At 36.8% G+C, this 1,153,433-nt stretch overlaps 5 protein-coding genes and 3 long non-coding RNA genes across 11 annotated transcripts; 4 read left to right on the top strand and 4 right to left on the bottom strand.

Moving 5' to 3' along the window:
• Positions 1 to 11,818: 11,818 nt before the first annotated feature.
• On the bottom strand, positions 11,819 to 12,865 carry LOC131428835 (uncharacterized). Its single transcript, XM_058592878.1, has one exon. It carries the CDS (start codon positions 12,863 to 12,865, stop codon positions 11,819 to 11,821), a length of 1,047 nt encoding a protein of 348 aa, XP_058448861.1.
• An 86,245-nt stretch (positions 12,866 to 99,110) lies between these two features.
• LOC131428832 (uncharacterized) lies at positions 99,111 to 107,813 on the top strand. Its single transcript, XM_058592876.1, has 4 exons — positions 99,111 to 99,138; positions 105,386 to 106,252; positions 106,314 to 107,707; positions 107,766 to 107,813. The coding sequence occupies exons 1-4, from the start codon at positions 99,111 to 99,113 to the stop codon at positions 107,811 to 107,813; spliced, it is 2,337 nt and encodes a 778-aa protein (XP_058448859.1).
• Positions 107,814 to 238,725: 130,912 nt separating this feature from the next.
• LOC131431038 (basement membrane-specific heparan sulfate proteoglycan core protein) lies at positions 238,726 to 985,000 on the top strand. 4 transcript variants are annotated; one of them, XM_058596469.1, is made up of 57 exons: positions 238,726 to 239,023; positions 239,477 to 239,641; positions 446,261 to 446,906; positions 446,967 to 447,129; positions 447,274 to 447,428; positions 486,426 to 486,455; positions 486,614 to 486,973; positions 487,256 to 487,387; positions 674,343 to 674,453; positions 674,846 to 674,980; positions 702,784 to 702,920; positions 703,000 to 703,090; positions 716,993 to 717,202; positions 717,520 to 717,654; positions 750,986 to 751,118; positions 751,230 to 751,315; positions 751,599 to 751,742; positions 751,923 to 752,053; positions 752,113 to 752,221; positions 752,442 to 752,558; positions 783,392 to 783,493; positions 783,553 to 783,663; positions 783,893 to 784,006; positions 799,213 to 799,338; positions 800,489 to 800,560; positions 800,834 to 800,848; positions 802,739 to 802,872; positions 802,934 to 803,027; positions 803,093 to 803,179; positions 803,358 to 803,714; positions 803,774 to 804,180; positions 804,242 to 804,526; positions 804,579 to 805,543; positions 805,608 to 805,725; positions 833,535 to 834,599; positions 834,666 to 834,929; positions 834,983 to 835,148; positions 846,465 to 846,604; positions 846,669 to 846,843; positions 846,923 to 846,955; positions 847,020 to 847,611; positions 847,672 to 847,786; positions 847,843 to 847,990; positions 848,322 to 848,336; positions 887,421 to 887,601; positions 887,659 to 888,626; positions 907,154 to 907,269; positions 907,324 to 907,489; positions 910,799 to 911,074; positions 971,472 to 971,626; positions 971,691 to 971,969; positions 972,029 to 972,951; positions 982,572 to 982,732; positions 982,790 to 983,043; positions 983,108 to 983,807; positions 983,866 to 984,016; positions 984,196 to 985,000. In XM_058596469.1, exons 2-57 carry the CDS (start codon positions 239,549 to 239,551, stop codon positions 984,407 to 984,409), a joined length of 13,362 nt encoding a protein of 4,453 aa, XP_058452452.1. In that variant the 5' UTR covers positions 238,726 to 239,023; positions 239,477 to 239,548; the 3' UTR covers positions 984,410 to 985,000. The 4 variants fall into 4 exon arrangements, with proteins under 4 accessions (XP_058452452.1, XP_058452453.1, XP_058452454.1 ...); XM_058596470.1 differs by lacking the exon at positions 783,893 to 784,006 and having other exon boundaries at positions 238,727 to 239,641; XM_058596471.1 differs by lacking the exons at positions 783,893 to 784,006; positions 799,213 to 799,338 and having other exon boundaries at positions 238,727 to 239,641; positions 984,196 to 984,999.
• On the top strand, positions 458,878 to 459,496 carry LOC131431039 (uncharacterized). Its single transcript, XR_009229630.1, has 2 exons — positions 458,878 to 459,149; positions 459,231 to 459,496. It is a non-coding gene; the product is annotated as an uncharacterized LOC131431039 (long non-coding RNA).
• LOC131431040 (uncharacterized) lies at positions 684,678 to 691,971 on the bottom strand. The gene is made up of 3 exons (XR_009229631.1): positions 689,992 to 691,971; positions 684,916 to 685,074; positions 684,678 to 684,806 (listed from the first exon to the last, which is right to left on the bottom strand). It is a non-coding gene; the product is annotated as an uncharacterized LOC131431040 (long non-coding RNA).
• A 113,868-nt stretch (positions 985,001 to 1,098,868) lies between the features above and the next one.
• Positions 1,098,869 to 1,109,747, bottom strand: LOC131428330 (DNA topoisomerase 3-beta). The gene is made up of 8 exons (XM_058592223.1): positions 1,109,462 to 1,109,747; positions 1,108,397 to 1,109,144; positions 1,108,206 to 1,108,334; positions 1,108,081 to 1,108,152; positions 1,100,149 to 1,100,743; positions 1,099,399 to 1,100,053; positions 1,099,213 to 1,099,340; positions 1,098,869 to 1,099,152 (listed from the first exon to the last, which is right to left on the bottom strand). Exons 1-8 carry the CDS (start codon positions 1,109,550 to 1,109,552, stop codon positions 1,099,003 to 1,099,005), a joined length of 2,568 nt encoding a protein of 855 aa, XP_058448206.1. The 5' UTR covers positions 1,109,553 to 1,109,747; the 3' UTR covers positions 1,098,869 to 1,099,002.
• A 14,042-nt stretch (positions 1,109,748 to 1,123,789) lies between these two features.
• LOC131430209 (uncharacterized) lies at positions 1,123,790 to 1,124,501 on the top strand. The gene is made up of 2 exons (XR_009229498.1): positions 1,123,790 to 1,123,914; positions 1,123,963 to 1,124,501. It is a non-coding gene; the product is annotated as an uncharacterized LOC131430209 (long non-coding RNA).
• An 8,299-nt stretch (positions 1,124,502 to 1,132,800) lies between these two features.
• LOC131432253 (uncharacterized) lies at positions 1,132,801 to 1,135,975 on the bottom strand. Its single transcript, XM_058598398.1, has 2 exons — positions 1,135,818 to 1,135,975; positions 1,132,801 to 1,135,755 (listed from the first exon to the last, which is right to left on the bottom strand). The coding sequence occupies exon 2, from the start codon at positions 1,133,676 to 1,133,678 to the stop codon at positions 1,132,914 to 1,132,916; it is 765 nt and encodes a 254-aa protein (XP_058454381.1). The 5' UTR covers positions 1,133,679 to 1,135,755; positions 1,135,818 to 1,135,975; the 3' UTR covers positions 1,132,801 to 1,132,913.
• Positions 1,135,976 to 1,153,433: the final 17,458 nt, after the last annotated feature.

Raw genomic sequence — 1,153,433 nt, 5'->3', positions numbered from 1 at the left:
GTCGCCGCGGACATCCTGTACGTCGTACAGTACTGGCGGCCATATCGTAGGCTCATGCTTCGGGAACAGGGTCTCGATTATAGTTTTCATCCTTTCCGGGCACCTATCCGGTGGAACTGCTGGACCTTTCATCTTTGCCATGGCCATCTTATAGGCATTACCCCACGGATTCTCGTTGGCGTTGTTGTTCAGCTCTTCTAAACACTCTTTCTTGCTGAGCCTGATTGCCTTGTTGAGTGCGGCTCTTGCTATTCTATAGGGCAACCTTCTTTCCTCCCTTTCGCCGCTGTTTCTAGCTCTCTGCATCCTTCTCCTGGCATGTAGACAACGTGCCCGCAGGTCAGCGATCGTCGAATTCCACCAGTACGCCGGACGTCGCCCATTTCTGGGTTTTCCCATTCTAGGCATGGTTGCATCACACGCACGTGATAGTGTTGCAGTCAGCTCTTCCGCGCTGAGGTTTATTGTGTTGCGCTCGAGCCTCAGTGCTTCCACAAATACGTCCTTGTTAAAGTTCGCTGTTTTCCACTTTCGCTCACCAAACTGCGTTCTGCTTGATTCCACCTGCGAGTCGCGTCCAACACAATACCGGATCGCTTGGTGATCGCTGTGGGTGTATTCTTCGCACACTCTCCAGTCCATGCTCCTTATCATTCCCGGGCTGCAGAAAGTGACATCTATGATCGACTCTCTACCATCCTTACGGTAGGTGGTAGTGGTACCGTCGTTGGCAAGATCTACGTTCAGCTTAGCTAGGGCCTCCAGAAGACTGCTTCCCCTTGAGTTCGTGAGGCGGCTGCCCCATTCGACCGCCCAGGCATTGAAGTCACCAGCTACTACTACTGGTCTTCGGTCGGTTAGCTCTTCCGTTAGTTTGTCCAACATCCGGTTGAACAGTTCGATCGTCCATCGTGGAGGTGCATAACAACTACATATGAAGACTCCGTTGATTTTGGCTATAACAAACCCTTCATCTGCGCAGTGCACCACTTCTTGAATGGGATATTTTCCCACTGCCCATATCGCTGCTGTTTTGGCTCCGTCTGATGTCCAGTTTCCATCTCCGGGTGGAATTTGGTATGGCTCCGAAATTATCGCAACATCGCATCTATGTTCCGCAACAGATTGCCGCAGAAGATGTTGTGCCGTATCACAGTGGTTGAGGTTAATTTGCACTACCTCCACTGGGACTTCGTTGCACTCGCTCGTTTGAAGGCCGGGCATCTGCTACCGCCTGTAGGATGTTTGTTATCCTCCGTGGCAGCGCAAATTAGGCATTTCGGAGGCTTCGTGCAATCCTTTGCCTTGTGACCTTCCTCGCCACACCTTCTGCATAGTTTGATCCTATCCGGCCCTTGACAGTTCCGTGCGAAGTGACCAAAACCCAGACACTTGAAGCACACGTCCGGTAGCTGGGAAACGCTCAGTGGACACACAGATATTTTCTCCACTTTCAACGCTTTATTAGCTGCATCTACTGGCAGCTTAATTAAGGCTACCTTGGTGCCGTCAGGTCCATTCCTGATACGGATGGTCATCTGGACCTCTCCTAGCTCGCATTGCTCCTTCAGGGCTAATTTTACCTCCTCCTCCGTAGTAATCTCGTCTAGATCTTTACACCGGATAGTCGCTTCCGGGCACAAGGCTCTTACTTCCACCTTGTTTCCGAGGGCTTTCTCGGTAAGCTCCTTGTACGAGATGCTGCCTGCTTTGGGGTTTCTTTTCAGCTCGAGAAGCATCTCACCATTACGAGTGCACCTGACCTTTTGCACGTCTTCCCCTAGCTCCTTAAGATCCGGGTTCATCCGCATAGCGCGTAGGACTTCGACAAACGAGTCGTCGCTCGCTTTGACGATGAGAGCCTCGCTCTTATTCCTCGTCCTGACGACCTTACGTTTATTGGGCGGGTTTTTTTTGCTCGCTTTCTCCTTTTTTTGCCGACGACCTGCCATTCAGTGCGGCTGTTTACCGCGTCGGTTGCTTCTGGTGGTAGTTTAGCTCCAGTGACACGGGCATCCTTGTGTCTCTTGGGACCACCTGGTCTAACATATCCAGGCGATGCCCTTGGCCTCTTTGGTGTGAAGGAGGGCGTGGACTGCACCCCAGGGGGAACACAACTCGCCGTGTTGACCTCCCACGTAACTGGGTCGGCTTCTGCCCTTTGCATTTGCGCTGCGCGACGTGCCTCTAAAGCAGTTTTCGCCGCTAACAACTCCTTCTCCCCAGCTTCTGCCCTCTGCACTACGTTTTTCCACTCCTTTACAGCAGAACCAAGAGCGCCTTGGAGCTTAATCACCAACGCCTTGATGTCTTTGTGCACGTTACTTCTCTTATCCACATACTCGTGCAGCTCGTCCACCAACTTTTTCGCTGCCTCTACCCTCGGTGGTTGTGGTGGTTTCTTCCACGCGCTATACTGCTGCTGACCCTGCTGCTCGTTCGTGTGCTGCTTTTGCACCTGCTGGGTTTGCGGCGGCGGTGTCCTCACCAAGCCACTCTTGACAAACGGATTTGTCACTTCTTTCTCAACTTCGATTTCGATTACTTCCATTCTTTAGGGTCCCCACTTCGGGCCGCTATCTCCACTCGTTGTAGTAGTCGCTTATGATCCCTAGGTTATCTTTGCGAGCAGGGAGGCCTAGCGAGGGTTGAACACGTACCTTCATAGGGTTCGTGTCCAGAGCCGGATCAGCGTAAGCCAGGAGTGCTCTCAACTGGGCCTACTACCCACCTTAATTGGTGCGAGTATTGAACGTACCCGGAGGCCTGCCAAGGTTTAAACGGGACGGAGGCAGACGTACTGTTGGCCCGCTCGCCGTTTCAAGTCGGTATCACCCTTCCTTACTCAGGGAACAGAACAGCACGAATTTCAGCCCATCGTCGTCATCCGATCCGTTATCCGCATCATGTCCGTTGTTGTTCGCCGAGGCCAGTATATAATAATCAGGGTCTTACTTGTATCGAACCTGATGTGCCGGTTGGCACTCCTGCTGGGCTTGTGTGCTTTGAGCGGTACACAGTCGCTTTGCTAGGGCCTACTTGCGGAAACATGCAGCTTTTTATAGAAGTTCAACAGAGCCCACTGCCGAACCCCACCACATCCTAGGCAGGCCCCCTAACTCGCAGTGGCCATGGGGAGGGGTCGTTAAGCCCTTGGACTAGTCCCTGCTGCCCTGATGTATGTATGTATGTATGTATGTATGTATGTATGTATGTATGTATGTATGTATGTATGTATGTATGTATGTATGTATGTATGTATGTATGTATGTATGTATGTATGTATGTATGTATGTATGTATGTATGTATGTATGTATGTATGTATGTATGTATGTATGTATGTATGTATGTATGTATGTTTTTTTTTTTTTTTTTTTTTTTGTAATAGGAGGTGAAATCGCCGGATCATCAAGCTATCTCCACATAGCTCTGTATGTAGACAGGATAGCTCGGTATGTGGGAGTCGAACCCACTAAAACACCCCCTTTTCTCCATGCCCTTATCCTCCCGGGACCACCATATAGTATTACTTCGGGAGGGGGCTGCGATCTTGCGCATCTACTCTAGCTCACATTTTTGCTCAGTGATATTCACTGTTTATCCTTATTCGGGCTCTCGTTCCTCATTCTTGTTGACCGTTTCGTTGCTCTTCTCGCCATTTCCGTTGAAGCCATGACATTATATGCATCACCCCTCTGTTGACCGCCTTCCACATCTCTTCGTTGCCGCACATTCTTTCCACTATGTTGTCGACGCAAATGTCCTCTCCGACTACTAGACGCATTTCATTTTGCTCTTCCATAAATCGGGGACAATCAAAGATCACATGTTCCGGTGTCTCTTCGACGTTTGCACAGCTCGGGCAAAGCGGTGACTCTGCGTGCCCAAATCTATGCAGGTACTTCCTGAAACATCCGTGACCAGATAGGAACTGTGTCAGGTGGAAGTTGATCTCTCCATGTTTTCTCTCTAGCCACGTGGACACGTTGGGGATGAGCCGATATGTCCATCTTCCGTTCACTCCATTGTCCCACTCTTGTTGCCACTTTCTCAGCGATTCTGCTCTAGCAGTTTTACGGATGCCCCGCAGGCCTCTTTGCCGGTAGCACTCGCAATCCTCTTCCACCACTATTCCAATTGGGATCATGCCGGCGATTACGTTTACCGCTTCTAGCGATATGGTTCTGTAAGCGCTTGCCACTCTCATGCTTATTACTCGATACGTGCCGTTAAGCCGCTTCTGGTTTCTTTTTGTCTTGAGCGCCGACGCCCAGACTGGTCCGCCATACCTCATTATTGACGTAGTCACACTGGCCAGGAGCCTCTTCTTACTGCTGTTTATCACCGAGTTGTTCGGCATGATTCTAAGCAAAGCTTTGAACGATCTCGCCGCCTTCTCGCACACATAATCTACGTGGCCGTTAAAGCTCAGCCGGTCATCAATCATCACCCCTAGATGCTTTACCTCACGCTTTGAGTTGACAATATGTTCCCCGACCGTAATTTTTAGTTGTTGTACAACTTTCCGGTTGCTAATCATCACCACTTCGGTTTTATGGTGCGCTAACGTTAACTTTTTTTCTCTCATCCAATCTTCCACCAAGTTTATCGTCTCTGTGGCAAGAACTTCGACCTCCTCTTTTGATTCACCCACGATTACTAGCACCACATCATCCGCAAAGCCGACCAGTTTTGCGCCTCTGGGAAGGTTCTGCTTTAGAACTCCATCGTACATCGCGTTCCAGAGCGTCGGGCCATGAATAGATCCCTGAGGAACGCCTGCTGTGACTGTTCTTCTTTCCTCTCCTCTCTCAGTTTCGTAGATAAGAGTCCGGTTTTGAAAGTAGCTCTTCAAAATTCGGCAAAGATATTCCGGTACTTTCATTTTGTGTAACGAGTTGGCTATGGCTTCCCAGCTTGCACTGTTGAAGGCATTCTTTACGTCCAAGGTGACGACGGCGCAGTAGCGATTACCCCGTCTCTGCTGTTTCTGTGCCGCTTCTGCAGCTTTTACCACCGCGTGAATGGCATCCACTGTCGACCTGCCACTTCGGAAACCGAACTGCATGTCTGAAAGACCGTTATCACTCTCGGTATATTTCGTGAGCCTGTTCAGGATTACTTTCTCTAGTAGTTTACCAACTGTGTCCAACAGGCATATAGGTCTATATGCCGACGGATCTCCGGGGGGTTTTCCCGGCTTCGGTAGCAGCACCAGCTTCTGTCGCTTCCAGTTGTCGGGGAAGTTTCCTCCATCTATACATCTCTGCATCGTGGTCCTAAACATATCCGGGTTTTCCAAGATTGCTGTTTTCAGAGCCAGGTTTGGGATACCGTCGAGCCCTGGAGCTTTCCTTACCTTCATTGCTTTTGCCACCGAGATTAGCTCGTCATTGGTGATCCGAGATTCTTCGTCATAATCCCCGTCCACTTCGTATGGTGTGGGCGGCCATGTGGATGATTCATGCTGCAGGAACAGACCGTCAATGATGGCCTTCATCTTCTTTGGGCACCTTTCACGGGGTACAGCTGGGCCTTTTAATTTTGCCATAGCCACTCTGTAAGCATCTCCCCAGGGGTTCACATTGGCTTCTATACAGAGCTCGTCGATGCAGGCTTTCTTGCTGGATCTGATTGCTTTATTTAGCGCGGCTCTTGCCGTTCTGTACAGTTCTCTTCTTTCCACTTTTTCTTCGTCGGTTCGTGCCCTCTGGCTTCTCCTCCTGGATCGAAGACAGCTGGCCCGTAGTTCTGCTATGGACGTATTCCACCAGTACACCGGACGACGGCCATTTCTTGGTTTCGTTTTCCTCGGCATGGTTATATCGCAGGCTTGTGTTAGTACTGCTATCAGCTCTTCCGCGCTCAGATCCAACGGATTTTGCTCAAGACGAAGTGCCTCGACGAGCACGTCTTTATCGAAGTTTTCCGTTCTCCACCTTCGCTCGCTCCACTGCCTTTCACGTGGCTCCACCAGTCTCCTGTTCCCGACACGATACTGGATTGCTTGATGATCACTGTGGGTATATTCCTCGCTTACTCTCCAGTTCATGTTTCGCACTATTCCAGGACTAGAGAAGGTGACATCTACAATCGACTCTCGGCCATCTTTTCGATATGTGCTAGTAGTGCCTTCGTTGGCAGGGTCTACGTTAAGCTTTGCTAGAGCTTCCAATAGGCTGCGTCCCCTCATGTTGGTGTAACGACTGCCCCACTCCACCGCCCAGGCGTTGAAGTCACCGGCGATGACAACTGGTCTTCGGTCAATGAGCTTTTCCGATAGCTTATCCAGCATGTGGTTAAACTGCTCTATCGTCCATCGTGGAGGTGCGTAACAGCTACAGATGTAGACGCCGTTGATTTTGGCGATTACAAAACCTTCTTCCGCACAGTGCACTATTTCTTGGATGGGGTATCTGCCCACTGTCCATATAGCCGCTGATTTAGCTTTATCAGCTATCCAGTTCCCATCCCCAGCTGGAACTCGATATGGCTCTGATATAATAGCGATATCGCTCTTCATTTCCGACACGGATTGCCTCAGCAATTGCTGTGCTGTGACACAATGGTTGAGGTTGATTTGTGTTACCTCCATTGTGGTTTGGCTGCTGCTGCTTTCTTAAAGGCCGGACATCTCAGTCCTCCGGTCACATGGTTGTTATCGTTTTCATTCGCGCATATAAGGCATTTCGGTGGTTTCGAGCAGCCCCGTGCCTTGTGGCCCTCTTCACCACATCTTCTGCACAGCTTACTCCTATCGGGTCCCTTGCAATTTCTTGCCACATGGCCAAATCCCTGGCATTTGAAACACACCTCCGGCTGCTGATGGATGCTCAACGGGCAAATTGCCCAGCCGACTCTGATTTTTCCGATCTCCAGTGCCTTATTGGCTGCTTCAACTGGTAGTTTTATGACTGCCACCTGCATTCCAAGTATTCCTCTTCTTAGGCGAATATTAAACTCAGCATCAGCCATTTGACATGCCTCTTTCAGGGCATTTTTAACTTCTTCCTCGGTAGTGATTTCATCCAGATTTTCACACTGGAGGGTCGCTTCTGCGGTCATGGCTTTTACTTCGGCCTTGTTTCCCACAAATTTTTGGATAATATCTCTATAGTATGAGCTCTTGTTCTTCGAGTTTTTTTTCAGCTCAAAGATCATGTCTTCCGTTCGGGTGCGTCTGATTTTGTACACGTCCGTACCAAGCTCCTTCAATTCTGGAGCAAGTCTTATGGTTCGCAGAATCTCAAGATAATCCTCCGCGCTTGTCTTCACGATGAGTGCTTCGCCCTTCTTCCTAAACCTCTTCTCTCCAGGAGGCTTCCTTTTGCTGTCCCGCGTTTTAGTCTCGTCCTTTCGACCCCCAACCACTTGCCAGGGAGTTTCTGGAGTACCGTTGTTGGTAGCCCCTTCAACCTCTTCATCTCTTTGACCTACATCGATGCGTCTTCCCAGGGTATCTCTCTGTTTCTTGGACGCCCCTGGTTTTTCTTCGCCCGGTGAAGATCTGACCCTCTTGGGTGTCGAGGCCTGTGTGTTGGCCGTACCCGCTAGCTTTCCTCGACCTCCTTTTTGGTGCTTTTCCGAGGTCGTACTGGGTTTTGTCTGAAGGGTCACTGCTGCTGCTGCGGCAATCTTGGCCGCTGCCAGTTCAGTTTCTGCAGATTCAGCTCTTTGCATTTCTCTTTTGAGCTCTTTAGTGGCTGAACCAATAGCTCCGCGGATCTTGACCACCATCTCCTTAATGTCTTTGTGAACGTTATGTCTCTTATCAATATAATAATAGAGATCGTCCACAAGTCTTTTCGCCACTTCCACTCTCGAGGAATTCGGCAGTGCACTCCACGCCGTTTGCTGCTGTGTTTGCTCCTGCTGTTGTTGCTGCAGCTTCGAGCACTCGCGGTTGGGTTGGTCTCTCTCTAACTTCTCTTGCTCTTGTTGTTCCCGCTTCTGTTTTTTCTGCTCTTCTTGGATCGTCGGTGGTGATCTGGGTAGACCTTTTTGGGCGAATGGATTCGCTAAACTCTCTCCCTTGTTGAGATTTCCTACTTCCATGCTGTTGGGTCCCCTCTCCAAGCCGCTATCCTCCCCCGTCGTAAGTAGTCGCCTTCATGATCTCATGGTGATGTTTGCCAGCAGTGACGCCATGCTAGGGTTGACCCGGTCCCTTATGGGGAACAGGGTTCAGAGCCAGATCAGCGCGAGTCAGGACAACGTCAACTGAGCCTACTTCCACCGACTAAGGTGGCGGGTTTGGAACGTACTTGGAGGCCTGCCAAGGTTTTAACGGGACGGAGGCAATCGTACCATTAGCCCACTCGCCGTTTCCGGAAGGTGTCATCCGTCCTTACTGGGGGAGTATAATAGTACGGTTGTCAGCTCTCTGACATAGTGTCTGGGCATGCTTCGTATTCGTGTCCATGTTCGTATGCAGCCAGTTTTCCATAATCAGGGTCTCACTGGCATCAACCCTGATGCGCCTAATGGCGCTCCAGTCTTTGGGCTTGTGCGCTTAGAGCGGCGCACGATCGCTTTGGTAGGACTTGCTTGCGGATACATGTAGCTTTTTTTAGGGGTACAGCAGAACCCACTGCCAAACCCCACCACATCCTTTACAAGCCCTACAACTCGCAGTTGCCGGGGGAGGGGTCGTCAAGCCCTTGGACATAGTCCCTGCCTGCCCCTATGTATGTATGTATGTATGTATGTGTGTATGTATGTATGTATGTATGTATGTATGTATGTATGTATGTATGTATGTATGTATGTATGTATGTATGTATGTATGTATGTATGTATGTTTTTTTTTTTTTTTTACAAGGTGAAATACCTACTTATGTACTTTCCCAGTTCACGCGCTCAGTAGTTGTCAAGCTACCGCTATTGTGAACCAGCGAGTGGGACTGGCTGAACCTTACCCACTAAAACACCTTGGACATCTTGCCTTGATCCCCCCGGAACTAAGCTAAGCTCAATACTTCGGGGGAGGCTGTGCTCATGCACTTCTTCGTTTGGGAGAAAATGAGCTCCTGCTCTCTATATCCATTTCGGCTGTGCTCATGCACTTCTTCGTTTGGGAGAAAATGAGCTCCTGAGTTTCTATCTTTATCCCTCTCGATCCACCTTTGGCGCCTCGACAACCCAATGCCGCTACGTCGCACCGCACTACTCAACTGATCCCCGACGATGGATCTAGCCTACACCGACTGAGAGTTTCCCCTTTTACGCCACGCGGGACACCCGAAGGAGTGCCGAGGTCTGCTCTGCGATTCCGGTTGGAGCATGGCGTCCGGTTCGCTGATGCCCCGACGACTCGAATCGGTGTTGTGGCGTCTGCTCAACTAGTCCCCGGTGATGGATCTAGCCTACACCGACAGAGAGTTCCCCGACGATGGAAGTTCTCCCGAAACCGAAGTTTTCGATACCCGTCTACGGCCCGACCGTAAGGATGCCTGGGACGATCCAATGATGCCGGTTGGAGGATGGCTTCCGGTTCACTGGTGCCCCGACTATCTTAACGGTGCTACGCCACGATCTACTCGTCTAATCCCCGATGAAAGATCTAGACTACACCGACGGAGAGTTCCCCGGCGAAAGAGGCTCTCCCGACACCGAGTCCCCTGTTGCACCACTCGGGACACACGAGAGAGTGCCGAGGTCGGTCCGGCGATTCCAGTTGGAGCATAGCTTCTGGTTGGCTGGCGCCCCGACGACACAAGTCGGTGTTGTGGTGGCTACTCGACTAGTCCTCGCCGAAGGATCTAGTCTACCGCGACAGAGAGTTCCCCGACGCTGGGAGTTCTCTCGAAACCGACGTTTTCGATACTTGTATCCTTACGATGCTATGACGTGGTCTACTCATCTTGTCCCCGACGACGGATCAAGACTACACCGACGAAGGAAGTTCTCTCGATCCGACGCTTACTCGCTGATCCCTTCTCCATATTCGATGCAACTCCGAGAGTATCTGTGTTACCACTTTGTTTACTGCATTCCAAGTGCCTTCTTCACGACACATTTTCTCAGATATATTATCCACCCTTAGGGTAGGCATTTCCCTACGTACTTCCGCAAATCGGGGACAATCGAATATCACATGTTCAGGTGTTTCTTCAACATACTCACACTCCGGACAAAATGGAGACGCGGCGTGACCACACCGATGCAGATACTTCCGGAAACAACCATGGCCAGATAGAAACTGCGTTAGGTAGAAGTTTACCTCTCCGTGTTGTCTATTCATCCACGGCGACAGATGTGGAATGAGCCGGTGAGTCCACCTACCTTTCTCCGTACTGTCCCACTCCTGCTGCCACTTCGCCATCGAATCGATTCGAACCATCGTTCGCACGTTTCTGGTGGTTCTACGCTGATAACACTCGATATCCTCCGCCAGGGTAATGCAGATTGGGATCATTCCAGCGATAACGCTTGCTGCTTCCGACGATATTGTCCTGTAGGCGCTCGTGACTCGTATGACCATAAGCCGGAATGCTCTGTTGAGCTTTTCACGGTTCCTCTTCGTTTTCAATGCTGTTCCCCAGGCAGGAGCACCATACCGTAATATTGACGAAGATACACTGGCTAACAGACGTCTTGTGCTGCTTTTCGGGCCACCGACATTTGGCATGATCCTCGTTATTGCATTTATCGCCTTCGCGGAATTCTCGCAGGCATAGTCGACATGGCAGTTAAAGTTCAACCGGTTGTCGATCATCACTCCGAGAAGTTTCAGAGCTCGCTTAGTTGAAATCGCATGTCCCCCTACATCTATCTCGATACGCTGGATCGACTTGCAGTTGCTCACCAACAACACTTCCGTTTTGTGGTGAGCTATTTGTAACTTGACTCCGTTCATCCAGCCCTCAATCGTGCTTATCGTCTCTGTCACCGAGGCCTCTACTTCTTCCAGAGACTCGCCCATCACCGTTAACGATATGTCGTCCGCGAAGCCCACGATTTTCACTTTCCTGGGAAGTTTCTGTGTCAAGACCCCATTGTACATAGCGTTCCAGAGAGTCGGACCGAGAATGGATCCCTGAGGGACGCCCGCCGTCACTCGCACTGACCTCTGTCCTTCGTTCGTATCGTACACCAGGATTCTATTGTGGAAATAGCTCTTTAGGATTCGGCAAACATAATCTGGGACCCGCATTCGGTGTAGTGCTGTGGCGATGGCCTCCCAGCTGGCACTGTTGAAAGCATTCTTCACGTCCACTGTAACCACGGCGCAGTATCGGTCACCTCTTCGCTTCTGTTTGGACGCCTTCTCAGCGCTCTCAAGCACTGTCCGGATTGCATCAATCGTCGACACTCCTTGACGGAAACCGAACTGCATGTTCGACAATCCTCGTTCGCCTTCTGTGCATTTCATCAACCTGTTGAGAATAATTCTTTCCAGGAGTTTCCCAAGTGTGTCCAGCAGGCATATAGGCCTATACGAGGCAGGATTACCCGGTGGTTTACCTGGCTTCGGCAGCAACACCAGCTTCTGGATCTTCCACATGTCTGGGAAGTTGCCTTCGTTCAAGCACTTCTGTAACACAGTTCGGAACATGTCTGGATACGCCAGAACCGCGGTTTTCAACGCCACGTTTGGTATCCCATCCGGGCCTGGAGCTTTCTTGGCTTTCAGTCGTTTTGCGGCTTGTGTAAGCTCTTCGTTAGAAATTTGCCGATCAACAGAGTCGGCTTCTTCTTCGCCATACGGTGTTGGTGGCCAAGTAGTCGGGTCGTGCTTCGAGAAGAGACACTCCACGATCTCTTTCAACTTGTTCGGGCACATCTCAGCTACGGTGGACGGAACCTTAATTTTCGCTACCACAACTCGATATGCGTCCCCCAGGGATTGGCGTCTGCTTCTCGACACAGTCTCTTGTAGCAATTTGATTTGCTACGCTTAATCTCCCGTTTGAAAGCGGACCTGGCTTCCCGAAAAGCCGACTTGCGTTCCTCTATTTCTGTTTCTGTCCTTGCTCTCTGGGCCCGCCTCCTGGCTCTGAGGCAAGCAGCTCGTAACATACTGAGCGTCTCGTTCCACCAGTAAGCTGGGCGGCGGCTATTCGTTGGCTCCGATTTTCGCAGCATTGTGGTGTCGCAAGCCATCATCATTCTTCTTTTCAGTTCGGTCGCATCGATATTATCGACGCCGCCGTCCGATCGAAGTGCCTCAATAAAGAGGTCCTTGTTAAAGGTTTTCGTCTTCCACTTTTGCCCATCGGTAATGCTTCTCCGTGTCGCCACTGGGATTCGTTGGCCGATGCGATAGTGTATCGCTTGGTGATCGCTATGAGTGTATTCCTCGCTCACTTTCCAATTCATGTTTGCTGCCAGATTAGGACTGCAGAACGTGACGTCGATGATCGACTCTCTACCGTCTTTCCGAAATGTACTAACGGAGCCTTCATTACACAATCGTACTTCTAACTTTGCTAAAGCTTCCTGCAGGATGTATCCTCTTGCATTGGTTACTCTGCTGCCCCATTCCACCGCCCAGGCATTGAAGTCTCCTCCTATGACTACTGGTTTTCGTCCGATTAGCTTATTGGTCAATTGTTCCAGCACCTGGCTAAACTGCTCCACTGTCCACCTCGGAGGGGTATAGCAACTGCATACAAAGACGCCGTTAATCTTAGCAATCACGATGCCTTCACTTGCGCTCTCGACCACTTCCTGTATAGGGAATTCTCCCATGACGTGTATCGCGGCCATTCCTGTTCTATCTGACACCCAGTTGCCGTTATCAGGGGGAACTTGATACGGCTCTGAGATTATCGCAACATCGCACTTCGTTTCTGTCATTGACTGCCATAACAGTTGCTGTGCGGTATCACAATGATTCAGATTTATCTGGGTTATCTCCATTACTGTTGGCCCGCAGTCGCCCTCTTGTAGGCAGGGCACTTGAAGCTACCAGTCTGATGATCATCTCCCTCCTCCGAAGTGCAAAGCATACACTTCGGTTTTTGCGTGCAGTCTCTCGCAACATGACCCATCCCTCCACATTTCCAGCACATTTTAGATCTGTCGAGGCCTTTACAAGCTCCTGCTCGATGTCCAAAGTCCAAGCACTTGAAGCATCTTTCCGCTCTCTTTTCCACTCGCGGTACAGCTCTCAGTAAACACCGCGACCATCCGATCGTTATTTTACCTACCTCCAATGCCTTGTTAGCAGCAATTGTTGGTAGACGAATCAACGCGGTCTGTGTGCCACTATATGCTTTCCTTAGACGGATCATAATTTGCACGTCGCCCAGGTTGCACTGTGTCTTAAGTGCACCGCTTAGCTCCTCTGCTGAGGTGACCTCATCTAGGTCCTTGCATATAATCATCGTTTTCGGGCATAAAGCTTTCACTTCCGCTCCTTCACCCAATGATTTACCCAAGAGCTCCTTCATGGTCGAGCTGTCGACCGTAGGGTCCTTTTTCAACTCGAAAAGCATTTCTCCTTTTTGCGTGCGCCTTGCTCTCACCACGTTCTCACCGAGATTCTTCAGCTCCGGGTCCTCTCTGACCTTCTTTATGATTGCTGCGTACGTCATAGTCTCGTTAGCCTTGACGAGAACTGCGTCCCCTTTTGGTGTCCTTTGACGAGGCACAAACTTTTCTTTCCCCTTCTGCTCCAATTTTCTCCGCTCCTTTCGCTTTTGCTGACTCTTTTTTCTCTCTGTTTTCCGGCCACCAACAGTATTCCATCCTTCCTTTTGCTCAGCCGCCTCTTCAGAGGAGTCCTCGTCTAGGCGTATAGGTCTCTTGGAACCGCCTGGTCTCTCGTCTCCTGGAGATGTTCTTGGCCTCTTTGGAGTAATGGAAACAGAGACATTATCCACCCCAGCAACCCCCTCTTTCCCTTGTTTCGTTGAGCTCACCGGAGCTGCACTGGTGCCTCCCTGCTTCAGAGAACTCGTGATAGCGGTAACTTTAGCGGATGTTAATGTAAGTTCCGCTGTGTTTGCTCGTTCTACTATCGTTTCGTACTCTTTGACGGCCGATACTACCGCCTTCCGAATTCTGTGGACCATCTCTTTAATTTCTTTGTGGATGTTGTTCCTTGCGTCCACGAAACTATGGAGCTCGTCCACTAAACTTTTCGCTTCTAGTACTCTCGGCTTCTGCATTGTTTTGTTCAACACATTCTGAAGGTTTGAAATGAGTCTGACGCGCTCTTCTCAAACAAACCAACAGGCGGGTTCAAGCATGTATAGCGATATGCTTCATCCATGCACTGGATATTATGGTTGGAAGAGCATCTTTTATTCCCGCGGAATACGAGTAAGTGACTCTACTTACATATCCGCCCAACCCTTTTTGTTCGCTTTTCGGTAACAGCTATAGTAAGAAGGTGAATGGATAAGTCATATCGGGGCTACTGTAAGTCTACCCGCATTAACTGGCAAGTCCTTGAACTGATGGTGGCTTCACTACACATCACACATCACATAACACCTCCTAAAAATCTATTAATGGCTTTCATTCCTGAAATTAAAAATTTGTTGAAGCAGTTGACTGCAAAATGGCCCCTTCTTTCAGCGATCGTATCCATCCATATGGCTAAGTCACCCACCGAGGTCACGGATATAATCATTGTTATTCAGTGGAATTGCAGAAGTATCATCCCAAAAATAGACCCTTTCAAACTATTAATAAACCATCTAAAATATGACGCATTTGCATTGTGCTAAACTTGGCTAACTTCTGAAATACCCTTAAACTTCCACGATTTTAACATTATTCGCCTCCTAAAAAGTTGAGTTGTTGTATGTCATGTTACAATCAAAAGCAAGGACCAACAAAAGGATGGAACCAAGCATTGCTTCCATATCTATTCCCCCAAGAGCCTCGGTTGGGCATCGGCGGCTCAGTGATATCATAGAGCTTCTTCCCGCACCGACGTTGGTTTTAGGAGACTTTAACACACTTGGTACGGGATGGGGCTGTCTTCATGACGATAACAGATCAGCTATGTTCCATGATATTTGCGACAACTTCAATGTGACAATCGTGAATACGGGAGAAATGACACGGATTCTTGCACCACCAGCAAGACTTAGTCCGCTGGATTTATCCCTTTGCTCGACATCGCTACGATTGGATTGCAAGTGGAAGGTGATCCCTGACCCCCACGGTAGCGATCATCTACCTATCGTAATTTCAATCGCTTGCTGATTAGGATCATGTTTCGTATGACCTCACACGAAATATTGGTTGGAAATGTTACGCAAATCCGATATCTGAGAAACTAGAAACAACACAAAGACTACCTCCGGAGGAAGAGTACATGTTTTTGGCTGGCTTGATTCTCGACTCCGCGATTCAAGCTCAGACGAAACCTGTACCCGGGGCGAAAACTAACATCCGTCCTTCCGATCCGTGATGGGCCAAAGAGTGCTCATCACTGAACGTGGAAAAAACCTCAGCGTTCAAGCAGTTTAGAGCCAATGAACACGCAAATGAAGAAGTTAATTTAAGCAAGAAAACGCGGTCACTGGCGCCAGTTTGTTTACGAATTAACAAAAGAAACGTCGATGCGCACTCTTTGGAGCACAGCCCGATGAATGGGCAGAAAAAACACCACGAACGAAAACGAAGAATATTCTAACCGCTGGATATTCGATTTCTCAAAAATGTATGCCCAGACTCTGCTCCGGACCAGAGAATCTCCCGCGCCGCGACGTCAAATACAAACGAAACACCGTTTTCGATGGTAGAGTTCTCACTTGCGCTCTTATGGTGTAACAATGAAGCTCCGGGGTAAGATAAAATCAAATTCAACTTGTTGAAAAATTTGCCTGACTCTTTCAAAAGACGTTTATTGAAGTTATATAATAAACTAATTGGGAATAATATTGTCCCACATGACTGGAGACAAGTAAGAGTTATTGCCATTCAAAAACCAGAGAAACCAGCCTCCGATGACAATTCGTATCGTTTTTTTTTATAAAAATTTTTTATTCAGGCCAATTTGCGTACAAACTTTACGTGGCCGAATAAGCCATGTTTTTATTAGATAAAATAATTTTTTTACCGTTGGATCTCGTTGTTACCCTTTTTCTAGGGGGGTGAGGAGCTTCCATTTTTATCTTGCGATGAGTGAGGGGCACTTTGTTCGTGGCTCGTCTCGTCCTCCATTGCCGCATCGGTGGTATCGTTGTTGGTTTCCGTTTTTTCTTCGTTTTCCTTGTAATTCGCATTCTTGGGTTGGTTGTTAGTTGCTGTAGACGCGCCTTGTTGTGCATTAATTGCAGTTGTTGGTGGGTTTGATGGTACAGCAGAAGTACTGCGCACACTAGTTTCCGTTGTTGGGCGGTTGTCCTTATTTTTGTTTAAAGATGTCCTTTTTGCAGTTTCAGTGCAAGGTTTTCCGTAGTGTGCAGGTTGTTCACAAAACTGACATGCAACCAGTTGATTTTCATACGTAATCAGCGTTTTACACGGATGTATCCCGTCTTGATCACAAGTGATGTAAGATGGAATTGCTTTACGTAGTTGCATACGTACTACTCGCACGCCATTCCGGATACCCGGAAAAAAATTCCGCCATACTTCCCTTTCGATGGAAAGAACTTCACCGTACTGCGACATACTTTCCCAAACATACCCATCGCTGGTCTGCGGGGGAAGGTCATTCACGCGTACTTCTATGGCATTGTCCACCATGTACACAGGGATTTTATATTTAACATTGTCATGATCAATACTGTGCACCCCGTTATTAACCGAAGCAAATGCAATTGCATCTATTTCACGTTTGAACATAATGTACACACAGTTAGACGCCTTGTTGAATTGAATCTCACTTACATCAGTAACGTTTAGATGCATTCGTTCCTTAAGCAAGATTTCAATTTCGGTTGCTGCTGGCCTAACTTTGCAGCGCTTGAAATCAATACAAATTGAATTTGGCCTTGTAGGCCAAGTTTCAGGCTTTGTTAAATCGTATTTGCCCATTTCGTACACTCTATTGTTCACTACACTGTATTGTCTTTGTTTCTATCGTCTCGACCGTAAGCAATTGTCGACTGTGTCTGATGAGATGCCAGCACGAACTGTGTATTCGTATCGGTTGATTGCTTTGCTTTCCTGTATCCGGAAATTGTTCGAAAAAATGATTCTGTTTCGTTTAGACGATTGGGTCAAGACTAATGGCTTACTTTCCGATACACAATTTGGCTTCCGCAGAGGCAAAGGATCGAACGATTGTCTTGCGTTGCTCTCAACCGAAATTCAAATTGTATTTGCTCTTAAAGAACCAATGGCATCAGTTTTCCTAGACATCAAGGGGGCTTTTAACGCAGATTCCATAAACATCCTATCTGAGAAGTTGCATCAGCATTGTATTTCACCAATTCTGAATAACTTTTTGTATAATCTATTGTCCGAGAAATACATGCGCATGGTGATTTGTCGATAATACGATTCAGTTACATGGGTCTTCCTCAGGGCTTATGCTTAAGGTGAAATGTAGCGTCATAAAATGCGCGCAAAATTTCATCCGCTTCAGTTGAACGAACCGTCGCACAAAGCATACCACGAAAAACGGACACATGGAAACAAGAACTTTTTACAATGATTGAGCGCAGTGGGCTTAGCTCTCGTTATATTGGCTTGTAAAAAAGACTAGACGTAATGGATTTTTGAATTCTTCACACTTTGAATATATCTTAATTCAATCGTTATTGTTAACTACTAGAGCTATAAATCATGAGTAATTATGAGTGACTAACATGAGGTTATATGTATATGTATTGACCAACTGAATTGCTGAATGCGAAATGACGAACTGTCTGTTTCCTTTTGTGCGTCTTGTTTCAAGAATAAAAATCCATCTACTACAGGGCCGCTTTCACGTTTCAATGGGTCCGGGCTCAAGCAATATTTGTGTGAGAACCCCCGAGAACAAGTGATGAGAGCAAAAAAGGTCCCGGTTATATCATTTAATTTATTTTTTTGGTCGTTTGACCCGGGGCCTGTATAAAAGCGGCCTTGATCTACTAACACTTGCACTCAAAGCATAGTTTGTGCAACCGGTATGATGAAATATTCACATACACAGCCGAAGAAATTTCAAACCAAGCCAAAGAGGCCGACTCATGTGTGTGCAATCATAAAAAGTGGCACATTTTCTCGGACATCACTAGCTTGGGTCGTGAGAACTCAGATTGATATGAACAAACTTTATAGTACCATAAACTACCATTAACTTTTTTCCGGAAGTGACTTTCGGAATTATATAGTCCAGAAATGTCTGTTTCAACGATAACGAACCGAAGACCAAACAGCCTCTGGCCTCCGGTGCCAGAAATCATCAAATAATAATTTCATAGATTACATTTTTAATACATTCCAATTATAACTAATAGTTCATCATACCATGCAGTTAAAATTATTTAGTGAATCTTTTCTCAAGCACATATTTAAGGATCGAAATTGAATATAAAATTATTTCGTAGTTCTTTATTATTCAATCGATTTTGAAAGCAAAATCAAGCGTTGATTCATTGTATTCATAATAATTGAAAAACCAATGAATTCCAATAAGTTTTCCATGCTGACTGGCTCGAAGCTTACCCTCAATGTTTATCACTTTGTTTGTATATCATGTTAATGAACGATAATACTTGGCTTGTATTCATTTCATTCAGTAGCTTGCTACAATCTAAAATAATACCTGTTATACGATATCACACAGCCAGGCTTTATTGCTTCAGCAACATCAATGCATTGAAATCAACAAAATTGGACATTATTAGCATTATAAATGACAGTTACTTAGAAAATAAACAATTTCTTACAATACCCATTTTATTGTATTCAACTCGTTTCTATTTTAACACAAAACCCAATGCTGCATAAATTCGCGTCATAATTTTATGTGTATTTTTGCTCACGATATAATGCCACCGTGCCCACCGTGCATTTCTCACACCACCTCAATATGAAACAGCAGCGCGCAAGCAGTGAAAAAATGCAAAAAAGTTTATGTACACTTTTTCAATTTTCGGTTGTTTTAGCTAAAATTTTATAATTTTGAGTTGCATTTTCAGATTCTTTGTGAAATTCTGCTACAAACACTACTTTTCAGTTCTAAAATCATCCCCGTGGGACGGAACAGTGACCGTTTATACATTTCAAAAACCAATTACGGCTCGGCAAAGCAAAATTTCAAAATTCTAAGAATACTTAGTTATGATAAATTTGATTTCTAAAACTTAAGTGTTTTTGGTTTTTCGAAAATCGGTCTAGTTTTTGAATAATTGATCAAAAACGCGATTTTCGCATTCCGCTACATTTCACCTTAAGCCCCCTTTTATACAACTAAATACCATTATTTTTTTACAAGGAACTATAAAAATTATTTCGTACTATTCGAATGTGTGTCAGAATATTTGATGTAACTTATCCGTACTTTAATGTAATTACTTCGCTTCGAATTCTAGTGGTGAAGAAGGGGAACGCTTGTACAATACACACAATTTAACTGATATTCGGAAGTGTGACATTACCCACCCGCCTTTTTGCCTTTCTCATATAGAAAGGTTATGCAATCGCTGTGCAAACCGATTTTTGAACCGAGGCCCGGAGGGCCGAGTGTCATATACCATTCGACTCAGTTCGTCGAGTACGCAAAATGTCTGTGTGTGTGTATGTGTGTGTGTGTGTGTGTGTGTGTGTGTGTGTGTGTGTGTGTGTGTGTGTGTGTGTGTGTGTGTGTGTGTGTGTGTATGTGCGTATGTGTGTATGTAACGTTTTTTTGCACTAACTTTTCTCGGAGATGGCTGAACCGATTTTAACAAACTTAGATTCAAATGAAAGGTCTTGTGGTCCCATACAAAATTCCTGAATATTATTTGGATCCGACTTCCGGTTCGGGAATTATGGGGTAAAATGTGCAAAAAATTGTGAAAATAAGTGCACTAACTTTTCTCAGAGATGGATGAACCGATTTTCACAAACTTGGGTTCAAATGAAAGGTCTGGTAGTCCCATACAAAATTCCTGAATATTATTTAGATCCGACTTCCGGTTCCGGAGTTATGGGGTAAAATGTGCAAAAAAATGAAAATATGTTTTCTAGCTTTTCTCATAGATGGCGCGACCGATTTTCATAAACTTAGGTTCAAATGAAAGGTCCTGTGGTCCCATACGTAATTCCTGAATTTCATGCGGATCCGACTTCCGGATCCGGAAATATAGGGTAAAGTGTGTTAAAAATTGTATACCATCACTGAAAAGGACGAAAAACCGTAAAAAGTTTTCTAAATCGACCTCAAATCTTCTCCAATTAATAGTTTTTAATCAGCAGACGGTCAAACAAACCGATTTCGGTTATTGTTTTTAGGAATCGAAGGAATTTATTTTGACGATTATAACAGTATTATATATGATGGTATGATTTATATGAGAAAGGCATCATTACACCACTAGGTGGATTAAAACAGGTTTTTTGTTTTCTTTCAAGAATCCAAGAAATATATTAGAAGAATGCCTTATGATCATATATAAGAATATGAGTAATATGAGAAAATCCCCTAGGTGGAGTATAACAAATTGTTCCGTCCGATTAATTTCTTGGAAGTATTATGTTACCTATTAAGCATTTCGGGCGATAAAGTACACTTACGTGAATTATTTGAATTCATCTGGAAATTATTGTATAAAAAAAATTGTTTTAAATATCCGCTCTCTGAAGTTAATGTTATTCGATTGGCAAGACAAAGGCATTATAGCTTCACTAGGTGGATTAATAGATGTTGTTGTTATATTTTTTTTATAAAAGTAGATCGATCGTATTATGAAGCTAATTTCGAAACGCTTGAAAACTTCTGGTTTCTGATCATTCACCGCAAGGAACTAAAGTTACTTCATTTTTCATGGTGTGTTCGATAAACTTTAAATATGAACACCTGAAATTTATGCTCATCTATCTACCTACTATATATTACAGTGTTGGGGAAACCAACAGTCATTGGCATGAACCTTTGCCGCAGTAGGTTTATTAAATATTAAATTCAATTTTGGCAGCACTAGGATATGGATGACGTACACACAGAGAAAAATATTGTAAATGTAACTAACTTTGGGTTCCGCGCAACGATTCATTTTTTTGAAATAGTGACACAAAGAAATTTGGTTTAATATAGCAAATATTGTAGGTTGGAACAACAAAATATTTGATTTTTCTCAGTGGATTAGTTTGTTTCAATAAATATTTTGATAAAACTAACAAAAATTTTACTTGTGCCTTCCTGTAAATTTCGTGACAAACAATTTAATAGTAAATTCAACTTGCAAAATCAGTTTAAAATGAACTAACTTAAGATAAATATAATATATTTAGTGCTGTAAATTTTCCAACTAGGCAGTTGAAATAAATGATAATATATTAATGATTTGTATTTCAAATTACGCTTTTGTTTGTTAAAATCATTCATTTTGTTCTGTTTTTAAGAGTAAAATGATTTCTTTCAAAATAGTTTAAAGGTTTGTTTTTGACACATTTTTTTCGATTTTTATATAAGTAAGCAATTCCAATTAATCACATTTATGATATTCGAAATATTTACATACCACAATCAAACTCTGTTTTATTATTTTCTATACTATTCTATGATTTGGTGCCCTTTCAGTCCAGTCAAGAGAGAGACAACCTACATCAAATATTTGTTGTGAAAAAAACGTGTTATGGAATGTTATGCAATATGCTCCAATTGTTGCAAAGCTCCAAGAAAAAAAATATGCAGATAAAATTTCACTTCGGTAACGCGTACAAACTTTTCTGTTCATTCACGGTTGAAAGAACAGGTCTGGTATGGTTCATTTGAACAATAAACTTTGTTGTATCATTACACAAATAAGACCAATAAATACGAAATAATTTATTAAGTTACACAGATTTATTTCAACAATAATATCAGCTGGAACAATTATTTTGTTCGTTTGGCAAAACTAAAACAATCATATTCCAGCTTGAAATTAACATGAATCAGATTTAAAAATCTACAACCTAATTTATTATTTTAAACAAGTTCAATTTCTCTGCGTGTAGAAGAAATATGGAATGATATACTGTACATGTAGAATTAGAAGTACAGAGGAGAAACTCTACACTGCACAACTTGTAATGCTTTGTCCTATTAGCACACTTCGCTTTACAAACTATATTCTAAATTACGTTCGGGTGACAAAAGCACAATGAGCCTGTTCATATTATGTACTTGTCGTATTCCTCAGAGAAGAGCAATTTAATGCCAAAATTGAAAAATTTCTTATGCCGCAGTGAAATTTGTTTTGCAACAGCTCAAGCAAAAACCAGCGATCACAAAACAACTAAAATGAATTTTGTTTTTTTAATTGGCTGAAATTTGGTACAACTAATCTGTTGTTGTTTTAACTAAACTGTCAGTTTTGATTTATCGTGTTGGCAGTATAGTAATGCCCTTATAGTTTAGCAATGACGGAAAATGAATCGTTCCAATGAGGTATCACTCGTGCAACTGAGCAATGACACACTCCCAGCAAAGCTACCTGTATGCATGAAAGCAAAATATATCTCTCCGAGAGCATTGAAATTGTAGTTGGGGTTAATTTTTTTTAGTAAATTTCCAATGAATTAAGACAATTTTTGCTTTTAAATGGTTCTCACAGATAAAAATATTTCAAAAATTTTTAGTAGGTAATGTTAGAGACACTTATTTTGGAATATTGTTCTACTAATAAATCATTCATTTCAAGTGAAATCTTATTAGTTCTTTGTAAAAAGGCTTTGGATTCTGGAAAGAACCGAAGGTTATCATTTCTACAACTTTCAACACAGGTCACAATTATTTCAACGAGCAAAATTCCTAACGAATCAATTTATGGTCCAAGAAACTGTCGATTTGTATACATATTCTCTCCGTTGTGTTCATACTTTGATGAATTTTCTGAACTTGTTTGAAAAAGAGCCGCAATGCAAACGGAGCGAGCGAAGAACACAGTAGATCAAAAGATCAAAAGAGCGGTTCTGATGGCTACAAAATTAACAAAATATAGAATTTTAGGGTTGATTAGGTTCATTTCGGGTTATCATTTTTCATTTTTCGGACCGATCAAGGCCATCGTCCAAGTACCATGCGCGCGGGTGGTTTTAGGAAATTTTCGATGGAAATTTTGAAAAATTTGCCAAAACCAAAAACATACAGACCTTTGAAATACTTTTATCTATCTACAGGGTGAAAATGGCTGGGAAACTCGGAGGATTTTCCGAGTCTTATCAAAAATCCAAGCTTGTACGACCACCTTTGAAGCGTTTATACCACTCGTATGCCTGTGTTTTTCCTAGTCACGATTCACGAAAGGCCACACGAAATTTTTTCAACTTCTTTGTATAGACGCCAAACAAAAACTATATGTATATATATATCAATAAGCTTCATTTGATCTAATAGATCATGGAATACTTATAACAAAATTGATTGAGGTCTCTATGCGACAGAGTACTACTTATGCAGCTTGGCTCTTGTACTTCTTCTCCGCTCACGAAAAAATTAGGTGTTCCTTAGGACAGTAACCTTGGCCCACTGTTGTTTGTACTGTTCTTCAACGATGCCGCTTTACTACTTGGCGTTGATGACTTGAATCTGTACCTGCCAGTCCGTGCTGTTGAAGACTGTGTCCTAGACCTAGACCTAGCTACCTTAAAACCGATGTTGCGGGTACAAGAAAATAAGCAAGTGTGATGAGTTTTCTTTATTGTTCACAAAAATTTTAGAAAACTGAACATTTTTTTTTTCAATATTACAATATATTTTTAGGCACACTGCTTAAGCTCTAAGATGCCAAGGTTATTTTCTAATCTTAATTAAGGGCTAACTTAAAACTAGAATAGTATCATTAGAGTATTTGATCTTAGATTCTCGAAAATCCAGCGTTCAGCTGGTTATCGGCAGTGGTCGATGAGTTGAATATTGCACGAGTCTTCCAGATGGCGGTGGTAAATATTTAGAGCAGGCCGCATCCTTCGGTCCGTGTGGGTCCACGGGAAACACGCCCAGGCTACGAAAGCCCGGCAGGTGGCCCGCATGCTGGGTTTTCGACTGGAGCGGTCTTCCGTTGGCGGTGATGGTGATGTTACGGAAGAGAATGAAAAAAAAAGTAAATATTGTGAAAATGGGAACAAAATATCTGAAAACGACAGAGATCTAATTAGTTGCCATCGAGATGGTGAAGAGACAGGGAAGGGGGAACGAAAATGTCAATGACAAAAAAAAGATCTTGTTAGTTCCAATGAAGATGGTGGGCAGAAACGGGGATCGAGAGAATCGGGCGGATGTTACTCAGATTATACTTTCTGAGCGAGGAATAACGCATTACACTTGTATATAAATGTTTTTAAGGGACTGGTATATGAGAACTATCCCGACTCGCCAACACATCCCGAACCGGAACCTCAGGCGGCTCTATGGGATTCCAGTAGCTTCGACCTGGCGTCACGATACTCTACTCACGACCACACTATATGCTCGATGTCCTGATAACCGTCGCCACAGGTGAAGAGACCGCTCTCCGCGAGCCCAACACGCCGGAGATGTGCGTTGAAAGTGTATTGATTTGACATGAGCCGCGACATAACACGAATGAAATCGCGACTCACGTTCATCCCCCTGAACTAAGGTTTCGTCGATACCATAGGGATAATGGAATGTAGCCATCGTCCCAGTTCGCCATTGCTCCATGAAGTTTGCCAACTTTCGAGAGTTTTCTGACGAGAGATACTGAAAAATTCATTGAAGCCGATTGGTCTTTCATAAATATCACCTTCTAATGCGCCCACTTTAGCCAATGAGTCTGCCTTTTCATTGCCCGGAATGGAACAATGCGAAGGCACCCAGACTAACGATATTAAATAAGACCGTTCAAATAAAGTTCGCAAGTGTTCCCGCATTTTCCCCAGGAAATATGGGGGATACTTTCCTGGCTTCATTACCCGGAGAGCTTCTATTGAGCTTAGACTGTCCGTGACAATGAAGTAATGGTATTTGGGCAAGGTTTCATTGATCTCGAGGGTGTACTGAATAGCAGAAAATTCTGCGACGTAAACTGAAGCCGGATCACTGAGTTTGTACGAAGCGATGATGTTCTGATTGAAGATGCCGAAGCCTGTAGACCTGTCGATATTTGATCCATCAGTGTAAAACACCTTCTCACAGTTGACTGTTCTAAATTTATTATAAAAAATATTTGGGCCCCTTGAGGGCGCACGTGATCCGGAATTCCACGAACCTCTTCTCTCATGGAAGTGTCGAAAAACACAGTAGAATCAGAAGTATCCAAGAAATGAGCACGGTTGGAAACAAACGAAGAAGTATTAATATTCTGAGCCATGTAATCAAAATACAAGGACATCAAACGGGTCTGAGAATTGAACTCGACCAGCCTTTCGAAGTTTTCAATCACCATCGGATTCAAGGTATCGCATCGGATAAGCAATCGATATGAGAGATCCCAGAATCGATTTTTCAACGGCTAGATGCCAGTGAGCACTTCGAGACTCATCGTGTGGGTCGACTACATGCAACCTAAGGGAATACGCAAACAACGATACTGAATTCTTTCCAGTTTAAAATAGATGTTTGTGGCGGATCGGAAGCAAGAGCATCCATATTCCATTACGGAGAATATCGTTGTTTGGTAAAACCTGATCAGGTCTCCTGGGTGGGTACCCCACCAAGTTTCGGTTATTGTGCGAAAAAAATTGATTCTCTGCTGACATTTTTGTTTCAGATACCTAATGTGACATCCCCAGGTGCCTTTGGAGTTGAAGCAGACCCCGAGATATTTAAATGTGAAGATCTGAGTTATGGTTCCACCCTCTAGTTGAAACTGTAATTGTGCTGGTTCTCGCTTCCTTGAAAATACAACCAGCTCAGTTTTCTCCGTAGAGAACTCGATACCCATTTGAAGAGCCCATGTCGAAAAGTTGTCGAGGGTATCTTGCAATGGTCCTTGGAGATCTGCAGCTTTGGGTCTTATTATAGACACAACGCTTTCGTAGGCAAGTTGTCTTAGCGCGCAAGATGTGTTGATACATTCATCAATGTTTTTTACGTAAAAGTTGTATAAAAGGGGGCTTAAGCATGAGCTCTGAGGAAGACCCATGTAACTGAATCGTATTGTCGACAAATCACCATGCGCGAAATACATGTATTTCTCGGACAATAGATTATACAAAAAGTTATTCAAAATTGGTGAAAGACCATGCTGATGCAACTTCTCAGATAGGATGTTTATGGAAATTTAATCAAAAGCCCCCTTGATGTCTAGAAAAACTGACGCCATTTGTTCTTTACGAGCAAATGCCATTTGAGTTTCGGTTGAGAGCAACGCAAGACAATCGTTCGTTCCTTTGCCCCTGCGGAAGCCGAATTATGTATCTGAAAGTGAACCATTAGTCTCAATCCAATTGTCTAGACGAAACAGAATCATTTTTTCGAACAATTTCCGGATACAGGAAAGCATAGCAATCGGCCGATACGAATTGTGATCGGAGGCTGGTTTCCCTGGTTTTTGAATGGCGATAACTCTTACTTGTCTCCAGTCATGTGAGGCAATATTATCCTCAAGAAGCCTATTGAATAAATTCAATAAGCGCCTTTTGGCAGAATCAGGCAAATTTTACAACAAGTTAAATTTGATTTTGTCTAACCCCGGAGCTTTATTGTTACACGATAAAAGCGCAAGTGAGAACTCGACCATCGAAAAAGGCGTTTCGTTTCTGTTAGATGAGGCGACGCGCATGATCGTCTGTTCCGGAACAGAGTCAAGACATACTTTTTTAGCGAAATCGAATATCCAGCGGTTAGAATATTCCTTGCTTTCGTTTGTGGTGTTTTTGTTACGCATTCGTCGGGCTGTGTTCCAAAGAGTGCTCATTGATGTTTCTCTCGATAATCCGTCTACAAATCGACGCCAATAACCGCTTTTGTTCGCTTTAATTAAGCTTTTCATTTTAGCGTCTAATGCCGTGTAGTTTCTAAAACTATCAGGTGTTCCGTTTTTCCTAAACTTGATAAATGATGACGCTCTCTCCGTGTTTAATTTTGAGCACTCTTTGTCCAACCAAGGCTTGGGGGGACGGATGTTAGTTTTCGCGCCGTATACAGGCATCGTCTGAGCTTGAGTCGCGGTGTCGAGAATCAAGCCAACCAAAAACGTGTACTCTTCCTCCGGAGGAAGTTCTTGTGGTGTTTCTAGTTTCTCAAATATCGAGTTTGTGTAGCATTTCCAATCAATATTTCGTGTGAGGTCATACGAAACATTGATTGTCTCCGATGGTCTTAATCCGTAGGCGATTGAAATCACGATAGGTAGATGATCACTACCGTGGGGATCAGGGATCACCTTCCACGTGCAGTCCAACCGTAGCGATGTCGAGCAAAGGTATAAGTCCAGCGTACTTGGTCTTGTTGGTGGTGCAGGAATTCGTGTCATTTCTCCCGTATTCAAGATTGTCATATTGAAGTTTTCGCAGATATCATGGATCATAGTTGATCTGTTATCGTCGAGAAGACAGCCTCATCCCGTACTATGTGAGTTAAAGTCTTCTAAAACCAACGTCGATGCAGGAAAGAGCTCAATGATGTCACTGATCCGCTGGCTCTTGGGGGAATGTAGATGGAAGCAATGCAAAAGTCCTTGCCTTTGATTGTAACATGACATGCGACAACTTCAACACCTGGTATCGAGGGGAGGTTAATGCGATAAAAAGAATAGCACTTTTTGATCCCCAAAAGTACTCCTCCATAGGGATCATCTCGATTCAGACGAATAATGTTAAAATCGTGGAAGTTTAAGGGTATTTCAGAAGTTAGCCAAGTTTCGCACAATGCAAATGCGTCACATTTCAGATTATTTAGTAGAAATTTGAAAGGATCTATTTTTGGGATGATAATTTTACAAATCCACTGTATAACAGTGATTGTATCCGTGACCTCGGTGGGTGACTTAGCCATCGAAGGATACGATCGCTGAAAGAAGGGGCCATTTTGCAGTCAACTGTTTCAAGAATTTTTTAACTGTAGGAATAAAAGCCATTGATAGACTTTGAGGAGGTTCTGAAATATTGAAGACAGTCATGATCCAGTCCACGATATCAGAGAATTTAACAAACCCAGTATCTGGTAAATTTTCTGACTGATCTTTAGGGACTTTCGGGGATTTTGAAGTCCCAGGAAGTGATGGAAATTCTTGCTCGGAATTTAATTTTCCAAGGTCTGGAGCTATTTTCTCCGGTTTTTTGCCATCACTTCCAGTTGTTTTAATTTTTTGAGACCCACCAGAAGATACCTTCGAACCTTTACTAGGGAGTTTACTAGAAGATTTATTTCTTCTCTTTCTGAAGCTATGAGGGACCGCCGAAGATGTACCTTCAAGGGGATCATCAGCATCGCTCTCGTCAGCTGACAATTAAGCGAAAACATTCTCTGGAGGCGTAGCACTCTTCAACATTTCAGCAAAGGAATGCTTCGAATGTTGCTTAAGAGAACGCCTCATCTTGTCTTTGCGCAGTTTGTACGCGGGACATGCCGAGAGGTCATGCGGTTCCTCCTTACAGTAGAGACACTTTTCAATGTTTCCGCCGCAGGAGTTATCCGCATGACTTCTTCCACATTTGATACAACGGGATTTATTGCAACAATGGCATGCTGTATGTCGAAATTGTTTGCAATTAGTGCAGTTCATGACCCGCGGCACAAAAAGGCGGACAGGTAAACGAACTCGGTCCAGGAGGACGTAATTAGGCAAAGCCGAGCCAGTGAAAGTCACTCGATACGAGTCTGATGGGATATAGGACTTAGTCCCATCCTCAGCGGTCGATACTAAACGTAATTGCTTGCAGTCCAGTATCTAAACAATCTTGAGTAGGGGGTTTTAAAACCGCCTGCCCCATGCTTAAGAATGTCCTCGCAAGTCAGACTCGGATCGGTGATCACGCCGTCTATCTCGACTTCGAGAGCTGGAATGTAAACGCGATACTCCCGCGTGAAGAGCTCACATTGAACGATCTCGTTAGCCTGTTTTGCACTGGCTAACAAGACCCTAAGCTTGTCTGGGCGTACTTTTTCAATCTTTTGTATTGTAGAATATCGCGAGGTCAGGTTTTTAGATAATCTAAGGATGTTTAATTTTTTCCGTTTGCTTTGGTCCGGATGTAAACCAAGCCCATCGGAATAATTTTTTATACGTATCAGATTATTGGTATCAGATGACTCCATTCCGTCATCTGAAGGGAGGTCAGGCAATTTAAAGCCTGTGGTCATGGCACGGAAAAGTGTCCGTGCGGGTAGAGATTGAAGGTCAAAGGTAGTGGTAATGAACAACAGGGAAAAAGAGAAAAGAAATAAAAAAGGCGGGTGGGTAATGTCAGAGACATAACTGGATGTCGTGAATACGAAAAAACTGCCACGCCCTTTTTCACTACTAGAGTTTGAAGTGATGCACCAACATTAAAGTACAGATTAGTTACATTAAACAGCTACTATTCTACATCTACATATTCCAAACTTGACACAATTCCTTATTAATTTGCTAATATAGAATACTTACGATAAATATGTAGTTTATTTTTATTGAAGCTATGAAGTGCGAAGATTTATGATTCTTCTGGAATTTTCAGTAAGAGACAATTGCAATGGCCTGGTCTGAAATCTATCGACGATCATGGGTAAGCAAGAGTAATTTTAATAATTATAATGATAATATTAATAATAATAAGGATAATATTAATAATAACAATAATAATAATAATAATAATAATAATAATAATAATAATAATAATAATAATAATAATAATAATAATAATAATAATAATAATAATAATAATAATAATAATAATAATAATAATAATAATAATAATAATAATAATAATAATAATAATAATAATAATAATAATAATAATAATAAAAATAATAATAATAATGAAAATAATAATAATAATAATAATAATAATAATAATAATCATAAAAATAATACTAATAATAATGGACAAATGGCCAAGTTTCATAAAGAAACATTAAATGATAATATCAATCATACGAAATATTGATTATTTAGTTCGGACTCAAATTAATGAACAAGATGGAAAATTATTGGAATATATCAAGAACTTTAACTCCGCTATCTGTAATATTATCACTAGCACTTAATAATTAAAATTGAAAAATCTGGTGCGAATTCATAATATAGAAAAACCAACAATGATAATACTATAATTATAATTGTTATTATTATTTCATTGTTAAAAATTACAAACCGTTATAATCAATAACTATATTAAAAATTTATGCCAAACATTATAGAAAAATTTATCATAAACATACCATATCGGATTTTGAATTCCGCTCGCTCACAACACTTTCTAAACCAATATGGATTTTTAGCGGTCTTAAGAAATTATTTCCTTTCGCAACATTTGAATCTGTATTTGTCAGGATAAATAAAACACAGATTAACCTGTATATAGCAACCCTGTTTCGCATGGCATATTTTCACATGACCCTATACTAGTATAAAGATGTGTTCAACATCATCACTTTCGCTTTCGCATTGCCGTTCGTAGTTGAATGTGTTAGTGACGGTACAAATTATTTTAATTTCCATCTTGATGCATCTTTTGGTAGGAAATATTGAAAGGTTGATTAACTCCTAATGATTATCTGTGGCACTAAAAGCGCTTTGAATTGTCACAATCAACAAGATCTGAGATGGTTCTCGTGTGTGTCTTGTTTCGGCAACATTTGCTCAGAAAATGGTAGGAAAGCGACAAAATTCAACTAGTTCTTTATGATTATCTTAACACTGAAAAGTGCTTTGAATGGGCTTTGCTGAACTTTTTGGCTGCCTTTCTACCGATTTTCGGTGCCATCGTGCTGACGGTGGCTCTTACGTTTAGAGTAGCTGCTTTAACTTAAATGACGCTATTTCTCACATCACATTTCGTTTTATACCTGCTACTGGCAGCGGTGTACGGACAGCCCCTTTGCCATAATTCCTTTTCCTGTTCGCAGAACGGAAAACAGTGAGACGACAGGTCCTCGATGTTGCTCTCGTGTGTCTTGTTTCGGGAACAGTTGTTCAGCAAATGATAGGAAAAATGAACCACCTAACTTTTATATGGATGCTCTTATATAGAAGCAGACATCTCGCGTTCTGATTGGCTGGTGCTGTCATGGGTTAAATCAAACAGGTTTTTCAATAGTGTATTATAGAAAAACTTCAATGTTGTTGCAATACACGTTCAAGTTGAAAATTTTCGATTCTATATCACTGAGCTAGAAGTTTTCAAAATACGAGAAAGGCAAACGCGCCTTATGAATTATCCTCTTCGATACTCGATTATACCAAACATTTCAGAAAAGTTTAATTTTGAACTATTTGAGATTATGTCACACAACTGAAAATTTTATCATAAAATTGTGATCATATTTTCGATGGCATGTAGCAAAAAATATGTTGATTCATTGGATATAACAGGAGATATTCACAATCAATAACTTATCACTCTCTCAGAGGGTAAATTTTGAAAAGGCGCCCCATAGTAAAGTAAGTCGTATTCACGACAAAAAAATTACTTAGCTTTAGTTCTCAAACGGCGAACGGCCATCAAGGTCCAGTCCTAGGAATTCGGTGAATATTCCTTTCGATGAATTGCAAAAAAAAACTCCTTGAGAAAGAAGCACTTTTTTCTGTCTCTCTCTCTGCACTATCCAGTGAGACGTTTCTCTTTTTATCACTATATATATTGATCACTGTTTCTAATGTACGATATATACGCAGCGTTCAGCTGGCGCTGGCTAACGGTACCACACGCAGTGCTGCTTTACACAAGCTCACAGTCGGCCTTGAGAACGGATTAATTAGAATTATCACTCGACCGCACTGATGCAGACAATAGAATACCTTGATAACGGAATAAAATAATTCACCACACGATTGGAGAAACACGAGTTTGCGTCCGATCAGCCCGATAGTTACAGTGGAACAGTGGGAGGCGTAGTTTTTCTTCATAATCTCATGTATTTTGTTTTCGATTCATTTCTATCCAGTCCGATACTTAATTTCGGCTTTAATTTCGATGTATATTTCTATCGCCTTCTCAAAGTTACGTAAGAGCTTTGGGTCGATCTCCAGCTGGCTTTGTGGATATGTTTGCAGGGGAAGAAGGTGCTGCGGACTACCATTCCTCGAGAGGCTGCAAAGTTCATGCATCGTTGGCTGTTGTCATTGTATTCCGCGGCTCGTTGTTACTTGCATCCTGCCGTGAACAACTTTCGAAAACTTGCTCCAGCTGTGCGTGGGATGCTTCCTTTTTTCATCGGGAGTGCACGTTGATGGCTCACCGCACTCAATATAGACAAAACAACCCACTGGATGTATATTTCCGCTTATATAATTATGTTTATGACAATTTTGATTTAAATATGTCTAAAAATGTTTAAAGATTAAGAATTAGTACGTAAGAATAATTGTCACTAATTGGCTGCCACCCAATCACACACTGACACATCTTGCACATCACTAGAAATCCCGTTCCAAACACGCAGGTTGTGCCACAGCTCTGATAGCCCTGTTTAGAGTCTCGCACTGACATCAATACGACATTCATAATCACATAATAATTCATGATCACTGAGAAAATTGAATGCACTATTTTATTTTTTTTGCGCATTTTATTTCGTAACTCCGGAACTGAAAGTTGAATGAGAATGAAATATAATAGCCTGGACTACAGGAGCTCTCATTTCAATCTAGGTCGAAGAAAATCGGTTAAACGTTCTCTGAGAAAATCGGGTAAACTTTTTGATGTGGAACACAACTTTATGTTCTATATAGGGGTGCAAATCAGATTTTAAACTTACAGCTCTGTCTATTTTTCATCAATTATTAATATTATTTCATCATTTGCATGGAAATATTTCTAAGTTACGATTTGAATGTTTCAAGCCTTGTGTTTTCAGTTATAAATGATTGAAATTTTGATTAGTAGCGAGTGTCCTATTTTGTCTGCTAAAAATCTTCGGCATACCGGATTTTCCTGCCATAGATGACGCTTTTGAAGGAGTAAGTGATATATCAATATATCTGATTGGTCAATCGATGCAAAAGCGAAGCTGTTGGAAGTACGCAAATCTATAAATAGAAGCGAAATTATAACTAACGTTTCAGTCCTACGCGTAGCATGCTAGAGGTAGGTTGTTGCTAGACCGCAAGACAAAAAGTTCCATAAAACGATTTCAAGTAACGCAAGTATGTACAAAGATACGTCGGCTACAAAACAAATATAAATCTAAACAAACAGAGTCTACATTCTGAGTTCACGTGTTCGGTGTTGGTTCCTAATACAAATCAATCTACGCAGACTCTTGTGCAATTGCGGATTCAAAAGTGTGGCGATTGATTAAAAATTTCGATTATTAGTAATTTTGGTAGCCTTGTTCCACATCAATGGCTCGAACAACCCTATGGGGCTGATTCTTGTAATTTTATTTTGTACATTGCACTCTATTACTCCCAAACCTTATGTTCGATACAATAATCGGCCCTCCAGGCTTTGGATCAAAAGTCGCTTTCCATGGTGATTCTATTACCTTTCTATATGAGAAAGCAGAAAAGGGAAAGAACTTATTGGGCAACCGATTGCATTCACAGTATTTTTTTAACGTAGGACTACGTCTTTCTTTACTATGCTCAGCTGGGTGCATTTTCGAAATTTCACGACAAGAAAGTGTAACGAAAGTACTCCAGATTTAATTTCTTATTAACTTTTTCCCTGATTGAGTATTTTCTATAATTCTTTCGCTAAACGAATGGAAAAAGATGTAAGATTGTTGCTAACACCACGTTTTTAACGAAAACTTTGTTTAAATAGTGAAAAAACAGGTCCAAACACGAAATCAACTGAATCTGTAAACAGACCCTGTTGTACGTTTGCTAGCTTCAGTCTATAATAATCCATGAATGGAGGCACATCCAATGCGCAGACCGCTATCTACGTCCAGGTAATAGAACTACGCTCGGCATTATTCAAGTGATGCTTTAGTCAATGGCAAATATGAGGTTCCGTTCCTCAAGCCTAAACGCAGAAAAAAACTAGTTCTGCTGTGAGCATATCTGCTGTTGGACATTCGCAGTGTGAATTTCACTTCATACAAAAGTGATTGAATCATCTTGCTGATAGTGCATTGGAGAAAGAGAAAACGAAAAGTGGGCAACAATTGAAAATTTTACAATTTTACAAAATCAGCCGTTTTAATGGCTCCAAATGTTATCTAAAAAACTATTAAGATTGCTTCTTTGCAAATCGAACGTGAAAATCATCAGTTAAGTGCAGGCCCGTGCGCAGGAATCATTTAAGTGGGGGGAGGGGGGATAAAGTGAAAGTTCAAAGGAGGGGTCGAAAGGGGGTGGAGGAGGTTCAAAGAGGGTGGTGATTCAAGGGAGGTAGGATGGTGCTCTCATATAATAATATAATTTAGTTAATGTTTGAATTGCTTTCGTCGTGAATACGACTTATTTTACCATGGGGCGCCTCTTCAAAATTTACCCTCTGAGAGATTGATAAGTTTTTGATCGTGAATATCTCTTGTTGTATCTAACGTGTCAACATAATTTTTGCTACATACCATCGGAAATATGATCACAAATTTATGATAAAATTTTCAGTTGTGTGACTTATTCTAAATAATTTAAAATTGAACTTTTCTGAAATGTTTGGTATCCACGAGTATCAAAGAGGCAAACACTTGACGATTGTTTGCCTTTCTCGTATTTTCAAAGCTCATAGCTCAGTGATCCGTGGAAGGATTTATATATTCTTACTAAGAAATTATTCGAAATTTTTAGAACTGGAACGTGTGTTGCAACAACAATGAAATGTTTCAATACTACACTATTGAAAAATCTGCCTGATTTGACCAATTTCAGCATCAGCCAATCAGAACGCGTTCTAAAGAAGAGAACAAAATATGTGCTTCATCGATATAAAAGATGAATATTTCACCTTTTTCTTTAATAACTCATCATCTAACACTCGATGTGGGTAGACGAATAACCAACTACGACTAATTTCGATTTTGTTTTATCTTATGTGCTTCATCGATATAAAAGATGAATATTTCACCTTTTTCTTTAATAACTCATCATCTAACACTCGATGTGGGTAGACGATGAGTTATTAAAGGAAAAGGTGAATGTGAACTGTGATGGCGACCATCCATCTACTAGCAAATCGTGTCCCAAACGTGCTGAGTTCACAAAAATTCGACAACAGGCGTCCAGTAAACAATCAACGTGCAAGTATGTTACACAGAAGGATGAAATTAATTTCACACGGCTCCCACCGAAGAGCTTCAAATTGGCCGCCACTTCATCACAGCAATCCAAAAGATTCAGCCGCTGGATAACAAAAAGATTCTTCCTCCAAAATCCCTCCTGGATGGAGCAATAATCAACCACAAGCAAAGGAGGCCTCTGGTAACTTATTCTCTGCTGAACAACTGATCGTCATTTTTGAAACAATGACAACAAAACTATGAAACAGCAGAATGCGGTAAGATCAAATCAACGCCTTGGGCAAATTTATCATCGAATATGCAATATAATGAGTTGGTTGTAGTAAATTGGAATGCTTGCTCACTCAGAAGCAAAACTGCTGAATTGTCCGACTTTCTTCAAGAGAAGAATGCCGATATTGCTATTTTAACTGAAACTCATCTTAAACCTGAAATTTCTACCAGACTACCAGAGGAGGGGGAGCTGCGATTGCCATTAAACGATCCATTCAGCACAGGCTTCTGCCTGCCTTTAAATTGCAACTTATTGAAGCCATCGGAATTGAGATTACAACGACGATGCGTACTGCCCTAAAACAAACAAATCTTCGAGATGGTGCGTGTGCATCAATGAAGCGAGATCTGGCTATGCTCACTCGACGACAGAACAAATGCATCATTGCTGAGGACCTGAACGCGCGGCATGAGCTGTAAGGAAACAAAAGACAGAATCGAAACGGATTCGTACTTGCCGATGATTACGAAGCTGGACAGTACAACATCCTTGCTCCGGATCAACCAACGCGACTTTCCAGATCGGGAGTTCATTCCATTTTGTATATACTCATCAGCAACATCGCCATAGACAGCTCTCCGGTTGTCTTCAACGAGCTCTCTTCCGACCACTTTCCAGTAATATTGACGTTGGGATTTTCACCAGAAACAGTGCCTTTTCAACCACGGAGGAACTATCATCGCACCGATTGGGTCCAATTTGAACAAATCGCCGACCAACTTATTAATATCGATTTGCCACTTGATTCCCCGATGGAAATCGATGCAGCCCTATGTCCTTCCAGCATTCAATCACAGTCGCTCGTGATAGGACGGTTCCATTACAATATATGCCGAGCTCATCTCTTCAAATTGACAGTGTCACCAAGAAACTTCTCCGACTTCGAAATATCTACCGGAGGCAGTATCAGCGAACTGGCATTCTGGATAAGAAGACCTCTTATAACAACTTAACTAGGATAATCCAGGAAAGGATAACTGAGCATCGCAACAGGAACTTCCAGCAAATGCTTCAAGAAATTCTCCGACATTCATTCCACCCGGTTTCGGCAACACATTCAAAATTGAGCTGAAACATTTAAGTATACGCTCATTGGTTTTCTTAGCTAAAATTTTTAACAGGTGCTGGGAGATTGGATACTTCCCTTCAATGTGGAAGTTAGCTAAAGTTATCCCAGTTTGAAACCAAGGAAAGATCCTTCCTTTTCCAAGAGCAATCGACCCATCAGCTTACTCTCTGCACTATTCAAGCTGTTTGAAAAGTCAATACAAAGGCGAATTCTTGCTTTCGCAGATGAGCATGATATATTACTGGAAGAACAGTTTGGGTTCCGGAAAGGAAGATCCACCATCCACCAGTTCACAAGGGTAAACAACGTCATTCAGCAAAACAAATCAGTGTGCAAAACGACTGCCATGGCAATATTGGATATTGAAAAGGCATTCGATAATGTGTGGCACGATGTCCTGGTGTTTAAGTGTGGTAGTGCATCGGTTTAATTTTCCGATGTATCTTATTAAAATTATCAAAAATTATCTTGCAGACAGAGCATTCCAGGTTTCTCTGAATAATGCACTTTCAGAAAGATTTACAATTCCTGCTGGTGTACCCCAAAGAAGTATCCTAGGTCCCATCCTATACAACATTTTTACATCAGACATCCCACCTCTTCCGGGTGGTGGTGTTCTGTCACAATTTGCTGATGACACTGCCATTCTTTACACTGGTCGTGTCAATAATCCTCTGAAGAATAAACTACAGACAGGTCTGGACGCTCTAACTGAATAGTTTACAAGCTGGAAAATTGTGATCAATGCAGCAACAACTCAGGTCATCTTGTTTCCACATTCAAGATCTATAAAACTTGTTCCATCAGACGAATGTCGAATACGATTCGGTGATGAGGTCATCCAATAGTTCGACGAAGTTATCTATCTAGGACTCACCTTTGACAGACATCTGATATTCATGTCACATATTGACAAAATCGTTCAAAAATGCAGCATACTGATTTGTGAAACATCTAAACTGTGCCTGCAGAATCAGATGAGTGTCTATAATCAAATCAGCTACCCCGCAATAGAATACGCAGTCCCTGTTTGGCGGGGCTCTGCACGAACGCACAAACTTAGGCTTCAGCGCATTCAAAGTCAGATCTTAAAGATGATTCTAAATCTACCCCCTTGGACAAGGACTAGTGAAGTACGTGAGATGGCCTTCCTCTATATACTAGAACAAAAATTCGAACAATATTGCACGAAATTTGAAGAGAGGTGCTTAATCTCTGTAATACAAATAATTCAAAATTTGTACGTATTAGGTTAGGGATAGTTATAAGTTGATAGATATTTTATAAATAATTAAAATAAATATTATGATTAAACATAAGTATGTAAAACAAGAGTAACTAAAACACCTATTATTAATAACGAATCGTATGAACAACAAAGATGAAAGGCCAAAGGGTCAAACCCTTGTACTGTACCCTGTTTGTGCAAAAAATGCCTTTCTCTTCATTCATCATCTAATACTCGATGTGAATAGACGAATAACCTACTACGACTAATTTCAATTTTGTTTTATCTTCCCAAGCCATCCTATTCAATCCTACCCAAGCTATGGGTTAAACGAGCTATAGATCGGAGAAGGATCCAAAGGATGCTAAGTGTCTGAAACCAAGTAATGTACAGGTAAACGACCGTTGGCTGAATAACAACCAATTCGCCGGGAGTTCGGTCTCGACGACAGAAAAAGATGCAATTGCATTTGCTTCGGTTAATAACGGGGTGCACAGTGTTGATCATGACAATGTTAAATATAAAATCCCTGTGTACATGGTGGACAATGCCATAGAAGTACGCGTGAATGACCTTCCCCCGCAGACCAGCGATGGGTATTTTCGGGAAAGTATGTCGCAGTACGGTGAAGTTCTTTCCATAGAAAAGGAAGTATGGCGGAATTTTTCCTGGGTATCCGGAATGGCGTGCGAGTGGTACGTATACAACTACGTGAAGCAATTCCATCTTACATCGTTTGTTGTCAAGATGGAATACATCCGTGTAAAACGCTGATTACACACCCTGCACACTACGGCAAACCTTGTACTGAAACTGCGAAAACAAAAAAAAAAAACAAACAAAAACAAGGACAACCGCTCAACAACGGAAACTAGTGAATGCAGTGCTCCTGTTTCAAAAACACCTTCACCATCTAACCAACTATCAAATGCAATCAATGTACAAAGCGCATCATCAGCAAATGCAAATGAACCCAAAACTGCGATCAACAATGAAAACAAGGAAACAGAAACCGCTCACAACTCCAACGATGTAGCAATGGATGATATGAGCAACGGACAAAATGCCCTCCAATCTTCGCTAGAAGGAAATTGAAGCTTCTCTCCTCTAACAAAAACATGGGTAAATCGGCCACGTAAAGCTATACACGAATTAGCCGGATCTGTCAGTTGATGTCGAAGAGGAACTGCAGGAAAAGGAAAAAATGCCGCCTTTCTACCTGAAGGGCTTCCCACCGACTCTACGCTCGGATTTCAACACGCTGATAAGCAAAGGACTACAGGCAACAATCCGTTTATGAACTGAAGGCTTCAAAATAACTGTTCCGGCTTTGAGCCACTACAAAGCAGTGGAATGTTTCCTGAAGCAGACAAAAGCGGAATACTTCACACACGATATTGCCACCAACAAACCTATGAAGGTTATACTCGATAACTACCCGACATGATGGGAGCCGAACTAAAGCAGGCACTGTCGGAGGCTGGACTAAAGCCTGTGATGCTGTTTAAAATGAAACGACACAACACGGACAAAAAGTGTCGAGATCAACTGTACTTGGTTCATCTGGAGAAGGGCACCATCACCAAAAGTCAACTGAAAACGATAAAATCGTTATTTCATGTGATCATTGAATGGCAAAAGTATAAACTGGTACATCGGGATTTCACACAGTGCACGAACTGTTTGAACTACGGCCATGAAGCGAGAAATTGACGCATGAAAAGTCGGTGCGGGAAATGTGTCGGATCACACAATACCAACTATTGCCTACTAGATGACATCGCAGTAAAATGTGTAAACTGTGATGGCGACCATCCATCTACTAGCAAATCGTTTCTCAAACGTGGTGAGTTTACATAATTCGACAACAGGCGTCCCGTAAACAATCGACGCGAAAGAATGTTACACAGAAGGATGAAATTAATTCCACACGGCTCCCACCGAAGAGGGATATTAAATTAGCCGCCACTTCTTCACAGCAATCCAAAAGATTCAGCCGCTGGATCACAAAAAGATTCTTCCTACAAAATCCCTCCAAGATGGAGCAATAAACAACCACAAGCAAAGGATGACTCTGGTGACTTATTATCTGCTGAACAACTGATCGTGTTTTTGAAACAATGACAACAAAACTACGAAACTGCAGAACGCGATTAGATCAAATGAACGCCTTAGGCAAATTCATCATCGAATATGCAATATAATTGGAATGCTTGCTCACTCAGGAGCAAAACTGCTGAATTGTCCGACTTTCTTCAAGAGAAGAATGCCGATATTGCTATTTTAACTGAAACTCATCTTAAAACTGAAATTTCTATTTTTATTTCCAATTACAGAATTCACAGGCTCGACAGGACAACTACCAGAGAAGGGGGAGTTGCGATTGCCATTAAACGATCCATTCAGCACAGGCTTCTGTCAGCCTTCAAATTGCAACTGATAGAAGCCATCAAAATTGAGATTACAACGACGATGGGACCCAAATGCATCATTGCACAAATCAACGAGCTCTCTTCCGACCACTTTCTGGATCCAATTTCAACAAATCGCCGACCAACTTTTTAACATCGATTTGCACTCGATTCTCCGATGGAAATCGATGCGGCCCTATATTCCTTCCAGCATTCAATCACAGTCGCTCGTGATTGGACGGTTCCAGTACAACATATACTGAGTTCCTCTCTTTAAATTGACAGTGTAACCAAGAAACTCATCCGACTTCGAGCTATCGGCCCATCAGCATACTTTCGGCCTTATCTAAGCTGTTTTAAAAGTCAATACAAAGGCGAATTCTTGCTTTCGCAAATGAACATGATATATTACTGAAACAACAGTTTGGGTTCCGGAAAGGAAGATTCACCATCCACCAGCTCACAAGGGTCAACAACGTCATCCAGCAAAACAAATCAGTGTCCAAAACGACTGCCATGGCAATATTGGATATTGAAAAAGCATTCGATAATGTGTGGCACGATGGCCTGTTGTTTAAAGTGCATCGGCATATTTTCCATGTATCTTATTAAAATTATCAAAAATTATCTTGCAGATAGAGCATTCCAGGTTTCTCTGAATAATGCACTTTCAGGAAGATTCACTATTCCAGCTGGTGTACCCCAAGGAAGTATCCTAGGTCCCATCCTATACAACATTTCTACTTTAGACATCCCACCTCTTCCGGGTGGTGGTGTTCTGTCACAGTTTGCTGATGATACTGCCTTTCTTTACAAAGGTCGTGTCATCAATGCTCTGGAGAATGAACTACAGACAGGTCTGAAAGCTCTAACTAAATATTTTACAAGCTGGAATATTGTGATCAATGCAGCAAAAACTCAGATCATCTTGTTTCCTCATTCAAGATCTCCAGATCTTCGATTCGGTGATGAGGTCATCCAATGGTTCGACGAAGTTATCTATCTAGGACTCACCTTTGACAGACGTCTGATATTCAGGTCGCATGTTGACAAAATCGTTCAAAAATGCAGCATACTCATCAGGTCTCTGTATCCGCTTATTTGTAGAACATCTAAACTGTGCCTGAAGAATCAGATGGCTGTCTATAAACAAATCATCTACCCCGCATTTGAATACGCAATCCCTGTTTGGCGAGATTCTGCACGAACGCACAAACTTAGGCTTCAGCGCATTCAAAGTAAGATCTTAAAGATGATTCTAAATCTACCCCCTTAGACAAGGACTAGTGAAGTACATGAGATGGCCTCCCTGGATATACTAGAACAAAAATTCGAACAATATTGCACGAAATTTGAAGAGAGGTGCTCAATCGCTGTAATACAAATAATCCAAATTTGTAAGTATAAGGTTAGGGATAGTTCAATGTAGGTAGATATATTATTAATAATTAAAATAAATATACAATGAATTGGCTGTAAAGATTAGAAAAAAAAGGCGGGTGGGTAATGTCAGATACATAACTGGATGTCGTGAATACGAAAATAACTGACATGTTCCTTAACACTTCCTTCGCAAAAACAAAGAAGGCTTCACTTTTTGTTGAGAAGCTTGTTTCTATCTGATTTCGTTTGTAGCTTTTTCACTAATGGGCGGTCCTAACGGCTATAAAAATAGCCGCATTCAGAATTTTAATGTTGATTATTTCATTTCAGATTTCCATAATTTATTGAAACAAACTATCAATATGCTGAAGGGACTCGTTTCTAGCATTCAGAAAGGTCAAATTGCGTAATTCTCTACGACATTAAACTCTGGAACATTTTTCGCAAAAACAAAGAAGGCTTCACTTGATCTCGTTTACTGTGAGTTTCACACAGCGAAATGTGCACAAATCTAACCAAACTGTTCTAGATTTGCAGTAAACTGAGGATATTTCCCTACGATTTGCGAACAACAAATCCTAATAGTTCTTTAGAAAACTTTTAGAGCCATTAGAACGGCTGATTTTGTGCAATGCTCTCCACCGTTGTTTTTTCACCAATGCTAATGACTGGCAGCTGTGACGTAATCGCTCTTGTCGAAAGCGAAACTAATTGTGCAGACGACACAAAACACATCTGCTCGCAGTGGCGATACAATCCAAACTGATTCAAGTTTTGTTGAGAGGCTTGTTTCTACCTGTTTTCGTTTGTAGCTTTTTCACTAATGGGCGGTCCTAACGGCTATAAAAATAGCCGCATACAGAATTTTAATGTCGATTATTTCATTTCGGATTTGCATAAGTCATTGAAAGAAACTATCAATATGTTGTAGGGATTCGTTTCTAGCATTTACAAGGACCAAATTGAGGAACTCACTTTTCGGAACATTTTTCCCGGACGATTTGTTGTACAGCAGCAGATATTTTGTTCTCTTCCTTAGAACGCGTTCTGATTGGCTGGTGTTGACATGGATCAAATGAGACAGGTTTTTCAATAGTGTACTATTGAAATACTTCAATGCTTTTGCTATACACGTTTAAATTGAAAAATTTCGATTCTATTGGTAGTTAGATTATATAAATCCTTTCACAGATCACTGAGCTATGAGCTTTCAAAATACGAGAAAGGCAAACGCGCCTTATGAATTATCCTCTTTGATACTCGTTTATACCAAACATTTCAGAAAAGTTTAATTTTGAATTATTTGAGACTATGTCACAAAACTGAAAATTTTATCATAAAATTGTGATCATATTTCCGATGGCATGTCGCAAGAATTATGTTGATTCATTAGATACAATAGATATTCACGATCAAAAACTTATCACTCTCTCAGAGGGTAAATTTTGAAAAGGCACCCCATAGTAAAGTAAGTCGTATTCACGACAAAAAAATTATTGTTGAAAGGAAAACTCATTCGGAGTCTGACAGAAATCCCTGCGAAAACGAAAATCATTATCAAATAATGATGAAGAAACGATGCTTGTTGACAATGATAATGACGAAAACAGTAATGAAGTTTTGCTAAAAACGGGTATTTCTCACGCAGATATTTTATCAGGGAAATCTACAATTAGAAAAGTTAGCATTAAAAATCGTAAGACTCGCTCGGTTATTGTGACAAAACCGATCGATTCGTCACAAACGAGCGATGATACAAGAAACTTTTTGAAAGACAAGTTGGATCCAAGGGCACACAAGATTAGTAACTTTAAAAATGGTAAAAATGGTTCGATTATTGTTGAGTGTGCAACAGGGGAAGACATTAAGGCTTTTAAAAATAACATCGAAAGCAATTTGGGAGTTAATTACAATGCTGTTGTACCCCTTCCTGGTAAACCAAAACTGAAAAAATTGGGGATGAGTGATCGATATTCCGCTGATGTATTTATTGATCTTTTGAAAAGTCAAAATCAGTAAATTGTGATTGAAGACGTAGAAGTTGTAACTGACTTTGAGAATCCTCGCTTCAAATATAACAAATATAGTGTTATAATTGAGGTAAATAAGAACACTTATTCTAGCTTGATGGCCGCTGGCAAGGTGTGCGTCGGCTGGGATAGGTGTTCGGGTTTTCGAGTTGTTCAACGTATTGCGCTATTTCAGGTGTGGTGAGTTTGGTCACAAGAGCACCGAATGTTTGAATAAACAAAATTGTTCCAAATGCATTGCTGCACATAGAACATTTGAATGTACTTCAACTGATTTTAAATGCGTTAATTGTCTGAAAATGAACACTGAACGTAAAATGAATCTGGACATCAACCATCCAGCATTTAGAAAGCAGTGCCCAGTATATTTAAGACTGCTTGAATCGAGAAAGAGCAACATAAGTGAATAGCAACTAACGAAGGCGAGATTATCGGAAATATTGTACTTAAATATTACCGGTTTATCTACTAATTTTGTCGCATTGCGGCATCTTGTGGAAAATAACTGTCCTTTGTTAGTTTTGCTCTCAGAAACACATATAGTTGATTCTGATGCTTTCGATCAGTTCAGTATTCCGGGTTACACTATTGCTTTTTGCTTGTCACATTACAGACACGCGGGTGGAGTGGTTCTTGGGTTGTTGAGTTGAGAGAGGCATGCAGATGGGAAACTATGGAGTTGTATATCATTCCCCTAGTTCAAGCGATCACCAGTTTCTGGAAATTCTAGAAAACTGGTGGGAAAATTTTGTAGATTTTAGTAAACTTAATATTATTGCGGGAGATTTCAACGTTGATTGGCTCAGTGATCAGAGTTCGAATCACTTGAAACAGTTAGCAGAATTCTTCAGTTTCAAACAAACTGTGAATGAATTAACAAGAATTTCGAGACATAGCAGAACTTTGATAGATCACCTATATTCCAATTTTGACGGAGTTTATTCGTGCGTGGAGATCGATTGCAAGATTTCAGATCATGAGACAATTGCAATTTTCATAGCGAGTACCTCTAGAGATGGGAAAAATACAGTGAAAATAAAATGTTGAAAAAAATATTCAAAGCAAGCCATGTCTCGACTTGTGTCAAGAAGCTTGTATTGTACGCAGTTGATTGGAAATTTTAATCGCAGGGCATCTATTCTTACGGACGTATTAAAAAAGTGTACTAATAAATTAGTCACTGAAAAGTACGTTAGTTTGAACAGCTCAGGTAGCTGGTACTCAATGGACCTCTTACGATTGAAGCGAGAGAGGGATAAGCAGTACAAGAGGTTCTGTAGAACTAATAATGAATGTCACTGGCGTGCTTATACCAATGCACGAAACATTTATTCACGGGCCCTGAAGAAGACTAGATGTGAATATGTTCAGAGGAAGATCGATCAAAATCAGAAAAACAGCAAGGAGTTATGAAAAATTCTTAAACAATTACTAAAACCTACACATAGCTCAGCAAAAACTTTAACATATAATGGCAGAGAAAAGTACTCAGAACAAGTGATACCAGAGCAATTAAACAGTTATTTCATAAATAGTGTACAGCAGATCAATTAAAGTATTAATTTGGTTGGTGAACCTGTTGAAATAACACAGCCGATTAGTAATTATAGTAGATTTCTTGAATTTCACCCAATCACTTTTGAACAATTGAAAGATATTTGATTTAATTTAGGAAAATCGGCTGGTATCGACAATGTTAACTCAAAAGTGATACAAGATTGCTTTCATGTTATCGGTCACGATCTGCTGGACTTGGTAAATGAATCGTTATACACGGGGCATGTGCCAAAAGTTTGGAAAGAATCGCTTGTGGTTCCTATCCCCAAGGTTACTGGAACGGATAAAGCCGAGGAGTACTGTCCCATTAACATGTTGCACACGTTGAAAAAAAAATTTGGAACTTGTTGTTAAAGATCAGCTGATTAACTATTTAAACTCTAACAGTTTGCTAACACCGGAACAATCGGGATATCGGAAAAGTCACTCTTGCGAAACCGCTTTAAACCTGGTTTTAGCAAAATGGAAGGAAAAATCGACATTAAAGAAAATATTTTTGTAGTGTTCTTGGATCTCAAGCGCGCTTTCGAAACAATTTCTAGACCTATACTGTTACAAACACTACAACGCTTTGGTATCGAAGGAGTAGCATATAATTGGTTTGAAAGCTATTTATTTGATAGTACTCAGTTTTCAACGATGTTGTGTCTAGTTTCAAGAGTAATTCACTTGGTGTGCCACAGGGTAGTGTTTTAGGTCCTGTGGGATATGATATATCAAAGAAGGCGTTGGAATAAACGCGTAGAAGAATCAACAGTGAGTTGCCTCACATTTGGAATCAGAAAGTCTTCAAGGTAAGTCCAATCATATATTTACTGGTCCCGTATGTTGGGTGATTCTCTGGAGATATTAGCAATTCACATTGGCGACCATGGCAGCAATACTGTCGTAAGATCTGCGATAAAAAAACATTTACATAAAATAAATGCTTTATAAATGAGGATCACCCAACATCAAATGAGAAAAGTAATAAGAAACGAAAGTTTCCGTGCCGCGAATGGTCCAGAATGGGCACACGTATCGAGCGTGGTTAGATACAAAAGAACTTGCTTTTGTATAGCCTTCGCAACGTTTACCACGCGCATATAGTAAATTATTTGGATTGGGACAACCAATTTTCAATTTATTATACAAAAAACAACTGGCGCCATCAAAATGCGTGGTTCGAGACGACCGTTAGCGTGCACCTGTGGTGATGAACGGGATGACCACCGTTGTTGGGAAAAAGTCGCATGGTTCGGGACGGCCATGAAATATCAACAGTATGCAGTAACCTTAACAACGTAAACAGTTAATGGCTAGCATAGTAACGAATTGGTGTAATACTAGAATTTCTACAATTCTTATGTGCAAAGCTTTGTCGGGACGACTAACAAGATACAAAATTACAAGCGAAGTTCGAGACGACCGTATAGTGGCAAATGTGGCGTTGTTCGGGGTGACCGCAAAGCGACAAGAGTGGCGTTGTTCGAGACGACCGCCAATAATGAAAATGTGCCATATGATTCGGGACGATCACGTGGTATCAATAATTCGCAGTTTCCATAGAAACGCGAAGTTTGTTGTTACCATAACGACGACATAGTCCATCGTTGTTATTTTTTTTTCTTCGCAACGAAAAATTGCAGTCAGATTGAATGATTTAAAAACATCTGTTCCATTGTGTTGCAGAATTTGCAAAGTGACTTCAAACATTTTACGTTTAAATCATGTCAGGATCGGATTGGGTTTCTCCTCGCGAGAGTGATTATGAAAACGACACCGATATGGAGAGCGATATCCTTTCCTCGTCCATCGAATCGTAAGTGTAAATGAATCTATTTATTTTCCTCTCTTCGTTCATTGGTTCATTCTAACTCACAGTGGTTCAGCGGAAGTTTGTGAGTTCGAACAGAGTGACACTGATAGATCAGAAGGCGTCAGAATGCCTGCGACAATCGAGAATTCGGGACAAACAGAGATTCAGAACAGCAATAGTTCTGATCCATTGCAAACTAGTTCTACAGAATCGGATGCACGCAATGCTGATGTATCCTATAACATCGATAAAGAAGTCACAAATGATCGACTCAATCGTATGGAAAGAATATTAACCCAGTTAGTGGAAACATTACACCCAAAAAATCAACGGCCTCTGTTAAACAACGATGCTGATAAAAGTTGGAGTTGCGCTCGTAATGCAGCAAACTCAGCCATTTCAACCGAGACAGGTAGTATTCATTGGGAACACATAAAGCCTTTTCCCCTCAACGTACCGGCAAACAAAATGTGGGAAACGTGGAGTCGCTATATCGAAAATTTCGAAATAGCATCCTCACTGAGCAACGCACGAGATCCCGTCCGTTGTACACAACTGTTGTATATCTCCATGGGTGAACAATTACAGAATATTGTGAAAGCTGCAAAACTAAGACCCAGTCTTGAGGATCCAAACTGCTATTCGATTCTGGTAGGAAATATAGAAAGTTACTTGCGCTCAATGATCGATACAGCAGTAGAGCACGAAGCTTTTTCCGGGATGCACCAAGAAAAGAATGAAACCGTGGTTTCATTTCATGCACGGTTAATGGGAAATGTGAGACTGTGCGGCTACAGTGAATCGGATCAAGAGCGATTCGTTCGAGCGCAAATGTTAAAAGGAATGACTAATCGTGATCTCGCTAAGCGGCAAGAACATATGGACATGACATAAACTTTTTGGTTCAATCTGCTACGCGAGAAGAGGCATATAAAGCCGAAACTGTAATGCAGGATAGCTTGAATGTTGCAGCGGTGAGTAAAAATGGAAAAAAATAATCAACTCGAATCGAAAGCGGCAAATAAGTGAAGAAGGTTCGAGGTCACTTATGAAACGCAGTTTTAGTAGCGACAATCGAGGCGAAGGGAGAAGGAAACGCTGTTCCAGGTGCAACCGTCATGCTCACAAGAATTCACCTTGCCCCGCAATTAATCGTACATGTAATACATGTGGATTTAGAGGACATTTTTCCGTGACTTGTCGAAAAAGGGAATAGACCAAATTCAGGACAGGATCGATCAGACTGAGTCTAATGACGAAGAATATAAAACGCAGGTATGAATATTTACTATAATAAAATAAAGAATATCAAGTAGTTAGTAACTTGTTTCTCATTTTTGTTGGCTGCTCTCACCCCAATTCTTGTAGCAAGTAAATAGTCTCTCGATCAATGACGTAATACATAGTTGATTGCCGTGTAGGTGAAGCTTGCACTATTAAGTTTTTAATCGACTCTGGATCAGATGTAAATGTCATTGGTGGGAACGACTGGATTCAGTTAAAAGAGAAATATGAACTAGGAATTGTTAAATTAGAACCAATTAAAATTACAGAGCATCAAAATTTACGAGCCTACGCCTCATCGCAACCAATGAAAGTTGCTGTCGTATTCAGAGCTAAAATAGAACCAGTTACAGTAGGAAAACCACCAGTGATTGCCGAATTCGTAGTCATTAATGAGGGACGTCGTTCACTCCTTGGTAGATCAACTGCAAGTGACATGCGTTTGTTACTAGTTGGAGCTTCCGTGAACAATTGCGAGAAATCATGTCCAAGCGAGTTATTTCCAAAAATGCCAAATGTAAAAGTAAAGTTCAGCATTGATAAATCAATCTCTCCAGTAAGAAATGCGTATTACAATGTTCCGGCAGCTTATCGAGAGGGAGCAAGGAAACGTTTGCAATGCATGGAATCCCAAGGCATAATTGAAAAAGTCAAAAATGCACCAGAGTGGATCAGGGGAATGTCAGCTGTTGCAAAAGGAAAGGGGGATTTCCGCTTAGTAGTAAACATGCACGCCACAAATAAGACAATCAAACGAGAATACTTTCGACTTCCACTAATTGATGAGATGAAAGTCAAACTGCATGGAGCTGAATATTTTTCCAAATTGGATTTAACTAGTGCCTTTTATCATCTTGAATTGTCAAAAGAATCTCGAGAACTGACAACATTCATTTCTGAAAGCGGAATGTATCGATTCACCAGGCTCATGTTTGGTGTCAATTGCGCTCCTGAAATCTTCCAAAGAGAAATGACCAGAATTTTGAAGGAGGTGAAAAATATCATAATTTACATCGATGATTTTCTCGTATATGCAGAAAATTCAATCGAACTTCGTAACACCGTTGCGCAAGTATTACAAATACTTCGAGCAAACAATTTAACACTAAATATGGCAAAATGTGAACTGGATAAGACGAGTATCGATTTTTTGGGTCATGTGTTAGATCAAAATGGCTTCCATATTAATGAAAGCAAAATAAGAGACATACAGAAGTTTCGACAACCTGCTACTGCATCCGAATTACGAAGCTTTCTCGGTCTTGCGTCATTCATAAGTCCTTATATTAAGCAATTTTCTGACATTACTAGTCCACTATGGGCTGTCGCTACAATGAATACCTGGAAATAGGGATTGGAGCAAAATAAAGCGTTCGAGTGCACTAAAGAAAAGATCATCCATTGTACCAACACACTGGGTTATTTTTCCAAAAATGACAAAACTGTGCTATACACAGATGCTTCTCCTGTTGCGTTTGGAGCTGTATTGATTCAGGAAAATAAAGATAAAACACCTCGCATAATCAGTTTTGCATCCAAAGCTTTAACAACAGAAAAAAAATATGCACAAAACCAACGAGAAGCACTGGGCGCTGTGTGGGGTGTTGAACGGTTTTCGTACTTTCTTCTCGGAAGAGATTTTGTGCTACGCACCGATGCAAAACGAATATCGTTTATCTTGGACCGGAAGCGCGAAGATTCAAAAAGAGCTTTGACCAGAGCAGACGGATGGGCACTAAGATTGAGACCATATAGCTACACAGTGGATTACGTACGGGGCAGAGATAATATAGCTGATCCATCATCACGGTTATATGATGGTATTGATGAACCATTTGAAGAAGATAATAGCCCCTGGGAAGTAGCAACACTAGAAGCTAACTATGTAGAATTTCTTACTGAACAAGAACTGAAAGAAGCAACTGCAGGCGATGAGCAGTTACAACAAGTAGCCATTGCACTAGAATCCGGTAAATGGCCAAAACACCTTCGAAGATTTCAATTAGTATCGACTGATCTTTCAATTCATGATGGTATCATCACTAAAAATGGCTGTGCAGTAATACCTCTAAAGCTCCGGGAAAAAACGTTAGAGGTATCCCATACAGGGCACCCACTAGCGGCCAAGCTGAAGAGTATATTGCGGGAGCGTGTATGGTGGCCAGGTATGCCAACTGATGCAGAAAAATGGGTATCGTCTTGCGAAGTATGTGCAGCTAACGGCAGACCAGAAAAACCGACTCCGATGAACAGAATTTTGGCCCCGAAAACAGTATGGGAAACTATAGCGCTGGATTTTAACGGACCGTATCAAAGATTCGGGGAGATTTTTGTTTTAGTCATAGTGGGCTATCGCTCTCGATATTTAATCGCTCGAGCAGTAAAGTCTACCTGTTTCGAAATCACTAAGCGCATCCTTGAAGAAATTTTTCAAAGAGAAGGGTTTCCAAAAAGCATTAAAACAGATAACGGTCCTCCGTTCAGTGGAGAAGACTATAGAAACTATTGCACAGACAGAGGAATTAACACCATATATTCAACACCATTGTTTCCTCAACAAAATGGTCTTGTTGAAAACTATATGAAAATTATTAACAAAGCAATGGCTATAGCATCTGCTAATGGAACAAACTTCCAGATAGAATTACAAGACGCGATCAATGCTCACAACGCAGCATCCCATGCAATAATGCTTGGTCGTAAGATCAAGCGTGGTCTTCCTCTTCTTTGTCACACTAGGACTAATCACAATGAACAATTATTAGACGCATTGGATAAAAAAGCCAAATTACAGGCAAAATATCGCGAAGACACAAAATGCTGCGCAAGGAAGTGTAAAATTCTGCCAGAGGATAACGTAATTATCGAACGAACTACACGCGCTAAAGGAGATTCAAGATTTAGTACAAAACGTTACACGGTGTTAAAAGAAACAAACGGTAATCTGCTCTTAAGCGATAAGGAAGGTCAAATATTAAGATAAAAAAGTTGGCTTATGGCGGGGAAAAAAAACAAAAACAGAATGTATTGGAAAAACAAATTCGACCGAGTAGAGAACATAAAGTTCCGGATTACTTACGGAATTATGCTTTAGTAATTGAAAAAGAAATGACTTATCATAAAGTTCAAAAGATGAACGGCTAAAACAAAAGTAAAAAAAAGGAAAAATACATACGTTTCTGGTTGATGAAAAAAAAACATTTTTGTATTCCATTTCTTTTTCTCAGATTGCATATTTCCTTCGTTATTTGTATATACAAATATATTGTGATTCCCACTATCAGAATACTGCTCGAAGAAACCTAGTAACGAAAAAAATATATACTAAATAATAAATAAATAAATAAACTAACCTTTATTGAAAAATAAGCAGCAGACGCGAAACTGTTCCAGGTGCAACCGTCATGCTCACAAGAATTCACCTTGCCCCGCAATTAATCGTACATGTAATACATGTGGATTTAGAGGACATTTTTCCGTGACTTGTCGAAAAAGGGAATAGACCAAATTCAGGACAGGATCGATCAGACTGAGTCTAATGACGAAGAATATAAAACGCAGGTATGAATATTTACTATAATAAAATAAAGAATATCAAGTAGTTAGTAACTTGTTTCTCATTTTTGTTGGCTGCTCTCACCCCAATTCTTGTAGCAAGTAAATAGTCTCTCGATCAATGACGTAATACATAGTTGATTGCCGTGTAGGTGAAGCTTGCACTATTAAGTTTTTAATCGACTCTGGATCAGATGTAAATGTCATTGGTGGGAACGACTGGATTCAGTTAAAAGAGAAATATGAACTAGGAATTGTTAAATTAGAACCAATTAAAATTACAGAGCATCAAAATTTACGAGCCTACGCCTCATCGCAACCAATGAAAGTTGCTGTCGTATTCAGAGCTAAAATAGAACCAGTTACAGTAGGAAAACCACCAGTGATTGCCGAATTCGTAGTCATTAATGAGGGACGTCGTTCACTCCTTGGTAGATCAACTGCAAGTGACATGCGTTTGTTACTAGTTGGAGCTTCCGTGAACAATTGCGAGAAATCATGTCCAAGCGAGTTATTTCCAAAAATGCCAAATGTAAAAGTAAAGTTCAGCATTGATAAATCAATCTCTCCAGTAAGAAATGCGTATTACAATGTTCCGGCAGCTTATCGAGAGGGAGCAAGGAAACGTTTGCAATGCATGGAATCCCAAGGCATAATTGAAAAAGTCAAAAATGCACCAGAGTGGATCAGGGGAATGTCAGCTGTTGCAAAAGGAAAGGGGGATTTCCGCTTAGTAGTAAACATGCACGCCACAAATAAGACAATCAAACGAGAATACTTTCGACTTCCACTAATTGATGAGATGAAAGTCAAACTGCATGGAGCTGAATATTTTTCCAAATTGGATTTAACTAGTGCCTTTTATCATCTTGAATTGTCAAAAGAATCTCGAGAACTGACAACATTCATTTCTGAAAGCGGAATGTATCGATTCACCAGGCTCATGTTTGGTGTCAATTGCGCTCCTGAAATCTTCCAAAGAGAAATGACCAGAATTTTGAAGGAGGTGAAAAATATCATAATTTACATCGATGATTTTCTCGTATATGCAGAAAATTCAATCGAACTTCGTAACACCGTTGCGCAAGTATTACAAATACTTCGAGCAAACAATTTAACACTAAATATGGCAAAATGTGAACTGGATGAGACGAGTATCGATTTTTTGGGTCATGTGTTAGATCAAAATGGCTTCCATATTAATGAAAGCAAAATAAGAGACATACAGAAGTTTCGACAACCTGCTACTGCATCCGAATTACGAAGCTTTCTCGGTCTTGCGTCATTCATAAGTCCTTATATTAAGCAATTTTCTGACATTACTAGTCCACTATGGGCTGTCGCTACAATGAATACCTGGAAATAGGGATTGGAGCAAAAGAAAGCGTTCGAGTGCACTAAAGAAAAGATCATCCATTGTACCAACACACTGGGTTATTTTTCCAAAAATGACAAAACTGTGCTATACACAGATGCTTCTCCTGTTGCGTTTGGAGCTGTATTGATTCAGGAAAATAAAGATAAAACACCTCGCATAATCAGTTTTGCATCCAAAGCTTTAACAACAGAAAAAAAATATGCACAAAACCAACGAGAAGCACTGGGCGCTGTGTGGGGTGTTGAACGGTTTTCGTACTTTCTTCTCGGAAGAGATTTTGTGCTACGCACCGATGCAAAACGAATATCGTTTATCTTGGACCGGAAGCGCGAAGATTCAAAAAGAGCTTTGACCAGAGCAGACGGATGGGCACTAAGATTGAGACCATATAGCTACACAGTGGATTACGTACGGGGCAGAGATAATATAGCTGATCCATCATCACGGTTATATGATGGTATTGATGAACCATTTGAAGAAGATAATAGCCCCTGGGAAGTAGCAACACTAGAAGCTAACTATGTAGAATTTCTTACTGAACAAGAACTGAAAGAAGCAACTGCAGGCGATGAGCAGTTACAACAAGTAGCCATTGCACTAGAATCCGGTAAATGGCCAAAACACCTTCGAAGATTTCAATTAGTATCGACTGATCTTTCAATTCATGATGGTATCATCACTAAAAATGGCTGTGCAGTAATACCTCTAAAGCTCCGGGAAAAAACGTTAGAGGTATCCCATACAGGGCACCCACTAGCGGCCAAGCTGAAGAGTATATTGCGGGAGCGTGTATGGTGGCCAGGTATGCCAACTGATGCAGAAAAATGGGTATCGTCTTGCGAAGTATGTGCAGCTAACGGCAGACCAGAAAAACCGACTCCGATGAACAGAATTTTGGCCCCGAAAACAGTATGGGAAACTATAGCGCTGGATTTTAACGGACCGTATCAAAGATTCGGGGAGATTTTTGTTTTAGTCATAGTGGGCTATCGCTCTCGATATTTAATCGCTCGAGCAGTAAAGTCTACCTGTTTCGAAATCACTAAGCGCATCCTTGAAGAAATTTTTCAAAGAGAAGGGTTTCCAAAAAGCATTAAAACAGATAACGGTCCTCCGTTCAGTGGAGAAGACTATAGAAACTATTGCACAGACAGAGGAATTAACACCATATATTCAACACCATTGTTTCCTCAACAAAATGGTCTTGTTGAAAACTATATGAAAATTATTAACAAAGCAATGGCTATAGCATCTGCTAATGGAACAAACTTCCAGATAGAATTACAAGACGCGATCAATGCTCACAACGCAGCATCCCATGCAATAATGCTTGGTCGTAAGATCAAGCGTGGTCTTCCTCTTCTTTGTCACACTAGGACTAATCACAATGAACAATTATTAGACGCATTGGATAAAAAAGCCAAATTACAGGCAAAATATCGCGAAGACACAAAATGCTGCGCAAGGAAGTGTAAAATTCTGCCAGAGGATAACGTAATTATCGAACGAACTACACGCGCTAAAGGAGATTCAAGATTTAGTACAAAACGTTACACGGTGTTAAAAGAAACAAACGGTAATCTGCTCTTAAGCGATAAGGAAGGTCAAATATTAAGATAAAAAAAGTTGGCTTATGGCGGGGAAAAAAAACAAAAACAGAATGTATTGGAAAAACAAATTCGACCGAGTAGAGAACATAAAGTTCCGGATTACTTACGGAATTATGCTTTAGTAATTGAAAAAGAAATGACTTATCATAAAGTTCAAAAGATGAACGGCTAAAACAAAAGTAAAAAAAAGGAAAAATACATACGTTTCTGGTTGATGAAAAAAAAACATTTTTGTATTCCATTTCTTTTTCTCAGATTGCATATTTCCTTCGTTATTTGTATATACAAATATATTGTGATTCCCACTATCAGAATACTGCTCGAAGAAACCTAGTAACGAAAAAAATATATACTAAATAATAAATAAATAAATAAACTAACCTTTATTGAAAAATAAGCAGCAGACGCGAAACTGTTTATTAACCGTTAACATTTTTTTTTCTTTGCTGTGTCAGTTTGACGGCTAAGACCAGTATCGGTCCATCTCGCCAGTGTAGTCTGGATTGTTCGATTTGAATGTTGTGTCCGGTTTTGTTCGATTTGATGTTGTGTCGGATTTTTCGTCGTTGCGGTTGTGTACTAGCTCGTATTAAATATTTACTTTGGCCTTTTTTAGAAACTGTACGATTTGTTTGAGATCGGCTTCATCATTTTGTTGTAGGATGTGCTTTAGTGGTTTGCAATATTCCAAGATTGTGTAATCGACTCGTAATGTATTGTATTTTACGCAATAGTATAGAATGTGCTCTAGATTTTCAATTTCATTACAGACTTCACGATTTCCGTTATTTTCCCAGCCCCATGAGTGCAAGCGGTCCTTTGTGAGCGTATGTCCTGTTCTGATGCGATTAATTATGATTTTCTCTTCGTTGGACAGCGCAAGACCATGGCTCCAAATTTTGTTTCCTGGGATAGGCATAACTTCGAAATGCCACTTCCCTTTTTGCTCAGAAGTTTTTATGTATTTTCTTATCCAGCTGTCTCTTATTTCGTTTTGGGCAAGATTTAGAGTATCATCTAGTGTGAGGGATGTAAAGTCGTTTTGGGCTTTTGTGCATATGTTTGCCGCTTCTGTATCTGCTCGTTCATTGCCAGCAATCCCTTGGTGACTTGGGATCCACTGGATTATTATTCTCTTACCTCGCGCCAGTTTCAGTTTCTTTATTATGTCCCAAACGATAAAGTTTACTTTAACAATGTTGTTATTTAACAGCATGTTACATGCGCTTTGAGAGTCCGTGAAAATGATAGCTTTGTTGTACTTTTTGTCCTCAACGATGTCAACGGCTCTGGAGATTGCCATCAATTCGGCGTTAGTTATCGAGAAATTGTTGTTAATTTTATTTGACCAGAGTTCGCCAAATATTGCAAATCCTGTGCCCAGAACTGATTTTGAGGCATCTGTGTATAGATAATTGAAATTTTGGTATTTGGTTGTAATCATACGGAAGTGTTGTTGCCAGATTGATGAACTAAGATATTGCTTTGGTTTTTGGCCATTGAATAAATTTGGTTTGATTACAGTTTCGAGATTTAATCCCAAGTACGTCCTTCGGTTCAGCCAGTTAATATTTTTGTCTCTAGGGTGGGTTTGCATTACAATATCGTTGTGTTTTGCAGCAATTTTAGTTAGAAATGAGCCATTGCCTTCATCATTTATAATGGACTTTTCGATAAACGGTTGGATTTGGTTGGAGTGAAACGTGCTTTTGACTACATCTTTGACTGTGAGCCATTCGATTCTTTCCTTAATCTGAAGTTGTCCTGTTTCAGCGTATATGACGTGGATCGGCGTTGTTTTTATATACCGCATCGCGGTTCTTAATGTTGCATTTAGTAGGGTTTGGAGTTTTTGTATGTTGGATTTCGCTGCTTCTCCATAGAGTACGGCTCCGTATTCCAGTCTGCTTCTTATGATGGAGTTTCCTATTTTGACTAGTGTTTCAGGATTAGCGTTGCTACTCCTTTTCCCCAGTAACTTGAGAATATTCTCTGCTCCTTTTTCGCGTGCGTAATCGATGTGTTTCCGGAAGGCGAGCTGTTTATCCACAATGATTCCTAGGAGCTTGTGTGTGTGTTGTTGATTTTAATAGTCTCGCCGTGTAGTCGAATTTTCAAGCCCTCCGCGTTTCTGTTAGAGAACAGGATCCCAGCGCTTTTATTAACGTTGATGTTAAGGTTTAGAGCCTTCAATCGTTCATTGATCCTAAATATGAAGCTGTTCGTTTTCTCCTCTAAGGAATCTAGGTTTGTGCCCGTTACTAAAATTGTAAAGTCGTCTGCGAACTGGAGGAGCTCGCAATCTTCCTTCACAATCTCATGTAGAATGCTTGTATATAGATTGAATAGAATCGGCGAGAGCGGGCAGCCTTGTGGTAAGCCCTCACTGACTTCCACTTCAACGCTTCCTTCTTTAGTTTTGAGTTTCATTAACCTTTTGTGCAGGTATGTGTGGAGCCATGATAGAATCTTGTGCTGTATATTTAAGTTTTTTAGGTGTAACAGTAGTGTATGTAGATCTAGCGAGTCAAAAGCTTGGGATATGTCCAGGAAAATCGCTAAACTGATATGTCCTTCCTTTTGTGTTTCTTTTATTCTGTTAACCAGATAGTTAACGCATGTCACTGACGAGCTGTTTTTCCTGAAGCCAAAGGATAACTTAGGAATTAACTCTCGAATTTCCGCGATTTCTGCCAGTCTATCTTTTATTACCGCATTAATGAGTTTTAGATTTACATTGATTAGGGAAATCGGTCTTTTTGATGTGGGATCCGACGGGTTCCCTTGCCTTTTTGGGATAGGCCGAACGTCTGTAGTTCTCCATCTATTTGGGATGGACTCCGTTACGAAAACTCTGCTTAACATTTCACAGATTTTTAACTGCATACCTGAATTGAGCGCTTTTAAAATCTGGTATGACATACCATCTTCGCCGGGGGCTGAATGTTTTTTTCCTTTTGTGAAGTTGTTCCATAAGTTCCGCATCCGTGGGTGCCATCTCATAGCCTTCCAGCTCTGGATCTGTCTCGCTCCTTATCACTGGGACCCATTTGTACTTATTTTGAAAGTAGTGCTGCATGCATTTTTTGCCATCTTCGATGCTTATGTCCTTGTTTTTATGTGTCGACGGGTGCATTAGCGCCGTGTCTATACCTTTTATTATGTTCCATAGGTGTCGACTTGGGGTGTCCTCATCGATGGCTTCCGAAAGATCTCTGCAGTATTTCCTTTTTGCTTTTCGGATCAGTTTTTTAACAGTTGCTTTTGCTTTTTGAAGAATTAGATATTTGGATAGGCTTTTTTCGATCTTATAATCTCTTAACGATTTTCTTTTGTGTTGGTACGCTTCATTTATCTCATCCGTCCACCACTTTTTGAGATAGTTCGACTTTTTGTTTTTCACCACGAATTTGGCGCTTGCGATACAATCATCAAAAATGTGCTGCATTTCCAGCGGATCATAAATGAATAGTGGTTGAATTTGTTCCATGTATTCGATTGCGTTTTTGATGTTTATTTTCTCACTTGTGCCGGGTGCGATGGAAATGTCGCTGCCGATTTCTACCACTATCGTTAGATGAATGCTGCCGAATTCTTGGTTTTCTACCTTCCATTTAGATTTTATGGCTATCCCTGGCGTTGCGATGGATCTATCGACCGTTGAGTTATTTTTTCCGATTGATGTGAGACAGGTGGCACTTCCGTCGTTAAGCAGGACGAAGTTTAACGATTCTATCAGTCTATTGCCTTTAGGGCATTCATCATTTTCTGTATCCCAACTTCTGTGGTGTGCGTTCCAATCTCCACCTACGAAAATTTCTCCAGGCATTGCTTCTAGCGCTTGAAACAGTTCAGTCATCTTTTCCTTAATTTCACCGAGTCTGCTTCTGTCCGGCGGCACATATATTGAAATTAGCGTGATGGGGTCAAAACCACTAGTTATTTTTATTGCTACTGCCTCTACTGGAAGTAAATTACCCATATCAATTTTATCATAGTTTAATGATTTGTGTATCAATATTCCTACTCCTCCGTAGCCTAAATTTCTTCTTACTGATTCTAGTGAGAAATCTTTTAGGTAAAATGGTTCATTTTTTTAAGCCAAATTTCTTGTAGTAGCCTTACTACATGTTTTGACCTGCCTTACTTTTATGTTTTGATCGAACATGAATTGCCCGATCTCTTCTCTGGTGTCCATTGGCCTAATGCTTTGTATGTTATGTTGCAGTATATTTAATTTTTTACACGCCACTGTGACTGCTTTGGGTGGTTCTGAGTTGTGATAGTTTGCTTGGGGTCTGTTCGTTACCTTCTATAATATTTTTCATGCCTGTTCCGATTTCTATTAATAGTTCATCTTTATCCAGGTCTGATTCTATTGCTTGTAGTTTGGTAATTAATTTGTGTTGTTGGTCCTTTAGAGGTTTTAGCCAGCTTTTTGATCTTATTTCCGCCAGAAAGTCCTGACGGAGCTTGTCGATAAACCTTTCGAACTCAGTTGCTCTACATGAGTTAGTAGAGCATTTACATTGTTGATTCCAGTTATTCTCGTGCGGGGGAATTTCGGGTGTATCTTCAATTTGTTTCACTGATTCCTCAGCAGAACTCTCTGAGGAGGTACGACTACGGGGCCGACGTTTGCTGTTTCCGTTCGACGGTTTTGTTGTGTTTCCAAGAGGTGGAAAAGCTTCTTCTTGTTCCAGTATGTGAAAGCGGTTTTCCAGCCGCGGAAAGGACTTTTCTGCTTCGGTGTAGTTTATCTGGTGTTTTTTCATAGTCTGAGAGATCAGCTACCGTCTGTGTTTCTCCGGACACTCTTTATCTTTTGCGTTGTGCGGTTGTTTACAGTTTGGACACTTCACCGTTTTGTTGCATTCCTTGGGATCGTGTGCACTCCCGCAATTGTCATATCTTACCCGAGATGTGCAGAACTTTACACTATGGCCGAATCGCCAGCACTTGCTGTACTGTCTGATTGGAAAGACGTAGAGTTCAGCCTTGAAATTACATCCATAGATAGAAACTTTATCCGTTATCTTTTGACCTTTTAGCGTTACTTTTAGATTATTTGATTCAGTAAGATTACCCTCTTTATCCTTCCACTTCATTCTTTCCACTTTTAAGATTTCTGCATCCGCTTCCATATTTTGTATGATTTCTTCGTCTTTAAATTCTAAGGGCACCCCCTTGACAAAGTGAATAATATTATTGATGGTTTTTGGTGTGCACAGTCTCAAGTTTCTCTTTTTCAGGTTAATCTTTTTCAAAGCTTGTTCGTTTTTTGTCGCAATTTTGTATCTGAAGTGACCAATTTTGGTGATTTCTGTATAATCCTGCTCCTGTTAAAGTTTTTCCTACTTGTGCCGGGTGACTAAGGTGTGTTTGTTCCAGATCAATGAGCTCCAGAATCACATCCTTGAGAATCTCGTTATCTGCTGTATTCGTTCTGTTTTGCTGCGATGTACTATTCATGTTTCCTTTTCCTGTTTTCATTTTTCCTGTGTTTAATGGGACTTTGGGTACGGTTCCCAAAGTACCTGATTTCGATTGCACTCTGGTGAATATTCGTGACGTACTTGATTGCATTTTAACACTGTTTATTTTTAACTTTTAGATATCCAATTTCGCGTTTTTAAAATACAAGCGGGCCAAACAATATGGCCGCTACCTCCTCGCACTACTTAGCAATTAGTGCAGTCGAAATCTTCAGTAATCTGTAAACTTTAGAACTGGTTCCGTTTTTCGCGTTCCTCGTTTTTAGAATCGTTTTATTTTGAAACGTTAACATTTTACATTGAATAAACGACAGTAACTGTTGTCATTAACTGTCATTTTCGGTCGAATTCAGAGACAACGTTGCCAGGTATACCGATTTATCGGTATTTATACAAATATTTTACCTCTATACCGCAATACAGATATTTACTCCCAAAATACCGATAATTCACGGATCGTACAGATAAATACCGATTTTCGTTGATAGCATAAATAGACAGGAGAAAAGGTTGCTACGAGTCCTTTCTGAGATTCTGATACCGATATGATACAGATAGATTTTTGTGCCGAATACAGATTTTTAGAAAAATGACCTGGCAACGCTGTTCAGAGAATTATTTTCAGGAAATGTATGTGTATGCCCTGCAAAACTTTCGATCATCACAGTGACGTTAATAAGCAAGGGTGTAAAAACATGATACAAATAAAAAAGGGCAATATTTGAGTCTAACATTATTTGCACAGATTCAATTCCAATTTGCATCAATTTCATGTTTTTTTTAATAAAAATAATAAATGAAAAATTATCACATATTAAGATATGTTAGTTTTTGTTCCGGGAGGAGAAGGGAAATGTGGGATATGATATATCAAAGAAGGCGTTGGAATAAACGCGTTGAAGAATCAACAGTGAGTTGCCTCACATATGGAATCAGACAGTCTTCAAGGTAAGTCCAATCATATATTTACTGGTCCCGTATGTTGGGTGATTCTCTGGAGATATTAGCAATTCACAGGTCCGATTTTATTCATTATGTATATAGATGACATGAAGCGAGTTTTACGGTTTTGTGAAATAAATTTGTTTGCTGACGATACTGTTCTGTTTGGATGAAGCGGTTGCACATTTGAATGAAGACTTACATTCTCTGGCTCAGTAGTTGAAATTCATACAGTTAAAACTGAATCTCGCAAAAACTAAATATATGGTTATTTCTTCTTTAAGCAGTGGACATGAAGCCAACATTGAAATTGATGGAGAGATTATTGATCGCGTTAGAGAGTTGAAGTATCTTGGAGTTATAATTGATGAAAAGCTAACATTCAAATCTCACGTTAACAACATCATCAAGAAGGTTTTCAAAAAATACGGTGTATTATGCCGCCTGAAAAATGATTTAACGACCAGTAGTAAAATTGTCCTGTATAAATCAATAATCTCTCCTCACATTGACTTCTGCTCATCGATTCTGTTCCTTGCTAACAACACGCAAATATTGAGACTCCAGCGATTGCAAAATAAGGTCATGCGATTGATTTTGAAATGTAATAGATATACTTCCTCTAATATTCTGTTCAATGCATTACAATGGCTTTCAGTGAAACAAAGAGTATATTATTTAACAACGGTGTTCATTTTCGAAATCTTAAATGGAATGCTGCCTCGATATTTGTGTGATCGGATTGAAATAGGATTTCTAGTATTGTACCTATGACTTGCATAGGTACAATACTAGAAATGCGTCTGATACGAGAACACCCAGCTTTTTATGAGCCAGATCGTAAAACTCGTTATTGTACAAAGGGATTAGTTTTTTCAATACGATACCAGGACGAATCAAACGGGCTGCAACATTGAGGGAGTTCAAAAAATCATGTACTTCACACATAAAATCTATTTAGTTATTAGATCTTTAATGAATTAGTGCAACTTGATTTTTTCTAAAACTGTGTAAAATGACGAAGATTGTGTTTATTTTATTTTTGTTTTTTTTTTTTAAGTAAGACGCATTAGGTTGTTATGGTCTGTATGATGATGATGGATTTTAAATAATTTGTTTAGTTAAAAAAAATGAGTTGTCTACAAAAGTATGAGCCTCGAGCACGCAGAACAGGTAAAGTCAATCTGGATATTGAATATGACATGAACTGGATATGTTCTCTTTTATTTTTGAGAGCTTTAGCATTCTACGTGTCGAGTTCGAATCTTGACTTTGTAAGATTTGATTAATGATTTATCGATTATATTTCGGAAATAATCGGGATCGGAAGTTGTTGATGGAATTGGGCTTGGCTCTGCTCATCCGCAGTCCCGTTACTCCATCGTAGCTGGTGTTTGTAGCGATGAACTGGTCCGGCGGGAGGGGCCAGGTGAATTACTGTCTGATACTGACAATGATATCGGGTTCGATTCCTGATGTGTTCAAGGATCTTGCCGGGTAGGAAATTTTCTTGAATAACCCTGGATAGTAAATCGGAAATATTTTAATGTTTCTTGTTCTCAGTTGTACTTTAGATGGAGAATCTATACCTGCTGGATTAACCAGATAGTTTTATATTTAGTTAACTGGTGAAAATATGTGATGCAATATTTATTATCATTTAGATAAATCGTCCAGCTCACACCTTTGTAGGGATATGAGGTGGGACCATCATCATCATCATCATTAAACATTAGTATGTAAAATAAGAGTAACTAAAACACCATTATTAATAACGAATCGTATGAACAACAAAGATGAAAGGCCAAAGCTTTAAAACACTTGTACTGTGAAATGTTGATGTAATACACAAAAACGTGCTTAATCCACCTAGCATTGAGATGATACCATTTTTTATCATCTGCATGTGTTTTTTGCATGAATATTCTTCGGTGTTTTAGTTCGCATGACATTATTTTAATGATATTCAAGCGGCAATTTAAAGTTCTATTCACACTAGAATTTTAATCTAAAAGTGTAATAATCGATTGAACCTTCCATGAGATGTCGAAAAAAATTCCATTTTATAGCTTACGGTTATTTACGGTACTACCAGAACCAGTATTCAAGAACCAGCATAACCGAAAACGATTCGTATGGCCAAAAACTAATATGACGTATAAATTGCAATAGTTTCGAGTCCAACTTTGAAGCTTTTTTGGAGTGTCATCTTCTATATCGGTATGAATTTTAAAAACTCATCACCCTGTAATTCCAGAATCGGATAAAATTCATCAATTTTGTATGGGACCATAAATCCTTTAATTTGAATTTTTGTAGTTGAAATTTGATTTGGACTTTTTTGAGAAAACGATTGAGCTTTGAGAAACGATTCGATACTGCAACCAGAATTCAAAAATCGGTGTAGCCGAAGTCAGTTAAATCCACCTCAAGAGCTGTATAATTTACATTTGATTCAAAGTGTTTGAAAATCAGTGTAGACCTCTTTTAGAAATCGTAGTGCGAATTGAATTGTTGAGTACCTTCCGAATCGAAAACTGAATACCGCAAAAACTGAGATAAGTTTATTTGGTTATCGACTATCCAAATCTACAAACCTATTAAATTTGTGCGAAATGGACATTTTTATACTAATCACCCTGTATCTCAAAAACCGGAAGTTGGATCTGACTAAAAAGCGAGATATGTTATAGGATCTTAAGACTTTTCATTTTAATTTCATTTGAATCTTAGTTCGGTTTAGCCATCTACGAGAAAAATGAGTAACACTATTTTGATTTCGTTTCACATATCATCCTGTAGTTCCTAAACCAGAAGTCTGATCCAAACGTAATTCAGGCACCTTGTGTAGGAGCATACGACTATTCATATGAATCTGAGTTTGTAGAAAACGGTTGAGTCATTTCCGAGAAAATTGAGTTGAATTATTTGTGACACACGCATTTGTTGATTTCGACGAACTGATTCGAATGGTATATGGGTGTTATATTCTTCCAGAATTTATTGCTGTAAGTAGTTTAAATAAATATAATAATGGAATTGCTTTCAACTCGAAAATGCTGCCATCATCTGGTTTACATGTGTCATATTCGAACGATTATGTTGCCAAAAACGAACCGTGTTAAAATCGGTCCGAGGCAAAATTTCTTGAAATAGTATGTCTTTTTGGTACTTAGAAACAATTGTATGTAACAGTATAAAAATCATGTTTCACGATGCTCCCAAGCATTGCTTTGTCATACAGCGCTCAAAACTCCTACTGCTGGAATAGGGGAAAAGTCGCTTACACAAAAATGTCGATATCTCCGTTAAAAGTGGAAGGATTTTAATAATCTATGGCTTGTTGGATAGGTATTACCATGCGGAATCTAAGTCTGGAAACATATTCTGTTTTCAAGGTAAAGTGTGACAGATACTGTCAAAAAACATTTTGAAAATTTTGACATAAACGTATAACTCAAAAAGTAAACATCCTATTCTTTACCTATTTTTAAATTTATAATAAAAGGTAAAAAGATTAATAAACAGATATTTATGCAAAAAATGCCTTTTTCTTCATTTGCTGAGCAACGCTTGCTGAACGGGAGAGCAGCATCGAAGACCTCACGCTTTTGGGATGGAGCGAGCGCCCGAATTTTGGAATTGTGCCGCAGCCGGGAACACAAAAAAGTCTGCCACTCTGCCAGTGATACTCGTCAGTCGTCATGAGAGCGCAGTCGCTGCCGGACACACAAATTTCGGACGAGCTTACCGATTGTACACGCCAAGGGCCATCTCAGTTATGTCTAAATGCAGATCCCATTGTTCGTGACAATTCATGAGTCTCGTCTCTAAATATGCCGTGCGAGATATTGTGATTAATCTGCATTTTATTTCTTCTGAAAAATACAGATTCAAATGTTGCAAAAGGGAAGAATTTCTTAACACCGCTTAAAATCAATATTTGTTTAATAAGTGTTCGGAGTGATCGGAATTCAAAATGCGGTATTTAGTGGAAGCCGACATGGTATGTTTAAGGTAAATTTTTCTATCATGTCTGGTATATTTTTTCCATTCTCATACAGAAAGGTTATGTAATCACTTGAAAAACCGGCTAGTAAAAATTGGCTCGGAGGGCCAAGTGTTATATACCATTCGACTGAGCATCGAGCTGAGCAATGTGTGTATGTGTGTATGAGCTTGAGCTTGAGCGTACATCCCTGGTTGCTACTCCGTTACTGATCGGGATTAGCTGAAATTGTACCGGGAGTTCCTAGATAATTCGACCTGGGACTGGCAAATCATCCTTCAATGTACATCTTCTGGTAATCCCAGAATTCATTGATCAGTACCGGCGCCGGCCAGGCTCGAACGTAGATCGTCTAAGGAATGGGAAGGGATATTAGTCCAACACTTGTTGTTACTAGAGGCCGTATATACTACTGCGCACTCCACAAGTGTCACGAAAGAAGGATATTTGTTAGTAAAAATTTCAGTATTGGTATTATTCGCGCGCGACTCAATATGTACCGATTTTAAGATGTGCGGATGCACTACTAAACTCACTGACTTCCCGAGTAAACGTTTCAACAATATCCTATATTGAAGTCCCGGGATTTCTTGATTCTCAGCTCTTATTCGAGGAAACAGAAGAAAAATTTGCAATACTATCGCGTAAAGAATAAAAACTTTCCTATTTCTTTATAAATGAATTTAGGTGACACAAAATAAACGAGTGAATAGGATTTAGACAAAATAGTTGATTCATTGCATTGACATATTCTAAACAGTTGTTATAAAATCATTTTAAATCACCAATCAAAAGTCAACAGATTTCACGCGCGTCTTGATTGTTTATTATTTCAATTATTTATCAAAATTATTAATTTGTTATATTGGTTGATCTGGGCAGCCGGCAGCCGAGAAAAATATTAATTTATTGTTTGAATTATTGATGGAAATTTGTAGGTTGAATTAAAAGATAATTTAGTAAAATAGAGAAATCAGGAATGAAACATTGAAAATATCTGATAACTGAAAGGAAAATGAAACTCCTGCAATTGTCGCCTTTTACGACACGGCATCTAGGCTGGCGCTGTCCGGAGAGAGCTAATAGGTACTATCAATCTCCTAGTGGACCTCAGCCCCTACAATGTGTGTAGGTGTATGTGTTAAATAATCTCACTAGGTTTTCTCGGAGATGCTTTAACCGACTTTGACAAACTTAGATTCAAATGAATTCATGGTCCCATACAGAATTCATAAATTTCATCCGGATCCGACTTCCGGTTCCGGAGTTATAGGGTAAAGTGTGTTCTACATTGTACACCGTCACCTAAACAGGCAAAACATATAACGTAAAAATATTTTTAAAAACTGGTCTGAAAACTACACAAATCGTTAACCATTATCAGTAGGAAACTAAACAAACCGATTCCGGCTATCCTGGTTCCCGGTCTTCGGTTCCGGAAGCAACGAAAATAGTGGTCATATATTCCAAAATATATCTCACTCACTGTTCTCCGCGATGGTTTGACCGATTTCCATAAACTTAGATTTAAATGAAAGGTTCCAGGATATCATATAATATTGCTGAATTTCATCCTGATCCGACTACCGGTACCGAAATTAAAGGGTTAATTGTGTTCAGTATTGTACAAAAAAAATCTAAACTGGTCTCAAAACTACACAAATCGATATCCTTTATTAGTAGGTAACTAAACAATCCAGTTTCGGCTATCCTGGTTCCCGGTCTCCGTTTCCGGTAGTATTAGAAATAGTTATCATACATTCCAAAATATATCTCACTCACTTTTCTCAGCGATGGTTTGACCGAATTCAACAAACTTAGATTCAAATGAAAGGTCTCTCGGTCCAATACGGAATTCCTGAATTTTGTTCTGATCCGTGTGCATGTGTGTGTATGTGGTCATATATTCCAAACTGGATCTCACTCACTTTTCTCAGCGATGGTTTGACCGATTTCCACAAACTTAGATTTAAATCAAAGGTCTTGCGGCCCCATACGGAATTCCCGTATTTCAATCTGTCCCGACCTCCGGTTCCGGAGTTATAGGTTCACGTGTGTTCAATATTGTACACCGTCACTTAAACCGGCGAAACAAAACATGTAAGAAAATGTCTAAACTGGTTTCAAAACTACACAAATCGAAAGTCATTATCACTAGACAACTAAACAAACCGATTCCGGCTATCCTGGTTTCCGGTATCCGGTTCCGAAAGCACCGGAAATAGTGGTCATATATACTTAAATGCATCTCACTCACTTTTCACAGGGATGGTTTGACCCATTTTCACAAACTTAGATTCAAATAAAAGGTCTCATGGTCTTATACGGAATTCCTGAATTTCATCCGGATCCGACTTCCGGTTCCAGAGTTATAGGGTAAAGTGTGTTCAATATTGTACACCGTCACTTAAACCGGCGAAACAAAACACGTAAAAATTTTTCTAAACTGGTTTCAAAACTATAAAAATCGATAGTCATTATCAGTAGCAACTAAACAAACCGATTCCGAATATCCTGGTTCCCAGTATCCGGTTCCGAAAGCACCAGAAATAGTGGTCATATATACCAAAATGGATCTCACTCACTTTTCTCAACGATGCTTTGACCGATTTCCACAAACTTAGATTCAAATGAAAGGTTTCACGGTCCCATACGGAACTCCTGAATTTCATCCGGATCCAACTTCCGGTTCAGAGGTTATAGGGTAAAGTGTGTTGAATATTTTACACCGTCACATAAACTGGCGGAACAAAAACCGTTTAAAATGTTGTGAACTAGGTTCAAAACCCTTATTCCCAATCTTAGGCTGAATTGAAAGGTCTTATTGCCCTACTAAAAATTACTGCATATTTTTGGATACAACAAACATTTAAATCGTCATTTATAGTGCGATGATAAAATTGTATAAAATCTCCAAAATTTGAATAAAAACAAGTAGAGTTTGTACGTCATGTTAGTTGGTGGCAGTACGAGCCGACTTCGATTATACCGGTTCTCGGATTCCGGTACCGGAAGTGCATATAATAGTGAACCCACTTCGTTTTCTTAAGAATAACCTACGCGAGCAAAGTATTGTTTCATTCTGTATGTTATACTAGTTCATGCACAAGCAATCTCTTGTTTTTTTTTCAAAAATCGAAGAGAATAATTTTGAATAGAATAATACAATATTATACATGAAAAAGGCATCATTACACCACAAGGGGGATTAGAACCGGTTTTTTCCATACACAGCTACAGACATTTTACAACCAGCCCAAAATAATTCAAATGGTATAATATACTTGGCCCTCTGTGTCTCAGTTGAAAAGTCGGTTTTCACAGTGATTATAGAGCCTTGCTAAAAAAGAATGCAAAACATGTTTACTTTCACACATGCAAATACACACAAATATTCATACGCATATACGTATACACATGTACACAAACAAACAAATTTATATAACATATCGGTAGTAACATGTTATTAGAGCATATCGCACGATAGGCCCTTGCGAATATTACAAACTATAATGCTCATTTCTCGGCTCTACAACCTTCATTTACACAATAATCGATATAATCTCGTAAATAAAAGCTCAATCTACGAAATTATGCTCAATATGATTGAATTTCATGTTTAAAACTTGAGTAATGAGCATTATTTTTCGTAAATTTCCAAAGGGTACTATCCCACGATATGCCCTAATCACATGTTAGTACCGATATTTTCACCCGGAATATACAATCCATGTAATGTCCAACCCATACGATAGATTTATGTGATAAAACTTCCCATCCAAATAATAAAATGTATGCTGGTAACCCGGTACAGTTTGCTCATATACGAGAGAGTACAAGAGAAATACGATGCGCGAAGGAAATTGAGCGAGCCACGTGGTCGATTTAAAACTCAACACGCGACCCTCTGTCCTCAGACCTTATTGCTCGCTCATACTTTTGGTAAAAATTAATGTTAAATTTTGAGTTATTTGTGACTATCTCATACTAATGAAAGTTTCATCATAAATTACTGATCATATTTCTGATGATATAGAGAAAAAATTATGTTACTGCTTTAAATACAACAAGAGATATTCGCGATTAAGATTCGTACAGGGTAAATTTTGATAACGCGATACATCAAAACCGTCTTCACAGGTAAGCGAAAGTTAAACATCCGAGTATTCCTCTTTGATACTCGTTAATATTAAACATTACAGAAAACTATAATTTTGCATTATTTGTAAGTATATCATACAACTGAAAAGTTTATTATAAATTGATAATCTAATTACCGATAGCATGTAACAAAAATTATGTTGATATGTTATGGCAATATTCACGATCAAAAGCCTATCAGTCTCCCAGAAGGTAAATTTTGAAAAGGCGTTCCATAGTTAATTAGTATTCACGTCAAAATTTATATAGGGGAACAAAACTGCTATTATGTGGATTGATCTAAAAATAATGCATTAAAAGTTAAATGTCGTCACATTACAAGCAAATCTGGGACATTTGTGTAGAGTTAAACAACACCTGCAGATTTAAATAAACGTCACTATATATAATATGGCAGAAAAGTCATCACTTATGATTGAACAGCCAAGTCAAATATTTGAAAAATTAAATCATAAGTCTATAAATTAAAATAATAAAATGTTGAGTAATAACTTCGAGTGATTGTCAGAAAAGTTATACTTCAAGACTTTAGTATAATTTTTCAGTAGAAATAAATGATTCGAGTTAGTTAAAGCAAGAAAACGCGGTACAGAGGATTGACAATATAAAATAATGGTAAGTAATGATGTTCGTCAAATATTAAATATTCCCGACATTAAAGATTCCCTATTAACCTTATCTAGGCAAAGCACAACGGTTATACCGACTCCAGCATATAAAAAATTGTCCTTTGGTCGACCTCAGCGGGCGGAGAGTGGGTAAAATTGATAGAAAGATTTCCTGGAAAAAGTACAGGAGAAAGGTTGAAAACGCTCTTTAGAAGAGACACGTGACTTTGAAAAGCATGGAGGCTTGTGGTTGACGCCAGAAACGTAGTTATATATCCAACAGTTTAGGGTAATTGAACTATTTTTTGTCTAGTTGAGTAGGCTATGTTTTTGCTAAAATTACTAATTCAAGCCTTGTCATCTGTTACTCACCGCATTGCACATTGCAAATTACTTTTTATTGAACCCAGGTCAGCTTTGTTCAATACCTTGGAATTTCAATTTGATGTGTAAAAGATCCTATTCTACATTTATTTGCGATAAATAAAAAAAACGTTGTTAGTCCCAATTCAGTACAGGTTATTACAGACTGTTGTTTAATCACTTTTTCTATTAAGCTCAACATTAACATGGTCATAATGTGTGCAACATCCTAAGATACACTTGAACAAGAGGGAAGAAATAAGCGTATCAAGCTGAAAGAAAATGATTTATTGTTTTAATATTCAATAGTAAATACGCATAACTGAACGTAACGAAATGTGCATTTGACATTTGTGATGAGTGTATTTAATGAATTTACGTAAACAATTGCTTTATGAATTCGTAATAAAAAAGCTATTAATTGCTCGTACAGATGTGAATAAAAATCGTCAGTGCACGGAACGACCGAAATTAGCTCTGCGCCTAATTCGTATTACTGTTTTGGAATTATTTGATATTAGTAACAAAAATTAAAAAACTATTAAATTTGTTGAAATTTAGAATTTACTTTGCTGAAAAAACTCTTGTTTTTAGAGAATGTATTTAGTAGTAAAATTGTAATCCAACACGAAATTCTCTTTACAAACTAGTTTTGTGGATAAAATCGGAAAGTTTGACTCTATCTACCTGTCACCTTCACTGCTGAAAGACAGTACAAAGAAAGGAAAAATGAATTTGGTTTTATTAACAAATTTACTAGCCTAAAACTCATAAGAAGTATCAAAGCAAAACAATCCATTAAAAAGCTAAAAAGGATAGTCTTGTTAAAACTGCTTGCAAATTGTTTTGATGTTTTTCGCATGTGTTACGATATATCCATATTTAAATTTTTGAACCGATATGTGAAGATGCCGTAAACTCTTAGTGGAAACTGTATTTATTCAGAATTTGTGCTCATTTGATGCGATTGTGCGTAATAATGCTTTTACGTGGAACAATGAAGTGAGTTTCGAATATTGCACTCTAATGTTATCCGAACTGGAAGGATTCTTAGTGTCAGTAGGATCCATAGTACTAGCCATGCTATGATTCTGTACACTAAGAGTCGGCTGCGAAGTCTGTTGAAACAGAAAGGCCAAATTCCACAAAAAGAATGTAATGTCAAGACTTTGCTTTTTACTCTAATTTTACATGCCACGGAAACAACTAAATTAGTATTTTGACGAAAAACATGGTTGATTTTCTGATTTATGTTAGTTATTTTTGAGACAACTAAAAAAATTTCACTTTTGCTAATTCAGATTATTTAATTCGCATTTCCAATAAAGTATTAGTTGAAATGTTTATTTTTTTAGTTGAATTCACGTGCTGTTATTTCTTAGCAAAGGCACACTCCATTTCCATTCAACCAATTTTTTTGTTGAATAAGAAAAATAAATAATTTTTTTGTTGAATAAGAAAAATTGTTTTCTCCCAACATGAATGGTTGAATTGGTTTCCGCAATCTGCAGTTATATGAATCACTGCCACCAAAAAAATGACTATTAGCCACTAGATAATACACTACAACTGAAAACAATTTTGAGGTCGCGGTTGCCTTTTCTATATTGGCCGGTATAAATACGATAGCGGCTACCCGGGTTGTATTTTCGTAACAAGACATAAACTCACATAAATTTCTTTTTCATGAAATGTTTTGTTTTTCAATCGTATTGATCATGGAAGCATGACTTATTATTTATGATAGACATTTTTGTCCTTCTCATATAAAAAGTCTATGCAATCGCTGTGAAAACCAACTGTACACATACTATTCTGCTCAGTTCGTCGAGATCACAAAATGTCTGTGTGTGCAGGTATTTGCGTGTATGTATGTATGTGTGTATGTGACAAATAATGTCACTCAATTTTCTCAGAGATGGATGAACCGATTTCCACAAACTTAGATTCAAATGAAAGATCTTAAGGTCCCATGCAAAGCTTGTGAGTTTCATTTCTGTCCGGCTTTCGGTTCCGGAAATACAGTGTGATATGCTTGAAAAAAAGGGAAAAAATAGGCACACACGTTTCTCAGAGCGTGATCGATTGGATTCAAATGAAAGGTCTTATGGCCTCATACAATTTTCCTGAATTTTATTTGGAACCGACTTCCGGAATTACACTGAAGTCTTTTTTTATGCGAGTTTACGTACCGCATAAAAAACCGCATAGCTCTGAAAATTCGCATAAAAAACCGCATAACTCTGAAATTTCGCATAAATAAAACCGCATAATTCTGAAAATTCGCATAAAAGAAAATCGCATAAAAACGACCGCATAAAAAAAGATCTTAGTGTATAAGCAAATATGTGCAAATTTATCAAAACAAGTGCACTCAATTTTTTTCGAAAATTTCTTAACCTATTTTCACAAACTAAGAAGTAAATAAAAGGTTTTAAAGAGTGCGATTAGTGAAAATTTACAATTTCATGAGTATTTTTTTTTACAAGCGATGGCGAAACGAGGTACACATTTTGATAAAAGTTACTGCTAAATTCATCTTGTTGGCAGATCTTGTTAGTTAGTGAATATATAAAACTACTTTGGGACTACTAGTCTTCGGTCTCCGCTTCCGAAAGCACCGATAATAGTAAAGAAAATCTCCATAACCGGAACTTACTACGATTTCTCAACAACGGTTAAGCCGATTTTCACGAATTATGATTCAAATTAAAGCTCTCATTTTTTTCAATATACTGCTCAATTTCATCCTGACCCGACTTCCGGTTCCGAAGGTATAGGGTGATGAGTTTCAAAACGACGATGCAAAACTAGCGGCTTTGCTCCGTTCGCAGAGAGCTTTGTTCAATTTCGTATAGCGTGCAGAGTTGCCACATTCAAACTGTTTTTTTTCAGGTGAAAAAATTTAAATTTTCAATTCTTTTATCGAATTTGTATCTACTTGTTAGTGTTATTACAAGATAATGATAACGATGTTTTTTTATAACACTTATTGCCTTTCTCATATAGAAAGTTTATGCAATCACTTGAAAAATTGTCTAGTGAAAATTGAGCCCCGAAGGCTAAGTGTTCTATATCATTCGACACAGTTCATCAAGCTGAGCAATTTATGTGCCTGTGTGTGTATGTGTCAAATATTGTCACTCATAAAATAAAAAAATCTCGTAGTCCCACAGGTTGCTATTGAATTGAATTTCCACCGTCATTCGCAGCGACGATGCAAAAAGGGTCAAATTCACCTAGATTTGGCTTCAAACTAATTCGATTTGTAGGCTATATTGGTTCCCGGTTCCAGAAGTACCGGAAATAGTAGTCAAATTGTTTAAAACGAGACTCACTCAATTTTCTTTGTGATGATTTGATCTATTTCCACAAACAGGTTCAAACAAAAGTTCCTATATTCTCATAAGCTGCTGTTTAATTACATCCGGGTCCGACTTCTAGTTCCAGTACAATAGGGTAAAGTGTGTTTGATCATTTAATGCGACGATTCAAAATAAAGAAATTTTTTTATTGACTTGATATAATGTTAGTTTATACCTAAAGAAAAGTTTCGTATCTCATTCAAGATTGAAAAAAAAAGTTTTTAGTGGGAGAGTCAGTTTCGCTGAGTCGAATGAAGAAAATGGTGGAAAGAAGAAATATCTGACGAAAAAGAAATTTATGTTTATGTTTACTTTTTTTCCGTAAATACGACACGGGAACTCGCTATCGTATTTATACCTGCTAATATAGAAAAGGCAACCGCGACGGCAAAATTCTTTTCAGTGGTAGTGTGTCATCTAGTGGCTAGTAGTCATTACAGTGTTACCGTTTTTTTTCGGTGACAGTGCGCCATATAGCTGCAGATTGCAGAAACCAATTCATGTTGGTTGAACTAAAAAAAAAGATGAATGGAAATGGAGTATGTCTTAGCTAAAAATTTACAGCACGTTTAATTGGTGAATTCAACTAAAAAAATATCCTAATATTTTGTCATTATCAACGGAATGAGATTTAAAAAATCAAAATTAGCAGAAGTAAGATTTTTTTAGCTGTCTCAAAATATATCTAAATAAATCCAGAAAATCAACTAATTTTTTCGCTAAAATGCTGATTTCGGTCTTTTCGTGCATTATCCTGTTACGTCTTTAACGTTACCCACTGGCGATATCTGGCCCTATTTTGAGCTCATTTTTTATTTAACAATATAAGTTAAAAGGGACATTGATTAAGCTCTTACTTTTTAGCTTTTACTTAAAAGTAGTATAATTATTGTGGTGTTGTGGCGTTGGGATGACGGTGACCTACTCTGGGGAATCCTACCTTTAGATGGTTGTCGGTATTGGTTGGTGGGTTGGAGCTTATCTTAGTGACGCTAGCACATATCGATGGTGGCCCGTGTGGGTCCGCTTGAAACACTCCCGGGACACGAAGACCCGGCGAGTAGCCCGCATGCGGCCATCGGTGAGTCACAGTTGGTTATTTTGTTGACGAGAAAGAGAGAACACAGAGAGAAGTAATGATGCATAAAATGAATTGAATAGGGGAAGGGGAGCGAAGGAAGCTAGAGTCGGCAAAAAGATATTGTTAGTTGACAGACGAGATGGTGAAAAAACGGGGATGGCGAAAAAACTATCACGTCATAAAGATCGAATTAATTCCGATGAAGATAGTGGACAGCCAGGGGGTGAAGAGGATCGAACGGATGCTAGAATCGATCTGAATTTTCTAAATAAGGCACAAGAACAGTTTGGACTTGTAGATTGATGTTTCTCAAGTACCTATAGATGAGAAGCATATAATAACTATCCCGACACACCAACACAACCCGAAACGGAACCTCAGACGGTCTACCGTGGGCCCTGAGGGATTTCAGTAACTCCGTCCTGGCGTCGCGATACTCTACGCATGACCACACGACATGTTCGATGTCCTGATAACCATCACCACAGGTGCAGAGACCGCTCTCTGCGAGCCCAGCACGCCGAAGATGTGCGAAAGTGTAGTGATTTGACATGAACCGTGACATAACACGAATGATATCGTGACTCACGTTCATCCACCTGAACCAAGGTTTTGTCGATTCTCTAGGGATAATGGAGTGTCACAATTAAGTAATGGTCTTTGGACAAGGTTGCAATGATCTCAAGCAGCTTATTCTAAGGCGTAAACGGCAGCCGGATCATTCAGTTTGTACGAAGCGGCGATGTGCTGATTGAAGATGCTGAAGCCTGCGGACTCGTTGATGTTTGATCCGTCAGTGTAAAACACCATTGACAGTTGACTGTTCTAAATTTAGTATAAATCCCTTCTTAATCCACCTAGTGGTGTGATAATGCCTTTCTCTTTCTTCAAAGCAGTCTCATGAAATTTTGTTTTATTTTTTTAATAAATAATTCCTGACACTCATTTGGGTTCATTTTTGACTTGTAGATGTTTCATGCAACTTTGGGTTCGAAAAAAAATGTCGATGTTTCAAGATCTTTGGCCCTATGGTGATATATATATATATATATATATATATATATATATATATATATATATATATATATATATATATATATATATATATATATATATATATATATATATATATATATATATATATATATATATATATATATATATATATATATATATATATATATATATATATATATATATATATATATACACATATTATAACGTTACAAACCAAAGTGTTTTGTCGGTTACGTCTTTTATACCATCATATCTCTGGAACCAGCAATCACAGCCATTGGATCTTCGAACTTTATCAATTACCCGACAGTAGATTTCAAACGAGCTTAAGTTTGTTGAAATCGGTTTAGCCTTCTCTGAGAGAATATAACGGTAAGAAAACATTCGAAAAATGCACACACATATACACACAGACATTCTCTGATCTCGTCGAACTGAGTCGAAGAGTATATGAAACTATGGTTCAACGAGGCTCCGTTCTAAAGTCGGTTTTTATAGTAATTCTAATACTTTTCTGTAGAGAAAGACATAAACCCACTTTTACTTAGTGGAATTTTCATAGATCTTGCAAAATCTTGATGCCAAAAGTATTAGAATTACAAATTAGAAAACAATTTTAATGTGGAACACATTTTTGTTTTCTACATAGTGGTGCAAACTAGAAACTCGAGCAAAATACACGTAGAAATGTGGTCAGGTTTTGAACAGTTACAGCTGAGTCATTTTTGTATCAATTATTAATATCATGTCACCATTTGATTGGAAATATTTCTACGTATTGATTTGAATGTTCATAGCCATGTATTTTTAATCGTATATCATTAAAATGTTGATTATTAGCTAGCAGTGTCCTATTTTGTCTGCAAAAAATATCCGGCATACCGAATTTCCCTGCCATAGTCGACGGTTTTGAAAGAGTAAGCGATATATCAAAGGGAAAGCAGCGCTCTGATTGGTCAATCGATGCAAAAGCGAAGCTGTTGGCAGCACGCAAAGCTATGAATATAAGCAAAATTATAGCTAACGTTTCAGTCCTACACGTAGCTTGCTAGAGGTAGGTTGTTTCTAGACAGCAAGACAAAAAGTGCCATAAAACGATTTGAAGCTTCAATTGCTATGCTCTGATCTTGTGTCATGAAAGATTGGATGAAATTCCATGTTATGTCGTTTCGCCTGAGAAATTCACAACAACCCCAGGGTAAATTTTGAGTGCATAAGATTAATTTCTTATTTATATAGGATGAACTCGATTGATAATGAGAAAAAGTTTATCGCTTCAACCGAAATCACAGATTGGTAGTAATGGTAAAGAAACGCTATAAAAATAACTACTTGCATACAAAACTTGAATACAAGCTTGGCGAAAAGAAGCTTAAATATAGATATCTGTATCGCAAGCTTGTATAAACATATAGTTGCATACGTTTGGGCTATTGATGTAATTTCGTTGGCTAAAAAACAAATACAAATCATGACAAATATAGTCTTTATTCTGGGTTCGCGTGTTCTGTGTTGGTTCATAATAAAGACTAAGCAGACTCTCGTGCATTTGCGCATTCAAAAGTGTGACGATTAATTGAAAATGTCGATCATTAGAAATTTTGGTTGCCTTGTTCCACATCAACCCCATGGGGCTGATCCTTGTATTTTTTTTGAAAAAATCGATTTTCTGGGACTCAATAGAAACTTTCGCTGTAAAAAAACATCGCGTTTTGTCAGTTACGTAACTTATACCAATATATCTCCGGAACCAAAAGTCACATCCATTTGATCTTCGAACTTGAACAATGAACCGACAGTAGCTTTTAAACGAGCCCAAGTTTGTTGATATCGGTTTAGCCATCTCTGAGAAAATCGAGCGATAAGAAAATCTTCGAAAACTGCACACACATACACACATAGACATTTTCCGATCTTGTCGAACTGAGTCGAATGGTATATAATACTATGGGTCTCCGAGACTCCGTTCGAACGGCGGTTTTTCCAGTAATTCTAATATCTTTCTATAGAGATAGGCAAAAATATTAGGGGCCACTGGAGGGCGTACGTGATCCGGAATTCCACGAATCCCTTTTCTCATGTATGTGTCGATAAACAGTAGATTCAGAAGTATCCAAGAAATGCGTACGGTTGGAAATAAATGAAGAAGGATTAATATTTTGAGCCATGTAATCAAAATACACGGACATAAAATGGATTTGTGAATTCAGCTCGACCAGCCTTTCGAAGTTTTCAATTACCATCGGATTAAAGATATCGCACCGGATTAGCAATCGATATGAGAGATCCCAGAATCGACACCCGCCAACGCTTCGAGACTCGTCGTATGAGTCGACTGCATGCAACCTAAGCAATATGCAAACAACGATAATGGATTCTTTCCATCTTGATCAAATGGGTGTTTGCCGCGAATCGGAAGCAGAAGCATCCGCATTTCATCACGTTGTTTTGTACAATCATAGACCTTATCATCTCCTGGGTGAGCACCTCACCATGATCCAGTTATTGTACGAAGAAAGTTGATTCTCTGTTGGCATTTTTGTTTCAGATATCTGATGTGACATCCCCAAGTGCCTTTGAAATCGAACCAGACCCCGAGATATTTGAATGTGAAGACTTGAACTATGTTTTCACCCCTTAGTTGAAGCTGTAGTTGTGCTAGTTGTCGCTTCCTTGAAAAAATAACCAGCGCAGTTTTTTTCGTAGAGTACTCGATACCATGTTGAGTGCCCATATTGACACGTTATCGAGAGTATTTCGTAACGGCCCTAGCAGATCGCTAGCTTTAGGTCCTATATAGACACAATACTGTCGTCGGCAAGCTGTCTTAGCGTTAGATGTGTTGATGCATTCATCAATGTGGCTCACGTAAAAATTGTATACAAATTAAGCTTATGCATGAGTCCTAAGGAAGACCCGTGTAACTGAGTCGTATTGTCGACAAATCACCATGTGCGAAATACATGTGTTTCTCAGACAATAGATTATATAAAAAGTAGTTCAAAACTGGCGAAAGAGCATGCTGATGCAGCTTCTCAGATAGGATATTTATTGAAACTGAATCAAAAGCCCCCTTGATGTCAAACAAAACTGATGACATCATTTGCCGTTTCAACCTTCCGAGCGAACGGACGTGATTTGGATTTACTGCGAAAGCATTGAAAACCAGTTGTGTGTGTGATAAAGTGATCGGACGATATTGTGTAATAGACAATAGTGCTTTTTCCTCTGAGAGGTTTTTTTGCGCGTTATATAATAGAACAGTGCCCTATTGTGAGCGGTCGATCGAAACGGTACCGTTAGACGATTATTGTTTTGTCGATCAAGGCCAAGTGTGCAGATTATAAATAAGTGTGCTTTTTCCTCTCGGAGGTTTTTTGCACATCATGAAAGCGGCGATACGCCGACCGACGAAGTCCAGCTTGGTGTCCCCCGTTGGATTTTAAGTTAAGTACCGTTACTTCGATTATTTTTATTTTGTTTTTTGATCATTCTACTTCCCCCCAAATTTCTTGTTTCTGCGCGGAAGTAGTTCCGCGACATGTCTAATTTAAGTCCTGACCCCCCCGCTCCCGATGTTCAAATGGAGACTTCCCTTGTATGTAAAAAGTCCCGCATAAAGAGCTATCCTGATGGGCTCGCACTACCGGCCGGGCCTTACGCGGGCTATTTCCGGACCAAATCAAGAGAAAAAAAATTAAATATTTTAAAAATATCGCGAGACCTGACTTCGCGATATAATACTATAAAAAGTATTGATAGAATTCGGCCAGACAAGCTCAGGGTCCTCCAGGGTCCTCCAGGGTCCAGGCTAATGAGCTTGTTCAAAAGGATCCTTTTACGCTGGAGTACCGCGTCTATGTACCAGCTCGCGAAGTAGAAATCGACGGTGTGGTCACCGATTCGAGTTTGACTTGCGAGGATATTCTTAAGTACGGGGCGGGTTGTTTTAAAGACCCCTCACTTAAGAATGTCAAGATACTGGATTGCAAGCGATTGAATTGAAAAGTGTCTCTACTGTAAGGAGGGTCCGCATGACCTCTCTGATTGTCCCGCTCACAAACTGCGAGGAGATCGATTGAAGCGTTCCCTGAAGGAACACTCCAAGCGTTCCTTTGCCGAGATGGTTAAGAGTGCCACCCCTCCTAAACCCATATGCCTGCTTGTCAACTGACGAGAGCGATTCCGACGACCCTTTGGAAGGTCCATCTTCGGCGGTCCCTCATAGCTATAGGAAAAGAGCAAACAAATCCTCTAATAAACTCATTAGTAAGGGTTCGAAGGTGTCTTCCGAAGGGCTTCGAAAAGTTACAGCTAACGGGAATCGTGACAAACCACCGAATCAAAAAGCTCCTGTCTCGGAAAACTCAATTCCGAGATGGAATTTCCATCATTTCCAGGGACTACAAAATCCCCAAGCGTCCCTGAAAATCCACCAGAGAACCAACTAGGTGCTGGACTTATCAAGTTCTCTGATGTTGTGGACTGGATTTTTACAACTTTCTATATTTCAGACCCTCTTAGAAGCATTTTAATTGCTTTCATGCCAACAGTAAAAACATATTTGAAGCAGTTGACTGCAAATTGGCCCCTTCTTTCAGCGATTGTATCTTTCGATGGCTAAATTATCCACAGAGGTCACGGATCTAATCACTGTTTTACAGTGGAATTGCAGAAGTATCATCCCAAAAATAGATTCATTTAAATTTCTAGTAAATAATCTGAAATGTGACGCATTTGCATTGTGCGAAACTTCTAACTTCTGAAATACCCTTAAACTTCCATGATTTTAACATTATTCGCCTGGATCGAGATGATCCCTACGGAGGAGTACTTTTAGGGATCAAAAAGTGCAATTCTTTTTATCGAATTAACCTCCCCTCGATACCAGGTATTGAAGTTATCGCATGTCATGTTACAATCAAAGGTAAGGACCTTTTCATTGCTTCCATCTACATTCCCCCAAGAGCCTCGGTTGGGCATCGGCGGCTCAGTGATATCATAGAGCTCCTTCCTGCACCGACGTTGGTTTTAGGAGACTTAACCTCACACGGTACGGGATGGGGCTGTCTTCACGACGATAACAGATCAACTATGATCCATGATATCTGCGACAACTTCAATATGACAATCTTGAATACGGGAGAAATGACACGGATTCCTGCACCACCAGCAAGACCAAGTGCGCTGGATTTATCCCTTTGCTCGACATCGCTACGGTTGGATTGCACGTGGGAGGTAATTCCTGATCCCCACGGTAGCGATCATCTACCGATCGTAATATCAATCACCAGCGGCTCAAAACCATCGAAGACAATCAATGTTTCGTATGACCTCACACGAAATATTGATTGGAATAGCCATGCGACCTCGATATCTGAGAAACTTGAAAGAACCCAACAACTTCCTCCGGAGGAAGAGTACACGTTTTTGGCTGGCTTGATTCTTGACACCACGACTCAAGCTCAGACGAAACGTGTACCCGGCGCGAAAACTAACATCCGTCCTCCCATCCCGTGGTGGGACAAAGAGTGCACAAATTTAAACGCGGAGAGAGCCTCCGCGTTTAAAATATTCAGAAAAAATGGAACACCTGATAATTACCGGAATTACGCGGCGTTAGACGTCAAAACAAAGAACTTGATTAGAGCCAAGAAACGCGGTTACTGGCGTCGGTTTATAGACGGCTTAACGAAAGAAATATCTATGAGCACTCTTTGGAACACAGCGCGACGAATGCGCAATCATAACACCACGAATGAAAGCGAGGAATATTTCAACCGCTGGATATTCGATTTCGCTAAAAAAGTATGCCCAGACTCTGTTCCGGAACAGAAGATATCCCGCGCCGCGACTTCGAATACAAACGAAACATCGTTTTCGATGGTAGAGCTCTCACTTGCACTCTTGTCATGTAACAATAAAGCCCCGGGATTAGACAGAATAAAATTCAACTTGTTGAAAAATCTGCCTGATAACGCCAAAAGGCGCTTATTGAGTTTATTCAATAAGTTCCTTGAGGACAACATTGTTCCACATGACTGGAGACAAGTGAAAGTGATCGCCATTCAAAAACCAGGAAAATCAGCCTCCGATCACAATTCGTATCGGCCGATTGCTATGCTTTCCTGTATCCGGAAATTGTTCAAAAAAATGATTCTGTTTCGTCTAAACAATTGGGTCGAAACTAATGGCTTACTTTCAGATACACAATTTGGTTTCCGCAGAGGCAAAGGAACGAACGATTGTCTTGCGTTGCTCTCAACAGAAATTCAAATGGCATTTGCTCGTAAAGAACAAATGGCGTCAGTTTTCCTAGACATTAAGGGGGCTTTTGACTCAGTTTCTATAAATATCCTATCTGAGAAGCTGCATCAGCATGGTCTTTCGCCAGTTTTGAACAACTTTTTACATAATCTATTGTCCCCTTTTATACAATTTTAACGTAAACGACATCGATAAATGTATCAATACATCTTGCACGCTAAGACAACTTGCCGACGACAGCGTTGTGTCTATTATAGGACCCAAAGCTGGCGATCTGCAAGGGCCGTTACAAGATACTCTTGTCAACTTATCCATATGGGCTCTTCAAATGGGTATCGAATTCTCTACGGAGAAAACTGAGCTGGTTGTATTTTCAAGGAAGCGACAACTAGCATAATTACAGCTTCAACTAGGGGGTGAAACCATAGCTCAGGTCTTCACATTTAAATATCTCGGGGTCTGGTTCGACTCCAAAGGCACCTGGGGATGTCACATTAGGTATCTAAAACGAAAATGCCAACAAAGAATCAACTTTCTTCGTACAATAACCGGATCGTGGTGGGGTGCCCATCCAGGAGACCTGATCAGGTTGTACCAAACAACGATATTGTGCGTGATGGAATACGGATGCTTTTGCTTCCGATCCGCGGCGAACACTCATTTCATCAAGCTGGAAAGAATTCAGTATCGTTGTTTGCGTATTGCCTTGGGTTGCATGCAATCGACTCATACGATGAGCCTCGAAGTGCTGGCGGGCGTTCTCCCATTGAAAAACCGGTTCTGGGATCTCTCATATCGTTTGCTCATTCGATGCGACATTTTGAATCCTCTGGTGATTGAAAATTTCGAAAGGTTAGTTGAGCTTAATTCTCAAACCCGTTTTATATCCTTGTATTTTGATTACATGGCTCAGAATATTAATTCTTCTTCGTCTGCTTCAAACCGTGCTCATTTCTTGGATACTTTTGATTCTGCTGTGTTTTTCGATACATCCATGAGAGAAGAGATTCATGGAATTCCGGATCACGTACGCCCTCAAGTGGCCCCTACTATATTTAATAACAAATTTAGAGCAGTTAACTGTGAAAAGATGTTTAATACTGACGGATCAAACATCAACAAGTCCACAGGCTTCGGTATCTTTAATCAAAACATCACCGCTTCTTACAAACTCAGTGATCCGGCTTCAGTTTACGTCGCAGAATTAGCTGCTATTCAGTACACCCTCAAGATCATTGAAACCTTGCCCAAAGACCATTACCTCATTGTCACGGACAGTCTAAGCTCAATAGAAGCTCTCCGGGCAATGAAGCCAGGAAAGTATCCCCCCTATTTTCTGGGGAAAATATGGGAACATTTGAGAACTTTATCTGAACGGTCTTATTTAATATCGTTAGTCTGGGTCCCTTCACATTGTTCCATTCCGGGCAACGAAAAGGCAGACTCATTGGCTAAAGTGGGCGCATTGGAAGGTGATATTTATGAAAGACCAATCTGCTTCAATGAATTTTTCAGTATCTCTCGTCAGAAAACTCTCGAAAGTTGGCAAACTTCATGGAGTAATGACGAACTGGGACGATGGCTACACTCCATTATCCCTAAGGTATCGACGAAACCTTGGTTCAAGGGGATGAACGTGAGTCGTGATTTCATTCGCGTTATGTCACGGCTCATGTCAAATCACTATACATTCAACGCACATCTCCGGCGTATCGGGATCGTGGAGAACGGGCTCTGCACCTGTGGCGACGGTTATCAGGACATCGAGCATGTCGTGTGGTCGTGCGTAGAGTATCGCGACGCCAGGTCGAAGCTACTGGAATCCCTCAGGGACCGAGGTAGACCGCCTGAGGTTCCGGTTCGGGATGTGTTTGCGAGTCGGGATAGTTCATATATGCTTCTCATATATCATTACCTTAAACACATTGATATACAAGTGTAATGTGTTATTCCTCGCTCAGAAATTATAATCTCCACCTACAGGTTCGACACTAACATCCGCTCGATTCTCTCGATCCCCGTCCCTGTCCACCATCTTCATTGGAACTAACAAGATCTTTTGTCGTGAATACGACTTACTTTACTATGGGGCGCCTTTTCAAAATTAGCCATATGGAAGAATGGGCAGAACTTAATCGTGAATATCTCGACTTGTATTAATGGTAGCAACATAATTCTTTCACCATTTCATCAAAAATATGATCAGGAATTCAGGATAATATTTTGAACAGTGTGCGATAACCACAAACAACTCAAAAATTAAGTTTTTTTAAAATTTGAAAACAACGCGGAAAACTCTTTACTTTCGCTTGGGTTTTTCGCGCAAGGACGACGATTTTGAGGTAGTCTGGCACATATCTTCAACTGAATGCGTATAAAAGGGGAACCGTGGTCGAAAATCGATCATTTCTTTTCGTGCGTTCGATGGAAGCAGACGTCGTGGGAGTGGAATCATCAACCAGCAGCGACGGAGAATGCACCTTCTGCGTGGTCGCAGGTCGCATCTCTCATTCGCTTGCTGGCCATCGAGGCGAGTACCAGCAGCGACTGAAACTGGATTCTGAGTCTGTTATTGGATCTAAATTTAGGTCTTGAACTCAGGGTCCAGTTCTCTATTCCAGACTTCTATTCGGTTCTTCTTAAAACCATAATAATACTCCTAAAGAATTATGCGGAATTTACTTTACTGTACCTCTACACAACCACACTCTGGTGAATATCGCAGTGAGTTCCTCAATTTGGTCCTTGTGAATGCTAGAAACGAATCCCTACAGCATATTGATAGTTTCTTTCAATAAATTATGCAAATCCGAAATGAAATAATCGACAATAAAATTCTGTATGCGGCTATTTTTATAGCCGTTCGGACCGCCCATTAGTGAAAAAGCTACAAAACGAAATCACATAAAAGGAAATCTCTTAACAAAAATTCAATCAGTTTGGATTCAATCGCCACTGCGAGCAGATGTGTTTTGTGTCGTCTGCACGCTTTCGACAAGAGCGATTACGTCACAGCTGCCAGTCATTAGCATTGGGAAAAAAACAACGGTGGAGAGCATTGCACAATATCAGCCGTTCTAATGGCTCTAAAAGTTTTCTAAAGAACTATTAGGATTTGTTGTTCGAAAATCGTAGGGAAATATCCTCAGTTTACGGCAAATCAAGAACGATTTGCTTAGATTTGTGCACTTTTCGCTGTGTGAAACTCACAGTAATCGAGATCAAGTGAAGCCTTCTTTGTTTTTGCGAAAAATGTTCCAGAGTTTAATGTCGTAGAGAATTACGCAATTTGACCTTTCTGAATGCTAGAAACAAGTCCCTCCAGCATATTGATAGTTTCTTTCAATAAATTATGCAAATCCGAAATGAAATAATCGACATTAAAATTCTGTATGCGGCTATTTTTATAGCCGTTAGGACCGCCCATTAGTGAGAAAGCTACAAACGAAATCACATAAAAGGAAATCTCTTAACAAAAATTCAATCAGTTTGGATTCTATCGCCACTGCGAGCAGATGTGTTTTGTGTCGTCTGCACGCTTTCGACAAGAGCGATTACGTCACAGCTGCCAGTCATTAGCATTGGGAAAAAACAACGGTGGAGAGCATTGCACAATATCAGCCGTTCTAAAGGACCGCCCATTAGTGAGAAAGCTACAAACGAAATCACATAAAAGGAAATCTCTTAACAAAAATTCAATCAGTTTGGATTCTATCCAGCGATGTCAGATCTACGGAAATCTCCGTAGATCTACGGATTCGACCATTTTCTACGGATCTACGGATCCGTAGACAGAATCTACGGAAATTGGATTTTTTCTACGGAAATCAACGGAAATCTGAATTTATCAACGGAGAACTACGGAAACTAGTTTGGTCTGAAGAGCAAAAAAAAGGTTTTCACCGCGAGAGTTTCCGAGAAAAATGCCAATCTACGGAAATGACACTACTACTATCTGGCATCGCTGATTCTATCGCCACTGCGAGCAGATGTGTTTTGTGTCGTCTGCACGCTTTCGACAAGAGCGATTACGTCACAGCTGCCAGTCATTAGCATTAGGAAAAAAACAACGGTGGAGAGCATTGCACAATATCAGCCGTTCTAATGGCTCTAAAAGTTTTCTAAAGAACTATTAGGATTTGTTGTTCGAAAATCGTAGGGAAATATCCTCAGTTTACGGCAAATCAAGAACAGTTTGCTTAGATTTGTGCACTTTTCGCTGTGTGAAATTCACAGTAATCGAGATCAAGTGAAGCCTTTTTGCAAAAAATGTTTTAGAGTTTAATGTCGTAGAGAATTACGCAATTTGACTCTTCTGAATGCTGGAAACGAATCCCTACAGTATATTGATAGTTTCTTTCAATAAATTATGCAAATCCGAAATGAAATAATCGACAATAAAATTCTGTATGCGGCTATTTTTATAGCCGTTAGGACCGCCCATTAGTGAAAAAGCTACAAACGAAATCACATAAAAGGAAATCTCTTAACAAAAATTCAATCAGTTTGGATTCTATCGCCCCTGCGAGCAGATGTGTTTTGTGTCGTCTGCACAGCTAGTTTCGCTTTCGACAAGAGCGATTACGTCACAGCTGCCAGTCATTAGCATTGGGAAAAAACAACGGTGGAGAGCATTGCACAATATCAGCCGTTCTAATGGCTCTAAAAGTTTTCTAAAGAACTATTAGGATTTGTTGTTCGAAAATCGTAGGGAAATATCCTCAGTTTACGGCAAATCAAGAACAGTTTGCTTAGATTTGTGCACTTTTCGCTGTGTGAAATTCACAGTAATCGAGATCAAGTGAAGCAATCTTTGTTTTTGCGAAAAATGTGAAAAAGGGGAATGCGTTTATAATTCATACAATTGATATTCGGAAGTGTTAAGGAACATGTCAGTTGTTTTCGTATTCACGACATCCAGTTATGTCTCTGACATTACCCACCCGCCTTTTTTTTGTCGTGAATACGACTTACTTTACTATGGGGCGCCTTTTCAAAATTTACCCTCTGAGAGAGTGATAAGTTTTTGATCGTGAATATCTCCTGTTATATCTAACGAATCAACATAATTCTTGCTACATGCCATCGGAAATATGATCACAATTTTATGATAAAACTTTCAGTTGTGTGACATATTCTTAAATAGTTCACAATTAAACTTTTCTGAAATGTTTGGTATAAACGAGTATGGCGCGTTTGCCTTTCTCGTATTTTGAAAGCTCATAGCTCAGTGATCTGTAGAAGGATTTATATAATCTAACTACCAATAGAATCGAAAATATTCAACTTGAACGTGTATTACAACAATATTGAAGTTTTTCAATAGTACACTATTGAAGAACCTGTTTCATTTAACCCATGACAGCACCAGCCAATCAGAACGCGAGATGTCTGTATCTATACAAGAGCATCCATATAAAAGTTGAATGGTTCACTTTTCCTATCATTTGCTGAGCAACTTCCCCCGAAACAAGACACACGACAGCAACATCGAGGACCTGTCGTCTCATTGTTTCCCGATATGAATGCACGAGACACCGTCAGCACAATGAAACCGAAAAAGGCAACCAAAAAGTCCAGCAAGGCCCATTGCCGAAACAAGACACACACGAGAACCATCTCAGATCTCAATATTTCCTACCAAAAGATTCATCAAGATGGGAGTTAAAATAATTTGCACCGTCACTAACACATTCAATTACGAACGGCAATGCGAAAGCGAAAGTGATGATTTTGAACACATCTTTATACTAGTTTACAAATATGCCGTGCGAAACAGAGTTGCCACAGATCAATATGTATTTTTGTCGCGAGTACTTTAGTATGCGGCCGAAAACAAAAATTGTTAGAACAAATGTTTCCACTTGATTTGCGCATTCTACTTTCCAGGCGTATCAGAACTGGCTAAACTTAAAGCAATTCTAAATATTTCTTTATCACAGTGATGTGGTCATCCTGAAAAGGACGGGGTTTTCAACGGATGGCCAGCTGCAGATGACGAGGGATGATTTTCGTTTTCGTTGTCATGGGCAGCGTTACCGGTCAACTCCAACACTTCGGCAACCAAGTACTCCATCACTGTCGCCAGATAGACCGATGTACCAGCACTGACCCGCTCGGCGTAGTTCCCCTTCCGAGGCAAACGATGGATTTTGCCGCCAACTGGGCACTTCAGACCAGCACGGTTTGAGCGGGACTTTGCCTTGCCCTTAATTGTTCCTCCACAGCTCGACGACCCGTTCAGTATTACTGGCTGCCGCTCTGCTAACTCTCTCTTTTATATCGTTTCACTGTTTCCCGTTCTGCGTATAGGAAAGGAATTCTAACAAAGGCGACGTCCTACCGTGCTACCACTAGCACGTATAAAAGGAAATGTGATGTGAGAAATAGCGTCATTTAAGTTAAAGCAGCTACTCTGTACGTACGAGACACCGTCAGAACGATGGCTCCGAAGACAGGTAGAAAAGCAGATTTGTACCGTCACTAACACATTCAATTACGAACGGCAATGCGAAAGCGAAAATGATGATGTTGAACACATCTTTATACTAGTATGGGGTCGTGTGAAAATATGCCTTGCGAAACAGGGTTGCCATATATACAGATTAATCTGTATTATCATTATTATTATTATTATTATTATCATTATTATTATTATTATTATTATTATTATTATCATTATTATTATTATTATTAGAATCACTCTTGCATACCGAAGATCGTAGATACATTTCAGACCAGGCCATTGCAATTGTCTCGTACTGAAATTTCGAGAAGAATCAGATATCTTCGAACTTCATAGCTTCAATAAAAATAAACTACAAATTTGTCGTACCTAGCTTCCTATATTAGCAAATTAAAAAGGAATTGTTTCAAGTTTGGAATATATAGTTGTAGAATAGTAGCTGTTTAATGTAACTAAACTGTACTTTAATGTAGGTGCATCGCTTCAAATTCTATTAGTGAAAAAGAGGAAAGCTTGCACAATTCATACAATCAATCAACTAACTGATATTCGGAAAAGTGATGGGAGCGTGTCAGTTTTTTCGTATTCACGACATCCAGTTATGTCTCTGACATTACTCACCCGCCTTTTTTTTGTCATTGACATTTTCGTTCCCCCTTCCCTGTCTCTTCACCATCTCGATGGCAACTAATTAGATCTCTGTCGTTTTCAGACATTTTGTTCCCACATCCCTTTTTACCCCGTTTCCACAATATTTACTTTCCTTTTATTTCTCTTCCGTAACATCACCATCACCGCCCACGGAAGACCGCCCCAGTCGAAAACCCAGCATGCGGGCCACCCGCCGGGCTTTCGTAGCCTGGGGGTGTTTCCCGCGGACCCACACGGACCGAAGGATGCGGCCAGCTCTAAATATTTACCAGCGCCATCTGGAAGACTCGTGCGATATTGAATTCATCGACCACTGCCGATTGCCAGCTGAACGCTGGATTCTCAAGAAGCTAAGATCACATATTCTAATGATACTATTCTAGTTTTAAGTTAATCGTAAATTAAGATTAGAAAATAACCTTGGCATCTTAGAGCTTAAGCAGTGTGCCTAAAAATATATTGTAATATTGAATAAAAAAAAAACTGATGACATTTGTTCTTAACGAGCAAATGCCATTTGAGATTCTGTAGAAAGAAACGCAAGGCAGTCGTTCGTTTCTTTGCCTGCGGAAACCAAATTGTGTATCTGAAAGCAAGCCATTAGTCTCGACCTAATTGTCTAGAAAAAAGAGATTCACTTTTCCGAATAATTTCCGGATACAGGAAAGCATAGCAATTGGCCGATACGAATTGTGATCGGAGGCTGGTTTCCTTGGTTTTTGAATGGCGATCACTCTTACTTGGGACGGGTGGGACAATATTACCCTCAGACAAAACTTGTAGAATGAGTTCAGCAAGCGCCTTTCGACGGGGTCGGGCGGATTCTGTCTTGCCAGTCACGGGAGAGGGGAGCCCGAGGGGCCCTGGCTCCTCCGAAATGTAGAACAGATATATAATTATTTAGAAGGCCTTAGACATGTGTTACAGAAATAACAAGACAGTACTTTTTTTAGCGGAATCGAATATCCAGCGGTTAGAATATTCCTCGAATTCGTTCGTGGTGTAACGGTTACGCATTCGTCGGGTCATATTAGAAAGAGTGGTTAATGTTTATGTTTATGTTTATCTCGATCATCCGTCTGCGAATCGGAACCAATAATCACGTTTTTTGCCTTTCTCATTATTGCCTTTCTCATTATTGCCTTTCTCATATAGAAAGGTTATGCAATCACTTGAAAAACCGACTAGTGAAAATACCATTAGACTCAGGTCATCAAGCTGAGCAATCTCTCTTTCTCTCTCTCTCTCTCTCTCTCTCTCTCTCTCTCTCTCTCTCTCTCTCTCTCTCTCTCTCTCTCTCTCTCTCTCTCTCTCTCTCTCTCTCTCTCTCTCTCTCTCTCTCTCTCTCTCTCTCTCTCTCTCTCTCTCTCTCTCTCTCTCTCTCTCTCTCTCTCTCTCTCTCTCTCTCTCTCTCTCTCTCTCTCTCTCTCTCTCTCTCTCTCTCTCTCTGTGTGTGTGTGTGTGTGTGTGTGTGTGTGTGTGCGTGCGTGTGTGTGTGTATGGGTCAACTAATCTAGCTTGGTTTTCTCGGAGATGGCTTAATCGATTTAAGGGCTGCATCGATTTCCATCGGGGAATCAAGTGGTACCATCTCGAAGATTTGTTTGTTTGGGGCAGTACGCTGCACTGATGATGATGGGTCCCATCGTCGTTGTAATCTCAATTCCGATGGCTTCTATAAGTTTCTGACAGAGGCCTGTGCTGAATGGATCGTTTAATGGCAATGGCAACTCCCCCTCCTCTGGTAGTTGTCCTGTCGAGCCTGTGAATCCTGTAATTGGAAATAAAAATAGAAATTTCAGGTTTAAGATGAGTTTCAGTTAATATAGCAATATCGGCATTCTTCTCTTAAAGAAAGTCGGACAATTCAGCAGTTTTGCTTCTGAGTGAGCAAGCATTCCAATTTACTGTAACCAACTCATTATATTGCATATTCGATGATGAATTTGCCTAAGGCGTTCATTTGGTCTAACCGCGATCTGCAGTTTCGTAGTTTCAAAAATGACGATCAGTTGTTCAGCAGAGAATAAATCACCAGAGTCATCCTTTGCTTGTGGTTGATTATTACCCCATCCAGGAGGGATTTTTGAGGAAGATTCTTTTTGTGATCCAGCGGTTGAATCTTTTGGATTGCTGCGAGGAAGTGGCGGCAAATTTGGAATATCCCTCTTCGGTGGGAGCCGTGGGAAATTAATTTCATCCTTCTGTGGAACATTCTTGCGCGTTGATTGTTTACGGGACGCCTGTTGTCGAATTTTTGTGAACTCAGCACGTTTGGGACACGATTTGCTAGTAGATGGATGGTCGCCATCACAGTTCACACATTTTACAGCGATGTCATCTAGTAGGCAATCGTTGGTATTGTGTGAATCGGCACATTTCCCGCACCGTCAATTGTCATTTGTGTCAATTCATCGCTCCATGTCCGTAGTTCAAACAGTTCGTGCACTGTGTGACATCCCGATGTACCGGTTTATACTTTTGCCATTCGATGATTATGTGGAACAAAGATTTTATCGTTTTTAGTTGACTCATGGTGATGGGGCCCTTCTCCAGATGAACTAAGTACAGTTGATCTCGATACTTTTTGTCCGTGTTATGTCGTTCATTTTAAACACCATCATAGGCTTTAGTCCAGCCTCCGACAGTGCCTGCTTTAGTTCGGCTTCCATCATGTCGGGTATTCCTCGAAGCACAACCTTCATAGGTTTGTTGGCGGCAATATCGTGTGTGAAGTATTCCGCTTTTGTCTGCTTCAGATAACATTCCACTCCTTTGTAGTGGTTCAAAGCCGGAACAGTTATTTTGTAGCCTTCAGTACATAAACGGATTGTTGCCTGTAGTCCTTTGCTGATCAGTGTATTGAAATCCGAGCGTAGAGTTGGTGGGAGGCCCTTTAGGTAGAAAGGCGGCATTTTTTCCTTCTTCTGCAGTTCCTCTTCGACATCAACTGGCAGATCAGCATATGGGTTTTTACTCAGCAAACGGTCGTTTACCTGTACATCACTTGGCTTCAGACGCTTCGGATCCTTTGGATCCTTCTCGGATCTATGGCGCGTTTTACCCATAGCTTGGGTAGGTAGAAAACTGCGAATAAAAGATAAAACAAAATCGAAATTAGTCGTAGTAGGTTGTTCGTCTATCCACATCGAGTGTTTTTTTTGTCGTGAATACGACTTACTTTACTATGGGGCGCCTTTTCAAAATTTACCCTCTGAGAGAATGATAAGTTTTTGATCGTGAATATCTTCTGTTGTATCTAATGAATCAACATAATTCTTGCAACATGCCATCGGAAATATGATCACAATTTTATGATAAAATTTTCAGTTGTGTGACATAATCTTAAATAGTTCAAAATTAAACTTTTCTTAAATGTTTGGTACAAACGAGTGTCAAAGAGGATAATTCATATGGCGCGTTTGCCTTTCTCGTATTTTGGAAGCTCATAGCTCAGTGATCTGTAGAAGGATTTATATAATCTAACTACCAATAGAATCGAAAATTTTCAACTTGAACGTGTATTGCAACAACATTGAAGTTTTTCAATAGTATACTATTGAAAAACCTGTTTGATTTAACCCATGACAGCACCAGCCAATCAGAACGCGAGATGTCTGCATCTATACAAGAGCATCCATATAAAAGTTGAGTGCTTCATTTTTCCTACCATTTGCTGAGCATCTGTTCCCGAAACAAGACACACGAGAGCAACATCGTGGACCTGTCGTCTCACTGTTTCCCGTTCTGCGTACAGGAAAGGAAATCTGAAAGGCAGCCGAAAATTCCAGCAAATTCAAATAGCACTTTTAAGTGCTAAAAATAATCATAAAGAATTAGTTGAATTTTATCGCTTTCCTACCATTTTCCGAGCAACTGTTGCCGAAACAAGGCACACACGAGAAGTTAAATTAATTTGCACCGTCACCAACACATTCAATTACGAACGGCAATGCGAAAGAGGAAGTGATGATGTTGAATACATCTTTATACTAGTACACAAATATGCCGTGCGAAAGAGTTGCCACGTACAGATCAATATGTATTTTTTTTTGTCGTGAATTCTTTAGTATGGGGCGCTTTTTGATCATGATATCTAACACATTCAATTACGACAGGACAGTAACGCTGTCTCGCAATACGAAACAGAAAATTTTGATTTAGAAACATCTTTATACTAGTATACTTTATACAAATTATTAGAACAAATGTTTTCACTTGATTTGCGCATTCTACTTTCTAGGCGTATCAGAACTGGCTAAATTGAAAGCAATCCTAAATATTTCTTTATCACAGTTATGTGGTCGTCCTGAAAAGGACGGGGTTTTCAACTCCTCGTCGTTACGTATGGACAGCTGCAGATGGCGAGGGATGATTTTCGTTTTCTTGTTGTCGCGGGCAGCATTACCAGCCAATTCCAACACTTCGGCAGCCAAGTACTCCATCACTGTCGCCAGATAGACCGGTGCACCGGCACCGACACGCTCTGCGTAGTTTCCCTTCCGGAGCAGACGATGGAGATTTTGCCAACTGGGAACTGCAGACCAGCACGGTTCGAGCGGGACTTTGCCTTGCCCTTAATTGTTCCTCCTGTGTGCGTGTTTCCGCGTGAAAATTCCACAAGAAGCTGTTAACCGTTAGACAGCCAGTTCAATATTACTGACTGCCGCTCTACTAACTCTCTCTTTTATATCGTCTCACTGTTTCCCGTTCTGTGAAGGGTAGGTCCGTACACCGCTACCAGTATAAATTGAAATGTGATGTGAGAAATAGCGTCATTTGAGTTAAAGCAGCTACTCTGTACGTACGAGACACCGTCAGAACGATGGCACCGTAAACAGGTAGAAAAGCAGATTTGTACCGTCACTAACACATTCAATTACGAACGGCAATGCGAAAGCGAATGTTGAACACATTTTTATACTAGTATGGGACCGTGTAACAATATGCCATGCGAAGCAGGGTTGCCATATAAACAGGTTAATCTCTTTTATTATTATTATTATTATTATTATTATTATTTTTATTATTATTATTATTATTATTATTATTATTATTATTATTATTATTATTATTATTATTATTATTATTATTATTACTATCATTATTATTATTAGAATAACTCTTGCATACCGAAGATCGTCGATACATTTTTTTCAATAAAAATAAACTACAAATTTGTCGTACCTAGCCTGCTATAATAGCAAATTATAAAAGAATTGTTTCAAGTTTGGAATATATAGTTGTAGAATAGTAGCTGTTTAATGTAACTAATCTTTATTTTAATGTTGGTGCATCGCTTCAAACTCTATTAGTGAAAAAGAGGAAAGCTTGCACAATTCATACAATCAATCAACTAACTGATATTCGGAAAAGTGATAGGAGCGTATCAGTTTTTTCGTATTCACGACATCCAGTTATGTCTCTGACATTACCCACCCACCTTTTTTTTTTTTTTACAAGGTGAAATGCATTTACGCACGGAGTGTGGGACTCTCCACAGGACTACCCAACTGTTGATTGGAACTACCCACTAAAACACCTTGGATCTCCAACCCTACCTCCCCGGCACCACCGCTAGGTATTACTTCGGGGTGGAAGGCTATTGGTGCTCACAGCACCCTCCCCAGATTTATGCAGAATGGGGATCAGCATCCTGCTCTTGAGGGATCGACCAGTTGGATGACGAGGTCGGTCCAGTGATGCCGGCTGGAGGGTAACTTCCGGTTCACTGGCGCCTCGACGACCCAAAACTGATGCTACGTCGCGGAACTACTCGACTAGTCTCCGCCAAAAAGATCTAGTCTACACCGACGGAGGGTTCCCCGACGAGGGAAGTCCTCCCGAACCGACGCTTACGGTACGCGTCTACGACCCGACCGAAAGGATGCCTAAGTCGATCCAATGATTCCGGTTGGAGCGTGGCTTCCGGTTCACTGGCGCTCTGACGATCCTATCGGTATCACGCGACGATCTACTCATCTAGTCCCCGACAAAGGATCTAGACTACTCCGACGGAGATTTCCCCGGCGAAGGAGAATCTCCCGACACCGATTCTCTTACACCACACGGGACACCCGATGGAGTGCCGAGGTCGGTCCCGCGATTCCGGTTGGAGCATGGCTTCCGGTTCGCTGGCGCCTCGACGACTCGAATCGGTGTTGTGGCGGCTACTCGACTAGCCCCCGCCGAAGGATCTAGCCTACACCGACGGAGAGTTCCCCGACGAAGGAGGCCCTCCCGAAACCGACGCTTTCGATTCCTGTCAATGCCCGACCGAGAGGATGCCTGGGTCGGTCCAGTGATTCCGGTTGGAGGAAAGCTTCCGGTTCACTGGCGCCCTGACGATCCTAGCGGTATTACACCACGATTTACTCGTCTAGTCCCCGACGAAGGATCTAGACTACTCCGACGGAGATTTCCCCGGCGAAGGAGAATCTCCCGACACCGAGTCTCTTACACCACACGGGACACCCGATGGAGTGCCGAGGTCGGTCCCGCGATTCCGGTTGGAGCATGGCTTCCGGTTCGCTGGCGCCTCGACGACTCGAATCGGTGTTGTGGCGGCTACTCGACTAGCCCCCGCCGAAGGATCTAGCCTACACCGACGGAGAGTTCCCCGACGAAGGAGGCCCTCCCGAGACCGCCGCCTTCGATACCCGTCAACGCCCGACCGAGAGGATGCCTGGGTCGATCCAGTGACTCCGGTTGGAGGAAAGCTTCCGGTTCACTGGCGCCCCGATGATCCTAACAGTTTTACGTACTACTCGTCTAGTTCCCGACGATGGATCTAGACTACTCCGACGAAGAGCTTCCCGACGAAGAAGGTTCTCCCGGACCGACGTTTATTCGCTGATCCCTCTTGAGCCTGCTACGGTACGCGGCTGACCTGTTGTTGATCCGCACTCCATTTCCGCTGCAATATTCCCGCAATTTGGGATGCCGCGGTCGACACTGCGTTCCAGTTCTCTACGCAGTGGCACATTCTCTGGATCAGGTTTTCCGGTGTGGTGTCCCTGCCGCATGCCTCCAGTAGCTCACTCCTTTGAGCCGCGAAACGGGAACATGCGAACAAGACGTGTTCAGCCGTCTCGATCTCGTCTGGGCAGCCAGGACATACAGGGGATGTCGCGTGGCCGAACCTGTGGAGGTACCATCTGAAGCACCCGTGCCCTTTGAGGAACTGCGTCAGGCCGAAGTTCACTTCTCCGTGAGGTCTATCTAACCAGCTCGAGGTATGGTATGAGCCGATGTGTCCACCTGCCCTTGGTTGAGCTGTCCCACTCTTGTTGCCATCTGCGTAGAGAAGCGGCTTTGGAGGCCCTACGGGCGTTCCTGTCTCCTCGCATGCTGTAGCGCTCCGCGTCTTCCTTCACTATCAGACTGATAGGCATCATGCTTGCAACCACGCAGGCCGCATCCCTCGATACAGTGCGGTATGCACTGATTACGCGAAGACACATCAGTCTATGCGTACTCTCCAGCATCTGTGCGTTGCGTTCCACATTCAGTGCCGACGCCCATACCGGGCTGCCGTACCTGAGGATCGAAACTGCCACTCCTGCCAGTAACCTTCGTTTACTGGAGCGCACAGGCGAGCTGTTGGCCATCAAACGAGAGAGCGCCGCGATCGCTGTTGATGCGCGCTTGCAGGCGTATTCAACGTGCTTGCTGAAACTGAGTTTGTCGTCAAGCATCACACCCAATTGCTTCAGTGATCTCTTGGAGGGGATCATGCAATCTTCGGCATGTACCAACGCCTCCTGTTCCGATTTGCGGTTGTTTACCACCATCACTTCTGTTTTGTGGTGCGCGAGTTGCAGTTTCCTGCTACGCAGCCAGTCCTCCACCAAGCAGATTGAGTGTGATGCACTCAGTTCGACCTCTTCGATGGATTCGCCGTAGACTGTCAGCGTGACGTCGTCCGCGAACCCGACTATCTTGACACCCGGAGGGAGCCTCAACCTCAGTACTCCATCGTACATTATATTCCACAGGATCGGGCCCAAGATAGATCCCTGTGGTACTCCAGCCGTGAATGGAGTGCTACGTGTGCCTTCGTCGGTCTCGTAGAGCAATACTCGGTTCTGGAAGTAGCTTTCCAGAATCTTGTACTGCCCTTCCGGTACTCCTAGTCGAAGTAGGGAATCAGCAATGTCTGCCCAGCAAGCACTATTGAACGCGTTCTTGACGTCTAGCGTTACTACCGCACAGTAGCGGATCCCTCGTCGTTTGCGCTGTATAGCTACCTCCGCCGTGGTTACCACCAATGTTATGGCGTCCACCGTCGACCTGCCTCTGCGGAACCCGTACTGTTGACCGGACAGTCCTCCTGCCTCCTCTATGAACGGGGCTAGCCTGTTGAGGATGATTTTCTCAAGGAGCTTACCCACAGTGTTTATCAGACTGATTGGTCTATACGCCGAAGGATCCCCTGGGGGTTTCCCAGGTTTCGGTAATAGTACCAACCTTTGTCTTTTCCAAATGTCTGGGAACATACGCTCGTCCAGACATCTCTGTATGACCTCCCTGAACATGTCCGGTTTTGTCATTATAGCCGCCTTTAGAGCCACGTTCGGGATACCGTCTGGCCCCGGGGCTTTCTTTGTATCGAGTGATCTCGCCGCAGTGAGCAACTCCTCGTTCGTCACCATTACGACTTCATTCGCTGGTAGCGGAGCTGGCTGCCAGGGGGGCGTATCGTGGTGGGGAAAGAGAACCGTTATGATTTCCTTCAACCTCGCCGGACTACGTTCAGGGGGTGCTAGCGCCTGGATTTCTCCTGCGCGAATTCAATAATCGCGTCGAGTTGATCTATGACCGCTGTCATACTCGGCTTGATTATTTCCTTCCCTTGCTCCTGGGACTCAGGCTGGTTCGCTGGTTTGACATGGACATTGCTGTCACTCGTCTCCTCAGCTACTGCCTCGCTCTCCTCTCTCGCACCCGTTCTGGATGGAGATCTCCTCAAACCCCCTCTTGCGAAAAGGTTTACCTCCTTACTCGACGTCGATGTTGTTGATGTAAAGCTCATTTTATATGGGTCCCCCTTATGGCTACCGTCAAACCCAGCCGAAAGTAGTCGCTATCATGATCCCATGGTTACCTATGCGGTGCAGTGAGGCCATGCGAGGGTTGGCTTTACGCTCAGAGCCGGATCAGCGCAAATCAGGAAAAGGGCATCTGAACCTACTTCCACCCAGTCATCCCAACCGGGTGGCTGAAAGTGAGACGGCGTGCCATAAGGCCTGCCACGGTTTTATGGGACGGAAGGCAGCTGCGACATTAGCCTACTCGCCATTTCAAGCCGGTTCCACCCTGCTTTACTGAAGGAGTAGAATACCGCAGCTGTCAGCCCTAGTTTCTCTATATATTCCGATCTACCGTATCGTATCCATGGATGGTATGGTAGCCAGTATGCCATAGTTAACATCGAGTGTTAGATGACGAATGATGGCTGCTGCTATACTCACTCTCTCTTTTATGTCGTTTCACTGTTTCCCGTTCTGCGAACAGGAAAGGAATTCTAACAAGAGGGACGTCTCTACACCGTTACCAGTAGCAGGTATAAAATGAAATGTGATGTGAGAAAGAGCGTCATTTAAGTTAAAGCAGCTACTCTGAACATACGACACACCGTCAGCTAGATGACACCGAAAACCGGAAAAAAGGCAGATTTGTACCGTCACTAGCACATTCAATTACGAACGGCAATGCGAAAGCGAATGTGATGATGTTGAACACATCTTTATACTAGTATGGGGTCGTGTGAAACTATGCCATGCGATACAGGGTTGACATATATACAGGTTAATCTGTATTATTTTTATTATTATTATTATTATCATTATTATTATTTTTATTATTATTATTATTATTATTATTATTATTATTATTATTATTATTATTATTATTATTATTATTATTATTTTTATTATTATTATTGTTATTAATATTATTGTTATTATTATTATTGTTATTATTATTATTATTGTTATTATTATTATTATTATTATTATTATTATTATTATTATTATTATTATTATTATTATTATTATTATTATTATTATTATTATTATTATTATTATTATTATTATTATTATTATTATTATTATTATTATTATTATTATTACTATTATTATAATTATTATTAAAATGACTTGCATACCGAAGATTTTCGATACATTTCAGACCAGGGCATTGCAATTGTTTCGTACTGAAATTCCGAGAAGAATCAGATATCTTTGATGAAGTTCAATAAAAATAAACTACAAATTTGTCGTACCTAGCCTCCTATATTAGCAAATTGAAAAAGGAATGGTTTCAAGTTTGGAATATATAGCTGTAGAATAGTAGCTGTTTAATGCAACTAATCTGTACATTAAAGTAGGTGCATCGCTTCAAACTCCATTAGTGAAAAAGGGGAAAGCTTGCACAATTCATACAATCAATCAACTAACTAATATTCGGAAAAAAAATTTTATTTAAAAAAATATTTTATTCAGGCCTATTTGCGTACAAGCTTTACGTGGCCGATTTAGCTGAGTTTTTAGATAAAATTTTGTTGTATTGGATCTCGTTGTCACCCTTTTTCTAGGGGGAGAGGAGCTTCCATTTTCCTCCTGCAAGGATTGAGGGGCAGTTTGTTCGTGGTTCGTCTCGTCATCCATTGCCGTGGTATTGTTGTTTATTTCGTTGCTAGTTGCTGTAGATGCGCCTTGTTGTACATTGTTTGCAGTTTCTGGTTGGTTGGATGGTAAGCTGTTAACTGCAGCTGGTGTACGTTGGATGGTTTCGTTGAAGGGGATACTTCCCTGTTGTTGGTGACTGTCACAGGTGTACTGGGGTTGCTTGGGGTTGATGTGAAGGAAGCACCGTTGTCCTTGGGTATAGTTGTCTCCTTGTCCGTTTTATCACATGGCTTACCGTAGTGAACAGCTTTTTGGCAATATTGGACTGTGGCCATCTGATTGTCATAGGTAACAAGTGATTTGCCCGGTATTCTTGTATCCTGACTGAATGTCACATAAGAAGGTATAGGCCTCCTCAAGCGCATGCGTAACAAACGTACGCCATTTAGAATACCGGGGAAAAAATTCTTCCACTTTTCTTTTTCGATAGAGAGATTCTCTCCGTTTTGGGACATGGTATGGTGTACTTTGTTCTATAGGGGTTACGTTGGATGGTTTCGTTGAAGGGGATACTTCCCTGTTGTTGGTGACTGTCACAGGTGTACTGGGGTTGCTTGGGGTTGATGTGAAGGAAGCACCGTTGTCCTTGGGTATAGTTGTCTCCTTGTCCGTTTTATCACATGGCTTACCGTAGTGAACAGCTTTTTGGCAATATTGGCATGTGGCCATCTGATTGTCATAGGTAACAAGTGATTTGCACGGTATCCTTGTATCCTGACTGAATGTCACATAAGAAGGTATAGGCTCCCACAAGCGCATGCGTAACAAACGTATGCCATTCAGAATACCGGGGAAAAAATTCTTCCACATTCCTTTTTCGATAGAAAGAATCTCTCCGTATTGGGACATGGTATGGCGAATTTAAGGATCGATGACGCTTGAGGGAAGATCATGCACACGCACTTCTATAGCACCATCTTCCATATATACTGGAATGTTGTACTTGATATTTTCATGCTCCACATAGTGCACATTATTATTGTTTTTAGCGAATTGAATTGCATTAAACTCTTTATAGAACTGGATATAAACAACATTATTGGTCTTATTGCATTGAAGTAAATGCACACGTTTAATGTCAAGATGCATTTGCTCCTTAAGCAAACCTTCAAGTTCTCGTATCGAAGGTCGAATTTGGCACTGTCTGAAGTCAACAATAATTGTATTCTTTCGTACCGACGGTAGCTTTTGTTCGTTTGGTTCACTCATTTTCGAGGTCTATTGTTCACTACACAATACTGTACTTGGTTTCTTCTGTCCCCAACATAAGCGGTTTTGTTTTATCGACTGACTTGGATAAGATGTAAACCCGAACTGTCAGGTCTTTTGAAAGTGTAAGGAGATTTAATTTTTTAAGTATTTCTAGCTATCCCAGGTAACTTCGTCCCTTTGAAAATTCATATCTGGGTTCAAATTATTTCACTCTAAATCTGTTATATTAATTATTAAAACTCAGTATTTTGTTTGAGTTAATCTAATAATGCTCAATTAGTTTTCACTTTCTTTTTTCTCACACATAGCCATACATTTTTTTTTTGGAATAGTCGATTGGTGCGCAGCAGGTGGCTAATGTTACAAATGTTACGTCAATTTGAGGTCAACATTTTATGTGGTGTCTTTTTTGTAGGACAAATTCATAATTCAGTGTTGTTCTATAGAAAAATATACATACTGATTTTGTCAGCTGTGTCAACGGTGATAATTTGACATTTTTGTTTTCCCGAACGACATTTAAGCGCATTGCGTCTGACTAATCGATACAGCCAGACCTTTTTCGTTTTTTACCATCAATTTTATATATTTAAAATTTATCTATCGAATTGAGGTTTCAGGTAGCTTCCTAAAATTTTATTGGCTATCGATCTATGCAATTTGCAATATAGACAGTGTCCTTGAAAAGGACGAAATACGGCTGGTTCGGAATATTACCCTCGGTCTGACTAATGGTATCTGGCTGGACCCCATACTTTTTGTATAGAAAGACATATAATATAATATATGTTTATGATTTTTTTAATTGGTTTTGTTGTATTTCTCCATTCTAACCTCTTTTAAAATCACAGCGCACATATACAAGTGTTTATTCATGAACATACAAACGTGTGTTCTTACTTTTGCGTTCTTTCTATTCTATTATTAGCATTCTTTGACCATTCACTGCTGAACATAGTGTGTAAATGGACACTTGACCTGAGAAAATGGTACAGAAACACACATACGTCTGAGTATTTATTTTGCGAGTGCTTTTTTACTATTGACTGCTAGATTAATCATATCTGAGTCTTAGTTTACGAATGAAGGTAGAACGCATAGGACACGAGTGTCAGTAAACATATCATTTACGCTCCTATTTGTTTGATTGTTCGAATTTATACTTTTTCATATGAATTAATGAATGATTATTCTACTAAACGCTCAAACGCTGATAAATTAATTCCCATAGTGAGTTTTAGAATCCTAGATAGTGTTTCGCAATTATTTTCCTATTTTTCAAATTTATATCTGTTGATAGTGAAGTTTTAAAATTGCATTTTTTATGTCATCATGATCGGTCGAGTCTCATACACAACACCGCAATTTTTTAACAACATGTAGGATGTGATGGCATTGGCGGCCTATGGTATTTGCAAAGAACTCGACGATACAACAAAAATAATGCAAGATACACTTTTCTCCATTCTTTGTCTACAACTCTAGTTTTGCCGAACATTGAAAATCGAATGAATAATGTTCATAAAATCAAACATGTTGTGGTTCATTTGTCTATTGAAACTTTTACCGGTAAATCAATTAACGTTCCATTGAATGCTGTGGCTAATCGTACAAGCGTCGGTGCCGAAACATATCTTCCGGTTCCGAAATTATAGGACGATGAGTGTCGAAACGTTCAAATTCAAAATGATGTTGTAATGTCACTCATAAAATAAAAAATCTCGTAATCCCACACGTTGCTATTGATTTTCACACCGTCATTTAGAGCGACGAAGGGGAAAATTCTTCTAGATTTGGCATAAAGCTTGCTTCATTTAGAATTGGAACAAACTTTTGCCCATATTGTGGCGCTCCTGGTGGACGGATTGGGAGTTCTTGGCGCCCACGTGTCGGAAATTTTGTCTGCTTCACGTATGATTTTTGACATTCCGCAAATCGACTGTATTTTGTAAACAATCAACATGAAAGCCGAAAGAAGGGAAAAAATTGTGCACAGTTATTTAGAAAATCCATTATGGTCTGCATCTAGACTAGCTAAACAGCTGAAATTGCCCAAAACAAAACGTATGGCGCGTGATCAAACGGTATAAGGAAACATTGACGACGATTTGGAAGCCTCAAGCCAATCGTCGGAGTGGAACGGTCGACCGGAAACTGCGTGGTAAGATTTTGAAGACGATTAAGAGGAATCCTAATCTGTCGGACCGTGATTTGGCCAGAAAATTCGGTGCTGTCCATAGTACCGTGAGGAGAACTCGACTCCGGGAAGGAATCAAGACGTATCGAGCTAGCAAACAGCCAAATCGAATCATAAAACAGAATAGTGTGGTCAAAATTCGTTCTTGGAAACTATATGACCAGGTGCTGACCAAGTTCGACGGGTGTCTTCTGATGGACGATGAAACCTATGCCAAGGCTGACTTCGGGCAAATCCCAGGTCAAAAATTTTACTTGGTAACGGCTCGGAGGGATGTTCTAGCCAAATTTAAATTTGTTTTTGACGACAAATTTGCAAGAAAATTTTTGATTTGGCAGGGCATTTGCAGCTGTGGCAAAAAAACGAAAATTTTTGTTACAAATAAGACAATTCCATCGGAGCTATACCAAAAAGAGTGTCTCCAAAAACTATTTTGCCGTTCATTCGATCCCACGACCATCCCGTAATGTTATGGCCAAATTTGGCAAGCTGTCATTACAACAAAGTCGTTCAAGAATGGTATGCAAAGATAGGGGTCCAGTTTGTTCCGGAAAACCTTAACCCACCCAACTGCCCCTATTGAGAAATATTGGGCAATCACGAAGAGGAGACTCAATGCAAAGGGAAAGGTTGCCAAAGACATCAATCAGATGACGACCTGGTGGAATAGGATAGCTAAAACGATGGACGAAGAAGGTGTGCGCCGCCTAATGAGCCGTGTTCCTGGATAAATTCGAGAATTCCTTCGAAACCGTGACGAATAATTTTATCCGTATTTTTTCTTAAAAGTATGAATAAAACGCTACATTTGTATAAAAAAGATCTTGAATTCAATAATAAATAACTGAAATACAGGCAATTGTCTTTGTTCCAATTCTATCTGAAGCAAGCTTTAAAACTGATTCAATTTGTAGGCTATATAAGTTACTTACTAAACGAACCGACTTTGGCTTTACTGGTTTCAAGTTCCCGGTTCCTGAACTATCAAAAGTAGTGGTCAAAAAGTTTGAAACGAGACTCACTCAATTTGCTCAGAGATGATTTAATTGATTTCCACAAAAAATCTCAAAAAATTTAATATAGTCTCATAGATGGCTGTTTATTTTTATCTGGGTCCGATTTCCGGTTCCAGAACTATAGGGTAAAATGTGTTTAGAACTATAGGGTAAAGTTCATTTAGAGCGACGATATAAAATAAAGAAAAATTCTTATTAACTTGACATAACTGTTTACAATTTGAAAAGGTTATATTAGTTTATACTCAAAGAAATTTTTTTATTTTATTCAAGATTGAAAAAAAAATTTTTCATTGAATCCACTGGTGATGTTTTTGAAAGTATTAGTAATATGAGAACTAGGTAAATTGAAAGAGGTTATTTTTCGAAAATCGGCCGTGCTATTTTTGGAGTAATTTCAAATCAATCGTTGTAATTGGAAATTATCATGAAAAAGCGCTTCATTTTCTTTGCCACTATTGCATCTACTGTCCACTGTCACGTCCAGGCCCGTGCGCAGGAATCATTCACGGAAGGGTTCAAAAGGTGGGAAAGGCGCAAAAATTTGAAAGAAAAGTGCGTCATCCACAATACTCACACTGTTGAGCAAGTTATATATATATATATATATATATATATATATATATATATATATATATATATATATATATATATATATATATATATATATATATATATATATATATATATATATATATATAAAATCGTTTTAAGTATTTCCTAAGCAGTTTGGAGTTTTCCTTCTTATATGGGGGCTCAAATCGGAATGTTGAGCTACTAGAAGCTCTTCTGTGGATTGGAAAGTTCAATAAATCATCTAAAAGTAAAATCTCGATAGATGATTGCAAGATGGCCGACCGCATCGCAAAGTTATGTGAAAATTTCACAAAAGTTGGTTTGATGCGAGAGTGCGAAAGACGGAGAATATCTTCGGAAGGAGACAAAAAAACGATGGCAGAAAGAATTGTTTCTCACGACAACGATGCGAACGATGAATGTCTGTGTGCCAACGACGAGGCACCCGATAATAATCATCCGGAGAAGCAATCCGAAGTCGACGCAGCTGATGAAAGCGACGCAGCCGATGCTACCGACGATGACGGTAACGAAGAACAGTCCAACGATGAAGGAGCGGAAACCGCCAGCAACAGATCCGACGACGATGAGAAGAATAATGACAATGATAACGAAGAACGGGGGGCATCTACCCCGAGATTGCGAAAACAACTGCCGCGAAAACCGTATTCGTTTCGTGATGTCGAAGAAAGCATCGAATCTTTCGGAGCCGAAGATGGTCAAGATGTTAAGTTATGGATGAAACAATTTGAGTCTATCTCAAATATAGCGCGTTGGAACGACGAAGAAAAGCTGATCATGTGCCGCAAAAAGTTAACGAATACAGCAAGACGATTTGTATTTGCGCAACGAAACTTTAGTTCATTTGTCAGTCTGAAAAACGCTTTAATGGCAGAGTTCTCCCCGGTTATACGAGCGAGTGACGTACACCGTAAACTGGCAGCACGAAAAAAGAATTCGATCGAGTCCATTCACGACTACATATACGAAATGCAGCGAATCGCTCTGCCAATACAGCTGGATGAACCAAGCATATGCGAATACGTGATTGATGGAATTACCGACGATGAATTTTATCGGGCTATCCTATACGAAGCGCAGACCATTAAGCACTTGAAAGAAAAGCTGTTAAACTATGAGAAAGTGCAAAGGAAATCCTATAAGAAATCCCGATCAGATGATGGGCACCTTAAGCGGAAGGAACAACGGAAATTGGAGCAGAAAAAGGAGAGTGAAAAAAAATGACACAAAACGACATTGCTTTAACTGCGGTGAATCTACACACGTCGCAGGCGAATGTCCGCAGAAAAGTAACGGGCCGAAATGTTTTAACTGTAACACGTATGGGCATCTGTCAAAGGAGTGTCAGAAAAAAAACGACAAAAAGTCTAATAAAAAGCAGACAGCAACGGTTAACGTTCTGAAAACAGTAAACAATTTGAAGCCGTATGTAAACGTTCAAATACATGATTTGGACATCCGTGCTTTTGTTGATACTGGTAGCGAACTGTCTCTGGTACGACTAGATTTGTGGTTAAAGTTCGAAAAAAGCGGCGAAAAGTTACAAAAATCTGGCCAGAAAGTCCGTGGCTACGGCGGTGATGTTAGCGTTGTGTGTGGTGAAGCTATTTTGAGAATGCTAATCGAAAATGATGAGTACGAAATTCGTGTTTATGTTGTCCCGAATAGTGCTATCGATATGCCAATGATAATCGGAATGGATTACCTTCAACGTGTCGACTATGCTATCACGCCGAGTGGTGTCCGTATTACAAAACTATCGGTTGAAGATTCTGTGACGGATGCGTGTGATGAGAAGTGGATTGGTCTCATTGAAGAATATATGAATGCAAACGAGATAACTGTACCGTACCAATATCGCGATCAGATTATGCAACTTATTGAAAATTATAAACCAGCAACCAAAGTGAAGGCGACAAATGAATTACAAATCAGATTAACAAACAACGATATAGTGTGTGAGAATCCGCGACGTCTCGCACCACTTGAAAAGGATGTTGTGAAGAAACAGGTAGATGAATGGCTACGAGACGGAATAATCCAGCCATCTGATAGCGAATATGCTAGTGCAATTGTAGTCGTTCCGAAAAAAGACGGTTCACGTCGCGTTTGTGTTGATTATCGTGAAATCAATAAAAGGATGCTCCGTGATAAGTTCCCTATGCCGAATTTGGAGGAACAAATTGATAAGTTGTCTAATGCCCGTATATTCACTACGCTGGACTTGAAAAGTTCGTATTTTCACGTACCTATTGAGCGTAACAGTCAGAAGTATACATCGTTTGTGACCAGCGAAGGCCAATATGAATTCCTGCGTGCTCCCTTCGGTCTATGCACCAGTAGAAACGCATTCGGTAGATTTATCAATACAGTATTGAAAGATTTGATTAAAGATGGCAAAGTGATTGTTTTTGTGGATGATATAATTATCCCTTCCAAAGATGAAGATGAAGGGTTAAAAATATTGAATGAAGTTCTAGAAGTCGCTGAAGCGGCTGGCTTGCAGTTTAATTGGGGTAAATGTGTCTTTTTACAACGTCGTGTTGAATACCTAGGATACACGGTATACGACGGTCGAATAGAACCAGCACCGGATAAAGTCGAGAAGTTAAAACAATTCCCGCAACCGAGAACCACGAAACAGTTACAACGTTTTTACGGATTGGCAAGTTATTTCAGAAAATTCATTAATTCGTTCGCTGAAATCACACGTCCGTTATCAGGTATGTTACGAAAAGGGAGTTGTTTTGAATTCAATGAAGAAGCTGTAGATGCGTTTAATCGTATTAAAGAGAGGTTGGCAAGTTATCCTGTGCTACGAATAGTTAGACCCGACGCTGAAACCGAAGTACATACGGATGCTAGTAAACTTGCGTTAGCTGGCATTTTGATACAACGCGCCGAAGATGACGGGAAATTTCATCCGTGCCATTTTTTCAGTCGTATCACGAACGCTGCTGAGCAGAATTACCATTCATTCGAGTTAGAAACATTAGCGGTAGTTGAATCATTGCAAAAGTTTAGATGTTATTTACTGGGTTGCAAGTTTAAAATTGTTACTGATTGCCGCGCATTCAAAGATACGATGATGAAACGTAAGATGAACGCACGCGTAGCACGATGGGTCGTTACACTTGCCGAATTTGAATATGAAGTCGTACATCGCTCAGGAGGAAAGATGTCCCATGTTGATGCGCTGTCCCGCGCTGATGTGCTTATCGTAGCAACTTCCGTAACTGCGCAAATGCGTACTGCTCAAGAAGATGATGAGAAGGTTAAGGCGATTAAAGCAGCTGTTGTAGGAAATGGTTCATTCAAAAACTACACTGTGAGTAATGGCGTGCTCTACGATGGTGAAGGTGATGCCAAGCGTATATATGTACCCGAGTCCATGGAATCGGCGATGATTCGATCTGCGCATGAGAAGGGTCATTTCGGTGTGAAGAAAACCAAACAACGACTTGAATCAGATTACTTTATTCCTGGAATAGAAGATAAGATTAAACGATGCATTGCCACGTGTGTTCCCTGCATTGTCGGCGAAAGGAAGAGGGGAAAAATTGAGGGCGAACTTCATCCGATTCCAAAAGGAGATGCTCCTTTGGACACGTTCCATGTAGACCATCTGGGACCGATGCCTTCGACAAAAAAATCGTACAACTACATTTTAACAGTTATCGATGCCTTCACGAAGTACGTTTGGTTATTTCCAACAAAAACTACTGCAGCAGACGAGACGATTAAAAAGCTGAAATTAATCTCTGATAATTTTGGCAATCCAAGAAGAATCATTAGCGATAGAGGATCAGCGTTTACGTCCGGAATGTTCACCAAATACTGTAATGACGAAGAAATAGAACTACATACTATCGTGACCGGTGTACCCCGAGGCAATGGGCAGGTGGAGCGCGTCCATCGCGTGATCATTCCGATGCTCACCAAGCTATCCTCTCCGAGATCCGATGAGTGGTTCAAACATGTAGGCGAAGTACAAAAGTGTCTAAATAGCAGTTGGCAACGAGCAATTGAGACAACTCCTTTTCAACTGTTACTTGGTGTTAAAATGCGCACAAAAGGAGATGAATTGTTACACGAATTGTTGCAACGTGAAATCCGTAACGAATTTGAGCGAGAGCGTAGCGCTTTGCGCACCATGGCACATGCAAGTATTAATAAGATGCAAGAGGAGAATCGGAGGTTCTACAATCTTCGTAGAAAACCAACAGAGAGGTACAAAGTCGGCGATACCGTGGCCATACCGAAAACTCAGTTCGGTGTAGGACAAAAGGAGAAGCCAAAGTTTTACGGACCATACGAAATCATAAAAGTTTTAGAGAATGATCGGTACGAAGTACGAAAACTCGACGAAGATGCTGAAGGACCGAGAGTAACTTCGACTGCTGGAGACCATATGAAACCATGGACACTTCCGGGTCGGAAGTAATGTCAGGAAGGGCCGTGTGGGACGATAGAAAGACCCCTCGATGAAATGAAAGAAAAATCAGTTCTATATTATCACTCGCACTGAACGCATCGTCGCGTATTACTGTACATTAAATTTGTTTTAAAAAAAATCGTTTTAAGTATTTCCTAAGCAGTTTGGAGTTTTCCTTCTTATATATATATATATATATATATATATATATATATATATATATATATATATATATATATATATATATATATATATATATATATATATATATATATATATACGAGGTCTGTTCAAAAAGTTCCTGGAATTTTTTATTTGCGCGCGTCTGGAGGATCAGGAATCAGAACAAATTGGCTCAAATGGCACGTTCCCCTTGATATTTGGAGATTTGTGCCTTGCCATCAATTTGTTTTTAGCATCATTTTCCCGATATATAAGAGGGAAGGATTGAAAGGAAATGGTAAGGGTTGGACTAGGAGGATGGGAAAAATTGACGACACAAAAACACATAAAAGCAGAAGTAAATTCTGCACCCCTAAGGGATGCCGGACAATCTGCTGAGGATCACATTTAGTGAAAGCAGAAGTAAATTCTGAACCTCTACGAGGTCCCGAACAGTCCGCTGTTAATAAAACCTCCAACCCCCGAGAGGATTTGAAGATCTTACAAAAGCGACACCATTCTGCACTCCCGGAAGAATGCAGAACGATTCGCAGTATGTACGAGCAGAAGTAAATTCGGCACCCCCTAAAAGATGCCAAACAATCTGCTAAACCCTATTTAAGGTAAATACAGAAGGGATTCATTCACTCCAGGAAGAACGATGAACCCTTCTGACTATAGCTCCTTACCACATTGGGTAAGAAACGAGAGAATATCCTTCAATTTTAGCTCCGCATACACAGACTCAACCATGTATGGAGAACCAAAAACCCGGATACGTAGCTGCGTCAATGCGGGACAGTTACATATCAGATGATATGAAGTACCATAATCGCATTCACACAAATCACACGAATAATACTCAGCACGTTGAATAGTAGCCATGTGATAATTGAGTTTGCAATGTCCAGTCAGAGCTCTGACCAGAATACTGCAATGATGCTTGGAGAAATGCAGTAGACACTTTGACATTTTCAGATTTAAATCTGGTAGAAATGCTTTTGTCTGAGCGCAAGTTTGCAAGCTGCGCCAGTAGCTGGCATGTTTGGATGCAGCCCAAGAACGAATCTTGTGCTTTATCCAACTAGTTGAAAGTGGTAAAGCTGGTTCAGGACCAACGAAATCATTCGTTGCACCAGCTCTAGCCAACTCATCAGCCCATTCATTTCCAGTAATACCAGAATGGCCGGGTACCCATAAGAAGTAAACAGCATTTGAAATGCTGAGGTCTTCAATTTGAGTTCGACATGCGATCACTAGATTCGACCGTGAGTCATTCGAACTGAGTGCTTTTAAGGCTGCCTGACTGTCGGAACAAAAATAAATTCGCTTACCACAGATCCTCTGCTGAAGTGCCGATTGTACTCCACACAGAATCGCGTAGATTTCTGCTTGAAACACAGTACAGTATCTACCAAGTGAATGAGACTGCTCCAGCCTCATTTCACGACAGTAGACACCAGCACCAGCACGACCATTCAACAGAGAACCGTCCGTATAACAAACTATGTGTTCATCAAGTTGTCGTTCCAGACAACCAGACAACCATTCCTCACGAAAAGGATAGCTCACATTGAATGTTTTGAAAGGAAAACTGCATGTGAGAGTTAGGTCACTAGGAGCGAGTAAATACTCATCCCACGTAACCATTTGAGACCACAAGCGAGTGTGGCTGGTAGCATAATCTAATGGGTTACTGTTCCAAAGCCCTGTAACCTTAAGACGATATGAACAAGATAATGCTTCTTGTTTTAGGAACACATGTAGTGGTTTAATGCACAGTAGCGCCTCTAGAGCAGCAGTAGGAGTTGTCGTGAATGCTCCTGTCATCGCCATTAGGACCATCCTTTGGAGATGATTTAGCTTTGACTGAACTGTCGCGACTTCTCCTTTCTGCCACCATACAAGACATCCATATGCTAAAATTGGTCTAACAATAGTTGTGTAGATCCAATGAATATATCTGGGTTTGAGTCCCCATGATTTTCCAAAAGCTCGTCTACATTGGCCGAAAGCCATGCAAGCTCTTTTAATTCTGAAGTCAATGTGAGCAGACCAATTCAGTTTTGAGTCAAGAATAACCCCGACGTATTTAACTTGTTCGACCACAGTGACCTCTGAACCAAAGAACTGCAACGGACGAGCTCCTGTGATTATCCTACGATGAGTGAAAAGCACCATTGATGTTTTGCCCGGATTTACAGATAATCCAACCTGACAACACCATTGTTCAACAGATCGCAGGGCTTGCTGCATTAAATCAAAGAGAGTGTTAATGCTTATACCGGTCATCAATATATGATAATCGTCGGCAAAACCATAAGTCGGAAATCCAAGGTTATTAAGTTTCCTTAACAAACCATCAGCGACAAGGTTCCATAAAAGTGGGGATAGTACACCACCTTGAGGACACCCACAGACACTTAGCTTTCTAATCTCTGCTTGCCGAAGCGATGAACAAAGAAGTCGATTGCTAAGCATTGCGTGTATCCAATTTGTGATACTTGAAGGTATGCCATGACCACGGGCTGCTTCCAGAATTGAATTGAAAGACACGTTATCAAAGGCACCTTCAATATCTAGGAAAACTCCCAAGCAAGATTGCTTTTGTGAGAAAGCTTTTTCAATGTTATACACAACATCATGTAACAGGGTTGTAGTGGACTTTCCACGCTGGTAAGCATGTTGCATTCCATGTAGCGGATGCAGGCCCAAACTAACATTTCTGATATAGTGATCGACTATGCGTTCCACTGTTTTAAGAAGAAATGAGCTTAGACTGATAGGCCTGAAACTCTTCGCTTCCTCATAAGTGTCGCGACCGCCTTTGGGAATAAATTTGACAATTATTTCCTGCCAGGCTCTTGGAATATATCCTGTCGCAAGACTAAAAGTAAGTATTTTCTTCAAAACATGTTTGAAATGTTCATACCCTTTCTGCAGTAACACTGGGAAAACTCCATCCTTTCCAGGAGACTTGTACGGAGCAAAACTCTCAACTGCCCATTTGACCGATTCAATCGTCACAACGCTTCGAGCAAGGGCCCAAGAATCGTAACTACCTGAAAAAGTCTCGGGAAGAGCTGTCGGTGATGGATCCATACATCCTGGAAAGTGAGTGTTAAAAAGATAGTGAAGTACATCACCTTCATCAGACAAGTGTTCACCATCTGAAGTTCTTAAGAAACTGACATTAAAGTCCTTAGACTTCGAAAGTAACTTATTTAATCTGCTAGCCTCGTTGAGACTAGAGACATTTGTGCAGAGGCTTTTCCAACCACTTCGCTCAGACGATCGAAGAGCATTTTTGTAAGCCCTTCGAGCCAACACGAATGCCTCCGACCCATTTCTGCGACGGTGGTTCCAAGCTCTTCTGCATAGTTTCCTTAGTCTAGCAAGTTCAGCATTCCACCAAGGAGTTCCTCTAGTAGCTCGCACAATCCGAAGTGGACAAGCCTCTTCATATGCTGCAACTATGAGTGAGTTTGTCTCGTCGACAACATTTTCCAAATCAATTGGGGTTTCAATTGTTGGTTGGTACCCGTAAAATCTAGTCGCCAAGCCCTCTTCATAGAGGTCCCAGTTTGTAGATTTGGGATTACGATATGTGATAATATCAAATTTAACGTTTGAATGATCAAAGAATATGTACTTATGATCAGACAACGAAGGTTCGAGCTCATCGGAGACGAGCCAATTCACCAACTCATGCGCAATTCTATCAGAGCAGAGAGTTACGTGCAAAACCTCCTCTCTGCCAGATCTCGCAAAAGTTGGACGGTTTCCTGCATTGACTATGTGCAGGTTTGTACTGCTCACAAATTCCATCATATCAGAGCCTCTCGAATTTATATCTGTGCTGCCCCAAATGATATGGTGAGCATTTATGTCACTGCCGATTACAAGCGGTGAATCACTTTTGCAGCAGTATGATACAACCTTTTTGAAGTCATCGCTTGGCGAAGGTTGGTTATGCGGCAAATATGCCGAACAATAGACATATTTCCTGTCTATGCCATCAGTAGTCATACCAACTGTGACAGCACAAATATCCCGAGTTGTGAGCTCCGATATAAGAGAGACATCGAGAGCACTATTTGCAAGTATGCATGCTCGAGGCATTTCACGTGGATTAGTCATTCCGGTCTTGTTAAAGGCAACAAAGACTGGGTTTAACAATTTTCCAACGTAGAAGTTTCCCTTTTGGAAATATGGTTCTTGAACCAAAGCTAAAGAAGCTTTACCTTCTTGCAGAAGTCTGGATAGATTCATAGTTGCTGTACGTTTATGCTGGAGATTGATTTGTGCTACTCTAACCATTATCAATTAAAGTAACGAACACTCCACCTCCAGCACTTACCGTACAACAACTACAAGAAACCAAATATATTGGCTTATAATCGCCTATAGCGAACCATGTAAGGATTTTTTTAAATGTTTTAATCATTTAAATCCCACGAGTTGCGAAGAAAGAAGTCGTCCACTGTGCCAGAGCTTCGCTTAACACAGTAAGGGAAAATCCCAAGATATTCCGTTCACGACTGCATTGTTTAACCTCCTGCAGCCATTCAGCCATCGGCACGGAAATACACCTTGACTTAGGAGTTCCTATTTTTGTGGCCTTTTACGACATGGAACAGGAAACCAGTGGATCAATTCTTGGTAAAAAATAATTCCGCCGGATGCCACACGGCTTACCTGTTTGGTGGACTTATACCACCGGTACAGGTGGACCGTAGCGTTATTCTTAGCCAGTTGGGAAACCGCTACCGACACTACACGGCTATCTAGGCTGCTCAGAGAGGGAAATTGACATTGATGGTCAACTTCCATGGATGGCCGAGCAGCCGACAAATATATATATATATATATATATATATATATATATATATATATATATATATATATATATATATATATATATATATATATATTTATATATATATATATATATATATATATATATATATATATATATATATATATATATATATATATATATATATATATATATATATATATATATATATATATATATATATATATATATATATATATATATATATATATATATATATATATATATATATATATATATATATATATATATATATATATATATATATATACGAGGTCTGTTCAAAAAGTCCCTGGAATTTTTTATTTGCGCGCGTCTGGAGAGTCCGGTGGTCAAATTTTTTTTATTGTGTTGGTACATATGTCCCTAATGTATGGTCAAATTTTCAGCTGTATTCATTGTTTACATTCTGTCTTGTAGCGGCTGGTGTAGACGTGTTTTTTTGAGCTCGGCGATTTTTGTTAGTTTAAACAATGGAAGAATTGAAAAGTCAAAGAATTTGTATTAAATTTTGCGTGAAAAATGAAATAAAGTGCAACCAAGTGTGCGAAATGTTACAGAGAGCCTACGGTAAGTCTGCTATGAAAAAAAAACAAGTGTTTACGAGTGGTATAAGCGTTTCGAAGATGGCCGCGAAGACGTTGAAGACGACGAACGCTCGTCGACCCAGCACGTCAATAATCGATGAAAATGCGGGAAAAGTGGAAAAAATGATTATGGATGATCGCCGAATCACTATTAGAGAAGTTGCTGATGAAGTTGGCATATCAGTTGGCTCATGCCATCATATTTTTTAAAATGTTTTGGGCATGAAACTAGTGGCAGCAAAATTCGTTCCAAAACTGCTGAATTTTGATAAAAAAACAAACGCATTACCATCGCTCAGGAGCTGTTAAACGACGTCAACGACGATCCAAATTTACTTGAAAGGGTCATAACTGGTGATGAAACATGGGTGTACGGTTATGATGTCGAAACAAAAGCGTTTTTCATCGATTGAAGAGATAAAGGCAGAATCACTGAGAGTGCTACAGAGCATTACAAAAAATGACTATCAGGGGTGTTTCGAAGACTGGAAAAAACGCTGGCATAAGTGTATTATATCTAAGGGGGATTACTTTGAAGAGGATCATATAGATGTAGACGAATAAATAAATATTTTTTTAGAAAAATGAGAATCCCGGGTACTTTTTGAACAAACCGTATATATATATATATATATATATATATATATATATATATATATATATATATATATATATATATATATATATATATATATATATATATATATATATATATATATATATATATATATATATATATACAGCAACGCCAACAGTAAAGAACCCATAATTCAACATAGACAACTTGGCCGATCGACGATATCGAACTTTGCTGAATTGTCAAATCCAAAATCAAAACCTGTTTTAATCCACCTAGTGGTGTAATGATGCCTTTCTCATATCAATCATACTATCATATATAATATTGTGGTATTCTTCAAAATAATTCTCTGCGATTCTTGAAAGAATAACCGAAATCGGTTTGTTTGACCGTCTACTGATAAAATCAATCAATTGGAAAAGATTTGAGGTCGATTTAGAATTTTTTTTAAAGATTTTTCCCCATTTTCAGTGATGGTATACAATTTTTAACACACTTCACCCTATATTTCCGGATCCGGATGAAATTCAGGAATTACGCATGGGACCACAGGACCTTTCATTTGAATCTAAGTTTGTGAAAATCGGTCGCGCCATCTATGAGAAAAATTAGAACACATATTTTCTTTTTTTTTGCACATTTTACCCCATAACTACCGAACCGGAAGCCGGATCCAAATACTATTCAGGATTTTTTTATGGCACCTCAAGACATTTCATTTGAACCTATGTTTGTGAAAATCGGTTCAGCCATCTCTGAGGAAAAAATAGTGCACTTATTTTCACAATTTTTTGCACATTTTACCCCATCATTCCGGATCCGGAAGTCGGATTCGCATGAAATTAAGGAATTACGCATGGGACCACAGGGCCTTTCATTTGAATCTAAGTTTGTGAAAATCGGTCGCGCCATCTATGAGAAAACTTAGAACACATATTTTCTTTTTTTTGCACATTTTACCCCATAAATCCCGAACCGGAAGTCGGATCCAAATAATATTCAGGAATTTTGTATGGGACTACAAGACCTTTCATTTGAACCTAAGTTTGTGAAAATCGGTTCAGCCATCTCTGAGAAAAGTTAGTGCACTTATTTTCACAATTTTTTGCACATTTTACCCCATAATTCCGGAACCGGAAGTCGGATCCAAATAATATTCAGGAATTTTTTATGGGATCACAAGACCTTTCATTTGAATCTTAATTTGTGAAAATCGGCTCAGCCATCTCCGAGAAAAGTTAGTGCAAAAAAAACGTTACATACACACCTACGCACATACACACACACACACACACACACACACACACACACACACACACACACACACACACACACACACACACACATACACACACAGACATTTTGCGTACTCGACGAACTGAGTCGAATGGTATATGACACTCGGCCCTCCGGGCCTCGGTTCAAAAGTCGGTTTTCACAGTGATTGCATAACCTTTCTATATGAGAAAGGCAAAAAGGTTTAGCGATAGGAATTTTTAGTCAGTCTTGAGTGAGACATATAAGCGAATCCATGTAACCGAAAATTAAGTGAAATAAAGTTTTGCCTTTCTCATATAGAAAGGTTATGCAATCACTGTGTGAACCGACTTTTGAACCGAGGCCCAGAGGGCCGAGTGTCATATACCATTCGACTCAGTTCGTCGAGTACGAAAAATGTCTGTGTGTGTGTATGTGGGTGTGTGTGCGTATGTGTGTATGTAACGTTTTTTTGCACTAACTTTTCTCGAAGAGAGTTTGAACCGATTTTCACAAACTTAGATTCAAATGAAAGGTCTCGTGGTCCCATACAAAATTCCTGAATAGTATTTGGATCCGATTTCCAGTTCCGGAATTATGGGGTAAAATGTGCAAAAAATTGTGAAAATAAGTGCACTAACTTTTCTCGGGGATGGCTGAACCGATTTTCACAAACTTAGATTCAAATGAAAGGCCTTGTGGTCCCATAGAAAATTCCTGCGTATTATTTGGATCCGACTTCCGGTTCCGGAGTTGTGGGGTAAAATGTGCAAAAAAATGAAAATATGTGTTCTAACTTTTCTCATAGATGGCGCGACCGATTTTCACAAACTTAGGTTCAAATGAAAGGTCCTGTGGTCCCATACGTAATTCCTAAATTGCATCAGGATCCGCATCGACTTCAGGATCAATTGCATCGAATTCCGGATCCGGAAATATAGGGTAAAGTGTGGTAAAAATTTTATACCATCACTGAAAAGAGCGAAAAACCGTAAAAGTTTTCTAAATCGACCTCAAATCTTTTTCAATTGATAGTTTTTATCAGTAGACGGTCAAACAAATCTGTTTCGGTTATTCTTTTAAGAACCGAAGAAAAATAATTTTGAAGAATACCACAGTATTATTTATTTATTTATTTTGGGATCAGGGAAAAGCCCGATGGAGATGAAATTTGGCAATCTCTCTCTCCAGCAGGCATAAAACCTCCTCATCTTTCGTATCAACAGATTACAATGATCCAACAGATACAATAAGGCTTAAAACTAACAATAAAAACTAATCAATAAAACTAAACCTATAACCGACGACACGACCTGCCACTCGTCCATCAAAACTGTATCGTAAATTTAACTACCCCTCAGTAACTGGAAATGTCAAATCGAAAACGCTAGTGTATTTTTTTAAACTGGCAGCACAAGTTGATATATTTATTGATTTTGAATAACAGTCACCATAACCTTGGTTACTGCATATCGAAGGCAAGATGAATGTAAACAAAATAAATTTCAGATCGGTTTTTATATTACGGAACATTTTAATGGATTTACATAACTCGAGCGGAATGTAAAAATTGAGGAGTATTAGTTATGTCTTTTATAAAGCCAAGTTCAAAATTCAGGTCTTGACTTGAAACCGTTGTGTGAGAAGGAAGACATGGAAATGACCAACAACGAGCTGAGCGAGGCTAGTGCTCTGCGGTACCTGCATAACGTAAGGTAAAATGATTTCTTTGTGGAATTCCACTAGTAATCCTCGAATAGTGGCCAACAAGGTGAAATAATGTTTCCACTGCTGCGCAATCAACCGACACAAAACAATTTTGACACCGGCATATTACACCGAATCCTACTGCCCAGAAAAGCTAGCAGGTGAAGTGTACGAATGAATCGCTGGAAGCTTATTATTGTCCTCGTTCGTTGGTTTCATCCATAGTTTCGATTAAATTCCGAAAATCGAGTTCATTTAAATGCATTTCTGCTTACTTTGGACAAAGTTTAACACTAAAAGAACTATTCCATTGCTTTCAAAACATGTTTATTTGTTTTGGGGTTCCTTGGTAACTAGTCCATAGCAACTTAAACAGTGTTGCTCGAGAAGATTATTTTTATCATTTACAAGGTTGTGGTAACTGGCGGTGAATCGTTAGCGAACAGTTTTAATGCTGATTTTTCTTCGGAGAGCCTGGTCGTGTCGTCGCTATAACCCTATATTTAGTTGATGACACCAAGCACTACAGGGCAGCAATAGTGTTCTTGCTTCACTGGCGGAGAAAAGGGGATAGGTAAATGGATGATGAAGGTAGGTGAAGGGGGTGGAAAGTAAGCGTGGTCGAACAACGGGGTTAGAATCGGCATGTAGATCTAATTAGTGATCGAGCAGATGGTGGAAGACGGAGAAAAAAACGGGGTTAGAATCGGCAAGTAGATCTAATTAGTAATCGAAAAGATGGTGGAAGACGGAGAGAAAGACGGGGTTAGAATTGGAAAGTAGATCTAATTAGTGATCGAATAGATGGTGGAAGACGGAGGAAAGAAGGAAGTGCGACCGGGTTAGTATTTGCAAGCGAATCTGATTAGTTTCCAATAGAAATAAAGAAGAAGACGAAAATGAAAAGGGAAGCGAAAGGGTTAGTATCATCGAGCGAATCTGATTAGTTTCCAACGGTGATGGGAGAAATTTTTGTATTTTTGTTCAACCATCACTAGGTTGAACAAAAATACAAACGATTACAGACAAATCCTGATCCAAAGTTAATTTGACAAGTGGCAATGAAACAATCGTTTGATAATATTTCGGGATAGATGAAAGTCGAAAACATTGGAGCAGCTATTGAATGTCCTGCACATACTGGAGAATGGTTCATTGTAACCATAATTTGTTCGTGCAATGGGTAAGCTCAAGAAACGATGAGAGCGTAGATTACGTCGATGAATGTCCAGATTAATCAATTGCAGAAGTTCGGGACAATCGATACGTGATTGTAATAAATCAGCAACAAAAACGGCTTTGGAGACATTCCTACGAACAGATAGCAGATCCAGGTCAATAAGCTTACAACGATCTTTGTAGCTTGGAAGATTAGTGGGATCCCTCCAAGGTAAATTGCGCAGAGCGAATCTAACAAATTTACGCTGGATAGTTTCGATGCGTGCAATGTCGATTTGATAGTGAGATGCCCAGACAACAGCTGCATACTCTAGCGTCGAACGGATAAGAGCACAATATAATGGCTTAAGACAGTATACATTAGTAAAGCTCTTGCTAACCCGAAAGACGAAACCCAAGAGCTTGGAGGCCTTCGAAATCACATAGTCGATGTGACTTTGGAAGTCCAGCTTGGAATCAAGAATGATACCCAAATCTTTCACGGAAGATTCACGTTTCAGTATATTGTGCGAGATGCTATAGTCGAAGGTAATCAGTGAGCGTTTGGGAGTAAACGACAAAACGGAACACTTCGAGGCATTCAAAACCATTCTATCATCCTGACACCAGTTTGTGAATAAGTCTAACTGTGACTGCAAATATATAGTGTCTTCTTGACATTTAACTAAATAAAATAGCTTGAAGTCGTCTGCGAAGGATAGTTTGTGGCATTTCAATATGAAGTTGAGATCATTGAGGTAGAGTAAAAATAAGAATGGACCTAAGTGATTGCCTTGAGGGACTCCAGAGTTGACAGCGAAAGGCACTGTAATGAAGTCTCTGATCTTCACAGACATTTCGCGACCAATTAGATACGACTCGAGCCAATTCAGCAACGATCCGCTGAAACCAAGTCTATTGAGTTTTGCTACTGCTATTTGGTGGTTTATTTTGTCAAAGGCTGCAGAGAAATCAGTGTAGATTGCATCAACCTGTAGGCGTGCTTGTAGAGAACGAACTATAAAAGAAGTGTAGCAGAGTAAGTTTGTTGCAGTTGATCGTTTCGGTATGAATCCGTGCTGAGTTTCTGAAATGTAGTTGTTGCTGTTGTGTTTCAAGAAATCCAGAACTATAATTTCAAATAATTTAGATACGGCACATAGTGCAGCTATACCACGATAATTGGATACATCGGCTTTATTTCCCTTCTTGAAAACTGGGAAAATAAATGATTTTTTCCAAATATTTGGAAATGTTCCTGATCTAAGAGAAATATTGAACAACATCGACAGTGGAATAAGAAGACTCTTTGGGCATTTTTTTAATACTAATGAAGGAATACCATCCGGTCCAGCGTTGGAAGATGATTTCATCTTAATACACGATTTTTCAATCATAGCAGTTGTTATGAAAGGGTGAGAACTAGTTGGAGAGCGGCTAGGAACATTGATGATAGCTTTGGAGATCTGATCACTCGAAAGAATTTCATTGGAGAATACACTGCTGAAATGTCGTTGAAATAAGTAGCAAATCTCAGATATCGCCGATGATTCAACGTCATCAAGAAACATCTGATCGGGTAGTCCTGATTCTTTCCTTTGTTCGTTCACGTGGTTCCAAAATCTTTTGGGGTTGATTTTTAGATTATTTTGTACTCGAAGGAGGTGAGCATCGTATAACATTCTGTTCAGTCGTTTATAGCGGTTGTTAAGGTAGATATAGTGAGATCGCAATTGAAGCGAAGTCCGTTTGGATAATTTTCTTAATGCAGACCGTTTAGCGCATTTACAACGTTTCAAGGTTAGATTTGTTAGATTTGGGGGATGTATAGGTTCACGACGAATTTTTTTTGGTATAAATTGATCGATGGAGTATGAGATTACATGAGACCATAACATAGCAGCAGAGTTGCAGTCACCACTAGAAAATAAGTTTTTCCAGTTCAACGACAGCAGAAACTGGTTCATAGCATCGAAATTTCCATTTTTGAAATCGTAGTATGTCGCTTCGGAAATGGTATTGAAAACGACGGGCGTGTCTTCTGGTATAGTGATTTGAAGGGGAGGGTGATGGCGACAAGTTTTAACTAGTGGAGAAGGTGCAACGCTTATGGAACATTTATCCGATAATTCATGACTGAAAAAACATAGGTCCAGAAGCCGATTGTTGCTGTTGTAGTTATCGTTCAGTTAAACTAACCCGGCAGTATTGTAATCGTCCAGAAGTCGTGATGTAATATTCGTTTTGGAAGATGTAGCATCAGGGTGTAAATATTTACAAGAGCCGTGAATCCATTTATTGCCTGGTTGATTAAAGTTTCCCAAAGTAACGATTTTGTCGTTTAAACTCATTCGATCGCTTATCGACAAAAGTGAACATAAGTGTTGTTCAATCATGTCAGAATCGTTCACGCGATCAGGCGGAAAGTAAAGAACACACATGTATAACGTATGATGTGAGAAAGAAAGGGAAATCCAAACTTGCTCAACATTGCCACAGTTTGAAAAAGTTATCAAGCGCGAATTGAATTTGGAACGACAGGCAATCAAAATACCTCCGCCGCTCGTTTTGCAACTGTTAGTTTCGTTACGGTCTTGTCGGTACACGGAGTAAGAACTATCGAAAATTTGCTTGGTTAACGTGTTATCATTCAACCAGGTTTCAGTGAAAGCATAAATATCGTAAGCAGCATCGGAATATTATATATGATAGTATGATTGATATGAGAAAGGCATCATTACACCACTAGGTGGATTAAAACAGGTTTTTTATTCAAACCGTGATAGTACACGGCATAATTGGCGCAGTCAGTAAGCCAAGTGGTAAAAACGAAACAAAAAGTGTTAGTGAAGTAAATATTCAAGAACATCTTTTATCGTGAAAAAAGTGGTACGATTCGACGTCCAACGGATAACGTGGAGGACACCGACATTCCAGCGATAGCTATTTCGTAGAGGACATCCGGAATTTGAGATATCGGAAAGGATCGATCCCGCACGGAACCACCCGCGATCCCATTTCAACCAGAATATTAGTTGACTTTCTGAATTCGATTGGTTAAAATTTGGTACAACTAATCGATTGTTGTTTTAACTAAACTGTCATTTTTGTTTTTCGATTAGCAGTAACGATGGTTGAAACAACTAATTTAACTGTTTGAAAAAAATGCGGTCAATTAGTGAGGACACATACCTTTCCATTTCAACAAATATTTTAGTTGAAATAACTGGTGTTGTTATTGAAACAAAATTCTGTTAGTTGAAAAATAAATCGGTTTTATTTGTTTTAGACATTGCAAATAGTTGAATCCATTCGAACAATGTTATTGATTTGCGAAAATTTTAGTCAATTTATATGAGCTTGGGTGTATCAACCGCTGGAAATTGGAATTTTGCAACGGCAATTCAAACGCGCCATTCAATCGCAGCGCATTCTGTGTGTTCGAAACCCTTCGCTCCTGTTACTTTCATAAATTAAATTCATGTCAAAAAGCGTTTTATTGCTAATGCATGAACATCATCATCGGTATCAAACAGCTGGAAGTAAAACAGTCTGCTGGAAGTAAATCAATGATCGAATTTGAAGCATAAAATTTTTGCGCATACTTGAAAGATTACGAGATGATCAACGAGATGATTAACTTTATCACGACACCGCTGTTAGATAAACACTTGTTATCATAAATTTCTCAAATCGAATGAATCGAATTTTTCAACTAACAAACTCAATTTCACTAAACGCTTTAACCATCGATGTTGTTTTCATTGACATTTTGAAGTGATGCAAACAGATTTCAACTAAAAAAGTTGTTGATTTTGCATTGCGATTATTGTTTTGCTTTCAACTGTCTCCGGCATTTGACAGCATTCAAAACAACATATTTTTCAACTACTTGAATATATGCAAATCAAAAACCATATTGGTTGAATAAAAAAGAAACTAGTTAAATCAACTATCGCAAAAATCAAAAACTGCGATATCGCAATTTTATGATCGAAGGGTTCTCCGTGCGCCACCTGGAACCATCCATTTTTCAATACTACCAGGACTATACGAAGAAATGAACGGAAAGGCAATTTTGGCAATTCGGAAAAACACCGACGAAAGATCTGTCGAAATTAATTCTAATGAGCTCGAACTAGGGAAGGACTATTACGAAATTGAGAAAATCTTCCTAAAACATACGACGACCAAGTACGAAATAAGGGACGAACACCTAAACGAAATAGAAAAGACTGCTCTGAAAGAAGCAATTAATAAAAACAAGGAAGTTTTGTACGACTACCTCACTTTTACTCACAAAATAAAACACAAAATTAGAACCACCGACAACATAGCGATCCACACCAAATCATACAGACACCCCAAAGTATTTGAAGATATAGTGAGACATCAAGTAGATAAACTTTGTAAAGACGGTACTGTAAGAGAATTTATCTCTCCATATACGTCACCAGTTTGGGTAGTGACCAAGAAAGCGGACTCTTCAGGACAAAAAAAAAATTCGTCTGGTAATAGACTATCGTAAACTGAATGAAAAAACAATCAGTGATAGATATCCTATACCGGAGATTACCGATATATTAGATAAGCTCTTAGAGGAAAGGTGTTATGAAATACCGGATCCGAAACAGCAACGCCAACAGTAAAGAACCCATAGTTCAACACACAGCCGACAGCCGAGAGTCCGCCGACCAACGCAGCAAGGAAAATGCTGACACCAGGTAAACCCGACATAACAACCGTTTCGGCCGCCAACCACATGACATCGAAGACAACGTGGCCGATCGACGATATCGAACTTTGCTGAATTGTGAAATCCAAATTAACAAAAGTTTTAGCGATAGGAATGTTTAGTAAGTCTTGAGAGAGACATGTAAGCGAATCCATGTAACCGAAAATTAAGTGAAATAAAGTTTTTTATTCAAACCGCGATAGTACACGGCATAATTATATATATATATATATATATATATATATATATATATATATATATATATATATATATATATATATATATATATATATATATATATATATATATATATATATATATATATATATATATATATATATATATATATATATATATATATATTTATATATTGGCCCGGAGGGCCAAGTGTCATGTACCATTCGAATCAGTTCATCAAGCTGAACAATGTCTATGTGTGTGTATGTGTATGTGTAAGTGTCAAATATTCTCACTAGGTTTTCTTGAAGATGGCTAAACCAAAAAACCAAGTACACCGTCACTTAAACCGGCGAAACAAAACGCGTAAAAAATTTTCTAAGCTATTCTCAAAACTACACAAATCGATAGTCATTATCAGTAGGCAACTAAACAAACCGATTCCGGTTATCCTGGTTTCCGGTATCCGGTTTCGGAAGTAGCGGAAATAATGACCACTATTATATATATATATATATATATATATATATATATATATATATATATATATATATATATATATATATATATATATATATATATATATATATATATATATATATATATATATATATGTATATATATATATATATATATATATATATATACCAAAATGCATCTCACTCACTTTTCTCAGCGATGGTTTGACCGATTTCCACAAACTTAGATTCAAATGAAAGGTCTTCCGGTCCCATACGGAATTCCTGAATTTCATCCGGATCCGAAATAAAGTATTTAGGACGTGTAATTGACAAAGAAGGAGTTCGTCCTATGTAGGACAATATAAAAACAAGAAAAGAGATGGCGGCACCAAAAACAGTCAAAGGTGTTCGACCATTTTTAAGAACAGTAAGTTTCTACGGAAAATTCATACCTCACATAGCAGAGAAACGTAAACCATTGAACGATCTCTTGCGAAAGAATGATAAGTTTACTTGAATAGAAGAGTGTCAAAAATCTTTTGAGGAATTGCGAAATTTTGTAACTTCTGACACACTGTTAGTTAAACCGAACTATAAAGATACGTTCGTGATTACGGCAGATGCAAGCGAGTACGCTATTGGAGCGGTACTCTCTAATAAAAATATCGATAGGCCCATTTCATATGCAAGCAGAGGTCTAGTAGGTGCTGACAGAAAGTACCATACGATTGAAAAGAATTTGTTAACCATCGATTGGGCAGTGAACCGTTCCAGACATTTTATTTATAATCAGAAATTTATTGTATACACTGATCATCGACCGTTGATTTCAATATGGCGTTTAAAAGAAACCTCGCCTACGCTAACGCGTCTACGTCTGAAACTACAAGGATTAGAAATGGACATTCGCTATAAACAAGGCAAAGATAATGTTGTAGCAGACTTTTTATCTAGACTGCCCGAGCAGGCCTTACACCCTATTTTAGTAGTTACTAGACAACAAAAGCGTCAACAGCAGCAAGCAGAAATAAATGAACTTGCAAAGCGGAAGGACGCGCAAGGTAAAACAGCTCTCGCCAGACAACTCACAGATGAGTCTGGATGATTTACGCTATTTAAAAACAAACAAAAATTAGATTGGAATCCGCACATGGACGGATTAGAAAACATACACTTTGGAAGGGACGAAAAAGAAGATTTGGGAGAACTCTCGTACTTCGAAGAATACGAAATAAGCATGAATAATAATGACATCAAATTTGATCTGCTGAATTTTTCGAAACATGAAGCTAGTGAAAGCTAATTTGACGGTACTTTCATAGTACTACACAGTAGATCAGCATATAAAGAATTAGCCGTACTGGTAGACCTACCACACGGCTTGAAGGACTATCTGAATGGAAGAGTATTTGCAATTCCAGAACGCGAAATATGGGGATGGGTTCTAAACGACTCGAGCAAATCAATAACCGACACAAGAATTCTAATAGATGGGTTAGTAGACGCATTCACTAACTGCCCTGAAGACATGAAAAATGCAAAGAACTATTCCAATGAGAATTACTACGACATCGTCCGAACCATTCGAGAAATTGTATATGGATATAGTAGTATTACCTGAGTATTACCGAAAACATGGGACCAATTACTCATACTCTTCAGGATCGAATATAATACAACAGTAAAATTCATCAACGGGTTATACGCCGTTTGAGTTATTATACGGACGACGGGCGAACATTCCCAACTCCGTTTACAAATACGGTAATGATGGTCTCTACTATGAGGACTACGTCAATGAAATGCGATCGACATTTAAACGGCTTCATTCGACTAATTGTGTCCAAACAATATAAGGGAAACTGAAATCCTTAGGTTAATTGAAATAAGGAAAAATAGGATACAGTTATAATAGAAATTAACAGTAAACATCATACATTGATACGTTGATATAAGAATTCAACATTTAACACCCAACTGTAAGAAAAACACTGAGTAGGATAAAAGTATGAGAAAATTACCAAGAAGGGATAAATAACAGTTAAATAAATACAAAAAATAGTAAGTCAAAATGAATTAAGTATAACATGAGAAAAAATAAGTGCAAAAATAGGATATTAAAAAACTGGTTAGAGGGCAATACACATGACAATACACACGATGTCATTGGATAAAAAGTACGAGAGTCAATAAGGAATAGATTTATACTTATGCAATGAAACGAACACAATGAAAACAAATTGACATCAAACGGAGAAAGAAAAATGAAATTGATGATTATTAGTAGACAAATCATGTTCCCGATAAAGAAACATCAGAGGGAAAATAGTACAATAGGATACATTGTCCGAGATGATATATAATAGGGGAAACATATGAAGGAGAAAATGGGAATATTCTTAAAGAAATTCAAACGGATATAAAAATGATAAATTGTAGAGGAAGATTATAGATGTGAGAAAAATGACTTCTTGGGAGGAAGCTATAATGCTATAAATTAAAATGAACTGGGGAAAAGTTACCATGCGTTTAGAAAAAAGGGAGTTCATTACACACATAGAATACGGAAATAATGTTATAAATAAGGAGAATTTCTATGGTGAAATAAGATGGTTCATCATTAAATAACATAAAACTAACACTGAAAAGACACTAAAAGAATACTTCGAACAAAACATAAAAAAATAGTGTTGAGATATGACAAGCAAAACAAAGTCTTGGCATTTCATTCCTTTTGTGGAATTTGGCCTTTCTGCTTCAACAGACTTCGTAGCCGATTCTTAGTGTACAGAATCATTGCATGGCTAGTACTATGGATCCTACTGACACTAAGAATCCTTCCAGGTCGCGGCTCGAACATACGACAACTGGCTTGTAAGACCAGCGTCCTATGCATTGAGCTGCCAACCCGGGAGATATGACACTAATTACGAAGAACGGATGGACAAAAAAGAAACAGACTATCAAAACGGCGATGGCCTGCACATAATTTCTATCTAATGTATGCATTTATACAATGTGCTTAGTATGAGTGATTAAGTGTGTGTGAAACATGAAAACTTCTCTGTTAAAGGAAATTCAGTCGATAAAACATATAGACGAATAAATATATCGAGATACACTTAAATACATTAAAGTTAAAACACATAGATTCAACTAATAGAAAGAACAAGTATGATAACGAAAACAAAAAAATACGATGACAATGAAAAAAGAATATGGTGCACAATGCAATTTTAAAAATCTTTTAATCCACCTAGTGGTGTGATGATGCCTTTCTCATGTATAACACTATAGTATTCCATTCAAAAAAAATTTCTTCGATTTTTGAAAGAAACCAAGGGATTGCTTGTGCATTAAGTAGTGTAACATACAGAATGAAACAAAAATTTTATTTTTGTTCTATCCGAAAATATGCAGTAATTTTTTGGGACCATAAGACCATTTAACTCTAAGATTGACGGTTTTAAGTCTAGTTTACAACATTTTTTACGTTTTTTGTTTCGCCGGTTTAAGTGAAAGTGTACAATTATAAACACACTTTACCCCATAACTCCGGAACCGGAAGCCGGATCCGGATGAAATTCAGGAATTCCGTATGATACCAGAAGATCGTATGATTTGAATCGAGTTTCTGAAAATAGGTCAAACCATCGCTGAGAGAAATGAGTGAGATCCATTTTGGTATATATGATCACTATTTGCGGTTCTTCCGGAACTGCATACCGGAAACCAGGATAGCCAGAATTGGTTTGTTTAGTAACCTACTCATAATAGCTATCGATTTGTATAGTTTTGAGACCAGTTTAGATAATTTTTTACGTTTTTTGTTTCGCCGGTTTAAGTGAAGGTGTACAATATTGAACACACTTTACCCCATAACTCCGGAACCGGAAGTCGGATCTGGATTCAGGAATTCAGTAGGGGACCACGAGATGTAACCCGTGCGTTCAATTCAAAATGCTGTATAAAACTTGGTGATTTTTGCGCCACTCTCGCGGATACCGAGAGATCACCAGTCGCGTTTAGTTGCCCGACTATTTTGTTTTAGCATGAGATTCTTCAGGGGAATTAGCTCGAACGGTTACTAAGTTATATTTAACAAAACTAGAAAAACTCCTTCAAAATTCAAATTCGCCAAAATACCACCTTGTCACAATAACCAATCGTTCAAACTTTTCCGATACCTGCAACAAATAATCGATTCGAGAACAAAATACCAAAGTGGAGAAAAACCAACGGAAGTAAGAGTGAGTTCTTACAAAAGGATTCTTCTCAAAGGCAACGGAAACTAGAAAACGTAAATTTTAAACTTATATTTTTCATTCGGTATCTTATAAACGGACGTTCAGGTAGGAAAATTGTTTTATACGACGGCAAGAAAAACGTTTACATGGCCATGAAACTTGGTGACATACCTGCGCAGGTTTTTAGCAGCAACGATGGTAACGGAAACGGCTCCAAAGCCGACTCTAGGGGTCGGCGATGCCGGCTGGCGGGTAAAGATGGCGTGACAGGTGATGGCGACTCATGTGCGTATGGCCGAACTAAAGGTGCGGAGTGTGGTTCGCCTGGACGGAAGACTTCCGATTTTTCTCGACAAGAGCTTCTGCAATGCTAGGAAGCCGTGCAGACCCGGGATTATCCGCAGTAGTGGCCAACGTACCCTAGAAGGACCTCACGTACTAAGATTCCGCATCGATCCTTGCCACGATGAAATGAAACCTCTACTTTGGATTCAGCAAATCGGTACGCAAATGACCACGTATCTCGATCGCCAGCTCTAGGAAACGGTCACAGAATGTAACGAAACGGCCTGAACACGCGCGATATTTGGTTATCGCCGTGAAAACTTTGCAAACGTAAACCCACTAAACTCCGTTTGACTGCCTTGGCGGTGGGCCTTGAACGACACTCGAGCTCTAATCACTACACGCATACAACATTCCTTCCGAACGGCGTCACTCCGACGAACGATTTCAGCCCGTACAAAAAACGCCCGTTGGACGAGCGCTGCAGTCCAACGTGAACGTAATTAATTAAGGATTCGCGAAATAAATATATTTTTATCATTTACCTTTTGTACTTATAAGTTCTATGCACACTTTTGTACTTATAAGTTCGATGCACACAGAATTCACTTGTTTTCAATTACGGTTTCATAAACCGGAAATTGAAAAAAAAAAAATTTAACAGAGAAAAAAAAATTATGTTTTTGCAATGACTGAGCGGAACTATATATTGGAGAAGCCAAGTGAAAGAAAAACTAACAGAAAATATGATTTTTTTGGGAAAAGATACGCTCAGAGACAGGACTCGAACCTGCGTTCATATGCATTCCGTGCATACGCGCTACCATTTCGCCACTCTGATCTTGCTTTAGCCACACTAAAACTCACAGACATAGTAGCAACGTACATCGAACATGGTCTACATCCTGGCCGTCACCCGACCGATACCTTATATCCAAACATCTTCTGTGTCTATCAAACACTAGTCCTCTCGCTTTATACCTATTTCTCCGATCAAGCATTGAGTAGGAGAGTCGTCAGCGACAGTCCCCTATGAAGGTTGTATTGATTGTCTGCCCTTTCCTACCAGAAGCGGATTGTTACGGAAAATCAAATCGCAATTGTTTTTAACGATTTATTAATTTTTAGTTTGACGTAAAGCCGCCATGACTAAGTTCAGTTTTTGCAATGACTGAGTGGAAATATATATTGGAGAAGCCAAGTGAAAGAAAAACTAACAGAAAAGATGAATTTTTTGGAAAAAGTCATCTTTTCTGTTAGTTTTTCTTTCACTTGGCTTCTCCAATATATATTTCCGCTCAGTCATTGCAAAAACTGAACTTAGTCATGGCGGCTTTACGTCAAACTAAAAATTAATAAATCGGAAAAAAATTATGTTATACTAAAACTTACCCCTCAGGGTACGGACTATAAAAAAGTTACGTTCAGTACGGAGAGGGTTAGCCTAACCCGGCGACTTTGATTGGGTGTATATCGAGCTGTACTTTGTCAATTTGAATAATTTGTTTTTATTTTGTGTGAAATTGTCTCAAAAATATAATAGAGTTGTCAGATTAATCATTTAACTGATTGAAAAAAAATTATAATGAAAAATGTGAACGGGTCTTGAATTTTTTTTGTAAAAAACGTTTTTTTTTCAAAATGCTGTAACTTTTTGAAAAAAAAAAAAATATTAACATTGTATAACTCGCATTTGAAAGGTAAAAAGTAGTTCTTACAAATGTCCATAACGGTTTTTTGATTTATTCCAAAAACTATATTTTTTTTGAAAAATGAAAATACGCGTTTTTTCGAGTTAGCGAAAAAACGTTGTTTCGTTGATTTATGATGATAAAGGTTGAAATTAATTACTTTGAGCGTAAAAAAATTGTTTCTCAGATATTGTTGAGTAGTATCATATGATCATATATGTTTATTTTTCATATAAATAAAATTGAATGAGTTATAATTCACTACGAGCAGCAAAGATTTCGATATAAGACGTACGTTCAAGTGATTGAGATCTACTACAATACTTCGCTTACACCATGTACAGCGCGTTATTTTGAGGTTAGAATCTACAAAATTAAGTAAAGAGTACGTATTCTTACTTACCTTTTTATTCCTCAGCGGCAAACAGACGAAAATTAAAACTTAATTTTTTTGAAAATTTTGGATTTTGTAACGTTCGATACGGACTGGGTGTACCACACCCGAGCACAATGTTTATATGTGTCTAGCTCGGACACAAAGCGGAGACTGACTCTGCCGCTTGGGCCTCTAATAGTGTGTACCTATAAGTTTTTTCCCCCCCTGGTCCGGACCCCCCTCGCCGACTTCTCTTCGTATGGCGCTTCTTTCAAATTTCGCTCGGGTTACGGTAACCCAGTCCGTACCCTGAGGGTTACACACTCTTTTTTTAAATTCAACATTACCTCTAACTACAATTAGCTAAAACTCAAGAAAATATAATTTCAGAAAAACCACTATACACTTTTGGTGAACTTCTGTTCTCCAGCCGATACGTCTGCGAAATGGACGAGTGTGAATTTCTTTTCATCCAAGAAACCTCGGATCTTTTGTGACGATTTAGCGGGTTATTTGTAACAAGGCAGCTCCCATGCTAAGGTGGCAAATTTATTTGGTATGGCGAAAATATTTGCCCTACTCTAGTCAACCCCTCGAATTTCTTACTACCGACAACTAGAAGTGATTAGACTCACTAGCAACATAATTACATAAACTTTTTTCATGTAGATATTCCATTTTTATAGCAATATGATAATTTATAGCTGCTGTAGCTATGACTCGTTTGTTGTGAAACATTTCATAATGCGAATGAGTAAAATTAATCTATTTTCGATTACTGAATTTTGCTAAATTCCATTTTTACCGCAAAATTGTAAAATATGTTACAGAGACCTTTCATTTGAATCTAAGTTTGTTTAAATCGGTTAAGCCATCTCCGATAAACCCTAGTGAGATTATTTGACACATATACACACACAGACATTGCTCAGCTCGATGAACTGAGTCGAATGGTATATGACACTTGGCCGGGCCGATTTTTACTAGTCGCTTGCAGTGCGATTGCATAACATTTCTATATGAGAAAGGCAAAAAATACATTTATAAAAATAATAATAATAACAATCATAGAATAGAAAATAGATAACATTAAAGGCACTGAATCATACAAAATGACTAGGATTTTTTTTACAATTGGCAGTCCTAAACTGTGTGTGTGCCCGAAAATAGTCGTCGCAGAAGGAAGGATGTCGGTAGCTTAGCCAAGTTACCTAAGAGAACGAGAGGGTGTGGTCGGCTGCGGTGGCAGGTTGAAGACAAAGGGAACCGTGGAACCACCAAGATGTCAGAAGGAAAAACAGCAGAGTTGAAAAATCGGGGCAGAAAAATTTACGAAGACTTAGTACGGAAGACCGTAATAACAAATTGAAGTAATGGCAATGCCACAAAATGCTACATCGACAAGTACAACTGATAAAAAACAAGAAGGAAGTAAACGCAGTCAACACAGTTAAAAATGACTTGCGTGGGTATGCCGCAACGTTACAAGCTGCTACCTCATATGTAAGTCAGTGAGTATCGCCAAGCTCAGCTGAATACCATGAACAAACATATGAAAATCAAAGTTTTGTCGTGAATACGACTTACTTTACTATGGGGTGCCTTTTCAAAATTTACCCTCTGAGAGAGTGATAAGTTTTTGATCGTGAATATCTCTTGTTGTATCTAACGAATCAACATAATTTTTGCTACACGCCATCGGAAATATGATCACAATTTTATGATAAAATTATCAGTTGTGTGACATAATCTCAAATAATTCAAAATTAAACCTTTTTTAAATGTTTGGTATAAACGATTATCAAAGGGGATAATCCATAAGGCGCGTTTGCCTTGCTCGTATGTTTAAAGCTCATAGCATAGTGATCTGTGAAAGGATTTATATAATCTAACAACCAATAGAATCGAAATTTTTCAGCTGTAAAGCTGTAAAGAAAAAACATTGAAGTATTTCAATAGTACACTATTGAAAAACCTGTCTCATTTGACCCATGTCAACACCAGCCAATCAGAACGCGTTCTGCTGCTGTACAACAAATCGTTCGAGAAAAATGTTCCGAACAGTGCTTAATATCGTAGTGAGTTCCACAATTTGGTCCTTCTGAAAGGCAGGAATGAATCCCGTACAGCATCCTGATAGTTTCTTTCAATGAAATGCAAATCCAAAATGAAATAATCGACATTAAAATTCTGTATGCGACTATTTTTCTAGCCGTTAGGAACGCCCATTAGTGAAAAAGCTACAAACGAAATCAGGTAAAAACAAGCCTCTCAACAAAAATTGGATCAGTTTGGATTCTATCGCCACTGCGAGTAGATGTATTTTGTGTCGTTTGCAAAGCTAGTTTCGCCTCCGACAAGAGCGATTACGTCACAGCTGCCAGTCATTTGCATTGGTGAAAAAGGAACGCTGGAGAGCATCACACAAAATCAGCCGTTCTAATGGCTCTAAAAGTTTTCTAAAGAACTATTAGGACATCTTGCTCGCAAATCGAATGGAAATATCCTCAGTTTAGTGCAAATCTAGAACTGTATGATTTAATTGTTGCACTTTTCGCTGTGTGAAATTCACAGTAATCTAGATCAAATGAAGCCTTCTTTGTTTTTGCGAAAAATGTGGAAAAGGGGAATGCTTGCATAATTCATACAATTGATCAACTAATTGATATTCGGAAGTGTTAAGGAGCATGTCAGTTGTTTTCGTATTCACGGCATCCAGTTATGTCTCTGACATTACCCACCCGCCTTTTTTAATACGTGGAAAACTAACACTACGAAGAAAACAACCACGAAATCAAATGAAATACATGAAAAGCCGCTAGGAACCTCAACACATTTCACCCCACGATGAGCTTGAGCTTGAGCGTATCATCACCTCTTGCGGAACGATGATGCTCAAAACTCAAATGAGACAACGATTAATTCTAAACTATACTCAATGAAGCGAGTGACTTATCAACGAGAAGCCTTGATGAGAAGCAAAAATACAGAATACATGACTAATCAACGAGAAGCCAACGAGCTATTAGGAATGAAAAACGACACGGTACCCAGAGTCCGAGACTAGCCACCGTTCGATCACCCCACAGATAAAGGAACGATAGAAGTATACCATGGAACAGGATGGCGTCAAAGGAGTAGCAGCGTAAGGTTAAGAAAAGTAATTCACGTAGTTAGAAAAACGAAAAAAGGAAGGCGTTTTTAAAAAAGTTAAGTATGTAGACAACAGTTTTGTGACCCAACTTCGAACCTTATTATTGTAAACCAACGCAATCGACTTGATGATAACCTTTCTGGTAACATCAAGCTCCGTAAGTAAGGGGGCATGCTACGCCCTCACAAAAGTCTTTCATTGAATATCATTGAACTTGCAGCAGTGCAAGAATAGCAACCCAGTCGTGTAGGAAAAACTCGTCACCTTTCATGCAAGCCTTCACGTCAGCGTAGCCGCGACAAGTAGCAACAAAAATATCTTTTCACGACACGGGTACTGGTCACTGCCATTGACATAGTGACAGTGGTCTCGGTTCGCGGCTCTCGGCATTTTGGTAGAACATTTAGGGGTTTTGTTGGTTTGTGCAAAAAGCACATATTTTGTTTCTATTTCTTCGCGTTTCGCCTTCGGCTCGTCAGTGCTTAAAGCAGTTCAAACTGAACTGCCATCTCGTGCCTAGCAGTTCAACTTAAACCGCTAAGCAGACGCAAAGTTTGCACTACTTATGCAACCCTTAAATAATATTGCACAAGTGCTATATTATTTCTGACGTCTCAGGCGTAAACGAGTCACGGCTTATTACTGGCCGCGGCAGAATGTGAACATTTAGGGGTTTTGTTGGTTTGTGCAAAAAGCACATATTTTGTTTCTATTTCTCCGCGTTTCGCCTTCGGCTCGTCAGTGCTTAAAGCAGTTCAAACTGATCTGCCATCTCGTGCCTAGCAGTTCAACTTAAACCGCTAAGCAGACGCAAAGTTTGCACTACTTATGCAACCCTTAAATAATATTGCACAAGTGCTATATTATTTCTGACGTCTCAGGCGTAAACGAGTCACGGCTTATTACTGGCCGCGGCAGAATGTGAACATTTAGGAGTTTTGTTGGTTTGTGCAAAAAGCACATATTTTGTTTCTATTTCTTCGCGTTTCGCCTTCGGCTCGTCAGTGCTTAAAGCAGTTCAAACTGAACTGCCATCTCGTGCCTAGCAGTTCAACTTAAACCGCTAAGCAGACGCAAAGTTTGCACTACTTATGCAACCCTTAAATAATATTGCACAAGTGCTATATTATTTCTGACGTCTCAGGCGTAAACGAGTCACGGCTTATTACTGGCCGCGGCAGAATGTGAACATTTAGGGGTTTTGTTGGTTTGTGCAAAAAGCACATATTTTGTTTCTATTTCTTCGCGTTTCGCCTTCGGCTCGTCAGTGCTTAAAGCAGTTCAAACTGAACTGCCATCTCGTGCCTAGCAGTTCAACTTAAACCGCTAAGCATTTTGGTAGAACTTCGGGAGAAAATCGGATGAACTTTCTACTTAAGATCGCAAGCTCAGCTGTACTAAAATGTTCGGGCTTCACCCGAAAGAAAATGTTAGGAGTTTAAAAACCCATAGTTGGGAAGAGTCAGAGACAGTTGGTTCAGTCAATTTTCGGATAGTCACTAAATTTCTGTTTGAGCTGTTAGTAGAACATTCTCACTAATAGTACTGTTGTTGTAGAGTTGAATTCCACTGTCACGTCACTACACTCTCACAAAGTTACTATTTTCACAGTCACTATTTTTCCGAAGGTGTATCAATGTTATTTACATCCTTGTTCAGTGTATCGGTTTTATGAGTTTATTGAAAAAATGCTGCAGTAAGTAGGTAGAAACGTAAGTAGGTAAACCACAAAAGGAACAAAAAAAAATTGAAAAGGAAAAAAAACAGGTCACAGAAAACCTGGAAGAGTTAAGTGTTTTCTATGTTTGTTTTTATCTTGGATATGGGTAGTAACTGGAAAAGCCAAGAAGATCTATTCCCTTGGTCTCGGTTTAATAAACCAATTTTTTTAGTTTTGATTTTAATGGGTGTGAAATATTTCGATTGAAGTCCACCGATATTCTTTTGAAATTTTCAGAAGGGGGTTCGAAGTTGTAAGTGATTGTTTTTTCAACAGTCTTAATTTTTTATCGAAGATGGTTGGAATTGTATGATCTGGATATCCATTGAACTTTCCAATTTCGAAAATAAAGTTCTTCTCTTTTATCGCAGCATCTTTTCTAAGGGGCAAGGATAGCATTCTGTGAATCATATGGTGGAATGCTGCCATTTTGTGTTGATGGAAATGATTAGAAGTATTTGGTATGACACGGTCCGTATTGGTCGGCTTTCTATATATTTCGAAAGTTAAGGATTTTACCTCCCGGACAATAAGAATATCCAAGAAAGATAAACTGTTGTCGTTCTCTTTCTCATAGGTGAATTTAATATTTTTATGTAAATTATTAATTATTTGTAAGAAGTTTGATAAATCGAATTTGAAATAATTTACATCCATGCAAAGCCGGGTTAGAGTAAGATAGGGGAGAGGTGGCATGAAAGGGACACGTATTGAAAGGGACAATTCGAGTAACCCGTAAAATGAAAACAGTTTTAAAACAACACTATTTCTATCGTATGGCAACCCTGACACAGGATCGTTCGCGGTAAACTTTACATTTCTGTCATTTCAAACATGGCGAATTCCTGCGAGTGTTGATAAATAATATCAAAAGTAATTTTACTGTAATTATTGTGAAACGTTTTATCGAGTGCTGCAAGTTTATTATTTACCTATGAATTACTGTTTAAGATAAGCTGAACATCTACATATACGAAAACATAAGGTATGTAAACATTGATTTAATATTGTAGATTTTGTGGTTAAGTTTTCAAATTTAATACGATATTTATGAAAGGGACACATCAAACGGCTATGAATGGGACGTCCCCTTCATAGCTGTCCCTTCCAAAACTGCTTTTTACACATGGTTTCTAATAAAGTTTTTGCATCCTTTAAGATTAAAAATGCCACCTACAAAGAGAATTCGCGTTGATGCACACAAAATTGAAGAGGCAGTGAATGAAGTGTTACAAAAAGGCATTTCTTTGAGATCGGCTGCGAAGATAATCAATATAAGCAAATCCCATTTGCACAGACTGGTCACAAAAGCAAAAGCTTCGGGATGTACTTCATTTGTTTATGAACCAAACATTGGCAATAAAAAAGTTTTCACGGTAAACCAAGAATGCTCTTTGGCAGATTACTTAAAGATATCTGCAAAAATGTGCCATGGCTTGACGACTAAACAAGTAAGAGAACTAGCTTATCAGTATGCTGTTCGATTAAATCTTACAATACCATCTTCTTGGGGAAAAAATAATACAGCTAGTCTAGATTGGCTTAAATGTTTCTTAGAAAGGCACGATTCGCTGAGCGTAAGAAAACCAGAAAATACTTCACTAGCAAGAACTACGAGCTTCAATAGACACAACGTTCAATGTTTTTTCGATAACTTAGAGAAATGTTACTCAAAGCATAATTTCCCTCCAAGTATGGTATGGAACTTAGACGAAACTGCATGTACGACAGTTACTAATGCACCGAAGATAGTTGCCCAAGCAGGTGTTAAAAGAGTTGGTCAAATCTGCTCAACAGAACGTGGCTCGCTTGTAACTATGCTGGGTTTCGCAAATGCAGCTGGTGGAAGTATTCCTCCTGTATTTATATTTCCGCGTGTTCATTTCAAGGAACATATGCTTGAAAATGGTCCTACGGGTGCTCTAGGCCTCGCAAATGTGTCTGGCTGGATAACCGAAGATTGCTTTTTGAAAGCTTTAAAACATTTTGTTCACTTTGTCAAGCCTAATGCTAAATCACCTGCTTTAATAGTCCTCGACAATCATAAGACTCATATCACTATTAATGTAGTGCTGTATGCTCGAGCAAATAATATAATGATACTAACCTTTCCGCCTCACTGCAGTCACCGCCTGCAACCCCTCGATGTGACCGTGTTCGGACCCTTCAAAGCTCGGTATAGAGCTAGCATGAATGACTGGATTACTTCGAACCCTGGCAAAACTGTCACAATTTATAATGTGGCTCAATTCGCTAAAGATGCTTTCTACGCTGCTTTTAATATGAATAATATAACTTCTGGTTTCAAGAGCACCGGGACATGGCCAATTAATAAAAATATTTTCTCAGATGTAGATTTTTTACCTGCGTTCGTAACAGACCGACCTCAGACTATCTTAAGTGAAGAAGAACTGCCACATAGATCATCTCACCTTATTAATCAACCTGAACTTGATTCAAATGCTCGAACAGTTTCACCTTCCATTTTAAGTGTACCGCAAGCTTATTCCTCTACTTTGTGCGAGCCACAACCTGGAACCTCTACCACAAAAGCGATTAAATTTAGATCTTCAGCTTTGAATGAGCCGCAACCTGAAACATCTACCGTAAAAGGGACAGGACTTGGATCTACAGCTTTCAATGAACCACGACCCTCTACTCTGAATGAATCACAAGCTGGATATTACGATACTGCAGTTCTCATATCTCCGGAAGCCTGTCGACCGTTTCCTAAAGCTTCACCTCGAAAAAGCACCAAAAGGCAACGTAAAGGTAAAACCACAATTATAACTGAAACCCCTGAAAAGGATAGATTGCTTTTAGAAAACATGATGGATATCTTAAAGAAAAAAACATCCAAGACTGAGAAACGAACCTTAAAACATGTGAAACAAATTTTTAAAAGCTATATAACCGATAAGGAATCAAACAAACCCAGAAGTAACAAAAAAGACAAAAAAACAAAAACCGCTATTAAAAAAAATCCTAAAGTTAGCCAAAAGATCAAAGTTGCACGAAAAATTGCAAACAGTAGCAGCAGCAGCGAAGCGTTGTCAAATGTAGATAAAGATTCTGACTCAATAGATGATATTTCAGATAATGTAGAAGCCACTCCAATATTGAGAAAACGTAACATAGCAAAAGATAAAACAGGACATGATAATCAATGTTATATTTGCAAGAAAAAATATTCAGAAAGCACTGAAGGATGGTTTCAATGTAAATTATGCTCGAAATGGGTGCACAAAACCTGTGGCGTTAAAGGTGTTTTCAATTTTTTTTGCTCACTCTGTCATTAAGAAATACAATGATTCTTAGTTTATTTTTTAAGACTGTAAATTAAACTTAATGGGGGCTGTTGATTATAATTCAAAGAAAAATACAATTAATATTTTTCAAGTGCATTCTACATCTAAAAAAAAGGTATGATACTGTTGATTAGTCTTTTATTTTGAATATATTTCATTATACAATAAGGAGATTTATTTTTCATTATTTCTGAGAAAAACAGTATTATAAAGTTGATTTCTGTTCAAGTTTATAAAAAAGTGTTTGTGTGCATAACAATTAGCGCCAGCCACTTTTAAGTTTGATTTTTATGTAATTATTGCAACATATTCCCTCGAATTACGTACTGTCCCTTTCATAAATTATTGCGTCCCTTTCAATACGGTCAATTTATGAAAGGGACAAAATAAACATATTTCAAAAATGCGAAATTCAAAACCCAAGGTTTTACTATTGGCAGTTATTGCATTTCACTTTAATAGTTTAATGATAAATGCTTTCTATTCGACTCTAACCTAATCTAAATATATCATTAATCTCTTACAACGATCTTAAAATCAAAAATGTCCCTTTCATGCCACCTCTCCCCTACTATTATTTTGTTGAAGTAACCAATCTTCCAACAGATTAATTGAGTCCTTCATTGGGACACTTGGGAATAAGGCGGTTACATCGAAAGATATCATCATTTCGTCATCTTCGATTTCGCCTGAATTCTGAAGTTGAGTAGCGAAAACCTGTGTGTTAGGAACGGATTTACTGAAGAATTTTTTTTGGCATAGATTGGAATTCTTTTACTAGCCATTTGTAGATTTTTTGAGTTAGACCCTACTGAAGAAATAATTTCCCTTATTTCGTTATCAGGTTTATGAACCTTTGGTAGTCCTTTTATTTTGGATAAAGAGGGTTTAGAAACTTTGAGACTACTGAGATTAATATCGAAGTTTGGGTTGCATTCATGAAGAGTTTTATCTACTTTTTTAATAGTATCTGGAAGGGGGTCATCTCTTTGTTTCCTATAAGGGCCGTCATTGATTTTTTGGGTTATCAGATTGTCATAGTCTTCTTTGTTCATAATTACCACTTTGTTTCCCTTATCAGCCTTAACATAAAACACAGGCATTTCCCGCAATTGTTTCCCTAGTTCTTTATTACCCATATTTTGTTGATTTTTCAATTACGTATTTTTAATGATATCAGCTACAGCAAAATTTCGAAACCTTGAGGATATTGTTTCGCTAATTTTAAATGAAGATTATAACACTCCAAAGTTTTCACGTTCAGAATATCCTCAAGGTTTCGAAATTTTCCTAAGCAAAGTTAAATTTGCAGAACATTGCGAATTTGAGCGCAAACGAATTCTTCTTCACAAGAAATTCGAAAATTTACGTTTCAAAAATTCCACACGCCGACCCCCAAAACCTCCGATACAGTTTTCAGAAGACTTCCTAATCAATCGTTCATCTCAGAATTTTACCGACGAACTAGCAAAACTTCTCAATTTTGGGTTAAATTATGCAATTTCTTCTAAAGTAAACCTCGAACAAGTTATTATAGACGTAGAAACAGACCTAAATAACTGTAATCTTTCTTTTTCTCAAACTAATGACGCCATTATATTAAATTCACCTATGATGAAGAGAAAGACAACAGTTTACCTTTCTTGGATATTATTATTGTCCGGGAGGCAAAATCCTTAACTTTCGAAATATATAGAAAGCCGACCCATACGGACAGTGTCATACCAAATACTTCTAATCATTCCCATCAACACAAAATGGCAGCATTCCCACATATGATTCACAGAATGCTAACCTTGTCCCTTAGAAAAGATACTGCGATAAGAGAGAAAAACTTTATTTTCAAAATTGGAAAGTTCAATGGATATCCAGAGCATACAATCAAACCATCTTCGATAAAAAATTAAGACTGTTGAAAGAACAATCACTTACACTTACAACCCCACCTTTTGAAAATTTTAAAAGAATATCGGTGGACTTCAATCGAAATATTTCACACCCATTAAAATCAAAACTAAAAAAATGGTTTAGATTTAGTGTTCAGCAGTATGAACTACCAATTGAAAACTTTACTAGGTTCTACAAAAGATCCTACAGAGAATTTGAAAAAGTCTGGGGTATAGAAAATCTCGTATCCTTATTGCGATAAAATATACATCGGAGAACACTAGACATTCGTTTCAAGGAAAAGCAAAGTCTTGGCATTACATTCCTTTTGTGGAATTTGGCCTTTCTGTTTCAACAGACTTCGCAGCCGATTCTTAGTGTACAGAATCATTGCATGGCTAGTATCATGGATCCTACTGACACTAAGAATCCTTCCAGGTCGGGGCTCGAACTTATGACAACTGGCTTGTAAGACCAGCGTCCTATGCATTGAACCACCAACCCGGTCGTTTCAACAAGGAGGAGGAGGAATTGAGGAACATATCTCAGAAATAGCGAAAGCATCCAAAGAATTGAAAAAGGGACTACCACATCACTTCAAGTCAAAAGTAGCAGAACATGCCTTTTTTATAGATCGTGAACTCACTACTAATGACTAAAAATCTTAAGTCAAATTTCCAATCCATGGAAATTAGATTCAGCAGAAAGTTTAGAAATATTCAAAAATAACGCATTCTTTCAAAAAACTTATAAATCCAATACACTGAAGAAGGATGTAAATAACATTCCGAAATACGTATCTGTATTATAACGTTTGATACACTTTCGGAGAAATAGTGACTTTGTGAGAGTGTAATGACGTGACATAGTGGAATTCAACGGTACAACAACAGTACTGTTAGTTTCGGATAGTGTACGGATAGTAGTACGTCAATCAGTTTTCAGTGAGTCGCAAACTACGGTCGTCATAGTTTAGAGCGTAACCAGTGAAATTTAAGGACGAAAATGAGAATATTATGCATTGCGCGAGTAACACTGCAAAGAAAAGGTCGTTCTCGTGTTAATAATCGTTTTCAAGTAGTACCATTCCGTGTACAATATCGTTGTAAGAAAAAACCCGCTAAATGTGGCTCAAAGAAAAGCATGAAAACAGTTTTTGAATAGTGATAAATATAAGTAAATATCGGATTTGTCCGAACATAGCCTGATGGTAACAAGTGGTAGATGAAACATTCACTGAGGGATAATAGCTATTTTTCGTGAACAAGTGATAACGGTTTTGCGAAAAATTTGCTGCCATTGTGTAGTTCGCTGCCATTGTGTAAAGCCTTAATTGTGCAGTAAATAAAAGTTTAAAGGAGAACAAAAAAATTATTATTTCTAATTGTGAAAACACTCCTCTAATCCTCGACGCACGCCGCTCGGACTGCTCGGCAAAATACAGGATATTCACACTTTATATATTTTGGCCCACTTAACAAACTTTACGGATTTAATCGTTGTTAAGTGGAGGAAATGAAAATGAGACAGGCATCATTATACCACTTGGTGTATTAAAACAAGTTTTCCCTACAAAAACAGTGTGAAGATTTGGTGATTTCTTCAATTAAAAAGAAAATGTGTGGTTATTCTACCAGAAGTAGACATATTCTACAGGTATGCAGTTGCAGCGACCCTAATTTAATTTTACATTAGGAATTTTAGTCATTTAAGATATAAAGGTATCAAAGTTGATTCAGGTATATAAGCCACCATGGAACAACATGAAAAGTAGTTAAAATTTAGTACTAACTAACCGAAGATTGACTCTGCGCCATATGAAAAGGTACCAAGAATCGAAGCTTCCCATTTTCACCTTTTAGAGTGTTGATCATCGGGCGACCGGCTAAAATCGTAATCAAACCAACATTTACGGAAAAACAGGACTTGAGAAATCAAGCAAGGTATAGTCAAAGGTTAGAAAAAAACGTCGAGTTCGAACGATATGGAAGAGTAGAGATAGAAAATAGTGAGTTAAAGTGTGGTGATCTAATTAGGTTCAACAGTTCGCAGGAATAGTAGACTCTAGCGAGAGTAGAACACCGGTCTTTTAGTGCCAAAACGCAGATATCGAGGTTGTGTTGTATACAGGGTCCGCCATGTAACTTTTTATTAAAACATGCAATAAAACACAAACGGTTCATCCGATTTCAAAATTTATTTTTTCGTATTAAAGTACAATCCTTCCGGTTAATTGTGGAATATAATTCAATTCAAATGGCTGCCTCGACTGACTTTGCAGTACGCCATACGGTCGGTCCAATTTTTTAGTACATTTTCGATTGTATGCTTTATTTCAGCTATGGCTGCACGAATGTTGTCCTTCAAGGCTTGACCACATAACACTTATCTTTGACAGCCCCCCAAAGATAATAGTCTAACGGCGTCAAATCACAGCTTCAAGGCGGCCAAACGACATCCGAATTTCGACTGATAATTCGATCTTCGAAGACTGTGCGCAGAAGATCGATTGTAGCGTTGGCGTCTTGTTGGAACCAAATGGTGTCCAAGTTTTCCTCTTCGAGTAACGGGAAGAACCAATCGCTAATCATGGCGCGGTAGCGCTCGCCATTGACCGGGGCGGCGGCTCCTGCGTCATTTTCGAAGAAAAATGGCCCAATGATGCCGCCAGACCAAAATCCGCAACAAACCGCCACTCTCTGAGGATGCATCGGCTTCTCCATGATAACGTGCGGGTTTTTCGTCCCCCAGATGCGACAATTTTGCTTATTAACATACCCGCCGAGATGAAAATGTGCCTCATTCAAGAAGATGTTCTTTTGGCAACAATCTGCCTCTTCTTCAAGCTGATTTTCGAAGTGAAACTGCACTATCTCACTATTTTCACTATTATTCATATATAATACTGTTTTTACTGTATTATCAAAATGTTTCTCTTCGATTTTTGAAAGAAATCAAGGGATTGTTTGTGCATTAGCTAGTATAACATACAGAATGGAACAATGCTTTGCTCGTGTAAGTCGTGCTTAAGAAAACGAAGTGGGCTCTCTATTATATGTACTTCCAGCACGGGAATCCAAGAACCGGTATAATCGAAGTCGGTTCGTATGGCCACCAATTAACATGGCGTACAAACTCTACTAGTCTTTATTCTAAACGATGATTTTAATTTTGCAGTATTTTGTGGTAGGACCATTCGAACTTTTATTTAACTCTAAGATTAGGAACAACGGTTATGAGTTCAGTTAAGAAATTTTTCCACGTTTTTTGTTTCGCCGGTTTAAGTGACGGTGTACAATATTGAACACACTTTACCCTATAACTCCTGAGCCAAAAGTCGGATCCAAATGAAATCCATGAATTCTGTATGAAATCGTAAGACCTTTCATTCGAATCTAAGCTTGTGAAAATCGGCCCAACCATCGCTGAGAAAAGTGAGTAAGATCCATTTCGAAATATATGAACACTATTTCCGTTTTTTCCAGAACCGTTTTTTGCCAATTAATAGAAGTTATCGATTTGTGTAGTCTTGAATCGAGTTTAGAAATTTTTGTACGGTTTTTATTTCGCCGCTTTAAGTAACGGTGTGCAACATTTAACACACTTTATTCAAAAACTCCGGAACTGGAAGCCGGGTCCGGATGAATTTCTGGAATTTTGAATCGGACCATGAGACCTTTCATTTGACTCTAAGTTTGTGAAAATCGATGCTGAGTAAAGTGGGTGAGATCCATTTTGGAATATATGACCACTATTCCCGGTGCTTCCAGAACCGGAAACCGGGAACCAGAATAGCCGGAATCGGTTTGCTTAGTTGTCAACGGTTTGTGTAGATAGAGATCGGTTTGTGTAGATAGAGACCAGTTTAAATTTTTTTTGCGTATTTTGTTTCGCCGGTTTCATAACTCCGGAACCGGAAGTCGGATCCGAATGATATTCAGAAATTCCGTATGGGACCGTGAAACCATACATTTGAATCTAAGTTTGTCAAAGTCGGCTCAGCCATCTCCGAGAAAACCTAGTGAGATTATTTGACACATATACACACACAGACATTGATCAGCTCGATGAACTGAGTCGAATTGTATATGACAATTTTTACTTGTCAGTTTTCCAAGTGATTGCATAACCCTTCGATATATGAAAGGCAAAACCGTCGAAATCAAATTTCGCAAAACCGTAATCCGTCTCCCGTTGGGCGATTTATTGGCTATTCATCGGACCAACGGAATACATCTATTGGATGTTTTTTTAACAGGGATAGGGGCATACATTGAGCAACAAATGATACACGGTTTGGGTCTCTGATACATGATGAATATTCTTGTTTGCAAGTTTTTGTACAAGATTATTATACTGTGGTATTTTCTCCTCTTAAAGATGCTTATGATCAGCTGGTAACTCACTCTCAATGTTATTTCTTTATGTACTTCTACCGCCCACGTGGTTATTACTCAAGTACGCATGTCCACTACGAAACGTTAAAAGCTGTGTTTTATATGCTTACATATTACCACGTGCAACTGCCCACTAAGAAAAAAATTACAGGGTTGTGCACGAGACACTGATAGTGAGCTGATCATAGTGAGATTAAAAATATAATTTTTATGCTCTCTCATCAACAGATTTAAATTTGAAAAATATGCAAATAATTTCAAGTAGTATTTATAATCATATTCAAAAAAATTTTTTTTTGCGAACTTCCGCTTCCGTTCGTAAATAGAGATTTCTGTTGACGACAAGCGCCACGGGTGATATGTTTTGTATGTTTGATACATTTTGTCTTTCTCTATAGAAAGGTATTAGAATTGCTGGACAAACCGACTTTCGAACAGAGCCTCGGAGACCCATAGTGTTATATACCATTCGACTCAGTTCGACGAGATCGGAAAATGTGTGTGTGTGTGTGTTTCTCAGAGATGGCGGAACCGATTTTAACAAACTTGGGCTCGTTTGAAAGCTACTGTCGGGCCATTGATGAAGTTCGAAGATCAAATGGCTGTGACTTTTGGTTCCGGAGATATGATTGTATAAGTGACGTAACCGACAAAAAGCGTTGTATTTTTACGCGCTCAATTTTCTCAGAGATGGCTGAACCGATTTTAACAAACTTGAGCTCGTTTGAAAGCTACTGTCGAGTCATTGATCAAGTTCGAAGATCAAATGGCTGTGACTTTTGGTTCCGGAGATATGATTGTATAAGTGACGTAACCGACAAAAAGCGTTGTATTTTTACCGCTCTTAGGTACATATATAAGGGTGCCAATATTCTGGGATCACCTCTAATTTCGTAAAGCGCTAGTGCTCAAAAGTTTAAGCACCTCGAAAGATGTCCTCATGCAAAATTTGAGCTAAATCGGACTTGCGTAAGGGGTGCTGCCCGGCGGTTAAGGTATGAAAATTTCCGAACTAGAAAAAGCACCATAGGGGGGAGTACATGAAATTTCCAAAATCGAAAATTTTTTTTGATGCCAAAACTCTTAAAACTGCATAAAACATCAAAATTTAGTGTCATCTCAAAAAAAAATTTTTTTTTAAAAAATCAATTTTCTGGGACTTGATATAGTCCCAAAAATGTACTCCCCCCTATGGTGATTTTTCAAGATGTATGAAAATTCTACTAAGTGGACTGAGAAGGGTTTTTTAGATTAGCTTAACTGTTCTCATACAAATAGGCAACGCAAATGTCAAGCACTAGTTTGGAAAAATGATGCTGACTGTGTGACATAAACACTGAAGCATGCTTTTGTGAACTACTCGAAACAATCTGAATCAATTGGTGTCAAAATTAGTATCCGAAATTATATAATAAAAGTATGAAATGTATTTTCATGAAACATTTATGAAAGAAGAGAAAGGCATTATCACACCACTTTGAATAATAGTCGTACGTGAAGTCCACGTTGAATAATAGTCGTACGTGAAGTCCACAACAGATTGGTGTTTCCGACAAGCCTGAACGAAAATTTCTAACGCTAATGCATAACTACGGATTTATGCTTTTTCTACGAATCTATTACTTAGAATTTATGATTTTTTCAGAAAAGTACCGATAATTAAAATTGAGAGTTAATCAATTTTCTTCTATATATATATATATATATATATATATATATATATATATATATATATATATATATATATATATATATATATATATATATATATATATATATATATATATATATATATATATATATATATATATATATATATATATATATATATAGTCGTCTTGTGCATTTGTAAATCTTTTTATTGTGTTAAAGTGTTAAATAAAGTTTTTATTTTTTTCAAACTCGGACCACCCGATATATAACTGGCGCAGTGGACGGCAAAGTGAGTGGAATTAAGTTGAAGACTTAAGTGAAACTAGTGAAGTAATCTTAGTGCAAATAAGAGCTTCATAGAAGAATTTAAGGACAACGAAAGACCTTCTTAAGTAAAGTTCATAGTGAACACTTGTGTTACCGGCCAGAAAGCCGCTGTTGAGTGAATATCACACAGCTTGTGCAACACAGGACGAAGGAAGGACCCAGTCACAACCTACAAACCAAACTTGATAATACTAACAAGTGGTTCAAAGTGAATATTTGAAACACAGGGAAGTGCTAAAACCGACCTCATACAGAAAAAAAAATTTCTTTTGATTTCAACTAAGAAAATATTTTATGAACCGTGCTAAAACTTTTGACAATAACAAAGAAATGGCACAGGAAATTAACGCTGATGAGCTGATGGAGCAAATCCGCAGCCTCACAGAAAACCAAAACGCACTAATACAACAAATTAGTGCAAAGCGCGAAAGGGCAGAGGATTCGTTTTTAAATTACCGGACACCTGACCCAATAAAAAATTTAGCTACGTTCAGTGGCAATAAAAAAGAAACTCAAGCATGGCTCGAAGATACAGAAAATACGCTAGAGTTATTCGGAAGTTATACGGGAACACCGTATTATAACCAAATCATTAGAGCCGTGAAGAATAAAATAACAGGAGAAGCCAAAGAAGTATTAATAGCAGCCGGAAACCCTAAAGATTGGCAATCGATCAAGGAGGCTCTTTTAAACTCCTATGGTGACAGAAGAGATCTGACATCTCACATTCAATCGCTTTTCTACGTAAGGCAAGGAAAAAAGACTTTGAGTGAGTTCTACAATAAAGTCAAATCCATAGACACAGCGATAAAGAGTACCGCAGCTGTCATGGACGACTATAAAGACTCAACCAGAGCTATAAATAACCTAATAAGCCTAATGTCAGTAACCCGATTCATAGACGGACTAAACGACACCTTGTCCATGCACGTGAGAAGTTACCGACCCGAGTCTCTCGAGGAGGCATACAATATCACGGTGCAATATGCAAACGCGGCTTATAGAATGAAACTCGATAATAAAACACCTTGTTCGAATTCAAAACCGAACTACCAAAACAAATCTAAGCCACCGCAAATTCACAACGCGACCAATTCACATAATGCACAAAAACCCGGTCCATCAGGGAAATTCAGACATTTAAAACCAGCTACTGACGATGGCGTATCCATGAGAACGGTTAGATCAAACCAAGAATGCAAACGAGGGAGAAGCAGAGATAGATAACGATACTAACCAATTAGATGAAACAGTTTTAGATTCAGATGACGACGACTTTTTCTTAGGAGACGAGTTAAATTTTCACATAATAGAAGGAAAAAGACTGGAAACATAATAAACAATAACTTTATACCATATATTACGATACTTACTAGCAAGGGAGAAATGAAGGTTTTGATCGACACAGGAGCGAACAAAAATTATATTTCACCAGAGCATGTTAACCTTCAAAATTGCAAATCTGAGACTGGGATACAAGTAACAAACATACACGGAACGCATAAAATCGAAAAGTCAACAACCTTCGCCATTTTCCAAATTAATAAAAAACTTAAATTTTACATTTTCAAATTTCACGAATTCTTTGATGGCTTAATTGGTTACGAATCACTAAGAGACATCAAGGCACAGATTGATATAGCTAAAAATAAGATAAAAATCGGAAGAAAGGAATTGACAATGCAAAAACGTTTTCCACCTCAGAATAAAATCAACTTGACAGAACAAAAATTTCAATATGTCCCAGTACAGACAGTAAAAGACGGAGATTTCTGGATACAAAACGAAATGAATTTAGGAAAATTTTCTTTATTACCTGGGCTTTACCGGAGCACAAACAGAACAGCAATAGTAGCAATAAAAAATCATTCCGACATTCCGTTGGAAATTAATTTAAATGAAATTAAAATTAAAACAGACAAATTTCAGGTAATCCAAGAGCCAAATAAGCAAGAAATTAACCAAAAATACAACTTTCGGGAAGACCATCTAAACGGCGAAGAAAAGAAAGCGCTAAAAACCGTCATCAATCAAAATAAAGAAATACTACACTCAGAATCTGAAAAATTGACATTTACACATAAAATTAAACATGAAATCAAGGCAGCGGACAATATACCAATTTATACAAAATCCTACAAATATCCTCAGATATTTGAAGGAGAGATACAAAGACAGGTACAGAAGATGCTAAAAGACGGAATTATCAAAGAGTCGATTTCACCATACACCTCTCCCGTATGGATAGTACCGAAAAAAGCCGACGCATCTGGACAAAAAAAAATTTCGTTTAGAGATCGATTACCGAAAACTCAACGAAAAAACAGTAAATGACAAATATCCGATTCCGGATATAACTGACATACTCGACAAATTGGGTAGAGCTCAATATTTTTCAACAATCGACTTAGTATCAGGATTTCACCAGATACAACTAGCCGAGGCAGATACCGAAAAAACAGCGTTTTCCGTGAATTCTGGAAAATATGCATTTACCAGAATGCCCTTCGGCCTGAAAAACGCACCTGCCACATTTCAGCGAGTAATGGATTGCATTTTGCGAGAACTAATAGGAGTCTGTTGTTTCGTCTATATGGACGACATAATCATTTTCTCTAGCTCACTGCAAGAGCATCAAAAAGACTTGATACGAGTAATGAAAAAATTGAAAGACGCCGGTCTGAAGATACAACTGGATAAATGTGAGTTCTTCAGAAAGGAAGTCAAATTTTTAGGACACACGGCGTCAGAAGATGGAGTGAAGCCTAACGCGGATAAAATTAAAATAATTAGAGACTGGCCGATGCCAAAATGTGAAAAAGAAGTCAGACAATTTCTGGGCACGCTAGGTTACTACCGGAAGTACGTAAAAGACTTTGCGCAGGTGGTAAAACCAATGACAAAATTACTAAGAAAAGACATCAGTCGGTGTTGAACAGTCGTTCGTACCGCACGCGCATAGCTCTTGGCTCCAGGAATTTTTTTCTGGCTACCTAGAGTTTCATTGATTCAAGGCTTCAGTCTTTTTCAAGGCTACCTGAATCACTAACAGTCTTTTTAAAGACTAACAATTAGTCAGCCTTTCACAAGGCTACACAAAGAGTGATATTAGAGTGACTAAGTGATATTAGAGTGACTAAGAAATAAATCAACTTTTTTAAGGCTAGCTAGGAGTCTAATCGAAGACTAATTTAGCCTAGTTAATTTAATTTAAAATTTCATTCATTTCAAAAATGCCTGCGTCCAACCGGAAAGGCAGCAAACCTAAGGCTAAAAATAATTCAATACGGAATAAATCACAATCCGTTATTCAACATTTTTCTAATAACATTCACGATCTTATAGAATCTGAATGTAAAAATAAAAGACAACGGACGGATTTCCCTTCCGTTGATGCTATGCAGTCTAACAATATTTACGAGATTCTTCCTGAATCCGATTGTAGCGACATAGAAGAAAATTCTCCAAAAATTCCCAAAATGGACGCTTGTCGTTCTGGGAAGAAACATCAATCTATGCCACCAGTGACGGTGATGATCTCCGACTTCAAAGCAATCCGTACTGAGCTTCCTACTTTGCTCCCGGAAGTAAAAGTCTCATTTGAAATCGGACGAAGAGGAGAATGTCGAGTCTTGGTTGATGGATTGAAAGATTACGAACGACTTATTCGATATTTGTCCGAGAAACTTCATAAATTTTATTCATATGATATAAAATCAGACTGACCCTTCAAGGCCGTCTTGAAAGGTTTATAAAATGATCAAAGTATTGATGAAATTAAAAATGAACTGAAAGAATTGCTTGGTTTTGCCCCTTTCCAAGTGATACTTAAGAAAAAAAGAGCGAATGGTACTTCTAAACCACGCTCTGGAATTTCCCATGAACTTTACTTAATATACTTCAATCGAAGTGATGTAAACAATTTGAAAACTTTAGAAAAAGTACGTTTCATTTCCCACATTAAAATTCATTGGGAACATCATAAACGGCATAATCGTATTGCAAACTTAACGCAATGTCGTCGTTGCCAAGGCTTCGGCCATGGAACCAAAAATTGTCATATGGATATAGGGTGTTTGAATTGTGGTAAATCGCATTCGAAAGACGTTTGTCCAATGAATGAAACCACTGATAAATTTTCATGTTCAAATTGCGATGGAAATCATAAATCCAATTATTTGAAATGTCCTGTCAGGGAAAAAATTTTAAACGCTCGTTCGCTTAGACAACAAGTCAAATCAACGACCTTAAATATACAGAACATACCTGAAAATCAAAAAACCGTTACAAATGCCACGCCTAATTCTTCTAAGGCACTGATTTCTTCGAATTTAAAACAAAAAACAGGTACGCCTGCCAATTCGTCTTCTAACGAAAACAATTTATTGGCAGGTAGATCGACCTCGTCATCATCTTCTTCTAATGTCAGTTATGCTGGTATTTTAGGTAGAAATCTACCACCTATTTCTTCTAATGTAAATAATTCTAACGAAAACAATTTATTAATAGGTAGACCGGCCAAATCATCTTCTTCTAATGGCAGTCTACCTACAAATATTCCTTCAAAGCCACTCGCTTCTTTAAATGAAGTCGATTTAGGCGATATAACTTAAAATAAAATGATCTACCTACAAGATCAACTTTTTCAAATGATCATCCAAATGAATTTGACTTCATCACTTTTTGAAGCATTTCAAATCGGATGGCAATTTGCAAATAATATTATAATGAATTTAAAATTTAACAGTGATGTTAAATAATTATTTGAATATTTTAAATTGGAATGCTCGATCTTTGAAATCGAGTGAAGATTAATTTTATAATTTTCCTAAAGTTCACAAAATCCATATTGCCATTGTGACAGAAACTTTTCTTAAACCAAATGTCAAATTGAAAAATAATCCACATTATGTGGTTCATCGATTTGACAGGTTTACTGGAATGGGTGGTGGAGTTGCCATTTTTGTTCAATGGCAAATTAAACAGCAAACTTTACCTTCTTTCAATACTAAAGTTATTGAAACCTTAAAAATCGAAGTTGAAACCATTCATGGAATTTATTTCATCGCTGGAGCATATTTGCCATTCCAATGCACCGGCGAACAAATGAATTTCTTTAAAGGCGATTTGCAAAAACGCACTAGATATCGACCGAAATTTTTCGTAATAGGTGACCTTAATGCAAAGCATGTCAAGTGGAATTGTAGGCAAAATAACAGTAATGGTAAAATACTTCATAATCAACTCTCAGCTGGCTACTTCACAGTTCTTCATCCCAGTAGTCCTACTTGTTTCTCTTCCGTGAAAAACCCGTCAACAATTGATCTGGTTCTAACGGATCAAAGTCACATTTGTAGTGAACCGCTGACTTTGACTCAGATCATCTTCCTGTAACATTCAGACTTTCCAACGAAGCTATAATTAATCCAATTAGTTCTATATTCAACTATCATAGAGCTAATTGGTTGGATTACAGATCTCACATTGAAAATCATGCGGATCATGAAACTATTTTAGAAAATTCTGCGGACATCGACACATCAATTGATAATCTGAATCATTATATTATTGAGGCTAGAAATCTTTCAGTATTATTGAGCTCAAACTAAATTAAATTCTCCTATCATCGATGACAATCTTCAACTGCTCATTCGGTTGAAGAATGTTTGTCGACGACAATATCAACGTTCTCGTGATCCTGCTATGAAAAACATAGTTAAGGATTTACAAAAAGAAATTAAACATAGATTTACTCTTTTGCGAAATGAAAATTCCGCTAGAGAAGTTGAACAAATTAAACCATATTCTAAACCTTTCTGGAAACTTTCTAAGGTTCTTAAGAAACCTTAGAAACCAATTCCTGCTCTCAAGGAAGGAAATCAAATACTTCTTACGAATGGCGAAAAAGCTCAAAAACTTGCTCAGCAGTTCGAGAGTGTCCACAATTTTAATTTGAACGTTGTGAGTCCTATTGAAAATGAAGTCTCACTGAAATATGAGCATATTTCAACTCAAGTGTTATCACACGATGACAATATTGAGACGAATTTTGACGAAATTAAATCAATTATTAGGAAACTCAAAAACATGAAGTCTCCTGGTAATGATGGAATTTTTAATATTCTTATTAAAAATCTTCCCGATGTTGCCTTGAGACTCCTGGTTAAAATTTTCAACGAGTGCTTACTTTCTTCTATCAGTAAACTTTTTGAAAAAAATATCTTGTTGAGAATGATGTCTCATATAAATGAGAATTCAATTTTTTTACCAGAGCAGTTTGGATTTCGTCATGAACATTCAACTACTCATCAACTTGTAAGAGTAACGAACATGATAAAAGCAAATAAATCTTCTGGGTTATCCACTGGAGTTGCTCTTCTAGACATAGAAAAAGCATTCGACAGTGTTTGGCACAAATGTTTAATAGCAAAAATGTCTGAATTCCAGTTTCCTATTTATTTGATCAAAATGATTCAAAATTATTTAACTGATCGTACTCTTCAGGTTAGCTATCAGAATTGTAAATCTGAATTGCTACCCGTACGAGCCGGTGTTCCGCAGGGTTCGAGCGTAGCTCCAATATTGTATAATATTTTCACATCTGATCTTCCAAATCTACCCGTTGGTTGTCAGAAATCTCTATTCTGTGACGATACAAGTCTGTTAGCCACAGGTAGAAATCTAAGAGTGATCTGCAGTCGCCTACAAAGAAGTTTAAATATTTTCAGTGGTTATCTGTCAAAATGGAAAATTAAACCAAATGCAGCAAAAACGCAATTAATTATTTTTCCTCATAAGCCAAGAGCTTCTTTTCTTAAACCAAACAATAATTACATTCTCAAATTGAATGGTTTGGAATTGACATGACCTGATCAAGCTAAATACTTACGTTTAACGTATGACAAAAAACTCACTTTCAAGGATCACATTGAAGGAATCCAGGCAAAATGTAATAAATGTATTAAATGTTTATTTCCTCTTATAAACAGAAAATCTAAGCTTTGTCTAAAAAACAAATTGTTAATTTATAAACAAATTTTCAGACCAGCCATGCTTTATGCAGTACCAATTTGGTCAAGTTGTTGTTCCACCAGGAAGAAAACGCTTCAAAGGATTCAGAATAAAATTCTGAAAATGATTTTGAAGCGCCCTCCCTGGTTTAGTACAAATGAGTTACACAGACTCACAAATATAGAACCATTAGATGTAATGTCACATAGTATTATAAGCAAATTCCGACAAAAATCGATGCAATCGTCAATTGAATCGATTCGCTCTCTGTATTAGTTAGTAAGTTAGTATATAAGTTTCTTTTCCCCATTACACAATACAAATAGGTTTAGAATTTTCCCTACACAAAAATCTCAGAATTGCGGAAGCAAATAATGTCCTCATGGTAATAACCAAATCATATATATAATAGGGCTGAAAAGTCACCACTTGTGGCTGAACGACCAATATAAAAAATTTATTTTAATAATTTAATTTTAACTCATATTCCAATAAATAGTTATTAAAAAAATAACTAAGAAAAGAGATAGAATTTAAAATTACACCTGAAGTCGACGACTGTTTTCATAAATGCAAAAAGATACTAACCATGGATCCCGTACTAACATATCCCGACTTTATTAAGGAATTCATTTTAACAACAGACGCGAGCGACTATGCGATTGGAGCTGTTCTCTCGCAAGGGACAATAGGAAAAGATAGACCAATAGCATACGCCTCACGGACATTGAATAAAACAGAAGAAAATTACTGTACCACCGAAAAAGAACTACTGGCAATCGTGTGGGCGGTGAAGCATTTCCGACCATATCTTTACGGAAGAAAATTTAAGTTAGTTACAGACCATCAACCCCTTACATATTCGAACAACACATAACACGAACAGTAAAATCGTTCGATGGAAGCTTAACCTAGGAGAGTTCGACTATGAGATTGTATAAAAACCCGGCAGGCAAAACGTCGTAGCAGACGCTCTCTCGAGAATCAACATAGTTCCAGAAAATCAGACTCTAAACGCTAATTCCCTAAGAAGTATAGAAGTAGAACCATCCTCAAGTGAATGTGATGATCTAGAAACAGTTCACTCAGCAGACACGAGTGATGATTATTTCATACCCTGTACTGAAAAACCAATTAGCCTTTTCAGGAATCAAATCATTTTATAATTAGGCAACAAAGACATAACATCGTACGAACAAGTTTTTCCGAAATACCACCGGCACATAATATCAAAACATGAGTTTACAGAAAACAACATGATCAACATATTCAAGAATTTTCTTCATGTAAAAAGAACAAACTGCATAAGAATGCCAATTTCACTAATTCAACAGGCCCAGGAAACCTACAAAAAATATTTCTCCGCTAACAGAACCTACAAGATTCTCATTTCAGAAATACTCCTAGAAGACGTAAGAATTGAAACTCATCAAGACAAAATCATCAGAGAAGTCCACAACTACGGGCGTAGAGGCACAAAGGAGAACAAGCACTAAATATTAGTAAAATATTTTTTCCACAGATCGAAAGAAAGCTCAAAATTTTCATAGGTGCCTGTGATATTTGCAAAAAAAGCAAAATATGACAGGAAATTAATTAGAAAAAGAACTTTCGGCGAGACACCGTTCGATAGAGTCCACATTGACATCTTTTTCCTGAAAGGTCAAAATTGGCTAGCTATAGTAGATTCCTTTTCCAAATTTGCAAATGCAATTCACCTTCAACCAAGAACAATAATAGATATGAAAAATGCTATAGCTGAACACCAACGTCAGTTTGAAAGACCAAATACTATAGTCAGCGACCAAGAACCATCATTCAGATCAATCGACTTTATCGGATTCCTAAATGATATAGGAATCGAAATACATTTCGCCAGCAATTCTAACGCGAACGGTACAGTTGAAAGATTCCATTCCACACTTATTGAAATATTTAGATCAACGAAACAACAATTCAACGATCTCTCTCTCAAAGAACACGTTAACGTCGCGATCGATATCTACAATAACAGTCGATGCTCTAGGAACAGCAATAAAATATATTTCAGGAAATCCAGACAATAACGACTTGAATATGATCCAGCAAAACTTAGGTATATTAAATGAGCAGGAAAACAAACTTGCTAATAATCAGATGAAACAGATCACAATCAATGAAATTTTTCAGAACAAAATAAACAATATTACAGCAATTTTGAAAAATATTAACGCAAAATTATTCAGAGAATTCAATTCATCACAAGGCATTAAAGCGGATTTAGAATTTATAAACCTTATTTGGAAAACAGAAGAGATAATCCAACTGATAAATGACATAGAAGACCAAGTAGAATTCTCCAAACTAAACCATATTAACATGAACATACTTCCATTAGAAGAAAAGGATTTTATTTTTAGAAAGCTTAAAGATCAAGATATCAAAATAAATTACACAGATGAAATTTGTCGTTTTTGCACAGCTAGTATAGGAATCAGTAGAAACCAAGTAGCCATACTTATAAAAATCCCTATACTGGACGAGAAATTCTACGATTTGCTGGAACTCCACACACTCAATATCAACGGGACCCGCATCAACAGGCACATCCAACTGGTAGCGAAACACAGAAACCAAGTCTACAAACAACAAAATGTTCAGTCACACGAGCGAAAGAATCCCCGAAAATCATAGAAATCTTTGAAGGCATCATCTTCATAGATACCAATAGCAAAATCGAAGTATCAGACTCATGTGGTAAACCCAAAGCAATTAACGAAGCAACACTAATAGAAATTGAAAACTGTACAGTGAAAATACACAATCTAACTTTCTACGGGAAGCCAGAACTAATAAACAAAGACAACTATCTCATACCAGTATACAGCAAAAGCTTTCAAACGAAGTCAGAAACAATCAAAGCTGAAGATAACCTTTTGACAAGGATACAAAACTTGGAAGAAGTCAGCGAAATCCAGCTATCATTACACCAAACACAGAAAGAGACTAGGAGGATTCTACTTCCTAACACTAACATTTCTTTGTTTATCCATTCATCTCTGTAGAAGGAAGTCATACCGAACGAAACACCACGGACAAATCGATGACCCAACAAACCAATCAAGCTACCAGTAACCAACCGGATGAGGAACGCTGACGCAACAGGATCGACAAACAAAACCATTTGGATCGAGCCAGTTTAGTTAGTTCTAGTGAAGAAGTCGTCTTGTGCATTTGTAAATCTTTTTATTGTGTTAAATAAAGTTTATATTTTTTTCAAACTCGGACCACCCGAATTATAACTTATATATATATATATATATATATATATATATATATATATATATATATATATATATATATATATATATATATATATATATATATATATATATATATATATATATATATATATATATATATATATATATATATATATATATATATATATATATATATATATATATATATAGTATCACACGAGTATTTTTAAAGGTAAGGGAGCGTAGCGTGTATTTAAAAAGGGGGTGAAATGTTTATAATGGCATAACTTCGGAACCACCGAACAGATTGTCACCAAACTTGGACAGGTACATCTTGTTCTTCAGTTGGTTATAAGGGTATATTTTATGGTGGAGGGAACGCCGCATGTGTTTTATTAATAGAGGGACCATGACTATTTTTTAATTGGACTAGGATCTTTTCAAAAACCATAAATACGTTTTGAACAAATTATATTAGAATATAAGGGTATTTGTGGGGGTGGATGTAGTAAGGGCTTCTAAAAGGAAAGTGTAATGTATGTAACGACATAACTCGACAACTACTGAGTGGATTGCCTCCAAACTTAGCAAATAAACTTTTTGCTCTTCAGAGATGGTAATAAGAGTATTTTTATAGGAAGGGGAGCGTAGCAAGTGTCAATAACAAGAAGGGATGTCATGAAAAAATTCATATAATTTGAAGAAAATCGATAGGTTTTGAAGACCAAAAAAACATTTTTCATTTCTAAGATATGATTATATGGGGGTGAATGTAGCAAATGGATTTTAAAGGGGGATGTGATATTTATAACGAGATGTGATATTTATAACGAGTATGACAAAAAACAGCGCACTCGACGGCTGCAAGAAAAACAAGCAGAAAAAGCAAACCTCAGACGAAAACATCGGAAGCGGAAACAACAAAATAATACAAATTACAGTATACGCAGTAAAAACAACAACAACACCAACAACAGCAAACATGACAACAACAACAACAACAACAACAACAACAACAACAAAAACAGCAACAACAACAGCAGCAACAACAACAACAACGACAATAATGTGCACTACAACAGCAACTTGAACACTAGTAGTAACAATAACAATAATGTGTCATTACAATATACCTTACCCTTGGACAAAGACTTACTAGCAGCTGCACGGGTTCAATTCTCCGGGAATCCAGGTGCAGATATTGCCTCAAAATTTATGAATTTTCAAAAAGGTGAAACAATCAACCCTTACAAAGGAACAAGAAGTATTCAAAACAACACTACTCCGGTCTTAGGAAGTAATGACATCAAAGCTGCCAATTCGAAATTGATTAAATGCGTCCTACCATTGTAGTCTTACTTCACAATCTGCAAATGGCGACGAACGCTTCTTGAAAGCAAGGCTTCGTGACCTGAAAATAATGCACGTCGCCCGTCTGTATTTGTCATACATGAAAAATCAACAACCTACAGTATGCATCGAGGGTATGACACCAACTAGTATAAAAATGCTATTAGCATCAGAAGGCCTTCCAACAACACCTGAACACCTCCTACGAATCTTCATCGAAGTGCATCAGGAATATGGAATGAAACCTAAGGAAGCGCTGGCCGACATGGACTCTTTATTGTTATTTATGGGAAATAACGACGCCCTTTGACGAGAAATAGAAACAGGAATTAGTAATGTAAGCAGGCCCGTACCCAGGATTTCGTTTCGGGAGGGGCCCAAAGATAAAAAAATAATGTTACTGAAGATTGCTGATGTACTTAATTCTCGGTGTGCCTTTTACGAGTGTTTTTAACAGACACTTTAAACTTTTCCACTGGAACTGATATTGTATTACATTTCTTTAGGTTTACAGTCTTGTTATTTCTGTAATACATGTCTGAGACCTTCTAAATAATTATACATCTGTTTTTGATTTCGGGAGGGGCCAGGGCCCCTCGGGCCCCCCTTCTGGGTACGTGACTGAATGTAAGTATTTCAGAATTCTCAAAAACTTCTTCGCTTCATAGACAAAATGTGACTGAAATTTTGGTCTATTGCCAAAATTTCAACCGCATGAAAAGTCCGGCCAAAATGAAAGAAATTCATCAAAATTTAATAACCTCCTCTTTCGACGACCGAAATTTATCTCTCTGTCAGAAAAAATCTGGAGGTGAAGTCCTCATAGCCATAAACTCTTGCTTTACTTCTGAAGAAATTATCACTCCTAAATATAAAGAATTTGAGCATGTATGGGTCAAAGTCTCAATATTGGGAGAAGAACATACTTACTGCTACTTCCCACCCGAAAATGCGAACAAATTCTCTTTTGAATTTTTCTTTCAATCTTTAGACACAATTATTTCGAATAAGGAACCTGAAGTAAAACTTCATATTTTTGGCGACTTCAATCAACGCAACGCGGACTTCATTTCTGACATTTAAAATGAATCAATCTTACTTCCAGTCGTAGGAGAAAACGAGACATTGCACTACTTTTTCGACAAAATTTCTAATTTTGGCCTACATCAAATAAACTCCGTAAAAAATCAACAAAACGCATATTTAGACCTACTTTTCACAAATTGCACAGAAGACTTTTGTGTGAATGCATCAAACCTGCCATTATGGAAAAATGAAGCATTTCACACCGCAATTGAATATTCATTATTTACACACAATGCATCCCTTCCATACTACTTGGAATATGAGGAAGTGCCGGAATACAATAAAATTGACTTTGAAGAAGTCAAGTGTAGACTAAGTATAATAAATTGGCGGAACATACTGAGTACAGAAGGAAATGTCGACGTCGAAGTAAACAAATTCTATCACATTATGAACAAAATATTAACCGAAACTTTGCCCATGAAAAGAAGAAGAAAAAATCATAACAGCAAATTACCTGTATGGTTCAATTCACAACTAAAACATTTGAAAAATAGGAAACAAAAAGCACACAAAACTTACAAACAAGAAAAAAGTGACGCTCATCTTCAAAATTACTTAAATCTATGCAATCAACTCAAAATAGCCATTAACACAGCACACGAAGAATACAACTGCAAAATTGAAAAAGAAATAAAGACTTGTCCTAAGAACTTTTTTAACTACACAAAAACTAAACTAAAAAGCAACAATTTTCCATCTCAAATGCACCTCGACGAACATGTAGGGAAAAGTAGTACAGAAATCTGCAATCAATTTGCAAAGTTTTTCCAAGAAGTATCTTATTCAGAAACTGACCGTGACCGTGAATACTTCTCTTTCATACCTGCATTTTCCAACTCCATCTCTGTAAACTATCTATCAGAACATGACATTTCGACAGCACTTAGACGCCTCAAAAGGGCCTGGACCTGACAGTATACCACCAATATTTAAAAAAAATCTTGCTGAAGAACTTACAATACCACTACAACTTCTTTTTAACTTATCACTTAATAAATGTACTTTTCCTAAAGCATGGAAATCTTCCTTTCTTGTACCAATATTTAATTCTGGTGCAAAATCTAACATTCGGAACTACCGTGCAATAGCCATTATCTCATGCATTCCAAAATTATTTGAAAAAATTGTAAACGAAAAACTTTTTCATCAACTTAAAAATGTAATAACAAACAAACAACATGGCTTTTTAAAGGCCGCTCAACTACAACAAATCTCATAGAATTTATGACATTCACTCTGAATGCAATGGACGCCGGCAACTACGTAGAAACTCTTTACACGGACTTTAGCAAAGCCTTCGACCGTATTGACATACCTTTACTTCTATACAAACTACAAAAATATGGCATAAACATACTCTTCTTGAATGGCTCAAATCATACTTAACGAATCGTGTACAGGTAGTCCGCTTCCAAAACATTCTGTCTGAACCAATTAATGTAACTTCTGGCGTACCTCAGGGTTCTCACTTAGGGACTCTCCTTTTCATTTTACATATAAATGACATTTCCTTCATACTCAAAAATCTAAAAGTGCTTATATATGCAGACGGCATGAAACTCTTCATGGAAATTAAAAATATCAACGACGCTGTAATATTCCAGAACGAAATCAATCTATTCCACATTTGGAGCTGCAAAACTCTACTCCAATTCAATGTAAAAAAATGTAACTCGATAACTTTCAGTAGGAAAAATGAAACTATATCTAAAAACATACATCTAGGAAATCAACTTGTAGAAAAATGTACGAGCCAGGAAATTATTTTAAGAAAGAAACAATAGAACAAATTATGCAAAATATAGCCCAATCAATTGTATAATGCGCCACTACAATCAATATTGCGAACGTCTCGACCTAGGTATGTCCAAAAATGAAATGAAATTCCAGCTTAGTCGTAGAAATAATGCGTAGTATCTAAGTAAACATTGTGAACCATTTATATGTGGTCTACATTTGATTGACAAAAAAAATAAAAATAAATTTAACAGGGGTACCTATGACTAAATTTATCTAACTTGACTAGAATCGATATTTTCAAAGACTTTATTTTGATTCGTCGCATTAAATGATTAAGGTGAAATGTAGCGTCATAAAATGCGCGCAAAATTTATCCGCTTCAGTTGAACGAACCGTTGCACAAAGCATACAAAGAAAAACGGACACATAGAAACAAGAACTTTTTTTAATGATTGAGCGCAGTGGGCTTATCTCTCGTTATATTGGCTTGTAAAAAAGACTGGACGTAATGGATTTTTAAATCCTTCACAATTTGAATATATGCTAATTCAATCGTTATTGTTAGTGATTACTCTTACACTAGAGCTATAAATCATGAGTAATTATGAATGACTAACATGAGGTTATATGTATATGTATTGACCAACTTGCTAACCATGTATATGCCTGTAGTTTTTCAATGTTTATCACATTGTTTGTATCACGATAATACTAGGTTTGTATTTCATTCAGTAGCTTGGCAATGATGAAGTTATAGTTTTGCTATAAAAATTGCTACAATCTAAAATAAAACCTTTTATACGATATCACACAGCCAGGCTTTATTGCTTCAGCAACGCAACAGAATTGGACATTATTAGTATTATAAATGACAGTTACTTAGAAAATAAACAATTTCTTACAATACCCATTTTATTGTATTCAACTCGTTTTCATTTCAACACAAAACCCAATGCTGCATAAATTCGCGTCATAATATTATTTTATTTTTTGTCTTAAAATTTTTATGTCATTTGTAGTGAAATCATGGTTTTCGGAAAAGGCATGCTCAGCTACTTTCGACTTGAAATGGTGTGATAAACCCCGTTCCAGATCCTTGGATGCTTTTCCTATTTCCGCTATGTGTTCCTTGAAACGGATATCTAATGATCTCTTTGTTTGTCCAATGTATAATTTATCACAATGAGAACATGAAATTTTGTATACCCCCGATTTTTTCAATTTGTCAGTAGGATCTTTAGTAGATCCTAGTAAAGTTTTCAACTGGTTGCTAGTAGTACTGAACACTAAATCCAAGCCAAAGGGTTTTAATTTTGATTTAAGTGGATATGCCATGTTAGAGTTGAAGTCTACCGATATTCTTTTCAAGGTTTCTGATAGGGGGGTCAAAGTTGTAAGTGATAATTTTTTCAATGATCTTAATTTCTTATCGAGGATTGTTTGGATTGAGCGCTCCGGATATCCATTGAGCTTTCCAATTTCGAAGATAAAATTTTTCTCTTTCACTACCGCATCATCTCTGAGGGGTAATGTTAGCATTCTGTGAAACATATGGTGAAATGCTGCCATTTTATGTTGGTGAGAATGGTTAGAAATATTAGGTATAACTCGCTCTGTATTGGTTGGCTTCCTATATATTTCGAAAGATAAAGTTTTCGCCTCCCGTATAATGAGAACATCTAAGAAAGGTAAACTGTTGTTTGTCTCCCTCTCGCAGGTGAATTTTATGTTCCTATGTAAATTGTTGATTGTATCCAAAAAATTTTCTAAATCGTTACGCTTTTTTTTTATTTTTTTTTAAATAATTATTTATTGGAATATGAGTTAAAATTAAATTATTAAGATTTAAATTGGGTGTTCAGCCACAAGTGGTGACTTTTCAGCCCTATTATATATATATATATGATTTGGTTATTACCATGAGGACATTATTTGCTTCCGCAATTCTGAGATTTTTGTGTAGGGAAAATTCTAAACCTACTTGTATTGTGTAATGGGGAAAAGGAACTTATATACTAACTTACTAACTAATACAGAGAGCGAATCGATTCAATTGAAGATTGCATCGATTTTTGTCGGAATTTGCTTATAATATTATGTGACATTACATCTAATGGTTCTATATTTGTGAGTCTGTGTAACTCATTTGTACTAAAGCAGGGAGGACGCTTCAACATCATTTTTAGAATTTTATTCTGAATCCTTTGAAGCGTTCTCTTCCTGGTGGAACAACAGCTTGACCAAATTGGTACCGCATAAAGCATGGCTGGTCTGAAAATTTGTTTATAAATTAACAATTTGTTTTATAAATTAACAATTTGTTGTTTAGAATTTCTGTTTATAAGAGGATATAAACATTTAATATATTTATTACATTTTGCCTGGATTCCTTCAATGTGATCCTTGAAAGTGAGTTTTTTGTCATACGTTAAACCTAAGTATTTAGCTTGATCAGACCATGTCAATTCCAAGCCATTCAATTTGAGAATGTGATTATTATTTGGTTTAAGAAAAGAAGCTCTTGGCTTATGAGGAAAGATAATTAATTGCGTTTTTGCTGCATTTGGTTTAATTTTCCATTTTGACAGATAATCACTGAAAATATTTAAACTTCTTTGTAGGCGACTGCAGATCACTCTTAGATTTCTACCTGTGGCTAACAGACTTGTGTCGTCACAGAATAACGATTTCTGACAACCAACGGGTAGATTTGGAAGATCAGAAGTGAAAATATTATACAAGATTGGAGCTACACTCGAACCCTGCGGAACACCGGCTCGTACGGGTAGCAATTCAGATTTACAATTCTGATAGCTAACCTGAAGAGTACGATCAGTTAAATAATTTTGAATCATTTTGATCAAATAAATAGGAAACTGGAAATCAGACATTTTTGCTATTAAACCTTTGTGCCAAACACTGTCGAATGCTTTTTCTATGTCTAGAAGAGCAACTCCAGTGGATAACCCAGAAGATTTATTTGATTTTATCATGTTCGTTACTCTTACAAGTTGATGAGTAGTTGAATGTTCATGACGAAATCCAAACTGCTCTGGTAAAAAAATTGAATTCTCATTTATATGAGTCATCATTCTCAACAAGATAATTTTTTCAAAAAGTTTACTGATAGAAGAAAGTAAGCTAATTGGTCGATAACTTGATGTTTCTGCTGGGTTTTTATCAGGTTTCAGGATAGGAATTACTTTAGCGTTTTTCCATCTTTTTGGGAAGTAAGCTAATGAAAAACACTTGTTGAAAATTTTAACCAGGAGTCTCAAGGCAACATCGGGAAGATTTTTAATAAGAATATTAAAAATTCCATCATTACCAGGAGACTTCATGTTTTTGAGTTTCCTAATAATTGATTTAATTTCATCAAAATTCGTCTCAATAATGTCATCGTGTGATAACACTTGGGTTGAAATATGATCATATTTCAGTGAGACTTCATTTTCATTAGGACTCACAACGTTCAAATTAAAATTGTGGACACTCTCGAACTGCTGAGCAAGTTTTGGAGCTTTTTCGCCATTTGTAAGAAGTATTTGATTTCCTTCCTTGAGAGCAGGAATTGGTTTCTGAGGTTTCTTAAGAACCTTAGAAAGTTTCCGGAAAGGTTTAGAAAATGGTTTAATTTGTTCAACTTCTTTAGCGAAATTTTCATTTCGCAAAAGAGTAAATCTATGTTTAATTTCTTTTTGTAAATCCTTAACTATGTTTTTCATAGCAGGATCACGAGAACGTTGATATTGCCGTCGACGAACATTCTTCAACCGAATGAGCAGTTGAAGATTGTCATCGATGATAGGAGAATTTAATTTAGTTTGAGCTTTGGGAACTGAAAGATTTCTAGCTTCGATAATATAATGATTCAGATTATCAATTGCTGTGTCGATGTCCGCAGAATTTTCTAAAATAGTTTCATGATCCACATGATTTTCAATGTGAGATCTGTAATCCAACCAATTAGCTCTATGATAGTTGAAAATAGAACTAATTGGATTAATTATAGCTTCGTTGGATTAATTATGCAAAATATTACGCTTGATGATGCAAAATATATCATCAACGTATCTCCACCAGCGATTTGGTAGTAATCCTCGTTTATTTAAAAGTTCTTCGAGGTTTGCCATAAATAATTCGCATGAAAATGAGGAGAGCGGATTACCCATTGGGGCCCCTTGTAATTGTTTATAATATTTCCCTCTGAATTTGAAATAATTTACATCCATGCAAAGCCGGGTTAGAGTAAGGTAAGACCTTACTTTGCATTTCCATAAACTACTACTCTTTTGTTTAACTAACCAATCTTCCAACAGATTGATTGAGTCCTTCATCGGGACACTTGGCAGAAAGTCTGGAAATTTTCAAACACAATTCCACTTCTTTACTAAACAGAGACCAAAGAAATAGGTCTTCCTGGCTCTTTAAGTTACTACCTACACACAGGGGACAGACAAACATAGAAAACACTTAATCTCTCCCTACCCTAAACAAATTAGATAATTTTTTCGAGGTGTTTATACCTGTTGTAGGAATCTACCTGCTTCCGTTTCATATAAAAGGAACAACATTACAGCATTCTTTCAATAACTAAACAAAACTATCACACTGAAGATGAATATAAATTGTATTCGAAATGTGCATATGTGATGTGACGTTTATTATACAAGATTTATAGTGTCGTGAGATACATAGTGAATTTGTATAGTGACGTGATATACTTATAACAGAATTAAATGGTGCTTAATCCACCTAGCAGTGAGATGATACCTTTTTTATCAATCCGCATGTGTTTTTTGCATGAATATTCTTCGGTTGTTCAGTTTTCATGACTTTATTCTAATGTCCGTCGTTTTAAGTGGCAATTTGAGATTTTAATCACTCATTACTCTGTAATGTCGAAACTACAAGTCGGATCCATGATATTTCGAAGTAATTTCCACTTTAGAGTTTGAGGTAATTTAAGGTACTTTCAGAGCCGGTATTCAGGAACCAGCATAACCCAAACCGAATCGTATGACCATATGACGAATAAATTGCAATATTTTTGAGTCCAACTTTAAAGCTTTTCGGGATTTTCATCTTCTATATCGCTTTGAATTTTAAAAATTCATCATCCTACAATTCCAGAATCGGAAGTCAGAATTGGATAAAATTGGATTTATTTTATTTGAACTTTTGTTTCTGAAATTCGATTTGGCTTTTTTTGAGAAAACGATTGAGCTTTGAGAAACGATTCGATACTGGAACCGGAATTCGAAATTCGGTGTAGCCGAACTCAAACAAATTCACCTGAGTAGCTGTATAGTTTACATTTGCATTTGTTTCAAAATGTTTGAAAATCAATGTAGACATCTTTGAGGAATCGTAGTGCGAATTAAAATTTTGGGTGCCTTCCGAAACGAAAACTGAATACAACCAAAAATGAAATAAGTTCATTTGGTTATCGACTATCCAAATCTGCACACCATTTTTATATTAATCACCCTGTATCCTCGAAACCGGAAGTTGGATCTGACAGAAAAGCAAAATGTTTTATAGAATCTTAAAAATTTTCATTTGAATCTTAGATGATTCTTAGATTTCATTTGAATCTTAGCTCTGTTCAGTTTTCAAGGTCAATTGTGACAGAAACTGTCAAAAAACTGAAAATTTTGACATAAAACTTCGTATAACTCAAAGAGTAAACATCCGATCTCAAAACCATTCAATAGCGTTCTGGGTGATGGGGAGACCTTTCATTTGCGACTAGTTTGATCAAAATCGGTCCAGCCATCTCATAGATCTCGACCTCTTAGTTGACAACACACATTCAGACACACACACGGACATTTGCTCAGTTCGTCGAGCTGAATCGATTGGTATATGACATTCGGCCCTCCGGGCCTCGGAAAATTTTTCTAAAGTTTGAGCGAATTCAATACCTATTTTTTATATTTATAAAAAAAGGTAAAAATGCGGAAAAGTTTATGTAAACATTTTCAAATTTCGGTTGTTTTAGCTGAAATTTTATAATTTTGAATTGCATTTTCAGATTCTTTGTGAAATTCTGCTACAAACACTACAAACACAATTGATCAAAAACGCGATTTTCGCATTCCGCTACATTTCACTATAGCAACTTTTGTTTGAACCTGTTTGTGGAAATAGATCAAATCATCACTGAGAAAATTGAGTAAGGTCTGTTTTAAACTTTTTGACTATTATTTTCGGTACTTCTGGAACCGGGAACTTGGAACCAGTATAGCCGAAGTCGGCTCGTTTAGTAAGTAACTAATATGGCCTACAAATTGAATCAGTTTTAAACCAAATCTAGATGAATTAAACCCTTTTTTGCATCGTCGCTCTAAATGACGGTGTGAAATTCAATAGCAACCTGTGGGACTACGAGATTTTTTTATTTTATGAGTGACTATATTTGACACATGCTCACACACATACACACACAGGCACGAACATTGCTCAGCTCGATTAACTGTGTCGAATGATATAGAACATTTAGCCCTCTGCGCTAGTTTTCACTAGTCAATTTTTCAAGATTGCCTAAATTTACTATACGAGAAAAGCAATAAGTGTACACTTTTATAGAAAAGCATCGTTATCATGATCTCGTAATAACACTAACAAGTAGAAAGAATTAAAAGAATTAAAAATTCACATTTTTTTCACCTGAAAAATATCAATTTTAGTGTGACAACCCTGCACACAATACGCAATTGAACAAAGCACGCTGCCAACGGAGCAAAGCCGCACGTACCGTCGCTTACTTGTTTTGCATCATCATTTCGAATGTTTTGACACTCATCGCCCTATAATTTCAGATCCAGAAGTCGGATCAGGATAAATTTGCACAGTATATTTAAGGACAATGAGAGCTTTAATTTTTTTAATAATGGTTCGCAACAATCGGCTTAATCGTTGCTGAGAAATCGAAGTAAATTCCGTTTTTGGAGATTTTCTTCACTATTATCTGTGCTTTCGGAAGCGGAGACCGGAGACTAATAGACCCAAAGTAATTTTATGTATTCACTAACTAACAAGATCTGTAAACAAGATGAATTTAGCAGTAAGTTTTATAAAAGGGAGGGAATGTGGACTGTGAAAATCATCTCCTATTTTTGTAAAACAAGGGAGGGGCAAGAATTTCAAGGTCGTGTTAATTTCAATGCAACACAAATTTTTTAAAATTATTTCAAAAGATCTGATTCCATTTTGCCGGGAAATTAAAAAAAGGAAAAATAATCTTTATCAGCCTATGAACGCGAGTGTATGTTAGTTTCTGGGTAACTACGAAACAACTGGTGCATGTGCCAAAGGTGGGAATCGATTCTTTTTGAAGGGCACAGATACTTTCTGTACTACTCAGAGGGGAGTTTAAAATAAATTTAATTTGACGAGAAACGATTGTTCTTGACAAATACAGATAAAAAGTTTATATTAAAGGAGATTGTTAGGTTACTTTATGGAGAAGGGAGTGGATCAAATACCCCAAACATGGGAAGTGTAAAGTAAATTTAATCGAATTTTACGAAAAACATAAAAACATAAAACTGACCCGATTTTACGAGCATGCCGTGAGAATTATGATTATTGTGAGATCTGAGATGGGACGCTAGCCGTAAGCAATCCGAACATGTACGGAGTTATTTTCAAAAGTTTCTGATAGTTTCTGACAGATAGTATATTACGCTTCATTTCCTTTTACTGTGTTTTCGGTACATATTTCTATTCCATATGAATTGACATCAGTAAAACTGATGGTGTACGTTATTCGAAGTTCAAAAAGTACGGGTGTGTAATGTCAGAGACACAACTGTATGTCGTGAATACGAATATGACACGCTGTATTTATGCTTCCGAATTCGAATTGGTAGTTGATCGATTGTTTGAATTGGGCAACTTTCCCCTCTTTCATTACTAGAATTTTAAACGATGCGCCTAGACTAAATTACAGATTAGTTACATTAAACATTCTGAAACGCAATTAAACATTATGAAATAAGCAGTATAGTTCTTTACAATAAAATAATGGTGATGGAGAGTGACGAGTTGAGTTAGTTCAGCACGCAGACTCTGAATTCTAAACCCATATTCCGGAGCTAAGCTCTGAAACTTGAAGACGATTTTTCGCCATGCTACCAGAATGGGTTGTATAGAGTACAGTAAAGTAAAATTCCGCATAATTCTTTAGGAGTATTATTATTGTTCTAAAAAGAACCGAAAAGAAGAAGTCTGGACTAAAGAACTGAACCCTGAGTTCAAGAACTAAATTTCGAACCAATAACAGGCTCAGAATCCAGTTTCAATTCAAGAACTGCAATTTCGAAACTCAAATCAGTTCCAGAATCCAGTTTCAGAACGTAGGCTCTAAATTCTAAACCTATGCTTCCATCGAACGCACGAAAAGAAATGATAGATTTTCACCACGGTTCCCCTTTTATACGCATTCAGTTGAAGATATGTGCCTGACTACCTCAAAATCGTCGTCCTTGCGCGAAAAACCCAAGCGAAAGTAAAGAGTTTTCCGCGTTGTTTTCAAATTTTGAGAAAACTTAATTTTTGAGTTGTTTGTGGTTATCTCACACTGTTCAAAATATTATCCTAAATTCCTGATCATATTTTTGATGAAATGGTGAAAGAATTATGTTGCTACCATTAATACAAGTCGAAATATTCACTATTAAGTTCTGCCCATTCTTCCATATGGCTAATTTGGAAAAGGAACCCCATAGTAAAGTACGTCGTATTCTCGACAAAACTATGTATTAGCTACTCTGATTGGGTTGAACGAAATAACGAGTCGTTTAATTCTTACTTTCAATAACAAAACTAACGGTGTATGATGTCAGAAACTATAGTGCATGGTAGACGTGGATACACAAACGCAATGATTTGTATAAAATATTGCTACTACCAAATGCTAATGCAACTTGGAGATACAGGTTATTTGCAGTCGTGTATTTAAAACCTAGAAGAATGTATATAACAACCCATCTTGGTTTTAAAAACGACTTAAAACATCTATTATTAAATTCATGGGATGGGGGATCAGCCCCATTGATGTGGAACAAGGCAACCAAAATTTTCTAATGATCTACAATGAAACAGTTCAATCAATCGTCACACTTTTGAATCCGCAATTGCACGGTCCACCTGTACCGGTGGTATAAGTCCACCAAACAGGTAAGCCATGTGGCATCCGGCGGAATTATCCCCACTTTTATGGAACCTAGTCGCTGATGGTTTGTTAAGGAAACTTAATAACCTTGGATTTCCGACTTATGGTTTTGCCGACGATTATCATATATTGATGACCGGTATAAGCATTAACACTCTCTTTGATTTAATGCAGCAAGCCCTGCGATCTGTTGAACAATGGTGTTGTCAGGTTGGATTGTCTGTAAATCCGGGCAAAACATCAATGGTGCTTTTCACTCATCGTAGGATAATCACAGGAGCTCGTCCGTTACAGTTCTTCGGTTCAGAGGTCACTGTGGTCGATCAAGTTAAATACGTCGGGGTTATTCTTGATTCAAAACTGAATTGGTCTGCTCACACTGACTTCAGGATTAAGAGAGCTTGTATGGCTTTCGGCCAATGCAGACGAGCTTTTGGAAAATCATGGGGACTCAAACCCAGATATATTCATTGGATCTACACAACTATTGTTAGACCAATTTTAGCATATGGTTGTCTTGTATGGTGGCAGAAAGGAGAAGTCGCGACAGTTCAGTCAAAGCTAAATCATCTCCAAAGGATGGTCCTAATGGCGATGACAGGAGCATTCACGACAACTTCTACTGCTGCTCTAGAGGCGCTACTGTGCATTAAACCACTACATGTGTTCCTAAAACAAGAAGCATTATCTTGTGCATACCGTCTTAGGGTTACAGGGCTTTGGAACAGTAACGCATTAAATTATGCTACCAGCCACACTCGCTTGTGGTCTCAAATGGTTACATGGGATGAGTATTTACTCGCTCCTAGTGACCTAACTCTCACATGCAGTTTTCCTTTCAAAACATTCCATGTGAGCTATCCTCTTCGTGAGGAATGGTTGTCTGGTTGTCTGGAACGACAACTTGATGAACACATAGTTTGTTATACGGACGGTTCTCTGTTGAATGGTCGTGCTGATGCTGGTGTCTACTGTCGTGAAATGAGGCTGGAGCAGTCTCTTTCACTTGGTAGATACTGTACTGTGTTCCAAGCAGAAATCTACGCAATTCTGTGTGGAGTACAATCGGCACTTAAGCAGAGGATCTGTGGTAAACGAATTTATTTTTGTTCCGACAGTCAGGCAGCCTTAAAAGCACTCAGTTCGAATGACTCACGGTCGAATCTAGCGATCGCATGTCGAACTCAAATTGAAGACCTCAGCATTTCAAATGCTGTTTACTTCTTATGGGTACCCGGTCATTCTGGTATTACTGGAAATGAATGGGCTGATGAGTTGGCTAGAGCTGGTGCAACGAATGATTTCGTTGGTCCTGAACCAGCTTTACCACTTTCAACTAGTTGGATAAAGCACAAGATTCGTTCTTGGGCTGCATCCAAACATGCCAGCTACTGGCGCAGCTTGCAAACTTGCGCTCAGACAAAAGAATTTCTACCAGATTTAAATCTGAAAATGTCAAAGTGTCTACTGCATTTCTCCAAGCAACATTGCAGTATTCTGGTCAGAGCTCTGACTGGACATTGCAAACTCAATTATCACATGGCTACTATTCAACGTGCTGAGTATTATTCGTGTGATTTGTGTGAATGCGATTATGGTACTTCATATCATCTTATATGTAACTGTCCCGCATTGACGCAGCTACGTATCCGGGTTTTTGGTTCTCCATACATGGTTGAGTCTGTGTATGCGGAGCTAAAATTGAAGGATATTCTCTCGTTTCTCACCCAATGTGTTAAGGAGCTATAGTCAGAAGGGTTCATCGTTCTTCCTGGAGTGAATGAATCCCTTCTGTATTCACCTTAAATAGGGTTTAGCAGATTGTTTGGCATCCTTTAGGGGGTGCCGAATTTACTTCTGCTCGTACATACTGCGAATCGTTCTGCATTCTTCCGGCAGTTCAGAATGGTGTCGCTTTTGTAAGATCTCTAAATCCTCTCGGGGGTTGGAGGTTTTATTAACAGCAGACTGTTCGGGACCTCGTAGAGGTTCAGAATTTACTTCTGCTTCCACTAAATGTGATCCTCAGCAGATTGTTCGGCATCCCTTAGGGGTGCAGAATTTACTTCTGCTTTTATGTGTTTTTGTGTCGTCAATTTTTCCCATCCTCCTAGTCCAACCCTTACCATTTCCTTTCAATCCTTCCCTCTTATATATCGGGAAAATGATGCTAAAAACAAATTGATGGCAAGGCACAAATCTCCAAATATCAAGGGGAACGTACCATTTGAGCCAATTTGTTCTGATTCCTGATTCCTGATAGTGCATGGTAGACGTGGATACACAAACGCAATGATTTGTATAAAATATTGCTACTACCAAATGCTAATGCAACTTGGAGATACAGGTTATTTGCAGTCGTGTATTTAAAACCTAGAAGAATGTATATAACAACCCATCTTGGTTTTAAAAACGACTTAAAACATCTATTATTAAATTCATGGGATGGGGGATCAGCCCCATTGATGTGGAACAAGGCAACCAAAATTTTCTAATGATCTACAATGAAACAGTTCAATCAATCGTCACACTTTTGAATCCGCAATTGCACGAGAGTCTGCTTAGATTGATCTTGATTAGGAATCAACACCGAACGTTGTTTGTTTTATAACCAACGAAATTAAACCAATATCCCAAATGTATGCAATTATAACTTTGTACATACTTGCGATACGATCTTGATATTTGAGCTTCTCTTCGCCAAGCTTGTGTTCAAGTTTTGTATGCAAGCTGTTATTTTTATAGCGTTAAATTTCTCTACCATTCTGCGTTCGGTTGGAGTGATAAACCTTTTCTCATTATCAATCGAGTTAATCTTATAAAAATTAGAAATTATATTAGGCACTCAAAATTTTCCTGGGTAATTGTCAATTGACTAATCAAAGCGATGCTTTCCTTTTGATATACCGCTCACTCCTTCAAAACCGTCGTCTATGGCAGGGAAATCCAGTTTGCCGGAAATTTTTAGCAGACAAAATAGGACACTGCTCGCTACTAATCAAAATTTTAATCATTTATAATTGAAAATACGTGGCTTCATACATTCAAATCGAATCTTTGAAATGTTTCCAATCAAATAAGGAAATAATATTGATAATTGATACAAAGTAAACTGAGCTGTAAGTGTTTAAAACCTGACCACATTTCTACGTGTATTTTTCCTTAAGTTTCTGATTTGCACCCCTATATAGAAAATCAAGATGTGTTCCACATAAAAAAATATCAATTAGAGTAGAATTGAAATCGATTTATAGAAATTGGCCTTTCTGAATGCCAGAGATTAAATTAAATAATCGACATCAAAATTCTGCATGTTGCTATTTAGAACACAAATTGTATACCCAAAGAATGATGCGAAATATTCCTTCACTATACTGTATACGGCCCATTTTTCGATCAGTTGTAGTTTGTAGTAGAACTTTCTACTGATTTGCTATATAAAATGCATAGCACCGATTCAGAATAGATTCGAACTCAACACGTCTTTCTCCATCACGAACGCGTTTATAATTTTTTTTTCATTTTATTTTATGAACTAACATAACCTTTTCGATATGTAAACATTTATGTCATATGAATAATTTATTTTGCTTTATTTTGCATCGTCGCACTTTACCCTACAGATCTGCAACCGGAAGTTGAGTAAATTGAGTAACTATCGTGAAGACATCAAACAACTCAGATCAACCGTTATAGCATAATAAAAGAAAGCAACATCATATTACCACCACTAGCAGCAGTGGTGCTAGATATACTAAATAGTAAGCCATTGTCGCGACCTTGTGCCGGTTTTCCCTCAATAACTTTTTCTACAAATGTCGGATTGTTTTACCGTTTTCAAAGGTTTCCCTCCTCGATAAATTTCTTACCAAAATCACACATGCACTGATTTTTAGAGTTCACAGATTGACCTCCAGCCGATTTTTTTGTAAACATTGAATCTCTCCATTCTAAATTCCATACGAACTTTAAACCTCGGGCGCGAAAATATAGTTGCTCTGATCGAGGTTAAATTTTGCATAGTTATTATGGGGCTCAAAAGGAACACGAAAAGTCTGGTGGAGCAAGAAGAGAAACTTTTTCATCTTTTTCTCATACAACCGTGTCCCACCCTAACACACACACACACACACACACACACACACACACACACACACACACACACACACACACTTTGTGATCTCGACGAACTGAGTCGAGTGGTATATGACAATCGGCCCTGCGGGCCTCGGTTTTCGCAGCGATTGCATAGCCTTTATATATGAGAAAGGCGAAACAGTTAATTAAAATTGAATACCACTCGACAGTTTTAAAATCGTTGTGAAATTTGAACCTTGTATCAAGTTTGTGATTTCAAATACTCTTGCCTTGGGGTATTACACATTCCTGTAGTGGAATTTGACCTTCTGTTTCAACAGACTTCGCAGCCGATTCAGAGTGTACAGAACCATGGCATGGCTGGTGCTACGATTCTACTGACACCACAAATCCTTCCAGATCGGGGGCTGGAACATACGACAACTGGTTTATTAGACCAGTGTCCTATGCATTGAACCGCCAACCCTGGCGAATAATACAGATTTCAAATACTCTACTACCTTTTTATTACTGATAGAAAAGTATTCTGAATTCATTCAATGTTTTTAATGTTGATGGTGACTTAGTTTCTGCTAGTTTAGTTCAATACAAGATATATTCTTGTTATGGAAAGATAAGTTATTTAAGCATGGCATTACAACGTAACGACAACTTAATTTTAACCGTCTTAGCAACTAGTACAAACTGCACTTTTTGAGTCATGCAAAAGGTTAGATGCTAGTAACCATCACTCAAATTTCTGGCCGCAAACAAGTCCCCAATAAGCAAGCGTAACACAAATTATTACTTCGGAGATCATTCACCTCTTCGGGCCAGGAAAACTTTCTGACCCTATGTGCGGGGTTGGAAATCTAACCCAGGTGGGCTGCGTGAAAGGCATCGACTTATCCATCACGCTATACCCGTCCCCTTGAAGCTTTATAAGTTGGTTTTGCACCATAACGAGTCCAGTTTAGCCTCGCGGTTCCAGAAATGTTGGATTTTGGGTTGGTCACTTCTGCGGGACATGGTACGAAAACTAATCAATTTTTTTAAATTCGCAAATTAAGAATTTTAGCTGAAGGATGAATCTATACAACGGTTGAGTAAACTTGAGTAAAAACTAGTTGGATATTTTTTTATATCCAAAAAGTGTACGGTTTAGCCCCGGCCTATCCTATGTTATGTAAATTTTCTTTTGATATTTAAGGCAATTATAAAATGAATGATTACCAACAAATACTTTTACAACCAAAAACGTTTTGAGTAATTATAAACATATTCCTATTTACATATATGCACATCGAAGAGATGCTAATGTACATCGGTACAGAAGCATATCGGTGCAGAAGCATATCGGTGCAGAAGCATATCGGTGCAGAAGCATATCGGTGCAGAGCACAAAGAAGAAGAAAACAAGACAACTCCATCTTTCCACTGCCATACAAACCGGTATAGAGAATCAGAAATCGTGTGGTGCTTGTATTCGTCATCTAACACTCGATGTGGATAGACGAATAACCTACTACGACTAATTTCGATTTTGTTTTATTTTTTATTCGCAGTTTCTACCTACCCAAGCTATGGGTAAAACGCGCCATAGATCCGAGAAGGATCCATAGGATGCTAAGCGTCTGAAGCCAAGTGATGTACAGGTAAACGACCGTTTGCTGAGTAAAAACCAATATGCTGATCTGCCAGTTGATGTCGAAGAGGAACAGCAGAAGAAGGAAAAAATGCCGCTTCCCACCAACTCTACGCTCGGATTTCAACACACTGATCAGCAAAGGACTACAAGCAACAATCCGTTTATGTACTGAAGGCTACAAAATAACTGTTCCGGCTTTGAACCACTACAAAGGAGTGGAATGTTATCTGAAGCAGACAAAAGCGGAATACTTCACACACGATATTGCCGCCAACAAACCTATGAAGGTTGTACTTCGAGGACTACCCGATATGATGGAAGCCGAACTAAAGCAGGCACTGTCGGAGGCTGGACCAAAGCCTACGATGGTGTTCAAAATGAAACGACATAATACGGACAAAAAGTTTAGAGATCAACTGCACCTGATTCATCTGGAGAAGGGCTCCATCACCATGAGTCAACTGAAAACGATTAAATTGATATTTCACATAATCATCGAATGGCAAAAGTATAAACCGGTACATCGGGATGTCACACAGTGCACGAACTGTTTGAACTACGGCCATGGAGCGAGGAATTGCCACATGAAAAGTCGGTGCGGGAAATGTGCCGAACCACACAATACCAACGATTGCCTACTAGATGACATCGCTGTAAAATGTGTGAACTGTGATGGCGACCATCCATCTACTAGCAAATCGTGTCCCAAACGTGCTGAGTTCACAAAAATTTCGACAACAGGCGTCCCGCAAACAATCAACGCGCAAGAATGTTCCACAGAAGGATGAAGCTAATTTCCCACGGTTCCCACCGAAGAGGGATATTCCGAATTTGCCGCCACTTCCTCGCAGCAATCCAAAAACTTCAGCCGCTGGATTTAAAAAAGAATCTTCCTTAAGAATCCCTCCTGGATGGGGCAATAATCAACCACAAGCAAAGGATGACTCTGGTGAATTATTCTCTGCTGAACAACTGATCGTCATTTTTGAAACAATGACAACAAAACTACGAAACTGCAGAACGCGGTTAGATCAAATCGCCTTAGGCAAATTTATCATCGAATATGCGATATAATGAGTTGGTTATAGTAAATTGGAATGCTTGCTCACTCAGGAGCAAAACTGCTGAATTGTCCGACTTTCTTCAAGAGAAGTATGCCGATATTGCTATTTTAACTGAAACTCATCTTAAAACTGAAATTTCTATTTTTATTTCCAATTACAGGATTCACAGGCTCGACAGGACAACTACCAGAGAAGGGGGAGTTGCCATTGCCATTAAACGATCCATTCAGGATAGGCTTGTGTCAGCCTTTAAATTGCAACTAATAGAAGCCATCGAAATTGAGATTACAACGACCCCATCATCATCATTGCAGTGTACTGCCCCAAACAAACCAATCCTCGAGATGGTACGTGTGCATCATTGAAGCGAGATCTGGCTATGCTCACTCGATGACAGAACAAATTCATCATTGCTGGGGACCTGAACGCACGGCATGAGCTGTGGGGAAACAGAAGACAGAATCGAAACGGATTCGTACTTGCCGAAGATTACGAAGCTGGACAATACAACATCCTCGCTCCGGATCAACCAACGCGACTTTCCAGATCGGGAGTTCATTCCATTTCGGATATATTCATCAGCAACATCGCCATAGACAGCTCTCCGGTTGTCTTCAACGAGCTCTCTTCCGACCACTTCCCAGTAATATTGACGTTGGGATTTTCACCAGAAACAGTGCCTTTTCAACCACGGAGGAACTATTATCGCACCGATTGGGTCCAATTTCAACAAATCGCCGACCAACTTATTAATATCGATTTGCCTACAAAAATTCGAACAATACTGCACGATATTTGAAGAGAGGTGCACAATCTCTGAAATACAAATAATTCAAAATTTGTACGTATTAGGTTAGGGATAGTTATAAGTAGGTAAACATTTTATAAATAATTAAAATAAATATTATGATTAATCATTAGTACAACGAACAAGTACATCTAGTGCAACAGAGATAGACAACAATTGCAAGGTAGAAGTAATTTTTTTGATGTGGAACACATCTTTATTAGGGGTGCCAATCAGAAACTAAAGAAAAACTACACGTAGAAATGTGGTCAGGTTCTAAACACTTACAGCTCAGTCTGTTTTGTATCAATTATTAATATTATTTCATCATTTGATAGGAAATATTTCTACGTATTGATTTGATTGTTCATAGCCATGTATTTTGAATTGTATATCATCGAAATGTTGATTAATAGCTTCCAGTGTCCTATTTTGTCTGCAAAAAATCTCCAGCATACCGGATTTCCCTGTCATAGTCGACGGTTTTGAAGGAGTAAGCGATGTATCAAAGATAGAGCATCGCATACGCAATCGATGCAAAAGCGAAACTGTTGGAAGCACGCGAATCTACAAATAGAAGCGAAATTAAAGCTAACGTTTCAGTCCTATTCCTAGCATGCTAGAGGTAGGTTGTTGCTAGACAGCAAGACAAAAACGTGCCATAAAACGATTTGAAGCTTTAAGGGCTGATGCCAGTTGTTAGCGTAAAACCGTGTCGCTCGCTGTGCGTATTACATTTCTCTTCATGCTCTCTCGTAAATGTGTAAAATGACTCTCGATGTGGCCGGGTGGCCAAGAAAGTTTTGATATTTTCGGTTACAAGTTTGACTACATCACATAAAATCCAATAAAGCTACCGCTTGTTTGGTAGCCTTGATGAGCCGATTTTATTTCTCTCTCATGTTTCGTTACGTTACCAGGATACAAGAGCAGAAAAAAATGGTGCCACCAAAGAAACGTACTTACCATTGCAAAAATAACATTCACTGAATTTTTAACCCGACAACATATATGTTTTTATGCACTAATCGCATCTAAACTAAATTATCTAGACAATGTCAGGATAGATTTTTGATCCATGCTTTTGAAGGCGAGATATTCAATGAACAAATTGAAAGTTGCCGTTTTCAGCTATGCAACTCTTCCTTCAGAAAAAAGATTTTCCCGACCGCTAAAGTCATACAATCATTCTGAAATTTTCACAGAATAATCTAATCTAAATTTCTAAGAGATTGTCTGTTGTTTTTTTTTATATTCGTCACCGTTTCTGAGAAAATCAGAATTGAAGCGTGAAAATAGCCCTTTTAAACGCCCTAAAACACACTGGCCTCAGGCCCTTAATTGGTATACTCTCATCTTGTGTCATGCAAGCTCGGAATTCCATGTTATATCGTTTCCCCATGAGAAATTGACAACTACCTCTGGATAAATTTTGAGTGCTTAAAATTAATTTCTAATTTATATTAGATGAACTCGATTGATAATGAGAAATAGTTTATCGCTTCAACCGAAATCGCAAAAGAAACTTAACGCTAAAAAACTGCTAGCATAAAAAACTTGCACACAAGCTTGGCAAAGAGAAGCTTAATTATCGAAATCGCAAGTATGTACAAAGATATAATTGCATGTATTTGAGATAATGGTGTAATTTCGTCGGTCATAAAACAAATGCAAATCAAGACAAATAATGTTCGGTGTTGGTTCGGATTGATTGAACTTTTTGATTGTAGATCATTAGAAATTTTGGTTGTCTTGTTCCACATCAACGGCTCGAACAACCCCATGGGGCTGATCCTTGTAGTTTTTGTCGTGAATACGACTTACTTTACTATGGGGTGCCTTTTCAAAATTTACCCTCTGAGAGAGTGATAAGTTTTTGATCGTGAATATCTCTTGTTGTATCTAACGCATCAACATAATTTTTGCTACATGCCATCGGAAATATGATCACAATTTTATGATAAAATTTTCAGTTGTGTGACATAATCTCAAATAGTTCAAAATTAAACTTTTCTGAAATGTTTGGTATAAACGAGTATCAAAGAGGATAATTCATATGGCGCATTTGCCTTTCTCGTATTTTGAAAGCTCATAGCTCAGTGATCTGTGGAAGGATTTGTATAATCTAACTACCAATAGAATCGAAATTTTTCAACTTAAACGTGTATAGCTAAAGCATTGAAGTATTTCAATAGTACACTATTGAAAAACCTATCTCATTTGACCCATGTCAACACCAGCCAATCAGAACGCGTTCTGAGGAAGAGAAGAAAATATCTGCTGCTGTACAACAAATCGTTCAAGAAAAATGTTCCGAAAAGTGGTGAATATCGTAGTGAGTTCCTCAATTTGGTCCTTCTGAATGCTAGAAACGAATCCCTACAGCATATTGATAGTTTCTTCCAATAAATTATGCAAATCCGAAACGAAATAATCGACATTAAAATTCTATATGCGACTATTTTTATAGCCTTTAGGACCGCCCATTAGTGAAAAATGCACAAACGAAATCACATAAAAGGAAATCTCTTAACAAAAATTTAATCAGTTTGGATTCTATCGCCACTGCGAGCAAATGTGTTTTGTGTCGTCTGCACAGCTAGTTTCGCTTTCGACAAGAGCGATTACGTCACAGCTGCCAGTCATTAGCATTGAGAAAAAAACAACGGTGGAGAGCATTACACAATATCAGCCGTTCTAATGGCTCTAAAATTTTTCTAAAGAACTATTAGGATTTGGTTTTCGGAAATCGCAGGTAATTATCCTCAGTTTAGTGCAAATCAAGAACAATTTGGTTAGATTTGTGCACTTTTCGCTGTGTAAAATTCACAGTAATCGAGATCAAGTGAAACCTTCTGTGTTTTTGCGAAAAATGTTCCAGAGTTCGTAGAGAACTGCACAATTTGACCTTTCTGAATGCTAGAAACGAATTCCTACAGCATATTGATAGTTTTTTTCAATGAATTATGCAAATGCGAAATAAAATAATCGACATTAATATTCTGTATGCGACTATTTTTATAGCCGTTAGGACCGCCCATTAGTGAAAAAGCTACAAACGAAATCACGTAAAAGAAAGCTCCTAACAAAAATCTAATCAGTTTGGATTCTATCGCCAATGCGAGCAGATGTATTTTGAGCCGTTTGCAAAGCTAGTTTCGCTTCCGACAAGAGCGATTACGTCACAGCTGCCAGTCATTTCGATGGATGAAAAAGCAACGTTGGAAATGGCTCTAAAAGTTTTCTGAAGAACTATTAGGATGTGTTGTTCGCAAATCGAAAGAAAATATCCTCAGTTTAGTGCAAATGTAGAACAGTTTGGTTAGATTTTTGCACTTTTTGCTGTGTGAAATTCACAGTAATCTAGATCATGTGAAGCCTTTTTTGTTTTTACGAAAAATGTTGAAAAGGGAAATGTTTGCATAATTCATACAACGTATCAACTAATTGATATTCGGAAGTGTTAAGGAACATGTCATTTGTTTTCGTATTCACGACATCCAGTTATGTCTCTGACATTACCCACCCGCCTTTTTCTATTAAGGGGCGGGTAGGGTCTAACACTTTTGAAAAATCTTTTTTTTTCTTTGTATTTTATTAGAGTAAAAAATTTCAAGAATATTTTTTAAAATTTTCATGACTATCGGAACAAAACTCATCAAGCTATGGGTGTTTATATTTGCTTACCTCATACTGCGAAGAAGCAAGATCTCGGTGCACAGGCCCAAGATTTCTGCTTCGATTGACTTAAAAACTTGACAAAAAATTGACTTAAAAACTTGACAAAAAATTCTTGAAATGTTTAATTATAACAAATTATAAAAGAAAAACCTGTTTTTATCCACCTAGTGGTGCCTTTCTCATAGATGATATTGTGGTATTCACAGAAAAAATTATGAATATTACAGGTGGCAGAATTCTACAAACGATACAATTCACAACTACTTAATTTTTCAAATAACGCAATATTCCACTCGCACATATTTTTACATGCTCCGAGTGCAATTTGCACTCGGCTACCAAGTTCCTATGTATCGAATAATAACCAATAATTTTCAAATCACACAATTTGACATGCTCTTGAGTCTAAATTTGTATGAAATACGACCCTCCATTTATGTGCATCTTATAAAATGTAAGATCACAAGATTTTTTCGAACTGTGTTCCACTAAAAAAATTCTCTTCGATTTTTGAAAGAAACCAAGGGGTTGTTTGTGCTTTAACTAGTATAACATACAGAATGAGACAGTGTTTTGTACGCATACGTCATCCTTAAGAAAACGAAGTGGGTTCACTGTGAGTTGCACTACCGGCACCGGAACCCGAGAACCGATATAATCGAAGTCGGATCGTTCGGCCACAAACTACCAAGACATATAATCTCCGTGACTGTGAGATCTTTCATTTGAATCTAAGTTTGTGGCAATCGGTCAAACTATCGCTGAGAAAAGTGAGTGAGATCCATTTTGGTATATATGACCATGACTATTTCCGGTGCTTCCGGAACCGAAGACCGGGAAACAGGATAGCCGAAAGCGGTTTGTTTAGTTGCCTACTAATAATGGTTATCGATTTGTGTAGTTTGAGACCAGTTTAGAATTTTTTTCGTGTTTTGTTTCACCGGTTCAAGTGACGGTGTACAATATTTAACACACTTTAACCTATAACCCCGGAACCGGAAGTCGGATCCGGATGAAATTCAGGAAGCTCGTACGGGATCGTGAGACCTTTCATTTGAATCTAAGTTTGTGGAAATCGATCAAACCATCGATGAGCTATTCCACTATTTCCGGTGCTTCAGGAACCGGAGACCGGGAACCAGGATAGCCGGATCAGGTTTGCTTAGTTGCCTACTGATAATGGCTATTGATTTGTGTAGTTTTGAGACGGTGTGCTATATATACATAGTGAGATTATTTGAGACATACACACACATAGCTCGATGTACTGAGACGAATGGTATATGACGCTTGTGCCTTCGGGCCAATTTTTACTAGTCGGTTTTTCATAACCTTTTTATACGAGAAAGGGCTCCTTTGAGTAATAAATTGTTTCCATTGATTTTGTCGTGAGTACGACTTACTTTACTATGGGATGCCTTTTTAAAATTTACCCTCTGAGAGAGTGATAAGTTTTTGATCGTGAATATCTCTTGTTGTATCTAACGAATCAACATAATTTTTGCTACATGCCATCGGAAATATGATCACAATTTTATGATGAAATTATCAGTTTTGTGACATAATCTCAAATAATTCAAATTTAAACTTTTCTGAAATATTTAGTATAAACGAGTGTCAAACAGGATAATTCATAAGGCGCGTTTGCTTTCTCGTATTTTTAAAGCTCATAGCTCAGAGATCTGTGAAAGGATTTATATAGTCTAACTACCAATAGAATCAAAATTTTTCAAGCTAAACGTGTATAGCAAAATAATAGAAGTATTTTAATAGTACACTATTGAAAAACCTGTCGCATTTGACCCATGTCAACACCAGCCAATCAGAACGCGTTCTGAGGAAGAAAACAAAATATCTGCTGCTGTACAACAAATCGTTCGAGGAAAATTTTCGAACGGCGGTTATTATCGTAGTGAGTTCCACAATTTGGTGCTTCTGAAAGGCAGGAATGAATCCCGTACAGCACCCTGATAGTTTCTTTCAATGAAATGCAAATTCGAAATGAAATAATCGACATTAAAATTCTGTTTTGTGGCTATTTTTATAGCCGTTAGGACCGCCCATTAGTGAAAAAGCTACAAGCGAAATCACATAAATATAAAACCTCTTAACAAAAATTGAATTAGTTTGGAATCTATCGCCACTGCGAGCAGATGTGTTTTGTGTCGTTTGCACAGCTAGTTTCGCTTTCGACAAGAGCGATTACGTCACAGCTGCCAGTCATTAGCATTGGTGAAAAAACAACGGTGGAGTGCATTACACAAAATCAGCCGTTCTAATGGCTCTAAAAGTTTTCTAAAGAACTATTAGGATTTGTTGTTCGCAAATCGAAGGTAAATATCCTCAGTTTAGGGCAAATCTAGAACAGTTTGGTTAGATTTGTGCACTTTTCGCTGTGTGAAATTCACAGTAATCGAGATCAAGTGAAGCCTTCTTTGTTTTGCGAAAAATGTGAAAAAGGGGAATGCTTGAATAATTCATACAATTGTTCAACTAATTGATATTCGGAAGTGTTAAGGAACATGTCAGCTGTTTTCGTATTCACGACATCCAGTTATGTCTCTGACATTACCCACCCGTCTTTTATAGACCAAATACTTTAAACGCGTTTATCTCTAAAGCAGGTTTTGAAAGTCCGTGTCTATCGCCATTTAAAAACCATTTTTTTTCAAATTTTGCTCACACTTTGTACATATAAAAAACCAGACCCCAATGTTTTCCTTTTCGTTTTTTGTTACTATTACTCGTAGTTTTCACTTTGAACAACCAGCAAAAATTTGAATAATTAAATGAAAAATCAAACAGAAGCGTTGGTGTCTAGAAAAACTTCTAATTTAACTATACTACTTTGATTTGTTCACTTCTGATTAGTTTGCGCTGAGTTACAGTGGACACCGCAAATCATGATTTCTAAGAAGCATCCTCAAAAATATCTTTTCACCGACTTATTCCTCAACATTTTTCCACGAAAACATGGCCAAATGTTATTCGAATGATGCTTTTTATCATGCAAAACATTTTAAGTTATTTTGTTGAACGATAATTCTGAAAAAAAAAATGCAAAAATGATGTTTTTATTTCATCTTTTAGACCCTAAGTCGATGAAGGTCAAAACTTAGCTGTTGTAGGAGTTATGCACAATCAATACGAGATTGGACTAGCTCAGGATCCGATTGTTGTTAAATTGGTTGTCAAAGGTGCTGACGATAGTACCATGACTTTTGTCTCGTTCAAAGTCGGTCTTGATCGAACGTTGGAGAACGTTGCTTTAAATCCCGCAACATGGCCACAAGGGATTCACTTTCGCGAGTATGAGGACAAATCTACTCAAAAACTTCGGATTCCTCTTGTAGTGGACCCGCCTGCTACGCCTGCATCGCCGCAAGTGGATGCTGCTCGACAATAATAGGATCACACCACCAGCGTTCATCAGCCGTCCCGGTCCTGTTAGCGGATGCGGTGAAGGGGGTTTCCAAACTTTCCACCATGGCAAGTATTCATCATTTCCCAGTTATGTATGCGCTGATTCGTTCTCCGGTTCCAGTTCGATGTCTTCTACTCACCGGACACTGGTACGCACTGCAGTTGGTATTACGAAAAGTATACTAGCAACTTACACAATTCAACAGTTGACTGCCTCCCTGCTTCCAGAGCTTAAACTTACACAGACTACCTGATCAGTCTGAGTGATAGCTCATCGTTATTTATTAGAGTGGTTTGTCGTCCACCGGACCGGATACGTGACTTGTCACTGGTCGATACGTATATCCAATCGATAGACGAAATTATTTCCACTCAAATGTGACCTGCTGATGAAATCCTTATTATCGATGATTTGAATTTTCCCGGTCTGAAATGGTTCCCCGCTACCGACGGTTTCCTACATCCGATCCGTTGGATTCATCCTTCCACACTGGTATCACGAACTTGCTTAACCGATATAGTCTCAACCTGTTACGTCAAGTGAATCACGTTCTAAATGAGAATGGCAGAATTCTCGACCTCTGCTTCTCGAGCCAACCCGATTGTGCACCCAGAATTATCGCAGAACTCTTTCTTCTGGTGAAATCCGCTAGACAGTGAAGCTAGAGTGAAATTCTCGACAACGACGATGTTAATCTTGTGACTCTATCCATTTCTAACGTTATGTCGTATGCAATTGATCAATACGTTCCTAAGCGAATTGGCCTGCACTCCAAACAGACTCCGTGTCAAACCGCAGAGCTAATACGTTTGAAATGCTCAAAAAGGATTGTATTGAAAAAGTATTGTAAGAATGGCGGCTCAGTGCTTCGACAAAATGACATGCAAATAAACAAAGTATATAAAAAGACAGCCAAGCGTTTTTTTAAATAACTATTTATTGGAATATGAGTAAACATTATATTAATTTAAATTGGGCGTTCAGCCAAAAGTGGTGACTTCTCAGCCCAATTAAATATATATATATATATATATATATATATATATATATATATATATATATATATATATATATATATATATATATATATATATATATATATATATATCGAAGATTGCATCGATTTTTGTCGGAATTTGCTTATAATATTATGTGACATCACATCTAATGGTTCTATATTTGTGAGTCTGTGTAACTCGTTTGCACTAAACCAGGGAGGACGCTTCAAAATCATTTTCAGAATTTTATTCTGAATCCTTTGAAGCGTTTTCTTCCTGGTGGAACAACAATTTGACCAAATTGGTACTGCATAAAGCATGGCTGGTCTGAAAATTTGTTTATAAATTAACAATTTGTTTTTTAGACAGAGCTTCGAATTACTGTTTATAAGAGGATATAAACATTTAATAAATTTATTACACTTTGCCTGGATTCCTTCAATGTGATCCTTGAAAGTGAGTTTTTTGTCATACGTTAAACCTAAGTATTTAGCTTGATCAGACCATGTCAATTCCAAGCCAGTCAATTTGAGAATGTGATTATTGTTTGGTTTAAGAAAAGAAGCTCTTGGCTTATGAGGAAAGATAATTAATTGCCTTTTTGCTGCATTTGGTTTAATTTTCCAGATAATCACTGAAAATATTTAAACTTCTTTGTAGGCGACTGCAGATCACTCTTAGATTTCTACCTGTGGCTAACAGACTTGTGTCGTCACAGAATAGCGATTTCTGACAACCAACGGGTAGATTTGAAAGATCAAAAGTGAAAATATTATATAAGATTGGAGCTACGCTCGAACCCTGCGGAACACCGGCTCGTACGGGTAGTAATTCAGATTTACAATTCTGATAGCTAACCTGAAGAGTACGATCAATTAAATAATTTTGAATCATTTTGATCAAATAAATAGGAAACTGGAGATCAGACATTTTTGCTATTGGACCTATGTGCCAAACACTGTCGAATGCTTTTTCTATGTCTAGAAGAGCAACTCCAGTGGATAACCCAGAAGATTTTTTTGATTTTATCATGTTCGTTACTCTGACAAGTTGATGAGTAGTTGAATGTTCATGACGAAATCCAAACTGCTCTGGTAAAAAATTGAATTTGAAACATCATTCTCAAAAAGATAATTTTTTCAAAAAGTTTACTGATAAAAGAAAGTAAGCTAATTGGTCGATAACTTGATGTTTCTGCTGGGTTTTTATCAGGTTTGAGGATAGGAATTACTTTAGCGTTTTTCTATTTTTTGGAAGTAAGCTAATGAAAAACACTTGTTGAAAATTTTAACCAAGAGACTCAAGGCAACATTGGGAAGATTTTTAATAAGATTATTTAAAAAATCCATTATTATCAGGAGCCTTCATGTTTTTAAGTTTCCTAATAATTGACTTAATTTCATCAAAATTCGTCTCAATAATGTCATTTTGTGATAATATTTGGGTTGAAATATGATCATATTTCAGTGAAACTTCATTTTCAATAGAACTCACAACGTTCAAATTAAAATTGTGGACATTCTCGAATTGCTGAGTTTTTGAGCTTTTTCGCCATTCGTAAGAAGTATTTGTATTTGTAGGTAGATTGCCATTAGAACTGTCATTAGAAGAAGATGATATGGCCGATCTACCTATTAATAAATTGTTTTCGTTAGAAGATGATCTGCAAGGCGGTCCTGTGTTTTGATTATTTACATTAGAAGAATTAAGTGGTAGATTTCTACCTGTTATACTAGCATAACTTACATTAGAAGAAGATGATGACGAGGTCGATCTACCTGTCAATTAATTGTTTTCGTTAGAAGACGAATTGGGAGGCGTACCTCTTTTTTGTTTTAAATTCGAAGAAATAAGTGCCTTAGAAGAATTAGGCGTTAACGGTTTTTGGTTTTTCAGGTATGTTCTGAAAATTTAAGGTCGTTGATTTGACTTGTTGTCCAAGCGAACGAGCGTTTAAAATTTTTTCCCAGACATGACATTTCAAATAATTGGATTTATGATTTCCATCGCAATTTGAACATGAAATCAGTGGTTTAATTCATTGGACAAACGTCTTTAGAATGCGATTTACCACAATTCATACACTGTATATCCATATGACAATTTTTGGTTCCTTGGCTTGGCAACGACGACATTGCGTTAAGTTTGCAATACGATTATGCCGTTTATAATGTCCCCAATGAATTTTAATGTGGGAAATTAAACGTACTTTTCCTAAAGTTTTCAAATTGTTTACATCACTTCGATTGAAGTGTATTAGGTAAAGTTCATGGGAAATTTCAGAGCGTGGTTTAGAAGTACCATTCGCTCTTTTTTCATAAATATTACTTGGGAAGGGGCAAAACCATGCAATTCTTTTAGTTCATTTTTAATATCATCAGTACTTTGATCATTTGATAAGCCTTTCAAGACAGCCTTGAAGGGTCTGTCTGATTTTATATCATATGAATAAAATTTATGAAGTTTCTCGGACAAATATCGAATAAGACGTTCGTAATCTTCCAATCCATCAATCAAGACTCGACAATCTTCTCTTCGTCCGATTTGAAATGAGACTTTTACTTCCGGGAGAAAAGTAGAAAGCTCGGTACGGAATGCTTTGAAGTCGGAAATCATCACCGTCACTGGTGGCATAGATTGATGTTTCTTCCTAGAACGACAAGCGTCCATTTTGGGGATTTTTGACGAATTTTCTTCTATGTCGCTAAAATCGGATTCAAGAAGAATATTGTAAATATTATTAAAAGGCATAGAACCAACGGAAGGGAAATCCGTCCGTTGTCTTTTATTTTTACATTCAGATTCTATAAGATCGTGAATGTTTTTAGAAAAATGTTAAATAACGGATTGTGATTTATTCCGTATTGAATTATGTTTAGCCTTAGGCTTGTTGCCTTTCCAGTTAGACGCAGGCATTTTTGAAATGAATGAAATTTTAAATTAAATTAACTAGGCTAAATTAGTCTTCGATTAGACTCCTAGTTTAGTAAAGTCTTGATAAAGTCTGATTTTGTGGTAGTCTTAATAAAGTCTGATTAGTTCGAATAATAGTTCTTTGAATACTAGTCTTAGAAAAGGCTGATTAATTTCTTAGTCACTCTAATATCACTCTTTGTATCACTTAGTCACTCTAATATCTCTCTTCGTATCACTTAGTCACTCTAATATCACTCTTTGTATAGCCTTGAGAAATGCTGATTAATTGTTAGTCTTTAAAAAGACTGTTAGTGATTCAGGTAGCCTTGGTAAAGACTGAAGCCTTGAATCAATCAAACTCTAGGTACCCAGAAAAAATTTCCAGGAGCCAAGAGCTATACGTGTGCGCTGCGAACGACTGTTCAACACCGACTGAAGACAGCCAAGCGTTGTTACTCGAACTATTTATACAATTTGCAGAGGAGGCTAAAGTCCTATCCAAAATCATTTTGGAAACATGTTAACGAACTAAGGAATGAGTCGGACCTACCCTCGACCATATTTTACGAACAACAAACTGGTTTCTGCACGCAAGAGATAAGCGATATGTTTATGAGAAAATTTTCCAGCATTTTTTCTAGAGAGACCTTAACCCCGTACCAAATCTCTCAGGTGGCTGTTAATTTATTTATTTATTTCTGTTTATGTCCATCGGATAAACGAATCTAAATGGACAGATAGGGTAGGAAAAAGCCCATTTGAGTTGAGTCTTGTTTGTCATTCTCACACGGGCGTAAGAACCACCATCTTTTAAAACAGTTACAGGAACAAAAACAAGAACAAAACAACTACAATAATTTTAAAGCGGCTAACTACATACTAAATAAATAACATAAAAAATAAATATTGTAAATCATTGTCAAAACATAATTGCACATCGTTTAGTTTTACTAGCAAAGCGACTAGAACTCGAAGTAATCTTCGACTGCAGTGAACGTTCGAATACAAGCGGCTATCGGTTCATTATATCCGTAAAGAGTCCTGAGGAATCTGTGCTGAAGCAGAGTTGTATTTCGCAGTGTTCTACTCGGTGTCCGAAAATTTATTTCCCAACGTAACTCAGGTGCATCAATCTCTCCGTTAATCAATTTTGCGACGAACAATATTGGCTGAATTCTTCGACGACGTTGCAAATTATCGATTCTGGTTAGTTTACATCTATCAGGATAGGGTGGCAGATTTGCTGTATCTCGCCACGGCAGGTGTCGCAGTGCCAAAACTTCATAATGATGCGATAGATTTTGCAAGGTGATCGAAGATAGCTCCCTTACTCCGATTTGTGGAGAACGGAAAACATCTTTTAAACTTGTAGGTTATATTAGTTACTGATCATACATACTTACTTTGGCTATACTGATTTCGGTTTCAAGTTCCGCAACGAAACTCACATCGGTTTCTCAGAGATGATTTGAGGATTGAGTTCTAGAAAGCCAAATCATGTGAACAAGGTTGATCTTACGACCCATTGAGCCTCTTTTAAGGCACACTGTCAGTGGTAGTGAAGTTTTGACCATCATGAAACTCCTAATACCACTATTTTACGGTGTAATCTGCAGGATCAACAGCCCTAAAGCATTAATTAAACTTTTTTTTTGACGTAGAACTACGTCTTTCTTTACAATGCTCACCTGGGTACATTTGCAAAATTTGACTACACGAACGTGTAACGAAAGTACTCCAGATTTGATTTCTTAATAACTATTTCCTTTATTATTTTCTTTAATTGCTTCACGAAACGAATGGTACGGCGTACGATTGTTGTTAATACCACTTTTATTACTTAAGCACAGGCCCGTACCCAGGATTTCGTTTCGGGAGGGGCCCAAAGATAAAAAATAATGTTACTGAAGTTTGCTTATGCAACTAATTCTCGGTGTGCCTTTTACGGGTGTTTTCAACAGACACTTTAAACTTTTCCACTGAAACTGTTATTGTGTTACATTTCTTTACGTTCACTGTCTTGTTATTTCTGCAACACATGTCTTAGACCTTCTAAATAATTATATATCAGTTTTTGATTTCGGGAGGGGCCCGGGCCCCTCGCCCCCCCCCCCCCCCCCCCCCTCTGGGTACGTGACTGCTTAAACATTGTTTAAATAGTGTAAAATAGGTCCCAGATCAAAACATCGAAAACAATCGAATCTATGAATAGACCCTGCTGCACTAGCTTCAGTGTATGATAATCCATGAACGGTGACACATCGAGAGCACAGATAGGTATGTCAGGTTTTTCGAATTACTCGATTATTCAATTTCCGAGTAAAATTTTATAACTAATCGATTAAATTGTAATCGTTTGTCAGGGTTATTAATTGATTATTCTAGTAATTATTCTATGATTACAATTGGATTTTCCGAATTATTCGATTAATGTAATAATCGAATATTGGTTTCACTTAATCGATCAAATATTTTTCGATTATTGGGGTTAATAATCGATTAATCGATCGACAATCCGACATCTCTATGCGCAGGGTTCCATCTACGTCAAAATAATGGAACTACACCTGGCATTATCCAACTGCTGTTTCAGTCATTGACGAATGTGAGCTTCCGTTCCTCAAGCCTTAACTCAGAAAAACAACAACTAGTTCTTCTGTGAGTATATCTGCTGTTGGGCGTTCGCAGTGTGAGTTTCGATTCAAATAAGAGCGATTACGTCATCCAGCTGCTGGTCGTTTGCATTGGAGAAAAGGAAAACGAAAAATGAACAACGATGGGGAACATTATTCAAAATCAGCCATTCTAATGGTTCTAAATGTTATCTGGAAAACTATTAAGATTACATCTTCGCAAATCGAATATTAAAATCATCAGTTTAGTGCAAATCTAGAATATTTTGATTAGTTTTGGGCACTTTTAGCTGTGCCAAATTCGCACCAAACAAGAGCAAATAAAGCTAACATTTGACTGCATCGCATTCGAGAAAAATGTTCCGAACACTGTTTCATATAGTAGAAAATGCCACATTTTGGCTCTTCTGAAAGCTTGAAATGAATTTCGTACAGCATTTTGATAGCTTTTTTTCACTCAAATATGTAGGAAATATTCAAATATATGAGCGATCGTACGAATTGTGTTACGATAATATTTATGTAAAGATTTATTCTAGATCAAGGTTCATACTCACAAATGACTTGAAATGGTGCCCTACTTCCTGGAATACAAACATAATTACCTGCCAGAGTCGGTGTTAAACAGTCGTTTGCACCGCACGCGTATAGCTCTTGGCTCCTGGAATTTTTTTACTGGTTACCTAGAGTTTCATTGATTCAAGGCTTCAGTCTTTTTCAAGGCTACCTGAATCACTAACAGTCTTTTTAAAGACTAAAAATTAGTCAGCGTTTGTCAAGGCTATACAAAGAGTGATATTCTAATATAATTAGTCTTTTTCAAGACTATGAAATTAATCAGCCTTTTTCAAGGCTTTCCATTCTAACAATTATTCTTCAAACTAATCAGTCTTTATTAAGACTACCACAAAATCAGTCTTTATCAAGACTTATCCAAACAAGGAGTCTAATCGAAGACTAATTTAGCCTAGTTAATTTATATTTTTCAAAAATACCTGCGTCCAACCAGAAAGGCAATAAGCCAAAAAAGGCAACAAATAATTCAATACGGAAGAAATCTCAATCCGTTATACTAAAATTTTCTAATATCATAGACGATCTTATACAATTGGAATGTAAAAATAAAAGACAACGGACGGATTTCCCTTCCGTTGATCCTATGCCGTCTAACAATATTTACGATGTTCTTACTGAATCGTATTGTAGCGACATAGAAGAAAATTTTTTAAAAATTCCCTGAATGGACGCTTGTCGTTCTGGGAAGAAACAACAATTTATGCTACCAGTGACGGTGATGATTTCCGACTTCAAAGCATTCCGTGCTGAGCTTACTACTTTTCTTCCGGAAGTAAAAGTCTCATTTCAAATCGGACGAAGAGGAGAATGTCGAGTCTGGGTTGATGGATTGGAAGATTACGAACGTCTTATCCGATATTTGTCCGAGAAACTTCATAAATTTTATTCATATGATATAAAATCAGACAGACCCTTCAAGGCTGTCTTGTAAGGCTTATCAAATGATCAAAGTAGGGATGAAATTGAAAATGAACTAAAACAGTTGCTTGGTTTTGCCCTTTCCCAAGTAATACCTATGAGAAAACCTGTTTTAAATCACATAGTGGTTTAATGATGGATTTCTCATTTTCACTTTTTCCTGTATATTACAGTAGAAATTCCCCGAAATACTACAATTTGAAAAGTTCAGAAAATACCTTTGAAGATTTCTGTTTCATAATACTTCTACATTGATACACTACATTTGAATTTAAGCTAGTGAAAATCTATTCAATCATATGTGAGAAAGTGAAGTGAGCTCCATTTTTGATTATTATTCCAGGTACTTCCGGAACCGAAAGTTGGATATCGGCATAGTGACATTCGGTTCATTCAACCATACACTAACATGAACTACAAATTTATTTATGGTTCTCTATGATGTTTTGAATGTGAGAAAAATGTACCGGTTGTCGGACTTGAATAAAATTTAGCAAATCATTTATTGGACTATAAATGGTTTAAAATAAAGAAACAGGTAGTAACAAACGGGTACGACGGTAGTTTGATTGTCAGCGGAGGGTAACAAACTGAAGAAGTGGGAGATTAGGAGATTAAGTATTTTCTAAATCTATTTATATCTTATGTGTCGGTAATAACTTGAATAGCCAGGAGGGCTTATTTCCTTGGTCACGATTTAATAAAGAAATGGAGTTATTTTTGAAGATTTCTAAACTTTCGGCTGTGTTTAATTTCCATGGGTTGGAAATTTGTCTTATGATAATTTGAATCTAAGCTTGTGAAAATCGGTTCAGCCATCTCCGAGAAAAGACATTTGTTCAGCTCGTCAAGCTGAGTCGAATGGTATATAAAATTAAGCTCTTCGGGCCTCGGTTTAAAAGTCGGTTTTTGCAGTACTTTAGAAAAAGTACGTTTCATTTCCCACATTAAAATTCATTGGGAACACTATAAACGGCATAATGGTATTGCAAACTTAACGCAATATCGTCGCTGCCAAGGCTTTAGCCATGGAACCAAAAATTTTCATATGGATATACGGTGTTTGAATTGTGGTAAATCGCATTCGAAATACGTTTGTCCAATGGACGAAACCACTGATAAATTTTCATGTTCAAATTGCGATGGAAATCATAAATCCAATTATTTGAAATGTCCTGTCAGGGAAAAATTTTTAAACGCTCGTTCGATTAGACAACAAGTTAAATCAACGACCTTAAATTTACAGAACATACCTGAAAATAAAAAAAAACCGTTACAAATAACACGCCTAATTTTTCTAAGACACTTATTTCTTTTTGTTTTAAAAACCATGTACGCCTTCCAATTCGTCTTCTAACGAAAACAATTTATTGACAGGTAGATCGACTTCGTCATTATCTTCTTCTAATGACAGTAACGCTTTAGTAACAGGTAGTCAACTACTACTTAATTCTTCTAATGTAATCAATAAAAACACAGAAACGCCTTCCAGTCGATCTTCTAACGAAAACAATTTATTAATAGGTAGATCGGCCAAGTTATTTTCTTCTAATGGCAGTTTCACTAGTGTAACTGGTAGACATCTCCCGAGTAGAGGGTGAGATCAAAAAGAAAACTCAATATCATGTGTGCTGTTTGTATATATCAATTACTTAATTTGCTATCGTTTTGATCGTTTTAACGGTTAAAAGATCAAAATCGAAAGCAAAAAAAAAATGCTGTGTGACGTCAAACTGAAAACTAGTTTTGCGCTCAGGGAAAGCACACTGAAAACTTAATATGATGTGCATTTTCTCAAAATGACACGTCACGAGTATAAGCAAAAAATAGAACAGCCAAAAAAGGTCCCGGATAGTATAGATTTAGGCGATATTACTCGCAAGCAAGAAAAAAGATTGTATGCTATCTTCATATTAGTCGCAATCAAGAAAAAAGATTTCATGCAGTCTCCACAATACCGCGGAGAGAATCAAGTTTCGAACTTAGGTGATTTGTAATGCGAACTTTTTGCTATTGCTATGAACTGTAAGTGAACTAGCTATAAGGAGACGGAATGACGTCGGTTATATGACAAGTAGTGTGGTTTCACTAAGTTGTATACAAGTAGTTTCTGTCAGTGCACGCTCGTTGCCTCGCTTCCATCCCGCATCCACCATGAACAGCAGTATGGCTATTTGAGCATAGCATGAATTTTTTTAAATAACTATTTATTGGAATATGAGTTAAAATTAAATTATTAAGATTTAAATTGGGTGTTCAGCCACAAGTGGTGACTTTTCAGTCCTATGACATATATATATATATATATATATATATATATATATATATATATATATATATATATATATATATATATATATATATATATATATATATATATATATATATATATATATATATATATATATATATATATATATATATATATATATATATATATATATATATATATATATATATATATATATATATATATATATATATATATATATATATATATATATATATATATATATATATATATATATATATATATATATATATATATATATATATATATATATATATATATATATATATATATATATATATATATATATATATATATATATATATATATGATTTGGTTGTACCATGAGGATATCATTTGCTCCCGCAATTCTGAGATTTTTGTGTAGGGAAAATTCTAAACCTACTTGTATTGTGTATTGGGGAAAAAGAACTTATATACTAACTTACTAACTAATACAGAGCGCAAATCGATTCAATTGAAGATTGCATCGATTTTTGTCGGAATTTGCTTATAATATTATGTGACATTACATCTAATGGTTCTATATTTGTGAGTCCGTGTAACTCATTTGTACTAAACCAGGGAGGACGCTTTAAAATCATTTTCAGAATTTTATTCCTAATCCTTTGAAGCGTTTTCTTCCTGGTAGAACAACAACTTGACCAAATTGGTACTGCATAAAGCGTGGCTGGTCTGAAAATTTGTTTATAAATTAATAATTTGTTTTTTAGACAGCGCTTAGAATTTCTGTTCATGAGAGGATATAAACATTTAATATATTTATTACACTTTGCTTGGATTCCTTCAATGTGATCCTTGAAAGTGAGTTTTTGTCATACGTTAAACCTAAGTATTTAGCTTGATCAGACCATGTTAATTCCAAGCCATTTTATTTGAGAATGTGAATATTGTTTGGTTTAAGAAAAGAAGCTCTTGGCTTATGAGAAAAGATAATTAATTGCGTTTTTGCAGCATTTGGTTTAATTTTCCATTTTGACAGATAATCACTGAAAATATTTAAACTTCTTTGTAGGCGACTGCAGATCACTCTTAGATTTCTACCTGTGGCAAACAGACTTATGTCGTCACAGAATAGCGATTTCTGACAACCAACGGGTAGATTTGGAAGATCAGAAGAGAAAATATTATACAAGATTGGAGCTACGCTCGAACCCTGCGGAACACCGGCTCGTACGGGTAGCAATTCAGATTTACAATTCTGATAGCTAACCTGAAGAGTACGATCAATTAAATAATTTTGAATCATTTTGATCAAATAAATAGGAAACTGGAGATCAGACATTTTTGCTATTGGACCTATGTGCCAAACACTGTCGAATGCTTTTTCTATGTCTAGAAGAGCAACTCCAGTGGATAACCCAGCAGATTTTTTTGATTTTATCATGTTCGTTACTCTGACAAGTTGATGAGTAGTTGAATGTTCATGACGAAATCCAAACTGCTCTGGTAAAAATTGAATTTGAAACATCATTCTCAAAAAGATATTTTTTTCAAAAAGTTTACTGATAGAAGAAAGTAAGCTAATTGGTCGATAACTTGATGTTTCTGCTGGGTTTTTATCAGGTTTGAGGATAGGAATTACTTTAGCGTTTTTCCATTTTTGGGAAGTAAGCTAATGAAAAACACTTGTTGAAAATTTCAACCAAGAGACTCAAGGCAACATTGGGAAGATTTTTAATAAGAATATTAAAAATTCCATCATTACCTTCATGTTTTTAAGTTTCCTAATAATTGATTTAATTTCTTCAAAATTCGTCTCAATAATGTCATCTTGTGATAACACTTGGGTTGAAATATGATCATATTTCAGTGAGACTTCATTTTCAATAGGACTCACATCGTTCAAATTAAAATTGTGGACACTCTCGAACTGCTGAGCAAGTTTTTGAGCTTTTTCGCCATTTGTAAGAAGTATTTGATTTCCTTCCTTGAGAGCAGGAGTTGGTTTCTAAGGTTTCTTAAGAACCTTAGAAAGTTTCCAGAAAGGTTTAGAATATGGTTTAATTTGTTCAACTTCTTTAGCGAAATTTTCATTTCGCAAAAGAGTAAATCTATGTTTAATTTCTTTTCGTAAATCCTTAACTATGTTTTCATAGTAGGATCACGAGAACGTTGATATTGTCGTCGACGAACATTCTTCAACCAAATGAGCAGTTGAAAATTATCATAGATGATAGGAGAATTTAATTTAGTTTGAGCTTTGGGAACTGAAAGATTTCTAGTTTCGATAATGTAATGATTCACATCAAGGATGGCTTTTATCGTATCAAAGAACGTTCACTGGCAACTCTTCAACGATTGAATCAGTGCCATCGAAGAGAGTTGGAAATCATCGCAACAACAAAAACCTGGCATGGCTCATTTAACATAGAATCGACACCAGTGCGAGAGCGAATTTCTCTCGATGACATTTCTGAGAATCAAAGGTTAGCACGCTGCTGTGGGGATCTTCTCTGAAGCAACAAACGGTCGCTTATTCTCGTTTCGCGATCCGATTCTATACAGGCAGTTAATAATTGCGATAGAATCATTTTACTATTGCCGCTTATTCTAACTATGTGCATATAATCTTTGTATAAGTTGTGTCTATGAAAATGTATGTGAATGCTCCACACAAGGGTTTTGAAATATAGCAACCTAGAATGAGAATCATCAAGTTGAATCATCGACTCGATTTTCTGCGATAATTGTCAACTTGCGTTTCTCTCTTGGGAAATTCCACACAGCAACGATCATTATCAGACTGTAATTTTTTTAAGGGCCGAGAAATACTCAGAGTATGAAGTGGGGCGAAGGAATGTAGAAAAATTCTCTCGCGGTTCATGCATTGAGAGACTCGAGTTCTTGTAGCATCTTCTATCGGATTGAAAATGTTGTATACAATATAGATAGCAATATAGCAGCTTCTGTTAAATTTTCGGCAATCACCAACACTGATTCACATTATCAATTGCTGTGTCGATGTCCGCCGAATTTTCTAAAATAGTTTCATGATCCACATGATTTTCAATGTGAGATCTACACACAACCAATTAGCTCTATGATAGTTGAATATAGAACTAATTGGATTCATTATAGCTTCGTTGGAAAGTCTGAATGTTACAGGAAGATGATATGAGTCAAAGTCAGCATGTGAAATCGGTTCACTACAAATGTGACTTTGATCTGTTAGAACCAGATCAATTGTAGACGGGTTTTTCACGGAAGAGAAACAAGTCGGATTATTGGGAACTGTGAAGTAACCAGCTGAGAGTTGATTATGAAGTATTTTACCATTACTGTAATTTTGCCTACAATTCCACTGGAAATGCTTAGTATTTAAGTCCCCTGTTACGAAAAAATTCGGTCGATATCTTGTGAGTTTTTGCAAATCGCCTTTAAAGATATTTAGTTGTTCGCCGGTGCATTTCAATGGCAAATATGCTCCAGCGATGAAATAAATTTAATGAATGGTTTCAACTTCGATTCCCAAGCTTTCAATAACTTTAGTATTGAAATAAGGTAAAATTCGATGTTTAATTTGCTGTTGGAAAAAATGGCAACTCCACCACCCATTCCAGTAAACCTGTCAAATCGATGAACCACATAATGTGGATGTGGATTGACATTTGGTTTAAGAAAAGTTTCTGTCAGAATGGCAATATGAATTTTGTGAACTTTGAGAAAATTATAAAAATCATCTTCACTCGATTTCAAAGATCGAGCATTCCAATTTAAAATATTCAAATAATTATTTACCATCACTGTTAAATTTTAAATTCATTATAATGTTATTTGCAAATTGCCATCCGATTTAAAACGCTTCAAAAAGTGATGAAGTCGAATTCATTCGGATGATCATTTAAAAAAGTTGATCTTGTAGGTAGATCATTTTGTTTTCAGTTATATCGCCTAAATCAACTTCATTTAAAGAAGCGAATAGCATTGAAGGAATATTTGTAGGTAGACTGCCATTAGAAGAAGATGATATGGCCGATCTACCTATTAATAAATTGTTTTCGTTAGAGGATGAACTGCAAGGCGGTCCTGTGTTTTGATTATTTACATTAGAAGAATTAAGTGGTAGATTTCTACCTGTTATACTAGCATAACTGACATTAGAAGAAGATGATGACGAGGTCGATCTTCTAGTCAATGAATTGTTTTCGTTAGAAGACGAATTGGAGGGCGTACCTCTTTTTTGTTTTAAATTCGAAGAAATAAGTGCCTTAGAAGAATTAGGCGTGGCATTTGTAACGGTTTTTTGATTTTCAGGTTTGTTCTGTAAATTTAAGGTCGTTGATTTGACTTGATGTCTAAGCGAACGAGCATTTAAAATTTTTTCCCTGACAGGACATTTAAAATAATTGGATTTATGATTTCCATCGCAATTTGAACATGAAAATTTATCAGGGGTTTCATTCATTGGACAAACGTCTTTCGAATGCGATTTACCTCATTTCAAACACCCTATATCCATATGACAATTTTTGGTTCCATGGCCGAAGCCTTGGCAACGACGACATTGCGTTAAGTTTGCAATACGATTATGCCGTTTATAATAGTCCCAATGAATTTTAATGTGGGAAATGAAACGTACTTTTTCTAAAGTTTTCAAATTGTTTATCAGGTAAAGTTCATGGGAAATTCCAGACCGTGGCTTAGAAGTACCACTCGCTCTTTTTTTCATAAGTATTACTTGGGAAGGGGCAAAACCAAGCACTTCTTTTAGTTCATTTTTAATTTCATCAGTACTTTGATCATTTGATAAGCCTTTCATGACAGCTATGAAGGGTCTGTCGGATTTTATATCATATGAATAAAATTTATGAAGTTTCTCGGACAAATATCGGATAAGACGTTCGTAATCTTCCAATCCATCAATCAAGACTCGACAATCTTCTCTTCGTCCGATTTGAAATGAGACTTTTACTTCCGGGAGAAAAGTAGAAAGCTCAGTACGGAATGCTTTGAAGTCGGAAATCATCACCGTCACTGGTGGCATAGATTGATGTTTCTTCCCAGAACGGCAAGCGTCCATTTTGGGAATTTTTGAAGAATTTTCTTCTATGTCGCTACAATCGGATTCAGAAGGCAAATCCGTTCGTTGTCTTTTATTTTTACATTCAGATTCTATAAGATAGTGAATGTTATTAGAAAAATGTTGAATAACGGATTGTGATTTATTCCGTATTGAATTATTTTTAGCCATAGGCTTGTTGCCTTCCCGGTTGGACGCAGGCATTTTTGAATTTAAAATTAAATAAACTAGGCTAAATTAGTCTTCGATTAGACTCCTAGTTTGGATAAGTCTTGATAAAGTCTGATTTTGTGTTAGTCTCAATAAAGACGGATTAGTTCGAAGAATAGTTCTTTGAATAGCAAGCCTTTAAAAAAAGGCTGAATAATTTCTTAGTCACTCTAATATCACCCTTTGTATCACTTAGTCTCTCTAATATCATTCTTTGTATAGCCTTGAGAAAGGCTGACTAATTGTTAGTCTTTGAAAAGACTGTTAGTGATTCAGGTAGCCTTGAAAAAGACTGAAGCCGTCACGGAAAGACCGATATCAGCATTTTGGCGAAAAAATTAGTTGATTTTCTGATTTTAGTTAGTTATTTTTTGAGACAACTAAAAATATCTTACTTTTGCTAATTTAGATTTTTTAATTCTAATTTCCTTGATAATAATAAAATATTTATTGAAATGGCTATTTTTTTAGTTGAATTCACCAATTGTCATTTCTTAGCTAAGGCACACTTCATATCCATTCAACTAATTTTTTAGTTGAATTAGAGAAATAAAACGTTGTTTTCAACCAACATAAATGGTTGAATTGGTTTCTGCAATTTGCAGCTATATGGCGCTCTGTCGCCGAAATAACGCTAACACCGTAATGACTACTAGCCACTAGATGGCACACTACTACCGAAAAAACTTTCAGTCGCGGTTGTCTTTTCTATATTGGCAGGTATAAATACGATGTTGTATTGGAGAAAAAGACATAAGCGAAACATAAACTTCTTTTAGAACATTTTTCTTCTAAATCGCTGTTTTCTTCATTCGACTTCGCGAAATCGACTCTCTCACTGAAAACTTTGAGCACTCGGAAAATAAAAACCGAATACAAGTAGTACATCGAACGGCGTGGACCGGAAGGTTGGAAGATACAAAAAACATCATTTGACATGTACAATTAGAGTGCAACATTCGAAACTCAATTCACTGTTCCGCGTAAAAACATTATTACGCACAATCGCTTCAAATGCGCACAAATTCTGAATAAATACACTTTCCACTAACAGTTTACGTCATTTTTACATACCGGTTTAGAATTTTATATATGGATATATCGTAACACATGCGTAAAACATCTAAACAATTTGCAAGCAGTTTCAACAAGACTGTCCCTTTTAGCTTTTTAATGGATTGTTTTGTTTTGACACTTCTCATGAATTTTGTGGCTAATAAACTGGTGATAGATAAATAGAAACAAATTTTCTGATTTTAAAAACAAAATTAGTTGTCAATGAGAATTTCGCGTTGGATTTAGATATTGCTGGTTTGTGTCCAGAATATTCGCCAACTAAACGCGTTCTCTAAAAATAAGAGCTTTTTTCAGCAAATAAATTCTCAATTTTAACTAATTTTATAGTTATTTTGGAAATTTTGTTGTTAAAATCAACTAATTCAAAAACAGTAATACGAATTAGGCGCAGAGCTAATTTCGGTCGTTCCGTGTTGAATCAATGAAACTCAATGAAACTGAAAAAATTTCCAGGAGCTAGAAGCTATTCGCCTGCGGTGCGAACGACTGTTCAACAACGACTGAGTATTAAAATTTTCGCTTTGTCCTTCTCATATTCCAAGCTGTAGCATTATAACATTATAACATTAAATTGAGTTATCTACTTGATCTCACAGAACTCGCCCATATAATCACTTTGAAATATGAATTTAGAGGCTCTGAAGACCAAACGTTTTACAGTGGTTTACAGGGTACGTGAACTAGGAATCCGGCAATAAGGTATCCTAGATCATTTGTTTTTTCGACTAATTGGGACAATGATCGATTATCTCGCTGACCACAGATAAAACCAGAATCTCTTCAGTAAATTTTGTCGTGAATACGACTTACTTTACTATGGGGTGCCTTTTCAAAATTTACCCTCTGAGAGAGTGATAAGTTTTTGATCGTGAATATCTATTGTTGTATCTAATGAATCAACATAATTCTTGCGACATGCCATCGGAAATATGATCACAATTTTATGATAAAATTTTCAGTTTTGTCACATAGTCTCAAATAATTCAAAATTAAACTTTTCTGAAATGTTTGGTATAAACGAGTATCAAAGAGGATAATTCATAAGGCGCGTTTGCCTTTCTCGTATTTTTAAAGCTCATAGCTCAGTGATCTGTGAAAGGAATTATATAATCTAACTACCAATAGAATCGAAATTTTTCAATTTAAACGTGTATAGCAAAAGCATTGAAGTATTTCAATAGTACACTATTGAAAAACCTGTCTCATTTGCTCCATGTCAACACCAGCCAATCAGAACGCGTTCTAAGGAATTGAACAAAATATCTGCTGCTGTACAACAAATCGTCCGGGAAAAATGTTCCGAAAAGTGGTGAATATCGCAGTGAGTTCCTCAATTTGGTCCTTGTTAATGCTAGAAACGAATCCCTACAGCATATTGATAGTTTCTTTCAATAAAATATGCAAATCCGAAATGAAATAATCGACAATAAAATTCAGTATGCGGCTATTTTTATAGCCGTTAGGACCGCCCATTAGTGAAAAAGCTACAAACGAAATCACATAAAAGGAAATCTCTTAACAAAAATTCAATCAGTTTGGATTCAATCGCCATTGCGAGCAGATGTGTTTTGTGTCGTCTGCACAGCTAGTTTCGCTTTCGACAAGAGCGATTACGTCACAGCTGCCAGTCATTAGCATTGTGAAAAAAACAACGGTGGAGAGCATTGCACAGTAACAGCCGTTCTAATGGCTCTAAAAGTTTTCTAAAGAACTATTGGGATTTGTTGTTCGCAAATCGTAGGGAAATATCCTCAGTTTAGTGCAAATCAAGAACAATTTGGTTAGATTTGTGCACTTTTCGCTGTGTGAAATTCACAGTAATCGAGATCAAGTGAAGCCTTTTTTTGCGAAAAATGTTCCAGAGTTTAATGTCGTAGAGAATTACGCAATTTGACTCTTCTGAATGCTGGAAACGAATCCCTACAGCATATTGATAGTTTCTTTCAATAAAATATGCAAATCCGAAATGAAATAATCGACATTAAAATTCTGTATGCGGCTATTTTTATAGCCGTTAGGACCGCCCATTAGTGAAAAAGCTACAATGGGAACGGGTATAGCGTGATGGGTAAGTCGATGCCTTTCACGCAGCCCACCTGGGTTCGATTCCCAACCCCGCACATAGGGTCAGAAAATTTTTCTGGCCCGAAGAGGCGAATGACTTTTAGGTTAAAACCTCTATAATCGAAACAAAAAAAAAAAAAAAAAAAGCTACAAACGAAATCAGGTAGAAACAAGCCTCTCAACAAAACTTTAATCAGATTGGATTGTATCGCCACTGCGAGCAGATGTGTTTTGTGTCGTCAGCACGTTTTCGACAAGAGCGATTACGTCACAGCTGCCAGTCATTAGAATTGGAAAAAAAACAACGGTGGAGAGCATTGCACAATAACAGCCGTTCTAATGGCTCTAAAAGTTTTCTAAAGAACTATTAGGATTTGTTGTTCGCAAATCGTAGGGAAATATCCTCAGTTTACGGCAAATCAAGAACAGTTTGCTTAGATTTGTGCACTTTTCGCTGTGTGAAATTCACAGTAATCGGGATCAAGTGAAGCTTTCTTTGTTTTTGCGAAAAATGTGAAAAAGGGGAATGCGTGCATAATTCATACAATTGATATTCGGAAGTGTTAAGGAACATGTCAGTTGTTTTCGTATTCACGACATCCAGTTATGTCTCTGACATTACCCACCCGCCTTTTTAGTTCTTGTGTAGACTTATAATTTACAATCATTTGATCCAGAATTAGTCATGTGATTAAAAATTATGAAGATTTAGTTAGACGGTTTCTTTAGAAAAGTGTATTACTAGCTACTAGCGTTAGTGATTATATGAAGTTCTAAGCATTTATAACTAGGAATGGCTAGAACTAGGAAAAGTGTCTTCGACACAGTTTGTGGACTACTTAGGTTCTAGGTTCTGAAATCTGAGACATTCAATGTTCGGTGTTCGAACTTCGTAAACAATGATTTTTTCCATACTGTTGGATATAATGTTATGTTGGATATAAAGTTATGTTGGATATAAAGTTGGATATAAAGTATTCAGAACGGGTTTGGCGAGTAGACAATTTTCGCCATTCAGGTCACCGATTTCTGGATGCATTGAAAATGGTCTAATAACTTTGTAATGAACTCCGCGACGTCGTGTGATTACAAATATCGAAACATTTCTTTAAACTGAACGCAAAATTTGTTAAAGGATCGGATACTTAACGTATTTAGAAGGAAATCGATGACGTCAAATATATTTCCCATATCAAATTCTGAAATAAGCTGCTTCTATGGCAGACGATCAGCGAGATGGGAATGCCAAAGCCACTATTCAGATTGACCTGCTTCAGACAAACGTGGTACCGATGATCGCCAATTTATCTAATGCCTCCCAGACGTGTGGTTTGACACCAATATTCTCGTGGTTAAAAAGAAGGAGCATTATTTGCGTAAAAAATGTTGAAAAATGTTATGGTTGCGGTCAATTAGGATCTAGACAGGATGTCAAAACATTTTTGTAAAATGCAACATAGGATTGAAGGAATAATTCTTCCATTGAAACCTAACTTTGTATTTTTGTGTTGCTGTTGTTGTTTTAATATTTTCATTTTTTGAGTTTCACAAAACTTTTGTCTTTAAACAACAAAATGATAGCATAATGTTATATTAATTGAAAATTTGATGAGTCGATATCATATTAGGATTTCATTCTGATGTTACTATAATCCGAATGAATTCGACTTCATCACTTTTTGTAGCTATTCAAATTGGATGGCAATTTACAAACAATATTATAATGAATTTAAAATTTAACAGCGATGTTAAATAATTATTTGAATATTTTAAATTGGAATGCTCGATGTTTAAAATCGAGTGAAGGTGAATTTTAAAATTTTCTCAAAGTGCACAAAATTCATATTGCCATTGTGACAGAAACATTTCTTAAACCAAATGTCAAATTGAAAAGCAATCCACATTATGTGGTTCATCGTTTCGACAGGTTTACTGGATTGAGTGGTGGAGTTGCCATTTTTGTTCAATGGCAAATTAAACAGCAAACTTTACCTTCTTTCACTACTAAAGTTATTGAAACCTTAAAAATCGAAGTTGAAACCATTCATGGAATTTATTTCATCGCTGGAGCATATTTGCCATTCCAATGCACCGGCGAACAAATGAATTTCTTTAAAGGCGATTTGCAAAAACGCACTAGATATCGACCGAAATTTTCCGTAATAGGTGACCTTAATGCAAAGCATGTCAAGTGGAATTGTAGGCAAAATAACAGTAATGGTAAAATACTTCATAATCAACTCTCAGCTGGTTACTTCACAGTTCTTCATCCCAGTAATCCGACTTGCTTCTCTTCCGTGAAAAATCCTTGTACAATTGATCTAGGTCTAACAGATCAAAGTCACATTTGTAGTGAACCGATTACACATGCTGACTTTGACTCAGATCATCTTCCTGTAACATTCAGACTTTCCAACGAAGCTATAATTAATCCAATTAGTTCTATATTCAACTATCATAGACTAAATTGGTTTGAATGCAGATCTCGCATTGAACATCATGTGGAAATTATTTTAGAAAATTCTGCAGACATCGACAAAGCATGGATAATTTGAATCATTGCATTATCGAAGCTAGAAATTTTTCAGTTCCCAAAGTTCAAACTAAATTAAATTCTCCTAACATCGATGACAATCTTCAACTGCTCATTCGGTTGAAGAATGTTCGTTGGCGACAATATCAACGCTCTCGCGATCCTGCTACGAAACACATAGTTAAGGATTTACAAAAAGATATTAAACATTGATTTACTCCTTTGCAAAATGAAAATTTCGCTAAAGAAGATGAACAAATTAAACCATATTCTGAACCTTTCTGGAAACTTTCTAATGTTCTTAAGAAACCTCAGAAACAGATTCCTGCTCTCAAGGAAGGAAATCAAATACTTCTTACAAATGGCGAAAGAGCTCTAGAACTTGCTCAGCAGTTCGAGAGTGTCCACAATTTTAATTTGAACGTTGTGAGTCCTAATGAAAATGAAGTCTCACTGAAATATGATCAATTTCAACTCAAGTGTTTTTGCCAAATGACATTATTGAGACGAATATTGATGAAATTAAGTCAATCATTGGGAAACTTAAAAACCTGTTTTAATCCACCTAGTGGTGTAATGATGCTTTTCTCATATCAATCATACTATCATATATAATACTGTGGTATTCTTCAAAATAATTTTCTTCGATTCTTAAAAGAATAACCGAAATCGTTTTGTTCGACCGTCTACTGATATAAACTATCAATTGGAAAACATTTGAGGTTGAATTAGAAAAAAAATTAAGGTTTTTCCCCATTTTCAGTGATGGTATACAATTTTTAACACACTATACCCTATATTTCCGGATCCGGAAGTCGGATCCGCATGAAATTCAGGAATTACGTATGGGACCACAGGACCTTTCATTTGAACCTAAGTTTGTAAAAATCGGTCGCGCCATCTATGAGAAAAGTTAGAACATATATTTTATTTTATTTGCGCATTTTACCCCATAACTCCCGAAGCGGAAGTCGGATCCAAATGATATTCAGGAATTTTGTATTGGACCACAAGACCTTTCATTTGAATCTAAGTTTGTGGAAATCGGATCAGCCATCTCCGAGAAAAGTTAGTGCAAAAAAACGTTACATACACACATACGCACATACACACACACACATACACACACACATACACACACACACATAAACACACAGACATTTTGCGTACTCGACGAACTGAGTCGAATGGTATATGACACTCGGCCCTCCGGGCCTCGGTTCAAAAGTCGGTTTTCACAGTGATTGCATAACCTTTCTATATGAGAAAGGCAAAAAATGAAGGCTCCTGATAATAATGGAATTTTCAATATTCTTATTAAAAATCTTCCCGATGTTGCCTTGAGACTCTTGGTTAAAATTTTTTTTAGCTTACTTCCCAAATAGATGGAAAACCGCTAAAGTAATTCCTATCCCCAAACCTGATAAAACCCCAGCAGAAATATCACGTTATCGATCAATTAGTTTACTTTCTTCTATCAGAAAACTTTTTGAAAAAAATATCTTGTTGAGAATGATGTCTCATATAAATGAGAATTCAATTTTCTTACCGGAGCAGTTCGGAAACTGTCATGAACATTAAACTACTCATCAACTTGTCAGATTAGGCTTAAATATTGTCAGTGAGTATCTGTCAAAATGTAAAATTAAACCAAATGCTGCAAAAACGCAAATAATTATATTTCTCCATAAGCCAAGATCGTCTTTTCTTGAACCAATCAATAATCGCATTCTCAAATTGAATGGCTTGGAATTGACACGGTCTGATCAAGCTTAATACTTGAGTTTAACGTATGACAAAAAACTCACATTTAAGGAATCCAAAAGCAAAGCCTTGTGGTATTACATTCCTGTGGTGGAATTTGACCTTCTGTTTCAACAGACATCGCAGCCGATTTAGAGTGTACAGAACAATTGCATGGCTAGTGCTACGATTCTACTGACACTACGAATCCTTCCAGGTCGGGGCTCGATCATACGACAACTGGTTTGTAAGACCAGCGCCCTATGCATTCAACCGCCAACCCGGAACCAGGAAGGAAACCAGGCAAAGTGTAATAAATACATTAAATGTTCATATACTCTTATGAAAGGAAATTTTAAGTTCTGTCTAAAAAACGTGCTTAATCCACCTAACAGTGAGATGATAGCTTTTTTAACAATACGTATGTTTTATTTTCCATGAATATTCTTCGGTGTTTAATTCTCATGGCATTATTTCAATGATCGTCGTTTTAAGCGGCAATTTGTGATTTTAATCACTCATTACCCTGTAACGTGAAAACTGCAAATCGGATCGAGTTTGAATCTAAACGTGTGACAATCGATTGAACATTCTATGAGATGTAGAAGTAAGTTGCTGTTTATAGTTTTTCGTCATTATTTACGGTACTTCCTAAGCCGGGTATTTTGAGTGGTAATGCAGGTGTGGTAAGTGTGTGTTTAGTAGTGCTATTTATTGAATAACATTGATCCGCGAAACTAAAGAGAATTTCACTCAATTTACCGCCAAAAAATTCAACGATGTTAACCTGTTAACCAATCGAAGCGCCGTCTGAATGTCATTGTCGGATTTCTATGGAATGTGAGAAAGTTTACAAGTCGATCGTGTAATTCAGATTGAAGGTTTAAAGTTGGTCTGCAGCGGAGCCATTCGCGAGTGTTTTTATTCTATTCTTTCAGTGGTCGTGTTTCATCTCGCGTTGCTGACAGCAGAGCGAGCAGGAGAAAAGGGATACTTTTGAGATCGTTCCTTGGAGATTTTTCATATTTTTTTTACTTATTATATTTCTCATGAGCATCGAAAATCAGGTTTTGTTGAGATCATATTGTTTACGAAAACATATCCGGATCTCTTTCCCTCCCTACTAACAAATCTTCTATTCCGTGATGCTCGTGGAGATACAGTGGTACCCGCGGTCTCTAGAAACAACGAGTATCGGACTAACATTCCTTCCTTTCCCTCAGTAGCACAGCCTTTGGTCGTAGCCAGCGTCGTTATTGATCATTTAATGAAAAGTTAGGAGTGAGTGGGTATGTACAGTGAAAATGATTTGCTTCTCCCAAGCTTCATTTTCTTGGTTCATTATACATTACCACTCATTTGGTCAATCATGAAGTGCAACTACGGACGATCTACTTCAGCTTAGCTCATTATTTACGGTACTTCCAGAGCCGGTATTCAGGAACCAGCATAACCCAAAACGATTTATAAGATCGTAAATTAACATGACGAACAAATTGCAATAGTTTTGAGTCTAACTTCTATATCGGTTTGAATTTAAAAAAAAACTCATCACCCTGTAATTCCAGATCCGGAAGCCAGAATCGGTAAAATTCACCAATTTTGTATGGGACCATAGTCCTTTAAATTTGAATTATTGTTTACGAAATTCGATTTGGCCTTATTTGAGAAAATGATTGAGCTTTGAGAAACAAATCTGCAAACCCGATAAACATGATTAATTTATGTGAAATGGTCATAGTTATACTAATCAACCGGAAGTTGTATCTAACTAAAACGCCTTGAATCTTAGATGGTTCTTAGATTTAATTTGAATTTTTGATTGGTTCAGCCATCTACGAGAAAAATGAGTTACACTATTTTAATTTCGTTTCACATATCCTGTAGTTCCGGAACCAGAAGTCGGATCCAAACATAATTCAGAAACCTTTTTTGGGAGCGTACCACTTTTCATATGAATCTGAGTTTGCAGAAAACGGTTAAGTCATCTCCGAGAAAATTGAGTGAGATTATTTGTCACACACGCATTTGATGATCTCGACGAACTGATTCGAACGGTATTATGGGTGTTATGTTCTTCCAGCATTTATTGCTGTAAGTAGTTTAAACCACTATAATTATGGAATTGCTATCAACTCAAAAATGCTGCTATCATCTAGTTTACATATGTCATATTCGAACGATTATGCTGCCAAAAACGAACCATGCTAAAAACGGTCCGAAGCAAAATGTCACGAAAAAGGATGCTGTACACAATCTGTTTGGTACTTAGAAACAATTGTATACCTTACCTTACCTAACAGCTATAGGCCTGGGGTGTCCTTTGCTGTATCAAGAATACGTCTCCACATAACTCGGTCCATGGCTGCTCGTCGCCACACACTCAAGGCACGGATGCTTCTGAAATCATCCTCCACTTGATCGATCCACCTTGCTCGCTGCGCTCCTCTTCTTCTTCTACCAGTCGGATTTGATTCAAGAACCATTTTCACTGGGCTGTCGTCCGACATCCTTATGACATGCCCAGCCAATCGTAGACGTCCGACTTTAGCTGTCCGTATCTTCTCAAGGTTACGTGTCACAATATCAATATCGTCAGCGAAGCCAAAAAGTTGTACGGAATTTCGGAAAATCGTGCCACTAGTGTCGATCCTCGCTCATCGAATCACACTTTTCAGGGCAATATTGAACAAGATACAAGAAAGTCCATCACCTTGACGTAGCCCTCTCCGAGATTCGAAGGGACTCGAGAGCGTCCCAGATACTCGGACGTAGCACATCACTCTATCCATTGTTGCTTTGACCAATCGCGTCAGTTTATCCGGAAAACCGTATTCGTACATTATCTGCCATAGCTGTTCTCGATCGATTGTGTCGTATGCAGTTTTGAAGTCAATGAATAGGTGATGCGTGGGTACGTTGTATTCACGACACTTCTGGAGTACTTGTCATATCGCGAATATGTGATCCGTAGTGGCGCGGGCTCCAGTAAATCCCGCTTGGTACGGCCCGACGAATTCCTTAGCTATTGGTGATAGACGACGGCAAAGGATTTAAGAGAGTACCTTGTAGGCGGCGTTCAGCAATGTGATTGCGCGGTAATTGCAACAGTCTAGCTTATCGCCCTTTTTTGGACGGGACATACCACTCCATCCATCCATTCCAGCGGTAGAATCTCCTCATCCCAAATCCTAGAAATCATCCAGTGCAGCGCTCTAGCCAGTGCCTCTCCTCCATGTTTAAGCAGCTCGCCTGGCAACTGGTCATTGCCCGCGGCTTTGTTGTTCCTCAACTTGCCGATCTCCTCACTTATCTCCGACAGATCAGGAGCTGGGAATCTGTCGTCGGCTGAGCGTGCACCCAGATTGATTCCTGTACCGTTCTCTTTCTCTTGTGCTTCGCCATTGAGGTGCTCGTCATAGTACTGCTTCCACCTGTCGATCACCTCACGTTCGTTCGTGAGAAAGTTACCACTGGTATCTCTGCACATTTCGGTCTGTCTGTAGCCTTTTCGTAGAACTTCCGTGTGTCATTTGCGCGGTACAGCTGTTCCATCGCTTCGCGATCTTGGTCTTCCTGGTGGCGCTTTTTCCTCCGGAAAACAGTGTTCTGTCTGTTTCGTGCCTGTCTGTATCTTTCCTCGTTCGCCCTCGCGCGGTGTTGCAGCATCCTCGCCCTTGCTGCATTCTTCTCTTCGACCAACTGCTGACATTCGCCGTCAAACCAGTCGTTTCCTCGATTCGATAACCTCGTACCTAGAACGGTTGCGGCAGTGCTACTCACGGCGGAACTAATGTTCTTCCAGCCGTCTTCAAGAGTCGCCGCGTCAAGCTGCTCTTCTGTTGGTAGCACTAACTCCAGTTGTTGCGCGTATTCTTCTGCAGTACGAATGCTACGTAGCTGCTCAAGGTTGAGTTCCGGCGTTCCTGTGCGACGAGTATTGTGAACTGTCGATAGTTTTGAGCGCATACGAACCGTGACAAGGTAGTGGTCAGAATCAATATTGGCACTGCGGTAAGTGCGGACATTGATGACGTCGGAGAAGAATCGCTCGTCGATGAGAACGTGGTCGATTTGATTTTCCGTATGTTGATCCGGTGATCTCCAGGTGGTTTTGTGGATATCTTTGCGGGAAAAGAAGGTGCTTCGAACTACCATTCCTCGGGAGGCTGCAAAGTTTACGCATCGTTGACCGTTGTCGTTTGTTACCGCGTGCAGGCTCTCCAGCCCGATCACGGGCCTGTACATTGCCTCCCGGCCTACCTGAGCATTCATGTCGCCGATGACGAGTTTTACATCCCGCCGTGGACAGCTGTCGTAGGTTCGTTCCAGCTGCGCGTAGAATGCTTCCTTCTTGTCATCGGGTCTCGTCTCATGAGGGCAGTGCACGTTGATGATGCGTTGATGAATTGAAGAAACGGCCCTTGATCTTCAATACGCACATTCTATCACTGATTGGCTGCCACCCAATCACGCGCTGGCGCATCTTGCCCAACACTACAAAACCCGTTCCTAGAACGTTGGTTGTGCCACAGCTCTGGTAGAAGGTAACCGCTCGATGCCCACTTTGCCACACCTTCTGTCCCGTCCAACAAAGTTCCTCGGAAGCGAAGCGATTTGCAGTTCCATGTGCCAAGCTTCCAATCGTAGTCCTTTATTCGTTGCGTAGGTCTTTGCCGATTGTTCCGAGTCGTATTTCCTTTTTGATCGTACGTAACATATGTTTTCCGGGCGGCTTGTTTGGCCTGCACCAACCACCTGTCTCGCCGGAGGCCCAACGTGTCAGCACTGTTTAGAGTCCCACACTGACACAAGGACGGTAATCAGCCGCTCCTAATATGGAGAACAGACGCTGTTCCGAGCCGCCCCAACATTGGGAACAGACGCTCGGGTAGGCTCGCGCTCTGTAAAGAGAAGACAAGCCCCCCCTTCCCTGTCAGCATACGACCAAGGTCCCAGCGGGGTTGGTTACCCGATCTATCCTATGGTTGCTCGTAAACCAGCCGGCACCGCGGGGAGGTAGGGATAGGAGTTACTGGACAAGAGGCTAAGAACCACCTTGGAGCCTGAATTGCGCATTGTCCAGTCGTTTACCAACTAAACACTTATATGTAACAGTATAAAAAATCGTGTTTCACGTTGCTCCCAAGCATTGCTTTGTCATACAATGCACAAAATTTCTACTGCTGGAATAGGAGGAAAAGTCGCTTACACAAAAATGTCGATGTCTCCGTAAAAAATGAACGGATTTAAAAAAAAAATAGGGTTTGTTAAATAGCTATTACCGTGCGCAATCTAAGTCTGGAAACAAATTCTGTTTTCAAGGTCAAGTGTGACAGATATTGTCAAACAACCATTCAATGGCGTTCTAGGCGACGGGGAGACCTTTCATTTGCGACCAGTTTGATCAAAATCGGTCCAGCCATCTCTGAGATCTCGACCTCTTTGTTGACAACACACATACAGACCCACACACAGACTCAGTTCGTCGAGCTGAATCGATTGATATATGACATTCGGCCCTCCGGGCCTCGGAAAATTTTTCTAAAGTTTGAGCGAATTCTATACCTATTTTATATATATATATATATATATATATATATATATATATATATATATATATATATATATATATATATATATATATATATATATATATATATATATATATATATATATATATATATATATATATATATATATATATATATATATATATATATATATATATATATATATATATATATATATATATATATGATGGCGCTCACCACACGATTATGATGAGGCTCATCTGAACCCTACGTTGTGTTTAAATTGTACGGAAATATGAAGTCTGGGACGGCTTCCAACTTAAGCCGTCCCAGACGACGGCTTTCGTGCAGATTGGGACACTGCGGACACTTCGAATACATTAAGCCATGGTACGGCTTTCGCACGGGTGGGGACACCGCGGAACACTTCGGATGTGATGTAATAAACTGGTACGCGTTTATTCTTGATTTACTGACTAGTATATTAAAATGACTATGACAAACAATTACTATGACTACGACAATCACGACGAATATAAAAACTTAATATACTATCGAAGTACCGTAGTACTGTAGTACCGTAATACCACAGTACCGTAATACCGTAATAGGTATCGTGATACCGTAATAGGTATCGTATTACCGTATTAGAACAGTATCGTGCCTGATCTGATCTACACTGCCCTTATATAGTCTGCGTACATTATTATATGAACAAAGTTTGTCTCTACCGGAAAGCATTTTAGGTACAATATGCCGGAAAGCCTATATCACCGACGAATGTAATCGCAAACTCTCTCAACTACTAATAAAACTGATCGAATAATAACGTTGATCGATTTCTACTTCATGTACAGTGAAGCTCACTTAACTTGTCTTTTGGCATATGCAATTGTGCATCAACAATATATATATATATATATATATATATATATATATATATATATATATATATATATATATATATATATATATATATATATATATATATATATATATATATATATATATATATATATATATATATATATATATATATATATATATATATATATATATATATATATATATATATATATATATATATATATATATATATATATATATATACATATATATATATATATATATATATATATATATATATATATATATATATATATATATATATATATATATATATATATATATATATATATATATATATATAAGGTAAAACAATTTATTAATTTATAAACAAATTTTCAGACCAGCCATGCTTTATGCAGTACCAATTTGGTCAATTTGAAGTCACATGTTATTATAAGAAAATTCTGTCAAAAATCGATGCAATCTTCAATTGAATCGATTCGCTCTCTGTATTAGTTAGTAAGTTAGTATATAAGTTTCTTTTCCCCATTACACAATACAAGTAGGTTTACAATTTTTCCTACACAAAAATCTCAAAATTGCGGAAGCAAATAATGTCCTCATGGTAATAATAGGGCTGAAAAGTCACCACTTGTGGCTGAACACCCAATTTAAATCTTAATAATTTAATTTAACTCATATTCCAATAAATAGTTATTTTAAAAAAATGTATATAATAGGGCTGAAAAGTCACCACTTGTGGCTGACCACCGAATTTGAATCTTAATATTAAAATTTTAACTCATATTATAATAAATAGTTATTAAAAAAATACATAATCATCCGCAATCAAATAGTCTTTTCCAGGACTCTCATTCCACTAATGGACCATAAAGTTTTTTTTATTAAACTGTCTTTAATCGTAGCCCTTTCTAGAATACAAACGCAATCTTTTGAAACCAAATGGTCCTTTTCTGCACTACAAAATCTTAAACGGTCAAGCGGTATCAAATCAATTAATTCTATATACATCTCAAACGCAATCCTAAGTCAATCTCGCGGTTATGTCTCTGATAGTACCAACTCCAAGGTTTTTGTTTCCATTTTTGATTTCGGGAGGGATCAGGGCCCTTTCCCCAACCCCGCCTTTAAATACGTGCCTGCCTCCAAGAGCACAAGTTGGACAGCGACAGCTTAATGAAAGGGTTGAAGCCCTTCCTGCTCCACGTTTGATTTTGGGAGATTTCAATTCGCACGGAACTATGTGGGGATCCATTTCAAATGATAACAGATCTTCTTTAATATACAATATTTGCGAATATTTTAACATGACAGTATTGAATATGGGTAGCATAACACGGATCCCAAGACCTCCTGCACGTCCATGTGCATTAGATTTATCTCTTTGCTCGACTTCAATTCGTCTAGATTGCGATATTGACTAGATTAAATACCAAAGAAGTATATCTAGTATTTTAAATTTCCATTGAATTCTCCCTCCACTTCAAGAATATGATTTTCTTGTTTGTTAGATTTTGGAGGCCGTAGAACAATCCCAAACCAAACGTTTTCCTGGGATAACGACTAAAAGAAGGCCTTCCAATCCCTGGTGGGTCAAAGAGTGATCAGAGGAAAAACATACACAACAAAATGTTTGCAAGACGTCTCTTAAACGAGGAGAAGGAACTCCTCAGAATTTTGAAAAATTGGTGGAGTTAGAATTCAAGTATACTCTTTGGAACACGGCCAGACGTAAGAGAAACTGCAAGTGGGAAATGAGAGTGAGGAATACTCCAATCGATGGATATTTGAATTTGCTAGGAAAGTTTGCCCAGATTCTGTTCCTACGCTGATCATTATTCGGGATGTTCCTCCAAATAATGGTTTCATTGACAGCCAGTTGATGCCAGCCAGTCAATGATGAAATTTTCTATAGCACTCTTGTCTTGTAACAATAACGCTCCTGGGTTGGACAAAATTACATTCATTTTGGTGAAGAATCCGTCCGACCTCGCAAAAAACGTTTGTTGGAATTGTTCAACAAATTTCTTGAGCAAAACATTGTTCGAGGTGACTGAAGGCAAGTGAGAATTATCACCATTCAGAAGCCGCAGAAACCAGCTTCCATTCACAACATATATATACCCATTACCATGTTGTCCTGCATCAGAAAATTGTTTGAAAGAATTATTCTTTAGCATCTCGACACTTGGGTCGAGACGAACGGCTTGTTGTCAGATACTCAGTTTGGCTTCCATAGAAATAAAGGGATGAATGATTGTCTAGCATTGCTGTTGTCTGACATCCAAATTGCTTTCGCTCAAAAACAACAAATGTTATTTGTGTTTTACAATATAAAAGGAGCATTCAATTCAGTTCCCATTGTTGTTCTTTCAGACAAGCCCCACCAACATGGACTTCCAGAGAGTATAAATAATTATTTGGACAACATTTTGTCAGAGAAGCGCATGCATTTTTCACATGGCGATTTGGCAACATTCAGAATTAGCTGCATGGGTCTCCCGCAAGGCTCATGCCTCAGTCCGCTCCTCCATAATTTTTATGTGAACAACATTGATAGCTGTCTAGTAACCCCATGTACACTGAGACAATTGGAAGATGATGACGTGGTTTCAGTTACTGGACCCAAAGCTGTTCATCTGCAAAAACCATTGCAACATACCTTAGATAACTTGTTCGTTTGGGCTGATCATCTGGGTATCGAATTCTCTGCAGAGAAAACAGAGCTGGTCGTCTTTAGAAGAGAGCATGATCTCGCGCACCTCCAGCTCCATAAGATGGAAAGAATCATCGCGCAGGTTTTAACCTTCAAATACCTCGGGTTGTGGTTTGATTCCAAATTCACGTGGGGAGGACACATAAGGTATATGATAACACAATTCCGACAAAGAGTGTTTTTTCGACCAATAACAGGATCTTGGTGGGGTGCAAAGAAAGATCTAATAAAATTGTATAAGGCAACGATACTTTCAGTGATGGAATATGGATCCGTTTGCTTTCGTTCCGCTGCAAACTCTCATATCATCAAATTAGAACGAATTCAGCATCGTGGTTTGTGACTTCAATGATGCTTGGTAAAATGCAGTAGACACTTTGACATTTTCAGAATCAAATTTGGTAAAAATGCTTTTGTCTGAGCTCAAGTTTGCAAGCTGCGCCAGCTGCTGGCATGTTTGGATGCAGCTCAAGAACGAAATTTGTGCTTTATCCAACTAGTTGAAAGCGGTAAAGCTAATTCAGGACAAGCGAAATTATTCGTAGCACCAGCTCTAGCTAACTCATCAGCCCATACATTTCCAGTAATACCAGAATGGCCGGATACCCATAAGAAGTAAACAGCATTTGAAATGCTAAGGTCTTCAATTGGAGTTCGACATGCGATCACTAGATTCGACCGTGAATCATTCGAACTAAGTGCTTTGAAAGCTGCCTGGCTGTCGAAAGAAAAATGAATTTGTTTACTACTGATTCTCTGCTGCAGTGCCGATTGTATTCCACACAAAATCGCGAAGATTTCAGCTTGGAACACAGTACAGTATCTACCAAGCGAATGAGACTGCTCTAGCCTCATTTCATGACAGTAGACACCGACACCAACACCTCAATTCAACAGAGAACCGCCCGCATAACAAACTATTTGTTCATCAAGTTGTCGTTCCAAATAACCAAATTCCTCACGAAAAGAATAGCTCACATTGAATGTTTTGAAAGGAAAACTACATGTGAGAGTAAGGTCACTAGGAATGAGTAACTACTCATCCCACGTAACTATTTGAGACTACAAACGAGTGGCATAGTCTTAGGGTTACTGCTCCAAAACCCTGTAACTTTAAGACGGTATGCACAAGATAATGCTTCTTGTTTTAGGAACACATGTAGTGGTTTAAGGCCATCGTCCATGTACCATGCGCGCGGGTGGTTTTAGGAAACCTTCGATGGAAATTTTGAAAAAATTTCCAAAACAAAAAAAAAAACAGACAGATGAAAAATTCGGAAGATTTTCCGAGTGCTATAAAAAAAAACTCTGAAAAATGAGTGTTTTTGTGACATTTCACAAGTCTTTGAAAAAATAATGCAATGATATATATTTTTTTCGAAAATACCTTTTTCTGGCTGCAAGGATTACATTCAGATCCTGTCATTGCCATTAGGACCATCCTTTGGAGTTGATTTAACTTTGACTGAACTGTCGCAACTTCTCCTATCTGCCACCATACAAGATATCCATATGCTTAAATTGGTCTAACAATGGTTATGTAGATTCAATGAATGTATCTGGGTTTGAGTCCCGATGATTTTCCAAAAGCCCGTCTGCATTGACCGAAAGTCATGCTAGCTCTTTTAATCCTGAAGTCAATGTGAGCAGACCAATTCAGTTTTGAGTCAAGAATAACCCCGACGTATTTAACTTGATCGACCACAGTGACCTCTGAACCAAAGAACTGCAACGGACGAGCTCCTGTGATTATCCTACGATGAGTGAAAAGCACCATTGATGTTTTGCTCGGATTTACAGATAATCCAACCTGACAACACCATTGTTCAACAGATCGCAGGGCTTGCTGCATTAAATCAAACAGAGTGTTAACGCCTATACCAGTCATCATTATATGATAATCGTCGGCAAAACCGTAGGTCGGGAATCCAAAGTCATTTAGTTTTCTTAACAAACCATCAGCCACTACGTTCCTTAAAAGTGTATCCCCACTTTTAAGGAACGTACACCACCTTAAGGGCACCCACAGACACTCAGCTTTCTAATCTCTGCTTGCCGAAGCGATGAACAAAGAAATCGATTGCTAAGCATTGTGTGTATATAATTTATGATACTTGAATGACCACGAGTATGTCACATTGAATTGAGACACATTATCAAAGGCACCTTTAATATCTAGGAAAACTTCCAAGCATTGCTTTTGTGAGAAAGCTTTTTCAATACTGTGCACAACAACATGTAACAGGGTTGCAGTGAATTTTCAACGCTGGTAAGCATGTTGAATTCCATGTAGTGGATGCACACCCAAACTAACATTGCTGATATAGTGATCGACTATGCGTTCCACTGCTTTAAGAAGAAATAAGCTAAGACTGATAGGCCTGAAACTCTTCGCTTTCTCATAAGTGTCGTGACCGCCTTTGTGAATAAATTTCACAATTATTTCCTCATTTAGGGGTTAACCTAAGTTTGTGCTTAGGGCACATAACCGTTTTTACGTTTCTTTACGTTTTGTCTTACACTCGTCAAAGCAGAGCAGTACAAATTGAACTGATTAGTGCAAACTTAAACAGTTCAACTTGAATCGCTAAGCAGACGTAAGGTTAATACTATTTGCAAAACACTTATTAATTGGCACCGTCAGTCAGTGTTGAACAGTCGTTCGCACCGCACGCGCATAGCTCTTGCCACCTGGAATTTTTTTCTGGTTGCCTAGAGTTTCATTGATTCAAGGCTTCAGTCTTTTTCAAGGCTACCTGAATCACTAACAGTCTTTTAAAAGGCTAACAATTAATCAGCCTTTCTCAAGGCTATACAAAGAGTGATATTCTAATATAATCAGTCTTTTTCAAGACAAAGACATTAATCAGCCTTTTTTAAGGCTAGCCATTCAAAGAATTATTCTTCGAACTTATTAGTCTTTATTAAGACTACCAAAAAATCAGTATATATCAACATTTAATCTTGATCTCAACTAGGAGTCTAATTGAAGACTAATTTAGCCTAGTTAATTTGTATTTTTCAAAAATGCCTGCGTCCAACCGGAAAGGCAATAATCCTAAGACTCAAAATAATTCAACACTGAAGAAATCTCAATCCGTTATTTTATTTTTTTCTAATAACATAGACAATCTTATAGAATCTGAATGTAAACATAAAGGCAACGGATGAACTTCCCTTCAATTGATCCTATGCCGTCTAACAACATTTTCGATATTCTTCCCGAATCGGATTGTAGCGACATAGAAGAAAGTTTTTCAAAAATTTTCAAAATGGACGCTTGTTCATATCCAGTGGAATTGTAGGCAAAATAACAGTAATGGTAAAATACTTCATAATCAACTTTCAGCTGCTTACTTCACAGTTGTTCATCCCAGTAATCCGACTTGCTTCTCTTCCGTGAAAAGCTTTCTCAATGCTTCAAATATTTCTTACAACTCGCGAAAAAGCTCAACAACTTGCTCAGCAGTTCAAGAGTGTCCACAATTTTAATTTGAACGTTGTGAGTCCTATTGAAAATGAAGTTTCATTGAAATATGATCATATTTCAACTTAAGTGTTATTACCAAATGACATTAATGAGACGAATTATGATGAAATTAAGTCAATCATTAGAAAACTTAAATACATGAAGGCTCCTGGTAATGATGGAATTTTTTATATTCTTATTAAAAATCTTCCCGATGTTGCCTTGAGGCTGTTGGTAAAAATTTTCAACAAGGGTTTTTCTTTAGCTTGCTTCCCAAAAAGATGGAAAACCGCTACAGTGATTCCTATCCTCAAACTTGATGAAAATCCAGCAGAAACATCAAGTTATCGACCAATTAATTTACTTTCTTCTATCAGTAAATTTTTTGAAAAAATTATCTTGGTGATAATGATGTCTCATATAAATGAGATTACAAATTATTAATTTATAAAGAAATTTTCAGACCAGCCATGCTTTATGCAATACCAATTTGGTCAAGTTGTTGTTCCACCAGGAAGAAAACGCTTCAAAGGATTCAGAATAAATGTCTGAAAATGATTTTGAAGCTTCCTCCCTGGTGTAGTACAAATGAGTTACATAGACTCACAAATATAGAACCATTAGATGTAGTGTCACATAATATTATAAGCAAATTCTGATAAAAATCGATGCAATCTTCAATTGAATCGATTCGCTCTCTGTATTGTTTAGTAGGTTAGTATATAAGTTCCTTTTCCCCATAACACAATACAAGTAGGTTTACAATTTTCCTTACACAAAAATCTTAGAATTACGGAAGCACATGATTTCTTCATGATAATAATCAAATCTTGTATATAATAGGGCTGAAAAGTCATCACTTGTGGCTGAACACCCAATTTAAATGTTAATAATTTAATTTTGCTCATATTAAAAAAAAAAGTTATAAAAAAAAATTTCGCCGAAGTGCCATGTCTTTGAGGTCGTGCCGAACGAAAACGTTATTTTCGGCTAATAATGTTCGATTCAGGTATGGTCATTTAGGGGTTAACCTAAGTTTGTGCTTAGGGCACATAACCGAAGATAACGATTTCTTTCGGTACGTCAGCAAAGACATGGCACTTCGGTGCCAATTAATAAGTGTTTTGCAAATAGCATTAATCGGGTTCCAAACTCTTCTGCATAGTTTCCTTAGTCTAACAAGCTCTGCATTCCAATATGAAGTTCCTCTAGTAGCTCGCACAATCCGAAGTGGACAAGCCTCTTCATATGTTGCAACTATGAGTGAGTTTGTCTCGTCGACAACATTTTCCAAATCAATTGGGGTTTCTATTGCTGGTTGATACCCGTAAAATCTAGTCGCTAAGCCCTCTTCATAATGGTTCTAGTTTGTAGATTTGGGATAACGATATGTGAAAATATCAAATTTTACGAAACATCGACAGGACTATTCGCAAGTATGCATGCTCGAGGCATTTCACGTGGATTAGTCATGCCGTTCTTGTTAGAGGCAACGAAGAATGGGTTTAACAACTTTCCTACGTAGAAGTTTCCCTTTTGGAAATATAGTTCTTGAACCAAAGCTATCGAAGCTTTATCTTCTTGCAGAAGTCTGGATAGATTCATAGTTGCTGTACGTTGCTAGAGCTTTGCTTAACACATTAAGGGCAAAACCCATCATATTCCGTTCAATTTTTTTTATGCCCACCACACTCCCCCACACCAAAGAGGTCGTCAAATGGTGAGATAACTAAGTCCTCACAAGTCCCTATCTCATGCCTCCCCGAGCGTCTATGATGACATTTGGTCAATAGAACGGCGTCGACTGGGTGCTATCGCCTTCTGCGTTAGTAGCAGAATGAGAGGGTGCGAAATGGCTTGTAGGTTGAAGCCCATCCTAAAGTGCAGTGTTTATCATAGTATATTACAACATATAATTCTGTTTTTTATTACATCATGTATTATTATTATTATTATTGTTATTATTATTATTAATATTATTATTATTATTATTATTATTATAGAGCGTAACTTACACTGCGAAATTAACTGTTATATTGTATCATAGCATATTATTTCACATATTATCGTCTTACATTATTTTATGTTATTATATACTATGTTGTATGGTATTATACTGCATTGCATTATATCATATTATATTGTATTATATTATATTATATTATATTATATTACATTGTATTCTATTATATTCTGTTATATTGTATTGCATTATGTTGTATTATATTATATTATATTATATTATATTATATTATATTATATTATAAGCTTTATTATGAGTAGTACTACGTACCTCTGCGCAAAATATAAATTTGTTTTCCTTATAAGTTATCATTTTTAAAGTAAATGTTAACTAAATATCAAGGTCGTCACAAGGTGAGCTTGGTCCTCACTGGTTCCTGTTTCATGCCTACACGTGTATCTGTGGTGACAATTGGTCGATGGAATGCGTTGATGGCAGAATGAGAGGATGAGAAATGACATATAAATTGAAGTAATATAATATCATAGCATATCGCAACATATCATTTTATTCATTCTATTATTTATTATATAATTCATTGTACTATATTATGTTGTTTTTATTATTATTTTCATTATTATATTTATTGTTATTATTGTTAATTTGTCATCAATAATAATAACATATATTATTTTTATAGATGTGGATATTATTATTGTTATTAGAAGAGAAATATTCTACTTCCTGCATTAACTGTTATTTTATATATTGATTTATAATATTGATTTATAATATTGATTTATAATATTATAATATATTATTGTATGACATTGTATTATATTATATTAAATTAAAACATATTATACTATATTATGTTATATTATTTTGTTGTATTTAAGTATTATTATTATTATTACTAATAATATTATTAATATTTCTACTGTTTCTATTAGTATTATTTTTATGATTATTATTATTATTATTACTATCATTATTATAATCTTTATCATTATCAGCTACATTTTCATTTCTATACTACACGTTTCACTTTACACATATATTATTAAATTGTATCATATTATATTACGTCATATTTTGTGGTATTATATAATATTACATTGTACTATATTATACTATATTATGGTGCAATGTTTGGTATTGTTTTATATAGTATTGTAATGCTTTTTTTAATACACAATTATAAGTGTATTATATTGCATTGTGAAGTATTACATTTTTATATTTTATGCATAATAATATTTTATTATATTCAGTGTCGTATAGTGACCAAACTATATTATAATATATTATGGTATATTTTACTATATTATGTCACATAACATTATGATACTATTATATTCATCATACAATATTATAGTAGACTATAATACACTGTACCATACGATTTTGCACCGTTTTATACTATATTGTGTTTTATTGTATTATACTGCCGGAAATTATATTAGAGTGTATTATGTTACATTATATAATACTATGCTCAAGTACATTGTAAGGGAAGAGGGATGGGAGTGCATCAGGGTATCTTACAAGTGAATGACTGGATGAAGGAGTGAAATGTCAACCCGATTCACAGGGGAAAGCTGTGTGTTTTCCCCAGAAGGTCTGAAATGAGTAAGACGCACCCTTCTAACAAACAAACCATCAGGCAGGTTTAAGCTGGTACAGTGAATTCTTTTATTATATGGCCGGATGTTATTGCTGGAAGGCGCCGGGTCCTCAAAGCCCATTTTGGCCTTCTTAACAGCAGTAATATGAAAGTTATCTGATAATCAAATTCGGATCTACTGTAAGTCTACCTGCATCCACTGGTAATGCCTTGAACTGATGGTGGCTTCACACATACATACATACATACATACATACCACACTCCCCCACACCAAAGAGCTTCAATTTTTAAAGCATCCTGGTAGTGAACGCAAACTAATCTCAACTAAAAAAAGATTGGCAAAATACTACTAAAAGAAAGTCTTACGTTACAATAAATATAATCGAGAAACGCTGAGATGTTTGTATTTTCATGATGTGCGATTAAACATTATTAATAAATATTGCGAAATCCCAGTGGAATTTATTTCCTTTTAAGGGATCCACAATGATACAGGCTAACTAAATAAAAATTATACTAGAATGAATTACTGTTGCCAGTTTGTAAAACAAGGAATACATTAATACATTTATGAACTACACTAATTAAATATCTCGCTCAGTCTATGCTTAAAATGATACTTCAGTCTAGCCCGAATAAGGCACGGCTGGATGTTCTTTGTATGTCAAGTGGAAGTGCGTTATGTTTTATTGGACCAACAAAAACAATCCTTCTTTGACCAATGTTTGTGACTGCTCGAAGCCAAAGCAGGTTGTTACTACCACGTGTAGTTCGAGAGTGAGTTAAAGTTGGAAACTGTAAATTATGGTGAGCTGAGGTATTGTGTAAGATATCATGAACGAACAGTAATGTTTGAACATCACATAAGTATGCTAGAGGTAAGATGTTATGGGTATTATCGGAGTATAACAATATGCTTGAAAACAGTAGGGTTTTATTGAAGATGATTTTGAGACACCTGTTTTGTAGAGTTTGAATTTTTTTAGATGAGAGCTGTGCGACCCCACACCGATACCAAATAAAAGAGCTGTGAATGTATGTACGCAAAATAATAGTTTAGAAGTGCACGCTTAGGAATATATGACTAGACCCTCCAAAAAATACCGAAGTAGGATGCCACATGTTTTTCAATAGATATAATATGGTGAACCCAGGTTAACGTGGGGTCAAAATATACACCCAAATATTTGAAACAACCCACTTTTTGAATAATATAATGTCCCAATTTAGGATGACGATGGATTGGTATTACTTTTCTTATGGACCGGAATATCATATATTTAGTTTTTATAAGATTTAGAAAGCAAAGCCTTGGTATTACATTCCTGTAGTGGAATTTGACCTTCTGTTTGAACAGACTTCGCAGCCGATTCAGAGTGTACAGAACCAGTGCATGGCTGGTGCTACGATTCTACTGACACTACGAATCCTTTCAGGTCGGGGCTCGAACATATGACAACTGGTTTGTAAGACCAGCGCCCTATGCATTGAACCGCCAACCCGGGCTTTATATGATTTAAGGACAATAAATTTGCACTAAAATATTGATCTAAAATACTTGAATCGCTCTCCATTGAGTTTATAATAGCATTGATGTCATTGTTAGGATAAAATAGAGCTGTGTCGTCGGCAAATAACCGTGGAATCCCTGTGAGTTGCAGGTTATCTATACCATTAATATATAAAAGAAATAATAATGGTCCTATATTACTACCCTGTGGCACTCCAATATTTATGGCAGCAAGATTGCTACCGTCGCCCTCGATGGACACGAATTGTTTTCTGTTTGTCAAGTAGCTACTGATAATAGAGTTCGCGATGCTCTGATGCCGTAGCACTGAAGTTTGTTCAAGAGAATACTGTGATTCAAAGTGTCAAAGGCTTTTTTGAGATCTAAAAATAAGGCACCAATCATGTTTTTTGATCGATCTCGCTCATTATATTATCTACTAATTCTATGATAGCGGTATGTGTGCTAGAACCTTGTCTAAAGCCATACTGAAATTTATAAAGGATACTATGTTTGTTTAAAAAATCAAGAAGTCTATTAACCAATAGTTTTTCAAAGATTTTGTTGAAGACAGACGGAGTCGATATAGGACGATAATTATTACAATCACAACGATCACCAGACTTGTAAACAGGAATTACTTCAGCCACTTTGAGGCAGTCAGGGTAATAGCATAAATAAATAAACATAGATTTCTCACAGTACGGTGACACTAACAGCACCTCTAGTGACAAACGGGTGTACTTTTTTCCATTAGCTACTGTGGTTGTGTTAAATGTTGCCTGCGCATTTTTGCATGCATTTTAGGAGCATTTACGCACCCATTCTCCACCAGACGGTGCTTTTGGTGTCACGGGTTGCTCAACTACATTACTATTACACTGGGAAATCTATGTTTATTTGATTTATGGTAATAGCCAGTCTGAACAATTGCATTGAGCATGGCTGGTCTGAAAATTAGTTTATAAATTAATAATTTGTTTTTTAGACAGAGCTAAGAATTTATGTTTATGAGAGGATATAAACATTTCATAGTTTTATTACACTTTGCCTGGATTCCTTCAATATGATTCTTGAAAGTGAGATTTTCTCATACGTTAAACCTAAGTATTTAGTTTGATCAGACCATGTCAATTTCAAGCCATTCAATTTTAAAATGTGATTATTGTTTGGTTTAAGAAAAGCAGCTCTTGGTTTATGAGGAAAGATAATCAATTGCGTTTTTGCAGCATTTGGTTTATTTTTCCATTTTGACAGATAATCACTGAAAATATTTAAACTTCTTTGTAGGCGACTGCAGATCACTCTTATGCCGTTTTTCATTGAAAAACACTGGTGGCGTGGATTGCTCTGGTTTTGCACTTTCGACCAAAAATGCAACATTCTGACGGTGTTTCATTGCGATTTCTGCTCGAAAGTGCAAAACCAGAGCCATCCACGCCACCAGTGTTTTTCAATGTAAACCTGTTTTAATCCACCTAGTGGTGTAATGTTGCCTTTCTCATGTACATATAATATTGTGGTATTCTATTCAAAATTTTTATCTTCGATTTTTGAAAGAAACCAAGAGATTGTTTGTGCATAAAATACAAAACAAAACAGTGCTTTGATTACGTAAGTCATTCTTAAGAAAATGAAGTGGGTTCACTATATTATGCACTTCCGGCACCGGAACCCGAGAACCGGTATAATCAAAGTCGGTTCGTACGGCCACCAACTAACATGACACACAAACTCTACTAGTTTTTATTCAAATTTTGAAGATTTTATACATTTCTGCCATCGCTCTCTAAATAACTATTTAAATGTTTGTTGCATCCGAAAATATTTTAAGTGACGGTGTAATATATTAACACACTTTATCCTATAACTCCGAAACCGGAAGTCGGATCCAAATGAAATTCGGGAATTCCGTATGAGACCAGAAGACCTTTCATTTGAATCTTTAAAAAAAATTGAATCTAAGTTTGTGGAAATCGGTCAAACCATTACTGAGAAATCTATTTTGGTATATATGACCACTATTTCCGTTACTTCCGGAACCGGATACCGGGAACCAGGATAGCTGGAATCGGTTTGTTTAGTTGCCTACTGATAATAGCTATCGATTTGTGTAGTTTTGAGACCAGTTTAGAAAATTTTTTACGCGTTTTGTTTCGCCGGTTTAAGTGACGGTGTACAATATTGAACACACTTTACCCTATAAGTCCGGAACCGGAAGTCGGATCTGGATGAAATTCAGGAATTCCGTATGGGACCACAAGACCTTTCATTTGAATCTAAGTTTGTGGAAATCGGTCAAACCATTACTGAGAAAAGTGAGTGAGATCTGTTTTGGTATATATGACCACTATTTCCGGTACTTCCGGAACCGGATACCGGGAACCAGGATAGCCGGAATCGGTTTGTTTAGTTGCCTACTGATAATAGCTATCGATTTGTGTAGTTTTGAGACCAGTTTAGAAAATTTTTTACTTATTTTGTTTCGCCGGTTTAAGTGACGGTGTACAATATTGAACACACTTTACCCTATAACTCCGGAACCGGAAGTCGGATCCGGATGAAATTCAGGAATTCCGTATGAGACCACGAGTATAAGTTCAACCTAATTTCAACCTTTCATTTGAGTCTAAGTTTGTCATAATCGGTTCAGCCATCTCCAAGAAAACCTAGTGAGATTATTTGACACATACACACACATACATACACACACATAGACAGACATTGCTCAGCTCGATGAACTGAGTCGAATGGTAATGACACTTGGCCCTCCGGGCCAATTTTTACTAGTCGGTTTTTCAAGTGATTGCATAACCTTTCTATATGAGAAAGGCAAAACGCCATTAGATTTCTACCTGTGGCTAACAGACTTGTGTCGTCACAGAATAGCGATTTCTGACAACCAATGGGTAGATTTGGGAGATCAGAAGTGAAAATATTATACAAGATTGCACAGTGGTTTGAATCGACAAAAACGTGAACTTAATCGACAAAAACGTGAACTTAATATCCAATATACATAGTTCCTTTGGATAACTCATTCACAGAAATATTCCTCGTGATTTGAACAAAGCCTACTAATATAAATGTTCCTTTCAACAACTTTTTTGCCTTAAGAGATAGAAAAATGATGTTTTTTACAAAGTTTTAGAACTTATAACGAGAAAAAACTTTGCCAAAGAAGCTATAGGTCTAACGAAAAAAGTTTCGGATATATGAAGCATTTTCGTTCGAAACCACTTAAAATCAATTTTTTGTACATAACTTTTTTCGCAATTATTTTCAGTGTCTACTATGTTCGAGACAATTACTAAAAACGCAAAAATTACACATTTTTGTTGAAGACTGTGCACGGTATGGCCTTTTCCTTAAAAAATTATTTAACATTTAAACTTTTATATACACTACCTTTAACTACTAATAGGAAGCAGGGTCGCAGACCAAAAGACACATTCCAATTTAGTTTTACATCGAGAATGGTTTCCATTTCATAGTACTATTTATTTAGAAATCGTGTGAATTTAATTATTTTTTTCAGTGTATGGCTTAATTAATAAGAATGTATTTGTTTTAGGCGTACTGGTGCTGGTGTAAGATATCATCCTTGAAATGAATTGGATTGGAATTTAAAGAACGGATAAGGAATATTATGTTAAAAGAATAACTAAAACTTGTCGAAATTTAGTGAGCACGTTAACATGCTTCTTTAGTTTGATCAATTGCATCATGAAATTATATTCAATCATTACACCATTGCACCAAAGCTACACTAACGACCGATTATAATTTTTGAACATTTCCTACAAAGCTCCTTTTAATAAACCAAAAATAGCCGTTTTAGTAAATGTATTTGCTAAGAAAATGGTCAAAAAAGCACTCTATATTTTGTTGTCTCATTCACACAATTTGAAAAGGCCACGTTACACACTTCGTAGCTTTATATTACTTAATTAAAGCTTTCCAAAAAGTATATGTAAAACTCAGGTGGGTAATTTTTCATACCGGGGGAAACGACCCACTATTTTAAAGTACTTTAAAACCGCAATTTACGCGAACTTAATTTACGCGAAATTTTTTCACGCGTTTTATTTGAAACAACGCGATTGTTTATTTAATTTACGCAATGATCGCGAAAAAAAGGTTTTTGTATAATGATGACAATTTCAAATTATTGTGAAATGTACATTAATGAATTGTTTAATTTCAAATAATCTAAATAAGAGCGTGGGCATCCAAGAATTATCTGGAAAACAAATACTTTATATAATCGCTCTTATGTAACTATTGAGTGCGAATAATGAAATCCGTGTATTGACAAAACATTGCTTTATAAAGGGAAAAATCAGCGCAAGCCAAGCACTAGCTTGAGAAGTATTTCCCTCACTCAGATACATTAAAAATGAAGGTTTGTGGTATTCTTATTTTGAACGTGGCTAAATATTGCAGTCAACCGGAAAAAATAAGCCAATTTTAATAATCGTAATGTACGAACGCAAAATCAAAGTTCGTTAGATTAGATGTTCTGAGATGGTTAGCACATGAACTGGAAGTTCTTCTACGATCTTGTACGAAAATCTAGGCATCTTTTCCAAATGGGTATCGCATTCACTCACAATGCGTTTGTATGAAACAGTGGACGAAACATGGATCTACTATTTTTATCCGGAGCCATACCAGCATTCATACTGGGAAAGCCACTCGAAAACGTAACAGGTAGCTGAACAATCATGGCGTATGGTTTTTAGATGCTTGAGGTATAATTAAAATCGACTACCTGGAGCTAGAAAGTACCTTCAAAAGTGGTTAGTACATTGATTTATTGATGCGTTTGATGTGTGAAATAGTAAAAAACGGCCCCATAAAATGAACAAAAATATCACCGTTAACCAAGACAATGCATCGTGACATAAGTCAATGAAAATATCAAACGAATTGGGCTGCAATCTGTTTCCTCACCCACCTTATCCACAATAACCTAGCCCCCGGTGACTGCTTGTCCTTTACTGATCAGAAAAAGACACGCAAGTGAAAAATATTTGGCTCGAACGAGACAGTCATCACTACAACTGAAGTCTATGTTCATGTCATTGACAAATAATTCTATAAGGATGGAGTCTATTCGATACAGAATCTTGTTTTTTATGAGTAATTTTATTAAATGCGAACGCACTCATTGGAACTCAGCAATCTTATGAAAACCGTGTACAGACGAAATTGTCTTATTTGCTAAAGGAAACCATGACAATGATTTTCGTTCCTAACTGAAGTTTCAATCCTCAATTATCTGAAATATGCGTAGAAATATTTCCAAGCAATTTGCGTAATGATATTGAAAATCAATTTAAAAATGATTGAGATATTAATGTTCAAAACCTGTTTGAACGGTATTATTTTCTGTATTTTGAATTTGCACAATGGTGAAGAAAACATAAAAGGAATTCCTACGTCAAAAGATTTTGAGTGATTTTATTTATGTGAAAATATAGAAGCTGAGACGAGACAAGTATCTTAGTACCTTAGCTATCAATTTTTACCGAAGGAGTCGAGCTTAAACATGTACTGGAAAAATTCCGATAAACCCCTTCTACCATTTACTATTATATTCGTGATAGCTACCAGAAGTTGTTACTTTCTTCTTACTACTGCATTCTTCTTTTGCCGGTTTCTGCTTTCTCAAATGATGCTTGTCAGGTCTCATAAATATATTGTTAAATAAAAAAAGTCTATCTGCGGTATATCTTCACATCTTTGCTCTATCCTCAGAACTAGCATTCTATAATTTGGATTTTATTTATTATTCCGAATAACAATAAAAATATTCTTATTGCTATGAATAATACTAATATTACCGTTGTTTTTCGCTCGAAATTTCAGGTGGGTAATTACCCACCTTTGGAATTTTCGAGTGGGTAGTACTACCCATCGTACCCACCTCTTTCACCGGCCCTGTATGTATGTGACTTTTGGTCTGCGACTCTGCTTCCAATTAGTAGTTAAAGTTAGTGTATATAAAAGTTTAAATATTAAATAACTTTTTAAGGAAAAGGCCAAACCATGCATAGTCTTCAACAAAAATGTGTAATTTTGCGTTTTTAGTAATTGTCTCGAACATAAGAGACACTGAAAATAATTGCGAAAAGAGTTATGTACAAAAAATTGATTTTAAGTGATTTCGAACGAAAATGCTTCACAATGCTTCATCCGAAACTTTTTGCGTTAGACCTGTAGCTTCTTCGGCAAAGTTTTTTTTTCGTTATAAGTTCTAAAACTTTGTAAAAAGCATAATTTTTCTATCTCTTAAGGCAAAAAAGTTATTGAAATGAACTTTTATCATAGTAGGCTTTGCACATTTTTTATTATATTCAAATCACGAGGAATATTTTTGTGAATGAGTTATCCAAAGGAACTATGTATATTGGATCAACGGTTTAGCAGCTAGAAAATTAAGTTCACGTTTTTGTCGATTCAAACCACTGTGGACTGGAGCTACGCTCGAACCCTGCGGAACACCGGCTCGTACGGGTAGCAATTCAGATTTACAATTCTGATAGCTAACCGGAAGAGTACGATCAATTAAATAATTTTGAATCATTTTGATCAAATAAATAGGAAACTGGTAGTCAGACATTTTTGCTATTGAACCTTTGTTGTTTGGCACAAAGTCGAATGCCTTTTCTATGTCTAGAAGAGGATCTCCAGTGGATAACCCAGAAGATTTATTTGCTTTTATCATGTTCGTTACTATTACAAGTTGATGAGTAGTGGAATGTTCATGACGAAATTCAAACTGCTCTGGTGAAAAAATTGAATTCTCATTTATATGAGACATCATTATGAACAAGATATTTTTGTCCAAAAGCTTACTGATAGAAGAAACTGAACTAATTGGTCGATAACTTGATGTTTCTGCTGGCTTTCTATCAGATTTGAGGATAGAAATTACTTTAGCGTTTTTCCATCTTTTTGTGTAGTAAGGTAATGAAAAACTTTTGTTGGAAATTTTAACCAAGAGTCTCAAGCAGGCGCGTATACAGGGGGGGGTTTTAGGGGTTCAAACCCCCCCCGAAACAAAAAATTATAACCCATGGGAAACATTGTGATATAAATTGTACATGTGTTGATTTATCACCATGTTCTAAAACCCCCCCCGAAAATTTTCTCTGGCTACGCGCCTGGTCTCAAGGCAACATCGGGAAGGTTTTTAATAAAAATATTAAAGATTCCATCATTACCAGGAGCCTTCATGTTTTGAGGTTTCCTAATAATTGACTTAATTTCATCAAAATTCGTCTCAATAATGTCATTTGGTAATAACACTTGAGTTGAAATATGATCATATTTCAATGAGACTTCATTTTCAATAGGACTCACAATGTTCAAATTAAAATTGTGGACACTCTCGAACTGCTGAGCAAGTTTTTGAGCTTTTTCGCCATTTGTAAAAAGTATTTGATTTGTTTGATTTCCTTGGTTTCTGAATTTTCTTTAGAACCTTAGATAGTTTCCAGAAAGGTTTAGAATATGGTTTAATTTGTTCAACTTCTTTAGCGAAATTTTCATTTCGCAAAAGAGTAAATCTATGTTTAATTTCTTTTTGTAAATCCTTAACTATGTTTTTCATAGCAGGATCACGATAACGTTGATATTGTCGTCGACGAACATTCTTCAACCGAATGAGTAGTTGAAGATTGTCATCGATGATAGGAGAATTTAATTTAGTTTGAGCTTTGGGGACTGAAAGATTTCTAGCTTCGATAATGTAATGATTCAAATAATCAATTGTTGTTTCGATGTCCGCAGAATTTCCTAAAATAATTTAATGATCCGCATGATTTTCAATATTCAAGATTCAAACTAATTGGCTCTATGATAGTTGAATATACAACTAATTGAATTAATTATAGCTTCGTTGGAAAATCTAAATCTTACAGGAAGATGATCTGAGTCAAAGTCAGCATGTGTAATCGGTTCACTACAAATGTGACTTTGATCTGTTAGAACCAGATCAGTTGTACAAGGATTTTTCACAGAAGAGAAGCAAGTCGGATTACTGGGATGAAGAACTGTGAAGTAACCAGCTGATAGTTGATTATGAAGTATTTTACCATTACTGTTATTTTGCCTACAATTCCACTTGAAATGCTTTGCATTAAGGTCCCCTATTACGAAAAATTTCAGTCGATATCTTGTGAGTTTTTGCAAATCGCCTTTAAAGAAATTTAATTGTTCGCCGGTGCATTGGAATGGCAAATATGCTCCAGCGATGAAATAAAGTCCATGAATGGTTTCAACTTCGATTCCCAAGCTTTCAATAACTTTAGTATTGAAAGAAGGTAAAATTCGATGTTTAATTTGCCGTTGGACAAAAATGGCAACTCCACCACCCATTACAGTAAACCTGTCAAATCGATGAACCACATAATGCGGATTGCTTTTCAATTTGACATTTGGTTTAAGAAATATTTCTGTCACAATGGCAAATATGAAGAAAATTATAAAATTCATCTTCACTCGATTTTAAAGATCGAGCATTCCAATTTAAAATATTCAAATAATTATTTAACATTACTGTTAATTGCATTTGATGTTCAGTACGTCTAAGTTTTTTTCACACCGATTGATAATCACATTGAGATTGTCACAATTCTTTTCATGCGGTGTGGAAATACCTTTCCGTACATCATAAAATAAAGCCACAGTCGACAATTTTATTTTGAAATTATTGCTGCACAAATATATATATATATAATATATATATAAATATATATATATATATATATATATATATATATATATATATATATATATATATAGATATATATATATATATATATATATATATATATATATATATATATATATATATATATATATATATATATATATATATATATGCTACATATACTACAAAGTTTAAGCACCTCAAAAAAAATCATAAGCAAAATTTGAGCTTAATCGGTAAAGGGTGCTGCTCGTCGATTAAGGTTAGAAAAATTACCATAGGGGGGCAGTACATGATTTAGAAAACAAATTTAGAAAAGCGATTTTGCAAAAAAATATTTTCGAGCTGACAATAAATCTCGACGTTTCAAGCAATTCTAAGACTTTAGGCATAAAAAAATATTTTCGATTTCGGAAATTTCATGTATCCCCCGAGCCAGGAATCGGATCCGGATGAAATTCAGAAATTCTGTAACAATTTTATGTTCAAAGAAATATTTCGGTTTGATTTTTGGTTTTGATTGAATTATAATTGATCTTCTTCATTTGGAAAACATCGCAAAACTTGAAAACACTCTGTTTGTCATTATCATATAAAAAGGCTATGCAGTCACTATACCATTGGATTAAGCTCGAGGAACTGAGCAATTGTATGTGTGTATATATGTATGTGTGAATGTAGCAAAGCCTTGGTATTATATTCCTATAGTGGAATTTGACCTTCTGTTTCAACAGACTTTGCAGCCGATTCAGAGTGTACAGAACCATGGCTGGTGCTACGATTATACTGACACTACGAATCTTTCCAGGTCGGGGCTCGAACACACGACAACTGGTTTGTAAGACCAGTGCGCTATGCATTGAACCGCCAACCCAGGAATGTGTGTGTGGCAAATATTGTCACTCAATTTTCACGGAGATGGCTGAATCGGGAAAGCTTCGATTTTTCTAAAAAATTTCTCTAGTTTCCGGTTCTAACATTACAAGGTGATAAGTTTTCAAAATTTCACACCGTCAACGAAAATCGATAAATCTACTAAATTGTGCTCGAAACTGTTCCAATTATGTTAGTTTATGGTCAAACGAACTGTTTTTGGGTTATACTGGATCTGTCGTTTATTTCAAACCTCCATTTAAATCGAAGATGCAGACAATTATGAAAAATTGTTTAAATTGGACTTGTTTTTTCAGTTTGGAGTTCATATGATTTCACTATACCGGTATTAAGTTTTCGGTTGCGGAAATTCCGAAAATAATTATTAAAATCTATAAACTCGATCTCTTCATTTGGTCAAATATGGTTGAATCGATTTTCACTTATCTGAATTCAAATGAGCAATTCAATGCAGAATCGGCTGGCGTTTGGCACGACCCCCTTCGATTTGCATGAAATTTTGCGTAAATATAAAATCAATTCGCATCGTCTTGATGTCGAAGAATAATTTACTCAAAATTTCATGAGGATTATTAAAACAATACATTTGTTGATGGAGAACCCAGGTTAAATTATAAAAAAGGCGTATTCTCATGACATATAAATTATGTTTAGTTTTGTTGCCCAAATATCTAGAAAATGGCTGTATTTTGGAAGTAGCTATCTACCTACTTTTTCATATAGCATAGGTTGATGAATTATATTTGACTGTTTGGACACATTTATTTCCATAAAAACATCGTTTTTATATAATAAAAAAAATATTTTCCACGGGAAACTTTTTTATCAATCACCTCTTGCTTGAACATTCATTAGTTTTCTTGTAACTCGACGTTTTTTGTTGTATAAAATGAAAAAAATGCTATGGTGGAAAAACTAAGAATTTTGAAAACAATCTTATTTTTGAATTTTCAAAAAGTCGGAAGATTTTATTTCAATGTATATTTCTTTTACAGTTTAATTGATTTCCTACAACTTCTTCTTAGAAATTTTTATTTGTGGAAGCTGTTTAAAAATAATGCTACTTAAAACATATACGCCTTTATCAAAAATTAGTCTTGAGTGGAAAAAATTTCTAGACCAGTGAAAAATACTTTATTTGCCATACTGATCACATATGCAAAGTTTCATGTAAATAGAAGGGGGTCGTGCCAGATTTTTGCCATTTGTGGACGATTTGGCGCAGAATTGCTCAAATGTACTATTTAAATGTAGTGGTATAATGCAATAGGTCTTGTCCAAACTGGGTTCTAAGCTTTTTTAATTTGTAGTATTGTGATTGATTTTGCTATGTATAGTTAAAAGTGAATAATGTGAAAAAGGTATCAATACATCACCAGGTGAAATAAAACAGGATCTTAAAGGAGTGCGAAATATCGTTAACAAACACTTGTGTAAAATAGCTGTGGTCGACTGAATTGTGAATTGTGAAAATGTTGACAAAAATGCAGCAGTGATATTTAATTCCTTTATTTGTCAGTTCAAAGAATCATCATGTATTTAATGATTTTACATAGATGGTCCATTCCTTCTCAATTTTTAAACCGAAGATTACATTGAATTCATAGGTGCGTTCAGAAAGTGATGGATTTTTTTAAATTCATTAAATGTAATTTAAATTTGCCAAACACGTTTCGAAAATGTGGTATTCGGATGCTCTTTCAAATATGACTGGCGTAATACTACGATCGTAGTGAGTGCATAGCATGCTCACACTTGTAAAGACCGACGATGAGTCTGAAATACATAATGAGAGACACGTGAGTATCGAGGTGAGAATGAGTGCATTGTGTGCGCCGGAAAGATAAATAAAACTGCCGTGCGGTAATGTGCTAGTGTATACTCACAGGGACGCAGTACGCGTGTTTTCGGGGCTCCTCGCGATATGCGATCCACCGGTATTTCGGTAGCATTACACACTACTACCACACGGCTTGAGTGAGAAACATAAAATAAGGCAAACAGCTGTAGCAGCATCGCAGCAAGTGTGAATCATTGAAAATGTCGTGGTAGTCAGTGTGTAGCAGCGAATATTTGCCCGAACGTGTTAGAAGACAAGTATATGCTGAAGGAATAGACATGATATTGAAGATATTCATTATGAGACAAAATTCATTCATTTCGTGTTGCGCCGTTGACTTGTACGGACGCAGTCTTCGTTATTCTTCAGTCGGATCGGTGAGTCGTTGAGACATGGCATTTGCATCGGTAGTTTAGTTCCTGCTGTCTGCTGGAGCTCATCAGCCAGGATTGGTTGATCTTAGAGATATGCAGAATTTGTTAGAGTGGAGATACTTATGTTTGAGAGTAGTGTTGAGTCGTGCTTTCAGAATTTACTTCAATATCGAATCCAAGGCGCGCCCACAGTGAATAATTGGTGAAGAATTAGGAGAAACATACAGTCTATATTTAACGCAGTGGTCTTGTAAAATTCAGCATTCGGTTGATGTGTTTAGTTTTCTTAGCGCATATTATAAACACATTTCCGATTCGAAATACAAAATCTAGAGCAAGGTTTATTCTAACGTCTAGTTTTGATGGTTTATATTGCTACACAAATAATATTCAATTGAAATATTATTTTTGATTTATTTTGGAATGTGTAAAAGGTGTTCAATATTGCATTTGCAGAATAGTGTAATACCAATTGTCGAACGAAAACTCAATAGTTTCATTGCTTCTAAGTAATTAAAGTGCTTTAAAATGGGGTCCTGGACCCGAATTCTCGGCGGAAATATACTCGTCGCAGTTTTGCTATTCAAGTTCATCATAGGAATAAACTCTATCAAGTCACAGGTGAGCAACAATTGAAAATTCTTATTATAAATCGAATATGCCATATGCACCGCGTGTAAATTTGTTAGCACCGAGGGGATTCATTCGCCGGAACTCGAACTGAGTGGTGCGCATCACTCTGCTAAAAACTGTTTAGTCAAATAAAATTGAACGTACTTTACGATAGCATCATCATATTTTACCACACCAATACTTACATGGAAAACAAAAGGTGGAAAAAAGATAAGAAAACTTTCGGTTAACTTTGTTTGCCGACTGCGAGTATATGATGTAATGTATGACTGATAACCGAATAAGTAATGCTTGTTAGGACTCCAGTCGAGATCTAAATGTACTAACTGTATGCACGTAGTGATCCTTTCAATACATAATTTTTTAATTATTTGATACATTACTGAACAATATTAAAATGCATTGTAGAAACAAATTGTGAATGGAACTAATAGATTTGGAGAATCTATTTTCATGGAAAGAAATAAACACATTAATATTTGCTCTCAAGCATCCCAACATAAACACAACCAACAAAGTTTAAGTTCAAGTAGGAAAAACCTGTTTCAATCCACCTAGTGGTGTAAGGATGCATTTCTCATATCAATCATACTATCATATGGTATTCTTCAAAATATTTTTTTTCGATTCTTAGAAGAATAACCGAAATCGGTTTTTCGACCATCTACTGATAAAAACTATCAATTGGAGAAGATTTGAGGTCGATTTAGAATTTTTTTACGGTTCTCGCCCTTTTCAGTGACGGTATAAAATTATTAACACATTTTACCCTATATTTCCGAATCCAAAAGTCGGATCTAAATGAATTACGTATGGGACCACAAGACCTTTCATTTAAACTTAAGTTTGTGAAAATCGGTCGCGCCATCTATGAGAAAAGTTAGAACGCATATTTTCATTTTTTGCACATTTTACCCCATAACTCCGGAACCGAAAGTCGGATTCAAAAAATATTCAGGAATTTTGTATGGAACCATAAGCCCTTTCATTTGAATTTAAGTTTGTGAAATTCGGTTCAGCCATTTCCGAAAAAGTTGGTGCACTTATTTTCACAATTTTTCGCACATTTTATTCCATAATTCCGGAACCGGAAGTCGGATTCAAATAATATTCAGGTATTTTGTATGGAACCACAAGACCTTACGTTACATACACACATACGCACACACAAACATTTTGCGTACTCGACGAACTGTGTCGAATGGTATATGACACTCGGCCTTCCGGGCCTCGGTTCAAAAGTCGGTTTCCACAGTAATTGCATAACCTTTCTATATGAGAAAGGCAGAAAATTATTAATCAATTCAAGCCATGCGTATATGCATGACAATTAGTAATTTTAAATTTAGCAATTTCTAATCGAATTATATAAGTTACCGCAACAGCTGGAAGGTTACTGCTAACGATCAAACAACTACAATATTTGCTCAAGGACGCGAAACAGAAATATATACACAAAATCCTGTTTTAATCCACCTAGCGGTGCAATAATGCATTTCTCATAAAACTCTTTTTTTTTGTTTTTGATGTGGAACACATCTTTGTTTTCTATACAGGGGTGCAAATTAGAAATTCGAGGGAAAATACAAGTAGAAATGTGGTCAGTTTTTGAACACTTACAGCTCGGTCATCTTAGTTTCAATCAGTAATATTATTTCATTAATTGACTGGCAATATTCTCCGGCATACCGGATTTCCCTGCCAGAGACGACGGAGTAAGCGAAACATCAATGGGAAAGCATCGCTCTGATAGGTCAATCGTTACAAAAGCGTAGCTGTTGGAAGCACGCGAATCTATAAATATAAGCGAAATTATAGCTAACGTTTCAGTCCTATATGTAGCATGCCAGAGGTAGGTTGTTGCTAGAAAGCAAAACACGTAACGCTATAAAACGATTTGAAGCTTGTGTCATGCGAGTTTGGATGAAATTAAATGTTATGTCGTTTTCACCTGAGAAAATTGCAACTACCCCACGATGAATTTTGAGTGCTTAAGATTAATTTCTAATTTATATAAGATGAGTTCGATTGATAATGAGAAAAAGTTTATAGCTTTAACCGAAATCGCAGAATGGTAGAGAAACTTAACGCAATAAAAATAACTGCTTGCATACAAAACTTGAACACAAGCTTGGCGAAAAGAAGTTTAAATATCGAAATCCCAAGTGAGCAATTCTAGGAATGAGTAGACGAAAAAGTGACAAAATCAGAATCGACCTTCTCCGATTTGGATGAAACATGGCTTCAGTATGGCAAACCATAAGTTTTGAACTGATTGATAGGTCAATCCGACTCACGACTGACTTTTAAAAAGGGCGTATGTATTTTTGCATTTTACCAAAATTGCCTTTTTCAAATCGTTGTACCTCGGTTGTACCAAAATTGCCTTTTTCAAATCGTTGTAACTAGGGAATCGATTGGGCACTCTAAAAAAATATACACTGAAAAAAATTTGATTTTTTTCTCAATAATCCGAAAAAGTTAAATAAAAAAAAGCATGGTTTTAATTTTTTTTTGATAATTTTTATTTTAAAGCTGTTATTAAAACCTACCGATTGATGGCTATCCCATCCGTGCCTTTGAAAAATGAAGAAGTTACAGTTGAAACAATTTACAGATATATTCGAAATTTCATGTTCTCGTTGAAAGATAATCATTTAAACAGTAGAATATTATTCTACAGGTTAAAGGCAATAAATTTGTTCATGATATACTTTCTTCTAAAAGTAGCTGTTCTTGAGATGCTTGGATATTTAATTATAACACCATTTTGTATATATCCATGAATTGTTTATTTGCTTGCTATATCTACAATTATTACATGTACATGAATAATGAATAGTTTGGTTTTTTAGGTTTTACACGGGGATCGGTTTTTGAAGGAGGACTTCTTCCTCTTAAAGGAACCTTGAGGAGTGACAAACAATGTACCTACGCTATTTTCATCAGAGTCGGATTCCCCTGGCTCTAGATTTGAAAAGGAGTTTCTGTTTTGAGGGGAACATCAATGACAGTTTTAAGCATTTCTGCATATATGCCCTTAGACCGTGCTGTTATAGAAAGTTTGATTTTGTCTTTACACAACTTAAATACAGAGCATGCTGGGAGATCATGATGACTCTTCCAATAATTAGCACATTTTGTTTTTACCGCAAATATTATTCTAATAGGGCCCTTGACATTTGATACATTTAGACTTATTACTACAATAAGTAGCTGTATGCCCGAATTTTTTATAGTTCGTGCAATTTATAACATGCGGAACGAAAGGAAGACGAATTTTATCGATTTAGACATGGCTACGCAACGCTGATCCGGCAAATGTCACTTGAAACGAATCTGTAGTCGAACGTTCTAATTTCTACCAACGTATTATAGTTCATTTGAAAACTCGTAATGCATTATACATAAGGCATGAGCCATTTAGATTAATTTGCCTACCAGACAACGCGTTTCCTAAGTGTTCTAATTTTAACTTATCATCCAATATGTTTTATCAAGGATGACTAGATCCTTTTCGCAACTTCAGGCTCGTTTTTAGATTTCAGTTTTTATTATGAAGTAACAGTTTTTTCACGGTTTCCGCAATTAATACGGTTTTTTTACACGGATTTTTTTAACACGCTACGTAACCCCCGTGGAAAAAAAACCTTAGTGTATACTAGATATACTGGATATACTGTTGAGAGTACAAATTAGTTCGGTCCGTTTACAAAAGATGACTATTGAACAGTAACAACTGTTGTCGATAGTTTCGAGAGGTTAGATATCTGTCAACTGAAGCACATCAAATGCCTGTGAATGTTTGTGATGATAATGCTCCAACTAATAAATCATGAAGGGAATTCTTTCAACGTTTCAAGAATGGAGATTTCATAGTTGAAGGCAGGTCTCGCTCTGGTCAACCAAAAAAAAATCGAAGACAAAATGTTGGAGGCATTTCTCCTATCAAGATCCGAGTCAAACGCAAGAGTAGTTTTTAGAACCATACGAAGTAAATCAACTAGCAGTTTCTGTACGACTAAAATCTTTGAGAATGATTCAAAAGTAAGGCTGTTGGCTGCATTATGAATTGAAATCGAGATACTTTGAAAGGCGATTTCTCACTCGCGAACGACTGATTCAAAGAGAACAAAGGAAGAGCTTTTTACATCGAATGGTTACTGGAAATTCATAATTGATATTCTATGATAGCCCCAAGAAGACCAGGAATCAAGAATCAGAACTAATTGGAGATATTTGTGCTTTGTCGTGGCTTCTCATAATTTACCTGATGATAAAGGAATGTTAAAAGGAACATGGAAGGGAATTGTGAATTGGGTGAGGTGCGAAAACGGCACAAAACAAAAAGAAATAGATCGGTCAGCATCCACGTAAGAATGCTGAACGATCTGCAAATGTCAAAATGCACATTTTATAAAACCTCCTTTCCCCTTGCCCGGGTTGGCGGTTCAATGCATATGACGCTGGCCTTACAAGCCAGTTGTCATGCAATGATTATGTACGCTAAGAATCGGCTGCGAAGTCTGTTGATACAGAAAGGCCAAAGTTCACAGAAGGAATGTAATGCCAAAACTTTGCTGTGCTGCTTTCCCCTAGAGGATTTAAAGATTTTACAAAAGCAACACCTGTTTTTCTGAAAGAATGCAGAACGAAACTCAATATTTATGAACAGAAGTAAATTCGGCACCACATAAGAAGACAATCTGCTAAAAGTTTTTAGGTTAGAAACAGAAAAGATTCATGCACGACGAACTTCTCTGACTATTGCTCCTTAGCATATTTGGTAAGAAACGATAGAATATCCTTAAATTTTAGCTCACCATACTCAGATTCAACCATGTATGGAGAACTAAAAACCCGGATACTTAGTTGCGTCAATGCGGAACAGTAACATATCAGATGCTATGTGGTGCGCAATCGCACTAACACAAATCACAAAAATAATACGCAGCACACTGAATATTGATCATATGATGATTGAGTTTGCAATGTCCAATCAGAGCTCTCACCAAAATCCTGCAATGATGCATGGAAAAATGCAATAGACATTTTAACATTTTTAGATTCAAACCTGCAAAAATGCGGTTGCCTGAGCGAAATTTTGCAAGTTATGCCAGTAGATGACATATTTGGATACAGTCCACGAAATGATCCTGTGACATCTTTTAACAGTGGGTGAAGTTGCAATTTCATCATCCATAGTATGAGGTACTGTCTCGTAGGATGAAGATGCATTAAATAACCCGCATTTGAGCCTCAGATACTTGAGTGAGTTACGTAGTCATCTCTACAAGCCTTACCAAAAGCTTTTTGCTTTGCAGAACCAACAGACCCATAATAATATTCAATAGGGATAAGAAAAACTATGTACATACTTAAAAAATACCCTGTGATTTTATTTTTTATTAGATCGCAAATAAATGGATCATCGCAGTTCTCGCAAATTTACGTGGAAGAACATTTAATTTTGTGTCTTAAACTCAATGACCTTAAATTAATTGAAATGAAAAAAAATATATAGATAGTAACCGCCGCGACTGAACCGAAAATCATTGGATCGCAAGTACGTCTGTTAATCGACTGATCCACAGATGCATACATCTGCTTGGCTGGTAAAGGCGCATTTGAATTTATACAGTCGCACTTGCTAGCAGAACGCCAGTTACAGTCCAGTCCAGTGTCCATCCAGCGACTGGCACCATTAAAGAAGGTGACAAGCGATTATAAATACACTCTCCAACTCAATGCTTGATCTGAGAAACAGGTATAAAGCGAGAAGACTAGTGTTTGATGGACAAAGAAGATGTTTGGATGTAAGATATCGGTCGGGTGACGGCCAGGATGTAGACCATGTTCGATGTACGTTCTACTATGTCTGTCTGGCGTTTCAGAATGACTAAAACAAGATTTAGAGTGGCGAAATGGTAGCGCGTATGCACGGAATGCATAAGAACGCAGGTTCGAGTCCTGTCTCTGAGCGTACCTTTTTCCAAAAAATCATCTTTTCTGTTAGTTTTTCATTCATTTAGCTTCTCCAATATATGTTTTCCGCTCAGTCATTGCAAATTGCAAACTTAGTTATGGCGGTTTTACGTCAAACAACTAAAATTAATCAATCGTTATAAATTTTATTCATATGATATAATTTTCTAAACCACGCTCTGGAATTTACCATGAACTATACTTAATACACTTCAATCGAAGTGATGTAAACAATTTGAAAACTTTAGAAAAAGTACGTTTCATTTCCTACATTAATATTCATTGGGAACATTATAAACGGCATAATCGTATTGCAAACAATGTCGTCGTTGCCAAGGCATCGGCCATGGAACCAAAAATCGTCATATGGATATACGGTGCTTGAATTGTGGTAAATCGAACTCGAAAGACGGTTGTCCAATGATTGAAACCACTGATAAATTATCATGTTCAAATTGCGATGGAAATCATGAATCCAATTATTTGAAATGTCCTGACAGGGAAAAAAATTTTAAACGCTCGTTCGCTTAGGCAACAAGTCAAATCAACGACCTTAAATTTACATAACAAAATCAAAAAACCGTTACAAATGCCACGCCTAATTCTTCTAAGACACTTATTTCTTCAAATTTAAAACAAAAAACAGGTACACCTTTTTAAATGATTATCCGAATGAATTCGACTTCATCACTTTTTGAAGCATTTCAAATCGAATGGCAATTTGCAAATAATATTATAATGAATTTAAAATTTAACAGTGATGTTAAATAATTATTTGAATATTTTAAATTGGAATGCTCGATCTTTGAAATCGAGTGAAGATGAATTTTATAATTTTCTCAAAGTTCACAAAATTCATATTGCCATTGTGACAGAAATATTTCTTAAACCAAATGTCAAATTGAAAAGCAATCCACATTATGTGGTTCATCGATTTGACAGGTTTACTGGAATGGGTGGTGGAGTTGCCATTTTTGTCCAAAGGCAAATTAAACATCGAATTTCATTATTGAAAGCTTAGGAATCGAAGTTGAAACCATTCATTGAATTTATTTCATCGCTGGAGCATATTTGCCATTCCAATGCACCGGCGAACAATTAAATCTCTTTAAAGGCGATTTACAAAAACTCACAAGATATCGACCGAAATTTTTCGTAATAGGTGACTTAAATGCAAAGCATGTCCAGTGGAATTGTTGGCAAAATAACAGTAATGGTAAAATACTTCATAATCAACTCTCAGCTGGTTACTTCACAGTTCTTCATCCCAGTAATCCGACTTGTATCTCTTCCGTGAAAAACCCGTCTACAATTGATCTGGTTCTAACAGATCAAAGTCACATTTGTAGTGAACCGATTACACATGCTGACTTTGACTCAGATCATCTTCCTGTAACATTCAGACTTTCCAACGAAGCTATAATAAATCCAATTAGTTCTATATTCAACTATCATAGAGCTAATTGGTTGGATTACAGATCTCACATTGAAAATCATGTGGATCATGAAACTATTTCAGAAAATTCTGCGGACATCGACACAGCAATAGATCATTTGAATCATTACATTATCGAAGCAAGAAAATTTTGCTAAAGAAGTTGAACAAATTAAACCATATTCTGAACCTTTCTGGAAACTTTCTGAGTTTCTAAAGAAAATTCAGAAACCAAGGAAATCAAATAAATCAAATACTTCTTACAAATGGCGAAAAAGCTCAAAAACTTGCTCAGCAGTTCGAGTGTGTCCATAATTTTAATTTGAACGTTGTGAGTCCTATTGAAAATGAAGTCTCACTGAAATATGATCATATTTCAACTCAAGTGTTATTACAAGATGACATTTTTGATGAAATTAAGTCAATTATTAGGAAACTTAAAAACATGAAGGCTCCTGGTAACGATGGAATCTATGATATTCTTATTAAAAATCTTCCCGATGTTGTCTTGAGACTCTTGTTTAAAATTTTCAACAAGTGTTTTTCATTAGCTTGCTTCCCAAAATGATGGAAAAACGCTAAAGTAATTCTTATCCTCAAACCTGAAAAAACCCAGCAGAAACATCAAGTTATCGACCAATTAGCTTACTTTCTTCTATAAGTAAACTTTTTGAAAGAATTATCTTTTTGAGAATGATGTCTCATATAAACGAGAATTCAATTTTTTACCAGAGCAGTTTGGATTTCGTCATGAACATTCAACTACTCATCAACTTGTCAGAGTAACGAACATGATAAAAGCAAATAAATCTTCTGGGTTTTTCACTGGAGTTGCTCTTCTAGACATAGAAAAAGCATTCGACATTGTTTGACACAAAGGTTTAATAGCAAAAATGTATGATTTCCAGTTTCCTATTTATTTTATCAAAATTATTTTACTGATCGTACTCTTCAGACTAGCTATCCGAATTGTAAATCTGAATTGCTACCCGTACGAGCCGGTGTTTCGCAGGGTTCGAGCGTAGCTCCAATCTTGTATAATATTTTCACTTCTGATCTTCCAAATCTACCCGTTGGTTGTCTGAAATAGCTTTTCTGTGACGACACAAGTCTGGCAGCCATAGGTAGAAATCTAAGAGTGATCTGCAGTCGCCTACAAAGAAGTTTAAATATTTTCAGTGATTATCTGTCAAAATGGAAAATTAAGCCAAATGCAGCACAAACGCAATGTTCTTTCTTCATAAGCCAAGAGCTTCTTTTCCTAAACCAAACAATAATCACATTTTCAAATTGAATGGCTTGGAATTGACATAATCTGATCAAGCTAAATACTTAGGTTTAACGTATGACAAAAAACTCACTTTCAAGGATCACATTGTAGGAATCCAGGCAAAGTGTAATAAATATATTAAATGTTTATATCCTCTCATGAACAGAAATTCTAAGCTCTGTCTAAAAAACAAGTTATTAATTTATAAACAAATTTTCAGACCAGCCATGCTTTATGCAGTACCAATTTGGTCAAGTTGTTGTTCCACCAGGAAGAAAACGCTTCAAAGGATTAAGAATAAAATTCTGAAAATGATTTTGAAGCGTCCTTTCTGGTTTAGTACAAATGAGTTACACGGACTCACAAATATAGAACCATGAGATGTAATGTCACCAGGCCCGTACCCAGAATTTCGTTTTGGGAGGGGCCCATAGATAAAAAAAATAATGTTACTGAAGATTGCTTATGTAGCTAATTCTCGGTGTGCCTTTTACGAGTGTTTTTAACATACAATTTAAACTTTTCCACTGGAACTGTTATTGTATTCCATTATTGTCTGAGACCTTCTAAATAATTATATACCTATTTTTGATTTCAAAAGGGGCCCGGGCCCCTTGGGCCCCCCCTCTGGGTACGTGACTGAATGTCACATAATATCGATGCAATCTTCAATTGAATCGATTCGCTCTCTGTATTAGTTAGTAAGTTAGTATATAAGTTCTTATTCCGCATTACAGAATTTTTAGAATTTTCCCTACACAAAAATCTCTGAATTGCGGAAGCAAATGATGTCTTCATGGTAATAACCAAATCATGTATATAATAAGGGCTGAAAAGTCACCACTTGTGGCTGAATACCCAATCTAAATCTTAATAATTTAATATTAACTCATATTCCAATAAATAGTTAAATTTAAAAAAAAGTTAATATTGATGACGGAAGAATCGACGAGTTGTATGAAATAATTGAGCCGCTCAAAGAGAAGTTTACCAGTGAAGGTACGACAAGGGCTGAACAATTTAAACTCTTAACCGTACTGCCTAAGTTATGGACAGTCGAAAAAGTAAAGATAACATTTAATATGACGATATATACGGCAACGGAAGCAACAAGATTACTGAATGAGAGCGGTGAACATTCGACTATTGGATCGAGAGCAGCCTGGACTAGATGAAAATATTAAGGAATGCAATTATGCAATTTTACGAGGATGATAAAACCGGCCGACCAATACCTGGTCAACGTGATTGTGTAACAATTAGGAAGGACAGAAAACGCGAAGCTGTTCAAGAAAGGCTAATGACCACTACATTTCGAGAAGCCTATAACTGATTTAAAAAATTGAAAATTGAAATACAAAGTGGATTTTTATCCTTTGCTTAACTCCGGCCTAAGAAATGCAAACTATTATCAGGTTCAGGGACTCATAACGTGTGTTTATGTACCATTCTTGAGAATGTGAATCTTATCATCCATAGCTTAAAAAAATACGGCTTATCTAATAAATTCAAAGTGTATACTAATAGTTTGGCATGTGAAAAAGTAACAGTAGAATTTTTTACATCTATGCGAAAATTGCATAGATTCAGCTTCACTGGAAAAAAGTTTATTAAAAGAAATGGATGAAAAATGAAATGATGAAATTATTTGTGAACAATGGGTCACAACTGATAGATGCTATATAGGAACGTTTATAAAACAGAAGGAAGTGTTTGTTTCCTATTTTTGAAATGGATACCACATAATATAATAAAAACAGAGCAGTGCACTGTTTTAAAAAATACAAAAAAAATACTTGCAGGAAGGAGAAATTTTTAGCTATATGTGTTTTTCAGAAAACTACAATTTTGTACTGCAAGATGAAGTTCAAGGTGCGATTTATATTGAGTCACGATTCTATATTCGTTAACGTATTTCTCTCAAAAATGATAGATTTCATACGACAGGAAAAACAGTTACACGTGAACAAAATTTATTTCATGTCCGATGGAGCTGCATCACATGCATATAAAAATTGGATGAACTTTTCCAGTCTTTTCCAATATAAAAACCTGTTTTAATCCACCTAGTCGTGTAATGATGCCTATCTCAAATCAATCATACTATCATATAAAATACTGCGGTATTCTTCAAAATAATTTTCTTCGATTCTTAAAAGAATAACCGAAATCGGTTTGTTTGACCGTCTACTGATGAAAACTATCAATTGAAAAACATTTGAGGTTGATTTAGAAAAATTTTTAAGATATTTCCCCATTTTCAGTGATGGTATACATTTTTTAACCCACTTTACCCTATATTTCCGGATCCGTTTTTGAAAATCGGTTCAGCCATCTCTGAGAAAAGTTAGTGCACTTATTTTCACAATTTTTTGCACATTTTACCCCATAATTCCGGAACCTTTTCTTTCATTTGAATCTAAGTTTGTGAAAATCGGTTCAGCCATCTCCTAGAAAAGTTAGTGCAAAAAATCGTTACATACACACACACATACACACACAGTGGAATTTTTCGTACTCGACGAACTGAGTCGAATAGTATATGACACTCGGCCCTCTGGGTCTCGGTTCAAAAGTCGGTTTTCACAGTGATTGCATAACCTTTCTATATGAGAAAGGCAAGAACTGTGATAAAGATGTTGAACGGCATTTCTTCGAAACGTCACATGGTAAGGGCCACGTGATGCCGTAGGAGGAACAATAAAATGCATGGCTACAAGGGCGAGTCTTGCTAAAGAACGTGAACAACCCATTAAAAATGCAAATGAACTATTCGATTGAGCTAAAATCGAAAAGAGGAACAACTAGCACGAATTTTCTTTTCCTATTCAACTACATTAGATTATAAAAATATCAAGCAACATCTTAATGAACAATATTCAAAAGCAATTACTATTCAAAAACCTGTTTTAATCCACCTAGTGGTGTAATGATGCCTTTCTCATATCAATCATACTATCATATATAATACTGTGGTATTCTTCAAAATAATATTCTTAGATTCTTAAAAGAATAACCGAAATCGATTTGTTTGACCGTCTACTGATAAAAACTATCAATTGGAGAAGATTTGAGGTCGATTTAGAATTTTATTTAGGTTTTTCCCCAGTTTTAGTGATGGTATACAATTTTTAACCCATTTTACCCTATATTTCCGGATCCAGAAGTCGGAACCGCATGAAATTCAGGAATTACGCATGGGACCACAGGACCTTTCATTTGAAGTTTGTGAAAATCGGTCGCTCCATCTATGAGAAAAGTTAGAACAAATATTTTCATTTTTTTTGTGTATTTTACCCCATAACTCCCGAACCGAAAGTCGGATCCAAATAATATTCAGGAATTTTGTATGGGACCTCATTTGAATCTAAGTTTGTGAAAATCGGTTCAGCCATCTATGAGAAAAGTTAGTGCACTTATTTTCACCATTTTTTGCACATTTTACCCCATAATTCCGGAACCGGAAGTCGGATCCAAATAAAATTCAGGAATTTAGTATGGGACCACAAGACCTTTCATTTGAATCTAAGTTTGTGAAAATCGGTTGAGCCATCTCCGAGAAAAGTTAGTGCAAAAAACGTTACATACACACATACGCACACACACACACACACACCCTCCGGGCCTCGGTTCAAAAGTCGGTTTTCACAGTGATTGTATAACCTTTCTATATGAGAAAGGCAAAACACAAAATCATCATTCCAATTTCTGTAGATAAAATAGGAATTAGACGATTTTCAAGTTGTAATGCTAGTGTAAAAATTGTAGATATTACTGAACACTAAGAAATCTTTACAAAAATGCGACTATTGAACATTGTATAAGAACTTGAAATGAATTTCTTTAGGAAAAAAGGTTTTTTTAATAAACTCAAAAAACTATCCGAAAATCGTACAAATATGAAAATTTTCAGATATTTTTTCAAACCGCTATATTTTGATAACGGTGGAATATAACAAAATTTTGATTAACATAGTTTTAATTGAAAATTTACCGTTCTTTCATAAAATTTTTTCTACAAAAAAAGTGAAAACATTTTTTTCATTCTTTTCAAAAATTTACACTGTTTTGAAAATATGTAACTTTTACAAATATTATTTCTTCATTCTATAAATTTGACAGTATTTTACTTTGGACTTCAGCTATAACATAAAAAAATATAAACACTTTTTTAAAAGATATTTTGATTCTAAGTGTTCTTTTTTAAATAAATGTCGAACAAATATTTTTTTTCAACAATGCTTATTTTTCTATATAGTCCTTATAAAAACCTAAAACATTGCAGAAGACACCGATCGGGCCCACCGTTCCTAAAACATATATTATTGAACATTTTAAAGAGATTTTAGTTCACTTCCTTCTCAAAAGTAAAGCTAGAGTAAAAATTACAAACTTATGATACAAATTGTCTCTTTTGATAATAAAGAATTAATTAAATTTGAGTCAAAAAAAAATACAGGAAAAAAATCGACCTTCGATTTCGTATGGAATTGCTGTATTAAAAATCGAAATTTTTTCCAATATAGTCATGCATTGCAAGTACCAGCTACTCAGAAGGCAATGCAACTCAAGGTACTTTTCTGTGCCATAGATCGTCATAAAAATTATTTGAGTTTTCTTCATATCATACCAAAAGCATCAGATTCTTCGAAATAAAAGTTGGAAAAAGTTTGCGTCGTCACTAACACATTCAATTACGACCATTTAGTTTACTTTTCGTGCCGACTCTTCTAAGAAATATCATGATCATTTCAAAATACACGAATAAGACAAGCCTGGTGAACAAATGTAAAGAAACATATTATGTGCAATTATGCTAATTCTACCACTAGCTTAATCAATCAATTGTTGATTAACTTTGATAAGAGCGGACATTGGGCTTTTTTGCTATAATAAGAGCATAAAGTTCAGAGTTGCTTTTTGCTTATGAATACTCCTAATATTTTACTGTCATGTATGGTAATCATACACTATTTATAGTCGTTTTAAAAATGAAATTCATGAAAATGAGGATATGTGCCTTGCTTATCCTTATTAGGGTGGTCACAATTCGACTTTGATCTAGCTAGTGTAGATCATATTGTGGACAACTTAAACTCATATACGATATTTTATATGACGGCCGCCAATGGTTCATGGCATCTCTCTCGCGTTTTAATTCCTCTGAGAATGTGATCTTAGGTTTGCATACACGCGCTCTCTGAGTTTATCTATAAAATGATGTCATAAACAGCATGAACAGATTTTAGAAGCCAACTCATGTACATTTTGCTTGTCCACGAAGATCAATATTGTGTGTGGGTCGCTTGAGTTCAGATTCTCAGTAGACGATTGCATTGAATCTGTTTGGTTTTATTATAGTGCCTTTCCGTGTTGATCGACGTGCGCATGATAGCATTTAAAAAGCCAAACAAAACAAAACTTGTGAGAGTAAGAAGAAATGCGTTAAAAATAAACCACGAACTGTTGCGGACTGCACGAGTTGTGTATGGAAGAGATATAATGGAGGAAAAAGTGAAAATATATCCACGCAAAACACAAAGTAAAAGAGAATTAACGAAGAGAAAAATTCAAAGAATAAAACTTGAAAACGAAACATAGTTTATGGTTTATTACAGTTTGTGTATGCATTAATATTAATGTTCTGTTAACATTTCGCGATGTCAGAATATATCACATATGTAGTGCAGGGACGCTTGCTATGACTAGGCATCTCAATGCTGGATGCTGCGATAATATTTCAGTGGCGTGTAGATTCTGGTGTTACAAATGCAGTATATCGTCGAGCCAATGGAAAGTTGATTCATGAGCAAGCACGCTACATCAACTATTGATCGTGCCATGTTTTTAGACTTGTTGAATCAGACCGATGGGACTCCAAATTGATTGCTGAACACACTTTTGTTAGAGATGCCGACAGAGCTGCGTCATCGGTATCTTTATTTAAAGCGTTCCCAAAGAGTCTCAATCGTGCCCTGTTCATTGAATTTTCGAGATCTCGTGGAACTGGGATATGATAATTAATTTCAATGACACATAAAGTAAACAGCTTAGAAGAACATGTGCACAATAAAGGACGTTCACACAAAAATACAGGCATAAGAAAATGCTCTTTTACTAAATTTAATTCTTACTATTCATTCCATATAGAATAAAATTCATATCAATGCTCGTGCAGACAAATGAAACAAAACGATCGATTGATGATAAGTTTTAGTTCTTGCAGCTCAGTCTATTTTGTTTCGATTATAAATATTATTGAGCATATCAGTTTTGAATTTTTTGTACACATTGATTCAGATGGATCAATTTATGTATTTTAAATTATGTGAATGAAATTTAATACACATAGGCTTATTTCTACGCTGTAAATATTAGACGCTTTTCTGGCTTAACAGTTTCACTTTTTCTGTACCATTTAATTCCACTATTTCACTGTCACGTTATTACACTTTCACAAAGTCACTATACTTTAATGAAGCATAACAAACGTTACAATACAGATACGCGTATTTCGGAATGTTACTTACATCCTTCTTCTTCCCGTTTTTACCCGTTGACAATAAGACATTTCGTATAAAAGGAGCAGCATTACAGCATTCTTTCAAACAAACTTATAAAACCGATACACTGAAGAAGGATGTAAGTAACATTCCGAAATACGCGTATCTGTATTGTAACGTTTGTTATGCTTCATTAAAGTATAGTGACTTTGTGAAAGTGTAATAACGTGACAGTGAATTATCTAACAGAACCGATCGGTTTGGAGGAGATACTATTGCTGGTAATTTTTGGAATCACAGAGGGGAACAGAGAAAGTTTTCGATGTTCTAAAAATAAGTTATATTTGGTTCACTACGTTAGTCACTTATGAAATCAAACAGAGTAAGGCTCAGGTTTATCTGATAAGCATGTAAGATCGGGGAGTTGGAAAAGATTAAGCAAGAACTTATTTATAAATGCATACTTTAAGACGATGCAATCGTGACTGAATTGTTGGAGAGCAGGTAAAATATTACTCGAGTATTTACATGAAGAACACTGTTATGGATGGATGTCAGACCAAAACAGAGTTAATGCTTTGTGCTTCCTTATGAATGGCAAGAAACGCTATTTAAGGCACTCTTCCTAGTAAATCACACAATTAATAGTTATGGGAGATTTTGACTGAATCCAACTGGAATCCAACGATAACAAATTGTTTTTCACGACAAAATGTTTATGCAAAATAACATTTAAACTTTTCACACTAATGTCCAAGGCTGCCTCCATTCCAAATTTCTTTTTTTCTGGCAAAATAACTAATATTGGACGATCTACTTTGAATTTATCGGTAAGCGAACTACGACCACGAATAACTCTACAAATCCTGTTTACCCTGTAGTTCCGGAACCGGAAGTAGAATCCACAATAAGAATTCCGTATGAAACTGTAAGACTTTCCTTTGAACCTATAAGTTTGTGAAAATCGATTTGGCCATCTTGAAGGTAAGTGAGTGAGACTCTTTTGCAGATTTTAATCACCATTTCAAACCGGATTCAGATGACCGGTATAACCGAAGTTGATTTGTTTGCCATCAACAAATATGACATAAAAATTAGAACAATTTTGAACCTAATTAAACCTAGACTTACTATCTCATGCACTATTTCGATCATATCAATTAAACGAAATCTAACAAACGAAGCGAACCCGCATATGTAAGTCAAGCTAAACAGCATGAATCGTTCGCACCGCACGCGAATAGCTCTTAGCTCCTGGAAATTTTTTCTGGCTACCTACAGTTTCATTGCTTCAAGGCTTCAGTCTTTTTCAAGGCTACCTGAATCACTAACAGTCTATTTGAAGACTAACAATTAGTCAGCCTTTCTCACGGCTATACAAAGAGTGATATTTAATCAGTCTTTTTCAAGACTAAGAAATTAATCAGCCTTTTTTAAGGCTAGCTATCCAAACAATTATTCTTCGAACTAATCAGTCTTTATTAGGACTACCATAAAATCAGTCTTTATCACGACTCATCCAAACTAGGAGTCTATTGAAAGGCTAATTTAGCCTAGTTAATATAATTTCAAATTTCATTCATTTCACAAATGCCTGCGTCCAACCGGAAAGGCAACAAGCCTAAGGCTAAAAATAATTCAATACGGAATAAATCACAATCCGTTATTCAAATTTTTTGTAATAACATTCACGATCTTATACAATCTGAATGTAAAAATAAAAGACAACATACGGACTTCCCTTCCGTTAATTCTATGCCGTCTAACAATATTTACGAGATTCTTCCTGAATCCGATTGTAGCGACATAGAAGAAAATTCTTCTGAAATTCCCAAAATGGACTCTTGTCGTTCTGGAAAGAAACAACAATCTATGCCTCCAGCGACGGTGATGATTTCCTACTTTAAAGCATTCCGTACTGAGCTTTCTACTTTTCTTCCGGAAGTAAAAGTCTCATCTAAGAGTGAACTGCAGTCGCCTACAAAGAAGTTTTTTCCGTGATTATCTGTCAAAATGGAAAATTAAACCAAATGCAGCAAAAGCGCAATAGTCACATTCTAAAATTGAATGGCTTGGAATGGTCTTACATGGTCAGATCAAGCAAAATACTCAGGTATGACAGAAAACTCACTTTCAAGGATCACATTGAAGGAATTCTTTGACATTCGTTTATTCTTTAGGTCGTACTGATCATAAAATAGCTATAATTTTTATCAACCGCAGCACCGTTTTGTACCAATATTACACACTAGTAGCAGACATTAGGGATGGTACTCGGAAGGCAAAGTATCGGGATACCGAAATTTTGGGTATCGATACAAGGTATCAAGAGGCAATAAAGTATCGATACTTGTTAGTATCAATTGATACTTGTGCAGCAATCATTTCAAAATAAAATTGTCAACTGTGGCGTTATTTTATAATGTACGAAAAGGTGTTTCCAAAATTGTAACAATCTCAATGTGGTTATCAATCGGTGTGAAAAAAAACTAGACATACTGAACACCAAAGGCAATAGTTTTCTGTTTTCAAGAAATATCGCAGATAAATCACACGTTATCACAACAAAACAACGTATTGAGTATGTTACATCAGCTTGACTGAATATTGTATATGATTCTGATATGAATTCATGCATCTTTTCGCATAATATTACAACCTTTAGAACGGCACCAAAACTTTTGTGATATTACATCAAAATTGTGCACATCACTACTCACTACTGATGTGCAGCGATTACGATATAATATCACAACAATCTTGGTGTCGTTCTTAAGGTTGTAATATTACACGAAAAGATGCATCACTTCAGATCAGAATCATATACAGTTAAGGTGGTGTAATGTACTCAATACGTTGTTTCGATGAAATAACGTGTAATTTATCTGCAATATTTCTTGAAAACCGATAATTATTACGTTTGATGTTCAGTACGTCTAAATTTTTTTCACATCAATTGTCAATCGCATCAAGATTGTTACATTTATTTTTTTTTTACTGTTCATAAATTTGTTGTGCCATCAGTACACGTATATTCCTTACCACATAAATTGCACCTCGCCTTTCGCGACTTTAGGCCCACGTCAAAAAAATTCCGCATGCCACTTTGTGTTGATTCCACATTTTACTTATTTTCTCTACATTTTTCAACCTTCATGTCGATACACGAATACTACACATAAAGCTAATTCCTATTGCTATTATTCCATCGCTATTAGGCGCACTGAAAGAGAGTGCAATGACTGTGAAAAATTGACATAATTGAATCCTCGGAAACTATGACCTTTATGTGCGTGTTTAGTTCTTGGTTTTCTCTCATTGCACTCGCTTTCAGCGCACCTGTGGGACGAAGCGAGATTGTCGAGAACGAATTTCAACGATGGCTAGTCCACGCCGTACCAATCCTTGTGTGAGCTTGGCGCTACGCCGAAGCCGAAGAAATAAATATGTTTCATTGGGGACGGGTAAAGCGTGATGCCTTTCATGCAGCCCACCTGGATTCGATTCCCAAACCCACACATAGGCTAGAAAGTTTTTCTGGCTTGAAGAGGCGAATGACCTTAAGGTTAAAGCCTCTATAATTGAAACAAAAACAAAGTGGTCCGTCGTAATGAGAAATGACTTCAATCTGTTGCGATACTGTGGGTATCAAGACCAAAAGTATCGATACTAACAGTATCGGCATCCCTAGCAGACATCCGTAACCGTTTCGATTTCTTCATAGCGTGTACGAAATAGAACAAAGCACGCATCGTTTGTTTTGTGTTTTCTTCTTCTTTCGGTGTGGTACATATTTCCATTCTATATTGCCAGTACCGTAGTGAGGGTGAGGCAAGTGAGGCGACCGCCTCGGGCGCCAACAGCCGGGGGGCACCAAAAACATGATGGAATTGAAAAAAAAGTACAATTATTTAATGAAAAATTAATTTCATGAGGTTTTTATCGGGAAAACTATTTAAACTAGATTAAGTCTCAGATTAGTACTATACTGCTACAAAAATCCGACGAGATGCCGCCATAATCATTATTATTGATAAACATGTAAATGCAATTCAACAGTCATTTAGAATACAGAACCGCTATTCAGGAATCAGAACTAATCGGCTCTAGTGGCACGTTCCCCTAGTTTTGACGTAGGACTACTCTTTGAATTCTATATATGAAAGCGAAATCAAAATACAGAAAAGTGCAAACAGTGATCAGGTCGCATCGATTCGAAGAGATAAAACTGGTTGTTGAGACATTAATAAATAACGAACAATATATAATTTTCCATCTTAACCAAGTCGTACTCATAGCTCATAGTATGCATCAAATCACTTTGCAGCTTGCATAGAATGAACGCGATCATTTAAACTGAACCTCTTCACACAATCGAAATTAGTATTGAATCGACTTGCATTCAGTGAGGTTCGTTTGTGCCGTAGAAAAGGAATCTATGCTCATCAGGTTTAAGTGGATTTTAATGCACTATTCGTCTTTCATTAGAAGCAATGATTTTTGTAGGAGTTCTGATGATTTTTTTCCATTCGAGAAGCTGAGCGCTGGGAGTTTTGAGAACTCCGAGATCGTAAATATATTTTTGATGCTAAATAATTTTCTTGAACGTCGACGTAACACCAGATCTCGACATTTTATGCAATTCTAAGACATTCGACAAAAAAAGTAGATTTCGGAATTCCAGAATCTATTTTTTTCAAAAAAAAATTTGAGATTACTCTAGAACTCGTAGTTTAAGATATTTTAAAGACATTTTTTTAACTGAATTTTCAGTAGTATGAGAATCGTAAATAACAAAAAAAAATCTAAAACTTTTGGTCCTGGTTCAGATTTCAGTTCTGAAACTCAGGTTCAGACTCCAGTTCCAGAATTTGGGTTTCGAATCTAGGTTCCAGATTTCATTCTCAGAACCCAGATTCAGATTCTAGATGCAGAATTCAGGTTCATAATCCACACGAAAAGACCGAAATCAGTATATTGGTGAAAAAATTAATTGATTTTCTGATTTCAGTTAGTTATTTTCTGAGACAAATTAAAAAAATCTTACTTTTGCTAATTTAGATTTTTTAATTCTCATAGCCCGGAAGATTGGAAGATACAAAAAACATCATTTGACATATACAATTAGAGTGCAACATTCGAATTTCACTTCACTGTTCCGCGTAAAAACATTATTACGCACAATCGCTTCAAATGCGCACACATTTTGAATAAATACATTTTCCACTAAGAGTTTACGTCATTTTTACATATCGGTTTAGAAATTTATATATGGATATATCGTAAAACATGCGAAAAACATCAAAACAAATGGCAAGCAGTTTCAACAAGACTACCCTTTTTAGCTTTTTAGTGGATTGTTTTGCTTTGACACTTCTCATGGGATTTTGGCTAATAAACTTGTTAAAAAAATCAATTTTCTTTGTGCTGTCCTTCTGCAATGATGGTGATAGATAAATAGAAACAAATTTTCTGATTTTAATAACAAAAATTTGTCAATGAGAATTTCGTGTTGGATTGAAATATTGCTGGTTTGTCTCCAGGATATTCTCCAACTAAACACATTCTTTAAAAATTAGAGTTTTTTTCAGCAAAGTAAATTCTCAATTCTAACTAATTTCATAGTTATTTTGGAAAATTTGTTGTTTAAATCAACTAATTTAAAAACAGCAATACGAATTAGGCGCAGAACTAGTTTCGGTCGTGCACGTCCTAAATTCATATCCAGAATCCTAGTACTGGTCGAATACATGTCCAAAATCCAGTTCTATTATTCAGGTCCAGGACCCAGGTCGCGAATGCTGATCCAGATACCAGGTTAAAAATCCAAGTCTAGAAATCAGATGCAGAATTCAGGTTCTGAATTAAAGTTCATAAGTCTAGTCCAGAACTCCGGATTCTAAAACCAGAATCCAAATTCGAAATCCAGTTCCTAATTCAGAATCCAGGTCCAAAATCTATTAACAAAATTCAATTCCAGAACAAATATAGAGTTCATGTCCAGAGTTCATACACAGTATCCAGTTGTAGAATTCTGGTCTAGAATCCAGGTAACGAAACCAGATCCAGTTGTGGACCTAGAATTCAAGCCCAGAATCCATAATTTCGATTCAAAATCAATATCCAGAATCCAAGTCAAGAATCAAGATTCAGGATCCAGGATCACAAAAGACAGAAGGCAGGTCCAAAGTGTACGTGTAGAATTCAGACCCAAAAATCGGATCCTGAGTTAATGTTCCGAAATGAGATCCAGAATTAATTTCCAGAATTCTAGAGCAGAATCCAATTTCATAATTCATGTCCGAAATCCAATTCCAGAATTCAGGTTCAAAATACATTTCCAGAATCCTAGTACTGGTGCAGAATCTAACATTCGTGTCCACAATTCAGGTCCTGAGTTCATGTCCTAAATCCAGTTCTATAATACCTTTCCAAACTCCTGGTCTCCATTACAGGTCCCGAAATCAGATGTAAAAAAAGGTCCTGAATTAAAGTTCTGAACCCAGATACAGAATTAATTCCCGGTCGCTAGAACCAGAATCCAAATCTAAAATTCAGTTCCTAACCCAGAATTCATTTGCAGAATCCTACTCCAGAATACAGAACTAAAGTTCATGTCCAAAATTCAGATACAGAATACATTCCTAGAATTCTGGTCCAAAACTCAGACTCCCAATTCAGGTTCATAATTCAAGTCCAGAAATCAGATGCAGAATCCAGGTCCTGAATAAAGCTCAGATCTAAGGTTCAGAATTCATCCCCAGAACCAGAATACAAATTTATAATTCAGATACAGAATCAAATTCTGTAATTCTAGTGCGGAATCTAAAATTTAGGTCCAAAACTTATTTCCAGAATCAAGATTCGGAATTTAGGTTCAGAATTCTGTTCCGAAGTTCAGTTTAAAATTCAGGGCCAGAATCCAAGCCCAAAATCCAAGTCCAGAGTCCAGGAGTAAGTCGAGTGTTCAAAATTAGGGATCAGGTTCATAATTCATTTCCAGAATTCCGCTTTCAAAATTCAGACCGACAATTCAATTCCAGAATTCATTTCCAGGATCCAGGCTCTGCTCCTAAATTCAGATCTAGAATTCATTTCCAAATTCAGAATTCGTATCCAAAACCCAGTTCCAGAATTCAGGTACAGTGATAAAAAAAATCTTATATATTATTACTTCGGAATTTTGATGTTGATCGTAAAACAGGTTTTGAAACTTACTTGAATTTTGAACCATTTCGAAATAAATTCAACGCAGGGGTATACTGGTTCTTCCTTTCTCTTTATATGATAAGCCTTATGAAAGACTGTCTGCTTTTTTATTCAACAGAATATTTTTATTGAAGCAAACTGCCTTAGCTCTAAGATGCCGAGAGTATTTCTCAACTGTACTTAAGACTAGGATAATTTCATGAATTGTAACGTTGTTGTTTTTGTTTCACATTGTCGTATGCTGACAATCGAAACTCTGAGGGATCCAGTCTCCAGTTTTAGTCGGTAGTGGCTGATGGGATGAATCTTATGCCGTTTTCGCTTAAGAAAACTGAAACTGACCCAGGGTAGTTTCTTCAAACAAACACTTTTAACGAAACTTTGTTGATTTTGCACTTAGCAACAGGGGTTTGATCAAACCTGATATATAAACCAGGTTCGAAACTGACTCGATTTTCAGTTCAATAACGTTAAAACTAGGTTCGAAACTATCTTCAAATAAACGGTTTGAAAGCAGTTAGGGTGAAAACTGGGTTAGGTTTGACATCAAGCGAAAACGACATTACATAGGGATTGTCCAGATGACGTGTTTCTGTTCCTGTGGGAACTGCCCACTTGACTGCAATATGATCTTAAAATAATTTTCATAAAGGTGTTGTGGCGTTGACAGTTTCAATGCTGTATTTATGATGTAACACTCAAAAGAACTACAAGTATTTACAAAAATTGAAAATGTTACTTGAGATAACCTTACAGAAAAACGAAATAATGAGTGTTCGTCTTCATGGTGTTTGTTAAAAAATTAGAGGGGGCGATTATCTCTGAGTTTTCCTCGGGCGTCAGAAATATTAACTACGGCTCTGTCTATGGCGATATGTAAACTTTGACACTCTTCGCACTGTATCTGCGGGACCGGAAGTCGGATCCGGATGAAATTTCACAGTAGTGTTAAAAATAATATGAGCTCAGTAGCTTTAAAGATAATATAATTCAAATCAAGATATGTGAAAATCAGTTCAAGCATCACAGAGAAATCGAAGTGAGTTTTATTTTTTAAGTTTTTCTGCACCACTTTCGGTGCTTCCGGAACAGGAAAAGCCCCCCCAGTAGTGCCGAATTAAGCTTTTATGCCTAACAAGCTCTGGAAACTAGAAGAATTTATCAGAAAGTTTTATAGGATTTGTACCTGTTTTTTGACCATCGTTTGTGAAAAAATACTAACGAAATTGGTATTTTTCCACTTATCACGCATTAGTTCCGGGACCGGAAATCGGATCTGGATAAAATGTTCTACAAATTTTTAGAAAACTATAAGATCTTTAAATTTAAATCTTAGTTTGTGAAAATCTGTTTAGCCTTTTCTGAAAAAAGTGAGTGCATATTTTTTCCATTTTTTGGTGCATATCCTTTTATCTCAGGAACCGGAAGTCGGATCGGGAAGAAATTCAATAGCAGGCTATGGGACCATGAGACCTTTCATTTGAATCAAAGTTTGTGAAAATCGGTTCTGCCATCTTCGAGGAAAGTGAGTGCATATTTTTTTACATACATACACACATACACACACAGACATTTGCTCAGTTCGTCGAGCCGAGTCGAATGGTATATGACATTCGGCCCTCCGGGCACAGGATTGCACAGCCTTTCTATATGAGAAAGACAAAACAAAGAGCGCTCAAATGACAGAATGTTCTGAACATGGTAATGATTAACAATGTCAAATTTTATCATGGAAACGTCAAATTCACCGGGAAACACTTATGGGACCATGAGACCTTTCATTTGTTTATTTGAATTAAAGTTTGTGAAAATCGGTCAAGCCATATCAGAGAAAAGTGAGTGCATATTTTTGTTACACACACACACACACACAGAAATATTTGCTCAGTTCGTCGAGCTGATTCGAATGGTATATGACATTCGGCTATCCGGGCCTCGGTTAAAATATCGGTTTTTAAGCTACTAAAATTACTACCGATTTTGTGTGACGGAAGATCAGTATTGATTTTTTTTTGTCTTGAATGCGACTTACTTTACTATGGGGCGCCAAAATTTACCCTCTGAAAGAGTGATAAGTTCTTGATCGTGAATATCTCTTGTTGTATTTAACGATTAACTTTAACAACATAATTTTTGCTACATGCCATCGGAAATATGATCACAATTTTATGATAAAATTTTCAGTTGCGGGAAGTAATCTCAAATAATTCAAAATAAATATTTCTGAAATGTTTGGTATAATCGAGATTCAAAGAGAATAATTCATAAGGTCCGTTTGCCTTTCTCGTATTTTGAAAGCGCATAGCTCAGTGATCTGTTTAAGGATTTATATAATCTAACTACCAATAGAATCGAAATTTTTCAACTTGAACGTGTATTGCAACAACATTGAAGTTTTTCAATAGTACGCTATTGAAAAACCTGTCTGATTTGACCCATGACAGCACCAGCCAATCGGAACGCGAGATATCTTCATCTGTACAAAAGCATTAATAATAAAAGTTGAACAGCTCATATTTCCTACCATTTGCTGAGCAACGGTCTCCGAAACAAATCACACACGAGGGCAACATTGAAGACCTCACGAAATCCAGTTCCAGCCGGGCCGGCTACACAACTATACTACACCATAAGGGATCAGTCGTCATGGAAGCGCTGCTCAGTTAAGTTGTGGGAGAGCAATACGCTGGAATGAAGGTGAAGGTGACGGGCCCGGCACCACGTCAGAAGCGAAACCACACCAAAAGCCTGCCAGCTGAAGCCATCAGTGTACACACCAAGCACCATCTCAGATCTAAATGCAGATCTTGCTGTCACAATTCAAGGCAATATTTAGTGCTACGGATTATTAATAAGAGGTAATTGCACTTTCAATATTTCCTACCAAAACATTCATCAAAATGGAAGTTAAAATAGTTTGCACCGTAACTAATACATTGAATTACGAACGGCAATGCGAAAATAAAAGTATTGATGTAGAACACATCTTTATACTAGTACGGGTGTCGTGTGGAAATATGCCATACGAAACAGAGTTGCCACATATAATCTCATATATTTTAAAATTAAACTTAAATGTTTGGTATCAACGAATTTCGAAGAGGAAAACACGTGACGTGTGTTTGCCTTTCTCGTATTTTGAAAGCTCGTAGCTCAATGATCTACAGAAGTATTTATATAATCTAACTACCAATCGATTCTAAATTTTTCAACTAAACGTGTATTGCAACAACATTGAAATATTTTAATAGTACACTATTGAAAAACCTGTTTTATTTGACCCATGTCAGCACCAGCCAATCGTTCGAGAAAAATGTTCCAAACAGTGCTCAATATAGTAGTGAATGCCACAATTTGATCCTTCTGAAAGCCAGGAATGAATCCCGTACATCATCCTGATTGTTTCTTTCAATTTAATATGCAAATTCGAAATGAAATAATCGACATTAAAATTCTTCGGTTCACCGTCAGTTTAAGTTCAATTATTATTTGGAACAAAACAACAAGTGTCTGATCGCTACATGCGTCGTAACTATGCAATGTTTGTGTATGTAGTATTACGCTCAATTTGTAATATGAAGGAAATTGTGGCATTTTCTTGCATATCGAGTGGTTCCTTAAATATGAAAGCAAAAATAAATCAGGATTATTACTAAAAATCTAAATTTTCTTATCTTACGAGAGGCATTAAAGTGGATGGAAGTAACCGAATGTTTTGTTTATATGTATTTACTGCCTTCTAAACTTGTATTGCTGCCAAGGTATTTTACCGTCGTTTTCCATGCTCACCCACGCTTATTAACGAAGGGTCAATAAAATTACACTATTACTAAGTTCCCTGGTTCACGATTACTGGTCCAACATTATTCGATGAATCGTATGGGACATTGTACTCTTGAGTTTATCTTTGGTTGGAACCGCCCTTTTTTGAAAAAGCTACAAACGAAATCACGTAAAAAGAAATCTCTTAAGCAAAATTGATTCAGTTTGGCATCATTCGGCACTGCGAGCGGATGTGTCGCAGTTCATTCACAAAGCCAGTTTCACTTCAAACACTTCAAATAAGAGCTGCAGGTCGTTTGCATTGAAGTAAAATACAACGAAAAGTGAACAATCTTGGAAAACGTAAGCAAAACCAGCCCAGTAAATGCTTTCTAAATGGCAAATAAAATGCTTTCTAAAGAATTATCAGAATTGCTTATCGGATAAAATATGCAAATCGGAAGTGAATTTTTTTGTATTGAAAAATTAATTCGCTGTTGCTGGCAATTTAATATTCTCGTAAAAATACGTCGATGATAGTTGTAGGGGATTTAATTATAGATGCTTCAAAACAAGATAATATTAAATTCATTGATTTCATGAGCAAGTATTTCAAGTTGGACATGAAATCTCTCTCACAAGTTACTACGCTTGGAGGCACATATATTAATCTCGTATTTGGTAAAAATATCAATGTATAAAGCCGTAGATATTTATCATACTTTTCATATCATAGGCTTATTGTATCATTGATCAATCCAACGAATTAATGTTTTCTTCATTGGAAGATTATAATCGATTGTAAACTACGCCTACAGACAACAGGCCAGGTTGGAAATAGATGACGGTCAGTAAGCGGCATCCATCGGAATTCGAATTCAACCAGCCACTCCCCAACGCGAACGTCTTCATAAAAGGTTCTTTTCCGAATCACCATTATTTAATTATAAAGAACTATAAAAAACTTATCCATACTTTAGTGTAGGTGCATCGTTTCAAATTCTAGTAGTGAAGAAGAGGATTGTTTGTACAATTCACACAATCGATTACCTAACTGATATTCGGAAGCGTGTCAGTTTTATTCGTATTCAAGACATCCAGTTATTTCTCTGACATTACCCAAACGTACTTTCTTCATTAATACTTTTATATCATAAGGCAATATACATTAGTTTTTCTTCGCCGTAGCATCCACAATACATAGTATTTAAAACTTAATAAATCTCGAATACAGTCACAACGGTTAGTGTTTAATAAAACATATTACTACTAGTTTCCTTAAATATCATGTTAGTATGTCCGTATTCGATAGTTAATCTAAACACTGTTTTGATTTTCTCATATAGAAAGGTTATGCAATTGCTGTGGAAACCGACTTTAAATCCGAGGCCCGGAAGGTTGATTGACATATACCATTCGACTCAGTTCGTCGATTTCTACAAACTAAGAAGAAAATAGAAGGTCTTGAAATTCTTTAAAAAGCACCCGAGAAGTTGATCCAGATCCGGCTTTCGATTCCGATATTTCAGTGCTATTAGTAAAAATGTTCAATTTCATGAGTATTTTGTCACAAGCGATGGTGAAACGAGGTGCACATTTTTATGAAACTTATACTAAATTAATCTACTTAGCAGATCTTGTTAGTTAGTGAATATATAAAACTACTATGGGACTACAAGTCCCCGGTTTCTGCTTTCAAAAGCACCGATAATGGTGAAGAAAAGCTCCAAAAACGGAACTCACTTTGATTTCTCAGCAACTGTTACACCGATTCTCACGAATCATGATTCAAAATAAAGCTCTCATTGTCTTAAAAGAGACATTGTGCAATTTCATCCAGATCCGACTTCCGGTTCCGAAATTTTAGGGCGATGAGTGTCAAAAAATTTGAATCGTCATTCAAAATGACGATGCAAAATTTGTATGAGTTGGTACGTGCCGCTTTGCTCAGTTTGCATGGCTGGTCTGAAAATTTGTTTATAAATTAACAATTTGTTTTTTAGACAGAGCTTAGAATTTCTGTTTATAAGAGGATATAAACATTTAATATATTTATTACACTTTGCCTGGATTCCTTCAATGTGATCCTTGAAAGTGAGTTTTTTGTCATACGTTAAACCTAAATATTTAGCTTGATCAGACCATGTCAATTCCAAGCCATTCAATTTGATAATGTTATTATTGTTTGGTTTAAGAAAAGAAGCTCTTGGCTTATGAGGAAATATAATTAATTGCGTTTTTGCTGCATTTGGTTTAATTTTCCATTTTGACAGATAATCACTGCACATATTTAAACTTCTTTGTAGGCGACTGCAGATCACTCTTAGATTTCTACCTGTGGCTAACAGACTTGTGTCGTCACAGAATAGCGATTTCTGACAACCAAAGGGTAGATTTGGGAGATCAGAAGTGAAAATATTATACAAAATTGGAGCTACGCTCGAAACCTGCGGAAGACCGGCTCGTACGGGTAGCAATTCAGATTTACAATTCTGATAGCTAACCTGAAGAGTACGATCAATTAAATAATTTTGAATCATTTTGATAAAATAAATAGGAAACTGGAAATCAGACATTTTTGCTATTAAACCTTTGTGCCAAACACTGTCGAATGCTTTTTCTATGTCTAGAAGAGCAACTCCAGTGGATAACCCAGAAGATTTATTTGATATTATAATGTTCGTTACTCTGACAAGTTGATGAGTAGTTGAATGTTCATGACGAAATCCAAACTGCTCTGGTAAAAAAATTGAATTCTCGTTGTTTATATGAGACATCATTCTCAACAAGATAATTTTTTCAAAAAGTTTACTTGTAGAAGAAAGTAATTGGTCGATAACTTGATGTTTCTGCTGGGTTTTCAAAAGGTTTGAGGATAGGAATTACTTTAGCGTTTTTCCATCTTTTTTGGAAGTAAGCTAATGAAAAACTTGTGGAAAATTTTAACCAAGAGTCTCAAGGCAACATCGGGAAGATTTTTAATAAGAGTATTAAAGATTTCACCATTACCAGGAGCCTCCATGTTCTTAAGTTTCCTAATAATTGACTTAATTTCATCAAAAATGTCATCTTGTAAGAACACTTGAGTTGAAATATGATCATATTTCAGTGAGACTTCATTTTCAATAGGACTCACAACGTTCAAATTAAAATTATGGACACTCTCGAACTGCTGAGCAAGTTTTTGAGCTTTTTCGCCATTTGTAAGAAGTATTTGATTTATTTGATTTCCTTGGATTCTGAATTTTCTTTAGAACCTTAGAAAGTTTCCAGAAAGGTTTAGAATATGGTTTAATTTGTTCAACATCTTTAGCGAAATTTTCATTTCGCAAAAGAGGAAATCTATGTTTAATTTCTTTTTGTAAATCCTTAACTATGTTTTTCATAGAAGGATCACGACAACGTTGATATTGTCTCGACGAACATTCTTCAACCGTATGAGCAGTTGAAGATTGTCATCGATGATTGGAGAATTTAATTTAGTTTGAGATTTGGGAACTGAAAGAGCTTCGATAATATAATGATTCAAATTATCAATTGCTGTGTCGATGTCGGCAGAATTTTCTAAAACAGTTTCATGATCCACATGATTTTCAATGTGAAATCTGTAATCCAACCAATTATCTCTATGATAGTTGAATATAGAACTAATTGGATTTATTAAAGCTTCGTTGGAATTCGAATTTGCCGTTCAACAAAAATGGCAACTCCATCACCCATTCCAGTAAATCTGTCAGATCGATGAACCACATAATGTGGATTACTTTTCAATTTGACATTTGGTTTAAGAAAAGTTTCTGTCACAATGGCAATATGAATTTTATGAACTTTGAGAAAATTATAAAATTCATCTTCACTCGATTTCAAAGATCGAGCATTCCAATTTAAAATATTCAAATAATTATTTAACATCACTGTTAAATTTTAAATTCATTATAATGTTATTTGCAAATTGCCATCCGATTTGAAACGCTTCAAAAAGTGATGAAGTCGAATTCATTCGGATGATCATTTGAAAAAGTGGAGCTTGTAGGTAGATCATTTTATTTTCAGTTATATCGCCTAAATCAACTTCATTTAAAGAAGCGGATGGCATTGAAGGAATATTTGTAGGTTGACTGCCATTAGAACTGCCATTAGAAGAAGATGATATGGCCGATCTACCTATTAATAAATAGTTTTCGTTAGAAGATGAACTGCAAGGCCCTGTGTATTGATTATTTACATTAGAAGAATCAGGTGGTAGATTTCTACCTGTTATACTAGCATAACTGACATTAGAAGAAGATGATGACGAGGTCGATCTACCTGTCAATAAATTATTTTCGTTAGAAGACGAATTGGCAGGCGTACCTGTTTTACCTTTTTTTATAAATATAAAAAATAGGTATAGAATTCGCTCAAATTTTAGAAAAATTTTCCTAGGCCCGGAGGGCCGAATGTCATATACCAATCGATTCAGCTCGACGAACTGAGCAAATATCCGTGTGTGTATGTGTGTGTCTGTATGTGTGTTGTCAACTAAGAGGTCGAGATCTCAGAGATGGCTGGACCGATTTTGATCAAACTAGTCGCAAATGAAAGGTCTCTCCGTCACCAAGATCGCTATTGAATGGTTTTGAGATCGGATGTTTACTTTTTGAGTTATACGAAGCGTTATGTCAAAATTTTCAGTTTTTTGACAGTATCTGTCACAATTGACCTTGAAAACAGAATATATTTTCAGACTTAGATTCCGCACGGTAATACATATCCAACAAGCCATAGATTGTTAAAATCCGTCATTTTTAACGGAGATATCGAAATTTTTGTGTAAGCGACTTTTTCCCATATTCCAGTAATAGAAGTTTTGAGCGCTGTCTGGTAAAGAAATGCTTGGGAGCTACATAAAACACGATTTTTTATACTGTTACATACAATCGTTCGAATATGCCATACGTAAACCAGATGATGGCAGCATTTTCGAGTTGAAAGCAATTCCATAATTATATTGATTTAAACTACTTACAGCAATAAATGCTGGAAGAACATAACAGCCATATACCATTCGATTCAGTTCATCGAGATCAGCAAATGCGTGTGTGACAAATAGTTTTACTCAATTTTTTTCGGAGATGGCTCAATCGTTTTCTACAAACTCAGATTCATATGTAAAGTCGTATACTCCCAAACAAGGTTCCTGAATTATGTTTGGTTCCGACCTCTGGTTCCGGAAATACAGGATGATATGTGAAACGAAAATAAAACTGTGTAACTCATTTTTCTCGTAGATGGCTGAACCGATTTAAGATTCAAATGAAATCTAGGAATCACCTAAGATTCAAACGAAAAGTTTTAAGATTCTATAAAACATCTTGCTTTTCAGTCAGATCCAACTTCCGGTTTCGGAGATACAGGGTGATTAGTATAAAAATGTCCATTTCACAAAAACTAATCAGGTTTATCGAGTTAGCAGATTTGGATAGTCGATAACCAAATAAACTTATTTTTGGTTGTATTCTGTTTTCGTTTTGGAAGGCACCCAAAAATTTAATTCGCACTACGATTCCTCAAAGATGTCTACATTGGTTTTCAAACATTTTGAAACAAATGTAAACTATACAGCTACTCAGGTGAATTTGTCTGACTTCGGCTACACCGAATTTCGATTTTCGGTTCCAGTATCGAATCGTTTTCTCAAGAAAAAGCCAAATCGAATTTCAGAAACAAAAGTTCAAATTTAAATAAACTCAGTTTTATCCAATTGTGACTTCCGATTCTGGAATTGTAGGATGATGAATTTTTAAAATTCAAAGCGTGAAAGAAGATGACAATCCCGAAAAGCTTTATAGTTGGACTCAAAAATATTGCAATTTATTCGTCATATGGTCATACGAATCGGTTTGGGTTATGCTGATTCCTGAATACCAGCTCTGGAAGTACCTTAAATTGCCCTAAACTCTGAAGTGGAAATTACTTCGAAATATCATGAAATGTTTAATCGATTGTCCCCTTTTTAGATAGAGTAATGAGTGATTAAAATGTCAAATTGCAGCTTAAAACGACGGTCATTAAAATAATGTCATGAAAACCGAAGAATATTCATGAAAAAACACATGCGGATTGATAAAAAAGGTATCATCTCACTGCTAGGTGGATTAAGCACGTTTTTTGTTTTAAATTCGAAGAAATAAGTGCCTTAGAAGAATTAGGCGTGGCATTTGTAACGGTTTTTTGATTTTGTTCTGTAAATTTGAGGTCGTTGATTTGACTTGTTGTCTAAGCGAAGGAGCGTTTAAATTTTTTTCCCTGACAGGACATTTCAAATATTTGGATGTATGATTTCCATCGCAATTTGAACATGAAAATTTATCAGTGGTTTCATTCATTGGACAAACGTCTTTTGAATGCGATTTACCACAATTCAAGCACCGTATATCCATATGACTATTTTTGGTTCCATGGCCGAAGCCTTGGCAACGACGACATTGCGTTAAGTTTGCAATACGATTATGCCGTTTATAATGTTCCCAATGAATTTTAATGTGGGAAATGAAACGAACTTATATGGTAAAGGTTGTTTAATCGTTTAGTGCGATGATGCAAAATAATGAAAAAAAAATTATTAACAAAACATAACTGTTTACAAATCGAAAGGTTATGTTGGCTCAAACACAAAGAAAATTTTATTCAAGATTGAAAAAAAAAATCTTGACAGAATCTTCTAGTGATATTTCTGAAAATATAAGTAATTTGAGAAAGGCATCATTATACCACTAGGTGGATTAAAAAAGATTTTATTAAACGATGTGCAACTATAAATTACATTAAAGAAATAAAAAAAATATTTTGTGCATGATCTCATAACTATTTTATATTGAACTCATGAAAGAGGAAGGAGTCTAACATAAAACAAAAAATAAATTTCAGCTCCAATGGACGTAATGAAATGATAAAGAAATTTCCTGTAAGGAAGGTCACGACAAGCAAGAATGTCAGGAACTGGGATATTGGATAACCTAAATTGGGTACGCAAGGAATTTATTAGTTGAGATCTGACATCACGATACTCTACGAATGTCCAAACGACATGATCAATATCCCGATAAATTTCGCCACAAGCACAATGATTAGTCGCGGAGAGTTCAATTCGAAGGAGATGTAGGTCTAAGATGTAGTGATTGAACATGAATCCGGAAACCACACGAATGAATGAGTCCCTTGCATCATGCCTTTGTCGATATTTCAGGAATAATTAAGTGCATTCACCGACCCTGATCATCTTTATTTCAAGAAGCTTGCCAGCAGGCAAGTGTTATCAGGCGAGACGCGCTGTAGAATTCGTTGAAAACAATCGGTCTCTCATAATTTTCACCGTCAATAGCACCACGTTTGCTAAAATATCTTCTCTTTCATAGCCTGGAATGGAACAATGAGCCGGGACCCAAACTATAGTGATTTGATAATTATTATTCAATATGTCGTTCAGGCACTGTTTTATTTTGCCCAAGAAAAAAGGTTCAATTTTGCCAGTCATGTTTGAGCGAATGGCTACAATTGCACAAAGACTAGTAGTCTCTTCAATTCGTGATACGCCTGTGTAAAACATTTTCTCAGAGTCAATATGCCCGAACTTACTTGAAAATATTGTTGGGATTTCCATTGAGCGTATGTGATACCCCGGCCGCGCACTTCGCGCTGCACGGATGTGTCGAAAAATAATGTTGAGTCTGGAACATTTAGGAGGCTGTCACGGATAGGAATGTATTTAGAATGGTTGATTTCCTGTGATATATGGTTAAAATATACTGTCATGAATCTTGTTTGAGAGTGAAGGTCGACCAGCCTTTCGAAGTTATTAATAACCAGGGGATTCATTACCTCACATCTTATTAGTAATTGTGATGAAAGCTCCCAAAAGCGATATTTCAAGTGAAGAACTCCCAATAGAACTTGAGAACTCATTGTATGTGTCGAATGCATGCAGCCTTAGGCAATTCGCAAACCACGATACAGAATTCGTTCTAGTTTGCTAATATGGGAGATTGCAGCGAAAGCAAACGCATGCATATTCCATCTATGAAAGTATCGCTGTCTGATACAATTTTATTCGATCTACCGAATGAGCACTCCCATCAGAATTCTGGTATTGTTCGAAGCAAAATTACTCTTTGTTGGCATTTTGTTATCAGATACCTAATGTGTGCTCCCCACGTGCATTTAGAATCAGAAAAAACCCCAAGGTATTTGAAAATCAAAACCTGCACGATGATTCTTTTCAGCATGTGAAGCTGAAGTTTTGCGGGATCATGCTTTCTTGAAAAGACGACCGGCTCAGTTTTCTCCGCAGAGTATTCAATACTCGCAATTTGAAAAAGGCATGCGCTTCTTTGACAAAAGGTTGTGGAAATAATTATTTATAACCGCTGGAAGTCCATGTTGGTGGAGCTTGTCTGAAAGAACATCAATGGAAACTGCATCAAATGCTCCTATTATGTACGAAAATACAGATCCCAGTAATGCAAGTCAGACGAAAGTAATGCAAGACAATCATTCGTCTCTTTATTTCTACGGAAGCCAAACTGGCTATCTGGCAACAAATCGTTTAACTCGACTGTGTGTGTGTCCAATTATTTCAATACGTTTTCTCTGAGATGGCTGAACCGATTTTGACAAACCTAAATTCAAATGACAGGTCTTATGGTCCCATACAGAATTCCTGAATTTCATCCGGATCCGACTTCCGGTTCCGGAGTTATAGGGTAAAGTGTGTTAAATATTCGTCGTCACATGAACCCGCGAAACAAAAACCGTAGAAAAAATTTCTAAGCTGCACTCAACACCGTTATTTCGAATCTTAGGGTCAAATGAAATGTTTTTTTGTGCTACCAAAAATTACTGCCTATTTTCGGATACATCAAAAATTGAAATCGTCGTTTAAAGTACGATGGCAAAATCGAATAAAATCTTCCAAATGTGAATAAAAACTAGTAGAGTTTGTACGTCGTGTTGGTGGCCGTATGAACAGACACGGATTCCAGTGCTGGAAGTACATATAATAGTGAACCCACTTCGTTTTTTAATGGGTAGCTTAACCAGAGAACTGTATCATTCTCTTTGTTATACTAGTTAATGCACAAACAATCCCTTGGTTTCTTTCAAAAATCGAAGAGAAACATTTTAAATAGAATACCCCAGTATTATATATGAGAAAGGAATCATTACACCACTAGGTGGATTAAAACAGGTGTTTTTTCTAATGTCAAAAATTTCTCAAAATTCAGAGAAGGTCCTTCTCCTCGTTTAAGAAACGTCTTTCAAACATTTTGTGTCGTATGTTTAGCATCGAGACACTATTTCTCCCACCAAGGGTTTGGAGGCCTTCTGTAGTCGTTGGACAAGGGAATCGTCCAGTTTGGGATTGTTATGGGGCCTCCAGGATCGAATGAATAAGGAAGTCATATTCTTCAAATCATACACAGTTAAAAAAATCTTATGATTTTACATCTTATCAGATGCACATAAATGGAGCATCATATTTCACACAAATTTATATTCAAGAACATGTAAAATTGTGTGATTTGAAAATTGCATTGATTTAAAACGAATGGAATAAAAATCAAAAGATCGACAGCAACAACGCGACGTGAACCGAAAAACATTAGATCACAAGGCACACCAGTTAGCCGACTGAGCCACAGAAGCGTATATCTGATTGGCTGGTAAATTGTGCATATAAGTTCATACTGTCTCACTTGCTAGCCCAGTGCAAATTATACTCGGAACCAGTAAATTTCTGTACGAATGGAATATTGCATCATTTGAGAAGTTAAGTAGTTATTAATTGTATCGTTTGTAGAATTATGTCAGCTGTAAAATTCATAATTTCTTTCTGTGTATGGAATATTAACTGAAGTAGCAATGCAATGGCTACTGCTAATTGAAATGATGATTGGTAAATGATCGCTACCGTGTAAATCAGGCCATATTTTCAAGATGCAACCAAGTTCAATAGAAGTCGAGCAATGAGATAAATCAAAAAAGTCTTGAGATTAGTTTTATGCTACTCATATTTAAAACTGTCGTGTTGAAATTTTCGCACATTTTGAATATTGAAGAGGATCTATTATTCTAAAGGGAACCCCAAGTGATCCCGTGCGAGTTAAAATTTTCCAGAATCAATCGTAGGGTAGGCAGGCCTTCAATCATTTCATTCGGCTGTCGTTCCAACTTGAGCTCTTGAAGGAATATATCCCGAAGCTATACAAATGTCTTTTACTTTGACAAGGAACAACTTCTATACTAGAAGTCGAAGGACCGTTTAATCTATAAAACGAATAGCATTTCTTGATTCCTAAAAGCACTTCGACATACGGAGAGACGTTTAATGTTAAAGTCATTAAAATTTGAGACTATGTAAGCCATGTTTCGCACAAAGCAAATACATCACATTTTTGACTATGCAACAAAACTTTAAATGAATCAAGTTTTGGCATGATGCTTCGACAATTCCACTGCAGGACAGTGATTGAATCATTTGCGACGGATGATAAATTATCCATTAAATGATACAAACCCTGAGAGTCAGATTCCTCTAGATTTAAAATTTAATAGCTTCAATTTGGGCCGAAAATAGACTACCCATGGGCCTGCAGAAGTTTCTTTGTACAACATTGTACACACTTCATTTATTAAACTTCATTTTGGACTGTTTTAATGCTTGAATCAAACTGGCTAACCTGTATTACCTGTACGTTCCTGTGACCTGACAACCTAGCCCTACAATTTTGTATCAGCGGTTATCCTATCCGATTATGTCGAAGCCGTCGATGCGGTGTGGTGGTTTCGGCTAATAATTCCTGCCTGATGCAACCACGATGGTCGGATGTTTGCTGCAATGTCAGCGTTGCGATAATTGGTAACACAGGCGTCTCCACGTGCTGGAAACACTGGCGTCTTACTGCTGGCGCGTACTTTGCTGACGTCTTTGCATACGGGCCATATGTTATTCGGTTTCGTCCATAATTCAATATTAAGGCTGAGAAATGTGTTTATTATTTATATATTGAAAAAAAAATTCGAGTGACAATATCAGAAAATGTATTCAGTCATTGAACAACATAAGCAAAATTTCGGAACACGGAAAAATAGCGGGTGAGCAATGACAGAGACATAACTAGATGTACTGAATACGAATAAAATTGGCACGCTTTCTTCACACTTCCGAATCGAATGCAAGTTGATCGATTGTGTGAATTGTGCAAGCATTCCACCTTTTCACTACTAGGATTTTAAACTATGGACCTACGCTAAAGTACGGATAAATTACACCAAACATTCTGACACACAATTAAATAGTAGAATTCTAATTCCGATGAATGCTGCTGACTTCAGTCTTCTATTTCCAAACTGATATGTTGTCCATGGATACTGATATGGTTGGCGTAGGCATAGCGTTCACAACCGATTATAATCTTCCAATAAACAAAACATTAATTCGCTGGGTTGAACAATGATACAACAAGCCTATGATATAAATAATATGAAATATATCTAAGGCTTTCTACATTGATATTTCTAGCAAATATGAGATCAATACATGTACCTCCAAGCGTAGTAACTTGTGAAGGAGCAGAATTCATATCCAACTTCATATACTTGCTCATAAAATCAATGAACTTAATATTATCTTGTTTTGAAGCATCTATATAAAAATTCCCCCACAACCATCATCGATGTATTTTCACGAGAATAAGAAAATGGAGCGCACTTGATTTCGTAATCCGCAAAGAAACATGAAATATGTTCAAAAACCCAGTTTTGATCCACTTAGTGGTGTAATAATGACTTTCTAATATCTCTCACGTTCTCATATATAAATGTGAGGTGTGATCAAATATTTTCACAAAATTCCATGTAATTCAGTCAATTTCTGCGTTTTATAAAAAAAATCTGAAAAACTATCACAATTGCCAATAAGAATGATTTAAAATTAGCGTAGATTATCGCGATAGATGTTAAGTTTCTCAACAATGGTTGCGATGCATAGGTCATTTTACAGTACTCCGACGTTTTCACTTCACCAAAGTAACCAAAACTCAAATAAAAGTGAGTATTAGTGTACAGGGTTTGGATGAATGAAGCATTGCTATTGCTAATTGCTGCACTCCTGCTACTTCTGTTTATAATATTCAAGTATAACTAAGAATTCTCACCCTCTATTATCTTGACACGAATTAAATAAGTGACATGCAACAGTTTTCGTGGCATAAAGTCATCAATAACATCCGTTCGCGCTCGGAGAGCCAGTCATCAGTCTGTTAGCGAAAACTGAAGATAAAATTTTCATCAAGAAGATTATTAGCTTGCAGTTAAATATTTTGTGAGAAGAACGACTCTCAGACCAACGAGAGAGAAAATTATATTTACGGCTTCTGTGCTTCATTAAGACTCTAACACCAGCACACTGTACCATCTGTGCATATATGGACTATATTTGCTTCCACTAGCGTTTTGTTCGTGTGGTTCTTTTTAGCTGGAAAGGCGTCCTCTTTGTGAGCGGTGGAATTGTTCGTTCACAATGCAATGGAAACTATATATTCATTCACCGGTGAATGAATATTCCAAACCCTGTGCTACCTAAAATATCCAAATAGGTTCAGTAACAAAGAAGTTACATACATTTGAAAATACCGTTGCGACTTTTTTTGAGGTTTGGTAGTCGGAAAGTTAAGGTATGGTAAACTGCACGAAAATCTGAGCGAGTCGCGCTGCGGTACGCTCCGCACGTTCGGTTTGTAATTGAAAAATTCGCTGCACCGAAAGTATTATTCTTTACATTCTGAAACATTGCCAGGATGAAGTTAAACTCTTGAGGCTTCTTTTATCACCAAAAACACGAAAAAAATAGACCCAAGTTTGGAGTTTTTTGCTTTTCTCATATAGAAAGGGTATGCAATCACTTGGAAAACCGACTAGTGAAAATATACCATTCGACTCGGTTCATCGAGCTGAGCAATGTCTGTGTGCGTATGTGTGTGTATGTGTCAAATAATCTCACTAGGTTTTCTCGGAGATGGCCGATTTTAGAACCGATTTTCATGAACTTAGATTTAAATGAAAGGTCTTGTAACCCTACATCAAATTTCTGAACTTTAGTCGATTCCGACTTCCGGTTCCGGAATTACAGAGTGATATGTGCAAAAACAATGAAAATAGGTGCACTTATTTTTCTCAAAGACGGCTGAACCTATTTTTTCAAACTTAGATTCAAATCAAAGATACAAGTGTTCTATACAAAGTTCCTGAATTCTATTTTGATTCGACTTCCGGTTCCGGAGTTACAAGGTGATTAGTGAAAAAATTCTTATTTCAAATTACTTTCTCACTTTTCTCAGAGATGGCGTGACCGATTTCAACAAACTTAGATGAAAATTCTCATGGTCTTATACAAAACTTTCGAATTTCATTCTGATCCGACTTCCGGTTTCGGAAGGGTGAAGTGTGTTTAAAATTGGATACCGTCGCTTGAAGCGGCGAAGCAAAACTCGTAGAAAAATGTCTTAACTTGCCTCAAAAATATTCCAATCGGTAATCATTGTCAGTAGACGACCAAACATTAATTTGTCTTTCCTTGCTCTTGGGTTTTTGATGAATGACCGAAGATTGTAGCCATAGACTCAATAATGGATCCCAGTCACATTTCTCGAACCAACTTCGATTATATCGGTTCCAAGATTCCGGTTTTTAAGTACCTTTTCTCGTTTCCTCAGAGATGGCCTGACCGACGTTTTTGTTTTTTAAGAATCAAAGAAAATTATTTTGAAGAATACCACACATTTATATATGAGAATGTGTGAGATATGAGAAAGGCATCATTACACCACTAGGTGGATTAGAACAGGGTTTTAGATTTGTTTTCATAGGCTAATTCCAATGCTCTCTTAGGGGCTGTCCATAAAAGACGTCACGCTCTTTTTGGCAACTTTTGGCTACCCCCACCCTTTGTAACAAGTTGTCACAGTAGCAAAGACCTCTTACCACACCTATGTCACATGTCAGGAATTCAAAAAAAATAAAATTCATCTCAATACATACACAATATGTATGACAAACCATACAAAAAAATCGATTTATTACATAATGTCATTAGATTAAAAACCTGTTTTAATCCACCTAGTATGTAATGATGCCTTTCTCATGTACATATAATATTGTGGTATTCTATTCAAAATTTTTTTCTTCGATTTTTGAAAGAAACCAAGATATGCATAACATACAGAATAAAACAGTGCTTTGATTACGTAAGTCATCCTTAAGAAACCGAAATGTGTTTTCTATTATATGCACTTCCGGCACCGGAAACCGAGATCCGGTATAATTAAAGTCGGTTCGTACGGCCACCAACTAACATGACACACAAACTCTTCTTGAAAAGTGAGTGAGATCCATTTTGGTATATATGACCACTATTTCCGATACTTCCGGAACCGGATACCGGGAATCAGGATAGCCGAAACCGATTTGTGTAGTTGCCTACTGATAATGACTATCGATTTGTGTAGTTTTGAGACCTGTTTAGAATTTTTTTTACGTTTTTTGTTTCGCCGGTTTAAGTGACGGTGTACAATATTGAACGCACTTTACCCTATAATTCCTGAACCGGAAGTCGGATCCGGGTGAAATTCAGGGATTCTGTATGGGACCGTGAGACCTTTCATTTGAATCTAAGTTTGTGGAAATCTGTCAAACCATCGCTGAGAAAGTGAGTGAGATCTATTTTGGTATATATGACTACTATTTCCGGTACTTCCGGAACCGGATACCGGGAACCAGGATAGCCAAAATCGGTTTGTTTAGTTGCCTACTAAAAATGTCTATCAATTTGTGTAGTTTTTAGACCAGTTTCGAAAATTTTTTAACGTTTTTTGTTTCGCCGGTTTAAGTGACGGTGTACAATGTTGAACACACTTTACCCTATAACTCCGGAACCGGAAGTCGGATCTAGATGAAATTCAGGAATTCCGTATGGGACCACAAGACCTTTCATTTGGATATAAGTTTGTCAAAATCGGTTCAGCCATCTCTGAGAAAACCTAGTGAGATTATTTGACACACACACATACATTGCTCAGCTCGATAAACTGAGTCGAATGGTATATGACACTTTTCCCTCCGGGCAAAAATATCTCTAAAACTACAAAACCATCGAAATTATTTTATTAATATTAATTATATAATTTAACAAAAGTATTTGATTGGAATTGATGAAACATTTGAATCATCTGTTTTAATTCTCCTAGGGGTACACGGATATACTATTTCTTTAGCTAAGGAATAATATTTCCTTAGTGTAGCATACAAGGCTGAGAAAATAAAGTTCAAAACCTCATCAAATCGTGATCACTGCCGAAGAAGATCGTTTGTGATCTTTCCCAATAAAGATCACTTCTGATCAGTGATCAGTGATCTTTAAATCACATCGATCAAAATCGGTACGGATCTTCCGTCCTACAAAATCGGTAGTGATTTTGAGCTAAAATGATTCTTGATTCATGTAAGTTCAATCATTGGATGATTCGATCAGTTTTAATATTGGTGGAGGAAAATCACATATGATCAAGATAAGACATGGCATGATCTACGTCTGAAATCGTTGATCCTCCGCTGAGGAGTGTGAAAATAGTAATAACAGCAATCCTACAGAAATTTATAACTAAGGATTACTCGTGTCAATTAGACTTTTTCAAAATCATGGAACATTGTCAATTTTGTATCTTTGGGAAATACTCTTTTAACACTTCTTATCAACAGAATTGGGGAAAATACCGGTTTCGTTACGTTATGGTTTGCGTAGTTTCAACATATATTCTCGTTTGATGCATCCCGTGTTCGATTTCGCAACCGTTGTTTCATTCGCAATGAAATGAATACTAGTGCAAACGCTTTCCGACCGAGCGGTGGCGGGAGGAAATAGCGGAAGGGGTGTTTCTTTTGTGCTATACGGAAAATCGTAACTCTCTTTGTTAATAAACCGTTTTTTTCTGTATTTCTTCAGTTCTATTTGGCTACACTCTTGAATGATTCTTTGGATCAATTTAATACCGGAACTTTTACACTTTTCGTTCAGTTTTTACCTTAATCTATTTACAGCAGGAGTTAATTGATAGACTTGTTTTCTGAAATGTGACTTTTCGTTTCTGATGAGATGCACTTTTCGTTTCGGGCAAGATACACTTTTCGTTTCTTAATCTACCTATAGCAGAAGTTAATTGATGGAATGTTTTTCTTTTGGTGAGATGAGAACACAGATAGCAAAACAAAACTGCAAGTCTGAAATTCAGAACACTCGCGCGCGATTAAATCAACTTTTGTCTGTTTTAGTTAAGTTTCGACCGCTTGTCGTGATTGCCACTTTGTTGAACCCGCTAGTCACGATCGGTTATCGCGTATCACGTTGGCGTTTCGGAACTGATCAGCTGTGCAACACCTCCGATTAATCGCTTGAGGCTGACTCACTACTTACGGCTATTTACCGTCAACTATTTGGAACCGACTAACTAACTTGTCTACGGGCCGACGCTCAAGATTAACAAGCACTCTGAGACTGACTAACTCCTAACTCTTTTATTTAAGAGAAATAAATGCTAGATGAAAATTTCATGAAATAATAAGTTTGGATCGTAATCACATTGATATTGTTAATTTGACAGCATTCTCTACGCAATAGCAATGCTCCATGCAAAATTAGTTTAGGAAAATATTTCACACCAGATAGTGATTAGAGCGACAAAAGACTTTTGTTGATGATTTTTAACATGATGATGCACTGTTTTGATTAAATTCAATGAAACGCTTTTTGACATGATATTGGCATTTATGGAAGGAAATAAATATACTGCATCAGAACAAGATAAGAGAAATTCTTATGATATACTATTCTCAATGCTAGAAAATAAAATTACTGAAAATTCGTCTTCTATAAATGTTTTGCTCTTGTTTTGATGTTACAAAGGCAGAATTTTATATTTTGTTGTTATTTTCTCATGCAGACTTTGCAATGTTTTTTGATATTTTTATTCTTATTTCAAACTAAATAATGTTGTTTTCTACCACCGCCAACATGGTATTTCTGATTGAATTTTACATACATCAAGAAGCCAGAAATTTCGATGCGACCGACCAAACAAACTTTTTGAAATTCTTTCATTTATTGTGTGGTTTATGTTCCACGTCTGCTTACTACCTATCATAAGATTTCCGAAAGTTAAAAAATCCATAATTCCAAGCGATTGGTGCACCCAAACTCATATACATTGACTAACATTGTCAGTGCATAACTTAAGTTAAACCGTTTAAAGCCATCTTTTTTTTACTGATATTAGGCAAAATTTATTAATTTCGTTAATTTATTCACCCATTCATTCATTCATTAACTATAGGAAGGGTGTTCAATTGTTTAGTGTATGTTTTTCAAAATGCGTAAATGATTTCCTGCAACATTTTCTTGGACTTGAATTTCAGTAAAAGTAATAGTTTCCGACATAATAACATATAATTTTGAAAACGTGTTCCAGCTCGTGAAAGTCCATTCTGCTGTTAATATTTGGGATTTCGATCAAAAATTCAAATGAACTTCGATACTTTGGTATACGTAAGTCAAATTATCATTCTGACAGCGCAAACGGAGCACATGATTTAAAAGTACATAAGATACTTAGTGTGAGCAATTCATATTTCCCGCTTAGTAGCAGAGATATATTTGCTACCTAGAAACTGCCAAGCCCGGAATTCTAGTGCTGATAATCAGAGAACTCACATTTGTCTCGTATTTGCATAGTGACTAGGAGCACGTCTGTACTCAATGGGTGTGCTAGATGACAACCCGTGAGTGCACCAGGGAAATGATTGAGTGCACTCATCAAAATGACATACATTATATTCGTTCTATTTAGGTAGGTATAATTGCCCAGGAATGCTTGTCTTTGACGTGGTTGTTTGTTTAGCTAGGAAAAAATAGATCCAGAACGCACTTCTTTTTTAAATTTTGTTCTCTTACTCAGAACGAGCTCTCATCTTACTCCCTGTTGTTAGAGCAGATTCTACAGCAGGAAATTTTGTATGGGAGATGTAGAACTGGAACAAACGTATCCCCAGCAAACCGTTTTAGTTTTATTCATTCGAAGACTTCGGGTGCGAAATTTTAGACTGGATATGCTGCCGTTCTATTTTTGCCCTTTCGCTACAGAAAGGTAATAGAATTGATGAAAAAACCGGCGCTCGATCGGAACCTCGGAGACCCATAGTGTTATATACAATTCAACTCATTTCGATCAGATTGGTACTCGTTTGCGTGTGTGCATCTTTTCGAAATTCTCTGACCACTCAATTTTCTCGGAGACAGCTCAGCCGATTTCAACAAACTCTGTTACTATTGTGTCATTGATCAAGTTCGAAGATCAAATGCCTATCACTTCTGATGTAGAAGAAATAATGATATAAGTGACATTGAATTTTTTGTGCGGAATCAAATTGCTGGTGCCGAAACGTTCAAAATGATGCAAAATGCAGCGTCGTAGTGAGGGTGAGGCAAGTGAGGCGACCGCCTCGGGCGCCAACATCCAAGGGGCGCCAAAACATGATGGAATTGGTAAAAATTAGTTGTACAATTAGTTTATGAAAACTTTAATTTCTGGCGTATTTTTCCGGGAGAACTATTTAAATAAGACTAGGTTTCAGATTAGTATTATACAACATGGAATGAAAAGTCTCGGGCTTGTCAAAGAAAAGACGTGAAAAAAATGTTGGAGGACCGATGGGTCAAGTGTATCGCTCTAGATGAAGATTATATCGAAGAATAAAAATTTTTTCATGGTAAAAAATCGATTTTTTCTATGTTAGGCTAGGGACTTCTTATTCGCTGTACTATTGCTACAAAATTCGATGAGATGAGGCCAATATAACAATTATTTTTCATGAGCAAGAGACGCTCTCTTCTCAATTGTGGATGTACACTTGAATCTACCAAAAATCTAATTCTCAGAGAGCAAACCTGCGAATCTCATAAAGAGCAAAAATTAGATTTTCTAAAAGCCATTGGGAAGGTTTCACTTCTTTTTTGAGAGGGATTACTATTCCCGAAAATTAGCTAACTGGAGACTCAAATTTAATTAAATGTGAAAGTGCGTAGATATCTGTACTACTATTCACTGAAATGATGTCGCCGTTTTAACGTAGGACTACTCTTTGAGTTCTATATAGGAATGCGAATTAAAAATACGAAAAAAGTGGAAACAGTGATCAGGTAGCATCGATTCGAATAGATAAAACTTTGAGATAGTTAGTGGGTGAAACATTTATAAATAACGAACAATATATAATTTTTCATTTTTACCAAGCCTTACTCCTCACTTCCTCTAACAGAGACGACCATTTCGTTTACATTAAATTTCTTTGGATTTTGCATAGAATGGACGCAATTGTTCAAACTGAGCCTCTTCATACAACCGTAATGAGTATTGAATCGACTTGCATTATGTGCGGTTCGTTTGTGCCGTGAAAAAGGATTCTACACTCATCAGCTTTCTGTGGATTTTTATGCGCCGTTCGCCTTTCACGAGAGGCAACGATTTTTGTCGGAGTTCTGCTGATATTCCGCATTCAAGATTTTGAACGACCTCGATCATCGAGTGCTGGATGATTTTTATCAGGATTATTTGTACTTCAGAATAGATAGAATCGACTTGTTCGTCCAAAAAAATCGAAAATCTTAGCAATACATTCGTTTTGTGGAATTTGGCCTTTTTGTTTCAACAGACTTTGCCTAGTACTAGTAGTTCCAGAGTCGATTAAAAAATTTTTTTCTCAGTTATAATTCTTTTTCATATCTATGGAGTCACGATCATAAACCTTGTGAAAAGCTGTTCACTTGGTTGCAAAATGATCTTATAATGGTTTTCAGGAGGCTTTTGTGGGGTTTTCAGTTTCAATGCGGGAACTATGATGTAACGTTCAAAAGAACTACAAGTTTCAACTAAAATTGAAAATGTTACTTGAGATAACCTTTCAGAAAAATGAAATGTGTGTTTGTCGTCATGGTGTTTGCTAAAAATTGACGTGATTTAGTTTAGTTCGCCTCGGGTACCAGAAATGCTCACTATGACTCTGGTGTTATGCGTCGAAGCAATTCGTAAAAAGAGGCTGGAATTATGGGTCGACAATTTTTGGTTTTTGCACCACGATAATGCACCGTCGCATACTGCATTGATTCTTTGTGATTTTTCTCCAAAATTCAACCAATATCGTTCGGCAACCACCGTATTCGTCTGATTTAGATTCGTGTTACTTCTAGTTATTCAGCAAACTCTAACGAACGCTCCGGGGATACCGTTTTGAGGTCATTTAATACATCAAATGTGAATCGCAACGTGCATTGAAGGATATTTAACTTTAACAACTGTTTCGAGGATTGGAAAAACCTGTTTTAATCCATCTATTGGTGTAATGATGGCTTTCTCATATAAATTAATATATATTAATATTAATATTTTATAACTATATTAATATTTTATAACTAATTGTAGTATTTCAATTTTCACTGTAGTTTGTGTGTTATTTAGTGAAGGTCGCAACAGATCAGTGGAAGTAATCCTTCGCCAGCCTCCCAGAATTATTGTTGTTCTTCGCTGAAAATACGACCATGCTGGGGACGGGTATAGTGTGATGGGTAAGTCGATGCCTTTCACGCAGCCCGCCTGGGTTCGATTCCCAACCCCGCACATAGGGTCAGAAAGTTTTTCTGGCCCGAAGAGGTGAATGACCTTAAGGTTAAAACCTCTATAATCGAAACAAAAAAAACGACCATGCTGCAATCACACGCGGGCACTCGCAGAATTTGTGTGCGAGCGTTTCGATACTTCCTGCACAGTGCAAGCAGTTCGGGTTATCCGCTCGCCCGATAACGTGCAAGAGTTTGCGATGCGCTGCGGATTGACCAAGAAATACAGATCGCTGCGTTGGTTCGACGATAGTTGTCTCGTAGAAGTGGTTTTCAAATCTTCCTCCAGTTCAAATCTGGATAGGTACGTTCTACCCTTGGAAGTTCCGTTTGTTCCAAGTAGAAACGATGAATTTCACGGCTGGTGGTGTTTTCTACGATTTGACGGGGAATCAAAGGAATTTTTTTATGTAAGATTTTGAGACAAAGAAAAACGGCGGGAACTGGGGTGTTTTGATTTAAAAGAGAGCGATAAAAAGGAAGGCAATTGATTTCTTTCAAATGTCGATTTATTAGACGGCAGCTGAAGCTTTAGTCCACCTTGTGTTTTGTCTCATTCTGGTGCATCGGAATACGTGCTGGTGTCCCACGGAATAGAAAGGACCCCATCGCCGATGTTATTCGTGCGGAGTGCATGTTTTGTGGTGGGATTATTGACGATAGGTACCATACCCTCGCTGTGATGAAAGTATTCAATAGTATCACTTTCTGTTGAAAATTGAGAGTACGCGTGTTGTGCATCCACATCATTTGTATCACTTTGTTAACTAAAGGATCCCAGTTTCGCTTCACCATCTCGCGCACCGAGTTAACGAAAATATCACCGAGTACCTTTATCGTCTCGGCAGTTTGTAGTCCCGGCACCGACATCGCATTTCCATTAATGAATCCGACATCCATACCAACTGTTTTTTGACGATTCAATTTTACTCCAGATACCGTTTCGAAGCAGTTAAACAGTTGAAAACATCGTTCGATTGTTTCTGTTGTTGTGACCAACACGGTGAGATCGTCTGAATATCCCACACATATATCTTCTCCACAGACACGTTCCAGTCGTTCTACGAGGGGGTTGAGGTATATAACGAAGAGAAGCATCGACAACGGGTCTCCTTGTCGCACAGATCGTTCGATTTGGAATGGTTGTGACAGACGTCCATTCACGAGATGTCGGGACGTAGACGTGGTTTGCACTCGAGAGAGCCAACTAACGAATCTCGGATTGATTCCCATAGAGAATAGGGTGCGACGCAGAAACGAATGAGAGACACGATCGAAAGCATGATCAAGATCGAACGAGATTAGTTTTCCCTTTTGCTTTCTCGTGATCAGCTGCGCTAAACGATCTTTTAGCGAAAGAGTTGCCTGGAAGATGGTTTTGCTACCGTTTGAGCACTTTTGAGCGTCACTCAAAACCCGATGATTTCGAAGAACGAGCTCTAATCGTGTTTTCATCACACGACTCAATATTTTGCTCAACCTGCCCCGCGGCTTCCGCTGTATACCGGTCCTGGAAGTATTGAAGCACGTGCTGTTCAATTTCTCGGGGGTCATGCATGTTACCGCCTTGCTCACTCTGTAGCTCGGTGATGGTTGTTTTCTTGCGCCGTCTTTCTCCCAGCTGGAAGATGGATAAACATTCCCCGTCTGGTTGATACGAATTAAATTCCGTGCATGTTGTCTTTGCATTGATAACATTTGTGCTTTGAGATGGTTGATAGTGACTAACATAGCAGGATTTTGGTAGTACGTGTCATACGCGGCGTGTAGTTGCGTGTAAAGACGTTGGTAGTCGGCGTTGAAGATGCGTAAGGCTTCGTTCGTTTTCCAGCGAATTTCCTCCAGATTTTCGACAGTTAGCAAATGTGGCCGTAGCGACCTCTTCCTGGTTCGTGACCTAGGTGAGGAAGGCAAATAACGCTTTGTGATTGGTAAAAGAGCAAACGTGCGTGGCGGCGCTTCGCAAGTGCTCGTATAGCCCCCCGCGTACATAAATACGATCGAGTCTGGATGCCGAATTGTGTGTAATGTATGTGGGTGCAGGTGTTTACGGATAGAGTTTTAACCACAGATCATGAAGCTGTAGCTGTTGTACAGTAGTCTGAAGTGCTGAACTCGAATTTGTCCCCGTAGCGTCACTGGGACGTATGACACAATTGAAATCACCAGCAAGGATCACATCTTGGGTGTTGTGACGCAGATAGTAGGCCAACGTTACGTTGAAGAGTCGTTCTCTTTTGGCTCAAAGGGATTTTCCTGAGGGCGCATAAATGTTACAGATGGTTGTGTCCTGCACTCTCACTGTAATTAAACGACCATCTCGACTTTTCTCTACGTGAGAGAACTGTATGTGCTGTTTGAGCGCGATTGCCATTCCCCTTCTTGCATGGTCAGCGTTACAAATAACGTTGAAGCCGGGAAGCGTGAACTGCTCGCTCTCTACTTCTTGAAGGAATACGATATCAAGCTGCAGCACAGACAAATGCCCGAAGGACTCTAACTTCGTAGTGTTCGTAATATTGTTGATGTTTATGGTACCGAGGTTATAATTGAAGTATTCAGCTATTACAACGGTAGATCGCCTTCTTCTCGCTTGTCGTTCTCGCTCTCCACCCGAGGTTTTTTCTTGGTTGGACGATGAGGAAGTTGGCTTTTGGAGTTGGATTAACCTACCGACGAGTTTGTCTCATTTCCGTCCGACTTGCTTAGCGTGTTTTTACGAGCCACTGTGCTGGTGATTGCTAGGCCATGATCGGGTTCAACGATTTCGGTTGACGATTCACCGTCGGGAAGATGAGTTTCAGATTGTCCAGGCAATAGCGCGGGGAAGTTATGTTCGGTCTTAGCCGGTGGAGGTAAAATTGGCTTTTGTTGATGTTGGAGAATTTGTTTCGGCGGCGGCATGCTTGCCGACTTAGCCGAGTTTGCGGCTGCCTGTCTCACATGGGATGCCGGGGGATTTGCGTTCGTGATAGCTTGAGGAGAATTTATCTGCTTTGCAGCGTCGGCATGCGACTTCTGGACAAGCAGTTTTTTATTTTGTCCATATGTAACTCCGATGTGTATGTGTTCACGGAAGAGTCGGCACGTTTGAAGCTGTCCATATTACGAAACTTGTGTCACTTCGCCATCGATCGTGACCCACGATTCAATGTTTCATTTCACCAACATTTTCACGATGCGAATACCGGTCGAAATGCCAGGAAAGTCACAGTGGGCTCCAATTTTCTGCTCTCGTATGTCGATGACCTCTCCATATCTCGCAAGGAACTCGCAAATTTTGAAATCCGATACGTCCTCCGACAAATCGAAGAGACGCACCTAAACTGCTCCCTCCTCCAGAGTTATTCGTAACGGGTATTTTTTACCGTGTACTGCAATCTCGTGTTTGTTATCGTGTTCCTCGCAGATACGTTGTGCTCACTATTCGAAACTTTTTCTCTACACCCAGGCCCGTGCGCAGAAATCGTTCAATGAGGGGGTTCAAGAGAGGGTTCAAGGGATGAACAGTGGGGAAAAATGGACCAAAAACGCGACGATTTTTTATGGAGGCATGATACAGCTGACCACAAAGCACTTTTTGGTGTAAAATGGTCAGTGAAATCGAGTCCATGTATTTAGAAGGACCGCACGAAACGCTATCATGTTCATTTCACCCCAAGTTCCCTTTTTATACTGCATTGTATTCAAGCTTAACTATATAGCATGAAACCGAAAAACTTGCAGAAGAGCGAATAGAGTGTTTCCGATGTAAAAAAGTCTACCAAATCGATTGCATATAGCTTTATTGATAGCAGAAAACTCGTTCCGCCGTTTTACCCCATTTCTTTTCTAGTTATAATATTCAGTTGAAATATGATCTACAATCCAAAAGCAGATCCAATACGATCTATCAATATTGGTTCATAATACGTGCAAAACATCTGTGACCCAATTAAACACAATGGGAATGACAGTACTAGCCTGTTTAACCCGTTTTACCTCAGTTTATATCAAAAGTCGTATTTCTGGTTAAACTTTCTCTCGCATACCGAAAGCAGACTAATTGCGGTTGATGAAAATCGATTGATATTACGAAGAAAGACCTGAAAATACTATTACAAATGAATTCAATGACCGCACGAATCTTGTTATACCGTTTTAACCCAATTTATTTCATAAACCGTATTTCTGGTTAAACTTTCTTTCGCATACCGAGCAGCTTTAGCTGCTTATTGATATTACAAAGAAAGACCTGAAAATAGGATTACAAATGAATTGCATTAGATCATCATAGTGATGTCTTGCAACCGTGTGTAAATAATCTAAAGCACATCTGCACCTATCATGCTTTTTTCGTCGATAATAATCGCTTTAACGCCTACAAAAGCAATGTGATACAGTTGAAGTGCTTCACACCCAAATTTCGAATTATTTCTACGTGCCATTTAAATCCGAATAGCGGAATAAACTGTAGTTCCTCTGGTAGCTTCCGCTGTTTTTCCTGCTGATGCACCCTCCAACAATATTCTCAGAGTAAATGCTTTACTATCGATCAAACCGTCGCTGAGAAAAGTGAGTGTGATTCATATTGGAATTTACGATTACTATTTCCGGTGCTTCCGGATCCGGAAAAGGGGAGCCAGAATAACAGGAATCGGTTTGCTAGTTGCTTATTGATAATAGCTACCGATTGGTGTAGCTTTTAATACCGTTTTACATTTTTTGCTTTAAGTGACGGTGTACAATATTTAACACACTTTACCCTATGACTTCGGAACCGGAAGTCGGATCCAGATGAAGTTCAGGAATTCCGTATGGGACCACAAGGCCTTTCATTTGAATCTAAGTTTATTGAAATCGATCGAACAATCGCTGCGAAAAGTGAGTGAGGAATATATGACCCTATTTCTGGTGCTTCCGGAACCGGAGACCGGAGAACCGGAGTAACCAGGATAGACGGAATCGGTTTGTTCAGTTGCCTACTGATAATGACTATCGATTTGTGTAGTTTTGAGTTCAGGTTAGAAACATTTTTGCGTTTTTTTCCGCCTGTTTCAGTGACGGTGAACAATATTTAACACACTTTATTTTGTAACTCCGAAATCGAATATCGGATCCGGATGAAGTTCAGGAATTACATATCGGATCACGACATCTTTTATTTAAATTCTACACAGAAAGCAAATATGAAACTTACACAACATGTAAACCGATAGTACTATGAAATACACATGACTTGGATCGAAAATCTGATTTAAAACCATGATTGATGTAAAATTACATTAAGATTCATTTAGTTTTTCATTGAATAAGACTGTATAGTTACAAGCCGCTTAGTTTTGTAATGTACTTTTCCATTCAGCTGCCTGCTCCAATTCAGCCATCATTGAGAAAAGTGGGTGAGATCCAGCCAACCAGAAGCTATGCTCCAACTGGAATCGCCGGACCGACCTCGGCACTCTCTCGTGTGTCCCGAGTGGTGCAACAGGGGACTCGGTGTCGGGAGAGCCTCTTTCGCCGGGGAACTCTCCGTCGGTGTAGTCTAGATCTTTCATCGGGGATTAGACGAGTAGATCGTGGCGTAGCACCGTTAAGATAGTCGGGGCACCAGTGAAGCGGAAGCCATCCTCCAACCGGCATCATTGGATCGACCCAGGCATCCTTACGGTCGGGCCGTAGACGGGTATCGAAAACGTCGGTTTCGGAAGAACTTCCATCGTCGGGGAACTCTCTGTCGGTGTAGGCTAGATCCATCATCGGGGACTAGTCGAGCAGACGCCACAACACCGATTAGAGTCGTCGGGGCATCAGCGAACCGGACGCCATGCTCCAAACGGAATCGCAGAGCAGACCTCGGCACTCCTTCGGGTGTCCCGCGTGGCGTAAAAGGGGAAACTCTCAGTCGGTGTAGGCTAGATCCATCGTCGGGGATCAGTTGAGTAGTGCAGCGCGACGTAGCGGCATTGGGTTGTCGAGGCGCCAAAGATGGATCGAGAGGGATAAAGATAGAAACTCAGGAGCTCATTTTCTCCCAAACGAAGAAGTGCATGAGCACAGCCGAGATGTATATAGAGAGTAGGAGCTCATTTTCTCCCAAACGAAGAAGTGCATGAGCACAGCCTCCCCCGAAGTATTGAGCTTAGCTTAGTTCCGGGGGGATCTAGGCAAGATGTCCAAGGTGTTTTAGTGGGTAAGGTTCAGCCAGTCCCACTCGCTGGTTCACAATAGCGGTAGCTTGACAACTACTGAGCGCGTGAACTGGGAAAGTACATAAGTAGGTATTTCACCTTGTAAAAAAAAACAAAACATACACATACACATACACATAAAGGCCATAATTTATGATTATTATGAATAATAATAATAATAATAATAATAATAATAATAATAATAATAATAATAATAATAAAAATAATAATAATAATAATAATAATAATAATAATAATAATAATAATAATAATAATAATAATAATAATAATAATAATAATAATAATAATAATAATAATAATAATAATAATAATAATAATAATAATAATAATAATAATAATAATAATAATAATAATAATAATAATAATAATAATAATAATAATAATAATAATAATAATAATAATAATAATAATAATAATAATAATAATAATAATAATAATAATAATAATAATAATAATAATAATAATAATAATAATAATAATAATAATAATAATAATAATAATAATAATAATAATAATAGTAATAATAATAATAATAATAATAATAATAATAATAATAATAATAATAATAATAATTATAATAATTATAATAATAATAATAATAATAATAATAATAATAATAATTATAATAATAATAATAATAATAATAATAATAATAATAATAATAATAATAATAATAACAATAATAATAATAATAATAATAATAATAATAATAATAATAATAATAATAATAATAATAATAATAATAATAATAATAATAATAATAATAATAATAATAATTATAATAATAATAATAATAATAATAATAATAATAATAATAATAATAATAATAATGATAATAATAATAATAATAATAATAATAATAATAATAATGATAATAATAATAATAATAATAATAATAACAATAATAATAATAATAATAATAATAATGATAATAATAATAATAATAATAATAATAATAATAATAATAATAATAATAATAATAATAATAATAATAATAATAATAATAATAATAATAATAATAATAATAATAATAATAATAATAATAATAATAATAATAATAATAATAATAATAATAATAATAATAATAATAATAATAATAATAATAATAATAATAATTATAATAATAATAATAATAATAATAATAATAATAATAACAATAATAATAATAATAATAATAATAATAATAAAAATAATAATAATAATAATAATAATAATAATAATAATAATAATAATAATAATAATAATAATAATAATAATAATAATAATAATAATAATAATAATAATAATAATAATAATAATAATAATAATAATAATAATGATAATAATAATAATAATAATAATAATAATAATAATAATAATAATAATAATAATAATAATAATAATAATAATAATAATAATAATAATAATAATAATAATAATAATAATAATAATAATAATAATGATAATAATAATAATAATAATAATAATAATAATAATAATAATAATAATAATAATAATAATAATAATAATAATAATAATAATAATAATAATAATAATAATAATAATAATAATAATAATAATAATAATAATATTAATAATATTATTTATAATCATATTATAATTGAATAATTGAGTGATTGTTTGTTCATTGACCCTTCACACCACGGTAGGTTCATTCGAATCCTGATCAGGGTAGCTTATAATAGGGGCAGTAGGGACACGTTCCCCCGGGCCATTGGTCTTAGGGGGCCCTTTATGGGACCCACAGAGTAAAAAGGAAATGTCCGGGCCCATTAATACGCAAAAGCGGCGCTGGTCCTGATTCAGGTTTGGATGGAAATGCGTTACATTGTATATTTGAGTATTTTCAATTCTTTGTTGTTAGTTTTTTGTTTCTCCAACATTGTTTGTTCATATATTGTGTTTATATGTTTTCGTTTTTATATTTGTCGATACAACTCTGTTTCTTTTAAAAAAATCGATCAGTTGTTTTTCTCTTTCTATATCGATACACAATGTCGCTAGGAGACTTGTTGGGTCGATGTTGTATTTATGTCTGGATCTATCGTATTTCCGGCACTGTAGTAGTACGTGACGGACATCCACGATCGTTCCGCAGCATTCACCTTCCGGAAAGGTTTTCTTTTTTAACCTTAACCTGGTCAGCACGCGTTGGTCTGCCGCGTTGCTGGTTTCTGGCCACTTGATTGTATCGAATTGCACTTCCCGGAGTTTTACTTCACCTGAGGCGAGCCATTGTGCGTCCCAATGTTGACAATACCCGTGCTCCTGAGCACACCTTCAGCAGGGTTGGTTGGTGAATGGTAATTGTCTAGCCTCGTTAGCGGGGCGATCTGCTTCGGTGTTTCAGTTAATACCAACATGTCCAGAGATCGAACAGAATTGAACAGACTTGCCACTTAGGGATTGTTCTATTTCCTGGATCCACGGGAGTTTCGAATTTCCTGCTTCCAATGCTTGAAGACAACTGGCAGAGTCCGTGTTTGGGATTGACAGCGCCATCTTTAGTGCATAAGCTTCGGCGAAACAAAAAACGCTACATTCTGGTGGTAGGCTACAAATTTTTGTTAGACTGTTATGACTCCCACGCTGGTATATTCCTTGGAGCCATCGGTGTATGATTATATTCACTGAATATCGTTGTTAGTAGCTGATGTACTCCGGGTAGTACCTTTTTGTATATCCCCTGCTTTTATGGTCTTTTTGAAGTCCCAAATGATGACTTGTTTATTCGAGTGCCATTCTTTATCGTGCCACCTAGGACACTGTGCAACCAATGGAAGTGTTGTGTTGGTGACTAGTTGCATTTGTTAGAATGCTCTGCGTACCAGTGAAAGATTATTCTGATCCAGTTCCAGGAGTTGAATAACTATTCGCAAGGTGGTTTTCATAGCTAGTAGTTCGAGGCATTCCACTTTCTACCATGATCGATATGATTGGGCTCGTGATGAAGGCTTCGGAATCAAACCATATGGTGGAGCGAGCACATTCGAAATCTCTGGGCCGCCTCTACTAAATATTCCAATTCCATATATTAATTTTTATGTTACTAAAGTCGAACCAACCTGTAGCAAAGTTGTACGGTTGCCACGTGGGAGTTTTGCTCATCACGTCGTGCGTTAGGGCTACAGTATACAGCTTTCGATTTTGCGGCAGAGATGGCAAAACCAACGCCTGTCCCAGGTTTCGAATTATTATTGATTGCAGTTCTAGTTCGCGAGTACTGGTCCAGAGTTTAGGTTCTGATTTACATAATTAAATTACGGCAAAAAGTACTCAACGATTGTAAACGTCTGATAAATACCAAAAATCGTTTCTTTTTAGAACCATTAAAATATTCCCAAGGAACTATGTGAAGTTTTTCTCCGTGAATATGAATAAAACTGGTGTGACAGATTCAAATGACTGGTCGAAATGAGTATCGAAATTTATCCGGATCCGACTTCCGGTTCAGGAGTTATAGGGGTAAAGTGTGTTAAATATTGTATACCGTCACTTAAAATAAAATATAAAATTTTAAAATATAAAATTTTAAAATATTTCCTAAACTGGACTCAAAACTACACAAATCGATAGCCACTATCAGTAGGCAACTAAACAAACCGAATCCGGCTATCCTGGTTCCCGGTTCCAGAAGCACCGGAAATAGTGGTCATGTAGGTATTCCAAAATGGATCTCACTTACTTTTTTCAGCAATAGTTTGACTGATTTTCACAAACTTAGATTCAAATGAAAGGTCTTGTGGTCCCCTAATGAATTCCTAAATTTTACCTGTATCCGATCTTTGGTTCCGGAGTTATAGGGTAAAGTGTGTTAAATATTGTATACTGTCACTTGAAGCAAAGTACGCAAAATATTTTCCAAACGGGACTCAAAACTACACAAATCGATAGCCAATCTCAGTAGGCAGCTGCACAAACCATAGCACAAGCATAGCCGAAATTATGCTGGTTCCCGGTTTTCGATAAACGGTGAGAAATAATAGTCATTTGCCCAAAAATGGATCTAACTCACTCAGATTACCGAACCGATAATTTCAATCTTTGGGTAAAATGATTGATCTTATGGTCCTACCAAAAATTACTGCAAATTTTTGGGTACAACAAAAATTTACACCGTAGAATGCTACGGCGAAAACAAGTTAATGTATATTGCCTTATGCAATAAAACGTACGGGTGTGTAATGTCAGAGACATAACTGGATGTCGTGAATACGAATAAAACTGACACGATTTCTTTACACTTTCGAATTCGAATTGATAGTTGATCGATTGTGTGAATGGCGAAACTCTCCCCTTTTTCACTACTAAAATTTTCAACGATTTTTGACGTCGATTATCTCATTTCGGATTTGCATATTTCATTGAAAGAAACTATCAAGATGCTGTACAAGATTCAGAGACTTTTAGAAGGACCAAATTGTGGAATTCTCTACGATATTTAGCACAGTTCGGAACATTTATCTCGAACGTTTTTCGCACAGCGAAAAGTGCACGAACAAAATCAAATTATTTTGGATTTTCACTAAACTGATGATTTCTACCTTCGAATTTCAAAGAAGTAATCTTAATAGTTCTCTAGATAACATTTAGAGCCATTAGAACGGCTGATTTTATATAATGTTGTCCACTTTTCGTTTCTTGTTTTCTTTCTCTCCAATGCAAAGCACCAGCAGCTGATGCAATCGTTCTTGCTTGAATTGAAACTAGCTTTGCGTACAAACTGACACATCCGCACGCAGTGCCAAATGATGCGAAACTGGTTTAATGCGTCTTCTCGCCTTGACGACCGGAAGGCAAATGAGAACTACGACCTGAGCGTTTGAGGTTTTTAACCACGCAGAAGGTGCGCTCTCCGATGCCGCTGTTTGAATGCGTCTTCTCGCCCCGACGTCTGCTTTCATCCAACGCACAAGAAGAAATGATCGATTTTTGACCACGGTTCCCCTTTTATAATGTTCAGTTGAAGATATGTGCCTGACTACCTCAAAATCGTCGTCCTTGCGCGAAAAACCCAAGCAAAAGTAAAGAGTTTTCGAGTTGTTTTAAAATTTTCAGTAAACTTAATTTTTGATTTGTTTGTGGTTATCTCACACTGTTCAAAATATTATCCTAAATTCCTGATCATATTTTTGATGAAATAGTGAAAGAATTATGTTGCTGCCTTTAATACAAGTCGAGATATTCACGATTAAGTTCTGCCCATTCTTCCATGTGGCTAATTTTGAAGAGGCACCCCATAGTAAAGTAAGTCGTATTCACGACAATAGAGTTTGTACGTCATCTTAGTTGATGACCATACGCTTATAACTAAACATAAAGGTTGTCAGAAGGTCAGCTTGGTTCTCACAGGTTCCTGTCTCACGCCTACACGTGTGTCTGTGGGAACAATTGGTCGATGGAATGCGTTGATGGTAGAATTAGAGGATGCGAAATGGCTTATAAATTCAAGCCCATTTTACTTAGTAATACCATCAGGCGGGTTCAAGCATGTATAGCGATATGCTTCATTCATGCACTGGATATAATGGTTGAAAGAGCATCTTTTATTCCGCGGAATACGAGTGAGTGACCCTACTTACATATCCACCCAACCCTTTTTGTTAGCTTTTCGGTAACAGGGGGGGAATATTTTTCCATTCTCTAAAAATCTTTTTCGATTTTTCAATTATTATTAAATCGAACGTTTTTTTTACTGAACGTAAAAAAAAAACTTATTTCCAACTATTTATTTTACTATTCTGATAATTAAAGCAATTAAATTTAATTACGATATAATAAATGCAACTCTTTGTTCATTTATTTCTGAGGTTCATAAGGAAAAACATTTCCATGAAATTATAGGAAACTTATGCACCCTGCTATGTTTTTATGGTGATGTTCTCTTACTTTACATCCATAATAGCTAAAATATTGTATTGTAATGACATATTTCGTCCCGGACATCTTATGGTCGTTTCGGATCTGCAAACATGGAGAATTTTTGAGTCAGATTTATTGGATTCAACCCTCTTTCACTATTGGAAATTTCCCGATTATAACGCTGTAATTCCGGAACCAGAAGTCAGATTCGGATCAAATTCAATAGCAGGCCATGGGATCCTTTATCTTTTATTTGTGTCTAAATTGATGAAAATCCTGCGGGCTTCGGTTGAAAAGTTGCTTTACACAGTGATTGCATAGCCATTCTTTTTGAGAAAGCCATTTACAATTTTTTACTTTCAAGTGTTTTGAAGACGATTTTACTAGTTACATAATACCAGTGAACAAATGAGTCAATCTCTCGTTATTTTTTTCAAAGGCTATAGCAGGATAAGTATGTGAAATCTGCCCCCAAAGGGAATTCATATTGTTACACCACATTCGAAAGGTCATAGACTGGAAACAATTTTCTCAAAGAGTTAGCCCTTTAACTGCCATATTGACGGAGCTAGGGTGGTTCTATTGGTTTTTATTTTATTTGATTTTTGAAGAAACCGCTCCTCCGAAAAATTTGAAAAAAATCAGGTATGTTTAAGGCATTATGAGGAAGTTTTACAATTTTTTTTTCAATTTTTGAATATTGAAAGTTTTGAAACATATTTTTTCCCTCTTCAAATTTTTGCACCACCCCGGATTTTTTAGCGATGAATGAAGAATTTTTGGACATGATAAAGTGGTATGTTTTCATATTTTTAAAAAATGTGGACGACCAAAATATTTGATTTTCTCTAAAAATTAAATAAGCCGACCATGCGTTCCCATCACGTTCTGTTAGAAGGAAACGCATGGTGCTTTGATCTAGTAGTTTATGATGCAACTCAAGCGCAGGGCTTAGAAATCAAAGTAACGAAAAGGTGGAAATGAGTTTCAACCTTTGCATAATACATATACTTCTTAATACATATACTTTATATATGAATGGTAGAAATATATCACACATATGAAATTCGGTTACGGCAATCAAGAACTCGAGCGGGTGTCAGTTTTTCACGTGTTGCTGATGGATGTAATGAAAGAATAATAAAAGAAAGAAGGAAAATTTCATTACAGTGTCAAAAGTTATCATAAAGATATATTATCAAGGGATGTCTATAGTTTTCTGGAAAAATGTGTGATAAAGATAAAGTCGGAATTTTGTTGTCGTCAACGTCAATCGAATATCTTTATGATGGTTTTCATGGTTTGTAGGCTGAGAGCGCTATATATTTTTATATTTATTCTAAAACTTGAAACAACAACAGATATAAAAAAATAGTGATGCGTTATTTTTCGTTGTTGAGTTATAACCTTTTGCATCATTTCAAGTCATGCATTTATCGACCATGTCTATTAAAAAACTTGATTCGCTGAATCGATTTCTTCATTTTTTGGGTATATTGTGTAGAAAGTTCCGTTCTTTCCAAATAATATCTGAGAATACATAATGATGTCTCATGTACCAATCAACTCAGTAAGTGATTTTCACTCTCAAAGGAACGCTTCCAAATTTTTACTGGTTTAACATGGTCAAATATCATTGAGTTTCGTGATATGCTGGTGTCAATGAGAAAGATTTGGTCGTATTTTTGTTCAAATTGCGAACAGGAAGTTCTAATAAGGTAAAATCATCAATCCTTGGATTGGAACGAGAGCAACAAGTATCGAAATATAGTAGCTCTGGAATAGAAGCTTTTGAAAAGGATGTTCTGCCAAGCAATTTTGGATTTAAAGTTTTATCACGAGACGACCTAATTAAGAGACACAGAGCATAAAATAGCTATTCGGGCCCGTAATAAGTTGTATCTCATTTTTCAAAGCTTACAAGTACTATATCGAGTGCACTCCAAAAACGACTGGATATTTGAGAATCCAGCGCCGTTGCTGTGAATGCGCTATTGGCAATAGAACTGTTGGTTGCTCTTCACACGTGGCCGCCATTATTTACTGCTTTTCTTATGCTCGGTTTTATTCAGAATAGTGAGACCGGCGGAAATATTGTCAGAAATGCTTAAATCATGTATGTATGTATGTATGTATGTATGTATGTATTATGCAAAGGTTGAAGCTCATTTCCTCCTTTTCGTTACTTTGATTTCTAAGCCCTGTGCTTGAGTTGCATAAACTACTAGAACAAAGCACCATGCGTTTCCCTTTTAACAGAACTTTATGGGAACGCATGGTCGACTACTGCATTTTACACCGTTATTACTGTGCGTTTGACTCGTAGTTGAGCATCGTCCTGTCCTTGTGTTCAAATACTAGTAATTTAGAATTAATGTAATTTTCGATTTTCGACTTTCTCATAAAGAATGGTTTTTCATTGTTAAAACCGACTTTTGAACTTTTGAAGTGTCATATACCATTCGCATCAGTTCATCGAGATCGTAAATGTTATGTGTGTATGTTTTCAAGCATGAGATGACTGACAGAGATGTCCATCTCTTCTGTGTGACGAAGAGCAAGCAAAATTTCTCCCCTCGCACTGACAACTTCAACGAGAGCTCTTCTCTTTCACATATATACACCACTGTTGTAAAAAGTGTGCACGCATCATGAGTGCGTTTGTTTATTTCCTTTTACCTCCTCCACTGAATCGCACCAAAGTGCTAGAGTAGAGCTAATAAATTCTCTGAGGTGGATGCAGATACTTTCACAGAGGTGTGCTCGCCGGTGAGCACTCTGGTGTATGGTTTGCGTATAAGTAACGTGGGGCACGCAAAATCAGCAAAATAGAACAATTTATCGTTGAATTTTCGTTTTTCCTTGCAAATTTATCATAGCAAGGCCGGATCTACTTAATATTAATTGAAGTTCACAGAAGTGTTCGCTCACCATCACCATCACATCGCTCACTTGGGTGTATTTAGGCGAGAGCACGTGACAGCGATTCATGCGAAGAGAATGTGATTCTCTCGCACCAGCTTCTTTCAACACAAGCACGCACTCAAAGTCTGTCTAATAGACACAAAGCAAATAAAATATATCCGCAGTGTGCGGTTGACTCCTACGCCCTGGTGTATCACTCTAGTGAAATGCCATCTCTGATGACTGAATCTATTTTAACAAACTTCCACTGAAAAGAAATTCGCTCTGGTCCCAAAAAAAAAATTTTAATTCAATCAGCATTTCATGAATAAACTTTCAACAGTGTAAGATAACCAGAAACAACTAAAAAAAATATCTTAATATTTAGGAAAGAGAGCAATTCCAAGAATGAGTAGACGAAAAAATGACAAAATCAGAATCGACCTTCTCCGATTTGGATGAAACTTTGCACATGGCTTCAGTATGGCAAACCATAAGTTTTGAACCGATTGAGAGGTCAATCCGACTCACGACTGATTTTTAAAAAGGGCGTATGTATTTTTGCATTTCACGAAAATTGCCTTTTTCAAATCGTTGTAACTCGGAAACCGTTAATTGTACAAAAATGGCGTTCAGGAAGAAGTTGTAGGGAATCGATTGGTCACTCTAAAACGAATATACACTGAAAAAAAGTTTCCGAATTACAACGAGACCCGTAAACTGTTTTAGCTGTAACTTCTTCATTTTTCAAAAGGCACTCAATCTGTAGGTTTTAACAAGAGCTTTGAAATAAAAATTATCAAAAAAAAATCGAAACCCTGATATTTTTTTAATTTAATTTTTTTGGTTCATTTTAAAATTATTTTGAAAAAAAAAAATTAAACTTGTTTTTCAGTGTATATTTTTCTAGAATGTTCTATTGATTCCCTACAACTTTTTCCTGGACGCCATTTTTGTATGATGAACGGTTTCCGAATTACAACGAGACCCGTAAACTGTTTTAGCTGTAACTTCTTTATTTTTCAAAAAGCACGGATGAGATAGCCATCAATCTTTAGGTTTTAATAACAGCTTTAAAATAAAAATCATCAAAAAAAAATTAAATCATGCTTTTTTTTATTTACCTTTTTCGGATTATTTTGTAATTATTGAGAAAAAAAATGAAAAATGTTTTTCAGGGTATATTATTTTAGAGTGCCCAATCAATTCTCTACAACTTCTTCCTGAATGCCATTTTTGTACAATTAACGGTTTCCGAGTTACAACGATTTGAAAAAAGCAATTTTTGTGAAATGCAAAAATACATACGCCCTTTTTAAAAATCAGTCGTGAGTCGGATTGACCTCTCAATTGGTTCAAAACTTATGGTTTGCCAAACTGAAGCAATGTGCAAAGTTCCATCCAAATCGGAGAAGGTTGAGTCTGATGTTCTGCTAAGCATTTCTGGAATGAGAGAAACTCATCTCGCTTGCTGTCCTTTCGATCCCACGACGACGGTTTTGAGGTAGTCAGGTACTTATCAGTCCCGATGTTCAATTGGACAAGCATATCAGGTAAACAATGATAGGAAATTGATCATTTTTTGTGCTTTACACGGAAGAGGCCGTCGTTGTGAGGCGTGTTATAAAGCCTCAAACGTTCAGGTCGCACTCTCATTTGCTTTTCAGACATCGTGAATTGGATTCCGGAACTTAATTCTAAATCTGAGTATTGGAACTGAGTGCAGAACCTGGTTTCTAAACCTAATTTAGATTTTTAAATTCAGCTTCAAAATTAAGGTCCAGCATGCAGGATCAAAAGTTAAAATTAAACTCTGTAAGTAAATCCTAATTCTAGATTCTGATTTCTTAAATAGATTTTAAAACTTTATTTACTGTCTAAATTTATGTTTAAAATTCGTATCCAGAATTCTCATTCAGGTATTCTGTATCTAAGTAATCTGGAACAAAATTCAATTCTGAATTCTAAGTTAGAATTTAATTCTTGTTTCAAAATTCACTTCCTGAAATCAGTTTCAGAATTCAATTACTTTATTCAGTTTCAAAATTAATTTGCAGAATTCAGGTTCAGAATACAGAACCTGCATGCCGGAATTTATTTGAAACTTAGATTATAGATTATAGATTCAGTTCCTTAATTCAGGTTTAGAATCCGAAGATTTAAATTCGGATTTTGGATTTTGAAAATTAGCTCAGAATCGTTTAACTGAATTAATGAATTGAACTCTTTATCTGGAATCCGAACCAAAATTTTACAATGGAATTCGGAGCCAGTCCTCAATTAGTTCTTTCCTGACTAGTTCCTGTGTCTGAAAGTTCTGAATCAAAGTTCTGATGTAAGTAAATAAATGGTTGCAAAAAAATTTAACAGTTGTAAACATCGGATAAATTTCAGATTTGTAGAACCAAACAACTATTCCCATAGAATTATGCGAAGTTTTCCTGCACTGAATATGTAAATCTTCAACAAAAATAACTGGAAAATGGATTTTTGAATTCTCATATAGAAAGGTTATGCAATCACTGTGAAAACCGACTTTTGAACCGAGTGACATATACCATTCGATTCAGTTCGTCGATTAAGCAAAATGACGGTGTGCGTATGTGTGTATGAAACGTTTTTTTGCACTAACTTTTCTCGGAGATGGCTGGATCGATTTTCAGAAACTTAGATTCAAATGAAAGGTCTTGTATCCCATACAAAATTCCTGAATATTATTTGGATCCGACCTCCGGATCCGCTATTATGGGGTAAAATGTGCAAAAAGTTGTAAAAATGAAAGGACCAACATTTTCAAAGATGGCTAAACCGATTTTTACAAATTTATATTAAAATGAATTTTCTTATGATCCAATACAAAATTCCTGAATTTTGTTTGGATCTGACTTCCGGTTCCGAAATATAGGGTAAAATGAACAAAATAAATCAAAATATGTGTACTAATTTTTTTCAGAGATGACGTGACCGATTATCACAAACTGAGATTCAAATAAGTTTTCTTATGTTCCCACACAAAACTCCGACCTTTTTTCAAATAAATATTTATTGGAATATGAGTTAAAATTAAATTATTAAGATTTAAATTGCGTGTACAGCCACAAGTGGTGACATGGTAATAACCAAATTATATATATATATATATATATATATATATATATATATATATATATATATATATATATATATATATTTATATATATATATATATATATATATATATATATATATATATATATATATATATATATATATATATATATATATATATATATATATATATATATATATATGTATATATATGATTTGATTATTACCATGAGGACATCATTTGCTTCCGCAATTCTGAGATTTTTGTGTAGGGAATATTATAAACCTACTTGTATTGTGTAATGGGGAAAAGGAATTTATATACTAACTTACTAACTAATACAGAGAGCGAATCGATTCAATTGAAGATTGCATCGATTTTTGTCGGAATTTACTTATAATATCATGTGACATTACATCTAATGGTTCTATATTTGTAAGTCTGTGTAACTCATTTGTACTAAACCAGGGAGGACGCTTCAAAATTATTTTCAGAATTTTATTCTTAATCCTTTGAAGCGTTTTCTTCCTGGTTGAACAACAACTTCAACAAATTGGTACTGCATACAGCATGGCTGGTCTGAAAATTTTTTAATAAATTATTAATTTGTTTTTTAGACAGAGCTTAAAATTTCTGTTTATATAAGGATATAAACATTTAATATATTTATTACACTTTGCCTGGATTCCTTCAGTGTGATCCTTGAAAGTGAGTTTTTTTGTCATATTATACAAAATTGGAGCTACGCTCGAACCCTGCGGAACACCTGTTCGTACAGGTAGCAATTCAGATTTACAATTCTGATAGCTAACCTGAAGAGTACGATCAAATAAATGATTTTGAATAATTTTGATCAAATAAATAGGAAACTGGAAATCAGACATTTTTGCTATTAAACCTTTGTGCCAAACACTGTCGAATGCTTTTCTATGTCTAGAAGAGCAACTCCAGTGGACAACCCAGAAGATTTATTTGCTTTTATCATGTTCGTTACTCTGACAAGTTGATGAGTAGATGAATGTTCATGACGAAATCCAAATTTCTCATTTATATGAGACACCATTCTCAACAAGATAATTTTTTCTAAAAGTATACTGATAGAAGAAAGTAAGCTAATTGGTCGACAACTTGATGTTTCTGCTGGGTTTTTATCAGGTTTGAGGATAGGAATTACTTTAGTGTTTTTCCATCTTTTTGGGAAGTAAGCTAATGAAAAACACTTGTTGAAAATTTTAACCAGGAGTCTCAAGGCAACATCGGAAAGATTTTCAATAAGAATATTAAAAATTCCATCATTACCAGGAGCCTTCATGTTTTTAAGTTTCCTAATAATTGATTTAATTTCATCAAAATTCGTCTCAATAATGTCATCTTGTGATAACACTTGGGTTGAAATATGATCATATTTCAGTGAGACTTCATTTTCAATAGGACTGACACAACGTTCAAATTAAAATTTTGGACACTCTCGAACTGCTGAGCAAGTTTTTGAGCTTTTTCGCCATTTGTAAGAAGTATTTGATTTCCTTCCTTGAAAGCAGGAATTGGTTTCTGAGGTTTCTTAAAAACCTTATAAAGTTTCCAGAAAGGTTTAGAATATGGTTTAATTTGTTCAACTTCTTTAGCGAAATTTTCATTTCGCAAAAGAGTAAATCTATGTTTAATTTCTTTTTGTAAATCCTTAACTATGTTTTTCATAGCAGGATCACGAGAATGTTGATATTGACGTCGACGAACATTCTTCAACCGAATGAGCAGTTGAAGATTGTCATCGAGGATAGGAGAATTTAATTTAGTTTGAGCTTTGGGAACTGGAAGATTTCTAGCTTCGATAATATAATGATTCAAATAATCAATTGCTGTGTCGATGTCAGCAGAATTTTCGAAAATAGTTTCATGATCCACATGATTTTCAATGTGAGATCTGTAATCCAACCAATTAGCTCTATGATAGTTGAATATAGAACTAATTGGATTAATTATAGCTTCGTTGGAAAGTCTGAATGTTACTGGAAGATGATCTGAGTCAAAGTCAGCTTGTGTAATCGGTTCACTACAAATGTGACTTTGATCTGTTAGAACCAGATCAATTGTAGATGGGTTTTTCACGAAAGTGAACCAAGTCGGATGAAGAACTGTGAAGTAACCAGCTGAGAGTTGATTATGAAGTATTTTACCATTACTGTTATTTTGCCTACAATTCCACTGGACATGCTTAGCATTTAAGTCCCCTATTACGAAAAATTTCGGTGGATATCTTGTGAGTTTTTGCAAATCGCCTTTAAAGAAATTTAATTGTTCGCCGGTGCGTTGGAATGGCAAATATGCTCCAGTGATGAAATAAATTCCATGAATGGTTTCAACTTCGATTCCCAAGCTTTAAATAACTTTAATATTGAAAGAAGGTAAAATTCGATGTTTAATTTGCCGTTGGACCAAAATGGCAACTCCACCACCCATTCCAGTAAATCTGTCAAATCGATGAATCACATAATGTGGATTTCTTTTCAATTTGACATTTGGTGTAAGAAAAGTTTCTGTCACAATGGCAATATGAATTTTGTGAACTTTGAGAAAATTATAAAATTTATCTTCATTCGATTTCAAAGATCGAGCATTCCAATTTAAAATATTCAAATAATTATCTAACATTACTGTTAAATTTTCAATTCACTATAATATTATTTGCAAATTGCCATCCGATTTTAAATGCTTCAAAAAGTTATGAAGTTGAATTCATTCGGATGATCATTTGAAAAGTTGATCTTGTAGGTAGATCATTTTACTTTCAGTTATATCGCCTAAATCGATTTCGTTTAAAGAAGCGAATGTCATTGAAGGAATATTGGTAGGTAGACTGCCATTAGAAGAAGATGATATGGCCGATCTACCTATTATAAATTGTTTTCGTTAGAAGATGAACTGCAAGGCGGTCCTGTATTTTGATTATTTACATTAGAAGAATAAGGTGGTAGATTTCTATCTGTTATACTAGCATAACTGATATTAGAAGAAGATGATGACGAGGTCGATCTACCTGTCAATAAATTGTTTTCGTTAGAAGACGAATTGGCAGGCGTACCTGTTTTTTGTTTTAAATTCGAAGAAATAAGTGCCTTAGAAGAATTAGGCGTGGCATTTGTAACGGCTTTTTGATTTTCAGGTATAGTCTGTAAATTTAAGGTCGTCGATTTGACTTGTTGTCTAAGCGAACGAGTGTTTAAATTTTTTTCCTGACAGGACATTTCAAATAATTGGATTTATGATTCCCATCGCAATTTGAGCATGAAAATTTATCAGTGTTTTCATTCATTGGACAAACGTCTTTCGAATGCGATTTACCACAACTCAAACACCGTATATCCATATGACAATTTTTGGTTTCATATCCGAAGCCTTGGCAACGACGACATTGCGTTAAGTTTTCAATACGATTATGCCGTTTATAATGTTCCCAATGAATTGTAATGTGGGAAATGAAACGTACTATTTCTAAAGTTTTCAAATTGTTTACGTCATTTCGATTGATGTATATTAGGTAAAGTTCATGGGAAATTCTAGAGCGTGGTTTAGAAGTACCATTCGCTCTTTTTTCATAAGTATTATTTGGGAAGGGGCAAAACCAAGCAATTCTTTTAGTTCATTTTTAATTTCATCAGTGCTTTGATAATTTGATAAGCCTTTCAAGGGTCTGTCTGATTTTATATCATATGAATAAAATTTATGAAGTTTCTCGGACAAATGTCGGATAAGACGTTCATAATCTTCCAATCCATCAACCAAGACTCGACATTCTCCTCTTCGTCCGATTTAAAATGAGACTTTTGCTTCCGAGAGAAAAGTAGAAAGCTCAGTACGGAATGCGTTGAAGTCGGAAATCATCACCGTCACTGGTGGCATAGATTGTTGTTTCTTCCCAGAACGACAAGCGTCCATTTTGGGAATTTTTGAAGAATTTTCTTCTATGTCACTACAATCGGATTCAGGAAGAATCTCGTAAATATTGTTAGACGGCATAGAATCAACGTGAGGGAAAATTGTCCGTTGTCTTTTATTTTTACATTCAGATTGTATAAGATCGTGAATGTTATTAGGAAAATGTTGAATAACGGATTGTGATTTATTCCGTATTGAATTATTTTTAGCCTTGGGCTTTTTGCCTTTCCGGTTGGACGCAGTCATTTTTGAAATGAATGAAATTTTAAATTAAATTAACAAGGCTAAATTAGTCTTCGATTAGACTCATAGTTTGGAAAAGTCTTGATAAAGACTGATTTTGTGGTAAAATAAAAAAAAAGTCTTAATAAAGACTGATTAGTTCGAAGAATAGTTCTTTGAATAGCAAGCCTTAAAAAAGGCAGATTAATTTCTTAGTCACTCTAATATCACTCTTTGTATCACTTAGTCACTCTAATATCACTCTTCGTTAAGCCTTGAGAAAGGCTGACTAATTGTTAGTCTTTAAAAAGACTGTTAGTGATTCAGGTAGCCTTGAAAAAGACTGAAGACATTGCAGTCCACAAGAACCGACTTCGGGTATACCGGTCCCCAAAATTTGGTTCCGGGAGTACTGTAAATAAGGTTCAAAATCTCCAGAATGGGATTGACTCACTTTTCTGATAATAAGATTAATATGAGACAGGCATCATCACACCACTAGCAGGATTTAAACAGGGTTTTCACTATCGATCGTTTTGCCCTGTATTTTTATCAATGAAAAATGAAAAGATAATCTATGTATTTTTCAATGCATACAGCGAGTATTAGTCCGAGTATGAGTTAGTTTTGCATGAAAGTGTCATGTTTTAGTTAAGATATAGTAACATTTTTTAATGGGGCGTGTTTTACACTGTTAAACCTCGATGTTTTCCAGAGGGCCAAATGTTATATATCATTGAACTTAGTTCGTCAAATTGAAGAATGTCTGCTAAAGTTAAAGTGCTTTGCTTAACTGAGTCATGGTGCACACAATACAGTCTGTTACATAAGATCTTGATCACTGTTGTGAGATAATGAAAAGACTCAACACGAAAATATTTTTAAATATTGTTTTATTAGATCAAAAATTTACATGCAAATATATTAATAGCAAGTCCAATCCCAAAAATAATAATGGCTTGACACCTTCGAGGCATACTTTGAACGAGATTTTTCGCGTATTCTTCTGAAAACACCTCCAAATTCTATGAATTCGGCAAACAAGCTGCTTCAAATTGTATGGTAGGTTCTTCCCAAGCTTCATCTTCATTTGAGCCCGAACGTTCTCAATTGGATTGACATGTATTTATCCGCGGCAGCTTGAGTCATTTAGGGACCTTTCGGATGCGAGCAGAAAAAAACTGCTTCGAAGCGCGAAATGTACATGGTACTCATTTTGGAAAAATGCTGAGATCGAATTGTAAACAATAGTCAACTAATTTATTCTCGCATTGCATGAAGGTCACTACTGCCGTCTGTGTTTAAAAAAATCACACCATCCCACTTTACCGATCGCAAGTTACCGTGACCGCAGGCTCTTATGTAACAGACTGTATTTGAAAATAAATATTGTTTACACGAGCACTGATTAGTTACCAGTTTACCTTCACATCCATAGCAACGTTTTGGGCGACAAAATAATCTTGGAAACTAATCACTTTCGTTTTATGATCAAAATTCCTTATAGTGTAGAAACATATATTTGTTGCATGTTATTATTCTTTGATAAACATGTTCATGAACTAACGTTTCCATCAGGTATTAGATATTCATATTGATTTATACTGACACTATGTCTAGTTAGATAAACATGTAATCAACATAAAATATTTATCGTTTCCATATTGTATCACAATCCCAGTCTCCTGATTTTTACGTGATTTAGTCGGTAAACTCAATATGACGTAAACCTGTTTTTGGAATCAAAACGGAAGGTACTGCAATAAATATAAAACATAACAGTATTCTACTACGACATTTACAAGGACTACCTCTACGAACAGATTCGTTTTTGACCATTATTTCCGATATTTCAAAAGCGGAAACCGGAGTCTGATATAGCCGAAGTCGGTTCGTTTAACCACCAACGTGATCAAAAATTTGAAGCAGTTTGGGTCCGAATTTCCGAAAATGTCTTACATGCTTCATAGTGTCTCTTTAAACGAAAGATTAAAATTTTAATTACACTTCATTTTGTGATTTCGGAAAAGGAATTTCAACCGGAACAAAATTCTTGATGAACTGAATCGAATAGTATGTAACGCTTGGTGCTCCGAGACGATTTTCAATAGTTGAATTTAGCATATCTCGAGGATGAAAGAAGGGGTGCAGAATTATACGGTACATATCGATCTAAGAGCGGTATTTGATCAAATAGACTACCGAATACTTTTACGTAAACAGTCGTGACTTGATGCATCACATTGAATGATTGAGTTTCTACTCATGTGGTAAAATCTTACGAAGATGGTTGGGATACTCAGCTGCATTCTCGTTTTAGAACAAATCAGGAGTCCCACCAGATATTAATAGTGGGCATCTTCTGTTCGTTTCATTTTTCAACGATGCTACCTTGCTTCTTAGTTATGGAAGCTAGCTGATTTATTAATTCATAATTACAAGGATTGCATCCGTCTTCTTAAACTGCTAGATAAACTCATCCCTTGGTGTCGACGTAACTATTCAGTATTGGCAAATGTCGAGTAAATACATTTCGATTTCAAAACCTAACTTTAGATTCAATACGACTTTTATCTCAGATGAATCGAACAAAATAACCATACTGTATAAGAAAGGTTGGAAGAATTATTCCAATTTTATAAAGTTTTTCGGTGCCACGGATACGACAGTTAGAAAATAATTAACTTATTTGAATGTAATGGTGGAACCGAAAATTGAAAATCGGTAACAATATACTTAATTTGTTTATGAATTAGTAATTTGTATCAGTATATTTAATTTGTTTATAAATTAGTAATTTGTTCTTGGGACAGAGCTTAGAATTTTCGTTTATAGCAGGATATTAGCATTCAATATATTTATTACACTTCGCCTGGTTTCCTTTTTTGTCATACTTATTGTCATACTGTTTTTGCCGCTTTTGGTGCTATTATCCATCTTGTCAGGTAATCATTGAGAATGTTTGAACTTCTTTATAGGCAACAACAGATCTTTCGAAGATCTACCTGTGGCCAAGATTTTCACCGTAAATTGGAAATCGGGCATTAGGCCTTTGTGCCAACCACTGTCGAATGCACTAGCTCTTGAAAAGCATTTTTAGTGGATTAACCAGAAAAGGGTGTAGCCGGGTATGCATATAAAAACTGTTCCCTAACAGAAATTTAATTGATATAAGCTGTTTGAAAGGGTTTGTATTGGACCCTTTAATTGCCATATTTGTAGAGTTAGGGTGGTTCTTCTGATTTTCATTTGACCTAAATTTTTCAAAAACCTCTTTAGCAAACTGAAAAAATTAGAAATATTTAAGGCATTATGGGAAACCTTTCCGATTTTTTTCAGAATTTTTCAAAATTTATTTCATGTAAAAAAACTGTCAAAAATTTTCGAAAACTTTTTATTTGCACTTACAATTTTGGTACCACTTTAGATTTTCCATCAAAAATAAATCATTTATGAGTACATTACACTATATTATTTTCAGATATTTGAAAAAAATGTGGACGGGTATAACATCGGACTTTAAAAAAATCAAACGAAAATCCATGTATCTCCATCAAATTATAATCAAGTGGCGACGCATGATATCTAGTTTTGAATAATCATACGTCACTCGCCTTCACGCCGCTACAACTTGAGTTCATGTCTTGGGTATTGACATAATTAATAATGATAAAAGAATTTCATTCCTAATGTTAATGTGTTTTTTTTTAAATTAATGTCAGACTTCAGTTCCAGATTACAGGTTCAGAATTTAAAACTATAACTCTGGAACTAAAAACTAATTATGGATTCTGAAACTAGTTTCACATGGATTTTAGAATTAGTTTTTGAAACTGAGTTCAGTATTATTATTAAGGTTTAGAATTTAAGTTCAGAATTCAGTTCAAGCACTAAATTCGGACCCTGTATTCTTAAAATATGCCGGTCACAGATCTAGAGTTCTTGAGCGCAGATCTAAAGTTCAGTACTGGTCTAGAATTTTGGTTCTGGTAAGTTAGATAAATAAACAATTGCAAAAAGTACTCAACAACTGTAAACATCAGTTCGTGCTCGCATCTCACCCGACGCAGTCGAAAATCTTTTACGGTCAAAACAACAGAAACAAAGACAATACGCCAGTGAACAATAGAGATATATACGATTTAACAAAGCCTGAAACTTGGCCTGCAAGACCGAATTCAATTTGTATAGATTTCAGGCGTTGCAAAGTTAGACCAGCAGCAAATGAAATTGAAATCTTACTTAAAGAACGAATGCATCTAGACGCTAGTAATGTAAGTGAGATTCAATTCAACAAGGCGTCTAACTGTGTGTACATTATGTTTAAACGTGAAAGCGATGCACTTGCATTCGCTTCGGTTAACAACGAGGTGCACAGCGTTGAGTGTGACAACATTAAATGCAAAATCCCTGTGCACATGGTGGACAATGCCATAGAAGTACGCGTGCATGACCTCCCCCCGCAGGCCACCGATCAGTACGTTCGGAAGAATATGTCACAGTACGGTGAAATCCTTTCCATCGAAAGGTATGGCGGAATTTTTTCTCCGGCATCCGGAATGGCGTGCGAGTTGTGCGTATGCAACTACGTAAGGCAATTCCTTCTTACATCATTTGTGATCAAAGTGTTCGAGGATTGTGATCAAAGTGTTCGTTGATTACCTATGAAAATCAGCTGGTTACATGCCAGTTTTGTCAACAACCTGCACACTACGGTAAACCTTGCACTGAAACTGCTAAAAAGACATCTTCAACCAAAGACAAGGTCAACCGTTCAACAACGAAAACTAGTGAGCGCAGACTCATGTTTCACCATCAAACCAACCAACAACTGCAACCAATGTACAACAAGGCGCATCTAAAGCAACTAGCAACGAGTACGAACAACAAAGAAAACGAAACGAAGACGGACACCAACAACAATACAACCGATGAGGCAATGGATGACGAGACGAGCCACGAACAAAGTGCCCCTCAACCCTCGCAGGAGGGAAATGGAAGCTCTTCTCCTCCTAGAAAAAGAGTGACAACGAGATCTACTTCAAAAAATTTATTATTTAAAAAATCAGCTAATTCGGCCACGCAAAGCTTGTACGCAAATAGGCCTGAATAAAAATATCTTAAATAAAAAAACTGTAAACATCGGGTAAAATCCGCAAATCGGTTCTTTTAAGAAACAATAAAATATTATAAAAGAATTATTCGGAACATAGCCCTACTGTTAATATAAATATACGAAAGAAAAAAAACTAAACTCGCTGTATTTTGCCGTAGGACTACGTCTTTCATTACTATGCTAACTTGGGTGCCTTTTAAAAGAAGAAGGTGTAAGATTGTTGTTAATACCAGGTTTATTATGTGAACATTGATTAAATATTGAAAAAAACTGTTTTAATCCACCTAGTGGTGTAATGATGCCTTTCTCATGTACATATAATATTGTGGTATTCTATTCAAAATTTTTCTCTTCGATTTTTGAAAGAAACCAAGAGATTGTTTGTGCAAAACATACAGAATAAAACAGTGCTTTGATTGCGTAAGTCATCCTTAAGAAAACGAAGTGGGTTCACTATTATATGCACTTCCGGCACCGGAACCCGAGAACCGGTATAATCAAAGTCGGTTCGTGCGGCCAACAACTAACATGACATGCAAACTCTACTAGTACACACTCTAAATTACGATTTAAATGTTTGTTGCATCCGAAAATATTTTAAGTGACGGTGTACAATATTGAACACACTTTACCCTATAACTCCGGAACCGAAAGTCGGATCCGAATGAAATTCAGGAATTCCGTATGGAACCGACCGACCTTTCATTTGAATCTAAGTTTGTGCAAATCGGTCAAACCATCGCTGAGAAAAGTGAGTGAGATCTATTTTGGTATATATGACCACTATTTCCGGTACTTCCGGAACCGGATACCGGGAACCAGGATAGCCGGAATCGGTTTGTTTAGTTGCCTACTGATAATGACTATCGAATTGTGTAGTTTTGAGACCAGTTTGGAAAATTTTTTACGTATTTTGTTTCGCCGGTTTAAGTGACGCTGTACAATGTTGAACACACTTTACCCTATAACTCCGGAACCGGAAGTCGGATCCTGATAAAATTCAGGAATTCCGTATGGGACCATGAGACCTTTCATTTGAATCCTAGTTTGTCAAAATCGGTTCAGCCATCTCCGAGAAAACCTAGTGAGCTTATTTGACTCACACACACAAACACACACACACACACACACACAAACACACACACACACACACACACACACACACATTTCAACTAAGCGAGCTCTGAAACTTCTCGGAGTGATGATCGACAACCGGTTGAACTTTAACTGCCATGTCGACTATGCCTGCGAGAAGTCCGCGAAGGCGATAAATGCAATAACGAGGATCATGCCAAATGTCGGTGGCCCGAAAAGCAGCACAAGACGTCTGTTAGCTAGTGTATCTTCGTCAATACTACGGTATGGTGCTCCTGCCTGGGGAACAGCATTGAAAACGAAGAGGAACCGTGAAAAGCTCAACCGAGCATTCCGGCTTATGGTCATACGAGTCACGAGCGCCTACAGGACAATATCGTCGGAAGCAGCAAGCGTTATCGCTGGAATGATCCCAATCTGCATTACCCTGGCGGAGGATATCGAGTGTTATCAGCGTAGAACCACCAGAAACGTGCGAACGATGGTTCGAATCGATTCGATGGCGAAGTGGCAGCAGGAGTGGGACAGTACGGAGAAAGGTAGATGGACTCACCGGCTCATTCCACATCTGTCGCCGTGGATGAATAGACAACACGGAGAGGTAAACTTCTACCTAACGCAGTTTCTAACTGGCCATGGTTGTTTCCGGAAGTATCTGCATCGGTGTGGTCACGCCGCGTCTCCATTTTGCCCGGAGTGTGAGTATGTTGAAGAAACGCCAGAACATGTGATATTCGATTGTCCCCGGTTTGCGGAAGTACGTAGGGAAATGCCTGCTCTAAGGGTGGATAATATATCTGAGGAAATGTGTCGTGAAGAAGGCACGTGGAATGCAGTAAACAAAGTGGTAACACAGATACTCTCGGAGTTGCAGCGAATATGGAGAAGGGATCAGCGAGTAAGCGTCGGATCGAGAGAACTTCCTTCGTCGGTGTAGTCTTGATCCGTCGTCGGGGACAAGATGAGTAGACCACGTCATAGCATCGTAAGGATACAAGTATCGAAAACGTCGGTTTCGAGAGAACTTCCAGCGTCGGGGAACTCTCTGTCGCGGTAGGCTAGATCCTTCGGCGGGGACTAGTCGAGTAGCCACCACAACACCGACTTGTGTCGTCGGGGCGCCAGCCAACCAGAAGCTATGCTCCAACTGGAATCGCCGGACCGACCTCGGCACTCTCTCGTGTGTCCCGAGTGGTGCAACAGGGGACTCGGTGTCGGGAGAGCCTCTTTCGCCGGGGAACTCTCCGTCGGTGTAGTCTAGATCTTTCATCGGGGATTAGACGAGTAGATCGTGGCGTAGCACCGTTAAGATAGTCGGGGCACCAGTGAACCGGAAGCCATCCTCCAACCGGCATCATTGGATCGACCCAGGCATCCTTACGGTCGGACTGTAGACGGGTATCGAAAACGTCGGTTTCGGGAGAACTTCCATCGTCGGGGAACTCTCTGTCGGTGTAAGCTAGATCCATCACCGGGGACTAGTCGAGCAGACGCAACAACACCGATTCGAGTCGTCGGGGCATCAGCGAACCGGACGTCATGCTCCAACCGGAATCGCAGAGCAGACCTCGGCACTCCTTCGGGTGTCCCGCGTGGCGTAAAAGGGGAAACTCTCAGTCGGTGTAGGCTAGATCCATCGTCGGGGATCAGTTGAGTAGTGCGGCGCGACGTAGCGGCATTGGGTTGTCGAGGCGCCAAAGGTGGATCGAGAAGGATAAAGATAGAAACTCAGGAGCTCATTTTCTCCCAAACGAAGAAGTGCATGAGCACAGCCGAGATGTATATAGAGAGCAGGAGCTCATTTTCTCCCAAACGAAGAAGTGCATGAGCACAGCCTCCCCCGAAGTATTGAGCTTAGCTTAGTTCCGGGGGGAACAAGGCAAGATGTCCAAGGTGTTTTAGTGGGTAAGGTCAGCCAGTCCCACTCGCTGGTTCACAATAGCGGTAGCTTGACAACTACTGAGCTCGATGAACTGAGTCGAATGGTATATGACACTTGGCCCTCCGGGCCAATTTTCACTAGTCGGTTTTTCAAGTGATTGCATAACCTTTCTATATGAGAAAGGCAAAAATAGTTCAAAACACGAAACATTCAAACCGATTCTATTAATACATCCTGTTGCACGAGTGCTCGAGCCTAAATCTACGCCAAGACAATGGAAGTACACTCGGCATTGTTCAACTGGTGCTTTAGCAATGGCGAATATGAGGTTCCGTTCATCAAGTCTGAACGCAGTAAAACAACAACTCTGTGAGCATATCTGCTGTTGGGAATTCGCAGTGTGAGTTTTACTTCAAACAAGAGCGATTGAGTCATCCAGTTGCTGGTTGTCTGCATTGGAAAAAAACTGTTTAATCCACCTAGTGGTGTAATGATGCCTTTCTCATGTATATTATTGTGGTATTCTATACAAACATTTTCTCTTCGATTTTTGAAAAAAAAGGCGGGTGGGTAATGTCAGAGACATAACTGGATGTCGTGAATACGAAAACAATTGTCATGTCCCTTAACACTTCCGAATATCAATTAGTTGATCAATTGTGCAAGCATTCCCCTTTTCACAATTTTTCGCAAAAACAAAGAAGGCTTCACTTGATCTAGATTACTGTGAACTTCACACAGCAAAAAGTGCAAAAATCAAATCAAACAGTTCTAGATTTGCATTAAACTGATGATATTTCCCTTCGATTTGCGAGCAAGAAATCCTAATAGTTCTTTAGAAAACTTTTAGAGCCATTAGAACGGCTGATTTTGTATGATGCTCTCCACCGTTGTCCTCTTTCCGTTGTTTTTTCGCCAATGCCAAAACAACTGGCAGCTGTGACGTAATCGCTCTTGTCGGAATCGAAACTAGCTTTGCAAACGACACAAAATACATCTGTTCGCAGTGGCGATAGAATCCAAACTGATCCAATTTTTGTTGAGAGGCTTGTTTTTACCTGATTTCGTTCGAAATTGAAAAATTTCGTTGATTTAAGTTGAAAAATTTCGATTCTATTGGTAGTTAGATTATATAAATCCTTTCACAAATCACTGAGCTATGAGCTTTAAAAATACGAGAAAGGCAAACGCGCCTTATGAATTATCCTCTTTGATATTCGTTTATACCAAACATTTCAGAAAAGTTTAATTTTGAATTATTTGAGATTATGTCACACAACTGAATATTTTATCATAAAATTGTGATCATATTTCCGATGGCATGTAGCAAAAATTATGTTGATTCGTTAGATACAACAAGAGATATTCACGATCAAAAACTTATCACTCTCTCAGAGGGTAAATTTTGAAAAGGCACCCCATAGTAAAGTAAGTCGTATTCACGACAAAACCAAAGGATTGCTTGTGCATTAATTAGTATAACATACAGAATGAAGCAACACTTTGCTCGCGTAGGTTATTCTTAAGAAAACGAAGTGGGTTCACCATTATATGCACTTCCGGTACCGGAACCCGAGAACCGGTATAATCGAAGTCGGCTCGTACGGCCACCAAGTAACATGACGTACAAACTCTACTAGTTTTCATTCAAATTTTGAAGATTTCACACAATTTTACCATCGCACTCTAAATGACAATTTAAATGTTTGTTGTATCCGAATATAAGCAGTAAGTTTTGGTAGGACCATAAGACCTTTCATTTCAGCCTAAGGTTGGGAATAAGGGTTTTGAACACAGTTTACAACATTTTTTACGGTTTTGTTTTACCAGTTTAAGTGACGGTGTACAATATTGAACTCACTTTACCCTAAAACTCCGGAACCGGAAGTCGGATCCAGATGAAATTCAGGAATTCGTATGGGATCGTGAGACCATTTATTTGAATTTAAGTTTGTCAAAATCGGTTCAGCCATCTCCGAGAAAACCTAGTGAGATTATTTGACACATACACACAAACACACATTGCTCAGCTCGATGAACTGAGTCGAATGGTATGTGACACTTGGCCCTCCGGGCCAATTTTTACTAGTATGTTTTTCAAGTGATTGCATAACCTGATCAGGGCTTGGAATATTCATTCACCGGTGAATGAATATATAGTCTCCATTGCATGATGAACGAACAGTTCTACCGCTCACAATGAGGACGTCTTTCCAGCCAAAAAGAACCACACAAACAAAACGCTAGTGGAAGCAAATATATTCCACATATGCACAGATGGTACAGTGTGCTGGTATTAGAGTCTTCATGAAGCACAGAAGCCGTGAACAGAATTTTCTCTCTCGTGATCTGAACGTCGTTCTTCTCACAAAACAATTCATTGCAAGCGAACTCTCTTCACGGGGCTAGGAAGTGATGAAGATTATATATTCAGTTTTCGCTAACAGACTGATGACTGGCTCTCCGAGCGCGAACGGATGTTATTGATGACTTTATGCCACGAAAACTGTTGCATATCACTTATTTAATTCGTGTCAAGTTAATAGAGGGTGACAATTCTTAGTTATACTTGAATATTATAAACAGAAGTAGCAGGAGTGCAGCAATTAGCAATGGCAATCTGGTGACCTCAGCAAATACTGCAAACAAACAAACGCTTCATTTGCTGGGTGTTATAGAGAAACTAGCACTCTTGTTACTTCTGTAAATCAAATTCCTGCTGAGTAGCGTTTAATTAGGTTTAATCGAAATAGTGCAAGATAGTTAATCAACCGGTGATAAAAAATAAATCTTTTAATCAGTATTGCGCGTTGAATTTTTTGTATTGAATTTTCATTGTGTAACAGATCGGCTGAAAAGTTCGTATCGTTTCTATGAGAGGGTGCCACTAGAATTAAATCTATACCACTTTCAGTTAGTACCAACCTTCAAAAGATACGTGTATAAATTTGACAGCTGTCTGATTATTAGTTTGTGAGATATTGCATTTTGAGTGAAGCTACTTTTGTTATTGTGAAAAAATGAAAAAAAAGGAATTTCGTGTGTTGATGAAACACTACTTTTTGATGAAAAAAAGTGCCGCCTATACCAAAAAAATGGCTTGATGAGTGTTATCCAGACTCTGCACCGGGCGAAGCGCCGAAGACGATGAACGCAGTGGACGTCCAGAAGAGGCTGTTACCGATGAAAACGTGAAAAAAATCCACAAAATGATTTTCAATGACAGTAAAGTGAAGTTGATCGAGATAGCTGACACCCTAACGATATCAAAGGAACGTGTTCGACATATTATTCACGAATATTTGGATATGAGAAAGCTTTGTGCAAAATGGGTGCCGCGTGAGCTCACAATCGATCAAAAACAACAACGAATTGATGATTCTGAGCAGTGTTTGGAGCTGTTATATCGAAATAAAACCGATTTTTTTCGTCGATATATAACAATGGACGAAACATGGCTCCATCACTTTACTCCGGAGTCCAATCGACAGTCAGCTGAGTGGACTGCACGCGATGAACCGAACCCACAGCGTGGAAAGACTCAACAATCGGCCGGTAAGATTATGGCGTCTGTATTTTGGGATTCGCATGGTATAATTTTCATCGACTACCTTGAAAAGAGAAAAACCATCAACAGTGACTATTATATAGCGTTATTAGAGCGTTTGAAGGACGAAATTAAAAAAAAAACGGCCTCATTTGAAGAAGAAAAAAGTTTTGTTTCATGAAGACAATGTACCGTGTCACAAGTCGATGAAAACCATGCTGAAATTGAACGAATTGGGCTTCGAATTGCTCCCTCATCCACCGTATTCTGCACATTTTGCCCCCAGTGACTATTTCCTGTTCTCAGACCTCAAGAGAATGCTCGCTGGTAAAAAAAATTAGAAGCAATGAAGAGGTAATCGCTGAAACTGAGGCCTATTTTGAGGCAAAGGACAAATCGTACTACAAAAATGGTATCGAAAAGTTGGAAGATCGCTATAATCGCTGTATCGCCTCTGATGGCAATTATGTTGAATAATAAAAACGAATTTTGGCAAACAAATGTGTGTTTCTATTAAACGATACGAACTTTTCAGCCGAACTGTTATTGCTATGAGCTGTGAGAGCTGTGAAAAACACATGTCCCCATTACAGCAAAACCTTCATTCTAATGGACGCTCTAGCGGTGGCAGTGCACACAAAATGAATTCTGTATAAACAAATGTCAATCGCGTTCGAACCTCGAAGAAACATGCGACAGTTGAAGCCAGTCATCAGTCTGTAAGCGAAAACTGAATATAAAATCTTCATCACTTTTTAGCTTCGTGAATAGAGTTTGCTTACAATGAGTCATGGGGCTAGACCTTGTCTCTAACCGAGAGAAGAAGAAACAGTAGTATGGATGAATATTGTTTACTCACTTCCATTCCAATGTAGAATAATTTGATTACTTTTTGACACTTTTCGCTGTGCGAAATTCGTAAAAAAACGAGTGCTAATAAAACCAGCATTTGGCAGCTTCGCATTTGAGTAAAATGGTCCGAACAGCGTTCAATATCGTAGAAAATACCACCTTCTGAAAGCCTAAAAAAATCCCGCGGTCACATCATTCAGCTGTTGGTCGTTTACGTGCGAGCAACAGAGAAAAAACCTGTTTTAATCCACCTAGTGGTGTAATGATGCCTTTCTCATGTACATATAATATTGGGGTATTCTATTCAAAATTTTTCTCTTCGATTTTTGAAAGAAACCAAGAGATTGTTTGTGCAAAACATACAGAATAAAACAGTGCTTTGATTGCGTAAGTCATCCTTAAGAAAACGAAGTGGGTTCACTATTATATGCACTTCCGGCACCGGAACCCGAGAACCGGTATAATCAAGGTCGGTTCGTGCGGCCAACAACTAACATGACATGCAAACTCTACTAGTACGCACTCTAAATTACGATTTAAATGTTTGTTGCATCCGAAAATATTTTAAGTGACGGTGTACGCTGTACAATGTTGAACACACTTTACCCTATAACTCCGGAACCGGAAGTCGGATCCGGATGATGATATATATATATATATATATATATATATATATATATATATATATATATATATATATATATATATATATATATATATATATATATATATATATATATATATATATATATATATATATATATATATATATATATATATATATATATATATATATATATATATATATATACACACATTGCTCAGCTCGATGAACTGAGTCGAATGGTATATGACACTTGGCCCTCCGGGCCAATTTTCACTAGTCGGTTTTTCAAGTGATTGCATAACCTTTCTATATGAGAAAGGCAAAACATGTAATCCGCTCGGAAAATGAAAAATGATAATCCGAAATGAAGTAATTAACCTCAAAATTCTATATGTTGTTGTTTTTGTAGTCGTTTGAGCCGCTCTTTTGATCTTTTGATCTACTATGCTCATCGTTCGCTCCGTTCACGCTTCAAACAAGTACGGGAAATTCATCGAAGTATGAGAGAGTACAGATTCAAATCTAGTTCTAAGGGAAATAAATGATAGTGTTGTAATCCGCAATTACGGTCAAATCATTTTATTCCTAAGTGTATCCACATAGAATCAAGCAAAGAGTGGACTGCATTTTCTCAAATACATTAATTTGGTTTTATAAAATCGATTTTCAATCCGAATAATTTATTTCATTATTTCATAAGGCAATATACATTAGTTTTTCTTCGCCGTCATATCCACCATACATAGTATTTTAAACCTAGTATATTTCGAATACAGTCACAACGGTTAGCATTTTATAAAACATATTACAACTAGTTTCCTTAAATATCTTATTAGTATTTCGGTACTCATTATTTGATCTTAAGACTGCTTTTATCAAATGATTTGCTATTATAAATGATATAAAAGTAAAAAACCTGTTTTATTCCACCTAGTGGTGTAATGATGCCTTTTTCATATCAATCATACTATCATATATAATACTGTGGTATTCTTCAAAATAATTTGAATGAATAACCGAAATCGGTTTGTTTGACCGTCTACTGATAAAAACCAGAGCCGTAGTGAGCATTTCTGGCGCCAGAGGCGAACTCAAAACAGGGTTGCTCGCACCAGGCCCGTACCTAGGATTTCGTTTCGGGAGGGGCCCACAAATAAGAAATAATGCATCTAACTGATGATTCTTGTGTGTTTAGTATTTTTTGTATTTTGTTTTTTTAAGAGTGAGTGCAAGTAATTAGCAATTTAAGTAAATTTGTACTCACATATTTTGGATTGGACAATGAGGGATTGAAGCAAGAAGTTATATGTGTCAAAAGGAAGGGATCGATTTTAAACATTACTTTTATCATATAGTCCCATAGTTCGGCTTCGACTTCTGGTTCCGGAAAAACTGAAGACTTCTTCAACCCTGCATGAATATATTCAAAATGTTTACTTTGCATCTCTGGTCTGGTTATACAGGGTGATGAATATAAAAATTTAAATTCGTCATTGGGTGTGACTATGCAACAACAGAAAAATCTTCGTGGTAGCGGTCAAAACTCCAAAAAGGAACTCACATAAATTTCTCAGTGATGACTAGGATGATTTGCACAAATGTAAGAATGGATGGTCTTATGGATTCATAGACTTGTATGCTATTTTAACCCAATCCGGCTACCGGTTTCGGAACAGGTCCGAAAGAAGCGGTCAGAACTCCAACATGAAGCTCTCACTCTGCTCTTGTGTATCTTTGCATTGTCTCAAAAAACCGATTTCCAATCGCTCCAATAATGCACACTTATACTTGCTGTCGGAAGAGTTTTTCTTTGTTCGAGGTTGTCCACGAAAAGTATACCGTTACAAACCCAAAGAACAGACTTCATAACCATTCCGCCCAACTTAGCCTAGCTAGGTCGCTTCGGAGCACTTGTGCCGAATTCAGTCTATTGTGGGTAAATCAATTTTGTAATCACTGTGAAAACCGACTTTTGATCTTCGAAAAAAAATCGATTGGGTTATCTGAATCTAAAATCTTCTAATTAACAGATCTTGTTAGTTGATGACCAAAAAACTCATTTCTGTTCTTGCGTATGTACATAATTTTCGGTGTACCTTTTACGGGTGTTTTTAACGGACACTATAAACTTTTCTACTGGAACTGTTATTGTATTACATTTCTTTACGTTTACTGTCTTGTTTTTTCTTTAACACATGTCTGAAATCTTCTAAATGATTAAATATCTGTTTTTGATATCGGGAGGGGCCCGGGCCCCTCGGGCCACCCCCTTTAGGTACGTGACTGCTTACAAGTACTAAATCCTATAGCCCACAACACATTTGTCATAAACATATTTAAAAAAAAAAACCTGTTTTAATCCACCTAGTGGTGTAATGATGCCTTTCTCTTATCAATCATACTATTATATACAATACTGTGATATTCTTCAAAATAATTTCCTTCGATTCTTGAAAGAATAAAACCAAAATCAGTTTCTTTGGTCGTCTACTGACAAAAACTATCAATTGGAGTAGATTTGAGGTCGATTTAGAAAAATTTTTACGTTTTTTTCACCTTTCAGTGATGGTATAAAATTCTTAACATACTTTATACTATATTTACGGATCCGGAGGTCGGACGACAGAAAGCGCTATAAAAGCAAGACAGAAAGCGCTATAAAACGATTTGAAGCTTTAATTGGTATGATCTGATCTTGTGTCATGCGAGTTCGGATGAAACTCCATGTTAGGTCGTTTTCTCCTGAGAAATTTGCAACTACCCCAGGGTAAATTTTGTGTGCTTAAGATTAATTTCTAATTTATATAAGATGAACTCAATTAATAATGAGAGAAAGTTAATCGTTTTAACCGAAATCGCAGAATGGTAGTAATGGTAGAGAAACTTAACGCTATAAAAATTACTGCGTGCATACAAAACTTGAACACAAGCTTGGCGAATATCGAAATCCGCATCGTTGTACATAACAAAGATATAGTTGCATACATTTGGAATGGTGATGTAATATCGTCGGCTACAAAACAAATACAAATTAAGACAAATATAGTATATATTATGGGTTCACGTGTTCGGTGTTGGTTACTAATAAATATCAATCTAAACAGACTCTCGTGCAATTGTGGATTCAAAAATGTAACGATTGATGGAACTGTTTGATTGGAAATGTCGATCATTAGAAATGTTGGTTGCCTTGTTCTACATCAATGGCTTGAACAACCCTATAGGGATGATCATTGTAGATTTTTTGAACAATTTTCTGATGCAGGATGACATTGCAATCGGTCTATATTTGGAATTTAGAGATTTTACAAATGTGACACCGTTCTGCTTTCTTGGAAGAATGCAGAACGATTCGCTATATGTAAGTACAGAAGTAAATTCAGCTACACATAAGGGATACCAAACAATTCGATAAAACCTTTTAGGATAGAAACAGAAAGGATTCATTCAGTTCAGAACGAACAATGAACTTCTCTGACTATTGATATTTATCATTGTGAATGAGAAACGATAGAATATCCTTCAATTTTAGCTCACCTTAAACAGATACAAATAAGTATGGACCAAAAACCCATATACGTAGTTGCGTCAAAGCTATATATCAGATGCTATGAAGTAGTGAATAGTAATCATGTGATGGTTGAGTTTGTAATGCACAGTCAGAGTTCTAACCAGAATCCTGCAATGATGCTTGAAAAATGCAATAGACATTTTAATGGTGACTGATAATTTCCAGCATCGGAATTTTCAACGGCGTGTGAAATCCCATCTGCATCGTCCATTTTACGAGGTGTCTCGTAGGATGAAGATACAATAGTTACATCATCCCGAATTTTAAACTCAGATACTTGAGTGAATTACGTAGCCATCTCAACAAGTCTTACCAAAAGTTTTCTGCTTTGCAGAACCAACACACGACCCATCAACATCAGTTCTCAATAGAGATAAGAGAGATTATGTTGGATATCACACATCGCTTGGCAGCGTGAAGAAATATCACTATTAACGACTAAGCATTGTATGAGACCAAATTAAAATAAATGAATTTACTGTTGATGGCTTGAGCTCCACTGGAATTTATATAATATGATGAATATAAAGTGATCGATCAGCGAAGACAGGGTATACCGGAAATATACCGGAAAATAGACATATTTTCTGTCTATGTCATTAATTAATCAGTCTAACTAAGACGCGGAATTTTAAGCTCCGCAAGGGCAAAACCCACAAATGTTCCGTTTACGGCTGCCTTTTTTAGGCTCCTGCAGTCATTCAGTCATCGGAACGGAAATACACCTTGACTTGCATGCTCCCGTTTTAGTGGTATTTTACGATATGGAACAGGAAACTAGTGGATCAATTCTTGATTGAAATAATACCGCCGGATGCCACATGGCTTACCTGCTTGGTGGACTTATACCATCGGGACCTTCGACAAAACGTCTGCACTAGCTACATTTCATGGCTCTTGTACTTGGTTCCTAACACCAAAAATTTTTAAAAATTGAGAGGACCTCCTTCTCCTCGTTTTAGCACTTGTTTCGCATGTTTACCATCAGAGCACTCTTTGTCCCACCAATGGTTTGGAGGCCTTCTGTTAGTCGTTGGACCAAGAAATCAGTTGATTTGGGCTTGTTCTGCGGACTCCAGAATCGAACAAATGAGGAAATCATATTCTTCAAGTAATGGGAGCTCTTCCATGTACTTTAACATACATGAAATACTACTTTGGTATTTAATCCAGCCTATATTTTTTGTCAAATCATATGGAATATTAACTGGAATAGCAATGTAATTGCTACTGTTATTTGATACGATAATTGGTGAATGATCGGTACTGTGTAAAACAGGAAATATTTACCAGGTGCAATCTAGTCAAATAGAAGTAGAGCAAATCCGTGTCATGCTACCGGTATTTAATACTGTCATGTTAAAATTGTCCCGGGTTGGCGGTTCAATGCATAGGGTGCTGGTCTTACAAACCAGTTGTTGTATGTTCGAGCCCCGACCTGGAAGGATTGGTAGTATCAGTAGAATCGTAGCGTAGCACTAGCCATGCAATGGTTCTGTACACTCTGAATCGGCCGGGAAGTCTATTGAAACAGAAGGTCTAATTCCGCTACAGGAATGTAATACCAAGGTTTTGCTTTTTATGTTAAAATTGTCGTAAGTATTACATATTGAAGATGATCTGTTATCATTGTACACAGAAGCTCACATCACTCCGTACGAATTTAAATCTCCCAGAATCAAACGTGGAACAGAAAGAGCTTCAATCATTTCATTGGGCTGTTGTCCAGCTTGTACCGAAGCTATGCAAATGCCTTGCCTTTAATATTTATTTGACAAGCAACAACTTCTGTACTAGAAACGGAAGGAATGTTTAATCTATAAAAGGAATAACACTCCATCATATAGAGAGCCTCTATCGAGACGTATAATGTTAAAGTTGTTAAAATTGAAGCTAAGTTTGATGCAAGCCATGTTTCACACAGTGCAAATACATCACGTTTTTTACTATGCAATAAAACTTTAAATGAATCAGTTTTAGCAAGAAAAAGTGGCAACGCAGATCGGCAAATGTCACTCGAAACGAACCTGAGCGACGATAAAACTTGTTTCCATCGTTGATAGATGCTGAGTACAATTACTTGCACTCGAGTATCGTAACTCCCTCAAGCATAGAGTTTTTGAAACGACCAACTCCATTTTTAAGTAAGTCATCAACTGTCAGATTATCTTCAGTGACAACACCGTCAATTTCCACATTGTTCGAGGGCTGAGTGTCATATACCATTCGAATAAGATTGTCAAGATCAGCAAATGGCTGTCTGTGTCGAATAATGCCATTCAAGTTTCTCGGGGACCTAAACTTAGAACCGATTTTTACAAATTAAGGCTTAAATGAAAGGTCGTATGACCCCATGCAAAGCTCTTGAATTTCGTTAAAATCGCACTTCTGGATCTGGGATGTAAGGGTGATATATTTCAAAAAATATACAAACGTCACTTTTCTCGAAGACGGGGTAACCGATTTTCACAGATTTGGATACAAATCAAATTTATCATGGTCCCATACAAAGTTCCCAAGTATTCCTATCAAGGACTTCCAGTAAGTTTCTACTATCTTAGATGGCTGAACTGATAAAAAGATTTTCACCATCTTAGAAGGTCGCAAGGTTTCCTGAAAAGTTCCTGATTTTTATTCAAATTCGACTTCCGGTTGCGAAGATACAGTGTGATTTAAGTGAAAATGTCAATTTCAAAATTTTGTTATTATAAGTGACCACTTGATGAGTAACGAATTTCTTAAAATTGGTTAATATTTTTTTCTGATTTGCATATATTAATAGTCTAGTAACAATTAAACCTATTTCAGTTATGCCAACGCACTTCGATTTTCATTTATTCTGAATACAATGAAGGCTCTTATGGAGAACTCATATAATTTCATATATAGTGTAGATTTTTACGATCTGTTACTAGAACTGTTCTTTTGAAAATGTTAGAAAATTAACTTTCTTTTATTTCGTGTAATCATTTTTAATTTTATAAGATGATATGTTGACAAATATCGAGATCCGGAATTTGTTTCGGTTCGGATGAGGTTATTTGGAATGATGAAGGAATAAAATCAAAAGGCGGTAAAAAACTATTTTAACCAACGCATATATCATAAGGTTTGCGCATCTGCACGGTAACATTTAATAATTCACGCGACGAATAAAATTATTTGAAAATGATCAACATGACATTTTTTAACATGTTAAAATCGGAACTGAAAATTTTCATTGTATAAAATAAAATTTAAGGTGTTGCAAAAATAACAGGAATGAAAAAAAAATCATTTTTCGCTTGGGCAAATGACGTTGTAAATAAGTTATAAATGATTTTACAAGTATAAATTTAATTTCCTTTGCATTTTGACAGATAAACTTGCAATCATCATCCTCGCACACGTACGCCTCTAGCTGTGAAACATAACGTTAGATCGCTCATATAACTAACCATATGATAATCGATTAGACCAAAAACGTTTTATATCAATCAACATCGTTAAAAAATCGATGTCGAAATATGTCCTTAATTGAACAGTACAAATATTATTCACGACAAATCACAACATAATCACACCATTGTTACAACATTTATCATAATCCCGACAAACGTTCATAAAGAGCTGAAAGTCTGTAACGTGATTAATGGTCGAAAACGTCCATAAATATGGATGCGATTGCTAGAGTCAAGAGATGCTACACACCAAAGCGATGTGATGTTTATTTGACTTGTTGGAATCCCCAGAAAGACGTTAGGATAAGCGTCTTGCTGTGCTGAGTTGGTCGAGAAAGTGTGTATAAATGCAGGACGATGATAATAGCCCTTTTACTAGATACTTGATTATTCCGCGAGTGTGGAGATGATACATCTTGATTACTTTAACACGCGTTGAGAGTATATATATTGGAAAGCATGTAGTTTTGATTGGTTATCCGTTTCCGATTTGGTCATAGCAACAAAAATTGAAATAAGCACTGTGTATACAACAGGGGTAAATTATTGCGAAATGAACCATAATTTAAGTAAAGTTTTATGACTAGCTCGTATTTGTGAAACTTGTTATAAAACTTTATAACACTGAAATATGGCAACCTTTAATGTGAACAAAATTAAACACTATTGCGTCAATTAATTTTAAAATTATACTCAAATAATGTCACTCATTTTTATCATAGATGGCTGAACTGATTTTCACATACTTAGATTCAAATGAAATGTCTTATAATACCATTGACTGCTATTGAATTTTATCCAGATCCGACTTCCGGCTCCGAAATTACAGGTTTATATGCATCAAAAAATTGGCACTCTTTTTTCTCGGAGATGGCTAAACACATCTTGACAAACTTGTAATCAGTGATGGCATTTCACCAGAGTGATACATTCTGGTGTAAGATTCTTGTCTACACAGGAGCTGGAAGAAGCGAACATCGCACAAAAAGAAAAGCGCACTTCTTCTCAGTGTCGAATAGACAGAATTTGAGTGTGTGCTTGTGGTTAAAGCAGCTGGCGCGAGTGAAACACATTCTCTTCGCATGAATCGCTCTCATGTGCTCTCGCCAAAATACACCCAAGTGACCACTGGTGCGTGCTAGTCAGCGAACACTTCAGTAATTTCATTTATAGAAGGTAACGATGGCCTTACTATGACAATCTTTTCGTCAAGTGAAGGTACTCAATTTTTAACACACTTCACTCTATAATTCCGGAACCGGAAGTCAGATCCGGTCAGTCGGTGTTGAACAGTCGTTCGCACCGCACGCGTATAGCTCTTGGCTCCTGGAATTTTTTTCTGGCTACCTAGAGTTTCATTGATTCAAGGCTTCAGTCTTTTTCAAGGCTACCTGAATCACTAACTAAGTGACTAAGTGATACAAAGAGTGATATTAGAGTGACTAAGTGATACAAAGAGTGATATTAGAGTGACTAAGAAATTAATCAGCCTTTTTTAAGGCTAGCTAGGAGTCTAATCGAAGACTAATTTAGCCTAGTTAATTTAATTTAAAATTTCATTAATTTCAAAAATGCCTGCGTTCAACCGGAAAGGCAACAAGCCTAAGGCTAAAAATAATTCAATACGGAATAAATCACAATCCGTTATTCAACATTTTTCTAATAACATTCACGATCTTATAGAATCTGAATGTAAAAATAAAAGACAACGGACGGATTTCCCTTCCGTTGATCCTATGCCGTCTAACAATATTTACGAGATTCTTCCTGAATCCGATTGTAGCGACATAGAAGAAAATTCTTCAAAAATTCCCAAAATGGACGCTTGTCGTTCTGGGAAGAAACATCAATCTATGCCACCAGTGACGGTGATGATTTCCGACTTCAAAGCATTCCGTACTGAGCTTTCTACTTTTCTCCCGGAAGTAAAAGTCTCATTTCAAATCGGACGAAGAGGAGAATGTCGAGTCTTGGTGGATGGATTGGAAGATTACGAACGTCTTATTCGATATTTGTCCGAAAAACTTCATAAATTTTATTCATATGATATAAAATCAGACAGACCCTTCAAGGCTGTCTTGAAAGGATTATCAAATGATCAAAGTATTGATGAAATTAAAAATGAAATAAAAGAATTGCTTGGTTTTGCCCCTTCCCAAGTAATACTTATGAAAAAAAGAGCGAATGGTACTTCTAAACCACGCTCTGGAATTTCCCATGAACTTTACCTAATACACTTCAATCGAAGTGATGTAAACAATTTGAAAACTTTAGAAAAAGTACGTTTCATTTCCCACATTAAAATTCATTGGGAACATTATAAACGGCATAATCATATTGCAAACTTAACGCAATGTCGTCGTTGCCAAGGCTTCGGCCATGGAACCAAAAATTGTCATATGGATATACGGTGTTTGAATTGTGGTGAATCGCATTCGAAAGACGTTTGTCCAATGAATGAAACCACTGATAAATTTTCATGTTCAAATTGCAATGGAAATCATAAATCCAATTATTTGAAATGTCCTGTCAGGGAAAAAATTTTAAACGCTCGTTCGCTTAGACAACAAGTCAAATCAACGACCTTAAATTTACAGAACATACCTGAAAATTCTTCTAAGGCACCTGCCAATTCGTCTTCTAACGAAAACAATTTATTGACAGGTAGATCGACCTCGTCATCATCTTCTTCTAATGTCAGTTATGCTGGTATATTAGGTAGAAATCTATCTCCTATTTCTTCTAATGTAAATAATCAAAACACAGGACCGCCTTGCAGTTCTTCTTCTAACGAAAACAATTTATTAATAGGTAGACCGGCCAAATCATCTTCTTCTAATGGCAGTCTACCTACAAATATTCCTTCAATGCCATTCGCTTCTTTAAATGAAGTCGATTTAGGCGATATAACTGAAAATAAAATGATCTACCTACAAGATCAACTTTTTCAAATGATCATCCAAATGAATTCGACTTCATCACTTTTTGAAGCATTTCAAATCGGATGGAAATTTGCAAATAATATTATAATGAATTTAAAATTTAACAGTGATGTTAAATAATTATTTGAATATTTTAAATTGGAATGCTCGATCTTTGAAATCGAGTGAAGATGAATTTTATAATTTTCTCAAAGTTCACAAAATTCATATTGCCATTGTGACAGAAACTTTTCTTAAACCAAATGTAAAATTGAAAAGTAATCCACATTATGTGGTTCATCGATTTGACAGGTTTACTGGAATTGGTGGTGGAGTTGCCATTTTTGTCCAACGGCAAATTAAACATCGAATTTTACCTTCTTTCAATACTAAAGTTATTGAAAGCTTGGGAATCGAAGTTGAAACCATTCATGGAATTTATTTCATCGCTGGAGCATATTTGCCATTCCAATGCACCGGCGAACAAAAAAATTTCTTTAAAGGCGATTTGCAAAAACTTACAAGATATCGATCGAAATTTTTCGTAATAGGGGACTTAAATGCTAAGCATGTCCAGTGGAATTGTAGGCAAAATAACAGTAATGGTAAAATACTTCATAATCAACTCTCAGCTGGTTACTTTACAGTTCTTCATCCCAGTAATCCTACTTGTTTCTCTTCCGTGAAAAACCCGTCTACAATTGATCTGGTTCTAACAGATCAAAGTCACATTTGTAGTGAACCGATTACTCATGCTGATTTTGACTCAGATCATCTTCCTGTAACATTCAGACTTTCCAACGAAGCTATAATTAATCCAATTAGTTCTATTTTCAACTATCATAGAGCTAATTGGTTGGATTACAGATCTCACATTGAAAATCATGTGGATCATGAAACTATTTTAGAAAATTCTGCGGACATCGACACAGCAATTGATAATTTGAATCATTATATTATCGAAGCTAGAAATCTTTCAGTTCCCAAAGCTCAAACTAAATTAAATTCTCCTATCATCGATGACAATCTTCAACTGCTCATTCGGTTGAAGAATGTTCGTCGACGACAATATCAACGTTCTCGTGATCCTGCTATGAAAAACATAGTTAAGGATTTACAAAAAGAAATTAAACATAGATTTACTCTTTTGCGAAATGAAAATTTCGCTAAAGAAGTTGAACAAATTAAACCATATTCTAAACCTTTCTGGAAACTTTCTAAGGTTCTTAAGAAACCTCAGAAACCAATTCCTGCTCTCAAGGAAGGAAATCAAATACTTCTTACAAATGGCGAAAAAGCTCAAAAACTTGCTCAGCAGTTCGAGAGTGTCCACAATTTTAATTTGAACGTTGTGAGTCCTATTGAAAATGAAGTCTCACTGAAATATGATCATATTTCAACCCAAGTGTTATCACACGATGACATTATTGAGACGAATTTTGATGAAATTAAATCAATTATTAGGAAACTCAAAAACATGAAGGCTCCTGGTAATGATGGAATTTTTAATATTCTTATTAAAAATCTTCCCGATGTTGCCTTGAGACTCCTGGTTAAAATTTTCAACAAGTGTTTTTCATTAGCTTACTTCCCAAAAAGATGGAAAAACGCTAAAGTAATTCCTATCCTAAAACCTGATAAAAACCCAGCAGAAACATCAAGTTATCGCCCAATTAGCTTACTTTCTTCTATCAGTAAACTTTTTGAAAAAATTATCTTGTTAAGAATGATGACTCATATAAATGAGAATTCAATTTTTTTACCAGAGCAGTTTGGATTTCGTCATGAACATTCAACTACTCATCAACTTGTCAGAGTAACGAACATGATAAAATCAAATAAATCTTCTGGGTTATCCACTGGAGTTGCTCTTCTAGACATAGAAAAAGCATTCGACAGTGTTTGGCACAAAGGTTTAATAGCAAAAATGTCTGATTTCCAGTTTCCTATTTATTTGATCAAAATGATTCAAAATTATTTAACTGATCGTACTCTTCAGGTTAGCTATCAGAACTGTAAATCTGAATTGCTACCCGTACGAGCCGGTGTTCCGCAGGGTTCGAGTGTAGCTCCAATCTTGTATAATATTTTCACTTCTGATCTTCCAAATCTACCCGTTGGTTGTCAGAAATCGCTATTCTGTGACGACACAAGTCTGTTAGCCACAGGTAGAAATCTAAGAGTGATCTGCAGTCGCCTACAAAGAAGTTTAAATATTTTCAGTGATTATCTGTCAAAATGGAAAATTAAACCAAATGCAGCAAAAACGCAATTAATTATCTTTCCTCACAAGCCAAGAGCTTCTTTTCTTAAACCAAACAATAATCACATTCTCAAATTGAATGGCTTGGAATTGACATGGTCTGATCAAGCTAAATACTTAGGTTTAACGTATGACAAAAAACTCACTTTCAAGGATCACATTGAAGGAATCCAGGCAAAGTGTAATAAATATATTAAATGTTTATATCCTCTTATAAACAGAAATTCTAAGCTCTGTCTAAAAAACAAATTGTTAATTTATAAACAAATTTTCAGACCAGCCATGCTTTATGCGGTACCAATTTGGTCAAGCTGTTGTTCCACCAGGAAGAAAACGCTTCAAAGGATTCAGAATAAAATTCTGAAAATGATTCTGAAGCGTCCTCCCTGGTTTAGTACAAATGAGTTACACAGACTCACAAATATAGAACCATTAGATGTAATGTCACATAATATTATAAGCAAATTCCGACAAAAATCGATGCAATCTTCAATTGAATCGATTCGCTCTCTGTATTAGTTAGTAAGTTAGTATATAAGTTCCTTTTCCCCATTACACAATACAAGTAGGTTTAGAATTTTCCCTACACAAAAATCTCAGAATTGCGGAAGCAAATGATGTCTTCATGGTATTAACCAAATCATATATATATATATAACAGGGCTGAAAAGTCACCACTTGTGGCTGAACACCCAATTTAAATCTTAATAATTTAATTTTAACTCATATTCCAATAAATAGTTATTTAAAAAAAAAAAAAAAATAAAAAAAAAAAAAAAAAAAAAAAAAAGTCAGATCCGGATGAAGTTCGGATGTTTTGTATAACACCATAAGACCTTTCATTTGAATCTAAGTTTGTTGAAATCGGTCACGCCATCTCTGAGAAAAGTGAGGAAGTAATGTGAAATAAGAATTTTTTCACTAATCACCCTGTAACTCCGGAACCGGAAGTCGGATCAAAATAAAATTCAAGATCTTTGTATAGGACAATTGTACCTTTCATTTGAATTTAAGTTTGTGAAAAACGGTCGCGCCATCTATGAGAAAAGTATGTGCACTTATTTTCTTTTTTTTTTGGTTCAAAAGTCGGTTTTCACAGTGATTACATAACCTTTCTATATGAGAAAGGCAAAAACTTTTCAGACAACATTTAGGAATTCGTAATAGCCTCTCAATGTTGTCATCCGGTATTCTGAACGGATTGGTAATATACCTCCAAAATCGATGGTGGCAAAAAAGCTTAATTTTCTCTTTCCGGCCTTACCACCTTTTCTTTTGCTGATAGTATTGCACAAATAATTCCTTCATTACTTAGTTGAATTTCATCATTATAAGAACAGCTCTTCCGAATTTATTTCACAATAACAACGAGTGACAAAAATTTTCTACTGGAAGTTTTTTTTCTTTTACAAGTGTCTAAAAATTTCTTCTTGAACTAGATGGGAATTCCAAGATAAGAAAATATGCGAATATAGTAATTCCATGAGCAAATGATATACGATCTCTCAGAATTTCGTAATATATTGAAGAATCGTTCTCCATTGAAAAATATTAAATCCGTATTTTTTATTTTGTCATTAGGGTGACCATTTCCTCGTTAGGGTGAATCAAAAAATCGATTATTTTCGATTTTCTTCAAAAAAATACATTTCTTTAATTAATAACTATATGTATGTATGTATGTATGTATGTATGTGTGAAGCCACCATCAGTTCAAGGCATTACCAGTGGATGCAGGTAGACTTACAGTAGATCCGAATTTGATTATCAGATAACTTTCATATTACTGCTGTTAAGAAGGCCAAAATGGGCTTTGAGGACCCGGCGCCTTCCAGCAATAACATCCGGCTATATAATAAAAGAATTCGCTGTACCAGCTTAAACCTGCCTGATGGTTTGTTTGTTAGAAGGGTGCGTCTTACTCATTTCAGACCTTCTGGGGAAAACACACAGCTTTCCTCTGTGAATCGGGTTGACATTTCACTCCTTCATCCAGTCATTCACTTGTAAGATACCCTGATGCACTCCCATCCCTCTTCCCTTACAATGTACTTGAGCATAGTATTATATAATGTAACATAATACACTTTAATATAATTTCTGGCAGTATAATACAATAAAACACAATATAGTATAAAACGGTGCAAAATCGTATGGTACAGTGTATTATAGTCTACTATAATATTTTATGATAAATATAATAGTATCATAATGTTATGAGACATAATATAGTAAAATATACCATAATATATTATAATATAGTTTGGTCACTATACGACACTGAATGTAATAAAATATTATTATGCATAAAATATAAAACTGTAATACATCACAAGACAATATAATACACTTAAAATTGTGTATTGAAAAATGCATTACAATACTATATAAAACAATACCAAACATTGTACCATAATATAGTATAATATAGTACAATGTAATATTATAAATTACCACAAAATATGACGTAATATAATATGATACAATTTAATTACATATGTGTAAAGTGAAATGTGTAGTATGGAAATGAAAATGTAACTGATAATGATAAATTTTATAATAATGGTAACAAAAGTAATAATAATAATAATAATCATAAAAATAATACTAATAGAAACAATAGAAATACTAATAATAATATTATTAATAATAATAATAGTAATAAAAATAATAATAATATTAATAATAATAATACTAATAATAATAATAATAATAATAATAATAATACTTAAATGCTACAAAATAATATAATATAACATAATATAGTATAATATATTTTAATTTAATATAATATAATACAATGTCATACAATATAATATTTTATAAATCAATATATAAAATAACAGTTAATGTAGAGTGTCAGTTATGCTCTTCTATCTTCGCAATACTGCAGGCAGTAGAATATTTCTCTTCTAATAACAATAATAATATCCACATCTATAAAAATAATATATGTTATTATTATTGATGACGAATTAATAATAATAACAATAAATATAATAATGAAAATAATAATAAAAAAACAACATAATATAGTACAATTAATTATATAATAAATAATAGAATGAATAAAATGATATGTTGCGATATGCTATGATATTATATTACTTCAATTTATATGTCATTTCTCATCCTCTCATTCTGCCATCAACGCATTCCATCGACCAATTGTCACCACAGCTACACGTGTAGGCATGGAACAGGAACCGGTGAGGACCAAGCTCACCTTGTGACGACTTTGATATTTAGTTAAAATTTACTTTAAAAATGATAACTTATAAGGAAAACAAATTTATATTTTGCGCAGAGGTACGTAGTACTACTCATAATAAAGCGTATAATATAATATAATATAATATAATATAATATAATATAATACAACATAATGCAATACAATAAAACATAATATAATAGAATACAATATAATATAATAAAATATAATATAATATAATATAATACAATATAATATGATATAATGCAATGCAGTATAATACCATACAACATAGTATATAATAACATAAAATAGTGTAAGACGATAATATGTGAAATAATATGCTATGATACAATATAACAGTTAATGTCGCAGTGTAAGTTACGCTCTTCTAATAATAATAATAATAATAATAATAATAATAATAATAATAATAATAATAATAATAATAATAAAAATAATAAATATAATAATAATAATAATAATAATAATAATAAAAATAACAATAATTTTTTTTTCCATAAATACGTTTATTTCTTAAGGCAATTTACATAAGTTTTTCTTCGCCGTATCATCACTTTTACATAGAATTCTTAACCTAATATAATACTAATATAGTAACAGCGATTTGAGTTTAATAAAACATATTCCTCTTATTTTTTAAATATCATATTAGCTATTTCATTATTTATTATTAAATCTACTTAAGAACATTATTTGAACCAAGCGATTTACTACTATAAATTATAAGATATGCTTAAATTTTTATACATTTTGTTGTTGATTTCGTAACCTATTTTGAGTTTGTTTGCATCAGCACATCATTTTTATTAAAATTTTGCTATTAGATGAACTAATGGACGCAGTAGGAGTCAGAACTAACCCTCAAAAGGGTCAATTATTAAATTGAAACTTCAATTTTCTTTATGAAATGATAAAGAAGTTTCATGTAAGAAAGGTCACGACAAGCAAGAATGTCTCGAACTGGGACATTGGATAGTCTACCTTGGGTACGCAAGGAATTTATTAGTTGAGATCTGACATCACGATACTCCACGCATGTCCAAACGACATGATCAATATCGCGATAGCCTTTGCCACAAGCACAATGATTAGTTTCGGAAAGTCCAATTCGAAGGAGATGTGCATCTAACGTGTAGTGATTGGACATGAGTCTGGACATCAAACGAATGAAGTCCCTACTCACATCCAGCCCCTTGAACCATGTCTTTGTGGAAATTTTAGGAATAATTGAGTGCATCCACCGACCCAGATCATCTTTATCCCAAGAAGCTTGCCAGCTGGCAAGTGTTCTTTGGCGAGTCGCGCTATAAAATTCGTTGAAAGCAATCGGTCTCTCATAAGATTCACCCTCAATAGCACCACGTTTGGCTAAATTATCGGCTCTTTCATTGCCTGGAATGGAGCAATGAGCCGGGACCCAGACTATAGTGATTAGATAATTATTATTCAATATGTCGTTCAGACACTGTTTTATTTTACCCAAGGAAAACGGTTCATTTTTGCCAGCAGCGTTTGAGCGAATGGCTTCAATTGCACTCAGACTATCTGTGAAGAAGAAATAATGGTTTGGAGATAATGTGACGATTACATTCAAGCTATAATGAACTGCTGCTAACTCTGCTATATAAACAGATGCAGGTTCTTGAAGCTTGAATGAGGCCGAAACATTATTGTTGAACATACCAAACCCTGTCGCTTCTTCAATTCGCGATCCGTCCGTGTAAAACATTTTCTCAGAGTCAATATGCCTGAACTTACTTGAAAATATTTTTGGGATTTCCATAGAGCGTAGGTGATCCGGGATTCCACGCACTTCGCGCTGCATGGATGTGTCGAAAAATAAAGTTGAGTCAGGTACATTTAGGAGGCTGACACGGATAGGAATATATATTGAAGGGTTGATTTCCTGTGACATATGGTTAAAATATACTGTCATGAATTTTGTTTGAGATCGAAGCTCGACTAGTCGTTCGAAATTATTAATTACCATGGGATTCAGCACCTCACATCTTATTAGCAGGCGTGATGAAAGCTCCCAAATAAAAATAACAATAATAATAATAATAATAATAATAATAATAATTATAATAATAATAATAATAATAATAATAATAATTATAATAATAATAATAATAATAATAATAATAATAATAATAATAATAATAATAATAATAATAATAATAATAATAATAATAATAATAATAATAATAATAATAATAATAATAATAATAATAATAATAATAATAATAATAATAATAATAATAATAATAATACATGATGTAATAAACAACAGAATTATATGTTGTAATATACTATGATAAACACTGCACATTAGGATGGGCTTCAACCTACAAGCCATTTCGCACTCTGCTACTCTGCTACTAACGCAGAAGGCGATAGCACCCAGTCGACGCCGTTCTATTGACCAAATGTCATCATAGACGCTCGGGGAGAATGAGATAGGGACTTGTGAGGACTTAGTTATCTCACCATTTGACGACCACATTTCTTTAATTAATAACTTATCCAAAAACTAGCCGATCGTGCTAGTTTTTGGATAAATATCAATCAATGTCTATAGTTTTTAGAAGAAATATGAGCATATTGTAAAGTTGAAGTTTTATGTTTGAAAAAGTCAATTGTACACAGTTCGAAAAAATCTTATGATTTTACATTTTATAAGATGCACATAAATGGAGCGTCGTATTTCATACAAATTTATATTCAAGAGCATGTAACATTGTGTGATTTGAAAATTACATGTCTTGAATTCGAATGAAATAAAAAACAAAAGATCGATAGCAGCAGCGCGACTTGAACCGAGAAACATTAGATCACAAGCACATCGGTTAGTCGACTGAACCGTAAAGCTCATATCTGTTTATTGAAAAATTGATGAATATAAATCCATACAACAGCACTTGGTAGCCGAGTACAAATTACACTCGGAGCATGTAAAATTCTGTGCGAGTGGAATATTGCGTCATTTGAAAAATTAAGTAGCTGAGAATTGTATCGCTTGTAGAATACTGTCACTTGTAAAATTCATAATTTTTATCGGTGTATAACTTTTCAATGGGCACTATGTCGTTTTATATTTCCATTCTAAAATCTGAAACAGTTTTTATAACAATGATAATAACAAAGGCATCATTAAACCACGAGATAGACTAGAAACAGGTTTTTCCTAATTTTCTCGGGAATCTTTCCGAATAAGCTGCAAAAGCGTTAGTATAAGTTTTGGGAAATTATCGGAATCAATCGGAAAAGTATTAAATCTTTCTAAAATTGTTTAATTATTCTGTTCGAAAAAAATTCTTTTAATAATAAGAGGAAGGTGTTATCACACCGCTAGGTGGAATAATAGGAGTTTCTTTGCATATATTACTGTGATTCCGAACCCAGAAGTAAGATAGCAGTAAAATCAAATAGTTTTGTGTCGGATGATTCAGCTCAGTATTGAAAACTCTTTATACTCGTACTTATGATGATCTAACAAGTATATGCGTAATGAAGTTAAAACTATAAAATTGAAGTGTTAAATTAAGATCTATTCTGTAAACCTGGCTAAACACTGCATTAATTATAGCGTATGACGTGAATCCAACGATATATACAATGCATTTCTTCGACTATCACAGAGAAGGCTACACCCTTATTCACAGTTATGGTAATTATTCATGAATTGAATATACGTAAAGATTCCAAGTATTCAATTCAAAAAAGAATATATATTTTTATTTATTCTTAGTAACACTTTGATGTTGGCTCAATAAGATATGAGCTATTTTGTAATTGGCAATTTATGATAATTATCACTTCTCGTCAATTTATATGTAAAAACTTTGCTCCATCCATACAAGTCGACCGTAGCTGATGAATTCTAGCCTATGTTCCAGCTTCTGTAGCGTTTTGATAGATCACAAAGAGAAGAGAAAGAGTGAGTATTATAACATTATTTCCGTCGCATTAGAAACGATCGAGATTTTGGTCACGTTTTGCCTGTTAAATTCCTAGCTTACCTTCCCTTCCAGAAACTTGCTGCGGTTTGTGGTCGCAGCCCTTATAGTGAAGAAATATTCACATTGTTATTCACCTCGGTCAAAAATAAAGAAACGGGAAGCAGCGAAAAAAATTCCCGAGCGCTTAAACACTAACTAGTTGGAACAGTTATGGTTCATGCATCTTACATAAAGGGCCAACTCTTCAATGACATGGAAAGAGGCACTCTCAATTTCTGCCAAAGTTTGAAGTGAAAATAGCTCTCCTAATAATAAAAATCACATCGTTGATTGTAGTCGTGTCTTATGACAGAAACGGAAAGTAATCCAACTGTCAAAAATGAAAAAGAATGAAAAGATCTCTCAGTCCATAAATTCTTATTTTCAACAAGAGAAGGTACGAATAAAAATTTGCTTTTAAGCCTCTGCTCGGTGCAATGATGCTTCCCAGAAAGCAAGAAGTATATAATCGTACACGTTCAGATGGTGGAATGAAGGTAGGTATGGTAACAAGAATGTCATAGATTTTTTTTTTGACTTTTTCATATCTAGGCAATCACAGTGAAAACCATCTTTTGAACGAAGGCCTGGAGGGTCGAGTGTTACCATTCGACTCAGTTCGTCGAGATCGCAAAACTTGCTTTAATCCACCTAGTGGTGTAATGATGCCTTTCTCATATATAATACTGTGGTATTCTATTCAAAATGTTTGTCTTCGATTTTTGAAAGAAACTAAGGAATTGTTTGTGTATTAACTAGTATAACATAGAGAATGAAACAGTTCTCTGATCGGTTAGGGCATCCATTAGAAAACGGAGTGGTTTCACTTTTATATATACTTCTAGCACAGGAACCCGAGAACCGGTATAATCGAAGTCGCCATGACGTACAAACTCCACTAGTTTTTATTCTAATTTTGACGATTAAATACGGTTTTGCTTTCGTACTCTAAACGACGAATTAAATTTTTGTTGTATCCGAACATATGCTATAATTTTTGCTAGGACCATAAGACTTTTCATCAGACCCTAGGATTGGGAAAAACGGTTTTGAGTCCAGCTTAAAAAATGTTTTCCGGTTTTTGTTCCGCCGGTATAAATGACGGTGTACAATATTGAACACACTTTACCCTATAGCTGCGGAAACGGGAGTCGGATCTGGGTGAAATTCAGGATTTCCGTATAGGACCGTGAGAACTTTCATTAGAATCTAAGTTTGTGGAAGTCGGTCAAATCATCGCTGAGAAAAATGAGTGAGATCCATTTTGGAATATATGACCACTATTTTCGGTGCTTCCGGAACCAGAAACCGGGAACCGGGATAGCCGGAATCGGTTTGTTTAGTTGCTTACTGATAATAGCTATCAAATTATGTAGTTTTGAGACCAGTTTAGAAAAAATTCTACGTGTTTTGTTTTGCCAGTTTAAGTGACGGTGTACAATATTGAACACACTTTACCCTATAACTCTAGAACCGGTTGGATCCGAATGAAATTCAGGAATTCCGTATGGGACCGTGAGACCTTTCATTTGAATCTAAGTTTGTCAATATCGGTTGAGCCATCTCCGAGAAAACCTAATGTCACTCGATTTTCTCAGAGGGGGCCATGCATAAACCACGTAGACTGTGTGGGGGAAGGGAACAATGGTCCGATCTGATCCAAGACTAGTGCTAAAAAAGGCCACACAACATATTGTATTGTTGTTAGACTCAATACTGTCACAAAATTCACTGACTGGCTATGCTTATTAGTAACCCCTTCTCGTTCTTGGTTAAAATTTTACTGGATGATTTTTATTTCTATCGTGTTCATGAATTCCCACAGGGAATCTATAAAACTCAGTTAATGAAATCATGATGGCATCATTTGTCAATGAAATAGAAAATAGATTCAAAAAAATTTTTGTCATGTTTTGTGGAAACGAAAAGTCTACGTAGACTTTCCGTGGAGAGGGGGGGGGAGGGGATGGTGGTGTTGGAAAAATCTACGAAAGTCCACGAGGGGAAACGGGGGGGTTCAAAAGTTGCAAATTTCGGTCTACTGGGTTTATGAACGATCCCGAGATGGCTGCACCAATTGTCACAAACTCAGATTCAAATGAAAGGTTTTATGGTCCCATAGACTGCTATTAAATGTTGTTTCGATCCAACTATCGGTCTCAGAATCACAAGATGATATTCACAATAGATGGAAAAATTATTACTCACTTTTCTCAGAGATGACTGAAATTTGTCGGAAACCCACCCAGGTCCGTACTTTTCAGGGGGCCCGGAAATTCGAAGATTTAAAAATGTTTCTTATTTCTCATAATCAAATCATACCTTCGGACCTTTTTTTGCTCATTCAATCTTTCAAAATAGAGTCAGGTCGTTTGGTTTTGCTCACCCGTATTACCACCCCCCGGGCCCGTTTGTTTTCTCTCGGCGGCTCTGCCGGTACGCTTCGGTACGTGCTGGTACAGAAGAAGAAAACGCCATTGGCTTTACTCCGCTCGCTGCGTGCTTTATTTAATTTCGTATAGCGTGCACGATTAGCACATATAAATCTAAATGAAAAAGTCATTAATTCGAAACTGAAAATGACAGCTACGTAGCGTTTGCATTTCTCATACCGAAAGGCTATACGATCACTGTGAAAACCGACTTTCGAACCGAGCCATGGAGGGCCGAATATTATAGCATTCGACTTTGACTGAGCGAATGTATGTATGTGTATATGTGTGTGCGGTAAAAATGGTCACTCACTTATCTCGAAGATGGCTGAATCAATTTTCACAAACTTAGATGCAAATAAAGGGCCTTGTGGTCCCATACAGAGTTTCTGAATTTCATTTGGATCAGACTTCCAGTTTCTGCATTACAGGGTGATATGCACAAACAAATTGGAAATAATGTCACTAATTTTTCTCAAAGATCGCTGAACCAATTCTCACAAACTTAGATTCAAATAAAAGGTCTTATTGTCCCATACGAAGCTCCTGAATTAAATTTCGATCCAACTTCCAGGTCCGGAATTACAGGATGATATGCGCCAAAAATGTGAAATTAAATTCACTCGCTTTTCTCAGAGAAGGCTAAACCGACTTTCACAAACTTAAAATGAAATAAAAGGTCTCAAGGTCCTATACAAAGTTTCTAAATTTCATTTGGATTCGAATTCCGGTTCGGGAGTAATGGAATAAAATGTGCAAGAAAAATTTAAAAAGTGCACTCGATTTTCTCAGAGACTGTTCATCCAATTTTCACAATCTTTAGTTCAAAGAAAATGTCTTACCACCCCATATACCTACCAGATTTCATCGGGGTACAACTTTCGGTGCCGGAATTACAGGCTTATAAGGAAGAAAATATTCAACAGTTTCACTTTTTCTGTACCATTTAATTCCACTATTTCACTGTCACGTTATTACACTTTCACAAAGTCACTATACTTTAATGAAGCATAACAAACGTTACAATACAGATACGCGTATTTCGGAATGTTACTTACATCCTTCTTCAGTGTGATACACTGAACATAAGTAACATTCCTTCTTCAGTGTAATACACTGAAGAAGGATGTAAGTAACATTCCGAAATACGCGTATCTGTATTGTAACGTTTGTTATGCTTCATTAAAGTATAGTGACTTTGTGAAAATGTAATAACGTGACAGTGAAATAGTGGAATTAAATGGTACAGAAAAAGTGAAACTGTTGAATACATTCCACTAACAGCTCCAGGTAAAAAAATAGGGAAGAAAATATTATTTTCAGGAGCGATTTTTTTATATGACACGGAAAAATCAAGCCAATTATATTCAAATAGCATCATAATTTTTTGATTTGATTGGCATGGTAGTTTATAATCAAATACGTTGATTTTGGGTATACCGGTTAGTATCGACAATAGTAATCAAATATGATACAATGTAACCCACTTCACTTTCTCACATATGATTGAATTGATTTTTACTAACTTAAATTCAAATGCAGAATATAAATGTAGTAGTATTATGAAACAGAAATCTTCAAAACTATTATCAAAACTATTTTAAATTGTAGTATTTTGCGAAATTTCTGCTATAATATATAGGAGAAAATAAGAATGGTAAAGGTATCAGTATACCACAAGATGGATCAGGTTTTGCCTTTCTCATACAGAAAGGCTATGCAATCACTGTGAAAACCGATTAACCGAGGCCTGGGGGGCTGATTGTCATCATCGTCGAGTACGCAAAATGTCTGTATGAGTGTATGTGGGTGTATGCATGTATGTAACACATTTTGCACTCACTTTTCTCGGAGATGGCTGAACCGATATTCACGAACTTAGATTCAAATGAAAGGTCTTGTAACCCTACACAAAGGGTTTTATTCGAATCCGACTTCCGGTTCCAGAATTAAAGGATGATGCTAGCAAAAAAAATGAAAACAAGTGCATTTCTTTTCTCAGAGACGTGAACCGATTCCCACAAACTTAGACTAGATTGAAAAGTCTTATGGTTCCATACAAAACTTCCAAATTTCATCTGGATCCTACTTGCGGTTCAGTAATTAATCTGGAAATTAGATACCGTCACTTAAAGTTGCAAAAAGAAACACGTGAAAATAATCTAAACTGGCCTCGAGACTATTTCAATCGGTAGCAATTGTAAGTAGACAAATAAAACAAACCGGTTCCGACTATCCTGATTCCCGGTTTCCGGTTCCAGAAGTACCGGGTTATATATTCAAAATGGATTTCACTCACTTTTCTCAGCGATGGATTGATCGATTTTTCTTGTGGTCCCATATTAAATTTCTGAATTTCATCTGGATCCGGTTGCGGAATTACAGGGTGAAGATTGTTAAAATACTTGATTCCGACTGGGGTGATAATCGCGGAAAAAAGGAAAACGGCTGTCTCAGTCTTATAATACAAACCAATGTTGTTTATTGAAAAATTTTATTGTGTTACATTGACAAAAACATACAGCGTTGAACGAATAATACAATGTAAAAACCTGCTTAAGCCTATCGTTTATAGTCAAAATGTCGATGTCTGACGCTACGTTGTCTGGTCAGTTTTAGAACCTGCTCTAAGATACTTTTTTTGTAAATAACTATTTATTGGAATATGAGTTAAAATTAAATTATTAAAATTTAAATTGGGTGTTCAGCCACAAGTGGTGACTTTTCAGCCCTATTATATACATGATTTGGTTATTACCATGAAGACATCATTTGCTTCCGCTTTTCTGAGATTTTTGTGTAGGGAAAATTTCAAATCTACTTGTATTGTGTAATGGGGAAAAGGAACTTATGTACTAACTTACTAACTAATACAGAGAGCGAATCGATTCAATCAAAGATTGCATCGATTTTTGTCGGAATTTGCTTATAATATTATGTGACATTACATCTAATGGTTCTATATTTGTGAGTCTGTGTAACTCATTTGTACTAAACCAGGGAGGACGCTTCAAAATCATTTTTAGAATTTTATTCTGAATCCTTTGAAGCGTTTTCTTCCTGGTGGAACAACAACTTGACCAAATTGGTACTGCATAAAGCATGACTGGTCTGAAAATTTGTTTATAAATTAATAATTTGTTTTTTAGACAGAGCTTAGAATTTCTGTTTATAAGAGGATATAAACATTTAATATATATATTACACTTTGATTCCTTCAGTATGATCCTTGAAAGTGAGTTTTTTTGCCATACGTTAAACCTAAGTATTTAGCTTGATCAGATTATGTCAATTCCAAGCCATTCAATTTGATAATGTGATTATTGTTTGGTTTAGGAAAAGAAGCTCTTGGCTTATGAAGAAAGAACATTGCGTTTGTGCTGCATTTGGCTTAATTTTCCATTTTGACAGATAATCACTGAAAATATTTAAACTTCTTTGTATGCGACTGCAGATCACTCTTAGATTTTACCTGTGGCTAACAGACTTGTGTCGTCACAGAATATCGATTTCTGACAAACAACGAGTAGATTTAAAAGATCAGGAGTGAAAATATTATACAAGATTGGAGCTACGCTCGAACCCTGCGGAACACCTGTTCGTACGGGTAGCAATTCAGATTTAAAATTCTAAAAGCTAACCTGAAGAGTACGATCAGTTAAATAATTTTGAATCATTTTGATCAAATAAATAGGAAACTGGAAATCAGACATTTTTGCTAATAAACCTTTGTGCCAAACACTGTCGAATGGTTTTTCTATGTCTAGAAGAGCAACTCCAACCCAGAAGATTTACTTGCTTTTATCATGTTCGTTACTCTTAAAAGTTGATGAGTAATTGAATGTTCATGACGAAATCCAAACTGCTCTGGTAAGAAAATTGAATTCTCATTTACATGAGACATCATTCTCAACAAGATAATTTTTTCAAACAGTTTACTGATAAAAGAAGGTAAGCTAATTGGTAGATAACTTGATGTTTCTGCTGGGTTTTTATCAGGTTTGAGGATAGGAATTACTTTAGCCTTTTTCCATCATTTCGGGAAGTAAGCTAATGAAAAACACTTGTTGAAAATTTTAACCAAGAACCTCATGGCAACATCGGGAAGATTTTGTCGTGAATACGACTTACTTTACTATGGGGCGCCTTTTCAAAATTAGCCATATGGAAGAATGGGCAGAACTTAATCGTGAATATCTCGACTTGTATTAATGGCAGCAACATAATTCTTTCACTATTTCATCAAAAATATGATCAGGAATTCAGGATAATATTTTGAACAGTTTGAGATAACCACAAACAACTCAAAAATTAAGTTTTCTGAAAATTTTAAAACAACGCGGAATACTCTTTACTTTTGCTTGGGTTTTTCGCGCAAGGACGACGATTTTGAGGTAGTCAGGCACATATCTTCAACTGAACGTTATAAAAGGGGAAACGTAGTCGAAAATCGATCATTTCTTCTTGTGCGTTGGATGAAAGCAGACGTCGGGCGAGAAGACGCATTCAAACAGCGGAATCGGAGAGCACACCTTCTACGAAACGCTCAAACGCTCAGGTCGTAGTTCTCATTTGCCTTCCGGTCGTCATATGCAAATCCGAAATGAGATAATCGACGTCGAAAATCGTTGAAAATTTTAGTAGTGAAAAGAGGGAAATTTTCGCAATTCACACAATCGATTAACTATTAATTCGAACTTGAAAGTGTGAAGAAATCGTGTCAGTTTTATTCGTATTCACGACATCCAGTTATGGCTCTGACATTACACACCCGTTCTTTTTAATAAGAATATTAAAGATTTCACCATTACCAGGAGCCTCCATGTTTTTAAGATTCCTAATAATTGACTTAATTTAATCAAAATTCGTCTCAATAATGTCACTTGGTAATAACACTTGAGTTTAAATATGATCATATTTCAGTGAGATTTCATTTTCAATAGGACTCACAACGTTCAAATTAAAATTGTGGACACTCTCGAACTGCTGAGCAAGTAGCTTTTTCGCCATTCGTAAGAAGTATTTGATTTCCTTCCTTGAGAGCAGGAATTGGTTTCTGAGGTTTCTTAAGAACCTTAGAAAGTTTCCAGAAAGTGTTAGAATATGGTTTAATTTGTTCAACTTCTTTAGCGAAATGTTCATTTCGCTAAAGAGTAAGTCTATGTTTAATTTCTTTTTGTAAATCCTTAACTATGTTTTTCATAGTAGGATCACGATAACGTTGATATTGTCGTCGACGAACATCCTTCAACCGAATGAGCAGTTGAAGATTGTCACCGATGATAGGAGAATTTAATTTAGTTTGAGCTTTGGGAACTGAAAGATTTCTAGCTTCGATAATATAATGATTCAAATTATCAATTGCTGTGTCGATGTCCGCAGAATTTTCTAAAATAGTTTCATGATCCACATGATTTTCAAAGTGAGATCTGTAATCTGTAATAAATAATTAGCTCTATGATAGTTAACTATAGAACTAATTGGAATAATTATAGCTTCGTTGGAAAGTCTGAATGTTACAGGAAGATGATCTGAGTCAAAGTCAGCATGTGTAATTAGTGCACTACAAATGTGACTTTGATCTGTTAGAACCAGATCAATTGTAGACGGGGTTTTCACGGAAGAGAAACAAGTCGGATTACTGGGATGAAGAACTGTGAAGTAACCAGCTGAGAGTTGATTATGAAGTATTTTACCATTACTGTTATTTTGCCTACAATTCCACTGGACATGCTTAGCATTTAAGTCCTCAATTACGAAAAATTTCGGTCGATATCTTGTGAGTTTTTGCAAATCGCCTTTAGAGAAATTTAATTGTTCGTCCGTGCATTGGAATGGCAAATATGCTCCAGCGATGAAGACAATTCCACGAATGGTTTCAACTTCGATTCCCAAGCTTTCAATAACTTTAGTATTGAAAGAAGGTAAAAATCGATGTTTAATTTGCCGTTGGACAAAAATGGCAACTCCATCGCCCATTCCAGTAAACCTGTCAAATCGATGAACCACATAATGTGGATTTCTTATCAATTTGACATTTGGTTTAAGAAAAGTTTCTGTCACAATGGCAATATGAATTTTGTGAACTTTGAGAAAATTATAAAATTAATCTCCACTCGATTTTAAAGATTGAGCATTGCAATTTAAAATATTCAAATATTTATCTAACATTACTGTTAAATTTTCAATTCATTATAATATTATTTGCAAATTGCCATCCGATTTGAAATGCTTCAAAAAGTGATGAAGTCGAATTCATTCGGATGATCATTTGAAAAAGTGGATCTTGTAGGTAGATCATTTTATTTTCAGTTATATCGCCTAAATCGACTTCGTTTAAAGAAGCGAATGGCATTGAAGGAATATTTGTAGGTAGACTGCCATTAGCAGAAGATGATTTGGTCGATCTACCTATTAATAAATAGTTTTCGTTAGAAGATGAACTGCAAGGTGGTCCTGTGTTTTGATTATTTACATTAGAAGAATTATGTGTTAGATTTCTACCTGTTACACTAGCGTTACTGACATTCGAAGAAGATGATGACTAGGTCGATCTACCTGTCAATAAATTGTTTTCGTTAGAAGACGAATGGGAAGGCATACCTGTTTTTTTTTGTTTTAAATTCGAAACAATAAGTGCCTTAGAATAATTATGCGTGGCATTTGTTACGGTTGTTTGATTTTCAGGTATGTTCTGTAAATTTAAGGTCGTTGATTTGACTTGTTGTATAAGCGAACGAGCGATCCCTAACAGAACATTTCAAATAATTGGATTTATGATCACAATCTGAACACGAAAATTTATCAGTGGTTTTATTCATTGAACAAACGTCTTTCAAATGCTATTTACCACAATTCAAACACCGTATATCAATATGACAATTTTTGGTTCCATATCCGAAGCCTTGGCAACGACGTTATTGTGTTAAGTTTGCAATACGGTTATGCCGTTTAAAATGTTCCCAATGAATTCTAATGTGGGAAATGGAACGTACTTTTTCTAAAGTTTTCAAATTGTTTACATCACTTCGATTGAAGTGTAATCAGTAATGTTCATGGGAAATTCCAGAGCGTGGTTTAGGAGTATCATTGGCTCTTTTTTTCTCATATGTATTACTTGGGAAGGGCAAAACCAAGCAATTCTTTTAGTTCATTTGTAATTTCTTCAGTACTTTGATCGTTTGATAACGCTTTCAAGACAGTCTTGAAGCGTCAGTCTGATTTCATATCATATGAATAGAATTTATGAAGTTTCTCGACAAATATCGGATAAGACGTTCATAATCTTCCAATCCATCAACCAAGACTCGACATTCTCCTCTTCGTCCGATTTGAAATGAGACTTTTACTTCCGAGAGAAAAGTAGAAAGCTCAGTACGGAATGCGTTGAAGTCGGAAATCATCACCGTCACTGGTGGCATAGATTGTTGTTTCTTCCCAGAACGACAAGCGTCCATTTTGGGAATTTTTGAAGAATTTTCTTCTATGTCGCTACAATCGGATTCAGGAAGAATCTCGTAAATATTGTTAGACGGCATAGAATCGACGGAAGGGAAATCCGCCCGTTGTCTTTTATTTTTACATTCAGATTGTATAAGATCGTGAATGTTTTTAGAAAAATGTTGAATAACGGATTGTGATTTATTGCGTATTGAATTATTTTTAGCCTTAGGCTTGTTGCCTTTCCGGTTGGACGCAGGCATTTTTGAAATGAATGAAATTTGAAATTAAGTTAACTAGGCTAAATTAGTCTTCGATTAGACTCCTAGTTTGAAAAAGTCTTGATGAAGACTGATTTTGTGGAAGTCTTAATAAAGACTGATTAGTTCGAAGAATAGTTCTTTGAATAGCTAGCCTTAAAAAAGACTGATTAATTTCTTAGTCTTGAAAAAAACTGATTATATTAGAATATCACTCTTTGTATAGCCTTGAAAAAGGCTGACAAATTGTTAGTCTTTAAAAAGACTGTTTGTGATCAGGTAGCCTTGAATCAATGAAACTCCAGGTAGTCAGAAAAAAATTCCATGAGCCAAGAGCTATACGCGTGCGGTGCGAACGACTGTTCAACACCGACTGAAAGGCGGAACAGTTATTTTGTAGCCTTCAGTACATAAAAGGATTGATGCCTATAGTCCTTTGCTTATCAGCGTGTTGAAATTCGAGCGTAGAGTCGGTGGGAAGCCCTTCAGGTAGAAAGGCGGCATTTTTTTCCTTCTTCTGTAGTTCCTCTTTGACGTCAACTGGCAGATCAGCGTATTGGTTGTTACTCAGCAAACGGTCGTTTACCTATACATCACTTGCCTTCAGACGCTTAGCATCCTTTGGATCCTTCTCGGATCTATGGCGCGTTTTACCCATAGCGCGGGTAGGTAGACAGCTGCGAATAAAAGATAATACAAAATCGAAATTAGTTGTAGTAGGTTATTCGTCTATCCACATCGAATGTTAGATGACGAATGAGGCAATGAAATATTGTGCAGCATATATTTATAGATTCCTCTTCATACTAAGCAGAACGATGCGGTGTTTTTTACGCATGACGCAAAGCCTCCTATGCCGAATTGTACAACTGGGATTGGTGTATGAAAACATAGGTCGATTCTAACCATTTTTTCAATAGTATGCTTTTGAAATACTGAAACGACGTTGCCATGTTTAAGTTAAAAGTTTTCGAATCGTTTGGTTGTTAAATTATATCAATCCATCAACAAATGACTGAGTTATTAACGTTCAAAATTATGACAGAAAAAGGTTACGCGGCTATTTTTAAAATTTTTGGCTGACACCCTGCCCCGTATAGCGAAGAGTAAGGCATTTTAAATGCCAAAAGATTTTGTTAGTTTAAATTAAGATGGTAGACAAAAACGGGGATCGAGAGAATCGGGCGGATGTTAGTGTCGAACCTGTAAATTTCGATAATACTTTCTGAGCGTGGTATAACAGATTACACTTGTATATTAATGTGTTTGAGGTATTCGTACATGAGAAGCATATATGGACTATCCCGACTCGCCAACACATCCCGAAACGGAAGCTAAGACGGTCTACTAAATCGCACCAAAGTGCTAGAGCAGAGCTTTCAAATTCTTTGAAGTGGACGCAGATATTTTCACAGAGGTGTACACGTCGGTGAACATTCTGGTGTATGGTTTGCGTATAAGATATAAGCTTTGGCACGCAAAATCAGAAAAAACCTTTTTTCATCCACCTAGTAGTGTAATGGTGCCTTTCTCATATTACTTATATTTTCAAAATTATCACCAGAGGATTTTGTGAAGAAATTTTTTTTTTCAATCTTGAATAAAATAAGAAACTTTTTTTGGGTATGAACTAACCTTTTCAAATTGTAAACAGTTGTGTCAAGTTAATAAGCATTTTTCTTTATTTTGCATCGTCGCACTAAAGGATTAAACACTCTTTGCCCTATAGCTCTGGGACCGGAACAAATTTACCCTTCGTCTCTTTGAATGACGGTGTGAAATTCAATAGCAACATATGGGACTACGAGATTTTTTATTTTATGAATGAAATTATTTGACACATACTCGCACACATACACACACAGACACATACATTGCTCAGCTCGATGAACTGTGTCGAATGATATAACATACTTAGCCCTTTGGCCCAATTTCCACTAGTCAATTTGTCAAGTAATTGTGTAAACTTTCTATATGAGAACTTTCATAGAAAAGCATTGTTTCCATGATCTTGTAATAACATTAACAAGTAGGTATAAATTGAATAAAAGGATTCGAAATTTACATATTTTTCACCTGAAAAATATAAATTTTAATGTGGCACTCTGCACGCTATACGAAATTGAACAAAGCACACTACGAATGGAGAAAAGCCGCACTTACCGTCGCGTACTAATTTTGCATCGTCATTTTGAATTTGAATGTTTTGACACTCATCGCCCTATATTTTAAGCACCGGAAGTCGGATCAGGATGAAATTGCACAATATATTTAAAGACAATGAGAGCTTTAATTTGAATCATGATTCGTGAAAATCACTGAACCGTTGCTGAGAAATCAAAGTTAGTTCCGTTTTATGAGATTTTCTTCACTATTATCGGCGCTTTCGGAAACGGAAACCGTGGACTAGTAGTCCCAAAGTAGTTTTATATATTCACTAACTAGCAAGATCTGACAATTAGTTGAATTTAGTAGTAAGTTTTATAAAAATGTGCATCTCGTTTCGACATCGCTTTTGATAAAATGAAAATGAAACTTTTCACTAACCGCACTGTAACACAAAAACACTTAAGTTTTCGAAATCATATTTATCACAACTGAGTATTCTTAGAATTTTGAAATTTTGCTTTGCCGAGCCGTAATTGGTTTTTAAAATGTATAAACGGTTACTGTTACGTTCCACGGGGATGATTTTAGAACTAAAAAGTAGTGTTTGTAGCAGAATGTCACAAAGAATCTGAAAATGCAACTCAAAATTATTAAATTTGAGCCAAAACAACCGAGATTTGAACAAGTTTACATAAATTTTTACATTACACTGAAGAAGGATGTAAATAACATTCCGAAATACGCGTATCTGTATTGTAACGTTTGTTATGCTTCATTAAAGTATAGTGACTTTGTGAAAGTGTAATAACGTGGCAGTGAAATAGTGGAATTAAATCATACATAAATAGTGCAACTATATAACAAGTATTATTTTAGATTGTAGCAATTTTTATAGCAACACTAAAACTTCAACATTGACAGGCTACTGAATGTAATGAATGCAAGCCAAGTATTATCGTTCATGTAGAATATTTGAAAAAAAAAACTTTTACATAATCTGTGATACAAACAATGTGACCTGGTAAACTACTAACGAAGATATCGGAAATACTTCAATATTCTCTTGTCTCCAATAGTTCTTTTGTAGAAGAATCCATGCTTGCTACTAAACTCAGGCATCTACATGGTTAGCAAGTTAGTCAATACATATACATATAACCTCATGTTAGTCATTCATAATTACTCATGATTCATAGCTCTAGTGTAAGAGTAATCACTAACAATAACGATTGAATTAGCATATATTCAAAGTGTGAAGGATTCAGAAATCCATTTCGAATCAATGAGTCTTTCTTACAAGCCAACAAAACGAGTGGTAAGCCCACTGCGCTCAATCACTGAAAATATTCCTGGTTTCTATGTGTCGGTTTTGTCGTGAATACGACTTACTTTACTATGGGGTGCCTTTTCAAAATTTACCTTCTGAGAGAGTGATAAGTTTTTGATCGTGAATATCTCTTGTTGTATTTAACGAATCAACATAATTTTTGCTACATGCCATCGAAAATATGATCACAATTTTATGATAAAATATTCAGTTGTGTGACATAAACTCAAATAATTCAAATTAAACTTTTCTGAAATGTTTGGTATAAACGAGTATCAAAAAGAATAATTCATAGGGCGCGTTTGCCTTTCTCGTATTTTTAAAGATCATACCTCAGTGATCTGTGAAAGGATTTATATAATCAAACTACCAATAGAATCGAAATTTTTCAACTAATGACTCTAAAAGTTTTCTAAAGAACTATTAGGATTTCTTGCTCGCAAATCGAAGGGAAATATCCTCGGTTTAGTGCAAATCTAGAACTGTTTGATTTCAGTTGAAATCGATTCAGCCATCTCTGAAAAAATTGAGTGATATTATTTGCCACATACACACATGCATACATACATACACACATACAAATACGCACACACATACACACAGACAGGCTTTTTGTTACCAAAAAGGCCAGTCAAGCGAAGAGGTTGTGTTTCGATTGTACTGGCTCGTGAGTTAACGGCTGCTACCGAGACAATTCTAAGCTTCAGGTAGTTAAACTGCTCATAGCAAACGCAATATTCGGGGCGTTTCCCGACTGGAAAGCTAGCAACGAAGGCCATCCCGTTCATACGCACAGAGGTGTAGAGACACAGAGGTGCGAGAGCATAGAAGTGACGAGTCACAAAGATGCCATCGCATAAAGGTGCGAAGACGAAGGGGTGCAAAGGGACAGAGGTGCTAAAGCAATCCAGTGCTGATCTATCAGGTACCAGAATTTGTACGCTGCGTAGGATCAAAAGAGACGGCATATATCGCGAGGTGCTACACTGCAAGCATCGCATTTGATCGCCACCAAGAGCAAAAGCACTGTACCTGGGGTCAGGTACAGGCAGCACAGCAAGTGCAGTGGTGTCCACAACGACGGCAGAGCAACTGAGATAGCAGTAAACGACAGAAGACTGCCAATTGGGAACAGCAGAAGACTGCCAATTGGAAATCGTTGGAAGAGCTCGTTCTTCACGATAAAGGAACAGAGACATCAGCTACTAGGTAGATTTAATTTAATTTATTTTTTATTTCTTATATCTGAAATTTTACTAAACATAAGTTTTTATTTTGGTATAATTAATTTACAAAAAAATATTAATGTAATGGATGATCTCATGGAAGATCATCCGAATCCGATTCCGGATACTAGTAAGAGTTTAAATACTCCGAGGGCTAAACATTATCCACAGGGTACCACTGGGCCATGGATAGTCTATCTTCGAAAAAAAGAAAAGATTTAAACTTGATGCAAATTACAAAGGATTTGACATCACATTTCTCTGAATTTAAAGAAATCTGTAAGGTTAATAGAGATCAAATTCGAGTTGTTGTTAATGACTTGAAACAGGCAAACGATATTGTAACCTGTAAATTATTTGCTATTGAATATCGAGTTTACATTCCATCGAAGGAGGTGGAAATTGACGGTGTTGTCACTGAAGCAAGTCTGACAGTCGATGATTTACTTAAAAATGGAGTTGGTTGTTCTAAAAACTCCATGCTTGAGGGAGTTGAGATACTCGAGTGCAAGCAATTGTACTCAGCATCTATTGTCGAAGGAAAAAAGTCTTATCGTCCCTCAGATTCGTTTCGCGTAACATTTGCCGGATCTGCATTGCCTAGCCATGTCTATATCGATAAAATTCGTCTTCCTGTTCGGCTTTTCGTACCACATGTTATGAATTGCACGAACTGTAAAAAATCGGACATACAGCTACTTACTGTAGTAATAAGTCCAAATGTATAAAATGTTAAGGGCCTCATAAGGATAATCTTTGCGATAAAGATGTTGAAAAATGTGTTTATTGTGGGGAAAGTCCTCATGATGATCTTTCAGTGTGCGCTGCATTTAAGCTGTGTAAAGACAAAATGAAGCTTTCTTTAAAAGCACGGTCTAAGCGCACATATGCAGAAATGTTTAAAACGGTCATACATGTCTCCCCTTTGGAAACCGAAAGGGGTTTTTCAAATCTTGCGGAGCCAGAGGAATCTGACTCTGATGGAAATAGTGAAGATACCTCGTTTGTCACTCCTCAAGGGTCTGTTAAGAGGAGATTACCAAACCATAAAATACCAAAAAAGACACCTAAAATTACACCTTCAAAAAAAGATCCCCGTGTTAAAGCTAAAAAGCCAAATTTAAAACCAAAAACTGTGCCTCCTGGTTTGTCAAATTCACAAACCAATCCAGAAACTAGCTCAAGAAAAGACAATAATCCAGTGGGCTCCATTTCACATTCACCAACAGGATTACTAAAATTTTCGGAAATTGTAGAATGGATTTTCGCTGCATTCAATATTTCTGAACCTCTAAAGACCATCATAACAGCATTCCTTCCAATAGCTAGAACTTTTTTGAAACAGTTATCAGCTCAATGGCCAGCTCTTTCAGGTTTTGTATCATTTGATGGATAATTTATCATCCGCCGCAAATGATTCAATCACTGTCCTGCAGTGGAATTGTCGAAGCATCATGCCAAAACTTGATTCCTTTAAAGTTTTTTTGCATAATCAAAAATATGATGTATTTGCTTTGTGCGAAACATTGCCTTAAATTTTAATGACTTTAACATTATACGTCTCGATAGAGACTCCCCGTATGGTGGAGTGCTTTTAGGAATTGAGAAATGTTATTCCTTTTATAGATTAAACATTCCTTCGACTTCTAGTATAGAAGTTGTTGCTTGTCAAATAAACATTAAAGAAAGGACATTTGCATTGCTTCGGTATATATTCCTCCAAGACAACGACAGCTTAATGAAATTGTCGAAGCCCTTCCTGCTCCACGTTTGATTTTAGGAGATTTCAATTCGCACGGAATGATGTGGGGTTCCGTTTACAATGATAGCAGATCATCTCTAATATATAATATTTGCGACAATTTTAGCATGACGGTACTAAATATGGGTAGCATGACACGGATCCCAAGACCTCCTGCACGTCCAAGTGCATTAAATTTATCTCTTTGTTCGACTTCAATTCGACTAGATTGCACCTGGAAAGTATTTCCTGATTTACATGGTAGCGATTTACCAATCATCATCTCAATTAGCAGTAACAATTGCTAATTCAGTTAATATTCCATATGATTTGACAAAAAATATTGACTGGATTGAATACCAAAGTAATATTTCAAGTGTCTTAACTTCAATGGAAGAGCTCCCCCCACTTGAAGAATATGACTTCCTCGTTTGTTCGATTCTGGAGGCCGCAGAACAAGCCCAAACCAAACGATTTCTTGGTCCATCGTCTAACAGAAGGCCTCCAAACCCTTGGTGGGACAAAGAGTGCTCAGATGCTAAGCACGCGAAACAAAATGCTTTCAAGACGTTTTTAAAACGAGGAGGAGGAACTCCTCAGAATTTTGAAAATTTCTTGACTTTATAAACCAAGTACAAGAGCATACTTCGGGCCAAGAAATGTAGCTATTGGAGACATTTTGTCGAAGGTTTGTCAAGAGAAACCTCAATGAGCACTCTTTGGAATACGGCCAGACGAATTAGGAATCGTAACGTAGGAAATGAGAGTGAGGAATACTCGAACCGATGGATATTTGATTTTGCGAGGAAAGTTTGTCCAGATTCTGTCCCTACGCATAGCATTATAAGAGAATCTTTTCCAAATAATTGTTCCATTGATAGCCCCTTCTCAATGATGGATTTTTCCATAGCACTCATGTCTTGTAACAATAACGCTCCTGGGTTGGACAGAATTAAATTCAACTTGGTGAAGAATCTGTCCGACCTCGCAAAAAGACGTTTGTTGGAATTGTTTAACAACTTTCTTGAGCAAAATATTGTTCCACCGTACTGGAGGCAAGTGAAAGTAATCGCCATTCAAAAGCCGGGGAAACCAGCTTCCAATCACAACTCATATAGACCCATTGCGATGTTGTCCTGCATCAGAAAATTGTTCGAAAAAATTATTCTACGACGTCTCGACACTTGGGTCGAGACGAACGGGTTGTTGTCTGATACTCAGTTTGGCTTCCGTAGAAATAAAGGGACGAATGACTGCCTTGCATTACTTTCGTCTGACATCCAAATTGCCCTCGCTCAAAAGCAGCAAATGGCATCTGTATTTTTAGACATTAAAGGAGCATTTGATTCAGTTTCCATTGATGTTCTTTCAGACAAGCTCCATCAACATGGACTTCCACCGGTTATAAATAATTATTTGCACAACCTTTTGTCAGAGAAACGCATGCATTTTTCACATGGCGATTTGGCAACATTCAGAATTAGCTACATGGGTCTACCGCAAGGCTCATGCCTCAGTCCGCTCCTTTATAATTTTTACGTGAATGACATTGACAGCTCTCTAGAAACCCCATGTACACTAAGACAATTGGCAGATGATGGCGTAGTTTCAGTTACTGAACCCAAAGCTATTGATCTGCAAAAACCATTGCAAGATATCTTAGATAATTTGTCCGTTTGGGCTGTTCATCTGGGTATCGAATTCTCTGCGGAGAAAACAGAGCTAGTCGTCTTTTCAAGAAAGCATGATCCCGCGCAGCTTCAGCTTCATATGATGGGAAGAATGATCCAACAGGTTTTGACTTTCAAATACCTTGGGGTGTGGTTTGATTCCAAATGCACGTGGGGAGGACACATTAGGTTTCTGATAACAAAATGCCAACAAAGAGTAAATTTTCTTCGAACAATTACAGGATCTTGGTGGGGTGCTCATCCGGAAGATCTAATAAAATTGTATCAGACAACGATACTTTCAGTGATGGAATATGGATGCGTTTGCTTTCGTTCCGCTGCAAACTCTCATATTATCAAATTAGAGCGAATTCAATATCGTTGTTTGCGAATTGCTTTAGGGTGCATGCATTCGACACATACAATGAGTCTTGAAGTTCTGGCGGGAGTTCTTCCATTGAAAGATCGTTTTTGGGAGCTTTCATCGCGACTGCTAATAAGATGTGAGGTACTCAATCCCCTGGTTATTATTAACTTCGAAAGGCTAGTGGAGCTTCAATCTCAAAAAAAAAAGATTCATGATAGTATATTTTAACCATATGTCACAGGAAATCAACCCTTCAAGATATATTCCTGTCCGTGTCAGCCTCTTAAATGTCCCTGACTCAACTTTATTTTTCGACACATCCATGCAGCGCGAAGTGCGTGGAATCCCGGAACACCTACGCTCGATGGAAATCCCAAAAATATTAACAAGTAAGTTCAGGCATATTGACTCTGAGAAAATATTTTACACGGACGGATCACGAATTGAAGAGGCTACTGGGTTTGGTATATTCAACAATAATGTTTCGGTCTCATTTAAGCTTCAAGAACCTGCATCTGTTTATATAGCAGAGTTAGCAGCAGTTCATTATAGTTTGAGTGTAATCGTCACATTAATCTCCAAACCATTATTTTCTTTTCACAGATAGTCTGAGTGCAATTGAAGCTATTCGCTCAAACGCTGCTTGCCAAAATGAACCTTTTTTCTAGGGCAAAATAGAACAGTGCCTGAACGTCATATTGAATAATAATTATCAAATCACAATAGTTTGGGTTCCGGCTCATTGCTCCATTCCAGGCAATGAAAGAGCCGATATTTTAGCCAAACGTGGTGCTATTGAGGGTGAAATTTATGAGAGACCGATTGCTTTCAACGAATTCTAGAGCGCGTCTCGCCAAAGAACACTTGCCAGCTGGCAAGCTTCTTGGGATAAAGATGATCTGGGTCGGTGGATGCACTCAATTATTCCTAAAATATCGACAAAGGCATGGTTCAGGGGACTGGATATGAGTAGAGATTTCATTCGTGTGATGTCCAGACTCATGTCCAATCACTACACGTTAGATGCACATCTCCTTCGACTTGGACTTTGCGAGACTAATCATTGTGCTTGTGGCGAAGGTTACCGCGATATTGACCATGTTGTTTGGACATGCGTGGAGTTTCGTGATGTCAGATCTCAACTAATAAATTCCTTGCGTACCCAAGGTAGACTATCCAATGTCCCAGTTCGCGACATTCTTGCTTGTCGTGACCTTCCATACATGAAACTTCTTTATCATTTCATTAAATCCATTGGAGTTCCAATTTAAATTTTGTTTTATGTTAGACTGTTGTCTCTTCCATGAGTTCAACCAATAGCCAACTATAGGATATTGAATATAAGTGGTGAACTGATACAAACAAACCTGAAATAGTTATAAGATCATGTACAAAATAAATGTATTTTATTTAATGTAATTTAAAATAGCAACTCGCTTGATAAAAACAGTGTTTAGATTAACTAATGAGTACCAAAATACTAATATGATATTCGAAACGTATTAGGTTTAAACTACTATGTATTGTGGATGCCACGGCGAAGAAAAACTTATGTATATTGCCTATGAAATAAACGTATTTATGAAAATAAAAATATTCATGTAAATTCGTTATAGTTTTAGTTAGTTGTTTATTGTTAACTTGGTTTCAACGTTTTGGTTATATTCTCGTATGTACTATCACAATGCTTCTAGCAATATGTACAACAAAACTGTATTTCGACATTGATACAATTTATTAAAAAAAATCTTTTTCAATCGACCTAGTGGTGTAATGATGCCTTGCTCATATTACTTATATTTTCAAAAATATTACTAGAAGATTCTGTCAATAAATTTTTTTCAGTATTGAATCAAATAAACTTTCTTTGGGTATGAACTTACATAAGCTTTTCAGTTGTCAGTCATGTCAAGTAAATAAGAATTTTTCTTTATTTTACATCGAAGCAAGTAGGATCCGGATGAAACTAAACAGCAACCTATGATACTATAGGAACTTTTATTTAAGCCTTAGTTTGTGAAAATCGATCAAATCATCTTTGAGAAATTGAGGCATTCCATTCTCGTTTTAGAGTTTTTGACTATTTCCGGTACTTCTAGAACCGGGAAATTGGAACGAGTATAGCCGAAGTCGGTTCGATTAGTAAGTAAATAATATTGCCTACAAATTAAACCAGTTTTGAGCCAAATTTTGAGAATTTTACCCTCTTTTGCATCGTCGCTCTAAATGGCAGTGCAACCTGTGGGACCATGAGATTTATTATTTTATGAGTGACATTATTTGACATATACTCACACACATACATACACACTTAGCAAAGCCGGTGGAGTTTTCTTCTTCTTTAGTACCAGTACGTACCGACACGTATCAGTTTTGCATAGTCATTTTGAATCATCATATAATTTCGGAACCGGAAGTCGGATCTGGATGAAATTGCACAATATCTTTCAAGACAGTTAGAGCTTTAATTTGATTTGTAAAAATCAGTTTAACCGTTGCTGAGAAAACCAAGTGAGTTCCGGTTTTGAAACTTTTCTTCACTTTTATCGGTGCTTTCGGAAGCGGAAACCGGGGACTAGTAGTGCCCAAGTAATTTTATATATTCACTAACTAACAAGATCTGCCAAATAAATAAAGCAGCAGTAAATTTTATAAAAATGTGCATCTCGTTTCGCCATTGCTTGTGGAAAAATATACTTGAAATTGAAAATTTTCACTAATGGCACTGTAATACCGGAACCGAAAGTCGAATCTGGATCAGCTTTCTTGGGACTTTTTAAAGAATTTCAAGATCTTTCATTTGCTTCTCAGTTTGTGAAAATCGATTGAAAAATGTCCGAATAAATTGAGTGCACTTTTTTGCTTAATTTTGCACATATTTCCTTGTACTTCCGGAACCGGGAGTCGGATCCAAATGAAATTCAAGAAAATAATATGAGGCTATGAGACCTTTCATTTGAATCCTAGTTTGAGAAAATCGGTTGAGCCATCTCTGGGAAACGTGTGTGACTATTTTTTTCCTTAATTTGGTGCATATCACCCTGGACCATAAGACCTTTCATTTCAACCTGAGTTTGTGAAAATCTGTTAAGCCATCTCTGAGAAAATTAAGTGACATTATTTAGTACACACACACACACACACACACACACACACACACACACACACACACATATATATATATATATATATATATATATATATATATATATATATATATATATATATATATATATATATATATATATATATATATATATATATATATATATATGTATATATATATATATATATATATATATATATATATATATATATATATATATATATATATATATATATATATATATATATATATATATATATATATATATATATATATATATATATATATATATATATATATACAAACACAAACACATACATACATCTATATGAGAAAGGCAAAAAGAAGTGGTAACTACATGTAGCATTAAAAAATATTGTAATTCTTAAATATCGAATGATCTAGATTACAATTCCAGAGATGTATTTATTATGTTCTTATATCAACATTGCCTAGCATATGTCAAAATACATGCATCAGCTTTTATGCAACTGTAAAATTGGTCGGTGTGTCGATTTCATCTAAGCGTTTGACCATTTGCATTTTAAATAGCTTCGCTTGCTATAATCTATTCAAATGGACCAGCTTCACTACTGAATGAAATAATATTGTATACAGTCGCGATGTTATTATAGCTTTGCGCGTTAATTCATAAGAACGCATCCCAATCAAGCGCGCAAAGAAAGAATAAACAATTATTGTTTTATAGAATGATTGTCACAGATATTTTCTGTAACTAACAGAATGTTTATCGTTATTTTCAAATTACAGGGATAAGCGAAGTGTAACAAGATGATATGTTAAATGCTGGTTTTCTGCATTATCTTTTGACTGAAGTTCCATTACCATTTTCAGCCTCATGACATGATAAATTCTTCTTCTTTGCATAACTTGTTAGTTTGCGGGTATATAATCTTAATTCGGCACTACTAGTCCCCCCTTTTTCTGTTCCGGGAGCACCGAAAGTAGTGAAGATAAATTCCAAAAATTGAATTCACTTCGATTTCTCAGCGATGCTTAAACCGATTTTCACAAATCTTTTTGCCTTTCTCTATAGAAAGGTATTAGAATTGCTGGAGAAATCGACTTTTGAACGAAGCCTCGGAGACCTATAGTGTTATATACCATTCGACTCAGTTCGACGAGATCGGAAAATGTATGTGTGTATGTGTGTGTGTGCACTTTTCGAAGATATTTATACGCGCTCAATTTTCTCAGAGATGGCTGAACCGATTTGAACAAACTTATGCTCGTTTGAAAGCTATTCTCGGGCCATTGATAAAGTTCGAAGATCAAATGGCTGTGACTTTTGGTTCCGGAAATATAATGGTCATTTAGGGGTTAGCCAAATTTTGTGCTAGGGCACATAACCGTTTTCATTATTTTTCGTTTCGTCTTTGACTCATCAGTGCAGAGCAGTTCAAATTGAACTGCTTTGTGCTAAACTCGGCAGTTCAATTTGAACCGCTAAGCAGACGTAAAGTTTCTGCTATTTACAGAACACTTTTTGTTTTGCAACGAAGTGCAATGTCTTTTCTGACGTGCCGAACGAAAACGTGTTTTCGACTATTTCTGGCCGATGCAGGTATGGTCATTTAGGGGTTAGCCAACTTGAACTGCTCTGCACTGATGAGTCAAAGACGAAACGTAAAAATAATGAAAACGGTTATGTGCCCTAGCACAAAATTTGGCTAACCCCTAAATGACCATACCTGCATCGGCCAGAAATAGTCGAAAACACGTTTTCGTTCGGCACGTCAGAAAAGACATTGCACTTCGTTGCAAAACAAAAAGTGTTCTGTAAATAGCAGAAACTTTACGTCTGCTTAGCGGTTCAAATTGAACTGCCGAGTTTAGCACAAAGCAGTTCAATTTGAACTGCTCTGCACTGATGAGTCAAAGACGAAACGTAAAAATAATGAATATAATAGTATAAGTGACGTAACCGACAAAACACGTTGTTTTTTACCTCTCTAATGTGTACAAGGGTGCCAATATTTTGGGATCACCTCTAATTTCGTAGCTTATTCAAAAGTTTAAGCACCTTGAAAAAAGTCCTCATGCAAAATTTGAGCTAATTCGGACATGACTAAGGGGTGCTGCCCAGCGGTTAAAGTTTGAAAATTTTCGATCTTGAAAAAGCACCATAGGGGGAGTACATGAATTTTCCGAAATTGAACATTTTTTTTATTCAAAAAATTTTAAAATTGCATGAAACGTCGAGATTTAGTGTTATATATAAAAAAAAAATTTTTCGAAAAAATTGACTCAGGCAAAACACGTTGATTTTTACCGCTCTTATAAATATATAAGGGTGCCAATATTTTGAGATCACCTCTAATTTCGTAAAGTGCTAAAGCTGATAGTTTAAACACTTCGAAAAATGTCCTCCTGCGAAATTTGAGCTAAATCTGACATGTGTTATGGGTGCTGCCCGGCGGATAAGGTTTGAAACTTTTCGATCTTGAAAAAGCACCATAGAGGGGAGTACTTGAAATTTCCAAAATCGAAAATTTTTTTGATGCCGAAACACTTAAAACTGCATGAAACGTCGAAGATTTGTGTCATCTCAAAAAAAATTTTTTTTAAATCAACTTTCTAATATTTTTTCCAGTTCCAGGCATCAACACTTTTTTTCGATTTCAAAAATTTAATGTTTCCCCCTCCCCCATTGGTGATTTTGCAAGATCTATGAAAATTCCACTAAGCGGACTAAGAAGGATTTTGCCTTTCTCTATAGAAAGGTATTAGAATTGCTGGAAAACCCGACTTTTGAACGGAGCCTGGGAGACCCATAGTTTTATATACCATTCGACTCAGTTCGACGAGATCGGAAAATGTATGTGTGTGTATGTGTGTGTGTGCACTTTTCGAAGATATTTGAACACCACCTTTGTTGTTAAAATCGGTTCAGATTGAATCAACTTAGTTTCTTTTCAGTTGTTAGTTAGGGACTTTAACTTTCCATTGATGTATAGATATCTGCATAATGTGCACTTAGTCAGAGGTTATAAGCTTAAAAGAAAAGTGTGCCGGTAATCGAACACTCTCCCTTACAAATGAAAAATTCAAGCTTTCTTGCACCGATTATTGAGTAGGGCAGACCGTGGCTGGTTGGCCGAGTTTTGGTTTCCGAATTTCTGTACATATTCTAGTTAGACTTTTTGATAAACCGCTTACGCTGTCTTGTAGATACGTCTTTTGAGCACATTTGTGATTTTTTTCGTTACGTCAGAGAACTCAGGGAAAGGTTATTAACAATCAAACGCGGAGAAAAAAATCGGTTGGCCAAGTATGATGAAATATGTGAAACACATCAGATACATAATGTAAAATGTTCATTAGTGGAAAAAAGTCAGGACACATCAATAAGCTCCTCTTTGTTAAGTTTTTTAATTATTTTAGATTTGGTAGATTTGGATAACCTTTTTAAAGCTCTCGCTGCTTTTTACACTTATCTATAGAAAGATATTAGAATTGCTGGAAAAATTGACTTTCGAACGAAGCCTCGGAAACCCATTGTGTTATATACCATTCGACTCAGTTCGATGAGATCGGAAAATGTATGTGTGTGTGCACTTTTCGAAGATATTTTAACGCGCTCAATTTTATCAGAGATGGCTGAACCGATTTTAACAAACTTAGACTCGTTTGAAAGCTACTTGATCGGGCCTTTGATCAAGTTCAAAGATCAAATGGCTGTGACTTTTGGTTCCGGAGATATATAAGTGACGTATCCGATAAAATGCGTTGATTTTCACCTCTATATATATATATATATATATATATATATATATATATATATATATATATATATATATATATATATATATATATATATATATATATATATATATATATATATATATATATATATATATATATATATATGAAACGTCGAGATTTAGTGTCATCTAAATTTTTTTTTTAATCAACTGAGAGAGGCAAAAACAACAAGGATCATCCCCATAGGGTTGTTCGAGCCATTGATGTGGAACAAGGCAACCATAATTTCTAATGATCGACATTTTTAACAAATTTAGATGGATCTTTATTAGGAACCAACACCGAACATCGTTTGTCTTGATTTGTATTTGTTTTATAGCCGACGAAGTAACACTAGTATCCTAGATGTATGCAATTATATCTTTGTAAATACTTGCGATACGGATTTCGATATTTAAGCTTCTCTTAGACAAGCTTGTGTTAAGGTTTTGTATGCAAGCAGTTATTGTCGTGAATACGACTTACTTTACTATGGGGTGACTTTTCAAAATTTACCCTCTGAGAGAGTGATAAGTTTTTGATCGTGAATATCTATTGTTGTATCTAACGAATCAACATAATTTTTACTACATACCATCGGAAATATGATCACAATTTTATGATAAAATTTTCAGTTTTGTGACATAATCTCAAATAGTTCAAAATTAAACTTTTCTGAAATGTTTGGAATAAACGGCGCGTTTGCCTTTTCCGTATTTTTAGAGCTCATAGCTCAGTGATCTGTGAAATGATTTATATAATCTAACTACCCATAGAATCGAAATTTTTCAACTTAAACGTGTATAGCAAAAGCATTGAAGTATTTCAATAGTACACTATTGAAAAACCTGTCTCATTTGACCCATATCAACATCAGCCAATCAAAACGCGTTCTGAGGAAGAGAACAAAATATCTGCTGCTGTACAAAAAATCGTTCGAGAAAAATGTTCCGAAAAGTGTTGAATATCGTAGTGAGTTCCACAATTTGGTCCTTCTGAATGCTAGAAACGGATCCCTACAGCATATTGAAAGTTTCTTTCAATAAATTATGCAAATTCGAAATGAAATAATCGACATTAAAATTCTGTATGCGGTTATTTTTATAGCCGCCCATTAGTGAAAAAGCTACAAACGAAATCACGTAAAAAGAAAGCTCCTAGCAAAAATTGAATCAGTTTGGATTCTATCGCCACTGCGAGCAGATGTGTTTTGTGTCGTCTGCACAGCTAGTTTCGCTTTCGACAAGAGAGATTACGTCACAGCTGCCAGTCATTAGCATTGGTGAAAAAACAACGGTGGAGAGCATTACACAAAATCAGCCGTTCTAATGGCTCTGAAAGTTTTCTAAAAAACTATTAGGATTTGTTGTTCGAAAATCGAAGGTAGTTATCCTCAGTTTAGTGCAAATCAAGAACAGTTTGGTTAGATTTGTGCACTTTGCGCTGTGTGAAATTCACAGTAATCTAGATCAAGTGAAGCCTTCTTTGTTTTTGCGAAAAATGTGAAAAAGGGGAATGCTTACATAATTCATTGATCAACTAATTGATATTCGGAAGTGTTAAGGAACATGTCAGTTGTTTTCGTATTCACGACATCCAGTTAAGTCTCTGACATTACCCACCCGCCTTTTTTTTTATAGCGTTAAGTTTTTGTACCATTCTGCGACTTCGATTGAAGCGATAAACTTTTTCTAGTCATCAATCGAATATATCTTATATAAATTAGAAATTAATCTTAAGCAGTCAAAATTGACCCTGGGTGGTTGTCAATTTCTCAGGCGAAACGACATAACATGGAATTTCATCCGAGCTTGTATGACACAAGATCAGAGCCTATCAATTAAAGCTTCAAATCTTTTCATGGCACTTTTTGTCTTGCTGTCTAGCAACAACCTACCTCTAGCTTGCTACGCGTAGGACTGAGACGTTAGCTATAATTTTGCCTCTATTCATAGATTCGCGTGCTTCCAACAGCTTCGCATTTGCATCGATTGAGAAAGCCCCTCGATATATCGCTTACTCTTTCAAATCCGTCATTTATGGCAGAGAAATTCGGTATGCCGGAGATTTTTAGCAACTATGGTGTGACTTTTCAAAATTTACCCTCTGAGTGAGTGATAAGTTTTTGATCGTGAATATCTCTTGTTGTATCCAACGAATTAACATAATTTTTGCTACATGCCATCGGAAATATGATCATAATTTTATGATAAAATTTGCAGTTGTTTAGCATAATCTCAAATAATTCAAAATTGAACTTGTTTGGTATAAACGATTATCAAAGGGGATAATCCGTAAGGCGCGTTTGCCTTTCTCGTATTTTGAAAGCTCATACCAATAGAATCGAAATTTTTCAACTTAAGCGTGTATAGAACAAGCATTGAAGTACTTCAATAGTACACTATTGAAAAACCTGTCTCATTTGACTCATGTCAACACCAGCCAATCAGAACGCGTTCTGAGGAAGAAAACAAAATATCTGCTGCTGTACAACAAATCGTTCGAGAAAATGTTCCGAAAAGTGTTTAATATCGTAGTGAGTTCCACAATTTGGTCCTTCTGAAAGGCAGGAATGAATCCCGTACAGCATCCGGATAGTTTCTTTCAATGAAATGCAATTCCGAAATGAAATAATCGAAATTAAAATTCTATATGCGACTATTTTTATAGCCGTTAGGACCGCCCATTAGTGAAAAAGCTACAAACAAAATCAGGTAAAAACAAACCTCTCAACAAAAATTGGATCAGTTTGGATTCTATTGCCACTGCGAGCAGATGTATTTTGTGTCGTTTGCAAAGCTAGTTTCGCTTCCGACAAGAGTGATTACGTCGCAGCTGCCAGTCATTTGCATTGGTTAAAAAGCAACGGTGGAGAGCATTACACAAAATCAGCCGTTCTAATGGCTCTAAAAGTTTTCTAAAGAACTATTAGGATTTGTTGTTCGCCTCAGTTTAGTGCAAATCTAGAACTGTTTGATTTGATTTTTGCACTTTTCGCTGTGTGAAATTCACAGTAATCTAGATCAAGTTAAGCCTTCTTTATTTTTGCGAAAAATGTGGAGAAGGGGAATGCTTGCATAATTCATACAATTGATCAACTAATTGATATTCGGAAGTGTTAAGGAACATGTCAGTTGTTTTCGTATTCACGACATCCAGTTATGTCTGTGACATTACCCACCCGCCTTTTTCTTTGAGTTTCTGATTTGCACCCCTAAAGCGAGAGAGAATCGAGCAGATATCACTCCTCATAAGAAACCCATAGTAACTCGTAGTAAGTAATATGTATAAGGAAATAATAATACCGAGCGAATAGTAATATGTACATGCATATTAATTAATGCATAACACTTATAATCATCAATAAAATCTAAGTTCACTTAGAAAAATGTTAGCATTTCACGAAATACACTAAATTTACAACTCGACCAACATTCCCCAATGGATGTTTCCGAGAAGAATCACGATTTACACTAACAGAAATAAGAGAACACTGGAAATCATCATACCATTTCTTAGGGTTTTGAATGCCCTTTCCAGCGGCACAATGTTCTTGGAATTCGGATGATAATTGATTCGCGATACGCATATTACTGTAAAAACGTGCTTAATCCACCTAGCAGTGAGATGATACCTTTTTTTATCAATCCGCATGTGTTTTATTCTACGGTGTTTCAGTTTTCATGACATTATTTTAATGACCGTCGTTTTAAGCGACAATTTGATACTTTAATCACTCATTACTCCGTAATGTCGAAACTGCAAATCGAATCGAATTCGAATCTAAGAGTATAACAATCGATTAAAGATTCCATGATATGTCGAAGTAAGTTCCACTTTAGAATTTACGGGAATTTAAGGTACTTCCAGGGCCGATATTCAGGAACCAGCATAACCCAAACCGAATTCGTATGGCCATATGACGAATTAATTGCAATTGAGTCCAACTTCAAAGCTTTTCGAGATTGTCATTTTCTATATCGGTTTGAATTTTAAAAATTTATCACCCTGTAATTCCAGAATCGGAAGTCAGGATTGGATAAAATTAATTATTTTGTATGGGAAACGATTCGATACTGAGACCGGAATTCAAAAATCGGTATGGCCGAAGTCAGATAAATTCACCTTACATTACCTTCGTTTACATTTGTTTCAAAATGTTTGAAAATAAGTGTAGACATCTTTAAGAAATCGTAGTACGAATTAAATTTTTGGGTGCCTTTTGAATCGAAAACTGAAATAAGTTTATTTGGTTATCGACTATCCAAATCTGCCAACACGATAAATCTGATTAATTTATGTGAAATAGACATTTTTATATTAATCACCCTGTATCCCCAAAACCAGAAGTTGGATCTGACTGAAAAGCAAGGTGTTTTATAGAATCTTAAAACTTTTCATTTGAATTCTAGATCGGTTCAGCCATCTACTAGAAAAATGGGTTACAAAATTTTAATTTCGTTTCACATATCATCCTGTAGTTCCGGATCCAGAGATTTGATCCAAACAAAATTCAGGAACCTTGTTTGGGAGCATACGACTTTTCATATGAATCTGATTTTGTAGAAAACGTTTGAGTCATTTTCGAAAAAAACGTAAAAAATTGAGTGAAATTATTTGTCACACACGCATTTGCTGATCTCGACGAACTGATTCGAATGGTATATGGGTATTATGTTCTTCCAGTATTTATTGCTGTAAGTAGCCTAAAACAATATAATTATGGAATTGCTTTCAACTCGAAAATTCTGCCATCATCTGGTTTACATATGTCATATGACACTAAATCACGACGTTTCATGCAATTCTAAGCCTCTAAGGCATCAAAAATTTTTTTTCGATTTCGAAAATTTCATGTATTCCCCCCTATGGTGATTTTTCAAGATATATGAAAATTCCACTAAGTGGACTGAGAAGGCTTTTTGCCTTTCTCTATAGAAAGGTATTAGAATTGCTGGAAAAACCGACTTTCGAACGGAGCCTGGGAGAGCCATAGTGTTATATACCATTCGACTCAGTTCGACGAGATCGGAAAATGTCTGTGTGTATGTTTGTGTGTGTGTGTATGTATGTGTGTGCACTTTTAGAAGATATTTGAACGCGCTCAATTTTCACAGAGATGGCTGAACCGATTTGAACAAACTTGGGCTCGTTTGAAAGCTACTGTCGGGCCATTGATCAAGTTCGAAGATAAAATGGCTGTGACTTTTGGTTTCGGAGATATGATTGTATAAGTGACGTAACCGACAAAAAGCGTTGAATTTGAACGCGCTCAATTTTCTCAGAGATGGCTGAACCGATTTTAACAAACTTGGGCTCATTTGAAAGCTACTGTCGGGCCATTGATCAAGTTCGAAGATCAAATGGTTGTGACTTTTGGTTCCAGATATATGATGGAATAAGTGACGTAACCGATAAAAAGCGTTGTATTTGAACGCGCTCAATTTTCTCAGATATGGCTGAACCGATTTTAACAAACTTGGGCTCGTTTGAAAGCAACTGTCGAATTATTGATCAAGTTCGAAGATCAAATGGCTGTGACTTTTGGTACCAGATATATGATGGTATATGTGACGTAACCGACAAAACACGTTGATTTTTACCGCTCTTATGTATATAAGGGTGCCAAAATTTTAGGATCACCTCTATTTTCGTTAAGCTCTAGTGCTCAAAAGTTCAAGCATCTCCAAAAAAGCCTTCATGCAAAATTTGAGCTAAATCGGACATGCGTAAGAGGTGCTGCCCGGTGTTAAAGGTTTGACAATTTTCGATCTTGAAAAAGCACTATAGGGGGGAGTACATGAAATTTCGTAAATCGAAAATTTTTTTTGATGCCAAAACTCTTAAAACTGCATAAAACATCAAAATTTAGTGTCATCTCAAAAAAATTTTTTTTTTAAAAAATCAACTTTCTGGGACTTTGATATTTTTTCTAAGTCCCAAAAAGTCGATATTTTCAAAAAAAATTTTTTTCGAGATGACACTAAATCTCGACGTTTCATGCAATTCTAAGCCTTTTGGCATCAAAAATTTTTTTTTCGATTTCGAAAATTTCATGTACTCCCCCCTATGGTGATTTTTCAAGATATATGAAAATTTCACTAAGTGGACTAAGAAGGCTTTTTGCCTTTCTCTATAGAAAGGTATTAGAATTGCTGGAAAAACCGACGTTATTAGATTAGCATCACTGTTCTCATACAAATAGGCAACGCAAATGTCAAGCACTAGTTTGGAAAAATGATGCTGACTGTGTGACATAAACACTGAAGCATGCTTTTGTGAACTACTCGAATCAATCTCAATCAATTGACGTCTAAAATTATTTTATAAATGTATGAAACATATTTTCATGAGACTGTTATGAAAGAAGAGAAAGGCATTATCACACCACTGGGTGGATTAAGAAGGGTTTTTTAGATTAGTATCACTGTTCTCATACAAATAGGCAACGCAAATGTCAAGCACTAGTTTGGAAAAATGATGCTGACTGTGTGACATAAACACTGAAGCATGCTTTTGTGAACTACTCGAATCAATCTCAATCAATTGACGTCTAAAATTATTTTATAAATGTATGAAACATATTTTCATGAGACTGTTATGAAAGAAGAGAAAGGCATTATCACACCACTGGGTGGATTAAGAAGGGTTTTTTAGGTTAGCATCACTGTTCTCATACAAATAGGCAACGCAAATGTCAAGCACTAGTTTGGAAAAATGATGCTGACTGTGTGACATAAACACTGAAGCATGCTTTTGTGAACTACTCGAATCAATCTGAATCAATTTGTGTAAAACTTAGTATCCGAAATTATTTAATAAAAGTATGAAATATATTTTCATGAGACTGTTATGAAAGAAGAGAAAGGCATTATCACACCACTAGGTGGATTAAGAAGGGTTTTTTATATATAAAAAAGGTAAAAAACTTAAATTTACGCAAAAGCGCCGAAAAAAGAATTACCGGGTTCCTGTACAAACGACAACACAAATACACCTGAAATTACGTCGGTACATGGGCGGCTTAATACTCCACCAAAATCACAATAGATGTCGCCATTGCGCATAATAGCTTATTCATAAAAGCCACTCGGCAAATCTATCTCTTCGGCCAACTAGTCCCGGTCATCCCGGTCCTCCTAAAAAGTGGTAATTTTCGCTCTACCGTTTCTTTCCTGTTTTGCGAAGTCATAACACAAACAAAAAATGTTTTTTTCATAAAAACCTTTGATACCATTCGATTTAGTGCATCCTAAGCCTAAAACAATGACAAATTATGATTTGTTCTTTGAAACATAGTCTAAAACCCAAAACCCACTGAGTATTGAGGCTCAACTGAGAGAACGGCATGCAAAATGAATATAAGATAATATATTTATTTTCACGCGCATTTTTCTTATAGATGATTTAATCGATTTTAATAAGCTTAGGCTCGTTTGAAAGTTACTATTGGGCCATTGATCATGTTTGAAGATCAAATGACTGTGACTTCTGGTTCCGGTGATATGATGATATAAATTACGTAACCGACAAAATGAGTTTTCTTTTATCGCGCAATTTTCTCAGAAATGGTTAAACCGATTTCAACAAACTTTGGTTCGTTTGAAAGTAACTGTTAAGTAATTGATCAAGTTCAAAGATCAAAAGGCTGTTACTTTTGTTTCCGGAGATATGTTGGTATAGCTTACGTAACCGACAAAACACGTTGTTTTCTACCACTCTAATATTTATTAAAGGATGCCAATATTTTGGAAGCATCTCTAATTTCGTAAAGTGGTGGCCCGCAAAAGATTAGGTATCTCGAAAAAATTCCCTGTGCAAAATTTGAGCTAAATCGTATATGGGTAAGGGGTGCTGCCCGGTAGTTAAGATTTGAACATTTTCGTTCTTGAAAAATCACAATAATTAATCACATGAAATTTCCGAACTCGAATTTATTTCTATGATGCTGAATAATTACATGAAAGGTCGAGATTTAGTGTCATCTGAAAAAAATACCGGTTTTTTTCCAATTTTGTTTCAGATAACACTAAATCTCGTTTCATGCAATTCTATGACTTTTGTCAACAAAATAAAAAGCTTTTGATTTTGGAAATTTCACGTCATTACCAAAACCTACCCCCCCCCCCCCCCTGCGACTTGTATTTGGCTACGGATAAATTTAAGATTTTTTTCCATTGATACCATGGTGATGCCGTCGGCGTAGACTAGTATGTGGAGCTTACTTTTTATGCTTTATAATAGTGAATACATTGCTATTCGGAAAAGTGTGACTGCTAGTGCTGAGCCTTGGTGCACTCCGTTATCTTCGTTGAAGTATGATGACTGCTTTCATCCTATGGTTACCCGAAATTGCCGAGTTACTGAGGAATGCACTCATGTTGCCAATGATTCCTTCTTTTTGTAATGTACGCAGTACAATTTTCCTCCATACTGTGTTGTAGACTTCGGCTATGTCTAGTATGGCTATGTCAGCGTGCTTATCTTTGGTACATTGCATCACGAAGAATCTGTCCAATGGTTCACAGGTCACGAACTGACGTAGATGGAGAAGTGTTTTTTTTAAATAAATCAATCACGCGACAATTTACCATGATGAATACCATGATTTTGCAATGCAGAGAAACAGAGACTGATTGAACGGAAATATTCGACGGTTCTGTTTCCTTCGCATTTCTTTGGTATAGGAACAACTAGGACACTATTCCAATAGTCTGGTAATTTACCACACTCCCATATTGTATTCGTGGCTCCCATGCATGAAGCTGAATGAGTGGGTAATGAATTTCGTCGTTTTCGGCTGATTTACATTGTACAGAATTTAGTGCATGCTGGTGTTCGTGGCATGAGAAAGGTATGTTGAACCCTCTCTCATATGGAGCTCCTCTTCAAAATTCACCATCTGGAAAAATGATTATCTCCAGTTATACTATACGAGACAGTGCCATCAGAAATATGATAAGCAATTTATGATTGAATTTTCAACAGTGTGATATAATCTGAAAATAGATGTTGAAGCTTTGATGGAATTCCTTCTAAATACTAATTGGGAACCTTTAAAAGAAAATCATGTGCAGTGGCGCATCTAGGAGGGGATGAAGGGGCACTTGCCTCGGGCGCAACGTTTATAGGAGGCGTCAAACCAATCCTTGGGATCTTTTTTTTTTTGCTTTCATCTTTCCGGTCATCTTTTCGGACATGGAGTTCAGCTCTATTTTCTGCTCACTATGCTAACGATGGGGGTGGGAAATCTTATTTTCACTCGGACGCCAAATTTCCTCGGTGCGCCACTGACCATGTAGATAATATGGCAGTGCAGTTACGAAATCTATTGTTATAGTGGTTCAACTTTAATTTGCTTTGCGGACAATTTCTCCTCCGTGAGCGAATTCTCGTCTCCGTGCATTAAAACGAGAGCGCAATCATTGGCAGCGAAAACACCGTCGTTGGCATTCTTCTGAAACTAAGAAAATGGCGAATGAGTAATGTCACAGACATAACTGGAGGACGTGAATACGAATAAAAATGATAATCGTTCGTATTAGTTGATTGTGTGAATCTTGCCACTTTTTCTGATTCGCTTCCAGAATTGTAACCGTTCATTTATAGTAAAGATTGACTTACTGTCGACAAATATTTTCTAACACAAGTAAATATCTTGGAACAAATGAGAGTAAAAATAGCAACATACAGAATTTTGATCGATTATTTCATTTCGAAATTGCATATTTCAGTGAAAGAGAGTAACGAAATATTGTATGGGATTTATTTCTGGCAATCAGAAGGGTCAAATTCTCTACGATATTAAACACTGTTCATAAACGATATTATTTATTTAGTTTTGGCATTCAGAAGGGTCAAATTCTCTACGATATTGAACACTGTTTGTAATCGATTATTATCGAATTTTACAATGCGAAAATTGCACAAGCTAATTAAATTATTTTAGATTTGCACTGAAATGAACATTTGGAACCATAAGAAGGGCTTATCGGCATCAGGATGACGCAATCGATCTTTATTGAAGGGAAATTGACTCTGCGAACGTCCCGCAATTGATTCAATACTGAACTGAATTATTGATACACTAAGGTCTCGTTTTACACGTTTTTTTTCGCACGGTTTTTTACACGGATTCCGGAATTAACACGTTAATTTCAAATTTTACAAAAAGGGAACAGGTTGCCGGTAAAAAAACAATTATGAGAATTAATTTAAAGTTTGAAGTTAACTAAAATCATTCATTCAACAAATCACGGGAGTATTGACTGTCGTTCCATAAAATGATTAATCAGTCTTCAGATCTTAAATCCCTGTCGTAAATTACACGACAATGTATATTCCGCTCAGTTGTGGTGTATAATGTCAGCATCGTCATTGATATTTCGTAGCGTTGAAGAACTAGTCGAATTTGCTAATCTCTTCAACTCTTCATCATATCGAGCAGTACAGTATTTTATGCCCATTTGAATAATATAACTCTAGTACTATTATTATTTACGTCGATGAAATGAGTTGCTTTAGCATGATACACAGTAAAACCGTTTCTAATTTGATCCATATTCATCTCTACGAATTCTTTTCCTTTGATTCTGTCGCTGCGTGTATAGATCTTCATCCAATACCCATGTCTTCCCACTCAGTTTAGTTGAGAATTACTGTTAAGGTCGTTAGTGTTTACTACATATCGTACCCTCGGAATCGAAAAGAACTTATTCTCAAGCTTTTTTGTAGTGAAAGTGTTTATGGGTTCTAATTGTACATATTATCGTTCTTTTGAAAACTGAATGCATTATACAGAAGGCATGAGAAATTTTGAATAATTTGCTTATCGCACAACGCGTTTTCTATTTTTAATTTTTCATCCAATGTGTTTTATCAAGTATGACTTGACCCTTCTCGTAACCTCTAGCTGTTTTTCAGATTACCGTTTTTATTGTGAAACAACAGTTACATTTCCACAGTTATGTGCACCTTGCATATTTTATAGGGGCTAAAAAATAAGCTTTTTTCCCCTTCAAATTATCAAGAGTTACATTTTATCCAAAACAAAACAAACAAATAATCAAATGTACGGTTTTTGGAATTATTACGTCAAATTTTCCACGCGATTTTTTTTACGGTTTCCGCAATTAACACGGTTTTCTTTTACACGGATTTTTTTAACATGGTACGTAACCCCCGTGTAAAAAGAGACCTTAGTGTACTGGATCTGGAACTGAGCTTTGGACCTGAACCAACTGGACAGATAGATTTACATAGTAGGAAAAGCTAATTATAATTCTTTGGTAATATGTTAATAGTTCTAAAAAGAACCGATTTATAGTATTCAGAGACTGGGTCTAAGTTCAAGAACTAAACAGGCTCAAAACTCAGTAACAATTTAGTTCACTGAATTCTGAATTTGAATTTCGAAACTGAATTTAGTTCCGAAATCCAGTTCCAGAATGCAGTTCCAGCACACAGGCTCTGTGTTGTGAAACCAAATTCTAAATCTGAAATTAAAATCAGGTGGACCAGAGTAAATTCGGAAATCAATTATAGAATCCAGATCCAGTATTCAGCAGCAGAATGCGATGTGGGTCCAAATGCATGCACAACCTGAGCGTTTGAGGTTTTAGAAATCTGTAAAATACAGATTAATCATCATATGTGGAAACTCTGGACCTAAGCGTTTGAGGTTTTGTACCACACAAAAGTTCTGCATTCCAGAGTTACCATATCCACATTTTTTTTTCTGTAAAACCACATTTTTTCTTATTTTGCTACATAGATCACAAAGATCACAAAGTTCGACGTACGAAGTCCAAATGAGAACACAACCTGAGCGTTTGATGCTTTTAAACCATTTTTTTGTTATCGATGGTTGTTGAAGAACCTCACCACGGTATCTAGTTCCGTCTAACGCACTAAAAGAAATGAACGATTTTCGATCGAAGTTTACCTTTTATACTCGTCCAGAAGTACATCGGGACTTATATGTGCCTGACTACCTCAAAACCGTCGTCCGGGTGCGAAAAAGGTAAGCAAGCGTGATGAGTTTTCCTTATTGTCTCCAAAAGTTTTAAAAAAATTTCACTTGATTTTACGTTTCGTCTTAGACACATCAGTGCGTAGCAGTTTATGTTGAACTGCTACCTCCGACCTGACGGTGCAACATAAACCGCTATGCAGACGAAAAGTTAATGCTAATTGCGAAACACTTTTTTGATATTACACCTAAGTGTAGTATCAAAACTGACGTCCCGAACAGAATGTGATAAGTTTAAGAGGTAAAGAGTTTTTACCCCCTAATTTATGCTAGAAATCTTCGTTTTTGAGTTATTTATGGTTTTCTCACACTATTGAAAATTTAATCTCAAATTCCTGACCATATTTCCGATAGCTCTTAGAAAAAAATATGTTATTAGGTTAAGTACAACAAGAGATTTTCACGATTGAACTCTACCCATTTGTATACAGGGTAAATTTTGAAAAGGTGCCCCATAGTAAAGTAAGTCGTATTCACGACAAAAACTTGAAGAAATCCGGTGATGAATATCGGTTATTGAATGCTGATTTATATAAAGCTTATATAATGCGTGTCCTGTTTGATCTGCGACGGAAATTTTGGAGCTTCGTCCTCCATATGTTCGTCTAGATGGGGTAAAATCAATTTTTAGATTAATTGTTCGCTAGATTATTCGCTTCTGTCTTTGCTGATAGTACCGCATCATCCAACTAGGCAGAAACCGTCGCGCTGGATGTTCCTGACAGTTAAGTGGACTTAAGTACATTTACAATTAATCCTGACATGATCGTTACCGCTGCAAAAAGGCTGACAGTATTTCAGCAACTCTGTAGTCATTGCGCCCATGTCTTGACGATCCTTTATGTTTAATTTTAAATAAGTCGTTAGTGTAAGGCATATTTCCGACAATCCCGCATATTCCACTGGATCTCCCACCGTATCCTGACCGTTGTCGTCTGATTGGACTGCAAAAACTAGAACGGCATAGATAGATACAACAAGCATTACTTGTGACTAAAGAAACCAACGGTGATATTGACTCTCCAAAGATCTTATCCCTTTTCGACTTCCGTGTTTCTCAGCGATCTCTACGCTCGACTAGTCTACTTCAACCCAGGTTCCATCGTACTAACTTATAACAACATGTATCCTATCATTTTCCAACGTAGAATATCTATTCGAATTTAGTGAAACATTGCATAAGTTTGCACATAAATTATGAAGTGTTTCTTTCTTTGAAATTGACTTTGTGTGCCTCGTGTTATTCATTAGGACATTATTTTAGAAACTAAAGAAATAACTCAAAAATTAAGTTTTCTCAATTCTTGGAAACAATGTAGAAAACTCATCAAGCTTGCTTGCCTTTCTCGTACCAGTGATGATGATTTTGAGGTAATTAGGCATATATCAGTCCCGATGTTCAACTGGATGAGCACAACAGGTAAACCAGGGTGAAAAGAAATTCATTTCGAGCTGTCGCGTTCAACCAGTAGCAGCCGTTCCACTGTAACTATCGGGCTGATCGGACGCAAATTCGTGTTTTTCCAATAGTGCGGTGAATTGTTTTATTCTGTTTTCAAGGTCATTCCGTATTCTATTGTCTGCATCAGTGCGGTCGAGTGATAAATCGAAATAATTCGTCCTCAAGGTCGATTGTGAGCTGTGTAAAGAAGGTGATGGTGATTGAAAATTGTGTGTGTGTGGTACCGTTAGCCAGACCTCACACGAAATATTGACTGGAAATGCTACGCAAATTCGATATCTGAGAAACTAGAAACAACACAAGAGCTTCCTCCGGAGGAAGAGTACACGTTTTTGACTGGCTTGGAAATTGTTCAAAAAAATGATTCTGTTTCGTCGAAACAATTGGGTCGTGACTAATGGCTTACTTTCAGATACACAGTTTGGTTTCCGTAGGGGCAAAGGATCGAACGATTGTCTTGCGTTGCTCTCAACAGAAATTCAAATTGCATTTGCTAGGAAAGAACAAATGGCATCAGTTTTCCTAGACATCAAGAGGGCTTTTGACTCAGTTTCCATTAACATCCTATCTGAGAAGCTGCATCAGCATGGTCCTTCACCAATTCTGAATAACTTGTTGTATAATCTATTGTCTGAGAAATACAATACGATTCAGTCGACAATACGATTCAGTTACATGGGTCTTCTTCCGGGCTCATGCTTAAGCCCCCTTTTATACAATTTTTATGTAAGCAACATTGATGAATGTATCAACACATCTTGCACGCTAAGACAACTTGCCGACGACAGCGTTTTGTCTATTATAGGACCCAAATCTGCCGATCTCCAAGGATATACCCTCGAACTTGGTGGGGTGCCCACCCAGGAGACCTGATCAGGCTTTATCAGACAACGATATTGTCCGTAATGCAATATGGATGCTTCTGTTTCCGATCCGCCGCGAACACCCATTTCATTGAACTGGAAAGAATTCAGTATCGTTGCTTGCGTATTGCCTTAGGTTGCATGCAGTCGACTCATACGATGAGTCTCGAAGTGCTCGCGGGCGTCTTACCATTGAAAAATCGATTCTGGGATCTCTCATATCGATTGCTTATCCGATGCGATATCTTGAATCCGATGGTGATTGAAAACTTCGAAAGGCTTGTCGAGCTCAATTCTCAGACCCGTTTTATGTCCTTGTATTTTGATACATGGCTCAGAATATTAACACTTCTTCGTTTGTTTCCAAACGTTCTCATTTCTCGGATACTTCTGATTCTACTGTGTTTTACGAAACATTCATGAGATTCATATTAGGGGCCACTCAAGGGCGTACGTGATCCGGAATTCCACGAATCTCTTCGTGGAATTCCGGATCACGCACGCCCTCGAGTGACCCCTAATATATTTTATAATAAATTAAGAACAGCCAACTGTGAAAAGATGTTTTACACTGTCGGATCAAACATCGACAGGTCCACAGGCTTCGGCATCTTCAATCAGAACATCTCCGCTTTGAACAAACTCAGTGATCCGGCTGCAGTTTACGTCGCAGAATTAGCTGCTATTCAGTACTCGAGATCATTGAAACCAAAGACCATTACTTCATTGTCACGGACAGTCTAAACTCAATAGAAGCTCTCCGGGCAATGAAACCAGGAAAGTATCCCCCATATTTCCTGGGGAAAATACGGGAACACTTGCGAACTATAACTGAAGGGTCTAATTCAATATCGTTAGTCTGGGTCCCTTCGCATTGTTCCATTCCGGGAAATGAAAATTCAGACTCATTGGCAAAGGTGGGCGCATTAGAAGGTGATATTTATGAAAGACCAATCTGCTTCAATGAATCTTTTAGTATCTCTCGTCGGAAAACTCTCGAAAGTTGGCAAACTTCATGGAGCAATGGCGAACTGAGACGATGGCTACATTTCATTATCCCTAGGGTATCGACGAAACCTTGGTTCAGGGGGATGAACGTGAGTCGCGATTACATTCGTGTTATGTCGCGGCTCATGTCAAATCACTACACTTTCAACTCAAATCTCCGGCGTGTTGGGCTCGCGAAGAGCGGTCTCTGCACCTGTGGCGACGGTTATCAGGACATCGAGCATGTCGTGTGGTCGTTCATAGAGTATCGTGACGCCAGGTCGAAGCTACTGGAATCCCTTAGGGCCCGGGGTAGACCATCTAAGGTTCGGGTTCGGGATGTGTTGGCGAGTCGGGAATATATGCTTCTCATTTGCCAGTACCTTAAACACATTGATATACAAGTGTAATTCGCTCAGAAAGTATAATCTCTACCTACAGGTTCGACACTCACATTCGCCCGATTCTCTCGATCCCCGTCCCTGTCCACTTTGGAACTAACATGATCTTCATTGGAACTAACATGATCTTTTGTCGTGAATACGACTTACTTTACTATGGGGCGTCTTTTCAAAATTTACCCTGTACAAGAATGGGCAGAACTTTATCGCGAATATCCCTTTTTTTATTCAATAGTATAATATATATTTTTAGGCACACTGCTTAAGCTCTAAGATGCCAAGGGTATTTTCTAATCTGAATTAACGACTAACTTAAAACTAGAATAGTATCATTAGATTATGTCGTCTCGAATTTTCGAAAAAAGCTTTTAGCTGGCGTTCGGCAGTGGTCGGTGAATTGAATATTGCATGACTTCCAGATGGTGCTATCTATGGCCGCTTCCTTTCGGTTCGTGTGGGTCCGCGGAAAGTGAATATCCCTTGATATGCCTAACCAATCAGCATAATTGTTTCTACAAGCTACCGGAAATATGATCAGGAATTTGTGATTAAATTTTCAGCAGTGTGAGATAACCATAAATAATTGAAAAACAACGTTTTCTAAAACTTTTGGAAATAATGAGGAAAATTCATCACGCACCCGGACGACGGTTTTGAGGTAGTCAACCACATATCAGTTCCAATTGTCCACTGGGGTAGTCAAGCACATATCAGTTCCGATTATTCTTCTAGTGCTTCAGACGAAACTGGACGTCGAGGTGAAATTCTCCCACCATCATCAGTAAGAACTTCTAATGGCTCCAAATTTAATCTAAAGAACTATAAAGATTTCTTCTTTACAAATCGGTAATTAAAACCATCAGTGTAGTGCAAATCTGGGATAATTTGATTAGCTTTGTGCAATTTTTGCAGTGCAAAATTCGCAACAGTGCTTAATATCGTTTATATCCAAACATGTTTTATATCTTAGAGGATTACATAATTTGGCCCTTCTAAAGGCCAGAAATTAATCCGGTACTGCACTTTGATAGTTTCTTTCACTGTAATATTCAAATCCAAAATGACGTAATCGACATCAAAATTCTGCATGTTGATACTTTGAACCATGACTGTATACCTGCCTATTTGCTATATAAAATGCAAACACCGACTCAGAATAAATTCGAACTCAACTCGTCACTCTCCATCACGAACGCCTTCATAATTTTTTTTAGAACCACCATTATTTTATCATAAATAACTATGCTGTTTATTTCGTAATATTCAATTGTATGTCTGAATGTTTAATGTAACTAATCTGTACTTTAGTTTAGGTGTATCGTTTCAAATTCTAGAAGTGAAAAAGGGATAAGCTTGCATAATTCAAACAATCGTCAACTGATTGATATTCGGAAGTATAAAGAGTGTCTGTTTTATTTGTATCCACGACATCCAGTTACGTCTCGGACATTACACACCCATACTTTTTTTTTGTCACTAACTTTTTCGTTTCCCCTTCCCTGTTTCTTCACCATCTCGATGGCAACTAATTAGATCTCTTTTGTTTTCAGACATTTTGTTCCCACATCTCCTTTTTACCTCATTTCCACAATATTTACTTTTTTTTCATTCTCCTCCGTAACATCACCATCATCGCTCACTGAAGACCGCTCCAACCGAAAACCAGCATGCGGGCCTTCGTAGCCTGAGGGCGGACCAACACGGACCGAAGGATGCGGCCAGAATAGATGTTTACCAACGCCATCTGAAAGACTCATGCAATATTCAATTCATCGACCACTGCCGATCGCCAGCTGAAAGCTGGATTTTCGAGAACCCGATATGACATAGTCTAATGATACTATTCTAGTTTTAAGTTAGTCGTTAATTAAGATTAGAAAATACCCTTGGCATCTTAGAGCTTAGCAGTGGGCCTAAAATTTTATTACTTTATTAAATAAAAAAAAACCAGTAGCAGCAGAAACATATCTTTTGTGTGGTATAAAGATTCAAATACTTAGGGCACGCTTTCATTTACTTTTAGGGCGTCATATCGAGCATTTGCCTGCCCAACCAGCAGCAGAAACAACAGATTATAAGTAATCGCATTCAGTTTCTGAATACTGGATCTCGATTTAAGAACTGAATTTTGGATTGGATTTTGAAACTAAATCCTAAAATTGTATTTAGAACTTGCATTCTGCTCCACTTGCATTCTGGTTGCGGATTTAGTTTCAGAATTTTGTTCCTGATTACAGGTTTAGAAATTAAAACTACTTCTCTGGAACGAAACCCATATTCTGGTTCCTTGACTAGATTTTTGAGCTTTATTTAGTTCCTTAATTTATATTCAGAATTTTGATTGAAGAATTCAGCTTTCGAATTCTGGAACAAAATTCAGGATATTACTTTTAAATCTAGATTCTGTAACTAAATGTTGAACTCGAACTCCAAACCTGCATTTTAGAACTGACATCTGAAGCAAAATTTAATTCCTGAATTCAGTTCCCTACTTGATTCCTGAGTTCAGTTTTTAAATTGATTTCCTGATTTCATTTCCACAATTTATTTCCAGAATTCAGAATCAGCGTACTGAAACCTGATTCGGAACTTGGATTTTAAACAAGATTTTAGAACAGAATTTAGTTTCTTTAGGCTCTAAGTTCAAGTTCAGAATTAAGACCTTGATCTCAATTTGGAGTCCATAAAAAAGAACAACTGTAACATTGTTTGTTGTATTGTTGCCTTTCTCTATAGAAAGGTATTAAAATTACTGACAGAACCGACTTCAGAACGGAATAGATATGAGATATGATATGATAAGATATGAGATATGATGGTATAAGTGACGTAACCGACGCATTGCTTTTCAACCGCGCAATTTTTCCTAGAGATATTCGAACCGATTTCAAAAAGCTTAGGCTCATTGGGAAGGAACTATTGGGCCATTGATTAAGTTCGAAGATCTAATAGCTGTGACTTTTGATTCTGTAGATATTGACTTAACTGACGAAACGCATTGTTTTTGCCGCTCAATTTTCTCAATGAAGACTGTTGCTTTTGATGGACAAGAGTCCGGATAACATTTTTCAATCCATTGTTTCGCTTGAACGGTGTTTTTACCCATTAAAAAACAATGTTTTATCAAAACACGAAACTCGGTTTTCTCCATTTTTTAAACAAACTACAAAACGACTTTACTCCAACCTCGATAACTCAGCTGTTTCTGGTCGGATCGACTTAAAATTTTGACCTGTTTCAAGCAAAGGTTAGTACTCTAGAAAGACGTGGTTACTGGTTTACTACTAGCCCCATCTCTGCTTTAGTCTCGGGACTTATTGATCCATGTGTTACATACTCAGTAGAAGGAAACTGCATAATCCTTTGGGAATATTTTAAATGATTTGCGGAATTTATCTAATCTTGAGTTTTTTTGCCATCATTTATTTGTCTACACTAGAACAAAAATTCGGGATTAAGATTTAGGAATTGAATCTGAGTTCAAGGTACGAATTTAGTTCCAGCTGATTGTACTGCACACAGCATTCGGTGTTCGATTCCGTACATGCGATAAAGAAAAGAAATCAACACTGATGCTCGGTTTTGTACAATTTTCAAAATGGAATTGAATTTGCAACAATGATTTGCATTAAATTCTGCGTTAAAAAAGTTTTCAATGGTGCGAAGACATTGAAAATGTTAGAAGAGTGTATCGGCAACGAGTGTTCTCATTATCATTTACAGACTCTTTATCTCTCATCATTCTTCAGAAAACAGTCGTTTATCAGAGGCACGATTGTTTCAGAAGTGGCCGTGAGTCTGTGAATGATGATGAGAGAAAAGGAAGACGATGCTCACAGTTTTCATTGATTACAAGGGTGTTGTGTAGAAACTGGTTCTAATCCAGACTAACAATGAAACGTACTTTAGAATTGGTTTTCATTGATTACAAGGGTGTTGTGTAGAAACTGGTTCTAATACATCTAGTGGTGCAATGATTACTTTCTCATATTACTCATAACATCATAAATATTACTGTGGAATTCGCAAAAACAACTGTTTATTAAATAGAAATAGGAAAGTTTGTTTGAGTAATATAACTAACTCTACAAATCCTGTTTATCCTGTAGCTCTGGAACCGGAAGTAGTATCAACAAGAAATTTAGGAATTCCTTATGAAATTGTAAGACTTTTTCTTTGAACCTATAAGTTTGTGAAAATCGATTTGGCCATCTTGAAGGAAAGTGAGTGAGACCCTTTTGCAGTTTCTAATCACCATTTCCAATTCTTCCGAAACAATTGAAGCGAACCTGCGTTTCTGTTACTTCTGCATATGTAAGTCAAACTAAACAGCATTGATCAGCAGCATAAAACAGGCAGTATTATTATTATTTCTATTATTGACATCACTACATTTTTTCAAAAAAATTTTAATTCATTGACATTCGTTTATTCTTTCGGTCGTACTGATCATAAAATCGCTATATTTTTTATCAACCGCAGCACCGTATTTTATCGTTTTATGGGATTAGCACCTGCGTTTGATTAGTAAACGACTGGACAATGCGCAATTCAGGCCACAATGTGATTCTTAGCCTCTTGTCCAGTAACTCCTATCCCTACCTCCCCGCGGTACCGGCTGGGGTATGAGTACCCATAGGAAAGATCGTGTAACCAACCCCAGTGGGACCTTGGTCGTATGCTGACAGGGAAGGGGGGGGGGGCTTGCCTTCTCTTTACAGAGAGCGAGCCTACCCGAGCGTCTGTTCCCCATGTTGGGGCGGCTCGAAACAGCGTCTGTTCTCCATGTTAGGAGCGGCTGACTACCGTCGTTGTGTCAGTGTGGGACTCTAAACAGTGCTACGATGGCCCTCCGGCGAGACAGGAGGTTGGTGCAGGCCTAACAAGCCGCCCGGAAAACACTTGTTACGAATAATCAGGATACAAATACGACTCGGAATAATCGGCAAAGACCTATGTGACGAAATAAAGGCACACCCAACGTTCTAGGAACTGGATTTGTAGTGTTGGGCAAGATGCGCCAGCGCGTGATTGGGTGGCAGCCAATCAGTGATAGAATGTACGTATTGAAGATCAAGAGCCGTTTCTTCAATTACAGCATCATCAACGTACACTGCCCACATGAGACGAGACCCGATGACGAGAAGGAAGCATTCTACGCGCAGCTGGAACAAATCTACGACAGCTGTCCACGGCGGGATGTAAAACTCGTCATCGGCGACATGAATGCTCAGGTAGGCCGGGAGGCAATGTACAGGCCCGTGATCGGGCTGGAGAGCCTGCACGCGGTAACAAACGACAACGGTCAACGATGCGTAAACTTTGCAGCCTACCGAGGAATGGTAGTTCGAAGCACCTTTCTCCCCCGCAAAGATATCCACAAAGCCACCTGGAGATCACCTGATCAACATACGGAAAATCAAATCGACCACGTTTTCATCGACGGGCGATTCTTCTCCGACATCATCAATCTCCGCACCTACCACAGTGCCAATATTGATTCTGAACACAACCTTGTCGCGGTTTGTATGCGCTCAAAACTATCGACGGAGCACAATACTCGTCGCACAGGAACGCCGGGACTCAACCTTGAGCAGCTACGTAGCATTCGTACTGCAGAGGAATACGCGCAACAACTGGAGCTAGTGCTACCAACGGAAGAGCAGCTTGGAGCGGCGACTCTTGAAGACGGTTGGAGGAACATAAAATCCGCCGTGAGTAGCACTGCTGCAACCGTTCTAGGTACGAGGTTATCGAATCGAGGAAATTACTGGTTTGACGGCGAATGTCAGCAGTTGGTCGAAGAGAAGAATGCAGCAAGGGCGATGATGCTGCAACACCGCACTAGAGCGAACGAGGAACGATACAGACAAGCGCGGAAAATACAGAACACGGTTTTCCGGAAGAAAAAGCGCCACCAGGAAGACCAAGATCGCGAAGCGATGGAACAGCTGTATCGCGCAAATGACACACGGAAGTTCTACGAAAAGATGAACCGCTCATGTAGAGGCTACACGCCACAGGCCGAAATGTGCAAAGATACCTGTGGTAACCTTCTCACGAACGAACGTGAGGTGATTGACAGGTGGAGGCAGTACTATGACGAGCATCTGAATGGCGAAGCACAAGATACAGAGAACGGTACAGGAATCAATCTGGGTGCACGCTCAGCCGACGACAGATTCCCAGTCCCTGATCTGTCGGAGATAAGTGAGGAGATCGGCAAGCAGAGGAACAACAAAGCCGCGGGCAATGACCATATGCCAGGCGAGCTGCTCAAACATGGAGAAGAGGCACTGGCTAAAGCGCTGCACTGGATGATTTCTAGGATTTGGGATGAGGAGATTCTACCGCAGGAATGGATGGATGGAGTTGTATGTCTCGTCTACAAAAAGGGCGATAAGCTAGACTGTTGCAATTACCGCGCAATCACATTGCTGAACGCCGCCTACAAGGTACTCTCCCAAATCCTTTGCCGTCGTCTATCACCAATAGCTAGGGAATTCGTAGGGCCGTACCAAGCGGGATTTACTGGAGCCCGCGCCACTACGGATCACATATTCGCGATAAGACAAGTACTCCAGAAGTGTCGTGAATACAACGTACCCACGCATCACCTATTCATTGACTTCAAAGCGGCATACGACACAATCGATCGAGAACAGCTATGGCACATAATGCACGAATACGGTTTCCCGGATGAACTGACGCGATTGGTCAAAGCAACGATGGATAGAGTGATATGCTACGTCTGAGCATCTGGGAAGCTCTCTAGTCTCTTCGAATCCCGGAGAGGGCTACGTCAAGGTGATGGACTTTCTTGTATCTTGTTCAATATTGCCCTGAAAGGTGTGATTCGAAGAGCGAAGTGGCATAATCTTCCGAAAGTCCGTACAACTTTTTGGCTTCGCTAACGATATTGATATTGTGACACGTAACCTTCAGAAGATGACGGAGACCTACATCGGACTGAAAGCTGAAGCTAGACGATATCGAGGTGGTTGACGAGTTCGTGTATTTGGGCTCACTGGTGACCGCCGATAATGACACCAGCAGAGAAACTCAGAGACGCATTTTGGCAGGGAATCGTGCGTACTTTGGACTCAGAAAAACCCTCCGATCGATAAAAGTATGCCACCGCACGAAATTGACCATTTACAAAACGCTCATCAGACCGGTTGTTCTCTATGGTCACGAGACCTGGACTATGTTTGCAGAGGACCAACGCGCCCTCAGTGTTTTCGAAAGAAAGGTACTGAGGACCATCTAAGGCGGAGTGCAGATGGACGACGGAACGTGGAGACGGCGTATGAATCACGAATTGCAACAGCTGCTAGGAGCACTACCTATCGTACGGACAGCTAAAATCGGACATCTACGATGGGCTGGGCATGTCATAAGGATGTCGGACGACAGCCCAGTGGAAATGGTTCTTTAATCTAATCCGACTGGTACAAGAAGAAGAGGAGCGCAGCGAGCAAGGTGGATCGATCAAGTGGAGGGTGATCTCAGAAGCATCCGTGCCTTGAGAAGCCATGGACCGAGTTATGTGGAGACGTATGCTATAGCTGTCAGGGTCGGGGGTCACCTGCTTTTGACCATCGTTTGTGAAATATACTAATGAAATTGGTAATTTTCCTCTCATCACGTTATAGTTCCGAAAACGGCCACCTTTCAAGGCACAAATCTCCAAATATCAAGGAGAACGTACCATTTGATCAGATTTGATGTGATTTGATGATGATTTTCCTCTTATGACGTTTTAGTTCCGGAAACGGAAGTATAATCTGGATAAAATGTTCTAAAATTTTTCATGAAACTATAAGACCTTTCATTTGAATCTTAGTTTGTGAAAACGGTTGAGCTGTTTCAGAGAAAATTGAATACACACTTTTTCTCTAGTTTTCACATATTACCTTGTAACTCCGGAACCGGAAGTCAGATCCAAATGAAATGCAATAGCAGTCTATGGGACCACAAGATCTTTTATTTGAATCTTAGGTTGTGAAGATGGTACGACCACTTTGTTGTAATTTATTGAAAGATGGCTTTTTGGTCAAGTGTTGCTTTTCAAAATATTTATTTTGCTTTAAAAGCCGACGTTTCGGAAGAATATCCCTTCATCTTCTTTTGCCCTGAAGATGAAGCGATATTCCTTCGAAACGTTGGCTTTTAACGCAAAATAAATATTTTGTAAAGCAACACTTGACCAAAATAAATTTAAATCTTAGTTTGTGGCAATTGGTTCAGCAATGTCTGAAAAAAGTGATTTTCATTTTTTCCATTTTTTGTGCATATCATCCTATATCTCCGGAAAGTTGGATCGGGATTCAATAACATGCTATGGGATTATGAGACCTTTCATTTGAATCTTAGTTTGTGAAAATATGTTCAGTCATCTCCGAGAAATGTGAGTGTATATTTTTGTTACATACATACAAACATACACACACACACTCTCTCTCTTTCTCTCATACACACATACAGACATTTGCTCAGTTCGGCGAGCTGAGTGGAATGATATATGACATTCGGCCATCCCGGCCTCGGTTAAAATGCCGGTTTTCACAGTGATTGCATAGCCTTTCAATATCAGAAAGGCAAAAATGTGTCGAATATTGAATCAAGCGCGGCATAAATGTGACAATATCGATTTTGATGAATAATCTTGTATTTTTAATTTTCTGAACAAATTCCGGCCACTTTTTGATCAAGGTAGTACACAACTGAGTCCATCGGTGCCGAGCACACACACATGTGCACGAGTTATCAACCGTGTTTAATATGTATACCAGAACAGCAGTGTATTTACGAATATTTGTTACCCGGTTTTGTTTTTGTTGAACGCGGTACGGCCACATAGCCACTTTACGGAATATGCGGCCGAATGAAATAATTTAATTTGAATGATATGCGTCGGAGCTTCATACTACGCGATGTACTTGAAACTTTTCAAGACATGGTACTTTCATTGCGTCCCAAGTAGCATGTTAAGTTGCTGCACGGAACGACCGAAATTAGCTCTGCGCCTAATTCGTATTACTGTTTTTGAATTAGTTGATTTTAACAACAAAATTTCCAAAATAACTATAAAATTAGTTAAAATTTAGAGTTTACTGTGCTGAAAAAAACTCTTATTTTTAGAGAATGTGTTTAGTTGGCGAATATTCTGGACACAAACCAGCAATATTTCAATCCAACACGAACTTCTTATTGACAACTAATTTCGTTATTAAAATCAGAAACTTTGATTCTATTTATCTATCACCGTCATTACTGAAGGACAGCAGTGTCAAAGCAAAACAATCCATTAAAAAGCTAAAAGGGACAGTCTTGTTGAAACTGCTCGCAAATTGTTTTGATGTTTTTCGCATGTGTTACGATATATCCCTATATAAATTTCTAAACCGATATGTAAAAATGACGTAAACTGTTAGTGGAAAGTGTATTTATTCAGAATTTGTGCGCACTTGAAGCGATTGTGCGTAATAATGTTTTTACGCGGAACAGTGAAGTGAATTTCGAATGTTTCACTCTAATTGTGATGAAGTTTTTTTGTATCTTCAAACCTTCCGAGCTGCGCCGTCCGGTGTACTATTTGTATTCGGTTTTTGTTTTCCGAGTGCTCAAAGTTTTCAGTGAGAATGAAGAAAACAGTGATTTAGAAGAAAAAAAAATTAAAAAGATGTTTACGTTTCGTTTATGTCTTTTTCTCCAACACAACATCGTATTTATACCTGCCAATATAGGAAAGACAACCGCGTCTGAATTTTTTTCGGCAGTAGTGTGCCATCTAGTGGCTAGTAGTCATTAAGGTGTTACCGTTTCGGTGACAGGGCGCCATATAGCTGCAGATTGCAGAAGCCAATTCAACCATTCATATTGGTTGAAAACAACATTATATTTCTTTAATTCAACTAAAAAATTAGTTGACTGGATATGAAGTGTGCCTTAGCTAAGAAATGACAGTACGTTTAATTTGTGAATTCAACTAAAAAAAATAGTCATTTCAACAAATATTTTATTATTATTAAGGGAATGAGAATAAAAAATCTAAATCAGCAAAAGTAAGATTTTTTTAGTTGTCTCAAAAAATAACTAACTAAAATCAGCAAATCAACCAATTTTTTCGCGAAAATGCTGATTTCGGTCGTTCCGTGTGTTCTGTATATTTCTACTGATTGTGCAATTTATCAAGCTAGTTTATATCACTATTCTAGTAACTGTTGTGTTATGGAAAAAGTGAAATTTTTCTGTGTTGTGCAACATACTTTCAAGTTCATCCGTTATTACGAACATTTATTCACAACGATTGTGCAACTGATACAAAAACTCATGCGTCGATCCCATCAAAAAGGCAGTAATAAAATCAGCGAAAAAACAATTGTGAAACTCGTGCAATCTACTACGTAATGTAAACAAGAAATGGAATGACGTTTACAAAAACATAACAAACGGCACGTCGAAAAAGACATTGCACTTCGTTGCAAAACAAAAAGTGTTCTGTAAGTAGCAGAAACTTTACGTCTGCTTAGCGGTTCAAATTGAACTGCCGAGTTTAGCACTAAGCAGTTCAATCTGAACTGCTCTGCACTGATGAGTCAAAGACGAAACGTAAAAATAATGAAAACGGTTATGTGCCCTAGCACAAAATTTGGCTAACCCCTAAATAGCAAACATAATTTCTAATAAATAAGATTAACATTTGATTTTCAATACAACTGCTCTCAACACAAACATGGTTCTTGTAAAGTAATCTGCACATGAAAAATGATAATGCTACCTATTGAAGAATTAATCTTTTGTGTTGTTGTAAATGAAAAAACTACAACGAACTGCATTTTTATGGTGAAACGTGTATTTGTACACCCGAAATTTTCAAGCGCCTTTAAATTAACGTGTTTTGATGATTGTACACAAATTTCTTTGAAAATAACAGTCTATTATTTTTAATGTGAATCATCGGAATGGTGTTTAAAATACGTGTATTCAAACATTCTTTAAAATTCTCAGACGATTTTAATCAAACTAATGTGTAATAAAACCTGAAAAATCTCGAAATGATTTTTTCTTGAATATTTCCCAATATGGCATCGATTGTAATAGTGAGTTGAATAGAAAATGGTTCACCCAACGTAATTACATATATTATCTAAATAACAGGAAACATTAACATGTTAATATTTCAGAAAGAAATTCTCTACGTTTTGTTTTTTATCAGTTTTAATCTTCTAGTTAAATTAAACAACAATACAGTATAGTCTTAGAAGCCTGACTATTGTGATACGCACTGTAGGTATAATTTTGGTAAGTCCGTGTGCTGGAGTTGCAAAAACAAGTTGCACAAGCGGTAATATATAACTATGGGAGTAACTATGATGAAATTAACTTTACGTTCAATATCTTTGAAAAGTGATGTCATGTCTGCTTATTTTTTTTTACGAGATGAAAACCCTGTAAAATTATCTGATTGATTTTTGTTTTCATTGCGTATATAACGCTGTATTCCTGCAACTTTTATGATAATTATCTCATGTCTGCAATTTTTGCGTTCAATTCAAACATCTTGAATAACTTTTTTGCTAGTTTTGAATTTTATATCAATGTTTTTCTGAAACTGAAGAAAACTGCGCACTCTGATCTAAAAATTCATGAGGCAGACTCTGCGGAAATATATTTTTTACAGCAAGGTTATCAATTTTTCTTAGCATTTTTTGCCTTGCGGAGAGCATCAATCATTTCACTAATTTTTCTTCCACAAGAGATTTCTAGCAATTTCGACGTATATTGTACCCGGTACAATTATGGCAGCCGTTTGGAAAGTTTTGGATAAGTTGCACAATTATTATAGTTTTACCTGACGATGTGAAATTTTTTGTAGAGCTTCTAGTTAAACATTAACAAGTTGGTGATTTACTGCACACGTGTTTTAGATGTACTTAAAAATGTTCTACAGTGATTTTTTCGGTAGTATTGTGAAACTTAACAGTGATAAGTTGCACAACCAATTCTAATATGTATTTCTAAACATATCTAACATAAATAACATTTCTAAATCAATTGTAAAACATCTTGAAAGTTCAATAAGCTACATTTGCTACTTGGGGTATTGCTACTCTATTGAAAGCTGTAAAATTAACATAATAAATTTGATTACGATCCAATATGATCATTTTCATGCCTTCATCTAGCATTCGTTATATTACCAACATACAGTTTCTGATCATTGATTAGCTACTAGAAACGTATGTCGCGTAGAGTAAATGAATAAATGGAAAAACTTTTTAACTCCCATAGTAAATCTATTTCTCCTTGAGCACACATGCAAAAATACTTCTTTGTGGTCACCATCATCCTATTTGTTGCATCAAAGTACTATTTGTTGCTTTCATTAGTTTTTCGTTGAATGATGGTTGTATCAAACGACCTGTGTTGCCCATCTTGACTGTAAGCCTCAAACACTATATCGACAGAATCAAAGTAGCACTTTTTGGCCATTTGGTCGACGATATTAGTTGAGAATAAGAAACAGAATAATAAAAAAGGCGAGACAACAGAACTGGTGCTCATCAGTGAGAAAAGCCATGATGATGAGCGGTTGAAATTGCCGTCGCGTGTCTGGAATATTTGATTAAACTTTTGTTACGAAGAAATCTGTCCAACCCTTACTGGTGTAGTATCTGGTATCGCAGTTGCATTGGTTATAATATGTTGCACGACGGACACTTTGTGTGAGGGGGTGTGAAAAGATCTATGTATGTATGAACTAAAGTGGAGTTAGTTTTGTCGCGGACGTGCCAAGCGATTTGCTTCCTGCTTCACTAAATGAAGGCAGCGGGTTGCAGAAAAGACGCTTGATATTTGTAATATTTTTTCAAGTATTCATGCTATTTTAGCAACCAAACAATGAAGCGGAAGTTCAAAGGCGAAAATAATTAAACGGCCCAAACATTAACAACATTTAATATTTAGAAAAGTTCTAAATTTATAAATTTATATATTTCGATTTTCTTCAAATAAGACATTTAAAAAAAATCATAACCTACTCGATTGATTTCGTTAATTTTTGGATATGTTGTCAATAAGTGTTTATAGGTTTTAGGAAAAAAATGCAAACGTTGTACAGTTGAAGTTTTGTGTTTGAAAAAGTCAATTGCATCATTTTAACAGTTTTCATGATTTGAGACCATGTGAGCATACTGCAGAGAAACAAAAATTTGTTAAAAACGTTACTACAAAAACGTACATGAAAAACCAATTATTGAACCCTATTTAAATAAAAATTCAATTCATGAAAAAAACATTCTAGACTGCGAAGTTGCTTGAGCATGAAGTAAAACAAGAGCATCTTAACAATTTCATTTCGGTTGGTTCTAGCTCTGCTTCAGTATCAAGAAACCATTTCTTGGAAATATTTACAGTTTCTGGATCAAAATTCAGTTTCAGATACAGAATCCAGCTTCGAAGAGAAAAGGAATATTTTGCTGTCCCAGCATAGAAAAACACTTTTTTAATCCACCTAGTGGTGTAATGATGCCTTTCTCATATTACTTATATTTTCAAAACAATAACTAGAAGATTCTGTGAAGAAATTGTTTTTAAATCTTGAATAAAACAAGAAACTTTCTTTGGGTATGAACTAACATAACCTTTTCAATTTGTAACACTTATATTTTTTAATAAGAATTTTTCTTTATTTTGCATCATCGCACTAAATGATTAAACACACTTTACCCTATGGACCTGGAACCGGAAGTCGGGCCAGGATGAAACCAAACAGCAACCTATGAGACTATAGAAACTTTTATTTGAGCCTGTTTGAGGAAATCGATCACATCATCTCTGAGAAATCCGATACATCTGGAAATGGGAACTTGAAAACATTATAGCCGAAGTCGGTTCGTTTAATAAGAAACTAATATAGCCAAATCTAGAAGAATTTTACCCTTTTTGCATCGTCTTTCTAAATGATGGTATGTTACTTAGACCTCTGGGCCAATTTTCACTAGTCTATTTTTCAAGTGATTGCATACACTTTCTATATGAAAAAGGAAATAAGTGTACTATTATAGGAATGCATCATTATCATGATTTAGTAATAACACTAACAAGTAGGTACAAATTGAATAAAAGATTCACAAATGCCAATGATGACAGGGTTTATAGACCCCGGTTTCTAGAGAGAAACCACGCTGTGGGAGTGCTCCCGATCCCGGACGAATCCATCGTTGTGAACGCCATCTCCACCAACAAACATATCCACCAACAGCAATATCCACCAACAAAGTTAACATTGCCCAAAAGGCTTTAAATGAGTAATAGAAATGTAATGCTAAACTCCGAGTACCATTAGTAACAAGTTCACCTCCCCACAAAATTCTGGAAGTTTCACGAAAAGGAAAAATATTAACCGGATATTTTTTGTTATGAAATGTGGGGGAGTTTTCGCGAAAATCGCTTTTCTCGCAAATTTAACTGATAATTTGTTCTGGTTGGTGAACCGTAAGAAAGGAATACCGCCAAATCGAATTGGTGAGAGTGATAATAGATCTTGTACTCGCTATAGTAAAAGCGTCTTTGAACGGATAAGGTAGAAAAATTATTCTTGGGGAGAGCGTCTCGAAAGCTTTCGGATTTGTACTTAATCCGACAATTGCGAGTAAATTAAAGGGTCTAGGGCGGATTGGAATATGCACTAGGGTTTTTAATAATAGAATACTAGTTTTTGTATTCACGTTATAAACATTTCGATCGCGGCCGCGATTACTTGATCGTTATCATGCCACGATTTTCATGGGAATCCTTTTGCTTGATGTACCGCTTGTTGCGCGTTGACCACTTGGAACCCGAGGAGCTCGATTATGAACTGCTCTTTCGAAACATCGCTATCATCGATGGCATGTCGCAATGTAAACGTCAACGTCAACGTCGATTGAGGGATATCCTAAAACAAGAGAGAAGAGGTGTTGAGATCGTGTTTAAATTCAATCAGAATCCGGAAGCTGACTTGAAGCATTGCATAAGAATATTTCACGGTATAAAGATAATTCTGGAGTCCAAAGATAAAAACACTAATCGATGTAAAGCTAGATTGCTGCATTAAGGACACCTTTTGGCAATAATAAAAAATCATAGTGGTGAGGAGATATCAAAAAATTGCAACGTGATCTATCAAGAGGTGATTACGGTATTTTCTGAACATTTTTGGAAAAACATCAGCCCTCCGGCTAGTGAAGATTCCTCTACCTCAAGTGGAAATGAATCTCAAAAAGAAGCGGCTTCCTTGGGCCTCACTGAGTCGCGCTCCGCCACCGGCACCAAACCTAAACAGGCGAAGCCAGCTTATGTAACAAAAAGGGACTTCTCGCACGCGATGAAGGAAGTCGCTGACATTTTCAAGGACTTAACCGTGGAGCTTCGCAAGATAAAGGTGGAGTTTCAGACACAAAAGTCCGGAGCGACGTGTGAGTTCGATATTTCAGACATACAGCTAGATACTGTAAGACCCACAGTAGCACCCCACGTGAATGATTTTAAATTTCCTGTTTCGAACACAGATCCTTTTCTTAGATCATCCACCTGTGTAACGACAGCAATTAGCGAGAGTATACCTTTCCCTGCTCCGTCATACACCATCCCATCTGACACGGCTCATCTGTCTTCCACCCCGAAAAAGGTGGAGCATTTAAACATTCAATTTTGTTCGACAAACCCGTTCCTTCAGTGTCCTTCAGTTGAATCGTTCCAAAATAGAGAATCGGTTAGGGCGGACCCGACGGCTTCTGCTGGCCAGCCCCTTTCCCGGTTTAAAATGGAGGATTATTACAATCGTAAACCTGTTGCCCAGTAGACATAGGAAGAAGAGAGTTTTCAACTCCTAATTTCGTCAAGCGATTCGCTTTTGCCGAGGTCTTCGAAACTCCACAACGTTTACCAAGAGTAACGAAACCCTTCAGTCTTCCATCGGAGAAAAGTTATTCAATGGAAAATTCAGAAATATAGGGCTGATGATCAGGGGCTTGGAATGAATGAATTCCTCGAGAAGGTGACCCAAATGGCTCTCTCAGAACATGTTTCAGAATCTGATTTGATCGATTCAGCGATTTATTTGTTTGATGGACCTGCTCTAAGTTGGTATACAGGTTCAAGAAGTCAAGGACGGTTGAGACACTGGAATCATCTGATCGAAGAGTTACAAAAAGCCTTTCGCCATCCCGACTTAGTTGCGGTGTTAAGGGTAAAAATCTATCAATACCGACAACAACGGAACGAAACTTTGCAGCAATAATACTTGCACATGTAAAAACTGTTTCGCAGCATGAGTCTGCAAATGACCGAAGCGGATAAGGTCGAAGTACTGAAAATGAATTGAAGATATGATTATCGTAAGTTGTTAGTAGGAAAACGAATCACGTCATTACAGACGCTGATAAGCTTTGGGCACGATTTAGATGCCGCCGATTCATCGGCTTTTGCCAGAGTGTTTGACTGCTCGAAGAAGGAAGTGTGTGTACTAAGTTGCAAAAAAGATAATTCCCAAAGAAAGTCACTGAACCCACACCATCCATTCGAACGAATTAATCCACAGAGTAAAATTGATAAGATCGGTAAAACCAATTTCAACACAAAACAGTTCAGACAAGAAACTAAACCTATAGAACAATCGATGCCTAAAACGGTACAACAGTCACTAGAACGAGAATCGTCTATCCTGAATCATTCTTTTGCCGAAATCCTAAGAAATTATCGCCCACCTCCAAACAGGGAGTGCTTTAACTGTGGAGACGAGCACGATACGGGGGAATGCCCTTCTCCGAGACGACTATTGTGCCGAATATGTGCGTTTCCGGGAGTTTTGTATAAAAACTGCCCATATTGTTCAAAAAACCCTACAAAGGAGTCGCAGGCTTCTCGTCAATAACCATTTCCAGACACTTTTATCATCCGTAGAAAACATCTATGCACCTCGATCTGATTATAACGAAGAGGCAATGATACAGCCACAAGTGAACAAGATCACCTTAAGTTCGCCTAACGGAGAGGATGATCGCCCTCATGCTCAAATAGCAATCTTTGATCTTCCGGTTTGTGCACTCCTAGATAGTGGAAGCCACAGAACCATATTTAATCCCGCGATATACAATCAAATTCCCAATTTGCGACTTCATAATCCCACTGAGTCTATAGAACTGATGACGGCTAGTGGGGATTCATTAGACATAGCTGGGGAAGTCTTCGTTCCTTATTCCTTCCAGGGTAAAACACGCATTATACACACTTTATATCTCGGGATTAGCCATCGACTGAATCTTCGGTGTCGATTTCTGGCGGCCTATGGGATCCGACCGACAATTTCCTCGTTCGCCGTTACTTCATCAGTCACAAGCGGTATCCAAGGTAAAATGAAATCCACTATCCTGACGAAAACTCAGAAATCAGTCTTGGAAGAGGTAAAGCTCAGTTTTAAGGTTACCTCAGCTGAAAATTTAGAAACTACTCCGTTAACAGAACATAAAATTATCCTAGGAGACGAATTTCGGAAGGCATGTCGAACTATTATCGACGATTTATCGCCGAGTATAGCCACATCATCGCTCCCCTTTCAGAGCTTTTAAATCGACATCGAAGAATTTGAAATGGAATCAAAATGCGGAGGAAGCATTCAAAAAAAAATCAAGCAAAAGCTCATAACCTCGCCTATCCTAGCCAGTGCTAACTTTGACCATGAATTTACCATTCATACGGATGCCAGCGACCTGGCCATAGCTGGTGTTTTAACCCAAAAGATAGACGGCTGCGAGTATGTAATTAAAAAGCTAACCACTCCAGAACGTAGCTATCATGCGACAGAGAAAGAAGGATTCGCGGCCTTGCTTTCAATTGAACACTTGTGGCTACGTAGAGGGTAATCACTTTTCACTGGTCACCGATTCGGCGGCGTTGACCTTCATAATGCGTACGAAATGGAATACCTCCTCACGACTAAGTCGTTGGAGTTTAAAACTGCAACAGTACGACCTCACGATCCTCCATCGACGTGGCAAGGACAATGTGCTTCCAGATGCCCTGTCCAGGAGCGTTTCAGCGATTTCAATGAGATCTGATTCTAGTTGGTACAATACGCTAAAACAGAAAGTATAAGAGTTCCCGGAAGATTATCCTGACTTCCAAATTCAGGATAATCAACTGATGAAGTTTGTGTTTTCCAAGGACTCCATAGATCACAGGTTCGATTAGAAAATTGTTCCTTCTCCTGACGCTAGGAAAACAATTATTTTGTCTGCTCACGATGGTGAAATGCACGTCGGCATTGAAAAGACTATTGGGAAAATTCGAGAGTAATATTACTGGCCACGACTTACAAGCGACGTGCGATCACACATACAAAAGTGTACAGTTTGCAAGGAAATCAAACCGGCTAATGCTTCAACTGCTCCTATAATGGGAGATATGCGCAAGTCCAACCAACCTTGACAGATAATAGCCATTGATTACATTGGCCCTTTGCCAAGGACAAGGTCTGGAAATCAGTGTAATCAGGTAGTGATGGATCTATTTAGCAAATGGACCCAAATACACGCTTTCCCAAGTGATCAATGGTTTTTCCGCAACGCAACCCCGTCGATTCTGCTATCGGGTAACGCTAGCACTTTCACATCCAAAGACTTCGCCACTTTCTTGGAGAGCTTCGGGGTTAAACATTGGTTTACGTCCCGATACCACGCTCAAGGCAATCCAGTGGAACGGGTTAACAGATCAATAAACGCGGCGATCCGAACATATGCTCGAGAAGATCAAAGGACTTGGGATACTAAACTGTCGCAAATCGAATAAGTCATTAACTCAACCATTCACTCTGCGACAGGGTATACCCCGTTCCTGGTAGCAAAAGGACAAGAGGTTATCGTAAACGAACGGGACTATCAGAGTTTTCAGGACGTAGATGAGCAGTTACTTGAAGCCAGGATGACACGAATCAAAGAATATCATCCAAGGATATTCGATCTGGTATCCAGAAATCTCAAAAAAGCCTATACCTGGTGTAAGCATAATTATAATTTGCGCCACCGAAAAATGGCTAAACCCTTTAGGGTGGGAGATAACGTGTATAAACGTAACATCAAACCTTCAAACGCTAATGAGCACTACAATGCTAAGTTAGTCTCTCAATACCTACCCTGCACGGTATTTTAAAAACATGGTTGTTTTTTCTTACGAGCTGGTTGACCCCTCAGGCCGAAACATTGGGGTTTGGCCGGCAAATCTGATCAAACCAGCTTAGAATCAAGTCTATAATAATGTGGCTAAAGTACGGCGGCCATTGCTTTCTCTAACATATCGTTCGCCGTATCTGATTGAACCTGAACGAACAATAGGCAGTACGAATGGCTCGTGCAACGCGACAAAAGATGGCTGATACCTACCATTGTAAGCAAAACTCATTTTAATAATTTTAACTGCTGGGACTTGGTAACTATCAATCGAACGATATACCTTTGGTTATTCCTTCGGGGGTCCGACGTCTGTAAATCTTATGAATTGGCGGTAGGTTTTATATACCGCCCACATAGTTTCCGTAGTTCGCACAGTACTGAAATAACAAAGTAGCTAACGATCACCAACTAATCCAGAACGATTCGTCGAAAGCAATTGTGCCTTCGAAACAAATACAAAAACGGAAATGCAAAATACGAGCAGTTTAGTACAAATAGATGCGCTCTCTAAAACACTTTCTCAGCGTTTGCGTGAGATAATGTTGATCGATCTCCGTGCAATAACACGAAGATCAAGGTAGGTAGGACGAATTTAGAATCGACCGATGTTCTCAGTGCCGAATTGATCACCGGCAAACTCAGATCGGTTGATAAAAGGGGAGTCCCAATCGCGTGGTGTTTGAAAAAAAAAGCTTAGATAATACTTCGTGTTAGCTTTAGAAACAATTAGATATATAGTAAGGAGTGTGAGGTTCTAAGTTTAATTCGATAAGTTAAAATGGTTAAGCATATTCGGATAGAATAAAAATGCATGTTATTTTTAATGTTTGGAAAGATTTATTGGTTCGGATATTTTCGAGATGTCCACAATGAGGAGGCTCACCAGTTAGAATAAGGTGTGTAAAAACGCCCTTTAAAAAAAAATATACCGGCTGCCGTTGGTTTGACCAGTAGCTTGGGGCTTTGATCGATTCCCCCTTCGGGTTTCGAAGAGCATCCTCGAGGGATAAAAGAGCCGCATCAGATCTTTCTTCTTCTTTAGTACCTGCACGAATCGACGTGTACCGGTTTTGCATCGTCATTTTGAATATCGATTTGAATGGTTTGACACTCATCGCCCTATAATTTCGGATCTGGATTAAATTGCACAGTATATTTAATGACAATGAGATCCTTAATTTGAATCATAACTCGTGAAAATAGGGTCAACCGTTTTAGAAAAATTGAAGTGAGTTCTGTTTTTGGAGCTATTCTTCACTATAATCGGTGCTTTCGGAAACGGAAAGCGGGGACTAGTAACCCCAAAGTAGTTTTACATTTATTCACTAACTAACAAGATCCGCAAACAGGATGAATTTAGCAGTAAATTTAAAAAATATGCACCTCATGAGAAACACTACTTTTTCATTGGAAGAAGTCCCTCCCCCACAAGTTACCAAAAAAGACACCTAAAATCAAACACTCAAAATAAATCCCAGTTTTTAATCTAAAAAGCAAAATTTAAAAGCGAAAACAGTGCTCCTGGTTTTCAGGAACTAGCCGCCGCAAATGATTCAATCACTGTCCTGAATTGGAATTGTCGAAATATCATGCCAAAACTTGATTCATTTAAAGTTTTGTCGCATAGTGTGCGAAACATGGCTTACATCAAACATAGCCTTAAATTTTAATGACTTTAACATAATACGTCTCGATAGAGACTCCCCGTATGGCGGAGTGCTTTTACGAATTAAGAAATGTTATTCCTTTTATAGATTAAACATTCCTTCGATTCCTAGTATAGAAGTTTTTGCTTGTCAAATAAACATTAAAGGAAAGGACATTTGCATTGCTTAGGTATATATGTATTTATCAAAGAGCACAAGTTGGACAGCGACAGCTTGATGAAATGGTCGTGCTCCACGTTGGATTCTGGGATATTTCAGTTCGCACGAAATGAAGTGGGGTTCCGTTTACAATGATAGCAGATCATCTTTAATATATAATATTTGCGACAATATTAGCATGACGGTATTAAATATGGGTAGCATGACCTCCTGTACGTTTAAGTGCATTAGATTTATCTCTTTGCTCGACTTCAATTAGACTAGATTGCACGTGGAAAGTATTTCCGGATTTACACGGTAGCGATCATGTACTCATCTTAATTAGCAGTAACAAATGTATTGCTAATTCAGTTTATATTCAATATGATTTGGCAAAAAATATTGGTTTAAATACCAAAGTAATATTTCAAGTGTCTTGAACTTAATGGAAGAGCCCCCCCCCCCTTGAAGAATATGACTTCCTCGTTTGTTAGATTCTGGAGGCCGCAGAACAAGCTTAAACTAAACGATTTTTGGTCCATCGCCTAACAGAAGGCCTCCAAACTCTTGGTGGGACAAAGAGTGCTCGGATGCTAAACATGCGAAACAATATGCTTTCAAAACTTTTTGAAAACGTGGAGGAGGAACTCCCCAAAATTTTTAAAAATTCTTGACTTTTGAAACCATGTACAAGAGCATACTTCGGGCCAAGAAATGCAGCTATATAGACATTTTGTCGAAGGCTTGTCAAGAGAAACCTCAATGAGCACTCTTTGGAACACTAATGAGAAATCATAACGTATGAGAATTAGGAGTACTCGAACCGATGGATATTTGATTTTGATGGGAAAGTTTGTCCAGATTCTGTTCCTACGCAGAGCATTTTTCGGGAGTTTACCCCAAATAATGGTTCCTGTGATAGCCCCTTTTCAATGATGGAATTTTCCATAGCTCTCATAACTTGTAACAATAACGCTCCTGGGTTGAACAGAATAAAATTCAATTTGGTGAAGAATCTGCCCGACCTTGCAAAAAGACGTTTGTTGGAATTGTTCAACAAGTTTCTTGAGAAAAATATTGTTCCACCTGACTGAAGGCAAGTGAAAGTTATCGCCATTCAAAGTCCGGGGAAACCAACTTCCAATCACAACTCATGTAGACCCATTGCGATGTTTTCCTGCATCAGCAAATTGTTCGAAAAAAATATTCTTCGACGTCTCGACACTTGGGTCAGATTGTCAGATACTCAGTTGCTTCCGAAAAAATAGAAGGGCGAATGATTGCCTTGCATTACTTTCGTCTGACATCCAAATTGCCTTCGCTCAAAAACAACAAATGGCATCTGTATTTTTTACATTAAAGGAGCATTTGATTCAGTTTCCATTGATGTTCTTTCACACAAACTTCACCAACATAAACTTCCAGCGGTTATAAATAATTATTTGCAAAACCTTTTGTCAGAGAAGTGCATGTATTTTTCACATGGCGATTTGGTGTTATTCAGAATTAGTTACATGGGTCCTCTACAAGGCTCATGTCTCAGTTCGCTCCTCTATAATTTTTACATGAACGACATTGACAGCGGTTTAGTAACTCCATGTACACTAAGACAATTGGCAGATGATGGCTTGATTTCAGTTACTGGACCCAATGCTGTTAACCTGCAAAAACCATGGCAAGATACCTTAGATAACTTGTCCGTTTGGGCTGTTCATCTGGGTATCGAATTCTCTGCGGAGAAAACAGAGCTGGTCGTCTTTTCAAGAAAGCATGATTCCGCGCAGCTTCAGCTTCATATGATGGGAAGAATTATCCAACTGGTTTTGACTTTCAAATACCTTAGGGTGTGGTTTGATTCCAAATGCACGTGGGGAGGACACATTAGGTATCTGATAACAAAATGCCAACAAAGAGTAAATTTTCTTCGAACAATAACAGGATCTTGGTGGGGTGCTCATCCGGTAGATCTAATAAAATTGTATCAGACATCGATACTTTCAGTGATGGAATATGGATGCGTTTGCTTTCGTTCCGCTGCAAACTCTCATATTATCAAACTTGAGCGAATTCATTATCGTTGTTTGCGAATTGCTTCAAGCTGCATGCATTTGACACATACAATTAGTCTTGAAGTTCTGGCAGTAGTTCTTCCATTGAAGGATCGTTTTCGGGAACTTTCATCGCGACTGCTAATATGATGTGAGCTACTGAATCCCCTGTTTATTAATAACTTCGAAAGGCTAGTTGAGCTTCAATCTCAAACAAGATTCACGACAGTATATTTTAACCATATGTCACAGGAAATCAACCCTTCAAGATATATTATGTACTATCCGTGACAGCATCCGAAATGTTCCTGATTCAACATTATTTTTCGACACATCCATGCAGTTCGAAGTGCGTGAAATCCCGGAACACCTACGCTCGATAAAAATCCCAAAAACATTTACAAGTAAGATCAGGCATATTGACTCTGAGAAAATATTTTACACGGACGGATCACGAATTGAAGAGGCTATTGGGTTTGGTATATTCAACAAAAATGTTTCGACTTCAGTTAGGCTTCACGAACCTGCATCTGTTTATATAGCAGAGTTAGTTCATTATAGTTTGAGTGTAATCGTCGCATTATCTCAAAACCATTATTTTCTCTTCACAGATAGTCTGATTGCAATTGAAGACATTCGCTCAAACGCTGCTGAAATGCAAAAATGAACCGTTTTTCTTCGGCAAAACAAAACAGCGCCTGAGCGACATATTGAATAATAATGATCAAATCACAGTAGTCAAGCTTCTTGAGATAAAGATGATCTGGGTCGGTGGATGCACTCAATTATTCCTAAAATATCGACAAAGGCATGGTTCAGGGGACTAGATGTGAGTAGGGATGTCATTCGTGTGATGTCTATACTCATGTCCAATCACTACACGCAAGATGCACATCTCCTTCGAATTGAACTTTTCAAGACTAATCATTGTGCTTGTGGCGAAAGTTATCGCGATATTGATCATGTCGTTTGGACATGCGTGGAGTATCGTGATGTCAGATCTCAACTAATAAATTCCTTGCGTACTCAAAGTAGACTATCCAATGTCCCAGTTTGCGACATACTTACTTGTCGTGACCTTCCTAACATGAAACTTCTTTATCATTTCATTAAATCCATTGGAGTTCAAATTTAAATTTTATTTTATGTTAGACACCTTTCTCTTCCATGAGTTCAACCAAAAGCCAGCTATATTATACTGAACAAAAGAGATGAACTGATACATACAAACCTGAAATAGTTATAAGATCATGTACAAAATAAATGTATTTTATTTAATGTAATTTATAATAGCAAATCGCTTGATAAAAACAGTGCTAGATTAACTAAAGAATACCAACATACTAATATGATATTCGAAATGTATTAGGTTTATAGTACTATGTATTGTGAATGCTACGGCGAAGAAAAACTTATGTATATTTCATATGAAATAAACGTATTTATGGAAAAAATACTTATTGATATCAAAATAATATTTGTAGTAGAGAAGGAAAATGCATAAAAATTCATGTTAGTTCATAAAATATTTTTATCTGAAATGACATCAATATTGTGGTCATCAGATTGACCTAATTAATCAGTTCGTTTTAGAGCCTCCATCTTTCTTTGGGTGTTAGTCGTTTTCATTGAACAGTGGCCTGAAACGGATAATTTGCGAAACAAAACTATTTTACCTATTGAATATTTATTTGTAATAAAATTTTTAATTCAGGCATTTTTGCGTACAAGCTTTACGTGGCCGATTGGCTTACATTTTGTTGTTTTTTTGCTATTATATATCGTTGTCACTCTTTTTCTAGGGGGAGATGAGCTTCCATTTCCATCTAACGAGAATCGAGGGTCACTTTGTCCGTGGCACATCTCATCATCCATTGCTTCATCGTCGGTATTGTGTGTGATTTGCGTTTTCTTTTCGTTTTTCTTGTTGATCGTAGTCTTGGGCTCGTTGAGATCTGCTGTAGATGCGTCTTGTTGTGCATTGGTTGCAGTTGCTGGTTGGTTGGAGGGTAAGTTGTTAACTGCAGCTGGTGTATTTTGTTCTATAGGGGATACTGCTGGTTTCGTTGAAGGGGATCCTTCACTGTTGTTGGTGGCTGTCACAGGTGTACTATGGTTACTTGGGGTTGGTGTTAACGGAAGCACCGTTGTCTTTTGGTGTAATTGTCTCTTTGTCCAGTTTATCACATGGTTTACCGTAGTGAACAGCTTTTTGGCAATATTGACATGTGACCATCTGATTGTCATAGGCAACAAGTGATTTGCACGGGATTCTTGTATCCTGACCGAAAGTCACATAAGAAGGTATAGACCTCTTCAAGCGCATGCGTAACAAACTTACGCCATTTAGAATACCGGGGAAAAAGTTTTTCCACTTTTCTTTTTCGGTAGAGAGAATCTCTCCGTATTGGAACATAGTTTTGCGAACAGAAGGATCGATGACGCTTGAGGGAAGATCATGCACACGCACTTCTATAGTACTATCTTCACTATGTTGTACTTAATGTTTTCGTGCTCCACATAGTGCACATTGTTATTGTCTTTTGCGAATTGAATTGCATGTAACTCTTTATAAAACTGGATGTAAACAACATTATTTTTCTTATTGCATTGAAGTTTTTCTTATTGTATTGAAGTGCACACGTTTAATGTCAAGATTCATTTGCTCTTTAAGCAAACCTTCAAGTTCTCGTATCGAATGTCGAAATTTGCACTGCCTGAAGTCAACAATAATTGTATTCTTTCGTACCGGCGGTAACTTTTGTTCGTTTGGTTCACTCATTTCGAGATCGCTCTATTTTCACTACACAATACTGTACTTGGTTTCTTCCATCCCGAACGTAAGCGGTTTTGTTTTATCGACTGACTTAAAAAAGATGTGAAGTCAGATTTTTCTGCTCAGTCGATGCCTGCCTGCAGTGGTGGTAAATTGCGAACCGAACGCCGATGCTTCTGCAAATTTACTCAAAAATGTTCACCGAGCGTAAGCATGCGATAGGTTCGAAAACTATTCCCTCGGTTAATGCGAAGGTGCTCTGTGTTCGGCGAAGCAATCTGTTTCGAACCATTCGGTTGGCGGACTATCGGCGAGGGTAGAGTAAACTTTGTTCGATACGATGCTTTGTTGATTTCAGTTCTCGCTTCCTGGTTTTGAAACTATCAATGCACACGTGATCAGCACAAAAAATGTTTTGCTCGATTAATAAATTGCTCAATAGCAATTCAAATATTATTATTTTGGACATTATCAGTGTGCGTATGGTGGCTCGATATGGAAAATAGTAAGTTTTTGATCTCTTGCAAATTTTATAATTTTTTATAGAATCAATAACAATAAGAATTGAACAATTTGGAACATTTCCAGCATTAGGTGGTTCAAAAATTTGTAAACTTTTTGACTATAATTTGGACATTTTCAGTAAACGTAGAGTGGCCCAATATGAAAAAGGTTTTTTTTTACTCCTGCGAATTCGATGTTTAATGAACTGGTGAGTCAATAGTAAAAAAAAATGATTAATTTCAGGTATTTTCAACGAGCGTAGGGTATCTGTATATGGAAAATATTTTGACTATTAGCATTTTGATATTACGAGGTCTGTTCAAAAAGTTCCCGGAATTTTTTAATTGCGCGCGTCTGGAGAGTCCAGTGGTCAAAATTTTTTTTTATTGTGTTGATACATATGTCCCTAATGTATGGTGAAATTTTCAGCTGTATTCATTGTTTACATTCTGTCTTGTAGCGGCTGGTGTAGACGTGTTTTTTTAGCTCGGCGATTTTTGTTAGTTTAAACAATGGAAGAATTGAAGACTCAAAGAATTTGTATTAAATTCTGCGTGAAAAATGAAATAAAGTGTAACCAAGAGCAGGGCTGGAAAAATCACCAAAAATCAAAAATCACCAGTGATCGACGATCACTGTTGATCTTAAGATCACTGATCTTGAACTTTAAAAAATCACTACTGATTTGATCACTACTGATTTGATCACTACTGATCCTAGCCTAAAGAAAAATCGTCGTTACATAATCGCACTCATCTGATCCTTATGTGATTTGATTTCGTGTAAGATCATGATTATGGAATTAGGAAATCAGAGAAGATTTAAATTCCAAAAAATCACTACTGATGCGATCAGAAATGATTTGAGTAGAAAATCGTTTTTGATGAGGATCAGCAAAAATTGTACAAAGGGGTGAGCAAATGATACAATTGTATAAATTTTGCATAATGCAGGTGATATGCGTGCGAGTGTTCAAATCGGTGAAAATATTCTGTTTTGTCGCTTTTGGGAATCTAATGATGGGTGAAAGAGCGTGTCAATGGGGCTTCAAAATCAATCAATTTTGATGTTTCGAATGCGTGGAGGTGTTCAAATCGGTGAAAATTTTCTGTTTTGTCGCTTTTGGGAATCTAATGATGGGTGAAAGAGCGTGTCAATGGGGCTTCAAAATCAATAAGTTTTGATGTTTCGAATGCGTGGAGGTGTTCAAATCGGAGAAAATTTTCTGTTTTGTCGCTTTTGGGAATCTAATGATGGGTGAAAGAGCGTGTCAATGGGGTTTGAAAATCAATAAGTTTTGATGTTTCGAATGCGTGGAGGTGTTCAAATCGGAGAAAATTTTCTGTTTTGTCGCTTTTGGGAATCTAATGATGGGTGAAAGAGCGTGTCAATGGGGTTTGAAAATCAATAAGTTTTGATGTTTCGAATGCGTGGAGGTGTTCAAATCGGAGAAAATTTTCTGTTTTGTCGCTTTTGGGAATCTAATGATGGGTGAAAGAGCGTGTCAATGGGGTTTGAAAATCAATAAGTTTTAATGTTTCGAATGCGTGGAGGTGTTCAAATCGGAGAAAATTTTCTATTTTGTCGCTTTTGGGAATCTAATGATGGGTGAAAGAGCGTGTCAATGGGGTTTGAAAATCAATAAGTTTTAATGTTTCGAATGCGTGGAGGTGTTCAAATCGGAGAAAATTTTCTGTTTTGTCGCTTTTGGGAATCTAATGATGGGTGAAAGAGCGTGTCAATGGGGTTTGAAAATCAATAAGTTTTGATGTTTCGAATGCGTGGAGGTGTTCAAATCGGAGAAAATTTTCTGTTTTGTCGCTTTTGGGAATCTAATGATGGGTGAAAGAGCGTGTCAATGGGGCTTCAAAATCAATCAATTTTGATGTTTCGAATGCGTGGAGGTGTTCAAATCGGTGAAAATTTTCTGTTTTGTCGCTTTTGGGAATCTAATGATGGGTGAAAGAGCGTGTCAATGGGGTTTGAAAATCAATAAGTTTTGATGTTTCGAATGCGTGGAGGTGTTCAAATCGGAGAAAATTTTCTGTTTTGTCGCTTTTGGGAATCTAATGATGGGTGAAAGAGCGTGTCAATGGGGTTTGAAAATCAATAAGTGTTGATGTTTCAAATGCGTGGAGGTGTTCAAATCGGAGAAAATTTTCTGTTTTGTCGCTTTTGGGAATCTAATGATGGGTGAAAGAGCGTGTCAATGGGGTTTGAAAATCAATAAGTTTTGATGTTTCGAATGCGTGGAGGTGTTCAAATCGGAGAAAATTTTCTGTTTTGTCGCTTTTGGGAATCTAATGATGGGTGAAAGAGCGTGTCAATGGGGTTTGAAAATCAATAAGTTTTGATGTTTCGAATGCGTGGAGGTGTTCAAATCGGAGAAAATTTTCTGTTTTGTCGCTTTTGGGAATCTAATGATGGGTGAAAGAGCGTGTCAATGGGGTTTGAAAATCAATAAGTTTTGATGTTTCGAATGCGTGGAGGTGTTCAAATCGGAGAAAATTTTCTGTTTTGTCGCTTTTGGGAATCTAATGATGGGTGAAAGAGCGTGTCAATGGGGTTTGAAAATCAATAAGTTTTGATGTTTCGAATGCGTGGAGGTGTTCAAATCGGAGAAAATTTTCTGTTTTGTCGCTTTTGGGAATCTAATGATGGGTGAAAGAGCGTGTCAATGGGGTTTGAAAATCAATAAGTTTTGATGTTTCGAATGCGTGGAGGTGTTCAAATCGGAGAAAATTTTCTGTTTTGTCGCTTTTGGGAATCTAATGATGGGTGAAAGAGCGTGTCAATGGGGTTTGAAAATCAATAAGTTTTGATGTTTCGAATGCGTGGAGGTGTTCAAATCAAATCAAAATCACATCAAATCAAATTTCTTCGATTTGAACACCTCCACTCATTCGAAACATCAAAACTTATTGATTTTCAAACCCCATTGACACGCTCTTTCACCCATCATTAGATTCCCAAAAGCGACAAAATAGAAAATTTTCTCCGATTTGAACACCTCCACGCATTCGAAACATCAAAATTTATTGATTTTGAAGTCCCATTGACACGCCCTATTACGTACCGCTAATCTTTTGTTGGATGCATATTTTTCTATTGTCATCAATTTTCGCACCCCTCACCAGATGAAACACAACATCAACGATTTAAAAAGTAAATTAATTTGCATTCATGTCTGATCACGATCACGTTTGATTTTTGTCACAATGCTCAAAACAGATCAAATCATCCAATGATTGATCTTACAAAAATCTAGATCAGCTGTGTTTCAAAATCAGCAGTGATTTTGTGTAACGGAAGATCATTGCCGATCGTCCTAGATGTGATTTGGAGATGACTGATCAACTGATCGTAAAAAGATCAGATCAGTAGTGATCTTTAAAGGAAAGATCACAAGTGATTCATGATCAGTAGTGATCGTGATTTGATGATTTTTTGATCGTGATTTTGCCAGCCCTGACCAAGAGTGCGAAATATTACAGAGAGCCTACGGTGAGTCTGCTATGAAAAAAAAACAAGTGTTTACGAGTGGTATAAGCGTTTCCAAGATGGCCGCGAAGACGACGAACGCTCCGGTCGACCCAGCACGTCAATAATCGATGAAAATGTGGGAAAAGTGGAAAAAATGATTATGGATGATCGCCGAATCACTATTAGAGAAGTTGCTGATGAAGTTGGCATATCAGTTGGCTCATGCCATCATATTTTTTCAAATGTTTTGGGCATGAAACGAGTGGCAGCAAAATTCGTTCCAAAACTGCTGAATTTTGATCAAAAAAACAAACGCATTACCATCGCTCAGGAGCTGTTAAACGACGTCAACAACGATCCATATTTACTTGTAAGGGTCATAACTGGTGATGAAACATGGGTGTACGGTTATGATGTCGAAACAAAAGCACAATCGTCCACGTGGAAGCACCCAACGTCACCAAGACAAAAATCGCCGAGCTCAAAAAAACACGTCTACACCAGCCGCTACAAGACAGAATGTAAACAATGAATACAGCTGAAAATTTCACCATACATTAGGGACATATGTACCAACACAATAAAAAATAAAATTTGACCACCGGACTCTCCAGACGCGCCCAATTAAAAAATTCCGGGAACTTTTTGAACAGACCTCGTATATTGATTGTTGAATCAATAGCAGTTCGACTTGAATAATTTTAGACATTTTCAGAGACCGTAGAGTGGCGCAATATGAAAATATGTAAATATTTTGACTTTTGCTGATTCCATGCTTCATTTAATAGTGAATTAATGACAATTACAAATTGCTAATTTTTGACATTTTCAGGGACCGTAAGGTGGTTCTACCTGTAAAATTGTAAAGTTTTTGACTAATGTCAATTCGATGCTCTATTGATTGATAAATCAATAGCAGTTCAAATAAGATGATGTTGAATATTTTCAGCGAATGGGAGGGGGAAGGGAAATATTTTTATTTCTTCTCTTCTAATGTTCAATTCATGAGCGAATTAGTGGCAGGTAGAATTGGATGATTTAGAACGTTTTTAGTGATCGAGTGACGTTTGTTAATTTTGGATATTTTCAGCGAGCGCTGGATGGCTTGATATAGAAAATTGAAATTTTTATACTATTTTCAATTCCATGCCAGTGGTAAAGCGGGAACCGAACACCAATGCTTTGTACATATTTGTTTAGAAATATTTTCCTAGCAAAAATATGCAGAAGCTGTGAAGTAAAATTCGCTTGCATGTTCGGCATAGCAGTATTTTCCAAACCAATCAGTTAGCAGACCATCGGCGAAGGTTAATTCAGCTCTATTCGATGCGTAGTTTTATTATTTATGGTTCGATGAAATGCCTACCTACAGCAACAAAACTAAATTCTATTTCAGTTGATGGCCAAAGCAAAAGCGCGTTAAAAATTACAGTCAAAATCACAAGCAATTCGATGATTTGCTTGATTAAATCCGATGGTTTGCCACCACTACTATTGATATATTAATCAATACAACATCCGATTTAGCAAAACAGTTCACAATTTCTCATATAAAGCTGCCTTAGCGCCGAACGAAAGGCTTAAAATTCTAATATTCCAATTACTATCAATTAAACATTGAATTAGCAAAAGGTAATATATTCCCATATTTTTATATTAAGCCGCTCGACGCCCACTGAAAATGTCCAAAATTATCCTATGCGAAATTAATTCATTCACCAATCAATAAAGCATCGGATCTGCAAATTCAAATACTAACATTTTTCAAATAGGACCACACTACTGTCGTCAAAAATGTAAGAAATCATCCAATTTTAATTGCTCTTGATTCACTATTAAATGGAAAATGAAATCAGCAAAAGTCAAAATGTATACAAATTTTCATATTGCGCCACCCTACGCTCGCTGCTATTGATTGCTATTGATTCACCAATCAATAGAGCATCAAAATGAGATTAGTCAAAAAATTTCTATTTTTCATATACAAGCACGCTACGCTCGTTGGAAAGGCCCAAAGTTACACAATTTTAATTGATATCGACTCACCAATTTATTCAATATCGAATTTGCAAATGTCAAAACATTTTCAATTTATCATATTGAGTCACCCTACGCTCGCTGGAAATGTGCAAAATTACCATACTCTGCTAAGCTACCCAAACAGTAAAACTAACACATAGAAATACGAAATATTCTCAGTGGTTGAGTACAATACATAATATTCCCCAACTTAAATTTTGAGAACCTAGATAGCTAAAGTCGATTTGTTTTGGATTTTTCAATCTATGAATGAATTTAACATTGCATTTTTTATTACACAACCTCGAAATTTTTTTGCTCTCGTATGTTATGCCTTATAATTGTACTGTTACAATCATGCAAGTCACGTTTTGAAAGTTAGCAAAATGCACACAATAAATTAACTAGTACGTGCAATTATCGTTATTCGGATGTATTTATTACAGGCTATCGACGTTTTTCGGCGAAGAACAAATAAATAAAACTACAATGATAAACCCCATGGTGTTGTTCGAGCTATTGATGTGGAACAAGACAACTAAAATTCCTAACAATCAATATTTTCAATCAAACAGTTCAACCAATCAGCATACTTTTGCAAAGGACCGCCGAGAGAAAAAAGGCGGGTGGGTAATGTCAGAGACATAACTGGATGTCTTGAATACGAGAAAACTGGCACGCTCCCATCACTTTTCCGAATATCAGTTAGTTGATTGATTGTATGAACTGTGCAAGCTTTCCCTTTTTTCACTAATATAATTTCAAGCGATGCACCTACATTAAAGTACAGATTAGTTGCATTATACAGCTACTATTCTACAACTATATATTCCAAACTTGAAACAATTATTTTTTAATTTGCTAATACAGGATGCTAGGTACAACAAATTTGTATTTTATTTTTATTGAAGCTATGAAGTTCGAAGATATCTGATCCTTCTTGAAATTTCAGTACGAGACTATTGCAATGGCCTGGTCTGAAATGTATCGACGATCTTCGGTATAATAATAATATATGACAACCCTGTTTCGCATGGCATATTTTCACACGACCCCATACTAGTATAAAGATGTATTCAACATCATCACTTTCTCTTTCGCATTGCCGTTCGTAATTGAATGTGTTAGTGACGGTACAAATTATTTCAATTTCCTTCTTGATGTATCTTTTGGTAAGAAATATTCGGTGCCATCGTGCCTACGGTGTCTCGTACGTTCAGACTAGCTGCTTTAACTTAAATGACGCTATTTTTACATGACATTTCGTTTCATACCTGCTACTGGCAGCGGTGTACAGACAGCCCCTTTGCCAAAATTCCTTTTCCTGTTCACAGTGAGGTAAATAGTGAGACGACATAAAAGAAAGAGTTAGTAGAGCGGTATCCAGTAATACTGAATTGACTGTCTAGCTGTTAACAGCATCTTGTGTAATTTTTACCCAGAAACATGCACACAGGAGAAACAGTTAAGGGCAAGGTAAAGTCCCACTCAAACCGTGCTGGTCTGCAGTTCCCAGTTGGTAGAATCCATCGTCTGCTCCGGAAGGGAAACTACGCCGAGCGTGTCGGTGACGGTGCAGCGGTCTATCTGGCGGCAGTGATGGAGTACTTGGCTGCCGAAGTGTTGGAATTGGCCGGTAACGCTGGCCGTGACAAGAAAACGAAAATCATCCCTCGCCATCTGCAGCTGGCCATCCGTAACGACGAGGAGTTGAACAAAAACCCCGTCCTTTTCAAGACGACCACATCACTGTGATAAAGAAATATTTAAGATTGCTTTAAATTTAGCCAGTTCTGATACGCCTGGAAAGCAGAATGCGCAAATCCAGTGGAAACCTTTGTTGTAACAATTTGTTCATTTTTGTTTTCGGCCGCATACTAAAGTATTAACGACAAAAATACATATTGATCTGTATACGTGGCAACTCTGTTTCGCACGGCATATTTGTATACTAGTATAAAGATGTGTTCAACATCATCACTTTCACTTTCGCATTGCCGTTCGTAATTGAATGCGTTAGTTACGGTGCAAATTATTTTAACTTTCATCTTGACGAATCTTTCGGTAGGAAATATTGAAAGTTTAATTAACTCTTTATGATTATCTGTGACACTAAAAAGTGCCTTGAATTGTCATAATCAACAAGGTCCGCATTTAGATCTGAGATGGTTCTCGTGTGTGTCTTGTTTCGGAAACAGTTGCTCAGAAAATGGTAGGCAAGCGACAAAATTCAACTAGTTCTTTACGATGATCTTTAACACTGAAAAGTGCTTTGAATTGTCTGAAAAGCACTGAAAAGTGCTTTGAATGGGCCTTGCTGAACTTTTTGGCTGCCTTTCTACCGGTTTTCGTGTGTCTTATTTCGGGAACAGTTGCTCAGCAAATGAACCACTCAACTTTTATATGGATGCTCTTGTATAGATGCAGACAGCTCGCATTATGATTGGCTGGTGCTGTCATGGGTTAAATCAAACAGATTTTTCAATAGTGTACTATTGAAAAACTTCAATGTTGTTGCTATACACGTTCAAGTTGAAAATTTTCGATTCTATTGGTAGTTAGATTATATAAATCTTTCCACAGATCACGAGAAAGGCAAACGCGCCTTATGAATTATCCTTTTTGATACTCGTTTATACCAAACATTTCAGAAAAGTTTAATTTTGAACTATTTGAGATTATGTCACACAACTGAAAATTTTATCATAAAATTGTGATCATATTTCCGATGGCATGTAGCAAGAATTATGTTGATTCATTAGATACAACAGGAAATATGCACGATCAAAAGCTAATCACTCTCTCAGAGGGTAAATTTTGAAAAGGCGCCCGATAGTAAAGTAAGTCGTATTCACGACAAAAAAACGAGCCCCTGATCGACGCCCTGCTTTTGAATGCCCAATTGCACGTCTACTAGGAACTAACATCGAACACGCGAACCTAGAACATAAACTTTGTTCGTCTTGATTTGTAGTTGTCTTATGTCCAACGAAATTATATCAATAGCCCAAATAAGTTTGTGCTTACATCTAATAATGTAACTCAGATTTAATTCAACAAAACGACTAACTGTTTGTACATTATGTTTAAACTTGAAAGTGTTGCAATTGCGTTCGCTTCAGTTAACAACGAGGTGCACACCGTTGAGTGTGACAATATGAAATACAAAATCCTTATGTACATGGTGGGCAATGCCATAGAAGAACGCGTGCATGACCTTCCCCCGGCCAGCGATAAGTTCGCAATACGGTGAAATTCTTTCTATCGAGTATGGCAAGTATGGCGGATTTTTTCCCGGTACCCGGAATAGCGTGCGATTGGTACGTATGCAAATACGCAAGGCAATTTCATCTTACAGCACTTGTGGTCAAGGTGAGATACATCCGTGTAAAACGCTGATTACCTATGAAAATCAGCCGGCTGTGTTGCTCTCAACAGAAATTCAAATGGCATTTGCTAAGAAAGAACAAATGGCATAAGTTTTCTTGGACATCAAGGGGGCTTTTGACTCAGTTTCCAAAAACATCCTATCTGAGAAGCTGCATCAGCATGGTCTTTCACAAATTTTGAATAACTTTTTGTATAATCTATTGTCTGAGAAATACATGTATTTCGCACATGGGGATATGTCGACAATACGATTCAGTTACGTGGGTTTTCCTCAGGGCTCATTCTTAAGCCCCCTTTTATACAATTTTTACGTAAACAACATTGATGAATGTATCAACACATATTCCACGCTAAGACAACTTACCGACGACAGCGTTGTGTTTATAATACTACCCAAATCTGCCGATCTCCAAGAACCATTACAAGATACCCTCGACAACTTGTCGACATGGGCTCTTCAAATAGGTATCGAGTTCTCTACGGAGAAAACTGAGCTGGTTGTATTTTCAAGGAAGCGAGAACCAGCACAATTACAGCTTCAACTAGAGGGTGAAACCATAGCTCAGGTCTTCACATTTAAATATCTCGGGATCTGGTTCGACTCCAAAGGCACCTGGGGATGTCACATTAGGTAACTGAAACAAAAATGCCAGCAGAGAATCAATTTTCTTCGCATAATAACCGGAACTTGGTGGGGTGCCCACTCAGGATTAGGCTGTACCAAACAACGATATTGTCCGTAATGGAATATGGATGCTTCTTCTTCCGATCCGCCGCGAACACCCATTTCATTAAACTGGAAAGAATTCAGTATCGTTGCTTTCTATTGCCTTAGGTTGCAGGCAGTCGACTCATACGATGAGTCTCGAAGTGCTTCTGGGATCTCTCATATCGATCGCTTATCCGATGCGATATCTTGAATCCGATGGTGATTGAAAACTTCGAAAGGCTTGTCAAGCTCAATTCTCAGACCCGTTTGATGTTTTTGTATTTTGATTACATGGCTCAGAACAGGCGCGTAGCCAGAGAAAATTTTCGGGGGGGGGGGGGGTTTAGAACATGGTGATAAATCAACACATGCACAATTTATATCACAATGTTTCCCATGGGTTATAATTTTTTGTTTCGGGGGGGGGGGGGGGGGGTTTGAACCCCTAAAACCCCCCCCTGTGTACGCGCCTGGCTCAGAATATTAATCCTTCTTCGTTTGTTTCCAACCGTGTTCATTTCTTGGATACTTCTGATTCTACTGTGTTTTTCCGGATCACGTTCGCCCTCGAGTGGCCCCTAATATCTTTTATAATAAATTTAGAGCAGTCAACTGTGAAAAGATGTTTTACACTGTCGGAACAAACATCGACAGGTCCACAGGCATCTTCAATCAGAACATCACCGCTTCGTACAAACTCAGTGATCCGGCTTCAGTTTATGTCACCGAATTAGCTGCTACAGTACAGTACACCTTCGAGATCATTGAAACCTTGCCCAAAGACCACTACTTCATTGTCACGGACAGTCTAAGCTCAATGAAAGCTCTCCGGGCAATGGAACCAGAAAAGTATTCCCCATATTTTCTGGGGAAAATAAGGGAACACTTGCGAACTTTATCTGAACGGTCCTATTCAATATCGTTAGTCTGGGTCCCTTCGCATTGTTTCATTCCGGGAAATGAAAAGGCAGACTCATTGGCTAAGGTGGGCGCATTAGCAGGTGATATTTATGAAAGACCAATCTGCTTCAATAAATTTTTCAGTATCTCTCGTCAGAAAACTATCGGAAGTTGTCAAACTTCATGGAGCAATGGCGAACTTTGACGATTCTTTCGATCTTTCGGACAAGATCTATTTTTGTCACTAACTTTTTCGTTCCCCCTTCCTTGTCTCTTCACCATCACGATAACAACTAATTAGATCTCTGTCGTTTTCAGACATTTTGTTCCCACATCCCCTTTGTACCCCGTTTCTACATATTAACTTTTTTTTCATTCTCTTCCGTAATATCACCATCACCGCCCACGGAAGTCCGCTCCAATCGAAAACCAGCATGCGGGCCACCCGTCGGGCCTTCGTAGCCTGGGGGGGCGGACCCACACGGACCGAAGGATGCGGCCAGCATAGATATTTACCAACGCCATCTGGAAAACTCATGCAATATTCAATTCATCGACCACTGCCGATCGCCAGCTGAAAGCTGGATTTTAATTAATTAAGATTAGATTAATTAAGATTAGAAAATAACCTTGGCGTCTTAGAGCTTAAGTAGTGTGCCTAAAAATATATTGTATTATGGAATAAAAAATATATAACAAGGCGCATCTACAGCAACTATCAACAAGCCCAAGCCTATGATCAACAAGGAAAACGAAAGAAAACGGAAACCACACCGACGATGACACAATGGACGAGCCACGGACAAAATGACCCTCGATCCTCGTTAGGTAGAAATGGAAGCTTCTCTTCTCCCAGAAAAGGGTACACGTACATGCTAGCGTAACAGGTTTCAATTTTTAAACTTCTTTTCGCCAAGCTTGTATTCAAGTTTTGCATGCATGCAGTTATTTTTATAGCGTTATGTTCTCTACCATTACTACTATTCTGATAATTATTCGAGTTTATCTTATTTAAATTAGAAATTAATCTCCAGCACTTAAAATTTGCCCTGGGATTCTTGCAAATTTCTCAGGTGAAAACGACATAACAAAGCATATCATCCAAACTCGCATGACACCAGATCGAAGATTAAAGCCTAAAGCTTCAAATCGTTTTATACGCTTTGTGCCTTGTTGTCTAGCTGCAACCTTAACATGTTACACGTGGTACTGAAATGTTGGCTATAATTTCACTTATGTTCATAGATTTGTGTGCTTCCCTACAGCTTCGCGTTTGCATCAATTGACCATTCAGAGCGATGCTTCCTAGCTGATAGATCGCTTACTCCGTCAAAACCATCCAATAAGGGAAATCCAGTAAACCAGTATAGCGTCTTAGATTCTTAGCTGACAAAATAGGACTCTGCTCGATATTAATCAAAATTTAAATCATATAGTTGAAATATACACAAAAAAAAGATGTGTTCCACATCAAAAATAACATTAAGCATCTAAGATAAAAATTTTCACAGTGGCATTAAGTAAAGTCCAGGGTCAGACAGAGCAGGCACTTACCAACCAAACCAAGTATTCTCATAGGGACAATTATAAGTAGCTTTCTCTAGGGTGAAACCCTATGCAAATGTGAAAATTACTGTAGTAGAAACTCCTGAGCAAGTTATAACTCATAAACTCATAACATCTAATATTATCTACAAAGAGGTGCTGTGGAACGCACAAAACACAGTTCTACGTCATTCTTTGTGTTCTTTTTATGTAAATGTACACATTTCTTCTGATGATCCTTCTAGCCACCAAAATTATCGTGCAACATTTTCAACTCAATACAACCAACGAAATTTCCACCACATGAATCGACCGTGGGCCATTCGTCGGTGAGTTCACCGGGGATGTTTCTTGCTGCCCCAGATCACTAAAGGCTGCGTCCGAACTCGAGCTCACCAAAACATAACACCATATTGACTACAGGAATCCGTTCACACCACGTCATCGTAGGTAAGCCGGATAGCAAGACGTCAGCTGACCTGAGACAAATTCAAGCACCATCGTTCCATCGATTCCACTGCGGACTATGCGCCGAGATATTTAATACTTCGTTCTCCCACACTTTTCCGTACTACCCTACAAACCTACATTCTGGTTGCGAAAGCTCGCACGGGCTAATCAGTATTAATAATATCAATAATATTTTTCACTCGAAATTATTGGTGGGTCATTACCCACCTTTGAAATTTTCTGGTGGGTATTACCGTACCCACCTCTTTCACTGGCCTTGGCCATAGGTTCTTGTTGAATAGAACCTTCGATTTCCGACAGAATACGAACGTGTGGATTTCGATATAACAAAAATCCTAGAAAAAATGACAAACGGTAACACAAGACTGATAGCAGAAATTTTTCACATTAAAATAACGAAAATGTAAAAAAACATACAGCGTGACTCTGTAACCTTTATATCAGCATACATTAGCTATTATTACGAAACTGATATAACAGACAGATTTTTTGACAACAATAAACAAAAGAAGTAAGTGTACGAGGAAATAAGATAGCAAATAAGTTTGAACATTTAACGATGAAATAATTAAAATACTCAAATTTTTTCGCCCGCACGGATATCCGGACTGCCGGAACCATGATTAAAAAAAGTACGGGTGTGTAATGTCAGAGACATAACTGGATGTCGTGAATATGACGAATATGACACGCTTTATTTATACTTCCGAATTCGAATTGGTATTTGATCGATTGTTTGAATTGTGCAACTTTCCCCTCTTTCATTACTAGAAATTTAAACGATGCGCCTAGACTAAATTACAAATTAGTTACATTAAACATTCTGAAACGCAATGAAATATTAATAAATAAACATTATATTTGTTTATAATAAAATAATGGTGACTCTGAAAAGAACCTTTTATGGAAGCGTTCGTGATGGAGAGTGACGAGTTGAGTTCGAATTCCGATGGATACCGTTAACATTCGATGGATACCGCTGACTTCCTTCATCTGTTTCCAGGCTGACCAGGCTGTTATCCGTGGGTGCGATATTGATATGGTTTGTGTAGGTATAGCGTTCGCAACCGATTACAATCTTCCAGTAAAGGAAACTTCAAATTGCTGGATTGATCAATGATACAATAGGCCTGTGATATGAAAATGGGCCGTATAGAGTACAGTAAAGCAAAATTTCGCATAATTCTTTTTTTTTTAATTTAAAAGACATATTTATTCAGGCCTATTTGCGTACAAGCTTTACGTGGCCGATTGAGCCGATTTTTTAAATAAAAAATTGTTTGTATTCGATCTCGTTTTCACCCTTTTTCTAGGGGGAGAGGAGTTTCCATTTCCCTCCTGCGAGGATTGAGGGGCACTTTGTTCGTGGCTCATCTCGTCGTCCATTGACGCATCGGTGGCATTGTTGGTTTCCGTCTTCTTTTCCTTGTTATCCGCAGTCTTGATCTCGTTGCTAGTTACTATAGAAGCGCCTTGTTGTACATTGGTTGCAGTTGCTGTTTGGTTAGATGGTGAAGGTGTTTTTGGAACAGGAGCACTGCATTCACTAGTTTCCGTTGATGAGCGGTTGTCCTTGTTTTTGTTTGTTTTCGCAGTTTCAGTGCAAGGTTTGTCGTAGTGGGCAGGTTGTTCACAAAACTGACATGTAACCAGTTGATTTTCATACGTAATCAGCATTTTACACGGATGTATTCCACCTTGACCACAAACGATGTAAGATGGAATTGCTTTACGTAGTTGCATACGTACCACTCGCACGCCATTCCGGATACCGGGGAAAAAATTCCGCCATACTTCCCTTTCGATGGAAAGAACTTCACCGTACTGCGACATGTTTTCCCGAACATAGCCATCGCTGGTCTGCGGGGGAAGGTCATGCACGCGAATTTCTATTGCATTGTCCACCATGTACACAGGGATTTTATATTTAAAATTGTCATGATCAACAAAATGCACCTCGTTGTTAACCGAAGCGAATGCAATTGCATCTCTTTCATGTTTGAACATAATGTACATACAGTTAGATGCCTTGTTGAATTGAATTTCACTTACATTATTAGCGTCTAGATGCATTCGTTCTTTAAGTAAGATTTCAATTTCATTTGCTGCTGGCCTAACTTTGCAGCGCTTGAAATCAATACAAATTGAATTTGGTCTTGTAGGCCAAGTTTCAGGCTTTGTTAAATCGTATTTTCGTACACTCTATTGTTCACTACACTGTATTGTATTTGTTTCTGTTGTCTCGACCGTAAACGATTTGCGACTGTGTCTGATGAGATGAGAGCACGAACTGAGGCATAATTCTTTGAAGGGATTATTATGATTCTAAAACGAACCGATTTGAAGAATTCTGAAATTAGGAACTGGATCTGAGATCAAGAACTAAATTCAGAACTTAGAACAGACTCAGAATTCAGTTGGATTTTTGTTCTAGATCTACAATTTCGATACTGAAATCAGTTCCGGAATTATTTTCCAGAATCCAGTTCAGCACGCATACTCTGAACTAATCTCTGAAACTTGAAGACGATTTTTCGCCATGACTACCAAAATGGGTTGTATAGCGTACAGTAAAGTAAAACTCTGCATAATTCTTTAGAAGAATTATTATGGTTTTAAAAAGAACTGAATAGAAGAAGTCTGGAATAAAGAACTGGACCCTGAGTTCAAGACCAATAACAGACTCAGAATCCAGTTTCAATTCTAGAACTACAATTTCGAAACTCAAATCAGTTCCGGAATACAGTTCCAGAACGCAAGCTCTGAATTCTAAACCTATATTGCGGAACTAAAATCTGACACTTGAACTTCGCGTTACGACTACCGAAAAGCAAATGAGAGTTGTGACCTGAGCGTTTGAGGTTTTAACCACGCAGAAAGTGCACTCTTCATCGCTGCTGGTTGAAGATTTAACTCCCGCGATGGCCTTCTTCTCGCCTTGATGGCCAGCAAGCGAATGAGAGTTGCGACCTGAGCGCGAACGCACGAATAGAAATGATCGATTTTTGACCACGGTTCCCCTTTTATAACGTTCAGTTGAGAATATGTGCCTGACTACCTCAAAATCGTCGTCCTTGCGCGAAAAACCAAAGCAAAAGTACAGTTTTCCGCGTTGTTTTCAAAGTTTGAGAAAACTTCATTTTTGAATTGTTTGTGGTTATCTCACACTGTTCAATATATTATCCTAAATTCCTGATCATATTTTTGATGAAATGGTGAAAGAATTACGTTGCTACCTTTAATACAAGTCGAGATATTCATGATTAAGTTTTGCCCATTCTTCCATATGGCTAATTTTGAAAAGGCACCATAGCATAGTAAAGTAAGTCGTATTCACGACAAAATCTAAAAATCATTAATCATGGTACCGGCAATAGATTTTTACCCGTGCACAGAAGATTAGTAAAAGCCAGAAATAGCTCAAAACGTCCAGACATACTGGCATTAGTAGTTATTTTTTATTTATTCTTCGTCGAAAAATGTCGATAATCTACAATAAATACTCGATAGCGACGATTATCCATTTATTCGGATGCGTGTAAAGAATGTCAGTTTTAGGCGTATTCACGTCATCCAATTATGTCTCTGACATTACCCGCCAGTTTTTCACAAATCTAAAACGACTTTAGTCAAACAAACATATTGATTGAATAGGAATATAAAAACTTGTCTTAATCCACCTAGTAATGTACTAATGCCTTTCTTGTGTGACTTGAAAAAACTGATCTTTAAATAAAAACCGTAAGGCTTTTCATTTGATTCCAAGTTTGGGAATATCGTTTGAGCGGTGCGGAGAAAAGTGAGTTTTGGTCAATTTGGTAGATTTTGACTATTTTCAGTACTTCCGGAACCGGTGTATCTGATATGAGATTGTATGGCTTTTAACTCACAAAACCTGTAAACTAGGGGAATAAATGTGCTATTTTTGAAAAATTAGATCATTTTACATCTTTTTCTATGAATGCAAATTTAAAAATTTGCAGTTTTTTCACTCATAAACCTGCAATTTCGGAACCGAAAGCCAGATCCACACTAAATTTGAAAAAATTCTATGACAATAGTACCTTTCATTTGAGTTTGTTAAAATCGGTTCAGCTACTTCGGAGAAAATTGAGTGCATATTTTGTGCAATTTTCATACCAAATTTTTAAAAAATTCTGTGGTACAATAGAATCTTACATTTCAGTCATGTACATTGTGAAAATCGGTTCAGCCATCTTCGAAAAAGTGAGTGCATATTTTTACAACACACATACACATATAGACATTTTGCGTACTCGACGAACTGAGTCGAACTGTATATGACACTCGGCTCTCTGGGCCTCGGATCAAAAGTGATTGCATAGCGTTTCTATATGAGAAAGGTGAAAAGTATTAAAGGTGTTAGGGGCTATCGAAAAATCAATATATTTTTTCGCTTCACACATTTTCATCAGAAAATAATAGATAGTGTGGATGAAATCAATTTGGAGCCAACGGTGCGTGAAACCAACTTCAGCTCCGCTTTATTTACTATCCCGGCACGAGATGCACCTTTCGTATTCCGTGCTTCACTGTGAGGTAGTAGAAGGATCCGTTGAAGGGATATATACGTATCTTCTTCTATAAACTAGCTTTCAAGCGTATGATAGAATGCATGCCTGTACCCCTTAGTAGGTTTGTATGTTTACAAGAGAACTAGCCAGCGACTGTTATATCATTGCATAAACCCTTCAACAACACGATTTGATCCACATGGAAAAACGTTGAAAATAAGTTTAATTGAATCATTCAAAGGAGGCATCGTTTTTCTCATAAAGAAAGGCAATGTTATCTCCGTGAAAACCTACATTTGAATCGAGGCCCGAACCTAGTGTCAAGTGTCATAGGCTAACAGTATCCCCATTCGTTTCAGTTCCACTAAGAGTAAGATGAAAATAGGTGCATTCGTTTCGAGTTTTCGTGCAACTATAACAGTAGTATAGCACAATAGTCTCTTTTACTGCGATATTACTTCTTAGAGCCGAAGCGAAGATATTGTATCCGATTTTATCACTATTCACTTATTAACAAGCTATGTTAACCTCAAGGATTGTTTCTACGTCCGGTACGTGTATACGTTTCTATGATGAAAGCCTTAATTTTGATATTAGTGAAGTCTCGTTAACGTTGACCGAAGTTGGTAGGTTGCCTGAATCTTACATAAAACTGTTTCAGGAGATAAGAAATGAATAATTAAAAAAAATGTTTTAATCCACCTAGTTGTGTAATGATGCCTTTCTCATATTAATTATTTTTTACTATATGTTCCATCAGGAATTAATTATAATACTACAATTTAAAAACCTTTTTTAATCCACCTAGTGGTGTAATTATGTCTTTCTCATATCAATCATACTATCATATATAATACTGTGGTATTCTTCAAAATAATTTTCTTAGATTCGTGAAAGAATAACCGAAATCGGTTTGTTTGAGCATCTACTGATAAAAACTATCAATTGGAAAAGATTTGAGGTCGATTTCAGTGATGGTATACAATTTTTAATTATTTTTACCCTATATTTCCGGATCCGGAAGTTGGATCCCGCATGAAATTCAGGAATTACGTATGAATTCCCGGGTTGGCGGTTCAATGCATAGGGCGCTGGTCTTACAAGCCAGTTGTCGTATGTTCGAGCCCCGACCTGGAAGGGCTTTCAGTGTCAGTAGGATCCATTGTACTAGCCATGCAATGACTCTGTACACTAAGAAGCGGCTGCAAAGTCTGTTGAAACAGAACGGCCAAATTCCACAAAAGGAATGTAATGCCAAGACTTTGCTTTGCTTACGTATGGGACCACAGGACTTTTCATTTGAACCTAAATTTGAGAAAATCGGCCGCGCCATCTATGAGAAAAGTTAGAACACATATTTTCTATTTTTGCACATTTTACCCAATAACTCCGGAACCGGAAGTCGGAACCAAATAGTATTCAATAATTTTTAATGGGACCTAAAGACCTTTCATTTGAATCTAAGTTTGTGAATCTCTGAGAATAGTTAGTGCACTTTTTTTCACAATCTCTCTGAGAAAAGTTAGTGCACCTATTTTCACAATTATTTGCACATTTTACCCCATAATTCCGGAACCGGAAGTCAGATCTAAATAACATTCAGGAATTTTGTATGTGACAAGACCTTTCATTTGATTCAAAGTTTGTGAAAATCGGTTCGGCCATCTCCGAGAAAAGTTAGTGCGAAAAAACGTTACATACACACATACGCACATACACACACACATACACACACATACACACACAGACATTTTGCGTACTCGACGAACTGAGTCGAAAGGTATATGACACTCGGCCCTCCGGGCCTCGGGTCAAAAGTCGGTTTTCACAGTGATTGCATAACCTTTCTATATGAGAAAGGCAAAAAGTTTAGAAAAGAGCTTTAAAGATTTATGTTGTATAATACAGGGTGATTTTTTAAGAGCTTGAGAACTTTTTTAAACAATAAAACGCATAAAATTTGCAAAATCTCATCGGTTCTTTATTTTAAACGTTAGATTGGTACATGACATTTACTTTTTGAAGATAATTTCATTTAAATGTTGACCGCGGCTGCGTCTTAGGTGGTCCATTCGGAAAGTCCGCTTTTTTATCGACAAATTTTGTTCAGCGATGAGGCTCATTTCTGGTTGAATGGCTACGTAAATAAGCAAAATTGCCGCATTTGGAGTGAAGAGCAACCAGAAGCCGTTCAAGAATTGCCCATGCATCCCGAAAAATGCACTGTTTGGTGTGGTTTGTACGCTGGTGGAATCATTGGACCGTATTTTTTCAAAGATGCTGTTGGACGCAACGTTACAGTGAATGGCGATCGCTATCGTTCGATGCTAACAAACTTTTTGTTGCCAAAAATGGAAGAACTGAACTTGGTTGACATGTGGTTTCAACAAGATGGCGCTACATGCCACACAGCTCGCGATTCTATGGCCATTTTGAGGGAAAACTTCGGAGAACAATTCATCTCAAGAAATGGACCGGTAAGTTGGCCACCAAGATCATGCGATTTGACGCCTTTAGACTATTTTTTGTGGGGCTACGTCAAGTCTAAAGTCTACAGAAATAAGCCAGTAACTATTCCAGCTTTGGAAGACAACATTTCCGAAGAAATTCGGGCTATTCCGGCCGAAATGCTCGAAAAAGTTGCCCAAAATTGGACTTTCCGAATGGACCACCTAAGACGCAGCCGCGGTCAACATTTAAATGAAATTATCTTCAAAAAGTAAATGTCATGTACCAATCTAACGTTTAAAATAAAGAACCGATGAGATTTTGCAAATTTTATGCGTTTTATTGTTTAAAAAAGTTCTCAAGCTCTTAAAAAATCACCCTATACTTCTACATTGATATAAAACATTTGAATTCAAGGTAGTAAAACTCTATTCAATCAATTTTTTTTCGATTAAAGAGTTTTAAACCGCCTCTTCGCTAGAAAATCATGATCTGGAAAATAGCATATATATATATATATATATATATATATATATATATATATATATATATATATATATATATATATATATATATATATATATATATATATATATATATATATATATATATATATATATATATATATATATATATATATATATATATATATATATATATATATATATATATATATATATATATATATATATATATATATATATATATATATATATATATATATATATATATATATATATATATATATATATATATATATATATATTTTCTTTATCCGAGTTTTTGGAAATCGGCTCAGACATCCCCGAGAAAAGTGAATTAAATTATTTTCACAGGCATATCACTTTGTAATTTCGCATCGCCGCGAAAAGTGAATGACATTATGTGATGTGATGTTAAGTGAAGCCACCATCATTTCAAGGACTTTGCATTGGATGCGAGTAGACTTACAGTAGCCCCGATTTGACTTAACACATGGATCAATAAGTCCCGAGACTAAAGCAGAGATGGCGCTCGTAGTAAACCAGTAAGAACGTCTTTCTATAGTACTAACCTTTGCTTGAAACGGGTCAAAATTTTAAGTCGATCCGGTCGTTTTGGAGTTTGTTTAAAAAATGGAAAAAAAACCGAGTGTTTTGATAAATTGTTTTTTAATGGGTAAAAACACCGTGGATTGAAAAATGTTATCCGGACTCTTGTCCATCAAAAGCAACGATTTGTCGGTGGTTCGCCGAGTTTAAACTTGGTCGTGCCGACACAAATGCCGCGGAACGCTCGGGTAGACCTGTGGAAGCCGTTACACCGGAAAATGTGAGTGAAGTGACAAAAATTATAATGAAAGATCGTAAAGTGAAGCTCCGTGAGATTGCTGAGATGACACAGATATCATATGTAAGTGTATTTACTATCCTTCATGAAAAATTGAGCATGAAAAAGGTTTTTTCTAAGTGGGTGCCGCCAATGCTTTCGATGGAACAAAAACAGCAACGAGTCGATGATTCAGAAAGCCGTTTATCGCTATTTACTCGCAACAACAAAGATTTCTTGCGTCGTTACGTGACCATGGACGAAACATGGATACATCACTACACTCCAGAGTCGAAGCGGCAGTCATCTGAGTGGCGCACAGCTGGCGAAAGCCGTCCGAAGCGTCCGAAAACGCAGCAGTCAGCTGGCAAAGTCATGGCGTCAGTTTTTTGGCATGGCGTGATTTTCATTGACTACCTCGAAAAAAGTAAATCGATCAACATTGATTATTATATTGACTTACTGGTGCGTTTGAAGGAGGGAATCGCAAAAAAACGACCGCACATGCAGAGAAAAAAAATCCTATTTCATCAAGACAATGAGTCAATGCCACAAGTCGATGAAAACAATGGCGAAATTGAACGAATTGGGCTTTGATCTGCTTCCCCACCCCTCATACTCGCCAGATTTAGCCCCAGTGACTACTGGCTCTTTGCTGATCTTTAAAAAAAGCTCCAAGGAAAAAGATTTGGCTCAAATGAGAAGGTCATCGCTGAAACTGAAGCTTATTTTGAAGCGAAAGATAAATTTTTTTATAAACATGGTATTGAAAAATTGAAAAACGTTGGAACCATTGTATCACCCTAAAAGGTGATTATGTTGATGAATAAAAACAAATTTTGCAAAAAAAAATGTTGTTTCAATGGTTAGTCTCGGGACGTATTGATCCACGTGTTATCTATTCACTTTCTTACTATAGCGGTTACCGAAAATCGAACAAAAAGGGTTGGCCGGATATGTAAGCAGAGCCACTTACTCGTATTCAGCGGGATAAAAAAATGCTCCTCCAAACATAATATCCTGTGCATGGATGAAGCATATCGCTATACATGTTTGAATCCGCCTAATGGATTGTCACTCATTTCAAACCTTCAGAAAGAAACAAATTTCGTTCAAGTGACTTGGGTTGGATATGCACAATCCCCCGTTCAGTCAACAATTCGTCCGATGCTCTAATGCCCCCTCCCATTACGATCCCATGATAAAAATTTTTTATTAATACAATGCAATGTAACATAATTTAATTTGATACGGGAGCGATCAATTAATGTTGTTTCAAATTAAAAGATGACTTTTTGGTCAATAAGTTTCTCGTCTAAATATTTATTAACGCTGTTAACAAAAAATAAATCTTTTAATTTTAAATGTTACATATAATACAATATAATGTAGAATAATATAATATAATAATAAATAATATGACATAATTTAATATATTATAATATAATATAATATATACTATAATACAATATAATATAATATAACATAATTTATTACAGTTACCTATGCACCATTCCATAAGTTCCTCAGATGCACTGTAGTTCTGGTGTAGCGCTGCATTTGATTTAGCATTGTAGTTTATTAAGAAAATGTGTGTATTTTGGATTAGCGTAACCCGGTGGATACGTACTGCTTTATAATCCCATCACTTTCAGATACATACGACATAAAATATGAAACTGATGATAAAAATTACAACACAATTGAGATTGGAAATGATATTTGAACTGGTGAAAATAGAATGATAACATTGCTGACGAACCGCTTTTTGAAAAAAATACCAACAAGGGACGCGGAAGAAGTTAGCTCACCATAAGAAAAGTGAGTGACATTAAATGTCACGTGCAGACAGCCATACATACATACACTCACATAAACATATCCACACATACATACACAGACATTTCGTGATCTTGACGAACTGAGTTGAATCATACAACTGTGATACTCGACCCTCCGGCCCACGTTGATTTTCACATTGATTGAATAGACTTTCTTTATTAGAATGACAAAACGGTATCATCTCACTGCTAGGTGGATTCAGCACGTTTTTTCATTCTCATACAGGCAATTCTCGTACAAGGTAATATGTGCAAATGTATGAGAAAATGCGCATTCAGTTTTCTAGGAAATTTCCTAGCGGTGGCGGAACGAGGTGCGAATTTTCATAAAATTTACTGCTAAATTCTTCTAGTTGGTAGATCTTGTTAGTTATTGAATATACAAACCTACCTTGGGACTACTAGTCCGCTTCCGATAGCTCCAATAATAGTGAAGAGAAGCTACAAAAATGGAACTCACTTCGATTTCTCAGCAACGGATGAACCGATTCTCACAATTCATGATTCAAATTAAAACCCTCGTTGTCTTAAAAAATACTGTGCAGTTTCTTCCAGATCCGATTTCCGGTTCCGAAATTATATGGCGATAAGTGTAGAAACTTTAAAACCGTCATATAATATAACGATGCAAAATCGGTGCAGGGTTGCAAATTTAAATCTACATTTTTCAGGAGAAAAAACTTTACATCTGTATCAGGGGATAAAAATTCTGTTAATAAAAATGATAGGAAATTTAAGCGCAAGAAAATGAAAAGGTTGTTAAATCGAATCTGATGACAGCTACTTCTTGTTTAGAGGTAGCGTATTATCATATAATTGGTAATCATTTCTTATTACTATCTTACATTTTGGCCAAGGCCACCATCTTTCCATCTTTCCACCAATCGTCATTAGCAGATGGAACCATTTGTAGTTTTTACCATTCTTGATATCCTTTTTAATACAATTTGTATGACAAAATCATGATAACTATTCTATTCCATAAAAGTATACTTATTGCCTCTCTTATATACAAAGTTTATGCAATCACTAGGAAAATTGACTAGCGAATTTACCCGGAGGGCTAAGGGTCCTATGCCATTTGACATAGTCCACCGAGCTGAGCAATGTCTGTGTGTGCATGTATTAATGTATGTGTCAAATAACACATGGGCTGAAACGTCCCGGGCCTAACAAAAAGAACACGATTTTCTTGATTCAAAATTAACTTTTTTCATCAACGTAATCCCCATCAAGAACAACGCAATCATTCCAGCATTTTATCATTTCTATAACACAGAACGACTTATCTTTTGCCTCAAAATAGGCCTAAAACAGGCGATAACCTTTATATTCTTGCAACATTTCTTTACTGAAGAGCATTGTTTTCAGGCCTGCGAGCAGCCAGTAGTCGCAGGGAGTCAAATCTGGCGATTGCGGTGCATGTGGGAGAAATTCGAAGTTCAATTCATGTAGTTTGGCATTGTTTTGATTGACTTGTGACACGGTGCGTTGTCTAGATGATAAAAAATTTTTTTTTGTCTTCAGCCTTCAAACGCTCAAATAACGCTATATAATATTCTCTGTAAATGGTGTTTCCTTTCTCAAAACAGTCGATAAATATTAAACCACGCACCTTTCCAGTCGATTATTGAATTTTCGGGCGCTTTGGACGAGGTTCACCAGTTGCTGTCCACTCAGATGACGATCGTTTTAATTCCAAAATGAAGTGATGTTTCATCCATTGTCACATATCAACACAAAAATTCCAGTTTGTTACGTTTAAGGCCATCGTCCAAGTACCATGCGCGCGGGTGGTTTTAGGAAATTTTCGATGAAAATTTCGAAAAATTTGCCAAAACCAAAAACATACAGACCTTTGAAATACATTTATCTATCTACAGGGTGAAAATGGCTGGAAAATTCGGAGGATTTTCCGAGTCTTATCAAAAATAGCTCTGAAAAATGAGTGTTTTTGTGATCTTTCACAATTATCTGGAAAAATAAAGCGATGACATAAACTTTTTTTTTCAAATAAACTTTATTATGGATACACAGATTACATTCGGACACATTTTTGGAAAACCTTTTCACGCTTTTCATAGAAAATCCACGAATTTCAAAAATTTCCACGAAATCGGTTATATGAAATTCGTTGATTTTCCATGAAAAGCGTGAAAAGGTTTTCCAAAAATGTGTCCGAATGTGATCCTTGTTGCGAGCATGAGGTTATTTTTGAAAAAAAAATTTCATTCCATCGAATTATTTTTTCAAATAATTGTGAAAAATTACAAAAAAAGCTCATTTTTTAAGCGCTATTTTTGATAAGACTCGTAAAATCCTCCGAATTTTCCAGTCATTTTCACCCTGTAGATAGATAAAAGTATTTCAAAGGTCTGTATGTTTTTGGTTTTGTCAAATTTTTCGAAATTTCCATCGAAAATTTCCTAAAACCACCCGCGCGCATGGTACTTGGACGATGGCCTTAAACATGGCCAAAGACTGCTCAGAATCATCAACAGTGAGCAAACTCAAATACTCATGCACAATATAAAGTCAACGTGTTCTTTTGATATTTTGACGATGTCAACAAACTCACGCAGCTTCATTTTTCTATCATTCAAAATATACGTAGAAATGTGGTCAGGTTTTGAACAATTACAGTGAACTTTGTATCAATTATTAATATTATGTCACCATTTGATTCGAAATATTTCTATGTATTGATTTGAAGGTACCTAGTCATGTATTTTTAATTGTATATCATTGAAATGTTGATGAATAGCTAGCAGTGTCCTATTTGGTCTGCAAAAAATCTCCGGTATACCGGATTTCCCTGCCATAGTCGACGGTTTTGAGGGAGTAAGCGATATATCAATTGGAAAGCATCGCTCTGATTGGTCAATCGATCTAAAAGCGAAGCTGTTGGATGCACGCGAATATTTAAATAGAAGCAAAATTATAGCTAACGTTTCAGTCCTACGCGTAGTATGCTAGAGGTAGGTTGTTGCTAGACAGCAAGACAAAAAGTGCCATAAAGCGATTTTAAGCTTTAACTGGTATGCTTCGATCTTGTGTCATGCAAGATCGGATGAAATTGCATGTTATGTCGTTTCGTCTGAGAAAATGTCAATTACCCCAGGGTAAATTTTGAGTGTATAAGATTAATTTCTAATTTATATAAGATGAACTCGATTGATGATGAGATAAAGTTTATCGCTTCAACCAAAATCGCAGAAGGATAGTAATGGTAGAGAAACGCTATAAAAATAACTGCTTGCATACAAAACTTGAACACAAGCTTAAATATCGATATCCGTATCGCAAGCATGTACAAACTTATAATTGCATACATTTGGGCTATTGATGTAATTTCGGCTACAAAGCAAATACAAATCACGACTATTAGAGTCTATATTCTGGGTTCGCGTGTTCGGTGTTGGTTCCTAATAAAGATCAATCTAAGCAGACTCTCGTGCATTTGCGGATTCAAAAGTGTGACGATTAATTGAAAATATAGATCATTAGAAATTTTGGTTGCCTTGTTCCACATCAACGGCTCGAACAACCCCAGGGGCTGATCCTTGTAGTTTTTTTCTATATTTTTTGGTATTACCGCCTCATTTGGATGTCCACTACGTTCTGCATCATCGGTGTCTCTACGATAACGTTTGAAGTCAGCAAACCAATGTTTTATTTCTGTTGCTGATGGAGCGGACTCTCCATAACACATTTAAAGCTATTGCTTCGTATGAATGGTATATTTTCCCACCATCGAGCGGTGTAAAATTTAAACACGAAATTGTTTCTAATGTTAAAAAAAAACAAAAGTAGCGTCACTCTTAGCACAATAACTCACAAACTAATGAATAGAATATCATGAAATTTTAACAGCTGTCTTTTAAAGGTTAGTATTAACTGATAAAAGGTAACTGCAATAAAACTAGTGCTATCTATGTGTTAGGCCCGAAACTTTTCAGCCCATGTGTTAATGTCACTAATTTTCTCAGAGCCGGCAACAAATTAGGCCCAAGTAAAAATTCTAATAGTCCCATAGCTTGCTATTGAATTTTGTTATGCTTTTATAGAGTAAAGTGTGTTCAAAATTGCACACCACCATTTAGAGCGACGATGCAACAAAGGGTACAATTCTTTCAAATAGACAAATGAATAATTATTAAGCTAATCAGAATATGAAAATATATGAATCAGGGTCATTTAGCAAAAAGCCATTTCGCCGAAAGACATTTCGCAGAAAAAATTATTTCGCCGAACACCATTTCGCCGGAAGGGTCATTGTACTGAATTGTTCAATAGTCTTCATATCGTAATTGGAATTGATTTGAAATAAAGACAAATGGAAAATGATCATGTTCACTTCCGTTTCATTGAACTACAATCGTACTTCTGAAATAATCCAGAAAGACTTGAATATTTTTCTACTTTTTTTTTATTTTTATTTCATAATCTGCAGAACACAATTACAAAGAAAACTTGTTTACTTCATTAAAGTATCTACCAGGCAATTGTTTGCGCTTTTTTCCGATAACTGAGTGCAAATGAAAAAACCTTTTTTAATCAACCTAGTGGTGTAATGATGCCTTTCTCATATTACTTATATTTCCATAAATATCAGTAGAAGATTCAGGCAAGACATTTCTTTTTCAATCTTAAATAAAATAAGAAACATTGTTTGGGCGAGAACTAACATAACCTGTACAATTTGTAAACTGTTATGGCAAGTTAATAAGACTTTTTCTTTATGTTGCATCGTCGCACTAAATGATTGAACACACTTAACCCTATAGTACTAGAACCGGAAGTCGAACCCGAATGAAATTCAACAGCAACCTATGAGACTATAGAAACTTTTATTTGAGGCTGTTTGTAGAAATCGATCAAATCATCTCTGAGAAAATTGAGTGAGTCTCGTTTTAGAGTTTTTGATCACTATTTCCAATACTTCTATAACCGGGAACTTGGAACCAGTATAACCGAAGACGGTTCGTTTAGTAAGTAACTAATATAGCCTACAAATTGAATCAGTTTTGAGCTAAATCTAGAAGAATTATACCCTTTAAACACATTTTGCCATATGAATGCATGATAAAATTCAATAGCAACCTTTGGGATTATGAGATTTTTGCCTTTCTCATATAGAAAGGCTATGCAATCACTGTAAAAACCGACTTTTGAACCGAGGCCTGGAGGGCCGAGCGTCATATACCATTCGGCTCAGTTCGTCGAGTACGCAAAAAGTATTTGTGTGTATGTGCGCATGTGTGTATATAACGTATTTTACACTAACTTTTATCGGAGATAGTTTAACCGATTTTAACCAAATTTCGTTGGAGATCGATAAACCGATTTTCACAAACTTAGATTCAAATCAAAGCTTTTTGGGTTCCATACTAAATTCCTGAATTTAATTTAGATCTGACTTCCGGTTCCGGAGTTGTGGGGTAAAATGTACAACAAAACGAAAAAATGTGTGTTCTAACTTTTCTCATGTATGGCGCAACCGATTTTCACGAACTTAGATTCAAATGAAAGCTCTTTAGGTTCCATACTGAATTTCTGAATTTCATCTATATCCGACTTGCGGGTCCGGACATATAGGGTAAAATGTGTTAAAAAATTTATACCATCACCGAAAAACCGTAAAAAATGTTCTAAATCGACCTAAAATCTTCTCCAATTGATAGTTTTTACCATTTGACGGTCAAACAAACTAATTTCGATTATTCTTTCAAAAAAAGAAGAAAATTATTTCGAAGAATACCACAGTATTATATATGATAGTTTGATTGACGTGAGAAAGGCATCATCACACCAATAGGTGGATTAAAACAGGTTTTTTATTTTATGAGTGACATTATTTGACACATACTCACACACACACATACAAACATACATTGCATCGTTATCATGATTTTTTAATAACACTAACAAGTAGGTAAAAATTGAATAAAAGATCTACAAATTTACATTTTTTCACCTAAAAAGTGTAAATTTAAACGTGGCAACCGTGCACGCTATACGAAATTGAACAAAGCACGCTGCGAACGGGGCAAAGCCGAACGTAACGAAGTGTACCAGTTTTGCATCGTCATTTTGAATGTTTGGGCACTCATCGCCATATAATTTTGGAACCGAAAGTCGGATTTGGATGAAATTGCACAATATAATTAAAGACAAAGAGAGCTTTAACTTGAATTATGACTCGTGAAGATCGGTTCAACCGTTTGTTGAGGAATCGAAGTGAGTTTCGTTCTTGGGAATTTTCTTTACTATTATCGGTGCATTCGAAAGCGGAAACCGATGACTAGGAGTCCCAAAGTATTTTTATATATTCACTAACTAACAAGATTTACCAAACAGGTGAGTTTCCACTAAATTTTATAGAAATTTGCACCTCGTTTCGCCATCGCTTGTGACAAAATACTCATGAAATTGAAAATTTTCACTAATCGCCCTGTAATACCGTTACTAGAAGTCGGATCTGGATAAACTTTTCGGGGTCTTTTTAAAGATCCAAATGAAACTCAGTAAAATTGTACGAGGCCATAAGACCTTTCATTCTAATCTAAGTTTGTGACAATCTGTTCAGCCATCTCTAAGAAACGTGTGTGACTATTTTTTCCTTATTTCCGTGCATATTACACTGTAATTCCAGAACCGAAAATCGGATCGGACATACAGGCATTTTATGATCTCGACGAACTGATTCGAATGGTATATAAAATTCGACCCACCGGGCCTCGGTTATAAAATCGGTTTTTACAGCGAGTGCATAATCTATCTATATGAGAAAGACAAAAAATATCAAATGTGGTTTCACCAAAACGTTTTGCTCGTATGCTATCCGATCTCGCTACCTCTCTTTCGGATCAAACAGAAGCAAAGAAACTTTAGCTATGGAGAACAGAGACTAACTTATGAAAAGGGTGCATTCTCATGATATATCATTTTTTTCGATTTTTTTTTCTCATATATCTCGGAAATGGTTGCATTTATTAATTATTACTCTACTAACTCTTTCATTGAGCGTAGCTTGAATAATAATATAAGGTTGTCCGGACACATTTATTTCTATACAAACATCATTTTTCTAAAATCAACTTAAGTTGATACTTATAAAATTAATTATTATATAAGTTCGGTTTTACAAGTATTAGTTAATACTTATAAAACCGATACACTGAAGTAGTATGTAAAAAAAAATACGTATATGTATTATAACGTTTAATAAATATAAATAAAACACGTATATGTATTATAACGTTTGATACACTTTTGTTAAAATAGTGGATGTGAAAATAGTGACTTTGTGATAGTGTAATGACGTGACATAGTAGAATTAAATGGTACAAAAACAGTACTATTAGCGACAATATTCTACTAACAGCCCAAACGGAAATCTAGACACAGACTAACAGGCATGACAGTATGAGTAAATACTGATAAAAATAAATCTTTGTGATGCACTAGTTCCACTTATATTGTACTGCGCGAACTGTTTACTATCGGTACACCCCTTGTGTTATGTTGGTTCCTCCTCGTCTGCCAACACCGATCAGCTGCTTGCAGAGATGCCTGATTTCATCGTAATATTTCAACAATCGTCAAATGAATAAATTAAAAATAAATGATTGGATTACGTTGATTACGTAGTTTTGGTAATATGTAATAAATCTGTATCCTGCATAAAATTTGCATGAACGTATACAAATCAATACATTACAGGTAATTCTGTATGAATGGCAACTCTGTTGGTAAATGAAATAAATAAACACAGTCTAGATGACAGACAGGATGCACACATGCAAAGTTTCATGCAAATCAATGGCAGTCGTGCCAGATTTTCGCTATTTATGGACGATTTGGCGCTCTGTAGCAAACACTCATTATGTGTCGTTTACACTAATACTGGTTGCCAACATGCTTGAGCCAGTATGTTGACGCGCTAACAGCTGGCAATATCGAAATTAACTTACCACACCCAACAGCTATAGCCCTGGGGTGTTCTTTGCTGTATCAAGCATACGTGTCCACATAACTCGGTCCATGACTGCTCGTCGCGAGCCACTCAAGGCACGGTGGCTTCGTAGATCACCCTCCAATTGATCGATCCACCTTGCTCACTGCGCTCCTCTTCTTCTTATCCCAGTCGAATTAAATTCAAGAACTATTTTCACTGGGCTGTCGTTCGACATCCTAATGGCGTGCCCAGCCTATCGTAGACGTCCGATACGATGGGGGTTCTCCTAGCAGCTGTTGCAATTCGTGGTTCATACGCCGTCTCCATGCTGCGTCTTCCATCTGCACTTCGCCATAGATGGTTCGCAGCACCTATCTTTCGAAAACAATTAAGGCGCGTTGGTCCTCGGCATACATAGTCCAGGTCTCGTGACCATAGCCAACCGGTCTAATTATTTTAATAAACAATCTAATTTTGAAGACACACTGCTTAACCTCTAAGATGCCGAGGGCAACAAACGGTCTAATGAGCGTTTTGTAGATTGTCAATTTCGTACAGTGGCGTATTTTTGTCGAGCAGGAGTTTTTTTTAGTCAAAAGTACGCACGATTTTCTGCCAAAATACGCCTTGAAAATCTCTGCTGGTATCACTATCGTCGTTCACCAGTGAGTCCAAATACACGAACTCGTCAACAACCTCGATATCGTCACCGTCTATCAATATTCGTGGTGGGAGGCGTAGTGTTTCTTTTCTAGAGCCTCTCCCTCTCATGTATTTTGTTTTTGACGCATTTATGGTCAGTCCGATGTATGTTTCTATCATCCTCTAAAGGTTACGTGTCACAATATCAACATCGTCAACGAAGCCAAAAAGCTGTGGGGACTTTCGGAAGATCACGCCACTCGTGTCGATCCTTGCTCTTCGAATCACACCTTCCAAAGCAATATTGAACAAGATACAAGATAGTCCATTACCTTGCCTTGTCGAAATTCGAAGGGACTCGAGAGCGTCCCAGATACCCGGACATAGCACATTACTCTATCCATCGTTGCTTTGACCAATTGCGTCAGTTTATCCGGAAAACCGTATTCGTACATAATCTGCCATAGTGTTTTCTATCAATTCTGCCGTATGTTGCTTTGGAGTCAATTAATAGATGATGCTTGGGTACGTTGTATTCACGACACTTCTGGAGTACTTGTCTTATCGCGAACAGTGCGGGCTCCAGTTAATCCCGCTTGTTACGCCCTACGAATTCCTTAGCTATTGGTGATAGACGACGGCAAAAGATTTGAGAGAGTACCTTGTAGGCGGTGTTCAACATTGTGATTGAGCGGTAATTGCAACAATCTAGCACACACTTTTTGTAGATGGAACATACCACTCCTTCCATCCATTCCTGCGGCAGAATCTCATTTTCACAAATCTTAGAAATCATGCATAGGAGTGCTCTAGCCAGTGCCTCTCCTCCCTGTTTGAGCAGCTCACCTGACAATTGGTCATTGCCCGCGGCTTTGTTGTTCCTCAGTTTGCCGATCTCCTTACTTATCTCTGACAGATTAAGTGCTAGGAATCTGTCGTCGGTTGAGTGTGCACCTAGATTGATTCCTATGTCGTTCTCTGTATATTGTACTTTGCCATTCATATGCTCGTCATAGTACTGCTTCCAAATATCGATCACCTTGTTCCACCACGTCCGTTGGTGAGAAGGTTACCACTGGTATCTCTGCTCATTTCGTCCTGTGGCGTGCAGCCTCTACGTGAGCAGTTCATCTTCTCATAGAACTTCCGTGTGTCATTTGCCCGGTACAGCTGTTCCATTGCTTCGCGATCTTGGTCTTGCTGATGGCGCTTTTCCCTCCGAAAAACCGAGTTCTGTCTGTTCCACACCTATTTGTATCCTTCACTCTTACTCGATCACTCTCGTGCGGTATTGCAGCATGCTCACCCTTGCTGCATTCTTCTTTTTGACCAACTGCTGACATTCGCCGTCAAACCAGTCATTTCCTCGATTCGATAGCCTCGTAACTAGTACAGTTGCAGCAGCGCAACTTATGGCGGACCTTATATTGCTCTAGCCATCTTCAAGAGTCGCTGCGCACAAACGGATCTGCCGTTGGTAGCACTAGTTCCAGTTGATGCTCCTATTCCTTGGCAATACGAACGCTACGTAACTTCTCGAGATTGAGTCCCGGTGTTCCTGTGTGACGAGTGTTGCGCACCGTCGATAGTTTTGAGTGTATACAGTGATCGATTTGATTTTCCGTATGTTGATCAGGTGATCTCCAGGTGGCTTTATGAATATCTTTGCGGGGGAAGCAGAGCAGGTGCTTTGGACTACCATTCCTTCAAAGTTCAAAGGGAGGCTTCAAAGTTCACGCATCATTGGCTGTTGTCATTTGTTGCCGCGTACAGGCTCTCCAGCCCGATCACAGGCCTGTACATTGCTTCCCGGCCTACCTGAGCGCTAATGTCGCTGATGACAAGTTTTACATCCCGTTATGGGCAGCTGTCGTAGGTTCGTTCCAGCTGCGAGTGGAATGCTTCCTTAATTGGGTCTCGTCCCATGAGGGCAGTGCACGTTCATAATGCTCACATGAGCTTCAATTCGCACATCCTATCACTGATTGACTACCACACAATCACGCGCTGGCATATCTTTCCCAACACTACAAATCCCGTTCCTAAAACACTGGTTGTGCCACAGCTCTGATAACAGGCAGCCGCTCGATACCCACTTTTCCACACTTTCTGTCCCGTCTAAAAAAGTTCCTGCAGTTACTACGACATCGAACCCGCTAATTTGAAGCTCTCGGTCGTATACTGGGAAGCCAAGCGGTATGCAGTTCCTTGTGCCAAACTTCCAAACTTAGTCCTTTATTCGTCGCCTAGGTTTTGCTGCTTATTCAGAGTATCAAACGTAACGAAATCAAACAGTTAATATTGATATATTGTATTGTTGAAATTATCATGAATATTTGGAAATCCAAAAGTGTATATGATTGATTTTATGTCTCATTATTGAATCAATAGTTCGTGATTCAATTCATGTAGATTATCTGCCAATTTATTCGGAACGATTTAGCTTTAGTTTCAATATTAACACAGTTTATGCCAGTTTGAGTTTATCAAGAATTCAAGAAGACTTTCAATAAAAAAAATTCTCATAAGATAATACAGAGGTAAGGATGATATTCTCTAATAAATAGCAGGTGCTTCTATATTCAATTGTTTGAAGGCAATTAGTTAAGCTTTAGCATTTTATTGCCTTTCTCATATAGAAAGGTTATGCAATCACTTGAAAAACCAACTAGTAAAAATTGTCAAGTGTCATATACCATTCGACTCAATTCATCGAGCTGAGCAATGTCTGTGTGTTTGTGTGTGTCTGTGTGTGTGTGTGTGTGTGTGTGTGTGTGTGTGTGTGAGTGTGTATGTGTGTGTATGTGTCAAATAATCTCACTAGGTTTTCTCGGAGATGCCTGAACCGATTCTGACAAACTTTGACTCAAATTAAAGGCCTAATGGACCCATATGTAATTCCTGAAATTCATCCGGATCCGACTTCCAGTTCCAGATCCGACTTCCGGTATCCGGTTCCGGAAGCACCGCAAATAGTGGTCATATATACCAAAATGGATCGCACTCACTTTTCTCAGTAATGGTTTGACCGAATTCCACAAACTCAGATTCAAATGAAAGGGCTTTCGATCCCATACAGAATGCCAGAATTCAAACCGCATCCGACTTCCCGTTCCGGAGTTATAGGGTAAAGTGGGTTAAATATTGTACACCGTCACTTAAACCGGAGCAATTCCAGAAATGCTTAGCAGAGCATCAGACTCGACCTTTTCAGATTTGGATGAAACTTTGCACATGGCTTCAGGATGGCAAACCATAAGTTCTGAACCGATGGAGAGGTCAATCCGACTCACGACTGATTTTTAAAAAGGGCGTATGTATATTTGCATATCACAAAAATTGCCTTCTTCAAATCGTTGTAACTCGGAAACCGTTAGTTGTACAAAAATGGCACTCTGAGAAAAATATACACTGAAAAAAATTGATATTTTTTCTCAATAATTTCAAGATGAACCAAAAAAATAAATTTAAAAAATCAAGGTTTCGATTTTCTTGATAATTTTTTTTAAGCTCTTATTAAAACCTACAGATTGATGGCTATCCCATCCGTGCCTTTTGAAAAATGAAGAAGTTACAGCTTAAACAATTTACAGATATATTCGAAATTTCAGGTTTCAGTTCAATTTCAATAACAGCTTTAAAATGAAAATTATCAAAAAAAATTAACACCCGGATTTTTGTTATTTAACTTTTTCGGAATATTTTGTAATTATTGAGAAAAAAAAATCAAATATTTTTTTCAGTGTATATTTTTTTAGAGTGCCCAATCGATTTCCTCCAACTTCTACCTGAACGCCATTTTTGTACAATTAACGGTTTACGAGTTACATCGATTTGAAAAAGGAAACTTTTGTGAAAAGCAAAAATACATACGCCCTTTTTAAAAATCAGTCGTTAATGGTTTACGAGTTACAACGATTTGAAAAAGCAACTTTTGTTAAATGCAAAAATACATACGCTCTTTTTAAAAATCAGTCGTGAGTCGGATTGACCTCTCCATCGGTTCAAAACTTATGGTTTGTCTTACTGAAGCCATGTGCAAAGTTTCATCTACTCATTCCTGGAATTGCTCACCGGCGAAACAAGAATCGTAAAAAAATTTCAAAACTGGTCTCAAAACTACACAAAACGATAGTCATTATCAGCAGGCAACTAAACAAATCTATCTATCAAGGCTATAATGGTTCCCGGCATCCGGTTCCGGAAGCACTGGAAATAGTGGTCATATATACAAAAATGGATCTCACTCACTTTGCTCACCGATGGTTTGACCGATTTCCACAAACGTAGATTCAAATGAAAGATCTTCGGGTCCCATACGGAATTCCTGAATTTAATCCGGATCCGATTTCCGGTTCCGGAGTTAAAGGGTAAAGTTTGTTCAATATTGTACACCGTCACTTAAACCAGCGAAACAAAACACGTAAATTTTCTACACTGGTCTCAAAACTACACAAATCGATAGTCATTATCAGTAGGCAACTAAACAAACCAATTCCGGCTATCCTGGTTCTCAGTATCCGATTCCGGAAGCACCGGAAGTAGTGATCATATATACCATATATATATATATATATCATATATACTCACTTTTCTCAGCGATGGTTTAACCGATTCCTAATAACTTAGATTCAAATGAAAGGTATTCCGGTCCCTTACAGAATTCCTGAATTTCATCCGTATACGGCTTCCGGTTCAGAAGTTACACCGTGATGTGTAACTTAAACTGGCGGAACAAAGACCGTAAAAAATGTTGTAAACTGGACTCCAAACCGTCAATCCTCGAGTCAAAGGAAAGTCATATGGTCCTACCAAAAATTACTGCATATTTTCGGATATAACGAACAGTTGAATCGTCATTTAGAGTGCGATGGCAAAATTGTATAAAATCTAAATAAAAATTTGAATTAAAACTAGTACAGTTTGTACGTCATGTTAGTTGGAGGCCGTACGAATCGATTTCGATTATACTGGTTCTCGCGTTCCGGTGCCGGAAGTGCATATAATAGTGAATCCACTTCGTTTTCTTAAGGATGACCTACGCGAGAAAAGCACTGTTTCATTCTGTATGTTAATGCACAAGCAATCCCTTTCAAAAATCGAAAAGAAAATTTTTGAATAGAATACAACAATATTATACATAAGAAAGGCATTATTACACCAATAGGTGGATAAAAACAGGTTTCTTATTTTATTTTGTTTGCATATCTAGGTTATATTCTATACACGAGCATTACTTATTAACGATTGCCTGCTAAGTTTTTGAATATCTTATATAAATCAAATCAATATAACGATTAGAAATTGTTGTCATGAGCTTCACAAACCAAAATTTCTCTAGCTACTTCGATTCGGTTTCGTTTCCCTCTCATTATTATAACTTTTCTTTGTTGAGAAATTAAAAATGTCAAATAAATGTATTAATAAGAACAATGTCACACAACGAAAGAGCAGTAAATAATAGAAATTCTTGTTTATAATAACACATGCGCTATCTAAAATAGTAAATATATAAACTAAAATTGTTTTACAAATCAGTGGAAATATTATGAGAAGAATATTATTACTTATATTTATAACCTAGAGCCGTGACCTCTATCATTAATATGATTCCGTTAATTGAATTACTGCATTTTTACGCGAAAGATTGAGTAAATTATGAAATACTCAAAAGTACAAAATTTTAATTCAGCCAGCAGTAATTTAGTAAAGTCTGAAATGTTCAAGTTAGCAAAAACCAGCAGCTGGCAAGCGTTTACATTATGCTGGTAGCAAACTTGTGCAGGATACTGAAACCAGCATGCTAAAAGCCAGCAGCCGAACTTTTTCAGGGTGCCCGGAAATCCGAAAATTTGAAATTGATTTTGTATTCTTTACAACAAATAAAATTTGCAAAATCAAAAACACATTTGGCATGCGAATTATGTTTTGGGCCCGAATATACTCTCGACTGCCCTGGTCAGCAGTAGTGTAAACATAATGGATTTTCGCTCGAACTAATCTCGGTGTTTCTCGAAAACCTTTTAATAATTCTTGATTTCATGAATAGTTTTACATTCATCTCTCAAATTAATATAATAACATTAAACTCTTGATGCAGCATTTTAATGCGTGACTCCACTTCTTCATACTTAACGAAAGTTTCCTTTTTTATATATGTTTTCTTGCAGCATAGTGACACAGACTTAGTATTTGACGATATAAGCTTGCTATCTTCAACCGTTGATGTTCATGATGAGCACAAAGTGCTACAGGATCTCTCTAAACGCAGAAATAACGACATCGATGAAGACAGTTTGTTTGATTTGGGCGGCTTTGATAACAACAATATTATGATTAACGATGACAACATCGATGCCCATGTTGAAGATAGAAATGACAGTGGTCGTGACGAGAATGATGCACTTGTTGACAACACAGCGGTTGGTGTGAAAAACCCTGAATACGAGAGCCAAAGTTGGTTAGTGCGAAGTGTGCACAGAATCAGACGCAGCATCGGAAATTTATTAAGTGATAATGGTAGTTCAACTCGAAAGTCAGAGAAAAAAAATATTTCAAAAAAAATACTCAATAGTAGTAGTAATGAATTAAACGAGAATAAGAAAAGCACCAGACTGAGAAAAGAAAAGCACCAAGCAGAGAAAAGAGGCAAGAAAAGTAAAAATTCATATAAATTATCTCATGTTACTGGTAAAAGACAACAAACACGAGAACAACCTCTACGACTAAAGAGGCATTACGACGCTTTGGCAGATGATGAAGACGCAGTGTCGGGCTCGGGTGGACATCCTTCTGGGTTTGAGTTTGAATATGCATGTAAGTTTGTGTTAAACTCAAAATGTTTGGATAAGTGATTATTGTCTTTTATATTTTTAGATAAACTAGCTTTAACGGTATTTGAAACCTATAATAAAGAGCTCGATGATAAAGAAAGTATCCAATTCAAACATGTAGCGAAGGATGTGGCAGAAAAATTACATACTTTGCTAAGCGACTTAGATTCTGAGGCTGCGTTCATTATCACCGTACATAAGCTTGAGTGAGTTAGATTTCCTTTCATTAATGCTCTCATTTTTCGTCCAAATGTATATACATATGAATTCAACTTGTATACATTTCAATTCAATTACTCGAGAGAAGCATCAAAATTGATTTGGATTTAGAACTCAGTCTTTGTTTACAGGCGCAGTCCGGATAACGAGCGCGAAACATTCGTCACATTCGAAATCAATGCAGATAAGAGCTTATCAAAAACCGTTATTGATAATTATCTTCGTGCCGCAATTGAACATGGATACGAAAACTTCGACATGAAAGGATACAGTTTAACTGCTGAAGGTAATATCGTAATAACAATGATAGAAACGAATTAAACACGGCAGCTGAGTTGGCCGCCGAGGCGACGCCAGCTGAGTTGGCCGCCGAGGCGACACCCGCTGAGTTAGCCGCCGACCCGCCGTCGGTAGTATTGTGAAAAATATTGATTAAGAGCTTCGAGAAAAACATACACAGCTATTGCGTTATGTTTCTTGCAATCAGAAATAATTACTAATGTTTTATGATCGATTTTGCTGTTCAATATATAACAGAAAACAATGGCGTAATTTTCCGCAAAATCGCAAATTATTAAACTTTCGTCTCCCTTCAAATTTTTTTTCACATATTAAAAATATGAAGTTTGTTTTCGAGCAATGAAAAAATGCATGTGCCGCTCAGCCATAGCCGAAGCAGAAAAAAGTTAACGCCGGAGAGCTTGGATCGGTCGGATCGGCATAATGCGGATAGCCTTTTAAGCCCGTATCCGAGCGATTTGCGCTGCGGTACGATCCGCGCGTGCGGGTCGTAAATTCAAAATTCACTGCTCCGAAAGTATTGATGTTTCCACTCTGAAACTTTGCCAAGATTGAGTTAAACCCCTTAGGCTTCATTTTTCAACAAAAAAGAAAGAAAAAAATTAGGCCCATTTTTGAATTTTTTTTTTTATTTGTTTATTAATTATAATTTTTTTCATTATATTAACTTTAAAGTTCGTTTTATGGAATCGATTATTTGAAAGCTAAGGAAAAGACGCACATTTCATGTCTTGGACGAATTTTTCTCGAAAATTCCGCGTTGAAATAAAAAACCTGTTTTAATTCACCTAGTTGTGTAATTCTGTCTTTCTCATTTATAATATTGTGGTATTCTATTAAAAAATTTTTGCCTTTCTCATATAGAAAGGTTATGCAATCACTGTGAAAACCGACTTTTGAACCGAGACCCGGAGGGCCGAGTGTCATATACCATTCGACTCAGTTCGTCGAGTACGCAAAATGTCTGTGTGTGTATGTGTGTGTGTATGTGCGTATGTGTGTATGTAACATTTTTTGCACTAACTTTTCTCGGAGATGGCCGAACGGATTTTCACAAACTTAGATTCAAATGAAAGGTCTTGTGGTCCCATACAAAATTCCTGAATATTATTTGGATCCGACCTCCGGTTCCGGAATTATGGGGTAAAATGTGCAAAAAATTGTGAAAATAAGTGCACTAACTTTTCTCAGAGATGGCTACATCGATTTTCACAAACTTAGATTCAAATGAAAGGTCTTGAGGTCCCATAAAAAATTTCTGAATATTATCTGGATCCGACTTCCGGTTCGGGAGTTATGGGGTAAAATGTGCAAAAGAGAAAATATGTGTTCTAACTTTTCTCATAGATGGCGCGACCGATTTTCACAAACTTAGGTTCAAATGAAAGGTCCTGTAGTTCCATGCGTTATTCCTGAATTTCATGCGGATCCGACTTCCGGATCCAGAAATATGGGGTAAAGTGTGTTAAAAATTGTATACCATCACTGAAAATGGGTCAAACCTCAAATCTTTTCCAATTTGATGGTTTTTATCAGTAGACGGTCAAACAAACCAATTTCGGTTATTCTTTTAAGAATCGAAGAAAAAAAAAATTTTGTCTTTCTCATATAGAAAGGTTATGCAATCACTGTGAAAACCGACTTTTGAACCGAGGCCCGGAAGGTTGAGTGTCATATACCATTCGACTCAGTTCGTCGAGTACGCAAAATGTCAGTGTGTGTGCATGTGTGTGTGTATGGGTGTGTGTGTATGTAAGGTTTTTTGCACTAACTTTTCTCGGGGATGGTTGAACCGATTTTCACAAACTTAGATTCAAATGAAAAGTCTTGTGGTCCCATACGTAATTCCTGAATTTCATCAGGATCCGACTTTTGGATCCGGAAATACAGGGTAAAGTGTGTTAAAAATTTTATACCATCACTGAAAAGAGCGAAAAAACGTTACAAAGTTTTCTAAATCGACCTCAAACCTTTTCCAATTGATAGTTTTTATCAGTAGACGGTCAAACAAATCTATTTCGTTTATTCTTTTAAGAATCGAAGAAAACTAATTTTGAAGAATACCACAGTATTATATATGATACTATGATTTATATGAGAATGGCATCATTACACCACTAGGTGGATTAAAACAGGGTTTTCTTTGATTTTTGAAAGAAACCAAGAGATTGTTTGTGCATTAACTAGTATAACACACAGAATAAAACAGTTCTTTGATTGCGTAGGTCATTTTGAAGAAAACGAAGTGGGTTCACTATTATATGCACTTCCGGCACCGGAACCCGAGAACCGGTATAATCAAAGTCGGTTCGTACGGCCATCAACTAACATGACATACAAACTGTACTAGTTTTAATTAAAATTTTGAAGATTTTATACAATTTTGTCATCGCACTCTAAATGACGATTGAAATGTTTGTTCTATCCGAAAATATGCAGTAATTTTTGGTAGGACCATAAGACCTTTCAATTGACCATAAGATTGGGAATAACAATTTAGAGTCCAGTTTATAACATTTTGTACGGTTTTAGTTCCGCCAGTTTAGGTGACGGTGTACAATATTGAACACACTTTACCCTATAACTCCGGAACCGGAAGTCGGATCCGGAAAAAATCAGGAATTCCGTATGGGTCCGGGAGACCTTTCATTTGAATCTAAGTTTGTGGAAATCGGTCAAACCATCGCTGAGAAAAGTGAGTGAGATCAATTTTAGAATATATGACCACTATTTCCGGTACGTCCGGAACCGGATACCGAGAACCAGGATAGCCGGAATCGGTTTGTTTAGTTGCCTACTGATAATGACTATCGGTTTGTGTAGTTTTGAGACCAGCTCAGTAATTTTTTTACGTATTTTGTTTCGCCGGTTTATGTGACGGTGTACAATATTGAACACATTTAACCCTCCCTCATTAACTCACAATACATACATACATACACACACAAACAAACACACACACACACACACAGACATTACTCAGCTCGATGAACTGAGTCGAATGGTATATGACACTTGGCCCTCTGGGCCAATTTTCACTAGTCCGTTTTTCAAGTGATTGCATAACCTTTCTATATGAGAGAGGCAATAATACGTGTCGAATATTTTCGAGTTCTTTACCGAAAAAATATAGTTAGATGAAAAAAATGAAATGCCCCATATATATATATATATATATATATATATATATATATATATATATATATATATATATATATATATATATATATATATATATATATATATATATATATATATATATATATATATATATATATATATATATATATATATATATATATATATATATATATATAACTTATCACTACAAGCACTCACTTTCACACTCAATTACCAAAAAACAGGATTGTGTTCGTTGTATCCATGTTAAAAAGCAGTGTTATGACTTCCATTGACAATAGTCATTATTGCGTCGATTCTAGTGTTGAGTATTTTGTTGATTGTTGTGGGATATTAGATCCTAGCTTTTTCTCAGTTCTTCGGCGGCTCTTAATCCATCTTTTTATACTCCAAAGCTTCATCAGCTTAAGTTTGTGTAGCTTATAAACAAGCTCCCTACTCTTTTGAAAAATAAGGTGTGGTAATAGGATTTCATCTATATGCCTGGCTATTCTGGAAAATAAATAAACAGAGTTCTCTAAGTTTGTATTATTTATCGGATGTATGATTTTGATATAGCCTGTTTGTAATTTTGAATCATTCATATTCATATCATTCAATATATTTTATTTCTAGAAACTCTAACTTTCATCATATTTTTGCCTTTCTCTATAGAAAAGTATTAGAATTGCTGAAAAAACCGACTTTCGAACGGAGCCTCGGAGACTCATAGTGTCATATACCGTTCGACTCAGTTCGACGATATTGGAAAATGTCTGAGTGTGTGTGTGTATGTGTGTGTGTATGTGTGTATTTATGTGCGTGTGTGTGTGTTTGTGTGTGTGTGTTTGTGTGTATGTGTGTGTGTGTGTTTGTGTGTGTGTGTTTGTATGTATGTGTGTGTGTGTGCACTCCGGACTTCTGAAGTCCCAGCCATTTGATCTTCGAACTTAAACAATGGCCTAACATTAGCTTTTAAACAAGTGTAAGTTTGTTAAAATCGGTTCAGCCATCTCTGAGAACATTGAGCGCGTATAAATATCTTCGAAAAGTGCACACACACATACATTTTCCGATCTCGTCGAACTGAGTCGAATGGTATATAACACTATGGGTTTCCGAGGCTCCGTTCTAAAGTCGGTTTTTCTGGCAATTCTAATACCTTTCTATAGAGAAAGTCAAAAAGATTCTCACAATCGATATTCCCAATTTCGGATTCAACAAAAATTTGCACCGTCGTTTAAAGGTCGATGTCAAAATGTTATAAAATCATCAAAATTTGAAAAAAACTAGTAGAGTTTGTACGTCATGTTGATGGCCATACGAACCGACTTCAATTATGTTCGCTTCTCGGGTTTCATAGCGGGAAGTACCTACAGTGAAGGCACTCTTTTTATTTCATCATGGATGGCCTATCCAATCAGAGGTCTGTTTCATTCTGTAGGTTATACTAGTAATTGGACAAAGAATCTCTTGTTTCATGAATCGAAGAGAAACATTTTATTTATTTATTTAAAATTTAATAAATAAATAAATAAATAAGTAAATAAATAAATAAATAAACAAATAAATAAATAAATAAATAAATAAATAAATAAATAAATAAATAAATAAATAAATAAATAAATAAATAAATAAATAAATAAATAAATAAATAAATAAATAAATAAATAAACAATCTCTAGTTTCAAGAATCGAAGAGAAACATTTTGAATAGAACACTACAGTTGTAACACTATATGAGAATATGATTGATATGAGAAAGGCATAATGACACCACTAGATCACTTGAAAAAGCGACTAGTAGAAATTGGCTAAGCTTCACATACCATTCGACTTAGTTTATCGAGCTGAGCAATGTCTGTGTGTGTGTTTCTGCGGTTGTGTGTGTGTCTGTGTGTGTGAATGTGTTTAATAGTCTCACTAGGTTTTCTCGGAGATGGCTAAACTGATTTCCACAAACTTAGATTCAAATAAAAGGTCTCACGGTCCCATACGCAATTCTTGAATTTTATCCGACAATATTTGTACACCGTCACCTAAACTGGAAACAAAAACCGTAAAAAAATCTAAACTGGACTCAAAACCTTTATTCCCAATCTTAGGTTCAAATGAAAGGTCTTATGGAATTACTGCTTATTTTCGGATACAATAAAAATTTAAATCGTCATTTTGAGTAAGATGACTCGTCGACTCAGTTCGTCGAGTACACAAAATGTATGAATGTGTGTATGTGTGTGTAAGTATGTGTTTATGTATGTATGTAACATTCTTTGCACTCACTTTTCTCGTAGGTAGCTAAACCGATTTCCATGCACTTAGATTCAATTGAATGGTCTTCTATCCCCACACGAAGTTCCTGAATTTTGTTCGAATCCGACTTCCGGTTCCGGAATTACAGGGTGATATGTGCAAAAAAATTGAAATAAGTGCACTTACTTTTCTCAGAGACGGCTGAACCGATTCTTATAAACTTAGATTCAAATGAAAGGTGCAATTGTCCTATACAAAGTTCCTGAGTTTTATTTTATTCCGACTTCCGGTTCCGGAGTTACAGTGTGATTAGTAAAAAAATCGTATTTCAAATTACTTCCTCACTTTTCTCAGAGATGGCGTGACCGATTTCAACAAACCTAGATAAAAATGAAATGTCTCATTGTCTCATATAAAACTTCCAAATTTCATCTGGACCCAATTTACGATTTCGGAATTATAAGGTGAAGTGTGTTAAAAATTGGATTCCGTCACTTGAAGCGGTGAAACAAAACACGTAAAAAAAATTTCTTAGCTTGCCTCGAAACTGTTCCAATCGGTAGTCATTGTCAGTAGACAGCCAAACATTAATTTGGCTTTCGATTATACCGGTTCCTAGATTCCGGTTTCGGAAGTACAACTTTTCGTTTCCTCAGAGATGGCCTAACCGACCGGAATACTGTTTCACTCTGTAGGTTATACTAGCTTATGGACAAACCTTTTTGTTTTTAAGAATCAAAGAAAATTTTTTTCAAGAATACCACACAATTATATAAGAATATATGATGAGAACGGCATCATTACACCACTAGGTGGATTTAAATAGGTTTTTAAATTTATTTCGTAATTTTTTGTTTGTTTTTTTGGAAGTTCCTGTTGCGATGCTCAGTTATTCTTTCCTGGATTATCCTAGTTAAGTTGTTATAGGAGGTCTTCTTATCTAAGATGCCAGTTCGTTGATACTGCTTCCCGTATATATTTCGAAGTCGGATGAGTTTCTTGATGACACTGTCAATTTGAAAAGAGGAACTCGGCATATGTTGTACTGGAACCATCCTATCACGAGCGATAGTGATTGAATGCTCGAAGGAAGATAGGGCCGCATCGATTTCCATCGAGGAATCTAGTGGCAAATCGATATTAAAAAGTTGGTCGGTGATTTGTTGAAATTGGAAGTTTCTGGTGAAGATCCCAACGTCAATATTACTGGAAAATGGTCGGAAGAGAGCTCGTTGAAGACAACCGGAGAGCTGTCTATGGCGATGTTGCTGAATATATCCAAAATGGAATGAACTCCCGATCTGGAGAGTCGCGTTGGTTGATTCGAAGCGAGGATTCTGTACTGTCCAGCTTCGTAATCTTCGGCAAGTACAAATCCGTTTCGATTCTGTCTTTTGTTTCCCCACAGCTCATGCCAAGCGTTCAGGTTCCCAGCAATGATGAATTTGTTCTGTTGTCGAGTGAGCATAGCCAGATCTCGCTTCAATGATACACACGTACCATCTCGAAGATTTGTTTGTTTGGGGCAGTACGCTGCAATGATGATGATGGGTCCCATTGTCGTTGTAATCTCAATTCCGAAGGCTTCTATAAGTTGCAATTTGAAGGCAGGCAGAAGCCTGTGCTGAATGAATCTTTTAATTATAATGGCAACTCCCCCTCTTCTGGTGGTTGACGTTGGTACTATCGATTTTGGTCGCATCCTTTGGTTCCTGTGGTTTCGCAGGAAAACCCCCCGGGTGACAGAGACCCGTCGAGTGACCCGTATGTTTGTCATAGACAAACGCGGCCCTCCGTGAGCGAAAATGGTGAATTTTACGGAAGAGAAAAAATAGAGAGAAATAAATGTTGCAACAAACGGTGAAGATTTTTCTTGTTCTTGATGGAGCATCGTCAAGAGGTAGGATCAGACTTTACGAGGAAAATACAATGAAAGATTACAACTGAAGATTGATGTTTTAAAGGTATTGATGTATAAGAAGCATATAGGAACAATCCCGGCTCGTCAACACATCCCAAACTGAAACCTCGGGAGGTCTACCTCGGGCTCTGAGGGATTCCAGTAGCACCGATCAGGCGTCGCGATACTCTACGCATGACCACACGACATGCTCGATGTACTAAAAGACCGTTCAGATAAAGCTCTCAAATGTTTCCGTATTTTCCCCTGGATATATGGAGAATGTCTTCCTGGCTTCATCGCCCGGAGAGCTTCTATTGAACTTAGACTGTACTTGTCAATGAAATGATGGTCTTTGGGCAAGGTTTCAATGATCTCAAGGGTGTACTGAATATAAGATAATTCTACAACGTAAACTGAAGCCGGATCACCGAGTTTGTTCAAAGCGGTGATGTTCTGATTGAAGATGCCGTAGCCTATGGACTCGTTGATGTTTGATCCGTCAGTGTAAAACATGTTCTAAATTCATTATAAGAAATATTTGGGACCACTTGACGGCGTACGTGATCCAGGATTCACAAATCTCTGCTCTCATAGATGTGTCGAAAACACAGTAGAACTAGTAGAGGTATCCGAGAAATGAGCACGGCTGGGAACGAACGAAGAAGGATTAATATTCTGAGCTATGTAAACAAAATACAAGGACATAAAACGGGTCTGAGAACCGAGCTCGACAAATCTTTCGAAGTTTTCAATCACCATTGGATTCAAGATATCGGATCGATATGAGCGATTCCTGAATCGATTTGTCAACGGTAGGACGCCCGCCAGAACTTCGAGACCCATCGTATGAATTGATTGCATGCAACCTAAACAATACGCAAACAATGATGCTGAATTATTTCCAGCTTGATGAAATGAGTATTCGCAGGGGTTTGGAAGCAGATGCATCCGTATTGCATTACGGATAATATCTTTGTTTAGTACAACATGACCAGGTCTCCGCCTTGATCCAGTTAGTGTACGAAGAAAGTTGATTCTCTGTTGGCAGTTTTACTTCAGATACCTAATGTGACATCCCCAGGTGCCTTTGGAGTCGAACCAGACCCTGATATATTTTAATGTATCGACGGAAGGTTAATTCTATAGAAGGAATAGCACTTTTTGATCCTCAAAAGTACTCCTCCGTAGGGATCATCTCGATCCAGGCGGATAATGTTGAAATAGTGGAAGTTTAATGACGCAATTTCAATTTGTTTACTAGAAGTTTGAAAGTTTCTATTTTTGGGAAGATTATTCTACAATTCCACTGTAAAACAGTGATCGAATCCAGATGGACCTGGATGGATGAGTAAGCCATCGAATCGCTGAAAGAAGGGGCCATTTTGCAGTCAACTGCTTTAAAAATGTTTTTACTGTAGGTATTGAAGCCACTAAGCGACTTTTAGGAGGATCAGAAATATTAAAGGTGGTAAAAATCCAGTCCAACATATCAGAGAATTGTATGAGCCCAGTATCTAGCTGGCTCTCTGTCGAGTTTTCAGGGACATTTGGGGATTTTGGTGTCCCGGTAAGTAGTGAGGATTCTTCTCAGAATTGAGTTTTCCAAGACCAGGAACTTTTTGCTCGGAGCTTTGTCTCCACTTCCTCTAAGTGTAATTTTTGAAGGTCCATCAGACGACACCTTCAAACCCTTACTAGGGAGCTTATAAGAGGATTTGTTTATCCTTTTCCTACAGCTATGGGGGACCGCCGAAGATGCACCTTCCAATCAGTCGTCGGACTCGCTCTCGTCAGTTGACAAGCAGGTATAGATGTTCGTTGGCTGCTAAGGGAGGTGGCACTCTTGAGTATATCAGCAAAAGAACGCCTGAAGTGTTCCTTCAGGGAACATTTCATTCTATCTTTGCGCAGTTTGTATGCGAGACATGCCATTAGGTCATATGGACCATCCTTACAGTAAACACACTTTTCAGTACCCTTACCACAAGAGCCATCCGCGTGAGCCTCCCCACAGTTAGAACAACGGGGCTTATTCTTGCAATGGAATACTGTGTGTCCTAGGTTGGTGCAGTTCATTAAACGCGGGACAAAAAGGCGAACAGGGAGGCAAACTCGGTCCAGGAGGACGTAGTTAGGTAATGTCGAGCCAGTAAAAGTCGCCGGATACGAGTCTGGTTGGAGATTTGACTTGGTAACATCCCCGGGATCGACACTGAATGCAATCGCTTGCAATCCAGTATATTAGCGTTCTTAAATAAGGGGTTTTTAAAACAACCCATCCCGTACTTAAGAACGTCTTCACAAGTCGTATTAGCATCGGTGACAACACCGTCAATCTCGACTTCAATCTCGTAAGCCTGTTTTTATTTTTAAAACAACCCATCCCGTACTTAGGAACGTCTTCACAAGTCGTACTAGCATCGGTGACAACACCGTCAATCTCGACTTCAATCTCGTAAGCCTGTTTTGTCGTGAATACGACTTACTTTACTATGGGGTGCCTTTTCAAAATTAGCCATATGGAAGAATGGGCAGAACTTAATCGTGAATATCTCGTCTTGTATTAACGGTAGCAACATAATTCTTTCACCATTTCATTAAAAATATGATCAGGAATTGAGGATATTTTGAACTGTGTGAGATAACCACAAACAACTCAAAAATTAGGTTTTCTCCAACTTTGAAAACAACGCGGAAAACTCTTTACTTTTGCTTGGGTTTTTCGCGCAAGGACGACGATTTTGAGGTAGTCAGGTACATATCTTCAACTGACTGCGTATAAAAGGGGAACTGTGGTGAAAATCGATCATTTCTTTTCGTGCGTTCGATGGTAGCAGACGTCGTGGGAGTTAAACCATCAACCAGCAGCGACGGAGAGTGCACCTTCTACGTGGCTAAAACCTCAAACGCTCAAGTCGCAACTCTCTGAAACTGGATTCTGGAACTATTTTGAGTTTCGAAATTGCAGTTCTAGAATTGAAACTGGATTCTGAGTCTGTTATTGGTTCTAAATTTAGTTCTTGAACTCAGGATCCAGTTCTGTATTCCAGACTTCTTCTATTCGGTTCTTTTTAGAACCATAATAATACTCCTAAAGAATTATGCGGAAATTTACTTTACTGTACTCTATAAAACCCATTCTGGTAGTCATGGCGAAAAATCGTCTTCAAGTTTTAGAGCTTAGTTCTGGAATATGGGTTTAGAATTCAGAGACTGCTTGCTGAACTAACTAAACTCGTCACTCTTCATCACGAACGCTTTCATAAAAAGTTCTTTTCAGAACCACCATTTTTTTTATTATAAAGAACTATACTGCTTATTTCATAATATTTAATCGCGTTTCAGAATGTTTGTTGTAACTAATTTGTAATTTAGTCTAGGCGCATCGTTTTAATTTCTAGTAATGAAAGAGGGGAAAGTTGCACAATTCAAACAATTGATCAACTACCAATTCGAATTCGGAAGCATAAACAAAGCGTGTCATTTCGTATTCACGACATCCAGTTATGTCTCTGACATTACACACCCGTACTTTTTTCGTTTTCATTAGTTTGTTTCGAAATGCGTGGACTTTCAGCAGAACAACGTCGAAAAATTGTGTACGTGCACAGAAAGCGGCCTGTCACTGAGAAAGATAGCAAAAATGGAAGGTGTAAGTGAAAAAGCCGTGCGAAATGCAATCAGGAAGTTCGATGCGGATAAACCGAAAACGGGTGGAAAAGAGGTCCTGCTAACCCTCAGTTGGATAAACGTATACTGGAGGCGTTCATGCAAAAGAAGGAGGTTTCAGTTGGGGATGTGGCCAAAAAAGTGGGCATTTCGAAGTCAAAGTCTTCGTGCTAAGAACGTTTGAATCTTCGAACCTATAAGAAGCAGAAACAACCAAAACGTAGTCCGAAACAAGAAGCATCGACCACAATATTATACGGTGCGAGAAGGGCAAGTGTTAAACCAGTCCGAGACATCGATTGAAGTCGAAAAATTTGGTGAGAAAGCTATGGTCTGGCAAGCAATTTGTAGCTGCGGTAAGATTTCGAAACCCTTCATCACCACTGCTTCAATGAGCAGCGAAATATATATCAAGGAATGTTTACAAAAACGACTTCTACCCATGATTCGAAGCCACAAGGACCCTGTTGTCTTCTGGCCAGATCTTGCTTCTTGCCACTACTCGAAATCAACGGTAGAATCGACGACACGACCTGCCACTCGACTATTAAAACTGTATCGCAAATTTAACTACCCCTCAGTAACTGGTAATGTCAAAACGAAATCGCTTGAAAAAATGTTGGAACTGGCAACACAAGTTGGTAAATTATTGATTTTGAAAAACAGTTACCAGTAGCCTTGGTAACTACATAAGAAATGTAAACAAAAACAAGAGATTCTCACTTAAAACGAAACCACTGAGTGTAGTTGGCCCGCTGGCAGGTATTAAATTCATTATTTCAGAGGGTTTTGAGTCATTTTGGATTATTTTTTTTAATTTTCGTCTTTTTTTTAATGAACTAGAACATTTTCGTCGCTGCCACAGAGAGGAAGGCTTTCATCATTTCATATTCATAGCTAGAAAGTTGTATTGTCGGGTGGTAGTGAATGATTTGCCTATGGGTACATTTACAGCGCGCAACTGTGTTTGGAACTCAAAATAATGCGAATTAGGAACATAAAAAAATTGTTTTATGCAACTATTGTAAACAATGTTTTTTATTGAAAACAGTTTACTCGTAGTAAAAGGACATACAAACGAAAATAAAAATAACATGATATTGAAAGAATCGGTTGTCTTTTTCTGACAAAATCAAAATGAAAATAATTATTTAAAAGCAAAAGTTATTAAAGCATGAAATAAAAATACATATATTTTGAAAATAATTCAAGAATATCTTAATTTTTTTTTACCACTAGCGTTTTTGAGAAGTCGAAAGTGTTTCTCACTGCAATTTATTGTTAATTTCGTTTGGTATTCCGTGGACATGTCTTACGACCGTCAGAAATGAAGTGAACAATCAACTAAATTATGTATATCCAAACTATTTATCTACCATCTGGTTTAAATTTACATATTACTGTTCGTAGGAAACGAATAGAAAGATACTGGATCTCCTTCACGACTGAAACACACAGCAACGCAACAACGTCTTCCCATTATCGAAAATATTTTCCTGACCTATCAAAACTAATCATTGCATGCTGCCACTGTAATTCTCTATGACTAACAAAATACATATTTAAAAATGAAAGAAAAAAAAACATGGTAACTATCACATAGCAATTAGTCAACAAACTAGAAGATTATGCTACAAAAAGAATTATGAATATTCGGACTTCTGTGTATAATATAACAAGATCATTGTATAATTTAGAAAATGTAAATATATTTTCTACATAGATACGGTAATTACGGTATACGATCAAAACCTACGTAGTAATTATTAATTGTATATAATAAGAAAAACAGTGGAAGTAATCATCTTAAAACCGCTTTAGTTTCCGTGCAAAATGTCGCATTTCCTCACTCTGGCTGGTTTGGTAACCGTGGAACTGCAGGATAATGACTTGTTAAACTGCTCTATTTGTTTGCCCATGTCCAGAAGCATTTTCGAAGTCGGCGAAAGAATGTTAACTGCAAATAGAAAATTTTTATTTAATAATAAAATTCAAGCACTCACCTGCACTCAGCTTCATCATAATTTGCATCGATGATGATTAAAATTATTTAGTTGCTCTCCGGAATTCACTAAATAACCGGAAAAGACACAAAAATAAAGACGGTGGAATTATTCCACAACAATTTTAAACTGTTTGTTTATTTATTCTGGTGCTCCTTGGTAACTAGTTCATAGCAACCTAAACAGTGTTGCTCGAAAAGTTAGTTTTTGTCATTTTCAAGGGGTCGCTATATTTATGGTAACTGGTGGTAAATCGCTCACGAACACTTTTTATTCCGATTTTTCTTCGGAGTGTCTGGTCGTGTCGTCGGTAGAATGGTATACTACCAAAAATATCTCTTTCGTCCCAAAAGACATGAATCCACCAAATTGCCCACAACTTCGACCAATTGAGGAATTTTGGGCACATCTTAGGAAACATGTCTCTGCAGCCGAAACCATTCACCGTTCGAAAAAGATTGGAAAAAAGTGTCAAAACTTGTCGCCAAGAAGTCTGTACGGAATTTAATGAGGAACGTTCGCAAGAAGATGCGCCAGCTAGTTTACAATGGCTATGTAGCAAATGTTGAGAATAATATTCTGTTGTTGTAGTCTAATATTATCAGTATATCGAATAAAATTTGAATATCTAACACTTGTGAATTATTTACAGCGAAATCAAAGTGCGTCCATACTTTCTGGGACAGTCTTTAGTATCGATGACATATACCATATCCTTGAAGTGCCAAACGTATTCAGCAGAATAACTCTTTGGTGAAGTATCAGCTGCCGTAGAGAATACAGTCCCATTAGCTGAGCGAATGGCATGTGAACCTCGGTAATTCTTTCCCGCTCTGTCTGTAGCTTAGTTATGACGGTTTTTTCCTTCGTCTCTCTCCTAAATGGAATGTGGAGATTTCCATTTGAAGAATTATTTTATCTTGAGGTTAGCGTATGACAACCACCATTCTATCCAGGAACAGCACGTTGCGGAGAACCGGAAGGTGCATAGACATTACAGATTGTCGTGTCTTGAACTCTCAGTGCGATGAGTTGCCCGTCTAGACTTTGCCCGACGTGAGTCCTGGATTTGTTTTCTCAGAGCGATAGCGGTGCCTTTTCTCATGTAATCAACATTGCAGAAAACGACGAAATCCGGCAAGGAGAGTTACTCGTTCTCTACTTCTTGCAAAAACACGATATCGAGCCAGTGGTTGCTGATGAAAGTACGAAGCACATATATTTTCGTGGGATTGGTGATCGTGCCGATGTTAATTGAAGCGACGTTGTATGATGTGAGAGCCATTTGTTCTGTTACTTTTGCACCATTTCAACATCGTCCTCGTTTTCTCGAAGTAGATTTTTGCCAGCCGGCCGGCCTCTCAGTTTTCGGCTGCTTGCAGACGAATCGTCGGGTACGTTACCATTGCCGCTTTGGTTTCGTGTTTTGCTGCTTGGTTTCCTGAACAGTTCGACTGCATTCACGCTAGTATTGGGCAGCTTGTCATTTTACGACAGTGCTTGTTGTTTCTCATATTTAATATTGTGGTATTCAATTCAAAATTTTTCTCTTAGATTTTTGAAAGAAACCAAGGGATTGTTTGTGCATTAACTAGTATAACATACAGAATGAATCAGCTCTTTGCTCGCGTAGGGCATCCTTAAGAAAACGAAGTGGGTGTACTTTTATAAGTACTTCCAGTACCGGAACCTGAGAACCAGTATAATCGAAGTCGGTTCGTACGGCCACCAACTAACATGACGTACAAACTCTACGAACAGAAGTCATAGTCATTTGATCTACGAACTTGATCAATGGCCCGATAGTAGCTTTCAAACCAGCCTAAATATGTTTAAATCGGTTCAGCCATCTCCAAGTCGGTTTTCACAGTGATTGCATAGCCTTTCTGTATGAGAAAGAAAAAAAGTTTCGTATTTGTGATTTGTACAAAATTGGTCTAGTTGTAGAATAAAAACATGGGAAAAATCCGAACTCTAATTTTTGATTCGGATGGAATTTTGTTACAATATAGGTGAGATGACCCTGAAAAATTCACGTTGGGCACTTTTTAGGAAAAAATCTGTTACATGATTTTGCGAAATCGAAAACTTGTTTTGTATGCCAAAAGTCTAAGAATTGCATGAAATTTGCTTTTAAGTCCCAGAAAGTCGATTTTGAGTCCCAGAGGGTCGATTTTTTCAAAACAAAAATATTTCCTAGTTGATACTTAATCTCAACGTTTCATCCCATTCTAAGACATTTGGCACAAAAAAAAATTCTATTTCTGGAATCTCACTCTGTGGTGATTTCTCAAGATCGAAAATTTTAAAACTTTAACCGCCCGTGCAATATTTGAGTTAGATCGGATATGGATAAGGAGGGCTATCCATATCCGATTCAACTCAAATTTTGCATGGGACTTCTTTCGAGGAACTTAAGCTTTTTAGCACCACCGCTTTACGAAATTAGAGGTGATCCCAAAATATTGCCACCCTTTTAAATATTAGAACGGAAAAAACAACGTGTTTTGTCGGTTACGTCGCTTATACCATCATATCTCCGGAACCAGAAGCCGCATTCATTCGATCTCCGAACTTGATCAATGGGCCAATAGTAGCTTTGAAATGAGCCTAAACTTGTTAAAATAGGATAATGAACAAATTACACGGTAAAAAATAATACGTTTTGTAAGTTACGTCACTTATATCACCATATCGCCGGAACCAAAAGTCACAACCATTTGATCTCCGAACTTGATCAATGGACTAACAAAAACTTTCAAACGGGTCTTGTTAAAATTGGTTCAGTCATCTCCGAGAAACTTGCACGGTAAAAAAACAACGTGTTTTGTCACTTATACCATCATATCTCCGGAACCAGATATCATCAGTAAATTTTCTAACTTGATCAATGACCCAATACTCATTCAGTAAAAACCATTCTAGCGAAGAGGTTGTGTTTCGATTGTACTGGCTTGTGAGTTAACGGCTGCTGCCGAGACAATTCTAAGCTTCAGGTAGTTAAAACTACTAGTGCTCATAGCAAACGCAATATTCGGGGCGTTTTCTGACTGAAAGCTAGCAACGAAGGCCATCCCGTTCATACGCACAGAGGTGTAGAGACACAGAGGTGCGAGAGCATAGAAGTGACGAGTCACAGAGGTGCCATCGCATAAAGGTGCGAAGACGAAGGGATGCAAAGGCACAGAGGTGCTAAAGCAACCCAGTGCTGATCTACCAGGTACCAGAATTTGTATGCTGCGTAGGATCGAAAGAGACGACATATATCGCGAGGAGCTACACTGCAAGCATCACATTTGATCGCCACCAAGAGCAAAAGCACTGTACCTGTGGTCAAGTACAGGCAGTACACCAAGTTCAGTGGTGTCCACAACGACGGCAGAGCAACTGAGATAGTAGAAAACGACAGAAGACTGCCAATTGGAAACAGCAGAAGACTGCCAATTGGAAATCGTTGGATGAGCTTCACGTCGTTCTTTACGATAAAGGAACAGAGACATCAGCTACAAGGTAGATTTAACTTAATAACATAACATAAGTTTTCATTTTGATATTATTTATTTAAAAAAAATTAATGTAATGGATGACCTCATGGAAGATCATCCGAATCCGATTCTACTACGGATACTAGTAAGAGCTTAAATACTCCGAGGGCTAAACATTATCCACAGGGTACCACTGGGCCATGGATAGTCTATCTTCGAAAAAAAGAAAAGATTTTAAATTTGATGCAAATTACAAAGGATTTGACATCACATTTCTCTGAAGTTAAAGTTATGTAAAGTTAATAGGGATAAAATTCGAGTTGTTGTTAACGACTTGAAACAGGCAAACGATATTGTAACCTGTAAATTATTTGCTGTTGAATATAGAGTTTACATACCATCGAAGGAGGTGGAAATTGACGGTGTTGTGACTGAAGCAAGTCTGACAATCGATGATTTACTTAAAAATGGAGTTGGTCGTTTTAAAAACTCCATGCTTGAGGGAGTTGAGATACTCGAGTGCAAGCAATTGTACTCAGCATCTATTGTCGATGGAAAAAAGTCTTATCGTCCCTCAGATTCGTTTCGCTTAACATTTGCCACATCTGCGTTGCCTAGCCATGTCTATATCGATAAAATTCGTCTTCCTGTTCGGCTTTTCGTACTGCATATTATGCATTGCACGAACTGTAAAAAAATCGGACATACAGCTACTTACTGTAGCAATAAGTCCAAAAGTATCAAATGTCAAGGGCCTCATAAGGATAATCTTTGCGATAAAGATGTTGAAAAATGTGTTTATTAAGGGGAGAGTCCTCATGATGATCTTTCAGTATGCGCTGCATTTAAGTTGCGTAAAGACAAAATGAAGCTTTCTTTAAAAGCACGGTCCAAGCGCACATATGCAGAAATGCTTAAAACGGTCGTACATGTCTCCCCTTTGGAAACCGAAAACGGGTTTTCAAATCTTGCGGATCCAGAGGAATCTGACTCTGATGGAAATAGTGAAGGTACCTCGTTTGTCACTCTTCAAGGGTCTGGTAAGAGGAGATTACCAAACCACAAAATACCAAAAAAGACACCTAAAATTACACCTTTAAAAAAAGATCCCCGTGTTAAAGCTAAAAAGACAAATTTAAAACCAACAACTGTACCTCCTGGTTTGTCAAATTCACAAACCAATCCAGGAACTAGCTCAAGAAAATACAATACTCCAGTGGAATCCGTTTCACATTCACCAACAGGATTACTGAAGTTTTCGGAAATTGTAGAATGGATTTGCGCAGCATTCAATATTTCTGAACCTCTAAAGACCATCATAACGGCATTCCTTCCAATAGCTAAAGCTTTTTTGAAACAGTTATCAGCTCAATGGCCAGCTCTCTCAGGTTTTATATCATTTGATGGATAATTTATCATCCGCCGCAAATGATTCAATCACTGTCCTGCAGTGGAATTGTCAAAGCATCATGCCAAAACTTGATTCATTTAAAGTTTTGTTGCATAGTCAAAAATGTGATGTATTTGCTTTGTGTGAAACATGGCTTACATCAAAAATAACCTTAAATTTTAATGACTTTAACATTATACGTCTCGATAGAGACTCCCCGTATGGTGGAGTGCTTTTAGGAATTGAGAAATGTTATTCCTTTTATAGATTAAACATTCCTTCGACTTCTAGTATAGAAGTTTTTGCTTGTCAAATAAACATTAGAGGAAAGGACATTTGCATTGCTTCGGTATATATTCCTCCAAGAGCTCAAGTTGGACAGCGACAGCTTAATGAAATTGTCGAAGCCCTTTCTACTCCACGTTTGATTTTAGGAGATTTCAATTCGCACGGAATGATGTGGGGGTCCGTTTACAATTGTAGCAGATCATCTCTAATATATAATATTTGCGCCAATTTTAGCATGACGGTACCTATTGGTAGCATGACACGGATCCCAAGACCTCCTGCACGTCCAAGTGCATTAGATTTATCTCTTTGCTCGACTTCAATTCGACTAGATTGCACCTGGAAAGTACTTCCTGATTTACACGGTAGCGATCATTTACCAATCATCATCTCAATTAGCAGTAACAAAAGCATTGCTAATTCAGTTAATATTCCATATGATTTGACAAAAATATTAACTGGATTAAATACCAAAGTAATATTTCAAGTGTCTTTACTTCAATGAAAGAGCTCCCCCCACTAGAAGAATATGACTCGTTTGTTCGATTCTGGAGGCCGCAGAATAAGCCCAAACCAAACGATTTCTTAGTCCATCGTCTAACAGAAGGCCTCCAAACTCAAAATTTTGAAAAATTCTATACTTTAGAAACCAAGTACAAGAGCATACTTCGGGCCAAGAAATGTAGCTATTGGAGACATTTTGTCGAAGGTTTGTCAAGAGAAACCTCAATGAGCACTCTTTGGAATACGGCCAGACGAATGAGGAATCGAAACGTAGGAAATGAGAATGAGGAATACTCGAACCGATGGATATTTGATTTTGCGAGAAAAGTTTGTCCAGATTCTATTCCTACGCATAGCATTATTAGGGAATCTTTTCCAAATAATGGTTCCGTTGATAGCCCCTTTTCAATTATGGAATTTTCCATAGCACTCATGTCTTGTAACAATAACGCTCCTGGGTTGGACAGAATTAAATTAAACTTGGTGAAGAATCTGCCCGACCACGCAAAAAGTTTGTTGGAATTGTTCAACAAGTTTCTTGAGCAAAATATTGTTCCACTTGACTGAAAGTTATCGCCATTCAAAAGCCAAGGAAACCAGCTTCCAATCACAACTCTTATAGACCCATTGCGATGTTGTCCTGCATCAGAAAATTGTTCGAAAAAATTAATCTACGACGTCTCGACACTTGGGTCGAGACGAACGGTTCGTTGTCAGATACTCAGTTTGGCTTCCGTAGAAATAAAGGGACCAATGATTGCCTTGCATTACTTTCGTCTGACATCCAAATTACCTTCGCAACAAATGGCATCTGTATTTTTAGACATTAAAGGAGCATTTGATTCAGTTTCCATTGATGTTCTTTCAGACAAGCTCCACCAACATGGACTCCAAGCGGTTATAAATAATTATTTGCACAACCTTTTGTCAGAGAAACGCATGAATTTTTCACTTAGCGATTTGGCAACATTCAGAATTAGCTACATGGGTCTACCGCAAGGCTCATGCCTCAGTTCGCTCCTTTATAATTTTTACGTGAATGACATTGACAGCTGTCTAGTAACCTCATGTAAACTAAGGCAATTGGCAGATGATGGCGTAGTTTCAGTTACTGGACCCAAAGCTATTGATCTGCAAAAACCATTGCAAGATACCTTAGATAACTTGTCCGTTTGGGCTGTTCATCTGGGTATCGAATTCTCTGCGGAGAAAACAGAGCTGGTGGTCTTTTCAAGAAAGCATGATCCCGCGTAAGTTCAGCTTCATATGATGGGAAGAATGATCCAACAGGTTTTGACTTTCAAATACCTTAGGGTGTGGTTTGATTCCAAATGCACGTGGGGAGGACACATTAGGTATCTGATAACAAAATGCCAACAAAGAGTAAATTTTCTTCGAACAATTACAGGATCTTGGTGAGGTGCTCATCCGGAAGATCTAATAAAATTGTATCAGACAACGATACTTTCAGTAATGGAAAATGGATGCGTTTGCTTTCGTTCCGCTGCAAACGTTCATATTATCAAGCTGGAACGAATTCAGCATCGCTGTTTGCGAATTGCTGTAGGCTGCATGCATTCGACACATACAATGAGTCTTGAAGTTCTAGCGGGAGTTCTTCCATTGAAAGAACTCTTTTGGGAGCTTTCATCGCGACTGCTAATAAGATGTGAGGCACTGAATCCCCTAGTTATTAATAACTTCGAAAGGCTTGTTGAGCTTCAAACTCAAACAAGGTTCATTACAGTATATTTTAACTATATGTCACAGGAAATCAACCCTTCAAGATATATTCCTATCCGTGTCAGCCTCCTAAATGTCCCTGACTCAACTTTATTTTTCGACACATCCATGCAGCGCGAAGTGCGTGGAATCCCGGAACACCTACGCTCGTTGGAAATCCCAAAAATATTTGCAAGTAAGTTCAGGCATATTGACTCTTAGAAAATATTTTACACGGACGGATCACGAATTGAAGAGGCTACTGAGTTTGGTATATTCAACAATAATGTTTCGGTCTCATTTAGGCTTCAAGAACCTGCATCTGTTTTATAGCAGAGTTAACAGCAGTTCATTATAGTTTGAGTGTAATCATCACATTTTCTCTTCACAGATAGTCTGAATGAAACTGAAGCCATTCGTTCAAACGCTGCTGGCAAAAATGAACCGTTTTTCTTGGGTAAAATAAAACAATACCTGAACGACGTATTGAATAATAATTATCAAATCACAATAGTTTGGGTCCCGGCTCATTGCTCCATTCCAGGCAATGAAAGAGCCGATATTTTAGCCAAACGTGGTGCTATTGAGGGTGAAATTTATGAGAGACCGATTGCTTTCAACGAATTCTATAGCGCGTCTCGCCAAAGAACACTTGCCACCTGGCAAGCTTCTTGAAATAAAGATGATCAGGGTCGGTGAATGCACTTAATTATTCCTGAAATATCGACAAAGGCATGATGCAAGGGACTCATTCATTCGTGTGGTTTCCGGATTCATGTCCAATCACTACATCTTAGACCTACATCTCCTTCGAATTGAACTCTCCGCGACTAATCATTGTGCTTGTGGCGAAGGTTACTGCGATATTGACCATGTCGTTTGGACATGCGTGGAGTATCGTGATGTCAGATCTCAACTAATAAATTCCTTGCGTACCCAAGGTAGACTATCGAATGTCCCAGTTCGCGACATTTTTGCTTGTCGTGACCTTTCTAACATGAAACTTCTTTATTATTTCATTAAGTCCATTAGAGTTCCAATTTAAATTTTATTTTATGTTAGACTGTTTTCTTTTCCATGAGTTCAACCAATAGCCAGCTATCTTATATTAAATAAAAGTGATGGAATGATACAAACAAACCTGAAATAGTTATAAGATCATGTACAAAATAAATGTATTTCATTTAATGTAATTTATAATAGCAACTCGCTTGATAAAAACAGTATTTAGATTAACTAATGAATACCAACATACTAATAAGATATTCGAAAAATATTTGGTTTAAAGTACTATGTATTGTGGATGCCACGGCGAAGAAAAACTTATGTATATTGCCTATGAAATAAACGTATTTATGAAAAGAGGCCCCGCTCGATAGTCGATTTTTTCAGCAATTCCAATACCTCTCTATAAAGAAAAGTAAAACGTTAAATACACACATATGCACTTACGCACATACACACACAGACATTTTGCGTACTCGAAGAACTAAGTAATACAGTATGCGTCAGAAAATGATGAGATTCAAACATTTTTAATTTCATTGGAGCATAGTATCTTTATTTTCAACTTTAAACATAACCTGTATTAACATAACAGGTTCGTAGAAGATTAAGCTTTCTCTTCACTCAATATGTCCCCCATTTGTATTGATGACCGCTTCTAGACAACGCCTGAAGCATTTACAGACCTTGGTAATATAATCTGCTGACATTTCTCTCCAATGCTTTGTTCGAGTGAGGATGTTACACGTGCTTCAATACTCGCCCATGCACTGAAATTCAGAGGATTTACGCCAGGCGAGCTAGGTGGTCACATCTCTTTGGACCAGAATTGAGGCATGTGCTCCCTCAACCAAATTTGTGTTTTCTTCAACGTGTAAGCAGGGGCCCCATCTTGCTGGAACACAATATTTGCAACCTTAGCATAGGTAGATGCAATCCAAGGCAAAACATGATCCTTAAGAACTCTTAAGTACACATCTATGTTCACTTTCAGGACTCCATTTTTTGGCCATCGGAAGTAACCAATCCAAACAACATTGCCCCCTGCTGTATGTTTGGTCTGAAACGTAGATTTGATGTTTGTCAGGTACATCAGGTGCTTTCTTGGAACTTATATACATCGGTTGGTGCGACTGTTGGACACGCTGTCGACAGTAAACAGCTTCTCATCCGTAAAGAGAATGACGGTGGACCTCTTCTTCAGATTACTAAGCAGTTTCTTGCTTCGCTCCACTCCAGCTGCTTCGATTCTCTCAGTAATCAAAGGTCTTTAAACACGAGCTCTAAATTTTCCTTTTAAGTCATATCAACAACTCTTCTTACCGTTGCTTCTGATACATTAGCCTGCTTTGCCATTATTTTCATACTCCGAAAGGGATTACGAGTTGCTTTTATCTTAATGGATTGTATCAACCCTGGTGTTCTCACAGATCGCTTCCTGCCACTTCTAGGGTTTCTTGCTACTGTTGGGAGTCATACTGACGCCGTGACATGACATACAGTAGCCCTTGAACATTTTAAAAGAACCATGATATCTGAAACTGACTTCTGGGCGTGAAGTAATCTAAGGATGTCATACATTTTTCATAAAATTTTCCTTAAAAAAACAAATTCAAATATACCAATCTGTTTGTAAGCAATAACTGACACTCGCAGTAAAACTTTGTTAAACTAGGTTGAGTGACTTGAGCGGTAAGGTAGTGAGAGTCAAAAAATTTTGTTATTTTTTCTTCAAAAATAAATATAAACAAGTCGATGAAGAGGTTATGTATGGGTGTTGTCAATAAAGCGGTTGAGATCTCAGAGATGGCTGGACCGATTTTAATCAAACTAATCGCAAATGAAAGGCTCCCCGTCATCCAGAACGCTATTCAATGGTTTTGAGATCGGATGTTTACTTCTTGAGTTATGCGAAGTTTTATACCAATATTTTCAGTTTTTTGACAGTATATGTCACATTTGACCTTGAAAACAGAATATGTTTTCATACTTAGATTCCGCATGGTAAAAGCTATCCAACAAGCCATATATTGTTAAAATCCGTTCATTTTTAACGGAGATATCGACATTTTTGTGTAAGCGACTTTTTCCCCTATTCCAGCAGTAGGAGTTTTGAGCGCTGTATGACAAAGCATTGCTTAGGAGTAACGTGAAACACGATGTTTTATACTGTTACATCGTTTCTAAGTACCAAAAAGACTGTGTACAACATCATTTTTCATGACTTTTGCATCGGAAGGATTTTAACACGGTTCGTTTTTGGCAACATAATCGTTCGAATATGACACATGTAAACAAGATGATGGCAGTATTTTCTAGTTTAAAGCAATTCCATAATTACATTGATTAAAACTAATTACAGCAATAAATTCTTAAAGAACATGACACCCAGATATTATTCCAATCAGTTCGTCGAGATCAGCAAATGCGTGTGTGACAAATAACTTCACTTAACTTTCTCGGAGATGACTCAACCGTTTTCTACAAACTCAGATTCATATGAAATGTCGTATGCTCCCAAACAAGGTCCCTGAATTATGTTTTGGTCCGACTTCTGATTCCGAAACTACAGGATGATATGTGAAACGAAATTAAAATCATTTTTCTCGTAGATAGTTGAACCGATTTAAGATTCAAATGAAATCTAAAAATCATCTAAGATTCAAATGAAAAGTTTTAAGATTGTATAAAACTACTTGCTTTTCAGTCAGATCCAACTTCCGGTTTAGGGGATACAGGGTGATTAGTATAAAAATGTCTATTTCACATAAATTAATCAGGTTTATCGGGTTTGCAGATTTGGATAGTCGATAATCAAATAAACTTAAATCAGTTTTAGTGGTATTCAGTTTTCGATTCGGATTTAATTCGCACTACGATTTCTCAAATATGTTTACACTGATTTTCATACATTTTGAAACAAATGTAAATTATACAGCTACTCAGGTGAATTTATCTGACTTTGGCTGCACCGATTTTTGGATTCCTGTTCCAGTATCGAATCGTTTCTCAAAGCTCAATCGTTTTCTAAAAAAAATAAATCGACAAAGACAAAATTAATTAATTTTATCAAATTCTGACTTCCGATTCTGGAATTCCAGGAAGAATTTTCATAGCAGATATAGAAGATGACAATCCCGGAAATCTTTAAAGTTGGACTCAAAACTATTGCAATTTATTCGTCATACGAATTGATTTGGGTTATGTTGATTCCTGAATACCGGCTCTGGAAGTACCATAAATAACCGTAAACTCAAAAGTGGAACTCACTTCGACATCTCGCGGAATATTCAATCGATTGTCACATGTTTAGATTCAAATTCGATCAGAAAAGCTTCGACATTTTATTTATTTTATTTATTTCGTCAAGCAAATGTAGACTACATATAAATTGTTTACAATGTTCACTTACATACTACGCATTATTTCTACGACAAAGCTGAGATTTGATTTGATTTTTTGACATAGTAAAGTCAAGATGTTCGCAGTATTGATTGTAATGGCGCATTATTCGATTGACTGGACTGTATTTTGCATAATTTGTTCTAGCTTATTTTTCTAAAAATAATTTCCTGGAACGTAGTTGACGGCTAGGTATATAAAAATTTAATTGCGATAATAATGGAGCTGATTGAATGCGTTGAGAAATAATGTCGTTGATAAAATAAAGCATTGCAAAGTCGCGGCGTTCTTTAAGTGTTTGAATATTGATGAGCATGCAGCGTGCTTCATATGATGGTAGAGGAAATGCTGTCCAGTTTAATTTACGAAGTGCATATAAAAGAAATTGTTTTTGAATAGATTCGATGCGTTCTTCGTGAATAATATTGTATGGATTCCATACTAGGCTGCAATATTCCAAAATAGGTCTGACATATGTAGTGTATAATAATTTAATTGTGTATGGGTCCTGAAAGTTATGACTGAAGCGTTTAATAAAGCCCAGCATGCTATTAGCTTTATTGATTATGGTATTGTAGTGTTCCACAAAAGTGAGCTTGGAGTCTAAGATTACGCCTAAATCTCTTACAATTTTACATTTTTCTACAAGTTGATTTCCTAGATGTATGTTTATAGGTATAGTTTAATTTTTCCTACTGAAAGTTATTGAGTTACATTTTTTTACATTGAGTTGGAGTAGACTTTTGCAGCACCAAATGTGGAATAGATTGATTTCGTTCTGGAATATTACAGCGTCGTTGATATTTTTAATTTCCATGAAGAGTTTCATGCCGTCTGCATATACAGGGTGATTTTTTAAGAGCTTGAGAACTTTTTTAAACAATAAAACGCATAAAATTTGCAAAATCTCTGCGGCAATTTTGCTTATTTACGTAGCCATTCAACCAGAAATGAGCCTCATCGCTGAACAAAATTTGTCGATAAAAAAGCGGACTTTCCGAATGGACCACCTAAGACGCAGCCGCGGTCAACATTTAAATGAAATTATCTTCAAAAAGTAAATGTCATGTACCAATCTAACGTTTAAAATAAAGAACCGATGAGATTTTGCAAATTTTATGCGTTTTATTGTTTAAAAAAGTTCTCAAGCTCTTAAAAAATCACCCGTTATAAGCACTTTCAGATTTTTGAGTATGAAGGAAATGACGTTTATATGTAAAATGAAAAGGAGAGGCCCTAAGTGAGAACCCTGAGGTACGCCAGAAGTTACATTAATTGGTTCAGACAGAATGTTTTGGAAGCGGACTGCCTGTACACGATTCGTTAAGTATGATTTGAGCCATTCCAGAAGAGTATGTTTTATGCCATATTTTTGTAGTTTGTGTAGAAGTAATGGTATGTCAATACGGTCGAAGGCTTTGCTAAAGTCAGTGTAAAGAGTTTCTACGTAGTTGCCGACGTCCATTGCATTCAGAGAGAATGTCATAAATTCTAAGAGATTTGTTGTTGTTGAGCGGCCTTTAAAAAAGCCATGTTGTTTGTTTGTTATTACATTTTTAAGTTGATGAAAAAGTTTTTCATTTACAATTTTTTCAAATAATTTTGGAATGCATGAGATAATGGCTATTCCACGGTAGTACCGAATGTTAGATTTTGCACCAGATTTAAATATTGGTACAAGAAAGGAAGATTTCCATGCTTTAGGAAAAGTACATTTATTAAGTGATAAGTTAAAAAGTAGTTGTAGTGGTAATGTAAGTTCTTCAGCAAGATTTTTTTTAAATATTGGTGGTATACTGTCAGGTCCAGGCCCTTTTGAGGCGTCTAAGTTTTTCAGTGCTGTCGAAATGTCATGTTCTGATAGATAGATAGGTGCATTTGAGATGGAAAATTGTTGCTTTTTAGTTTAGTTTTTGTGTAGTTAAAAAAGTTCTTAGGGCAAGTCTTTATTTCGTTTTCAATTTTGCGGTTGTATTCTTCGTGTGCTGTGTTAATGGCTATTTTGAGTTGATTGCATATATTTAAGTAATTTTAAAGATGAGCGTCACTTTTTTCTTGTTTGTAAGTTTTGTGTGCTTTTTGTTTCCTATTTTTCAAATGTTTTAGTTGTGAATTGAACCATACAGGTAATTTGCTGTTATGATTTTTTCTTCTTCTTTTCATAGGCAAAGTTTCGGCTAATATTTTGTTTATAATGTGATAGAATTTGTTTACTTCGACGTCGACATTTCCTTCTGTACTCAGTATGTTCCGCCAATTTATTATATTTAGTCTACACTTGACTTCTTCAAAGTCAATTTTATTGTATTCCGGCACTTCCTCATATTCCAAGTCGTAGGGAAGGGATGCATTGTGTGTAAATAATGAATATTCAATTGCGGTGTGAAATGCTTCATTTTTCCATAATGGCAGGTTTGATGCATTCACACAAAAGTCTTCTGTGCAATTTGTGAAAAGAAGGTCTAAATATGCATTTTGTTGATTTTTTACGGAGTTTACTTGATGCAGGCCAAAATTAGAAATTTTGTCGAAAAAGTAATGCAATGTTGCGTTTTCTCCTACGACTGGAAGTAAGATTGATTCATTTTCAATGTCAGAGATGAAGTCCGCATTACGTTGATTGAAGTCGCCAAAAATATGAAGCTTTACTTCAGGTTCCATATTCGAAATACTTGTGTCTAAAGATTGAAAGAATAATTCAAAAGAGAAATTGTTCGCATTTTCGGGTGGGAAGTAGACAGAGCAGTAAATATGTTCTTCTCCCAATATTGAAAATCAGTTCCAAGGATTACGTCGAAAGAGGAGGTTATTAAATTTTGATGAATTTCTTTCATTTTGGCCGGGCTTTTCATGCGGTTGAAATTTTGGCAATAGACCAAAATTTCAGTCACATTTTGTCTATGAAGCGAAGAAGTTTTTGAGAATTCTGGAATACTTACATTACTAATTCATGTTTCTATTCCTTCGTCAAAGGGCGTCGTTATTTCCGAAAATTCGGCCTTGTAAAATTATGTTCGGCTTCCCGGATTAGTTGGAGTCGGCGGATACGTTCACTTGTCAAAAATTTTCCATAAGAGTCCAGGTCGGCCAGCGCTTCCTTAGGTTTCATTCCATATTCCTGATGCACTTCGATGAAGATTCGTAGGAGGTGGTCAGGTGTTGTTGGAAGGCCTTCTGATGCTAATAGCATTTTTATACTAGTTGGTGTCATACCCTCGATGCATACTGTAGGTTGTTGATTTTTCATGTACGACATTGGTGTGTGAGTGACGATCATGATAACTTGTGCATCTATTGTGCTGAATCAAATTGTGATAGAATTTATGTGAAAACATTACTTTTCGTAAAGAATTTAGTGCAACACTAAGTGCGAGACTGTATTTTATTCAGATAAGTAGAGTGCATTTTCTGTGCATGCCTATATTTGGTGCTATTTCGATTTAATTATTCCCGTTCAGCGTTCGCCTGAACAAAAGGCGTCGTTTCGGGTGAATTGAATGATATGTGTATTGTTTTTGCATTCTGTTTATTTGTCCTTCTGCTGTCTCGGACCGTTTGGTTTGCGCAGAAATGATGGGTGAGTGTGGCAGGTGCAAAGAGAAGCTAACAGTATCGGATCGGATAGTATGTTCTTTTTGTAATAATGGTTTTCATCAGAAGTGTTCAAACCTTACGAAGGCAATGGTGAACTGGCTTTCCGAAACTCCGATGCTTTTGTATAAATGTGGAGAATGTCTTTCAGGTGCATCTAATGTGGTGTCTGGTGGTGGTGGTCATTCGTTCAGTAGCGATATGAGGAAGGAGATGGATAAACTAACATCCATCGCGGAATCATTTGCTGGTGAGCGGCAGAGCATCATATCGCAGATGAACATCGCATTGGAGAACGGAATTGAGAGACTGATTAAATCCTACAATGATACTCTTGAGAGTAAAATGACATGCTTGGAAAACAGTGTGGCCAGAAAGTTGGAGGATTTGAAAGGTTTCTTGATTTCGAGTATTAAGCGAAATGATAATGAATTGGATGTAATGAACAGAAAAAAAGTTGTTGTAGGAAGAAAGACTTACTCTGAGTCTGATGGTAATCCTAGACGAAAAAGAAAGTTAATGACTGATAATGAAGATGAATCGACAGGTATGGACATTAACGATTTTGAAAATAATGACGAGGTTTTTAATAAAAATAATAAAATGACATATGCGAATGTTCTGTCTGGAAAATTTACAAATAAGAACAAAAGTAATAAAAATAGTAAGACTCGTTCGGTGATTTTGATAAAACCAGTCGAGACATCACAAACGAGTGATGATACAAGGAAATTTTTAAAAGACAAGCTAGATTCAAGAGCACATAAGATTAGTAACTTTAAAAACGGTAAAGATGGCTCGATTATTGTTGAGTGTGCAGCCGGGGAAGATATTACATTAGTGAAAGAGAACATCGAAGGCAATTTGGGTGCCAACTACAGTGCTGTTATACCCACACCCGGAAAACCAAAAATTAAAATAGTGGGGATGAGTGATCGATATTCCTCTGATGTCTTCATCGATCTTTTAAGAAGTCAGAACGAGGGCGTTGCGATCGAAGATGTGAAAGTTGTTGCTAATTTTGAAAATCCACGCTCCAGATATAACAAATATAATGTAATAATAGAGGTTGATAAAAACACTTATAGCAATCTGATGGCAGCCCAAACGGTTAGTATTGGATGGGATAAGTGTTCTATTTACGAGGCCTTTAATGTACTGAGATGTTTCAAATGTGGAGAGTTTGGTCACAAGAGTACAAATTGTGCGAATAGAGAGACTTGTTCTAGATGTAATGCAGCACATAGAAATTCTGAGTGCTCTTCAACTGATTTTAAATGCGTAAATTGTCTAAAAATTAACTCGGAACGTAGAATGAATTTGGACATAAATCATCCGGCATTCAGTAAACAGTGTCCAGTATACCGTAGGCTGCTTGAATCGAAAAAGAAAAACGTTTTGTCCAGTGGATAGCAACTAACTGACAGGAGGCTATCGGAAATTTTGTATTTGAATATAGCCGGTTTGTCTACTGACTTTGTCGCAATGCGGCATCTTGTAGAGGATAGAAGGCCCTTGTTAGTTATGCTATCGGAAACACATATAGTTGATTCCAGTGCATTTGATCAGCTGGGTATTCCTGGTTACACTGTTGCTTATTGCTTATCGCATTCAAGACATACCGGTGGAGTAGCAATTTACGTAAGAGAATCGATTAAGTTCAGCATTCGATCAAACGAAATGATTGAAAATAATTGGTTTTTGGGCATATCAGTTGAAAGAGGCATGCAGCAGGGAAATTATGGAGTTGTATATCATTCTCCTAGTTCAAGTGACCGTCGTTTTCTGGAAATTTTAGAAAACTGGTGGGAAAGCTTCTTAGATTTCAGTAAATTGAACATAATTTCAGGAGATTTCAATATTGACTGGCTCAGGGACCAAGATTCGAATCATTTGAAACAGTTGTCAGAATTCTTCAACCTCAAGCAAACTGTGAATGAATTCACGAGAATTTCCAGACATAGTAGAACTTTAATAGATCACGTGTATTCAAATTTTGACGGTATTCGTTCATTAGTGGCGGACGGTTGTAAGATTTCGGATCATGAAACAATCTCAGTTTACTTGACGAGAGGTTCCATACTAAAAGAAAAGAAAATTAAAATAAAATGCTGGAAAAAATACTCAAGCCAAGCTATATCTCAACTGGTATCAAGAAGCCTGGATTTTACGCAGTCAGCTGGAAACTTAGATAGCAGAGCGACTGTTCTGACTGACGTGTTGAAAAGGTGTACTAGTTGCTTGGTATCTGAGAAATACGTTAGCTTGACTAACTCGAGCCGGTGGTACTCTTTAGACCTTTTACGGTTGAAGCGAGAGAGGGATAAAAAGTATAAAACGTTTTGCAGAACTAACAACGAAATTCACTGGCGTGGATACACGAATGCTCGGAATATATACTCACGAGCCTTGAAAAAGACTAGATGTGAATATTTCCAGAGGAAGATCGATCAACATCAACGAAATAGCAAGGAGTTGTGGAAAATCCTTAAACAAATGATTAAGCCAACACATAGTTCTTCGAAAAGCATGAGTTTTGATGGGATAGATGAACGGTGTGAGCAAACCATAGTTGAAAAATTGAACAGTTATTTCATAAACAGTGTTCAACTGATCAATCAGAGTATTGATCAGGTCAGTGAACCTAGTGAAATAACACAGTCGATAAATAACAATTGCAGATTTGAAGGGTTTCACCCAATCACTTTTGGACAGTTAAGAGATATTTGTTTTAATTTGGAAAGATCGACAGGTATCGATAACGTCAACGCAAAGGTGATACAAGATTGCTTTCATGTTATCGGACACGATCTTCTAAACTTGATAAATGAATCGATACAAACTGGGCACGTACCGAAAGTTTGAAAAGAATCATTAGTTATTCCTATTCCCAAAGTTGCTGGAACGGATAAAGCCGAAGAGTACCGTCCCATCAACATGTTGCACACGCTGGAGAAAATATTGGAACATGTAGTTAAGGACCAGTTGATGAACTATTTGAACGGTAATAATTTGCTAATGCCGGAGCAATCTGGATACCGAGAGGGACACTCTTGCGAAACCGCTTTGAATCTGGTATTAGCAAAATGGAAAGAGAGAATCGAAGTTAAAGAGACTATTCTTGCAGTGTTCTTGGATCTAAAGCGCGCTTTTGAAACAATCTCAAGACCTTTATTGTTACAAACTCTACAACGCTTTGGCATTGAAGGAGTAGCATACAAATGGTTTGAAAGCTATTTATATGATAGAAAACAAAAGACTGTATTTAACGATTTTGTGTCCAGTTCTCTAGATAACTCACTTGGAGTGCCTCAAGGCAGTGTCCTAGGACCAATTTTATTTATTATGTATATTAATGATATGAAACGAGTTTTACGGTTTTGTGATATCAATTTATTTGCTGACGACACGGTTCTGTTTATTGCATCTAAGGATTATAATGAAGCTGTTGCACACTTTAACGAAGACCTACATTCTCTAGCACGTTGGTTAAAATTCAAGCAATTGAAATTGAATGTCGCAAAGACGAAATACATGGTTATTTCTTCTGCGAGCACTAGACATGATGCTAACGTTGAAATTGATGGTGAGATTATTGAACGCGTTAGAGAGATGAAGTACCTTGGAGTCGTAATTGATGAAAAGTTAACATTCAAATCTCACATTAATAACGTGATCAGGAAGATTGCCAAAAAGTACGGAGTATTGTGTCGTTTGAAAAATGATTTAACGATCAGTAGTAAAATTCTTCTGTATAAATCAATCATTTCACCACACATTGACTTCTGTTCATCCATTCTGTTTCTTGCTAATAGTACACAAATCATGCAATTACAGCGACTGCAAAATAAAGTCATGCGATTGATACTTAAATGTAATAGATACACTTCCTCTACTTTTCTGCTGAGTGCATTACAATGGCTTTCGGTCAAACAAAGATTTATTACTTAACAATGGTGTTAATTTTTAAATTAATAAATGGTATGCTGCCTCGATATTTGTGTGATCGAGTTGAGAGAGGAAGTGATTTACATAGATATAATACCAGAAATGCATCAGATGTAAGAACACCAAACTTTCTATTAGGCAGATCACAGAATTCGCTACTGTACAAAGGAATAATTTTTTTCAATTCGATGCCCAGACAAATTAAACGTGCTACAACTCTAAATGAGTTCAAACAATTATGTATTTCACATGTAAAATCTGTCTTATGAACCGATTTTAAAATATATATTATAATTTGATTTCTTTAAAATTATGTAAAATGAAGGAGAATGTATTTTGACTTATCACTATTTTTTGTAGATGTTAGAAGTTATTATGATCTGTATGATGATGATGGATTTTTTTGTTATTAGTATTTTAGAGTTGATAAAGATAAAAAGTAAATGAGTTGTCTACAAAAGTTTGAGCCCGCGCGCGTAAAGCAGTCAAAGACAATCTAGAAATGGAATAAGGCTGAATTAAGAGATGTTATTGTTTGAGACCAATTATGATTTTCTTGAGTTATGCTGGGATTTACAGTTGTTGAAATTGGGCTTGGCTCTGCTCATTCGCAGTCTCGTTATTCCATCGTAGCTGGTGGTGATAACGATGAACTGGTCCGGCGGGAGGGGCCTGGTGAATTATTGTCTGATACTGGTCGAGATATTGGGTTCGATTCCTAATTTGTTCAAGGATCTTCCCGGGTTGGAAATTTTCTTGATCAACACTGGATAGTAATTGTAATATATAATATAGTATAGTAATTTCTTTTTGTTCGGCTGCTCTATCGAAGGAATATCTATGCCTGCTAAGTTAACCAGCTCGTTTCAATTTTTGATTACTGGTTAAAGCATGTAATAATATTAATTATCACTTAGATAACTCGTTCAGCTCACACCTTTGTAGGGGTATGAGGTGGGACCATCATCATAATCATCAATACAGACGGACGACGTGCATTATTTTCGGGTCACGAAGTCTTGCTTTCAAGAAGCGTTCGTCGCCATTTGCAGATTGTGAAGTAAGACGTACAATGGGAGGACGCATTGGATCAATTTCGAATAGGCTGTCTGTATTCATGTCCTGTGATATTGCAGACGTATTTATGTTCTGTGATATTGAAGATGTGTTCACATAGTTAGTGGATGGTGCAGCTTCGATGTCATTACTTCCTAAGACCGGAGTAGTGTTGTTTTGAATACTTCTTGTTCCTTTGTAAGGGTTGGTTGTTTCACCTTTTTGAAAATTTATGAATTTTGAGGCAATATCTGCACCTGGATTCCCGGAGAATTGAACCCGTGCAGCTGCTAGTAAGTCTTTGTCCAAGGGTAAGGTATATTGTAATGACACATTATTGTTATTGTTGTGGCAGGTATTGTTACTATTAGTGTTCAAGTTGCTGTTGTAGTGCACATTATTGTCGTTGTTGTTGTTGTTGCTGTTGTTGTTGTTGTTGTTGTTGTTGTTGCTGCTGCTGCTGCTGTTGTTGTTGCTGTTGTTGTTGTTGTTGTCGTGTTTGCTGTTGTTGGTGTAGTTGTTGTTTTTACTGCGTATACTGTAATTTGCATTATTTTGTTGTTTCCGCTTCCGATGTTTTCGTCTGAGGTTTGCTTTTTCTGCTTGTTTTTCTTGCAGCCGTCGAGTGCGCTGTTTCTTGTCATACTCACTCCAGTCTCGTTTCCAGATATTTTTACTTCCAATGAAGCGCCAGCCACTGTCGCATGTTTGAATTTCCTTCTCTTTGAGTTCTTCAGCTAGAGACTTAGGTTTGGTATTTTGGTCCTTGGTTCCGATACTGGAGATTGAAGTCGATATTGCTTTGACTTCATCTCTCAATTCTTCCAGAATAGTGTTAGGTATTATTGCAGGGACTTCAGATTTGGTAGGTCGTAAGAATTTTTCTTCGAGGCGAAGAAGCCGTTCGCTCATTTCCTTGATGTGCTGGTCATTTACTTTACTAAAATCGCCAACGTTTTTTATGGCACTGTGTAACGAGGCCTCGAATGACTGCATGCGCTGACCTACTTTACCGCAAATGTTGTGGTCGTTTCTGCTGATACTGGACAATGACTGCTTCACGTCGATGAGCAAGCGCTCGACACTGTCGAATATTTCCAGGTAATGGGTTTTCATGTCTGCAGTGGTCCGGTGATACGTTTCCGTTTGATTTTTTGTGTACTTTAGAAGTTGCTCCTGTTGATGAAGTAGCTTTAGAGTTTCAGCTCCTGTCCTTATTAAATGTTGACAGTCGGCACACACTGGTACCATAAATGGTATGGAATGGTACGATTTTTCACAGAATTCACATTTCCAAAGGAAGCGATCGTCAATATTTACACACGATTTTACACCGCACTTCATTATTCTTGATAAAATTTGTCCGAAAGGCTATAAAAAAAGCCCGCGCGCGACGTAGACTACGCGTCAAAAAATAAATAAATATAAATTACTTGCGGAGCGCTCGAAAAAGCGAACCGCGCCCGATGACTGTTCGAGGCGAAAATAAAAGGGTAATGAATTATTGAAATCTCAAATAGCCACTTATAACGACGGTAATTAAAATAATGTCATGAAAACTGAAACACCGAAGAATATTTATGCAAAAAACACATGCGGATTGATAAATAAAAGGTATCATCTCACTGCTAGGTGGATTAAGCACGTTTTTATTTAATAATTTAAGTTTGAAGGCACACTGTCTAACCTCTAAGATTTTGAGGGCAGAGGTATAACACTTAGTTGCTATATTAAACAAACTGAGTTTCATTCAATTCTTAGACTATCATGCCTTTCGTTGGTTTAGTTTTCGGTAAATCTACACTGAAAATTATTATTTTAGGCAAGGAAAAGTTGTTTTCAAATAACCTTTTTACACTAAAATTTCCCAACTTCAATTTGTGACTGTAGGTAGGGAACAGTGGGTTTTTTTCGAATCGACTTTGAATTTTCAAAATCGACTGTGGAAACCGACTTTTCATCTGAGGCCCGGAGGGCCGAATGTCATTTACCATTCGACTCAGCTCAACGAACTGGGCCAATGTCTGTGTGCATGTGTTTATGTGTGTTTGTATTAAACAAAATATGCACTCACTTCTCTCGGAGATGGCTGAACCGATTTTCACACACTAAGAATCAAATGAAATGTCTCATGGTCCCATAGCCTGCTATTGAATTTCATCCCGATTCGACTTCCGGTTCCGTAGTTACATGGTAATATGTGAAAATTAAAGAAAAAGTGCCCGAGTAATAGTCTAACATAAAAATGAGAACAAATTGAAATCTGATTATGATAACATCAGATTGAAATCCTAATATTAGAGTGACTATAATCAGAGTGGCGACAGCTGTTCGTTTGGAATGACAGCTCCCAGTTCCAAACGAGCAAACGACCTGTCAATTCAATGTAAAGCTAATGGAATGTTTTGAATTGTTGCCAAAATTTCGGATGAGATGTCGTCACTCTGGTTATAGGCACTCTACCTAATATGATATCGACTCATTAAATTTTCAATTTATATCACAATATGTTATCACTTTGCGTTTCGCTTTAAAAAAAAGTTTCAAGGCAAAAGTTTTGCGATACTCAAAAAACGAAAAAATTATAATCAACAACTTAAATAATCAATTGAAATTGGCAAATTTAAAAGTTAAGTTTCAATGGAAGAATTATTCCTTGTGGCAGTTGACTGCAACCATAACACTGAAGCAATTATTTTTTTCGACATTTTTTCAGCTTTTTCGCCAATAATGCTCGTTCTTTTTAGCCACGAGAATATTGGTGTAGAACCACACACCTGGGAGGCATTGTATAAATTGCCGATCATCGGTACCACGTTTATTTGAAGCTGGTCAATCTGAATAGTGGCTTTTTCATTCCCATCTTGCAGATCGTCAGCCGTCATCGATTTCTTTTTAGATACGTTAAGTATTCGGTACTGTAACAATTTTTGCGTTTAGTTTAAAAAAATGTTTCGACATTTGTAGTCATACGACGTCGTGAAGTTCATTTCTAAAGTCTTTTGACCATTATTTTCGGGGATCTGGATAGTCATAGTAAGTTTTGTGCACCAACTAACAAGTCCTTTAAATTAGATCAATTCACTTTTAAAGAACTCGCTCAATTCTCGGAGTAATGGATCTTTCAATATGCAAATCATACCTAATTCGGTATTTAAAGTGATTGCATAGTAGGGTTGAATTGAATTGAATATCGTTTATTTCAAGCCAGCATAGTAGGGTTGCTGTAGCAATAGATATCTCATCAGTAGAGTAATCATGTTAATTTATGGACTAGTCGACTCTCAATCAACGATTGTTGGTAAAATTGAATGCAATGTTTATGCTTCGACTGTAAGAAACAGTTCGACAATTGTGTGATATTGCTGTTTATAGCCTCGAAAAAAAACTCGAAGCAAATTTTCATCTAACTCGTAGAGTCAATGTAGCTCTCGAACAGAGACAGTAGATCTCACTCTAACTTATGGTTTTAGTATATGAGATGACTACTAAAGTTGAGATGAATTTCTCATCGAATTTTTACATGCGGAAAACAAAAACACAAAACATCTTCTCACCAAACCCTGCGTATGCCTGTTGGAGAGCAAGTTTGACAAAAACTAACTCCACCGGGCTTTTCCCTGCTCCAAATAAACAAATGCAAATGCGAAGCTGTTGGAAGCACGCGAATCCATAAATAGAAGCGAAATTATAACTAACGTTTCAGTCCTACGCGTGGCATGCTAGAGGTAGGTTGTTGCTAACCAACAAGACAAAGAGTGCCATAAAACGATTTGAAGCTTTAATTATGTTGTTTTCGCTTGATGCCAAACCTAACCCAGTTTCCACCCTAACTGCTGTCAAACCGTTTGTTTGAAGTCAGTTTCGAACCTAGTTTCAACGTTGTTGAACTGAAAATCGAGTCAGTTTCCAACCTGGTTTTTAAATCAGTTTTACTCAAACCCCCGTTGCTAAGTGCGAAATCAACACAGTTTCGTAAAAAGTGTTTGTTTGATGAAACTACCCTGGGTCAGTTTCAGTTTTCTCAAGCGAAAACGACATTAGTATGCTCTGATCTTGTGTCATGCAAGCTCGGATGAAATTCCATGTAATGTCGTTTCGCCTGAGAAATTGACATCTGTCCCAGGGTAAATTTTGAGTGCTTAGGATTAATTTCTAATTTATATAAGATCAACTCGATTGAACGATTCAACCGAAATCGCAGAATGGTAGAGAAACTTAACGATATAAAAATAACTTCTTGCATACAAAACTTGAACACAAGCTTGGCGAAGAGAGGTATCAAAATCGTATTGCAGGTATGTACAAATATATAATAGTATACATTTGGGATATTGGTGTAATTTCGTCGGCTGTAAAACAAACAATGTTCAGTGTTGGTTCCTAATCAAGATCAATCTAGGCAGACTCTCGTGCAATTGCGGATTCAAAAATGTGACGATTGATTGAACTGTTTGATTGTAGATCATTAAAAATGTTGGTTGCCTTGTTCTACATCAATGGCTCGTACAATCCCATGGGGCTGATCCTTGTAGTTTTTTAAGTGCTTAATTACAAACCACGACAATAAACAACTGATGTTTGTAATTTCTGAAAAGAGGCACAAATAAAAAATAAACAATGAGGAAAATGTATGGCCAATTAGAACATAGCTATAGTTCAATTGGATAAAGCGGGAGGTCATTATCCGGTCTTCACTAGGATACAATCAAATTCATTACATTTGCATTCATCGAAAGTTTTGAAATCAACGTTAAATGAATGAAATAAGAAGAATGCAAGCATTTATGTTTTTTCCTATCCCTTTCTACACTATCGATACAGCAGCTAGAATAATTATGATCAGATTGTTTCTATAAAACCATAACAGAATAATACTACAAATAGTTTGAGCGGCATTTGCAAATAAGTGTGTAGACAGATGTGTGTATATACTATGGTATAGAAACTGTGCGGATATATCACTGAGTGATAGTATTGTTATATTTGATAATGCACAAACCATTTCTTACAGCATTTGTTAAAAATGGCAGTTTTTGCAAGGTAGCGTAACTTAACAGCCTATTACTTTCGGTATATTGTAGAATCTGGTCCGACTTCTAAGGGAACTAGAACTAGATTAACCGAAATGTGAATTTATCGTTTTCTAAACGATGAGAAACAATGGCACCAAACAATCATTTATCCTCGAAATACCATTTCTGTGTACGTAAAGATATGGTTTCGATACACACAAAAACCAAAATCATCAATTCGAAGAAAAAACTAGAAAAAAGTGACATCTAAGTATTCTATCATTTTTAAACCGAGACTTACTTTTTAAAGAGATTTTTAGTGATTTAGATAACATTGAAAAGACTAAAGCTTTGAATCGATGCAACCCAGCCAGACATTTTTCGAGAAACCAAGAGCAATTTGTGTGCAATGCTATAAGCTATACAGTTTTGTAATTCATTAAGAAATTTTTACTGTAGGATTTAAATGAAATAATTAAACGAAAAAAAATAATCTAGAGATTCTTTGAATATGCAATTTATTTCTTATTTGTGTGCTAATAAAGAATTAATGCAAAATAAATTTGTGTAAATTAAAAAAAACCATATTTATGAATATTTTTATGTTTTTTTTCTGTTTAACGATGTAGGTGGTTTGGAAGAAGATTACGGTAATACAGGTACACAAAAAAAGTTTTTTTTCAAAATTTTATTGCATTATCATTCGATATGAAAATAATTATAATAAAAGTCATAGGCCAACTAATACCATACACGCTTGCATCTACTTTCAAAATTGATGAGTCCACCTTTATATAATAAGTTTTTTCTTGTTCAGACTATCATGAATCAATCAACCCGGATAAGTCACATGATCTGTTCACCGAAAAGCCATTTATCATCGAACACCCGTATACAGAGTCTAATGTTGAGCGAATGACTGCAGTTTCTAGTGTTATTACCTCGAACGGAGAAGACAAAGGTGATCGAGAAGTCGGCATAGTGCCACCGACGGTACCCGTAATGAAAAGCTCAGTGGACGCATCCTCCAATGCCATCACTCACACCGAGGATAAGTGCCGTGGTGATGACAAATTCCGATGCGGCCAGACCAATGTATTCATCTGTGAAGTACAAAAATGCGACGGGAAACGAGATTGTCCAAATGGCGAGGATGAAAATCCGGCCGATTGTGCGAGTGGGTTCCAATCAAAGATTTTAGTCTGTTTTTATTAAAATCTAGTTAATTGTGTTATGCTAACCTATGCCTAATTCCATACAGATGCTTTTTGAGTCCTTTGTGTGTATGTAATCTCGTTACTTACTCAACAATAAACGAGCTGAAATCATAGAACGAAATAATCATCGAACCATACCTGTTTACTACATACATTTAACTCTCACATCTAAATCGCTATTTTAATTGTCTTCAACCATGTTTTTTTCAATGTATAACATTAGCTTCAATCTCCGATTTTAGATTGTACCGATGATGAATTCAGCTGTGATCCAGACCGATGTATTCCGAAGCACAAGGTGTGTGACAATGAACGTGATTGTGACGATGGTTCCGACGAAGTCAATTGCAAGTCCATTGTACCACCAATTCGAGGTAAGATTATTTATTATTTTAAGTGTCCTTAGAATTTTTAATTGCAATTAAATACGGTTATTTTGATAATGCTTTATATAAAAATATGAGCTGTCGATAAATAATCAGTTCATTCGACTCTTTCTCTCTCTCTCTCTCTCTCTCTCTCTCTCTCTCTCTCTCTCTATCTCTCTCACTTCTCTCTCTCCTCTCTCTCTCACTTCTCTCTCTCCTCTCTTATGGTCCTATACGGAATTCCTGAATTTCGTCTGGATCCAACTTGCGGTTCCGGAGTTATAGGCTAAAGTGTGTTCAATATTGTACACCGTCACTTAAACCGGCGAAACAAAACACGTAAAAAACTTCCTAAAGTGGTGCTGATTCCGACTATCCTGGTTCCCGGTTTCCGGTTCCGGAAGCACCGGAATTAGTGGTCATATATACCAAAATGGATCTCACTCACTTTTCTCAGCGAAGGTTTGACTGATTTTCACAAACTTATAAACAAATGAAGGTCTTCCTGTCCCATACTGAATTCCTGAATTTCATCCAGATCCGACTTCTGATTCTGGAGGTATAGGGTAAAGTGTGTTCAATATTGTACATCGTTACTTAAACCGGCGAAACAAAACACGTAAAAAATATCATAAAGTATTGTCAAAACTACACAAATCGATAGTCACACTCACTTTTCTCAGCGATGTATCTACCAATTTCCACAAGCTTAGATTCTGATGAAAGGTCTCACAGTCCCATACGGAATTCCTGAATCTCATCCGGATCCGACTTCCGGTTCCAGAGTTATAGGGTAAAGTGTGTTCAATATTGTACACCGTCATCAGTGAAACAAAATACGCAATAAAATATAAACTGGTCTCAAAACCACACAAATCGATAGTTATTATCTGTAGGCAGCTAAACAAACCGATTCTGGCTATTCTCATTTCCGGTTTTAGATTAATTTTAGATTATCATTGCATGCAGAAACGTACCCAGAGGGGGGCCCAAGGAGCCCTGGAATAATAATGAATGATGCGAAACGAGCAGTGTCAAAACTAAATGATATAGATGTTAAATCCAGGGCACAATAAATGACAATAAAAACCTGTTTTAATCCACCTAGTGGTGTAATGATGCCTTTCTCATATCAATCATTCTATCACATATCAGGTGTACAACTTTGCTTCCGCCGTTTTCCGATAGGTGGCTGTACCGGCTGAGGCTGGTCAAAACACATAGATGATAATGCCTTTAAAGTGAGTGTGTACAGTGCCTAACGAATTGTCATCGCCGTTTCAGTGACAGTTTTTCTTGTTTTCGCATTATTCACGCTCGCAAATGTCTGTTTATGTGCCTAATTCTCGCCATTTGCGGGAAGTTTTACTTTTCTGTTATAATTCGAAAAAATGCAACTGAAGCGCATCGAATGCTTTCAGAAACTTACGGTGATGCTGCTCTGAGTAAAAGAACGTGTCGGGAGTGGTTTCAACGTTTTCAAAATGGTGATTTCGATGTCGAAGACAAACATGATGGTGGAAGAGAAAACACCTTCAAAGATGAATAACAATTTAATACGAGCTCTTAAAACCGGGTGAAACCATCACAGGAGATCGCTATCGAACGCAACTAATGCGCCTTAGTTGCGCGCTAAAAGAAAAGCGACCACAGTATCAAGAGCGACATGGCAAAGTCATCCTCCAATACGACAATGCTCGGCCTCACGTCGCAAAAGTGGTCAAAAATACCTGGAAACGCTGATATGGGAAGTCTTTCCTCACCCGCCGTATTCCCCAGATGTCGCCCCTTCTGACTTCCACCTATTCCGTTCGATGGCACACGGCTTGGCAGATCAACATTTTCACTCCTTCGAAGAGTTGGAAAAATGGATTGCTTCATATATAGCGTCAAAAAAGGACTCTTTTTTTCGAGCCGGAATCCGAAAATTCCCGGAAAGATGGAAGAAAGTTGTCGCTAGCGACGGACATTACTTTGAATAATACATCTGTAAGCACTTTCTCGCAATAAAGCTTTAAATTTTGAAAAAAAAACGGCGGAAACAAAGTTGTACACCTAATATAATACTGTGGTATTCCTAAAAATATTTTCTATCGATTCTTAAGAGAAAACTTTTACGGTTTTTCGCCCTTTTAAATGATGGTAAAAAAGTTTTAACGCACTTTATCCTATATTTCCGGATCTGGATGAAATTCAGGCATTACGTTTGGAACCACAGGAACCTAAGTTTGTGAAGATCGGTCGCGCCATCTATGAGAAAAGTTAGAACACATATTTTCATTTTTTTGCGCATTTTACCCCATAACTCCGGAACAGGAAGTCGAATCCAAATATCAGGTGTACAACTTTGCTTCTGCCGTTTTCCAATAGGTGGCTGTACCGGCTGAGACTGGTCAAAATACATAGATGATAATGTCTTTAAAATGAGTGTGTACAGTGCCTAACGAATTTTCATCACCGTTTTAGTGACAGTTGATCTTGTTTTCGTTTTATTCATGCTCGAAAATGTCTGCTGCTCTGAGTAAAAGAACGTGTCGGGAATGGTTTCAATGTTTTAAAAATGCTGACTTCGATGTCGTAGACAAACATGGTGGTGGAAAAGAAAAAACCTCCAAACATGAACAACTAGAAGCATTGCTTGATGAAGATTCGTGAAAAACCACAGCTTACTGAATCATTGGGAGTGAGTCAGCAAGCCATTTCAAAACGTCTCAAGGCCCTGGGCAGAATGATGGAAACTGGGTGCCGTACGAGTTGAAACCGAGGGACATCGAGCGCCGTCTCTTAGTATGTGAGCACCTGCTTCAAAGACAAAATCCTAAGGGGTTTTTACATCGAATCGTAATCGGTGATGAAAAGTGGGTTCGATAAGATAATCCTAAACGCAGAAAATCATGGGGAAAGCTCGGGCAAAGCTACTTCGTCTAAGGCAAAACCGTATATTCACGGCGCCAAGGTTATGATTTGTATTTGGTGGGATCAACTCGGTGTGATTTACTACGAGCTCTTAAAACCGAGTGAAACCACCAAAGGAGATCGCTACCGAAAGCAACTGATGCGCCTTAGTCGCGCGCTAAAAGAAAAGCGGTCACAGTATCAAGAGCGACATGACAAAGTCATCCTCCAACACGACAATGCTCGGCCTCACATCGCAAAAGTAGTCAAAAAATACCTGGAAACGCTGAAATGGGAAGTCTTGCCCCACCCGCCGTATACCCCAGATGTCGCCCCTTCTGACTTCCACCTATTCCGTTCGATGGCACACGGCCTGGCAGATCAACATTTTCAATCCTTCGAAGAGTTGGAAAAAAGGATTGCTTCATGGATAGCGTCAAAAGAGGACTCCTTTTTCCAAGCCGGGATCCGAAAATTCCCGGAAAGATGGGAGAAAGTTGTCACTAGCGACGGACAATACTTTGAACAATACATCTGTAAGCACTTTTTCGCAATAAAGCTTTCAATAATATTCAGGATTTTTTTATGGGACCACAAGACACTTCGAGTACATATTTGGATGGATTCATTATTATACGGTAGAGAACAAATGGACTGAAGCCTTGTTTCGAAGCGGCACGAGTGCATGGAAGGAAGGCCCAATGGAAAAGATTATGATGCTTGGTTTCTTTTGGAGGATTACCTCAATGCAAGTATTAGCGTGCATTGATGGAGTGATTAAAGACCAAAATCGTTGAGAAAGGGCCTTACATGAAGTACATCAGCATCGCTACTACGGCTTTCGTAACTAGGCAGCTGATGAGAGTTTTTCAAGGGCAAATGACAAAGAGCGAAACGAACAAATCTGCGCTGTATTGATTCAAGTCTTAGAGCTTCATTATGAAAGTGAGGGTTCCATACTGGCGAGCAATATTCGAGCGTTGACCGTACAAGCGAGCATTAGAGAACCTTCAAATAGTATATAAAGCTTTCTCATTTAGAACTGAAACAAACTTTTGCTCATATTGTGGCGCTCCTGGTGGACGGATTTGAAAGTTCTTGGCGCTCACGTGTCAGGAATTTTGTCAGCTTCACGTATGATTTTTGACATTCCGCAAATCGAGTGTACTTTGTAAACAACTGGTTGAACTTTATCGCGAATATCTCTTGATGTACATAACCCAACAACATAATTTTTTCTACAAGCTATCAGGAATTTGTGAATGAATTTTCAACAGTGTGAGATATCATAAAACCATAAATAAACCATAAATAATTGAGAAACAAAGTTTTCCAAAACTTTTGGAAATAATGAGAAAAATTCATGACGCTTGCTTGTTTTTTTCGCACCAGGACGACGGTTTGAGCGTCGGGAGCAAAAGTCACTAGTAATAAGAGCAGACATTGTTCGTGGTACAAAACATCAAACACGCAGGTCGGTGAGCCAGTTTCCCTTCAAGGAAGATCAATTGCATCATCCTGCTGCTAGTCGTTTGCATTGTAGCAAAATACAACGAAAAATGGACAATGGGGAGCATTATGCAAAATCAGGCCTTCTAATGGCTCCAAATGTTATCTAAAGAACTATAAATATTGCTATTTTGCAAATCGGAAATTAAAACCATCAGTGTAGTGCTTTGAATCTAATTATTTGATTAATATGATTAACTTTGTGCAATTTTCGTAGTGTAAAATTCGCAACAGTGTTTAATATCGTTTATGTCATAAAGAACTATTGGTTATTTCGTTATATTTAATTGTGTGTCAGAATGTTTAATGTAACTAGCCTGTACTTTAGTTTAGGTGTATCGTTTCAAATTCTAGTAGTGAAAAAGGAGAAAGCTAGCACAACTCACACAATCGATCAACTAATTGATATTCGGAAGTATAAAGAAAAAGTGTCCGACATTACGTTATATATATATATATATATATATATATATATATATATATATATATATATATATATATATATATATATATATATATATATATATATATATATATATATATATATATATATATATATATATATATATATATATATATATATATATATATATATATATATATATATATATATATATATATATATATATATATATATATATATATATATATATATATATATATATATATATATATATATATATATATATATATATATATATATACGTCTCACATTGCCATGGGACGTCTTTTCAAAATTAGAATGGGTATTTAATGCAACAATGTAATTTTTGCACCATACCATCGAAAATATGGTCAGCAATTTGATATACAATTTGCAGTATTATGAGATAACCACAAATATTTCAAAATTTAAGTTTCATAAAATGTTTGGTGTGAACAAGCATGAAGGTGAAATTCAGTGATACAGTAAGGCGCACAAAATTTCATCCGAATGAATTGAATCGCATAATATGCGTGTGAATAATATTTCAGAATTTCTCATGATTTTTTGTGTGAACTATAGTCACTCTTTCTCAACGCTTGGCGAGTGGATAGCAATAATTCAATTCGGCAATTGGAATTTTTCAGTATATGAATGAATGTTAACATTGCATTTTTATTTAATCTTTCTTGTTCCCTACCAAACCTCGTCATACACAAATTGTAATTTTGTGTTATGGAGCGACAACAGTTCTTCGCTTTTCATCGAACTTATCAAGAGCTAAACTGTATCACGTTGTAAAGCAAAAAGCAATACTGTTGAAGTACAACATCATAAACAGTATGAATAATAATTGTACTTTGCTCTCACAATCGGAATCCCGCCCCAATGAATCTGAAACACCCTTTTCGGATGGATGCGACAAAGAAGACTCCAGCTGTGAGACTAATGTAAACCAGGACCTTCTCTGTGGTATATTTTGCTAGTTCGAAATGGTGCAGAATGAGTTGCTCCATAATCCCCGAACCTATACGTTGTAAGATTTTTACACCGGATGTAGATGGCGGAAGTGATATAGAGATATAAATAATATTAATAGATCCCGGTTTGTCCGGCACTGCTCCAGCGAATGAAACTTTTGCTTTCATTCTATCGAAATCGCGAAAAATACAACCACTCGAATTTAAATGTTTTTGCTTTTGGTTCAGTGTGGGATGGCATGATACAGAATAGCATAACAGCTCTCCATCATAATGAGGTCCACAAAACCGCCCAAATTATGTTTATCATGAATAAAATGTTAAGCAGAAAGCTATAATGGTACAAAAAAGCATGTTCATTGCTTAATACATACAATTCATCTTAGAGCCATTCCAGAAATGATTAGCGAGTCATCAGACTTCACAAACTTCGATTCGGATGAAACTTTGGACACGTTTTCAGAATGACAAAACAGATATTTTGCACGGATGCACAGTAATCCTAAACTGGAACAAGACGGTCAAAAGTGTGTTCTGACTTTCACTGATTTTTAAGAGCTAACGTGTCTTCGATGAAGTTTTACCAGATTATATAACGCTTCTTTTGAAAGTGGCGCCTTAATTTTTGTTAGGAGTTTGTTACCAATTTCGAATAAAAATATTTTTTTTCACAAAAAAAAAATTCTATCTCATTTTGAAGAAAAAAACATTTGAAGTATTTTTGCTGAAGATGTAAAAAAAATATTTATTCGAATAATGTAAAAAAAATATTTTTTGAGAGATATTCCTTTACTTTAAAAACAGTTTTTTTGGATTTATCTACGTAGAATCTACCTCTATTATCTAAGTATCCACGATAAATTTTTAGATAGCATTTAAATAAGTAACTTTTCCCTACACTTTTCACAGCCTAATCAATCAATTAGGTAATCAATGTTACCTAATAAATCATTAAAACATGTCATTTAGTCGCATTGCATTCGATCAATCAGTATCAGTCATGCTATCGTCCGAGTTTTCTGTGTCGCTAATTTTTTGTTCTGCATTTTCTTGTTCTGTTGCTAGTTCTAGCATATCAATTGTTTCCAGCTGACAATTCCTTTCCAGCTTTCAAATTAATATAGTGTACAACAAGATAATAATGTATATAGATTATTACTATACATGCTATGCATGTATGTGAATATATGAAAGATATTTCTATCCGATTTCCGAGGAGGAGTGAAACCAGACTACCAGTCTGGACGCGCGTAAACACGCATAAACAAGCTCATGCTTGCACGCGAAACTTAAGAGAATGTTTGCGATTTTTTCGATAATTAACAATATTCGAAAAAATCTAAGTGGAACTAGATACAATTTCAAAGTTAGTTTTAATTATTGAAAATCCGAAAAATTATCAAAAAAAATGGAAAAATGTTTTCTAAACAAAATTTGACAAAGTATTCTAAAAGTAGAATAGTAGTCACGATATTCTCATTGGAAAATAAATTGTGTTAGGAATATATTTTCCAATAAGTATTGTAAAAATTTGCTGCATTAAGTTGAATATTTCGCTTCGGCACAAGGTTTCGTAGGTAAAAAAAGGTAAAATGATGTAAAACTTTGCCAGGAAATAACAAATCTATGTACTACCTTTCCAAACTACTATGCACTACTTTTTCCAAACAAAGTATGCATAACAAAATAACTCGAAACAAGTTATGAATAAAAAAAAACTGATTTTAAGGGGGTTGCCTTAAAAACGCTTTGTATATTCGAAACGGTGCTACCTATACTTTTGGTATAACAGTTCGGCTGAAAAGTTCGTATCGTTTAATAGAAACACACATTTTTTTGCCAAAATTCGTTTTTATTAATCAACATAATTGCCATCAGAGGCGATACAGCGATTATAGCGATCTTCCAACTTTTCGATACCATTTTTGTAGTACGATTTGTCCTTTGCCTCAAAATAGGCCTTAGCTTCAGCGATTACCTCTTCATTGCTTCTAAATTTTTTACCAGCGAGCATTCTCTTGAGGTCTGAGAACAGGAAAACGTCACTGGGGGCCAAATCTGATGGTTTTTCCCTTTTCAAGGTAGTCGATGAAAATTATACCATGCGAATTCCAAAATACAGACGCCATAACCTTACCGGCCGATTGTTGAGTCTTTCCACGCTTTGGGTTCGGTTCATCGCGTGCAGTCCACTCAGCTGACTGTCGATTGGACTCCGGAGTGAAGTGATGGAGCCATGTTTCGTCCATTGTTATATATCGACGAAAAAAATCGGTTTTATTTTGATATAACAGCTCCAAACACTGCTCAGAATCATCAATTCGTTGTTGTTTTTGATCGATTGTGAGCTCACGCGGCACCCATTTTGCACAAAGCTTTCTCATATCCAAATATTCGTGAATAATATGTCCAACACGTTCCTTTGATATCTTTAGGGTGTCAGCTATCTCGATCAACTTCACTTTACGGTCATTGAAAATCATTTTGTGGATTTTTTTCACGTTTTCATCGGTAACAGCCTCTTTTGGACGTCCACTGCGTTCATCGTCTTCGGTGCTCATATGACCAGTACGAAATTTTGCAAACCACTTACGAATTGTTGCTTCGCCCGATGCAGAGTCTGGATAACACTCATCAAGCCATTTTTTGGTATCGGCGGCACTTTTTTTCATCAAAAAATAGTGTTTCATCAACACACAATTCCTTTTTTTCCTTTTTTTTCACAATAACAAAAGTAGCTTCACTCAAAATGCAATATCTCACAAACTAATAATCAGACCGCTGTCAAATTTATACACGTATCTTTTGAAGGTTGGTACAAACTGAAAATGGTATGGATTTAATTCTAGTGGCGCCCTCTCATAGAAACGATTCGAACTTTTCAGCCGTTATTCGGCCAAATAAATTATTTTCAATAGTTCTAAAACTTTGTGAAAAAAAAACATTTTCTAGCTCATCAGAAAAAAAAGTTATGGTTATATTTTTGTTAAAAGTAGGCCATAAACATTTGAGGATAGAATCAAATTACGCTATATATGTTTGTAAATAATTTTTTAAAAGTAACTATATGCATTAAAAGATTTGTTTAGCAGCCTCTGATTTATGTCCACGTTTTTATTGATTCGAATCACTGTGGAATGAAGAGACCAGTTTTACTCAATACTGATTTTTAAAGAGGATGTATGTATTTTTGTATGCACTCTTTTCAAATCGTGGTAACTCAGAAACTGTGAAACTATCCAAGAGAAAGTTGTAGAAATTCAATTGGGCATTTTTATGAAACATACACTGCAGCTCCTCTTCTACGTTTTAGTGGGCCCGGGGGCAAGTTTTATTTGTGTGCTCGTAACCTACTGAGTAACCTTTTTTTGCACCTACTGAATGACTTTTTTTACCGTGAGCCCGAGCACACGTGCCTCCATTGCCCCTTTGTTAAAGCGATCCTAATACACTGTAAAAAAATGTTTCACACTTTTTCAAGAATAAAAAAAACCAACCGAAAAACTAAAATTACAAAAAAACTGTCTCTTTAAATTTAAAAAAAAAAATTTGATTCAAACTTTATCTTAAAGCCCGCGTTTTTCGGAAATTTGATTAGTGTGAATTGATAAATGACGAAGTTAGAGCTAAAACAGTTAACCAACATTTGCCCAATTTCAAATGTTTGTAATAAATGGTCATTTTACAGATTATGAGAAATACACTTGCTTATAACGACTCTTCCTCTAAAAGCAGCCGTTCTCTAGATATTTAAATATGAAAGTCAAATAACTCGGGTTTTTGTTGATTTGCGCCATTTAAAAAAAGTCAATCGTAGTTATATACATACGGAAACAATTTTTCTCAATGAAATGTACAATTTGATATGCCATACTGATAGCTAACACATGGATCAATAAGTCCCGAGACTAAAGCAGAGATGGCGCTCGTAGTAAACCAGTAACCACGTCTTTCTAGAGTACTAACCTTTGCTTGAAACGGGTCAAAATTTTAAGTCGATCCGACCAGAAACAGCTGAGTTATCGAGGTTGGAGTAAAGTCGTTTTGTAGTTTGTTTAAAAAATGGAAAAAACCGAGTTTCGTGTTTTGATAAAACATTGTTTTTTAATGGGTAAAAACACCGTGCAAGCGAAACAATGGATTGAAAAATGTTATGCGGACTCTTGTCCATCAAAAGCAACGATTTGTCGGTGGTTCGCCGAGTTTAAGCGTGGTCGTACCGACACAAATGACGCGGAACGCTCGGGTAGACCTGTGGAAGCCGTTACACCGGAAAATGTGAGTGAAGTGACAAAAAATATAATGAATGATCGTAAAGTGAAGCTCCGTGAGATTGCTGAGATGACACAGATATCACAGATATCATATGGAAGTGTATTTACCATCCTTCATGAAAAATTGAGCATGAAAAAGGTTTTTTCCAAGTGGGTGCCGCGATTGCTTTCGATAGAATAAAAACAGCAACGAGTCGATGATTCAGAAAGCAGTTTATCGAAAAAAAAGGTTGGAACCATTGTATCACCCTAAAAGGTGAATATGTTGATGAATAAAAAAAAATTTTTGCAAAAAACTGTTGTTTCCATTGTTAGTCTCGGGACTTATTGATCCATGTGTTATTAGAAAAATTGGTATGTATAAACAGTTGTAGTAGGATCGTAGCATCTAGCCGACGACATCTAGCCATGCAATGGTCCTGTACGCTTAGAATGCGTTGCGAAGTCTGTTAAAAAAAAGTACGGGTGTGTAATGTCAGAGACATAACTGGATGCCGTGAATACGAATAAAACTGACACGATTTGTTTACACTTTCGAATTCGAATTGATAGTTGATGGATTGTGTGAATTGCGAAATTTTCCCCCTTTTCACTACTAAAATTTTCAACGAATTTTGACATCGATTATTTCATTTCGAATTTGCATATTTCATTGAAAAAAAAACTATCAAGATGCTGTACAGGATTCATTTCTGACTTTTAGAAGCACCAAATTGTGGAGTTCTCTACGATATTTAGCACAGTTTGGAACATTTATCTCGAACGATTTTCGAACCGAATCAAATTATTTTGGGTTTTCACTAAACTGATGATTTCTACCTTTCAATTTCAAAGAAGTAATCTTAATAGTTCTTTAGATAACATTTAGAGCCATTAGAACGGTTGATTTTATATAATGTTGTCCACTTTTCGTTTCTTGTTTTCTTTCTCTCCAATGCAAAGCACCAGTAGCTGATGCAATCGTTCTTGCTTGAATTGAAACTAGCTTTGCGTACAAACCGACACATCCGCTCGCAGTGCCAAATGATGCGAAACTGGTTTAATGCGTCTTCTCGCCTTGACGACCGGAAGCAAATGAGAACTACGACCTGATCGTTTGAGGTTTTTAACCACGCAGTAGGTCTGCTTTCATCGACGACTGCTCCAACTGACGACTGAAGTCCAAATGAGAGCACGACCTAAGCGTTTGAGGTTTGGCACCACGCAAAAGGTCTGCTTTCATTGACGACTGCTCCACCTGACGACTGAAGTCCAAATGAAAGCACGACCTAAGCGTTTGAGGTTTGGCACCACGCAAATTTGAATATTTGAGTTGCTTGTGGTTATCTCACACTGTTCAAAATATTATCCTAAATTCCTGATCATATTTTTGATGAAATGGTGAAAGAATTATGTGCTGCCTTTAATACAAGTTGAGATATTCACGATTGAGTTCTGCCCATTCTTCCATAAGGCTAATTTTGAAAAGGCACCCCATAGTAAAGTAAGTCGTATTCACGACAAAAATCAGTTACTGCATCGGAATAAAGTACCATGATAGTTTCTTCACTATCTTTTATATTTCTTGAACTGTGGGGCAACGCCATTTGACATGAATACTGCTTTCTGTATTTTAATTCTGTCTTTTGAAAAAGTGTGAAATGAATACTTGAACAGCAATTGCAATTGCAATGATTATCTATAAAACATTTTAAACTGTTGAATACTTTCTGATCGTTGCTACAAAGGTAACTTTAAAAAATTCCAGTGAGATCGCGTTTACAATAACTAACATGATTTACATCTGTGAGGCGGACTTTAAATGAATTTCACCTCCGCCTGGCAGATGAAAACCAGCCTTAGGCTTCAAAGCATCCAGTTCTTTGATTACGTGTTCTCCTCTGGTAAATTGAACTAAAATTGGGTACGTTGCGTATAAGGAAAAGGTTTAAAACACTGGAAAAAAGTTAAAACAGCGTAAATCAGTAAAAATCGAATTTTTTTTTATTGTCTAAATATCTCGGGAATGGCTACTTCTAGGAAAAAGGTTGCTATGAGCAAAATGCGAAAATGCGCACTCATTTTTCTCGGAAATATCTTAACCTGTAACTAAAATGCAAATAAAATGTTTTTAAATTCTTTAAAAAGTTCGCAAGAAGTTCATCCAGATTCGAAATTCGGTTCCGGTATTACAGCGAGTATTTTTTCACAAGCGCTGGCAAAATGTGATTCAAATTTGTATAAAACTCACTGGAAAATTCATCTAGATGGCATACCTTGTTAGTTAGTGGATATGTAAACCTACTTTGGGACTACTAATTCCCGCATTTAGGGCATTTAGGGGTTTTTTGGTTTGTACGTAAAGTACATGTTTAGTTTCGATTTCTTCGCGTTTCGCCTTCGGCTCATCAGTGCTTAAAGCAGTTCAAATTGAACCCTAAACCCCTAAATGTTCAAATTCTGCGTCGACCAGTAGTCGATCGTCACTCGTTTTCGCCCGAGACTGTGTGAACTTTGCGTTTGCTTAGCGGTTCAAATTGAACTGTTAGGCGGAGATGACGGTTCAATTTGAACTGTTTTAAGCACTTATGAGTCGAAGGTGAAACGCAAAGAAATCGATACTAATTCCCGGTTTCCGAATCCGAAAGCTCTGATAATAGTGAAGAAAAGCTCTCAAAACGGAACTCATTTTGATTACTCAGCAACGGTTAAACCGATTGTCACCAATCACGATTCAAATTTGAGACTTTATTTTCTTAAAGATACTGTGCAATTTCATCGATATCCTAATTCCGGTTTTGAAATTATATGGCGATGAGTGTCTCAACCAGTGCGGTAAAAATTCATTTTCAATCGAATAATATCAGATGAAGATGAATTTTATGGCCACTGACCGTCAGCATATCGATACAAATTCATTCGACTTTTGCTGCCATTTTCAAGTGAAGCTCCCAGAATTCATCGTCAGTTGAATAATCGTACCTAGTCATTTAAAGTTTTGCTTGCTCAGAATCAAGTGACAAATAGTCTAGTTGCTGAACTGAAAGAGGAAACTATTAATTTATGTGTATTCTGAAATTGATACTTCAGCTTTCTGGTTTGTCTTCCATCTATTATCTTGAACCAATTCGAATGTTTACATAAACCTCATTTGAAGGCCGCATTGACACTATTTTGTTACTTAAAGAGATCGACTGATGGTGGTTAAACTGAGCTTTGATTTGAAAAGAATCGATTGAAGAACTGAATGCTGCCCGTTCGGTACATCAGCGAACATTGTGTGTGTCAGAGTGTGAAGTTAACTGCAGTAAAGAGATCGTCAGTGTGTTTCACATTCGGTTTCAAATGAATTGAATGAAGTTTTACTACATTGGTCACAACTTTTAAACTACACTGGTCACAACTTTCAAACATTATGGCCAAGGCCACCGTTTTTTTATCTTATCAGTAGAAATTTTATGAAGCATAAAAAATTACGCTAAAATAATTGCAAGAAAATATAATATATATTAATCTTCATTATGGTTTTACAACAAAATTATGATTAGGATTCTATTCTATAAAAGATTACTTATTGCCATTCTTATATAGAAAGTTTGTACAATCACTTGAGTAGTGAAAATTGGCCCGGAGGGCTAAGTGCACTATACCCTTCCAAACAATTCATCGAGCTGAGAAATGTATGTGTGTGTATATATGTATGTATGTATGTATGTATGTATGTATGTATGTGTGTGTCAAATGATGTCACTTCATTTTTCTCAGAGATGGTTTGGCCAATTTCCACAAACTTGGGCTTAAGTCAAAAATCTCATAGTCCCATGGGTTTCAATTGAATTTCATCATGCTTTCATATGGTAAAGTATGTTTAAAATGGCACACCGTCATTAGAATGACGATGCAAAAAAGGAAAAATTCTTCTAGATTTGGCTCAAACCAAATTGAATTTGTGGACTATATTAGTTACTTATTATACTTCGGCTATATCGATTCCCAGTTCCCGGATCCGGAAGTACCGGAAATAGTAGTTAAAAACTCACTCAGTGTTCTTAGAGATGCTTTCAAATAAAACCTCAAAGCCATCAATAGCTCAAATCAAAGATCCTAAAGTTTCATAGGTTGCTGTTGAATTTCATGGGGTAAAGTGTGTTTAAAATTTCAAAGCATCATTTTATGCGACGATGCAAAATAAGGAAAACTTTTTATAAACTTGATATAAATGTTACCAAATTGTAAAGTTTATGCTAGTTTATACTTAAAATAAGTTTCTAATTTAATTCAAGTTTGAAAAAAAAACTTGAAATATTTTGTAAAGTGCTAGTTGATACCCAAAATAAGTTTCTAATTTAATTCAGGTTAAAAAAAAAATTGACAGAATCTTTAGTGACATTTTTGAAAGTATAAGTAATTTGAGAAAGGCATCATTACACCACTAGGTGAATTACAAGTTTTTTAATTTGAATATTCATCAAAATTGTTGCAATTAATGAGATTTAAAATGATTGCATATCCATTTTTTATGAAAAAAGGATGTCCTAGCCATCGTAGAGCTAAGGCAGTGTGCCTTATTAGATATATCGTTGAGAAAAAATAGGATAAAAAATATCAAAAGTGTATATGAGAAATATTTCATCTTCAGACAATTTATTCATAATTCGTGATTTTCTTGCTCAAGGAATTCTGTTAAACATTGATGACATTTTCTGCTATGATATTCTACCTAAATGTGCAGTGTATCATTATCACGCCCACTTCACCTTCTAGTTGGAATGGTATGCACGAGATCTTCTACAGTGAAAAAATGTACTCTACATATCATTGATTTCAGGCTAAATTTAATATTCCTCTTGATGTCACTCACTGACTGTTTAACCAGTCTGAGTTTTCTAGTGCTTGGATGAGCGGCGTCAAAAAAGTCGTGCGCTCAGCATAACTCAGAAAAAAGTGATTCTCAGCATAAGACAGATCAAACACTTGTTTTTCCACCCTTCGGTGTAGTCCAGAAGTTGCATTCGCATCGTAAATATGCATGCCTCATGAAGCATATCGCATCAACTAGAAGGTTTCATACATACAGCGCTAATTGGTAAGAGTAATTAATATGAATAAAGAAGGTTCGTGTGTTTTTGATATGGAATCCATGCGAGTACTTGACCTAGAAATTCAAATATTCCTACCTACTTTGAAAAGACATTTGACTTCTCTGAGATATTATCTGATCATATCTAATAATTAAAGCTTGAATGATTAGATAGTATCAGATAATATCTAAGAAAAGTCAAATGTTTTTCAATGTAGCTACAACCATTTGTGTAATTTATGTTGAAAGTATTGGAACTAGAAATAGTTATTTTACAGTGAATAAAATATACACCCAAACCTCCGTTTACGAACACTTTTTATACGTTACCTCTTTTTACGTAACTCTTTTTACGAACAAAATCCCAAATAACGTAATCTTTTTTTACGATCCAAATCCCAAATAACGTAAACTTTTTTTACGAACCTACTTCGTAAAAAGAGGTTTTGGCATACATCGAAAGCGATTTCCGGCTCATTTTATATGGAAACTACTACAATATGGGTATTTTTGGAACGGGGTTAAAGAGTAGATTCCGGAAAACGATGTTTGAGGTGGTTATGAAATTCAAGATGGCAACTTTCGGTTTCTTGATATTCTTTGATAACCCTTACAATATGGGTGTTTTCGGAAAGAATCAGATTCCAAAACGATCACAAACATCTTTCTTTTTTGGTATCTACATACCAAATCTGTTCTGAAAATATCCATATTGTCAGTATTTTTAAAGAATAACAATAGAGCGAAAATGATCATATTGGATTCAGAGCGATCACAATTATCGTTTTTATGGCATCACATCGAATCCTTTTCGAAAATACCCATACTGTAAGGGTTTTCAAGGAATATCAAGAAACCGGAAGTCGCCATCTTGAATTTCAGAACCATCTCAAACATCGTTTTCCGACATCTACTCATCAATCCCGTTCCTAAAATACAAACATTGTGAGGGTTTTCAAGGAATATCAAGAAACCGGAAGTCGCCATCTTTAATTTCAGAACCACCTCAAACATTGTTTTGCGACATCTACTGCTCAATCCCGTTCCGGAAATACCCATATTGTGAGGATTTTAAAAGTATTTAAAAAACCGGAAGTCGCCATCTTGAATTCCAGAACCACCTCAAACATCGTTTTCCGCACGGAAAGACCGAAATCAGCATTTTGGCCGAAAAATTAGTTGACTTTCTGATTTTAGTTAGTTATTTTTTGAGACAACTAAAAAAATCTTACTTTTGCTAATTTAGATTTTAAAAATTAGTTGACTTTCTGATTTTAGTTAGTTATTTTTTGAGACAACTAAAAAAATCTTACTTTTGCTAATTTAGATTTTTTAATTCTAATTCCCTTAATATTAATAAAATATTTGTTGAAATGGCTATTTATTTTAGTTGAATTGACCAATTAAACGTGCTGTCATTTCTTAGCTAAGGCACGCTTCCTATCCATTCAACTAATTTTTTAGTTGAATTAGAGAAATAAAACGTTGTTTTCAACCAACATAAATGGTTGAATTGGTTTCTGCCATTTGCCGCTATATGGCGCTCTGTCACCGAAAAAAAGTTAACACCGTAATGACTACTAGCCACTAGATGGCACTCGACTACCGAACAAAATTTCAGTCACGATTATCTTTTCTATATTGGCAGGTATAAATAAGATGTTGTATTGGAGACAAAGACATAAGCGAAACATAAACTTCTTTTGAAAATTTTTCTTCTCAATTGCTGTTTTCTTCATTCGACTTCGCGAAATTGACTATCTCACTGAAAACTTTGAGCACTCGGTACAAGTAGTACACCGGACAGCGTAGCCCAGAAGGTTGGAAGATACAAAAAACATCATTTGACATATACAATTAGAGTGCAATATTCGAAACTCACTTCACTTCCCGTAAAAACATTATTACGCACAATCGCTTTAAATGCGCACAAATTCTGAATAAATACACTTTCCACTAACAGTTTACATGCAGTTTCAACAAGACTGTCCCTTTTAACTTTTTAATGAATTGTTTTGCTTTGACACTTCTCATGAATTTTTAGCTAATAAACTTGTTAATAAAACCATTTTCATTTTTGTTTTCTTTGTCCTGTCCTTCAGTAATGATGGTGATAGATAAATAGAAACAAATTTTCTGATTTTAATAACAAAATTTGTTGTCAATGAGAATTTCGTACTGGATTGAAATATTGCTGGTTTGTGTCCAGAATATTCGCCAACTAAACACATTCTCTAAAAATAAGAGTTTTTTTCAGCAAAGTGAATTCTCAATTTTAACTAATTTTATAGTTATTTTGGAAATTTTGTTGTTAAAATCAACTAATTCAAAAACAGTAATGCGAATTAGGCGCAGAGCTAATTTCGGTCGTTCCGTGCGACATCTGCTTATCAATCCCGTTCCGAAAATACCCATATTGTTAGCAGTTGTAAGCAATATCAATAAATCGGAAGCCGCCATATGGGATTTTGAAACGAGCGCAAACGTCATTTTCTTGCCCTTACTCTTCACATCCGTTTCAAAGAAAGCCATATGATGGGCGGTTTCCACGTTCATTACACAAAACTTTTTTTACGAATTAAATTCCAAATAACGTAAACTTGTTTTACGAACCAAATCCCAAATAACGTAAACTTTTTTTACGAACTGCCTCTTTTTACGATCCCCCGTTTAGTTCCTAAATGGAGGTTTCGGTGTAACACACGGAACGACCGAAATTAGCTCTGCGTCTAATTCGTATTACTGTTTTCGAATTAGTTGATTTTAACAAAAATTTTTTTTTTTTATTAAGTTTACGTTTCGTCTTCGACTCATCAGTGCGTCAGCAGATTATGCTGACGCAAACCCCCGGATCAACATAATCCGCTGAGCAGACGTAAAGTTAATGCTATTTGCAAGACACTTTTTTATTACACAAAGGAGTGTAACGTCTAAACTGACGTCTCGAACGAAACAAGTTTCGGCTTACTGGCCGTACAGATTGTGGTAATTTGAAGGGGAAAAAGCTTGCTTTTACCCCCAAATTTATGCTAGGTGCACATAACCATTTTCTTAAGTTTACGTTTCGTCTTCGACTCATCAGTGCGTCAGCAGATTATGCTGACGCAAACCCCCGGATCAACATAATCCGCTGAGCAGACGTAAAGTTAATGCTATTTGCAAGACACAGTGTCTTGCAAATAGCATTAACTTTACGTCTGCTCAGCGGATTATGTTGATCCGGGGGTTTGCGTCAGCATAATCTGCTGACGCACTGATGAGTCGAAGACGAAACGTAAACTTAAGAAAATGGTTATGTGCACCTAGCATAAATTTGGGGGTAAAAGCAAGCTTTTTCCCCTTCAAATTACAACAAAATTTTAAAAATAACTATGAAATTAGTTAAAATTTATAATTTACTTTACTAAAAAAATTCTTATTTTTAAAGAATGTGTTTAGTTGGCGAATACCCTGAACACAAACCAGCAATATTTCAATCCAACACGAAATTCTCATTGACAACTAATTTTGTTATTAAAACCAGAAAATTTGTTTCTATTTATCCATCACCATCATTACTGAAGGACAGTACAAAAAAAAAACAAAAATGAAATTGATTTAATTAACAAGTTTATTAACCAAAAATTATGAGAAGTGCCAAAGCAAAACAATCCATTACAAAGCTTAAAGGGACAGTCTTGAAATTTCTTGCAAATTGTTCTGAAGTTTTTCACATGTGTTACGATATATCCATATATAAATTTCTAAACCTATATGTAAAAATGACGTAAACTCTTAGTAGAAAGTGGATTTATTCAGAATTTGTGCGCATTTGAAGCGATTGTGCGTAATAATGTTTTTACGCGGAACAGTGAAGTGAGTCTCGAATGTTGCACTCTAATTGTATATGTATTCGATTTATGTTTTCCGAGTGCTCAAAGTTTTCAGTGAGAGAGTCGATTTCGCGAAGTCGAATGAAGAAAAAAGCGATTTAGAAGAAAAATTTTCAAAAAGAAGTTTATGTTTCGTTTAGGTCTTTTTCTCCAAAACAAAATCGTATTTATACCTGCCAATATAGAAAAGACAATCGCGACTGAAAAATTCTTTTCGGTAGTAGTGTGCCATCTAGTGGCTAGTAGTTATTACGCTGTTAACGTTTTTTTCGGTGACAGTGCGCCATATAGCTGCAAATAGCAGAAGCCAATTCAATCATTTATGTTGGTTGAAAACAACGTTTTATTTCTCTAATTCAACTAAAAAATTAGTTGAATGGAAATGGAGTGTGCCTTAGCTAGGAAATGACAGCACGTTAAATAGGTGAATTCAACTGAAAAAATAGTTATTTCAACTAATATTTTACTATTATTAAGGGAATGAGAATTAAAAAATCTAAATTAGCAAAAGTAGGATTTTTTTAGTTGTCTCAAAAAATAACTAACTAAAATCAGAAAATCAACTAATTTTTTCGCCAAAAAAATGATTTCGGTTTTTCCGTGCAGTTATACGCTTTGCTACTGATCTATACATTGAATTAAAATTTAAATTCACTAAAATAGTTTGTTACGCATGTTACCGCCATTCAGAATCGCACGAAAATTCGATTAAAACATGCTTCAACATTTTTTGCATCATTTCCAATAAAGACTTTAAATGTATGTAGCCCATGATCCTATAATACCGGAGCCGGAAGTTGATTTCTGATTGAATATAACTGCCATAAATGGAACTATGAGACCATTAATTAAAATCTAAGTTCATGAAAATCGGTTCAGTCTTCTCTAAGAAATCGAAGTGAGGATTTTTTATCATCATTTCCGCTACATCCGGTTCCGGAAACCTTAGACCAGTTTTGTGTTCGGTCATAAACTAACCAGACCCACATATTAAAATAGTTCTGAAGAGCTACTATAAATTACAGTTTGAAATTTTTATCATTAATCATCATCTATGGGGCTATATGACCTTCCATTCAAATCTAAATTCTTGCAAGTGGTTCAGCCGTCTCCACGAAATTAAAGAGAGTTCCATTATGTATATTTTGACTCTATGTTTCCAGAATCGAAAACAGCGTACCGGTATAACCGAATTTATTGCAGTTGATCATTAATTAACAATATCTGCAAACTAAATGAATTTATTTATCAGTTTTCAGGAATCCACTTGCATTTCAGTTTTCAGGAATTCACACCATGTAGAGGTAATCTACAAAAATACTTGTACAATTGGATTTTTTACACTATTTACTTTGTAACTTCGGGTCTGGATAAAATTTAGGAATTTTCTGTGCGATCCTAAGATCTTTCATTTGTATCTAAGTATGTGAAAATCACTTCAGCCACCTCCGGGAAAATGAAGTGCGCCGTTTTTATATATTTTTCACACATGAATATAAGGTTGCGATGAGCGGTCCAACTAGTTCCGAAAAAATTATGGAAAAAAATGTTACAAAATAACCTACACTCACATATACACACTTATATTCTCACAGTTCATTTGCGATCTCGACGAGCTGATTCAAATGGCATATAGCGCTCGGCTTTTCGAGATTTGCTTTAAAGGTCGATTTTCACAGTGATATGTACATAGTCTATCTATATATTAAAATGTCTGGAAAAAAGTGGGTAGATAATGTGAAAGCCATAACTGGATGACGTAAATACGAATAAAACTTAACACTAAATCACTAAAATCGTTCTCATAAGTTGGTATATATTATGTGAATTGTGCAAGGTTCATTTTTTAACTTCCAGAATTCTAACAGTGCACCTATACTAAAGTACGATGTATTCAACATACATACAAAGAAAATATCGAAAAGACCTTTAATAATCATATTACCAATATCTTTACGTTTCGTCTTTGACTCATCAGTGCAAAGCAGTTCAAGACGAAACGTAAAAATATTAAAAACGGTTATGTGCTCTAGCACAAAATTTGGGGGTTAGCTCAAATGAAATTACTAATATTAAAAGTCAACTACGAAGAATAGAATAAATCAGACGGGATTTTTACATTTTATACCTATTCTGTTGGAAACCCTAAAATACAATGTCGCTCACTGCATCAAAAACCGTCGTCCGAGCACGAGAAAGAGAACAAGTGTGAGTGTCTAACGACAAAGCATGAAGTAAAGATAGACTTGTGATGCGGTGTTTAAGTTTTTTTATCGGATGGGTTACCATAGAGTTAGGACTATAATCCAATAGTATGGCGGACGAGTAAAGCGAAGCATCAATCTTCTAGTCAATTAGGCGCCTCTTCATGTGATTTTGTATGCAGGGTAGTTTAAATGGCAAAACAATTTGCCCGGATAGGAGCTAGCTACGGTTTCTGTGGTAACATTTTCGCGGTTTTCATTACATAGTTGCATTCGCATGTAATTTCTCCAATCTGTTGCCCTTGTTAGATACTGATCAAATTTAAAACAAGCTCAAGACTTCTCTACGTCTTAAGAAGACTAAAACAAATCATTAAAGCGTTACCAGTTTTTCTCTTTAATACTCGTTTAAGCCAAACATTTTAGAAAACTTAAGATTTTAGTTATTTATTACTATTTTGTACAATAGAAAATTTTATCATAAATTGCTGATCATATTTCTGATAGCATGGAGAAAAAATTATGTTGTTAAGTTAAGTACAACAAGAGATATTCACGATTATGTTCTACCCATTATTGTACAGGATAAATTTTGAAAAGGTGCTCCATAGTAAAGTAAACCATATTCACGACAAAATGTGCATAAATTTATGCAATGAAGTATTATTAAGCTGGGGATAAGCGTTGAATCAGATAACACACGTAAACCGAATTTCATTTAAAAAAAACATAACTCAGGAGATCCGCACGAAAAACCCACAAGACTTTAAAAATTCGTTTAAAAAAGTTGCACATTTTAGGAAACCTTGAAAAACGAATTTAATAAATAACTACTTGTTCATTGAACCGATTGTTTAAATTTTTAAAAGGTGTTTGAACGTCTATCTATATAAATTGTTAAATTATGGCTATTGGAAATGCTGATGGTACGAAACAAAATGTTTTTAAAGTTAGAAAGTTTACACTACATATAAAAAAACAAGCAAAGTGAAATTTTCGTTTTTGAGAGCTACATTTTTTAGTTTAAGCTTTATGTTTAACTACAAAAAGTCTATATCTTATTTTTTTTTATTTCCAAAGAATTTCTTTCACTTGGCAGATTTTGATAATATATTATATATATATATATATATATATATATATATATATATATATATATATATATATATATATATATATATATATATATATATATATATATATATATATATATATATATATATATATATATATATATATATATATATATATATATATATATATATATACAACAATTTCATGAGAAACTGAAATACGGTCTCACAGAATTTCGTAATATTTGGAGGCTTCGTTTCATCAAGATCAAAATTATAACCACTTGACACATTTTGATAATTGAATGTTTTCTTTTTTCAATCGTTGTTCAGATGGAATATCTATACTAGATACTAAACTCAGGTATATGCTTTGATAGCATGTTAGTCAACACATATCCGTATAGCATCATGTTGACTCATGATTCATTTGCTCTAGTGTAATGTACTAATCAATAACAATAAAGATTCACTTAGGATATATTCAAATCGTGTAATATTCACAAATTCATTAACGATCGATCAGTTTCTTTTACAACTAAATCCAATAAACTTATAAATCCGATACACTGAAGAAGGATGCAAATAGCATTCCGAAATACGTATCTGTATGATAACGTTTGATACACTTTCGGAAAAATAGTGACTGTGAAAATAGTGACTTTGTGAGAGTGTAATGACGTGATATAGTGGAATTCAATGGTACAACAACAGTACTATTAGTGCTCTTTTACAAGCCAACAAAACGTGTAGTAAGCCCATTGCACTCAATAACTGAAAATATTCCTAGTTTCTATATGTCGGTTTTGCCTGTTTTGCTTTGTGCGACGATTCGTTCAACTCAAGTGATTAAAATTATGCGCGCATTTTCTGGGACTACATTTTACCTTGAAGGAGCGAAACAGAAAACTTCTAAATTCTAAATAGACCTCAAAACTATTCCAAAGCGTAGTCAGTTGACCGTTTCAACTAAACCGACTCCGGATATACTTTCAAGAATCGAAGAAAATTATTTTGAATTATTATATATGATAGTTTGTTTGAAATGAGAAAGGTATCATTACACCACTAGGTAGATTAAAACAGGTTTTTCTAAGATGGATCAGGCAATCAATAAAAAAATAGGTTGACAGCCTTTAGCTTGTGCCACATGAAAAAAGATTTTGATATAGATGCGGAGTGGAATATTTTCACAATATGCCACAGTAAAGGTCATTGTTATGCTTTGGGTGGAGTCTTGCAACGGAATGCTGCTAAAGCAAGTTTACAGGGGCATAACATCACAACTCTGAAAGAGCTTCATGCATGGACAATTTCTAAGATTGATTAAAATACCGCCATATTCACATATTTTTCCCAAAAACAGCAGACGGGAACTACGAAAACTTGAAATTTTCAAAAAATTCTAACCCCTAACAAAAAGACCAGTTTTAATCCACATAGTGGTATAATGATGCCTTTCTCATGTATAACATTGTGGTATTCTATTCAAAATTTTTCTCTTCGATTTTTGAAAGAAACCAATGAATTGCTTGTCCATTCACTAGAATAACATACAGAATGAAACAGTGCTTTGCTCGCGTATCCTTAAGAAAACGAAGTGGGTTCACTATTATATGCACCTCCGGCACCGGAACCCGAGAACCAGTATAATCGAACTAACCAAATAACATGACGAACAAACTCTACGAGTTTTTATTTAAGTTTTGGGATTTGGGATCAGTTTATAATACTTTTTATGTTTTTTGTTTCGCCGGTTTAAGTGACGGTGTACAATATTGAACACACTTTACCTTATAACTCCGGAACCGAAAGTCAGATCCGAATGAAATTCAGGAATTGCATATGGAATCATAAGACCTTTCATTTGAATTTAAGTTTGTCAAAATCGGTTCAGCCATCTCCGAGAAAACCTAGTGAGATTATTTGACACATACACATACACATACCCACACACACACACATACCCACACACACACACACACACACACACACACACACACACACACACACACACACACACACGCACACACACACACACACACACACACACAGACATTGCTCAGCTCGATGAAGTGAGTCAAATGGTATATATATATATATATATATATATATATATATATATATATATATATATATATATATATATATATATATATATATATATATATATATATATATATATATATATATATATATATATATATATATATATATATATATATATATATATATATATATATATATATATATATATATATATATATATATATATATATATATATATATATATATATATATAAATATATACAACAATTTCATGAGAAACTGATATACGGTCTCACAGAATTTCGTAATATTTGGAGGCTTCGTTTCATCAAGATCAAAATTATAACCACTTGACACATTTTGATAATTTGTGGACGTGTTGTCAATAAATGTCCCATAGTTTTTAAGGAAAGTCTGCCAATATTATAAAGTTGGAGTTCTCCAGTCGGTGTTGAACAGTCGTTCGCACCGCACGCGTATAGCTCTTGGCTCCTGGAATTTTTTTCTGGCTACCTAGAGTTTCATTGATTCAAGGCTTCAGTCTTTTTCAAGGCTACCTGAATCACTAACTAAGTGATACAAAGAGTGATATTAGAGTGACTAAGTGATACAAAGAGTGATATTAGAGTGACTAAGAAATTAATCAGCCTTTTTTAAGGCTAGCTAGGAGTCTAATCGAAGACTAATTTAGCCTAGTTAATTTAATTTAAAATTTCATTAATTTCAAAAATGCCTGCGTCCAACCGGAAAGGTAACAAGCCTAAGGCTAAAAATAATTCAATACGGAATAAATCACAATCCGTTATTCAACATTTTTCTAATAACATTCACGATCTTATAGAATCTGAATGTAAAAATAAAAGACAACGGACGGATTTCCCTTCCGTTGATCCTATGCCGTCTAACAATATTTACGAGATTCTTCCTGAATCCGATTGTAGCGACATAGAAGAAAATTCTTCAAAAATTCCCAAAATGGACGCTTGTCGTTCTGGGAAGAAACATCAATCTATGCCACCAGTGACGGTGATGATTTCCGACTTCAAAGCATTCCGTACTGAGCTTTCTACTTTTCTCCCGGAAGTAAAAGTCTCATTTCAAATCGGACGAAGAGGAGAATGTCGAGTCTTGGTGGATGGATTGGAAGATTACGAACGTCTTATTCGATATTTGTCCGAAAAACTTCATAAATTTTATTCATATGATATAAAATCAGACAGACCCTCCAAGGCTGTCTTGAAAGGATTATCAAATGATCAAAGTATTGATGAAATTAAAAATGAACTAAAAGAATTACTTGGTTTTGCCCCTTCCCAAGTAATACTTATGAAAAAAGAGCGAATGGTACTTCTAAACCACGCTCTGGAATTTCCCATGAACTTTACCTAATACACTTCAATCGAAGTGATGTAAACAATTTGAAAACTTTAGAAAAAGTACGTTTCATTTCCCACATTAAAATTCATTGGGAACATTATAAACGGCATAATCGTATTGCAAACTTAACGCAATGTCGTCGTTGCCAAGGCTTCGGTCATGGAACCAAAAATTGTCATATGGATATACGGTGTTTGAATTGTGGTAAATCGCATTCGAAAGACGTTTGTCCAATGAATGAAACCACTGATGAATTTTCATGTTCAAATTGCAATGGAAATCATAAATCCAATTTTTTGAAATGTCCTGTCAGGGAAAAAATTTTAAACGCTCGTTCGCTTCGACAACAAGTCAAATCAACGACCTTAAATTTACAGAACATACCTGAAAATTCTTCTAAGGCACCTGCCAATTCGTCTTCTAACGAAAACAATTTATTGACAGGTAGATCGACCTCGTCATCATCTTCTTCTAATGTCAGTTATGCTGGTATATTAGGTAGAAATCTATCACCTATTTCTTCTAATGTAAATAATCAAAACACAGGACCGCCTTGCAGTTCTTCTTCTAACGAAAACAATTTATTAATAGGTAGACCGGCCAAATCATCTTCTTCTAATGGCAGTCTACCTACAAATATTCCTTCAATGCCATTCGCTTCTTTAAATGAAGTCGATTTAGGCGATATAACTGAAAATAAAATGATCTACCTACAAGATCAACTTTTTCAAATGATCATCCAAATGAATTCGACTTCATCACTTTTTGAAGCATTTCAAATCGGATGGAAATTTGCAAATAATATTATAATGAATTTAAAGTTTAACAGTGATGTTAAATAATTATTTGAATATTTTAAATTGGAATGCTCGATCTTTGAAATCGAGTGAAGATGAATTTTATAATTTTCTCAAAGTTCACAAAATTCATATTGCCATTGTGACAGAAACTTTTCTTAAACCAAATGTAAAATTGAAAAGTAATCCACATTATGTGGTTCATCGATTTGACAGGTTTACTGGAATTGGTGGTGGAGTTGCCATTTTTGTCCAACGGCAAATTAAACATCGAATTTTACCTTCTTTCAATACTAAAGTTATTGAAAGCTTGGGAATCGAAGTTGAAACCATTCATGGAATTTATTTCATCGCTGGAGCATATTTGCCATTCCAATGCACCGGCGAACAATTATATTTCTTTAAAGGCGATTTACAAAAACTCACAAGATATCGACCGAAATTTTTCGTAATAGGGGACTTAAATGCTAAGCATGTCCAGTGGAATTGTAGGCAAAATAACAGTAATGGTAAAATACTTCATAATCAACTCTCAGCTGGTTACTTTACAGTTCTTCATCCCAGTAATCCTACTTGTTTCTCTTCCGTGAAAAACCCGTCTACAATTGATCTGGTTCTAACAGATCAAAGTCACATTTGTAGTGAACCGATTACTCATGCTGATTTTGACTCAGATCATCTTCCTGTAACATTCAGACTTTCCAACGAAGCTATAATTAATCCAATTAGTTCTATATTCAACTATCATAGAGCTAATTGGTTGGATTACAGATCTCACATTGAAAATCATGTGGATTATGAAACTATTTTAGAAAATTCTGCGGACATCGACACAGCAATTGATAATTTGAATCATTATATTATCGAAGCTAGAAATCTTTCAGTTCCCAAAGCTCAAACTAAATTAAATTCTCCTATCATCGATGACAATCTTCAACTGCTCATTCGGTTGAAGAATGTTCGTCGACGACAATATCAACGTTCTCGTGATCCTGATATGAAAAACATAGTTAAGGATTTACAAAAAGAAATTAAACATAGATTTACACTTTTGCGAAATGAAAATTTCGCTAAAGAAGTTGAACAAATTAAACCATATTCTAAACCTTTCTGGAAACTTTCTAAGGTTCTTAAGAAACCTCAGAAACCAATTCCTGCTCTCAAGGAAGGAAATCAAATACTTCTTACGAATGGTGAAAAAGCTCAAAAGCTAGCTCAGCAGTTCGAGAGTGTCCACAATTTTAATTTAAACATTGTGAGTCCTATTGAAAATGAAGTCTCACTGAAGTATGATCATATTTCAACCCAAGTGTTATCACACGATGACATTATTGAGACGAATTTTGATGAAATTAAATCAATTATTAGGAAACTCAAAAACATGAAGGCTCCTGGTAATGATGGAATTTTTAATATTCTTATTAAAAATCTTCCCGATGTTGCCTTGAGACTCCTGGTTAAAATTTTCAACAAGTGTTTTTCATTAGCTTACTTCCCAAAAAGATGGAAAAACGCTAAAGTAATTCCTATCCTAAAACCTGATAAAAACCCAGCAGAAACATCAAGTTATCGCCCAATTAGCTTACTTTCTTCTATCAGTAAACTTTTTGAAAAAATTATCTTGTTAAGAATGATGACTCATATAAATGAGAACTCAATTTTTTTACCAGAGCAGTTTGGATTTCGTCATGAACATTCAACTACTCATCAACTTGTCAGAGTAACGAACATGATAAAATCAAATAAATCTTCTGGGTTATCCACTGGAGTTGCTCTTCTAGACATAGAAAAAGCATTCGACAGTGTTTGGCACAAAGGTTTAATAGCAAAAATGTCTGATTTCCAGTTTCCTATTTATTTGATCAAAATGATTCAAAATTATTTAACTGATCGTACTCTTCAGGTTAGCTATCAGAATTGTAAATCTGAATTGCTACCCGTACGAGCCGGTGTTCCGCAGGGTTCGAGTGTAGCTCCAATCTTGTATAATATTTTCACTTCTGATCTTCCAAATCTACCCGTTGGTTGTCAGAAATCGCTATTCTGTGACGACACAAGTCTGTTAGCCACAGGTAGAAATCTAAGAGTGATCTGCAGTCGCCTACAAAGAAGTTTGAATATTTTCAGTGATTATCTGTCAAAATGGAAAATTAAACCAAATGCAGCAAAAACGCAATTAATTATCTTTCCTCACAAGCCAAGAGCTTCTTTTCTTAAACCAAACAATAATCACATTCTCAAATTGAATGGCTTGGAATTGACATGGTCTGATCAAGCTAAATACTTAGGTTTAACGTATGACAAAAAACTCACTTTCAAGGATCACATTGAAGGAATCCAGGCAAAGTGTAATAAATATATTAAATGTTTATATCCTCTTATAAACAGAAATTCTAAGCTCTGTCTAAAAAACAAATTGTTAATTTATAAACAAATTTTCAGACCAGCCATGCTTTATGCGGTACCAATTTGGTCAAGCTGTTGTTCCACCAGGAAGAAAACGCTTCAAAGGATTCAGAATAAAATTCTGAAAATGATTCTGAAGCGTCCTCCCTGGTTTAGTACAAATGAGTTACACAGACTCACAAATATAGAACCATTAGATGTAATGTCACATAATATTATAAGCAAATTCCGACAAAAATCGATGCAATCTTCAATTGAATCGATTCGCTCTCTGTATTAGTTAGTAAGTTAGTATATAAGTTCCTTTTCCCCATTACACAATACAAGTAGGTTTAGAATTTTCCCTACACAAAAATCTCAGAATTGCGGAAGCAAATGATGTCTTCATGGTAATAACCAAATCATATATATATAACAGGGCTGAAAAGTCACCACTTGTGGCTGAACACCCAATTTAAATCTTAATAATTTAATTTTAACTCATATTCCAATAAATAGTATAAAAAAAAAAAAAAAAAAAAAGTTGGAGTTCTGTGTTTAAAAGGCAGTTATTTAACTATTCAACGGTTTTCATGGTTTGTGGCCAGTGGGCACTATGTCATTTTGTTCTGAAAGCTAAAACATTTTTACATAACATATTTCAAAGCTGGCGATTTTTTTTGCATTTCTCATATAGAAAGGTTATGCAATCACTTGAAAAACCGACTAGTATAAACTAGTAAAGACTAGTGACCTGGAGGGCCAAGTGTCTCATACCATTCGACTCACTTCATCGAGCTGAGCAATGTCTGTGTGTGTGTGTGTGTGTGTGTGCGTGTGTGTGTGTGTGTGTGTGTGTGTGTGTGTGTGTGTGTGTGTGTGTGTGTGTGTGTGTGTGTGTGTGTGTGTGTGTGTGTGTGTGGGTATGTGTGTGTGTGTATGTGTCAAATAATCTCACTAGGTTTTCTCGGAGATGGCTGAACCGATTTTGACAAACTTAAATTCAAATGAAAGGTCTTATGATTCCATATGCAATTCCTGAATTTCATTCGGATCTGACTTTCGGTTCCGGAGTTATAAGGTAAAGTGTGTTCAATATTGTACACCGTCACTTAAACCGGCGAAACAAAAAACATAAAAAGTATTATAAACTGATCCCTAATCCCAAAACTTAAATAAAAACTCGTAGAGTTTGTTCGTCATGTTATTTGGTTAATTCGATTATACTGGTTCTCGGGTTCCGGTGCCGGAGGTGCATATAATAGTGAACCCACTTCGTTTTCTTAAGGATACGCGAGCAAAGCACTGTTTCATTCTGTATGTTATTCTAGTGAATGGACAAGCAATTCATTGGTTTCTTTCAAAAATCGAAGAGAAAAATTTTGAATAGAATACCACAATGTTATACATGAGAAAGGCATCATTATACCACTATGTGGATTAAAACTGGTCTTTTTGTTAGGGGTTAGAATTTTTTGAAAATTTCAAGTTTTCGTAGTTCCCGTCTGCTGTTTTTGGGAAAAATATGTGAATATGGCGGTATTTTAATCAATCTTAGAAATTGTCCATGCATGAAGCTCTTTCAGAGTTGTGATGTTATGCCCCTGTAAACTTGCTTTAGCAGCATTCCGTTGCAAGACTCCACCCAAAGCATAACAATGACCTTTACTGTGGCATATTGTGAAAATATTCCACTCCGCATCTATATCAAAATCTTTTTTCATGTGGCACAAGCTAAAGGCTGTCAACCTATTTTTTTATTGATTGCCTGATCCATCTTAGAAAAACCTGTTTTAATCTACCTAGTGGTGTAATGATACCTTTCTCATTTCAAACAAACTATCATATATAATAATTCAAAATAATTTTCATCGATTCTTGAAAGTATATCCGGAGTCGGTTTAGTTGAAACGGTCAACTGACTACGCTTTGGAATAGTTTTGAGGTCTATTTAGAATTTAGAAGTTTTCTGTTTCGCTCCTTCAAGGTGAAATGTAGTCCCAGAAAATGCGCGCAAAATTTTAATCACTTGAGTTGAACGAATCGTCGCACAAAGCAGAACAGGCAAAACCGACATATAGAAACTAGGAATATTTTCAGTTATTGAGTGCAATGGGCTTACTACACGTTTTGTTGGCTTGTAAAAGAGCACTAATAGTACTGTTGTTGTACCGCTGAATTCCACTATATCACGTCATTACACTCTCACAAAGTCACTATTTTCACAGTCACTATTTTTCCGAAAGTGTATCAAACGTTATCATACAGATACGTATTTCGGAATGCTATTTGCATCCTTCTTCAGTGTATCGGTTTTATAAGTTTATTGAATTTAGTTGTAAAAGAAACTGATCGATCTTTAATGGATTTGTGAATATTACACGATTTGAATATATCCCAAGTGAATCTTTATTGATTAGTACATTACACTAGAGCAAATGAATCATGAGTCAACATGATGCTATACGGATATGTGTTGACTAACATGCTATCAAAGCATATACCTGAGTTTAGTATCTAGTATAGATACTCCATCTGAACAACGATTGAAAAAAGAAAACATTCAAGTGTTTTCGGTATCTTCACCATTAATAATAGTAATTCACCGCATGAGAGAGAGAGCGCTTGAATTTCATTATCAATTGAAAAACGGTTGAAATAAAAAATTACTGGGCACTATAGACAACTAAAATGTACCAAATGAATACGTTTTCCACAAACGTATATATTTTTGAATGTTGATTCTGGCATCAGGTTATATGAATTTTACATGTTTCAACGTTTTAAATGGACGTTAATACTTCGATTGCATTAATTTCATTCAGTAGCCCTTCTCGGTTGTTGCAACAATCAGAAGTAATATCTATGATGTTAGACAACAAAGGGCAATATATCTGTAGGATTTTTGTTATCAGTTGATATAAAAAGATGAGGAGGCTCGGTAAAGCAAAATATCAAAATTCTAAGAATACTTAGCTGTAACAAGTTTAATTGCGAGCATTCAAGTGATTTTTGTTCATCGAAATTCTATCTAGTTTTTGAATAATTGATCAAAAACGCTACGCGCGCTCTCCGCTACATTTTACCTTAAAAGTCTTGGTATTACATTGATTGACCAATCAGAGCGATGCTTTCCTATTGATATATCGCTTACTCCTTCAAAACTGTCGTCTACGTTAGGGAAACCGGTATGCCAGAGATTTTTAGCAGACAAAATAGGATACTGCTAGCTATTATTCAACATTTCAATGACATATCGTTGAAAATACATGGCTACGAACATTCAAATCAATACGTAGAAATTTTTCCAATCAATTGGTGAAATAATATTATTGATTGAAACTAAACTGACTGAGCTGTAAGTGTTCAAAAGCTGAGCTAGAAATGTGCTATTTATATTTACCCTTGAATTTATTATTTGCACCCCTATATAGAAATATATATAGAGTTTTTTCGAAAGTATAGTTCGATTGGATGCGGAACACAAAACTAGCCCTTAAACATCCGAAACAGAAATTAAGGCAGTGATTATTGTGTAGTCCAACGTTAATAGTTCATACAATCTGGGATATTTCTTGTATTTTTTTGTGTATAACTGATCCATATTGATTTTATTATTTGTCGATAAGAAGGATTTGACGAATATATGATTCACCTAAACGAAAGATCATGTCAAGTAGTATTTCAATTAGATCAAATTTGATGAATAAAGCAAAAAAATATCACAAACGCTGGGAACAAAATTTTTCTGGAAACTATAAACAACAAAATGTATCCATTACATTTGTAACAATAATCCTTCACGTACAACAATTTGCCGGCCTTAAATTTTGTCTTCATTAAAGTAAACACTCTCGGTCAAACCTGCATAGATGCGAATGTAAAACATTCGTAGGGAAACTGGGCAGCAATAGAAATGTAAATTTATGATTAATTTTCCTCCCACATTTTCACCACCCAGCTTGAATCAGTGAGTATCTTCGTTTCGATGCCATATGGTCGCTTCACGGCATCGCGTTGTTGTGAAAATAAATGGAATGAATTTTATAAGATTTCTTTCTCCTGCTCTCCAATGTGGGCAGCACAAAGGGCTACTATTCGTAGTCAAGGTACAGTTTTTATAATCCATACAAATTGTAATTAGTTAGAAGAGAATTTTCAAAACAATGACGTAGTGTCTGTATCTTCTGTGAAATATAGATACTCGAACTAATCATAAATTTTGTTTTCAAATTGGTTCCAGGTATGTTACACCAGTTTTATTTCAAATTTGTTCAGGTATTATCTTATTTTGAAATATTGCTTATGAATTGTATTATCTGTCTACCTAATGCTATTTCAAGCATATTGGGTTATAGTTACCATTTATTGAGATTTTTATTTGGCAGACACGAAAGCATGAGACATCGTACATGCAATGACAAACAATTAAAGTTCGGCAGAATAATTCTACTACTCGTTGCGCTATGTAGTGGGGAGCAGCCATAAGGGGAAATATAGAAACTATTTTAAAATAATTCAGTTCATTTACGAGGTATCGCGTGACTATATACAAAATAACTGATTATTATTATTGGATTTTGCTGACTACAGCAGTCGCTATGCAAAGCTAGAGCGTAAATAAATGGTAAGAAATATTTTTTTAGTTTAATTCGTTTTCCGTCATAGGCACGCACAGTGGATGGAAACCATGAATTCTATTTTAGTAAAAGCATTAAATTTGTATTAGTTGCTTTGGACTATTACTTAATTTACTTGTTTCCTAGTCCTTCAAAACTTCTAAATATGAAACAGATTTTTTTTTATAAATACGTTTAATTCCCAATGTGATATACATTAGTTTTTCTTTGCCGTATCATTCACCGTACATAGTACTTTAAACCTAATATATAGCAAATACAGTCGAAACGGTTAGTATTTGATAAAACATATTACTACTGTTTTCCCTAAATATCATATCAGCATTTCGACTGCAAGATAGCTCGCTATTGGGTGAACTCATGAAAAGGGAAGGAGGCGTTCAAAAATGAAAACAAAAATTAAACTGCAATGGTCTTAATGAAATGATAAAGAAGTTTCATGTATGGAAGGTGACGACAAACAAGAATTTCCCGATCTGGGACATTGGATAGTCTACTTTGACTACGCAAAGAATATATTAGTTGAGATCTGACATCACAATACTCCACCCATGTTAAAACGACACACATCCAGCCCCCTGAACCATGTCTTTGTCGATATTTTAGGAATAATTGAGTGTATCCTACCTACCTACCTACCAACCTACCAAGATCATCTCTATCCCAAGAAGCCAGTTGGTAAGTGTTCTATGGCAAAACGCGCTACGATTTTCGTTGAAAGCAATCGGTCGCTCATAAATTTTATCCTCAAAAGCACACCATTTGGCTAAAATATCGGCTCTTTCATTGCCTGAAATGGAGCAATGAGCCAGGACCCAGACTATAGTGATTTGATTATTATTATTATTCAAATTGTCATTCGGGCACTTTTTGAGTTTGCACAAGAAAAACGAATCATTCTTGTAAGCCATGTTTGAACGAATAGCTTCAATTGCACTTAGACTATCTGTGAAGAGGATATAATGGTTTGGAGATAATGTGACGATTACACTCAAGCTATAATGAACTGCTGCTAACTCTGCTATATAAACAGACGCGATGTACTTCACCATTTTTATCACAGTCAGATTCCTCAACACTTATGTGTCTTAGCACTTTTGCTGTTTACTGAATATATACAAAATAAATGTCATTTTATTAATAAATTGTTTTTATCGAACACGTTGAAATAACCAACAATGGAATATCGAATCTAGTTGAGCGCATAGCACCAGCGTCGTATTGTAAATTTATCTTACCATATTGTGACGTGAACAGTAATAATTGGAAAGCGCAATACTAACTGTTAGTACCACAGTATTTTATATAAATTTAGTGAAAATTATTCTTCACAGAGAGACTAACGGCATTGTTATTCACAGCAATAACTCAACAGCTATAAAGAACAAACCTAATGAAAAATTGCGCACTTCATGTAAAAATTAATAAAATTTGCCTTAATTTTATGGAGTCTACCGTAGAAGAGTGCGATAAAAGTGATTAGGAATGATGGCAGTATTAATTTACAAAATGTACAGAATTCCAACGAATACATGGTTCAAGTGGAAGGATATTAATTGGAGTTCCATTCTTGCGATATTATTGCGTTTATATTCAATCATTGTGAATTAGATGCACATCTTCGTCGCATCTGGTTTGCAATGGAATCGCGTGCGTATACTGAAATAAACATATTTTTTTATCTATTCATTAGATTTATCATATGAATCGTATTCATAGAAGTCATACGGAAACATATAATCATTATTACAAATGTACATGTCTAAATCAGCGAAACCATGATAAAATTAAAAAGAATTTTATGTTCAATTTACACGAAAATCCGATAGATTTTATCCCATTACATATTTTATATTCATTGAATGGCTCGTAGGCATATGATTTTTCATAAAATACATATGTAAACTTATAACATATAATGGAAATGCACGTATAAACTAAACGATGTCCAATAAATATCGAATATTAAATATTATTTTTAATTAGATAGAAATATAACATACAAGTTAGGCAAAAATTCAATTTAATTTATTTCAATATAATTTCATTATTTATTAGATTTGACATGTGAATCGCATGCTGATTTCATTTCAAGGAACAAAACATACCCGTGTTGAAAGTGTGCATAAAATCTAAATTACTGAAGAAAAAAAGATGCTATTTTCTTAGGGTCAGGAAAATAGCCAATTTTATTGAGATCAGAACTATGGGGTTTGTTTTACATAAAAACGGTCGCGAATCGTACTGCTTGTTGTTGTGTGTCTCCATGTCGATATTTTGTTTATTTGGAGCAGGGAAAAGCCCGATGGAGATGCCATTTGGCAATATCTCTCTCCAGCAGGCATAAAACCTCTTCATCTTTTGTATCAACAGATTACAATGATCCAACAGATACAATAAGGCTTAACACTAACAATAAATACCAATAATTAAAACTAAACCTATAACCCTATATCTAGTTGATGACACCAAGCATTACCGGGCAGCAATTCTGTTCTTGCTTAAACGGCCAAAGAGAAGTAAGCGTTGGCGAACAACGGGGTTAGAATCGGTATGTAGATATAATTAGTGATCGAAAAGATGGTGAAAGACGGAGAGAATAACGGGATTAGAATCGGCAAGTAGATCTAATTAGTGATCGAAAAGATGGTGGAAGACGGAGACAAGAAGAAAGTGCGAGCGGGTTAGTATTTGAAAGCAAATCTGATTAGTTTCCATAATAGAAACACATAAGAGTTTCCAATAGAAATACAGAAGACGAAGAAAACGAGAGAGGAAGTATCAGCGAGCGAATCTAATTGTAACCATAATTTGTTCGTGCAATGGAACTCAAGAAACGATGAGAGCGTAGATTACGTCGATGAATGTCCAGATTAATCGATTGTAGAAGCTTGGGACAATCGATACGTAATTGTAATAAATCAGCAACAAAAACGGCTTTGGAGACATTCCAACGAACAGATAGCAGATCCAGGTCAATAAGCTTACAACGATCTTTGTAACTAGGAAGATTAGTGGGATCCCTCCAAGGTAAGTTATGCAGAGCGAATCTAACAAATTTACGTTGGATAGTTTCGATGCATGCAATGTCGATTTGATAGCGAGGTGCCCAGACAACAACTGCATATTGTAGCGTCGAACAGACAAGAGCACAACATAATGCCTTAAGACAGTGTACATTAGTAAAGCTCTTGGTAACACGAAAGACGAAACCCAAGGGTCTGAAGGCCTTTGAATTAGTTGCTCCATGCAGTTCGTGTGAGCTTGGAGGCCTTTTTATTAGCTGCTACACGTAGTTCGTCTGGAATTTTCGCATGATAGAGCTATTTATAATCGCTAGCACTTCAGCACATTAAACTTCCAGCAAAAATATGTTACTATAGACCATAAAATAGCAATAATAATAGGTATGTTTTATTTTTTGTTACTAGATGACTAGTAAAAAGATTTGAATTTCTATTTTGTAGTCTTAGGGCTACACTTCTTCACCGCAAACATCAGTAAGTGCTCCCACACGAAATTGACAGATAATTTAAATTTTATCCTGGAAGGAAAGTGTGATGATGTGATAGAAGTAAGAGCAGCTGAAGTGTTAACGAGTTTAATTTATATAAAACGATGTTCTACAAAAAACCCTTTTCAATCCACCTAGTGGTGTGATAAAGCCTTTCTCTTTCTTAATAACAGTCTCAAGAAAAAAAAAAAATTATTGAACAAATTTAAAAAAATTTTGACACCGATTGATTCAGATCGATGCGAGTAGTTCACAAAAGCATGCTTCAGTGTTTATGTCACATTGTCGGCATCATTTTCCCAATCAAGCGCCTGACATTTGCGTTGCCTATTGAAAATTTTCAATGTTAACCGTCGGGCAGCACCCCTTACCCATATCCGATTTAGCTAAAATTTTGTATGCGGACTTTTTTCGAAGTGCTCAAACTACGCTACCGCCTTACGAAATTAGAGGGGATCCAAAATATTCGCACCCTCATATATATTAGAGCGGTAAAAAAAACGTGTTTTGTCGGTTACGTCACTTATACCATCATATCTCCGGAACCAGAAGTCGCAGTCATTAGATATTCGAACTTGAATGCTGGCTTTTTTTGGTTCAGTGTATACCAAGTTGATCTACAATCTAATCTTTTGCTCCTCGAATAATCGAAATTTAATAGTGCAATTTGTTATATACTCTGAAATCATCTATCGTGAAAGTGAACTAAAGTGGTTTTAATGCAAGTGATATAGTCTATATTTGTCCCACTAACCACGTAGGGCACTTATTTCATAAAAAAGTAAACCGCTTGCAAACTCAACAAGCCATCTTTCTCGCCACGCACATCGAAGCCGGTAGTACTCACAAACACTTACATTCTGACGTTTCACTGCTTTTATCACAATGACGAAAACCAAATGCGACACCGAAGTTTGTTATGGTTCCTTCAGTTCACGTAGCAACAAACATGTTTAGTGTGCCAATTTGAACAACTCGCTCGTAAAATCGATTCGTGACAGCCCAGGAATTTGCTGGTTGTGTTCCCAGTGTCGACATCCGCCCAGTCTTCACAACTCAACGGATGAAATTCTACACTTGATCCTCCAACGCACCACCTCAACTCTGAAATTAGTTGGCGACCTAATGAGTTCTATGCAAGTTTTTCGCCGTATGTACGCTAATGCTTGTACCAGACCCAGCTACACTCACCGGTCTACTTCACGTGATCAAGCCGAGCGTTCAATTAACGATGGTACTCGTTTTTTGAACGGCTAGACGAACTTCATCTCGACCTAACCAATCTTTTCGAACCAATTCTCGAGGACAACAATAAACGGCCTGGTATGAACCAGCAGTGTCAGCAGGCAATCTATTTCTCAACCAGATAAAATTCCGAGAGTTGATGTTTCGATACATACCTTCACTATTGCCAACAACACCAGTTCTACAGTGATGACCTAAGCCTCTACCGTCCTGCCACCACCTTGCCATCCTGCTGCTGATAATATCAGTTTAATCTTGTCAGTACCACCAACATCAATTCCTGCTGCTAGAACTGACAGGGATTGTACTACATCCTTCAACCAGACGGCCACTACGTATCCTGCCATCAATGGTATACCCACCACCACCGCACCACAATCCACTACAAACTCATCACGCTCTCTGCCAGTAGCCAGCAGAAACAGTATCAGGCAAGCCAACATCGAAATTATATATAATGTACCGTACAAAGCATATAATTCGTCTCTCTTTAATTCAAAACAATTGAGATCAAATACCGTTTCCCCTCGAGTACCAAATGATAAGTCCAGAAGCCAAACTACATCATTATTAGTAGCTCCAGCACAAGCATCAGTGCCCGTAAATACCGACAATTGGTACTATCTTACAAAATTCCTGCCCAGTGAATCCGAAGATAATATTATCAGTTACATCCAAACACGTACTAATTGCAACCGTGAACCCATCAAGTGTATTAAACTCACTCGCCAAGATCGCAACCAAGAAAGAAAACTCTCTTTCATTTCGATAAAACTGAGTCTTCCTGCTTTCCTGGAGCAGCAAATCACTATATCTGATTTCTGGCCACAGGGTGTTACGATCGCTCCTTTTTTAGAACGGAATCTCTATCGGAACTTAGCAAAACCGTCTATAAATCATCCTATACATCTCACACCGAGCTCAAATCGTCTTCTGCGAATTCAAGACATTCGCAACAGGAATTTTCAAATTCAATTACCACGATCGTTTGTAACAGCTTTACGTCGAATTCGACTACCCTTCCACCGTCCGTCTGCTCCCTACCCAACGGCACCAATGAAACAAATTCTAACAACGTTAGTTTAAACTTCTATTATCAGAATGCCGGTGGAATGAACAGCTCTCTCTCTCTCTCTCTCTCTGATTACCATCTCGCTTGTTCTGACGGTGCATATGACCTTTATGTATTCACTATTCACCGAAACGTGGCTGAATAGCAATACTCTTTCCAAACAGATTTTCGGTAACCATTATACCGACCGAAACGAGTTGAATAGTCGCAAACACAGTGGTGATGGCGTTTTAATTGCCTGTCGATCGCTTTTTTTACCGTCTTTTATCATTTTCAAGTGGTGCAAAGTTTGGATCGCTCTCACTCTCGCAAATTACACACTCTACTTATGTGTACTTTACTTTCCACATGGTCGTGTGAATGACTTTGATATGATCAATAAGCATCTGAGAACTCTCGCTACAATAACTGACAAATTAAAATTGAATGATAGAATTATAATATTAGGCGATTTCAATCTTCCCGGAATTCAATCTGGTTATTTGTTTCCCGGAATTCATCTGGTTATTTATTTCCCGATGCTCTGCGTTCTTCTATTCCTCATACAAGCTGGAAAATTCTGGATGATTACAACACAGCCGGCCTAGTTCAACAAAATAATCATTACAACAGCAACAACCGAATGCTCGATCTCATCTTTACCAGCCAAGAATTATCCAACAAGTGTTCATTATTTATGCGCCCGTCTCGCTAGTAAAAACTTGTCGCCACCACCCTCCTCTTATAATCAATTTTGTGAGAGTGATCCAGTTGTCTTTGAATCAGTCGCCGAGGAAATCTATTACGATTTCAAAAAGGGTGATTTCGCCACTATGAATCATTTTTTCTGAGCCTGAATTGGAACTATTTACTTTCTGATAATGACAGTAATTCTGCTGCTCTATTATGGACGAATATTGTGTCATATGCTATTGACCAATTTATACTTAAAAATATATATCGTGAGTTCAACCTCCTTGGTTGAATCCCACTTTAAAATATTTAACTATCAAACGATCAACGCTAAAAAAATCCTAAATGACCATTATTACTTCTTAGATCACATTATGTTCATCTCAATAATCGCTACAAACGCCTGAAAAAATCGCTTTATTGCGCGTTTCAACGTCGCATCCAAAAAAATTTTAAACTCAACCATAAAATCTTTTGGAACTACCTAAACGAACAGAGAAAAGAATCAGGATTACCGACCTCAATGAGAATCGACGGCATTGAAGCATCTACCACGCTTGGAATTTGCGATTTGTTTCGCAAACAAGTTAGTTTTGTTATCTCTGAAGAACATCTAACTGATCAAGGAATATCTCTTGCGGCGAATAGTGTCCCTCTTCGTTCTCCAATTGGATGTCATCCTAATATCTCAACTGCTACTGTGAGCTCAGCATATGCCAAGTTAAAACGGTTATCTAGTCATTTAGGGGTTAGTTATGTGCTAGGGCACATAACCGTTTTTATTAGTTTTACGTTTCGTCTTTGACTCATCAGTGCAGAGCAGTTCAAATTGAACTGCTTAGTGCTAACTTCGGCAGTTCAATTTGAACCGCTAAGCAGACGTAAAGTTTCTGCTACTTACAGAACACTTTTTGTTTTGCAACGGAGTGCGATGTCTTTTCTGACGTGCCGAACGAAAACGTGTTTTCGACTATTTCTGGCCGATGCAGGTATGGTCATTTAGGGGTTAGCCCAATTTTGTGCTAGGGCACATAACCGTTTTTATTAGTTTTACGTTTCGTCTTTGACTCATCAGTGCAGAGCAGTTCAAATTGAACTGCTTAGTGCTAACTTCGGCAGTTCAATTTGAACCGCTAAGCAGACGTAAAGTTTCTGCTACTTACAGAACACTTTTTGTTTTGCAACGGAGTGCAATGTCTTTTCTGACGTGCCGAACGAAAACGTGTTTTCGACTATTTCTGGCCGATGCAGGTATGGTCATTTAGGGGTTAGCCCAATTTTGTGCTAGGGCACATAACCGTTTTTATTAGTTTTACGTTTCGTCTTTGACTCATCAGTGCAGAGCAGTTCAAATTGAACTGCTTAGTGCTAACTTCGGCAGTTCAATTTGAACCGCTAAGCAGACGTAAAGTTTCTGCTACTTACAGAACACTTTTTGTTTTGCAACGGAGTGCAATGTCTTTTCTGACGTGCCGAACGAAAACGTGTTTTCGACTATTTCTGGCCGATGCAGGTATGGTCATTTAGGGGTTAGCCCAATTTTGTGCTAGGGCACATAACCGTTTTTATTAGTTTTACGTTTCGTCTTTGACTCATCAGTGCAGAGCAGTTCAAATTGAACTGCTTAGTGCTAACTTCGGCAGTTCAATTTGAATCGCTAAGCAGACCTAAAGTTTCTGTTACTTACAGAACACTTTTTGTTTTGCAACGGAGTGCAATGTCTTTTCTGACGTGCCGAACGAAAACGTGTTTTCGACTATTTCTGGCCGATGCAGGTATGGTCATTTAGGGGTTAGCCCAATTTTGTGCTAGGGCACATAACCGTTTTTATTAGTTTTACGTTTCGTCTTTGACTCATCAGTGCAGAGCAGTTCAAATTGAACTGTTTAGTACTAACTTCGGCAGTTCAATTTGAACCGCTAAGCAGACGTAAAGTTTCTGCTACTTACAGAACACTTTTTGTTTTGCAACGGAGTGCAATGTCTTTTCTGACGTGCCGAACGAAAACGTGTTTTCGACTATTTCTGGCCGATGCAGGTATGGTCATTTAGGGGTTAGCCCAATTTTGTGCTAGGGCACATAACCGTTTTTATTAGTTTTACGTTTCGTCTTTGACTCATCAGTGCAGAGCAGTTCAAATTGAACTGCTTAGTGCTAACTTCGGCAGATCAATTTGAACCACTAAGCAGACGTAAAGTTTCTGCTACTTACAGAACACTTTTTGTTTTGCAACGGAGTGCAATGTCTTTTCTGACGTGCCGAACGAAAACGTGTTTTCGACTATTTCTGGCCGATGCAGGTATGGTCATTTAGGGGTTAGCCCAATTTTGTGCTAGGGCACATAACCGTTTTTATTAGTTTTACGTTTCGTCTTTGACTCATCAGTGCAGAGCAGTTCAAATTGAACTGCTTAGTGCTAACTTCGGCAGTTCAATTTGAACCGCTAAGCAGACGTAAAGTTTCTGCTACTTACAGAACACTTTCTGTTTTGCAACGGAGTGCAATGTCTTTTCTGACGTGCCGAACGAAAACGTGTTTTCGACTATTTCTGGCCGATGCAGGTATGGTCATTTAGGGGTTAGCCCAATTTTGTGCTAGGGCACATAACCGTTTTTATTAGTTTTACGTTTCGTCTTTGACTCATCAGTGCAGAGCAGTTCAAATTGAACTGCTTAGTGCTAACTTCGGCAGTTCAATTTGAACCGCTAAGCAGACGTAAAGTTTCTGCTACTTACAGAACACTTTTTGTTTTGCAACGGAGTGCAATGTCTTTTCTGACGTGACGAACGAAAACGTGTTTTCGACTATTTCTGGCCGATGCAGGTATGGTCATTTAGGGGTTAGCCCAATTTTGTGCTAGGGCACATAACCGTTTTTATTAGTTTTACGTTTCGTCTTTGACTCATCAGTGCAGAGCAGTTCAAATTGAACTGCTTAGTGCTAACTTCGGCAGTTCAATTTGAACCGCTAAGCAGACGTAAAGTTTCTGCTACTTACAGAACACTTTTTGTTTTGCAACGGAGTGCAATGTCTTTTCTGACGTGCCGAACGAAAACGTGTTTTCGACTATTTCTGGCCGATGCAGGTATGGTCATTTAGGGGTTAGCCCAATTTTGTGCTAGGGCACATAACCGTTTTTATTAGTTTTACGTTTCGTCTTTGACTCACCAGTGCAGAGCAGTTCAAATTGAACTGCTTAGTGCTAACTTCGGCAGTTCAATTTGAACCGCTAAGCAGACGTAAAGTTTCTGCTACTTACAGAACACTTTTTGTTTTGCAACGGAGTGCAATGTCTTTTCTGACGTGCCGAACGAAAACGTGTTTTCGACTATTTCTGGCCGATGCAGGTATGGTCATTTAGGGGTTAGCCCAATTTTGTGCTAGGGCTAGTGCTGGACCCAATAGAATCCCATCTGTGGTAATAAAAAACTGCTCTGACAGCCTATTACGAATATTTATTTATTCGTCTACATCTATATGGTCCCCTTCAAAGTAATCCCCCTAGATATAATACACTTATACCAGCGTTTTTTCCAGTCTTCGAAACACCCCTGACAGTCACTTTTTGTAATGCTCTGTAGCACTCTCAGATATTCTGCCTTTATCTCTTCCACGTGGACGATTGTGCTTTTGTTTCGACATCATAACCGTACACCCATGTTTCATCACCAGATATGACCCTTTCAAGTCAATTTGGATCGTCGTTGACGTCGTTTAACAGCTCCTGAGCGATGGTAATGCGTTTGTTTTTTTGATCAAAATTCAGCAGTTTTGGAACGAATTTTGCTGCCACTCGTTTCATGCCCAAAACATTTGAAAAAATATGATGGCATGAGCCAACTGATATGCCAACTTCATCAGCAACTTCTCTAATAGTGATTCAGCGATCATCCATAATCATTTTTTCCACTTTTCCCACATTTTCATCGATTATTGAAGTGCTAGGTCGACCGGAGCGTTCGTCGTCTTCAACGTCTTCGCGGCCATCATGGAAACGCTTATGCCACTCGTAAACACTTATTTTTTTCATAGTAGACTCACCGTAGGCTCTCTGTAACATTTCGCACACTTGGTTACATTTTATTTCATTTTTACGCAAAATTTAATACAAATTCTTTGACTCTTCAATTCTTCCATTGTTTAAACTAACAAAAATCGCCGAGCTCAAAAAAACACGTCTACACCAGCCGCTACAAGACAGAATGTAAACAATGAATACAGCTGAAAATTTCACCATACATTAGGGACATATGTACCAACACAATAAAAAAATTTTTTCTCACCGGACTCTCCAGACGCGCGCAATTAAAAAATTCCGGGAACTTTTTGAACAGACCTCGTAGTTCCACTATCCATTACATTCAACTACTCCTTACTTTCAGGAATGGAACTTTTCCTGAAATGTGGAAGAAATCCTATGTGTTTCCTGTTTATAAAAAAGGAAACAAGTGTACAGTATTTAACTACCGCGGAATAGCAGCTTTGTGCGTCGTATCTAAGCTATTTGAAATTATAGCTCTGGATTTTATAACACATAATTGCTCTTAAGACTCAACATGATTTCATGCCAAATCGTTTGACATCTACAAATTTATTATCCTATACACTTCCTTTACTGGTAATTTCTGAACTGGCTTCACTGATATCTTATTGGTCGCGAAATGATAGTGAAAATAGGGGACTGTACAACTTTACCATTCGCCGTTACCTCTGGAGTTGCTCAAGGAAGTCACCTTGGACCGTTTATATTTTTACTTTATCTCAACGATTTAAATTTTTCGATCAAGTATATGAAACTATCGTTCGCCGATGACTTCAAATTATTTCATGTCATCAAATCTACAGCTGACGCAGAGTTCCTACAAGAGCAGTTGAATAATTTGACTAACTGATGTAATATCAACAGAATGGTTTTGAAGGCCTCGAAATGCTCCGTCATCTCTTTTAGTCTAAAAACAGTTTCGACTATAATATTTCACAAATTGTTCTGGAACGTACATCGTCTGTGAAGGACCTTGGTGTCCTCCTGGACTCTAAGGTAAATTTCAAAGAACACATTGAGTTTACTATCTCCAAAGCCTCCAAGCTGCTAGGATTCATTTTGCGCGCTACTAAAGAACTCGATGATGTACATTGCTTGAAAACATTATATTGTGCCTTAGTTCGCTCTACGCTCGAATTCGCCTTGGTTGTCTGGTCACCGTACTGACAGAACGATATTCAACGCATTGAAGCAATTCAACGGATATTTGTTCGATTTGCTCTGCGTAGGCTTCCTTGGAGAAACGCTTGGAACCTTCCAAGTTACCATGCCAGATGGAAACCGATTGACCTCGATTTGTTATCTGTCCGTCGCGATGTCAACAAGACTACTTTGGTTGCTGATCTCCTAAAATCAAAAATAGACTGCTTCGAGCTCTTGCAGCATTTACTGACAAAACGATATCCAACGCATTGAAGCAATTCAACGGAAATTTGTTCGATTTGCTCTGCGTAGGCTTCCTTGGAGAAACGCTTGGAACCTTCCAAGTTACCATGCCAGATGGAAACCGATTGACCTCGATTTGTTATCTGTCCGTCGCGATGTCAACAAGACTACTTTGGTTGCTGATCTCCTAAAATCAAAAATAGACTGCTTCGAGCTTTTGCAGCATTTGATATCCATCGCCGTAATCTTAGAAACTAACTAACTACTAGAACTAATTAATCTATCACGAAACGTTGTCAAGAAATTGTTCCTAGGGTTACCATATAATTAGTTTTAGTCCTAGTTAGCTGAGAAATGTTATGTTTAAGTGAAATGTACCATTTAAAGGATTGTAATCTGTTGAAGCTAAAGATGAGGAGGTTTAATGCTTGTTGGAGAGCAAGTTTGACAGAAAATTACTCCACTTACTTTTACCAAATAAACCAATAAACCAATAAACCAATAAACAAATAAACAAATAAACAAATAAACAAATAAACAAATAAACAAATAAACAAATAAACAAATAAACAAATAAACAAATAAACAAATAAACAAATAAACAAATAAACAAATAAACAAATAAACAAATAAACAAATAAACAAATAAACAAATAAACAAATAAACAAATAAACAAATAAACAAATAAACAAATAAACAAATAAACAAATAAACAAATAAACAAATAAACAAATAAACAAATAAACAAATAAACAAATAAACAAATAAACAAATAAACAAATAAACAAATAAACAAATAAACAAATAAACAAATAAACAAATAAACAAATAAACAAATAAACAAATAAACAAATAAACAAATAAACAAATAAACAAATAAACAAATAAACAAATAAACAAATAAACAAATAAACAAATAAACAAATAAACAAATAAACAAATAAACAAATAAACAAATAAACAAATAAACAAATAAACAAATAAACAAATAAACAAATAAACAAATAAACAAATAAACAAATAAACAAATAAACAAATAAACAAATAAACAAATAAACAAATAAACAAATAAACAAATAAACAAATAAACAAATAAACAAATAAACAAATAAACAAATAAACAAATAAACAAATAAACAAATAAACAAATAAACAAATAAACAAATAAACAAATAAACAAATAAACAAATAAACAAATAAACAAATAAACAAATAAACAAATAAACAAATAAACAAATAAACAAATAAACAAATAAACAAATAAACAAATAAACAAATAAACAAATAAACAAATAAACAAATAAACAAATAAACAAATAAACAAATAAACAAATAAACAAATAAACAAATAAACAAATAAACAAATAAACAAATAAACAAATAAACAAATAAACAAATAAACAAATAAACAAATAAACAAATAAACAAATAAACAAATAAACAAATAAACAAATAAACAAATAAACAAATAAACAAATAAACAAATAAACAAATAAACAAATAAACAAATAAACAAATAAACAAATAAACAAATAAACAAATAAACAAATAAACAAATAAACAAATAAACAAATAAACAAATAAACAAATAAACAAATAAACAAATAAACAAATAAACAAATAAACAAATAAACAAATAAACAAATAAACAAATAAACAAATAAACAAATAAACAAATAAACAAATAAACAAATAAACAAATAAACAAATAAACAAATAAACAAATAAACAAATAAACAAATAAACAAATAAACAAATAAACAAATAAACAAATAAACAAATAAACAAATAAACAAATAAACAAATAAACAAATAAACAAATAAACAAATAAACAAATAAACAAATAAACAAATAAACAAATAAACAAATAAACAAATAAACAAATAAACAAATAAACAAATAAACAAATAAACAAATAAACAAATAAACAAATAAACAAATAAACAAATAAACAAATAAACAAATAAACAAATAAACAAATAAACAAATAAACAAATAAACAAATAAACAAATAAACAAATAAACAAATAAACAAATAAACAAATAAACAAATAAACAAATAAACAAATAAACAAATAAACAAATAAACAAATAAACAAATAAACAAATAAACAAATAAACAAATAAACAAATAAACAAATAAACAAATAAACAAATAAACAAATAAACAAATAAACAAATAAACAAATAAACAAATAAACAAATAAACAAATAAACAAATAAACAAATAAACAAATAAACAAATAAACAAATAAACAAATAAACAAATAAACAAATAAACAAATAAACAAATAAACAAATAAACAAATAATCAAATAAACAAATAAACAAATAAACAAATAAACAAATAAACAAATAAACAAATAAACAAATAAACAAATAAACAAATAAACAAATAAACAAATAAACAAATAAACAAATTATAAACAAATAAACAAATAAACAAATGGCCCAATAGTAGCTTTCAAACGAGTCTAGGTTTGTTAAAATCGGTTTAGCCATCTCGGAAAATCTTGCGTGGTAAAAAACCAACGCGTTTTGTCGGTTACTTCACATATACTATCATATCTCCGGATCCAAGAGTCACAGCCGTTTGATCTTCGAACTTGATCAATGGTGCAATAATAGTCTAGGGTCTAGGTTTGTTAAAATCGGTTCAGCCATCTCCGAGAAACTTGCGCGGTAAAATAGCAACGTGTTTTGTCAGTTACGTCACTTAAACCATCATATCTCCGGAACGAAAAGTCGTAGTGATGTAATCTTCGAACTTGATCAATGGCCCAACACTGGCTTTCAAACGAGCCTAAGCTTGTTGAAATGGGTTACGCCATCTCTGAGAAAATAGCCTGTCAAAAAAATTCGTTAAAAGGTGCACACACACACATTTTCCGATCTCGTCGAGCTGAGCCGAGTGGTTTATAACACTGGGGGTCTCTGAGTCTCAGTTCGATAGGTGGTTTTTCCAGCAATTCTAATACATTTTTATAGAGAAAGAAAAAACCAAAACTATGAATTTTTGAAAATATTACGATAGCTATTGGTTTTCCTAAATATAATAAGCCAATGATCAAAATGAATCATGTTGTGCTTATAATACTGGTATATGGAACTAGAATGACCTCCATTAAACGTTATATATGAATTTTATATAACAAGTCATATGTTCTACATGAAATTATCTATATCAATTCGGATTGCATACAATATAAACTTCATAAGTTCTCCCAATGTAATCATACAATTATCTAATAGTGGTTAAAAGGCGCACTAATAAATTTGATTATGCTTGGCAGTTTCATTCGCTATATGAAAATCTAATATAAAAAATATTAAGAAGAACTTTATATTTCATCTTATACATTTGGTATGATATTGAATATACCATATACCTATCATTTGAAATACCAATAGTGAAAATATATAAGAATATCATATAATGTGAAAGTGAAAAGTTAGTTTAGTGTAGAATTCAGTCAGTGTGTAAGTAAGTAAGTGAATCTGTGCAAACTTTCATAGACTAGATGTGAAAAAACATCGATATGTTTGATGAAAAATGCCCTAATAAAAATTGATCAAAATTTGCTAGGAAATTTCATTTCATTTGAGAAAAATTTCGGTTCTTATTTATTTTTCCTTCCCATTTCCTATTTTTGCCTTTCTCATATAGAAAGGTTATGCAATCACTGGTATGTTCACCCACTATAGTAAAAAATAAGCAGTTAGTCTGGTACAACTAATATCTCTACAACACACCAAATCTCTTATTCCAAAGATAAAAGTTAAAAAAATTGTTCCGGATAATTTTCCTTTCTGGACCACTGTGCAATGATGATTCGAGGAGTGTTTCATTGTGCTTGATGAAAATTGATTTGATTAATCTTATCGTAAAATTACTTGTACGAAAACCTCAAATGCGTAATTGATTTTAAGATTGTAAATATTTCTAGCAGCTTAAGTATATAATGATAGAGACATAACCACGAGATTGGCGTAGGACTGCAATCAAACTAAATAAAACTTCAGTATCTCACACTCAAATAAAAATTCACGTTCGATTTACTAGAAAAATCACGTAAACTGGTTTCAAATATCAAATTAAATATTCTACGTGACGAAAATGAATGTTATATGAACATTCTCTAAAATGAATAGAGTCATCACATAAGGTTTACTTTAATTGACCAAACGTCAAACAATCTACGTGAATTTCCAGTGTGAAAAACGCGATTTTGAAAATGGCGAACAGTGGCCCTCAAAGTGTGAGTAGTGTAAATATTTGCGAGAAATGTTATTTAATTACAATTTTTACTGCATCGATCGATTCATTCCAGTATGAAAGTTTCCATGTGTTCGACTGGACCGAGTGCCTGCGTGAGTCCGGAAGTGTGCCCGATAATGCCAAATGCTTCAAACAGGCCGTTGGTCCACCGAAAAACTGTCACACATGTCTAGGACCTTCTAAATGAACAGTTCTAGAGCACAACAATCTACAAGTCTTGTGATCAGTGCGGTAAAATTTCATTTTCAATCGAATAATATAAGATGACAATGAAATTTATGGCCGCCGACCGTCAGCATATCCCTACTAATTTATTTGACTTTTGCTGCCATTTTCAAGTGAAGCTCCCAGGATTCATCGTCAGTTGAATAATCGTACCTAGTCATTTGAAGTTTTGCTTGCTCAGTTTCAAGTAGTAGCCAAGTAGTCTAGTGCACACAGCGACTAAGCAAGCTTCCCACTTATACAATCATATCTCCGAAACCAGCAGTCACAGCCATTTGATTTTTGAACTTGATCAATGGTACGACAATAGCTTTCAAACGAGTATAAGTTTGTTAAAATCGTTTCAGCCATCTCTGTGAAAATTGAGCGCGTAAAAATACAACGCGTTTTGTCGGTTACGTCACTTATACAATCATATCTCCGGAACCAAAAGTTACAACTATTTGATCTTTGAACTTGATGAATGACCTAACAATAGCTTTCAAACGAGCATAAGTTTGTTAAAATCGGTTCAGATATCTCTGAGAAAATTGAGATCGTGAAAATACAACGCGTTTTGTCGGTTACGTCACTAATACAATCATATCTCCGGAACCAAAAGTCACAACCATTTGATTTTTGAACTTGATTAATAGCCCTACAGTAGCTTTCAAACGAGCATAAGTTTGTTAAAATCGGTTCAGATATCTAAGAGAAAATTGAGAGCGTAAAAATACAACGCGTTTACGTTACTTATACAGTCATTTATTTTTCTCAGTGTGTAACATTCTGGAAGATCGTAAGAGTTTTCTACGCAAAGTTTTTTACGAGTGTTGTACTCAACATATTAATTCACATCAGTATTAGTCGTATTCGGCAGTACATTTTACAATACCGGGCATTGGAGTGTGCATCTAGCTTGAGCCTGTTGTAACGTTATTTGCTGTTAATTCTGGTCAAGTTTGCTAGTTTTTTGCACTATACCGACCGTTAGCACCAGCACCGCTTCGTACTTCAATAAGCAGTCTGTGTCATCCTGTGTTCTGATGTCAACATCAAACAAAGCAGAGATGGAGAAAAAACAATGCGGAGAATGTCAACACGAAATCAATGATCTTGAGCCAATACGTTGTGGAATGTGTGATACTTCTTTTCACATTAGCCAAAATTGCTGCGGATTCAATTTGCGCTCATGCAATGATGTTTTCGCTCAAGGCAAGATAATATTCATTTGTACATCTTGTAGAGGTGAGATTAATGGTCGATCTGTTCGTGCGTACATGGCGGATCAAAACAAACGTTTTACTCCAACTGAGACAACTGACATATTGACATATGACATATGATATTAATAGACAAATTGAACAATTGTCTGTTATTGTTTAAGTACTCAGCAAAAAAGTTGATTGTATTGCAAATACTTCAACTCGGAAACCCTCTACGACTCGTGATCCCAGGACACCTTTATGGCCAAATTCTAACAGGAAGCAGTGCGGTAAAATTTCATTTTCAATCGAATAATATAAGATGAAAATGAAATTTATGGCCGCTGACCGTCAGCATATCCCTACTAATTCATTTGACTTTTGCTGCCATTTTCAAGTGAAGCTCCCGGAATTCATCGCCAGTTGATTAATCGTTGATAGTCATTTGAAGTTTTTCTTACTCAGTTTCAAGTGCCAAGTAGTGTAGCTCTTTCATTGCCTTCGCTCTTGGTAGTAAGCAGATTCGAACGAATAGAATTATAAATGGAGTAAAGTATTAAAATGAAAACCGAAGGAGGAAACAATTAATTTATGTGTATTCTGTGATTGATATTTCAGCTATCTGGTTTGTCTTTCATCTATTATCTTGAACCAATTCGAATATTTACATGAACCTCATTTGAAGGCCGCTCTCACACTATTGAAAGAGATATTTTGTTACTTCAAGAGTTCAACTGACGGTGGTTAAACTAAGCCTCGATTGAAGAGAAACGAGTGATGACTGAATGCTGCCCGTTCGGGCCGTCAGCAAACATTGTGTGTGTCAGAGAGTGAAGTTTACTGCATTAGAGAGATCGTCAATGTGTTCCACATTCAGTTTCAATTGAATTGAATGAAGTTTTACAGCACTGACAGGAAGTGTCGTCGTGTGGAGAATGGCACATCAACACTACCACCTGCCGATCGAGGCACTAACTCAATGGATTTTGATGATCTCTCAGTTGCTTTCGTCACACCGGCAGCACCTCCACCTAGATTTTGACTCTATCTGTCGGGTTTGTATTGGATGTATTTAGTTCTTCTGCATTCAATCATTGTCCTTTACAGCATTTGCCCGTTTGTGATAGTGATATTTCTATTTATTATCAAAACGTGCGAGGCTTAAGAACGAAAATCGAACGATTGTTTTTGACATCCACCGATTGTGACTTCGATATAATTGTACTAACTGAAACTGAACTCGACGATTGCATCACGTCGCTTCAGCTGTTTGGAACTGCATACAACGTGTTTCGATGCGATCGTTCTATTCGTAACAGTAATAAATTTCGGTTTGGTGGCGTTCTGATCGCAGTCGCTCATCGGTACACAATCATGATGGTAACGACGACCAATGGACAAAATCTAGAACAGCTATCTGTTTTGATTCGTATAAACAATAAGTATGTAACAGTATGTGCCATTTATATCACTCCGGATCGAAGTCAAGATCTAAATGTGATAAAAGAGCACATTGCTTCTGTGAATGAACTCCTTGATAAAAGTTCCAATCGTGATACTGTTTTAGTCTGTGGTGATTATAATCAGCCACGAATGCGTTGGGCACGGAGTGAAAGCGAATCTTTTTGCAATACTTCGCAATTGCCTCCAGCCAGTCACACTCTACTAGACAGTATGGAATTTCTGAGCCTTGTACAGACGAATCTCAAATGTAACTTGTTAGGCCGCACACTTGATTTGGTTTTTATCCCGATAGATATCCAGACTAGAGTCGATCGTTGCCCTGCCCAGCTGCTTCCCGAAGACAGCCATCATCCACCACTTGGTATATAAATCCCTGCAAAAAATGAAAACGCACAACTTTCGTCAAACAGTAGCAGAAGTACGGTGCGCCCATTGAATTATAGTTCGATAGATTTCTCTACACTTTCGGATAATTTGAACAGTATCGATTGGACTTTATTGTTCTCAACTGGCGATGTTGATGATATGGCAGATGGCTTTTGTTTGGAGATGGCGAGAAGGCGATGGCTTGACCTAAACGTTCCTCGTGTCAAACCGCTCGTTTCCTCTGCATGGAGTACAACTCAACTGCGTCGTTTGAAACGTGAGCGCAACGCATTTCAACATAAATTATATCGTCAACGAACCTCTCTCAATATTTCTAATTATCATCGATCAGTCAATGCGTATAGATCACTTAATGCTAGCTTGTATAAATCGTATGTGCTTCAAATGCAAACTAATCCAAGACGTAACCCACGTAGTTTCTGGCGGTTTGTGAACTCTACACGGAACCACCCGCGATCCCATTTCAACCAGAATATTAGTTGATTTTCTGAATTCGATTGGTTAAAATTTGGTACAACTAATCGATTGTTGTTTTAACTAAACTGTCATTTTTGTTTTTCGATTAGCAGAAACGATGGTTGAAACAACTAATTCAACTGTTTGAAAAAAAATGCTGTCAATTAGTGAGGACACATACCTTTCAATTTCAACAAATATTTTAGTTGAAATAACTGGTGTTGTTATTGAAACAAAATTCTGTTAGTTGAAAAATAAATCGGTTTTATTTGTTTGTTTGTTTTGAGATCAGTAAAAATCTAAATTCTAAAAAAATACTTCTGATTCGATCGGAAATGATTGATGTAGAAAAACGTTTTTAATCAGCAAAAGTGCCCAAAGGGGCGAGTAAACTAACGAAATTATTTAATTTACCTAAAATGATGCCTTCAAACGGTTGAACTAAAGTTATGCACTGATAATTTTAGTCAATTTATATGAGCTTGGGTGCATCAACCGCTGGGAATTGAAATTTAGCGACGGCAATTCAAACGCGCCATTCAATCGCAGCGCGTTCTGTGCGCTTGAAACCCTTCGCTCCTGTTACTTTTATAAATTAAATTCATGTCAAAATGCGTTTTATTGCTAATGCATGAACATCATCATCGGTATCAAACAGCAGGAAGTAAAACAGTCTGCTGGAAGTAAATAATGATCGAATTTGAAGCATAAAATTTTTGCGCATACCTGAAAGATTACGAGATGATCATTCATTAACATTTTCTAATTTGTCACCAAATCTTTTTCATCTCAAACAAGGTTAACTTTATCACAACACCGCTGTTAGATAAACACTTGTTATCATAAAATTCTCAAATCGAATGAACACAATTTCACCAAACGCTTTAACCATCGATGTTGTTTTCATTGACATTTTGAAGCGACGCGAACAGATTTCAACTAAAAAAGTTGTTGATTTTGCATTGCGATTATTGTTTTGCTTTTAACTGTCTCCGGCATTTGACAGCATTCAAAACAACATATTTTTCAACTACTTGAATATATGCAAATCAAAAACCATTTTGGTTGAATCAAAAACAAATTAGTTAAATCAACTATCGCAAAATCAAAAACTGCGATATCGCAATTTTATGATCGAAGGGTTCTCCGTGTAAAAGGAAACGCTCATCCATTCCGCCAAATGTTTTTCTTCATAGTGAGGTTGCATCGTCAGTTTCGGAATCGGGCGAGTTCTTTGCAAAACACTTCGCATGTGTTTACTCAGTAAATTCGACGTCTTCAATCGAGACTGAAGAAGCTACTACCTACGTTCCCGTGGATATGGTAAATTTGAGCACTTTTATCGTTTCTCCAGAGATGGTAAAAAAAGCTGCAAAAAAATTGAAATGCTCGTTCGCTCTCGGGTCTGATGGATTACCCGCTGCTATTTTAACTCGGTGTATTACTGCTTTAGCAGGACCGCTCAGCACTATTTTCAATCGATCGTTTGATCTAGCAAAATTTCCACTTGTATGGAAGCAATCATTCATGTGCCCCGTATTCAATAATGGGGATCGACGAAATGTGGCAAATTATCGCGGGATAACCAGTCTGTCTGCTTCTTCAAAACTTTTTGAAATTGTCATCAGCGAGCCTATCATGAATCGTGCAAAGAACTACATCTCATTCGACCATCATGGATTTATGCCAGGACGATCAGTTACAACTAATTAAATGACGTTTACGTCAAAGTGCATCGCTTGCATGGAGACTAAGGCACAGATGGATGTAATCTACACGGATCTAAAAGCTGCTTTTTGATAAAATTGACCATAAAATACTATTTTTTACCTGGAGCTGTTAGTGGAATGTATTCAACAGTTTCACTTTTTCTGTACCATTTAATTCCACTGTTTCACTGTCACGTTATTACACTTTCACAAAGTCACTATACTTTAATGAAGCATAACAAACGTTACAATACAGATACGCGTATTTCGGAATGTTACTTACATCCTTCTTCAGTGTATCGGTTTTATAAGTTTGTTTGAAAGAATGCTGTAATGCTGCTCCTTTTATACGAAATGTCTTATTGTCAACGGGTAAAAACGGGAAGAAACAGGTAGTAACAGACGGGTAGGACGATAGTTTGATTGTCAGCGGAGGGCAACAAACTGAAGAAGTGGGATATTAAGAGATTAAGTATTACCTAAATCTATTTGTATCTTATGTGTCGATAATTGCTTGAATAACCAGGAGGGCTTATTTCCTTGGTCACGATTCAATAAAGAAATGGAGTTATTTTTGAAGATTTCTAAACTTTCAGCTGTGTCTAATTTCCATGGGTTGGAAATTTGTCTTATGATTTTTATGTCGTTGGTAGTGAGTTCATGATCTTCAGAAAAGGCATGTTCAGCTACTTTTGACTTGAAATGATGTGGTAGTCCTTTCTCTAATTCTTTAGATGCTTTCGCTATTTCAGCGACGTGCTCTTTGAAACGGATGTCTAGAGTTCTCTTTGTTTGTCCAATATATATTTTATTACGATGAGAACACGAGATTTTGTACACCCCAGATTTTTTCAAATTATCCGTAGGATCTTTTGTAGAACCTAGTAAATTTTTCAATTGACAGTTCATGCTGCTGAATACTAAATCCAAACCAAATTTATTTAGTTTTGATTTCAAAGGATGTGCAATGTTTGGATTAAAGTCTACCGATATTCTTTTTAAATTTTCCGATGGGGGAGACAGAGTTGTAAGTGATTGTTTTTTCAACAATCTTAATTTTTTGTCGAGGATTGTTTGAATTGAACGCTCCGGATATCCATTGAGCTTTCCAATTTCGAAAATAAAGTTTTTCTCTTTCATTGCAGCATCTCTCTTAAGGGGTAAGATCAGCATTCTGTGAATCATATGGTGGAAAGCTGCCATTTTGTGTTGGTGGGAATGATTAGAAGTATTTGGTATGACCCGATCTGTGTTGGTTGGCTTCCTGTATATCTCAAAATGTAAGGCTTTTCCCTTTCTTATAATGAGGATATCTAAGAAAGGTAAACTGTTGTCTTTCTCCTCCTCATAGGTGAATTTAATGTTTTTATGTAAGTTATTAATCATTTGTAAGAAAGTTGATAAATCATTGCGTTTGATGATACAGAATATATCATCAACGTATCTCCACCAGCGATTAGGTAATAATCCCTGGTTTTTCAAAAGTTCTTCAAGGTTTACCATAAACAATTCGCATAAAAACGGGGAGAGCGGATTACCCATTGGTGCCCCTTGCAACTGTTTATAAAATCCGCCTCTGAATTTGAAGTAATTTACATCCATACAAAGCCGAGTTAGGTTCAGATATGACCTTACTTTGCTTTTCCATAAATTGTTACTATGTTGTTGAAGTAACCAATCTTCTAATAGATTAATTGAGTCTTTCACCGGGACACTTTGGGAATAAGGCGGTTACATCGAATGACACCATTTTTTCGTCTTCTTCGATTTCACCAGAGTTTTGAAGCTGACTCGTAAATTCTTGTGTGTTGGGGACTGATCTACTGAAAAATTTTTTAGCATAGAATGGAATTCTTTTACTAGCCATTTGGCGATTCTTTGGGTAGGGGCTCCCACTGAAGAAATAATTTCCCTTATTTCGTTACCAGGTTTGTGAAGTCCTTTGATTTTGGGTAAAGAAGGGTTAGAAACTTTGAGGTGATTGAGGTTGATATCGAAGTTCGGATTACATTCAAGAAGAGTTTTATCCACTTTTTTGATAATTTCAGGAAGGGGATCGGTTCTTTGTTTCCTATAAGGACCGTCATTAATTTTTTGGGATATCAAGTCGTCATAATCTTGTTTGTCCATAATAACTACTTTATTTCCCTTGTCAGCCTTTACATAAAAAACAGGCTTTTCTCGCAATTGTTTCACTAGTTCTTTTTCATCAATGATTTGCTGATTATTCAAAGAAGTACTTCTAATGACGTCAGCTACGATAGTTCTGGCGTCATTTATTTGAGGAAACGAAAGATCACAGTTATTTAAACCTGTTTCTATGTCTATAATAACTTGTTCAAGATTTACTTTTGAAGAAATTGCATAATTTGTAAAATTTTGAGATGAACGATTTACAAGAAAATCCTCTAAAAATTGTACTGGAGATTTTGGGGGACGGTCTGAAAGATTTTTGGAGCGTAAATTTTCGAATTTCTTATGAAGAAGAATTCGTTTTCGTTCGGATTCACAATGTTCTGCAATTTTTACTTTGTTTAGAAAAGTTTCGAAGCCTTGGGAATATTGTTTCGCTAGTTTCAAGTGAAGGTTATAGCATTCCAAAGTTTTTATGCTCTGAATGCTATACAATTTTTTAACCTTCTCTTTCAAAATTTCGTGTTGAATTTTAATTAGAATTTTTCTAGAAAAAGATCTCCCACCCTTTACCTTACAGCATGTGGGAATCAATCCAAATCTACTGCATTTTTTCAAAAACGCAATATCTTTGGATATTCCCACAATTTTCTTTCTTAACTTAATAAACCTGTTTGGCTCACTTGGCTTGGTAACCATTGTCACTATTTTTTACCTGGAGCTGTTAGTGGAATGTATTCAACAGTTTCACTTTTTCTGTACCATTTAATTCAGCAAGCATTGTTCGTCGCAAAATTGATTAACGGAGAGATTGATGCACCTGAGTTACATTCTGAAATGAATTTTCGGACACATAGTAGGACACTGCGAAATGCAACTCTGCTTCATCACAGATTCCACAGGGCTCTTTTCGGATATAATGAACCGATAGCCGCTTGTATTCGAACGTTCACTGCACTTCACTTTGCTAGTAAAATTAAACGATGTGCCATTATGTTTTGACAATGTTTTACAATATTTATATTTTATGTTATTTATTTAGTATGTAGTTAGCCGTTTTGAGATTATTGTAGTTGTTTTGTTCTTGCTTTTGTTCCTGTAGCTGTTTTAAAAGATAATGGTTTTTACGCCCGTATGAGAATGACAAACAAGATTCAACTCAAATGGATTTTTTCCCACCCTATCTGTCCATTTAGATTCGTTTATCCAATGGACATAAACAGAAATAAATAAATAAATATCTCCGGAACCAAAAGTTACAACCAGTTGATCTTTGCACTTGATCAATGGCCCAACAGTAACTTTCAAACGAGCATAAGTTTGTTAAAATCGGTACAGATATCTCTAAAAAATATGAGAGCATAAAAATACAACGCGTTTTGTCGGTTACATCACTTAAACAATCATATCTACGGAACCAAAAGTCACAGCCATTTAATTTTTGAACTCGATCAATAGCCCGACAGTAGCTTTCAAACGAGCTTTAAAAAAAAGTTTGTTAAAATCGGTTCAGCCATCTCTGAGAAAATTGAGCGCGTAAAAATACAACGCGTTGTGTTGGTTACGTCACTTATTTAATCATATCTTCGGAACCAAAAGTCACAGCCATCTGATCTTCGAACTTGATCAATGGTATAATAATAGCTTTCAAACGAGCATAAGTTTGTTAAAATCGGTTCAGATATCTGAGAAAATTGAGCGCGTAAAAATACAACGCGTTTTGTCGGATGAGTTCAATTCGGCTAAGGAACCAAAAGTCACAGCCATTTGATCTTTGAACTTGATCAATGGCCCGACTGTAGTTTTCAAACAAACACAAGTTTGTTAGAATCGTTTCAGCCATCTCTGAGAAAATTGAGCGCGTAAAAATATCCTCGAAAAGTGCAGACACACACACACATTTTCCGATCTCGTCGAACTAAAAATACGACTATCATAAAACCATGAGTTCAGTTTTCGCCATTGTCATACTTACGGTTTCATCACACTTTCTACACCCAAAGGACTAATGTGAGTTAGTAAGTAATTTATCGTGAATTACTATAACCACCTTGTAGCGGTTGCAGAATGCAAGGAGACTTGTTTTTCTGCTGACTTGTAATTAAGTTAATACCATCACTCCAGCAACAGGCGCTTCTCATTCTGAACTTATCGACCGACCGACGGCCACCAGAGAAAAACCATCATCTGCATATATTAGAACATGAGATTCAGAACGTGAAGTCAACTTAAAAGAAGATAGAATTCAGCGTCAGATAAGATAAAAGCAGAGTTTCCATATTTGCTTATCTTATGCATAAGCCTCATTCCAAGACGATTATAGATAAACATTGCTCTGAAGAGAACATATATTTCGGCTCATGCACTCGTTTTGTGTGTGCATATATATTTACTTACTACAAGTAGCAGTCCATGAGAAGGTAAAGTTTGTCCTTTGGGTGCGAATAAACGAGACGACGAAAGACAAGTGCAAAACAAGCTGTCGTCATCATCTTTATTAAGATTGTAGCCTTCTATAATATACCATAAACAGCAATTGATTTGTCACGGATAGAGTGGCTCTTACTTGATATTACCGATGGTATGGTTAGGTTATCGTTGTTTTTGTTTGTGTCAACAATACTTGGGAAATATTTATCAAAGAACTCATTACTTATGATTGTATTGAATGATCATTTGGATTTATTTATTTGCATGGGAATGTTTGACCCAAACATTTATAGAAAATAGTGAGGAAATTATATCATGTTACAGATTAGTGTGAATCAAAACACGTTGATTGCAGCATTTTACCTGATATTGCATAAAAGTACCACATAAAGTTTCATTTGGTTCATTTTTTACTATTCTGAGAGATTTGAACGTTATATCTTTCTTTTATGAAAATATTACAATCAACGATTTTTACTAATTACAGAAAACGAAGCTCATCATGCAACTGACTACCAATGCACTATGAAGCTTTGGTTTAATTTGTATATCGAAAGGTGGTGACGATTTCGCAGAATTCTATGATATATTTTAACACTCACTTTATCATAGTCTGCATAAATAAAGATTTTTGTCCTTATCACATAGAAAGGATGTACAAGTACTGTGAAATCCGAATTTGACCAAGGCCTGAAAGGCCGAGCTTCGTTTACCATTCGAATCACTTCGTCGAAAATGCAAAATGTCTGAGTGTGCAGAACGATTCATAGTATTTATGAGCAGAAATTGATTCGGCGCTCCATAACGGATGCCAAGCGATACGCTTAAACCTTTCAAATTTTGGTACAACTAATCGATTGTTGTTTTAACTAAACTCGACGAGAACATTTCATAACGTCACATAAAATCATTGAATGTTTCTCATAGTTTACTTTCTCTCCTGTTCATAACTCCTTAATTTTCACATTTACTTACAAAATATTCGTATAGAATGAAAGCCAATCCTTACAATTTTCTAACAGTACTAGATATTTAATGAATTTTTGTATTATAATGCAGATCCATTCGCAAGAGAAAGTAAATAAAGAGGATCTGCCAGTTGCTTTTAGGCTCTTTTTAAATGTTTACGTGGAACTGTCATTTTTGATTTATCGTGCTGGCAGTTTAGTAATGGCATACAGCAAAGACTCGCATCACAAACGAGCAATGAAACGTTACAGTTGAGCAATGACATACTAACACCCCAAACGTAAAATGAAACAATGAAATGTTACACGTGCAAACAGAGCAATGACACACTCCCTGCGTATGCTTACCTGTATGCATGAAAGAAAAATGTCCCAATTGTTTAAACCAATTATTCAGCAGTTTGAACTTAAGACGCCTATCGCAATTAATATTTTTTTGCTGTTAGTCGCTTCGGGGGGACAGCTAATCGTTCACATTTTAAACAATGAAATGTTACCTAATTAGCTGCTTGTAGCTTTGACACTAAACTCACATATGATGTAGAAATATAACAATAGATTATAATCCCGAAGATGGAATAGTGTAATGTGGTGTAATGATGCCTTTCTCATATCTCTCATACTCTCACATAGAAATGAGTGGATTTTCGCAAAATAATTTTGTTTAATTCTTGATACATATATCAACTAAGTATAACCTACAGAGTAAAACAGTAAGGTAAGACCATCTCTGAGAAAACGAAGTAAGTTCCACTATTGCAGGTATTTCCGAAACCGGAATCAGGGAACCGGTACAATCGAAGTCGGTTCGAGAAAAGTGACTGTCTGTGACTGTTTTTGAGTCTATAGTCACAATACTAGGTCATTAATCGAAAACCGGGAATCAGAAAAGCTGACATCAATTTGTTTGGCCATCTACTGACAATGACTATCGATTGGAATAATTTTGAGGCAAGCTTAGTTTACGTGTTCACTCACCGATTTCAGTAACGGTGTAAATATTTTAATAATCTTCACTCTGTAATTCCGCAATCGGATGTCGGATCCGGATGAAATTCTTGAATTCAATATGGGAAAATGAGACCTTTCATTTGAACCTATATTCATTTGAGAAATCGGTCAATGCATCGCTGAGAAAAGTGAGTGAGATCCATTTTGGAATATATGACCGCTATTTCCGATCGGTCATCGGAAACCGGAATCAGGATAGCCAGAATCGGTTCATTTTATTTGTCTACTGATAATTGCTACCGATTGGAATAGCCACGAGGTCAGTTTAGAATTTTGTTATGTGTTTTGTTTCGCCACTCCAAGTGAGGATATCAATCACTCAAAATCAAGGCTTGTATTGTGAATCCTCAAACGAACGAAGCAACAAAAAAAGAGACATAACTAGACGTCGTGAATACGAATATAATTAGCATCCTTCCTTCACACTTCCGAATATCAGTTAGTTGATCAATTGTGTGAATTGTGCAAATATGTCCCTTCTTCACTACTAGAATTTAAATACACCTACACTAAAGTACGGATAAGTTATATCAAACATTCTAACACAGAATTAAATATTACGAAGTAATTTTCATAGTTCTTTACAATAAAATAATGGTGGCTCAGAAAAGAACCTTTCATGAAAGTGTTAGTGTTGGAGAATGACGAGTTGAATTCGAATTCCGATGTATGCCGCTGACTTCCGTCATCTATTCCCAAGCTGACCTGTTGTTCGTGGATGAGATACTGATATGGTTAACGTAGGCACAGCGTTCACAACCGATTATAATCTTCCAATGTAGAAAACATTAATTTGCTGAGTTGAGCAATCATACAATAGGGCTATGATATGAAAAGTAAGAAATATATCTACGGCTTTCTACTCGTATATTGATGTTTCTAGCAAATACGATATACATGTTCATCTAAGCGTAGGTGCTTGTGAAGGAGAAAATTTCATATACAACTTAATATACTGTTCATGAAATCAATAAACAAGATAATATTGATTTAAAGCATCTATATTGAAATCCCCCACAACTATCGTCAGCGTAAGAATTTAGGAGAATATAAAATAGAGCGTTCTTGATTACTTAATCCGCATAGAAACATGAAATATATTTAGAAAAACACTTTTTAACCCGAATCGGGTCTTTGTATCAAATTGATACAAATCTCATATTCAAGATAAAATTCAAAAAATAAAATATCATTCAATCCAGCATACCTCCGGATCAATCGATCAGATGTCAACCAAACTATTTCACTTGTACTCATGACAGTATTTTCAAATGGTTGGAAGGAGTAGCAAGTGTCCCTAGAAGTAGGATTTTAGGAGGAACTGATCGAATTTTACGAGAATCGAAACCAGTCCGCCTGACAAGTACAGATAATACTCTCGTCTCAGAGGAGATTTAAGAAGTATTTCCAGGGGAAAGATGTAGCAATTGTATCTCACAAGAAAGAAGACACAGGTAAAAGGTCTAATTGATTTGTTTTTTTTTTTCGTGGAACGAGCACCTCACGAACACAGATAATTCTTGCAAATCAGATAGTTGAATGATCTCGTTACAGGGGTGAGTACACATAAGAAACTTTGTTCTTGATACTGACCAAATCCATTACCATATCAGAACCTTCTTTAATCCACATTTGAATTTTAAGTGTTCTTTTTAAAATAAAAATCAAACGAAAACTTTTACTAAATTGTTTTACATAGTCTTTATAATTACCTAAAACATTGCAGAAGACACTAGATCGATCGAACCCACCGTTTCTGAAACATTTATTATTGATAATTTTCAAAGGATTTTGTCTCAGTCCCAACTCAAAAGTAAGGATCGAGTACAAATGGCAATTTGTTTCGTTCGGCCATGAATAACGCTTATGCAAAAGTTATGAATCTAGTTTTCTCATGGACATCTTTAATATGAGAACCATTCATCAAGTTCTAACCTCAGTCAGTCATCAGTTGGTGTCCATATTGATGAACTAATGAACGAACGAGGCAACTCTCCTTGTTTGGGTTGCACAAATGTGTGTGAATAGCACATAGCGTGAAACTCTTTTGTCAAGAGCAACACACTTTGCAAGCGTATGAGTAATATTAACAATGTATGGCGTAAAAAAATTCCTGCGCTCTTTTCCTGATTTTAATCAATAAATCTTCACCCGACGAACGACCAAAATTAGGTTAAAGCCGGGTATAAATAAACGATATAAAAAAAAAATAAATCTTCCATATGGTTAAAAAATAAGCAAATCAGTTCATTTTGCTTAGAATTGCTGTTCAAGAAAAACGAAAATCTTAGTTTAAAACATTTCCGTTTTGCTGAAAACTGCTCGGAAAAATTATTTCAGTTACTGCTTACTTCCACTAATACATTTGATTAGCAACGAACACATTCCTATATGGATTTTCTCTTGCAGAAATTATTGCGAAATAAAGACTTACGTACTCTCTATTAGTAATCCCGCAAAATAAGAACCTTTAATTTAAAACGCGAAAGGCAATGGGTATGGAAGGTTGTCGTAAAACTATTTATTATTCGGAAAACTACTTTTTTAACAAAAAATCTTGGCATTATAAATGCCTTACTCTTCATTATACGGGGCCGAGTGTCAATTAAAGTTTGAAAAATAGCTGCGTAAGCTTTCTTTTTTTTTATATCGTTTATTTATACCCGGCTTGAACCAAGTTGCGGTCGTTCGCCGGTCGTAACCTTTCTCTGTCATAGTTTTGAACGATAATAACTCAGTCATTTGTTGATGGGTTGATATAATTTAACAACCAATCGATTCGGAAACATGAAACTTAAACATCTATGGCGCGTATCCAGAATAAATTTTCGAGGGTGGTTATCAAAATATAGGAGAGACCGAGGATGACTCGGACACTTTTTAGAAATTAAAAAAAAACATCCACTAAAACTATGTTTTACCAAAGTCATCTCTATCGCGTCATCTCTAAGCACATTTATAAAGTCAATCCATAAATCGAATAAATTACAGGTTTATAAGATATTTTAGCCGGTCTAACCCCTGTCTCTCCTAATAATTTCTTGAGTTTGGGGAGGGGGTTTGGACCTTGGGTAAGGGAGGGGGTTTGGACCCCTAGAATCCCCACCCGCCCTGTTCACGCGCCTGATGTATGGCAACGTCTTTCGAGTGATTAAATAGTATACCATTGAAAAATCGATTTGAATTGACCTACGTTTTCACGAGCCAATCACAGTCACAGGCACAATGCACCACCCTCTCGTTCGATTGGCGCAAAAAAACCGAATCTATAAATATATGCTAGAACACATTTCTGCTTCAGTTTCTCGTAGGCCGATGAAGGTGTTAGAGTAGTGAATGGATGACGCAACTGAAAGTTATATCCATTCATTCGCTGGTTAGTCGCTTCTGTATGTGTGCGGTGGTTCATGTACTTTAAAAAATATTTTAATTTGTGAATGATTCGTTTGCATACTGAAATCTTTATTTACATACGAACAAAACGGTGGCGCGAAAATGGATTTAGTATAAAGTTAAAGTTATGTTACGATAATAATCATAGATACTCCAGACCCTGTTATTTAACCAAACAATAATCTTGTAGCCTAATTGAATAGTTATAAATTTATTTAGTCTTATAAAGCATGATATTTTTGTCTAATCTTGCTTCCATGAATCTCATAAAAGGAATCCAGACTAAGTGTAACAAAAATAATGCAATGCATTATCAATTTAAAGAAACGTTGTCCCACCAGGAATAAAGCGCTTCAAAAGATTTAGTTAGAGCTTAAGGTAGCGCTTCGCCGTGGTCACGGGAGTTCGCTGCCTATCCCGGGGTTTCACGCACTTTACCCAAAATTGTGAGAAAACGGGGAAGAAAACGGAAATTCCAAGAACATACGATTCTAGATAATTAATTTTTCTATCGATTCGTATATAAATTGTGCCTGATAAACATTTTTATCGAAAGATTTCGTGCGAGTTATAAAAATAAATGAGTTTTTCCTTATTCTTTCGCACGCACACAATGTCAACGCATGCATTGGGGTGTGCAAAATGCTACATGCGGTAGACGCTAACAACATTTCTTTTGTTTTCGTTGTCCGTTCTCTCTGCGTAAACGTTGAATATAGATGAGTAGAAAATGTAAGTAAGTGTTACTACTTTGTAAAATAATTTCTATTCATGTTTCAGTAGAACCAGAAATCAGTAAAGATTTTCATCGCTACTAGCTTTGACGCTTTGTTGAAAACGTAGCACATCCAAGGGGAGAGTCGCTCAACACAAACTATATTTGCCTCTAAAAAAACACGTGATATACTGTGAGTCTAAGTGTGCCACGCTGTGCCCCATGAAACAGCTACTTGTCAAAACTTAGCCCTTTGTGTGCCGCAACTGTGCAACTGTATGAAAACGAAAGTGCCAATATTGATAAATGCACCAACGCATTGTGCTAATGTGTGATTGGCACATTGTTCTAAGCGTCCTCACCTTGAGCACATCCCTACATATGCGAGTTGTTTATAGCGAGAAAAGGAAAAAAGAAAACCAAATTTTAACAAAACTCGTACGAAATCTCGCGAAAGAAAAGCTTTCTAACTAATATTTTTCGCCAAATGCATAGTAAAATCATTTACCTACAATCGTATGTTTTTGATTTTTCGTGAATCGGGTTAGTATTTTAGAAATTTGCAATTTAGGGTGAAATTTCGGCGACAAAGCAAGAGGAAGCAGTGAGTTGTCTTGCTTCGACCTGACCACGGCGAAGCGCTACCTTAATATCATATAGTATCAAAGATAAGCTGATCAGCGATTTTACATGTACCATTTGATTGCGACAGATGTTGGGAGATCAGTGCATGTTGAACGACATGCTGAACGAAATACTCGTTCAGTTTGTTGGAACGGTTTGTTGTTTTTGTTTCCTTTCCTGCAAAAATAGTATTAGAATTGAGTGTTTCCTTCATTCTTCATATAATCTTAAATGTAAATATGTTGTTATTATATGCGAAGTAGAAGTATTGTACAGGTAATTAGTGTTTATTTAAAACCCTGTTTTATTCCACCTACTGGTGCAATGATGCCTTTCTCATATCTAACATACTATTATCATACTGTAGTATTCTTCAAAGCAATTATCTTCGATTCTTGAAAGAATAATCAGAATCGGTTAAGTTGACCGTTTACTGATAATGACTATCGATTGGAGTAGCTTTGAAGCCGATTTAGATTTTTTTCATGTTTTCTGTTTCGCCCCTTTAAGTGATGGTATAAAATTTATAACACACTTTACCGCATTATTCCGGAACCAGAAGTCTGATCCGGATGAAATCCGGATGTAATTCAGGACTTTCCATTTGAATCAAAGTTTGTGAAAATCACTGAGAAAAGTGAGTGAGATCTATTTGTGAAAATATGACCACTATTTCCTGTTCCTCCGGAATCGAAAACTGGGAGCAAGGATAGCCTGAATCAGCACTGATAATGACTATCAAATGGAGTAGTTTTGAGGTCAGGTTAGATTTTTTTTCGTTTTTTGTTTCGCCCCTCTAAGTGAAGGCATAAAAGTTTTGTACTCACTTTACTCTATAATTCTGGAACCGGAAGTCGGATCCGAATGAAGTTCAGAACCATCGGCGATAGATTTTTCATAACTTATATAAAGCGCTTGTATCGCGGTGGTCTGTTTGCCGCATTAAACTTGATTCGAAAGCATTACTTGTACGCTGAAAAATGAATCGGTTTGTCGACGGGGTCTTGTGCATTCCTTGAAAGTCGAGTAATCGGTAAAATAATATGGCGACTCCACTAATGAGATGACTATTGGTGAAATGGTTCTACTTCTTTTTCATTAAATGTACAAAACACAATTAACTATCTTTCAGCATAAGCACATAGCTACTATCATTAAACTAAATCATAATCATGCAATCTAATTGACATGGCCTGATATAGTAAAATATATCGGTGTGGTGTTCGATAAAAATCTTACTATTAAGAATCACATAGGAGGAGTTCAGACTACCAGAAAAAACCCCTCCAAAAATTCAGAATAAAATTGTTAAAGTTACTAAAAAGCTATTTCGTTTACATTGACGACCTAAAAGATTTTTCTTTTACATTGTGTATCTCTAGTGCCAAAGATTTAAGCAAAACGAAAGCAAGTAGCACAACGATTACCTGATACTATTCGTCATAGATTCGAGAAGGATGTATAGGATGCTAAGCGTCTGAAGCCAAGTGATGTACAGGTAAACGGCCGTTTGATGAGTAACAACCAATACGCTGATCTGCCAGTTGATGTCTAAGAGGAACTCCAGAAGAAGGAAAAAATGTCGCCTTTCTACCTGAAGGGTTTCCCACCGACTCTACGCTTGGATTTCAACACGCTGATCAGCTAAGGGCTACTGGCAACAATACGTTTATGTACTGAAGGCTACAAAATAACTGCTCCGGCTTTGAACCACTACAAAGCAGTGGAATGTTACCTGAAGCAGCCAAAAGCGGAATACTTCGCACACGATGTTGCCGCCAACAAACCTATGAAGGTTGTATTTCGCGGACTACCCGACATGATGGAAGCCGAACTAAATCAGGCACTATCGGAGGTTGAACTAAAGCCTGTGATGTGATTTAAAGTGAAACAACACAACACGGACAATCGAGAGTATCGAGATCAACTGTACTTGATTCATCTGGAAAAGGGATCCATCACCATGAGTCAACTGAAAACGAAAAAAAAAATCGTTGTTTCATATAATCATCGAATGGTAAAAGTATAAACCGGTACATCGGGATGTCACACAGTGCACGAGCTGTTTGAACTACGACCATGGAGCGAGAAATTGCCATATGAAAAGTCGGTGCGGGAAATGTGTCGAATCACACAATACCAACGATTGTCTACTAGATGACATCGCTGTAAAATGTGTGAACTGTGATGGCGACCATCCATCTACTAGCAAATCGTGTCCCAAACGTGCTGAGCTCACAAAAATTCAACAACAGGCGTCCCGTAAACAATCAACGCGCAAGAATGTTCCACAGAAGGATAAAACAAATTTCCCACGATTCAGCCGCTGGATTCTTTCTCCAAAATCCCTCCGGGATGAAATAATCAACCACAAGCAAAGGACGACTCTGGTGACTTATTCTCTGATGAACAACTGATCGTTATTTTCGAAACAATGACAACCAAACTACGAAACTGCAGAGCGCGGTTAGATCAAATCAACGCCTTAGGCAAATTCCTCATCGAATATGCAATATAATGAGTTGGTCCATTACAACCATTGAATTGAGATTACAACCACGATGGGACATATCATCATCATTGCAGCCTACTGCCCCAAACAAACAAATCTTCGAGATGGTACGTGTGGATTATTGAAGCGAGATCTGGCTATGCTCACTCGACGACAGAACAAATTCATCATTGCTGGGGACCTGAACTCACGGCATAAACTGTGGGGAAACAAAAGACAGAATCGAAACGGATTCGTACTTGCCGAAGATAACGAAGCCGGACAGTACAACATCCTCGCTTCGGATCAACCAGCGCATCTTTCCAGATCGGGAGTTCATTCCATTTTGAATATATTCATCAGCAACATCGCCATAGACAGCTATCCGGTTGTCTTCAACGAGCTCTCTTCCGACCACGTTCCAGTAATGTTGACATTGGGATTTTCACCAGAAACAGTGCCTATTCAACCTCGGAAGAACTATTATCGCACCGACTGGGTCCAATTTCAACAAATCGCCGACAAATTTATTAATATCGATTTGCCACTTGATTCCCCGATGGAAATCGATGCGGCCCTATCTTCCCTCCAGCATTCAATCACAGTCGCTCGTGATAGGACGGTTCCAGTATAACATATACCGAGTTCCTCTGACAGTATCACCAAGAAACTCATCCGACTTCGAAATATCTACCGGAGGCAGTATCAACGAACTGGCTTCCTAGATAAGAAGACCTCCTATAACAACTTAACTAGGATAATCCAGGAAAGGATAACTGAGCTTCGCATCAGGAACTTCCATCAAAAGCTTCGAGAAATTCTCCCACATTAAAAGCCCTTCTGGTCCTTAACAAAGATGCTTAAGAAAAAACTGAAGCCTATTCCTCCTCTGATGTCACCCCAGGACGCAGCTGAAGGAATACCTTTAATCACACCAGTAGAGAAGGCTAATACGCTAGGCCAGCAGTTTGTGTGTTCTCACAATTTAATACTCAACATTGTTAGTCCACATGAAAGAGCCGTTGCTCATAGCGGAGCTGATGAGGTTGACCAATCAGACAGCTTGGTTCCTGAGGAAAGTAGAGTCACTGCGAATGAGCTGATGGCTATTGTGAATAGATACGAAAATATGAAGGCCCCCTGTTTCGACAACACATTCAACATTGAGCTGAAAAATTCGAGTATTCGCTCATTTGTTTTCTTAGCTAAAATTTTTAAACAGGTGCTGGGAGCTTGGTTACTTCCCTTCAAAGTGGAAGTTAGCTAAAGTTATCTCAGTTTTAGAACCGGGGAAAGATCCTTCCTTTTCCAAGAGCTATCGACCCATCAGCTTACTCTCTGCCCTGTCCAAGCTGTTTGAAAAGTCAATACTAAGGCGAATTTTTGCTTTCGCAGATGAACAGGATATATTACTAGAAGAACAGTTTGGGTTCCGGAAAGGAAGATCCACCATTAACCAACTCACAAGGGTTAACAACGTCATCCAGCAAAACAAATCAGTGTCCAAAACGACTGCCATGGCAATATTGGATATTGAAAAGACATTCGATAATGTGTGGCACGATGGCCTGGTGTTTAAACTGCATCGGTACGATGTATCTTTTTAAAATTATCTAACATTATCTTGCAGATAGAGCATTCCAGGTGTCTCTTAATAATGCACTTTCAGAAAGATTTACTATTCCTGCTGGTTTTCCCCAAGGAAACATCCTAGGTCCCATTCTATACAACATTTTTACATCAGACATCCCACCTCTTCCGGGTGGTGGTGTTCTGTCACAATTTGCTAATGACACTGCCATTCTTTACAAAGGTCTTACTTTCTTTACAAAGGTCGTGTCATAAATGCTCTGAAGAATAAACTACAGACAGGTCTGGACGCTCTAACTGAATATTTTACAAGCTGGAAAATTGTTATCAATGCAGCAAAAACTCAGGTCATCTTGTTTCCACATTCAAGATCTCCAAAACTTTTTCCATCAGACGAATGCAGAATACGATTCGGTGATGAGGTCATCCAATGGTCCGACGAAGTTATCTATCTAGGACTCACCTTTGACAGACATCTGATATTCAGGTCACATGTTGACAAAATCGTTCAAAATAAAGCATATTCATCAGGTCTCTGTATCCGCTGATTTGTAGAACATCTAAACTGTGCCTGAAGAATCAGATGGCTGTCTATAAACAAATCATCTACCACGCAATTGAATACGCAGTCCCTGTTTGGCAGGGCTGTGCACGAACGCACAAACTTAGGCTTCAGCGCATTCAAAGTAAGATCTTAGAGATGATTCTAAATCAACCCCCTTGGATAAGGACTAGCGAAGTACATGAGATGGCCTCCCTGGATATACTAGAACAAAAATTCGAACAATACTGCACGAAATTTGAAGAGAGGTACTCAATCTCTGTAATACAAATAATTCAAAATTGGTACGTATTAGGTTAGGGATAGTTATAAGTAGGTATATACTGTATTAATAATTAAAATAAATGTTACGATTAAACATTAGTATGTAAAACAAGAGTAACTAAAACACCTATTATTAATAACGAATCGTATGAACAACAAAGATGAAAGGCCAAAGGGTCAAAACACTTGTACTGTAAAACGTTGATGTAATACACAAAAATATGATTAATAAACAGATATTTATGCAACAAAAATGATTACCTAATACTCAGGGGACGCGTATATCGGGGTTCGATTCCCAACCCCGAACATAGAACAAAACTTTCTCTGGCCCTAAGAGGCGAATAACATTAAGCTCAAAACCTCTATGAACAAAACAAAAAACCAGGTTGTGTAATGATGCCTTTCTCATAACCATCATACTATCATATATAATACTGTGGTATTCTTCAAAAAAAATTTCTTCGATTCTTGAAGTATCAAATTCAGGAATTTAGTATGGGACCATCGGCTCACCCATTTTTGAGAAAAGTTAGTGCCAAAGACGTTACAAACACACGTACGCACATACACACACATACACACATACATACACACACATACATACACACACATACATACACACACATACATACACACACACACATTGTTTTTTTGCGCTAACGATACACAATGTAAACAAAAAAGCTTTTATTTCGAAACGGTTCAGAATGTTCAAAATTAATCAAAGAAGAGCGATTTCTTAGTATATTAAATTTACATATCATAAGAATTATAATATTATCACGATCGATGTTCAATCCGTATATTGTTTTCTTCGTGTTTATGATAGTGCTGCATAGAACAAAAATTACTGTTCTGCCTTTCATTATTTTCGCCAAAAAGTTTTGAAAAAAGTAATATCATGGTTTTATTTATGTTTCATACACTTCTTGCGACTCCATAGTGTGATCGCCATATTCAAGCCAACAAAAGTTTTTTAGGTTGCATTTTCGTTATCATTACGTTGAAGAAACCTACCGACAGCTATCTGAATCAATGCAAAAATTGTATGTGATAATCTTATAATATCTAAATTATTATATAGCAATAACAACAATTCACAGTAACCATTAACATATACGCTCTAATATTTCTTACAGTTTCGTAACGGAAAACAAACCTTTTTTCAACTAGTAGCTAAAAGCATAGCTGTGAATAAAGATATGTTAGAATCAAGTAACGATTACTTACAAATTATAGTTAAGTTAATGTTTATGTTATAAAGAAATACTGCCGTCATCTTGTTTAAAACTGTAAAGACTGTCCCAGAAAGTATGGACGCATTTTGAGTTCTCTGTAAATAATTCACAAGTATATTATTCTCAACATTTGCTACTTAGCCATTGTAGACTAGCTGGCGCAACTTCTTGCGAACGTTCCTCATTAAATTCCGTACATACTTCTTGGCGACAAGTTTTGACATTTTTTTTCCAATCTTTTTCGAACTGTTGAATGGTTTCGGCTGGCGAGACATATTTCCTAAAATGTGCCTTCGTTAATGCCCAAAATTCCTCAATTGGTCGAAGTTGTGGGCAATTTGGTGGATTCATGTCTTTTGAGACGAAAGTGACATTTTTGGTAGTATACCATTCAAAAAGCAAGATCTGGCCAGAAGACAACAGAATCCTTGTGGTTTCGAATCATGGGTAGAAGTCGTTTTTGTGAACATTCCTTGATGTATATTTCGCTGTTCATTGAAGCAGTGGTGATGAAGGGTTTCGTAATCTTACCGCAGCTACAAATTGCTTGCCAGACCATAGCTTTCTTACCAAATTTTTCGACTTCAATCGATGTCTCGGACTGGTTTAACACTTGCTTTTCTCGTACCCTATAATATTGTGGCCCCGGCAAGGATTTGTAATCGAGTTTCACGTAGGTTTCGTCGTCCATGATTATGCAGTTCAAATTTCCAGTAAGAATCGTATTGTACAGATTTCGAACCCTCGGCCTGATCGATGCTTCTTGTTTCGGACTACGTTTTGGTTGTTTCTGCTTCTTATAGGTTCGAAGATTCAAACGTTCTTTGGTACGAAGAACGTTTGACTTCGAAGTGCCCACTTTTTTGGCCACATCCCGAACTGAAACCTCCTTCTTTTGCTCGAACTACTTCAGTATACGTTTATCCAACTGAGGGTTAGCAGGACCTTTTTCTCAACCCGTTTTCGGTTTATCCTCAAAGGTTATCCTCACCGAACTTCCTGACTGCATTTCGCACAGCTTTTTCACTTACTCCTTTCATTTTTGCTATCTTTCTCAGTGACAGTCCGCGTTCTGTGCAGCATTTGTACACAATTTTTCGACGTTGTTCAGCTGAAAGTCCACGCATTTCGAAACAAACTAATGAAAACGAATAAACAACTGCACAAGTGGTTAGAGAAGAGTGTAAACAACAGGACGCAGCCATAAAAATTGACAGATCCTGAACCATTGCGAAATGGCAGCGGTTTTTACTTGCGTCCATACTTTCTGGGACAGTCTTCATAACATAAAACCCTGTTTTAATCCACCTAGTGATGTAATGATGCCTTTCTCATGTATAATATTGTGGTATTCTATTCAAAAAAATTTTTCTTCGATTTTTGAAAGAGATTGTTTGTGCATTAACTAGTATAACATACAGAATAAAACAGTGCTTTGATTGCGTAGGTCATCTTTAAGAAAACAAAGTGGGTTCACTATTATATGCACTTCCGGCACCGGAACCCGAGAACCGGTATAATAAAAGTCGGTTCGTACGGCCACCAACTAACATGGCATACAAACTCTACTAGTACGCACTCTAAATTACGATTTAAATGTTGGACGCATCCGAAAATATGCAGTAATTTTTGGTAGGACCAACAGACCTTTCAATTGACCCTAAGATTGGGAATAATGGTTTAGAATCCAGTTTATAACATTTTCCACGGTTTTTGTTCCGCCAGTTTAAGTGACGGTGTACAATATTGAACACACTTTACCCTATAACTCCGGAACCGGAAGTCTGATTCGGATGAAATTCAGAAATTCCGTATGGGACCTTTCATTTGAATCTAAGTTTGTGGAAATCGGTTAAACCATCGCTGAGAAAAGTGAGTGAGATCCAGTTTGGTATATATGACCACTATTTCCGGTACTTCCGGAACCGGATACCGGCAACCAGGATAGCCGGAATCGGTTTGTTTAGTTGCTTACTGAAAATGACTATCGTTTTGTGTAGTTTTGAGACCAGTTAGGAAATTTTTTAAGTATTTTGTTTCGCCGGTTTAAGTGACGGTGTACAATATTGAACACACTTTACCCTATAATTCCGGAACCGGAAGTCGAATCCGGATGGAATTCCGTATGGGACCACGATACCTTTCATTTGAATCTAAGTTTGTCAAAACGGTTCAGGCCATCTCCGAGAAAACCTGGTGAGATTATTCGACACATACACACACACACACGCACGCACACACACAGACATTGCTCAGCTCGATGAACTGAGTCGAATGGTATATGACACTTGGCCCTCCGGGCCAATTTTCACTAGTCTGTTTTTCAAGTGATTGCATAACCTTTCTATATGAGAAAGGCAAAACATGTTCGTTCTGCTGTTGCAACATAGTTGAGCTAAGTGGTATCAGAACTAGTTACGGGTTGCTACTATTAGAGTCATATAAACTTATTTTCAACTAGTAGTTAGAAGCATAGTTGTTATTTAAGATATGTTTGGATTAAGTAACGATAGCCTTTAAATTATAATTAATTCTATATGACAAAAATATGTGGTGATTTTAAACCACCATAACTATTTCATAACTAGTTATATTATGAAGAAACATTGTTGTCGCCTTGTTTTAACAAGTATAACACAAAAAACATATTCGTGCTCTTGTTCCAACATAGTTTGGACTTAGTCGTATTAGCCGTAGTTGCGGATTGCTACCTGGGTATCGTGCACAATCGGTCCGAAAACCGGCCCGATGATCGGACCGATGCGGGTCGACTAAATCCACTGGGTAGTTGATGCCAGATTTTGTCAGAGTGTTTCTACCGAAATGCACAGATATTATTTCAAACACTTGGCATCCGTGAAGATATCTTAATGCAGCCTCCCTCATTTATTATGAATGCGTTGCACAGACTCACGTATACAAAATCAATACATATAATTGCACATAGTATTACAAGTAGATTTTTACCAAAATATGTGTAATCCTCTATTGGATCGATTCACTGTTTATAAAATTAATAAGTTTGTACGTACACTAATTCCCTATCAAAAGACAATTAGGTTGACTATTTTTCCTACAAACAAATGTCACGGTATCGCCGAAGTAAATGATTTCTTAATGGTCATCATTAAATCTAGTGGATAATAGCCTTGAAAAGTCGTCAATCATAAGAGAATTTTTGGAAAGGGTAGAATTAATTATTATGAATGAATCTTTGACTGGAATAAGTTTTTTGTTAAAGGCATCCACCATAATCAAAAATAAAAAAAATGAACCTAAGAATTGCTTAAATTTTTATGTCATTCTGCTCAGTCGTATCTTGTATAAAACTTTACAATTTTTATTGAAACAATGAATACTATTTTCATGCAGTCCCAATAATAACCTAAAACATTGCCGTTTCATCTATTCAATCGGACTAAACGTTCCTGAAATACAGGTTTTTAATAAATTACAATTTTTAGCTAGACCGTTCCTTAACACTGAACATATCAACACTGTATATATATATATATACTGTACCTTACCCAGTCGCATGACCGGACTTTCTGTTTCCTAATTAAATGTATAAAATATTTATTAGGATCAGAAACGAAATAACTTTGTGTTTCCTGATTAAATGTATAAAATATCTATTAGGAAAACAAACGAAATAACAATAAAACTATTTTTTTCATTAAACGAAATAATATTTTGTCCATTCCTGTGCTTAATCCACCTAGTAGTGTGATAATGTCTTTCTCTTGTCATTTAAATGGTCACATTATGAATTTTTGTTTCATTGAATTTTACACAGAATCAGGTACATGTAATTTCCAGATCGATTCGGGTAATTCATAAAAGTGTGCTTCAACGCGAGTTGAGTCATCACTATGATTCATTCACACTTGGTTGATCACCACATTATAACTTCCAAACAAGGTTAAGTTTGTCTAAATCGACTGAAGAGAAAATTTTGCGCGAATAGAGGGTAATGCGCAATATTGGTTACGGCACTCACATGATATCTCCGAAACCGAATATACCCGCCGTATGACATTCATACATGATCAATAACCCAACAGTATCTTTCGAAAATGTCTAAGTTTTTTTAAATCGATTTAGCCATCTCCGAGCAAACTGAGCGTAGAAAGATCACATACTCACACATATATGTTCCGAACATGTCGAACTGAGTCGAATAATATATAACACAAGGGGTTATCGGAACTCAATTAAGGCCATCGTCCAAGTACCATGCGCGCGGGTGGTTTTAGGGAATTTTCGATGGAAATTTCGAAAAATTTGACAAAACCAAAAACATACAGACCTTTGAAATACTTTTATCTATCTACAGGGTGAAAATGACTGGAAAATTCGGAGGATTTTACGAGTCTTATAAAAAATAGCGCTGAAAAAATGAGCTTTTTTTGTAATTTTTCACAATTATTTGAAAAAATAATTCGATGGAATGAAATTTTTTTTTTCAAAAAAAACCTCATGCTGGCAACAAGGATCACATTCGAAAACATTTTTGGTAAACCTTTTCACGCTTTTCATGGAAAATCAACGAATTTCATATAACCGATTTCGGGGAAATTTTTGAAATTCGTGGATTTTCTATGAAAAGCGTGAAAAGGTTTTCCAAAAATGTGTCCGAATGTAATCTGTGTATCCATAATAAAGTTTATTTGAAAAAAAAAAAGTTTATGTCATCGCTTTATTTTTCCAGATCATTGTGAAAGATCACAAAAACACTCATTTTTCAGAGCTATTTTTGATAAGACTCGGAAAATCCACCGAATTTTCCAGCCATTTTCACCCTGTAGATAGATAAATGTACCTCAAAGGTCTGTATGTTTTTGGTTTTGGCAAATTTTTCGAAATTTCCATCGAAAATTTCCTAAAACCACCCGCGCGCATGGTACTTGGCCTTAAAAGTTCGCAATCATATATTCTTACTAGAGACGAAGGCAAAACTGTTCCTCCGGTCAAATGACCGGTTGTGGTAAAAATCGGTATAAGCCAAGTGTTACTTAAAATATACAAATCACAAAATGTAATTTTAACTACAGAAGTTGAAAAAAAGTCACCATTCGAAATAATTCGAAAAAAGTTAGATGATATGTGCATTTTCAAGGTAAATTTCAAGCCCGGTCACCTGTAGTAATGCAAATTATCTCAATTTTGTCAAAATCAAACTCGACTTTCTTTTTCAAATGGAATCGCTTATACGACATCTGTCTTGATGGACAACCTTCATTGCCATTCCTGCACAACAGCTGAAAAAAAGAAAAGAAGTTTGTATGTCTAATTCCATGACGACGAATTTCGCTGCTATCTCCTGGGTAAATGTTTGCTGGAGTTTTTAATGTAATTATCGATTAAATAGCTAGAAGTTGGTAACTACCTTATCGTCAAATGGATCTTTTATATTTGAGAACTGTTGACAACGACAAAAGTTGGAGCGGTTGGATTGACTATTTTCACAAGTGAACTAGATAATTATTATCGATTAAGATTGTCAATAATGTTTATGCATAACCAAAATAGACATACAATACGTGGCCTAGCACTCGCTTAGCCAATCTATTTCTCTGGAAGAATCCTGTACCATTTTCATTTTTTTTTTTCATTCAAAGAGAACCACTCTGATCCACCAACTAATTAGATGATACCTTCCTCTTGTCATTTAAAGTGACGTGGCCATATCATAGCTTTCAAACAATCAAAACTATTGCGGTTCGTCGATTACGTCACTTATACAATGATATCTTTTGTAACGAGAGTGTTCGCAATAATCCATTTGAACGTGAAGTGTGGAAACATTGTAGCTACCAAATGAGCCCAAGCTTGCTCAAAACGGATCAATCGTCTTTGACAGAAATGATCCGGCCACGTCACTTGCACAATTCTATCTACAAAAACAGTACACTTTTCAGTTACGGCATAGCTTGCAGCATTAGGCGGATAAAACTACATAGAACAAAATATGAATTTTACAGGTGACATAATTCTACAAACGATACAATTCACAATTACTCAATTTTACAAATGACGCACGGAAAGACCGAAATTAGCATTTTGGCGAAAAAATTAGTTGATTTTCTGATTTTAGTTAGTTATTTTTTGAGACAACTAAAATAATCTTACTTTTGCTAATTTAGATTTTTTAATTCTAATTCTCTTAATAATAATAAAATATTTGTTGAAATGGCTATTTTTTAAGTTGAATTCACCAATTAAACGTGCTGTCATTTCTTAGCTAAGGCACGCTTCATATCCATTCAACTAATTTTTTAGTTGAATTAGAGAAATAAAACGTTGTTTCCAACCAACATAAATGGTTGAATTAGTTTCTGCAATTAGCAGCTATATGGCGCTCGTTAACACCGTAATGACTACTAGCCACTAGATGGCACACTACTACCGAAAAAAATTTCAGTCACGGTTATCTTTTCTATATTTTCAGGTATAAATACGATGTTGTATTGGAGAAAAAGACATAAGCGAAACATAAACTTCTTTTTGAAAATTTCACTTCTAAAATCGCTGTTTTCTTCATTCGACTTCGCAAAATCGACTCTCTCACTGAAAACTTTGAGCACTCGGAAAACAAAAACCGAATACAAGTAGTACACCGGACGGCGTAGCCCGGAATGAGAAGATACAAAAAAACATCATTTGACGTGTACAATTAGAGTGCAACATTCGAAACTCACTTCACTGTTTCGCGTAAAAACATTATTACCCACAATCGCTTTAACTGCGCACAAATTCTGAATAAATACACTTTCCACTAACAGTTTACGTCATTTTTACATATCGGTTTAGAAAATTATATAGGGATATATCGTAACACATGCGAAAAACATCTAAACAATTTGCGAGCAGTTTCAACAAGACTGTCCCTTTTAGCTTTTTAATGGATTGTTTTGCTTTGACACTGCTGTCCTTCAGTAATGACGGTGATAGATAAATAGAATCAAAGCTTCTGATTTTAATAACGAAATTAGTTGTCAATGAGAATTTCGTGTTGGATTGAAATATTGCTGGTTTGTGTCCAGAATATTCGCCAACTAAACACTTTCTCTAAAAATAAGAGTTTTTTTCAGCACAGTAAATTCTAAATTTTAACTAATTTTATAGTTATTTTGGAAATTTTGTTGTTAAAATCAACTAATTCAAAAACAGTAATACGAATTAGGCGCAGAGCTAATTTCGGTCGTTCCGTGCGCAATATTCCACTCGCACAGAATTTTAAACGCTACGAGTATCTCTCGTAGTATCACTCCGTTATCAAAGGCCGCTGTATGGATTTATATGTATCAATTATTCAACAAACAGATAAGTGCTGCTGTGGTTCAGTCGAGTAACCGGTGAGCTCATGATCTAGTGTTTCTCTGTTCAAGTCGCTTTGCTTTTTTTTTCATTATAATTGAAGCTATGTAATTTTCAAATCACACAATTTTACAGTTTCTTGAATATAAATTTGCTTGAATTACGACGCTCCATTTATGTGCATCTTATAAAATGTAAAATCAAAAAAAATTAGAACTGTGTTTGAATAAATATAGATTTATAAATAGCCTTATAATACACAATATTATATTCAGTTGTCACTCGCTAACAATATTTTTCTATCTAACTATTTTTCCGGTTCAGAACTCAAAATTGTGTGATACATATTTTTTTATTTCAATGTGATACGTTGAATTTTACAGAAATGATTTTTGAAGAGAGCATGAAATGTGCATCTTTTCCTTACCTTTTAAATAAGCGATTCCAAAAAGCAAGCTTATTGTTTATTCAATGAAAAAAGGTAAAAATTCATAAACAAACAAAAAAGATTAAACTTGGGCCTAATTATTTTCAAGTAAAAAAGTAGCTACAAGGGTTTGACTAAATTCTGGCAAAGTTTCAGAGTGGAAATATTAATACTTTCGGAGCAGTGAATTTTTTAACCACCACCCGCACGCGCAGAGCGTACCGCAGCGCGACTCGCTAGGACAGTTGTCCATTCCTTAAGGGGCGGGTAGGGTCTAACACTTTTGAAAAATCATTAATTATTTTCTTTATATTTTCTTATAATAAAACATTCTAAGAAAATTCTGTGAAATTTTCATGCCTATTGGAACGAAACTCTGTAAGTTAAAGTCCTTTATCTATGGCTATCTCATTCTGCGAAGAATCAAGAGCTCGACGCACAGGTATTAGATTTCTACTTCGACTGACTTCAAAACTCGACAAAACATTCTAGAAATGTTTCATTATAAAAATTATAAAAGAAATATGATTTTTTAAAAAGGTTAGACCATACGGACTCCCTTGAGTAAAAAATTGTTTCCATTGATTTCATAGACAAAAAACCTTAAACGCGTTTTCCTCGAAAGCAGGTTTTAAAAGTCCGTGTCCATCGTCATTCAAAAACTACTGCACCAATTTTTTTTAAATTTTGATCACACTTTCTAAATATAAAAAACCAAACCCCAACGTTTTTCTTTTTGTTGTTTGTTACTTTGGAGAGGTTTTACAGTTGCAAAATGGCGGAATTTTTTGTAAAAAATCGTAGTTTTCACTTTGAGCAACCACCAAGAATAAAAAAAAAAATTTAAAAAATCAAACATCTAGAAAAACTTCTACTCTAACTTTGCAGCTTTGATTTGTTCACTTTACAGTGGACACCGCAAATCATGATTTTTAAGAAGCGTCCTCAAAAATACCTCTTCACCGACTTAGTTCTCAATATTCTTCCATGTAAAAGCTACAAAATGTTGTTCGAATGATGCTTCTCATCATGTAAAACATCGGAATTTATTTTGTTGAACGATAGCTCTGGAAAAAATTCGCAAAAATGATGATTTTCCATCGTTTAGACCCTACCCCCCCCCCCCCCCCCCATCCCTTACCATTCCGACTACCAACAGGCACGTATCCAGAGGAGGGGCCCTGGCTCCCCCCAAATTCAGAAGGAGGGATAAAAATAAATGTTTGAACTAAATGAAATGGTTATATCCGCGGTAAAATAAATGACAATTATAAAAAAAGCGGGCAAGATCATAATATTTGGGCAAGATTCTACAGACGAGAAAGTCATCCTGCCGCTGGATCCCGCACATACTTATTTAGGATTAAAAAGACGAACGCAAGTGCACTTCAAGTACATGTTTGGCTGAATCCATTATTATACGCCAGAGAACAAAATGATTACTCGACAATAGACTGTGTTTCGAAACTGCATGAATGTCTGGAAAGAAGGTTCAATGGGTCGGAAAGATCATGATGCCGGTTTTCTGAGATTGTCAAAGTATAATTTAGGAGGACTACCTCAATGCAAGTATTAGCGTGCATTGAAGCGTGCATGAAGCACATAAGCATCGCTAGTATCGTTAAAATCAACAGTTTAGGGTTCCGATTATCAACCTAGTTCACCTGTTTTGCAAGTTTAAAACGCTACTGCCGGAACCTGATACCGAAACCTGTATAACCACAGTAAATTTGTATGACCATCAACTAATATGACCTACAAGTGCAGAATATGTTTTCCGTTTTCCACGAATCGAACATGTGCGACTGAAATGGTATGACAGTAAACGTTAAGAAATGGAGTAGAATAACCTTTTCTTGATCACAGTCACAAATTTTATTTAAACACTTAATAATGATAGTGGAAAAGAATAAAAAGTCTGTTCAAAACGCCGGTGAACACGCAACGAAGTACATAAGTAATCTTCAGTAACATTATTTTTTATCTGCGGGCACCTCCCAAGACAAAATCTTGGGTACGGGCCTGACTACCAAGCCTCAAAAACAGTCGGAAATGTATTTTCAAAAAGCTGTATCTTCGTTGGTACAGAACCGATTTGTATAATATTGGTATCAGTGGTTTTTGAAGTGTTTAGATTAGTGTAAACTAATACTGACTTGGATTGGAGTATTGATCAATATTGAAAACTGAAAATGTCGGAGCCAGGACTGTAAAATGATCCAAGCATCGCAACAATTGTTGAGAAGCTTCACATCTATCGCGATAAGCTACGTTTTTTTAATATTGAATCTTTCATTTTGACATTTGTGACTAGTTATCATATTTTTATTCGAATTTTGACTTCTAAGGAATCAAATATTTTCACATAACAGATCGGTTGAAAAGTTCGTATCGTTTCTATGAGAGGGCGCCACTAGAATTAAATCCATACTATTTTCAGTTAGTACTAACCTTCAAAAGATACGGGTATAAATTTGACAGCTGTCTGATTATTAGTTTGTGAGATATTGCATTTTGAGTGAAGCTACTTTTGTTATTGTGAAAAAAATGGAAAAAAAGGAATTTCGTGTGTTGATGAAACACTACTTTTTGATGAAAAAAAGTGCCGCCGATACCAAAAAATGGCTTGATGAGTGTTATCCAGACTCTGCACCGGGCGAAGTAACAATTCGTAAGTGGTTTGCAAAATTTCGTACTGGTCATATGAGCACCGAAGACGATGAACGCAGTGGACGTCCAAAAGAGGCTGTTACCGATGAAAACGTGAAAAAAATCCACAAAATGATTTTCAATCACCGTAAAGTGAAGTTGATCGAGATAGCTGACACCCTAAAGATGTCAAAGGAACGTGAACAATCGATCAAAAACAACAACGAATTGATGATTCTGAGCAGTGTTTGGAGCTGTTATATCGAAATAAAACCGATTTTTTTCGTCGATATATAACAATGGACGAAACATGACTCCATCACTTCACTCCGGAGTCCAATCGACAGTCAGCTGAGTGGACTGCACGCGATGAACCGAACCCAAAGCGTGGAAAGACTCAGCCGGTAAGGTTATGGCGTCTGTAAGGTTATGGCGTCTGTATTTTGAGATTCGCATGGTATAATTTTCATCGTCTACCTTGAAAAGGGAAAAACCATCAACAGTGACTATTATATAGCGTTATTAGAGCGTTTGAAGGACGAAATTTCAAAAAAACGGCCTCATTTTAAGAAGAAAAAAGTTTTGTTTCATCAAGACAATGCACTGTGTCACAAGTCGATGAAAACCATGCTGAAATTGAACGAATTGGGCTTCGAATTGCTCCCTCATCCACCGTATTCTCCAGATTTGACCCCCAGTGACTTTTTCCTGTTCTCAGACCTCAAGAGAATGCTCGCTGGTTAAAAATTTAGAAGCAATGAAGAGGTAATCGCTGAAACTGAGGCCTATTTTGAGGCAAAGGACAAATCGTACTACAAAAATGGTATCGAAAAGTTGGAAGATCGCTATAATCGCTGTATCGCCTCTGATGGCAATTATGTTGAATAATAAAAACGAATTTTGGCAAAAAAATGTGTGTTTCTATTAAACGATACGAACTTTTCAGCCGAACTGTTAATTGTCTCATGCTCTGTTAGATTTCATGAGAGATTAACGCAGTGAACCGAATTCGCCTTGTATGTATAGGTCCAAATAATATCTCTGTTTCGATTCTGCTTCGAATGACTAATTACAGTGATCGTTTTCAACTGATCTTTGCAATACTGTCGTCAGTGATCGATAAAATCCCCCCTCTATCACTCCCTTTTTGTTGCGTAAGTCACAGAAAAACTAGTGATAAAATTGGGCTATATTGTAAAATTTTCACCAATTTTCTTCGTATCCCTTTAAAAAAGCAATGATCAGAGATATCAGATCTTATTCTAAGAAATAAAAATGAAATAAATTGTAAGATAAATGATGAGGCAAAGCTGAAAATAATAATCCATGATATGTATTCCCGTAATTGACAATAAACATTGCACGCTCTCCACATAAAACTAGCTGGTTACATGCACATATGTTCGTATATTCATTATCTACAGATTCATAATCAGAGCCATTTTAGTCCATTTGATAATAGGCGGGGCCAACGAAATAACAGAAAATATTTCTCCGATGGCTCTACAAGATGTTTGAGGATTAATCATTTGTGCAACTGCAGATAAAGATATGTTTTGTTCGATGCAAACGATTTAAATGCCTAAAAAGACCATGCGTAACCTTCAATCCAGCTTATGTTTTGATTCTCTATTCACACGTGCTTCCCATGCCGAATGGCGTGTTTACAATTACACTCGTTGAATCGAGTACACATGCGAGCCGAACAATCGTGGGAGGTATATCTAATGAATGATATCAAACCTTCGTGTTTCATTCGTGTGCCGTAAGCACTTCGTATCAGTAGAGCTTTGGAACTCAAATCATATTCGTGTCTGAGTTCCAGTTTAGCGGTTTGCCGGTCGGAGAAATCATGCCGGCCTGCTTAATGTGTAGATTTGTGATGATTTATTTTAGTTGAATGGGTATATATATATATATATATATATATATATATATATATATATATATATATATATATATATATATATATATATATATATATATATATATATATATATATATATATATATATATATATATATTGTTCAGCTATTGAAATAATCTTTCCACATTTAAAAGAGCTCAACAAAACAATTTTGCCATAGCAATGGGTGCTGAGCTCCGTGGCCAGGAACATGAAACATAACCTCTGTCAAATCACTCGAACTCAACGATCACAAGTGAGATGGAAATTTAAGCATTACGCTTTCGATTGCTGCCAGTTGAACTCGCTAGCTCAGTTTGGTGCGGGATTCAGTGCCGGAAAGACATTGGAATCGATTACAGTTACGGAATAAGTTTGTCTTTTATTCGAATGTTAGTTCCAAAAATGTGCTGTGTTAAGATAAAAAAAAGCAAAACGGAGTAATATAAGATGAAGCAGTTTAAACACTTGTTGATTATATGATTTACTTAAATCGTATTTTGCGAACGGCATATGGGTTTCAAGTGCTTATAAAATGTAAATGTAAAATGATTACTTCATACTTCAATTGCATCTGGTCTTAGGATTGAAAATTGCGGAAGAATCGCCTAGTTTTTGAAACCGAGAATCCACTGCAGACCTTCTCATGAAACATTTCATTCAATTTACAGTTGTAAATTTATTACAATTCAGTTGTTTCATTCGTTCTGTGTGAATTTTGATGACCGTAAAGTGGAATTTATAATTGAGTGCAGTAGTTGCAGTAAAATTTTATGCGAATATCAAACTTTCTGCTGTATGGAGCACCTTTGCATCGGATCTATCGTTTTTCTTGTCTTGCTATAGCACGCTTTTAGAGATACGTTTATTCTGCGTGGAAGTGTGAAATTCTACTCCCGAAGAAACGATAAATGAAAGAGAAATGGTATCAAAGTTGTTGAAATATTAATTCCTGAGTGTTTCGATCAATGCTGGTAAGGAAGAAGGAGAAACTGCTGACTCGTCAGAGATTTGAATTCGTGGATAGAGAGTAAATTTTTTGAATGAAGTGTGGTAAAAATTCACACTGCTTTTCATTGATTAAAATTTTTGTTTTGCAACGATATTTAAAGATTTCATTGACTAAACTTAAAATCGCCTATTTGAGCGTAGCTGAGCTGCGATGAAGGTCACGTTAATTTTTTTTACAGCTGTAAGCACTTCACTTCAAAGAATAAAATCCCTTAATTCGAAAGACTGAATGCAGAAATCGGGTAAGTGCGACTTGCTTTGAAACCCCCGTTTAAATATTTCTGGATGCAAAACTGGTTAAAAATATTGAGTGCAAAATTCGTCCGAAAACATATTTTTATTAAAAACCAGACAAGAAAACTCAGAATACTAAAGCCGGATTAATATTTAGCCGATTCTTCAAAAACAAATGTTTTTATCTGGTTTTTGCATCTAAAATTGTTTGCTGCCTGTCGCTGCGAAACGCAGCTGGCCGCTCGTAACAAGCAAACCATGCTTTATCCGCAGCGGCAATCAAGAATGCAAGAAAACCGGATAAAAGCATTTGTTTCAGAGGAATCGGCCAAATTTTGGTATTTTTTGTCCATTTCTTGCAAAAAATATTTGTTTCACACGATTGGAAAATCCATGTCCTAGTTTTGCAGTCAATGTTTTTATCTGTTTTTTTTATTCATAGGTAATCAAACGGGTTTCCCAACCTAAGTTGCACTTATACGACTTTTGCATTCAGCCGTTCAATTCCCTTATACAAAATTCTCTTCACTATTGCTCCACTTACGACCCGAAATAATAAGAACATCTATTTGAAGTATTTCCGTTTGCTTTCTGCAGCTTTCGGTAGTGTATCAGTTTAAAGTTTTGTTTTTTCTTTGAACGATTCCAAATATCCGTACTAAAAAAAAATATTGAATGTTTATTATTTCATTTAGACTAAGTCTTCGACATTTAACTGTTTGTGAACTTAGTATGATTCGCTAAGTAAACGTAGAAGCTCAATTTTCTTTACATGCCAAAATTTTAACGACATTGCCTAAGCGCAATGTTTTACGTTGTGGAGAAAATAATTAAGTATAGAAACGGCATAGATTCAATTTAGCAACATTGATAATTTTATAGTACCACATAGTTCCTTCATTACAAATTATTTAACAATGTTCTACTACATGAGACACTGCAAGAATTGGTAAAAACTGTTTAAATCCACCTATTGTTGTAATAATACTTTTCTCATATATTAACCCTTTCCAATACAATTAATTTCAAAATTACCTGTAAATCGAAGATTACCGTAGAATCCGGATCTTGTCCACCATTAATTTCGTCTCAGAGATCCTAGGTATCGTGACTCTTGAATTTTACGAGTAATCAGCTCAGCTGTCTATCAGAAATCACAATATAATTAGTACTACTAATACCGTTTTCGTTTTTGAACCTAGACGCGGGCTACTCTGACTCCGAGTAAAACGAACACGTTTTACGCGCCCTAAACAACAACTCATGAAAAAAAGATAAAATAAACAAACTCGGCTGGATGCGAGGTGCGACCCGAAAAAATTTTCAGAGCGAAACTACGCGATTGTAGTCCGCTCTAGAGCGACCTCAGGTTGCTAAAACAAACATATTAAACGTTGTTTGGGCGACTCTGGGTCAGCTTTCGGGCTGCTCTGATCAATAAACGAAAACGGTATAAAACTTCCAATATCAAAAAATAGGATCAAAGTAGCAGAGATACTTTCAAATACCATTAGTTGTTTAGATGCGTCAAGTTGCCCAGACTCTTCAACCCATAGCTTCGGTTCTTTAAAACGAATCCGAAAGACCTTTCATTTGTACTCAAATTTCGATTAGTCAGTTCTGAAAAAACGGTTTGTTATATATTTTTTTACTACTTCTTGGGCTTTTACCACATTTCTGGCCATCGATTGTAAAACTATTTGAAACATTGAACATTCAGATATAGAGTATCTGAGAAAATTAAATTTTGTACCGCAACTTTTAGGCCAACTTTTTAGTTTATTGAGTTTAAAAATGTCAGTGTAATAATGTGAACCAATTCGTATATGTCCAATGTAAGGGAAGAATTTTACGGATTATTCTCAAGAAAAAAGTTAAATATGTCCTCTATCAGCTGCTGTTGAATTTTGTCTTAAGGGAAGGATTGAAAATTACAAAATATTGTTCGAACGATGCTTTGTATAATGCAAAACATTTGAATTTATCGTTTTTGACTATAGCTCAAAAAATAATTCTCAAAAATGGTGTTTTTTTATTTGCAAAAAATGATGTCTTTTCTCATCGAATGTAGTCATTTTCAAATTTCACATTTGAATCGCAGGGCTTCAACCTGTGACCAGTTTAAACTTTAGCGTTTGAAATGCACGTGTCATATTATTGCTTTTCCAAAGCTGACTTTATAACTTTTTCTTACTTATTAATATACAATCAAGTCTCTTCATTCCAGATATGTGCACCGTATAACTTCGGTGGCTCCCATTAAAAAACGCATAACTTTGAGAATTTGCATTAAAAATCCATTGAAATGGGGAAAAAAATTGGTAATGCCTCCGAAATGCGAAAATCGTCGAGATATGGTGTTTTCTCTGGAAAACATTATTTTTAACCAGCTCGGAAGATCTGGGACTAAAACATAGTCCATATTTTCAAAAAAAAAAAAAAGAAATTGTTTCGATATAATGCCTGATCTCCACGATCATCTATGATATCTGGCATGCTTAGTAATAATGTCATTTGATTGATCTTGAGTATATCTTCAATACTTTAGGATATTGCATTGTATATTTCTATATATGTGAGTCAGTGCAACTCATTTGTCCTAAACCGAGGAGGCCGCTTTAAGATAACTTTCAGAATCTTATTCCGAATCTTTTGAAGTGTTTTATTCGTGGTGAAAAAAACAACTTGATCAGATTGGTACTGCATAACGATTAATGATTTTTCTACACTTAGTTTAGACCATGTCAGTTTCTAGCCATTAAGTTAGCTTACATAATTATTGGTTGGCTCAATAATAGTAGTCATGAAAAGCAAAGTCTTGGCATTGCATTCCTTCTATGGAATTTGGCCTTTCTGTTTCAACAGACTTCGCAGCCGATACAGCGTACAGAATCATTGCATGGCTAGTACTACGATCCTGCTGACACTATGAATCCTTCCAGGTCGGGGATCGAACATATGACAACTGACTTGTAAAACCAGCGCCGTAAGCATTGAGCCGCCAGCCCGGGCAATGAGTTATGGTGTTAATGCTTAAAGATATTTATTTGTGTTTTTACCATATTTAAGGAAAAAAGCAATATCTATGATTATCTTCATAACACAACTTTGAACTGATTCCAATTTCAAGTTACTTACATTACTATCGACAAATAAATGCATTTTTGAACTTACAATATCGAAGTATTGTTTTCGAATCAAGTTAAATGTGGCAAATTCATCAATAAATCATCGAGATACAAGTTCCGAAATCGGCCCGAAAAATCTACCGCAGAAAGTTTCAAACTGACCTGTTATTTACTGGAACATCAAAATCTATTGAAGAATCCAGCCAACTCTTCTGAAATGGCACGTTCCGTGGTTTAAATAATATATGTGTACAAATATATAATGAATTTTAAAATTCGAAGAAGTGTTGGGCGCTGTTTTCAATTCTGGGAAATTCTTAGGGTTTGTGTTTTAAAAAATAATTGATAAATTATAAACGAAATTGATTTTATTAGTCTATTTGCCAATTACCTAATATTCTATTATCTAAATCAAGTTTGCATGTGAACTGATAACTTCATCCGAGTATATAGGACAGCTTAAAATCATACATTTGAATTCGTTTGAAATCAAGTAAATTGAAAAAAATCGTTCCAAAAATTTATAAATAGATGGGGTATGTCAAAAGAATCACTATCATCCTATCTCGTGGTGACCACGCTGATTCGATTCTTCAATAGCTAATTGATATTTAATATACTAAAGCGAACACGGTGTGCAGCAGACAGACAATCCAGAAAGCGAACGCATATACTTTACAATAAAATCATCAAGTCGCTGGACGAGCTGTTAAGTTGCTGTCCTGTATATGTCTACTGATTGTGCAATTTATCAAGCTAGTTTATATCACTATTCTAGTAACTGTTGTGTTATGGAAAAAGCGCAATTTTTCTGTGTTGTGCAACATACTTTCAAGTTCATCCGTTATTACGAACATTTATTCAAAACGGTTGTGCAACTGATACAAAAACTCATGCGTCGATCCCATCAAAAAGGCAGTAATAAAATCAGCGAAAAAACAATTGTGAAACTCGTGCAATCTACTACGTAATGTAAACAAGAAATGGAATGACGTTTACAAAAACATAACAAACATAATTTCTAATAAATAAGTTTCACATTTGATTTTCAATACAACTTCTCTCAACACAAACATGGATCTTGTAAAATAATCTGCACATGAAAAATGATAATGCTACATATTGTATAATTAATCTTTTGTGTTGTTGTAAATGAAAAATCGACAACGAACAGCATTTTTATGGTGAAACATGTCTTTCTACGCCTGAAATTTTCAAGCGCCTTTGAATGTACGTGTTTTGATGATTGTGCACAAATTTCTGTGAAAATAACAGTCTATTATTTCTAATGAGAATCTTCGGAATGGTGTTTAAAATACGTGTATTCAAACATTCTTTAAAATTCTCAGACGATTTTGATCGAACTAATGTGTTATTAAACCTGAAAAATCTCGAAATGATTTTTTCTTGAATATTTTCCAATATGGCATCGATTGTAACAGTGAGTTGAATAGAAAATGGTTCACCCAACGTAACGACATATATTATCTAAATAACAGGAAACATTTACATGTTAATATTTCGTAAAGAAATTCTCTACGTTTTGTAATTTATCAGATTTGAATTACAGTATAGTCATTTATATTAAAGGGCCCGACTTTTATGATACGCACTGTAGGTATTATTTTGGCAAGTCCGTGTGCTGGAGTTGCAAAAACAAGTTGCACAAGCGGTAATATATAACTATGGGAGTAACTATGATAAAATTAACTTTTCGTTCAATATCTTTGAAAAGTGCGTATATAACACTGTATTCCTGCAACTTTCATGGTAATAATCTCATGTCTGCAAGTTTTGCGTTCAATTCAAACAGATAAATCTTGCACAACTTTTTTGCAAGTTTTGAATTTTGTTATTTCTAAAGCTAAAGAAAACTGCACACACTGAGCTAAAAATTCATGAGGTAGCCAAAACTATGCGGACTCAGCAGAAACATATTTTTTACAGCAAGGTTATAAATTCGGCTAATCATTTTTGCCTTGCGAAGAGCATCAATCATTTCATAATTTTTTTCTTCCACAAGAGATTTAAAGCTATTCAAATGAAATTCGAGGTGTAAGCAACAATCGAAACCGTCCGCCGTGCGAAGTGAAATCATGCGGGTGACATGATTGCATGCTGTAATTGATTCTTAAAAACATAGATCGATTCAAACTAAGCTTTCAATAGTATGCTATAGCAATACTGAAACGACGTTGCCATAAACGTTTAAGTTAAATGTTTCCGATTCAATTGGTTGTTAAATTATATAAATCCATCAACAAGTGACTGAGTTATTATCGTTCGAAATTATGACAGACAACGGTTACGCGGTTAATTTTGAAACTTTTAATTGACACTCGGCCCCCTATAGTGGAGAGGAAGGCATTTTTAATGAAAAATTTAAATTTGAAACTCTTATCTCATCAATCTTCATCGTAGTTCAAATTTTTAAAATTTATTTTCGAACAAACACCAAATCTCGACGATACGTGCATGCGGATATGACACACTCTTAGTTTCAAATGAAAGAACTCAGTTACAAAGTTACAGGGTGATAAATGCAAAAGAACATCAATATCATAACTCCAAAATGAAACTTACTTCGATTTTTAGAAGATGGTTTGACAGATTTTCGCGAACTGATGACAGATGGTAACATCCTAAAAATTACAATGCAAATTTATTCGGATCTGACTTCCGGAATTTTAAGGTGAAAAATGTTAGGAGTATAAATGTGTTCATGCCATGTTTTTCTAAATTTGAAAATTTGTTGAAAAAATGATTACAAATATTCAATGAATTGTTCATCGCTAGCCACAACTTTTTTTCCATCATTCACGGATACTCTTTTCGATTAATTTGGCTGGTTTGGCCACATCAATTGGTCACGTAGGGGTTAGCCAAATTTTGTACTAGGGCACATAACCGTTTTTATTATTTTTACGTTTCGTCTTTGACTCATCAGTGCAGAGCAGTTCAAATTGAACTGCTTAGTGCTAAACTCGGCAGTTCAATTTGAACCGCTAAGCAGACCTAAAGTTTCTGCTACTTATAGAACACTTTTTGTTTTGCAACGAAGTGCAATGTCTTTTCTGACGTGCCGAACGAAAACGTGTTTTCGACTATTTCTGGCCGATGCAGATATGGTCATGTAGGGGTTAGCCAAATTTTGTGCTAGGGCACATAACCGTTTTTATTATTTTTACGTTTCGTCTTTGACTCATCAGTGCAGAGCAGTTCAAGTTGGCTAACCCCTAAATGACCATACCTGCATCGGCCAGAAATAGTCGAAAACACGTTTTCGTTCGGCACGTCAGAAAAGACATTGCCCTTCGTTGCAAAACAAAAAGTGTTCTGTAAGTAGCAGAAACTTTACGTCTGCTTAGCGGTTCAAATTGAACTGCCGAGTTTAGCACTAAGCAGTTCAATTTGAACTGCTCTGCACTGATGAGTCAAAGACGAAACGTAAAAATAACACATCAATTGTCTTTGGTAGACCTCTACCGTGATTCTTTCACTCGGTTTCAGTGGCTATAATACACCTCACTAGTTCCACCATATACGAAGCACAACTTTCACACCACGAATATTCTGAGCGGCCGTCGATGATGATGCATGGACGGAGTTCCAAACGTTGCCCGGCGTTAATGATTATCGTAATATATCCACCAGTAACCCGTAATATACCCGCCAGTAACAAATCGATGGAATAAACCTTTCCTTTTTTTACCGTTGCTCGGGTTGGCGGTTCAATACATAGGGCACTGGTCTAACAAACAAGTAGTCGTATGTTCGAGCCCTGAACTGGAAGGATTCGTAGGGTCAGTAGAATCGTAGCACTCGCCATGCAATGGTTCTGTACACTCTGAATCGGCTGCGAAGTCTGTTGAAACAGAAGGTCAAATTCCCTACAGGAATGTAATACCAAGGCTTTGCTTTTTACCGTTGCAGCAGTTGTACGCACATGAATAAACGGAATTTTATATATCTTGGCCTCAATTCATATGACACCTCATTGCCTACTTTTCGGATCGTTCCCATTGATTTTAAACGTTGACAAATGGCTGACTGAGCAGCTCCAATTTTTCATCGTCAAACTTCGGTGGCGCTCCTGCTCGTTCTTCGTTTCCCAAATAAAATTTGCTACTTCTAAACCATGCAAAACACCTCCGACACGTTCACTCATCTAGAGTTTGCTCACCATACACTTCCAGCTAAATATGATGACTTTCACCGTCGGTTTTATTCATATCGAAATTACACTTTATTCGCAAAAATAAATGAAATTTTCATAATAAACATATTGTTGAATGACACATACTGATGCTAATCGTAGCTTCCCAACGCGTGTTAGAAAAGGTAAATCACTGAAATAGTATACGCCAGCTGTAAGAAAACGACATGCACTTATTTATACATGTATTTTTACAAATCTCCAACCTTTAATTGACTGACTACTGGCTATGCAAAGAACGTAAAAATTCTGCGAAATTGTACAATTGTGATAGGTTTTATTAGTTGATGGCCAAACGAATTAGTTTTGGTTATACCGATTCCAGGTTTCCGATCCAGAAGTACCGTGAGAAGGGGTCAACATCTCTAAAACAAACAGATCTCATCTCGAACTCTCAGGAATAGTATAACCGATTTTAATAATCTCAATAGAATGATTTTATAGTCTCATAGTTTTTGACTACCAGTTACGGAGTTATAGGCCGAAGAGTGTTGAAAATTTTAAATTGTCATTTAGCTTAAAAACTTTAAATCTGTATTGAAAAATGTTCCAAGGTGTGGGTTTTGTTAGTTGATGCTAAAATAAACCGGCTTTGTCTATAAAGATCCTCGCTTTCCTGTTCGGGAAGTTCGAACAACTCCGAAAAACCTGTTTTGATCCACCTAGTGCACAGTGGTTCAAAAGCGCAATTTCACGATCTTAATTGATAACTCATAGGATCGTGGTTTTTGAGGTACAGTATCTTCAGCAAAGTTGCTCAGAATGATAGACGCCATCTTTGGGCAAATTTTATTTGTGTGATTAATCCCCTTAAAAGTGAGATAAAAATTTTATTTTAGCTCAGGGCCATCATAAGGGCTAAGTTACTTCGACAAAGTTGTGCAAAAAGTTATTTTAAATAAGTTTGCTGAAGGTACTATTCCCGTAACTTGAGTGTATTTCATAATATAATGTATTTTCTGAAAAGGGTGTCCAGAAACCAGTTTTTGTAAGAAACCATATATGTTTTCAATTTATATGTGTTTTTCATGTTATACAAAGTTTTTCATCTTTAAAAACTACACAACTTTCTCAAACATACTATGCTGCTATCATTTCAGTTTAATGAAATAGAGCAGGTTTTCATGTTTTTTGAATGAAATTCTAACTTGTCTATTATCAAAAGGCGCAGGAAGGTGCAGATGAGACAACTTACGTCTGCAGAGGAGATTTGTTCTTTTCAAATATCCTTGTCCTTGACATTTGCAATGATTAGATTCATTGTATATCAGATCAGATTTCAGTATATATTCGTTAGCATGGAAACTCTCACAATAGAAGGTATTAATGGACATCGAAGTCTACAAATAGAAAAGTTTAGTAATAATTACAGACGGTTTTTGAAAGTAACTGTCCGACGTTTTTTAAAAGTGAGATAAGAAGCCACGACTTTGAAAAAAAGGCAATTAACATGTTGAATTACGTTATGTCATTTTTTGGTAAGTTTATTCTATAAAAAAAGCTCTGCGGATAAATATCCTCTATTCATCAATTGAAGTGGAGATCGATAAACGCTTGCTATATTGTACTGTTCATAATGATTAAGAAGTTTCTTTTATACAGATGTCGGGAGTATTATACACGCGAGCAATCCAGATCACTTACGAATCGGGATCCCATGAATTGGTAATTAGTTTCATTGGATCCTTTGGTTACAAATATTCGTGAATGGCCAAAACAGCCCAAGAAAAATCTGTCGAACGATGCTAAGAGTCTTTTAACTTGTTAAGAACATTGTCAGCTATCATAAAATAAATACAAATAACTAAAAAATGAGTTTTGATCATACTTTCTCTACCAGAAGATGACATAACTTAATTCGAGTTGATGATGACTTTTTTAAAAGTCGTGACAAAACAGTTACTAAACTATTCAATTTATAGACTTCAATGTGCACAAATAATAATATGTTGTGGCAAGTACCATAGTAATGAATATATACTGAAATCTGATCTGAAATACAATGAACCTTATCTTTGAAAATGTCAAGGACAAGGATATTTGAAAAGAACATATCTCGCCTGCAGACGATCGCAGACGAGTAATTCAACCACGGTATGAAAGCTCTTTTGAAGTTGTTTAATATGTAAGTAGTCTCATCTGCACCTTCCTGCGCCTTTTGATAATAGACAAGTTAGAATTTTATAAGAAAAAACATGAAAAATTTCTCTATTTCATTAAACTGAAATGATAGCAGCATAGTATGTTCGAGAAAGTTGTGTAGTTTTTAAAGATGAAAAACTTTGTATAACATGAAAAACTCATATAAATTGAGAATATACATGTTTTCTTACAAAAACTGGTTTTTGGACACCCTCTTCAGAAAATACATTATATCATGAAATACACTCAAGTTACGGGAATAGTACCTTCAGCAAACTTGTTTGAAATAACTTTCTGCACAACTTTGTCCTTTTTTAAGGTTTTTCCTAATTTTCAGTGATTGTTTACAATTTTTAACACTCTTTACCCTATATTTCCGGATGCGGAAGTCGGATCCGCATGAAATTCAGGAATTACGTATATGATCACGTATTTTTTTTACACATTTTACTCCATAACTCCCGAAACGGAAGTCAGATCCAAATAATATTCAGGAATTTTCTATGGGACCTCAAGACCTTTCATTTGAATCTAAGTTTGTGAAAATCGGTTCAGCCATCTCTGAGAAAAGTTAGTGCAAAAAACGTTTCATGCACACATACGCACATACACACATACACACACAGACATTTTGCGTACTCGACGAACTGAGTCGAATGGTATATGACACTCGGCTCTCCGGGCCTCGGTTCAAAATTCGGTTTTCATAGTGATTGCATAACCTTTCTATATGAGAATGGCAAAAAACACAACACTTCAATTTTTCAATTTAACGCCAAACTGATTTTCAGCTATTTGAGCTCAAATAAAAGGTTTACTAGTTTCAACGGTTTCTCGAAAATTTTTATTCGAATCCAAATCCGAATCCGAATTATAAGGTGATGACGTAACATACGGTAACTTTCGCACAAACGTTTCCCGATCCCTTCGAGTTGAGTTTAATATCATAGAGGGCTCCGATTTTTCGTCAATTTAGTTCTATATTGACTCTATTTCTTTAGAGAAACCAAAATCAGAAATTCTGTTCTTTCGATCTTCTTGAAGTCATAAGAAATTATTACAACGCAGTAACGAATGAAAAATAGTAATTAAATTGAATGAATGCCATAACTTTCTCAACACCTTTTTACTAAGGAGTTAATACGGTTTTCTTCAACTTTAGAGTAGGCTAACTACAAAAGCGATGCCGACAAAACTTATTCCATTGCACTTCCATTACCCCTTTGAAGATAAGAAAAAAATATAACCTGCTACAACGAGTTTGTTTTAAATTCATCAGCTAAATTAAACACAAACAGAGCGGATCAAAATTAAAAAGGTTTTGTAAGGTTTTTTTTTCATCAGTTTCTTCTAGATTAAGTGACTAAGCATCATAATCATAATCCAATTATTCTTATAAATCATTTAATGTTTCATCTTGAAGAAAAACCTTTTAATTGTGTAACAAAACATTGCCAGCAAATTATTGGAAAATTTTCGAGACGAGGCTGAAATCCAACCGTCCAAAGCTCCGTAACTTGAGCATACGTATGAAATGTGTCATCACTTTAACTAGATATAGCTGGGAATGACGACTAGGCTCACTTGTAGGCAACAGAGAATCATCTAACGGTGAGGGAAGCATTTCTTGTCCGATATTGACATGATAGTATTAGCCAGAAATTGTTGCCCTCGTGAATGTGTGCAGTGTAATCTAAACCCCAGGAGAATTCAATGTCTTGTATTAACATACAGCCACTATCAGTGCTAACAGAAAGTAATACATGTCTGAACGATTGATGGTCAAATGAAGGCCATTAGCCATCTTAATTATCCATATCCGGTTCCGAAGTTAGCGTCCAACATGGAACGATGAATGGACTAATCAGCAGCCGGTCTCTAAATTTATCCAAAGAAAAGTAAATTAAAAAGAGTTTTCGCCTATTTTTTAATCTGGAATTTCCGTCAAGTTCATGAAGAAAATTTTTGACCCTTGAGAAAGAAAAAGAAAACAGTATTCTGTTCATAGTTATTGCGAAAGAAATTTTGAAGAACAACTCCAACGTTACTACGTGGGAGCAAAAGAGGCATTATTTATACAATACTATCAGCAAAAAGGCAGATACCTTATTGTAATACCCATCAAATAAACCATAGATAAAAATTGGTCAGTTATTCACCGATTAATATTTTTTGTGTAGTCGATTTTTCCGTAATATCTCAATAAGTGTTGGCAATATCATTCTCAAAAAAACAAAATCATCACCGATAATAATCGTCGGTGATTATCGTTTGCAAAATCATTCATTTTCTGAGACTGATATTGAAGCAGCATTACACATCATGTTCCAAACTTGATCAGAGACCACATTGCAGCTTTCAAATACGGATAAGTTGATCGAAATTCGTTGATTATCTTCGAGAAGTTTAAGACGGGAGCGGTCCGATTGGCATAAGGTCATTTAGCATAACACCGTTTGGCATAACGCCGTTTTGCATAATGATTATTTGGCATAAAATTTATTTGGCAAAATGGTCTTTTGGCATAATGGTCATTTGGCATAATGCCATTTATCATAGTAATAATTAGATTCTTAATATTTTAATCTAATGCAAAATTTCGTTTGTGCTTCGATCGAGTGATGTTTTGCAAGAAAAAATTGAACGTAATGTGTGAATTTTATATTCGATCCAAAAATCTCGATAATATTAGGTGAAATAGCAGTATTATTTTTTATTTTTAAAATTCTGTAGTAAATAATACACTATCACTTTATATAAGTAACTTACTTAGTTCTTGCAAAATATTCTGTTCGGGACATATGATTCGGGTCGTGACGGCCGATGACCGCGAGTGCGCCTGCGAAGCGCCATCGGAAGCGCCGGCCACTGCGGGGGGCAGCGCCCCCGCTGAAATCACATCTTTATAGTTGCGGGCGTTTGCCCGGATTACCCAAAGCTAGGAGCTATCTCTCAGTTAAGTCCGAATGAGCGATAGCGAGGTCGGACACCAGGTCATTAAAAACGATGAGGCGTAGCCGCATTGAACCTTTCAAAGTTGCTGTAGATTAGAACAATTTCTATTAAGCAGTATGTTCATCTGTTATGCCAAATGACCATTATGCCAAATGACCATTATGCCAAATAACCATTATGCCAAATAACCATTATGCCAAATAACCATTATGCCAAACAGCGTTATGACAAACGGTATTATTCCAAACGACTTTATGCCAAACGTGGTACCCCCTTTAAAACAATGAAAAAAGTGCAGTTAGTTGATTAAATCACTAATACCGTCATATCTCCGGAAGCAGAAGGCCAGCCATTTGATTTTAAACTTAATTAACAGCCCAATAATAGCTTTCAAACTAGCTTAAGCTTGATGAAATCGGTTTAGTAATCACCGAGAAAACTGAGTGGTGAAAAAATTTCGATGAAAGGTGCTTGCGCATACGCACACAGACATTTTCCGATCTCGTCGAGTAGAGACGAATGGTATGCACCACTATGGGTCTCCGAAGCTCCGTCCATTAATTGTTTTTTCAGCTATTCTATTACTTTTCTTTTTACAATAATAGATGTTATTGCACATAAATTTGCGTGAACTGAGACGCTCAATTTATGTGCATCGTATAAAATGTAAAATCATTGGGTTTTTTATAAGTGTGTTAGAAATTGATTTTTAATACATCATCCATTATATTGAATATCACCATTTTCAGTGATAATCGCTGCATGACTGATAATCGTGAGAATAATTTTGAATGATTATCATTTCATTATCAAGTGTGACTCTATGGAACATCACTATAGTGATATTGAACGGGATAAGATTTTGCCAACATTTTCTTCAAGTCGTCATAATCATCGTTGATTTTGCGGATGCGGATTTTAATCGATGCCTAAAATCGAGCATGATTTCTTTCGGCGGCGAAGCACGATGATATGACGCAAGGAATCAAAATAAGGTCATTTTCAACATAATCGTTTCTGAGCGATTGAAAGGTTGAATATGACACTCTTCAGCATAGTATATGGGCTCGATTCGTTTTGTCGTGAATACGACTTACTTTACTATGGGGCGCCTTTTCAAAATTAGAACGGAAGAATGGGCAGAACTTAATCGTGAATATTTCGACTTGTATTAATGGCAGCAACATAATTCTTTCACTATTTCATCAAAAATATGATCAGGAATTTAGCATACTATTTTGAACAGTGTGAGATAACCACAAACAAAAATTAAGTTTTCTGAAAATTTTAAAACAACGCGGAAAACTCTTTACTTTTGCTTGGGTTTTTCGCACCCGGACGACGGTTTTGAGGTAGTCAAGCACATATCAGTTCCGATTATCTATTGGACGTCATGTAAATCTCGTGCTTTCATTTGGAATTCGATCGTCGGGAGAAGAATTTAGTTTTAAAATTATGTTTCAGGAACTTAGTTCCAGAATACAGGTTTAGAATTCAGCACCTGCACGTTAGAACTGAATTCAGTTTCGAAACTAGTTCAAAAATTAAATTGCAATTGAATTCTGAGCCTGTTCTAAGTTCTGAATTAAGTTCTTGAGCTCAGGTCCTGTCCCTGATTCCTGAATTCTTCGAGTCGGTTCTTTTTAGAACCATTAACATATTTCCAAAAAACTATGCGAAATTTTACTTTACCCAAGTAGCAAACATTGTTCTTGTATTGTATTTCTTAATTCTTCTCACAACGATTGTGAAATTTGAAAAGCGCACTCTGTTTGTATTGATGTGCAACAAGTTTTTTGTTTGATATGTTTCACAGTAGTAATATTTGTTATGAGAAATCCGCATATAAACTATTCAAATGAACTTAGTGTACAGTCAGCTAATAAAACCGAACAGGTTTTTGAGTTGATTTCACAAGTAGTAATACGAATGATTTTCACATTTGTTACAAAAACACGTCAAATCTCTTGTCTAACATATCCAACAAAAATAACCGTTCTGTAGCAATCGTGAAACAAGCCAATTTTAAACTTGTTTTAATTGCTACTTAGGTACTGTACTATATACGGTCATTTTTTCAACCAGTTGGAGTTCGTAGTTGTAGGAACTTTCTTTTTATTTGCTATATAGCATCGACTCAGTTTGTCGTTCCAAATTCTAGTAGTGAAAAAGGGGAAAGCTGGTATAATGAATACAAGTGATCAACTAATTGATATTCGAAAGTAAGAAGAAACCATTTCAGTTATATTCGTATTCACGACATCCAGTTATGTCTGTGACATAACACCCGTACTTTTTTAGCACGGTTCCTTTTAGGCAACATAATTGTTCGACTGTGACGTGTTCAACGCTGTATTGGAAATTCTACATTATCTTCGAATTCACTGTGACAACACATACATTTATATAACTAAATCGATTGTAACTGTCTTCAAATACAAACACCAAAAAAACTAATAAAGTAGTCGATTACCATTCTTTCTAGTCACAATTTTTATAGCCAAACGAATATTGATGAAGAAAATATGTGGATCGAAAATAAAACTATTATCGCACTGCTATGTGAATAACGCACATTTATGTGGATAGTATTGGATGTAAAATAATGCCTCCATCACTTCTACGTAATATTTAAAAGAAATTAAGAATTTTATCTCTAAAAGAATTGCTCTTGAAGAATTGCTTTCGCATAATTGTTGAAGTGAAAAAAAATCACACTTTCTTAAGCGTCCAAAAATTTCTTCTTGAACTCTTTGCAATTTTCTTTTCTTTAAAGAAATGTTGTGCCGGAGCTCAGCTGATGAATTCGTTGAGAAGAAATGATAGTTTTGTGAAGAGAAAGACATTTAAAATTTTCTTTCTCCTAAAGAAAATTATGATAAATTTCTTCTTCCACCTAAATTCGATTGCTCAGGAATATTATCTTCGGTATTGTTGAACCCACCTACTTGGTTTCTGAGTAAAAAGCGCAAGACAGTGAGCCGTATGAATAAAATGTAGTAAAGTCTGTTGTTTGTAGTATCTTCTCAAAAACAAAGTCCACAGAGTAAAACGCTTTTGATATGAATAAAAAAAATCACGATCGAACATGTAGTTAATGCTACTCTCGAATTTGAACATTTATTGCATGCCGAATCGACTCGGAGCCGGAAAAGATGGAATAATTACGCACAAAGCAAGAAACGTACTTACTGCGGAAGAATGCCACTTTATTTAATTTTTTTACTTCACTTTATCGGCAAACACACGAGTAGCAACCTCCGAAACTCAACCGAAAAATTGTAGTAAATACTACATGTTCGAAAGTTGTTGTGTAATAATCTCTCTGCTTTTGACAGGAACGTGATTCACATGTAGCATTCACTAATGAAATTCAAGCATGCTACGTTTTATTAATACGGCCCAGTGACTTGATTTGTTCGTATTCTTAACCGCACTTGTGAATCGGCTGCGAAGTCTGTCGAAACAGAAGTCCCATTCCATAACTCTACTCTGAATTGGTTTATTACTAAGCCTTCAGTAGTTATATAACAGAACATTAACGATATACATGCTTCATTGATGTACATTGCTGATTGTAACAATCGCATTATAACAAAAAGTTCATCGCGATTTATTTCTATTATTAATTTAAGTAGTGATAGTGGAATTGCCAACGAAAGTACTAGTTTTTTACAGTAGTGTTATAAATTAACTTTTGACACTTCCTATATCTGTATATTTTTCAAAGTACACACTTAGGAAAGTATGGGTGTGTAATGTCACAGACATAACTGGATGTCGTAAATACGAATATAACTGAAACACTTTCTTCTCACTTTCGAATATTAATTAGTTGATCAATTGTATTAATTGTGCTAGCTTTCCCCTTCTTCACTACTAGAATTTGAAACGATGCACCTAAACTGAGTCGGTGCTATGCATTTTATATAGCAAATTAATAGAAAATTCCTACAACTACGAACTCCAACTGGTTGAAAAAAGGACCGTATATTGTACAGTAAAGTAAAATTTCGAAACTTGCAAAAAAAGTGCAAACTACACAGTCAGAGCCTGTAAAATTAAATACGAATGGAATCTTCTGCCGTTTGACAAGTAAGGTTTTTATGAAATGTGTCGTATGCCGAATTAGGTCTCCTGTGAAATTCATATTATTTTCTGTTCGTGTATGTATGTATGTATTCTTGTAAAATTCAGTCAAGTATACAGATTCCCGTCACATGTAAACTTCGAAACCTTTACAGTGTAGGAGTAAATATACATGGGACATTCCACACAAAATCAGCCATCTACAATCTTTTTCCATCTAACTATTTTTTTCGGTTTAGAACACAACAATATTTGATAAGTATTTTCTTATTTCAGTATGATACATGGAATTTTCAAAAAATATCCGAAAAAAAAAGAATTTGCCAGATATCTTAGAATTTTAAACACCTACAAAAGGTGTTAGGTCAGTAGTAGTGAGTCATCGCGAGAAAAAACCTGTTTTAATCCACCTAGTCGTGTAATGATACCTTTCTCATATTAAGCATACTATCATATATAATACTGTGGTATTCCTCAAAAAAAATTTCTTCGGTTAAGTTAATTGTTTACTGTTAAGTTAAGTACCGATTGAAGTAGTTTTGAGGCCAATTAAAAAATTTTTCACGTTTTTTTGTTTCGCCCCTTTAAGCGATAGTACACTTTACCCTATAATTACGGAACCAGAAGTCGGATCTGACTGAAATTCAGGAATTCCGTATGGGACCACAGGACCTTCTCTTGAAACTTAAGTTTTTGAAAATCGGTTAAACCACCACTAAGAAAAGTGAGTGAGGTACATTTGAGAAAATATGACAACTATTTCCTGTGCCTCCGGAATAGGAAACTGAGAACCAGGATAGCCGAAATCAGTTTGTTTGGCCGTCTAATGATAATGACTATCGAGTTTTGAGGTCAGTTACGAATGTGATTTTTGATTTTAGTTTCGCCCTTCTAAATGATGGTGTTACTGGTGAGACTCTTTTCTAGAGTCACCAATGTTATTGACCGCAGAGACTCCTTTCGGCAGCCACCAATATTGAGGGGTTCTGTATTGAAGCCTAGTGTAATTGTTTCGCGGCCGGATAGCTCTCGTAGCGGTCTATCCACCTTGAAAATCAATTACACTTCGGTTGCTTTCGGACAAGTAAGTTACCCTATGACTGCAGTGAATTGCAAGTGTTTTTTTCAACAAAATATTAACTATATATACAAGTATTTTCCTTACAACAAATGTAAATGTTGCGCAACATTAACCGCAACTTTCTCGGTTTTCTCTTTCCATCCCATTGCGGGATCCTAGCTCACACGGGTCCCTAGCAATGTCAGCGCGCGCATCTAGTTTTACCTGCTTGTGTACAAAGGTATTATTTACTTCATACATCCTGGTGCGCGGCTCAAACCTATCCTGTGTGCTTACATATTTTGGCCCTTATCGAAAGCTGAGCGGAAAGATTTTATTGCTCTGAATGTGTAAATTCCGATTTTTGCCCCTACACACACACACACTTTACCCTATAATTCCAGTATCGGAAATCGGATCCAAATGAAGTTCAGAAGTTTTGGATGGGACCATAAGACCTTTCATTCAAATTTATGTTTTTTAAAATCGGTGACGCCATCTCTAAAAAAACTTAATACACATATTTTGATTTTTTGCACAAATACGGGCTTAATTCCGAAACCGGAAGTCAGATCCGAACAAAGTTCAGGAATTCTGTATGGGACTATAAGAGCTTTCATTTGAAACTAAGTTTGTCTAAATCGGGTCAGCCATCACCGATAAAACCTAGTGAGATTATTTGTCACATACACACACATACATACACACAAAGACATCGCTCAGCTCGATGAACTGAGTCGAATGGTATATGAAACCTTGGCTCTCCGGGCCAATTTTCACTAGTCGGTTTTTTAAGTGATGGCATAACCTTTCTATATGAGAAAGGCAAAAATGTGATAACATATCACAAGTGTCAAGTGTCAATCATTCATTTAAATTAAAAAAATCTAGGTTATTACCATAGATGTTGAGTTTCTTAACAATTGTTGCTATGCATAGGTCATTTTACAGTACTTGGTTAGACATTTTCATTTTACAAAATTGACCAATGCTCAGATCCAACTCAATATTAGTTTACATTAATTTAAACACTCCAAAACATTCATTAATACCAGAATTATCCAAATTTACAGTCATTTGAAAATACCGTTCCGACTGTTTTTGAAGCTTGGTAGTCGGAATATTCAGGAATGGAAAGTCCAAGCGAGTCGCTCTGCGGTACATCAAAAATATGATCAAGAATTTAGGATTCTATTTTCCACAGTATGAGATAATCACAAGCAACTCAAAAATTAAGTTTTCTCAAACTTTGAAAACACTGCGGAAAACTCTTTACTTTGCATGCCTTTTTGCGGACGACGATTTTGAGGTATTCAGGCACATATCAGTCCCGATCTTTAACTAAACGTGTATAAAAGGTAAGCCGTGGTCAAAAATCGGTCATTTCGTCTTGTGCGTTGGATGGAACGAGACGTCATGGTGAAGATTTTCCCCTAACAGTACTAACAACAGACTTTCTACGTGATTAAAAACTTTAAGATTTCACTCGCATTTCGGACGTCGTGGGAAGCAGTCGTATCAACCAGAAGCCACAGAGAGTGCAAAGTCAGAGCTTAGTTCTAGAATACAGGTTTAGAATTCAGAGCCTGCATGCTAAAACTGGATTCTGGAACTAGATTCCGGAACTGAATTCACTTTCGAAATTATAGTTCTAGAGCTAAATTGCAACTGAATTCTGTGTCTCTTCCAAGTTCTGAATTTAGTTCTTTAGCTCAGGTTCAGTTCCTAGTTCCTGAAATCCTCAAATCTATTTCGTTGGAAATATGTTTAGAAATTTATGATAAATATTCACTAGTATGAGATATTCCTATTTGTCAATGATTTTAATCTATTTCCATTATTGTACATTTTCCCATCAATATAAAAGTACAATCCAACTCCGTTCAAAAAAAGGATAACATTTCACAAATATCCAAGTGCACTTTACTCTAAGCCAAAATTACAACTCGACCAACCAACCCCGCACAAAACTCGGTCAACTTGTCCCAAAGAATGTTTTCGAGAACACTTACGATTAATAAAAAATAAAGGTAAGTTTATACTGAAAACCAATATGCCATTTTGTAAAGTTTTGAATACTCTTTCCAATGGTACCACGTTTTTGGAAATCAAATATAAATTGATCCGCGTTGCACGTATTACTTTACAAAAAGAGAAATTTACTCACCAGTGCCAAAAAAAAAACCTGTTTTAATCCACCTAGTGGTGTAATGATGCCTTTCTCATGTCAATCATACTATCATATATAATACTGTGGTATTCTTCAAAATAATTTTCTTCGATTCTTAAAAGAATAACTGAAATCGGTTTGTTTGGCCGTCTACTGATAAAAACTATCAATTGGAAAAAAATTGAGGTCGATATAGAAATTTTTTTATGGTTTTTCCCCATTTTCATTGATGGTATACAATTTTAACCCACTTTACCCTATATTTCCGGATCCGCATGAAATTCAGGAATTACGTATGGGACCACAGGACCTTTCATTTGAACCTAAGTTTGTAAAATGAGAAAAGTTAGAACACATATTTTCTTTTTTTGCACATTTTACCCCATAACTATGAAACCGGAAGTCGGATCCAAATAATATTCAGGAATTTTTCATGGGACCTTTCATTTCAATCTACGTTTGTGAAAATCGGTTCAGCCATCTCTGAGAAAAGTTAGTACAAAAAAACGTTACATACACACATACGCACATACACACACATACACAAACACACACACACACAGACATTTAGCATACTTGACGAACTGAATGGTATATGACACTCGGCCCTCCGGGCCTCGGTTCAAAAGTCGGTTTTCACAGTGATTGCATAACCTTTCTATATGAGAAAGGCAAAACGTGCTCCTGCACAAACGACAACACCTAAAATTATGTCGGTACATGGGTGACCTAATGCTCCACCAAAATCATATATATATATATATATATATATATATATATATATATATATATATATATATATATATATATATATATATATATATATATATATATATATATATATATATATATATATATATATATATATATATATATATATATATATATATATATAATATATATATATAAATATATATATATATATATATATATATATATATATATATATATATATATATATATATATATATATATATATATATATATATATATATATATATATATATATATATATATATATATATGTATGTATGTATGTATATGTGTGTGTGAAACTAAATTAGAATGCCTTGATTTTCCGAATCGTTTCGAAAAATGTAAAGCTATTTCTGGACCACAATCGTTTCTGAAAAAAACTGAAAGTTTTCTCTTCTCAGGACACGTTTGAAGTAGGGTAACAGAGGTATTTTGGTCCACTTCAGCATTTATTTTATTTTGGCTCACTTTGTAAAAATATCCATCTAATGTTGTAATATTTTTGAACAACCCTTCCACAATAGGTAATTTAGATTATTAGATTCAAATTGATGCAACATGAAAAACTAAATCATCGAAAAATTGCAACTGTTTAAAAACTGTATGTCATCACTATTTCATTACTCACGTAAATCCTTTGTCCCAATTTTACTCGCTTGCTGCCTACATGGTGCACATAAAACATCATTTACTTGTGCGTGCGGGTCGTGATTGAAAAATTCACTGCTCTGAAAGTATTAATCTTTCCACTTTGAAACTTTGCCAAGATTGAGTTGAACCTTTCAACTAAAAACAAGTTTGAAATTTTTTAATTGTTTATTATTTTTTAACTTTTTTTTATCAAATAAACTATAAAGGTTGTTTAATGGGATTACTTATTTGAAAGCTAAGGAAAAGGTACACATTTCATGTCCTGGGCAAATTTGTAAATCTTTATTAGATTTTACAGTATAGGTTGTTGAAGAAAGGCTCTTTTTTGTAAACGTGAAACTTCAAAACATCATATCTCGAAAAGACGACGTACCAACAATTTTAACCGAAAAAAATAGATATATACAAAAAAAATGTTGGGTGGCTGATTTTGTGTGGAAGTATATATATATATATATATATATATATATATATATATATATATATATATATATATATATAATATATATATATATATATATATATATATATATATATATATATATATATATACTATATATATATATATATAATATATATATATATATATATATATATATATATATATATATATATAATATATATATATATATATATAATATATATATATATATACATATATATATATATATATATATATATATATATATTATATATATATATATATATATATATATATATATATATATAGTATATATATATATATATATATATATATATATATATATATATATATATATATATATATATATATACTGGTTCAGTTATGGTTGCATCACGAAGGAATATCATAGAAATTTACCAAAGAAATATCAAATTATCAATTTGAATCAAGTCATGATTTTCATACTGCTGTATTTGTTTGACCTAGGCTCCCATTTTTATTAGAATATGGTTTATGAGCTAATCTTCGGATTTCACAATTTGAACATTCCTTCTGAATAATGTTGTTCATCGTTTGCAAGAACAACTGATAGTAGCGAAAGGTTATCTGGTTAGAGTAATATTTATTCTACTCGCTTCGCTTGAAGTTTGTGATCTCATTCACATTATGCTCTCGTGTTGAGGTTTTGTTATTATTTGTAAATCTCTGGATCACGTAAGTGACAAGCTTCCGAAAAGAAATACGGAGCAATAATTGAATTTGAAGTACGGTACCTTAAAAGCTTTTTATGATGAAGTGTCATGATGTATCTAAGTAAAACATCCTTGACGGGCGTAAACTCAATTGTCTCGATTTTTGGTTAGTCAAATAGTTTTCCTCCATTTACTTCATTCCAAAATGATGCTTTGAATCTGCATTATGATCACAAAAGATTAATAAATTAGGTCTATGACTAGATGTTATTTCGATAACAACGTTCGTGGGTAAATATATTTAACGTCTTACTTTTCCATTTTTCCAAAAGATTTGCGTCCAGCCCACCCGACAAACATTATCACAGGAAGAGAAAAGTCGTCTTTTTAACTGACTTACCGATGCGTTCCACAGAAGGGGGTGGTAACAGTTCAGAAAGGAAAATAATGTAATGACATTAAAAAGTTAATGGTTTTATATGATATTAATTGACTAAGAACGCGCATTTCAGGGAGAATAGTTGAGTAATGAAGAATAATGTGAGATTTAGCTCCTGAAAATTCTGCAATAGAGTCTATGACAATGTTGACGGAGGACAACCAACGGCTTGCAGTTCTATCATCTCCACTATAGGGTAGCCGGCAATTTATTCATTTCCTCTGTTCGGACATTAGATTAATCTATACATAAAAATGGTTACGCAGTGAGCGGAAATCGACTACATACTAACGAAACGTGTCTGCGAACAAAGGATCCTATTAATGCTCATAACATCTTGAATATAACGACGGATGGAAAAAATTCTTAGTCGGCATATCTATCAGTGCTGTAGCTTTTAATTGATCTCAACGCTATGCGATACTTTTTTTTATTAAACGAGAGCTATGGACAAGCGATGCATTCTGAATTGAATGAATGAAATCAATCTTTAATTGATTACCAGAAGATAAAGGCGGGTGAGTAATGTCACAGACATAACTGGAGGACGTGAATACGTTTAAAAATGATAATCGTTCGTATTAGTTGATTGTGTGAAAACTTTTACTGCTTCGCTTCCAGAACTGTAACGGTGCATTTATACTGAAAATTGACTTATTGGCGACAAATATTTCTACCAAACAATGTTATAACGCAGAACAAATGAGAATAAGAGTAGCAACATACAGTATCTAGAGCTCGATTAATTCATTTCGGATTTGCATATTTCAATGAAAGAAACTATTAAAATTCTGTACGGAATTAATTTCTGGCATTCAGAAGGACCAAATCGTGGAATTCTCTACCATAATAAACACTGCTCGGGGCATTTTTCTCGAACGCGAAGAAGTCAAATGCTGACTTTATTCGTTCTCGTTTGGTGTGAATTTTGAACTGTAAAAAGTGCACAAAGCTAATTAAATTATTCTAAATTTTCACTTCATGGATGGTTTTCATCTCCGATTTACAAAGAAGCCATCTTTATAGTTCTATAGATAATATTGCTGATTTTGCAAAATGTTTCCCATCAGTGTCCACTTTTTTTGTATTTTGCTTCGATGCATACAACCAGCAGCAGGATGATGCAATCTTCTTTGAAAGTATACTGGCTCTGCAACTGAAACTTAACTTAACTGGAACTTAATTCTTGAGACTGGAACTAAAACTGAGCTCTGGACATGAACCAACCGGCATGATAGATTTACATAGTAGGAAGACTTCGTAAAGTTCTTTGAAAATATATTATTAGTTCTAAAAAGAACCGATTTATACTATTCAGAAACAGGGCCTGAACAAGTACCAAACAGGCTCAAAATTCAGTTGAAATTTATTTCTGGAACTGCATTCTCTATTTGAATTGAGAAACTGAATTTAGCTTCGAAATCCAGTTCCAGAGTTCAGTTCCAACATGCTAGCTCTGAATTATGGAACTAAACAACTGTAACAGAATTTTAAAAAACTAAATTCTAAACCTGAAATTAGGTACAGAATTCAGGTGGATCAGATTAGATTCGGAATTCAGTTTTAGAATTCGTTTGAAGAAATCAATCTAAAATTCAGCTCCCGAATCCAGATCCAGTTTTCAGCAGCTGAATACGATTTGCGTCCAACTGAAAGTACGGTTTTGTATCAAGAAAAATATCTGCTTTCATTGTCGGCGACCAGAGTTGTAGTTAGGGTGAGGCGAGTGAGACGATCGCCTCCAGCGCCAACATGACTTTATGGTCGCAAACTATAGTAGTCATTTAGGTTTTGGTACCTCATGGTGGCATTAACAGTCCAACATAATCTGCTAATGCACCGATGAGCTGAATGCGAGACCTAGAACAATTAAAAACGGTCATGTGCATTTTAGCACAAACCTTTACTTATCTCAAAATCCATTTGGAAGTTGGAGGTTTCCTACAACAACTACGAAATCCAACTAGTTGAAAAAAGGCCGTAAAAGGGGGAAATAGGGGCTGGACCTGAGTTCAAGAACTAATTTCAGAAGTTTCGAAACTGAACTCAGTTTTAAAATGCAGGTTCTGATTTCAAAACCTGTATTCTGGAACTAAGTTCCTGAAACATAATTTTGAAACTAAATTCTCCTCCCGACGATCGAAGGGTTTACGGTATATTCATGACACATAGGATTTTTTACTTTTCTAGTTAAGTGTAATTTGCAATAAGGGATATTTCATGTCTGTCATTCTGATAGTCTACCGTAGCATTTATTGACATCAAATAAATTTTCCAAGCATAAAAAGGAGGAAACAAGCTTAACTTTAATGTTTCATTTTCAGAACGCTCGCAGAAGGGGGGTTACATGAAATTTCCGAAATCGAAAAAAAAAATTGTATGCCAAAAGTTATAGAATTGCATGAAACGTCGAGATTTAGTGTCATCTCGAAAAAAAAATTTTTCAAAATATCGACTTTCTGGGAACTTTTCCAAGTCCCAGAAAGTCGATTTAAAAAATTTTGTTTAGATGACACTAAATCTTGACGTTTCATGCAATTCTAAGACGTTTGTCATAAACAAAAAAAATCAATTTCAGAAACCTCATGTACTCCCCTTTATGATGATTTTTCAAGATCAAAAATTTTTAAACCTTAGCCAGCAGTGGCACCCTTACCCATATACGATTTATCTCAAATTTTGCATGGGGACTTTTTTCGAGGTGCTTAAGCTTTTAAACAATAGCGCTTTACGATATTAGAGGTGATCCCAAAATATTGGCACCCTTATAAACATTCGAGCGGGGAAAAAACAACGTGTTTTGTTGGTTACGTCACTTATACCATTATATCTCCGGAACCAAAAATCACAGCCATTTGATCTTCAAACTTGATCAATGACCTAACAAGAGCTTTCAAGCGGGCTCTAGCTTGTTAAAATCGATTCAGCCATCTCCGAGAAAATTGAGTGGCAAAAATACAACGCGTTTTGTCGGTTATATCCCTTATACAATCATATCTCCGGAACCAAAAGTCACAGCCATTTGCTCTTTGAACTGGACCAATGCCCTTACAGTAGCTTTCAAACGAGCATAACTTTGTTAAAATTGGTTTAGCAATCTCTGAGAAAATTGAGCGCGTAAAAATATCTTCGAAAAGAGCACACACGGCCATTTTCCGATCTCGTTGAACTGAGTCGAATGGTATATAACACTATGGGTCTCCGAAGGTCCGTTAGAAAGTCGGGTTTTCCAGCAATTCTAATACCTTTCTATAGAGAAAGGCAAAAATATGGATTTTTATTTGATATGAGCAATAGGGTGGGACAAAGTTGTAAGGGAAAAATTATTTTCTCGCTCCACCAAACTTTTCCTGTTCCTTTTGGGTCCCATAGAAACTATGCAAAATTTTAGCTCGATAGGAGAAACTATATTTTCGCGCCCGCGGTTCAAAGTTTGTATGGGATTTAGTATGGGAAAACTAACTTTAAACAAAAAAATCATCTGGAGGTAACCCTATGTACTCAAAAAATCAGCGGGCATGTAATTTTTGTAGGAAATTTAGTGAGGAAGAAAACCTTCGAAGACTGTAACATAATCCGACATCTTTAAAAAAATGTTATTAAAAGAAAAGAGACACAAGGTCCGAACGATGGCTCATTCCTTAATGTATCTAGCACCACTGCTGCTAGTGGTGGTAATATGAGTTTGCTTTTTTTATGCTACAACGGTTGATCTGAGTTGTTTGATGTCTTCACAATAGTGGCTCGGTGTAGTTTGACTTAACTTAAAAACCATGTTCCAAAACTCACTGTAAAGACACACAAAAAACTAACTTTTTTATTTGAAGAAATACAATTTTGAAGTCTTCAACAATATTGGAAATAAACTCAAATACTATAACTTTGTCGATGACATAAACCATCTGTCTCACATGGTTTAGAAGATATGGACGATAGAAAAATAATAAAAAGAAAAACTTGGAATCAATGTTTTTTTCATAGTATTGACTGAAATTTATTAATTTTTTTTTGATAATTTTTATTTTAAAGCTGTTATCAAAACCTACAGATTGATGGCTATCCCATCTGTGCCTTTTAAAAATTGAAAAGTTAGAGCTAAAACAGTTTACGAGTTTCGTAGTATTTCGGAAACCGTTCATCATACAAAAATGGCGTCCAGGAAGAAGTTGTAAGAAATCAATAGGGCACTCTAAAAAAAATATACACTGAAAAAAATAGATTTTTGTTTCTCATTAATTTCAAAATGAACCAAAAAAATTATATTAAAAAAAATCATGTACTCGTTTTAATTGTAGATATAGTAAGCAAATAAACAATTGATGGAAATATAAAAAATGGTGTTATAATTAAATATCCAAGTATCTCAAGAACAGCTACGTTTAGAAGAAAGGATATCATGAACAAATTTATTTCCTTTAATCTGTAGAATAAAATTCTACTGTTTAAATGATTATTTTTCAACGAGAAATTGAAATTTCGAATATATCTGTAAATTGTTTTAGCTGTAAATTTTTCTTTTTTCAAAAGGCACGGATGGGATAGCCATCAATCGGTAGGTTTTAATAACAGCTTTAAAATAAAAATTATCAAAAAAAATCAAAACCATGCTCTTTTTTTATTTAACTTTTTCGGATTATTTTGTAATTATTGAAAAACAAAATCAAAAAAAAAAATTCAGTGAATATTTTTTTTTAGAATGCCCTATCGATTCCCTACAACTTATTATTGAACGCCATTTTTGTACAATCAATGGTTTCCGAGTTACAACGATTTGAAAAAGGCAATTTTTGTGAAATGCAAAACTACATACGCCCTTTTTTAAAAATCAGTCGTGAGTCGGATTGACCTGTCAATCGGTTCAAAACTTACGGTTTGCCATACTGAAGCCATGTGCAAAGTTTCATCTAAATCGGAGAAGGTCTATTCTGATTTTGTCACTTTTTCCTCTACTCATTCCTGGAATTGCTCAACTGGAATAAATATTTGAAAATTTGCTAGGAATATCTAATGATATAACACTTTGTTCTGTTATCCCCGCAATTCGTCTCCGTAATTTTTTGTATTCGTACTACTAAAATTTTGTCGTGAATACGACTTACTTTACTATGGGGCGCCTTTTCAAAATTAGCCATTTGGAAGAATGGGCAGAACTTAATCGTGAATATCTCGACTTGTATTAATGGTAGCAACATAATTCTTTCACCATTTCATCAAAAATATGATCAGGAATTCAGGATAAAATTTTGAACAGTGTGAGATAACCACAAACAACTCAAAAATTAAGTTTTCTGAAAATTTTAAAACAACGCGGAAAACTCTTTACTTTTGCTTGGGTTTTTCGCGCAAGGACGACGATTTTGAGGTAGTCAGGCACATATCTTCAACTGAACGTTATAAAAGGGGAACCGTGGTCGAAAATCGATCATTTCTTCTTGTGCGTTGGATGAAAGCAGACGTCGGGGAGAGAAGACGCATTCAAACAGCGGCATCGGAGAGCGCACCTTCTGCGTGATTAAAAACCTCAAACGCTCAGGTCGTAGTTCTCATTTGCCTTCCGGCCGTCAAGGCGAGAAGACGCATTAAACCAGTTTCGCATCATTTGGCACTGCGAGCGGATGTGTCGGTTTGTTCGCAAAGCTAGTTTCAGTTCAAGCAAGAACGATTGCATCAGCTGCTGATGGTTTGCATTGAAGAGAAAGAAAAGAAACGAAAAGTGGACAGCATTAAATAAAATCAGCCGTTCTAATGGCTCTAAATGTTTTCTAAAGAACTATTAAGATTACTTCTTTGCAAATCGAAGGTAGAAATCATCAGTTTAATGAAAATCCAAAATAATTTGATTTGATTCGTGCACTTTTCGCTGTGCGAAAATCGTTCGAGAAAAATGTTCCGAAGTGTTCTAAATATCGTAGAGAATTCCACAATTTGGTCCTTCTAAAAGGCAGAAATGAATCCTGTTCAGCACCTTGATTGTTTCTTTCAATGAAATATGAAAATCCGAAATGAGATAATCGACGTCAAAATTCGTTGAAAATTTTAGTAGTGAAAAGGGGAAAGTTTCGCAATTCACACAATCGTTCCACTATCAATTCGAATACGAAAGTGTAAAGAAATCGTGTCAGTTTTATTCGTATTCACGACATCCAGTTATGTCTCTGACATTACACACCCGTACTTTTTAAGCTAACTTACTACAATGTAAAATGTGCTATACCTTACCACTTTCGAATATTGGTTATTACTGGAATAGTGAGGAAAATGTTTGTGATCGTATCACAACATTCGGAAGTGAAACTAAACATGCGTAATTGGTTGCTTCTTATTTTCTCTAACCTTTCCGTTCCACTTTGTAAAAATATTTTTAATTTTGCAAAATTTTATGATTTGTAGTAATAATTCTAGGGACCTCTCCAATATTTCTTGGACCCTGGTTATAGAATTTTACCCGGATCGAGTTTCTGGTTCAGGAGAAATGGAGTAAAATGTACAAATAAAAAAAGAAAATGTATTCCATTTGGATTCAATTTCTGGTTCCGGAATTATGGAGTAGAATGTGTAAAATGAGGTAAAAAAGAGTACTCGATTTCCTCAGAGACCGCTCATTCAATTTTTACAAACCTAAATTCAAATGAAAGGTCTTAAACTTACGATTCCGGAATTCAGTGATGTCCGAGCTCAGCACACGAGCTGCTCTATACCTGAAGTGTGTACCTATTAAACTTGTGTGCTGTGCTTTTCAAACCAGGCTCATGAGCGTGTGCTATTTGTGTAGTCCACCTACTTACAAGAGACAATACAAGAGCGGACACTGTGTGCTTAAAAATTATATTATATAATTAAATGAAAAAAACGGACACTCAACTTAGCTCGTGAGCTAGCACATGAGTTAGCTCACGAGCTAGCTCGCCATTCAAGCTCATGAGCCTGCAGACGAGCCAGCATCGCGAGCGACTCTCGATCTAGTAGCAACACGGCACACGAGCGTGTGCTTCAGACTTCGTGTGCGTGTTTTTTAAAAGGTACAGCACACGAACTGTATGAGAGCTGGCTCGTGTGCTGGGCCATGACTGCCGGAATTACAGGCTGATAAGTATATAGATTTCATATTCAGGGGAATGTTTTGAACATGACAAGAAAAAATCGAGCCAAATACATTCAAATAGCCGTGTAATTCATCAATTAGGCAGTTGATGACCAAACAAGTTTACTTTGGGCAAAGACAACATATTTTTTGCGAGCATGGCGTCCTCAGCCGCATCGAATCTCGTACATAGAAATAGGGGAGAGAGATGTCAAATTCGTGCGCGCCAAAATAGATGACATGATATGTTGAATGTGACGCCGTGCGATGGCGTTGCTGAACTGAAGATTGATTTCGCTCCAACCTGACATCGGTATATCGGATCCTAGTTCCTGGATCCAGAAGTACAGGAAAAGTGCTCCAACCGAACCGATCTTTGCAAATTCAGATTCAAATGAAAAGAATTATGTTTCCATAAGTTAAGCTAATTTTATTTGATTTTTGAAAAACAAAAAGATTTGTCCATAAACTAGTATAACCTAAAGAGTGAAATAGTACTCAGGTCGGTTAAACTATCTCTGAGGAAATGAAGTGAGTTCCACTATTGCAAGTACTTCCGAAACCGAAATCCGGGAACCGGTATAATCCGGTCGTTAATCGAAAATCGGGAACAAGGAAATAACAATGACTACCGAGTAGAATAGTTTTTTTTTATTATTCAATAATATAATATATTTTTAGGCACACTGCTTAAGCTCTAAGATGCCAAGGGTATTTTCTAATCTTAATTAACGACTAACTCAAAACTAGAATAGTATCATTAGATTATGTCGTCTTTGATTTTCTAGAATCCATTGTATGTTGCAAGGGTCTTCCAGATGGCGCTATCTATGGCCGTTTCCTTTCGGTTCGTGTGGGTCCGCGGGAAACACCCCCAGGCTACGAAGGCCCGGCGGGTGGCCCGCATGCTGGTTATCGACTGGAGCGTAGAACCGTAGGCGGTGATAGTGATGTTACGGAAGAGAGTAAATATTGTGGAAACCGAGGTAAAAAGGGGGTATGGAAACAAAATGTCTGAAAACTACAAAGATCTAATTAGTTGCCATCGAGATGGTGAAGAGACGGAGAAAGGGTGAACGAATAGTTAGTGACAAAAAAAAAGATCTTGTTAGTTCCAATGAAGATGGTGGACAGGGACGGGGATCGAGAGAATCGGGCGAATGTTAGTGTCTAACCTGTAGGTGGAGATTATACTTTCTGAGCGAGGTATATCAGATTACACTTGGATATTAATGTGTTTAAGGTACTGATATATGAGAAACATATATGAACTATCCCGACTCGTCATCACATCTCGGACCGGAACCTCAGGTGGTCTACCTCGGGCCCTAAGGGATTCCAGTAGCTTCGACCTGGCGTCGCGATACTCTACGCACGACCACACGACATGCTCGATGTCCTGATAACCCTCGCCACAGGTGCAGAGACCGCTCTCCGTGAGCCCAATACGTCGGAGATGTGCGTTGAATGTGTAGTGGTTTGACATGAGTCGAGACATCACACGAATGAAATCGCGACTCACGTTCATCCCCCTGAACCAAGGTTTCGTCGATATTTTGAGAACAATGGAGTATAGCCAATCCCACGAATCTCTTCTCTCATGGGTGTGTCGAAAAACACAGTAGAATCAGAAGTATCCAAGAAATGAGCACGGTTGGAAACAAACGAAGAAGATAGATTATACAGAAAGTTATTCAAAACTGGTGAAAGACCATGCTTATGCAACTTCTCAGATAGGATATGTATTGAAACTGAGTCGAAAGCCCCTTTGATATCTAGGAAGACTAATGCCATTTGTTCCTTGCGGCAAATGCCGTTTGAATTTCGGTTGAGAGCAACGCAAGACAATCGTTCGTTCCTTTGCCCCGGCGAAAACCAAATTGTGTATCTGAAAGCAAGCCATTAGTTTCGACCCAATTGTCTAGACGGAAGAGAATCATTTTTTCGAACAACTTCCGGATACAGGAAAGCATAGCAATCGGCCGATACGAATTGTGATCGGAGGCTGGTTTCCCAGGTTTTTGAATGGCGATAACTCTCACTTGTCTCCAGTCGTGTGGAACAATATTACCCTCATGAAACTTGTTGAATAGATTCAACAAGCGCCTTTTGGCAGGGTCAGGCAGATTTTTCAACAAGTTGAATTTGATTCTGTCTAGCCCCGGGGATTTATTGTTACACGACAAGAGTGCAAGAGAAAACTCTACCATCGAAAACGGTGTTCCGTTTGTATTCGCTTTCGCGACGCGGGAGATCTTCTGGTCCGGAACAGAGTCGGGACACACTTTTTTAGCGAAATCGAATATCCAGCGGCTAGTATATTCCTCGCTTTCGTTCGTGGTGTTTCGATTGCGCATTCGTCGGGCTGTGTTCCAAAGAGTGCTCATCGATGTTTCTTTTGTTAATCCGTCAACGAAACGGCGCCAGTATCCGCGTTTCTTTGCTTTAATTAGGTTCTTCATTTGCATCCGTTTTTTCTAAAAATGATAAACGCTGCAGATTTTTTAGCGTTTAACTCTGAGCACTCTTTGTCCCACCACGGGTTGGGAGGACGGATGTTAGTTTTCGCGCCCGGTACTCGTTTCGTCTGAACTTGAATCGCGGTTCCGAGAATCAAGCCAGCCAAAAACGTGTACTCTTCCTCCGGAGGAAGTTCTTGTGTTGATTCTATTTTCTCAGATATAGAGTTTGCATAGCTTTTCCAATCAATATTTCGTGTGAGGTCATTTATTTATTTATTTATTTATGATTATGAAATTCATCTGACAATAAAATGGTCTTAATGAATATGTATCAGTCAAGTTATAAAATTGTGGAACGTAGTATTTTCTGCGAAAATTTGTGAGTTGGTTCACCAAAATCGAAAAGATGTTCTACAGTGCCAAACGTCCTCAAACAAGATGTTATCGGTTCGTAATACCCGAACGTCGTTCGATGAAATCTCGGCTGCAGTAAACTGGTGGAGCGCAGCGATCGTTGTGAAGCACGGAAATCAAGTTGAGACAGAATCTTCGAAGAGTCGATATCACCGTTAATCAGTTTTGCCACGAAAACAGCTTGCTGAATTTTTCTGCGTCTTTCTAATGAGTCGAGTCCGATCAGTCGACAGCGATCAGGATACGGTGGGAGCTCAAGCGGATTCCTCCAAGGAAGGTTTCTTAGAGCAAGACGAACAGATCTTTTCTGTACGTGTTCAATCCGTAAATTCCAAACCAGCTGATACGGATTCCAAATTAGGCTAGCATTTTCCAGTATAGGACGAACCAAGGAGCAATATAACGCTTTCAAACAATGTGGATCTTTGAAGTCCCGCCCGATCTTCGCAATGAAACCTAATTGCCGTGTTGCCTTTGAAATTATAGATGAACGATGTAGATTGAAGGTAAGCTTAGCATCTAACAAAACACCAAGATCATTAACATGATCAACTCTCTGGAGTTTTTGTCCATCAATTTCATAGTCGAATAGAATTGGATTCCGTATTCGGTGGAACATTATGACCTGGCATTTTGCAATGCTGACAATAAGCCAGTTTCTATGACACCAGGCGACGAATGTATCAAGAAGATTTTGAAGCCGGATGCAGTCGTCGATAGAACGAACTTCAAGATACAATTTCAAATCATCGGCATATACTAATCTGCAACCAACACCGAGCAGCGAAACAGCATCATTGAAGAACAGCAAAAACAAAAGTGGACCCATATTACTGCCTTGAGGAACTCCAGATAGATTTGAAAACGGAGATGATACACAGGAGCCAAGCTTTATTCGCAAAACTCTACCACATAAGTAAGAGCAAAGCCATTTAATAAACTTTTGTGTTGCACCCAGCCGCGAAATCTTGCACAAAAGTATTCGGTGGTCAATTCGATCGAAAGCTGCTTTAAGGTCAGTGTATACTGCATCAACTTGTACTCTCTTCTCCAAACTCGAGAAACAAGTGGAAGTGAAATCTAACAGATTCGTGCTGACCGAACGACCTGGCATAAATCCATGCTGATCAGAAGAGATGTAATTTTTTGTACGAAAAAGTACCTCAGTGCTCACAATTATTTCAAATAGCTTAGATGCAGCAGATAAATTCGTTATGCCTCTGTAATTCCTTACGTCAATACGATCACCGCTCTTGTAAACAGGAAACATAAAAGACTGCTTCCAAGTCACCGGAAAAATTCCTTGCTCAAATGATTTGTTAAATATAGTGCACAAAAGATCGGCTAAAACAGAAGCACAATGACTATACACCACAGAAGGAATACCATCTGGTCCGGGCGAAAACGATCGTTTTAACTTTTTCGCTGCGACAACAATCATAACGGGAGTAATCAAAAATGTGTCAATGTGCGTTATATTCTCGGGAACATCCATCGCGGCGGTCTCCGCTTCGATACCGGAGGCAGTATTTTCAGCAAACACAGAAGCAAAGAACTTTGCAAACAGATCACATGAGTCCAAGGTTGACATGGATTCAACACCATCGAGACAAACTTTTGAAGGAATCGATGAGCACTTGCGTTTCGAGTTTACAAAAGTCCAGAAATATTTAGGATTCCGACGAAGATCAGTTTGAATCCGCATAACGTAGGCTTTGTACAACCCCGCGTTTAATCTACGATAATTTTCACTGGAACTTTTAAACATTCGCTTTGTTTCAGAGCTATGCCAGCGACGATGTCTGCGCTGCCAAATATTGCGGGTACGTTTTAATCTACGAAGCCGTACAGTAGTCCAAGGAGGGCTCATTGGCCTTTTAACGAAAGGCAAATTTGAACTCAGCCATTGAATCAATGTGTTGCAGAAAAAGGATGCCATTTCATTTACGTTATCGATTTTTTGCAGTGTTCTCCAGTTAACATTTTGTAAGAATTCAAGTAAAGCAGCAAAATCTATTTTCCTATAATTTAATGTTAATTTAATAATTTTTATGTCATACAAAACATTGATTGTATTCGATGGTCTTAATCCGCTGGCGATTGAGATGACGATAGGCAAGTGATCGCTACCGTGGGGATCAGGGATTACCTTCCACGTGCAATCCAATCGTAGCGATGTCGAGCAAATGGAAAAATCCAGCGCACTTGGTCTTGCTGGTGGTGCAGGAATCCGTGTCATTTCTCCCGTATTTAAAATTGTCATATTGAAGTTATCGCAAAGGTCATAGATCAGAGTTGATCTGTTTTCATCCTGAAGACAGCCCCATCCCGTACCATGAGAGTTGAAGTCTCCTAAAACTAACGTAGGTGTAGGAAGGAGCTCCATGATGTCACAAAGCCGTTGGTGCCCAATCGAAGCTCTTGGGGGAATGTATACGGAAGCAACGCAAAGGTCCTTGCCTTTCATTGTGATTTGACATGCAATAACTTCAACACCTGGTATCGAAGGGAGGTTTATCCGGTAGAAGGGATAGCACTTTTTGATCCCTAAAAGTACTCCTCCGTAGGGGTTTTCTCGATCCAAGCGGATTATATTAAAATCATGGAAGGTAATTGGTATTTCAGACGTTAGCCATGTTTCGCACAAGGCAAATGCGTCACACTCCAAGATGTTTATTAATACTTTGAAGGGGTCTATTTTCGGTATGATACTTCTACAGTTCCACTGTAAAACAGTGATCGGATCCATTACCTCGTTCAATAAATCAGCCATCGAAGGATAAAATCGCTGAAATGAGGGGCCATTTTGCAATTGACTGCTTCAGAAACGTTTTGACTGTGGGTATAAAACTCATCATAAGCTGTTTCAGGGGGTCAGAAATATTGAAAGTTGTGAAAATCCAGTCCACAATATCCGAGAATTTTATGAATACAGCACTCGGTCGATTTTCTGGTTGGTTTTCTGGGACACTTGGGGATTTTGATGACCCAGGAAGTGCCGGGAATTCCTTTTTAGATCTGAGTTTCTCAAGATCAGGAGCTGTTTGCTTTGGTTTTTTTTATTTTACCAGCACTTCCCATTGCTGTTACTTTTGGGGGACCCTCAGAAGATACCTTCGAACCCTTGCTAGGGAGCTTGTGAGAGGAAATATTTATCCTCTTCCTATAGCTGTGAGGGACTGCCGAAGATGTACCTTCTTGGGGATCGTCAGAATCACACTCGTCAGTTGACAAGCAAGCGTAAAGGTTTCCGGTGAGTTTAGGTGGCGTAGCACTCTTGAGCATTTCTGCAAAAGACCGTTTGGAACGAGACTGGAGAGACTGTTTCAATTTATCTCCTCGCAGTTTGTACGCAGGGCATGCCGCGAGGTCATGATGGTCCTCTTCACAGTAGAGGCACTTTTCGATGCTCTTCCCGCAAGAGCCATCAGCGTGAGCCCTCCACAGTTAGCACAACGAGACCTATTACTACAATGAGAGGCTGTATGCCCCAATTGTTTGCAATTGGAGCAATTCATGACCCGCGGCACATAGAGACGAACAGGCAGACGAACCCGGTCCAGGAGAACGTAGTTGGGTAATGCCGAGCCGGCGAAGGTCACTCGATAAGAGTCTGATTGGGGATAGGATTTTGTACCATCCCCGGCGATCGACACTGAATGCAGCCGTTTGCAATCCAGTATCTTTACATTCTTATTAGGGGGTCTTTGAAACCGCCGGCCCCGTACTTAAGAATATCTTCGCATGTCAGGCTCGCATCTGTGACTACGCCGTCTATTTCTACTTCGCGGGCACGTCTACATAGTACTCCCGCGCAAAAAGATCACTTTGAACGATCTCGTTAGCATGCTTTGAGCTGGTTAAGAGAACCCTAAGCCTGCCTGGGCGTACTTTATCAATGCGTGTAATAGTAGATTCGTCAATTCACGCGATATTTTAATACGGTTCAATAAGGGAACCGGCCGAAAGCAAAGGTTCATCGGGATGCTTCTTTACCCTCGGAATCTTATTGTCAGCTGAAGGGGTAGGGACAAGTGGGGGTGGTTTTGGAACTGTCTCCCTTTTTTTCATCCGGAGGGGGGAGGGGGACCATTATTATTACACGGAGCTATCTCCGCACAGATATGATTATGTAAGGTGTAAGTGAAATAATCAGAGGATAGCAACATAATGAAAACAATACTTAGCTTGTTCGGCTGCAAAACGAAACGGCCACCAAGACCTGATCGTGGTCGATTGCCTCTTCAATAGATGCCTAAAACTCTGTGAGGAAAAAAGCACAATCAAAATTGTCTATCTATGGCTGTGTGACGGTGAAAAAACCTCCACGAAGAAAAAGCACAAATCACGATACCTAACTCGGTGCAAAAAAAAACTCAACTCACTCGCACACCCGAGTGTCCGATCACTATCGACACTGCGAAAACAAAAGAACGACCTTGAAAGCGGATTAATGCGGACTGTACTGGACTGGATTGAAGCGAATACACATCCGATCGCGTCGACAAATACGGTGGGAATGGAGAATAGTTTTTGAAGCAAGTTTAAAAATTTTTTTACGTTTTATTTTCGGTACTTCCGGAATCGGAAACCAAGAACCAACATAACCGGAATCGGTTTGTTTGGTTGTCTATTGGCAATGGTTACCGATTGGAATAGTTTCGAGGCCAGTTTAGATTTTTTTTATGTGTTTTGTTTCGCCCTTTTAAGTGACGATATTAAAATTTTAACACACTTGACCCTATAACTCCGGAACCGAAAGTCGGATCCAGATGAAATTTGGAAGTTTTGTATGTGACCATGAAACCTTTCATTTTCATTTCATTTCGGTCACGCTATCGCTGAGAAAAGTGAGGAAGTAATTTGAAATAGTAATTTTTTTCACTGATCACCCTGTAATTCCGGAACCGGAAGTCGGATCAAAATAAAATTTAGGAACTTTAAAGGGACAATTGTACCTTTCATTTGAATCTAAGTTTGTGAGAATCGGTTCAGCCGTCTCTGAGAAAAATTAGGGCACTTATTTGCATTTTTTGCATATCACCCTGTAACACACAAACAGACATTTTGCATACTCAACGAACTGAGTCGAATGGTATATGACCCTCGGCCCTCCGGGACTCAGTTCAATTTTTTTTCGGTTTTCACAGTGATTGCATAACCTTTCTATATGAGAAAGGCAAAACGTAAAAATTCTTCTAAATTTCGTTGAAAACTGTTTCAATATTTAGATTATGCTAGTTGCTGCCCCTACAATTCGATTTCAGCTATACTGATTTCCAGCTCCCAGTTCTGGAAGTACCGAAATACTGGCCAAAACTCAAAAACCAAATTGTCCTTATTTTCACAGAAACAAAAAAATAGACTGGTTTTGTTTAAAATATTAAACCATAATTTAGAGCGAAAATGCAAAGAATTCCTATTTATTTGGGTCAAAACAGCTCAAAATTGAGAAGGTTATTTACATGTTTCTAAACAAACATTTTTATTCAAATTTGTTATTCATATTAAAGTTTTTTGAAGAATATATGAGAAAAGCATTATTACAACACTAGGTGGATTGAAACAGGTTCTTGGTCTTTTAAATTACAACAGCATCAATGCTATACATTAATTTAAATTTACAAATACTAGCAAAATTTGGTTTGTTCTTGTACTGTGCGACAATATATTGCGTATAAGAAAAAAAAACTTTGGAAAAACTATATTTTGCTTATTTTAAGGTTTTGGTACCTCATGGGTACCGGTTTGAGCTAAAGTACGGATGTCGGGCTCTCTCTATTAGGTGGGCCTAGTAGTGACGAAATAGTAAAGACTTTTTTCATATTATGGAATTAAATGGAAATTGTTTTCTTTTAAAGCGACGTTTGATTTGTTTAAACGGTACAAATCAGTTTTTTTACTTTCATGTCTGAATATATTGAGAACGGCTGCTTCCAGAAGAAAGGTCATTATGTGAAAATTTATTTCTTTTTATCTGTAGATTTATATTCTGTTGTCTAAATAACCTTTTTTAATCAAAAGCTAAGTTTTGCTAATGTTGGTGAATTGTTTTAGCTGCAAGTGTCGTTTTTCAATTCACACGAACCAACTTTGCACCAAAACGAGAGCCTTAAGTTAGGGTTTTAAAATAAAGAAGTTTAAAAATTATCCAAGAAAAGTTTTACTTTTAGTATTGAGTTTTCGGTAGGTTTTCTAATTCTTTTTTTCAAGAGCGTCCAATTGATTTACTACAATTTCTTTTTGTACAATTTACAGTTTCCGAGTTATCACGATTTTAAGGAATTGCATGTTTTGTCATTCTAAAAACTTGTGTCAAATTTCGATCAAATTGAAAAAGTCGATTAAGATTTTGTCACTTTTTCTGCTCATAATTTCTGGAATCGCTCAGTAGTAAAATAAATTATTTTAGATTGAGAAAATAAAATGATGAAAGCATTAAGGAAGCATGTAAAAACAATTTGTATTAATCTAACCTAATTTATTATAGCCCTGCTTCATCTTTTACTCCGTGCTTCTGTGCTATTCAAATTATATAGTGGCGGTTAAAAAACACGTGTTAAATATTTCAATTAGAGAGAGCATGACGTTTGGTGGCTAACATATTGAAGTAAAATAATATACAATACATGCTCTGATGATCATTAAGACGCCTAAAATAGAGGGAGATCTGTTTCCCAACTGAGGGATAACCGTTTTTAGACAGGACGATAAATAATACCAGTGAATAGTGCTAATTATAAAACACAGGAAATAGGTTTCACCTATCTGAAATGGGTATGCCTAGCCTTTGTATAGTGCTTATCTATGTTATAATGTGCCATACAATCATCGCTCAAGGTAATTAAAAATTCATTTTACAGTATAACGAAAAATAAACTTTTACAGGTTATATAAAGAGGAATTGTTCAACAATTCTTCTCAAATAGTACTTATTCCCTGCCTCTAGAATCTGCTCGATACGCTAGAGAGATCGAAATCAATTTATTTTCACTAATCCTATATGACAACTCGACACGCTCGTGTGCATCCTGATGTAATTTTACGCGTAATTCTTTACAGACTGTACCCATGCCCAGTAATTCGTTATGCAAACGGGAATAAACGAGAAATCGGCCAAATTCGTCTATAGTACATCTGACGCGTCCTGTTGTCCTCTGTTGCATATTTCATCGTTCAACGCCATCTAAAAAAAAATACAACATAAATACTGCTTTATACCTCGAAATTGGCAGCAAATAGGGGAAAGTGAAGCGAGTTGATAGTGTTCTTATATCTTCATGGATTTATTTTACATATTGAATAATGACATAATTTTTTATGTATGTATGTATATATATATATATATATATATATATATAATTATATATATATATATATATATATATATATATATATATATATATATATATATATATATATATATATATATTTATATATATATATATTTATATATATATATATATATATATATATATATATATATATATATATATATATATATATATATATATATATATATATATATATATATATATATATATATATATATATATATATATATATATATATATATATATATATATGTGTGTGTGTGCGTGTGCGTTTTTAATTTCATATTCTATGAAGAATGTTTAAATTGGTAAGATTAATATCAAATTAAAATTTAATCGTCGTCTCTCTAAGTAACCAAAAGTTCCACACTACCTGAAAAATATCTGAGAAATCTTTCTCGCTGCTTGAACTTACAAGGAACTGCTTCAAAGTTTGTTCTGTTAATTCCTTAAAAATGGTCTGTTCAGAATACTTTGTTTGCTGCTTAAGCCAAACCTCTTTTACGAACTTTTGGTTACTTGAGCTAAATACAATATCCTACTCTACCGAATGAAGATAAATTCTTCAACATCTCGTTAAGCTACAAAATTCTGGTTAGTGAGCTTGTTTCATCGATTACCGGTAGAAAGAATCATATCTGGAAGAGAAAACGTCTACTACTGCGGACAAAAAATAGTAAGACTGTTCATAATTTCAAAATTCTTTCTTTATTCTTCAAAATCTACTTCGTCTCCCTCAAAGTAACCCACCCGGTCCCAATACACTTGTGCCTAAGTTTTTGATGCGGAACACATCTTTGTTTTCTATATAGGGGTGTAAATTTGAAATTTTAAGGGTAAATACAAGTAGAAATGTGATCAGTTTTTGAATACTTACAGCTCAGTCAGTTTAGTTTCAATCAGTAATATCATTTCACCAATTGATTCTAAATATTTCTACGTATTGATTTGAATTTTCGTAGCCTTGTATTTTCAATTATATATCATTCAAAAGTTGATTAATAGCTAGCAGTTTCCTATTTTGTCTGCTAAAAATTCCCGGCATACCGGATTTCCCGGCCATAGACGACGGTTTTGAAGGAGTAAGCGATATATCAAAGGGAAAGCATCGCTCTGATTGGTCAATCGATGCAAAAGCGAAGCTGTTGAAAGCACGCGAATCCATAAATAGAAGCGAAATTATAGCTAACGTTTCAGTCCTACGCGTGGCATGCTGGAGGTAGGTTGTTGCTAAACAGCAAGACAAAAAGTGCCATAAAACGATTTGAAGCTTTAATTGGTATGCTCTGATCTTGTGTCATGCAATCTCGGAAGAAATTCCATGTTATGTCGTTTCGCCTGAGAAATTTACAACTACCCTGGGTAAATTTTGAGTGCTTAAGATTAATTCACGGTTGATTTTTCATTAGGGCGTATAAGACTGTGACAGTTTCTCTTTAATCACTCTCTCTTCCGAATATTGTAATGTGATTAAAAAGATTTTTTTTTGATTTCACTACTCTGAAAGTCGAAAGTTTCGTTTATCATTTTATGCAAAGAGTTGAGTGATAAACGTGGAAACCGCTTGGTAATTAATAGAAGAGAAACTAAACAAAGAGAAACTGTCACTTGCTTATATGCCCTAATGAAAAATCAACCGAGATTTCCTAATTTATATACGATGAACTCGATTAATAATGAGAACAAGTTTTTCGCTTCAACCGAAATCGCAGAATTGTAGTAATGGTAAAGAAACTTAACGCTAAAAAAATAACTTTTTGCATACAAAACTTGAACACAAGCTTATCGAAGAGAAGCTTAAATATCAAAATCCATACCGCAAGTAAGTACAAATATATAATTACACAATTTGGGATATTGATATAATCTCGTCGGCTACAAAACAAATTCAAATCAAGACAAATAGAGTATATATTTTGGGTTCGCGTGTTTGGCGTTGGTTCCTAATAAAAATCAATCTAAGCAGACTCTCGTGGAGTTGCGGATTCAAAAGTGTGACGGTTGATTGAACTGTTTGATTGAAATTGTCGATCATTAGAAATTTTGGTTGCCTTGTTCCACATCAATGGCTCGAGCGACCCCATGGGGCTGATGCTTGTAGTTTTTATTCCAATTTTCGAAACAGTTGTTAAAGTCAATTTCCGGAATAGCCTTCAATGCGCGTAGCGATTCACCTTTGATGAGTTCAATTGATTCAAAACTATTTCTCCGAAGCGGTCGTTTGAGTTTTCTGGATAACCAGAAGTCACATGGAGCTAAATCAAGCGAATACGGTGGTTGCGGAATGATATTGGTTGAATTTTTGGCCAAAACGATGATTTTTGGTGACGCTATTTTTCCAAAAAACGTGTTTTCGTGTTTTCACTTTTCTTAGCTCTAAATGATCTTTCAATATAGTTTTTTCTGATCCTTCCGAAATTCAACGATCCCAGTTAGGTCTCTGACTGTTAATCATCGATTCTCGAGCATCAATTTCTTGATTTTATTGACGTGTTCTTTATCAGTTGATGTTGATGGTCGTCCTGGGCGTGATTCGTCGTCAACGCGTTTTCGACCCTCTTTGAGTAATTTGTACCAATCAAAAACACTTGCTCGCGTCATACAATTATCACCGAAGGCCTTTTGCAACATTCTGAAATTTGAATCCATACACAAAATTGATTTACAAGATCCGAATCAGTATTCGTTTACATAAATTTGAACACTCCAAAACAAAAAAAGTGGAAAGCCCGAACGAGTCGTACTGCCAAACCCTTAGGGTTACTGTTGACGTAGGATTACGGCTTACTTTACTATACTCACCTTGGTGCATTTTCAAAATTTCACAATACGAAAGTGTAACAAATTTGCTCCAGATTTATTTTCTTAGTTACTTTTTCCCAGTTAGAGTATTTTCTCTAATTCTTTCACGAAACGAATGAAAAAGGATTGAGATTGCTGTTAATACAACGTTTATTACGAAAACAATTTTTTAAATAGTGAAAAGAAAACATTAAAACCAACCGAATCTATAAATAGACCCTGTTGCACGTTTGCTAGCTTCAGTGTATGATAATCCATTAAAGGAGACACATAGAGTGCACAGTGGAACTACACCCGGCATTATTCAACTGGTGCTTCAGTCAATGGCGAATTTGAGATTCCGTTCATCGAACCTAAACGCAGAAAAACAACAACTAGTTCTTCTGTGAGCATACCTGCTGTGAGACATTCGCAGTGTGAGTTTCGCTTCAAACAAAAGTGATTGCATCATCCAGCTTCTGATCGTTTACATTGGAAGAAAAGAAAACGAAAAGTAAACAACGATGGGAAACATTATACAAAATCAGCCGTTCTCATGGCTGTAAATGTTATCTAAAGAACAATTAATATCACTTTCTTTGCAAATCGAAGGTAAAAATCATCAGTTTAGTGCAAATCTAGACTTATTTAATGGGTTGTGCATTTTTCGCTGTGCGATATTCGCACCAAACGAATACAAATAATGCCAGCATACGTCATATCAATATCCTATAAAATACCACCTTCTGAAAGCCTGAAATGAATCCCGCGATTACATCATTCAGTTCAATTTTAACTGCTCTGCACTGATGAGTCAAAGACGAAACGTAAAAATAATAAAAACCGTTATGTACCCTAGCACACATTTGGCTAACCTTTAAATGATTATCGAGAAGTTCGATAAGACCCTTTCCATGAAGGATTTGCCCCGATCCGGTAGGAAAACGGGTCCCAGCCTGTCTGGCCGGGACTTAAAAGTGGTGGAGTACATCAGGAAAAACCCATCGGCGTCGACGCGGGATTTGGCCAAGCAGTTCAACACCAGCATCGGGATGAACTCGGAACTCCCTGAAAACGTACAAGAAACATAAGGTGTCGAAAAAGTCCCTGGTGCAGCTAGTTCAGGCCAAAACAAGAGCACGAAATTTGTATAACCGGATTCTAGAGAACAAAGACGGATGCATCCTGATCGACGACGAAACCTACGCCAAGGAAGACTCTCGAGCACTGCCCGGACCGCAATATTATACGAAATCGGTGTACCAGGACCTGGACGACGCTGACACCACGGTGGCGATGGAAAAGTTTGGGCAGAAGGTGGTTTGCGGTCGTCGATTTTCTTCACGAAGGGCACAATTAACGCCAAGGTGTACGGGAAAAATTTTTAAAGAAGAGAATGCTGCCACTGTACAGAAAGCATAAGGCTCCTCCCCTCTTCTGGCCGGATTTGGCTTCAGCCCACTATGCCAACTCCGTTCTGCAGTGGTTGTCAAAAAATAATGTACAATTCGTGGAAAAAGACATCAACCCACCGAACTGCCCGGATCTTCGGCCAATTGAAAGGTATTGGACAATTGTCAAGCTGCACTTTCGGAAGGAAGGTACAGTGTCCCAAAACATGCAGGAGTTCAAAAAAAATAGACAGCCACCACCAGGAAAGTGACAAAAGTAACTGTGCAGAATTAAATGAAGAATGTCAAGTCCAAAGTGCGAGCGTTTCACAGAAACTAAGATTTTCTTTAATGTAATCAGTGAAATGCATAAAAATGTAATTTTTCTACAATATATCGAAAACTTATGTCAAAAATGTTTTTTTTCGCTTTTTTATTCAATAATCAATGTTGCTAACTACTTTTCGATACACTCCTTATTGTGTTCATTGGTCACTCCTTTTCGCAGTGCGACTTTCGCTTCAAACAAGTGCGGAAATTCATCAAAGTATGAACACAACGGAAAGTATGAACACAACAAATCGCCCGATCCAAGGACGATAAATGTTAATTTTATAATCCGCAATTACGGTCAAATAATTTATTTCCTAACCATTTTTAGTGTTCCTACATAGAATCAAGCAAAGAGTTGATTAGATTTCCTCATATACATTAATTTTATTTTATAAGATAAATTTTGGTAGATTTGTTTTGTGCACCGTTCACCAAACGAGATGCAACGATTTGTTCTTTTCAGAATCCAAAGAATTTTACAAATATCTAATGAGATGTTACTTGAAATGAATAATTCATAAGTAGAACAATGTACCCAAATAAATGTGCATTTTTAAAGTGATCTGCCTCTTGTCGACAGAGCAGTCCAACGTCAATCTCGCGGTTATGTCTCTAACATTACCTACCACTTTTTTTTTCAACTGGTAAACGAAAAAAATTATTCCCTAGTTTGAAAACGTTTTTATTTGTTTGTGAACTTTTAACTTTTTTCATTAAATAAACAATAATTTTTTTTCGAATTGTTTATTTAGAAGCTAAGGGAAAGACGCACATTTCATACATTTTACGAATTTTTTTATCTTTAGTAGAATTTTTAGTATGGGCTGTTAAAAAAAGACTCTTTTGCCTTTCTCATATAAAAAGGTTATGCAATCACTGTGAAAACAGACTTTTGAACCGAGGCCCGGAGAACCAAGTGTCATATACCACTCGACATAGTTCATCAAGTACGAAAAAGATATAGGTGTTCAGTAGCGTATGTAACTTCTCTCGGAAATGGCTGGACCGATTTTCATAAACTTAGATTCAAATGAAAGGTCTTGTTGCTCCATACAAAATTTTTGAATATAGTTGGGATCCGGTTTTTGCTTCCGGAATTATAAGGTAAGATGAGCTAGGAAATTTTTTAACCGATTTTCACAAAATTAAAAACAAATAAAAGGTCTTGAAATTCATTAAAAATACGCCGAAAAGTTGATAAAGATCCGACTTCCGATTCCGGTATTACAGTGGGATTAGTGAAAATGTTTATTGTCATGAGTATTTTTTCACAAGTAAAGGCAAAACGAAGTGCACATTTTTATAAAACTTATTGCTGAGTTCATCGAGTTGACAGATCTTGTTAGTTAGTGGGTATATAAAACTACTTTGGGACTACCAGTCATCGATTCCCGCTCCGAAAGCACCGATAATAGTGAAAGAAAGCTCCAAAAACGGAACACACCTCAATTTCTCAGCAAACGGTTGAACCGATCTTAACGAGTCATAATTGAAATTAAAGCTCTCATTGTTTTCGAATATTCTGTATAATTTCATCCAGATCCGACTTCCGGTTCCGAAATTATAGGGCGATGAGTGTCAAAACATTTAAATCGTCATTCAAAAAGACGAGGCAAAACTCGTACGTGTCGTTACGTGCGGCTTTGCTTCATTCCCAGCGTGCTGTGTTCAATTTCGTATAGCGTGCTGGATTGCCACGTTTAAATCGATATTTTTCAGGTGAAAAATATGTAAGTTTGTATATCTTTTATTCAATTTGTACCTACTTGTTAGTACTATCACGAAATCACTATAACGATGCTTTTCTATAAAATTAAACTTATTGCCTTTCTTATATAGAAAGTTTATGCAATTACTTGAAAATTGACTAGTGAAAATTGGCCCGGAGGGCTAAGTGTTCTATATCATTCGACACAGTTCATCGAGCTGAGCAATGTCTCTGTGTGAGCATGTGTCAAATAATGTCACTAATACAATAAAGAATCTCAGAGTCCCATTGGTTGCTGTTGAATTTCATTATGCTTCGACTCGTTTTTTGGGTAGTACGATAAGGTATCAAAATTTGGAACAAATTTTTAGTTTACAAGCTCAATTGTGACAGATCCTGTCAAAAACCTGTTTTAATCCACCTAGTGGTGTAATGATGCCTTTCTCATACATACCCAAGAACCGATATAATCGAAGTCGGTTCGTACGGACATCAACTAACAAGACGTATAAACTCTACTAGTTTATATTCAAATTTTGGAGATTTTATACGATTTCGTCATCGTACTTTAAAAGACCATTTAATTTATTTTGTACCCGAATATATGCAGTAATTTTTATAGGACTTCAAGACCTTTCATTTAACCCTAAGATTGGGAATAAAGGTTTACCCTATAACTCGGATCCGGATGAAATTCAGGAATTCCGTATGGGACCTTAATACCATTTGAATCTAAGTTTGTGAAAATCGGTCAAACCATCGCTGAGAAAAGTTTTGGAATATATGGATAGCCGGAATCGGTTTGTATAGTTGCCTACTGATAATGGCAATCAATTTATGTAGTTTTGAGATCAGTTTAGAAATTTTTTTAAGTGTTTTGTTTCGCCGGTTTATGTGACGGTGTACAATATTGAACACATTTTACCCGAAACCAGAAGTCGGCTCCAGAAGAAATATCACATCAGCTTCAAATATAATATGAACTTTAATTAAAATCAAGATTGTGATTTTCCACTTATCACTCTTTAGTTCCGAAACCGGAAGTCGGATCCAGATGAAATATTTTACATAGTTTTACAAAACTATATGACCTTTTATTTGAATCTTAGTTTGCGAAAATCGGTTGAGTTGTTTCAGAGATAATTGAGTGCAAAGTTTTTCTCAAAATTTCACATATTACCATATAACTTCGGAACCGGAAGTCGTATCCAGATGAAATTCAATAGCAGGCTATGGAACCATAATACCTTTTATGTGAAGCTTAATTTGTGAAAATCGGTTAAGCCATCTCTGAAAAAAGTGAGTGCATTTTTTTCCATTTTTTTGGTACATATCATCCTATATCTCCGGAACCGGAAGTCGGATAAGGATGAAATTCAATAGCAATCTATGGGACCATGAGACCTTCCATTTGAATCTTAGTTTGTGAAAATCGGTTCAGCCACCTCTGAGAAAAGTGAGTGCATATTTCTGTTGCATACATACACACATACACACACACGGACGAACACATAGACATTTGCTCAGTTTGTCGAACTGAGTCGAATGGTATATGACATTCGGCCTTCCGGACTTCAGTCAAAAAGTTAGTTTTCACTCGGGCTAAAAATATATCTTGAAGGCTAAAAATATGTCTTGCACGAATGTTTGAATCTTCATTAGATTTTTCAGTACAGGTTGTTGACAAAAGGCTTGTGAACGCGGAATTTCGAAAAATCATTTCTCGAAAATTTCACGTATGATATTGAAGTAAAAAATGCGTATTTAATATTTTAAGCTCTTAACCGTGAAAAATGGATGGAAAAATTTTGTCGTGAATACGACTTACTTTACTATGGGGCGCCTTTTCAAAATTTACCCTCTGAGAGAGTGATAAGTTTTTGATCGTGAATATCTCCTGTTATATCTAACGAATCAACATAATTCTTGCTACATGCCATCGGAAATATGATCACAATTTTATGATAAAACTTTCAGTTGTGTGACATATTCTTAAATAGTTCACAATTAAACTTTTCTGAAATGTTTGGTATAAACGAGTATCAAAGAAGATAATTCATAAGGCGAGTTTGCCTTTCTCGTATTTTGAAAGCTCATAGCTCAGTGATCTGTAGAAGGATTTATGTAATCTAACTACCAATAGAATCGAAAATCTTCAACTTGAACGTGTATTACAACAATATTGAAGTTTTTAAATAGTACACTATTGAAAAACCTGTTTGATTTAACCCATGACAGCACCAGCCAATCAGAACGCGAGATGTCTGCATCTATACAAGAGCATCCATATAAAAGTTGAATGGTTCATTTTTCCTACCATTTGCTGAGCAACTCTTCCCGAAACAAGACACACGACAGCAACATCGAGGGCCTGTCGTCTCATTGTTTCCCGATATGTATGCACGAGACACCGTCAGCACAATGACACCGAAAAAGGCAGCCAAAAAGTCCAGCAAGGCCCAATGCCGAAACAAGACACACACGAGAACCATCTCAGATCTCAATATTTCCTACCAAAAGATTCATCAAGATGGGAGTTAAAATAATTTGCACCGTCACTAACACATTCAATTACGAACGGCAATGCGAAAGCGAAAGTGATGATTTTGAACACATCTTTATACTAGTTTACAAATATGCCGTGCGAAACAGAGTTGCCACAGATAAATATGTATTTTTGTCGCGATTACTTTAGTATGCGGCCGAAAACAAAAATTGTATAACAAATGTTTCCACTTGATTTGCGCATTCTACTTTCCAGGCGTATCAGAACTGGCTAAACTTAAAGCAATTCTAAATATTTCTCTATCACAATGATGTGGTCGTCCTGAAAAGGACGGGGTTTTCAACGGATGGCCAACTGCAGATGGCGAGGGATGATTTTCGTTTTCTTGTTGTCACGGGCAGCATTACCGGCCAATTCCAACACTTCGGCAGCCAAGTACTCCATCACTGCCGCCAGATAGACCGATGCACCAGCACTGACACGCTCGGCGTAGTTTCCATTCCGAGGCAAACGATGGATTCTGCCGCCAACTGGGCACTTCAGACCAGCACGGTTTGAGCGGGACTTTGCCTTGCCCTTAACTGTTCCAATTACAGGATTCACAGGCTCGACAGGGCAACTACCAGAGGAGGGGGAGTTGCCATTGCCATTAAACGATCCATTCAGCACAGGCTTCTGTCAGCCTTTAAATTGCAACTCATAGAAGCCATCGGAATTGAGATTACAACGACGATGGGACCCATCATCGTCATTGCAGCGTACTGCCCCAAACAAACCAATCTTCGAGATGGTACGTGTGCATCATTGAAGAGAGATCTGGCTATGCTCACTCGACGACAGAACAAATTCATCATTGCTGGGGACCTGAACGCACGGCATGAGCTGTGGGGAAACAGAAGACAGAATCGAAACGGATTCGTACTTGCCGAAGATTACGAAGCTGGACAATACAACATCCTCGCTCCGGATCAACCAACGCGATTTTCCAGATCGGGAGTTCATTCCATTTTGGATATATTCATCAGCAACATCGCCATAGACAGCTCTCCGGTTGTCTTCTACGAGCTCTCTTCTGACCACTTTCCAGTAATATTGACGTTGGGATCTCCACCAGAAACAGTGCCTATTCAACCTCGGAGGAACTATTATCGCACCGATTGGGTCCAATTTCAACAAATCGCCGACCAACTTATTAATATCGATTTGCCATTTGATTCCCCGATGGAAATCGATGCAGCCCTATCTTCCTTCCAGCATTCAATCACAGTCGCTCGTGATAGGACGATTCCAGTACAACATATGCCGAGTTCCTCTCTTCAAATCGACAGTGTCACCAAGAAACTCATCCGACTTCGGAATATCTACCGGAGGCAGTATCAACGAACTGGCATCCTAGATAGGAAGACTACTTATAACAACTTAACTAGGATAATCCAGGAAAGGATATCTGAGCTTCGCAACAGGAACTTCCAGCAAAAGCTTCGAGAAATTCTCCCACATTCAAAGCCCTTCTGGTCCTTAACGAAGGTGCTTAAGAAAAAAACCGAAGCCTATTCCTCCTCTGATGTCACCCCAGGACGCAGCTGAAGGAATACCTTTAATCACACCAGTAGAGAAGGCAAATGCGCTAGGCCAGCAGTTTGTGTGTTCTCACAATTTAGGACTTAACAATGTTAGTCCATATGAAAGAGCCGTTGCTGATAGCGTAGCTGATGTTGACCAATCAGACAGCTTGGTTCCTGAGGAAAGTAGAGTCACTGCGAATGAGCTGATGGCTTTTGTGAAAAAATCCAAAAATATGAAGGCCCCCGGTTTCGACAACACATTCAACATTGAGCTGAAACATTTGAGTATTCGCTCATTTGTCTTCTTAGCTAAAATTTTTAACAGGTGCTGGGAGCTTGGTTACTTCCCTTCAATGTGGAAGTTAGCTAAAGTTATCCCAGTTTTGAAACCGGGGAAAGATCCTTCCTTTTCCAAGAGCTATCGGCCCATCAGCTTACTCTCTGCCCTATCCAAGCTGTTTGAAAAGTCAATACAAATGTGAATTCTTGCTTTCGCAAATGAACGGGATATATTTCTGGAAGAACAGTTTGGGTTCCGGAAAGGAAGATCCACCATCCACCAACTCACAAGGGATAACAACGTCATCCAGCAAAACAAATCAGTGTCCAAAACGACTGCCATGTCAATATTAGATATTGAAAAGGCATTCGACAATGTGTGGCACGATGGACTAGTGTTCAAACTGCATCGGTATAATTTTCCCATGTATCTTATTAAAATTATCAAAACTTATCTTGCAGATAGAGCATTCCAGGTTTCTCTGAATAACACACTTTCAGAAAGATTTACTATTCCTGCTAGTGTACCCCAGGGAAGTATCCTAGGTTCCATTCTATACAACATTTTCACATCAGACATCCCACCTCTTCCAGGTGGTGGTGTTCTGTCACAATTTGCTGATGATACTGCCATTCTTTACAAAGGTCGTGTCATTAATGTTCTGAAGAATAAACTACAGACAGGTCTGGACGCTTTAACGGAATATTTTACAAGCTGGAATATTGTGATCAATGCAGCAAAAACTCAGGTCATCTTGTTTCCACATTCAAGATCTCCAAAACTTGTTCCATCAGACGAATGCCGAATACGATTCGGTGATGAGGTCATCCAATGGTCCGAAGAAGTTATCTATCTGGGACTCACCTTTGACAGACATCTGATATTCAGGTCACATGTTGACAAAATCGTTCAAAAATGCAGCATACTCATTAGGTCTCTGTATCCGCTGATTTGTAGAACATCTAAACTTTGCCTGAAGAATCAGATGGCTGTCTATAAACAAATAATCTACCCCGCAATTGAATACGCAGTCCCTGTTTGGCGGGGCAGTGCACGAACACACAAACTTAGGCTTCAGCGCATTCAAAGTAAGATCTTAAAGATGATTCTAAATCTACCCCCTTGGACAAGGACTAGTGAAGTACATGAGATGGCCTCCCTGGATATACTAGAACAAAAATTCGAACAATACTGCACGATATTTGAAGAGAGGTGCTCAATCTCTGAAATACAAATAATTCAAAATTTGTACGTATTAGGTTAGGGATAGTTATAAGTAGGTAGACATTTTATAAATAATTAAAACAAATATTATGATTAAACATTAGTATGTAAAACAAGAGTAACTAAAACACCTAATATTAATAACGAATCGTATGAACAACAAAGATGAAATGCCAAAGGGTCAAAACACTTGTACTGTAAAATGATGATGTAATACACAAAAAAAAGATTAATAAACAGACATTTATGCAAAAAAAAAATTTTTCCATACGATTCGGTTTTAGTTATTCTGGTTCCTGAATACCGGCTCTGGAATTACCTGAAATAATCGTAAACTCTAAGGTGACACCTACTTAGACATATCATGGAATGTTCAATCGATTGTTACACTTTTAGATTCAAACTCGATCCGATTTGCAGTTTCGATATTACAGAGTAATCAGTGAATAAAATCTCAAATTGCCGCTTAAAAATATATTCATGAAAAAACACATGCGGATTGACAAAAAAAGGTATCATCTCACTGCTCACTGCTCGTATTTATTCCATCAGTTTAATTGACGATGTACAATATTCAACACACTTTTCCCTATAACTCCGGAACCGGAAGTCGGATCTAAGTTTGTGGAAATCGGTCAAACCATCGCTGAGAAAAGTTAGTGAGATCCAGCCCTCCGGGCCAATTTTTACTAGTCGGTTTTTCAAGTGATTGCATAACCTTTCTATATGACAAAGACAGAACATCCATATGCTAAAATTGGTCTAACAATAGTTGTGTATATCCAATGAATGTATATGGGTTTGGGTCCCCATGATTTTCCAAAAACTCGTCTGCATTGGCCGAAAGCCAGGCAAGCTCTTTTAACCCTGAAGTCAATGTGAGCAGACCAATTCAGTTTTTAATCAAGAAGGGCCTCTCGAATTTATATCTGTGCTGCCCTAAAAGCTGGAGATTGATTTGTGCTATTTAACCGTTATCAATTAAAGTAATGAACACTCCATCTCCAGCACTTATCGTACAACAACTAGAAGAAACCAGAACTTCGCTTAACCCCAAATATGGCGTTCACGACAGCATCGTTTAACCTCCTACAGCCATTCAGTCATCGTCACGTCCCCTTGGCTTAGGAGTTCCTATTTTTGAAGCCTTTCACGACATGGAACAGTAAACCAGTGGATCAATTCTTGGTAGAAAATAATTCCACCGGATGCCACATGGCTTACCTGTTTGGTGGACTTATACCACCGGTACAGGTGGACCGTAGCATTATTCTTAGCCATTTGGGAAACCGCTACCGACACTATACGGCTATCTAGGCAGCTGTATATGTGGCAATCCTGTTTCGAAACGACATCCATACTAGTATGAAGATGTGTTCTACATCAATACTGTCATTTTCGCATTCCAAGAGAGCATTGCCGCGAAATTGAATGTGCTCGTGACGGTACAAGCTTTCTCAACTTCCATTTTCATGAATCTGATGCTTTTGGTAGAAAATGAAGAAAACTCGATTAATTCTTAATGATGATCTGTGCGACTCAAAAGTACCTTGAATTGTCACGACCAACAGGATCTGTATTTAGATCTGAGATAGCTCTTGGCGTGTACACTCGGTAAACTCGTCTGAAATTTGACTCGAAATTAATTGTGATATCCAATTGCAAGATGAAACAATCCATTTCGGGCGGAATCAGTAGGTGCATTTGGAACTAACAATGAATTCCGACTCAAATTTCGGACAAATCATCTGAGCAGAGCTCCCATGACGACTGATGACTTCCACTGGCAAGCTTTTGATACTGGTTGATATCAAACATTTCAGAAAAGTTTTTTTTGTTGAACTATTTGAGACTATGTCATACAACTGAAAATTTTATCGTTAAATTATGATCATATTTTCAATATCATGTAGCCTACCGTTAACCTAAAGGTTACCATACGAAAATGACAATTTTCTCGAATTTTTAGCAAAACCGATAAAAGAAATGATTTATTTATAATCCATTTTAGCATTACTCTCGCTCAGTGAAACATCTCTACAGTTTCAATATCACAGTATATAGACATGTATACACTCTGATTTACAATTACCCCTCGAACCACTTGTAGTATTCATTAAATTTCTGTTTGAGCTGTTAGTAGAATGTTCTCACTAATAGTACTGTTGTTGTACCGTTTAATTCCACTATGTCACGTCATTACACTCTCACAAAGTCACTATTTTCACAATCACTATTTTCACGAAAATGTATCAAACGTAATAATACAGATACGTATTTCGGAATGTTATTTACATCCTTCTTAAGTGTATTTTTATTTGTATTATTTATATTTTGGTTTTATAACCTGTGAAAATAGTGACTTTGTGCGAGTGTAATGACGTGACATAGTGGAATTAAACGGTACAAATACAGTACTATTAGTGAATTGTAGATAGTTCTGTTACATTTTCGAAGCAAAATACAGTTCAAAATTATTTGAGCGTACACATTAAACAGTTTCAAAAGGGTTAGAAATAAAACTTCGTAAATGTGTTGCGTTGCGTTTGCGTTGCTCTCGCTTCATTCATTTAACGTTAATTTCAACTCTATCAATGAATGAAAATTTAATGGATTTGATTATAGAGCACACCTGCCACTTTATCCAATTTAGCTATATTCCACTTGTTTGCCACTTTACAGAACAAACAAATGTAACAAAAGAAAAGTTATCCTGGTGTATGATGTAGAGTTGTGACAAAATAATATAGTTAATAAATTCAACGAAATAATTAATCATTAAACCAAACGTGGCTGTAATCTAAGAAACTGAATTGGTCCGGACTATTTATAAATTCAATATGCACGATAAGCAATGAATGTAATATTTACATTTTACAGTGTTTATAATGGGTCACAATGAATTGCTGTTTGTTTGCGGTAGGGAAATATAGATGTTATGTTCCATTAAAGATAGAGCTACTCTAAATGGATTAAAGTAATACAGTTGGACTGACGCGAGAAAAAATTTTTTAATTCGCTCATTTATTATAGTAGGTAGTTGGAGTATTTGTAAATAGAGCCATATAAAACTATACTACAACGATAACAGCCTTAGTGAATTCATGTCAGATGGTTCAGCAGATGTTCTTTATAATTATCTGCAATTTTTTGGTAACTACAGGATATTATAAAATAACCATAAACTATATTGCAACAACAAATCATATCATCTGTGCACAGTACTTTATACGAGGTCTGTTCAAAAAGTACCCGGAATTCTCATTTTTCTAAAAAAATATTTATTTATTCGTCTACATCTATATGGCCCCCTTCAAAGTAGATATAATACACTTATGCCCCTAGATATAATACACTTATGCCAGCGTTTTTTCCAGTCTTCGAAACACCCCTGATAGTCACTTTTTGTAATGCTCTGTAGCACTCTCAGCGATTCTGCCTTTATCTTTCATCTTGGACGATTGTGCTTTTGTTTCGACATCATAACCGTACACCCATGTTTCATCACCAGTTAGTACCCTTTCAAGTATATTTGAATCGTCGTTGACGTCGTTTAACAGCTCCTGAGCGATGGTAATGCGTTTGTTTTTTTGATCAAAATTCAGCAGTTTTGGAACGAATTTTGCTGCCACTCGTTTCATGCCCAAAACATTTGAAAATCGTTAATCTAAAATTAGGAACCAGGATAACCGCAATCGGTTTGTTTGGCCATCTACTAATAATGACTACCGATTGGAGATGTTTTTGAGGCCAGTTTAGATATTTTTTACGTGTTTTGTTTCACCGCTTAGTGACATCTGCAGTCTCTGTTTGGTAAATTCAGGGTGAGATGAAAATAGGTGCATTCGCTTCGAATTTTCGAGTTCGATTTTTAGTTTTAGTTTAGGTTGGCGTGAAAACAAGTGATGTTGGAACCTTTTTTTGCCCTCTTAAATCGTTTTGAAGCATAAATTCGTAAAGAAATTGAAATTGTTTACTTTTGTGATCCGTCCTTCTTTGAAAAACAGCTCCTGTGTACAAACCATGAAAAATGTTTTAAAGATGTACAATCATTGTTTTCAAACATCATGTTCCAATTGAAATTATTCTTGTATTCGATTTTAATGAGTAATAAGTCGGCTTTCACCGTCATTGTCTAGCCTTCTTATATGTAAAAGACAATTAGGTTGAAAACCGTTACTCTCGATGATTATGTCTAAAAAAGTATTGGCAGCACATGAAAAATGTTTTTAAGATGTACAATGTTCTATCCAGAGCAGCTTGCTCTAGGCAAATTTTAGGTTGAAAAGCAACCTATCGAGTTTTTGATCATGATTGCACGGGAAAAAGATAAACAACAATTCTACCCATATTGTATTTCAGTTGAGCAATTAGAAGTTGTGTATACGAAAAAGGGTAGAAATTGTATTAATTAATTATTGCCTTTCTTCAATACAATAGCGTGTACTTTCCTCTAGTTGATTCCTGTATCGAACATCAATAATCTTTATTTAGAACATCGTGTTACATAATTATTTGTTTCATGTACTATGGAAACTAGGATTTTATGACAAGACTGTTCTCTACGAAATTCTACAAATTGAGTTTGAAAAACTTCAGACCAAAAAATTGTTCCATGTCAACAACCAGGGTCATCATAGATATTGCTTGCACATCAAAATAGATTATAAGGTTATTTTAAGGGAGAGGGAGTTTATCAAGTGTCTCAAACATGAGAAGTGTAAGGTAAAATTGATCGGATTTTCCGAAAAAAAATCTTCTTGAAGAGTACAGCATATTGCTAGCAATTTTGTGAGAGTCCCAGGAAAATTCACATGCATTCTTTAGAAGATAAAATTTCTGATTATCTGCCAACGATCCAAAACACTTTGTTTAGAAACGTGTAATTATTTTCGAAAAATATATTAGTCAACAATATAATTCAGTTACTGGTGAATATAAGTCTCATGTTCGAAATATTTGGTGCATAATAGTGGGATGCCCACATGACAGTGAATATGTATCAATGAGTTTCATGACAAATATTCTCAGAACCACTCAATTTACTCAGGGATAGCTCTGTCGATTTCGACAAATTAAGACTCGTTTGATAGCTACTGAACAATGAATTGTGAACTAAGTTTGACGATCAAATGGCACTTCCGATTCCGAAAATATAATGTTATAAGTGACGTAACAAACAAAACGCGTTGTCTTTTTACCGTTCAATTTTCTCTGAGATTTCTAAGTCGATTTCAACAAGCTAAAGCACGTATGAAAGCTATCATTAAATTGTGTATGAAATTTTGAAGATCAAATGGGCGGCACTTCTGGTTCCGAAGATATGATGGTATAAGTGACGTGAACGACAAAATACGTTGGTTTTTCATCGCTCAATTTTCTCATAGATGGCTTAGCAGATTTTAACAATTCTAAGCTCATTTGAAAGCTATTATTGAATTATGGACCAAGTTCGAAATCAAATGACAGTTACTTCTTGTTCCGGATATAGAATGGTATAAGTGACGTAAACGAATAACCGCACAGTTTTCATCGGCCGAGTTTTCTCTTAGATGACTCAACAAATTTCGATGAACTTAGGCTTAATTGAAGCTATCAATCAGTATTGGGAAAAAATCAAAATTTCAAACAAATTTTCACAAGTGATTTTTAGACAAAAAAAATAATCCATCAGAAAACTCACTGTTGAAAAGTTCAGTACTGATTTTTTGACAAGATATTTAAGAAAAAACTTCGCACATTTAATATATCTGATATGATTCTCGACCAGAAAATATTTGGGAAATTTTCATAACCGCTGCATCTCAACCCATGGCCGTTGTATCTCAGCAACATGATGAATAAATTCGCCGATGAACATAAACTGAACCCTTTTGAAAATGTGCATTGTGTTCATCCCTTTTGAAAATGTTCATTGTGTTGAATCAATAGTGGTGATGTGTTTGAAATTTATTCGCACTACCGTGGTGGTGGAGAAATATCATTATTAAAAGCAAGTGCTGTAACTATATTTGAAATTGTAATAAAAACAATCACAAATCATGTCATGCAGCTGATTAAAAACTATTAGCCAATTTGGTTGAATATCATACGCAGAAGTAACAGAAGCGCATACTACCATTATGCCAATTCAAACGTGCCATTCAAACACTGCGGCTACTGTGTGTTCGAGACATGCTAACAATGCTGCGCTCCTATTAATTCTATGAATCAAATTCATGCTAAATAGCATTTTATTGGGTTTAAGCCACATAGTGCAGTGTAATCAGCCTAAGGGAATTAAAGCAGTCTTTCGTCATAATAATCACTGTTTGGAAAGTGGAAAAAATATTATTGTTCATATTGACTACCCTACGTGCATTGAAAATATCGCAGTTATATATTATTTCTCAGTTGCGAATCAATTCAGCAGAGATTTTTTTTATTGATGATAATATAATAATTAAATCTTGCTGTGTTCCAAATCAACAGTCGATGTGATCGGATGCGTATTTACGTTTCTCTTAACATTTGTCCAGTCGAGCGTTTTAATCCATTCTCAAGGTCATTTTGCTCTCTGTGTGCTAGTGAGTGTTAGTATCAATAGGCACAGTTGGCCAGTGCCGGGTGCTATTGTGATAGCACTGTATATTGTGATCTGGTGAAAAGTGCCGTTAATCGTTGATGATTATAGACAATTGTGCTTTTTTTCCTCGTGGAGTGGTATATTTGCGGTATATTTCCGGACCAAATCGAATGACAAAAAATTGAATATTTCAAAAATATCTCGTGACCTGACCTCGCTTTATCCTACTGTAAAAAGAATAGATAAAATTTGAGACAAGCTCAGGGTCTTGCTAACCAGCTCTCAGCAGGAAAACGAGATTGTTCGAAATGAGCACTTTACGCGGGACTACCGCGTGTACGTACCAGCTCGTGAAGTCGAAATAGACGGCGTGGTAACCGATTTAACTCTGACTTGTGGGGACATTCTTAAGTACGGAGCAGGTTGTTTTGAAGACCCCTTACTAAAAAAGGCGGGTGAGTAATGTCAGAGACATAACTGGATGTCGTGAATACGAAAAAACTGACACGCTCCCATCACTTTTCCGAATATCAGTTAGTTGATTGATTGTATGAATTGTGCAAGCTTTCCTCTTTTTCACTAATAGAATTTGAAGCGATACACCTACATTAAAGTACAGATTAGTTACATTAAACAGCTACTATTCTACAACTATATATTCCAAACTTGAAACAATTCCTTTTTAATTTGCTATTATAGGAAGCTAGGTACAACAAATTTGTAGTTTATTTTTATTGAAGCTATGAAGTTCGAAGATATCTTATTCTTCTCGAAATTCCAGTACGAGACAATTGCAATGGCCTGGTCTGAAATGTATCTACGATCTTCGGTATGCAAGAGTGATTCTAATAATAATAATAATAATAATAATACATAATAATCTATATATATGGCAACCCTGTTTCGCAAGGCATATTTTCACACGACCCCATACTAGTATAAAGATGTGTTCAACATTCGCTTTCGCATTGCCGTTCGTAATTGAATGTGTTAGTAATGGTACAAATCTGCTTTTCTACCTGTTTTCGGAGCCATCGTTCTGACGGTGTCTCGTACGTACAGAGTAGCTGCTTTAACTTAAATGACGCTATTTCTCACATCACATTTCCTTTTATACGTGCTAGTGGTAGCGGTGGACGGACTTCCCCTTTGTTAGAATTCCTTTCCTATACGCAGAACGGGAAACAGTGAAACGATATAAAAGAGAGAGTTAGCAGAGCGGCAGCCAGTACTGAATTGGTCGTCAAGCTGTTAACTGCGTATTGTGGAATTTTTACGCAGAAACACGCACACAGGAGGAACAGTTAAGGGCAAGGCAAAGTCCCGCTTGAACCGTGCTGGTCTGAAGTGCCTAGCTGGCGGCAGAATTCATCGTTTGCCTCGGAAGGGGAACTACGCCGAGCGTGTCAGTGCTGGTGCATCGGTCTATCTGGCGGCAGTGATGGAGTACTTAGTTGCCGAAGTGTTGGAATTGGCCGGTAACGCTGCCCATGACAACGAAAACGAAAATCATCCCTCGCCATCTGCAGCTGGCCATCCGTTGAAAACCCCGTCCTTTTCAGGATGACCACATCACTGTGATAAAGAAATATTTAGAATTGCTTTAGGTTTAGCCAGTTCTGATACGCCTGGAAAGTAGAATGCGCAAATCAAGTGGAAACATTTGTTCTAACAATTTTTGTTTTCGGCCGCATACTAAAATAATCGCGACAAAAATACATATTGATCTGTGGCAACTCTGTTTCGCACGGCATATTTGTATACTAGTATAAAGATGTGTTCAAAATCATCACTTTCGCTTTCGCATTGCCGTTCGTAATTGAATGTGTTAGTGACGGTGCAAATTATTTTAACTCCCATCTTGATGAATCTTTTGGTAGGAAATATTGAGATCTGAGATGGTTCTCATGTGTGTCTTGTTTCGGCAATGGGCCTTGCTGGACTTTTTGGCTGCCTTTTTCGGTGTCATTTGCTGACGGTGTCTCGTGCATTCAGATCGGGAAACAATGAGACGACAGGTCCTCGATGTTGCTGTCGTGTGTCTTGTTTCGGGAAGAGTTGCTCAGCAAATGGTAGGAAAAATGAATAATTCAACTTTTATATGGATGCTCTTGTATAGATACAGACATCTCGCGTTCTGATTGGCTGGTGCTGTCATGGGTTAAATAAAACAGGTTTTTCAATAGTGTACTATTGAAAAACTTCAATATTGTTGTAATACACGTTCAAGTTGAAGATTTTCGATTCTATTGGTAGTTAGATTATATAAATCCTTCTACAGATCACTGAGCTATGAGCTTTCAAAATACAAGAAAGGCAAACGCGCCTTAAGAATTATCTTCTTTGATACTCGTTTATACCAAACATTTCAGAAAATTTTAATTGTGAACTATTTAAGAATATGTCACACAACTGAAAGTTTTATCATAAAATTGTGATCATATTTCCGATGGCATGTAGCAAGAATTATGTTGATTCGTTAGATATAACAGGAGATATTCACGATCAAAAACTTATCACTCTCTCAGAGGGTAAATATTGAAAAGGCGCTCCATAGTAAAGTAAGTCGTATTCACGACAAAATGTCAAGATACTGGATTGCAAACGCTTGCATTCAGTATCAATCGCCGGGGATGGAACAAAATCTTATCCCCAATCAGATTCTTATCGAGTTACCTTTGCTGGCTCGGCTTTACCCAACAACGTCCTCTTGGACCGGGTTCGTCTGCCCGTTCGTCTCTTTGTACCGCGAGTAATGAACTGTACCAACTGTAAACAATTGGGGCATACAGCTTCTCATTGCTGCAATAAACCCCGGTGTGCTAACTGTGGGGGAGGGCATGCGGATGGCTCTTGCGATAAGGATACTGAAAAGTGCCTCTATTGTAAGGAGGGTCCGCATGACCTCTAGGCATGTTCCGCGTATAGACTTCGCGGTGACAAAATGAAGCGTTCTCTGAAAGAACATTCTAAACGCTTGCATCATATTATGCTGAAGAGTGCCACTCCCCCCAAACAAATAACGAACCGATATGCCTGCTTGTCAAATGACGAGAGCGTTTATGACGACCCTTTGGAAGGTACATCTTAGGCTGTCCCTCAAAGCTATAGAAGGAGAAGAAATATATACTCCCATAAGCTTCCTAGTAAGGGTTCGAAGATATCGAATTTTCTATCAAATTAACCTCCCCTCGATAGCAGGCATTGAAGTTATCGCATGTCAAATAACAATAAAAGACAAGAACCTTTGCATTGCTTCAATCTATATTCCACCTGGGGTTGCCACATTAGGTATCTGAAACAAAAATGCCAGCAGAGAAACAATTTTCTTCGCACAATAATCGGAACTTGGTGTGGTGCCCACCCAGGAGATCTCATCAGGCTGTACCAAACAACGATATTGTTCGTAATGGAATATGGATGCTTCTGCTTCCGATCCGCCGCGAAATTTCATTTCATTAAACTGGAAAGAATTCAGTATCGTTGTTTGCGTATTGCCTTAGGTTGCATGCAGTCGACTCATATGTCTCTAAGTGCTCGCGGGCGTCTTAACATTGAAAACCCGATTTTGAGATCTCTCATATCGATTGCTAATCCGATGCGATATCTTGAATCTGATGGTGATTGAAAACCTCGAGAACAGTCAACTGTGAAAAAGTGTTTCAAACTGACGGATCAAACATCAACGAGTCCACAGGCTTCGGTATCTTAAATCAGAACATCACCGCTTTGAACGAACTCAGTGATCCGACTTCAGTTTACGTCGCAGAATTAGCTGCCATTCAGTACACCCTTGAGATCATTGAAACCTTGCCCAAAGACCATTACTTCATTGTCACGGACAGTTTAAGCTCAATAGAAGCTCTCCGGGCAATGAATCCAGGATAGTATCCCCCATATTTCCTGGGGAAAATACGGGAACACTTGCGAACTTTATCTGGACGGTCTTATTCAATATCGTTAGTCTGGGTCCCTTCGCATTGTTCCATTCCGGGCAATGAAAAGGCAGACTCATTGGCTAAGGTGGGCGCATTAGAAGGTGATATTTATGAAAGACCAATCTGCTTCCATGAATTTTCAGTATCTCTCGTCAGAAAATTCTCGAAAGTTGGCTAACTTCATGGAGCAATGACGAACAGGGACGATGGCTACATTCCATTATCGACATCGAGCATGTCGTGTGGTCGTGCGTAGAGTATCGCGACGCCAGGTTGAAGCTATTGGTATCTTTTACTACCAATTTTAAACCTTTCAACTAGTTAGCTTCAATTCTATTAAATGTAAGCTCACTGGCATTCCAGTCGATGCCTCGTTTCAATTCGTCGGTATAACCGTAATCTTTAGATCATGTACGATTCGGCTCTCTTGATGCTTTTCCATTTCTGTGTTGCTCAAGTCATATTTTGGCATTAAAAATGTCTTACTGCTCACTATACGGAACCGGGTGTCAACAAAAAGTTTCAAAAATAGCCACGTAACCTTTTTCTGTCATTATTTGGACGATAATAACTCAGTCATTTGTTGAAGAATTTATATAATTTAACAACCAATCGAACCAAAACCAAAACTTCGTTTCAGTATTTTAATATCACACTATTGAAACATGGATAAGAATCGACCTATGTTTTCACGAACCAATCACAGCAGGCCATAATGATATTATCCTCTAGATTTTTCGTGCACGGCCGATGGTTTCGATCGTTGGTCAAAACAACACGAATTTAGTTTAGTAGCCGTTCTACTTCGATCGGTATAGGTAGGATTTACGTCATGTAAGAAAAAGTATCGCTCCCTTCTGCATCGCATGAACGTTCGCACAAAAGGGAATCTATGCCATTGTACAATTTTAACTTTAATTGGAAGCCCACCGTCAACGAAGAAGGGTTGCTCGTTGTGAGTGGATGACGAAACTGACGAACTTACATCCATACGCTCGCTGGATACTTTTTGTGTGTGTTGATGCAAATTGTTGTGGTGCGTGGATGCAAATTTCTTTTATCTACTGCACACCGTGTTTGCTTGAGTATATTGAATACCGATCAGCTATTAATTCTATGGAAACTAGCAGGCCAATTCAGAACTTTCGGCGATAGATTTTTAACCTAATTTGAAGCGCTTGTATCTCAGTAATTTGTTGATAGATCTGCCACATTTAACTTGTGTGCAGTGTGGCGGAATAATAAAAATCAATCTCTAAGTGATTTAGTATATTTCTCTAAGTACCAGTTGTGTGCTGGGGGTTTTCGTTGTGCGCGAGCTGTATAGGAACCGTTCATAAACCACGTAGACCATAAACTGATCATTTTTTATCCCCCCTTCCCCCTCGTAGATTTTCGTTGACTTCCCATATAGCAAATCACTTTTAGTTTTTCGGTGAGATGTAGTCTTACTAAGTCTTCAGTCACTGATAGCTCAACTTGATTTTTATAGTTAACATTCCGTAAAAAAAATTGATGCGGTACAGTTTTTACCAAGTATCGACCTGCACACCGAGAACGCTCCGAAATTGTGTCGTTTCATACTAAACATTGTCGGTCTGTTGTGTTAATATATCGTGAATCTAGACTTTTCTAGACTTCCTCGCGAATTCTCAATTTCATAATTAATTTCTATTCTTTATTCGTGATCGGGTATAGATTAACGATACATTCTGATCATTTATCACCCTACTAACATCGGCCTTCTGCCGATTTCTAAAAATCTCTGGACATTTCACTCGTCAAAACGCTCATTGATTGCAAAAGCATTATTATCTTCATTTCTACTGTCACTACTTGGTTACGATGTGACTAAATAATAGTTGGACAGCATAAAAATTAAAACTAATTCATTTACTCAAATAAACATAAAGTCCGATGACTTTTTGCAAAGAATAATAAGCTTTATCAATTTAAGTTTATGTTAGTACTTCCTTTTATTTTGTTACTTCATCACGGAAAAGGAGAATGAGAGAATAAATAAAAAGACTCGTATGTCTTTGACTGAGTACGCTTCTACATGATCACAGAACTATCAAGTATCTGACAGTCACTCTCACAGTACACTTTCGGAAACGATGATACAACAAGAGATATTCATGATCAAAAGCTTATCATTCTCTCAGATGATACATTTTGAAAAGGCGTCCCATAGTAAAGTAAGTAGTATTTACGACAATTATACTTAAGGGACGTTTTTTTATTTTAGTTCGGGAAATTTCTAATTCTACAAAAAGTGTTCAACTTTTTTCTCAGTATAAGTTAGAGTGCCCAATCGATGTCCTATAACTTCCTTTTGGACACCATTTCTTTACAATTTATAGTTTCCGAAATACCACTATTTGAAGAAATATCAACAGCCTGAGTAGTATTAAGACACACAATTATCATTATTTAGCTCGACTGCAATTTAACGTCAATCTCCCGGGTATGTCGCTAACATTACCTACCCTAAGCTTTTACATAACATATCAAAAATCTAGTGCAGATGAATTTTTATCACCACTACTATACCACGCCACTGCATACAATCACTATATATCTCACAACACTTCAAATGTGTATATCTAACGTCACAATACATCCTTTATCAGTGGGTCAGTTTTGTGAGTTTTGAGATTTCTATCGGTCATTCATATCTTTAGTAGAGTAATTACGTTAATTTGCGTATTACTCGACTACCAATCAAAGAATTGTGATAAAATCTGATATTTTGAGATCCATCATAGAGAGGGAGGGAATCCCTAAGGAACCAATTTTTTGGGATTAAGTCGATGTATTCAAAAATCTCTTATTTCGATGACTTGTGATGCGAATTGAAGCCACCATCTGTTCAATAACTTGCCAGTGGATGTGGTTAGACTTACAGTAGCCCCGATATAACTTATCCATTCAATTCTTACTATGTTTGTAACCTAAGAGTGGTTGGGTAGACCTATAAGCAAAGACACTTACACGTAGTCCGCTGAATTGAAGATTGAAGACTTACGCGTAGATTGAAGCATCTCGCTATACATGTTTGAACCCGCCTGATGATTTGACTCGTGTCAAACTTGCATTATGCAAACTACTATAATACAATGTAATATAATATAATATAATATATTATAATATAATATAATATAATATAATATAATATAATATAATATAATATAATATAATATAATATAATATAATATAATATAATATAATATAATATAATATAATATATTTTAATATAATATGTCTATATAAAACAAAATTGCAAAATGCATGTACGGGCATCAATCAAGAATAGCTGCAAGGATTAACATAATTCTTTTTCATGTTATTTGTCTCAACTTTCCATATAACATAGCGTACAAAAAATAAGGAAAATCCATCAGAAAACCGTGAAAAAATCTATAAAATTGTTTTTATGGAGTTGGAACTTTTCCATTCATTGCATGCTACATCTTCAATGATTGTTGGACGCGTAGCGTGTTGTTTAATGCTTCCTCGCTGGAGAGTAAAATATGAATACTAGATCATTAGTGATATCGTTTGGTGCACAATGAGCTGTTTTGTTTGAAAATTTCATAAGCCTACTTGATCCACGTGCTCCACCAGCATTCGAACCACATGCTAAATTGAGTACCAAAAGAAACAGCATTTCCTAAATTATTCTTTGGTATATAAATTATGTTCAGAACCGTCTAGTCATACTTTATGATCAAAAAGAACCGGAATTTTCATTTTAAAATTCCCGCGCTTGTCCAATCGGTAAACTTTTATTCTCTTAAAGTTGGCAACACTTTTATACACATTCTGTCAAATTTTGACGTATATCGTATGATTAGTTTTTGTTTGGCGTCTATACAAAGAAGTTGAAAAATTTTCGTGTGGTTATTTTTATAATGGATGAAAATTTAGAACAACGTGCGTGCATCAAATTTTGTGTTGCAAATGGATTTAAGTGTTCCGAAACGTTGAAAATGTTAGAAAAGGCCTTTGGTGAATCGTGTCTAGGAAAAACACAGGCATACGAGTGGTATAAACGCTTCAAAGGTGGTCGTACAAGTTTGGATCATGATGAGATCCCTGGCCGTCCAACAACATCTGTTACTGAAGAAAACATTGAATCTGCGAAGCAAATCGTGTTGCAAAATCGTTCTGTACCGATTAGAGAGATTGCTGTGTTGTTGGGCATCTCTTATGGATCAGCCGAACACATTTTAACTGATGTTTTGGGTTTGAAACGCGTCGCTTCTCGGCTGGTGCCAAAAAAGCTGAATTTCATTCAAAAACAGCGTCGTGTTGATGTGGCCAAAGAGATAATTGTTGGCCAAAAACTCAACCAAGCACCGTACTCTCCAGATATGGCCGTGTGACTTTTTTCTCGACCCCAGACTCAAATTGCCATTGGGGAAAACGCGTTTTGAGACCATAGAGACCATAAAAGCGAATTCGCTGCGTGAACTAAAGGCCATACCTTCGGCGGCCTATAAAACTTGTATGGAAAATTGGATCAAGCGTTGGCATGTATGTATTGCCGCAGGAGGAGAGTACTTTGAAGGCGATAATAAAGAAATTTATTAAAAATTAAAATTTTACGTTTTTTGATAAAATTCCGGTTCTTTTTGATCATAAGGTATTATAGAAAAGTAATGTATGGACACACGAAAACAAGTATGAACACACGATAGGATCCTAAATAATTCATAGTTTTCTAAAAATTCCAGAAAAGTGAATCTTCAACATCCGGACTTAATCCATAGATGCGATTTTCACTTTCGCAATGCATTAAAATGTTAATGAGAGACATCATGATTGAGGTGTACGTGGCATACCTAAATTATCATCACAATTTGAAACATTAAAACTGTATAATTTCCAACGTATTGGAAACTCACTTATAATCGATGAATTACTTATTGAATCACCGTCTTGCGTTAGGCTGTTAGTAGAATTTCTAATCAATTTCTCTATGTTTATTAAAACTAAATAATAACTTTAACTAAGGCGCAATACTTACAATACGGTTATTTACGTGATTACACCCATCATAAATTTAGGTCGTGATAAATGCGCTGGAGCTGATAAAGCTTTTGGGTACATGTTTCACTTATTTTTCAGCATGTACTTACTATGGAATAGAAGAACATATAATTGCTGAACTGTGAATAACATTATTAAGATTTCGTAAGTTTTTATTACTGCAATGCACCCACATAAAATATTTACTGCAAAACAACGATAACGGTATGAATATTTGTTAAGAACGTAGAATACATTCGACTTATAACAGAAAACAAAAATAACGTCGAACGAAGTTTAGCTTCTCCGCATCCCGTTAGATATTTTGGACATCATTGTTTTGCTGTGAATCCATCGGTTATTCGAAAAAGATATTTTGGCTATGTGTGAGTATGTGATAGTGCTTGAGATTTATTTGATTAACTCATTCAAAGTACTGCATTCAATTAATAAATGCTATGAATTTGGATTGATGAGCAGATAATTTTTCTGTCTCAGACCAGAATTGAGGAATGTTGTGCTTCGACCACATTTGTGTTTTCTTAGACATATGCTCGTTGATTCAGATATGAATTTTAGATGGATGAAGTTCTGCGTGACTGCTTGAATAATATAATATAATATAATATAATATAATATAATATAATATAATATAATATAATATAATATAATATAATATAATATAATATAATATAATATAATATAATATAATATAATATAATATAATGGAATAGAATATAATATAATATAATATAATATAATATAATAGAAAATAATATATCAAAACATAGCAACATATCATTGAAATTCATTATGATAAATATTGCAATATCGGATGAACTGTTACTTATGAGCAGTTTTGTACTATCTCTTTCTACTACTAACGCATAAGGCGATTGCACCCAGTCGACACCGTTCTGTAGACCAAAAGTCATCATATACACAAGTAAAAACATGAGATAGGAACTTGAGAGTACTTAGTTATCTCACCTTTCAAAGACCTTTTTTTCAATAATTTCGATGATATGCCCATTATAAAACATTCTCATGTATGGGGGCCAGTAATATTGCAGTCCCCCGGATACAAATTTTCTTTCGACGGCCCTGTATACAATACATTTGTTTCGGATCGAGAAAGCAATATTACAAATAATATAATTCAACATATATGCAATGCTGTTGTGATGGCGACAGGAAATTTTGAGAGAATGCACAAATTTTCATCCTACCCCTTGATTCATAATATCGAGCAGAGATGGAAGATTTCAATGGTTTGACTATATGAGATGAATGGGACACCGTTTCCCTATTTGAAAAAATCTCCATTTCTAACAGTACAGAAGATAGTCATGAAGTTAGTTTGCCACATTATGCTATTGTATAAAATTTGCATAACGTCATGGTATATTCAATACACGAACGGCTGAAAATGAAATAGAAAAAATGTTCCTCGAACTAACTTGTCTACATTCTGTTTGGGTACCTTTCGAAACTTCGTCACGTATTTAATGAGAATGTACTGCAAGGTAGATGAGTTGGATCTATTGATACAATAATGATCTAATGTTTAGTTTTATTCATTCTGTTTCATCTTTGACAACCCATTCCTTCACAGCCTTGACTAGACGTTGTTTAATTATTTGTTCTCGAATATCTCCATTGGCTTAGCTTACATGCATAAGATTTCGATTTCATTGATATTTCATTAGCCCGTTCGAAAACAATGTAGCGCTGTGAGTCAGTTATCCTATACCGAGATGGAAACAATGTCAATGAGTTAAAACTGACTGATCGGTCACTTCACTTCGTGAAATAATATTCTTCATGTTTTGATGGTCTAACAAAACGTAAAGTGGCCTCCTTGAGCGACATAAAAATGCTGCGATTCGACTTTCGCTACTTTGGCCCTTCCAACAATGTTTCAGATACAAAAATGCGTGTTTTTCGACCACCGACCTAATATCAAACCAATCACTATTCTCAACTTGACTATTCCGAAATAAATGCCTAACCACCATAATCCGATGCTTTATGATTTACTAGAAGCTGAGAATCGCATACAACGCATTTCGAAATATTTTTCCCTTGAACCGCCTGTCTTAGTATAGTAAAGAATCACGATAGCTCGAAAGCGAACATAAAGCGCGGCTAAACGACCGATTCCAGGCTAAAGACCACCAAGTCAATAAACGACGACGTTTGGCTAGATGAGTATTTGATTTGCATTTTGTTAATAAATACTAATATTTGATTCATTTAAAAATTGTTTGCCGTCACGATATCGTTTCTGTTGTAATGAATACTTTCAGTCGATGCTCATCGATGCGCTATTCTTTTTTGCGCTATTATTTCGTTGATATATAAATAAAGACATTTGGGATGACAGTAAATTTCAGAACTAGACTAGTAGATAAGGCATAGTGAGCGAGTGGAAAAACAGGCAATGTGGTTTTAAGCGAAGAGCTCTAGACGGTTGAGGGGAATGGATATATGAGCCAAATCCTATTTGACAAATTTGGAATGCATCCAGTGGATAATTACTCAATATCATGGCGTTTACTTACACGGTAAGCAGGATACATCTAGAAATAACGTAATATTTAATATTTTTTCGTAATTTAACGAAAGTCACTAAACATCACTATCTGTTTTTAATTTAATTTTACGCTTCATCTTTGATTCATTGGTGCGTAACAGTTTATATTGAACTGCTTGCGCGACCTGACGACCAAATAAACCGCTATAATAATAATAATAATAATAATAATAATAATAATAATTATTATTATTATTATTATTATTATTATTATTATTATTATTATTATTATTATTATTAATATTATTATTATTATTATTATTATTATTATTATTATTATTATTATTATTATTATTATTATTATTATTATTATTATTATTATTGTTATTAATATTGTATATTGTATATTGTATATGGTATATTGTATATTCATTCATTAGAAAACATATTTTTATTTTTTTGCACATTTCACCCCATAACTCCAAAACCGCAAGTCAGATCCAAACAATATTCAAGAATTTTGTATGGGACCACAAGACCTTTCATTTGAATCAAAGTTTGTGAAAATCGGTCCAGCCATCTCCGAGAAAAGTTGGTGCAAAAAAACGTTACATACACACATACGTACATACACACACAAACATTTTGCGTACTCGACGAATTCTACCGAATGGTATATGACACTCGGCCCTCCGGGCCTCGGTTCAATAGTCGGTTTTCACAGTGATTGCATAACCTTTCTATATGAGAATGGCAAAAATTGGTGCTGTTGGAAAAAAATTTCTATTTGATAATTTATTCATTTTAGTTTGTTTGACATAAAGTCGCCATAACTAAGTTCAGTTTTTCTTTTCGGTGAGTTTTTCATTAACTTGGGGTTCTTCAATCTATGCTTCCACTCAGTAAATGCAAAAATTTTTTTGTTAGATGTTTATTTGAAAAATAATACATCAAATTCAAATATATTGTAGCTGAAGTTCGAAAAAGTAAAATATTTTCAAAACAATGTAAATTTTTGAAAATGATGAAAAAAATGTTTTATTTATATTGCAACAAAATTTTCATAAAATAATTTCTAATGAAAACGATGTTAATCAAAACTTTGCTATATGGTACCGTTCTCGAGATACAGCAGTTTGCAAAAAACGAGAAATTTTAATTTTTGTAACGATTCTCGGAGTTTATTAAAAAAAAATCTGTTGTTATCCTCCTAGCGGTGTAATGGTGCCTCTCTCATATATAGAACTGTGGCATTCTTTAAAAAAAAAGAGATTGTGCATTAACATTAGCATTGTGCAAATAAACATGGGATTGTTTGTGCATTAACTAGTATAACATACAGAATGAAACAGTGCTTTGCTCGCGTAGGTCATCCTTAAGAGAACAAAATTGGTTCACTATTATATGTACTTCCAGCACCGGAACCTAAGAACCTGTATAACTACCTGCCGGTGCCTACTGATAATAGCTATCGATTTGTGTAGTTTTGAGTTCAGTTTAGAAAATTCACGGTTTTTGTTTCGCCTGTTTATGTGACGGTGTACAATATTCAATACGTTTTACTTAATAACTCCGGAACCGGAGGTCGGATCCGGATGAAATCCAGGAAAACCTTTCATTTGATTATAAGTTTGCGGAATTCGGTCAAACCATCGCTGATAAAAGTGAGTGTGATCCATTTTGGAATATTTGACCACTATTTCTGATGCTTCCGGAACCGGAGACTGGGAAGCAGGATAGCTGGAATAGGTTCATTTAGTTGCCTACATACAATAACTTTCGATTGGGGATAGTACTTGGAAGGCAAAGTATCGATACAAGGCAAGGTGTCGGGATATCGAAATTTAGGGTATCGATAAAAGGCATCAAAAGGTAATAAAGTATCGATACCTGTAAGTATTATTTGTTAGTTGTACAGCAAGTATACCCATATTCCTTGCCACATAGATTACACTTCGTCTTTCGCGACTTCTGGTTCACGTCAAAAAAATTCCACGTGCCACTTTGTGTTGATTTCACATTTTACTTGCGATCAAAAAAAATTTTTTTTTCACATGAAATACATTTTGAAAAATTTTGAAAAAAATCAGAAAGGTTTTCCATAATTCCTAAAACATTCCTGATATTTTTCAATCTTTTTGCTAAAGAGGTTTTTGAAAAATTTGTCAAAATCGGTTCATCCATCTCCGAGAAAACTTAGTGTGATTATTTGACACACACAGACAGAGAGATACATTGCTCAGCCCGATGAACTGAGTCGAATGGTATATGACACTTGGCCGATTTTTACTAGTCGACTTTTCAAGTGATTGCATAACCTTTCTATATGAGAAAGGCAAATAGCCTTTTCCCGAAAAAATGAGTTTTTATACAATGTTCAAGGGTCGCATTTATTAAAGATTCCTTATTGTTTGATGATATCTACAATTTTTTACTAGCATTACAATTTGAAAATCGTCTAATTTCTATTAATTTATATATCTACCTAATTTTGATTAAATAAATGGTATTTTGTGTTCCTTGAATAGTAATTAGTGTTGTTCATCGTTGATGTTGCTTGGTATTTTCATAATCTAATGTAGGAAAAGAATATTCTTGTTAGTTGTTTCTCCTATCGCTTTTGAACCTAATTGAATAGTTCCTTTGAATTTTCAATAGGAATATCACGTTCCTTAGAAATGGTCCATATCATATGGTCCCTTACCATGCGATGTTGCGAAAAAAATGCTGTTCAAAATCTAAATCATAGTTATTCTTATATTGGCAAAGACTGTAAAAGTTCTTTCTATTTTTATAATGTGATGCAGCTCCATTGGGCATGAAATAAATTTTGTTCATATGTAACTGTTTTTCTTGTCGTATAAAATCAATCATTTTTGAGATCAATAAGTTAATGGATATAGAATCGTGACGCAAATCTTTGGAAATAACCTCATAACTTAAATGATTAAGCATGTCATTTCGTCTAAAATAAATCGCAAATTGAAGAATAACGGCTTGCTGCGCATTCCAGTGATGACTTTGAACTTCATCTTTTTGCTCAAAAGTGTAGTTTTCTAAAAAATCCCGTATTCTTCTTCCTCTTCTTCTCAAGTTATTTTTTGTATTTTTCAAACTGCTCTCTTTTTATTAAATGATGTATCAATTACTCTATCTTTTGAACAAAGCCCCTCAATGCAAGGATGCTTCGTAAATCGCCCTCCACTTGGTCGATCCACCTTGCTCGTTGCGCTCCACTTTCTCTTGTCCCAGTCGGGTTAGATTCAAGAACCATTTTCACTAGGCTGTCATCCGACATCCTTATGACATGCCCAGCCCATTGTAACCGTCCGATTTTAGCTGCCCGTGCTTTGTTTCTCCTAGCAGCTGTTGCAATTCGTGATTCATAAGCCGTCTCCACGTTCCGTCTTCCATCTGCACTCCACCATAGATGGTTCTCAACACCTTTCTTTCGAAAACAACAAGGGCGCGTTGGTCCTCTGCCAACATAGTACAGTCTCTTGGCCATTGAAAACAACCGGTCTAATGAGTGTTTTGTAGATGGTCAATTTCGTGCGGTGGTGTACTTTTCTCACCGAAGGGTTTTTTCTGAGTTCAAAGTACTCTCGATTTCCTGCAAAATACGCTCCTGAATTTCTCTGTTGGTATCATTATCGGTTGTCACCAATGAGCCCAAACTCGTTAACCACCTGGATATCGTCACCGTCTATCGTCCACCGTCGTCATGGATGGCGGCGTAGTGTTTCTTCTCTAGATCCTCTTCTCTCATGTATTTTGTTTTTGACTCAATTATAGTCAGTTCGAATTGCCTAGCTTCAGCTTTCAGTCCGATGTATGTTTCCATCATTTTCTCAAGGTTGCGTGACACAATATCAACATCATCAGCGAAGCCAAAAAGCTGTACCACTCGTGTCGATCCTCGCTCTACGAAACACATTTTCCAAGGCAATATTGAACAAGATACAAGAGAGTGCATCACCTTGCTGTAGCCCTCTCCGAGATTCGAAGGGGCTCGAAAGCGTCCCAGATACTCGGACGTAGCACATCACTCTATTCATCGTTGCTTTGATCAATTGCATCAGTTTATCTAGAAACCCGTTTTCGTGCATAACTTGCCATAACTGTTCTAGATAAATTGTGTCATATGCCTTTTTGAAGCCAATGAATAGGTGATGCGTAGGTAGGTTTTGATTTTTTTTACGTTTCACATTTAGATCATCAGTGCATTAGCAGATTATGTTGACTGCTAATGCCACTTCGCGAATCAACATAAACCGCTAAGCAGACGTAAAGTCATTGCTATTTACAATGCACTTATTTACACCGAAGTGCAATGTCTATACTGACGTCTCAGGCGAAAACGATTTTACGACTTAATGGTACCAAAAACTCAATGACTAAAATATGTTTGTCATTTCTCTTAAAAAAGTAATATCTAAAGTATTTTAAATTCAATGGAAGGGCTCCCCCGCATGACATGGACATGATTTCCTCGTTTGTTCGACTCTGAAGCCGCAAAACATGCCCAATAACCAATTACCTTAAATAACTTGTCCGTTTTGGCTTTTTATGTGGGTTTCAAATTCTTCGCAGACAAAATACAGCTGGTCTTAGTTTCATGAGAGCTTAATTCCCTTCAGCTTCATATGATGAAAAGAATTATCGCCCAGGTTGTGACTTTCAAATACCTCTGCTTCGTTTTCTTCTCCATTTGGATTGAAACTGTTTACAAATTAAGAAGATTATGCTTGTTAATGGTAAAATAACTTTTTCTGTTGTCATTCAATATTCCGAGGAATGTTTATGGAAATATTAGCAATACTTATGAAAATATAAGTGACATGAGAAAGTCATCATTATGCGATACCATTTGGCAGATGAAATTTTTGATGAATTGCTTTTTACGTTTCGGCCTTTTCTGCTGGCCTTTTTCAAGGGACACTACATATATTGTCCTGGACAGTAAATAGTATGTAAAATTTCATTTTTTGGAATATGAGTCAAAACTAAATTTAAATTGAGTGTTCAGCTACAAGTGGCGAGTTTGCAGCCCTATTATATACATGATTTGGTAATTAGCACGATTTTTGTGTAGGGAAAATTGTAAACCTACTTGTATTGTGTAATAGGGAAAAAGAACTTATATACTAACTTACCAACTAATACAGAGAGCGAATCAATTCAATTGAAGATTGCATCGATTTTTGTCGGAATTTGCTTATAATATTATGTGACATTACCTCTAATGCTTCTATATTTGTGAGTCTGTGTAACTCATTTGTACTAAACCAGGAAGGACGCTTCAAAATCATTTCCAGAATTTTATTCTGAATCTTTTGAAGCGTTTTCTTCCTAGTGGAACAACAACTTGACCAAATTGGTATTGCATAAAGCAAGGCTGGTCTGGAAATTTGTTTATAAATTAATAATTTGTTCTTTAGACAAATTAGAGTTTAGAATTTCTGTTTATAAGAGGATATAAACATTTAATATATTTATTACACTTCGTCTGGATTCCTTCAATGTGATCCTTGAAAGTGAGTATTTTGTCATACGTTAACCTAAGTATTTTGCTTGATCAGACCATGTCAGTTATAAGCCATTCAATTTGATAATGTGATTATTGTTTGGTTTAAGGAAAGAAGCACATGACTTATGAGGGAAAAAAGTTGCAATTTTCTATTTTGACAGATAATCACTGAAAATATTTAAACTTCTTTGTAGGCGACTGCAGATCACTCTTAGATTTCTGCATGTGGCTAACAGACTTGTGTCGTCACAGAATAGCGATTTCTGACAACCAATGGGTAGATTTATAAGATCGGAAGTGAAAATATTATCCAAGATTCGAGTTACCCTGCGGAACACCTGCTTGTACGGGTAACAATTCAGATTTACAATTCTGATAGCTAACCTGAAGAGTACGATCAGTTAAATAATTTTGTATCATTTTGATCAAATAAATAGAAAACTTGAAATCAGACATTTTTGGTAATAAACCTTTGTGCCAAACACTATCGAATGCTTTTTCTATGTCTAGAAGAGCAACTTCAGTGAATAACCCAGAAGATTTATTTGCTTTTATCATGTTCGTTACACTTACAAGTTGATGAGTAGTTGAATGTTTATGACGAAATCCAAACTGCTCTGGTAAAAAAATGAATTCTCATTTATATGACACATCATTCTCAACAAGATAATTGTTCTAAAAAGTGATAGAAAAAAGTAAACTAATTGGTCGATAACTTGATGCTTCTTCTGGCTTTTTATCAGGTTTGAGGATAGGAATTACGTGGAAAACTGTAAAACGGCTGTCTCAGTCTTATAATACAAACGAGTGTTGTTTACTGTCTGACGTTTCGGCCTTTGATGTAGGCCTTTTTCAAGGAAAACTGGAAAATTTATTGTGTTACATTGACGAAAACAAAGGGCGTTGAACAAATAATACAATGTAAAAACTTACTAAAATCTATCGTTTATAGTCAAAATATGTCGATGTCTGACGCTACGTTGTCTGGTCAATTTTAGAACATGCTTTAAGATACTACGAGAAAATGGTCATTTACATAAATACTGAATCAAAAACTATTTAAAACAATTCTTACTATTGACTGCAAAACAAATATTTTGTTTGCATAAATCACGTACAGTGCCACAACTACTCAGTTTAACGACTATTCTGAAGCTTTCATCATGGTGATCAAAAACAATAAGCTTATCAACGTTATTAAGTAACGTTATCGTTGAAAAGCTCAGCAAAGTGCTGTGTAGAGTACGGTAGTATTGGTGTTAATCGGAGAGTTGTCATTTCTTATTGTATTTGATGGATTTGATAAAATGTAGAATACCAGCGTAAGTGGTGTTGAGGCCTTGTAGATCGCAAAGATCAATCTATGATCTTTGTTTTCTCCAATGCAAAATTGTGTCCTTCATTGATGGTGTGATGAATGAGTGCTGTTTTCTCTTTTAGCCTTGATATTTCTTCATCTGCGTGTGGTGGTGGATTTTCAGTTAATTTTAAAAATTTATTAATGTTGGATCGATGACCACTGAGTCTGGTTTTCAGTTGATTGGTTGTCATTCCAATGTATGCATTTTCACAGTCATTACAGGGAATGCTATAGATGACGTTGGATTGTTTAAATGAATCAACAGGATCTTTAATCGGTCGGAGTAGAGATCGTGTTGTTTTAGTCGGTCTATGGCTCAGTTTCATTGTTGGGAAGTCCGGTTTTAGTGGTTTTAGTTTGTAATTTGTTTGCTGAGAATGGGTATGAATGGTATGGATCTATATTGAATTTGTTGTTGCATATCGTTGGTTGGCATATTGGTTTTATCGGTGATTTCAGTTTCTGTCTCCTGGGTTATATCAGTCTGTTCTTTAGAAACTAAATTTGATGGTTGTGTGTTATTGTGAGGCTGCTTTGTGTGACAATTGTTGATAAGCCTGTATATGAGTGATGATGGATAATCATTTTGCTTCAGATGGTGGTATATGATATGTTTTTGTTGATCTGCTGATTTGTTTGTAGTTAAAGCGGTAATTCGTTTTATGAGATTTAAGGCTACATTGATTTTCATTGTCATTGGATGAAACGAGTGATAGTTTAACAATCTTCCAGATGCAATAGGTTTTGAATACCACTGTGTGCTTATGGTTTGATCTTCATTTCGTATTAGTAAAGTGTCCAGAAAGGGTAGTTTTAGTTCTGGTTCTACTTCTACGGTAAATTGGATGTTTTTATTATAGCTGTTGAATTTTTGTAATGTGTATTGGACTTGATCGTGAGGTAACGATAGAATTGAATCGTCAACATATTTGCGGAGCACCGGTATTTTAAACGGTACATTTTTAATCACTGTTTCGATGTGGGTTCCCATGACAATGTCAGCTAATATTGGTGATAGCGGACTACCCAAGGCGGTTCCAAAAGTCTGTAGATAAAATTTTGTCTCGGAAGCGGAAATAACTGTTGTTAAGACAGAATTCAACCATCTCTATGAACAAATCCAAGTTAAGGTAGCGCTTCGCCGTGGTCACGGGAGTTCGCTGCCTATCCCGGGGTTTCACGCACTTTACCCAAAATTGTGAGAAAACGGTGAAGAAAACAGAAATTCCAAGAACATACGATTCTAGATAATTAATTTATCTATCGATTCGTATATAAATTGTGCCTGATAAACGTTTTTATCGAAAGATTTCGTGCGAGTTTTAAAAATTAAATGAGTTTTTCCTTATTCTTCCGCACGCACACAATGTCAACGCATGCATTGGGGTGTGTAAAATGCCACATGCGGTAGACGCTAACAACATTCCTTTTGTTTTCGTTGTCCGTTCTCTCTGCGTAAACGTTGAATATAGATGAGTAGAAAATGTAACTAAGTGTTACTACTTTGTAAAATAATTTCTATTCATGTTTCAGTAGAACCAGAAATCAGTAATGATTTTCATCGCTACTAGCTTTGACGCTTTGTTGAAAACGTAGCACATCCCTACATATGCGAGTTGTTTATAGCGAGAAAAGGAAAAAAGAAAACAAAATGTTTAACAAAACTCGCACGAAATCTCGCGAAAGAAAAGTTTTCTAGCTGGTATTTTTCGCCAAATGCATAGTAAGATCATTTACCTACAATCGTATGTTTTTGATTTTCCGTTAATCGGGCTAGTATTGGAGAAATTTGCAATTTTGCGTGAAATTTCGGCGACAAAGCAAGAGGAAGCAGTGAGTTGTCTCGCTTCGACCTGACCACGGCAAAGCGCTACCTTAATATTTGTTACTGTTTTGATGCTAGGCCAGTTCATGATAAAGTTGTTGATGACTAAGTTCTTTGGAATGTTCGTGAAAAGCGATACTACGTCAAACGAAACCAAAATATAGTCTTTTGGTATTGTTATCATGTTTATATACTTCGAAAATTCAAAACTATCGGCAATGTTATATTTACTGTTGAAGCTCTGTTTCAAAATCACTGCTAAGTACTTCGCTAAGTTGTATGTTGGGGCGGTTATGTTAGGAACAACAGGGCGTAGAGGCAGATTGGGTTTGTGTGCCTTGGGTTGGCCGTAGATGAAAGGACAAAGTGCAGTACTGGTTTTTAATTTTCATAACGTTGTTTGATCTATGAGCTTTAAGTTGTACATGCGAGAGATAATGTCGTTATTCTTTCATTGGATGGTCGATATTGGATCCTTAGGGAGAACTTTGTATGTTGTACTGTCCAGTAAGTGAGACATCTTACATTCGTAATCATGTTGATACATAATGACCATCTTTTTACCTTTGTCTGATTCTAGGATACATACATCTTGGTTGCCTCTGAGAAATCTTTTAGTTGCTATTGATGCCGTTTGACAAAAATTGTATAGAGGATTATTATCTCGAGTTGTTCTGGTTCTTGTTATGTAATTTTGGATTTGTGTCACTATGTTGCATCTATTTTTATCCTGAATATGCTTGTCTGATGTTGTTGTGAGAATGGATTCGATGTCGGCATCGTATCTTTTTTAAATAAATCATCTTTTCTGTTAGTTTTTCATTCATTTGGTTTCTCAAATATATGTTTCCGCTCAGTCATTGCCAAAACTGAACTTAGTTATGGCTGCTTCACATCAAACCATCTAAAATTAATAAATCGTTAACATCGGGAAAAATTTTAATAAGAATAAAAAAATTCAATCATTACCAGGAGCTTTCGTGTTTTTAAGTTTTTTATTAATTGACTTAAATTTATCAGAGTTCATGGGAAATTCCAAAGCGTGGTTTAGAAGTACCATTCGCTCTTTTTTTTCATAAGTATTACACCGAAACCTCCATTTACGAACTAAACGGGGGTTCGTAAAAAGAGGTAGTTCGTAAAAAAAGTTTACGTTATTTGGGATTTGGTTCGTAAAAAAAGTTTACGTTATTTGGGATTTGGTTCGTAAAAAAAGTTTACGTTATTTGGAATTTACTTCGTAAAAAAAGTTTTGTGTGATTATTGTGGAAACCGCGCATCATATGTTTATTTTCGGAACGGATGTGAAGAGTAAGTGCAAGAAAATGATGTTTGGGTTCGTTTCAAAATCCAAGATGGCGGCTTCCGGTTTATTGAGATTGCCTAAAACCCCTAACAATATGGGTATCTACGGAACGGAATTGATGAGTAGATGCCGGAAAACGATGTTTGAAGTGGTTCTGAAATCCAAGATGGCGACTTCCGGTTTCTTGATATTCCTTGAAAACCCTTACAATATGGATATTTTCGGAACGGAATTGATGAGTAGATGTCAGAAAACGATGTTTGAGGTAGTTTTGAAATTCAAGATGGCGACTTCCGGTTTGTTGATATTCCTTGAAAACCCTTGCAATATGGGTATTTTCGGAACGGAATTGATGAGTAGATGTCAGAAAACGATATTTGAGGTAGTTTTGAAATTCAAGATGGCGACTTCCGGTTAGTTGATATTCCTTGAAAACCCTTGCAATATGGGTATTTTCGGAACGGAATTGATGAGTAGATGTCAGAAAACGATGTTTGAGGTAGTTTTGAAATTCAAGACGGCGACTTCCGGTTTGTTGATATTCCTTGAAAACCCTTACAATATGGGTATTTTTGAAACGGGGTTAATGAGTAGATGTCGGAAAATGATGTTTGAAGTGGTTCTGAAATCCAAGATGGCTACTTCCGGTTTGTTGATATTCCTTGAAAACCCATACAATATGGATATTTTCGGAACGGGATTGATGAGTAGATATCAGAAAACGATGTTTGAGGTGGTTCTGTCATCCAATATAGTGTCATCCGGTTTCTTGATATTCCTTGAAAACCCTTACATAATGGGTATTTTCAGAACGGGATTGATGAGTAGATGTCAGAAAACAATGTTTGAGGTGGTTCTTAGTTCCAAGATGGCAACTTCCGGTTTCTTGATATTCCTTGAAAACCCTTACAATATGGGTACTTTCGGAAAGAGATTTAAAAGTAGACGTCGGAAAATTATATTTGAGGTGGTCTTGAAATGCAAAACAGTGACTTTCGGTTGATTATTATCTTTTGAAAGTTTTTGCCATTTGCCTTTAACTCTTTATTCCTTTAAAACACTATACCGTTCCGAAAATACCCATATTGTATGGGTTTTCAAGGAATATCAACAAATCGGAAGTCGCCATCTTGAATTTCAAAACTACCTCAAACATTATTTTCTGACATCTACTCATCAATTCCGTTTCGAAAATACCTATATTGTATAGGTTTTCAACGAATATCAACAAACCGGAAGTCGCCCTATTGGATTTCAGAACCACCTAAATCATCATTTTCGGACATCTACTCATTAACCCCGTTCCGAAAATACCCATATTGTAAGGGTTTTCGTGGAAAATTAACAAACGGGAAGTCGCCATCTTGAATTTCAAAACTACCTCAAACATTATTTTCTGACATCTACTCATCAATTCCAATTCAAACATCATTTTCGGACATCTACTCATTAACCCCGTTCCGAAAATACCCATATTGTAAGGGTTTTCGAGGAATATTAACAAACCGGAAGTCGCCATCTTGAATTTCAAAACTACCTCAAACATCGTTTTCTGACATCTACTTATCAATTCCGTTCCGAAAATATCCATATTGTATGGGTTTTCAAAGAATATCAACAAACCGGAAGTCGCCATATTGGATTTCAGAACCACCTAAAACATCATTTTCGGACATCTACTCATTAACCCCGTTCCGAAAATACCCATATTGTAAGGGTCTTCGAGGAATATTAACAAACCGGAAGTCGCCATCTTGAATTTCAAAACTACCTCAAACATCGTTTTCTGACATCTACTCATCAATTCCGTTCCGAAAATACCTATATTGTATGGGTTTTCAAAGAATATCAACAAACCGGAAGTCGCCACCTTGGACTTCAGAACCACTTCAAACATAATTTTCCGACATCTACTCATTAACCCCGTTCCGGAAATACCCATATTATATAGGTTTTCAAAGAATATCAACAAACCGGAAGTCGCCATCTTGAATTTCAAAACTACCTCAAACAACGTTTATTTCCGTTCCGGGGGGGGGGGTTTTCAAGGAATATCAATCAACCGGAAGTCGCCAAAATACCTCAAACATCATTTTCCGGAATCTACTCTTTAAACCCGTTCCAAAAATACCTATATTGTAGTAGTTTCCATGGAGTCGGAAATCGCTTTCGATGAATGACAAAACCTCTTTTTACGAAGTAGGTTCGTAAAAAAAGTTTACGTTATTTGGGATTTGGTTCGTAAAAAGAGGTACGTAAAAAGAGGTTACGTATAAAAAGTGTTCGTAATCGGAGGTTTGGGTGTACTTGGGAAGGGGCAAAACCCTGCAATTTTTCTAGTTCATTTTTAATTTCATCAGTACTTTGATCATTTGATGAGCCTTTCAAGACATCCTTGAAGGGTTTGTCTGATTTTGTATCATATGAATAAAATTTATGAAGTTTCTCGGAAAAATATCGTATAAGACGTTCATAATCCTCCAATCCATCAACCAAGACTCGACATTCTTCTCTTCGTTCGATTTGAAATGATACTTATACTTTCGGGATAAGAGTAGAAAGTTCAGTACGGAATGCTCTGAAGTAGGAAATCATCACCGTCACTGGAGGCATAGATTGTTGTTTCTTCCTAGAACGACAAGCGTCTATTTTGGGAATTTTCTTCTGTGTCGCTACAATCAGGCTCAGGAAGAATATCGTAAATATTGTTAGGCGGCATAGGATCAACGAAAGGGAAGTTCGTCCGTTGTCTTTTATTTTTACATTCAGATTCTATAAGATAGTCAAAGTTATTAGAAAAATGTTGAATAACGGATTGAGATTTCATCCGTATTGAATTATTTTTAGTCTTAGGCTTGTTGCCTTTCCGGTTGGACGAAGGCATTTTTGAAAAATATAAATTAACTAGGCTGAATTAGTCTTCGATTAGACTCCTAGTTTGGATAAGTCTTGATAAAGACTGATTTTGTGGTAGTCTTAATTAGAACTAATAAGTTCGAAGAATAATTCTTTGAATGGCTAGCCTTAAAAATGTTGATTAATTGTTAGTCTTAAAAAAGACTATTAGTGATTCGGGTAGCCTTGAAAATAACTGAAGTCTTGAATCAACTCTAGGTAGCCAGAAAAAATTTCCAGGAGCCAAGAGCTGTTTGCGTGCGGTGTGAACGACTGTTCAACACCGACTGTTTGATTGTAAAATAATCACTTGGTTTGTTAGCACTACGGTCACACACTCGAACTGTACGCAAGTTTCTGCTGACGGGTTATTTAAAGATGGTTGGTTTATAGCTGCTGTGGACGCAATATACGGTGAGAGTGCAGAAGTACTATTGTTCGTTTTTGTTTTGGCTCTATATCATACCTTTCTGCTGGTTTTGATGATGTGTAGAATATCAGCGTACGTGGTGTTGAGACCATCCACATCAGTACGATGATTGGCGGTGTTCGCTGTGTTGGTGATGTGGCACATTTCTAGTATTGGTAGAGCGATAAAGTAGAGTAGAGTAGCGGGTAATTTAATAAATACATCATCTGCCTAATATATTATACTGAGCAAGCCACAAATAAGAACTATTAACTATATTTCCAGTCAATAAACACATAACATTACACTATTAGATGGTATAAAAAAGGTTTTGCTTCCATTTTCAAAAGCGCTTGTTAGATCATTTTGGCAGGATTGTAACTTTTTCTCGAAAATGGACACATCGACTCATGTACTTCGAAGAAAACTAGTTATTATTTTAGCTGTTATTTTGAACAAAAATAATAACTATTAGATTAGAATTTTTCGTTCCACATAACATGATACTTGTCCAGAATGATTCTATTCATCCATTTTTCAGGACTCAGAACCTCATTTTTCCTTACATAACACGAACATAGAGAGCCATACACTCAACTCGTTTAATCAAATGAAATAATAGGGCAACTGCTTCTTTAATCATTTCTGGTGTAATTTCTTCGAGTTTTCGCGTCACTATAGCAGACGTATTGAACATTTTTCTCCATATTCTTCCAGTTACACTGTTTAAAAAGACCAAATCAAATACACATCACTCGATTACAGCGCAATCCATTGGTGTTGGCCTAATAATAAACAAAATGATGAGCTGACACTACGACCTTGTATTAGTTTATATTTCCGTATACCGCAAACTTTGCAACCAAATTGTCCCGTATATGACCAATAAATTAATTTCATCGCTACTCACCTATTGTACCCAGTATAATAATATAAGTCGAAAAATAAAAACTACACATTAAGATTTGATTCCGTTGTTCGGTAATATTTTTGACTAAAACTTCCGGTAATCAATGAAAATAACCGATATTTCGGCACATGAATTTCCACTTGCTGCCAATACATTTCGTTCGAGAGTAATTTCTGGTGGACTTGACGGGTTGTGCAGTGCTCCAAAAGGCGCTCATAATTCCGGCCAACCGAGAAATGAAGTTACATTTTTTCTAGACATTTTTTATAATTTTTCGTGGATATATAGTGCACCGTAGTCACGACCGGTTTGAATTTTCCTCACTCGTTTCTATGAAAAATATCCAAATCCGAAAAGCCTTATCATAAGTTTCCCAAGTATCAAGCACTGTTTGCTTGTATGATGTGCAACAAATTTCTTGTTTGATATGTTTCATAGCTGTAACATTTGTTAAGTAGAAACCGAAAATGAAACTGCTCGTATGAACTTATTGTAGAATCAGTTAAATAAACCGACTTAATCCTTTTAGGTTTTCTCTTTGGCTTCATTAACAGTAATATGAAAGATTTTCATATTTGTCACAAAAAAATGTAAAATCATTCATCTAACATGAATAACCGTTCTGTAGCAATTGTGAAACATGCCAATTTTAACAAGTTTGAATTGCTACTGGGATTAAAATGTGTGTTGTTTAGTGAAATCCGAAAATCGATTCAAATTCAGAATTTTAACCAAAAGTAAATAAACACAACAAAATTATCGAACCATTCGTTAGATCCATCTTACGGTTCGACATTTCAGCAATAACCGAACGATCGATAATCAATTCAATTACCGAACGTTCAGCTGTTCAAATTTAGGTAAAACATTACCGAACTCTGTGAAATTTTCTAAGTGTGTATACAAAGGAGTAGTACAATTTTCGTGCACACCATTGCAATTTTCCATTTCCGTTCAATTCAACAGATCTTCAACAAAATTACCAAACCAGAACTTTCGCGTCAATATAAAAGAAGTATTGAACATTTTTCTCTCTACACAGATAAAAATATTTACATCTATTTTTATGCACATATTTGGAGCAGGAAATTGAATATAAAGCTACTGCTCAGGTCTTTACTTTTCAATATACTTTAAAAGCAAAAGTAAAGACTATACTATCAATATACTAAACGTAAATTAAAATATGTTACATCATTCAGTGAAAAATCAAGTTATTCGGTCAATTGAAACAGTATTACTGGAAGAATAATGAAATTTACGCGACGTGTTATTTAATGATACTTTGAAATAGACATCAATTGAATCAAAAATTCGATTAAAAACCATCATCGATGATACTTTGAAATAGACATCAATTGAATCAAAAATTCGATTAAAAACCATCATCGATGATGGTTTTTAATCGAATTTTTGATTCAATTGATGTCTATTTCAAAGTATCATTAAATAACATGTCGCGTAAATTTCATTATTCTTCCAGTAATACTGTTTCAATTGACCGAAGTGAATATACATCGATCGATTAGTACGCGACCCATTGATAATAGGCTAAATAATAAGCAAAATGATGTGCTGACTCGACAAATGAGATGCAATTGGTAAAATTCCCCTAAATGAAATCTAGTCTTCTCAGGTTTAAAAGCTTTTCTCTAAATTTGAGAGGGATCTGCAACTTTTTGTTTAAAAAGGTGATAGTTCTTGTTTACATTTCCGTATACCGCAAGTTCTGAAATCAAACTATCTCTGATATGTCTTATGACCAATAAATTAATTTCATCGCTATTCATTATTGTACCCAGAATGTTAATATCCGTTGAAAAACAAAAACAATACAAAGGGCTCAGTGACTAGTACTGTATTCGTGCACATCATTGCAATTTTCCATCTCCGTTTTGTATTCAATAGATCTTCAACAAAATTACCAAACCCAACGTAAACAAAAGGTGGTGTCAAATGTATTGCTTGTATACCGTGCATATTAGCGTGATCAAATTGATGTACCGAAGTTTTGGTGAACACAAAATTTTCACATAACGGCATTACTTTCCTCTTCGCTTTATTGAATTACAACGCATAGTTGTTTCTCACTTTGTAAATCCTAGTTTGTTTTCGGATAGATGATGCCGTTTTGGTTAAACCGAGTGTGCTCTGTTTCGTAATACTAGACCTTTGCGCACCACCACTAATAGATGTGCCGAAGCTGAACGTTAAAGTCCTTCAGCGCTGACACACGAGGACTATAGATACGAATCCAATGGTACGTGTAAGCAACGCTTATAACAGGTAGAAACGGGAGTAAAAGGAGAACAAAAAGTTTTTTCGTGTTTTTTCATCCCTGACAACAGGCTAGCCCATCTTGCCTAGCATCAGATAATACTGTTATAGGAGCATACAATGTGAGTCGGTGATGTTGGACGAGTATTCGTTTAAATTTTGTCATTCTTACTTACTAAATAACACATTTTTCCTTAATATGAAGCTTTGTTCAAAACGAACATAATGTTATTTCATGAACGTAATAAAAATATCTGATTAGGCGATTTCGCTATAAGCGTTTTGTCATTCTGTACAAGGGATGCCGAAATATTTCATCTATAACCATTCTGTATAGAAAACCTCATTTAATCCACCTAGTGGTGCAATGATGCCTTTCTCATATTTATTTTTTTAGAAACATCACTAGAAGTTTCCGTCAAGATTTTTTTTCAAACTTGAATAAAACTGATAACTTTTTTGGTATAAACTACCATAATCTTTTCATGTGTAAACAGTTATGTCAAGTTAATATAGATTTAAATGTGGCAACCCTGCACGCTATACATAATTGAACTAAGCACGCTGTGCGCTAGGTGGTGGCGTTTTCTTTTTCTTCACGTACCGATGCGCACCGATTTTACATAATTTTCTATGATAGTTTGTCACTAGTCAATTTTCAAGTAATTGCACTTTCTATATAAGTTTACTTATATAAAAAAGCATCGTTATCGTGATTTCGTGATAGTACTAACAAGTAGGTATAAATTGAATAAAAGATTTACAAACTAACATATTTTTCACATGAAAAATATAGATTTGAACGTGGCAATCCTGCACGCTATACGAAATTGAACAAAGCACGCAGCGAATTGAGCAAAGCCGCACGTAACGACGCGTACGAGTTTTGCATCGTCATTTCGAATGACGATTTAAATGTTTTGACACTCATCGTTCTATAATTTCGGAACCGAAACTTAGATCAGAATGAAATTGCACAGTATATTTAAAGACAATGAGAGCTTTAATTTGAATCATTATTCGTGAAAATCGGCTTAACAGTTGCTGAGAAATCGGCTTAACCGCTGCGATTTGAGTTGCGTTTTTGAAGATTTTCTTCACTATTATAGGTGCTTTCGGAAATGGAAACCGGGGTTAAAAAGCAGTTAAAAAGTAGTGTTATATATCCACTAACTAACAAGATCTGCCAACCAGATGAATTTAATAGTAAATTTAATAAAAATGTGCACTTCGTTTCGAAATCGCTTGTGAAAAAACACTCGTGATATTGAAAATTTTCACAAATCGCACTGTAATACCGAAACCGGAAGTCGGATCTGGATCAACTTTTCAGGAACATTTTAAAGACCTTTTCGAGAAATTTGAGGGCGGATTTTTTAGTAAATTTGCACATACTTTCTTGTAATTCCGGAACCGGAAGTCGGATCGAAATGAAATTCAAGAAAATTGTGTGCGGTAACAAGACCTTCCGTTTGAATTAAAGTTTGTTAGAATCGGATCCGCCATTTCTGAGAAGATTGAGTGACAGTATTTGTCACATACACACACACATTTATATATATATATATATATATATATATATATATATATATATATATATATATATATATATATATATATATATATATATATATATATATATATATATATATATATATATATATATATATATATATATATATATATATATATATATATATATATATATATATATATATATATATATATATATATATATATATATATATATATATATATAGAGAGAGAGAGAGAGAGAGAGAGAGAGAGAGAGAGAGAGAGAGAGAGAGATTACACATATTCCATGAAAAATATCATAATATTAATCACTTTGCTCATGAAATAATGAATAACAGGCAAGATATCAAGAGAAGACACGTTTCATTATTTTCTTGATTTTTTAATCATGTCACTCGATTTTTTCAGAGATGGCTGAACCGATTTTCACTAATTCAGACTCAAATAAAAGGTCTTATAGTCCCATAGATCGCTATTGAATTTTATCTATATCCGACTTCCGGTTCCGGAATTTCAAGGCAATATGTGCAAACCTATGAGTAAATGCGCATTCAATTTTTTCATAAGTTGCTCAACCGATTTTAACAAATTAAGATGCAACTGAAAGGTTTTGAAACTTTTTCAAAAGTCCCCGAATCCAGATCCGACTTTGGGTTCCGGTATTACAGTGCCATTAGTAAAAATTTTCAATTTCATGAGTAATTTTACACAAGCGATGACTAAACGAGGTGCACATTTTGATAAAACTAACTTCATCTAGTTGGCAGATCTTGTTAGTTGGTGAATATATAAATCTACTTTGAGATTACTAGTACCCGGTTTTCGATTCCGAACGCACCAGTAATAACGAAGAAGAAAAGTTGAAAAACGATAACTCACCTCGATTTCTCAGCAACGATTTTCACAAATCATGATTCAAATTAGAGCTTTCATTGTCTTAAAAAATTCTCTGTAATTTCATCCAGATCCGACTTTCGGTTCCGAAATTATAGAACAATGAGTATCAAAACTTCCAAACTATCATACAAAATTTTTCCCAGAGGGCTAAGTGTTCTATATCATTTGACACAGTTCATCGAGCTGAGCAATCTATGTGTCTGTGCGTGTATGTGTGTGTGTCAAATAATGTAATTCATAAAATAAAAAATCACGTAATCTCGTAGGTTGCTATTGAATTTCACACCGTAACTTAAGGCGACTATGCAAAACAGTTTAAAATTCTTATAGATTTGTCTCAAAACTCATTCATTTCTAGGCTACATTAGTTACTAAATTAGGCTAATTACTTACTAAACCAACCGACTTTGGCTATACTGGTTCCAAGTTTCCGGTTCCAAAATTATCGGAAATAGTGGTCAAAAAGTTTAAAACAAGACTCACTCAATTTTCTCAGGGATGATTTGATCGATTTCCACAAACAGGCTCAAATAAAAGTTCCTATAGTCTCATAGGTTGCTGTTCAATTTCATCCGGGTCCGACATCTGGTTCCAGAGCTATTTAATAAATAAAGGATGTTTAATATTTAGTGCGACGAGGCAAAATAAAGAAAATTTGTTATCAACTTGATATAACTGTTTACTAAAACTCAAAGAAGGTTTCTTATTTTATTCAACATAGAAAAAAAAATTTCACAGAATCTTCTAGTGATATTTTTGAAAATATATATAATATGAGAAAGGCATCATTACACCAAAGCAAAGTCCTGGCATTACATTCCTTTTGTGGAATTTGGCCTTTCTGTTTCAACAGACTTCGCAGCCGATTCATAGTGTACAGAATCATTGCATGGCTAGTACTATGGATCCTACTGACACTAAGAATCCTTCCAGGTCGGGGCAATAATTCTTAATTATGATCAAAAAAGCACTCTATATTTTGTTGTCTCATTCACACAATTTAAAAAGGCCACGCTACGCATTTCGTAACTTTATATTACTTGATTTAAGCCTTCCAAAAAGTATATGTATGTGCCTTTTTGTCTGCGACTCTGCTTCCTATTAGTAGTTAAAGTTAGCGTATATAAAAGTTTAAATGTTAAATAACTTTTTAGGGAAAAGGCCAAACCGTGCACAGTCTTCAACAAAAATGTGTAATTTCACGTTTTTAGTAATTGTCTCGAACAAAGTAGACATTGAAAATAATTGCGAAAAAAGTTATGCCCAAAAATTGATTTTAAGTGGTTTCAAACGAAAATGCTTCATATATCCGAAACTATATGTGTTAGACCAATAGCTTCTTCGGCAAAGTTTTTTTTGTAGAAGACATCGTTTCTCTATCTCTTAATGGAAAAAAGTTGCTGAAATGAACTTTTATCGTAGTAGGCTATGCACATTTTTTATTGTGATCAAATCACGAGGTATATTTTTGTGAATGAGTTTTCCAAAGGAACTATGTATATTTGATCAACGGTTTAGCAGTTAGAGAATTAAGTTCACGTTTTTGTGGGCTGCTCAGAGCCTTCCTCAGTCAACTCCCATGGATGGCGAGCAGCTAACCGTTCTGATAGTAAAACATTTCAAGAATATTCTGTGAAATTTTGAAGCCTATCGGAACTAAACTCAGCAAATTATGGGCCTTTATCTTTGACGATCTCATACTACGAAGAAATAAGAGCTGCGCACACAGGCAAAAGATTTCTGTTTCGATTGACTTAAAAACTTGACAAAACATTCTCGAAATGTTTCATTATAACAAAATACAAAAGAAAAAGCATGGCTTTTTGAGAAAAGAGAGCCTACGTGCTCCCTTGAGTAATAAATTGTTTCCTTCGATTTTATAGACAATAACTTTAAAAGCGTTTTTCTCGAAAGCAGGTTTTGAAAGTCCATGTCCATAGTCATTCAAAAACTACTGCACCTTTTTTTAAATTTTGCACACACTTTCTACATGTAAAAAAAGACCTCAACGTTCTCCTTTTCGTTGTTCGTTACTATGGGGAGGTTTTATAGCTAAAAAATGGCCGATTTTTTCGTGAAAAATCGTACTTTTAAATTCAAACAACCACCAAAAAATAAAAAAATTTAAAAAAAATCAAACAGAAACGTTGGGGTCTAGAAAAACTTCTGCTCTAACTATGCTGCTTTGATTTGTTCACTTCTGATTAGTCTGCGTTGAGATACAGTGGATGATTTTAAGATGCGTCCTCAAAAATGTCTCTTCACCGACTTATTTCTCAATATTTTTCTACGAAAAATTACAAAATGTTATTCGAATGATGCTTTTTATTATATGAAATATTTGAATTTATTTTGTTGAACAATAGTTTTGAAAAAAATCGCAAAAATGATGATATTTTCATCATTTAGACCCTACCCCCCCTTAACGATTATCCGGGCAGACCAGTCTCCGAATGGAACTCCCCCGAAGTCGAAGCCTTCACCCCATGTCAGTTCACGAATAGTTAGCACTTCGCCGAACGCGCTCAAAAATCTCACGATTTTCACTTCGACACTTCTATCCTACAATGTTATTCGGAGTTTGTTCTCTTTCCCCTCTAGCTCAACTTCATGTTTTACATCGTGATCGCCGACATCTCTTTGTGCTATCTCTACGTCACTGACCTTCACGAAAGCACACGCTCCATCTCGGTGGCACTGCAGTCTCTTCACATCTTCTTTCTTCAAGCAGAGCACTCTACGGCAAAAAGCATGCACTTTTTCAAACGAAGGCTTTACAGGAAAGGACGAATAGTCGATATTAAAAGTGTTTTCTCGCCTCATTTCGAAAATTGCACACGCGGTGCGGAACAATTAAAATCGAGTTTCGAGAAATACTTGAGAACAGCTTCAACTGTTTGACTCGTTTCGTACACGTGGTACAAAAAAAACACCGACACTGTTTTAAAAACATAACCGAAATCATCGTCACCCAGGCCACATGAGCACGTGTTTCCAATCGTGTTGAAGGAAACAGAACGCCGGTGCAGGAACGAATTGTTTGGTTTGGTTGAGTAAAATCATAGCCACTCAACGGATATGTGACAGAAAGAAAAAAACTTCTTTTAGTCCACCTAGTGGTGTAATGATGCCTTTCTCATATCAATCATACTATCGTTTATAATACTGTGGTATTCTTCGAAATAGTTTTATTCGATTCTTGAAAGAATAACTGGAAACGGTTTGTTTGTCCGTCTAATGATAATGACTATCGTATGAGTAGTTTTGAGCTTAGTTTTGAAAAAAATTCACGTTTCTTGTTTCGCCCCTTTAAGTGATGGTATACAATTTTCACACGCTTTACCCCATGATTCCTGAACTGGAAAGTCGGATCCAGATGAAATTCAGAAGTTTTGTATAGGATCATGACACCATTCATTTGAATCTAAGATTGTAAAAATCGGTTACACTATCCCAGAGGAAAGTGAATAATTTCACAATTGAATTTTTAGGTTAATCACTCAGTAATTGCGGAACCGGAAGTCGGATCAGGAATTTTTCAGGTTCAGGAATTTTCTTTGGGACTCATTTGAATCTGATTTTGTGAAAATCGATTCAGTTATCTCCGAGAAAAGTTAGTACACATATTTTCATTTTGTTGCACATTATACCGGTTTATTTTTTTTTTAATTTCATCTGAATCTGAATGACCATTCTATGGATAGTGCTACTGAGTAAAATACAATGGATTGAAGTTCATTTGAAAAGAGCAATGAAATTTCATACTTCAGGAAGAATACAAAATTATTAAATCCGGTATTGTGGTAATACACATACATGCTGAAACTGACAATAATTATAATGGTAAATATAATAAAAACCCAAACAAAAAGTGCGTTTTATGCTGCTGATTTAAAAACATCACCCTGTTTAGTTTGATTTCCATATACAGGAACCCAGGATTTCGCTTGCTTAGTATAAATCCGGATAATTGGTATAGATCGGTAATTCCTAAACAGACTCCTATTGCCCATCTGTGAGCGCAAGTGCAAGACCCGGGTCGGCGGTTCAATGCATACAGTGCTGGTCTTACAATCCAGTTGTCATATGTTCGAGCCCCGACCTGAAAGGATTCAAAGTGTCAATAAAATCGTAGCACTAGCCATGCAATGATACTGTACGCTAAGAATCGGCTGCGAAGTCTTTATGAACAAATTGTCAACAGTATGTAGTACCATAGATAACTCAAAATTGAATTCCAAAATGTTTGGTATGAACGAGCATTAAGGTAAAATTCAGTGCCAATATAAGACGCGTAACAGTTCAAGCGCATGAATTGAACGAATCTTCGCACAAAGCACATCGTGCAAAACCGACATATAGTATAACCTAACATTTTCAGTGGTTGAATGCAGGCTTACGACTTGATTTATTCGCTAGTAAAACAGACACGAACTAACAGATCGGATGAAAAGTTCGTATCGTTTCTATGAGAGGGCGCCTTTAGAATTAAATCCATACCATTTTCAGTTAGTACCAACCTTCAAAAGACACGTGTATAAATTTGACAGCTGTTTGATTATTAGTTTGTGAGATATTGCATTTTGAGTGAAGCTACTTTTGTTATTATGAAAAAAATGGAAAAAAAGGAATTTCGTGTGTTGATGAAACACTACTTTTTGATGAAAAAAAGTGCCGCCGATACCAAAAAATGGCTTGATGAGTGTTATCCAGACTCTGCATCGGGCGAAGCAACAATTCGTAAGTGGTTTGCAAAATTTCGTACTGGTCATATGAGCACCGAAGACGATGAACGCAGTGGACGTCCAAAAGAGGCTGTTACCGATGAAAACGTGAAAAAAATCCACAAAATGATTTTCAATGACCGTAAAGTGAAGTTGATCGAGATAGCTGACACCCTAAAGATATCAAAGGAACGTGTTGGACATATTATTCACGAATATTTGGATATGAGAAAGCTTTGTGCAAAATGGGTGCCGCGTAAGCTCACAATCGATCAAAAACAACAACGAATTGATGATTCTGAGCAGTGTTTGGAGCTGTTATATCGAAAGAAACCCGATTTTTAATCGATATATAACAATGGACGAAACATGACTCCATCACTTCACTCCGGAGTCCAATCGACAGTCAGCTGAGTGGACTGCATGCGATGAACCGAACCCAAAGCGTGGAAAGACTCAACAATCGGCCGGTAAGGTTATGGCGTCTGTATTTTGGGATTCGCATGGTATAATTTTCATCGACTACCTTGAAAAGGGAAAAACCATCAACAGTGACTATTATATAGCGTTATTAGAGCGTTTGAAGGACGAAATTTCAAAAAACGGCCTCATTTGAAGAAGAAAAAAGTTTTGTTTCATCAAGACAATGCACCGTGTCACAAGTCGATGAAAACCATGCTGAAATTGAACGAATTGGGCTTCGAATTGCTCCCTCATCCACCGTATTCTCCAGATTTGGCACCCAGTGACTTTTTCCTGTTCTCAGACCTCAAGAGAATGCTCGCTGGTAAATATTTTAGAAACAATGAAGAGGTAATCGCTGAAACTGAGGCCTATTTTGAGGCAAAGGACAAATCGTACTACAAAAATGGTATCGAAAAGTTGGAAGATCGCTATAATCGCTGTATCGCCTCTGATGGCAATTATGTTGAATAATAAAAACGAATTTTGGAAAAGAATGTGTGTTTCTATTAAACGATACGAACTTTCCAGCCGAACTTTTATGTATGCTTATTAACCTTGAGTATTGACAAATATGAAGAAGACGCATTTGTGCATGTTGTTTGAGAGGGTCAATTTAGTCATTAAATTTATAATTAATGTGCTCTTATAATTGATTTTTTCGTCTATTGTGAAATTGTTCATTCTTTGCTACACATCAAAATCTTAGGCATGATGACAACACATTACCTATCTGATTATTGTATTATCGTGAACACGACTTACTTTACTCTGGGGCCCGTTTAAAAATTTTCCTGTACAAGAATGGGTAAAACTTAACCGTGAATATCTCTTTTTCTACTCAACCAAACAACATATTTTTTTCTTTATGATATCGGGAATATGATCAGCAATTTAAGGTAAAATTAGTATGAAATAACCACAAAGTATTAAAGAAAAAAACTCATGACGCGTGTTTGTATATCTCGCGCTCGGACGACGCTTTTGATGAAGTGAGCGACATCGCATTTGATAGTTACCAACTGGGTAGGTATGGAATGGGAAAATTGACACGTTTCATTCATTCTAGCCTGCGCAGTAAACTTTTAATATCAGTAAATTAATCATTTAAGAATTTTTCGATATTTTCTTCCATTGAAATTATTGTAATTTGTTTCGAGTGTACTTCTGCAGGAAAACAATTTTTTACTCTCTTTTGCCTTGCCTTACTTTATGTGTTAGAATAAGTGTGTCGTGAATTCGTCGTACTTTAATAGTTACAATTCTAGAAGCAAAGAAAAGAAACCATGCACAATTCACAGAATATATCAAATTATGAGACCGATCTCAGATATTCAGAAGCGTGAAGTTTTATTCGTATTCACGTCATCCAGTTATGCTTCTGACATTACTCAAACACTTTTATTGTTTCATTTTATAAAAGAACTGAAAAATATTCAAACAAGGTCTTTTTTATATGAAATTTTAACTATTAAAAATATCATATTAAAAATACCATCTCGAATTTCCAAATCGAGGTTAGGAATTGATTTTATCATAAACTTACTTGTCGAATCCGTACAGAAAATATCTTAAATATTTTAAGAATTCTACAACTATAAATTACCTATAACAATATTCATAACAAATTCTTTTTGCACACTTCCGCCTCTGTTCGCGAACGGAGATTCGAGTGTACACGATAGAGATGGTTGTTGGAAGTACAAATACCCAAAACCCGACCCGAACCCGTACCCGACCAAAAACTCGTCTGCAATTTTTTTTTAACTGAGAACGGGTCGGCTACTAGTAACTAATTTTACTGCTCTTTCGGGTACGAGTAAATTTTTATATTGTTTAATCGGGTACGGGTTGGGTTCGGAAAAAAAAATTTCCACGGGTATGGGTCGGATTCAGTTATAAGAAATTGCATCCGACCATCAGTATCTCACATAAATATGTTTACAGGTTGACGAGAAGAAGGTTTTGACATTCGCACCTAGAACCAGACTTGACAACTTTCACCATTTTCTAGAAAAACATTTCTCTTCTTCACTCATAAAAATGATCACATCATAGTTACGTGGGAAGGTTTGTGAATATTTCCCACCCTACTATTTTTGCCTTTCTCATATAGAAAGGTTATGCAATCACTGTGAAAACCGACTTTTGAACCGATGCCCGGAAGGCCGTCTGTCATATACCATTCGACTCAGTTCGTCTAGTACGCAAAATGTCTGTGTATGTATGTGCGTATGTGTGTATGTAACATTTTTTGCACTAACTTTTCTCGGAGATGGCTGAACCAATTTTCACAAACTTAGATTCCAATGAAAGGTCTTGTGGTCCCATACAAAATTCCTAAATATTATTTGGATCCGACTTCCGGTTCCGGAATTATGGGGTAAAATGATCAAAAAAATTTGAAAATAAGTGCACTAACTTTTCTCAGAGATGAATAAACCGATTTTCACAAACTTAGATTCAAATGAAAGGTCCTGAGGTCCCATAACAAATTCCTGAATATTATTTCGATCCGACTTCCGGTTAGGGAGTTTTGGGGTAAAATGAGCAAAAAAAATAAAATATTTGTTCTAACTTAGGTTCAAATGAAAGGTCCTGTGGCCCCATACGTGATTAATGAATTTTATGCGGATCCGACTTCCGGATCCGGAAATATAGGGTAAAGTGGGTTAAAAATTGTATACCATCACTGAAAATGGGGAAAAACCTTAAAAAATTTCTAAATCGACCTCAAATCTTTTCCAATTGATAATTTTTATAGTATGATTGATATGAGAAAGGCATCATTACACCACTAGGTGGATTAAAACAGGTTTTTTAATAATATATTTAATAAGGCACACTACTTTAGCTCTAAGATGCTGAAGACAGACCCTATTTTTCACGCAGGTTTTAATAGAAACTGTTTAATGCAATTTTCATATAAATCATCGAGATTGTTACCATGAAAACATGAACATTTATTTTAGAAAAATTGCATAGAAGTTCAATTATTGTAAAACCCACCAGCTACCAACAGCGTCGTGGGTGTGGGTTTGTGAGGCTGACGAAACGGGCATAGTTGTCAGATAAATTTAAATCAAAAACACAATTCATTTTACTTTGTAGTAAAACATTGTTGTTAAAAAAATTCTCGCGAATTTTCAAACTACTTCCACTATTTTCGAAATCAAATTTTTCACACCATATAAATACATATACATTGTTCGACGTTTGGTCAATTCACGTAAACCTTATGTGATGATTTTCTATTCATTTTAGGGGATGTTTGCATAACATTCATTTTCGTCCCGTATAATACGCAGGTTGACCATTTCACGTGATTTTCCAAGTGATTTTTTGTTTGAGTGCAGTCAGTGTCACGAGAATGAGCACGCGCTACCCAAAATTGAGTACAACGTGTGTTACATTCTGGATAAATATGCTTTTCGCAAAATTTGTGCAGATATTACTCCCTTTTGTTAACATTTGTAAATGAGAAGAAAGTAGAAAGGCATTGGAAATCTATTGCTCTCAGTTGTCGGAAATAAGTACTTTTTAAGCATTCACTAAGGAGCCACTTCTAAGCGTGTGTTCTAGTAAGCGTTATAGAAATAGTCGGGTTACGGGTATTTGTAACCGAAACTCGAACTGAACCCGTACCCGACGAGTTTTGGTCGGGTATGAGTAATTGCTAGTAAAAATCTACACCTATAAATCAGCTCAGAATTTTCAAATGAGGTGATTCGCAAATCTAAATTACTGACGGTTAGCTATTTTTTGGATTATGTGGAATTAGTAGCGAAAACTAATGGTCGTCGATTTTGTCTTAGTCCCTTACCAAATTTTTAGAAAAGCTATCCCGTACCTAGAAAAAATATAACATTTTGGCCATATATGTCTAAGAAATAATTTACCTTTAACTTGGTGGGTAGTAGAAAGAAAAATGTATCCAAAATTAGCATTCGACCAAAACAGTTTGGAAACCACTGATTCATATAGTGCACGAGATGTATATTCTTCAACTGAAAATAAAACAAAATCTTAGTCTATGTAACCAATATTCAGAATGGGATATTGACATGAATACGTCTTACTTTACTATGAGGCACCTCTTCAATATTTACCTAATGGGAGAGTAACAACAAGTTTTTGATCGTGAATATCGCTTGTTGTATCTAACGTATCAATATAATATAAACCATAAATAATTTAAAATTAAAATTTTCTAAAATATATGGTATTAATGAGTATTAAAGAGAAATGCTCCAATTGATCAAAAAGCCATCTTTTGATTTGAAACCAGTAACAATTAGTTTTGTCACATCAATAAATTTCGAATACTTTGCATGCAAGTAGTTTGGACTTTCGCGACGGGAGAGCAAAATATTGCTACCAAATATATTATACAGGGTGATTTTTTAAGAGCTTGAGAACTTTTTTAAACAATAAAACGCATAAAATTTGCAAAATCTCATCGGTTCTTTATTTTAAACGTTAGATTGGTACATGACATTTACTTTTTGAAGATAATTTCATTTAAATGTTGACCGCGGCTGCGTCTTAGGTGGTCCATTCGGAAAGTCCGCTTTTTTATCGACAAATTTTGTTCAGCGATGAGGCTCATTTCTGGTTGAATGGCTACGTAAATAAGCAAAATTGCCGCATTTGGAGTGAAGAGCAACCAGAAGCCGTTCAAGAACTGCCCATGCATCCCGAAAAATGCACTGTTTGGTGTGGTTTGTACGCTGGTGGAATCATTGGACCGTATTTTTTCAAAGATGCTGTTGGACGCAACGTTACAGTGAATGGCGATCGCTATCGTTCGATGCTAACAAACTTTTTGTTGCCAAAAATGGAAGAACTGAACTTGGTTGACATGTGGTTTCAACAAGATGGCGCTACATGCCACACAGCTCGCGATTCTATGGCCATTTTGAGGGAAAACTTCGGAGAACAATTCATCTCAAGAAATGGACCGGTAAGTTGGCCACCAAGATCTTGCGATTTGACGCCTTTAGACTATTTTTTGTGGGGCTACGTCAAGTCTAAAGTCTACAGAAATAAGCCAGTAACTATTCCATCTTTGGAAGACAACATTTCCGAAGAAATTCGGGCTATTCCGGCCGAAATGCTCGAAAAAGTTGCCCACAATTGGACTTTCCGAATGGACCACCTAAGACGCAGCCGCGGTCAACATTTAAATGAAATTATCTTCAAAAAGTAAATGTCATGTACCAATCTAACGTTTAAAATAAAGAACCGATGAGATTTTGCAAATTTTATGCGTTTTATTGTTTAAAAAAGTTCTCAAGCTCTTAAAAAATCACCCTATATAACAATATGGATCACTCTTGCAATTAACTAGGGACTTCACAGTTACATTACGGCAACAAAAAAGGTTTCTAATACACAATTTTTTAGGCACATATGATAACTTTTCCAATCAGTTCACTGAATCAAACAACGGCTTAAAATACATTTTTTTACTAATTCTAGAGAAAATACATTGTTAAATCGAAAGTCCCTTTTGATATAAGTGTAGGTGAAATTTATTTTCAATCTATGAAAAACTCCACACGAAAACGCATACGAAACGAATTCATCGTAATGCTAATTCAAGAATTTCATAAACATATCCGAAGAATGCATTACAATTTCTTGATTCTAGAAATCAATCCACTTGTACTTAGGTTTGGGATGATTATTATTTTCGATTACAGTGGTATAAATACACAATCGTTTTAATTTTCAGAAAAGTTGAACACCACTTCATCACTTTTAAATGTGAAGACTATAAGTTCAATTCTAATTCTGCATAGAACTTTGAATCTTTTGTTTATTCGTGAAATTTTATTTTTTCTACTTGTCATCGGAAACATGATCAGCATTTTATAAATAAATATTAAGTTTTATATCCACAAAAAAAAACAATCAAAGTTTAAGTTTTCTAATAGGTATGGTATTAACAAGTATTAAAGAGAAAAAGACGTGTGTTGACGCAGTTGACTGAACAGGAAGAAAAGCTAATGTATCTTAAGCACTTCATTTCGGTTGGTTCAGGTTTAGAGCTCAGTTCCAGTATTAAGAGTACAGTTCCTGGGTGTAGTTACAGGTTCAGTTGCAGATACAAAATCGTACATTTTCGAATGAAGGAATATTCTGCTGTTTCTGCGTTGTACACCATAGGGAAATAATATCAATATTGTGGAGCATCGAAGTGACTTAATTAATCAGTTCTTTTGAAAGCCATCAGTTGCGTTCGCGTTAAATGCACCAGAGCAAACTCAACAATTCAGCCAGAAACATCCGAATTGATATTATGGACAATTCTTCAAATTCTGTATGTTGGTAAAAAGTAGCAAACGAAAACACGAAAAAAAAAAACACTTCACTAAATTTAGTAGAAACATGTGTATCTAAACAAAGATAAACAAATCTTCTGAAACGAACTACATTTGAATAAGAAAATCCAATGTTTCTCAACAGTCTGCAATCAGAACTCATGTGACTCTTTGCATTCAAATAGCGTCACAAGTAGATACGAACAGCAACGACCAACAAATTACATAAGCTCATAAAGCTGACACTGCGAAAAGCCGGGCGATCTTCTTTCCGAATATGTTTTCCATTATTATTCAAAATTCGCACGTTCTCGCATGCCAACACTTTAGAATCTATGCATACGCCTGGATTTGCCTTGTCCTAATACCAATAATATAAAGTGTCTTAAAGAATGTCAACGATGTCATACGAATAAATGAATATCTCTAGTCACCTTTCAACAGTTTTGTCGAATAAACGCAATTTTTCTTTATTTTTACCCTCAGAATGCGACGTGGATGAATTTATTTGCAAGGATAGAAGTTGCATTCCTTTAAACCATCAATGTGATGGTCATAAAGATTGCCAACAAGGAGAGGATGAATTTAATTGCTCGGGTAAGCAAATAGATATATGCACATATATATATATATATATATATATATATATATATATATATATATATATATATATATATATATATATATATATATATATATATATATATATATATATATATATATATATATATATATATATATATATATATATATATATATATATATATATATATATATATATATATATATATATATATATATATATATATATATATATAAATATATATATATATATATATATATTTTACTAATTCGACTCATATGCAAGTTCACATCCGTTTTATGATGAATAATATTGGTATTTTGTACTGTCAGACGAAGGGGTCGAAAATAAAAATTATGCTATCTCTAATTGGAATTTTATTTTTTTTGCTTTCTGACAATACAAGCTACGCACGACCATAACTTCTGTGCATCTGAATCAGAATTCCAATGCAACGACGGTCGTTGTATATCAAGTAACAATGTATGCGATGGCATCAAGCACTGCACGGACGGTGAAGATGAGGACTGTGTAACCGAAGGTATATAAACTCCTTTTAAAATTCTCATCAATCGAATACCATCAAACGTTACTCGACATTTCTATTCTTCACTGATTAAAATAAACTCTAACAATACTTTCTGGTATAGATTGACTTTTGAGAAATGTTGTTCATTAATTTGCATGTTACACAATTGACACGTTTTCATAAATCATTAATTTTCACCTAATATTTGAAGTAGTAATTGATATATATATATATATATATATATATATATATATATATATATATATATATATATATATATATATATATATATATATATATATATATATATATATATATATATATATATATATATATATATATATATATATATATTATAATTCGAGTTTGAAAAAATATAAATTTTATTTCACATATATTAAGGTTAAAGACAGTAAACGGCTTTTTCACTAGAACTGACTAAGCTGACCCGATCCACATGAAATGGTTTTGTTTGTCGATCCTATTAAGTCAGCATTCCTTATCCGGTTGGTTACTAGTAGCCTGATTGATTTGTTGGGTCATCGATTTGTCCGTGGTGTACGTGGTACCTTCTTTTCGCGTGTCGGTGATGAATATTGGCTGGTCAGCTGTTTTTGTGATGTGGTCGCGACATCGAGTTAGGGTACTGGATGGATTTTCCGCAACGTCTCCCTCCTTAAGCATCAAGCTTTCTCGGTTGATTTTTCAAAAGTTCAGATCTCGGTATCGGGATGATTCGTGGTTTTTTACTTTTGGTTTTATTTCCGGTTGTTGTGACTATTATCTCAGTTGCTGTATCGCTTGCCTTTGTTGTTGTAGCTGATTTCGGCAACCCATCGATTTGGAGTTTCGTTCGGTATGACTTCCTTCTACAGAGAAAAATGGATAAACAAAGAAATGTTATTGTTAGGAAGTAGAATCCTCCTAGTGTCGCTTCTTTCTGTATTTGGTGTAATGATAGCTGGATTTCGCTGACTTCTTTCAAGTTTTGTATCCTTGTCAAAAGGTTATCTTCAGCTTTGATTGTTTCTGACTTCGTTTGAAAGCTTTTGCTGTATATTGGTATGAGATAGTTGTCTTTGTGTATTAATTCTGGCTTCCCGCAGAAAGTTAGATTGTGTATTTTCACTGTACAGTTTTCAATTTCTATTAGTGTTGCTTCGTTAATTGCTTTGGGTTTACCACATGAGTCTGATACTTCGATTTTGCTATTGGTGATCTATGAAGATGATGCCTTCAAAGATTTCTGTGATTCTCGGGGGTTCTTTCGCTCGTGTAACTAAACATTTTGAAGTTTGATGAACAAGAAGATTAAGGATTCATTCGTCTTCAAGTGGGAGGTTATTACTTCAAATATCGCATTCTATTGTTTGTATGTAGACTTGGTTTTTGTGTTTCGCTACCAGTTGGATGTGCGTGTTGTTCGGGTCCCGTTGATATTGAGTGTGTGAAGTTCAAGCAAATCGTAGAATTTCTCGTCCAGTATAGGGATTTTTATAAGTATTGTTACGTGATTTCTACTGATTCCTATACTGACTGTGCAAAAACGAAAATTTTATCTGTGTAATTTATTTTGATATCTTGATCTCTGAGCTTTTTAAAAATAAAATCTTTTTCTTCTAATGAAACTATATTCGTGTTAATAAGGTTTAGTTTTGAGAATTCTACTTGATCTTCTATGTCATTTATCAATTGGATTATCTCTTCTGTTTTCCAAACAAGGTTCATAAATTCTAAATCTGCTTTAATGCCTTGTGATGAATTGAATTCTCTGAATAGTTTTGCGTTAATCTTTTTCAAAATTTCTCTAATATTGTTTATTTTGCTCTGGAAAATTTTATTGATTTTTATCTGATTCATCTAGTTATTAGCGAGTTTTTTTACCTGCTCATTTAATATAACTAGGTTCTGCTGGGTCATATTCAAGTCGTTATTGTCTGGATTTCCTGAAATATATTTTATTGCTGTTCCTAGAGCATCGACTAATCCTCGTTTCTGTCTTCTTGGCATAAGGCTGTAGAGTTTCTCTTTGGCTAGTTGTATTTTGGTTCGTTTATCAAGTTCATTTTTAACTTTTGATTGAAGTTTATGAAAATTTTCTATTATTTCTAAAGTATTTGTGTTGAATATTAAATCGCGCGGTTTAGCCTAAGTAGCTTCATGAAAAGTGTTAGTGTTATTGTTATTGCGGTTTCCTGTCATATTTTGCTTTTTTACAAATATCACAGGCACCTATGGAAATTTTGAACGGAAAAAATTATTTTTCTTATATTTGGTGCTTGTTCTCCTTTGTGCCTCTATGCCCGTAGTTGTGGACTTCTCTGATGATTTCGTCTTGAAGAGTTTCCATTCTTACGTCTTCTAGGAATATTTCTGAAATGAGTATCTTGTAAGTTCTGTTAGTGGAGAAATATTCTTTGTGGGTTTCCTGGGTCTTAATTAGTGAAATTGGCATTCTCATACAGTTTGTTCCTTTTACATGAAGAAAATTCTAGAAAATGTTGATCATGTCGTTTTCTGTAAACTCTTGTTTTGCTGCTATGTGCCGGTGGTATTTCGGAAAAACTTGTTCGTACGATATTATGTCTTTGCTGCCTAATTTTAAAATGATTTGATTCCTGAAATTTTTGGTAAATTGTTTTTCAGTACAGGGTATGAAAAAATCATCACTTGTGTCTACTGAGTGAACTGTTTCTACATCATCACTTTTACTTGAGGATGGTTCTACTTCTATACTTCTTTGAGAATTAGCGTTTATAGTCTGATTTTCTGAAACTATGTTGATTCTTGAGAGAGCGTCTGCTACGACGTTTTGCCTGACGGTCTATAAATAACTTAAATTTCCCTCCGTAAAGATACGGTCGAAAATGCTTTACCGCCCACACGATTTCCAGTAATTCTTTTTCGGTAGTACAGTAATTTTCCTCTGTTTTAATTAATGTCCCTGAGGCGTATGTTATTGGTCTATATTTTCCTATTGTCCCTTGGGAGAGAATCGCATAGTCGCTCGCGTCTGTTGTTAAAATGAATTCCTTACTGAAGTCGGGATACGTTAGCAAGGGATCCATGGTTAGTATTTTTTTGCATTTATGAAAACAGTCGTCGAATTCAGGTGTAATTTCGAATTCTATGTCTTTTCTTGGTATTTTTGTCATTATTTTCACCACCTTCGCAAAGTCTTTTATGAACCTCCGGTGGTAACCTAACGTGCCTAGAAATTGCCTGACTTTTTTTTCATATTTTGGCATCGGCCAGTCTCTGATTATTTCAATTTTATCCGCATTAGGCTTCACTTCGTCTTCTGACACCATGTGCCCTAAAAATAAAAAGCAGAACGTAGAAGAGCGATTGTATGTGAGATGTAAGATCTCTTCTGTTGCCGTAGGAGTTTAATAGAGCCTCCTTGATTGATTGCCAATCTTTAGGGTTTCCGGTTGCTATTAATACGTCTTTGGCTTATCCCGATATTTTATTTTTCACGGCTCTAATGATTTGGTTATAATACGGTGTCCCCGTGTAACTACCGAATAACTCTAAGGTGTTCTCGGTGTCTTCAAGTCATGCTTGCATTTCTTCTTTATTCCACTGAACGTAGCTAATTTTTTATTAAGGCGGGTGTTCGGTATTTTGAAAACGGATCATTTGCCCTTTCGCGCATAGCACTAATTTGTTGCATTACCACGTTTCGGTTTTCTGTGAGACTTCGGATTTGCTCCAACAGCTCGTTGGCGTTAATATCCTTTGCCAAATCTCTGTTATTATCGAAGATATTATCACGGTTCATAAAATATTTTCTTTAGTTTAAATCAAAAGAATTTTTTCTCTTCGATATTAGATCGAAGTTTACACTAAATTTTAGCACTTTCTTGTATTTCAAATATTCACTTTGAACACTTGTCAGTATTATCAGTCAACGTTCACTTTTTTTATAAGTAAAAGGGTTTATTACTTACAGAAGAGTACTGATTCTCATCTGGAGTTCTAGCTGTCGTCAATGCTGGTTGGTTGTGGGTTGTGTGAATGGATCCTTCCTTCGCTCTGAATTACACAAACTGTATGTTATCCTCTCATCAGCGGCTTCTTGCCAGTAACACAGGTGTTCCTGATGAACTTTACTTAAGGCCATCGTCCAAGTACCATGCGCGAGGGTGGTTTTAGGAAATTTTCGATGGAAATTTTGAAAAATTTGCCAAAACCAAAAACATACAGACCTTTGAAATACATTTATCTATCTACAGGGTGAAAATGGCTGGAAAATTCGGAGGATTTTCCGAGTCTTATCAAAAATAGTTCTGAAAAATGAGTGTTTTTGTGATCTTTCACAATTATCTGGAAAAATAAAGCGATGACATAAACTTTTTTTTTCAAATAAACTTTATTATGGATACAAAGATTACATTCGGACACATTTTTAGAAAACTTTTTCACGCTTTTCATAGAAAATCCACGAATTTCAAAAATTTCCACTAAATCGGTCATATGAAATTGGTTGATTTTCCATGAAAAGCATGAAAAGGTTTTCCAAAAATGTTTCCGAATGTGATCTTGATTGCCAGCATAAGGTTTTTTTGGAAAAAAAAATTTCATTCCATCGAATTATTTTTTCAAATATTTGTGAAAAATTACAAAAAAAGCTCATTTTTTCAGTGCTATTTTTGATAAGACTCGGAAAATCCTCCGAATTTTCCGACCATTTTCACCCTGTGGATAGATAAAAGTATTTCAAAGGTCTGTATGTTTTTGGTTTTGTCGAATTTTTCAAAATTTCCATCGAAAATTTCCTAAAACCACCCGCGCGCATGGTACTTGGACGATGGCCTTAAGAAGGCCTTTCGTTGCACTTCTCTTCTATGAAGCTCTTATTTTCGCTAAGATTACTTCACTAATCGACCTTTCAGTTAATTTCTTTAACTTAATTCCACTCACTATGCCGTCAACTACGCCAGTAATAATTCGGATGATCCGAGTTTGAAAATATATAAATTTTATTTCACAAATATTAAGGTTTACAAATGCACTAAACGACTTCTTCACTAGAACTGACTACTGGCTCGATTCAAATGGTTTTGTTTGTCAATCCTGTTGTGTCAGCATTCCTCATCCGGATGGTTACTGGTAGCCTGATTGGTTTGTTGGATCATCGATTTGTCCGTGGTGTACGTGGTCCGCGTGTCGGTGATGAATATTGGCTGGTCAGCTGTTTTTGTGGTGTGGTCGCGACAAGTTACGGTACAGGACGGATTTTCCGTAACGTTATATATATATATATATATATATATATATATATATATATATATATATATATATATATATATATATATATATATATATATATATATATATATATATATATATATATATATATATATATATATATATATATATATATATATATATATATATATATATATATATATATATATATATATATATATATCAGGATAAGCTATAGTAGTCGTTATCTCAGTTTGTTATGTGCATCCAATTTTCAGAGCAGACAATTTTCCGCTATATTATTTAGGTACATTATGCGATCATACTGCAGAATGAAATCTTAAGGGCTGAGGCCAGTGTGTTTTAAGGTGATTTAGAGGGCTATTTTCACGCTTCAAATCTGATTTTCTCAGAAACGGTGACGAATATCAAAAAACCCAACTGACAATCTCTTAGAAAATTAGTTTAGATTGTTGTGTGAAAATTTCAGAATGATTCATTCACTTTAGCGGTCGGGAAAGTTGTTTTTTTTTTAAGGAAGAATTGCTTAGCTGAAAACGCCGTCTTTCAACTTGTTCATTGAATATCTCGCCCTCAAAAGCATGGATCAAAAAACTTTCCTGACAATGTCTATATAATTTAGTTTAGATGCGATTAGTGCATAAAAACATATATGTTGTCGCGATAAAAATTAAGTGAATGTTATTTTGGTAAAGTTTAGTCCATTTCTATGGCGGTACCATTTTTTTTGCCAAAACAAGCGGTAGCTTTATTGGATTTTATGTGATGTAGTCAAACTTGTAATCGAAAACATCAAAAATTTCTTGGCAACTCGGCCACATCGAGAGTTATTTTGCACATTTGCGAGATAGCATTGAGGGAAATGTAATACGCAGAGCGAGCCACGTGGTTTTACGCGACCTACTGGCCTCAGCCCTTAAGGTGAAATGTAGCGTCATAGAGTGCGCGCAAAATTTTATCCGCTTCGGTTGAACGAACCGTCGCACAAAGCATACCAAGAAAAACGGACACATAGAAACAAGAACTTTTTTCAATGATTGAGCGCAGTGGGTTTACCTCTCGTTATATTGGCTTGTAAAAAAGACTGGACGTAATGGATTTTTGAATCCTTCACACTTTGAATATATGCTAATTCAATCGTTATTGTTAGTGATTACTCTTACACTAGAGCTATAAATCATGAGTATTTATGAATGACTAACATGAGGCTATATGTATATGTATTGACCAACTTGCTAACCATGTATATACCTGAGTTTAGTAGCAAGCATGGATTCTCCTTCAAAAGAACGATTGAAGACGAGATAACATTCAAGTACTTTCGATATCTTTGCCAGTCGTTCACCAGGCCCTTCCCGCCGATGAGATAGAATTTACGTAAAAATATTTACTTGACTCGCATGATAGAGCGCGGTCGAATTTACTTATCGAATATATTCAATGCCAATATATTCCATTCTAATTGACTTTCATTATCATCTACGAATAAGTAGAAAGTATTATTTCTGTTTTGTCAATAGGATCGTAGCACTAGCCATGTAATCGAAGCTATGCTATGAAGTCTATGCTGCGAAGTCTGTTAAAACAGAAAGGCCAAATTTCTCAAAGGGAGCCAAGCTTTATTGCTTCAGCAACATCAATGCATTGAACTCAAGCATTACTTAGAAAATAAACGATTTCTTACAATACCCATTTTATTGTATTCAACTCGTTTTTATTTCAACACAAAACCCAATGCTGCATAAATTCGCGTCATTATTTGATATGTAATTTTTGCTCACGTTATAATGCCACCGTGCCCACCGTGCATTTCTCACACCACCTCAATACGAAATAGCAGCGCGCAAGCAATAAAAAAATGCGGAAACTATTATGTAAACTTTTTCAAATTTCGGTTGTTTTAGCTAGTATTTTATAATTTTAAGTTGCATTTTCAGATTCTTTGGGAAATTCTGCTACGAACACTACTTTTCAGTTCTAAAATCATCCCCGTGGAACGGAACAGTAACCGTTTATACATTTCAAAAACCAATTACGGCTCGGCAAAGCAAAATTTCAAAATTCTAAGAATACTTGGTTATGATAAATTTGATTTCGAAAACTTAAGTGTTTTTGGTTTTTCGAAAATCGGTCAAGTTTTTGAATAATTGATCAAAAACGCGATTTTCGCATTCCGCTACATTTCACCTTAAGGTGAAGTGTAGCGTCATAAAATGCGCGCAAAATTTTATCCGCTTCAGTTGAACGAACCGTCGCACAAAGCATAACAAGAAAAACCGACACATAGAAACAAGAACTTTTATCAGTGATTGAGCGCAGTGGGCTTTCCTTTCGTTATGTTGGCTTGTAAAAAAGACTGGACATAATGGATTTTTGAATCCTTCACACTTTGAATATATGTATGCTAATTCAATCATTATTGTTAGAGATTACTCTTACGCTAGATTAATGAATCATGAGTAATTATGAATGACTAACATGAGGTTATATGTATATGTATTGACTAACTTGCTACATAATTATGCCTGAGTTTAGAGCATGGATTCTTCTTCAAAATAAAGATTGAAGACAAAAGAACATTCAAGTATTTTCGATATCTTTGCCAGTAGTTCACCAAGCCACATTGTTTGTATCACAGGTTATATAAAAATTATATTTTCAAATATTCTACATGAACATAATACTTGGCTTGTATTCATTTCATTCAGTAGCCTGTCAAGGTTGAAGTTTTAGTTTTGCTATAAAAATTACTACAATCTAAAATTATACCTATTATATGATATTGCACAACCAAGCATTATTGCTTCCGCAACATTAATGCATTGAGTTCAACAGAGTTGGACATTTTTAGCATTATAAATGACAGTTACTTAGTTTCATTTCAACACAAAACCCAATGCTGCATAAATTCGCGTCTTTATTTGATAAGTAATTTTTGCTCACAATATAATGCCACCGAGTCCACCGTGCATTTTTCACACTATCTCAATACGAAACAGCAGCGCGCAAGCAATACAAAAATGCGGAAAAATTAATATAAACTTTGTCAAATTTCGGTTGTTCTGGCTAAAATTTTATAATTTTGAGTTGCATTTTCATTTTCTTTGTGAAATTTTGCTACAAACACTACTTTTCAGTTCTAAAACTATCCCCGTGGAACGAAACAGTAACCGTTTATACATTTCCAAAACCAATTACGGCTCAGCAAAGCAAAATTTCTAAATTCTAAGAATACTTAGTTATGATAAATTTGATTTCGAAAACTTGTTGGTTTTGGTTTTTCGAAAATCGGTCTAATTTTTGAACAATTGATCAAAAACGCGATTCTCGCATTCTGCTACATTTCACCTTAAGTTCACGGTTTTCATAAAATTTCCACACTTTGGTATGTGTGTTCGATTTTAAGAAAATTGTTTACACAAAATCAGTATCGAACCGACTTGCACTCTGTTCGGTACGATATTGCTGTAGAAAAAATTACTGTTCACATTAGCGAGAGGATTTTCTGCCGGATTATTTTATGCGCCGTTCACCTCACACGAGAGGCAATGATTTTCATTGTGTGCTTTAGTATTTAAGAAAATCGCTTACCCAAAACAAGAATTACTATCGGTCCGATAGAATTATGCTCACCCTTTTTTTTTGCTTTTCGTATCGTCTATCATTCGATTCATTATGAACCCATTTTCTCATCTTCTGATTATTTTCCGTTACGTGTAGATGATTACAAAAGGTTCCACGACTAACATATAACCTCTCTTCTATTTGATTTCAAATTTAAGTATTGTCTTTTTTCTACAATCCTTGCAGTTCTTTTTTTTTTGGGTTGATCTGTGTGTTCTTTGTCTCTCACATAAAAACTTTTAAATTGCATTACACAGCTGATTTTTATGGTATACAGTAGGGGTTAATACGTTCATCAATCTTAGAAATGTTTTTTTATTCCCTTTAATAACTTAGCTATTATTTTAGAAAACATAGAAAGCTTTGTACACTATGAATCGCTGAGCAGACTTCGAAACAGAGGTTTTAATTTTCTAAGTAACTGTAGAATGAAACGATAATTTATCTTCTTATCTTTCTTGTTGAATCGCGTTCTTTGTACTCATTTTGAGATGATAATCACACTTCGATCTTCCACCAGTATGATCAAATCACGTGAGAGACAAGTAGATATCATACGAAAAATAATTGCGTACGGTGGCTGTAATATATAACACAGACTCTAATATCGATTTTGTGACAAAGCCTAATTTGGCCACATTTTCACATAAACGATGTAATGCTTATATTTTGTTTTGATACGCATGATGTGAAGTCCTAATTCTTAATGCGGTAGTAAGAGACATAAAGATATCTTTAAAAAAAACTAGAAAATATTAAGTGAGAACAGAAATGCCAATGCTTCATTTTAACACAAATTTTGTTTAGATAATATCACTAAACAAATTTTATCATAACTCTTCATGCTTACCTTTTCGAACCTGACATTAATCACAAGGAAAGAGCACGCAACTGAGGTTCTGTCCCCTAGGAAAGTTTACCTGTAACGACCGCTCCTGCATATCGATCATAGGCCGCTGTGATGGCAAAGTAGACTGTCCTAGAGACAAAGCAGACGAAGAAGAATGTCGTAGGTTTCTAACATATTGGCTCTGATAAAAATCTTTGATGTTATTTCGATATTAAGTGTTTCCAACTTTAATCCTTACCTGTAATTATTTTTTAACTCACCATTCCACAACACAAAAGCATGTCCCAGAAGTACGTGGCAGTGTGATTACGGTCAGTGCATTCCGTCAGATCAAAAATGCGATGGAAACATTGATTGTCCAGACGACATTTCCGATGAACGTAACTGTCCGAGTAAGCTGTGGAAATTGAAATAATGCATGTTATACACATTAGTGGTTCATCGAAATGGCACAGCTTGCTTCAATAAAGAACTTCAGTAATTTAGTGCATATTCATTGCATGCATATTAGCGTAGAAAATAAAACTGCTCAATCCATTCTAACAGTCCATAGCTCTCATTTTTTTCTAATTAGAACACATATATATTATATATAACAAGGCAAGATGTAATTTGAACTAATTAAAAACGATTTGTTAAAAATCTTCTCATATTGTACGTATAGCTAACTAATTTAATTATAGCCCTAATTATTCATTAATGAGAAACGAGCTGTTATAAACAGTTTGCTTTTGTGCCTAATCCGAGGCCGCCGACGCAACATACTGCTTACGGTCGGTCACACTAAAAGGTAAGAACAATACAGTGTAGTGAACAATAAGACCATTTCGAGAATGGCGAACCTAAATTCGCAGCTGACAATAATACACACTATGTTGGAAATCATGTGGAAGATCATACTATAGAAGCGCGTGAGTGTGATCATCCAAGCTGACACCGAACAAAAATTTTGCTTTAACACTCCTGATACCAAGCCTAAAAAAGTTACGCGGAGCACCAAGCCTCAAAAAAAGTTGAAATGGTAACTTTGAGCTATCATATCTCAGTTGTTACTTGACCAATTGTGATAAATTTTACACCCTCGAATTTTGTGATTAATTTTAGTATATCATTATTGACGATCGTTTAGGAAAAACTAATGAAAATCAGATTTTTCCCGTTCCAAGTTTTTTTTTTCAAGCTCAAAATGTGCCCAATCTGCATTCATGCGGCACCTGCATCGCGAATCGGATATTGAGAACCTCAAATTTACCGAGTCATAACTTTTTTGTTAGTCAACCGATCTTCAAAATTTGTTCACCATTGGAAAGATTCTACTTCCACATACAAAATGCACTGAAAAAAACTAAAAATAGGGTTATCTACCCAAAGTTATAATGAAAACTGTAGATAGATGACCTAAAAATAGATGAGACTTTTTACCATGATCGTGAATATCTCGAAATTCAAAGCGATGGCCTATATATTTTTACACATCATTCGATTGCTAGTGATACCAGCTACAATTTTCACTCAACTACCATTCCTGCACAATAAACAAAAAAACATTAAAAAATCGGTAAATTTATAAATATATATGAATTTTTCATATTTTTCATATGTTTGTATGAAACTCAAAAATTAAAGCGATGACATGTACATTTTTTTGATTCAGAATATGGGAATCATTACCAGAAACAATGTATTGATGACTTGTATTTTGATTTGACTGGCGTATTCAGGTTGCGTTTTCTGAACCGAAGTTATGAGCAAAACTAATTCAAAAACAGGTTATTTTTAAACTGCTATATCTAACATTGAAGCAAACGAAAAAAAATCCGTTTCTTGTATTTGACCGAAAATATTTTCGAGCATGTTTATAAAAAAAAGGCGGAGAAGATATTTTTTAAATTTTTTTTAAATTTTGTTCAAACATTGGGTTTTTTCATTGAAAAATATTCGTATCATGTAAGTCATTTATTAGCTATATATGAAAATAAGGAATTTTTGTCTTCTAAAGTGTTAAATTAATTCAAGTGCATATTCGGGAAGAAATCGTTCTGCATTATTCAGGGGATGCAGAATGGTGTCGAAATCTCTAAGGCCTCTCGGTGGTTGGAGGTTTTATCAACCGTGCATTTTGTCACCTGCAGATCGTTCAGCATCCTTTCGGGGATGCAGGACGATTTATTTCTTTATGTTTAGTGCTTTTTTCCCACCTCACTCAATTCCCAATTCCCTTCCATGTTCCTTTTATCCTTTCCTTCCCACCAGGAAGTTGATGAGAAGCTACGACAAGGCACGAATCACCAAATTACTAGGGGAACATGCCACTTGAGCCAATTAATTCTGATAACATACTTGCAGGGTTTCATTCAGTAAAAAACATTCAAACGAAGAGGTTGTTTTTCGAAACGAAAACAACTGTACGCTGCAAATAGATTGGTTGGTTGGTGCTAATCGCAAAGGCTGCTGCAAAGCCAATATTCGGGGCGATTCCAGTTTCATAACTACCTGAAGTAGTGGAACCCACTTCATTGAGAAAGATGGCCTAACCGATTTGAGAACTATTTCATTTTGTAGGTTACACTAGTTCATGCACTAGCTTTCATGTTTTTCAAAAATCATACAAAACTATTTGAAGAATACAATTTTTATATGAGACTAATAGAGATATGGGAAAGGGATCATCACACAACTAGGTGGATAAAAACAAGTTTTACTTAATTTCGTGTGATTTTTTGTGCTAAATTAGGAATTCTACTTTTTCTGAATTGTTTACTAATAGAAAATTCAAATAATTTTCGAATTCTATACATTCCGAAATAATTCTAAGTTTGTGATACTTAAATTTTAATATTCTATCGATTATAACTTATGTCGTTTAGGATAGCGGAAAATTTAAGATATATGTTTTTGTTCTTAATTGTTTGTAAAACAAAAATCAAGCAATTTTTTTTTAATTGTTGTTGGTTTCTTTTGCCATGGGTTAGTATATGAAATTCATATAATTTTACGTTCTATTTTTTATTGTACAAAGCCATTGAAATAATTTAAATTTTTTGTGTTATCACAAAATTTATTTTAATAATAAAAAACAAATTCTAGGTCTCTTTGAAACAGATGAAATCAATTTCCGATCTTCTACCGATTTTTTTAGATTTTACGGAAAACCTAAAACAAAAAAACCTAATTTTAGTAGTTATCAATTTCGTTTGGGTTGTGCATAAAAATTGTTTAGATCTTTTGTCCAATACAAAAACATAATTCTTTTTAGAGTTTAGGTATATTTTCCAAAATTTTTAGGATTTTCAGTGAAATCCAAGTTTTAGCTTTTTTGTAAATTTTGTTCATAATAAATTTCCAACTAAAATAATAAAAAAATATATGTCATAACATTTAAAAGTTTTGATTTGATTTTGTTTGGCAAAATTTTCTCAATTAGAGAAATTCTCTGTATTTGTACTAGATTTCTTGAGATTCTTTGAACGGATATATAATTTTGATCATCAATACATTGTTTCTGGTAATGATTCCAATATTTTGTATAAAGAAATGTACATGTCATCGCTTTATTTTTTAGTTATATACAAACATGCGAAAAAAAATGAAAAATTCATATATATTTATAAATTCATCGATTTTTTAATGTCTTCTTTTGATTGTGCAGGAATGGTAACTGAGCAAAAATTGTAGCTGGTATCACTAGCAATCGAATGATGTATAAAAATATATAGGTCATGGCTTTGAATTTCGAGATATTTACGATCATTGTAAAAAGTCTCATCTTTTCTTAGGTCATCTATCTACAGTTTTCATTATAACTTTGGGTAGACAACCCTATTTTTAGTTTTCAGTGCGTTTTATTTGTGGAAGTAGTACCTTTCCAATGGTGAACAAATTTTGAAGATCGGTTGACTAACAACAAAGTTATGACTCGGTAAAGTTGAAGTACTCAATATTTTCTATGCGACGTTTATGCCAAAGGAAAGAAAATTGGAAAGCATATTGAACGCGTGAAAAAAATTTGGAGCGGGGAAAATCAAATTTTCATTGGTTTTCCTTTATCAATCGTATTCTACAAAGTTTTGGAATCAATATACGAACTTCACAAAATTTGAGGGTGTAAAATTTGTTGAGATTCGTTGAAAAACAGCTGAGCTATGACAGCTCAAAGTTACCGTTCCAACTTTTTTTGAGGCTTGGTATTTGGAGTGTTAAATTTGGTTTTTGATTTCACACGGGGATCGTTTTTGAAGGTGTAATTTTAGGTGTCTTTTTTGTATTTTGTGGTTTGGTAATCTCCTCTTAACAGACCCTTGAGGAGTGACAAACGAGGTATTCTCACTATTTCCATCAGAGTCAGATTCCTCTGGCTTCGCAAGATTTAAAAACCGTTTTCGGTTTCTAAAGGTTGGACATCAATAATCGTTTTAAGCATTTCTGCATATGTGCGCTTAGGCCGTACTTTTAAAGATAGCTTCATTTTATCTTTACGCAACTTAAATTCAGCGTATACTGAAAGATCATGAGGACTCTCCCCACAATAAACACATTTTTCAATATCTTTATCGCAAAGATTATCCTTATGAGGCTCTTGACATTTTATACATTTAGACTTATTACTACAATAAGTAGCTGTATGTCCGATTTTTTTAAAGCTCGTGCAATTCATAACATGCGGTACGAAAAGCCGAACAGAAAGACGAATTTTATCGATATAGACATGGCTAGGCAATGCAGATCCGGCAAATGTTACTCGAAACGAATCTGAGGGACGATAAGTCATAATTCCATCGACAATAGACGCTAATTACAATTGCTTGCACTCCCTCAAGCATGAAGTTTTTAAAACGACCAACTCCATTTTTAAGTAAATCATCGGCTGTCAGACTTGCTTCAGTCACAACACAGTCAATTTCCACCTTCTTCGATGGAATGTAAACTTTATAGTCAACAGCAAATAATTTACAGGTTACAATTTTCTTTGCCTGTTTCAATCCGTTAACAACAACTCGAATTTTATCTTTATTAACTTAAGAGATTTCTTCAACTTTTGATAAATGTGATTTCAATTCCTTTGTAATTTGCATCAAATTTAACCTTTTCTTTTTTTCGAAAATATACTATCCATGGCCCAGGGGTACCCTCTGGATAATGTTTAGCCCTTGAAGTATTTAAGTATCCGGAATCGGATTCGGATGAACTTCCATAAGATCATACATTACATTAACTGTTTATTTTTTGTAAATTAATAATATCAAAATGAAAACTTATGTATAGTAAAAATTTCAGTTAGAAGAGAAATAAAAAAATTAAACTAAATTAAATCTACCTTGTTGCTGTTGTCTCTGTTCCTCTATCGTAAAGAACGACTCATCCAACGATTTCCAATTGGCAGTCTTTTGGTATCGTCTTCTGCTATATCAGTTGCTTTGCCGTCGTTCTGGTCACCATTAAACTTGGTGTGCTGCCTGTACCTGGTCTTGGTGGTATTTCCGATATCTTGTATAAAAAAATATGTTGTTGGGTTATATTCATCAAGAGATATTCGCGATAAAGTTCTGTCCATTCTTGTACAAGGTAAATTGTGAAAGGGCGCCCAATAGTAAAGTAAGTCGTATTCACGACAATATACTTAGTCGTTGAAAAAAGAGAAAAAAGTAAATAATTATACGATGTGTTTCCATCAGGTAGCGGTGAGTGGAGCGCGACTGAACACCGCTTACAACCTATGCTAAACGGCCAACACGCTGTGACTCTGGACACATAAGTAATAGTTCGAACAAAAATTCCATTCCGATATTCAAAGCTATATAGAGATTGAGAAGAAAAAACATCCACGTAGTAAAGAACTCATTGTGTGTGAAAATGCATTTGCAAGTAGAAATTATATCTTGCTTCTTGCCACTACTCGAAATCAACGGTAGAATGGTATAGTACCAAAAATGTCACTTTCGTCCCAAAAGACAAGAATCCACCAAATTGCCCACAACTTCGACCAATTGAGGAATTTTGGGCATTAACGAAGGCACATCTTAGGATACATGTCTCGGTAGCCGAAACCATTCAACAGTTCGAAAAAGATTGGAAAAAAGTGTCAAAACTTGTCGCCAAGAAGTCTGTACGGAATTTAATGAGGAACGTTCGCAAGAAGGTGCGTCAGCTAGTCTACAATGACTAAGTAGCAAATGTTGAAAATAATATTCTGTTGTTGTAGTCTAATATTATCAGTATATCGAATGAAATTTAAATATCTAACACTTGTGAATTATTTAAAGCGAAATCAAAGTGCGTCCATACTTTCTGGGACAGTCTTTAAAGCACTATGCGAAATTTTACTTAACTGTACTGTGTACAAACCATTTTTCAATCAGTGGCAGTGTTTATTAGAACTTTCTGTTGATTTACTATATAAAATGCATAGCACCGACTCAACTGAAGTCAATGGTATCTATCGGAATTCGAACTCAATTTGTCACTCTCCCTCCCAAACGCCTTTATAAAAGGTTCTTTTCAGAATCACCATTATTTAATCATAAAAAACTATACTGGTTTCGTCGTAATATTTGTGTGTCAGAATGTTTAATGTAACTAATCTGTGCTTTTATTTAGGTGTAATCGTTTCAAATTCTAGTTATGTAAACGGGGAAAGCTTGCACAATTTACACAATCGATCAACTAATTGATATTCGAAAGTGTAAAGAAAGAGTGTCAGTTTTATTCGTATCCACGACATCCAGTTGTGTCTGTATCATTACACACCTGTACTTTTTTGCACTCACTTTTCTCGGAGATGTCTGAACCGATTTTCATCAACTTAGATTCAAATGAAAGGTCTTGTAACCCCATACAATTTTATTAGAACCCGACACCCGGTTTCGGAATTACAGGGTGATATGGGAAAAAAAAAGAAAATAAGTGCTCTCACTTTTCTCAGAGACGGCCTCACCGATTCTCCCGAACTTAGATTCAAATGAAAGGTACAATTTTCCTGTACAAAGTTCCTGAATTATATTTTGATCCGACTTCCGGTTCCGGAGTTACAGAGTGATCAGAGAAAACAAATCTTAATTCAAATTTCTTCTTCACTTTTCTCAGAGATGGCGTGACCGATTTCAACAAAGGCCTCATAGTCTTATACTAAACTTCCGAATTCCATACAGATCCGACTTTCGGTTCCGGAATTATAGGGTTAAGAATTGGATACCGTCACGACGGTAACAAAACACATACAATTAATTCTAATCGGTAGCCATTGTCAATAAACAACCAAACAACCCAATTCTGGCTATGCTGGTTCTCGTTTTCTAATTCCGGAAGCAAAATAAAATAATAAGAAATAAAACAATTTTTTAACTTTCCTCCAAACTATCCTAATCAGCAGTCATTGTCAGAAGACGGTAAAACATTTATTTGGCTTTCCTTATTCTTGGGTTTTTGAAGAACGACCGAAGATTGTAGCCATAGACTAAAAATCTCTGTCACTTTTCTCGAACCAACTTCGATAATACCGGTTCCCAGATACCGTTTCTTTTTGTTTCCTCAGAGACGGCCGACCAACCTGTGTACTGTTTCACTATATTGGTTATACTAGTTTATGGACAAACATTTTTGTTTTTCAAGAATCAAAGAAAATTATTTCCAAGAATACCACAAATATATGAGTATATGTGAGATATGAGAAAGGTATCAGTACACCACTAGGTGGATTAAAACAGGTTTTTCTAATAGAATCACGTTTTTCTTGGCTTGGTAACAGTTTTTCGACCCAAACAAAGTTTTCATCGAGTATTCCGAGCATTACGAAAAATTAGAGTATTACGGAAAATTAATTGTGCGTATAATTGTGTGTCACACAAAAAAAACCTTTTTTTAATCCACCTAGTGGTGTAATGATGCCTTTCTCATATTACTCATGTTTTCAAAAATATCATTAGAAGAATTTTTTTTAATCTTGAATAAAATAAGAAACTTTCGTTGGGTTTAAATTAATATAACCTTTTCAATTTGTAAACAGTTACATCAATTTATTAAGAATTTTCTTTTATATGCATCGTCGCACTAAATAATTAAACACATTTTAGTTCTAAAACCGGAAGTCGGACCCGGACGAAATTAAGCAGCAACCCATGAGACTATGGGAACTTTTATTTGAGACTGTTTTAGAAATTGCTCAAATCATATCTGAGAAAATTGTGTCAGTCTCGTTTGAGATTTTTTTACCACTATTTTTGGTACTTATAGAAACAGGAATTTGGAACCTGTATAGCCGAAGTCGGTTCGTTACTAATGTAGCCTACAAATTAAATCAGTTTTAAGCCAAATCTAGAAGAATTTTATCCTTTTTTGCATCGTCGCCCTAAATGATGGTGTACAATTTTAAACACACTTTCCCTATGAAAGCATGATGAAATTTAATAGCAACCTATGAGACTATGAGATTTTTTAAGTTTATGAGTGACATTATTTGACTCATAATCACACACATTCACCCACAGAAACATACATTGCTCAGCTCGATGAACTGTGTCGAATGATGTAGAACAGTTAGTCCTCTGGACTAATTTTCGGTAGTCAATTTTTCAAGTGATTGCATAAACTTTCTATATGAGAAAGGCAATAAGTGTACTTTTATAGAAAAAGCATCGTTATCATGATTTTGTAATAACACAAACAAGTGAGTACAAATTACGAACGGAACAAAGCCGCACGTACCGTCGCGTACTAGACTTGCATCGTCATTTTGAATGATAATTTAAATGCCCTATAATTTCGGAACCGGAAGTAGGATCAGGATGAAATTGCACAGCATATTCAAAAATAATGAAAATTTTAATTTGAATCATGATTCGTGACAATAGATTTAACCGTTGCTGAGAAATCGAAGAGAGTTCCATTTTAAGAGATTTTCTTTATTATTATCGGTGCTTTCAGAAGCAGAAACCGGTGATTAGTAGTCCCAAATTAGTTTTATATATCCTCTAACTAACAAGTTCTGCCAACTAGATGAATTTAGCAAAAAGTTTTATAAAAATGTGCACCTCATTTCGCCATCGCTCATAAAAAATACTAATGAAATTGAAGATTTTAATAACTTTTATTTGCTTCTTAGTTTTTAAAAATCAATCAAGAAATTTCCGAGAAAATTTAGTGCGCATTTTCTCATAAATTTGCACATATTTCCTTGTAATTCCGGAACCGGAAGTCGGATCCAAATGAAATTTAAGAAAATTGTATGAGGCCATAAGACTTTTCATTTGAATCTGTTTGTTTGTGAGAATCGGTTCAGTCTTCTTTGAGAAACTTGGGTGACTTTTTTTTCCCTTTTTTTTGGTGCACATCACCCTGTAACTCCGGAATCGGAAGTCGGATCCAAACGAAACTTAGTTCTGCCATTCCTGGAAAATCAGTTCTACCATTTCTGGGAAAATTGAGTAACATTATTCGTCACATACACACATACATACACACACATGCACACAGACATACATTTTGTGATCTCGACGAACTAAGTCGAATGTATATAACACTCTTTTGTGAAGTCGGCTTTCACAGCGATTGCATAGTCTTTCTATATGAGAAAGGCAAAAACGTGATTCTAAATATATAGCTCATCTGCTGATGACAGACTTTATGTTTACGTCCGAATTATGTAAGGTAGGGTCTAAATGATGAAAGAAGAGTATGTTTGCGATTTTTGCTGTCAGAACTATTGTTCAACAAAATAAACTCGGAATTGGGATCGACAGTTGTTGATGGAATTGGGCTTGGCTCTTCTCATCCGCAGTCTCGTTACTCCATCGTAGCTGATGTGTGTAGCGATGAACTGGTCCGGCGGGAAGGGCCAGGTGAATTACTGTTTGATACTGGTAAAGATATCGGGTTCGATTCCTGATGTGATCAAGGATCTTCCCGGGTTGGAAATTTTCTTGATTAACCCTGGATAGTAAATCCGAAATATTTGAATGTTATTTTGTGGTCAGTCGTTCTTTTGAAGAAGGATCAATACCTGCTAGATTAATCAGATCGTTTTCTTTTGTTTACTGGTTAAGATATGTGCAAAAATATTAATTATCATTTAGATAACTCGTTCTGCTCACACCTTTGTAGGGGTATGAGGTGGGACCATCATCATCATCATCATCGAACGTTTTTCATAATACAAATCATCATTCAAACAACATTTTATAGTTTTTTCTTGGAAAAATATTGAGAAATAAGTCGGTGAAGAGGTATTTTTGAGAACACCACAAATCATAGCAGAATAAATAAAGTAGATGTTTTTCTAGACCCCAAATTGTTGAAACCATAACAAATGCATAATTTTTTATAAGAGCATAAAAGATTTCATTTGAACCTAAGATTGGGAATATCGGTTCTGCCATCTCTAAGAAAAGTGAGTAAGATCCATTTTTATGATATAACTATTACTCATCGTTGTTAGAGGTGGTGGTGAGCTCACTTCGTCCGCATCCCTTGTCGCTATTTTTTTTTCAAATAGCGATTCGTCAGCAATGATATCATTTTTTTCACCAGTTCATATATCATTGCTAATTTAAATTGTGTTGTAATTTGTTTCATATTTTATGTCGTATGTATGTATGTATGTACGCGAAAGTGATGGCATTGTAAGAGAGTGATATGAGTGACGGATGACACCAATCGAGCACACAAATTTACTTAATAAACTTACTTACAATACTAAATCAATTGGAGCGAGAGCATCAGGACATCAGAGCATCTGAGGAACTTATGGAATGGTGCACATGGCACTATAATGAATTATGTTATCCTATATCATATTATATTATATTATATTATATTATATTATATTATATTATATTATATTATATTATATTATATTATATTATATTATATTATACATACAATTTTATTAGAACCCGACACCCGGTTTCGGAATTACAGGGTGATATGGGAAAAAAAAAGAAAATAAGTGCTCTCACTTTTCTCAGAGACGGCCTCACCGATTCTCCCGAACTTAGATTCAAATGAAAGGTACAATTTTCCTGTACAAAGTTCCTGAATTATATTTTGATCCGACTTCCGGTTCCGGAGTTACAGAGTGATCAGAGAAAACAAATCTTAATTCAAATTTCTTCTTCACTTTTCTCAGAGATGGCGTGACCGATTTCAACAAAGGCCTCATAGTCTTATACTAAACTTCCGAATTCCATACAGATCCGACTTTCGGTTCCGGAATTATAGGGTTAAGAATTGGATACCGTCACGACGGTAACAAAACACATACAATTAATTCTAATCGGTAGCCATTGTCAATAAACAACCAAACAACCCAATTCTGGCTATGCTGGTTCTCGTTTTCTAATTCCGGAAGCAAAATAAAATAATAAGAAATAAAACAATTTTTTAACTTTCCTCCAAACTATCCTAATCAGCAGTCATTGTCAGAAGACGGTAAAACATTTATTTGGCTTTCCTTATTCTTGGGTTTTTGAAGAACGACCGAAGATTGTAGCCATAGACTAAAAATCTCTGTCACTTTTCTCGAACCAACTTCGATAATACCGGTTCCCAGATACCGTTTCTTTTTGTTTCCTCAGAGACGGCCGACCAACCTGTGTACTGTTTCACTATATTGGTTATACTAGTTTATGGACAAACATTTTTGTTTTTCAAGAATCAAAGAAAATTATTTCCAAGAATACCACAAATATATGAGTATATGTGAGATATGAGAAAGGTATCAGTACACCACTAGGTGGATTAAAACAGGTTTTTCTAATAGAATCACGTTTTTCTTGGCTTGGTAACAGTTTTTCGACCCAAACAAAGTTTTCATCGAGTATTCCGAGCATTACGAAAAATTAGAGTATTACGGAAAATTAATTGTGCGTATAATTGTGTGTCACACAAAAAAAACCTTTTTTTAATCCACCTAGTGGTGTAATGATGCCTTTCTCATATTACTCATGTTTTCAAAAATATCATTAGAAGAATTTTTTTTAATCTTGAATAAAATAAGAAACTTTCGTTGGGTTTAAATTAATATAACCTTTTCAATTTGTAAACAGTTACATCAATTTATTAAGAATTTTCTTTTATATGCATCGTCGCACTAAATAATTAAACACATTTTAGTTCTAAAACCGGAAGTCGGACCCGGACGAAATTAAGCAGCAACCCATGAGACTATGGGAACTTTTATTTGAGACTGTTTTAGAAATTGCTCAAATCATATCTGAGAAAATTGTGTCAGTCTCGTTTGAGATTTTTTTACCACTATTTTTGGTACTTATAGAAACAGGAATTTGGAACCTGTATAGCCGAAGTCGGTTCGTTACTAATGTAGCCTACAAATTAAATCAGTTTTAAGCCAAATCTAGAAGAATTTTATCCTTTTTTGCATCGTCGCCCTAAATGATGGTGTACAATTTTAAACACACTTTCCCTATGAAAGCATGATGAAATTTAATAGCAACCTATGAGACTATGAGATTTTTTAAGTTTATGAGTGACATTATTTGACTCATAATCACACACATTCACCCACAGAAACATACATTGCTCAGCTCGATGAACTGTGTCGAATGATGTAGAACAGTTAGTCCTCTGGACTAATTTTCGGTAGTCAATTTTTCAAGTGATTGCATAAACTTTCTATATGAGAAAGGCAATAAGTGTACTTTTATAGAAAAAGCATCGTTATCATGATTTTGTAATAACACAAACAAGTGAGTACAAATTACGAACGGAACAAAGCCGCACGTACCGTCGCGTACTAGACTTGCATCGTCATTTTGAATGATAATTTAAATGCCCTATAATTTCGGAACCGGAAGTAGGATCAGGATGAAATTGCACAGCATATTCAAAAATAATGAAAATTTTAATTTGAATCATGATTCGTGACAATAGATTTAACCGTTGCTGAGAAATCGAAGAGAGTTCCATTTTAAGAGATTTTCTTTATTATTATCGGTGCTTTCAGAAGCAGAAACCGGTGATTAGTAGTCCCAAATTAGTTTTATATATCCTCTAACTAACAAGTTCTGCCAACTAGATGAATTTAGCAAAAAGTTTTATAAAAATGTGCACCTCATTTCGCCATCGCTCATAAAAAATACTAATGAAATTGAAGATTTTAATAACTTTTATTTGCTTCTTAGTTTTTAAAAATCAATCAAGAAATTTCCGAGAAAATTTAGTGCGCATTTTCTCATAAATTTGCACATATTTCCTTGTAATTCCGGAACCGGAAGTCGGATCCAAATGAAATTTAAGAAAATTGTATGAGGCCATAAGACTTTTCATTTGAATCTGTTTGTTTGTGAGAATCGGTTCAGTCTTCTTTGAGAAACTTGGGTGACTTTTTTTTCCCTTTTTTTTGGTGCACATCACCCTGTAACTCCGGAATCGGAAGTCGGATCCAAACGAAACTTAGTTCTGCCATTCCTGGAAAATCAGTTCTACCATTTCTGGGAAAATTGAGTAACATTATTCGTCACATACACACATACATACACACACATGCACACAGACATACATTTTGTGATCTCGACGAACTAAGTCGAATGTATATAACACTCTTTTGTGAAGTCGGCTTTCACAGCGATTGCATAGTCTTTCTATATGAGAAAGGCAAAAACGTGATTCTAAATATATAGCTCATCTGCTGATGACAGACTTTATGTTTACGTCCGAATTATGTAAGGTAGGGTCTAAATGATGAAAGAAGAGTATGTTTGCGATTTTTGCTGTCAGAACTATTGTTCAACAAAATAAACTCGGAATTGGGATCGACAGTTGTTGATGGAATTGGGCTTGGCTCTTCTCATCCGCAGTCTCGTTACTCCATCGTAGCTGATGTGTGTAGCGATGAACTGGTCCGGCGGGAAGGGCCAGGTGAATTACTGTTTGATACTGGTAAAGATATCGGGTTCGATTCCTGATGTGATCAAGGATCTTCCCGGGTTGGAAATTTTCTTGATTAACCCTGGATAGTAAATCCGAAATATTTGAATGTTATTTTGTGGTCAGTCGTTCTTTTGAAGAAGGATCAATACCTGCTAGATTAATCAGATCGTTTTCTTTTGTTTACTGGTTAAGATATGTGCAAAAATATTAATTATCATTTAGATAACTCGTTCTGCTCACACCTTTGTAGGGGTATGAGGTGGGACCATCATCATCATCATCATCGAACGTTTTTCATAATACAAATCATCATTCAAACAACATTTTATAGTTTTTTCTTGGAAAAATATTGAGAAATAAGTCGGTGAAGAGGTATTTTTGAGAACACCACAAATCATAGCAGAATAAATAAAGTAGATGTTTTTCTAGACCCCAAATTGTTGAAACCATAACAAATGCATAATTTTTTATAAGAGCATAAAAGATTTCATTTGAACCTAAGATTGGGAATATCGGTTCTGCCATCTCTAAGAAAAGTGAGTAAGATCCATTTTTATGATATAACTATTACTCATCGTTGTTAGAGGTGGTGGTGAGCTCACTTCGTCCGCATCCCTTGTCGCTATTTTTTTTTCAAATAGCGATTCGTCAGCAATGATATCATTTTTTTCACCAGTTCATATATCATTGCTAATTTAAATTGTGTTGTAATTTGTTTCATATTTTATGTCGTATGTATGTATGTATGTACGCGAAAGAGATGGCATTGTAAGAGAGTGATATGAGTGACGGATGACACCAATCGAGCACACAAATTTACTTAATAAACTTACTTACAATACTAAATCAATTGGAGCGAGAGCATCAGGACATCAGAGCATCTGAGGAACTTATGGAATGGTGCACATGGCACTATAATGAATTATGTTATCCTATATCATATTATATTATATTATATTATATTATATTATATTATATTATATTATATTATATTATATTATATTATATTATATTATATTATATTATATTATATTATATTATATTATATTATATTATATTATATTATATTATATTATATTATATCATGTTATATTAGATTATATTATATAATACTGTATTACATTGTGTTGTACAATTATAAAATATTTATCATGAGTACGTAATGGGAGGAAGCATCAGGGCATTGGTCGAATTGATGGCTGGACGAGGGATTGTGAATAGCCCAAGTCACTTGAAGGAAACTTGTTTCTCTCTGAAGATTTGAAATGAGTCTGACGCACCCTTCTCAAACAAACCATTAGGTGGGTTCAAGCATGTATAGCGATATGCTCCATCCATGCACTGGATATTATAGTTGGGATAACATCTTTTATTCCCACTGAATACGGGTAAGTGACTCTGATTACATATCCGCCCAACCCTTTTTGTTCGCTTTCTAGTAACAGTTATAGAAAGAATGCGAATGAATGAGTCATACACTGGCAAGTCCTTGAACTAATGGTGGCTTCACTTCACATCACATTATCTCCCATCGTTGTTCGAAAGTCTGGATCCAGAATTGCCGGAGTCGGTTGTCTTACTGCTTTAAGTGACGGTATAAAATTTCACCTTATAATTCCGGAACCGGAAGTAGGATCCGAATGAAATTCAGGGATTCCGTAGCGAACCATGAAACCTTTCATTTTAAACTAAGTTTGTGGAAATCGGTCACACAATCGGCAAAATTTCACCTTATAATTCCGGAACCGGAAGTAGGATCCGAATGAAATTCAGGGATTGCGTAGCGAACCATGAAACCTTTCATTTTAAACTAAGTTTGTGGAAATCGGTCACACAATCGCTGAGAAAAGTGAGTGAGATCCATTTTGGAATATATCACCACTATTTCCGGTGCTTCTTGAACCAGAAACTAGGGGAACGAGGAAAGCTGGAATCAGTTTGTTTTGCCGCTTATTGATTAAAGTTACTGAGTGGTGTAGTTTTAGGGTTAGTTTAGATTTTTTCAGTTTTCGTTTCGCCACATTTAGTAACGGTATACCAAACTCAACATAGCCTATAAATCCGAAACTGGAAATTGGATCAGTATGACATTCAAGAGTTCCGTATGAGATCACGAGATCTTTCATTTGAATCTATGTTTGTGAGTTCAGTTTGAGATCACGAGATCTTTCATTTGAATCTATGTTTGTGAAAATCGGCTCAGCCATCTCCGAGAAAACCTAGTGGGACAATTTGACACATACACACATATACATATACAAGCATACAGAACATACACACAGAAATTGCTTTGCTCGACGAACTGAGTTGAGTTGTACATAACACTTGGCCCTCCGTATCAATTTTTACTAGAAGGTTTTTCAAGTGATTGCATAACCTTTCCATTTAGGAAAGGCGGAACAAATTCTTTAAGCCAATCCCCCCCCCCCCCTTTCTGTCTCATGCTGTTTTGGCTAAAAACATACGTATTTGGATCAGGATTACAGGGAATGTAATGAATTATGTGAGAATAATGCACCAAAAATATGAAAATATTGTCACTCACTTTTCTCAGAGATGGCTGAGCCGATTTCCACAAACTTGGATTAAAATTAAAGGTATTATGATCCCATACAAAGTTCTTAAAATTCATTTTGATCCAATTTCCGGTTCCGGAATTACAGAGTGTGATATGCACCAACAATGAGAAAATAATGTCGCCCACCTGTCTCGGAGATGGTTTAACCGATTTTCACTAACTCAGTTTTAAGTGAATGGTCTTATGGTCCTTTACAAAGTTTCCGAATTTCATTTGGATCCCACTTCCGGTTACGTGATTACAGGGTGATATGCATAAAAAAGGTGAAAATAATGCCACTTAAAATCCCGATTTTCGTTCGGATCCAACCATTGGGCTCGGAACTAGGGTGCTTAGTATAAAACTGTCAATTTCAAGAACACTTTGTTCATAATCTCTTTATGGTGGCTGGTGATTTTCTCTAGTCTGCAGAGCATGAGAGTCTGTAACCAAATATACCATTGATAGTCCCATAAATGATTTGCAAAATTTTATCCTAATCCGACTACTGATACATTACAAATATTAGTGTATGGTTGAATGAACCAAAAAGTTTATGGTTGAATTAATGAAATGTGCAACAGAAATCTTCAAAATTCTTTTCTAAACTTTTTAAGTTGTAGCATTTTGGGGAATTTCTGCTGGAATATATAGAAGAAAATGAATAATATGAGAAAGGCATCATTACACCACTAGGTGGATTGAACAGATTTTTCTTCAACTAATCACTCTGAATACTGATAACGTGATGAACGGTAATGTATGGCCACAAAATTTAAATCATCTGATTCAATTTATTGGATTAATGGTGAATTTCTGCCCAGTGCGACAAGGATGACTTTCGTTGCGACAATAGCTATTGCATTTCTATAGAACAACGGTGCGACCGATGGAATCAATGCACAGTGGTCCGGATCCACAATTTAGGGGGACAAAAACATTTGTGGCTTAGCCTTACACTTTAGAGCTATAATGTCTTCAGAACAAATGATCAGTGAAAGATAAGCCATATTTTGAAGCATATGGTATTAGGGTGGTTCTTATTATTAGGGTGATGCAAAAATTATTTTCTGTATGTGTTGCGATAGAGGACTGCACCCTTCGGCAAAATTGTAGGAAAACTTATATCAAGCAACTTTGCCAAAAACACTATCGTAGTATCTCTAACGGTTTTAATGTTACAGCTATTTTAATAGAGTAACTTAGGGTGTTCCTAAAAAATCAGATTTTTTGCTCTAGTTTTCACTTCTAGTTTTTTGGTGTCTTTGAATATCTTTTAGAGTTTGTTGAAACCAATTTTTTGATGACTAGCGCATTCAGGTAGCGTTTTCTGAACCGAAATTATGAGCAAAACTAGTTCAATAACAGATCATTTTTAAACTGCTGTATTTAACATTGGAGCAAATGAAATGGAGACCTTTTCAAGTTTGGAAATATATAAAAACTTGATGAAAACTAGAAATTTAGTATTGGGTCGTCTGTAGGCCCAATAACAAAAGAGTCTATTCTGTGGCTCGGAACTTTTCGTTTCATGAAGTAAAAGTAAGGAATAATTTTATACTGTCATGTAGTTCATTCCAATCATTTAGTGATTATATTTATACGTAAATTCACTTCAGGAATGCATTATTTTACTTTTTTGTTATTATATTTGTTTTCTTTCTTTTGCAGAAACCTGCACATCGAATCAGTTTATGTGTCAGAATGGCTATTGTATAGATAAATCATACGTTTGCAATAGTGTTCAAGATTGTTCGGATGGTTCGGATGAAAGTAATTGCTCTCGAAATTGCTCAGAAGATCATGAGGTTTAAATTTTATATAGTCATCATCAAACAACCATGTAATATTATTTCAATCTGTTTCTGTTTATTTTGTTTTTATTAGTTTACCTGTTCGGATAACGAATGTATTCTTAAAGATAGAATATGCAATGGCATAAACGATTGCGTGGATGGCGGCGACGAATTAGGTTGTGGTAAGTTTACAAAGGCTTATTTTCATTCTGATTTTGAGTGTTTGTGTCGTCTTATGTATAATCTATTCCACGTACATCTATAATTTTGTCATTCATGTATCATTTTAAGTTGAAATCATTTCATAATATTTACTGTACCATACAATGAGGTCTTTTTATCTGGTTTTATTTGTACGTGAATTTCCAAACTCATGCATTTATTTTGATCGAATTTTCGGAGCTATGCAGTTTTCAAGCGATTTTTTAAACAATTTTCTACCTCAAGGGTGACGATCGTTTTCTAGTGCTATTTAAAAAAAATAACTTGCTTTTATTAATTTTTGCATTTCATATCTTTTATGTATTCAAAAAGATATATTGAACAATCTATAATAATATTTTTGGAGGTAAACAAGATCGAATATAAAAGAAGAGGTGCACCACTGATGCCGTGGTTTCGTCTATTTTGATTTTCTTAAATAAAAAAGGCGGGTGGGTAATGTCAGAGACATAACTGGATGTCGTGAATACGAAAAAACTGGCACACTCCCATCACTTTTACGAATATCACTTAGTTGATAGATTGTATGAATTGTGCTAATTTCACTAATAGAGTCTGAAGCGATGCACCCACATTAAAGTACAGATTATTTACATTAAACAGCTACTTTTCTACAACCAAATTCTATATTCCAATCTTGAAACTATTCCTTTATAATATGCTAATATGGAAGGCTAGGTACGACAAATTTGTAGTTTATTTTTATTGAAGCTATGAAGTTCGAAGATATCTGATTCTTCTCGAAAATTCAGTACGTGACAATTGCGATGGCATGGTCTGAAATGTATAGACGATCTTCGGTATGCAAGAGTAATTTTAAAAATATTAATGATAATAATAATAATAATAATAATAATAATAATAATAATAATAATAATAATAATAATAATAATAATAATAATAATAATAATAATAATAATAATAATAATAATAATAATAATAATAATAATAATAATAATAATAATAATAATAATAATAATAATAATAATAATAATAATAATAATAATAGTAGTAATTATTATTATTATTATAAAGAATAAACTGTATATATGGCAACCCTGTTTCGCATGGCATATTTTCACACGACCCCATACTAGTATAAAGATGTATTAAACATCATCATTTCCACTTTCGCATTACCGTTCGTAATTGAATGCGTTAGTGACGGCACAAATTATTTTAATTTCCATCTTGATGAATCTTTTGATAGGAAATATTGAAATCTGAAATGGTTCTCGCGTGTGTCTTGCTTCGGTAACAGTTGCTCAGAAAATGGTAGGAAAGCGACAAAATTCAACTAGTTCTTTAGGATGATCTTTAGCACTGAAAAGTGCTTGGAATGGGCCTTGCTGGACTTTTTGGCTGCCTTTCTACCGTTTTTCGGTGTCATCGTGCTGACGGTGTCTCGTGCGCGTTCAGAGTAGCTGCTTTAACCCAAAAGACGCTATTTCTGACATCAAATTTCATTTTATACCTGCTACTGGCAGCAGTGTACGGACAGCCCCCTTGCCAAAATTTCTTTTCTTGTTCGCAGAACGGGAAACAGTGAGACGACAGGTCCTCGATGTTGCTCTCGTTTGTCTTGTTTCGGGAACAGTTGCTCAGCAAATGGTAGGAAAAATGAACCACTCAACTTTTATATGGATGCTCTTGTATAGATGCAGACATCTCGCGGTCTGATTGGCTGGTGCTGTCATGGGTTAAATCAAACAGCTTTTTCAATAGTGTACTATTGAAAAACTTCAATGTTGTTGCAATACACGTTCAAGTTGAAAATGTTCGATTCTATTGGTAGTTAGATTATATAAATCCTTCTACAGATCACTGAGCTATGAGCTTTCAAAATACGAGAAAGGCAAACGCACCTTATGAATTATCCTCTTTGATACTCGTTTATACCAAACATTTCAGAAAAGTTTAATTTTGAACTATTTGAGATTATGTCACACAACTGAAATTTTTATCATAAAATTGTAATCATATTTGTTGAAATGGCTATTTTTTTAATTGAATTCACCAATTCAACGTACTGTCATTTTTTAGCTAAGGCACACTTCATTTCCATTGAACTAAATTTTTAGTTGAATTAGAGAAATAAAACGTTGTTTTCAACCAACATAAATGGTTGAATTGGCTTCGGCAATTTACAGCTATGTGGCGCACTGTCACCGAAAAAACGTTAACATCGTAATGACTACTAGCCACTAGATGGCACACTACTACCGAAAAATATTTCAGTCGCGGTAGTCTTTTCTATATTGGCAGGTATAAATACGATGTTGTATTGGAGAAAAAGACATAAGCGAAACATAAACTTCTTTTTGAAAATTTTTCTTCTAAATCGCTGCTTTCTTCATTCGACTTCGCGAAATCGACTCTCTCACTGAAAACTTTGAGCACTCGGAAAACAAAAACCGAATACAAGTAATACACCAGACGGCGTCGCCCGGAAGGTTGGAAGATAGAAAAAACATCATTTGACATATACAATTAGAGTGCAACATTCGAAACTCACTTCACTGTTCCGCGTAAAAACATTATTTCGCACAATCGCTTCAAATGCGCACAAATTCTGAATAAATACACTTTCCACTAAGAGTTTACGTCATTTTTACAAATCGAATCAGAAATTTTTATATGGATATATCGTATCACATGCGATAAACCTCAAAACAGTTTGCAAGTAGTTTCAACAAGACTGTCCTTTTTAGCATTTTAATGGATTGTTTGACTTTGACACTTCTCATGGGTTTTTGGCTAATAAACTTGTTAATTAAACCAATTTCATTTTTGTGTTCTTTGTGCTGTCCTTCAGTACTGGTGGTGATAGAAAATAGAAACAAATTTTCTGATTTTAATAACAAATTAGTTGTCAATGAGAATATCGTGTTGGATTGAAATATTGCTGGTTTTTGTCCAGGATATTCGCCAACTAAACAAATTCTCTAAAAATAAGAGTTTTTTCCAGCAAAGTAAATTCTCAATTTTAACTAATTTCATAGTTATTTTGGAAATTTTGTTGTTAAAATCAACTAATTCAAAAACAGTAATGCGAATTAGGCACAGAGCTAATTTCGGTCGTTCCGTGCATTTTATTCGCGTTACTTGAGACTCTGCTCGGACCTAAAACAAAGAAGAAATATGATTGGATATTTTTTTAAGGATTCGGAGAAAAAAGTTCAATTGTATCCCTTGTTTTTCTGTCTATATAAGTGATAATCAAAAAACTGTTTTTTTTTTCATAAATACGATTATTTCATAGGCAGTTTTCCTTCGCGTGGCATCAACAATACATAGCACTTTAAAACTAAAACATTTCGAATATCATATTAGTATTTTATTCAATATCATATAGTTGGCTATTGGTTGAATTCATGGAAGAGAGAAACAATCTAACATAACATAAAATTTAAATTGGAACTCCAATGGACTTAATGAAATCATAAAGAAAGTTTCATGTAATGAAGGTCACGACAAACAAGAATGTCGCGAACTGGGACGTTGGATAGTCTACCTTGAGTACGCAAGAAATTTATTGGTTGAGATCTGACATCACGATACTCCACGCATGTCCAAACGACATAATCAATATTGCGATAACCTTCGTCACAGGCACAATTATTAGTCTCGGAAAGTCCAATTCGAAGGAGATGTGCATCTAATGTGTAGTGATTGGACATGAGTCTTGACATCACCCGAGCGAAGTCCCTACTCACATCCAGTCCCCTGAACCATGCCTTCGTCGATATTTTAGGAATAATTGAGTGCATCCACCGTCGCAGATCATCTTTATACCAAGAGGCTTGCCAGCTGGCTAGTGTTCTTTGGCGGGACGCGCTATACAATTCTCTCATGAATTTCACCCTCAATAGCACGACGTTTGGCTGAGCTTTCGGCTCTTTCATTGCCTGGAACGGAGCAATGAGCCGGGACCCAAACTATTGTGATTTGATAATTATTATTCAATATGTCGTTCAGGCACTGTTTTATTTTGCCCGAGGAAAAATAATTCATTTTTGCCAGTAGCGTTTAAGCGAATGGCTTCAATTGCACTCAGACTATCTGTGAAGAGAAAAAAATGGTTTGGAGATAATGTGACGATTACACTCAAACTATAATGAACTACTGCTAACTCTGCTATAAAAACAGATGCAGATTCTTATAGCCTAAATGAAGCCGAAACATTATTGTTGAATATACCAAACCCAGTAGCCTCTTCAATTCGTGATTCGTCCGTGTAAAATATATTCTCAGAGTCAATATGCCTAAACTTACTTGTAAATATTTTTGGAATTTTCATCGAGCGTAGGTGTTTCGGGATTCCAAGCACTTCACACTACATTGATGTGTCGAAAAATAAAGTTGAGTCAGGGACATTTAGGAGGCTGTCACGGATAGGCAAATATCTTGAAGGGTCGATTTCCTGTGACATATGGTTAAAATGTACTGTCATGAATCTTGTTTGAGATACAAGCTCAACTAGCCTTTCGAAGTTATTAATAACCGGGGGATTGGATACCTCACATCTTATTAGCATTCGCGATGAAAGCTCCCAAAAACGATCTTTCAATGGAAGAAATCCCGCCAGAACTTGAAGACTCATTGTATGTGTCGAATGCATGCAGCCTACAGCAATTCGCAAACAGCGATGCTGAATTCGTTCCAGTTTGATAATATGAAAGTTTGCAGCGGAACGAAAGCAAACGTATCCATTTTCCATCACTGAAAGTATCGTTGTCTGATACAATTTTATTAGATCTTCCGGATGAACACCCCACCAATATCCTGTTATTGTTCGAAAAAAATTTACTCTTTGTTGGCATTTTGTTATCAGATACCTAATGTGTCCTCCCCACGTGCATTTGGAATCAAACCACACCCCGAGGTATTTGAAAGTCAAAACTTGTTCTATCATTTTTCCCATCATATCTTAAAAAGACGACCAGCTCTGTTTTCTCCGCAGAGAATTCGATACCCAGATGAACAGCCCAAACGGACAAGTTATCTAAGGTATCTTGCAGATCAATAGCTTTGGGTCCAGTAACCACGCCATCATCTGCCAATTGTCTTAGTGTACATGAGGTTACTGGACAGCTGTCAATGTCATTCACGTAAAAATTATAGAGGAGCGGACTGAAGCATGGGCCTTGCCGATACCCCATGTAGCTAATTCTGAAAATCGCAATGTGAAAAATACATACATTTCTCTGACAAAATGTTGTGCAAATAATTATTTATAATCGCGAGAAGTCCATGTTGATGGAGCTTGTCCAAAAGAACATCAATGGAAACTGAATCAAATGCTCCTTTAATGTCTAAAAATACAGATGCCATTTGTTGTTTTTGAGCGAAGGCAATTTGAAAATCAGACGAAAGTAATGAAATGCATTGTCCCTTTATTTCTACGGAAGCCAAACTGAGTATCTGACAACAAACCGTTTGTCTCGACGCAAGTGTCGAGACGTCGAAGAATAATTTTTTCGAACTATTTTCTGATGCAGGATAACATTGCAATGGGTCTATATGAGTTGTGATTGGAAGCTCGTTTCCCCGGCTTTTGAATGGCGATAACCTTCACTTGCCTCCAGTCAGGTGGGATAGTATTTTGCTCAAGAAACTTGTTGAACAATTCCGTCTTTTTGCAAGGTCGAACAGATTCTTCACCAACCAACCTGTTGAGTGCTATGGAAAATTGAAATCATTGAATCATTGAAAAGGGGCTATCGATGGTACCATTATTTGGAGAAGACTCCCTAATAATGCTATGCGTAGGAACAGGATCTGGACAAACTTTCCTCGCAAAATCACGTTACGTTACGATTCCTCATTCGTCTAGTCGTGTTACAAAGAGTGCTCATTGAAGTTTCTCTTGACAAACCTTCAACAAAATGTCTCCAATAGCTACATTTCTTGGACCGAAGTATGCTCTTGTACTTAGTTTTCTTCTGAGTAATTCTAAGTAGTTATTCCGAAGCAATGCAAATGTCCTTTCATTTAATGTTTATTTGACAAGCAATCACTTGTATACTAGAAATTGAAGTAATGTTTAATCTATAAAAGGAATAACATTTCCTTATTCCTAAAAGCACTCCGCCATACGGAGCGTCTTTATCGAGACATATAATGTTAAAATCATTAAAATTAAGGCTATGTTTGATGTAGGCCATGTTTCGCACAAAGCAAATACATCACATTTTTGACTATGTGACAAAACTTTAAATGAATCAAGTTTTGGCATGACGCTTCGACAATTCCACTGCAGGACAGTGATTGATTCATTTGCGGCGGCTGATAAATTATTCATAAAATGATACAAAACCTGAGAGAACTGGCCATTGAGCTGTTTCATACAAGTTCTAGCTATTGGAAGGAATGCCGTTATGATGGTCTTTAGAGGTTCAGGAATATTAAATGATGCAAAAACCCATCTAAAATTTCTGAAAACATCAGTAATCCTGTTGGTGAGTGTGAAACGGATCCCACTGGATTATTGTCTTGTCTTGTGCTAGTTCCTGGGTTGGTTTGTGAATTTGACAAACCAGGAGGCACAGTTGTTGTTTGTAAATGTGGTTTTTTGATTGAACACGGGGTTTTTTGTGGGTGTAATTTTAGGTGTCTTTTTTTGGTAATTGGGAGGGGGGGGGACTTCCAGAGGGGGGACTAGACATGGCTAGATCCGGCAAATGATACTTGAAATGAATCCGAGGGACGATAAGACTTATTTCCATCGACAACAGATGCTGAGTAAATTTGTTTGCACTCGAGTATCTTAACTCCCTCAAGCATGGAGTTTTTGAAACGACCAACTCCATTTTTAAGTAAATCATCGGCTGTCAGAGGTGCGTCAGTCACAACACCGTCAATTTCCACCTCCTTCGACGGAAAGTAAACTCGATATTCAATAGCAAATAATTTACAGTTTACAATTTCGTTTGCCTCTTTCAAATCGTTAACAACAACTCGAATTTTATCTCTATTAACTTTAAAGATTTCTACAACTTCAGAGAAATTTGATGTCAAATCCTTTGTAATTTGCATCAAATTTAATACCTTTTCTTTTTTTCGAAAATAGACTATCCATGACCCAGTGGTACCCTCTGGATAATGTTTAGCCCTTGGAGTATTTAACCTCTCACTAGTATCCGGAATAGGATTCGGATGATCTTCCATCCATTACATTACAATTTCAGTTATAAGAGAAATAAAAAATTAAATTAAATTATATCTACCTTGTTGCTGTTGTCTCTGTTCTTCTATCGTAAAGAACGACGTGAAGCTTATCCAACGATTTCCAATTGGCAGTCTTTTGGTATCTTTTTCTGCTATCTCAGTTGCTCTGCCGTCGTTGTGGTCGCTGTCGTGCCGTTTTGTCGCCATTGCTGCCCGTCGACCAATTTGCTCCTGTAACGCAACGCGTACAATCGTGCTAACATTTGCTAACATAATTAAACAGAATCTCAATTTCAGCCCTCTCTCTGGGTACAAATTTATCTCCTGTTTTCTGTTGAACTATCTTTCAAAGTTGCCATATAGACCGTATTTTTTTGCTACACAGACTCTACCTTACCGATTTTATTAAAATTCATAGATATCAGCAGAATTATATGAATATTTAAAAGAATGGTTGATTTTCAAAACGTGTCCCACCGATTTGGGATCGATAATACGGAACATAGATGGTACACCAATTTTTCAAGTTTAAACCTAGATTTTAATATGGAAACTGTGTAGTCCTTGTTGCAGAATAGAGCAGTAAGCTAGGAATCTGTCCACAACGAGTGTTCGGTGTCACTCATACCGAGGCGAACTCTCTCTCCCTTTAGCAGGTAATCCACATGTACAATCTTTCACCAACACTACCTGCACATTCGCCTGAGGGTTACCATACAGACCTGCTCGAGTTTATTTCCCACAGGGCACTGAGAAAACCATCGAAACTATATTTTTCAACCCAGAGCTCCGTTTTACTACAGTCACCACTGAACTTGGTGTGATGCCTGTACCTGACCACAGGTACAGTGCTATTGCTCTTGGTGGCGATCAAATGTCATGCTTGCAGTCTAGCACCGCACTATATATGTCGTCTCTTTCGATCCTACGCAGCGTACACATTCTGGTACCTGATAGATCAGCACTGGGTTGCTTTAGCACCTCTGTGCCTTTGCACCCCTTCGTCTTCGCACCTTGATGCGATGGCACCTCTGTGACTCGTCACTTCTATGCGCTCGCACCTCTGTGTCTCTACTCCTCTGTGCGTATGGACGGGATGGCCTTCGTTGCTAACTTTCCAGTCGAGAAACGCCCCGAATATTGCCTTGGCGATTAGCACCAGCAATTTTAACTACCTGCAGCCGTTAACTCACGAGCCAGTAAAATCGAAACACAACCTCTTTGCTTGAATGGTTTTTACTGAATATCAAAAAACTGTTATAATCCATCAATTGGTGTGATGGTGCCTTTCTTATTAACATTTCATGAGAAATCGAACATGTAAGTTTCATACTTGAGTATTTCAATAACTGTTTGCGGAACCGGAGACCTGAGAGTGTCATATGCGTAGTAAGTTTTTGCAATCATCAATTAGCAAGACGCACCAGTTCAAATAGTTTTCAAAACTGTTTTGAAAATTTCGCAATTGTTTGAATTTCGATTAAACCAATTGAAAGAATTTTGTACACATCACAACTAACAAGCAACAGGCGGAGAGAATTTGTGGAAAAGTATCGCTCAGAGTAAGGACTAAAAACTTTACCCTTATCCTTTCCGATATAGATGCGCTGTTTCATGCATTTTCATGTTTTCTCTCCATCTGTTGCTCATTAGTAGTGATATGTTCTATTGAGTTCAACACTAATCACAGCATATTGTTTCTATTGCCGGTATTACTACACAACCGGCTGTTGAAATTTCATACACAACGCAAAGCGTGAAATTCTGAAACATGTCTTTTCAAACAAACTTTAATTAATAAAACTTTTAAAGCATGAAAACACAGATCCCGTAAAGTGTGTAGGATTTTATTGAATCTGAGCACCGTGCTCAATCAAATTCAAACACCGCTAACAGACATTCGTCGCTGAACCGCAGTTTTGGTTTCTTCACCATGCATGACCACGGTCGGATCCTTATGAAAATCAGAATTTTTTTAAAGAACTAAAAGATCTTTTCATTGAATCCTAGTTTACGAAAATTGATTCAACAATTTCAATTTCCATTAAATTGGACATTTTATCTGTATTTCCGGAACCGGAAGTCGGATGCAGATAAAATTAAATAGCAGGCTGTGAGACTATAAGATCTTTCAATTTAATCTAAGTTTGAGGTAATGCAAATTTCTGCTACATACATAAGTGTATACACATACATACATAAACAAACATATAGGCCCTTACTCATTTAGTCGAGCTGAACCAAATGGTATATGACACTCGTCCTTCCAGACCTCGATTGAAAAGTTAGTCTTCAAGCTAACTTTTTTAGCTTTAATATGATATTTCTTTTTGTTTAACATGATGTTGACTATGCGCTGAAGATGATGCATAAATTAGAGCAGAAACAATCAAATGCTTTTCGAGATGTCATGGCAGCAGTTGGAAAAAACAAATCACATTAAAGAATCGCCTATGTGCAGTGCGCATCCCCTGCTTTAAAATACTTCAACATGGAATATTTTATATGTGAATGTTTTTTATGGTTTTCCTAAATTCCTGGAAAATTTTCGGGCTACCTAGAGTTACATCGATTCAAGGCTTTAGCTTTTTCAAGGCTACCTGAATCACAAACAGTCTTTTTCAAGACTAAAAATTATTAGGTTATTTATCCAAAGATCATTCATTCTTCGAACAAACCAGTCTTTCTCAAGGTTTATTCAATTCCAAGACTAATTTAGCCTAATTTGTTTGTATCCTTCGAAAATGCCTATGCTCAACACGAAAGGTAACAAACTCAAAGTTAAAAACAAAATAAAACTGAAGGACTCCCTAACCGTTAATTTAAACCCTTCTAACAACATGACCGATCTTTCAGAATCTAGTTGCAAAAATAAAATACAACGGAAGGACTTCCGTTTATCCTATGCCGTCTAAGGGCATTTACGATATTCCTCCTGAATCTGATTGTAGCAGCATAAAAAAAATTTCTAAAAATCCCTAAAATAAACACTTCTCGTTCTGGGAAAAAACAACAACATATGCCTCCAGTGACAATGATGATCTCCGAATTCAAAGCATTCCGCCCATTTTTCATATTTTTATTTATTTATAATTATTAATGTTTATGTTTATTCTTATCAAATGACTGTACTGATGAAATTAAAAATGACTTAAAGGAATTGCTCGGATTTGCCCCTTCCCAAGTAATACTTATGAGAAAACTAAAGCGAATGGCATTACTAAGCCGCAATCTGCAATGTACTTTAAATTTCGTTGGGTATATTTTAAATTTTATAACGGCACTGCAAACATAACTTAATTTTCAGTTTCCGGGGCATGGGTCATAGCACAAGAAAATGTCAGAAACATATACGGTGTTTGAATTTAGGTAATTCGCATTAAATGACGTTTGTCTGAATAAAGCTACTGATAAATTTTCATGATGTAGTCTAATTTTTTTTAAATGTCCTGTCAGGAGAAAATTGTTCCGGGTTGGCGGTTCAATGCATAGGACGCTGGTCTTACAAGCCAGTTGTCGTATGTTCGAGCCCCGACCTGAAAGGATTCTTAGTGTCAGTAGGATCCATAGTACTAACCATGCAATGATTCTGTACACTAAGAATCGGCTGCGAAGTCTGTTGAAACAGAAAAGCCAAATTCCACAAAAGGAATGTAATGCCAAGACTTTTTGTCAGGAGAAAAAGTTTAAACGTTCGTTCGCTTAAACAAAGAGTCAATTCAACGACTTTAAATTACAGAATATACATGGGATTCAGCAATCACAATCTACTGCCACGCCTAAGTCGCCTAATGCACTTAAATTTTCCAATGTAATAAAATCTTTTTCTAATAAAACAATCTATAGACAGATAAATACTCCAGGTTATCTTCTTCATCTGATGTCAGTTACGCTGGCGTGACAGGCAAACAACCAATCATCATCATCATCATCATCATCATCATCATCATCATTATCATCATCAACATCATCACAATCTACCTAGGACTAATCCCTCAACACGCGCTTCTTTCAACGAAGGTGATTTAGGCGAAATAACGGAAAATAAAATGATTTACCTACAGTTTTCCAAATGATCAACATTATTATGAATTTTAAAATTGGAATGCTCAATCTTTAAAATCGAGTGAAGATGAGTTTTATGATTTTCTCAAAGTTCTCAATTCATATTGCTATTGTGACAGAAACATTTTTTAACCAAACGTCAAACTGAAAATTACATCTGCTTACATCGAGCAATAGATTATTCGAATCATTACATAATTGAAGCTAGGAATCTTTTAGTCCCCAAAGTTCAAACTAAACTCAATTCTACTATTATCGACTACAAGCTTGAGCTACTCATTCGTTTGAAAAATGTTCATCGAAGACAATATCGAGGTTTTCGTGATGAAAATGGGAGTTTCTCTAAAGAAGTTGAACAAATTAAGCTATATTCTAAGTTTTTTTTGAAAATTTTCTAAGCTTTTTAAGATACTTCTTACAAACGACGAAAAAGCTTAAAAGCTTGCTCAGCAGTTCGAGAGTTTTCAAAATTTACATTTGAACGTTGTGAGTTCAATTGAAAACGATGTGTCACTGAGATGTGATCATATTTCAACTCCAGAATTGTTGCAACATGATATTACTGAGACAAATTTAGAAGAAATTTTAGCAATCACTAGGAAACTTAAAACATGAAGGCTCTTGGTACTGATGGAATTTTTAATATTCTTATTGAACATCTTCCAGGTTTTGCCTTGTGACTCTTCGTCCTGATTTTCAACAGGTGTTTTGTATTAGATTCCGTTAGTAAGAGATGGTAAAATGCTAAAGTTATTCCTATTCTCAAAACCAATAACAAGCCATCATTAACATCCAGTTATCGACCAATTAGTATATTTTCTTCTATATGTAAACTGTTTGAAAAAAAAAAATAGAAAGAAAATGTCTGTTTTCTTTTACCAAAGCAGTTCGGATTTCGCCTGGTACATCTAACTGTTCATCAATCTTGTGTTTTATCCACTTGAGTCACTTTTCTAGACATAGAAATAGCATTTGACAGTGTTTGGCACAAAGGCAACAATGTCTGACCTCCCGCTTCCTATTTAAGACCGTCCATAAACCGCGAAAAAAAATGATACCTTCGTTGGCATTCGTAGAATTTTCAAATATCCACCCCTCTCAATTAAAAGTTTACGTTGACTTTTTGTTTTCGTTTCGTTCCGTTAAGAGGTGGTATGACTATTTAAGTCTTCAGTCACTGAAAGCTCAAAGTGATTTTTACAATTTACACGCGATAATTCTATAATAAGGGTTAATAAAATTTGAACCAGTACAGTTTTAACCAAGTATCGACATAAACCCTGAGAAAGCTCCGAAGTATTTTTTTTTTCATAAATACGTTTATTTCTTAGGGCAGTTTACATAAGTTTTTCTTCGCCGTAGCATCACTTTTACATAATATTCTTATCCTAATTTAATTCTAGCATAGTCACAACGTTTTGAATTTATTAAAACATATTCTCTTATAGCTTAAATATCATCTGCTCCGAAGTATTGACAATTTATATTAAACATAATGGGTCAGTTGTCCAATTTTGGAGTACTAGTCAGCAGAAGTCTGTCAACGACACACAAATGATAAGTTCCGTACATCTTCAGATCTATTGGAACGATCAAGACCGGTCAAGCAGTAAATATTTCTAAAAGGTTTGAAAATATTTTGTTCTAACAAGATGAGACTACGTGTCATACAGCATACGCAACAATACTGTTTGTGTTGAAAATTTGGGCTAAACGAGAATATTCTATTGAGAACTGAGAAAAGGTTATTCAATTTATCCATCGTCTCGATACAGATGGTGCTGGTGATTCAGCGCAGTCTCATAGTGAAGTCAACCAAGAGTCACAAGGATTTCAAATGCAGAACTTAAATCCCAATTATATTTAAGGAATTCTGAGGTGTATTTGTGGTTGGGTTCGATTGATTACCGCGCCAAGAACTCGAACGTTGAAGGATGCATATTACTTGTAAATCATCTACGTTAATACACATTTCATGTTCTAAGTCAGTTTATGTTGACCATGAAATACTACTATACTATTATGCATTTGGTTCAATATGCAATTTCAACTATTTTGTTAATCAATTTAATGAAACGCGCGTTAACTAAGTTGAGGTAAATTTTTTGAAAATTTTTAAAAATAATGATGAGATTACGTGAACTTAACGATAATAATCAAATCATATATATAATAGGGTTTAAAAATTTCCCCTTGCGACTGAGCGCCAAACCAGAATCTTAACAATTTGAATTTAGTTCATATTGCAATGAAAAATACATAAGCAAAAAAAGAATTCGAAAAGTCACATGTTGGTAGAATATGTAAACACCGCTTGAAGTATAAAGTGATGAAACTTCAACACGATACACATAACATACGATTCGATCTTTTTATATCCGAGAAATTTATGCATGATTTATGGAAACTCACTTTTCGTGCTGAGATACTTGACAGAAGCGAATATAGTTTAGGATTATTAACAAATAAATTTTAGTTTTACTGGTATACATCCCGTTTATATTACAAAAGTTATTAAAGGATGGTACTGTCTGCGCTCATTTATAGTAATATAAGATCATTGAATGCTTGATTAATAGCTTTGTATAAATCTCAATCCATGCTGTCGTTTTCATGACGCCATCTAGACGATAATTCCCATTTGAAGAAGTCATTGGATCATAATCCTGCAAGTGCTAGCCATCATCATGTTCACCGCCAACAACTACCGGCACATAGCAATCGATGCGACCGCGACAGTTTCGAGTGTCAAGACGGCATCTGTATAGCGGATTACAAAAAATGCAATGGCATAGTTGACTGTCACGACCAGTCCGACGAACTCGACTGTTCATACGGTATTTCATTCATACCACTAACCATAATTTTGAAACAATAGGATCTAAGAATTGGGCTTTCCGGCTAATTCAAATCGCAATCGAATTGTTGCAAACACGACCGCTTTTGAAATCATCTTAGAACCTTTCTTAGAACCCTCAATATGATGCATTTTCTTAAGCAAGATTTATGTCTTGCACTAAAACTCTAAATACATTGAGTCACCAGTTGGCAGTCGAAATTCAAGAGTTGACTTGAGTGCGTTGAGTTTGGACTGCCAACACCATCATAAAATTAAAAATTTTCATATTTAAATTCCTTGCATCGACAATTATAGCTAGCGAAGGCGACGATGAAAACTGCGAAAGCAACGAGTTCTACTGCGATGGAAAATGTTTGGACAAAATTGTCCAATGTGATGGTAGAATTGACTGTCAAAGCGGCGAAGATGAAGATAACTGTGATATATATGGTAACAAATCTTTCTGTTGAGAATATTTCGAACTAACCGCAAATTATAAATAAAAGCACTCACTAAAACAGTAGGATTCCAAACTCTAGAAGCTATTGTTCATTAACTGTAATAATCGAATAACTGCAACTTCTGACAGTGCATGATTGATTTCACATAGACCTAACGAAGTAGTAGGGTGCAGGCAGCCCTAATCACCACAACTCCACATTTATCTCATATAACATATTTAAATCACTAGTTACAGTGGGAAATGCTATATCTGTTCAATGCTTTGGATGGAAATTGTTGCATTCACTTTACATTTTTGCGTTGATGTTACAGACTTTCTTCTAATTAGTTTTGCTGTGACATCACTTCTCAGGACCTTTCCGAAAATATTGTAATCAATTAAATCATAATTCGTTGATTGTAGACTGAGAAATCTATAAAAAATGATTTTGGTGCGTTACTTCACTTTCGTTTATTTAGCGATTTCGTTACAAGTATTTGCATAGTACACAGCAGTTTGTGTGGAAGTCCTGAACGTTTCGTTTTCAGCTAATAACCGAGAAGCTTGGTTACAGTCAACCGGATTGGTCTAATCTGAACGGGTAGGATGGTCGAAATTTGTACGGAACTACTTTACCAAGTTGTAAATTTAGCGTAGAGCAATGTGCACTTTGATATTTGGGAATATTTTTTCTGTGTGAAATTGGATACCCAAGTCGCAAATGTAACTGATCTAAAATTTAACAAGTTCTACAATTGGTAAAAATCTCTTCCAGGAAGAAAAATATATGAACAAAATGAGACTCTCTGCAAAAGATAAAAAATATGATAAACCAGATTGAGAACCTTGCTATAAAGAGTATTTTTCTACTGAGTCTACATAATATTTTGCTGTCTGATAGATTTGTGTACAGTTTTCTTCATTTTTAGAAACACAACTACATTAAAATAAAAACTAACGTTTTAAAAAAATATCAATTTGATTAGAAAATCTGCAAATTTGTAACAATGTTCGAAAATTATCTTGGGCATATTCTAAGCATCATACCGAAGATTCTCATTAAAAGAGAATATAGGGGAAGGGAAGTGCAAAACAAGGATATTTCTTGCGTATAAACATTTGCATTGTCTTTAGTAACTAATAATCTGACTAAAAATGTTTCGCATTAGAGCCTTTGTTCATTCATATAACTATTAACATAACTTTGTTTTTGATTATTATTCCAGATAGTTTCATAATTGATTTTTCAAGTGCATATAAACGTTCGTAAAACATGTATATCAGAACGTAACTCATAAGGTTGCATATTCAATTTCTCTCTATCAAATACCACTGATTGTCGAATATACGAAACAAGATTGTTAGTTTATTTTACCCCGGTTTTAATGAATCTATCCAGACTTCTTCCAGAAGGTTAATCTTCTATAGCTACGTTTCAACTACCATATTTTTAAAAGGTAAACTGCATACTTGAAATAGTGCTCTCGGTGTATCTCTCATATCTGAGCTCACAACTCGGGATACTTGTGCTGTCACATTTCGTATGACTGTTGATGATATAGGCAAGAAAAATGTCTATTGTTCGGAATATTAGCCACACAACCAACCATCACCGAGTGATTGTTAGTGACTCTCGATTGTCTGAGCTGAGTGATTGGGGAAGCCTTTGCACAAATGCACAGTCTCAACCAGGCTAGCAGATTACATAAGTTACTTTAGAAATCGAAGGGCCTTCTTGTCGGTTTCTCGAGAACTTCGGATGGTGAGTACTTGCCTGTTGAAGGTGATGTACTTAGCTGTCTTTTTAACACTCTCTTTCCAGGATGTATGGATCCATCATGGACAGCTGTTCCAGAGACTTTTCGCGGGTAGTTACGATTCTTGGGCCATTGCTCGGAAAATAGTGACGATTGAATCGGTCAAATGAACAGATGATAGTTGTGCTCCGTACAAGTCTCTTGGAAAGGATAGAGTTTTCCCAGTGTTGCTGCAGAAAAAAGTATGAACATTTCAAACATGTTCCAAAGAAAATTGATGATGGTCCCACCCTACAAAGTTGTGAGCAGAACGAGTTATCTAAATGATAATCAATATTTTTGCACATATCTCAACCAGTAAACGAAAGAAAACGATCTGATTAATCTAGCAGGTATAGGTTCTACTTCAAAAGAACGACTGACCACGAAATAACATTCAAATATTTCGGATTTACTATCCAGGGTTGATCAAGAAAATTTCCAACACGGGAAGATCCTTGATCAAATCAGGAATCGAACCCGATATCTTCTTCAGTATCAGATAGTAATTCACCTGGCCCTTCTCGCCGGACCAGTTCATCGCTACACACATCAGCTACGATGGAGTAACGAGACTGCGGATGAGCAGAGCCAAGCCCAATTCCATCAACAACTGTCGATCCCAATTAGTTTCCCGAATCTATTCCTTAAATTATTAATCAAATCTTGCGATCAAGGTCAAGAGCAAACTTAACACACTGAATGCTAAGGCTCTTCGACCAATCCTGTGCGCTTTCCAAATAGGAATAGGAAAATATCTTGAAGGGTCGATTTCCTGTGACATATGGTTAAAATATACTGTCATAAATCTTGTTTGAAATTGAAGCTCGACTAATTTTTCGAAGTTACTAATTATCAGGCTATTCAGGACCTCAGAGGACCTTCTAGAGTTCGAAGAATGTAGAGTAAGTAATAACAAATAAATTGTGCCCATCCACACCGTTTTAAAAACGTGTATTGATTTCACGGAGTTCAATCACTATCATCATCGTCATCAGAGGTACAATCGCCATCAATGCAGTCACTTTGTTCGTCGTAACTGAAAGGCATGCTAGTACGTTTTTCTGCATTGGAGTCGATATACTCATTCATATGGTTTTCAACATCATTATCGAATTTTGATCGTTTGGATGGACTTTTCGTTTTGTACGCCAGGTATGACATTTTAGGGTCGGACCAGGTTAATTAAAGCAGTTTTAACCATGTCTGTTATATTATCTTCGGCGGATGTTTTTTCTAGAAAGGTGCGGACGAGAGAACTTATGCCGCTTGTGACATCGCTCCCCGAATTGCTCGTCAACATAATTTATGGTGTATGGCTAGGAATTATAAATAATATATAGAAACTATAGTATATTTGTTACAATAAAAAATAATCAATTTTCCTGCAAACATTTGGCAGATTGGTACTTATGAATACTCGGTGGCAGTTGTTTTATGAACGGAAATTCTTTAAAATTTTGTCTTTCGAGAACATTATAGAGCTGCTTTACTTTATCTGGTTTCAGCGGAAAGATAGTGCTAGGCTGCTAATTGTTCTGAAATTCTTCACCAATTTGACGCTTATGTTTAGAATTCCAGCAAATTCCTTCGGTTTTTCGAGTAGGTCGCGGGACATATTACCATTGTTGGAACTTCCACTGCTTTCAATTTTGGGACGATTAATGTTCATTTTATAACATATTTCGAGTGCATCTGCCTGGAAGCGTGCTTCTTTCTTCACGTCAGTTTAACTTTGGGCAGGATTCCCACGAACTGCTTCTTTGCTGCATTCCGCATCATTTATTCCACTGCATTCAACCGGGCATGGAAAAACGATGGTCCTATTCGCTTTTCAATTCCAAAATACGGTGGACACAGCGGACAAGCATGCGTATTCCTATTGCCCACAATCGCATTTGCAGCTTTCCCATCAATCATTGAATAAATTGCTTCCGCTTCCACCCGCAGAGTAACATTCTCAATCTAAACAACAACAGGTTCATCGTTGATTTTATCAATTTCTTCGAAGAAACGGACAAACAGTTCTCGCGTGAGAACATCAGTCTCCTTCGTCCAACACATGCTTCGCACTCGACAAAATGTGTCCGATTTTTGATTCGGAACTGAGTACAAATCTGTATCTCTTGATTCCGATCTCATACTCATGAAATGTTCAGTGAATAGGATATCATCACGTGTGAGAAATTTGCGTTGCGGAATCCGGACCAGCGGAAACGTGCATCAAACAGTCCAGCACACCTTCAGTTGGGCCAGTTTTGAGCTTACGTCGTCGAGTTCCATGATTCGTTCGATATCATTTGTGATTAAGTCTCGAATCGAAATTTTTACCGACAAATATCCTGCATTTTCAATGGGTTCGGCAAATCGAGGAACTATATCGTTACGAAACATCATAACGTCCTTCCAGGGAGCCAAATTTTGCCCCATTCCTCTCTTCACGAAGGTAGCGATTCCTGTGTACTTGTTCTTTGTCAGACCTCATCATCAGACAATCTTCAATTTAAGGTTGTCTAATTTTGGGATCTGACAGTTTCTCTAAATCTGCTTTTGCCCATGCTTCGCCACCTGAGAAATGGTTTCAATCAGAGCTTAAAATTGTCACGCTTTCTCAATGAAAGAAATCATTCCAACAGTCTCATTTTCAAAGTTTTACTGTCTTATTCGTAAATGACCGACACCAGAACAAACGAAGAAAGACAAAGCACTCTCGTTTCTCTTCGAAAAAATGAGAGAGCATAATTGCCAACGTCACTCTTTCCTACGTGACAAGACAAAACCAAACTAACGTCTTCAGGCAGCAATAGCAAAATTTCAATTCTCATTCTTTCATCGATGTATTGAAAATCTGTGACGCTTGGCTATAAAAAGTGACTAAAATATGGCAAATCGAAGTAATTACATCCCAGAACTTCTTTGGAAACCAAAACTACTACAAATTTGAGCACTAACAGGTAAAACTTATTGTGAAACCTTTTTCTGTCATTTTCAATTCTCACAGCTTTGGTTACACTGCATACTATGGGATTTTCACTGAAAACTGCAAATGACTGAAAAGCGGCCCTTACACGATCATTAAAAGTGCCATTACTAAAAAGTAATGACACTTTTAATGATCGTGTAAGGTCTGCGAGTTCAGTAATGACACGAGTAATGATGGAATTCCGGATTTTCCATCATTACCAACATTATTTCTTCTTCTTATTTTTTTGTGGAAGTGCTGAATATCGTCATTTGTATTCAGAGATGCCAGATATTTCCATAGAAAATCTGTATTCTTTGTATAAAATATCTGTAATAATCTGTATTCAGTAATAAAATGAAATTCTTACTACAAAATTATGATAAAAGATGTTATTCCAATAGATTGTCAGTCAATTCAACGACGAAGTTTCATAGTTTTTTTTATCCACAATTGAATTGCAATTCCATATATTTATCTAGTTTGAAATTGATGACTTTATAATTTGACATGGAATTTCAACGCCCAATATGCAACGTCAAGTCGGTTCAGTACAGAGTACAGATTGGTTGAGGAAAAAGGTACAGAGCGTGTTGGTAGTGAGACCTCTTTTTTTTGTTCACCAAATTGATTTTGATCTGCTATTATGGTACGGGCAACTGGCACAGATTTTCACAGACATGTTTTTGGCTTGATCAAAGATTTTTGTAAAAATGACCTGGCATCCCTGCTCTTCAGAACTGCACGTGAAAAAAAAATCTGGAAATGACCAACCTTAACGTTTCAATGGCAAATAAAATTTATTTTCAGCTAAACGAAGATAAAGAATATTGCTAATATTCTTTAATTGCTGAGGGAAAGTTATTCTGGTTACAAGCCCCGTGCTGGAATAGTTACAAATACTCATCATTAATAATGAACGTGTAAGGCTAAAAAGTAATGATGTACAGTAATGCAGTAATGACGAGCGTTTGAGCAGAAGTGTCATTACTTAGTAATGACACTTTTAATGATCGTGTAAGGTCCGCTAAAGGGCTAATGAAAGAAAAAACACAATTTTGAAACTACTGTCCCACTTATGTCATTGAATGAACATGGATTTCGTTCTCTTAGTTTGCAAGCAAAGCTGAGAGTGACAGTAATATCTTGTCATTTTCGACTATTTTTCAGTCAATGAAAATGACTTTTATTAACTCTGGTTTCAATACCCGTTTAGTGACCGAATCGATATATTTATATGCAGCTGATTCTGTTGCTCGCAACAATTCTTCTAATGAATATTCCTGTGACAACTTACGAGTATAAGTTTCTCTGCTTTGTTCTTTCAAGCTGACATAATCCATAGACTTTCGTCCACGGGTTTTGTTGCACTTTGACGGAGTATATGGCGATATCTTCATGCATGAATGACATAGAGATTTTAAAGCATTTTGTGAGTATATTTATTCAATAAACCCACCATAAAATAACAGAATCTAAGAAGCAGATCAAGTGAACTTATCATGAACTGTGCATCCAGCCAGCGAGTTTTTCTATCGAAAAACCTTTCTTTGCGGTCGGTACTCCTCCGGAGCGTTTTAAATGTTTTCATTCATAATTTCACACTACGATTTATGACATCTTCACTAGCTGTTAAGTTTGGGTTTAAAAAGGCTAGCACATTCTCGCTGTCCCGAGAATTAAAAAAGTACGGGTGTGTAATGTCAGAGGCATAACAGGATGTCGTGAATACGAATATAACACGTTTTATTTATGCTTCCGAATTCGAATTGGTAGTTGATCGATTGTTTGAATTGTGCAACTTTCCCCTCTTTCATTACTAGAAATTTAAACGATGCGCCTAAACCCATATTCCTGAACTAAGCTCTGAAACTTGAAGACGATTTCTCGCCATGACTACCAGAATGGGTTTTATAGAGTACAGTTACAGTAAAATTTCCGCTTAATTCTTTAGGAGTATTATTATGGTTCCAAAAAGAACCGAATAGAAGAAGTCTGGAATAAAGAACTGGATCCTGAGTTCAAGAACTAAGGCCAGCAAGCGAAGGAGAGTTGCGACCTGAGCGTTTGAGGTTTTAACCACGCAGAAGGTGCACTCTCCGTCGCTGCTGGTTGATGGTTTAACTCCCGCGATGGCAGTCTTTTCGCCTTGAAGGCCAGCAAGCGAATGAGAGTTGCTACCTGAGCGTTTGAGGTTTTAACCACGCAGAAGGTGCTCTCTCCGTCGCTGCTGATTTAACTCCTGCGATGGCAGTCTGCTCGCCTTGATGGCCAGCAAGCGAATGAGAGTTGCGACCTGAGCGTTTGAGCTTTTAACCACGCAGAAGGTGCACTCTCCGTCGCTGCTGGTTGATGGTTTAACTCCCGCGATGGCAGTCTTCTCGCCTTGAAGGCCAGCAAGCGAATGAGAGTTGCGACCTGAGCATTTGAGGTTTTAACCACGCAGAAGGTGCACTCTCCGTCGCTGCTGGTTGATGGTTTAACTCCCGCGATGGCAGTCTTCTCACCTTGAAGGCCAGCAAGCGAATGAGAGTTGCGAACTGAGCGTTTGAGGTTTTAACCACACAGAAGGTGCACTCTTCGTCGCTGCTGATTTAACTTCTGCGATGGCAGTCTGCTCGCCTTGATGGCCAGCAAGCGAATGAGAGTTGCGAACTGAGCGTTTGAGGTTTTAACCACACAGAAGGTGCACTCTTCGTCGCTGCTGATTTAACTTCTGCGATGGCAGTCTGCTCGCCTTGATGGCCAGCAAGCGAATGAGAGTTGCGACCTGAGCGTTTGAGGTTTTAACCACGCAGAAGGTGCACTCTCCGTCGCTGCTGGTTGATGGTTTAACTCCCGCGATGGCAGTCTTCTCGCCTTGAAGGCCAGCAAGCGAATGAGAGTTGCTACCTGAGCGTTTGAGGTTTTAACCACGCAGAAGGTGCTCTCTCCGTCGCTGCTGATTTAACTCCTGCGATGGCAGTCTTCTCGCCTTGAAGGTCAGCAAGTGAATGAGAATCATATTTTTGATGAAATGGTGAAAGAATTGTGTTGCTACCATTAATACAAGTCGAGATATTCACGATTAAGTTCTGCCCATTCTTCCATATGGCTAATTTTGAAAAGGCACCCCATAGTAAAGTAAGTCGTATTCACGACAATAAACTTCAACGAGCTCTCGATTGGAAAACATTTTGAATCAATCAAAATCCAAAGTGAGAATTAAAGAAAGAATAAACGTGTGATGCAAGCGAGGGACACGAAAAGTTCAGTTTGGAATGACGTAACAAAAACTAAAAGTAATGATATGTAATAGAATGTAATAAAATAAATAATAAGAATTCAGTGTGACAGTAGTAAGAAATTTTAGATAAAGAATGTAATGAAAATATGAAAAATGCAATAAAAATGTAAATAAAGTAATTAATTTTGAAATCGAACATGTAATAAATTAGATCTTCATGCCCCTTGGACGCAAGGTTCATCAAATGTGCATATCTATGTGTGAGTGGAAGAACATGTTATGCACGGAGAACTTTTGTTTCTCAAGTTGTAGGTAAAAAAATCACCATCGCAAAGTTCATGAACGTAAAATTATCTAATTTTCTCTTCTTACTATCAAGTCAAGTATAAGTTACTCTATTTGATTCTCCAGACATTTTTCTATAAGATAAGCTATCTATAATTAACTTTCTACTAGGTTCCTTTAAGATTTGAGGGTGTTTTATATCGAGATCTCACGAAATGGAGGAATTAAGTAAAATAGCTACCAAAACGTTTCGTGCGGCCAGTATGAGTTCTGGCATTCGATTCTACAGACTTTTTTACATAAGATAAGCTAGATTTAGTAAACTTCCAATAAGATTTTCCGAGATTTAAGGACGATTTAAATAAGATATCATGAAATAGAGGAATTGTGGTGAAATAGTCACCAGAACGTTATGTGCGGCCAGTGTGACAGTTCGGCTGAAAAGTTCGTATCGTTTAATAGAAACACACATTTTTTTGCCAAAATTCGTTTTTATTATTCAACATAATTGCCATCAGAGGCGATACAGCGATTATAGCGATCTTCCAACTTTTCGATACCATATTTGTAGTACGATTTGTCCTATGCCTCAAAATAGGCCTCAGTTTCAGCCATTACCCCTTCATTGCTTCTAAATTTTTTACCAGCGAGGTCTCTTGAGGTCTGAGAACAGGAAAAAGTCACTGGGGGCCAAATCTGGAGAATACGGTGGATGAGGGAGCAATTCGAAGCCCAATTCGTTCAATTTCAGCATGGTTTTCATCGACTTGTGACACGGTGCATTGTCTTGATGTGATGAAACAAAACTTTTTTCTTCTTCAAATGAGGCCGTTTTTTTTTTAATTTCGTCCTTCAAACGCTCTAATAACGCTATATAATAGTCACTGTTGATGGTTTTTTCCCTTTTCAAGGTAGTCGACGAAAATTATACCATGCGAATCCCAAAATACAGACGACATAACCTTACCGGCCGATTGTTGAGTCTTTCCACGCTTTGGGTTCGGTTCATCGCGTGCAGTCCACTCAGCTGACTGTCGATTGGACTCCGGAGTGAAGTGATGGAGCCATGTTTCGTCCATTGTTATATATCGACGAAAAAAATCGGTTTTATTTCGATATAAAAGCTCCCAACACTGCTCAGAATCATCAATTCGTTGTTGTTTTTGATCGATTGTGAGCTCACGCGGCACCCATTTTGCACAAAGCCTTCTCATATCCAAATATTCGTGAATAATATGTCCAACACGTTCCTTTGATATCTTTAGGGTGTCAGCTATCTCGATCAACTTCACTTTACGGTAATTGAAAATCATTTTGTGAATTTTTTTCACGTTTTCATCGGTAACAGCCTCTTTTGGACGTCCACTGCGTTCATCGTCTTCGGTGCTCATATGGCCAGTACGAAATTTTGCAAACCACGAATTGTTGCTTCGCCCGGTGCAGAGTCTGGATAACACTCATCAAGCCATTTTTTGGTATCGGCGGCACTTTTTTTCATCAAAAAGTAGTGTTTCATCAACACACGAAATTCCTTTTTTTCCATTTTTTTCACAATAACAAAAGTAGCTTCACTCAAAATGCAATATCTCACAAACTAATAATCAGACAGCTGTCAAATTTATACACGTATCTTTTGAAGGTTGGTACTAACTGAAAATGGTATGGATTTAATTCTAGTGGCGCCCTCTCATAGAAACGATACGAACTTTTCAGCCGATCTGTTAGGTTCTTCCATTCGATTCTCCAGACTTTTCTACATAATATAAGATAGCTTTCAACTTGGTTCGCTTAAAACTTAAGGGTGATTTAGATGAAAATTTCACATATTAGAGGAATTGGGGTAAAATAGCCATCAAAACGTTTCGTGCGGCCAGTATAAGTTCTGGCATTCGATTCTACAGACTTTTTTTTTACATAAAATAAGCTAGATTTAGTAGACATCCAAAAAAATTTACCGAGATTTAAGGAGGATTTGCAATATGATATCATGAAATAGAGGAATCAGGGTAAGATAGTTACCAGAACGTTTCGTGCGGACAGTTTAGGTTCTTCCATTCGATTTTCCAGACTTTTTAACATAATATAAGATAGTTTTCGTATGCTTTCAACGTGGTTCGCTTAGGACTTAAGGGTTATTTAGATGAAAATTTCACATATTGGAGGAATTGGGGTATAAGTTCTGGCATTCGATTCTACAGACTTTTTTACATAAGATAAGCTAGATTTAGTAAACTTCCAATAAGTTTTACCGAGATTTAAGGACGATTTACAATAAGATATCATGAAATAGACGAATTGGGGTAAAATAGTCACTAGAGCGTTTCATGCGGCCAGTGTAGGTTCTTCCATTCGATTCTCCAGACTTTTTTACATAATATAAAATAGTTTTCGTATGCCTTCAACGTGATTCGCTTAAGACTTAAGGGTGATTTAGATGAAAATTTCACATATTGGAGTAATTGGGGTAAAATAGCTACCAAAACGTTCCGTGCGGCCAGTATGAGTACTGGCATTCGATTCTACAGACTTTTCTGCATAAAATAAGTTAGATTTAGTAAACTTTCAATAAGTTTTACCGAGATTTAAGGACGATTTACGGTAAGATATCATGAAATAGGGGAAATGGGGTAAAATAGCCACCAAAAAGTTTCGTGCGGCCAGTGTACACTCTGCCATTCGATTCTCCAGATATTTTTACATAAATCAAGCTATCTCAGTAGACCGCACTCAAGTTACAGAACAAATACTACAGAAAACCCTAAAACTTTTGGGCATTTGGGGTAAAACTAGCAGGATGGCGATTTGTGCGGCCATTAAAAACCATTCCATTGCATTTCTTGGATTTTTTACATAAGAAACAAGTTTCCCGATTTCTTTGAGGGTTTCCTGGTTTTTTTTTCGCTGTGCAGTGGAACGTATTGTCTATCAAACAGGATAGCCGGAATCGGTTTGTTTGAGGAGTGTATCGAAAAGTAGTTAGCAACATTGATTATTGAATAAAAAAGCGTAAAAAACACATTTTGACATCAGCTTTCGATATATTGTAGAAAAATTACATTTTTATGCATTTCACTGATTATATTGAAGAAAAACCTAGTTTCTTTGGACTTGACATTCTTCATTAAATTCTGCACAGTTACTTTTGTGACTTTCCTGGTGGCAGCTGTCCAGAATTTTTTATCTCCTGCATGTTTTGAGACACTGTACCTTCCTGGCCGAAGATCCGGGCAGTTCGGTGGGTTGATGTCCTTTTCCACGAATTGCACATTATTTTTTGACATCCACTGTAGAACGGAGTTGGCGTGGGCTGAAGCCAAATCCGGCCAGAAAGGAGGAGGAGCCTTATGCTTTCTGTACAGTGGCAGCATTCTCTTCTTCAAACATTCTTCCTCGTACACCTTGGCGTTAATTGTGCCTTTCGTGAAGAAAATCGAAGACCGCAAACCATAGGCACAAATTACTTGCCAGACCAACACCTTCTGCCCAAACTTTTCCATCGCCACCGTGGTGTAAGCGTCGTCCAGGTCCTGGTACACCGATTTCGTATAATATTGCGGTCCGGGCAGCACTCGAGAGTTTTCCTTGGCGTAGGTTTCGTCGTCGATCAGGATCCGTCTTTATTCTGTAGAATCCGGTTATACAGTTTTCGCGCTCTTGTTTTGGCCTGAACTTGCTGTACCAGGGACTTTTTCGGCACCTTCCGTTTCTTGTACGTTTTCAGGGAGTTCCGAACTTTGATCCGTTGAATCATCCCGATGCTGGTGTTGAACTGCTTGGCCAAATCCCTCGTCGACGCCGATGAGTTTTTCCTGATGTACTCAACCACTTTTAAGTCCCGGCGGGGCTGGCTGGGACCCGTTTTCCTACCGGATCGGTACAAATCCTTCATGGAAAGGGTCTTATCGAAGTTCTCGATAATATTTTTGACACTGGTGTGGTGCACTATCACCCGTTTTTCAATTCCATTGCACGTGACACCACTTCCTGAGCACCAAGTGTGCAGAATTTTCTTTCGCGTTTCCGGATCAATTCGACTCATCGTTGAAACGATAAACCGTACCGAAACCAATCGATTGCGCAGCTGTTATTGACATGTGAACAAACATGTCACCGCAAAACACGCTGCAAAAAATTAAGCCATTTCAGAGTAATAACTGTTTGAATGTTGCTAACTACTTATCGATACTTTCCTTAGTTGCCTACTGATAATGACTATCGATTTGTGTAGTTTTGAAACCAGTTTAGAATTTTTTTAACGTTTTTTGTTTCGCCGGTTTAAGTGACGGTGTACAATATTGAACACACTTTACCCTATAACTCTGGAACCGGAAGTCGGATCCGGATGAAATTCAGGAATTCCGTATGGGACCACGAGACCTTTCATTTGCATTTGAGATCCATTTTGGTATATATGACCACTATTTCCGGTGCTTCCGGAACCGGATACCGGGAACCAGAATAGCCGGAATCGGTTTGTTTAGTTGCCTACTGATAATGACTATCGATTTGTGTAGTTTTGAAACCAGTTCAGAATTTTTTTTACGTTTTCTGTTTCGCCGGTTTAAGTTACGGTGTACATTATTGACAACATTTAACCCTATAACTCCGGAACCGGAAGTCGGATCCGGATGAAATTCAGGAATTCCGTATGGAACCATGAGACCTTTTATTTGAATCTAAGTTTGTGGAAATCGGTCAAAACATCCCTGAGAAAAGTGAGTGAGATCTATTTTGGTATACATGACCACTATTTCCGGTGCTTCTGAAACCGGATACCGGGAGCTACATTACATAGCTAGTGCTTCGATTACATAGCTAGTGCTACGATCTTATTGACACAAGAAAAATAATAATATAACATCTTTCTACTCATTCGAAGATGACAATGAAAGTCAATTAGAATGGAATATATTGTCAGTAATTCCAGTCCAGTATTATGTTTTATTCGATAAGGAAATTGGACCACTCTCTATCATGCGTGTACTTTTACATGAATTTCAACCTATCGGCGTGAAATGTCTAGTGGAAGTCAAAGATTCCGAAAATACTTGAATGTTTTCTTGTCTTGAATCGTTCTTTTGAAGGAGAAGCAATGCATGCTACTAAACTCAGGTATATACATGGTAAGAAAGTTAGTCAATACACATACATATAACCCTTATGTTATTCAATCATAGTTACTCCTGATTCATAGTTCTAATTCTAAATTTAAAGGATTCAAAAATTCATTACGAATCAATGAGTCTTTTTTACAAACCAACAAAACGAGTGGTAAGCTCACTACGCTGAATCACTGAAAATAATCCTCGTTTCTACGTGTCGGTTTTTCTTGTTATGCTTTGTATTACATTCCACTTTAAGGCAGCAAATCTTAGAGGTTTCCTCAACATCTGACTTGAATACCAATGCATCGTTGTGCATACAAACTTTGCCTATACTGCCAATTGTAAGGCGCAATGCTGTCCATAATCTTGCAGTATATCAAGTTATTGGTAGATGGTCCTCCAACGGTTAATTACGTCCTAAGTTGGCACTTGGGTGTGATAGAAAATTGCCCAAGTAGCAAAAGTAACTCATTAAATTTCAAGATGATCTACAATTGTTTCGGAATTTTTATTAATGTTAGATATGTTCAGAAATATTTCTAAACATCTTAAAATTGGTTGTGCAACTGCATCACTGCTGCGTTTAATAATACTATCGAAAAAATCACTGTAGAACAACTTTAAGTACAACTGAAACAATTGTGCAGCACATCACCAACTTGACCATGTAGTATTAGCAGTTATAGAAGTTCTACAAAATTTTTCCAAATGACTGCCATAATTTTATCGAATACAAAATGAACCGAAATAGTTAAAAATCTCTTGTGGAAGAAAATTAGCAAAATTATGCTCTCCACAAAGCAAAACATAACAAACCGAACTGAGAAACCTGCTATAAAAATATTTTTGTAAAGAGTTTGCATAGTTTCGGCTGTCTCATAAAGGCTATAGCAGGATAAGCATGTGAAATCTGCCCCAAAAGGGAATTCATATTGTTATACCACATTCGAAAGGTCATAGACTGGAAACAATTTTCTCAAAGTTTCAACCCTTTAACTGCCATATTGACGGAGCTAGGGTGGTTCTATTGATTTTTATTTTATTTAAATTTTGAAGAAATCGCTCCTCCGAAAAATTTGAAAAAAATCAGGTATGTTTAAGGTATTATGGGGATGCTTTACATTTTTTTTCAAAATTTTTGAATATGTATTACTTTCATTAAAAATTACTAGAAAATTTTGAAACATATTTTTTCCCTCTTCCAATTTTTGCACCACCCTGGATTTTTTAGTGATAAATAAAGAATTTTTGGACATGTTAAAATGGTATGTTTTCATATTTTTTAAAAATGTGGACGACCAAAATATTTGATTTTTTCTAAAAAATCAATAACAGTCGACCATGCGTTCCCATCAAATTCTGAGAGAAGGAAACGCATGGTGCTTTATCTTAGCAGTTTCTAGTAGTAGTCGACCATGCGTTCCCATAAAGTTCTCTTAAAACGGAAACGCATGGTGCTTTGTTCTAGTAGTTTATGATGCAACTCAAGCGCAGGGCTTAGAAATCAAAGTATCGAAAAGAAAGAAATGAGTATCAACCTTTGCATAATACATACACGATCATACTTCGGGTACAACCTAGAAAGCTACAAAGCGAGAACTTACTGGTATGTGGTTTATATATGAATGGTAGTAATATATGAACGTTGCGAGTATCACACATATGCAGTTCGGTTACGGCAGTCAAGAACTAGAGTCATGAAATGGTCAAATCGTTTTGCACTGTTGGGTCTCGTACAACGCGGTTTTCTTTTTGCCAGCTCTGTACATTTCACTAAGTACATAGCGAGTTGAAACAGCAGTGAATTTAATTTTTTCTTTTTTATATTGGTGTCAAACAAAAGTGGCCACTGATGAAGGTTGGAATCGATTTCTTAAAATTGTTTTTCCATAAATACGTTTATTTCTTAAGGCAATTTACATAAGTTGTTCTTCGCCGTAGCATCACTTTTACATAGAATTCTTATCCTAATATAATACTAATATAGTCACATCAATTTGAGTTTAATTTATCTCTATATATAAAAATGCAGAGATCATTCTTTGTAATCGCATCACGTAAAAACGGATGGACGGATTTACATGATTCTTTTTTTGTTCGATCAGTTTTTACCCCCACCGGGTTCGTACATCAAAAAAATTAGGAACATTTGCCGGGAAAGTGGGAAAAATCCATAAAGTTGTTTTGTATGGACAATAGAATTTTCCCCTGAAAAAGTCGCCAATGATTGCTTTATGGAAAAATCCATAAAGTTGTTTTGTATGGACAATGGAATTTTCCACTGAAAAAGTCGCCAATGATTGCTACATCTACGATTGATGTTTGGCGCATAACGAGTTGCATAAGTGTTTGGCCGTCGAAGAAAGGAATACTAGATCGTTGAAAGAATCTTTTGGCGCGCAACGAGTTGTTTTGTGTGAAGTTTTCACATGCATATTTGATTCATGTTATTTGTCATTTCGAGTCACGTGCTTGATTATTGCTTGCCAAATGACTCAATAACGGAATGCATATGGCTGTTCTAGAAAACCGCTGTAGGCAGGATAAAAAGTTCTGATATCGTTTACCAGTTGATGGATTGTGTGTAATGGAGTTATATAAATAATATTGGTCATCGTGAGCGCGAGTTTAACAAATCAGAAAATTTTTGATTGAATCAATAAAGAGATTGTTCTGTAGAAGCGCTAATATCAAACTAATAGATTTTCCTTGCTTTCTAATGATTTAGCGCACATAATAAGTGGCCATTATATATCAATGTTCAATATGATTATCATAATGGATTTATACTGCCAGTTTATATTTCATATTCTGGGAAGAATGTTCAAATTGGCAAGATCAATATCAAATTAAAATTAAAGCGACGTCTCTCTAAGCAACCAAAAGTTCCACAGTACCTGACAGGCCCGTGTGGGGTTTCAAGAGAGGATTCAAGGGAGGGTTCAAGGGAGGGTTCAAGAGAAGGGGGGCAGATGTTCAAGAGAGGGGGGAGGGGGTTCAAGAAGAGTGGAGATTCAAGGGTGGGGAGGCGCACAAATTTGAAGGGAAAGTCAAATTATTCGCACTTTTATATAATAGGTACATGGAACCTAATGTTGAAAAATCTGCCATTTGGCGGAGAGGGGGGTGTGGATGTAGTTATTAAAACCCCTAAAAAACCCCCCTGCGCACGGGTCTGGTACCTGAACAATATCCACTTTATTAGAGCCCTAAAGTACGCGTGGCACTTTTTGGCAACTTAAATATACAGAATAAGTTCTGAGAAAACTTTCTCGCTGCTTAAAAACTGTACAAGGAACTGCTTCAAAGTTTATTCTGTTGCGTCAAATGAACATTCAAGCATGAATAATTCCTTTAAACGGACTGTTCAGAATAGTTTTTATGCTTTGTATGTATATGTTAAGTTTATCAATACAAAATTCTGGTTAGTGAGCTTTTTTATCCATTACCGAAAGCAAGAATCACGGCTGAAAGAGAAAGCGTGGCACATTATATCCATTATGTCGAAGCCATTAGAGAGAGATTCTTTATTGACTCAAATGATGGGATGACAATCTGTGCATTTGCTCAATTTTTTCTTAACAGAAGTATTTCACATTTTCACATTAATTTTTGGTGATATTGCTTTTTTGAGCTAAAGCGAATGTGTGTCGAATTCCGTTGATTGTAGGATAAGTAATCAAAAAAATAATGAAGATAAACGTTAACTACTTAGTCGATTGAAAATTCTGCTGTCCTAAAACATAAATTCGAAAAAATAATTTTTGGGAGAGATGAGAGAGTAAAGCATATTCCTCTTATATTTTAAATATCATATTATTTAAACCAAACGATGAACTGCTATAAATTTTAAAATAAGCTGAAATTTTTATACATTTTGTGGTTGATTTCATAACCCACTTGGAGTTTTTTTTATCAGCACATCATTTTTAATAAAATTTTGCTATTGGATGAACTAATGGACGCAGTAGGAGTCAGAACTAAGACTCAAAAGGGTCAATCATTAAATTGAAACTTCAATTGTCTTTATGAAATGATTAAGAAGTTTCATGTAAGAAAGGTCACGAAACAATTTCTGAAAATTATTGACTGTATTTTTCATTTAAATAGGAAATGGGATAAAAATGTTATAAAAATACATTACTGTTTCAATGCACACATTTTCTCTCTGATCCTTTTCGTTTATTCTATAGAATTATCATCGTCACTTGGTAGCTGTTCTGATTTAAGCATTTCTGACAATATTTTCGCCGGTCTCACAATTCTGGATAAAAACCGAGCATAAGGAAAGGTAGTGAATAATGGCGGCCTCGTGTGAACAGCAACCAACAGTTCTATTGCCAATAACCATTCACAGCAACGGCGCTGGATTCCCAAATATCCAGTCGAATTTGTAGTGTACTCGATATAGTACTTGTAAGCTTTTAAAAATGAGACTTATTACCGGCCCGAATAGCTTTTTTGTGATCTGTGTGTCTCAATTGGGTCATCTCATGATAAAGCTATAAATCCAAAATTACTTGGCAGAACATCCTTTTCAAAAGCTTCTGTTCCAGAGCTACTATATTCCGATAGTTGTTGCACTCGTTCCAATCCAAGGATTGATAATATTATCTTATTAGAACTTCCCGTTCGCAATTTGAACAAAAATACGAATAAATCTTTCTCATTTACACCAGCATATCACGAAGCTCAATGATATTTGACCATATTAAACCTGTAAAAACCTGGAAGCGTTCCTCTGAGAGTGAAAATCACTTAATGAGTTAATTATGTATTCTCAGATATTTTCTGGAAAATATGGAGCTTTCTACACAATATACCCAAAAATTAAAGAGATCGATTCAGCGAATCAATTTTTTTAATAGACATGGTCGATAAATGCTTGATTTGAAATTATGCAAAGGTTATAACTCAAAAATGAAAAATAACGCATCACTATTTTTTTATATCTGTTGTTGTTTCAAATTTTAGAATAAATAAAAAAAATATACAGCGCTCTCAGTCTACAAACCATGAAAACCATCATAAAGATATTCGATTGACGTTTTCAAACACAAAACTCCAACTTTATCTTTATTATACATTTTTCCAGAAAACTGTACACATCCCTCGATAACATATCTTTATGATAACTTTTGACACTGTAATGAAATTTTCATTCTTTCTTTCATTATTCTTTCTTTACATCCATCAGCAACACGTAAAAAACTGACACTCGCTCTAGACGTTCATGTATTACTACCATTCATATATGAACCACATACCAGTAAGTTCTCGCTTTGTAGCTTTCTGGGTTGTACCCGAAGTATGATCGTGTATGTATTATGCAAAGGTTGATACTCATTTCCTTCTTTTCGTTACTTTGATTTCTAAGCCTTGCGCTTGAGTTGCATCATAAACTACTAGAACAAAGCACCATGCGTTTCCCTTTTAAAAGAACTTTATGGGAACGCATGGTCGACTACTACTAGAAACTGCTAAGATAAAGCACCATGCGTTTCCTTCTCTCAGAATTTGATGGAAACGCATGGTCGACTGTTATTAATTTTTTAGAAAAAATCAAATAATTTGGTCGTCCACATTTTTAAAAAATATGGAAACATACCACTTTAACATGTCCAAAAATTCTTTATTTATCACTAAAAAATCCAGGGTGGTGCAAAAATTGGAAGAGGGAAAAAATATGTTTCAAAATTTTCTAGTATTTTTTAATAAAAGAAAAACATCTTCAAAAATTTTGAAAAAAATTGTAAAGTATCCCCATAATGCCTTAAACATGCCTGATTTTTTTCAAATTTTTCGGAGAAGCAGTTTCTTCAAAAATCAAATAAAATAAAAATCAATAGAACCACCCTAGTTCCGTCAATATGGCAGTTAAAAGGTTGAAACTTTGAGAAAATAGTTTACAGTCTATGACCTTCCGAATGTGGTATAACAATATGAATTCCCTTTGGGGGCAGATTTTACATGCTTATCCTGCTATAGCCTTTGTAGGTTAGCGTGTGCAGTTTAAATTATATTAAATTCAAAATTTACAATTTTAAATTAAGTTGTGCAAAATCTATCTGTTTGAAATGAGCGCAAAACATACAGACAGGAGTACATTGTTATAAGAGTTGCAAAAATAAAACATTATCACTTCTGAACAATACAGAAGAATAACTGAAGTTCATCAAAGTTTCTTTCGTATGTGCATATTAACATTAACAGCAGAGCTGTTCTTTCGACATAGTGGTGTGATAATGCCAGCTACTTGGTTTCGCTGAAGGTATTGACATTATAGTACGCAATTGTGAAGATGGAAGTACATCGGACTACAAGCGAAGGGGATCGGACTAGACATGAATGTGCCAAAGACAAAGTACATGAAAGGCAGGGGCTCGAGAGAAGATAAAATCAATCACCATTATGATTTCTGATTGGCGGTGATGAAATCGAAATGGTCGACGAGCTCGTGTACTTGGGCTCACTGGTGATTGCCGATAACGACATCAGTAGAGAAATTCAGAGACGCATCTTGTCAGGAAATCGTGCTTACTTTGGACTGCGCAGGACGCTTCGATCGAGCAAAAATTCGCCGTCGAAGGAAGTTAATTATCTACAAAACGCTGATTAGACCGGTTATCCTCTACGGGCACGAGTCCTGGACAATGCTTGCGGCGGATCAACGTTCACTGAGTGATTTTGAACGGAAGGTGTAGCGAATCATCTGTAGGGGAGTGCGGATGGAAGACGGCACGTGGAGAAGGCGAATGAACCATGAACTGCACCATTTGTGGGGGGATCATCCCGCGTCCAAACGGCCAAGGTCGGGCGGTTACGTTGGGCCGGGCATGTTGTTAGAAAGTCGAAGTACAACTCGGTTGAAATAATATCCTCGATAATCATCCGACCGGTTTAAGAAGAAGAGGCGAATAGCGGGCAAGATGGATCGATCAAGTGGACCCTTCGCAGCTATCGAGGCTGGCGGCAAACAGCCATGAATCAATTGCATGGAGACGCCTCTTGCATACAGCAGAGACCCGCATGGTCTACGACTGAAATAGTAAGAGTAAGGTGTGATAATTTCTTGCTGTTGAAATAGTCTAAATAAAACATCCTATCTTCGGCCATTAATACTGTGAGCTTACACAATAACACAGTAGCTTTCAAACGAGTCTAAATTTTCGAGATCGATTTTTCCATTGTTGTTCTTTTTATTTGATGTTCCTTTTCTTTGATTTTAAGTTTGTGAAAATCAACTTAGCTGTTTCTGAGAAAATGAAGAGAGTACCGTTTTTGAGTTTTCTACTACTATTTCCGGAAGAACGGCCACTAGGAAGTAACTAGCATAACCTATTATTTGAAACAGCTTTAAATTACATTTAGAAAAAAAAATTACGTTTTTTTGCCTTTCTCATATTAAGAGGTTATGCAATCAATGTGAAACGCGATTTTTAAACCAAGTACGGTACGGTCAAGTACGCAAAATGTCTGTGCGAGTGTATGTTTGTGTGCGTGTATGTGTGCATGCGTATGTATGTATGTAACAGTTGTTTGTACTAATTTTTCTCGGAGACGTCTGAACCGATTTTCATAAACTTAGATTCAAGTGAAAAGTCTTATAGCTCCATAGAAAGTTCCTGAATTTTATTTGAATGTGATTTCCGGTTCCGGATTTACAAGGTGATATGCGCAAAAAAATGAAAATAAGGGCACTAGCCTTTCTCAAAGACGACTTCACTGATTTCCACAAACTTAGATTCTAATGAAGGATATAGTTATCTCATACAAAGTATCTGAATTTTATTTTGATCTGACTCCTGGATCCCGGGTTTTGATTAACGGCGGGAGATAGTTGTCATTTACTCAATAAAGGATCTCACTGATTTTCTTCAGAGATGGCAGAACCAATATTCCCAATGTTAGGTGCAAATGAAAGATCTTATGCATCTATTAAAAATTAAGCATATTCTTCGGATTCAGCAATAATTACCACCGTCGTTTAAAGAACGATGTCAAAATCGTATAAAATCATCAAAATTTGACTAACAGCTAGTAGAGTTTGTTCGTCTTGTTATTTGGAAGCCATAAGAACCGACTTAAAGTATACCGTAATCGGGTTCCGGTGCGGTACAATAGTGGCACTCACTTCGTTTTCTAATAGATGACCTAACCGATCAGTGAACTGTTTCATTCTGTAGATTATACTAGTTAATGAACAAATAACATTTTGAATAGAATACCATAGTATTATATATGAGAATATGATTGAATCGAGAAAAGCATCATTAAACTATCACATTTAGCCTAGTTAATTTAATTTAAAATTTCATTCATTTCAAAAATGCCTGCATCCAACCGGAAAGACAACAAGCCTAAGGCTAAAAATAATTCAATACGGAATAAATCACAATCCGTTATTCAACATTTTTCGACTAACATTCACGATGTTATAGAATCTGAATGTAAAAATAAAAGACAACGGACGGATTTCCCTTCCGTTGCTTCTATGCCGTCTTACAATATTTACGAGATTCTTCCTGAATCCGATTGTAGTGACATAGAAGAAAATTCTTCAAAAATTCCCAAAATGGACGCTTGTCGTTCTGGGAAGAAACATCAATCTATGCCACCAGTGACGGTGATGATTTCCGACTTCAAAGCATTCCGTACTGAGCTCTCTACTTTTCTCCCGGAAGTAAAAGTCTCATTTCAAATCAGACGAAGAGGAGAATGTCGAGTCTTGGTTGATGGATTGGAAGATTACGAACGTCTTATTCGATATTTGTTCGAGAAACTTCATAAATTTTATTCAAATGATATAAAATCAGACAGACCCTTCAAGGCTGTCGTGAAAGGCTTATCAAATGATCAAAGTATTGATGAAATTAAAAATGAAATAAAACAATTGGTTGGTTTATCCTTTCCAAGTAATACTTATGAAAAAAGAGCGAATGGTACTTCTAAACCACGCTCTGGAATTTCCCATGAACTTTACCTAATACACTTCAATCGAAGTGATGTAAACAATTTGAAAACTTTAGAAAAAGTACGTTTCATTTCCCACATTAAAATTCATTGGGAACATTATAAACGGCATAATCGTATTGCAAACTTAACCCTCAGGGTACGGACTATAAAAAAGTTACGTTCAGTACGGACTGGGTTAGCCTAACCCGGCGACTTTGATTAGGTGTATATCAGGCTGTACTTTGTCAATTTGAATAATTTTTTTTTTATTTTGTGTAAAATTGCCTCAAAAATATATTAGAGTTGTCAGATTAATCATTTAACTGATTGAAAAAAAATTATAATGAAAAATGTGAACGACTTCTCTTCGTATGGCGCTTTTTTCAAATTTCGCTCGGGTTACGGTAACCCAGTCCGTACCCTGAGGGTTAACGCAATGTCGTCGTTGCCAAGGCTTCGGCCATGGAACCAAAAATTGTCATATGGATATACGGTGTTTGAATTGTGGTAAATCGCATTCGATAAACGTTTGTCCAATGAATGAAACCACTGATAAATTTTCATGTTCAAATTGCGATGGGAATCATAAATAAAATTATTTGAAATGTCCTGTCAGGGAAAAATTTTAAACGCTCGTTCGCTTAGACAACAAGTCAAATCAACAACCTTAAATTTACAGAACATACCTGAAAATCAAAAAACCGTTACAAATGCCACGCCTAATTCTTCTAAGGCACTTATTTCTTCGAATTTAAAACAAAAAACAGGCCTTCCACTTCGTCTTCTAACGAAAACAATAGATTGCCAGGTAGATCAATTTTTTCAAATGATCATCCAAATGAATTCGACTTCATCACTTTTTGAAGCATTTCAAATCGGATGGCAATTTGAAAATAATATTATAATGAATTTAAAATTTAACAGTGATGTTAAATAATTATTTTAAATTGGAATGCTCGATCTTTGAAATCGAGTGAAGATGAATTTTATAATTTTCTCAAAGTTCACAAAATTCATATTGCCATTGTGACAGAAACTTTTCTTAAACCAAATGTCAAATTGAAACGTAACCCACATTATGGGCTTCATCGATTTGACAGGTTTACTGGAATGGGTGGTGGAGTTGCCATTTTTGTCCATCGGTAAATTAAACATCGAATTTTACCTTCTTTCAATACTAAAGTTATTGAAAGCTTGGGAATCGAAGTTGAAACCATTCATGGAATTTATTTCATCGCTGGAGCATATTTGCCATTCAAATGCACCGGCGAACAATTAAATTTCTTTAAAGGCGATTTGCAAAAACATATCGAAATTTTTCGTAATAGAGGACTTAAATGCTAAGCATGTCCAGTGGAATTGTAGGCAAAATAACAGTAATGATAAAATACTCCATAATCAACTCTCAGCTGGTTACTTCACAGTTCTTCATCCCAGTAATCCTACTTGTTTCTCTTCCGTGAAAAACCCCTCTACAATTAATCTGGTTCTAACAGATCAAAGTCACATTTGTAGTGAACCGATTACACATGCTGACTTTAACTCAGATCATCTTCCAGTAACATTTAGACTTTCCAACGAAGCTATAATTAATCCAATTAGTTCTATATTCAACTATCATAGAGCTAATTGGTTGGATTACAGATCTCACATTGAAAATCATATGGATCATGAAACTATTTTAAAAAAATTCTGCGGATATCGACACAGCAATTGATAATTTGAATCATTACATTATCGAAGCTAGAAATCTTTCAGTTCCCAAAGCTCAAACTAAATTAAATTCTCCTATCATCGATGACAATCTTCAACTGCTCATTCGGTAGAAGAACGTTCGTCGACGACAATATCAACGTTCTCGTGATCCTGCTATGAAAAGGATGAAAAATAGTTAAGGATTTACAAAAAGAAATTAAACATAGATTTCCTCTTTTGCGAAATGAAAATTTCGCTGATGAAATTGAACAAATTAAACCATATTCTAAACCTTTCTGGAAACTTTCTAAGGTTCTGAAGAAACCTCAGAAACCAATTCCTGCTCTCAAGGAAGGAAATCAAATACTTCTTACAAATGGTGAAAAAGCTCAAAAACTTGCTCAGCAGTTCGAGAGTGTCCACAATTTTAATTTGAACGTTGTGAGTCCTATTGAAAATGAAATCTCACTGAAATATGATCATATTTCAACCCAAGTGTTATCACAAGATGACATTATTGAGACGAATTTTGATGAAATTAAATCAATTATTAGGAAACTTAAAAACATGAAGGCTCCTGGTAATGATGAAATTTTTAATATTCTTATTAAAAATCTTCCCGATGTTGCCTTGAGACTCCTGGTTAAAATTTTCAACAAGTGTTTTTCATTAGCTTACTTCCCAAAAAGATGGAAAAACGCTAAAGTAATTCCTATCCTCAAACCTGATAAAAACCCAGCAGAAACATCATGTTATCGACCAATTAGCTTGCTTTCTTCTATCAGTAAACTTTTTGAAAAAATTATCTTGTTGAGAATGATGTCTCATATAAATGAGAATTCAATTTTTTTACCAGAGCAGTTTTGATTTCGTCATGAACATTCAACTACTCATCAACTTGTCAGAGTAACAAACATGATAAAAGCAAATAAATCTTCTGGGTCATCCACTGGAGTTGCTCTTCTAGACATAGAAAAAGCATTCGACAGTGTTTGGCACAAAGGTTTAATAACAAAAATGTCTGATTTCCAGTTTCCTATATATTTGATCAAAATGATTCAAAATTATTTAAGGCCATCGTCCAAGTACCATGCGCGCGGGTAGTTTTAGGAAATTTTCGATGGAAATTTTGAAAAATTTGACAAAACCAAAAACATACAGACCTTTGAAATACTTTTATCTATCTACAGAGTGAACATGGCTGGAAAATTTGGAGGATTTCCCGAGTCTTATCAAAAATAGCACTGAAAAAATGAGCATTTTTTGTAATTTTTCACAATTATTTGAAAAAATAACTCGATGTAATGAATTTTTTTTTTTCAAGACAACTTTATGCTGGCAACAAGGATCACATTCGGAAACATTTTTGGAAAACCTTTTCACGCTTTTCATGGAAAATCAACGAATTTCATATAACCGATTTCGTGGAAATTTTTGAAATTCGTGGATTTTCTTTGAAAAGCGTGAAAAGGTTTTCCAAAAATGTGTCCGAATGTAATCTTTGTATCCATCATAAGGTTTATTTGAAAAAAAAATTTATGTCATCGCATTATTTTTCCAGATAATTGTGAAAAATTACAATAACACTCATTTTTCAGAGCTATTTTTAAAAAGACTCGGAAAATCCTCCAAATTTTCCAGCCATTTTCACCCTGTAGATAGATAAAAGTATTTCAAAGGTCTGTATGTTTTTGGTTTTGTCAAATTTTTCAAAATTTCCATCGAAAATTTCATAAAACCACCCGCGCGCATGGTACTTGGACGATGGCCTTAACTGATCTTCCAAATCTACCCGTTGGTTGTCAGAAATCGCTAATCTGTGACGACACAAGTCTGTTAGGTACAGGTAGAAATCTAAGAGTGATTTGCAGTCGCCTTCAAAGAAGTTTAAATATTTTCAGTGATTATCTGTCAAAATGGAAAATTAAACCAAATGCAGCAAAAACGCAAATAATTATCTTTCCTCATAAGCCAAGAGCTTCTTTTCTTAAACCAAACAATAATCACATTCTCAAATTGAATGGTTTGGAATTGACATGGTCTGATCAAGCTAAATACTTAGGTTTAACGTATGACAAAAAACTCACTTTCAAGGATCACATTGAAGGAATCCAGGCAAAGTGTAATAAATATATTAAATGTTTATATCCTCTTATAAACAGAAATTCTAAGCTCTGTCTAAAAAAATGGTTAATTTATAAACAAATTTTCAGACCAGCCATGCTTTATGCAGTACCAATTTGGTCAAGTTGTTGTTCCACCAGGAAGAAAACACTTCAAAGGATTCAGTCCTCCCTGGTTTAGTACAAATGAGTTACACAGACTCACAAATATAGAACCATTAGATGTAATGTCACATAATATTATAAACAAATTCCGACAAAAATCGATGCAATCTTCAATTGAATCGATTCGCTCTCTGTATTAGTTAGTAAGTTAGTATATAAGTTCCTTTTCCCCATTACACAATTCAAGTAGGTTTAGAATTTTTCCTACACAAAAATCTTAGAATTGCGGAAGCAAATAATGTCCTCATGGTAATAACCAAATCATATATATATATATATATATATATATATATATATATATATATATATATATATATATATATATATATATATATATATATATATATATATATATATATATATATATATATATATATATATATATATATATATATATATATATATATATATATATATATATATATATATATATATATATATATATATATATATATATATATATATATATATATATATATATATATATATATATATATATATATATATATATATATATATATATATATATATATATATATATATATATATATATATATATATATTCTGTGCGAGTGGAATATTGCGTCATTTAAAAAATTAAGTATTTGTGAAAATATTTTTTCTGTAAGGGTAGTGTGTATAAAATTGCATTCTGTCATATACAGCGATAATGAAAAACCCTTTTTTAATTCACCTGGTGGTTTAATGGTGGTTTAATGAATTAAATTTAAATTTTTAATATTTAAATTGGGTGTTCAGCCACAAGTGGTGACTTTGAACCGAAGATATGGCCAAATTTCATCTAGATACGACTTCAATTTGAGCCTAATTTTAAGAAGCGGTGCCTGAGAAAATCGAGTTCACTTTTTCTTCATTTGGTTGCATATTTTACCCCGTTACTCTTGAACTGGAAATTCGACCCAGGTAAAATTTGGGACCAAGAGACCTTTCATTTGAATATAAGTTTGCGAAAATCGGTCAAACCATTTCCGAGAAAATCGAATGCACATATTTTTACATACACAATTTATACACACACAGACATTTTGTGTACTCGACGAACTGAGTCGAATGGTATATGACACTCGGCCCTCCTGGCCTTGATTCAAGAGTCGGTTTTAGCAGTGATTGCATAAGCTTTCTATATGAGAAAGGCAAAAAACAACGCGTTTAGTCGGTTACGTCACTTATACCATTATACCTCCTGAACCGGAAATGTCAGCCATTTGAGTTTAGAACATGAGACATAATTCAATAATAGCTTTCAAACAAGCCTAAGCTTGTTTAAGGCCATCGTCCAAGTACCATGCGCGCGGGTGGTTTTAGGAAATTTTCGATGGAAATTTCGAAAAATTTGCCAAAACCAAAAACATACAGACCTTTGAAATACATTTATCTATCTACAGGGTGAAAATGGCTGGAAAATTCGGAGGATTTTCCGAGTCTTATCAAAAATAGCTCTGAAAAATGACTGTTTTTGTGATTTTTCACAATTATCTGGAAAAATAAAGCGATGACATAAACTTTTTTTTCAAATAAACTTTATTATGGATACACAGATTACATTCGGACACATTTTTGGAAAACCTTTTCACGCTTTTCATAGAAAATCCACGAATTTCAAAAACTTCCACGAAATCGGTTATATGAAATTCGTTGATTTTCCATGAAAAGCGTGAAAAGGTTTTCCAAAAATGTTTTCGAATGTGATGCTTGTTGCCAGCATGAGGTTTTTTTTGAAAAAAAAATTTCATTCCATCGAATTATTTTTTCAAATAATTGTGAAAAATTACAAAAAAAGCTCATTTTTTCAGCGCTATTTTTTATAAGACTCGTAAAATCCTCCGAATTTTTCAGTCATTTTCACCCTGTAGATAGATAAAAGTATTTCAAAGGTCTGTATGTTTTTGGTTTTGTCAAATTTTTCGAAATTTCCATCGAAAATTTCCTAAAACCACCCGCGCGCATGGTACTTGGACGATGACCTTAAGGGGTTATACCACTGCAGAAAAAAAGACTTTTTTGGGGAATTATTTTGGGATCCAAAACATGGAGTAATCCGAATTTTGTATAAAGTACTTTTTAATATGTATATTTAAGTACAAAAAACCCTTCTTAATCCACCTAGTAGTGTAAAAATGCCTTTCTCTTTCTTCAAAGCAGCCTCATGAATTTTTTATCATGTTATGAAAAAATTTCTGACACTAATTTTGGCTTATTTTTGACACCAATTAATTCAGATTGATTCGAGTGGTTCACAAAAGCATGCTTCAGTGTTTATGTCACACCTCGGTATCGTTTTTCCAATCAAGCGTTTGGCATTTACGTTGCCTATTCATATGAGAAGAGTGATGCAATTCTAAAAAAATACCCCTTCTTAGTCCACTTAGTGGAATTTTCATAGATCTTGAAAAATCACCATAGGGGAGGGGAGAGTTGTTACATGAAATTTCCGAAATCGAAAAAAAATTTGATGCCAAAAGGCTTAGAATTGCATGAAACGTCGAGATTTAGTGTCATCTCGAAAAAAAAAATTTTTTTTAAATCGACTTTTTGGGACTTGGGATAATATCAAAATTTTGCTAAGTCCCAGAAACCAGAAAGTTGATTTAAAAAATTTTTTTTTCTGAGATGACACTAAATCCCGACGTTTCATGCAGTTTTGAGACTTTTGGCATCAAAATTTTTTTTTCGATTGTGAAAATTTCATGTACTCCCCCCTATGGTGCTTTTTCAAGATCGAACTGAGTCGAATGGTATATAACACTATGAGTCTCCGAGGCTACGTTCGAAAGTCGGTTTTTCCAGCAATTCTTATACCTTTCTATAGAGAAAGGAAAAAAGATCAGTTCTAAAAATTGAAAAACAAAATGGCGGCTTGGCGGCATTGCCGCGAAAGTGCTGCATTTTGACGGCCGTAAATTCAGCTCCAGCAATTTTTCGATCTTGAGCAAAAAACAAAAAATACGTACGTAGGGTTTTTGAATTATTTGATTTTCTGTAAAATGGCAGCCCTTTGCAAATAAATTAAAATAAAACCGCATTTTTTCGTCACAAAATTGTTCATAAAAAAATTCACAATTTTCAAAAGCCCCTACGTACCTCTATCTAGCTAACTATCGGGAATATCCTGTAAACTTTTTGAATCGATTGGTCAAGATTTACTTGACTTATGTTTCCGGTCAGCTCGAAAAACGTGGTTCTGAGATAAACGCGTTTGAAGTCGTTTAAAAGTCGGAGTCTCGCGATAAAACTCGAAATTAGGACGTCTAGATTTTTTTCCAGCTTTTCATCTTTTGGAATATTATCGTCCTTAAATCGTCTCAGTTTTCTATGATAAACTTATGCGGTGATAAAACAACGTGTTTTGTATAGAAGAGATATGTCATAATATAAATTGTGCATGAGAAAAAATGAGAAAACCCTGTTTTAATCCACCTAGCTTTTATCGTATTGCTCATACCATCATAAATATTACCGTAGACATCTAAAAAATATTTAATTGAATATAAACTGGAAAGTTTGTTCTGACGTAAACTAGCATAATCAATAATACAAAACATTCTGTAGCTTCGGAACCTAGAGTAGTATCCGCAACAAATTAAGGGATTCCGTACGAAACTGTAAGACTTTCCATTTAAATTTACATTTGAGAAAATCGGTTCAGCCATCTTGGGGGAAAGTGAGATCCTTTTTGCAATTTTTGTTCACTATTTCCGTATGACCAACAAAACTATAACCTACAAATTGGAACAGTTTTAAGGCTAGTTGAAAAGATTTTTTTTATCTTTTGCTTACCGCTTTAAGTGATATTATTAAATCTCACACTTAACCCGGTTATTTCAGCACTGGCAGTTGGGTCCAGGTGAAATTCAGGCCGGGTTGGCGGTTCAATGCATAGGACGCTGGTCTTACAAGCCAGTTGTCGTATGTTCGAGCCCCGACCTGGAAGGATTCTTAGTGTCAGTAGGATCCATAGTACTAGCCATGCAATGATTCTGTACACTAAAAATCGACTGCGAAGTCTGTTGAAACAGAGAGGCCAAATTCCACAAAAGCAATGTAATGCCAGGACATTGCTTGGAGGGGGGGAGGTTTTTGGAATGTGTTGTCCAATATTTTCAATGAGCGCATTTTTGAAATACTCAATTATATTACTGCTTTGCCCTATCTCCTGAAAAATCTCCACAATAAACGTTTACATTCTATAGGAAAACGTGAATTTGTTGATGTAAAAGCTTCTTCTTGTCAATTCGGAAATAAGTGATGCAGGAAATCATTTCTGTTGTGATCAGCAAAAGTGTATGGAGGAGCGAGTAAATTAGCGAAATTAATAAATTTTACCTAATAGGAGTAAAAAAGAAAAAGATGCCTTCAAACGGTTAACCTTAAGTTATGCACTGACAATTTGTTCAGTAGTTTGATTTTCTAGCATTCACAGAGAGAAAAGATGAAACTTACACGACATGTAAACCGATAGTACTATGAAATAGACATCAGTTGAAACGAAAATCTAATTTAAAACCATGATTGATGTAAAATTACATTAAAATTCATTTAGTTTTTCATTAAACAAGACTGTATATTTACAAACCGCTTCGTTTTGTAATGTAAATTTCCATTCAATTGCCTGCTTCAAATATGTGCATGAAAATAAATGTAAAATCACAAAATATTTTTATCTGTGTTGATAACAGTATATCAAAGAATTTCTCTTATCTGATTCTGAGGCAGTTTATTCAATTGTACTCCATTTGAAAAAGGGCGGGAGATCAACGATTTCAGAAGTCATGTCTTATCCTGATCATATGTGATTTTCCTCCACCAACATCAAAGCTTATCGAATCATCCAATGATTGAACTTACATAAATCAAGAATCATTTTAGCTCAAAATCACTACCCATTGTGTGACGGAAGATCAGTTGCTTCTGTGAGAATTTGTGACAAAGGGGGGATGGGGAGTCAAAAATCGTCAAAAAAGCGTGACGTCTTTTATGGACAGCCTCTTAACTTGACATAACTGTTTACAAATTGAAAAGGTTATGTTAGTTTATACACTAAGAAAATTTCTTACTTTGCTCAAGATTGAAAAAAAATTTCTTCGCAGAATCTCCTAGTGATATTTATAAAAATATAAGTTATATGAGAAAGGCATCATTATACCACTAGATGAATTAAAAAAGGTTTTCCCTTCTTTTTTGTCGCCGACACTGATTCAAGATTTTTGTTTTTGTTTATTTTGTTGCCTATGAGGGTTCACATCAGCATCATACATCTACTTCACGATATCAGCTAATATGTGACGATTATGATATTTTACCTTTCGCTATACAAAAATAAATAGAATTAATGAAAAAAACGACTTTCGATCCGAAATCCGGAGATTCGTAGTGTTATATACCATTCGACTAGGCTCGACAAGATTGGAAAATGTCTATGTGTGTGCACCTTGCGAAAACTTTTCTCTCCGTTCAATTTTTCCTGAAATGCCTGAGCCAATTTCAACAAGCTTAGCGTCGTTTGCAAGCTATTACTGAGTCATTGATCAAGTGCGAAGATCAACTCGCTGTCACATTCGGTTCCAAAGATATAACGTAACCGATAAAACTCGTTGTTTTTTACCGCTCGAATTTCTCAGAGATAACAGAACCGAGTTTGACAAACTTGAGCTCATTTGGTAGCTATTATGAAGCCATTTCTTTGGTTCAAAGATCAAATGGCTGTCACTTCTGGCTACGGACATGTAATGGTATAAGTGATGGCAGTTGGGTCCAGTCATTTGTTTTTTCGACTAATTGGGACAATGAACGATTATCTCGCTTCTGACCACAGATAGAACCATAATCTCTTCAGTAAATTTTTAGTTCTGGTGTAGATTTATAATTTACGATCATTTGATGCAGAATTACTCCTGTGACTCAATATTATGAAGATTTAGTTAGACGATTTCTATGGCAAAGTGTATCAAAGTTCAAAGAAATATTAGATGATTGATAAAATACATCTTATAGTATCTAGCGTTAGTGAGTATATGAAGTTCTAAGCATTTATAACTAGGAATGAGAATTATTTGGAAGAGTGTCTTCGACAGTTTATGGACTACTTAGGAATAGACAAATTAAACATATATTTTCTTGGTGGCTCCTATAAGCCACTAAAGTATTATTAAGAATTAACTCTAGGTTCTGAGATCTGAGACATTCAATATTCGATGTTCGAACTTCGTAAACATTTTTTCCATACTGTTGGATATAAAGTTATGTGTATTTTCAGAACGGGTTTGGCGAGTTGATTGTTTTCGCCATCCAGGTCCCCGATTTCTGGATGCACTGAAAATAATGGTCTAAGAGCTTTGGAATGAACTTCGCGAAAAAATTAAAAAAAAATCGTTTTTTCGCGGTTATGGTTGCGGTCAACTGCCACTCGGCAGGATGTTAAAGCATTTTTATAAAAGGACACAAAGTATTGAAGGAATTATTCGGCCATTGATTTTAATATTTTCATTTTTGAGTTTCACAAAACTTTTGCCTTAAAAGTTTTTCTTAAAACGAACAGCAAAATGATAACATAATGTGATATTAATTGAAAATTTGATGAGACGATGTCTTATTAGGATTTCAATCTGATGTTGCTATCATAATCGGATTTCAATTTTTTCTCATTTTAATGTTAGACTTTACTCGGGAAGACATGTTGAAATTTTATTTTTAATAATTGTTTTATAATTCAATTTTAAAGATCAACGCCAATGAATATTTAAACAGAGATAATCATGACCCTGTACATTTTTTCAATAACTGTATATAATTTAACAATGTGTAAGTAATTATTTGTACTAAAACGTTATTGGAAGAATTTTTACCAACTTCCATTTTTATAGCATAGTATATTGCACTGTAGAAACTAACATAACTGTGTTTTAGCTAGTAACAAATCATGCTCATCTTACTCACCTCTACGATTTATAGTTAGATTTTCTTTTACGGCATGGTTACTATATAAAAATCCATATTTTATCATATTTAGATGAATGTAATGAAAACGAATTTTCCTGTGATGGAATTTGTATAAATAAAGAATCTTACTGTAATGGCATACCAGATTGCGATGATGGTACGGATGAAAATAACTGTATCATATGTCAGGCCGGAGCATTTCAGTAAGTTTCCAAATCAACTTTTCGATAGTCTTTCGCTAAAGTAATGTTTCTCTTTATTTTTTTCATTTGCGCACTTTACCTGCCCCGCACTCGTTACTTTGTATATAATAGTTGCAAAAGTAGAGAATGTATACCTCCGGGTTCCCGTTGTGATGGAGTTATGGACTGTAACGATAACAGTGACGAATTAGATTGTAGTAAGTTTACACAGATATCTTATAATCGATTCTGATATTAGAGTAGTGCAACTTTCGTAATATAGAAGTTGAGTGTAAGATGCTTCTGATACTAATGTAGCTAGATAATATGTATTATGGCACTAATTAAGTATTGTTTTGTTTTATGCTTTGACATCCAATTTGGTTTGTATACGCCATGAAATTTTGCTTAAAATCAATACTGATTCGCTGGAAACTGTTCAAAACAAAAAAAAACTGCACTAACCATCAACACTCATGGTCACTCCGCTTCGAAAAATAGACACAAACTCATCCAACAGCATAAATGGCTCATGCAACAGTGATCAGTGGCAGTGCGACAATGGCATATGTATAAATAACGAGTTCCGCTGCGACGATCATGTTGACTGTTCCGATAGATCAGACGAAATAAATTGCTTCTTCGGTGAGTATTATTTATTCGGCTTGCGTTCAACCACCATGTTTATAAGCGTAATACAGCTTTATGCATCCAACAAAATCTAATTTGAATATGATATTTTGTTTGTATTTGGTCGACTAAGATCAACGTATGTAGAACATAAAAACTGATCTAACAAAATAGAAACCATTTTTTTCCAAACAGATCCACGTTGCACAGTCGATCAATTTATCTGCTCGGATGGAGCTTGCATCGACGGAGATCGTCGTTGCGATAACATCCCCGATTGCACCGATGGCAGCGATGAAAGATCCTGTGATTATCCATCACATAATGTAATAATCAGTTCAGTAAAAATGTCTATCAATATTTAAATACATCCATATAATTGTAGAAAGATCGATGTACCCAATATGAATGTCTAGATGGAACTTGCATAGATCTTTCAAAGCGATGCGATGGTGTTCGAAATTGTCGAGATGGATCAGATGAAATCAACTGCCGTAAGTATTCGAAACTTTTATTATCAAGCTAAATTATCAACCAATGAAGTGATACTATTCTTTTCGCTACAAAAACACCACTGTTAATGCAGCTGAAACGTATCAACACCAATGCGTAGAGAAATAGCTGACCTGATGTCACGTCAAAATGCACATACACTTTATTCGTGATTCTCACTGTTCTCTTCACACTTTATTATACTTACCACGTGTATTGTAGGTTCATGCAATGAAACTGAGTTTGCTTGTCTAGATGGCTACCTCTGCATAGACGCTGCTTTAAGATGTGATAGTTATTACGACTGCAAAGATTTCTCCGACGAACAAAATTGTTTCGGTTAAGATTCACTTCACTATTTTCCATCATTTGTTGTTTATATACTTTTTTATTGTTCCGACTATACGAAAATAGAGCATGGAACCCAATAGTTATAGTTTATCAATGCACATATCAAAATTTATTGTTATATTTCAAAAATGCTAACATCCCAGAGAACCAGAACAATAGATTCACGGTTTTTCGAGTAAACTTTCTAAAGTTTCTTCTATCGCAGCCGATCTTCAGGATAATTTCATGACTATTGTTATGATCCAACTTACGCTAAGAATCGTCTAAGGCCAAAATAAACGAAAAAATGAAATTTGCATAGCACTTATATCTTATGTGCTACATAATATTTGTTTATGGTACAAGATTTCGTTTTTTTTTGAAAATGAAAAAGGACCTAGAATTGAGATACTATAACTACACCCATAAAAATCCATTACCAGCACCATGATTAAGAAATTATGAAAATCTTGAAACACATCTTCTCATGAGATCATATCCATTATTAATGATATTGTAATCATAGACTTCCCATATTTCTTATTAAAGAAGATTAATACAAAACATAAGGGAAATCATCACACAGCAAAATGAAAAAAATAATAATATATTCTCAACGAATCGTTACAAGCATATGAAGTCAAATGTACTGTTAGAATAATTTATATGATAGAATAGAACAATATTGAATATAATCTATAGTTCCATTTGAATATTCTATTAAATTCTATTAATTAATCATTTATCAAGCATACGTCTCCACATAACTCGGTTCATGGCTGCTCGTCGCCAACCACTCAAGGCACGGATGCTTCTGAGATCACCCTCCACTTGATCAATCCACCTTGCTCGCTGAGCTCCTCTTCTGCTTGTACCAGTCGGATTAGATTCAAGAACCATTTTCACTGGGCTGTCGTCCGACATCCTTATGACATGCCCAGCCCATCGTAGACGTCCGATTTTAGCTGTCCGTATGATAGGTGGTTCTCCTAGCAGCTGTTGCAATTCGTGATTCATACGCCGTCTCCACGTTCCGTCTTCCATCTGCACTCCGCCATAGATGGTCCTCAGTACCTTTTTTTCGAAAACACTGAGGGCGCGTTGGTCCTCACCAACATAGTCCAGGTCTCGTGGCCATAGAGAACAACCGGTCTAATGAGCGTTTTGTAGATGGTCAATTTCGTGCGGTGGCGTACTTTTCTCGATCGGAGGGTTTTACTGAGTCCAAAGTACGCACGATTCCCTGCCAAAATACGTCTATGAATTTCTCTGCTGGTGTCATTATTGTCGGTCGCCAGTGAGCCCAAATACACGAACTCGTCAACCAGATCGATATCGTCACAGTTTATCAATATTCGTGGTGAGTGGCGTAGTGTTTCTTCTCTAGAGCCTCTTCCTCTCATGTATTTTCTTTTCGACGCATTTATGGCCAGTCCGATACGCCTAGCTTCTGCTTTCAGTCCGATGTAGATTTCCGTCATCTTCTCAAGGTTACGTGTCACAATATCAATATCGTCAGCGAAGCCAAAAAGTTGTACGGACTTTCGGAAGATCGTGCCACTCGTGTCGATCCTCGCTCATCGAATCACACTTTCCAGGGCAATATTAAACAAGATACAAGAAAGTCCATCACCTTGCCGTAGCCCTCTCCGAGATTCGAAGGGACTCGAGAGCGTCCCAGATACTCGGACGTAGCACATCACTCTATCCATCGTTGCATTGGTCAATCGCGTCAGTTTATCCGGAAAACCGTATTCGTGCATTATCTGCCACAGCTGTTCTCGATCGATTGTGTCGTATGCCGCTTTGAAGTCAATGAATAGTCAATGTCAACGTTGTATTCACGACACTTCTGGAGTACTTGTCTTTGTCGCGAATATGTGATCCGTAGTGTTACGGGCTCCAGTAAATCCCGCTTGGTACGGCAATACGAACTCCTTAGCTATTGGTGATAGACGACGGCAAAGGAGAGTACCTTGTAGGCGGTGTTCAGCCACGTGATTGCGCAGCAATTGCCTTTTTTGTAGACGGGACATACCACTCCATCCATCCATTCCATCCATTCTTGCCGATCTCCTCACTTATCTCCGACAGATCAGGGGCTGGGAATCTGTCGTCGGCTGAACCTGCATCCAGATTGATTCCTGTACCGTTCTCTGTATCTTGTGCTTCGCCATTCAGATGCTCGTCATAGTACTGCTTCCACCTGTCGATCACCTCACGTTCGTTCGTGAGAAGGTTATCACTGGTATCTCTGCACATTTCGGCCTGTGGCGTGTAGCCTCTACGTGAGCGGTTCACTTTCTCATAGAACTTCCGTGTGTCATTAGCGTGGTACAGCTGTTCCATCGCTTCGCGATCTTGGTCTTCCTGGTGGCGCTTTTTCTTCCGGAAAACCGTGTTCTGTATGTTCCGCGCTTATCTGTATCGTTCCTTGTTCGCTTTAGTGCGGTGTTGCAGCATCATCGCCCTTGCTGCATTCTTCTCTTCGACCAACTGCTGACATTCGCCGTCAAACCAATAATTTCCTCGATTCGATAACCTCGTACCTAGAACGGTTGCAGAAGTGCTACTCACGGCGGATCTTATGTTCCTCCAACCGTCTTCAAGAGTCGCCGCGCCAAGCTACTCTTCCGTTTGTAGCACTAGCTCCAGTTGTTGCGCGTATTCATCTGCAGTACGAATGCTACGTAGCTGCTCGAGATTGAGTGCCGGCGTTCCTGTGCGACGAGTATTGTGCACCGTAGATAGTTTTGAGCGCATACAAACCGCGACAAGGTAGTGGTCAGAATCAATATTGGCACTGCAGTAAGTGCGGACATTGATGACGTCGAAGAAGAATCGCCCGTCGATGAAAACGTGGTCGTACGGGTAGCAATTCAGATTTACAATTCTGATAGCTAACCTGAAGAGTTCAGTTAAATAATTTTGAATCATTTTGATCAAATTAATAGGAAACTGGAAATCAGACATTTTTGCTATTAAACCTTTGTGAAAAACACTGTCGAATGCTTTTTCTATGTCTAGAAGAGCAACTCCAGTGGATAACCCAGAAGATTTATTTGCTTCTATCATGTTCGGTACTGTTACAAGTTGATGAGTAGTTGAATGTTCATGACGAAATCCAAACTGCTCTGGTAAAAAAATTGAATTCTCATTTATATGAGACATCATTCTCAACAAGCTATTTTTTTCAAAAAGTTTACTAATTGAAGAAAGTAGGCTAATTGGTCGATAACATGATGTTTCTGCTGGATTTTTATCAGGTTCGAGGATAGGAATTACTTTAGCGTTTTTCCATCTTTTTGGGAAGTAAGCTAATGAAAAACACTTGTTGAAAATTTTAACCAAGTGTCTCAAGGCAACATCGGGAAGATTTTTAATAAGAATATTATAGATTCCATCAATACCAGGAGCCTTCATGTTGTTAAGTTTCCTAATAACTGACTTAATTTCATCAAAATTCGTCTCAATAATGTCATCTTGTAATAACACTTGAGTTAAAATATGATCATATTTCAGTGAGACTTCATTTTCAATAGGACTCACAACGTTTAAATTAAAATTGTGAACACTCTCGAACTGCTGAGCAAGTTTTTAAGTTTTTTCGTAATTTGTAACAAGTATTTGATTTCCTTCCTTGAAACCAGGAATTGGTTTCTGAGGTTTATAAGAGACTTAGAAAGTTTCCAGAAGGGTTTAGAATATGATTTAATTTGTTCCACTTCTTTAGAGAAATTTTCATTTTGCGAAAGAGTAAATCTATGTTGAACTTTTTTTTGTAAATCCTAAACTATGTTTTTCATAGCAGGATCACGAGAACGTTGATACAGTCGTTGACGAACATTCTTCAACCAAATGTGCAGTTGAAGATTGTCATCGATGATAGGAGAAATTAATTTAGTTTGAGCTTTGGGAACTGAAAGATTTCTAGCTTCGATAATGTAATGATTCAAATTATCAATTGCTGTGTCGATATCCGCAAAATTTTCTAAAATAGTTTCATGATCCACATGATTTTCAATGTGAGATCTGTAATCCAACTAATTAGCTCTATGGTAATTGAAAATAGAACTAATTGGATTAATTATAGCTTCGTTGGAAAGTCTGAATGTTACAGGAAGATGATCTGAGTCAAAGTTAGCATGTGTAATCGGTTCACTACAAATGTGACTTTGATCTGTTAGAACCAGATCAATTGTAGAGCGGTTTTTCACGGAAGAGAAACAAGTCGGATTACTGGGATGAAGAACTGTGAAGTAACCAACTGAGAGTTGATTATGGAGTATTTTATCATTACTGTTATTTTGCCTACAATTCCACTGGACATGTTTAGCATTTAAGTCTCCTATTACGAAAACTTTCGGTCGATTTCTTGTGAGTTTTTGCAAATCGCCTATAAAGAAATTTAATTGTTCGCCGGTGCATTTGAATGACAAATATGCTCTAGCGATGAAATAAATTCCATGAATGGTTTCGATTTCGATTCCCAAGCTTTCAATAACTTTAATATTGAAAGAAGATGAAATTCGATGTTTAATTTGTCGTTGGGCAAAAATGGCAACTCCACCACCCAAGTAGCAGGTTAAGTTGCTGTCCTGTATTTATCTACTGATTGTGCAATTTATCATTTAGTTTATATCACTATTCTAGTAACTGTTGTGTTATGGAAAAAGCGCAATTTTTCTGTGTTGTGCAACATACTTTCAAGTTCATCGGTTATCACGAGCATTTATTCACAACGAATGTGCAATTGATACAAAAACTCATGTGTCGATCCCATCAAAAAGGCAGTAATAAAAAACAATTGTGAAACTCGTGAGAACTACTACATAATAAAAACAAGAAATGGAATGACGTTTACCAAAACATGCAAACTTAATTTCTAATGAATAAGTTTCACATTTGATTTTCAATACAACTGCTCTTAACACAAACATGGATCTTGTTAAATAATCTGCACATGAAAAATTATAATGCTCTATATTGTAGAATTGATCTTTTGTGTTTTTGTAAATGAAAAATCGACAACGAACTGCATTTCATTCGTAACCGAATGTTCGAAGTGAGCACACGCGTTTTTTTTAACAATCGACATCGGTAAGACGAAGGTGCCTATCACAGCAGAGGCTGTAGTATAGGCATTAAATAAAAGTGATAAAAAGTAGCATCCCCGCAAGTGAGTTCTGTCTGTGCACCGGTTTTGTATCGGTATCAACAGTAGACGCTATTGTGCTATCCTCGGGCAGCAGTTATTTCTATTGTTTGCTACCCGCATCGCAGCAGCCAAATCCTGAGTCAAGGTCACGCTGAAGCACAACGAAGGAGTGAAGGAGCAACTCACCTAACAGCTTACCGTGACATACTGTTAAGTATTTTCTCAAACTTTTTCTTTCAACTTTTACTATTCATATATTTTCTTTTCATTTTATTTCTTTCTTTTTCATTTCAAGTGTGGGAGACTTCTTTACTCCCGCACTTTAAATATGAATATTGATGACAGTGGGGGTGTCTCGGAGGAGGGCGAAGCTGAACGAATGAACGAAGAACATTTAGAGGCTGAGTTTGCTTCCGAGATGCCATCTACCCCTCCTATACCATCTCCCCCTCCGATACCATCTCCCTCTCCGATGCCATCTCCCTCTCCGATGCCTCCATCTCCCTCTAAGATATTGCCTGCCCGCCAAAAAGTTTACCAAGACGATGGCTCGGGGGGTCCGTGGGTGGTATACTTCCGGCCCAAATTAAAGTCTCTCAGAGTTTTAAATATTGCTCGGGACCTGGAAAAACATTACTCGGCAATAAAAACAATAGATAAGGTTTCGCCAAACAAGTTACGTGTTGTTGTGTCCGACCTGAAGCAAGCAAACGCGATTGCTACCAGCGAGTTGTTCACGAAGGAGTACCGCGTGTACGTCCCGTCTCATGTGGTGGAGATCGACGGTGTGGTCCGTGACGAAAGTCTGACAATCGAAGATCTGATGAAGGACGGGGTAGGCCGTTTCAAAAACCCCGACCTTCATCCAGTGAAAATTTTGGAGTGCAAGCAATTGCACTCCAAATCGATAGATGGTAAATTTTACCAATCGGACTCATTTCGCGTGACTTTTGCCGGATCTGCACTTCCAAATTATTTGGTAGTGAGTGGAGTTCGTCTACCTGTTCGGCTGTATGTACCGCGGGTAATGCATTGTACAAGCTGCAAACAGTTAGGTCATACGGCAACCTATTGTTGCAACAAACTGCGATGCGGCAAATGCGGAGAGGCCCATGAGGACGATCTCTGCAGAAGAGCAGTGGAAAAGTGTTGCTACTGCGGGGAGAATCCTCATGATCTTTCGGTGTGCCCTACGTACATACAGCGTGCGGAGAAATTGAAGCGATCCGTGAAAGAACGTTCCAAACGTTCTTATGCGGAAATCTTAAAAAGAACCACTCCATCGACCCCTGAGAACCCGTTTGCAATCTTGCCAGTTGAAGAGGATACCTCTGACGACCCAGGCGAAGGACCTTCCTACACACAGGTTGAAGGAAGCAGGAAAAGACAAAATCTGGCTTCTCCCAAGCTTCCTCGTAAAGGCCTCAGACTGTCCTCTTCGTCACAAAAGAACCAAACGGAAACAAAAAGTGCTGACTCAAAACCGAAGCAAACACCTCCTGGGTTCAAAAAACTTAGGGATGATAAGGAGTACCCAGCACTTCCTGGGGCATCAAAAAACCCGAATGACCCCAAAGCACAACCAGAAAATCCAACAAACGCTGGATTATTGAAATTTTCTGATATCGTGGACTGGATATTAACAGCCTTCAATATTACTGATCCTCTGAAAAGCTTCCTAACTGCTCTACTGCCAACAGTAAGGACATTTTTAAAACAGTTGACTGAACAATGGCCCCTCCTTGCAGCGATCGTATCTTTTGATGGATAATTTACCACTGAGAATCGAAGATATGATCATTGTGCTTCAGTGGAATTGCAGAAGTATCATCCCAAAACTTGATTCTTTCAAACACTTAATACATACTCATAATTGCGATGTATTCTCCTTGAGTGAAACTTGGCTTACTTCTAACATCAACCTCGACTTCCATAATTTTAACATAATCCGCCTGGACCGAGAAGACTCTTATGGAGGGGTACTTTTAGGGATTAAAAAGTGCTATTCATTTTATCGTATTAACCTCCCCTCGACACCGGGAATTGAAGTTGTCGCTTGCCAAATTAATATTAAAGGCAAAGATCTATGTATAGCTTCTATCTACATTCCTCCCAGAGTCTCGATAGGGCATCGTCGGCTTGCAGACATCATAGAACTTCTTCCTTCACCGCGGCTGGTTTTAGGGGACTTTAACTCGCATGGTACAGGATGGGGCTGCTTATATGATGATAATCGTTCTTCGTTAATCCAAGATCTGTGTGACAACTTCAATTTGACAATTCTAAACACGGGAGAAATGACACGGAACCCTAGACCGCCAGCACAACCAAGTGCGCTGGATTTATCCCTTTGCTCGACTTCGCTACAGTTAGATTGCAAGTGGAAGGTAATCTGTGATCCTCACGGTAGCGATCACTTGCCGATCATAGTTTCTATCACCAACCGTGGAAGACCATCGGAAACAATCAATGTTTCGTACGATTTCACACGAAACATTGATTGGAAACGTTACGCGAGCTCGATATCTGAGAAACTAGAAACATCACAGGAGCTTCCTCCGGAGGAAGAGTATACATTTTTGGCTGGCTTGATTCTTGACACCGCAATTCAAGCTCAGACGAAACGAGTACCTAGCGCGCAAACTAGTATGCGTTCTCCCAACCCATGGTGGGACAAAGAGTGCTCAGAGCTGAAAACGAAAAAAGCTTCAGCCTTCATCTCGTTTAGAAAGAACGGAACTCCAGATAATTATCGGAAATACGCGGCGTTAGAATTTCAAATGAAAAGTCTTATTAAAGCTAAGAAACGCGGTTACTGGCGAAGGTTTGTTGACGGATTAACGAGAGAAACAGCAATAAGCACTCTTTGGAATACGGCCCGTCGCATGCGCAATCGAAATCACGCGAACGAAAGCGAGGAATATTCTAACCGCTGGATATTTGATTTCGCTAAGAAAGTATGTCCTGATTCTGTTCCGGAACAGAAGATATCCCGCGTCGCGACATTGAATACAAACGAAACACCGTTTTCGATGGTAGAGTTCTCACTTGCGCTCTTGTCGTGTAACAATAGAGCCCCGGGGTTAGACAGAATTAAATTCAACTTGTTGAAAAATCTGCCCGACTCTGCCAAAAGGCGCTTGTTGAATTTATTCAACAAGTTCCTCGAGGGTAATATTGTCCCACACGAATGGAGAGAAGTGAGAGTTATTACTATTCAAAAACCTGGAAAACCAGCCTCCGATCACAATTCGTATCGGCCGATTGCTATGCTTTCCTGTATCCGGAAATTGTTGGAGAAAATGATTCTCTTCCGTCTAGACAATTGGGTCGAAACAAATGGATTGCTTTCAGGTACACAATTTGGGTTCCGCAGGGGCAAAGGAACGAACGATTGTCTAGCGTTGCTCTCAACAGAAATTCAAATGGCATTTGCTCGTAAAGAACAAATGGCATCAGTTTTCCTCGACATCAAGGGGGCATTCGATTCAGTTTCCATTAACGTTCTATCTGAGAAGTTGCATCAGCATGGTCTTTCACCAGTTTTGAACAACTTTTTATATAATCTATTGTCCGAGAAACACATGCATTTTGAGCATGGTGATTTGACGACAAAGCGATTCAGTTACATGGGTCTTCCTCAGGGCTCATGCTTAAGCCCCCTTTTATACAACTTTTACGTAAATAACATTGATGAATGTATCAACACATCTTGCACGCTAAGACAACTTGCCGACGACAGTGTTGTGTCTATTATAGGACCCAAAGCTGCCGATCTCCAAGGACCATTGCAAGATACCCTCGACAACTTGTCGACATGGGCTTTTCAAATGGGTATCGAGTTCTCTACGGAGAAAACTGAGCTGGTTGTATTTTCAAGGAAGCGAGAACCTGCGCAATTACAGCTTCAACTAGGGGGTGAAACCATAGCTCAGGTTTTCACATTTAAATATCTCGGGGTCTGGTTCGATTCCAAAGGTACCTGGGGATGTCACATTAGGTATTTGAAACGAAAATGCCTACAGAGAATCAATTTCCTTCGTACAATAACCGGAACTTGGTGGGGCTCTCACCCAGGAGACCTGATCAGGTTGTACAAAACGACGATATTGTCAGTAATGGAATATGGATGTTTCTGTTTCCGCTCCGCTACGAATATTCATTTCATTAAACTGGAAAGAATTCAGTATCGTTGTTTACGTATTGCCTTGGGTTGCATGCAATCAACCCATACGATGAGTCTTGAAGTGCTGGCGGGCGTCTTACCGTTGAAAAACAGGTTCTGGGATCTCTCATATCGACTGCTAATCCGATGCGACATTTTGAATCCGATGGTGATAGAAAACTTTGAAAAGCTCGTCGAGCTTAATTCACAAACCCGTTTTATGTCCTTGTATTTTGACTACATGGCTCAGAATATAAATCCTTCTTCGTTTGTTCCCAATCGTGTTCATTTTGTGGATACTTCTAATTCTACTGTGTTTTTCGACACATCCATGAAAGAGGAAATTCGTGGAATCCCGGATCCTGTACGCCCTCAAGAGATCCCAAAAATTTTTAATAATAAATTTAAAGAAGTCGACTGTAATAAAATGTTTTACACTGACGGATCATATCTAGACGGGTCCACTGGCTTCGGTATATTCAATGTAAATTTCACCGCTTCCTATAAACTCAGTGATCCAGCTTCAGTTTACGTCGCAGAACTAGCTGCAATTCAGTATACCCTTGAGATCATTGACACTCTGCCCACAGATCACTACTTCATTGTATCGGACAGTCTCAGTTCCATTGAGGCTCTCCGTTCAGTGAAGCCTGGAAAGCACTCACCGTATTTCCTGGGGAAAATACGGGAACAATTGAGTGCTTTATCTGCAAAATCATACCAGATTACCTTGGTTTGGGTCCCCTCACATTGTTCCATACGGGGCAATGAGAGGGCGGACTCGTTAGCCAAGGTGGGCGCACTAGAAGGTGATATCTATGAAAGACCAATCTGCTTCAATGAATTTTTCAGTTGCTGTCGTCAGAAAACTCTAGCTAGCTGGCAGAATACATGGAATAGTGGAACTCTGGGACGATGGTTACACTCAATAATCCCACAGGTATCGACGAAAGCTTGGTTCCGGGGGTTAGACGTGAGCCGAGACTTTATTCGTGTAATGTCAAGGCTCATGTCTAATCATTATATGTTCAGCGCGCATCTCCGTCGTGTGGGGCTCGCTGAGAGTGGTGTCTGCGTTTGCGGTGAGGGTTATCATGACATCGAACATGTTGTTTGGACATGTGTCGAGTATTGTGATGCCAGGTCCCAACTCATAGGTTCCCTTCGGGCCCGAGGTATACCACCCTTCGTACCAGTCCGCGACGTCTTGGCAACTCGAAATCTTCCTTATATGACTCTCATCTATAACTTCTTGAAAACTATCAATGCTCAAATTTAGTGCTCTCCCTATCTCTTTCTCGTCTACAGCTCTACCGCACTCTTCTTTACGTTGCTGGAAGTATGGCCTGTGTAAACGATGCTTCGGAGCATGCACCTGCCTTGAACTGACTGAGTTGCTGGAAGCTACCCAAAAACGTCACATCAACGTCAGAACACACCAACGAAGCATCCCAATCCAGAATAATCTCTTCATTGCTACAAGCTGAAAAACATGAAGATTCATCGAACGCAAAATGTGTCTAAAAGATGTATGCCACAAACCAATGATGTATTCAAATTTCAATTCAATACTGTGTAGGTCCCACCCTCCCTATGTCCCCTTACTAACTGGGGAGTATGCCGCCCCGTAATACGGCATCCCTTTCTCTCCCCCTAACAACAAGACAATCGGCCACGTTAAGCTAAAGCAAATGAGCCTAATAAAAAATTTTATTTGAAAAAAAAAAAAAAAAAACGAACTGCATTTTTATGGTGAATCATGTTTTCGTACGCCCGAAATTTTCAAGCGCCTTTGTAATAACGTATTTTGATGATTCTAAACCAATTTCTGTGAAAATAACTGTCTATTATTTTTAATGAGAATCATCGGAATGGTATTTAAAATACGAGTATTCAAACATTCTTTAAAATTCTCAGACGATTTTGATCATACTAATGTGTAATTAAACCTGAAAAATCTTGAAATGAATTTTTCTTGAATATTTTCCAATATGGCATGGATGGTTACAGTGAGTTGAATAGAAAATGGTTCACCCAACGTAATGACATGTATTATCAGAATAACAGGAAACATTAACATGTTGATATTTCGGAAAAAAATTCTCTACGTTTTGTTTTTTTATCAGTTTAAATCTTCTAGTTGAATTATACATAAATACAGTATAGTCATTCATCTTAGCGGGCCCGACTTTTGTGATACGCGCTGTAGGTATTATTTTGGTAAGTCCGTGTGCTGAAGTTGGAAAAACAAGTTGCACAAGCTGTAATATATAACTATGGGAATAACTATGATGAAATTAGCTTTTCGTTCAATATCTTTAAAAAGTGATGTCGGGTCTGTTTTTTTTCGCGAGATGAAAACCTTGGTATTCGGTTATCTGATTGATTTTTGTTTTCATTGCTGTATAACGATTTTTGTTTCAATTGCTGTATAACGCTGTTTTCCTGCAACTTTTATGATAATAATCTCACGTCTGTAAGCTTTGCGTTCAATTCAAACAGATAAATCTTGCACAAATTTTTTGCATGTTTTGAATTTTGTATCAATGTTTTTCTAAAACTGAAGAAAACTGCACACACTTATCTAAAAATTCATGAGGCAGCCAAAGCAATGCGGACTCTGCAGAAATATAGTTTTCACAGCAAGGTTATCAATTCGGCTAAGCATTTTTTGCTTGCGAAGAGCATCAATCATTTCACTATTTTTTTCCACAAGAGATTCATAGCAATTTAGACGTATATTGTGTCCGGTACAATTATGACAGCCGTTTGGAAAGTTTTTGATAAGTTGCACAATCGTTATAGTTACTCCCGTTTTACATGTCAATGTGAAATTTTTTGTAGAGCTTCTAGTGAAACATTAACAAGTTGGTGATTTACTGCACAATTGTTTTAGATGTACTTAAAGTTGTTCTACAGTGATTTTTTCGGTAGTATTGTGAAACTTAATAGTGATAAATTGCACAAACAATTTTAATATATATTTCCGAACATATCTAACATAAATAACATTTCTAAATCAAATGTAAAGCATCTTGAAAGTTCAATAAGTTACATTTGCTACTTGGGCACCCATTTCAGTAAACCTGTCAAATCGATGAACCACATAATGTGGATTACTTTTCAATTTGACATTTGGTTTAGGAAAAGTTTCTGTCACAATGGCAATATGAATTTTGTGAACTTTGAGAAAATTATAAAATTCATCTTCACTCGATTTTAAAGATCGAGCATTCCAATTTAAAATATTCAAATAATTATTTAACACCACTGTTAAATTTTAAATTCATTATTATATTATTTGCAAATTGCCATCCGATTTGAAATGCTTCAAAAAGTGATGAAGTCGAATTCATTCAGATGATCATTTGAAAAAGTTGATCTTGTAGGTAGATCATTTTATTTTCAGTTATATCGCCTAAATCGACTTCGTTTAAAGAAGCGAATCGCATTGAAGGAATATTGGTAGGTAGACTGCCATTAGAAGAAGATGATTTGGCCGATCTACCTATTAATTGATTATTATGTGTGGAACGGCAGAATGCTATTGGTTGATTGTATAATCTCATAAATGGTAAGAGACTATTTACATTCCACTAGGTGGATAAGGAAGAGTTTGTTTAGATTAGCATCACTCTTCTCATACAAAAAGGCAACGCAAATTTCGAGCGCTGGGTTTGAGAAATGATGCCGAATATATGACATAAGCGCTGACTATATGACTTGTGTAAACAACTCAAATCAATCTGAATAAATTTGTGTCCTAATGAGCCCAAATCAGTGTCAGCAATTACCTCAATATAAAGGAAAAAAATATTTTAAGGGGCGGCTAGGGTTTAACACTTTTGAAAAATCATTTAATATTTTCTTTCTATTTTCTTATAGTAAAACATTTTAAGTATACTCTGTGAAATTTTCAAGCCTATAGGAACGAAACTCTGGAAGCTATGGACCTTTATATATGGCTATCTCATGCTGCGAAGAAGCAAGAGCTCGTCGCACAGGCCCAAGATTTCTACTTCGATTGACTTCAAAACTTGACAAATGTTTTATTATAATAAATTATAAAAGAAAAACCTGTTTTAATCCACCTAGTGGTGAAATGATGCCTTTCTTTTGTATAATATTGTGGCATTCTATTCAAAAAAATTTTCTTCGATTTTTGAACGAAACCAAGGAGTTGTTTGTGCATTTACTAGTATAAGATACAGAATGAAACAGTGCTTTACTCGCGTAGGTCATCCTTAAGAAAACGAAGTGGGCTCACTATTATATGCACTTCCGGCACCGGAACCCGAGAACCGGTATAATCGAAGTCAGTTCGTACGGCCAAAAACTAACATGACGTACAAACGCAACTAGTTTTTGTTCAAATTTTGAAGATTTTATACAATTTTTCCATCGCACTAAATGACGATTTAAATGTTTGTTGTATCCGAAAATAAGCAGTATACTTTGGTAAGACAATAAGACCTTTCATTTGAGCCTAAGACTAGGAATAACGGTTTTGAGTCCAGTATACAACATTTTTTAAGGTTTTTGATTCGCCGGTTTAGATGACGGTGTACAATATTGAACACACTTTACCCTATAACTCCGGAAGCGGAAGTCGGATCCGGATGAAATTCAGGAATTCCGTATGGGACTGGAAGGCCTTTCATTTGAATCTAAGTATGTGGAAATCGGTCAAACCATCGCTGAGAAAAGTGAGTGAGATCCATTTTGGTATATATGACCACTACTTCCGGTGCTTCCGGAACCGGGTACCGTGAACCAGCATAGCCGGAATCGGTTTGTTTAGTTGCCTACTGATAATGACTATCAATTTGTGTAGTTTTGAGACCAGTTTGGAAGTTTTTTTACGTATTTTGTTTCGCCGATTTAAGTGACGGTGTACAATATTGAACACACTTTACCCTATAACTCCGGAACCGGAAGTCGGATCCGGATGAAACTCAGGAATTCCGTATGGAACCGGGAGACCTTTCATTTGAATCTAAGTTTGTGGAAATCAGTCAAACCATGGGTAAGGAAAGTGAGTGAGATCCATTTTGGTATATATGACCACTATTTCCGGTGCTTCTGGAACCGGATACCGGGAACCAGAACAGCCGGAATCGGTTTGTTTAGTTGCCTACTGTTGATGGCTATCGATTTGTGTAGTTTTGAGACCAGATTAGAATTTTTTTTACATATTTTGTTTCGCCGATTTAAGTGACGGTGTACAATATTGAACACACTTTACCCTATAACTCCGGAACCGGAAGTCGGATCCGGATGAAACTCAGGAATTTCGTATGGGACCTTGATATATGATACTACATTCCTTTGGTGTAGTTGTCTCCTTGTCCAGTTTATCACATGGTTTACCGTAGTGAACAGCTTTTTGGCAATATTGACATGTGGCCATCTGATTGTCATAGGAAACAAGTGATTTGCACGGGATTCTTGTATCCTGACCGAAAGTCACATAAGAAGATATAGCCTTCTTCAAGCGCATGAGTAACAAACGTACGCCATTTAGTATACCGGGGAAAAAGTTCTTCCACTTTTCTTTTTGATACAGAGAATCTCTCTGTATTGGGACATATTTTTGCGAATATAAGGATCGATGACGCTTGAGGGAAGATCACGCACTTCTATCTTTCATATATACTGGAATGTTGTAGTTAATTTTTTCTTGTGCCACATAGTGCACATTGTTATTGTCTTTTGCGAATTGAATTGCATTCAACTCTTTATAGAACTGGATGTTAACAACATTATTTGTCTTATTGCATTGAAGTAAATGCACACGTTTAATGTCAAGATGCATTTGTTCCTTAAGCAAACCTTCAAGTTCTCGTATCGAAGGTCGAATTTTGCACTGCCTGAAGTCAACAATAACTGTATTCTTCCATAGCGACGGTATCTTTTGTTCGTTTGATTCACTCATTTCGAGATTGTTCTATTGTTCACTACACCATCTCCCTAATGGGACTGTTCCGAAAACTAAAAGAGAAAGGCATTATCACACAATTAGGTTGATTAAGAATAGTATGGAATCTGTATGGAATTACAACTAGCTTGTAAGATGTTCACCAGAAATATCCAGTTTGTGAAGTGCATATCATATCAGTGTATATTATTTTACCTTTTAATTTTTGAAGAAATTATAGATTATTTTTGTCTACGCTTGACGAATTGTTTTCAATACTTTATATTTAGAATTGTATTCTTAAATTCGGTTCGTAGATACACTTTCAAATCACTGAACAATTTGTATTTTCGAGACGGACATGACAAGTTAGTTATTGAAATTAATGTCATATTAATTCCCAGCTTCTGGAACTGTTAATAGAATGTAAAATTATAGTACTAATTTGAAATACCGTTAAATTCCATTAGTATTGCACACGTCACTTATATAAAGTATAACAGACGTAATAATATAGATACGCGTTTCGGATGTTAACTACGTCCCTCATCGGGGAACTATTTATGGTATATGAAATTTGACCCTGCCGGCTTCGGATGCAAAGTCAGTTTACACAGTGATTGCTTAGCCATCTATATGAGAAAGGCAAAATATACTCTTGAAGTTTGCATTCTTACTCTTAACATCCTATGTCCGGAACCGGAAGTAGAGTCTGAATATAAATCGGGATATTCTTATGGCATTTGAGGACCTCTCAGTTGAATCCAAGGTGCTAAAAATCGGTTGAACCATCTTACCATCTTTGAGAAAAGTATTTTTTATTTTTCGGCGCCTATCACCCTGTAATTCCGGAACCGAAAGTCAGATCCAAATGAAATGTGGGAACTTTATATAAGTCCGTAAGTCTTTTCATTTGAATCTGGGTTCGTGAAAATCGGCCATCCCCGAGTAAATTGAGTGTCAATATTTTTCACACACAAACACAGACGCTCAGTTTGTCAAGCTGAATCGAATTGTATGTGACATTTGGCTCTATGGTCATTTCGACAAAAGATGATAACTTATTTTCTTATACCAGCGAGTTTTCACAAAAAAAACTTCGAGTTTTTTTTTCCAAAAATGGTTATTTACATAAATGCTGAATCAAAAATTATTTGAAACAACTCTTACTATTGACTGCATAACAAATATTTTGTTTGCTCAAATTACGTACAGTGTTACAACTACTTAATTTAACGACTATTGTTAAACTTTCATCATGGTGATAAAAAAACAATGAGCTTATCAACGTTATTAGGCAACGTTATTGTTAAAAAGTTCAGCAAAGTGCTGTGTAGAGTAAGGTGTATTGGGGTTCATTGGAGAGTTGTTCTTAATTGTTTTCCTTTGGAGGAGTGGTGCTTTCGCTGTTATCTAGCGAATGAAGGGGGAGCAGTGGTTCGCTATTCACGTTCCCGTCCATTGGTTTGGCATCACTGTTATTGGCGGAACAATCGTTACTTATTTGACAGGCGTTGGTTAAGTTGTTAACTGCAGCTGGTGTACTTTGTTTTATAGGAGATACTTATGGTTTCGTTGACGGGGATGCTTCATTATTGTTGGTGGCTGTCATAGGTGTACTGGGGTTGCTTGGGGTTGGTGTTAAGGAAGCACCGTTGTCCTCTGGTGTAGTTGTCTCCTTGTCCAGTTTATCACATGGCTTACCGTAGTGAACAGCTTTTTGACAATGTTGACATGTGGCCATTTGATTGTCATAGGTAACAAGTGATTTGCACGGGATTCTTGTATCCTGACCGAAAGTCACATAAGAAGGTATAGCCTTCTTCAAGTGCATGCGTAACAAACGTACGCCATTTAGAATACCGGACATTGTTTTGCGAATATAAGGATCGATGACGCTTGAGGGAAGATCACGCACTTCTATAGCTCTATCTTTCATATATACTAGAATGTTGTAGTTAATGTTTTCGTGTTCCACATAGTGCACATTGTTATTGTCTTTTGAAAATAGAATTGCATTCAACTCTTTATAAAACTAGATGTAAGCAACATTATTTGTCTTATTGCATTGAAGTTAATGCACACGTTTAATGTTAAGATACATTTGCTCTTTAAGCAAACCTTCAAGTTCTCGTATCAAAGGTCGAATTTTGCACTGCCTGAAGTCAACAATAATTGTATTCTTCCGTAGCGACGGTAGCTTTTGTTCGTTTGGTTCACTCATTTCGAGATCGTTCTATTGTTCACTGCACAATACTGTACTTGAATTGAATTTAATTCAAAAAGGTCGATTTAAAGCTCGTTTTACTTAACCTAATGGCGTAATGTTGTCTTTCTCATATTATTCATATTCTCAAATATATCATTGTACCGTCAAAATGCTGTACTTATTATAAGAATGTTCATTTTTTTACTCCTATTGTAACCGTGTAGTGGTGCACCGTTCAACTGTCCTTAAATTTCTCGTAGAGCTGAGTCGATTTGTATATAATACTATGGGTCTCCGAGGTTCCATTCTAAAGTCGGGTTTTCCAGCATTTCTAATACTTTTCTGAAGAGAAAATCATAAAAGATCTTGCTTGAATATTATACAGTTCTTTTATGAAATGACCCACAGTTAGAATCAGCTAGGTGAAGTATTGTCATCATATCAAAGGATTCATTCTGTGACAAAGAATGAACAATTTCACAGTATGCAAAAAAATCAATCATAAGAGCATTTAAATTATAAATTGAATGGCCAAAATGACCGTATTTTCATATGACGGTTTTGCGCGATACGGTTTGTGTGATAATTCATTTAATTCATGTGTTTGGAACGTCTCGCGTTTTATTTCAGCACTAAATATCACCATGATGCACGTTCATATCAAACATTATAAATTAGAATCAGAATTCGTAAATTTGGTTTAGTTGTGTTCAAGGGTGTTGCCAAGCATAAGACAGTCACTACCAACGATACACGCAGCTGCTACATTCAACATTAGCCAACATGCAATGAGACAAGAGCTTGGCACAATCATGAGAGCCACGACGCACGACAGAAATATTGAGAGCAGTTAATTTTGTCGCACTCTCTCACAGTAGTCAAAGCCACAGCGTTAGTTTTGTGGTAGTGTACGTTCATGATGGATAGGTAGCTGCTGTATTCATTTTCAGTCATGGTTTTCAAGAATGTCATGAGCTCAAAATGTCATGACATTTTATAAACTGGACTGTCACATCCACTGTGACTGCTCTGTGACGATAAATTAAGTGCGAGCGACGGTGTTTCCATTACCGGTTCAATATCGGTTTTGAGCAGCGTTAAGTAATTCTCATGTGTAAATATATTATCATGATTTTTAAATCTTCTTTGAAAATTGTGATGAAACTTGGCATGGTATAAATTCAATCATAAAGATTGTTCATGCAGATAATTCAAAAATATTACAACTATTTACCTCAATTTCATACAAGAAATAGCAGGAGCGCTGTATTTGTCTTTCTGGTATGACGCAAAAACAAGAAATCTTACCGCAGAGACTGCTTCTTCTATAATTCTAGTTCATGCTAAATGGCGTTAAATTGTTTGATCGAAAAAGTGCATTGGGGTAAATCAACCAGCGGGATATTAAGCCAATATCACACGAAATACCAAAATATACCCACCATCCAAATCCTGGAAGTCAAAGCAATTATTGACTCTGCATTTCTCACCAAACTGCCTCCTTCTAACGGGAGTGCAGAGAAACAAAACACGAAAAGGATAAAGAAAAAACCGTCTGCATTGGGGAGCAAGACTTTCATGTGCATGTCTCCCTACACCTCATGAGAATCGAAGTAAACCAAATTTCAAAGTTGAGCCTTGTTGGCGACTGTCTCTAAAAAGTTGTTGAATTTGGAAAAGAGCTACTGGTTATTGTCACTAACCATTCTCAGATTGTAGAGAATAGAACAGCTACCGATGAGAGCATATGGCGACATTCACGACAAAAAATGTCATGAGACCTATGACATTTTCTCTTGTTACAGTCACGGCGAAGTACAGTCGGCCACTGCTGCCATTTGTGTCTGGTTTGACTGTCTGCTGTTTCGTTCTCCAGTATCGTTCGCAGGGGTTGTGTTTATTCTCATACTACAGAAAATTTTATCATAAATTGCTGACCAAATTTTCAAAGATATTGAGAAAAAATTATGTTACTATGTTAAAAACAACGAGAGATATCATCATTACTATTATACCTATTATATATTATATTAGATATGTGCACTATGTGGAACACAAAAACATTAACTACAACATTCCAGTGTATATGAGTATATATGAAAGATTGAGCAATAGAAGTGCGTAATTTTCCCTCAAACGTCATCGATCCTTATATTCGCAAAACTATGTCCCAATACAGAGAGATTCTCTGTATCGAAAAAGAAAAGTGGAAGAACTTTTTCCCCGGTATTCTAAATGGCGTACGTTTGTTACGCATGCAATTGAAGAAGGCTGTACCTTCTTATGTGACTTTCGGTCAGGATACAAGAATCCCGTGCAAATCACTTGTTACCTATGACAATCAGATGGCCACATGTCAATATTGTCAAAAAGCTGTTCACTACGGTAAGCCATGTGATAGTGATAAACTGGACAAGGAGACAACTACACCAAAGGACAATGGTGCTTCCTTCACACCAACCCCAAGTTTGTCGGCTGCTCGGCCATCCATGGAAGTTGACCATCAATGTCAACTTCCCTCTCTGAGCAGCCTAGATAGCCGTGTAGTGTCGGTAGCGGTTTCCCAACTGGCTAAGAATAACGCTACGGTCCACCTGTACCGGTGGTATAAGTCCACCAAACAGGTAAGCCGTGTGGCATCCGGCGGAATTATTTTCTACTAAGAATTGATCCACTGGTTTCCTGTTCCATGTCGTAAAAGGCCACAAAAGGAGGTTAAACAATGCAGTCGTGAACGGAATATCTTGGGGTTTTCCCTTACTGCGTTAAGCGAAGCTCTGGCACAGTGGACGACTTCTTTCTTCGCAACTCGTGGGATTTAAATGATTAAAACATTAAAAAAAATCCCTACATGGTTCGCTATAGGCGATTATAAGCCAATATATTTGGTTTCTTCTAGTTGTTGTACGATAAGTGCTGGAAATGGGGTGTTCATTACTCTAATTGATAATGGTTAGAGTGGCACAAATCAATCTCCAGCATAAACGTACAGCAACTATAAATCTATCCAGACTTCTGCAAGAAGGTAAAGCTTTGGTTCAAGAACCATGTTTCCAAAAGGGAAACTTCTACGTTGGAAAATTGTTAAACCCAGTCTTTGTTGCCTTCAACAAGACCGGTATGACTAATCCACGTGAAATGCCTCGAGCATGCATACTTGCAAATAGTGCTCTCGATGTTTCTCTCATATCGGAGCTCACAACTCGGGATATTTGTGCTGTCACAGTTGATATGACTATTGATGGCATAGACAGAAAATATGTCTATTGTTCAGCATATTTGCCGCATAATCAACCTTCTCCAAGCGATGACTTCAAGAAGGTTGTATCATACTGTTGCAAAAGTGATTTACCGCTTGTAATCGGCAGTGACATAAATGCTCACCATATCATTTGGGGCAGCACAGATATAAATTCGAGAGGCTCTGATATGATGGAATTTGTGAGCAGTACAAACCTGCACATAGTCAATGCAGGAAACCGTCCAACTTTTGCGAGATCTGGAAGAGAGGAGGTTTTGGACGTAACTCTATGCTCTGATAGAATTGCGCATGAGTTGGTGAATTGGCTCGTCTCCGATGAGCTCGAACCTTCGTTGTCTGATCATAAGTACATATTCTTTGATCATTCAAACGTTAAATTTGATATTATCACATATCGTAATCCCAAATCTACAAACTGGGACCTCTATGAAGAGGGCTTGGCGACTAGATTTTACGGGTACCAACCAACAATTGAAACCCCAATTGATTTGGAAAATGTTGTCGACGAGACAAACTCACCCATAGTTGCAGCATATGAAGAGGCTTATCCACTTCGGATTGTGCGAGCTACTAGAGGAACTCCTTGGTGGAATGCTGTACTTGCTAGACTAAGGAAACTATGCAGAAGAGCTTGGAACCACCGACGCAGAAATGGGTCGGAGGCATTCGTGTCGGCTCGAAGGGCTTACAAAAATGCTCTTCGATCGTCTGAGCGAAGTGGTTGAAAAAGCCTCTGCACAAATGTCTCTAGTCTCAACGAGGCTAGCAGATTAAATAAGTTACTTTCGAAGTCTAAGGACTTTAATGTCAGTTTCTTGAGAACTTCAGATGGTGAACACTTGTCTGATGAAGGTGATGTACTTCACTATCTTTTTAACACTCACTTTCCAGGATGTATGGATCCATCACCGACAGCTCTTCCCGAGACTTTTTCAGGTAGTTACGATTCTTGGGCCCTTGCTCGAAGCGTTGTGACGATTGAATCGGTCAAATGGGCAGTTGAGAGTTTTGCTCCGTACAAGTCTCCTGGAAAGGATGGAGTTTTCCCAGTGTTACTGCAGAAAGGGTATGAACATTTCAAACATGTTTTGAAGAAAATACTTACTTTTAGTCTTGCGACAGGATATATTCCAAGAGCCTGGCAGGAAATAATTGTCAAATTTATTCCCAAAGGCGGTCGCGACACTTATGAGGAAGCGAAGAGTTTCAGGCCTATCAGTTTTAGCTCATTTCTTCTTAAAACAGTAGAACGCATAGTCGATCACTATATCAGGAATGTTAGTTTGGGCGTGCATCCGCTACATGGAACGCAACATGCAGTGTGGAAAGTCCACTACAACCCTGTTACATGATGTTGTGTACAACATTGAAAAAGCTTTCTCACAAAAGCAATCTTGCTTGGGAGTTTTCCTAGATATTGAAGGTGCCTTTGATAACGTGTCTTAATTCAATTCTGGAAGCAGCCCGTGGTCTATTTGTTTATTTGTTTATTTGTTTATTTGTGAGCAGGGAAAAGCCCGTTGGAGATGAAATTTGTCAATCTCTCTCTCCAGCAGGCATAAAACCTCCTCATTATTTATATCAACAGCTTACAATGATCCAACAGATACATTAGGCTTAACACTAGAATTAAAACTAACAGTTAAAACAAAATTATAACACTAAACTAGTTGAAGACACCACGCGTAACAGATTAGTAATAGTGCTCTTGCTAAAAAGGTGAGAGAGTGGAGAAGAGACAAATGGTATACAAGGGTAGGCGGAGGGGATGCTAAACGAACGCAAACGAACAACGGGGTTAGAATCAGCATGTAGATCTAATTAGTTATCAAAAAGATGTTGGATGACAGAAAAAACGACGGGGTTAAAAACAGCATATAGATCTAATTAGTTATCGAAACGATGTAAGATGACAGAAAAAACGACCGGGCAAGAATCGGCATGTAGATCCAATTAATGATAAAACAAAATAGATGGTGGAAGACAGAAAAAAGAGGAAAGAACGACCGGGTTAATTTAGGCGAGCGAATTAGTTAGTTCACATGTCTTACAATATAAGACTTCGATTAAACTGAATTACTTTACAAATAGCTGTATTGTATTTGCTTGTAAAATTGCCCTAGCTCAACAACTAGATAGATAAGGAATTACGGAACAATCGCTTTATTGCATTTCGGGATAGATGAAAATCAAAACCATCGGAGCAACTATTGAATAAACGACACATACTAGAAAAAGGCTCATTATACCCGTAGTTGGTTCTAGCAGCGGGAATTCTAAGAAACGGGTGTGAACGAAGACTGCGAAGATGAATGTCGAAATTGACCAACCGTAAGAGATCAGCACAATCGATACGCGATTGAATTAAGTCCGCTATGAAAACGGCCTTGTGAACATTCCTTCGAACAGACAGCAGATCCAAGTCAATAAGGCGGCAGCGATCCACGTAGCTTGGAAGGTTAAATGGATCGCTCCATGGTAGATTGCGAAGAGCGAATCTAATGAATTTACGTTGAATAGCTTCAATACGATCGATGTCAGTTTGGTAATGAGGTGACCAAACAATAGATGCATATTCGAGGATTGACCGGACCAGTGCACAATAAAGGGCTTTTAAGCAGTGTATGTTACAAAAACTTTTAGCAATTCGAAACATAAAACCTAAGAGTTTGGAAGCCTTTGAAATTACGTAATCGACGTGGTTCTTGAAATTAAGTTTGCTGTCTAAGATTACTCCTATGTCTTTCACAAACGATTCACGTTTGAGAATGCTTTGCGAGAGGTTGTAGTAATACAAAATTACTGAGCGCTTTCGGGAGAAGGATATGACGGAACATTTGGAGGCATTCAGTACCATCCTGTTGACATGACACCATTTTGCGAAGGCATCAAGTTGAGCTTGTAGAAAGCAAGCGTCATCTAGACCATTTATCAGATGATATAGTTTGAAATTATCAGCGAATGATAGCTTGAAACATTTTACAGTGAAGTTGAGATCGTTGAGATAGAGTAAAAATATGAACGGTCCTAAATGACTTCCTTGAGGAACTCCAGAACTAACAACAAAAGGCGTTGTTATCCTGTTTCCTATTTTCACAGACATCTCACGACCAGTTAGATATGACTGCATCCATTTCAGTAGAGCACCATTAAAGCCAAGCCTGTCAAGTTTGGCTATTGCTATTTGATGATGTATTTTATCAAACGCTGCCGTGAAATCAGTGTAAATTGCGTCGACCTGCTTGCGTGATTCTAGGGAACGGATGATAAATGAAGTGAAGGATACTAAATTTGTAGATGTTGATCGTTTAGGCATAAATCCGTGTTGCGTTTCAGATATGTAGTCGTTGCAATTGTGGGTTAAAAAGTCAAGAATAATTTTTTCAAATAACTTTGAGACAGCGCAAAGTGAAGCAATTCCGCGATAGTTAGTTATGTCGGATTTGTTTCCTTTTTTAAACACTGGGAAGATATATGACTTCTTCCAGGAATCGGGGAATACTCCCGACTCAAGAGATGCGTTGAAAAGTATTATCAGTGGCGTTAGGAGACTGTTCAGGCATCTTTTCAATACTATTGAAGGAATACCATCAGGTCCAGCGATAGTGGAACATTTCAACCTGGAACAAGCCGTATTAATCATGGTCGTTGTGATACGAGGGTGAGGTCCAATAGGGGAACGACGAGGAACGTTAATGACTGCTTCGGATACCTGATCGCTGTTGAGGACTTCTTTAGAGAAAACGCTACTGAAGTGCCTTCGAAATAGATTACAGGTATCGACTAGGGTTGATGACTGAAGTTCACCGAGTGCCATATGAGTTGGTAATCCAATTTCCTTACGCTGTTCGTTAACGTGATTCCAAAAGCTTTTAGGGTTATTTTTTAAATTTCGTTGCACACGAAGTAAATAAGCGTGATGCAAAATTTTGTTTAGTCGTTTATAGCGACTATTAAGATACATATAATGAGATCTCAGCTGGAGCGATGGCCGTTTAGAGAGTTTTTTCAAAGCAGATCTCTTGGCGCACTTATATTGCTTCAAAGTACGATTGGACCAAGGGGGATAAGCTGGTTTGCGGTGTTGTCTTTTTGGTACGAACTGATCAATGGAATATAAAACTACATTCGTCCATAATGTGGCCGCTAAGCTACTATCGCAAGTTGACAATAACGACCTCCAGTTAAACGAAAGCAGGAACTGATTCATAGCATTGAAGTTACCATTCTTGAAATCGTAATAGTTAGTCTCAGCAATGTTTTCATAAAATACTGGCTCACAGTCCACCAGACTAACGTGAAGCGGCGGATGATGGTGGTATGATTTAACGAGAGCAGAAGGAGCAGTAAATACGGTACAGGTACTGACTAAGTCCTGACTGATAAAACACAAGTCGAGAAGACGATTGTTGCTATTGTGAATTCCATTTACTTGCACTAAACCTGCGGTACTGTAGTCGTCTAAGAGTCTTGATGTTGTGATCGTTTTCGATGAGCATGTAGCATCCGGATACAAATATCTGGATGAGCAATAAATCCATTTAATGCCAGGAAAGTTGTAATCACCAAGAAGAACAATTTTGTCATTCAAGCCCATTTGATCCATAATTATTGAAAGAGAAGACAAATGTCGTTCTATCATATCAATATCATTTACGCGATCTGGCGGGAAGTAAAGAACGCACAAATAAAGAGTATAATGCGTGAAAGAGAGAGCTATCCAAATTTGTTCTACACTAACAGCATGTGGGAGAGATACCAAGCGAGATTTAAATGTCGATCTACAAGCTATAAGAACACCACCGCCAGTTTTTTTGTTACTGTTTTGATCATTTCGATCCTGTCTAAAGACAGTATAACTGCTATCAAATATTTGATGAGACAGAGTGTTCTCGTTCAACCAGGTTTCAGTAAGTATATAAATATCATAGGCAGCATCGGAGCAAGCAAGATAATAATCAACGAGAGAGCTATTCATTCCTCCTGTATTTTGATAGTAAATTTCTATACCAGAGTAGTTACTATCTCTCCGCTTGTTTGGTGTGATATTGGTAGAGATGGGTATCTTGTTGGGACGAGAGGGGCAATTTGTAAACGGTTGGGCTGAGGGGTGGTCATGAACGAACGAGGAGATAGAGCTTGAGTGTTGCTGTTGCGTATAATTTGCATTCGTTGATACAAGGGTAGCGATGGATTCGATCTGCGTTGGGGCACATGAATATGTGATTTCCGAACTGGGTTGCGTTCTAAAAAAACGGCGATCGTCACACCGGTCATGGCATACCTTCAAGTATTACAAATTGTATACACGCAATGCTTAGCAATCGACTTCTTTGTTCATCGCTTCGGCAAGCAGAGATTAAAAAGCTGAGTGTCTGTGGGTGTCCTCAAGGTGGTGTACTATCAAATACAAATAATAATACCCCTAGGTCCCATACATTAGCAGCCTCAATGTTTGGTTCACAGAATGATCAATTTAGCCTAGCCTGTTTTACTGTTTCGTCATGATAGCTTAGAAAAGTTGAAAAAGAAAATCTCTGGCAACGCTACGACATCGAAGCATGCTGGTAACTATTATGAAAACAAAGCGTCGCTATCGAATAGCGGATGAAAATATTTATGTATGAAATGATTTGTATTTCAAAACGAAAACTTTCGTGATTTGAGATATTTTATTTATTTTATTACTAATTTTCATTTTTTTTTTTTCATGGAAGAACCATATTCATACCTGACGCCTGTGTGACATTCTTCTGGACCACAAGTGATCCACAAATATTCTACAAGTCGTTTTAGTATATCTGCAAATGTGTATTTATTGACATTTCAATATGTTAAATAAAAAACGATTGAGTTCTAAGCGATATCCATGCTGTCCACCCGCCAACAGGGATCAGAGTGCGCACGCATTGCTCGGTAATATCAATGTTAAAGCACTTGCTATGTAGAACTGCCTTTGTTTCTGGTTTGTAGTCATATGCGAGGGGACGGGTACCTTTTTTATTAGCTTCCTCGAACGTCCTCAAATATTGTGCATCATTCTTTCAAATCACACATAGATCAATGTTAGAGCCGGATCCTAAATCGATCCTAATTCGTTCCGACACCACAGCAGTACATGTATTAGCCAAGTAGTGATTTTTTTCGCAATTTTGTATCCGCCACGATTGGTCCCTCAGTAGCACGAGTATTGGCTCCCAAAATGACACCATCTTTGTAAATAATCCCAACAATTGTACCAGTTTTAATAGCTTTCGGTGGAACAAATCCTTGCTTCAATAGTTGAGAATTTCTAAAGAGCATCAAGGTTAGAAATTCAAGTCTTGCGTTTTATCTGACGAAACTAACCTGCGACAGTTTTCAAAACTGAATCCGGGTACTTCCAAATCGCGAGCGATTTCGATAGTCATATCGGTTCTGAGTCAAATAATCATAATCACAAAAAAATAGCTTCAATTACAATCAAATTCTTTCGGATTTTCCACGATCTCGAAAATTAAAAATCTTTGTTTATGAGCATAATAAACAGTCTCTATGGTGAATCATTTTTCAGTCATCAGAGTTGCTAGTTTTATAGAAAACTCGTTAAAGTACATTGTCACTCTGACAGTGTATCATGACAGTGTACCGCACGATGCAAAATGTGTCCTTGAAAATTTGTCGAAGTATTCCGTATTATAATTTGTATTTGGTACTATCCCCACTTTTATGGAACCTAGTCGCTGATGGTTTGTTAAGGAAACTTAATAACCTTGGATTTCCGACTTATGGTTTTGCCGACGATTATCATATATTGATGACCGGTATAAGCATTAACACTCTCTTCGATTTAATGCAACAAGCCCTGCGATCTGTTGAACAATGGTGTTGTCAGGTTGGATTATCTGTAAATCCGGGCAAAACATCAATGGTGCTTTTCACTCATCGTAGGATAATCACAGGAGCTCGTCCGTTACAGTTCTTCGGTTCAGAGGTTACTGACTCAAAACTGAATTGGTCTGCTCACATTGATTTCAGGATTAAAAGAGCTTACATGGCTTTCGACCAATGCAGACGAGCTTTTGGAAAATCATGGGGACTCAAGCCCAGATATATTCATTGGATCTACACAACTATTGTTAGACCAATTTTAGCATATGGATGTCTTGTATGGTGGCAGAAAGGAGAAGTCGCGACAGTTCAGTCAAAGCTAAATCATCTCCAAAGGATGGTCGTGATGGCGATGACAGGAGCATTCACGACAACTCCTACTGCTGCTCTAGAGGCGCTACTGTGCATTAAACCACTTCATGTGTTCCTAAAACAAGAAGCATTATCTTGTGCATACCGTCCTAAGGTTACAGGGCTTTGGAACAGTAACCCTATAGACTATGCTACTAGCCACACTCGCTTGTGGTCTCAAATGGTTACGTGGGATGAGTAGTCACCCGGTCCTAGTGACCTAACTCTCACATGCAGTTTTCCTTTCAAAACATTCAATGTGAGCTATCCTCTTCGTGAGGAATGGTTGTCTGGAACGACAACTTGATGAACACATAGTTTGTTATACGGACGATTCAGAAATCTACGCGATTCTGTGTGGAGTACAATCGGCACTTCAGCAGAGGATCTGTGGTAAACGAATTTATTTTTGTTCCGACAGTCAGGCAGCCTTGAAAGCACTCAGTTCGAATGACTCACGGTCGAATCTAGCGATCGCATGTCGAACTCAAATTGAAGACCTCAGCATTTCAAATGCTGTTTACTTCTTATTGGTACCCGGCCATTCTGGTAGTACTGGAAATGAATGGGCTGATGAGTTGGCTAGAGCTGGTGCAACGAATGATTTCGTTGGTCCTGAACCAGCTTCACCATTTTCTACTAGTTGGATAAAGCACAAGATTAGTTCTTGGGCTGCATCCGAACATGCCAGCTACTGGCGCAGCTTGCAAACTTGCGCTCAGACAAAAGCATTTCTACCAGATTTAAATCTGAAAATGTCAAAGTGTCTACTGCATTTCTCCAAGCATCATTGCAGTATTCTGGTCAGAGCTCTGACTGGACATTACAAACTCAATTATCACATGGCTACTATTCAACGTGCTGAGTATTATTCGTGTGATTTGTGTGAATGCGATTATGGTACTTCATATCATCTGATATGTAACTGTCCCGCATTGACGCAGCTACGTATCCGGGTTTTTGGTTCTCCATACATGGTTGAGTCTGTGTATGCGGAGCTAAAATTGAAGGATTTCTCACCCAATGTGGTAAGGAGCTATAGTCGGAAGGGTTCATCGTTCTTCCTGGAGTGAATGAATCCCTTCTGTATTCACCTTAAATAGGGTTTAGCAGATTGTTTGGCATCCTATAGGGGGTACCGAATTTACTTCTGCTCGTACATACTGCGAATCGTTCATACTGCATTCTTCTGGGAGTGCAGAATGATGTCGCTTTTGTAAGATCTTCAAATCCTCTCGGGGGTTGGAGGTTTTATTAACAGCAGACTGTTCGGGGCCTCGTAGAGGTTCAGAATTTACTTCTGCTTCCACTAAATGTGATCCTCAGCGGATTGTTCAGCATCCCTTAGGGGTGCAGAATTTACTTCTGCTTTTATGTGTTTTTGTGTCGTCAATTTTTCCCATCCTCCTAGTCCAACCCTTACCATTTCCTTTCAATCCTTCCCTCTTATATATCGGGAAAATGATGCTAAAAACAAATTGATGGCAAGGCACAAATCTCCAAATATCAAGGGGAACGTGCCATTTGAGCCAATTTGTTCTGATTCCTGATTCCTGAACCCCAGTACACCTGTGATCATTTTACGATAAATTGTTTTATTTTGCTGATTTTGCGTATCCACGCTTCATCTACGAAAACCATACAGCAGAGTGCTCACCGGCGTGTACACCTCTGTGAAAGTATCTGCATCCACCTCAGAGAATTTATTAGCTAATGCTCTAGCACTTTGGTGCGATTCAGTGGAAGAGGTAAAAGGAAATAAACAAACGCACTCATGATGCGTGCACACTTACGCAACAGTGGTGTATAAATGTGAAAGAGAAGAGCTCTCGTTGAAGTTGTCAGTGCGAGGGGAGAAATTTTGCTTGCTCTTCGTCACACAGAGGAGATAGACATCTCTGCCTGTGATAGCCACCAACAACAATGAAGCATCCCCCTCAACGAAAACATCAGTATCCATCAGTAGTGATGCCAAACCAAAGGACGGAAGCGTGAATAGCAAACCACTGCTTCCCCTTCATTCGCAAGATAACAGCGAATACTACTTTACTCTACACAGCACTTTGCTGAGCTTTTCAACAATAACGTTACTTAATAACGTTGATAAGCTCATTGTTTTTTTATCACCATGATGAAAGTTCAGAATAGTCATTAAATTGAGTAGTTGTGACACTGTACGTAATTTAAGCAAACAAAATATGTGTTATGCGGTCAATAGTAAGAGTTATTTTGAATAATTTTTGATTCAGTATTTATGTAAATGATCATTTGTTCTCGTAGTATCTTAAAGCATGTTCTAAAATTGACCAGACAACGTAGCGTCAGACATCGACATTTTGACTATAAACAATAGACTTTAGTAAATTTTTGCATTTTTACATTTTACATTCAACGCTTTATGCTTTTGTCAATGTAACACAATAAAATTTTCCATTTTTCCTTGAAAAAGGCCTACACCAAAGGCCGAAACGTCGGACAGTAAACAACATTCGTCTATATTATAAGACTGAGACAGCCGTTTCCCAGTTTTCCACGATTATCACCCCATTGGAAATCAAGTATAACCTAAAAAGAAAAAAATTACTACAAGATCTAGCAAAAAAAATTTTTTGTTGTGAAACGGCCGCGTTAAGCTTAAATACGACTAAATTCGACTTGCGCGAGAAAACTATATTCCAGGTTTTCCATTGTATGTTCTAGTTCTCTGGTATGTTGCTGATCAATATTGATGATTTTGGTATTGTAACTCTAGATGTTCGATTCTTTGTTCTTCCCAACAATTTTCCTTTAAATTCTTAGATATGTTCTCAATTTTCTTGTAAATATTGCAATTTATTTCATACCCAATATATTTGTGCAATGGAAAAATTGTTTAAAGATTCGTTTGAATAAAATGTTCATTATTCACAGCGTGTCATAACGAATTCGAGTGTGACGATGGTCAATGCGTTCCGAAGCATCTTGTCTGTAACAGACATCCAGATTGTCGAGATCAGTCAGATGAACGAAACTGTGAGTAGTATTATTCAGTTGCTGTTGTCACTATTGTGATATTTCATCTAATTATGTAGGTACCTGCTCCAGGGCTGAATTTAGGTGCAGCACTGGCGAATGCATTCCGGAGTCCCGACGATGTGACCTACGAGTAGATTGCGCTGATGGATCCGATGAACATAGTTGTAGTAAGTACAATTAACATTGTGAAACATTTTTTGAAGAATAGGAACTCTTTTTCGAACGATGTTTGAAAAATACAATTTTTTAACATTCTTCACTATATTCGGTTTATTGTTCACACCATTCTTTCTCACTTTACATCTTCGTTTTTTTATTGATTTCATATGTCGTTTCAATTCATTATCATGTTTTCGAAATCATTTTTGTATCAAATACTGCATTTCAATGGTCTAGAGCAAAAATGTAGAGAAAATGAATGGACCTGCACCGATAGAAAATGTATCAACATACGACAACGATGTGACCGACATTATGATTGTACTGATGGAAGCGACGAAAGAAACTGCCGTAAGTGTCTGCTGTTCGGTTCGCTCCGGTTTTATTCTCTACGCATTTATTAGTTTCTACAACTAATATTCGGTTCAGTATAGTAGAATAGGTTTTTGGAATGACGTGACAACTACTATAATCAGTAATGTTTATTATCGCGTTCTTAAATCATTTCCTATCATTAGTACAAATATTATTTTAATACAAAAATAATTTTAATCTGATTTCTTATTGGTCCGCCTTCGGCTCATCAGTGCTAAAAGCAGTTCAAATTAAGATTTAAGTAGTTTAAATTGAAATAGAATTTAAAACGCTAAGTAGACGCAAAGTTTACGCTGTATATGTAACACTTTAAGCATATTGCACCGAAGAGCATTATTCTTTCTTCCGTCTTAGGCATAATCGAGTGAATAATTTGGGTGTATCAAAACTAGTCGTGTAATCTTTTTCAGTCATAATTTTGAACGATAATAACGCAGTAACTTGTTGATGGATTTATATAATTTAAAAACCAATCGATTCGGAAACATTTGACTTAAACATGTATGGTAACATCATTTCAATATTTCAATTGTATATTTCACGAACCAATCACAGCCATACCATCATGATGTCATCCGTTTGATTTTTGTCGCTCGTCCGACGGTTTAGATCGTTGCTTACATGTCGAGTTTCATTTGAGTAGCAGTTCTGCTTCGGTTGAGGAGGTTTCGAGTCATGCACAAAAAACATCATTCTACGTAGTATGAAGTTTCGCACAAAGAGGAATCTATAAATATATGCTGTATAGCATTTCTTTGCTTAGTAGGTGCTGGGAATGTCGAAATCTTCGAATTACTCGATTATTCAATACCGGAGTATAATTTTCAAACGATTCAATTGAATGTTATTTATTAACTGGGTCATTATTCGATTACTCAATTAGTTATAGAATTTTCCAATCATTGTTAAAGAATTTTCCGAAGTATTCAATAGGCTTAATAATCGAATATTGTGCACATACATACACACATACATACACACATACACACACCGACCTTTTCCGATCTCGTCAAGCTGATTCGAATGGTGTATAACATTATGGGTCTTCGGGGCACCGTTCGAAATTCGGATTTTCCAGTAAGTCTAATACCTTTCTATAAAGAAAGGCAACAACTAAATGTCATCATACTTTCGAAAGACCTGACCTTGCGATAATCTAAAATACAAAAAAAAATGAAAATGCTCACCCAGACAAACTCAGGCTAATGAGATTGTTCAATGTGAGCTTTTCACGAGGATATATCGCGTGTACGTATTATTTCGCGAAATGGAGATAAACGGCGTGATAACCGATTCGAGTCTGCCTACCCGCGTACAAATTACGCATGAATAAAATGACGCATTTCCTCAAGCAACATCCCAAGCGCTCTTTCGCGAAAATATTGAAGAGTGCTACGCAACCAGAAAATCCATACGTTTTCTTGTCAACTGACGAGAGCGATGCTTATGACCCCATCGAAGGACCATCTTCGGCAGTTCCTCACAGCTTCAGAAAGAGAAGAAATAAATCCTCACATAGGCTTCTTGGTAAGGGTTCGTAAATGTCTTCAGGTGGGACACTTCAAGTTACAGCAACATGAAGAAGAGCGAAATATTGCTGATCTCAGAAAATTAAATTCTAAGCATTAATTTCCATCACTTTGTGGGACACAAAAACCCCAAATATCCCTTGAAAAGATCAATCAGAGAATTTACCAAATACTGGATTTGTTAAAATCTCTGATCATGAAGACTGGGTCATGTCTACCTGCAATATATTTGACCATCTTAAAAGCCTGCTATTGGCTTTCATTCCTACAGTTAAAACATTTGTGAAGCAGCTGACTGCAAAATGGCCCCTTCTTTCAGCGATTGTATCCTTCGATGGCTAAGTTATCTAAGGTCACTGATACGATTACTGTTCTACAGAGCAATTGTAGAAGTATAAGACCGAAAATAGATCAAATTTCTAGTAAATAATCCGAAATGTGACGCATTCGCATTGTGCAAAACTTCTGAAATATCTTTAAACTTCCACAATTTTAACATTATTCGCCTAGCTCGAGATGATCTCTACGGAAGAGTATTGTTGCAGTACCAAATGAACGTACGGAATGTTACGCTGCGCTATAAATTATTTCATTCGACTATTTCAGAAATCCCCTCACTCACAAGTGCGAAAGCCACTTGCACTATCACAAATGCGCAATGTAGGTAGATTATACTTTAGCAGCTTATCAGATTATCCGTTATCGCCAGTTCAGCTTAGACCTCCAAGCTTTAAGGACGGTTAGAATATATAGTGCATGTTGTTATAAACCTTGGTCGTAATATGAGTTGAGCATTGTGAATTTATGAAATCAAAATTTCCTGAATCGGAACCTGCATGAGATTCCAATTGGTCGCAACAGATACTTTTGAAGATCCAAAAGTGCTATTCTTTTTATCGAAATAACCTCCCTTCGATACCAGCTATTGAATCTGTCGCATGTCATGTTACAATCAAAGAATTGCTTCCATCTCTCTCAAGAGCCTTGGTTGGGCATCGGCAGCTTTGTGATATCATAGAACTCCTTCCGATGGTTTAGGAGACTTTAACTAACACGGTACCATATGGGGTTATCTTCACGAAGATAACAGATCAGCTAAGGAGTGTAGCGAAAATAAGCTATCCACAATTTTTTCTTTTAAATTATGATGAAAAACGATATTTTATTCAAACTAAAAATGGATCCTTTATTGTACGAGGTTAAACTTGAGCATAATGAAAACCGGATGAAATATAAGTTATTCCTTCACGAATTTTCGAACTTTTCATCGAGCGCTCTTCATCAAGTTTCGGACAAGTGTTGCATCACATTTTTTGGACGCATGAGCCCAAATTTTTGGAACTCCTGCATGTTCCCAGCTGCCTTACCAGTCTTCTTGAAGACCCTCTTTACGATTGCCCAGTAACGTTCGATTGGTCGAAGCTGAGTGCAATTTGGTGGATTGATTTTTTCTCAACAAAATTTATACCCTTTTCCGCAAGCCAATTGAGAATGGTTTTGGCATAGTGAGCCGACGCTAAATCCGGCCAAAACAGTGGAGATGTACTATGCTTCGTATATAAAGGCAGCAATCTCTTCTGAAGACACTCAGATGGATAGATTTTTGCATTTATAGTCCGGTAGTGTAAAAAATGGTTGACTTCAAACCACAGGAACATATTGCTTGCCATACCAGTATCTTTCGACCGAATTTCTCCACTTGAATCGACCTGTCCGCATTGCTCACATCCTCCCCAACGACGACAGTAAAATATTGTGGACCTGGAAGGGTTTTTGAGTCCTCCTTTACAAAGGTCTCATCGTCCATCAAAACACATGCATCGGGACACTGTAAAAGACACGAATACAATTTCCGGGCCCTTGTTGCTGCTCGTTTCTTCTGTTCTACACTTTGTTTCGAGATTTTCTGCTTCTTGTAGGTCTTTCGGTGATTTCTCCTTTTGATACGCTGGATCATTCCGACACTCGTTCCTGCTTTTTTGGCCAAATCACGTATTGATATTGATTTGTTCTTTGTGATTAGAGATACCACTTTCTGGTCCAGTTTCGGGTTGGAAGAACCGGGTTTTCTGCTTCTTCCTGGTATCTCATCCAAAAAATAGTGTTTCCCAAACTTATTAAAGTCATGATGAATTCCAAACCGCTTCGCCAATTTTCGCATAGTAATACCCTTATCACTTAGCCATGTGTCCAGAACCTTAATTTTCACTCCCTATTCAATACGCGACATTTTAAAAACGCAGAATTTCAACCGCACAAACAAGTAATCAAACGAAATATGACAGACAAACGTACAACATACTGTGATCTGAGCATAAAAAACCTTCTCAAATATATGCGTACAACACAAATGTATGTGGATAGCTTATTTTCGATACACTCCTTATGTCTATGATATCCGTGCCACCTTCAATATGACAATCTTGAATACGACATGGATTTCTGCACAACCGCTGGATATTCGATCTCGCTACAAAAGTATGTACCAACTCTGTCCCGGAACAGAAGATCTCCCGCGTTTCGACATGAAATACAAACGAAACACTGTTCTCAATGGAAAAGTTCTCGCTCGCGCTGTTGTCGTGTATCAGTAAAGCTCCGGGGCTAGACTGAATTAAATTCAACTTGTTGAAAAATCTGCCTGACCCTGCTTTCATGTATCCGGAAATTGTTGAAGAAATGATTCTGTTTCGCCTAGACAATTGAGTCACGAATTGCTTGCTTTAAGATACACAGTTTGGTTTCCGCAGGGGCAAAGGAATGAACGACTGTCTTGCGTTGTTCTCAAAAGTAATTCAAATTGCATTCGCTCGTAAGGAACAAATGGCATCATTTTTCTTTAACATCAAGAGGGCTTCTGATTAAATTTCTTTAAATATACCGAACCGAGCCCGACCCCGACCCGTACCCGACGGGTATTCGATGGGTTCGGGTATTGATATACTGAAACGACGTTTCCATACATGTTTAAGTCAAACGAATCCAAATCGATTGGTTGTTAAATTATATAAATCCATCAACAAGTGACAAGTGAGTTATTATCGTTCAAAAGTATGACAGAAAAAGATTACGCAGCTAGTTTTGAAACTTTTAATTAACACTAGGTCTCGTATAGTGAAGACTGAAGAGTATTGCATTCTTAATGCCAAAATGCCCCAGGAGACCTGATCAGGTTGTACCAAATAACGATATTGTTCGTAATGGAATATGGGTGCTTCTGGTTTCATTAAGCTGGAAACAATTTAGAATTGTTGTTTGCGCATTGCCTTTATGTTGCATGCAGTCCGCTCATACAATAAGAATCGAAGTGCTGACGAGCATCTTACCGTTAAAAAGTCGATTCTGGGATCTCTCGTGTCGACTGCTTATACGATGCGATATCTTTAATCCGATGCGATATCTTGAATCCGATGGCGATTGAAAACTTGGAAAGGTTTGTCGAGCTCAATTCTCAGACCCGTTTTATATCCTTGTATTTTGATTAAATGGCTCAGAATATTTATCCTTTTTCGTTTGTTCCCAATCGTGCTCATTTCCTGGATATTTCTGATTCCTGTGTGTTTTTCGACACATAAATGAGAGAAGAGATTCGTGGAATCCCGAATTGCGTACAACCCCAAAGCAAAGTTCTAGCATTACATTCCTTGTGTGAAAATTTGCCTTTCTGTTTCAACAGACTTCGCGGCCGATTCATAGCATAATTGCAGGGTTAGAACTTTATTTATTTATTTTTTACCTATTGAGCAATTCCACGCCAAATCGTCCAAAAATAGCAAATTTCTGGTACGACCCCTTTGAATATACATGAAACTTTAAATGTGTGATCGGTATAGTAAATAAAGTATTTTTCACTGGTCTAAAGATTTTGTTCACAAGATTTTAATAAACACTTTTTGAAAAGGGCGTACGTGTTTTTAGCCACAATATTAAACAAGTATCAATAAAACTAATAAATGTTTTAGAAAGTTGGAGAGATGATAAATGAAAAAGTTTCCCGAAGAAAAATTTTTCTACAATTTTCGAAAAACGATGTTTTTATAAGAATAAATGTATCTGAGCAATGAAACATTTTTCTTTAAACTACGTTCAATGAAAAAGCTCATAGGAAGCTACTTCCTAAATGCAGTCATTTTCGAGATATATGAGGAACTAAATCGAGAAAAATGATATTTCATCAGAATACGCCCTTTTTGCCTTTCTCATATAGAAAGGCAATACAATCACTGCATTGCCCAACTTTTGAACCGAGGCCCGGAGGGCCGACTGTCATATAGCAAATGTCTGTGTGTGCGTGTGTGTGTGTGTGTGTGTGTGTGTGTGTGTGTGTGTGTGTGTGTGTGTGTGTGTGTGTGTGTGTGTGTGTGTGTGTGTGTGTGTGACAAATATTGTCACTCACTTTTCTCGGAGATGGCTTAACCGATTTTCTCAAACTTAGATTCAAATGAAAGGTCTCATGGCCGCATACAAAGCTCCTGAATTTCATTTGGATCCGACTTCCGAATCCGGAACTACAGATTGACATGCACCAAAAAAGTGAAAATAATTTCACTCACTTTTCTCGGAGATGGCAGAACCGATTTTCACAAATTTAGATTCAAATTGAAGGTCTCATGGCCCCATACAAAGTTCCTGAATTTCATTTCAATCCGACTTCCGGTTTCGGAATTACAGTGTGATATGCATCAAAAATGTGAAAAGTTTCAAGAATTATTTTTATAAAAAGCTACCTCTTTATATTTGCTAGTTAATTTCTCTAGTTTGTCGAACATGAGAGTCCGTTACCAAATAAACCAACTATTCATAATCCCATAAAAGATCTGCTGAATTTGATTCAAGTCCGACTACCGGTACATTTTTTGATGTGGAACACATCTTTATTTTCTATATAGGGGTGTAAATCAGAAACTGAAAGAAAAGTACACGTAGAAATATGGTCAGTAGGGTGGGACAAAATATTGATTTTAGTTCCACTAAACTTTTCGTGTTCCTTTTGGGTCCCATAATCACCATGTAAAATTTTAGCTCGATAGGAGAAACTATATTTTCGCGCCCGCGGTTCAAAGTTTGTATGGGATTTAGTATGGGAAAACTAACTTTTAACAAAAAAATCATCTGGAGGTCACCCTATATACTCAAAAAATCAGCGGGCATGTAATTTTTGTAGGAAATTTAATGAGGAAGAAAACCTTCGAGGACTGTAACATAATCCGACATCTGTGAAAAATGTTATTAAAGAAATTCCGACACAAGGTCCGAACGATGGCTCATTCCTTAATGTATCTAGCACCACTGCTGCTAGTGGTGGTAATGTGAGTTTGCTTTCTTTTATTATGCTACAACGGTTGATCTGAGTTGTTTGATGTCTTCACAATAGTTGCTCGGTGTAGTTTGAAGATTTTTTTAAACTTAAACACCATGTTCCAAAACTCACTGTAAAGACACAAAAAAAACTAACTTTTTTTTTGAAGAAATACAATTTTGAAGTCTTCAACAATATTGTAGATAAACTCAAATACTATAACTTTGTCGAAGACATAAATCATCTGCCTCATATATTTTAGAAGATATGGACGATAGAAAAATAAGAAAAAGAAAAACTTGGAATCAACATTTTTTTCATAGTATTAAATGAAATCATCCATATCTTCTAAAATATATGAGGCAGATGATTTATGTCTTCGACAAAGTTATAGTATTTGAGTTTATCTACAATATTGTTGAAGACTTCAAAATTGTATTTCTTCAAAAAAAAAGTTAGTTTTTTTTGTGTCTTTACAGTGAGTTTTGGAACATGGTGTTTAAGTTTAAAAAAATCTTCAAACTACACCGAGCAACTATTGTGAAGACATCAAACAACTCAGATCAACCGTTGTAGCATAATAAAAGAAAGCAAACTCACATTACCACCACTAGCAGCAGTGGTGCTAGATACATTAAGGAATGAGCCATCGTTCGGACCTTGTGTCGGATTTTCTTTAATAACATTTTTCACAGATGTCGGATTATGTTACAGTCCTCGAAGGTTTTCTTCCTCATTAAATTTCCTACAAAAATTACATGCCCGCTGATTTTTTGAGTATATAGGGTGACCTCCAGATGATTTTTTTGTTAAAAGTTAGTTTTCCCATACTAAATCCCATACAAACTTTGAACCGCGGGCGCGAAAATATAGTTTCTCCTATCGAGCTAAAATTTTACATGGTTTCTATGGGACCCAAAACGAACACGAAAAGTTTGGTGGAGCGAGAAAATATTTTTTCCCATACAACTTTGTCCCACCCTAATGGTCAGGTTTTAAACACTTACAGCTCAGTATATTTTGTATCAATTATTAATATTATTTCATCATTTGATTGGAAATATTTCTAAGTTTCGATTTGAATGTATCAAGCCAATAATTTCCTTCATATCGGATTTCCCTGCCATAGACGACGGTGTTGAAGCAGTAAGCGATATATCAAAGTGAAAGCATCGTTCTAATTGCTCAATCGATGCAAAAACGAAACAAGACAAAAAGTGCCATAAAACGATTTGAAGTTTTAATTGGTATGCTCTGATCTTATGTCATGCAAGCTCGGATGAAATTCCATGTTATGTCGTTTTCGCCTGAGAAAACTACCCGAGTAAATTTTGAGTGCTTAAGATTAATTTCTAATTGATATAAGGTGAACTCGATTGCTAATGAGAAAAAGTTGATCGCTTCAACCGAAATCGCAGAATGGTAGAGAAACTTAACGCTATAAAAATAACTGCTTGCATACAAACACAAGCTTGGTGAAAAGAAGCTCAAATATCAAAATCGTATCGCAAGTATGGTCGAAGATATAATTGCATACATTTGGGATATCGGTGTAATTTCGTCGGCTATAAAAAAAAACAAAGTTCGGTTTTGGTTCCTAATCAAGATCAATCCAAGCAGACTCTCGTGCAATTGCGGATTCAAAAGTGTGACGATTGATTGGATTGTTTGATTGTAGATCATTAGAATTTTTTTCCACATCAATGGCTCGAACAACCCCATGGGGGGGTAGATCCTTGTAGTTTTTCCAAAATTCAATTCTTCATGGAGAATCGTATATAAATTTTTAGGTCAAATTGGTGTGTGGTTGAATGAACCGAATGTCCTCTTGCCAATATCCTGCCGCTTTTGGTGGTGGAAGTACCAACAGTAGTAATTAAATGTAATAAAGTGTAGTTCACTTCACTTTCTCACACATGATTCAATAGATTTTCACAAACTTAAATTCAAATGTACTATATCAATGAAGCAGTATTATGCAACATATATCTTCAAAACTATTTTCTAAACTTATTAAAATTGTAGTACTTCGGGGAATTTTTGTTGCATTATGCAGGAGAAAATGAAAATGAGAAAGGCATCTTTACACCACTAGGTGTATTAAAACAGGTTTTTAAATTAGTATAGGTTTTCCATCGTCAAATTTATCCTCATCAAATTTTGAATATATTAGTTTTTGACATCAAGACGATGCGAGTAGCTGTTTTCGAGATATTTTGAAAGCAAATCGAAAAAAATCGCAGGTTCAACAAGGGATTATCCGTCATATTGAAAAAAGTACGGGTGTGTAATGTCAGAGACATAACTGGATGTCGTGAATACGAATAAAACAGACACGATTTCTTCATACTTTCGAATCCCAATTGATAGTTGATCGATTGTGTGAATTGTGAAACTTTCCCCCTTTTCACTACTAGAATTTTAAACATTTTTTGATGTTGATTATTTCACTTCGGATTTGCATATTTCATCGAAAGAAACTATCCAGATGCTGACAGGATTCATTTCTGCCTTTTAGAAGGACCAAATTGTGGAATTCTCTACTATATTGAGCACAGTTCGGAACATTTTTCCCGAACGATTTTTGCACAGCGAAAATTACGCGAAGCAAATGAAAATATTTTGGATATTCACTAAACTGATGATTTTTACCTTCGATTTACAAAGAAGTAATCCCAATAGTTCTTTAGATAACATTTAGAGCTATAAGAACGGCTGATTTTATATAATGTTGTCCACTTTTCGTTTTTCGTTTTCTTTCTCTCCAATGCAAACGACCAGCAGCTCTGTTGCATGATGCAATCGCTCTTGTTTGAATTGAAACTAGCTTTGCGTACAAACAGCAACACATCTACTCGCATTGCCAAATGATGCCAAACTAAATCAATTTTTCTCAAGAGGTTTCTTTTTACGTGCTTTCGTTTGTAACTGTTTCACCAATGGGCGGTTCCAACGGCCACACATATAGGCACTTTTATTGAATTTTGACGTCGAATATTTCATTTCGGATTTGCATATTTCATTGGAAGAAACTATCATGATACTGTACAGGATTCATTTCTGCCTTTTAGAAGGTCCAAATTGAGGAATTCTCTACGATATTTAGCACAGTTCGGAACGTTTTTCTCGAACGTTTTTCGCACTGCGAAAAGTGCACAAAGCAAATCAAATTATTTTTGATTTTCACTAAACTTATGATTTTTACCTTCGATTTGAAAAAAGTAATCTTAGTAGTTCTTTAGATAACATTTAGAGCCATTAGAACGGCTGATTTTATATAATGTTGTCTACTTTTCGTTTTTCGTTTTCTTTCTCTCCAATGCAAACGACCAGCAGCTCTGTTGCATGATGCAATCACTCTTGTTTGAGTTGAAACTAGCTTTGCGTACAAACTGCAACACATCCGCTCGCAGTGTCAAATGATGCGGACCTGGTTTAATGCGTCTACTCGCCTTGACGACCGGAAGGCAAATGAGAACTACGACCTGAGCGTTTGAGGTTTTTAACCACGCAGAAGGTGCGCTCTCCGATGCCGCTGTTTGAATGCGTCTTCGCGTCCCGACGTCTACTTCCATCCAACGCACAAGAAGAAATGATCAATTTTCGACCACGGATTCTCTTTTATAACGTTCAGTTGAATATATGTGCCTGACTACCTCAGAATCGTCGTCCTTGCGCGAAAACCCCAAGCGAAAGTAAAGAGTTTTCCGCGTTGAGAATGCGTTTTGAGAAAACTTAATTTTTGAGTTGTTTGTGGTTATCTCACACTGTTCAAAATATTATCCTAAATTCCTGATCATATTGTTGATGAAATAGTTGCTGCCATTAATACAAGTCGAGATATTCACGATTAACTTTTGCCCATTCTTCCATATGGCTAATTTTGAAAAGGCGCCCCATAGTAAAGTAAGTCGTATTCACGACAAAATACCTACTTTTAGGTATAGAAGTTTACCTATGTTATAAAAGATTACCTAAACCCAACTATAAAAGCACACGGTGTCACTGGTAAAAGAATTGGTTAAAGAGAAAGAAGTATTGGCTGTTCCTTACAAAAAATGTGGCCGTCCATTGGATCCCTATATAAAACGTGAAGCACTACAGTTCTTCATCGACGATGATATAATGTAATGCAATGTAATGTAACCATTGCCGTTTCAACCTTCCGAGCGAATGGACGTGATTTGGAGTTACTGCGAAAGCATTGAAAATCAGTTGTGTGTGTGATAAAGTGGTCGGACGATCGAAACGACATTGTGTAGTAGACAATAGGGCTTTTTCTCCTGAGAGGTTTTTTTGCGCATTATATACTAGAGCAGTGCATTATTGTGAGCGGTCGATCGAAACGGTACCGTTAAGGGCACTCCGCATTCAGCCGATCCGAGCTCGCCGGCGTTGACTTTTTCTCTCTTCGGCTATGGCTGAGCACGGGCGTGCGCATGTATAGGTACGCCGGACCCGACACAGTTGCTACGGTGCGAAAAGCTCGGCGAGGAATATCGTTGCCAAAGATATGAATTTTATGTCGGGTCCGGCGTACCTATACATGCGCACGCCGGCAGCTCAGTCATAACCGAAGAGCGAAAAAAGATCGGCGATGGAAATGTCGGTGAATGCGGTTTGACCTTTAGCCGGTTATTGTTTTGTCGATCAAAGCCAAGTGTGCGGATTATAAACAAGCGACCATTGTGCGGATTTTAAATAATAGCCTGTTCGCACTATACCGGGACGACCGGGACGGGACCATCCGGGACTATCCGGAACGTTTTTCCCGTCTCGGTATAGTGCGAACAGGCTATATGTGTGCCTTTTCCTCTCGGAGGTTTTTTGCACACCATCCAAGCAGCGATACGCCAATCGACGAAGCTCAGCTTGGTGTCCCACGTTGGATCTTAAGTTAAGTACTGTTACTTCGTTTAGTTTTGCCTTTCTCATAAAGAAAGGTTATGCAATCACTGTGAAAACCTACTTTTGAACCGAGGCCCGGAGAGCCGAGTGTCATATACCATTCGACTCAGTTCGTCAAGTGCGCAAAATGTCTGTGTGTATATTTGCGTATGTGCGTATGTAACGTTTTTTGCACTAACTTTTCTCGGAGATGGCTGAACCGATGGTACAAAATTCCTGAATACTATTTGGATCCGACTTCCGGTTCCAGAATTATGGGGTAAAACGTGCAAAAAATTGTGCAAATAAGTGCACTAACTTTTCTCAGAGATGGCTGAACCGATTTTCCCAAACTGAGATTCAAATGAAAGGGCTTGTGGTCCCATACAAAATTCCTGAATATTATTTGGATCCGACTTCCGGGGATGGGGTAAAATGTGCAAAAAATGAGATTATGTGTTCCAACTTTTCTCATAGATGGCGCGACAGATTTTCACAAACTTAGGTTCAAATGGTCCCATAGGAGATTCCTGAATTTCATCCGGATCTGACTTCCGGATCCGGAAATATAAGGTGAAGTGTGTTAGAAATTTTATACCATCACTGAAAAGGGCAGAAAACCGTAAAAAGTTTTCTAAATCGACCACAAATCTTATCCAATTGATAGTTTTTATTAGCAGACGGTCAAACAAACCGATAGTATGATTGATATGAGAAAGGCATCATTAACATATACCAATAGGTGGATTAAAACAGGTTTTATTTCTTTATTTGACCATTCTATTTCCTCCCGAATCATTTGTTTCTGCGCGGAAGCGACATCTCTTATTTAAATCCTTTTAAAGACCCCTCACTTAAGAATGTCAAGATACAGGATTGCAAGCGATTACATTCAGTATCGATCACCTGGGATGGAACAGTCTTATCCCCAATCAGACTCTTATCGTGTGACCTTCGCCGGCTCGACTTTGCCCAACTACATCCTCTTCGACCGGGTTTGTTTGCCTGTTCGTCTATTTGTACCCGGATAATAAATTGTACCAATTGCAAACAACTGGGGCATACAGCTACCCATTGCAGCTATAAGCCAAGTTGTGCCAACTGTGGGGAAGCTCATGCGAACGGCTCTTGCGGTAAGGATGCTGAAAAGTGTCTCTACTGTAAGGAGGGTCCGCATGACCTAATGGCATGTCCTGCGTACGAACTGCGAGGAGATCGGATGAAGCGTTCCCTAAAGGAACGCTCCAAGCGTTCCTTTGCCGAGAGGGTTAAGAGTGCCACCCCTCCTAAACAGACAACGAATCCATATGCCTGCTTGTCAACTGACGAGAGCGATTCCGACGACCCTTTACAAGGTCCATCTTCGGGGGTCCCTCATAGCTATAGGAAAAGAACAAACAATTCCTCTCATAAGCTTCCTAGTGAGGGTTCGAAGGTGTCTTCCGAAGGGCTTCAAAAAGTTACAGCTAACAGAAATCGTGACAAACCACCGAAGCAAAAAGCTCCTGGACTCGGAAAACTTAATTCTGAGATGGAATTCCCACCACTTCCAGGGACTACAAAATCCCCAAGCGTCTCTGAAAATCTACCAGAGAACCAACTAGGTGCTGGACTTATCAAGTTCTCTGATGTTGTGGACTGGATTTTCACAACTTTCAATATTTCTGAACTTCGAAAAACTTGTCGAGCTCAATTCTCAGACACATTGCATGTCCTTGTATTTTGATTACATGGCTCAGAATATTAATCCTTCTTCGTTTGTTTCCAAACGTGCTCATTTCTTGGATACTTTTGATTATGCTGTATTTTTCGATTCATGAGATTCATGAAATTCCGGATCACGTACGCCCTCAAGTGGCCCCTAATATCTGTAATAACAAATTTGAAAAAGTCAACTGTGAAAAGATGTTTTATACTAACGGATCAAACATCAACAAGTGTACAGGCTTCGGTATCTTCAATCTAAACATCACCACTTCGTACAAACTCAGTGATCCGGCTTCAATTTACGTCGCAGAATTAGCTGCTATTCAGTACACCATCGAGATCATTGAAACCTTGCCCAAAGACGGACAGTCACGGACAGTCTGAGCTCAATAGAGGCTCTCCGGACGATGAAGCCAAGAAAACATCCCCCATATTTCCTAGGAAAAATACGGGAACACTTGATAGCTTTATCTGGACGGTCTTATTCAGTATCGTCCAGTCTGTGTCCCTTCGCATTGTTCCATTCCGGGCAATGAAAAGGCTGACTCACTGGATAAAGTGGGCGCATTAGAAGGTAATATGTATTAAAGACCAATCTGCTTTAATAAATTTTTCAGTATTTCTCGTCAGAAAACTCTCGAAAGTTCAATTGTAGGCAGAATAACAGTAATGGTAAAATACTTCATAATAAACTCTCTGCTGGTTACTAAACAGGATCCGCCATGAAACTTTTTTTTAAACATAATAAAACGTAAACGATTCATCCGATTTCAAAATTTATTTTTTCATATTAAAGTACAATCCTTCCGGGTAATTGTGGAATATAATTTCTCTCAAATGGCTGCCTAGGCTGGCCTTGCAGTAGGCCATACGGTCGGTCTCGTTTTTTAGTACATTTTCAATTGTATGCAGCTTTATTTCAGCTATGGCTGCACGAATGTTGTCCTTCAAGGCTTGAAATGTCTCTGGCTTGTCCACATAACACTTATCTTAAACGACATCCGAATTTCGACTGATAATTCGATCTTCGAAGACTGTGCGCAGAAGATCGATCGTAGCGGTGGCTGTATGGCACGGAGAGCCGTCTTGTTGGAACCAAATGGTGTCCAAGTCTTCCTCTTCAAGTAACGGGAAGAACCAATCGTTAATCATGGCGCGGTAGCGCTCGCCATTGACTGTGGCGGCGACTCCTGCCTCATTTTCGAAGAAAAATGGCCCAATGATGCCGCCAGACCAAAATGCGCACCAAACCGTCACTCTCTGAGGATGCATCGGCTTCTCCATGATAACGTGCGGGTTTTCCGTCCCCCAGATGTGACAATTTTGCTTATTAACACACCCGCCGAGATGAAAATGTGCCTCATCCGAAAAGATGATTTTTTCGCACACATTCCGCAACATTACCATGGTTTTCGAAGTAAAACTGCACTATTTTCACGCGTTCCTCAAGCATATACACAACCATTTTCGTTCAGCGGAAGTACAAAACTAAGTTTCTGTCAAATCAGAAGTGACATTAAGGTTAGAAGCCATAATTAATCCAATTAGTTCTATATTCATGAAGATGAAAAAAAATTCTAGAAAATCTCTTGAACTAATTTTTTCACGAAATGAACTTTTACTGGTCGTGATTCTCCCAACACTGCTTATATCGTATTAGAAACTAAATAATCCAAATGTTCTAAAATATGTCACAGCTTCTAATATATGTGTTTTCTTTTTGAACGTTTTTTTTTCAATTTCAAACGGGAAATATACAGAAAAAGACCGATGTGATCGTTACATGTTTCGATGTGAAAATGGTCCCTGTATTCCAAGGTTGTTCAGATGCAATGGAAAAGTAGACTGTCCATATGATACTAGTGATGAACTAGATTGTACTGATTGTAAGTTCTTGAAGACGTTTGACAAGAATGAAAAAAAGACTGTAACCAAGTTTTTATCACCAAAATTTCACAACAATACTGGCATAAAAATTTAATTATTACAAATTATTTTATTTTCGTTCATATTCCAACTGACCCCAAATCAATGATGTGGCTTCTGTAAAAGGAATAGATTTATTTTAAAGACCACTCTAAGTTAAACATATTATGAAGTATTACAAACTCCTGTTTAATCGATAAGAGACTACATCATTGTCCTAAAAAATCTTACCTCTAATAGTGTGTTACTAACAACCGACTGGTTAGTTTGATGAAACTAAAAACAACTGAGCTAACCTCTGACTGAATAAAAAACTGACTATTAATATTAAACGATATATACATTTGGTTGAAACGAATAATTTTCACGAATCAAACATAGTATCTAGGTTAAAAGTTTGTTAACCAAAAACAAGTTTCTGAAGAAATGGGTATACCGGTAAGTCGATGCCTTTCACGCAGTCCGCCTTGGTTCGATTCGCTTCCCTGTACATAGGGTCATAAAGTTTTTCTGACTCGAAGAGGCGAATGACCTTAAGGTTAAAACCTCTATGATCGTAATATATGAAATAAATACAAGAGTAAGCAAGTTTTAGAAAAGTATGTGCTACTGCTAAATTTCAAAGTCAAAAATAAATTTTCATTTTGTAAAACATATTTACCAAATAAGTCGTATTTTTCTACGCCATCCCAACTCAGTTCAATGAAAATGTCACAAAAAATATAACCGGTAAATGAAGAGACATAAGGTTTCAATATTCCACCAAATTTGACAAAAAAAAACTATACAATTTCTCAAAAATGTTTTCCTGTGGTTGATGTTTTTCTAACCCAATTACCAACAGAACAAAAGAAAACTTCAAAAGCGACTAACGACGTCGTATACATATTTGGTAGATATTAAACATAATTACTCGCTGTTAACTTATACTCATTTTCACCTAACATATAACGCTTATCTGTATAACGTTGCCATCAAACTCTTGGAAATAGGAAAAATTGAATAATTTTATATTAAAAATATCACAAATCAGAAATATATTTGAAATGAGAAGAATTATTGTTTTTAATTATGATTTACGTTACTTTTTTTTCGCCCTTGTTTTTAAAGACGCCGCAACAACAGAGGATAATGCAAGACTGAATCTTCGCACATACCCAGATGAACAAATTATAAAAGAAAGTAAGTATCGGTATTTTGTCTACTTGGAACTAGTGAGTTACAAAAACACGTAAAAAGGCAATAACTGACCGTTATATGCAAGCTTTCAAATGGCATGTTATTCGATTTAGTAATCCAAAACAGTTTTTTATTCTTTGGATATCATTAGTCCTTTACCTTAATTGACATATTTGAACTATGAAATGATCCTAAATTAAAATATAATCCCACAACCTAATATAAATTTGATATTTTTTCCTTTTTGCTTACGCTAATTAATCAATAACATTGCAGAGCAAATAATTGAGGGTAAGTTGATATTCCTGCAAGACTACTTGCTTTTAGAGGGTAACAGTTGGAATGCATCATGTATATTATTATTAAATTTAAAATAAATCATGGGTATACATCACAAAAAAACTAATCGCACTTCAATGAATGTAATCCAATCACAAATCATATCTAGTAGCACAAATGATCCAGCATTATCAGCCTTTATAAAATAAATATTTGTATTTTCCCTCTTCTAAAAGTCTGTGTTTACCAACCGTTAGACTTTCCGGATAATATTGTGCAGTCTTCCTACTACCACCACAAGCAAATACACACATACAACCTACAATATAATCGACAATCTTTTCCCTTGTTTTTCGAAGATGAATACGCTTTTTGAGCAAAGCAAGGCTTGGCATTACATTTCTTTTGTAGAATTTGGACTTTCTTTTTCAACAGACTTCGCAGCCGATTTTCAGAGTACAGAATCATTGCATGGCTAGTACTACGATCCTACTTATACTACGAATCCTTCCAGGTCGGGATTCAAACATATGACAACTTGCTTGTTTGACCAGCGCCATATGCATTGAACAGCCAACCTGGTCAAAACTGGCGGGCCATCTTTTTGAACAAAATGGAATTTTTTCGAACAAATTATTTACTAACTTATTCTTACTTATTGAAATTGTTCTATGCAATTCAGCACATGTTGAATAGTAATTACCATCCAGTGCTACATGGTAATATGTAGGTGTTTTCGTTTCTAAGCGTTTTCTAACGTGAAACCTTCGTGCTTCAACTATTTTGTACCTCAACCAGCATTTGTTTTGTACACACATTCCATACGCCAGTACCATTTCTTCTCAGATTCAACGACTTAGCCCGTTCAGTATTCTGGTCTGATTGGCATTTTTCGCTGCAATCCGAAACTTTATAACGATTGTTCCGTAGTTGCATCGAGCTGAAGAGTTATCAGTAATACCCTTATTCTACAGTCGGTTTGAATACTGTAGATCTTCTGCAGACAGTCACATAACTCATCTATCGCATCACTGGATTTCGCACTTGTTGGGGTGCATGTATTGATTAAGCTATAATGAACTGAACCTTCATTATCAACACACAGATATGATCCATCAACGGCTTCCGCCTGATTATCCGTAATTTTTTACCAAATATTCCGATATATTGGTGTAAGATTCCCTCACGCAGCCCTTACAAAAAAAATCAGCAAGTAATAACGAGTTTATAACAATAAATACAATTTTTAATCGATTTCTTTAACCGATTCTAATATAAGTCTCTACTCGTTAGTATGTTACAATAACAAAAACGTCCATCAAAAGGATATATATATCCATCAAAAGGATATATATGATCTGCTAATCGGGTTTCCAAGGCAATTGTAAAATCAGTTGAACACTATACACTCTTATACCGTTTTCGTTTATTGATCTGAGCAGCCCGAAAGCTGACCCAGAGTCGCCCAAACAACGTTTGATATGTTTGTTTTAGCAACCTCAGGTCGCTCTAGATCGGACTCCAATCGCGTAGTTTCGCTCTGAAAATTTTCTCGGGTCGCACCACGCATCCAGACGAGTTTGTTTATTTTTTCTTTTTTTCATGAGTTGTTGTTTAGGGCGCGTACCACGTGTTCGTTTTACTCGGAGTCAGAGTAGCCCGCGTCTAGGTTCAAAAACGAAAACGGTATTAGTTTCACAATTGTGTTTCCGGAATTTATATAGTGTACTGTTTTCGTGATTATTGTTTTTTTTTATTTAGCTCATACTCCTCAATCTCACATATCAACTTGTGAAACATAAATTTAAGTATAAATGTACATGCGTGTTCTTGGTTTTATTTGCATAGAATTATGATGGCTTATTCTTTTTCTATACAATAAAGCGACTATTCCATTACTAGGTCGCGAGGTCGTCTTCCAATGTCGTGATGAAGGTCCAGTTCGTGCAAAAGTTAAATGGACTCGTGCCAATGGTATGCCACTACCTCTAGGATCACGTGACATCAATGGTAGATTAGAAATACCAAATATAAGGGTAGGGCGAATCAACATTATGACATTTTATTAATAATTTGTGTCTATGTTTTCATTTTCAGTTTGACCATAATGGCGATTACGTTTGCGAAGCCGTAGGGTATACAAGATCCACTCCAGGGAGCAGTAAATTGGTTCATTTAATTGTGGAAAGATGTAAGTTCATAACTAATAATAATTCAAAATGTGCTGTTTTTAATGTTGAGCCGTAATAATCATAGCCTGGAGGATTAAATATAGAAAAAATCGCATAAACGCAATACAGTTTGGAACGATCCCTCATATAGGGTTTGAGTTTTTTGGACTAGGTAAAAATTATACCAAACTGAGATAAATTATTTAAACTGAATCAACCCTTTTCTTATATCTTTATGCTACTATTGATCTTATACGGTGGTTAGTAGGTGAAATGATGTACATTCCGAATTACACTAATCAATGGTTTCTTTCCATGAACAGATTATCCTGCGGATCGTCCTCCATCAGCTTGTACTATTACTCAAGCTACTTGCATGAATGGAGACTGTATATCAAAATCTCAAATTTGTGATGGAAACTTTGATTGTGTTGACGGTTCCGATGAAACAGGATGTAGAAAATCGCAGCGTTGTGAACCAAACGAGTACAAATGCCGCAATAACAAATGTATTCTAAAAACATGGCGATGTGATGGCGAATCAGACTGTGGTGACGGATCCGACGAAGAATACTGTGCCACTTCATCACCTAATGCTGCTTGTCGGTACGACGAATTCCAGTGTCGTAATGACCAGTGCATTCCAAAATCATTCCAATGTGATTCGCATCCTGATTGTTTCGATAAATCTGATGAAATAGGCTGCAGTAAGATTAGTTTTTCATAGTGTTGACTTGCTAAGATACAACATACTTGATTTTTTCAGTGATTCCCTCTGTAATCCAGCCACCTCCACCGTTCCTAACTATTTCTTCAGGTGGAATACTCAATATCACATGTCGGGCAACCGGTGTTCCTGTTCCGCTCATTGTTTGGCGTCTTAACTGGGGCCATGTCCCTGAGAAGTGTGTATCGCTCAGCGATAATGGTTTCGGTGTACTTACTTGCAACGATATGCAACCGATCGATGCTGGTGCTTATTCATGTGAAATTATCAACTCAATGGGTACTCATTTTGTATCCCCCGATACAATAGTAGTTGTAACAGGTAATAAAACGGTATGCCGGTCTGGTTATTTCAATAGCAAAGCAAGTAATCCAGAAGATTGCATAAATTGTTTCTGTTTTGGCGTCTCCAATCAATGTAAGAGTGCTGATCTCTACACATACGCAGTAAGTACACGCTATTAAATTAAGTAGACTTTTTTACTCCACCAATTTGGTACGTTTTCAGCTAGCACCACCGGTAACTTCACTCACCATTGTTGGTGTTGAGGGACCCTGGTCTGGACCGCGAAAAATTATTGAAAGTGAATTCATCAATCACGATTTAACAGTGACCAGACATGGGGTTCAGTTACGACTGGCAAATATTGTACCCGGAAGACAAATCCCTTATTATTCCCTTCCTGAAAATTACAAAGGAAATCAACTCAAATCTTATGGTGGTACTATCCGTTACACTGTTGAATATGATGGTACCGGTAGTTCGAATAATGCTCCAGATATAATAATTCGGGTGAGTCGTTCCTTAATCAGTCAAAAGCAAAATAAATAATGTGATCTTTCAGGGAAATAACTTAGTTTTGTTGTACAACCACAATGGTCCATTTTATGCGGATGAACGTAACGCAGTATCCGCGACATTTTTGCCTGGAGGATGGCGTAAAGAAGATAACTCGAAAGCCACCCGTGAAGAGATAATGATGGTTCTTGCAAACGTACAAAGCTTGCTAATCAAAATATTGTATGTTGATGGAGTAGAACGGAATATAGAGTTATTGGATATTGCGATGGATTCTGCGGCAAACCGTGATCTAGGATTAGGTTCTGCCACACTAGTTGAAGAGTGCCGATGTCCTCTCGGTTACAAAGGTCTTTCTTGCGAAAGCTGTGATTATGGTTACATACGACAGATCAGTGGCCCATGGCTGGGTAGATGTGTTGCAAAACCACAAGAATGCCGCCCTGGCTACTACGGAGATCCCACTCGGGGTATTCAGTGTCAACCTTGCCCTTGTCCTGTACCTGGAGATAAATCAAGAGGCAGAACATGCTATTTGGATAATTACAACAATGTTATGTGTAATTGCGATAGAGGTTACACTGGCAACAGATGCCAACAATGCGCTTCAGGTTATGTAGGAAACCCATTGAGTGAAGGATGTTCCCCTGCTCCAGTTACCAATTGTAATCATGATGGCACAAGTCAAATACTTCCTGATGGAAAATGTATATGCAAAGCGGGTGTTACAGGAGTATATTGCGATCGTTGTCAAACAGAGCATTATTTCATGCACGAGAAAGGGTGCATAGAGTGTTTCTGTATGGGAGTTTCAAGAGCATGTACCAGCACTAGCTTATTCAGAGATACTCTGCAGGCAACTTTCAATGATGGACAGTCTGGATTTTCATTAATCTCGGATTATACTAACCCTGAAATAGTTGCCACGAATCTGGCTGTATCAAGCAAGGAAATTGTTTATCGTAATTTTGGCACCAGCGATGACACGTTCTACTGGAGACTTCCTACTAAGTATAATCCCGAGAAGATGTTCAGATAAATTTGGATAAAAACAATATTATTTCGTACGTTTTAGATTTTTGGGAAACAAATTGACAACTTATGGTGGATTCCTGAACTACACATTACGTTACACCCCCCATTCATCCGGTGGTGCATCCAGAAACAATTCCCCTGATGTAGTACTGCACAGTGTAAGTAAAATATTGTTTCATTTGTAGATATAAAATTGATTTTTTTTTCTAATCCATCGATTCTACTGGTTTAGAAAATCTATTGAGTCAATGTGATAAAAAATAACATCAGCACAAAATTTTCCGTGTGAAGTAAAAATCGGGTTATACACGATTTCCAATCTACGCGACAACAACCTTCAGAATCACATTGTTTAATATGCTACATATTTCATTGATTCGGCTTGTTGATCGATTGAGAGAGTGATAAGGTTTTGATCGTGAATGTCTCTTGTTGTATCTAACGTATATTTTATATATTTACAATTTTATGATAAATTTTCAGTTTAATAACATAGTTTCAAATAAATAATCATTAACCTTTATTAAATCATTTAGGGGTTAGCCAAATTTTGTGCTAGGGCACATAACCGTTTTCATTATTTTTACGTTTCGTCTTTGACTCATCAGTGCAGAGCAGTTCAAATTGAACTGCTTAGTGCTAAACTCGGCAGTTCAATTTGAACCGCTAAGCAGACGTAAAGTTTACGTCTGCTTAGCGGTTCAAATTGAACTGCCGAGTTTAGCACTAAGCAGTTCAATTTGAACTGCTCTGCACTGATGAGTCAAAGACGAAACGTAAAAATAACTTTATTAAATGTTCGGTATCAAGAAAAAAACTCATGACGCGTTTTTGGCTTTCTCGTATTTTGAAAGCTCATAACTCAGTGATCTGAGGAAGGATTTATATAATCTAACTACCAATAGATTCGAAATTTTTCAACTTGAACGTGTATTGCAACAACATTGAAGTGTTTCAATAGTACACTATTGAAAAGCCTGTCTGAAATGACCCATGTCAGTACGAGCTAATTAGAATGCGTTCGGAGTACGAGAACAAAATATTCGATACTATACAGCTGCATCGATATAAAAGTCGAATATTTCACCTTTTTGTATACCTATGCAGCAACACTTGTCGAAGTGAGATATACGGGGGAGAGCAACACTGAAGACCTCACACTATTGGAATAAAGCGAGAAATTCGCTGTCGGCTCCTGACACCAAAACACCAAAAGCCTGCCAGAGGAAGTCGTCAGTCGTCATGAGAGCCCGGCGTCGAAATTCATTGTGAGTTCCAAATGTACCTACTCATTACTTCCGAAATGGATTTTTTCATCTTCTTTACAATCCAATTGGAAATCACAATAAATTTCTACTCAAATTTCGGACGAGTTTTCCGATTGTACAAGACAATAGCCATCTCAGTTATGTTTAAATGCAGATCCTGTTTTTCGTGACAAATCAAGGCACTGTTCAGTCCAACAAATTATCATTAGAAATGAATTGAATTTTCTTCATTTAATACCAAAGGCAACAGGTTCATCAAAATGGAAGTTGAAAAAGATTGAATTGAAAGTATTGATGTAGAATACATCTTTATACTAGTATGAGTGTCGTTTCGAAATATGCCGTGCGAAACAGGGTTGCCACATATACAGATTAATCTGTATTTCATTTCTCCTGAAAAATACAGATTTAAATGTTGTGAATGAAAATAATTTCTTAACACCGATAAAAATCCATATTTGTTCAAAAAGTGTTTGGAGTGAGCGGAATTCAAAATCTGGTTTTAATTGGAAGCGGACATGGTATGTTTATGCTAAATTTTTCTATCATGTCTGGCATATTTTATTTTTTGATTACAACGGTTTGTTCACTTGTCTTAAGCCTACTATTGATTTTATTTGTTTTTCAAGAAAACAATAATAATAATAAAATAATAATAATCATAATCATAATCATAAAATCCGCGCAAATTAATCGATAATGATTGGCTTTATTGTTTTAAAATTCTTTCTGAAATTTGGCCCATTATCCATTAGTATTATTTTCAGGATAATAATAAAAATAACAATTATTATTATTATTATTATTATTTTTATTATTATTATTATTATTATTATTATTATTATTATTATTATTATTATTATTATTAATATTACTACTATTATCATATTCATTACAGTAATAAAATAAAAATAATAATAATAATAATGATAACAATAATAATAATAATAATAATAATTAAATTTGATGCGGTGCGACCAATTAATGTTGTTTCAACTTAAAAGATGGCTTTTTGGTCAGCTGGTTTCTTGTCAAAACATTTATTTTTCGTTTTGGCGAGAAACCAATTGACCAAATTTCGAAGGTTATACCTTCTTCTTCAGGGAAACTTTGACTTTATGCATTATTTAACAACACAAATTTTCACAAAATACAAATATTTTTCTTCAAGTATGGTGTATCATTTGAAATAGTTGGTTGGAAAACGGCTCTTCTCTACTGAAATCACAAAACGAGGCATACGAACACAATATGTTTAGTTTTTTTTAATTCAATAATAACATATTTAAAGGCACACTGCTTAAGCTCTAAGATGGCAAGGGTATTTTCTAATCTTGATTAACGACTAACTTAAAACTACAGTATTATCATTAGGGTAGTGACGTATTCCGGTCGAAATTGTGGATTCTGGCAGATTCAGCCTGCAGCTGGCGAACAGCAATGGTCGGTGGATTGAATATAACACGAGTGTCTTTCAGATGACGATTCTACGTATCAATGGGTCCGCGAGAAACTACCCTTAGGCCGGCGGGTGGCCCGCATGTTGGTCATTGACTGGAGCAGTTTTCCGTGGGCGATGATGGTGATGTTTATTTATTTATTTGGGAGCAGGGAAGAGCCCGATGGAGATGAAATTTAGCAATCTCTCTCTAGCAGGCATAAAACCTCTTCATCAGTATCAACAGATTACAATGATCCAACAGATACATTTAGACTTAACACTAACAATTAGAACTAACAATCAAAACTAACAATTAAAGCTAACAATTAAGACTAAATCTATAATCCTATAACTAGTTGATGACACCAAGCATTACATGGCAGTAATAGTGCTCTTTCTTAAAAGGTGAGAGAGAAGAAAAAAGTGGGTAGGCGAATGGAGTACCAGGGTTTTTTTTTTATTTAAAAGATATTTTTATTCAGGCCTATTAGCGTACAAGCTTTACGTGGCCGAATTAGCCGAATTTTTAAATAAAGAATTTTTTGAAGTGGATCTCGTTGTCCCTTTTTTTTCTAGGAGGAGAAGAGCTTCCATTTCCCTCCTGCGAGGGTTGAGGGGCATTTTGTTCGTGACTTGTCTCGTCCTCCATTGCCGCATCGGTGGTTTTGTTGTTGATTTCCGTCTTCTTTTCGTTTTCCTTGTTGTTCGCAGTCTTGAGCTCGTTGTTAGTTGCTGTAGAAGCGCCTTGTTGTACATTGGTTGCAGTTGTTGGTTGGTTTGATGGTAAAACATGAGTACGGACTGATCGGTGGCACGTTTAAACATAATGTACACACAGTTAGACGCCTTGTTGAATTGAATCTCACTTACATTATTAGCGTCTAGATGCATTCGTTCTTTAAGTAAGATTTCAGTTTCATTTGCTGCTGGTCTAACTTTGTAACGCTTGAAATCTATACAAATTGAATTCAGTCTTGCAGGCCAAGTTTTAGGCTTTGTTAAATCGTATTTGACCATTCCGTACACTCTATTGTTCACTGCGCTGTATTGTCTTTGTTTCTTTTGCTTCGACCGCAAACGATTTTCGACTGTGTTGGGTGAGATGCGAGCACGAACTGAGTACCAGGGTTGATGGAGAAGGTGGTAAATGATTGTGGACTAACGACGATGTTAGAATCCGCATGTAGATCTAATTAGTGATCGAAGAAAGCATGGTGGAAAAGAAGAAGAAGAGGAAGGTACGACCGGGTTAATTTCTGCGAGCAAATCTAGTTAGTGTTTAATGAATATGGTGGAGAGACGAAGTGGGGGTTGAACGAAATAATAATATTGTCGGTTACAAAACAAGTAAATCAGCAACGAAAGTTGCCTTGGAGATATTTCGACGAACAAATAACCGATCCAAGTCAATAAGCTTACAGCGATCTATGTAACTAGGAAGATTAGCAGGATCTCTCCAAGGTAGGTTACGCAGGGCAAATCTAACAAATTACGAGTAAACGACATAAAGGAAAATTTCGAGGCATTTAAAACCATTTTGTTGCTTATACAAGTTCACGAATATATCAAGCTGTGACTGCAAAAATATGGTGTAGTCAGGTGATTTTTTTGGATAATATAGTTTAAAATCATCTGCGAAAGATAGTTTGTGGCATTTCAATATAAAATTGAGATCGTTGAGGTAGAGCAAGAATAAAAATGGTCCCAAGTGACTGCCTTGAGGGACTCCAGAGCAGACTGCGAAAGGTGTTGTAATGCAGTCTATAATTTTTACTGACATTTCACGACCAATTAGATAAGACTTGCCTAAGCGATTGAAAGAAACATGGAGAAGTAATTTTGTGGAAAACGAATTGAAAAAAGAGGGTATGGGAACGATCTAATTAGTTGACATCGAGATGGTGGAGAAACGGAGGAAGAGGTAACGAAAAAGTTAGTCTCGAACCTGTAGGTGAAGATTATTCTTAGCCTCGACAAAAGAGAGGATACTATGGATTACACTTGTATATTAATGTGCTTAAGGTACTGGTATATGAGAAGCATATATAAATTATCCCGACTCGCCAACACATCCCGAACCCGAACCTTGGGCGGTCTACCACGGGTTCTGAGGGATTAGAGTAGTTCCGATCTGACGTCACGATACTCTACGCACGACCACACGGCATGCTCGATGTCCTGATAACCGTCGCCACAGGTGCAGAGATCGCTCTTCGCGAGCCCAACACGTCGGATATGTGCGTTGAAAGTGTAGTGATTTGACATGAGCCGCGACATAGCACGAATGAAATCGCGACTTACATTCGTCCTCCTGAACCAAGGCTTTGTAGATATCCTAACAGATTGGCTGAAAAGTTCGTATCGTTTCTATGAGAGGGCGCCACTAGAATTAAATCCATACCATTTTCAGTTAGTACCAACCTTCAAAAGATACGTGTATAAATTTGACAGCTGTCTGATTATTAGTTTGTGAGATATTGTATTTTGAGTGAAGCTACTTTTGTTACTGTGAAAAAAATGGAAAAAACCCTTCTTAATCCACCTAGTGGTGTGATAATGCCTTTCTCTACTTTCATAACAGTCTCATGAAAATATGTTTCATACTTTTATTAAATAAATTTGGATACTAATTTTGACACCAACAGATTAGATTGATTCGAGTAGTTCACAAAAGCATGCTTAAGTGTTTATGTCACACAGTCCGCATCATTTTTCCAAACTAGTGCTTGACATTTGCGTTGCCTGTTTGTATGAGAACATTGATGCTAATCCAAAAATCTCTGAGAAAATTGAGCGCGTTCAAATATCTTCGAAAAGTGCACACACACACAGACATTTTCCGATCTCGTCGAACTGAGTCGAATGATATATAACACTATGGGTCTCCGAGGCTCCGTTCGAAAGTCGGTTTTTCCAGCAATTCTAATACCTTTCTATAGAGAAAGGCAAAAAGCAATTTCGTGTTGATGAAACACAACTTTTTGATGAAAAAAGTGCCGCCGATACCAAAAAATAGCGTGATGAGTGTTATCCAGACTCTGCACCGGGCGAAGCAACAATTCGTAAGTGGTTTGCAAAATTTCGTACTGGTCATATGAGCACCGAAGACGATGAACGCAGTGGACGTCCAAAAGAGGCTGTTACCGATGAAAACGTGAAAAAAATCCACAAAATGATTTTCAATGACCGTAAAGTGAAGTTGATCGAGATAGCTGACACCCTAAAGATATCAAAAGAACGTGTTGGACATATTATTCACGAATATTTGGATATGAGAAAGCTTTGTGCAAAATGGGTGCCGCGTGAGCTCACAATCGATCAAAAACAACAACGAATTGATGATTCTGAGCAGTGTTTGGAGCTGTTATAACGAAATAAAACCGATTTTTTTCGTCGAGATATAACAATGGACGAAACATAGCTCCATCACTTCACTCCGGAGTCCAATCGACAGTCAGCTGAGTGGACTGCACGCGATGAACCGAACCCAAAGCGTGGAAAGACTCAACAATCGGCCGGTAAGGTTATGGCGTCTGTATTTTGGGATTCGCATGGTATAATTTTCATCGACTACCTTGAAAAGGGAAAAACCATCAACAGTGACTATTATATAGCGTTATTAGAGCGTTTGAAGGACGAAATTTCAAAAAAACGGCCTCATTTGAAGAAAAAAAAAAGTTTTGTTTCATCAAGACAATGCACCGTGTCACAAGTCGATGAAAACCATGCTGAAATTGAACGAATTGTGCTTCGAATTGCTCCCTCATCCACCGTATTCTCCAGATTTGGCCCCCTGTGACTTTTTCCTGTTCTCAGACCTCTAGAGAATGCTCGCTGGTAAAAAATTTAGAAGCAATGAAGAGGTAATCGCTGAAACTGAGGCCTATTTTGAGGCAAAGGACAAATCGTACTACAAAAATGGTATCGAAAAGTTGGAAGATCGCTATAATCGCTGTATCGCCTCTGATGGCAATTATGTTGAATAATAAAAACGAATTTTGGCAAAAAAATGTGTGTTTCTATTAAACGATACGAACTTTTCAGCCGAACTGTTAGGGATAATGGAATGTAGCCATCGTCCCAGTTCGCCATTGCCCAATGAACTTAACCAACTTTTGAGAGTTTTCTGACGAGAAACACTGAAAAATTCATTGAAGCAGATTGGTCTTTCATAAATATCACCTTCTAATGCGCCCACCTTAGTCAACGAGTCTGCCTTTTCATTGCCCGGAATGGAACAATGCGAAGGGACCCAGACTAACGATATTATATAAGACCTTTCAGATAAAGCTCTTAAGTGTTCCCATATTTTCCCCAGGAAATATGGAGGAGGGTTGGTGGGTTACTTTCCTGGATTCATTGCCCGGAGAGCTTTAATTGAGCTTAGACTGTCCGTGACAATGATGTAATGGTCTTTGGGCAAGGTTTCAATGATATCAAGGGTGTACTGAATAGCAGCTAATTCTGCGACGTAAATTGAAGCCGGATCACTGAGTTTGTACGAAGCGGTGATGTTCTGATGGAAGATGTCGAAGCCTGTGGACTCGTTGATGTTTGATCCGTCAGTGTAAAATATTTTTGCACAGTTAACTGTTCTAAATTTATTATAAAAAATATTAGGGACCACTTGAGGGCGTACGTGCTCCAAAATTCCACGAATCTCTTCTTTCATGGATGTGTCGAAAATTACAGTAGAATCAGAAGTATCTAAGAAATGAACACGGTTGGGAACAAAGGAAGAAGGGTTAATATTCTGAGCCATGTAATCGAAATACAAGGACATAAAACGGGTCTGAGAATTAAGCTCGATACACCTTTCGAAGATCAGTCACCTTCGGATTCAAAATATCGCATCAGATTCAAAATATCGCTATGAGAGATCCCAAAATTGATTTTTCAACGGTTAGACGCCCGCCAACACTTCGAGACTCATCGTATCAGGTGATTGCATGCAACCTAAGGAAATAAGCAAACAACGATACTGGATTCTTTCCAGCTTGATGAAATGAGTGTTTGTCGCGGATAGGAAGCAATAGCATCCGTATTCCATCACGGACAATATAGTTGTTTGGTACAGCCTGATCAGGTCTCCTGGGTGGGCACCCCACCACGATCCGGTTATTGTACGAAGAAAGTTGATTCTTTGTTGGCATTTTTGTTTCAGATACCTAATGTGACATCCCAATTTGCCTTTGGAGTCGAACCAGACCCCGAGATATTTAAATCCCTGAGCTATAGTTTCACCCCTTAGTTGATGCTGTAATTGTGCTGGTTCTCGCTTCCTTGAAAATACATCCAGCTCAGTTTTCTCCGTAAAGAACTCGATACTCATTTGAAGAGCCCATGTCGACAAGTTGTCGAGGGTATCTTCCATTGGTCCTAGAAGATCGGCAGATTTGGGTCCTATTATAGACTCAACACTGTCGTCGGCAAGTTGTCTTAGCGTGCAAGATGTGTTGATACATTCATCGATATTATTTGCTTAAAAATTTTATAATTTTATTAATTTATGGAGGCTTAATCATGGGCCCCTGACAAATCACTATGCGCGAAATTCTTTTGTTTATCGAACAATAGATTATACAAAAGGTTATTCAAAATTAGTGAAAGACCATACAGATGCAACTTCTCAGATAGAACGTTAATGGAAATTTAATCGAATGCCCCCTTGATGTCGGAGAAAACTGATGCCATTTGTTTTGTTTCTGCAGAAACCAAATTGTGTATCTGAAAGCACGCCATAAGTTTCGACCCAATTATCTAGACGAAAGAGAATCATTTTTTCAAACAATTTCCGGATGCAGGAAAGCATAGCAATCGACCGATACGAATTGTGATCGGAGGCTGGTTTTCCTGGTTTTTGAATGGCGTGTCGTGTGGGACAATATTACCCTCGAGGAACTTGTTGAAAAAATTCAGCAAGCGCCTTTTGGCATCGTCAGGAAGATTTTTCAACAAGTTGAATTTAATTCTGTCTAGTCCCGGGGCTTTATTGTTACACGACAAGAGCGCAACTGAGAACTTTACCATCGAAAACGGTTTTTCGTTTGTATTTGATGTCGCGGAGCGGGAGATCTTCTTTTCTGGTGCAGAGTCTGGACATACTTTTTTTTAGCAAAATCGAATATCCAGCGGTTGGCATATTCGTCGCTTTCGTTCGTGGTGTTTTGGTTGCGCATTCGTCGGGCTGTGTTTCAAAGAGTGCTCATCGATGTTTCGTTTGATAATATAACCAAGTTATTTTGTTTTAATTAAGTTCTTCATTTGCTTGTCTAACGCCAAGAAATTCCGATAATTATCAGGTGTTCCGTTTTTTCTGAACTTTTTGAACGCTGAAGATCTTTCCGTGTTAAGTGATGAGCACCCTTTGTCCCACCACAGGTTAGGAGGATGGATGTTAGTTTTCGCGCAACGTACACGTTTCGTCTGAACTTGAATCGCAGTATCGAGAATCAAGCCAGCCATAAACGTGTAGTATTTCCAATCAATATTTCGTGTGAGGTCATACGAAACATTGATAGTCTCCGATGGTCTTGATCCGCGAGTGATTGAAACTACGATAGGTAGATGATCGCTACCGTGGGGATCATGGATCACCTTCCATGGGCAATACAACCATAGCGAGGTCGAGCATAAGGATGAATCCAGCGCGCTTGGTCTTGCTGGTGGTGCAGGAATCCGTGTCATTTCTCCGATATTCAGGATAGTCATATTGAAGTTATTGCGAAGATCATAGATCGCGGTTGATCTGTAGTCATCATGAAGACAACCCCATCCCTTGGTTTTTGGTGGATTGTAGATGGAAGCAATGCAGAGGGCTTTGCCTTTCATTGGGACATGACATGGGACAACTTCAATACTTGGTATCGAGGAGAGGTTAATTCGATAGAAGGAATAGCATTTTTTGATTATTAAAAGTACTCCTTCGTAGGAATCATCTCGATTCAGGCGAATAATGTTAAAATCGTGTAAGTTTAGGGATACATTCGAAGTTAGCCAAGTTTCGCACAATGCAAATGCGTCACATTTCATATTATTCACTAGAATTTTGAAGGAATCTATTTTTGGGATAATACTACAATTCTAAAAATAAAAGTACAATTCCACTGTAAAACAGTTATTGAGTCCGTGACCTCGGTGGATGAATTAGCCATCGAAGGATACGATCACTGAAAGAAGGGGCCATTTTGCAGTCAACTTAATAAGTTTTAACTGTAGGTATCAAAGCCATGGACAGGCTTTTAAGAGGATCAAAGATATTGAAGGTGGTAAAAATCCAGTCCACAACATCAGAGAATTTTATGAGCTCAGCACCCAACTGATTCTCTGTTCTATTTTCAGGGGCACTTGGGGATGTTGGTGTCCCGAGAACTGGTGAAAATTCTCTGTCAGAATTGAGTTTTCCGAGACCAGGAACTTTTTGCTTCGGAGCTTTTTCTTCACTACTTCTAAATATAAATGTTAGAGGCCCATCGGAAGACAACTTCGAACCCTTTCTTGGGAGCTTATGAGAGGATTTTACTCTTTTTCTAAAGCTATGAGGGACCGCCGAAGATGTACCTTCCAATGGGTCGTTAAACTCGCTCTCGTCAGTTGACAAGCAGGTATAGATGTTCGTTGATTGTTTGGAGGGTGTGGCTTTCTTGAACATGTCAGCAAAGGAACGCTTGGAGTGTTCCTTCAGGGAACGCGAACGCTTCATGTTATCCTTGCGCATTTTGTACGCGGAACATGCCATTAAGTCAAGCGGACTCTCCTTACAGTAAAGACACTTTTCAGTACCCTTAACGCAAGAGCCATCCGCATGAGACCCCCCACAGTTAGCACAACGGAGCTTATTGCTGCAATGGGATGTTGTGTGTCCCAGTTGCTTGCAGTTGGTGCAGTTCATTAAACGCGGGACAAAAAGGCGAACAGGAAGGCGCACTCGGTCCAGGAGGACGTAGTTAGGTAAAGCCGAGCCAGCCAAAGGTAATCGATACGAGTCTGATTGGGGATATGATTTGGTACCATCACCCACGATCGACACTGAATGCAATCGCTTGCAATCCAGTATCTTTACGGTCTCAAGTAAGGGGTTTTCAAAGCAACCCATCCTGTACTTAAGAAAGGCTTCGCATGTCAAACTGGCATCGGTGACCACGCCGTCAATCTCGACTTCACGAGTGGGGATGTACACACGATATTCCCGCGTTGACCCTAAGCTTGTGTTCATTATCTGGTGGGTCAGGATTATGTTTGTCAGGGTTTATCATGGCACGGAATTGTATCCGCGCGGGTAAGAGATCTAGGGTACTACCAGGTAACTTAAACGACAGATGAAATAGGAAAAGAGAAAATTACTTATCTTAAACAATGAATAGCCACCAATGCCTGGCCTTGGTTAATCGGTGTGCTCCGAAGCAAAGCTCGGCCGCTGGGGCCACGCGTTGATTGAATTGTAAATGTGCCCGTGTGCAAAAAAACTCTAAGAGGAAAAAGCACACTTGCATCGGGTTACGGCGCCACTCCAAACGTTCGATCACTATTTAAAGTCTACAGACTTTCAATGCACTAGCACTTGAAACCACCTAACGGTATTGTTTCTATTGTTTCGTGTTGGTCTGGTATGCTGCTCACAGTAACAAAAGATTAATCTTTGATTGACCTCGAGACGGATTAGCACGGCTATATACACACTTGCTCTACCACGAATTAGCATCCGAACGGAACGAGGGTCGCGTTAGGAATGAATATGTTTAGTGATTTTGCTATGAATTATTTGAATTGTCAAAAATTAAAGTGAGACAGATGAGTAGTGATGTAATAAATTGTATGTCAGAATGTTCAATGTAACCATTCTGTTTTTAGTTTAGGTGTATCTCTGACATTACAAACCCGTACTTTTTTTTTAACTTTTTAAAAATTTAAATTGGAACTTCAATGGACTTAATCAAATAATAAAAAAGTTTCATGTAAGGAAAGTCACGACAAGCAAGAATGTCGCGAACTGGGACATTGGATAGTCTACCTTGGGTACGCAAGGAATTTATTAGTTAAGATCTGACACCACGATACTCCACGCATGTCCAAACGACATGATCAATATCGCGATAACCTTCGTCGCAAGCACAATGATTAGTCTCGGAAAGTGAAATTCGAAGGAGATGTGCATCTAACGCGTAGTGATTGGACATGAGTCTGGACATCACACGAATGAAATCCCTTCTCACATCTAGGGATGTCGGAAATTTCGAATTACTCGATTAGTTAATAATCGAGTTTAATTTTGATACTAATCGATTGAAATTTATTCGATTATCTTGGTCATTAATCGATTACTCGATTATTTATTCGATTATTACTATGGGATATTTTAAATTATTCGATTAGCTCAATAATCGAATATTAATTCTAAGCTAATCGATTGAATATTACTCGATTATCTGGGTTAAAAATCGATTACTCGATTAATCGATCGATATTACGACATCCCTACTCACATCCTGTCCCCTAAACCTCGATATTTTAGGAATAATTGAATGCATTCAGAAGCTTGCCAGCTGGCAAGTGTTATTTGGCGAGACGCGCTATAGAATTCGTTGTAAGCAATTGTAAGCGTTGTAACCACGTTTGGCTAAAATATCGGCTCTTTCATCGCCTGGAATGGAGCAATGAGTCGGAACCCGAACTATTGTGATTTGATAATTATCATTCAATATGTAGTTCAGGCACTGTTTTATTTTGCCTGGTTCATTTTTGCCAGCAGCGTTTGAACGAATGGCTTCAATTGAACTCAGGCTATCTGTGAAGAGAAAATAATGGTTTGGAGAAGGGCTTCTTGAAGCCTAAATGAAGCTGAAACATTACTGTTGAATAAACCCAGTAGCCTCTTCAATTCGTGATCCTTCCGTATACAATATTTTCTCTGAGTCAATATGCCTTCGCGCTGCATGGATGTGTCGAAGGCTCCGAGGTTCCGTTCGAAAGTCGGTTTTTCCAGCAATTCTCCGAGGCTCCGAGGCTCCGTTCGAAAGTCGGTTTTTCCAGCAATTCTAATACCTTTCTATAGAGAAAGGCAAAAAGCAATTTCGTGTTGATGAAACACAACTTTTTGATGAAAAAAGTGCCGCCGATACCAAAAAATAGCGTGATGAGTGTTATCCAGACTCTGCACCGGGCGAAGCAACAATTCGTAAGTGGTTTGCAAAATTTCGTACTGGTCATATGAGCACCGAAGACGATGAACGCAGTGGACGTCCAAAAGAGGCTGTTACCGATGAAAACGTGAAAAAAATCCACAAAATGATTTTCAATGACCGTAAAGTGAAGTTGATCGAGATAGCTGACACCCTAAAGATATCAAAAGAACGTGTTGGACATATTATTCACGAATATTTGGATATGAGAAAGCTTTGTGCAAAATGGGTGCCGCGTGAGCTCACAATCGATCAAAAACAACAACGAATTGATGATTCTGAGCAGTGTTTGGAGCTGTTATAACGAAATAAAACCGATTTTTTTCGTCGAGATATAACAATGGACGAAACATAGCTCCATCACTTCACTCCGGAGTCCAATCGACAGTCAGCTGAGTGGACTGCACGCGATGAACCGAACCCAAAGCGTGGAAAGACTCAACAATCGGCCGGTAAGGTTATGGCGTCTGTATTTTGGGATTCGCATGGTATAATTTTCATCGACTACCTTGAAAAGGGAAAAACCATCAACAGTGACTATTATATAGCGTTATTAGAGCGTTTGAAGGACGAAATTTCAAAAAAACGGCCTCATTTGAAGAAAAAAAAAAGTTTTGTTTCATCAAGACAATGCACCGTGTCACAAGTCGATGAAAACCATGCTGAAATTGAACGAATTGTGCTTCGAATTGCTCCCTCATCCACCGTATTCTCCAGATTTGGCCCCCTGTGACTTTTTCCTGTTCTCAGACCTCTAGAGAATGCTCGCTGGTAAAAAATTTAGAAGCAATGAAGAGGTAATCGCTGAAACTGAGGCCTATTTTGAGGCAAAGGACAAATCGTACTACAAAAATGGTATCGAAAAGTTGGAAGATCGCTATAATCGCTGTATCGCCTCTGATGGCAATTATGTTGAATAATAAAAACGAATTTTGGCAAAAAAATGTGTGTTTCTATTAAACGATACGAACTTTTCAGCCGAACTGTTAGGGATAATGGAATGTAGCCATCGTCCCAGTTCGCCATTGCCCAATGAACTTAACCAACTTTTGAGAGTTTTCTGACGAGAAACACTGAAAAATTCATTGAAGCAGATTGGTCTTTCATAAATATCACCTTCTAATGCGCCCACCTTAGTCAACGAGTCTGCCTTTTCATTGCCCGGAATGGAACAATGCGAAGGGACCCAGACTAACGATATTATATAAGACCTTTCAGATAAAGCTCTTAAGTGTTCCCATATTTTCCCCAGGAAATATGGAGGAGGGTTGGTGGGTTACTTTCCTGGATTCATTGCCCGGAGAGCTTTAATTGAGCTTAGACTGTCCGTGACAATGATGTAATGGTCTTTGGGCAAGGTTTCAATGATATCAAGGGTGTACTGAATAGCAGCTAATTCTGCGACGTAAATTGAAGCCGGATCACTGAGTTTGTACGAAGCGGTGATGTTCTGATGGAAGATGTCGAAGCCTGTGGACTCGTTGATGTTTGATCCGTCAGTGTAAAATATTTTTGCACAGTTAACTGTTCTAAATTTATTATAAAAAATATTAGGGACCACTTGAGGGCGTACGTGCTCCAAAATTCCACGAATCTCTTCTTTCATGGATGTGTCGAAAATTACAGTAGAATCAGAAGTATCTAAGAAATGAACACGGTTGGGAACAAAGGAAGAAGGGTTAATATTCTGAGCCATGTAATCGAAATACAAGGACATAAAACGGGTCTGAGAATTAAGCTCGATACACCTTTCGAAGATCAGTCACCTTCGGATTCAAAATATCGCATCAGATTCAAAATATCGCTATGAGAGATCCCAAAATTGATTTTTCAACGGTTAGACGCCCGCCAACACTTCGAGACTCATCGTATCAGGTGATTGCATGCAACCTAAGGAAATAAGCAAACAACGATACTGGATTCTTTCCAGCTTGATGAAATGAGTGTTTGTCGCGGATAGGAAGCAATAGCATCCGTATTCCATCACGGACAATATAGTTGTTTGGTACAGCCTGATCAGGTCTCCTGGGTGGGCACCCCACCACGATCCGGTTATTGTACGAAGAAAGTTGATTCTTTGTTGGCATTTTTGTTTCAGATACCTAATGTGACATCCCAATTTGCCTTTGGAGTCGAACCAGACCCCGAGATATTTAAATCCCTGAGCTATAGTTTCACCCCTTAGTTGATGCTGTAATTGTGCTGGTTCTCGCTTCCTTGAAAATACATCCAGCTCAGTTTTCTCCGTAAAGAACTCGATACTCATTTGAAGAGCCCATGTCGACAAGTTGTCGAGGGTATCTTCCATTGGTCCTAGAAGATCGGCAGATTTGGGTCCTATTATAGACTCAACACTGTCGTCGGCAAGTTGTCTTAGCGTGCAAGATGTGTTGATACATTCATCGATATTATTTGCTTAAAAATTTTATAATTTTATTAATTTATGGAGGCTTAATCATGGGCCCCTGACAAATCACTATGCGCGAAATTCTTTTGTTTATCGAACAATAGATTATACAAAAGGTTATTCAAAATTAGTGAAAGACCATACAGATGCAACTTCTCAGATAGAACGTTAATGGAAATTTAATCGAATGCCCCCTTGATGTCGGAGAAAACTGATGCCATTTGTTTTGTTTCTGCAGAAACCAAATTGTGTATCTGAAAGCACGCCATAAGTTTCGACCCAATTATCTAGACGAAAGAGAATCATTTTTTCAAACAATTTCCGGATGCAGGAAAGCATAGCAATCGACCGATACGAATTGTGATCGGAGGCTGGTTTTCCTGGTTTTTGAATGGCGTGTCGTGTGGGACAATATTACCCTCGAGGAACTTGTTGAAAAAATTCAGCAAGCGCCTTTTGGCATCGTCAGGAAGATTTTTCAACAAGTTGAATTTAATTCTGTCTAGTCCCGGGGCTTTATTGTTACACGACAAGAGCGCAACTGAGAACTTTACCATCGAAAACGGTTTTTCGTTTGTATTTGATGTCGCGGAGCGGGAGATCTTCTTTTCTGGTGCAGAGTCTGGACATACTTTTTTTTAGCAAAATCGAATATCCAGCGGTTGGCATATTCGTCGCTTTCGTTCGTGGTGTTTTGGTTGCGCATTCGTCGGGCTGTGTTTCAAAGAGTGCTCATCGATGTTTCGTTTGATAATATAACCAAGTTATTTTGTTTTAATTAAGTTCTTCATTTGCTTGTCTAACGCCAAGAAATTCCGATAATTATCAGGTGTTCCGTTTTTTCTGAACTTTTTGAACGCTGAAGATCTTTCCGTGTTAAGTGATGAGCACCCTTTGTCCCACCACAGGTTAGGAGGATGGATGTTAGTTTTCGCGCAACGTACACGTTTCGTCTGAACTTGAATCGCAGTATCGAGAATCAAGCCAGCCATAAACGTGTAGTATTTCCAATCAATATTTCGTGTGAGGTCATACGAAACATTGATAGTCTCCGATGGTCTTGATCCGCGAGTGATTGAAACTACGATAGGTAGATGATCGCTACCGTGGGGATCATGGATCACCTTCCATGGGCAATACAACCATAGCGAGGTCGAGCATAAGGATGAATCCAGCGCGCTTGGTCTTGCTGGTGGTGCAGGAATCCGTGTCATTTCTCCGATATTCAGGATAGTCATATTGAAGTTATTGCGAAGATCATAGATCGCGGTTGATCTGTAGTCATCATGAAGACAACCCCATCCCTTGGTTTTTGGTGGATTGTAGATGGAAGCAATGCAGAGGGCTTTGCCTTTCATTGGGACATGACATGGGACAACTTCAATACTTGGTATCGAGGAGAGGTTAATTCGATAGAAGGAATAGCATTTTTTGATTATTAAAAGTACTCCTTCGTAGGAATCATCTCGATTCAGGCGAATAATGTTAAAATCGTGTAAGTTTAGGGATACATTCGAAGTTAGCCAAGTTTCGCACAATGCAAATGCGTCACATTTCATATTATTCACTAGAATTTTGAAGGAATCTATTTTTGGGATAATACTACAATTCTAAAAATAAAAGTACAATTCCACTGTAAAACAGTTATTGAGTCCGTGACCTCGGTGGATGAATTAGCCATCGAAGGATACGATCACTGAAAGAAGGGGCCATTTTGCAGTCAACTTAATAAGTTTTAACTGTAGGTATCAAAGCCATGGACAGGCTTTTAAGAGGATCAAAGATATTGAAGGTGGTAAAAATCCAGTCCACAACATCAGAGAATTTTATGAGCTCAGCACCCAACTGATTCTCTGTTCTATTTTCAGGGGCACTTGGGGATGTTGGTGTCCCGAGAACTGGTGAAAATTCTCTGTCAGAATTGAGTTTTCCGAGACCAGGAACTTTTTGCTTCGGAGCTTTTTCTTCACTACTTCTAAATATAAATGTTAGAGGCCCATCGGAAGACAACTTCGAACCCTTTCTTGGGAGCTTATGAGAGGATTTTACTCTTTTTCTAAAGCTATGAGGGACCGCCGAAGATGTACCTTCCAATGGGTCGTTAAACTCGCTCTCGTCAGTTGACAAGCAGGTATAGATGTTCGTTGATTGTTTGGAGGGTGTGGCTTTCTTGAACATGTCAGCAAAGGAACGCTTGGAGTGTTCCTTCAGGGAACGCGAACGCTTCATGTTATCCTTGCGCATTTTGTACGCGGAACATGCCATTAAGTCAAGCGGACTCTCCTTACAGTAAAGACACTTTTCAGTACCCTTAACGCAAGAGCCATCCGCATGAGACCCCCCACAGTTAGCACAACGGAGCTTATTGCTGCAATGGGATGTTGTGTGTCCCAGTTGCTTGCAGTTGGTGCAGTTCATTAAACGCGGGACAAAAAGGCGAACAGGAAGGCGCACTCGGTCCAGGAGGACGTAGTTAGGTAAAGCCGAGCCAGCCAAAGGTAATCGATACGAGTCTGATTGGGGATATGATTTGGTACCATCACCCACGATCGACACTGAATGCAATCGCTTGCAATCCAGTATCTTTACGGTCTCAAGTAAGGGGTTTTCAAAGCAACCCATCCTGTACTTAAGAAAGGCTTCGCATGTCAAACTGGCATCGGTGACCACGCCGTCAATCTCGACTTCACGAGTGGGGATGTACACACGATATTCCCGCGTTGACCCTAAGCTTGTGTTCATTATCTGGTGGGTCAGGATTATGTTTGTCAGGGTTTATCATGGCACGGAATTGTATCCGCGCGGGTAAGAGATCTAGGGTACTACCAGGTAACTTAAACGACAGATGAAATAGGAAAAGAGAAAATTACTTATCTTAAACAATGAATAGCCACCAATGCCTGGCCTTGGTTAATCGGTGTGCTCCGAAGCAAAGCTCGGCCGCTGGGGCCACGCGTTGATTGAATTGTAAATGTGCCCGTGTGCAAAAAAACTCTAAGAGGAAAAAGCACACTTGCATCGGGTTACGGCGCCACTCCAAACGTTCGATCACTATTTAAAGTCTACAGACTTTCAATGCACTAGCACTTGAAACCACCTAACGGTATTGTTTCTATTGTTTCGTGTTGGTCTGGTATGCTGCTCACAGTAACAAAAGATTAATCTTTGATTGACCTCGAGACGGATTAGCACGGCTATATACACACTTGCTCTACCACGAATTAGCATCCGAACGGAACGAGGGTCGCGTTAGGAATGAATATGTTTAGTGATTTTGCTATGAATTATTTGAATTGTCAAAAATTAAAGTGAGACAGATGAGTAGTGATGTAATAAATTGTATGTCAGAATGTTCAATGTAACCATTCTGTTTTTAGTTTAGGTGTATCTCTGACATTACAAACCCGTACTTTTTTTTTAACTTTTTAAAAATTTAAATTGGAACTTCAATGGACTTAATCAAATAATAAAAAAGTTTCATGTAAGGAAAGTCACGACAAGCAAGAATGTCGCGAACTGGGACATTGGATAGTCTACCTTGGGTACGCAAGGAATTTATTAGTTAAGATCTGACACCACGATACTCCACGCATGTCCAAACGACATGATCAATATCGCGATAACCTTCGTCGCAAGCACAATGATTAGTCTCGGAAAGTGAAATTCGAAGGAGATGTGCATCTAACGCGTAGTGATTGGACATGAGTCTGGACATCACACGAATGAAATCCCTTCTCACATCTAGGGATGTCGGAAATTTCGAATTACTCGATTAGTTAATAATCGAGTTTAATTTTGATACTAATCGATTGAAATTTATTCGATTATCTTGGTCATTAATCGATTACTCGATTATTTATTCGATTATTACTATGGGATATTTTAAATTATTCGATTAGCTCAATAATCGAATATTAATTCTAAGCTAATCGATTGAATATTACTCGATTATCTGGGTTAAAAATCGATTACTCGATTAATCGATCGATATTACGACATCCCTACTCACATCCTGTCCCCTAAACCTCGATATTTTAGGAATAATTGAATGCATTCAGAAGCTTGCCAGCTGGCAAGTGTTATTTGGCGAGACGCGCTATAGAATTCGTTGTAAGCAATTGTAAGCGTTGTAACCACGTTTGGCTAAAATATCGGCTCTTTCATCGCCTGGAATGGAGCAATGAGTCGGAACCCGAACTATTGTGATTTGATAATTATCATTCAATATGTAGTTCAGGCACTGTTTTATTTTGCCTGGTTCATTTTTGCCAGCAGCGTTTGAACGAATGGCTTCAATTGAACTCAGGCTATCTGTGAAGAGAAAATAATGGTTTGGAGAAGGGCTTCTTGAAGCCTAAATGAAGCTGAAACATTACTGTTGAATAAACCCAGTAGCCTCTTCAATTCGTGATCCTTCCGTATACAATATTTTCTCTGAGTCAATATGCCTTCGCGCTGCATGGATGTGTCGAAAAATATAGTTGAGTCAGGAAGGCTGTCACGGGTAGAAATATATTATTAAGGGTCGATTTCCTATGACATATGGTTAAAACATACTGTCATGAATCTTGTTTGAGGTTGAAGCTCATCTAGTCTTTCGAAGTTATTAATAACCAAGGGATTAAGTACCTCACATCTTATTAGCAGTCGCGATGAAAGCTCCCAAAAACGATCTTTCAATGGAAGAACTCCTGCCAGAACTTCAAGATTCATTGTATGTGTAACCAAAACCCTGTTATTGCTCGAAGAAAATTTACTCTTTGTTATCAAATACCTAATGTATTCTCCCCACGTACATTTGAAATCAAACCACACCCCGATGTATTTGGAAGTCAAAAACCTTTGGATCATTCTTCTCATCATATGAAGTTGGATCATACTTTTTTGAAAAGACGTCTGTTTTCTCCGCAGAGAAATCGATCCACAGATGAACAGCCCAAACGTACCAGTTATCTAAGGAATCTTGCAATGGTTTTTGCAGGTTAACAGTTTTGGGCCCACTAACTGAAAAAACGCCATCTTCTGCCAATTGTCTTAGTGTACATGGGGTTACTAGACAGCTGTCAATGTCGTTCACATAGAAATTATACAGGAGCGGACTGAGGCATGAGCCTTGCGGGAGACCCATGTAGCTAATTCCATGTCCATATCCATGTGCAACGAGGAAGTCATATTATTCAAGTGGGGAGGTCTTCCATTGAGTTCGAGGTACTTGAGATACTACTTTGGTATTTAATCCAGTCAACATTTTGTTAAATCATATGGAATATTAACTGAATTAGCAATGCCTTTGTTACTGCTAATTTAGATAATGATTGGTAAATGATCGCTACCGCACGGAAAGACCGAAATTAGAATTTTGGCGAAAAAATTAGTTGATTTTCTGATTTTAGTTAGTTATTTTTTGAGACAACTAAAAAAATCTTACTTTTGCTAATTTAGATTTTTACCTTTTTTATATATATAAAAAATAGGTATAGAATTCGCTCAAACTTTAGAAAATATTTCCGAGGCCCGGAGGGCCGAATGAAATATACCAATCGATTCAGCTCGACGAACTGAGCAAATGTCTGTGTGTGTGTATGTGTGTGTGTCTGTATGTGTGTTGCCAACTAAGAGGTCGACATCTCAGAGATGGCTGGACCGATTTTGATCAAACTAGTCGCAAATGAAAGGTCTCCCCGTCACTCAAAACGCTATTGAATGGTTTTGAGATCGGATGTTTACTTTTTGAGTTATACGAAGTTTTATGTCAAAATTTTCAGTTTTTTGACAGTATCTGTCACAATTGACCTTGAAAACAGAATAAGTTTTCAGACTTAGATTCCGCACGGTAATACCTATCCAACAAGCCATAGATTGTTAAAATCCGTCCATTTTTAACGGAGATATCGAAATTTTTGTGTAAGCGACTTTTCCCCCTATTCCAGCAGTGGGAGTTTTGAGCGCTGTATGACAAAGAAATGCTTGTGAGCAACGAAAAACACGATTTTTTATACTGTTACATACAATTGTTTCTAAGTACCAAAAAGACAGTGTACAGCATCCTTTTTCATTACATTTAGCCTCGGACCGATTTTAGCACGACTCGTTTTTGGCAACATAATCGTTCGAATATGACATATATAAACCAGATGATGGCAGAATTTTTTTTAATTATATTGTTTTAAACTACTTCATAACATCCATATACCATTCGAATCAGTTCGTCGAGATCAGCAAATGCGTGTGTGACAAATAATTTCACTCAATTTTCTAGGAAAATTTCTTTTCTACAAATTCAGTTTATACGAAAAGTCGTATGCTCCCAAACAAAGTTCCTGCATTATGTTTGGTTTCGACCTCTGGTTCCGGAACTACAGGATGATATATGAAACGAAGTCGAAATTGTGTAACTCATTCTTCTCGTAGATGGCTGAACCGATCAAAGATTCAAATGAAATCTTCGGCCATACCGATTTTAGAATTCCGGTTCCAGTATAAAATCGTTTCTCAAAGCTCAATCGTTTTTTCAAAAAAAGCCTAATCAAATTTCAGAAACAAAAATTCAAATTAAAACAAACTTATATACAAAATTAATTAATTTTATACATACATACAAAAATTAATAAATTTTATCCAATTATGACTTCCGGTTCTCGAATTACATGATGATGAATTTTTAAAGTTCAAACCGTTATAGAAGATGACAATCCGAAAAGCTTCAAAGATGGACTCAAAACTAATTGTAATTTATTCGTCATATGGCCATACGAATCGGTTTGGGTTATGCTGATTCCTGAATACCGGCTCTGGAAGTACTTTAAATTACCGTAAACTCTAAAATGGAACTTACTTCGACATATCATGGAATGTTTAATCGATTGCCCCACTTCTAGATTCAAATTCGATCCGATTTGCAGTTTCGACATTACAGAGTAATGAGTGATTAAAATCTCAAATTGTCGCTTAAAACGAACACCGAAGAATATTCATGCAAAAAACAGATGCGGATTGATAAAAAAAGGTATCATCTCACTGCTAGGTGGATTAAACACGTTTTTAATTCTAATTCTCTTAATAATAATAAAATATTTGTTGAAATGGCTATTTTTTTAGTTGAATTCATCAATTAAACGTGCTGTAATTTCTTAGCTAAGGCACGCTTCATATCCATTCAACTAATTTTTTTGTTGAATTAGAGAAATAAACCTTGTTTTCAACCAACATAAATGGTTGAATTGGTTTCTGCAATTAGCAGCTATATGGCGCTCGTTAACACCGTAATGACTACTACCGAAAAAAATTTCAGTCGCGGTTATCTTTTCTATATTTGCAGGTATAAATACGATGTTGTATTGGAGAAAAAGACATAAGCGAAACATAAACTTCTTTTTGAAAATTTTACTTCTAAATCGACTCTCTCACTGAAAACTTTGAGCACTCGGAAAACAAAAACCGAATACAAGTAGTACACCGGACGGCGTAGCCCGGAATGAGAAGATACAAAAAAACATCATTTGACGTGTACAATTAGAGTGCAACATTCGAAACTCACTTCACTGTTTCGCGTAAAAACATTATTACCCACAATCGCTTTAACTGCGCACAAATTCTGAATAAATACACTTTCCACTAACAGTTTACGTCATTTTTACGTATCGGTTTAGAAAATTATATAGGGATATATCGTAACACATGCGAAAAACATCTAAACAATTTGCGAGCAGTTTCAACAAGACTGTCCCTTTTAGCTTTTTAATGGATTGTTTTGCTTTGACACTGCTGTCCTTCAGTAATGACGGTGATAGATAAATAGAATCAAAGTTTCTGATTTTAATAACGAAATTAGTTGTCAATAAGAATTTCGTGTTGGATTGAAATATTGCTGGTTTGTGTCCAGAATATTCGCCAACTAAACACTTTCTCTAAAAATAAGAGTTTTTTTCAGCACAGTAAATTCTAAATTTTAACTAATTTTATAGTTATTTTGGAAATTTTGTTGTTAAAATCAACTAATTCAAAAACAGTAATACGAATTAGGCGCAGAGCTAATTTCGGTCGTTCCGTGTAGTTTAAGTTGGATGTTATGTCGCTGGGATTGATTATTTCCATAAAATTGTTGTTGATGCCCTAATTCAAAAACAAAAAATATTCAAGTGTTTGTTTTTTCAAGAGATGATTCAAAATGATTCAACTAATCACTTTAACGCTTACGAAAAAGTTTAAATACTTTCAGTGATTACTTGACGGAACGAAAAATTTTGCTGAATGGGGCAAAAGCGCATATAATTTCCTTTTTTCTTAAGTCTAGAGCTGTTTACTTTCTCATCGAATATATGAAATTTTCCTTAACTGTAAAAATAAATAAGCCTAGTTCCCTCAGACCAAACCTTTCAATAAAAATAAGACTGAGCTACCATTTATTTATCCTATTCAAAATAGTTTTTCGAATAGATGTACAATGAACCATGAACCTGTGATGATACATTTCTATTTAATTCAATGATAACATAATCAATAGGGGACCTTAGACGAGGTTCAGTAGTATATTTCAATATGTAATGAGTAGCAACATTTAAAAAATCACCATCCCAAAATGTAATGTAATGGCTAATTATAATGACATTACTCGATTGTAAGGACTCTTGATGATTAACTAAATCAATCAATCGATTAAGCTAAGAAATATCAATGAAACGATTTGGATTCATTTCAATTGCCATCAGCATAACTACCTATAAACAAGCACACTTCGGTCTTCCTTTCGCTCTTGCTCTCTCAATTCACTCTCTTTCTGTGTGGGCTGTCGGCATGGTGCGAAAAACTCGGTGAGGAATATCGGTGGCAAGCAAATGAATTTTATCCCGGGTCCGGGATTCCAATACATGCACACGCCGGCAGCTCAGCCATCGCCGATGAGGAAAAAAACGTCCCGGATAGTCCCGGACGGTCCCGTCCCGGTCGTCCCGGTGTAGTGCGGACAGGCTATAAAAGTCATTTTCATTGACTAAAAATAACCAAAAATGACAAGAAATTACTGTCACTCTCAGCTTCGCTTGCAAACTATGAAAACGAAGTCCATGTTCAGCCAATGACATAAGCGGGGCAGCAGTTTCAAAAATGTGTTTTTTCTTTCATTTGCTCTTTCAGTCATTTGCAGTTTTCAGTGAAAATCCCATAGTATGTAGTGTCGATATTCAATAGAAGCTGTGAAAATCGAAAATGACAGAAAAAGGTTTAACAATAACTTTTACCTGTTGGTGCTCGAATTTGTAGTAGTTTTGGTTTCCAAAGAGGTTCTGGGATGTAATTACTTCGATTGGTCATATTTTAGTCACTTTTTATAGCCAAGCTTGACAGACTTTCAATACATCGATGAAAGAATGAGAATTGAAGTTCTGCTGGTGCACCCTGAAGACGTTAGTTTGGTTTCGTCTTGTCATAGAGGAAAAAGTGACGTTGGCAATTATACTCTCTCTATTTCTCAATGAGAAACGAGAATGCTTCATTTTTCTTCGGTTGTACTGGTGTCGGTCATTTACGAATGAGTCAGTAAAATATTGAAAATGAGGCTGTTGGATTGGATCCTTTCATTGAGAATGCGTGACAATTTTAAGCTCTGGTGCCAAAAGATGCCAAACTGAATCAATTTTTCTTAAGAGGCTTCTTTTTACGTGATTTCGTGTGTAGCTTTTCCACAAATGGGCGGTTCCAACGGCCGCACATATAGGAATCTATCAAGATGCTGTACAAGATTAATTTCTGCCTTTTAAAAGGATCAAATTATGGATTTCTCTACGATATTTAGCATAGTTCGGAACATTTTTCTCGAACGATTTTCGCACAGCAAAAAGTGCCCGAAGTAAATCAAAATTATTTGGGATTTTCATGAAACTGATGATTATTACCTTCGATTTGCAAATAAGTAATCTGAATAGTTCTTTAGATATCATTTAGAGCCATTAAAACGGTTGATTTTATACAATGTTGTCCACTGTTCATTTTCTTTCTCTCCAATGCAAACGACCAACAGCTCTTCTGTCTGACGCAATAGCTCTTGCTTGAATTGAAACTAGCTTTGCAAACAAACCGCAACACATCGGCTCGCAGTGCTAAACTGGTTTAATGCGCCTTCTCGCCTTGACGACCGGAAGTCAAATGAGTACTACAACCTGTGCGTTTCTTTTTTCAACCACGCAGAAGGTGCGCTCTCCGATGCCGCAGCTTGAATGCATCTTCTCGCCCTGACGTCTACTTTCATCCAACGCACAAGAAGAAATGATCGATTTTCGCATTTTTTGCATAAATATCTGTTTATTAATCTCATTTTTGTGTAATACATCAACGTTTTACAGTACAGTGTTTCGACCCTTTGGCCTTTAATGTTTGATCTTCATACGATTCGTTATTAACAATAGGTGTTTTAGTTACTCTTGTTTTACATACTAATGTTCAATCATAACATTTATTTTAAGATTAAAGATGTAGGGCTAAAGGGCCAAATCACTTAAAATGTAAAACAAACATTGTATAACAAACACAACAAATAATGAATAAATAATACTTTACACACACACATTTATTTTAATTAATAATAAAATATCTACCTACTTATAACTATCCCTAACCTAATACGTACAAATTTTGAATTATTTGTATTACAGAGATCTGTGGTCTCCTCAAATTACGTGCAGTATTGTTCGAATTTTTGTTCTCGTATATCCAGGGAGGCCATCTCATGTACTTCACTAGTCCTTATCCAAGGGGGTAGATTTAGAATCATCTTTAAGATCTTACTTTGAATGTGCTGAGACCTAGGTTTGTGCGTTCGTGCACAGCCCCGCCAAACAGGGACTGCGTATTCAATTGCGGGGTAGATGATTTGTTTATAGACAGCCATCTGATTCTCCAGGCATAGTTTAGATGTTCTACAAATCAGCGGATACAGAGACCTAATGAATATGATGCATTTTTGAAAGATTTTGTCAACATGTGACCTGTATATCAGATGTCTGTCAAAGGTGAGTCCTAGATAGATAACTTCGTCGGACCATTGGATGACCTCTTCGTTCGGCGTTCGTCTGATGGAACAAGTTTTTGAGATCTTGAATGTGGAAACAATATGAGTTTCCAGTTTCCAGATCACAATTTTCCAGCTAGAAAAATATTCAGTTTGAGTGTCCAGACCTGTCTGTAGTTTATTCTTCAGAGCTTTAATGATACGACCTTTGTAAAGAATGGCAGTATCATCAGCAAATTGTGACAGAACACCACCACCCGGAAAAGGTGGGATGTCTGATGTAAAAATGTTGTATATGATGGGACCTAGGATACTCCCTTGGGGTACACCAGCAGGAATAGTAAATCTTTCTAAAAGTGCATTATTCAGAGAAACCTGGAATGCTCAATCGGCAAAATAATTTTTGATAATTTTAATAAGATACATCGGAAAATTATACCGATGCAGTTTAAACACCAGGCCATCGTGCCACATATTAGCGAATGCCTTTTCAATATCCAATATTACCATGGCAGTTGTTTTGGACACTGATTTGTTGTGCTGGATGTGTTGTGTCGTTTCATTTTAAACACCATGACAGGCTTTAGTCCATTCTCCGATAGTGCCGAACTAATGGCTTCCATTATGTCGGGTATTCATCAAAGTACAACCTTCATAGATTTGTGGGCGGCAATATCGTGTGTTCTCCTCGGCGAATGACCGTAAGGTTAAAACCGAGGGTAAATAAAGCAACATAATAATAATAATAATAATAATCGTGTGTGAAGCATTCCGCTTTTGTTTGCTTCTGGTAACATTCCATTTAATTATTTTGTAGCCTTCGTAACAGTTATTTTGTAGCCTTCGGTACATAAACGGATTGTTGCCTGTAGTCCTTTGCTGGTCAGCGTGTTGAAATCCGAGCGTAGAGTCGGTGGGAAGCCCTTCAGGTAGAAAGGCGGCATCTTTTCCTTCTTCTGCAGTTCCTCTTTGACATCAACTGGCAGATCAGCGTATTGGTTGTTACTAAGCAAAAGATCCTTCTCGGATCTATGGCGCGTTTTACCCATATCGCGGGTAGGCAGCCAGCTGCGAATAAAAGATAAAACAAAATCGAAATTAGTCGTAGCAGGTTATTCGTCTATCCACATCGAGTGTTAGATGACGAATGCCGATCGATTTTCGACCACGGTTCCCCTTTTATAACGTTCAGTTGAAGATATGTACCTGACTACCTCAAAATCGTCGTCCTTGCGCGAAAAACCCAAGCATAAGAAAAGAGTTTTTCCGATGGCATGTAGCAAAAATTGTATTGATACGATGGATACAACAAAAGATATTCACGATCAAAAACTTAACACTCTCAGAAGGTAAATTTTGTAAAAGTGTTCCATAGTAAAGTAAGACGTATTCACGTCAAAAATATTATTATTACTCTTTTCGACATATACACACACACACACACACACACACACACACACACACACACACACACACACACACACACACACACACACACACAAATATTTAGCCAACCACCAATGAGTCAAACGGTATGTGACGCTCGATTTTTCGAGTTAATGTTAGTTTGTCTAATTTTCAAGTGATCAATTTAGAATGTTGTTCGGATTCAAGGGAATGTTCAAATAAACTATAATAAAATGTACCCCTGATAAATTTCTTTCTTTCCAGGGTAATAAAATTAAACTTCACCACTATCGAATCGACGGTTCCATTTCACCTGTGGGTTCTAGTACGTACACCGTTCCAATATTGGAAGATTATTGGCAAAACTATGAAGATGGAAATAAAGTACTGCGTCAGTATTTGCTAATGGCTCTAGCTAATGTGAGTGATGTCTTTATCAAGGCAACGTATAATACAGTTTCCAACGAAGCTGCTTTATCACACGTTAGTTTGGATACTGCATCAGAGCATGATTACGGTTCCGGTACACGGGCTTGGCCTGTAGAACAGTGTCAATGCATTCAAGGACATATTGGATTATCATGTGAAGATTGCGCCCCTGGATACTATAAAGGAGATGGTGGGTTGTACCTGGGTCTTTGTGAGAAATGTGAGTGTAATGAACATTCTGATGAATGTGATCCTGTTTCGGGAGTGTGCCAAAATTGCCGCCACAACACTTATGGCAATAGTTGCGAATACTGTACACCACCTTATGTTGGTAATGCTACTGGAGGAACAGCTTATGATTGTTCTATGGATAAACCGGACCCTTCTTTTAACTGTCAACATTGTGACTCGCGAGGTTCTACAGGCAGATGTGAAGAGCAATGCGAATGTAAGCGGTTGGTCGAAGGTTATCGGTGTGATCAATGCCGGGAAGGGTCATATGACTTGAGTAACCAAAACATCAACGGCTGCCGTGAATGCTTCTGTTCTGGAGTCACAACATCATGCAGTAAATCGCGTTATTTCCGAGAAGATTTACCTGTTTTTATCACCGGAGATGATGACGGCTTTTCTCTAACAAATCGCGATGGCCAAGTGATAATATCCGGAGGATTCGATGAGGCTCCTCATAGAAATGAAATTAGTTACAATTTTAAAGACCGAGACACATATTATTGGAATCTCCCCGAAAGGTTACTTGGAAATCAAATTTTATCATACGGAGCAAACCTTACTGTTACGCAATCAACGGTCGGTTTAGAGCCCAATCCTGACCAAGATATCATTTTGATTGGCAATGGTTTAAAACTTTTCTGGTCTCGGCCTCATTATGAGGATGGTGTGAGTATGAAAAATACCATTGAATTATGAAGACAGACAATGAATTATTTATTTCCTAAAATTCAGGTTTATTCGGTTCCACTTCTAGAAAGTTACTGGACTAATCTAGGCCCTAGAGGTCCATATCAGGCAAGTAGAAGTGATCTAATGACAGTACTATCAAACTTGGATCATATTTTGATCCGAGCAACAGTTCGAGATTATACGACGAGGTCATCCATAAGCGACATTGTGCTAGGTACAGCAGTTAATATGCAAACAGATTATGGGCCTGCCGATGAAATTGAAATTTGTCGCTGCCCACCAGGTTATCGTGGCACAAGTTGTGAAGTATGCTTGAACAACTTCTTGAAAAGATTTTATTTTAACGGAAATTATTCCAGCAATGTGATGATCTTTATTACAAAGATGTATTTGATCGATCAGCTGGAATTGTAGGTGTTTGCAAGCCTTGTCCATGTGATAATGCAGAATCTTGCGACATCGATGGCCGAGGTGATGTAATGTGCAACTGTCTGCCGGGATACACCGGCCCTAACTGTGATAATCGTAAGTATTCTGAAATGTACAGATATGGGACTTTATTCGAATAATGTCAACTACAATAAGTACACTAGAATAATGTTTAATCACGTATATCATTACACGCACTAATTTAATAACTCTTTAAGGGCCTTGAGTTCCATTTGGTAAGGTTGATTCTTTTTAAATTATTTTGTTATGTTTTTATCAATACTATTAACATTTCATTCGTAGCATAAACATTGCATTTATTTTTTATTTCTCATCCAACATTTTTGAAAAATCAGGTTCATTTAATCCTCTTACAAATCCACCCGAACATAACGTTGGTCGAAAAATCAATTGTTCGGACTACGCAATTATGTTCTACAACCAGAGCGGTAGCTTAGCTCGCTACCGTATTCACGACGAAAAAGGAGTAGAAATTGGAGTTATTTACAAAATCAAGCGATCAAACACAGGTTGTTGTTATATATTCCATCTTTTTCTTCATATGATGCTATTTGAACTCTACATTCTATTTTATGTTTTGTGTATCGTCATACCTAAGTCTATACGTACCTCGTGTGCTCTCTTTTGTATACATAATTTTCGAAAAACGTAAGTTCGTATTTCTTATGCACATATCTGAACATATCTCGGAGTTAAAGTCAGGTATAGCCTAATAGATACTACTATACATGCAGATAATCGTAGGATAAAGCGTGAAATACATTCTTTAAAGCAAAACTGTTAAATCTTTCATACAGATGAAACATGAAAGTTTCATGCATGTATCTGCAATTACTGGTCTTTAACATAATTACAATGTAATGCTCGCAGAATTCAAGGAAAATACAGAAAATTAAAAGAAATGCGGGGCAAAACACCGGTCAATTGTAGAAGAAACGTGAACAACATACATTTCATATTACGCGTCACATATAAAGTAGTATATAGCGCTCTTCCTCTTTTTAGGCATTCAAGACTTTTGTAAACATAAGTTCTAAATCTAATACTATCTTGCGTTGCAGCTCATTGCTATGCATATTTGGCATTTGTCGTCTGCTGCAATATATCAATAAACAGAAAAACTAATACACGAATAGTTATAACGTACGACAGATTTTTCGAAATCGAGTTATAAAAAACAAAAAAAACGCGGTGAGCTACACTCCAGTGCTCCATGGTGGAAGACTACTTATTTTCCGATGCCGTGTCTGACTCTCCCTCCCTTGTTTGATTCCAGTGTAACCGCACGGAACCACCCGCGATCCCATTTCAACCAGAATATTAGTTGATTTTCTGAATTCGATTGGTTAAAATTTGGTACAACTAATCGATTGTTGTTTTAACTAAACTGTCATTTTTGTTTTTCGATTAGCAGAAACGATGGTTGAAACAACTAATTTAACTGTTTGAAAAAAAAAATGCTGTCAATTAGTGAGGACACATACATTTCAATTTCAACAAATATTTTAGTTGAAATAACTGGTGTTGTTATTGAAACAAAATTCTGTTAGTTGAAAAATAAATCGGTTTTATTTGTTTGTTTGTTTTGAGATCAGTAAAGATCTAAATTCTAAAAAAAATACTTCTGATTCGATCGGAAATGATTGATGTAGAAAAACGTTTTTAATCAGCAAAAGTGCCCGGAGGGGCGAGTAAATTAGCGAAATTATTAAATTTACCTAAAATGATGCCTTCAAACGGTTGAACTAAAGTTATGCACTGATAATTTTAGTCAATTTATATGAGCTTGTGTGTATCAACCGCTGGGAATTGGAATTTTGCGACGGCAATTCAAACGCGCCTTCAATAGCAGCGCGTTCTGTGCGTTTGAAACCCTTCGCTCCTGTTACTTTTATAAATTAAATTCATGTCAAAAAGCGTTTTATTGCTAATGCATGAACATCATCATCGGTAACAAACAGCTGGAAGTAAAACAGTCTGCAGGAAGTAAATAATGATCGAATTTGAAGCATAAAATTTTTGCGCATACCTGAAAGATTACGAGATGATCATTCATTAACATTTTCTAATTTGTCGCCAAATCTTTTTCATCTCAAACGAGGTTAACTTTATCACAACACCGCTGTTAGATAAACACTTGTTATCATAAAATTCTCAAATCGAATGAACACAATTTCACCAAACGCTTTAACCATCGATGTTGTTTTCATTGACATTTTGAAGCGACGCGAACAGATTTCAACTAAAAAAGTTGTTGATTTTGCATTGCAATTATTGTTTTGCTTTTAACTGTCTCCGGCATTTGACAGCATTCAAAACAACATATTTTTCAACTACTTGAATATATGCAAATCAAAAACCATTTTGGTTGAATCAAAAAGAAATTAGTTAAATCAACTATCGCAAAAATCAAAAACTGCGATATCGCAATTTTATGATCGAAGGGTTCTCCGTGCGGAGAACAAAATGTGGCTGTGTATCTGGTTAATCTGGGCAACCCTGTATTAATTTATTCAAAAGTATACATCGTTTTAAATGATAATTTTATAGATTTCCAACGATTATTTAAAGAAAATGTAGCGTAGGAAAAGGTTCGGAATTGCAGTTTGTTGATCACACAAATTCATTGTAATATATTGTTCTTTATTTTGTCTGCTCTGACCTTTGGGCATACCTCTGATTTGTAGTAAGGAATTTTATACGGTAGTTCGGACATTATGTCTAAAGCAAATGAAAAATCTGAGAATGTGTTCGTTTTGAAAAATGAGTTTTTATAATTTTTTACCATTAATAATCACTCGCTGGGGGTTATGAATACATTTATACATAGAGAAATATCACTATAGAATACTATAGGTATAACACTTTCACCTATAAGAACATAGAGGCAGGACGCATCAGGACAACGGGACAAACTGAACGACACTAACGAATTCTCAATACGCACTCTTTGAATGCGTTTTCATAAAATTAGGGACAATGTTAAACACTTTTTTAAAAGTTTGCTGTTCAGATATGTGATTTTGCACTATTAAATTAACTTCTACATGAAGGCTATAGCAGGTTAAGCATGTGAAATCTGCCCCAAAAGGGAAATCATATGGTTATACCACATTCGAAAGGTCATAGGCTGGAAAAAAAATTCTCAACCATTTAACTGTCATATTGACGGAGCTAGGGTGGTTCTATTGATTTTTATTTTATTTGATTTTTGAAGCAACTACTCCTCCGAAAAATTTGAAAAAATCAGGCATGTTCAAAGCATTATGGGGAAGGTTCACAATTTTTGTTCAAAATTTTTAATATGTATTTCTTCCATTAAAAAATACTAGAAAATTTTGAAACATGTTTTTTCCCTCTTCCTATTTTTGCACCACCCTGGATTTTTAGTGATGAATAAAGAATTTTTGGACATGCTAAAGTGGTAGGTTTTCATATTTTTAAAAAATGTGGACGACCAAAATATTTGATTTTTTCTAAAACATAAATAACAGTCGACCATGCGTCCCCATCAAATTCTGAGCGAAGGAAACGCATGGTGCTTTTTTCTAGTAGTTTATGCAACTCAAGCGCAGGGCTTATAAATCAAAGTAAGTGTTTCGTGAAATGGTCAAATCGTTTTGCACTGTGGGGTCTTACACAACGCGATGTCCTTTTTGCCAGCTCCATACATTTCACTAAATACATAGCGAGTTGAAACAGCAGTGAATTGAATATTTCTTTTTTATATTGGTGTCAAACAGAAGTGGCCAATGATGAAGGTTAGAATCGATTTCTTAGAATTTTTTTCCATGAATACGTTTATTTCTTAAGGCAATTTACCTAAGTTTTGCTTCGCAGTAGCATCGCTTTTACATATAAATCTTACCCTAATATAATACTAACATAGTCACAACGATTTGAGTTTAATAAAGCATATTCCTCTTATTGCCTTTCTCTATAGAAAGGTATTAGAATTGCTGAAGAAACCGACTTTCGAACGAAGCCTCGGAGACCCATAGTGTTATATACCATTCGACTCAGTTCGACGAGATCGGAAAATGTCTGTGTGTGTATGTGTGTGTCCACTTTTAGAAGATATTTGAACGCGCTCAATTTTCTCAGAGATGGCTGAACCGATTTTAACAAACTTGAGCTCGTATGAAAGCTACTGTCGGACCATTGATCAAGTTCAAAGATCAAACGGCTGTGACTTTTGGTTCCAGATATATAATGGTATAAGTGACGTAACCGACAAAACACGTTAATTTTTACCGCTCTTATACATATAAGGGTGCCAATATTTTGGGATCACCTCTAATTTCGTAAAGCGCTAGTGCTCAAAAGTTTAAGCACATCAAAAAATGTCCTCATGCAAAATTTAAACTAAATCCGACATGCGTAAGGGGTGCTGCCCGGTGGTAAAGGTTTGACAATTTTCGAACAGCAACCAACAGTTCTATTTCCAATAGCGCATTCACAGTAACGGTGCTGGAATCCCAAATATCCAGTCGAATTTGGAGTGTACTCGATATACCACCGATATTACGGGCCCGAATAGTTTTTTTGTGATCTGTGTGTCTTAATTGGGTCATCTCGTGATAAAACTTTAAATCCAAAATTACTTGGCAGAACAATTTTCTTGAAAGCTTCTATTATAGAACTACTATATTTCGATACTTGTTGCTCTCGTTCCGATCCAAGGATTGATGATATTACCTTATTAGAACTTCCCGTTTGCAATTTGAACAAAAATACAACCAAATTTTTCTCATTGACACCAGCATATCACGAAGCTCAATGATATTTGGCCATGTTCAACCAGTAAAAACCTGGAAGCGTTCCTCTGACAGTGAAAACTGAGTTAATTATCTATTCTCAGATATTTTCTGGAAAGTACAGAGCTTCCTACACAATATAACCAAAAATTAAAGGAATCGATTCAGCGAATCCTGTTTTTTAATGGACATGGTCGATAAAAGCTTGACGATAAAATAAAATAAAATAAAAATCAATAGAACCACCCTAGCTCCGTCAATATGGCAGTTAAAGGGTTGAAACTTTGAGAAAATTGTTTCCAGTCTATGACCTTTCGAATGTGGTGTAACAATATGAATTCCCTTTGGGGGCAGATTTCACATGCTTTTCCTGCTATAGCCTTTAATAAGCGGACTTCGAGGATTTGGGCCTAACATTTTTCCCTCATTAAAACAAGACGACTTTTCCAGAGATAAATCAATTAAATTACGAAAATCTCTTATTTATTAAAACAGATCCATAATTCAGAAGATTGGCAGAAAAATTCTCTAGTTTCATAGCAAAACTCACTTTTATAACTCAAAACAATTACACTAAGGTGTTTTTTATGTGGTTTTTTTAAGGGACTTTTTTATGCGAATTTTATGGTTTTGTTTATGCGAAGTTTCAGGGTTATGCGGTTTATTTTTACGCTAATTTTCAGTGTTACTGCAGAAAGGGTATGAACATTTCAAACATGTTTTGAAGAAAATACTTACTTTTAGTCTTGCGACAGGATATATTCCAAGAGCTTGGCAGGAATTATTTGTCAAATTTATTCCCAAAGGCGGTCGCGACACTTACGAGGAAGCGAAGAGTTTCAGGCCTATCAGTCTTAGCTCATTTCTTCTTAAAACAGTGGCATAGTCGATCACTATATCAAGAATGTTAGTTTGGGCGTGCATCCGCTACATGGGATGCAACATGCTTACCAGCGTGGAAAGTCCACTACAACCCTGTTACATGATGTTGTGCACAACATTGAAAAAACTTTCTCACGAGAGCAATATTGCTTGGGAGTTTACCTAGATGATAACCTTTGATAACGTGTCTTTCAATTCAATTCTGGATGCAGCCTGTGATCATGGCATACCTTCAAGTATCACAAATTGGATACACGCAATGCTTAGCCATCGACTTCTTTGTTCATCGCTTCGGCAAGCAAAGATTAGAAAACTGAGTATCTGTGGGTGTCCTCAAGGTGGTGTACTATCCCCTTTTCTATGGAACCTAGTCGCTGATGTTTTGTTAATGAAACTTAATAACCTTGGATTTCCGACTTATGGTTTTGCCGACGATTATCATATATTGCTGACCGGTATAAGCATTAACAATCTCTTTGATTTAATGCAGCAAGCCCTGCGATCTGTTGAGCGATGGTGTTGTCAGGTTGGATTATTTGTAAATCCGGGCAAAACATCAATGGTGCTTTTTACTCATCATAGGATAATAACAGGAGCTCGTCCGTTACAGTTCTTCGGTTCGGAGGTCACTGTGGTTGATCAAGTCAAATACGTAGGAGTTATTCTTGATTCAAAACTGAATTGGTCTGCTCACATTGACTTCAGGAATTAAAGAGCTTGCATGACTTTCGGCCTTTTGGAAAAGCATGGGAACTCAAACCCAGATAAATTCATTGGATCTACACAACTATTGTTAGACCAATTTTAGCATATGGTTGTCTTGTATGGTGGCAGAAAGGAGAAGTCGCGACAGTTCAGTTAAAGCTAAATCATCTCCAAAGGATGGTCCTAATGGCGATGACAGGAGCATTCACGATAACTCCTACTGCTGCTCTAGAGGCGCTACTGTGCATTAAACCACTACATGTGTTCCTAAAACAAGAAGCATTATCTTGTACATACCGTCTTAAGGTTACAGGGCTTTTGAACAGTAACCCTTTAGATTATGCTACTAGCCACACTCGCTTCTGGTCTCTAATGGTTACGTGGGATGCGTATTTACTCGCTCCTAGTGACCTAACTCTCACATGCAGTTTTTCTTTAAAACATTCAATGTGAGCTATCCTCTTCGTGAGGAATGGTTGATTGGTTATTTGGAACGACAACTTGATGAATTCATAGTTTGTTATACGGGCGGTTCTCTGTTGAATGGTCGTGCTGGTGCTGGTGTCTACTGTCGTGAAATGAGACTGGAGCAGTCTCATTCATTTGGTATATACTGACTGTGTTCCAAGCAGAAATCTATGCGATTATATATGGAATACAATCGGCACTTCAGCATACAATCTGTGGTAAACGAATTTATTTTTGTTCCGATAGTCAGGCAGCTTTAAAAGCACTCAGTTCAAATGATTCACGGTCGAATCTAGTAATCGCATGTCGAACTCAAATTGAAGACCTCATCATTTCAAATGCTGTTTATCACTTATGGGTATCCGGCCATTCTGGTATCACTGGAAATGAATGGGCTGATGAGTTGGCTAGAGCTGGTGCAACGAATGATTTCGTTTGTCCTGAACCAGCTTTACCACTTTCAACTAGTTGGATAAAGCACAAGATTCGTTCTTGGGCTGCATCCAAACATGCCAGCTATTGGCGCAGCTTGCAAACTTGCGCTCAGACAAAAGCATTTTAGCAGATTTAAATCTGAAAATGTCAAAGTATCTACTGCATTTTTCCAAGCATCATTGCAGTATTCTGGTCAGAGCTCTGACTGGACATTGCAAACTCAATTATCACATGGCTACTATTCAACGTGCTGAGTATTATTCGTGTGATTTGTGTGAATGCGATTACGGTACTTCATATCATCTGATATGTAACTGTCCCGCATTGACGCAACTACGTATCCGGATTTTGGTTCTCCATACATGATTGAGTCTGTGTATGCGGAGCTAAAATTAAAGGATATTCTCTCGTTTCTCACCCAATGTGGTAAGGAGCTATAGTCAGAGGGGTTCATCGTTCTTCCTAAAGTGTATGAATCATTTCTGTATTCACCTTAAATAGGGTTTATCAGATTTTTTGGCATCCTTAATGGGGTACCGAATTTACTTCTGCTCGTACATACTGTGAATCGTTCTGCATTCTTCCGGGAGTGCAGAATGGTGTCGCTTTTGTAAAATCTCTAAATCCTCTCGGGGATTGGAGGTTTTATTAACTGTGCATCGTTCATCAGAAAGAATGCACAAAGAAACAAACCTAAAAAGGTTTTACAGCAGACTGTTCGGGACCACGTAGAGGTTCAGAATTTACATCTGCTTCCACTGAATGTGATCCCCAGCAGATTGTTCAGCATCCCTTAGGGGTGCAGAATTTACCTCTGCTTTTTTGTGTTTTTGTGTCGTCAATTTTCCATATCCTCCTAGTCCAAACCTCACCATTTCTCTTCAATCCTTCCCTCTTAAATATCGGGAAAATCTCCACAAATCTCCAAATATCAAGGGGAACGTGCCATCTGATGACCTTTCGAATGTGGTATAACAATATGAATTCCCTTTGGGCGCAGATTTCACATGCTTATCCTGCTATAGTCTTTAATAAGCGGACTTCGAGGATTTGGGCCCAACGTTTTTCCCTCATTAAAACATGACGATTTTTCTAAAGATAATTTAATTAAATTTCGAAAATCTCTTATTTATTAGAACAGATCCATAATTCGGAAGATTGGCAGAAAAATTCTCTAGTTACAAAGCAAAACTCAGTTTTATAACTCAAAACAATTACACTAAGGTTTTTTATGTGTTTTTTATGCGAATTTTCAGAGTTATGCGGTTTTGTTTATGCGAAGTTTCAGAGTTATGCGGTTTTTTTATGCGAATTTTCAGAGTAATGCGGTTTTCAGAGTTATGCGGCTTTTTATGCAAATTTTCAGAGTTGTGCGGTTTTTTTTATGCGGTACGTAAATTCGCATAAAAAAAGACTTCAGTGTACTATGAAACGGGTATCAACAATTGCCTACAGTAACAAAACAATATCAAAAGTTTATGGTTATGTCGTGTCATAATAAACTTTCAGTTTCACTAAAATTTCTGCGAAAGAACTTGGTAGCTTCTGAAAAAGGCAAGGGTTGCGCTCTATTACACCATACACCAACTTGAGCACTGAATAGTTTAATCCTAAGGGTTGTACTCGTAACAAAATGTAACAGACAAAAACCATCACCAAAACTCATTCTTCGAAATTCTCAGGGAATAAATAAACACCTTTTAGCTATGTTTTTGCAAAGTTGGTTTATTTCCACTCTAATGGTGTTAATGCCCTCAGGTTGGACCCAACAGAACCCATTAAGTTCTTTGTTACACTTGCACCGTCTGTCTTACACACTTTCATTCGTCAAACTCTTGTCATTTTTGAAGACCTTCTATGTTTTCCGAAGCATTTCCTTCATAATCGCCTAGATTTTTATTATTGAGCGAAGCTCAGAAGAGTTTGACGAATTTGCATCCTTCGGTACAAAACCAACAACGTTGACTGCATTTCGCTTCATAACAGGTTTCGCATATTATGTATGGCTTGCCTAATTTACCACAGATCGCCTGATACACCAAGTACTTCTTTGCACATTATTCGCACTTCTTCTTCCCAGGAACTTCTAACTCCAGGCCGCGGATCTCTTCGGTGTCCGCATTAGTGTAGGGAAACCGGGGCCAAACCGAACACAAATTGAAAAAGCATCCATTACAAAAATCAAAGTCTTGGCATCACATTCCTATTTGGCCTTTCTGTTTCAACAGACTTCGCAGCCGATTCATATAGCGTACAGAATCATTGCATGGCTAGTACTATGGATCCTACTGAATCTAAGAATCCTTCCAGGTCGGGGCTCGAACATACGACAACTGGCTTGTAAGACCAGTGTCCTATGCATTGAACCGCCAACCCGGGGAGCGTCGCACGATCATTATATCTTCTTAAAAAACGTGTGCCACTTTCAAAAGAAGCGTAATATAATCTTGTAAAATTTCTTTTGACCGTCTTTTTCCAGTTTTGGACCATATGCATGCACAGTAGAAACGGGAACCTATTTTTTTTTCGATGCTGATAATATTATAATGCCTCCATTTTATGTATATATATATATATATATATATATATATATATATATATATATATATATATATATATATATATATATATATATATATATATATATATATATATATATATATATATATATATATATATATATATCTATATATATATATATATATATATATATAACGGGTGATTTTTTAAGAGCTTGAGAACTTTTTTAAACAATAAAACGCATAAAATTTGCAAAATCTCATCGGTTCTTTATTTTAAACGTTAGATTGGTACATGACATTTACTTTTTGAAGATAATTTCATTTAAATGTTGACCGCGGCTGCGTCTTAGGTGGTCCATTCGGAAAGTTCAATTTTGGGCAACTTTTTCGAGCATTTCGGCCGGAATAGCCCGAATTTCTTCGGAAATGTTGTCTTCCAAAGCTGGAATAGTTACTGGCTTATTTCTGTAGACTTTAGACTTGACGTAGCCCCACAAAAAATAGTCTAAAGGCGTCAAATCGCATGATCTTGGTGGCCAACTTACCGGTCCATTTCTTGAGATGAATTGTTCTCCGAAGTTTTCCCTCAAAATGGCCATAGAATCGCGAGCTGTGTGGCATGTAGCGCCATCTTGTTGAAACCACATGTCAACCAAGTTCAGTTCTTCCATTTTTGGCAACAAAAAGTTTGTTAGCATCGAACGATAGCGATCGCCATTCACTGTAACGTTGCGTCCAACAGCATCTTTGAAAAAATACGGTCCAATGATTCCACCAGCGTACAAACCACACCAAACAGTGCATTTTTCGGGATGCATGGGCAGTTCTTGAACGGCTTCTGGTTGCTCTTCACTCCAAATGCGGCAATTTTGCTTATTTACGTAGCCATTCAACCAGAAATGAGCCTCATCGCTGAACAAAATTTGTCGATAAAAAAGCGGACTTTCCGAATGGACCACCTAAGACGCAGCCGCGGTCAACATTTAAATGAAATTATCTTCAAAAAGTAAATGTCATGTACCAATCTAACGTTTAAAATAAAGAACCGATGAGATTTTGCAAATTTTATGCGTTTTATTGTTTAAAAAAGTTCTCAAGCTCTTAAAAAATCACCCTGTATATATATATAGATATATATATATATATATATATATATATATATATATATATATATATATATATATATATATATATATATATATATATATATATATATATATATATATATATATATATATATATATATATATATATATATGTGTGTGTGTGTGTGTGAGAGAGAGAGAGAGAGTGTGTGTGTGTGCTTGAATGTGTGTACTCTTTCTTATATTGTTTCATTTGGTGTGAGTGCGTATATGCGTATATGCACCATGTATCTGCTTTTAAAACAGGTTATTCATTTCTCCATTTATAGCATCGCTAATGATTATTTTGGTATTGCAATATACTTCGTCTGCTTTATTCATGTCTTTTTGGAACATTCTTCAAATATACTTTTTTGTACATGAGAGTATTTTACTCATCAAATAGTTATTTCGATCACTTACATAAGAATATAAATACGAAACTTGAAAACAATGATACAAGTATCAATGTCAATGAAAAAATTCTATCTGATTCAGGACATTCCGGGGGTAGTTCAGTTACCCATCCCCCTCCACAACCACTCATCGAAGTAGTAGTTGCTGCACCAACGATTCAAATTGTAGAAGTGGGACGTAATATTCGGTTGGGTTGCACGGCTCGCTACATTGTGTCCAAGGTTCGTTCAGTAATTTTTCAATCGTGAGATTCTTTTCAACTTGTTTTCTTTAATACTTTACTAGACTCCTATAGATGTGCGTTGGGATCGTATTGGAGGTCGTATGCCTGAAAGAGCTTATACTGAAAGTGGAACTTTGATCATCACCAATGTTCAGATATCTGATAGCGGAACATATGTCTGCCAAGCTGGTAGTGGCCCTGATACTGCTTACCAGCAGGTTACCTTCACTGTGGAAGGTAAGTTTACCCTTTGATAAAAGTATATGTAAACATAATAATTAAATGTATTAAACACCTGAATATATTCCTTCATAAGAAGCTTTCCCAAGCTCGTATCGGAGAAAGCTAGGTATAAGTTATATCAAACTAATCGTATCGTAGTAAATAATATGAAATCAATGTATTCTCTATAGGAGTTTCTTCATCCAGAAAGCCAGAAGTAACTATTTCTACCGACGTGGTAGACCTCGACGAATATCGATCGGTTGATGTTAGTTGCATTGCAACTGGCTCCCCAACGCCAGTTATAACATGGGAAAGAATGGATCATCATCCTCTTTCGACTAATGTTATTCTTGAATATGGTCTATTGCGCTTCAACTCACTCAGAAAATCTGATGAAGGCACGTATAGATGTATTGCTCGCAATGATATCGGAGAGGCGGACAAAATTCTACATGTATACGTACGTGAATCCAGACCGTCTCAACCAACGCGTCCTGGCCAACAATACGAAATGATTCAAATCACTCCAGAAAACTACCAAGGTCGAACCGGTGAACAAATCACTCTATCTTGTGTGTGTCAACCAAGTGGTCAAATCAAATGGTCAAAGACAGGCGAACCTAGTTTACCGCAAAATAGCTTTGTACAAAACGATCTTCTCATCATAGAACATTCCACTATTGATAATTCCGGACGGTACAGCTGCACTGCCATTTTCCCAAGTGGTCGCGAACGAACTTCCTTTGTAGACGTAGTGATCGCACCTATGCGACCAGATCTGTATGTGATTATGTTTACAAACCTTAGTGCATTATAATAATTTTTATTATTATTGCTCAGAACAACTCCTCTAGTGAAGGCACTTGATAATAAACACACGATAGTACAAGGAACTGATTACACTATAACGTGTGAAGCCACTGGAAATCCACACCCTACCGTCAAGTGGACTCTGGTGAGTTCAAAGCAATTGAGCAAGATCTGAGCTAATGTTATTTAAACTTTTTTCAGAGTGGTAAATCGTTTTCTCCTAATGTTCAACAAAGCGGAAACACACTAAGGATTCTAAATGCTCAACCAGAAAACGGTGGTGTTTACATTTGTGTTGCTGAGAATAGCGAAGGAATGGATCGATCATATACTCTTGTTGACATCGACCGTAAGTATAATATCTAAATTTCTGTTTGAACTGTTAGTAGCATATTCTCACTAATAGTACTGTTGTTGTACCGTTTAAGTCCACTATGTCACGTCATTACACTCCCACAAAGTCACTATTTTCACAGTCACTATTTTCACGAAAGTGTATCAAACGTCATAATACAGATATGTATTTCGGAATGTTATTTACATCCTTCCTCAGTGTATCGGTTTTATAAGTTGGAATGAAACGGTACAACAACAGTACTATTAGCGTAAGTATAATGATTATTGAAAAAATACGCTAATAGATACCAATGTAATATCCTATTTAAAAACGCATTCTACAGCAATTGATGAAGAAGGTAAATACAAATATTAAAAACCTGTTTTAATCCACCTAGTGGTGTAATGATGCCTTTCTCATATCAATCAAACTATCATATATAATACTGTGGTATTCTTCAAAATTATTTTTCTTCGATTTAAAAGAATAATCGAAATGGATTTGTTTGACCGTCTACTGATAAAAACTATCAATTGGAAAAGATTTGAGGTCGATTCAGAAAACTTTTCACGGTTTTTCGCTCTTTTCAGTGATGGTATAAAATTTTTAACACACTTTACCCTATATTTCCGGATCCGGAAGTCGGATCCGGATGAAATTCAGGAATTACGTATGGGACCACAGGACCTTTCATTTGAACCTAAGTTTGTGAAAATCGGTCGCTCCATCTATGAGAAAAGTTAGAACACATTTTTTTGCCCATTTTACCCCATAAAGTTAGTGCAAAAAACGTTACATACACAAATACGCACATACACACACATACACACACAGACATTTTGCGTACTCGACGAACTGAGTCGAATGGTATATGACACTCGGCCCTCCGGGCCTCGGTTCAAACGTTCAAACGGTTTTCACAGTGATTGCATAACCTTTCTATATGAGAAAGGCGAAAAAAAAATTTTTTCTTCGATTCTTAAAAGAATAACCGAAATCGGTTTGTTTGACCGTCTACTGATAAATACCATCAAATTGGAAAAGATTTGAGGTCGATTTAGAAATTTTTTTAAGGTTTTTCCCCATTTTCAGTGATGATGTACAATTTTTAACACACTTTACCCTATATTTCCGGATCCGGAAGTCGGATCCGCATGAAATTCAGGAATAACGCATGAGACCACAGGACCTTTCATTTGAATCTAAGTTTGTGAAAATCGGTCGCGCCATCTATGAGAAAAGTTAAAACACATATTTTCTTTTTTTTGCACATTTTACCCCATAACTCTCGAACCGAAAGTCGGATCCAAATAATATTCAGGAATTTTGTACGGGACCTCAAGACGTTTCATTTGAATCTAAGTTTGTGAAAATCGGTTCAGCCATCTCTGAGAAAAGTTAGTGCACTTATTTTCACAATTTTTTGCACATTTTACCCCATAATTCCGGAACCGGAAGTCGGATCCAAATAATTTTCAGGAATTTTGTATGGGACCACAAGACCTTTCATTTGAATCTAAGTTTGTGAAAATCGGTTCAGCCATCTCCGAGAAAAGTTAGTGCAAAAAAACGTTACATACACACATACGCACATACACACACACACACATACACACACACACACACACATACACACACACAGACATTTTGCGTACTCAACGAACTGAGTCGAATGGTATATGACACTCGGCCCTCCGGGCCTCGGTTCAAAAGTCGGTTTTCACAGTGATTGCATAACCTTTCTATATGAGAAAGGCAAAACTAAAAACTCATTTGAATAGGAATCATATTTGATATTTGTCAAGCATCCTGCTTATCTGTTAAAAATTATACAAAGTGATAAGTAAAACAATCCCTAGTTCAGTCTGCATCAGAAGACGCGTTTTTTCTTAACTTTGAGAAGGCTATCCACATGCTTCACACAACGCATAATTGTATCGAAGAAGGGCCATAGCGCAAAATAATAATGGTCTTAGAATTTCTTAACTCTTAGTTGCATGATTTTTCAAAAACAGCCGGAAAATATTTTTTTTACAGTTTAAGTGATCCAGAACTCGGGAAAATACTGAAAAATTTCCCGACAAAACAACTCCTTCTGGGATGAAAAAACAGTCTGTCCCATATATGGGATACTGTGCACTAAATTATCTAAAAATCACGAATATCAAAAGTTATTTTTTTATCAAAAGTTTTTTTTTATTTTTTTTAATAACTATTTATTGGAATATGAGATAAAATTTGAATTATTAAGATTTAAATTGGGTGTTCAACCACTAGTGGTGACTTTTCAGCCCTATTATATACATGATTTGGTTATTACCATGAAGACATCATTTGCTTCCGCAATTCTGTGATTTTTGTGTAAAGAAAATTGTAAACCTACTTGTATTGTGTAATGGGGAAAAGGAACTTATATACTAACTTACTAACTAATACAGAGAGCGAATCGATTCAATTGAAGATTGCATCGATTTTTGTCGGAATTTGTTTATAATATTATGTGACATTACATCTAATGGTTCTATATTTGTGATTCTGTGTAACTCATTTGTACTAAACCAGGGTGGACGCTTCAAAATCATTTTCATAATTTTATTTTGAATCCTTTGAAGCGTTTTCTTCGTGGTTGAACAACAACTTGACCAAATTGGTACTGCATAAAGCATGGCTGATCTGAAAATTTGTTTTTAAATTAATAATTTGTTTTTTAGACAATGCTTAGAATTTCTGTTTATAAGAGGATATAAACATTTAATATATTTATTACGCTTTGCCTGGATTCCTTCTATGTGATCCTTGAAAGTGAGTCTTTTGTCATACGTTAAACCTAAGTATTTTGCTTGATCAGACCATGTCAATTCCAAGCTATTCAATTTGAGAATGTGATTATTGTTTGGTTTAAGAAAGGAAGCTCTAGGCTTATGAGGAAAGATCAGTGCCATAGTTGTTCAAATTTCATTGGTTAGTCACCGACTTTGTTGATGGGGCGCCTTGATGTCCGTGGTACAGGGGCGCATTGCAATTGACTGAAGTTAGATTTTTATATCGGGGTTTGTTGTTTCTTCATCTTCGTATTTTTGTAAACAACAGTTATATAGTTCTAGTATCAGACTTATTTGATGCGAGCGGGGTGCCATATTTTCCTCAACGACTCCTTTTTAACTCTTTTTAAAGATTCCTGAAGCTCTATAGTTGCCACACAAATCAACCATGAAGACTCATTTGCAATAGACATAATGTGTTATCATAATCTGAATGTTTCTGGGTACCCAGGTGTTGAGATTTCCACTTTTTGTATTTATTATTCCTTCAAATAATAGTTCCGATTGGGTGATTTTGAGATAGAGTTCAAAATCTGCTTCTTCAAAACTGAGTCTTTTATATATCCAGGCTTTTGATTGCATTGAAAAAATCTTTCTGCACAAGTTGCGAAATTTCTATTGATGATTTCCATATAGCAGAGAAAAAGTGTCTGTCACGATCAGTTTCAGTTTGTGCCACACACCGTGCGTTTGAGATATTCATGTTATCTCAATGAAGCTTAAGGTAGCGCTTCGCCGTGGTCAGGTCGAAGCGAGACAACTCACTGCTTCCTCTTGCTTTGTCGCCGAAATTTCACCCTAAATTGCAAATTTCTCCAATACTAACCCGATTCACGAAAAATCAAAAACATACAATTGTAGGTAAATGATTTTACTATGCATTTGGCGAAAAATATCAGTTAGAAAGCTTTTCTTTCGCGAGATTTCGTGCGAGTTTTGTTAAACATTTTGTTTTATTTTTTCCTTTTCTCGCTATAAACAACTCGCATATGTAGGAATGTGCTACGTTTTCGACAAAGCGTCAAAACTAGTAACGATGAAAATCATTACTGATTTCTCGTTCTATTGAAACATGATCAGTAATTATTTTACAAAGTAGTAACACTTACTTACATTTTTACTCATCTATATTCAACGTTTACGCAGAGAGAACGGAAAACGAAAACAAAAGAAATGTTGTTAGCGTCTACCACATGTGGCATTTTGCACACCCCAATGCATGCGTTGACATTGTGTGCGTGCGAAAGAATAAGGAAAAACTCATTTATTTTTATAACTCGCACGAAATCTTTCGATAAAAACGTTTATCAGGCACAATTTACATACGAATCGATAGAAAAATTAATTATCTAGAATCGTATGTTCTTGGAATTTCCGTTTTCTTTCCCGTTTTCTCACAATTTTGGGTAAAGTGCGTGAAACCCCGGGATAGGCAGCGAACTCCCGTGACCACGGCGAAGCGCTACCTTAACGTGTGTTTTCCGTGAATCATCAAAAACCAGTTGGAATTGCATATTGTACCATATGCATGATATGTACTTGATAATACTACATCATGCTTAACGTGCAACCTAAACTGATTTAGAACATGAAATAATCGATAACGTAAAAGGCCCCGTGTGTAGTAGAGGATGTACTGAAACCAATTGACAATTGCACTAAACCTGTGCTACACTTTTTGCACCGATACTACTTCGCAGTTTGAAAGAAACCTGTATAATTGAATCGAATCAGACATAACAGAAATTTACGTGTGATTTGAAAAAAATTATGCAAGAAATTAATCGAAATAAAATAGATAACTTATCTTAATAACAAACTAGGATTTGTAAGGGAGAGTGTTCGGTTACCGGCACCCTTTTCTTTTTAGCTCATAACTTCTAACTTAGTGCACATTAGGCGGACATCTATACATCAATGGAAAGCTCAAGTCCCTTGATAACAACTGATTCAGAAACTAAGTTGATTCATTTGATTGAAAAAAAATGTTATCAATTTAGCAAAGCGATAAATTTTGCCATTTTAAAAAAAGTGTTCGGTTACTGGCACCCCAAGAAATTTCGCTAAATATGGAAAAATATAAGTAAAGACCGCAGCTATTCAAAGAAAAAACAGAATTTATTGATTTTGGAAGCGTTTTTGACAAAAGTCTTCATTGTCTGACTGCGACTTCGCCTTGGTTCTCTTGGTCGAATATTTGGATGGTGGCGCCTTTGGTATTAATTTGGTCGGTCTTAAACTTTTTTTTTAGCCGGAGCATCTGCTGTATGAGCAGTTAGATGTTTGTCTCAACAACAGTCTGCATATCACTGACAATTGCTCACGATTTGTCGAAAAATATGGGGTGGCGGTAACCGAAATTGGTAGACATTTTGAAAATGACAAAAAATATCTTTGGTTGCGAAAATTTTGATAGCATACGGTATTAAATCACGAAATAGATCTATTTCACCTCAGAAATATTCAATCCACTCACCTTTCGGTTTGATGCTCTTCAATTCATGATACTCTAAAAAAAGTCAGAAAAACATTTGTGTTGATATTCACGTAATTAAAAGTTATTTTGAACGCAGCAAAAAGTACAAGTGACTGTTTGCTTCGCAATTCGGCACAAAAAAACGTGCTGCTATTACACACACATGGCATTTGTCGGATTGACACTATCTGCTTGCTATCAAAAGTTACGGTGGGGTGCCGGCAACCGAACACCTTCCCCTACCAAGAACCATTTGATTACACAGCGTCCGTCTATTCATTGAGCCACAGAAACACAACCAAGAGATTGGTCAGGTAAAGCGTATATATAAATTCATACAGTCGTACTAGTTACTCGTGTGGAAGCGGTAAATGAAATTTACGCGCTAAACATGTTAATTTCAATCAATCATGATAAAAAATACAGCTGATAGAAAGAAAAATCAGAATTATCTATTCTGAAGTTTACTCTGCATAAAAAAATTAACAGGCAACATATTTAATATTAATATGTGAACAGATTTTTTGAAATTTATGTTACATTTGGAAAACTATGTCTAAGGCAGATTTCCGTTTTCACTGTTTGTGTAAGCATTAAGATTCCATTTTATTACAATGAAAAAAATGTAAATTTTACAGGTGGCATAATTCTACAAACGATACGATTCATTACAACTTAACTTGTAAAGTGACGCAATATTCCACTTGTGCAGAATTTTATTGCTCCTAGTGTAATTCGACTTGGCTACCAAGTGACGCTGTATGCGTTTAGAGGTATCAATTATTCACTAAGCAGATATGTGCTTCTGTGGCTCAGTCGATTAACTGGAGCGCTGTGAGATGTGATGCTTCTTTGTTCAAGTCGCGCAGTTCAAGCCATGTGATTTTCAAATCACACAATTCCACATTTTCTTGCATATAAATTTGTTTGAAACATGACGCTCCATTAATGTGCATCTTATAAGATGTAAAATCACAAGATTTTTTTGAACTGACAAATGTTCAGATATTTTTACTGTATAAATTGTTGTAGAGTAACGCAAAAATTTACAAAAGGAATTACTTAATGTGGGATTGAAATGAATTTTATTAGTACTTACTTTAATTTGAGCTTGGTTAGCAAGTTAGACTATATAAATTTGTATGTATGTATGTATGTATGTATGTGTGAAACCACCATCATTTCAAGGCATTACCAGTGTATGCGGGTAGACTTCCAGAAGATCCGAATTTGATTATCAGATAGCTTTCATATTTGCTTTTAAGAAGGCCAAAATGGGTTTTGAGAACCCGGCGCCTTTCAGCAAAAACATCCAGCCATATAATAAAGAATTTCGCTATACCAGCTTAAACTCGCCTGATGGTTTTTTTGTTAGTAGGGTGAGTCTAATTTCCTTCAGGGAGAAGCACAAAGCTTCCCCCACGTGACTCAGGTTGACAATCTACTCCATCATCCAGTCATTCGCTTGTAAGATACCCTGATGCACTCCCTGCCGCTCCCCATTGTCAATATAATTGAGCATAATACAATATAATATGTTATAATATAATATAAGTTAATATAAAAAAATATAATATATAACAATACCATTTAACATAATATAATATAATATCATACAATACAATGTAACATAATTTAATATAATACAATACAACATAACATAATATAAAATAATATAATATAATGTAGTATAATATAATATAACATTACACAATATAATATAAGACGATAATATATGAAGTAATATGCTATGATACAATATATAACAGTTGATTGCGCAGTGTAAGTTATGCTCTTCTTTCGTCGCAGTACTGCAGGAAATATAATATTTCTTTTTAATAAGTATAATAATAATAATAATAATAATAATAGTAATTATTATTATTATTATTATTATTATTATTATTATTATTATTATTATTATAATTATTATTATTATTATTATTATTATTATTATTATTATTATTATTATTATTATTATTATTATTATTATTATTATTATTATTATTATTATTATTATTATTATTATTATTATTATTATTATTATAGTAATTCGAAAAGCTGTTTGCTGGTATTTTTCTGTCAATGTACACTCGTTTGTGTACAAGAGGCGTAGTACGAAATTGCATACATTTAGGCAATTTGACTAAAATGGAAAATAATCAATCGCCAAAATATTGATAATGAACTAGAGTAGACTGGATTATAATATTGTGCCGCGTATACGTTACCTGAACCCTGAGAAGCTGGGAACTTTTCCAGCATATATTGAATGACATTTTTATGAATAAAGTTGTCTGTACATAAATTCTACCGGCATACGCTCCATTCGTCGTTGCCATTAGGGTATGAATAGATACTGTATTTCATGGATAGTGAAACGTGCTTTGCTCATTTTGAAAAACTATGCAATATATGCATCAACCATCTTTTAAAACGAGGCTGAGTGTCATAGGGTACCCGTACCCTAAATCATCTCATGTTTACCAAAATTTAACATTTTAGGATCATTGCTGTTTGTCAGAACGACCGCAAAAAATTGTATTCTGTCTTACTCCAAATCATTTTCTTCAATCAATTATGTTAAACCAAGATAGCTCGATGTTACGCAGATAGCCCTACAAACTAATTACCAGGTAGTTTCCATGATCCCATGAATCGTGCAACATCGTTCTACTCCAATTTTCCTTCAAACGTAATTTTAAGTTCAAATCTGATTTACGATCCTGAAGCAGAATCAATGCGACCTAGCCATAGTGGTCCATATTACGTAGAAAACTTCAGTGATCCAAGTATATACAATGGGAATGACAATACTAGCTCGTTTAATCCGTTTTACTCCAATTAATTTCATAAATCGTACCATTAATTAAACTTTATTTCGCATTTCAAAAGAAGGCTTACTGCGGTTGATCAAAATCGACTGATATTATGTAGAATACCATAAAAAGTAGTTTACAAATAGATTCAATGACCGCACGAATCATTTTATACCTCCAATTTATCCTATCAATATTGGTGTGAAACAGTATAACATGATTCATGCAGCCTCTGAATTTATTTGTAGTTTAATTTTTAGTTCTTTCTACGTAATATCAGTCAATTTTAATCAACCGCAATAAACCTCCTTTCGGAATGCGATAGAAAGTTTAACCAATGATACGATTTATGAAATAAATTGGTTTAAAACGTATCAAAAGACCTAGTACTACCAATCCTATTGTGAACCAATATTGATAGATCGTATTTCATCTGCTTCTGGATTGTAGATTGACTTTCAACTGAATATTACAACAAGAAAAAAATGGAATAAAACGGTACAACGAGTTTCCTGCTGTCATTAAAACTATATGCCAATGATTTGTCAGAACTTTTTACATCAGCAACATTCTATTCGGTCTTCTGAAACTTCTTCTGTGATATGTTAAATAGTTAAACTTTATTACAATCCAGTACAAAAAGAATGGTGAGTAATGTCAGAGACATAACTGGATGACTTGAATAGGAAAGTAAACTGGTACACTTCCGAATATCAGTTAGTGAATCGATTATGTGAATTGTGCAAGCTTTCCCCTTCTTTACTACAATTTGAAACGATGCACTACACTCAGTACGGATTAGTTACATCAAACGTTCTGACATACCGGTCAATATTATGAAATAATTTATATAGTTCTTCATGATAAAAAAGAAGGACGTACACGTTCAACTTTTTTATTCAATACGAAAAATTTTGAAATTTATATTAATGCAAATATAATGAACATTAAAACATCTCACACTACCAAAATCCAATAACAAATCCGAGAAAAAATGCGAAAATTTTTCAATTAGAATAAATCAAACTGTAAACCTTCACTAAACTGGTTATATTCACTTCTGATTTGCATAGGTATTTCACCGAATAAGTATTTCTAATAGTTCTTTAGATAATATTTAAATCCATTAGAAGGGCTAATTTTGCGTAATGTTCCCAATCGTTTTCCTCTTATTGTGTTCCAAAACAAACGACCAGCAGCAGGATGACGCAATCGATCTTCTTTGAAGTGATTATATACTGAACGCAATTGATGAAATAACGAACTGATATCTTGATACTTGAAACTGAGCTGAACGAAATATATCAAGTGTTAACGTTTTATACCTACCCAGGTACGAGAAAGACGTAATGACTTTTCTTCTTTGATACTCGTTTATACCAACAATTTCAGAACACTTTAATTTTGAATTATTTGTGATTATGTCTTACAACTGAAAATGTTATCATAAATTGATGATGGTGTTTCTGATGGCATGTAGCAAAAATTATGTTGATACGTTAGATACAACAAGAGATATTCACGATCAAAAACTTATTACTCTCTCATAGGGGAAATTTGTAAAAGGCGCCTCATAGTAAAGTATTCACGACAAAAGGTACCTTGAGGAAAAATGAACATGATAGCATTTAGTGCGGTCCTTCTAAGTACGTAGAATCGATTTTACTGGCCATTTTACACCAAAAAATGCTTTGTGGTCAGCTGTAACACGCCTCCAAAAAAGTCGTAGTGTTTTTGATCCATTTTTCCCTACTGTCCTTTGGTTCAAAGAATAATAAGAAAATATATGCATTCTGCTCCGATTTTCACGTTTGCAAAACAGAAGTATAGTTCATTTTCACATTATTTTGATTATTAAGGCTGCATTAGCAATGCTGTGATGTCTATATCATTTGAATTATTCTAGATGCAAAATGTTCGTGTAGGTGTGTGTCAAAATATTTGACTAATTTTTCACAATAATTGCTTGGTTAATTTGCATAAGTTTCAATTCAAACGAAAAGTATTATAACAGTTCACTGAAATTTAAATTGAATTTAGGGATAATAGGGCGATAAGTGTTAAATATTTCAATTTCCACGAATTTTTTAACTGACAGTGCAAAGAAACGCAAAATCAATTTGCAAGTCTTGTTAGTTCATGGCTCCATACAATTCGTTGAAACAGCTGTTGCGTTTTTTATTCTTTGGTTTCTGATAAATTGCTTTACCAAAAAGATTTCCGGATCCGGAAATATAAGGTAAAGTGTGTTTAAAATTTTATACTATCACCGTATCAGCGAAAAACCGTAAAGTTTTTTTTTAAATCGACCTCAAATTTTCTCCAATTTATAGTTTTTATCAGTAGACGGTCAAGCAAACCATTTTTGGTTATTCTTTCAAAAATCGAAGAAAATTATTTTGAAGAATACTACAGTACTATATATGATAACATGATTGGTATGAGAAAGATATCATTACACCACTAGGTGGATAAAAACAGGTTTTTGTTATCGTCATCACCGCAATCACTTTTACAGAGATGGCTTAACCGATTTTCACCGACTTGGATTCAAATGAAAGGTCTTGTTGTCCCATAGCTTGTTATTGAATTTCATCCGGAACCGAATTTCGGTTCCGGAGTTACAAGGTAATATGTGAAAATTGAAGAAAAACCTAGTGGTGTAATGATGCCTTTTTCATATTACTTATATTTTCAAAAACATTACTAGAAGATTCTGACTAGTTTCTTTTTTTCGAACTTGAATAAAATCAAAAACTTTCTTCGGTATAAACGACCATCACCTTTTCAATTTGTAAACAGTTTTGTCAGGTTAACATAGATTTAGATTGTTGTTTCAGATTGAGTTCACTCTACGATTTCGGTTGAAGCGATAAACTTTTTCTCAATATAAACCAAGATCGTCTCATTTAAATTAGAAATCAATCTTAAGCACGCAAGATTTATCTGGGGTAGTAGCAGATATCTTAGGCGAAAACGACACAGCAAAAAGTTTCATCCAAACTCGCATGAGCCCTAAGAAACGTGCGTGCGACTTAATAACAATTGATCACATCCTCCACAGTTTCGCTTCTGCATTGATTGACCAATCAGAGCGATGATTTCCAGCGTATATATCCCCCGTTCTTTAAAAATCATCGTCTCCGTTAGGGGAAAGCCAGTAAGCCAGAATAGTGTCTCTGATTTTTAGCAGAAAAAATTGGTGGGTAACGTCAGAGGCATAACTGGATGACGTAAATACGAATAAAACTGATATTCTTTTTCTACATATCCGAATATCGACAATCACACGTACTAGTTTATTGATTGTGTGAATTATGCTAACAATGCGTCACTTGCATAATTCTAATGGTAAAATATTACGGCTGACCACAAGAGATTAATATGACATTAATTACAATAACTTACTTGTCAAACCTGTTTCGAAAACACAAATTGTATAGCGAGTTGAAAGAATATCCACAAACCAAAAGCCGTCATCTTAAATTTTATAAATTTTAAAATATAAATTATTAATAACAACTCCTTCAAATGCAAATTCATGAGAAATCGCAAAATCTTATGCGCTTGTATACTGATATGACTTCACGAACTAGATATTTTCAGTAAACATTTTACAAGCCAGTTGTAATTCCTTATAAAAAGATTTTGGGCCATGAACCGTGGAATTGAGACATATGCTTGATACAGTGAAGAACAATCCGGGACATTTGCTAGGACTGAAAGCCGTCTTCAATCTACAATTTTAAACAAACTAGGATTGAAATAAGTTTTCACAGAATTTGCAAAACATGCACTATTTGATGCTTCACTCAAACTTACGTGCAAAACCATGTAATGTTGTGAGTGTTGAAAATTATATGGCGTGAAATTCAACGATATGAACAAAAAATTAAAACTCATAGAGCAAACAATGGTAACTTCAACAAAGAATCACTGAATGGCAAAGTATGTCCGTTAGTTGACTGAGTCACCCAAGCCGCTGATAAGTAAAACAAATCGTCAAATGGTGAGATAACTAAGTCCTCACAAATTCCTACCTCATGCCTCGCCTAGTCTATGATGACATTTGGTCAATAAAACGGCGTCGACTGGGTCCTATCGCCTTCCGCGTTAGTAGCTGAATGAGAGGGTGCGAAATGGCTTGTTGGTTGAAGCCCATCCTAAAGTGCAATATTTATCATACACGGAAAGACCGAAATTAGCATTTTGGCGAAAAAATTAGTTGATTTTCTGATTTTGGTTAGTTATTTTTTGAGACAACTAAAAAAATCTTACTTTTGCTAATTTAGATTTTTTAATTCTAATTCCCTTGATATCAATAAAATATTTGTTGAAATAACTATTTTTTTAGTTGAATTCACCAATTAAACGTTCGGTCATTTCTTAGCTAAGGCACACTTCATTTCCATTCAACTAATTTTTTAGTTGAATTAGAGAAATAAAACGTTATTTTCAACCAACATGAATGGTTGAATTGGTTTCTGAAATTTGCAGCTATATGGCGCTCTGTTACCGAAAAAATGTTAACACCGTAATGACTACTAGCCACTAGATGGCACACTACTACCGAAAAAAATATCAGTCGCGGTTGTCTTTTCTATATTGGCAGGTATAAATACGATGTTATAATGGATAATGGTATAAATACGATGGAGAAAAAGACATAAACGAAACATAAACTTCTTTTTGAATTTTTTTTCTTCTAAATCGCTGTTTTCTTCATTCGATTTCGCGAAATCGACTCTCTCACTGAAAACTTTGAGCACTCGGAAAATAAAAACCGAATACAAGTAGTACATCGAACGGCGTGGCCCGGAAGGTTGGAAGATACAAAAAACATCAATTGACATAAACAATTAGAGCGCAACATTCGAAACTTACTTCACTGTTCCGCGTAAAAACATTATTACGCACAATCGTTTCAAAGGCGCACAAATTCTGAATAAATGCACTTTTCACTAAGAGTTTACGTCATTTTTACAACTCGGTTTAGAAATTTATCTATCGATATATCGTAACACATGCGAAAAACATCTAAACAATTCGCAAGCAGTTTCAACAAGACTGTCCTTTTTAGCTTTTTAATGGTTTGTTTTGCTTTGACACTTCTCATGAGATTTTGGCTAATAAACTTGTTCATAAAACCCATTTCATTTTTGTTTTTTTTTTGCTGTCCTTCAGTAATGACGGTGATTGATAAATAGTAACAAATTTTCTGATTTTAAAAACAAAATTAGTTGACAATGAGAATTTCGTGTTGGATTGAAATATTGCTGGTTTGTGTCCAGGATATTCGCCAACTAAACACATTCTTTAAAAATAAGAGTTTTTTTCAGCAAAGTAAATTCTCAATTTTAACTAATTTTATAGTTATTTTGAAAATTTTGTTGTTAAAATCAACTAATTCAAAAACAGTAATATGAAGCCGTCATCTTAAATTTTATGAATTTTAAAATATAATTTATTAATAACAACTCCTTCAAATGCAAATTCATGAGAAATCGCAAAATCTTATGCACTTGTATACTGATATGACTTCACGAACTAGATATTTTCAGTGAACATTTTACAAGCCAGTTGTAATTCCTTATAAAAAGATTTTGGGCCATGAACCGTGGAATTGAGACATATGCTTTATACACACGGAACGACCGAAATTAGCTATGCGCCTAATTCGTATTACTGTTTTCGAATTAGTTGATTTCAACAACAAAATTTCCAAAATAACTATAAAATTAGTTAAAATTAAAAATTTACTTTGCTGAAAAAGACTCTTATTTTTAGAGAATGTGTTTAGTTGGCGAATATCCTGGACACAAACCAGCAATATTTCAATCCAACACGAAATTCTCATTGACAACTAATTTTGTTATTAAAATCAGAAAATTTGTTTCTATTTATCTATCACCATCATTACTGAAGGACAGCACAAAGAAAACAATACTGAAATGGGTATTATTAACAAGTTTATTAGCCAAAAACTCATGAGAAGTGTCAAAGCAAAACAATCCATTAAAAAGCTAAAAAGGAGAGTCTTATTGAAACGGCTTGAAAATTGTTTTGATGTTTTTCGCATGTGTTCGATATATCTTTATTTAAATTTCTAAGCCGATATGTAAAAATGTCGTAAACTGTTAGTGGAAATCGTATTTATTCAGAGTTTGTGCGCACTTGAAGCGATTGTGCGTAATAATGTTTTTACGCGGAACAGTGAAGTGAATTTCGAATGTTTCACTCTAATTGTGATGAAGTTTTTTTGTATCTTCAAACCTTCCGAGCTGCGCCGTCCGGTGTACTACTTGTATTCGGTTTTTGTTTTCCGAGTGCTAAAAGTTTTCAGTGAGAATGAAGAAAACAGTGATTTAGAAGAAAAAAATTCAAAAAGATGTTTATGTTTCGTTTATGTCTTTTTCTTAAATACAACATCGTATTTATACCTGCCAATATAGAAAAGACAACCGCGTCTGAAATTTTTTCGGCAGTAGTGTGCCATCTAGTGGCTAGTAGTCATTACGGTGTTACCGTTTCGGTGACAGGGCGCCATATGGCTGCAGATTGCAGAAGCCAATTCAACCATTCATATTGGTTGAATACAACATTATATTTCTTTAATTCAACTAAAAAATTAGTTGAATGGAAATGAAATGTGCCTTAGCTAAGAAATGACAGCACGTTTAATTTGTGAATTCAACTAAAAAAAATAGTCATTTCAACAAATATTTTATTATTATTAAGGGAATGAGAATAAAAAATCTAAATTAGCAAAAGTAAGATTTTTTTAGTTGTCCCAAAAAATAACTAACTAAAATCAGCAAATCAACTAAATTTTTCGCGAAAATGCTGATTTCGGTCCTGGACATTTGCTAGGAATGAATGCCGTCTTCAATCTACAATTTTAAACAAACTAGGATTGAAATAAGTTACTAATTACTATTATTATTATTATTATTATTATTATTATTATTATTATTATTATTATTATTATTATTATTATTATTATTATTATTATTATTATTATTATTATTATTATTATTATTATTATTATTATTATTATTATTATTATTATTATTATTATTATTATTATTATTATTATTATTATTATTATTATTATTATTATTATTATTATTATTATTATTATTATTATTATTATTATTATTATTATTATAGTAAAAATAATAATAACAATAACAACAATATATAAAACAATGTAATATATACCACATGTTGCAATATACTGAAAAGAGTATCAGTTTTATTCGTATTTACGTCATCCAGTTATGCCTCTGACATTACCCACCAATTTTTTCTGCTAAAAATCAGAGACACTATTCTGGCTTACTGGCTTTCCCCTAACGGAGACGATGATTTTTAAAGAACGGGGGATATATACGCTGGAAATCATCGCTCTGATTGGTCAATCAATGCAGAAGTGAAACTGTGGAGGATGTGATCAATTGTTATTAAGTCGCACGCACGTTTCTTAGGGCTCATGCGAGTTTGGATGAAACTTTTTGCTGTGTCGTTTTCGCCTAAGATATCTACCCCAGATAAATCTTGCGTTCTTAAGATTGATTTCTAATTTAAATAAGACGATCTTGGTTTATATTGAGAAAAAGTTTATCGCTTCAACCGAAATCGTAGAGCGAATTCAGTCGGAAACAACAATCTAAATCTATGTTAACCTGACAAAACTGTTTACAAATTGAAAAGGTGATGGTCGTTTATACCGAAGAAAGTTTTTGATTTTATTCAAGTTCGAAAAAAAGAAACTTGTCAGAATCTTCTAGTAATGTTTTTGAAAATATAAGTAATATGAAAAAGGCATCATTACACCACTAGGTTTTTCTTCAATTTTCACATATTACCTTGTAACTCCGGAACCGAAATTCGGTTCCGGATGAAATTCAATAACAAGCTATGGGACAACAAGACCTTTCATTTGAATCCAAGTCGGTGAAAATCGGTTAAGCCATCTCTGTAAAAGTGATTGCGGTGATGACGATAACAAAAACCTGTTTTTATCCACCTAGTGGTGTAATGATATCTTTCTCATACCAATCATGTTATCATATATAGTACTGTAGTATTCTTCAAAATAATTTTCTTCGATTTTTGAAAGAATAACCAAAAATGGTTTGCTTGACCGTCTACTGATAAAAACTATAAATTGGAGAAAATTTGAGGTCGATTTAAAAAAAAACTTTACGGTTTTTCGCTGATACGGTGATAGTATAAAATTTTAAACACACTTTACCTTATATTTCCGGATCCGGAAATCTTTTTGGTAAAGCAATTTATCAGAAACCAAAGAATAAAAAACGCAACAGCTGTTTCAACGAATTGTATGGAGCCATCAACTAACAAGACCTGCAAATTGATTTTGCGTTTCTTTGCACTGTCACTTTCAGTTAAAAAATTCGTGGAAATTGAAATATTTAACACTTATCGCCCTATTATCCCTAAATTCAATTTAAATTTCAGTGAACCGTTATAATACTTTTCGTTTGAATTGAAATTTATGCAAATTAACCAAGCAATTATTGTAAAAAATTAGTCAAATATTTTGACACACATCTACACGAACATTTTTGCATCTAGAATAATTCAAATGATATAGACATCACAGCATTGCTAATGCAGCCCTAATAATCAAAATAATGTGAAAATGAACTATACTTCTGTTTTGCAAACGTGAAAATCGGAGCAGAATGCATATATTTTCTTATTATTCTTTGAACCAAAGGACAGTAGGGAAAAATGGATCAAAAACACTACGACTTTTTTGGAGGCGTGTTACACCTGACCACAAAGCATTTTTTGGTGTAAAATGGCCAGTAAAATCGATTCTACGTACTTAGAAGGACCGCACTAAATGCTATCATGTTCATTTTTTCTCAAGGTACCTTTTGTCGTGAATACTTTACTATGAGGCGCCTTTTACAAATTTCCCCTATGAGAGAGTAATAAGTTTTTGATCGTGAATATCTCTTGTTGTATCTAACGTATCAACATAATTTTTGCTACATGCCATCAGAAACACCATCATCAATTTATGATAACATTTTCAGTTGTAAGACATAATCACAAATAATTCAAAATTAAAGTGTTCTGAAATTGTTGGTATAAACGAGTATCAAAGAAGAAAAGTCATGACGTCTTTCTCGTACCTGGGTAGGTATAAAACGTTAACACTTGATATATTTCGTTCAGCTCAGTTTCAAGTATCAAGATATCAGTTCGTTATTTCATCAATTGCGTTCAGTATATAATCACTTCAAAGAAGATCGATTGCGTCATCCTGCTGCTGATCGTTTGTTTTGGAACACAATAAGAGGAAAACGATTGGGAACATTACGCAAAATTAGCCCTTCTAATGGATTTAAATATTATCTAAAGAACTATTAGAAATACTTATTCGGTGAAATACCTATGCAAATCAGAAGTGAATATAACCAGTTTAGTGAAGGTTTACAGTTTGATTTATTCAAATGGAAAAAATTTCGCATTTTTTCTCCGCTGTTTTATTGGATTTTGGTAGTGTCAGATGTTTTAATGTTCATTATATTTGCATTAATATAAATTTCAAAATTTTTCGTATTGAATAAAAGAGTTGAATGTGTACGTCCTTCTTTTTTATCATGAAGAACTATATAAATTATTTCATAATATTGACCAGTATGTTGTAACTAATCCGTACTTGAGTGTAGTGCATCGTTTCAAATTGTAGTAAAGAAGGGGAAAGCTTGCACAATTCACATAATCGATTCACTAACTGATATTCGGAAGTGTACCAGCTTAATTCCTATTCAAGTCATCCAGTTATGTCTCTGACATTACTCACCATTCTTTTTGTACTGGATTGTAATAAAGTTTAACTATTTAACATATCACAGAAGAAGTTTCAGAAGACCGAATAGAATGTTGCTGATGTAAAAAGTTCTGACAAATCATTGGCATATAGTTTTAATGACAGCAGGAAACTCGTTGTACCGTTTTATTCCATTTTTTTCTTGTTGTAATATTCAGTTGAAAGTCAATCTACAATCCAGAAGCAGATGAAATACGATCTATCAATATTGGTTCACAATAGGATTGGTAGTACTAGGTCTTTTGATACGTTTTAAACCAATTTATTTCATAAATCGTATCATTGGTTAAACTTTCTATCGCATTCCGAAAGGAGGTTTATTGCGGTTGATTAAAATTGACTGATATAACGTAGAAAGAACTAAAAATTAAACTACAAATAAATTCAGTGACTGCATGAATCATGTTATACTGTTTCACACCAATATTGATAGGATAAATTGGAGGTATAAAATGATTCGTGCGGTCATTGAATTTATTTGTAAACTACTTTTTATGGTATTCTACATAATATCAGTCGATTTTGATCAACCGCAGTAAGCATTCTTTTGAAATGCGAAAGAAAGTTTAATTAATGGTACGATTTATGAAATTAATTGGAGTAAAACGGATTAAACGAGCTAGTATTGTCATTCCCATTGTATATACTTGGATCACTGAAGTTTTCTACGTAATATGGACCACTATGGCTAGGTCGCATTGATTCTGCTTCAGGATCGTAAATCAGATTTGAACTTAAAATTACGTTTGAAGGAAAATTGGTGTAGAACGATGTTGCACGATTCATGGGATCATGGAAACTACCTGGTAATTAGTTTGTAGGGCTATCTGCGTAACATCGAGCTATCTTGGTTTAACATAATTGATTGAAGAAAATGATTTGGAGTAAGACAGAATACAATTTTTTGCGGTCGTTCTGACAAACAGCAATGATCCTAAAATGTTAAATTTTGGTAAACATGAGATGATTTAGGGTACGGGTACCCTATGACACTCAGCCTCGTTTTAAAAGATGGTTGATGCATATATTGCATAGTTTTTCAAAATGAGCAAAGCACGTTTCACTATCCATGAAATACAGTATCTATTCATACCCTAATGGCAACGACGAATGGAGCGTATGCCGGTAGAATCTATGTACAGACAATTTTATTCATAAAAATGTCATTCAATATATGCTGGAAAAGTTCCCAGCTTCTCAGGGTTCAGGTAACGTATACGCGGCACAATATTATAATCCAGTCTACTCTAGTTCATTATCAATATTTTGGCGATTGATTATTTTCCATTTTAGTCAAATTGCCTAAATGTATGCAATTTCGTACTACGCGTCTTGTACACAAACGAGTGTACATTGACAGAAAAATACGAGCAAACAGCTGTTCGAATTACTCATATCAGTGAAAATAATCATAATGTCTTTAGGTAGCTATCATAGTCTATAGCGTTATAAGTACTAGATATTCTGAAATCATGAGATCCAAGTTCGAAACCGGTTTTAAAAATACCCCAATCATCAATAGCATTTTTGGTTGTTGCGAATAAAATCACTAAAATGTAAATTCTCGACGATGTTTCACTCTTTTCTATTTTTCGCCTTTGTTCGCGGTGTTTTCAGTAAGAGCAGATCAATAACTGATTATGCTTTTCAATTTGGTTTTCATTATTTGGCAGTAAAATTAAACTGAGAATAAGTTTTGTAATCAACTAGAAAAATTACATATCTCTTTTCGATTTCAGTATGCTATTCGATATTATAGGAATATTTATCTGCTTCCGATTTTGATTTTTTAAGGCGACCAATACTAAGCAAATTAAGTAACCGATGAATACGAATATCACATCAACACAGAAAAAAATTATGAATACTACAGGTGACATAATTCTACAAACGATACAGCTCATAACTACTTAATTTGTCAAATGATGCAATATTCCATTCCTACATAATTATACAGTCTCCGAGTGTAATTTGCTCTTCGTTACCAAGTGCGCTGTAAGGTTTTATATGTATCATTTATTATTCAAGCTGCTACTTGTTTCTGTGGCTCAGTCCATTAACTGGAGTGCTTTGTGATCTAATGTTACTCGGTTCAAGTCACGCTTTGCTTAGCGATTTTTTTTATTTCATCGAATTCAAGCCATGTAATTTTCATATCACACAATTTAACACGTTTTTGATTATAAATTTGTGTAATATACGACGCTCCTTTCATGTGCATATTATAAGATGTAAGATTTTTTCGAACTGTGAATTCAGAAGAAAATGATTATTTTAGCGCTTAGTGGATAGCTTTTTAGGAAAATAAATTCGACTTATTTCCACAATATTAAAAAATTTCTTAACTATTTCCCACTAATGTCACGAAATAGTAACATACACAGATACTAATAGTACTATTTTTAAGGAATACCATATTCAGACCAAAACTTTTTAGTTTTGTTTTGGGCAGATGTGTAATATCATGGCTGAAATCTATTAAAACTATTTTTAAATTTTCTGATGGTCGGGTTGAAGTAGTAAAAGATTGTTTTTTCGACAGTTTTTCTTTTTATCAAAAATTGTTTGAATTGATTACTCCGAATATCCATTGAGATTTCTAATATCGAGAATGGATTTTTTCTTGTTTCTTACCGCATTTTCACAATGGGCTAGGTTATGCATTCAATGAATCATATGGTGAAAAGCTGCCATTTTATCCTGATGAGAATGATTAGAAGTATAACGTATAATACTTTCCGTATTAGTTAGCTTTCTATATATAACAAAGGATAGGTTTTCCGTCTTCCTCGTGATAAAAATGTCTAAGAAGTCTGCTATTATTTGCTTCTTCACAAGTGAATTTAATGCTTTTGTACATGTTATCGAAATATTATACCTCACTATGTATTGAGTCGGTATTTCATCAAAATGATAAAATTGCATAAAGTCTCATCTCAGAAGAATATAAGAAATTGGAAAATACCAATGAAGTTCCCATTAGTTGAATTCATCTGGTAATTAACTCTACTATACCGACCTTCTACTAAACAATGCCGAGTTTGAAGAAAGGATGCCAGTATTTATAATAGTTCAGCTTGTTCAAAGTTATTTAAATTCATCATTTCTTACTCAAAACTTTATTATTGTCCAATTTTTCAATAGAATCAACTTGAAACTATTAAAAGCTGTTAATGAAGACAACAAACAGTTATAAATGCTAGTATATTTTATGTTTGAATATAATATATGTTACAAAAATTGTTGTTAAGGCAGCACTGCTCAAAGCTGACTTGTTCATTGCTTCCTCCCGAGATTCTATTTATATAACTCAAAAACAAAGAAATAATTTGCGCTCCATGTATGCTTTCTAAAGCTTTGTAGTATTAGGTAAAAAAAATTCGTTCATTCTGAGGCACTCCTTACTTATGTTATTTATTTAGCTTGAACATTAATAATAATTTGCGCCCTCAGTAGAATTATCTAAAGTATTTAAAAAGATTTCCACCATGCGCCCTGGAATAAGTTTTAAGAGCGCCCATTGTTCATTGCTTCCTCCCGAGATTCTATGCATATAACTCAACACAAAGAAAGAATATGCCCTTCCAAATTAACCTTACAAATAAAAATTTGCACCCTCACTAGGATTATTTAATGTATTTAAAAATACTTTCATTCTTCACTCCTTCATTTTACTATCGTGATTCTGCGCCCTGGAATCATTTCTGAGGTACCCTTCCAAATTATCCTCACAAGATGTTATGTATTTAAATGTATTTAAAAATACTTCCATTCTGCGCCTTGAAATCTGTTATTATATTATTTTCCAATTTCCTCTCATTATTCTGCGCCCTAGAACTATTCCTAAGGCCTCAAAATTATCCTTACAAAATGTTATTTGTTAAGCTTAAAAACAAATAAAAACTTGCGTCCTCACTAGGATTATTTAATGTTTTTAAAAATACTTTCATTCTGCGACCTGAAATCTATTATATGGGCAGCCCTTTTTCATTTTCCTCTCGTGATTCTGCGCCCTGGAATTATTATTAAAGCGCCCTTCTAAATTATCTTTACAAGGTATTACTTGTTAAGCTTGAAAATAAGTAATAAGTTGCGCTCTCAGTTGGATCAATTATTGTATTTAAAAATACTTCCATCCAGCGTTCTGAAATCTATTATATTGGCTACCTTGTTCCATTTTCCTCTCGTGATTTTGGAACTGCCCTAAGGTGTCCTTCCAAAATCTATTATATGGGCCGCCCTTTTCCATTTTCCTCTCACGATTCTGCGCCCTAGAACTATTTCTAAGGCGCCCTTCCAAATTATCCTTACAAGATGTTTTTTTTGGTAGCTTGAAAATAAGTGACGATTTGCTTTCCCAGTAGGTATTATTGCTTCTGCACCCTTCTTGTTTAATTGAATCAGTCATTAACTAAATTTTGGAAAAAAAATTTCTTGGTTCCTACGAAGTTGCAGCTTCATGAGTTGGATAGTCACTGACTAACTGTGACTAACCGCAACTACAGCACTGGGAAAGATAATTAATTGCGTTTTTGCAGCATTTGGTTTAATTTTCCATTTTGACAGATAATCACTGAAAATATTTAAGCTTCTGTTTAGGCAACTGCAGATCATTCGTAGATTCCTACCTGTGGCTAACTGACTTGTGAAGTCACAGAATAGCGATTTCTGACAACCAATGGGTAGATTTGGAAGATCAGAAGTGAAAATATTATACAAGATTGGAGCTACGCTCGAACCCTGCGGAACACCTGCTCGTATGGATAGCAATTCAGATTCACAATTCTGATAGCTAACCTGAAGAGAACGATCAGTTAAATAATTTTTGAATCATTTTGATCAAATAAATAGAAAACTGGAATCAGTAATTTTTGCTACACCGAAACCTCCATTTACGAACTAAACGGGGGTTCGTAAAAAGAGGTAGTTCGTAAAAAAAGTTTACGTTATTTGGGATTTGGTTCGTAAAAAAAGTTTACGTTATTTGGGATTTGGTTCGTAAAAAAAGTTTACGTTATTTGGAATTTACTTCGTAAAAAAAGTTTTGTGTGATTATTGTGGAAACCGCGCATCATATGTTTATTTTCGGAACGGATGTGAAGAGTAAGTGCAAGAAAATGATGTTTGGGTTCGTTTCAAAATCCAAGATGGCGGCTTCCGGTTTATTGAGATTGCCTAAAACCCCCAACAATATGGGTATCTTCGGAACGGAATTGATGAGTAGATGTCGGAAAACGATGTTTGAAGTGGTTCTGAAATCCAAGATGGCGCCTTCCGGTTTGTTGATATTCCTTAAAAAATCCTTACAATACGAGTATTTTCGGAACGGGGTTAAGGTGTACATATCACAAAAGGATGTTTGAAGTGGTTCTGAAATCCAAGATGGCGACTTCCGGTTTCTTGATATTCCTTGAAAACCCTTACAATATGGATATTTTCGGAACGAAATTGATGAGTAGATGTCAGAAAACGATGTTTGAGGTAGTTTTGAAATTCAAGATGGCGACTTCCGGTTTATTGATATTCCTTGAAAACCCTTGCAATATGTGTATTTTCGGAACGGGGTTAATGAGTAGGTATCAGAAAACGATGTTTGAGGTAGTTTTAAAATTCAAGATGGCGACCTCCGGTTTATTGATATTCCTTGAAAACCCTTGCAATATGGGTATTTTCGGAACGGGGTTAATGAGTAGGTATCAGAAAACGATGTTTGAGGTAGTTTTGAAATTCAAGATGACGACTTCCGGTTTGTTGATATTCCTTGAAAACTCTTGCTATATGGGTATTTTCGGAACGGGGTTAATGAGTAGATATCAGAAAACGATTTTTGATGTAGTTTTGAAATTCAAGATGGCGACTTCCGGTTTGTTGATATTCCTTGAAAACTCTTGCAATATGGGTATTTTCGAAACGGGGTTAATGAGTAGATATCAGAAAACGATTTCTGAGGTAGTTTTGAAATTCAAGATGGCGACTTACGGTTTGTTGATATTCCTTGAAAACCCTTGCAATATGGGTATTTTCGGAACGGAATTGTTGAGTAGATGTCAGAAAACGATGTTTGAGGTAGTTTTGAAATTCAAGATGGCTACTTCCGGTTTGTTGATATTCCTTGAAAACCCGTACATAATGGGTATTTTCAGAACGGGATTGATGAGTAGATGTCAGAAAACAATGTTTGAGGTGGTTCTTAGTTCCTAAATGGCAACTTCCGGTTTCTTGATATTCCTTGAAAACCTTTACAATATGAGTATTTTCGGAACGGGATTGATAATTAGTTGTCAGAACACGATGTTTGAGGTGGTTCTTGAATCCAAGATGGTAACTTCCTATTTGTTGATATTCCTTGAAAGCCCTTACATAATGGGTACTTTCGGAAAGAGATTTAAAAGTAGACGTCGGAAAATTATATTTGAGGTGGTCTTGAAATACAAAACAGTGACTTCCGGTTGATTATTATTTTTTGAAAGTTTTTTACATTTTCCTTTAACTCTTTATTTCTTTAAAACACTAAACCGTTCCGAAAATACCCATATTGTATAAGATTTCAAGGAATATCAACAAACCGGAAGTCGCCATCTTGAATTTCGAAACTACCTCAAACATTATTTTCTGACATCTACTCATCAATTCCGTTCCGAAAATACCTATATTGTATGGGTTTTCAAGAAATATCAACACACCGGAAGTCGCCATCTTGGATGTGAGAACCACTTCAAACATAATTTTCCGACATCTACTCATCAATTCCGTTCCGAAAATACCCATATTGCAAGGGTGTTCAAGGAATATCGATAAACCGGAAGTCGACATCTTGGATTTCAGAACCACCTCAAACATCATTTTCCGACATCTACTCATTAACCCCGTTCCGAAAATACCCATATTGTAAGGGTTTTCAAGGAATATTAGCAAATCGCAAGTCGCCATCTTGAATTTCAAAACTACCTCAAACATCGTTTTCTGACATCTACTCATCAATTCCGTTCCGAAAATATCCATATTGTATGGGTTTTCAAGGAATATCAACACACCGGAAGTCGCCATCTTGGATTTGAGAAACACTTCAAACATAATTTTCCGACATCTACTCATCAATTCCGTTCCGAAAATACCCATATTGCAAGGGTGTTCAAGGAATATCGATAAACCGGAAGTCGACATCTTTTATTTCAGAACCACCTCAAACATCATTTTCCGACATCTACTCATTAACCCCGTTCCGAAAATACCCATATTGTAAGGGTTTTCAAGGAATATTAGCAAATCGGAAGTCGCCATCTTGAATTTCAAAACTACCTCAAACATCGTTTTCTGACATCTACTCATCAATTCCGTTCCGAAAATATCCATATTGTATGGGTTTTCAAGGAATATCAACACACCGGAAGTCGCCATCTTGGATTTGAGAAACACTTCAAACATAATTTTCCGACATCTACTCATCAATTCCGTTCCGAAAATACCCATATTGCAAGGGTGTTCAAGGAATATCGATAAACCGGAAGTCGACATCTTGGATTTCAGAACCACCTCAAACATCATTTTCCGACATCTACTCATTAACCCCGTTCCGAAAATACCCATATTGTAAGGGTTTTCAAGGAATATTAGCAAATCACAAGTCGCCATCTTGAATTTCAAAACTACCTCAAACATCGTTTTCTGACATCTACTCATCAATTCCGTTCCGAAAATATCCATATTGTATGGGTTTTCAAGGAATATCAACACACCGGAAGTCGCCATCTTGGATTTGAGAACCACTTCAAACATAATTTTCCGACATCTACTCATCAATTTCGTTCCGGAAATACCCATATTATATAGGTTTTCCAAGAATATCAACAAACCGTAAGTCGCCATCTTGAATTTCAAAACTACCTCAAACATCGTTTTCTGACATCTACTCATCAATTCCGTTTCGAAAATACCCATATTGTATGGGTTTTCAAGGAATATCAATCAACCGGAAGTCGCCATCTTGGATTTCCAAAATACCTCAAACATCATTTTCCGGAATCTACTCTTTAAACCCGTTCCAAAAATACCTATATTGTAGTAGTTTCCATGGAGTCGGAAATCGCTTTCGATGAATGACAAAACCTCTTTTTACGAAGTAGGTTCGTAAAAAAAGTTTACGTTATTTGGGATTTGGTTCGTAAAAAAAGTTTACGTTATTTGGGATTTGGTTCGTAAAAAGAGGTACGTAAAAAGAGGTTACGTATAAAAAGTGTTCGTAAACGGAGGTTTGGGTGTATTAATCCTTTGTGCTAAACACTGCCGAATGCCTTTTTGCCTTTCTCATATAGAAAGGCTATGCAATCACTGTGAAAATCGACTTTTTAACCGAGGCCCGGAGGGCCGAATGTCATATACCATTCGACTCAGCTCGACGAACTGAGCAAATGTCTGTGTGTGTGTGTGTGTGTCCGTCCGTGTGTGTGTGTGTGTGTATGTGTGTGTGTATGTAACAAAAATATGCACTCACTTTTCTCAGAGATGGCCAAACCGATTTTCACAAACAAAGATTCAAATGAAAGGGCTCATAGTCCCATAGCCTGCTATTGAATTTCATTCCGATCCGACTTCCGGTTCCGGAGATATAGGATGATATGTACCAAAACAGTGAAAAAAATATGCACTCACTTTTTTCAGAGATGGCTGAACCGATTTTCACAAACTAAGATTCAAATAAAAGGTATTATGGTCCCATAGCTTGCTATTGAATTTCATTCGAATGTGACTTCCGGTTCCGGAGTTATATGGTAATATGTAAAAATTTGAGAAAAAGTTTACACTCAATTATCTCTGGAACAACTCAACCGATTTTCGCAAACTTAGATTCAAATGAAAGGTCTTATAATATCCTAAAAATTTGTCGAACATTTTATCTGGATCCGACTTCCGGTTCCGGAACTAAAGCGTGATAAGTGGAAAATTACCAATTTTATTAGTATTTTTCCACGAACGATGGTTAAAAACAGGTACAAATCCCATAAAACTGTCTGATTAATTCTTCTAGTTTGCAGAGCTTGTTAGTTTGTGGGCATAAAAACTTAATTCGGCACTACTGGTCCCCTCTTTTCCTGTTCCGAGAGCACCGAAAGTGGAGAAGAAAAACTCCTAAAACTAAATTCACTTCGATTTCTCTGCGATGCTTGAACCAATTTTCACAAATCTTGATATGAATTGAAGTTCATACTGTCTTTAAACCTACTGTGAAATTTCATCCGGATCCGACTTCCGGTTCCGCAGTTACAGGGCGATGAGTGTCAAAGTTTTCAAATCGCCATATAAAGTGACAATATGTACAACACAGAAAGAAGAAGAAAACACAAAACGAACAAGGCTTGCTTACGTACACGTTGTGTAGTGATGTCAATAATAATAATAACAATCCTACTACATGTTTCATGCTGCTGATTCATGCTGTTTAGCACGCAGTAGTAACAGAAACGCAGGTTCGTTTCGTTAGATTTAGTTTAATTGGTTTAAACGAAATAGAGCATGAGATAGTAAGTATAAGTTTAACTACGTTCAAAACTGTTCCAATTTGTAGGTCATATTTGTTGGTAGCAAACGAACCAACTTCGGCTATTCCGTTCATCTGAATCCGGTTTCGGAGAATTGGAAATTGTGATTAGAAACTGCAAAAAGGATCTCACTCACTTTTCTTGGAGATGGCCGAATAGATTTTCACAAACTTATAGGTTCAAAAGAAAAGTCTTACAGTTTCATGCGGAATTCCTTAATTTGTTCTGGATACTACTTTCGGTTCCGGAACTACAGGTTAAACAGGATTTATAGAGTTTGTGAGATTAGATCCGAACAAATTATCCTATTCCTATTCAATAAACAGTTTTTTTTTGCGAATTTCACGGTTATATTCATGATGTAATGAGTAATATGAGAAAGGCATCATTACACCACTAGGTGGATTAAAATAGGTTTTTATGTCTAGAAGAGCAACTCCAGTGGATAACCCAGAAGATTTATTTGATTTTATCATGTTCGTTACTCTGACAAGTTGATGAGTAGTTGAATGTTCATTACGAAATCAAAACTGTTCTGGTAAAAAAAATGAATTCTCATTTATATAAGACATCATTCTCAACAAGATTTTTTTTTTCAAAAAGTTCACTGACAGAAGAAAGTAAACTAATTGGTCGATAACTTGATGCTTCTTCTGTATTTTTATCAGGTTTGAGGATAGGAATTACTTTAGCGTAAGAAGTATTTGATTTCCTACCTTGAGAGCAGGAATTGGTTTCTGAGGTTTCCAGAAAGGTTTTGAATATGGTTTAATTTGTTCAACTTCTTTAGCGAAATACTTATTTCGTAAAAGAGTTAATCTATGTTTGATTTCTTCTGTAAATCCTTAACTATGTTTTTCATAGTAGGATCACGATAACGTTGATATTGTCGTCGACGAACATTCTTCAACCGAATGAGCAGTTAAAGATTGTCATCGATGATAGGAGAATTTAATTTAGTTTGTGCTTTGGGAACTGAAAGATTTCTAGCTTCGATAAAGCAATGATTCAAATTATCTATTGTTGTGTAGATGTCCGCAGAATTTTCTAAAATAGTTTCATGATCCACATGATTATTAATGTGCGATCTGTAATCCAATCAATTAGCTCTATGATAGTTCAATATGGAACTAATTGGATTAATTATAGTTTCGTTGGAAAGTCGGAATGTTACAGGAAGATGATCTGAGTCAAAGTCAGCATGTGTAATCGGTTCACTACAAATGTGACTTTGATCTGTTAGAACCAGATCAATTGTAGACGGGTTTTTCACTGTAGAGAAACAAGTCGGATTACTGGGATGAAGAACTGTGAAGTAGCCAGCTGAGAGTTGATTATGAAGTATTTTACCATTACTGTTATTTTGCCTACAATTCCACTGAACATGCTTAGCATTTAAGTCCCCTATTACGAAAAATTTCGGTCGATATCTTGTGAGTTTTTGCAAATCGCCTTTAAAGAAATTTAATTGTTCGCCGGTGCATTGGAATGGCAAATATGCTCCAGCGATGAAATAAATTCCATGAATAGTTTCAACTTCGATTCCCAAGCTTTCAATAACTTTAGTATTGAAAGAAGGTAAAATTCGATGTTCAATTTGCCGTTGGACAAAACTGGCAACTCCATCACCCATTCCAGTAAACCTGTCAAAACGATGAACCACATAATGTGGATTACTTTTCAATTTGACATTTGGTTTAAGAAATGTTTCTGTAGCAACTTTTAGAATGTGGATGCTCCACAAGCAGTTATTCCAACACTTTTTAAATCGCGAGCCCCCACTACTCACTCCTCAATACAAAATGAGCAACAAAATCATTCAGTGCAGCTACAGTACTCATACCAACAGACTGAGTTACTGGCTTCGATATTACGAAATAGATATGAGTGAAAAGATTCGAGAACGAATCATTCTACGTATGCTTGCTGACGAGCGTGCCCTATTACTTTTAATAATATTGAGAATTTCTGAAGAAGATTAGGGCAAATATTTTTTTCCCCTTGGATATAGGCAATTCGTCCAATGAAATCCTGGTGGTTCATCATCAAGGAGTGTTGCAACTGAATATAGAAATAATTTTGTCATTAAATTATTTAAGTAAAAAAAACTAAATTTGGATGGTTTTACCCTGCTGTAGAATAGATCTTGCACATAAACCTGGGTTTTAGTAAACGACATTAATAATAATAATAATAATCTAGCACATCATCTCTTACTCCCAGTAGCAATAATTAATATTTTTTGCCTTTCTCATATAGAAAGGTTATGCAATCGCTAGAAAAACCGACCAGTGAAAATTTATACCACTCGTATGCCTGTGTTTTTCCTAGACACGATTCACCAAAGGCCTTTTCTAACATTTTCAACGTTTCGGAACACTTAAATCCATTTGCAACACAAAATTTGATGCACGCACGTTGTTCTAAATTTTCATCCATTATAAAAATCGCCACACGAAAATTTTTCAACTTCTTTGTATAGACGCCAAACAAAAACCAATCGTACGATATGCGTCAAAATTTGACAGAATGTGTATAAAAGTGTTGCCAACGTTGAGAGAATAAAAGTTTCCCGATTGGACAAGCGCGGGAATTTCAAAATGAAAATTCCGGTTCTTTTTTTATCATAAGGTAACACTATCATTTATGGCCCTAAGAACAGTCGATTTGTATATGTATTCTCTCCATTGTGTTCATACTTTGATGAATTTTCCGCACTTGTTTGAAGTGAAAGCCGCACTGCGAACGGAGCGAGAAATGAACATCATAGATCAAAAGTTCAAAAAAGCAGTTTTAATGACTACAAAAATAATTACAAATTTTGAGGTTGATTACTTCATTTCGGATTATCGTTTTTCATTTTTCGGACCGATAGAATGTATTTTTTCTATTACTCGCAAGCAATCAGCAGTTAAATGATGTAATCGCGGGATTCATTTCAGGCTTTCAGAAGTTGGTATTTTCTACGATATTCAACTCTGTTCGAAGCATTAAAAAATACGATTTGAGAAATCTACAAATTTTGCTAAGTTCCGAAGTTGAGTTTTTCGAAAAAAAAAAATTTTTTTTGTTACACCAGATCTCGTGTATTCCCGTGTAAAAAGAGACCTCAGTATATCATAGACCGAAGCTAGCAAACGTTCAACAGGATCAGGTTGGTTTTTATATTTCGTGTTGGGACCTATTTTCGTAATAAACGTGGTATTGACAACAATCTTACACCTTTTTTCAATCGTTTCGTGAAAGAGTTAGAGAAAATAATCAAACAGGAAAAAAGCTATTAAGAAATCAAATCTGGAGTAAAATTGTGTCACATTTTCGTGTTGTGAAATTTAGAAAATGCACTCAGATGAACTTAGTGATGAAAGACATTAGACAAAATCGGTAGTGATTTTGAGCTAAAATGATTCTTGATTCAATCATTGGATAAATTCGTTCAGCTTTGATCATTATGGAAGAAAATCATATGTAATCAATCTCAAACATGAGGGCCGATTGATTTACGTCTAAAATCCTTGATCCCGCAATGAGGGGTATGAAAGTTAGTGACAATAATTTCACAAGAATTTATAAATAATTGTCAATTTTATATATCTGGGGAATGCTTTTTTTACACTAATTATCACCATGACAAAATACCGGTTTCGTTACGGCTAGGTTTACATAGTTTCAACATATGTTCTTGTTTGATGCACCCTGTGTTCGATTTCGCAACCGTTTGTTTGGTAAGCAACCAAATAAATACCAGATTAAGAGAAATGAATACTAGATGAGAGTGTTATTAACATAATAATAGCCATACGCAATGCAAATTTTTTCATATCGTTTATATCGTTTTTTACCGTTTTCTAAATTTTCGCTGATTTTAGTTCGCTGATCTCAATTGGTTTGGTGGCATAAAGACCGTTAGCACCAATCGCTGTAAACATCCATCAATTCTCAGTTAAACTGATTCTGTCATCCTTCGAACGAACAACGATCAAAACAAAGATGGATTCAAAACAATGTGGAGAATGTCATCACGATATTAACGACTTGGAGCCAGTGCGCTGTGGCCTTTGTGTAACTCCTTTTCACATCAGCCAGAACTGCTGCGGTTTTAATCTTCGTTCCTGCAAGGATGTATTCGCTTAGGGTAAAGTAATATTCGTTTGCCCTAGGTGCAAGAATGAGTTGAACGGTAGAAGCATTCGTGCGTATATGGATGATGTTAAACAAAACTCGATGATCACAAGCTCTAGCAACAACAGTATCGATACGCAGATCCAGCATCTTTCTGGTATTGTTGAAGTGCTAAGTCAGAAAGTGACAACATTGTTAATTCTGCCACTGTATATCCCAATACCCGTAATGTAAGAAGACCAGTATGGCCTATTTCTAATCCAAATGCTAAACGTCGTCGTGGTGAGGATGGCCAATCTGTGCGCCCTTCTTTCAATCGTGGTACAAGTGACATTGATTTGGGAGATCTCTCTGTCCCATTCATTATGCCGCCTACTTGTCCACCGAAATTTTGGCTTTATCTGTCTGGGTTCCAACCGATGATCAGTAATGATGACGTGCAGAAAATAGTCTCACGCTGCCTTAATTTATCGGATACATTTGATGTAATTCGTCTTGTACCAAAGTGTTTAGACTCTGCTAATTTGAATTACATATTATTCAAAATTGATCTTGATCCAACACTCAAGCAGCACGCACTTGACGCTACGCGTTGGCCTACAGGGCTAATATTCAGAGAATTCGTGGATTTTTAATTACACCTGTTGAGACACCCGTCCATGTTATTTCGAAAGCAGCCAGCAGTAATACCGATGATAGAGGAAACATTTCCATTGACAGTAATTTGAATGCATTGCGATCTTTGGTGGATGATGGAAGCTTAAGGGCTTCCATCAGAGACGAGTACTTTAACATTCCTGTTCAACTACTTGCATTCAATAACTATCCTTTGCAGCGAATTTCCGACTGTGATAGCAGTATATCTATTTATTACCAAAATGTGAGAGGACTGAGGACCAAAATTATTGATCTGTTTCTGAATTCCATTTGAATTTCATTTGGACTTCGATCGTCGGGAGGAGAATTTAGTTTCAAAATTATGTTTCAGGAACTTAGTTCCAGAATACAGGTTTAGAATTCAAAACCTACATGTTAAAGTTTACTGTTTTTTATTATTGCAAAATTAGTGAAAAACATGTTTGGCACAAAACTGTGATTATAGCGATAATATAGTGATAATAGTGATGCTACGCCAACTCAAACGCACCATTCAAATGCTGCGTCTGCTGTGTCTTTGAAACTTACAAACCCTTCGCATCATCAGCATCAACTAGCTGGAAGTAAAACGAAGTCTTTTGTAGATATAATCACTATTTTGTGTGAAATATCCTGCATTCCTGTTACTTCTGTGTATGATATTCAAGCTAAATGGGGAGCTAGCTGCATAACATGCTTTGTGATTGAACATGTTTTTCTTATTTTTATAATTATTATGATTTCCATCAAATCTGTTAATGTTTATTTTTTTTTAAAGTTTGCTGTTTTTTATTATTGCAAAATTAGTGAAAAAAATGTTTGGCACAAAATTGTGATTATAGCGATAATATAGTGATAATAGTGATGCTACGTCAACTCAAACGCACCATTCAAATGCTGCGTCTGCTGTGTCTTTGAGACTTACAAACCCTTCGCATCATCAGCATCAACTAGCTGGAAGTAAAACGAAGTCTTTTGTCGATATAATCACTATTTTGTGTGAAATATCCTGCATTCCTGTTACTTCTGTGTATGATATTCAAGCTAAATGGGGAGCTAGCTGCATAACATGCTTTGTGATTGAACATGTTTTTCTTATTATTATAATTATTATGATTTCCATCAAATCTGTTAATGTTTATTTTCTTCACGTTTCGCTTACCACCTATCATTATATTCTCAAAAGTTAGAAAATTGATAATTCCCAGCGATTTGTTCATCCAAGCGGACGTTTGAATGCATTATCTTTCAATAATCATTATTAATTTCGCTTATTTAATCGCTCCTCTGTGCACTTTTGCTGATTTCTTACATCAATCATTTCCGATCAAATCATCACTGATTTTTTGTAATTTAGATCTCTACTGATCTCGACTTAACATGATCATGATCATAATCATACAAAAATCCGAACTTCTTAGAGATCAGATCAGTCATGATTACGCAACGATGATTTGTCCTTGGCTAAGATCACTTGTGATGAAATCAGTAGTGATTTTTTTATGTATGAGATCAGTGATCTTAAGATCAGCAGTGATTTTTGATTTTCGGTTATTTTCCCAGCCTTACTAGTGTATGCCCAGCTGACGATGAGGAACGGCGATATTCTCTTGTTACTTGATATTCTCAAAGTGTCAAATTAAAGCCTTGTGATAGATTTTGTCCGACCTTTATTACGTTTTAGAAAGTGTTATTGCTCTTCTGTTAACACCAGATTGTATTGATTGCTTCCGGCAGTATATTTATTTCATCATCCTGTTGAAGTTTGCATCGATTCTGTGACCGTTTTCTGAATTTTCGCTGATTTTAGTTCGCTGATCTAAATTGGTTTGGTGGCATAAAGACCGTTAGCACCAATCGCTGTAAACATCCATCAATTCTCAGTTAAACTGATTCTGTCATCCTTCGAACGAACAACGATCAAAACAAAGATGGATTCAAAACAATGTGGAGAATGTCATCACGATATTAACGACTTGGAGCCAGTGCGCTGTGGCCTTTGTGAAACTCCTTTTTACATCAGCCAGAACTGCTGCGGTTTTAATCTTCGTTCCTGCAAGGATGTATTCGCTTAGGGTAAAGTAATATTCGTTTGCCCTAAGTGCAAGAATGAGTTGAACGGTAGAAGCATTCGTGCGTATATGGATGATGTTAAAAAAAACTCGATGATCACAAGCTCTAGCAACAACAGTATCGATACGCAAATCCAGCATTTTTCTGGCATTGTTGAAGTGCTAAGTCAGAAAGTGACAACATTGTTAATTCTGCCACTGTATATCCAAATACCCGTAATGTAAGAAGACCAGTATGGCCTATTTCTAATCCAAATGCTAAACGTCGTCGTGGTGAGGATGGCCAATCTGTGCGCCCTTCTTTCAATCGTGGTACAAGTGACATTGATTTGGGAGATCTCTCTGTCCCATTCATTATGCCGCCTACTTGTCCACCGAAATTTTGGCTTTATCTGCCTGGGTTCCAACCGATGATCAGTAATGATGACGTGCAGAAAATAGTCTCACGCTGCCTTAATTTATCCGATACATTTAATGTAATTCGTCTTGTACCAAAGGGTTTAGACCCTGCTAATTTGAATTACATATTATTCAAAATTGGTCTTGATCCAACACTCAAGCAGCACGCACTTGACGCTACGCGTTGGCCTACAGGGCTAATATTCAGAGAATTCGTGGATTTTTAATTACACCTGTTGAGACACCCGTCCATGTTATTTCGAAAGCAGCCAGCAGTAATACCGATGATAGAGGAAACATTTCCATTGACAGTAATTTGAATGCATTGCGATCTTTGGTGGATGATGGAAGCTTAAGGGCTTCCATCAGAGACGAGTACTTTAACGTTCCTGTTCAACTACTTGCATTCAATAACTATCCTTTGCAGCGAATTTCCGACTGTGATAGCAGTATATCTATTTATTACCAAAATGTGAAAGGACCGAAGACCAAAATTTATGATCTGTTTCTGAATTCCATTTGAATTTCATTTGGACTTCGATCGTCGGGAGGAGAATTTAGTTTCAAAATTATGTTTCAGGAACTTAGTTCCAGAATACAGGTTTAGAATTCAAAACCTACATGTTGGAACTGGATTCCGGAACTGAATTCTGTTTCGCAACTAGTTCAAAAACTAAATTGCAATTGAATTCTGAGCCTGTTCTAAGTTCAGAATGTAGTTCTTGAACTCAGGTCCAGTCCCTAAACCCTGAATTCTTCCACTCGGTTCTTTTTAGAATCATAAACATATTGCCAAAAACTATGCGAAATTTTACTTTACTGTACTATATACGGTCCTTTTTTCAACGAGTTGGAGTTCGTAGTTGTAGGAACTTTCTATTAATTTGCTATCTAAAATGCATAGCACCGGCTCAGTTTAGGTGCATCATTTCAAATTCTAGTAGTGAAAAAGGGGAAAGCTGGCATTCCGGAAGTGATCAACTAATTTATATTCGAAAGTGAGAAGAAAGCGTTTCAGTTAGATTCGTATTCACGACATCCAGTTATGTCTGTGACATTACACACCCGTACTTTTTTCATCCGAGTAAGATTTTTCTGGCTCTAGATTGTAAAAAGAGTATTCTGTTTCCAGCGGGGGACATTAATAACAGTTTCAAGCTTTTCTGCGTATGTGAGCCTCATTTTGTCTTTGCGCAACTTAAATACAGTGCATGCTGAAAGATCATGAGAAATCTCTCCACAATAAATATATTTTTCAATTTTTTACTGCAATTATCATTTGAATGATGCCCTTTGCACTTAATACATTTTGGCTTATTACTACCGTGAGTAGCTATGTGGCCGAGTTTTATACAGTTCGTGCAATTCGTAACATTTGGTATGAAAAACCGAACAGGAAGGCGAAATCTATCGATGTGGACATGGCTAGGCAACGCAGATCCAGCGAGTGTCACTCGAAACGAATCTGAAGGCTGATAAGTCTTGTTTCCTCCTTCAAAAGATACTCCGTACAATTGCTTGCACTCGAGTATCCTTACTCCCTCAAGCATAGAGTTTTTAAAACGACCAACTCAATGCTCAAGCAACTCCTGTACAGCCTGTGCCTGGCTGTAGATACGGCACTATAGCTCATGTAGACGATTAATTGTGATGCTTGCTGTGTAGAGATGTGTTGTCTTTTTTTGTACACCGCAACATGTACTGTACACTGTGTACTGCACAAAATCTGGTACCTAGTGGTTGTCTCTGCGCTGATGTGCCCTAGCACCTCTGTGCCCTAGCACTTCTGTTCCTTTGTACCCCTTCGTGTCAACACCTCTGTGTCTCAGCAACTCTATACGTTCACACCTGTTGGTCTCGTGACCTCTGTGCGTATGTATTGCGTAATATTGGCTGTGCACCAGCCTTTGCCTGTGGTTGCGACTGGCATCAACAGGTTTTTTTTCCTGCAATTCTTCGCTTGAATGCTTTTTACTGAATCAAAATGTTTGAAGTAACTTATCCGTACTTTAGTAAAGGTGCTTGAATGTGCACATATTGCGCAAAATGCTTGTGCAATTCACACAATCGATCAACTAACTGATATTCGGAAGTGTGAAGGAAACGTGCCAGTTTTATTCGTATTCACGATATCCAGTTATGTCTCTGACGTTACCCGCCATTTTAGAGCTTTAAAAATGAAAATGCAATTATGTATAAGACGTAAATTATGTACAAGAATAGCGTTAAAATTCGATGCTACGTTTTGGTTGTTTCTTCTTCTTATAGGTTCGAAGATTCAAACGTTCTTTAGCACGAAGAACGTTTGACTTCGAAGTGCCCACTTTTTTGGCCACATCCCGAACTGAAACCTCCTTCTTCTGCTCGAACGCCTTCAGTATACGTTTATCCAACTGAGGGTTAGCAGGACCTTTTTGTCGACCCGTTTTCGGTTTATCCTCAAAGGTGTTATCCTCACCGAACTTCCTGATTGCAATTCGCACGGCTTTTTCACTTACTTCTTCCATTTTTGCTATCTTTCTCAGTGACAGTCCGTGTTCTGTGCACCATTTGTACACAATATTTCGACGTTGTTCTGCTGAAAGTCCACGCACTTCGAAACAAACAAATGAAAACGAATAAACAACTGAACAAGTGATTAGAGAAGGGTGTAAACAACAGAACGCAGCGATAAAAATTGACAAACAGCGGTTTTTGGTTGCGTCCATACTTTCTGAGACAGTTTTAGTAAAGCAAAAGAACCTTCATTGAAGACATAAGCTGCAATATCTTATGTTCGAGAGAAAAAGAACGTAATAAATTATTAATTTTATGAACAACGAATCAATTGAACGGAAGATTGTGTATATTTTGATCGAATTTTACTTATAATACTATCGATGATATGCTAAAGATTTTCTAAATCAAATTTCTTCCTCCCACTGGGGCAGGTCAGGGAGACGTCTTAGGCCTTACAATGTGTAGTCGCGTGCTGATGGGCTGCAGGGACCAGTTTGAGAATAATTTTTCTAAAACGATCTCTCGAAAAATGATAGATCAGTAGCCAGTGAGCTAAATAATAGTCTTATACAATAATACATATAACCGACAATTCCCAGTATTTTTCAATGCAACAAAATTTATCGGAGATAAAAGTTTATTGTCGATTTTGAAAGATTTAGACAACTATTAGGTCTGTTGTTGTACCGTTGAATTCCACTATGTCATGTCATTACACTCTCACAAAGTCACTATTTCCACAGTCACTATTTTTCCGAAAGTGTATCAAACGTTATAATACAGATACGTATTTCGGAATGTTATTTACATCCTTCTTCAGTGTATCGGTTTTATTTTTTTTTTATTTTACAAAACCGATACACTTACTTTACTATGGGGCGCCTTTCCAAAATTTACCCCCTGAGAGAGTAATAAGTTTTTGATCATGAATATCTCTTGTTGTATCTAACGTAGCAACATAATTTATGCTACATGTCATCGGAAATATGATCACAATTTTATGATAAAATTTTCAGTTGTGTGACGTAATCGCAAATATTTCAAAATTAAATATTTCTGAAATGTTTGGTATCAACGAATATCAAAGAAGAGAAAACACATGACGCTTTTGAAAACTCATAGCTCATTGGACTGTGGAAAAATTTATACAATCTAACTATCAATAGATTCGAAATTTTTCAACTTGAACGTATATTGCAACAACAATGAAGTTTTTCAATAATACACTATTGAAAAACCTGTCTGATTTGATCCATTTCAGCACCAGCCAAACATAATGCGTTCTGAGGAAGAAAACAAAATATGTGCTGCTCCAGCGATATAAAAGCTGCCTTTTTCACTTTTTCTATCATTTTTTGAGCAACGATTATAGAAGCAAGACACACACGAGAGTAACATCGGGCCGAGCACACAGCGTTACTACACCAGAAGCCGGCCAGCTGAAGTCATCAGTGTACATGCAAAGAACCATCTCGGATCTAAATGCAGATCGTGTAGGTGATCCGTGACAATTCAGGACACTTTTCAGTGCTACAGATCATCAAAAAGAATTAATTGAATTATCACTTTCGTACCAAGAGCATCAGATTTATCAAAATGGGTGTAGACAAAGTTTGCACCGTCACTAACACATTCAATTATGACTCACGCAATGTGAAATTGAAATTGTTGATGTAGAACACATCTTCATACTAGTATGGGTATAGTTTGGACTAGTATGGTTGCCATGCGAAACAGGGTTGTCACGTATACAGATTAATCTGTATTTTTATTATAAAGAACTATACTGGTTATTTTATGATATTTAATTGTGTTTCAGAATGTTTAATGTAACTAATCTGAACTTTAGTTTAGGTGCATCGTTTCAAATTCTAGTAAAGAAAAAGGGGAATGCTTGCTAAATTCATGCAATTGATCAACTAATTGATATTCGGAAGTGTTAAGGAACATGCCAGTTGTTTTCGTATTCACGACATCTAGTTATGTCGTTGACATTACCCACCCGCCTTTTTTTACACGAAAATGATTTTAATAATGAGATATTCCATTTTTTGCTTCGATTATAAAGGTGAGACACTTTATAAAACATTCCTGATATTATTCATAATTTATTTTGAGATTGGTGCACCGAACTGACCCTACTGAATAATACAATAAAACGTACTTAAGTTTTTTTTTTCTATCCGGCAGGACGTGAACCCCCCATTTTGGAATTATACCCAACTGAACCACAGGTTATAAAAGTCGGTGAATCAACCCGGTTATCTTGTCGCGCAACTGGAGGTGTTCCGTATCCCACTCTAACTTGGGTTAGAAGAGATAGACGACCTCTGTCATCTAGAATTACTCAGGACTATCCAGGTGTAATCACGTAAGAATTATACTAATATATTCAACTACATCACGGCTTAAAATATTGTTTCAATAGGTTACGCGAAGTCATTCTCGAAGACTCAGGAGAATACGAATGTAGAGCAGAGAATTCAGCTGGCTCCGCTTCACTGTCGACGTCCATAGACGTTCAACTTGCTCCGATAATCACCATCTCACCATCTGTTGATGAGCACAAAATTTATGAAGGTGACGAGTTGAGCATACAATGCACCGCTAGAGGAAAACCAGAGCCAACAGTAGTCATCAAAACTCCGTATCCGGAAATCGATACTCGTCATGTATCTCGGACTGAAGCGATTGGTGCAGCAAACATAGATATTTTCCAAGCTGAAACAAAACACTCTGGAACTTACGAATGTATAGCCACCAGTCGTGCCGGAACGGATTCACGCTTCATTACAATTCAAGTAGAGAAAAAACGTGGTGATCTAGGACCCCACGACAATGATCGAGATGTCTACCCTCGACCACCGTACACTGATCGTCCCCAACAACATACTTATAAAGCAATTCTAGGTGAACGCTCAGAGTTAGTTTGCAATGAAGCTTCTAGTGGGGCGCGCACGGAATGGCGGCGTTCCGATGGACGACGATTACCATATGGATCGATTCCTCGAGATGGTCATTTAATAATAGAAAGCACAGGACATGATGCTGCAGGTTTATATGATTGTGTCGCTCACGATATTGCTTCGTCTCCAACCACGATAGTGCAAATTTCACTGGAAGTTATCGAACCGCCACGTATAACTTTCAGTCCAACTATGCCAATGATCGTGCGCTCCGGTGAAACTGTTACTATTATTTGCAATGCTACTGGTGAACAACCTATTCGAGTTTCGTGGCACGGTGAGAACGGTCAGAGTCTTCCAGAGAGGATTAGAGTAAGTGGACAGTATCTGCAATTCACGCAGATCACTACTGATGACGCGGGACGATATTATTGTTCTGCAACCAACCGCCAAGGAAACGTTACAAAAGTTGCGGAAGTTATTGTGAACCGTGCGTATGATTGCTATTATTTCTATTATATGAATCTTCCCCTTGTGGTCATTCATCTCTCGCTTTTTCTTGATCATAGCACGAACGTTCTATGTGAAGAATGTATTGTTGCACGATGCACTTGCTTCCAATGTGTACGTAAGTTCGTAAAAAAATATCTGCATAATTCATGGTAATGAGTTAACCGATTGTCACAAACTTAGATTTTAATGAGTGGTGGATGAATGCATCCACAGCTTATTGATTTTAATCAGATCCGATTCCTGGTTCTTGAATTACAAGCTGTTGGTGAGGGCCGGGTATAGCATGACGGGTAAGTCGATGCCTTAGGCCAGAAAGTTACTTTTGTACGTATTTATATGTAACATATACATGGCCTCGGTTGTAAAGTCGATTTTCACAGCGATTGCATAGCCTTTGTATATGAGAAAGGCAAAAATGTACATGGAAATATGAAATTTACATATGAAGAAGAAAAAGAAAAAGAAAGAAATTACCTGTTTCAAATATTCTCGTTAATTCACATTCGAAATATATAGAATACCAACCAATGCGGATCAAATCATACCAAACATTTCTAATCATCGAATATTAAGAAAATTAATGAGAATATTTCAAACAGGTAATATCTTTCTTTCTCTTTTTCTCTTCATATGTAAATTTGATATTTCCATATACATTTTTGCCTTTCTCACATACAATTCGCCTCAGTTATATATATATATATATATATATATATATATATATATATATATATATATATATATATATATATATATATATATATATATATATATATATATATATATATATATATATATATATATATATATATATAAAACTACTTTGGGATAATATCGAAAAAAATCTCCAAAAAACGGAACTCACCTCGATTTCTCAGCAACCGTTAAACCGATTTTCACGAGTCATGATTCAAATGAAAACTCTCATTGTATTTAAATATGCTGTGCAATTTCATCCTGATCCGACTTCCGGTTCCGAAATTACAGGGCGATGAGTGTCAAAACATTCAAATCGTCATGACCATGCATGACGTAATGACGTCAATGACGATGCAAAACTAGTACGCGACGCTACGTGCGGCTTTGCTTCGTTCGCAGCGTGCTTTGTTCAATTTCGTATAGCGTGCAGGGTTGCCACAATAAAATTAATATTTTTCAGGCAAAAAATGTAAATTTTCTAATTCTTTTATTAAATTTGTACCTACTTGTTAGTGTTATAACGATGATTTTCTATAAAAGTACTCTTATTGACTTTCTCATATAGAAAATTTATGCAATCTCTTGACAAATTGACTAGTGAAAATTGGCCCAAAGGGCTAAGTGTTCTATATCGTTCGACACAGTTGATCAATCTGAACAATGTATGTGTCTGTGCGTGTATGTTTGTGAGTATGTGTCAAATAATATCACTCATAACATAAAAAATCTCATAGTCCCAAAGGTTGCTTCATCATACTTTCATAGGGTAAAGTGCGTTTATAATGGCACACCATCATTTAGAGCGACGATGCAAAAAAAAATATTTTAAATTCTTCTATATTTGGCTCAAATCTGATTCAATTTGTAGGCTATATTAGTTACTTACTAAATAAACCGACTTCTGATTCCAAAACATGGAAATAGTGGTCAAAAACTCTAGAATGAGATTCACTCAATTTTTTCAAAGATGATTTGATCAATTCCCATAAACTTAGGCTCAAATAAAAGTTCTTATAGTCTCATAGGTGGCTGTTTAATTTCATCCGGGTCCGACTTCCGATTCAAGTTCTATAGGGCGAAGTGTGTTCAATCATTTAGTGCGACGATGCAAAATAAAGTTAAATCCTTATTAAAGACTGTCCCAGAAAGCATGGACGCAACCAAAATCCGCTGCCATTTCGCAATGGTTCAGAATCTATCAATTTTTATGGCTGCGTCCTGTTGTTTACACCCTTCTCTAACCACTTGTGCAGTTGTTTATTCGTTTTCATTAGTTTATTTCGAAATGCGTGGACTTTCAGCAGAACAACGTCGAAAAATTGTGCACAAATGGTGCACAGAACGCGGACTGTCACTGAGAAAGATTGCAAAAATGGAAGGAGTAAGTGAAAAGCCGTGCGAAATGCAATCAGGAAGTTCGGTGAGGATAACACCTTTGAGGATAAACCGAAAACGGGTCGACAAAAAGGTCCTGCTAACCCTCAGTTGGATAAACGTATACTGAAGGCGTTCGAGCAAAAGAAGGAGGTTTCAGTTCGGGATGTGGCCAAAAAAGTGGTCACTTCGAAGTCAAACGTTCTTCGTGCTAAAGAACGTTTGAATCTTCGAACCTATAAGAAGCAGGAACAACCAAAACGTAGTCCGAAACAAGAAGCATCCATCAGGCCGAGGGTTCGAAAACTGTACAATACGATTCTTGCTGGAAATTTGAACTGAATAATCATGGACGACGAAACCTACGTGGAACTCGATTACAAATCCTTGCCGGGACCACAATATTATACGGTGCGAGAAGAGCAAGTGTTGAACCAGTCTGAGACATCGATTGAAGTCGAACAATTTGGTAAGAAAGCTATGGTCTGGTAAGCAATTTGTAGCTGCGGTAAGATTTCGAAACCCTTCATCACCTGCTTCAATGAACAGCGAAATATGCATCAAGTAATGTTTACGAAAACGACTTCTACCCACGATTCGAAGCCACAAGGATCCTGTTGTCTTCTGGCTAGATCTTGCTTCTTGCCACTACTCAAAATCAACGTATACTAACAAAAATGTCACTTTCGTACCAAAAGACATGAATCTATCAAATTGCCCACAACTTCGACCAATTGAGGAATTTTGGGCATTAACGAAGGCACAGGAAACATGTCTCGGCAGCCGAAACCATTCAAAAGTTCGAAAAAGATTGGAAAAAGTGTCAAAACTTGGCATCAAGAAGTCTGTACGGAATTTAATGAGGAACGCTGGCTAGAAGGTGTGCCAGCTAGTCTACAATGGCTAAGTAGCAAATGTTGAGAATAATATTCTGTTGTTGTAGTCTAATATTATCAGTATATCGAATAAAATTTAAATATCTAACACTTGTGAATTATTTACAGCGAAATCAAAAAGCGTCCATACTCTCTGGGATAGTCTTAATTGACTAAACAGTTCGTATTGTATCTGCAAGGTAGTCTTTAGTAACTGAAGCTCTGAATTGTTTGCAAGAGTAATGTTATCGATCAGTTTTTCAATAAATTGGTGGAGGGTAGACAAATCGAAAACTGTTTTCCTAAAATGCGCTAGTAAGCTACTAGAGTATTATCAGGAATCAGAACAAATCAATTTGTTTTTAGCATCATTTTCCCGATATATAAGAGCAAAGGATTGAAGGGAAATGGTACGGTTTGGACTAGGAGGATGGGGAAAATTGACGACACAAAAACACAAAAAAGCAGAAGTAAATTTTGCACCCCCAAGGGATGCTGAACAATCTGCTGAGGATAACATTTAGTGGAAGCAGAAGTTATTTCTGAACCTCTACGAGGTCCCGAACAGTCTGCTGTAAAACTTATTAAGCTTTGTTACTATGTGCGTTCTTTCTTATGAACGATGCACAGTTAATAAAACCTCCAACCCCCGAGAGGATTTAGAGACTTTACAAAAGCGACACCATTCTGCACTCCCAGAAGAATGCAGAACGATTCGCAATATGTACGAGCAGAAGTAAACTCGGCACCCCATAAAGGATGCCAAACAATCTGCTAAACCCTGTTTAATGTGAATACAGAACGGATTCATTCACTTCAGGAAGAACGATGAACCCTTCTGAATATAGCTCCTTATCACATTGGGTAAGAAACGAGAGAATATCCTTTTACTGGCATGTTTGGATGCAACCCAAGAACGAATCTTGTGCTTTATCCAACTAGTTGAAAGTGGTAAAGCTGGTTCCGGAACAACGAAATCATTCGTTGCACCAGCTCTAGCCAACTCGTCAGCCCATTCATTTCCAGTAATCCCAGAATGGCCGGGTACCCATAACAAGTAAACAGCATTTGCGATGGTAAGGTGCGATCACTAGATTCAATCGTGAATCATTTGAACTGAGTGCTTCTAAAGCTGCCGTACTGTCGGAACAAAAATAAATTCGTTTACCACAGATCCTCTGCTGAAGTGCCGATTGTATTCCACACAGAATCGCGTAGCTTTCTGCTTCGAACACAGTACAGTATCTACCAAGTGAATGAGACTGCACAAGCCTCATTCCACGACAGTAGACACCAGCACCAGCACGACCATTCAACAAATAACCGTCCGTATAACAAACTATGTGTTCATCAAGTTGTCGTTCCAAATAACCAATCAACCATTTCTCACGAAGAGGACAGCTCACAATGAATGTTTTGAAGAAAAACTGCATGTGAGAATAAGGTCACTAGGAGCGAGTAAATACTCATCGCAGGTAACCATTTGAGACCACAAGCGATTGTGGCTAGTAGCATAATCTAAAGGGTTACTGTTCAAAATCCCTGTAACCTTAAGATGGTATGCACAAGATAATGCTTCTTGTTTTAGGAACACATGTAGTGGTTTAATGCACAGTAGCGCCTCTAGAGCAGCAGTAGGAGTTGTCGTAAATGCTCCTGTCATCGCCATTAGGACCATAATTTGGAGATGATTTAGCTTTGACTGAACTGTCGCGACTTCTCCTTTCTGTCACCATACAAGACATCCGTATGCTAACATTGGTCTAACGATAGCTGTATAGATCCACTGAATGTATCTGGGTTTGAATCCCCATGATTTTCCAAAAGCTTGTCTGCATTGGCCAAAAGCCATGCAAGCTCTTTTAATCCTAAAGTCAATGGTAGCAGACCAATTCAGTTTTGAGTCACGAATAACCCCGACGTATTTAACTTGATCAACCACAGTGACCTCTGAACCAAAGAACTGTTACGGACGAGCTCCTGTGATTAACGACGAGTGAAAATCACCATTAATGTTTTGCCCGGATTTACAGATAATCCAACCTGACAACACCATTGTTAAACAGATCGCAGGGGTTGCTGCATTAAATCAAACATAGTGGTAATGCTTATACCGCTCATCAATATATGATAATCGTCGGCAAAACCATAAGTCGGAAATGCAAGGTTATTAAGTTTCCTTAACAAACTATCAGCGACTAGGTTCCATAAAAGTGGGGATAGTACACCACCTTGAGGACACCCATAGACACTTAGCTTTTTAATCTCTGCTAACCGAAGCGATGAACAAAGAAGTCGTTTGCTAAGCATTGCGTGTATCCAGTAAGGGAAAAACCCAAGATATTCCGTTTACGACTGCATTGTTTAACCTCCTGCTGCCATTTAGTCCTCGGCACGGAAAAACACCTTGATTTAGAAGTTCCTATTTTTGTTGCCTTTTACGACATGGAACAGGAAACCAGTGGATCAATTCTTGGTAGAAAATAATTCCGGATGCCACACGGCTTACCTGTTTGGTGGACTTATTCCGGACCGTAGCATTATTCTTAGCTAGTTGGGAAACCGCTACCGATACTACACGGCTATCTAGGCTGCTCAGAAAGGGAAGTTGACATTGATGGACAACTTCCATTGATGGCCGAGCAGCCGTACCGTTATATCGTCTAAATCGGCTTCGTTTAAAGAAGCGAATGGCATTGAAGGAATATTGGTAGGTAGTTGTCTACCTGGTACACTAGTGTAACTGCCATTTGAAAAAGATAACACTTATGAATTATTTACAGCGAAAACAAAGTGCGTCCTTACTTTCTGGGACAGAAATGTTTAGTCAATAAAGTCTGTCCCAGAATATATGGAAAGTTCGTATTGTATCTGCAAGGTAGTCTTCAGTAACTGAAAATCAGAATTGTTTGCAAGAGTAATGTTATCGATCAGTTTTTCAATAAACTGGTGGAGGGTAGACATATCAAAAACTGTTTTCCTAGAATGCGCTAGTAAGCTACTAGAGTATTAACATGAATAAGCTTTTCTCATCTGAAATCGGAGGTACTTGAGAAAGTGAAACTCGAACTTTATATTAAAGTTTTGATTATTTGTATTGCTAGATATAATGATAAGTAAATAAAACCTGATATGTATACTTTTTTGAATTTTTTTTATAACGACCGCCAAGTCATCAATATTTCTTGAAAACTCTTATAAATTAAGTATAGTATAGAACTGTACTGTCTTCGGAGAGTTGAAATTTATGTTTTGCGCATAAAATATGTTTGGTTCAGAAATTGGTTCAGGACCACCACCTTTCCAAATAATCAAAATCGTAATCCAACTTAATGGTATTAAATGCAATGTAATTTTTTCATGCTATTTTCAATGCGGTTCTGGTGAGACAGTTCTCAACTAATTTTAATTAAAATATCACTTTTGGTCTCGACAAACACAACAAACTCTCCGAAGAGAGTACGGTTCTATACTATACTCAATTTATAAGATTTTTCAAGAAATGTTGATGAATTGGCGGTCGCTAAAATAAAAATTAAAAAAAAGACATACATTTCAGGTTTTATGTACTTATCATTATATCTAGCAATACAAATAATCAAAACTTTAATATAAAGCACGAGTTTCACTCTATCAAGTTACTCAGATTTCATATGTCGCTATTCATCCTAATACTCCAATAACTCATTAGCGCCTTCTAGTAAAAGAGTTTTCAATTTGTCTGTCCTTCACCAACTTATTGAAAAACTGATTCATAACATCACTCTTGTAAACAATTCTGATTTTAGTTACAGAAGGCCACCTTGTAGATATAATAAAAACTCATTCATTTAATGGTTATCGAAACCCTAAAACACCCTCTCGAAGAAATCATTTAAATAAGTCAACACTGCACTTGAGCTGCAGTAATTTCCAACCCTGAATTGCACACTAGGGTTACCAAAGAGAGAAATTTTATCTATTGTTCACACTATTTGATCTGTTTTGAACTCCGGAACATTTTTTCCGAAAACACGAATACTCTATCTCATTAAATTTTAAAGATATAATAGAATCAATTTTCTTTGGCAAAATTATGATCCCACTAGCGCCACTGGGTGAGTGAGTTTCTAACTAATATGATTCTCAAAATATAGACCGCTACATTCCGAACATTTTTGTAAAAGACAAAGTCGTTCTAAATCTTTTAGTTTTCAAACTAGAGCATAATGTTGATATTGAAAGTTGTACCATAGCAAGCACACTAATTCCATCTTATGGAGTGACTTCGAAATATACTTTCAACTTGTTAATAAACTTTGAATCTCTCGAAAGTTTTTTGAAGATTCCAGAAGCTAAAATACTCGCGATATTTCATGTTCAAACTTTTTTTCTATTGCAAACGTATGAATTATTTCTGTATTGTTGGTCTAAGTATAATATAATATAATATAATATAATGTAATATAATTTAATATAATATAATATAATATAATATAATATAATATAATATAATATAATATAATATAATATTATATTATATTATATTATATAACATAATATAATATAATGTAACAAGGCGCTGACTAGAGCGCTGCAATGGATGATTTATAAGATTTGAAAGGAGAAAATTCTACCGAAGGAACGGATGGAAGGAGTGGTATGTCCAATCTACAAAAAGGTTGATAAACTATTGTTGCAATTACCGCGCAATCACATTGCTGAACGCCAAGGAAATCTCCCAAATTCTTTGCCATCGTCTATCACCAATAGCAAAGAAATTCGTAGGTACCAAGCGCGCTTACTGGAGCCCGCGCCACTACGGATCACATATTAACGAAAAGACAAGTACTCCAGAAGTGTCGTAAATACAACGTTCCCTCGCATCACTAATTCATTGACTTCAAAGCGGTATACGACATAATTGATCGAGAACAGCTATGGCAGATCATGCATGAATACGGTTTTCCGGACAAACTGCCGCGATTTTCCAAAGTAAACGATGGATAGAGTGATGTGCTACGTCCAAGTATCTAAGGGGGCTTTCGAGTCTCTTCGAATCTCGGAGAGGGCTACGGCAAGGTGAAGGGCTCTTTTATATTTTGTTCAATATTGCTTCGGAAGGTGTGATTCGAAGAGCGAGGATCGACCCGAATGGCACGATCTTCCGAAAGTCCGTTCAGCTTTTTGGCTTCGCTGACGATATTGATATTGTGACACGTAAACTTGAGAAGATGATGAAAACATACATCGAACTGAAAGCTGAAGCTAGGCGTATCGGACTGGCCATAAATGCGTCAAAACAAAATACATGAGAGGAAGAGGCTCTAGAAAAGAAACACTACGCCTCGCACCACGAATATTGATAGATGGTAACGATATCGAGGTGATTGGCGAGTTCGTGTATTTGGGCTCACTGGTGACCGCCGATAATGATACAAGCAGATAAATCCAGAGACGTATTTTGGAAGAAAATCCTGCGTACTTTGGACTCAGAAAAACCCTTCGATCGAGAAAAGTACGCCACCGCATGAAATTAGCCATCTACAAAAAGCTCATTAGACCGGTTGTTCTCAATGGCTACGAGACCTGGACTATGTTGACAGAGCACCGGCGCGTTGGTTAGTGTTTTCGAAAGAAAAATGCTGAGGACCATCTATGGTGAAGTTCAGATGTAAGACGGAACGTGGAGAAGGCTTATGAATCACGAATTGCAACAGCTGCTAGGAGAACCACCCATCGTACGGACAGCGAAAATCGGACGTCTACGATGGGCTGGGTTTATCATAAAGATGTCGGACGACAGCCCAGTGAAAATGGTTCTTGAATCTAATTCGACTGGGACAAGAAGGAGAGGAGCGCAGCGAGCAAGGTGGATCGTTCAAGTGGAGGGTGATCTACGAAGCATCCTTGCCTTGAGTGACTGGCGATGAGCAACCATGGATCGAGTTATGCGGAGACGTATGCTTGATACAGCAAAGGACAACCCAGGACTATAGCTTTCAGGTGAGGTAAGTATATAAACTAATATAATATAGTATAATATAATATAATATAATATAATATAATATAATATAATATAATATAATATAATAGAATATAATATAATATAATATAATATAATATAATATAATATAATATAATATAACAGGATACAATATAATATTTTGTTTTGGCACTACATTACTCTTGCGAAATTTGGCCTTTCTGTTTCAACAGACTTCGCAGCCGATTCATAGCGTACAAGATCATTGCATGGCTGGTACTGCGATCCTACTGACACTAAGAATCCTTCCAGGTCGAGGCTCGAACATACAACTGTCACGTAAGACCAGCGCCCTATGTATTGAACCGCCAACCCGGGCTAATATAGTATAATAATATACGCTAACATAATTCGTTACAGTGCAACATTCACTATTCCATAAGTTCCTCGGATGCTTATATGTCATTCGCTCGAACTGATTTAGTCTTGTAAGTAAGTTTATTAAGAAAATCTGTGTGCTCGATTGCCGTCACCCGATGGATACGTGCTCCCTTACAATGTCATCACTTTCACGTACATACGACATACAATATGTAACTGATGACCAAATTACAACACTATTGAAATTAGCGATGATATATGAACTGGTGAAAAAAATGTTATCATGGCTGATAAATAGCCATTTGAAAACAATAGCGACAAGGGATGCGGACGAAGTGAGCTTACCACCATAAACATTTTTGCATAACATATCCAGAAATTTAAAAAATCGGCTAAGTGGATCCAAAGTTATGAGTTTTTTTCTTTCTTTAGAGAAGAAGAAAAAGAGAAATGCTGGAGAATAAAAATTTCTGGAAATAAGAATTCCAATTATTGTAAAACTATTGCTTGAAACCCCAATTTTCGAAAGGATCCTCGGAGACCCATAGTGTTACATACCATTCGACTCAACTCGACGAGATCGGAGAATGTCTGTATGTGTATATGTGTGAATTTTACCGCTCAATTTCTCAGAGATGGCTTAGCCGTTTTTAACAAGCTTATTTTTGTTTGAATAATACATCTGGATACAGTTTTTCATTTCTTAACATTCCGATTACTAAGCCTAAAAAAAGTCCGAATAGTGTTTTTAAACGGCTGTGTCGTCGTTAGTAATGAACCGAATCGGTTAATTTATGTATAAATGGATTTTTTGGAGTGTTTAAATTAATGTAGACTTACACGACTTAGATTAGAGCATTGGTCAATTTTGAAAACCGAAAATGTCGAAGCAAGTACTGTAAAATGACCTATGCATCGCAACAACTGTTGAGTAACTTAACTTAGTGTGACATTTGTGAAGCACACCCATCAACCGTTCGAAGCCTGAACATATATGGAATACTATTTAATCGGATTGCGTTTCATAAAATTCAGGTAAGTTCTGTTGAAAAATGGTTTCCCGGGATTGAAGAAGGTTGTGAAGGTATATTTTTTAGATGGATACGTACTTTTCTAAAACTTGCTGTTTAAAACTTAGACTGTAATAACTAATTTGATACAGCCGATTGGCGAAATAAGTGACTCTAGGTTTATTTCATCATTCAAAAGAACAGGTAGTCGCAAAATCTATGCATTGCTACCGCCTAGAAGCAACTTTTTGAAGTGCATTAGCAGAACAACATAACCTGCTAATGCACTGATGAGCAAAATGCGAAATGAAAATGAAATGAAACCTTGTTATTGTCTATTAGATGGATTTATACTAGGATTCACATAGCGTCAAAACATTAAACATAGAAAGTAGTGCTTAAAAAAGGTACCTTTAACAGATACAAATCCTAACATATAAGAAAATTTATATTTTTTCAAATGAAATTTAAAACTCAAATCTTGATACTGACTGCACATTGTAAACCTTAATGACACCTGGCTATATTTATGAATTCGATTACGGAGTTCCATATCGACCATATCACTTGATATAAAACTGCTCAAAAATCACTTGATATGAAATTTATCAAAATAACTGCTGTTCAATTTACCTTAATTTTCAAAACACCCTACATATAATCCGGCAGAAGCAAAGCAAAGCCAAGGTACTAAATTCGATGCCGATCGTGACCTACATTCGATACGGATCGTGACCTTTTGCCGATTCGAAAGTGTACAGGACTATTGCATGATCTCTTATATTCTGAATTTCCGACCCGGACAAACAATCCGGAAGATATGTAAATATAGAAACCTTGTTCATTCTAAGCTTGAAATGGTTACTATTATTTTTGTTCGCATCTCAATTAAATTGTGACCTATTCAATACATTTTATTTGCATGAGTTTTGTTCAACTAAAAGATTTATTGAAAATTTTCCCCATGTCTATATTAAACTAAGGCAAAACTAATGCCATCTTAGTTTCATTACATGAATCTTTCTCAGGATGACGATTAAATTTCACACAGGCTGCTATGAGAAACTCGTTTGTAGACTTTTAGGTTCTCTTACATCTGTTCGTTAGAAAATGTATAAAATTTTATTTTCATTTGTCACGAGTCATTCTATAAGATAATATACTGATCAATATTGAGATCCAGAATTTGTTTGGGATCGATTGAGTTATAAACGCTAGAGGAATAAATCAAAAGGCGAAAAAAGCTATTTCTTATAATGGTATCGCATATTAGATTAGATTAGCGTATCTATACGGTCTCCTAAGTTTCTCACATGTTGAAATCAGAACTGAAAATTTCCATTGCTTAAAACAGAATCTTGAGTGCTGAACATAGGAGGAAACTGATTTTTCCCACTTTTCCCTTGATTAAATGCTGTTATTAATAATTTAAAATGATTTTACAAGTGGAAATCTGTTTTCCCTTGCATTTTGACAGATAAACTTGCAATCATAATCCTCGCACACGTACGCCTCCTGCTGTGAAACACAACGTTAGATCGCCCATTAGCTTATCAAATAATCTTTTCCTGTGGTCTGCTCTCATATAATTTTTGTCGAACAAGTGGCGAAGCCCACTATGTACATAACATTATCCACCTGCTGATCATTCAAAGTTTACTACCAGTTGGGGGCTGTAGGGACCAGTTTGGAAATCACTGCTCTAATCTGTTGTTTCAACGATTATACTGGTCATTCATGTCGAAGTCGTCTTTGCAGCGTGGTACTCCTGGCTGGGACAATTAAAGCGATCGAATGCACACTGCAATATCAGCATACCTGTTACTAGTCGGTGCCCGTTGAAGGCATCTAATCTATGACTAGGTGTATGAAACATGTCGAAGTCTCATGGTGAATGCTTTCTGATCTGTCTGATCTGTGTGCTAGGTTAAGTAAGTAAATCGCAATTCTATGAGAACAAAAACCCTTTATAATCCACCTAGTGGTGTGAAACCGTCTTTCACTTGCCATTAAAATAGTCTCATTAATACATTTATAAGATTTTATTCTCGACCATTAGTGTTGTGAGCTAATCAAATAACCTAAGAATAGAATTTCGAAATCGGTATAGATATTCTCAAGAAATTTTGGCACATTAAAAAATGGGAATTGTCGGTTACGTCACATATAACATTAAACCTCACTAACCGAAAATGTTTGCTATAAGCCTTTCAAACTTCATCAATGTCTACATTGCAGCTTTGAAATAAACTTTAGCTAATCGAAAACTATTATGTCTTCTTCGAGAGCAATTAATCGATGAAAAATGTGCGATTAGTCGATTACGTAACTTATAGAATTATATCTCCAGCACCGGATGCGACAGCCATTCAATATTTGAACTTGACAAATGACACAACAGTATCTTTCAAACAAACCTGAGCATATCATAAAAGAAAAAGTTCAATTTTTCGGTAGAAAATGTTATACATCACTTATACCATTATATCTCTGGAAGTACAAGTGACAGCAATTGGCATTTCAAATATAATCAATGGCCCAATATTAGCTTTCAAACGAGTTTATGCTTGTGAAAATCGGTTCAGCCTTTTCTGAGAAAATTGAGTTGCAAGAAAAATCTTTCAAATATTCGCACCCTCAGACATTTTTCGGTCTCGTCGAGCTGAGTAAAATAATATATAATACTATGGGTCGATTTTTAAGCAGTAACAACGCGTTTTGTTCGTTAAGTCACTTTTACCATTATATTTGGGAACCGAAAGTGACAACCAAGCTTGTTCAAATCGTTTCAACCCTTTCTGAGAAATTTGAACGGTAAAAATATAACGCGTTTCGTCGGTTACATCACTAATACGATTATATGTCCGGAACCATAAGGGACAGTTATTTGATTTTCGAGCTTGATCAATGGATCGATAGTAGCTTTCAAAAGAGCCTAGAATTATTAAAATCGGGTTTTGTCGGTGACGTCACTTATACCATTATATCTCTCTAGAATCATACGTAGCAGCCATTTGATTTTCGAACTTGATCAATAGCTCAAAATACACTAACAAACAAGTCTAAACTTATTAAAATTTGTTCACCCATCTCTGAGAAAATTGAAATGTTAGAAAAAAGTGCATTTTGTTAGTTACGTATTTTATACCTATGTATCTCCGGAACCAGATGTGACAAACGAGAGAACTGGCAGCACTGGAAGCGTGATGCGGTGTTCATAGAATATTCTGAAGAAAAATATCAAATTTATAGGTGTATCAACTTACATATAGTTAAACAAGTGTTCGATTTAATTGTTAATAGTGCGGCTGTGTTTAGTGAAAATCCTGTTCAAAATATTGGAGAACTATTGGTGGTAGGAAGATTTATTTTCCGTAACACAATGATGGAAGCCATTTTGCGGATCTATACGAAAGAGAGTATTTTTCTTTGAATATCAATCTTAGTCTTATCTCTCCAATTTTTAAATATTTGTATATTTCTAAGTGTTTCTCATCATTATCCGATGAGCAGTGCACATAGTTTTACACATCAATTTGACTATCATCCTCGGTTTCTGGAATATATGTGGTCAATCAATAACATTAGAATAACGTTTGAATAGTGTTCATATCCCACTCTCCGATTCTATCTCATTGTATATCTGTGGTAGCTTTCGATGAAACTTCCTTATTCCTTGTTTTCTTGTCGAATAACATGTCCCCATCAGCGCATTTGGTAGACTATCAATGAATTTATGCCTCCACTGTGGGTGATCTGAAGGTCCAACCCAGAAAGCACATCTTTTCATATGTGCCAAGGCAAAACGTCAATCTCTATCCATAAGAACTCTTTTCCTACTTTTTGAAACAGTATTTGAGACTAAGACTATAAGAAAGACGGATTGTATGTTAATAAATATCTAACTGACTGTTAATCTTTTCGTAACAAAAATCTGCAAATCGATTCAACAAGGTACCAAGAGTTGCGAAGAAAATATCATTGGCCCTTATTACCGGTGTCACTACACGGTGAAAACCAAGTGATGAGACTGTGAATCTTATTATGGGTATCACTTCACGGTGGAAATCAAGCGAAATGAACGTAGGTTCTTATTACGGAAGTCGCTTCTGAGACAAAAGTAATTACTTGAATGAACTTGATGTCATTATGAACATCACGCCACCAACATTTTGTTGAAAAAATTAGTTTTGTCCACCACAGGATCACTTCACTATGCGTGATACCGGTAATAGGTAAAATCAAGTGAAGTGACATGTAAGTCAAGTGAATGTGAAAGTGGAAGTGAGAACGGTAATAAGGGCCATTGCTTCGGTTCGGAGTATGTACATTAATAATATGTAATACTAAAGCTGTCGTTTTGATCTGTAAAATTACAAATTGGGTAGAAATATGATGCTTCACTATCTCTTCTGCAACATAATACCGAAAAATACTTAGAGCTTCATCTGAGAAAACTGCCCGTAAGCTGATGTGCTATCGCTGCGAAAAGAGTATTTTCACCTTCTCCAATAAATCTCACCCGAGCCATTGTAGTGCCCGTATACAGTGATACTAGTACAGCATCTATCGAATTCAGTAAGGATAAATAAATCATAGGACGAATAAACACAATACTGTCGTAGTGTGTCCCTTGCCTGACCTCGATAAAAAATGTTATAACAAGATGTATGAGAACTTCCTGATCGTGGTGCAAACTTATTTTTGCATTCTCTTGGTGAACGAAAATGTTGACACCGTAATAGTTCACCAACGCAAAAATTGATTCCTCTTCTGTCCAGAATCCTGAAATTTCTAGATGGCACAGGTAATCCCTGATCATATCCTCATCGGAAATGTTTACATTATTCATTTCTGAAGCATGCGAAAGCAAATTATGTTTATAAAACTCCAGATTGTTCCGAATTTCAGTCACCGTTTGTTCCCTCAGTAAAAGACTATACCTAAGTCTTATAAAGTTGATGAGCTGAAGTGAAACCAAATATTTGATGAACAAGAGCATTGAAAATACAGTCTCTGTCTCCTGGAGCTTCTTCCAGCCAGTACTGGTTACATCTACTACTTTATCCATAATTAATATAAAACACACGGATTATTATTAAATTTTGCGAAGTTATAATGGAAGAGCAATAGATCTGACTATTTGAAAACAAAATATCACCTCCAGAGATGCCAGGTAAACAAAAAAAATTTCGTATCGTATGAATTCAGACAGCGGTGCAAAAGTCTGTAGATCCGAGAAATGTATGCAGGCTTTCAATTCACGGATTTTTATTTGGTATGAAGCACAAAAATGGTTTTGCGGAAAAAAAGAAAAAAAAAGAGGGGAACAAAACGCCACGCTATTTCAAATGTCTGTGAATTTTATCAAAAGTGGGTGAAAAGCTCGAAAAAAATGAAATCTGCTAATTCGCTGACAAATATGCAGATCTGGCATCTCTGATATGCTCTCCTTGGAAAGAGTGGGGAAACTCGAAATGAAAGAAAAGAAATTCGCTGAGAGAATCAGTGATGACTGTCCCGGCGACGCTGTCCTATAAATTAACATAGGTTTTTTGACAAAAGGTTGCCGTGTTTACCTTTTTTTAAGTCTGCTGAATGATTGTATATTGTATATAGGCCAGCCTCATAACCGCACTGGAAAAGTTATTTCAATTTTATTGAAAATAAATTTTCAAGAACAAATACAACAAAGCATTTTTGTTCCTTCTTTCACGACTTTTAAAATCTGTTATTTGACGAAAAAAGTTATTAAAATATGAATTTAGCTGTGGTGACATCATTAGGAGTTCTCATAATTGCTGTCTGAGTTGGTGCGATCTGCTTGTCAGTTTGATGATATAGACTGTTTTGACTAGCTTATCGACGCTCCGTGTGTCGCGTTTTCTTTTGGTGAAACCTAAAGGTCGAAAGGCTGGGATTGCATCACTACATAGTGCGAATATTAGTTGGGTATTTCTGATCAAACACCAATTGTGAGTGTATACTGGGATCTCTTTTTACGCGTTTTATTTTTATTGTTTGACTGAGTGTGTGTATGTGTGTTGGTAATAATGTTATTGACGCGGAAAATTTTAGTGTGATTCCTTTTTCTGTTCTCACACGACGGATATGAATTTTATAAATGATAATTCCAAGAAGTATGCCTCACCTGGTGTTTTGTTGGTCGAGCTACTTATTGTCCTTCTGTTAGTCTGTTGCACATAGCAAGTTAAGCTGTTGAACAAGTAGATCAAATTATCTACCAAGATAAATCCTGATCTTTTTCCTTACCCACTAACACCAATCCTCTCCCGTGACACTTGTGGTGATGCAGAGAATTCCTCGGTCACTAGTAACAACAAGTGTTGAACTAACATTCCTCCCCTTCCCATATTGACCTGCATGGGCGTGGCCATCTACGTTATTGATCATACCATGTTCTAAGCCAGTTTGGGTTGCACGTTGAGCATGACCCACTACTCCCAAGTCTCATGCTTTTGGTTCAATATACAATTTCAACTGGTTTCTGATCAATCACGGGAAACTCACGGGCGGTCAACTAAGCTATGTATCTCCGGAACCAGATGTGACAAACAGTTGATCTTCGAACATAACTAATGACCCAACAGTAGCTTTTTATACAAGCTTTTAACACTAGATATACGGATTTTGGTTATATACCTTTTCTACTGAAGTGAGCCAATTGGACTTACACAAGAAAGTTGAAATTTTTTTAAAGAAAAAGTTCCAAATCAATTTAAATTAAATGTTTACTATCAAAACAATCATGGAAAATATTTTTATATATAAACTCTTATTTTGAAACAATTTTTTTGCGAACGAACATATAGTGAACAAATATTTTATGAGTCAAATTGGCTCGATTCGTAAAGCTAGTGTTAAAAGGTGCATACACACAGACATTTTCCGATCTTATCAAGCTAATACCGTTTTCGTTTATTGATCAGAGCAGCCCGAAAGCTGACCCAGAGTCGCCCAAACAACGTTTAATATGTTTGTTTTACCAACCTGAGGTCGCTCTAGAGCGGACTCCAATCGCGTAGTTTCGCTCTGAAAATTTTTTCGGGTCGCACCACGCATCCAGTCGAGTTTGTTTATTTTATCTTTTTTTCATGAGTTGTTGTTTAGGGCGCGTAAAACGTGTTCGTTTTACTCGGAGTCAGAGTAGCCCGCGTCTAGGTTCAAAAACGAAAACGGTATAAGTAAAATGGTATATAACACTGTGGGTCTACGAGGCTCCGTTCGAATGTCGGTTCTTCCAGTAATTCAATACCATTTTTAAAAAGAAAAGAAAAAAAAACAACGCGTTTTGTAAACGTGTTTTTATTCTATTTTATCTCCGGAGCAAGAAGTGATAGTTGATCTTAGAACTCTATCAATGACTCAATAGTGCGGCTTTCGAGCGAGCCATCTTTTCCAAAATTAAGCGGAAAGGAGAAAGTTTGTTCCGTCATTTACGTCACTTATATCTTTATATCTCCGGTACCATAAGTGATAGCCATTTTATCCACAAACATGATCGATAACTCAGTAGTTGCATTCAAACGAGCCTATGCAGGTGGAAATCTGCTCAGCTATCTACGAGAAAATTGAGCGGAAAGAAAAAATAACTAACTAACTAACTGAACAAATTGAGAGCGGTGGAACTCAACAAGCGGGTTCGACCACAGAAGACATCACCTGCTCAAAAGTCGCAGTAGAAGAACTTTGATTGATTGAAAAGGTTATGCTAATGTATGCCCAAACAAACTTATCTGCACCCGTATATAGAAAACAAAGATGTGTTCCACATCAAAATAATAAAGAGACGTTTTTTCTTAATTTCAAGTTTTAACAGTGTATGTTTTTTACGAGTGCCCAATCGATTTCCTACAACTTCTTCTTGAACATCATTTTTGTAGAATTTACAGTTTCCAAGTTACCACAATTTGAAGAAAGTGCACGCAAAAATACATTCTTTAGTCTTGGATCGGTTTCTCCATCCGTGCAAAATAACTGGTTTGGCATTCTAAAAATGCGTGCCAAGTTTCGATCATATTGGAAAAGGTCGATTGTTATTTTATCACTTTTTCTGCTGTTAATTCCTGGAATTGCTCTTATGTTTAATGACCATAAGCATAGTACAGATTCTTGAAATTTATCTTGTTAATTTTGCTTTTTTTTCTAAGAAAGTAAAACGCTAAATGATTATTTCCAGGGAATGAAATGATTCCTGACATTCCTGCTCACGGACGTATTCACGAAGTATACCGAGGATCATCAATATCGTTGGACTGCAAACTTCCCAATAATCATTATCTCCCTGGGCTGACGGTATACATTAAATTCATAACAAACGAGAAATGATTTAGGCAAAATTTTTTACAGTATCACTGGAGCCGCTTAGATCGCCCTATTCCGTACAATATAGTCGTAGAAGACAGAGTACTTCAGTTAACTCACATTCGGGACGAAGACGCTGGACGCTACGAGTGTCGTATGACCTACCCTAACGGTTCAGTGGCCTATGATTTTGTCGACGTGGCCATTAAAGGTGAGTATGTCCCACGATATCGTCGTCAGCCAGTTTATAGACGGTGGTGAGAAATTAAGAACGATTACAGTTGACGAGTCAGATAAAATGATAATTTTCAGCAAGGGTTAACGAAGCGAATAAACTGTTGTTCAATGGTAGAACGGCTAAAGTATATATGCATGAATTCTTGGCTCATCTAGTTTTTAAAATAAAGTAAGAATGAAGTGAAATGTCCGGGACGTCTCAGATGAAAGGATCTATAATCTAATATCAATTGATCTAGTTAGTCTTACATTTTTATTATTTCATGAAAAAGACTCGTACCTCAATTGTTGTGTTCCAGATATTCGAGTGGATCTTAGAGAGTGGAAAATCACAGAGTAAATACAAAAAATTATATGTTTTTCCTATCTCGGTAAAACTCATCTCGATCCTTTATAATCATTTATTATTGAAGAACTCAGTTTCATATGTTCAATGTGCTATAATGACAAGAAACTTGCATTTCACTTAATTACTAAAGAATTGTAAATAAGTACTTGTTTGAAATATTCCGCGCTATTTTGTAACTTGCAACCTAAACAAAATTCTAAAATATAACCATTAGAACAGTTACAATTAGCGCTCAGTATTGATCTTCGCTTCGCTTAGTTATAAATAATTCAACGAAATGCTATAATGATAATTAGTATTTTAACCAACTTTCATTATTCTAACACCGTTTAGCACAGGGAGTAAAATAATAAGGGCAAAAGTAATTCATTTTCTGAAACACATAACTCTCTATCCTATGTTTAGTAAATTCTTCAATTAACAAAAACCTTCTTCTGGTCGCTTCTTAGTTAGTAGTAATGTAAGAAAATTAAAGCTAGTTCAAACTGCTATACTATATCGACAGGTTCAAATGTACTCAGTATGAATAACAACTATTTGGAATAATTGTCACAGTATGTGTATGTAAAATAAAGCTCAGGTCATTTTAAAAATAATACTATTGTTGTCCACTAAAAAGGCAAATCAAAAATAAATTTAAATTCAACAGTTATATTGATATGCAATAAATTTTTTTCCAATGAACTAGTTCATTATAACATATTTCAATTACTCATCAAAATAATTCTTTAATGTACTGCCATTTTCACCGTATTGATTGACCTCGTAGTCCCTTAATAGTTCTCAGTTGTCAATATCATGCATTTTAATGATGATTAAGAATCCTAACAAACATTGACTGAAACTATTTATATTAGCATGGTTTGATTAAATGAAAGCTGTTTCGCAAAAATGGCTAGAAATTAAGAGTTTTTCTGCGGGCGATTTTCAACATGTTCTGAAATTCAAATCAATATAATCAATTTTTGGAAATCGAAACTGCAGTCAATATTCAGCTTTACTGGTTTGGATATGGTATTATGTTATGGTATTATGTTGGTGGCTATCAACTATGCTTTCGAGTATTCCCATTTCAGGAAACGTTGAAACGTAACCTACTTTGAATTGCTTTCCGTTAGCTGAAATCTTTTGAGTTGGAGAGGTTTACTTATACGATTATAAATTTTAGTTTTCATGCATTATATTTAACCCCGAAATACGTAACATATTTGGCTTGGCAATCAAGCATTTGCATTGTCATGAATTATCTTTCATTTAACTTCTCTTGAGCAATTAGACTCGTAGACCCAATATATATTTAATGGATTCTTCTGTGTTACTTTGAATTTGAATTCATTTCAGTCACACTTGTATATCCGCTGTCAAAGTTAAAAAACCAGATTTTCCGTATTGAATCTGGTTGTTTTCGAATAACAAATTCTTTGATTGTTTGTAGCATGTTTTTTCAACTACAATATAAACAAGCAACAACGTTATACGCGTGATGAAATAATTGTACCTACATTCATTTAAGTAGCCAGTTGTTTTGAGTAGAGGATCTATAATCGACCGATTATAAAAATTACCAGAATTCGATAATTTTCTACCGAATTTTATTGATTTTTTTGTTTATTTTTCGGTTGAAATTCTGATATAAATGGAACTTCGGATTTCAACAAACAACACAAATTTGCAATTTACAATTGTGTTTTTCTGATTTGGATAATTTTTACAAGAATGAGTGAAGAAAATTAGAATCAGTCATGGCTACGGCTTCATTGCCAATATATATCTACGAAAAAAATCAGTTTATCAGTTTAAAAGTTTATCATTTGCAGCTGGTAAAAATTGAGAAAAAAATGCGACTTCATGTCGTGGTTGACCGGAAATTTTAGCGTCTTCTGGCACACTGCACAATTCGTCGAGTCCACCAGAAACTATCCTCGAACGATATGTGTTGACAGTAACTGACATAGTGATGAATATTTTTAGCCTATAGATAAATAAATAGCTTTGAGTACTAATAAATAAATAGCTTTGAGACACTGACTGAAAATAAATAACTGTTTCACAGTTTTACGGCAATCAGTATTTACACAAGTTCGGTAATTGGAAATTAATTTTATAATACGGACGGTATGATTTTCACCGTACTAGGCGAGTGTTCCGATTAACTCTATAAATTATATACTTATGTACAGAATTCTGTAATAAAAACTTGCGTATAACTGATCGTCCAACAAAAAATATAAAATAAAATTATTGCACCAACATATCAGTTATTTCTAACGATTACCGTAAGTTTTCCACAAAAAAAAACGAAGAGCGGAATCAAATCTTATGGTGTTTAAGATAACATTTAAAAAATTAAATTTAAATCGAGTAATACAATTATACTGCGCTTGTGCCAATGAAGTGAACAACAAATTTCACTTTAACTATTTCTTTAAACAAGAAGATAAATGAATGAGCTGAAATGAATATGAGTCGAGTTAAACTACTTCCATATAATTAATTTAATCCCCTAAGCTCGAGCAATATTTACATTTCTTCATAGACTCAAATGGTAGAAGGAAACATATCTAGACTAATTGGAACAGTATTAGGTAAACATTGAGAGACATAGATACATGTGTACTATGTAGCATTAAATCAACAAAAATAAAAATGGTGCAATACCTGAAATTGAGATTTTCGACTTCCACGCATTTTGATACCGCCGTGGTTTTTTTTTGTCCTTACACAATATTATTCAAAACCATAAAGCAATAATTATTTCAAAAATGCATTGATGCCATAGAAACTTGTAACTATTCTGAAACCAAGTTCAATAAAATTCAATCAAAACTGAAGAAATAATAAATCTAGCATACCAAATTCGCCCGCTCGAATCACTCAATCGTTCGCGCTAAACCGCTTTTTAAATCCTGTGTGAACATAACACGCTAATCTTAGGTTCCGGAAGTACCAGACAAATCAATTTCGAGTGCACCTATACTGACTACGCCTGCAAAGCGCCAATTCTAATTTATTACACCTGTCTACCATCATGGATGATATGCGATGGAAAATCGGATTGTGCTGATAATTCGGACGAGAGCAACTGTCGCGTATTACGCAGTGGGAACATACTCCCCAACTTCTCAGAAGAAAAGGATCAAGGCCAACGCCACTCTAAGCTATCAATCATCGTGGATCCTGTTCTGGCACGATCTGCGTCTAAATTTTTCGGTTTGTTTTTAAAGCTTAGCTTTTTAAATTACACTACTCTATTAGTTTCCGTTGCTTGAGTCCCCCTTCAGTCAAAAATTCTAGCAAATTGTGCCTGCCTGATGAACACAAATTCAAAATTACCCGAAATTTGATGCGAAATTTGAAAGCTCTTATATAGCACGAAGGAAGCCTCAATTTGCGAGAACGAGAGCCAATTGTAATGTACGTTTTGGATTTTGTTTCAATAATTTTATTAACTGAATTGTATTAATTTTATGTTTAGTTTGAATCACTTAAACCACATGCTCTTTCATAAAAAAAAACGAATCGATCTCTTTTGGAGCCTTATCAGACCTATTTCATTTTTGCCATCTAATTAAAAATTTCAATCAACATTTGATCATCTCAGTCAAAACTATAAGCTCATGCATCCATTATAACTGACAAAGTTTCAATTGATGTCGCATATTACGCAACTATTCAGAGAATATCAACGCAAGTCTTGAATTTCAAAGTAACTTTTTAGAGATAGGAAACAGTTTTCAACAAACTACTACTTTTAAAAGTAATGTATCAAAGTATTAACGCAATCGGAACAATAAAACTCCGAAATAGCAACTCCGAAAAATGATGCAAGAACTAGAGTGTCCCAATTCAACCAAAAACTACGATTTATTTAATTGTAAGTTTTTTATATAATTCAAACTTAAAAATACCTAGCCATATCGAGTTTGACATGAGTTTGTTTTTTCTTTAAATTTAATGAGATATTTTAAAACACACTGATTTCAGCTATAAAATGCCGAGGGCATTTTTAAAGACTACCTAAAATTAGGGTAGTTTTCTTTCATTTTTACATTACACAATGTTAATCGAGAAGATCAGATTTCAGAAGGAAAGAAACAGTGAGAAGTAAATGAGGTTGAAAAAGGGGTAAGAGAGCAAAATTTCTTAAACCAACGAAAAGATCGAATTAGTTGACATCGAGTAGTTGAAGAGACGTGGAAAGGGGGAGCAAAAAATTAGTATCAGCAGAAAGGTCTTGCTAGTTCCGATAAAGATGGTGGTCAGACGATCGATGGGGAGGGTCGAGGTTGAAGATGGAGACATGTTTGAAGCATCATCAGGGGATAGGATCAGACTTTCTGTGCATTTGCGTTTTTCAACAAGCAAAGGCTCGTTTTGCTTTTCTTTAATTGGCTTCAACATCCACGTGGGATGAGATTAAGTTTTTTGAGAGAACAAACGAATAAGCAGACTTGTATATTAATGTTTTTTATGAACTGGTAAAATACTGACACACACTTAAAAAAACCCCTGTGATTTTACATCTTATTAGATGCACATAAATGGAGCGTCGCAGTTCACGCAAATTTACGTCGAAGAACAGGTAATATTTTGTCTAAGACTCCATGACACGAAATTCATTGAAATAAAAAAGAATACTGATAGCAACCGCCGCGACATGAACCGAGAATCATTGGATCGCAAGTACGTCTGTTAATCGACTGAGCCACAGAAGCATGCATCTGCTTGGCTGGTATAAGGTGGTATAAGGTCTTTATGAATTACATCGTATGAGGGATTTAGTCACCTGTAAAATACAAATTTTTTTGGAGTGCATATATCACAGTTAGTAGACTCCCTTCGGGCCCGAGGAATATCACCCGGGATCATAGTACGAGACTTGCTGGCACATCGATACCTTCCGATGTGCCAGCACGTCTTGTACTATGATCCCGGGTGATATTCCTCGGGCCCGAAGGGAGTCTACTAACTGTGATCTGGCGCCGCAATGCTTGGTACATGTCAAGACATTATGTTCAATATCGTGATATCCTTTACCGCAAGTGCAGAGATCACTCTGCACGAGGCCGAAACGCCGGAGGTGCGCATTCAAGATGTTATGATTAATGGGTTGTATCCATCGTCCCAGTTCCCCGTTACTCCATGAAGTTTGCCAACTTTGAAGCAAATCGGTATTTCGAAAATTTAATCATATAAAGCGCCCAGTTTCGCTAAGGAGCCTGCCTTTTCATTGCCGGAATGGAGCAATGCGAAGGGACCCAGACTAAGGAAATTTTATGAGATCGTTCAGATTAAGCTCACAAGTGTTCCCGTATTTTCCCCAGGGAATATGGGGGATACTTCCCTAGCTTCATTGTCCGAAGAGCCTCTAACAGTTCGGCTGAAAAGTTCGTATCGTTTAATAGAAACACACATTATAGCGATCTTCCAACTTTTCGATACCATTTTTGTAGTACGATTTGTCCTTTGCCTCAAAATAGGCCTCAGTTTCAGCGATTACCTCTTCATTGCTTCTAAATTTTTTACCAGCGAGCATTCTCTTGAGGTCTGAGAACAGGAAAAAGTCACTGGGGGGCAAATCTGGAGAATACGGTAGATGAGGGAGCAATTCGAAGCCCAATTCGTTCAATTTCAGCATGGTTTTCATCGACTTGTGACACGGTGCATTGTCTTGATGAAACAAAATCTTTTTCTTCTTCAAATGAGGCCGTTTTTTTGAAATTTCGTCCTTCAAACGCTCTAATAACGCTATATAATACTCACTGTTGATGGTTTTTCCCTTTTCAAGGTAGTCGATGAAAATTATACCATGCGAATCCCAAAATACAGACGCCAAAACCTTACCGGCCGATTGTTGAGTCTTTCCACGCTTTGGGTTCGGTTCATCGCGTGCAGTCCACTCAGCTGACTGTCGATTGGACTTCGATATTTCGATATAACTGCTCAGAATCATCAATTCGTTGTTGTTTCTGATCGATTGTGAGCTCACGCGCCACCCATTTTGCACAAAGCTTTCTCATATCCAAATATTCGTGAATAATATGTCCAACACGTTCCTTTGATATCTTTAGGGTGTCAGCTATCTCGATTAACTTCACTTTACGGTCATTGAAAATCATTTTGGGGATTTTTTTCACGTTTTCATCGGTAACAGCCTCTTTTGGACGTCCACTGCGTTCATCGTCTTCGGTGCTCATATGACCAGTACGAAATTTTGCAAACCACTTACGAATTGTTGCTTCGCCCGGTGCAGAGTCTGGATAACACTCATCAAGCCATTTTTTGGTATCGGCGGCACTTTTTTTCATCAAAAAGTAGTGTTTCATCAACACACGAATTCCTTTTTTTCCATTTTTTTCACAATAACAAAAGTAGCTTCACTCAAAATGCAATATCTCACAAACTAATAATCAGACAGGCGTCAAATTAATATACGTATCTTTTGAAGGTTGGTACTAACTGAAAATGGTATGAATTTAATTCTAGTGACGCCCTCTCATAGAAACGATACGAACTTTCCAGCCGATTGTTATTGAACTTAGACTGTACGTGACAATGAAGCAAAGGACTTCAGGGGAGGTTTCAATGATCCCATGGGTATACTGAATAGCAGTTAATTGTGCGACCTAAACTGAAGCCGGATCACTGAGTTTTTACGAGGCGGTGATGTTCTTATTGAAGATACCGAAACTTGTGGACCCGTTGAGATTTGATCCGTCAGTCACAGTCGATTGCTCTGAATATATTTTATGAAAAATAGTAGGGGCCACTTGAGGGCGTACGTTATCTAGAATTCCCTGAATCTCTTCTCTCATGGATATGTCGAAAAACACAGTAGAATCAAAGTATCTAATAAATGCACACGATTGGGAACAAACGAAGATTTCAATCACTATAGAACTCAAGATGTCGCACCGGATAAGCAATCAATATGAGAGATCACAGAATCAGTTTTTCAACAGTAAGACTCCCGCCAGCACTTTAGAAATCACCGTGTGAATCGATTGCATGCAACCCAAGGTTATACGGAAAAAAACGATACTGAATTCTTTCCAGTTTAATGAAATAATATTCGAAACGGAGCGAAAGCAGAAGCATTTATATTCCATTACAGACAAAAAACTACAAGGACCAGTCCCATGGGATTGTTCGAGCCATTGATGTGAAGCAAGGCAAACAAAATTTCTAATGATCTACAGTCATTATATAAATCATCGTATGTAAATTAGAAATTAATCTTAAGCACTCAAAATTTACCTTGGGGTAGTTATCAATTTTTCAGGCGAAACGGCATAACATGGAATTTCATCCGAGCTTGCATGGCACAAGATCAGAGCATACCAATTAAAGCTTCAAATCATTTTATGACACTTTTTGTCTTGCTGTCTAGCAACAACCTACCTCTAGCATGCTATTTATTGTTTCGCGTGCTTCAACAGCTTCGCTTTTGCATCGATTGAACAATCAGAGCGATGCTTTCCCTTTGATATATCGCTTACTCCTTCAAAACCGTCGTATATGGCAGGGAAATCCGATATGCCGGAGATTTTTAGCAGACAAAATAGGACAATGCTCGCTACTAATCAAAATTTCAATCATATATAATTGAAAATACGTGGCTTGATATATTCAAATCGAAACTTAGAAATATTTCCAATCAAATGATGAAGTAATATTAATAATTGACACAAATAGACTGAGCTGTAAGTGTTTAAAACCTGACCACATTTCTACGTGAATTTTTCCTTGAGTTTCTGATTTGCACCTCTATATAGAAAATAAAGATGTGTTCCACATCACAAAGTTGTTTGGTGTAGCCTGATCAGGTTTCCTGGGCGGGCACCCCAAGAATTTACGGTTATTGTAAGAAGAAAATCGATTCTCTGCTGACATTTTTATTTTAGATATCAGATGTGACATCCTCAGGTGCCTTAGTTGAAGCTGTAATTGTGCTGGTTCTCACTTCCTTAAAAATAAAATCAGCTCATTTTGCTCTGAAATTCTCAGGGGGAATGTAAATAAGGGGCTGTCCATAAAAGACGTCACGCTTTTTTGGCAATTTTTGACTCCCCACCCCCTTTGTCACAAATTGTCACAACAACAAAGACCCACCACCACCCCTATGTCACATGTCACCAATTCAAAATAAATAAAATTCATCTCAATACATACTCAATATGTATGACAAACCATACAAATGTGAGGAAAAAATCGATTTATTACGTGCTGTCATTAGAATAAAAAAAATCTAAAACTACAAAACCATCGAAATTATTTTATTAATATTATTTATATAATTTATCAAAAGTATTTGATAGGACTTGAAGAAACATTAGAATCACCCGTTTTAATTCTCCTAGGGGTACACAGATATATTATTTCTTTAGCTAAGGAATAATATTTCCTTAGTGTAGCATGCAAGGCTGAGAAAATAAAGTTCAAAACCTCATCAAATCGAGATCACTGCCCAAGAAGATCGCTTGTGATCTTTTCCAATAAAGATCACTTCTGATCAGTGATCAGTGATATTTAAATCACATCGATCAAAATCGGTACGGATCTTCTGTCACACAAAATCGGTAGTGATTTTGAGCTAAAATGATTCTTGATTCATGTAAGTTCAATCATTGGATGATTCGATCAGCTTTGATCTTGGTGGGGGAAAATCACATATGATCTAGATAAGACATGAAATGATCTACGTCTGAAATCGTTGATCCACCGTGAAAATTAGTAATAACAGCAATCCTACAGGATTTTATAACTAAAGATTACGCGTGTCAATGAGACTTTTCCAAAATCATGGAACATTATCAATTTTGTATCTTTGAAAAATGCTCTTTTAACACTCCTTATCAACAGAGCTGGGGAAAATACCGGTTTCGTTACGTTACGATTAACACAGTTTCGACATGCATTCTGTGTTCGATTTCGCAACCGTTGTTTCATTCGCAATAAAATGAATACTAGATTACGAGAAATAAATGGTAGATGAAAATTTAATTAAATAATAATATATTATTAATTTGACAGCATTCTCTACGCAATAGCAATGCTCCATGCAAAATTAGTTTAGAAAAATATTTCACACCAAATGGTGATTAGAGCGACAAAAGACTTTGTTTTACTTCCAGCTGGTTGATGCTGATGTTTATGATGATGCACTATTTTGATTAAACTCAATAAAACGCTTTTTGACATGAATTTAACTTATGTAAGTAACAGGAGCACAGGGTTTGGGCACGCAGCAGGCGCTGCATTTGAAAGGCGCGTTTGAATTGCCCTAGCAAAACTTGCACTCCTCCCGGGTAGATGTGAATAGTAATCGAAAATCAAAATAATAACAAATATTACCATCGTATCTTGTCTTGATGTTCCTGTGCTGTCACAGCAAAACTTCATATTTTCTTGATATTTAATCTAAGGAAAGACAAAATCTATTTAGCATCAAGATTTGTTATTATATCTTATTTCGTTATTGATGAGGCATACCAATTTCATTAAGTACAATTGATGCAGTGGTTCCTTTTTCAAATAGAATACAATTGAATATACTGCATCAGAATAAGATAAGAGAAATTCTTATGATAAACTATTCTCAAAGTTAGAAAATCAAATTACTGAAAAAATCGGCTTTTGCTCTTGCTTTGAGGTTACAATGGTAGAATTTTATATTTTGTTGCTATTTTCTCAAGCAGACTTTGCAATGATATTTTAACTCTTCCCGATCAACAAGGGATAACGAAATTGTATCTGGGGTTTTTTCGTTTTTTCTATCTAAATTAGTCATAATCTTGGCCTCGTTAATAGTTAAAATAACAAAAATTATAACTCAATTTAACCTAGGTGATAACAAAATTGTTACAAAACTTGATATGTAAATATCAATATTATATCTAAATTTGTTACAAATTTCAGCTTTATCGTGCAAATCTAAAAATAGATTTCGCGAAGTAAGATGAAATTGTACACCTTTAGGCGATTTGATTTGCGATAAAAAAAACATGAACAGTTAAGCGACTGGTTTCGAACCGGGAAGTTTTGAGTTGCCAACATACGTTACGATTGCATCGGGGCATGAGAACTAACTGAGATTGAGAGCATATATTGGCATCATATAATAACTAGTGTAAGTCCATATTGCTACGAAAATAATCTATCGCTCTCCACCTCTTTCGTCCTTTCCTTCCAACCGGCATAGGAATGACAAAGGGGCTATTTTAGAACTATGAGCAAGCTTTTTTTGGTTCTGAAGAATATGAGAGATTCTCTTTGTTTACTTTCTCTTCTGTTAATAACACCTAAATTTTCACGTTCACTTACGAAATTTGCATATAGAATGAACGAAAATATCTCCAGCTTTGTAATAGTATCATACATGTAACGAACAATTGCGTAATAACGCAGATATAATCGAAAGAAAGTAAACAAAGAGAATCGGTCAATTGTTTTAAGGCCCTTTTGAAATGTTTACATCGAGTTGTAAATGAACGGGAATGATTAAATTCAGTGAAACAAAACTACCTTATATAATCTGAGGAAATTAACTAATGAATGATAGTTTTTCAGTTGTTTCTTCTTTGTACCAAGAGGGCCGACTTTCAATTCGAATCAGTTCGCTCGTTCAAATGAAGTAGTGAATTGTCTGTACATGTATGTATGTGCGGGTATATTTGATTAAAATCTGCACTCAATTTTCTCGGAGATGGTTGGATCGATTTTCGTAAATTTAGATTAGAATAAAAGTTCGCTTGAAAGTCAGTGAAAAATCAGAAGTGTATATAACATCGATTCGAATAGCAAGTTTTTATGATTGATGATCAACCAATAGCCTATTAGTCACATTAGTTTGCGATATCTGCAGCCAGAAGCCCCGCAAGTATTGTTCAAAAACCATCACAATTAAACTTTCATTCCGGTTTGATTTTTTGATATCTACCCAAATTGACTTACAGAAAAATGATTCAAATAGAAAGTCTCATAATGCGGGTCGGTCGCTATGAACTCTACATTTCAAATTTCGAATCCCAGCTGATAGATGTCAACGTGCAAAATTCGATATCTGCAATTCGTAGATCTCATTTTTGATCCAAAAATTGTGAAAGTGATTCGATATTACTTCAGTTTGCTTTAGGCCATGATAATGTCATCAGCGCCACCAGTGAACATTTTTCAATGTTATACTAACAAAGTTTTTTTATTTAGAACTACGTAAAAATCATCAGATCAACATAGTATTAAGTACAGCAAGAACTAAACATAAATCGATACGAATTTTTAAAGATTTTCTTTTCTCTTTCCAGTACATCAGAAGTCCGGTAAAACTAAAGTCACTATTTTCAATCTGCAACTAAAAGACCTATAAATCGAAAAAGTATCGAGCCGAGTTTAGATTTTGATTCTGAGCCCAATTTAGATTTTGTTTTTCATTTATTGCAGTGTCACTTTTGAATTATTTTCAATTTAAAATTAAAATTTGAATAAAAACTTTACACAATTTAAGTAGGAATTACTTAGGAACGTTGTCAAATTTAAAATTTAGGCTGTCATTTCAAAATCAAATATCAAATTATTGTTTTCAAAAGCATCTTCAGGTATGTGAAATTGGAAAAAATGTTTGTTACCGCTCTTTATTGAAGCATAGCATTTTTCGGGTTGAAAGTCAAAAACATGATCGACAAAAGTTTTTGAACTCTTTTTTTCAATTCTCTAGTATAGTTTTACCTGAAATGTAACGGCCCTTAATATAATATCTGGACTTACTATAATCTTAATAAAATCTTAATGTTTGCTTCTGATTTGGGATCATATTTATAACATAATGATAGAATCCTGTTATGCTCTGTTGATCGGGTTATTTCAAACTAAATAATATTATTTTCTACCATTGAGATGTTTGGTTTTAATAATTGGTTTGCAAATCACTTCTACCCGAGCTGTTACTTCTGTGTATGATATTTAAGCTAAACAGGGTAAATTAATCAGCTGCATGACATGCTTTATGATTGAACAAGTTTTTCTTATCACAACATATATGTTAATGTTATTTGCTGGTTTTATTGATATTGCGACCGACCAAGCAAACTTTTTGATTTTTTTTTCATTCTTTGTGTGTTTATATTCCACATCTGCTTACTACCTATCATAAGATTTCCGAAAGTTTAAAAATCCATAATTCCAAGCGATTGGTGCACCCAAACTCATATACATTGACTAAAATTGTCAGTGCATAACTTAAGTTAAACCGTTTGAAGGCATCTTTTTTTTACTCATATTAGCAAAATTTATTAATTTCGCTAATTTACTCACCCTTCCGTGCACTTTTGCTGATCACAACAGAAATGATTTCCTGCATCATTCATTTGCGCATTTACAAGCAGAAGCTTTTACATCAACAAATACACGTTTTACTATAGAATGTAAACGTTTATTGTATAGATTTTTTCAGGAAATAGGGCAAAGCAGTAATATAATTAGGTATTTTTGCGCTCATTGAAAATATTGGATGTCCCAATCCAACAACCCTCTCCCCTTCCCCCTGTCACAAAAGGTCACGTTTTGTGAAACACCCCCTCCCCCTTGCGGCGTGACGTCTTTTATGGACAGCCCCTAAAAGCAATGCTGTGACCTGACATGCGACAGCAGCGAAGTAAAACACTTAATAGGTTTTTTTAGCTTGCTGATTTGAAATTTAAATAAAACACATGTCAAATTATAAAATTGTTAAATTTTATTTTGTTTCGTTGATAATTTAGCACTTAACATTTAAATATAATTACAAGCATATGGCTGTCGCGACTATTTTTCTCAAAGGTCATTCTAGAGTTCCAATTTTCGACCACTTTTTCAGACAATTGAAGGCGTTTTTCAGCAATGACACATTGAATATTGGTTTTCAAAACATCAATGTTGTCATTGAAATGTTCTTTCCGTAAGTCGATTGTTTGTTGAAACAACATTTTGTTCACGTCCATATTTTGAAGATTTGGCAACAAAAACTCATCGATCATGGTTCTGTATCGTTTTCCATTCACGGTAACACGTCGTTCTTTCTCATTTGTAAAGAAATGAGGACCGACGGTTCCACGAGCCAATATTTTCTTCTGTACGCACTCTTCTTATTCTTGACGATGGGTTGGAACCGAAAAGAGTAAATATAGACCGAAATGTGGTAATTACGTTCTTTATGATGGTCTCAGATGGACGATTATGTGCACCATAAAATTCACGAAGTACTCTATAACCAGTTCTAATTGAACACTGATTTTGAAAATGAAATTCCACGATTTGAAAGCGTTGTTCTGAAGTTAACCTATTCATGATGATCTGACAAACAATACTGAGTAGAGACGCCACTTTACACTGTCAAAAAAACTTTCAGCCAATAGACTAAACCCTTTGGAAAAAAACAAACCTCCTAAAAAACCACCCGTTTAAATAAGTTCTTAACTTGCCTCAAAACTATTTCAAATTGGAATTTCCAATCGGTAATCATTGTCAGCAAACGGTTTTCAATTAACGATTGAAGATTGTAGCCGTAGACTCAAAAATGTTTCCCAGTTTCTTTTCTCGAACCGACTTCGATTATACCGGTTCATGGATTCCAGTTTCGGAAATACCTGCAATAGTGGAACTCACTTCGTTTTCTCAGAGATGGTCTAACTGATCTGAGCACTGATTCACTCTGCAGGTTACACTAGTTGATGGACACACCATTTTATTATTCAAGAATCAAAGAAAATTATTTTGAAGAATACCACACATTTATATATAGAATATATATGACCCGGGACTAGTATCCTGTATGTGATCGAATAATATCACTACACTTACCCTTAAAATTTGTAGCCGCACGGATACAGTTCAGTGGCATAAAAACATATTCAAATTTAAATGATCTTCTTCCAGATGGTGACATGAATGCTACTGATGGCATGACTCGCATAGAAAATTATCCCGATGGGCTTGCACTCCCGGATGCAGTTTACATCCGGACCAAAGCTAATGGAGAAAATTAAAGGGTTGCATGCAAGATACGACCGAGCACAATTATATTTAAAATGAAACAATTCTAAGGTTCCCATAATAAATACAAAAATAATGATGATAATGGATACATTCAACAAAAAACTTATTCAAGTGACTAATTACAAACTTTCTCTAGTTTAAGCGCTTAGATTGTTTGCGAATGATAATATTTACAATTAAATTCTTTCATAATAATTGATTCTATTCTATTTTGATCAATTCCCACAATTTTTACATTGTAAAGTTTTTGAATAACCTCCTTTAACTGGAAGTCAGTTATAATGATTTCAAAGTAACTTGAAAGATACAAACAATCTCAAAATTTAAACCTAGACAAATGGAACGATTTTATTCTATGATAATAATTTTAGAGAACCGTACAAACTAATTATTTTTATCAGTGATGGCCCAGCACACGAGCCAGTTCTCATGGAGCCCGTGTGCTGTGCTTTTTCAACAACACACGCACGAAGTCTAAAGCACACGCTCGTGTGCCGTGTTGCTACTAGATCTAGAGTCATGTGTTCATAGAACCAGCTCGCGATTCAACTGGTGTGCTTGCTAATCTGCTGGCTCTTAGCATCATAAGTCAACAACGTTGAACTGAATCCATTAGCAAACCACCGTTTTGCTCGTATGTAAATGGAGATTCTAGTATGCACAAAGCCTTGGTATTACATTCCTGTAGTGGAATTTGACCTTCTGTTTTAACAGACTTCGCAGCTGATTCAGATTGTACAGAACCATTGCATGGCTGGTGCTACGATTCTACTGACAGGAATCCTTCCAAGTCGGGGCTCGAACATATGACAACTGGTTTGTAAGATCAGTGCCCTATGCATTGAACCGCCAACCCGGGACTAGTATCCTGTATGCACACAACCCCATTTTAAGCGTACAATATTGAAGTGATCCTTTCGAATCACGTTGAATGAGGCACATTCATTAACAGATCATCGAGATACAAGCGCCTCAAATTAGGTTCGTAAACATCTATGGCCTGCTGGTTACCGGAAAATTAAATCAACTGCTAATTGGTGTTCATTATACTCAAACGAACACATAGTACACATTCACAAGCGACTATCCAGAGAGCGAATGGATGTAACTTTCAGTTTTGTCATCCACTCCCAAGCCGAACTACTTGCCTCACTCAGAACCAATCGTTAACGACAAAATATGCTTATATTTATAGGTTCCTTTTTGTGTGATAGTTCGTACTGTAAATCGGAAAACATAAGTCAAATCAAACCGATTTTTCCAAGGTATGCTATTGAAATACCTAAACGACGTTACCTCATAAGTTTAAGTTCAATGTTTTCGAAACGATTCATAGTTAAATTATATAAATCCATCAACAAATGACTGCATTATAAACGATCAAAATTATGACAAAAGATTGTGCGATTAGTTTTGCATTTTCTAAATTGACACTTAGCCCCGTATAGCGAAGAGTGAGGCATTTTTAATGCCAAAACCCTCATTATTACCTTATGGTGTGATAATGCCTTTCTCTTGTCATTTAAATACACATAAACAAAATTGAATTTGAACGAATTGCATTCTGCTAGCAGGTGTGACTCTATGAATTTAAATGCACCTTTTACCAGCCAAGCAGATGTGTGCTTCTATGGCTCAGTCGATAGACAGACGTACTTTGCAATCCAATGATTCTTAGTTCAAATCGCGGCGGTCGCTATAAGTATTATATTTTTCATTTCAATGAATTTCATGTTATAGAATTTTAGACACAATATTGAATGTTCTTCTTCGTAAATTTGCGTGAATTGCGACACTCAATAAGATGTAAATTCACAGTTTTTTTACGAAGTATGTATTATCACATTCACATTTAAGATATTATATACTCAGCCAATAGTATTTTGCCATTCCAACTATAATTTTTCCATATACATACATATATATGGGGCATTCCACGCAAAATCAGCCAACCAAAATGTTATTTTTTATCTAACTGTTTTTTTTCGGTAAATAACACGAAAGGCACTTTTTATTCCCACAGATCATCATTAAGAATTAATCTCCATTTCCCACCAAAAGCATCAGATTAATAAAAATAAAACTTGAAACAGTTTACGCCGTCACTAACACATTCAATTACGACGGAAAGGCTCTCTCGCAATACAAAAATGAAAGTATTTTGTAGAACACATCTTTATACTAGTATGGGTATCGTTTCGGAATATGCCGAGCAAAACAGGGTAGCCACATATACAGATAAATCAGTTTTTTCCTGAAAACTACAGATTCGAATGTTACGAAAGGAAAGAATTTCATAACAGCGCCTGAAATCCACATTATTATTGCTATTATTATTAAAATTACTATTGTATATCCAATATCGTCGATACTTTTCAGAACAGGCCATTGCAAATGTTTCTTTAAAAAAATTTGTGAAGATTCATATACCTTCATACTTAAATTTTTCATAAGAAATAACCTACGAATTTGTTGTACCTAGCCTATATAAGAAAATTAAAAAGGAATAGTTTCAAGTTTAGAATATACAGTTTCGAAATAGTAGCTGTTTAATGTAACTAATCTGTACTTTAGTGTTGGTGCATCGTTTCAAATTCTAGTTGTGAAAAGGGGGAAAGCTTGCACAATTCACACAAATATATGCATGAAAATAAATGTAAGTTCACAAAATATTTTTATCTGTGTGGATATATAAAACTACTTTGGGACTACTAGTCCCTGGTTTACGCTTCCGAAAGCACCGATTATAGTAAAGAAAAGGTCCAAAAACGGAACTCACTTCAATTTCATTATCATTATCTTAAAAAATGCGGTGCAATTTCATCCAGATTCGGCTACCGGTTCCGAAATTTTAGGGCGATGAGTGTCAAAACATTCGAATCGTCATTCAAAATGACAATGGAAAAACGGCACACGTCGGTACGTGTAGTCAGTGGTGGTAAAGCATCGATTCCGAACACGCAAAACGTATTCGATCCGAACCAAAAAACGAACCACCATCGCGAGTATACATTGGTCAGTACCATCGTTCGAGCAAGCATCACCGAACCAAGAACCGATGCTGATGGCAAAAGAACCGATGCTCTAGTTTGTGAGCCTATCGCTACTAGTATGTTTATGAACATCCGATTCGAGTACTATAGGCTGTTGCTTCGAATGAACCGAACTTTGTCAACTGCGGCTAGACGTTTCAGTGTTTGGGTAGCTTAGTAGAGTATGGTAATTTTGTACATTTTCAGCGAGCGTAGGGGGACTCAATATGATAAATTGAAAATGTTTTGACATTTGCAAATTCGATATTGAATAAATTGGTGAGTCAATAGCAATTAAAATTGAGTAATTTTGGGCATTTCCAACGAGCGTAGGGTGCCTGTATATGGAGAATAGAAATTTTTTTGACTAATCTCATTTCGATGCTCTATTGATTGGTGAGCTCGGTGCAGTTCGAATTGGATATTTTTTGCATTTTCAGCGAGCGTAGGGTGGCGCAATTAGAAAATTTGTAAATATTTTGACTTTTACTAATATGATGTTTTATTAAGTATTGAATCAAAAGCAATTAAAATTTAACAATTTTGGACATTTTCAGTGACCGAAGGGAAGTTCTATTTGAAAAATTGACAAAAATTGAATCTTAGACAAATTCGATGGTCTGTAAAGTCTGGAAATAATAGCAGTTCGAGCTAGATAATTTTTAACATTTTTATCGAGCGAAGGGTGGCGCAATATGAAAATTTGTGTATATTTTGACATTTGCTGATTACATGTTCCATCTAATAGTGAATCAAAAGCAAATAAAATTTGATAATTTTGGACATTTCCGACGACCGTAGGGCGGTGCTATTTGAAAATGACTAATGTTGATTCAATGTTCTATTAATTGGTGAATCAATAGCAATTCCAATAAGATTTCCAATTTCCAGCGAGCGTAGCGTGGCCCTATTTGAAAAATGTTAGTATTTGAATTTGCAGATCCGATGCTTTATTGATTGGTGAATGAATTAAATTCAAATATGTTAATTTTTGACATTTTCAGTGGGCGTAGAGTGGCTTAATATAAAAATATGAGAATATTTTACTTTTTGCTAATTCAATGTTTAATTGATAGCCATTGGAATATCAGGATTTTAAGCTGTATTTAATAATATATCAATAGTGGTGAACCTTCGGATTTAAACAAGCAAATCGTCGAGGTGCTTGTGATTTTGACTGTAATTTTTAACGCGCTGTTGCTTTGCTCATCAACTGAAATATAATATATTTGTGATGCTGTAGGTAGGAATTTCATCGAACCATAAATAATAAAACTACGCATCGAATAGAGCTGAATTGACCTTCGCCGATGGTCTGTCAACTGAATGGTTTGGAAAATACTGCTATGCCGAACAGTAAGCGTATTTTACCGTAAACCGAATGAACAGCGTTTGCATATTTTTGCTAGAAAAATATTTCTATACAAATATGTACAAAGCATTGGTGTTCGGTTCTAGCTGGCATGGATTTGGAAATAGTATTAAAATTACAATTTTCTATATTAAGTCATCCAGCGCTCGCTGGGAATATCCAAAATTACGAACGTCGCTCGCTCGCTAAAAACGTCCAAAATCATCCAATTTTACCTGCTACTGATTCGCTCACCAATTGAACATTACAAGAGTAAAAATCAAAATTTTTTAATATTTTTATTAAACCTCCTACGATCGCTGAAAATGTTCAACACCATCTTATTTGAACTGCTGTTGATTCATTAATCAATAGAGCATCGAATTGACATTAGTCAAAAACTTTACAATTTTACAGGTAGAACCACCCTACGGTCCCTAAAAATATCAAAAATTAGCAATTTGTTATTGTTATTAATTCACTATTAAATGAAACATGGAATCAGCTAAAATTAAAATACTTACAAGTTTTTATATTGCGCCCTCCTAAGTACACTCACCGAAAATGCCAAAAATTATTCAATTCGAATTGCTATTGATCCAAAAATCAACAAACCATCGAATTGGTATTAGTCAACAATTTTACAATTTTTCAAATAGAAACACTCTACGGTGGCAGAGACTATCCAAAGATTTTTTACTATTGATTAAAACATCGAATTAGTAAAAAAAATCCAAATTCTCAAATTGCGCCACTCTAAGTTCTCTGAAAATATGTAAAATTATCCAAGTCGAACTGCTATTGATTCAACAATCAATAGAACTTCAAATTGACAATAGGCAAAATATTTTCCATATACAGGTACCACTACAACGCTTTTTGAAAATACTTGAAATTACTCAATTTTATATACTATTGATTCACCAATTTATTAAACATCGAATTTGCAAGAGTAAAATAATCACTTTTTCATTTTGAGCCACTGTACGTTTACTGAAAATGTCCAAATTGCAGTCAAAAAGTTTACAAATTTTTGAACCACCATACGCTCGCTGGAAATGTTAAAAATTATATTCAATTCTTATTGTTATTGATTCTATAACCAAAAACCATAAAATTTGCAGAAGACCAAAAACATCGAGCCACCCTATGCACACTGATAATGTCCAAAATAATACCATTTTAATTGCTATTGAGCGATTTATCAATCGATCAAAACATTTTTTTTGTGCTGATTACGTGTGCGTTGATAGTTTCAAAACCAGGAATGCGAGAACTGAAATCAACACAGCATCGTATCGAACGCAGTTTACTCGACCCTCGCCGATGGCCCACCAACCGAACGCACAGCGGTCCAAAACTGGGAAAAAGGCGGTCAAAAGTCTGTTCTGACTTTCACTGATTTTACAGAGGTAACGTGTCTTCGAAGAAGTTTTACAAGATTATATTACGCTTCTTTTGAAAGTGGCACCTTAATTTTTGTTAAGGGGGTAGCACAAATTAGAATAAATATAATTTTTTTCCACCAAAAAAAAAATTTTTTCTATCTTATTTCGAAGAAAAAAATATTTGAAGTATTTTCGCTGAAGATATAAATAACGTAAAAAAGTTATTTTTTGAGATATATTCACTTTATTTTAAAAACATTTTTTTGGATTTATCTACGTAGAATCTACCTCTATTACCTAAGTATCTACTACAAAGTACGCGTAAACACGCATAAACAATTGTTGGGATTTTTATTTTGTTTACTTTTTGACAATTAACAATATATTATAAAAAATCTAAGTGGAACTCGATGAAATTTTTTAGGCCTTTTCAAAGTGGGTTTTAAATATTGAAAATCCGAAAAATTATCAAAAGTTCAACAAATATTAATAAAAAGGAAAAAATTTTTCCAATCAAAATATGAAAAAGTATTGCAAAAGTGCAAAGATGATTTTTAAGATGATATATTGATCGTGCGACGCTCACTTAGAGATGTGAGCAGCTCCGAACCGATCAGCTCACTAAAGGGAATCGATTTAAAGTATCAACTCATCAGCTCATTTAAATTGAACTGAAGGTTTGTTTTGAGCGCCGTTTTTTTTTGGGCCGTTTTCCTTTCATATGCATGATCGAAATCATTGATGCACAAAGAACAATGCTATGCGAACTAACTTGTTTGCGAATTATTATTATGTCATATTTGAGAACAAAAGCTCATGCACACATTTCTTCTCATTTATAACTCGCTCTTCAAGAGCCGAAAATCCGTTCAGCTTGTAGCTTGGTTCCACCTTACCAGCAGGGATGCGAGGTCATTTTTTAAAAAAATCTGTGATCAAGCCAAAAATCTGTACATGTGTCCCCGTTTCCATAATAACTAATCGGAATCATTTTGGTAAGCAAAAAAAAAGGTCTCACTATTTCCTAACGCTCTGTAATTTTTGGTGCTAAACTGTGATCAATTTCAAAAATCAGTGATCGATTTCAGAATCTGTGTGAATCTGTGACCATTTTCAGAAATTTGTGAAAATCTGTGCCATTTTTTAAATGTGTGCAAAATGTTGAAAATCTGTAAAACACAGATTATTCTGTGAACCTTGCATCCCTGCTTACCAGTGCGGTGAACTGGTGAGCTGCGGTTCTTTTAAAAAGAGCTGTGAACTATCAGCTCTTTTTAAAAATTCGATTCACTGGAATAGCAAAGGAACGAATTGCCCATCTCTACACTCACTGCAAAAGTGGGTTACAGAAATAGCAGACGCGTGACACCCTCCGTTTCTTAATCATGCATGGTTTCAGCACGGCCATAGTGATAATGAGTCACACGAATAGTACTCAGGATATTATTATTATAAAATAAATTGGATTAGGAATATAATTTCCTATAAGTATTGTAAAAGTTTGCTGCATTAAGTTGCATATTTCGCTTCAGTACAAGGTTTCCTAGGTAAAAATAGGTAAAATGATGTATAACTTTTCCAGAAAAGTATAAACCTATGCATTACCTTCTACAAAATAATGGGATTTTATATTTTCTACAATTATTCCAAACAAAATATGTAAAAAGAATAACTTGAAACAAGTTATGATTAGAAAACTAGTTTTGAGGGGGTTGTCATAATTCAATAACTAAAACTAACTTTGGAATGGCATAAAAAAAATTCCATCGAGTTCCACTTAGAATTTTTTTATAGTATTGCGCATATCTTTTCCTATAAATTTTGTAAAAATCAGCTGCATAAAGTTGCATATTTCGCTTCGGTGTAAGGTTTTATCATAGGTAAAAAAAGGTAAAATGTTGTATAACTTTGTCAGGAAACAACAAACCTATGCACAACCTTCAACAAAAATATGGGATTTTTTATTTTCTTAAATTATTCCAAACAAAGTATGCATTAAAAAACAACTTGAAACAAGTTATGATTAAAAAAATCATTTTAAGGGGGTTGCCACAACAACGCTTTGTATATCCGAAACGGTGCGACCTGCACTTTTGGTATATTTAACAAAGTAAATTATTTTTATTAGTTTGTCGAAATAAAAAAAAATTTATCTCTTCAGAAAAAAGTTATGGTTATATTTTTTTTCAAAGTAGGCCATGAACAATTAGGGATAGAATCAAATCACGCGGTATATACTTGTAAATATTTTCTTAAAAGCAACTATAAGCATTAAAAGAACGGTTTGGCAGCTTCTGATTTATGGCCACGTTTTCATTGATTCGAACCACTGTGGAACGGTTCGAAAGAGATTACTTCGCCGAACACTGAGCACAGAACACCTTCGCATTGACCGAGGGAATAATTTTCGAACCGCAATTCTGAGATTTTTGTGTAGGGAAAATTCTAAACCTACTTGTATTGTGTAATGGAGAAAAGGACCTTATATACTAACTTACTAACTAATACAGAAAGCAAATCGATTCAATTGAAGATTGCATCGATTTCTGTCGGAATTTGCTTATGATATTATGTGACATTACATCTAATGGTTCTATATTTGTGAGTCTGAGTAACTCATTTGTACTAAACCAGGGAGGACACTTCAAAATCATTTTCAGAATTTTACTCTGAATCCTTTGAAGCGTTTTCTTCCTGGTGGAACAACTTGATCAAATTGGTACTGCATGGCTGCATGGCTGGTCTGAAAAATTGTTTATAAATTAATAATTTGTTTTTTAGACAGAGCTTAGAATTTCTGTTTATAAGAGGATATAAACATTTACTATATTTATTACACTTTGCCTGGATTCCTTCAATGTGATCCTTCAAAGTGAGTTTTTTGTCATACGTTAAACCTAAGTATGTTGTTCGATCAGATCATGTCAATTAAAAGCCAATCAATTTTAGAATGTGATAATTGTTTGGTTTAAGAAAAGAAGCTCTTTGCTTATGAGGAAAGATAATTAATTGCGTTTATGCTGCATTTGGTTTAATTTTACATTTTGACAGATAATCACTGAAAATATTTAAACTTCTTTGTAGGCGACTGCAGATCACTCTTAGATTTCGACTTATGTCGTCACAGAATTGCGATTTCTGACAACCAATGGGTAGATTTGGAAGATCAGAAGTGAAAATATTATACAAGATTGGAGCTACGCTCGAACACTGCGGAACACCTGCTCGTTCGGGTAGCAATTCAGATTTACAATTCTGATAGCTAACCTGAAGAGTACATTCAGTTAAACAATTTTGAATCATTTTGATCAAATAACACATGGATCAATAAGTCCCGAGACTAACAATGGAAACAACATTTTTTTTTGCAAAAAATTTTTTATTCATCAACATAATCACCTTTTAGGGTGATACAATGGTTCCAACGTTTTTCCAATTTTTCAATACCACGTTCATAAAAAAATTATCTTTCGCTTCAAAATAAGCTTCAGTTTCAGCGATGACCTCCTCATTTGAGCCAAATCTTTTTCCCTGGAGCATTTTTTTAAGATCAGCAAAGAGCCAGTAGTCACTGGGGGCTAAATCTGGCTAGTATGGGGGGTGGGGAAGCAAATCAAAGCACAATTCGTAAAATTTCGCCATTGTTTTCATCGACTTGTGGCAGGGTGCATTGTCTTGATGAAAAACGGATTTTTTTTTCTCTGCATGTGCGGTCGTTTTTTTGCGATTTCCTCCAAACGCACCAGTAAGTCAATATAATAATCACTGTGGATCGATTTACCTTTTTCGAGGTAGTCAATGAAAATCACGCCATGCGTATCCCAAAAAACTGACGCCATGACTTTGCCAGCTGACTGCTGCGTTTTCGGACGCTTCGGACGGCTTTCGCCAGCTGTGCGCCACTCAGATGACTGCCGCTTCGACTCTGGAGTGTAGTGATGTATCCATGTTTCGTCCATGGTCACGTAACGACGCAAGAAATCTTTTTTGTTGCGAGTAAATAGCGATAAACTGCTTTCTGAATCATCGACTCGTTGCTGTTTTTGTTCCATCGAAAGCAATCGCGGCACCTACTTGGAAAAAAACTTTTTCATGCTCAATTTTTCATGAAGGATAGTAAATACACTTCCATATGATATCTGTGTCATCTCGGCAATCTCACGGAGCTTCACTTTACGATGTTTCATTATAATTTTTGTCACTTCACTCACATTTTCCGGTATAACGGCTTCCACAGGTCTACCCGAGCGTTCCGCGTCATTTGTGTCGGTACGACCACGTTTAAACTCGGCGAACCACCGACAAATCGTTGCTTTTGATGGACAAGAGTCCGGATAAAATTTTTCAATCCATTGTTTCGCTTGCATGGTGTTTTTATCCATTAAAAAACAATGTTTTATCAAAACACGAAACTCGGTTTTTTCCATTTTTTAAACAAACTACAAAACGACTTTACTCCAACCTTGATAACTCAGCTGTTTCTGGTCGGATCGACTTAAAATTTTGACCCGTTTCAAGGAAACGGGAAATGAGACATTTTTGCTATTAAACCTTTGAGCTAAACACTGTCGAATGCTTTTTCTATGTCTAGAAGAGCAACTCCAGCGGATAACCCAGAAGTTTTATTTGCTTTTATCATGTTCGTTACTCTTACAAGTTGATGAGTAGTTGAATGTTCATGACGAAATCCAAACTGCTCTTGTAAAAAAATTGAATTCTCATTTATATGAGACATCATTCTCAATAAGATATTTTTTTCAAAAAGTTTACTGATAGAAGAAAGTAAACTAATTGGTCGATAACTTGATGTTTATGCTGGGTTTTTATCAGGTTTGAGGATAGGAATTACTTTAGCGTTTTTTCATCTTTTTGGGAAGTAAGCTAATGAAAAACACTTGTTGAAAACAGTGTTGGTGATTGCCGAAAATTTGACAGAAGCTGCTATATTGCTATCTATTGTATTGTATACAACATTTTCAATCGGGTAGAAGATGCTACAAGAACTCGAGTCTCTCAATGCATGAGCCGCGAGAGAATTTTTCTACATTTCTTCGCTCCACTTCATACTCTGAGTATTTCACGGCCCTTAAAAAAATTAGAGTCTGATAATGATCGTTGCTGTGTGGAATTTCCCAAGAGAGAATCGCAAGTTGACAATTATCGCAGAAAATCGAATCGATGATTCAACTTGATGATTCTCATACTACGTTGCAATATTTCAAAACCCTTGTGTGCATTCACAGAAATTTTCATAGACACAACTTATACAAAGATTATATGCACATAGTTAAAATAAGCGGCAATAGTAAAATGATTCTATCGCAATTATCAACTGCCTGTATAGAATCGGATCGCGAAACGAGAATAAGCGACCGTTTGTTGCTTCAGAGAGTATCCCCACAGCAGCGAGCTAACCTTTGATTCTCAGAAATGTCATCGAGAGAAATTCGCTCTCGCACTGGTGTCTATTCTATGTTAAATGAGCCTGTGGAATTCGGAATTGCACTAGGAAGAATCACTCAGCACGACACTGGATTACCATGACTTACCTCTTCGGCGGTCGCTGCGTGAAAGGCCGAGCGAATGGTCTGCTCATCAGTCGTACCCTCTTCTGGTAGATTGCTACTCTCATGCTCGCAGTTTATAAACGTACATGCATAACAACATTTATGCAACTTTGGGTCGTGTTAGATATTAGACGTGGGCTCTATGTGGGTTGCTGTTTATCAAGTCATATCCCACATCTCACTCCCCCTTTAAAAAAAATTACTTTGGGGATGTAAGTTATGTTGTTTATTAGTTTTTTTTTTTAATGAAACTACTTAATATCACCGAAGTCGGAGATCAATTCTATTATTTGCGAAAGAACTGACAGATAAATCGGCAGTCTGCTACATTCTCTTCAGTTGACTGCAAACGAAAATGTAAATTAGATAGATTTTTTTTGTTGCTGACAAATTATTATATATACAATTACCTATTTCGTATTTTGTTCTTTCACTGCATTTGCTTCTTCCATTACGATGCGGACGTATTCATCAAGGTATGCTGGTATTTTCCTCTGTCTTGCAGGTTTGATGGACATCTCTAACTGTTCCTCGCTATTTTCTCGTTTCGGGCTCCGCCATTCTTGGACCTTCCTTGTCTTTGTGACATGACGCTTCAGTAAATTGCCGTCGTCGTCCGTAAGCAATAGATTACCTTTAGTTTGTTCGAGTACGGTATACTTTTTTGAGCTGAACCTACTGTCGCCTTTTAAACGAGATTGCCTTTCTACAATGACTCGATCGCCAGGAAATACGCGACACTCTTGAGCGCATCGACGAGAATCCTCATATTGCTTGCCTTTATTTTTGGCTTCTTTATCCCTCTGATTGAGGAGCTCATCGTCATGATCCACCTTACAGTGTTGTAAAAGAGGAAGTCCTCGCTTTATTTTCCTACCTAAGAAGACTTCTTCTGGCGGTACTTTCGTAATTGTGTGAGCAGCGGAATTATGTGCACGGATGGCGGCTTTAAGTTCCTCAACGTAATTAGTTCGAGAAGAGGAGGCAGTGATCATTGCTTTGTTGATCAACTTCATACTGTTTTCTACAAGTCCATTTTGCTGTGGAAATAGTGGGGTTGAATAGATATTTTGTATACCGCGTTCCGTGCAATACTTTTTGAATTCATCACCGCTAAATGGGGGACCATTGTCGGTTTTGATAACTTTTGGAAACCCTTCTTTGTCAAAAATCTCGTTCAGGATTTTCCGCGTGGGCTCGAAGGACGTTGATTTCACCGGGTGAGCCATGATGTATCTCGATCGGTATTCTATAAGAACTAGAATATGGATTCCACCGAATCTGACGTAAGGTCCATTGAAATCCAGAGCGATCATCTCCCACACTGTTTCAGGTGCGAGAATTCTCTCCATAGGGGTTGTTTTTTCTGGCCTTCCGTTTGTTGCGCATGTCTTACAGGATTTAACCCAATTTTCTGCGTCTTTAGGCATCCCGGGCCACCAAACACGCTCTCGCAGGATGCTCTTTAGCTTTGCTGTTGATGGATGCCCTTCGTGTGCGACCTCGAGAGTTTTCTTCCGTAATTGTTCGGGAACTACTACACAGCCTTGCTTAACTATGATTCCGTTTTTCATATAAAGGTTGTCTGATACCATTTGGTATCTGCGCAATTGTTTGGGCCAATTACCAGTCTCCAAAGCTAGTGATATTCGGGATAGGCTTTGATCATTTTCGGTAGCTCTTCTAATCTCATCTTCGGTTAAAAATCCAGCAGAATTGGCTTCAATACTAGCAATTTCCCATGGGCTTGCATCTTCGTCAAATGCCTTGTCTTCTCCTGTATATAGACGTGAAGATGGGTCTGCTATGTTGAATTTACCGGCGATATATTCAACAACGTAGTTATACGGACTAAGTCTGAGAGCCCAGCCGTCTGCTCGAGTGAGGGCTCGTTTAGAAAGTTCGCGAGACCTATTCAGTAAAAATTCTACACCTTTAGCATCGGTGCGAAGAGTGAAACTCCGCCCAAGTAGGTAATAAGAAAAGTATTCTACGGCCCAGACAGCACCGAGTGCTTCCCGTTGGTTCTGGGCATACTTTTTTTCGGTCTGTGTTAAGGATTTAGAAGCGAAGCTTATGATACGAGGAGTGTGTTTTGAATTTTCTTGAACTAGGACAGCTCCAAGTGCAACGGGGGATGCGTCTGTGTAGAGTATGGTTCTATCTTCTTCGGTGAAGTACCCTAAAGCGCGCGTGCTCTGGGCTATACGTTGTTTTGTTGCTTCAAATGCTTCCTCTTGACGTGGTCCCCAAGTCCACGTTTTGGTTGTAGCAACATCCCAGAGGGGATTAGTTATCTCCGAAAAATTCATAATATAAGGACTAATAAATGATGCTAGTCCAAGAAAACTTCGCAATTCTGAGGCGGTTACCGGATTACGAAAGTTCAGTATGTTTTTTACCTTCGATTTGTCAATATGGAAACCTTCTTCATCCAGTTCGTGTCCGAGAAATTCAATGCGGACCTTATCGAATTCACATTTGCTAGTATTTAGGGTTAGGTTGTTTGTCCTCAGTATTTGTAATACTGTAGCCACTGTAATGTGAAGCTCTTCCAGGCTTTTGCCAAAAACGAGGATGTCGTCAATGTAAACTATGATGTTTTCGACGTTTCCTAGAATTCTGGACATTTCCCTCTGGAATATTTCAGGGGCGCAGTTCACACCGAACATTAGCCTTGTAAATCTGTACATTCCATCTTCAGTAAGAAATGTAGTCAAGTCTCTTGATTCCATTGATAATTCCAAGTGGTAAAAAGCGCTAGTGAGATCTAGTTTTGAGAAAAATTTGGCACCGTAAAGTTTTGATTTTATGTCCTGAAGCAATGGTAAGCGAAAATATTCGCGTTTGATTGCTTTATTGGGAGCTCTCATATTAACAACAAGCCTGAAGTCATCTTTGCCCTTTGGTACAGCTGACATGCCACTGATCCATTCGGGTGCTCCGGTAACCTTTTCTATGATCCCTTGTCTTTCCATCTCCAAAAGTCTAGCCTTTGCTCCATTTCTAAATGCAGCTGGGACGTTAAAATATGCATTCTTTTCAGGAGGAATGGATCTGTCAATGCTAAACTTGATTCTTACGCCAGGCATCTTTGGAAATACTTCGAAAGACTTGCTAGTCTCACAAAGATTTGCACAAGGTGACACAGTCAGTATATTCATGTCACTGGCAGTAACTCTACCGAGTAACGATCGTTGGCCACAAGGCACTACTAAGAATTCTGCTGCAATTGCTGGTTTATTCGTCCCAACTATTGAAATATCTGCGGTAAAGCTACAGTCGACTTTGATGGGATTTTCCGATGGGTAAGCGCGCAAATTCGGAGCTTTCAGGTTATTGATTTTATTTATAACTATTCGACCATTTCTACAGTCGTTTTGTAATTGGATCCAGTCTTTGCCCCCGATTATGTTCGCATCCGCTCCCGAATCGATAAGAAATTCAATGGGGCTTGACAAATTTAAATGGCAGCGAACTAGTACGTCCTTGAGAGAAAGCGCAAGAATATGCTGATAGAGAGGAGGGCGAAAAATTATTGGCGTTACTTAAATATATTTGTCCTTGTTCGATTATGAGATTAGGCGTGCAAAAAAAAATTAAAAAAATGTATGTATATATATAGGAATATAATTCACATGTATTAGCATAACAAGGGTTAACAAAACAGTAGTTCAATTCGTGTTGAGTTTGTCATAGAAATTAGGACCTTTCCGTTTTTTTTTTGTATTGCATCAGAAACATTCAAATTCATAGGAAAGTCAAAAGCGAAATAAATAACTCATACCTGATCGCCATTCTTTGCTGGTTCCTGAGGGGTCCACTCATCGATGCGGTTGATCTGTTTCTTGCGGCAAGCAGCAGCGAAATGTCCTCGGCGGCCGCACTTCCTGCAGTCTCGATCAATGGCTGGACATCGTATTCCGTGATGTTTTTCTGCGTCACACCGTGAGCATCGTTTACGCTTTCCTATTGGGCGGTTTCCAAGAACCGAACGTTTCATTGGTGGGCCCCCATCTTTTTTATCACTTCCGCCGGAGTCATATTCTCGTTTGTATTGTCCCGAATTTCTCAGCTTTGAAACAGACTGTATATCTCCAGTCGACGAACAAGTTTTTAACTCGGTCTCGAGGGCTTCGCTTCTTGAAGCTGATTGCACTATTAATGACGTATCATGTCCATATGTTCGGGCGGCTCTCGCTAGCTCTCGGTTTGTCATACCCCTAAGGAGTTGTGATCTGACAAATCGGGTTTGATCTCCTTCACTGTATCCACATAGCCGTACTTTTGACATAAGTCGAGCATTGGATGCCATCGTAGATTCGTGTTGTCCTTGTCTCATAGCAGCGAAAGCCTCGTGTTCCGCGGCTGTATCCGTCATTTCTCGGAAATAATTGCTTATATTCGTCACCATCTTGTTATAGCAATCCGCGTCATTCAAACTTGGCCGGAGACCAGCTGAGCGAACGATATTTTGAAGTTCGTCTCCTATGGACAAATAGAGCAGCTGTGTGCGCCTTGCGGGCTCGACGATGTTATTGAGGGATGCTGCGATATCGAATTTCTCGACATATTGACTGAAAGCTTCCCACAAACCATTCGCTGGGACATCCTTTGGGAATGACGGCATAAGGTCTAGTCGGATATGTGACGTGGTAATTGTGGTAGCCGCTGTGTCTTTGAATGCAGCCCATGATTTCTCAACTGAGTTTGTCCGTTCGGCTATCTGTTTGTCTAGCATAACCTGGGTTAAGTCTACCAATGCCTTCTCCAGTATTTCTAGTCTCGTAGCCGTATTCAATGTTTCACTAGTTCCTTGTTGCGCTGGAGTATTCCCGATTTCGCCATCTGTCGAAGAGTTCATCCGCACTTCAGTGTTAGCGGTACCGTTGCTTCCTACGTCATGAGGCGTATTTTTTTTGTACTGGCGTCTTCTGAAGGTTCTAAAACATCATCTTCATCCGTTTCGGGATTACATGTCCCTTCGGTGCTATTAGACAATTCTTCCTCTCGTACATCATCGCTACTGCATTCCGATTCTCGCTCGTCATCGCTGTGACTATGAGGCATCCTCACATATTTCCCTTCGAGATCCATTTGCAGTTATTTTTGTTTCTGAGTGTACCGGAAGCAAAAAAAAACCTTTCAGAAATAAACTATTATTCGTCGTTTCGTCCCAAAACGAAAATATCGCATGCAAGACGTTTCTTTTAGTAGTTCAATGATTACTTTAGGCCCGCCGTCGAAAAATCAACTGTGTGTGGCCGCAACTATGTTTGAGATTAGTTTGTTTTGTACGTAATGAACGTTTTTTTTTTGCGTCTCGCACCTCTGGTGCGTTTTTTGGTTCAGCGAGTGTCCCACTGCGCATCGAGCGACATTCTAGTCCCCTTTGTCCTCTTTCCAATGGGAGTCCCACGCCAAGGGAAAGATGGCCATTTCACTCACGTTTCGGGAGTCTCACTCCGCCGGGAAAATATCTTCATAAATCCTCTCTTTCATTGTAAGCGGGCGTCTCACACCGCGAGCAATTTTTTTAGATTTTTTTTTTCCCGTGGGCGTCCCGCACCACAGAGAGTAACTTACTCACGTAGCGGGAGTCCCACTCCGCCGGGAAAATATCTTTATAATTCCTCTCTTTCATCGTAAGCGGGCGTCTCACACCGCGAGCAATTTTTAGATTTTTTTTTCCCGTGGGTGTCCCGCACCACAGAGAGTAACTTACTCACGTAGCGGGAGTCCCACTCCGCCGGGAAAATATCTTTATAATTCCTCTCTTTCATTGTAAGCGGGCGTCTCACACCGCGAGCAATTTTTTTTTTTCCGTGGGTGTCCCGCACCACAGAGAGAGTAACTTACTCACGTAGCGGGAGTCCCACTCCGCCAAGAACGATGGCTCATAAGCATAATTTCCATGCAAGATCATGGCGTTTCACTATGTGGGACGTTGTCCGTGGCCCATATCTGCTTTCATGGTAAAACCCAGAAGACGATGTCAAGAACGTACGGAATTTATTTTACGTATTTTTACATATATATCCACATTAACTCGCGCAGAAACACGTATTCCGTGCTAAACTTGTCGGCCATTTTGGTTTGAATCGTTTATATTGAAATATTTTTCGCGTTTGTTACACTACGGAAACACTTTGTCATTAATTCATCGTGCTGAGTGATTCTCGTTTTAATTTTGTCAGGTTTATCCTCAATATGTTACTGTTGAAATGCAACAATACTGGCAGGATCGCCATTGTGGAATTCGGAATTGCACTAGGAAGAATCACTCAGCACGACACTGGATTACCATGACTTACCTCTTCGGCGGTCGCTGCGTGAAAGGCCGAGCGAATGGTCTGCTCATCAGTCGTACCCTCTTCTGGTAGATTGCTACTCTCATGCTCGCAGTTTATAAACGTACATGCATAACAACATTTATGCAACTTTGGGTCGTGTTAGATATTAGACGTGGGCTCTATGTGGGTTGCTGTTTATCAAGTCATATCCCACAGAGCCATGCCGGGTTTTTGTTGTTGCGGTGATACCCGTCTCTCTTTGACGGCACTGATTCAATCGGGTGAAGAGTTGCTGGTGAGCATTCTTTGATACGATAAAAGCCATCCTTCGTTACTCTGACAAGTTGGTGAGTAGTTGAATGTTCATGACGAAATCCAAACTACTCTGGTAAAAAAATAGAATTCTCATTTATATGAGACATCATTCTCAACAAGATAAGTTTTTCAAAAAGTTTACTAATAGAAGAAAGTAAGCTAATTGCTCGATAACTTGATGTTACTGATGGGTTTTTATCAGGTTTGAGGATAGGAATTACTTTAGCGTTTTTCCATCTTTTTGGGAAGTAAGCTAATGAAAAACACTTGTTGAAAATTTTAACCAAGAGTCTCAAGGCAACATCGGGAAGATTTTTAATAAGAATATTATAGATTCCATCATTACCAGGAGCCTTCATGTTTTAAAGTTTCCTAAGAATTGACTTAATTTCATTAAAATTCGTCTCAATAATGTGCTCTTGTAATAACACTTGAGTTGAAATATGATCATATATCAGTGAGACTTAATTTTCAGTAGGACTCACAACGTTCAAATTAAAATTGTGGACACTCTCGAACTGCTGAGAAAGTTTTTGAGCTTTTTCGTTATTTGTAAGAAATATTTGATTTCCCTCCTTGAGAGCAGGAATTGGTATCTGAAGTTTCCAGAATGGTTTAGGAATATGGTTTAATTATATGGTTTAATTTGTTCAACTTCTTTAGCAGGTTTAGAATATGGTTTAATTTGTTCAACTTCTTTAGCAAAATTTTCATTTCGCAAAAGAGTAAATTTATGTTTAATTTCTTTTTGTAAATCCTTAACTATGTTTTTCATGAGACCTGTAATCCAACTAATTAGCTCTATGATAGTTGAAAATAGAACTAATTGGATTCATTATAGCTTCGTTGGAAAGTCTGAATGTTACAGGAAGATGATCTGAGTCAAAGTCACCATGTGTAATCGGTTCACTACAAACGTGACTGATCTGTTAGAACCAGAATTGTAGACGGGTTTTTCACTGTAGAGAAACAAGTCGGATTACTGGGATGAAGAACTGTGAAGTAACCAGCTGAGAGTTGATTATGAAGTATTTTATCATTACTGTTATTTTGCCTACAAATCCACTGGACATGCTTAGCATTTAAGTTCCCTATTACGAAAAATTTCGGTCGATATCTTGTGAGTTTTTGCAAATCGCCTTTAAAGAAATTTAATTGTTCGCCGGTGCATTGGAATGGAAAACATGCTCCAGCGATGAAATAAATTCCATGAATGGTTTCAACTTCGATTCCCAAGCTTTCAATAACTTTAGTATTGAAAGAAGGTAAAATTCGATGTTTAATTTACCGTTGGACAAAAATGGCAATCCCACCACCTATTCCAGTAAACCTGTCAAATCGATGAACCACATAATGTGGATTGCTTTTCAATTTGACATTTGGTTTAAGAAAAGTTTCTGTCACAATGGCAATATGAATTTTGTGAACTTTGAGAAAATTATAAAATTCAACTTCACTCGATTTTAAAGATCGAGCATTCCAATTTAAAATATTCAAATAAACTCACTGTTAAATTTTACATTTATTATAATATTATTTGCAAATTGCCATTCGATTTGAAATTCTTTAAAAAGTGATGAAGTCGAATTCATTCGGATGATCATTTGAAAAAGTTGATCTTGTAGGTATTTTATATTCCGTTATATCGCCTAAATCGGCTTCGTTTAAAGAAGCGAATGGTATTGAAAGAATAATGGTAGGTAGACTGCCATTAGAAGAAGATGATTTGATGTACCTATTAATAAATTGTTTTCGTTAGAAGACGAATTGGAAGACGTACCTGTTTTTTGTTTTAAATTTGAAGAAATAAGTGCCTTAGAAGAATTAGGCGTGACATTTGTAACGGTTTTTTGATTTTCAGGTATGTTCTGTAAATTTAAGGTCGTTGATTTGACTTGTTGTCTAAGCGAACGGGCGTTTAAAATTTTTTCCCTGACAGGACATTTCAAATAATTGGGTTTATGATTTTCATCGCAATTTGAACATGAAAATTGATCAGTGGTTTCATTCATTGGACAAACGTCTTTCAAATGCTATTTGGCATAATTCAAACACCGTATATCCATATGAAATTTTTTGGTTCCATGGCCGAAGCCTTGTCAACGACGACATTGCGTTAAGTTTGCAATACCATTATAACGTTTATAATGTTCCCAATGATTTTTAATGTGAGAAATGAAACGTACTTTTTCTAAAGTTTTCAAATTGTTTACATCACTTCGATTGAAATGTATTAAGTAAAGTTCATGGGAAATTCCAGAGCGTGGTTTAGAAGTACCATTCGCTCTTTTTTCATAAGTATTGCTTTGGAAGGAGCAAAACCAAGCAATTCTTTTAGTTCATTTTCAATTTCATCAGTACTTTGATCATTTGATAAGCCTTTCAAGACAGCCATGAAGGGTCTGTTTGATTTTATATCATATGAGTAAAATTTATGAAGTTTCTCGGACAAATATCGGATAAGACGTTCACAATCTTCTAATCCATCAACCAAGACTCGACACAACTCCTCTTCGTCCGATTTTAAATTTATCAATTTACCACCACTGCGAGTAGGTACGGAAAAAAACACAGGCTTTTAGCCGTTCGCAGCGTGCTTAGTTCAATTTCGTATACTGTGCATGCTTGCCACATTTAAATCTATATTTTTCAGGTGAAAAATATGTAAATCTGTAAATCTTGTATTTAATTTGTACCTACATGTTGATAACACATGGATCAATAAGTCCCGAGACCAAAGCAGAGATGGCGCTCGTAGTAAACCAGTAACCACGTATTTATAGAGTACTAACCTTTGCTTGAAACGGGTCAAAATTTTAAGTCGATCCGACCAGAAACAGCTGTGTTATCGAGGTTGGAGTAAAGTCGTTTAGTAGTTTGTTTAAAAAATGGAAAAAAACCGAGTTTCGTGTTTTGATAAAACATTGTTTTTTAATGGATAAAAACACCATGCAACGAAACAATGGATTGAAAAATGTTGTCCGGACTCTTGTCCATCAAAAGCAACGATTTGTCGGTGGTTCGCCGAGTTTAAGGCCATCACCAAGTACCATGCGCGCGGGTGGTTTTAGGAAATTTTCGATGGAAATTTTGAAAAATTTGCCAAAACCAAGAACATACAGACCTTTGAAATACATTTATCTATCTACAGGGTGAAAATGGCTGGAAAATTCGGAGGATTTTCCGAGTCTTATCAAAAATAACTCTGAAAAATGAGTGTTTTTGTGATCTTTCACAATTATCTGGAAAAATAAAGCGATGACATAAACTTTTTTTTTCAAATAAACTTTATTATGGATACACAGATTACATTCCGACACATTTTTGGAAAACCTTTTCACGCTTTTCATAGAAAATCCACGAATTTCAAAAATTTCCACGAAGTCGGTTTCCATGAAAAGCGTGAAAAGGTTTCCCAAAAATGTTTTCGAATGTGATCCTTGTTGCCAGCATGAGGTTTTTTTTTTAAAAAAAAATTTCATTCCATCGAATTATTTTTTCAAATAATTGTGAAAAATTACAAAAAAAGCTCATTTTTTCAGCGCTATTTTTGATAAGACTCGTAAAATCCTCCGAATTTTACAGTCATTTTCACCCTGTAGATAGATAAAAGTATTTCAAAGGTCTGTATGTTTTTGGTTTTGTAAAATTTTTCGAAATTTCCATCGAAAATTTCCTAAAACCACCCGCGCGCATGGTACTTGGACGATGGCCTTAAACGTGGTCGTACCGACACAAATGACGCGGAACGCTCGGGTAGACCTGTGGAAACCGTTACACCGGAAAATGTGAGTGAAGTGACAAAATTATAATGAAAGATCGTAAAGTGAAGCTCCGTGAGATTGCTGAGATGACACAGATATCATATGGAAGTGTATTTACTATCCTTAATGAAAAATTGAGCATGAAAAAGGTTTTTTCCAAGTGGGTGCCGCGATTGCTTTCGATGGAACAAAAACAGCAACGAGTCGATGATTCAGAAAGCAGTTTTTTGAAAAAAAAACGTTGGAACCATTGTATCACCCTAAAAGGTGATTATGTTGATGAATAAAAAAAATTTTGCAAAAAAAAATGTTGTTTCCATAGTTAGTCTCGGGGCTTATTGATCCATGTGTTATTATCACAAGATTATGATAATGATGCTTTTGAGCAATTCCAAAAATGCTTAGCAGATCATCAGACTTGACATTCTCCGATTTGGATGAAACTTGGCTTCAGTATGGCAAACCATAAGTTTTGAACCGATGGAGAGGTCAATCCGACTCACGACTGATTTTTGAAAAGAACGTATGTTTTTTTTGCATTTCACAAAAATTGCCTTTTTCAAATCGTTGTAACTCGGAAACCGTTAATTGTACAAAATGGAGTTCAGGAAGAAGTAGTAGGGAATCGATTTGGCGCTCTAAAAAATATACACTATGAGTACACGCGTTAATTTTTTTCGAGATTTGATTCAAAACTGATTTATTTTGAAGGTAATATTAGGTACTTACTAAACGAACCTACATCGGCTATACCGGGTCCCAGTTCCCGGATCCGGAAGTACCGGAAATAGTGATCAAAACCTTAAAACGAAATTCTCTCAATTTTCTCAGAGATGATTTGATCGATTTTCTCAAACTTAGGCTCAAATGAAAGTTCCTATATTCTCATAAATTGCTGGGTAATTTCATCCGGGTCCGGAAATATAGGGAAAAGTGTTTTTGATTTTTTAGTGCTACGATGCAAAATAAAGAATAAATCTTATTAACTTGACATAACTGTTTACAAATTAAAAAGGTTATGTTAGTTCATACCCAAAGAAAGTTTCGCATTCTATTCAGGTTAGAAAAAAATTGTTGACAGAATCTTTTAGTGATATTTTTGAAAATATAAGGTCCGTAAATGGAGGTTTAGGTGTACCTGATTTGATTATTACAATGAGTGTCGTTTTCGCTTGAGGCCAAATTTTACCCAGTTTGCACCATAACTAACACATTAAGTTAAAGTGTTACATTGAAGCGATGAAGGTTTTTGTCCGACCTTCACTACGTTCTTGAAAGTGTTATTGCTATTCTGTTAACACTAGATTGTATTGATTGCTTCCGGCAGTAGATTTATTTCATCATACTGTTGAAGTTTGCATCGATCTGTGACCGTTTCTTGGATTTTCGCTGGTTTTAGTTCGCTCATCTCAGTACCCTTGATGTGAGAAAACCAGTATGGCCTATTTCTAATCCAAATGCCAAACATCGTCGTGGTGTGGATGGCCAATCCGTGCACAATTATTTTTATCGTGGTACAAGTGACATCGATTTAGGAGATCTCTCTGTCCCATTTATTATACCGGCTACCTCTCCACCGAAAATTTGACTTTATCTGTCAGGGTTTGAACCGATGATCATTAATAATGGCGTGCAGAAAATAATATGCGGTTTGTATGCGCTCAAAACTCAATCTCGAGCAGCTACGTAGCATTCGTACTGCAGATGAATACACGCAACAACTGGAGCAAGTGCTACCAACGGAAGAACAGCTTGGCGTGGCGACTCTTGAAGACGGCTGGAGGAATATAAGGTCCGCCGTGAGTAGCACTGCTTCAACCGTACTAAGTACGAGGTTATCGAATCGAGGAAATGACTGGTTTGACGGCGAATGTCAGCAGTTGGTCGCAGAGAAGAATACAGCAAGGGCGAGGATGCTGCAACACCGCACTAGAGCGAACGAGGAACGATACAGACAGGCACGGAACAGACAGAACACGGTTTTCCGGAGGAAAAAGCGTCACCAGGAAGACCAAGATCGCGAAGCAATGGAACAGCTGTACCGCGCAAATAACACACGGAAATTCTATGAGAAGGTGAACCGCTCACGTAGAGGTAACACGCCACAGGCCGAAATGTGCGTTCTCACGAACGAACGTGAGGTGATCAACAGGTGGATGCAGTACTATGACGAGTATATGAATGGCGAAGCACAAGATACACAGGAATCAATCTGGATGCATGCTCAGCCGACGACAGATTCCCAGCACCTGATCGGACGGAAATAAGTGAGGAGATCGACAAGCTGAGGAACAACAATGCCGCGGCATTGACCAGTTACCAGGCGAGCTGCTCAAACATGAAGGAGAGGCACTGGCTAGAGCGCTGCACTGGAAGATTTCAAAGATTGGGGAGGAGGAGATTCTACCGCAGGAATGGATGGATGGAGTGGTATGTCCCGCGCAATCACATTGCAGAACGCCGCCTACAAGGTACTCTATCAAATTCTTTCCCGTCGTCTATCACCAATAGCTAAGGAATTCGTAGGGCCGGATTTACTGGAGCCCGCGCCACTACGAATCACATATTCGCGATAAGACAAGTACTCCAGAAGTGTCGCGAATACAACATACCCACGCATCATCTATTCATTGACTTCAAAGCAGCATACGACACAATCGATCGAGAACAGCTATGGCAGATCATGCACGAATAAGATTTCCCGGATAAACTGAAGCGATTGGTCAAAGCAACGATGGATAGAGTGATGTGCTACGTCCGAGTATCTGGGACGCTCTCGAGTCCCTTCGAATCTCGGAGAGGGCTACGTCAAGGTGATGGACTTCTTTGTATCTTGTTCAGTATTGCCCTGGAAGGTGTGATTCGAAGAGCGAGGATCGACACGAGTGGCACGATCATCCGAAAGTCCGTACAACTTTATGGCTTCGCAGACGTAACACGTAACCTTGAGAAGATGACGGAAATCTACATCGGACTGACAGCTGAAGCTAGGCGTATCAGACTGGCCATAAATGCGTCAAAAACAAAATACATGAGAGGAAGAGGCTCTACAGAAGAAACACTACGCCTCCCACTACGTATATTGATAGACGGTGACGATATCGAGGTGGTTGTCGAGTTTGTGTATTTGGGCTCACTGGTGACTGCCGATAATGATACCAGCAGAGAAATACAGAGACGTATTTTGGCAGGGAATCGTGCGTACTTTGGACTCAGAAAAACCCTTCTATCGAGAAAAGTACGCCAATGCACGAAATTGACCATCTACAAAACGCTCATTAGACCGGTTGTTCTCTATGGCCACGAGACCTGGACTATGTTGGCAGAGGACCATCGCGGCCTCAGTATTCTTGAAAGAAAGGTGCTGAGAACCATCTATGGCGGAGTTCAGATGGAAGACGGAACGTGGAGACGGCGTATGAATCTCGAATTCCAACAGCTACTAGGGGAACCACCCATCGTACGGACAGCTAAACACGATCGATCAAGTGGAGGATGATCTCAAAAGCGTCCGTGCCTTGAGTGGCTGGCGACGAGCAGCCATGGACCGAGTTATGTGGAGACGTATTCTTGATACAGCAAAGGACACCCCATGCCTATAGCTGTTAGGTAAGGTAAGGTAAGAAAATAGTCTCACACTGCCTTAATCTATCCGACAAATTTGATGTCATTCGTCTTGTACTAAATGGTTCAGATCCTGCTGATTTGAATTGCATCTCATCCAAAATCGATCTTGATTCAAGCTTCGCTTTGGCCTACAGGGTCAATATTCAGAGAATTCGTGGATTTTCAAATAAACCTGCTTAGACATCCGTCCATGTTCTTTCGAACGCAGCCAGCAGTAATACCTATGAAAAAGGAACCGTTTCCAGTAACAGTAATTTGAATGCATTGCGATCTTTGGTAGACGATGGGAACTTAAGGGCTTCCATCAGAGGCGAGTAATCAAAAGTTCCTGTTCAACTACTTGCATTCAATAACTATCCTTTACTGCGAATTTCCGACTGTGATAGCAGTATATATGTCTATTACCAAAATGTGAGAGGACTGAGGACCAAAATTGATGATCTGTTTCTGACATACATCGATCGCGAATTTGGCGTGATCATTTTCACTGAAACCGGGCTTGACGATTGCATCACCTCATTTCAGCTATTTGGTACGGCTTATAATGTGTTCCGTTACGATCGCTGTCACCGCAACAGTAGCAAATCTCGGTTTGGCGGAGTTCATGTCACTGTTACTCAAAAGTATGTCAGCAGAACAATGAACCTGATAAATAGGCAAAATATTGAGCAAGTCTCCGTCTCCGTGAGAATTAAAGGTAAAGATGTTAAAATATGTGCAGTTTATATACCGCCTGATCGTAGTCAGAAAGTGAACATCACCAACGATAACCAACCTCGTATTAAATGGGAATATGAGTGACGATCATGATAACTTGTGCATCTATTGTGCCGAATCGAATTGTGATAAATTTATGTGAAATAAATTATTTTTCGTGAAGAATTTATTGCAATACTAATTGCGAGACTGTATTTTATTCAGATAAGTAGAGTGCATTTTCTGTACATGCCTATATTTGGTGCTATTTCGATTAAATTATTCCCGTTCAGCGTTCGCCTGAACAAAAGCGTCGTTTCGGGCGAATTGAATGATATGTGTATTGTTTTTGCATTCTGTTTATTGGTCCTTCTGCTGGCTCGGACCGTTTGGTTTGGGCAGAAATGATGAATGAGTGTGGCAAATGCAAAGAAAAGCTAACAGTATCGGATCAGATATTATGTACATTTTGTCATAATGCATTTCATCAGAAGTGTTCAAACCTTACAAAGGCAATGGTGAACTGGCTTTCCGAAACTCCGATGCTTTTGTATAAATGTGGAGAATGACTTTGAAGTGCATCTAATGTGGTGTCTTGTGGTGCTGATCATTCGTTCAGTAGCGATATGGATAAACTAACATCCATCGCGGAATCATATGCTGGTGTGCGGCAGAGCATCATATCGCAGAAAAAAATCGCATTGGAGAACGGAATTGACGGAAACTGATCAAATTCTACAATGATACTTTTGAGAGTAAACTGACATGCTTGGAAAACAGTGTGGCCAGAAAGTTGGAGAATTGGAAAGGTTTCTGGATTTCGAGTATTAAGCGAAATGACAATGAATTGGTTGTAATCGACAGGTAAAGACATTAACGATTTTGAAAATAATGACAAGGTTTTCAATAAAAATAATGAATGACATATGCGAAGTTTCTGTGTGGAAAATTTACAAATAAGAACAAAGGTAATCAAAATAGTAAGACTCGTTCGGTCATTATGATAAAACCAGTCGAGTCATCACAAACGAGTGATGATACAAGGAAATTGTTAAAGGATAAGCTAGATCCAAGAGCACATAAGATTAGTAACTTTAAAAACGGCAAAGATGGCTCGATTATTGTTGAGTGTGCAACCGGGGAAGATATTAAATTAGTAAAGGAGAACATTGAAAGCAATTTGGGTGCCAACTACAATGCTGTTATACCCACACCCGGGAAACCAAAAATTAAAATAGTGAGGATGGGTGATCGATATTCCTCTGATGTCTTCATCGATCTTTTAAGAAGTCAGAACGAGGGCGTTGCGATTGAAGATGTGAAAGTTGTTGCAAATTTTGAAAATCCACGCTTCAGATGTAACAAATATAATGTAATAATAGAGGTTGATAAAAACACTTATAGCAGTCTGATGGCAGCCCAAACGGTTAGTATCGGATGAGATAAGAGTTCTATTTACGAGGCCTTTGATGTACTGAGATGTATCAATGGTCACAAGAGCACAAATTGTTCGAATAAAGAGACTTGTTCTGGATGTAATGCATCACATAGAACTTCAACTGATTTCAAGTGCTCTTCAACTGATTTCAAATGCGTAAATTGTCTAAAAATTAACACGGAACGTAGAATGAATTTTGACATAAACCATCCAGCATTTAGTAAACAGTGCCCAATGTACCATAGGCTGCTTGAATCGAAAAAGGAAAAAGGCGGGTTGGTAATGTCAGAGACATAACTGGATGTCGTGAATAAGAAAAAACTGACACGCTCCCATCACTTTTCCGAATATCAGTTAGTTGATTGATTGTGTGAATTGTGCAAGCTTTCTCCTTTTTCACTAATAGAGTTTGAAGCGATGCACCTACATTAAAGTACAGATTAGTTACATTGAACAGATACTATTCTACAACTATATATTCCGAATTTGATCCTTTTTAATTTGCTGTAGTATACTTTTAGATTTTTCTCGAAATTTCAGTATGAGACAATTGCAATGGCCTGGTCTGAAATGTATCAACGATCTTCGGTATGCAAGAGTAATTTTATTAATAATACTGATAATAATAATAATAATAATAATAATAATAATAATAATACAGATTAATCTATATACACTGAAGTCTTTTTTTATGCGAATTTACGTACCGCATAAAAAAAAACCGCATAGCTCTGAAAATTCGCATAAAAAACGGCATAACTCTGAAAATTCGCATAAAAAAACCGCATAACTCTGAAACTTCGCATAAAAAAAGACCGCAGAAGGGCAAACCGCATAACTCTGAAAATTCGCATAAAAAAAACCGCATAAAAAAGACCGCATAAAAAAAGACCTCAGTATATATATATATATATATATATATATATATATATATATATATATATATATATATATATATATATATATATATATATATATATATATATATATATATATATATATATATATATATATATATATATATATATATATATATATATATATATATATAAAAGACAGATTAACCTGTATATCTGGCAACCCTGTTTCGCATGGCATATTTTCACACGACCCCATACTAGTATAAAGATGTGTTCAGCTTCATCACTTTCGCTTTCGCATTGCCGTTCGTAATTGAATGTGTTAGTGACGGTACAAATTATTTTAACTTCCATCTTGATGAATCTTTTGGTAGGAAATATTGAGATCTGAGAAGGTTCTCGTGTGTGTGTCTTGTTTCGGTAACAGTTGCTCAGAAAATGGTAGGAAAGCGACAAAATTCAACAAGTTCTTTAGGATGATCTTTAGTACTGAAAAGTGCTTTGAATGGGCCTTGCTGGACTTTTTGGCTGCCTTTCTACCGGTTTTCGGTGTCATCGTGCTGACGGTGTCTCGTGCGTTCAGAGTAGCTGCTTTAACTTAAATGACGCTATTTCTGACATCACATTTCATTTTATACCTGCTACTCGCAGCGGTGTACGGACAGCCCCTTTTCCAAAATTCCTTTTCCTGTTCGCAGAACGCGAAACAGTGAGACGACAGGTCCTCGATGTTGCTCTCGTGTGTCTTGTTTCGGGAACAGTTGCTCAGCAAATGGTAGGAAAAATGAACCACTCAACTTTTATATGGATGCTTTTGTATAGATGCAGACATCTCGCGTTCTGATTGGCTGGTGCTGTCATAGGTTAAATCGAACAGGTTTTTCAATAGTGTACTATTGAAAAACTTCAATGTTGTTGCAATACACGTTCAGGTTGAAAATTTTTGATTCTATTGATAGTTAGATTATATAAATCCTTCCACAGATCCCGGAGCTATGAACTTTCAAAATACGAGAGAGGCAAACGCGCCTTATGAATTATCCTCTTTGATACTCGTTTATACCAAACATTTCAGAAAAGTTTAATTTTGAACTATTTGAGATTATGTCACACAACTGAAAATTTTATCATAAAATTGTGATCATATTTTCGATGGAATGTAGCAAGAATTATGTTGATTCATTAGATACAACAGGAGATATTCACGATCAAAAATTTATCACTCTCTCAGAGGGTAAATTTTGAAAAGGCGCCCCATAGTAAAGTAAGTCGTATTCACGACAAAAATTTTGTCAAGTGGATAGCAACTAACTTACAGGAGAACTTAGACTCGTCAGTTCAGAGCAGTTCAAATTGAACTGCTTACTGCGAACTTAAACAGTTCAATTTGAACCGCTAAGCAGACGTAAAGTTATTGCTATTTGCAACACCCTTGTAATAAGCACCGAAGTGCTAAGTCTTTCCTGACGTGCGGAACGAAAACAAGTTTCGGCTAATACTGGCCGATTCAGATGGTCATTTACGTAAAGATAGTGAAATTGGTTATGTGCCCTAGCACAAAAAAGGCGGGTGGGTAATGTCACAGACATAACTGGAGGACGTGAATACAAACAAAATTGACATGTTTCTTTCTCACTTCTGGATAAAGATCATCATTCGTATTAAATTGTGTATATTTTTCAACTTTGATTGCTTCGCTTCCAGAATTTTAACGATGCATCTATACTACAGTACGACTAATTGACGGCAAACATATTCTACCATACAATTAAATAACACGGAACAAATACAGTTTTGTAGATTTAGATACTAGTAGAAATAAACTTCTCAAAATCCTTTGGAAATATTTTAGTGGTTCTAAAAAACCGCTTTGCGTGATTTGTTAAATGGTTATAACTGTTAAAATTAAAGAACTAACATATAAATCTGGGACACGCTCCGAATTCAGAATTTTCGGAATCTAGATAAAATTCAGGTCATAAATTTAGAAGTTAGGAACTGAAGTTATTTTTAGCAGTTTTCAATTAAGTTTTTAAATCAAGGTTCGGTGTTCAGACCTAATATTTAGTTTCAGAATCTAGATCTAAAATTCGTATCCTGAATTTTGTTCATGAATACTGAAAAATCCTAAATCATATCTCTGGATTCGAGTCCCTGAATAAGGAACTAAATTTGAAACCATTTTCAAAATCCAGAAATAGGATTCATTTCTAAAGTCAGAGTTTTAAATTCTGAACCTGTAATCTGGAACTAAATTTTTAAATAGAAGTATGAACTTAAAATTAACTTCAGAGTTCAGGTGGACCAGAATCTAGTTTCTGAGATTAATTCTTGAATTTTACTAAAAATTAAGGTCTCTGCTACTACTGGTATACTGCTAGCCACGACGTCCGAATGCGAAGAAGAGCAACATTGATTCCACCTGAGCATTTGAGGTTTTTATCATCTCATTATTACTGATGTTGGTGGAGCACGATATCCAGTTCCGTCTAACGTACTAGAAAAAATGAACAATTCTCGGTCAAGATTTACCTATTACACTCGGCCAGTAGAACATCGGAACTGATATGTGCCTGACTACCTCAAAACCGTCATCATGGTGCGAAAAAGGGAAGCAAACGTGATGAGTTTTCCTCGTTGTTTCCAAAAGTTTGAGAAAATATAGATTTTGAGTTATGTATGGTTATTTTACACTGTTGAAAATTTAATCACAAATTCCTGATTATATTTCTGATACCATGGAGGAAAAACTATGTTGTTGCGTTAAGTATAACAAGAGATATTCACGATCAAAAACTTATCACTCTCCCAGAGGGTAAATTTTGAAAAGGCGCCCCATAGTAAAGTAAGTCGTATTCACGACAAAAAGGTTTATCTCTGAATGACCATCTGAATCGGCCAGTATTAGCCGAAACTTGTTTTCGTTCGGCACGTCAGGAAAAACTTAGCACTTCGGTGCTTATTACAAGTGTGTTGCAAATAGCATTAACTTTACGTCTGCTTAGCGGTTCAAATTGAACTGTTTAAGTTCGCAGTAAGCTGTTCAATTTGAAATGCTCTGCACTGACGAGTCTGAGACGAAACGTAAAGATAGTGAAATTGGTTATGTGCCCTAGCACAAAATAAGGTTTACCCCTAAATTACATATAGTTGATTCCAGTACATTCGAACAGCTGGGTATTCCGGGTTACGCTGTTGCTTATTGCTTATCGCATTCAAGACATACCGGAAGGGGTAGCAATTTACGTCAGAGAATCGATTAAATTCAGCATTCGATCAAACGAAATGGTTGAAAATAATTGGTTCTTGAGCATATTAGTTGAAAGAGCAGAAAAATTATGGAGTTGTCAGTTATCATTCTCCTAGTTCAAGTGACTGTCGTTTTCTGGAAATTTTAGAAAACTGGTGTAAAAGCTTCTTAGATCTCAGTAAATTGAACATAATTGCAGGAGATTTCAATATTGACTGGCTCAGGGACCAAGATTCGAATCTTTTGAAATAGTTGTCAGAATTCTTCAACCTCGAGCAAACTGTGAATGAATTCACGAGAATTTCCAGACATAGTAGAATTTCAATAGTTAACGTGTATTCAAATTTTGACGGTATTCGTTCATTAGTGGCGGACGGTTGTAAGATTTCACATCAAGAAAAAATCTCAGTTCACTTGACGAGAAGTACTATACAAATAGAAAAGAAAATTAAAATAAAAAACTTGAAAAAAATACTCAAGTCAAGCTATGTCTCAACTGGTATCAAGAACCCTGGATTTTACGCAGTCAGCTGGAAATTTAGATAGCAGAGCGGCTGTTCTGACTGACGTGTTGAAAAGGTGTACTACTTCCTTGGTATCTGAGAAATACGTTAGCTTGACTAGTTCGAGCCGGTGATACTCTTTAGACTTGTTACGGTTGAAGCGAGAGGGTTAAAAAGCATAAAACGTTTTGCAGAACTAACAATGAAATTCACTGGCGTGGATACACGAATGCTCAGAATATATACTCACGAGCAGTGCTGTAAAACTTCATCCAGTCCAATTGTAATCGAATGTGTGCTTACACTGACGATCACTCTGCTACAGTAAACTTCACATTCTAACACACTATTTTCGCTGTCGCAGCGAAGGGGCATCATCCAGTTCTTCATTCGTTTCTCTTTCTACCGATGCTCAGTTTAACCACCGTCAGTTTATCTCTTGACGTAACAAAATATCTCATACAATTCAATGAGAGAGCGACCTTCAAAAGAGGTTCATGTGAACATTCGAATAGGCTCAAGATAGTGGATGAAAGGTAAGCCAGTCAATATAACTGAAATATCAATTACAAAATGAACGTGAATTAATTGTTCCCTCTTTCAGTTTTTGTTTTTAATATTTCAAAATACATCTCACTGCATTTCAAACAGTAAAAATTATCGATTTTAACTTGCTGGTGATAGTTGAAAACTCAAATGAGAACCGCCACCCTCTATTTATCATTAGGGTTGGAGAGAATTTTGTCTTATCGAGTTGATGTTTAGGCCTCTTCATTCGCATGACATGACACAGATAGACTATTTGGCACTATAAACTGAGGAAGCAAAACTTCATGTGACTAGGTGCGGTTATTCAAATGACGATGAATTCTGGGAGCTTCGGCCACAAAAGTAAAATTAATGAGAATGGGTATGCTGACAGTCAACGACCAAAAATTTCATTTTCATCTAATAATATTCGATTGAAATGAAGTTTTACCGCACTGCTCACGAGCCTTGAAAAAAAACTAGATGTGAATATTTTCAGAGGAAGATCGATCAACATATACGGAATAGCGAGGAGTTGTGGAAAATCCTTAAACAAATGATTAAGCCAACACATAGTTCTTCGAAAAGCATGAGTTTTAATGGGATAGAAGAACGGTGTGAGCAAAATATAGGTAAAAACTTGAACAGTTATTTCATAAAAAGTGTTCAACTGATCAATCAGAGTATTGATCAGGTCAGTGAACCTAGTGAAATAACACAGTCGATAAATAACAATTGCAGATTTGAAGGGTTTCACCCAATCACTTTTTGACAGTTGAGAGATATTTGTTTTAATTTGGAAAGATCGACAGGTATCGATAATGTCAACGCAAATGATACAAGATTGCTTTCATGTTATCGGAAACGATCTTCTAAATTTGATAAATGAATCGATACAAACTGGGCACGTACCGGAATTTTGGAAAGAATCATTAGTGGTTCCTATTCCCAAAGTTACTGGAACGGATAAAGCCGAAGAGTATCGTCCCATCAACATGTTGCACACGCTTGAGAAAATATCGGAACATTCAGTTAAGGACCAGTTGATGAACTATTTGACGAAATACATGGTTATTTCTTCAACCAGCACTAGACATGATAATACTTAACATTCAAATCTCACATTAATATCGTAATCAGGAAGATTTAAAATTGTGTAAAATGAAGAAGAATGTATTTTGACTTATCACTATTTTTTGTAGACGTTAGAAGTTATTATGATCTGTATGATGATGATGGATTTTTTTGTTATAAGTATTTTAGAGTTGATATAGATAAAATAAATGAGTTGGCTACAAACGATTGAGCCCTCGCGCGTAACGCAGTCAAAGACCATTTAGAAATGGAATATGGCTGAATTAAGAGATGTTATTGTTTGAGACCAATTATGGTTTTCTTGAGATCTAGCTGGGATCTACAGTTGATAATGAAATTGGGCTTTTCTCTGCTCATTCTCAGTCTCGTTATTCCATCCTAGCTGGTGGTGATAACGATGAACTGGTTCGGCGGGAAGTGCCTGGTGAATTATTGTATGATACTGGTCGACATATTGGGTTCGATTCCTAATTTGTTCAAGGATCTTCCCGGTTTGGAAATTTTCGTCCAATTTGTTCTGATTCCTGATATACCGTTTTCTTTTATTGATCCGAGCCGCCCGAGAGCTGGCCCACAGTCGCCCAAACAACATTTGAGATGTTTGTTTTAGTAACCTGGGGTCGCTCTAGATCGGACTCCAATCGCGTAGTTTCGCTCTGAAAATAACTCGCTCAGCTCACACCTTTGTAGGGGTATGAGGTGGGACCATCATCATCATCATCAAAACTATGTTGATTCTATATACAACAACTCTCAATTGCCACCCGCTGCACAACGGTATCGAGTACACAATTTACTCGATCGCACATTTGATTTTGTTTTCTACCCATCTGATTGTAAAGTTAGGATCGATCGCAACTGTGACCCGCTGCTTTCCGTTGAAACCACTTATCCACCGCTTTCAATTTATCTGCCTGCAAATATTGTTAGCATTCAGCAGCCATCACATGAATAATATCAATTGGGATGTATTGTTCGCAATCATATGGCTAATGTTTTTAGTGGTGAAATCAATCATTGGCTTCAATGTAACTTACCTCGCGGCAGACTGCCTGTCTTTCGAACTTGGATCACATCAAAATTGCGTAAGCTGGAACGCGTGAGAAATTCATATCAACGTAAGCTTAAGCGTCATCGATGTTTGACAACTGCCATTAATTTCCATCGTTCTGTAAATGTATATCGTACACAAAATGCCACTTTGAATAAATCGTGCGTACTTAAAGTGCAGACAAACTTCCAAAGTAATCCTCCTAGTTTTTGACGATTTCTTAACTCGAAGAGAAAATGTTCATCGGTTCCAACCAACGTATTCTTTGACAATGAAGTTGCTACTTCTGTTCCTGAATCATGTGAGTTGCTTGCGAAATTTTTCGCTGGTGTTTTGCCTTACTCATATAAAAAGGTTATGGAATCACTGTGGAAACCGATTTTTGAACCGAGGCCCGGAGGGCCGAGTGTCATATACCATTCGACTCAGTTCGTCGAGTACGCAAAATGTCTGTGTGTATGTGTGTGTGTATGTGCGTATGTGTGTATGTAACGTTTTTTTGCACTAACTTTTCTCGGAGATGGCTGAACCGATTTTCACAAACTTAGATTCAAATGAAAGGTCTTGTGGTCCCATACAAAATTCCTGAATATTATTCGGATCCGACTTCCGGTTCCGGAATTATGGGGTAAAATGTGCAAAAAATTGTGATAATAAGTGCACTAACTTTTCTCAGAGATGGCTAAACCGATTTTAACAAACTTAGATTCAAATAAAAGGTCTTGAGGTCCCATAGAAAAATCCTGAATATTATTTTGATCTGACTTCCGGTTCGGGAGTTATGGGGTAAAATGTGCAAAAAAAAGAAAATATGTGTTGTAACTTTCCTCATAGATGGCGCGACCGATTTTCACAAACTAAGGTTCAAATGAAAGGTCCTGTGGTCCCATGCGTAAATCCTGAATTTCATGCGGATCCGACTTCCGGTTCCAGAAATATAGGGTAAAGTGGGTTAAAAATTGTATACCATCACTGAAAATGGGGAAAAACCTGAAAAAAAAATTATAAATCGACCTCAAATCTTTTCCAATTTGATAGTTTTTATCAGTAGACGGTCAAACAAACCGGTTTCGGTTATTCTTTTAAGAATCTAAGAAAAATATTTTTTTTCAGTATTATATATGATAGTATGATTGATATGAGAAAGGCATCATTACACCACTAGGTGGATTAAAACAGGTTTTTCGATTAATTCTACTTCGCCTAGCGAAGCGAACAGAGCTGCTCCAAATGTACCATCCGATTTGTTTGATTTGGACATTTTTACCGTTGCACCTAACATGAATGAACTAGAGACTAGAAAACTGAAGCGCTCTTTTTCGCCTGGTCCGGATGGAAAATCCGCCGTTGTTTTGTGTCCTTGCATATCGTCAATGGCTGGACCGCTAAGTGTTATTTTCAACCGATCGTTCGAGCAAGGCAGATTCTCTCGCATATGTAAGTAGTCCATATGTGTCCTGTTTTCAATAATGGTGATCGACGAAATGTAGCAAATTATCGAGGAATAACCAGCCTCTCTGCCTCATCGAAATTATTCGAGATAATTGTGAGTAGTGCTTTTAACAAGATTCGACCATCAATACTGTTGTTGCCTTTCTCATATAGAGTTGTGCAATCACTGTGAAAACCGACCTTTCAACCGAGGCCGAGGGCCGAATTTCATATACGATTCGACTCAGCTCGACAAACTGAGCAAATGTCTGTGTGTGTATGTAACAAAAATGTGCACTCAATTTTCTCGGAGATGGCTAAACCGATTTTCACAAACTCAGATTCAAATAAAAGGTCTTTTGGTCTCATAGGTTGCAATTGAATTTTACCCAGATCGGACTTCCGGTCCGGGAGTAATGAGGTAAAATGGGAAAATAAATGAAGAAAAAGTGTACTCGATTTTCTCAATCGCTCAATCGATTCTTATCAACAAATATTCAAATTAAAGGTCTTATGGTCCCATAAGTTGCTATTGAATTTCATCTGGATCTAACTTCCGGTTCGGGAGTTACGAGGTAAAATCTGCCAAATAAACTAAAAACGTTTCATCGATTATTTTTCAGAGACCGCTCATCCAATTTTCACAAGCGTAGGTTTAAATGAAAGGTTTTATAATCCCATATAATCCTACCGAATTTCTTCCGGATACGACTTCCGGTTCCGGAATTACAAACTGATAGGTATAAACATTTCAATTTCAGTCACGTGTTTTTATACATGACACAGAAAAAATCCATCAAATACATTCAAATATCCATATAATTTTTGAATTGGACAGATTTGATTAGCTGATGACCAAATACATTGATTTTATGTATACCGGATCTTCGTTTCTGATTCCGGAAGCATAAAAAAGTGATCGTGTACTCCAAACCGGAAATCGCTTCAATTTTTTAGAGGCGGATGAACCGATTTTTACAAACTAAGATTAAAATGAAAGGTCTTGTAGTCCCATAAAAAAATCCTGAATATTATTTGGATCCGACATCCGGTTCCGAAAACTTTACAAACTAAGATTAAAATGAAAGGTCTTGTAGTCCCATTCAAAATTCCTGAATATTATTTGGATTCGAAATCCGGTTCCGAAAATATAGGGTAAAATGTGCAAAAAATTGTTAAAATAAGATTAGATTCAAATGGTCTTGTGATCCCATGCGAAATTTTTGAATTTTGTTCGGATAGGACTTCCGGTTCCGGAGTTAAGGGTTAAAATGTGCAAAAAAGGAAACAAGCGTACTAATTTTTCTCAAAGATGGCGTGGCCAATTTTTACAAATTTAAGTTCAAATGAATAATCTTATTATTCTATACAATACCTCTGAATTTCATCTGGATCCGACTTCTAGTTTCGGAATTATAAGATTAAAAATTTTATACCATCACTAAAAGGGACGAAACGAATTACTTAATAAAAAATCTAAATCGACATCAAAAATGCTCCAATCGGTAGTCATTGTCAGAAGATCGCCAAACAAAGCGATTCCAATTATTCCTTCAAGAATCGAAGAAAATTATTTTGGTTTATCATCGCAACACGTGTTTTGGTTGAACTCATATCTTTCCGATAGACAACTGCGTGTAAGAATGAACAACGTTGTGTCGTTCGAATTCTCGAATAAATCAGGTGTTCCGCAAGGTAGAAACTTAGTATCATTATTATTTGTATTATTGTTCACTGATGTTATGTTGCTCTTGGGATCTGGTTGTAAATCAATCTACGCAGATGATTTAAAACTATATCTCGCCAGTCGTAGTGTTGAGAATTGCCGACGATGGATTCTATGTAGCAAGGTAGTAACTTAGGACTCTTGTTATTTGTAGTATTTTTCAACGATGTTGCCTTGCTCTTGGGTTGTAAATCAATCTACGCAGATGATTTAAAACTATATCTCGCCATTCGTAGTGTTAAGAATTGCCGACGATGGATTCTATATCTCAAGGTAGTAACTTGGGACTCTTGTTATTTGTAGTATTTTCCAACGATTTTGCCTTGCTCTTGGGATCTGGTTGTAAATTAATATACGCAGATGATTTAAAACGGTATCAAGCCATTCGTAGTGTTGAGGATTGCCAACTATTGATTCTATGTCCTATTATTTTCGACTATAACATTGATGGGACAATTTTGTCTAGAGTGACTCAGGTGTGTGATCTTGGTGTACAACTGGATGCTAAACTGAGGTTCCATGTTCCAAGATCCGCTTTGCTTAAAGGCTTTATATTGCTTACTCGTCCGCCCGATTCTGAAAAAAATGCTTCATTAATCTGGTGTCCGTATCGTTTGCCGTGGAGAGATTCTGTAAACATGCCACCATATCCGGACAGATGCCATTATTGGGAAACATTAAAGCGCCGAAGACAAATTCAATAAGCATTGACTATTGGAAAATTGATCATCTGGGAGATTGATGCTCCAGAATTGCGCGAACCTATAACTGCGTGCCCACGAGCTTTTACTTCTGTTGAAGAAATTTTTGAGTTTGATGAGCATTCCCGTCACTTCACAGAAAGAATGAAACGAACCATATTATAAAGACAATTTTTATGAGTTAGTTTGTTTTACTTGACTTAAGACGTAGTATAATTATATTCTGTTTTGTGTTTGTTGTTTAAGAATAGTGGTTTGTGCGCCTGTCTGATTATGACATGATATTTGTTCAACTCATATAGGCTTCCCACTCTGTCGGTTCATTTAGGTATCTGTCCGATGAACCTAATAATAAATAAATAAATAAATACTGTCAAGCCGCTTGTTCGAAGCCAGCTTTGAACCTATTTTCAACGAGGGGATCTGGATCAAATTCAACCGCATTCAATAGGGATTATTAAAACATTTATTTGAAACAAAGTTCGATCGGTTCATTCACGGTTAGTTTGTTTCGTTACAAACCAATAGAATTTACTGGCTAGTTTTGAAAAATTTGTTTGATTTTCAATACCCATTAACAATAAATTCAATGAAAAAATATTCCATTCTGAATATTTATTAGAGAATTATTTCGAATTCATTCGAAAAAAATAAACAAACACGGAAAGACCGAAATTAGCATTTTGGCGAAAAAATTAGTTGATTTTCTGATTTTAGTTAGTTATTTTTTGAGACAACTAAAAAAATCTTACTTTTGCTAATTTAGATTTTTTAATTCTAATTCTCTTAATAATAATAAAATATTTGTTGAAATGGCTATTTTTTTAGTTGAACGTGCTGTCATTTCTTAGCTAAGGCACGCTTCATATCCATTCAACTAATTTTTTAGTTGAATTAGAGAAATAAAACGTTGTTTTCAACCAACATAAATGGTTGAATTGGTTTCTGCAATTAGCAGCTATATGGCGCTCGTTAACACCGTAATGACTACTAGCCACTAGATGGCACACTACTACCGAAAAAAATTTCAGTCGCGGTTCTCTTTTCTATATTTGCAGGTATAAATACGATGTTGTATTGGAGAAAAAGACATAAGCGAAACATAGACTTCTTTTTGAAAATTTTACTTCTAAATCGTTGTTTTCTTCATTCGACTTCGCGAAATCGACTCTCTCACTGAAAGCTTTGAGCACTTGGAAAACAAAAACCGAATACAAGTAGTACACCGGAAGGCGTAGCCCGGAATGAGAAGATACAAAAAAACATCATTTGACGTGTACAAATAGAGTGCAACATTCGAAACTCACTTCACTGTTTCGCGTAAAAACATTATTACCCACAATCGCTTCAACTGCGCACAAATTCTGAATAAATACACTTTCCACTTACGTCATTTTTACATATCGGTTTAGCAATTTATATAGGGATATATCGTAACACATGCGAAAAACATCTAAACAATTTGCGAGCAGTTTCAACAAGACTGTCCCTTTTAGCTTTTGAATGGATTGTTTTGCTTTGACACTGCTGTCCTTCAGTAATGACGGTGATAGATAAATAGAATCAAAGTTTCTGATTTTAATAACGAAATTAGTTGTCAATGAGAATTTCGTGTTGGATTGAAATATTGCTGGTTTGTGTCCAGAATATTCGCCAACTAAACACATTCTCTAAAAATAAGAGTTTTTTTCAGCACAGTAAATTCTAAATTTTAACTAATTTTATAGTTATTTTGGAAATTTTGTTGTTAAAATCAACTAATTCAAAAACAGTAATACGAATTAGGCGCAGAGCTAATTTCGGGCGTTCCGTGAACCAAGCGACATTCTGCACTTCTATTTCTTTTGTATATGAAATTCAAACTTGAATTCATTGAAATTCTTTATTTCTTTCTGTTACACATCTTGTAAAGTGGCAATGATTTGTCTTCACCTCAGCAACGTGTTCAGCCAAAATCACACATGTTGTTAATGGACATTTGTGCCTGCGCTGTGATTCTGATTTCTTTAAAACGGTTGAAAGCTCATTCTTATGGCTGCTCGGTGCCGATGCACTCGCTGTTGGTTTTCGTTTTCTTCACCGCTTGTACGAAATCGAACACTGCACACATGAAGCCTCTGGTGTAAAGGCGGTTTTGAGTTTTCTTCTTCCGTGCCAGCACAAGCGCATCCTCTTTTTATTCCGGAACCGAAAGACAGATTTGGATGAAATTCAGGTGTTCCATATGAAATCATAAGACATAAGACTTTCATTTGAGTCCAATTTTGTGAAACTCACCTAGAAAAAGTAGTGTAAATCTCCAAGAAAAATTAGTTCACAAAATTTCATTTCTTGCATATTTTACCCCATAACTACAGAACCGGATTCGGAAGTCAAAACTACATAAGCATATTTCATTCTTTTTGCATAGTTTACTCCAGAACTCAAAAAACGTTAGCCAAACTTGGAATCAAACTTCAGGAATTTTGTTTGAGATCACTTAAACTTTCATTTGATTCTAAGTTTGTAATAATCGGATCAGGCATCTCTAAGAAAATAAGGTGCAGAAAAACGTTACATACACGCATACACGCAAACCTTTTGCGTACACAACAAGCTTAGTCAAATGTTTTAGAAAACTCGGCCCTTTGTGCCTCGGTACTATAGTCAATTTTCACAGCGATTGCATTGCCTTTACATATGAGAAAAGCAAAACACATTTTTTGCCAAAAAAATATTCTCAATTGAATCTCCTTTAAAAGCAATACAATTATTCCAACGCTTCTCTAACTTCTCGATGCAGAACTTGAAGGATTTGGCTTTTGTCTCAAAATAAGTTTCACATTCAACTTTTGCTTCTCAAATTGAGTTGAATTACTTACCGGTGAACATTTTGTAAGATCGGTGAATAGCCAACTGGGTCAGATCTGGACCGTACGGTGAATAAGGAAGCAGTTCGAAGTGTAATTCGTTCAATTTAACCATCGTTGCCATCGTCTTGAGAATTGGAGCGTTATTCTTCGATATGAGATCGATTTTTCTTAATTTTTGCTATCGAACGATCTGCCAACCCTATGTTGTATTCGCTATTGATTGTTAATCCTTTCTCAAGATAGTCGATAAAATTATACCATGTGTCAAACGTGAACCAAAAAAAAATCGGGGCATGTTTCAAAACATGTTGAGGGGACGGGTATAGCGTGATGGGTAATTCGATACATTTCACGCAACCCACCTGGGTCAGAAAGTTTTTCTAGCCCGAAGAGGTGAATGACCTTAAGGTTAAAACCTCTAACATCGGTACAAAAAAAACATGTTGATAATTTTCCATACGAATGAAAATATGTGTATAATTACTTGAAAAATATGTGGGTATAAAGTTATTTGATGAAAATTATTCATTTTATAATTTACTTAAATAATTAAAGAAAAAATTTTACATTATGTAATAATCTTTTGAGTTTCGGAGGAGGTTTGAACCCCTGAAACACCCCATCCCTGTATACGTGCCTGCCATGTGCATCCGAAAACACGGAGGCCATTACTTTCCCAGCTGACTGTTGTACCTTTGGACGCTTCGGACGTACTTCACCGGTAGCAGTCCCTCAGATGATGATCGTTTTGATTTTGGAGTAAAGTGATGGATCCAGTGTCACATATCGAATTAAAAAATCAGATTCATTACTTGTAAACATGCCCAAACACTGCTCTGAATCATCAACACGTTGACCGACTGTGAGTAAACGCGGCAGCCGCTTTAAAATGAGCTTTTCCATGGTCAAATGTTCAGCTGTCTCACGCAATTTCAATTTACGAATACCACTATGGGAACTTTTTCGATGTTTTCTGAAGTAACCTCCTCAATTGAACGACCAGAACGTTCTCTATCATCGGTGACTGCACAACCACGCTTTAATTCAGGAACCAATAATAAATGATTCTTTTTGATGGAGCAGAGTCTGGGGAAACTTTTTCAAGCCATTGCAGTACCTGTAAAGTATTTTTCATCAATAAGCGATTATAAATTACCACAAAAATTTGTTCTTGTTGTTTTGATAATGACGAAAGTAGTCTCATTTAAATGAATGTCATGAAATTTCACAGTCTTTTGAAAGTTGGTACTTCATAAACGTCATATAAATTTGCCAATGATAACGTGTGTCAGTCTCACGAGTCACGACTTATTGAGAGAAGTGTCACAAAACTGTTGAACAAAATTTTACCTTTCACAAAGCCAAATGTTGTGAATAATCAAGACACAACCAAATGCTTGTGATAACTTGAGAAAGTAATCAAAGGTGTATACTGTGAGCTTTCTGATAAGCTGCTGCACGACTGTTATTTTGGATCAAATCGTACCGTTCTTATGTGCGTAGTTCGACTCATCCTAAAGCAAATCTTAATGGCTCCACCGTCTGCTTTATCAAAACTATTTTTTTTATAATAAAATTTTTGTTTGGCTCATTTGCTTTAGCTTAACGTTGCCGATTGTCTTGTTGTTATAGGAGAAGAAAGGACGCCGTATTAAGGGGCGGCATACTCCCCTAGAGTTAGTAAAGGAATGTGAGAAGGGTGGGATTTACAAAATATTGATTTTGATTTACAATACATCATTCGTTTGTGGTTCAAATTTTTTAGAGTTTTCTGGATCTTCACGTTCTTCAAATTGTAACGAGAGAGAAGAAGTTATAGATGAGAGTCATATAAGGAAGATTTCGAGTTGCCAAGACGTCGCGGACTGATGCGAAGGGTGGGATACCTCGAGCCCGAAGGGAACCTATGAGTTGGGACCTGGCACCACAATACTCGACACACATCTAAACAACATGCTCGATGTCATGATAACCCTCACCGCAAACGCATAACATATGAACATATAATGATTAGACATAAGCCTTGACATTACACGAATAAAATCTCGGCTCACATCTAATCCCCGGAACCAAGGTTTCGTCAATACCTGTGGAATTATTGCGTGTAACCATCGTCCCAGAGTTCCACTATTCCATGTATTCTGCCAGCTGGCTAGAGTTTTCTGACGACAGCAACTGAAAAATTCATTGAAGCAGATTGATCTTTCATAGATATCACCTTCTAGTGCGCCCACCTTGGCTAACGAGTCCGCCCTCTCATTGCCCCGTATGGAACAATGTGAGGGGACCCAAGGTAATCTGGTATGATTTTGCAGATAAAACACTCAATTATTCCTGTATTTTCCCCAGGAAATACGGTGAGTGCTTTCCAGGCTGCACTGAACGGAGAGCCTCAATGGAACTGAGACTGTCCGATACAATGAAGTAGTGATTTGTGGGCAAAGGGTCAATGATCTCAAGGGTACACTGAGTTGCAGCTAGTTTTGCGACGTAAACTGAAGCTGGATCACTGAGTTTATAGAAAGCGGTGAAATTTACATTGAATATACCGAAGCCAGTTGACCCGTCGAGATGTGATCCGTCAGTGTGAAACATTTTATTACAGTCGACTTCTTTAAATTTATTATTAAAAATTTTTGGAATCTCTTGAGGGCGTACAGGATCCGGGATTCCACGAATTTCTTCTTTCATGGATATGTCGAAAAACACAATAAAAGAAGTATCCACAAAATGAACACGATTCCGAACAAACGAAGAAGGATTTATATTCTGAGCCATGTAGTCAAAATACAAGGACATAAAACGGGTCTGTGAATTAAGCTCGACAAGCTTTACGAAGTTTTCTATTACCATCGAATTAAAAATGTCCCATCGGATTAGCAGTCGATATGACAGATCCCAGAAACGGTTTTTCAACGGTAAGACGCCCGCCAGTACTTCAAGACTCATCGTATGAGTCGATTGCATGCAACCCAAGGCAATACGTTTACAACGATACTGTATTCTTTCCAGTTTAATGAAATGAATATTCGCAGCGGAGCGGAAACAGAAACATCCATATTCCATTACTGACAATATCGTCGTTTTGTACAACCTGATCAGGTCTCCTGGGTGAGAGCCCCACCAAGTTCCGGTTATTGTACGAAAGAAATTAATTCTCTGTAGGCATTTTCGTTTCAGATACCTAATGTGACATCCCCAGGTACCTTTAGAGTCGAACCAGACCCCGAGATATTTAAATGTGAAGGCCTGAGCTATGGTTTCACCCCTTAGTTGAAGCTGTAGTTGCGCTGGTTCTCGCTTCCTTGAAAATACAACCAGCTCAGTATTTAAAGAGTAAAAGAGTCCGTAGAGAACTGGATACCCATTTGACGAGCCCATGTTGACAAGTTATCGATGGTATATTGTAATGGTCCTTGGAAATCGGCAGCTTTGGGTCCTATAATAGACACAACGCTGTCGTCGGCAAGTTGTCTTAGCGTGCAGGATGTGTTGATACATTCATCAATATTGCAACACTAGACAATCGTTCGTTCCTTTGCCCATGCGGAACCCAACCTGAAAGCAATCCATTTGTCTCGACCCAATTGTCTAGACAGAAGAGAATCATTTTCTCCAACAATTTCCAAATACAGGAAAGCATAGCAATCGGTCGATACGAATCGTGATCGGAGGCTGTTTTACCAGGTTTTTGATAACTCTCACTTCTCTCCATTCGTGTGGAACAATATTACCCTCGAGGAACTTGTTGAATAAATTCAACACGCGTCTTTTGGCAAAGTCAGGCAGATTTTTCAACAAGTTGAATTTAATTCTGTCTAACCCCGGGGCTCTATTGTTACACGACAAGAGCGCAAGTGAAAGCTCTACCATCGAAAACGATGTTTCCTTTGTATTCGAAGTCGCGGCGCGGGATATCTTCTGTTCCGGAACTGAATCAGGACATACTTTTTTAACGAAATCGAATATCCAGCGGTTAGCATATTCCTCGCTGATTTCGATTGCGCATGCGACAGGCCGTATTCCGAAGAGTATTCATTGCTGTTTCTCTCGTTTATCCGTCAACAAACCTTCGCCAGTAACCGCGTTTCTTAGCTTTAATCAGACTTTTAATTTGAAATTCTAACGCCGCGTATTTCCGATAATTATCTGGGGTTCCGATCCTTCTAAACGAGATGATGGCTGAAGCATTTTTCGTTTTCAGCTCTGAGCACTCTTTGTCTCACCATGGGTTGGGAGAACGCATACTAGTTTGCGCGGTGGGTACTCGTTTCGTCTGAGCTTGAATTGAGGTGTCAAGAATCAAGTCAGCCAAAAATGTATACTCTTCCTTCGGAGGAAGCTCCTGTGATGTTTCTAGTTTCTCAGACATCGAGCTCGCGTAATTTTTCCAATGATTATTTCCGATGGTCTTACACGGTTGGTGATAGAAACTATGATCGGCAAGTGATCGCTACCGTGAGGATCACAGATTACCTTCCACTTGCAATCTAACTGTAGCGACGTCGAGCTAAGGTATAAGTCAAGCGCACTTGGTTGTGCTGGCGGTCTAGGGTTCTGTATCATTTCTCCCGTGTTTAGAATTGTCAAATAGAAGTTGTCACACAGATCTTGGATTAACGAAGAACGGTTATCATCATATAAGCAGCCCCATCCTGTATTATGCGAGTTAAAGTCCCCTAAAACCAACAGCGGCGAAGGAAGAATTTCTATGATGTCTGCAAGCCGACAATGCCCTATCGAGACTCTGGGAGGAATGTAAATGGAAGCTATACATAGATCTTTGCCTTTAATATTGATTTGGAAAGCAACAACTTCAATTCCCGGTGTCGAGAGGAGGTTAATACGATAAAATGAAGAGCACTTTTTGATCCCTAAAAGTATCCCTCCATCAAAGTCTTCTCGATCCAGGCGGATTATGTTGAAATTATTGGAGGTCGAGGTTGATGTTGGAAGTCTGCCAAGTTTCACTCAAAGAGAATACATCGCAGTTACGAGTATGTATTAAGTGTATGAGAGAATCAAGTCAATCAAGATACTTCTGCAATTCCACTGAAGCACAATGATCATATCTTCGATTCTCATTGGTAAATTATCCATCAAAAGATACAATCGCTGCAAGGGGCGGCCTTGTTCAGTCAACTGTTTTAAAAATGTCCTTACTGTTGGCAGTAGAGCAGTTAGGAGGCTTTTTAGAGGATCAGTAATATTGAAGGCTGTTAATATCCAGTCCACGATATCAGAAAATTTCAATAATCCAGCGTTTGTTTGATTTTCTGGTTGTGATTTGGGGTAATTCGGGTTTTTTGATGCCCCTGGAAGTGCTGGGTACTCCTTATCATCTTTTGAAACCAGGAGGTGTTTGCTTCGGTTTTGAGTGAGCACTTTTCGTTTTTGTTTCATCATTTTGTGACGAAGAGGATATTCTGAAGACTTTACGAGGAAGCTTAGTAGAAGCCAGATTTTGTCTTTTCCTGCTTCCTTCAACCTGCGTGTAGGAAGGTCCTTCTTGCAAACGGGCTCTGAGGGTTCGATGGAGTGGTTCTTTGTAGGATTTCCGCGTAAGAACGTTTAGAGCGTTCTTTCATGGATCGCTTCAATTTCTCCACACGCTGCATGTACGTAGGGCACTCCGACAGATCATGAGGATTCTCTCCGCAGTAGCATCACTTTTCCACTGCTCTTCTGCAGAGATCGTCCTGATGGGTCTCTCCACATTTGCCGCATCGCAGTTTGTTGCAACAATAGGTTGCCCTAGCTGTTTGCAGCTTGTACGGTTCATTACTCGTGGTACATACAGCCGAACAGGTAGACGAATTCCACTCACTACCAAATAATTTGGAAGTGCAGATCCGGCAGATTGGGTGATTTGGGCCGGAAGTATACCACCCACGGACCCCCCAAGCCATCGTCTTGGTAAACTTTTCGACGAGGTGGCAATATCTCAGAGGGAGATGGAGGCATTGGAGGGGGTGCTGGTGTCGGAGGGGGAGGTGGTATCGGAGGGGGGATGGCGACATCTCGGATTCATACTCGGTTTCTGAACGATCTTCGTTCATTGAAGCTTCGCCTTCTTCCGAGACACCCCCATTGTCATCAATATTCATATTTTTAGTACGGGAGAAAAGAGTCTACTGTACTTGTAATAAGAATTAAAAACAAAAGTGAAAAAGAAAATAAACAAATATAAAAAGTAAAAAGAAAAAGTAAGAAAAAATACTTAACAGTATGACGATACCGTTGCGAAGTCGGTGCACAGGCAGAACTCACTTGCGGGGATGCTGCTTTTTATCACTACGGTGTAATGCCTATACTACAGCCTTTGCTGTGATAGGCACTTTTGTTTTGCGATGTCGATTGTAAGAAAAACGAGTGTGTTCACTTCGAATATTCGGTTACGAATGAAGCTTGTCAAAACTATTTGAACATATACAATGGCTCTACACTACAATTTCACAGCACCACAAGTCAACAAACCATTCACTATAACCTAATAATACGGTATGTACTATTGCATTTTTCGCTTCACTCTTCTGCAATTTGTTCCATAATAAATCTATTCTTAAATGCTTCGAAGTATGTCCTTTAAAATTTTCGAATATTTGTCAGAAAATTTCGCGAAAACGTTTTCCATGCTTTTATTGCAAGTACAGAATTTAACAATTAGAAATGCGAAAGGATTGTGTTTCATGTGTATACTACCACTGTTTTGTAATAACACATTGATTCAAATATGTGAAAAAGTATAGTGTCTGACAGCTCACTACGATCAGTCATATGATGTGTTTGGATGATAATACTAACAGCGATTCATTACCAAGTACAAAATACTGAGTCCATAATTGCAAGATACCAAAATATTACTGTTACTATTACTCAATGTCTCAGATTTTAATCGTTTTTGTTAACCTATTTTGCCAAAGATAAGATGTGTAATAAAATTTCGAATAATACATTTTAAATTATTAAACTATCATAAGTCCATCAATAGATTGAGAAAAAGTGGTTTTTTTCGTTCATAACAAAAAACTTTCCTTCCCATGCTACGAACTAGTTTAAAACTGCGCTATCAACATTTGTAACTATTTAGTTCCATTAAATTATTTTATGTAGATTCGGGAACTCGTAATTTGTTTCGTTTCAGAGAAAAATGATGCGTTCAATTAGAAACAAAACAAACTGAACCTAGAACCACATTCACACGTATTGGGAATCGAACCCGACAGATCTCATCAGTCACACGAATATATGAAAATTTGTCTGCTGTCATTATTCGTATTTCTTGCAAATTTATCGTTACTCAAAACATATTTGGCAGAGTTTAATGCAATCAATTAACTATTTTCTAGTACGATTTTTATGAAGAGAAATGTTACAATATTCATTAAGAATTTCATAAAACCTTCAATATATTTATACTACACCCACCTATAAGTATATATTACACATAGATACTTGATTTTACAATCTTTGGCAATACCGAATTAATTTCAATTGTAATCTGAAACATGAACACACTTTGTCATTCTTATTACACTTTTTTAATTGATAATAACCACCCTAGCTTGTTTAAATTCAACATTTGTTTTTATCAAGAGCTCACAATACAATCATACCCAAAATGTACTAATCGTTGCAAATGTGTTACATTTCTTTAAGAAACATTTCTTTAAGTTATAAGAACACACTCTATGGCTTAATACCTTATGTACACAAGTGTAAGTTTGCCTTATCATTTTCTTTGCAATGTTTTTGTTTTGTCCGCTCATCAGTTCTCACAAATGCATTTTTATTAATTGCTAACATATTTATACATATTAACAAGAAGTCAGTTCATAATTTTCGCTAAAAAGTAACGATAAACAAACTTGAAATGATATAAAAACAATGATTACAATCTGTTCGCTGGTATTACGCTACAATACCTAACCTTTGATATTCATTTCAATCGTAAATAAAAATTATGTAAGACTTGTTTTCCAATCTATCACTGGTAAATTGATTAACAGTAGGTAAATGTTGAAAATTCTGTGTATTTCAATAGTTCCGAGAATATTGTCATGTATTCCTGTTGGTCTTAATCTGAGTAATTAACAATATATTTCTATTAGCCCCGCAATCCCTACCCATTCTTCGACTGGAACCAACAGTCTCCTATCTAAAACCGGGTGAGTCCGTTGAAGTCGATTGCACTTCTTCAGCCGGAACGCATGTGCCAGTAGTATGGGAAAGAATAGGTGGAAAGCCGTTACCTTATAATTTTAGGGTAAATATTTGAGTATATGCTAATTTCGGTTTTCTTGAATTTATATTGAATATTTATATTATAGCAAGATGGCAACAGATTGATAATACAGGACGTCACAGAACTTGACACTGGAAAATACACATGCGTTTGTCGTACTGACGAGGGACTGCAATATATTTCAGATTTTGAGCTGAACGTTAACCCTGTTAAACAACCAGAGACTTTACAGAAAACTGCAAAAGTTGAATACGCTGATCGAGGCTCAACAGTAAAGTTGCAATGCAACACTGATATTTACCCTACATCATTTCAGTGGTCACGAGATCGTGGGACATTCAACGCCGACCAGAATATAACTATTGTAAATGACACTCATTGAATATAATAACATCTAATAGAATTTTATCCTTTTACCAACAGCCTATACTTACTTTAACCGATGTACAAGCCGCCGACGCCGGTACCTATATCTGCAGGGCTCGACACAATGGGCAGACAGTTGATATATTAACGACGTTGGTGGTGAATGGGGCTATTCCATTCTTTCCGCAATCACCGAAGAGTTACATGGCGTTTAACAAAATCGATAACGCTTACTCCAAGTTTAACTTTGAAATTTCTTTCAAGCCAGAAAAACTCAATGGTTTGATTTTATATAACGGACAACGACGACCTAACGGTGATTACATTTCGCTGTCATTACGAAACGGATTCCCTCAATTCAAATTCGATTTCAACGGACAATTGGTGAGCCTTCAACCAGAGAAACCTATTCATATGGGACAGTGGCATACGATTAAGGTCAATCGTGTCCGAAACAATGGATTCCTGCTGGTTAATGATCAAAGTCCTTTAGTCTTCCCTGATAAACTCAAATTCCACGGGCTGAACTTGGATGACAACTTATATATTGGAGGAGTTCCTAACTTTGCAAATATTCCAACAACCGCCTTAGAAATTAAAGAAGGTTTTGTTGGTTGTATTAGTCGATTACTTGTAAACGGACGTGAGATTCAACTTCACCAGGAAGCGATTGCTAATGAAGGAACTACCTCATGTGAACCATGTGCTGACGATCCATGCAAGAACTCTGGTGTTTGCCTAGAAACACAAAGCAATATTGGTTATTCCTGTGTTTGTCAGGAAGGGTATACTGGTAAGGATTGTATGATCGTAGGCCATAAATGTATGCCCGGTGCATGTGGAGCAGGTCGATGCGAAGAAACAGAGATCGGTTCTGAATGCTTCTGCCCTATTCGTAAGACTGGCGATCGTTGTCAATACACGGAACATTATACAGATGATACATTAGCCTTTAAAGATGGAAGCTACGCAGCTTATGAGTAAGTAAAACTTATATTATAACTAAAACTCGATAGACCCACCAATAGGCTATGAACATGATAAGATTTCGAAAGAAAAAATAGGTAGATGCTGCATCTTATTAGTAGGGTTGTCATGTTATTTTGTCGATTGTGATAAAATCGAATGCAACATCATCACTTTGGCACTAAGAATCAAACAGGCACTACATATTTTTCTGCTATTTTTTGAGACCTTCCTTGATAACATATCAAAACATAAGCGAGCTGATTTTTGTTTGTTTTTGAGTTGTAATCAAAACATAAGAAAAACGAAATTTTTCGTTTTTGAGTTACACGCTTTGCATTCATTGACAATATTTCGGTGACATATTCAACAATTAGCGGAATCGGCCAAGCGGTTCAAAAGTAATGAATTCTTAAAATCCTTTTTTTATGTAATTTAAAATAAAATCCGCCTGGAGGTGTAATGAGGGCCTTTCTCATATCAATTATATTCTCATACATAAAATACTGTGGTACTCTATTCTAAATGTTTTTCTTCGAATCTTGAAAGAAACCAAGAGATTGTTGATACACTACCTAGTATAACCAACAAAATGAAATTTCTCTTGACTCTAAGATTAGGAATATCGGTTCTGCAATTTCAGAAAAAAGTAAGTAAGGTATATGACCACTACCTTCCGTCGTAGTAAGTAAGGCATATGACCACTACCTTCCGTCCAGAGAATCAGGATAGCCGGGAGCGGTTTGTTTGACTGCCTACTGATAATAGATACCGATTGGAGTAGTTCTGATGCCAATTTAGAATTTTTCTAAATCATAATAGAAACCAAGTATTTTGTTTCGTCGTTTACAAAACCTTTAACACCCTTTACCATATGACACCGGAGATGGAAGTAGGATCCGGATGCAATTCAAGAATTTCGTATGATACCATGAGACCCTTCATTTGAATATAAGTTTGTGGAAATCGGTCATACCATCGCTGAGAAAAGTGAGTGAGATCCATTTTGGAATATATCACTATCCGGTGCATCCGGTTTGTTTGCCTGAAAATTAATAAGAGCTACCGATTGATGTAGTTTTGAGGTCAGTCTATAATTTTGTTTACGTATTTTGTTTTACCGCTTTATGTGACCGTTTAAAATTTATAACTCACTTTATCCTATAATTCCGGAACCGGAGGTCGAATCCGGATGAAATTTAGGAATTCTGTTTAGGACCTCGAGACCTTTTATTTGAACTTCAGTTCTATACCGATTAAAAAATCAATTTTTTGTATTCTAGCAAACAGATGACGGAAGTTAGCGGCATGCATCGGAATTCGAATTCAACTCGTCACTCTCCCACACGAACGCCTACATAAAATGTTCTTTTCCGAACCACCATTTTTTAATTATGAAGAACTATAAAAGTTACTCCGGAATATTAAATTGTGGGTCAGATATTCGATGTAACTCATCCGTACATTAGTGTAGATGCATCGTTTCAAATTTGATCAACTAACTGATATACTGAAGTGTGAAGAAAGCGTGCCAATTTTATTCGTATTCACGACATCCAGTTATGTCTCTGACCCACCCACCTGTTTTTCTTTAAAAGTGCCTATCTTCCAATGTATGAACGGTTGATAAGGAACATAATCACCTATCTTTCGACAAAAAAATCAAAATATAAGTAAAAATCAAAATAAAAAGTAGGTTTTTAGTAAGTCGATTTTATACTATGACAGTCAATTTTTTGTTCAGTGTAGAACTATAACAATTTGAAAAAAAAAAAGTTGGGGACGGGTATAGTGTGATGGGTAAGTCGATGTCTTCCACGCAGCCCACCTGGGTTCGATTCCCAACCCCGCACATAGGGTCAGAATGTTTTTCTGATCCGAAGAGGCGAATGACCTTAAGGTTAAAACCTCTATAATCGAAACAAAAAAAAAAATTGAAAAAATAGGATGAAACAGTTCGGTTTCAAAAGACAACGTAGATAAATTTTGGAAATACAAAGTATGCAAAGTGGCTTTTTGTGCCAAAGTCTGCATGTCCGGAAAATTTCATTCAGGGCTGCTGTCAACATTCGTTCGAATCGGCGCGAAATTCAGTCTCTACGATCATATCACCGGAACCGAAAGAGTCAACAGTTCGATACAACTATAGGAACTTTCATTTCAGCCATCGCTTGTGAAAAAATATTCATGAAATTGAAAATTTTCACTAATCGCACTGTAATACCGGAACCGGAACGACACACATACACACACAGACATTTTGTGGTCTCGAAGAATTGTATATGACACTCGGCTCTTCGGGCCTCGGTTGTAAAATCGGTTTTCGCAGCTGTTGCATAGCGTTTCTATTTTTTTTATTTCAATTATAGAGGCTTTAACATTAACTTTCTGACCCTATGTGCGGGGTTGGGAATCGAACCCAGGCGGGCGGCGTGAAAGGCATCGACTTACCCATCACGATATACCCGTCCCCCCTTTCTATATGAGAAAGGCAAAAAATACTAAATTTTAAGAAAAAAAACCTGTGTTAATCCACCTAGTGGTGTAATGATACCTTTCTTATATCTCTCATATCCTCAGATATAAATGTTTGTTTTTTTCTCAAAATAATGTTGTTTGATTCTTGAAAACTATTGGGATCTATTATAGACTCTGAAGTCACAATCTCCGGTCGTTAATCGAATGCCGGGAATCAGAAAAGCCGATATTAATTTGTTTGACCGTCTACTGACAATGACTATCTATTGGAAAAGTTTTGAGCCAAGCTTAGAAATTAGTTTACGTGTTTTACTCAGTGATGGAAGATCTCAGTGATGGTATTTCCGATCTGGAGATATGATCATAGAAGTGACGAAGTCCTATGAAAAAATTCCTGAATATTGATCGGATCCGACTTTCAGTTCCGGAATTATGGAGTAAAATGTGCAACAACCAACCTTTCTCGGAGATGGCTGAACCGATTTTCACGAACTTAGATTCAAATAAACGGTCTGGAGGTCCCATACAATATTCCAGAACTTTGTTTGTATCTGACTTTCATTTCCGGAATTATGGTTCTGGTTATTATGGTTATTTTCTCAGAGATGGATGAACCGATTTTCACGAAATTCATATGAAATGACTTTTTAGCCTTTTGGAAATTTCTTGAGTTTAATCGTGTTCCGACCTTAGGTTCCGGAATTACAGGGTGATTAGTGTAAAATTCCTAATTTCAAATTAATTACTCACTTTTCTCTGATTTTACAAACTTAGATTCAAATGAATGGTCTTATAGTTTTTTTTAAATATATCTCATATTTCAAACAGTTATATAGAGCAGTGATGTAAAACATAGAAAAATAAGGTTACTGGGAGCTCAACTCAATTTCAATCAAAGGCTTTGTAAGTTGACGGCCGAACGTATCCATTCCGGCTATACCAGTTCCCTGCCTCCGGTTCCGGAAGCACTGGAAATAGTGTTCACAATCTTTAAAATGGAACGAACAAACTTTTCTTAGCGATGGCTCGTGGTATTAATAATTATAATTATATCCGGAATTATAAGGTTATGGTACTGGTATTGGTATTGGTACCGAGCAAACGAGTTTTCAACAATTTTGAAGAAAGCAGAATCACGGTACAGGCACGAATGTCAGTTGCGACCTACAATTGTACTTCTTGAATAAATATTGATTCTTGTACTCTTGAACCTCAGAACCCAAGTAAACTTGTTGAACCACTAAGCATTAAAGCAATTGCATAGATGTATCTATCAAGTAAATGTATGTGGTATTTTCCATTTACTATGTGAAAAAATATCTAATGCGGCTTCGCCACATCGATTTGTTTCGTGTGCTGCCCGACCTCGCTACCGCTCGTTCGGACCTAGCTAAAGCAAAGAAACCTAGCTTTGAGTAGGCCGGGCAAACGAGGCGGTGAGAGGTTTGTATGCAAGAGGCCGCCGCTTCAACTCAGCCGGCGTCGCCTCAGTAAAACAAACACATAGAAATACGGAATATTTTCAGCGGTTGAGTGCAATGAGCTTACGATATGTCTTGTTTGCTAGAAGAGCCGAAACTAACTATGCTCACTTTATAACCAATATGCTCTTAAAACTGATTTTCTTGCCTATTGAGAAATTGTTCACTGTTTGTTACAGATCAAAACCGGTTGATGATGATAATACCTCATCTAGCAGATTCCAGCTACGTATGATTTTATAAATGAACTAAATAATATTCGAACAAGATTTTTTTTATTTGTTGTTAAAACTGGATTGTAAAATGCTCACTAAAAATATCTAGTTCTAGTATCTTGAGGTGCATATCATATCAGTATATAAACAAATAATATTTTACCATTTCTTAAGAGTTATTGAATGAACGTGGATGTTTTTTATCCACGCTTGGCAACTGAATATCAATAATTTATATTTTAGAATTGTTAAATTCGGTTTGAAGAAATTCTTTCAAATCGCTACACAATTTGCATTTCCGATACGGTTTTGACAAGTATAAATCTATTTTGGACTACTAGTGCCCGGCTTCTGCTTCCAAACACAATAGTGAAGAAAAGCTCCAAAATTGGAACTCACTTCGATTTCTCAGCAACGGTTAAACACAATCATGATTAAAAATTAAAGCTCTCAGTGTCACTGTACAATTTCATCCAGATCCGTCTTCCGGTTCCGAAATTATAGGGCAATAAGTATCAAAACTTTCAAACTGTCATACAAAATGATACAAAATCTGTACGCATCGGTAAGTGCTGGTACGGTAGAAGAAGAAAATGCACCCGCGTAGCACACAGCGTGCTATGTTCAATTTTGTATAGCGTGCAGAATTGCTACATTTCAATCCATATTAACTTGCTTAGCTGTTTACAAATCGGGCTGGTGATGGTAATTTTTACCAAAGAAAGTTTTTGGTTTAATTCAAGTTTGAAAAAAAAATCTTGTCAGAACATAAGTAATATGAGAAAGGCATCATTACACCACTAGGTGGATTAAAAAAGGTTTTTCCGTTAGCTCTCAATTACTGAAGAAAGAAATCACAATTTGGATCGTTCCCATATCGATAGCAAAGTAATATTCCATAGTCGAGTGCAGCCCCTGTCTACTAGGTTTTGGGTCCGTCGCAATCTCATCTCGTTGAGACTATCTAAGATGAATCCGCCAAAACGCCGCAAAAACATTTTCCGCATCGAGTATTCTGGTACGCCATGTAGACAAAATCTTGAAAAAGTTCACAAATTTGTTGGTTAAAACTAGATCTTACTCGTGACCAATTGGTCCGAATCCAAGTCAGCCATACTCAAAATTGAGCGTTTATTCAATGCATTGACCTCTAAACTGCCAAAGTGAAACAACATGACAACAAGCACGTAATAATGTACGACAAGAACAAAGCCAATCTTCGATTACGGCTGGAAGATGGTACCGAAGCTTCATGATCTGACACAAGAAATCACAGACGAACAAATCAAACGTCTATCACAATATGGAAATGTGCTAGGAGTATTAGAATTGCTCTGGGGGGACGAATTTCTGTTTGCCGCCTTCCGTCAGATATTCGCTGTTTTTCTAGACCCCAACGTATTTGTGTTTAGTCCCGGGTTGGCGGTTCAATGCATAGGGCGCTGGTCTTACAAACCAGTTGTCGTATGTTCGAGCCCCGATCTGGAAGGATTCGTAGTGTCAGTAGAATCGTATCACTAGCCATGCAATGGTTCTGTACACTCTGAATCGGCTGCGAAGTCTGTTGAAACAGAAGGTTAAATTCCTATACAGGAATGTAATACCAAGGCTTTGCTTACGTATTTGTTGGATTTTTTTTTATTTATTGTGGTTGTTAAATGTCAAAACTAAAATCATTCACAAAAAAATTCGCCTTTTTGTAGCTGTAAAACCTCGTCAAAGTAACAAACAACGAAAAGGAAAACGTTGGGGTCTGGTATTTTATATGTAGAAAATGAGTGCAAAATTTGAAAAAAAAATGGACTAGTAGATTTTGAATGACGATGGATACGGATTTTCAAAACCTACTTTCAAGAAAACGCGTTTAAAGTATTTTGTCTAAAAATCGAAGAAAATAATTTATTACTCTAGGGAGCATGTAGTGTCCAACATTTTCGAAAAATAACAATTTTTTTTATTTGTATTTTATTATAATGAAACTTTTCAAGAATATTTTGCAAATTTTTAAGTCAATCGAAGCAGAAATCTTGGGCCTGCGCGCCGAGCTCTTACTTCTTCGCAGTATAAGATAAGTAGAAATAAAGGCGCATAACTTGCTGAGTTTTGTTCCGATAGGCTTGAGAATTTCACAGAAAATTTTTATGAAATGTTTACTATAAGGAAAAACAAAGAAAAAAAATGGTTTTTCAAACCTTAAGGTGAAATGTAGTGGAATGCGAAAATCGCGTTTTTGATCAATTATTCAAAAACTAGACCGATTTTCGAAAAACCAAAAACACTTAAGTTTTCGAAATCAAATTTATCATAACTAAGTATTCTTAGAATTTTGAAATTTTGCTTTGCCGAGCCGTAATTGGTTTTTGAAATGTATAAACGGTCACTGTTCCGTCCCACGGGGATGATTTTAGAACTGAAAAGTAGTATTTGTAGCAGAATTTCACAAAGAATCTGAAAATGCAACTCAAAATTATAAAATTTTAGCGAAAACAACCGAAAATTGAAAAAGTTTTCATAAACTTTTCTGCATTTTTTTTATTGCTTGCGCGCTGCTGTTTCGTATTGAGGTGGTGTGAGAAATGCACGGTGGGTACGGTGGCATTATATCGTGAGCAAAAAATAGATATAAAATAATGACGCAAATTTATGCAGCATTGGGTTTTGTGTTGAAATAAAAACGACTTGAATACAATAAAATGAGTATTGTAAGAAATCGTTTATTTTCTAAGTAGCTGTCATTTATACAAACAATGTGATAAACATTGAGGGCCAGCTTCGAGCCAGTCAGCATGGAAAACTTATTGGAATTCATTGGTTTTTCAATTATTATGAATACAATGAATCAACGCTTGATTTTGTTTTAAAAATCGATTGAATAATAAGGAACTACGAAATAACTTTATATTCAATTTCGTGCCCCAAATATGTGCTTGAGAAAAGATTCACTAAATAATTTTAACTGCATGGTATGATGAACTATTAGTTATAATTGGAATGTATTCCAATAATGTAATCTAAGAAATTATTAAACTATTGATGATTTCTGGTACCGGAGGCCAGAGGCTGTTTGGTCTTCGGTTCGTTATCGTTGAAACAGTCATTTATAGACTCATCATGCTATACAATTCCGAAAGTCGCTTCCGAAAAAAAGTTAATGGTGAATACTTTTACGTAAATTCTATCTCATCGGCGGGAAGGGCCTGGTGAACGACTGGCAAAGATATCGAAAATACTTGAATGTTCTCTTGTCTTCAACCGTTCTTTTGAAGGAGAATCGATGCTTGCTACTAAAATCAGGCATATACATGGTTAGCAAGTTAGTCAATACATATACATATAACCTCATGTTAATCATTCATAATTACTCATGGTTTATAGCTCTAGTGTAAGAGTAATCACTAACAATGATGATTGAATCAGCATATATTCAAAGTGTGAAGAATTCTAAAATCCATTACGTCCCGTCTTTTTTACAAACCAATATAACGAGAGGTAATCCCACTGCGCTCAATCATTGAAAAAAGTTCTTGTTTCTATGTGGCCGTTTTTCTTGGTACGCTTTGTGCGACGGTTCGTTCAACTGAAGCGGATAAAATTTTGCGCGCATTTTATGACGCTACATTTCACCTTAACGAGACGCGTATCGAAGGAGAACCAAAGAAACCGAACGAGATCAATGAACATGTGACCAGCTACCATCAAAACTACTACCATGAAGAGCAGACCCGAGAGATACCTATGTTTCATTTGTTGCTCATTCATCGTATTGAAGAGTGAATGGTGAAAGCACTGCTTATAACTCTATTAAGGGATACCGACTTGTATCGTTGCTAAACTACGATTACAAATTATTCTCACAAATTCTCACTGCACGGCTCAATCGAGTTTTTCGTACACACAATATACTTAGTTCTTCCCAAAAATGCTGTAACGGTAAGAGGAACGTATTCCAGGCTACTCTCGCCCTTAAAAGCAAGATAGCAGAACTTCATGTGGGAAGAAGTACAGAGAAGATGTTGTATCCATTTAAAACACTTATTGCAAATTTATTTCTCAATGAGCACATTTATCTGGACAAAAAAACTGCATTAGAATTCTGATTACTCAGCTGATACTACCGTTCGAGAAAGGTGGTCTCGCATCGCAGCTCCCAGCTTTTAAGTGCTAAGTCCTATTAGTCCACAGACATCTTATTGGAGTAGTGGCAGCTGGTCATGACTTTGCCCCTATGCTTTCGAATGAAAGACAATACACGCTTTTTCAGGCCTTCTTCGATGCAAAATAGGGATATAATGGACGAGAATATGACAAGTAGTTCCGTTTCCAGGTAACAACTGTAAGTCGCCTTCTAAACCATGACCTATTTCGCGAACTATTTGGCAAACACGACCTTGAATCTACATCCCCAAGTCCAGTCGCTATATAAAACTTCGACTAGGAAGCTATTTAAAATCGATTTTAACTATCGTCATCGATCAAAGTGCAGCCGTTATGTTTCTTCAAAACACGGTCGTAAACAAGTCTCTCACACTTTTTGGACCCCAAATTCTGCTTTATGTGTCGTTTCGGACTTTTACTGGCCTCGTTCGATTGTATTCTTCCCTGACAACGATGATCCGCACCGTTTGAAGGTTGGATTTTTACTTTTATTTCTTCTCTCGAGTTATATTTGATATTTTTTCTGAACGTGATCGACTACTTTGATCAAACTTGCACCAGTTGTTTTATATATAGAAGTTAGAGTGCCTATAACCAGAGTGACGACATCTCATCCATAATGCTGGCAACAACTCAAAACGTTAAATTCGAAATGTTGACAGTTTCGTTCGCTTTGTATTGTATTTGACAGGTCGTTTGCTCGTTTGGAACATAGCTGTCATTCCAAACGAACAGCTGTCGTCACCCTGGTTTAAGGCACTCTAACAGAAGTGTAAATAAACCAATGTCAAAGATTTCCAGTTCTCATACACTCGATGCGTGCTAGAGACTGCTTTTAGTCAGACTTTAAATGTTTGCAGTTCGAACAATTCATTACATGTGGTATGAAAACCTGAACGCGGGGGAAGCATGCGAATTTTATCGATGTTGACATGGCTAGTCAGCTATCACTCAGAACGCGTTTGTTTTGTCATTTGAATGTACTGCACTTTTGATTTCGTCCCGGGTTGGCGGTTCAATGCGTAGGACACTGGTCTTACAAGCCAGCTGTCGTCCATAGTACTGGCCATGCAATGATTCTGTACGCTATGAATCAGCTGCGAAGTCTGTTGAAACAGAAAGGCCAAATTCCACGAAAGGAATGTAATGCCAAGACTTTGCTTTGCACTTTTGATTTTGCACAATTTCGTGACGTAACTATATAAGCGTTTCACAGACGACCGTATTCTACAACCTGTAGTTCTAAAAACAATTAAACGATCTTCGTAGAAACTGAATGTATTCTAACATTTATGTAAATTTCAGTAAATTCCAAACAAAACGCAGTGTTAAATACCGCTTTAAGCCTGACACCTTAGATAATGGAGTTCTGTTGTATGCGGTTGAAAACGAAAAAACATACGGAGACTTTATTGCAGTAATATTGAAAGATGGTTTTATTGAACTGCGCTACAGCGTGGCGGGAAGTGCGTATAATACATATTATCATTTCGATTCATAGTTAGATTGTTTTTAATTTTTAGAAATTCCACCGATTGTTTTGCGATCAACTGTTCCAATTGAAATTAATCAATGGCATGATCTATCTGCTGGTCGTAGTCGAGGCGGGCTTGCTTATTTACAAGTTGACGAAGAGTCGTTGCTCAATGAACCAAAGATCGGAAGAGCTACAGCAATTGCGCTGAAATCACACGTATATATTGGTGGATACGATAAACGAGTGCTTCTTAACAACGCTGTTGGTGTAAACAGAGGCTTCGAAGGATGCATTGCTGACGTAATTATTAACACATAAGAAATTTAGAGATTTCGTTTAATTGCTTAATTATTTATTCTTTCAGCTTGAGATATCTGGAAACTCCATTGACATGATTGATGACATTAGAGACTCGGCAAACATTTACAATTGTGGTCATAAAGCAATTAGTAGTAACAATAATGACGAGAATAATGAAATCGACCCATGCAAGGCAGGTTATGGTGGTGCAAACTGTAAAACCATAGTTGACATTTGTTTGGCACATAAACCATGTCAAAATGGTGGCCACTGCAAACTCAAACAAGATGAATTGCATTACATATGCGAATGTCACTCCGGATACCTAGGTCGGAATTGCGAGCAAGTGTATGGCACTAACATAGGATCACATTTCCGTGGTGACGGGTTCTTAGAAATGAACCCGAAATCGATAGTCACCAATGCAGATCAGTTTGAAACAAAGCTTGCGATTATGTTCAGTACTAACAGTTTAAACGGAATGCTTTTGTGGTACGGTCAACGAAACGGAGATAACTTTGACGGAGATGACTATCTTTCTCTTTCGGTTCATGAGGGTTATCTTGAAATTGGAATGCGATTAGACGGAGAAGAGTCTACACTGCGAAACGAAGAAGTGTTTGTCGCTGACGGCGAACAGCACGTTGCGGTACTTACGCGCGAGGCTAACCGCAACAGGTTAGAAGTAGATCACATATCATCTCATGGCGAAACAAGACCCACTGGAAAAACAAACATTCATCTTCCAGGAAACTTATACATAGGTATGATATATAGTTTTGAATTTCTTGTAACTATGTTAAATGCATATTTTTCAAACAGGTGGAGCACCAGATTTGAGTCGATTCACTGGAGATCGCTTTAACGATAGTTTTAATGGTTGTGTGTACGTGATAGAAAATCCCGATACAGCTAGAGCAATACCTTTGCAAAACTTTGCCATCCGAACCGTCAACGTCGATGTTTGTGATGAGTAAGTATTCATGATGACTATTCCATATACTGTCCGTGGTTTCTTTGACGAATGGTAATTGTCTGAACACAATATTTTTTCTAATCCTTTCTATGCATCATTTTCGGAATTATGGTAATATATTTTGAATTATTCCCCATTGCTGAATAATTTTGTTTATGAAAACCTTTTGAAAACAGCCCGAAATGGATCGTTCCTTTTCTCTTGTATCCAGATTTAGAAGATGGTGTCGACGTATTGGGTCCTTTAGAATTTGATAAAGTAGAAGAACCTCCTCCTGTTCATATAATTTATCCCAGACCGTATAACAATGCTGACTCTACCCCTAGCGCTAGTCTATGGTCATTATTTGTAGCTTTGTCATACTTTCAAGTATCTGGTACTTGGTTATGAAATATCGTCACAGTTAGGCTAAAAAATCCTATCGACAAAATGCGTTTAACAGAATAAATGCTAATTCAAACGAATATGTAAATAGGTTATTTTAGTTTATTGAATCAAAAATTCAATGTAAATATTTATGGACATTCTCTTAATTCTGTTGTTGGTATAATGGTGATAGTGTCACATGAAGAAGTAGATCAAATATTACACCCTAATTAAGGAACGTTAGTTACTGATAATGCAATACTAAGTTACAAATATTATGCCTCGATCTAAAAATAAATCAAAGAATAGTAAACTGTAAAAGATAGATTACTTGATAAACTAATATAAGATTACAATACACAATCAAACAGGGGAGTATGTATACAAGCGCAGTGAAATTTCAGTTCAAAAACTTTAAATCGAATATGCATGGCCGATCAGTCTGTAATACAAAACTGCAAATCCTACACAAACAACACTCAATCGTGAGCTAAGGCTGCAAACCATTTCGCGAATGATTTTAGCTTTTGGTTAAAATTTGATTTTTCGAAAATAAATTTTTATCAAGTAGTTAAAGGAAAGTTATTTGGGTTAATTTTACACTGAAAATAAAACGAAATCAAGTGATATAACCCGGTGAACGACCATTATTAGGTTAAAACCGGGGGTAAATAAACGATATAAAAAGGCGGGTGGGTAATGTCAGAGACATAACTGGATGTCGTGAATACGAAAACAACTGACATGTTCCTTAACACTTCCTATTATCAATTGTATGAATTATGCACGCATTCCCCTTTTTCACATTTTTCGCAAAAACAAAGAAAGCTTCACTTGATCTCGATTACTGTGAGTTTCACACAGCGAAAAGTACACAAATCTAAGCAAACTGTTCTTGATTTGCCGTAAACTGAGGATATTTCCCTACGATTTGCGAACAACAAATCCTAATAGTTCTTTAGAAAACTTTTAGAGCCATTAGAACGGCTGATATTGTGCAATGCTCTCCATCGTTGTTTTTTTCCCAATGCTAATGACTGGCAGCTGTGACGTAATCGCTCTTGTCGAAAGCGTGCAGACGACACAAAACACATCTGCTCGCAGTGGCGATACAATCCAAACTGATTCAAGTTTTGTTGAGAGGCTTGTTTCTACCTGATTTCGTTTGTAGCTTTTTCACTAATGGGCGGTCCTAACGGCTATAAAAATAGCCGCATTCAGAATTTTAATGTTGATTATTTCATTTCGGATTTGCATAATTTATTGAAAGAAACTATCAATATGCTGAAGGGACTCGTTTCTAGCATTCAGAAAAGTCAAATTGCGTAATTCTCTACGACATTAAACTCTGGAACATTTTTCGCATAAACAAAGAAGGCTTCACTTGATCTCGATTACTGTGAGTTTCACACAGCGAAAAGTGCACAAATCTAAGCAAACTGTTCTTGATTTGCCGTAAACTGAGGATATTTCCCTACGATTTGCGAACAACAAATCCTAATAGTTCTTTAGAAAACTTTTAGAGCCATTAGAACGGCTGATACTGTGCAATTCTCTCCATCGTTGTTTTTTTCCCAATGCTAATGACTGGCAGCTGTGACGTAATCGCTCTTGTCGAAAGCGTGCAGACGACACAAAACACATCTGCTCGCAGTGGCGATACAATCCAAACTGATTCAAGTTTTGTTGAGAGGCTTGTTTCTACCTGATTTCGTTTGTAGCTTTTTCACTAATGGGCGGTCCTAACGGCTATAAAAATAGCCGCATTCAGAATTTTAATGTTGATTATTTCATTTCGGATTTGCATAATTTATTGAAAGAAACTATCAATATGCTGAAGGGACTCGTTTCTAGCATTCAGACAAGTCAAATTGCGTAATTCTCTACGACATTAAACTCTGGAACATTTTTCGCAAAAAAAGGCTTCACTTGATCTCGATTACTGTGAATTTCACACAGCGAAAAGTGCACAAATCTAAGCAAACTGTTCTTGATTTGCCGTAAACTGAGGATATTTCCCTACGATTTGCGAACAACAAATCCTAATAGTTCTTTAGAAAACTTTTAGAGCCATTAGAACGGCTGATACTGTGCAATTCTCTCCATCGTTGTTTTTTTCCCAATGCTAATGACTGGCAGCTGTGACGTAATCGCTCTTGTCGAAAGCGTGCAGACGACACAAAACACATCTGCTCGCAGTGGCGATACAATCCAAACTGATTCAAGTTTTGTTGAGAGCAGGGTTGCCACATTTAAATCTGCATTTTTCAGAAGAAAAATCTGTAAATCTGTATCGGGAGCTCAAAAACCTGTATTGAAAATCTGTATATAGAAGTGATAAGAAATCGAAGCACAACGCAATGAAAAAGTCTTTAGAACCCAAATTTAAAGAAACCAGTCTAGTCTGAATTTCATGATTTTGAAGTTGAAAAAACGCTGGAAGTTGTTTTTGCGTTGGAGCCTTTCCAAATAATGATTTGACGAAAAACTTTCAAAATCCAATCTGAAAGTGAAACTTAATCTGGTCTCTTTTTAGAATTAACACACAATCAGGATAATGTTTTCGCTTTGAAAAAATAATCAATACCATCATTTAATATATTTTAACTTGATCTTTATTCAATTTTCAATCCCCGCTATCAAAAATCTGCACAAATCTGTATTTTTTGCCAAAAATCTGTAATCTGCATATACAGAATCTTGGTCACAAATTTATCTGAAAAATCTGTAAAATGCAGATTAATCTGTATATGTGGCAACCCTGGTTGAGAGGCTTGTTTCTACCTGATTTCGTTTGTAGCTTTTTCACTAATGGGCGGTCCTAACGGCTATAAAAATAGCCGCATTCAGAATTTTAATGTTGATTATTTCATTTCGGATTTGCATAATTTATTGAAAGAAACTATCAATATGCTGAAGGGACTCGTTTCTAGCATTCAGAAAAGTCAAATTGCGTAATTCTCTACGACATTAAACTCTGGAACATTTTTCGCATAAACAAAGAAGGCTTCACTTGATCTCGATTACTGTGAGTTTCACACAGCGAAAAGTGCACAAATCTAAGCAAACTGTTCTTGATTTGCCGTAAACTGAGGATATTTCCCTACGATTTGCGAACAACAAATCCTAATAGTTCTTTAGAAAACTTTTAGAGCCATTAGAACGGCTGATACTGTGCAATTCTCTCCATCGTTGTTTTTTTCCCAATGCTAATGACTGGCAGCTGTGACGTAATCGCTCTTGTCGAAAGCGTGCAGACGACACAAAACACATCTGCTCGCAGTGGCGATACAATCCAAACTGATTCAAGTTTTGTTGAGAGGCTTGTTTCTACCTGATTTCGTTTGTAGCTTTTTCACTAATGGGCGGTCCTAACGGCTATAAAAATAGCCGCATTCAGAATTTTAATGTTGATTATTTCATTTCGGATTTGCATAATTTATTGAAAGAAACTATCAATATGCTGAAGGGACTCGTTTCTAGCATTCAGAAAAGTCAAATTGCGTAATTCTCTACGACATTAAACTCTGGAACATTTTTCGCAAAAAAAGGCTTCACTTGATCTCGATTACTGTGAATTTCACACAGCGAAAAGTGCACAAATCTAAGCAAACTGTTCTTGATTTGCCGTAAACTGAGGATATTTCCCTACGATTTGCGAACAACAAATCCTAATAGTTCTTTAGAAAACTTTTAGAGCCATTAGAACGGCTGATATTGTGCAATGCTCTCCATCGTTGTTTTTTTCCCAATGCTAATGACTGACAGCTGTGACGTAATCGCTCTTGTCAAAAGAGTGCAGACGACACAAAACACATCTGCTCGCAGTGGCGATACAATCCGAACTGATTCAAGTTTTGTTGAGAGGCTTGTTTCTACCTGATTTCGTTTGTAGCTTTTTCACTAATGGGCGGTCCTAACGGCTATAAAAATAGCCGCATTCAGAATTTTAATGTTGATTATTTCATTTCGGATTTGCATAATTTATTGAAAGAAACTATCAATATGCTGAAGGGACTCGTTTCTAGCATTCAGAAAAGTCAAATTGCGTAATTCTCTACGACATTAAACTCTGGAACATTTTTCGCATAAACAAAGAAGGCTTCACTTGATCTCGATTACTGTGAGTTTCACACAGCGAAAAGTGCACAAATCTAAGCAAACTGTTCTAGATTTGCCGTAAACTGAGGATATTTCCCTACGATTTGCGAACAACAAATCCTAATAGTTCTTTAGAAAACTTTTAGAGCCATTAGAACGGCTGATACTGTGCAATGCTCTCCATCGTTGTTTTTTTCCCAATGCTAATGACTGGCAGCTGTGACGTAATCGCTCTTGTCGAAAGCGTGCAGACGACACAAAACACATCTGCTCGCAGTGGCGATACAATCCAAACTGATTCAAGTTTTGTTGAGAGGCTTGTTTCTATCTGATTTCGTTTGTAGCTTTTTCACTAATGGGCGGTCCTAACGGCTATAAAAATAGCCGCATTCAGAATTTTAATGTTGATTATTTCATTTCGGATTTGCATAATTTATTGAAAGAAACTATCAATATGCTGTAGGGATTCGTTTCCAGCATTCAGAAGAGTCAAATTGCGTAATTCTCTACGACATTAAACTCTGGAACATTTTTCGCAAAAAAAGGCTTCACTTGATCTCGATTACTGTGAATTTCACACAGCGAAAAGTGCACAAATCTAAGCAAACTGTTCTTGATTTGCCGTAAACTGAGGATATTTCCCTACGATTTGCGAACAACAAATCCTAATAGTTCTTTAGAAAACTTTTAGAGCCATTAGAACGGCTGATACTGTGCAATTCTCTCCATCGTTGTTTTTTTCCCAATGCTAATGACTGACAGCTGTGACGTAATCGCTCTTGTCAAAAGAGTGCAGACGACACAAAACACATCTGCTCGCAGTGGCGATACAATCCGAACTGATTCAAGTTTTGTTGAGAGGCTTGTTTCTACCTGATTTCGTTTGTAGCTTTTTCACTAATGGGCGGTCCTAACGGCTATAAAAATAGCCGCATTCAGAATTTTAATGTTGATTATTTCATTTCGGATTTGCATAATTTATTGAAAGAAACTATCAATATGCTGAAGGGACTCGTTTCTAGCATTCAGAAAAGTCAAATTGCGTAATTCTCTACGACATTAAACTCTGGAACATTTTTCGCATAAACAAAGAAGGCTTCACTTGATCTCGATTACTGTGAGTTTCACACAGCGAAAAGTGCACAAATCTAAGCAAACTGTTCTTGATTTGCCGTAAACTGAGGATATTTCCCTACGATTTGCGAACAACAAATCCTAATAGTTCTTTAGAAAACTTTTAGAGCCATTAGAACGGCTGATATTGTGCAATGCTCTCCATCGTTGTTTTTCCCAATGCTAATGACTGGCAGCTGTGACGTAATCGCTCTTGTCGAAAGCGTGCAGACGACACAAAACACATCTGCTCGCAGTGGCGATACAATCCAAACTGATTCAAGTTTTGTTGAGAGGCTTGTTTCTACCTGATTTCGTTTGTAGCTTTTTCACTAATGGGCGGTCCTAACGGCTATAAAAATAGCCGCATTCAGAATTTTAATGTTGATTATTTCATTTCGGATTTGCATAATTTATTGAAAGAAACTATCAATATGCTGAAGGGACTCGTTTCTAGCATTCAGAAAAGTCAAATTGCGTAATTCTCTACGACATTAAACTCTGGAACATTTTTCGCATAAACAAAGAAGGCTTCACTTGATCTCGATTACTGTGAGTTTCACACAGCGAAAAGTGCACAAATCTAAGCAAACTGTTCTAGATTTGCCGTAAACTGAGGATATTTCCCTACGATTTGCGAACAACAAATCCTAATAGTTCTTTAGAAAACTTTTAGAGCCATTAGAACGGCTGATACTGTGCAATGCTCTCCATCGTTGTTTTTTTCCCAATGCTAATGACTGGCAGCTGTGACGTAATCGCTCTTGTCGAAAGCGTGCAGACGACACAAAACACATCTGCTCGCAGTGGCGATACAATCCAAACTGATTCAAGTTTTGATGAGAGTCTTGTTTCTACCTGATTTCGTTTGTAGCTTTTTCACTAATGGGCGGTCCTAACGGCTATAAAAATAGCCGCATTCAGAATTTTAATGTTGATTATTTCATTTCGGATTTGCATAATTTATTGAAAGAAACTATCAATATGCTGAAGGGACTCGTTTCTAGCATTCAGAAAAGTCAAATTGCGTAATTCTCTACGACATTAAACTCTGGAACATTTTTCGCATAAACAAAGAAGGCTTCACTTGATCTCGATTACTGTGAGTTTCACACAGCGAAAAGTGCACAAATCTAAGCAAACTGTTCTTGATTTGCCGTAAACTGAGGATATTTCCCTACGATTTGCGAACAACAAATCCTAATAGTTCTTTAGAAAACTTTTAGAGCCATTAGAACGGCTGATATTGTGCAATGCTCTCCATCGTTGTTTTTCCCAATGCTAATGACTGGCAGCTGTGACGTAATCGCTCTTGTCGAAAGCGTGCAGACGACACAAAACACATCTGCTCGCAGTGGCGATACAATCCAAACTGATTCAAGTTTTGTTGAGAGGCTTGTTTCTACCTGATTTCGTTTGTAGCTTTTTCACTAATGGGCGGTCCTAACGGCTATAAAAATAGCCGCATTCAGAATTTTAATGTTGATTATTTCATTTCGGATTTGCATAATTTATTGAAAGAAACTATCAATATGCTGAAGGGACTCGTTTCTAGCATTCAGAAAAGTCAAATTGCGTAATTCTCTACGACATTAAACTCTGGAACATTTTTCGCATAAACAAAGAAGGCTTCACTTGATCTCGATTACTGTGAGTTTCACACAGCGAAAAGTGCACAAATCTAAGCAAACTGTTCTAGATTTGCCGTAAACTGAGGATATTTCCCTACGATTTGCGAACAACAAATCCTAATAGTTCTTTAGAAAACTTTTAGAGCCATTAGAACGGCTGATACTGTGCAATGCTCTCCATCGTTGTTTTTTTCCCAATGCTAATGACTGGCAGCTGTGACGTAATCGCTCTTGTCGAAAGCGTGCAGACGACACAAAACACATCTGCTCGCAGTGGCGATACAATCCAAACTGATTCAAGTTTTGTTGAGAGGCTTGTTTCTATCTGATTTCGTTTGTAGCTTTTTCACTAATGGGCGGTCCTAACGGCTATAAAAATAGCCGCATTCAGAATTTTAATGTTGATTATTTCATTTCGGATTTGCATAATTTATTGAAAGAAACTATCAATATGCTGTAGGGATTCGTTTCCAGCATTCAGAAGAGTCAAATTGCGTAATTCTCTACGACATTAAACTCTGGAACATTTTTCGCAAAAAAAGGCTTCACTTGATCTCGATTACTGTGAATTTCACACAGCGAAAAGTGCACAAATCTAAGCAAACTGTTCTTGATTTGCCGTAAACTGAGGATATTTCCCTACGATTTGCGAACAACAAATCCTAATAGTTCTTTAGAAAACTTTTAGAGCCATTAGAACGGCTGATACTGTGCAATGCTCTCCATCGTTGTTTTTTCCCAATGCTAATGACTGGCAGCTGTGACGTAATCGCTCTTGTCGAAAGCGTGCAGACGACACAAAACACATCTGCTCGCAGTGGCGATACAATCCAAACTGATTCAAGTTTTGTTGAGAGGCTTGTTTCTACCTGATTTCGTTTGTAGCTTTTTCACTAATGGGCGGTCCTAACGGCTATAAAAATAGCCGCATACAGAATTTTAATGTCGATTATTTCATTTCGGATTTGCATATTTTATTGAAAGAAACTATCAACATGCTGAAGGGACTCGTTTCTAGCATTCACAAGGACCAAATTGAGGAACTCACTGCGATATTCACCTCTTTTCGGAACATTTTTCCCGGACGATTTGTTGTACAGCAGCAGATATTTTGTTCTCTTCCTTAGAACGCGTTCTGATTCTTATCACTCTCTCAGAGGGTAAATTTTGAAAAGGCACCCCATAGTAAAGTAAGTCGTATTCACGACAAAAATGGGTTGTATAGAGGTACAGTAAAGTAAATTCTGCATAATTCTTTAGGAGTATTATTATGGTTTTAAGAAGAACCGAATAGAAGTCTGGAATAGAGAACTGGACCCTGAGTTCAAGACCTAAATTTAGATCCAATAACAGACTCAGAATCCAGTTTCAGTCGCTGCTGGTTCTCGTCTTGATGGCCAGCAAGCGAATGAGAGATGCGACCTGAGCGTTTGAGGTTGTAACCACGCAGAAGGTGCATTCTCCGTCGCTGCTGGTTGATGATTCCACTCCCACGACGTCTGCTTCCATCGAACGCACGAAAAGAAATGATCGATTTTCGACCACGGTTCCCCTTTTATACGCATTCAGTTGAAGATATGTGCCTGACTACCTCAAAATCGTCGTCCTTGCGCGAAAAACCCAAGCGAAAGTAAAGAATTTTCCGCGTTGTTTTCAAATTTTAAGAAAACTTAATTTTTGAGTAGTTTGTGGTTATCGCACACTGATCAAAATATTATCCTGAATTCCTGATCATATTTTTGATGAAATGGTGAAAGAATTATGTTGCTACCATTAATACAAGTCGAGATATTCACGATTAAGTTCTGCCCATTCTTCCATATGGCTAATTTTGAAAAGGCGCCCCATAGTAAAGTAAGTCGTATTCACGACAAAAAAAGTTATATAATAACTTCAAAACAGATAACGTTAGAAAAACTTACTTCGTTTGAACTTTGTATGGGATATTTTTTACTGAAAGTTTGAAAAGAATTACACAGCAGAATGTTTTACTAAAATCTGACGTTAGCATTTTTGTGCATATTTTTTTCAGTGACGGAAAATAATTATCGAACTGTCAAAATTTACTATGTTCTCGAACAGGGTTGTTTTCCACAAAGAGTAAATAACTGCTCGCATGTCAAATTTTAACTAGAAGTTAAAATAATTTGCGAGATGGTCCACAGCCTAAATGAGCAGCTAATCAAGTACCAGAGTCAAAGGAATATTGTTCTAAAATTGCTGAGACTTAATTAAGAATGATCATATTTTGTTTATTAGTCCATTGAATAATGCAGTGAAGCTGACAGATCCGATAGCAATTGAATCTGAACATATAGTTTGCCCATTTTAATTTGGTTAAGTGCTTCACGAAAATCCTTCATGGACGTAAATTTACCTAACACAGTTTCCACCCTAACTGATGTCAAACCGTTTGTTTGATGCTAGTTTCGAAACCAGTTTTATTTTTATATCAGGTTCTCTCAAATCCCAGTCGAGAAGAGATCGTTATGTGTAGCATAATGAAGTTTATTACTAATACTTCTGGCCCCAAATTTTGCGTATCAGTATACCCAAAATAAATTAGTTGATAGATTTTTTTTGTTACGATGTAAGGCCGCTTTATACTTAGTTTAACTTTTATTAGTACTCAACGGAAAAGCAGATTGGAAAAAGATGACGAAACGCCTACCAAAAATAAAAATCGTAGAGACAATATTCGAACCAATAACTTATATCCGGGGAAGTTGTGTTATTGATTACGCTACCCTGCATTGGAAATCAACCTAATTGAACAAAATCTCTGTACCAGTGCTTTCACCATTCATTTTTCAATACGAGGGACTTGCAACAAAAGCGTTCAGCGCAGCTACAATACTCATACCAATAGAACTTTTCTGAGGGAGAGTATGCAGTATTCTCTTTTCTCTCAAATATAGGCAAAACGTTCAAACAATCGTTAGTCTAACGTCGTTTTTCATTGAGAACACTCGTGGAGTGTTTTGCTCGATTCGTGCATTTTTCGTGCAGTCGGGCAATCAAAACAGGTGCACTCCCTCTCAGCAGGCCGTTCAATTTTGTTGATTTTTTAGCGCTTGTTGAACGATATATTGCACGATATATTCGTTCAATTTGCTGGAACGGTTTGTTATTGTTTTTTCTCTTGCAAAAATAGTGTGAAAATTAAGTGTTACCTTCCCATAGAAAGAAAATTTGTTGTTATTCTACGTGAAGTAGAAGTATTGTGCAGGTATGTATTGTTAGTTTAAACAAATAAGTGGAAAAAACTTCAGAAATTCAGCAGTAAAACTAGTCCAACTCCTCATGTTAAAAATGGCTCATCAATGGACCTCTGTCTGCCGGGTTTGTTGAACGAAAGAAATGCATTCGGTTCAACGGTCTGTTTCAAAATCGGCAAACGAAGGTCCCGTGTTGGCCTCCCGTTGAACGATTGATTGGGCTTTCATTGGACCAATGATCCAACGTATTGGACCAATGAAGGACCACCGTTGAACGTTTTTTCTAGGAGGGCTGTGTTTCATTGATTTGCACCGCACGAAAAAAATGCACTTTCGGGGCAATTTGCTGGCAACTATTTTGCACTCGTTTTCTTTTCCGAGCAGCATGCGTGCAAACCAAACTTTACAAAACCGTTTCATTGATCGGCTGTCAGGGCAAAACACTGGCACCGAGCGAGTGGAATCAATGAAAAACGACATAAGTGATTCAAGCATACTGTCGCTGGTGATTCATTCGTCATCAAAGACTGTTGAATTTGAATGCAAAAATAAGTTTAATCATTAAAGGATTTAATACATTAAAATACTAAATTTAGAAGGTTTCACGCTGCTGTAGAATAGATCTTCCACATCTACTTTAACTACCAATAGCTATGAATTCAAGGATGCAAACTGCCTCCCATTTTTTATTACTGTAGTCTGCTTACCCACATCTACATTTTTTTATTTTTCTTATGCCGTTTTTCATTGAAAAACACTGGTGGCGTGGATTGCTCTGGTTTTGCACTCTCGAGCAGAAATGCAACATTCTGACGGTGTTTCTTTGCGATTTCTGCTCGAAAGTGAAAAACCAGAGCAATCCACGCCACCAGTGTTTTTCAATTGGCGTTTTTCATTGAAAAACACTGGTGGCGTGGATTGCTCTGGATTTGCACTTTCGAGCAGAAATGGCAATGAAACACCATCAGAATATTGCATTTCTGCTCGAAAGTGCAAAATCAGAGCAATCCACGCCACCAGTGTTTTTCAATGAAAAACGGCAAATGAAAACGCCATTACTGTACCGCGTTGATGCATCCAAACTAAAATTCTATTACAGTAGGCGTGCAAAGCAGTATCGCGTTAAAAACTACGGCTGGAATCACAGCCGTTCGAAGTAGGTAGAAATTATATTTTTCCACATTTTACTGCCTCCTTGTTCGCGCTACTGTACCACAAAAAAAGTACCTCGTGGCGGTAGAAAATTGTTCTTTGCGTTGTAGAAAAATGTACATGAGTGCGATAAAAAATGTACTTTACGGTAGGCGCTGCACATTGCCTATTTCGTTCATTATTTTGAAGATGACTTTCACGTATTCGCACGTGTGACTAGTCAATGAATGCTTTAAGGGCTTGTTGGTTGGACAAGTAAACTGAACTCGGCTATACCGGTTACCGTTTTCCTATTCGGGAATCCTAAAAAGTAATGGTCACAAAAGATTTCAAATGAAACTAACATCGATATCTTTGAGGTGGTTAGATCGCTTCTCGCAGTCTTCGAATCAAATAGAAGGGCCCTTCGTTTGGAAATAATAATTTAATCGTTCTCCGGTGTGAATTAATTTTAACCGTTATATAAATGAAGATAAAAAATAACAATTTTTTTGGTATTTAGAACGAATCAAAGTTTTTAGATTGAATAAAAATTTCCATTTTCCGCATTTCGAAATGTTTTGATTGAATGTAAAAATTGTGATTCTGTATTTCGAACGAGTGATGTTTTTTTGTATGGAAAGCTCGAAGTTCATCGAAATACACAATAGGAATGATTATTTGTTTATTTGATCGATAACGCAGAGAACAGGATTCAGCATATTATGAAGTAATACGATAGTCTACGATTTTTTCATCTAGTTTAGATATATTTAAGTAGTATTATATTTCATATCACAGTGCAATGTCATCATTCCTGTTCTATAATTGAGGAATTGTCACTGACAAAAGATCATTGTTCAGTTTTACAACTAAAATATTCTCAAGCATAGAATCAGAAAGATTTGTTCTGTGTTCGGAAAAAACTAGTGCTAACGCACTAAACGCTCGGTCCACTGATACCTGTGTGGACGGCACAGACAAAACGCATAATGCAACATTTGCTAAATCCGGCTGAGACGATATACGGTTAACCCAGTACTTCCAAACATCAAAGCTATAACTTTGATTAGAACCGCCAGTGCGTTAAGTTGCTGGTGTAATGTTACGGAGCTGCAATTGGTATTGGGTAATCCCCCACCTAGCATTTCGGTAAGGAATGTGTCGAACTCATCACTTTCGATTTTTTCCGTTGATTTACTTTCATTTTTCATTTCAATTTTTCGAATTTTGGAGAGACGGTCATTTGTAGCTATTAGAAATTGCTGTGGATAGAAGTTAAAAACATTAGTCGGAATCAAATCATATATATATATATATATATATATATATATATATATATATATATATATATATATATATATATATATATATATATATATATATATATATATATATACATATATATATATATATATATATATATATATATATATATATATATATATATATATATATATATATATATATATATATATATATATATATATATATATATATATATATATATATATTGTTACCCTTGTTCAAATTATTTAATCTGGGATCCAACAACATACATGCTTTGAAAACCATACTAGTATTCAAACCACTTAATCTGACGGTTAAAGCAGATACTAATTTTGTTGTTAATGCATTGGACGCTATCTTTTTAACTTCCATAATGCCCTTCAGCCACTGAATATAGAAGCAAGATAAGCTGACATGCTTCGACTGCATTTCTTTAGTGCACCTAAAAATGGGTTCGAATGCCTCAACATAATGACATATGAATTCCCAATGTAAATCAAGATCTATAAGTTTCAAGAATTCAGTTAGATAAGGTAGTCAATTACTCATTACATTCAATATAACTCACCAAGTACGCTGTATGAACTTACCATTTCCCTATTAAAAAGCTCATGTGTCTTGAAATGTTCAAGCATAATGTAAACTCCTCCCCATCTGGTCCGAGAGAATAGTGGTGGCAATGGAGTTTTATGTTTTTTTTTTTTTTTTGCATTAATATCTGTTTATTAATCTTATTTTTGTGTATTACATCGATATTTTACAGTACAAGTGTTTTGACCCTTTGGCCTTTCATCTTTGTTGTTCATACGATTCGTTATTAATATTAGATGTTTTAGTTACTCTTGTTTTACATACTAATGTTTAATAATAATATTTATTTTAATTATTTATAAAATATCTACCTACTTATAACTATCCCTAACCTAATACGTACAAATTTTGAATTATTTGTATTTCAGAGATTGAGCACCTCTCTTCAAATTTCGTGCAGTATTGTTCGAATTTTTGTTCTAGTATATCCACTGAGGCAATCTCATGTACTTCACTAGTCCTTGTCCAAGGGGATAGATTTAGAATCATCTTTAAGATCTTACTTTGAATGCGCTGAAGCCTAAGTTTGTGCGTATTCAATTGCGGGGTAGATGATTTGTTTATAGACAGCCATCTGATTCTTCAGGCATAGTTTAGATGTTCTACAAATCAGCGGATACAGAGACCTAATGAGTATGCTGCATTTTTGAACGATTTTGTCAACATGTGACCTGAATATCAGATGTCTGTCAAAGGTGAGTCCTAGATAGATAACTTCATCGGACCATTGAATGACCTCATCACCGAATCGTATTCTGCATTCGTCTGATGGAACAAGTTTTGGAGATCTTGAATGTGGAAACAAGATGACCTGAGTTTTTGCTGCATTGATCACAATTTTCCAGCTTGTAAAATATTCCGTTAAAGCGTCCAGACCTGTCTGTAGTTTATTTTTCAGAGCATTATTGACACGACCTTTGTAAAGAATGGCAGTATCATCAGCAAATTGTGACAGAACACCACCACCTGGAAGAGGTGGGATGTCTGATGTAGTAGCAGGAATAGTAAATCTTTCTGAAAGTGCATTATTCAGAGAAACCTGGAATGCTCTATCTGCAAGATAATTTTTGATAATTTTAATAAGATACATGGGAAAATTATACCGATGCAGTTTGAACACCAGTCCATCATGCCACACATTATCGAATGCCTTTTCAATATCCAATATTGCCATGGCAGTCGTTTTGGACACTGATTTGTTTTGCTGGATGACGTTGTTAACCCTTGTGAGCTGGTGGATGGTGGATCTTCCTTTCCGGAACCCAAACTGTTCTTCCAGAAATATATCCTGTTCATCTGCAAAAGCAAGAATTCGCCTTTGTATTGACTTTTCAAACAGCTTGGATAGGGCAGAGAGTAAGCTGATGGGCCGATAGCTCTTGGAAAAGGAAGGATCTTTCCCCGGTTTCAAAACTGGGATAACTTTAGCTAACTTCCACATTGAAGGGAAGTAACCAAGCTCCCAGCACCTGTTAAAAAGTTTAGCTAAGAAGACAAATGAGCGAATACTCAAATGTTTCAGCTCAATGTTGAATGTGTTGTCGAAACCGGAGGCCTTCATATTTTTGGATTTTTTCACAAAAGCCATCAGCTCATTCGCAGTGACTCTACTTTCCTCAGGAACCAAGCTGTCTGATTGGTCAACCTCAGCTACGCTATCAGCAACGGCTCTTTCATATGGACTAAGAATGTTAAGTCCTAAATTGTGAGAACACACAAACTGCTGGCCTAGCGCATTTGCCTTCTCTACTGGTGTGATTAAAGGTATTCCTTCAGCTGCGTCCTGGGGTGACATCAGAGGAGGAATAGGCTTCGGTTTTTTCTTAAGCACCTTCGTTAAGGACCAGAAGGGCTTTGAATGTGGGAGAATTTCTCGAAGCTTTTGCTGGAAGTTCCTGTTGCGAAGCTCAGATATCCTTTCCTGGATTATTCTAGTTAAGTTGTTATAAGTAGTCTTCCTATCTAGGATGCTAGTTCGTTGATACTGCCTCCGGTAGATATTCCGAAGTCGGATGAGTTTCTTGGTGACACTGTCGATTTGAAGAGAGGAACTCGGCATATGTTGTACTGGAACCGTCCTATCACGAGCGACTGTGATTGAATGCTGGAAGGAAGATAGGGCCGCATCGATTTCCATCGGAGAATCAAGTGACAAATCGATATTAATAAGTTGGTCGGCGATTTGTTGAAATTGGACCCAATCGGTGCGATAATAGTTCCTCCGTGGTTGAATAGGCACTGTTTCTGGTGAAGATCCCAACGTCAATATTACTGGAAAGTGGTCAGAAGAGAGCTCGTAGAAAACAACCGGAGAGCTGTCTATGGCGATGTTGCTGATGAATATATCCAAAATGGAATGAACTCCCGATCTGGAAAGTCGCGTTGGTTGATCCGGAGCGAAGATGTTGTATTGTCCAGCTTCGTAGTCTTCGGCAAGTACGAATCCGTTTCGATTCTGTCTTCTGTTTCCCCACAGCTCATGCCGTGCGTTCAGGTCCCCAGCAATGATGAATTTGTTCTGCCGTCGAGTGAGCATAGCCAGATCTCGCTTCAATGATGCACACGTACCATCTCGAAGATTGGTTTGTTTGGGGCAGTACGCTGCAATGATGATGATGGGTCCCATCGTCGTTGTAATCTCAATTCCGATGGCTTCTATTAGTTGCAATTTAAAGGCTGACAGAAGCCTGTGCTGAATGGATCGTTTAATGGCAATGGCAACTCCCCCTCCTCTGGTAGTTGCCCTGTCGAGCCTGTGAATCCTGTAATTGGAAATAAAAATAGAAATTTCAGGTTTAAAATGAGTTTCAGTTAAAATAGCAATATCGGCATTCTTCTCTTGAAGAAAGTCGGACAATTCAGCAGTTTTGCTCCTGAGTGAGCAAGCATTCCAATTTACTATAACCAACTCATTATATTGCATATTCGATGATGAATTTGCCTAAGGCGTTGATTTGATCTAACCGCGTTCTGCAGTTTCGTAGTTTTGTTGTCATTGTTTCAAAAATGACGATCAGTTGTTCAGCAGAAAATAAATCACCAGAGTCATCCTTTGCTTGTGGTTGATTATTGCCCCATCCAGGAGGGATTTTTAAGGGAGATTCTTTTTGTGATCCAGCGGCTGAATCTTTTGGATTGCTGCGAGGAAGTGGCGGCAAATTCGGAATATCCCTCTTCGGTGGGAGCCGTGGGAAATTAACTTCATCCTTCTGTGGAACATTCTTGCGCGTTGATTGTTTGCGGGACGCCTGTTGTCGAATTTTTGTGAACTCAGCACGTTTGGGACACGATTTGCTAGTAGATGGATGGTCGCCATCACAGTTCACACATTTTACAGCGATGTCATCTAGTAAGCAATCGTTGGTATTGTGTGAATCGGCACATTTCCCGCACCGACTTTTCATGTGGCAATTCCTCACTCCATGGCCGTAGTTCAAACAGTTCGTGCACTGTGTGACATCCCGATGTACCGGTTTATACTTTTGCCATTCGATGATTATGTGAAATAACGATTTAATCGTTTTCAGTTGACTCATGGTGATGGAGCCCTTCTCCAGATGAATCAGGTACAGTTGATCTCTAAACTTTTTGTCCGTATTATGTCGCTTCATTTTAAATACCATCAAAGGCTTTAGTCCAGCCTCCGACAGTGCCTGCTTTAGTTCGGCTTCCATCATGTCGGGTAGTCCTCGAAGTACAACCTTCATAGGTTTGTTGGCGGCAATATCGTGTGTGAAGTAGAGATGGGCAATTCGCTCCTGAGCTGTTCCAGTGAATCGAATCATTGAAGTGAGCTGACAGCTCACAGCTCTTTTCAAAAGAACCGCAGCTCACCAGCTCACTCATTTGCTACCCAGTTCACTGCATTATGACGAAGGGAACACGCTACAAGCTGATCGGATCTTCGGCTCTTTTAAAGATTCAATTTAGTCTACATCAATTAAAGATAAATTAATTCGCATTGCATCATTGCAAATCAATGATTCAATTTCGATCATGCATATGAAAGAAAACCGGTGCATAAGAAAAGCGGTGCACAAAATGAACCTTAAGTTCAAACTAAAAGAGCTGATGAGCTGATACATCGAATCGATTCACTTTGGTGAGCTGATCGGTTCGGAGCTGTTCACCAAAATGAGCTGTTTTGCACGCCTTTAGTGTGAAGTATTCCGCTTTTGTCTGCTTCAGATAGCATTCCACTCCTTTGTAGTGGTTCAAAGCCGGAACAGTTATTTTGTAGCCTTCAGTACATAAACGGATTGTTGCCTGTAGTCCTTTGCTGATCAGTGTGTTGAAATCCGAGCGTAGAGTTGGTGGGAAGCCCTTCAGGTAGAAAGGCGGCATTTTTTCCTTCTTCTGCAGTTCCTCTTCGACATCTACTGGCAGATCAGCATATTGGTTTTTACTCAGCAAACGGTCGTTTACCCGTTTACCACTTGGCTTCAGACGCTTAGCATCCTTTGGATCCTTCTCGGATCTATGGCGGTTTTTACCCATAGCTTGGGTAGGTAGACAACTGCGAATAAAAAATAAAATAAAATCGAAATTAGTCGTAGTAGGTTATTCGTCTATCCACATCGAGTGTTAGATGACGAATGGAGTTTTATGTATTTCGAAGGAGCTTTTATATATTATTTGCCGGCAAGTTACGGCTACTTTAGCAATTTCACGTATGCTAGAATCGTACGTTTTAACAACGTCGTGCACTGCCAACTGCATTGTATGCACTGCACAACGTATCAAACTAATTTCTTTCTCGTACTCTAACATAGTCTGATCAGATAATACATCATCTGCATCTGCTTCTTCATCTATGAACGCAACCGCATCTTTCTGCATCTCTCGAACAGCGGCAATCATATTAGCACCGTTGTCACAAGTAACTCTAAATAGTTGTTCTTGTGCGACTCCGTACATCTTCAGTACATCATCGATTTTTGACTTTAGGAATTTACCAGTCTGGCGACATTTAACTTCCATCATTGCTACAAAACAAATCATTTATATGCTTATACTACTTTGGCCAAATCAAAATAGCCTTACCTAGGGTTCTAATAATCACAGTATCATCTTTATAAAATTGCGCATTTATGCCCACTACATGACGGCCATATCGGGACGCAGAGTCGACTTTAATGCATATTAATCGACCTTACATTTCAGCTGCAATTTTTTCCCTAATATTTATTGCGCATTGTTCAATATGGCGGGAGATATTGTCTCGATTGATTTTAAATTAAAGTGCTTCGCAAATTGGATCTAGCAGTTCTCGAAAACCTTCCCATTCAACGGCGCATAGGGGCAAGTGATACCATTTTTACCAAAGATTCAACCACAGCTTGTCTGACGAGTGCTATTAATGTTTTAAGAATTTTCCTTTTCTTTTCTGGTGCATATCCTTGCTTCAGTAGTCCGCATTCCAAAGCCTATTCCATTTTCGTAAATGCTTAACAAAATTTCCGGGATCATAAATACTTCTTAATTTTTTGTACGTACAGATTCGAGTAGAATCGATGTTACAAATTATATAATCATCTTCACACTTATAAAAATCATTGGCTATGTCCCGATAAAAACGCTTTATTTTCAATGAATCAGTCATTTTTCACGATCACGAATCGATTTGGAAAAAATACGATTCCAGGAACAACAACATTCACTGCTAATTAAGGGAAAAAAATTGACAAGTCGACGTAACCATTTCATAAGGTCACAAAAGTAAATTGTTTCTCTTTGTTTACTTTTTCATCTGCTAAAATCTAATCAGTACGTTTCAACGCAGCAAAGCATTGAATTCTTCATTTAAAAAGGGTTTTGAAAACAAATAATTCATTACACCATTCGGGAAGATTATCAAAAATATCAAACGATCTACTATTTAAATAAAAGATAATCTGGTCTTGAAAAATACAAAAAAATCGTCAACACATAATGTTTATATATTAAATAATAATCATTTATTAACGTTCAATGTAAACACGTGCGCTATCATTTTGAGCGAACAATGTAAAGTACAGCGGTAGAATACTTTTTTTCGACGGCGGTAGAAAGCTATGTTACATTTTTAAAAGCGGCGGTAGCTTTGAGCAAATGTATTGCCCAGCCTACTGTAGAGTGCTGTAAACCTAAGAAAGAGTAGAATGAAGCAGAACAAAATATATTTTTACCTTCACCGTTCTCATCGTCGCTGGTACACTCTCTAGAGTAAATGTATCTACCAGCAGTTGTAGCAGGCGGTAGCACTTTGAGTGTGTAATATGTAGGGAAAGAAATGTATTTTACCGGTACCGTTCGCATGACGCCTATGATTCATGTTTTTGAGTCAGTTAGAGCTTATGTTCCTTTAGGTGTAAGGAAAAAAGGGAAGTTTTATCATGAATGGGTACTGCACTGAAGTACATTTCTCTCATTTTGGAAGATGATAAGTTTGATCGATAATGTTGCGCAACATGGTTTGCTTCAATGCGTGTGCTGTCTACATCTTGTTTTCACTGGTTTCTAACCAAACGAGACGGTTACATATTTTGTAAAGGTTTTTTCGCATATCCATCAGCGAAGATGTTTCAGCGGCGGAAGTGGAAGCGACGATATCTCGCAAGCAAACCTGTAATCCACCCGTTTGTCTGCTGTACTCAAAGCTAGTGGCGAGTACAAGGTAACCTCGGTGGCGTACCGTTTCAAAGCTCTAACATAGTACAAATGGAAGTGCTAGCTGATCATTTTTCTAATAACATTCACGATCTTATAGAATCTGAATGTAAAAATAAAAGACAACGGACGGATTTCCCTTCCGTTGATTCTATGCCGTCTAACAATATTTACGAGATTCTTCCTGAATCCGATTGTAGCGACATAGAAGAAAATTCTTCAAAAATTCCCAAAATGGACGCTTGTCGTTATGGGAAGAAACATCAATCTATGCCACCAGTGACGGTGATGATTTCCGACTTCAAAGCATTCCGTACTGAGCTTTCTACTTTTCTCCCGGAAGTAAAAGTCTCATTTCAAATCGGACGAAGAGGAGAATGTCGAGTCTTGGTGGATGGATTGGAAGATTACGAACGTCTTATTCGATATTTGTCCGAGAAACTTCATAAATTTTATTCATATGATATAAAATCAGACAGACCCTTCAAGGCTGTCTTGAAAGGATTATCAAATGATCAAAGTATTGATGAAATTAAAAATGAATTAAAAGAATTGCTTGGTTTTGCCCCTTCCCAAGTAATACTTATGAAAAAAAGAGCGAATGGTACTTCTAAACCACGCTCTGGAATTTCCCATGAACTTTACCTAATACACTTCAATCGAAGTGATGTAAACAATTTGAAAACTTTAGAAAAAGTACGTTTCATTTCCCACATTAAAATTCATTGGGAACATTATAAACGGCATAATCGTATTGCAAACTTAACGCAATGTCGTCGTTGCCAAGGCTTCGGTCATGGAACCAAAAATTGTCATATGGATATACGGTGTTTGAATTGTGGTAAATCGCATTCGAAAGACGTTTGTCCAATGAATGAAACCACTGATATATTTTCATGTTCAAATTGCAATGGAAATCATAAATCCAATTATTTGAAATGTCCTGTCAGGGAAAAAATTTTAAACGCTCGTTCGCTTAGACAACAAGTCAAATCAACGACCTTAAATTTACAGAACATACCTGAAAATTCTTCTAAGGCACCTGCCAATTCGTCTTCTAACGAAAACAATTTATTGACAGGTAGATCGACCTCGTCATCATCTTCTTCTAATGTCAGTTATGCTGGTATATTAGGTAGAAATCTATCACCTATTTCTTCTAATGTAAATAATCAAAACACAGGACCGCCTTGCAGTTCTTCTTCTAACGAAAACAATTTATTAATAGGTAGACCGGCCAAATCATCTTCTTCTAATGGCAGTCTACCTACAAATATTCCTTCAATGCCATTCGCTTCTTTAAATGAAGTCGATTTAGGCGATATAACTGAAAATAAAATGATCTACCTGCAAGATCAACTTTTTCAAATGATCATCCAAATGAATTCGACTTCATCACTTTTTGAAGCATTTCAAATCGGATGGAAATTTGCAAATAATATTATAATGAATTTAAAATTTAACAGTGATGTTAAATAATTATTTGAATATTTTAAATTGGAATGCTCGATCTTTGAAATCGAGTGAAGATGAATTTTTTAATTTTCTCAAAGTTCACAAAATTCATATTGCCATTGTGACAGAAACTTTTCTTAAACCAAATGTAAAATTGAAAAGTAATCCACATTATGTGGTTCATCGATTTGACAGGTTTACTGGAATTGGTGGTGGAGTTGCCATTTTTGTCCAACGGCAAATTAAACATCGAATTTTACCTTCTTTCAATACTAAAGTTATTGAAAGCTTGGGAATCGAAGTTGAAACCATTCATGGAATTTATTTCATCGCTGGAGCATATTTGCCATTCCAATGCACCGGCGAACAATTAAATTTCTTTAAAGGCGATTTGCAAAAACTTACAAGATATCGATCGAAATTTTTCGTAATAGGGGACTTAAATGCTAAGCATGTCCAGTGGAATTGTAGGCAAAATAACAGTAATGGTAAAATACTTCATAATCAACTCTCAGCTGGTTACTTTACAGTACTTCATCCCAGTAATCCTACTTGTTTCTCTTCCGTGAAAAACCCGTCTACAATTGATCTGGTTCTAACAGATCAAAGTCACATTTGTAGTGAACCGATTACTCATGCTGATTTTGACTCAGATCATCTTCCTGTAACATTCAGACTTTCCAACGAAGCTATATTTAATCCAATTAGTTCTATTTTCAACTATCATAGAGCTAATTGGTTGGATTACAGATCTCACATTGAAAATCATGTGGATCATGAAACTATTTTAGAAAATTCTGCGGATATCGACACAGCAATTGATAATTTGAATCATTATATTATCGAAGCTAGAAATCTTTCAGTTCCCAAAGCTCAAACTAAATTAAATTCTCCTATCATCGATGACAATCTTCAACTGCTCATTCGGTTGAAGAATGTTCGTCGACGACAATATCAACGTTCTCGTGATCCTGCTATGAAAAACATAGTTAAGGATTTACAAAAAGAAATTAAACATAGATTTACTCTTTTGCGAAATGAAAATTTCGCTAAAGAAGTTGAACAAATTAAACCATATTCTAAACCTTTCTGGAAACTTTCTAAGGTTCTTAAGAAACCTCAGAAACCAATTCCTGCTCTCAAGGAAGGAAATCAAATACTTCTTACAAATGGTGAAAAAGCTCAAAAACTTGCTCAGCAGTTCGAGAGTGTCCACAATTTTAATTTAAACGTTGTGAGTCCTATTGAAAATGAAGTCTCACTGAAGTATGATCATATTTCAATTCAAGTGTTATTACCAAATGACATTATTGAGACGAATTTTGATGAAATTAAATCAATTATTAGGAAACTCAAAAACATGAAGGCTCCTGGTAATGATGGAATTTTTAATATTCTTATTAAAAATCTTCCCGATGTTGCCTTGAGACTCCTGGTTAAAATTTTCAACAAGTGTTTTTCATTAGCTTACTTCCCAAAAAGATGGAAAAACGCTAAAGTAATTCCTATCCTCAAACCTGATAAAAACCCAGCAGAAACATCAAGTTATCGCCCAATTAGCTTACTTTCTTCTATCAGTAAACTTTTTGAAAAAATTATCTTGTTGAGAATGATGACTCATATAAATGAGAATTCAATTTTTTTACCAGAGCAGTTTGGATTTCGTCATGAACATTCAACTACTCATCAACTTGTCAGAGTAACGAACATGATAAAATCAAATAAATCTTCTGGGTTATCCACTGGAGTTGCTCTTCTAGACATAGAAAAAGCATTCGACAGTGTTTGGCACAAAGGTTTAATAGCAAAAATGTCTGATTTCCAGTTTCCTATTTATTTGATCAAAATGATTCAAAATTATTTAACTGATCGTACTCTTCAGGTTAGCTATCAGAATTGTAAATCTGAATTGCTACCCGTACGAGCCGGTGTTCCGCAGGGTTCGAGTGTAGCTCCAATCTTGTATAATATTTTCACTTCTGATCTTCCAAATCTACCCGTTGGTTGTCAGAAATCGCTATTCTGTGACGACACAAGTCTGTTAGCCACAGGTAGAAATCTAAGAGTGATCTGCAGTCGCCTACAAAGAAGTTTAAATATTTTCAGTGATTATCTGTCAAAATGGAAAATTAAACCAAATGCAGCAAAAACGCAATTAATTATCTTTCCTCACAAGCCAAGAGCTTCTTTTCTTAAACCAAACAATAATCACATTCTCAAATTGAATGGCTTGGAATTGACATGGTCTGATCAAGCTAAATACTTAGGTTTAACGTATGACAAAAAACTCACTTTCAAGGATCACATTGAAGGAATCCAGGCAAAGTGTAATAAATATATTAAATGTTTATATCCTCTTATAAACAGAAATTCTAAGCTCTGTTTAAAAAACAAATTGTTAATTTATAAACAAATTTTCAGACCAGCCATGCTTTATGCGGTACCAATTTGGTCAAGCTGTTGTTCCACCAGGAAGAAAACGCTTCAAAGGATTCAGAATAAAATTCTGAAAATGATTCTGAAGCGTCCTCCCTGGTTTAGTACAAATGACTTACACAGACTCACAAATATAGAACCATTAGATGTAATGTCACATAATATTATAAGCAAATTCCGACAAAAATCGATGCAATCTTCAATTGAATCGATTCGCTCTCTGTATTAGTTAGTAAGTTAGTACATAAGTTCCTTTTCCCCATTACACAATACAAGTAGGTTTAGAATTTTCCCTACACAAAAATCTCAGAATTGCGGAAGCAAATGATGTCTTCATGGTAATAACCAAATCATATATATATATATAACAGGGCTGAAAAGTCACCACTTGTGGCTGAACACCCAATTTAAATCTTAATAATTTAATTTTAACTCATATTCCAATAAATAGTTATTTAAAAAAAAAAAAAAAAAAAAAAAAAAAAAAAAAAAGTGCTAGCTGATGTAGCTACTTGCACATCGTTCAAATGATGTACACTGCAGGGCCGCTAATAGGAACAAATTGCAGAGATTCATGTATGCACAAAGATTAGGAAGAACGAACAATAATCTCTCGTTGCTTCGCCCACTAATATAAAAGTGAATGAGCAACTAATAACTTCAATACGCTTAAGTTCCAAGTACAGAAGAGCTTTGATTCACTAATACACACCAATGTCAACCAGCTCCGTCTGCTCAGAAGTGGCTGACGAATGGTTCAGTTGTTGGTGCAATCACCATGAAGTGAATGAATGCTGCTTACTTTTATTCAGTTCATTCGTTTTCCAAAAAAGTGCTCTGTACATATTCAATTGTGAACAGCAGCTACGCAGTTTAACCAGCAGTCATACACATGTGTAATTCTACCACAAGAAAATAAAAATGGTAAAAGATGAATGGATTTGAAACTAACCTGAATGCATGATTTTAGCCTCTCTCATATAGAAAGGCTATTTACTCACTGTGATTACCGACTTTTGAACTGAGTGCTGACGGGCCGAGTTTCATATACCATTCGACTCAGTTCATCAAGAACGCAAAATATCTGAGTGTGTATCTATGTGTGTATGTAACAGAAATGTGCACTCCATTTTCTCGAAGATAGGTGGACCGATATTCACAAACTTAGATTCGACTGAAAGGTCTCTCCTGCTATTAAATTTTGCCTAGATTTTCTCAGAAATCGCTTAACCGATTTTCTTCAACTCAGATTCAATTGAAAGACCCTATAGTTTCATTTTCAAGAGCGTATTTTTACACATTGCCTTGAAAAATCAAACAAAATACTTTAAACTAGTCGTATAATTTTTCAATTGAACAGGTTTGGTTAGTTGATGACGAAATAAATCGATTTGAGTATACCGGATATTCGTTACCGATTCCGAAAGTACCGAAAAAAGTGATCATGGACTCGAAGCCGAAAATTTCATAGATGCGGTTGAACCGATTTTTAACCTGTCTTCCGGTTCGGGAAATACAGGTTTAAGCGCTACTCACACTAGGCCGTGATCCGGAACGGGACCGCAACGTGCCGGGATTTGTTTGTAAAATATTCTCATCATACCGCGAACTTTCCGTGTCGCTACCGTTGCTATTAGTAACATACACAATCGTTGCATTTGATGGCACATTTTCCTCACGAAAATGGCACATTTTCCCAACGAAGAAATGGCCGTAGTTACAATTGCTCTGAATGACGAAGATAATCAGAAGTTCAAAAACAAACAAAAAAAGAAAGAAGATTTGGATCCACCTTATTTAGGCAGCTTGTGAATGACAAGATCCAGGAATATTTCCGAATATCAGAAGCATGTTTCAACTCGCTGTTAAGCAAAATTTATCCGAATATTAAAAACCATGACACTACATTCCGATTAGCAGTGACTCCTCAAGAGAGGCTGACAGTTTGTTTAAGATATTTTCATTGATTTTTAACAAGATTTCTTTGTAAACGTCAAGAAAACTCCAACCAAAAATTGTAAAATGATCATTGAGATGGCTTATTGTTTGTTTTCGTCTCATGTGCGTTGCCCCGTTTGCGTTTCCGGACGAGCGGCGGAGGGAGAAAAATCACGAAAAGGGGATGGGTATTTTCCACAGTTAGAAAAAATAATAAATTTGTTTCTTCTGTTCTTCTTTAAACTTTTATTTGAATAACGTCTTTTACATAGTGGTAGCAAACTTATCGCAAAACTATTATCACTTGTTATTTTTTTTACGATAACACTACATTGGGTCTATGCGTCTTGTGATATATGTTCTGTTCACGCAATCTATCTTATTCTTTAGAGAAGGTTTCTTCTCCCACTTGCTACCATCAGGCTATGTGCTTACAAATTCGATATTTACTTCTATTTATCACTATTCAGAAACTGGTAACATGCTTTCTGTCAATCATATCTTGCGAATTCTCTTCTTTGTAACGATATTGTACCCGAATTGATATCACTTAAAAACGATTATTAACACGAGAACTCGGACGAGACGGACTAACTTGTCTACGGGCCGACGCCCGAGACTAACGTCTATTTACCGCGCACTCTTTAAAACTTAACTAACTTAACTTGTCTACGGACCGACGCCCGAGACTAACGACTATTTACCGCGCACTCGTTAAAACTGAACTCCCTGCTAACTCTTCCCAACTATGGGTTTTTAAGCTCCTAACATTTACTTTCGGGTGAAGCCCGAAGATTTTAGTACAAGCCGAGCTTGTGATTTTAAGTAGAAAGTTCATCCGACTTTCTCCCGAAGTTCTACCGAAAGCCGAGACCACTGTCACTATGCCAAAGGCAGTGACCAGTGTCCGTGAAAATAACTTTGTTTTTACAACATTGCTGCGCTGACTAATGCTCGGAACTGTCTATGGTTTTATAACAATATTTCTTAAACATCGTTGCGATGACTAATGGTCGCAAATGTGCACGCTCCAATAACAAAGTTTATACCTGAAGGTTGCAGCTACGCTGATATGAGAGTTTCCTTCACAATTTCCTACTTTTTCTACAATACTAGCAGATATTCAGATATTTAGAAACAGAAGACACGCAAAAAACCATAGCATTTAGTTATAGACTTGGGGCTGTCTACCATATTGTTCAGGAGATATGTCGTGTAATTATCGAAAAATTAATCGACGATGCAATGCCGAAACCAACAGAAGATAAGTGGAAGAAGATTGCTAACGATTTTTGTGGAAGTTCCCGCGTTGTCTTGGAGCCTTGGGTGGAAAGCATATGTGACAATTCGAGTACCTGCCACTAGTAACTTTGAGCCAACGCATGCTTTGACCGTGCTTCGGACGTGTGTTGATACAGACATGGGTACGACACGGTCTATTAAGAATATATTCACATGGAGCTGACAAATTAAACAAATTTGAAGCGTAATCCGGACGGGATCCGTCCAGTCCCGTTCCGGATACTTCACGGCCTAATGTGAATAGCCCTTTAAATGGAGTGATAATTCAAAAATAGGAATAATTCTTCTCAGTTTTGCGCAAAACTGTTACAATTTGTTTGTTGTCCTTTTTTTCGTAGAGCCTATAGGTAGCGAAATAGATAAAAACCAAAATCTCATATCAGTATCGGCGGTAGAGTAGAAATGGAATAAATAGACGTGCAAGATCAGTGTAATATGTGTTCTGTTTAATTGGTTTCCGTAGATATAGAACTGTAAAAGTGAATGCCGTAGTAACTAAGCACAGCGAAGCAGGTTTGGGTTCAGTCAAGTCAATTGGTCTTTCTTTTCATGTGTTTTCATATGCAGGATAGTTTAATTGGTAAAACAATTCCCCGGTTAGGAGTTATCTACGGGTTCGAATCTCGTCTCTGCGATAACATTTTCGCAGTTCTCATTACATTATTGCATTCGCATGTCAGTTTTTTAATCTGTTTTCCCCGTTAGATACTGATCATATTGTTTGTTATGTTAGTTGGTTAAGCGAAACGATTTTAGTTATGCCAGTTCAGTTTCCGGTTCTAGAAATAGTGGTCAAAAACGGAACTCTCTTCATTTTCTCAGAGTAGGCTGAGTAGATTTTCACAAATTTAGACTCAAATGGTAGGTATTATGGTAGGGGACCCGAGTTCGATTCCCAACTCCGCACATGGGGTCAGACAATTTTTCTGGCTCGAAGAGGTGTACGACCTTAAGGCTAAAACCTCTATAATCGAAACAAAAAAAAGATTTGATGGTCTTATTAGACTGTTATTGATTTTGGCTCGGATACAACTTCAGGTACTGTAGCAAAATGGTGTAGTGAGTTTAAAATTTATACCGTTATGAAGAACGAAAATGCAAAAGAAAACAAAGGATTCCTATAAACTTGTATGTATGTATGTATGTGTGAAGCCACCATCAATTCAAGGCATTACACCCAAACCTCCATTTACGTAACTTATATATATATATATATATATATATATATATATATATATATATATATATATATATATATATATATATATATATATATATATATATATATATATATATATATATATATATATATATATATATATATATATATATTTATATATGTACGCATGTGTGCAAATGTTTGTATTTCCCAATACATATAAATATTGGTGAAGTAAAAACGATCATTTATATGTATAAATATATACACATATACGCAAACGAGTGAATGTGTAAGCATACATACATACATATATAAGGTTCGTAAATGGAGGTTTGGGTGTACCAGTGTTTGCGGGTAGACTTACAGTAGATCCGAAATTGATTATCAAATAGCTTTCATATAACTGCTGTTCAGAAGGCCAAAATGGGTTTTAAGGACCCGGCGGCACCTTTCAGCCAGAACATCCAGTCATATAATAAAGAATTTCACTATGCCAGCTTAACCGCCTGATGGTTTGTTTGTTAGAAGGGTGCGTCTTACTCATTACAGACCTTCAGGGAGAAACATAAAGCTTCCCCCACGTGACTCAGATTGGTAATCCACTCCATCATCCAATCCTTCACTTGTAAGATACCCTGCTTCTCCCCGTTGTCGATATAATTGAGCACAATGTAATATAATATGATATAATATAATATAAATTTATATATAAAAAATATAATATAACACGCTACAATATAATAGAATATAAAATAAAAATATACTATATAATATAATAAAATATAATATAACATAATATAATTGAATATAACATGATATAATATAATATAACTACAGAGAACAGACATCCAAGCTAGTACAACCTTTCTAAAGCGCTGTGTAAAGCATACATGTGAAAATCCGTTAAAAATCACCGTTGCACACGACTTTGCACGCATGAATGTCTGTTGGATATCTGTGATATAACATAATATAAAATATTATAATATATTAAAATATAATATAATATATTATAATATAATATAATATAATATAATATAATAAGATATAATATAATATAATATAATATAATATAATATAATATATCAGGTGTACAACGTTGCTTCCGCCGTTTTTTTTTTAAATTAAAAGCTTTATTGCGAAAAAGTGCTTACAGATGTATTATTCAAAGTATTGTCCGTCGCTAGCGACAACCTTCTTCCATCTTTCCGGCCATTTTCGGATCCCGGCTCGAAAAAAGGAGTCCTCTTTTGACGCTATCCATGAAGCAATCCATTTTTCCAACTCTTCGAAGGATTGAAAATGTTGATCTACCAGGCCGCGTGCCATCGAACGGAATAAGTGGAAGTCAGAAGGGGCGACATCTGGAGAATACGGCGGATGGGGCAAGACTTCCCATTTCAGCGTTTCCAGGTACTTTTTGACCACTTTTGCGACGTGAGGCCGAGCATTGTCGTGTTGGAGGATGACTTTGTCAATAAGGCGCATCAGTTGCGTTCGGTAGCGATCTCCTGTGATGGTTTCACCCGGTTTTAAGAGCTCGTAGTAAATTACACCGATCTGATCCCACTAAAGACAAATCATAACCTTGGAGACGTGAATATTCGGTTTTGCCTTCGACGAAATAGCATGTCCGGGCTTTCCCCATGATTTTCTGCGTTTAGGATTATCGTATCGAACCCACTTTTCATCATCGGTTACGATTCGATGTAAAAACACCTTACGATTTTGTCTTTGAAGCAGTTGCTCACATACAAATAGACGGCGCACGATGTCCCTCGGTTTCAACTCGTACAGCACCCAGTTTCCTTCTTTCTGAATCATGCCCGGGCCTTGAGACGTTATGAAATGGTTTGCTAACTCACTCCCAACGATTCGGCAAACTTTTCTTGGGTTTGGCACGAATCTTCATCAAGCAATGCCTCTAGTTGTTTATCTTTACACACTCACTTTAAAGGCAAAGGCAGCCACCTATCGGAAAACGGCGGAAGCAAAGTTGTACACTTGATACAATATTATATGATATGCAATGCAGTATAATACCATACAACATAATATACATAACAAAACATAATATAAGACGATATTATATGAAGTAATATGCTATGATACAATATATAACAGTTGATGTCGCAGTGTAAGTTATGATCTTCTTTCGTAGTACTGTTCTGCAGGAAATATAATATTTCTTTTTTAATAATAATACCAATAATAATAATAATGATAATAATAATAATAATAGTAATAATAATAATAATAATAATAATAATAATAATAACAACAACAAAATATAATACAATGTAATATAATTCAATTCAATATATAACAAATAATGCAACAAACAACAGAACTAATATGTTGCAATATACTATGATAAATATTGACCAAATGTCGTCATAGACGCTCGGGGAGGCATGAGATAGGAACTTGTGAGGACTTAGTTATCTCATCATTTGACGACCAACAAAGGATTATGCTAGTGTATTCTCAAAGAAAAAAGTTTGTTCTTTTAAAACATAATTGAAATCATTAATCCATGATATAAAATCTATAACGAAACATTGCATGCATTGTGAAACATTTCAAAACAAACAATGCTTCAATATTCACTACAATAATTAGGTTTTACAAGATGGCATCACAAATGCACTCGTGATGAATAAAGTTCATGTTAGGCATGTACCGGTAGTATTTTTTTACATTTCCAATAGCATATATTCTAATTAGAATGAAGATGTTAACAAGCCGCCGTTGACTGTCAAATGATGTTCATTCAATGAACTTTATTAGGATACGTCATGTTTCTGTAAAATCTAATTATCCATTGAAATTACGCCTTCCATATACGTTACGATTAGTGACACTAAATGTTTATCATGCATAGGTACAAACATTTTTAGAACACATAGCAAGGCAAAGGATGACAATGTAATGCTGAACATTCTGTTTCAACCGACCTCAAAATATAGGAAAACTGTGTGGCTAGTGCTACGATCCTACTCTCATTAAGAACTTATTCAAGTCTAGATCTAGAAATCAGGAATCGGTACAAACTGGCTCAAGTGGAACGCTCCCCTGTTTATTTAGGGATTTGTGGCGTTAAATCGATTACTTCACTCATATCATCATATTTTTAGAACAAGATGTGTCATCAATTTGAACATTTTCTGAGCAACTGTTACCGAAACAAGACACACACGAGAACCATCTCATATCTCAATATATCCTACCAAAAGATTAATCAAGATGGAAATTAAAATAATTTGCACCGTCACTAACACATTCATTTACGAACGGCAATGCGAAAGCGAAAGTGATGATGTTGAACACATCTTCATACTAGTATGGGGTCTATGCCATGCGAAACACTGAAATTTCGAGAAGAATCTAAAAGTATACTACACGGAAAAGCCAGCGATCGCAAAACAACTAAAATATTAGTTGTTTTTCTGAATTCGATTGGTTAAAATTTGGTACAACTAATCGATTGTTGTTTTAACTAATCTGTCATTTTTGATTTATCGTGCTGGCAGCTTAGCAACGACACCCAACAAGTAATGAAACGTTTCAGTTGAGCAATGCCAAACCCTGAGCGAACAATGAAACGTTTCAATGAGATGTCACTCGTGCAATTGAGCAAAGACACAATCCCAGCAAAGTTACTTGTATGCATGAAAGCAAAAAAATGTCTCAGTTGTTTCAACCAATTATTCAGTTATTTGAACTTAAAACGTCAATTGCAATAAATATTTTTTACTGTTAGCCTCTTCGGGGGCAGCTAATCGTTCACTGCTTGAACAACGAAATTTTACCTAATTAACTGTTTATATCTTTATCAGTAAACTCACAAATGATATGGAAATGAACTAAAAGATTACAATTCTCTAAAGGGAACTCACCAGAAAAATAGTAACAGTGAATTAAGAAATGTTTCCTTCACTTGCAGAATGGATCGCTGGTAAACCTAATGCTACCGATACACTTTCAAGAAAATTCAAATAGTACCATATCACTTTAGCAGCAAATTTTTAAGCGTTAAGCGGTTTTAATAACATTCACATGAACTGTACTAGAATACATTACTCTCAGATGAAATTAAAACATTTATACTGTAGGAATATCTATTTAACACATGGAAAACTTGTTTTACAATTAACTGTTATATTCTTTTGCATACTTTCACTTACATAAAACGACCACTACCTAACTAACATAAATGACGTTCATTTATCATTGAAAATTTTCAATATGAAACGCTTCTGGTGAAATGAAGAGGTTTTCTGTTCTGCCTTTTGCTGTCTTCGTTCTCCGCCAAGTGACAGCATTTGAATACAACAATTTCGGTTACCTGAATGATTATGTCAAAATCAACAGATATGTTAGTTAAATCAACAACATTTTAGTTGAAACAACCAGGGCGTGAAACAACAATTGCAATATTGTAATTTTGTGATCTGCGGGTTCTCCGTGTACAGCAAATTAAAAAGGATCAAATTCGGAATATATAGTTTTAGAATAGTATCTGTTCAATGTAACTAATCTGTACTTTAATGTAGGTGCATCGCTTCAAACTCTATTAATGAAAAAGGAGAAAGCTTGCACAATTCATACAATCAATCAACTAACTGATATTCGGAAAAGTGATGGGAGCGTGTCAGATTTTTCGTATTCACGATATCCAGTTAGGTCTCTGACATTACCCACCCGCCTTTTTTGTTGCTGAGATGATATCCGTCTCTCTTCGATAGCTCTGATTGAGAACGTTGTTTAATACGATAAAAGCCATCCTTGCCTGTAACATTAGGACGGTATGCACAAGATAATGTTTCAGAACATATGTAGTGGTTTAATGCACAGTAGCGCCTCTAGAGCAACAGTACACTTCAAAAAAATTTGAATTTTACAGGTAACTTAATCTCTCATACGATGTAATTCATAATGACCTAATTTGTCAAATGACGGAAAATTTTATTTGTTATGACTTAATGTTAGATGAGTTTGAATTTTACTGGTTTCGACTGTAACTTGCGTTTTGCTAGCAGGTGCGACTGTATGAATTTAAATACACATTTTACCGGTCAAGCAGATCCACTTCTGTGGCTCAGTCGATTAACAGACGTACTTGCGTTCCAATGATTCTCGGTTCAAGTCGCGTCGGTTGCTATCAGTATTCTTTTTTTTTTTTATTTCAATGAATTTCATGCCATGGAGTTTTAGGCACAATATTAAATGTTCTTCGACGGAAATTTGCGTGAACTGCGACGCTCCATTTATGTGCATCTAATAAGATGTAAAATCACAGAGTTTTTTAAAGTGTGTATGAGTTGTCGTGAATGCTCCTGTCATCGCCATTAGGGCCATCTTTGGCGATGATTTGACTTTGAATGAACTGTCGCAACTTCTTTTTTCTGCCACCATACAAGACATCCATATGCAAAAATTTGTCTAACAATAGTTGTGCAGATCCAATGAATGTATCTGGGTTTGAGTCCCCATGATTTTCCAAAAGCTCGTCCGCATTGACAAAGCCATGCAAGCTTTTTTAATCCTGATGTCAATGTGAGCAGAGCACTTCAGTTTTGAATTAAGATTAACCCCGACATATTTAACTTGATCAACCACAGCAACCTCTGAACCAAAGAACTGTAATGGACGAGCTCCAGTGATTATCCTACGATTAGTGAAAAGCACCATTGATGGCTTGAGCTGGATTTACAGATAATCCAACCCGACAACATCATTGACCAACAGATCGCAGAGCATCAATATATGATAATTATCGGCAAAATTGTAAATCGGGAATTCAAGGTCAATAAGTCTTCTTAATAAACCATCAGCAACTAAGTTCCATCAGACCCTGTCAGCTTGGGGCGCAATCAATCTTCAGTTCAGCAACGCCATCGCACGGCATCATATTCAACATATCTTGTCAACTGTATGGGTGCGCAGTACTGCTATTTTGACGCGCACGAATTTGACATTTCTCTCCCTTACATCAATATACGAGAATCGATGCGGACTCGCCTAAGGACGCCATGTTCTCTAAAAGGATGTTGCCAATGATTTGTTCGGGAAATGTGAGGGCTATTTTGTTAATATGATATCTTTGGTTCCATAAAAGTGGGGATAGTACACCACCTTGAAGACGCTCACATACACTCAACTTTCCAATCTCTGCTTACCGAAGCGACGAACAAAAAAATCGATTACTAAGCATTGCGTGAATGACCACGTTATCAAAGGCACTTTCAATATTTAAGAAAACTCGAACGCAACATTGCTTTAGTGGGAAAGCTTTTTCAATGTTGTACACAACAGGGTTGTAGTGGACTTAGCACGATGATATGCATGTTGCATTTCATGTAGGGGTATCTCGCCCAAAATAACATCCCTGATATAGCGATCGATTATAGATTCCACTATTTTAACTTAAAAAGGCGGGTGAGTAATGTCAGAGACATAACTGGATGTCGTGAATACGAAAAAACTGACACGCTCCCATCACTTTTCCGAATATCAGTTAGTTGATTGATTGTATGAATTGTGCAAGCTTTCCTCTTTTTCACTAATAGAATTTGAAGCGATACACCTACATTAAAGTACAGTTTAGTTACATTAAACAGCTACTATTCTACAACTATATATTCCAAACTTGAAACAATTCCTTTTTAATTTGCTAATATAGGAAGCTAGGTACGACAAATTTGTAGTTTATTTTTATTGAAGCTATGAAGTTCGAAGATATCTGATTCTTCTCGAAATTTCAATACGAGACAATTGCAATGGCCTGGTCTGAAATGTATCTACGATCTTCGGTATGCAAGAGTGATTCTAATAATAATAATGATAGTAATAATAATAATACAGATTAACCTGTATATATGGCAACCCTGTTTCGCATGGCATATTTCCACACGACCCCATACTAGTATAAAGATGTGTTCAACATCATCATTTTCGCTTTCGCATTGCCGTTCGTAATTGAATGTGTTAGTGACGGTACAAATCTTCTTTTCTACCTGTCTTCGGAGCCATCGTTCTGACGGTGTCTCGTACGTACAGAGTAGCTGCTTTAACTTAAATGACGCTATTTCTCACATCACATTTCCTTTTATACGTGCTAGTGGTAGCACGGTAGGACGTCCCCTTTGTTAGAATTACTTTCCTATACGCAGAACGGGAAACAGTGAAACGATATAAAAGAGAGAGTTAGCAGAGCGGCAGCCAGTAATACTGAATGGGTCGTCGAGCAACAACACAGCATATTGTGGAGGAACAATTAAGGGCAAGGCAAAGTCCCGCTCAAACCGTGCTGGTCTGAAGTGCCCAGTTGGCGGCAGAATCCATCGTTTGCCTCGGAAGGGGAACTACGCCGAGCGTGTCAGTGCTGGTGCATCGGTCTATCTGGCGGCAGTGATGGAGTACTTGGTTGCCGAAGTGTTGGAGTTGACCGGTAATGCTGCCCATGACAACGAAAACGAAAATCATCCCTAGCCATCTGCAGCTGGCCATCCGTTGAAAACCCCGTCCTTTTCAGGATGACCACATCACTGTGATAAAGAAATATTTAGAATTGCTTTAAGTTTAGCCAGTTCTGATACGCCTGGAAAGTAGAATACCCAAATCAAGTGGAAACATTTGTTCTAACAATTTTTGTTTTCGGCCGCATACTAAAGTACTCGCGACAAAAATACATATTGATCTGTGGCAACTCTGTTTCGCACGGCATATTTGTAAACTAGTATAAAGATGTGTTCAAAATCATCACTTTCGCTTTCGCATTGCCGTTCGTAATTGAATGTGTTAGTGACGGTGCAAATTATTTTAACTCCCATCTTGATGAATCTTTTGGTAGGAAATATTGAGATCTGAGATGGTTCTCGTGTGTGTCTTGTTTCGGCAATGGGCCTTGCTGGACTTTTTGGCTGCCTTTTTCGGTTTCATTGTGCTGACGGTGTCTCGTGCATTCATATCGGGAAACAATGAGACGACAGGTCCTCGATGTTGCTGTCGTGTGTCTTGTTTCGGGGAGAGTTGCTCAGCAAATGATAGGAAAAGTGAACCATTCAACTTTTATATGGATGCTCTTGTATAGATACAGACATCTCGCGTTCTGATTGGCTGGTGCTGTCATGGGTTAAATCAAACAGGTTTTTCAATAGTGTACTATTGAAAAACTTCAATATTGTTGTAATACACGTTCAAGTTGAATATTTTCGATTCTATTGGTAGTTAGATTATATAAATCCTTCTACAGATCACTGAGCTATGAGCTTTCAAAATACGAGAAAGGCAAACGCGCCATATGAATTATCCTCTTTAATACTCGTTTATACCAAACATTTCAGAAAAGTTTAATTGTGAACTATTTAAGAATGTGTCACACAACTGAAAGTTTTATCATAAAATTGTGATCATATTTCCGATGGCATGTAGCAAGAATTATGTTGATTCGTTAGATATAACAGGAGATATTCACGATCAAAAACTTATCACTCTCTCAGAGGGTAAATTTTGAAAAGGCGCCCCATAGTAAAGTAAGTCGTATTCACGACAAAAGATAGAGAAACCACCAGTGAGTATTAAAAAGATAGAGAAAACACCATCTGAAATTCTTAAAAAATCGACATGAAAGTCCTTAGATTCCGAAAGTAACTTATTTAATCTGCTAGCCTCGTTGAGACTAGAGACATTGGCTCTAAGGACTTTCCAACCACTTCGCTTAGACGATCGAAAACCATTTTTGTAAGCCCTCCGAACCGACCCACCTCTACGTCGGTGGTTTCAAGATCCTCTGCATAGTTTCCTTAGTCTAGCGAGTTCAGCATTCTACCAAAGAGTTCCTCTAGTAGCTCGTACAAATCCGAAGTGAACAAGTCGCCTAATATGCTGCAACTATGAGTGAGCTTGTCTCGACAATATTTTCCAAGTCAATTGAGCTTTCAATTTTTGGTTGGTATAGGAAAAATTTAGTCGTAGAAATTTTTTATTAGGGGTTACGATTTGTGATAATATCAAATCTACGTTTAAATGATAAAAAAGGCGGGTGGGTAATGTCAGAGACATAACTGGATATCGTGAATACGAAAAATCTGACACGCTCCCATCACTTTTCCGAATATCAGTTAGTTGATTGATTGTATGAATTGTGCAAGCTTTCTCCTTTTTCACTAATAGAGTTTGAAGCAATGCACCTACATTAAAGTACAGATTAGTTACATTAAACAGCCACTATTCTACAACTATATATTCCAAACTTGAAACAATTCCTTTTTAGTTTGCGGTAGTTTATTTTTATTGCAGCTATGAAGTTCGAAGATTTCAGATTAATCTCGAAATTTCAGTACGTTCTAGGTTCATTCTAAGCAGCAGTTCGGCAAACCTCTTTACCATGATCAATTGTAAACGATATTGTTAAGGGCGGGTGATGAAGGTCAACGGGTAGTAGTGGAGCGGTGCTATTCTTTACACTTAATGGTGGCTCGAGAGGACCAAACACTAAATCTAGAACACGTCCGTTGTGATTTCTTTGTTGGTTTGCTTGAAAAAGGTTTAAATAATCCATACCGTCGATCAAAGCGGTGCTAGCGGCGGTGAGCTGAGAGGAGCTAGAGTAAATATTTCCATCACTTCCCTCCGTCCACACGATGCGAGGCTGACTGAAATCACCACACACCAGAACAATATCATTGGATGATGATTTCCATAATACCTCCGATACGGAACAAATGTGTGCATCAATAACACCAACATCTTGGCTTTTGTCAGGAGGAATATAAACAGCGCAGATCTGTACTTTTTGACCACGCACAGTGACACTTGCGCACACTTGCTCTAGGCAGCGTCCATTCATTAACTTTTCGTTTGAGTGTTTGAACAGAATGATTTTACAAGGGTAAATTTTTTAATATTTATCTCAAACGAAGACATACATATCCACCGACCAGCATGGTTTTATGCCTGGACGATCAGTGAATACGAACCTACTGGATTTTACATCGACATGTATTACGCGGATCGAAGAAAAGTCACAAGTTGATGCCATCTACACCGATCTAAAAGCTGCATTTGATCGAATAGATCATGGAATACTAATAGCAAAATTGTCTCGATTAGGCGCTTCGAGAACGTTTGTAAAATGGTTGAGCTCTTATCTATGCGACAGAGTACTACGTGTGCAGCTTGGCTCTTGTACTTCTTCTCCGTTCACGAATAAATCGGGTGTTCCTCAGGGCAGTAACCTTGGTCCAATACTGTTTGTGCTGTTCTTCAACGATGCTGCTTTACTACTTGGCGTCGGATGCAGATTGGTTTACGCTGATGACTTAAAGCTGTACCTGGCAGTCCGTGCTGCTGAAGATTGTGTCCATCTTCAGGAGCTCCTAGATATTTTTGTAGACTGGTGTCGACGAAACTTTTTAATAATCAGTACCGTGAAATGTCAAGTTATAACTTTTCACCGTAAAATAAATCCAATAGTATTTGACTATCAAATTGATGGACAAACGCTTGATAGAGTCGAATTTGTCAATGATCTCGGCGTTTTGTTGGATGCTAAACTCACCTTTAATCTACACCGATCAACTTTAATTTCCAAAGCAACGCGGCAACTCGGATTTATTGCAAAAATTAGTCGGGACTTCAAGGATCCGTATTGTTTGAAAGCGTTGTATTGCTCATTGGTGCGTCCACTAGTTGAAAATGCGTGTTTAATTTGGAGTCCTTACCAACTGGTTTGGAATTTACGGATAGAACGTGTACAAAAGAGATTTATTCGATTTGCTTTGCGGGACCTTCCCTGGCGGAACCCACTGGATCTGCCACCGTATCCTGACCGTTGTTGCCTGATTGGACTGGAAACACTAGAGCGACGTAGAAAAATACAGCAAGCGTTACTTGTGGCTAAAGTAATCAATGGCGATATTGATTCACCAAAATTGTTATCTCTCCTTGACTTCCGTGCTTCTCAGCGATCTCTACGCTCGACGAGTCTACTTCAACCAAGATTTCATCGTACTACTTTCGGACTACATGAACCAATAACAGAATGTATACGTGCATTTTCCAAAGTTGAGCATCTGTTCGAATTTGGGGAACCATCGCATAAGTTTGCACAAAAGTTATCAAGTGTTTCTTTTTTATAAATTGACCGTTTGTACCTTTTTCCTTTCATTTAGACTATTATTTGTCAGATGAATTATTTTAACAAAAAAACAAATAAACAAATAAACAAATTTAATTCTGTTATAAGTATATCACTTCACTATACAAATTCACTATGTATCTCACGACACTAGAAATCTTGTATAATAAACGTCACATCACATATACGCATTTCGAATACAATTTTATTATACAAGATTTATAGTGTCGTGAGATACATAGTGAATTTGTATAGTGACGTGATATACTTATAACAGAATTAAATGGTAATATTAAAAAAATTATCCTTGTCCATTCATTGTTTCGATTATCGAACAAGTGTGTGCTTGCGAGACGGCAATCAAAACACCACCAAAGCTTCTTTTTTCACTATTTTGGGAACTCCGATCACAGCGCAAGGCGTTGAACGCGTTTCCAAAAAGCTGTAATGAATTTATACGGCCATCGAGTCCAGTCTCCGTTAGTATAATTACATCGTAACAGCAATCTTGCGTAGCCAGGAAAATGTCATCAATTTTGGTTCTTAAACCTCTAACGTTCTGGTAGTAGATCCAAATTTCGTTGTCGTTATTGCCTTACTGAAACGTATGATTCTTTAGCGCAGGAATATCTAAATTATCAGACAAATACTCGCCTCTGGTGGAAACCCTAGGGTTTTTTTACTAGTATAAAGATGTGTTTACTAGTATAAAGATGTGTTCCACATCATCACTTTCGCTTTCGCATTGCCGTTTGTAATTGAATGACGGTGCAAATTATTTTAAATTCCATCTTGATGAATCTTTTGGTAGGAAATATGGAGATTTGAGATGGTTCTCGTGTGTGTCTTGTTTCGGCAACAGTTACTCAGAAAATGGTGGGAAAGCGACAAAATTCAACTAGTTCTTTATAATGATCTTTAGCACTGAAAAGGGCTTTGAATTGCCTGGAAAGCATTGAAAAGTGCTTTGAATGGGCCTTGCTGGACTTTTTGGCTGCCTTTCTACCGGTTTTCGGTGTCATCGTGCTGACGGTGTCTCGTGTGTTCAGAGTAGCTGCTTTAACTTAAATAACGCTATTTCTTACATCACATTTCATTTTATACCTGCTACTGGCAGCGGTATACGGACAGCCCCTTTTCCAAAATTTCTTTTCCTGTTCGCAGAACGGGAAACAGTGAGACGACAAGTCCTCGATGTTGCTCTCGTGTGTCTTGTTTCGGGAACAGTTGCTCAGCAAATTGTAGGAAAAATTAACCACTCAACTCTCATATGGATGCTCTTGTATAGATGCAGACATCTCGCGTTCTGATTGGCTGGTGCTGTCAGAGGTTAAATCAAACAGGTTTTTCAATAGTGTATTATTGAAAAACTTCAATGTTGTTGCAATACACGTTCAAGTTGAAAATTTTTGATTCTATTGGTAGTTAGATCATATAAATCCTTCCACAGATCACTGAGCTATGAACTTTCAAAACACGAGAAAGGCAAACGCGCCTTATGAATTATCCTCTTTGATACTCGTTTATACCAAACATTTCAGAAAAGTTTAATTTTGAACTATTTGAGATCATGTCACACAACTGAAAATTTTATCATAAAATTGTGATCATATTTCCGATGGCATGTAGCAAGAATTATGTTGCTTCATTAGATACAACAGGAGATATTCACGATCAAAAACTTATCACTCTCTCAGAGGGTTAATTTTGAAAAAGCGCCCCATAGTAAAGTAAAACAAAATATGTACTTATGGTCAGACAACGAAGATTCAAGCTCATTGGAGACGAGCCAATTTACCAACTCATGCGCAATTCTATCAGAGCAATAACATCCAAAACCTCATCTCTTACAAATCTCACAAAAGTTAGAAGATTTCCTGCATTGACTATGCGTAGGTTTGTATTGCCCACAAATTCCATCATATCATCAGCCTCTCGAATTTATATCTGTGCTACCCCAAATGATATGGTCACTACAGATTATAAGTGGTAAACCAATTTTGCAGCAGTATGATACAACCTATTTGAAGTCATTGCTTGGAGAAGATTGACTATGCGGAGAGTATGCCGAACAATAGACTTATTTTCTGTCTATGCCATCAATAGTCAGACAAACTGTAACAGCACAAAAATTGTTGTACTACGTATCAGCATAACTCTTTCTCTATGCCATCAAAAACATGATCAGTAATTTATGATTGAGCCAAATACAAATTATAATACGGAATACTTCGATAATTTTTCGAGGACACGTTTTATGATATGCAGTACACAGTGTAATTTGATGAAATGGTAATGAATCAGGAACCACTGAAAATTGCAATCCATTAAAACCATGGATACGGTTTTTTGTTGTGGATGATACTGTTTATTTTTCAGTTTAGCAGTGATGTGGACTTCTCACTAAGATATTAAACATATTTTCTTTTAAATTTTAATTTGGAAAATTATACATCTAGGAAAATTCATCGCTTCATATATGGGCACCGAAATGATCGATGCAGGTGGCTATCAATTAAATTTGATTTCTCACCAAAAAAAATTGTGAAGGTGTTCGGTACCGCTCGTATGTGAAGAATGTGAGTCAAATTGAAAAATCCGAACAAGATTTTTGCACTATTGAAATATGGTAAACTGCTGACTGTCAACAAATTGTCTGATAGTAAATAATATCTTTCATAAGAAGGTAGCGGTTTAGGGTGGGAAGATGATCTGATTGCTCATAGGAATAAAGACTACATGAGAAAGATGTTTGAAAAATGGTTGATTCTCTAAGAGATGCCTTTCATCCTAAACGACCGGGAGGACCAAGGAAGCATTGAGACATTTAATGGATCTTAATATGCCATCTGAACAAATCGAAATAGACAAGTTGATAAACTTTTTGGTAATTTTGCATTGGAATAATTTACCAAACTCTATGTAATGATTTAGTGGACCGAAGTTGCAATTTGTACACTAAATAGAAAAACCAGCGATAGAGTTTAGCCTAGAATGTCGCACTTATGTTTAACAATATGAATATCATGAAAATTTAATAAACAAACTTGTTGAATGTCATAGCAACCAGCTTGTAGAAGTAGAAAAGAACGATAAACTTCTACCGCTCTACGTGAAAGGCAAATTGGATCGTCTAATTTCGGATATTACCAATCTTGTTAACAAAGGCCTTCAATAATCAGTTAGACTACGTTCTGATGGATACAAAATCATAAGTCCTTCCTCCCATCATTTCCGTGCGGTGGAAAATATATACAATCAAGAAAGCTAACTAATTCACTCACGACATTGCTGTGAACAAGCCGTTCAAAGTGGTTTTGCGTAGGTTGCTGAAATGGAAGTTGAGGTATTGAACAAAGCACTGGAGTATATGATATTGATTCCACAAGCAATTTACGAAGAAGAGATGGAGGTGTACACTTGCCCACTAGCCGTATGTGTACCAAACGGAAGGAATTCATAGAATTTCGGAAGCGTACTTCCAATAAAAACCAAATTTCCCAGAGGATCAAAAATAACCATTAGCATTCGTAATACTTCGATTTAGTTATGCTATTCAGATTCGCCCAGGTTTAGATCTTTCTCTGGAGGAAATCCAACGATTTGATGCTCATTGAGGGCCGCCTCAACCGTTCCATCATTGCTCCTCCAGTTGCGAATTTCGAAGGCTCCACTGTGATAAATGAATCCGACAGATCCGGCAAGTTCAATTGCTTCGACTTCAGTTCTGGTGCTCGCAGGCATGTCGTCAACTTAATATTTGTGAACGATTACGTTTACCACATCCGGAAGTGAATTTTTGAACCGCTGTGCGTTTATATTCTTAACAAATTATGTGTACAAATAGACGAGCAGCTAGCTCTGAATGTAATAACGTTCGTCACGGATATACTTGGTTCAGATCTGATTGCATCTCTCCAGAAAAATCGTTGACAGTGCTGGTATACCTTGTCAATAAGTACTTAGTGAAACATCTCTCGAATGCCGCCTTATATAGCGACGCGATCAAAGAGTCGCCGTGTGAGACAGCAGCTGCAACCCTAACAACTTTTTTTTCTAGGTTTGTTTTGATTTAATACTGCGAAGATCGGTAGATACCACACTCTTTTGTGTTTGTTTATTCGTAGGACAATTTACAAATGTATCTTTGTTCCAGATAGCTTTGTATTTTATTATTTAGACTTTTGGAAAGGTTATTGTCATTTTTCATTCGCTTTTCTAGACACCAGAATCGTCGATAAACCATGGATCTGCTTTCCGGTAGTCTTATATCTTTTGATTCCTATAGAAAGACAGTCTCGTAGAGATCACCGACTAAACGTGTGCCCGTTTTCAATAGCATTTCCCAACACTCCATATCATTCGATAGTATTTCCTGCTAGGCTGTGAAACTCCCATAAGGTCCAACGAACAGTAGTTTTTCATCATTACATGAAGATCTTCGCCGCAAGTACAAACGTGGACGTTGAGACTTGATGATTGTTCCACTTGAGCGGAGCCGCCTCCGTGTATTGTCCAGCAGAATCGTGTTCTCATGGCTATAGGTTCATCTGCTCTGCATGCCTTGTACTTTTGCACGTCCTGGCATAGCATTATGAGAAGAATCAATGGGTAATCCCCGAAGACGAGCATATCGCACAGACAGTTCGTTGTAGTTCAATGGCTAAACGGGTAGAAAGATATTATCGACAGTACATACGCCTTCGGGGGAATTTTTTTCTAGCTTTCTAGGGATCGCGAAATCGATGATTTCGGACTCTTCTCATATCTCATTTTTCAACCTGTGCACCGTAAACACAATGACCACTTCCATCCGGAACCTTTGGCATTCAGTTCGTTTAGCAAGTTCTTGGTCCATCAACGTCAATGATGAGCGATAATCAAGTAATGCGAATGTAGCAATTCTGGTCTCAGGCCCATGTATCACTTCTGGCATTATGCAGAACAATAGCTGGCCTTGACTACTCCAATGTACATTGTTTATTGTATCACGATTGACAGATAATAAAATGGCAACTTATCCACAAGCTGATGCAATAGTGTAATGTTATATAAATAATCATCCATGTTGCAAGCGGTAATCGTAGCGGTTAATTTTTTTACAGCAAGAGTAAAATCCACGAGAGAATTTAATTTGTTAACTTTTACAGGTGGTATTGAAGTAACTTTAATAATAGAATAAATTTTTGCTTCCTGTTGACCGCATATTATCTTGAGTGTAGAAATGATATCGAGTACGTTGGACGAATGAAATAGCTGGCTGCTTCATAGGCTCTCCCTTCCGGGCTTTTGTTTTTTTGTAGGCGAATTATATTTTCTTCATTGGTAAAACCGCACATTCCTGTTGTTTGGTTAAAGGTTGACACGAACACTGGCCTATCTTCGGGTTTACCATCAAAAATTGGCAAATCCTTCGAGATAGCTTATCGAGCTGCTAATTGGCTTCTACTCGATATCAAGCTCGTGATGAGCTTGAGCGACCACCCCTGGTTGCTACTCCGTTACTGATCGGGATTAGCTGAAATTGTACAGGGAGTTTCTAGATGATCCATCCTGGGACTGGTAAATCATCCTTCAATGTACATCTTCTGGTAATCCCAGAATTTATTGATCAGTACCGGCGCCGGCCAGGCCCGAACGTAGATCGTCTAAGGAATGGGAAGGGATGTTAGTCCAACACTTGTTGTTACTAGAGGCCGTATATACTATTGCGCACTCCACAAGTGTCACGGGAGAAGGATATTTGTTAGTAAAAATTTCAGTATTGGTATTATTCGCGCGCGACTCAGTATGTTCCGGTTTCAAGATGCTCGGATGCACCACTAAACTCACTGATTTCCCGATAATATCCTATATCCTATATTGAAGTCCCGGAAAGTCTTGATTCACAACTGAAGAAAAATTTGCAATACTATCGCATAACGAATAAAAACTTACCTTTTTGCCTTTCTCATATAGAAAGGTTATGCAATCACTTGAAAAACCGACTAGTGAAAATTGGCACGGAGGGCCAAGTGTCATATACCATTCGACTCAGTTCATCGAACTGAGCAATGTCTGTGTGTGTGTGTGTGTGTGTGTGTGTGTGTGTGTGTGTGTGTGTGTGTGTGTATGTGTCAAATAATCTCACTAGGTTTTCTCGGAGATGGCTGAACCGATTTTGACAAACTTGGATTCAAATGAAATGTCTCGTGGTCCCATACGGAATTCCTCAATTTCATTCGGATCCGACTTCCGGTTCCGGAATTATAGGGTAAAGTGTGTTCAATATTGTACACCGTCACTTAAACCGGCGAAACAAAAGACGTAAAAAAATTTCTAAACTGGTCTCAAAACCACACAAATCGAAAGTCATTATCAGTAAGCAACTAAACAAACCGATTCCGGCTATCCTGGTTCCCGGTATCCGGTTCCGGAAGTACCGGAAATAGTACTCATATATACCAAAATAGATCTCACTCACTTTTCTCAACGATGGTTTGACCGATTTGCACAAACTTAGATTCAAATGAGAGGTCTCGTGGTCCCATACGGAATTCCTGAATTTCATCCCGATCCGACTTCCGGTTCCGGAATTATAGGGTAAAGTGTGTTCAATATTGTACACCGTCACTTGAACCGGCGAAACAAAAAACGTAAAAAAATTTCTAAACTGGTCTCAAAACCACACAAATCGAAAGTCATTATCAGTAGGCAAGTAAACAAACAGATTCCGGCTATCCTGGTTCCCGGTATCCGGTTCCGGAGGTACCGGAAATAGTACTCATATATACCAAAATAGATCTCACTCACTTTTCTCAGCGATGGTTGAACCGATTTCCACAAACTTAGATTCAAATGAAAGGTCTCGTGGTCCCATACGGAATTCCTGAATTTCATCCGGATCCGACTTCCGGTTCCGGAATTATAGGGTAAAGTGTGTTACATATTGTACACCGTCACTTAAAATATTTTCGGATACAACAAACATTTAAATCGTAATTTAGAGTGCGTACTAGAAGAGTTTGTGTGTCATGTTAGTTGGTGGTCGGTTCTTTGGTTTGTGGAAATGTGGATGACTCACGCAATCAAAGCATTGTTTTATTCTGTATGTTATACTAGTTAATGCACAAACAATCTCTTGGTTTGTTTCAAAAATCGAAGAGATAAATTTTGAATGGAATACCACAATATTATATGTACATGAGAAAGGCATCATTACACCACTAGGTGGATTAAAACAGGTTTTTTATAAATGAAATTACGTGTTACAAAATAAACGAGTGAATAGGATTTAGACAAAATAGTTGAGTCATCGCATTGATATATTCTAAACAGTTGCTATAAAATCATTATTTATTGTTTATTATTCTTTATTATTTCCACTTTATTGGTTTAATTACTTATTAAAATTATTAATTGGTTATATTGGTTGATCTGGGCAGCCGGCTACCGAGAAAAATCTTAATTTATTGTTTGAAATATTAATATCAAGTATTTTTTTACTACGTGTTCAATATATCGATATATGTTATCTCTGTTATTAACTTTGTAATATCAACGGATTTGCACAAGTTTTAGATTATTTATTTTTTTATCATTCAATTTATAATCCTGACAGACAATCAATAACATGGAAGACGGAAATTGACAGGTTGAATGAAGAGATAATTTAGAAAAATAGAGTAATCAGAAATGAAACATTGAAAATATCTGATAACTGAAAGGAAAAAGAAACTCCTGCAATTGTCGCCTTTTACGACATGGAAGCAGGAACCCAGTGGATCTATTCTTGGTTCATTTTTTTCCGCCGGATTCCACACGGCATCTAGGCTGGTACTGTCCGGAGAGAGCTAATAGGTACTATCAATCTCCTAGTGGACCCCAGCCCCTTCGATATCAAGCTCGTGATGAGAGGAAATACTCTTAATGTTCTAAGGATTCGCTATCAGTATAGTTTCCGACCTGTATCTACTCTCGGAATAAAAAGACCATTGATTGTTGCTTTTTATATCACTCTCTAAATTAGCTCTGCGCCGATACTTTATCGATAACTCCGTCATCGCTGCAAGCAGATCCTTTTTCATGGATAGCCCCGGTCATCAACTGGTACTTTTTTCCAAGAAATTCAGTTTCCATTATAGACAAGGCGGACGCTTGTGACTTACTCGACAAGACTTTACTGAGCCATCCTTTAGTTTACCTGTTGTTACGGTTCTAAATGTTCTGTTATCTGCCTAGTGGCGGGAACTTTCTGTGTTATAATATCGACTACATTGCGGATTACCCGTACGTTTACAGGGGCTAAGTTCAACCTTGTCTGTGTTAGTTTGGTTGTTGTGTCGGTCTGGCCACGGATAAAAGGCTCCGTGTGGGTGAGCAGGTTTTGGTAGTGGTTGCTATAGTGTAGATCGCACTCGGTGGTGAAGTATTTACCTCAATATAAGCAAACGTAACACTACTAACAGCTCCCCGGGCTCAGTCGTCTTTACCCTTCCAGGACATACTGGATTATTTAATTGAATTTTGAAAGTTGTGGGCCTGCCTTTTACAGAAGACTAGTCTGATTTTAATAACTCTTTATTCCATATGATGATGAGTTATAAAATTCTCTTAGTGTAGACATCTTTGACAAATCGTAGTGCGAATTAAATTTCTGGGTATTTTCCGAATTAAAAACTGAATACCGCTAGAAACGCAATAAGTTTATTTGGTTATCGGCAATCCAAGTCTGCAAACCCGATAAACCTGAATAATATACGAAATGGACATTTTTATACTAATCACCCTGTATCTACTAAACCTGAAGTCGGGTCTGACTGAAAAGCAAGATGTTTATAGGATTTTAGGACCTTTCATTTGATTCATAGATGGTTCTTAGATTTCATTTGAATTTTAGATCGGTTCAGCCATCAACGAAAAAATTGAGTAAGATTATTTCAATTTCGTTTCACATATCATCCTGTAGCTTCGAAATCAGACATGGGATCTAAATGAAATTCAGAAACCTTGTTTGGGAGTAAACGACTTTTTATATGAATCTGAGTTTGTAGAAAACGGTTGAGCCATCTTCGAGAAAATTGAGTTTAATTATTTGTCACTCAAGAATTTGCTGATCTCGACGAACTGATTCGAATGGTATATGGGTGTTCTGTTCTTATTTATTCATTATTTATTGCTGTAAGTAGTTTAAATCAATATAATTATGGAATTGCTAAAATTGGTCCGAGCAAAATGTCATGAAAAAGGATGCAGTACACAGTCTTTTTGGTACTATGAAACAATTCTATATTACAGTATAAAAAATCGTGTTTCACGTAGCTTCAGGAGCATTCCTTTATCATACAGCGCTAAAAACTACTACTACAGTAATAAGGCAAAAGTTCCATGACTTGTTGGATAGCTATTATTATTGTTTTCAAGGTCAATTGTGACAGATGTTCTCAAAACCTTTTTTAATCCAGTATAATGACGCCTTTCTCATATTACTTATGTTTTTTTTATCAATAGAAGATTCTGTCAAGTCTTCCTTTTCAAACTTGAATCAAATCGAAACGAACTACCATCACCTTTTCAATTTGTAAACAGTTGTGTCAAGTTAATATAGATTTAAATTTGGCAACCCTGCACGCTAAACAAAATTGAACAAAGCACGCTAGGTGGGTGCGTTTTCTTCTTCTTCTTCCGTACCAGCACACTCAGGCAAAAAATATATGGAATATCATAATGATTTCGTATGGTTTTTAACCACAAGAATATCGTAAGCAAATCATAGGACCGCCTTTTGAAATTACGAAAATTAGAATTCCAATAAAACGCCTTATGAAATCCATAAGAAATTTTTGGAACATTGCGCGAAATTTCTATGACAAACATAACTTCTCTCATATATTGTGGAGTTCATAAATTGTACGTATGAAAACTATAATAGTGATAGATGAGATGTATATTGCAGAGGTATATTTTTCATATTAATCTTATGAAATTATGATTTTGATGATTTTTGGTGCATCATAAGATTTGCCTTATGATTTTCACTATTCAATTTGCTTGAGTGCACGTACCGATGCGCACCTATTTTGCATCATATGACAGTTTGAAAGATTTGATACCCATTGCCCTATAATTTTGGAACCGGAAGTCGGATCTGGATGAAATTATACAGTGTCTTTTAAGACACTGAGAGCTTTAATTTGAATCATGATTTGTGAAAATCGGTTTACCCTTTGCTGAGAAATCGAAGTGAGTTCCGGTTTCCGAACTTTTCTTCACTGTTACCGGTGCGTTCGGAAGCGGAAACCGAGTAGTAGTCCCAAAGTAGATTTATATATCCACCAACTAACAATATTTGCCAACTAGATGAATTCACCAGTAAATTTCATAAAAATTTGCACCTCGTATCGCCATCGCTTGTGAGAAAATACTCACGAAATGGAAAATTTTTACAAATCGCATTGTAATACCGGAACCGGAAGTCGGATCTGGATCAACATTTCGGAGACTTTTTAAAGAATTTCAAGACCTTTTATTTGCATCTTAGTTTGTAAAAATCGGTTGAGAAATTTCCGAGAATCTCATAGATTTGCACATATTGCCTTGTAATTCCGGAACCGGATGTCGGATCGAGATAAAATTCAATAGCGATCTATGAGACCGAAAGACCTTTCATTTGAATCTTGAAAAGTTTGTGAAAATCGGTTCAGCCATCTCTGAGAAAATCAACTGACATTGTTTGTCACATACACACAAACATACATACACTCACAGACATTTACTCAGTTCGTCGAGCTGAGTCGAATGGTATATGACATTCGGCCCTCCGGGCCTCGATTCAAAAGTCGGTTTTCACAGTGATTGTATAGCCTTTCTGTATGAGACAGGCAAAAACTGAAAATTTTGACATAAAACTTCGCATAACTCAAAAAGTGAACATCCTATCTCAAAAACATTCAATAGCAGGGTGACAGGAAGACCTTTCATTTGCAACTAGTTTGATCAAAATTGGTCCAGTCATATCTGAGATCTCGACCTCTTTGTTGACAACACACACACATGCACGCACACGGACATTTGCTCAGTTCGTCGAGCTGAATCGATTGGTATATAACACTGGGCTGTCCTGACCTGAATTTTTCTAAAGTTTGAGCGAATTTTATACCTATTTTTTATATTTATAAAAAAAAGGTAAAAAAGATTGAGGGTTCTAAAGTACATTTATGACACATTTGTTGAGGGCTACTTGATTTATTGCTTCTTAGGTTAAGTGTAATTTGCATTAAAGAAAATTTCATGGCCGCCATTATGAAGTTCTATACCGTAGCATTTATTGACATTAAATAAGCTACGAAATGCAAAAACGAGGAAATATGATGGACTTTCATGATTCATTTTCAGAATGTATGCACAAGTTTTAACGTCACGAAATAATTTTATTGTCGTTGCAGCACTAATCTGCAATTCGCTGGACAGTCCAGCGCAGCGACGTTGCCGAGCGACGTCAGTTGAACTGCCATTTCCTATACATCAACTGATAGAATCATGTTACTTTATACATATTTTGTTGTCTTGTTTATGAACCACGTGCTTCAACATAAATTAATACATTGTCATGCCTCCACTATCGAAGCACATAACGATGGAATATTACTTTCTGTATGTGCTTAAAGTTTATAATGTATGTTTGGGAATCAATGGGTTTGACACTTGACGTTACAAGGGAGTGAATTTTCGTACTATTATGAATTAGTTATAATTCTATTCATACAAACACGATAAAAATAAAAGCGCATGGAGTTTTGTCGTGAATACGACTTACTTTACTATAGGGCGCCTTTTCAAAATTTACCCTCTGAAAGAGTGATAAGTTTTTGATCGTGAATATCTCTTGTTATACTTAACGCAACAACATATTTGTTCCTCCATGCTATCAGAAATATAATCAGGAATTTGTGATTAAATTTTCAACAGTGTAAAATAATCATAAATAACTCAAAATCTATGTTTTCTCAAACTTTTGGAATCAACGAGGAAAACTCATCCCGTTTGTTTGCCTTTTTCGCACCAGGACGACGGTTTTGAGGTAGTCAGGCACATATCAGTTCCGATGTTCTACTGGTTGAGTGTAATAGGTAAATCTTGACCGAGTATTGTTCATTTTTTCTAGTACCTTAGACGGAACTGGATATCGTGCTGAGGTTCTTCCATCAACATCAGTAATATTGAGGTGGTACAAACCTCAAATGCTCAGGACGTGCTCTTCTTCGTATTCGGACGTTTTGGCTAGCAGTAAACCAGCAGTAGCAGAGAACTGAATTTTTAGTTAAATTCAAGAAACAATCTCAGAAACTAGAATCTGTAGTCCACCTTATTTCTGTAATTAATTTCAAGTTCCGAATTTAGTGTCATACTTCTATTTCAAAATTTAGTTCTAGATTACAGAATCAGAATTTAAAACTCTGTCTCTAGAACTGAATTCTATTTCTGGATTTTGAAAATGGTTTCAAATTTAGTTCCTTATTCAGGGATTCAAATCCAGAGATATGATTTAGGATTTTTCAGAATTCATGAACAAAATTCAGGATATGAATTTTAGATCTGGATTCTGAAACTAAACTGAACACCGAACCTTCATTTAAAAACTGAATTCAAAACCAGAGTTTAATTTCTGAATTAAGTATTAGAATTTTATTTATCAATTCAGATTCAGCATTCATTTCCAGAATTCAGAACCTACATGTTGGAACTAAATTGTGAACATGATTTCTGGAACTGAATTCAGTTCCTATATTAAGATTTGGAATTCAAGTTCAGAATTTAGTTCTTCAACGCAATTTGGAAAATTCTAAAAATAACTTCACTTCCTTACTTCTAGAAGTAAATTTATGACCTGAGTTTTTGATCTAGATTCCGAAAATTTGCAGCAGAAATCGGAACGTGCCCCAGGTTTATATATAAGTTCTTGAAATTACTCAAAGCGGTTTCTTAGAACCACTAAAGTATTTCCGAAGGATTTTGAGAAGTTTATTTCTACTAGTATCTAAATCTACAAAACTGTATTTGTTCCGTGTTATTCAATTGTATCCGGAAGTGAGAAAGAAACATGTCGGTTTTATTCGTATTCACGTCCTCCAGTTATGTCTGTGACATTACCCACCTACTTTTGTCGTGAATACGACTTACTTTACTATGGGGTGCCTTTTCAAAATTAGCCATATGGAAGAATGGGCAGAACTTAATCGTGAATATCTCGACTTGTATTAATGGTAGCAACATAATTCTTTCACCATTTCATCAAAAATATGATCAGGAATTTAGGATAATATTTTGAACAGTATGAGATAACCACAAACAACTCAAAAATTAAGTTTTCTCAACATTTCAAAATAATGCGGAAAACTCTTTACTTTCGCTTGGGTTTTTCGCGCAAGGACGACGATTTTGAGGTAGTCAGGCACATATCTTCAATTGACTGCGTATAAAAGGGGAACCGTGGTGAAAATCGATCATTTCTTTTCGTGCGTGCGATGGAAGCAGACGTCGTGGGAGTTAAACCTTCAACCAGCAGCGACGGAGAGAGCGCCTTCTGCGTGGTTAAAACCTCAAACGCTAGGGTAGCAACTTTCATTCGCTTGTTGGCCTTCAAGGCGAGCAGACCGCCATCGCGAGAGTTAAACTATCAACCAGCAGCGACGGAGAGAGCGCCTTCTGCGTGGTTAAAACCTCAAACGCTCAGGTAGCAACTTTCATTCGCTTGCTGGCCTTCAAGGCGAGCAGACTGCCATCGCGAGCGTTAAACCATCAACCAGCAGCGACGAAGAGAGCGCCTTCTGCGTGGTTAAAACCTCAAACGCTCGGGTAGCAACTTTCATTCGCTTGCTGGCCTTCAAGGCGATCGCGAGAGTTAAACCATCAACCAGCAGCGACGGAGATAGCGCCTTCTGCGTGGTTAAAACCTCAAACGCTCGGGTAGCAACTTTCATTCGCTTGCTGGCCTTCAAGGCGAGCAGACTGCCATCGCGAGAGTTAAACCGACGACACGACCAGGCACTTCGAAGAAAAATCAGCATTAAAACTGTTCGCTAACGATTCACCGCCAGTTACCACAAATCTAGCGACCCCTTGTAAATGATAAAAATAATCTTCTCGAGCAACACTGTTTAAGTTGCTATGGACTAGTTACCAAAGAACCCCAAAACAAATAAACATGTTTTGAAAGCGGTGGAATAGTTCTATTAGTGTTAAATTTTGTCCAAATTAAGCATAAATGCATTTAAATGAATTCGATTTTCGGAATTAAATCGAAACTAAGGATGAAACCAACGAACGAGGACAATGATCTGCTTCCATCGATTCATCCGTACACTTCAACTGCAAGCTTTTCTGGGCAGTAGGATTCGGTGTAATATACCGGTGTCAAAATTGTTTTGTGTCGGTTGATTGCGCAGAAGTGGAAACAGTATTTCACCTTGTTGGCCACTATTCGAGGATTACTAGTGGAATTCCACAAAGAAATCATTTTACCGTACGTTATACAGGCACCGCAGAGCGCTAGCCTCGCTCGGCTCGTTGTCGGTCATTTCCATGTCTTCTTCGTTGGTTTGCGCTGAGCTGTTATCACACAACGGTTTCAAGTCAGCAGTGAGTTATTCATCCCAATGTCCCTAAGACTGAATTTTGAACTTGGCATTATAAAAGACATAACTCATACTCCTCAATTTTTACATTCCGCTCGAGGTAGGTAAATCCATTAAAATGTTCCGTAACATAATAACCGATCTGAAATTTATTTTGTTTACATTCATCTTGCCTTCGATATGCAGTAACCAAGGTTATGGTGACTGTTATTCAAAATCAATAAATATATCAACTTGTGCTGCCAGTTTAAAAAAATTCACTAGCGTTTTCAATTTGACATTTCCAGTTACAGAGGGGTAGTTAAATTTACGATACAGTTTTGATAGACGAGTGGCAGGTCGTGTCGTCGGTTAAACCATCAACCAGCAGCGACGGAGAGATCACCTGCCATCATTTGGTTTTCGGTAGTCGTAACGAGAAGTTCAATTTTCAGATTTTAGTTCCGCAATATAGGTTTAGAATTCAGAGCCTGCGTGCTGAAACTGGATTCTGGAACTGTATTCCGGAACTAATTTGAGTTTCGAAATTGCAATTCTAGAATTGAAACTGGATTCTGAGTCTGTTATTGGTTCTAAATTTAGTTCTTGAACTCAGGATCCACTTCTTTATTCCAGACTTCTTCTATTCGGTTCTTTTTAGAACCATAATAATACTCCTAGAGAATTATGCGGAAATTTACTTTACTGTACTCTATAAAACCCATTCTGGTAGTCATGGCGGAAAATCGTCTTCATGTTTTAGAGCTTAGTTCTGGAATATGGGTTTAGAATTTAGTCTGCGTGCTGAACTAACTCAAATCGTCACCATTTATTTATTATAAAGAACTATACTGCTTATTTCATAATATTTAATTGCGTTTCAGAATGTTGAATGTAACTAATCTGTAATATAGTCTAGGCGCATCGTTTAAATTTCTAGTAATGAAAGAGGGGAAAGTTGCACAATTCAAACAATCGATGAACTACCAATTCGAATTCGGAAGCATAAATAAAGCGTGTCATATTCGTATTCACGACATCCAGTTATGTCTCTGACATTACACACCCGTACTTTTTTTATGTTCGGAAAAAGCTTCAAACTCGTGATTAAAATCTAATATATTCTTACTGATTGCATTCAAAGCAGACATGACACACACATAGTCATGAAAAATATTATCAAAACAATAATTTATTCATAGCGCAATTCATTCCACCCGAAAAATTTAATGTTGATCGTAAAGCTGGTTTCAAAATTTCCTTGAATTTCGAGATCCACGCAGGTTTATGCTGCTTCTTCACATTGCTTTATAAACCTTATTCACTTGGCAGGAACATGCTCTCATAGAGGTTTTCAGTAGGCTTTCGTAGAGTTGAAAGTTTTAATGCAAGATTTATTAGGTACCATTGAAGACAGCTACAAGTATTTATTAATATTAAAAATGTTACTTGGGCAATGTGACTGCTGGTGGTGGAATAATAGAGGAAAGATACCAAATGCATGACGTGACGAAGAACTCGAGAAAGGAAACTTTTTGAAGAAATGTCAACGATCACATCGAATGCAGCCACAGCAGATGTGTAAATTTACTCACCACCTTTTTCCCAGTAGTACTAGCCATGCAATGGTTCTGTACGCTAAGAACCGGCTGCGAAGTCTGTTGAAACAGAAAGGCCAAATTCCACAAAAAAATGTAATACCAAGACTTTGGTTAAGCTAAGTTAAGTTTAATCGTTGTTCGAATAGAGTTTATGAATATAACTCCCAGTATCTTAACAGTTTCCCCTTTGTGTGGCCAAGGTATGTTGAGAGGGTTTCCTTCAATGTGACCAATGTTGATGTAAGTTGTTATAGTCAGGTTGAGCTTCGTTCTCGAATCACGAGCGAATAGAGAAAAGACATTGCTGATTTGCTCTAGCTTTGGGATTTTAGTAGCGATGATACTAATGTCGTCTGCATAAGCGACGATCAGGTCACTTTCACACATGCACTTTAACTGTTTCAACAGTGGAGTAAGATAGTAAAACACCAGTTGCTGATTGCATTTCCTTGTGCAACCGAACGCTGTATAGGGAAAGCAGCCGATTAGTGTCCGTGGACTAGTAATCGTGATAATCTGCTAGTCTGGAGAGCAGTTCTATTAACCTGGGGTAAACCCCGCCGAGCGAGCACATGGTACCGAACATGAATTCACGATTGATCCGATCGATAGCGTGGTCCCGTTCGAACGATATGAATTTCGATGCTTGTTTTCATTGAATCAGCTGTGCGACTTTGTCTTTAAGCGAGAGTATGGCTTGAAAAGTATGGCGATCGGGATTAGAGCATTGTTGGGTATCTCCCAGAATTCTATGAGTGCCTACTACTCTCTCCATCCTGGTCTTGAGAATGCGAGACAACAGTTTGTAGTCATAGTTGATCAGCGAGATAGGTCTGTACGAGTAAGGGATGTAACCAGCGTTCTTTTTTTCCACTAGTACGGTAACACTATTTACGAAATCAAGAGGGAAGTTCGATGTCAGCGCTTCGTTCAGTACGAGATTGAGTTCGCGATGTATGATGTCGAACATTCGTAAATAGAGTTCTCTCGTAATGCCATCGGGCCCGGAGATTTTTTTGGTGCGTTTGTTTTTATTGTTGCAAGAATTTCGGCTGTGGTTATCTCAGTCATACAGCACTCGTTTGGCTCGTCATTTTCTGGGATCACTCGGTCGCATACGAACTTGATATCTCTTTCCCTTTCTGGTTCGTCTTCTGTGTACAGTTCACGGTAGTATTGGAGTCAAGCCTCGACATAGAGCTGTGCGTTAAATATGTGTGGCACGGGTATATAATTTCACCTAGGCATCGTGAAGTTGCCTTTGACTGATAGTCGCTTGCAGCTCATGGCTCCCATTATTTCCGGTACTGTCACTCTGTCTTAACACGCAATTGAAGTCACCTGCTAATATCACGTAGTTGGTTCTATGTCGAAGATAATACGATATATTGGTTCTGTAGAATCTTCTGTTCAGGCTGTTGATCCTGGAGGCGCGTATACATTGCATAATGTTGTGTTTGGTATTCGCACAGCTGTTAGACGTCCGTCTAGGCTTTTCTCGGCATGAGAGAAACGAATGTGTTCTTTCAGCGCTATCTCCGTTTCTCTTCTGGCATGATCAACGTTGGTTATTATGTTATAGCCTACATGAAAACAATGTCTAACTCCATTGTGCGGACGAACGAGTGAAGGGCGTTTAGCTTCGTTGGATTCGTAATAGTGTTGATGTTGATGGTGGCAATATTGTAACTACGGAGCTCCATTATAATGCGTTAGAGTCATTAGGCGGCTCATCGCCATTATCCTGCCGTGATTTTTTACCAAGTGGTTTACGATGCAATCGTCGGCTATTAGTAGAGGCTGAAAAACGGTCATCGTTTTTACGATCGGATCCCGAATATCTGCTCATCACGTCAGTCTTCAGGTATCAGAATAAATTGGCTCATAACGGCACGTTCCCCATATTTTCGGGGATTTGTGCCTTGCCGTGACTTTTCATCATTTACCTGAATGATGGTGGGAAATAAAAGAGGATGGAAAATAAAGAAACGGGAGGGATACGGAATGAAACACGCACACAACATAAATGTGTACAGAAGCCAGTCGCAACTTACGAGACGTAGAAACCGCTTGCGAGAGTAATTAGAGCTCTTTTCCACATTGGGTTAAAAACCCCTCAGAATATCTCTGAGTTTTAGTTGCTTGAACATAGGTTCTTCAATGTAAAAACAACCAAAAACCCGATACCGTAGTTGAGATACTGCAGGGCAGTTACATATTAGGTGATATGAAGTTCCGTAATCGGATTCACAGAGATCACATGAAAATGATTCAGCAAGATGAATGGTAGCCATGTGATAATTAAGTTTACAGTGGCCAGTCAGAGCCCTCACCAGAACACCACAATGGCGCTTCGAGAAATGTAAAAGATTCTTCGAAACTCCAGGGCATGGATTTTCCAAGAATATTTTTGTTTGACGACAAGTCTCAGAACTTCGCCAGTAGTTTGCATGCTCAGACGAAGCCCAAGACAGAGTTTTTTGTTTTATCCAGCATTTGGAAATTGGTAGTGCTGGTTCAGGACCTTCAAGGTCGTTTTCTGCTCCCACTCTGGCCAGTTCATCCGCCCATTCATTTCCAATTATGTTGAAATGATCAGGTACCCAGACTAGATTTACAGCATTGAAAATGCTAAGTTCTTCGATCTGAGTACGGCAATCGATTACAAGTTTTGAACGTGAGTCACCCGAGCTAAGCGCTTTAATTGCAGCCTGACTGTCGGAGCAAAAATCTATTATTTTACCAGATATGCCTTGCCGGAGGGTACACTGTACTCCACACATGATTGCAAAGATCTCAGCCTGGAAAACGGTGCAATATCTACCAAGTGAGTACGATTGCTCCAACCCCAATTAACGACAGTAAACACCCGCACCAGCTCGGCCCTCCATCAGTGAACCATCAGTGTAACAGACTACGTCCTCTTGCTGTAGTGTTTCCATAAATCCAGACAGCCACTCCTGTCTAGATGGAATTTTTATTTGAAAAGTTCTATACGGGAAACTACACGTGAGTGTTAAATCGCTAGGGGCAAGAAAAACATCATCCCATGCAACCAATTGGGACCACAGACGTGTATGACCTATTTCTGAATTTATTGATTTATCCTTCCATAGACCAGTAGCTTGAAGTCTACAGGCACAAGCGAGTGCTTCTTGCTTTAGATGCACATGAAGTGGTCTTATATTGAGAAGAGCTTCCAGAGCAGCGGTCGGAGTCGTTGTAAAAGCTGCAGTCATTGCCATGAGCGCCACTCTTTGCAAATGATTGAGCTTCGACTGAATTGTAACTACTTGCCCTCTCTGCCACCATACAAGGCATCCATATGCCAGTATTGGACGTATAATTGTAGTATAAATCCAATAGATATATTTCGGTTTCAAACCCCACGTTTTATCAAAAGTGCATCTACATTGTCCAAAGGCCATGCATGCTCTTTCGATTCTAGACTCAATGTGAGCAGTCCAGTTAAGTTTGGAATCCAGGATTACTCCAACGTAATTGACCTGGTCGGTACACATTACAGCACACTCCCAAAAAACTGCAAACGGCGGGCCCCGGTTGTCGTTCGCTTCTTTGTGAAAAGAACCATTGAGGTTTTGTTTGGATTCACCGACAATCCAACCTGTTGACACCATTGTTCCACAACCCTTAAAGCCTGCTGCATCAGATCAAATAGCGTTGCAATGCATAGTCCAGTGATTTGTATTAGATAATCATCTGCGAATCCGTACGTCGGAAACCCAAGTTCATTTAATTTTTGCAGTAGACCATCAGCAACAAGGTTCCAGAGTAATGGTGACAAAATACCTCCTTGTGGACAGCCTCGAACACTCAACTTCCTCATCTCTGCCTGTCTTAATGATAAGCAGAGGATGCGATTGCTAAGCGCTGCGCTTATCCAGCCTGAGATGCTTGATGATACTCCATGTCTGCTCATCGCTTGCACAATGGATTGGAAAGATACATTGTCAAAAGCACCTTCTATATCTAGAAAAGTTCCCAAGCTGGATTGTTTGAGCGAAAAGGCTTTTTCGATATTATATACAACATCGTGAAGTAGTGTGATCGTGGATTTTCCACGTTGATAAGCATGTTGTTTAGTATGAAGCGGTCGTTCAATTAGGCACTGATCTCTGATGTGATGATCGACAATTCGTTCCAAGGATTTTAAGCAAAAAGAGCTTAAGCTAATGGGTCTAAAGCTCTTGGCTTCCTCGTAACTCTGACATCCGCCTTTTGGAATAAATTTGATGATTATTTCTCGCCATGCTTTCGGGATGTACTCAAGAGCAAGGCTGTTAAGTAGAATCTTTCTCAGGACATGTTTCGTAATATCAAAACCTTTCTGCAATAGAATAGGATAGATGCCATCTTTTCTAGGTGAATTGTATGGTGCAAAACTGTCAATTGCCCACTTTATCGATTCAAAAGTGATCAGCGATCTTGCTATTGTCCACGAATCAAGATTGTCTGTGCACGGTTCGTGAACATTTAGAAAATCAGGATCAACATCCTTGCTACCTGGAAAGTGTGTCTCGAAGAGACAGTTAAGAACGTCCTCTTCGTTTGAAACCAGTTCACCATCCATGTTTTTTAGACAGTTAGCCTGGAAAACTTTTGATTTCGAGAGTATCTTGTTTATCTCGTTTCATTTAGACTAGAGATATTTGTGCAAAGATTTTTCCACCCAGTTCGTTCGGCAGATCTGAGGCATTTTTTTTATACGCAGTTCGAGCAGTTTTAAAAGCTCTCGAGTTGTCATGCCCACGCCGGTTCAAAGCTCTTCGCATGTCCTTTTTCAGTTTCTCAAGCTCAGCCCTCCACCATGGAGTACCCCTTGTAGTTGACTTAGGGCTCCACTTTGAGTCGCCTCTTACGACAGAAAGTGGTAGCGACGACACTACCACTCTCGACTCCACTCGACTACCAAAACTGTATCGTAAATTTAATAACCCCTCAGTATCTGGTAATGTCAAAACCAAATAGCTTAGAAATTTATTGAAACTGGCAACAAATACCGAATATTATTTATTCCGAATAACAGTTACCTTAGTTACCAATGTTGTCAAATTGAAAAATATAAACAATTAAAAAGGAATCAAAATGTGAATTGTGTGAATCGGAAAAAATGCTAGTATGCTCTTTGTAAAATCAGAATGTTCCATCGAAAGAATTCGAAAGGTTAAAAATTGAAGATTTATCCAGATAGCAGAATTTTCACAAGAAAAAAATATACCCGGCTTGTTTCGGGAAACATTACCATCTAACATCACACTGAATGAATCACACGTGGATTGCACAAAAATTAACACCAGCTTCTACAAAATTTTCGACTGTCTCTGATTCAATTTTTGTGCATAATTTCTAAATAAAAATGTGAAAGGAACAAATAATCATGTAAAATACATATTGATTACATTTTATGTTAAGGTAATAAGATAATTAAACCAAATTTTAATTTTTATTTCCTTTTTTTCATTTTGTGCCTTATAATTACCAAAATCTTAATTTTAAGTACATATTTTTCTGTTTTCGTTAGTTCTAACCTTTTCGAGTCTTATAACTTGCTATTTCCCAGTGAAACATAACATGAATTTGTCGTGAAATATGAGGGTATGATCATGCTGACTGAATTATTTTCGCGCATTCAACAGTTTGCACACAATTCTTAAAACACCGTGCTTTTGTCCAGTGCCCAATCAAAACCTTCGTTAGAATACCATCCAAACCAACTGGACGTATTGAAGTTGTAGTCATACTAATCCCTTACAAAATCTTCGTGCTTGTCACGGAACTGGAACTGGAGAAGTTGATATTTTAATCCATGATTATCGATATATTAATAATTTTTAACAACCTAATTCAAATCGTTTGGACAAACGGTTCTTGTTTTTATTTTTGATCCAATTTTTTTTTTTCAATTTAACCATGTTTAAAGTTCACATTTCAATTTCAATTTAGACCATGCCATAAGATACAAAAAAAGGAAATTACTTTTCATCAGTCTATCCTATCACCTTTTTATCACTGCACCGCAACTGAATGAGCGAGAAGCGATAAAAGATTTTGAACTGGCATCCCGCAAGATCGTGCAACGATTTATCATCGATACCGATGACAATATTTTTCCGTCCGTCCGCGCGGTTCCCGGTCAAAGCGAGAATTCTCCAGTGTCTGGTATTCAGGTTCGGGTTCAGCTTTGATATGTGTCGCAGGATCTCACCATATAGCAAACGTTTTTGCCCGCAGGTGGAGACGACACCCATTACCCTGTGGAGAGATGCCGGTGGAGAATAATCCCGAAAAGTCAACTTAATTGTGGGGTACTTTTGCGAAATTACACGCAAAGACGATGTCAGCCAGTCCAGACTAAGCAGATTCTCAGCCTCTATCCATATTTCGTCCATCTGGAACGCGAATCCGTTGAATCTAGGTGGTTCATTGTCGTCAGAAACCGCATCCTGAAGACCAGACAGTTCGTTGAAGATCGAATTCGCATATGAGTCTATGCGACCCGATGTAGCAATGAGTAAGCGCAGCTCATGGTTTCTTTTCATCTTTTTTCTTTCGTCACAACACGGAGAGTTTGATAGCCTCCTTTTTGACGAAGTGGAAGCCATGTCGTCTTCGTTGTTATTGGAACTAGGAACCACATTATCACCATTTTCCAGGAGTTTGTCTTCTTCAGCTGAATCCATGACCGAATCTGCATCAGCACCGATCTTTTGGCTCATTTTTGATTATTTCTATCACACTATAATCAATGCACAAGAACGAAAAACACAGCAACCGCGCGCGTTTGTTGGTGACTTGACAATGGTTTCAATAGCTATTTGTTATAAGTGCTTCAGTAGTTTGAAGCAATACTACAATGGGAATCTCTATTTGTGAGCTTAAACTGTATTAGTTTATCACCCCCATTCTTGTTTACGGCCGTATGCGATACGTTGGAAAGTATATCAAATTCGTATTCCCGTTTACGTTCGAATCAATTACACTTTTAAACATCGTACATGCATAAAAACAACGCCCATTCAACTTTAAACTATCAGTTCTGGTACAGATTTGAGTTGTAAATAAAAATCTTTGATATCATTTGTTATTTGACTTGTTTCTTTCGCTGATGTTGTATCATCATGCTTGCTTACGTCCGTATCGACCATACGACGAACACATGAGTATGAATAAACTATTTCATTTTTTCTTTTCGAAAGTCATTTTAATGATCAATGTGGTTTGAACTTCGATATAGCGGTTATGTTGATTATAGTAGAACACACGAATTTAAGCAACTTTGATAATTGAATTGTTCATCAAGAATAATGTCGAAATGTATTGTTCATCAAGAATAATATCGAGATATGTGATATCGAAACAAATTTGATTCATAACTGCATGATCATCGTGATTTTCAAATGTGATTCTTTAGTGTATTTTTTCATCTCTCGAAAATAATTATTATTTCAAAAACGATTTCAGCAGGCTCACGCTTCCAGATTCATTTTGTAACAAAGACACCAAATAACATACGTTGAATGCCTTTCCTATCAATTGAAAATCTCATTGAGATTGTAACAGTCCTTTTTCTTCGATTTGAATTTTTTTCGCTGATTTGAAATAATACTACAGAGTAAACGTTTACTTAGGCATAACAACCTCAACAACCGACAGTAATGCGACTAACAAACGTGTAACACTCTAATTTAGCTGTATTTATGATACATTTTTACTTTCTTTTACAGTGTTATGGACTTGGGCACTGAACCGCCAGTTGTTTGAGTTATCTATAATGTGCAATCACTACAGAACAGTAAATTAATATCCTTATCCACTCAACCTTATACTATAGGAAAATAAACCAACTCGCACATTGCAATGAAAAAGGTGCATTTATGTTAGCCTTAAAAAGTTTCGTGAAAAGAATAATACAAACGTTAACCTCTAGTGATTACTTTGCTTGATTCGATTTTAGTAATCAAATCGAAAATGTGCCAAATAATGATAGTATTTATAAAACAAGTTAAACATCTCCTCACATGTGCACTTCAGATCAATTTGACACCCCAGGAGGTCTGTGAGACACTGCCCATATATGAGTTTTCGTGATCAAACTAAATGACTAATTAGCTGAAGATAACTCCGAAATACCAGTGTATAATTCTGTAAACCTATACAGTTATAAAAACAATAAGATACAAAATTATAACAATTATACGCTTTAAATGCTTGAAGTCAAAAACACTTGTAATGCATTTTTGGTAGACGTTTTTTCCTAAATCATTGCTTTAAATACTAGCTATAGCTTTAAAATGTGTTCATGGAAATTTTAACCTTTGCTATCGAAGAGTAAAAAAAGAAATCAAACAGCTTTTTTTTAAAATTAAATTTAATTTCAATCGTTTTCCCTTTCGTTTGTATGAATATTTCGTTCCACAAGGACAATAAAAATTCATGTACCAATGTATAAAAGAATACTCTACTATAGCTGGCGAAATAGAAGAAAAATCCAATCAAACATTTGAATATATTTTTCTGATTATTCATTTTCTCTATAAAATATCACATACCATAATTGCTGCAATTTGATAGTATATCATAAAAAAAATACAAATAATTATTTGTATTTGGCATAACCGCATAATTGCAATTACACTTGTCCAGCTCGGTATAGACACGAAATGGTGCCGGACAAATGTGAATGCATTCAATCGTTAGGAAGACCATCATCACTCGTGCACATCGCAATGCCATCACTGAACCGGATCGGAAAGGTTTGAAAAGACCTTAATACATTTCGATGTAGGACTACTTCTATCTTTACTGTACTCATCTGAGTGCATTTTCAAAAGTTCCCACACCGAGAGCGTTACAAAATTTCTCCAGATTTAAATTATAAATTAATTTGACAGTTCACGTTAGTTAGTTTTCAATGTAATTGTGGAAACTCTCCCTCCACACGGTAGCCATCTTGAATGAGATCGGGAGAATCACTCGATATTAGGACGTACGACTTGCCATTTCAATTTTCAGCAATCAAAATTGTAATAATGAGCCATAAGGGAAGAGGATACGATTCGTGTGCATGCGCAGTTGGTCATTTCTTGAAAAAACAACTCAAGTTAGCATCGCTGACGGAGCGATTTGACGGAACAACTTTTGATTCCCGTAAACTGTTCTCTAAAATTCTTGATAAGAATCAAACATGCGTCAGCATTTAAAGGTAAGTGAAATTCATTTAGTATCAAACATTTCTATATATTTTTAAGTTGAATGCAATTAAACTAAGCAAGAGCAATTATCTGATACCAACGAAAAACACTAAAATTGATTTCGCAACCCCGACTTTACTATGCGGCACCTTTTCAAAATTTACCCTGTACAAGTATAGGCAGAACTTTATCGCGAATATCTCTTGATGTACTTAACACAGCAACATAATTTTGTCTACAAGCTATCGAAAATATGATCAGGAATTTGTTATTAAATTTTCAACAGCGTGAGATAACCATAAATAATTGAAAAACAAAATATTCTAAAATTTTTGGAAATAATAAGGATAATTCATCACGTTTCCTTGCCTTTTTTGCATTCGGAGGACGGTTTTAACACATGGATCAATAAGTCCCGAGACTAAAGCAGAGATGGCGCTCGTAGTAAACCAGTAACCACGTCTTTCTAGACTACTAACCTTTGCTTGAGACGGGTCAAAATTTTAAGTCGATCCGACCAGAAACAGCTGAGTTATCGAGGTTGGAGTAAAGTCGTTTTGTAGTTTGTTTAAAAAATGGAAAAAACCGAGTTTCGTGTTTTGATAAAACATTGTTTTTTAATGGGTAAATACACCGTGCAAGCGAAACAATGGATTGAAAAATGTTATCCGGACTCTTGTCCATCAAAAGCAACGATTTGTCGGTGGTTCGCCGAGTTTAAATGTGGTCGTACCGACACAAATGACGCGAACGCTCGAGTAGACCTGTGGAAGCCGTTACACCGGAAAATGTAAGTGAAGTGACAAAAATTATAATGAAAGATCGTAAAGTGAAGCTCCGTGAGATTGCTGAGATGACACAGATATCATATGGAAGTGTATTTACTATACTTCATGAAAAATTGAGCATGAAAAAAGTTTTTTCCAAGTGGGTGCCGCGATTGCTTTCGATGGAACAAAAACAGCAACGAGTCACCCTGCCACAAGTCCATGAACACAATGGCGAAATTGAACGAATTGGGCTTTGCTCTGCTTCCCCACCCCCATACTAGCCAGATTAAGCCCCCAGTGACTACTGACTCTTTGCTGATCTTAAAAAAATGCTCCAGGGAAAAAGATTTGGCTCAAATGAGAAGGTCATCGCTGAAACTGAAGCATATTTTGAAGCGAAAGATAATTGATATCGAAGAGGAACTCCCGAAGAAGGAAAAAATGCCGCCTTTCTACCTGAAGGGCTTCCCACCGACTCTTCGCTCGGATTTCAACAGGCTGATTAGCAAATGAGTACAGGCAACAATCTGTTTATATACTGAAGGCTACAAAATCACTGTACCGGCTTTGAACCACTACAAAGCTGTAGAATGTTACCTGAAGCAGATCAAAGCGGAATACTTCACACACGATGTAGCCGTCAACAAACCTATGAAGGTTTTACTTAGACATGATGGAAGCCGAACTAAAGCAGGCACTATCGGAGGCTGGATTAAAGCTTGTGATGGCGTTTAAATGAAACGACACAACACATACAATCGAAAGTATCGAGATCAACTGTACTTGATTCATCTGGAGAAGGGCTCCATCACCATGAGTCAACTGAAAACGATCAAATCGTAGTTTCATAGAATCATCGAATGGCAAAAGTATAAACCGGTACATCGGGATGTCACACAGTGCACAAACTGTTTAAACTACGGCCATAGAGCGAAGAATTGCACATGAAAAGTCAGCGCGGGAAATGTGCCTCGAATCCCATAATACAAACGATTGACTACTAAAAGACATCGCAGTAAAATGTGTGAACTGTGATGACGACCATCCATCCTAGCAAATCGTGTCCCAAACGTGCTGAGTTTACAACAATTCGACAACAGGCGTCCCGTAAACAATCAACGCGCAAGAATGTTCCACGGAAGGATGAAATTAATTTCCCACGGCTCCCACCGAAGAGGGATTCCAAATTTGCCGCCACTTCCTCACAGCAATCCAAAAGATCCAGCCGCTGAATCACGAAAAGATTCTTCCTCCAAAATTGCTCCTAGATAGGGCAATAATCAACCACAAGCAAAGGATGACTCTGGTGACTTATTCTCTGCTGAACAACTGATCGTCATATTTGAAACAATGACAACCAAACTACGAAACTTCAGAACGCGGTTAGATAAAATCAAGGCGTTAGGCCAATTCATCATCGGATATGCATTATAATGAGTTGGTTGTAGTGAATTGGAATGCTTGCTTACTCAGGTGCAAAACTGCTGAATTGTTCGATTTTCTTCAAGAGAAGAATGCCGATATTGCTATTTTAACTGAAACTCATCTTAAACCTGAAATTTCTATCTTTATATCCAATTACAGAATTCACCGGAACAACCGGAATTCGACAGGACAACTACCAGAGGAGGGGGAGTTGCCATTGCCATTAAACAAACCAATCTTCAAGATTGTACGTGTGAGTCATTGAAGCGAGATCTGGATATGCCCCCGCAACGACAGAACAAATTCATCATTGCTGGGGACTTGTCAAAGACTACGAAGCTAGCCAGTACAACATCCTAGCTCCGGATAAACCAACGCGACTTTCCAGATCGGGAGTTCATTCCATTTTGGATATATTCATCAGCAACATCGTCATAGAAAGCTCTCCGGTTATCTTCAACGAGCTCTCTTCCGACCACATTCCAGTAATATTGTCGTTGGTGTGTGGTACAACAATTAGTCGACAACACTGCGTACAACATATTCCTATATATCCCAGCTTTCTTATATTATCCGCACACGTATCCTACCATTCATATATCTCCCACCTCACGCAACTTCGAATAAGGCGCATTTCTTAGCAAGTCGTCGAGAAGGTAAGACACTCGCAAATACGGCGAAGAGCGATGAGTGATTCCTCGGTTCCGAGTCATTCACATTGGCGATCCTACCAGGCTGTTGAGTCGTCAACAGTGAATTGAATTTATTAAATGATTCAACTATTTTTATTGAGGAATCACTCATCGAGTTTTAAAAACAAATTTTCATAAATAGTGTTAAATGGCGGAAAAAAAATGGCCGCCGAATTTTATAGCGCTCATCGGTATAAAATTTTCATTCGATACATCGAAACGACAGTTTAATTGATCAAACAATTTGCATTGCTATCGGCCTGGGTTGATTTTCGGTAAGATTTATGGCAGCGGATCGGGATGTCTGCTCAAATTTAAATAATAAGTTGTTGGCGGCTCGGGATGACCGCTTAAATATTTCGTAAGATTGGTGGTAGCGGATCGAGATGACCGCTGAATATTAATTAAATGTGGCGGCTCATGATGACCGCTGAATAATTATTAAATGTGGCGGCTCGGGATGACCGCTCAAACATTTCGTAGCGGATCGGGATGTCCACTCAAAACCATTTGAAATGTTGGTAGCGGCTTGGATGACCGCCAAAGTCAGATTTGGGAATATGAATAGGAAATGGTTAGCGTCTTGATATGACCGCTAGAGTTGGCTTTTGTCTGGAAGATTATTAGCGGTTCGGGATGACCGCTAAATCAAGTCACGAAAAATATCCAATAGGTAAAATCGGTAGTAGTTTGGAGTAACGGCGTAATATTTTTTTTAACGATGAGTACGATTTCAATTTGCAACCGGTAGTGTTTGTGGATAATCACTATTTGACTACGAGTAGAAGCTTATGTGTAATTTAATTCGTCCTAAAAGTCTGAGTTTTTACCGCTGGAGATTGCAATGTTTTTTTTTATTTCAGATCCGAGTTTCAGCGTATAAAACAAAATTGAAATGGAAAGTAACGGAAAATACGTGCGAGCGCCAGTACAGTGATTCCGAAGATTCCGATGTGACTTCCCGTGACTGGCCACCAAATCAAGTTAGCAGCGATCTCAGTGAAAAAGGGAGCAACATATCTCTTTTGGATATACCGAATGATCCCGTTGAACAAACCACTACCGAGTACGAAGATCCGGAAGGAAGCACGAATCGCAGTACGCACACATCATTTAGTAATCAGGAATATATTCGAAAAATCGAAAGACTGGAAAACGTCCTAAACAAATTAGTAGAGGGCCTCAGTTCAAATCAACCGCGTGACAGCAGCTCAGTACAATGCGGAAACGATCGTAGTTGGAACACTACACAAAAACACACTTCTCCACCAACAAGCATTGGGAGCATGCGTTGGGATCACATACAACCTTTTCCGAACGAGGTACCAGCAAGTCAGATGTGGGAACAGTGGAATCGTTTCATTGATCGTTTCGAAATCGCTGCATCGATCGCTAATGTCGATGATTCAGTAAAACGATCTCAGATACTGTTTCTGTCTTTGGGAGAAAAGCTGCAGGGAATCGTCAGAGCAGCTAAACTCCGCCCAATCCTACAAGATCCAAATTGCTATGACATTTTTGTAAAAAATATATAAACATACTTACAGTCTATGGTGGACATAACAGCCGAGCATGAGATGTTCTTAAATTTTAGACAAGGTGTTGACGAACCAGCTATAGCATTTCACGCACGACTGCGGGAGAGAGTACGTCTCTGTCGCTACAGCAGCGCGGATGAAGATCGATTTGTCCGCATGCAACTGTTAAAAGGAATGCGTAACAGGGAACTGGCTAAATCTGCAAGAATGTTCGGATATGACACAACATTTATCGTACAATCCGCGACAAGAGAAGAAGCATATTTGATGGGAAATCCGCAAGTAGAACATTCGGACGCATTTATGGTAGCACGAGGCCAACGAAGACTACCAAACAACGGACTACAACGGAAGCGTCGATATGATGCGAAAGAACATAGCACAATACAATTCAAGAAGCAAGTCGTAAATGATAACAGGCTCCATGGACAAGGACGGCGTTCCCGTTGTTCTAGGTGTTATCGCCTATTCCACCGATTCGGATCTTGCCCAGCTACTGATCGTAACTGTATTGCTTGTGGAGAACGCGGTCACTTCGCGGCAGCATGTCGTAAGAAGAGCGCCAACAACATACAAGCTCAACAGGATCATTCATCAGGTTGGACAGGCAATAGTGAGGACAAAAAGGTAAATGATGAGAACCTAGAACAAAATCTGTGATAAGTCGTAATGAAAAAATAAATTAATGAGAACAAAAAAAAATGAGTATTCATTCGCATCTTACTTCCAGCAAATCAACTAACTGTCACTATCAGATGCACTTGTGGAATGCCGATTGGGATCGTCGACCCCAATACAATTTTTGATTGATTCTGGAGCAGATGTTAATATAATTGGTGGCGACGATTGGATTAATCTTGAAAGAGAATTTTAATCTGGATTTGCGAAACTAGAGCCATTCACATTGTCAACTAGTAATGACATCCGCGCATTCGCATCATCCCGACCCATCGTAGTCAATTTTGGGTTCAGAGCGCAAGTCGAAGTGCTCGGGTGCAAGAAACCGACGATTTTTGCTGAGTTTCTAGTCGTCGCTGTAGGTCGTCGATCACTTTTAGGTCGGTCTACGGCATGCGATATGAAGCTATTAAAAATTGGTACTACCTTCAACAGTTGTGAATCATCGAGTAAGACTAACATGTTTCCGAAAGTGCCAGATGTTATTGTAAAATTCAGCATCGATACAACCGTTCCACCAGTTAGGAATGCCTACTACTACGTTCCAGCTGCATTTAGGGAAAGTGCGAGATCACGACTGCTTACCATGGAAAACTAAGGAATTATCGAACGAGTAACTTGCGCTTCAAATTGGATAAGCGGCATGTTGGCTGTCGCCAAAGGAAAAGATGATTTCCGTCTTGTCAATATGAGAGCACCTAATCGAGCAATCAAACGAGAATACTTCCGATTACCGTTGTTGGATGAAATGAGGGTTAAACTCAATGGAGCCAAATACTTCTCGAAACTAGATTTAACAAACGCGTTTTATCATCTTGAGCTACATGAAGAATCACCATAAATGTCGAAAAATGTGAGTTCGATAGAACTCGTATCGTTTTTCTCGGACACGAGCTCGACGAAAATGGTTTTAACATCAATAAGGCGAAAATTAAAGACATTCAAAGCTTCAGACCCCCCTCTACGGTTTCCGAGCTCCGAAGTTTTTTAGGTCTGGCATCTTTTGTTAGCCCGTACATAAAAGCATTCGCAAATACTGCAAGTCCGTTATGGGCCATTACCAGTTCCAGTGAATGGAAATGGGGTCCCGAACAGCAAGCAGCTTTCGAAAAACTAAAGGAGCAAATAGAGCACTGTACAACATCTCTTGGATTTTTCGCTGAGGAACAAAAGACTATTCTATACACGGATGCCTCACCAAATGCACTTGGTGCTATATTAGTTCAGCATCAGGAGAATCGGCCCTCTCGGGTGATAAGTTTTGCGTCCAAGGCACTAACCCCCACTGAAAAGAGGTATCCACAAAATCAGCGCGAAGCTCTAGGAGCAGTATGGGCTGTTGAGCACTTCACATATTTTTTGTTAGGAAGGCCGTTTACACTCCGCACAGATGCACAAGGCTTCACATTTATCCTAAACCGAGCCCGTGAACATTCAAAACGAGCATTAAATCGAGCTGATGGTTGGGCTCTTCGTCTCAGTCCGTATAATGTCGAAGTAGAATATGTACGAGGGCGGGACAACATTGCTGATCCGTCATCGAGATTGTACGTTGGTGAAGACACACCTTTCAACGAAGACACCAGTCCTTGGGATATTGCATCCCTAGAAGCAAACCAAATAGGCTTTCTTACAGAAGAAGAAGTAAGAGCAGCATCAATAACTGACAAACTATTGCAAGAGGTAATGCTGGCAATCGAATTCGAAATGTGGCCAAGGCGCCTGAAAAAAATTGAAACGCTTAGCAGTGAGTTGAGTGTACGTGATGGACTGTTAATGAAAACCGGATGTGCTGTAGTTCCGGAGAGATTACGTAAAAAGGCCTTATCTATTGCCCACGAAGGTCATCCATCGACAGCCAAATTCAAAAGTATTTTTAGACAACGAGTTTGGTGGCCAGATATGACAAAAGATGCAGAAGCATGGGTAAATTCGTGTGCAATATGTGCAACAAACGGAAAACCGGAAAAGCCCACTCCTATGGTGCGTGTGTTTGCACCTAAGGCAGTATTGGAAACGATCGCAAAAGATTTCAATGGACCGTATTCTAAATTTGGAGGAGTTTCAATTTTAGTCATCATCGATTATCGGTCTAGGTATGTGATTGCGAAACCTGTTAATTCGACAAGCTTCGAGAACACAAAAAAAATTTTGGATGCTGTCTTTGAAAGAGAGGGTTTCCCTGGATGTATAAAATCGGATAACGGCCCTCCTTTCAACGGCGAGGAGTACAATCGATACTGCTCCGAACGCGGAATAAACCTAATTTTTTCCACTCCACTATATCCACAACAAAATGGGTTAGTCGAAAGCTGCATGAAGTTTATCAACAAAGCGATGAATGCAGCCTATTGTAAACAATCGCGATTTATAGACGAATTGAACGCGGCAGTTAATGCGTACAATGCAGCCGCACATTCGGTTACAAAAATACCACCAGAAGAAGCGATGATGGGGCGTAAAATTAAGCGTGGTCTTCCTCTGCTGTATCGGGGTAGTGTTTCGATCGACGAAGACCTTCTAAGTGCTAGAGATCGTGCATCCAAAATTGAAGGAAAAAGACGAGAAGATCGCAGACGTGGTGCCCACGAATGCAGGGTCAAGCCAGAAGATAAAGTAATCATTGAGCGACAGATCTGGGGCAAAGCAGAATCTAGATTTCATCCTCGCAAATACACTGTGATACAGGAACAAAATGGCGTGCTGAACCTAACCGACGAAAATGGCCAATCCCTTAAAAGACATGTCTCTCAAACGAAGAAGGTTCATGAATGGATACCTGCAAATATCCATAAAGATTATATTCGGGGTCAGGATCCGATCCAATCTTCAATACAGCAATCCAAATCAAATGACAGTGCTCAAGACATTCGACGATCAGAGAGAAGTAGACGACTTCCGTTACATCTGAATAATTACGTTTAAACCACTGAGAAGCAACCTGAAAGTGAAGTCCATCGTAAATTATTATAAGCTAACTTAATTTTCCTGGCAATTATCAGCTATTTTCTCTTCTTTTTCTTCTTCTTCTTCACTCTGGTCGAAGCTGTGTCTGACAGCTTCTGCTTGTGGCCCGGCAACGATAACCATATGGCCAGTTAGTTATTCAACGTCTCATACCTGTGACGGTTGCGTGACGTTTTGTTTGCTGGTTTAGTTTAATTGTACTGTTTACACATTTTTACACATTTAATTTTGCTTGTCGAATAAATTTCAGTAATTCCTTGTAATACTTCATATTTTTGGATTTGAATAAATCGTGTAGGCATTTGAATTGTAAATCGAACTGAAAATTTGATCTGAACGTTCCGAAACTCGGGCAATTCATTATTAGATGTTCGGATGTTTCCGGCTCTTCGCATATTTCGCAATCACCGGATTCCAATACTTTCATCTTTGCCAGCCAGTACCTAGAGAAATCATGTCCTGTCATCAGTCTGTTTATAATTCTGATATCAGATCCAATTAGATCCTGGTTTATAAACCACGGTTTGTCGTTAATTACCGGTTGTATTTCGTAGAATTTTTTGCCTTTTTCAATTGAGTATTCTTGGTACCATTCATTGGCCTGCTGATTTTTCAAGTATTTGAATCGATTAAAGGCATCTTTGACGAAAAGTTTATTGTTAAATATGGGAGCTTCGTTTTCTAGTCCTAGTTTTGCCAGTTTATCTGCAATTTCATTTCCTTCGATGGAAACGTGACTCGGAATCCATTGGACGGATGTTTCCCATATCTGTGCAATGTTTAATATCTCTACCAGTATAGAAGGTCCTGCTTTTTCTTGTTGTATTGTTTCCAACATTACACAAGATGATCGCGAATCTGTTAATATCACAGTTCCTTGCATCCTTTGTTCTTGTATGAGTGTCATTGCGATTCTTATTGCAGTGATTTCCGCACCTGTGATACTCGTTTCCTCCTTCAGTCTATAGTGGTATCTTTGTTTAGAATTTTCTATGTATATACCTACTGCGTATGTGGCATGTTTTCTCGATGCATCCGTATATATTCTTGGTTTTCCTTTGTATTTTCCATGCATCAGGAATAAAGCCATTTGCTTGAGTCTAATGGGATTAATATTTCGCTTCGAGGCGATTTCAGGCTCCATATCTGTTTCGATTTGTACGTGAGATGATTCTCGATATTCCTGATCAGCCATGACATTATCAAATATTTCTTGGTGTTTGAAGTAGTTTCTTTCTAAATACGTATAATTGCTAGAGTTGTTGTCGACGAGTTTTTAAGCCCTACATCCAAGATGTTGTTTTGTTCTATGCATCGAGTGATGAATCTGTTCGCGACGTATTCTTGTCGGGTGTTGATTGGTTCTTGTCCGGCGATCGCCAACAAAGCATTCAATGGCGTTGTTCTTGTACAACCAGTCACCTTTCTCAAACATTGGTTGTTGGTGACAACTATTTTATTTCTATTTGTTTTACTAGCGTTATTGTGTATTATACAACCGTACTCCACCATACTTCTTATGAGTGCTTCACGGAAAGACCGAAATTAGCATTTTGGCGAAAAAATTAGTTGATTTTCTGATTTTAGTTAGTTATTTTTTGAGACAACTAAAAAATCTTACTTTTGCTTATTTAGATTTTTTAATTCCGATTCTCTTAATAATAATAAAATATTTGTTGAAATGGCTATTTTTTTAGTTGAATTCACCAATTAAACGTGCTGTCATTTCTTAGCTAAGGCACACTTCATATCCATTCAACTAATTTTTTAGTTGAATTAGAGAAATGAAACGTTGTTTTCAACCAACATAAATGGTTGAATTGGTTTTTGCAATTAGCAGCTATATGGCGCTCGTTAACACCGTAATGACTACTAGCCACTAGATGGCACACTACTACCGAAAAAAATTTCAGTCGCGGTTATCTTTTCTATATTTGCAGGTATAAATACGATGTTGTATTGGAGAAAAAGACATAAGCGAAACATAAACTTCTTTTTGAAAAATTTTACTTCTAAATCGCTGTTTTCTTCATTCGACTTCGCTTCGCTTCAACTGCGCACAAATTCTGAATAAATACACTTTCCACTAACAGTTTACGTCATTTTTACATATCGGTTTAGAATTTTTTATAGGGATATATCGTAACACATGCGAAAAACATCTAAACAATTTGCGAGCAGTTTCAACAAGACTGTCCCTTTTAGCTTTTTAATGGATTGTTTTGCTTTGACACTACTGTCCTTCAGTAATGACGATGATAGATAAATAGAATCAAAGTTTCTGATTTTAATAACGAAATTAGTTGTCAATGAGAATTTCGTGTTGGATCGAAATATTGCTGGTTTGTGTCCAGAATATTCGCCAACTAAACACATTCTCTAAAAATAAGAGTTTTTTTTCAGCACAGTAAATTCTAAATTTTAACTAATTTTATAGTTATAGTTTCTGATTTTAATAACGAAATTAGTTGTCAATGAGAATTTCGTGTTGGATCGAAATATTGCTGGTTTGTGTCCAGAATATTCGCCAACTAAACACATTCTCTAAAAATAAGAGTTTTTTTCAGCACAGTAAATTCTAAATTTTAACTAATTTTATAGTTATTTTGGAAATTTTGTTGTTAAAATCAACTAATTCAAAAACAGTAATACGAATTAGGCGCAGAGCTAATTTCGGTCGTTCCGTGTTCGTATATTCTAGTAAGGACTTGTGGGTGGGAGCCTGCTTTAGTCCCGGAGATGACTTTTAACATATTCAATCGTGTTGTTATTTTGTCGTGAATACGACTTACTTTACTATGGGGTGCCTTTTCAAAATTAGCCATATGGAAGAATGGGCAGAACTTAATCGTGAATATCTCGACTTGTATTAATGGTAGCAACATAATTCTTTCACCATTTCATCAAAAATATGATCAGGAATTTGGGATAATATTTTGAACAGTGTGAGATAACCACAAACAACTCAAAAATTAGGTTATCTCAAAATTTCAAAATAATGCGGAAAACACTTTACTTTCGCTTGGGTTTTTCGCGCAAGGACGACGATTTTGAGGTAGTCAGGCACATATCTTCAACTGAATTTTTATAAAAGGGGAACCGTGGTGAAAATCGATCATTTCTTTTCGTGCGTTCGATGGGAGCAGACGTCGTGGGAGTTAAGCCTTCAACCAGCAGCGACGGAGAGAGCGCCTTCTGCGTAGTTAAAACCTCAAACGCTCAGGTAGCAACTTTCATTCGCTTGCTGGCCTTCAAAGCGAGCAGACTGCCATCGAGAGAGTTAAACCATCAACCAGCAGCGACGGAGAGAGCGCCTTTTGCGTGGTTAAAACCTCAAACGCTCAGGTAGCAGCTTTCATTCGCTTGCTGGCCTTCAAGGCGAGCAGACTGCCATCGCGAGAGTTAAATCATCAACCAGCAGCGACGGAGAGAGCGCCTTTTTCGTGGTTAAAACCTCAAACGCTCAGGTAGCAGCTTTCATTCGCTTGCTGGCCTTCAAGGCGAGCAGACTGCCATCGCGAGAGTTAAACCATCAACCAGCAGCGACGGAGAGAGCGCCTTTTGCGTGGTTAAAACCTCAAACGCTCAGGTAGCAACTTTCATTCGATTGCTGGCATTCAAGGCGAGCAGACTGCCATCGCGAGAGTTAAACCATCAAACAGCAGCGACGGAGAGAGCGCCTTTTGCGTGGTTAAAACCTCAAACGCTTAGGTAGCAGCTTTCATTCGCTTGCTGGCCTTCAAGACGAGCAGACTGCCATCGCGAGAGTTAAACCATCAACCAGCAGCGACGGAGAGAGCGCCTTCTGCGTGGTTAAAACCTCAAACACTCAGGTAGCAACTTTCATTCGCTTGCTGGCCTTCAAAGCGAGCAGACTGCCATCGCGAGAGTTAAACCATCAACCAGCAGCGACGGAGAGAGCGCCTTCTGCGTGGTTAAAAACTCAAACGCTCAGGTAGCAACTTTCATTCGCTTGCTGGCCTTTAAGGCGAGCAGACTGCCATCGCGAGAGTTAAACCATCAACCAGCAGCGACGGAGAGAGCGCCTTTTGCGTGGTTAAAACCTCAAACGCCCAGGTAGCTGCTTTCATTCGCTTGCTGGCCTTCAAGGCAAGCAGAATGCCATCGCGAGAGTTAAACCATCAACCAGCAGCGACGGAGAGAGCGCCTTTTGCGTGGTTAAAACCTCAAACGCTCAGGTAGCAGCTTTCATTCGCTTGCTGGCCTTCAAGGCGAGCAGACTGCCTTCGCGAGAGTTAAACCATCAACCAGCAGCGACGGAGAGAGCGCCTTTTGCGTGGTTAAAACCTCAAACGCACAGGTAGCAACTTTCATTCGCTTGCTGGCCTTCAAGGCGAGCAGACTGCCATCGCGAGAGTTAAACCATCAACCAGCAGCGACGGAGAGAGCGCCTTTTGCGTGGTTAAAACCTCAAACGCTCAGGTAGCAGCTTTCATTCGCTTGCTGGCCTTCAAGGCGAGCAGACTGCCATCGCGGGAGTTAAACCATCAGCGACGGAGAGAGCACCTGCCATCATTTGGTTTTCGGTAGTCGTAACGAGAAGTTCAATTTTCAGATTTTAGTTCCGCAATATAGGTTTAGAATTCAGAGCCTGCGTGCTGAAACTGGATTCTGGAACTGTATTCCGGAACTAATTTGAGTTTCGAAATTGCATTTCTACAATTGAAACTGGATTCTGAGTCTGTTATTGGTTCTAAATTTAGTTCTTGAACTCAGGATCCAGTTCTTTATTCCAGACTTCTTCTATTCGGTTTTTTTTTAGAACCATAGTAATACTCCTAAAGAATTATGGGTTTAGAATTCAGAGTCTGTGTGCTGAACTAACTCAAATCGTCACCATTTTTTGCCTTTCTCATATAGAAAGGTTATGCAATCACTGTGAAAACCGACTTTTGAACCGAGGCCCGGAGGGCCGAGTGTCATATACCATTCGACTCAGTTCGTCGAGTACGCAAAATGTCTGTGTGTGTATGTGTGTGTGTGTGTATGTGTGTGTGTGTGTATGTGTGTGTGTATGTGCGTATGTGTGTATGTAACGTTTTTTTGCACTAACTTTTCTCGGAGATGGCTGAACCGATTTTCACAAACTTAGATTCAAATGAAAGGTCTTGTGGTCCCATACAAAATTCCTGAATATTATTTGAATCCGCCTTCCGGTTCCGGAATTATGGGGTAAAATGTGCAAAAAATTGTGAAAATAAGTGCACTAACTTTTCTCAGAGATGGCTGATCCGATTTTAACAAACTTAGATTCAAATGAAAGGTCTTGAGGTCCCATACAAAATTCCTGAATATTATTTGGATCCGACTTCCGGTTCGGGAGTTATGGGGTAAAATGTGCAAAAAAAAGAAAATATGTGTTTTAACTTTTCTCATAGATGGCGCGACCGATTTTCACAAACTTAGGTTCAAATGAAAGGTCCTGTAGTCCCATGCGTTATTCCTGAATTTCATGCGGATCCGACTTCCGGATACGGAAATATAGGGTAAAGTGTGTTAAAAATTGTACACTATCACTGAAAATGGGGAAAAACCTTGAAAAATTTTCTAAATCGACCTCAAATCTTTTCCAATTTGATGGTTTTTATCAGTAGACGGTCAAACAAACCAATTTCGGTTATTCTTTTAAGAATCGAAGAAAATTATTTTTTTTACCTTTCTCATATAGAAAGGTTATGCAATCACTGTGAAAACCGATGTTTGAACCGTGGCCCGGAGGGCCGAGTGTCATATACCATTCGACTCAGTTCGTCGAGTACGCAAAATGTCTGTGTGTGTATGTGTGTGTGTATGTGCGTATTTGTGTATGTAACGTTTTTTGCACTAACTTTATGGGGTAAAATGTGCAACAAAATGAAAATATGTGTTCTAACTTTTCTCATGGATGGCGCGACCGATTTTCACAAACTTAGGTTCAAATGAAAGGTCCTGTGGTCTCATACGTAATTCCTGAATTTCATCCGGATCCCGAAATATAGGGTAAAATGTGTTAAAAATTGTACACTATCACTGAAAATGGGGAAAAACCTTAAAAATTTTTCTAAATCGACCTCAAATCTTTTCCAATTGATAGTTTTTATCAGTAGACGGTCGAACAAATCTATTTCGATTATTCTTTTAAGAATCGAAGAAAAATAATTTTGAAGAATACCACAGTATTATATATGATAGTTTGATTGCTATGAGAAAGGCATCATTACACCACTAGGTGGATTAAAACAGGTTTTTTTATTATAAAGAACAATACTGCTTATTTCATAGTATTTAAGTGCGTTTCAGAATGTTTAATGTAACTAATCTGTAATTTAGTCTAGGCGCATCGTTTAAATTTCTAGTAATGAAAGAGGGGAAAGTTGCACAATTCAAACAATCGATGAACTACCAATTCGAATTCGGAAGCATAAATAAAGTGTGTCATATTCGTATTCACGACATCCAGTTATGTCTCTGACATTACACATCCGTACTTTTTTTTCTGTAAATCTCTGTTATGTGCACTGAATCCTAAGCTGCGGTCATAAGTTAAGCCTAGATAACTATGTGTGCGAACCATTTCGATGTTGACGCCATTTATTGTAATATTTATGTCTTTGTTACTGTTCAGAAAAAGTAGACCTTTCGTTTTTTCTGGGTTTATGGTGATGCTATTGTTACAAATTTATTCAGGGCACACTGCGATTTATTTTCCAGACTTTCTAGCGTTTTGGCGTGCACTAATATGGCAAAATCATCTGCGAATTGAACTAGAACTACTTCTTCTTCTTCGATTGTGTGTAGATCCATTGTATAGACATTAAATAATGTTGGTGATAAAACGTCACCTTGAGGTAAACCGTTGTTAATAGTCCTCTTAATAACCTCGTCTATCATCTGAAATGATATGCGTCGGTTCTGTAGGAATGAGGATATCCAATTAGTTATTTCAGCTGGTATTTCTAATTCCACTATCTTATTAAGGAGTTTGCTGGTGTTAACCGCATTGAAAGCATTGCTCAAGTCGACACAGATCATTGCAGTGAAAATTTTTTCACGTTTATTTTTTTGGATTGTATTTGTAACGTATGCCAATGCAGTAGTAGTCGACAAACCTTTCCTAAAACCGAAACAGGTCGGAGGGAGGATGTTTTTGTTGTCCAGATGGTTTTGAAGCTTTTCGAGAACTGCGGTATTAGCTATTTTGTCAGTGTGGATACTAGTGATATCGGTCGTTTCCCTTGTGACGTTGATTGATCCCGTCCTGGTTTGGGAATGGCTACTACGCGTATAGTTTTGAGTTCATCATCTAAAGCACCTCTCATCCACATTTCGTTAAGATTTCTTATAATGTTTTGTACTATGTTCGGCTGTAATTTTTTTAATATTTCATAACTGATTTTGTCTTCTCCGGGTGCTGACTTATTTTTCTTCTTGCTTAAAATTGTATTCCATTTTTCTACATCTAGAATACCTTCTTGAGTAATATGCTGTGTAGGATTATCTATTTGCGGATCATTCTGACCAAAATGGGCATCTAAGAACTCCTCAGCCATTTTTCTATCGTCGATAAGTACGTTGTTCTCATTATCGAAGATGCGTTTTCCGGTCAGTCTTTCTATTTTATTCCATAGCTCTTTTGTACTGGTAAACGGTGTGAGACTATCTGAAAAATTTTCGAACTTTTTCCTCATCTCCTTTCTTTTAGTTCTTCGAAATATAGCTGCACTTTTTTTGAACTGTATTAGATTTTCTTGTGTTGAGCTGCGGTTGAAATTCCTTCTAGCATCTGTTTTGTTTTTCCACGCTTCCTCGACTTTGTCAGACCACCATATTTTTGGGGTATCTTTTTTTTCGGTTATTTTTGTAGATTTTCTTTAATTCTTTAGATAAGTTCTTAATAGTTTGAACGTTTTCCACATCTAATTTTTTTTATATCATCAGCAATTTTCCTAGAATTGTATATATATTTCTGCTTCTTCTTTACTGTTATATTGATTGTTGTTTTTATGGTCATGTGGTGACTACCCAAACTGAAATTTCATACTATTTTTGCATAAATATCTGTTTATTAATCTTATTTTTGTGTATTACATCAACATTTTACAGTACAAGTGTTTTGACCCTTTGGCCTTTCATCTTTGTTGTTCATACGATTCGTTATTAATATTAGGTGTTTTAGTTACTCTTGTTTTACATACTAATGTTTAATCATAATATTTATTTTAATTATTTATAAAATGTCTACCTACTTATAACTATCCTTAACCTAATACGTACAAATTTTGAATTATTTGTATTTCAGAGATTGAGCACCTCTCTTCAAATTTCGTGCAGTATTGTTCGAATTTTTGTTCTAGTATATCCAGTGAGGCCATCTCATGTACTTCACTAGTTCTTGTCCAAGGGGGTAGATTTAGAATCATCTTTAAGATCTTACTTTGAATGCGCTGAAGCCTAAGTTTGTGTGTTCGTGCACAGCCTCGCCAAACAGGGACTGCGTATTCAATTGCGGGGTAGATGATTTGTTTATAGACAGCCATCTGATTCTTCAGGCATAGTTTAGATGTTCTACAAATCAGCGGATACAGAGACCTAATGAGTATGCTGCATTTTTGCACGATTTTGTCAACATGTGACCTGAATATCAGATGTCTGTCAAAGGTGAGTCCTAGATAGATAACTTCATCGGACCATTGAATGACCTCATCACCGAATCGTATTCTGCATTCGTCTGATGGAACAAGTTTTGGAGATCTTGAATGTGGAAACAAGATGACCTGAGTTTTTGCTGCATTGATCACAATTTTCCAGCTTGTAAAATATTCCGTTAAAGCGTCCAGACCTGTCTGTAGTTTATTTTTCAGAGCATTAATGACACGACCTTTGTAAAGAATGGCAGTATCATCAGCAAATTGTGACAGAACACCACCACCTGGAAGAGGTGGGATGTCTGATGTGAAAATGTTGTATAGAATGGGACCTAGGATACTTCCCTGGGGTACACCAGCAGGAATAGTAAATCTTTCTGAAAGTGCATTATTCAGAGAAACCTGGAATGCTCTATCTGCAAGATAATTTTTGATAATTTTAATAAGATACATGGGAAAATTATACCGATGCAGTTTAAACACCAGGCCATCGTGCCACACATTATCGAATGCCTTTTCAATATCCAATATTGCCATGGCAGTCGTTTTGGACACTGATTTGTTTTGCTGGATGACGTTGTTAACCCTTGTGAGCTGGTGGATGGTGGATCTTCCTTTCCGGAACCCAAACTGTTCTTCCAGAAATATATCCTGTTCATCTGCAAAAGCAAGAATTCGCCTTTGTATTGACTTTTCAAACAGCTTGGATAGGGCAGAGAGTAAGCTGATGGGCCGATAGCTCTTGGAAAAGGAAGGATCTTTCCCCGGTTTCAAAACTGGGATAACTTTAGCTAACTTCCACATTGAAGGGAAGTAACCAAGCTCCCAGCACCTGTTAAAAATTTTAGCTAAGAAGACAAATGAGCGAATACTTAAATGTTTCAGCTCAATGTTGAATGTGTTGTCGAAACCGGGGGCCTTCATATTTTTGGATTTTTTCACAAAAGCCATCAGCTCATTCGCAGTGACTCTACTTTCCTCAGGAACCAAGCTGTCTGATTGTTCAACCTCAGCTACGCTATCAGCAACGGCTCTTTCATATGGACTAACAATGTTAAGTCCTAAATTGTGAGAACACACAAACTGCTGGCCTAGCGCATTTGCCTTCTCTACTGGAGTGATTAAAGGTATTCCTTCAGCTGCGTCCTGGGGTGACATCAGAGGAGGAATAGGCTTCGGTTTTTTCTTAAGCACCTTCGTTAAGGACCAGAAGGGCTTTGAATGTGGGAGAATTACTCGAAGCTTTTGCTGGAAGTTCCTGTTGCGAAGCTCAGATATCCTTTCCTGGATTATCCTAGTTAAGTTGTTATAAGAAGTCTTCCTATCTAGAATGCCAGTTCGTTGATACTGCCTCCGGTAGATATTCCGAAGTCGGATGAGTTTCTTGGTGACACTGTCGATTTGAAGAGAGGAACTCGGCATGTGTTGTACTGGGACCGTCCTATCACGAGCGACTGTGATTGAATGCTGGAAGGAAGATAGGGCTGCATCGATTTCCATCGGGGAATCAAGTGGCAAATCGATATTAATAAGTTGGTCGGCGATATGTTGAAATTGGACCCAATCGGTGCGATAATAGTTCCTCCGAGGTTGAATAGGCACTGTTTCTGGTGAAGATCCCAACGTCAATATTACTGGAAAGTGGTCGGAAGAGAGCTCGTTGAAGACAACCGGAGAGCTGTCTATGGCGATGTTGCTGATGAATAAACTTAGGTTCAAATGAAAGGTCCTATGGTCTCATACGTAATTCCTGAATTTCATCCGGATCCCGAAATATAGGGTAAAATGTGTTAAAAATTGTACACTATCACTGAAAATGGGGAAAAACCTTAAAAATTTTTCTAAATCGACCTCAAATCTTTTCCAATTGATAGTTTTTATCAGTAGACGGTCGAACAAATCTATTTCGATTATTCTTTTAAGAATCGAAGAAAAATAATTTTGAAGAATACCACAGTATTATATATGATAGTTTGATTGCTATGAGAAAGGCATCATTACACCACTAGGTGGATTAAAACAGGTTTTTTTATTATAAAGAACAATACTGCTTATTTCATAGTATTTAAGTGCGTTTCAGAATGTTTAATGTAACTAATCTGTAATTTAGTCTAGGCGCATCGTTTAAATTTCTAGTAATGAAAGAGGGGAAAGTTGCACAATTCAAACAATCGATGAACTACCAATTCGAATTCGGAAGCATAAATAAAGTGTGTCATATTCGTATTCACGACATCCAGTTATGTCTCTGACATTACACATCCGTACTTTTTTTTCTGTAAATCTCTGTTATGTGCACTGAATCCTAAGCTGCGGTCATAAGTTAAGCCTAGATAACTATGTGTGCGAACCATTTCGATGTTGACGCCATTTATTGTAATATTTATGTCTTTGTTACTGTTCAGAAAAAGTAGACCTTTCGTTTTTTCTGGGTTTATGGTGATGCTATTGTTACAAATTTATTCAGGGCACACTGCGATTTATTTTCCAGACTTTCTAGCGTTTTGGCGTGCACTAATATGGCAAAATCATCTGCGAATTGAACTAGAACTACTTCTTCTTCTTCGATTGTGTGTAGATCCATTGTATAGACATTAAATAATGTTGGTGATAAAACGTCACCTTGAGGTAAACCGTTGTTAATAGTCCTCTTAATAACCTCGTCTATCATCTGAAATGATATGCGTCGGTTCTGTAGGAATGAGGATATCCAATTAGTTATTTCAGCTGGTATTTCTAATTCCACTATCTTATTAAGGAGTTTGCTGGTGTTAACCGCATTGAAAGCATTGCTCAAGTCGACACAGATCATTGCAGTGAAAATTTTTTCACGTTTATTTTTTTGGATTGTATTTGTAACGTATGCCAATGCAGTAGTAGTCGACAAACCTTTCCTAAAACCGAAACAGGTCGGAGGGAGGATGTTTTTGTTGTCCAGATGGTTTTGAAGCTTTTCGAGAACTGCGGTATTAGCTATTTTGTCAGTGTGGATACTAGTGATATCGGTCGTTTCCCTTGTGACGTTGATTGATCCCGTCCTGGTTTGGGAATGGCTACTACGCGTATAGTTTTGAGTTCATCATCTAAAGCACCTCTCATCCACATTTCGTTAAGATTTCTTATAATGTTTTGTACTATGTTCGGCTGTAATTTTTTTAATATTTCATAACTGATTTTGTCTTCTCCGGGTGCTGACTTATTTTTCTTCTTGCTTAAAATTGTATTCCATTTTTCTACATCTAGAATACCTTCTTGAGTAATATGCTGTGTAGGATTATCTATTTGCGGATCATTCTGACCAAAATGGGCATCTAAGAACTCCTCAGCCATTTTTCTATCGTCGATAAGTACGTTGTTCTCATTATCGAAGATGCGTTTTCCGGTCAGTCTTTCTATTTTATTCCATAGCTCTTTTGTACTGGTAAACGGTGTGAGACTATCTGAAAAATTTTCGAACTTTTTCCTCATCTCCTTTCTTTTAGTTCTTCGAAATATAGCTGCACTTTTTTTGAACTGTATTAGATTTTCTTGTGTTGAGCTGCGGTTGAAATTCCTTCTAGCATCTGTTTTGTTTTTCCACGCTTCCTCGACTTTGTCAGACCACCATATTTTTGGGGTATCTTTTTTTTCGGTTATTTTTGTAGATTTTCTTTAATTCTTTAGATAAGTTCTTAATAGTTTGAACGTTTTCCACATCTAATTTTTTTTATATCATCAGCAATTTTCCTAGAATTGTATATATATTTCTGCTTCTTCTTTACTGTTATATTGATTGTTGTTTTTATGGTCATGTGGTGACTACCCAAACTGAAATTTCATACTATTTTTGCATAAATATCTGTTTATTAATCTTATTTTTGTGTATTACATCAACATTTTACAGTACAAGTGTTTTGACCCTTTGGCCTTTCATCTTTGTTGTTCATACGATTCGTTATTAATATTAGGTGTTTTAGTTACTCTTGTTTTACATACTAATGTTTAATCATAATATTTATTTTAATTATTTATAAAATGTCTACCTACTTATAACTATCCTTAACCTAATACGTACAAATTTTGAATTATTTGTATTTCAGAGATTGAGCACCTCTCTTCAAATTTCGTGCAGTATTGTTCGAATTTTTGTTCTAGTATATCCAGTGAGGCCATCTCATGTACTTCACTAGTTCTTGTCCAAGGGGGTAGATTTAGAATCATCTTTAAGATCTTACTTTGAATGCGCTGAAGCCTAAGTTTGTGTGTTCGTGCACAGCCCCGCCAAACAGGGACTGCGTATTCAATTGCGGGGTAGATGATTTGTTTATAGACAGCCATCTGATTCTTCAGGCATAGTTTAGATGTTCTACAAATCAGCGGATACAGAGACCTAATGAGTATGCTGCATTTTTGCACGATTTTGTCAACATGTGACCTGAATATCAGATGTCTGTCAAAGGTGAGTCCTAGATAGATAACTTCATCGGACCATTGAATGACCTCATCACCGAATCGTATTCTGCATTCGTCTGATGGAACAAGTTTTAGAGATCTTGAATGTGGAAACAAGATGACCTGAGTTTTTGCTGCATTGATCACAATTTTCCAGCTTGTAAAATATTCCGTTAAAGCGTCCAGACCTGTCTGTAGTTTATTTTGTCGTGAATACGACTTACTTTACTATGGGGTGCCTTTTCAAAATTTACCCTCTGAGAGAGTGATAAGTTTTTGATCGTGAATATCTCTTGTTGTATCTAACGAATCAACATAATTTTTGCTACATGCCATCGGAAATATGATCACAATTTTATGATAAAACTTTCAGTTGTGTGACATATTCTCAAATAGTTCAAAATTAAACTTTTTTGAAATGTTTGGTATAAACGAGTATCAAAGAAGATAATTCATAAGGCGCGTTTGCCTTTCTCGTATTTTGAAAGCTCATAGCTCAGTGATCTGTAGAAGGATTTATATAATCTAACTACCAATAGAATCGAAAATTTTCAACTTGAACGTGTATTGCAACAATATTGAAGTTTTTTAATAGTACACTATTGAAAAACCTGTTTGATTTAACCCATGACAGCACCAGCCAATCAGAACGCGAGATGTCTGTATCTATACAAGAGCATCCATATAAAAGTTGAATGGTTCACTTTTCCTATCATTTGCTGAGCAACTCTCCCCGAAACAAGACACACGACAGCAACATCGAGGACCTGTCGTCTCATTGTTTCCCGATATGAATGCACGAGACACCGTCAGCACAATTAAACCGAAAAAGGCAGCCAAAAAGTCCAGCAAGGCCCATTGCCGAAACAAGACACACACGAGAACCATCTCAGATCTCAATATTTCCTACCAAAAGATTCATCAAGATGGGAGTTAAAATAATTTGCACCGTCACTAACACATTCAATTACGAACGGCAATGCGAAAGCGAAAGTGATGATTTTGAACACATCTTTATACTAGTTTACAAATATGCCGTGCGAAACAGAGTTGCCACAGATCAATATGTATTTTTGTCGCGAGTACTTTAGTATGCGGCCGAAAACAAAAATTGTTAGAACAAATGTTTCCACTTGATTTGCGCATTCTACTTTCCAGGCGTATCAGAACTGGCTAAACTTAAAGCAATTCTAAATATTTCTTTATCACAGTGATGTGGTCATCCTGAAAAGGACGGGGTTTTCAACGGATGGCCAGCTGCAGATGACGAGGGATGATTTTCGTTTTCGTTGTCATGGGCAGCGTTACCGGCCAATTCCAACACTTCGGCAACCAAGTACTCCATCACTGCCGCCAGATAGACCGATGCACCAGCACTGACACGCTCGGCGTAGTTCCCCTTCCGAGGCAAACGATGGATTCTGCCGCCAACTGGGCACTTCAGACCAGCACGGTTTGAGCGGGACTTTGCCTTGCCCTTAATTGTTCCTCCACAGCTCGACGACCCATTCAGTATTACTGGCTGCCGCTCTGCTAACTCTCTCTTTTATATCGTTTCACTGTTTCCCGTTCTGCGTATAGGAAAGTAATTCTAACAAAGGGGACGTCCTACCGTGCTACCACTAGCACGTATAAAAGGAAATGTGATGTGAGAAATAGCGTCATTTAAGTTAAAGCAGCTACTCTGTACGTACGAGACACCGTCAGAACGATGGCTCCGAAGACAGGTAGAAAAGCAGATTTGTACCGTCACTAACACATTCAATTACGAACGGCAATGCGAAAGCGAAAATGATGATGTTGAACACATCTTTATACTAGTATGGGGTCGTGTGAAAATATGCCTTGCGAAACAGGGTTGCCATATATACAGATTAATCTGTATTATCATTATTATTATTATTATCATTATTATTATTATTATTATTATTATCATTATTATTATTATTATTAGAATCACTCTTGCATACCGAAGATCGTAGATACATTTCAGACCAGGCCATTGCAATTGTCTCGTACTGAAATTTCGAGAAGAATCAGATATCTTCGAACTTCATAGCTTCAATAAAAATAAACTACAAATTTGTCGTACCTAGCTTCCTATATTAGCAAATTAAAAAGGAATTGTTTCAAGTTTGGAATATATAGTTGTAGAATAGTAGCTGTTTAATGTAACTAAACTGTATTTTAATGTAGGTGTATCGCTTCAAATTCTATTAGTGAAAAAGAGGAAAGCTTGCACAATTCATACAATCAATCAACTAACTGATATTCGGAAAAGTGATGGGAGCGTGTCAGTTTTTTCGTATTCACGACATCCAGTTATGTCTCTGACATTACTCACCCGCCTTTTTCAGAGCATTAATGACACGACCTTTGTAAAGAATGGCAGTATCATCAGCAAATTGTGACAGAACACCACCACCTGGAAGAGGTGGGATGTCTGATGTGAAAATGTTGTATAGAATGGGACCTAGGATACTTCCCTGGGGTACACCAGCAGGAATAGTAAATCTTTCTGAAAGTGCATTATTCAGAGAAACCTGGAATGCTCTATCTGCAAGATAATTTTTGATAATTTTAATAAGATACATGGGAAAATTATACCGATGCAGTTTAAACACCAGGCCATCGTGCCACACATTATCGAATGCCTTTTCAATATCCAATATTGCCATGGCAGTCGTTTTGGACACTGATTTGTTTTGCTGGATGACGTTGTTAACCCTTGTGAGCTGGTGGATGGTGGATCTTCCTTTCCGGAACCCAAACTGTTCTTCCAGAAATATATCCTGTTCATCTGCAAAAGCAAGAATTCGCCTTTGTATTGACTTTTCAAACAGCTTGGATAGGGCAGAGAGTAAGCTGATGGGCCGATAGCTCTTGGAAAAGGAAGGATCTTTCCCCGGTTTCAAAACTGGGATAACTTTAGCTAACTTCCACATTGAAGGGAAGTAACCAAGCTCCCAGCACCTGTTAAAAATTTTAGCTAAGAAGACAAATGAGCGAATACTTAAATGTTTCAGCTCAATGTTGAATGTGTTGTCGAAACCGGGGGCCTTCATATTTTTGGATTTTTTCACAAAAGCCATCAGCTCATTCGCAGTGACTCTACTTTCCTCAGGAACCAAGCTGTCTGATTGTTCAACCTCAGCTACGCTATCAGCAACGGCTCTTTCATATGGACTAACAATGTTAAGTCCTAAATTGTGAGAACACACAAACTGCTGGCCTAGCGCATTTGCCTTCTCTACTGGAGTGATTAAAGGTATTCCTTCAGCTGCGTCCTGGGGTGACATCAGAGGAGGAATAGGCTTCGGTTTTTTCTTAAGCACCTTCGTTAAGGACCAGAAGGGCTTTGAATGTGGGAGAATTACTCGAAGCTTTTGCTGGAAGTTCCTGTTGCGAAGCTCAGATATCCTTTCCTGGATTATCCTAGTTAAGTTGTTATAAGAAGTCTTCCTATCTAGAATGCCAGTTCGTTGATACTGCCTCCGGTAGATATTCCGAAGTCGGATGAGTTTCTTGGTGACACTGTCGATTTGAAGAGAGGAACTCGGCATGTGTTGTACTGGGACCGTCCTATCACGAGCGACTGTGATTGAATGCTGGAAGGAAGATAGGGCTGCATCGATTTCCATCGGGGAATCAAGTGGCAAATCGATATTAATAAGTTGGTCGGCGATATGTTGAAATTGGACCCAATCGGTGCGATAATAGTTCCTCCGAGGTTGAATAGGCACTGTTTCTGGTGAAGATCCCAACGTCAATATTACTGGAAAGTGGTCGGAAGAGAGCTCGTTGAAGACAACCGGAGAGCTGTCTATGGCGATGTTGCTGATGAATATATCCAAAATGGAATGAACTCCCGATCTGGAAAGTCGCGTTGGTTGATCCGGAGCGAAGATGTTGTATTGTCCAGCTTCGTAATCTTCGGCAAGTACGAATCCGTTTCGATTCTGTCTTCTGTTTCCCCACAGCTCATGCCGTGCGTTCAGGTCCCCAGCAATGATGAATTTGTTCTGTCGTCGAGTGAGCATAGCCAGATCTCGCTTCAATGATGCACACGTACCATCTCGAAGATTGGTTTGTTTGGGGCAGTACGCTGCAATGATGATGATGGGTCCCATCGTCGTTGTAATCTCAATTCCGATGGCTTCTATGAGTTGCAATTTAAAGGCTGACAGAAGCCTGTGCTGAATGGATCGTTTAACGGCAATGGCAACTCCCCCTCCTCTGGTAGTTGTCCTGTCGAGCCTGTGAATCCTGTAATTGGAAATAAAAATAGAAATTTCAGGTTTAAGATAAGTTTCAGTTAAAATAGCAATATCGGCATTCTTCTCTTGAAGAAAGTCGGACAATTCAGCAGTTTTGCTCCTGAGTGAGCAAGCATTCCAATTTACTATAACCAACTCATTATATTGCATATTCGATGATGAATTTGCCTAAGGCGTTGATTTGATCTAACCGCGTTCTGCAGTTTCGTAGTTTTGTTGTCATTGTTTCAAAAATGACGATCAGTTGTTCAGCAGAGAATAAATCACCAGAGTCATCCTTTGCTTGTGGTTGATTATTGCCCCATCCAGGAGGGATTCTTGAGGAAGATTCTTTTTGGGATCCAGAGGCTGAAGTCTTTGGATTGCTGCGAGGAAGTGGCGGCAAATTCGGAATATCCCTCTTCGGTGGGAGCCGTGGGAAATTAATTTCATCCTTCTGTGGAACATTCTTGTGCGTTGATTGTTTACGGGATGCCTGTTGTCGAATTTTTGTGAACTCAGCACGTTTGGGACACGATTTGCTAGTAGATGGATGGTCTCCATCACAGTTTACACATTTGACAGCGATGTCATCTAGTAGGCAATCGTTGGTATTGTGTGGTTCGGCACATTTCCCGCACCGACTTTTCATGTGGCAATTCCTCGCTCCATGGCCGTAGTTCAAACAGTTCGTGCACTGTGTGACATCCCGATGTACCGGTTTATACTTTTGCCATTCGATGATTATGTGAAATAACGATTTAATCGTTTTCAGTTGACTCATGGTGATGGAGCCCTTCTCCAGATGAATCAGGTACAGTTGATCTCTAAACTTTTTGTCCGTATTATGGCGCTTCATTTTAAATACCATCAAAGGCTTTAGTCCAGCCTCCGACAGTGCCTGCTTTAGTTCGGCTTCCATCATGTCGGGTAGTCCTCGAATTACAACCTTCATAGGTTTGTTGGCGGCAATATCGTGTGTGAAGTATTCCGCTTTTGTCTGCTTCAGATAGCATTCCACTCCTTTGTAGTGGTTCAAAGCCGGAACAGTTATTTTGTAGCCTTCAGTACATAAACGGATTGTTGCCTGTAGTCCTTTGCTGATCAGTGTGTTGAAATCCGAGCGTAGAGTTGGTGGGAAGCCCTTCAGGTAGAAAGGCGGCATTTTTTCCTTCTTCTGCAGTTCCTCTTCGACATCTACTGGCAGATCAGCATATTGGTTTTTACTCAGCAAACGGTCGTTTACCTGTACATCACTTGGCTTCAGACGCTTAGCATCCTTTGGATCCTTCTCGGATCTATGGCGGTTTTTACCCATAGCTTGGGTAGGTAGACAACTGCGAATAAAAAAAAAAACAAAATCGAAATTAGTCGTAGTAGGTTATTCGTCTATCCACATCGAGTGTTAGATGACGAATAAATTTCATACTATCCACTGTGCATCCAGATATATTTCCGCGGAACATAGTGTTACATCGATGGCAGATGCTCTTCTGCCACACTGTATTGGCACATAAGTATTTTCTTCATTATTAAGTAGTATCATGTCGCTTCCATTCAATGCGTTCAAGAATATTTCTCCTTTACGGTCACTTGAGTCATTTCCCCAAATATGATGGTGCGCGTTTATGTCACCTCCTATCACAATTCGTTTGTATTGTCGAATGGAATCCAGAATTTTGGTCACATCATCCTCAAATTCTTTTGTTGAGATTGATGGACTGATGTATACAGATAAAACTACTCAATTCAACTATAAAATATGCACTCCGCATATTTGAGTTGAATCTGACAACTGTGGCATTTTAATTCTCTTATAGTTGTAAGCATTTTTCAGCATGATCGCCGCTCCACCATAGTTATCGTATCTCGAGTGACATATTAGATGATAGTGTGATATATGATGTTTTTTGGAGTGTTCTAATGTTTGATCGGTCCATGTTCCTGACAGTAGCGCAATTCATAGTCACCTTTTATTAATTCTCTTTGTATTTCTGTTTTGTGTTGCGTTGAGCTTTGAACATTGGATTGCATTATTTTAATCCCTTGTCCCATTCTAGTTATGTTGTATGGTTTTACGCTCTGTTTATAACATGTTTATTTCTTGGGCTTTCATTGGGAACAATTTGCGACAGTTTTAGCTAAATTAAAATATTTTTCAGTGTAGTTTTGAATTTACGTTTGATCTCTTCTGCGCCTTCCAGCTGTTTAAGGAAATCAGTATAAAATGACATCACTGTTGTTTTCGTGTTCAGCATTGCCGTCATTTCTGCTTTTCTCTTCTCTTCTGTCGTGATTTGTTGCCATCTTTCTTTTTCCGACACTTGGAATGGATTATTCAAGGCTCTTCCATTTCGGCCGTTATCGTTCTCCGTCTTTTGTCGTTTTATTCCAGGTTTTCTCGTATCGGTATTATTTTTTGTTACATTTACTGCGGGTTTGTTTATAATTCTTTCTTCATTAGTGCCCATTGTCGACGGAAGCTACTCGGTGCTGGGTTTTTGGCGGTTATATTTGCAAAAGTCTCAGATATTGTAGGAAAGTCTTCTAGATTTGCTAGAGGCTCGTATATATTTTTCGTCATAGGTATTTGTTCTTTTGCTTCAGCGTAGGTAACTGTTCGTTTTGCCATCATTTGTTTGATTGTATTCTGTCGTATTTTTTCCGGACATTTCTCGAATTCTGATGTGTGTTCTAATGATTTACAGAACGCGCATTTTGCTTCATTTGTACAGTTTAAGAACTGTTCTTTATTTTCGTGTTGAGCTAGACATCTGTCGCATCTCTTCTTGTCTTTGCAGTTGGCAGAGCGATGATTAAATCTTAGACAGTTTTCGCATATTATGAGCTTTTGAATAAAAGGTGTAATTCGGCAGGCGCAACAAAACAACTTGATTTTTTCTGGTAGGATATTTGTTCGAAATTTGATACTGATACGGTTGGACGGCGTTGGAATTTCGTCAATGAATCTGTTTAGTCTCCTTATGCCCATGATAGGAACTTCGCACTCTATATTCTTTGCAATCTCCTCTACTGTAATATCGGCTGGAACTCCAGTTATTACTCCGGTAACACATAATAAATGTAATGGAACGTATGCTTTATATTTTCCAATTTTACCTGTTTGGACTTTGTCAATCAAAAGATTCGCTTTTGTATAGCTGTTTAAATAGACCATGATTTTGTTGCGGCCTACTTGCTTCATGTCAACGATATGGTTTCTGTATTGGATTGTTTTTCTTAATGTCGATCCTAGGGTAAATTTGTTTATACGATCTTCCGTATTAAGGGGTTCAAAGTAAACTCTGTAAGGTCCCGTATCTTTTCTCGTATATTTATAGACTGTCAAGTCTTTTTGTTAATTTGTAGTAGCGTCATTTTCGATATTAGTTTGATGATTTCGTTTCTCCGTTTTTGACATATCAACATCCGATTCATTTCCTCCCGGTGAATCCGGGGGATCTCCGTCCACACTCATCTTCTTTTCCTGTTCTCTTTTGGTATAATTTTGAAAAAAAATGGCGACACAATTTGTGTAACAAAATGGTGTCAAGCGTCTTTTCGCAGTGCGTTAAATAATTTCACTTGTTCTTTAATCTGAAGCTTTCTATGTATAACTGTATATTGTGCACCGATTCAATTATTTCATAAATAACCAAAAAAGGTTAATTTTCTTCAGTTTCACAATTCCGATTATAAGCCCAATGACACTCTATAAACCGTCGTCGTAGAAAGTTGCGCATAAACTGAGCTATTTTCTCTAGCTTTTCTTTCACTTGTCGCTAATATAGTGTTCATGTTTCAAAATAAACCATCGTATCAGGGTTACCAGTTCCATTTTGCAAAATAGAAAAAAAAACACTCACACCGTCCTAACAATATCAATGACGATTGATTCATCAAGCAAGGAAATCTACTTTGAACCAAGTCATGTTTGTTAAACAAACGTTTAGGAAATCTCAAAGATCTTATGAAAATGCGGTATATGATACTACTGAGTGATTTTATAATAAGCCTGCCAATCGGCATCCCTGTAACAGACCCTGTAAGAAATAGTTGCGGCATCTGGTAATGAATCAGATTTGGCATATTGTGCACGGAAATCGTAAACCACGTAGTGCATGTAGATTAATGTATTACCCTTTTTATGTAAAATAAATAACAATGAAATAAATTATTTTTTTTTAAGTAGTAGGTGGATGTGTGGTATTAGTCAACAACACTGCGTACAACATATTCCTATATATCCCAGCTTTCTTATATTATCCACACACGTATCCTACCATTCATATATCTCCCACCTCACGCAACTTCGAATAAGGCGCATTTCTTAGCAAGTCGTCAAGAAGGTAAGACACTCGCAGATACGGCGAAGAGCGATGAGTGATTCCTCGGTTCCGAGTTATTCCCAACTGTGAATAACTCGGATCTTTTATTTATTTGTATTTATCGCCGACCAAGTTATTAATATCGATTTGCCACTAGATTCCTCCATGGGAATCGATGCGGCCCTATCTTCCATCCAGTATTCAGTCGCTCGTGATAGGACGGTTCCAGTACAACATATGCCGAGTTTCTCTCTTCAAAGTGACAGGTCACCAAGAAACTCATCCGACTTCAAAATATCTACCGGAGGCAGTATTAACGAACTGGCATCCTAGATAAGAAGAAATCTCATAACAACTTAACTAGGATAAACCAGGAAAGGATAATTAGGCTTCGCAACAGGAACTTCCAGCAAAAGCTTTGACAAATTCTCCCACATTCAAAGCCCTTCTGGGCCTTAACGAAGGTGCTTAAGATGCCTATTCCTCCTCTGATGTCACCCCAGGACGCAGCTGAAGGAATACCTTTAATCCCACCAGTAGAGTAGGCAAATGCATCAGCAATTTGTGTGTTCCCACAATTTAGGACCATTGTTAGTCCACACGAAAAAGCCGTTGCTGATAGCGTAGCTGAGGTTGACTAATCAGACAGCTTTGTTCCTGAGGAAAGTAGAGTCACTGCTAAAAATGTGAAAAATTCAAAACTATCAAGGCCCCCGGTTTCGACAACACTATCAACATTAAGCTGAAACATTTGAGTATTCGCTCATTAGTTTTCTTAACTGGTGTTGGGAGCATGGCTACTTCTTAACAGACGTTGGGAGCCTGGCCCCCTTCAATGTGGAAGTTAGCTAAATATATCCGAATTTTGAAACCGGGGAAAGATTCTTTCTTTTCCCAGAGCTATCAGCCCATCAGCTTACTCTCTGCCCTATCCAAGCTGTTTGAAAAGTCAATACAAAGGCGAATTCTTCCTTTCACAGATGATCAGGATATATTACTGGAAGAACGGTTTGGGTTCCGGAAAGGAAGATCCACCATCCACCAACTCACAAGGGTTAACAACGTCATCCAACAAAACAAATCAGTGTCCAAAACGACTGCCATGGCAATATTGGATATTGAAAAGGCGTTCGACAATGTGTGACACGATGGTCTGGTGCTTAAACTGCATCAGTATAATTTTCCAATGTATCTTATTAAATTTATCAAAAATTATCTTGCAGATTGAACATTTCAGGTTTCTCTGAATTATGCACTTTTAGAAAGATTTACTATTCCTGCTGGTGTACCCCAAGGAAGTATCCTAGGTCTCATACTATACAACATTTTTACATTAGATATCCTACCTCTTCCGGGTTTTGGTGTTCTGTCACAATTTGCTGATGATACTGCCAGATCAGATGGCTGTCTATAAACAAATCATCTACCCCGCAATTGAACACGCAGTCCCTGTTTGGCGGGGCTGTACACGAACGCACAAACTTCGGCTTCAGCGCATTCAAAGTAAGATCTTAAAGATGATTCTAAATCTACCCCCTTGGACAAGGACTAGTGAAGTACATGAGATGGCCTCCCTGGATATACTAGAACAAAAATTCGAACAATACTGCACGAAATTTGAAGAGAGGTGCTCAATCTCTGTAATACAAATAATTCAAAATTTGTACGCATTTGGTTAGGGATAGTTTTAAGTAGGTAGATATTTTATTAATAATTGAAATAAATATTATGATTAAACATTAGTATGTAAAACAAGAGTAACTAAAACACCTATTATTAATAACGAATCGTATGAACAACAAAGATGAAAGGCCACAAGGTCAAAACACTTGTACTGTAAAATGTTGATGTAATACACAAAAATAAGATTAATAAACATTTATTTATTTATTTATGCAAAAAAATGCAAAAATGAAAATCGATCATTTCTTCTTGTGCGTTGGATGGAATCGGACGTCGTGGGAATGATTTAATCAACCAGCAGCTTCGGAGAGTGTACCTTCTGCGTGGTTAAAAACCTCAAACGCTCAGGTCGCAACTCTCATTTGGACTTCAGTGGTCCTGTGGAGCAGGCCTTTTGCGTGGTAAAAAGCCTCAAACGCTTAGGTCGTGCTTTCATTTGGACTTCAATCGTCGGGAGCAGCAGTCGTCAATGCTTTCATTTGGACTTCGGTCGTCAGGTGGAGCAGTCGCTAGTAATAAGAGCAGACCTTTAGCGTTGTACAAAACCTCAAACGCTCAGGTCGCAGAGCCAGTTTCCCTTCGAAGAAGATCGATTGCATCATCCTGTTGGTGGTCGTTTGCATTGGAGCAAAATACAACGGAAAATGGACAACAATGTGGAACATTATGCAAAATCAGTCCTTCTAATGGCTTTCAATGTTACCTGAAGAACTATAAAGATTACTTCTTTGTAAATCGAAAATTAAAATTATCAGTGTTGTGCAAATCTAAGATAATTTTATCAGTTTTTTGCAATTTTCGCAGTTCTAAATTCGCAACAGTGTTTAAAATCGTTTATATCTAATCAGTGTTTAATATCTTAGAAAATTATACCATCCCGTACAGCATTTTGATAGTATCTTTTACTAAAATATTGAAATCCGAAATTAAATAATCGACATCAAAATTCTCTAAGGTGCCATAATTTTATACCCAACAAATTATGCGAAATTTTACTTTACAATACTGTATACGGCCCATTTTTCAACCAGTTGTAGTTTGTAGTAAACTTTATGCAGATTTGCCATATAAAATGCATAGCACCGGCTCAGAATCCATTCATTTCGAATTTGGCTGTCGTTGTCATCGTGTTCGTGTGCGATCGAGGAATCTCCAAGCGACATACAAAGCTTGTTACCGCAAACGAAAGAAGCAGGAGACTCCAACAGAACACATATCAGTTTCGCATTTACGGACAACAGGTCATCCTGGAAATAGAAGACGGAAGTCAGCGGTATCCATCGGAAGTCAATGGTATCCATCGGAATTTGAACTCAACTCGTCACTCTCCATCACGAACGCCTTCATAAAAAGTTCTTTTTAGAACCACCATTATTTTATCATAAGGAACTATACTAGTTGTTTCGTAATATTTGTGTGTCAGAATGTTTAATGTAACTAATATGTACTGTAGCCTATCGATCAACTAATTTATATTCGGAAGTATAAAGTAAAAGTGTCAGTTTTATTCGTATTCACGACATCCAGTTATGTCTCTGACATTACACACCGGTACTTTTTTAATTTGGTGTTGTCGTGATTCGTTGCGGAAAACTGAGTTTTTTCATTACACGGAATCCTTCAAAATAGGAAAAATTGTATAAATTTAAAGCATATACGATTAAACAGTGATAATAGTTGAATTACGCGATAAAATTGCATTTTTTAAGAGTGTGAAAGAAAAAGTGAAAATCTAACCTCAAAATGTCCGATCCACCCGACAAAGGGCAGAGATCGAAAACATATACTGTATACAAATACAATGAACATGACGTATATCCATACAGAGTGATTGTCCAGATAAAGAATGACGACAACGGTCAACAAAGGATTAATAAGTTATCCCTGGGAAGACTGCTTTGTAAACAGGACGAATACAAAAGAAGCATCGAGAACATGCGGGCTCTGGGCCACTAGAAGATACTTGTTTTTCTGAAAAACCATAAAACAGCGAACAAGATGCAGGCAGATTCTCTTCTAAAAGAAGACAACTACAAAGTTTACATACCGCGCAGTTTTATATCAGTAACTGGAGTATTAGCAGGTGTTCCAGTAGATATGGAACTGGAAGAAATTTTAGAGAATATCAGCAGCGAATACCCCATCCTCGCAATCAACAGATTACATCGCTTTGAAGCAGGAAATAAGACACCATCTTATCGAATTAGCATACTTTTTCGTACCAGCAAATTACCTTTTGATGTTCGACTGTACTGTTGCATGAATAAAGTGAGACCATTCATAAACAAACCCATCATATGCCTCAATTGCTCACGGTATAATCATAGAACAGATAACTGCCGCTCCAAAAAAGGATGCGGAAATTGCTCTCTCCAGCACGATGAAACAGAGTACGAGCACTGCCACAAAACATCCGATGAAAATTGCCCTGAAAGGAAGCGCCAAAAAACATCAAATTTATAATGGCAAAGACCACACTCACCTACGTTGAGGCAAAAGAGCAAAACCCAATATTAACACAAAATCGATACGACATCCTGGATAACACCGACGAGTTCCCCACTATCGTGGAAAGCTATGCGAAGAAGGTCAGTGGATCACCTATCAATCAAAAACTGTACAAAGCACAGAACAAGCGTCCCATACACGAGGCCAGTTCCAAGACTAAAGAAAAAACGAACATAGAAAAATGAAAAACAGATGGATACTCGAACAGTTAAAACTTGAAATGGCTCGAAAATAGCAGCGAGTAACAACAAACAGCGTACATCAAATCAGATGAAGGGCAGGTCTCGAGCCCGAGACAGACCCGATACAAGACCAAGCAAACTAGATTATTCGAAGGGTGGAATCAACAAGAAGTAAGTATACATGTCAGAGTACAACCTTAAATTCTTGCAATTAAATATCCAAAGCCTTGAAAAACATAAAGACGACTTGACTAGAATGCTAAACAATAAAAAATACGTACAAAACCATCAACCTACAAAAAACTAAGGTGATAGTTTTCAACAACAGCCCAAAAGAAATTAACATAAGTGTGGAAAACAACAAAATTGAAACTGTAAGAATGCATCCTTATTTAGGCATCACACTAGATAAGTCATTGCGATATAGCCCACACATCCGTGGTCTCCTTCGCAAACTAGCGGAAAGACTAAACATAGTAAAAGTAATCAGCGGACTAAAATTTGGCAGCCACCCTGAAACACTCTCATTAGTATACAGCATGCTCTTCAGAGGGTTCATCGAATACGGTGTAAGCATCACACGAAAACAACACCACTGAACACATTTCAGTCAATATCAGCACAACAGCCTTTGCCGTTCAGAAGGACAAAAATAATTGGACGTCAACTGGTCAAACACTGCTATGCTAGATCGCCAGTATGGAACCAACTAAAGCAAATGAATACTACAGCTTTCTCTAGCCCTGATTCATGGAAAATACAACAAACGTAAACTATTCTACACTGATGCATCCAGCAACGGAGAAACCTGCGGCATTGGCATATATCACGAATCGAGAAATATAAGAATGAGTCTACGGTTACTGCACAGTGTATGCATTGTTTCGGCCGAAATTGAAGCTATATACGCAGTGTTGCGATTGTGTACAGTGGACCATAATATAAGCTATAGTCAATAAAATAAGTAAACGAAATTAATAGAAAATAAGTATAAAATGGATTAGCGTGTAATAGCACCGGGGAACCCCTCACTCGATAAGCAAGAAAACAAAAATATCTTGAATGTGACAACAGTCATTGCATCTTCCGGCAAACCCGTAAAGGGAAGCAATCGAGAAGTCCAGTGTGTGTCGCGGCAAAGTGCGAACAGTTTACGAAAAAAAAACTAGATTGGCGAAGTTGATTTTAGCGGCCGTCACCACACGGTAAGAAGATAATCAGTGCAGCGATGAGTGATATACAAATCCACGTAAGCAGACCCTGTCAGCTTGGAGCGATCTCAATCTTCAGTTCAGCAACGCCATCGCACGGCGTCTCATTCAATATGTCATGTCAATTGTATGGGTGCGCAGTGCTGCTATTTTGGCGCGTACGAATTTGACATTTCTATCCCCTACTTCTATGTACGTGATTCGATGCGGACTCGCCTGAGGGCGCCATGGTCGCAAAAATGGATGTTGCCAAAGATTTGTTCGGGAAATGTGAGAGCTGGATATCTTGTTAATATGATGTCTTTGACGTAAGGTAAATAATTTTGTGATTATTACACGCAAGATGGTTCATGTGTATGATTGTTAGATTCTACACATCGGACTCGGTCAAGTAAGGTATTCTCAAGAGGGGTGAGGAGCTGGAGGTTTGACACGCAGGAGGACGAGGAATAAGAGTGGAAATGTGATGCATGAAATAAGATCAGTGAAGAAGTACAAGGGCCTAGGAAGTGAAAAGTTTGTACAGATAGGAAGAGTAGAGAAAGAATGCGTAGAGCTGGCCAGTATGAAGAAAGAAAGTAGGAATGTGGAGAAAGGAGGTAGAAAGCACTGTCTTGTGAGGTTATGGTGAGGGCTGATGACGGAATAGAAATGCATGGTATGACACAACGACTTTGTTTGATTTGTTTGAGCAAGCCTGGAGTAACAGTAGCACTACAGCACATTGAAAGGAACTCTATTACAAAAGCTGTAATCCTGACGGATTCAAAGTCCGGATGCGTTATAATAACAAGCAACAAAAACAATACACGGCGGGATTTTGTTATAGATCAGCTCCTGCAAAAGGTTGCGAGGACCGGAACATCACTACAATGGATTCCAGGACATACGGGATTAAATGGGAACGAGATGGCCGATCAATTGGCGAAAGCGGGCATCACCAGTGATAAAATCTGTAAAAACAAAATGTTAATTCATGACGCGATGATATTCTTCGATACGATAACCGAAGCAGAAACACAGCATTGGTATATCAACTATACTGCCGAACTTGGAAAAGGAAGAAAATTCTTCCAAATAAGCAACACGATCCCTAGAAAACCCTGCTACCACAAACTGCCACTGAACAATATCGAGGTCCGTACACTAAAAAGGCGGGTGGGTAATGTCAGAGACATAACTGGAAGTCGTGAATACGAACACAACTGACATGTTCCTTAACACTTCCGAATATCAATTAGTTGATCAATTGTATGAATTATGCAAGCATTCCCTTCTTTCACATTTTTCGCAAAAACAAAGAAGACTTTACTTGATCTCGATTACTGTCAATTTCACACAGCGAAAAGTGCACAAATCTAACCAAATTGTTCTAGATTTGCACTAAACTGAGGATATTTACTTTCGATTTGCGAACAACAAATCCTAATAGTTCTTTAGAAAACTTTTAGAGCCATTAGAACGGCTGATTTTGTGTAATGCTCTCCACCGTTATTCTCGTCCTAACGGCAATAAAAATAGCCGCATACAGAATTTTAATGTCGATTATTTCATTTCGGATTTGCATTTCATTGAAACAAACTATCCGGATGCTGTACGGGATTCATTCCTGCCTTTCAGAAGGACCAAATTGTGGAACTCACTACGATATTAAAAACTGTTCGGAACATTTTCCTCGAACGATTTGTTGTACAGCATCAGATATTTTGTTCTCTTCCTCGTTCGCGTTCTGATTGGCTGGTGTTGACATGGGTCAAATGAGACAGGTTTTTCAATAGTGTACTATTGAAATACTTCAATGCTTTTGCTATACACGTTTAAGATGAAAAATTTCGATTCTATTGGTTGTTAGATTATATAAATTCTTTCACAGATCACTGAGCTTTGAGCTTTCAAAATACGAGAATGGCAAACGCGCCTTATGGATTATCCCCTTTGATACTCGTTTATACCAAACATTTCAGAAAAGTTTAATTTTGAATTATTTGAGACTATGTCACACAACTGAAAATTGTATCATAAAATTGTGATCATATTTCCGATGGCATGTAGCAAAAATTATGTTGATTCGTTAGATACAACAAGAGATATTCACGATCAAAAACTTATCACTCTCTCAGAGGGTAAATTTTGAGAAGGCACCCCATAGTAAAGTAAGTCGTATTCACGACAAAAATTATTATCTGGACACGACTACTCCAACTACTGGCTCTATGTTATAGAATGAAAATAACAGATCACAGTATCTGTAATAATTGCAACGAAACAGATAACTTTGAACATGTAATATTTTCTTGAGTGAAACACACCACTATAAGACGAAAGTACAAATTAGATGAATACAGGAATATTTATCAAATATACAACAAACAAGATTGCCAACTTCTACAAAATGTAACCAGCTTTCTACGCGAAATCAACAGCACTATATAAAGACATTCATAAGAATTTTCAGTCTAATGTCATTATGACACAAGTCAAAAAAATGAAAGTCCACCCGACTCAAAACAATATCGCTGGCAATATAGGCTATATGCGCAGCTCCGGAAGCGCCACCATGTGGCGTATAGCGTCTCCAGCGCGGTGCGCTGCATCGAGCGTATGAAATGTCCAACCAAGTGTGATAGCTTACAAAGTTTACAATGGTCTCTATTTTCTTCTTTTACATCAACGCAACTGAAATTTTGAACACTTCTGTTCGCATTATCTGCAAAAACCAGACTTTTTTGGTGAGTTTTCACAATATTTTTGTAAATATAAAAAATTAGGTATAGGATTCGCTCGAATTTTGGGAAAATTACCCGATGCCCGGAAGGCCAACCGATTCAGCTCGACGAACTGAGCAAATGACCGTGTGTGTGGTTAGTTGTGTGTGTTGTTCACAAAGAGGTCAAGATCTCAGAGATGGCGAGACTAGTCGTAAATGAAAGGTATTCTCGTCAGCTAGTACGCAACCGATTGGTTTTGCGATTTGATGTTTACTTTTTAAGTTATTCATAGTTAGATGTCAAAATTTTCAGTTTTTTGTAATTGCAATAATTGGATTGCCTAGTTTCAAGCCATAGATTGTAAAAATCAACATCAAAATACGTTTTCTGTTTGAGTTTCAGAGGTTGATTTTGAGGCTTCATTGCATTCAGTAAAACTTTTGTTTGGAACTTTCTCTTCTTTGAATAAAACCAAAGTTGTCATTAACCCACTTAGAAGTGAGTTATAAGTTTTAATTTGCATACATTGCGTGGTAGTGAATTCAAGCCTTTTGAAGAATTATATAACATGTTACTATAAGAAAATATGCCGAAAACATGGGCCCTTTAAAATGCATAGGTGTCGATATAAGGAGCATAATTGATATGAGGCTCCCAAAATGTAGTTTCTCCTTCATAACTTTCTTAAACACACAGACGAAAAAGGGAATTGAAGGAACCACTTGGTCGATTCACAATTTATACGCGACCCACTGTGCTCAGGCCTTAAATAAATATGAAAATACACGTTTAGAAATGAGTGTCTTAAAATTCGTTACTAAACGTAGCACTCTAATATGCGTTAGTTGTTCCCAAAACCTGTTGGGAGGTGTAAAAATGTTCCTTCATTATTTCTATCTGAAACAAATGATAACGAACGAGTCTAAAATAAAACAATCACTGGTAGATAAAAACTGACTCGTCGTTTACGTCACTTATATCATCATATCTCTGGAACTGGTAAGGATAGCCACTTGATCTTCAAACTTCACCAATAACTCAATAGTAGCTTTCAAACGAATCTAAGTTTGTTTCAATTGGTTCAGCCATACACACACAGAGAAACATTTTCCGATCTCGTCGAGCTGGATCAAAAGTCGTTTTTTTCAGCAATTCTATTACCCTTTATAGAAGAAGGCAGAAACATTGATGCAAGAGTATTCAAATGTATGTAGTGAGATTTAATGTGGTTAATCGCTTTTGTACGCGAGTTTCCTTAATCGACAAGAAGTAAAGATACCTAAAAAACGGGATAATACAAATTTTCGCGTTTTGGCGAGCTATTGGTGCGCAAAACAGTTCTTTGGAGAAACCCATTGTCATTTCGCTCTTCCTTATTTTCTTCCTTTCCTCAACGATTTATGAAGAAAACTAGAAAATTTTACGGTTTGAAAGATGTTTTCAATAACCTTGCTCGTACTTCATCTGAGTATGCAAATGATATTACATAAAATAGTCGAGTTTGCCTTGTAAAACTAAGGCTATGGATATTAAAGAGTACCGCGCTGACGACGCCAGCCCTCACAAGGTGTCGCTTTAATAGCTATTTCGAGATATGCAGTTAGCCTATAGTCTCACGGCTGTGCCATTCCCCTTTGCTTCTGCTGTCAACAGCGGTGGCACATAGAAAAGAAGAAGAAGGCAGCGGTTCTTGAGATCTGGAAGTTTCACAGAAACTACAGCAGCAAGATGCGCGGCGTTATTTTCTTGCTGAAGCGACATTTTTTCAAAGATGGCGGCATAAACGCGACATTCCACTGAATTCGGATGTGTTGAACCGTGTTTTCAACTGAAGACAACCTCGGAATAACCAATGTGGGATTTTGATATAATAAAAGCGACGAAATATTACTAAATAATGATGTCTTGCATTTCGTTCAATCTGATTTTTTTTGGTGTTGGTACCAAATAAAAAATACGCAATATACAGGGTCCGCCATGTAACTTTTTTTAAACATGCAATAAAACACAAACGGTTCATCCGTTTTCAAAATTTATTTTTTCATATTATTATTAAAGTACAATCCTTCCGGTTAATTGTGGAATATAATTTCATTCAAATGGCTGCCTCGGATGGTCTTGCAGTACGCCATACGGTCGGTCCAGTTTTTTAGTACATATTCGATTGTATGCAGCTATATTTCAGCTATGGCTGCACGAATGTTGTCCTTCAAGGCTTGAATTGTCTCTGGCTTCACCACATGACACTTATCTTTGACAGCCCCCCAAAGATAATAATTTAACGGTGTCAAATCACAGCTCCGAGACGGCCAAACGACATCCGAATTTCGACTGATAATTCGATCTTCGAAGACTGTGCGTAGAAGATCGATCGAAGCGTTGGCTGTGTGGCACGGAGAGCGGAGTCTTGTTGGAACCAAATGGTGTCTAAGTCTTCCTCTTCAAGTAACGGGAAGAACCAATCAATAATCATGGCGCGGTAGCGCTCGCTATTGACCGTGGCGGCGGCTCCTGCCTCATTTTCGAAGAAAAATGGCCCAATGATGCCGCCAGACCAAAATCCAAACCAAACCGTCACTCTCTGAGTGACTCTGCATCGGCTTCTCCATGATAACGTACGGGTTTTCCGTCCCCCAGATGTGACAATTTTGCTTATTAACATACCCGAAGAAATGAAAATGTGCCTCACCCGAGATGATTTTTTGGCAAATGAATTCGCACATATTCCGCAACATTGCCATGGTTTTCAAAGTAAAACTGCACTATTTTCACGCGTTCCTCAAGCGTATACACAATCATTTTCGTTCAGCGGAAGGATAAAACTAAGTTTCTGTCAAATCAGAAGTGACATTCAAGTTACCAATGTCGAAGTAACCGCTAGTTCAAAACAAAAAACTAGATGGCGGACCCTGTACATATTCACCCTCATTCTTGTTTACGGCCGTATGCGATACGTTCGAAAGTATAGCAAATTCGTATTCCCGTTTACGTTCGAATCAATCACACTTTTAAACATCGTACATGCATAAAAACAACGCCCAGCCAACTTTAAACTATCAGTTCTGGTACAGATTTGAGTTGTAAATAAAAAGCTTTGATATCATTTGTTATTTGACTTTTTTTTCACTGATTTTGAATCATCATGTTTGCTTACGTCCGTATCGACCATACGACGAACACATGCTTTCGAACGAATGCGAACAAGCCATTCTTGTTTTCACTCGAACGTGTACGTACGCGACTCCTGTGCAAAAGAAGGATCGGCAGCACAGGTAGTTTTTTAGGAAGATTCCAAGCATCAAGGAAGTGACGAATGCTACATATTAAATAAATATCGTACTCAGGACAAATTTTATTCAAGTCGGTAAATGAAATTTTCAAATTAAACTTCGTGCAAAGTGAAAAAAAAGCATTTGAAATAGCAGTCCGATCAGCAGTATCTGCGAAAAATATGTTGCATTTTTCTTGCAATTTTGTCATGTTTTCGATAGCCTACATATTTATTTCATTGGTAAAATCATGCATTTAATATAAAATAAAGCATGTTTACCCATGGCGTATTTTCCACAAAGTACTTAATAGATGCAAAATTGATGCGTAAAAACTTTGAACCTCGCATATATTCAAAGGCTCCTCAGAAAAAACAGCATTTTACTATACTGCTATGCTTTCTAAATGATTTATGCAAAACACAAATTTATGATTTGATTACAAATCACCTTTAGATTCGAAAATAATTTTGTTAGAGATCGGTTAAACTTTTTTCAATATGTTCGAACGGTTGATTCGCAACATTAAACTGACGAATCGAAACCACGGCATTTCGTCTATTCGTCCGTAAACGGGAATGGGACATTTCATTCGTACGAATGATGTTCGAATACACGTTTCGTTTGAAACTAAAATGGCATACATTCTAGCGTTTCGCATATGGTTAATCATATGAATTGGACTGATTACATCAAGGCTTAGCATTTATTTTAAGAATTTTACTGATTTTTGAATATTTTGTGGCAAACGAGTCGCGTTCGAATTCATTCGAGTGAAAACAAGAATGGCTTATTCGTATTCGTTCGAAAGTACCCGTTCGTCGTATTGCGGATACGGACGTAAACAAGAATGAGGGTGATTACCAATACGAGTATCTTGGACAGAGATTTCCAGTGGAATCAAAAGTCAGTTTTAGTTCGAAACAAGAAGAAAAATTTATTTAAAACGAAGCTAACTATGAAGAGTTTTCTATACGAATGAAAAAAAAATGTATCTGTCCTCTTTAACTGCTTTCTCTGTGTATAGTGTTGCCACCATTTAAAAATGTCACTACAGGGTGGCACTGTAGTTGCATACTTAACACTCCTCCTCAACGTATAGTGCCACTATTTTATGATAGTCCCATCATTCTGGAAAATCTCTTTTGCTTTGTGGTACCAAGGGGTTTCGTAAGTACATCGGCCACCATATGCTCGGTTGGACAGTAGTCTAATTTCATGAGACCTTGTTCGCATGACTGCTTCACCAAATGCTCCTTTGTTTCTACATGTTTAGACCGACGATTGGTCCGTTCGGAGTTTAAAAAACTTATGCAGCTTTGGTTGTCTTCCATCATCAATACAGGACCATCGCGACATTCATCTATATCTTCCAGTAATCTTAGTAACCATACCAACTCTTGCGTAGCGAAAAGTTGTGTGACTGGTTATGGGTGCGAAAACCTCATCGTAATCCTCGCCGAATCGTTGCGAGTAACCTTGAGCTACCAGACGTGCCTTGTGTTTGATTACCTCACCAATTGCATTCCGTTTCAATTTAAAAACCCAGCGGCAACCAATAGCTTTACGTCCTGCAGGTAACTCGACCAACTCCCAAGTACTGTTTTGCGAGTGCGAGTTCAACTCATCAAACATTGCATTTATCCACTTTGTGTTTTCATTACAAGTTAACGCTTCTTTCAGATTTTTAGGTTCAACTGCGTTCAGAGTACTTGCTGCATACACCTCTTCAATCAAGCATACAGGTGCAATTCCTTTATTAGGACGATCAGTTCTACGTGCGATCTCGTCCATTGGAAAGCCTCGAAATGATAATTTCGATGAATCGTCATCAGTCGCGCTATCGTACTGCGTTGTGTCAAGGTCGACATTATTTGAATTGACATTCATCTCTTCTGGTGATTGATTTGGTTCAATTGGCACTACCATCCTCCTCCTGTCTTCGAAGGCACGTGAATTGAATCCTCAGTATCACACTGTTCCAAGAACTTTGCATCTCTGCTAATGGTTATTACCAAGGGGCAAATCACTCTAAACTCTAGACAATCTCATACTAATAAACTCATGTAATTCCAAAATAATCTTCTCTAATCTCATTTAATCCCAACTAGTCTAGATAAGCTTGTGTAATTTAAAACTAATCCAACCCTAAGACAAGACCTGACAACTGGCTTCTTATTCTTCCTTCCGAATTATTCTTCTCGTCATTTTCGCCCTGTGGAATAAATACAAACGAATCGGCTACAGTGTAGCCATATTTACAGATTTTCTAATAACTCTATGGTAAGAGAAATTTTTTTATTAAATTTAAATTTTTAAACTCGGTTTTTGATTTTAAATAAACATGAAAAATGTTTTGTGGATGCATTTTTTTATTATATATTAATGCTTAAAACAATTAATTGAGCGTTGATGACAAAACACGAAATATCTCATGTTGAACGCGAAATCGAATCCATTGTTGACGTATTACCGGATCTTTAAGAAACCAGAAAAAGTCAAGTTTGGATAGAAATGCTTAGTGTGACCACAATGTGGAACACAACAGTTCATTCTTCTCGTAAAACTAAACGCACTTTCGAGTTTACACTAATTTAACAAATCTTTTTTGGTTACACTTTAATTCACTAAAAAGAAAAACGATTTTAATTACATAGTGCTGCCACTATAAACATTTATTACAAATGAGATTGAAAAAAAGTGAAACATTCTCTGAAAATTTTCATTTGCATTGGTGAGGTAAAATTATACATTTTAATAAACTTGTTTTCTAATTTTCTTTATACTTGGCATCATTGCTCGCGTACCCTGCAAAAGTTTTTTCTTTTCACATTGTGCGGGAAGCAACATCAAAATCAGCCAATCAGAAACTGGTCCATTTTTGGAACAAAAGCAGCCCCCCCCAGTTGTCAGGTCTTGTCTTAGATCCAACCTAGTTTTGCCTAATCTTGTTTGAAGTGTATCTGTCATTCGAGCTCCCACGCAGAGATGCCATTTATACAGATTTTTCTGTATTATACAGATTTTGCGCATACAGTTTTAATAGAGTACAGATTTTATACAGATTTTTCAAATTAAATACAGATTTATACAGATACCACAAAAAGTAAGAAAGAAATAATGAAACTTTTCCGTTTAAGCGTGTTTGATTGCCCATATTAACATGAAATTTTTTTCGTGCAGCTGTTTAATGATGAACGCTGAAATACATTTATATCATAATTTGAAACCAATTTGAACTGATGTTCAAGGAAGTCATGACGTCATGAAACTTTATTGTCAGACTGAAAAGTTGTATGACCTGACTTGACGTTGCGTGTTGGACGTTTGAATTCCATGTTTGAATTCCAAGTCATCATTTTCAAACGAAAAAAGTATATGGATTTACAATTCAATTGTGGTTGATAACAAAAACAATTAAATTTCGTCGTTGAATGCTCTTGTCAGTGCGGCAAGGACTTACGATATAAAGGAATGCTCCTTGCATTTGCCATTCATTAACAATAATCTAATGGAATAACATATTTAAACATCATTTTTTTTCGAAATTTCCTCTCATTAGTGAATACAGATAAATACAGATTTTTTATACAAAGCAGTAGTTTTCTATGAAAATATCTGGCAACTCTGCTTCCACGTTTACGGCTTCTTGTGTCAAAATAATGCTGTTCCAGATCTCGACTAAACTTCTCTAATCCCATTCTAATCCAGCGAGATCTCTGCTAAACTTTTTTACTCCCGGTAAAACTTGTTTGAGTTCAGACAAAGTTTAGAGTGATTTGCCCCTTGGTTATTACTTTGTTTTCAGATTCACGAATCGATACGCCTTCTGTCCTTCCGCATAACCGACGAAGTACAATTTTTCAGCCTTTTTATCACGTTTTTCCTTCGGAACGTGCACATAGGCTGCAGAACCGAAAACACGGAGATATGCATACGAAGGCTTTCTTCCATACCACAGTTCGTATGGCGTTGACTCTATCGAAGAGAATTTGCAAGTAATTCGCAGGCAATCGATTTTGCAAGTAATTCGCAGTTGAAATCGCTTCCCCCCAAAATGCTTATCCATCTTCGAATCTGCCAGCATGCATCGCATCATCTCAACTAGGTACCGATTCTTCCGTTCGGCTACCCCATTTTGCTGTGGGGTATACGGTGCTGTTCGCTGATGCAGTATTCCATGATCACTCAAGTATTGTTGCAGAGATCTATTTGCATACTCACCACCGCCATCTGACTTAATAGTTTTTGGATAATGACCAAACTGGTTATGAAGAAGGGCGAAATATTCCCGAATTTTCTCTTCAGCCTAAGATTTCTTATGAAGCAAATATATCACAGTAAATCGGCTGTAATCGTCAACCATTGCCATAAAAAATCGACTGCCACGTACTGTCGGCTCCTCCATGGGTCCTCCCAAGTCTGTATGTACGACTTCGTCAATTGCAGTAGCTCTAGAAGAAGATGCTTTTGAAAACGAATCACGGCTCAGCTTTCCCTCGCAACAAGGGCCGCAGACAGATTTAACGTTAAAACGATTTATTCTTATTTATTCAAACTCATTCCGCACAATTTCCAGCACTGCTTCATCGTCACGATGCCCAAAACGACGATGCCATAAATGTTGACAGGAATCGACGTGATCAGCGTTTGCTAGCATAATTCGTTCCGGAAACTGCTTCAGATAATAGAGGCCGCCCTTGCGTTGCCCCACTAACAGCACATTTCCTCCTTTAAGTACTCGGCATCCATTCTTATCGAATGTTACTTGAAACCCCAAATCTGCAATTTTACTTACAGACAACAGATTTGTAGCGAGTGATGGTACATGATATACATTATCCAGCGAAACATTCATCCGGGAGCCTTTTCCGTTCACAGATATTATTTTACTGCTTCCTACGCCTGTTGATGTGATGCATTGACCGTCAGCTAAAGAGATACTGGCCTGTTTCGATCTATCCAGTTTCTCAAACATAGACTCATCGTTGGTCATGTGAGAAGTAGCTCCAGAATCGAAGTACCATAGGCCGACCTCTTCAGCTTTTCCAACGAATAAACACAGATCTACTTCATCTTTAGTTTCAGCAGCCACATTGCTTTTTCCGAAGACGCTTTTTCGTTCCTATCAGCAATTAATTTCCGGCAGTCTCGACGAAAATGGCCTTCCTTTCCACAATAATGACACTGCTTCTTTTTCTTCTTATCGTGTTTCTTTTCACCTTTAAAACAATGATTTTCACCTAATTTTCTCGCTCCACTTGATATCATTGCTTTTTCTTCGGCGACATCTGGTCGATTTTCCAACGCTACGATCAAACTATCGTATGATTTTGGAAGGTTTGACAACATCAAGGCAAGAAAAGATGGATATTTCATTTCCTCACCAAGTGCTATTAATCTAAGCCGCAAAGATGTGAGTTCCTTTAGGTGTTCTCCCATGCTACCTCCTTCCGACATCCTGGTAGTAAACATCTGGCGCATTACGTGAATTTTACTTGAAAGAGATGACCGCTCGTGATACCCTTTAAGAGCGTCCCACATTTCCTTCGACGTTGTGGTTTGCATAACGTGAATTAACTGGCTGTCCTCCAGTGCCAGGCTAATCAGAGCTCTCGCCTTCTCGTCGTTTGCGAGCCACACATCATTAGCCGCTTCAGGTTTCGGCTCCGACACAATACTAAGTACTTTTTCATAAGACAAAAGAAGCTGCATTTTGAACTTCCATATTGCGTAGTTTCGATCATTCAGCTTCTCGATTGAAATATGTGATTCCGCCATCTTGTTTTTCACAAGCACGAAACAAATTCAATTTCCACAAAAAAAGTTTCTTCTAACGATTAACCGCAAAAAACTGGAACCTTTCCATTATACACTGGGCCCAAAACCTCTTGGACAGAGATTTCCAGTGGAATCAATAGTCAGTTTTAGTTCGAAACAAGAAAAATTTATTTGAAACGAAGCTAACTATAAAGAGTTTTCTATACGAATGAAAAAAAATGTACCTGTCCTCTTTTACTGCTTTCTCTGTGTACAGTGTTGCCACCATTTAAAAATGTCACTACAGGGTGGCACTGTAGTTGCATACTTAACAGAGTAAGCTTGGTTTACATTTGATCCTTAATTTTGTTCTCGCACTAATCATACAAATCAACTTTTATTTGCAGAAATATAAAATTAATCAATTGGAATATGCATCAAAATCTGTAGCTTTTGACAAACTATCAAACAAATGGTAAAATGCTGTAAAAAATTGCCGAATTCAGCAAATTTATTTCTTTTTGTTTCGATTATAGAGGTTTCAATTTTTTTTTTTTTTGGGGTCAAAGGTGCACGACATCCTGGAAAGAGCGACAAATATCATATCATACTGTTTGTATCGGCAGTTTGATTGACTTAGCTCTGGTCGTCACAAGCTCCCACCTCATACCTACCCGGTGTCAAATGATGACTGGTGACTCCTGTTTTTAGCAGAATGAGGAGGTGCGGAGTATTAGCAAGCGGTGGGACAGAGTGCAACTGTTGATAGGGAGCTACCATATTACTATAGATGTCTCGATTATCAACCCACTTTGTGACTCTTACTAATACTCTTAACGTGGGAAGTGTGCAACACGTTCATAAATTTTATATTATTACTAGTAACTATCCTATTGCCCTAAGCTTTGGATGATGAACTACAGGGCGCGTATCTTCGCTTGTTATTCAGAATAAGGGCGATTATGTCATCTGGATTGATCACGAAGTTGACATGACTAGTACTGCTTGAAATTGACAATAGGCCATTGGGTGGTTTCAGGCATTCTTATGCCTGGAATTGGTCACCAATTTGAATTATCTTGATCCAATTGAGATGAGTGTTCATCCCGGTTCAGTATGTCGTTCGTATCGGATTGTTTCGAACGAGGGAGGCATTTTGTGTTCTGTGCTCGATCGAGTCCGAATTTTCCATACAAAAGCACCTTCGATCGAGTTACAGAGTTTGAACTTTTGCATTCGTGAACTTTTGCACTTTCCGATCCGGTTCGATATCGGTACTTATACAAATTGCATTGACGGCGAAACTGATTCGGCCAGAGGCGAGGGCATTCGCCGTTGTTCTGAATGGCGACGTGTCGTTTTTTCGACCGTGTTTCATTCGTATTCCTAATAACGCTAGCAAAATCAAAGGTAACTAGGATTCGACCGAATCACATTCGATCGAAGAATCGATGCGTCGTTGTTCAGAGTAGGGGCGACTGTGACTTCCCTGGACAATCTAGTGTTGAATTCGCATCCTTACCTTACATTATATAATTCAACAAACCAACTAACTGTTATTTTTTATTATTAATATAGTTCCGTACGCTTTATTTTCAGCCATAAACACAGTAGTTAGTAAACTTCTAAATGCTAAATTTCCCTATTCATCTCCACTATCCCTAACCTAATGTATCTGAAACCAGTGGGACTCAGAGCAGCGCCTGCTGGTGGAGGAAGCCGGTGTGCTATACGGTCTAGTGCATATCAACGGTCAGGCTTTAGTAGGCTCACAACCAGCTTGTAGTGAACCTCACTCAAGCAGATGGGCGGACACGGTCTGCCAGGTTGTGGGCTGATAAATTACAATTACAATTACAATTATAGAGGTTTCAATTTTAAGGTCATTTGCCGCTTCGAGCCAGAAAAAACTTTCTGACCCTATGTGCGGGGTTGGGGAATTGAACCCAGGTGTGAAAGGCATCGTCTTACCCATTACGCTATACCAATCCGTCAATAAATTTTTTTTAAGTTCAAACTTATAACATCGAAGTCTGAATACAAAATTATACAGCAGAAGGTTCTGCTATTCGTGTTCGTCATAAAATGAACTTTATTCGACTGAGAAATGAGAAATTCATTTAGAATTTCTAACAACCCTAATTTACAGTGGCGTCTCGTCCTCATGTACACCTCGTGCACTGCACAACCTGTCAAATTGAAAGAATGAACTGCATCCACATCCGCATTCCATTATTTTTTAGATTCTAAATTTATTCGATGAAAGCAGGTTGGATGGTTCCGAATATAAAATAATGAGTGATTTTGTCAACAGCACAATATTCACACATTCACCCTAAGCTGCTTACACTTGCAGGTCAATGACTCCCAAACGATAATTTCATAACGCATTGCCATAGCTAATACGTTTCATTCTGAACTCGCGAACTTTATCTTGTGCACCGAAATTGCGTGTATTCACACACCTCTCATATGAAACCAACTTAAAATTTGAAGTAGTTTCTGTTGTCGCTGTGTTAGAGTTTTTTCCGTGCACATGAGTTACTGCACAAATTAAAGAAGAGAGGTAAGTTACTCAGCTCAGCTCTAAGATTTGTTGTTCTCTCTGTCACGTTTGGCTCTGTGAGAACTAGTATGTACTTCTTCGGGAGATGCTTCAGTGGCTGATGCTTATGGCCGTTGAAAACAAATTGCTGTCTCAGTTGCAACGGTGAAACTGCTTTATTAATGAATTCATTTACAGACTTATCGCTGGACGTGCAGAACGCTGAATTCTTCTATTGTATCGATTATACGAAATAAGTTTAATAAAAAGTTCTCATCCAGAAGTATATCGTTCTTTCATTGTATGGAAAAACACAAGTAAATATCCATTCCTCAATCTTTAGTTTCCACTTACAATGAACTGTTACATCTGATATCATACCAAATAAGTAGTGCATAACCCGTAAACTTTGTCACGAGACGCCACTGCTAATTTAGCCAAGCCTTTTTCACTAAGTTTTACACAAAATATGCAGCAAGTTGTGCCATTTTATCCTTTGGAGGTTTATTGCGGCCTCGACTGTTTTTACCTCCTCGTCCCCGAACGCTACGACCCCTTCCTCGTCCTCCTTGGATACGACGCATTTCAACTGCTTTATGCTTTTCAACCTACAATTTAAAGCGCTTAAGAAATTCATGAAAACTTCAATATTATTATTTTGATCTAACCAAAGGAACAAAATCCGGCAAGCAAAAAATGCAACCTTTCTTTTCCGTTTTATCGTCTTTAAATGGGGACTTTTCAGACTTGTAAATAACAGTCACTAATTGTGCTCCACATTCTTCACATGAATCAGCTGCAAGATTTAAAAATTTGTAATATATATATATAGATATTCTTACATCTACTCTAACCTTCGATATTAACTTTAATTGCGTCGTCGAAACAGTTGATGATGATATCACAAGAATTACAAACTAATTTCCAACTTTTTGGGGACATGGTACAGTCTAATGCAAGCACGCCTCTATCGCATTCGATACAACTGGACACACCTAAACTGAATAGTGAGTGAGCGCAAGTTGGATGAGGACAACTATTACAACCAGAATTTTTTTGCATATCTCTGAATGGAGGATGGTTGTAACAATATGGACACAAGGGATATGATTTCCCTTTTGCACCATTAGACCATGCAAGTAGTTCAAAATCGTCTAATGGACATTTAAGCTCTCGATAAACACGTATAACTCCCTTTATAGGCATCGTGTATGTTTCGTCACATTGTGAACAATGTAACCTGGAAGGCTTCGACTGAATATACTTCATGTAACGACGACATTTTCCACAACGCGATAATGCTTTCCCAGCAGAACAAAGAGATGAAAAGGTGGCTTCAAATAGAATGTCCATATTGCTTATATTTTGCACAAAATACAGAAATTTGAGGCGAAATATTTCCACTGCATGTTTTAGAACTAGTCGATAATCCGCTGAACCATGTGCAATTAAATTTAACTGTTGCTCTACTGCTGATCGCATAGTGGGAAGTACAAGCTCAGGATCGATCTAAAACCAGTTCGAATATATTTATGTATTAGATAATTATTGGAAGTAGCAATTTTATAACATGATTTATTAGTCATATTAGTGAAAAATAATACCTTTTGATATCCATGAACTAGAACAATTCCTAGATTGGTTGGAGTCAATGTGCGACCTCCTCCAATAGTGACATAATTCCGCTGGCAGATATTGTTAATGTGTACAGGAATAGATGCATCCGTTCCGATGCCATGTTTTTCCATCAACGAAATAAGCTCTGATTCTGTAAGATAATCGGGGGGGGCGGTTTGGCTTTCGACAAGGCGGATGTCATTTATTTTCACTTTTTCGTTTAAACTAAATGGATTGATGATTTCGTTCTTTCCCATGGCCTGCCATGTCATCACTTTCGTAAACCCAGGATCAATCAAAACGCTGGACGTGTTTGTGAACTGTTCAGTTCCTATTTTAAATTTAGTAGTAGTGAGGCGGTACTTGAGATCATGAGACACCGTTCCAAGAAAATGTCGACAAATATAATCGTAAACACGCCAAGTATCACCATCAAGTTCATTTCGAGATGCTAGCTTCATTGGTGTAATCGGAGGATGATCACCAGCATCATTTCCTTTGCGCGGCGAATTAATGTCATGAAGAATACTTTTGGCCTCGTCACCGAACTCGGCAGATGATTGCAAAAATTTTACAACTCCTCTGAAAATAACGTTGATGATCTGGTTAGTGTTATTTTTATCATTATTTTAATGGTACTAGTTATGTACTAACAAGTCGAAGACGAAACATAAAGTATGAAAGAAGGTTAAGTTCTCTATGCACAAAATAGGTTAACCCCTAGATGACCACTTTGGACTTATTGTTCAAAACGATTCAAAATATTTTTTTTTGATCCACTTTGCCCTACATAGTGCACTTTATGAAAATTCATGATAATGCCGTTTACATTGAATATTTATGAATATTTATAAAATCAATATTCCGCCAACAATTGATGGTTAGAAAATTTTGATTCTAAAAAAAAAGTAAAAAATTACATGAAAAAGAAAATTATTTTTGTGACCATTTTGTCGAAAAGATATACAGAATTGAGTTTCACTGAATACAATAAAAATTAAATTCTATGCGCGTCGAAATTGTATCATTGTAATCAATCTCTCTATATAAAAAATGGATGTAAGTTTGTATGTTTGTAACGCCATAACTTCGGAACCACTGAACACACTAAACTTGGCACAGTTACTTCTTGCATTTCAGAGATGGTTTAAGGTCATAAACATGGAAAAAATTCATATAACTTGACAAGAATCTATACGTTTTGAAGACCATATAAACATTTTGCATATCTTAGATATGACTATACGGAAGGGGGATGTAGCACGTGCCTTAAATAGGGGGGGGGGGGTGTAATGTTTGTAACGGCATAACTCCGAAAGTACTTAACGGATTGCTATCAAAATTGGCACATGTACTTCTTGCTCTTCAGAGATGGTCATAAGCGTATTATTATGGTGGGAGGAAGCGTAGCAAGTCTCATTAATAAGAAGAGGTCATGAAAAAATTCATATAACTTGACGAAAAAAAATTATTTTGAAGACTTTAGAAACATTTTGTGGTTGTATTTCTACCTCCCCGCGGTTCCGGCTGTGTATGAGTAAACATAGGAAAGATCGGGTAGCCAACCTTGGTGGGACCTTGGTCGTATGCTGACAGGGAAGGAATGGCTTGCTTTCTCTTTACAGAGAGGAAGCCTACCCGAGCGTTTGTTCCCCATGTTGGGGCGGCTCGAAACAGCGTCTGTTCTCCATGTTAGAAGCGGCTGATTACCGTCCTTGTGTCAAAATGGGACTCTAAACAGTACTGACACGATGGCCCTCCGGCGAGACAGGAGGTTTGTGCAGGCCTAACAAGCCGCCCGGAAAACACTTGTTACGAATATAAATACGACTCGGAATAATCGGCAAAGACCTACGCGACGAAATAAGGACTACGATTGAAAGCTTGGAACATAGAACTGCAAATCACTGGGCTTCCCAGGATACGACCGAATGCTGCATGATAAGCTTCAAATCCGCGGCTTCGTCGTAGCACTGCAGGAACTTTGTTGGACGGGACAGAAGGTGTGGAAAAGTGGGCATCGAGCGGCTACCTTCTACCAGAACTGTTGGGACAACCAGCGTTCTAGGAACGGGATTTGTAGTGTTGGGCAAGATGCGCCAGCGCGTGATAGGATGTGCGTATTGAAGATCAATGGTCGTTTCTTCAATTATAGTATCATCAATGTGCACTGCCCACATGAGACAAGACGAGAAGGAAGCATTTTACGCTCAGCTGGAAAGAACCTACGACAGCTGTCCACGGCGGGATGTAAAACTTGTCATCGGCGACATGAATGCTCAGGTAGGCCGGGAGGCAATGTACAGGCCTGTGATCGGGCTGAAGAGCCTGCACGAGGTAACAAACGACAACGGCCAACGATGCGTGAACTTTGCAGCTTCCGAGGAATGGTAGTTTGAAGCACCTTCTTCCCCCTCAAAGATATCCACAGAGCCACCTGGAGATCACCTGATCAACATACGGAAAATCAAATCGACCACGTTCTCATGGACAGGCGATTCTTCTCCGACGTCATCAATGCACAGTGGTCCGAAACGGGAAATTAGCGTGACAAAAATATTTTCACTATTAAATATTAGTTTTTTTTTGAAGTTGGTGTCTTCACAAAAGTTAGTTGTAATCAAATGGCGCTCCTTTTGATGAAAAATGTTACTAGGGTGGTCCTCATTTAGATTAAAATCTGAAATCTAACTTTCTTCATTGAACTGAAAAATGATTTTGTTGTACAATAAAGTTGTAGGAAATTTTATTTTGAGCGGCTTGGCTGAAAAAAGTACCTCTCTATCTTTTCATTTGATCGAGTTACAACAATTTTCCCGAATAAAAGTAGGGGGGCTCCTGAAACTTGACTTTTTTTGTTCTAACATTTTTGTTAAACGTTCTACGGAAAAGTTGTTATACTAATCATTGGGCATAATTTTGCTAACTAAGCTTTTTCATATGAACTACCAGTAAAAAGTTATGATTATTTTTTCATCAAAAACTAGTCAAGTTTCAAATATCAATATTTATTGGATGCCAGATCGATAAAAATGTATCCTATGCGGTTCCTGAAAGGTCATAATATAAGTAAAAATTTAGGAGAAAATTGGAAGGGTGTTATTTTTTAACCTATTTAAATTAGTTTTAAAAATACCTTCAAAAAACTCAAAAACATTGCATAGCTCTTAAACGCCTTAACGTATTAACATACTTCCTTCGGCAAAATGATAGTATCAAATTAGTTCAACAAGTGTTCCATACATCGTCCATTCGAGAAATGAGACACACAAAAACTACAGCCGAAAATAGATTGCAGGAACAATTTTAATTATTTATTATCAAAATAACCACTTCAATTGAGTTTGAGCAACTGAGGATTAGAGATACTGTGTAATATAATTATTTCGAACTAGTTAGCCATGATAAGTCTATGAACAGAAATTTTAATGATCTCGACAACCATTCCAACAAGTTGGTGCAAGTTAGTAAAATGCAAATATTTTTATCCACATCGTGCCGAGACGTCTATGACACTGGCCCTTCTTTTCCATCCACTTGTGTACCGAATAGCCTGTAAAAACTGGAAAACGACGCACAATGAGTTTTGGTTCGAATAAATACATTCTACTTATTTTAACAAACTAATTTTTTTTTTGGGTTTCAGGAAGTGCTTGGACTTACAAGAAATCTATTTTCGGCTGTAGTTTTTGTGTGTCTCATTTCTCGAATGGATAATGTATGGAACACTTGTAGAACTAATTTGATACTATCATTTTGCGAAGGAAGTATGTTAATACGTTAAGGCGTTTAAGAACTATGCAATGTTTTTGAGGTTTCTGAAGGTATTTTAAAACTAATTTAAATAAGTTATAAAAATAACACCCTTCCAATTTTCTCTTAAATTTTTACTTATATTATGACCTTTCAGGAACCGCATAGGATTCATTTTTATCGATCTGGCATCTAATAAATATTGATATTTGAAGCTTGACTAGTTTTTGATGAAAAAATAATCATAACATTTTACTGGTAGCTCATCTGAAAAAGCTTAGTTGAGCAAAATTATGCGCAATGATTAGTACAACTCTACTGAAGACAACTTTTCCGTAGAACTTTTCACAAAAAAGTTAGAACAAAAAAAGTCAGTTTTCAGGAGCCACCCTACTTTTATTCGGGAAAATTGATGTAACTCGACCAAATGAAAAGCTAGAGAGGTGCTTTTTTCAGCCAAGTAGCTCAAAATAAAATTTCCTACAACTTTATTGTACAACAAAATCATTTTTTCGTTCAATTAAGAAAGTTAGATTTCAGATTTCAATCTAAATGAGGACCACCCTAGTACCATTTTTCATCAAAAGGAGCGCCATTTGATTACAAACAACTTTTGTGAAGACACCAACTACAAAAAACTAACATTTAATAGTGAAAATATTTTGTCACGCTAATGTCTGCACCTACCGCAGTGCCAACATTAATTCTGATCACTACCTTGTTGCAGTTTGTATGCGCTCAAAACTATCGACGGTGCACAACACTCGTCGCACAGGAACGCCGGGATTCAATCTCGAGCAGCTACGTAGCGTTCGTACTGCAGAGGAATACGCGCAACAACTGGAGCAAGTGCTACCAACGGAAGAGCAGCTTGGCGCGGCGACTCTTGAAGACGGCTGGAGGAATATAAGATCCGCCGTGAGTAGCACTGCTTCAACCGTACTAGGTACGAGGTTATCGAATCGAGGAAATGACTGGTTTGACGGCGAATGTCAGCAGTTGGTCGAAGAGAAGAATGCAGCAAGGGCGAGGATGCTGCAACACCGCACTAGAGCGAACGAGGAACGATACAGACAGGCACGGAACAGACAGAACACGGCTTTCCGGAAGAAAAAGCACCACCAGGAAGAACAGCTGTACCGCGCAAATGATACACTGAAATTCTATGAGAAGGTGAACCGCTCACGTAGAGTCTTCACGCCACAGACCGAAATGTGCAGAGATGCCAGTGGTAACCTTTTCACGAACGAACGTGAGGTGATCGACAGGTGGAAGCAGTACTATGACGAGCATCTGAATGGCTAAGCACAGGATACAGAGAATGACATAGGAATCAATCTGGGTGCACGCTCAGCCGATGACAGATTCCCAGCACCTGATCTGACGGAGATAAGTGAGGAGATCGGCAAGCTGAGGAACAACAAAGCCGCGGGCAATGACCAGTTACCAGGCGAGCTGCTCAAACATGGAGGAGAGGCACTGGCTAGAGCACTGCACTGGGTGATTTCTAAGATTTGGGAGGAGGAGATTCTACCGCAGGAATGGATGGATGGAGTGGTATGTTCCGTCTACAAAAAGGGCGATAAGCTAGATTGTTGCAATTACCGCGCAATCACATTGCTCAACGCCGCCTACAAGGTACTCTTCTAAATCCTTTGCCGTCGTCTATCACCAATAGCTAACGAATTAGTAGGGCCGTACCAAGCGGGATTTACTGGAGCCCGCGCCACTATGGATCACATATTCGCGATAAGACAAGTACTCCAGAAGTGTCGTGAATACAACGTACCCACGCATCACCTATTCATTGACTTCAAAGCGGCATACGACACAATCGATCGAGAACAGCTATGGCAGATCTTGCACGAATACGGTTTCCCGGAAAAATTGACGCGATTGGTCAAAGCAACGATGGATAGAATGATGTGCTACGTCTGAGTATCTGGGACGCTCTCGAGTCCCTTCGAATCTCGGATAGGGCTACGGCAAAGTGATGGACTCTCTTGTATCTTGTTCAATATTGCCTTGGAAGGTGTGATTCGAAGAGCACGAGTGGCACGATCTTCCGAAAGTCCATACAACTTTTTGGCTTCGCTGACGATATTGATATTGTAACACGTAACCTTGAGAAGATGACGGAAACCAACATTGGTTTGAAAGCTGAAGCTAGGCTTATCGGACTGGTCATAAATGCGTCGAAAACAAAATACATGAGAGGAAGAGGCTCTAGAGAAGAAACACTACGCCTTCCACCACGAATATTGATAGACGGTGACGATATCGAAGTGGTTGACGAGTTTGTGTATTTGGGCTCACTGGTGACCGCCGACAATGACACCAGCAGAGAAATACAGAGACGTATTTTGGCAGGGAATCGTGCGTACTTTGGACTCAGAAAAACCCTTCGATCGAGAAAAGTTCGCCACAGCACGAAATTGACCATCTACAAAACGCTCATTAGACCGGTTGTTCTCTATGGCCACGAGACCTGGACTATGTTGGTAGAGGGCCAACGCGCCCTCAGTGTTTTCGGAAGAAAGGTACTGAGGACCATTTATGGCGGAGTGCAGCTGGTAGATGAAACGTAGAGACGGCGTATGAATCACGAATTGCAACAGCTGCTAGGAGAGCCACCCATCGTACGGACAGCTAAAATCGGACGTCTACGATGGGCTGGGCATGTCATAAGGATGTCGGACGACAGCCCAGTGAAAATGGTTCTTGAATCTAATCCGAAGAAGAGGAGCGCAGCGAGCAAGGTGGATCGATCAAAAGGAGGGTGATCTCAAAGGCGTCCGTGCCTTGAGTGGCTGGCGACGAGCAGCCATGGACCGAGTTATGTGGAGACGTATTCTTGATACAGCAAAAGACATCCCAGGCCTATAGCTGTTAGGTAAGGTAAGTAAGAAACATTTTGCATACCATAGATATGATTTTATGGGGGATGGATGTAGCAGGTGCCTTCAAAAAGGGGGATATAATGTTTGTAACGGCATAACTCCGGAACTACTGACATTCTTGCTTTTCAGAGATAATCATTAGAACATTTTCAAAAGAGAAAGTGTGTAGCAAGTGTCCTTAACATGGGGGAAGGAGGTCAATGACGAAATTTATATAATTTGAAGATAAACGACATTTTGACTAGGAGGGGATTTGAAAATAATTTTTCATCTCCCATTTTTTGTAAAACAAGAAAGTGGCAAGAATTTCAAGGTCGTAGTAGAAATTATTGCTGTTGTTAATTTGAATGCAACGCAATCTTATTTCAAAATTTTAAAAGATCTGGTTCCATTTTGCCGGGGAATTCAAATAAGGGAAGCTAATCTTTATGTGCTTATGAACGCGATTGTGTTCAACTCTCAGCATAACTACGAAACAACTAAACGAATCGCCACCAAGTTTGGCACATGTACCAAAGAGGAGATCTGTAGTAAGTTCACTGACAAAAAGGAAGTTAAATTATAATAGATTATAAAGTTATTTTGAGGATGAGAGAGTGGAGTAAGTGCCCCGAACATGGAAAGTGTAAAGAAAAACGAGCACGAGTACAGTATATTTCTAGCAAATAAGCGCGAGGTTCACAAAAATATTCACAAGAGGGAGGAGGAATAAGTATTCTCAACATTGATCTGAATTGACGAAATCATACAATCAATGTGCATTTTATTATGTAAATTGAGAAAACTGTCGACCCAAGATGATTAAAATAAATATACATTTGTATTAACTGAATCATAATTCTGGAATTTTCCTCCCAGGTGTCCGACTAAAATGACTAAAGTTTTGGTAAAATAAATATAAAAACGTTGTTCTATAGTACGAATGTAGTTATGATGTTGAAAAGCCTTTCATTATAAAATAATCATTATCAAAAAAATTTTGAGCAATTCCGTGGGAATAATGATGTCATGAAAATGTTTATAAAGATGAGGAAGTAGCAAATGTTTATAGTCATGGAAGCCAAAGGTATTGTAGATCAAATGTGACGAGGAAGTACGAAAGTACGTTACAAGCGTTAATAATTCAAGTACGATACAAGCACATATACATATGAAAGCAGGACAACTTCTAAAATTTATTTCGGCCTTCCCTTCACGAAACATTTCCGAGCAACGCCGGGTAATTCAGCTAGTTTATAAATAAAAAGTAGATTTAAACACACTCACGTTATATCAAAGTTAGTCGGATATTGAGTTGTTTCTGTGCGTGGGTAACTTATATAACCACGTGTATATAATCTGTAAAACAAAGCAAGCTTGTGAAACATGAAACAAGCATTTTAATTCCATACTTCTCAGCAATTTGCATCGCAGAATGTGGTCCTATACCCAAACCGGCACTGGCAGCTCTCATTAATTCAACAGTATTTAACGCAAGCGGTCGCCCACGGAACGTTTCTCTGGATGTAATATTTTCAACGCTAAATTGAAATGTATCAGTGAAATTCAGTCTAATTAATCAACATTACAATTCATAACTCACAAAGCTTCCTTGTGGTCCTTGACTTTGTTTAAAAACATGCAAGCTACCTCCTTTTCAAATATCCGAACTCGAATCCAATCGAGTTTCATCTCTGGATTTTCACCAACCGTTACCTGTACATACCAAAAAGTTTCAGGTTTGAAAGTTTGTATTTCATCGTGCCGTTGAACGCAAAATCCGAGTGTTGGTGTCTGACATGGCCCATACGATATTAAAGACGCATCCAGATCTGCATATTTTCCCTGAAAGAACTTTGTCTGAAATCTAGTAAAAGCACATCCAATTCGAAGATCCAACTCCTGGCGAGCGTCGACAGATTTAGCTTCATTTTCATTTGGATGAATTAAATTTCCCATCGCATATTTGATGTCCTTATCTGTGATGGCAGAAAACTTGGCACGATACGTAACTCGATCGCAAAATACATTGCGAATACTACCGGAAACAGCAGACATCACTTCAAAGCAGATGTTCTCTCCTTCTTTATCGCAATCAAGCCAAAGAATTAAATATTCGCAGCCTTTAGCTTCCTGATTCAAAAAATGAGACATTCGAAGATTTGGGGTCGACTCCTTTTTCTCCGTGGGACAAGAAAACAATTCGACGGGATCAACTTTGTCCCATGAGTTGAACTTACCGACAAATTCCAAACCCATGATGTGACCACAAACGGAGGTCATTTTGAATCTTGTTTGTTCGCCGTGAAAAGATCCAACCCACTCATGTATGGAACAAGCATTGTTAGATCCTGCAAATAAGACATGAGGTTAACGGCTCCAGTAGTTATCTCAGTTCCAGTAGTCATCTCGTATACGAAAACCATCAGATAGAGTAAATCTGTTGCCTGTTCGATAGATTGACATTGAGAAAGAGACTAAAATGCGTTATCTTCGAGTCGCTATAACAGCAATATTGAACAAGTTTCGAACTATTTTGTCTGCGGTATCCGATTTTATCACAATTAGTTGATTCAAGGTCGACAAAATAATATGGCGACTCTACTGAGATGACTATTGGTACAACAACCCTATATTGTAATCAAATTGCTGGTTTCGCCGAACTAACCTTTCCTTGATGAACACTTTCCATTACTTAGAATTGATGCTAGCGATGCTGCAAGAGATGGTTTTTCTGCTACCATTAAAGCTGTTCTCATTTCTTACCGAACAATAATTTGCACAAAACAATTCCAACTATACAATCATAAGCGGCCCTTGCACGAGAGTTATTAATGTCATTTTTAAAGACTACTGAACTAAAGACATTCCAAATTTGTATAAGTAATTCATCATTACGCGTTTCTTAGAATGTATATACTTTTTAGTAATGACACTTTTAATGATCGTGTAATGGCCGCTATCAGAGACAGTGCTGTCAACTGTTTTTTTTTAAAAATCTGTATTTGGCGGAAAAATCTATCTCTACAATATCTTTCTCGAAAAATCAAACATCGATTTAGTGCGGAAACTGATTTTGCGACCAAAAAAAAAGGTCGCTCGACCTGGTTTACCCCTATGGAATCCAACACAAAAACTGAAAATCGGTATTTATCTGTATGAAAATTGAAATATCGGTATTTTGAGAGAGCATATCTGTATTCCTGTATCGAATCAAAATACCGGTATAAATACCGAGAAATCGGTATAGTTGGCAGCGCTGATCAGAGATGCCGTTTATACAGATTTCTTTGAAATATACAGATTTTTGCATAAGCATACAGATTTAATACAGAGTACAGATTTTATACAGATATCTCAGATTTAATACAAATTTATACATATTTCACAAGAAGTAAGAATGAAAAAAGAATACTATTCCACTTGAGCTATCTATTAGTATTTATTTGCAGTGACGAGATGAAAATTTATTAGTATCTTTTGAGTAGACATTTGATGATGATCACTGAAATACATTCATAATTTGAAACCAATTTGAAATGATGTTCTAGGAAGTCATGGCATCACGAAGCTTTATTATCAGACTGAGTTGTATGATCTGCCTTGACGTTGCATTTGGGCGTTGGAATTCCATGTCAACCCATGAAGTCAACATTTTCAAATTTAAAAAACTTAAATTTCGTCGAAGATCATTCTAGTGAGCGCCACAATAACTAATGAAGATATGAAGAATGAATGCTCATTAAATCTGTTATTCTATTAGGTTTTTTACTGTCACTGCTAACCTAAAATCGGATGAACTTTTTTTGACAGTTTAGCGGTACTGTTTGTAAACAAACTTTTTTTGCTTGTCTTGTGACAAATTGGATGAGACCATTTACGGTCCATATCGCCTAAATTAAGCATTAAAATTTTTGTTCACGATTGTATTTTTGAGATTTATTAAATAAAAGTGACTAGTTGCAAGGTGTAAAGATGATTGTTTAAGATGTGTTAATACATTTTTGTTTAGGCTTGTTTATAAACATTACCGCTGAATTGTCAAGGACATCTTTTTGCATCATTTTATTAGTAAATAAAGATAAATACAATTTTTTATAAAAAGTAATACAGAATTTCTTTAAAAATATCTGGCATCTCTGGCCGCTATACAACTCATACACTGATAAAAATTTGCACGATCGATTCATATGTAAACGCCACTTCAATTTAATACGCTTTTTCATATCAATACATAACCGAAGCGATTTGTTTCATGATTTCATGTGCAAATTCACTAAGATGCGAGATTAGATTATTTTTCACTTAGCTTCGATGTGTTTTTCTATTCTATATGATGTGGTTTACTATTCAATCGAACTATATGTGTTAAACACTTCATTTTCTAGTGGGAATGAGTACAGCACAAATGCATGTGCAAAACACTTGAATCGGTCTACTTTGTTTCAATTGAAATCTATGTGAAAAACAATTTGACATTCACATGAAATGCATATAGAATCTAGAGTTAACGATATATCTGTACGTTTTTAAGTGCATTTCATATAAACGTAGCATGATTCCCACTAAATATCAACAGTTTTTACACACATTTTATGAGCTATGTGTATATTTTCATGAATTTCATATGTTCTACACTGACAGAAAACGCCAACCGCATTTTGAATGAAACTTCATTCAATGCAATAAATAACTGAGCATTCCGACTATTGAATGATAAAACAATCTGCATTATCATATGATCAATATTCAGTGAGTTTTACTTCTTATATGAGTGATTACCATTCATATATTATATGACTGTCAGTTACGTTTGAAAAGTTAGTGAACTGTGTGTTAATCATCATGAATCAGACTGAATGTATGTTACCTTTTGTCCTTTAATCACTGAGTAGTGTTTATTCCTAATAATGAATTATAGAACAGTTAGAACAATTTTATGATGAGCGAAAAATGAGTTTCATACTCATTTCTTCTGATTATCTTCCATCATTTACATGATTGGCATAAATATATGGAATTGTATTACAATTGTATGTAAAATTTATAAAATCGAAATAAATTTGTTATATGATATTCCCGTAACAAAAATCTTTCCATGCATATATTATTTTCATTTTGCAGTGTTTCATACAATCGAACACAGGAGAATTTCTTCTTTCGAAATTTAAATGAAACTTTGATGATTCGCAATGTTGAAGGCAAAATAACATAGCATGATTTTATTATTAATTATCAGTGCGTTTCCTCCAATTGTTAAGGTTTCTATTTAATACGTATTGTGGTGGTGATATGAAATCAGTGATTAAGAATGGTGCTCGATGGAAATATTAGAAAACCAGGTGTCAGAGTACTTTGATGAGTATTCAGTGAAGTAAGAGTCTGTAGTAGACTTAGAATTCACGTAATGTAAGGACAATTTCTGCTTTAGACAAACAATTATTGTGGCTAACTCTATTTATCTAGGTTTGTATATTGCCCCCCCACCCTGATTTAATAAATTCAAAACCTTCATTTAGGGGTTAGCCAAATTTTGTGCTAGGGCACATAACCGTTTTCATTATTTTTACGTTTCGTCTTTGACTCATCAGTGCAGAGCAGTTCAAATTGAACTGCTTAGTGCTAAACTCGGCAGTTCAATTTGAACCGCTAAGCAGACGTAAAGTTTCTGCTACTTACAGAACACTTTTTGTTTTGCAACGAAGTGCAATGTCTTTTCTGACGTGCCGAACGAAAACGTGTTTTCGACTATTTCTAGCCGATGCAGGTATGGTCATTTAGGGGTTAGCCAAATTTTGTGCTAGGGCACATAACCGTTTTCATTATTTTTAGGTTTCGTCTTTGACTCATCAGTGCAGAGCAGTTCAAATTGAACTGCTTAGTGCTAAACTCGGCAGTTCAATTTGAACCGCTAAGCAGACGTAAAGTTTCTGCTACTTACAGAACACTTTTTGTTTTGCAACGAAGTGCAATGTCTTTTCTGACGTGCCGAACGAAAACGTGTTTTCGACTATTTCTGGCCGATGCAGGTATGGTCACATCGAGTTTAGCACTAAGCAGTTCAATTTGAACTGCTCTGCACTGATGAGTCAAAGACGAAACGTAAAAATAATGAAAACGGTTATGTGCCCTAGCGCAAAATTTGGCTAACCCCTAAATGACCATACCTGCATCGGCCAGAAATAGTCGAAAACACGTTTTCGTTCGGCACGTCAGAAAAGACATTGCACTTCGTTGCAAAACAAAAAGTGTTCTGTAAGTAGCAGAAACTTTACGTCTGCTTAGCGGTTCAAATTGAACTGCCGAGTTTAGCACTAAGCAGTTCAATTTGAACTGCTCTGCACTGATGAGTCAAAGACGAAACGTAAAAATAATGAAAACGGTTATGTGCCCTAGCACAAAATTTGGCTAACCCCTAAATGACCATACCTGCATCGGCCAGAAATAGTCGAAAACACGTTTTCGTTCGGCACGTCAGAAAAGACATTGCACTTCGTTGCAAAACAAAAAGTGTTCTCTAAGTAGCAGAAACTTTACGTCTGCTTAGCGGTTCAAATTGAACTGCCGAGTTTAGCACTAAGCAGTTCAATTTGAACTGCTCTGCACTGATGAGTCAAAGACGAAACGTAAAAATAATGAAAACGGTTATGTGCCCTAGCACAAAATTTGGCTAACCCCTAAATGACCATACCTGCATCGGCTAGAAATAGTCGAAAACACGTTTTCGTTCGGCACGTCAGAAAAGACATTGCACTTCGTTGCAAAACAAAAAGTGTTCTGTAAGCAGAGATGGCATTTCACCAGAGATATACACGCTAGAATCAGAGTTTTGTCACACCGAGGATGAAAAAAACGAAGCACCGCACAAAGAGGAAAGCGCACTTCTTCTCAGTGTCGAATAGACAGCATTTGAGTGTGTGCTTGTGGTTAAAGCAGCTGGCGCGAGTGAAACACATTCTCTTCGCATGAATCGCTCACACGCGCTCTCGTCTAAATACACCCAAGTGACCACTGGCGCGTGATAGTGAGCGAACACTTCTGTGAACTTCAATTAATAGAGAGTAGATCTGGCCTTGCTATGAAAAATTTGCAAGGAAAACCGAAAATTTTACGATAAATTGTTTTATTTTGCTGATTTTGCGTATCCACGCTTCATCTACGAAAACCATACACCAGAGTGCTCACCGGCGTGTACACCTCTGTGAAAGTATCTGCATCCACCTCAGAGAATTTATTAGCTAATGCTCTAGCACTTTGGTGCGATTCAGTGGAAGAGGTAAAAGGAAATAAACAAACGCACTCGTGATGTGTGCACACTCTAATACAACAGTGGTGTATAAATGTGAAAGAGAAGAGCTCTCGTTGAAGTTGTCAGTGCGAGGGGAGAAATTTTGCTTGCTCTTCGTCACACAGAGGAGATAGACATCTCTGTCTGTAAGTAGCAGAAACTTTACGTCTGCTTAGCGGTTCAAATTGAACTGCCGAGTTTAGCACTAAGCAGTTCAATTTGAACTGCTCTGCACTGATGAGTCAAAGACGAAACGTAAAAATAATGAAAACGGTTATGTGCCCTAGCACAAAATTTGGCTAACCCCTAAATGACCATACCTGCATCGGCCAGAAATAGTCGAAAACACGTTTTCGTTCGGCACGTCAGAAAAGACATTGCACTTCGTTGCAAAACAAAAAGTGTTCTGTAAGTAGCAGAAACTTTACGTCTGCTTAGCGGTTCAAATTGAACTGCCGAGTTTAGCACTAAGCAGTTCAATTTGAACTGCTCTGCACTGATGAGTCAAAGACGAAACGTAAAAATAATGAAAACGGTTATGTGCCCTAGCACAAAATTTGGCTAACCCCTAAATGACCATACCTGCATCGGCTAGAAATAGTCGAAAACACGTTTTCGTTCGGCACGTCAGAAAAGACATTGCACTTCGTTGCAAAACAAAAAGTGTTCTGTAAGTAGCAGAAACTTTACGTCTGCTTAGCGGTTCAAATTGAACTGCTGAGTTTAGCACTAAGCAGTTCAATTTGAACTGCTCTGCACTGATGAGTCAAAGACGAAACGTAAAAATAATGAAAACGGTTATGTGCCCTAGCGCAAAATTTGGCTAACCCCTAAATGACCATACCTGCATCGGCCAGAAATAGTCGAAAACACGTTTTCGTTCGGCACGTCAGAAAAGACATTGCACTTCGTTGCAAAACAAAAAGTGTTCTGTAAGTAGCAGAAACTTTACGTCTGCTTAGCGGTTCAAATTGAACTGCCGAGTTTAGCACTAAGCAGTTCAATTTGAACTGCTCTGCACTGATGAGTCAAAGACGAAACGTAAAAATAATGAAAACGGTTATGTGCCCTAGCACAAAATTTGGCTAACCCCTAAATGACCATACCTGCATCGGCCAGAAATAGTCGAAAACACGTTTTCGTTCGGCACGTCAGAAAAGACATTGCACTTCGTTGCAAAACAAAAAGTGTTCTCTAAGTAGCAGAAACTTTACGTCTGCTTAGCGGTTCAAATTGAACTGCCGAGTTTAGCACTAAGCAGTTCAATTTGAACTGCTCTGCACTGATGAATCAAAGACGAAACGTAAAAATAATGAAAACGGTTATGTGCCCTAGCACAAAATTTGGCTAACCCCTAAATGACCATACCTGCATCGGCCAGAAATAGTCGAAAACACGTTTTCGTTCGGCACGTCAGAAAAGACATTGCACTTCGTTGCAAAACAAAAAGTGTTCTCTAAGTAGCAGAAACTTTACGTCTGCTTAGCGGTTCAAATTGAACTGCCGAGTTTAGCACTAAGCAGTTCAATTTGAACTGCTCTGCACTGATGAGTCAAAGACGAAACGTAAAAATAAGGAAATTCAAAACCTTTTTAAATCCGTATATCGGATCAATTATATTTAATTTGTATCTACTATCTTAAACAATCAGTTTGATAAGAGGAGACTTGCTCCGACCTCCGACCCTTATGTTTATTAGAAAATCGAGCCAAAGAACTTAATTGAAATGAATGACGACGCTTTCTAAAGAAAAAAATACTCAGACTTAATCAGTAGAATGAAAAATGATCAAAATTTGACAAGAAAGTTTTCATTCTACCATGGATCTACTGCATACTCTTGGAATGGATCAAATCTGAGTTTTTTTCCTTTTACAAGCGTCTTTTTCCAGGACTGCTATCGAGATGGAAACAAACAAATCTCTGTAACTATATTGCAATGCAGAACTTGATTATCTGCATACTTTGCTGCAGATTTTTAGTGTACAAGTCAATCATGTTCTTACTATCAATCAATTTTATTGCAAAAAAATATATTATTTCAAATAATTGTGGAAATTTATTTTAAAATCATTACTTTTACAGATAATAAATAACAAAAATAAATCGAAGCGCTGGACGTTTTTACCAAATACAAATAATAATACCCCTAAGTCCCATACAAACGAACCGCCGATGTTTGGTTCACAGCCTGAACAAGTTAATGGGATACGTAATTCGGACGGATATGTAATACACTCGATATATTAGAGAGAGAAACAAACGAAATTTGATTGAAAGAAAGTTCGATTGTTAATGCTGAACATCAAGTGAAAAAAAGCTCTAGAAGAGACTGGTCGCCGATGGCGCTAAAAGAAAAAGCTCAAGCACAAATGTCATTAGCAGGGCTGTGTTGTTATCCGTTACTGAAATTGTCTCTCTTCACCCCTGCTCAATTTCTGGAACACCTGATGCCAATCTCCTCCAGAAGACGCTTGAAGGCCACCGAAGGTAGCCCTTTTGTCATCACATCCGCTAACTACCGTTCAGAAGTTATATACTCGACCGCTATATCGCCTTGCTGCAGCAGCTCACGAATAAAGTTGAATCTGATGTCAACGTGTTTCATGCGACGACTGTCCCTTGGTTCTTCCGCCACACGCATATAGGATTGGTTGTCTTCGTAGTATGTTACAGCACCTTGAACAACGATTCCCAGATCCTTCAACAACCTACGCATCCATATGCCCTCGCAAGCGGCTGTGCACAGTGCCACGAACTCGGCTTCGGTTGAAGAGAGTGTCACTGCTTGCTGTTTCCGCGTCAACCATTGCACTGTGCCACCAAATACTCGCAGAATGTAAACGCTCATCGATCGGCTGTCGTTGATGTCGTTCCACCAGTCTGCATCACAGAACACCATCAACGCTTTTCCGTTTTTACCGCCTTGGAATCCCAATCCAACATCGAGAGTTTCCTTCACGTAACGAAGAATGCGCTTCAGGTAGCGCCAGTGTTCGTCCGTAGGACAACTTTGTAGCTGACTGAACACGTTCACTGCAGCACACAGATCCGTGCGGGAAGTATGGGCAACGTATGCCAGACAACCAACCAACTCCCGATAAGGCTTATCCGTCCTCTCCGCTTCAGTTCCCTTTTGCAACTTCAGATGGCACTCCACCGGTGTGGTAACCGGCTTGCAATCCTCCATGGAAAAGCTTCGAAGAAGACTCTCCAAATATCCTTTCTGCGAAATTCTCATGAACTGCTTCTCGACATCCCGCTCGATGCGCATACCAAGGAAGCAGCTTACCTCTCCAAGATCCGACATGGCAAACTCCTGCTTCAAACAGCTTTTGACCGCCGAGATTGCTTTCAAGTCCCGACCAATGATGAGAATGTCATCCACGTAGAGGACTAGAAGCAATCGTTCCCCATTCTCCGTTCGCACGTACAGACACTGATCGTTTTCGCTGCGTTTGAACCTCAAGCGAGTGACGAACCGGTGGAATCGTTCGTTCCACGCTCTAGAAGCTTGCTTGAGTCCGTACAATGCACGGTTCAGACGACACACAAGCTTCGATCCATGAGCAAGACCCTCGGGTGGAACCATGTAAATCTCCTCTTGGAGTGTTCCGTTAAGGAACGCCGTCTTTACGTCAAGCTGATGTATCTGCAGACGCTCCTGGTTTGCCACTGCCAGCACAGTTCTCACCGTGTCCAGTCGTGCAACTGGGGCGTACGTCTCTGCGTAATCGTAGCCATACCGCTGCGTAAAGCCGCGAGCCACGAGTCGGGATTTATACCTGTCAGGAGCTTCATTCTCACCTTTCTTTATCTTGAAGATCCACTTACAGGTAATGGGCTTTCTCCCTTCAGGCAACTCAGACAGGGTCCACGTGTTGTTCTGCTTATGGGATTCCATCTCTTCCTGGACAGCGACCTTCCATAGTTCCCAGTCGTCACGCTTCTGCATCTCTGCCAGCGAGTCTGGATAATTCTCCACATAACTTACCGCACTCAAAGCCCACGCAGCATAGTTCAGCTCGTAGTCTTTCTGCCAAACTGGAGGGACACGATTCCGACCCATCGACTGTGTTTCAGCAGCTAGAGATTGCTGGCTATCCCCTGCTGAATTATCGTCTCACTGACACTGTCACCGCAATCCTCGAACTCGTCGACGGTTTCGTCCAGCTCCCGCACAATTTCCTCCACTTTGCTGTCGGACTCCACCAAATGCGGAATGCGAATTTCTTCGACCTCCATCTGCTTCGGTACGTCCTTCTGGATTTCCTCGTTCTTCTGGACACCGCTGGTTTCGTCGACGATAACATCTCTGGCGGCAACAACTTCCTTGCACTTCGGATCCCAAATCCGATAGCCGTTGCAGTGGTACCCAAGGAATACACCCTTCCACGCCTTCTTGTCTAGCTTCATTGGGTGCTCCTTTGGTATGTGGCAGTAGGCCGGACTTCCCCAAACTTTCATCGCTGAAACATTCGGATTTCTACCCTGCCAAAGTTCGAACGGCGTTTTACCTTCCTTGATCGCGCTGGCCGGACTCCTGTTCACTAGGTAAGCCGTCGGTTCCACGGCCTCACAGCAAATCTTCTTATCCACACCTGAGCTGAACAGCATCGACCTGGCCTTTTCTTCCAGAGTGCGGTTCATCCGCTCAGATACACCGTTTTGTTCAGGTGTGTATGGTATGGTGCACTGCATTTGAATACCTTTTTGCTTACAGAACTTATCAAACTCAGCACTTCGATATCCCCCGCCGTTATCGCACACCAACCGTGAAAAGCCAACTTCGTATTGGAAACCGCGCCGTTTACCGCACGCGAGCACTTCCGAATCGCGAAGAACTTTCACGCCACCTTTTTCGAACACGACTTTCATCCCGGCCATCTCGACTTTCCGAATCGAGAAAAGATTACACCGTGAGTAAACAGTACATCTTCCAAGGTACACTCGCGTTGTTTGTTTCCGTTTACCGCAATAACTTTGATTGTTCTCGAATATTAGGCTCTCTGACAGCTCACTTACAACCACAAATGCAAATGAGATTGGTTTGTTTTCATCAGGAAACGAATGCATTAAACACAGTTCAGACGATCAATCAACTTCGGTCGACGTCCATATTGGTTTATTAATTTTATTTAGCCGAATATTGCTCACGTATCCGACGTTAAAAAGTTCCGTGAACTTACCGTAGTGTCCTTTCATATGAATTGCTTACAATTAATGTTGTTATTCCGTAATCGTTCCATTCAGGTGAGCCGCTTTATGCTACGTGTGAATCGCTTTTACATATTGTTTTGTTTTCATCAGAAAACGTGTTGGCCACCCATTTTTCAGTAGGGCCACCGTTCATTTTTCACCGGGCATAGAAACCTCAATTCCGCGATCGCAGACTTTTTTTTATTAAGAATGTACATGAAGTCTAAATTAGTGTAACAATAATGAATTGATAAGAATATCACATACAATTTATATGAAAACTCGATAGAACTTATCCTATTTCGTTATGTATGTATTGAGTCCTCGATATTCATCAGCTGCTTCAGGCAGTTCACCTGGGATTTCTGCATCATAAAGCAATTTATAATCGCAGACACTTTAGCTCTTTCAACTCCAATTAAGGATATATATACGAATCATGAAACAATAAGGTACACACTTAAATTTTTTAGCTGAAATGCCGAGATTCGCACAGCCGAGTAATCCGCAATCATCTCGGCAAAAATAAAATTACTGAGCGTCTCGGCACCCTCAAATTTGACAAACGTCAAATATTGCCGAAATCGTCAGCATAAGATTTACTGTTTGCTCAGTGAAACGTTCACTGAATATTCGGCAATCCAATAAAACGAAAAAATGAAAAAAATAAATTACCGAATCATCAGTAATTAGAAATCTAGTCAATTAATTTTGTTTGTAATATCTCAACAATATAAACACGCCATTCAGGATCAAAAATTCATTTTATTAACACTTAAAGGAGGCTTACAAATTTGTTGCCAGTAGTGCTTAAAGCCTCTACCTGAAAACATGTAGCATAAAAAAGCGGCGTGTCCAGATGCGGCCACCTTGAGCCGAGCTGGTAATATGAAAATAAAAATATATATTGATTTTTGGCTTACAAAAATGTTCAATATTTATTGATGCATATACGGTATTGCTCAAAAAATAAACTTACTCTGATCTATTGAATTATTCCATGCATTGGGTTATTTTTTCGCATATCCCCCAAAGTTTTGTCTCGAGGACGCTTTGAGCCCCGTGTTGGGAGTTTTTCACTTATAATCGCGAGTGCTCTGATAAAGTCGCTTTTTATAATTTATAGAATTTTTTCGCACAATGCGAAGCGAAAATGTAACGCGGCAATAAATGACAGCTGTCGTGCTGAATCTCGGCAACAGCTAGCGCATATTCCGAAATCTCGGTAAACGTCTCTGCTGATGTCGGCATATCTGTTGTTTACTGATAAATTCAGCAAGCAATTATGCCAAATATCGGCAAAATTTAGCATTTCACCGAAATATCAGTGAATGCATTTAACGAATTTCAGAAACATGCATATTGATTACTGAGCAATCAGCAAATTTACGTGTTGCTGATCAGTTTCGGCATTTTTTTATGCCGAGCTCAAGAAATGGTTTTAAGTGTGTATGTTTCATTTTTTTTCATTACTGACTAGTAAAATGATTTATTTTTTATTTAATAGCTTTGGGGTCACACCAAATACAAATAATAATACCCCTAAGTCCCATATAAACGAATCGCCAATGTTTGGTTCACAGCATGAACAAGTAAGCCTAGCAAATATCTCCCTTACGTTGCGATAGTGTGAAAATGTGAAAGGAGATCGTTTCTGGCAACGCTTTATGCTAGTTGCTACGGTGCAAAACAAACTTGTTTGTTTATCGTTGCTGTATTAAGTACGATTCAGACTGTCCGGCTTCTTCCGTCACCGTCACCGGAACGTCAACGTCCGTCACCGTCATTCTGATTCACACGATCCGGTTTCCTATCCGTGTCCGTCATGTCATTTTCTTACACGTTGAATTTGAAGAACTTAGTTTCGCACAATTTTATTCCACTAACACAAAATCTGGGAGCTTCTGAAGCCAATCGATCTGTTGTTTTCCTACCTTTTAATCAAATAAATAACTTTCGAAATTAACTAGAAAGAGGAAAAAACAATACAATCAGTTCCACTCAACAACGTAACGTACTTTGCAAATCTACTGATAAGTTTAATTACTTATATGTGGTATATTTCGTTTAAGAGTGGAATCTTGACACCGAATACATACATAACAAACGTCAGCTTAATACCGTAATCATATGAATCGTGCATGTGTGCGATAATCACAGTCCGTCAAATATTCTTTCGGAGAAATGTTGACGGAGCTTGCCGTTGACGGACGTTGACGTTCCGGATCTCTGCTGGATCGTGTGAATGCGCAAAGGGAAAACTCATTTGACTAAAGTACGATTCAGACCGTCCGGCTTCTTCCGTCACCGTCACCGGAACGTCAACGTCCGTCACCGTCATTCTAATTCACACGATCCGGTTTCCTATCCGTGTCCGTCATGCCATTTTCTTACACGCAGAATTTGAAGAACTTAGTTTCGCACAATTTTATTCCACTAATACAAAATCTGGGAGCTTTTGAAACCAATCAATCTGTTGTTTTCCTACCTTTTAATCGAATAAATAACTTTCAAAATTAGCTAGAAAGAGGAAAAAACAAAACAATGAGTTCCACTCACCAACGTAACGTAGTTTGCAAATCTACTGATAAATTTAATTACCTATATGTGGTATATTTTGTTTAAGAGTGGGATCTTGACACCGAATACATACATAACAAACGTCAGCTCAATACCGTAATCATATGAATCGTGCATGTGTGCGATAATCACAGTCCGTCAAATATTCTTTCGGAGAAATGTTGACGGAGCTTGCCGTTGACGGACGTTGACGTTCCGGATCTCTGCTGGATCGTGTGAATGCGCAAAGGGAAAACTCGTTTGACTAATTTTGACGGAGGCTGACGTTCCGGTGACGGTGACGGAAGAAGCCGGATCGTCTGAATCGTACATAATTTTGACGGAGGCTGACGTTCCGGTGACGGTGACGAAAGAAGCCGGACCGTCTGAATCGTACATTAAACTGCAACAATCAGTCTAAATATCGCCGGCTAATACACCTAGAAGCTTTCGTAATGGTAATGATATTCATATTTCTATTCTACTTCAATTTAGTATTATGTATTTCAGTATACAGAATTTATAGATGCTGTTCTATTAGGGGATGTGGGCTCTTCGTATTTTCATGGACCAGTTCAAATTCCATCATAAGGGCGATGTTTTACAACATACATATATATATATATATATATATATATATATATATATATATATATATATATATATATATATATATATATATATATATATATATATATATATATATATATATATATATATATATATATATATATATATATATATATATATATATATATATATATATATATATATATATATATATCCCAAGTAACAATTCGAATGCCTTATGGTTTTGATTATAATTTATAGGAGTTTTATAATTGATTTTTCAATCACTACCTGTTTTATGACAACTATAATAAGTGTCTCTTTTAACCAGTATAATCATAGTTTTCAAAGCCCTATAAAACCCTTTCGCTACACTAACAACAGAACTAAAAATAAAATAATTTGTACTAGAATAAAACCATGCAAACATTTGACAAATGGTTTTTGAAATTTGGTCTAACCGGGAATCATTTGGAATCTGCTGAAAAACATACGAGATTGTTTATCATACTTTAAAATGTTTTCTTAAACCTTACTTTTCTTATAACCGACATCAGTTTATCGATTCGCACCAATTCCTCGCTAACAACGCCTGTTGGCCCATTATCATCAGCAGTACGTTTTTTGACGGCGCTCACTTGTTGCATCAGTTCCTGTTTCTTCATCTCTAGATCAACAAGCACTGTGCTCGTTTTGCTGATCATTGAATTAACTTGTTTGTAGAGCATTTGGCTGCGCGCGATTCTTTTACCTTAATCTCTCCAATTTTACAATACCTCGGTTAAGATTATAGTTCTTCTGACTTCGCTTATATTTACATATTTTTCACTATAATAAACAGTACACTGATAAAAAATTACACGATCCATTCATATGTAAACAGTACTACAATTTAATATGGTTTTTTATTTCAATACATAACCAATGCGATTTGTTTTAAAATTTCATGTGCAAATTCACTAAGATACAAAATTAGATTATTTTTCACTTAGCTTCGATGTATTTTGCCTTTGGATGTGATGTGTTTTGCATTGAATCGAAGAACATGTGTTAAATACTTCTTTTTTTAGTGAAAATGAGTACAGCACAAATGTATGTGCAAAACACTTGATCGAATCAAACCGCGTTTCAATTGAAATCTACATGCGGAAAAGATTGACATTCGTCTGAAATTCTTATAAAATCTAGAGGTAACAATATATCTTATCGTTTAGATGTGCATTTCAGATAAATGTAGCATGATTTCCACTAAATATTAACAGTTTTTACACTCATTTTATGAGTTAAGTGTATATTTTCATGAATTTCATGTGTTCTACAAGTAGTGCCCACATTATCGAAATGACGGAATGAGCAACGAATTCTTTCTCGACTGCATGATTTTTCAGTGCTCGATCGGTTCAGTGCTAGAATTTTCGTCTGACACCACTGTATTAAACGTCATTAACTACATGTGAAAAACGTGAAAAAAGTAAAAAAAAAATTTGTGTTCGTTCAGCTTCGAAGGTAAATTTTGATTTTTACTATTATTATGATTATAAAACTCTATATTAGTTATAAAAATGTCGAGAAGCACCCGATATAGAAGAGTGCAACGTGAAATCGATAGAGCCGTACGTTTACAGGAAAGTGGGGTTCCACTAATTAGACAACGTAATGACGAAAGATCTGTGCTAATGGACGACATTGTTGTCTACGACGAAAATTTCGGTGATTCTATGGATTTTCGGAACGAAACAGTGGAATTGTACGAGACTGGACCGTTAGAAGATGATAATAATGCTATGGATCAATTATTGGATCGGGATGAAGAGAATGAATACGTAATGGACAGTGATTCGGATGATGAATCTGCTACTGTAGAAGTGTATGATGTAGCCAACAAACTCATATCGTGGTCTTCACATTACAATATATCAACAATAGCAGTAAATGATCTATTGAAATGGTTTCGCCAAGGTATTTTCCCTTCTTTACCTAACTCGATCAACGTAGAGCCGTGTTAAATAAAAATATAAATGGGAAGATGAACTCAACATGTTATTTTGCAGTTATTGTGAATTTATGTATAAATAAATATCGTTGAAATATAACCTCTATTTGCTCTATTTGTATTATATATATATATATATATATATATATATATATATATATATATATATATATATATATATATATATATATATATATATATATATATATATATATATATATATATATATATATATATATATATATATATATATATATATATATATATATATATATATATATATATATATATATATATATATATATATATATATATATATATATATATATATATATATATATATATATATATATATATATATATATATATATATATATATATATATATATCAAAACAAAACAAAAAGAAAAGAAAGAAGAAGAATCTTAAACGTCAATTCATTTAGCTTTTCTTACTCGATTCTGAATGATTTCCAAACGAACCGGTTATTGGAGATATTTCATTCGGAATCGGTTGTTGCACTGGAGTTGGAATTGATTCGGAATTCATTATGATTTCCACATGAAATTCCGAATGAAAATTTCTCGCCGATTCGGAATTGATTCGGAATCCATTCGGAATTCATTCGGATCTGATAATGTGGGTGATAGTTCAAATGCTTTGCACATGATGCTAGTGTGCAAATTATTTTCAGTGTAACTATAGTGAACTTGTTCTTACCCTTCAGTGTTGCTAGTTTTATAGGAAATTCGTTAATGTACATTGTCACTCTGACAGTGTATCATGACAATGTACCGCACGATGCAAAATGTGTCCTTGAAAATTTGTCGGAGTACTCCGCATTATAATTTGTATTTGGTCACACTTCTTTACCGTTAATATCACACGCAGAGAAAAATATTGTAAAAATAACTAAATTTTGATTTCACGCAACGATTTATTTTGTTGAAATAGTGACAAAAGAAAATCTGGTTTGAAATTGCAAAAATTGTTGTTTGAAGCTACAAAATAAAATATTTGATTTTGCTCAGTGCATTAGTTCGATTCAAGAAATGTTTTGTTAAAAATAACAAATATTTTACTTGCGCATTCCTGTCAATTTCTTGACAAACAATTTCATGGTAAATTTTACTATCAAAATAAGTTTAAAATGAACTAGCTTTGGATAAAGATAATATTATTAGTTCTTTGAATTTATAAACTTGGCAGTTGAAATGAACGATAAGATTCAAACCTAAAACAATTAGTATTTCAACAAACGCTTTTGTTTGTTAAAATCATACATTTTTGTTTGTCATTATTCTTAAATAGAGATTTCTTTCAAACTAATTTTCAAGGTAATTTTTTAAACTAATTTTATTTCGATTTTTATAATTTTTCAAATTGTTAATTGCTTTCAACCCTTTTGTCGCGGGACGATAAAATTTTTCACATGTAACAATCAATGATTCGGTGCTCCATTAATCTGGTCAAGATAGAATTCCTGCATCAAATATATTCTGTAAAAAACGTGTTATGTAATGTAATGCAAGTTCAGTAATATTTTGAATTATCCATACATACACTTCAACTGTTAAAATACCCCAAGGAAACGAAAGAAACACTTGAATTTTTCCTTCTATAGCACGTGCAAACTTTTTTGATCATCCACGGGAGCAAAATTGTCTGACTTATAATAAACAAAACTGATACGGTTAATTCAAACAATAAACTTAGTTGCCATTACACAAATAAGATCATAGATAAAATGAACCATTTATTTTCTTGATATAAATGTAAAACTCGATTGAATCAACAAATACGTTGCCAATAACTTCAACTCAACTTTTGATGACATGTAATAAATGGCTGATTTATTTCAACGGTAAAATCTGTCGAAACAAAACAGTTTTTCGATAGCCAGGATGAGAATTTGTCTTCAAATCAAATAGATATGTTTGTTAATATAGAAGGAAGAAATTAGTTCAAAACAATCTTATTCTAGCTTGAAATAAACAGAAATCATATCTTGAATTCTACTGACTGTTTTGTTATTTTAATCCAGCTCAATTTCTCTGCGTGCAGAAAGCGCTTCCAGGGGTTCACCAGTAGTAAAGCTCGAATCCTGAAAGAACAGCGCGATAACAGAAAATCACCGATATACGTAAGTGTAAAAACGAAAATATTATGAAATGATAAAAATAAATAACAAAGTTTTTATAATAATGTAACTATCTTTTGTTGCAGCTTTTAATTCCTCTTAATATATAATAAGCCAATTGTTTTTAACAATATTGCATATTCGCATCACTTGTTTAATTCAGTAGTAATCATTTGATCTATATATTACTGGTATATGGAACTATAATGGCCTGCCTTTAAGGCTATTTATAAATGTTATACAACAAGCCATATGTTTTACATAATTTTACATGATTGAATAGAATATGCACTATAGAAATTGTCCCAATATATGTTGTGTGATTATCTAATAGTTGTTATAGGAGGTGCTAATAAATTATATTGAGTTTGGAAATTCCATTCGCTATATGAATTCTTATGAAAATGACTTTAAGAAAAGTTTTATGTTTTATATGATTATCTTATATGTTTGACATGATATTGATACACCATGTAATTTTCATTGGAATTTCCAATAGTGCAAATATATCAGAATCTCATATAGTGTGAAAATGAGAATTTAGCTCTGTAGCAATCGTCCTAATTTGATGTACTACGTTCTCACCTGAGAAACCGAGAAGGACCAAAATGTAGCAATCGTCCTAATTGGATGTACTATGTTCTCACCTGAGAAACCGAGAAGGACCAAAATGTAGCAATCGTCCTAATTTGATGTACTACGTTCTCACCTGAGAATCCGAGAAGGACCAAAATGTAGCAATCGTCCTAATTTGATGTACTACGTTCTCACCTGAGAAACCGAGAAGGACCTAAATGTAGCAATCGTCCTAATTTGATGTACTATACGTTCTCACCTGAGAAACCGAGAAGGACCAAAATGTAGCACTGATACACTTCAATACTACTTGTTAAAAAGAAAGAACTCTAATCGTTGAACAGTTTAACAAAGATTTATTTTTGATGAATTTAAATTTACGTCTATCTTTCTACCAATAAAATTTTCTTCTGTCTAAAATTTTCATTCCGTTTCTAGTTGGTTGCTTTGATCATCAATTTTAGTTCGTAACATTCTCCGGGCCAGGAACAGAACTGTTTGCTTGGAGTAGTACAATTTCACTCACAGGTCTTGTATAAACTGATTTCGATGTTCGACTTGCCTATAAAAACTGTATCGCAAATATAACAACCCCTCAGTAACTGGTAATGTCAAAACGAAATTGCCTGGAAATCTATTGAAACTGGCAACAAAGGCTGAAATCTGTTGATTTTGAATAACAGCAGAGATGCCAGGTCTGCAGATTTGTCTGTAAATCAGAAATCAGCAGATTTGGGGTATAGTGCTGCAGACATTTTTTGTTGTGCAGACGTTCGCTGACGTTCGTCTATATTAAAAGACTTTTGAAATATCCGCGACCTTTTTTTTTTTTGCTCGCCAAGTTAGTTTTGCGTGTCATACTTTTTTAGAGAAATTGCTGCCAGCATGGCATACTTGCTCACTGCAGATTTGTTGTCTATCTATAAGATAAAAATTGTCTATAAAGAAATCAAATGTGATTTGTGCGAATCAGAAGAACGATGGTCGGTTGGTCAATACAAATGTCGGAAGGACTGTTGTTTCATGGACCAGAAGACTCCTGAAATCGCCCAGTAAACCCCGAAATTGCATAAAGAATGTTCAGCAGGAAGGAAAAAATGGCATTTGCGCTTTGAATCATAATATTGCTGAGACACTTCTTTCTTCCCTTCCATTGTAGATACTTCGATATGAACCGTAGATCCAATCTTGTTCACCGAGAAAAAAATATATGCTAAAAAGGCGTTTTCGAAACATTTGGATAAAGTAACTATGTAGAAGCAAACGGAGCAGTTTTCACACGATGAAGGGCCTAAAATCGATGCCGTATGTTTCGGAAACAGTTTTAATAAAGCGTTTATTTTTAGTTATTTGAAATCGATTCTTCTACAATGTTATTTAAAGAAATATATTTCTGTCGCTAGATATTCATTCAACAGCGATGTTACGCTCAATGAATACAATTTATCACTACCGTAAAACTAAAGAAAACTTCAACCTTTAGAGTCATCTTAAAAACATATTTTCACGATACTGAGAGTCACGTCGACTGATGCGTCGATCTCTTTTGTAGCTTTTGACATGCATGTACCATTCATTAGAATTTACAATTCTTGATTATTCAACGAAGGTTTTTACTTACCTATTTTTCGATATTGGCACGAAATGCAAAGCGGTTTGTTTTTGTTTATTTGTGTTAGAATAAAGGTTCCTTGGTAACGAGTTTGTAGCAACCAGAAAAGTGTTGCTGGAAATATTTATTCCACCATTAACAAGGGGTCTTTCAACATTGTGGTAACTGGAGAAGAATCACTTTTCATTAAGGTTTTTGTTCGGAGTGTCTGGTCGTGTCGTCGGTCTGATCCTTGGTAAATTTTTTCAACCAATCCTTTTGGCCAGTTTCCTCGGTGTAAAGATTCATCCACTATCATTACAAGATCACCGACGTGATATTCATGATAATTTCTATTATCTGGCCATTTACGGCTCCTTATTAGCTCCGGACGATACGTAGCTATCAATTTGCGCCAAAAGCGATCCGCATAAATTTGAGCATGTTTGTACGCAGCTCGACAGTCCAGGTCTCGTTCATCAAAGGTGTGGTCAAATTGGATAAAGTTATTTCGATCAAGTAACAGCATGTTGGGTGTTATTGGTTCTGGGTCTTGGGGATCCTCTGGCACGTGAGTCAGAGGTCTATTGTTAATTATATTCATTGTTTCACATAGTGCTGTGCGTAATACTAAATCTGTTGGACTTCTTTCTCGTAAGATACAGCGAAGTGCAATCTTCACAGAACGTACTAAACGCTCCCACCATCCTCCAAAATGCGGAGCACCAGGTGGAATAAAATTCCATTGAACACTTCTAATGCTCAACGAATCTTGGATCTGTGACTGATCCAGAGTTCGCACAAGCTTCTTCAATTCCGCATCTGCACCCACGAAGTTTGTACCATTGTCAGTCATAATGCATTGCGGTAAACCACGGATGGACATGAAACAGCGAATGGCCATAATACAGCTTGCTGTATCAAGCGATGGTACAACTTCAAGATGTGTAGCTCTTACTGTCATACATGTAAACAACACTACCCACCTCTTTTCAGTACGACGCCTAATCGAAGCTCGACTAGTCGTTCGAAATTATTAATTACCATGGGATTCAGCACCTCACATCTTATTAGCAGGCGTGATGAAAGCTCCCAAAATCGATCTTTTAATGGAAGAACTCCCGCCAGAACTTCAAGACTCATTGTATGTGTTGAATGCATGCAGCCTAAGGCAATTCGCAAACAACGGTACTGAATTCGCTCAAGTTTGATAATATGAGAGTTTGCAGCGGAACGAAAACAAACGCATCCATATTCCATCACTGAAAGTATCGTTGTTTGATACAATTTTATTAGATCTTGCGGATGAGCACCCCACCAAGATCCTGTTATTGTTCGAAGAAAATTTACTCTTTGTTGGCATTTCGTTATCAGATACCTAATGTGTCCTCCCCACTTGCATTTGGAATCGAACCACACCCCGAGGTATTTAAAAGTTAAAACCTGTTGGATCATTCTTCCCATCATATGGAGCTGAAGCTGCGCGGGATCATGCTTTCTTGAAAAGACGACTAACTCTGTTTTCTCCGCAGAGAATTCGATACTAAGATGAACAGCCCAAACGGACAAGTTATCTAAGGTATCTTGCAATGGTTTATGCAGATCTATAGCTTTGGGTCCAGTAACTGAAACCACGCCATCATCTGCCAATTGTCTTAGTGTACATGGGGTTACGAGACAGCTGTCAATGTCATTCACGTAAAAATTATAAAGGAGCGGACTGAGGCATGAGCCTTGCGGTAGACCCATGTAGCTAATTCTGAATGTTGTCAAATCGCCATATGAAAAATGCATGTGTTTCTCTGACAAAAGGTTGTGCAAATAATTATTTATAACCGGTGGAAGTCCATGTTGGTGGAGCTTGTCTGAAAGAACATCAATGGAAATTGAATCAAATGCTCCTTTAATGTTTAAAAATACAGATGCCATTTGTTGCTTTTGAGCGAAGGCAATTTGGATGTCAGACGAAAGTAATGCAAGGCAATCATTCGTCCCTTTATTTCTACGGAAGCCAAACTGAGTATCTGACAACAAACCGTTCGTCTCGACCCAAGTGTCGAGACGTCGTAGAATAATTTTTTCGAACAATTTTCTGATGCAGGACAACATCGCAATGGGTCTATATGAGTTGTGATTGGAAGCTGGTTTCCCCGGCTTTTGAATGGCGATAACTTTCACTTGTCTCCAGTCAGGTGGAACAATATTTTGCTCAAGAAACTTGTTGAACAATTCCAACAAACGTCTTTTTGCGAGGTCGGGCAGATTCTTCACCAAGTTGAATTTAATTCTGTCCAACCCAGGAGCGTTATTGTTACAAGACAAGAGTGCTATAGAAAATTCCATCATTGAAAATGGGTTATTAATAAAACCATTGTTTGGAGGAGATTCCCTTATAATGCTCTGCGTAGGAACAGAATCTGGGCAAATTTTCCTAGCAAAGTCAAATATCCATCGGTTCGAGTATTCATCACTCTCATTGCCCACGTTACGATTCCTCATTCGTCTGGCCGTGTTCCAAAGAGTGCTCATTGAGGTTTCTCTTGACACACCTTCGACAAAATTTCTCCAATAGCTACATTTTTTGGCTCGAAGTATGCTCTTGTACTTGGGTTCTAAAGCCATAAGTTTTTCAAAATTCTGAGGAGTTCCTCCTCCCCGTTTTAGAAACGTCTTGCAAGCATTTTGTTTTGCGAGTTTAGCCTCTGAGCACTCTTTGTCCCACCAGGGGTTGGGAGGCCTTCTGTTAGTCGTTTCGCTCTATACTCACGGCACTTGATACATGACATAGTGTATTTCTTAACTTGAGAACGGAGCTTCAAAATGCGATGTCTTTCTTTTATGATATTTACAACAGTTTCCAATCCTTGATGTGCATTAGCGAAATAATACATGCAAATTAGAAGCGTCAAAAATTTGTGATTGTCAGGAAGGATAACGGGAATATTCACTTCAAACGGCTTACTGTTATCTTGTATACGACCACGCATGCGTATGATTCCGTTATGCAGAAAGGGTGAATATGTTTTCAGTCTACTGCAGCTTTTTACGAATCCGGTATGTTTAAGGCTCCGTAAGGCCAAGCATTCCTTGCATTATCCATATCGTATACAGTTATTTTAAAACGTTTAGGCTTCTCACCTTTTATCAGTGCTAGAATCTCTCTCATTTTTAGGTAAAATGCAGTAGATCTTAATAACCGATTGAAGTCAGAGAATCTCTTGATATCAGGTAGCTCGATCAACTCATTTTCATGGATTGTACAATATATAAGATTACCTGAATCAGGAACAATTATTTCAGCTTGAAAGTTAACAAATTCTGAGGAAGACAGCTCTAATGATTCGTCTTTCGGCCAGGAAACGAGATCCTGATACAGATAATCACAACCTCTCAACCATTCTTGCATGCTGCTAAATTTTGATGATTTCGTTGCCGAATCTGCAACGTTTAACTGTGATGGAACCCAATGCCATAAAGCTATTCCATGTCCGTTTTCTTTGATTTTCATTATTCGTGAACCGACATACGCTGTAAGCTTCTGATTTATGTTCAACCAACTCAAACATATTTTTGGATCCGTCCAAGAATACAGTCCTGTCACTTCTATTTTTATTTCGTCTTGGACAACTTTCATCATTTGGCTTGCTAAAACACATCCTTGAAGTTCAAGTCTTGGTACCGTTGATGGTTTCAGTGGAGCAACTTTTGATTTCGCAAACACTAACGTAACGTGTGTTTTACCCATTTGACGATGAAGCATATAAATTACACATGCGAAAGCCTTATCGCTCGCTTCACAGAAAGCATGCAACTCGACATTTGTGAAGTATGGTATATCAGAGAAATAATATCTTGGTACACGTAATTCGCACGTTTCGTTTAGCACGTTTAGCAGTTTCGTTTAACCACTCTTTCCATTTTGTAGTCAAACTATCCGGAATTTCGTCATCCCAGCCAGATTGTAATCTCCACAACTCTTGGAATATAATCTTCAGATGTATTGTTATAGGACTAAGCAGGCCTGAATGAATCTTTTTGCCCAGGTTTGAGAAATTCAGTGGAAATACGAATTCATCTGAATTAAGATCCCATTCAATACCGAGTACACGAGTTCTATTTGTATTGTTTTCGGCTATCAAACTAGGGTCAAGTGATTTCAAAAGTGCGTTTGAATTTGATGCAAATTTAACCAGTTTGAATCCTCCTTAATCGTGTGTGTTCACCACCCGCTGGGCCATTTGAATGGCTTCTTCCTCGTTGTCTGCACAATCAAAATAGTCGTCAACATAATGTTGTTCCAAAATTGCTCGCTCAACGCCAGGATACAATTCCTCTAGTTGTTTTGCATTTATATTCTTGATGTATTGCGCTATTGAAGGGGATGATACTGCTCCAAATATCATCACCATCATGATGTATTCACTGGGGGGAGTAGAACGATTCATACCACGAAATAGGAATCTCTGAGAATCTTGATCCACTCTACGAATAATAACCTGATGGAACATTTCTTTGATATCCGCTACGAATCCGATTTTATTTTTCCTGGCACGCATTGGAATTGCAATTAATGGGGGAACAAAATCAGGACCTTTCAGTAGCAAATCATTCAGATAAAATCCATGGCATTTGGATTTGGCGTCCATTACCAATCGGAACTTATTTGACGTCTCTACGCTGAAGTGAGGTAAATACCAGGTGTTCGCTGTTTTGGCTAATTCATGCGGCTTCAATTTTCGGGCATATCCTTTTTCCACATATTCCTCAATTTTACTGCAGTACTTTTTTGCATATTCCGGATCTGAATCCATTTTCTTTTCTATAATATGAAGTCGACGAAGTGCCTGTGGCTTGCTATCTGGGAATGTGAAATTGTTATATTTGTATAACTGTCCAACTTCAAATCGTTCTCCTCGACGAATGATTGTGCGATTCATTATATCCAGTGCACGTTGATCTTCGTCTGCCATTTTTGGCGATTGGTCGGTAATGCCAAAGTTTTCTGAATTGTAGTTAATATATCTTCATTTAACATCGGGTATAACTGTCTAATCTGCTCAATGTCAAATTTCATCGACGGAAGATCAATATTTCTTACTGTACGAACATTATTTGCCGTGAACCACTTTGCTTGTAGGGACGGTCCAGAGATTTGGAAGGACAACATCATGGACTGTTCTTCTTTATGCGAAATACCATTGGTCCACATATAATTCACCGAAGAGATTGGTCCACGCAGTCCGATTTTTGTTGCTATAGAAGCATCCATCATTGATAATGAAGATCCTTCATCAAAAAGAGCAAAAACTTCTTCTATTGCATTAGGACCACGAACTTTAATTTTGCCTACTCTATGCAAAGTATTTGCGTTTTTACTATTCACGTTGCATACATTAGAAATAAGTTGTTCTTCATTATGCACTAGTTCATGATGATTCTTTTCGCAAATTGAACATTTCTTCTTAGATTTAGAGTTTTTCCTTGTGTGATCAGCTTTTAAACAAATATAGCAGACTTTACAAGTATTTGCAGTTGACCTACGTTGAGCAATAGATAATTTGCGAAACTGCTCACATTTGTCTAGGCTTGCATGTGATTTTGAAGAACAAAGTGAACATTTCACAGATGATTCTTCATCCCGACTATTTACATTGAGAACCATCTGCTTGGGCTTTATTGGGTAGCTTTGCTTTTTGGAACTGAAGACAGGATTCAGATTGGCGAGTTGAGTGTCCATTTCATCCTCCAACCAACAAATAAAACTGTCGAAATCGATTATTATATTGTTTTTGATTAAAGCAGCCTTATGTCGAATCCACATTTGTTTGCTGAATACAGGCAGTTTTTCAGCCAGGTGTGAGATAAGTTCTGGATTCATCAAATAACTATCTGCTTTAACATTTTTTATTGCAGTTCTGGTTCCAATTACCACATTGTAGAAAGTTCGAAAGAACTCAATGCTTCACTTCTTGATGCTCTCTACATTTCGTAATGCTTCCATTCGATTGGCACTTCCATTCGATTGATTCCACCAATTCCGCACGTCCGAAATTGGATTTTAACATTTTCATAATCTGTTTTACGTTTTCAGCAGACGAAAGCAGTGCTTCTACAGTTTTGCGAGCTTTGCCGTGAAGTGCTCTGTTCAACCTCCTTAGGTTATCACGATCAGTTAAATTAAAATCTTCTGTGGAAGATTCAAATTCGTTTTCAAAGATTGTCCAATCCATTACATCATCCATTTGAAAGCTTGAGATAAAATTTCATTGACTCCGGATTCAGTGACGGGTACATAATTTTTTGATTCTACTAATGGTCGGGTAAATCGAGAAGTTTCAATCTTCTCATTTTTTGCCTTTCCATTTCCAGATTCAGATAACCATTTAAATACACGTGTAGAAGTTCTGGTGCACGCACTCGATCTGCTTGATATGCTAGAGCCGTGACTTGAACCAGATTATATTTCGTTCTTTCTCAATTCGCGTTCCTGCTTCCGTTTTAAAAATTCTGCTTTTTTCTTTTCCGTCTTTAGAGCTAAATCTTGTTGGATCTGTAATGCTGCTAGTTGTTTTTCTGCCAGTATTCTATCACGTTCAATTGAAGCCTTCAGTTCATCTTCCTCAATCTGCTCTTCCAACAACAGGGCTTTCAGTTGGCTATCAGTTTTGCTGATTTTGGAAGACTGACTTCTGGTTGAATGCTTAATAGAAAATATATCATCATTAGAACTACTGGAACTAACGACATTCATGTTTTCCGAGGGGCCATTATTAGCAGTTGATACTGATTTTGCTTGTTTGGATTGCAGATTTGGTTTTTCCTGCAGATTGTTGTTCAGTGGAGTTCTGTACATATTTTTGTTATGTGGAAGACACACCAGAAAATTTTTGAATCGATTCGGTACTATTCCTTGACTTTCTCTATTGGAGCGGCGTAATTGATATTCCATATAAACTTACGTTGAAAATTCGAAGGACCAAAATGTAGCAATTTGATGTACTACGTTCTCACCTGATTTGATCCTAATTTGATGTACTACATTCTCACCTGAGAAACCGAGAAGGACCAAAATGTAGCAATCGTCCTAATTTGATGTACTACGTTCTCACCTGAGAAACCGAGAAGGACCAAAATGTAGCACTGATACACTTCAATACTACTTGTTAAATCGTTGAACAGTTTAACAAAGATTTATTTTTGATGAATTTAAATTTACGTCTATCTTTCTACCAATAAAATTTTCTTCTGTCTAAAATTTTCATTCCGTTTCTAGTTGGTTGCTTTGATCATCATTTTTAGTTCGTAACAAGCTCAGTGTATATGAAGGGCAATAACCAAGTCCCTGCTGGGCCGCCATGTTTTTGTGACAATCATCTTTTCCGCAAAGACGAAAACAACGAAGAAGTATGTAAACATAAATAAAAAAATTTTCATGCTAAATATCTGTGATTTGTTGAAACAAAGTTAATTTTTATATGTTTGATTATGAATGTGATATCGTTATTGAACGTGCGGTGCCAAATTGCAATACTGACTTTCACAATCGATGAAGTATTGTATTTGTTTACTTTGCTCTCACTGACTTGCTAGCTTTGAAGGCCCCGATGGACCGAGATGTTGGTTACGATAGCACTGGCTAGAGTGCCTTATTGTTGCCACTGGGCTGGCAATAACTTATTGCTTTCATATGTATCTTTGATTGTGAGGATTTCTGGCAACCGTCAGAAGACTGGCTGCATTCCGGCTGCTGTCAAAATTGTTCAGGCGAAATTGAGTCATTATCTCGCCGTATGTGTCTTGTTTATTTCTCTTTTCCTTCTTTTTTCTTTTTTTTATTCGACTTCATTTGATGCTTGTCAATCCCGCATGTACATACAAAAAACGAATCTTGAGACGAGTTAAATTAGATTAAAATATGTGTATGTTTGGTAGTGAGAAAGCACTGTTATTGGCAATAACATTTTCATAATTAGTATGTATGAAGGGCAATAATTTATTGCCTTTCATATGTACCCTTTAATGAAAAAATGAAACCAAGACGCAAAATATGTAGAACCGATTCATAACGGTTCTGCCAATCTTGTATGGCAAGCATCTGGCAGAAACAGAACCGTTAATAACCGCTAGGCGAAATTCTCTGCCAGAAACGGTTGTTGCATTGTTGCGGGATTGACGAAGATCAAATGAAGTCGAATAAAAAAAAGAAAAACCTATTTTAATCCACCTAGTGGTGTAATGATGCCTTTCTCATATTACTCTTTACATCATATATATAACCGTGAAATTCGCAGAAACAACTGTTTATTGAATAGAAATAGGAAAATTTGTTCGGACCTACTCTCACAAACTCTACAAATCCTGTTCAACCTGTAGTTCCGAAACAGAAAGTAGTATCCACTACAAACTAAGGAATTACGTATGAAACTGTAAGACATTTCTTTTGAACCTATAAGTTTTTGAAAATCGATTTGGCCATCTCCAAGAAAAGTGAGTGAGATCCTTTTTGCAGTTTTTAATCACTATTTCCAATTAGCAACACGTAAATTTGCTGATTGCTCAGTAATCAATATGCATGTTTCTGAAATTCGTTAAATGCATTCACTGATATTTCGGTAAAATGCTAAACTTTGCCGAAATTTGGCATAATTGCTTGCTGAATTTATCAGTAAACAACAGATATGCCGACATCAGCAGAGACGTTTAACGAGATTTCGGAATATGCGCTAGCTGTTGCCGAGATTCAACACGACAGCTGTCATTTATTGTCGCGTTACATTTTCGCTTCGCATTGTGCGAAAAAAATTCTATATATTATAAAAAGCGACTTTATCAGAGCACTCGCGATTATAAGTGAAAAACTCCCAACACGGGGCTCAAAGCGTCCTCGAGACAAAACTTTGGGGGATATGCGAAAAAATAACCCAATGCATGGAATAATTCAATAGATCAGAGTAAGTTTTTTTTTTCAGCAATACCGTATATGCATCAATAAATATTGAACATTTTTGTAAGCCAAAAATCAATATATATTTTTATTTTCATATTTCCAGCTCGACTCAAGGTGGCCGCATCTGGAAACGCCGCTTTTTTATGCTACATGTTTTCAGGTAGAGGCTTTAAGCACTACTGGCAACAAATTTGTAAGCCTCCTTTAAGTGTTAATAAAATGAATTTTTGATCCTGAATGGCGTGTTTATATTGTTGAGAAATTACAAACAAAATTAATTGACTAGATTTTTAATTACTGATGATTCGGTAATTTATTTTTTTCATTTTATTGGATTGCCGAATATTCAGTGAACGTTTCACTGAGCAAACAGTAAATCTTATGCTGACGATTTCGGCAATATTTGACGTTTGTCAAATTTGAGGGTGCCGAGACGCTCAGTAATTTTATTTTTGCCGAGATGATTGCGGATTACTCGGCTGTGCGAATCTCGGCATTTTTTTGCCGAGATTCAGCTAAAAAATTTAAGTGTGTATCTCATGCTCTATTTCGATTAAGGGCATATTCAGGAGTGTTCTAGTTCTAGATGCATAATTTATGTCAGTTTTAAAATTTAAATCTAGAAATTATAACAAAATAAACTGGCAGCCCCAGCATCGTTTTATCTGGGTTTAAAATATAGAAAAAAATAGAACGGCAGTGTATACCAGTTTTAAATTTGACAGTAGAACTGGTCGAATAAATAAAACTAAAACGGATTGCTGGGGATACGTTTGTTTCAGTTTCATTTATATTATAGACCACCCATATGAATCTTGCAGTTGCTGAATTTGCTCTAAACCAATTAAACGAAATCTAACCAACGAAACGAACCTGCGTTTCTGTTACTTCTGCATATGTGAGTCAAGCTAAACAGCATGAATCAGCAGCAACAAAACATGTAGTAGTAGTAGGAATATTATTATTATTATTATTATTATTATTATTATTATTATTATTATTATTATTATTATTATTATTATTATTATTATTATTATTATTATTATTTATATATATAAAAATGGATGTAAGTTTGTATGTTTGTAACGCGATAGCTTCGGAACTACTGAACGGATTGCCACCAAACTTGGCACAGGTACTTATTATATTTCAGAGATGGTTTAGGGAGTATATTTATATGGGATGGAGCGTAGCAAGTGTCATAAACAAGGGGGGGGTCATGGAAAAATTCATATAACTTGACAAGAATCGATACGTTTTGAAGACCGTAGAACCATTTTGCATACCTTAGATATGACTATATGGGGGGTGGATGTAGCAAGTGCCTTTAAATAGGGGGGTGTAATGTTTAAAATGGCATAATTCCAAAACTACTAAACGGATTGCCACCAAACTTGGCACAGATACTTCTTGCTCTTCTGAGATGATTATAAGCGTATTTATATGGGGGGAGGGAGCGCACTAAGTGTTCTTAACAGGGGGAGCTCATGAAAAAATTTGTCTCATTTGACGAGAATCGATACTTTTTTAAGACCATAGAAACATTTTGCATATATTAAATATGATTATATGGGGGGTGGATGTAGTAAGTGCCTTTAAAAAGGGGGGTGTAATGTTTGCAATGGCATAACTCCGGAATTACTGAACGGATTGCTATCAAACTTGTCACATGTACTTCTTGCTCTTCAGAGATAGTCATAAGCGTATTTTTATGGAGGGAGGGAGCGTAGCAAGTGTCATAACCAAGGAGGGGTCATGAAAAAATTCATATAACTTGATGAAAACCGATAGTTTTTGAAGATCTCAGAAAAATTTTGCATACCGTAGATGTAATTTAATGAGGGATGGATGCAGCAAGTGCCTTTAAAAAGGGGGGTGTAATGTAAAATGGCATAACTTTAAAACTACTTAACGGATTGCTATTAAACCTGGTACATGTACTTCTTGCTCTTCAGATATGGTTATAAGAATGTTTCCATGGGGGAGGGAGCGTAGCAAGTGTCCTTAACAAAGGTGGTCATTAAAATATTATCTAATTTGACGAGAATCGGTACTTTTTGAAGACACTTTTTGCATAACTTAGATAAGATTATAAGGATATTCTGTGGGGAGAGGGTGTAGTAAGTGCCTCTAAAAAAGGAGTGTAATGTTTGTAACGGAATAACTTCGGAGCTATTGAACGAATTGCTATCAAATTTGGTACAGTTAATTATTGCTCTTCATAAATAGTCATAAAGGTATTTTTATAGGGGAGGAAGCGTAGCAAGTATCATTAACAGAAGGGACCAAGAAAAACAATTCATAAAATTTGACAAGAATCGATAATTTTTGAAGATCATGCAAACATTTTCCATACCTTAGATATGATAGATATGTTGAGTGAATGTAGCAAGTGCATTAAAAAAAAAGATATAACGTCATAACTCCGACACTACTGAACGGATTGCTATCACACTTGGCATAGCTGCTTTTTGCTCTTCAGAAATAGTTGTAAGGGTATTTTTATGGGGGAGAGCGTAGCAACTATCCTTAACAGGGGTCATGAAAAAATTTATTTAATTTGACGAGAACCGATACTTTTTGGAGACCATAGATACTTTTTGTGCAACTTAAGATATTCGTGTGGGGTGGATGTAATACGTCCCTCTAAAAAAGGGGATGTAATGTTTGTAACGGCGCAACTCCGGAACTACTGAACGGATTGCTATCAAATTTGGCACAGATACTTCTTGCTCTTCAGAAATCATCATTAGGACATTTTCAGGGAGGAAAGTGTGTAGGAAGTGTCTTTAACATGGGGGGATAGGGTCAATGACGAAATTTGAATAGAATTGACATTTAGACTAGAAGGAGGGGTTTCTGAAAATAAATTTTAATCTCCTATTTTTTATAAAAACAAGAGAGTGGCAAAAATTTCAAGGTCGTATTTTTCTTTGAATAATTTCAAAGGATCTGGTTTCATTTTGCCGGGGAATTCAAAAAGCTAAGGGAAAATAATCTTTATCTGTCTATGAACGCGAGTGTATTTAAGTTTCAGCATAACTACGAAACAACTAAACGAATCGCCACCAAGTTTGGCTCATGTACCAAAGCTGAGAATCGATATTTTTTGAAAAGCACAGATACACTACTCAGGGTAATCATAGAGGAGATCTGTTGTAAGTTCACTGACAAATAGGAAGTTAAATCAAAATAGATTATAATATTTTTTTGAGGATGAGCGAGTGTAGCAAGTGCCTAGAACATGGAAAGTGTAGGGGAAAATTGATCGGGTTTTACGAAAAACTGGTACAGTATATTTCTAGCAACTGAGAGAGGTTCACAAAAATATTTACAAGAGGAAGGGGAAATAAGTATTCTCAACATTGATCTGAAGTGACGAAATCATATAATCAATGTGCATTTTATTATGTAAATTGAGAAAACTGTCGACTCAAGGTGATGGAAATAGGATTACAGCAACATTTGTATTAACTGAATCATTATTCTATAGGTTTTCCTCTCCGATAAACGACTAAAATGGTTAAAACGTTGGTTAAATAAATTATATAAAAACGTCATTCTATAGTACGAATGTAATTATGATGTTAAACAACCTTTCGTTATAAAATAATCATTATCAGATGGAAAATTTTGAACATTCCATGATGTCATAGCATTTTTATAAAGAGGAGGCAGTAGCAAGTGATTACATCGATGGAAGCCAAAGGTATTGTAGATCGATTATGACGAGGAAGTACGGAAGTACGTTACAAGCACATATAGATATGAAACTCGGAGGTTACTAAGCAGGTATTTGTAGAGAGAAAGGTGTTTTAAATGTTCCTAACAAAATGATTCAAATATAAAACTGACCCAATTTGTGGAGAATACCATGAAAATTATGATTATTGTGAGATCTAAGATGGGACACTGATCATTCGCAGTCTGAACATGAACGGAGTATTGTTCAATCGGGTTTCCGTCTAATGTTTCACTACAATCAGAGTATTTCACTAATCAGGACAACTTCGAGAATTTTTTTCGGCCTTCCCTTCACGAAACATTTCCGAGCAACGCCGGGTAATTCAGCTAGTTATTATTATTATCATTATCATTATTATTATTATTATTATTATTATTATTATTATTATTATTATTATTATTATTATTATTATTATTATTATTATTATAATAATAATAATTATTATTATTATTATTATTATTATTATTATTATTATTATTATTATTATTATTATTATTATTATTATTATTATTATTATTATTATTATTATTATTATTATTATTATTATTATTATTATTATTATTATTATTATTATTATTATTATTATTATTATTATTATTATTATTATTATTATTATTATTATTATTATTATTATTATTATTATTATTATTATTATTATTATTATTATTATTATTATTATTATTATTATTATTATTATTATTATTATTATTATTATTATTATTATTATTATTATTATTATTATTATTATTATTATTATTATTATTATTATTATTATTATTATTATTATTATTATTATTATTGATATCACTCATCGCCCCAGAAGTCGGATCCAGATGAAATTTCACAGTAGCTTTAAAGACAGTAAGAACTTTAATTCAAATCAAGATTTTTGAAAATCGGTTCAAACATCGCAGAGAAATCGAAGTGAATTTAGTTTTAGGAGTTTTTCTTCTCCACTTTCGGTGCTCTCGGAACAGGAAAAGAGGGAACCAGTAGTGCCGAATTGAGTTTTCATGCCCACAAACTAACAAGCTCTGCAAACTAGAAGAATTTATCAGACAGTTTTATGGGATTTGTACATGTTTTTAACCATCGTTCGTGAAAAAATACTAATAAAATCGGTAATTTTCCACTTATCACGCTTTAGTTCCGGAACCGAAAGTCGGATTCAGTTATAATGTTGTACAAATGTTTAGGATACTACAAGACCTTTCATTTGAATCTTAGTTTGCGAAAATCGGTTGAGTTGTTCCAGAGATAACTGAGTGTAAACTTTTTCTCAAATTTTCACATATTACCATATAAATCCGGAACCGGGAGTCACATTCAAATGAACTTTAATAGCAAGCTATGAGACCATAAAACCTTTTATTTGCATCTTAGTTGGTGAAAATGGGTTCAGCCATGTCTGAAAAAAGTGAGTGCATATTTTTTTCATTTTTTTGGTACATATCATCCTATATCTCCGGAACCGGAAGTCGGATCTGAATGAAATTCAATAGCAGGCTATGGGACCATAAGACCTTTCATTTGAATTTTTGCTTGTGAATATCGGTTTAGCCATCACTGAGAAAAGTGAGGCATACTGTTGTTACATACATACACATACACACTCACGCACGGACGGACACACATAGACATTTACTCTGTTCGTCGAGCTGAGTCGAATGGTATATGACATTCGGTTAAAAAGTCGATTTTCGCAGTGATTGCATAGCCTTCTATATGAGGAAGGTAAAAACTGAACGATTAACTGAACTGAACGTGTGTGGTGACTATTTAGTTTTGCGTTTTGTCTTCATGTAAGTTTCTTCCATGGAGGCACATTATTCTGATCAAAAGAAAATGGACGGACTGCGCAGACATTTGCAGTACTAACAAACATTGCCTTTGACCTCGACTCTTCAATTTGTAACTTTGACGTAGATAACATCGTCGAATAAGACTAAACCTGAAAATTTTGAACCATTTCTGCGTCGCCACTTATATGAAGGTCTAAGATTCCTAATAGCAATTCCGTGTGCTGTAACCGGAAATCGGGGTAAAGAAATTTTCGATAAAGATGGACTCGGTTGTGTTTTTAAACCCGAGCTCTGGTGTTGGTTTTTGTTTTCTTTACTGCTTGTACAAAATCAAACACCGCACCCTGAGTAATTCGTTCATAAAGACGGTGTTTTTTTCCGTACAGGCGCATGCGTACCAGTTATGCATATTTTAATACGATGGTTTGAAAGTTTTGACATTCATCACCGTATAATTCCGGAACCAGAAATCGGATCCGGATAAAATTTAGAACAAATTTGAAGTATTAGAAGACCTTTCATTTGAATCTAAATTTGTGCAAATCAGTTCAACCATTGCTGAGAAATCGAAGTGAGTTAAATTTTTGAAGTTCTTCTCCACTTCTTTCGATACTATCGAAACCGGTAATCGGATAATAGTAGTTGTCGAATAAACTTCATATATCTAACAACTAACAGGCTGTAAAAACTAGAAGCATTTGTGAGTCAGTTTTACGGGATTTGCACCTGTTTTTGCCATCGCTTGTGAAAAAATATTCACGAAATTGAAAATTTACCACTTGTCGCGCTGTTGCTCCGGAACAGGAATTTGGATCTGGATCAAATATTCTACAGTTTAAGACCTTTCATTTGTATCTTAGTTTAAGACCTTTCATTTGAATCTTAGTTTGTGAGAATCGGTCAAGCCATCACCGAGAAAACTGAGAGATATATCCGGAACCGGAAATAGTATCCCAATGAAATTCAATAGGAGGCTATGGGATCATAAGACCTTTCATTTGAATCTAAGTTTGTGGAATTCGGTTCAGCCATCTCTGACAAAAGTGAGTACATATTTTTTCCATTTTTTTTAGTACATATCATCTTATATCTCCGGAACCGGAAGTCGGATCAGGATGAAATTCAGTAGCAAACTATGGGACCATGAGACCTTTCATTTGAATCTAAGTTTGTGAAAATCGGTACAGTCATCTCCGAGAAAAGGGAGTGCATATTTTTGTTACATACACACACTCACACACACGGACACATACACACACAGGCATTTGCTCCGTTCGTCGAGCTGAGTCGAATGGTATATAATAATAATATAATGGTATATGACTAACTAAGATACAGGCGACTTTTTTTTCGTGAAATTGGATTTGACATCCGTCACTGAATCAACTTAGGTAGCCGTCTAGTGGCCATGGCTGCCCAGGTAGCCAAAAGGCCGTGCTTGTATATGTACACATATATACACATACATCAATTTGTATCACACATAGATCAAAACAATGTACTTTGTTGAAGTTATATATACTACACATTATAATAAAGTACTTTGCACATAGGCCTACACTCAAAAAAATATACACGTTGTTGATTTGTGTCAACATACATGAATTGCTGAAATAGAAGAAAGTAATTATTATTCATAAGCTCCACACAAATGATCTATTTGGTCTACATCATACTTGTTGTATGATGTCAAAATTTACTTTCTATGCAATGGTATATTCAAAGTAATGTCATAAACCTTTCAATTCTACCGTTATATAAAACTGTCGCAATGTCGTATATGAGGTAAAATGGATGAAATCAACAGCAATAAAAATACTGCGCGTGTTGTATTCATCATACATTTGAAATGACGTTTTTTTGTATTCTTTTGCTACATGCAATACTTTTGAAAAGTTGAATCTGTGACAAGCACTGTCATACATATTGATCATTACCTATGATTAATGGAAAATGTGTATGACACCGCAAGGCAGCGTAATGGAAGATGTAGGGATGATTCAGTTAGTTGACAATAAGTAAACAGTTGTTATATATTTCAACAAGAATATATTGAACACAATCCATCATATCTAGGTGAAATTATGAAAGTATGAACAGCTCCTTTTAAACCAAGTTAAAAAAATCAAATCTGCATAGTTAGAGTAGAAGCTTTTCTAAACCCCAACGTTTCTGTTTGATTTTTTTGTTTTTTTTTTATTTTTGGTGGTTGTTCAAAGTGAAAACTACGATTGTTCACGAAAAAATCCGCCATTTTGTAGCTGTTAAACCTCCCCAAAGTAACAAACAACGCAAAGGAAAACGTTGGGGTCTGATTTTTATGTGCAGAAAGTGTGAACAAATTTTGAAAAAAGTTGGTTCAGTAGTTTTTTAATGACGATGGACACGGACTTTCAAAACCTGCTTTCGAGAAAAACGCGTTTTAAGCTTTTTGTCTAAAAAAACGTGCTTAATCCACCTATCAGTGAGATGATACCTTTTTTTATCAATCCGCATGTATTGTTTTCATGAATATTCTTCGGTTTTCATGACATTATTTTAATGACCGTCGTTTTAAGCTGCAATTTGACATTTTAATCACTCATTACTCTATTTAAAAAGGTTACAATCGATTAAACTTTTCATGATATGTCGAAGTGAGTTCCACTTTAGAATTTACGGTAATTTAAGGTACTTCCAGAGCCGGTATTCAGGAACCAGCATAAACCAAACCGATTCGTATGGCCATATGACGAATAAATTGCAATAGTTTTGAGTCCAACTTTCAAGCTTTTCGGGATTATCATCTTCTATATCGGTTTGAATTTTAAAAATTCATCCTCCTGTAATTCCAGAATCGGAAGTCAGCATTGAATAAAATTAATTAATTTTGTGTGGGACTATAAGTTTATTTTAATTTGATTTTTTTCTGAAATTCACCTGATTAGTTTACATTTGTTTCAATATGTTTAAAAATCAGTATAGACATCTTTGAGAAATCGTAGTACGAGTTAAATTGTTGGGTGCCTTCCGAATCGAAAACTGAATACCACTAAAACTGAAATAAGTTTATTTGGTTGTCGACTATTCAAATCAGCAAATCTTAGATAATTCTTAGATATCATTTGAATCTTAGATCGGTTCAGCCATCTACGAGGAAAATAAGTTACACAATTTTAATTTCGTTTCACATATCATTCCGGAACCAGAAGTCGAATCCAAACATAATTCACGAACCTTGTTTAGGAGCATACGAATTTTCATATGAATCTGAGTTTGTAGAAAACGGTTGAGTCATCTTCGAAAATAAGGTAAAAAATTGAGTGAAATTATTTGTCACATACGCATTTGCTGATCTCGACGAACTGATTGAAATGGTATATGGGTGTTTTGTTCTTCCAGCATTTATTGCTGTAAGCAGTTTAAATCAATATAATTATGAAATTGTTCAGAATTCGGAAGTACTGCCATCTTTCCAATATGTCATATTCAAACGATTATTTTGCCAAAAACGAACCGTGCTAAAATTGGTCCGAGGCAAAATGTCATGAAAAATAATGCTGTTCACAGTCTTTTCGGTACTTAGAAACTATTGTATGTAACATTATAAAAAATCGTGTTTTACGTTGCTCCCTTTCTTTGCCATACAGCGCTCAGAACTTCTACTGCTGGAATATGGGGGAAAAGTCGCTTACACAAAAAATTCGATATCTCCGTTAAAAATGGACGGATTTTAACAATCTATGGCTTGTTGGATAGGTATTACCGTGCGGAATCTAAGTCTGAAAACATATTCTGTTTTCAAGGTCAATTGTGACAGATACTGTCAAAAAACTGAAAATTTTGACATAAAACTTCGTATAACTCAAAAAGTAAGCATCCGATCTCAAAACCATTCAATAGCGTTCTGGGTGACGGAAAGATCTTTCATTTGCGACTAGTTTGATCAAAATCGGTCCAGCCATCTCTGAGATCTCGACCTCTTAGTTGACAACACACATACAGACACACACATACACACACACAGACATTTGCTCAGTTCGTTGAGCTGAATCCCTCCGGGCCTCGGAAAATTTTTCGAAAGTTTGAGCGAATTCTATACCTATTTTTTATATATATATAAAAAAAGGTAAAACCAATGGAGACAACTAATTACCCGTAGGGTCTAACATTTTCAAAAAGTTATATTTTTTCTTTTATAATCTATTATAATGAAACATTTAAAGAATGTTTTGTAAAGTTTTGAAGTCAATTGAAGTAGAAATCTTGGACCTGTGCGCCGAGCTCTTGCTTCTTCGTAGAATGAGATAGCCATAGATAAAGGTCCACAACTTCCAGAGTTTCATTCCAATAGGCTTGAAAATTTCGCAGAAAATTCTTGAAATGTTTTACTATACGAAAATAATAAATGATTTTTCAAAAGTGTTAGACCCTACCCGCCCCTTAACGTGTCGTGCCGCAGATCGAATCCTAACTTTGTCAGTTTATTGTTAGCAACGTTTCAGTTAAGATCGCGCTGTAAAAATGGATTCAAAAGTCAAAAATCGTTGCTGCAATCCATTTAGTTTTGAGACTCATGTTAGCAAAAATCAAAAACATTTGTTTTTAACTAGGCGAAATTCTCTGCCGGAAACGGTTGTTGCATTGTTGCCAGACTTTTGCGGGTATTCTGGCAGAACTCCGGCAAAAATGGCTGGAAGACATAGCCAGCCGTCTGGGAAGGGGATCTGCCCTCCGCGTACAAGTGGGGATGATGCTAGCGTGCAAATTATTTTCAGTGTAACTCAGTGGCGAATATCTACACTGCAAAAATTGCACACGTTATTCTCAAGCCCACATTATCGAAATGACGGAATGAGCAATGAATTCTTACTCGACTGCATGATTTTTTAGTGCTCGATCGGTTCAGTGCTAGAATTTTCGCCTGTTCGTTGGCTGCTCGATCAACCTGATTGACAGTGACATTATAAATGTCATTGAATATTCGCTCATTTTATGAATGTGTTGGTGTGAAATTTAAGCGACTTAAGCCATTTCACTACACTCCAGCTAGAGGAATGGATGATGCTGACTAAGGTAGGCCGTTTCGTTAATTTCCAGCGAATTTCAATAGTTTATGTTGGGATTCTAAGAAGAACTGGTTATTTACTAGTTATGTATATACGAAAAACATGAAGATTTAAATTTGTATATTCAGTTATATAATGTTTTCGTTTAAAAATAAACTGAAAATTAGCACGAAAACGTGCAAAATCAGGAAAGAAGAAGACGAATTGACAATTCAGTCCGCATCTTCTCACTCAATTCCGAATGATTTCCGAATCAACCGGTTGTCGGCGAACTGGTTCATTCGGAATCGGTTGTTGCACTGGAGTTGGAATTGATTCGGAATCCATTATGATTTCCACATGAAATTCCGAATGAAAATTTCTCGCCTATTCGGAATTGATTCGGAATCCATTCGGATCTGATAATGTGGGAGTGTTTCACCTTTGATTTTGCGCAATTAGAGGTATTCCATACCAATTTGAATGACACATATACCCGCAGATGCATGGCTGCCAGACGGCTGACTAAACGCTGCCAGCGAGCAAAATATGACTGGCAGCCATTCTGGTGACCGACTGATTCACCGCTGCCAGACATACACCTCAAACGATACAACTGTATCCTACTTGTACGCGGCGGGCAGATTTCCCCCCAGACGGTAGGCTATATCTGCCAGCCATTTTTGCCGGAGTTCTACCAGAATTCCGGCAAAAGTCTGGCAACAATGCAACAACCGTTTCCGGCAGAGAATTTCGCCCAGCGGTTATTAACGGTTCTTTTCTGTCGGATTCTTGCCATACAAAATTGGCAGAACCGTTATGAATCGGTTCTACATTTTAAGCGTCTTGGTTTTATTTTTTCAATAAAAGATACATATGAAAGGCCATAAGTTATTGCCCTTCATATATACTAATCATGGAAAATGTTATTGCCAATAACATTACTTTCTCACTACCAAACATACACATATTTCAATCTCATTTACCTCGTCTCAAGATTCGGTTTTTGTACGTACTTGCGGGATTGACGAATATCAAATGAAGTCGAATAAAAAAAAGAAAAAAGAAAGAGGAGGAAAATAAACAAGACACCTACGGCGAGATAATGACGCAACTTCGCCTGGAAAATTTTTACAGCAGCCGGAATGCAGTCAGTCTTCTGCCGGTTGCCAGAATTCCTCACAAGCGGGATCCACCAGGATTTTTCCACATCGAAATCTTTGACATTTTCAGCTAAGGTGAAAAATTGAAATCGCTCGACTAACTAACCCAAGTAACCAAGACGCATTATAAATTTACATCAATTCTGCATTAAAAAATCGCGTAAAATTTGATTAAATGCAGCGGAGTTACACATGTTTTTACAATTCTATTATAAAACTAAAAAGGACGATTATTAGACTCTTATAGGATTATTACTTTTATAGTTATTAATAAAGTTTGGTTGCTCCAAAATATAGCACTTAATGTTGATATATAGCACGGCGGAAGGTTGTTGTAAAAGAATGCTCAGTTACATTTCGAATGCAAGTTTAATGCACATTGCTTTAAAGTATGTAGGATAAGTGTAGTTATACATTAACAATGTATAAATAGAGTTGTAAATGTGCAGTGATATAAAGCATATGGTTACTTGGGAAGATACAGCCGACTTTTTTTGCCAAATTGGATTTGACATCCGTCACTGAATCAACGTAGGTAGGCGTCTGGTGGCATATATATATATATATATATATATATATATATATATATATATATATATATATATATATATATATATATATATATATATATATATATATATATATATATATATATATATATATATATATATATATATATATATATATATATATATATATATATATATATATATATATATATATATAGAACTTCAACAAAGTACATTGTTTTGATCTAGGTGTGATACAAATTGATGTATGTGTAGATATGTGTACATATACCCGCACGGCCTTTTGGCTACCTGGGCAGCCATGGCCACCAGACGCCTACCTACGTTGATTCAGTGACGGGTGTCAAATCCAATTTGGCAAAAAAAGTCGGCTGTATCTTCCCAAGTAACCATATGCTTTATATCACTGCACATTTACAACTCTATTTATACATTGTTAATGTATAACTACACTTATCCTACATACTTTAAAGCAATGTGCATTAAACTTGCATTCGAAATGTAACTGAGCATTCTTTCACAACAACCTTCCGCCGTGCTATATATCAACATTAAGTGCTATATTTTGGAGCAACCAAACTTTATTAATAACTATAAAAGTAATAATCCTATAAGAGTCTAATAATCGTCCTTTTTAGTTTTATAATAGAATTGTAAAAACATGTGTAACTCCGCTGCATTTAATCAAATTTTACGCGATTTTTTAATGCAGAATTGATGTAAATTTATAATGCGTCTTGGTTACTTGGGTTAGTTAGTCGAGCGATTTCAATTTTTCACCTTAGCTGAAAATGTCAAAGATTTCGATGTGGAAAAATCCTGGTGGATCCCGCTTGTGAGGAATTCTGGCAACCGGCAGAAGACTGACTGCATTCCGGCTGCTGTAAAAATTTTCCAGGCGAAGTTGCGTCATTATCTCGCCGTAGGTGTCTTGTTTATTTTCCTCCTCTTTCTTTTTTCTTTTTTTTATTCGACTTCATTTGATATTCGTCAATCCCGCAAGTACGTACAAAAACTGAATCTTGAGACGAGGTAAATGAGATTGAAATATGTGTATGTTTGGTAGTGAGAAAGTAATGTTATTGGCAATAACATTTTCCATGATTAGTATATATGAAGGGCAATAACTTATGGCCTTTCATATGTATCTTTTATTGAAAAAATAAAACCAAGACGCTTAAAATGTAGAACCGATTCATAACGGTTCTGCCAATTTTGTATGGCAAGAATCCGACAGAAAAGAACCGGTTATAACCGCTGGGCGAAATTCTCTGCCGGAAACGGTTGTTGCATTGTTGCCAGACTTTTGCCGGAATTCTGGTAGAACTCCGGCAAAAATGGCTGGCAGATATAGCCTACCGTCTGGGGGGAAATCTGCCCGCCGCGTACAAGTAGGATACAGTTGTATCGTTTGAGGTGTATGTCTGGCAGCGGTGAATCAGTCGGTCACCAGAATGGCTGCCAGTCATATTTTGCTCGCTGGCAGCGTTTAGTCAGCCGTCTGGCAGCCATGCATCTGCGGGTATATGTGTCATTCAAATTGGTATGGAATACCTCTAATTGCGCAAAATCAAAGGTGAAACACTTGAGAATAACGTGTGCAATTATTGCAGTGTAGATATTCGCCACTGAGTTACACTGAAAATAATTTGCACGCTAGCATCATCCCCACTTGTACGCGGAGGGCAGATCCCCTTCCCAGACGGCTGGCTATGTCTTCCAGCCATTTTTGCCGGAGTTCTGCCAGAATACCCGCAAAAGTCTGGCAACAATGCAACAACCGTTTCCGGCAGAGAATTTCGCCTAGTTAAAAACAAATGATTTTGATTTTTGCTAACATGAGTCTCAAAACTAAATGGATTGCAGCAACGATTTTTGACTTTTGAATCCATTTTTACAGCGCGATCTTAACTGAAACGTTGCTAACAATAAACTGACAAAGTTAGGATTCGATCTGCGGCACGACACGTTAAGGGGCGGGTAGGGTCTAACACTTTTGAAAAATCATTTATTATTTTCGTATAGTAAAACATTTCAAGAATTTTCTGCGAAATTTTCAAGCCTATTGGAATGAAACTCTGGAAGTTGTGGACCTTTATCTATGGCTATCTCATTCTACGAAGAAGCAAGAGCTCGGCGCACAGGTCCAAGATTTCTACTTCGATTGACTTCAAAATTTTACAAAACATTCTTTAAATGTTTCATTATAATAGATTATAAAAGAAAAAATATAACTTTTTGAAAATGTTAGACCCTACGGGTAATTAGTTGTCTCCATTGGTTTTACCTTTTTTTATATATATAAAAAATAGGTATAGAATTCGCTCAAACTTTCGAAAAATTTTCCGAGGCCCGGAGGGCCGAATGTCATATACCAATCGATTCAGCTCAACGAACTGAGCAAATGTCTGTGTGTGTATGTGTGTGTGTCTGTATGTGTGTGTGTCTGTATGTGTGTTGTCAACTAAGAGGTCGAGATCTCAGAGATGGCTGGACCGATTTTGATCAAACTAGTCGCAAATGAAAGATCTCTCCGTCACCCAGAACGCTATTGAATGGTTTTGAGATCGGATGTTTACTTTTTGAGTTATACGAAGTTTTAGATCAAAACAATGTACTTTGTTGAAGTTCTATATATATATATATATATATATATATATATATATATATATATATATATATATATATATATATATATATATATATATATATATATATATATATATATATAGATATATATATATATATATATATATATATATATATATATATATATATATATATATGTATATATATATATATATATATATATATATATATATATATATATATATATATATATATATATATATATATATATATATATATATATATATATATATATATATAACAGTTCGGCTGAAAAGTTCGTATCGTTTAATAGAAACACACATTTTTTTGCCAAAATTCGTTTTTATTATTCAACATAATTGCCATCAGAGGCGATACAGCGATTATAGCGATCTTCCAACTTTTCGATACCATTTTTGTAGTACGATTTGTCCTTTGTCTCAAAATAGGCCTCAGTTTCAGCGATTACCTCTTCATTGCTTCTAAATTTTTTACCAGCGAGCATTCTCTTGAGGTCTGAGAACAGGAAAAAGTTACTGGGGGCCAAATCTGTAGAATACGGTGGATGAGGGAGCAATTCGAAGCCCAATTCATTCAATTTCAGCATGGTTTTCATCCACTCAAAATAATAATCATATTATAGTTACGTGAAAAGTTATGTGAATATTTTCCACCCTACTTTTCACGTAGGTTTTAATGGACTGGTTTTTAAAAGCTGCTTAATGCATAATCCAGTAAAAGTTACGTGTTTCATAGGTAAAATGTAATGTACTGCTCATATTACATTTATCTATCAGTTCATATCAAATTTAGATACCAGAAAATTACTATTTTACATATTGGTTGAAGTCGAAAGGAAGATCCCAGATTTTGATATAAATCTATGAAATGAAAAATGCCA

The sequence above is a fragment of the Malaya genurostris genome, chromosome 2 (assembly GCF_030247185.1).
Source record: "Malaya genurostris strain Urasoe2022 chromosome 2, Malgen_1.1, whole genome shotgun sequence".
In the NCBI taxonomy this organism is placed as follows: domain Eukaryota; kingdom Metazoa; phylum Arthropoda; class Insecta; order Diptera; family Culicidae; genus Malaya; species Malaya genurostris.
This window is presented reverse-complemented; position numbering and strand designations above follow the sequence as displayed.

Bases quoted from the DNA above. Each gene is read 5' to 3' on its own strand.
- LOC131428835 (XM_058592878.1), bottom strand. From the start codon at position 12,865: ATGGAGATAACCCAGATAAATCTGAATCATTGTGATACCGCACAGCAA.
- LOC131428832 (XM_058592876.1), top strand. From the start codon at position 99,111: ATGCGATACAGGGTTGACATATATACAG. The intron at 99,139-105,385 runs GTTAATCTGTAT...CTTCGGAAGGAG, and splicing joins CAGGGTTGACATATATACAG to ACAAAAAAACGATGGCAGAA. The intron at 107,708-107,765 runs GCAAGTTATTTC...GTCCGTTATCAG, and splicing joins TACAACGTTTTTACGGATTG to GTATGTTACGAAAAGGGAGT.
- LOC131431038 (XM_058596469.1), top strand. From the start codon at position 239,549: ATGGGGTCCTGGACCCGAATTCTCGGCGGAAATATACTCGTCGCAGTT. The intron at 887,602-887,658 runs GTAAGAATTATA...TTGTTTCAATAG, and splicing joins GACTATCCAGGTGTAATCAC to GTTACGCGAAGTCATTCTCG. The intron at 983,808-983,865 runs GTATGATATATA...TTTTTCAAACAG, and splicing joins TCCAGGAAACTTATACATAG to GTGGAGCACCAGATTTGAGT.
- LOC131428330 (XM_058592223.1), bottom strand. From the start codon at position 1,109,552: ATGAGAACAGCTTTAATGGTAGCAGAAAAACCATCTCTTGCAGCATCG. The intron at 1,099,341-1,099,398 runs GTTAGAGTAGAT...TAAATCTTGCAG, and splicing joins AATTAAAGTTAATATCGAAG to CTGATTCATGTGAAGAATGT. The intron at 1,099,153-1,099,212 runs GTTAGATCAAAA...TTTAAATTGTAG, and splicing joins TGCCGGATTTTGTTCCTTTG to GTTGAAAAGCATAAAGCAGT.
- LOC131432253 (XM_058598398.1), bottom strand. From the start codon at position 1,133,678: ATGGCAGACGAAGATCAACGTGCACTGGATATAATGAATCGCACAATC.